General features: G+C 42.1%; 1 protein-coding gene across 10 annotated transcripts; it reads left to right on the forward strand.

Annotated features, from left to right (window-relative positions):
• The first annotated feature begins 59,061 nt into the window (after positions 1-59,061).
• LOC145343840 (serine/threonine-protein kinase BRSK2) lies at positions 59,062-953,410 on the forward strand. Of its 10 annotated transcripts, XM_080190260.1 has the most exons (22): positions 59,242-59,328; positions 247,662-247,834; positions 379,692-379,786; positions 563,456-563,541; positions 620,070-620,210; positions 760,863-760,979; positions 787,811-787,844; positions 797,425-797,493; positions 807,748-807,894; positions 834,255-834,286; positions 836,011-836,175; positions 839,415-839,512; positions 840,334-840,484; positions 841,171-841,236; positions 842,662-842,722; positions 843,148-843,757; positions 852,801-852,849; positions 864,273-864,396; positions 886,892-887,072; positions 892,781-892,870; positions 894,972-895,019; positions 951,585-951,810. In XM_080190260.1, the coding sequence occupies exons 3-22, from the start codon at positions 379,781-379,783 to the stop codon at positions 951,707-951,709; spliced, it is 2,400 nt and encodes a 799-aa protein (XP_080046386.1). In that variant the 5' UTR covers positions 59,242-59,328; positions 247,662-247,834; positions 379,692-379,780; the 3' UTR covers positions 951,710-951,810. The 10 variants fall into 10 exon arrangements, with proteins under 10 accessions (XP_080046380.1, XP_080046388.1, XP_080046383.1 ...); XM_080190254.1 differs by lacking the exon at positions 247,662-247,834 and having other exon boundaries at positions 59,062-59,328; XM_080190262.1 differs by lacking the exon at positions 247,662-247,834 and having other exon boundaries at positions 59,062-59,328; positions 843,550-843,757.
• The last annotated feature ends 21,933 nt before the right edge of the window (positions 953,411-975,343 follow it).

A 975,343-nucleotide genomic window follows, 5' to 3' on the forward strand; every position in this document is an offset into this window, starting at 1 on the left:
GGAATTTCACAGTAACTTCATTGCAGTTTTAATGTAAACCTTGCTTGTGACAAATAGCTGAACTTTACTTAGCTTCTGACACTGCAATATACATTGGCTGGGCTATTGGAAAGCGCCAATACCTCAAAGAATGTAATTTGAAAGTCATCCAGAATCAGGCAAAACCAATACATGATAGATGATTCTCATCATCCACCATGACCCATGACCTGACCATTATATCACAATATCGCTAATGAAGTTAAATGCCACAAATTAAACTGCATGTTGTGAAATTGACTATTTTACACTGGATGTATATATTTAGCAAGAATCAATGACATTAATAATGAAGATTGTATTGTTGCTATCATTGATTCAATTAAATTGAAAGGAAAATTACTTTGTCTTTTACCATTTCAGAGAAGCACACAAATATAATCAGATTAAAATGACGTATTGCTGGTTATTTTTAAATAATATAATGGAATATTTCACTGCGTAATTTATGTGACAATTTCACATAAGATGCCACTTAATGATTATCTGCAGCCTAATGCACGTAATTAGCAATTTATAAAATTATGATCAATTGAAACTGAGTGTTCGCTTAATTAGTCACATCGCATTAATGTCGCTTGTATAAGTTGAACATAACAAAGAAAAGAATATCCTTAGACAGCATAGACAGCCTTTAATTTTGACAGTGAGTCTTCTATCTGATTTACTGTTAAGCATGTTCAGCTGCCCACAGATTCAGTACTAAAAAAGTTAAGGATGTTAAAATAACAGAAAAAGAAGTATTGAGTGGACAGCAACTAACCACATTAGGATGCTGTATACATTAACAAGTCATGTCATTTTGATAAATGGAAGCCCTTTTTGTGCACAAAATAATGCTGTGGCCATTTGGGATACAGGAGGATAATAGTTGAACCACTTTCCTTTCTGAGAAAATGTACAGTCAGCATAATTGATGCAGCCAGCCTTTCTCTGATGCACCATTTAGTATAAGTATGTGTCCATAGAAACTTCTCTTAGCAGCATTACCAAACTAACACAGAAACCTTCATAGGTTTTTTCTATTTTAATGCTTACATTAACCAACTTATTTTAAATGAGATAGAACCTTTGCTGAAATACCAAACAGCAAAGTGCATACCATAAATAATAATTGTTAAAACATTGGGCCAGGTGGGATGCATCCTGGAAATTTTAAGAGAATGAAGTATTCAATAAGCAATGGCTAACAATTTTGAAGACATCTAAGCATAAAAATGACACCTAAACATTGTTGGATAGCGCACTATATTATTATTTAAGTATTCAAAATAGGAATGAAAAGCAAAGTTGAACCAGTTAACTTAATAGCTGTAATGGGGAAATAGGAACATAGGAGCAGGAATAGACTTTTCAACCCTCAAGCCTTCTTTACCATCCAACTAGATTGCCCACCTCCACACCATTTTCCTGGACTACTCCCATATCCCTTGATGTCATTAGTATCCAGAAATCTATCAATTTCTGTCCTGAAATAGTCAATATTGACTTTCCACAGCTCTCTGGGATAGAAAATTCCACAGATTCACTACCCTCTGATTAAAGAAATTCCTCCTCATCTCCGTCCTAAATGGCTTGCCCCTTATTTTGAGAGCATAGTTCCTGGGTCAAGACTCCTCCAGATAGGAGAAACATCCTTTCTGCATGTTTCTTGCCTTGCTCCAGAAGAATTTTATAAGTTTCTATGAGATCATCTCTCATTCTTCTAAACTGTAAATAATACACGTACAATCTCCTCAATCTCTCCTCATAGGACAGCCCTGTCATACCAAGAATTAATCTGGTGAATCTCCACTGCTCCTCGTATATGGCAATATATCTTCCTTAAATATGTGGCATGGTAGTACTGTGCTTAGCATTGCTGCCTCACAGCACCAGGGACTTTGGTTCGATTCCCAGCTTGGGTCATTGTCTATGTGGAGTCTGCATGTTTTCCCCATGTCTCCGTGGGTTTCCTTCAGGTCCTCTGGTTTCCTCCTACAGTCCAAAGGTGCGCAGGTTAAGTGGATTGGCCATGCTAAATTGCCCCTTAGTGTACCCAAACAGGTGCTGGAGTATGGCAACAAGGGGATTTTCACAGTAACTTCATTGCAGTTTTAATGTGAGCCTACTTGTGATAATATATAAACTTTATAAGAGGATTAAAACTGTGCATAATACTCCAGGTGAATTCTAACTAAGGTTCTATACAATTGAAGGAAGACGTCTTTGCTCCTGCACTCAAATCCTTTTGTATTAAATATAAACATACCATTTGCCTTTCTAATTGTTTTCTGCACCTCCATGTTAGCTTTTAGTGATTTATGAACAAAAACACCCAGGCCCGTTTGGATGTCAACACTTTCCAATCTCTCACCATTTAAGAAATACTCTGTATCTCCATTCTTCTCATCAAAGAGGATAACCTCACACTTACCAACATTAGACAGGATTCTCTGACCTTCCCCCCACAGCTGGGATTCTCCAGTCCCACTATAGTGAACAAAGGTTTGGCTGAATGCCAAATATTCTGTTATATTTCATTTGCTATGTTCTTGCTGATGCACTAAGCCATCCAAATCTCTGTGAAGCCTTCTTTGCATCACCCTCACAACACATTCCCACCTATCACTGTGCCATCCACAAACTTGAAAATATTACATTTGGTGTCCACTCCAAATCATTGATATAGATTGTGAACACTTGGGGCCCAAGAACTGATCCTTGCAGGACCCCACTAGTCACAGACCGTCAACCTTAGAATGTCCTATTTATTCCTAATCTCTGGTTGCTGTCCATCAATGAATCCTCAATATATTACCCCCCATCCCATGTATTCTAATTTTGTTTGCTAACCATTTGTCAAAAGTCTTCTAAAATTCCAAATACACCACACTTATTGGTTTCCCCTTATCTATTCTGCTTGTAACATCTTAAAAAAACTTCAAAAGGTTTGTCAAACATGATTTCCCTTTCATAAGAGGAGATGGTGGTATAGCGGTAATGTCACTGGGTGAGCAATCTAGAGATCCAGGGTCTGGAGCACACATGGGTTCAGATACCACCATGGCAGATGGTGGAATTTAAATTCCAGTTAATGAATCTGAAGTTAAAAAGCTAGTCTTAGTAATTGTGACCGTGAAACCATGGTCAACTGTTGTAAAAAAACATCCGGTTCATTAATGTCCTTTAGGGAAGGAAATCTGCTAACCTACATGTGACTCGACATCCCAGGCATTGCCTGTCTACCATCGTACCTTTCAATGTTTATTCCCAATCCATCACAGCCGACCTACCCTTCATATCTTCGTAAGTTCATACCTTTCTTTGTTTAGACTTATGACTCTACTTTCATTTTTTCATGCATTCATGGGTTGCAAGCATCGTTGGCTCAACCAGCATTTATTGCCCATCCCAAGTTATCCTTCAGAAGGTGGTGGTGAGCTGCCTTCTTGAACCACTGCCGTAAATGTGTTGTAGGAGCACCCATAGTACTGTTAGGAAGGGTGTTCCAAGATTTTGACCCAGCAACAGTGAAGGAACAGCGGTATATTCCCAAGTCAGGATTGTATGTGGCTCAGAGGGGAACTTGAAGGTGGTGGTTCTCTTACCCATCTGTTTTCCTTATCCTTCTAGGTGAGACAGGTCACAGGTTTTGAAGTTGCTGTCCAAGGAGCCTTGCTGAGTTGCTGCAATACATCTTGTCGATGGTACACGTTGCTGCCATTCTGTCTTGATGGTGGAGGGACAGAATGTTGAAGATGGCGGATCAAGTAGGCTGCTTTATCTAGGATGATGTTACATAAGAACATAAGAACATAAGAAATAGGAGCAGGAGTAGGCCATCTGGCCCTTCGAGCCTGCCCCGCCATTCAATAAGATCATGGCTGATCTGTCGTGGCTCAGTTCCACTTTCCCGCCCTCTCCCCATAACCCTTAATCCCCTCTCTTATCAAAAACCCATCAACCCGCTTCTTAAAAATATTTAGCGAGGCAGCCTCCACCACTTCAACGGGCAGAGAATTCCAGAGATTCACCACCCTTTGAGTGAAGAAGTTCCTCCTCAACTCCGTTCTGAACCGCCCCCCCTTTATCTTGAGGCTGTGCCCCCTAGTCCTACTGTCTTTTTTGAGCGGGAAGAGTCGCTCCACCTCTATCCTATCCATCCCATTCATCATCTTATACGTCTCAATGAGATCTCCCCTCATTCTTCTAAACTCTAACGAGTACAAGCCTAGTTTATTCAGCCTCTCCTCATAGCTCAACCCCCTCAACTCCGGTATCAGCCTAGTAAACCTCCTCTGCACTCCCTCCAAGGCCAAAATATCCTTGCGCAGGTGCGGCGCCCAAAACTGCACACAGTACTCCAGCTGCGGCCTCACCAATGCCCTATACAGCTGCAGCAAGACCTCCCTACTTTTATATTCAATCCCCCTCGCTATGAAGGCCAGCATCCCATTCGCCTTCCTGACCACCTGCTGCACCTGCAGGCTGGGTTTTTGCGACTCATGCACAAGGACCCCGAGGTCCCTCTGCACCGTCGCCTGCTGCAGTTTTTCGCCCCGTAAGTAATAGTCCTTCCTACCATTCTTCCTACCAAAGTGGACCACCTCACACTTGCCAACATTAAATTCCATTTGCCATTTCCTGGCCCATTCGCCCAGCCTATCTAGATCCTTCTGCAGACTCTCCACACCCTCCGCACAATTTGCCTTTCCCCCAATCTTGGTGTCATCAGCAAATTTCGACACCCTACACTCGGTTCCCTCCTCCAGATCATCTATATAAATGGTAAATAGCTGAGGCCCCAGCACCGACCCCTGGGGCACCCCACTAGTCACCAACCGCCAATCCGAATAGCACCCATTGACCCCCACTCTCTTTCTCCTATTTGACAACCAATCCTCTATCCACGCTAACACCCTACCCCCAACTCCATGTCCTCTGACCTTCTGCAGTAACCTCTTGTGAGGTACCTTATCAAACGCCTTCTGAAAATCCAGAAAGACCACATCCACCGGCTCTCCTCTATCCACCGCCCTAGACACATCCTCATAGAACTCCAGTAAATTTGTCAGACACGACTTCCCTTTAATGAAACCGTGTTGCGTCTGCCCTATCAAGCAATTCCCTTCAAGATGCCTCGCAATTTCCTCTTTAATGACGGATTCTAACATTTTACCTACCACAGACGTTAAACTAACCGGCCTGTAATTCCCCGCCTTTTGCCTGGCACCCTTCTTAAACAACGGCGTAACATTAGCCGTTTTCCAATCCTCCGGCACTTCCCCGGAATCCAGCGACGTCTGGAAAATAACCACCAAGGCATCCACTATCACCTCCGCCATTTCTTTCAGAACCCTCGGATGCATTCCATCCGGTCCTGGGGACTTGTCCACAATCAGCCCCTCCAGTCTGTCACGCACCACCTCTCTAGTAACAGTAATGTCATTAAGACCCTCCAGTCCTACCACCTTTCCATCGCTAACACCCGGCAAATTATTCACGTCCTCCTCCGTGTGCTGCACTCATCCAGGCAAATAAAAAGAACTTAATCACAATCTGGACTTGTATCTTATAGATAGAACATAGAACATTACAACGCAGTACAGGCCCTTCGGCCCTCAATGTTGCGCCGACCAGTGGAACAAATCTAATGACCCTCTAACCTAAACTATTCCAATGTTATCCATATGCCTGTCCACTGACCATTTGAACACCCTTAAAGTTTGCAAGTCCACAACTGCTGCAGGCAGGGCATTCCACACCCTTACTGCCCTCTGAGTAAAGAACCTACCTCTGACATCCGTCCTATAATTACCACCCCTTAATTTAAAGCTATGTCCCCTTGTGTCAGCCATCACCATCCGAGGTAAAAGGCTCTTACTGTCCACCCTATCCAATCCTTTGATCATCTTGTATGCCTCAATCAGGTCACCTCGTAACCTTCTTCTCTCCAATGAAAATAACCTCAAGTCCCTCAGCCTTTCCTCATAAGACCTTCCCACCATACCAGGCAACATCCTGGTAAACCTCCTCTGCACCCTTTCCAATGCCTCCACATCTTTCTTATAATGCGACGACCAGAACCATACGCAATACTCCAAGTGCAGCCGCACCCGAGTTTTGTACAGTTGCAACATGACCTCACAGCTCCGAAATTCTATCCCTCTACCAATAAAAGCTAACACACCGTACGCCTTCTTAACAACCTTATCAACCTGGGTGCCAACTTTCAGGGAGCTATGCACATGTACCCCGAGATCTCTCTGCTTGTCAACACTACTAACAGTCCTTCCATTAGCCCTATATTCTGTACTCCTGTTATTCTTACCAAAGTGAATCACCTCATACTTTTCTGTATTAAACTCCATCTGCCACCTCTCAGCCCAGCTCTGCAGCTTATCTATGTCCCTCTGCAAACTGTAACATTCATCCTCACTGTCTACAACTCCTCCAACTTTGGTGTCGTCAGCAAGTTTACTAATCCATCCTTCTACACCCTCATCTAGGTCATTTATAAAAATGACAAACAGCAGTGGCCCCAGAACAGATCCTTGAGGTACACCACTTGTAACTGAACTCCAGGCTGAATATTTCCCATCAACCACCACCCTCTGTCTTCTATCAGCTAGCCAATTCCTGATCCAAACTGCTAAATCACCCTCAATCCCATGCATCTGCATTTTCTGCAATAGCCTACCATGGGGAACCTTCTCGAACGCTTTGCTAAAATCCATATACACCACGTCAACTGCCTTACCCTTATCCACCTCTTTGGTCACCTTTTCAAAAAACTCGATAAGGTTTGTGAGGCACGACCTACCCTTCACAAAACCGTGTTGACTATCCCTAATCGATTTATTTCCCTCTAGATGATTATAAATCCTATCCCTTATAATTCTTTCCAAAACTTTGCCCACAACAGAAGTAAGGTTCACTGGTCTATAATTCCCAGGATGGTCTCGACTCCCCTTCTTGAACCAGGGGACAACATTTGCTATCCTCCAGTCTTCCGGCACTATACCTGTAGCCAATGGTGACATGAAGCTCAAAGCCGAAGGCTCTGCAATCTCCTTCCTAGCCTCCCAGAGAACCCTAGGGTAAATCCCATCCAGCCCAGGGGACTTGTCTATTTTCACACTCTCAAGAATTGCTAATACCTCCTCCTTATGTACCTCAATCCCGCCTAGTCTACTACCTGGTATCGCAGTATTCTCCTCGACTACACTGACTTTTTCCTGCATGAATACTGACGAAAAATACTCATTCAGTGCCTCTCCTATCTCTTCAGGTTCCACACACAACTTCCCACTGCTGTCTCTGACTGGGCCTAATCTTGCCCGAACCAATCTTTTATTCTTGACATACCTGTTGAAAGCTTTAGGATTTTCCTTGATCCTATCCACCAAAGTCTTCTCATGTCCTCTTCAAGCTCTTCTTAACTCTCTCTTTAGCTCCTTCCTGGCTAATTTATAACTCTCCAGTGCCCTAACTGAGCCTTCACGTCTCATCTTTACATAAGCCTCCTTCTTCCTCTTCACCAGAGATTCAACTTCCTTAGTACACCACGGTTCCCTTGCTCAACCACTTCCTCCCTGCCTGACAGGTACATATTTATCAAGGACTCGCAGTAGCTGCTTCTTGAATAAGCTCCACATTTCAGATCTTCCCAGACCCTGCAATTTCCTACTCCACCTTATGAATCCTAAATCTCGCCTAATAACCTTATAATTACCTTTCCCCCAGCTATAACTTCTGCCCTTCGGTATATGCCTATCCCTTTCCATCACTAAGGTAAACGTAACCGAATTGTGGTCACTATCACCAAAGTGCTCACCTATCTTCAAGTCTAACACCTGGTCTGGTTCATTACCCAGTACCAAATCCAATGTAGCCTCACCTCTTGTTGGCCTATCTACATACTGTGTCATGAAACCTTCCTGCACACATTGGACAAAAACTGACCCCTGTCGGGAGTCAGGAAGTGAGTTATTTACTGTAGAATTCCCAGTCTCTGACCTGCTCTTGTCAGCACAGTTTTTATATGGCTATTCCACTTCAGTTTCTTGTCAATGGTAACCTCCAGGATGTTGATAGTGAGGGATTCAACAATGTTAATGCCATTGAGTATCATGGGGGATGGTTAGATTCTCTTTTGTTGAAGATGATCATTCCTGGCACTCCTATGACATGAAAGCTACTTGCCACTTAGCAGTATAACCCTATATGTTGTCCAGGTCTAGCTGCATATGGTCACAGACTGGTTCAGTATCTGAGAGGTCATGAATGGTGATTGAATACATCGTTTTCAAACTTAACGGAACATTTTATCATTTTATGGTCACTCTTTCCTAAAGGTTATTTTACCTTTATTAAGAGTATTAATTAGTCTCTTCTCATTGCATATTATTAGATTTAGGTAGTTTGTTTCCTAGTTGGGAACATGCTGCTGTTAAAAACCACCTTCTACACATTACAGGACGTCATGCCCCACAGAATTAGTACTTACTAGATTGACTCAGTCTAGATGTAAGTTGAAGTCACCTATAATTACTGTATTACCCTTGTTACGTGCACATTTAATGTCCTGATGCATATCATACCTGTCATCAACACTACTGTTTTGTGGCCCACAAATAATTTCTCCCAATGTTTTGCTGCCCCTTGCTGTTTCTTAGATTGACCCAAAAAGATTCTACATCTTATTCTTCCAACCTAATTCCTCTCTCACTAAAGTACTGATCTCATCCCTTATTATCAGACCTACCCTGACCTCTTTTCCCTTTCATCTGACTTTAAATGTCAAATATCCATGAAAATTCCATTCCCAAATTGGTCACTGTGCAGCCACATCTCCATAAGCAGAAATGATCTAATTACAGTCATGTCCATTTGTTCTAGCAATCCATCTTCTTTTGTTGCAAATGCTATGTACCTGATAGAGTGTCTCAAATTCTGCCTTTTTAAAACTATTTTGATTCCATTTGATGCTGGAATTTGTTTTTGCCACCCATCCACTTTTGTTTATTACATTACTTTTCTACTTCTCATTTCCAACTTTGTTTTTCTACTTCCTGAATTCCCTTTCACCACATTTTGGCAAGCTAGTTTAAACTTACAACAAAACTAGGAAATCACCCACAAGGATAATAGTCTTGGTCCAGTTAAGGCGTAACCAGTCCTTGCTGTACAGGTACCCTTTGCTCCAGAACTGGTCCCAATGCCCCAGAGTTCTAAAGCTCTCCCTTCTCCAGCCATGTGTTCATTTATTCAATCCTCCTATTTCTATCCTCACTAGCATGTGGTACTGGGAATAATCCTGAGATCATTGCCTTAGAGGCCACGCTTTTCAATCTCTTTAAATCTGCTTTCAGATCTCATCCCTGTTTCTCATTGTACACACTCCCCCAAAATGATGTCTGGATCAAAGCAAATTACTGCAGATGCTGGAATCTGAAACCAAAAGAGAAAACACTGGAAAACCTCAAGTGCAGGTTTGACAAAGGGTCACCTGGACTCAAAACGTCAGCTCTTTTCTCTCCTTATAGATGCTGCCAGATCTGCTGAGATTTTCCAGCATTTTCTCTTTTGGTCCCAAAATAATGACCTCAGCCACTCAGTGGCATCCTTGACCCTGGCACTAGTGAGGCAATATACTACTGTGGCTGCAGAAACATCTGTTTGCTTCCCGAACTATTGAAGCTGCTAGCGTTATTGCTCTTGCATTCCTTTTCCTCCCAGCTGTGTAGCTGAGCCACCCATGGTACCATGAACTTGGATCTTGCTGCTCTCCTCTGAGGAACCATGGCCTTCACCAGTATCCAAAGTGGAAAACCGGTTTATGAGAGAGATAGACTCGGGATTCCTGTGCTGCCTTCCTGATACTCTTAGACTATCTGGCAGTCACCCATTCCCTCTCTGCTTACATGCTCCTCACCTGCGGTGTGACCACCTCCTTAAACCTGCAATCCACGTGGTCTCAGCTTCCTGAATGTATTGCAGTGACCTCAACCATCCCTCGAGTTCTGAAACTCAGAGCTCAGATTTCTGCAGCTGGTGACACTTCCTGCACATGTGATCGTCAAAGCCACGTAAAATGCCCACAATTCCCACATGCTACAGGATGCACATTCCATGGAGTCAAGGTGCCTTGCCATACCTTAAGTTTGCTTTTGGGTGACTTACTGTAAATTGGAGATTAAAAAGTAGAATTACTCAGCCTTACCAATCAGCCCCTTCTCCTGTGCTTGTAAGGTAAGTATCTAAGCATTGTGTAAAATCTCTACATTTTTTGATAATCCAGCCATTTATACGCCTTTCCTAAGGTAGTAAATTAATCTAATTATTTGCATACAGACCTTTACAGTGTATACTCACCAACCAATCAATTTATGACTTTGCTGTGATTCAGTGTTTGTTTTTTTTCATTCTTCCTTCATGTTCAGCTTACACTGATCCAAACAGCTGGCTGGTTTGCCTTTCCAACTTCCAGGTAAGTGTAGTCCTCAAGTTTTGGCCCTAATTGGTTCCACACAGGTGTGTCGCCACTCTGACTCTCAGGTAAGCCCACACTTTTGTCTGGTTCTTGCTTCCTGTAAAATCAACTACCTTTTTTTCCCCTGTGTTCCCCACACTAGATTTTTCTCGGAATGGGATTGGTCCATTCTAAAGCCACAGCCTGCCTGTGTCGGGGGTCCTCCTCCCACCACCTTCTCTAGGTGCCATTCACCAAACGCACCGGAGAGCAAGGGGGACAATTTTGACCTGAGGCTCAGAAAGGTAGTGGCAGTGGGGGGATAAAACTGACTGGCTATTTTACATTCTGTGCAATTTTATTTCCTATTTCCTAGTAAGCTGGGTTTAAAATAACTTCCAGGCTTGTCTGAGCAGTAAAGAGGCCATTGGAGGAATGTCAAATTAATCTAAAAACAAAGTTCTAGATTTTTGCCAATTTTTGAGCAGTTGAGTTGGAAAAGCTTGGTTTCAACACCCCACCATAAGAAACTATAGCGCGGAATCTGAAGACTGGGAAAATGTGACCCCAAGCCATTGAAAGAAGTGTTTGCTCAAGAAAAAAGCAGAGAGATTTCCTAATCCACATTCCTACCTAATATTATCAAAGCAGATGACTTGGTTATGCATTCACTTGCTCTCTGTATCTTTCTGCTATACATAAATTGGCCATCATGCCTACATAACAACTGTAACTTGCCATTTCTTGGCTGTAAAATGCTTGGGCATGTCCTGTGGATGTGACACTATCTAGGTACAGGCTTGTCCTTTCTTTCGAGTTTAGAATCCTCTAGATTCTAGAGTCTTGAAGGAGATTTCCAAATTGGAATATCTTCTCAAAACCTCAGTTGAATGGCTGAGTGCATAACATGCCACATGCCACATGATACACAAATCCTCCAAGATCCTGGGTTAGATGCTCAGCATCTGCCACCATAGTTGATTAAGGCAGTAAGGTTTTTAAAGTTTATTTATTAGTGTCACAATCAGCTTAAACTAACACTGCAATGAAGTTACTGTGAATATCCCCTCGTCGCCACACTCCAGCTCCTGTTCGGGTACACTAAGGGAGAATTCAGCATGGCCAGTGCACCTAAGCAGGACGCCTTTTGGACTGTGGGAGGAAACCAGAGGAAACCCACGCAGACACAGGAAGAACATACAGACTCTGCACAGTCACCCAATCTGGGAATCAACCCAAGACCCTGGCACTGTGAGGCAGCAGTGCCAGCCACTGTGCCACTGTAGCGCCCTGTAATAGCAGTACTCAACGACTGTGGAATAGAAAAGAGATGAATTTCCCAATGTTCTTATTCCTGATTACAAGCAAGTGATGTTAATTTAGAAAAAAGAGTGCATAATCACTACAATATTGTAATTCAATAACCTACTTGTCAATTTCACATCAAATTTATAAATTAAAAGCAGCTATGGTCTTTGCATATTCCATTTGACATAAGCTGCGTCACAGCTGTCACTGCATAAATGATTTTAATATAATGTAAATGGCTTTTAGAAAATCAAGGTTTTTGGATGAAGTAACTGCAATAATTCAGAAATGGAATAATAGAATTGTTTTTTTTCTCCTTCTTGTTCTGCTTGTTTTTCAAATAAAGTCATTTAGGGATACATGGAGTGAGTTTTGAATGGTAAAAGGGGAAGTAATTAAATTGGACTTTCAGTGGAAAGACCAATACCAGTTATCTGTTCTTGTGGAGCTGCAATATGCAGATATTATTTATTTACTGGCAGTATAGATTTGACAGCCAAATCTATGATAACTTTGGTTACCATTCACTTTGGCCGCCAGGTGAAATAATTGATCTCTGGTAACAATTGATATTCTATTAATCTTTCAGGCAGGTAAGTATACCTGTCTGCAAAGAAATATTCAGGTACTGGCCTCATAACTCAGAGGAGTAAACTGTTGTCCCAAACAGTGATGCAGCAGGACGTAGGCAAAGAGAAGGGGAAAAGGAACGTCGTAGTGATTGGGGATAGTGGGGTGAAGTGTATTGACACTGTCCTTTGTCACAATGACAAAGTCCACAGAAGGGTGTGTTGTCTGCTTGGTGCTCGGGTACAGGATGTCGCAGCTGGGCTGCAGAGGAATCTGGAGTGGGAGGGTGAGAACCCGGTCGTTGTAGTACATGTGGGTGCCGGCGACATAGGCAAAGTGCGGACTGAGGGTCTGGGGAGGGAGTATGAGAAGCTAGGAATGGAATTAAAAAGTAGAACCGACAAGGTGGTCGTCTCTGGGCTACTGCCTGAACCGAGTGCAGACGGGAGTAGGGTTGACAGGATAAAGGAAGTGAATGGGTGGCTCAGGGATTGGTGTGGGAGGAATGGGTTCGAATTTATGGGGCATTGGCACCAGTATTGGGGTAGGTGGGACTTGTTCGGGCGGGATGGGGTTGGTCTGAACCGTGCTGGGACCAGAGTGCTGGCGAATCGAGTAAAGAGGACTGTAGACAGGGCTTTAAACTAATTAGGGGGGGGGAGGGTGCGAGGGTAGGTGACGTTACGAGGTCTAAAGTTAAGGATAGGGTACAGGTAAGGGAAGAGGCCGAGGATGTCCCAATTGGTGGCGTTACGGCAAATAGGGTCCAGGTGAAGGCTGGGATGAAAGCGCTTTATCTGAATGCGCGAAGCATTCAGAATAAAGTGGATGAGCTGGTGGCGCAGATCGACACAAATGGATACGATCTGGTGGCCATTACAGAGACGTGGCTGCAAGGTGACAGGGACTGGGAGATGAATGTACAGGGCTATCAAGTGTTTAGGAAGGATAGGGAGGAGGAAAGAGGGGGTGGCGTAGCTCTGCTGATTAAGGATAGTATCAAGGTGGTAGCAAGGGATGATATCGGAGCCAAAGAGCAGAAAGTGGAATCGTTGTGGGTGGAGATTAGGAACAGCAAAGGGAGGAAGACACTGGTGGGTGGCGTCTATAGGCCCCCGAATAATGATCTGGAGGTGGGGCGGGCTGTTAACGCGCAAATAAGTGCGGCGTGCAGGAATGGGACGGCAGTAGTTATGGGGGATTTCAATCTGCATATTGATTGGTCGACCCATGTTGGACGAGGTGGGCTCGAGGAGGAGTTCTTGGAATGCTGCCGGGATAATTTCCTCGAACAGTGTGTGTTGGAGCCGACGAGGGAGCAAGCTATCTTGGACCTGGTGCTATGTAATGAGGCGGGTAGAATTAGGGGCCTTGCGGTGAAGGATCCTCTTGGAGAGAGTGATCATTGTATGGTGGAGTTTCTGGTGCAGATGGAGGAGGAGAAAGTGGGTTCCCGGACACGCGTCCTTTGTTTGAATAGAGGGGAGTATGGTAGGATGAGAGAAGAATTGGCGAATGTGGACTGGGGGAGCGTGTTGGAAGGTAGGTCTGCTGAGGAGCAGTGGAGGATCTTTAAGGAGATCTTTCTTGGTGCTCAACAGAAATTTATTCTGATGGTCAAAAAGGACCATAGGAGGAGAGGTAATAAGCCGTGGATAACGAAGGAGGTGAAGGAAAGTGTCAAATTAAAAGTGGAGGAATTTAGAGTAGCTAAGAGCAGTGGGCGAGAAGAGGATTGGGAAAGGTTTAAATGTCAACAAAGATTGACAAAGAAGTTGATAAAGGAGGGTAGGAGAAGCTATGAAGCTGGGCTAGCACTTAATATAAAAAAGGATAGCAAGAGTTTTTATAAATATATAAAAAGGAAGAGGCTGGCTAGGGTGAACGTTGGTCCTTTAGAGGATGAGAAAGGGGACCTAGTGGTAGGGGATGGGGATATGGCTAAGGTCTTGAATAACTTTTTTGTTTCTGTCTTCACGGAGGAGGACGTGAATAATTTGCCGGGTGTTAGCGATGGAAAGGTGGTAGGACTGGAGGGTCTTAATGACATTACTATTACTAGAGAGGTGGTGCTCGACAGACTGGAGGGGCTGATTGTGGACAAGTCCCCAGGACTGGATGGAATGCATCCGAGGGTTCTGAAAGAAATGGCGGAGGTGATAGTGGATGCCTTGGTGGTTATTTTCCAGACGTCGCTGGATTCCGGGGAAGTGCCGGAAGATTGGAAAACGGCTAATGTTACGCCGTTGTTTAAGAAGGGTGCCAGGCAAAAGGCGGGGAATTATAGACCGGTTAGTTTAACGTCTGTGGTAGGTAAAATGTTAGAATCTGTCATTAAGGAGGAAATTGCGAGGCATCTTGAAGGGAATTGCTTGATAGGGCAGACGCAACACGGTTTCATTAAAGGGAAGTCGTGTCTGACAAATTTACTGGAGTTCTATGAGGATGTGTCTAGGGCAGTGGATAGAGGAGAGCCGGTGGATGTGGTCTTTCTGGATTTTCAGAAGGCGTTTGACAAGGTACCTCACAAGAGGTTATTGCAGAAGGTCAGGGGACATGGAGTTGGGGGTAGGGTGTTAGCGTGGATAGAGGATTGGTTGTCAAATAGGAGAAAGAGAGTGGGGGTCAATGGGTGCTATTCGGATTGGCGGTTGGTGACTAGTGGGGTGCCCCAGGGGTCGGTGCTGGGGCCTCAGCTATTTACCATTTATATAGATGATCTGGAGGAGGGAACCGAGTGCAGGGTGTCGAAATTTGCTGATGACACCAAGATTGGGGGAAGGGCAAATTGTGCGGAGGGTGTGGAGAGTCTGCAGAAGGATCTAGATAGGCTGGGCGAATGGGCCAGGAAATGGCAAATGGAATTTAATGTTGGCAAGTGTGAGGTGGTCCACTTTGGTAGGAAGAATGGTAGGAAGGACTATTACTTACGTGGCAAAAAACTGCAGCAGGCGACGGTGCAGAGGGACCTCGGGGTCCTTGTGCATGAGTCGCAAAAACCCAGCTTGCAGGTGCAGCAGGTGGTCAGGAAGGCGAATGGGATGCTGGCCTTCATAGCGAGGGGGATTGAATATAAAAGTAGGGAGGTCTTGCTGCAGCTGTATAGGGCATTGGTGAGGCTGCAGCTGGAGTACTGTGTGCAGTTTTGGGCGCCGCACCTGCACAAGGATATTTTGGCCTTGGAGGGAGTGCAGAGGAGGTTTACTAGACTGATACCGGAGTTGAGGGGGTTGAGCTATGAGGAGAGGCTGAATAAACTAGGCTTGTACTCGTTAGAGTTTAGAAGAATGAAGGGAGATCTCATTGAGACGTATAAGATGATGAATGGGATGGATAGGATAGAGGTGGAGCGACTCTTCCCGCTCAAAAAAGACAGTAGGACTAGGGGGCACAGCCTCAAGATAAAGGGGGGGCGGTTTAGAACGGAGTTGAGGAGGAACTTCTTCACTCAAAGGGTGGTGAATCTCTGGAATTCTCTGCCCGTTGAAGTGGTGGAGGCTGCCTCGCTAAATATTTTTAAGAAGCGGGTTGATGGGTTCTTGATAAGAGAGGGGATTAAGGGTTATGGGGAAAGGGCGGGAAAGTGGAACTGAGCCACGACAGATCAGCCATGAACTTATTGAATGGCGGGGCAGGCTCGAAGGGCTAGATGGCCTACTCCTGCTCCTATTTCTTATGTTCTTACGTGTACCAAGGATTGATTCACCATGTCTGTAGAGAAAAAAGACCAAGTCAACAGCACCTTTAATGAATCAATACTGAAAAAAAGCAACAAAGAAATCACCTGGTTCTTAAAAAATGAATGTGAAGGAAAGTGATGCTGTCCAAGTGTCTCGTTTTCCAGAGTTTAGTTGTGGCTAGAATACGCTAAATGTAGTCCCGTTATTATGATTTTGCATTTACTAGGTATTGGAGTTTCACAGAAAGACGGCGAAACCTACAATATCCCCGGCAGACTTCTCTTGCCAATAGAAATTCACCATGGGAGTTTGGACTCATTGCTCTTTATCTACTTGGTTGTCCTATGTCACATCCTTCCACTTTTAATAAGCAGTGACACACAATGGTACATTGGTCTTGCTAAAGTCTCCCTCAGTGTACCCAAACAGGCACTGGAGTGTGGCGACTGGGGAATTTTCACAATACCTTCATTGCAGTGTTAATGTAAACCTACTTGTGACACTAATAAATAAACTTTAAAACTGTTCCTGTATAGTTCCCAATCATCCATTGCACTGCGATAGTAAATCAGTTAGTACACTTTTATTAAGCTAGATGTATCCCACCACATAATGTGCAAGTTTTATTCTGCAACCGCGATTAAGCTGAATCCCTTTAGGACTGCTATTAAGTAAACAGTGAGTGAGGTCAAGACTTTAATTGTTCTTCAGACTGCAGGCCAGAATCCTGACTTTATTTTTCATCTTTTAATAAGTGCGAATGATAAAATCAGTTAAGATGCTGCAGCTTTTCTGACTCTGGTATTTTCCAATTCTTGAAAGTTTATCTGCACGTTTGCTTTGATGGTCATTGTTTCTTTGAATTTTTTTGTGAAATGTGTCATTTGGAATGTAATGGAGAAGTACAGAAACTGGAGGCGTGATACATTATGTGTCCCATTTTCATTATGTTACCAGATGACCTCCCAAATCATTGTTCATGGTGAGTAGGAGGATATATTGTTTTATAATAACAACACTGGTTGCCATGTAATGCACCATATATTGTTTGTTCCTCTGATTTATGGTGACTGAATAAGTGGAGTTACATTATTAATGCATCTCATTCTGAGATGTTATCAAGTACCTCTGGGATACGATTCCATTATTCTTCATATGTTAGCACAAAAAAAACGAGTAGTCTAAATTATTATTACATGTTTCTCCATTAGACAAGGATGCACAGCAACATACCAGGTTGAAGATAAGTACAGGTATGTAGAAGTATCTGGGAAGTAGGTGGCTTTTGGGCTTAGCAGTTGTGAGCGTTTGTCTTGGGACTTGATAGAAGGATAGTCCTGAGATTTGGTAAAACTAGGTTGGAGTGCTATAGTTTGGCAGCACTCTTGCAAAGGATCCCTGGATTTCTATTTGACAGAGGGTGACCCTGGAAATTGCCAGGTCTGCAGTGAGGCAGTTTTAATATCCTGCTTTTACAGTACTGTGGAAGGGATTAACATGTGGAATTTGAATCTCTAGCAGATTCCTGGGTTGTAGGAACACGGAAAGGAAGGTAGCAAACGTAAAGATAACTCTGTGGTCCCATAACCAATTTTAACCCTGTATACCCTGGTAGGAACAGAATGAGTGAGTGGTTCAATTTGCGGAGAGGTATTTGCTACAGTGCTCCCAAAGCACACCTCACCATCTTAATTGTGCCTGTAATTTGCGTGGAAGAACTGTTGGAGGAATAGGAGGATTAAGCCATAGCAACCAATACAAAGCCACTGGTCTATTAGAAGGCAGCAGGTAAGGCTGCTAGGAGGCCATACTCAGCACACTAGTTATGTAGCAGGTCAAGAGTCATTTTCTTGTATCTATCCTGAGCAATGAATCAGAAGTGTGTGCTTCTTCAGGGTGTAGACATCCACAGCCTCTTACAACAGTCCTGTGACTTTGCCAGTGGTTCACAAACTCACCATAGTCGTTAATATATTTGCCACAGGCTCCTTTCATTATACTACATGGGGCATCTCCTGCACACAACTGCATTAACCAGATCATGATGTTCTCTTTGCCAGGATTAACCAATGCACCATCTTTCACATTGACCTCAATGTGAACATGAGCAAACATGGCAGGGGCGATTCTTCCAAAACAGTTTTAAGTGCTGAAGTGATGGGAAAACTGGTGTAAATCAGGATGGGAGTCCACTCGAGAATTTCTGACATTCTGTGCACTGCAGAGGTCACAACATGAATATCATTAAAAGCTTGGGGTGGGCGGGGCTTATCCACGCTGGAGTCTGACAGTTCCGGAACTCTGCACATGCTCAGTGGCCCCGATCCGTTAGCCTGCAGTTTGCTGGATAGCTCAATTGCTGGCCAGCCCAGGACTCTCGCAGTCCTGCCCCTCTCAACACCCCCATGGCCCAGTCATGGTCCCCATGAGCATTCTCAGGCCAGCCCTGAATCCCTCCCGTCCTGGAGTGCTCTAATCTCCAGCCCCCGACCCCCAGCAGTGACAATCCCCTCCCTCAGCAGATCCCAGCCCACAGAAAGCAGACTGCCAGGCAGACCCCTCCCCTGCCAGACCACCCTCCCAGGAGAGGCAGACCCCTCCAGCAGACCACAACCCTCCACCCCACCGCCCCCAACCCCACCCAGCTGGCCTCAATCGCTGGCCTCCCTCCACCCCCAATCGATCCCAATGCAGAGTGGCAGCAGGACACCCCATTTCCACTGATCACCACCTAGCTCCTGCCCTCATCTGGTCCGCCCCTTAGACCTCACCACCAGTAGACCCTGCCCCCTTGGCACTGCTCATGCCTGGTAGACCGTGCCAAGGTGCCCCCTGGGCATGGGCACTTTGCCCCTTGGTCAGTGCCAGGGACACAGGCTGGCATTGCCATGATGCCCATGCCCAGGGGCACCCCCCCCCCCCCCACCCGACCCCCAGATAGCCCCCCTTTCACTCCTGTGGGGTTGGGCTGCTAGTTCTCCAAAAATGGGGAGCTAGTCTGAACCTGGCCAAAGTGAAGTTGTACTGGCAGGGGGTGGTAGATGTTAACAGGCCCAGAGACTTCAGTACCGGGCCCGATAATCACATTTAAATAAGATTGAAATGATTTGCCTGCTGTTCCCGCCGGTTTCCAGTGTGATCCCAACTGAACCGGATATCCGACACTGTGGTATATGTGTGTGTCAGGAACACATGTGCGAATCCTGCGAATCGGCTGGCATGCGATTCTCCCGGTCCGCTGTGCTAAAAAATTAGCATGGCAGGATGGGAGAATTGCCCCCAGCATTTGCAGCAGTGGCCAGCTTCAGTTGCATTCAGGGCTATATCCACTGAATGCATGTTGCCACCATATCACCAGCCAGCAGCGTTCATGAACAGAAAGAACCACCACTCGACACTTAAACGTCTAACTGATCTCTAATCAAAGAAGTAGGATCATGCAAATTTGTGCATTACACCCAAACTGCTGTTACTGCACATATACAATGTGACAGACAATAACAGCCCGTCAATATTTAACCTTTCCAGCAATGTGACAGGACAGCTGGTGAGGGTTAAGAGGTTTCCCCTACACGTACAGCTCATGGTACCCCTCTGTAACCTCAGCATACCTGAGTAGCACAAGTTTTATCAAAGCCAAGCAAACACAGCATGATTATTGAGCATATTGCAGGTCTGTGAGGATTGCACTTACAGCAGTTTTTATTATCAGTTTCTTAATCAGCTATTTCATTTATCTTGAATTTAACACTTTAATTTGTAAAACTAAAAACTATTTCCTAAAATCCAGGAATTATGGCATCCGTCCACATTGATATTGCTATCATAATGTGATTGACTCTGTAGCCAGGAATCACAATCCACTAAAATGTAAAATAGTACTTCTAGCAGAGTTTTCAGAAAGTTTTCTTCACACAAAAATTTTAATCCAAAGTTCCTTCTCCAAATGGCGTTCCCACATTATAATAAAATTGCAGTTCTCCAATTAACACATTCTGCTATCTTACCCTTATGCCACTATTAGTGCTTCTTTAGTCCTTGATGCCAGCATTTGTCCTTGTCTTGTGTTGTTGACATATTTGTCAGTACCACCTTCGTGCCCCCAATGTGGTCTAGTTTACATCAGAGAGACCAAATGTAGATACAGTCCATTCGCAAGCAAGACCCTGATCTTCCTGTTGCTTGACATTTCAACACGCCACCCTGCTGTCCTATCCACATGTCCATCCTTAACCTGTTGCAATGTTCTCGTGAACCCCAACGCAAACTGGAGGAACAGCATCTCACCTTCCAATTGGGAACTTTACAGCTTCTGGACTAAATATTGAGCTCAACAACTTCAGAGCATGAACTCTCCCCTCTATCTTCACCCCATTACCATTTATTTTGTTGAACCTCATTTGTCCATTTTATCATCCTTCTTTCTCACCTCCATTTTTTCACTTTCCATTCTCACTCTCCATCTTGATCCCTCCACTGCCCTTGCCCACCCCGTACCCCCCCTCTTCAGGGCAACTGCCACATTCCTCATGCCATCCTTTAACAATCTATACTTCTGTTCTTCCACTCACACATTCTGATCACATAATGGACACTTTTTAGCACCTTCTCAGCCTTCTGTGTCTTCATTTGCATTCTGTTTGTCCAATTCCACAAACCCCGCCACCCTCATAGTATAAATCTCTGCTGATTCTCTTTGCTCTCAGCTCTGACAAAGGGTCACCCAGACTTGAAACGTTGGCTGTATTCTCTCTCCACAGATGCTGAGATTTTCCTGCATTTTCTATTTTTGTTTCAAATGCCAACATCTGCAGTACTTTGCTTTTTACCTCCTCAGCTCTGACCTGTTTCTGACCTTCAAATCTGCCCCATCTCCTCCCACCCCTCTCTCCAACTATATAATTCATTACCTACCTATCCCACTTCAGTTCTGCAGAAGAGTCATACTGGACTGAAAACATTAACTCTTTCCCACAGGTATTGCCAGATTTCTTTGGCTGGAATTCTCCGGCCGTTCACGCCCGTGAGTTTCCCCAGTCCCGCCGGCAGCCCAACCCCACCCGTGTGTTTCCCTTGGATGTGAGGTGACGCTAATGGGAATTCCCAACGGCAGCGGTGTTACCAGAGAATCCCACCATTAACAAACAACATGCCATCTCCCGCTGGCAGGAAGCATGCGGCTGGCAGGCCGGAGAACCACACCCATTGAGTTTATCCAGCGTTTTCTGTTTTTATTCAGAGTTTTCTTACTGTCGTTCATATGTGAATTTCCAGGCTTAGTTTTAGAACAGTCTGTTCAGAATTCACCTCCATACTTGTAGTTTCTTTGTTGTTTAAATTTGAAAAGCCTGTACCAGTTAACTGCACTATTACTGTTTTCTTCTTGCTTAACTGAGACAGCAAATTTAAAACAGAGATGAGGAGAAACTATTTCTCCCAAAGGATTGTGAATCTGTGGAATTCGCTACCCCAAAGTGCAGTGGATGCTAGGACAGTGAGTACATTTAAGGAGTTAGACATTTTTACTTGGTAATGGGTTGAAAGGTTATGGGGAGAAGGCAGGAAAATGGGGATTTTTTTTTTATTCATTCATTGGACATGGGCGTTGCTGGCTGGCCAGCATTTATTGCCCATCCCTAGTTGCCCAAAGGCAGTTGAGAGTCAACCACATTACTGTGGTTCTGGAATCACATGTAGGCCAGATCAGGTAAGGATGGCAGATTTCCTTCCCTGAAGGACATTAGTGAGTCAGATGGGCTTTTCCAACAATTGGCAATGGGTTCATGGTCTTTGATAGATTCTCAATTCCAGATATTTTTTATTGAATTCAAATTCTACCACTTGCCGTGGCGGGGTTCGAACCCGGGTTCCCCAGAACATTAGCTGAGGTTCTGAATTAACAGTATAGTGATAATACCACTAGTCCATCGCCTCCCAAAGAGGAGCATATCAGCCATGATCGAATGGCAGAGCAGACCCAATGGGCCAAATGGCCTAATTCTACTCCTATATCTTATGAATTTATGAACTGCAGGTGTACCCTTGATTTTAAGTCCATTGTCCAGATTCAAACTTTTTAGATTCTCTTTTTCAGATAACAAGCACTGCTAGCTGTGCAGATACATGGATTTGGGCCTGTGTCTGTGGGAGTTTGCGCATTCTCCCTGTGGTTGCGTGGGTTTCCTCCGGGTGCTCCGGTTTCCTCCCAAACCCCAAAGATGTGCTCTTAGGCTGATTGGTTTTACCAAATTGACACTATTCTCCCCTGAATCTGGCTAAGTCAGAGGTTCTATTCGTAGACACACAGGGTAGAATAGGTGTAGGGTGATGCGGCGGTGCAGGCTCGTTGGGCCGAAGGGCCTGTTTCCCGTGCTGGGTTGTTCTTTGTTCTTTGTTCTCTTTGTTCTAACAAGTTCTAAATGGCTTAATTTTGTACAAATAATTCATTCCTTCGCTGGCCAAGATATTCCTTGGTCACTTTAAGAATATAATTTAGATGTGGATTATGTTCCTGCAGAAGTGTTTGACATTCCTGCCTTGTCTGATCTTTGAACAGTTTAAGATTCTTCAGTTTTTCTTGATTCTGGACTAAATGGATCTTGTTTAATTATGTTTAAGTGATGCCGATAACTTTTGGTTTTGGACTTTCATTTTACTTTCCAAAGCATCTCCTTCACGTATCTCGCAAATACCATCATTCCACTCAGTTTGAGCTTTCAAACAGTTAAATGTCCAGTCATTTACTTTTCTGCAGCTGTTTCCTTTGTTGCTTAAATTGGTGTTAGGTTCCATTAGCTCTTCAGAGTATTCTGAGTTCTTAGTGCTTTCTGTGGAGAAATTTTAATTTGAAATGCTTCAGGCACATTTGCAGTCTTTGTACTGTCCATTAAGAGGGTGAATACATCAGTATATTTATTTAAATCAGTTCCTTGCTCAACTTGATTACAAATAGTCAAGGAATTTTACTCACAGGAACAACTTTTGAATAGTGACATGCTGTCCCTGGATGTGGGAAAACTGTCTTTGTTGTTTATTCATTTTCCAGTAAAAAATCCATCTGATTAATCGGCAGTTTGGATGCAACACCAACAATAACAGAGCACATTTTATATTGCCAGTACCAAAGTTCCCCTTAATGTCAGGAGGACTAGCTAGGGTAAATGCATGGAGTTATGGGGATAGGGCCTGGGTGGGATTGTGGTTGGTGCAGACTTGATGGGCCGAATGGCCGTCTCCTGTCAGATTCTATGATTCATTCTAAACAATGGGATAGGTACATACTACCCATCAATTCCCAGTTTCATTACATTTTGAGTCAACAAACTCTTTGGAAAAAAATCTGAAGGACAGGATTTTCTGGAAAGTCCCAACCTAAATCTTTTGCCAACAATAAACTCTGAGCTGAACCAGCATCTCCCAGCATTCCAACATTTCTGGCCCTTCCCTCGCACAAAAAGGAGCAACTTCGTCTTCAAATATCAAACTTCCATAATCACTCACCTCCCCATTTCTCTTCTCACATCTCAAGGTGCACGAGGCAGGCAAAGCGCATGTCAGTTTCCATAGCTAACTTCTCCTGCGGCAGATCACTAGCACCATTCCACATCAGGCGCGGCTGACCAAGGAGCGCTCTAACTCTTACCACCTGCCTTATGTATATTGGAAGAGTTTACAGATTGATAATCCAGCTGTTTGGCTATATTATGGATGCGCCAAGTTCTGGAGTGGGACTTGAACTCAGAGCTTCTAGCTCAGAAGCAGGGATTCTACCCACTGCACCACAAGATCACCACATTCCTATTTGCCCCCATGGTGAATATATTGATTTCTCATAAGTTTCCCTCTTTGGTTTAGTATTTTCTGGATAAACAACAGTCATTTTTACCATTGCTACAGTTTTCAACTTAAACCTCCAATAATCTGCCTTTAACTGTCCAAATTTATGACAATGAAAACATGTTAGTCTTTTTTTGACTTAGTCTTATTCACTTTACACTATCTTTTTGACTATCACGAGAAGCATCCACATTTTTATCACTGCAATCTTCTCCACTTTCATTAGAGTCTGGCCGATACCAGTTGCTTTATCCCTCCAGTTTCTGTGTGAATTTGCAAACATTGCTTTGCTGCCACCTAAGTGCCTATGAGTTTAATCATAGCTATCAGCCAAAACAGCAGCTCCCCTTATCTTAGAAACCTTATGATCTTCTAGCTATGTCCTGACCGCAAGTTGGATGCTATTTTTAAATTTCTCCGTGAATAAAATTTCTCTCATTCTCAAATGTCACGCCATCAATTGAAACCATTGGTTAAATAGAAATGTTTCTTCCTGAGCAAATTCTATAAACATTTGATGTTGTTGTTATCTCATAGTCCAACATTTTAATAGATACCAACATTTTAATAGATATACATGGGTGGCACAGTGGTTAACACTGCTGCCTCACAGCTCCAAAGACCTAGGTTCAATTCCCAGCTAGGGTCACTGTCTGTGTGGAGTTTGCGCATTCTCCTCGTGTCTGTGTGGGTTTCCTCCAGGTGTTCCGGTTTCCTCCCACAGTCCAAGGATGTGTGGGTTAGATGCATTGGCCATGCTAAATTGCCCCTCAGTGTCCTGGGATGTGTACGTTAAAGTTTATCAGTCGCAAGTAAGGCTTACGTTCACACTGCAATGACGTTACTATGAAATTCCCCTAGTCGTCACACTCCGGCGTCTATTCGGATCAATGCACCTAACCAGCGCATCTTTCAGACTGTGGGAGGAATCTGGAGCACCCGGAGGAAACACACGCAGACACGGGGAGAACGTGCAAATTTCACACAGGCAGTGACCAAAGCCGGGAATCAAACCCAGGTCCCTGGTGCTGTGAGGCAGCAGTGCTAACCTTTGTGCTGCTTGGTTAGAGGGATTAGCAGGGTAAATTTGTGAGGTTTCAGGGGTAGGACCTAGGTGGGATTGTTGTCAGTACAGACTTGATGGGCAGAATGACCTCTTTTGCACTGTAGAGATTCTATGCTTCTATGATACCCCTCAGGGCCAAGCCCAAATGCCGTTTTAATTATTTTACAATCTGAAAAATTGCTCTTCCAAAATCTTGAATGGACATCTATTTTCCCTTCAAAATACTTTGCAAAATAAGTGCCCTTGTGTGCTTTGGCCATCTTAGGTTTAGAGAAACTTTCTCAAATGAGATCATATCCCTCTTTGTACCCATCGTACCTGTGTAACTATCTATTTTAGATAGTTACATGGGTAAGATGGCTATAGAGGGATATGGGCTAAATGTGGGCAATTGGGATTAGCTTAGTGGTTTAAAAAAAAGACTGGCATGGACAAGTTGGGCCAAAGATCCTGTTTCCATGCTGTAAACCTCTATGACTCTGACTCTAAATATTTCTCAACCCCATTCCTAGTGATTTTCAGCTCTAGGTGAATATTCAGAGCTACATTAGAACTTGAAGTGGAACTCAATTCATCATCTAAACTGTTAGTTCTTCCTTCACCATGTAACCTAAGCTTTCCTTTCTTCAGTTCAATTTTTTCTCTCTTTGAAGCTCCCTTTATGTTTTCTTTATTCGCTTGTCAGCTTCTCTTTCTGGAATTCAATGTCAGGTTGTTGTAAGACTAGTTCGTCCATTGATCAACGTACACATGCAACAGGGGCCCAGTACATTTGGAAAGGGTCTGTATAAAACTGCCATTTCTCTGGATATGTCAAGTACAATTCATCAGAGCAGCTCATAAATAGCTCGTACCCAGGCAGCCCACGCAAGAGCTTCACAGCTGCAAATGAAGACTTTCTTCCAGGATCAAGGTGCCATCTTCAGATGGTAATGGCCTTATACTGAGTTTCAGTTTGAAGCTTAAAGAAGCACTATAACAGGAGGTGGAATGGCCATTGGGCCATTTGTGAGGTCATTCATTCTGGATCAAAACAGGACAGATCTGTGTATTTTGTAAATGGTGAAAAGCTAGGAACAATTGAAGTCCAGAGACACTTATTGGCCCATGTTCACAGATCACTAAAACACAGTGATCAAGTGCAAAATAAACAAAAAATATATAATTTCTACCTAGGGGCTAAAACATAAAGGGGAAGGAGATTTGTTACAGTTACACAAAGCCCTAGTCAGACTACATGTCAAGTCGTGTATGCGGTTCTGGACACCACACTTTAGAATGAGTATATTAACCTTGGAGAGAGATTACTAGGCTTGTATTTCCTGGAATATAGAAGGCAAAAGGATGGGTTGATTGAGATTTTTTCAGGATTTTGAAAAGAAGTTGTAGTTAGATAGAAAGAAACTTTTACTATTCTTAGGGGAATCTAGACCAAGGGGACATAACCTTAAAATCTAAGCCAGCCCATTCAGGAGAGAAGGCAGGAGACATTTCATCAGACAGGGGATGGTAGAAGTGTGGAAAAAGCAGTTGATGTGAGCTCAATAACTGATTTGAAATCCGACATTGGTAGATTTTTGCTAGCAAAGGCAGGTTGATAAAGTCCAAAGACGTGCGGATTAGCTTGATTGGCCCTGTTAAAAATTGATCCTAGTATCAGGGAGATTAGCAGGGTAAATATGTGGAGTTATGGGAATAGGGCCTGGGTGGGATTGTAGTAGGGGCAGACTCGATGGGCTGAATGGCCTCCTTCTGTACAGTAGGGATTCTATGATTCTACTAAGGAAACAGGTCAGCCAGGATCCTATTGAACGGTGGAGCAGGCTCCAGAAGGGACTGAATGATACCCAAGGAAAGCATGGTGTGAGGAATGACTCAAGTGGTCTATGTTTGTTTCTGAGTTGCTTGTAATAAATGAGCAAACACACTTAGTTTGTGCTATGTTATTCATGATTATTATAGCAATAAGTAAAGGGAGCACTTACAATGTGCTTAATTATTCATTTCATATACAGTAAACTTGGATTCTGATGACCAGGATGTTGCCTGCCGACTCTCAGGGCTTTCAGGATCCAATAGAGTAGACAGCTCACTGATTTGAGCAGACATGATTCCCGTACTCAGTGAAATGGTGACATCTTGAGGTGACCTGCTGGTAGCTGCTGTCTCTAAGGCCAGTGGTACATTCTTTGCTCTCAGAGCACTCTGCCAAGGACGTGCAGGAGGTGCACCAGGCTGCAGGTTTTGCCATGGGAAAAGGGCTACCTTAACCTCATGAGCCTTTTATACCAAAGAGGCAGACTACCACATTTCATGATATGGGTTCTCAAGGGCACCTTGGTGAAGTACCAGGATAGGAGAAAGAAAGGTGTGCTCAGACACTCAACACAAGCCTGAGCACAGGAAAGGGGAGCGTGGCTTCTGTTTATTTTGGAATATTTTGCAGTAAAGGGAAATGTTGGCTTTCCTGCTGTGTTAATCATTATGATTATATCTAAGGAAGTATGTGTTGGCCTTGGAGAGGGTCCAGAGGAGGTTCACAAGAATAATCCCGGAAGTGAAAAGCTTAACGTACGAGGAGTGTTGGACAACTCTTGGTCTGCACTTGATGGAGTTTATAAGGATGAGGAGGGATCTCATTGAATCCTACAGAATATTGAAAGGCCTGGATAAAGTGGGCATGGGGAAGATGTTTCCATTAGTAGGAGAGACTAGAGTCTGAGGACTCAGAACTAAAAAGAGGAGAAATTTCTTCAGCCAGGGAGTGGTGAATCTATGGAATTCATTGCCACAGAAGGCTGTGGAGGCCAAGTCATTGAGTGCATTTAAGACAGAGGTAGTTAGGTGCTTGATTGGTAAAGGGATCAAGGGTTACAGGGGAAAAAGTGGGAGAATGGGGTTGAAAAACTTTTCAGCCATGATTGAATGTCAGAGCAGATGCGATGGGCCGAATGGCCTAATTCTGCTCCTATATCTTATGGTCTAATGGTCTTATAGGAAAGTTGCACTTTTTTCACGTTGACTTATTCAGTCAAATAATTTCCATGATATTGTTCTATAAAAGTCTTTATGTGTTATGCATTCTAGGGTGGATACTGAGATGAAGGAATAGTCTTTTATTTAAAGGAATGATGAATGGTGCCCAAGGTACACAGTGTTAATACAAAAGAAAATAGGAAAGTATCTAAGTGTAGTCTTGCAGCAGTCACTGAGGAGTTATCTACATGAGGAGAATCAGATATTCTACATCATGTACCACAAGGCATGTGGGGCCAACTCCCTGAGAATGAGCATGAATCGGCCTTCTTGAATCACAAAGTTGGGCAAAATGCAGATTCAGGTATACAGTTATACAGTTAGAGATGCAAAGTGAAGAATACTCCATAATTGTCAAGAAAAAGGCACTCCATTGAGATCCAGCTGTTCTGTCAATGACTATCCTCACAAAAGGCAAAGTTCTCATTGTATTGCTGTTCTCACTAATCTCAATAGAATCGTAGAATCTCTACAGTGCTGAAAGAGACCATTCGGCCCATCGAGTCTGCACCAACAACAATCCCACCCAGGCCCTATCCCCATCACCCCACATATTTACTTTGCTAATCTCTCTAACCTATGCATTCTGGGACACTAAGGGGCAGTTTAGCATTGCCAATCAAGCTAACCCACATACCTTTGGAATGGGACCATTATTCATTGGCACTCAGAAACCAACTGTTTGCTAATTTTATTACTTGAAATGCTCAAGAAGGGCTGAATTATGATAGATTAATGCATTGTAACTTCTAGAAAATCTTGCATGGAAGTATAGGATCTTCTCTATGCTGCCACACCAAATTGGTGCAACGAAGGGGATTGGCAGTAGGAGCATACAAAACAATAATACCGTTACTTATTGCGAAACCTTAGGAAAATCAGCAACCCTATAAAAGCCCTGTCTCACTGCTACTTTGCTGTATAGTGTTTCAATCACTTGATGAATATATGCCCATCATGCTTTCTGGTTGATATTACAGAGATCTGCCATGGTGCGGCACCCCCACAGTGAATTTGCAACCTCAGATACATTCAGAAATAAGCCCAGGGTTGTAAAGGCTAAATGCAAAAATAATGACAAATATATATATGCAATTCATACTTCTTGCAAATCTATTTATGTGGAACTGAGACACGACAGATCAGCCATGATCTTATTGAATGGCGGGGCAGGCTCGAGGGGCTAGATGGCCTACTCCTGCTCCTATTTCTTATGTTCTTATGTTCTTATATTTTAAGAGAAAGGCAAAGTGATCAAGTCACTCAAAACACTTGAAAAAATTCAGTTCATTATCTTTTTCTTCAGCTGTCAAGCTACTCAACAAATAAACAATATGATGTTCAATTTAAAAATATATAAAAACTCCAGGTTCTACATTCAAGTTATTATCCTCAGTTCGATATTCATCTGGTAAAGGGACGCCTTTGGAATTCTTGAACCTGGAAGAAGGAGATGAAAGCTGCAGGCTTAAAGGACTTTCTGCAGTGCTGGTGACTGACGCTTTCAGAAACCTCTGGCTGTTGTCCAAAAGCAACAGCCAGAAGGTCTCTATTTATTTATTAGTGTGACAAGTAGGCTTACATTTACACTGCAATGAAGTTACTGTGATAGTCCTCTAGTCGTCACACTCCGCCATCTGTTTGGGCACACTAAGGGAGAACAAAGCATGACCAGTCCACCTAACTAGCACATCTTTCAGATGGTGGGTGGAAACCGGAGCACATGGAGGAAACCCACGCAGAGACGGGGAGAATATGCAGACTCTGCACAGACAGTGACCGAAGCCAGGAATTGAACCCAGGTCCCTCGCGCTGTGAGGCAACGGTGCTACCCAGTATGTCACCGGGCCATCTCTAGGTCTCATACCCATGATGTTTCCTGAAGGAAAAACATGGAATTAATTTTTATATCACCAAGACTTGCTTGCCCACTCCTCTCTTATCCTGGATTCCAAGGATGTCAGGACACAGATTCTGAGGGCTAAATTGGACCTTGCTTTGGTGCTTTGCAGCCAAGTAAAACTCCAAAATAGGGTCTGTGAGGCAGATGTGTGAACTTCCAACAGGAAATGTGTAGGACATGTTAGCCACAATATGTTCTGGAGCCTTTAGTGTTTCCCCTTCTCCCACTCTACATCGCAGCTTTGAAAGAATGAGAATGCAAATATGTTTACCTCATTGCACACAAAGAAAAGAAGTCAAGCTGGAATCCATTGTGGCATTGTGGAAAACACTGGAGAGGGCTCAGAGCCAAGGAGCATTCCGAGGAGCAAGAAGAACTAACCTGGAAATGAATGACATAACTGGGGAGTTTAACCATCTCAGAAAGGTATGACAAACATTTGAGATTGAAACAGCACGCTGGAAATCAACTGACAAGAAAATGCCACAGGAGCTAAATGCGAAAATTACAGAAAGTGCGTACATATACAAGACCTTTGTATGTTTTTGTGAAATTACACAGTTTCACTCCATACATACGAGGTCAGATGGTAAGCAACATTGTTAGACTGTGTCCTATTTTACTTGTAGTTTTATTTATGTGTGAAATGACTGAGGATAGTTTTGTGAATTATTCATGTATCAGAACATACGTCTTCACATGCAGTAATGCGTAGATTTTCATTCAAGGACATTCAGTAAGTAAGTGAGGACAATCAGCATGTTGTTTTTGTTTGTTTTTGTTTATAATGCAAGCAAGAAAGATTTTCTTTTCCTGCCAGCACATTGTGAAGCAGCAATGGCAATATGTGGGGAATGAGGGCAACACAGTCTCCTGGTCAGGCAAAGAGGAGAAAAATTAAAGACAAAAGAGAGAGAAAAAAACGCAATTGCAGATTGTGAGTGGCACAGTGGCACAGCGGTTGGCATTGCTGCCTCACAGCGCCAGGGACCCGGGTTCAATTCTGACATTGAGTAATTGTCTGTGTGGAGTTTGCATATTCCCCCCGTGTCTATGTGGGATTTCTCCCGGTGCTCCGCTTTCCTCCCACAGTCCAAAGATGTGTGGGTTAGGTTGATTGGCCATTCTAAATTGACCCTAGTATCGGGCTGGGGGGGGGTGGTGGTTAGCAGGGTAAATATGTGGGGTTACGGGAATAGGGCTTGGGTGGGATTGGGGTTGGTGCAGACTTGTTGGGCCAAATGGCCTCCTTCTGCATTGTTGGGGTTCTATGATTCCATGATAAATAATTTAAAGGGGAGTTTATGAGAAACCCTGACATACTAAACCAACTACTAGAAGACTGGAGGTTCTTGTTTGAAGATCTTGTAGCAATGGAAATGAATCTTTGAAGCAAGGCATTATATTGCATTGAAACTTGAAGATAAAACACAATCAGTTAGGACGTTGGCTGGCTTGGCAGATTTTAGGTATGACGAGCGGTTGGATAAACTCTGACTGGTTTCACTGGAAAGACAGAGGCTGAGGGGCCGACCTGATAGAAGTCTAGAAAATTATGAGAGGTATAGATAGGGTGAGTAGTCAGAGGTATTTTCCCAGGGTGGAAGCATTGACTACAGGTTTAAGGTGAGAGGTGGTAAATTTAGGGGAGACATGTAGGTAAATTTTTTCATATGGAGGGTGGTGGGTGCCTGGAACGCACTGCAAGTGGAGGTGGTTGAAGCAGGGATGTTAGCAATGCCAAAGGTATATCTTGATAGACACATGAGCGGGAGGTGAACAAAGGGATAGAAACTGCATATCATCACAGACTTGGTGGGCCGAAGGGCCTGTTTCTGTGCTGTATTCTTCTTTATTCAGTTATGGAATTTCAATTCCACCATCATTCAGGTGAATCAAACTCAAAAGAAGTGGATTGAAAGATGAAATGTCCTTTCAAGGACCCTATTATATGTGGTTGAATTCTTTTTTCATATTTTAATTTCCTCTTTAGCCCTGCTTTAATGTATAAAGATCTGCTATGCTGTTGTAAGGAGGGAAGATAATCCTGTGAATGTTGTGCTTCTATTTTAGACATGCTGCTCTGTTAGTCTGTCATTTCTGAGTGTCAGTTGTGCAGGAGCTGCTGTCCCTCTTTTGATGGAATGCTTTAGAGAGCTTTTCCTTTTCATGATAATCAGGACCAGCTAACGAAACGAGGGGACGCGCAAAATTAAAATGTTCTGTTTCTGCAAGAAGGGTTTTTGCTACTGGTCATGGACAAATATCAACCAATTATGGTGCACCTGCAATAATGATGCCTTAACACTCCTCAAGCAGCTAATGAGCCACTTTAGCAGCGGAAATCTCCCAGACTTCATTAATCCAGATGTGGAGTGTGCAATTGTGTTAGAGAATGGCTCACGGGCAAGCCACAAAATGATATTTCAGGGACAATACACTGCAAGTCCTCATGAGCAGGGCTACAGATTGATGGTGAGTGAGTATTTTTATCCTCTGAGTTTGTGGATTTCTGCAGGTGCTTTAGAAATCACTTTCACAATTCCATTTATCCACGATTTAGGCTCTTGGTTTCTCACAGCTGAGTAATACAGATTCTGCTTTATGACTTGGTATTCTCTTGATCTTTCTCAGTGCTTTGGAGATTGAATTCCACAATTCTATCATTTTACATGAAACACATTAATCAATGGGTGGCCCTGCTCACAAGTGCTGTAATGGAGTGTAAGTGACCAACAGAAAGCCTTCCCTGAGATCAAGTACCTAGGGAACGGTGATAACAAGCAGCACGGTGGCGCTGTGGTTAGTACTGCTGCCTCACAGCAGCAGGGATTGGGTTCAGTTCCCTCCCTGGGTAACTGTTTGTGTGGAGTTTGCATGTTCTACCCGTGACTGTGTGGATTTCCTCCAGGTGCTCTGATTTCCTCCCACACTCCAAAGATGTGCAGGTTAGGTTAGTTGGCCATGCTAAATTACCCCTTAGTGTCAGAGGGACTAGCTGTGTAAATACATGGCGTTATGGAGTAGTGCTTGGGTGGCATTGTTGTCAGTGCAGGCTTGATGGGTCGAATAGCCTCTTTCTGCACTGTATAGATTCTATGATTCAATGCACCCACGAGAGAACCCAGGCTGGAGGTGGGTGGGAGTAGGATTGGAGTTGCAGGGAGCAGATTGCTGGCTGTGGTGGCAGGGGGCATGGCAGTTTGGCAGGACATCATAAGAAAGGTCAGGGAGGTGACTCTCAGCAGTTCCTTCCTCCCTGATGCCAGCCCCTTAAATCAGGCACTGAATAACTTTAAAAGAGGGATTTTGCTCCACAGCCCACTCACGTCCTGCCCCTGGAACCCAGCAAGAAAACACAACAGGGTCTTTTTTTGTGTTACCTGTGAGACTACTGCTCCGTGTGCCACTTGCTGAATATCAGCAGTGGTGTGGGCAGAGTCTCTCAATTGGCATTGGGGTGGGAAGATTGTCCACCAGTGATTGTCCCTTTAAGGAGCCGTTTGCAGAGTGAATGATTCAAGAAACCAATTGGGGAGTGGGGGGTGCGGGGGTCACACTGGTGAGCTTGTGTTTCTGTTCCAGAACCTCCTCGGAGCTGACTGGCAGTCGTGGGATTGCAAGCCTCTGTATTATATTTATATGTAAATAAATATTGCAGTTGTTTTCACCTAACCAGTGAACAGGAATTATTACATTGGTGATATCAAAAAGCGGTCCCAACATTGTGAATATAAAGTCACACTGAAGTTCAGTTCAAGTTGAGAAACAGAAGATTGTTTGCAGGTATGCATCTATTTGGATGGATATACCATCTTGATGCCTCTGAGGATGATTGGAGACAATGGGTGGGATTTTACAGCCTCACCCATCCCGAAACCGTAAAATCCCACCAAGGTCCATAATGGACTTCCCGTGGCCCACCCCTCGCCTGCTCCAATTCCCGCGGTGGGCAGGGTGGTAAAATTCTGGCCTATACATAGAACATTTGGACTACTATTTCCAGGCCAACAGAATAAAGGAGGAGGAGAAGAGAAAGGCAATCCCTCTGAGTGCACGTGGGATCCAGGCCTACAGTTTAATATGCAGCCTCATTCCCAAGTGTGCCCAGCTCCAAGTCATTCACTCAGCTAGTTAAATTGGTGAAAACACACGACCAACTGAAGCCATCGATAACGTTGCAACGATTTAAATTCAATTCAATCTGGAGAGCTCCTGGGGAAACCATTGCAACTTGTATCACCAAATTAAAACAGATCTCAGAGCACTGCGACTTGGGAGCCACTCTCAACAATATGCTGCATGACCAATTAGTCTGCGGAGTAAATCGTGAGGCTGTAATGACTTCAATCAGGCCATTAACGTTGGTCTATTGGAATATGAGCTCCCTGATTAAGGAGTTAATTGAAGGGCCAATCAGGGAGCCTTTTTCTTATATTTAACCAGGAGTGTCAGTTCCTCTGGCACTCTCGAAGGTAGCCTGCTGACTGATAGCACTCTGTGTACTGCTGCTGGAATTGTAAATAAAGGGATTTTAGTGAGCGGATCCTCTGCCTCCGAGGACTTATTAGAGAGGCCATCCGAAGGAAGCTATAAGCAGAAGCAGATATGAACTTTAAGAAGGTGCTGGAGATGGTGCTGGTGATGCAGTGTGCTGGGAAGACCACACAGAAGCTTCAGAGTATGCAAAATGGGGCAGTTCACCAGTTATTGCAGGAAGCTACAGCCAGCAGGCACACCAATAATGAAATTATAATTTTAAAATGGGAAGCAAATATATCCACAAATAGAGCAAGAAGATTTAAAGGAGTCAGTTGCCTAGGATTGAAGTAGAGTGTTACCAGTGCAGGAGTATAATCACTCTTCTGAAGCCTGCAGGTATAAAGAGGCTGAATTGTTTTTACTGCCACAGGAAAGGTCACTTAAGGCATCAATGTGAAAGTAAGTCAAGTCTACCCAGTAACAAAGTTAATAATCCATCACAAGTGCATAATATGGAACAGTCCAGTACTAAAGATTTAAATGTTCACTCATTGTTCAACAAGAAAGTAGGCAAGGAAGGCCCCTTGACGTTTGGTAAACGGTAGGCTCTTCAAGATGGAAGTTGATACAGGAGCCCCTGCCACAGCGATAGGGGAACACACCTTTTGGTATTTGCAAGAAGGAGTCCAGCCATTGAGTTTAAGAGGTATCACAGCAAAATTAACAACTTATACAGGAGAAACCATCAAGACAAAGGCAGCTCCAAGTAATAATAGTATCAGGCCAAGAGCCAAGTCTTTTGGGTGGTTATTGGCTCAAGATAATGAAATTAAACTGGATGGAGATCTTCCAAGTTGGGGAAGGAGGATTGATTGCCTGCGTTAATGAAGAAGTATGAGGATGTTTTTTGTGATGAGTTCGGTAAAATAAAGGGCCTCCTGGACCCTTTGTCCTCTTGTCTATGCCATCTTTGTCAATTACACCCCCAGCCTCCCTCACCTTTACAGTATACATCTAGTCTTATTTTCTTTCTCTTCAGCTCTGATGAAGGGTCACTCAGACTTAAAACATTGGCTCTATTCTCTTTCTACAGATGCTGTCAGACCTGCTGAGATTTTCCAGCATTTTTCTTTCAGATTCCAGTGTCCGCAGTAATTTGGTAATTTCTATATTTATAATAAGATCATTGAGTTGCTGCTGCAGGAGTTGCGGCAAAGAAGAACTGTCCACCATGGAAGGCTGCAACATGGGGAGCTTTGCCAGAGATGGCTGAAACCATCAGTTGCGGTATTTCATATAAAGCCAAAAGACCTCACCAGGAGTGAGAAACTAAATGTGAATCATTCTGGATCCCTTCACAATAACCAAGGGCTGAATTTAATATCTGCGCTGTGGCGGGCTCGATACTAGGTGGAATTAAATCGGTCGGCAGAGTGCTGTCTGGGGACCCTGCCACCTTCCCAACTCTACTCAACTAACCCAGCAGCAAGTGAGGGGGTTCACCTCTGCAGCCACAAAACATGTGGTGGGTTGAGTGGGAAATCCCGCTCTCAGTGTCTGATCAAAGTGCCCAGCATCAGGAAGGGTGGGCCCTCTGAGAACCATTCCACTACCCTTGCTGCTGACCCCTTCTTCTCTTCTCCCCTACCCCTCCCCCTGTGATTTCCCACCAACCCCTCCCACCATCACTCGCCTGTGGAATCCAGAATATTCGAGGTCAGGTGTGCGTGGCACCAGCACCTCAGTGGGTGAAATTTTCCCCCTGGGGCCCTTGATCCCAGGGAAGGTTCAGCGCTGGCACTTATCTGAGTGGCTCTTCATTTGGTAGCCTTGTTCAAATTAGGTAATGCAGGGCTGTTGCAATCTCTCTAGCCTTCATTTAATACCACCCTGAGTATTCCCTTTCACACAAGGATGTGTGCTTATTAAATTACATAATGTGAGCGGCAGTGTCATGCCCACTTAGGCACATTTCTCTGGTTACAGTTTACAGACATTTCACACAAGAACTTGGAAGGCTCTAATGCACAGAAACAGCAAGAATTGTGACTTCAGTACAACTTCAATTCATGTACAGGGTGATGACTGAGCGACTGTTCTAGGGCATCCTGACACTGAGTTAGAAATGAAAGTCTTCTATACCGTTGCAGGAAGAAGCAACTTTTAACATGAGACAGGCAACGTCTTTCAGAAGAGGCCCTGCAATAATGCAAAAATCATAGAATCACAGAATAGTTACAGCAGAGAAAGAGGCCATTTGGCCCATCATATACATGCTAGCTCCCTGCAAGAGCAAAGCACCTAATGTCACTCTCTTGCCCTTTTCCTACAGTCCTGCAAATTTTTTTCTTAAGGTATTAATTGAATTTCCTTTAGAAGGCCTTGATTGAACCTGCTTACACCATATTCTCAGGCAGTGCCCTTCCAGTACTAATTACGCACTAAGTTTTTATAAAAGCCTAATTTCACTGTTGCTTCTTTTGCCATTCTCCTTAACCCGTCCCCTGGTCTCCAAACTTTCTGCCAGCAGAAACATTTTCTCCTCACCTTCTTGGACCACACTCTTCATGATTTTGAACTCCTGTACCTAATCTTCTTTTCTCCAAGCAGAACAGTGTCAGCCTCTCCAACTAATCTCTGTGAATGAAGTTCCTCATCACTGCACCCATTCTCGCGAATCTTTTCTACAGTCATACTCTGCTCTTGCATCCTCCTGTTGTGACATTGCTTGATGAAAGAACAAAAACATTGCAAGAACGGAACTGGACAGGGATGGCTGGAGTTGTGATAAGTCCATCTGAAGGAAATTCCATTGTTCTTTTACTTTCTCCACCTCCTCATGCGATAATGATGTTGGCAGGAGATTTGGGTTTGATTCTATCTGGAGTTGAGCTTACTGCAATAAATGAATTGGTGCTGAAAGAGGCAGTGGAAGGATTCCATGCTGTTTCTTTCAGGGAAATTTTAACTTTCAGGAAGGTTAAAAGGGATGAAATTTAGATATTAGGGTGGCGTGGTGGCAGAGTGTGGCACAGAGGTTAGCACTGCTGCCTCACAGCACCAGAGACCTGGGTTCGATCCCAGCCTTGGGTTCTGTCAGCCCTGTGTCTGTGTGGTTTCCTCAGGGTGCTCCGGTTTCCTCCCACATTCCAAGGATGTGCAGGTTAGGCAAATTGGCTGTGTGAAATTGCCCCTTAGTGTCCCAAGGTGCCTAGGTAAGGGGGATTAGCAGGGTAAATGCGTGAGGTTATGGGGATAGGGCCTGGGCAGGATGCCCGATGGGAGAGTCGATGCATGCTTGTTGGGCCAAATGGCCTCCTGCACTGTATTTATTGCTGCTTCAGCTGATTGCCCCATCTGCTGTCTCAAGCCTTTACTTCCTCATCTAGAAATTCATCCTGCCCATCTTCTGCCCACTCCACCTCTTACCTTGTTAGGTGAATGGCCCCGTCAGATATAAAATAGGAGAGCATACAGCAGGGAACTGTTATCCTGACTACCATACATGGCAATGGGAACGTTCAAAACATTGGAACCTCTGCTTCGGTGACCTTCTGAAAGCATTAACTTACTTTATCACTGCAGTGCTTTACTAGGTGGAGGGCACAGGAATATTAACAATGGATAGTCAAGTTCCTTCAACAGGCTGTCCTTCAAGATATACCTTTGCTCAAAGATCTCCAAATGGAAGATTATTTAGTAATGAAGGCCTGTGATCTATCGGGGAATGGCATTCTCCAGTATAATTTTGTGCAGGTGCTGATACATTAGTGGATTTTGATGGGCTAATATCTCCTTTGATTCACATCCAGGGCACTCCTCTCTGTAGGAATATGTAAATCAAAATGGTGCTGCCACTCAAACTCTGCACATTAGGCAAACCAGCAAGTCAGCAGAAACCAAAGGCCCCTGCTTTCCATTCCCAAACATCCATAAGGAAGATGATCAATTGATTTGCCCAAGCAAAGTAGACATCTGTTATCTGGTGATGCACTGTCAACTGGCTCATGCCAGCTTTGTTCCTGGATGCTCCTTGGAATCTTATAGTGTAGGAATTGAATAGGTTGGTTAATTTCACCATGATGACAACATGGAAAAGACTCAGGACTAGTGTTCAAAACCTTTCTGAGATGTCCCCAGTGACCTCCCTACTAAACCAGAGCCATCAGAGAGGCATTGTCCTTCACTAAGGTTTAGGAATGCCTGTCAGGTAAGTGAGCTGGAAACTTCTGAATTGGTACAATCCGCCTTTCATGCTCTCTTATCAGTCCAGTGAAGTTTTCTGCTACTCCTCCCCCACTTCCAGGGAGGGATTCCAAACAGCAGCACACAGACGTTACTACAGAGGAAAGTTTCGCGTGACACAATCCCGTTAATAGCTAGAAAAGCTATTTTTTTTTAAAAAATTAGCTTTTAAGCCTGAATTTTAGACTCCCTCCTACTGGGTTTTCAGGCAAGGGGATCATGAAATCGCAAGGATTGGATTCCTTCTGTGATCCACCCATCCTGACCCTGATGTGATTTGACAGCGGGACAAGGAGGGCCTCAAACGGGAAGCCCATCCTTGCCCCTATTAAGGCTATTACTTAATAGCTACAGAAGGGCCTTTTCTTGCCCGGTCTTAATTTTCAGACAGGCATCTCCCAGATAATTGAGGGTGGAAAACATAAGAATTCAACAGCCTCAATCTTGGGCAAGAAGGGTGCAGGGCACCTCTATTGGAAATCCCCTCTTCTGACTGGAGGCTGCCTCCCCTCACAGACTGAGCACCTCCACCTCTGAATCTCCCCTTACCTATCTGCCAATTACCCACTTGTTCACCCCGCGACCCCAGGACATCCTGAACCCTCCCTCTGCAGGACACCTGCCAATTGCCTCACACTCGTCCCAGGCACAGCACTGCAGAGCCTAACTAGCATAACTAGCTCTCCAAGGCAGGACTTCCTTCCAAGTGTGAGCTGAAATCCTGCCTGCTGCCCATCAATGCTAACTTGCGCATGAAATGGAAGCCTCGCAAACCATGGATGCAACAGTAAATTAGAAAATAAGATATTGCTCGTGCTTCTCTTGAGAGTGATATACATGACCACCCAAAACATTGAGCAAAGGGTTAACTGTAATGAAAGAAACTCAGACAGAAGATGAGTGAGAAGCACTTCAGAGGAATTGTAGTTAATTTGCACTACTCTATACTGTACTGTTCTATAACCTTGTAAGTAGTTAGCGATAATAAAGGTATTTTGAATGTGTAATGACTGTAATCAGGCAATTGAGGTGGGCCTGTTAGAACGTGAACTCCCCGGTTAAGGGCCAAATTGCTGGATCAATCAGGGAGCCCCTTGCTTTGTATTTAACCAGGAGTGTCAATTCCTCTGGCACTCTAGTATAAATTGCCAATTGAAAGCACTCTGTATGTTGTTGTCAGACTTATAAATAAAGGGATTTTGGTGAAGGGACATCTGCCTCCGAGGATTTATTACAAAATGAAATACCACTGCCTCCCACGAGATCTCTTCTAGAGTAAGCAGCTAATGAATCCTGATATAAGAAGGAAGATTGGAGGATAGCGAATGTTGTCCCATTGTTTAAGAAGGGGAACAGAGACTTCCCCGGGAATTATAGACCGGTGAGTCTTACTTCTGTTGTGGGCAAGGTTTTAGAAAAAATTATTAGGGATAGGATTTATAGTTATTTGGAGAGTAATGAATTGATTGGGGATAGTCAGCATGGTTTTGTAGCGGGTAGGTCGTGCCTTACTAACCTTATTGAGTTTTTTGAGAAAGTGACCAAAGAGGTGGATGGGGGTAAGGCAGTTGACGTGGTATATATGGATTTTAGTAAGGCGTTTGATAAGGTTCACCATGGTAGGCTTCTGCAGAAAATGCAGATGTATGGGATTGAGGGTAATCTAGGAAATTGGATCAGGAATTGGCTAGCAGATAGGAGACAGAGGGTGGTGGTTGATGGTAAATATTCGTCATGGAGTTCAGTTACGAGTGGTGTGCCTCAGGGATCTGTTTTGGGGCCACTGCTGTTTGTAATTTTTATTAATGATCTGGATGAGGGTATAGTTGGGTGGATTAGTAAATACGGTGTCTTGGCGTTTATTGGTAGGGGGATTGAATTTAGGAGTCGCAGCGTCATGTTGCAACTGTACACAACTCTGGTGCGGCCGCACTTGGAGTACTATGTGCAGTTCTGGTCCCCACATTACAGGAAGGATGTGGAGGCTTTGGAGAGGGTGCAGAGGAGGTTTACCAGGATGTTGCCTGGTATGGAGGGGAGGTCCTATGAGGAGAGACTGAGGGATTTGGGGTTGTTTTCGCTAGAAAGAAGGCAGCTAAGAGGGGATCTTATTGAAACATATAAGATGATTAGAGGTTTAGATAGGGTGGATAGTGATAGCCTTTTTCCTCGGATGGAGAAAGCTAGCACGAGGGGGCATGGCTTTAAATTAAGCGGGGGTAGTTATAGGACGGATGTCAGGGGTAGGTTCTTTACCCAGAGGGTGGTGAGGGATTGGAATGCCCTGCCTGCTGCAGTTGTAAATGCGCCTAGTTTGGGGGCGTTTAAGAGATCCGTGGATAGGTTTATGGATGAAAAGGGATTGGTTTAGGTTAGAGGGTCATTGTTTTTTAACTGGTCGGCGCAACATCGTGGGCCGAAGGGCCTGTTCTGCGCTGTAATGTTCTATGTTCTATGTTCTATAAACCTACAAGAACAGAAAAAGCACCAGAGTGATATCAGCGTAAAGTTGGTCGTTTGGATCTGGCTTCCAGACAAATTCACGCCTTCACAAATATGAAATCTGTTGGATAATAGAGAGAGGGATCGCTCTTCTTAGAACTGACAAGTTTCAGAGATTTATCCCACGAACAGCATTGTTAATGTTCTCTGTTGCAGGGACGTATTATGCAATAGATTGAAAACTGTGTTCCTGGGATGCCTAAAAGTAAAAGGCCTCTGAATTTGGCTTTGGGACTCAATGCTGATTTTGCTAAATTGGTATGCTTTGTATTCCTTTTACACTTGATAAACAAGTGCAATGCATGACAATTGCTAACCCTCAAGTCTTAAAAGAATTTTAGGAGTGATATGTAGGCCATCAGATAACAAAATTATGGAATGAGATCCTCATAATTAACATTCTCAGAAACAACACAAGGGCTCAGTTATGATGTTATATCATAACATCGTGCACCATGCCTGATCTGTGAATTTCACCACTCTGGATGGTTGAAGGTTGGCAAGGTTAAGGCCTCTGGGCTAAGTTCAGCCCATGTACTGGTCTGCCCCTTCTTCAACCTTCTCTATGCAGTCAGCTAGAAGGTCAAGAACAACATGACAGATTCACTGTCTCTGCAAATATGAGCCTATGCTTGCTGGGCATATCTACTGGGAGCTAAATCCCTCTGAACGATGCAGTCTACTGCAACTATTACAACGCATCATTTCTGGTGGCACCACTGACCTTCCCCACGTTAAACGTTTGCATAAAACACCTCTGAGAAATGTCAGTCTGAAGGGGTGATGTATGAATTTGGCTTGAAGCTAAGGAAATACTGAGTTTTTTGGATTCAAATCCTGAAAGTCGCACAAATAAGACACCCTCAACAGAAATCCATGTTATTCTTCAGGAAAGTCAAAATAAAGCCATAAATAAATAACGTGCTAGCTCTCCACATAAGACAAAGCCTGAAACCTGCAGAGTTTGTCACCATATTTGTATGATCCATGATACTTTGCCCCAGCCAAATCTAGGTAGCATTGCCAAATTGACTTTAAATATCCCTGTCATGTTCTGAAAGAACCTCAAGCCATATGCTGCAGTCGACAAGACAAAGAGGTGTTTATCTATCAATGAATCAGGCAATGAAGATATACTTACACAGTCACTGGGGACAATAGTTAATTTGTTACTTTGTTCTAGGCTTCATATGAGCATCCGCACAGATTAATGTTGACCTGTGCAAGGGAAACAGGGCTTAAAAAAAAATAAGTTATCGCAAAGGTGTGGACTAGTGTTGCGGATTTTTATTGCTTTTTCTTACTTGTGAGAATGTTTCATGAAACAAATAAATTCTGATTATAAGTGTCACTCTTTGTATTTGCTTTCTGTTCTCTTGCTAATGTGTGATTAAATATTGTACAAGTACGGGTACAATTATGAATTTTATAAATGGGGACCACTGGCAGGAATGCTCAACATTGCTGAACCTGAAGAAATGTCAAAGTGGATTCAAAATTTCTGATAGCTGCCTTGTTCCCAATTGTGCTGACTGTAGCAATATATTTCTCCGTGGGCAGAATTTTCCGGCCACGCTGATCCCGAAACCGGAGAGTCCCGCCCGAGATCAACAGACATTTGCATAGTCTGGCCCTCGCCTGCTATGATTCCTGTGGCAGGTGGAGTGGGAAAATCCACTCCCATAGGTTTCATGTGACAAGTTGCACGGTGAACTGATCAAATAGGTTTAAAAAAATTCAAGTTTTGTTTACTTATTTCACTTGGATGAGATTTTGTTTCAATTTGTATCATGTAATTATTTTGAAGTTACATTCAGCTTACAAATTGGTTAACTCCCAGAGAAGCTGTCAGATACATGAGAACGCAAGGCATCTAAGGATTGTGTTTTCCCAAATACAAGCTCCATTTATGACAGTAGGGGTGATCTGACATCTCCGATACATATTGGTGCCATTAAAACAAAATCACAGGACACACTCAGCAGGTCAGGCAGCATTTATTGAGGGAACAAAAATCAGTCAAACTTTTGAATCTTAAACCCTTGCTCAGAACTGGCCTGGAGGGATGCAACACTAGCACCTATAATTGTATTCATCGGGCAGCCAGTAGGGGGTCATAACTGAACGGGTAATGTGGTTGTCATCCCACCCCAAACAGTAAGAATTCTTGTGCAATTTGGTCAATTTGATTGGCAGCTCAGTGAACCAAGCCCTTGGGCAGCACGGTAGCACAGTGGGTAGCACTGCTGCCTCACAGCATCAGGAACCCAGGTTCAATAACCAGCTTGGGTCACTCTCCCCATGTCTGCATGGGTTTCCTCTGGGTGCTCCGAATTCCCCCCACAATTCAGAGGTGTGCGGGTTAGGTGGATTGGCTGTGCTAAATTGCTCCTTAGTGTCAGGAGTACTAGGGTCTGGGTAGGATTGTGGTCGGTACAGACTCGATGGGCTAATTGGCTTCCTTCTGCAATGTATGATTCTATGATTTTGGCCGAGGAACTGAGGGAAATTTGGAAGATAACCTATATCTTGCCTTCTATCTCTGGAAGAGGCAGAATTCAGCTGATTTCAGTACAGAACTTCAGAAAAATCTCATTTTTTAAAGTTGTTGCCAGTCAGCTCAGACACTCTTGACTTGTTAGGTCTGTAGCAGAGGACATAAGGAATGACAGCTTGATTCTTGCTGTGAAAACTACACTCTGTTCATTGATATTGGACAAATAAAATAAATCATTTTGTTAGTTTTTAATTGGTCTAGGCCCCATTAATTATACCCATAAATCTGTGCTGACACTCCTATGCATTACAGAATGAGTGCTGCATTGTCAAGCATGCCTTCTTTCAGATGAGATGTTAAATTGAGACCTTGGGCCCTATTTTACAATTTTGGTTCCAAGTGCTGGACAGACTTGAAACTGGGAGTGTTTCAGATCCGACTTTTAGACCTATTCTCAGGTTCCCCCATACATACTCTGCCTGCATAAATATCACAGAATCTGAATCATGCTGCACATGCTTAACCTGCCCGAAAACTTGCATCTCCAATCGGCGCATGCGCAGAAAAAAATGATAGTATTCTGCTCCCCTACCACATCCCGCCTAGCTGGATAATGCCTCCCCCCAAGCCCCCACAAACATTGCCCCAGTCTCACTACATCACAGGCCCCCTTATCTCCCTACCCCCTCCGACACCCCTTCCCCTCCCACTGATCGCAGGCAGAGTGGCAGTGGACCCCCCTTTCCCTTGCTAATCACAAACAGAGTGGCAGCAGACCTTCTTTCAATGCCCCCCTCTCCCTCCCCGATCTGAAGCAGAGAGCCGTCAGACACTTGGTCCTTACCTCCTCACTAACCCTCACTGATGGAGCACCAGAATCGAACTTATATGGAGCATGTCTATTTCACACCGATTCCGGATGGGTGAGTGCGGCAGTAAAGGGGTAAGTCCTGGTAAAGGTGGGTGTGCAGCCAGTTAAGTCAATTTTAATGCATGCAAATTTAGGCCATTTTAGGGCCTTGGTAAAGGGGGAACCGCACAGAGGCGGGGACAGATTGCACCTGACTTTATCAAGTTTTTGCACCAAAAAGCAGGCACAACACAATAGTAAAATCGGGTCCTTTGTCAGCTCCCTCAGGTGGGTGAAAATTATCTTATGATACTATTTCAATGAAGAGGAGGGGAGGTATCAGTGGCACCCTGATCCAATATTTCTCCTTCAATCTACAGCTGAAAAACAGATTTTCTGGTCATTTTCACATTACCCTTTGTGGGAGCTTACTGCGTGCTGTTTGACTGTGAAGTTCTTTGGATTCCCTGAGGTCGTGAAAGGCAGTATATGAATGACAGGCTTCCTTTAAGCTCATTAGAACATTTTACAGTACATACTTCAAAAGATCAGTGAAACATGTGTTGTTTAATATCACAGCAATCAGTCAACCCGAAGGGTCTCAATGTTATGGGTCATGTAGCCAGAGTGGCCAGAGACAAGGGTCAGAACTCTCTGATCTCGTCTGCAACTCAGATTCCCTGGTCCCTCTGCTGTGAACCGAGATTTGGTTGAACGCCAAATTCTCCTTTCTTGTTGGCAGCAATAGCGGGGCATGAAAAACTGGCAAATTTCAGCCAGTTAATCTGAGAAAATATCTAGCACAGCCCCAAAAAATTTACTGAGGCATTTGAGCCACATTCACATTTGCTTTATGAGTTGTGATGACAAGAGTGTCAAATTCTTTGGAATTGAAACAGAACCAGTGGGTTCCATTCATGCAGATATATGGGAACACCACCACCTGCAAGTTCCCCCCCAACCACTCACCATCCTGACTTGGAAATATATCGCCGTTCTTTTGCAGTTACTGGAACTGGATGTCCCTCCCTAACAGCACTGTGGGGCAATCCACAGCAATTGGACCGCAGCGATTCAACAAGGCAGCTCACCACCATCTTCTTAAGGGCAAGTAGGGATGGGGGGCTATAAATGCTGGCCAGCCAGCGATCCCATGTCTCACGAATGAGTAAAAAAAATCTGCAAGGATATACAGTTGTACAGAACTTATCCTAAATTGATTTAATATTGGCTAAAGTCTCTTGTCAATCATAGTCAAAAAGTTCCATTTGACAATTGCTACTGGTACTGGTTCCTTCCAGTGCTCTTAATGACCTGCAGATCAGAAAAGAACACTATATTGATCTGTTATCTGACCAGACAGACCACAGTAATGATCTGTGCACACAAATGTTAGGAAGACCAGTGATGTATGATTCACAGTTCAAAGATCTATATGAATCAATTCACTGGAAGAAACTGGGTTCAACATTGCTGTTGCCTGGCCAATGAATGCACGATGTGGGTATGCCAGTGTTGGACTGGCGTAAACACAGTAAAAAGTCTGACAACACCAGGTTTTAGTCCAACCGATTTATTTGATAGTAAACGCACAAGCTTTTGGGGTTAGTCCCTTCGTCAGGTGAATGCACAACAGGCAAGGATGATATCCATACCAAATTCTTAAAAGTTGCCCCAGAAGAGGGAACGGAAATTACAAGTGACTTTCACATTATTTTCAAGAACAACTGACTTCTCTTGGAGCTGGGGAAATGCAATTCTGTTCGAGGCATGAAGACCCTTGGTTTCTATCCACAAGAAGATATCCCAGTAACTCTAGGAACACTAAGGAATCTCACCGATGTCAGTGGCTTCTAGTACAATGTTCCTTTTTTTAAGACACTAACATGAGACATTTTAAAGCTAGTTTTTGTCTGCTTCCTCACCCATGAAACGCCTTGTGACTTTTTATGACGTTAGATTTACATTTTACTATGGATGCTTTATAAATGTAAGTTAGTGACTGAAAAAAACACATTGGTTTCCGTTTTTACTTTCAGCATCAAAAATGTGGAATATCTGTGGTGAAAGAGGGCTGCGAGTTCAAGTAAATTCAGAGAAAATCAGGTTCTATTTTGAACATCAAGAAAACAAATAAGAGACTAATTCACAATTAGTCACAATTATTTATGGGCAGAATCACTACTTCATGGGCCTCAGTGACAGTTTTGAACATTGTGCTAAGGTTCTTGCTTTTCCTTACAATTTTTGTCATTTCATACAACTCATGATTCGTCAACTTTTTCATGATAACCTCAAGAGCATGCTTTGTTTTCGTTTCAGTCAAACAGTAAGAGAGAACGTTGTTAAAAAAGAACAGTTTGTATTTACATAATGATATTAGTGATCTCAGTGTTCCCCAAAGTATGTAACAGCCAATTCTTGAAATATAATCACAGGGATAAGATCTTGTGGCACAGTATAGTGTTCCAGCCTCTAAATGTGGAGGCTCTAAGTTCAATCTTCTGACTCTACTGTGCCTTTAAGAAATGTATTTTAACCGTGTTTCTTTACAGTTCTTTTAAGAGGACCTGGCCTTTTGTGCTTGTTGCTGTGCTGTCTGTATTGGTATCTTTTATGGTTGCTGTAGTAGGATAATTGCAGCAATGTTTATATTTACTTTGGGCTTAATGCAATGTCCTGGAGTTTATGATCCTTTTGAATTGTCTGGTTTGCAACTGTTGATACTGCTGAAACAGCTTTAAGATTCAGAATACTTTAAGATACTGTTGAAACTGCTTTAAGATTAACTGCTTTAAGATTAATAGCCAGAAATGTTAACAAGCAAAAGTAAAGAAAAGCCTTTGCTTCTAAAACATGACAATACTAGTCTCCAGGAGTGCATACATGATGTCCGTTACTTGCATATGTCATTGTCTCACTCCAGATACTTCAGTGCAAAACTTTGGCTGACACTCCAGTGCAGCCCTGCACTGCCCTTGATGCCATCTCATTCAAACGTGGTATTCTGTCCTCGCAGGTTGATGTGGAAGTCCCCATGATGCTATTCGAAGAAAAGCAAGGATGTTCTCCCGTATGAACTGGCCAGTATTTATCCCTTCACTAACATCATTAAAAAAACTGACCATTATCACATTGTTGTTCGTGGGACATTATGTAAAATTGGCTACAGTGTTTCTTACGTTATAAATGTGACTCCTCCTTGTACCATGTCCTAAGAGAGCATTGGCATTGATGGACTGCTGTTGGATTGGTGCAGAATTATGTTTGGCAAAGTATCGCAGTGGTTTGCTATTGTCTTCTGCAGCCTGGCTGGCCAGGAATCCCTTACTACTTGCCATTAGGCATATTGGAAAGATTTATAGGTTGATAATCAACTTGTTTGACTAGGTTATGAATGCATCTTGCATGACTATCAAGTCCTGAATTGGGCTTGTTGTGATCCAGGTTAGAAACTCTAAGGTGTTTTAGAAAGTCAGCCTAAACCACATTGAATTTGGTATGGGTGAGCACGAGATGTTTCACTCCAGGTATGATTCAAATGATCCACTACGGAGTTTTAATCAAACAAAGTTTATTTAAGAACACAGTTAATATAGAATTAAAAAATTAGCATACCCTTCACCAATTACAAAAAACAACAATGATATTGTAGAAACTTTAACAGTTCAGTACGTGTTCCAACCAAACAAACATTCTTACAAACATACAAACACGTCCTATGTTTAGCAGAAAAATTGAATATGCCCACATGATACTAGATCTTGCAGCTTTCCAACCCCCTCTGTGATTTATTCCTTTGGAATTTGAATTGAAAACACTGTGACCTTCTGACCCTGGAATTTCCAGCACACTTCAAGAGATAGAGGCACTCCTTACCTCTGGTTACTAGCTAGTCAGCCACCAACAGCTAATTCTCTAATACCAAGGAGAGAGACACAAACACTGTTTTCAGTGTGGATTCCAAACAGCTTTGAACTAGCCAAACTGAGAGTAATTCTTATATTTCCCTATGAAGGAACCACTTGACCTCGACCTGTCAATCAGTTGCAAACCAGGCAATACAAAAGATCATAAACTCCAGACTATTACGAGTAAGTGGGGGGGGAAGTATAATTTGGATACTAGAGGAAGGTTTTTCACGCAGAGGGTCGTGGGGGTATGGAACGCGCTACCAAGTAAGGTGGTGGAGGCAGGCACATTGGACTTGTTTAAGGTTTACTTAGATAGACACATGAGTGAAACAGGGATGGAGGGTTATAGAGGACGGTATTAAAAAGTCAGAGTCTTGGGACGACACTGGAAATGTAATGTTACATGTTAATGTTTTGTCTCTTTTAATCCACAGGTGTCGGTCCACCTTGTTGTCAAATGAGGGGCATGCACACGGTGGGTCGTGCGTGGGCTGCTCTTGGAGGTTTCGAGAGTGGTCTAGTACTTCGTGTCGTTGTGTGTACTTAATCCTGGACCAGCAGATGGGCACCGCAACAGCTCAGTGACTATCACTGTTTGCTGTGCAGATACATGGATTTGGGCCTGTGTCTGTGGGAGTTTGTGCATTCTCCCTGTGGTTGCGTGGGTTTCCTCCGGGTGCTCCGGTTTCCTCCCACGCCCCAAAGATGTGCTCTTAGGCTGATTGGTGTACTAAATGGACCCTACACTATTCTCCCCTGGATCTGGCTACATTAGGGGTACCATTCACATACATACGGGGCAGGGTAGGTGTAGGAAAATGCTTTGTTGAAATGGCGGCGTGGACTCGTTGGGCCGAAGGGCCTGTTTCCCGTGCTGGGTTGTTCTTTGTTCTTTGACATTTCACTAGGCCAAATTAAAGGTAAACATTGCTGCATTTATTCTGCTACAGCAACCATAAAAGATATCAATACAGATGGTATGGAACAAGCACAAAATGTCAGGCCCTCTTAAAAGAACTGCAAAGAAGCAATATTAAAATACATTTCTTGAAGACACAGCAACATCACAGGCTTGAACATAGAGCCTCTACATTTCGAGGTAGGAACACTACACTGCACCACAAGACCTCATCCCCATGACTATATTTCAAGAAGTACTGGATTGGCTGTAACATACTTTGGGACATCCTGAGATCACTAATACCACTATATAAATGCAAGTTGTTCTTTTCTTTTAGCTATTTTTAACAAAATAATTACTGATCTGTAAAGTTGAAACTATAGTTCTGTATCAACTACATACAGAAATATAGTTCTGAATATTTCCAGAACTATAGGTTTTAGTTTGAAAAATGTAAGGGAAAGGTTGCAACTATACAATGAAGGCATTAGTGCACTGCAAATCAGACCATGTTGCCCGATCTTTCTTGAAGGGACAGGATGGTTTGTCCACTTGCTTATATGTAATTATGCCATGATCTGACTCCACTATCCCAGATTGAGGATTATTATGTATGCATGGCAAGCCTCTGGCAGCATTCCTGCCAGTAAGTAGAAGGTCACCAATGGTCTTGAGAAAAGCAAGCGGTGAACTGTTGCTGCACGCAAAGAAACACAAAGATTTCAAAGTCCCATGGATAAAAGAGGCATGCAATTTTAAAACTGAAATAAAAGAATATGGCAGAATTGAAGGAATGAATGGCCAGAAGGTGACGATAACTCTCCCAAAAGGGGCATGAGAAAAGCACAGGGATAACTTGCACGGCTTTAGAGGTGGTCCCTAGGAATGGCAGAAAGAATGATGGAAATTGGATAGTTTGCCAGGCCCATCACTGCCTCTGCAATGTCATTATTCGTCCATCGTCATCGATGAGGACCTCGACACCATTAGTCATTTTGAGGCTGGTTGCGGTGACTGATCGTTGAAGTGGTGGAGGCTACCTCACTGAATATATTTAAGTCACGGGTAGATAGGTTTCTGATAGACAAGGGAATTGAGGGTTATGGGGAGAAAGCAGGAAAGTGGAACTGATCCACTTCCGATCAGCCATGATCTTATTGAATGGCGGGGCAGGCTCGAAGGGCTAGATGGCCTACTCCTGTTCCTATTTCTTATGTTCTTATGTTCTTATCAGGCCAATTCGGGCATGGAATGTCCTGGCACATATTGGACAGACTTGTGTCAACACTGTAGTTGTTGTGCCAGTGGCTCTGGACTTGCGCAGCTCATGGTTAAGTAGTACACCTTCAGCAATACACCTTGTTTCGTGAACTTGACAGCCTTTGTGGATGAGGCAGCGCCAGGTAGGGCTGTTTTGTGCCAGCGTTTCCCGGGAGGTCGCATCAATGTCAAGCAACTTCAGGGAGGCCTTGAGTATGTCTTTGAAACCTTTCTTCTGCCCTCTATGCGAGCGTCTTCCAACAGAGTTCCCCAAAAAGGAGCTGCTTAGGTATTCGCTCGTCTGACATACAGATGACATGACCTGCCCACCGGGTCTGCGCTCTCATCAGCAGTGTGTGGACTGATGGTCGACTTGCTCCAGAGAGAACTTCAGTGTCTGGTATTTTGTCTTGCCAATGGATGCGTAATATTCTGCGAAGACAAATCATGTGGAAATGATTGAGCTGTCTTGCATGCCTTCGATACACAGCCCACGTTTCACAGGCATACAGGAGACCCTCTCTTGACTCACATAAGAACATAAGAAATAGGAGCAGGAGTAGGCCATCTAGCCCTTCGAGCCTGCCCCGCCATTCAATAAGATCATGGCTGATCTGTCGTGGCTCAGTTCCACTTTCCCGCCCTTTCCCCATAACCCTTAATCCCCTCGCTTATCAAAAACCCATCAACCCGCATCTTAAAATATTTAGCGAGGCAGCCTCCACCACTTCAACGGGCAGAGAATTCCAGAGATTCACCACCTTTTGAGTGAAGAAGTTCCTCCTCAACTCAGTTCTAAACCAGCCCCCCTTTATCTTGAGGCTGTGCCCTCTAGTCCTACTGTCCTTTCTGAGCGGGAAGAGTCTCTCCACCTCTATCCTATCCATCCCATTCATCATCTTATACGTCTCAATGAGATCTCCCCTCATTCTTCTAAACTCTAACGAGTACAAGCCTAGTTTATTCAGCCTCTCCTCATAGCTCAACCCCCTCAACTCCGGTATCAGCCTAGTAAACCTCCTCTGCACTCCCTCCAAGGCCAAAATATCCTTGCGTAAGTGCGGCGACCAAAACTGCACACAGTACTCCAGCTGTGGCGTCACCAATGCCCTATACAGCCACAGCAAGACCTCCCTACTTTTATATTCAATCCCCCTCGCACTGAAGGTCAGCATCCCATTAACCTTCCTGACCACCTGCTGCACCTGCAAGCTGGGTTTTTGCGATTCATGCACAAGGACCCCGAGGTCCCTCTGCACCGTCGCTTGCTGCAGTTTTTCGCCACATAAGTAATAGTCCTTCCTACCATTATTCCTACCAAAGTGGACCACCTCGTACTTGCCAACATTGAATTCCATTTGCCAGTTCCTGGCCCATTCGCTCAGCCTATCTAGATCCTTCTGCAGACTCTCCACACCCTCCGCGCAATTTGCCGTTCCACCAATCTTGGTGTCATCAGCAAATTTTGACACCATACACTCGGTTCCCTCCTCCAGATCATCTATATAAATGGTAAATAGCTGAGGCCCCAGCACCGACCCCTGGGGCACTCCACTAGTCACCAACCACCAATCCGAATAGCACCCATTAACCCCCACTCTCTGTCTCCTATTTGACAACCAATCCTCTATCCACGCTAACACCCTACCCCCAACTCCATGCCCCCTTACCTTCTGCAATAACCTCTTGTGAGGTACCTTGTCAAACGCCTTCTGAAAATCAAGAAAGAACACATCCACCGGCTCTCCTCTATCCACCGCCCTAGACACATCCACATAGAACTCCAATAAATTTGTCAGACACGACTTCCCCTTAACGAAACCATGCTGCGTCTGCTCTATCAAGCAGTTCCCCTCAAGATGCCTTGCTATTTCCTCCTTGATGACGGATTCTAACATTTTACCTACAACAGACGTTAAACTAACCGGCCTATAATTCCCCGCCTTTTGCCTGCCACCCATCTTAAACAACGGCGTAACATTAGCCGTTTTCCAATCTTCCGGCACTTCCCCGGAATCCAGCGACGTCTGGAAAATAACCACCAAGGCATCCACTATCACCTCCGCCATTTCTTTCAGAACCCTTGGATGCATTCCATCCGGTCCTGGGGACTTGTCCACAATCAGTCCCTCCAGTCTGTCGAGCACCGCCTCTCTAGTAACAATAATGTCATTCACGATGTCTGTATCTTTAAGACTTGATTACCTGTAAAGACTCAAATTCCAACCATTATTTTGCAAATTGAGTTTCTGTCTTAATATATGTCCTGTTTGTGAACAGAACTCCCACTCACCTGAGGAAGGGGCAATGCTCCAAAAGCTAGTGGCTTTTGCTACCAAATAAACCTGTTGGACTTTAACCTGGTGTTGTGAGACTTCTTACTGTGTTTACCATCGCCCAACGCCAGCATCGCCACATCATAAATTGTTTTTCCCTTTGATATTATTCTATCTCAATAACCCCTTGGACAAGGCTCTTAACATATAGATGTAAATTATATTCTTATCTTTCTACTTTGAACTCATCTCTCCTACAGTTCTAACACCTATTTCTATGCATCTATTTCACCCCCAATCACTTTTTTTTCCTGGTGCTAAGTTAATTCTCATATCAAAAACCCCTTCAAACTGATGCACTCATCAATTCTATTCGTCACTTCATTTTATCGAATTCTTATTTTTTAAATCTTTACTTTACTCTTAAAATTTCCTGTTCCATCAAGAGCTTGACAACACAAACAGAATGGTATGCTTGCGTAACCAACTAACCTACAATAACTAAGTTACAACCTTCCTTGATTGCTAATTGTTCCCGACTCTAACTTAGATCACCGTTTTTTATTGGGTCAAAAGCCTGGACCTATCTTCGGAATAGTAAGCTGTCTTTCCCAGTGTGGTGGCACAGTGGTTAGCACTGTTGCCTCATAGCACCAGGGACCCACATTCACTTCCCGGTTTGAGTTGCTGTCTGTTGTGAAGTCTGCACGTTCTCCTCCGGGTACTCCGTTCCCTCCCACAGTCCGAAAGACATGTTGGTTAGGTGCAATGGCCATGCTAAATTCTTCCTCAGTGTATTCAAACAGGCGCTGGAATTTGGTGAGGAGGGGATTTTCATAGTAACGTCACTGCAGTGTTCATGTAAGCCTACTTGTGGCAATAAATAAATAAATAAATCTACTTACATCACTTGTTCTGCAGCAGTCAAGGAAACTGCTCACCACCACCTTCCCAAAGGCAATTAGTGATGGGCAATGGATGCTAGCTTACCAGCGATACTCATACCCCATGAAAGAGCAAAAGAACATGGATTTAGTGAGATACTTGTAAAATTAACCCCAAAAGTAACTTCTGGCACTGTATTATTTAGCAACTGATGATTCTAGGTTATTCAAAGCTGACAGATGAAAATCAGTTACATAAATTTGTTTTTTTTCTTTTTTTTTCCAAATGAATTATATTTCTAAAATGCACCTAGTATTTAGTAAACAAGCAAACAAAACAGTTTATATCAAAAAGGAAATCCAAATGTGAAATTGTCAGCAAACCTGTAATTAAAATGTTTGTGAAGAAGGTTGTTCCCAATTGCATCAACACCTCTTTAAGTAGTGGGCTTGACCACAATTTGTCGTAGAGTATCAATGTTTTATTAACATATATGAAATAACGAGTAAAATCAGAATCATCTTCCACGAACTACAAGTATTTGCTGCTTAGCAAATGTTATTAGTGTTTGGTATTTGACCAGCAGGCATGACACAGTGCACAGTGGATAGCACTTCTGCCTCACAGTGCCAGGGACCCGGGTTCAATTCCAGCCTAGGGCGGCTGTCTGTGTGGAGTTTGCACATTCTCCCCATGTCTGTGTGGGTTTCCTCCAGGTGCTCAGGTTTCATCCCACGGTCTGAAAGACATAGTGGTTAGGTACATTTGCCATGCTAAATTGACCCTTAGTGTCGGGGGATTAACAGAGTAAATACTGGGGTTACATATATAGGGCCTTGGTGGGATTGTTATTGGTGCAGGCTCAAATGGCCAAACATCCTCCTTCTGTACTGTAAGGGATTCTATGATTCTATGATTTGATCAGCAAGTTTTCTAACTGCAAATTCACTGCAGTGTTTTCTGTGTTACAACAAAAAGTACTTGTTGGGTTGTAAAGTGCTTTGAGAAGTCCAGTGGTTGTGAAAAGCTCTATAGAAATGCAGGTCTGCTTATCCACCACTTTGAACATGAGATTGAGCTGCATTGTCGGGGAATAGTGCTTCCAGGCTTGTTTGAGTCTTTGCTATTTTCCTACAACATTTGTGTTTTGGACTATGAGAATTCAGGGTGGGAGTAGAGCACCCTCCAATGTTGAGGTGTCCTTGCTTATGTTTTTGTGTAATATTAAAACCTGTACCGGCTATGCAATGTCCACCAAACAGTTGCTTTAAACAATCACTACTATCACTGGCACAAAATGTCTGACCACCTTACACAGTAGACTTGGCAACATTTTATTATTAAGAGGATCGATGTTTTATATGTCAAATAAAACATAAATTTATAGTAATTTTCCAAGAGTTACAGACAGGGAGAGAGAGAAAATGCAAAGGAACTCCTGAACCAAGTCACGTGACAAATTGCATGACTCAGCCACCACTAGGACAGGGCTGGCTTTTCAGCCTCTATAATGATGAAGCATTAGAGAGTTGTACATCCAAGTTCCAGATATCACTGAGTTGGGAGGTACAGTAAGTTATGTTGTTGAGAGCAGGAAGTTACAAAGGAAATTGCATAAGTGAGTGCGAAAATCAATAGCAGAACGACATCACTTAGGGGAGGTTTGAGGCTTTGGATCCAAGCAGGACAAATCTGAATAGTCTCATTAGTGAGAAATGTTGAACTGTGAAGGAGCAAAGGATTTGGCTGTTCATAGATACAAATCACTAAAAACACAATTGTACAAAAAGGTTAATGGAATCCATAGAATCCCTGCAGCGCAGAAGGAGACCATTCAGCCCATTGAGTCCACACTGACTTTCTGAAAGAGCATGCCATTCATAGAGAAGGAAAGGAAAGAATGCAGAATGTGGTGTTACAGTCATAGCTAGGGTGTAGAGAAAGATCAACTTAATGCGAGGCAGGCCCATTCAAAAATCTGATGGCAGCAGGGAAGAAGCTGTTCTTGAGTCAGTTGGTACTTGACCTCAGACTTTTGTGTCTTCTTCTCAATAGAAGAAGGTGGAACAGAGAATGTGCCGGTTGCGTGGGGTCCTGGATTATGCTGGCAGCTTTTCTGAGGCAGTGGAAATTCTAGACTGAGTCTATGGATAGGAGGTTGGTTTATGTGATGGATTGGGCTACATTCATGACCTTTTGTAGATTCTTTCAGTCTTGGGCAGAGCGGGAATCATGTGATACAACCAGAGAGAATGCTTTCTATGATGCATCTGTAAAAATTGATGAAAGTCATAGCTGACATGCCAAATTTCCTTAGTCTTCTGAGAAAGTGAAAGTGTTGGTATCCTGGAGATTAGATAGGAAAATTTTTGTCTAACTCTTGGTTAAGTACACAACAGATACACCTAACACCCCCGTTTCCACTGCCCGCCCCCCCCCCCCCCCCCCCCCCGCTCAAACCTCTCAACTACGACTATTCTCATGATTCTCCCAACTCCTCTCAACCCAACCCAACAAGCCCCACTGCCGCTCTCCCGTCTAACCTGACCATTCTCACCACATGACCTCACCCTGTCACCCCGACCCTCCTGACTCTCTGACTCCCTATCAACCTGAGCTGACTAGCTCCTACCACTCAAATCCATGACCCCCCCTCCCCCAATCTGACCTGACTAGACCTGACCTGACAACCCTTTTGGGCGTGACTATACTCAACCCACCTACCCACTCAGCTAAATGCCAATATACCTAACTCACACACCTATCACCTTACCATCCTGCCACCTGAGCACCTGACATCTGCCACCCTAACATCTCACACTTGCCACTTTACGCACCGACCACTCTACCTGCCATGCTACCCACTTGCCACCCTATTCATCTGCCACCCTATCCACCTTGTGCCCTGCAACCGTAACTACCTGTCACCCTACACCATGCTATCCTATCCACCTAACATGCTATCTGTCTGCACCCAACCCATCTATCATCTGGGCTGTTTGCCACCCAATCACCTTGCGTCCTGCAATGGTATCCGCATGTCACCCTACCCACCTTTGATTCTACCCAGATGCCACTCTACTGCACTTTCCATCCACCACCCTACCCATCCCACCTGCCAGTCATCTTACCACTGTATCCAGCAGCTCCCCTTCCACCCGACCCAACAGCTACCCCTCCAACTGCCACCCTACCCAGATGCCACCCTACCATCCTTTCCACCTAGCACCCTATCTCCCCACCTGCCAGCACCCTAACCTTCTGCTCCCCTTCCACCCTACCCACCCGCCACACTACCCACTTACCACCCAAACAACTACCACCCTGCCCCTCACCCAGCATATCCCCTCACACACATATCTTTTCTCCATAGCTTTTCAAAGAATCTACTGGATATTGGAATTCTTATGAGAATACAGCAGCCAGTGCTAAAAATGGTGTGGCTTGCTTCTGCACTACCTCCACTGCCCCCACCTGCTCCCCCCCCCCCCCCCCCCCCCCGCCCCCCCCGCAACACCCACCCTTCCCCGCCTGTCCCACAAAGAAGCACTTCCATTTCAGGTATGCTCCATGTTACTGGAAAAGCCAGGATAGGATGCCCCAGTCAGAAATGTGGAGTTCCACTGTTGTGCAGGAAAGTAGGATTGTAATCCGACAGTGATTGCTGCTCCTTGGAAGATTAGCCTCTTTTTTTTCCATGGAGAAGGGATGGTGAAAATCTACAACTAGTTCCTGCAAAAGGATATGGATGTTGAAACCAGTGAATTTTTAAAGATGTAGATCAAATTAAAAAATACATATTATGATTATATTATTTTCAATATATTATAGGCAGCACCTTCCAAACCCACGACCACTACCATGTAGAAGGTCAAGATCTGGAGATGCCTGGAAACCACCACCACCACAAGCTTCCCCTCCTGATCCTGATCGGCCTGATTGGAAATATATCACTGTTCCTTCATTGTTACTGGGTCAAAATCCTGGAATTCCCTTCCTAACAGCACTGTGGGTGCACCTACATCTCAGAGACTGTAGTGGTTCAAGAAAGTAGCTCACCACCACCTTCTGAAGGGCAGTGAGGGATGAAGAATAGATGCTGGCCTAGTAGTGATGCCCGCATCCCGTAAATGACAAAAAAAATTATTATATTAAAGTTTTTTTGTTGGGTGTGGGTCTCAATGGAATAGACACAGGAGGATAAAGTTGAAATACCATTGTCTAATTCAATGTTTCAGTTTATTTATTTGTGTTACAAGTAGGCTTACAGCAATGAAGTTACTGTAAAAGTCCCTAGTCAATGGCAGCTATTCGGGTACACTGAGGGAGAATTCAGCATGGCCAACAAACCTAACCAACACGTCTTTCAGACTGTAGGAGGAAACTGGAACACCCAGAGGAAACCCATGCTGACACAGGGAGAATGTGCCGACTCTGCATGCACAGACAGTGCCCCAAAGTTGGGAATTGAACCCAGGTTCCTGGCACTGTGAGGCAGCAGTGCTAAGCACTGTGGCACTGTGCTATGGTTACAGAAGCTGTGCTGTCAATAGGTTACTCTTGCTCCTGTGAACAACTGACCTTTGCTTCAAGGGACTAACAAAATCACTGTTCTTTTAAGAGAGAGACTGTTATTACTTCTATTCACTGCAAAGGTAAATTACGAATCTTGGAAAGATAAGTAAATGATTTCTATCCATGCATTTTTGTTAAACAGAGAAAGCACCCAAGCCCCAGGCGGGTGCACCTGATACCCTGGTGGAAAAGGGCGCGCCTGCGCGTCCACTACTAGAGGGTGCGGTTCTGTGAGAGCGATCCTGGTCTTCCAGCATCCCCACAGCCCAAGTACTGAACCGCCACAGACAGGCAGCTAAAGCACTGCCACACATACTGAGACTTTTCATTGTGTGTGTGTGCGTGTGTAAAGTGAATGAGCGAGAGCTGAAATTTGAAAATGAAACAGCTGGAGAAATTGCAGCCCTGAAACAGGTGGAAAGCATTGCACGATGGGTTTTGTAGTTTTCTCCCCCCACAGTTGCATTAGGGAAAAAAAATCGCTGCGTATTATATATTTGCAGGGAAGTTGAAGTCTTCAATCTGGGGCATTTCCTTCCTCTTCTCTCTCTCTCTGGGGAACTTTATTTGATCTTACATTGGAAAAAGACAGTAATTCCCCCCTGAAGTTGCTCTTTATATGGTACTGGGGCTTGAGGATTGCTGCGGTGCTGCCGACAGTCTCCCCATAGCAGCGTGTGGGTCGTTGTGGTGTCAATCACCTCGCGTCAAGGCGCTTCCGCTAGCACATTAGGTTGCTTCGGCGTATAACATCGGATCTTACTGTTTCATGGTGAAGAACTGGCGTGCAGCACAATGGTGTATGGATCATAGCCCCTTTGCGTTTTATTTTTTTTCTTTTGCAAGAATTTTTTTCCCCAACCAGCAAATTTAAATAAAAACCTACCAGTTAGCGGATCTGCAAGGGATTTTTTTAATATATAATATTATAACAGAAAAGAAAACACCCGGTCGAAATGTCAACGGGTAAAGAAATCGGGGGAGCGCAACATGCTCAATATGTGGGACCCTATCGACTGGAAAAAACGCTTGGAAAGGGACAGACAGGTTGGCGCAGATTTTAATGACATCTACACTAGTGGATATCAATAGCTGTTTCACTTATTGGTAGCAAGATAATGGAATACCTTGTAATCCATCCTCTGCTGTAATGAAGTCTTGCATAGTTTGAATGTTTCTTTGTAATATGCTAAAGGCATTTAATTTGGGATTTTGCTGCGATTTTTAAATATATGTATGTAATGTAACAGTTTTATCTTCTGCTTAGGAGTGTGGATGAACGTTGTGAGTGGTACCACCAGCCTTGCGTGTAGTTTTGTAAGAACTGGAGTCTGGGGATATCCCTTTCTGTGATTTCTCTTTTGTACAATGTTGATTAAGTGTAATCAGATTGGGGTTTTAAAAATAGAATTGTGATGTAACATGTTATTTCAGCTAAGGTCTTGATTTTTTTGCCACGGGAGCTCAGTGCAATTATTACTGTTATATTTTCTTGGGGGGGGGGGGTGGGGCGGTGCGGTTTCTTTCTTAAAAGGAAGTGGGGAGCATGTTTTAATGTGCTATGTTTGAATGTGTTATTTGCAAGATGTTTTGCTGAAGGAGTTGATGCGTTGTAGCATATGATGCGAGCTCTGAGCTTGCCCATCTGTTGTCTGAGTACAATAGGCATTACCTTACCAGCTGCTGCCCTAGTCATTTGCAGTTTTGGGGCATGTCCGGTGTCTCTTGTATTGTGAATCATACTGTCCAAATGCAGTAAGCCTCATTTCTCTCTCTCTCTTTTGGAAGCCAGTGCATCGCGTTATGTAGTCTGTAAAGCAGAGCATTTAATCTTCTCCAGGCGGTGGTGAACTGATACTTCTGCGGTGTTGTTCACCGATTACCGGCCAGACGCTAATCACAACGTAACCAAAGCAAGCAACATAATGATGCATTCAGAGCTGGCTGATGGCTTTCAGCGAGCTTTGACCACTACTTCAAGGGGGGTGGGGGGAGAACTCCCATTGTATTGATTTTATGCAGATAAGTGCACCCGTTCCCTAGCATTTTTGTTTCAGCAGCCCGCTTTGAAATAAAGTAATCCGGGTGGCTGCACCTATAGAAAGGTGTGTGTGTGTGAGAGAGAGAGGATGGGGACGGGAGGCAGGAGGGAGTGGGGAGTGGGTTACCAAGGACGCTGATTTTTTTTATATAAAGAGGAAAATACGAGGCTCAATAAATATATAGGCGCTTATTTTAACATCTCAACACCGTTTGGACAATAAGGGACAGTGCTTCAATCTGCCTTGTCTGTGCAAAGCGGGATTGAATGAATAATAAAGCTGGGTAATTTTTTTCTTTACCGGAATCAGGTCCCGTTAGCAATAACCAGAAAGAAAGGGGCGGGACTGGGAAGACTTCTGTGTCAATGCCTTCTTATTGACCTGGGATAGAGACAATGAAGCGGCAGTGGTTAGATTTAAACCATCCTTTTTTTTGACCCACGTGTGGGCTGCGGATCTGACTTGTCTTTCCCCACTTCCTAGAGGCACGGCTTTTCATCCTTTCAGGAACTGTCCAGCAGTCTCTGTCATCCTCAAGCCAGGCTGCTGGCTGGCTGGAGGTGTCGCGGGGTCCTGCCGGCTGTGCATTTCCTTCATTCAACAGCCGCCACACGCCTGTACCGCCTCTCATCTCAGTGGGATTTCTAATCGCTATTTATCCGTTTGGGATTTTCGATTCAAAACGAGTGGACAATTTAAATCGTCCTTCTTTGTTTCCCGTCAGACAGGGGGGGGGGGGGGAGAGTAACATTTGCAGAAAAGTCATTTTTTTAAAAAGAATGCCTTACCAGATGGGCGATTTTCATTATCCGTAGGAAGCTGATTATGTTCCCTGTTGCTGTTCTCCAAAAGGAGGTTAGACAGGATGATTTTGTAGTGATTGAAATCAGTGGTGTGCATGGCGTATTCTCTTTCCTACGGGTCGATACTTGCATTATAATTAAAATGCTTCGTGTCCGGTCCCTCTTTGATCGTGACAGATAGACCGAATACCATGCTTATTTATGGAAAAGAAATATATAGAGACGCTTCTAAAGTATTGTCTCCCAGTTCACGTCTCCTATCAGGGCAGCGTTTCATTTTGTATTGGGAAGTGATGAAATGTACAAACTGAAATTTGCCTTGTCAAGGTATTTGATGCACTAATGTCAATTTCTACGGAAAGATAAGTGACCAACAATACTCAGGCAGTTTTATTACTTTTTGGGGCGATACCTTTGCTTAAGATGTGGCCCAGGGTTATATTAACTGGCGGAGGGTGGTTTATAAATGGCTAACTGGTGGTGGAGAGGTTATTTTTTTGCACAGCGGTGATCACGTATGTAACCCCTAGGGCACGCATTTAAGCACTTCTAACCATAAAGTTGCAGTTTGTTTTATTACACCCTTTGGCTACAGTTGCTTATTGGTGATTCGACTCCTTTTGTAGACTGCAACAGAATGCCTGCAACAAAATGAAGTAATACATTGTAATTAAAAATCCTTTACAGCCTATTGTATGACAGGGGATATTTTATGGCGTTTCGCTAACTCCCAGTTGGTACCCACGCCCCGCGATCAAAGCAATTCTTTTGTGGGATGAGATGGGGAGTACAGGGAGATTACAATGGCTGCTACATTATATCTAGGAGGTAAAATAATGGATTGTGGTCACGGAGAGACTCCAAACTAATTTCTGTAGTACTTTTTTTTAAACTGGGCGGCATGGTGGCACAGTGGTTAGCACTGTTGCCTCACATCACCAGAGACCCGCGTTCAATTCCCGACTTGGGTCACTGTCTGTGTGAAGTCTGCACGTTCTCCCCGTGTCTGACTGGGTTTCCTCCAGATGCTTCGGTTTCCTCCCATAGTCCAAAAGACATACTTGCTAGGTGCATTGGCCATGCTAAATTTCTCCCTCGGTGTATCTTAACTGGCGCTGGAGTGTGGTGACTAGGGGATTTCCACAGTAACTTCATTGCAGTGTTAATGTAAGCCTACTTGTGACACTAATAAATGAGCAGTACTTAAGTTACTTCATTTTATGATTGTTAGCGGTTCGTCATTTTATCTCTGCATATTGGCTGTAAATGTAGATTGACCACAAGGGCCTTGAGCTAAATTAATTTTGGTGGTGTTGTGCAGGAAAGGGCATACATGGCACAAAGAAAGTCAAGGTTAAGCATAAAATGGAAATAGGTTGGTCATCTCTAAAGAGGCCGCAAGGTTGACTGGCATGTGAAATGGAAACTGTCACATTAGTACAGTAAGAGACATTGGTTAGCCAGGTGGTAGCTTACCGTACATCTGGCCATGTGACTGGATCTAACATCATTGGCTAGCCAAAAGTTTAATTCTCCAGCACTCACAGCAGCCCAGTTCAACTTTCTTAGTAGCATTTAGTGTCTTCAAAAATGTTTGCATGCGGTATGATATTTTTGAAGTAGCTTTGTTTGGATTCTGCTTTGTGAATCATAAAGCTTGCCAGCAGCTAACTGGAGCATTTTCAATTTGGTAACCCAGTATTTGTGTCAAATTCTTCCAGAGTAGGTATGACAGAGATTACACACTTTTACTCTGTTTAACAATGTGTGATGTGATAATTTCAGAAGATTACTCTCTCCTGTACCAATTTGACACTTGGGATTGAAACTGTCACATTAGGCAGAGATTTGTACTGTGGGCAGCTGAACTTGGTTGAAGCTGTTCAAATCACTTCAAGTCAGACCATTGCAGTTAGAGGAGGAAATTTTAAACCCGTTAGACTGATATGGATTCAAATACTGCTCTCAGAAGTGAAAGGTAAGTGTTCAAGCCCACCAAATCACCCAAATCATTTGGAAATTGGCTGAATGGCAGGAGACAAAGGAATGATAGTGACAGGTAGACTAATTGGCAGGACGTAATTACTGATGTCCTGCTTGGATCTGTGTTGGGGCCTTAACTCTTCACCTGATGAAAGAGCAGCGCTGCAAAAGCTTGTGATTCCAAATAAACCTGTTGGACTTCTTACCATATTTGTTAATGGCAACTCATGGAATATCTAAGTTTGCTCATAGCATCAATTTATGTGACATTGTTCCTTGAAGGGTTGAGTGGTTTACTTCTGTGCCCAGTTCTATGTAAGCAGTACAGATGGGAACATAAAATATATTAAATGAATGGGCAAAACTGGCAAATGAATTTCACTATAGACAAGCATGAGGTTATCTACTTTGGACCTGAAAAGGATAGAACAGAGCACTTTTGAAATGCTGAAAAGCTAGAAACTGTGGAAGTAAGAAAAAAACATGCGGTGTCCAGTCATACAGATTATTAAATTGTCATAAGCAAAATAAAATCAAAATGGCTAACGGAGTACTGGTCTTCATCTATAGACTAGGCTACAAAGAGGCAGAAATTATGCAACAGATACACAAAGCCCCGATTGGACCATATGTGGGTTACTTTGTGCAGTTCTGAGCACCACACCTTGAGAAGAATGCATTGACTTTGGAGCAAGTTCAGCATAGACTTTACCGGAATGGTAACCAGAATGATACCTTAATCCCAAGGGGAGAGGTTGCACAAACTAGCAAGGGTTGGATTGCCCTGAAATTTAGAAGGCTTGCACTGATTTGAACTAAATTTTCATGCTATTAAGGGGAACATATTGGGAGATGGAGAGAAATTATTTCCACTGCTTGGCAGTCTAGGAGCAGGGGGCATAGTCTTAATAATTAGTGGCAAACATCTCATGGGTGAATTTAGGAAACATTTCTGGGGTGGTGGAAGTTTGAAACACTCCTTTGCAAATGCAGTTAATGGTAGGTTTATTGTTAGTTTTAAATATGAGGTTGGTTTTGTTTTGTTATCCAAAGGTGTTAAGGGATATAGTGCAAGTGTGGATATACGATCTTAGGTTGCAGATGAGCCATGATCTTAGAAATGGCAGGACAGATGCTAAGGGCTAAATAATCCATTTCCCTTCCAGTGTTGCTCAATTGAGCCTAAATATTATAAGCAGATTCATCTGTTTATAACCATGTTGAGAGTTGGCTGTAGTGTGGGTTGGGGGGTGCTTGGGACCTTTTCCTGTGCTGCAGGAACTCTGAGGTAAGATATGGAAAGGCACTTGCTCTCCTTGTTTTCTTCCCATTCAGTTGATTCATCTTCAAATGAGTGAGGGCCCTACCCAACCACCCACTGTTGAAAACAGTACACTGCTAGAAAATTTTTGAGGTAACTTGCACAACATCCGCTTGGAATTTCAGATTTCTGACAGGTATAATGTCTGTCTGTTGGAAGGGATATGTAGTGAGGACTGGAATGCATGACTTTGCTGATGGTATGAATTCTGTTGACCTATATATATCCTGCTGAGTTGGAGTTAAATTTGGAGCTTTATTGGGTATGGTATGTTTGTCTTAAATTGGGACCTCCTTGGATCTTAAGTGTTCTCTGATAATGTGATGCAGACAAAGACTCAGTAAGTAATGTCGTGTCTTGGGTGTGAAAGCATGAATGGGATTAGTTTCTTTGAATCTTGAGCACAATTAGCCCCAATTTAGCTGTGTAGGCTGCTGCTGACTTCTCCATTCCACTGTTATATTCAAAATATTGAATCATTCTATCTTGATTAAACTAATCTCACTTCTTGTGCAGTAATGGATTGTTGCTGATTGTCACTTGTAAATTAATGCATACAAAATCACACAACTGTATTAAATTTATATTCTTTTTAAAGGGAATGACTTCAGAATGAGGAGTGGCCACAGGAAGCTTATGTTAAATGTAATATTAAAATCAAGATGTCTTGGAGAAAGTCTGTTTGTGTTTTGGAGGCAATCAAGTATCCACTTATTTCAAAGGATATTAAATCCTTAAGGGATTTCTTTAATTAGATCAAACTAGTGTAAAGAGTTCTTTTTAACAGTTTTCATTGAAACTTACGTATCACAGCATCTGGAAAGGGTTCTTTCAGTTTATTTTACTTTCTTCCTGTACACCAGCTTTATAGTCATGCATGCTTCTTTATATATCTCCCATTTTCCTCCTTTCACTTTATTGGAATTTGGAATGCCAGTGACAAGTTTTTGTCATCATGTGGTTTGGAAGCTTGGAGCACATTCTCCCAAGGTAGTTGAACGGTATCTCAAGGCTGGGGTGGGAGGTGCAGGCAGAAGTGATAGCTATATACAGAATTTGAAGGGAGTTGGCGAGGGGTGGCACCTGGGGTTGGGGGGAGGTAGGGTCAGGCCAAGGTATGGAGGCCACGGCATGGTGTTTGAGATGAGTCATGTAGATATTGTAAAGATTCCTGGAAGGAATAAGGAGAATTGTATGAGGATGAGAAAGAGTAGGGAGGCATGGAGTTTGCTGCCAAATGATAGAACAGGAGGATGTGACATTTGCTGAGTGATAATTTATCAACATTCTGCACTGAGCATTCAGACATGCCGTGAGTAATGGACAGTACCTATTCAGGTAAAAATAGAAATTATCATCAAGTTATAATTTATTAAAACTTAACAAATGTACAATTTTTATTGCCAAATCATTTTTCGTTGCATCAAAATGACCTTGACACTAATGTACTCCTCGACCAGTTTAGAGTATGTTATTTTGGAAACATTAATCATATGATGGATAAGGATGTGACTAATCAAGAAAGTTGTGAATATGTCTGGGCACTAAGAATGTTGTTGCTAATTTATGTTACCAAATGGTGTAAACAGAAATAACAAAGCCTTTTTTAAGCTACAGTCAAACAGCAATTCTAAGTTTTAAATGGAATTATCAATATTAAAGGGGTACTGATCCCTTTTTTTGTACAAACTTATTGAAATTTGCTTGCTGAATTACAGGAAGTAAGTGATGCCAAAACATTGAATGTATTCATGAGGCGGATCGATATTGCACTTGGGGCGAATGGGATCATAGATTATGGAGAGAAAGCAAAATTAGGCTATTGAGTTGGACGATCAGCCATGATCGTGATGAATGGTGGAGCAGGTTTGAAGGGCTGAATGGCCTCCTTCTATCTTCTATGTTTCTATGTGAGTAACTGCTCATTATTTCAATGAACTGGTTACAACAGTTAAATATTGCATTCAAACAGCAAAATATCTTCAATATAGGTCTTTGCATATAAAAATATAGTCATTGCAGAGCAAATTTTCTGAGCAAAACTGTTTTCCCTTCATTTACTGAGCATCAACAGGATTGGACACTACAAAATATGTGTTGTTTTGAAAGTTTGCAGCCGTTGTTTCATTAAGGCCCTTCCCAAATGCCATTGGTAAATTCCTTAGTAAAGAATCACCATCTAATTTATGAAGATATCTTTAAGCACATGACCATGGTCAGTAAGATAATAAAGTTCTAACATTTTGTGTCTTCCACTCATCAATGCTTCTTGCATTGTGACTAAATGGAGGATATCAAAGCTTTATTTCCAAACATTGACTGGAGTGAATAAGTCCTTCTTGTATGAGGTTTTGGCATCAAGAAGCATAGAGGAACCTCAATGAGAAATCCTGTTATGATGCGCTGCATTTTTCTGCCTGCACATCAGAATATATCACAAAAAAATTGAAATTATTTGTCAAATAGCTTTATCAGAAGTGGTTTTGTTTTTTGAGAATCATCTAGGATTTTGATTTAACTGTGCATGTCATTTATTTATTCATGGGATGTTGGAGGGGTGGTCACTGCCAGGGCTAACATTTAGTTTGAATTCTTAAATATCTTCAAGAAGATGCTGGTGAGTTGCTGCCTTGAACAGTTGGAATCCCTGTGGTGAAGGTACTCCCACAATGCAATTAGGTCGGGGATTTCAGGGTTTTAACTTAGTGCTGTTCCTTCATCGTTGCCATTTTCAAATCAGAAGTGTGTATGACTTGGATGGGAAATTGGGAGTGGTGGTTTTCCCATGCTCCTGCTCCCATTTTCTTTCTAAGTGGTAAAGAGTTTGGGAGTTGTCGTCGGAAGGCCCTTGGCGATTTGTTGCAGTGCCTCTTGTGGATGGTATACAGCAGCCAAGGAGTGGTGGTGGTGGAGGGAGTGGACGTTTAAGATGTTGAATGTAGTGTCAGTCAAGTGGACTGGCTTGTCTTGTATAGTATTGAACAACTTGGTTATTGTTTAGAGCCACACTCATCCAAGCAAGTGACGAATGTTCCATCAGTCACTTTGACGGCTTAGATTTTCACATTTGGAAATAGTTGTTTTCTTTAGGCAAGGTTTTACCCTAGTGGTGAAGTGTCTAGTGTGATCACAGAGAGCCCGATACAGTTAACACACTTGAAGATAACTTGAACTTGAGTATTTACTGTGTGCTTTTAAAAGCTGCTCAGCACCATTGCTCATTCCATTCATTATGATAGCTGGAAGTGAGAAAACATAATTGATTTTTTGTAGGATTAAATTGTGCATTAAGATGAGTGAAGTTAAGGAGATCAGTAACCTTTCCATTCCACTTTGCCTAAAGATGTCCTGAGAAAAGAAACAAAAAATGGCTGCATGTGGTTGTTTTAAATTGTTGGAAATAGACAATTTGCTTTGAAGAAACTTAATATAGCATCAACATTTTAGCTGCATGTTCACTCCACCCTCACTGATAGTTCAGTTTTAGTCTACATTCCAGATGTGTGTCCCTTATGTAGTCTTGGTGTAGAATTTCTTGGGGGCGGCGCAGTAGTTAGCACTGCTGCCTCATAGTGCCAGGGATCCACATTCGATTCCCTGCTTGAGCCACTGTCTGTGTGGAGTTTGCACATTTTCCCTGTGTCTGATTGGGTTTCCTCTGTGCTCCAGTTTCTTCCCACAGTCCAAAGATTTGCGAGTTAGGTGGATTGGCTATGCTAAATTGCCCTTTAGTATCAGGGGGACTAGCTAGGGTAAATGTATGGGGTTAGAGGATAGGGCCTAGGTGGGATTGTGGTTGGTGCAGGCTTGAATGGCCTCCTTCTGCAATGTAGGATTCTATGAATTCCAGTTTGACATTGCTCATATTAATATTTATAAAAAATTTTGAACTGTTTGGTGTTGTTCAGAGTCAGGGGTATTAACATGATGTGTTTACATAACATGGTGGGATAATTTAATGTAATTTATGATTCATTTTTACTATACTTACTGTATTGACTTGAACATATTTAGCTCCTGAGCTGTGCATGCACAGTTTACTAATTGATGGACTAGGCAGAGCATTCCCGTATGTAGAGTGTAGATCTTGTCTGTAAGCACATATACACATAAATTGAGAGCACATGCACATGCACCTGCATTTCTTTTTACTGTGGAAAGTATAGCCTAAGGCTTTCATAAAGTTAGAGGCAATTTTCATTGGTACAAGCTTTTACGTTATTGGTGTATTTTAGATAATTGATGTAACATCTCAGTTATCTGTATCATACTAACAGTAAGGAAAATGAAGGATTGTATTTTTATGTATATGTGTATTTGTAACTGAACAAGATACAGGCAACACATTGATATTTTGAATAAAGTACATGACAATACCATTTTTGATATATTGTGGGCTTTTTATCCTGTTTTTATGCTGGTGTTGCATGTTTGTACAGATAAGATAACCCAGAATGATTGACTAATTTAGTCGATTACGGACAAAAATATTCCATTTCAATATCTGAATGTAAATGATGAATTTGAAACATGTTATTTTGTGGTTCAACTCCCTATCAGCCTCTCTGTCTCTCACTGGTATAGCACCTAGTCAAATCTAAAGACTGCCCTTAAGAAGGATGTTCAGGTAGTATTAGCAGACTGGCAGTGACTGTGGAATTTGGTTACTTCAATGCATTTTGACTCCACCATAATAGCAATAAAACATTGAGCATCTCCTCTCCTATGTCTAACTTTGGGGAAACCAAAACAGGAGCATTCTTCACGTGATATGTTTGTTATGGCCAATGGCAGCCCATTCATCATTTTTCTTTAAGATGAAAACAAAATAGTGTGGCTGCTGGAATCTGAAACAAAAGCAGAAAATTCTGGAAAATCTCAACAGCTCTGATACCATCTGTAGAGAGAGAACAGAACCAATGTTTTGAGTCAGGATGACCCTCCTGACTTTACACTCCTGACTTGTGCCTTGTAGACTTTGTAGGCTTTGGGGAACCAGTAGGTGAGTTTCTTGCCTGACCTGTTCTTGCTGCCACAGTATTTATATGACGAGTCCAGTTCAGTTTCTGGTTAGTGGTAACCCCCAGGATGTTGAGAGTAGGGGATTCAGTGGTGATAATGTCATTGCATGTCAAGGGGCGATGGTTAGATTCTTTCTTGTTGCAGATGGTTATTGTCTGGTAATTGTGTGGTACAAATGTTATTTGCCGCTTGTCAGCCCAAACCTGGGTGTTGTCCAGATCTTGCTGTATTTTGACATGAACGGCTTCTGTGCGAATACTGCAATTTTGATGTACGCAAATACAACAGTTTTCAAAGAACAAAGAACAACACAGCATGGGAAACAGGGCCTTTGGCCCAACTATTTTCAATTGCTATTTGTCCATTATTCTAAAATGTCCTCCAAAAAGGACTAATTCTAAATGGAAAATGTATACAAATTTACTGCAAAATACTAAAACTCCTCATGCAGGTACTGTAGTTGGAATTATTGGCATATTTAGACTGATAAGTATTCAATCTCATAGAACAAAAATGGTCAAATTCATTCAGTATGAAGATCATAAATATGCCATTAATAAACGTAAAAATTTACCAGAGTTTATTGACTGTGATGTAGGGTTCAATTGATGTGGTTTATATGTACTGTTGGTTTTATACTTCCTATTAGACTGATGAATGCAGCTCTGGTCACAAGATTGTTAGTTATATTGTTAGTTATATTGTTGCTTTCCATCAACTCGCTTTGGATTTGGTCAACTATTGAATGGAAATTATTATTTTCTTTTGTAGTTTTGTTAATGTGGTCAAACTCTGTTGATTAAAATGTTATGAGTAATAAGGAGGTCAAGTTCACAGTGAATTGTCAACCTTATGTACCGTTATAAATTCGCAAGGGTAAAAATGCACCGAGTCCACACAAATTCTGGTTGATTGGATTACGATCACACCAGACAGACCTTGGTCCATGAGAAAAGACTTCTGTATGCCACATTCCCACCAACCTCCATATTCCTAATGCACACACCAGAGGTTCAAGATAGCTTGTATTAAAATCGTCGCTATATATTGAAAACTTAAGCAAACTTGAGAACGAAACATTTGCCTTCAAGTTGCTAATTCCTTTAACCATTCTTCCGAAAAAGTGACTTGTATCCTTTAAACCAAAAAAAGATTCAATTTACATTTAGTCCCCATAAAGGTAAAGTACAATTTGAATCATTGGGTAGGCTGATTCATGGCACATTATCTTATTTAGTATCAGGGTACAGTTAGCATGAAGTATTATTGTCAGTCTTCATGCTGCAGGCCCGTTTAACAGCTATTTGATATATTTGCTCTTTTCCCCTACAGTAGGTGAGAGCACAATGTGTATTTGCGAGTTGGCAGGTTTGCCAGCGAGTCAAGGCACCACTTTCAAATTCAGAAACTTATTCCTGATTTACATGCAAATGATTTTGTGTTTTTTTTTGATTGCCACAAGATTTCAGTGACAGGTAATGGTGGGCGTCACAAGCACGATTGTGAAAGCTATTCAGAAGTAGGGCCATTTATATTTTGCTTTTTATCTACTCACATGAATATTCAAATTTAAATTTAGCAGTTCTCCTTTTTCAATCTTTCTGACTTTTGTTTTAGAATTATCAGGAACCGTCTTAAAATTAATATGAATCTTCTGGCTTCCAAAAACTAGAATCTTGAATATATTTCTTGCCTTAATTTAACTAATATTTTAATGGAATATTTATTCAGTTTCAGTCTGTGTTCACTGCCATAAAATTGAAATTGTGCATTTTCTTTATGCTAGTTGGATGATTTTAGTCACTATCTACGTTTCCTTCAAAAGTCAAAAACTGCTGTTAATTTTGAAAGCCTTCTTCAAATTCAAATCAACTGAATTGATGTCAGTAACTACATTTGGAAGAGTAAGTTTGAATTGGATCTGGTTTGGCCGGCATACCCTTGCCATCAAATAGCCTATCATTCATAGTGAAGACTGATACATGGATAATAAAGTTTATTTATTAGTCACAAGTAAGGCTTACATTAAAACTGCAATGAAGTTACGGTGAAATTTCTCTTGTCGCCACAGTTCGGTGCCTGTTTGGGTCAGTACACCTAACCAGCATGTTTTTCAGAATGTGAGAGGAAACTGGAGCACCCAAAGGAAACCCACAAAGACACAGAGACAACATGCAAACTCCACAAAGTGACCCAAGCCGGGAATCGAACCTGGATCCCTGGCCCTGTGAAGCAGCAGTGCTGACCACTGTGCTAGCATGCCAACTACAGAATGGCCAGTTGGGTGAGGTACTGGAAGGTGCCAACATAACCAAGTTCCAGCAAGAATCGGGGATGATTGGAGAAGGTGCAAAATTGCACCAGTAAAGCTGTGTCCAGGATAATCACAATCCCAAAACTCAACATGTCCCAACTAAGCAAATATGATCCTGCAAGGGATGAAGGGAAAGGGGGCTCACTGGCAGGAAGACAAAAAAAGGAAACACCACTTTAAACAGTGATTAGAAGGGCAAAGAGTGATACAGAGAAAAGCATATGACTGAACCACTCGAGTGGCAGGACAGTCAGAGAAGAGATGAACACCATACGGGAAGAGATCCAAATCTACTTGAAACTGATGAACGCAAGAAAAATTCTGAATAATGTCTTCCTCCAAATATTGACAAGGAAAACCTGAGCAATGTGCTCACCAGAAACATAGATATTCCAAGTATAATCAACTACTTCAATATTAATGAGATAGAAGTCCTAGAAAGGCGAAATGAGCTTAAGGCAGATATATCTCCACTGATAAGACATTTTTCTCAGATTCCTAAGAGACACTGGTGGAGATTTGTGAGGCACTGACGATCATTATGAGGGAATCAGTACACACCAGGGAGGTACCAATAGATTGGAAACAGGCTGATGTACCCATATTTTAAGAAAAAGTGACAAAGTGGACAGAGGCAACCACAGAGCCATTAGATGCCTTGCCTGCAAAATAATAGAATCGATGAACCTTGATCATCCTACGCATCACTAACCTGGTTAATAGCAGTCAGCATTGATTGAAAGAAGAAAAATGGTTTCTAAGCAAATTTAAATTTTTTGAAGAAGTGCTACTACTTCGACAGAGAAACCTTATGCAATGGTGTACCCCATATCTCTTGGCAGTGGGAGTTCAGGGTCAAGCTTGCTGATGAATAAGCTTGTGGCAGCAGGTGAGGCAATGACCATTTGTTAAAGGAGTGGTGCTGGGAGGAGTGAGTGGATGGGAAGTTTAGGGAAGAATGCCTCAGGTTTAATGCTGAGACCACCTCAGAACTCGATGCAAAGCCATTAAATTTGTAGATGATACCAAAGTACATGAATGGTGGAATTGCAGAATGGATTGCAGAAAATTTGCAATTAGGCAGGACAATGATATTTCTAAATTATGCAGACAAGGCCTGGACTTTGCAATAATGGAGCCTTGGTGTCATTGTGAAAATAGAAGAAGAGACTGAAAATCAAAAGTTCTATTCCCAAACTTTGCACCTTTTGTGATGGGGAAGGGGGAAGATTTGAGCATTTGCAATTCTTTGGAGTCTGTAGGGTGACCCTCACGATTGGTATAAAGAGGCATGAATTTGTGTAAAAATGTGCATAAATTCATGAACTATAAATCTCATTGGAACTCATAAAAGTGCCAAAGGTAATTGTTAAAAGTGCTGGAATTTAAAAATCCTCCCCTTTAAATCTTCGAAGCAGAATATTTGGAGTGTTTTTAAAAATATAATTTTATTGTTATTTAATCTTTTCTATTGACATAACCCTGAGGGCTGCCATTACCTGGTTAGTGTCCATGACTGATTTTACAGCCTTCAATTATCACAGTAGTGTGCTTTCCGATTCACAGTTTGACAGCTCCAAGTGGTTATGTATTCTTTGAAATGGGACTATGAATTCTAATGTTTGTATTTATAAGGGGTGAACACAAAAATAGAAGGAGTGAGCCAGCAGGCCCTTCAAGCCTGCCCCAGTATTCAGTATGATCATGGCTGATTTATGTAGCCTCAACTGCTTTTCTGTAGCATTTCTCTTTAGCCATCTATTCATGATCCATTCAAATATTTGTCTACCTCCACTTTAAATACTTCTAATGATCTAACCTCCACCACCTTTTGGAGCAGAGAACTCCAGAGAGTCACCAGCCTCTTTGAGAAGAAATTCCTATGCACCTTAGTTTTAAATGACTGATTCTTTATCTGATAGCAATGTCCCCTTGTTCAAGACTTTCCCACTAGTGAAAACATATCCCCATCTACCCTGTCAAGCCCCCTTAGGATCTTAGGATTAAGACGTAATTGGAGAATTGTAAATGTAGTGAATGGTTGTTTTTTTTTTAAATAAAGTCTGCAATAGTCACTTAGAACTTTATCTCAGCATGGGTCCTGGAATCTGCCCATGGCAATTTGGCATGGTAGGTGTAAGGGTAAAGGGTGATGGGCTGGAGCTGTCATGGATTGGCACTATGTTGACATAGGGTCTATAAGAGCCATAAGGGTGGGTTAAAGGGGTTTAATAGACGTGGAGGATATGAGGGGCTGAAGGTCATTTGCTGGCAATTAGGGTATGAGGAGCCATGGGAGAGGGTAAATGGTTTGGGCTGGCATAGATTGGTATGGGGAGTGACTGGAGGGTCGTGGGGGGGTTGCGAGGCTTGGAGGGTTTTTTTTTGTTTTATTGCTTTCTAAAAAATTCTTTGACACAGTGCTGGAGCACAGAGGCAGACTTTCCACCCAACCTTCCTCCGGATTCGTTCAGTGGGTCTGACTCCTAGAGAACGCTGCCTGCCTGGAATGAAGACCCCAATTTTAGGGGCACTTTTTCTGGTTGCGTTTGTGAACCCGAGAAATGTCTTGATTCTGCACTTTCGATCTGGGGACCAAAATCCAGGCCAAAATTTCACCTTGCACAGGTAAAAAGAAAAATAGGTGAGTGACATTGAAATGAGCAAGCATAAAGCTCTGAGGCTTGGGCTTAATACATATGTAATGTGGCTTAGTTGCACACTCTCTTGTCTCTGAGTCACCAGGCTGTGGGTTTCAGTCCCACTCCAGGAGGATTCAAGGAGTACACTCGAGTGCTGAGTGGGTGTGCTACATTGTCAAAAATGCTGGATGTGTGCAAGTTTCTGTAAAATTGGATGAAAAAAAGCTTTGGAAGGAGGGTTATGAGTAGAATCCCTGAATTCATGAATTAAGAAGAGTGAATGAACTTACTTGCCTGAAATATATTCCAAAAGCTTTTTGTTTTCAGCTTGCTTGCATGCTTCTGGGATGTTCGAGAAAGAGGAGATTCAGAATAGAAAAACCCAGTTTAACTGCCCTTCATCATGACTGCAAGTATTTTTCTCTACTGAACATCATTAACAGGGGTCCAGAACAGTGCTAAATATATGCAAGCCCTTATTTTGTTAAATGTGTCCAATCAATGCAAATGCAGCAAAAACTACAGTCAATAAAATGTTGAACTGCATATTTATCAAATTTGGCTGATTGGTAGGATTTTCGCTTATGAATTAGAAGTTGAGTTCACTTCCACTTGAGCTCAATCTAGACTGACACCAGTGCAGTGTTGAGGAAGATCAGTGCCATTGAAAATGCTGCTGTTTGCGGGAGATGTTAAATTGAGGACCAGCCCCTCTCAAGTGCATGCAGAAAATTGAAGGCGATTGGGAAAGTTCTCTCAGTGTCCTAGCCAGTATTTATCCCTTAGCTAACACCAGTGAAACAGATTGTCTGGTCATTTATACCATTGCTATTTATGGCACCTTGACGTGTGAAAATTGTCAGTCACGTTTCCAGATATTACAGCAGTGATTACACTTCAGACATACTTAATTGGCTGTGAATTACTTTAGGATGTTCTGAATTGCTGAAAGGTGCCATATAAATGCTAGTTCCTATCGAAAACAGTGGACTATTTCAGGAGATATTGATCAAACCATATAACATTCTAGTCGGACTACACTTTAAATTGTGCCTTCAATTTACGTAGAACTAGAGGGCAGAGGGTTCAGATGAGTAAATGCTGGACTTTAAAACTGATAAGAGTTCCTTCATACACAATTAATCAGTATGTGGCATATGTGTTCAGATTGAGTAATGGAGGTAAAGTCTATGGGATTATTTAAGAAACTATTGAATGCCACAGTGGTAGGAGGAGGGTTATGAGTAGAATAGGATCCCTGGATTTATGAATTAAGAAATGTGAATGAACTTACCTGCCCAAAATATATTCAGAAAGCTTTTTGTTTTCCGCTTGCTTGCGTGCTTTTGGGATGTTCGAGAAGGAGAAGATCCAGAATACAGAAACCTAATCCAACTGCCCTTAATCATGACCACACTTTTTTTTCCCCGACTGAACACCATTAATAGCTTTGTGTGACATTTGAGCTGGTGCATCAAAGGCAGTCTTTTCCCTGCTGTGTAAAGTGTGCAGGCTTTCCTTTGTTAAACATCCATTTTGTGTCTCCAAGTGCAACAGTCAATATTCCTAACAGAGCGCAGAAGTTCCTTAGGCCTCTTGGGCTTCCACTAGTCTGTCTTTGAAGTCAGATCTTAGGAAAAGCAATAACAAGTCTTGAATGACCTTTTTTCCTTCCTGCGTTATGAGGGAATATTTCGGAATTGCTGAGTATTCTCATATTCTGATATTTGGGACTTAGCTGATGAAGAATCATTGACAATGGTCAATGTCAAATTAACTTCGGCACTGCCCCAGGACTCTAAAGTTTTATTTTGTGTAGACATCAGTTTCTTTTTGTCCATTTTGCCACTCTGGTAAGAAATTTCACGAGTCCAGATTGTCACGTTAAAAGATTGCTAGTTTTAGATTTATTGTTCAAAATAACTTAAAATAAATCTTAAGTAATTAATGCCGTCCATTGAACTGATTAACGTTGCAATGTGGCACAAATTTCATCTTCTCACATACTTGTTTTTAAATATTCATGTCGAGCTTCATGACAGATCATTATTTGAGATTTTACTCTCCATTTTGCCAATCCAATAAGCATATGTGTTATTTAAACTCAATTGACAATATCGGCATTAGAATCCATTTAGGTCATTTATGGCCCTACACTCTTAAGCTAGCTACTTCCCACTGGTTCTGTGGCACAGTGGTTAACACTGCTGCCTCACAGCACCAGGGACTGGCCTTGGGTGACTGTCTGTGTGGAGTTTGCATGTTCTCCTTGTGCCTGTGGGAGTTTCCTCTGGTGCTCCAGTTGCCTCCCACAGCCCAAAAATGTGCCGGTTAGACGGAGTGGCCATGCTAAGTTGCCCCTTAGTGTCCCAAGATGTGTAGGTTAGGAGGAGGTAAATATGTTGTGCATGAGTCGCAAAAACCCAGCTTGCAGGTGCAGCAGGTGGTCAGGAAGGCGAATGGGATGCTGGCCTTCATCGCGAAGGGGATTGAATATAAAAGTAGGGAGGTCTTGCTGCAGCTGTATAGGGCATTGGTGAGGCTGCATCTGGAGTACTGTGTGCAGTTTTGGGCGCCGCACCTGCGCAAAGATATTTTGGCCTTGGAGGGAGTGCAGAGGAGGTTTACTAGGCTGATACCGGAGTTGAGGGGGTTGAGCTATGAGGAGAGGCTGAATAAACTGGGCTTGTACTCGTTAGAGTTTAGAAGAATGAGGGGAGATCTCATTGAGACGTATAAGATGATGAATGGGATGGATAGGATAGAGGTGCAGAGGCTCTTCCCGCTCAAAAAAGACAGTAGGACTAGGGGGCACAGCCTCAAGATAAAAGGGGGGGGGGCGGTTTAGAACGGAGTTGAGGAGGAACTTCTTCACTCAAAGGGTGGTGAATCTCTGGAATTCTCTGCCCGTAGAAGTGGTGGAGGCTGCCTCGCTAAATATTTTTAAGACGCGGGTTGATGGGTTTTTGATAAGAGAGGGGATTAAGGGTTATGGGGAGAGGGCGGGAAAGTGGAACTGAGCCACGACAGATCAGCCATGATCTTATTGAATGGCGGGGCAGGCTCGAAGGGCTAGATGGCCTACTCCTGCTCCTATTTCTTATGTTCTTATGTGGGGTTACAGGGATAGGGCAGGAACTGGGCCTGGGTAAGATGTCGGAGAATCGGTGCAGATGCAGTGGGCCGGATGGCCTACTTCTGCACTGGTAAGGATTCTATGGATTCTCTGCATTGCCAGATATCTGGAGTAGCGTTTGAGTAAAATAACTATTACGTATGGGTGGGGGCCTAAAAATTTGAGATTCTAGTCTCATGTAAATGATCTTGCATTCAATAGAGCAAAGCACAGTGTCACTTTTATATATGGTAAGTTGATGAACGAAAGATGGATTCGGTGGCTGTTAAAGTTGATGAGTGTAAGATGGATTTGGTGGCTATTATGTTGAGTAATGAAAGATGGATTCAGTGGCTGGTAAGTTGATGAATGAAAGATAGATTCGGTGGCAGGCAAGTTGGTCAGTGAAAGATGGATTTGGTGACTGAAAAGTATCATGAAATCTGACAACCTGATGCAGATATGTGGCTAGTGATTGGAACACTGGGGGCTAATCTCCCAAAAGTGCTGAATTGGTGAGAAAACTGGTCTAGATCATGACTGGTTTTTCAGTGCAACTTCAGACCTGAATCTCCGCACTCTGTGCAATGCAGAAGTCACAATTGTGAATCTCATTAAAAACCCAGGGGCAGGGCCTACTCGCACTGGAGTCTGACAGCTCCGGAACTCTGCGCATGTGCACTGGTCCTGATCTGTCAGTCTCCCTGTTTGCAGGCCAGCTTGATCGCTGGCCAGCCCGGGACCCCCGCAGTGCTGCCCCTCCAGCATCCCCCCCTCATGGCCCAGTTGCGGCCCCCACAACAATTCCCAGGCCGGCCCCGATCCACACCTGCCCTGGAGTGCCCCAATGTCTCGCTTACTGCGCCCCCCCCCCCCAGCAGTGGCAACCCCCCAGCCCCCTCACCCCAGCAGATGCCTCCCTTCCCCGCACTAACTGTCCCCTGATGATCCCCCTTTTGGGTCAGACCATTCCCTCGCTGCCCGTTCAGGGGGCAGATTCGCTCCCCCCCAGCAGACCACCTCCCCCCCCATACCCTGGCCTCCCTTCAGCCCAGACCAATCCCAATGCAGAGTGGTAACAGGACCCCTGACCCCCACCTATTGCCCCTAGGCCCCATCCACAAAAGGCCCTGCCTACTTGCACTGCCTGATGACCAATGGGCAGTGCCAAGGTGTCCCTTGGGCATGGGCACTTTGTTCCTTGGGTAGTGCCAGGGGGCACGAGCTAGTACTGCCAGGATGCCCATACCCGGGGGCATCACCCCCACCCCCACTGCCCGATCCCCTGGGGGGCCCCGATTGCCCCTTGTTTACTCTGGCGGGATCTCCTGCTTGTTCCCCAAATGTGAGGAGCCGCTCCAAACCCTGCTGGATTGAAGTATTCCTGGTGGGGTGGAAGATGCTATCGGGCCCAGCAAGTTCTGTGCTGGGCCTGATAATCACATTTAAAATATATGTAAAACATATTCAAATGACTTATGTCACTTCCCGCTGGTTTTCTGCGCATTTTCTTCCAGTTGGGAGATGCGTGCGGGTCGGAAACACTCACGGGGAACCTGCAAAATGGCCGACACGCGCATCTCCCGACCTGACAGAAAAGTTGTGGCTCGCAATAGGGGAATTGGGCCCATTATTCTCAGCTGTTTTGGAGACTGAAAGAAGCAACAGAGCAAAGCCTACACCCAATGAGGCAACTTGTAGAGGTGTATGTTTGAAAACCTTTGAGGAGAATTGGTTTTGTAATACAAAACGCCTTGAACAATGGTATTTACTTCGCGACTTGAAAGAAAAAGAACTTTGGAGTAATTATGAAGACAAGTTTCTTTGTTTCCTCTCAGCGGTGGCCAGTCATGTAAATTATGCATATCATGTTGATTACAGTATGTTAGAAACAGCAAGTTTTTGCCCTTTTGGTTTTCTCAGCTTTATTCTGGATTTCTTTCCTGGCTGGTGGTAACTATTGGAGCGTTGCAATGGCACCTTTTTGGTCAAATAAAATCACTTTAAATACCTAAAAATGACATCAAATTCTGTTGTCTAGTTCTGATTTGCTTCTATATTTATCCAGTAATGAGTTACAACAGCTAATTAATGTAAGGTATGAATGGTAGCTGGATTTCTGTAATGAATTAGTGCACTGCTGCGTTGTGATCACGGTGAGCTCTTTCTCTCACCTGTGAGCTTTTGATCTGTGCTAGGAATATAGGTGAGATGCAGGCGGAATTCCCAGTTGTGTATAAGAAGAACAGGGTGGAGGGGGGCTGGAATACCTGGATAGGACCCACTTTCTCACATCGTCCAGGGGCTTTTAAGAGGATGGGGTGGGGAGGGGTGTCAGGAATGGGTTGTATGTCCAACCTGTTGGTTATATTAAATAGAAGGCTACATGAATAAAAAGAGAGGAAGAGTAGGTTTAGGGAAGCTAGAAAATGAGGATGTATGAAATAATTGAAGACTTGGGGGACCACAGTGCTCAATGATCATTTGAAAAACTCAAATCTAACAACATTAAAAAACCAACTGGCTAATTGCCTAAGAAACATTATGGGCGGGATTTTAGGCTTTGGCTTGTCCCCAAAACCATAAAACCCCGCCATAAGTCAATGGACCGTTCCCTGGTCCGCCCTTCACCCGCTCTGATTCCTGTGGGTGGACGGGACGGTAAAATTCCAGCCATTATGGGTGTGATTTTCTGGCCTCTCTCACTCTGAAACCGGAAAATCCTGTTCGAAGTCAACAGATCTTTCCATGGTCCGCCCCTCGCCTGCCTCACTTCCATGGTGGGTGAGATGGTAAAATTCGCCCCTATATGTCTGATAAAAAGCACAATTGTCCACAGTATTGTTTTATTTCCTGTAATTGGAGTGCCAGAAATAATCTTTCTTCCTTGTATATCAAGGTTTCATACCTAGTAGAAATTGTAACTGTCATTGTGAAATGATAATCTATTTAGTAAGCTAAAATTAAGACCTGTTGATCCCATTGTGATAATAAATGTGAAGATTTGAAATGATTGTATTGTATACGGAAGAAAGAACAGTTTAACGCGAGTAAATGGATCAATGCAACTGTTAAACCTGTGGCAGTGTGCTGGCATTGGTACTTTTGAGCCTCTGTAATGTGATCTCAGCTAAAGCTCATGCATTTCACCTGTGCCACTATAATGGTGTTGATGGTTTTCATTACCTAATGTTGTATTACTTGATATAATAACACTTGTAAAATGGTTTGCCACTTTTGTGCAATACTTTGTTATAGACCATAAGACACGAGAGCAGAATTAGGCCATTCGGCCCATTGAGTATCCTCTGCCATTCTATCATGGCTGATATTTTTCTCATCCCCATTCTCCTGCCTTTTCCCCATAACCCCTGACCCCCTTATTAATCAAGAACCTATCTATCTCTGACTTAAAGACACTCAATCTTTGGAGGTGAGCAGCTAATAGCACAATTAAAAGCTAGTATTATTGTAGTTTTAGGGAATTATGGTGGTATGAAAAATAATCAAGGAAATCCAGTAGTTTCTTTTATTAGTATCACAAGTAGGCTTACATTTACATGAAGTTACTGTGAAAGGAATCTAGTTGTCACACTCCAGTACACTGAGGGAGAATTTCGGATGGCCAGTGCATCTAACTAGCATGTGTTTTTGGACTGTAGGAGAAAACTGGAGCACCCGAAGGAAATCCCAAAGGAATTAAGGGTAAAAATAGGGGACCATCATCTTCCAATCCTCAGACAATGACTCAAGCCGGGAATCAAACCCAGGTCCAGGTGCTGTGAGGCAGCAGTACTAACTAGTAATTGGGAATGTTGGAGTGTATATACTTTTTTAAAAACTATTTTAAAATTGAAGCTGTGTATTTTTAGAGACAGTTTGGGTAGATTGATGGGACCAGTGCTTTTGAGATGTTGATAAGCCTCACAACCCTATGAGCAAATGTTTGCCTGAGGATAGTTGGTAACAGCGGAGAACAGAATGTCAAGGGGCTTGAGTAAGATGTTAGTTCAAAGGAGGAGGTGAGGTGTGAATTTTATAATTGCATTATAAAAGGTGGATTCATGAAATGAAGATAATTATGTGGGACTCCTACGGTAGTTAGTTCAGATAAGGGAAGGTCAAAAAGGAGAATAATATATCAGGAGCAGTTTCAACCCATGCAAGTTAGCTGTTTTGCAAACTTTGCCCATCAAAAAAAATATGAAAACTCCCAACTAATTATTCTGCCATATGTCTGAAGCAGCTCTGGGAAATATATAAGTGCCTGGTGTGGTAACCATTACTGGATTTTGCTGATGGTTTTTGCTTAGGGAGGATTAGCTCTGAAGTTGGGGAAATAAAGAAATTTGGAACAGGGTAAGTTTACATAGAACATAGAACATAGAACACTACAGCACAAACAGGCCCTTCGGCCCACAAGTTGCGCCGATCACATCATCACCTACCAACCTACAGACCTATCTATAACCCTCAATCTCATTAAACCCCATATACTCATCCAGGAGTCTTTTAAAAGACCCCAGCGAGTTCGCCTCCACCACCACTGACAGCAGCCGATTCCATTCACTCACCACCCTCTGAGTGAAAATCTTACCCCTAACATCACTTCTGAACCTCCCTCCCCGCACCTTAAATCTGTGTCCTCTCGTAGCGACCATTTCAACCCGGGGAAATAGCCTCTGAGAGTCCACCCTATCTATTCCTCTCAACATTTTGTAAACTTCTATCAGGTCGCCTCTCAACCTTCGTCTCTCCAGGGAAAAGAGTCCCAGCTCCCTCAACCTAACTTCATAAGGCATGGCTCCCAGTCCAGGCAACATCCTTGTAAATCTCCTCTGTACCCTTTCAATAGCTTCTAAATCTTTCCTATAGTGAGGCGACCAGAACTGCACACAATACTCTAAATGAGGCCTGACAAGGGTCTTATAAAGTTCCAGCATTACCTCCCGACTCCTAAACTCAATCCCTCGATTAATGAAGGCCAGTACACCATACGCCTTCTTGACCACCTCCTCCACCTGCGAGGCCGATTTAAGAGTCCTGTGGACCCGGACCCCAAGATCCTTCTGCTCCTCAACACTACTCAGACTTCTGCCCTTGATAGTGTACTCGTTCATCCCGTTGGTTCTGCCAAAATGGACGACTACACATTTATCCGCGTTGAAGTCCATCTGCCACTTCTCCGCCCAGTCCTGCATCCTATCTATGTCCTGCTGCAACTTTTGCCATCCTTCCAGATCATCCACAACGCCACCGACCTTCGTGTCATCAGCCAACTTACTTACCCATCCCTCCACTTCCTCATCCAGGTCATTTATGAAAATGACAAACAACAAGGGTCCCAGAACAGATCCTTGAGGCACTCCGCTGGTGACTGACCTCCATTCAGAAAAAGCCCCATCCACAACCACTCTCTGCCTTCTGCAGGCAAGCCAGTTCTGGATCCACAAGGCCAAAGGCCCTTGGATCCCATGCCCTCTCACCTTCTCAAGAAGTCTTGCATGGGGGACCTTATCAAACGCCTTGCTGAAGTCCATGTACACTACGTCCACGGCACTTCCTTCGTCAATGTGTTCAGTCACATTATCGAAGAACTCAACTAGGCTTGTAAGGCACGACCTGCCCTTGACAAATCCATGCTGACTATTCCTGATCATGTCAAACCTCTCCAAATGTTCGTAAATCTTGTCCCTCAGAAGCCTCTCCATCAGCTTACCAACCACTGAGGTCAGACTCACCGGTCGGTAATTTCCCGGGCTATCTCTGTTCCCTTCCTTGAAAATAGGAACTACATCCGCAATCCAAGGGATACTATATATGGCCATTGAGTTAGTTAAGTGTGTGTCTAATTGACTTTCCTGTGATGTATATTATTTTTTAATAACCACGTATTTTGTTCAAAGTCTTCACAGAGACAGCTGGGACATCGTTCTCTGATTTTCACATCTTTCCTCACTCACATTGTACCGAATGACAAAGTACAGTTGAGAACAGGTATTTCAAGTTTCCCTTCTGGGATTTCGAATGCCCTGGTGTTTAACATCAGCTACGTTTTTAACAGTACCACTGCACTTCAGTACATATTTGGAAAATAAAAGTGGATTGGTGACAATGTTGGCCTAAACGGTACCACATGGACCTAGTCCTGTGATAAATAAAATGGCCACTACCATGCAAAAAATTTAAAGATGCCAAACATTGGGAAATAATGGGCCATGCAGGACAACAAAATTTTAAAGGGAACAGTGATGAATTGGTTACAATTGTAAAGCAGCATGTTTGAGGAAATTTTTAGATTTAATTTGTAATAGACATGTCGTATTGAAATATTTTAACAAATCCACGAACTGTTTTGATACTGTCTATTAAAATATAATACAATATATGTCAATTGTTTATCGTGCAGGCTCAATGGCCTGAATGGTGGACAGGGATTCTATGATTCTTTGACCTCAGACAAAGGGCCGAAGGGCCTGTTCCCATGCTGTAAACCTTTATAACGCTTTCTTGGAACAAATTCTGAAACCTAGCTAAAATGACAGCTTGTTTTTGAAGTTGTATGATTTTTTTCAAGATTGCAGCTTCACCTAGATTTTTTTTTTGAAAAGTTGATCCCTGTATAGTTTGTGAAGAACCTTTTTCCACAAGTGCTTGCCAATTTACTAGACAAGTGGGTTAAAGGGCAACAACCTTCAGCATATGTCCTGACACCAAAACTGTACTTAGTGAAAACTGCCAGAGCACAGTTTCAATGAGGTGGGAAGGATGGCATTTATTTTCTTGTTGAACAATCTTTATAAACCTTGCCATGCATACATAATTGAATGAGATATTGAGCTGGAATGTCAAACTTGCTAAATCAGCTGATGCCAGAGGGAAACTCAGATGAAAATAATGTTTTTGTACTTTGGAAGAATACTGTAACACACTGCTAGTCTGCTTTTCTCAACAGATGAAAACAGTCATTCCCACATAGAGTATTCAGTTATCTTTGATGATCGCTATACACTGATCAATGCAACATGGCAATATTAATACTGTACAATGCATTGTGAAATATTACCGGAGGCAGCTTAATTGAAATTGCAATTCAGTGGTTACATGAAAGGAGTGTCAATGGACTTAAAAGAAAAATGCTCACTGTGCATATTTACAGGAAGATGCATATTTCTGTATTAGTTCCATAACAAATGTAGCAAATGTAACATTTTTTAAAATGTAGTTAATGAATGTGTATTAAAGATGTCATCACGATTTCCCTTCACAATCCAAGATGACCATTTCTTGTGTGCACGGATTAATTTATTGTGCATTTGAATGTAGCTATGGAGCCCGATTTCAGACCTGAGTGGCTTTCCACAGTATGGGCCAGGATGAATTTTCAGATTTTTGTTGGGAGTACCCAGTCTTTCTAGCTTGTCCTGGTTTCCTTTGCTGCCTGCTATTCAAAGGAAACAGTGCCACAATTTGAGATTGCTCCCTGGATAGTTCTTTTTTATGCACTTTTCTCCCAGTGCATCGTGGACATGCCACGTTTCCTGAAGTTTGCCTTCAAGGAATCCTTGAACCTTAATCCCAGCCTACCCCACTGATGGCATTCAAATTTAAGTTGTGAATAAATGATTGCCTTTGAAATGTTATCATCAGTTGTATGTAGTACATGCTCTCTATCTGAGCTGGCCTCTGACAGCTGCATTTCCAGACACTTTTGAAGGCACGTTGTTCTCTTATTTGATGCCCTTGACATTCCGAGTGCATTTCGTGTGAAACCTGTCCAATTGCTTACTCTATGTCTGGACTAGGTAGATCTGTCTCACATGCATTTAGGGGACAGGTATCAGCACAACTTTGAACACAGCAAGTTTTGCTAGTCTCATTTCCTCCACAGTCTCAGACATAAATGGGCAGATGCTGAGCTTGCCTTGGCAATTCTACTTGCCAACTTAATGTCGGTGTTTCTGGAGATTGTGCTTCTGAGATAGGTCAAGTTACCTACACCTTTTAGGGCTGTGTCATTGATAATTATAGAAGGTGGGATATAGTCAGAATTTGGTGACGGTTGATAAAGGATCTCTACCTTCCCTAAGCTAATGGTTAGCTCCGAGTCATCAGCTGCTTTTGAAGAACAGTCCATGATCTTTTGAAGGTCCTGCTCACAGTGTAACACCAGGGCACAGTCATCAGAAAACAGCAATTTCCAGTATCATAATTTCTGGCACCTTAAATGAGGATTTCAGTTGTCTCAGGTTGATGAAGGCCTTTGACACATTAAATATGTGTTGTGATTACAACCTGTTCTGAATTGGACGTGTATTGCATCAACATTTCCATCAAATGCCTCAGACAACATGGCAGCAAAGAAAATACTGAAGAGCACAGGGACCATGTGACACCCCTGTTTCACACCACTTGTTAGAGCAATGGTGTCAGTGACTCTGGCTGTCATTCCGTTGTGAAATGACTGTATCAGATTTAGAATTCTCAGGACATCCAAGTTTGTCTACGACCTTCCACATATTTAATGTCTCAAAGGCCTTTACACATCAATAAAGAAAGTAGAGTGCCATTTGTTGTTTGCAGTATTTCTCTTGTATTTGCAGAAGGGTGAAGATCATGTCACAAATGCCTCTGCCTTTGCTGAACTAACTTTAACTTGCTAGCATTCTGTTATGTGGTTTACCAGTCTGTAGAGCAGAACTTCTACTGGAACCTTACCAGCTATCAGAAGGAGCGTGATTCCTCTGTAGTTGTAACAGCAAACTTTGTCATTTGCCTATAAGTGAAAAATTATGACATCCTTGAACACCTGAGGAGTGACTTATTGATCCCATATTCTAGAATTTAATTATATAAATTTGATGGATAGTTGGGATCCCCAGATGTGTAAATTCCTCTTGGGATCCAGTCCAAACCTGGAGCTTTCCTTGAGGGTTGGGATCTGATGGTTTTGTCAACTCCACACAAGGGGTTTGCGGTCCAGGTTTTTACACTTGAACAAGGCCGGATACTGAGAGTGACCACCGCACAGTTGTTGTGGTCTGTCTTCACATTGAGGATGTCTTCACATTGAGGATATCCTCCATCGTGTTGTGTGGCTCTACCACCATGCTGAATGGAATGGATTTCAAACAGAAAAAGCAACTCAAGACTGAACAACTATGAGGCATTGTGGACCATCAGCAGCATCAGAATTGTATTTGACCATGATCTGTAACCTCATGGCTCGGCATACTCCCCACTCTACCGTTACCACCAAGCCAGGGGATCAATCCTGGTTCAATGCCTTGGGGAAGACTGGAGTTAATGGGGAATAAGGGGAAAACGCTCCACTGGTTGGAGTCATGCCAAGCGCAAAGGAAGATAGTTGTGATTGTTAGAGATCAATCATTTCCGTTCCAGGACATTACTGCAGGAGTTCCTCAGGATAGTATCTGAGGCCCAAACATTTTCAAATCTTTCGTCAATGACATTCCTTCCATCCTCAGGTCAGAAGTGGCGACATTTGCTGATGGTTGCATAATCTTTAGCACCATTTGCAACTCCTCAGAGACTGAAGCAGTCCATGTCCAAATGCAGCAAGAACTGGGCAATATTCAGGCTTGGGCTGAACAGTAGCAAGTAACATCTGCGCCACACAAATGCCAGGCAATGACAGTCTCCAACAGGAGAGAATAAACTATTGCTTCTTGATATTCAGTGGCATTAGCATTATTGAATCCTGCACTATCAACATCTTCAAAGTTAACATTGAAATACTCAGAAACTGAACTGGACTGGCCATATAAATACTGTGGCAACAGGAGCAGGTCAGAGACTTGGAATCTTGTGGTAAATAACTCACTTCTTGACTCCCCAAAGTCTGTACACCCTCCATAAGGCACAAGTCAGGAGTGTAATGCAACACCCTCCACTTTCCAGGATGAGTGCAGTTCCAACAACACTCATGAAGCTTGACACCATCCAGGACAAAGCAGCCCACTTGATTGGCATCCCATCCACAAACATTCACTCCCTCCACACTGATGCACAGTGTCAGCAGTGTGTACCATCTACAAGATCCACAACAGGAACTCACCAAGGCTCCTTAGGCCACACCTTCCAAACCCACGACCAATACCATCTAAGAGAACAAGATCACCACCTGGAGATTCCTTTCTAAGCCATTCACTGTCCAGACTTGAACTATATCACCATTCCTCCACTGTCTGTGGACCAAAATCCTCCAACTCCTGCTCCCCAACATGAATGCAGTGGTCCAAAGAGGCAGCTCACCAGGGTAATTATGGATAGGCAATAAATGCTGACCCAGCCAGAAATGCCCAAGTTCCGTGAATTCATAAAAAATAATCTAAGAAATAAAAAGCTGTTTTCAAATAGCTTAAAATTTTTTATCTTTTTGAATAGCATTGTTGATGCTTTGTTCCTTCCTTTCTGAAGCTTTGAAGTAAATGACTTGATACTTAGATATAAAAATGATAAAAGATTTTAAAAATTTAAAATATTTTAAAGATTATTTTAAAATTTTCTAATAATTATTATTTTAAAAATTATTCTTGTATTTGCATAGACTTAAATGCTAAATTGGATACACAGTGTTTATAAGGCTGGTATGTGATAGATTTCAATTTAAGTGGTTTAAGCAATACAATGCCCAGTGACAGATTACCAGAGTCTTATCATCATCATGACATGCCAGCTATAAAATGGAAGAAATGAAAGAAAATGAAAAGGAACCACAGTTCCTCTTTATTTCATTAAAAAAAACTGTTTTCAAACATTTTCTAACATCCTACAGATGATATTTGTAATAAAATAAATAGGGAAGGGAGTTATTTGGTTGCTAGTGTAGACAACTGTTTTAAGGGTAGATTACTTTAATGTCCAGCAAGAACATTAAAATAAAGCTGAACCTGCACATCTTATGATTTGAAAAATGGACATTTTCCTTCAACCAGGAATGTTGGGTACACTCCTTCTGGCCTCTTCTGCATCTTGGATTTTAATTGCTCTATCATTGGTGGTTGCCTTCAGTTGTCTGGGCACCAAGTTCTGAAATACCCTCCCAATACCTCGCTGCCTCTCAACCTCACTGTCCCGCTTTAAGACACCCCTCAAAACTGAACTCTTTGACCAAGCTTTTGTTTTCGGGCCTAATATTTCCTTTCATGTCATATTTTGTCTTATAATGCTCTTGCGAAGTACTTTGGGATGCTTTATTATGTCAAATAAATATAAATATAAATTATTATTGTACATGATATCAACCTCAGGTGTTTGATCCTTGCACTTTCTTTGTAATGGTGTTGTTTACCTCATCTTAAAAAGGACTGGGTTGTGATGTTACACAGAGAAAAGTGTAGTTTTGGATTCCTTGTCTTTGGATAGGGGAAAAATGGTCTATTTTTCAGTGAACGAGATAAAAACATCACATTGTCAAAATGTAACCACTTTATTGATTTCTTTTGGCAGTCAGGTGAGGTTATAGAATTTGTGCACTTGATGTACAGGTATTTTGAACCATGGTTTTATTCTTTTAAGTGGAAACTTATTGAATGAAGGAAAAAACGCAGTATTGAGCTTTACAGCTGAAATGATGCATTTGGATTGGCAGTTTGAAATGAAAGCCAAGGAATGTCCAATTTATCATCATTTTCATGGCAGACCACATGCTGATCAACACATTATCTGAATGACATTTGATTGCCCAGAACCGTAGGAAAAATGTCGCTTCCAATGAAGGAAGTCATTTGGTTATCAGTTGTGACTAACTGGACACATCATAAACTGAAATGGAACTCTTGTGTATTTATAATGTGATATTATGACATTTATTGTAGTTACATTCAGCAGTGGTGCATGGTTTTCTCATATGTTGGAATCTACTTTTCTGTAACTCCTTTGGTTCTATGGTCCTCTTTATAGCACATCGCTCATATTTTATTGTGATATGTTCATTTTAGGACATTCCGGCATATTATCACATTTTAACATAATACATTTCATTACAATTTTATCATTGCAGGAGTCCAATGTTGTACTTCATTTTCCTTTGCCTATGTTCTAAAGCCAAGTAAAAAGATTGAGATCAGAGTGGAATTGGGCAACATGCAGCAAATGTAATTTAACACTGATAATTCTGTGCTTACACTCAGCATTCTTCAATCTATTGCTTCTTACAATGACTGAAACTAAATTAACACAGGGAAATTTTAAGAAGGGACTTGCTTCCGATGTCTAGACAATGCGACGATGCAATTAAAAATGTGAGCAGAATGTCAAAATGTTTGGCTAGAACATGTGCAAAGATTTACAGCACACTGGCCAAACAGGATTTGAGTCTGTTCAGATTTCATTTTCATAACTCAAAAGATGCTTTCATAAGAGGGGATGCAGGAAAAAAAGCAATAAGACAGATCCCAATAATGAAGAGTGCGGTACAGGGAAATCATAGGAGGGATTGTCGATGCAAGTACTTTTTGTTCACTGTACTGAGGAAATTATTTTGTAGAGAAAATAATAGTTTTCAGGACAGTAGTTTTGTTTTTCAGAAAATATATAATTTTTATACCAGCTTGAAGAACTGCAAATCTGATTGTAAATAAAAAAAGAAAACTTGCTCAAAACATTCAGTAACTCGACCCACCAGTAACCAGTTGGGAATGTTCTGCATGGGTATGGGCAGCACAGTGGCAAAATTGTTAGCACTGCTACCTCGTCAGGAACCCAGGTTCAATTCTGGCCTCGGGTAACTGTCTGTGTGGCATTTGCATGTTCTCCCTGTGTCTGTGTGGGTTTCCTCTGTGTGCTCCGGTTTCCTTCCATAGTCCAAAGATATGTAGCTTAGATGGATTAGCCATGGGAAATGCGTGGGGTTACTGGATAGGAAGGGGGGGAGGGCCTGGGTAAGATACTCTGTCAAAGAGTTGGTGCAGACTGGATGGGTCGAATGGCATCTTCTGCACTGCAGGGAGGATTCTATATGGTGTGGCCAAATAGTCTCCTTTTGTGCTGTAACCATTTTATTATTGTATGGTAAGTCTGCTTTCACTGGTGCAGGTAAATCCCGTTTTTATGAAATGGGTCAGGGCTGAGTTAATTTTGCAAAAAAGGGTTTTCCTTAAAACTGGCATTGTATAGTTCACCCTTAGAATTATAGTAAAATGCACAGAAATTAATAATATTGGAGAATAAAACATATAGACTTGTGTTTTTCCTTCATTACCAAACATGTAACCTACTGTATATGATTGTGTAATCACAGTAATAGATTCATAATAATAAATATGTTGATTATTGAAGAGGAAGGTGTGTGTTCAAGTGATTCCATAGGTTTGAGAGGAGTAGCCAATGCCACAGCATGTATGACCGTCTGTCAGTTTACAACCCAATCACTTTCTTTCCATAAGACTGGCATTTCTGGTAAAATGATTCTGTGTGAAAATGTATACTTTTTTAACTGTGAATTTTCCAGTTTGAGGCAGATCCATGGAATGTGATGGACCACCAAGACCTTTTAAGAATAGCTTCAGCAAAGCCCGAAAGCTATGGGATCCCAGCTTATTGCACTCCCGATTGGGTAATTGTATTGTTAGCAAAATGTCCTGGGAATCCCATAGCTCTCTCTCTCTTTCCTGTAGAGTTGCTGTAGATTGTCTCTACATGTGTTATCAGCTGGTAGGGACTGGACCCTGACCTGAGAGTCTATATTTCTTTGTTGAAGAATGCTACTTCATACCACATGTCTCTCAGACTGTTATGTTCCTTTTTGTGATAGGAAGTAATTTTGAAAAGTACTTCCCACTCAGAAGTTCTTTTGCTGATGGGAGATTCTTTCTCCGATAAACTGTGGTCAGAAATGTTTGTTTTGTCAGAATTCCCACTGAGACTAACCAGAATTACCTTGCGCTAGTCAAAGGGTCAGTGTGTGCCTGCCCTAAACAATGGACCAAGCTGTCAATACACTGATTTGCCAGCATGGAATATGGGTATTTGGCATTTCTTTGGGTGTTTCACACTAATACAGATCATCCAACATTGGATTCATGATGGAAGCTCTAAATTGCATAAAAAAAAGACTTGAACTGGCCCCGGAGAAATGTTTTGGGAAATTTTGGGTGCAGTTTCTAACTTGCAGTTTTATTTGTACTCTGTTATTTCCATGTTTTAAATTATTTGTGGGACATGGGCATCGCTGGCTTGCCAGCATTTATTGCCCATCCCTAGATGCTTGAGGGCAGTTGAGAGTCAACCAAATTGCTGTGGCTCTGGGGTGACATGTAGGCCAGACCAGGTCAGGACAGCAGATTTCCTCCCCTAAAGGACATTAGTGAAGCAGAAGGGTTTTTCTGATGATCAACAATGGTTATATGGTCATCAGTAGATCCTTAATTCCAGATAAGTGTTTTTATTGCATTCAAATTCCATCATCTGCTGTGGCAGGATTCAAACGCAGATCCCAGAACATTAGCTGAGTTTCTGGATTAATAATCTAGCAATAATACCGCCAGGTCATTGCCACAGTCATTTTATTTTAAATGCTTTTAGCCATTTAGATTGTGCTTTCTGGTGTTGAGTTGGTTGATTTTGCGGATGATTGCTGCTTTTATGCAATATTGGAACAGTTTGGCTGACTATATTGTTTTGAAATTTCAATGAATAGGATTGGCTGTAATAAGTCACTGAAGTGTCATGTACAATAATAAAGTCACACTCTGAATAGTGTCTAGTCTCTAGACTTTTAATCATGTAGATAAAGTAAAGTACTAATTACTACTTACAAGTAATTATTTGTGTCAGCTTGGCACAGCAGAAGATTGTGGGTTTAAGCCCCACACCAGGTCTTAAGTATATTAATTAACTCCCTAGAGTATTAATGAAGCTGTCCTTCTCTGGGTAAGTTGTTAAGCCGAGTCCAATTTGTGCTGCTCAGATAGGTTAAGTTCCCATAATAGTACCCAAAGAAATACAGAGTTCTTCTAGTGTTGTAACTAACGATCTTCCTTCAATTAATGACACCAAAGACAAACTAATTGGCCATTTATATTATTGATGCTGTGGAATGATGCTGTGTGCAATTTCTTGCATGTGTCTAAAGTTGTTGTACTTCAAATTAATTGTATCTGAAGTGCATGCTGAAATAAAATGGAAGTAATACATTTGGAGCAGATCTCTAGGGCAAAAGCTCAGGAATAAATGTTTAGAATAATCTACAACCAAGATGGCAGAGCACTGGGTGATTAACAATAATATGTCACAGGAGAGAGAGAGATAGAGAATACACCACGAATGATCTTCACTGGGATGAATGATTTTTGCTCATTCCTGACTTTTGTTAAGTTCACTTATACTGCAATACCAACGCATGGCAACCAATGTTAGATCAATCTTTAGTAAGTTGCTTCTCAGGCAGCAGTGAGCAACTGATGTACATTGTCCTGATATCATCCCATTTGAGTCTCTGAACAATTCTTGGACCTCTTCTCTTATTGCCAACATGCAGTCTAGTCACTTTTTAATGAGCGTACAAAAAGGTTAATTTAATTGGCTTGAAGCTAAATTTATGACAAACTGGTTTTACATTAGGTTACTGCCCATTCATAAAGAAAGGATGTTCTTTGTAGTTCATGTGCAGAACCTTGAGGGAGAAGAGGTCACAGCACGTGAACATTTGAGCTGCCTATGTATTTCAAACTGTTTCTTTTCCTTTTCACTGCTAAGATGTATTGTCAGTATAAGTGAGGTTATTTTAATTGTCCTTGCATCCATTATGTGTCCACATATTAAGCCTGCATCTTGTGTAACTTATTTTGTCAAAACAATGTTTTACATTTGCTGTAGTTAGAATTTTGGAGAAAGTGAGGTAAATCAAAGTGTTAGGGTGAACATATTTTACAATGAAAAGAACTTCAGTAGTTTCTGTACAGAGGGGCTCAGATAAGTGTAACACAAAAATGGCACAGTGGAAGCACAGCACTTGTCAGAATTCAGCTTTTTTGACAGTTAAATATGAGAATAAAAGGAGCAGGAAGATAATGAAAACCAGAGATGAAATTAATGCCTGGCTCCTCAGTGCCAGCAAAAAATGGAATCTTGCAAGAGTCCATGTGATAGTTTATTGGGGCATAGTATATTATGGAATGGTTTAATACACTCGTAAAACTTATATTATGATTGGTTTTATCAGTGCATTGTTAATATTTCTGTAGACCAATATGTCTATCTTCAAGCATGTAACTACACCTTTGGGTTTAGAGGAATCAAAGATGGTGGGATGGCTGTGCGGAGAAACATTTTGTTCTCTCATCTCTGACTTCACTGCCACTTTTATTCTCCCTAAGCTTTTCCTTCCATATAAACTCACCAACACATTTTCATGGCCACTCCCTCGACCTTGTACAGGCCCATTGTATCAGTTATAGGTAAGGCTACCTTATCTTGTATCACTTCCTTAACTTACGTGCCTTTCCGTCCCATCCTCACCCTCTTCAGTATTTGCTCATGAAATAACTATCTCCCAATTCAGTTACAAATGCACTTCCTGAATTCCAACTATCTAACCATTGGTCCTCTGTTCAATGGAACACTTCTGAAGCTATTGATTTGGTCAACCACCTCCTCACCTCCATCTTTCTCATCTCCTCTATTTCCCTTGGTACCCTTATCTTCACTGCCTTAAGTCCAAGGGACGCTGACTTGAAAGGATATGGCAGGCCATTGATTCAAGCTATTTGCTACCAGATCTCGGACCATTTGGAAACACTGTTTGGTCCTGCTCATGTCTATAAGAATTGCTCACTGTTCCAGAATATTCATGGAATGCAAAGATAATACCAAACTTCTTTTCTCAAATCATCTTATTAGCTCTCTCTGTCCACCTCTCTAAAAGTGCAAGGAGCTTATGGTGCTCTTTATCACTGCAATTGAGACCATCTATAACTTCATCCTTGTCTTGGTTCATCTGCTATTGAAACCCTCATCCATGCCTTTGTTATCTCTTGACATGAATATTCAAATTCTCTCCTGGTTGATCTCTCACATTCTACCCCCCATAAACTTGAGGTCACCCAAAGATCTGCTGCCCATGCCACTGCTTGCTTCTGTTCCCCTATCATGCTTGTTCTCATTCGCATACGTTGGCAAAATCTTGATTTTAAAATCTCATTCTTGTTTGCAAACCCCTTCATGGCTTTGCCACTCCTGATCTCTGTATTTCCTCCAAACTCGCATCCTGCAAGATATCTGCAGTCCTCCAAATAATCATGTGCATCCCTGATTTTAATTGCTGCATTGTTGGTGGCTTGGCCCTATTGTCTAGGCTCTAATCCTACCGACACCTCTCCACTTCTCCATCTCGCTTTCCTCCTTTACCACGCTTGCTCAGCTGACTTAATATCTCCTTGTGTGGCTCGGTATCATTCTTTGTTTCACAATGCTTCTGTAAAGCACCTTCAGATGGTTTATGATAAAGACATCATGTATAAATTATTGTTTATGGCACCTCGTCACCTTGAATTCTTAAGGTGACAATGGATGAGAAATTGCTCGGTGGTAATTGACATAAAATGCCATTAATATTTTACTTACACCTGTTTAGTGGGTAAGTATTGCAACTTCGCTCCCTTACGTGGATATGAATGAGTCTGTTGGTGAGTTAGTGTTATAGTGCAGCCTTTGGTGGTCAAATCACAGTTTCTGGATATCAGCACTTAACTGTGCCCATGTGCAGTCTGGAAATTGCTGTTTAATTTATTCAGTTATGACTGTAGCACTGTTAGCCCCACTGTTAATTTCAATACAAAATCCTGGCCACGTTTTTTTTTTAAAAGGATTATGTTTGAATAGAAATTTAGCTTCAGTGTTAATATTTTGTTTGAGGAACTATAAACCTCTCAAAATTGGCTTTCTCTTCCCACAAACTGGTCACTGCTCAGCCCTGTCGAGATTTGTAGTTACATTTGTCAAAGTTAATTTGTTATTATGTATTACATGATCTTGGCAAATTCCACTGTGCAATACCACTGGATGTTTACACAACTAGTTTCATATCATTGAAAATGTCTTTCAGTAGTTGGTTAGCTGCAAGCATACTCAGTTCCTGCTAAAATATCCAGTGATTATTCCCGCACTTGTATTCTTGCACAAGAAATATTGAGCTAGTTGTCTGATTTCAACCAAAAATTTGAACATTAGCAGAATGATTTTATGTCCCCCCTCATTCCATCTATTTTGCTTTTGTATTTACATAAGAACATAATTTACAAAAGCCTTGAGTTCTTTTCTACGGAAGAACCGACTATAGGGTCTCCAAATAACACAAAAATGGAATTGTTCTAAATACTGATAAATCTTACTCCATACATGGGCCTCACTCTGAGCCTTACTCTGAGCCTTTTAGCTCAGAGTTTACAATACAAATATTTGTATATAATGTTTTCAAGATATGTTAGAATTCTATTACCAGAGAGTAGAGGGCATTCCATTAATTGCTTAATAAAAGGAGAGAGTCTGGAAGTGATTTGCTCTCCTTTTTCTCCGCCAGTCGTACAACTTTATTTAGGCCTCAGCTTCTGAGGCCTGAAGATTTTTTTTCTCCTCATCCCTTGTGGAAACTCAGAGTCCTCCTCTGGCTCCCCTCTTACTGGCACTGCTGCATTTCCCTGTCTGTCAGTGTTGGGCTTCTTCTGTGATGGAAAAGCCACATGGAGCATTTTTAATGAGCCCTGGGTACAGGAGAACTGGTGAGAGGTGGGCTGAGATTGTGGCATCAGATGGAGTGCTTTGGCTGTCTATCTTGAACAGAGAGACAGCTCTGGAGGAAAAAGCCAACCACTGGCTTCTCGATTATATTTAGCCTTTTTTTCACAGATGGATCATTGATTATTTTCTTGACCTATCAGGAGTTTTGCATGCTAAGCATACAATACAATTTTCCCATTTGTGATCTACTTGAGTGTGCCATGTATCTGCGAGACATGCCAAGTCTTTAAACACAGACACATGTTTGATTTAGGCTAATCCATGGTTAATCAGTGCTTAGTATCTTCATAACATTTAACTTCCAACTTGTTCTGCCATTTTCATCTATAGCACACAGAACACATGATTATATATGACTCTTCCGGTGTGGCACATTTATCTGCTGAATGTCCATTATAAAGACTTAATTCTTTCTGACATTTTTTTGGAGATAAAAGATCATCTGGATTTCCTCAAGCATTTGTACAATATTTCAGCGGATACATTTTAACTGACGTGCAGCATCTACATTGCCATTGACCCTCATTGTCACAAACTATTTTGGAATGCTTTATCTCCAATTCCAGTTGAGAGTTTGTCTCGTTATTTTCCTCCCCATCTCATGCCTCCAGTGACAGTTCTTTCATGCATCGATGGTTTAGTTAACCAAAATCATATTCCATTATTATTCAGCAGTTTAATGTAGTAATCCATCAGCTCCCAACTCTTTCTGATAGCTTGAATTGAATATACATCATTCATTTATTTTGAGATACATGCCCACCCACCCATTGCTGTATTACATATCAGCATGTTCTGCACATCCTGTTTATCATGTATGATGGGAGAATGAATGCTGTGGCTATTAAGTCTCCTCTTTTACCTGGCACACCTATACTTGGCATGTAAGTCACCCAATTTTGCTGAAAAAATTTAAACTTTGGCTTTGGATTTTAATTTGGGAATCTTAGCCTTCAAGGAGTGCCAATAAAAGGATGAAAAGAATTTTAAGCAAGGCCATTTAGCCCAATGTGTCTGTGCTGTTTCTTTACCAGAGTAGGTAAATCTCTTTGTTCCCCGTAACTACTTCAGATACTCATCCAACTTTTCCTAGAAACTAGATTCACTGCCCTACCACTCCTTGTGGCATAACATTTCTTATCCAACAAACCTCTTTGCATGGATATTTCTCTTAATGCCACCATTAATGATTTTAAATTGATATCCCTAGTCCTGTCACCCCACTCATTTGACCTAACCTTTCTATCAACTAATTTTTCTACCAATCTGCCAAATTTCATCCTTTACCATATTCTTGATTTTTTAAATAACATCTAATGAGGTACCTTGCTGAATACCTTCTGGAAACAGCAACTTGAATTATGTAATGCATTATTAGCTTGGTTAGAAAGGTCATAAAGCACTTTGCAGGGTCTTTATGAAACAAAACATGACGGTGAGCCACATGAGATCTTAGGGCAGTTGGATGTTAAGTATTAAGGAACATCTTGAAGGAGGAAAGAAAGATTTAGGGAGGAGGTTTCAGAGCTTGGAGGGCAAGGCAGTTGAAAGCATGGCCAACAATGTTGATGTGATTTAAAATTGGGATATCTGTACCTTTTGAGGATTGTGAAGCAGAAGAGATTAGAGGTAAGGTGAAAGGCCATAGAGAAATTTGAAAACGAGGATAAAAATTTTTAAATTGAAGCGCGCTATGAAATGCTAACTAATTTTATCTCAAATTATGGATTCTAGAAAGTCCGCTTCATAATTATCCAATTCACCCTGTTTACCATTCTTGAAGAAGGATTGATAATGATCACAAAAACCTTTCTTAATCTCCCTTCCTGTCTGAATATTTTCCAATTGGCTCTGGTGCACGTGCTGGGAGTCATCCTCTTTGAGTTATGCTAATTTCTTCAGAATCAATTATTTTTCTTCAGTTATTTCTGACAATTCTATTATCTTCCTCTAGCAAATCTACATACTCACATTCACCACCAGAAAGCTGATGAAAGATATTTATTTAGAACCACCGCCACATGTCCACATCCCCTTAGTTCTTTCACATTTTATATACTTAGAAAACCCCCTTTTCTAACATAATCTGCTACTTTTTTCATATTCCTTTATAGCCCCTCTAATCTCCTTTTCACCTCCGTACAACACTTCTAACTTTCTCATGTCTGTGCTTATTATTGTTGGTCCTAAGTTTACTGCGAATCTCTTAGGACTCGGTTTAGATTTCATGTACTTTTTATCAACATAAGTTTACAGTCTTTTCACCATATTAAGAATATAATCTTGTACTCTACACATCTCACACTTAATACTACTTGCTACTAATCTGTAGACCTGCTTGTTAGTTTGTGCCATATTGTTTTGTTAGTTCAGTGAAGCTTGCTCTCTGACTCCTCATTGTTGTGCTCTACCCTTAATATTGATCCAAAGTGTTGTTAATATTTTGCATTTGTTCTCCTCCCATAGAATTATTTACCCCATTTCAGTTTCCCCCAACTAAATCTGGCTTTTTGGAATAATTTGCTCCATTTCATTTTCCCCAAAGTAACTCTGACTTTTTAGAATTATTTACCCCATTGTATTTTCCCTGAAGTAACTCTGGCTTTTCTGGAACCATGCCAATTTAGGAAGCAGTGTTGAATATATTTTGGAAAATATTCTTCACTTTCACTACATTATTTTTATGGCCACCTAAAGAAGACTAGTATTAGCAATGTTATTGCCAGCTCTTCATCATTCTGAAATTTCTGCAAGTCTCCACTTCCAGCTTGGTTCTACTGCTTGGGGTATAATGCAGAAGAAGTATTGTACTGTTTCTTCATTCAATCCACAAGAGATCCTGTCTTATGCAACCCTTTGGCCATCCTTGTATTCTAACAATAATAAAACATCCCACTATTCCTGCCACGCCAATCCTTTTTGTTCCTTCTTTAATCTTTCTTGAATCGTATAACCAGAAATATTAAATTTCCAACTTAAGCCATAGTTGGTTTAATAGTTGGTTCACCAAGGTGGTTCACCAGGATGTTGCCTGGTTTCGAGGATGTTGACCATGAGGATGTTGACCATGAGTTGAATAAACTGGGATTGTTTTCACTGGAAAGATGGAGGCTGAGGGGAGACCTGATAGAGGTCTACAAAATTATAGGAGGCATAGACAGGGTGGATAGTCAGAGGCTTTTTCCCAGAGTGGAAGTGTCAATTACAAGGGGGCACAGTTTCAAGGTGAGAGAGGGGAAGTTTAAGGGAGATGTGCAGGGGAAGCTTTTCATGCAGAGAGTGTTGGGTACCTGGAATGCGCTGCCCAAGGAGATGGTGGAAGCTTGCACATTAGCAACATTTGAAAGGCATCTGGGCGGGTACATGAATAGGGAGGGAATAGAAGATATGGAACTTGTAAGGGCAGAAGGTTTTTGTTAGTTTAGCTAGGGCATCATGACAGGCATAGGTTTGGAAGGTTGAAAAGGCTGTTCCAGTGCTATACTTTTCTTTGTTCTTTTTAGCTATTGAAGAACTGTATACTTATTATTGCTTTTAATGGTCCAGTTTTATTTTAAATGTGTTGTATATGCATATATTGTATACACACAATCCAACCCTTTGTTTTTATTTCAGGTTTCCTCATGTAATTTTTCGATATGCTTGTCCTTCTAACAATTTTTAGAAACATCCCTTAATACTTCATTGTCTGTTTTTTCCTTTTTTTTCCTTAGACAATATTCCCTTATTTAAGATAATCAATATGCTTCCATTTGGAAATGTTTATTGCTCTTAGTTCCCTCGCCCATCTCAGAACCATGCTTGTACCATCTCAACAGCCGGAGAAGATGGAGGATTATGTGGAAAAAGGAGGGCAGTTGGATTAGTTGTAGAATTCTATAGCATAGAACTGACAAGTATGATAATACTGTGCCTTTTAAGAAACGTAGTTTTATTATGTTTTTTGTAAGGGGTATGTTTAGAATTCAGTTCTGTTTACATGGTGCCGATTTGTCTGCATCAGGCAGCTCACTGCTGAGAATGCAGGCTAACAATGGATCTTAGCTAATGACGTGTTTGCTTTAATCTAAGTTAATGCATTTTTGTTTATTTTTGGATTTTCCCCTGGGGTTTCAAAGCAGGATTTTGATTAGGTTGATTGACAAGAGACAGAACCATGTGCTAATGGGAGGGGCTACAGAGAAATGCAAGCAGTTTCTGCCAGGTCCTGATTGAAGCAAGAGGTGTCTCTCTCTCAAGTTAAACTAATTAATTTTCTTTGGTTAAACTGTATTGTTAAAGTAACGCTTGTTTTGATAAAAGCTTCCTAGTGTGTCAATAGAATCACACCTGGAGTAAAACACCTTATCCTCACACTACTGACAAAAATAAAAATATAGTTGGGGCATAGTCTAACTTCAAAATATTTCCTGAGGTTTCAGATCTGGTTTCCTAACACAAGGATATAATGGGCCAAATGACCTCCTTCTGTGTAAAGGTTGTACTGTTGGAATTACTGTACAGTCCTTCCAACAAGTTTCTTTAGATTCAGCTTCTGATATTTTAGCACTTGTCAACCAGCTTATCGTGTTGCAATATATTCAACAGCTTTTCTTGCTGCAGTATATTCAGTAGATGCCAGCAATTGGATGGTTTGTTTAATGGAGGTACTGATGGACTGGGAGCTACAACAGTTTAACAAACAAGTATTGGGGGAAGAAACCTTGGCATGAGATAGGATAGAGACACCAGAGATTTAGATGAATTTAAGTTTAAGCTTATGTAGGGAGGAAGACTGGCCAGGAAGTACTGGAATAATCTGGAATTAAAAGAAACATGGATGAGGATTTCAGCCTGGAGCTGGGCTGGAGGTGGAGTAGGTCTTATTTCATAAAGGATCTGGATTTGGAAATTCAGCTCCCAATCATCTATGATATATATTGCGAACCAACTGTTTCAACCTTGGACAGCGACCAAGAGGAAATTCATGAGAACGAACAAAATTTAGTTGAGGATGAAGACAGTGGCTTATTTCTTACTGAGGTTTAGTTCAAGAAAATTTCTGCTTCCCTCCCCCTACGTCACAAAACTGGCTGAAGTTTTATGTGAATGGGAATTACAAATGCTGATTCTAACTCTGTGGACTTGCAGTCAATCACAAAAGTGGATTTCCGTATCATAACGGAAACGGAAACCATAACAGACGTTTGTTACTCTTTCAGCTTCCTCTCAGTGGTAGCATGATTATAGAAAGCCCTACAGTGCAGAAGGAGGCCATTCGGTCCATTGAGTCTTCACCGACAACCACCCGACCCATACCCTATCTGTGTCACCCCACGTATTTACCCTGCTGATCCTGCTAACCTGTGCATCCTGGGACACTACGGGGCAATTTAGCATAGCCCATGCAACTAACCTACACAGCTTTGGAGTGTGGGAGGAAATCAGAGCATCCAGAGGGAACCCACACTGACACGGGGAGCACATGCAAACTCCACACAGTGACCCAAGCCGGGAATCAAACCCAAGTTCCTGTGAGGCAGCAGTGCTAACCATTGTGCCGTCATGCTGCCCCGATGATTGCTGTGTGCCACTAAGTTGCAGGTTCAAATCCTATTCTGGTGCCCCGAGGGAAAATTTATGGGAGGAACAAGTTTCCACTGACAGGACTGTCAGTAATTAGGGAGCTTTAAGTTAAGAGACAAAAAATAAAATGGGGAAATGAGAATTTATTTCACACTGAGTGTGATTGAATAGAAATAATGGTGGAAGCAGATACAGTTGGGAATTTAAAAAGAAAATTGAATAAACACTTGGAAAGGAGAATTTCGTAGGTCAATGAAGAAAGAACGGATGAGTCGGACTAATTAGATAGCTCTTTCAAAGATGTGCCAAATACAAAGTGGACTGAATGGCCACCATTTGTGCTGTATGATTGAAAGCTGCACTCTTCGGACATGTCATATATTAGTTGAGAAATTAAACCGAGATTTTGCCTACTGATCTTTGGGTGAACTATTTCAAAGGCGAGTAATAGAGTTCATTGCAGTGTCTAGGCCAATATTGAACTGTCAGCAAAAATCATGAAACGAGTCTGATCATTGTCACATTGATGTTTATGGGATATTGCTGTTGGCAAATTGGCTGCCATGTTTCTTCATCCCAACAGTGACTGCACATTTCAGAAGTATTTTAATTGCTTGTGAAGCTCTCTGGGATGTCCTGGGCTCCAGGTGGCTGGACAGAGTAGATAGGGAAAAACTGGTTCTCAGTCATGAAAGGCCCTACAAAAGGAAGGCAAGACTTAGTGACTTGCAAAAGAAGCAAATGCGATGTGAGAGAAAAATAAATCTTTTCACACATCAAGTGGTTCAGGTCTGGGATGTGCTGCTTCGAAGTGTGCTGGAGACAGGTTCAATCAAGGCATTCATGTGGGCATTGGATGATTACTTGAATAGAGACTGTGTGCAGGAGTACGGGAGAAAAGGCAGGAGAACAGCTCAAAGTCATGATGCTCGTCTGGAGAGCTGGTGCAGACACGATGGATTGAACGGCTGCCTTTTGCACCATTTACAGTTTTGTGATTCTGTGATGAAAGGCATTATATAAATTTACATCCTAAAAAGTAAAGTTGTAAAGTTTATCTATTAGTCATAAGTAGGCTTACAGTCACACTGCAATGAAGGTACTGTGAAAATCCCCTAGCCACCACATTCCGGTGCCTGTTTGGGTACACTGAGGGAGAATTTAGCATGACCAATGCACCTAACCTGCACATCTTTAGACTGTGGGAGGAAACTGGAACCCCCGGAGGAAACCCATGTAGACATGGGGAGAACATGCAAACTCCATACAGACAGTGACCCAAGCCAAGAATCGAACCCAGGCCCCTGATGCAGTGAGGTAGCAGTGCTAACCACTGTGCCTAGTTTTCACTAATCTTAAAATGCTGAGGCACAATTAACCCAAACCAAACCCGCTAATTTAGTACAGAGGTGAACATAGGCTAAGTGCGATATTGGCCTAAGTGCCTGGAGAAGGTTAAAAGCAGTTATGCAATAAGCATTATCGTGCTCTTACTTTCATTAAGATACCATTTAGCTTTTTCGGTGTCCAAGGATAATAGTGCTTTTATCTTCAGTTATTCATCAAGATGGTGTTAGTTGAGTACATTTCAATTCTGACTGGATGCAATCTTTCTTCAAGAAATTAACAAAAGTAGCAACCAAAACCAGTAGAAAGGCCTTTTTCAATGTATCCATAATGATTGGAACAATTCATTGTTGTCCTAAAATTGGAGAGAGAAAAGCTGTACTTTACAATGATGCTGGGTAACTTCACTCAGTTTTTGACAAGGTTTGGATAAAGTTTGGGCCTTTTCAAACACCATTTCTCTTTGCTGCTGTACTTTCAGTGGCTGTCCAAGCTAGCCATGTCTCTGGGATCTGAGGATGTGGGGTAATTATCAAGTTTGGCCCACAACTGACACTAGGGGCCAGGTTTTGGCTACCATGCTGGGTAGCCAAATTGGGAAATTTCCTGACTCACCTTACCTGACTTGGTTCAAATGTATCCTGAGAAAATGATTCTTGCTCTGGGTGAGGTAGATATGGGATACAACAGACCCACTGAGTCCAGAAACAGAGCATGGGAGACCATGGGCAGAGGCAAGTGCTGAGGCAAACTGGTTAGAATGCCTGTCTCATTTCCCTGGGACCTTTCCCCAGTTGTTTCACGTGTTGTTAGGCTCTTGCCCGTCACCTCTCCTCACCCTCTCCCCATAACCCCTCATAGCCTCCATGCCTATTCGTGCCACCCACCCCCTTGGTCCCCATGTCTGGTTTACCATCTCTGTAGCCACTCAGCAGGTATTCACAATGGGCAGACCTCTGAAGCCATGTCAAGTTGGAAAAAAAATTCTAATAATCTCATGTGGTTCTCACTGCCATGCACCTGATAGTGATACAACTCCTGTTCGTTGAATCTTTTACATGTCCTTCGGTGGTTAATCTCTTAATAGAAAAATAAAAAGGACCAGATTTCCATGGAGATAGACAGAATAAGGGTTCAGGGTATGACCTGACTCAGGAGGGAAACCCAAATTTAGCAGAGCCACTTGAACCAAGTACTGACTCCATTTGGATGTTGGAAGGACCTTTAATCTGCAATGTAGGAGTCATGAGTTGATGGAGTAGACACAATTGATCTTTAAGGGCAGCAGAGGTTTGCATAGCTGTCATGATTTGAAGTTTTTTAATGCCTCACTCTTTATATTTTAAAAGAGCAGCTGGAAACAGTTTCAGCTGTCATTGAGATTTTAATAAAATCTGCTGGACTGCTTTGATTGCCATGTGTAAGTTAGGAAAAAGTAGCATCTGCTCATGCAGTTTCAAGAGTGCTCTTTGTTTGGGGGTTATCATTATGCCATTGAGAATGTTTGGCTGAGATTCAAAAGCTATAGTTATCTCAGAAGGAGTTTCTGACTTCACAGTATTAAAGGATTTGCTTTCCTTGATGTGAGTTCTAAATAGATGTTTGTTTTTATAAATGTTAACAACTTGAATTTAAAAACTCTCAATGGGTTCTTTGGGAGTATCTTTTGTGATCAATTTTTTTGATTTTTAGAAGTTTAGGTTTTCATCTCCACAGGGCTTCTGAGGTCTTCTCATTGTGGATACTGGATAGTTGCCTATGGAGATGGCATGGAGATATGAAGTATCATGGAGGCTGGATGGGGACATGAACGGTCACTGAGTTGGCTTGAAGGATATGAGGGTCAATGAGGAGAGAATATTGGTGTGTGAGGTGTGAGGGCTAGAGGGTCTAACAGCATGCAAACAACTGGGACAAAGTCCCAGCGAACCAAAGGCCTACTATTCAATCTGCTTTGGTACCTGCCAGCCCCATGGCCACCTATACTCTGTTCCTGGGCTTGTTAGGTCTATCTATATCCTACTGCTCTGCTCCCAAACCCCTGGAGCAAAAGCTACATGGTTTTGGATACTTTTTACCAAGGCAGGTCTGGAGAATCGAGAAATTTCCCTTCTCTATCTACCGGCCTCGATAGCCAAAATCCAACCGTAGGTTGCCTGTGCACCAAGGCAGCCAGTCAGAAGTTCTGAACTGTATCTGGGGGTGGGGAGGGGGGTCAAGCCTGATTTGAATGTTAAGAAAGGGTTGTTTGCAGCATATATGGGCTCACCGCAATTCAGTGGTTCGATGGGGTGGAGAGCTGACTGGTTGGTAGGAGGTTGGACTACTGGGTATGGAGGTGAGGGGAATGAATCATGGGGAAGGTGGACAGGTGATTGAGAATGGTATCTTTATGTGGTCAAAAGAGTAGGACTGCACTTGGAGGTTCTATAAAAATGTATCAGTATATAAAATAAATTAACTCACTCTTTTGAAGTCTTCCGTGATCATATCAATATGAATTAAATTATTGGTGCCGAAGTATCTAAGGAAAGAGGTACTGGCATTGGAGGCTGTCCAGAGAAGATTGACTAGGCTGATCCCTGGTATGGAGGACTTTCCTTATAGGAGAGGTTGAGTAGGTTGAGTCTGTACTCATTGGATTTAAAAGAATAAGAGATGACCTTATTGAGATATATAGGATTCTCAGGGAGCTTAACAAGATAAGATGCTGAGAGATTCTCAAGAGGACATAATCATAGCATCAGGGTGGTAGTAAGGGATGATATTGGAGCCAAAGAGCAGAAAGTGGAATCGTTGTGGGTGGAGATTAGGAACAGCAAAGGGAGGAAGACGCTGGTGGGTGTCGTCTATAGGCCCCCGAATAATGATCTGGAGGTGGGGCGGGCTGTTAACGCGCAAATAAATGCGGCGTGCAGGAATGGAACGGCGATAATTATGGGGGATTTCAATCTGCATGTTGATTGGTTGACCCATGTTGGACGCGGTGGGCTTGAGGAGGAGTTCTTGGAATGCTGCTGGGATAGTTTCCTTGAACAGTGTGTGTTGGAGCCGATGAGGGAGCAAGCTATCTTGGATCTGGTGTTATGTAATGAGGTGGGTAGAATTAGGGACCTTGTAGTGAAGGATCCTCTTGGGAAGAGTGATCACTGTATGGTGGAGTTTCTGATGCAGATGGAGGAGGAGAAAGTGGGTTCCCGGACATGTGTCCTTTGTTTGAACAGAGGGGAGTACGAAAGGATGAGAGAGGAATTGGCGAATGTTGATTGGGGGAGCGCGTTGGAAGGTAGGTCTGCTGAGGAACAGTGGAGGATCTTTAAGGAGATCTTTCTTGGTGCTCAGCAGAAATTTATTCCGATGGTTAAAAAGGATCGTAGGAGGAGAGATAATCAGCCGTGGATAACGAAGGAAGTAAAGGAAAGTAGATGCGTTTAGAGTAGCTAAGAGTAGTGGGCGAGAAGAGGATTGGGAGAGGTTTAAATGTCAACAAAGAATGACAAAGAAGTTGATAAAGAAGGGTAGGATAAACTATGAAGCTGGGCTAGCACTTAATATAAAAAAGGATAGCAAGAGTTTTTATAAATATATAAAAAGGAAGAGGCTGGCTAGGGTGAACGTTGGACCCTTAGAGGATGAGAAGGGGGACTTAGTGGTAGGGGATGGGGAAATGGCTGAGGCCTTGAATAACTTTTTTGTTTCGGTCTTCACGGAGGAGGACGTGAATAATTTGCCGGGCGTTAGCGATGGAAAGAAGGTAGGAGTGGAGGGCCTGAATGACATTATTGTTACTAGAGAGGCGGTGCTCGACAGACTGGAGGGACTGATTGTGGACAAGTCCCCAGGACCAGATGGAATGCATCCAAGGGTTCTGAAAGAAATGGCGGAGGTGATAGTGGATGCCTTGGCGATTATTTTCCAAATGTCGCTGGATTCCGGGGAAGTGCCGGAAGATTGGAAAACGGCTAATGTTATGCTGTTGTTTAAGAAGGGTGGCAGGCAAAAGGCAGGAAATTGTAGGCCGGTTAGTTTAACGTCGGTTGTAGGTAAAATGTTAGAATCTGTGATCAAGGAGGAAATAGCGAGGCATCTTGAGGGGAATTGCTTGATAGAGCAGACGCAGCACGGTTTCATTAAGGGGAAGTTGTGTCTGACGAATTTATTGGAGTTCTATGAGGATGTGTCGAGGGCGGTGGATAGAGGAGAGCCGGTGGATGTGGTCTTTCTTGATTTTCAGAAGGCGTTTGACAAGGTGCCTCACAAGAGGTTATTACAGAAGGTCAGGGGGCATGGAGTTGGGGGTAGGGTGTTAGCATGGATAGAGGATTGGCTGTCAAATAGGAGGCAGAGAGTGGGGGTCTATGGGTGCTATTCGGATTGGCGGATGGTGACTAGTGGAGTGCCCCAGGGGTCGGTGCTGGGGCCTCAGCTATTTACCATTTATATAGATGATCTGGAGGAGGGAACTGAGTGTATGGTGTCGAAATTTGCTGATGACACCAAGATTGGTGGAACGGCAAATTGCGCGGAGGGTGTGGAGAGTCTGCAGAAGGATCTAGATAGGCTGGGAAAATGAGCCAGGAACTGGCAAATGGAATTTAATGTTGGCAAATGTGAGGTTGTCCACTTTGGTAGGAATAATGGTAGGAAGGACTATTACTTACATGGCGAAAAACTGCAGCATGCGACGGTGCAGAGGGACCTCGGGGTCCTTGTGCATGAGTCGCAAAAACCCAGCTTGCAGGTGCAGCAGGTGGTCAGGAAGGCTAATGGGATGCTGGCCTTCATAGCGAGGGGGATTGAATATAAAAGTAGGGAGGTCTTGCTGCAGCTGTATAGGGCACTGGTGAGGCCGCAGCTGGAGTACTGTGTGCAGTTTTGGTCGCCGCACTTACGCAAGGATATTTTGGCCTTGGAGGGAGTGCAGAGGAGGTTTTACTAGGCTGATACCGGAGTTGAGGGGGTTGAACTATGAGGAGAGGCTGAATAAACTAGGCTTGTACTCGTTAGAGTTTAGAAGAATGAGGGGAGATCTCATTGAGACATATAAGATGATGAATGGGATGGATAGGATGGAGGTGGAGAGGCTCTTCCCGCTCAGAAAGGACAGTAGGACTAGAGGGCACAGCCTCAAGATAAAGGGGGGGCGGTTTAGAACGGAGTTGAGGAGGAACTTCTTCACTCAAAGGGTGATGAATCTCTGGAATTCTCTGCCCGTTGAAGTAGTGGAGGCTGCCTCGCTAAATATTTTTAAGACGCGGGTTGATAGGTTTTTGATAGGCAAGGGGATTAAGGGTTATGGGGAGAGGGCGGGAATGTGGAACTGAGCCACGACAGATCAACCATAATCTTGTTGAATGGCGGGGTAGGCTCGAGGGGCTAGATGGCCTACTCCTGCTCCTATTTCTTATGTTCTTATGCTCTTATAATCTCAGAGTAAGGAATTGCCCATTTAAGAGATGAGGAGGAATTTCTTCTCTCAGAGAGTAGTGAATCTGTGGAATTCTTTACCACAGAGAGCTGTAAAAATTGGGTTATTAAGCACATTCCAGGCTGAGATAGACAGATTTTTAATCAGTAAGGGAATCAAGGGTAAGGGGATAAATGGAGTTGAGGATTATCATATCAGATCAGTCATGATCTCATTGAATGGCGGAGCAGATGCAATGGGCTGAATGGTCTACTACTTGTCCTAAGTTTTATAACTATCTCAGCATCCAAAGATCTCTAAAGTTTATGTATTAGTCACAAGTAAGGCTTACATTAACACTGTAAGGATGTTACTGTGAAATTCCCCTAGTTGCCACACTCTAGCACCTGTTCGGGTCAATGCACCTAACAGCACATCTTTCAGACTGTGTGAGGAAACCCACACAGACACTGGGAGAATGTGCAAACTCCACATAGACGGTGACCCAAGCCAGGAATTGAATCTGAGTCCCTGGCACTGTGAGGCAGCAGTGCTAACCACTGTGCCACTACATTTGTGTGTTTGGGAAGGAATAAACTTTGGCTTTGTGAGTTGTATTCGGATTTGTTTTGTTGCATTTCAGTAGACCTGGGTTTGATTCATCCTTTGTTTCTGATGTTTCACTTTCTTATAAAACCATTGTATTCCCATAACAATCTTTGGGATTTAGTATTATCATATCAGTGACACGCAAAGCCTGACGGCTTTGACCAAGAACGGCTTGTGGCTGCCAAGTTGGTGTTGGCAGAAAATTTTGTTCTAAAACAATTTTTGTCATTTTCTTGATGTATTGAACATGGAACTTTTATTTTCTGTGCCATAAAACACTGGGTTCCAGAAAACAGAATGGTGTTGCAATAAAATTACAGTTGTGAGTTGTGTCAGTCAATATTTAATTTCCTTGTACAGCAGCCTTGATCAGAGCAGGCAATAAATAGCCATTCAGAAGATGAAAGCATGATTCAATGAGCAGTTTTTATCTTGAAATGGAAATGTACATCTTTGTGGTAAATCAGTGGAATAGATCTCAATCATGAATAATCTGAATGAGCTCTGACCTGCAGCTGTATTAATCTGAGGGCATATGCTGTGTATACACATGCCCCCTTGCAAAAAGAATGGCATGGAACTTCTAGATAATCCTCAATCTGCACATGTTATTGGAATGCATTTCTTCAGTAGAGGATTGACAGTTCCAAAGAAACAGGTTTTGGAGATAGTACTAATTTTTTTTCAAAACACGCAACAAATGTGATTTTCTTATCTTCCCAAAAAGTATTAATGTAGTAAATTTTGTGAATCTTTATGTTTGTATGTCAAATAAAGAATGCAAAAGGATTTAACTAGGTGGAGTTACAAGTGCTGGTTTACCCATATAATTTACATACTCCTGCATGTGCTTCATGCAAACGTAAACACGATCTGGAGCAGACTTGCGTCTTGTACTTCTGTGTTTGGGCTAATTTTTTCTCTATCCACATTCTCTCCCCGCACTCTGCCCTTCTTTCTAATGGTATGCATGCCTGTTCTGGCATGCCGTATGGGTGTCATGATGTAGAGATGCTGGTGTTGGACTGGGGTAAACACAGAGGAGGGAACCGAGTGTAGGGTGTCGAAATTTGCTGATGACACCAAAATTGGTGGAAAGGCAAATTGTGCGGAGGGTGGGGAGAGTCTACAGAAGGATCTAGATAGGCTGGGCGAATGGGCCAGGAAATGGCAAATGGAATTTAATGTTGGCAAGTGCGAGGTGGTCCACTTTGGTAGGAATAATGGTAGGAAGAATTATTACTTACGTGGAGAAAAACTGCAGCAGGCGACGGTGCAGAGGGACCTCGGGGTCCTTGTGCATGAGTCGCAAAAACCCAGCTTGCAGGTGCAGCAGGTGGTCAGGAAGGCGAATGGGATGCTGGCCTTCATCGCGAGGGGGATTGAATATAAAAGTAGGGAGTACTGTGTGCAGTTTTGGGCGCCGTACTTACGCAAGGATATTTTGGCCTTGGAGGGAGTGCGGAGGAGGTTTACTAGGCTGATACCGGAGTTGAGGGGGTTGAGCTATGAGGAGAGGCTGAATAAATTAGGCTTGTACTCATTAGAGTTTAGAAGAATGAGGGGAGATCTCATTGAGACGTATAAGATGATGAATGGGATGGATAGGATAGAGGTGGAGAGACTCTTCCCGCTCAGAAAGGATAGCAGGACTAGGGGGCACAGCCTCAAGATAAAGGGGGGGCAGTTTAGAACGGAGTTGAGGAGGAACTTCTTCACTCAAAGGGTGGTGAATCTCTGGAATTCTCTGCCCGTTGAAGCGGTGGAGGCTACCTCGCTAAATATTTTTAAGACATGGGTTGATGGATTTTTGATAAGAGAGGGGATTAAGGGTTATGGGGAGAGGGCGGGAATGTGGAACTGAGCCACGACAGATCAGTCATGATCTTATTGAATGGCGGGGCAGGCTTGAAGGGCCAGATGGCCTACTCCTGCTCCTATTTCTTATGTTCTTATGTTCTCACAACACCAGGTTAAAGTCCAACCAGTTTATTTTATAATAATCCCACAAGCTTTTGGAAACAAGTTTATTTGATAGTAATCCCACAAGCTTTCGGAAATGCCGTTCCTTCATCTGACGAAGGCACAATGTTTCCGAAAGCTTGTGGGATTACTATCGAATAAACTGGTTGGACTTTAACCTGGTGTTGTGAGACTTCTTACCATGCTGTATAGGCAACAGGATTCCCAAGTGGCTATCCTTCATGTTTTGGCCTGGATAGTGAGTATTAGCTGAACATTTTTGAAGTTGAAACCTAACGTTGTCTTCACTTGATATTCAAGAACAATGTCACTCCGTGGATGTTAGGAGCGTGAACCATTGATTATTTTTGTCTTTCCATTTCCACTCTGGAACCTTGGGGCTAGTTGTTTCATGCTGGTCATGGTTTAGTTCACTGCCAGAATTGAATATAACTTAATTGACAAAAGCACAAGATATCAGCGTAGTTCACCAAATCTTTCAAAGCACAGTGCTAATTTTGTGTATTTGAAATAAGGAGATTAAATTGGTTGAAATTTGGAAGCAAAATTGGCACAAATTCAAAACAAACATGGATAATATGGGTGACTCTTTGATTTTCTTTAAAATCTTACATCCTGAGGTATGTTGTGTTTGGTCACAAAATACTTGTGTGTTCGGATTTAAATCTAAACTGCTTAAAATGTAAAAGTTAAAATTTCTCAGGCGTCACCACGGGATGTGAGCCTGCTCCACCTTGACGTTCATGTTGTTTCCCTAGCTGCCTTCTGTATGAAGGCAGGAAGTTCTGCCAAATGCACAATGGTGAGGGTCATTATTTTAATTATCTCGCTTTACAGCCTGATTTCCATATGTAAATTGTGCTGAGTTGTCTTAATCTTTTATGAAATTGAGTCATTTTTTATTTGTGCCTCAGCACTCTTTAGTTTGTGCCCTGGTTAAGTGTTCACAAAATAGTGACTTAGCTGTGTATTGATCAAAGGGATATGGTTAATTTAGATATGCACCAAAAGGATTAAATTCTGGCCAACAGTGAAATACAATTATTAGATCTGACAGTGAATAGATAGCTTGTGAAAATAATTTGACAATTTTCTAGTGCAAGGTTTCCTGATTCTTGATGGTATCATATTCCATCTCATCGCTTCCTAAACTTCCACCTCAGCAGTTGGAAAGCAAGAAGGTCAAAGAAGAGGCAAGCATTGGAACTTGAGTGGTTTTGATTAGACGCCAGAATTCTCAATGTGTACAGTAAGAGTTAAACAACTTGAGCAAAAATGGCAGCGTTTGATTTACTTATTTACTGGTGTTCAGTTTCAATGCATCATTGAGAGGTTGTACTGGAGACAGCTGGTGTTCAGTCTCAATGCATCATTGAAAGGTTGCACTGGAGGCAGCTTATGTAGGTGCACAACAATGATTAGTGATTATCCCTCCAATTGTAAGATGTACAAAATAGGAAAAGGAGTAGGAAGGCCTAATTACTTGCTGTATCTTTGTGCTAACTTTGAGTCTTGTGCAAGCTTACCCAAATTCCTCAGAATACCAGCACTTCATAGCTTCTCAATTCAAAAAATTCTGCTTATTTATTCTTGTGAGCAAGTTCCCACCCTTGATCACCATACAACCACATCTCAGTAATGTTTCAAGGCAGCTCTGTGGCACAGTGGTTAGCACTGTAGCCTCACACTGCCATGGACCCAGATTTGATTCCCGGCTTGGGTCACTGTCTGTGCAGAGTCTGCATGTTCTCCCCTTGTCTGCATGGGTTTCCTCTGGATGCTCCTGTTTCCTCCCACAGTCTGTAAGAAGTGCTGGTTAGGCGCATTGGCCATGGTAAACTCTCCCTCAGTGTATCCAAACAGGTGCCAAAAAGGGGATTTTCACAGTAATTTTATTACAGTGTTAACATAAGCCTACTTACTAATAAATAAACTTAAAACTCAGTAATAGCAATTAGATTAAACCCACTACTTTTATTTGTCTGTTTTTGTTTAAATCTACTTTGAATTTATTGCTTTTTGTTCTACCTGTTTGCATTCTGGCTAAGCTAAGGTCTCTTTGGGGAACTGTCCTGATTGGCATGTAACTCGCTCAAGTTGACACTAAACCTGCGTAGGATTGATCAAACAGTTTATATTAGTGAATATCAGCTGATTTTATTACTGATGCTATACTTGGGGTCCTTGTGCATGAGTCGCAAAAACCCAGCTTGCAGGTGCAGCAGGTGGTCAGGAAGGCGAATGAGATGCTGGCCTTCATAGCGAGGGGGATTGAATATAAAAGTAGGGAGGTCTTGCTGCGGCTGTATAGGGCATTGGTGAAGCTGCAGCTGGAGTACCGTGTGCAGATTTGGGTGCCGTACTTACACAAGGATATTTTGGCCTTGGAGGGAGTGCAGAGGAGTTTTACTAGGCTGATGCCAGAGTTGAAGGGGTTGAGCTATGAGGAGAGGCTGAATAAACTAGGCTTGTACTCGTTAGAGTTTAGAAGAATGAGGGGAGATCTCATTGAGACATATAAGATGATGAATGGGATGGATAGGATAGAGGTGGAGAGACTCTTCCCGCTCAGAAAGGACAGTAGGACTAGGGGGCACAGCCTCAAGATAAAGGGGGGGTGGTTTAGAACGGAGTTGAGGGGGAACTTCTTCACTCAAAGGGTGGTGAATCTCTGGAATTCTCTGCCCGTTGAAGTGGTGGAGGCTGCCTCGCTAAATATTTTTAAGACGCGGGTTGATGGGTTTTTGATAAGAGAGGGGATTAAGGGTTATGGGGAGAGGGCGGGAATGTGGAACTGAGCCACGACAGATCAGCCATGATCTTATTGAATGGCGGGGTAGGCTCGAGGGGCTAGATGGCCTACTCCTGCTCCTATTTCTTATGTTCTTATGTTTCCACAATGTTAATCAAATTCCATTAATCCTTGTATTGTGTTACTTTATAAATGAGTTGAAGTGGGGTTTGAGGTTGAACCCAAGTGGTTTACAGTGCTGATGAACTCAGTCATTTTGTCGCACCTTATGCCATATTCCAACTTGGTGCTAGCCATTTCTGTACAATTGGCTGTCTGCTTAGGGTGTAAATTCAAAAATATAACCTACTTGCTGAAAGCCTTTGGGGGTAGTGCCATCACGTAACAGGCATGATAATGGGAAAGCCTTGGTAACATAAGATGCTGATGGAATAATGTTATTTGACAGCAAGAGAAGACAAAATGAAGGCAATATTATAGAATCCCTACAGTGCAGAAAGAGGCCATTTGACCCATTGAGTCTGCACCGATCACAATCCCTCCCAAGTCCTATCCCCATAACCCCACTTATTTACCCTGCTAACCCCCTGACATCAAGGGGCAATTTAGCACAGCCAGTCAACCTAACCCTCACATCTTTGGACTGGGGGAGGAAACAGGAGCACCCAGAGGTTGCACTCATGGGGAGAATGTGCAGACGCCGCACGGACAGTGACCCAAACTGGGAATCGAACCCAGGCCTTTGGCACTGTGAACAGAACAGTCTAACCTTCAGGAACTGGTCAGGAGAAGAAACTGCTCTAGCTGTGTCATTGAAAAGATCAAAATTGTGTAACGGTTTCCTTGGGCAACAAGGACAGTGACACAATGGAGGACAAATTGTGTAAGGTCATGGATAAAAATAATCATATGTTGTTGCCACTTGAGTGGGGAAAGAAACAAATGGTTTGTGATGGGGTGGAAAGCATGAGAGATTAAATGACAGAAGGCAGAAAGGTGGCGAAGAGCTGAAGGGTGTGCCAATGGGGCAAGTAAAGAACAAAATCTGTGTACAGAGGAGGTGTGAATGGCAGAACAAGTAACAGTTGCTATTCGAAAACAAAAATGAGACCAAAAGAGTAAAACTGAAACCGGCAAAGAAAAAAAAATCAAAATGGACACAGAGTTTGCTGTCTGAAAGTGTTAAACTCATGAGTCCAGAAGGCTGTAATCAAGTGGTTAGCCTTGTGCTGAATCATCCTGAAGTGCACTGAATTGCATAAGCAATTGTTTATGCATTATTCTTACTTTGGGTTAATGTTTGTGGTTATAAACAGTAATGTTCAGGGTGTGGGGGAGGGTGAAATTGTTTTTAAAATGTTGATGAAGTCTGATGACAGTTTTGATTTTACTGCAGTTTTAGTCCACTTTTCAAAAGTATCCCTCCCCCACCCCAGTCTTCCGCCTGTGACCGTCCACCTCTTACCCAACCCCCCCTCCCTATCACACCTTTTCGCATACTAGGGAAAATATTTTAAGTGCGAAATGAGCAAGAAATCAGGAAAGTTTCAGACCTGTTTTTTTGGGTGAGTTTGAAAATGCAATCCTATGACACTCTGTCTCTTCTTTGGACAGAAATGCAGTTCTCACCAATAGGGGGAGGGCGGAGCTTCAGTTCACTCGTGAATCCGATTGCAGACAGCTCAGGGCATCATTGCGCAGACACGTTGATCTACCGGTGAACTGGGAGACCTCCCCCACCCATTCCCCCTTAGACATCACCAACCCCCATCATCGTTGACAGTGTAACTCCTCCCTATGGCAACACAGGTCGCTAGCGCTGAGACCCTGCCAATAATCCTCCGTCACAACCTCCTACGTGGCCCCCTCTCCCCCTGTGCTAGTCTCCCACCTTCCCTTGCATTACCTCAGCCCTTATCCCCGCAGTCGATCAGTGATGATAACTCTGCATGTGGCGCAAAAACATGTTTTGTTCCACATGTAATCTTAACGGCTCATTCCACAATCGACCGGCTCGGCAAGCTGGTAAGATCATGCCTACATACTCAATAGAAGGCCTGTCGTCTACCTCAAACTTACATTGTTAGGATCTGGGCTTATTTTAGAAGCATCAAGCATGTTTACTTATATCAGGTTGAAAATTCAAAAGCTGGTTACATTCAAGAATTGAAAGTTTATATTTTTCACCATTTCAAATATAATTTTTTTCACATTTCTTGGTGGTTTATTTTGCTTGTTGAAAAACTGATCCTGTGCAAAAATCAATTAAACTTCAGGACGTTGCCAAAAAAAAGTCTTTTTGTCGAAGCTTTTTGCTTTGTACTCATCAGGACAATTTGAAGAACACCAGTGTTGGGGAAACAACAACTTTATACTGTGACAGTTACTAAATAATCCTCAGTTGGCTAAAAGTTACGCTGGCAATCAATTTAAGGTGGTCTGCTGGGCTCGCTTGTGGTGCATTTCCATATACTATAAGCAGTGGAGGATCTTTAAGGAGATCTTTCTTGGTGCTCAGCAGAAATTTATTCCGATGGTTAAAAAGGACAGTAGGAAGAGAGGTAATAAGCCGTGGATAACGAAGGAGGTGAAGGAAAGTGTTAAATTAAAAGCGGAGGAATTTAGAGTAGCTAAGAGTAGTGGGCGAGAAGAGGATTGGGAAAGGTTTAAATGTCAACAAAGATTGACAAAGAAGTTGATAAAGGAGGGTAGGAGAAGCTATGAGGCTGGGCTAGCACTTAATATAAAAAAGGATAGCAAGAGTTTTTATAAATATATAAAAAGGAAGAGGCTGGCTAGGGTGAACGTTGGTCCTTTAGAGGATGAGAAAGGGGAGCTAGTGGTAGGGGATGGGGATATGGCTAAGGTCTTGAATAACTTTTTTGTTTCTGTCTTCACGGAGGAGGACGTGAATAATTTGCCGGGTGTTAGCGATGGAAAGGTGGTAGGAATGGAGGGTCTTAATGACATTACTGTTACTAGAGAGGTGGTGCTCGACAGACTGGAGGGGCTGATTGTGGACAAGTCCCCAGGACCGGATGGAATGCATCCGAGGGTTCTGAAAGAAATGGCGGAGGTGATAGTGGATGCCTTGGTGGTTATTTTCCAGACGTCGCTGGATTCCGGGGAAGTGCCGGAAGATTGGAAAACGGCTAATGTTACGCCGTTGTTTAAGAAGGGTGCCAGGCAAAAGGCGGGGAATTATAGGCCGGTTAGTTTAACGTCTGTGGTAGGTAAAATGTTAGAATCCGTCATTAAGGAGGAAATTGCGAGGCATCTTGAAGGGAATTGCTTGATAGGGCGGACGCAACACGGTTTCATTAAAGGGAAGTCGTGTCTGACAAATTTACTGGAGTTCTATGAGGATGTGTCTAGGGCAGTGGATAGAGGAGAGCCGGTGGATGTGGTCTTTCTGGATTTTCAGAAGGCGTTTGACAAGGTACCTCACAAGAGGTTATTGCAGAAGGTCAGGGGACATGGAGTTGGGGGTAGGGTGTTAGCGTGGATAGAGGATTGGTTGTCAAATAGGAGGCAGAGAGTGGGGGTCAATGGGTGCTATTCGGATTGGCGGTTGGTGACTAGTGGGGTGCCCCAGGGGTCGGTGCTGGGGCCTCAGCTATTTACCATTTATATAGATGATCTGGAGGAGGGAACCGAGTGCAGGGTGTCGAAATTTGCTGATGACACCAAGATTGGGGGAAAGGCAAATTGTGCGGAGGGTGTGGAGAGTCTGCAGAAGGATCTAGATAGGCTGGGCGAATGGGCCAGGAAATGGCAAATGGAATTTAATGTTGGCAAGTGTGAGGTGGTCCACTTTGGTAGGAAGAATGGTAGGAAGGACTATTACTTACGTGGCGAAAAACTGCAGCAGGCGACGGTGCAGAGGGACCTCGGGGTCCTTGTGCATGAGTCGCAAAAACCCAGCTTGCAGGTGCAGCAGGTGGTCAGGAAGGCGAATGGGATGCTGGCCTTCATAGCGAGGGGGATTGAATATAAAAGTAGGGAGGTCTTGCTGCAGCTGTATAGGGCATTGGTGAGGCCGCAGCTGGAGTACTGTGTGCAGTTTTGGGCGCCACACCTGCGCAAGGATATTTTGGCCCTGGAGGGAGTGCAGAGGAGGTTTACTAGGCTGATACCGGAGTTGAGGGGATTGAGCTATGAGGAGAGGCTGAATAAACTAGGCTTGTACTCGTTAGAGTTTAGAAGAATGAGGGGAGATCTCATTGAGACGTATAAGATGATGAATGGGATGGATAGGATAGAGGTGGAGAGACTCTTCCCGCTCAAAAAAGACAGTAGGACTAGGGGGCACAGCCTCAAGATAAAGGGGAGGCGGTTTAGAACGGAGTTGAGGAGGAACTTCTTCACTCAAAGGGTGGTGAATCTCTGGAATTCTCTGCCCGTTGAAGTGGTGGAGGCTGCCTCGCTAAATATTTTTAAGAAGCGGGTTGATGGGTTCTTGATAAGAGAGGGGATTAAGGGTTATGGGGAGAGGGCGGGAAAGTGGAACTGAGCCACAACAGATCAGCCATGATCTTATTGAATGGCGGGGCAGGCTCGAAGGGCTAGATGGCCTACTCCTGCTCCTATTTCTTATGTTCTTATGTTCTTACATATATTAATACATAGGGCCCTGTTCTTTGTGGACAGAAAGCTATTCATTAGTTTATTACTCAGATCAATTCCTCAATGAATCAGAGGCAAGTTACCTAGTTTAAAATTTGAAACAATGCTTGGCATTTATCTGTCAATCACCATAAATGGTGCATTGTCCATGGCACCACCTTAATCAGTCAGCGATCTTCCCACATACTGTAAACTTATTTTCCCTGACATTTGTATTCTTGCAACTGTTCTTACTGAGTGCAACTTGAAAAGCTTTGACAGAAAGCTTTGGGGTGGCACTGTGGCACAGTGGTTAGCACTGTTGGCTCACAGTGCCAAGGACCCAGGTTTGATTCCTGGCCTTGGGTGGCTGTCTGCATGAAGTTTGCACATTTCCCCTCTGTCTGCATGGACTTCCTTCCTTGTGGTCAGTGCAGACTCGATGAGTTGAATGGCCTCCTTCTGCACTGTGAATGTCTTTTTCCTGAAGTATTCAAGTTCTGTACTACCAAATGATCATTTACAAACTTAACAGTATTTATTCTTACTGGAGATTTGGAGAGTCCAAAATTTGAGCCATCCAAAAGCAGATCTAAAATCTGAAAGCTGCATTTGGCAAAGAAAACTAATTCCTTCTCAATTGCTTAAGCAGAAGCATGATTATCCGTCCACAAGATTGCTGGCAACTCTCTGAAGGACACTTGCAGCAAAAATACACATCACCCTAGAAAATGGGGATCTAAAATACTGCCACAAGTTTGCGTACCCTCAAAGGTCCAGGTATAAAATTCTTCAATTTAAAACATACCTGCTACGACATATGGAGAAAATTGCCAGATAAAAGCCAGTTATCCCTGACATATTAAAAGGCCAAATCCGTTTGTTAATCTGTGTTCGTGGTGAATGTGTGTGTTATGTTAACTAGTTATGAAGTATGCTCCAGTTCGTTAGTCACTTGACCGTACGTGGGAACACCCAGTACTTATTTCACTGGAATACATTAATTTCTTACATATTTTTAACAACACATGGGAATTATTTGTTTAACATTTATTACATCTTTTTGATGCTACTTTACATCCTGTAGGGCAGATGATGCCAACAGATTTATATTTGCTTGTCTTACAATAATACAACAATACAATCCTTGATCCCCAAGTTTGCCTTTGCTAAATTTGCGGCATGGTGGCACAATGGTTAGCACTCTAACCTCACAGTGCCAGAGGCCCAGGTTCAATTCCAGCCTTAGGTGACTACGTGGAGTTTGGACGTTCTCCCCCAGTCAGCATGAGTTTTCTCCGGGTGTTCCAGTTTCCTCCCACAGTCCAAAGATGTGCGGGTAAGTTTGATTGGCCCTGCTAAATTGCCCTTTAGTGTCAGGGGGACCAGCAGGGTAAATACGTGGGGTTACGGGGATAGGCCTGGGTAGAATTGTTGTCAGTGCGGGCCGAATGGCCACCTTGTACAGTGTAGAGATTCTATGGTTCTGTGATAAATTAGGTTGGTGATTGTTACAAGTTCCACAAAACAGAGGTATATTCCTGACCTTGTTTGTGAAATAGCTAGTGAAAGCTCCATTGATGTCTTGCTATGCATATACTTATTGTGGCATTGTGCCGTTCAGTGCAGATCTTTGCTTTGATTCATAATCTCTACTGAGTTAGCTCAGCTCAGCTGGCAACAGCTGCAAGGCTACTGAAGTTGAACTCTGCACTCTTGGAATAGACTTTAAAAAAATCATCTCAGGTTGCTATTTGAAGAAACAAGTGCATATCTGGGCAGGATAATCCTTGGCCCCAGCTATCAAATTCCCTGTGGGAAATCACTGTCCAGGGCTAGACCCATGCACGACCAATGCACCTGAAGTTAATGGAAAGCTGCTCACATCTATGGAACTGAGAGTTAACATAAATTAGTAACTTTAAAGAATGAGGAGAGAAACCTAGGAGGGGAAAAATGAAATGCGACCTGTAAACTTCTCAGGACCGTGGTCAAATAAATTGAATTTGTATATTATCATTAAACATCAGAGTGATGTTGGAAGTTATTTCTCCCAGAACTTCCTAGTTTGCTATCTTTCCTCTATGAATTGTAATGTCCTTTTGGTTAGCTGCAGAAGTAATTAAAACACCCAAAGTCTTCAGAGGAATGTACTAGAAGTCACAGCTCTTTTGGACCTTTTGAAATGGTGTATCATCGGGAAGCATATGTGAATGATTAGAAGTCCTCAGTGGAAGATTTGCTTCCCAATTTTTCAGCCTATGACATGTACCCTCGCAGGAAAATATTTTTACGATTTATATGCCTTTGGAAGAGTTTTAGATTCCCTTTTATGTTAACTGTTAGTTTCTTCTCACACACTTCTTTGCTTCTTTTATTTTCTTTTTCCATTTCCTTCTGAACCTTCTATATTCAGCCTCGTTCTTGGTTGTATTATGCATGTGACATCTGTCATAAACACACTTTTTCTGTACCATCTGACTCTTTTGTCATCTTGGGAGCTCTGGCTTTGTTCTGTGTTCCCCCTTCTTGAGAATATACCTTCATTGTACTCAAAATATCTCTCTTTTAAAGATAGCCCATTGTTCAGTTACAGTTTTGAGTGCAAATTTTTGACTCCAATTTATTTGGGCCAGATCAATTCTTAACTATTGAAGTTGACTTTCCACCATTCGTTTGTTCTTATTCAAGATTGTTCCTCGTCCTTTCTGTCTCCAGTCTAAACTTTATGATATAATGATCACTGTTTCTTAAATGCTCTCCTACTGATACTTGATCATCTTGGCCCACCCTGTTCCCAAGAAGCAGATTGAGCAGTGTCTCATTTCTCATTGACTTTGCTGCGGCAAATTCTCCTGAACACTCTCTAAGAACTCCTTCCCCTCTCTGCCCTTTACACTGCTACTATCCCACTCCATATTTGAATAATTAAAGTGCTCTTTTATGACTGCTCCATAATTCTTGCACCTCTCTGATTCCCATGCAAATTTGTTCTACTACACCTTTCCCACTAGTTGGTGGCCCATAGACTACACTGAGCAATGTAATTGCACCTTCTTTGCACCTTAGCTACAGCCAAATAGATTCTGCCCTTGGCTCCCATGGGACGTTGTCTCTGTCCAGTACTGCAGTGCTTTCCTTAACTAAAACTGCCAGCCTCCTTCTCCTTTCAGTTCTTTCCTGAGTGCCTTATATTCAGGAATATTTAATACCCAGTCCTGTCCTTCTTTTAACTCAGTTCCTCTTGGAGCCACAACATATTTCCACATGGCCAACTGCATCTGTAACTCATCAATCTTATTTTCCATACACTTGCATATGTACACTGTAACCCTAATTTGTTATTACTCCCCCTCTTACACTGAACCCACCTATTCCTTACTGTTTCTTACTCTAGTACTCTCTGCCTTTTCTAATATTAGGTGTCTCCGAGTATTCCTTGCACCTCAATATTCCTTGACAATATTATTAAATTTGACACAATAATTTCATTTAGGTAGAGATTACCTGTAACCAGTGTCTCTAGAATTAACCCATGCCTTATGGATTTAACCCATGCCTTATTTCCTATTCCTGAAACGTGTTTCTGTCAAATGGGCTTGGGATGATTTTGATAACTAGATCACTAGTTGGAACGTGAAAACTACAGGACTCATAAGTATCTGTATTAACTGTTTTGATTCATGCTGCAAGCATCCTTAATGTACACATGTGATATATTTTGGAGAACTGACAGAGGCATTCAATACTAAAGTCATAGCACACACAGATTGATCAAGCAGAAGCTAGGGATGAGGAATTTTATTGTTGCAAAAATACTTCAGATATTAGGATAATTCTATTGAAGCAGAGAAGGCAAAACAAATTTCAAAATTGATAGATTGAGTGCAGTTATTTCCTCATCTTACACAGTCAATAACTCAATCAGTTTCAAATGGTGATTGAGACTGAGGAGAGACATTCAGAGATTTTAAGAAGATTGTTGGAGCATGGAATTCTTTGACTCAGCATGGGTAAGGCAGACACCATTGCAGGTTTTAAAAATATTTATCAAATTTTCCCTCAAAGTGAAGGAAAACATGAAAAGCAAAGGAAAAGCAGAGAAACAGGATGAATTTAGGATTGCTCTGGAATAGAGCTTGCACTGAAAAGACTGGACAAATGGCCCCTGCACTCCTTCACTGGAAACTGGAAGGAAGAAGCTGTTCTTGAGGTCATATATCAACCGATTCATGAACAGCTTCTTCCCTGCTGCTGTCACACGTTTGATTGGATCTACCTTGCATTAAGTTGATCTTCCTCTGCAGCCTAGCTATGACAGTAACACTACATTTTGCACTCTTGTTTCCTTCGTATGTACGGTATGCTTTGTCTGTATAGCATGCAAGAAACAGTACTTTTCACTGTATGTTAATACATGTGACAACAATACATCAACTCAAATCAAATCCTTGAAAGGTCTATGAAGACAGGTGGTGAAAATGATATTCAGCAGTAGGACAAAACTGACATGAACAAATCAGTAGCCTGTTTTACATACTACACCAGTTTGAAAGCTGGGGGCGAGTGTGGAATACTTGTGCATCTTCCCTTCTCCAATCCATCAACATTTCCTCCAGCTACAAAAACGAGGTGCATTTGACAACTCAACTGTTAACTAGAATTGAGTTTGTTCAGTAGTTGATTTTTCACCCACTATGTTTGAGCAGATTTAGCAGACAGTTCATCAGTGTATTCCTTTTGGCAGAACCTCTTCTATTTGTTATTTGGGTCAGTGATTAACATTTTGTTGTAGATTTGCCCCCTCTTCTTAATTCCTTGCCAGATGTACATTACATTTATAAGATGCTTCTTGAGCGCTAATGACTGATTTGAGTAATGATTTATTGACTTCTCGGTACTGACCAGAATTAAAGCAGGCAGTGAAGGCTTTTTAATCCCCAGACATTAGCCTGGCCTTCAGTAATCAATCTCAGAAAGACAGCTTTAGGTCTGCAGCAATTAACAAACCTATTTCATGGTGAATGACTGGAAAAGAACACAACTGGAAGGCGGAAGTGATATTTTTTGCCATTGAGCCTTTGCAGGCTAATGCATGCTTCCTTGGTAAAGCACTTTTTCACACTGAACTGATCTCAATAGAGTCACTTGCATCCATAATGATCCTTTGTCCTTCTATTTGTTTCACCCTTTTGTCATTAATATGTAATCTGTCTTTCTATAGCATAAATTTATAAAATTACTTCCATCCTTGATAATACTGAAAATATTGGACTATATTCTCCTTGTCTTGTGTTCAAGAAAATTATTTTACTGAAGTGCTGTATGTGGGGGAAAAAACCATTAGCATTGGGGTACATTTTACATGTCACTGCCAGGTGTGTTTTTGGACTGGGGGTGGGGCCTCTTTAAATAAGCTCATCCCAGACATTGATTTGATTTGAGTTATTATTGTCACATGTATTAACATATAGTGAAAAGTATTGTTTCTTGCACGTTATACTGTTCATAGAGAAGGAAACAAGAGAGTGCAGAATGTAGTGTTACACTCATAGCTAAGGTGTAAAGAAAGATCAACTTAATGCAAGGTAAGTCCATTCAAAAGTCTGACAGCAGCAGGGAAGAAACTGTTCTTGAGTTGGTTGGTATGTGACCTCAAACTTTGGATCTTTTTCCCGATGGAAAAAGGTGAAAGAGAGAATATCCAGGGTGCGTGGGGACCTTGATTATGCTGGCTGCTTTGTTGAGGCAGCAGGAAGTGTAGACAGAGTCAGTGAGTGGAAGGCTGTGTAGACTCTGTCTACACTTCAATTGCGTGATGGATTGGGCTACATTCACAACCTTCTATAGTTCCTTGCGGTCTTGGGCAGAGCAGGAGCCATACCAAGCTGTGATACAACCAGAAAGAATGCTGTTTATAGTGCATTTGTAAAAGTTGGTGAGAGTCGTAGCTGACGTGCCAAATTTCTTTAGTCTTCTGAGAAAGTAGAGGTGTTGGTGGGCGTTCTTAACTATAGTGTCGGCATGGGAGGACCAGGACAAGTTGTTGGTGATCTGGACAGCTTGAAATTTGAAGCTCTTGGCCTTTTCTACTTCGTCCCCCTTGATGTAGACAGAGACATGTTCTCCTTTAAGCTTCCTGGTGTCAATGACAGTCTCCTTCGTTTTGTTGACATTGAGGGAGTTATTATTGTTGTCGTGCCAGTTCATCAAATTCTCCATCTCATTCCTGTACGCTGTCTCGTCATTGTTTGAGATCTGTCCCTCTACAGTGGTGTCATTAGCAAACCTGAAAATTGAATTTGGCCACACAGCCATAGGTGTATAAGACGTATAGTAGGGGGCTGAGAATACAGCTTTGTGGGGCACTGGTGTTGAGGGTGATCTTTCCCACTGAAGTTATAGGGGTTGGGGGGGCGGTGGGGGGTGCTATCATCTTGCCTTTTGTGCCTCAAGAGGCTGCCCCCCTATGATGGCACCCTCCCTTCCTCCTGCAGGTCTGCATTTTAAATTTCATCACGCCCACTCCCTCATACGCCCACCTAAACTGCCCACAATTCCAGACTTAGTTGGTTCCAGAATCCATGGGTCTCTTTCTTGGGCGTTCTTACTGTCCTGGCAGTGCCGACTAATGCACTTGACGCCAATCCAATCGACTGGAGCTCTCAAGAGTGGGACCTCCTCCCCAGTGAGAGATGGAAGTCCTTACAGTGCCTGTATTCTGCCTGCTCGAAGCGCATTATTGGTCTGGAAAGGACTGGGAAGCAGTGCGTCAGCTGACTTTGTTTCTGGTGGGGGAAGTGGGGGGGAGCGTTCCTGCCCCCCATTCCCTCAAATACATGCTGCCCATTGAATATAGAACAAACTGCACATGTTAATTTAGCCATAAGTCGAATCTGACTTTAAGAATAGTTGACTCTTTGCTTCTAAAAGGGAGCTGCTGCATATTTGTGATGAAGCAAAAGTACATTGCATTACACTGAGTTATATTTATTAATCAGAGGAGTTGAATTCCTCAAGTTATTGTCTTACTTTTCAAATTTCTGTCTGGATTCTTTCTGAATACTGACTAGTTTGTATGACAGGAAAACCAAGAACTCAATGTTATCTTTTAAAAAGCATTTAGATAGTTACATGGGTACAACGAGTAGGAGAGGGATATGGGCCAAATGTGGGCAATTGGGATTAAATGAGAGTTTTTTTTAGAAAAGGGCAGCATGGACAAGTTGGGCCAAAGGGCCTGTTTCCATGCTGTAAACCTCTATGACTCCGTTCCTTTACAGTAATACTGCAGTCCACCCCATTCAGGGATAGTTCACACTCCAGTTGTGAAGCTGTTACTTGAATCAGCGTTGTAGATATGTAGAGATTTACAGTACAGAAGGAGGCCACTCAGCCCATTGTGTCTACAGCAGTCAACAAAGACCTGACTACACTAATCCCATTTTCCAGCGCTTGGCCTGTAGCCCTGGAAGTTTGGCCGTGTGAGTGAACAGATACCTCTATGAGAGTTTCTGAATCAAACACCCATTGAAACAATGAGTTCTGGACTCCAACTGTTCTCTGGGTAAAAACAATTCCCCTCAACTCCTTTTTACCTCTTACCTTAAATCTATGGTGGGTGGTGTTTGTGCCTTTATTAATGGAACCTGGTATTGATCCCTTTACTAATTGCAAAAGTGCCTTCCTATCCACAATATCTATGCCCCTCATAATCTTATGTACCTCAATTAATCGCGAAAGTGCCTTCCTATCCACACTATCTATGCCTCTCATATTCTTATATACCACAATCAGGTCCCTTCTGAACCTTTGCTGCTCGAAGGAAAACAGCTCCAGCCTATCCAATCTTTCCACATAGATCAGACACTGCAGCCCATGCAGCATCCTGGTAAATCTACTTTGCACCTTCTCCAATGCAGTCACATCTTTCCTGTAATGTGGTGACCAGAACTGCAGTAGTACTCCAGTTGCGGCCTAATCAGCATTTTATACAGTTCCAACATGACCTCCCTGCTCTTGCATTCTGTGCCTCAGTTAATAAAGGCTAGTATCCCATATGCCTTCTTACCCACCTTATCTACTTGTTTTGCCAACTTCAGGGAGCTATGCACCCCAAGATCCCCCTGATTGTCAATGCTTTCCAGGGTCCTACCATTAAATCTTTTGCCTTGATAGTCTCCCTAAGTGCACCTTGCACTTTTCTTACAGCTAGTCAGGATGAAGCACACCAAGGGGTGGAATTTTGTCTGGGTGCAGAGGCGAACCTCAGTATACGAATGGCCACACTTTGATTTTGTTTGGAGAAAATCCATTTCTTCTCTGCATTCTCGAGCCTACATCATTTGTTTCTGGCCTTTTGGTGGTTCAGGAATGCCAAATGCACACCCACTCCCCACTGAGGTCAGGTTCACATTTGAAAGACTGGACGAAAATCTGATTTCCTCTTGCACCCCACCCCACTCGTGCACGCTTTTGGAAATCCTTTCGAAGCCTGCCAGAATTGACTGTTCTTGAAGAAAATGTAGGAGTCTGCAAAAATCTGAAAGGCAACTGTGAAGTGTTTTGACAACTTCAAATGTCACAATTAGCTACTGTATTGAAATGTAGATGTGTTTTTAATGATTCATCAAAAGGATTGCTCCTGCAAAAGCAAGTTGACCCTTACATTGTGTTGCGATTCTTACTACGTTCATTTTCCAAAGCAGAAAACACCATAGTACATTGAAAGGAATGTAAAAAAGCATGTCTTTTTCTGTCATGTTTTTGTGCTCTGATTTAATTGGGGCTAGCAGATTTGGCTGTTTTAGGAAAAATCCTATTCTTGAAAGTGGAAAAAGGTTCTGCTCCTGCTCCCCTCCATTGATTAACATACTCTGCTTTGAGATTGAAAAGGATATCTGTTCCATCAGTGAAAGTTGGTCTGTTTTGAATGCTTGGCAGGGTTTCAGAAGCTTCAGCTCAGCATTGATCCATGAACTATTGAAACTTTTACCAGCCTACAGCAACAGAATGTATCCTTCGATGTGACTTCTCGTTTACAAACCTAATAGGCACTTAAAGGATCACAATATATTCCCCCTTGTGTTTCTTTCGTTCAGTATCAACAGCAGTGAGTTTTAATTCAGGGTATCCCTAGATTCTTAGAGGTTGAACTGTTTTCCAGTGATTTTAGAATAATTCCCATTGCTGTTGCATGGCGCCTGAGAACTGTACATATTTAAGTGACTATGGAGGATACATGAAAACGTGGAGATGGAATGGGGAACGTGAGGGGCCATGGGGTGGCATGGGATGAGTGTGGTGGTTGGGAGTGTTGCGGGGGTAGGGGGGTGGTGTTGTTGCGATGAAGGATGAGATTTTGAAGGCATTTAAGTAGCATTGAGGACTGGGCTGTTGTGTTGGAGAACCAAGTATTGGCTTCTAGCCATCCTGTCTCCACATCCAAAATTCTTTCAAACCCTCATTGTGGCTCACTGTGAACCCAGCCCCTGTGACGGTCCCTGGTAAAGTTACATATGGATTGGTTGTGTTCCCCACCAAAGGCAAAAATCAAATGTGAAAACAAATGAACTCCAGACCATGGGAATACCATTGCTCTTTGCAAACTTTAAAACTTGCTCATCACTGGTTGTGCAAAATATTTTTTGGCATGAGAATGCTGCAATTTCCACCACCCGCTACACACTCAAAGTAGCTTGGAACACATTTGGAAGTTATACATGGTGTCTTTTAAGCATGTTTTTAAGCTTTTTAAGCATGTTTCATTGTGTGCTCACCCCATTTGAAATAGGAAACAACCGTTCAGTTAAAGATGACAGCTTCAGAAAAAATGTGGCTAATATTTGAAAAGTTTGCTTACTTGTAAATAAATAAAGTGTTGACATGCACGTAATTAGCTTGGGTGCAATAATTTGGGAGCATCGGTGAACAGAGCTAAATTCATTAATGCATTGAATACTAGATTGAAGTTAGGATGCATGGGGTTGTATTCCTCACACACCAGTTAATAGCCAATAATCAATGACTGTGTCAAGTCCACCAGTCTTCAAGATCTCAGCATTAAGCGACAGCTGTTGTAATATGTTTGGCAATTTCTTGAGATTTCTATTCAATTAAAGGTTAAAAGAAGTAATTAATGTCACTGTGAACACGTGTAATTGGATCACAATGAAATGCTGACTGCATTTATTGTAAACTGAAAAGGAACATCAACAGCCAGGAAAATATTTGTCATTGTAGAAAGGTAACCCTCCATAGATTGCGAAAAAGATGCTCTACATTGAGGTAAAATATTAAAATAAAATTCAAGGGAAATGAATTAAACTTAATTCATTTTTTGGCTAGCTGGTTGCTGGTATTCAAAGGTACCTTAATAGCATTTGTATATCATACGGCAAAATGATCCATATGTAGATGTTTTTAAAAAATCAATTTTAACTGTGACTGTATGAGAGACAAAAGAGACCTGTCGATTGTAAGTACTGCAGCATCAATGTTTTTTTTCTAAAAGTGTTATGCACGGTTGACTTGGAAATCTACAATGAATGTCATGGAGGATTTATTCTGAACTGAACCTCAAATTTAGTTACACCTGTACTTATCTAGTCTAGCCTGAAGGCGAAAAGTGATTTTTCTCAAAGACTACAATTTCCTGAAGTGCTCTGAGCCACAGGACATGGTTTATGTCCTGTTGATTTTTTCCAATTTTACAACAGTTTTCAGTGCACCATTAATGGCTCAGACACAGAAAGAAGCTTCAGGTTGTGTTAGGCCACAAGGGTTAGCAAGTCAGAGAGAGTAAAACCCAGGATGGCGGAATACATGTCGTTAGCTTCAAAATAACTTTGAAGATTGCCAGCCATGAATCACTTGAACTTGATCCCATAAGTTGAAAAAAAAGCAGCACAGTTTCAATTGTGTAGAAGTTGTGTTTCTTGGTGTAAATGGCAGACTTGTCATCATTTTTTGATTTAGATTAGAGTTGCCACGTATTTGATATAATTTGAACTGGAAAAATAACCTTTGAATGAGTTGCACCTCCGCTGGACCCATCTTTCCTTTCGACACTTGCCTGATTATCACCGACTTCAGTCTTGCACCATCACTTTGTCGTTCAATCACTGCTGCCCTTTACTCCATCACTGACGCCTCCCTTTTATTCTTTGCCTGCCTACTTTTCTCTGGCTTTGTACTCGCTTGAAAGCTGCTAGTTTCTAAAATCTCACGCTTCCGTTGAAAAATCGTTGACCGGAATGATTAACTCTTTCCCACAGATGCTGCTTGACCTGCTGAGCGTTTCCAGTACTTTCTGATTTTATTTAAATGGGATTCAGATACGTCTTGTTTCCAATCATCGATCGCTCTCCTTGCATTTCTGTGATGCTCCTAATTCTGACACATCGGCGATGAAATCATTTCTTTTTCATCAGCTTGAGCAAAATAAAAACATGCGCTTATGTATTAGCTTTCACATGCCATGGATAGCTCAAAGCACATAATAGCAATTAAGTATTTTGGGACATGTCATTGCAAATTAACTTTAAAAGTTGGTGACCAAGTAATGTCGTATTTTCCAATTTCTACACTGAATTTTTTTTATCTTGGTCAGACCAAAATATTGCACCTGCTCACCATCCCTTGCCTGCCACTTTAAGCAATGGCAATTTCTTTTTAACTCCTCTGCTATACGTTCCCGTTGGTGATTATTTGTCTGATGAAGTTAGCAAATCAATGTGGAGTAGATTCTGCCATTTACAGTATAATTCAGACCTAAATCTGATCCTCCAAGATGCATCACCTCGCATTTGTCTGGATTAAACTCCATCTATCATTTCTATGTCAAGTCTCCACTCTATCTGTATCCTGTTTGTATCTTCTGACAATCCCCAGCACTATCAGCAACTCCACCAATCTTTGTGTCATCTGCAAACTTACTAATCAGACCACTTGTATTTTCTTCCAGATCATTTAAATATATCACAAACAACAGGGGTCTCAGCACTGGTTCCAGTGGAACATCACTAGCTACAGATCTCCATTCTAAAAAACATCCTCCCACCGTTACTCTCTTGTCTTCTATAACCAAGCCAGTTCTGTGTCCATCTAGCCAGCCCACCTCAAAAATGCTTTTTGTACCAGTCTGCCATTGAGACCTTGTCAAATGCCTTACTAAATAAAGTCCATATAAGTTACATCCACAGCCGTTCCCTCATCAATTATCTTAGTCTTTGAACTCTTCAAAAAACTGAATCCAGTTGGTGAGACATGACCTTGTCTGCACAAACCATGATGCTGCCACTAACTAGTCAATTTTCTTCCAAATATGCATATATCCTATCCCTCAGTACTGTCTCCAAAAGCTTCCCTTCCACTGACATCAGGCTCACTGGCCTATAATTTTCTGGATTATCCTTGTTTCCTTTCTTAAACAAGGGAACAAAATTGGCTACTCTCCTGTCCTCTGCAACCTCACCTATGGTCAAAGAGGATGTGGAGATCCAGATCTTCTTATTCCCTGGCCCAGTCCCTGTCTTTTCTTCAAGTCTGTGGGGTGTACATTTGAGAGTACCTAGCCTAAACTGTGCTATTGTCTGATCTGACTTGAACATGTTGAGCACTGCTTACTTTGCTGTTCTCTTCAAGAAGGCCTCCGACTAATAGATCCTCTTGGGGACACTGGGTGAGGGGGAGGTGTCAATGGGAGACAGCCTCCTTTTCTGACCAATGTCCAACCAGTTCCTTAATTCTTTCTTTTCTGATTTTTTCCAAACTCTCTTCAAACACCCAATAGCTCATGTATTTCCTCATCATTAATCTTGCAGCTTGCTTAGCTCGCATGCTCTCTCGGTCTCTCCCTGTCTTGCGTGATGTTGCGTTCTCCAATCTCAGCTTGTTGGTGAGGTCCAATTCCTCCTCCACCTTCCATTCAATTTCCCCATCCTGGATTCTGTCCTAACACTGTCATTCATTGCCCCTTTCAACATAACTTCTTTATCTTAAAAATAAAACACACTCTTGATGCTTATATTTTTAAGAATACAACCCCATCTTCAGCCTCCATTTCCTCTCTCTGGTCATTGAGTCTGTCATTGCCTCCCGCTCCTGTGTTCATCACTCCCGTAACTCCTGGTTTGAATTTCCAGTCCAGCTGTTATGCTTCTTGGAGGACAAAACGCCAAAAATATCATCCTTACCCTCTCTGCAGTAATTCATCACCACTTTTTCCTTACAATGTCATGTTTGTATTGTCCAATTCCATGGTACTGTTCTTCTCTTCAAATGTACCTAGAGGATTAAAGCAATGACATCTTGTCCCATCCCTGTACTATCACCTCTATAGTCATGGACAATCTATTCTTGCAAATATCTATCAAGCTGTACCTCATGATATCATCCACCCGTTCAAGATCAGTTTACACACAATCATTAATGATGCTTCCTAACACTTCTCTCGAATTGACAACATTGTCCAGCCATCGCGTTATTTATTTACCATCCAGTCTTGAATGATTTATCCTTTCCTGCTGCTGGACACCTGGCAAGACTGAAGTTATCACCTTTGGCACCACAACAAGCTCCTCTTGCTGTTGATTCCATCCCCCCTCTGTCTCTGGTTGAACCAAATTGTTTGTAACCTTGGTTTCCTGTTTCACTCTGAGCTGAATTTCAGACTCCTTACCTTCTCCATCTCAAAAGGGCACTTGCAGCCACCAGTGAAACATTATCTGTTTTATTTATATACATCTGTCAGTCGATTCTTGATTACTCCAACACTCTTTGCTGGCCTTCTGTCTGATACTCCTGATGAGCTCTGACTTGTCCAAAGTTCTGTATTCACGAGCTTGAAGCCCTGTTGCTTCATCAGCTTGAGCTGTACTCACTGACTTTCCCATTCAAGTGTCTTCAATGTAAAATCCTTGCCCCCATCCTTGAAGTGCTTTATGGTTCCACCCCGCCTCTCTGTAAATGTGTCCGACCCTATAAGCCTTCTGATTCACTCCCTCTGACTCTGAACTTTGCAGCACTTTCACTGTCTATCTCACCTTTCACTGAGCTCTGACGAAGGGTCATCCAGACTCGAAATGTTGGCTGTATTCTCTCTCCATGGATGCTGTCCGGCCTGCTGAGATTTTCCAGCATTGTCTATTTTTGTTTCAGGTTCCAGCATCCGCAGTATTTTGCTTTTATCACCTTTCAGTGGCCACTTTGTCATCAGCTATCAGCCTATTCTCCACCTCTCTCACTCTGTCTCCCTCTCTTTTTCTCTCAGAAGGAAAAGCTGACCTTGCAGTCCATCTATTTGATTCAAGTCCTGGTTATCTCTTCTATTGTCTTTTTTGCCCGTCTGTTTGAGTCTTGGGACACTTTAGTTCAAGACATTACACAAAAGCAAAGTGTTAAGTACTTTATTTCAGTTGAAACTCTATTTGTCTGTTCAATTGGATGTTAAAGATTCCATGGTACTAGCCAAAGAAAAGTAGGTAGTTCTGCAAGGGGTGGGATGGCATAGTGGCACAGTGGTTAGGGACATATATTTGATTACTGGCTTGGGTCACTGACTGTGCAGAGTCTGCACGTTCTCCCTGTCTCCGTGTGGGTTTCCTCCAGGTGCTCCAGTTTGCTCCCACAGGCCAAAAGGCATGCTGGTTAAGTGTGTTGACATGCAAAATTCTCCCTTAGTGTACCCAAACAGATGCTAGTCTCCAGCGACTTGGGGATTTTCACAGTAACTTCATTGCAATGTTAATGTAAGCCTATTTGTGACACAAATAAACTTAAACTTAAGTGTTCTGACAAACATTGTCCCCTCAGCTAATATCATCAAAAGTAGATTAACCAGTTACACATCTTATTGCTCTCTGATATCTAACAATGATGTGGAGATGCCAGTGTTGGACTGGGGTGGGCACAGTAAGAAATCTCACAACACCAGGTTAAAGGCCAAAAGGTTTATTTGGAATCTCAAGCTTTTGGAGTGCTGCCCCTTCCTCAGTGAGCGGAGAGGTGGGCTTACTATATCCAACAATGTATGAAGGAGATGGTGCTACCAAGGTAAGTGCCACTGGACAGAGGTCTGGGCTAATGCTCCAGCAATATGGGTTCAAATCCCAGCAAATGGTGTTTGTGGAATTTAAATTCAGTTAATAAAATCCAGAACATAGGGCTACTCTCAGCAAGGTGAGCAATGAAACGAGCATTAATTGTTGTTAATTAATTAGTGGTTCTGAATCATCTGGTCCTTTGCTCTTCAGGGAGAAAAATCTCCCTACTCGATCCTACACGTGACTCCAGGTCCACAGACTTTTACCTGCCCAGCAATGGTCATTCGGCTCAAAGATAATTAGAGATGAGCAACAACTACGTGTCTTTGATTTTGGTTTGATTTATTCTTGTCACATGTATTAGTCCGCAGTGAAAAGTATTGTTTCTTGCGTGCTATACAGACAAAGCATACCGTACATAGAGAAGGAAACAAGAGAGTGCAGAATGCAGTTTTACAGTCATAGCCAGGGTATAGAGAAAAATCAACTTAAGATAAGGTAGGTCCATTCAAAAGTCTTGAGTCGGTTGTTAAGTGATCCAAACTTTTATGTATTTTTCCCGACGGAAGAAGGTGGAAGAGAGGATGTGTGGGGTGATTAGGGTGCTTAATTATGCTGGCTGCTTTTCTGAGGCAGCGGGAAGTGTAGATAGAGGCAATGGATGGGAGGCTGGTGATGGACTGGGCTTCGTTCACGATCCTTTGTTGATTCTTGTGGTGCTTTCTATGGTGCATCTGTAAAAGTTGGTGAGAGTTGATGCTGACATGCTGAATTTCCTTAGCTTCCTGAGGAAGTAGAGGTGTTGCTGAGCTTTCTTAACAATAGCGTTGGCGTGGGGGGACCAGGACAGGTTGTTGGTGATCTGGGCACCTGGAAACTTGCCTTGTCAGTGATGCTCACAGCCCATAAAGATGGCTGCAGCATAATGTGAAGTACTTTTGGTATCACTATTTTGATTTTACTGTCATGCATGTTGTTAAACATCACTGATTTCTGGACTCTGCTTAGCCTCATTGAGTTAACCAGCTGCTGTTATAACTCAAATAATAGTAATAATTATTATTACACTACTTCTTATATTCACATCAAGGTTATTTTGGAAAGTTACCTTTCCATGTGATTGCCATTAGCCACATGTCTTTGACATTTAATTTCAATCCATATTCCAAACTTGTCTGGGTTCCTTTGTCAAGTACTTTAGCCTCCTGTTTGAATCTGCAATGAGCATTGTGTCATTGGTGTACAGAGCCTTGCTCATCAGTTTGCTATTGATTTTGAATTCAATGTCCAAGTCTTCCTGACTTTCAAGATGCGTGTTGAAAATGAGCAATTTAACACTCTCAATTGGACCTTTTGTTAACTCATCAACTTCATTTTTGTTCCAGTAAGTATTGCAGAGTCTTGAGATTTTCCGATCAATTCCACCTTTTTGGACATCTGTGGATCTGTTGTGCTTCTCCTTGTTCAATGCATGAGCTATAACAACAATTTGGACAGCACCTTTAATGTACAATGTCCCAAGTGCTTCAAAGCAGAGTTTACAAACAACAAGCCACATGAGATAGTAGAGCAGGTTATTACATTCCAAAAGGTTGGAACTGGACCCTAATTTTTATACACTTGATAAGCTTTCAGTTAGAGAGGGGCATTACAAATATGTGACTCCAAATCCACTGGTGGCTGTGTTCCATCTTGTAAGACAGTGGAATGACTAGCTATGGTCAACTCTGTGTTAATCATCACCTAATGTGACTTAGGAATTCCGTTCTGATATGACAGTCCCTGCAGCATTTGCTGCAGTGGAAGTCACTGAGCTGATAAAGTGCACAATTCACTGGTAGTTTCTGCTCACCCCTTCCAAACAGTCACCCTCCATAGTCAGGACTGTCAATGACCATCTCCCAGTTTTCAGTATCAATCTCTACCATCCATGTATCTCCCTTGCAGCTGAAAGAATGGCATTATAGTTTCAAGTCAGGATGGTTTGCAACTTGGAGAGGAAGAAGCAGAGGTTGTGGTGTTCCCATGCATCTTTTGCCCTTGTCTTTCCAGGTGGTAGAGGTCATGCATCAGTGGCAGAGGGAGTGAGTGTTTAACTGGTGAATGGAATACCAAGCAAGCTGCCTCCCTTGTCCTGGATGGTATTGAGCTTCTGTAGTGTTGTTGGAGCAGCACTCATTGAGTCAACTGGAGAGTAATCTATCGCACTGCTAACTTGAGTCTTGTAGGTGGTGAATAGGCTTTGGGAGTCAGGAGGTGAGATAGTTGCTGCAGGATTCCTATCCTCTGACCTGCTCCTGTATTTGTCTGATCAGTGGTAACCCCATCAGGATGTTGATAATGGGGGATTCAGCAAAGGCTAATACCCATCACCTGAACACAATTATTTAATTAATTATTCAGTTAAACATAGCCAAAAAGAGAAAACAAAGCTGCAGAGGCTGCAAGGTTCAGGGAAGGAATTTCAAAGCTTCAGGTGAGCAGCTGAAGATTTGGCTACCAATACTGCAGCAGTTAGAGTTGGGGATGTCCAAGAATTGGAAGAACACCAAGACCTTGAAGGGTTGCAGGACTGGAGCAGGCTGCAGAGATGGATGTGGATGAGTCCTTGGAAACAAGAGTGTGAACTTTAAATTTGAGGCATTACTTAATCTGCAGTCAATAAAGGTCAGTAAGTGGAGGAGCTTGGCATGGGTTTGGAAGCTCAAGTTTATATAGGGTGGGTGGCCAGTCTGGTGAATATTTGGAGGCATTAGGTCCAAAGGACAATGGCACCTGATAGTACTTTGAGAATCTGACAATGAAAAATTGCATTCCCTTGAATTTAGATTAGCTGAGATGAAGATTGTACATTGGCTCACTTCACTGGCCTCAAACAAGGTTTGTGCTCCTTTTTGGTTTCTAAAACCAAATTTTTAATCCCTCTACTTCCAATTCTTTTCTAATTTCCTTTTGTCTTCTAACAGTATGGCCTAAGCAGCATTTCCACTTCAAGGCTCCTGTTAAAAATGTAAAATAACCAAAAACGCATATGCCCTAAATCCTCCCTCCTCATCCCCAGTCTTGATTGTGCCCATAGCACAGAATGATTGGTTTTCAGGGAGTGCAGTTCCAAAGGCAAACATGGATCTGTGATTCTTTTCCCAATGAAATAGAATCTGTATAGCTGGCTGGATTTCCTCTCAGTAACCCAGGAGAAGAACTAATGCTAGAGGCATCTTTGAGGTGCAGTTTAGTGCTTAGAAACTCAAATGCTTGCCAACCAAGCTAACCATACCAGAACCTAATACAACATGTATGGGGGGAAAAAAACCATGCTCACTCTTTAGGTTTCTCGTTGCATGTATTCATTTTGAAGCAATGCTTGTTCTGTACAATTCCACTGACCGTTTTGGCTTGAAGAAGAAATGGTTTCACTATCAAACTGTGTGTGAAGTGGTCATTAGCAAAGTAAATATAGAAATGATGCAATGCTGTTTAGCACAATAATTTTTCAGGTCATTTGCTAGCACCCAGATTGACCCTTTATTCAACTTTGTCCTTTCAGGTTTATTTTATGCTGCAGATTCAGATTGCTTTAGCAATCAAGTAGGCCTGAGTTCCAATAAGTGGCTGTTTAACTGCCTGTACTTGTTCTGTCGCAGTATACCTTGTGGTCCTTCACAAAGGTGGTAGTAGTGGTGTAGGAGTTAAAGGAAATGTTAATGGAGGTGGTCAAGGAGCTTTTTTACTGCTTTTGAAGCTGAGAGAAAAAGCTCAGTTTGTTTCAGAGGAGATACAAAATGCACTGGTATAATTGATAAAAGTTCTGAGGCTTAACCCAGTCTATAAATCAGTAACTCTAAGCCCTGATTTACTTTCCTCTTTTTAGTTTGGGGTCTGATTTTGTTCTGATTTTTTTACAACATTGTTGATTGACTATTATTTTTTAAAAAATCAATGCCTAGTTTTTCCTGCTTTTTCTTTCAATTTGTCATAATTCAATAGTCTAATTCAGCTTTGAATAAAGTGCCTCACTTTTTTGACCTGCAGTGATTTATTTACATAGTGATTTGTGCCTTTCTATCTGCCATTTTAGTATAGAGCGCACATTTCTTAAATATAACCATTCATTTCTTCAGTTGCTAAATCTCTGTACAGTAGCTTCAAACAGTGCAGGTTACACAGAATCCTCTACAATTATAGATGTTTAATTTGCTAATACCTTTATCAACATCATTTCTAAATATGGTGAAGAGCAGAGTTATCCCTGGGCATTTTGGTCACACCTGTCCAATTAGAACCATGGCCATTGATCACAGCCTCTTTTATTTCCTATTATTTAGCCAATTTATTACTTATTTACAAGTATTAATTTCATCCCATTATTTCAACCATTGTATTTTGTGCTGCACCTTTCAAATGACTGCGCAAATCAAGGTCCATAACATCAGCCACTTCTATTATTTCCTTGAACGTTTCAATGAATTTGTTTGACATGACCTGTGTAATTTTGTAAAGCGCTCAGCCCAATCTTTTAGCCACCCTGCGCCACACTGGGTATTGCCAGTTAATGTGCTCTGTGACACTGGTATAAATTAACTGTTGACACTGTTGGAGTGCCCGATGAGGTTTAAGAATTGACCTGCAGACTCCCTTCACCAACAGCAAAATTGATATATTTTTACTTCAGCAACAAAATAACTTATCGTACTTTCACTATTTTCTCCAATAGAAAGGGGTTGGTTCCCCTGCCAAAATTTATTTCCTCAAAGCTTTCTTTTTCTAAGCTAATGTTGTTTTGCAGAGCCAGTTGTGAAAATGTTTATTCAGTAGTGTCACAAGTAGGCTTACATTAATACTGCAATGAAATGACTGAAAATCCCCTACTCATTACGCTCCTGTATGGGTACACAGAGGGAGAATTTAGCATGGCCAATGCATCTAACCAGCACATCTTTCGGACAACCAGAGGAAGGCCACACAGACACGGGGAGAACTTGCAGACTACGCACAGACAACGACCCAAGCTGGGAATCAAACTTGGATCCCTAGCTGTATGAGGCGGCAGTGCTAACCACTGTGCGACCGGAAATGATTCAAACACTATTCTGGAGCGATTTGATCTCATGTTGATAAGTATTCTGCCTTTATTTGCTGAAGTGGTGTGATCTGCTGAATAGAGTGGTGCTCCAGTTCTTAGTGATTTTGTTATCTATTTTCTTCTTGAACTCCAATTCATTTCCTGCAACTCCAGCATTTGGGAAAAGGCTATAGTCCCGTGGATTATAAGAAATTTGCTATTTGTGGATATATGCTGCAAAGGGGCCGGGGTGGGGGGGGGGGTGATGCAAATCAATCTCTGGTAGGGGGGAGGAGGAGGAGGCCAGATGGATCTCTTGCGTGGGGTGGTGTGGTGGGAGGGTCTGCTGCCATCCTGTGGGCGATTGGTGGAGGGGAAGTGGGGCGGGGGGGGTTATGATTGGTCTGGGGAGTGGGTGGATAATGTGGGCATGGGGCAATATCTGTGAGTGTCATCGTTCCCAGGCCACTTTTTACAGCCTGAGAGCAATGTGACAGGGGAGCGTTTTTTTTTCACTATGTACGCGCAGTTGACGACTCTGATCGGAGCAGCAGTGTTTCGGGCGCGATAAGCCCTGCCCACAGTGCAATTCAGACTCTCAATTTTTTTTTATCAAGCTGACTGCGGTTAGGGGAGTCTGAGAACAGGTTTCCAGTCGGATCTGAATTGTGTCCAGATTCAGCACTTAGAATCAAAATGGTAAAATTGCCCCTGTAATCTCAGTTTCTTTCTTTGTCTGAATTGCTGATTCTGTTAAGAAGGGCTTTTTTTTTGCTGGTTGTGGAGTCTACAATTCAGGGATGTAATCTAAAAATTGGAACCAGAGTTTTCAGGAGTGAAATGTGGAAGCACTGCTGCACACACAAGGGTTTGAACTCGCAAATGGCAATTGATGCTGGAGTAGGTGTTCATTTTAAATCTGAGATTGCCGTGTATGCACTTGTGTAAAAGTCCATCTCGTATGTAAGTCGACTCCATGATTTCACACTGACAATGCCGTTTTTCACTTACTTCTTAAAATCAAAGCCAAAAAATTTCAAAACCCAAGTATAATCTTCTCAATTACATCCAAACTCATTGTTCATTAAAACAGTTACATGTATCATAATTCCTCCAGTTCATACTTGTCAAATAAGGCAGGAAGAATGTCGATTTTATTTTTTTGGAAGACTAATAAACAGCACATGTGGAAACTGGATGCAGGGACCAACTCCCAGAGCAAACTTCGCATAAATAAACCCCAGAGCCATGTGTCCTCAATCATCATCCCTAGGGATGGGAGGCTCAGGCCTTGCTAATCGAGCCATTGTGATTGCTGGCTTCGTATAATCTCCCTGCACCAATTATTAACCAGAGCGCTGGCACCATCAGTGCATCTCCAAAGGCATGGCCGTTTCTTTTCCCTAACCCCTGAGCAACATTGAAACTGCAGGCCCAGCTAATGCTTCCTCTCCCAGGATATGAGCTTAGAGGAGGCTCCTTAATAAAAACCTAGAGAAAGATGCACTCAATAAATTATTGGTATGGATGCTATTTAGTTCGTTACCTTGTGGATTATTTTGTGAGCCTTGTTAGATGTGCTGGGCAGTAGTGGTTTAGTTTAGAGTGTGTGCCTCTTGATGACATTACTTGTGTCAAAATTGACCCTCTACGTTTTGCCCAAAAATAAACTTCAAAAACTTGCCTTTTACAAAAGTATACATGACAGATTAAGCCAAAGTATGAAGGGATATGGGGCAAAGGCAACTATTGAAAACTCTGCAATTCCCAATGGTACAATTTTTATATTTATTTTGTTCCTTTTAGCTCCATTGCTTTGCACTTTTGTCATGTAATCTTTCCTAGTTTTTACTCTATCACCTACTTTTTTTGCTCTTCCTTCACCTCTTTCCCTTCCTCTGTACTTCCCTAAAACTTGCTATATCTCTCACCTTTTCCAGTTCTGACGAAAGGTCATTGACCTGAAATGTTAACTCTGTTTCTCTCTCCACAGATGCTGACTAACTTCAGATATTTCCTACTCTTTGGGAGGGATTTTAAGGCCTCGCTTGTCTCGAACCGTAAAGTCCCACCCAAGGTCAACATGCTGCACCCCTCGCCCGCTCTGATTCCCGCAGCGGGCTGGGATGGTAAAATTTGACCTTTGTTTCTGCCCGATCTGTTCCAATAATTCATAGTTTTATTTGAATCATAGAATCCCTACAGTGCAGAAGGAGGCCATTCAGCCCATCGAGTTTGTACGACCACAATCCCACCCAGGCCCTATTCCCATAACCTGACAGATTTACCCTGCTGATCCCCTGGCACTAAGGATCAATTTAGCATGGCCAATCAATGTAACCCACACATCTTTGGAGGACACCAGAGCACCCTGAGGAAACCGGCGCAGACATGAGGAGAAAGTCCAAACTCTACGCAGAGAGTGACCCAAGGCTGGAATTGAACCCGGGTCTCTGGCACTGTGAGGTAGTAGTGCTAACCACTGTGCCTGTTAACTTCCTTTTATTCGAGCAAAAACAGTATCTCAACTCAGGATCTGGCATTTATTTTGTCAGCGAGATACTTAACAAATATGAGTCCCGATTTCAAGTTGGCAAGCATTTACTTGAGACTTCTGTTTTCCATTTATGTACATGTTCCTTCTCTTCATCTGGGCATCGCCAATTTAACCAGGCTAGCTACATTTATAAAGCTTGAGTGCATTAAGGACTTTGAATTGTGAACTTTTTCTGTTGATGTTCAACCAGCTAAAACCACAAAACTCAGCAGAACTGATCACTAGTCAGCCTTCTGCTGCTCGGGCAGCTAGCATAGCCATAACCATTCAAACTTTAGCATGCTTGATTGTGGAACTAAATGAGATGAGTAAAGTTCTGACCATTCAGATTCCATTAAAACCAACTGCACCTTGGAGTATAGTGAATCTGCTTGGACCAATATTTAATTATCAAGCCTAACATAGCAGATGTATTTAATTCTAATCTCCTATCCTTGGGGAGGAACACGCTTGTCTCGCCCATCTAGTCACGTGACCAAGACATCAAGCAAACTCTCTGCTCCTTTTCAAATAATGCCAAGTGACCTTTTAATTTCTTTTAAAATCGTTCATGGGATGGCATTGCCAGCTAGGCCAGCATTTATTGCCCATTCCCGAAGCAGTTAAGAGTCAACCTCATTGCTGTGGGTCTGCATTCCCATGTCGGCCAGTCCAGGTAAGGTTACATAAGAACATAAGAACATAAGAAATAGGAGCAGGAGTAGGCCATCTAGCCCTTCAAGCCTGCCCCGCCATTCAATAAGATCATGGCTGATCTGTCTTGGCTCAGTTCCACTTTCCCGCCCTCTCCCCATAACCCTTAATCCCCTCTCTTATCAAAAACCCATCAACCTGCTTCTTAAAAATATTTAGCGAGGCAGCCTCCACCACTTCAACGGGCAGAGAATTCCAGAGATTCACCACCCTTTGAGTGAAGAAGTTCCTCCTCAACTCCGTTCTAAACCGCCTCCCCTTTATCTTGAGGCTGTGCCCCCTAGTCCTACTGTCTTTTTTGAGCGGGAAGAGTCTCTCCGCCTCTATCCTATCCATCCCATTCATCATCTTATACGTCTCAATGAGATCTCCCCTCATTCTTCTAAACTCTAACGAGTACAAGCCTAGTTTATTCAGCCTCTCCTCATAGCTCAATCCCCTCAACTCCGGTATCAGCCTAGTAAACCTCCTCTGCACTCCCTCCAGGGCCAAAATATCCTTGCGCAGGTGCGGCGCCCAAAACTGCACACAGTACTCCAGCTGCGGCCTCACCAATGCCCTATACAGCTGCAGCAAGACCTCCCTACTTTTATATTCAATCCCCCTCGCTATGAAGGCCAGCATCCCATTCGCCTTCCTGACCACCTGCTGCACCTGCAAGCTGGGTTTTTGCGACTCTTGCACAAGGACCCCGAGGTCCCTCTGCACCGTCGCCTGCTGCAGTTTTTCGCCATGTAAGTAATAGTCCTTCCTACCATTCTTCCTACCAAAGTGGACCACCTCACACTTGCCAACATTAAATTCCATTTGCCATTTCCTGGCCCATTCGCCCAGCCTATCTAGATCCTTCTGCAGACTCTCCACACCCTCCGCACAATTTGCCTTTCCCCCAATCTTGGTGTCATCAGCAAATTTCGACACCCTGCACTCAGTTCCCTCCTCCAGATCGTTGACAGATTTTCTTCCCTAAAGGACACTAGTGAACCAGGTGGGTTTTTACGACAATCGACAATGGTTTCATGGTCATCATTAGACATTTAATTTTATTGAATGTTTTCTATGCCACGATGGGATTTGGTTCCCAGCGCATTATCCTGGGTCTTTGGATTACTAGTCCAGCAACAATGCCCCTGCCTCCCCTACCTCTGAATAAAGGACAGACTGGGTCTCAGATTAGCGTTCAATCTGGAAGACATATCTTCAACAATGCAGGATTCCCTCAGAGCAGCTTATGAATGTCTGCATAGGTTATGCACTCCTATCCTGCAGTGAGGCTTTGTTAGACCTGGAGGCAAGCGTGTTACTGACTCTAGGTAGCCTGAACATTAGTACCATGCCATACTGTGTCGTTATTTTTGGGTTCCTTTCAAAAGCTCTTGTGACAGAAACATAGCTGATGCTGGAAACTCGAGCATAGCAATATTCCAAGGTGCCTCTTCTGATTTTTTTATGGAAGTAGAATCAAGCATTTAAAAATTGATGGATTTTTAAAATTCGTGCAAAGTCCTGTTTTGTATAGGTTGCTGGAAGCATGCTGATTCTGTAAACTGGAGTCCCAAAAAAAATAAGAGTACAACTTCTGATAATATTCCAGGTCACATTGTACTATGTTGCCATGGCAAACTGACTTAAATACCACGCGTAACACAAAGTGGGAGAGTGCAGTGATGCGATGAAGTCGTTAATTGTATTTGACAGGATAAAAGAGAACTTTTGTACCATTTAATGGGAATTTGATTGGATAAGTTCACTGTGTAGCAGGTATAGCATCTTCTGAAGCACGAGGTTGACAAGGTGTCCAGCCTATCACCTGTCGGCTGTTTTTTTTTGGAGCTGCCTCTACTTGAAGAGTTCCTGTTCAATATCCTCCCTTTAAATTGCCAGCTATGTGCAAGGCTTTGCAGCATTTCAAATGCTCCCAGTTGCAGCAGGACTAATGTGCAAGGGGAGCTGGTGCATTTTCATTACTTGCATAACGTTGCTGAGGTGGCCGACTGTGCCTTTTTTTTGAGCTCAGCACAAAAATGGGCTTGTCACACAAATAGTGCAAAAAAAATAACTCTGGCTTTCCTGAGCGTTAGGGAGCTTTATACGTCCTTTGATGGAAAGGCAGGAGATCGTATCAATTGGCTTCTTCTTTTGTATTAATTCTGAGCCTATCCAACAGTTCATGCGTTGTGAATGCACTGGATTGCAACCTTGTAATAGCATAGATTGAATCTTTCTAGAAATTTCCAGACACTTCAGAATGGGGAGTGCTATTACAGAGCTTTGTCACGTTATGCAGGATTTTTGTAAGGATGGCATGATTTGACAAATTTCTCTCAGATGTGATTTCATTGTAGTGAGATGTGGAATGTTGCCTTTTGTTAATCTGTGGATTCAGGAGAATTCTTTTATGACGGCCTATCCTATTGATTTTCTAAAAGATAAAGATCTAGGTGATGCTATTATTCTTGTCTGAACAGCTTAGAGTTCCCTGACGTTTTTAACTGTGTAGTCACAGTGTTTCTAATGACCGGGCAGCTGTGCCAATTTTAACTCCATCTCCCTGATGGGAAAATGGTGGGTGGGGCTTTTTAAATCCCCCTTTGCGTCCTTGCCTCTTTCTGTTTTAACCAGGGAGATTTATTGATTCAGGGCAGGCACCTGCCAAAGGCTGGTGAAAGCCTCATGAATATATTTAAATTGTGGCCTCTGTGACTTAATGAAGAGACTGACAGGATTCTTAGCTCAAATGCTGCTTGGCGTTTGACCTACTGGAAAAGCCTATTGGGATTGGTCTGTCCAAAGCACTAAGCTGCCACTGGATCCATAACATCACTTGTTGCCCAGTTTGCCAGGGGTATTCCCAGCTTCCAGATGTTTCATATGCCTCATCAGCCCTAGTAAGTTGATCACACTCATAATGGGAGCTGTTCTTGCTAGTTTCATTTGGATGGAGGAATTAGAGGAACAGCCAACAGCAGTTGGGATGAGAGGGGGTACCCAGGTCAGAGGTCACTTTCTTAGCTCTGTTGGGATGGCAGTGTAGGAAGGAGGCTATGCTGCTTCTAATAACTTTTTTTTTCAGATCACTGTGTCCTCCGCATGGTGGTAAGCACTGCTGCCTCACAGTACCAGTGGAGTTTGCACACTCTCCCCGTGTCTGTGTGGGTTTCCTAGAGGTGCTCCTCCCACAGTCCAAAGATGTGCTGGTTAGGAGGATTGGCCATGCTGAATTGTCCCTTACTGTTTGAGGTTAGGGATACATACCTGAGGTGACAGGGATGGGGCCTGGCTAAGATGCCTGGAGAGTCTGTGCAGAATCAATGGGCTGAATATCCTTCTGCACTGTAGGGTTTCTAAGATTTCTCCTCTGACTTGACCTACAGCCTGTTGGACTAGTTGGCCATTTCTTGACAGTGTCTCCCAAAATCACCATCAGTTAACTTCTTGAGTCTGTTAATGGGGTTATCAGTTACATAACACGGTCTGCAATACAGCCAGCAGCAAGCCTGCTTTTGACATCTGTTTTGCCATGCTGGGCAGCTCATCACCTCCTCCATTAACCTCAGCAGTCAATACAAGAAAATGTGGCAATATGCATCATTGGCTGGCTTCCTCCTAAGCCTTAGTTTGGCAAGGGGGGGGAGTGGTGGGCACAAAGGCCCAGGGGTGGAGAGTTCCTGCAGCTACCTGACTTTGGAGGTGGGAAGAGAGCATTCTCAGTTAGAAGGGGGCTTCTGTTGGAGGTGCCCAAGATGATGTGGGCCCATTGTTTTTCTCCCTCTCTCTCTCTCCTTCTCTCCCCCCCCCCCCCCCCCCTGCCCCAAACCAGATATTTCCTGCTGCCAGCCAAAAAATTGAGGATTGATGAGTAACATTAATAGTCCACTTGAGGGCCTCAACTGGGAAAAGGGTAAACTCCCCACCTGAGGTCTTGCCTGCCCCAATGAAAAATTGCTGCTTGGTTGAGACAGGTGGGCACACTTTCACTGCATCATACCAGTTTTCCTCCTGCCTGATTTATATTCAGAGTTAAAATTGGGTTAGTTTTCTTCTTAAATTCTATTAATTTTTTTAACATAAATACAGGGAAGTTCATTTCTAACTGTGTATTTGTATGGTGAGGCTGCCCTGTGTATATTTTTATACCTTCACTCAGGGAATGAAAGTTACAACAGAGTTAGTCAAGATTTTAATGTTAGAGAGACATTGTCTTGTGATAGATGTGCAGAAGTTTTTCTGTATTGAAGATGTGTTTATCTATGGTATGTTCACTGTATTTGCACTGCGGTACACCACACAATGCCAATATCTTTGAAATGAGGTCTGCTTGTATCAGGAGTTTTTCCTCATTTGTTTGTCTCCGTTTTTTTTCCCCCAGTCTTATTGCATTGCCCTTCTATTTGTCTTTGGGCTTGAACACTGTTCCTGTTTCCATTTGGTGTGTCATATTCCTGTGAATTTAAAAGGATAGGACTAATTCATTTTATGAATGAATCATTCTTTAGTTGAATACAACAGGAATGAATCCAGGGGATTTTGTGATGCTGTGCTGTTTCTTGGTGAACTTTTAATGTCTATGGCATCCATGTTAGCACAAATGATTATGTGGTGAATTGGCTGTGGTTCCTGCTCTCCATCTGGCTTGTGCTTTGCTGAAGGTTTGCAGATTATAATGCACTGATGGTTTGGATTTGTGACAATAACTTTCACATTGCTTCCAGCTTGCTCCTTTCCCAGGCAGCTTGAGACAGTAGCTATGGCTGAGCAAAAGGCCATTCTTAAGCTATAAAAGCATGGCTCATGACACCAGTTGGTGACCTCTGACTGATGTTGTGCACTTTTTAGTGCAACATGCACTTTATCGCCCTGTGTTTGTCTTTGGCACGATTTTAGGTCTGACTAGATGCAAAATGCACTTTCACAGACTTTGCTAGTGAACACAATGATATTTTGTATCCCTACATTGCAGAAGGAGACTATTTGTCCCATCCAGCCTGCACTGATGACCACCCCATCCAGGCCTTAACCCATAACCCATGTGTTTACCCTGCAAATCCCCTTGGGGCAATTTAGCATGACCAATCCAATTAACCCGCATCTTTGGATTATAGGAAGAAACCGGAACACCTGGAGAAAACCAATGCAGATATGGGGAGAATATGCAAACTCCACGCAGATAGTCACCTGAGTCCAGAATTGAACCTGGGACCCTGGTGCTGTGAGACAGTAGAGTTAATCATTGTGCCGCCCAAAAATTTATCTATTGATAAGAATTGTATAGCAGCCTCATGACTGTAGCTAGTTCCCAAAATGTCCCTTTGCCCAAGATTTGTCCAACATAAATCAGTAATCACCCTTACTGTGGGATGATTCCACTGATTGACCCTTCTCTGCTTTGCCCTTAAAGGGACAATCACCATATTAGAAAACATATTTCAAGACATTAGTTTTGAAGAAGCATATTCTTGTTGATTTTGGAAAAAGAAATTGCATTTATAGTTGACCCATATGCTTGTTCTTGCTCTCTCAGCACTTGGCTTGGTAAAGTGCATAAGCTGATACACATTGTAACATACTGTGGGTGTACCTGCTCCATTTGTAGTGCAGTGATTGAAAAAGCTGGCTTATCACCACCTTCCCATGGGTAATAAAAGTGCTGGCCTGGCCAGTGATGCCCATGTCATGTTAAAGAGTAAAAAATATGCATATAGATCAAATCAGCCCCCCTCCAATCAGGCAAACAGAAATGTTGCAGCCTGCTCTTTCGTTATGACTAGCTAATGCCTTCTCCTTAAATTTTTATTTATGCTGGTCAACTCAGATCTATATTCAATCATAACTTTGAGAGAAAATCAAATGTATCTTTAAGGCTGTTTGTATGTTGCTAATACTTCAAACCGGAACCACCTAAGAGTGACATGGGCTCAGAATTTATTTAGAAAATTCTTAGGTAAGTACATATTTCTAGACCTAAAAGTTAACAAAAATAACATTATGCAAATTAGCCTCCAGCCATTGACCTGGCTACGATGTCCATGATGCAAAGATTTCACTTTGTTTTTCCCATTCATAGAAGTTGTGGTGCTTGTGCACTTTTGATATATTTTTATGTTTGAGGGTGACTGTGTTTTTCTGCAAGCAGTTGGTTTTTCTGGAGAAAAGGCAGCATTGTGTTGCAATTGGAAGTCCACTAGTGCAAACCAAGAATACAGGAAAGGAAGAAAGTCTGAAGTTAAAATTGGAGATTTTGGAAAGAATTTTGAACATACTATTTCACAACAGAAGGGTGAATTTGACTACTTGACAGAGGAGCTAAGGCCAGTTAAAAGGAAAGGGGACTGAGGTAAAGTGACCCTTCTGGATGGCCAGGAACACACATGTGAAGTTGAGAGTGCAAAGGAACAGGTTCTCTTTGACAGTCTGTAAGCAGCTCAACCTTCTGAAAAAAGATTATTTTAGTTTGATCTTTCAGGACTCTGAAGATCAAATGAACATGTTAGACTCAACAAAGGAAACTTAAAAGCAAACTCACAGTAGTTTGCATTCAATGTAAAGTTTTACCCTCCACATCCTGTCCAGCTCTCTGAACACATCACCAGAATTAATTTACAATCATGACAAAAGAACCAAGCTTGGACTCTAAAAAGGAAGGAGCTAAACAACAGCAGAGTGTTAAACAGAAAGAGAGAACATGATTGCCGATGCTTTATCATGACTATGCCATGTAGCAGGATGGAACGTTCATTGTTGCCAAAGGCTGAATATGTCTTATAGGGTACTAATAGTGTGAAAGCGAGATGTTTTGAAAAATTGTCATCTTTTTAGTTCATTTTCTTAAGGGGGGTGAGGAATGATGTGATGATTCTGTACTATTGAAACATTTTTATGTTTGAGTAAGATTGTTTGTTTGGTGGGAAGGCAGCAGATCCTGAGAAAGCAGGATATTAAAATAAATTTAGCTAGGGTTGTTACTTTGTATAGTTAATGCACTCCTGTTAAGAACCCCTGGGGTGTATGGAGTTGTTATGATGGGAAGCATTGGTATTGATGCGTGCTTTGGGGTGATGACTCTTATTCGAAAACTTGCGTTTTTAGCTGGAAAATTAGATGGAATAATTGTTCAACAAAACCCTATTTACGCTCACCCTTAATCTACATGCCAACTTTCATTTAACTTGCAAAAGCAACAACTTTAATCGTTTAACTCATTCTAAGGTAACTATGTAAACGTATCTTGGAGATAAACACAAAATGCCAACCTTCTTTATGCTTGAGCTGGTGCACTGGTAACATAAGTCAAGTTTCTAGATCTCTCTTCTCATTTTGAGCTTTTTTTGACCTTGTTCCTATTGGAAAGTGCCACATTCGAAGGAAGAACAAATCATGAGAATTATCCTGGACTAATCTTGGCATTTGCTAATGGCTCATGCAGACCGACATTAGTAAAATCATAATCGGAGCAAGTTACCCAACTGAGTCTTTGAAAGGTTGAAATGTAAAAGGAATAATAACCAAAAATATCCTGTCTACAGTCCAACATAGTCTTTGGAGCAAAATGTTTTTATGCTTTTGGGAGTCACATACTTCAATCAGTCCAAAACAGTATCCCTCGGAACATAAAAGATGTAGAACGTTTAAAAATTCACGCTGTGGTCCAATCATTTATTGCAGAATAAAAAAGACAATAAATAGCAAGCTGCAGTTTGCTTGTGGCAATCTTCCATCCATCTGCCAGCCTATTAATTTGTGGGTGAACAGAGTCTGAGAAACATTCTCACTAATTCTAGGAGGTCTTTTGGCACAATGGGTGCCATCCCTGTCTCTACATCAGTAGCTCTGGATTCTTGTCCCTTCCCAGGACTTGATAACCAAGGAAGGCACATTCATACCATGACCAAATAAGTTGATTATCAAATTGCAAATCCTTTCAACACACCCCTGTAAGGGCCTCAACAAGGTCCATGAGGTTGGCCTGTGAAGTATGAGCTCCCTGATTGAAGTAAGGAGTGTCAGGGCTACTGACACTCCGGATTCTGACTTTGTACCTGAAGCACTCTTAGAGGTGGAATTGAATGTGTAAATAAAGGGAACCTGGTGAAGGAACACCGACCTCTGAGGAATTACTTCAACACAAATGATAGGTGGTAAGAGTGGGAGAGATTCCTGATCAGCCATGTGATGGAAGGAAAATTGAACTCTCTACCAACACTATCCAATGCTCCAGACTACAGCATGCTTGTTAAAGTAAATGTTGCCACAGCAACTCGGACTCTGAGTGATCTGTATCATACCACTATTCTTAGTAATTGAGTGAATTACTGTTAGTACCATAGTATGTGAAATGTAAAGGGAATTGCAAGCAGAGATGATTGTCTTCTCTGAGTTCAAAGATGGCTGATTGAGGCCAATTCAGGATCCAGTAAACCATTATTAGGAGCCAAAGTACCAGAAATGGATGATCGATATTATACATGTCTACAATTTGAAATCTTTAATTTTTATAATGTCACATTTATAGATGTTGGTATATGGCAATCTGAAGCTGCATTTCTTGAACAAAACAGACTTTTTCTTACAGCTTTCTTTATTAGTTCTGACCTCTTAGTCACCCTTGGTGAAGCATGTAGCCGTTTATCAGATATCGAGCTCTCTAGATTACTAGAGCTGATTTTTTTTTATTGATTTTGTTTTGGAGCATTGCTTAGTATTTCAGAACAATAAAATATTGCAATAATTAGCTTCCCAGTGGTGTGTAGACTATGTCAGATGTGTGTTGTACGCTAGATGTTTCCTTTTTTGTTGTGTGGGAGGCTAATTAGGATTTTATTCATAAGGAAGCTTAAATTAAAATAATGAAACTGTGTGCTCAAGATCTGAGGACTAATTGTGGATGCAATGGAGTATTGCAGGCAGATCTGGTCATTTAGTTGCAAGATATCTAATTTTAAGATATTATCTTGAGAGATACAGAGGCAAATAATTAACGATTCTGTATCTCAGCAAAGTATAGTGTGAGAAAATATTAATATTATTTGTTTAGCAAGAAAAGTGAGTTTTTTTTTTCAATTGAGATTTTCATAGCTTTGAAAATGGGATATCAAAGTTATCAATATGCCATCAAAACAGATAGAGATCCGTGGCAACCCCCTTACGCTGAGTTTTGTTAGTCCTTCTAATGTTGGCAAGTGTGAGGTGGTCCACTTTGGTAGGAAGAATGGTAGGAAGGACTATTACTTACGTGGCAAAAAACTGCAGCAGGCGACGGTGCAGAGGGACCTCGGGGTCCTTGTGCATGAGTCGCAAAAACCCAGCTTGCAGGTGCAACAGGTGGTCAGGAAGGTGAATGGGATGCTGGCCTTTATAGCGAAGGGGATTGAATATAAAAGTAGGGAGGTCTTGCTGCAGCTGTATAGGGCATTGGTGAGGCCACAACTGGAGTACTGTGTGCATTTTTGGGCGCCGCACCTACGCAAAGATATTTTGGCCTTGGAGGGAGTGCAGAGGAGGTTTACTAGGCTGATACCGGAGTTGAAGGGGTTGAGCTATGAGGAGAGGCTGAATAAACTGGGCTTGTACTCGTTAGAGTTTAGAAGAATGAGAGGAGATCTCATTGAGACGTATAAGATGATGAATGGGATGGATAGGATAGAGGTGGAAAGACTCTTCCCGCTCAAAAAAGACAGTAGGACTAGGGGGCACAGCCTCAAGATAAAGGGGGGGCGGTTTAGAACGGAGTTGAGGAGGAACTTCTTCACTCAAAGGGTGGTGAATCTTTGGAATTCTCTGCCCGTTGAAGTGGTGGAGGCTGCCTCGCTAAATATTTTTAAGACGCGGGTTGATGGGTTTTTGATAGGAGAAGGGATTAAGGGTTATGGGGAGAGGGCGGGAATGTGGAACTGAGCCACGACAGATCAGCCATGATCTTATTGAATGGCGGGGCAGGCTCGAAGGGCTGGATGGCCTACTCCTGCTCCTATTTCTTATGTTCCTGTTAGTTTCTGGTGACCGAGTGTCCTTGTGTTTTGCAGAGTTCAGAACAATGGCAGGTGTGAATTCAAACAGTGGAACTGCTGTACCCTGGTAATCCCCTTTATAAAGGCTTCCGGAAACTTTCGAATTCGAGGGTGATGTGACTGCTGCAGCCATTTTAACATAAAATTCTTTTTACCATATTCTAGGAGTTTCTTTCCTTTTTAAAACCAATTGAGGGCATTACATTGGCCAATGAAAATAACAATCTCCCACATTATCTGACAATTTGAGACAGATTAATCTGGCTGCCAAAATCTCAAAGGAGTTTCAAAATGGATATTGATTCATTTGTTCTGATGAAATATCACAGATGCTATCTGTCCTGCCGAGTATTTCTAGCATTTAAATTTTTTTTATTATGGACTCTGGTGCTACTTAAGTTCAGTATAGTGGTAGATGGAAACGTGTCAAAAATCTGAGTGAGTTTAGATGGGTTGAATGGCATTGCTCACACGAGGGTATGTGTGGTCCAATGATAATGGGTTGAGACGGAGGGAGAATAAAAGGGATGGCTTGTTGGATCATCACTTTTGTAATCTTAAAATAACTTGACTTCAATGACAGCCCAAAATATTGCGTTCTTTGTGGTGCTTGTGCATTCTCGAGAGTGAGATCTACTTCTTAAAATGAAGATCTCTCAATTCAAACAAGATTATGCACACAGCATGACTTGTATAGTCCCTTTTAAAATTCCTGTTTAATAAGCAGCATGATCTGAAAAGCTTGTCAGTGAATGAAAAACAGTAGGATAGGAATACAATCGGCTGTAATGCTGTTTATCAGAGCTATGGTATCACATCTTGAATGTATTGTAGAGAGCAATATTCTCAGATGGCTGTCTGTATTAGTGGGCTATAAATGATTATTACTGGAGGTTAGTCTCACGAAACAGACTTGCAGTTCATTTACCGAGACAAATCTGTTTTACCTTGAAACCCATGGTGTGGGATGTGATTGTATTTGAGGCGTGGGCCTTTTGAAACCTGCTGCGGTGAAAATTGGATCCACATTTTAGCTGATGATACAAGCATCCCAGAAGTTTAAGGAAAACTTCATGTCCTTCAAACTCTTGACAGTTAATGGTTTTTTTTGCATATTAAAACCCAACGTTCAGAATCTTTAATCTACATGTCTAAATATATTGTTCAAATTTCAATCCCATGTCTAAATTGAAGAGATAATTTGAGCTGTACAGCTGAGACTAGTTTTTGACACTCAAACAGCCCAGAAAGCAGGATAACATTGCGAAAAGATTTGACTGTACCTTCAGCAGTTTAAACATTTGAATAGGAACAAAATATGCTGGAAAATCTCAGTTCTGGCAGCATCTGTGGAGAGAGAATTGAGCTAACTGCACAGTGTAGAAGAGGCACTTCAGCCTATCAAATCTGTATTGACATGTGAGAAACACCTGAAACACCCTGTCCGTGCCACTCCAACCTAATCCCATTTACCAGCACTTAGCCCATACCCTTGAATGTTATGATGTGCCAAAAGCACATCCAGGTACTACTTAAAGCATATGAGGCAAGCTTGTCTCTACTGCCAGCGCATTCCAGACTAACACCACCCACTAGGTAGATTTTTTTTCCTCACATTGCCCTTCTAAACCTCCCGCCCGTCACCTTGAACATCTGTCCCCTCATGACGAACCCTGCAACTAAGGGGAACGGCTACTCTCTATCCACCCTGTCCATGCCCCTCATAATCTTGTACACCTCAATCAGGTCGCTTCTCTGCTCCAACAAAAACAACCCAAGCCTATCCAACTTCTCTTGATAACTTAAATGTTCCACCCCTGGCAGCATCCTAGTGAATATCCTCTGCACCCCCTATTTCAAGTCTGGATGACTCTTTATCAGAGCTTTCCCCCTCAACCCTCTTGTCATCGTTCTGTCAGACCTTTTGGATACCTGACTCTGATGCTGCATATTAGTTTGAGTTCGCCCCACAGCACCTTTTTAATATTGCCAGTGCCAAAACCCTCCCCTTTCTGTCCCTCACTGTCTGTATCTGTCCCCACAGTATACCCAGAACTCTAGACCCTCCCCTGTCTTGAATGGCCAGGCACCTGAACCCCATTGCCTGTCCTTCCTTGAATCCATGTAACCTGTGCCTCCATGTATCCAGACCTGGGAATCCTGCTGGCATGAAAGACCAGAAAGTTCCTGCCATCATCTCTTGCATTTCAACCTGCTGGAGGGAAGTTGATGTTCCTGCTCTTGTCTAATTCACTCTGCACACCGTGTTTCCCACTCTCGCAGGCTCCATAAATTCCCCCTCCCCACCGTGCATGAATGGAACTGTGAAATAGAGCATTGGCAGATGGAGTTTGGCTGATTTGGAATTTTTGAATGGCGGAGATTGGAAGGACAGCAAGAGAGCACCCAAAGGCAACAAGTAGGTTTTGCTGCAAACTGGTATAATGGCCATGAATGTCTTAAGTGATCTAGGTGATGGGATGTTTACAGGGGAACGGCAAATTGTGCGGAGGGTGTGGAGAGTCTGCAGAAGGATCTAGATAGGCTGGGCGAATGGGCCAGGAAATGGCAAATGGAATTTAATGTTGGCAAGTGTGAGGTGGTCCACTTTGGTAGGAAGAATGGTAGGAAGGACTATTACTTACGTGGCGAAAAACTGCAGCAGGCGACGGTGCAGAGGGACCTCGGGGTCCTTGTGCATGAATCGCAAAAACCCAGCTTGCAGGTGCAGCAGGTGGTCAGGAAGGCGAATGGGATGCTGGCCTTCATAGCGAGGGGGATTGAATATAAAAGTAGGGAGGTCTTGCTGCAGCTGTATAGGGCATTGGTGAGGCCGCAGCTGGAGTACTGTGTGCAGTTTTGGGCGCCGCACCTGCGCAAGGATATTTTGGCCCTGGAGGGAGTGCAGAGGAGGTTTACTAGGCTGATACCGGAGTTGAGGGGATTGAGCTATGAGGAGAGGCTGAATAAACTAGGCTTGTACTCGTTAGAGTTTAGAAGAATGAGGGGAGATCTCATTGAGACGTATAAGATGATGAATGGGATGGATAGGATAGAGGTGGAGAGACTCTTCCCGCTCAAAAAAGACAGTAGGACTAGGGGGCACAGCCTCAAGATAAAGGGGAGGCGGTTTAGAACGGAGTTGAGGAGGAACTTCTTCACTCAAAGGGTGGTGAATCTCTGGAATTCTCTGCCCGTTGAAGTGGTGGAGGCTGCCTCGCTAAATATTTTTAAGAAGCGGGTTGATGGGTTTTTGATAAGAGAAGGGATTAAGGGTTATGGGGAGAGGGCGGGAAAGTGGAACTGAGCCACGACAGATCAGCCATGATCTTATTGAATGGCGGGGCAGGCTCGAAGGGCTAGATGGCCTACTCCTGCTCCTATTTCTTATGTTCTTATGTACACGGGATTATGCTGATGTTGTTGTATACCATCTGCTTCAATATGCACTTGTAGCAGAATGGTAAGATTCAGCAGTGGTGAGGATACAGTACTTTCAGTAAGGATTGAATAAAATGCCTTCAACCTCTCAATATTCAGTTGGAGGACATTCTAGCTCATTCAGTCTTGATGTCGGGTAATCAGTCATAGAGGTGAGGGAGCTGCTATGGTTTTGTTACCCACATACATACACAGTCCAATCCCAAACTTGTGGATGATGTTGCCGAGAGACACGGGAATTTAACAGCCTCATTTGTGCCAAAACTGTAAAATCCCACCTAAAGTCAATGGACCTTTTCATGGTTCGCCCCGTAGTATTTCGCCAGTAAAATTCCGGTCATGGAGGTAAAGGAAATCATATGGAAGCAGGATGTGAACCCATTGCTAATAGGCCACCTGCAAAAGAGCAGGGAAGTGTGGAATCACAAGGCAATCACATTGACATGGATCACAAAGAAGTGTTGTGGAAGGTTGGAAAAGTTCAATGGAAATGTTAGTGAGTCTTGTAGCACCATTATGTGATCCTGATCAGCATGATCTCTGTGCAGTGACTAGCAATTAGGTGGAAGGGATTAGGACATGATGTTGTGGGACAATTATGTATGCCACAGGGAGAGAATAATTGAGTGTCTTTAGAAAAGGTTTTTCAGTCAGAAATGCACACTGGATAGGACAGAGCTTCAAGGCACACTTTTAAAGATAGGGTTGATGGCAGTGAAGGAAGGGAACAAAATGGTGCCTGTGAGTGATGTTTGTGTGATGTTAGTAATGTTATGAAGTTGAGTTTATAAAGATGTAAAGAATGTAAAATACTAGAGGGGAAACAATAGTGTGTGGTCTCTTTAAAAGCTGGTTTTGTGTCAGTATCTTCAAAAGCTGGTTGTGTTCAATTCTTGAATGTTTAAATATAAGGCACGCAGGGTGCAAAGAATGCAACAGTGTTGTACCAAAAGCCAGATAACAAGTTGCCTTGATAATAGGCCCTGCAGGTTTTTTGCATTCTGACAGCCTATGAGTTTAAATAAAACACTCAGCTAAAGAGAACCTATCAGATTTGAATTTGCTGTTGTTGTCAGTGTCAAACCAATCCTGGTATAGAAAGTGGATAGGTCATCAGGAATTTTAATACAGGAATTCAACTGCTTGTCTTCAGTGAGTGAATTCAGTTGAGTTCAACAGAGAAGGCCATCTCTGGAGTGGTTGTCCACCCTGCAAGCTAAAAGAATTATCTCTGAAAAGTATTCTCTATCTACCTACCTGCCAGATAACAAGTCACAGACAGAGAAATCACCAGAAAAGAACTCCAAATCTTTTCTGAGCCATCAGACCTGGTTGTATATAGTTTTTTGAGAGTGAATAAGATTCTATCATTACTGTTTTGATACTGAATAATCCTTGTTTTTATTTGAACAGCATTTCAGTTGAACCATCCTTTAATAAGACATGTTACTAGTTTAATTAAAGTTTTGGTTGGTTAAATAAAATAGCTTTGCAATTATTCACTTAAGGTGAGTGTCAGGTCTTTATATTATTGAACCACTGAAAACTAACGTAGAACATTAACACCTTCCCAAACACTTTTTTTTAACAGATTACGAAACAAGGTAAAGGGGATTGACCTCTGCATCATAACAGTAACCATCAGAACAATGAAAGGAATGAGTAGTCGGGGAAGGGATTGGGAATGCAACAGGTAGGATTCGTGGAGAAGATGAGCTAAAGGAGAGAAGTGATAATGGGGTTAGTGTGAGAGTGCAGGGTGGGGAAGCTGTCTCGATTTGAGACAAAAATGTCTCCACACACCCTATACTTGATGATATTGGAGATGAGGATGAAGAGGACGGGGAACAATGGGTGTCTTTTGTCTTGGGGTTGACTTTTTGAAGTAGAATCTGGGAACGTCCTGGAGTTCTGGTAGGATTTAGGCAGCGTTTCCCGAGCTGGGTCTGAGATCTGCCAGTCAAAGAGCAAACCAGATCTGCAACTGGCGTGCTGAAGTCTCAGACTTGAGGGCATGAAGTAAGAACTTTATCAGAGGAAGATAATAGCTGTATTAGAAGTGGAACTTGAAGAAGAGGAAACCACGGTAATTCTTGGCAGGGAATCTCAAATTCCCTAATATGTTGTGGTACATTTCCAAATCAGAGGGCACCCCCTTGATGGTTGGCATTGGTGACTTGTTCATTTATGGGTGTAAATCACAGTTGAATCTAGCCCTGTTTTTCTCCCCCATATGCACCTGAATGTTCTAAAATTATCCCACCTTCCAATAGCAGATCTGAATGCTGGAGGGTTGGGCCACAGTCGTGTTTTGAACACACATGTTGGAAAACAGTGGAAATTTCTTTGAAGGAAGAACAAAGCTAATCAAATTGGAAAACTCAGAACCAAAGAGGACTGCAAAAAGTGTGTTAATAGAGGTATTTTAGTGCCTGTTTATTTGCTTCATGTAAATGATATTTGAGGTTAACTAGTATACCTGAAGGATTTGTCAGTTCAGTAAAGCCGTTAAGCTTTATGACTGACTTGACCTATATTTTCTAAATCCAAATATTTGGTTACTGTTCCTGCCTCCTACCTGAGGTGTTGTTGGAATTGCTGCTTTTTCTGCCTATAAAGGGGCCTGATTCATTTCCGATGAAGGGTTTTGTCCCTGAAAGCAGTCATTTCTCTATACAGGTGCTGAAAGGGTCATTGTGTCTCTCCAACATCTTTTGTCCTGCTTTTGAAATGAATCCAGGGTTAAAGCCAAACTTGCATTTTAAAGAAGAGAGAAAATGGCTGGATTGGGTATTAATCAGAACTAACTAGAGTGTAGAATTGCTAGCCTCTGATTTAATAAGTTGCCAAGGGGAGGGCCCCTTGGCTATTTGGACACTTCTGAACCTGCATGCGGTTAATTTTAAGTATGTACACCGTCGCTTGCTTTCTGTAAACATTTACATTTTAATTGCTGGGAATGCAGTGCTAGACATGCGTAGGGCCACACATGTACAGCACTGTTCCCTGGGCAAGAGAATTGGAATTCAACTAGACACTGCTACCTGTTTGGGGAAAAGTAGGGGCTGGGGGCACACACAAGTTGTGAAACTAAAAGAACAAGGAGGGTTTTGAACAAAAGGGATAAACCTAATTTCTGGGAAAATTCCAAATAGCAGGGGTGTCCTCGCTGAAAGATCAGTAAGAAGTCTCACTACAGGTTAAAGTCCAGCAGGTTTATTTGGTATCAGGTGAGGATAAACCTGTTGGACTTTAACTTGGTATTGTGAGACTTCTTACTGTTACCACCCGAGTCCAACACTGGCATCTCCATGTCAGCTCTGAAAAATCAGTGGTGAAGCAGTAAATGCAGACTGTGGGAGTTTGACAAGAGTTACAAGAAAATGCTGTACTTTGTAACTGAATTTTACTGTGTGTGTGTGTGTGTGTGTGTGTGTGTGTGTGTGAGATAAATTTGTGTCAAAATGAAAAATCATCCTTTGAAAGGTGGCTTAATTCAGGTAGCATCTTTTCCATTTCACATGAAAATATTTATTCTCTGTATATGATACTTTTGCATCAGTAAAACACTCATGATTATAAAAATGCTCAAGTTCATTAATGGGAGTCAGCTGCGTTGTAGCATCCAGTGGCAGCTAATTGATTTGCTTTTTCGTATTGTGTATCCCCAACACGCCACCTGTAATAAAGTATGAAAAACGTTTCCTGTTTGATTATTTCAGGTTCAAAATGATGCTAAATATAAAGTCCTCTAATCACTGTCTTTGATCTTAGTAAGCAGAACCTCAATGCCCATTTTAATCCTCAAACTGGAAGGAATGTTTGCCAAATACGCGAAACGGATTCAATCAGTGGGATGTTAAATTGCAGATGAAAGGTCAGATATGAGTAATCAAATTGGTCTGACCTCATTTATCAGTAAAGGGGAGTGATATGACTTTATTAATGGACTCTGCAGATCATGCTACTTCTGCTCCATTTTACACTTAACAGAGTGTATAGTAATTTCTTGAAGAGCTGCATGTGCAGTGTTATAAAATGCAGCATCTATCAAGGATTCTTCATGTAGTGCTCCAGCAGAGATGGCCAGTCAAACATTCGCAGCTGCTTGTTGATCTGTTAAGTTGCTTGTGTGACATATACTGAACTTCACTGGGCTCAGTCTTGATGTAGGAAGAAAATACTGTTATGTTTTACTGCAATTGTATAAGGCATTGATGAGGCCACACCTGGAGTGTGCAGTTTTGCATCCTTATCTGAGGAAGCATGCCCTTGCTATAGAGGGAATATAGCAAAGGTTTACCAGGTGCTTCCCAGGGGTGGCAGTTAAGATAATATTCACTGGAATTTAGAAGAGTGAGAGGGCACCTCGTAGAAATTTATAAAATTCTAACAGGGTGAGTGCAGAACTAGGGGTTATAATTTGAGGATAAGGGATAAACCTTTTAGAACTGGAGTGAGGAGACATTTCTTCACTCAGATGATGGTGACTGTGTAGAATTACTCGCACCGAGCACAGTTGTCTGATTTCAAGAAGGAATTAAATGTTGCTCTTGGGGCTAAAGGGATCAAGGGATATGGGTGGAAGGGGGGGATCAGGATATTGAATTTGATGATCAGCCATGATTAAGACGAGTGGTGAAGCAGGCTTAAAGGGCCGAATGGCCTACTTCTATGTTTGTTATGATGAACAGTGGGAACTTGTATATCCAATAGGCAGGCTCCAGTGGTTTGGATCCTCTGCACTGTAATATTAAAAAATCTGTAAAGGGTACCATGCAAAGGTGAAATTCTCTTGCCCTGTTTGCTGAGATCCTTGTTGAGTTTCAGTTAGTCATCTTGACCACCAGTTTTCGATGCCTCATTATTGACAGCAAGTACCTGCTTCCTCAGCTCTTTTTTTATAGAACATGACTACAGCGATTTACATTTTTAAAAAAAAAGGTTGATTTTTAGAGAAAATGTTGGAATTGGGTCAAATGCTTCTCGCTGAGGTTTCTATTTATGAGAAATAAAAAAAACTATAGCAATGCAAATAAGAGCACATGCCAGAGAGAGGAAAACCATGGGATCACTTTGAATATTAAAGCCATTCATTTCCAGTTCTGACAGAACAATGGGAAGTTTTGGATTTCAATCCCCAACAGGTGTTCCATTTAATAAGAATATACCCCCACTATCCACAGTATGACCACAGACATCGTTCTGAAGGACCGTGGGTGATTCTCCCAAAAAATTCTAAGTGCTGAATTTGAATGAAAACTGGAGTAACTCCCACTTTTTTTTTCAGTGTGATTTTTCAGAATTCACTCTGTGCATCACACAGGATTCACTGAAAACCTGGGGGCGGGACCTACTGGAGGCTGGCAGCATAGCACTGAGGTGGGTCACTGCACATGCGCCAATCTGTCATAACAGAAACTCAACAAGGATCTCAGTAAACAGGACAAGAGGCAAGCTTTCACCTTTTTGTGGGGTACCCTTTTACATTTTTATGGTACAGGGGATCCAAACAACTAGGGCCTGCTTATTGGATATGCAAGCTCCCACTGTTCTTCGCAACATAAAAATAGAAACTGGAACCAGGAGTAGGCCATTCAAAAAAGCCCCGCACTGTTGGCCTCCTGATTTTTTTGATGGCCAGCCCTGCAAGCTCGCATCGCTGACTCTCTCCCTGATCTCTCCTCCAGGCCAGCACCAATGTTTTCAGCCTGCCCCATTTAGCCCCTTCTCTCCCTCTGCCATTGATCCCATGCAGAGTGATAGTGGGGACCCCCCCCCCCCCCCCCCCACCCCAGTGGCACTGCCTGATGCTCAGTCAACAGTGCCCAATGGGCAATGCCAGGGGGAAGGCTAGCGATGCCTGGGGACAAGCCCCATTACCCCTGACCTCCTCAGAGGGTCCTCCGTGGCCTTTCTTCCCTCCAGTGGGTTGGTTAGCCTGTCCCATGTTAGTGGGGACCAGCTGGAGTGAACACCTCCTGGCTGGGGAGGAGGGAGACACTAGCAGGTCCGGAGACTTCAGCCCTGGGCCCACTAATCAAACGTAAGTTGAGATTAAAATCAGCTCTGCACTGATTTTCTTTTTTTTTCCCCGTCCCCTCAACAAAGTGTGATTTTTGCTGCTCGTTCACACCACATTCCCACTGCACTGAAGTCAGAGAGCTAGGTGGCAACCCCCATCTCAGTTCACTGCAGCAGCATGGGAAAATCCCGCTGGCATGAACAGTCCAATTCTGGCTCATACCCCTGACTCACTAATAGAACATAGAACATTACAGCGCAGAACAGGCCCTTCGGCCCACGATGTTGCACCGACCAGTTAAAAAACAATGACCCTCTAACCTAAACCAAACCCTTTCCATCCATAAACCTATCCACGGATCTCTTAAACGCCCCCAAACTAGGCGCATTTACAACTGCAGCAGGCAGGGCATTCCAATCCCTCACCACCCTCTGGGTAAAGAACCTACCCCTGACATCCGTCCTATAACTACCCCCCTTTAATTTAAAGCTATGCCCCCTCGTGCTAGCTTTCTCCATCTGAGGAAAAAGGCTATCACTGTCCACCCTATCTAAACCTCTAATCATCTTATATGTTTCAATAAGGTCCCCTCTTAGCCGCCTTCTTTCTAACGAAAACAACCTCAAATCCCTCAGTCTCTCCTCATAGGACCTCCCCTCTATACCAGGCAACATCCTGGTAAACCTCCTCTGCACCCTCTCCAAAGCCTCCACATCCTTCCTATAATGTGGGAACCAGAACTGCGCACGATACTCCAAGTGCGGCCGCACCAGAGTCTTGTACAGTTGCAACATGACGCTGCAGCTCCTAAATTCAGTCCCTCTACCAATAAACGCCAAGACACCGTATGCCTTCCTAACAACCCTATCTACTTGATTCCCAACTTTCAGGGATCTATGTACACATACACCTAGATCCCTCTGTTCATCCACACTATTCAGAGTCCTACCGTTAGCCCTATACTCCACACATCTGTTATTACTGCCAAAGTGAATTACCTCACACTTTTCCACATTAAACTCCATCCGCCACCTCTCGGCCCAGCTCTGCAACTTGTCCAAGTGCCCCTGTAAACTAAGACACCCTTCCTCACTATCTACCACACCTCCGACTTTGGTGTCATCAGCAAATTTACTAATCCACCCAACTATACCCTCATCCAGATCATTTATAAAAATTACAAACAGCAGTGGCCCCAAAACAGATCCCTGAGGCACACCACTTGTAACTGAACTCCCATGACGAATACTTAGCATCAACCACCACCCTCTGTCTCCTATCTGCTAGCCAATTCCTGATCCAATTACCTAAATCACCCCCAATCCCATACATCTGCATTTTCTGCAGAAGCCTTCCATGGTGGACCTTATCAAACGCCTTACTAAAATCCATATATACCACGTCAACTGCCTTACCCCCATCCACCTCTTTGGTCACTTTCTCAAAAAACTCAATAAGGTTAGTAAGGCACGACCTACCCTCCACAAAACCATGCTGACTATCTCCAATCAATTCATTACTCTCCAAATAACTATAAATCCTATCCCTAATAATTTTTTCTAAAACCTTACCCACAACAGAACTAAGACTCACCGGTCTATAATTCCCGGGGAAGTCTCTGTTCCCCTTCTTAAACAATGGGACAACATTCGCCATCCTCCAATCCTCCGGCACTATACCTGTGACCAACGCCGACGACCTGAAGATCAGAGCCAGAGGCTCTGCAATCGCCTCTCTTGCCTCCCAGAGAATCCTAGGGTAAATCCCGTCCGGCCCAGGGGACTTATCTATTTTCAAACCCTCAAGAATATCTAGCACATCCTCCTTATCAACTGCAATACTGTCCAGTTTACAACCCTGTAACCCAGTGTTCTCCACAGCTACATTTATGTCCCCCTGCGTGAACACCGAAGAGAAATATTGGTTCAATGCCTTTCCAATCTCTTCCGGCTCCACACACAAATTCCCTCTGCTGTCTCTAACTGGCCCCAATCTTGCCCTAACCAACCTTCTGTTCTTAACATATCTATAGAACGCCTTAGGATTCTCCTTAATCCTATCAGCCAAAGTCTTCTCATGTCCTCTTTTAGCCCTTCTTAACTCACTCTTTAATTCCCTCCTAGCCAATCAAAAGCTTTCTAGTGCACTACCTGAGCCCTCAAGTCTCATCCGGACATAAGCCTCCTTCTTCTTTTTAACCAGCGAACCAACTTTCTTAGTGCACCACGGTTCCCTAGCTCGACCAATTCCTCCTTGCCTGACAGGGACAGGGATGTCATAAAAATTCCACTCATATAACCTAACCAAGAATGAGAGGTTCTAGGGAGCAAAGAACAAACTAAACAGAAGTTGCATTTCAGCACATTTATAAAGTCACATGTTTTGTAATATTTTACTGACATTAAAGATGGAAGCTTCACAATTATCTTGTTTTATTGCAGTAATATATGCAAAGTTGATTTTGTTAGTGAGTGGCTTATTGCAGTCATGCTCAGGGTACCTTAAGCCTGCAGGAATTGGTAAACTTGTGTTCCAGCTTCCAGTTGAATGTTGGCAAGACCATGGGAGACCTACTAGTATTTTCAAAATGGAAAATAGGTTGTTATATTTTGCAAACATTATACGAAAATTTATAGCATGGAAACAGGCCCTTCGATCCAACTTGTCCATGCTGCCCCTTTTTTAACCACTAAGCTATTCCCAATTGTCTGCATTTGGGAATATCCCTCTATATATCAGTCTTACCTATGTAACCGTCTAGATACTTTTTAAAAGACAAAATTGTACCTGCCTCTATCATTACCTCCTGGCAGCTTGTTCCAGCCACTCACCACCCTCTATGTGAAAAAATTGGCCCTCTGGAACCTTTTGTATCTCTCTCCTCACCTTAAACCTTTGCCCTCTAGTTTTAGATAGCCCTACCTTTGGGAAAAGATGTTGAGTATCTGACTGATCTGTGCCCCTCTTATTTTATAGATCTCTATAAGATCACCCCTAAGCCTCCTATGCTCCAGGGAAAAGAGTTCCAGTCTATCCGGCCTCTCCTTATAACTTGAACCATCAAGTCCTGGTAGCACCCTAGTAAATTTTTTCTGCATTCTTTCTAGTTTAATAAGATTAAAAATTAAACCATTTTTGTATAAAGGAGCAACAGATTATTTTTCTGCCTGCAGAATTGGCACCATAGCTTTTAGATACATTGCAGAGAAGGCTTACTTAAATCATGTTTGTGAAGCTTAACCAAATGTCTTCCAGCCCCTCGTGGGGGCAGAAAGAATAAATGAGCATTTTTTATGGTAACCATCTAAGGTATTTGACTTTGTAATCCAAAGTGATTTACCGAATAATGTGGCGTTTTGAAGTGATGCAAGGTAACGGGAGGGCTGGATGTGGAGTGCTCAACACTGAGCTGAGTGCTTAACTGGAATCAAATTTTATTACAACAGAACACTGCCCTCCCAGCAGGCCATCCCTTTACACTTTTCATCTCCCAAGGAGCTAGCAGATGCCTTGGTAAGTCTCACAAATAGGATTTGTGTGAGTTGACTCTTGGGTACTGCTTTAACTACTTCTGTCTGAATGACACAACATATCAAAGACAGGAAAGCTACTGATGGTTGGAATCCACAAGCAAACAAATACACATTAATGCATGATTTTTTTTTCAAAAATTAAATTATTTATGTAACATTAAAGTTTAATGATTTTATGTAATATCCGATAGTTTCTGAGGCTGAATCATTGGTTTGCGGTGATTTATGAAACATTACTAGTTATCTGATTGTTTTTATAATCACTCCGAGGTACTCGATTTACTTTGCTTCCTTTTAATCAAATCGGCCCTTTGAAGACAACCGAGAACACAGAATCACAGACTTTGTAACGATAAGGGTTTTAATTTTGCCGTGATAACAGAGATCCTGCAGCCCTCTTCAGGGATTTATTTTAGATAGAAGAACATTTCTTTCATTGAAAACTTTTGGTTGATCTGACACAAGACCAAATATGGCGCAGTGGATATTAGAATTCAAGGGATAATGGGATGATGCAATCCATCCCTGCTTATTAGGCATTCATTCTGTTGTATTTATATACATGATATACGTGACAATGTCATCAACCTGTGCAGAGACCTGCCTATGTAAATTTGTCATGGTGTAATGACATTCTCCTGTAGGCATTTATGCATGAGCAGCTAATTAAAGACTCAACTTGGTTTCTCTCCACCTCCACCTCCACAAAGCAATGCAGTGCCATATCACATGTGCTGCACCTCCTGGTGTATCATGATTGGATTTGGAAATTTAACAGAATGAGGAAGTGAACCTGTGTACAGCCATTCTGTGCTGGGAGTGCAGGTGCTCAATTGCAATACTTGGACGGTGAGTGGAAAATTTCCTGCCTTGGCTGGAAATTTGTTGAGCAAATCTAGCACATACATTTTAATTGGTAGTAGGGTTCGACAACGCACAATTTTATTTGTCATTGTAGGTGAATCTTTGCTGCTTCTTTTGTTTGAGGACATAACATAGCAAAAAGATGCACGCCTTTGCGTACAGCATGTTAAAGACAGTAGTACATGGTTTATGGTAAACCTTGTAGGAGCAAGTTAGATATGACAGAACTATATATTTGAGATAGGGGCTCCATACTTTTTGGAATGCATCCAATTTGGACTGGAGTATACAGGTTAGGAATTCCATTGAGATCAAATATTTTCCTAGGTCTTTAAGTATGCTAGGCCAGTCGGATTGAATTTTGACAGGACCAAACACAGCGTACAGTCTCCTCTGATTACTTTGCACTTGGCACAGCAAAGATATAGTTGGGTTAGTCCTGTGACTTAAGCTTGGTGTAATATGCAGATGGTGTATTATTTTAAGCTGAGTCTCCATCATTCTATTACAGAGTGAGATTCTATTGGCATTTTCCCATATATCACCCTAAGTCACTTCATCAATATTCACTGCAAAGCCTTTTTGCCAAGACTGCAGAGTCTCTTGTATATCCACACAGGATCTAGAATATAGTGTTATAAGACTTGCTGAGTAATTGCTTGGGTTCCCAGGATATCAGGATTCTTTTTCCACTGGGGAACCATTAGCATTTAAATGTAGAGATGTCTTCCTACGGATAAAGCCTGAGTTGTAGATACCTAAAGAAAGGAGCATTTTGGGATATCAAATTGTTGATCGAGAAAGTTAACAGGGAATCACCACTAAACATGCTGCCCATCCTACAAAGACCTCTGTCCCTCCAGATGTCAAATCCATGGTGTATTATGATCTGGTGGGAAATCCGGAGGGAGAATGGAAGTTAAATTAGATCTCCCTTCCAACTCACAAACCATCCTCCGTGCTCTTGAGTGCTAATGATTATAGGATTTTCAATGATTACAGGATTTGTCAAGCACAGTCTTGAAATCCCTGCATAATAACAGGGCCAGTAAGGACAGCTACGCAGACTGGACAGCTTCAATATTGAGCCAAACGGAGGAAGGCTTCCCTCTTACCCATTCTACGTATGAACCTTAGATGAGCGGATAACTAATGCATTTTAATATTCAGTTCCCCTAGCACACACCACCCCTCCCCCATTCCCATTTGAACTTGGGAAGCTGCAGTTTGCCCAATTTTAAGTGATGCTTCCTTTTGTTCCATGCAAAAAGAACTGAATGTCCCAATAGTCTCCTAGGGGACCTGAGCAGAAAGCAAGATTGGCAGTATCTAGAAAGGATATAAAACCCAAGGCAGCACATTCATTTTAGCAGGTGCCACAATATCGATTAAGGACAATGTACGTCCCACTTGATAGATGCAAATGAGGTGGGATGGGAGGAATTTGCCCCAATCAAATGCCTGAAAGACGGGGTAACAAAAAATACCCAAGAAAGTAAATCTTAAGGGGGACCTTAAGAAATCAGCAGGGGTGGGGGGGGGGGGGTGCTTAGACTTCACAAAATTAATTTTCTAGCCCAAGAAAAGGCTAGATGTGCCCACGTCATCAACAATAGTTGGAACAGAAATATCCACCTTAGATATGAATAGCAACACATCATCCAGGCAGAGTGTAATCTTATGTTGCTTTCTTCCACTGAATGGCCCACAACTAAAGGATTATAATTGCCTCCGCTTGGGCCTCTATAGCTGATGCAAACAATAACAGGGAAAAAGGGCAGCCCTACCCAATGTCTCGCTGAAGACTAAAATCATCAGATCTATAACTGTTAGTAAGAACAGTTAGCAAGCCAGTGGGTTTTTATGAAGCACTTGTATCCACTTGAACTCCCCAACTCAAATCTGTATAATGTATAAGTTAATAATTTCATTCCACCCAGTCAAAAGCTTTCTCTGCACCCAAGGAGATCGCTAAACTATCCAGTGTCTGCTTTTGAAAGACCTGAATGATATTTAATAACCTCCTGATGCTGTTACATAAATTCTGTCCCTCTTTGTACTCAGTCTGATTGCCCTGGCTGATTTAGAAGAGGACTGTTTTCTAAGCCAGCATTTTGTACAACAATTTCAAATCTACATTCAAGAGTGAGTTTCTTGTCTGCCTTCAAAATTAAGGAGCTTTTCGCTTCATGAAGCAACTGCAGCAGTAGACCTGCTTCAAAGGAATGGTTACACGCACCAATCATAGAATTTACTAGCAAGCCTTTAAATTCCTTAAAATTCATATCCAAAACCATTGGGCCCCTGAGTCTTCCCAGATTGAAGCTCTGTCAGGGTGAGAGCCACCTTCCCCTTAGAAATGGGGGCATTTATTAGGGGCAGCACGGTGGCACAGTTCCGGCTGCCTAACACAGTGGTCAGCATTGCTGCCTGACAGCACCCGAGACTGGGTTCAATTCCTGCCTTGGGTAACTGTCTAGTGGCATTTGCACATACGTACATTCTCCCTGTGTCTCTATGGGTTTCATCTGGGTGCTCCGATTTCCTTCCACAGTCCAAAAAATGTACAGATTGGGTTTATTGGCCATGCTAGGTTGCCCCTTGATGTCCCAGGATATATGGGTTAGGGAGATAGGATCTGAATGGGGTGCTTTGTGCAGACTCGATGGGTCAAATGGTCTCTTTCTGCACTGTAGGGAATCTTTGACTCTTGGATGAGTATCAAAGGATAACAAGGCTTTGGGGTCAAAACAACATGCCATTAAAGGATATTGAGGGTTTGGGTGGAAAGGGTTTGAATAGACAGCATGTACAACTTATAACAAGTACAAAGCTTATAAAGGCTGTTCTGCTTTGGGAACTATCTCTTTAAGGTAGAATGGAGTAATGAAGGTGGTCATGTGACCTCTGAATTCTGCTGGACAACAAGCTTGAGCGACTTCATTGCTATGGGGACAAGAGGGGTCCAGGTTTGCTATGAATGTGCAAGATGTTTACATCTGTGGGCAAGGCCAAGAGCCTGTATGCTGACTGTGGCTAGACTTTGGGCGGGGTTTTCGTGGCGATCCTGCATCTTATTCAAAATGAAGGTTTCTCACCTCTCTATTTCTGCTGGTAGGGGAAAGGGGTGGGATGTGACTCACACAGTGGGAAAGCTGAACTGTGCACGACCTGTTTCCTGAAGTGTGTACCTTAGTTTTTTAATAGTAGATGTGAATGTTTATAAATGCAGATGAGATCCGTGAAGCTGTCAAGTTATTTAAATATCCTGTGCTTTAAAATCATCTGAAAAAAACAGCCTGCTGTTTTAAACAATTGGTGCTTGCAATTTCAATAGCTGTTAATGTATGCCTGAGGGCTGTCATTACTGCTTATCAACCTAGTGTCACAGTGGGGTGGGGAGCTGTAAGTTCACAGTTTGATTAAAGGCTCTTAACACATTAGCAAGGGTTAACTCTTTGTGGGGCTATAGCTACAAATATTTGTTTTTCTAATGATTATAAAAGAAAAAGGTCAACTACAAGAGTGCACAGGCTCAAGGTGAGAGGGAAAGTTTATTGGAGACGTGCAGTGAGATAGATATTACAGACGGTGGGTGTTTGGAACACATTGCCAGTGAAGGTGATTGAAGCAGGCACCTTAGCAAAATTCAAGACGTATCTTGATAAGACACGTGAATGTGAGGTGAACAGAGAGATAGAAACTGCATATGGGCAATAAGTAGTGAGTCTGAAATAAGGATTAGGAATTGGTACAAATCTGATGGGTCAAAGGGTTTGTTCCTATGGTATATTGTCCTATGTACTAAATAGTGGTTAGTCAGTGTTGCTTTTTGTTAACAGTAAAAGCCCTCAAACTTAAAATCTTGTTGTGATTCTTCTGATCAGTCAAAGTTATTGATCTCTCTGGGAATTGGAACAGGCGTGAGTTACTCTACAAACTTGGAAGGGCAGGAAGTAAAAACAAGATGCTTGAGATATTTGGCAGTCTGGCAGTGTTAATGGAGTTAAAGTTTCAGTTTAGTGATCTTTCAGCAGTGCCACACAGAGAAACACCACCCACCCTCCAGAGCCGCAGCAGTTGTTGAGCCATTACTGGGGAGTAGGGTGAGAACATGGTTGTGGTCCCTCCAGGGTCTTGGGCTAGGCAGCTGTAGGTTTTAAAAATAAATCAACTTAACGTTCCCTTCTCTCTCTCTACGTTTATCTCATTGGCAGTCCCGACCTCTGTCAGTCAGGCTGCTGAGTGCTGGAAGGCCTTCAGATTGTTCACCTCATTGGGTGGTGAGCTGGCTCCCTGTCATTAATTGCCCTGGCCCTTCAAAAATGTTTAGAAGACATTGGATAGAGCTAAGGACTCCGCCATGATCTACTGACTACTTAATCAGTACCATAAACCACAAGGCCATTGTATGTCGTACATTAAGTTGTATCCAAATGGCACTGAACTTTATACAAAGACACTTGACTCTGAAGTTAGTCTAATGATATTTACAAATTATCATCCTGGCCAAGTATTTGTACTTAATATGATTAGAACAAGATAGTATCACCAGTGATGTGCTGTGCACGTTTAGCCAATGCATCAAAGCTACAGAAAAACAGTCCAGCTGTACACCATCAAATTTGCAGCAAACTTAATACGACGTTCAGTCTATCTTTGGCCTCATGTAATATGTTGAAAACAAACTAATTTTGGCTTATTTAAGATCTAACAATTCAATTGGTAGCCAATTAACCCTGAGTCGTAAGTGGCTTTCTAACTTAAATTGTTAATAAAGATTTAGATGTGTTGAACTCATCATTGGATTCTGACTCTTTGAAGTGGTACTTGCTATTAGAATCGTGCCTTGATGTGTGAAGAGAGTTGGAACTTGAGAGATAACTCACAATCTACTGAATTATTGACAACAAAGGATGCCTACTTATTGAATCACAAACATTTTAATTAAAGTTTTTTTTAACTTATGCCATTTGGTGGCTTTTAAAGTTTGTTAGTGGGCTTTTTTTGGGGAGTTAGGATGTAAGATTGAGTTTTGTTAAATCCTGATAGTTGGTTTTCAGGTCTTTCTGACCTGACAACGTTTTCCATGATCGAATGTGAAACTGAGAGATTGTCCACATGACATTCCAATATTGCTTATTATTCTTCACTAATGGTTTGGAAAATCCAAAGTTTGCTGATTTTAAAAAAAAATGGCTGAGTATGTGCAAATGCTGAAGACATTTCTATATGGAAGATCAGAGAATTCAATCTGTGTTCATGCATAACAAGCTCCAACTCTTAGTATGAGTGGGAAGCATTGATGTGCTATTGAAAAGATAAGCAGACTTTTAATGAAGTAACAAATTGAATCTATTTAATAGTTCAATTCTTTAATGTTGAAAATGATTTTGTTGAAACGTTTTTTGAGGTGCAAACCCCATTATAATCTGCATTTGTATTCCTGCGACACGGTTTCTGTTTCACCCCATGTTTAATTACTTCCATTCACAGCAGAACAGTTAGCACTGCTAATTGAGTGGTGAGCACTGATGCCTCACAGTGCCAGGGACCTGGGTTCAATTTCCAGCTTGGGTCACTGTGCATGTGGAGTTTGCATGTTATCCCTGTGTCTGTATGGGTTTCCTCCAAGTCCTCCGGTTAGGTTTATTTTTCTGAACAAGTGGCAGACTGTAGCGACTAGGGAATTTCACAGTAACTTCATTGCAGTGTTAATGTAAGCCTTCCTTCTGATTTATTTAATAAACTTTATATATAAATACAAAAACTCCCTCCCTGGCCCAGCAGGAGGTGGATGTTCTTTGGAGATGCCAACCACAAAAAATGCTGAGCATTCATGTGAGTTATGAATCATAGAATGGAATCCCTACAATGCAGAAGGAGGCCTTTTGGCCCATCGAGTCTGTACCGACCACAATCCCACCCAGGCCCTATTCCTGTCACTCCACATATTTACGCTGCTAACTCCCTTGACACTAGGGTCTATTTATCATGGTCAGTCAACCTAACTGACACATTTTTGAACTGTGGGAGAAAAGCGGAGCACCTGGAGGAAACCCAAGCAGACACAGGGAGAATGTGCAAACTCCACACAGACAGTGACCCAAGGCTGGAATTGAACCCAGGTCCCTGGCACTGTGAGGCACTAGTCCCAATCACTGTGCCACCCCAACTACCTCTTATGGTGGTTGGCATTCCCATTACCTTTTATCTGGCCTGTAAATACATAACTTCAAATCACAAATTTGCAATATTGAGCTCACCATGCAGCAAATGAGCACCAGCCAGCCAGAGGGAGGTGGGATGTGAACATAAGAATTAGGAATTGGAGCAGGCAATTCAGCCCTTTGAGCCCACTCCACCTTCTAACGTGATCATGGCCAGTCTTATCCTGGTTTCAACTCCAGCCGGATTTGAGACCAGGGAGACATCAGCCCTGAACTGATTGAATAGCTGAGCAGGCTCAAAGGACTGAATTGCTTACTTCTGCTCCTAACTCTTAATTTCCTGTCTGTTCTCCATAGCCCCTTCAAACATATGTATTTCTTTCTTGAATCTGTTAATTGATTCTGCCTCCACTGCATACTGGAGCAGTGAGTTCCACAGATCCACAACCCTCTGAGAGAAGTAGTTTTTCCTCATCTCAGTTTTGAACCTATCTCCTCTCGCTCCATAACTATGACCTCTTGCTCTCGACTGCCCACAAGGGGAAACATGACGGCAATTCCAAAAAGCTTCCGGCTGCAGCAGGCCCACTAAGCAGCTGTTGTATCTTTGTCCCCTTGGTCAAAGGATACTGGAGAGTGCAAAGGACATTACTGGTTGACAAAGAAATACATATATGCTTTAAGTCTGCGTGGGTAAGCAAACTATAAATCTTAATGAACTCATATTTGCTGCCTGTGCAGACTGAAACTTGATTCTCTCTGCACTGTATTGAACCATGTAAGCATTGCAGCAATAAATGGGATTGAGTTAAGAACTTGCATAAATTATTGAGCTGCTGTTGCTGATTATTAGTTGAAAGGGCAGGCAGCAGATTGGTTGGTGCTATATGCCTCATACACTCCCCCCTTCCGCTCTTCGACACAAATTATTGAAACTTCGGGATGTGGTGGTTCAATTTTGCAGTGCAACAAAATGTCGATGTCAGTACCGAATTCAGAACAGCAGTCGAAGATTTGGGCTGACTTTCGGCAACACTGCAAGTGAAAAATTTACTTGCAGTTATTATTAATCCTGTAGGATAGAAGTGCAGGATAAAAGTGTAGCAAGGGCAACAAATGGCATGTTGAAGCGTGTTTCAGTTGTGCTCTGTCTGACCAGACAATAATTGTTAACTCGCATCATTTTTCTATGGCAGAAATGACAAAACATTTGTCATTTTGAGATTATGGACAACACTCCCTTTTAATAAGTGAAATTTTGTGTGTTTTTGTTTGAAAATATTATTGATTAGTTAGTATTACAGAGAAGCATCCTCATTTTGTTCCAGCCTTTAACTTGAGGGGAAGTAGAATTCTTGAATAATTGATTATCCAAGAGGTCCAATTGCAACTGCTGGATGTCATTGTCCTTGACCAGTTCAGAACAACCTCCTGTGAGACCTTCTTCTGATGCTACACAAAAGTTCATGTAAGTTTGGGACTAGGCTTTGCTGGAGTATCGAGTACAATTGCTGTTTGGTTTTGTGTGGTGTACCCCCAGAGCAGTTGAAAATAAATTATTGATCCATCTGCTCTGTTAGCCAGCAGCAGCACCACAGAGATACAAAGTACACTTTGGTTGTCCAATGTTTTCTATTCTGAAAACGTTACTGGTTCCTTGATTGTAAACCAACATTTCAGAAATTGAAGCAACTGTACAACTTTTTAGCTAAGATATTATGGTGAATGCAGTTTAAATATGAATGGTTAGATATTTTAGACAGCTGCTGATAGAACGTTTCAACTAATTTGCTGATTTTGAATTATTCGCAAAGTGATGGGTCCAGGTAATGTACTAGTGAAATGGAAAATTACCTCTGGCTGTTAAAGAAATGGAAAGCAGTGGAGGGGGGTGGGGGCAACCTGGAAGACTGTCAAGGCTCAAGAGACACAGGCAGCAGCACGGTGGTTAGCACTGCTGTCTCACAGTGCCAAGGATCTGGGTTCAATTCCAGCCTCAGGTCGGTGCCTGTGTGGAGTTTGCAAATTCTCCCTGTGTCTGCTTGGGTTTCCTCCGAATGCTTTTGGTTTCCTCCCAGAAGTTCAAAAATTGGCCATACTAAATTGATGCTAGTGTCAGAGGATTAGCAGGGTAAATATGTGAGATTACAGGAATAGGGTCTAGGTGGAATTGTGATTGGTGCAGACTCGATAGGCCAAATGGCCTCCTTTTGCACTGTAGGGATTCTGAGGCATCTCCAGCTATCAGCAGACTGGCCAAGGCTCAGAGGGGAGGACTCACAGGAAAGGATAAGTTTGCAGGCAAAAAGGTCAGCCCATCACTTGATTGCTTGTTTGACATGGTTTGCCACAGTATGGCACCATCCCCTTGAGTCATTATTGCAGTTTGCCTGCAAGACTGAAACTGATTGACATTGACTGGCTATTGTCCAACTTTACAGGTGTTTCTGCCAACTTTTAAATCTCTGTGGACAATGTCCCACTATCATTCTCAGGTAGATGTGACAATGATGGCACAAGTGGTTGTTGGTGTTTTGGTGACTGTGTGGTCAATCAAGCTATACTGGCTGTTTGTGCTCCCTGGAAAAACCTCTTTTTCATGTAATACTGACACTCTAGAGATTTATGTTTAGAGGACGTGTCCAGTATTTGCGTAAAACATATAATTCTGTATATTTTATGGGTTCAAACAAACTGTAGCCTTATGTGTTCCACTGCAGTCATGATTTAAAACAAAAGTGCTGTCTCCCATTGTAACCAGCCAAGGTTAGTCAAAGCTCTACAGTAAACAACTCTTACCTGAAGAAAGGTGTTGTCCAAGCTGTATCAACAGAGATTCAATGTTCGGAGTCTGATTTTTAACTTTAGTGTAAGTGAATTGGTTTTGAGTGAATGTGCTGACCTCTTACCATTAACAGCCAATGTTCACTACCCATTCCCCTGACATTAGCATTAAAATAAAGCTGGCAAGGCACATACAAATTATCAATGAAAAAAATAGGATGAGACCAGCTTTGTTACCGGTTTAAAACAAAAGGAAAATCTTGTTTCCAATGTAGACATTAGCAAAGAAAAAGCTGAAGATATTGACAGCCTCCTGCTGTACGTAGGTCATTTATTAGACATCAAATTGTATGCCAATAATGTAACATACGGTGTACGCAATGTAGAATCGATTATAATGGTGTACAAGTCCATCTGACAGTTGTGACATGTAAGAGTGCAGTTAGATATTCCAGCATGTCTAACTCCAGTTCAGTTCTTCTTTCTGGATTTGTACTACAACTTGCGGCTGGAGAGGATCATACTTCTTTGCATTCCAATACATACTGTAGCATAAATAGAGCCTGAAGCTGCACACTGTGGGTCACTGGCATTCAAGCTGAGGAAGCTGCTATTGTATTATTGCTGCAGAAACTAATTTGATTAGATCAAGTAGCGCTGTAGATCTTTAATAATGATACAGACCGGCATCACACATGGAAGGTTCAGAAGCACAAATTTAAAATAAAAATCCAAGCATTGACTTGCTCAGTACTGTAATTGGTCTCTGACTACTTATTAATATCAAGTTGTTTTGTTTCAATCCTCCCGTTACTGCTACAGTGGCAATCAATACTAAATAAAGGTGCTGAGCATTCTGTGCGTGTGGGGGGAAGGGCATATTTCAATACAACAGGATTTTGTGCGTTACTGTTGAATTCTGGTGTATAATTTCAGAGCCCATGTGGATTTGATTGAAGATCCATTCATTGTCTTCACTGGTGCTTAATAGCATGTTCCAGTGCCACAGAGAAGGTCCAGTTCCAGTTCAAACATTAATTCTGCTTTTCTCTCTCCTCAGATGCTGCCAGGCCTGCTGAGTGATCCTGGCACTTTGTTTTAATGCCACTTGTGTTCTTATTACTTGTAAAGCATTTTACATCATTTAGTTACTGAACAATGTTTAAATTTGCATTTCAGTGAAAGATAGCCATCAGCACTGCATTTTCCTTGGGCAGTATGGTGGCACAGTGGTTAGCACTGCTGCCTCTCAGCTCCCATGTCCTGGGTTCAATTCCCGGCTTTGGGTCACTGTCTGTCTGTGTGGAGTGTGCAAGTTCTTCCCATGTCGGCATGGGTTTCCTCCAGGTGCTCTGGTTTCCTCCCACAGTCCAAAGATGTGCAGGTTAGGTTGATTGGCCATGCTAAGTTGCCCCTTAAATTGCCCTGGGATGCATAGGTCAGAGGGATTAGTGGAGTAAATATGTGGGGTTATGGGGATAGGACCTGGGTGGGATTGTTGTCAGTGCAGACTTGATGCGCTGAATGACCTCCTTCTGCACTGCAGGCATTGCATGATCCCTGCAGTGTGAGTTCTCATATTGACTGTCCACCACTTTGTCACATTTAATATAGAACAACAGAAAAAAATCAAATCACTGTGAATCCATTGATAAGAATTTTGACTGGCTTGATGCTTAAGCCAAGATCATTGGGCACACAGAATTGTTCTAGACTTGTGTGTGAAGTTTTACTGTTGTTACGCTCCTCTGCACCCCTGTATAAAGCACATTCAGACATATTTTTCAATTGGTGTTGTAGAAAGTTATTCTCAATTAGTTTTGTGTCTGCTCATTCTTTTATTAGGAGAGTTTGGAGATTGTCTTTCATGCCAGTCGCCTCTTTCTGTTTGTAGCTTTTGCCATTTATTTTTGGGACACAAAATAATCCAAGGACAAGAAAAGATTTTTAGCCTATCCACTAGAAAACTAACCCATCCATCAAGAATGTTGAATTGTGTTTTGTACGTGCCAACATCTTTTACCAGTATTTTCACTTTGAAGAATATGACTGTTGGCACGTTTTTGAGTAAATGTTTGCCTTGTCCTGTTCTGAAGTTTATTTTATGAATTTGCCTTGTGCTCTACTCCCTGACTGTGTTTAGCTAACCTGTCCCATTTTAGTATTTTAAATCCTTTGATCTTCCTCGCATCTGTCACATTGCTAGAATGTTAAATTTAAGCTTCTCTAATCTATTCTCATAGCTCATCGCTTTTTGTACTTGATCGATTATAGTTAGTTTTCGATAGCTTTTCCGGTGCAACCAAACCATTGTGGCACAGCAACCAGAATGAACATATTCCAAATATGATCTAACCTCTGCATTCTGAAGTCTTAGCCTAACTTCTGTTTCACCGTCCAATTTATCTTGGCATTCCTTTTTAATTGCTTCGCCAAATATATTTGAACACTGAATGAGAGGTGAATACCATCACCCCTGACTGCCTTTCAGTGCTAATTGAAATTGATTCATTGTATGCTTCTCTCTCACTTTATCAGTCTGTCTTTTAAAGCTTTTTCAGTGTTAAATTGTATTTGCCATATGTCCCCCCCCCAATTGCATTACTGATTGAAATTTAGCTTTTACTTTTTTTAACCCCTCTTATATTTAATCCGTTGCAAATTTTGACCAGCTGACAATTGGTTGCAGTATTCAGATCAAGAATGTTGGTTAGACTGAACAGAGGTGCAAACATTAATTCCTAAATGTCAACATCTCTCACCCAAATCTGATATTCCTTGTTCGTTACTTTTGTTACCTTTCTCAGTGTCAACCCTGGTTTTATGTGGCTTTTAGTTTCATTAATGTCCTTCATAAAGAGCTTGGTCAAAAAGTTTTATACAGTCTGACTACATTGCAAATGGAAACAGGCAGTGCAGCGAAGGTTTACCAGGCTGATCCTGGGGATGAGGACAGATTGGTTAGGTTAGGATTGTTTTCACTGGAGTTCAGATGAATGAGGGGGAATCTCATAGAGACTTAAAATTCTAACAAGACTACACAGGGTGGATGCAGGGAGGATGTTCCCGATGGTGGGTGTGTCCAGAATCAGGGGTCACAGTCTGAGGACGCAGGATAGACCATTTTGGACAGTGATGAGGAGACATTTCTTCACCCAAAGAGTGGTGTGTGTGTGGAATTCATTACCACAGGAAGTAGTTGATGCCAAAACATTGAATGTATTCAGGAGGTGGCTCGGTATAGCACTTGGGGCCAATGGGATCAAAGGTTATGGGGAAAAAGCAGGATTAGGCTGTTGAGTTGGATGATCAGCCGTAATCATAATGAGTGGCGGAGCAGGCTCGAAGGGCCAAATGGCTTCCCCCTGCTCCTATTCTCTCTGTGTCAGCCCTGTAACCTACAGGGTACCTCTATCTACTTCATGAACAACAACGCCTTCAAAGAAGTGGAAGTGTTTCATCAGGGAAATGATTCCCCTTGCACCAGAATTTTATGTGATTAAACTGAGCGAGTGCCTGACCCGAACTCGCATGAAATTGAGAGATGACATCAGGAGTGCACCCTATTGCTGCTATAATTCTATGGTTGCCGGGCATGCACGGGAGTCAGAAGCACACCCATCGACACTTGAAAGGGTAAAAAGACCATTATTTTACCAATTGAAAACAATTTTGCATTACCTGTGCTGTTTTGTAGCCAGGACATGTGCGGGCAACTAACATGTTTTCCTCAGGTTCTCATCCATGGGTGGGATAAAAGGCCTCCAGAACAAAGGCTCTGTCACTTTAGAGTTTATTGCTGTGAAGTTTATTTGATTTGAGAGATTTCTCTTTTATTTCTTGTGCATTGCATGCCTGGATGGCTTCGTTTCGGATTACATTTTTCTTGCCATCTTGTCTGAACATTTCAGCAGGGTGCATCCTGAGATGCATGAGTCAGTACCTTGTGTGTTTCTGATCATGGGCATTGTATATTCAGCTGCTAAGTCCTCCTCTGAGGAGGGAGAGGAGGCCAGCTGATCCCAAGCAGCATCCCAAGGGGCCAACGATGGGAGGAGAGATGCAGGGCCAGCAGGGAGTGCAAGGCAGTGTCCACAGGATACGTCACTACCCTGCAGCCAGGTGTACAGGCAGCCATCCAGCCTTTTCAACATGTCTGAGGCCCAGTGCCAAGGGAAGCTACGCCTCCTTAGGGACACTGTCATCATGAGATGGCAGATGATTGGGCTGGAGATCACATCCAACGGTGTGGGTGGTCACCAATTGCTGTAAAGGTCACAGTGGCCCTCAATTTCTATGCCACCAGCTCATTCTGGTGGTCAGTGGAGGTTGGGGGTTCAGTGTGGTATGTTGAAACTTGCTGCCCACAGTTGTCAAGCTCGTTAATGATGCTTTCTTCAGACGGGTAATGACATTGATCTATTACCGGATGGGTGAGGTCTGCTAGGCTGAGACAGCCAGAGGCTTTATGGTGATTGACCAAGGGATGCAAATAATTCAGTAAAAATCTTAGTCTTGCATGCTATTCACATTTTCATTATTACATTGTATTTTATTGAATTTTACTATTTGTGGCTAAATAGAAAAACAAGGCAATTTGTAAATCGAGAAGTAGATTTAATTGTTGCATGGGTGTTTGGCTGCTGTACAGGCTGAGGAGGTGGAAGATGCAAAATTGAGGCATTATAGTGTCAACACTAGTAGGAAGAGATAAAGCAAAAAGCCAGCATTTGTGTAGAAGCATATTCCAATGCCAATGAAGTACTTCTGAAGTGTTGCCACTGTTGTAAGGATTATGTCAGCCAACTTGCACACAGCACATCCTCCTAAACGAGGGCTAGATGATCAGTTTTTGCTGGTTGAGGGATAAATGTTTCCAAAGATTCCTGGAGAACTCTGCTTGATGAAATGATGCACGGGATTTTTCTTTTACACTTTTTCTGCTGCTCCCTATCCCACTCCGAACGCACAGATGCACTTGTTTTAACAACATGGCTAAAAGGCATTGTAATTGCAGAATGACAAGTTTGCATGAGCAGGTTCTATTATAAATGTGGACAAAATATGTTAACATGGTCAAAGTTGAAAGAGAGTACACACAGATATAAGACTTGGGTATCAGGATACCCAACTGCATCCCACACCACTGCATTCAGGTGAGGGGAGTGTGGTAGTGTGGGATGCAGTTGGGTACAGTTCTGCGAAAATCCAACTTATGTTTTAAATATAATGTAAATGGATGCTGACCAGTATTGATAGATGGTGCTAATCCAATCTAGAGTGAGCCCAGAAGCCAAATTCTGTCTGCCCAGGGCATTTAGCATTACAGCTATATCCGAGGATAATTTGGTGCAGTCTCAACCTAATTGACAGTAATTGCTCAGACAATGTTAGACGATTGGGCCGGAGATGTATATACCATTTTAGCATAAATGGAAAGGCGTGAGCCCAAATTTGGGAGTCCCTCCCCTGAACCAGACCTCTGCCATTTTTGTAGAGGAAATAGGCATGGGTTCTAAATTGTACATTCATGGTTCATGGAGAGAGCTTCCCATATAAATCAGCAGCTCTCACCACTCTTAATTTTGGTGTTGTAGTGAAGTGTCAGTAGACCTGGTAAGATCAAGTCAGAACCTTGTAGATGTGGGTGGATTTTGGAGAGGAAAGGCACCCTTCTGGTTATCACCCTGGGACACGTTCGGTAGAGATCAGGAACTCTTTTGTGATAGGTCAGGTGGCCTTTAGAATTGTTGAAAGACAATAGATGTAAAAGCGTGTAAGAAGTGCATGAGCTCACCGTCATGCATTCAAAGAACTGTCAAAACTCATTAGAACGGTCAAAGCTGTAAAGGACTTTAATGTAAAAGAAAGGTGGAGTTTAAAAAAAGTCAGTGTTGACCATATTACTGACTGCTGACATAAGCCTGAAGGTTATCATTATAGAATCTGTGCTGCATGACTGTTAAACAACCTATCATTATCTCAGTGGGGTGCCTGTCATGGAAGCAGTTTGACAGTTGAGTGGTTATACAAATATTTGTTTTTAAGAGATTAGTTGAAGGAGGTATTGAATTTTTTTATCAAAATATTTTTTAATAGCTCCTGAGGTTTTCTCATGCTGGATACTAGGTAAGTTGACATGGCAGGAGATGAGTGGAGAAGCCCAGATGGGGTTTCCGGACGAGCACTCAGATCCTGCGCACACCAGCTGGCAGGATATTTGCTGACATCTTTAACCTCTCTTTACACCAATCTGAAGTCCTGATCTGCTTCAAGAAGATGACCGTCATCCTGATACCAAAGAAAAGCTAGGTAGCATGCTTTAATGACTATCATCCGGTGGCTCTGACAGCCATCATTATGTAGTGCTTCGAAAGATTAGTCAATTCCAGCGTCCCAGACTGCCTGGATCCACTACAGTTTGCTTATCGCCACAACAGGTCCACAGTAGATGCCATCTCCCTGGCCCTGCACTCAACCCTGGAACACCCTAGATAACAAAGACACCTATGTCAGACTCCTATCTGTTGACTACAGCTCAGCCTTCAACACTATTATTCCTACAAAACTCATCTCCAAACTCTGTGGCCTAGGGCTCAGCTCCTCCCACTGCAACTGGATCCTGGACTTCCTAACCCACAGACTGTAGTCAGTAAGGATAGACAGCAACACTTCCTCCACAATCATTCTCAAGACCTGTGCCCCGCATGGCTGTGTCTTCAGCCCCTTATGATACTCCCTTATACACCTATCACTGTGTGGCCACATTCCCCTCCAATTCGAATTTCAGGTTTGCTGATGATACCACTGTACGGAGGCGGATCTCAAATAATGATGAGATGGAATACAGGAAAGAGACAGAGAAACTGCTGTGACAACAGTTATCTCTCCCTTTAATGTCAACAAAATGAAGGTGATAGTGATCAACTTCATGATGCATAGTGGAGGATATAGCCCAATCTACATCAATGGGGACAAAGTGAAAACGTTTGAGAGCTTCAAGTTTCTAGGTGTCCAGATCACCAACAACCTGCCCTGGTCCCTCCATACTGATGCTATAATTTAGAAAACCCACCAACGCTTCTACTTTCTCAGGAAGCTACGGGCATTCGACATGTCTGCTACAATTCTCTCCAACTTTTATAGATGCAACATAGAAAGCATTCTTTCTGGTTGTATCACGGCTTGGTATGGCCCCTGCTCTGCCCAAGATCACAAACAAAAAATACAAAGAGTTGTAAACGAAGCCCAGTCCAGCCTCCCATCCATTGAGTCTGTCTACAATTTCTGCTGCCTCGGAAAAGCAGCCAGCATAATTAAGGACCCCATGCATCCTGGACATACTCTCTTCCATCGGGAAAAACATATAAAAGTCTCAGGACACGTACCAACCGACTCGAGAACAGCATCTTCTCTGCTGCCGTCAGACGTTTGAACAGACCTACCTCTTAAGTTGATCTTTCTCTGCACCCTAACTATGACTGCAACACCACGTTGTCGTGTTACAGTCGTAGAGAGAGAACACTCTCTCTCCGTCTCTCTGTACAGCATGCTTTATCTGTGTAGTGCATAAGCAACAATACTTTTCACTGTATTCCAATACATGTGACAATAATAAATCAAATCAAAAGTGGGTGGGGGTTGCCAGAGGAGCGATAAAGGGCCATGGGGATGCGTGGAGATATAGGTTGTCATGAAGGATAAAAGATCCATGGGTTGACCATCGCAAGTACCAGGGTCCATGGGGATAGGTACAGGCATGTGTGTGTTCTAATCCAGCCCACGCCCTCATATGCCAATCCCCATTGCTGGGCCTCATCATCCCAGGTCGGGCCTAAAGTAGGGCTGTGACATCTCCTAAAATGTCTCCTAAAATGTTTCACTCTGAGGGATAAATAATATGGCTGATTGGTATGGCAAATGACTCCAGGTATTGAGCCACCTTCAGTGACATTCAACCCTGTCAATGCTGTTTTATTTTCAGATGCTCTGATTAAATATAGAACACTTGATAGGGAGTGATTTGGATGGGATCATCTTGTAATGGATGGTGTCATATTAACTCAAGCTGCTTTGTATATATTTGTATAATATATGTGTGGGCATTTCTTGATTCACTAAAGACTATGCATGGTAAATCAGAATTCTGCCTTATTTTTGTCTTCAATGCAACTAAGAATAAAGCTGGAACAATTTATGCGTTATCCTCAGTGCACAGAGAAATGTTCATAGATAATGTACAACCGTGTGTGTCAATGCGATTATGGTGTGATCTATTGCTTGCTTAGTTAGTAGGCACATTATAATTCTGGAAATAACTGGGAGCATGAATAGTATCAAACATGTCGCAAGAAAGGAAGCAAAATATTGTGGATGCTGGCAATCTGAAATAAAAACAGAATAGCAGGTCTGGCAGCGTGTGCGGGGAGTAAAACCTTTATGTCGATGACGTTTCTTTGGGGTGAAAAGTTTTTATGCCAGCACAGAGGCAGGGAAAGATGGGGCAGAGAGGAAAGAGAAATAAATAACAAAAGGGAAGAACTGTGATAAGAAATAGGAGCAGGAGTAGGCCATCTAGCCCTTCGAGCTAAGGTGGGAGACAGCATTTGATTTGATTTTTGTTTTGATTTATTATTGTCACATGTATTAACATACAGTGAAAAGTATTGTTTCTTGCACGCTGCACTGACGAAGCATACTGTTCATAGAGAAGGAAACGAGAGAGTGCAGAATGTAGTGTTACAGTCATAGCTAGGGTGTAGAGAAAGATCAACTTAATGCAAGGTAGGTCCAGTCAAAAGTCTGACAGCGGCAAGGAAGAAGCTGTTCTTGAGTCGGTTGGTATGTGACCTCAGACTTTTGTATCTTTTTCCTGACAGAAGAAGGTGGAAGAGAGAATGTGCGGGGGTCCTCAATTACGCTGGCTGCTTTGCTGAGGCAGTGGGAAGTGTAAACCAAATCAGTGGATGGGAGGCTGGTTTGCGTGATGGATTGGGCTACATTCACCACCTTTTGTAGTTCCTTGTGGTCCTGGGCAGAGCAGGAGCCATACCAAGCTGTAATAAAACTAGAAAGAATGCTTTCTATGCTGCATCTGTAAAAGCTGTTGAGAGTCATAGCTGACATGCCAAAGTTCCTTAGCCTTCTGAGAAAGTAGAGGTGTTAGTGGGCTTTTATTGTGATTAGATGACGGAGGGGATTGGGAAAGGTGAGAGGCGCTGGTAATGGGAGAATGAAGAAACAAAAATGGATCTAGAGGGGCTGTAAATAGCAACTGCTGGAACTTTTTTATTTTTTAATTTGTTTTCATCCTTTGACTTGCTGGCAAGCAAACCCTGGGGACCAGAAAAGTAAACCCAAGAGCCGTAAATAGACAATAGTCACTAATCAATTCAATGGGGAATACAGGAAAAAACTATATAGCTGGAGAAGTTGATAGAATATGTAATTTTCTCTGACAAGGACTGGTTAAGGTGACTGGCATAGTTATGTTTAATAGGTAAAAAAAAAGACTTGTCTTTAGAACCTTAGAATCCCCGCAGTGCCGAAGGAGGCCATTCGGCCCATCAAGTCTGCACCGACTTTTTTCATATGCTATAATTTTGTCATTTGCTTGGAACTTTCTATTTCATAAGATGGAATTTTGTCAGTAAAGTCATCTTTAAAGCAAACTATAGGTGAGATTTTTCCAGCAATGTTCGCCCCGAAACTGGAAAATCCCAGCCGAGATTTATGGTCTGCCCTTCGCCTGCTCCGAATCCTGTGGTGGATGAGATGGTAAAATTTGCCTCTTTAACTTAAGATGTGTAGAATTACGACAATTTTTCAGCATTTATTCTCATGAATGACTAAACCAGTAGTTAAGTGAGAGTTATGCCAGCACTTATGTCGGATTCTAGTGGATCAATGCTAATTCCCTGATCTGCTGTCATTACCAAATCTGACTTCTTTAGCTTAGTAACAGAATCACAGCTGCACAAGAAGTTAGGTCTTCAATTCTGCCACTGGTTGAAGAGAGCCAAATGTAACATTATAATGATAGGCAACTAGCTCAGACTCAAGATTTTCAGAAGAAGTGGCTGTGGAATTAATTCAAGGCACCAAGAAATGTGAAGGACCTATACCCAAAAAGATTTTACAGGTGCAAGTTGGTCTGTTAAACCTCCAACATGGTGAATAGGAAGTGTGCGCATTTGGGGATCAGAACTTCCGATCTCTGGATGATTACCCACAAGATGCACTGAGACTCCTCGGAAGTCCTGATGCACTGGCCACATGGGAATTGCCAATGTAAATCTGGACTGCTGATGAGCAATTGCCCTGTGTCCTACATGCTCTTTTTTAACTCCAACAGAATTAGAATACAAGACTTTGGAGAGTTCAGACGTATCTCCCTGGACAGTTACTCAGGAAATGTTGGACAGAGATAAAAGCACAATTCTAACTCCTGGATAACTGTACATGATCATTTTACACTAACCTCCCTGAACTGATTTACCCTCCACAACCTGACCTAATAACTCAGTGTTCCTCCCCCTCAGTGATAGTAATGTCATTGAATGTCAAGAGACGATGGTTAGATTCTGTCTTGCTGGAGAAGGTCTTTTTTGTGCACTTGCAGTGCGAATGTTATTTGTCACTTGTCAGCCCAAGTATGGATGATGTCCAGATCTTGCTGCATTTGGACTGCTTCTGACTGAGGAGTTCTGAATGGTGCTGAACATTGTGCAGTCATCAGAGAATATCCCCACTATGACCTTATGATGGAAGGAAGGTCATTGATGAAGCAGCTGAAGATGGTTGGGCGTAGGACACTAACCTGAGGAACTTCTGCATTGATGTCCTGGAGCTGAGATGATTGACTTTCAGCCACCATAACCAGCATCTTTTGTGCATGACACCAACCAGCAGAAGGTTTCCTCTGACTCCCGTTGACTCCAATTTTGTTTGGGCTCTTTGATGCCATGCCAAATGCTGCCTTGATGTCGAGGGCAGTCTTGCCTCAGCTCTGGAGTTTAGCTCTTTTTGTTCATGTTTGAAGCAAGGTCAAGAGCTGACTGCTGGTGGAACCCAAACTGAGTGTCCATGAGCAGCTTATGTGCTGCTTGATCGCACTGTTGATGACCACTTTCATCACTTTACTGATCAAGAGTTCCTGCTGGGGTGGTAACTGTGTTGGGTTGGATTTGATCTGTTCCTCTGCACAGGACATACCTAGGCAATTTTCCATGTTGCCAGGTAGACACCAGTGTTAAACCTGCACTGAAACAGTTTTGCTAGGGGCCCAGGAGGGTTGGAAAACAAGATTTCAGTATTCTTGCTGAAATATTATCAGGGACCATAGCCTTTTCAGTATTGGGTGCCCTCAGCTGTTTCTTGCTATCAGATGGAGTGGATCGAATTGGCTGAAGACTGATATCAGTGATGCTGGGGACCTCCAGAGGAGACTGAGATGGGGCATCCGCTCGGCATTTCTAATGAAAGTAGTTGTGAATGCGTCAGCCTTATATTATGCTCTGGTGTGCTGGGCTCCTCCATCATTGAGGATGAGGGTATTTGTGGAGCCGCCTCTGTCAGTAAGTTGCCCACCACCATTCAAGACTGGATGTGGCAGAAGCTTAGATCTGATCCTTTGTTGGACAACTAATACATTAGCAAATTCTTGGCAGAAGAACAAGGTATACGTATTTTCACTTGGTTCGTGTCAGCAAGTTCCTATTATTGGAGGTGATTGATTGTGTCACTTGATGTAATGTTTAAATATTAAAATGGTGTTCTCTGAGGAAAGGCCAGGGTTAGGGAAAAATAAATATGCCTCGGCTCAAGAAGTAGCATTTTTGTCTCGAGTTAAAATTGTGGGTTTAATTGATAAATCAGCACTATAAAGATCCTGCGCTTCACTTGAGTGTTGCAGCAAGGTCCACTTGGCATATTGCTGTGGTTGAGGTGGATATTTGAAGATCACATGATAATTTCTTGGCTTGGATTCAACAAACCTTCTCAGAAACACATAGTTGGTCATTCATGCTCTTTCTGTTCTTGGGCTCTTGCTTGTTAGCTGTTAGATTTGAAGAAATGAAGAGAAAGGAATTGCTCCCTAAAATATATGCAGGATTCATTTCTCAAGGAATCTGTTTGAATGCCTGCAATCGAGAGGCACTGATAGATTTAGTTATGACAATATAGGTTGTGCAATGAGTTAAATGTTGGTGAATGCATTTGAGTTAGAGCTTATAATGTGGAGAGATGTGAAGTCTGGGCTGAAAGATAAGAAGTTAGTATGGAAGCAAGGACAACAATTTGGATCAGAGCAGATTTGAGCAAGATGAGTCAGCTAACTGAAGTGAGTACCAGAACAATTGGTACGCAGCACTGTAAATCAGCAATGTCTTTTGAATAAAACACTATAAATAGATAGCACTAGACAAGACTACTTCAAGGTTCAAAATGCCATCAATAAATGGATCAGAAATAATTTAAAATTGGAAGAGGACATATGGGATCTGCGGCTGTGTTAAAAATCGGATCATAATTCAACATTGAAGATTTTATTTATTGTCACATTGCCTGCAGGGGAAATTTTCCCATTATACTTTTTTCCATCTAGTAACTAAATATTTCTGGAAGAGTTTTGTGTATTTTGCACTTTGTTGATCAGATAATTTAAAAATGTGCAGTGGTTGGCTAAGAAATGAATTACTTGGCACTTGGTCTGACAAAATATTTAAAAATGATTTTATTGGTTGAATCTTGCTGGATAGAATGGTGACGCAAGTGAGCATTGCTGCATTATTTGACTAATGTACACTCTGGCAACAAGCACTCTGCATTTGTGCAGTCTTCTGAGCATATTCTTTAGCCTGAGATTATGTTTCATTATTTTATAATATGTATTTAAATATTATCTTTAATGTAACTATGCCCCAAAGCATTGTTCAGATGGAAATAAACAAAGAAATAGGTGCCAAACCATTGTGGGTGGAGAAACTAGAAGGGGCTGAAGCAGGCTTTTGATTGAACAGAGAACAGCTGAGAGGTCATTTCAGTTTAGAGAATAAGTTCCAGAGTAGGAATGTGGTAACTGAAGGTTAAGTGAAGGGAATGATGAAAAAATGTACAATAGGGCAGAACCAAAATCCCAACATGTGTGGGCAGTTGGGTACAGAAGACAGAAGGATGACTTGTGGTTGCCCTCCCCATTTTCTGTACCCTTACATGGAAAGATGTCTCACAACACCAGGTTAGTCCAACAGATTTATTTGGCAGCACTAGCTTTCGGAGTCTCAGGCCCCTTGGACTTTAAACTGGTATTGTGAGACGACTTCTTACTGTGCTTACCCCAGTCCAATGCTGGCATCTCCACATCATCACTTACATGGAGGCAGTACACTGTATCTCTGCTGCCTTTACCTCAACTGTGTTGACGAAAGGATGGAATATCAGGAAAGTTGGCAATAGGAGTGGCAATAGGAGTGACAACAGCATCACTGATGCTTAACTTAGTTTGTTAGGAAATGTGGACCTCTTTCTAAAATGACTGAAAGTAGTTCTGCCATTTGTTTTTTTTTAATGGGTATTGGAATTGGTAATAAAGAGTGTCTTCTTGGCATGGGGTCAGGTGGGAAGGTAATATGTGATTTGTCTTTAGATAGCCTTTTTATGTCAATCTCTAATGCAGGAAATAAATCTGCCTTTTCAAACATTGGAAACCTCTAGCACATGATGTCAATTACAATGTAATACACCAGTGCTTTGCTATTGACGCTGATTGGCCTCTGATCAATGGATGTCCCCCAGTCAAACCAGTGTAATTTAGCATGAGACATTGGAAAGAGGTACTCTTCTTTCTGATCAAGTGAATGCCTCATCAAGTGTTTGTCCAGCTGGAAGATATACCGATAAAAAATTTGATGGGAAAGCATTCTTTTAGAATTCTGATTACATAACTCTCCAGAGGAATAAACTTGCAAAGTGAAAACAGTGTAGATTGTTTCCCATTCTGTGCATATTGGGTATGGTTAATTTTGCTCTCGTGTTGTTGGACTGTATTTTTCTATCGTTCCATTGAGCGTGGAAAGGATAACTGATCTGGCTTTCGTGCATGATCCAGCAGTCTTCACATCCCAGAATGGTACAAATCTGATTGAAGTAGAAAGAATCTACCTTCTGCCATGGTCAATTATAACATTCATATGTTCAATTTGTTAAACTATTTCATTTATCCATTGGGAGGTTATTCTCCAAGAGATGTGTTCGAAGGAGCATTATGATTCCACTTGTAAACTCCATTCTTGGAATAAAGGGCCTCATTGACGATTTATTGCTGGAATTTTACCGCCCCACTCACCACAGGAATCAGAGCGGGCGAGGGGCGGACAGTGGGAAGGTCCATTGACCTCAGGCGGGATTTTACAGTTTTTGGATAAGCGAGGCCATAATCTTTCAGCATCGAGTTAGATTGTTTACTTTTAATAGCCTGCCAACTGTTGACTTATTTTGGAATAAATTCTGATGTTTTCAACCTTAATCTTATTTCATTTCAAAATTCACCCCCAAAAAAACACCTGAACTTGAGCCTCCAAATGAACTGGACAGTTCATTAAATTAGGCCTCAAAGGATGCTGCAGTTACTGAAGGTTTATTGGCATGCACCTTACATTATTGATTTGTGCCTGAGCTGCATGGGATTTTTGTTTCTACATCAGCTTAAGCAAGGTCTCTGCTGTTTCCTGTGGTGTGCATATCAGCCTGACATGTATTCTCTATATCCTATGTAGACAGCCATTAGTAGCTGTTTATTACTGTGTGTGTGCTATGGCTAGCAAGGTAGAGCCCAACCAGTATGCCATTGCAGATAAAAGCTTCATATTTCTACCAGCTGGGGTGAAAAGAAGGACTAGTCGCTTAACTTGTTATATAGGTAGGGACCTGGGAAGTGAAGAAGTGTTGTCAAAATGTGCGAAAATTATCACATTGGTGCAGTTGGGGGTTAGGTGACCTGCATTGGATAAGACTGCAGGAAGACAAGGCTAGGAGGCAGTTTGAAGAGATAGGTGGTAGAGACCGGTCCATGTAGTAAAATAGATCCAGGGAAAGGGAGTGTACCTTAAAACAGAGCAGCAAACAGACTTTGCTAATGTACAGACCATTTAAATATTGTAGTGCAAATTGATAACCTAGAGTTCGGTTTGAATGTAATGGTGTTTTGTATTGAGTAAAAAAGCACTGTTGAAATTTTACAAGATGTTGGCAGGAGCAGTACACTGTATCATATTGAGTACCCCATGAAGGAAGGAATGTAAAAGCAATACCATCTATAATGGGTTAACAGTTACATTGATAAACTCCCCGAAATTAAAACCAAAGCTAAATACTGCAGAAGTTGAAAATCTGAAATATAAGCAGGTATTGTTGGACTGGCATCTGTGGAATGCGAAATGAAGTCAACAGAAAAGTTAACTCTGCCTCTCTTTCCTCGGAGTTTAGACCATATTTTCACTGAAACGTAAGAGGTGACCCGAAACAATAGGTTTAGAAGGTCCAAGATCTTTAAATTTTTCCTTTAAGAGAATCAAGGATTATGGGAAAGTGAAGTTGAGGATTATTGCACAAGATCATCATGATCTCTTTGAATGGCGGAGCAATGCGCTGAATGGTCTCTTTCTGCCACTGTGTCTTGTGGTCCAAGCTGAATTGTGACAGATTGTATCCATGAATTAGTGAGGGCATAAATTATAAATAGTTACGAAAAGAATTAGAGAGGCAGATTATAATTTGATAGAATCATCGAATCCCTACAGTGCAGAAGGAGGCCATTCACCCACTGACAACAATCCCACCCAGGCCACATCCCCCATCACCCCACATAATTGCTAATCTCCCTGACACTGAGGGACCCTTTAGCTTGGCCAATCAACCTAACTTGTAGGTATTTGGACTGTGGGAGGAAACCCATGCAGACACAGGGAGAATGTGCAGTCTTCACACAGTCACTTAAAGTTAGAATTAAACCTGGGTTTCTGGCACTATGAGGCAGCAGTGCTAACCATTGAACCACTGTGCCACCCTTTGTGATACAAATCTAGAATTGTGTATACCAAACCATTGTTGATGCAGAGTGTGTAAATTATTTTGAAAGGCAATTAGATTTTTAAAAAGATCAATATTAGCGTGCAGAAATCTTTGGTTAGTTTGTGGTTTTGAGACGAAAGATAATGGCACAGACAGAATAGTCTCTCTCTCTCTTTCTCTCTCGGCAATTCTTCAGTTGACGCAGATGTTTTGGAGTCCACGTGAACTTAAAGGGTCATATTCCCACGTAGCCTCAGACAGAAAACAATCTCTTCGTTCTAATGTGGATGGTGTGTCAAAGTTAAAGAGCATAACCTGGCACTGTAGCTCACCCACACACAATCCAATGCATGCATCACACATCATAATTGTATAACCCTTAAAATGAACATGTCAATTTAATTTTCTAAATAAAGAAACACTCTATCCTCTGCCTGTTGTAATTCCAAATTCTGGCAATTTCACAAGTGCATTGCCAGCAATGCTCAAAAATGACAGTTAATGCATTCACAGCAGGAGTCAACATTCTTATCTCAAAAAGCAGCTGCAAATAAAAAAACTTCCATGTAATATGGTCTCCTTACGAGAAAAAGGATGGAAAGTCATTTGAGAAAGTGCAAAAAAAAATTTACAAGAATGACACCAGAACTAAGAGATTCTAACAATCAGGAAGGATTGAGCAGGATAGAAAAGTGGAGGCTGAGGGGTAACTTATGGTTATTTGAGAGAAAATTATCTATCCAGAGCAGTTAAAGTTGGACCCAGGGGATTTTTCACAGTAACTTCATTGCAAAGTTAATGTAAGCCTACTTGTGACGAATAAATAAACTTTGATGTCGTTGGGAGGGGGGTGAGGACGGGGAAGAGGTGGGAGGGGTGAAGTTATATCGATGTATTTACATGGAAGCTGGATAAATGAGAGAAGTTGCTGATGGGATTGGTGAAATAGGGTGAGAGGAGGTTCGTGTGGAGTGTAAATGCTGACACAGGCCAGTTAGGCTGAATGGCTGTTTTTGTTATGCATCTATGCAAGGCAATGCCTCAACTTGCTGAAAATGTTATATCTGAGGAAAAAAAGTGTTTTAAGCAAGATGCTAGTGCTGCTGCCTCAGTGTCAGGGACCCGGTTTGATTCCCAGCTTGGGTCACTGTGTGGGATCTGCACGTTCTCACTGTGTCTACATAGATTTTTTCTGGGTGTTCTGGGTTTTCCCCCCCCACAGTCCGAATGATATACTAGTTAGGTGCATAGTCCATACTTAATTACCCCTCAGTGTACCCGAACAGGTGTCGGAGTGTGGCAACTAGGGGATTTTCACAGTAACTTCATTGCAGTGTTAATGTAAGCCTACTTGTGACACAAGTTGGCTTTTTTTTTTGGTTTATTTATTAAACTACATCATGACTTATTTGATGGATGCTTTTATCTTTGGGAACAAACTTGAGTAAATCCAAAAATAACTGACTTGGCAAAACCATCAGCTCTTTGAATAATAATTTCTGCCTTAAATTCGTGTCAAAAACGTTGATTAATCCATTGGGTCTGGAAGACTCCAGTTTCTAATTCATTAACTTTAAAACTTCATTGATGAGGTCCAACCTTTACAGAAGTTGATCTTTCTTATGAAACATTAGCAAATTGACATGGGTTCATCACTGCTAGTCTAATAAAATTGTATGTGACTTTCAAGGTATTAATTACGAACAATAAATAAACCATTTCTCCTCAACATAACCTTGCGTTGTGGTGCAATGGGAAGCCTATTGGAAAGAACTTGATTATCTGAAAGAGAGACTTTTCATTTATAAAGTACCTTTACCTGAAAGCCCAAAACACTTTACAACCAATTCAGTACTTTCTTTACATCGGGATATAGGACCATCGGGCTTAGAAGCAGGAGAAGGCCATTCAGCCCTTTGTGCCAGCTCCACCTTTGGATATGTTTATGGCTCACCTGATTGTGGGTGCAACTCCTCGCTCTACCTGTACCCCCCTATAACCCTTGAGATTCCCTTGTCTATCTGACTGAGCCTTAAATAAATTCAATGATCCATGCAGCCTCCATTGCTTTCTGTGGAAGAGAAATCCACAAAAGAAGGACCTTCTGATTAGGAAAATTCTCCTCATGTCTGTCTTGAAAGTAAGACCTCTTATTCTCTGGTCTCCACCACATCCTTCTGGTGATTGCTCTGTCAAGTCCCCTCAGGATTTTTTTTTATCTTTATTGGTAACTGCATGTAGATGAGACTCAAATCTGAGTCTTCTGGTCTCTAAGGTCCAGGCAGCAAAAATACTTGGAGTGTCTTTTCTGAACTAAAGCAAGTAGGATGCGCCTGGTTGTCATGAAAGAAAAACCCCACATAAGTGCCTCCTTTTTAAAGCTGTAGCACTGATAGAAATCTGAATGGCAAAGACATTATGCTAAACCTTTACAACTCTTTGGTTAGGGCACAGTTAGGTATTGTATCTAGTTCTGGTTGACATACTTTGAAAAGGACGTTAAGGTCCTTGAGAGGGTGCAGAGGAGCTTTACCTGAATCATTTCAGGGAAAAGAGACTTTAACTGCAAGCTTGGGACAGAGATTCTGGTGTTGTTCCCCTTAGGACAAAGGAGGTTTGTGGGGGATTTGACTGATGTTTCAGATTCTGATAGCTCAGGATAAGGCAGGTGAAAAAACATTGTTTCCATTAGCTGACAGCACAAGGATGAGGGGGGGCCAAGATCTAAGATTTTGGGCAAGAGATGCTGGGGGAATGCGAGGGAAGAATTTTCTTTTACTCGGTATCTGATAATGATCTGGAACTTGCTGCCCTCGAAGTGGTGGATGCAGACACTTATCAGTTACCCCAGAAGGAAATTGGATAGACACTGGAAATAATCTTGCAGGGCTATGGGGATGCAGCAGGACCTGATGCTTTGTTCTCCAGAGAGCTGGCATGGTCTAATAGGCTCTAAATTAATAAAAAGAGAAAACGTATCAAATTAAATAACGATATTACTCGTATCTGCTGTACATTCCAGTTGCTGCAGTGCCAAATTCTTGTGGAAGATCACTTGCTTACTGAGGCCTCAACAGCTCTCAAGGTCACCTGTACCTTTTTATATGCCATTAACTGGGTGGGAGGGAGGGACCTTTACAATATTCTATGTACAGACTACTGTAGTTGCTTATTAGAATTAACTTAGTTTAACTAACTTTTTGTTTTGTATTAGCATCAACAGACAGAGCAGTAATAAATACTGACATGGCAAGCTCAAATAGAACAGCTTTACCAAAGCTTTCTTCTGCCATTAGCCCTGAAATGTCTGGGGATTGAGATCTTGCTTTGTTAGCTCCATTAGTTTTCTTGGAGACCTGAGCTGGGCCTGGGGCAGCTCCACATCTGCTGTTACAACAGTACCAACTGATTAAAATAAATGGCATTGATATATCTTCACACTGCAGCGCTACCCAGAGACCGGTGCAGTGCCTTTGATCCACAGTAGCAAAGCCTAGTAGCTGATTGTAAACCACAATTTTCTTTTGTAGCTTAGGCAGAAGATTTGAAGCTGATATGTTGGAACACTGGGGATGATAATAGGGCCTGTATCTCTCTGTCCCAGTAGGACCCATCCCCTAGTCTCGTGTCTTCATGCATCTGTTTCAGTCCCAGATTCCCAAGCTTGTCAAAAATTTATAATTGTCAGAAAGATAGTACAGTAAGTGGGTTAGGAATGTTCCAGAAAGTTTCTCATGTTTGCATAGCTACTTTCTCTCTCTCTGTCTCTGTCTCTCTCTTTCCCTTTTCTGTCTGACTTTCTCCTTTCCTTCCTGTCTTTCTTTCTCTTTCTGACTCCTGTCTTTCTCTCTGACTTTCTTTCTGTCATTTTGTCTGGCTTGTATGCTCTCACTCTCTCTCTCTCTGTCTCAGCAAAATAATACGGAGTTGTGGTGCAGGTGGCCTGCAGAGAGGGGGAGCAAGAAAACTAAACAGGGAGAAACAGATTAGGAGATAGCAGAAAAGGCTTCTCTTACAGGGATTATTGTGCCATGTGCTCTTACAGGCAGGCATGATCTCGCCATGTGCTCATACAGACAGACAAATGCCTCAATTCATTTAGGCTTTTGAGCAGTTAGCATGTTGGGTACAGTTGCAGCTTAAGTTATGATAAGTCCATATGCTGATGGTCATTCATTGTAGCCCTTTGCTTTTACATGTGGAAGTCTGATAACATAAGGGACCGGATATGATTGTTGAGAGAATGCTTGAACACTTGACACACACATTCATATGAATTTCCCCTGGTTTCAATTTTAATGTTGAAGTGTGCAGGAGTGGGGGAAGGGGCACAGTGGTGCGATTGCTGGTAGAGTTATCATTAAAACAATGGACAGAGAGATATCAGTCAAACATGTTGACAATTCACCAGCTGTAGTCTCTGGACTGTGTTGCTCTTTTTAACATTGTGGAAAAAAATGATCTTGTTGAAAATAATCATTACTCACAGCAATCATTTCGAGCTGATTTTGCACACTCAGGTGGACATGAAAGATTACCTCCAGAATGTGCTTTCCAATTTATTATACTTATTAATTATTAATGTCAACTCACCCCTTTTTTTGCTATGGATTTTGTCTAATACAGATGGTGGGTGTTAACAATGGGATTGCCACCACAATGATGTAAACAAACTGAAAACAGCTTTCTGTGATACAGAATCCAACTAGCCATGACAACAACCTATCTACAAAGCAGCCGGCATCTGCATTAGACATTGCAGGGACACTGCAGTGGAGTCCGAAATCTGCAATTCTGCAGAGTCACCAGGAGGCCGGAGTAAAGCAAATTAATGTATTCGTATCGGGAATACCACTTATCTGAAACCTGTGACTTTGATACTTTCAAAATAATGCTTTCATTAAGAGAGTGGTTGGGTATGCCTCCAGAAAGTCACAATGTTTATGAATAAATGCTAAATTAACACACTCTTAACTGAGTTTTGTTTTAAAGCCATCAGTGCATCTTAAAAATGTTTCTGCCTTCGGATCGGTTGAGAGTGGGCAAGGTGCAAATTTGCGACATCTTTTAGCACCCCCCCCGCCCCCCCCCCCAACACCACCACCACCACCAATTTTGAAAAATATAAATGCATTCCAAGCAGTTCAGAGAAGGTTTACTAGATCAATACCAGGAATGAGCTTTTTTTTCCCCTTTTATTCTTTCATGGGATGTAGATATTGCTGACAAGGCTACCATTTATCACCTTGCCCTTCAACTGAATGATGTGCTAGGCCATTTCAGAGGACAGTTACAAGTTAACTGCATTGCTGTTGGTCTGGAGTCACATGTAGGCCATATCAGGTAATGTTGGCAGATTTCCCCTCCCTAAAGAGCATTAGTGAACCAGATGGAATTTTGAGAATCAGCAATGCCTTCAAACTCATCATTGGACGTTTAATTTTAGATTTTTGTTTTATTGAATTTGAATTCCATCATTTGCCGTTATGGGGTTTGAACCCAGCTCCCCGAGCATTACCCTGGGTCTCTGTTTCACTAGTCCAGTGACAATTCCATTATGCCATCACCTCCTCTTAGATTGTCATATATGGAAAGGTTGGAGAGGTTTGGTTTGTATCCGTTAGAATTTCGGCGAGTAAGAGGTGACTTTTAAGTTCCTGAGGGATCTTCACAGGAGTGAAGATGGAAAGGATGCTTCCTCCTGTGGGAGAATCTAGAACTGGGGGTCACTCTTTAAAGAATGAGTTGCTCATTTAAGATGTGGAGAATTTTTTTTTGAGTTTTTAGAACTGCTCAAAAGGCAGTGGCCACAGAGTCTTAGAATATTTTTGAGATAGAGCCAGATAGATTTTTGTGTATTAAGGGGGGAGAGATTATCAGGTGTAGACGGGGGTTGAGATTGCAATTGAATCACGCGTGAGCTACTTGAATGGTGACTGTTTATACCTTGGTTTGGGTGGAGAAGGGCCAGTCATCTAGGAAGATGGCTGAGTGGGAAAGGGTGAATGGATAGTTGCAAATTACACCTTCATCCAATCCATGAGTTTACTTTTGAACTGCAGGTGCAGGGTAACAAACAGATGCCTTCTGCTCCTCCCCATCTCCAGTACAGCGTAGAACAAAAGATCATCACTCTACAGCCTATTTCAAAAAGAATGGATGTGCATTGGAAGATGGCGTTTGGGAATATTGTATTTGCTGATAGTTAGATGGCATTTAAGAAACACAAACCAATTTCTGGATGGCTGTGACTTTTGATTTTGTGCAGGAAATGAACATAAAACGAATTATTTCAGCCCTCTAGAAAACCCTTCCAGTATCAAGCTGAGCATTTTGAAAATTTGTAGCCTCTATTGAACAATAAACCAAAATCTCCATATCTGGTGGAGAGAGCCTTTGTTTTGATCTTTCAGGGAAGGGGTAAAATGCAGATTATAATCCAGTGACTGGGATGAACTCCAGAGGTGTATTTTCAAAATCTAGAGAATGGAGATGATCATTCAGTGGTGCTTTAGTTTGTATTTATTTGGATTAGCGTCATGAACTGCTTTCAACCCTTTCATAGAATCCCCACAGAGCAGGAGAACGCTATTCAACCCACCGAGCCTGCACCAACAATAATCCCATCCAGGCCCTATCCCCACAACCCCACATATTTACCCTGCTAATCCCCCTCACACTCTGGCCATGTTAAATTGACCCCATCAACCTAGCCTGCACATTTTGTGGGAGGAAATTGGACTACTTGGAGGGAACCCACGCAGACACTTGAGAATGTGCAAATTCCACCCAGACAGCCAGAATTGAACCCAGCTCCCTAGCGCTGTCAAGCAGCAGTGCTAGCCACTATGCCACCATGCCTCCTGAATTGTTGCTGTTAAACTTAATATTCAATTTTACATAGTTGTGTGTACCGTGACAAGTAAATGCTTTTGGTTCCTAGTCCTCAAGATGTTTAATATTCTATACTTGGAAATTTTTATCGTTGAGTATCACAGTATTTTACTCCCTCTCCTGACTACAATGAACAATAAATAAATAATTTGGCCGACTCAAGTGTTAGCCACTAAAACTTCAATGATGGTGCAGCAACAGACTTCGAATGTAATCAAACTATCTTTGCCAAGAAATGTGCTTTTTAACAATTATCCTTCAAAGCTAGCTGTGTACTGCGATGACTAGGGGATATTCACAGTAACTTCATTGCAGTGTTAATGTAAGCCACTTGTGAAACTAATAAATAAAGTTTAAACTTTTTTAAAACTTGTAGCAGATTTATGCTGAAAGATCTTATACGCCAGCTATCGTACCAATTTACCTGGGCAGTAAGTTAATGTGTGAATGGACCATTTTGTTGATGGTCACTTCCATGTTCTCTCTCTATCCCTTGTATTTGTATGCACCGCAAAATGCGGTGCAGCACCTGAGTCTGTGATTCAAAATATAAATGCAGCAACATAATGGTTACATTACTGATCTAGTTATTCTAGAAGCCTGGACTGATGTCAAGAGACAAAAGTTCAATTCCTACCAGAGCACTTGGGGAATTTAAATCCAATTAATTGAATAAAAACTGGAATTAAAATGTAAAAGGTGAGTAATCAGGTGGCCATGAAACTATCTCAGGAGCACTGCCCGGTCCTGCCCCTGACCACCCTGGGGGGGCTTCAAGGGCCTCTGGTCCCACCAGAGAGGCCATAATGTCAGGTCCACATTGGTGGGGATCATACGTGATCCTTGCCAGTTAGGAACTTGATCGTCAAGCAGTTAAGGACAAGTGAGCCCAGATGATAACGTCTGGGGTTCGCTAATTATATTTAAGTTACCATCAACGCATGAGGCTGATTTCGCAGCCAGAACGGGGTCGGTAACATCGTGACAAGTGAGAAACTGGACGTGAGCCTGATTTTTTTTTTCCTGATCTGGCCGGCGCAGCATGGTGGCACAGTGGTTAGCACTGCTGCCTCACAGTGCCAGGGACCCGGTTCAATTCCCGGCTTGGGTCACTGTTTTTGTGTGGGGTTTGCACGTTCTCCCCGTGTCTGTGTGAGTTTCCCCTGAGTGCTCTGATTTCCTCCCACCGTCTGAAAGACATGCTGTTTAGATGCATTGGCCTCGCTAAATTCTTCCTTTGGCATACCCAAACAGGCACCAGAATGTGGCAATTAGGGGATTTTCACAGGAGCTTCATTGCAATGTTAATGTAAGCCTACTTGTGACACTAATAAATAAACTTTAAACAAATATGATGAGCCAGTAAGCCCCACCCTCTTCTTCCTCCTACCGCGCCCCCCCCACAAGCCTTTCAGGGAAGGAAATCTGCTGTCGATATCAAGCCTGGCTTACGTGCAATGTCATTGAATCTTGACTCTTGAAAGTCACTCAGCTGTATTCAAGGAGATAGCGCACCATCTACCATTTGGCTTCTATCGGGGGAATAAATTTATTAAAAATTTACAGTTGACCAATGAATGGTCAACATTGTCTCTGTGCAGTGTGAAGTGAATAACCACATATTGATTGGAATGTTTCTTACCCACCAAGGCTCGTAAGATTGTGCCCGTGGCCAACAGGGAGTGCCGTTCTGCGAGCCTTGCCCGCCCCAATTTTGGGATGGGTGTGCCAGTAAAACCAGGGTTTAGTTTCAATTGTCAATAGCAATTGATCATGATTTATGTATCACTTTGCCTTCTACCATATTTTTGGTTATGCATTTCTTGCCTACTCTTTCAATCTAGCCTTTTCTCAGATCTTTTCATACATTTGCATAGTTTTTCCCCCTCTGTCTTGTTTTCAGTGTCTCTTGTTTCCTTTGACAGGCTCGCTGGCTGTTCTTTGTCCTAAAACTCATCTTAATTTCTATTTTCTTTCATTCCTTTCTTCGAAGTGCCCATTCATCTCAACTTACTTTTTTCTGTTCTTGTACAAATGCTTATTCTTACTTTTAAAGCCATCACAACAATGACAATTCCCAAACTATCATCAGTTTGTGAATCAGTCATTAACAATGACCATCAATCTGAAATATGGCAGCTGGGCTCAGGTACTAATTTCACTTCTCCTTAAAAAGTTTTGGATTCAAACTTCACTCCATGAAGTGAAGACTCTAAGCTGACACTTTAATGCAGTACTGATTGAGTAATACAGTGTCAGAGCGCCTACTTTTTATTTTTCGCTGTAATTTTTTAACCAAGGTCCTGTAAAGATGGATTCAAAAGGCCCAAATTTCTACTTGAATAAGAACTAGAAGCTTAATATAAGTTTAGTTATTCGTGTCACCAGACCACAATGAAATTACTGTGAAAATCTCCTTGTCGCCACACTCTGGCACCAGTTCGGGTACACCTGAGGGAGAATTTAGGATGGCCAGCGCACCTAACCAGTACGCCTTCTGGACTGTGGGAGGAAACCAGAGCACCCGAAGGAAATTCATGCAGACGTGGGGAGAGAGTGCAGATTCTGCACAGACAGTAACCCAGTCTGGGAATCGAACCTAGGTCCTGGGCATTGTGAAGCAGCAGTACTAACGACTATGCCACCATGCCACTCCAATGAGAGGAGTGGGGGGGAGGGGTCAGGGGAGGGGGGGGGGGAGCATTATCTGGAAAATTTGCTACAGATTTTGGACACGCCATGTGCAGAGGTGCACACTCTGGTGTGACCACTAATGCGTTGAGTAAGGAGAACCCAGTGAGATGGAGAATGAGGATCTGCAGAAATTGGTCATTTCAAAAGCTACAATGTACGTGCTGCTGATCAGACTAAAGACTGTCAGAAGGGCAGTGTGAGCAGAAAGATGTGAAACATAATATGGTATTTGTAGGGAATTGAATAATTAGAGGGACAAATAGCACCTTTGCCTAGCAGTCCCACATAGTTAGAGTGAGGGACATCTTGATCTGACTTGAAAGGATTTTTGAGGAGAAAGAAGGTCCCTTGATTCATGCAAATCTATGTATTTCACTTAATTTGCCAAATTCCCTAGATGCTGGGAAGGTTCCACTGGATTGGGAAAATAGCAAACATAACTGCTTCAGTGAAAAACAGAGGAAGACAGAAAGCAGGATTCTGCAGGCCAATTAAATTAACATCTGTCATTTGGAATATGTTAGAAGCTATTGTTAAAAATAAATCAAAGCCAAGTCAACATGCGAGTGTCCATGAAAGTTCTGCGCTAAATTTCTGCATTTTTACTTGAGCCGTGTAAAAATTAGTATGGGGATAAGCAGGCAAATTGATTGACCAAGTGTTGCTGGAAAGTTGTTCTGTTTAGCCACCTGAACCAGTTCTGGGGCAGAAAAAATATCTGTACCATTTTGAGGTGTGCTTGATCTGAACCAAGCCTTAAACATAGGCAGAAAGGATAAAATGAACCTCAATCTAGTAATTGGGGATGAGGGTTTGGGTGCAAAAGGGGTAGTATAAATAATAATTTGAAAGGGAAGAGTGTAGTGTGATGGTCAGAGCTGACCTTTAGATGCAGGTAAAAGAAAAAAAGTATAAGATAGGAAGTAATTAAACTAGCAAAGAGAAGTTTGTTAAAAATTGAGAGAAGCAACAAAACAGGCTGGGTGTGTAACCCAAATAACATATATTTATATGAATGCACAGAGTACAAGGAAGCAATTCGATGAGTCACAGACGCAAATTCAACCTGGAGAATATGACAAGGTTGCTATTACTGAGTAAAATAGTCAGGACTGGCAGCAAAGAAGATCTTGGCCTGAGTTCTCCAGCACTCATGGTGGAATTTCCTGGTGCGGCTGCAGTGAACGGAGATTTGTCTGAGCACCGAATTCTCTGTCCTCACTTACAGTGGCGACGAGGCATGAATGGCTGGAAAATTCTATCCCTTGTGAGCAGAGTTGTTGGACATGTAAAATTACAAAGAGATATTGATAGGTTGAGTTAATGGGAAAAACTATGGTAAATGGCTTTCAATGTAGACCAATGTGGAGGCTATATGCTTTGGATCTAAAAAGATAAAACAGGGCACTTTCTACATGGTGCAAAGCTAGAACAAGTCAAGATTCAGACTATAGGGTCTGAATCTTTTAAAATGGCATGAGCAGGTACAGAAAATAATCCAAAAGGCTAATAGAATGTTGGCCTTTAGATCGAGAGGAACAGAATAAAATAAGTCATGTTTCAGCTGTACAAAGCCCTGGTTAGACCACACCCGCAATACTCTGTGCAATTCGAGGCACCACACCTCGGGAGTGAAAAATGTACAACATAGATTTATCAGAATAGTACCTGGGTTAAATTACAAGGAGAAATTAGACACACCAGGATTATATTCCTCAGAATTTAAAAGGCTAAGGAATGATTTGATTGACATTTTTCAAAATATTAACGGCAACAGTGTTTCTCTCCATCACCCTACTCTATTTCCACTGGAGAGGAAATGGACTAAACATTAAAGCCATATCTTCCAGAAGTAAAATTGGGAAACACTTTTACATAAAAAGGGTGGTAGAAATTTGGAAATCTTTCTTCAAATGACAATTGATGCTATATCAATTGTTAATTTAAATCTGAGATGGGCAGATTTTGTTAATGAAAGGTACGAAGAATTTGGGGGTAAGATGGCTAAGTGAAATTGGGTCACGGATTAGCCTTGATTTCATTGGATGACAGCACAGGTTTGAAGGGTTAAATGGTCTGCACCAATTCCAATGTTCCTTCTGCTCTAACTTCTTTCCTTCCTCTCAGAACTATGTTAGGATTTCCCTTGTCTCCCCCTTCCATCCCACCAGCTTTCACATTCTCTGTCATTTCCAGCATTTTGCCCCCACCAAACACACCTTCCGCTCTCATCCCATTCCCTTTTAGAATTCCCTCTGTGAACCCTAACCCACTCTTCCATTATTGCCAATACCCAATCCCCTTTCTGTGGCACTTTCCTTTGTAAGGGCAAGCAATGCAATACTTGCCCTCTTACCTCCTTCTTTCTCAGCATCCAGGGTCCTGGAAACACTCGTTCCAGGTGGAACAATAATTTATTTGTTGTAATTCCAGTTGAATACCCTTTTATATCCTGCTCACGTTGCAATTTCCTTGAACTAGGGAAATCACTTTCTAACACCTCCCCACAAACTTTTGGTTGCTTCAGATTTTAATTCTTCATCCCACCTTTCTGTCCTTGAATCTAATGGGACTTGATGCAAGTTTGAGGAACAGCAGCTCCTCTTTTACTTGGGCATTTTGCAGCCTTCCATGTTCAACATCGACTTCAATAGTTTCAAATCATAACCTCCCTAATTTGGATAGCAAGGCCTGATGATGGCTCTGTACATTCCCACCTCTTCTGAGACCCGTGTTTATTTAATTTGTCTCGTTGCTGCATCCTCTTTATTTGCCTTTTAACATTTTTTTTCATTTAATCCCTTGCCTCCACCTACTGCAGACATCTTTTTGTTATTTCAATTTCCTCTTCTTCCTATCTCTGCTTAAAACCTGTTACATCTCTAACTTTCTGATTAAAAATCAGTGGCTTGAAATGCCAACTGTTTCTCTGTCCAAAGATGCTGCCTGATCTGCTGACATTTTTGTTGTCTTCTGACCTTATAGCTGTTTATCTGTCTCGTTTGTTGGTTGTTGGTTTTTTTTTGCTGTTCAAATGGGCTGTTATATTTCCTTGTATAAGAATGACTATCTGTCTGACTGTGTTTGGAAAGGAATTAATTAGCTGAAAAGAATGCTAAGATTTCCAGAGGGTATGTAAGCAGGGGCGACCTTGCCATTTGGAAAGTTAGATTTCCCAGGTGTCCCAGTGAATGGTTCCATAATGAAGTATTATTGATGCACCCCCTCATTTTCCATTAGAATCTTGCAGCCTTTGGGAGCTAGTCCACCCATGCATGAAAGATGTTATATAAGTGCAACTTTATGGGGGCGATTCTCCCAGCCCACTGCGCTGCTTTTGTAGTGCAGCGTGCGGGGAGACTCAAGTAGATGCCATTTTGCAGGTTTCCCACTAGGCTTCGTGAGTCTCTGGCAGCTGGATTTTAGGGGTTGTCAGCTCTACGCCAGAAATTGGTGCGGAGTTTCATGATTTATTTAAATATTAATTTTAATCTGTTTTAAATATCATTAGTGGGTCCAGGATTGAAGTTTGCAGGGACCCCACCGGAGCAAAAGGGGGACCACCGAGGGACCCCAGAGGGTTGGGCATGGGGGGGTTGCTACCTTGGCAGTGCCAGCCTGGCCCCTGGTGCTGCCCAAGGGGCACATTGGCACTGCCCATCAAGCATTGGGCAACATTTAAAAATAAATTATCTGGTCATTATCACATTGCTATTTTCAGGTGCTACGTTTCAATAGGACACTTCAGAAGTACTTTGGGATTCATTACCTGATTTTAGACATCTTGTATTCAAGAAAGATTCTGTGTAAATGCAAGAATGACCTGTTTTGTTCTTCTAACCGGCTTGGTTCAGTAGCTGAATGGTTTTCATTTTAAGGTGATGATATGGGTGTTATTTTCAGTATTTGCTGTCAGTACTCCACTGAAACTGGCAGCAATTTAACATGTCCACACATGTGAGCAATAACACACAAATCCAGAAAATGCTAACAGTAATTTAGTGCTGCTCCAGAGAGTGCATTGTTGAGAATCCTCCAGAGCACCATTCCCAAGCAATCAATGAGATAAGGAAATTTCTACTTCAGGCTGTTAACCTCACTGTAAATACCCTTGAAATTATACCTTTATTGAATGAGTTGCAACCAGGTTTTTAATGGTGTACTAACTTCATAATTAGTGTTGAACATCCTCATTGTATTCTTGTGTTTGTAGAATGTCAAATTTCTCTAGTGTGCTATTGGCCACAGTTTTGGCTTCCAGCTAAATCCAATCATTATTTTGCTAATTGAGAATCTAAAAAATGCTTTTAACTTCCTGCTTTTCTGTCTGTGGGAATATTTCAAATTGATTGCCTATTTACTCCCAGGCTGATGTTACATGCTGCACACTTGGAGACCTCCTTGACTTTGTGTGGCATTTAAACTACACATTGGGAAAGAGAGAATGCTCACCTCAGATTGCTACGTCTTGGTGAGCAGTAAGGTCAACAGGGAGCACTACTGTTCCGACTTGACTGCAAAGTCCAATCTCTTTATTTTTTGTTAAGTACCTCATTTGCAATTTCATGTCCCTTTACCGCTTCTTAAAGCCAAACCATTCTTCAAATAATTCCCAACAGTTTGCATTTTTTTCTTTCTTGTTATTTTTAGCACTTTGTGTGTCTCCTGAGACTGACAGTTCCTTGCGCTGTACATTATGTGCCCATTGTTTTATTGTCAAATGCTATAAATATACACCTGGTAAGGGCTGGAGAATTCTTGAGCTGTACACCACATCACGATTAAATGATTATACATTGTCCAGACCTTGTCTTTAGTGTCCAGGTTAGTCCTGTAATCCACCTCTTATCGCTTAACACAAGCCCTCGCAGCCCCATCAACCCACAATAATTAGGGTGAACTAAGTACATAAACCTTAGTGCATACATTTGTAAGTACAATGCAATGTAACCTGTAACGTGTGACAGTGCAGGAGAGCATGAAACAAAGTCAAATCCAATAAAACAGGACATTGTGTTCTGTTTAATTTGAAATGAATTCCATGCTTTTTCGAAAAATAAGTGTAAGCATTTCTAGCACCTTTCACAATATGCGAATATCCCAAGAGCTTTTCACAGCCATGGCAGTATTTCAGAAGTATAGTCACTTTTGTAATGTAGGAAATCTGGCAACCAACTCATGCATAGCATTGCACCATTGAAAAAGTGTCTTGATTATCTGTGTTAGGTGTTGGTTAAATATTCACCAGGATACCAGGAGAATTCCTTTGAAGACCCACAGCACAGCACATGGGATGTTCTATCAAACAGTTGTATGCCTCAAGTCTACAGAGTATAGAAACATAGAAATTACAAGCAGGAGTAGGCTGTTCGGAACTGCGAGCCATTGTGATCGTGGATGATAATCAAATTAATATCCTGATCCCCGAGAACCAAATCTAATTTCTTCTTGGACTCCAACAATGCTTTGGCCTCCACTAGTTTCTGTGGTAGTGAATTCCACACATTCACTACTCTCTGGGAGAAGAAATTTCTCCTCTCATCAGTTCTGAAAGGTTTACTCCTTATCCTAAAAGGAGCACCTGTAGTTCTGGAACATAGACAATGCTATGATCAGCAATGTGTTGGGCTAGTTCTACCAATCAGCTGCGTGCATCAAGTTTACAGAGGGTAAAACATAGACAACAGATCAGGAATGTTTTGGAATAGACATGTCTAAGTGTTTCAAAGGCTTGGAATGAGGGTTTCAGCACCAGATGAGTGAAGGCAACAATGGAGTCAGGTGGAGTAATGGAGGTGGAAGTAAATGGTTTTAGTGATGGCACAGATGTGAAGCTTGGAGCTCATTTCAGTTGTATGTTAACTACAGTTGAGAGTTTGAGTCTGGTTCAGTCTTGGATATTTGTGAGGAAGATGGATGGAGTGAGTGGCATCCAAAACCCTCCTATCATTGTCTTAATATGCACCAAGTCCCAGTCACCCAGTCCCCTCTGCTCATTGATAAACGTTGATTCCCAGTTAAGTGGCACGAATTCCGACCAGTCCTGTACTTGCTGCCCTACAACTGGCTCATAAGAACATAAGAAATAGGAGCAGGAGTAGGCCATCTAGCCCCGTCATTCAATAGGATCATGGCTGCTCTGAAGTGGGTCAGTTCCATTTTCCCGCTTTCTCCCCATAACCCTTAACTCCCTTGTCTATCAAAAACCTATCTACCCGTGACTTAAATATATTTAGCGAGGTAGCCTCCACCACTTCAACAGGCAGAGAATTCCAGAGATTCCCTTTGAGTGAAGAAGTTCCTCCTCAACTCTGATCTAAACTGCCCCCCCTTATCTTGAGGCTGTGCCCTCTAGTCCTGCTGTCCTTTCTGAGTGGGAAGAACCTCTCTACCTCAACTCTATCCATCTCCTTCATTATCTTATACATCTCTATAAGATCCCCCCTCATCCTTCTAAACTCCAACGTGTACAGACCCAGTCTATTCAGTCTCTCTTCATAGTCCAACCCCCTCATCTCCGGTATCAGCCTAGTGAACCTCCTCTGCACTCCCTCCTAGGCCAAAATATCCTTATGCAAGTGCGGTGACCAAAACTGCACACAGTACTCCAGCTGCGGCCTCACCAGTGCTCTGTACAGTTGCAGCGAGACTTCCCTACTTTTATGTTCTATCCCCCTCGCTATAAAGGCTAACATTCCATTCACCTTCTTGATCACCTGCTGACTGGGTTTTTGCGACTTGTGCACAAGGACCCCCAGGTCCCTCTGCACCGCAGCATGCTGCAGCTTTTCGCCTTTTAAATAATAATCCCTCCTACTATAATTTCTGCCAAAGTAGATAACCTCACACTTGCTAACATTATACTTCATCTGCCAGGTCCTCGCCCACCCGCTTAGCCGATCCAGATCCCTCTGCAGACTTTCCACACCCTCCATGCAATTTGCTTTTCCACTCATCTTCGTGTCATCAGCAAATTTCGTCACCCTACACTCAGCCCCCTCTTCCAGATCATCTATATAAATGGTAAACAGTTGAGGCCCAGCACCGATCCCTGCGGCACTCCACTAGTCACCAACCGCCAACCAGAATAGCACCCATTGATACCAACTCTCTGCTTCCTATTAGACAGCCAATCCTCTATCCACGCTAACACCTTACCCCCAACTCAGTGCACCATAACCTTCTTTAGCAACCTTTTATGAGGCACCTTATCAATTGCCTTTTGGAAATCTAAAAACACCATATCCACCGGTTCCCCTCTGTCTACCGCACTAGTCACATCCTCATAGAAATCCAATAAATTTGTCAAACACGACTTCCCCTTAATGAATCCGTGCTGCATCTGCTCTATCAAACCATTCTTTTCTAGGTGCCTCACTATTTCTTCTTTTCCTTCTTTGTTTCTTCTTTTTGTTTCTTCTTTTTATTTCTTCTTTGATGACGGCTCCTATTTCAACAATGTCAATTTTTAAAATTTTCATCCTTTTATGGCCTCACCTCTTCCAATCTTTAATTTCTCCAGCCCTGTAGCTATTAGCACTCCTCCAAATCTAACCTCTTGTGTATACATCTCCAATAGCCGTGCCTTCTAATACCACAGCCTGAAAGTCAGAGTTCATTCAAAAATCTCCCTGACTCTCCTTTTTTTAGGATGCTCCTTACAATCCCTCTGACCGAGCGTTTGGTCATCTGCTCTAATATCTCCTCCTGTGGTTTGATGCCGCGTTGTTTGGAAACACTCTGAGAACCACCTTGGGATGTTTTACTTTGTTATAGGTGCTATATAAGTGCAAGTTGGTGTGATTATTTCCCAACCAGGGACACAGAGCAATTTAACATTTTTGCTCCACTTCAAGATTCCTACAGTTTGGAAACACGTTTGACTTTTTTAAAAAATCTGTATATCCTGTCCAAAGGGCTCTTTATGTCACCTGGAATTTCACTGGAAAGCTAAAGAAACATTTATGTAACTTAAAGCCAGTCAAATTTGCTTCTGAAATACTGTGGGCACATTGCTGTTTGATCCTTTTAAGTCACTTCCATCAGTGCGTAGCACATTGGATAATCTTCAAAATGTCTCTCATGGTATAAGAGGGAAGAAAGTAAAATCCTCAAGGCTCTTTGAGAATTTTGAAGTACTTTTTCTGCCCTCATTTTTTTTTTAATGTCGTCTTCAAGTTTTATGAATAGCAACCATGAAATCAGTGCGAGGTTGCCTGATATGCATAATGGTAATTTTAAATGACCTGGTGGCAAAACTTGTGGGTGTACAGGCTGGCCAGTGTGTGCACATCCTCTCCCACACAGTGTCTAAGTGTACAGGAATCGTGACTTGGTAAAGACATTGCAGCTGCATTATCAGAGGGTATGTTATCTTGTCTGACAATGCAGTACCTTCACTCATTTGGGAATAGTACAGCATCCTGCTGGCTTGACTGTAGAATCACAATCCTGTATTGGTTTCACTTCTGTTCATAGCAAGTACATTTCACAGCTTTTGATTATTTTTATACTTTCCTTTTGGGATCTTTGGTTTTTTTTCTCCTTCCCTGTGCCTCTTGCATGTTCCATCTTGCTGTTCAAAATACTAAATACCGCAATGATTATTTGCAAGTTCTTTTACCCATCTATTTGTCTTTATGATGGTTTGTTTAAAACACTTTTTCTGTGGGAGGAAAGAGAGCTGGAAGACCTCACTTACAATGGATACTTGTTCTGGTCGAGACCGATGTGTGTGAGTTGGTTCCCTGAGACCAGCATCACGAGCTGACTCACTAAATTTACATAATTATTAATAATGTGGCTGCCTTATTCCAGCACCATCAGTGAATAGAAAAGGGTTTTCAATGTTGGTCCCAGGAAGAGTCTCAGGCGCACACATCAGTCTTTAAAAAGAGAAATATTTCATGTTGTGATTGAAGTCCAAAGATGAACAGGTTAGGTAGATTGGCCATGCTTAATTGCCCCTTTGTGTCAGGGGGACTAGCTAGGGTAAATGCATGGGGTTATGGGGTTAGGGCCTGGATGGGATTGTGGTCAGTGTAGACTCGATGGGCTGAACGGCCTCCTTCTGGACTGTAGGCTTCTATGATTCTATGAACTTAATTAGAATTTGCCTATTTTAACTTAGGAATTCTGGAATTTATTGCACTTCAGGATTTGAAGCTTTCTGTCCCGACTAAAGAAAACAATGCATGTATTGTATTTGCAATTTCTTTTATCAAATTTCTTCTTATTCATGCAGAGGACATGTTCTACAGGATATGTGCAATGTCATTTATTTTGTCTGGATGAACTTGCTTTGCAAAGAATTGATAGATATTACAAAACAGAAACATACCATTCAATCCAGTCCATTTTGGTCTTTATCTTGTACACAATTAATGAGCAGTAATTCTAATCCCTTGTGCCCATTCTGTCCCTGCACCCCCTTTTCCCTTTTCCTTCACTCAACCATCTAAACTATTCTTAAGAGTTGAGACGTGGTAGGATATTCCAGATGTGCTTATCCCAAAATGGGGAAAATTCTGCCTGAGGTCAATGGAGCTTTGTACGGAAAATTTGTAGCTATGATTCCCGTGGTGGGCGGAATGGGAAAAATTCCCCTATGTTCTCTGCTTCAGTCATTGACTCAGGTTCACAGTCACTGGGTGCGATCGTACCACCCATTCACACCACACTCCTACTGCAGCTAAGATGGAGAATTTGGTGCCGTCAGTTCTCTGTTCGCTGCAGCTGGATGGGAAAATCCCACTGGTGTGAATGGTGGAAAAATTCCGGTCACCATATTTTTTTTTTAAAAAAGTTGTTTTCTATTCATCATCATCATCTTAAAATTCCCCGAGTTGACTTTCAATCTCTCCCTTCACTAATGACTCTTCTACCATTTCTGCTGTGTTGAAGCACACCATAAACCACTCTGTTCTAAACAAAAGAGCCCCGGTTTTTGAACCTGTAGTTTTTTGGTGCTTGGCCACTTCCATGGCTTGGCATTCTTCTTGTATTTTATAGGCCAAATCTGCGTATGCTTTAATCCTTAGTAGAATGCTTAGGGAATTTGGGAGTGGGTGAACCTTTTTATGTCTCATCTCATGGTCTTGTGATATATGTTTGTTCATATTTTGAGATGGGGGAGGAAGAAAGGGGATAGATTTACATCCATCCATGACAATCTTGTCTGGAGGGGATGTGAGGAGGTTGGCGTAAAGCATATCTTCATGCTGCAGAGATGCTGTTTTACATTAGAGTTAACATTTTCTGAGTGGGCCTTGCTTTAGAATTGTTATCTCCAATTACTGGAACACCATTTATCCACTTTGTTAAAATGTTTGAAATTTATTTGAGTGACAAGAGAGTGCAATGATTTGGTTATTTCAGTACTCCAGCTTTTCACATAGTTAAGATCATAATCACTATTTATAGTTTATTATTTTGCAAGGCGCTTTCAGAAGTGTTGCAAAAAGTTTCTTTTTTTTCTCTTCTGCTAATAGTGTTGCTGTTAAAGGTAGTAACATGATGATATTATGCATAATGGCCAGAATTTTACTATCCTGCCTGCCACGGGAATCAGAATGGGAGGCGGAGTGTGGGAAGGCCCGTTGACCATGGATGGGATTTTACAGTTTCTGGATGGGCGAGCCTATCAAATCTCGCCCACCCAATGTGTTTTTCTGCTTTCAAGGATATTGGGTCTAATTATTTGTCCTTTATATCCTTAGGTCAGTTCAAAGTTATAGAACTTTTTTAAATAGAATTCCTACAGTGCAGAAAGAGGTCATTCAGTCCATCAAATCTGCACCGACCACAATCCCATCCCGTCCCCATCCCCACAGCCCCAACTATTCAGCTGCTAGTCCCCCTGACATTAAGTGACAATTTAGCATGGCCAATCAACCTGACCCACCTTTTTTTTTGGAGGAAACCGGAGTACCCAGAAGAAACCCATGCAGTTACGGGAAGAACATGCAAACTCCACACTGTGACCCAGGCCGGGAATTGAACCCAGGTCCCTGGCACTGTGAGGCAGCAGTGCTAACCAGTGTGCCACCATGCCTTCATGTTTCAAAATTGCTTTTGAAGACATAAGCTATGATTTGACTCAGGTAATTTTTGCTGGTGGAGTAATTCATGCGTAGAGGGGAAATGATTGACTTTTCCTCTTCCTGAAACATATTTGAAAGGTATGTGTATACTCATGGGTCAGTGAGCTGGTTACTAGCTGGGCTGTTTGTATGTTGGACCATAGAATCCTTAAAGTGCAGAAGAACGTCATTCAGCCCATCAAATCTGCACCGACTCTCCGAAAGAGCATCTTACCCAAGCCTACCGTATCCCTGTAACCCCACACATTTGCCATGGCTAATAATGTATGTTCAAACTTCAGAAGTATTTAGTGGATCCTTTGCACATGGTGAACAGGTACAGCAGAAGACACCAATAGCATTGCCAATACGCATTGTAGACCATTCATTCTACAATTAAAATTAATTACTTTGGCAGTATGGTGGCACTGCGGTCACCACTAGGGACCCAAGTTCAGTTCCGACCTTGGGTGACTCTGTGGGGAGTTTGCATGTTCTCTCTCTGTCTGTGTGAGTTTCCTCCCACAGTCCAAAGATGTGCGGGTTGGCTATAGTGACCGTGCTAAATTGTCTTTTATGCCCCCAAATGTCTCGGTTCGGGGGATTGGCAGGGTAATAAAGTGGGGCTTTGGGAATAGGGCCTGGATGAGATGTTTTGTCGGAGAGTCAGTGCAGACTCAATAGGCCGAATGGCCTCCTTCTGCACTGTTAGAATTCTATGACCACTTTCACAGAAGCTCAAATCAAATAAATTGCCAAAAACAGACATTATTATAACTAAGGGTGTCAAGTGAGCTGGGAAGAAATTCACAAGTGCTGACAGGCAATTATGAGGTGATCAATGAATACAGGGGAAGCCTTTGACAGAAGTGGAAAAATGCACACTGGAAATCAAAAATGGTGAACACACTACTTGAACAGTGTAGGACTGGCTGCACTGAAGGCTCAAAGAGACTTGCAACTGATGAGCTTAACACTTAACTGTGTCCAGTCATTGCATGGCAGCCGTCAAGAAAATAAACAGAGTGCTGGGCAATTTTATCAGATGGGTGAAGGGGGAGCCTGTCGTGCTGAAGCTTTTCAGTGCTCTATTGAGGCTATACCTTTGATCCTGTGTTCGTTTCTGGTCATTAAAGTACAAAAAACAGATTCTGAGCCATAGTGTGGAGAAGAACTGTAAGCCTGATCCATAGAATCAGAGGACTGAGTCATGAGGAAAGATTAGAAAGACTTGGACTCTTCAGCTTTGAAAGGAAGAAGATTAAGAGGGAATCTTATATAGATATAAAATTGCATTTTGACTGCCTGTGGTGAACTGACAGTGAATCTACTTGCTCGCTCTTGAATTTGCAGAGGTTTTAAGAACTCATTTGCATTGGCTTGATCAAGCCCCTTTTTTATTCTCCTTTTTCTCAGCATGACTATGAAGCCCTGTGACATTCTGACATCTTGACATTATTAGGTGGTTGACTGTAGGAAGAAGTGTTTATTTATTTATTTATTTATTAGTGTTACAAGTGGGCTTACATTAACACTGCAATGAAGTTACTGTGAAAATTCCCTAGTCGCCACACTCCGGCACCTGTTCAGGTATACTGGGGGAGAATTTAGCACGGCCAATGCACCTAACCAGCATGTCTTTTGGACCAGAGCACCCAGAGGAAACCCATGCAGACACGGGCAGAATGTGCAGACTCCAACAGACAGTGACCCAAGCTGGCAATCAAACCCGGGTCCTTGGTGCTGTGAGGCAGAAATGCTAACCATTGTGCCACCCAGCGGTTGGAAACCTCGTCACTGAAGAATGCTTCCACTGTGCAATCAGAGGTTTGCAATTCTGGCAACTTCTGATTCAAAGTATGTCTAGGAAGTATGAATTATCCAGTAGTTTGATTTGAGAATTAGGCTATGTCCAGATTACACATAGATGAAGTACAATATCCTCTTCTCCCTGACTTGTGCCTCGTAGATGGTGGACAGGCTTTGGGGAGTCAGGAGGTGAGTTACTCGCCACAGTGTTCCTAGCCTCTGACCTGCTCTTGTGGCCACTGTTTGTGGCGAGTCCAGTTGAGTTTCTGGTCAGTAGTGACCCCAGTAATGTTGACAACGGGGATTTAGTGATGGTGACACCATTGAATGTTAAGGGGCGGTGGTTAGAGTATCTCTTATTTGTGATGCTACTTGCCACTTGTTAGCCCAAGCCTGGATATTGTCCAGATTTTGTTGCATTTGTACATGAACTGCTCCAGTATTTGAGTTCTAAATAGTGTTGAGCATTGTGCAAACATTGGCAAACATTCCCACTTCTCACCTTATGACGGAGGGAAGGTTATTAATGAAGCAGCTGAAGATGTTTTGGCCAAAGACACTAGTCTGAGGGACTCCTGCAGAGATGTCCTGGAACTGAGATAATTGACTCTCTCCACAAACACAACCATCTTCCTATGTCTTAGGTATGACTCCAACCAGTGGAGAGTTTGACCCTGACACCAATTTGATTCCAATTTTGCTGGGCTTCTTGTTGCTACGCTTGGTTGAATACAGCCTTGATGTCAAAGGCTGTTATTCTTTCACCTCACTTCTGGAATTTAGCTGTTCTCTCTCTGTTTGAACCAAGGCTGTAGTGAGGTCAGGAGCTGAGTGACCCTGACAAAATCCAAACTAGGCTTCACTGAGCGGGTGCTGCTTGGTAGCACTGATAACTCCTCCTTTGTTTTGCATATATCTCAATAAATCATGTTTATTGTCCATTCGGTCACCAGAAAGGTTATCAAACTCCGCAAAATAACCTTTCTTAGTAGAGCCCAGGTCCATTTTTATTTTGTTCATTGATGGACATAAGGGTGTTGTTATCCCACACATACTAGATTGAAACTGATAGGTGTTTACAGCAGTCTGGAAACAGCACACACACACACACACACACACACACACACACACACACACTTCCACTCATAAATATGCAGATCTCAACCACATTTTAATGTTGCCAAATGGCTAACTGGACAGTTGCCTTTCTGTGAATATTAAGGAAATTAAACATTAAGTGCCCAATTCCTGGGAACTTTTACAAACCTATTTTCCACATACGCACATACAGTGCGGTGGTAGTGAAATGATGTACCTCCTGGAGCTGATATCCAGCCAGGTATTTGCATTTCAGTCGTGCTACTTTCCACCCCATGCTGATTATGCTGTGAATCCAAAGTGATTGTGTGGTGATCTATAGAGTTGAATAAGAAATAACTGAAGTGACATTCTGACTTGTCTGTTCTTGAGGCATACCAAAGGCTTTACTGTAGATCAACTATTTTAATAATCCCTGCACCATTTTTGACTGCTGTAAGGTCCCACAAACAGAAACCATAAATAACAAGGTAACTGGTTTTGGCAGCATCGCTTGAGGGACAAATGTTGGTCACGACTTTCGAAGAACTTTGAATCATTCCATGGGATCTTTTTATGTCCGTGTGCTGTGTGAGGCACATGAGTTTTTGTAGCTCATCTAAAAGACAGCATTTCCCACTCCTGCGGTGAAAACTGACCTGTAAAACAGTCTTCACTATTGCACTCCTTTTTATATTTACGTTGCTATGCACTTGTGTGCAGGTTATGCAAGTGTACAGCACACTGCAGTGCTGTACACTTTAACTTTGATGTCTTTGGACCCTAATGCATCAATTATGGTTAATTCCTTAATGGAAATTCTCTTATTTTAAAATCTTCCACAGTGTTTTGAATATTAATGAAATGGATTATTTCTGTTAGCAAAGATGTGGCACTAAATGAAGTGACTTTGTGTGTTGAATACCAGCTGCTCTGCAAGATTTTCATGTAAATCTTACTCGTCACTGACTCCTCGAAAATTGGCAGGACAGTGATGTGTCCCAGGGATAAGTATTATTTAGTGGAGGGGAAACACAACTGAATGGATTATAAATGGCTTTTTTTTTTCTCTCGGATATCAGTCAAGACTTTTCTAAGGTCAATTGTGTCATTTTTTTTCTCTCTCCATGCCTTAACTTTATTGCATTCCCTCACAGTGCATTGCTTCCTTTCGCTGCAGAGCTGGTTGAAGGGAAATGAGCTGAAAGGGTTTGCTGTACTCCGCTGTAAAATCTGGTTATGATGTTCAGTGAAATGAGAGTCTAAGAATAGAATCTGTCTTCCTAGCATCCTCAGACACGCTTTCCTTGGTACCAGGATTAGAAAGGCAGAATAGATCTGTGGTTTGCGTCACCAGCTGTAGTCACGAATTACACTCAGCTCATGCTGCAGATCTCCTGAGGGCATGTGCAGGTAAATGCAGTTAGCTGGATAGCTGCTAAGAATAAACTCCTGGTAAAGTATTTTGAGAGAGACAATTGACAACCTTATATGATTTTAAACTTATTACAAGGACCGCAATGACTTGTTTGGATCTTTATTTGTGATTTTAAATGATTAAAACTTATGGTAAATTTTAATGTTTGTGCAGCATGCATTTTGGCTAAGGCTTAGTGGAAACTATCCTGACCTACAAAACAAATTGGCAGGATGTAGTCTCTCTTTCTCTCTGATTTAAAAACTCTCTGGTTAGACTCTCTTTTTCTCTTGGGGTGGCAGAGTGCTTAGCACTATTGCCTCCCAGCGCCAAGGACCCGGGTTTGATTCCAGCCTCGGGTCACAGTCTGTGTGGGGTTTGCACATTTTCCCCGTGGGTTTTCTCCAAGTGTTCCAGTTTCCTCCCACACTCCAAAGATGCTCGGGTTAGATTGGTTTGACCATGCTAAATTGCCTGCTTTGTTTCAGGGGGACTAGCAGGGTAAACAAGTAGGTTACGGAGATGGGGCCTGGATGGGATTGTTGTGGGTGCAGGCTCGATGGGCCAAATGACCTCCTTCTGCACCGCAGGATTTTATGATTCCAAATGCATAGATATTACACTCTGGTTCAATTGTCAGCGCTATCCTATACTATACCACCCTAGAAGGAAGTACTAACTGATGAAGTGGGTCAGAATTTAGCCTTTTGTTTCTGAGACATAAGTTGGCAATAAGTCCAAACTGATGGAGTGAATGTTTAATTTGTCTTCTGGCTAGAAGGATCCTTTAAAGGATCAGTTTGGACAGGAATAAGCATGGGTTCAAAGCATAAGAACACATAGGTTTCCAACAAATATGCGATCTTACATAGGATGACTGATCTGGAAAATGATGAAAGGACACTGATGCAGTAGGTGATGCTGCTTTGATATTGGGGCAAAGGCATGTTGAGATTGGAAAGAATATCATTAAGCATCTAACCCAGTTTATCTGATCATGTATGAATGCCCAAACTAACACAGAGCACCCAAAATGAAGTCTTCTATTCCCCAGCACTAACGTATTCTTCTTGAAGATCGCACACTTTCTTAAAAACAGATTTCTCTCAAAACCAGCATTGTGCGAGTTCTGATGAAAGATCAAAGACCTTAACTCTGTTTCTCCCTGCATAGATGCTGCCAGACTTGGTTCCAGCACTTTTTGTTTTTATCTCATGTTTAGTGATTAATTTCAATGGAACCATCCCTCAGAGACAGCCTGGTGTCTGCTCCTCAGTCTTCCCCAACAACCATTCCCTTCCCTACTGCACTTTTCCATGCAACACAGGAGATGCACCTGTCATTTTACCTCCACCTTAACCATACAAGGTCCCTAACAGCCTTCTGTTTCATTTAGTATACTGTATTCGCTGTTCACCATGTGGCCCCTCTACACTGGAGTACCAGATACAGACTAGATGACACCTTCATTCAGTTTGCAAGCATAACACCGAGCTCCCAGTGACTGGTCATTTTATTCTTCACTTTCCATCCACTTTAGCCTTTCTGTCTATAGGCTGCTGTGGTGTTTCAGTGGGTCTCAATGCAAGCTCAAAGAACAGCCCCTTTTTTGTTCGACTTGGTGCCCCACAGCCTCTGGACTGAGGTCAACAATTTTTAAGGTCATAACCTCAACCTCCATCTTGTTCCATGTTTTGTTTTTGGCTGCTACAATTTCAACTTGATTCTTTCTTTATCCCTTCATGTTTCATTTAGATGGGTACTGTGTGGCATTGTGGCTTTACTACATCCATTACCACTTTCCTTTTGGCTTTTAAACCATGAAATCTTCTGTTTTTTGATCTCTCTTGCTCTATCATAGACCTTCCCTTTTCTTCTTCCTGTCACTGTCATTTGCATAAATGATAATCAATCTGAAACGTTAATTTCTGTTTCACTTCATAGATACGGTCTCACCTGTTGAGTATTTTTAAAGTTTTATTCCCTGATTTCCTGCTTTAGATTATGCCTCACCTTGCCTCTAGTGCCTCATGCACTTTTCTGGCTAAGAAGGTAGCCAACTAGGTCTCTTGGATAGTGTTGATTCAAGTAAATTTGGATAGATTTATTTGCCTTCTTGAACCGCTGCCATCCATGTGGTGTAGGTACACCACTGTGCTGTTCAGGAGAGATTTCCAGGATTTTGATGCAGCATGTAATGTATTTCCAAGTCAGGATGGTGAGTGATTTTGGAGGGGAACTCCCAGGTGGTGGTGTTTCCCATGTGTCTGAGTAGTTTGGAGATTTAACATATGAGAATAAGTGTGTCATGCCTCGGAAAAACCAGTGATATTAGGCCAATGGTTCCCAAAGCTTAACATCAATATAGATCTCTGTTTTATATCTGGATCTGCTTTAGACTAATTGATTGAGATTGATTAGTCAACAACTCTTGTTACCATTGCATTGTGTGACATATTGCATGGCCTTCATTCATATGTTCCTATATCTCCACTAACAGGAAGAATAAATTTACTGATATCAAGAGGAAGGCGACGATATAAATATGTGACTATTTTACCTTCTCATTACCCTACAGTACATTCAGACTCCCAGAAGAATATTCCACTTCACTACTTTTAACGTGATTTAAACACTGGAAAAAACATTTAGAAAAGTTTCAGCAGGAATAAAAATCCAACAGAATATAACTTTGAAGCTCAAAAATCCAAACCATTTTATTTGCCTTCCAGAGCAGCCCAACTCCCAGGACGCCCATCTACTCCAGGCCAGACTGCAGAGCTCTTTGTGTCTCTTGGCAATGCTGCTCTGTTAATCACTACCAAACGATCTTTCTCCCCTGTTCCATTTCCACTCAACCTAGCAGCCTATGACAAAATTATTAACCTGACAAAATTATTAATCCCAGCAGAGAATTTGAACTATATGTAAATAAACTGTCAGTTAAATGAGGATGCTACTCACGACAAGGATTAGTTCCAGTGGGTCATGAGCTGAAAATGACTAAAGCAAATCTGTGATTTTGCTGTCAGCAATTGTGTTAGCTGAGGAACTCACTTCCGAGATTTTGAGAAGATTAAGAAAATTGTAGAATCCCTACAGTGCTGAAGGAGGCCATTCAGCCATTGAGTTTGCACCAACCATAATCCTACCCAGACTCTATTCCCGTCACCCCATATATTTGCCCTGCTAATACTCTGACACCTGGGTCAATTTAGCATGGCCAATCAACCTAACCTGACCTACAAGGGGAGAAATCAGAGATCAAATACTCCTGGGCAATTCTTTGTCATGATTTTGTTAGTCAATTAGGTAGTATCAGCATGGTTTTATCAAAGAAGTCATGTTCAACAAATCTGTTAGAGATTTTCGTGGATGTAGATGGGGGGAGACCACAGGGAATGTAAAGATTGTTATATAAGATTAAGAGTTTGTGGTGATATGTTATGCATGGAAAGTAGAGTAGGAACTAAAATTCATTTTCAGGATGATAGGATGTAACTGAGGTTGCTGCAAGGATCTGTGCTGGGGCCTCAGATATATCTACATTAATGACGAGCATGAAGGGAATGAGTGTACGGTATACAAATTTGCTGACAATGCAGTAATCTACATGGGGTCTGCAAAGAGGCTGTTGGGGGATATACAAAAGCAACATACTGGGAATCTGAAATAAAAACACAATGCTAGATAAACTCAGCAGGTTTGGCAGCATCTGTGAAGAGAGAAACCAAGGTAACATTTTGAGCCCATAATGACCCTTCACCGGGACTGGTTGTGTGGTTTAGCAAAGAATGTGGCAGATGAAGTGTAATGTGGGGAAGAGTGGAAGGAGCTGGAGGCCATGGCAAGACATGAATCAAAGGAAGATTGCTTCTTAGCTAAGGAATGGAGGTAGCACTGGTGCCTGTGCTAGTATGGTGTTCCTGCAGAGAAGGAAGTCTGTTGTGGCTATCTGGGGAGAACACTCCCTCCAAAACAGATATTCCCAATTGTCCATGTGGAGCCAAGCGTGAATTTTGAATTTCAGGTGATGCCACAGTTCCTTAACCACTCGAAAGTGGAGCGAGTTTGGATTGGGGAACACTCGGTGTTTACATCTGTGAACAAAGCTGTGACCGTGGCAACAAGTACAATGTCGAGTTTCTCTGGAAACAGGATTTCTCTGCAGATCAGCTGTAATTATTCATTGCACAGGAACACAATTACCTCTTACTTAAAGCATTCTTGCCCTTTGCAACACCACAACCTCAGACTGTTACTAGTTATTTGGGAGAGATCTGGTTTCATAGCATCATACAATACAGGAGGATGCCATTCAGCCCATCAAGACTGCACTGATCACAATCCCACCAAGCCCCTATCCCCAAAACCCCATGCATTTATCCTAGCTAGTTCCCCTCACACTAAGGGGCAATTTAGCATGTTCAGTTCATCTACCCTGCACATCCTTGGAGTGTGTGAGGAAACCAGAGCACCTGGAGAAACCCACACAGACATGGGGAGAATCTGCAGACTCCACACAGACAGTGACCCAAGCCTGGAGTTGAACCCGGGTCCCTGGTGCTGTGAGGCAGCAGCGCTAACTACTGTGCTACCGTGCCGCCCTTCCCTTTGTGGGAAGGTTTTAATCACATCACACTTTTGCCCATACACACATTTGATGGTATAGGTTTTTAAGAAGTAATTCCTGCTGTTTGACTTTTAATTATTCAATCTAAGGGGAATGTTATAGTCTAAGATCAATGCAGCTGACATTTCCAGGCAACTTTACGATCTGCTGTAAAAGTTTCTAAGGTTTAATATACTGTACAGATTATTAAATTAGTAAACATTAATGCAAAAAAAATGCGCAAGATCATTTGTGACTTTGGAAGAGAGAGCAGCAGTAATATTGATGTTGAAAGTCAGCCTTGGTCTCATTGAATGGTGAAGCAGGTCCATGCGGCACAATGGCCTATTCCTGTTTTGTTATATAATAGAGCAGCAGTGTTACAGAGGATCATTCATACTCACGGAATTAGTGTGTGTCTGGCAATGAATAGTGTAAGGAAAGGGTTAATAAAATACAGCGGGTGTTCAATATTCCGTGTGCTGATCCTTGCTGCTCCCTACACGGGTAGAATTATGACTGCCAGCATTTTATAAATCAAGGCTGCACTTGTCAAATGCTTTACAGCACACCCAATTCATTTTTTATTGAATCCAATGAAGGGCAATCAGGGTATAGAAGTTTGTATTGATTGGTCACTTTGGGTCTCGCAGTCCCAGGAGGCAAAAGTCCACATTGTTTTCGACACCATAGAGATGCAATAAAGCCTAACCTCTTGAAAGAATAGATCGTGTGGGAAGCTACCAAAAATTAAAAAATAAAACCTTTTGAAGTCTCTTGTGTTCAGAATTCCTGAAATAAAGTTAAAAGTGCTACTGTTTACAACATAATGATTCAGGAAGGTTTTTCACTTACAAATAGTACAAGTCAGGTGTGTTCCTTTGGTCTAGGATTAGAGTACAAATTCAGAAATTATCTCGTCCCTCTATTTGGCCTCCATGGTGTCATTTCTTTAGATGATTTTGCCACAAAACGTGGGATACACTTAATTAAAAACTATAGGTTAATCCACAGATCTTGCACTCCAGTGAAGAGCTGCACTCAAAGTAAGCACAGGTCAGAGAATCATTGCCTCTTGAGTGTTGTAGCTCTAACTCCAATTTACACTCCATTCACTTGTGATTTCCTGCTGAAGCATCAAATTAGTGAACTTTCATGTGTATTGCAGACGGACATGAGAAATAGGAGCAACAATAGGCCATTCAGCCCCTTGTGTCTGCTGTTCCCTTCAATATGGATGGGCTGATTTTGATCTTAAATCTACTTACCTGTCTGAGCTCCCCCCCTGCCCCCAACCTGAAATCGGAAATCTCTGAAACTCGGCCTTGAATACATTCTATGACCCAGCCTCCCCTGCTCTCCACGGGCGACAATTGCAAAGATTTCTGAGAAGAAATCCTTCCTTTTATTTCCTTTTGAAGTGGGAGAAACCTTATTTTAAAATCTTTTCCATTTCTAGTTTACCTTAGGAGAAGTAATACACCCTGGGTGGACTAAATTACTGGGGCTACTACCTCTCGCTGGGGAGGAAGTCCCATCCTCGTGAGCTGCCAGCCAAACCGATTGACCATCCACTCCCAGCAGTGTAAAGATCTCATTAGTGGGCACTGCCAGGACTGCAACCAGTTCCAAAGAACAAGACCCAATGGATCCCAGAGTCGGGTAAGTCCAGGGTATTTAGTAGGGAGGGTTTGGCCAGTTTAGGAAAGGGTGGTAATGGGGTAGGGGTGATGGGTTTTGGAGAACAGGTGGGTAAGAAGAAAAGGGCTGGTACCATCTGAAGGGGAGTGCTCCCCCTCTGATGTGCAGAGCAGTCCCAAGAACACTTTAGCAAAGTGGCCTGCTCCTTCTTTTCTCCCCCCCTCCACTCCCAAACTTGCCACACTAACTGCAATGTGCCTGTGTCAACATAGTTTTGGGGTCAATTGTATCAAACTCAATTAGAATAAAATAGAATCCCTACAGTGCAGAAGGAGGCCCTTCAGCCCATCAAGCCTGCACCGACAACAATTCCTCGTCCTGTAACCCCACATTATTTTGCCCTACTAATTCAGCTGACACTAAGGGACAAACTCACTTAACCTGCACATCTTTGGACTGTTGGAGGAGCCCAGAGCATCTGGAGGAAACCCATGCAGACATAGGGAACAGGTGCAAATACCACAAAGACAGTGATCCAAGGCTGGAATTGAACTTGGGTCCCTGGTGCTGTGAGGCAGCAGCGTTAATTTATTAAGCATGGTGGGTGGTCTGCCAGTTTCGGTGCTTGTCCACATACTGTTATGAGGGGTGATTTGTGGCTTGGTAGGCAGGTGGTGGGGCTGGGCATCTGCCCTTTTTTTAACATGCCATCCCCCCCCCCTTTGCCAACACATGCCTAGCAGGCGCACATAAAATCCAACCCTTTTTCTCAGCAACTACCCTGTCAAGACTCCCTTAGAACTGTATGTTTCAGTAAGATCTCCTCTCATTCCTTTAAATTTCATTGAGGCCCAGTCAGATTGCGGGCATTTCTTTTTTTTTAAAGCTAATACTCTCCCCAAGTTTTGCCCTTTTCCCACCGTCAAAACAAATATATCCATCAAAAATATATTTCTATGGAATAATGTTTACACGGTGGTGATTATGGCCTGGGGAATTTCATTTGAAGGGTTCAGGAAGTAATATATCGGATAATTGGTATTCCTTACATGGATGACATCTCTTGGGCGATTTTTTTTTTCTCTCCTTACTGTGAATTTACCTAAAACATAGTACCATTTACCTAAAACAAGGGTATCATCAACTCAGTCAGCAGTTAGCACTTATGCCTCACAGCGCCATGGACCCTTGTTCAATTCTAGCCTCGGGTCACTGTGTGGAGTTTGCACATTCTCCTCATGTCTGCATGGGTTTCCATTGGGTGCTCCAGTTTCCTCCCACAGTCCAAAGATGAGCAGGTTAAGTTGATTGGCCTTGTTAAATTAACCCTCGCATCAGTAGGATTAGCACAGTAAATATGAGGGATTATGGGAATAGGATCTGGGTGGTATTGAGTTTGGTGCAGACTAGAGGCCTCCTTCTTCACTATAGGGCTTCTACGATATGAGGTGAATGGCCCTATTCATCTAACCTCACACATTTGTTGTGAAAGAGTGAATGATCAGTACACTTGGAAGTTTGAGGATACTGTAATTCAGTTGTGCTTTCCTGCTGATTTAAGCATTCCCATGGCCTTCAACTGCCCGTACCTAATGGCTTCCACGCTGACTTGTTTCATCTCCATCATAATGATTGTGGGATTATTATACAAGTTTATCAAATTCCCATGAACTGCTCATCACAGGAATTAGTGCAATCTTATTAAATGTAATTAAGTTAAGAGGGTCAGTTGATACCATCATGCATATCACCCGGATCCAAGATTCTATTACTGACGTGAGTGGGTTATGTGATCATTTTTAATGCGTGAAAGGATCGTCTTCAGTTTTTAAATTGGTTTTGTGGATAGAAGGAGTTCTTGTTAGATGTGCAGCTTTGCGGTGCCGTTTGAAGATTAAATAGTCCTTCATCTCAAAGGGCAAAGGGTATCACCAACTCAATCATGTTGAATCTGAAGTTGAACAGATCATGTGACAGGAGCTGTAATAATGCTCGGTTATTTTAACAGTAAATCAGGAGAACGATCACAATCTTGTACAACAAAAATCACTACCTTTCTCCAGGCTCCTGAATCATCAGTCATAGTTGCTTTATATTATCCACGTACAACCATGGGAAAAGCAATTTCTCCTGCTTGGCCTTTTCTGACATTCCTGTGTGTATGCGGTTGAGGAAAAGCACTGGAGCCTGCTCAAGGATTTTGGAGAAACAGTGAAGATTGGAAGTACGAGCTAAGTGGAGAACTGCTGAAGTGTGTGGTGAGCAGAGAGATCAAAGGATACAGACATATGAGTGTGTCAATCAAAAAAGCCATGAAGAGAACAACATTAGATTTTGAGGTTAGAGGTTTAGAGTACAGGAGCAAAGTGTGGTGATAGATTTGTGCAAAGCAGTGGATAGGGTTGCGTGCGCAGTTTAACACAGTGAATATTAAAGCCATATTGTGGACTCACCAGAATGATCCCATGGATTGGAAACTATAGTAAGATCTTCTTTCTTCCATCCCTGTTCCGAGGCTTGGTTACATTGCAAACAATTTTTCCCCACTGATTTCTATTCTCTACAGCCCTCGTTGCTTGTTACATAGGGAGGCCGGTTCATGTTGTTATTATCCATCCATTCCATCTAGTGTCTTCCTTATAGACATCTTCCAGATGTTTGGCCTTGCATTACCTCTTTCCAAACATTTCTCTCCTGTTCAAATGTCCAAAGTATGTGAGCTTTCTTGATATCACTGCCTCAAGCAAGTTCTTCTCGACACCAACTTTCTCCAACACCCATTTGTTTGTCTGCTTGCCTGTCCATGGCATACTATTTGTTTGAGTCATTTCTTTTTGAATATTCTTGATCGATTCTTATCACACCTTGATAGTCCAGCTTCCACTGCTGTACTTTGTCACCAGTCACACAAGGTGGCTTTCAGAAGATGAATTCATTATAATCAAGTTGCTGTGGCTACTCCATACTCTTTAAAGGCAGCTTACAAGGCCACACTCCTTGTTAAGTCTAGCCCAAATTTATTTGATTACTCTGCATGTTCTGTGATGACTGATGACTTGACCCAAGATATTGGAACATGTCAATTTGTTCAATCTGAACTCCACATTATTCAGAATTTTACAGGTACTTCCACCCATCTTCATCATCTATGACCTTGTTGACGCTGATCAGGAGGCTGTATTTCCAATTAACATGATTGAGATGATCCACAACTCCTGTAGTTTCTCCACTAAGTTAGCCAGCAGAATAGTATCATCGGCATATCAAAGATTTGAAACTCACTGCCTGCCAGTTGGTATCCTCCCTTTGTGCCCTCCAAATGTTTCCCTCAAAACCATTTCTGTTGGGATGTTGGATAAATATGGTGAAAGAACACACCTCTGTGTTAATGCCCTTTTTGACTTTGAACCATTCTGACCCTCTTAATGTACTGAGACTGTTTCTACTCAGAAGAACAGGTGAAGAGGGCATTAACAAAGCTTTTTTATAAAAAATGAAGGAACTTGGTAAGCTGACTACAAAAAGATTATCTCTTGAGTTGGGTCATCAATTTAAAATTGTCACTCACTGTAGCAAATTAAAAAATATTGTTTTGCACAGATTTGCTGGAGAATGGAATGCTTTTGCCATATGTTTTAAGCAAAGCATATGATAAGAGAGCAGTGATCTGGGATTACTTTTAGATTAGACTGGTAAAGGGTTGATATGGATATGGTGGCCCAAGTGACCTCTTTGTGATTAAGCTGCCTGAGATGAGCTTCTGACCACATATTTGCGGCATCACCAAAACTACTGTTTTCACCTCTGTGGAATTGTCTGACTTTGCCCCTGTCTCAGCTGATCTGTTGCTAAACTCACATTCATGCCTTCATTACCCCTAGACTTGACTATTCCCAACATCTGGCTGGTCTCCCACATTCTCCATAAAGTTGAGGTCATCCAAGACTCCCCTGTCCTTTGACCTAATGCTCACCAAGTCATGTTCAGCTATCACCCTGATGGTTACTAACCTACCATGGCTTCCAGTCAAGCAGGGCCTTGATTTTAAAATTATCATCTTTAGTTTCAGATCCAGCCATAGTCTCATCTCTCCCTATCTCTTTAATCTCATCCAGCACAACAATACTCTGAGATATTAATGCTCATATAAGCCTGGTCTCTTGAGCATCCCTGATTTTAATTGCTCTACCATTGGTTTTAGTGTCTTCTGTTGCCTAGGGCCTAACTTCTGAAATTCCATCTCTAGACCTCTCCACCATTCTAACTCGCATTCCTCTTTTTTCAGATGCTCTCTGAAATCTACCATTTTGACCAAGCTTTTGGTCACCGGATCTAATATCTGTGTGTCTCTCAATGCCATATTTTGTTTTTTTAACACTCCTGTGAATTCCATTGTGGGATTTTTAAATGTTTAAGCTGCTATATAAATGTAAGTTACTGTAAACGTCTAACAGAAAATATTAAATTTTGTCTTAATTAAGGAAGAAGTAGCATGGATAAAGAGGAACCTGTAGATATGATGCAGATGAATTTCCAAAGAGAATTTGACAAGTTGCTACATCAACACAAAAGAGTTCATGGCATAGAGGGTAATATATTATAAGGGAGTAGTAGCTAACAGGCAGCAGAGAGTAGGGATAAATGGATCATTTTTTGGGTTGGAAAGATGTAACCAGTGGGCTACGACAGGGAGCTGTGCGGGGACTCGACTATTTACAATCTATATTAGTGACTTGGATGAAGAAATCTAAGGTATCGTTGCTAAATTTGCTGATGGCACAAAGAAAGGTAGGAAAATGTATTGTGATGCAAATTTATTGTGAACAGACTGCAAAAGGAATATAGACAGTTTAAGTGCGTGGTCAACAATTTGGAAGATGAAACATATTATGGAAAAAATGTGAAATTATCCACTTTGGAAGGACGAGAAGCAGTATGATATAAATGGAGAGGGATTGCAAAATTCTTGAGGTACAGAAGGATCTGGGTGTCCTGGTACATGAATCACAAAACTAGAATGCAAGTACAGTAAGAGATTGGGAGGGTGAATGGAATGTTTGCTATTTATTGTAAGGGGAATGGAATATCAAAGTAGGGATGTTGTTAGGGGTACTGGTGAGACCTGGGCCCAGATTTTCACCAAAATGGAGAACCTCTGCATTAGGCTGTCCAAGTTAAAAATCCAGGAAATGGCTGGATATTCTAAGTACTTCACTCAAACATAGCATGTTCTATTATCAGCTATGGTCAGCTGGCCATTTAAATCACCAGCTGTCTCCAGTGAAGCAGGATTTTGGTAAACCAAACATACGAAACCTAAAGTGTGCCGATTAGACCAGGTAAGAGGATGTCTGAGCTTGACAGTTTCATTTGGATAGACAAGGTACCCAATTAGATTTGGACCCAGGACACCTATGGGGAAGGTAAACATGATTGTGCATAAACTTGCTGGTGCTGTCAAATTGTTAAGGAATTGTTCAGCTGTCAAGGAAGTGTCAAAGGATACTAGTAGATTTGACATGACGTGTGTAAAGGCAAAGGGTGGTAGGTGAATGGTTGTCAGTCAATGGAATTCTCTTGCTGAGCAAGCAGTGGAGGTTGGGTTATTGAATATACTTAAGCTGAGTTAGTTAGATTCTTGATCGACCAAGGGAGTCAAATGATAGCTACAATAATTTGGCATTCCGATCAGCTAAATTTCTGACACCTGTATTACTTACAATTGTCCACTGCTGGAATGAGTACGTGCGGATATTAAGTGAGAGCAGTGTAGGTTCATCTGTGATTTACTCCTATTTTAAATAGCATGTGTGCACGATGGTCAGTTGTTCAGGTATCAGAGCTGTCCGACATCAGTGGAAAGGTATCTCTTCATTCTCAGCAGAAAGTGAGGAGGAAATTGGGAATGTGTGGGATGGGGGATGGGGGGGCAAAACTGTTTGAGTGAAATATCAAGGTAAAATCTTAACTAGATTCATTCGGGGAATGAGCTTGCTGTTTGCAGATCCTACACAATCTCCATTCATCAGATTAAACATACTTGAGATCAGTGCAGAGGTAGATAATGTGCAACGTGTGGAGAACAAGTTACAAACTAGAGAAATTGGAGAGATAAACAGGGAGCCTGAGGTTTAATCATGTAGGAGACTGCAGTTGTTGCTACTCCAAAGTAGCATTAAAAGTTTCTGTCAGTACTATGAGTGTTCTTTGCTGTATGATAGTGGCGATTCAGTCATGAAGATACTCATGCTGACAGGCTCAATAGAAAGTACTGGAAATGAGAAAACTCACAACCCTGCAGTCACAGTTTAAACATGGAAACCAGCCTCTGCAGTTGGTTGGTGAAGTAATGGTGCTGAAAGTTAAGAGCTGGAATATAGTTTGTACCTTTCCTCATGGTAGATGATATTTTCTTCTGGAGTTTTGCACTTCAAAAATTAAAAGCTTGCATTTATGTCGGTCCCCTTGCATGGATAATTAGTCTCGCAACTGAACCTGGGACTTTGAATCTGACTCTGTTGTCTGCCACCTCCAGCCATTACCCACTGACTGATGAAGACTGAGCAATTTCACAGCAGTAGAGAGAAAGGTAGGAAGGGAAGTTGGGTGAGGGCATGTTCAAAGAAAGCCACTCTAATGAAAATTTGTGGCTGGGAGGAAGGTAGCAAGGTCAATGAATCTTGGGAGGAAATTTCAGAGGGTGAGGGCATGGTGGCTGAAGGAATAAACATCCACAGAAAGAGAGCATGGTATTAAAAGTAGACTGATGGTGCATCAGCAGAAAAAGCATTTGGGACATATGGCTTCAGAATATCACAGGGCATAAATTTAGCCAGAGGTTTAAGTAAGTGTAAGGGCACATTATGTAAGAATTGCTTTGAGCAGGTTTGGGTAGCTGTCAGATTGTGATTGACCACAGTGTTGAGGTGCTTGGGAGCACATCTGCCTTTTTTGTTTAGAAGACACTTGTATATATCCTGTGTTGGTGGGATGTTGGCTTAACTTTCACAGGAGGAAGTTGTTTTACCTCAGACAGACTGGGAGGAATGTCTTGAGTGGAGGTGAAGTGATTGATCAACAGGTATGTTATTCTGGTCAGTAAACCTTCAACTTATTGCTGGAATAACATTGAATTACATTACCTACAAGAAGCTTTGGTGAGATATGAATGAGTTGAATTTTGCTTGGAACTATACCATAGTGATGTATAGCATGGAAGGAGGCCATTCACCCCATTGTGTTCACACTGGCCGAGAAGCAGCCATTCCACCTCATCTCACTTTCTAGTTCTTGGTCTGTAGCCTTGTAGGTTATGGCGTTTCAAGTGTATATCCAAGTATTTATTAAAATGTTGAGAGTTTCTCCTCTAGTACCATTTAGGTAGAGAGTCCCAGATGAATGCATTTCCCATGCCCCTCGAATTACATTTAAACCTCTTAGCTCTGCTCCCTGGTTATGAATCCCTGAATCAAGGGGAATAGGGCCTTCCTATCCACTGCTGCTGATCCTCTCATAATTTTATAAACCTCCACTGTTTCAAAGAAAAAAAATCCCATCCTCTCCAGTATTTCCTCATAACAGATATTCTGCAGGCTGGGCAACATCCTTGTAAATCTCCTCTGTAAGCTCTTTAGTGCAGACACGTCTGTCCTCTCATCATGTGACCAAAACACCAGCTGCAATCTAAGTAGTGTTTTATATGGGCTGAGCTCCTGAGTTCTATCCTTCAGCCATTCAAGGCAAGTATCCTGGTTCTTTTCTTGATAACTTTATCCACATCTCCAGCCTTCTTGAGATCTGTGGACGTGCACTGAAGGTCCAGCTGTACCTCTATACTCAGCTTTCTAATGCATATTACACATTTCATTGCCTTTGTAGCCTCATCCAAATGCATTTCCTCACACTTCTCCAGATTGAACCCCATATCCCGCCCACCCGTCAAATCTATGGATATTTTCCTGCAGTCTGCATTCATGTTGATGACCATTTCAAAATATTAAATCTTGTATGAACTGGATAAATTATTTGTGAATTGTGTTTTTAAGGAAATCAAGATTCTCTTTATAGAGTTTACATTTATATTGTATCGCTTACATTTTTCCAAGTCGATGGCCTAGGTTTTGCGTTAGCTAAAACTGAAGCGATCAATGTTCAGCATTTATTATGGTGGGAATCAGATCTTTGGCATCCTCCCCATGCACAGTAAGACATGGAAACCTGGGTTTCCCGATTCTCTCTGGATTTTCTGCCTGTTTCACTACTCTACTCTCTCTCTGGCGAAAACAACCACAAAAAAATACTTTTTGCTTGTGTGAATATGGAAAACTCCTAGTCGTGGGATTGCCCCTTTTTTTGTTCTTCAGTTCAACTCATATGGTCTCATTTTAATGATCTTCTACCACATTATCCCACCTTGTAGCAATAGATGTTCCTTTTTGTCAATACTGTGATCTTTTATATCCCCCACTCTCTCGCCTGAAATCTGTAACAGGATGTTTCAGCTTCCATTCCTGCCTTTCTATCAGCCTTGTCAGAGTATTAACTATAGCATCACACTTGCATGTATAAATTTAAATGTCACTGCTATATCATTTTTCAGGTTTTCAGAAACATCTTGCACAGAAATATACAATGTCGGAATTACAACTTTCTAAACTTAGTGCTAGAAATCACAAAGGATATTTACTTGGCCCTTTTGGCATTTAATTTTTTTAACATATTATAATCACTACAGACCATATCCATTTCATGGGTAAAAGCATTCCTTTTTCAAACATGACATTGTTAAATACTCTATCTCAGCCTATTACCTGCGAGACCACACAAAAGGTGATATTTACTTTGTGTGTTACTGCAACTGATTTTTTTAAAGTTAACATCGGGTTCTCAGAACGTGAACACTGCACTGCATAAAGATATCTGTTGCATGCGTACAAAGAGCATCGTTCAGCTCTGTTTCATTGTACATGTCATGACGGTGCCTTGCAAACAAGGGAATACTTAATTGATTCTCATGGTCTTTATGATGCATGGATCAGGCAGCACACTACTCCTAAAATAATAGTGTAATGCCCTTGGGGTCACGTAACTCAATGGTCGGGCATTTTGAATGTAAGACATGGCCCTTTGAGCAGGCCCCCGAACTGGGCCAAATATCCAATTGCCATTACTAAGGCTTTTCTCAGCGGATTCTCTTTCAGTGCAAATGCTGAAAATTGACTGAGAGAGGTTAAGCAAGTAATGAGAATTTGAGATGTTCCCTGAAGGTTTCGCCCACATCGTTTCTCTTGATTGACTTATTGTAACTAATTGAAGCAAGCTCTTACTGAATATTCAGACTCTTCTGGAAAGTGTTTGAACTTGTTTTTAAACCGATAGATTTTGGCACAAACTCGAATAAACAGATATAGTAAACAAAACATTGGTTACGCTTTTCAAAAAAAATGATCTGGGGGAAAAAAAAATCCTTGTGTGGTATTCCATTCTATTTTCTTTCCATTAATGAAATAGGAAGATTATCAAAGGATATTTGGGTTGTCTCAGCAAAACAATACTCTGCGTTTGACAAGGTACCTCACAAGAGGTTATTGCAGAAGGTAAGGGGGCATGGAGTTGGGGGTAGGGTGTTTGCGTGGATAGAGGATTGGTTGTCAAATAGGAGGCAGAGAGTGGGGGTTAATGGGTGCTATTCGGATTGGCGGTTGGTGACTAGTGGAGTGCCCCAGGGGTCGGTGCTGGGGCCTCAGCTATTTACCATTTATATAGATGATCTGGAGGAGGGAACCGAGTGTATGGTGTCGAAATTTGATGACACCAAGATTGGTGGAACGGCAAATTGCGCGGAGGGTGTGGAGAGTCTGCAGAAGGATCTAGATAGGCTGGGCGAATGGGCCAGGAACTGGCAAATGGAATTTAATGTTGGCAAGTGCGAGGTGGTCCACTTTGGTAGGAAGAATGGTAGGAAGGACTATTACTTACGTGGCGAAAAACTGCAGCAGGCGATGGTGCAGAGGGACCTCAGGGTCCTTGTGCATGAGTCGCAAAAACCCAGCTTGCAGGTGCAGCAGGTGGTCAGGAAGGCTAATGGGATGCTGGCCTTCATAGCGAGGGGGATTGAATATAAAAGTAGAGAGGTCTTGCTGCGGCTGTATAGGGCATTGGTGAGGCCGCAGCTGGAGTACTGTGTGCAGTTTTAGGCGCCGTACTTACGCAAGGATATTTTGGCCTTGGAGGGAGTGCAGAGGAGGTTTACTAGGCTGATACCGGAGTTGAGGGGGTTGAGCTATGAGGAGAGGCTGAATAAACTAGGCCTGTACTCGTTAGAGTTTAGAAGAATGAGGGGAGATCTCATTGAGACGTATAAGATGTTGAATGGGATGGATAGGATAGAGGTGGAGAGACTCTTCTCGCTCAGAAAGGACAGTAGGACTAGGGGGCACAGCCTCAAGATAAAGGGGGGGGCGGTTTAGAACGGAGTTGAGGAGGAACTTCTCCACGCAAAGGGTGGTGAATCTCTGGAATTCTCTGCCCGTTGAAGTGGTGGAGGCTGCCTCGCTAAATATTTTTAAGACGCGGGTTGATGGGTTTTTGATAAGCGAGGGGATTAAGGGTTATGGGGAGAGGGCGGGAATGTGGAACTGAGCCACGACGGATCAGCCATGATCTTATTGAATGGGGGGCAGGCTCAAAGGGCTAGATGGCCTACTCCTGTTCCTATTTCTTATGTTCTTGTGTTCTAAATATGATAATTTGGGAATAGAGAAAAGGTAAAATACTGCAGATGCTGGAAATCTGAAATAAAACCAAAAATGCACTCAGTAAGGCAGTACATGTGGAGAGAGCAAGGTACAGTGAGTGTTTTAGGTTGATGATCTTTTGTAAGGACTTTCTTAACATTGGATGAAACAACAACTTTAGTCAGGAGTCTCTTCTCAACATTGCATTGATTGGAGTATAACTGTAACTCCTGCTAAGCCATTATTAAAAATTTCAAAATGGAAATGTTAAAAAGTCCTGGCACCCATCCCCATCAAACTATAAGCTTCCAATGTTAGAAAACTGGCAGCAGGGACGATGTAAAGTAATAAATAATTCATAGGCTTGTAATCAGAGCTGAGCATACATTTAACTATGTATGCAAAGAACCCTGTCCTACAACCAAAACCTGGTGTTGTGAGACTTCTCACTATAACTAAAGAGCAGTGAGATTGGAGCAATATAACAGTGTAATTCACACTCGCGCCATTCTAAAAGCTGCTGCTGGTACAGACTGCATCGTATATGCCGAGGTAATTAGTCCTGGTCCATGGGGAAACCATAAGCGTGCTGTCAGTTGGAGAGAGAGAAGTTCTTGTATAGCTTGAGGGGCACCACTCCATATCCAGCATGGAGCAAGACAAGAAGGCCGGCTTTCATGAACCCTACCACTGGCATCATTACATCACACTATAGCCAAGCAAGCTAACTGATCCCCACCTTATATACCCAAGAAAAGTAAAAATAGGCTAAATTGGTGCTTTCATGCAGATGGGTTTTCAAAATGATTAATTTATTTAGTACACAAGTTGTTAAGCTACATCAAAAACCAAAGATATTACAGATTTGGTTGTTGTAAATCAAACAATTGTGGAGTGGCTGTTTCTTGGTGACATGCATTGCATAACCATCAGCAGGTAAGGTAGCATAGCAGTTATTTCTCTCAAAACAGTCGAGTAGTCCAGCCACTACAGGGGGAATTGGAATGATTTTAATCGATTTTGGATGTACTTGACTCACTTTATATATTTATTTCTTATATAATTAGAATGCAGATTTTTGATGAATTTTTTTCCTGAACTCCCGATGATAGTGTTATTTAGATCTTTTATTTTAACCCCTAAGTGAGCGCTTTCTTTCTCAAAGCAGGTTTGTCAGAATGGCTTTTTTGGCAAATGCTCAATGCAATGATGTAAATCACATCAAACCCCATCAGTGCATCAATTATGTGTGACATAATTAAGGCAGAAATGATGCACACTCTCCTGACTGTTCCATCTCCCCAGGCAAGGAAAGGTGAAGGTGGCACCTCCTGAGAACTGCACCCAAAGTACAATGGCACATTAATCTGTCCAATTTACCAGCCAAGTGTATGATAAGTGAATATGTCACTCTGGACTTGACTAATAGATGTAACACCTTGATATGCTTTTGTCTTTTGATAATTCTTTATACAGAATGATGACTGGTTGACTGCAACTTACTGCTTTCCTATAATTATTGAAACAGTTAATCAGAAACATTAAGCGATGCTACAATTTTTTGCTTGGAAATGGGCATTTATATTTACTAACAGATCAGCCTATTCAATACAATTGGTATAGGCTGTTTTCAGGTACGTTTTGATCTGTATAAGTGTGGCACATTAAAATTATTTACTCAGTAGAATCTTACAGTGCAGAAGGAGGCCATTCAGTCCATTGACTCAGCACTGACCATGATCCCATCCAAGCCCTATCCCCTCAACGCTATGCATTTACCCTAGCTAGTCCCCTGACACTAAGGGACAGTTTATCATGGCCAATCAACCTAACCTACATATCTTTGGACTGTGGGAGGAAACCAGAGCACCCGGAGAAAATCCACATAGACATGGGGAGAACGTGCAGACTCCAACACAGACTGTGACCCAAGCCAGGAATCGAACCTGGTCACTGGCACTGTGAGGCAGCGTGCTGACCACTGTGTCACTATAGCTTTGTATCAAAACATTTTTCCATATATATTGTAAAGACATTGATGGGCTCCCATGTCAGCAATATATTAGATAAATGTTACCTCTAACAGGAATACCTCACGTTGGTGTAAGTCATTGGAGGTGTCCGTCTTTTCTCTAACTTGCTTGACAGCAACAATCAACTTTCAAACCTTGGGTTAATTGTGACAAACTAAGATGCTTTGTCGTGTCTTAGCAGGATCCCATTATAAATGAGCTTTCGAGGTAGCTAATATCTTCAATAGAAATATCTTTAATAAATGACATTGAAACAGGCCTATTTTGACATTAATGAGGATAGATTATGTAAAAATTAATTAGAAATAGTTTGATGTCTTGAAATTCTATGAACAGATTATAGTGCAGTAAGGCAGGATCATAATTGAGCTCCCGTTTACTTGAAGTTTTAGAAAAGACTGATAAGAGAAAATGAGCATTGTTTTCTTTAGGGATGATTTTAATAATAGCTATTACCATTAACCTAATCAGTGTAGAATAAGACTGATGGCTCTGTAGGAACGTAGGCTGATCATTTGCATAGAGTTTACAATAAGTAATCAAAACAGAATATTGAAAGCATTCCTCCATGTATTTGATCTTTCAGGCTTAAAAAGTTTTATGTTATTAGTGAATATCTTATTAGTGATGGTTTCAAATTGAGTATTAATGAGAACACATGAAGCATTCCTTTGTTTCAAACTCTTTCATTTTGGGTCCCCAATTCCTCCAATGCACATACTACTCTCAACCTCTCTGTAAGATAAACTTCTGTAATTTAGCAAGTTCAACAGTAACTTCAGATAAACTGTACACTGGTCCTCCAGATAATTCTCCTGTATTGAACCATACAAATTAGAAGGCCCCAAGTTTGACCTGCAGTTGGTGATTAATTTAACTGATCTTCATTTGTCAGGTGATGAGAACAGCTTCACTCTCCTGTGGCTTGGCAGGGAAAATTGTCCAGGCGCTCTGATCTTGATTGCTATTCAGTAGCCCCTGCTGCAAGGTGCCCATGTGTGGATATTGGGATTAGGCATTGCTATTAAAGATTTAGATGTGGCTAAATGCCTGCTGTGTTCATCATTCCCATATCACGTGGCCAAACTGTTGGCTAAATTCTCAGACAAAGAATTAGAATCTGGATAAGCTTTGTAGAGTGGCCATGGAAACGACATCTAATAGGAGCCTTCAGGACAAGGGATGGAGGAAAAAAAATCATGCATAAGCAGTTGAACCCTCATTCTTGTTTGTGTACAGATCATCATTAAAATCCAGTAAACAGTTTATGATCAAATAGCGTGTGTATCATGAAATAGTTTGGGGAAGTTAAAGGGTTATTTATTGTACCTTAGATTTTAAAGTTGAGGCACTATTTTGGAGTGCTGAATAAAAGCATGCAGGTTACCTGACGAGTGGTACATATGTGTAATAAGGATATTCATTTTATAAAGAGTATTTTCTTAAGCACCCATTGATTGCTAATCTATTTAAATCTATGCCTTTGAATGTTTTAGTTTTGCCACCTCATAAGTAGAGGATTTAACTTCTAGTAGAAATCTTGATTAATATGCTTCAGATTGTTTAGCGAAAGTGCTTTCGTTTTAGCAGCGGAAAGCAGCAGTTCCATTAACTTTAATAAGAAGGAAAAAGTCTCCGCTGAATGGACCATAATAATAAATGATTAATGTCTGACGCTGATTTGTACAAAAATAAAATCCACCATTCTGAGACTACACCTTCTAACTAAATGACTAAACTGCTTTATTTTAATAATGTATGGAGCAAGGTTCTGCCTGCAGTGATGACAGCAGTGAAACACCAGTAAAAGCAGTGAGGCTCCAATATTGCCCAGCAGAGCCCATCGCAGATGCAACTTTTGACTTGTCATGCATGTTAAAAGGGATATTTAGATTCTTCCTGCAGTGACTTTACATTTTGAGTTAATGAGTTCAAGGAAGCTAATTCCTGCTTTATTCAAGTCTGAAATCCATTTTAAAAGTACGTGGTGGAGCCATTGAGAGCACACATTCTGAAGATGAGTGGACCTTATCAATAATGCAATCAAATATAATGCATTTATTACAGCAAGTTACATGAGCAAATCATAGGTTATCCAAAGTTTCTGGGACACCCGGTCATCTGGATTTTTGGAAGCTATGCAGAAGCTGTTGTGGCTTTCTTGAAAGCTGGATAATTAAGATACAGAACTTTTTGCTGAGAGTAACGTAGAAGTATCTAGAAAATTTGAAATAAGTGGTTGCAATGCACCATTCAGTATTCCCTGGGAAAAGTACCTCCTTGCTCATCATTTTAAAGAACTCAGAAAAAATGCATGGGTGGCACAGTGGTTAGCACTGCAGTCTCACGGTGCCAGGGATCCAAGTTCAGTTCCTGGCTTGGGTCACTGTCTGTGTGGAATCTGCACGTTCTCCCCATGTCTGCGAGGCTTTCCTCTGGGGGCTCCAGTTTCCTCCCATAGCCTGAAAGATGTGCAGCTTAAGTGAATTGGCCATGCTAAATTCTCTGTGTACCCAAACAGGCACCACAGTGTGGTAATTAGGGGACTTTCACAGCAACTACTTTGCAGTATGAATGTAAGCCTCCTTATGACTAATAAATAAACTTTAAATGTATTACCCAGGAGTGACTTGTGTTTAATGTGATCGTGGTGATCAACCAAAGCTCTATGAAAGCCATTTGGCACCTAATTCTCGCAAGTAATATATTTATTCTTTTTCCAGGCCCCAAGTTAATTATTTTATATAGCGTTCTCCATGACTGCCAACAGTCTTGTGTTTGGTTGACAGGAGGTTTGCTTTCACAAGGCCAGACTAATCCTGTCAGTTTCGCCTTCCATCCCCATTGGGACACAGCTCTGTGATCCGACATGATATTTCATACATTGGCCTTGCTGACACTTGGCAAAACTTTCTCAATGACAGCTGGTGAACCTGAATGCTAATGGAGGCTGGAGTGTGAGTTCCTCATCCTCTGGGCTGATAGTTCCACCACAAGAGACGCAGGGCTACCTCTTAATATTTTATGAAATTGCAGCATTTTGATGTTTTGTATTAATGGTACAGGATATCAGTTGGTGCGTTCTGATGTCTGAGGTGGTCACTGCACAAGTGATTTATTTGGTCACTGAGGAGAGGTGTTACAACCCTGTTATTCTGCAATGATTTGAAACTACCATCAGCTACAATAGCTGCAGTTTTGAATGATTATTGGCAGTCAGTTCTTATGGCACCTACAGTCATCATATCTGTCACTTCTTTTTCTGTCAGTAATTGAAGAATTGTGGCCTGCAAGTATTGGTGGATGTTGGTGCTAAACTTTAGATTTAAACTTTTAAAAAAAGGCAGTAAAATGCTCAGTGCATGTACTTACCGTTTTAGTCTACAATCTGTTTAATATCCATCTATGAGGAGATAGGAGACATAATTCAAAATCTTTTCTCAAATTTCACACACGCCTCAATGATGGCAGAGCCGAGTTTGGGTACGAAAGGCAACGCTGACTACACTTGATTTTAGCTATTAGTGTCAGAATTTTAGATTAAGAGTGGACGTTCCACTCATTTCATAGATTTTTCCATTGATTGCAGTCTGGGGGTACATCACATTTGCAGCTATCTTCAGCCTGAAAAAAATCAAGAGGGTGATCCATCATGGCTTCCTCCTGAGGTTCCCCCATCACAGAAGCTGGTTTTGAGCCAAATCCATTCACTTCTGATGATGCCACAGGACTGCTGAGTGTACTGGCTGTAACAAAGTCTGTGGGCCGTGATGTGGCTGCAGTTAGACTGCTTCAGTATAGCTCCAACTCTGGCAACCAATAACATGGACAATTGCCCAGATATGTACTGCCCACACAAAGTGGGATAGATCCAATCCAACCAATAGCCATCCCGTTAGCCTATTTGCAATCATCAGCAAAAGGATGAAATGGGTCATTGGCAATGCTACCAAGCAACAGTTACCCACTAATAACCTGCACACCAACAATCAGCTGATCTTCTGCCAGGAACACTCAACTCCAAATCTCATAACAATCTTTGTCCAAACATGAATGCCAGAAATGTGCAGTAAGAGTGACTACGCATGACATAAAGGCAACATTTGACTGAATGTGGCACAAGGGGCGCAACCTCTGGAGTTTTACTTGGCAAAAAGGAAGATGGTCGTGGTTGTTCAAGGCAAATTATCTCAGCCCCAGGATATTGCTGCGAGGGCAGATCAGGAGCTGAGTATTTTCCAACAAGTGTCTTAGCTCCTGATTTTCCCCAAAGCCTGTCCGCTACCTACAAGGCACAAGTCAGAGATGTGATAGAATACTCTCCACTGTCTGGTTCAGTGCAACTCCAAAACACACGAGCTTAATACCATCCAGGCCAAAATAGCCTACTTGACTGCTACCCTCTCCATCACCTTTAAACATTCACTCCATCCATCACTGAAACACAGTGTCAGAAGTATGTACCATCTTACAAGGTGCAGTGAACAGGTCACCCAGGGTTCTTAGACAGCACCTCCCAAACTAGTGATCTCATTGCATCCATAGGATATGGACATCACTGGTATCATCTGTATTTATTGCCCATCCAAAATTGCCCTTGAATTGAATGGTTTGCTGGGCTATTTAAGAGTGAACCATGTTGCTGTGGATCTGGAGTAATATATAGGCCAGACTGGGTAAGCATCATCAAATCATAGAATCACTACAGTGCAGAAGGAGGCCATTTGGCCCATCTAGTCTGCACTGACAACAGTTGCACCCTGGCCCTATTCCTGTAACCCTGCACATTTATCCTGCTAATCCCCTGACACTTGGGTCAATTTATCATGACTAATCAACCTGACCAGCACATCTTTGGACTGTGGGAGGAAACTGGAGCATACCGAGGAAACCCATGTAGACACAGAGAGAATGTGCAAACTCCATACAGACAGTGACCCGAGGCTGGAATTGAATTTGGGTCCCTGGCTTAAGTATGGCAGATTTCTTTCCCTAAAGGGCATTTGTGAACCAGATGATTTTTAAAAACATTCTGTTGCGGTTTCTTGGTCAACGTTAGATTTTTAATTTCAGATTCACCATCTGCCATGTTGGATTTTGAACCTAGGTCAGCAGAGCAGAGCCCTGGGTCTCGGAATTACTGATCTAGCGACAATACCACAACACCATTGCTTATCTTAGAAGAACAAAAGGAGTAAATACATGGGAGCAAGTTCCCCTGAAAGTCGCACACTATTTGACTTGAAAATAAATTGCCATTCCTTCATGGTTCTGATTCAGAATCCTGATACTCTTTCCCTAACAGCAGGATGGAGGGGGCTAGCTTTATCCCACAACCATAGTGTGATTCAAGAAAGCGGCTCACCACCATCCTCTGAAGGATTGGTATATGTGCTGTCCTTGTTAGCAACACTCTCATCCTGCGAATGAATAAAAATTCTTCATTGGTGTTGTGTACAGTGATATTTCAAATGATATATTATGGAATATATTTTCAAGCATATAGGTTTTGTAGTGAAATGTACAAATCCTGTAGTAGAACACCGATCATTTCTACAGTGACCTGCCCCACTATTATCTGCCTATAGGCATCATGGAAACACTGGACCGAGAGAGGGGATCACTTCATATGGAGGCTTTTTTCTTGACAATTCTTTTGTTCCTATAATGCGATTCCATAGGTGCCTTGGCACATTGCTCAGTCTCTGGTCAAATCTGTCAGCAAACCTCTTCCTGTAGGCAGCACCTGTAAGTCTGACTCTGCCATCACCTGGTGTCTGCATATGCTACCAGGAATGCAAAATGCTGCTTTATTTTCTCTCTTTAATCCTGATTTACGAAACCTAATTATAGCACCCATAATGCTAATCCTGATTAGCTAATTTGACACACATCAAGGATCTGATCTGGTACTTTCTCCTCTGTTTGACTCAACCCACAACATAATTCTGGTAGCTGCTGAGTTTTGTGTGGGGTTCTTCGATTTCAGTGAGCGTTGACAGAAGCTACAAGTAGGAAGTAGAGGATTCTCAATGTTATTAGGATAGATCTCAATGGTTTAGATCTCAGGAACAGCCAGCATCTTGAACAGAGAATAAAATCGACATTTAAATTGTAGAAATGAGTTGATATCTGAAATCAAGAATTACATTTTTATTTTGAGAGGTTTTTTTGTTAGATTAAGGGAGCAGCAAAATAAATACAGATTAGCAAGACAATTTGGCTCAGCTAGCTCATTGGCACCTTCAGTCACTGATATTTAATGTACCTGACTGATTCCAGTATCGTTGATTCCACTGTCTTACTTAGTAGGCCATGTAGGCTTTGTTTAAAGAAGTGTCTCCTGACACTTGTTACGAATTTACCAACTAGTATCTAATCTATGACTTTTCATTCTGAAGTTCTGATTTAAGTTGAAGTTATAAACAAGTTCAGCTTTTGATAGCATCAAAAAGACCTTTTGATGTCAGAGTTTTAAAGTTGATTTGAAGTTTTCGTATGTCGTCAGTGGAGTATTTTAATTTGTTCCAAGCATCTATTGACCTGCTTACGTTACTGAAATGCTTGTGAGTCATACATTGCTTCAATACTCTTGACTTATTGTGTCTTCTAGGCTGCTACCTCTACTGAAAATATTTCTCTTTTGCAACTCCATCCATAGTTATCCTTCACACCAATCCAGCAATCTCCTTTCCTACACATCTAAAGACTGCCCTAAATAGTAGGTATATTTTAATTCAGTCTGCAATTTTATCATAAAGCAACAAAGGAGAACACATTGCTCAGTCCTTTGTACATTGCTCAGACTTTGTATTTTTACCTGGTTGCTGTTTCTACTGGTTGGCATTCTCCTTGCATTGGATTTCTGCCAATAGTGCTCGAGAACACGAGAAACAGGAACAGAAGAAGGCCATTCATCCCATTGGGCCTGTTCTTCCATCCAGTAAGGTTACAACTGAACTGATTGTGGCTTCAACTATTCTTCCCTGCCTGCTCCCCAGTAACCTTTGACTCCCTAGTAAATCAAAAATCTAATTCGGCCTTGAAAGTATTCAATGAATCTGCCTCCACTGCTCTCTGCGTTCAAGAATTTGAAACACAAAAGACAATAGTGAAGAATTCCTCCTTATCGCCATCTTAAGTGGGATACCCCTATTTTGAAAATGTGCTTCCTAGTTCTTGATTCCTCCACAAAGGGTCAAGTCCCGGCTGAAGCTTATATCAATAAGTTCAATTCCCCTCTCATTTCCTAAACTCCAATGAGTATAGATGCAGCCTACTCAACCTGCCCTCAAAAGACAACCACTTCTAGGCTGCTGTGCTCTGCTGGTCTACACTAATATGCCTTGGTTGTGGTCTGCCATTCAAAGCTTTTTCAAGCTGTTCTAATTTAAGAATATCATAGGATCCCTACAGTGCAGAAGAGACCAATCGGCCTATCAAGTCTGGACTGAATCTCTGACCCTGGGTATCTCACCAGGTCCTCTCCCCTGCCCTACGCAGTCATGGGGACAATGTAAACTCCGCACTGTCACCCAAGGTTGGAATCGAACCTGGGTCTCTGGTGCTGTGAGGCAGCCGTGCGAATCACTGTGCCATCCTGATGCTCATCTTCTACATGCAGCTACTAGTCACTGGTTTTCTGGAGTGGACTGAGGTGCACATTGACTTTTCAGATTTAATCTACTGCAATGGATCCTGGCATTAGTTTGTTTACTCCTGGGCCAAGTCCTGTTTGGAGTGGGGGAAAATCACTCCGATTTTCCATTCCTAATGGCTATCTGATGCCTCCATTGGAATTGTGCATGTTGAGTCAGCAGTTGCCTGCCATCATTCGCTGGTTTGACGCATGAAGAGTGGCCAAGAGTGGGGCACCAGAGCACTGCTGACAATTAAAATGGGTCTTAGCATGACATTTTGCTTTTAGAGAGGGAGAGACAGGGAGGGCACTTTAAGTTTAAAAATTAATGTTAGAAAATCCTTTCAATGATTGTCAGAACAGCAGTGGGCCATTCTGCCCCTCAAACCATTTCTGCTCTTCAACTAGATCATGGCTGAACTGTACCACAAGTCTCTCGACCCCTTTTTACCTTTAATTAGGTTGCAAAATGTTAACTTTTTTCAAAATAAAAAGCAGCTCATTTAGCCAGAAGCTGGACTGTCATCTATATTGGTTGAGTTACTAATTGCCTTCTGAGTTTTCATCATAAGCCTAGGTTATTTTCAGTTTGATGGGAGAGAAGGAAAGTCTTTTTCTCCTCCTGTTTTATATCTATCTGAGGGTTCTGCTCTGCTGCACAGTATTGTTACAGCCTAAGCATTGCCGATGTGGAACAGATCTATGCAAAGGCGCTTGGCAGGCAACTTGACATTTCTGAGTCGCTCGCATGATGGATGCACTCAGAACCGCTTCTGTAGGACTCTGTTCAACTCTTCTGCGTGCAATTTCAGAATATGTGCTTTGATCAATTCTAATCATTTACTGGGGTGCTTTTTTTTAACGCATTTGCCTTCATTAACATCAGAGCAATGACAGCTCAAACTGGCGATGCATGCACAATGTAAGAGAAAACACAATTCAGCAATTGTATTTGCTTTAAGATGAACTGAAACAATAAAGCGATCACAAAACCCCAAATAATGCACGTGATAGAAGCAGTATTTGACTATTTATGTATAGAATTATTTGAAGGTAATTTGGACCAAAAACAGCTTTTCTGACAATAATATTTTCCGCTGAGTTTAACCAGTGGAACAGAGAGGTCTGCAGCTTCCGGGCATGTTAAAGAATGCCATCAGTGATGTTTCAAAGGGAGGGACTTGATCAGTTTCTCTTGTAATGTTAGATGGTTGTAAGTTTGTATTTTTCAATGTATTTGGAAACTATTTTAACATATTTACAATTTCTAAAACCAGGAATATAATTTTCACCTTCATCGCTCAGGTGGAGCTTGTTTTGTAACTGGCCCAATATTTTCATTTGGACCAGTGAAGGTGAAAATTGCCCCTGTGTAGTTAAGTGTTGAGTAGGACTTTTGGTCAAGATTTTGTGTCTTGGTTATTCCCTTACATTTTTCAGCGAGGGCCAGTGAGGATGCTGGGAAACAAGGACCCTAAATGACATGAAATCTTAATGTCAACTCGATTTGCCATCATCCACCTGGAAACAAATGCAGTTAATTTTTTTTGTGGTAGATTCTAATGTCAGTCTTCAGAAAAGCTGAAAAGGTGAACAGTAACTTGTAATGAAACAATAGAATATTGATGGTTTTTGTAGTGATTTTGCCCTTAACTTCGAATAATGTTTTCTTCCCTTGCCTCTGTGCCTTTCCTGTACTCTCTGACTCACACAATAGAAGGAGTATCATTAGTCTCTGTCAAGCTATAGAGTAGACCAAGTACCTTGCTAGGTTACACACCACGCTATGGGGCTTTTATTCACTCAGCTATCACAAGTGTTGGTTAACTCAAGAGTTCTTGTGTCATCTCTGGTTTCAATCTTTTTGCTTTGAAATTTTTATTTTTAATGAGAGACTGCTGATTGGATGATGAACTACAACAACAACTTGTACTTAATCATGTCCCAGGACGCTTTACACAAAGCGCAATTTGACAGCAAGCCATATAAGGAGATGTTAGGGTAAATAACAGGGAGCTTGGTCCAAGGGCTATGTTTTAAAAAATATCATAAAGGAGGAAAATAAGGTACAGAGGTGTAAGGGGGGAATTCCGGAGTGTAGGGACTTAGGCAACTGAAGGCGCAGTCACCAGTGGTGGAGCAAAGTTGATTGGGAGTGCACAAAAATCAGAATTAGAGGAGTGCTGATATTCCTGGGGGTAATGGGGTTGGAGGAGATTAGAGATAAGAAGGGGCGAAGCCATGGTGGGACTTGGAAACAAGGATGAGAATTTTAAACATGAGCCTTTGTTGAAAGAAAAGCCAGAGGTAGATGAGTGAACAGCGAGGTGATGAGTGTACAGGACTTGGTGTCAGTTAGACATGAGCAGCAGAGTTTTGGATGACCTCAAATTTATGGATTGTGAAGATGGGAGGCCAGCAATTAATGTATTGGAATTGGCAAGTTACAGAGATGTCACAAAGACTAGAATGAGGGTTGCAGCATCATGTCAGCTGAGGTGGGATGGAGTTGGATGATGTTACAGAGCGTGGTAATAATGTGCATATGCGTTGCAAGTTTGTCTTGGGGTCAAGTTCACCTCGAGATCAAGTATTATAACAAGGTGGTGAACAGCCTGGTTTAGCCGTAGATAGTTGCTGGGGGAAGGATGGAATCAGTAGATCGGGGATGGAGTTTGTGGTGAGGACTGAAGGCAATGGGTTTAGTTGGAGATCAGTATAAGCGGACAAGCAGTCTGCCAATTTAGAGACTGAATCAAAAGAGGCGGTGGCAAGGTAACACTGGTGTCACCAGTGTGAATGTTGCAACTGATACGTTTTTGATAATATCAAGGTCATAACCTCTGGAAAACTCTCCCTACATTGCTACCTGGCTTTCCTCTTTCAAAACACACCTTGAAAACTGCCTCTTTTGACCAAACTTTGGTTATTTACTCAAAAACCTCCTGATGTGACTTGATGTCATGTTACCTGAAATGATGCCTCTTGTGTTTTATTCTGTTGAAGGCACTGCTATATAGAAATACAAGTTGCAATTTTGCTTTCTGATCCTGTGACTGGTTATGTGCTTGACTAAAATCGCTAAATAAAGAAGTACTTGTATCCCAATAAAATGGTTTAAAATACACTTAAGGGACTCTGAAATCTAAGTCTCCAGTGCTTGTTAATTCTGTTCTGCTATAATGTAATTTCCTGTGGTCCTGACTAAGGTTTTTAAAATGTATTTTTATGTTTAACTTTTGCCAATGCTTAGACAGGCTGAAGTCCAACTATTTACTTTTATCTGTGGCACCACACTGTGCTTATTTTTATAGACCTGTAAGAGGATACAGCCTCCATTCCTTGGGTAGACCAAGTTTCTGTCATCCCAATCAGATTGTTTCCACCTTCTGAAGTACCTGAAGTATATATTTATGGCGAGATCCACATTATTAAGATATTGGACTGACATTATATCAGAGATCAATGACCAAATTGCAGCTGTTGGATGTTGACCGTATAACCCAGAATTACTGGGATATAAACCAGATCATAGCCACTCCTACCCATTATAACTAACGTCACTCGTATCCGGTCTGACCATATGTTAAATTGGTTGTGAAAGCAATTACAGCTTTGTGGCCTCGCTGCATTTTATCAAATATTCATAGTTCTGTGACGTTTACCAGCAGAGTTGGACTTCATGTAAAAATAAGAACACATCCAGAAATGGAAATGTCAGGTGCATCAGGCTGTCAATTTTAATTGCGATGATCTCTGTAGAGATCGATATCTTTGACTTCCAATTAATAGCTGAAAGGATGATATGACAGGATTTCACATTTTAAAACATTTGCTGTAACAAAAGACTAAAAGCACAATTGACTCAACACTAACTTTGTATCAGTTTATACTTTAAAGCACAAAACACAACATTCTCCTTTTTCTTTTAGTATAACCAAAACACACACCACCAATATATTTTACACTATCCTTCAAGAAGGTGTTCAATTCTCTCGGAATCAGGCCAAGGTGTTTCTTAGGATCTGCGTTTATTTTTGTACTTTCCCTTTCACAGTTTGGTAATTTTTAATCTCAAAACTGTCTTTCATCATGAGGTTTTTTCCCCCAAATATTTTTCCTCAAACACATGCTAGGTGAATCTTCTAGCCTCATTTTAACTCCATGAATTTGATCTTTTCAATCTGAACATGGAGTCTCACTCACTTCCTGCAGTAAAACACAACATCACCTTGCTGCCTATTTCAATTTTCCCTCTTCTGGAGCCTAGCAGGCTAATCTTGTCTGTGAGTTTTCATCTGTTCCTTAGACCTTCCCTCTCAAAGCCCATCTCCATGGTAATGTGAACCATATGGGCCTTGTATTCAGGTAGAAATGTTGATTAGCTGTTCTTGAAACCCCAGCCCTCTCTTATCTTGGAAGCAAATTGACAGTTAAAAGTACAACTGTTTATAAATCAGCATTCTCAACTCTTTTCTGGGATTTTGGAGATTCACAGTCTATCCACTGTTAGCATACAGTTGCTGCATTGTCTTCAAGTTTAAGCATTTATCAACTTCCTAATAAAGCAGTCTGGGCCCTCTTTAAACTCTACCAATGAAACCACCATGTTTGCTGTCAGGCAGAACAGGTCACATGGCTCTCTTCATTTTACCTTAAATGAAAGACACAACATAACAACCTTATAAACGTCATAATTGTAAAATATTAACACATTGAGATTTGTGCATCAAAAGGATTATTGTGAAGCTAATGAGAAAATATGGATTAGCATATGTTTATGGTCAATTCTCCAAATTACTTTCGCTTGCCCTATGGAACAATTATACTTCCATTTTTCCACAGATCACAGTTTACCTCACAATTCATTGCTGCTTTAGAGAGGGTAAAAGTGGTTTCACTGAGAGTAACTCCTCTTGCTTCCAAGACTTTTCCCTCTTTTGTTATCAGGATGTGTCAAACTAAACTTGATTTGTACTGAAATATTTCTCAACAATTACAACCCCTGTGTCTGAAAATGGCAGCATTGTAACACTTAGTATAAGGCTGGATTTAACTCTGATGCACAATTCCTACGTTGTATTTCGATTGATGTGTTGCAGAATGAAGCTGAAATGATGGAATTGGTATCTTCAAGCAGAAGGGCATTTAGCCACCTGCCATCTTGTAGTTGCATTCACATTACCCTTTCTCTTTCTCTCTGCCCTCTTTCAATATCACCACGTGAAAGGAAAAGATCTGAGGAGCGGCAACACTGAAGAAAGAAGAGGAAAAACTCTATTAGACAACTCCAACCGATGCTTGCAAGCTCAGTTCTGAGGGAGCCATCCTGCCCAAGATTGGACCCCAGAAACTTTATTTAATGTCTGTATGGAGGAAGAGATGGGTGACAGATTCCAACATGTGAGAAGCCTGCCAATTGACTGCTTGTTGTTATATTGTATGCAGCAATTTTCTTCACTTTTCCAGAGCACCTCATTGGGAAGAGTTTGAAACTATTTGTGTAAGACAAATCAAACATGCAAAGTGCTCTATTTCAACTGACTCCTGATGCCTGCTGAGTCATCTGCTGAGCATACTGATCCATCGACCTTTAATCTGCAGCATTTCTGCAGATGAAAGGTGGGCAGAGGGATGGTGGCACAAGCCACTTCCATGGTCTGGACACGCATTTCATTTTGTCCTTTGGACTGACCAGCACTCTTTAAACCATTGGTACTGCAGTGTTGGCACAGATCCATAACAGCTAGCATGGAACACTTTCAATATTGCAGCAGCATTGAAGTGCTTCCTGCCTGCTGATTTCAAGCCATACTCATGGTTTAATTCTGCAAACTGTTTCTTGTGCGGCGGCAGATATTGGAATTGCTTGTTAAAAGCAAAGGGTTAAATTAAAAATCCTCAGCAACCACAAGAGAGAAAAGTGAGCAATGCCACAAACAAAAGTGAACCTGTAGAAATGGAAATGATACTTTCCTCCCATGCGAATGTCCTTTTTTGTTATTAAGTCATGGTCTGGTGAGAGTGTTTATTTTACATTCTCTAAAGTATAGAAGATTATGAGAAGTTAAAGATGTACTTAGTAAAATACATGGAGTAACAAGAGGTACTATTGAACTTCTAAGCTTATATTATTGAACTTCTAGGTTTATATTAACAGACGTTGTGTGTAAATTAGCATTATAGAAAGAAGATTTAAAGTATTTTGTTATCCTGTGGTTTAGCTATAACAAATAACTTAAAAAGGCAATTCTTCTATTTGTTAAACCAATGAGAATTAAATCCGATTTAATTTCAGCTTTTTGACATTGGTATTCTGTTGTGACTGCATTCTGTGATCAAACATCTTACCCCCAGCATTTTCCAGTTTACCAATCCATGTTTTCAGATTGTTTCTGAATCCAGTTTCCTGGAGCTCTCATCGACCGCTTTTATACCTTGGCCCAGGCAGGAGAGACAGTGGGGCCATCCATGTATTGTCATTACATTGACTGCTACATTTCTACCAGGTCTGCCATACCACTCTGACTCGCATCCATACCTGGAATAAACTATCTTGTGTTGTGTCTTCCCAAGCACTAGGAAAACATTAATAAAACAGAAAATGTTGGAATGTTCAACAAATCAGGCAGCACCTATGGGGGGGAAACAGGGGTGATGTTTTTTGAAATTCCATGATGAGGCTGGAAGGCTGTAAAATGCCCAAGTGAGGTCCTGTCCTTGGGTAGAAAGCTCAAGGTAGGAGGCTAAGGACAGAATGGGAGGAGGACAGAGAAGTAAAATGACAGGTAATCAGAAAGCATCTCCACCTCAGTCATGTTTGTTCTGACAATACAATCTTCCGTACGAATGCTTGTTCCATATCTTCCTTTGTGTTCAACTGATGATTTCCCTCAGTTGTGATGGACTGGGACCTCAGGACTGTCAATTCCATTTCTTGTACCTCGACTCCCTACAGTGCAGAAGGAAGCCATTTGGCCCACCAAGTCTGCACTTATTTTCCAAAAGAGCAACGTACCTAGGTCTACCTTCCAGCTCTATTCCCGTAACCCCGTGCATTTATCACAGTCAATCCACTTAACCAACACATCTTGGAACTGTGGGAGGAAACCAGAGCACCCAGAGGAAACCCATGCGAACTCCACACAGACAGTGACCCAAGTCTGGAATCGAACCTGGGCCCTGGGCGCTGCGAGCAGCAGTGCTAATCTCTGCTTTGGCATTTTCTCCTGATTTCCAGAACCATGACAGGGTTCCTCTTGTTCTCATCTTTTGCCCAGCAGCCTCCAAATTCAGCATATCACCATCTGTCATCACTGATGTGATGTCATCATCAAAGACATCTTCCCCTCATCTCACTTTTAGTATTCTAAAGGTATCTCCTTCTGTGACAGCCTGTCCCAATTCTCAATCACCCAACTCACCCTCCCCCTTCCCTCAGCAACTTTCTGTGCGTGCACGGAGGTTGCAACACCTGCCTTTTTACTTCCTCCTTCATTGTTCAGAGCCCCAAATGTTCCTTCCAGGTCAAATAGCGATTTACTCCTTTTCAATACACCTTATTCACTGCTGATAATGTATTCTCCTCTACACTTGGGACACCAAACGAAAGGTTTGGTAATCTTATCACCCCTATTCAGTCCCCAGACACAAGCCTGAGATACTAGTCTTCTTGTTCCATTGTACTTTTGAGTAAGCTGGAGCAACAGCATCTCATTTTTAGATTGGGAACTTGCAGGAATCCAGACTTGACACTGGGTTCTACAATTTTAGACCATCACCTCTGCAACCGTTTTCCTTCAGAGGCAAGTTCTTGGTGATAATTCTGCCACACCTTCTTGAGACCTTTTTTTTAACTTGCCCTATTCCTGTCAAATTTTGTCTTGCATCATTATCCCTTTTGTCATTTAATCTCTTCTATCATCTGTTTTAATAGAAACTTCCCCTTTTAGTTTTCCCCTTGCCCTCTCTTCTCTGCCTCTGTGTTTATTTCAAACCTGCCACATCTCTAACTTTTTCCAGGACTGACTAAAGGTCATTGACCTGAAACATTAGTTCTGTTGCGGCGTCCATAGATAGCGCTTGAGCTGCAGGGTTTTTCCAGCATTTTCAGTTTCTATCTGATTTCCAAGCGTCGGCAATATTTTGTACTGCAGAGCTGCCACTGATAGCGTTATCTCATCAATATTCACAAGATAACAGGTTTCATAGGAAGGGCATCCAGACCAACTCATCCAGCCAAAAATGTACATTGTCACAGCCTCCAGCTGTGTTTTATTTTAATATTCTCCGAGTTTTCCCTCCCATTTAATCTACTTTGTTGATTGCCCTTTGTGTGAAGAACTTCCTGACATCTGTCCCAAATGGATTTTTGCTGATTTCCACCCAGCTTCTGATAATGTAGCAGGGCCAGGAATTCAACAGAAACCCTTGTTGCTGTGAGTGGTTTTCTGGATATGTCGTGGCCTCCTCATCATCTGCACTTGGGCGAAAAGTGGAATAAACACACAATCGGCTTCATAAGCCATGACGCATAAATGAATTTTGTTTGCTTGGGAAGAATGCTCCGTCTATTCAATTGAATACTAAAGCCATTGATTCTGCAGTGATGTCGTCTTTCGAGCTGAATACTAACTATGCAGGAGTAACGAGCATTTAGCTTTGGTGCCAATTTTCTCTCCAACAAGATGTAAACAAGTGCAAGTTCTGATGAAACCTCGTCGACCTGAAATCTTACTTCAGTTTCTCTCATCACAGATGCTGCCTGATCTGCTGAGTATTAACAGGATTCCTCTTGTTGTACAAAGAAATTGAGTCCAAAATATATACTCAATGTAGTTGTTTCTTGCTGCCATTCGATATGATGAGCTGTAAGTGTTCTGACATTTCTGGATCTCTGAACTTCAGCCTTGGTGATTTCATTCATGCAGTATGCATGACATTCATTTTCCTTTTATCAATATTACACTTAATCCGTCACTGATTAGCAATTTGCATGTTTCATCCAATTCATAATGCAAGTCCATGGCTGCCTCCTCCCATTCATAGAATCATAGGATCTCTACAGTACAGAAAGAGACCATTCAGCCCATCGCACCTGCACTGACAACAATCCCATTCAGATCCTTATCCCTGTAATCCCACATATTTACTCTGTTAGTCTCCCTGACGCAAAGGGGCAATTAAGTAGGGCCAGTCAACCTAACCTGCACACCTTCGGACAGTGGGAGGAAACCAGAGCATATGGAAGAAACCCACGCAGACATAGGGAGAATGTGCAAACTCCACACAGACAGTCACCTGAAGCAGGAATTGAACCGGGGTCCCTGGCGCTGTGAGGCAGCAGTGCTAATCACTGTGCCACTGTACATTCAACTGTCTTCTCTATTACCCTCCCTCGATTTAACAAATTTGCATTGAAGATTTAAGTTCAATTTGTGACTGTAAGTTTCTGAACTGTGGTCCCTGATGTACTCCAATAATTAGTTCCCCTTATTGTCTGCAACGCTCTGCCTCCAATTCCAGTGGGGCTGGGTTTTACAGCCTTGCCAGGTGTGTTTTTGGCAGGAGTGGGACACGGAAATGGCTAGTCCACCACCTTGACACTCACCCGTTACCCTGTCCCCATAATGTGATAGGTGGGTAGGCACTGTAATTGGCAGCCTGTTGTCAATTTAAAAGAATTATTGAAAGACAGTTGAGCTCGTTAATAAGCCAATTGACCCGAATATTATGCGGTCCCCACCAAAATGTAGGTGGTGTGAGCAGGTAAGAGTAGGAAGCCCACCTTTTTTACCATCTGAGGTGAAAAAATGGGAAGGAAGGAACCCTCGTAAAGGGATACTGCCTTTGTGCCCCCACCCCCGCCCCCCTCCGGCTCTCCAAACCCAATTCCCTGCACCCCTCCGCCTTCCCTGGAGTGTCTATCCATTATCACTCTAAAGTTTGCACTTAACCCAAGTCATTGCTCTTTTCCCCGGGATCCACGTGCAGTTCCAGAACTGCTCATTAATGTGTTCTGGTGGTGCTAGGAGAGCTAAAGACCAATCAGATTGGTTGGTAGCTCTGGAGGGGTAGCTTCCCTCCGAGAGACAGGAATCTCACTTTCTGCTAGTTAAGGCAGCTGAGAGGATGGATCTTTTTAAGGTGGTTGGTTTGTAATTGACCAGTGTGAAGCTTTGGCCATTCTAAGGTTCAATGTCTGAGTTCACTGAACATTGCAGCATGCTCCTAAATCCTACTGCTGTGCTGCACTGGTGCTCCAAGGGGCTTGGGGAAGGGGAGGGGAGAATCATTTGTTGCAGTCCAGTGAAGTGTGAAAGGTAGCCCAGTGTCCCACTGCCCCCCACTCAGCCCCACTGTCCCACTGCCCCCCACTCAGCCCCACTGTCCCACTGCCCCCCACTCAGCCCCACTGTCCCACTGCCCCCCACTCAGCCCCACTGTCCCACTGCCATCCCACCCAGTGCCACTGTCTCCCTGCCATCCCACCCAGTGCCACTGTCTCCCTGCCATCCCACCCAGTGCCACTGTCTCCCTGCCATCCCACCCAGTGCCACTGTCTCCCTGCCATCCCACCCAGTGCCACTGTCTCCCTGCCATCCCACCCAGTGCCACTGTCTCCCTGCCATCCCACCCAGTGCCACTGTCTCCCTGCCATCCCACCCAGTGCCACTGTCTCCCTGCCATCCCACCCAGTGCCACTGTCTCCCTGCCATCCCACCCAGTGCCACTGTCTCTCTGCCACCCCACCCAGTGTCGCTGTCTCCCTGCCCTCTCACCCAGTGTCGCTGTCCCACTGCCATCCCACCCAGTGTCGCTGTCCCACTGCCATCCCACCCAGTGTCACTGTCCCACTGCCATCCCACCCAGTGTCACTGTCCCACTGCCATCCCACCCAGTGTCACTGTCCCACTGCCATCCCACCCAGTGCCACTGTCTCCCTGCCATCCCACCCAGTGCCACTGTCTCCCTGCCATCCCACCCAGTGCCACTGTCTCTCTGCCACCCCACCCAGTGTCGCTGTCTCCCTGCCCTCTCACCCAGTGTCGCTGTCCCACTGCCATCCCACCCAGTGTCGCTGTCCCACTGCCATCCCACCCAGTGTCGCTGTCCCACTGCCATCCCACCCAGTGTCACTGTCCCACTGCCATCCCACCCAGTGTCACTGTCCCACTGCCATCCCACCCAGTGTCACTGTCCCACTGCCATCCCACCCAGTGTCACTGTCCCACTGCCATCCCACCCAGTGTCACTGTCCCACTGCCATCCCACCCAGTGTCACTGTCCCACTGCCATCCCACCCAGTGTCACTGTCTCCCTACCATCCCACCCAGCCCCACTGTCCCACTGCCACCCCACCCAGTGTCACTGTCCCACTGCCATCCCACCCAGTGTCACTGTCCCACTGCCATCCCACCCAGTGTCACTGTCTCCCTGCCATCTCACCCAGTGTCACTGTCTCCCTGCCATCCCACCCAGCCCCACTGTCCCACTGCCATCCCACCCAGCCCCACTGTCCCACTGCCACCCCACCCAGTGTCACTGTCTCCCTGCCATCCCACCCAGCCCCACTGTCCCACTGCCATCCCACCCAGTGTCACTGTCTCACTGCCATCCCACCCAGTGTCACTGTCTCACTGCCATCCCACCCAGTGTCACTGTCCCACTGCCACCCCACCCAGTGTCACTGTCTCACTGCCATCCCACCCAGTGTCACTGTCTCACTGCCATCCCACCCAGTGTCACTGTCTCACTGCCATCCCACCCAGTGTCACTGTCCCACTGCCATCCCACCCAGTGTCACTGTCTCCCTGCCATCCCACCCAGCCCCACTGTCTCACTGCCACCCCACCCAGTGTCACTGTCTCACTGCCACCCCACCCAGTGTCACTGTCTCACTGCCACCCCACCCAGTGCCACTGTCTCTCTGCCACCCCACCCAGTGTCACTGTCTCACTGCCACCCCAGCCCCACTCTCTCACTGCCACCACACCCAGTGCCACTGTCTTACTGCCCCACCACACCTCCACCCAGTGCCACTGCCTCAATGACCCACCCCCGCCCAGTCTCACTGCCTTACTGACCCCCCACCCAGCACCACTGTCTCACTGCCATCCCACCCTGTTTCACTGCCATCTCACCCAGTCTCACTGACTCTCTGCCATCTCACCCAGTCTCACTGACTCTCTGCCATCTCACCCAGTGCCACTGTCTCACTGCCATCCCACCCAGTGCCAATGTCTCACTGCCACCCCACTCAGCATCACTGTATCACTGCCATCCCATTCAGTCACACTGTCTCTCTGCCACCCCACCCAGCGCCACTGTCTCACTGCCCCCTCATCCTGTCTCACTGTCCCCCCCCCGCTCCCCCCCCCTGTCCAGCACCACTGTCTCACTGCCATCCCACCCAGTGCCACTGTCTCACTTCCCCCCCACCATCCAGTCTCACTGTCTCACTGCCCCCCACCCCCCATCCAGCACCACTGTCTCACTACCATCCCACCCAGCGCAATGTTTCAAATGTTTTTCAATTGGAAAATAAATCTCAATTTCATTTGTAATCTTTTCAATTGCAGGAGCCCCATGCACACAATTTTACCCCGAATAATCAACACAAAATAGTATGTTTCAGATGTACAATCTATAAGCAAACAGAGATGCAGGTCATTTTCCCATGTAGCAACCATTACTTGTTTTGTTGAAAAATGGAGACAATGAGATGTGTATTCCATACAAATGCACATTTCTTGGGGTGGTAATGTGTCCAATTCTCAAATACTGGCTCATCTTCACAAATCCATTCCCCTGTGATTTGTTCTGCAACCCTGGTGGTAACGTAGCAGCTTTATTCACACTGCTGCACAATTTACAGTGCAATTTAGAGAAGATATACTTCGGCAAAGAAAAGACGAGAAGAGAAAGGCAGTGTTCCGGGTTGTTCCTCTGCAGAACAAGCAATGAAAGATCTCCTGATGTTTCACTGCTGTGACACAGATTGGAAATTAGATGAGTTCTATTGAAATAGCAATGTTAAAAACAGAGGGCTTGCCAGTTGTAATAAATGGATCTGTAGAAATGGAAAAATAAAGAAGCAGGACTTGGGTTTATATAATGTCTTTATAATTTCTCTCAGAAATGTCTCAAACACGTTGTGTGCCATGAATTACATTGACCTCTAGTGACTGCCGTGCCAGCAATCAGAATGGAAAGGCAGTTCCTTTACTGCCTACAGCAGCAATTTTGTTAAGTGTCTTAAATGCTAGTTTACATTTTTAAAGCTTTTATATGTAACATATTTTATATATATACTTCTAATATTGATGGTTCCTCCAATTACTTCATGGGCAAGGTGTGATATAAGAGATTGTCACAGAAGATACTAAGCCGTACATAATAATGCCCAAGCTTCCCTCATTTTGTGCTGCATTTTATGGATTTGCTGCATGCGTGCATGTGTATGTGTAAATTGTCTGAGGGCTGGATTGGGTCTAATTGGGATACCACCTACAGTTATGTGCAAGCACTCCACTTCAACCTGTTTTACATGGAGGCAATCTATCTGGGGCAACAGCCTGAAGGGCCATCAAGCACAACTTCACAATTTTCAGGAGAGAATGGGTGGATAAGATGGTAGGAGGGATGGAATAAAATATCATTATATTTCTGTTCAGTCCACAACTAGCTGGAAGAAAAATAACAGACCCTCCATCGCCTCTAGTTTTAGTCTCTTTGGGTTGGAAGTTAGAACTGAAGATTTTGACAGGGCCCTATTGAATTGTTGGGGCATCCAGCATGACCTTTTGTCAGACCAGCTTTTGACAAACCCATTAGCATTAGATGGGGACTGTCAGGCTTTTTGTGTCCTCAAAGAGATTTTGCAGAAGTACTATTACTTTGGTTAGTGGAAATCTAATTCATTGGGGTTTCCAGGCCAGCATCATGACCTGGAGGTCAAAATAGGAACTGCTTTTCTTAAAAAAAAATTAAAAATGACCCTGTTGCAAAGAGGGCTGGTGGAAAATAATGATATTGGCACCAGATTCGTTCAACAGCATCTTCAAAGCCCATGACCACAACCACCTCAAAAGACAAGGGCAGCACATACCTAGGAAAACCACCATCTGTGAGTTCACCTCCAAGCCATACACCATGCTGACATGGAACTATAGAAGTCTTCTTTCTTTGTCACTGGATCAGAATCCTGGAACTCCTCCCCAACAGCATTGTGTTGTACCTACACCATGTAGACTGCGGTTCAGGAAGGCATCTAGCCACCACCAACTTGCGGACAATTAAGAATGGGCAATAGACACTGGCCTAGGCAGCAACATGCACCCAATCTTGTGAACAACTAAAACAAAATTATAACTCTCCTCAAGAATCTTGAGACCTAATTCATAAAATTGGAAATGCTTTTCAAATGCAATAGTTTCTTATTCTTATTTAGCATTTCTGTGAATTCCAAAGAGGTGTGAAGGCCACTTGATTAGTTCTCCCGTGTTCTGTATACGACAGCAGTAAAGGAGCAGCAATCCAAAAGTGAAAGGAGAAGTCCAGCCAATTAAAGTGAGGCCTGGCGGGACTTGAAGCTGAGCTGGCCCCTAACAGCCTGAGCATTTTTCCATCTGGTCCAGTGTTGAATAATTCATGATCTCAAGTAAAGAATTAACTTCAAAATTTTCTGTGCGTGTTAACATAGGATTAAAATCTGCTATTGTACTCTTTATTTTGATAGTATAATCCTTTCTAACCTATTTCAGGTGAAAAAGATTGGTTTTGGTTTCTTGTGTTCAATTCTGTTTAGTAGGCACTCTGGCTAAATTACATTCGATCCACATTTTGGCACAATACACTGTTCTTTCCTCATCTTCCCCTCCCCCAGCTTTTCTAATTTACTGTGGAGCCCTGAGGAAGCAATAGAGGCACTAACACTGTGATTGTTGGTATTTGATTCAGTTTGAACAGCAAGCCTGATATGGTGACTACAATCTATGTGAATGTTCTACACACAATATATTGTGTTATACATGATGGTAAAGGATCTGTGCTAAGCTCTGGACATCATAATTTAACCCTTAATCTCTTTGAGAGTAGCCTCCATATTTCTGTAGCAGTAATTTGAGGCCATATTCCTCCTAATGTGCCCACAAGACTCGAACCCCAACACAGAAGGTAGACTTGCAATTATACAGCATCTTTTATGACGTGTGACTTTAGAAGTATTTTTATTTTAATCCTGTCACTTCCATTATGTTGAGAATTTGAAGTTTATTTTATTAGTGTCACAAGTAGGCTTACATTAACACTGCGCTGAAGTTACTGTGAAAATCCCCTAGTTGTCACACTGTTTGGGTACACTGAGGGAGAATTTTGCATGGCCATTGAACAGAACCAGCACATCCTTTGGACTGTGCGAGGAAATCGCAGCACCCAGAGGAAACCCACTCAGACACGGGGAGAATGTGCAGACTCTACACAGACAGTGACCCAAGCCAGGAATGAACCCGGGTCCCTGGTGCTGTGAGGCAGTTGTGCTAACCACTGTGCCACTGTGCTGCCCCATTATCCCACATGTAGGGTAGCCAACCGTGATTAAACGTATTCCTGGAGGTTTCATCACATGACTAGCCCCCATGCTCCAGTCATTAATCGGCCAACCCCCCCGCCCCATCCTCGTGAAATGCCAGTTGGAAAGCTGCAAGGCACATTACTCAATTGGATAATGCTTGATTGTCAGCGTATTTTTTTAACCCCTGCTTTCAATGTTTGTATAACTGCTAAAGAGAAATGTTCGAAGAAAATTACAAAACAATCTTTCTTTATGTAGCAATGATTTTTTTCCAGAGTGGAAATTGATTTTCAATATTTGGTGACTCCTAGGCCAACCTTGGAGGGTTGGCAATCATTTGCCACCAGAATGAATATTTACCATGCACATTTTACAAGTGAGATAGATTAACTGTTGCTGCATCTTGCTGAAAAGTGCTTACAAAAGATAACAATTATCAAATATAAAGAAAAACAGCAGGGAATTACACGAAAGGTAATGGCGTTGTAGTGACATATAATACTGACAGCATCAATGCAGACTGTAAGCCTTGATTTTTATATAATGGAGAGTCATAGAATAGAACCATAGAATGCCTACAGTGCAGAAGGAGGCCATTTGGCCCATTGAGCCTGCACTGACAGCCCCACATATTTGCCCTGCTAATCCCTCCTGACACTAAGGAGCAATTTGCCATGGCCAATCAACCTATCATACGCATCTTTGTTAATGGAGTGTTAATGGAAGGAACAGAATTGAAGTCATGTGCTGTATACAGCAAGAATGGAATTGCAGAGAATGACCACAAGTAAGTGAGATGCACTAAAAGACAGCTTTGACTATATATCGTAGGTCCACTTAAGAGTTTTCAGTTGATTACTGATCTTAAAACACGCAGGTTTTTGGCACGGGCTTAACCTGCAGGACAGAGGCAGGGCTGAGGTTCCTTTCTGCGTGTGTTGGGTACAGCAAAATACAGTAAAACTGTCTTTGAGGGTGGAGAGACAGACTGGAGTTATTGTGACAATTGTTCAATGAATGGAATCCTGTTTTTCCTTCCCTCCTGCCCCATGCCCCCAGTCAATATTGTACACACTAGTCTTTCAAATGAGGAGAGTGAGTAAGGCAGCGAGCGGATCTGTGATCTTGCATTACGAAACCACTTTATGAGAAGCGAAATCAAAATTTTTGTTTGGGAAAACCTGTGAAGGTGGAGGAGTAGCTGCTGTAAACAAGCCTGTGTGCTGTCACTATTGATTTATGAATGACTAAAAATACAAATTGTTCATTCTGAGGCATGATGTCATCAACGACCTGTCACTTCTTGTGTCCTTTTCCTGATCTCTCTCTCCGCCAGCACTGAGAGTCCGAGCTGTCAGAATGAATGATGCTGGCCTGTCGGTTTTGATGGACAGTTCCAGTTAGCCTCCTTGATGCTGCTGCAGGTGAAATAAGTTATAGGAGTGAGTCAGCTTTTATCAGGCAGGCCCAGGGCTCACTACAGCTGCAAAGCTCTTGTTCACACCTTCTGCTGTGTACAAATACTGTGCCTTTCTCTGCCTTGAGACTTTAGGCGACTTTGAACATTGCATGAAAAAAATGATCTCTGGGGAAGGTCTATGGCTGAATCGTAAATTAGATTGACATGAGGATATTATCATACTGTGTAAATACCGAGAGCGGGGTGAAGGCCTTTTGGACAGTTTAGACACATGTCACCTGCTTATGATGTGTATAATACACTGATAACCTGTAATTAAAATGAAGCTAAACCGCCAAGTGTCAAATAATTCCAGCAACCTGATTTTTGTGGTTTGATATGTAATTTGTCCTTTGGGAATCTATGTATTTTATTGTTTGCTCACAACATTATGACCAAGATTTTGCCATAATAATAATGATGATATGACTTTCAGTTCACTGGATAGCCACAAATGTGCAGCAGGGTCCCACAGGGGTGGCACAGTGGTGCTGGGGTGGCACAGTGGCTACCATTGCTGCCTCACAGCACCAAGGACCAACATTCGATTCCCGGCTTGGGTCTGTGTGGTGTTAGCATGCTCTCTCCATGTCTGCATGTGGTTCCTCCGGGTGCTCCGGTTTCCTCCCATAGTCTGAAAGATTAGGTGCACTGGCCATGCTAAATTCTCCTTCAGTATACCCCAACAGGCGCTGGAGTGTGGTGACTGGGAGATTTTGACAATAACTTAATTGCAGTGTTAATGTAAGCCTACTTGTGACTACTAAATAAACTTTAATCTTTAAAATACAGAGATTGCTGTCAGAGATATGATATCCCACACTTGCAGAAGGTGTGTTGTCCTCATTCATAGGCTTGACACTGAAGTACAGAGTGAACTTGCTGTACTTTTCAAATGTTTATTGCTAAACTAGTGAAATAAATGGGACTGATGTACTCAAGGGTGAGTGAATTGTTAAACAATATTCTCTGTGACAATTCAAACAACCTCTCTGGCCCTGAATAATTAATTTTACCTTCAGAAAAATATTAATGTTTGAAATTGGAAAAAAATAACTATTTCTGTGTCACTTTTACCTCTATCCATTAATAGACCAGCACAGTGGCACAGTGGTCAGTACTGCTGCCACACAGAACCAGGAACTCAGGTTCAATTCCCAGCTTGGGTCACTGCCTGTTTGCAGGTTCTCCCCGTATCCGTGTAGGTTTCCTCCGGGTGCTGCGATTTCCTCCCACAGTCTGAAAGACGTGCTGGTTTGGTGTATTGGCCATGCTAAATTTTCCCTCAGTGTACCCAAAAAGGCTCCAGAGTGTGGTGACAAAGACATTTTCACAGTAACTTCTTTGCAGTGTTAACGTAAGCCTACTTGTGACACTAATAAATACGCTTAAACTTAATGTTATCTGTATTTCCCAATTTTTATTTGAATTTCTTTTCAGCATTTAAATCTCATGCATATTCACTGCTTTGAACTTTCTTGTTTGGCTGTTGTGAAGCTTCTCCAAACTGGTTAATGAAGAGACTCATTTTTTCTTGTCCTTCTCACAGATGCACTGTAGAGGGCACTGCACTTGAAAAGACGCTGGGTTAGTTATAATCTATGCTGGAAAGCTGCAGAAACACTGGGCAGTTGTTAGTACAGTGAACAACCAGTGCCATGTTTTGGCCAGGGGTTTGCTGCCACAGACAATGTAATGCAGGATCGCTTCGTCCACTTTTGCCAAGTTTAAACCAGATAAATATAAGCTGATGTTGGACTGAGGTTACTGGCATGGCTAAGAATTAACGGAGTTCTCTTAACGCTCCAGTGTTCTGGGAATTAATTTTGATGCAGACCCTCTCCTTGCTGGTGATGCTAAACTTGATATTAGCAGCCTGGTGGTTTAACAGCTCTGGGGTGAAGATCAGCTTGCTTCAGTTTTGATACTTCTGTGTTAACGCCACAATAGCAGATTAAAATGCACAGTAGTCTTTTGCTGCCTACTTTATGTTAAAATAAAAAGACAGCCAGATCAAAGAAATGAATTGCCTGAAATAAAACTGGAGAATTGAAATTTTGATTTTAAGACACAATGCCTTGAAGTTCCTTGTATCACGTGATTTTTTATTAATCTTGTTGTTTTTGCAGTTTAGATTGTTATGTTTAATATGTGAGATAATCAGTCATTGATATCATCTTTCAATACTGTAAGTATTCCTTGTTCTCTTATTCTCACAATCCTCAACATTAAGGTTTACTGCTCATCAAAGCTTATTGAACGGAGAGAAAGATAGTCAGGAGTATCCTCTTTATGAATAAGATTAGATGTGCTTTGTATGATTAGTTTTCTACAATGATTGTTTTTCTGATGTTTGATGACTGTTTTGATCAATCAGCAATCAAAGTACTTCAAAAAAGAAGAGTGAGCTTGGTGTGGGGTTCTGATGATATGATGATAACATGTCCTAAAGGTTCCAATAAATTAACATTGTGACTGATATTCAACTTCATTGTCTTCAACGGGTCAGTCTTTCTGGGCTAATGGGATGGATAGGATAGAGGTGGAGAGACTCTTCCCGCTCAAAAAAGACAGTAGGACTAGGGGGCACAGCCTCAAGATAAAGGGGAGGCAGTTTAGAACGGAGTTGAGGAGGAACTTCTTCACTCAAAGGGTGGTGAATCTCTGGAATTCTCTGCCCGTTGAAGTGGTGGAGGCTGCCTCGCTAAATATTTTTAAGACGCGGGTTGATGGGTTTTTGATAAGAGAGGGGATTAAGGGTTATGGGGAGAGGGCGGGAAAGTGGAACTGAGCCACAACAGATCAGCCATGATCTTATTGAATGGCGGGGCAGGCTCGAAGGGATGATGGCCTACTCCTGCTCCTATTTCTTATGTTCTTTCTTATGTTCTAAAATACTTCACAAGCTGAAGTTTCTGTTGCAATGTTGCACCGAGCGGGGTTCCCCAAACAACAATTTGGTAATAGAATCCTACAATGCAGAACGAGGCCATTCAGCCCATCAAGTCTGCGCTGACCACAATCCCACCCAGGCCCTATCCCCATAACCCCATGCATTCACCCTAGCTAGTTCCCCTGACACTAATGGGCAATTTAGCATGGCCAATCCACCTAACCTACACATCTTCGGACTGTGGGAGGAAACTGAAGCACCTGGAGGAAACTCATGTAGGTTTTGGGGTAAACTGTGCAAACTCCACACAGACAGTGACCCAAGCCAGGAAGTCCCTGGCGCTGTGAGGCAGCACTGCTAACCAATGCGCCACCGTGCTGCCCAAACAATGATAATGATCTATTTTAGTGCTAGTTTGGTACTGGCCAAGGTTACAGGGAGAATTGCCCTGCAGTCTCTTTGAAACAGCACTTTGGGATTATCTACATCCACCTAAGAGGGTGAGTGGTGCCTCCGCCTATTGTCTTGTTCAAAAAATGGCATTGCTGAGGTAGAACACTGCTTCAATAGGAGGGTACCTTTCCATCACTGCAATTTTTGGGAGGGGATTTAGATTCATTTCTTTTGACCTGGCTGTCTTTTTATTTTAACATAAAGTAGGCCTTTTTAGAACTGTTCATAGTCTTGCCTTCTGTTTACTCATGCTGAGTTGACATTGACAGTTATGGAGTGTCTGTAGACTGTTGCCTCCTGGCTGGTGGGAAGAATTCATGGCATGGTGGCACAGTGGTTAGCATTGCTGCCTCACAGTTCCAGGGACCTAGGTTTGATTCCCGGCTTGGATCACTGTCTGTGTGGAGTTTGCACATTCTCTCTGTGTCTGCGAGGGTTTTCTCTAGGTGCTCCGGCTTCCTCCCACAGTCCAAAGATGTGCGGGTGAGATGGATTGGCCATGCTAAAGTACCCGTTAATGTCAGGGACGAGCTAGGTAAGTGCATGGGGTTATGGGGAAGGGCCGGGTGGGATTTTGGTTGGTTCAGATTCAATGGGCTGAATGGCCTTCTGTGCTGTAGGATTCTATGATTCTTTGAATATGTGGCACCAAGTATATGAGTATGATGTGCAGGATCAGTGGGAGTGTAGAATTTGCCTTGATTCAAACTGGACTTCATAAATGGTATTGACTTTTTGAATGGCATTCTCAGAGGGCACATCCTCAAAATAAGGGGGGGGGGGGTTGCAGTTTAGAACAGAGTTGAGGAGGAACTTCTTCACTCAAAGTGTGGTGAATCTCTGGAATTCTCTGCCTGTTGAAGTGGTGGAGGCTACCTCGTTGAATATGTCAAAGTCACGGGTAGATAGATTTCTGATAGACAAGGGAATTAAGGGTTATGGGGAGTAGGCAGGAAAGTGGAACTGATCCACTTCAGATCAGCGGGGCAAGCTCGAAGGGCTAGATGGCCTACTCTGCTCCTATTTCTTATGTTCTTATACAAAACCCTTGAAATGGAATCTTATATTTGGATTCCATTTTTGATTTTTGATTGTGTAAAAATGAACAATTTTCAATTGAAGATTATGTTTAACAAATTCAACCTATCTTTGTACTCAGTACACAACTATCTATTGTGCAGATTAAAATAGTTGTATGTATTTTATGAATATTATTGTTACGGACATTGCTGATACAGGTAAACTGCACTGATTCCCTCTTAACCACCTGTAGGTGTTTTGAACTACTTTTTGTAAACAGGCAGTGGCATGTTTTCCCAATCCAGTTTTTGTGATCCTAGTTACTAAAAATCCACTGAAAATTCAAGTTAGGATGAACTCAGAAGGTTAGTTTATTTTCTCCATTTCTAAAACACAGAGAAGGAGGGTACGCAACGTCCCACTCCTAATGTCTACATAAGGACACGTGTGCAGGCACACACATAGAATGGAGAGAAGGAATTTTACAGTAAAAGAACCACTAAAATGAATATTAGTTCACTTGATTTTCAGAGTCCAATGAGGAATTATTTCATATAGATGGTAGAGTTCACCTGGCTGAAGCGCAGAGTTGTAGTATGTGGTTTTTAGTTGACACTGACCACAATTTGAAGTAGGTTTGCAATGACTGAGTTGATGGTACAAAATCTTCCAGCAGAGGCAGGTTTTGAGTCACAAGCTGTTGTTTGCCTGGAAGCACCTTGCTGCTTTGTAGCTCACCAGTTAGGTGTTAAAGCAACATACTGACTCGTTCTCAGCTTTCAACAGCATCTCCGGATTTCAGAAGGGTCACTTGAGTCACGTGGTTTTCCTTCTTCACATTGACTTCATAAGGAATGTTTATCAGCGTCTGGAATTAGCTGTGTGATCAGGACTTATGTTTTCCCAGTTATTAGTGGTTAAAAGAGCTGCCATTTATGTTTAAGGGTCTGGGGTTTGGAAAATTATTGTCTAGACAGACCCGCTGACTCCATTAGCAAGGTGAGATTATCAGATACAAATAGCATCACCCATTTGAAATGGGTCTGGAAAGTCTCAGGTGTGATAGCAGTCTGTTAGCAGCATTCTGGGCAGAGTGAAGTTGGATGCGCAAGCCTCTTTCCCTTTTGTGATTACAAAGGTTTGTACAATGAGGTTTGTGATTCCAGAATTACAGTAATAGGGGACCATGGTAGCTCAGTGGTTAGCACTGCTGCCTCACAGTTGCAGGGATCTGAGTTAATTCCAGCCTTGGGTGACTGTGTGTGGAGTTTGTTTGTTTTCCCCACGTCTGGGTGAGTTTCCTCCCACAGTCTAAACATGTGCAGGTTAGATGGATTGGCCACACTAAATTGCCCTTTAGTGTCCCAAGATACGTAGGCTAGGTGGATTAACTATGGTAAATATGTGGGGCTATGGGATTGGCATAGGGGAATGGGATGCTCTTCTGGAGAGTCAATGTAGACTCGATGGACTGAATGGCCTCCTTTTGCACTGCAGGGATTCTATGGATTCTGTAGAAGCTGAGAAAGTAATTATTTTGTTCTTGGTGGTTCTCAGACGAAGGGCCAACCCGTGATCAGGTGACTAGTAGTAACATCTTTTTTGTTTAGCAAAAGTACCATTTTTAAAAATAGCAATAAGGATAAAGTTTTGAATAAATGGTGTTGGAGTTCTTCTCAAGTTATTGGAGCCCACTACTGCTGTTAAGCTTAAAAATAAAACATAACAGAGAATATTAAGTACATTGTACTTCAAACTGTTGCCTCGAACATTACCATGGCTTTGAGGATAATGCCCTTCAGGACCTTTCAACATTTCCTTTGTGTATACATTTGTTTTAGGTGTAAGTGTAATTGTTTCGTTTTCTGTAATTGGAGATGGTTGAAGGATTAATAGTCTAATCCAACAACATTACTCTTTAATCAAACTGCCCATTCCCAGATCCTGTCACCCAATGTGGTTTAAAATAAAAGATTCAACTGTGAAGACAACTGGAATGAATTGTATTGGTTTGTGCAACTCTTATCAAGCAATTGTCATAAAACTGTGGTTGGCATGGTAGCACAATGGTTAGCATTGTTGCTTCACAGTCTGTGTAATCTGGATTTGATTCCCGACTTGGGTCACTGTCTTTGCACATTCTCTCTGTGTCTGCATGGGTTTCCTCCAGATGCTCTGGTTTCCTCCCACGTTCTGAAAGACGTGCTGGTTAAGTTGACCCGAACAGGTGACAGACTGTGGTGGCTGGGGGAATTTCATAGTAACTTCAATGTTAACGTAAGCCTTACTTGTGACTAATAAATATACTTTACTTTAAAATAAGAAAGTACAGAACATTTTTACTCGCACTGTTATCCAAGAACGAATTCTGCTATTTTGTGTTTCATATGTTTATTTTGGCTATTGTCACCTAAACGCAGGTCATTCTAGGAACATTCCAGCCAGCAATTTTGTTTTGAATTACCAGCCAGTGAGACAATCTATATTAATTAAAAATTGGATGACAGCTTGATGAATATCATGCAGACATACAATCAGGTCAATAATATTTTTGGATTAAGGCTTTGTTGCAACCCAATAAAGTTCTCTCTCTTTTGGCTTATTCCACATTTGATTGTTGTTAACTGAGGCAAGGTTCAGGGGTTATTTTATGTGAGCCAGTGCTTCGGATGGTCTGATGAGTCTAATTTCTGAGTCTGTCGATCGATCCAACATTCATCCCTCAGTTGGGTAAGTGCCACTGATTATGACATGGGTTGCTGTTTGAAACACAATTGAACTGATGGAGAAACACTACATTCATTTCAACTGCATATAAGTAGTGAAATATTTTGTCTCAGACAGTGCATTTCCTCAAGTGAAATTTCTGCATCCTCCCGATATAACATAATTAAAGTTTGCAGTGACTAATTATTGTAGCAGTTTTATTATTTTCTCATGTGCTGTCAAACTTCAAACAAAAAAAAAATTCCATTATGAGAAAGGGTTTTGCATCAAAATTTTTATATAGTTGTCAAGTTCTGGCCTTGCTCCTGGTCTCTCAAGCTGGTTGGAGCTTGGGGAATCTGATTCTTGCCCATCACCTTTGGCACTGGGAAATGCATGAGCAGCTTGTTCTTTGATTACAATGCACTCACCTTCCCAGTGGGAAAATGCTGTGCCTCCGATTAAAAGTTCCCTCACAGCTGAGGATTGGAGACTGGGAGCTAAGTGACCCAGCTGACCATTTCTCCACTCCATCGGGTCAGACATCAATTCTCCACCATGCTACATCATTTTCTGAATGCCTTTCGTTTCTGATTTTTGGAGATTGAAAGGAACTGCAACTCCATTCCTATTTGGCACTCTTCACGGACTGTTATCCTTAGAGGTGAGATACTGAGAGGCTAACACAGGTGTCAGCAGCAATGAGACCTCATGCACATTATTGACAGAAGTTAAAAGTTTATTAATGTCACAAGGAGGCTTACATTAATACTACAATAAAATTGCTGATTTGATTTGAGTTATTATTGCCACATGTATTAGCACACAGTGAAAAGTATTATTTCTTGCACGGTACACAAACAAACCGTTCATAGAGAAGGAAACGAGAGAGTGCAGAATGTAGTGTAAAAGTGTGAAAATCCCCTAGTTACCACACTCTGGCACCTCTCCCAGTACATTGAGGGAGAATTTAGCATGGCCAGTGCACCTAACCAGCATGTCTCTTAGATCGTGGGAGGAAATTGGAGCACCTGGAGGAAACCCATGCAGACACTGGGAGAACGTGCAGACTCCACATAGACAGTGACCCAAGCCAGGAATTGAACCTGGGTCCCTGGTGCTGTGAGGCAGCAGTGCTAACCATTGTGTCACTGTGCTGCCCAGTGAGCCAGAAGATTTAAAAAAATCCATTTTTAATTGATTTCATTGAGGCCAGTATGAAGGGAAACAAGTTCTTCCTCTGTTCAAGGCAATCTCAAAACTTGGTTTTCAACATGTTTGCAGTTTTGTTAATAAGCCCATTTCTGATCCTACATTGGAGAGATAGGCAGGGAAGAAGCTCTGAAACATATTTGAAAGAGAATTGTTCTCTTTATGGATTGTAAGTCATAAATTGCTTCAAGCTTTTCAGTAGTGAGCCAAGCGGCAACTGCTGCTTTTCCTCTACAGTCTTCTACATAATGTTTTTGACATGACTCAGGCAAACAATACTGTTTACATCGTTCAGAATAGGTATTGAAAGATTAGGTACTTTCACAAGCTGGCACCAGTTTAAACAATGTCAAACATGGGATTTTGATGTATAAATATCTATCTTACAAGGCAGAGTCTTGGTTCCGCCAACTATATGTACCTATAAAATGTGACTCACTTTACAAATAACAAAATGAACTGTTGGACATTATTGAGATCAGCTGATTAGCATTTCATTAAATCTGTTTATGTCCCATCAGGTAAAAAACCTCAGATCTCCTTTTAAATGTGTATTACATGATACGCTGTGGAGTGTTCTTTTAAACTCTCAGGATACACCTTTCAATAATGTACCTCTTCTTTATGGAATCAGAACTACGTTCATGTAGGTGGCATCATCATGCATGCTATTCGTGTTCCTCTCGTCCTTGCGGATATCTTGAAGAATTGTAAGCAGAGAGAGATATGTTGAAAAAGGGAACGCTGAGAGCACAGTAGCGTGGTGAAAGATTGAAGGCTGCCTTCCTGGCTTCATCATTCCCATGATTGTCCAACTAATCCATTCTGAAAACAGCTCTGCAAGTTGCAGCGTATACCGCTCCCCACACAAGTTGCATAAAAATCAATGAAGTACAATTTAACGCACCTGGTCAGGGAGCTCCTCCACAGCAGTTCTGAAAACACATCAGTGTGCATCAGTGAATAGGGATGCATGAAATTAAGGTGAAGTGCTTTTCCAAAGTAAGAGGAGGCACAGAGAAGTAATTTCCCAATATATGAGAAATCTTATCTTCACATGTTCTAGTTGAATCCACTAACTGTAACTATGCAGAGGTAAAAAGGGTATCATTGCTTTAAAGATCGATGGATATGTATTGAAGGACTTGTTAAATGCTGGTGCAGCTACACAGAACCAGCCCTTAGGAGTGAAAACACTCGAACAAATATGCAAAAATAGTTTTCTTGACATACCTTGAGCATTTTAAACAAACCTGAATAGGATTGCAGAATATGGTGGCATGGTGGTAATGTCACTGAACTAGTAATCCAGAGGCTCCACACTTTGGGGACAAAGGTTCATATCCCACCATGGCAGCTAATGGAATTCAAGTTCAATTACTGAATCTGGTATATAAATCTAGTCTAAGTAATGGTGACCATGAAACTGTCACCAATTGGCTTAAAAACTCACCTTGTTTCCTGCTGTCCTTTAGGGAAAGAAATCTAACATTCTGGTCTACATGTGACTCTAAATGCACATCATTGTGGTTGACTCTTAACTGCACACTGAAATAGTCTGGCAGGCCACTCAGTTCAAGGACAATTTAAGGATTGACAGCAAAAGAATAAAGAAAAAAATGGCAAAGACAGGAGAAAGAGCTAGCCATCTGAAAATTCAACTTCACCCCTTAAGTGTTCCCCAGTCTTATTTCTCCAGAACTCTGAGTTCTGTGCCTCAGTGTTTTTCTTCCTCCCCTTGTTAAAATCAGAATTGTTTCCAAAATGTTGGAAAGCCTTGCCTCCTGTGACCATTCCTTCCGGCGGCAGGCATTTTCAACCTGTCTTTAGTGCGTTGTTTTCTTGAGTTAGTTTGTGTTCTCTTCGGTGGTATGCTGCATGATGAACCTTGGCCCTACATCGAGATTTCTCAATTTAATAAAATAAATGGAAGGATGAGTCTGGTCAGATTTCAGACATTATGCAACACTGGGCAAAGAAAGAATTCTGCACATATGTTATATGTTGTGCCTGCTATAGGTAATTCCAGCATAACAGTGTGTGAGAAATATGTAGCTATGAAGCAGGATTGCCAAGTTTCCTGCTTTGATTTGATTTATTATTGTCACATATATTAAAGTGAAAAGTATTGTTTCTTGCGCATTATACACACAAAACATATTATTCATAGAGAAGGAAAGGGGAAGGTGCAGAATGTAGTGTTACAATCGCAGCTAGGGTGCAGCGAAAGATCAACTTAATATAAGGTAGGTCCAGAATAGAGTTATAAAAGCATAGAACGAGAATAAAACTTAGAATTAGAGGATACGCTGGGGACAGCTCGCAAAAAGTCACCATGCCTCGGCGCCATCTTGAACCTATTTATGAGGTTGTTTGGGATGTTTGTCTCACGGACTCTCTCTTGTTAACTGTTGGAACTTGATTGCAGAGAGCTGGTTATGAATTCAAAATGGAAAGCCGAAGTGAGTGCAGAGTCCAACAAGTAAAGCCAACTCCAGATGTGCAGGTGGAATTGCTGGATTCCAGCCTAATTCCACAGCAGCAATAATCAGAATGCCGCTCAGATATGACAGACAGAGGGGCAAAAAAAATACGATAGACAGGAAATATAGCTTAGGGATGATTTATTTTTAATTTTGACAAAGGATTGTGTTTTTTTTCCTTTTATTGTACAGGATTTAGAGAAAAGCACTTAGTAGTGATTTTTATTTCTAATGTACATGAAGAGTAAGAGATTACTTTAAAGCTTTATGTATATTTTAATTCCAAAATGAATGATCCATTTTCATAAAATAACCTTAAAAATATTACTTTAAATTTAGTTAAAATAAAATTTGACATGCCTGTTGTTATGTCCATACTAAAGTTAATAACCACGTAGGTGGTTATTAAATAAGAGCTTTTAAATATACAATGATCCTGATAAATTGGATTGAAAAGCTCAATAATGGCGTGTAATATTCCGAACTTCAATCTAATTTTATATTTTAAAACTAGACACATAGGCTAGAAAAGATGGTTGCCCACGGTCTCCTGATTTATTTTTCGATTGGAAGCACTCCTGTTTTATGAAGGAACATTCAAGACTGATATGAATCGATGCCTTTCGCTGAAACCAGTTGAAAAGCCTGATTTGAAAACAAAAGACATAGGCTGAGATTTTTTGTTCCCCCATAGTGGCAGGATTCCCTATGGTGGAGGTAGCTTTTTATTGGCCAATGTGGGATTTTTCCCAGACCCTCCAAAGTCAATGGTCATTTGCATTTCTCACTGCCTGTGCTACTGGGGAATGCAGCACATAATATCCATCAACAAAACTCTGGATGGTGTTAACTACAACGCTCCCCCGATTAATCCAGGCATCAGAAACTCATCTTCGTCTGCTTCATGATGGCCCTGGTGGTGCAGCAGCTGTCTTTACATCTCCTCTGTGAGCCTCTCACTGACATCATAAACCATCTCTTCAAAGTGTAACCCCTGTCACCCAGGAGGCTGCCATCCCATGTTTCAGCTCCATTAAGGGTGTCTTTGATTTGCTTTATTATTGTCACATGTATTGTATACAGTGAAAAGCAATGTTTCTAGCACACCGTACAGAAAAACATACCATTCATAGAGCACCATGCTACCTGAAGCCGATGACTATCTCCTTTGTTTTACTGATGTTGAGGGAGTGGTTATTGTCATTCCACTGTTTCAGCAGATTCTCTATTTCTTTCCTGTACTCCACCTTGTCATTGTTTGAGATCCAGACATGTCTGGTACTAGGAGAGATCTGTAGAATGTAGGAGTTGTGGCTGCTGCCGCATGGTCCTAGCACACACGAACCTGCATAATTATTTTATGGCAGTGATACTGTAACTGGACATTTAAAGTGTGATAGCCCTTTCTATTAATGAATGTACAGGCCTGACATGGTTACCTAAGTGCAGTCTATAACTCCCTCAACCCTGTAGAACCCTGAGATGATTCAAAGCCCCTAGTCTGTTCAACTTGATTGTGGTTGTTCATGGAAAATACAGTGTCCTTCAGAACATTGTATTACTAAAGTCCTTAATGTAGTGGTGTGCAGTAGGCTGCATAATGCTACTTAGGCTACCTGAAAGATGCAGTGACAAATAAATTCAGCCTTACAGTGACCTTGATCGATACTGGCATTGGGTGACTACCCACGCAGTTGGAAACTATTCCCTTGTCAGGATCTCACAGATGGAGGTTACGGTGGCTCTGGAAAGTCTGAGTTCCCTCAGCCAACTGAAGGTAACTCATTCACTGCCCATGCGCTTGATTGGCAGCATCCTGCCTTCATCAGCTACTTGTTTCTGGTGCAGGTCTGCCACCTGTATGGGCCACATCCGCATCCTGCCCTTGGTCAGCTGGCCTTCTCCCCCCTCCCTCTCAATCTCCTGCTGCTCACTGAAGGACATGTCTCCCATGTAGACCAGTTCCCCCATGTTCTTACACTCAAGGAGGTTGAGGTGCAGATGTGGGACTAGCTGCACATTTCTGTAGGCACATTCAAGCCTTTTCAGCAAATGTGTACCATCGAACCGCAGCAGCCACTCACTCGCAGCAGCCTGAACAGCTGAGCTCAAACAAAGGACCCAACTGCTGACTTTAAACCCACCCCTATAATCATTCCGTGCAGAAAACAAGAACCCCGTCTGGCGTGATTCACACTCTCTGAAGGTTTTATTGCTCCCAGCACGTATTATTCCAGTCAATTGCAACTTTAACAAGCTTAACAATTCAATTTCAATATATTTGAATAAGGTGGAGGGCTTTGGATTTCTAAGGCCACCTGCCTAGCATTTTATCGCATTTTGGCGTGACGTTGTCAGGAATACAACCAAACAGCATTGTGCCTAATCACAACTGGTGCAGTACAGGCCTGTTTTCACCACGTATTATTCAGCCCTACATTTAGTTTTAAAAATGTGAAATGTTTTTAAAGGATTACTTGTGGGAAATCTATTGCAGGGACTCCTACAGGGTTGGCAAAAGACAAATTGCCTATTTTTCTTGCATGTTCGAAGATCTCCCTTCTCTCTCCTCAGGATATTGGGATGAGAGAGTTAACTTGTGATCAGCCATCTGTTGGTATTGTTCTGTTAACCACTGGGTAGCATTCACAAGCACCAGACGAAGAGTCAACTTGTTCAACTTGGGTGGTGCCCACCACTAAGTGCACTAGGGGACGGCACAGTGGCACAGTGGTTAACACATCTGCCTCACAGCGCCAGGTTTGATTTGGGTCACTGTCTGTGTGGAGTCTGCACTCTCTCCCCATGTCTGGTGGATTTCCTCCGGGTGCTCTGGTTTCCTCCCAGAGTCCAAAAGACGTGCTGATTAGGTGCATTGGATTTCATAGAATCCTACAGTGCAGAAAGAGGCCATTTGGCCCATCAAGGATGCACTGACTATGATCCTACCCAAGCCCTATCCCCATAGTCTCAAGCGTTTACCCTAGCTCCCCCACCCGCCCCCTCCCAACACGAAGGGGCGATTTAGTATGGCCAATCCACCTAACCCACACATCTTTGACTGTGAGAGATGACCAGAGCACTCGAGGGAAACCCACGCAGACTCGGGGAGATAATGACCCAAGCCGGGAATCAAACCCAAGCCCCTGGCGCTGTGAGGCAACAGTGCTATCTGCTTTGCCAAGCTAAATTCTCCCTCAGTGCACCGGAGTGTGGCGACTTGGGGATTTTCATGGTAACTTCATTGCAGTGTTGATGTAAGCCTACTTGTGACACTAATAAATAAACTTAAACTGAAAAACCCTTCCAAAATCAGGAATTTGCCTTTATGATGCTGGAAGTTTTCACAGGTGTGAATCTGGACCTTACTGTGACCTGTTGTCGAGAAATACATTACAGTGTGCCACTACTTAGGTGGCATCACCTGGCCTTCAGTCTAAGGATCTTGATGTAAAATTTTCAGAATTTTGCTGCCTTTTGTGAGAAAAAGACAAGTTTGCATGTATTACCCATGGAGACCAATTGCCACTTGGTTGGAGCCAAATATAATGAGGCAGTCTTTGTACAGCTCTGTCAGCTGGGGGAATGTAGACATAATGTTTGCAGCTCTAAATGGGGAATGATTAAAGATAAGAAATCGAAAAACACTGAAAAAAAGCATTCCATTCCAAAAACTGGGTGTTTAGAAGCAAGCTGAAATGATGTTTCATTGTGACGCGCACTGTATAATCAATCTCTCTGAAAAATGGGTAATTGTTACAAAAAATGATTGCTTTGACCATTTTGAATCATTTCTGCTCTAGCAGATCTCCATTATTTCTCAAAAGGTAGGCCTTTAACATTTTGGTTTATGGCAAATAGTGTTTGCTGGGCTAAGTAACAGGTTCTGGGGTCAATTACACTACCCCTCTACCTCCCGCCACATCACCCACGCTCCCTCTGTCCCCTTTCCTACCCCTCTCCCCAGTTGTAAGCATTTATTTCCAGCCTGTACTATCTGCAGGATCAGTGATCTGTAAATTGTCTTGCCTGTGCAAAGTGTGTAATGTAGCATAAAATAAGAGAATCGGGGGAGAGTGTGGTTGAAATTTCATAATATTCAGTGTTCAAAAACTATCACAAAAATGGAAGAAGCGTGAAGGTAGATTGCTTTTTTTAAAAAGAAGACTTCTGCTTTGTCAGATGTGTCTATCTCCAAGGCCTATAAACCAAGCTGTATGTGTACCAGCCGCATACTGCAAAGTAATTCAAAACAAATCTATTTTGGAGACTTGCATTCACCACTGATATAATATGCTATTGTGGAGTTTGGAGGGCTCTGTTATCACCTACTTCATCTAACCTGAGGACATAGTAGACTTGAGGCTTCACATGTCCCTGGCCCTGCATTCATGGCTTTAGTGCTGCTCCCTTTTCTTAGTATTTCCTTCCCTTACTATCAGAAGATGCGGCTATTTCAGATATATTTCAGTAGGGCCACTTCTGGGATTGCAGCAGTTCCCAGAGAGGTGCTACAGAGCAGGCTGGACTGACAGCTAAGTCGGGGTGATCTCGCCAGTGTCAGTCCTGCAGACTTCACTCAGTGTGGGGGCTGCAAACAGACCCCTATGAGGCTAGCAGGGTAGCAATGACCCTTGGAGGAGGCCCTCCGCCTGCCCACATCAGAGGGATCTGCTGTAGTGGAGCTGCAGCCAGGCTGCTAGGAGTCATCAGGTGGTGTGGGAAGTCAGTGGCAGTGGTAGGAAGCCCTTAAGGACTATTAATTAGCCACTGAAGTGACTCAGTTGGCACAAAGATAGATTGCTGGGCTGCATGCCTCCTCTGCTGCTGTTGGTAAAATGGGCACAGTGCCCCCTCACCATGCCACCTGAAACATGCTGCTTTTCCATTGTACCATTTAGTATCAGGTCAGCAGCCAGTTGATTGGTTCAAATCCATCACACAAACCAGCCTCCCATCCATTGACTCTGTCTACACTTCCCTCTGCCTCGTCAAAGCAGCCAGCATAACTAAAGAACCCATGCACCCTGGACATTCTCTCTTCCACCTTCTTCCATCAGGAAAAAGATACAGAAGTCTGAGTCACATACCAACCAACTCAAGGACAGCTTCTTCTCTGCTGCTGTCAGATTTTTGAACAGACCAACTTGCATTAAGTTGATCTTTCTCTACACCCTAGCTATGACTGTAACACTACATTCTGCACTCTCTCTTTTCCTTCTCTATGAATGGTATGTTCTGTATAGTGTGCAAGAAACAATACTTTTCACTGTATGTCATTACATGTGACAGTAATAAATCAAATCAAATCAAAGATCACCTCCACTTATAGAATGCTCTTGCTGTGCCAGAAAGCCACCTCCAACAGGGACCAGATCTTGTGATATTTTCCTAACAGAGACAATGGTTTTTGGCTTGGTCTGATTTAAGTATATCAATATTTTCTTCTTTAATTTGGAATAAATGTTTATTTTCTACCTGATTACAATCTTTTAGTTGCTTCTGCAAATAGACTACATTATTTGCTTATTGACCACACAAGCAGTCTTTCCCAACGCATCACATATGGCCATATCAGCGTGCTCCACTTTCCTCCCACAGTCCAAAGATGTGCAGGTTAGGTTGATTGGCCATGAGCTGGGTAAGTTGTGGTGTTATGGGAATGGGGCCTGGGTAGGATTGTGGTCGGTACAGACTTGATGGGCCGAATGGCCTCCTTCTGTAATGTAGTGATTCTTTGACTTTTGCTTTTTATGGCAACTTTTATTCTCATTTCTTTGATTGGCGTAATACCACACTTAATCACTAAATTGTTGAATTTTTTTTATGCATGTTCTTGCTCAGCTTCATTGTGCTGTACTTATACATCTCCCTCTCATTCCTGGATGATAAAGTACAAGTAAAAGTTCACTATCTGATATGATTCTTGGCTCCTCTCACTTCTCTGGCCTCCAATTGTTTAAAACAACAAAACTATGCATTAAATTGTGCCTGTAAAATAATAAAATTTCCTCGGGCAGGTTCTAAATCAAAATTTGACACCGAACAAATAAGGATATATTAGGGTGGTTGGTCAGAGACAGCTTTAGAGGAACATCTTATAGAAAGGCAAGGAGGTTTTAGGAAGGGCGTTCCAGAGCTTTGAGCTGAGCAAACTGATGATATAGCCAGCAATACCTCCTCTATGATCATCCTCATCACTGGCGCCCTGCAAGGCTGTATCCTCAGCCCCCTACTATACTCATACACCTATGACTATGTGGCCAAATTCCTCTCCAACTCGATTTTCAAGATTTCTGATGACATCACCATAGTGGGTCGGGTCTCAAACAATGACAAGACAGAGTACAGGAAAGAGACAGAGAATCTTGTGAATTATTGTGATGCCAATAATCTCTCCCTCGATGTCAACAAAGTGAAGTAAATAGTCATTGACTTCAGGAAGTGTAGTGGAGGACATGCTCCTGTCTATGTGAATGGGGACAAAGTAGAAATGGTCGAGCGCTTCAAGATTTTAGGTGTCCAGATCACCAACGACCTGTCCTGGTCCCTCCATGCTGATGGTATAATTAGAAAAGCCCATCAACACCTCTACTTTCTCAGAAGATTAAGGAAATTTAGCATGTCTGCTACAACTCTCACCAACTTTTACTGCTGCAACATTGAAAGCATTCTCTCTGGTTATATCACACCTCGGTACAGCTGTTGCTTTGTCCAAGACTGCAAGAAACTACTAAGAGTTGTGAACAAAGCCCAATCCATCACGTAAACCAGCCTCCCATCCATTGACTCTGTTTATACTTCCTGCTGCCTCAGAAAAGCAGCCAGCATCATCAAGGACTCGCATACCCCAGACATTCTTGCTTCCACTTCTTCTGTTGGGATAAAGACACAAAAATCAGAAAACACATACCAACCGACTCAAGAACGGCTTCTTCCCTGCTGCCATCAGACTTTTGATTGGACATACCTTGCATTAGTTGATCTTTCGCTACACTGTAACTGTATGACTATACGTATGACTTCTCTATGACTGTAACACTACATTCTGCACTCTCTCCTTTCCTTCTCTATGAACGGTATGCTTTGTATAGTGTGCAAGAAACAATACTTTTCACTGTATACTAATACATGTAATAATAATAAATCAAATCAAATCAATGCTGGAGTGATTAAAATGAAGGGTGTTCAAGGCCAGAGTTTGAAGAGGTTTGTGGGGCTGCAGGAGATTATAGAGGTTAGGAAGGACAAAGCCATAGAGAAACTTGGAAATGAAAATGGGAATTTTAAAATTTTGATATTGTTTAACTCCAAGCCAATGAAGCTCAATGGGCCTAGGAATGATGGGTGATTGGGATTTGGTGAAAGTTCCGAAGTGGGTGGCAAAGTTTTGGATGATTTCTGGCATTGCCTTTCCTTTCAGCCTATCTTATGGCAATACTATTTTGGTCACTGCCCTTTTCTCCTTTCCTGAACTCCAAATCTGCCATCTTTCAATCCTCTTTCCTCTCTGTCAGTGCTAATTATCCTGACAACAAGCTTCGCTCAAAATTCTACTACAAGCTTTCCCAGAACCTCTGAGCCAGTAAACTCCTTTCTGCTTGAGAATCATCTTTTTATCCTAGTTCCAAACCTAGATCCAGAGCTGTGCAAGTACCAGGAGGAGTGTTTAAGGAAGCCCACTAACCTTACTAAGAGTGTGTTTTCAGTGGTTCTCTGAACCATGAAAGCAATGTGAGCATTTAACAGGTGAATGACATTTCTTACTTCTTATCTTCTTATGAGAAGTCTAGCATTTTGTTTTAGCATATTCTAAATTTAGTACAATCGTACCAAAATAATTAATGAAGTCACAATGAGATGTGCAAAAGAGTGAAATTGCTTACACAATAAAAATAGAATTATATACATACAAAATATCAGCCTGAAAAGCGGCACGATGGCACAGTGGTTAGCACTGCTGTCTCACAGTGCCAAGGACCAGGGTTCAATTCCCAGCTTGGGACACTGTTTTGTGGAGTCTGCGTGTTCTCCCGTGTCTGTGTGGGTTCCCTCCTGTAGTCTGAAAGCCGTGCTGGTTAGGTGCATTGGCCATGCTAAATTCTCCCTCACTCTACCTGAACAGGTGAGACTAGGTGATTTTCACTGTAACTTCATTGCAGTGTTAATTTAAGCCTACTTGTAACACTAATAAATTGCCTTAGCTTAAAGTGAGAGGGGCAGAGTATACTAACAAATGAGGCAACAAAATCTGACTGTACTGACTTGGCATTTGAACATATCATTTTGATGGGTTTTTGAGCAGTGTCTTGTATATTGCGAGAGTACTCATAGCAAGAATCTCACTTTCTGAAAATCCTTTATTGAGATATTGTCATGAGACAGATATAGAGTTTAATGTCTGCATGTACCATTGCTCACAAAACGTTCAATGGTTACTGACACAATGATTCTGAAAGTATTTATACTCAGTTGTTTTGTGCTTGAAACATTTGTGCTGGCCTCGGAAAAGCTTGTGTTGCTATAGTGCGGATATACACCGCAGTAAATCACCAGCTGTCGAAACCTGTTTTCCCGGTGAAACTTGTCACCAGAATGATTGAAATTCACCTCGGTCTGTTATACTGTAGCTTTTTCCTGATGAGGAAATAGAAAGCACGCAGAGAAAGTTTGTCTTTGGGGAGATTTGGGATGATCAGTTTTCTTCTTCTTCACTTGCGGTTTGGCTGTCGCACAGCTGGTAAGGTGTAATTTTATGTTCCACCTCATTAAATGCCCAGCCCAAACAGGCGATGCACAACTGAGATACTCAGCATGGAGGCTGGATGGTTGTAGATTAGATTTGTATCATGTGATCAGAAACCATGGACTTGCCCTGGCTGGAGGTGGCTACTAATATAGTGGTCTGCGGATTTCTGAATTAGATAGATTTGACGGCATATTTATTTCACTTGGCAGTTTTTGTGAAGGGGAAGACTTCTATTCTGAAACAACATTGATAGGGAAGCGTTTTTATGGAATAAAGTAAAAATATTGGGACCAATCCAATCTTAAAGGTGATCGTTCTTCTGCAGTTTCTACTTCAATGGGGTTCCACTCAAGCTATTGCATAGAGTAGGAAGGGATTATTGCACCTTATTTGGTCTTGTACCTCTGCACATACTAATCATTTTGGCAAAACAATTAAACTAAATCAAAGAAGATGAGGGACAATGTAAAGGGGGCAGCCCTTAAAGGGGGCAAAGGGTAGTGTGGGGGGAGGGGGGAACCACACAAAACAAAGTGTAAAGGAAGCTTAAAACATCAAGCCAAAACATGATTAAGGGGGTCAATAATACACCCAATCCCTGTGTGGGGCCCAATGTGTGCGGAACACCTCAGTGATGCCCATGGACCCTGTATGTTCCTTCTTCAGGCCATGAGTATAGCCGCAGTAGAGGGGCAGACAGTCAGTTCAGATGACCCCCTCGGTCACCTGCTGCCTGGACCTGTTCATGGCAAGTTTTGCCAGAACCAAGAACAGATGCACGAAGAGGTCCTCTTCCCCCCCCCCCCCCCCCCCCCCCCCCACCTCTGCAGTGGGTGCTGTAAATCAGGAGCGTGGGACTGAATTGCAAACAAAATATTAATAAAATGTTCTACAAATAACGAAAAAGGGAACACAGTCTAAGACCACTAACATCGACATGGTCCACAGACTCAACGTGAACTGGTGCAATTTTCAGTTGTATGGAACTGCCACATGCACCATCCTCCACGCCAGGTCCCCATGCGCATACCTGGCTGAAGAGACCACTGAACATTGATTGAGAATAGTGGCACTGGCTGACTTCCTTTTCTCTGTCACTTGTTCTAGAACGCCAAGACCATTGCTCCCAATTTTCCCAATTCAAATTCAATACATAGCAGGGCTTTCTTTCCAGTTGTGTGTTTGGCCTCACAACACCCGATCCAGTGCATTGACCAAGAGAGCCATTTGAAAATTCTGTTTTCGAGTGTTTTGGAGGAAGGTTTAAATTTGACTGACCCAACACTGCACTGAATAATGCATTTTATTCCACCTGTAATCCTTATACAGAACCTACTTATGCTATATTGTTAAAGGCAATGCTATATAGTCCTATCGAGAGGAGATTAAAAGAGAACAAACATCAGCATTTGAATATCAATTTGTAATTTTTTTTCGTAAAATTCCAATTTTACCCTGCCCTTGTATCTTTTTTTACGCTAGGTCCATGGAATAATTTAAGATTAAAAGAAAATCAAAGACTAAGGTTTTTTTTAAAAGATGTCTTAAGATTCTAGGCATGGGGATTTCATTTCCTGAGCTTGACAATCAACTTGCACATTTTTGCTGCATAAATTAGACAATTTGCCTTGAGAGGTTAAAGTAATTTTGGACCTTGGATATGTACTGTGTGAGCAATTATTCAAACAAAACTTTCAGAAAAAGTAATGTTAAAAATCCAAAAGAAATGTACAAAAATTATCCCCCTCCCACACCCCACCGTTTCCTCAGATTTAACGTCAAACTAAAGGTGGTTATCTCTGGTATAATTGAGGTGCTTCAGGATTTGCTGGGGGGTAGAACGGCAGCAGTTAATCCTGCAAATGTACACAGCACAGAAGCGACAGGCAGATAATAACAGAGAACAGAATGTAAAGCCAAAATGACCACTGCAGGGGGGGGATGTGAGTGGACGCAAAGATGGCAGATGGACACAGCGAAATGATTCTATATTTAGCAGGGTCATTAGAATTCAAGCAGGTAAATGGTGGGCGGTCAGTGCTAAGTCCTTTTGCTGCTCATTTTTTTAAATCTGCATGCTCACATTGTTATGCATTTCTGTATTTACACCTGCTGAGTTCCCAGCCTGATGTAGCCTCTGGCACTGACCACAGCCATATCATGAGAGAGTGCAGAGGAGATTTACCAGTATGGCACCTGGGATGGGGATATTTTAGCTGCCCAGTTAGGTTGCAGAAGCGAGATTTGCTCTCCTTAGAGCTAAGGGAATTGGGTTGAGGTTTGATGGAGCTGTGCAAGATTACATCCACTTTGGATAGGGTAACACAAAGGAAACTTATTCCCATCAGCTGATACTACAAGGTTTGGGAGACACAAGGACAAGGGATGCGATGAGAATGTGAGGAAGAATTTTTTGTAAAGACCTGAAACTTGAGGGTGGTGAAAACAGAAACAAGCAATGGTTTCAAAAGGAAATTGACTAGGCACTTGAAGGGAATTAACTTGCAGAGTCACGGGAATAGAGTGGGGCATGGGACTGACTGGATTGCTCCATGGAGAGCTGGGATAGACTTGATGGGTCAAGTGGCCTCTTCCTGTAACATAAACAGGAAGGCGATGGCCTAGTGGTATTATTGCCAGATTATTAATGCAGCTAATGTTCCAGGGAACCAGGTTTGAATCCTGCCACAGCAGATGGTGGAATTTGAATTCAATAAAAAAAAATCTGGAATTAAGAATCTACTGATGACCATGAAACATTGCTGATTATCGGGAAAACCCATCTGGTCCACAGATGTCCTTTAGGGAAGGATATTTGCCGTCCTTACCTGATCTGGCTTACACGTGACTCCAGAGCCGTAGCAAGATGGTTGACTCTCAGCTGCCTTCTGAAATGGCCTCACAAACCACTCAGTTCAAGGACGATTAGGGATAGATAAGAAATGCTGGCTCAGCCAGTGACGGTCCTGTCCCATGACTGAATAAAAAAAATTATTCTGACCCTATATAGGATGCTATTTTTCTAGTTACACCCACTGCACATAAGATGTAGATTTTTCACACAGTTATTGAAGACTCTGGGCAGATTTTCCAGCTGCGCTTGCCGCAAAGCCAGAAAATCGCACATGAGGTCTAGGGAGCTTTGCATGATCAGTGTCCTGCTCCCTGCGATTTCTGTGGCGGGCAGGTTGGCAAAATTCCAGCCTCTCTGTGTTGGTATAAAGATGCAGTTTGTGTTGTGGGGTGGTGAGATTGTGAATGCTGCTTTCTACGTGAGGTTGTGTTTTAAAATCAGGGGCTTGGGAAAGTCATGAGTCTGTGCCTTGGTGCGTGGCCTGATACATCAATGTGGTAGAGCTATGTGTTGCTAGGTATTTCTGATTTTGGATCAGCAGCAGTAACTTCAGTCGATACTGTACAAGATCTATCTCCTTCTGGCAGTCTCGCTGTCAGGCTCACTTGTCACATGTTGCGAATTGACAGCTTAGCTTGCACTACTAATACCAGTGGACGGTTCTCATGATCATGCAGCCCAGTGCAAAATGCATGATGCTACTGGCGCATTCGAGACTGTATACTTAAAATTATTAACAGAAAGATCATCTTTCTTTTCAGAGATGTATCACTAAGAAGCGCAATAAGGTGTCTTACATTCTCTTTTAATCCTTCAAATTTTAGAAACTGGAATTAGCTTTCTTCTGATCTCTGTATACTCCACTGGAGACGGACTCTGAATCATTTACCCAACCCTACCATCAAACCATCAAGAATGAACTCTGTCTGCGATTTTTGGCTTCAGTATTCTTTTAATTATGAAGTATCCAAAATTGAATACAGCACTCTGACCCTGATAAATGTTTCACACAAAACTGCCATTCCTTCCTGACTCTTCAGCTCTGTGACCCCATTTATTTATTAATTATATATTTATGACCCTATTTATTAATTATATATTTTGATTTCTTTTCTGATTCTTTTCACCCAGGAACTATGTAATGAGCCCTGGGTCCCTCTGATCCATTAACTTTACACTCTCGGTTGGTTTCCACCCACAGTGCATTACCTAAAACTTGCCCACATGAAATAACATCTGCCAACCATCTAATCGTTTTGCCTCATGAGGTTTTTTGTGCTGTCGGCCAATTTTGAGATTCTGCTCCATGTGCCTAACTCCAAGTCATCAATGTATACTGAGAAGAAAAGTGGTTTCAGAACTTGCCTCTGGGCAACACCACTTCAACCCTCCAATCCAAGCAATATATTTACCCTAATTCATTGTTTTGTATCAATGTGGCTGTATTTTCTCTTATACTCTATGCCTAAATGTTTCTCACGAGCCTTATCAAGTGCCTTCTGAAAGCGCACATACGTTATCTATACTGCATTCCCTTCATCTATCCAATAAGTCAATTTAAAAGAAAAAAAAGTTCTACATTTCTCAAGTGACGTGCAACAAATTCATTGACATGCTTCTAAATGCTCACCAATTTTATCTGGAGTTAAGAATTTCAGGAGTTCTCCAGAATTGATTTATCCTTTTAACCTTTGAACAACATAGAACATAGAACAGTACTGCACAGTACAGGCCCTTTGACCCTCAATGTTCTGCTGAGCTATGTCCAAACCGAAGATCAAGCTATCCCACTCCCTATTATTCTGGTGTGTTTCATGTGCCTATCCAATAACTGCTTGAAAGTTCCTAAAGTGTCCGACTCCACTATCATAGCAGGCAGTGCATTCCACACCCCAACCACTCTCTGAGTAAAGAATCTACCTCGGACATCCCTCCTATATCTCCCACCATGAACCTTAAAGTTATGCCCCCTAGTAACAGCTACATCCACCTGAGGAAATAGAGTGGACATGCAGAAACTACCTATCCCCTTCATCATCTCATAAACCTCTATTAAGTCACCTGTCATTCTCCTCTGCTCTAAAGAGAAAAGCCCCAGCTCCCTCAACCTTTCCTCATAAGACCTACCCTCCAAACCAGGCAGCATCTTGGTAAATCTCCTCTGTGCTCTCTCCAATGCTTCCATATCATTCTTATAGTGAGGTGACCAGAACTGCATATAATATTCCAAATGTGGTCTCACCAAGATCCTGTATAGTTGCAGCATAACCCCACGGCTCTTAAACACAAACCCCATTGGTAAATGCTAACACACTATATGAGTGGCAGCCTTCAGAGATGTGTGGATATGAACCCCAAGATCTCTGTTCCTGCACATTCCTCAGAACCCTGATGTTGACCCTGTAATCCGCATTCGAGTTTGTCCTACCAAAATGAATCACCTCACGTTTATCAGGGTTAAACTCCATCTGCCACTTTTCTGCCCAGCTCTACATCCTATCAATGTCTCTTTGAAGCCTACAAGAGCCCTCCACCTCATCCTCTACTCCACCAATTGTGGTGTAATCAGCAAATTTACTAACCCACCCTTCAGTCCCCTCTTCCAAGTCATTGATAAAAATCACAAATAGCAGAAGACCCAGCACTGATCGCTGTGGTACACCACTGGTAACTGGCCTCCAGTCTGAAAATTTTTCTTCCACCACCACACTCTGTCTTCTATGAGACAGCCAGTTACTTATCCAATCGGCCAAATGTCCTTCTATCCCACAACTCCTTACTTTCTTCATGAGCCTACCATGGGGAACTTTATCACATGCCTTATTAGAACCATGTATACGACATCAACTGCTCTACCGTTGCCTACACACTTAGTTACCTCCTGAAAGAATTCAATCAAATTTGTGAGGCAGGACTTACCCTCACAAAACCGTGCTGAGTATCCTGGATTAAGTTGCATCTTTCCAAACAGTCATAAATCCTATCTCTCAGGACCCTTTCCAACGTTGAGTTGTATTTCAAAATGCCTATTTAACAACAGCATACATCTTCGATAAGTCAAAGATCAATGGGAATGGGAATTTTTGGTGACATGAGAAAGAAGGAAAACAAAAGCATATGCTGCGTATGCCAGAATATCCTACAAACTACAGCAAATAGATGGTTCTACTGAGTAGATTTTCACCCAGTAAGTTATCTTGGGATTCAAATCCAGCTGCAGTGATTTTTGAACATAGAACAGTACAGCACAGGAATAGGCCCCTTTGGCCCAAGATGTTGTGCCAAACATGACACCAAATTAAACTACTCCCTTCTGCTTGCTCTTGGTCCATATCCTTCTTACTCTTGCGTATTCATATGCTTATCTAAAAGCTCCTTAAATACCCCTATTGTATCTACCCGCACCACCACCCCTGGCAGCACATTCCAGACACCTATGACACTCTGTGCAAAAAACCTTGCCCCTCATATCACTTTTGAACTTTCCCCCTCTTGCCTTAAGTGCATGCCCTCCCCAGTATTATGCATTTAAATTCTGGGAAAAGGATTCTAACGGTCAACCCTATTCGCACCTCTCATAATTTTACAGACTTTTATCAGGTCTCCCCTCACTCTCTGCCACTCCAGAGAAAGCAATCCTAGTTTGTCCAGTCTCTCCTTATAGCTCATGCCCTCTATTCCTAGTAAACCTCTTCTGTACCCTCTCCGAAGCCTCCACATTCTTATTGTAATGTGGCAACCAGAATTGAATGCAGTACTCTTAAGTGCGGCTTAACCTTATCAAGTAGAGTGGTTCAGCCTTTCACGCAGCCAGCTGTCTGATCTTCCTTACCCCAAATCTAATTTTGTTAACTTTGCAAACAGATTTTTAAAAAGTTATTAATTTGGACCCCTGAACAAAGTCAGGTATCTGCAAGAATATGAATGTTTGACAAGTCACCAGGGCTGGCTGGAATGTATCTGAGGTCACTGAAGGGAGTCAGGGTGGGAATTATGGAGACGTTGGCGATTATCTTTAATCCTGCTTAAGTACAAGTTTGGGACCAAAGGGCTAGAAAATTATAAAGGTTACATATTCAAAACAAAGCATTTCAGGATGAGTCCAGCAACTGCAGGCCAGTCAATTTTACTTAGATTATGGGAAAGCTTTTAGAAACAAGAATTCTGGAGAAAATTAACAGTCACTTGGACAAATGTAGATTAATTGAGGAATTTGCTAAGGGCAAATTGAGTTTAACTAAGTTGCTTCAGTTTGTTGATGAGGTAACAGAGTGGGTTGATGAAGGTAGTGCAGTTGATGTGATGTACATGGATTCCCAAATGGTTTTTGATGAAGCACAAGAGACTTGTCAGCAAAGCTAAAGCCAGTGGGATGAAAAGAACATTTGCAGCATGAATATGAAATTGACTGAGTTACAGGAAACAGGAGTGACTTGGAAGTATTGTGAACTGTGAGAAGGATAGTGATAAACTTCAAAATGACATGGGCAGGATGGTAGAAAGAACAGACAAGGGACAAATGAAATTTAATGCAGAAAAGTGTGATGTGATTCATTTTGAGCAGAAGAAAGAGAAAAAACAATATTGTGATAACCCCCATGATTTGCCTGATGAATCACTGATTGACTTCCCTTAGAACTTGTTGAATATGCACTCCCTGGGGATTAGTAATTAGCTAATCAGGTGGAACACATATGCCAAATCCTATATAAAGTAGGCCTCTGAGTGGGTCCATTATTCCTTTGTTCCGGTTGGGACCTGTTGTGTTCACCACAGGCTTGTGGTTTTAGTTGTATTTTATTCTATTTTGTGCAATAAAAGCACTGTTCCTTTACAGCCAATTCCTGGAGTTATTATAAATATAAATTAGAGTACAATTCTAAAGCGGCTGCAAGGATCAGAGGGACCTGGTCCTGGAGGTATGTGTACAAATCAGTGAGAGTGCCAAGGCAAGTTGGGTAAGTGGCCAATACAGTATGTGGTATCCTGGGCTTTAGAAATAGGGGCAGAATACAAAAGCCTGAGTTCAGCCTCAGCTGGAGTATTGTGTCTAGTTCTGCACGGCCTTTAGAAAGGCATTGGAGAGAGTGTGAAAACATTCATGAGAATGGATCTAGGAATGAGGAACTTCAGTCATGTAGATAGATTGGAGAGTTAGGACTGTTCTGCTTTGCAAAAGAGAAGATTAAGAGGAGATCAGATAAAGATGTTCAAATCCAAAAGGGTCTGGACAGGGCCAATAGAGGGAAACTGTTGCCATTGGGGAGGATCGAGAACCAGAGGCCATCAATATAAAGTAATTGGTAAAAAAAAGCAGTGGTATCATGAGGAACACAACTGGAGGCCTGTGACCAGCAGAGTGTCTCAGGGATTGGTGCTGGGTCACTGTTATTTGTCATTTATATTAATGATTTGGATGAGAATTTAGTAGGCATGGTTAGTAAGTTTTCAGATGATACCAAGATTGGTGGCTTGGTCGATAGTGAAGAAGGTTATCTAGGATTGCAATGGGATCTTGATCAATTGGGCCAGTGGCTGATGAATGGCAGATGGAGTTTAATTTTGATAATTGTGAGGTGATGCATTTTGGTAGATTGAATCAGGGCAGGACTTAATGATAAGGCATTGGGGAGAGTTACAGAACAGAGAGATCTAGGAGCAGAGGTTCATAGCTCCTTGAAGGTGGAGTCACAGGGGGACAGAGTGGTGAAGAAGACATTCAGCATGCTTGGTTTCATTGTGACAACATTGAATACAGGATTTGGGACATCTTGTTTAAGTTGTATAAGACATTGGTAAGGCCACACTTGGAATTCTGTGTACAGTTCTGATCACCCTATTATAGAAAAGATATTATTAAACTAGAGAGGGTGGAGAAAAGATTTACTAGGATGCTACTGGGACTTGATGGTTTGAGGTATAAGGAGAGGCTGGATAGGCTGGGACTTTTTTCCCTGGAGTGCAGGAGACTTAGGGGTGATCTTATCGAGGTCCGTAAGATAATGAAGCACATAGATCAGCTAGGTAGTCAATATCTTTTCCCAAAGGTAGGAGAGTCTAAAACTAGAGGGCATAGGTTTAAGGTGAAAGGAGAAGAGATACAAAAGTATCCAAAGGGGCAATTCTTTTACACAGAGGGTGGTGAGTGTCTGGAACAAGCTGCCAGAGATAGTAGTAGAGGCGGGTGCAATTTTATCTTTTAAAAAGCATTTAGACAGTTACATGCGTAAGATGGGTATAGAGAGATATGGGCAATTGGGACTAGCTTAGTCCCAAATTAAAAAAAAGGGATGGCATGGACAAGCTGGGCTGAAGGGCCTGTTTCCATGCTCTGTGACTCTATCTAGTCATGTTGTGGAATACACTACCTGAGAGTATGATGGAAGCAGATTCAATCATGGCTTTCTCAAGACACTTGGACAATTATCTGAAGATAACAATTCTAGTCCACACAAAGTGACTTTGTTGAATTGCAGTTCTACAACTGGCAGCAGCCTTTTAGTAAATCACCCAGTTGGGTATTATGCATGTGGGAGTATGTGCTTTTGCATTTGGCACCTACAAATTATGTTTATATATATATCTCATTCGACAAACGTACTCGCCCCATTGCTGCCCTGGCTAAAATTGCTTAATTCAGTATAGTCCAGGAATCTACAGTTCATCGCTGCAATGTTTATGGATTGGGGTAATCCCAGGTCACTTGTCAAACTCCTGATTGTTGTGTAGTACTGGATCGAGCATGGGATTTTCCCACAGCATTGACAGTGGAGAATTCAGAGCTGACAAGAGGTAATCCTGGGATCTCCCTATTTGGAAACTTGTATGATATAACATTGCAGTATGTGTTACATTTATCCATTGAACCACCAAGATTGAGGATTGCGTGTGTTTCAGAAGAGGAAAAGAAAGTTAAACAAGAGATCAGTCCTTTTTTAACATACTGACAAGAACAAAGACACCAAGGTCTTTCTCTTTAGTGCATCGCTTATGGAGATTAATACAATGCTGTGACATGCACAACTATGTTTTGTACAAGGTGATAATTAGATGCTCAGAACTGACCCGTATTGCAACCATCGGTTAGAGGTATCTGGGAATTGCGTCAATTTGTGTGTAGAATTAATGTTCTTTTATGAGAGAACAGCAGAAGGGGCAGTCAGCTGCTGCAGGAGTTGGGACATCGGGAGAAGTGGGGGGGGGTTACTGTCGGGGGGACAGGGAATCAATGGGGTAGGTGGGGGCTGAATCTAGTGAACTGGTGTGGCAACAATAATCTGTCCCTCAATGTCAGCAAAGTGAAGGAGATTGTCATCAAATTCAGGAAGGAGAACATGACCCTGTCTACATCAACAGACACAAAGTAGAAAGGGTCGAGAGCTTCAAGTTTTTAGGTGTCTAGATCATCAACAACTTGTCCTGGTCCCACCATGCCAACAATATAGTTAAGAAAGCTCATCAACACCTTTACTTTCTCAGAAGACTAAGGAAATTTGACATGTCAGCTATGACTCTCACCAACTTTTACAGATGCACCATAGAAAGCATTCTTTCTGCTGTATCGCAGCTTGGTATGGCTCCTGTTCTGCCCAAGACCACAAGGAACTACAAAAGGTCGTGAATGTAGCCCAATCCATCACGCAAACCAGCCTCCCATCCACTGAGGCTGTCTATAATTCCTGCTGCCTTGGCAAAGCAACCAGCATAATTAAGGACCCGACACAGCCCGGACATTCTCTCTCCCACTTTCTTCCTTCGGGAAAAAGATACAAAAGTCTGAGGTCACGTACCAACCGACTCAAGAACAGCTTCTTCCCTGTCAGACTTTTGAATGGACTTACCTTGCATTAAGTTGATCTTTCCCTATACCCTAGCTGTGATTATAACATTACATTCTGCACTCTCTCATTTCCTTCTCTGTGAACGGTATGCTTTGTCTATATAGCACACAATAAACAACACTTTTCACTGTATGTTCATACATGTGACAATAATAAATCAAATCAAATCAAAATTAAAAATTGTGGCAGGTTGGAGGGGTTGGTTGGGGCTGGGCTCGGGGATAGTCAGCAGGGCCATGGAAAGGTGGAGAGCTAGCGTTGTGGGGGTTGTGGTTTGTCCAGCGATCAAGCTGGCTAGCAATCGGAAGGCCATCAGTGCGGGACCATTGCACAAGTGTCGATCTTGGCACTGATAGATCTGCGCATGCACAGTAGCCCACTCAGCACACAGATTTCAGTCTCTCCAGCGGGGATAGGCCCCAGCCCCTGACGTATAATGATATTGAACTAGTGCACTCTGCAGTACACAGCGTGTGGGAGATGCTTCTCTGAGCTCTCATTAAAGAAACCAGCACAATTTACTTCAATCTTCATGCAAATTCGACACTTAGAATTTTTGGGAAGAATTTTGGCCTTTGTGTCCATAGTGTTTTATTTACTTTTCCCAAACCAAGGACAGACTGCTGTTTGGCTCCTAAGTCACGAACTAGGATATTCCATTACTGGCCCCTTGGTTCATGGAGTCGCTGGAATTCCCCTTATAAAGAAAGCTCCTCATCTGTGCAGAGCCTCTACACAGTTCTCCTTCAGAGATTGGGAACCTGCTATGAACAAATAGCCAGATCCTACCATTTTGGGAAGTTTCCATTAACGACCTGGATGAATAACAACTTAAATAGCATCATCATTTCTTTAGTAGCTGTGTGTCTTATTTCAGGAAGTATGCCTGGTGCTTGCCCTTTTAGCTAAGATCAAGTATAGTATCAACATGCTTTTTTTTAAAGCGATTTTTAAAAGCGGCATCTCGGCCTTTTGGCTAAGATGCAAATGAGATCAAGCCTTGGAGGAGGAGCTATGCCTACTCCAATCAGCTTGGATCATGTAGATCAAGCCCAAGACAGGAGTTGAGAGCCCTGTCTTGTCAGCTTGGATTGGAAATGGCTCAACTTGTTGAGACTCTGAATTGGACTTGATTTGATTGAATTGGAATAAAAAAGACTTCACAAATCCCCAGGATAGTCTGTTGTTTCCATTGTTGATAGAGCTGGTTACATTTTTGGTTATTTGCAAAAAAAAACAGCTGGAAGTAAAACAGCGTTAGCTGCAAAGGCAACCTGTAACAAGTGCCAATGCTGTACGAAGGAATGGTTTATGTGATTGTAGGGCTTGAAGTGCTCGCAATACAATTACCACCATCACTGTAGCAGTGACCCAAAACAACAAATAGGATTGCAGAACCACCCCTGCCCTGGTAAGCTTCACATTACAAGAAGTCAGCACTGAACTCTGAGAGAAGCAAGCTGCAGCAGGGCCATCCTGGTGTGCACCCTAAATTAGACTTTTTTTCCTACGCTCTTCAGCTGAAGTAGAATTTACTTGCAGTCTGAGCTGCTAACAGCACAGTGAGGGCAGCAGGATATCTTGGAGCTGAGTGGAACCAATGGCCTATCTCCATAACCAATGAGGTATAAGGAGATGGATAGGATGGGGAAGGAGAATGAATTAGAGTAAAATTAAGCACAGGAAGAAGAATAGACAGACAAAGAAAGATTACATTGAGAGAGAAAGAAGGGACAGATTGAGAAGTGTGAAATGGTTAGGAGCAGGAAGGGTTCATTCTGTTTGCTTTATGATGATTAAAAATAGTTAACCTTACAATATCTATGGCATTGTGTGTTAAGATGCAGAAACAAATGGTTAAGTATATTTCTAAAATCAGGTGCTCCAGTATCAAGATTTGTATAATTCCAGGCATCCTACATAAACACCAATCCTGCCTTTTCTCTCATTTTTCCTTGCAGTTATATATCTAGTCAGTGTTGCCACAGTTATGCTATTTGATTGCAGAATCTGCATGTTAATTTACTCGGGCTGGTGTGGGGAGCTGCATTAAAACAGTTGTCGGATCAGCTCGCTCAGTTGCTGGCTGACTAGTGTAAAGTTGTGTGCCAATCTTGACAGGCCCTCTGGCTCAGCTAATCTGTGGAGAAACCAGAAATGTAACTGTGGCGTGAGGGGAAGTTCTTCATTGCATTGGTAATTCAGCTCTGAATGTACTGAGGAATGCTGATGTACAACCATCATTTCCCTCTGTGTCCTACCATGCTGCTCCTGAACTGATAGTCAGAGGGAGATTCTTCTTATTGCACTGTATGACTTACAAAGCAAAATATTACCACTGGTAAAAGGCATCATTAAGGACCCAACAGGGATGAAAATCCTTGCATGATAAGTTTTTTCCTTATGACCTGAAAACTGAAAGCAAATGTATCCATTATACCACCACCACGGTGGTCCTGTTAATGCTTTTAATGCAGGCCCAAGGCCTGTGTAATAAATTACATCCCACTGCTGCTGATTGATGTGAAACTCACATTTTTATGCTGAGAGTAAAGAGCAATTAAATTTTGTTATGACCCTAAAATATATTCCGCATTAGCACCATAGGAACAACACCAATAGAACTGACATTGTCAGATAGCTTTTTACTCTGGACTTCTATCAGCCTTAGCTACCTGAGACTCGCTATCCTACTCCAGATTCCCTGGCATTCCAACAACAAAGCCACACTATAAACTGAGGTTAATTGAGCCATCATAGGAATGATCAATGCCAAATGGCATCATGCAAGCCATTTGTAAGTCTGTTGTAATAATTTGAGGCACAGAGAGAGGCCAGTTATCCCAAGCGCTATGTTGGCATTTATGGTTCAGACAATCTCCTCCCAGTCTATGATCTATTCTTCTATTCCTTTTCTTTAGTGTGTACTTGGTTAGTTTCCCAAACACATCTGTACTCTTCACCTCAACCACATCATGTTGTAGCAAGTTTCACGTTATCACTCTTCTCGCTGATCGCTGAGTAAAAGTTTCTCCCGAATTCCTTATTGAATGTTTTAGTGACCAGCTTATGACCTGTAGTTCAGTCCTACTCATAAATGGAAATAACATCTTCTCATTTACCCCTGCAGAATGTTAATGTCTTCTCTCATGGTACTTTTCAGTCTCTGTTTTTCTAGAAAAAAAAGAGCTCCAGCCTGATCAGCTGTTCCCTTACAGTTCTAGTACTGCCCTTCAGTCATTGTTTGTACCTTTTCCTGTTCTTCTGTATCTTTTGTAACGGTTCGTATAGAACAGATAAAACCAGTCAGATCGTCTTCAGGAAGTTAGCTCCACTGCTGAAAGGGAATTGATGAGGCATAGCATATGCGTGTTATTAGAATTCTTGCTAACACTGTTTGACTAATGTTGAGAGTGTGCCAGGTAATTGGACTGCATGCAAGGGCAGCAAGAGATTGGGAAAGACAAGCTGGATACTCATACTGGAGTATTGGAGGATTCATAAAAGCATGCAGTTCACTGGAAGCATGGAGTTTCTGTTCTATGGAGTGTGCACCACAGCACACTGTTTGCCATCAATACCCAATTACGCTGGTTTAGATGAAACAGTGTTTTAAAACAAGAAGGGACCTTATGTCACCACCAGCATATAGGGCAAAAAATTCACCAATAAATACACTGGGCTCAGTAAATACCGAAAAAGGGATAAAGGTTGTGATTTTTGATTTAAAATTTTCTTCCTTTTGTCATTCACTTTAAATAAGATACCTGGCAAAATCAACTTCTCACGCTGAGACCATTTTGGGTAGCCCGGAGCAAGTGTAATGGTGCAGTTGAGATTTGTATGGCAATGGCATGGTAACACTGTAGGCCTCAGGCTGGGAAGGGATAATGCACTGGGAGTTATGAATGAGATGATTTTCTTTCTTCAGGCTAAAGGCTAGGCTTTTAAGTCAGCAGGATGTAACTTCTTACCAAGCAGCCAATCGCTTTAACTCAAGTTGAGGCAGAGCTGACTATGTCAAACAAATGTGAGCAGTGAGACTGATGATCAGAAACGGTGGGACAGGTTGCAACATCAACCTATTTGGATCTAATATGTATTTATTAGTGTCACAATTAGGCTTACATTAACACTGCAATGAAGTTACTGTGAAAATCCCCTAGTCGTCACACTCCGCTGCCTGTTCTGCTACACTGACAGAGAATTTAGTGTGGCCAATACACCTAATCCACATGTCTTTCAGACTGTGGGAAGAAACCAGAGCACCTGGAGGAAACCCATGCAGATACAGGGAGAATGTGCAGACTCTGCACAGGCAGTGACTCAAGGCAGGAATCGAACCCGGGTCCCTGGCGCTATGAGGCTGGAGTGCTAATTGCTGTGCCACCGTGTTGCCCATTTGTAGGGTTGAGATGCTTCAGAGGTTAGTCTCAGTCTAAGTGAGAGAGGAAGACAAGGTTTGGTGATTCTGCAGGTTGAGCTACACCAATGTTTTATGACAATACTAGGCTTTATGTTGTTGCTGCACTAGATACCACAAGGTTGCCTGCAAGGAGAAAATAAAGGGGGAATTTGGAGTACCAAGATCAGGTTGATTGGGAGAAGATGAGGAGAGATATTTGATTTTTAAAGCAAGGACCCTGCTCTAATATGCCAGGTTTCAAGTTTTACAAAGATATCTTTGGCTACTAGCAAGAAATTTAATTGCTGAAGTCAAAAGCAGAGAGTATTTATTGACACAATGAATGTCCTTAGGAGACATCCATAAGGTAGGTTTAAATAATTTCTAACTTTGCTCCAAAATACATCTGAGCATTGTGTGTTTCAAGAGCTCAGGAGACACGGGTAAATGAGGGCGAGTTTAAGCGGCAGGTCCATGGGTCATTATCCCAACTGAATGGAATCTCATGAATTGCAACTACTGTCTCAATCCCTTCGGGCAAACATTTGGTAGCAAGCGTTTTCATAGATACAGCTTGGAGTGCTGCTTGGGATTGCAGTAGAGTGCTAACGTTGGAGTTTTGGCGACTGAGACTATTTAAAAGTTCGTTTCTAATTTCTAGTCTTTCTTTAATTTAGCAGTTAATGAAAAATTGCTCTATGGGATTGAAGAAGGTGAATTTTAGTCCGGTTTTAAAACAGGGCAAATACGTTTCTGCTTGCAGCTGCAATGAGTTAATTAGATAGCTGGCCTAAACAGGTTTTCAGAGGTTTGATTTTCAGTTGAATATAAAGTAGGCTATTTTAAAGTGCAGCTTTGTCTGCACTGGAGTGCAGCTTGAGACTGCTGTAGGGTGCTAAAGTTGGAGCTTGGTGACTGAGGAAGTTCAGTGAGGAGGGAGTGAGATGATCCTTTTTTACCTTTGTTCTTTGTTCTTTTACCTTTCCTTTCAAATACAGATGACAGCTTTTGTCAGAAGGCCTGATGAGAATTTCTACTGTTCGTAATATACCCTAAATTAAAAGTGAAGGGAGTAATTTAAGAGTAACTCATGGCAGGGCAGCTCAGCCATGTGAAATGCTCCGCCTGTGTAATGTGGGAAATCGGGGAAAGTTAGTGTCCAGGGTGACCATTTGTGCAGGAAGTGGTTCCAGCTGCAGCTGTTTGAAACCTGCATTTCGGAGCTGCAGCTGTGACTGGAATCACTGTGGAGCACTTGCAAGGAATAGATTGTTGTGGATAGCGTGGTCAGTGAGGTAGTCACACTGCAGGTAAAGAATGCACAGGCAGAAAGATAATAGGTGACCCCCAGCCAGAGACAAAGCATGAGGCAAGTAGTGCAGGAGTCCCCTGGATCCATCTCCCTCTCTAACAGGTTTCCATTTTGGATGCTATTGGGCAGGTGGTTTCTCAGCATAATGCAGCAAGAGCCAAGCCCATCGCACCACAAGTGGCTCAACTGCACAAGAGGGAGAAAAAAGAGCAGAAAGACAATATTGATAGGGGATTTTATACTAAGGGGAACAGATAGATGTTTCTGTAGCCACAGATGTGACACCAGGATGAACTGTTGCCTCCATGGTGTCAGGGCCAAGGACATTACGGAGCAGCTGCAGGACAACCTGAAGGGAGAGGGTAAACAGCAAAAGGTTGTGGTCTGCACTGGTACAAATAACATAGGTAAGAAGAGGATTAGGTCCTGAAAGCAGAACATATGGAGCTAGAAAATACATTAAAAAGAAGATTTTACTCCCACTGTCATGTGCTAATGAGAATAGAAGAATAGGCTAGATGAATGCTTGGCTGGAGAGTTGGTGTAGGGAGGAGGGATTTGGATATTTGAGGCATTGGGAGTGATTCTGGGGAAGGTTGGACCTGTACAAAATGGATGGCTTGCACTCCAGTGGGACCAGGACCATTATCCTCATAGGGGTATTTGCTAGTGCAATTTGGAGGATGATAAGTGGCTTGATGGGGAACTTCCAGCTGGTGGTGTTCCCATGTGTCTACTGCTCTTGTCCTTCTAGATGGCAGTGGTCATGGGATTGGAAGGTGCTGTCGAAGAAGTCAGCATAGATTTGTCAAGGGCAGGTCGTGCCTTACAAGCCTAGTTGAGTTCTTCGATAATGTGACTGAACACATTGACGAAGGAAGTGCTGTGGACGTAGTGTACATGGACTTCAGCAAGGCGTTTGATAAGGTCCCCCATGCAAGACTTCTTGAGAAGGTGAGAGGCCATGGGATCCAAGGGCCTTTGGCCTTGTGGATCCAGAACTGGCTTGCCTGCAGAAGGCAGAGAGTGGTTGTGGATGGGGCTTTTTCTGAATGGAGGTCAGTCACCAGCGGAGTGCCTCAAGGATCTGTTCTGGGACCCTTGTTGTTTGTCATTTTCATAAATGACCTGGATGAGGAAGTGGAGGGATGGGTAAGTAAGTTCGCTGATGACACGAAGGTTGGTCGTGTTGTGGATGGTCTGGAAGGATGGCAAAAGTTGCAGCAGGACATAGATAGGATGCAGGACTGGGCGGAGAAGTGGCAGATGGACTTCAACGCAGATAAATGTGTAGTCGTCCATTTTGGCAGAACCAACGGGATGAACGAGTACACTATCAAGGGCAGAAGTCTGAGTAGTGTTGAAGAGCAGAAGGATCTAGGGGTCCGGGTCCACAGGACTCTTAAATCGGCCTCGCAGGTGGAGGAGGTGGTCAAGAAGGCATATGGTGTACTGGCCTTCATTAATCGAGGGATTGAGTTTAGGAGTCGGGAGGTAATGCTGCAACTTTATAAGACCCTTGTCAGGCCTCATTTAGAGTATTGTGCGCAGTTCTGGTCGCCTCACTATAGGAAAGATGTAGAAGCTATTGAGAGGGTACAGAGGAGATTTACAAGGATGTTGCCTGGACTGGGAGGCATGCCTTATGAAGTTAGGTTGAGGGAGCTGGGACTCTTTTCCCTGGAGAGACGAAGGTTGAGAGGCGACCTGATAGAAGTTTACAAAATGTTGAGAGGAATAGATAGGGTGGACTCTCAGAGGCTATTTCCCCAGGTTGAAATGGTTGCTACGAGAGGACACAGATTTAAGGTGCGGGGAGGGAGGTTCAGAAGTGATGTTAGGGGTAAGTTTTTCACTCAGAGGGTGGTGAGTGAATGGAATCGGCTGCCGTCAGTGGTGGTGGAGGCGAACTCGCTGGGGTCTTTTAAAAGACTGCTGGATGAGTATATGGGGTTTAATGAGATTGAGGGTTATAGATAGGTCTGTAGGTTGGTAGGTGTTGATGTGATCGGCACAACTCGTGGGCCGAAGGGCCTGTTTGTGCTGTAGTGTTCTATGTTCTATGTTCTATGTTCTAAGTCTTGGTAAATAATCTTCAGGATGTTGATAGGAGGGGATTTAGTAATGTAATGCTATTGAATGTCAAGGGCAATGGTTAGAATCTCTTTTGTTGGAGAAGATCATTGCCTGCGGATATAAATTGAGTGGTTGTGACAAATGATGTGATGAGGAATGCTTAGCAAGATAGAGTCAAAGAGATGGAAAATCATAGGCTCAGGATGTATTTGAATCTTTAATTGTGCCCACTTTTCCTGTCTTGATTAGGTAACTAAATTGCTTCCTGTGTGTAAGACTTAGGCAGAACACTCCTACCCTCCTCCTCAGCTATTTCCAGCAATACCTTTCTGGTGAGATCCACAGGTTTCTTCCCATTGCTGAAGAAAGTATGTCCTTCCTCCTGACTGAACTCAGCAGTAATTCAAGTGGTGCACCATTGATAAAAACAAAATATTGTAGGTGCTGGAATTTGAAACAAAAACAGAAAACGCTGGAAAACCCCAGCAGGTCTGACAGCATCTGTGGAGCTTGGAGATGCAAAACCCTGAGGTAAAAACTAATTTAAGTTGATCTGAGACCTCATCAACCCCGAGTTGACTTCTGGGTTTCCTCTACACAATCCGATCCGCTTCCCTCTGCTGCACCGTGCACCGCCCCCCCCTCCCTCACCCCCTACCATGTCCCCAAGGTCCAACCCCGGCAAAGAAATTGCCTTCAGATTAATATTTGGGCCAGGGAATCTGTAATAAGCTATGGTTTGACAAGCAGTGATCCACGTTTGAAGAAGGATAAGGATAGCCTATCAATGAATAGAGGCATTTTTCGATAAGGACCACGTAACTCAGCCTATTCCATATTGTTCTATGTCTCAAGTTGAATTGTCAAAATAACAAGTCTGTTCAGAGTTCTGGGAAGGAGGGAGTTCGGGGATTTTCACAGTAACTTCACTACTGTGTTAATGTAAGCCTATGTGTGTTGTTATAAATAACCTTTAAACTTTCCATGGTTTTGTCTTTTTGCCAACCTGCTGTTACTTTTCTGATTTTGATTAACTTTGAGACTTCCTGGTATTTGAGTCAGAAACCAAATGTGAGTAAATCAGATTTTTTTTATATAAAGGATGTAACTTCCATTTTTGTAACAACTTTCATGACTTTGGAACAATCTGAGGGGCTTTCAGCAAATTAATATGCTTGAAGTTTAGTGACTACTGTAATGTAGTAAGCTGGATTTTAAAAAGACTCGGTTTGCAAAAAAAGTGCTTTTTATATTTGTTTAGTTTGTCACATTTGTACATTATTTCGCATAATTGTTTCTGGCTTTTGAATTGTTAGGTGATGCTGAGTGTTCCAACGTTTTCATTAGGGTACTCAGCATTTTGGAAAGGTAGACTGAAAGATAAAGGAGGTGGTGTAGCTTTGTTGGTGAAGAAAGGGATCAGTGCTGTAAAGAGAAATGGTATAAGCATGGGAGACCAAGGTGTGGAATCAGCCTGGGTACAAATAAGAAATTGCAGAGGAAAGAAGTATTTGTTATGAGTAATCTATAGGTCCCTAAGCAGTAGTTCTGCAGTGAGACACAGTATAAACCAGAAAATATTGGGGGCTTGCAAGAAAGGTAATGCAATAATCGTGGGTGATTTTAAGATGCACGTAAATTGGAAGAAACAAATTGGCAGGGGTAGCCTGAAGGCAGAATTCATTGAATGTATCAGGGATTGTTTCTTGGGACAGTCTATTGTGGAACCAACCAGGGAGCAGGCTATTCTGGATTTGGTATTGAAACGAGGAGGGATTAATTGATGACCTCATAGTTAAGAATCCTCTAGGGAGTAGTGACCATAGCATGATAGAATTCAAAATTCAATTTGAGAGTGAGAAAGTGGAGTCCCACAGTAGTGTTCTGGGATTAAACAAAGGAAATTACACAGCATGAGGACAGATTTGACCCGAGTAGAGCAGGCAGGGAGGTTGAAAGATAGGACAGTGGATGAGCAGAGGCAATTGTTTAAGGAGATACTCAAGTCCTCACAGCTAAAATATATCCTGTTGAGGAAGAAAGTTGGTAAGAGGGGTAAAACACATACATGGCTAAACAAGGAGGCCAAGGACAATATAAAGACCAAACCTAATGTCTGCCATATTGCGAAGGCCAGTGGCAAGTTGGAAGATTAGGAAACTTTCAAACATAAAGAAAGGGATACTAAAAAAGTAATAAAAAGAACTAAGGTAAATTACAAAAGAAAACGAGCACAAAATATCAAGAAGGATAGCAAAAGCTTCTATCGGTATATAAAAGGAAAGTGAGTCGCCAGGGTGGGCGTTGGTTCCTTGGAAGATAAAACCGGAGAGTTAATAGTGGGGAGCACTGAAATGGCAGAGATGCTAAATCAATACTTTCCCTCAGTTTTCATGATGGAGGATATTAGTACCATTCCTATAGGAATGGGCAAGTCAGAGGTAATAGAAGGGGTAGAACTTAGAACAATCAACATTGATAAGAAAAAGGTACTCAGCAAATTATTGGGATTGAGGGCAGTTAAGTCCCCTGAGCCTTATGACCAATATCCTAGGGTATTAAAAGAAGTGGCAGCAGAGATAGTGGATCCATTGGTTATAATATTCCAAAATTCCCTGGACACAGGAAAGGTTCCAATGGATTGGGAAAATGCTAATGTAACACCCTTGTTCAAAATGGGAGGGAAGCAAAATGTGGGAAATTACAGACCAATTAATTTAACATCTGTTGTTGGGAAAGTGTTAGAATCAATTATCAAGGAAGCAATATCAGGACATGTGGAAAATCAAAACGCTGTTCATCAGAGTCAACATGGTTTTATGAAAGGCAAATCATGTTTGACTGATTTGCTAGAGTTCTTTGAGGATGTAACAAGCTAGGTAGATAATGGGAATCCTGTAGATATAGTATATCTGGACTTCCATAAGATGTTTGATAAGGTGCCACACAAAAGGTTAGTTCACAAGGTTAGATCACATAGGTATTTTGTTAGCTTGGATAGGTGACTGGCTGATGGAAGGTGGATAAAGACAGAATTGGGATAAATGTTTTTCTTTTCTGAATGGCAGGAAATAACTAGTGGGGTACCACAGGTTTTGGTCCTTGGGCTCCAGCTATTAACAATTATATAAATGACTTGGCTACAGGGATAGAAGGGCCTATGTCAAATTTGTCGATGACAAACAAATTGGCAGCACAGTAAATTGCAATTTGGAAATAAAAACCTTACAAATGAACATAGGTAGGTTAGGAAAGTGGGCCAAAATGTGGCAGATGGAGTTTAACATGGGTGAGTGTAAGGTCATGCATTTTGGTCAGAAAAATGGGAAGACAACTCATTACCTAAATGGCAAGAGACTTTAGGTGCAGAGGGATCAGGGTGTTCTCATTCATAAGTCACAGAAAACCAGCATGCAAGTACAGCAAATAATGAAGAAAGCGAATGGAATGTTGGCATTTATAGCTAAAGGAAAGAAAGTATTGTTGCAACTATACAAGGCATTGTGAGGCTGCACCTGGAGTATTGTGCACAGTTTCGGCCCCCTTATTTGAGGAAAGATGTAGTGGCATTGGAGGCAGTTCAGAAAAGGTTCATTAGATTGATTCCAGAGATGAGGGTTTTGTGATATGAGGAGAGGTTGAACAGGTTACGCCTATGCTATCTGGAATTTAGAAGAATAAGGAGAGATCAAATTGAGGTACACAAGATGATGAAAGCTATGGATAAAGTAGATGTGGTGCGGATGCTTCCACTGGTGGGGCATTCTAGGACAACAGGTCACAGTCTTAGGATAAGGAGGAGCAAATTTAAAATAGAGCTGAGGAGAAACTACTCCTCCCAAAGGGTTGTGAATCTGTGGAATTTGCTATCCCAAAGTGCAGTGGATGCTGGGACAGTGAATAAATTTAGGGAGGAGTTAGACAGATGTTTAATTGGTAATGGGTTGAAGTTATGGGGATAAGGCAGGAAAATGGGAATGTGAAGCATATCAGCCATGATCGAATGGCAGAATGGACTTGATGGGCCGAATGGCTAATTCTGCTCCTACATCTTATGAAGTAACGATTTTTGTAGATACCGTAATCTTTGGGCATCACGGCTCAGTTTTGAAACTTTTCTGATCGTCAAACAATAATGATCAAGCAGATCAGATACTGACAATCGAATGTTGGAAGAAAATTCTTTAGGTCCTATGTTGTAACTAGCACTGAGGGACTTGATCTCACCTTGATGAAAAGAAATGAAGAATTAAAGGTAAGTTACAGCAAACCCTAACTTATGATGGCTGTAAGTTATATTTTAGTGAATCAGTACATTAGTACAAGGAACCAAGAGTCAGTACTGGAACTTTGTTTTTCCTGATTTATATTGATGATATAGGTCTTGGTGTACAGGGGACAACTTCAGAGGTTACAGAAGGTATGAAACTTGAAAGTATTGTAAACTGTGAGGAGGACAGTTTAGAACTTCAAGAGGACATAGTGGAGTAGGCAGATAGATGGCAGATGGAGTTCAATGCAGATAAGTGTGAGGTGATGCATTTTGGTAGGAAGAACAACAAAAAATAAGGGGTACAATTCATAAAGGGGTGCAGGAGCAGAGGGATCCGGGTGTATTTATGTATAGCTCAGTGAAGGTGGCAGGACAGGTGGAGAATGCAGTTAAGCAGTTAGTAAAACATACAGTATGCTAGACTTTATTAACAGAGGGAATGGAATAAAAGAGCATGGAGGCATGCTGAATGCATACAAGGCATTGGTTAGACTTCAGCTGGAATATATGTAAAGTTCTGGGTACTACACCATAGGAAAGATGTGAACACATTGGAAAAGTGCTTAAGAAGTTACAAGAATGGTTCTGGAGAAAAGAAATTTCAGGTTATGAGGGTAGATTAGAGAGTTTGGGAATAATACCCTTTGAGAGAAGAAGGCTCAGAGGAGATTTGATAGAGATGTTCAAAATCATGAGGGGGCTGGATAGTGTAGATACAGAGAAACTATCGCCTAAAGGGGTCAGGATGAGGGGGCACAGTGATTCGCAAAAGAAATGCCATGTGTGAAAACACTTTTTCACACAGTGAGTGGTTCAGGTTTGGAGTGTACTATCTGGAAGTGTGGTGGAGGCGGCTTCAGTTGAGGCATTCAAGAGGACATTAGATGATTGTTTGGATAGAAACAATATGCAGCGGTGCAGGGGAACGACATTAAGTCATGATGCTCGTGTGCAGAGCCAGTGCATACATGATGGGTCAAATGGCCACCTGCTGCACTACAATAATTCTGTGAAATATTATAAAAAACTGGAGAAACTTAAAACAGTGGAGATTCCAAGAACTTTAGTGGCCCATTACACATAATAAAAGTATAGTATTCAGGGACAGAAAAAAAATCAGGAACGTTCATGGAATGTTAACCTTTATAACTAGGAGGTTAGAATGTAAAGGAGGAAAAAGTCCTTGTTGAACCACATCTGTGGCAGTGTACAATTTTGGGTGCATACTGAGAAATGATATATCGTCTTTGGCAGGAGGACAGCACAGATTCGCCAGAATGTTCCCTTTGCAGAGATCTTTCCTCTATAGCCTCCGCACTCAGTCTTGTACTGCCTGCTTCTACTTCCTTCCCCAAATCCACAAACCTGTACACCCACTGTTTAAGCTTGTTCCTGCCCCACTAAATGTAATTCTTCCTATCTGGTCTTTTTTTCTCCCTTTGTCCAATCTCTCCCCACCCCCGTACATGATTCTTCTGACATCTTGCATTATTTTAATGATTTCCAGTTTCCTGGCCCTTACTGTCTCTTTTTCACTCTGAGTATCCAATTCCTTGATGCCTCCAGTCCCCACCAGGATTCTCTGAGGGCTGTCTGCTTTTTCCTTCAGTAGATGTCTGAACAGCCCTCAACTGCCACCACCTTCTTCCACCTAGCTGAACTTGTTTTGTCATTGAGCAGTTTTCTCCTTTAACTTGTCTAACTACCTCCAGTACATTAATGAGTATATTGGAGTTGCTTTGTGCTCTCACCTAGAACTGAAAAAAAATCATCAGTTTTGCTTACGTTTCCAACATGCTGCATCTCTGACACTTCCCTTCGTTGACTTTGCCTCCATTTCTGGGGATAGATTGTCTACCAATATTCATCACAAGCCTACTGACCCCACACAGCTACATCTCCTCACACCTTGATTTCTGTAAGGACTCCATTCCATTCTCCTAATTTCTCCATCTCTGTCACATTTGTCCTGATGATTCTATCTTCCCCAGTGGCACTTGTGACATGTCTTCCTTTTTCCGCAATCAACAATTCCCCCTTCCCCCTTGCACAGTGATTGACGGGGCCCTAACTGTGTCCATTCCCCTACCAGCCCTTCTGCCCTCATCCCTTCCCTCCCTCCAAGAACAATGGTAGCAATTCCCTTGTCCTCACTTTCCGCCTCGCTGGTCTCTGTATCGGTGATCATTCCCTGCTATTACAGCCAACTCCAAGCACATCGTCCTCTTCCTGTCAGCATTCCAAAGCAATTGTTTCCCGTGTGGCACACGGGTTCACTTTTCAATCACCCTCATCATCTCATTGTCCTCCTATGACACCTTCCCATGCAATTGCAGGGAGTATAGTATATGCTCCTCCCTCTTTAATGCCCAAGGCTTCAATGTTTAATGCTTCAAACACTCCTTCCAGGTGAAGTAATGATTTACTCGTACTTCTTACAATTTAATCCACTGTATTTACTGCTCCCATTGCAGTCCGTTCTACATTGAGGAGACCAAAAGCGGACTGGGTGACCGCTTTGCTCAGTCCGTAAGCATGATCCTGACTTTCTGATCACTTGCCATTTGAATTCACCATTGTGCTGTCAGGCTCACATTTCTGTCCTTGGTCTCCGAAAATATTCCAGTGAAGCCCAATACAAGATGGAAAATAACAACTCATCTTCTAATTAAGCACTCTACAGTTGTCTGGCCTCTACAGCAAGTTCAACAATGACCTCTGTCCTCTGTTTTGAATTACCCCCAAGTGTTTCTTGTTCTCATGTTTTTGCTTTCAGACAGCACTGACCTTCATTCTGCAAGTAACACTTACCCTGATCAATGCTTCGTATCTTTTGAGTGTCTTTAAGACAGAGATAGATAGGTTCTTGATTAATAAGGGCATCGGGGTTATGGGGAAAAGGCAGGAGAAAGATATTACCAATGATTGAATGATGGAGCAGACTCGATGGGCCGAATGGCCTAATTTTGCTCCTATGTCTTATGGTCTTATGGCCTTTAATATTATCATTGCCACTCCCTTTATCTTTTATTCCATGTTCACCTTTGTCATTTAATCTTTCCTGCCCTCTAACCTATCCCTGACCTCATATGCTCCAACTGCATAAAACCTGTCACATTCCAACCTCTCTTCAGTTTTGAAGAAGAGTCATATTGGACTCGCAACGTTAACTCTGTTTTTCTCTCGACAGGTGCTGCCAGTCAGGGTTAGATTATCTAGCGATATTACATAAACAATGCTTATATTTCCGGGAATGTAGAAAGTTAATGAGTGAATTGATCAAAGTTTTATACAGGCTTTAGAAAGGGGTTGATTGGATAGCTACAGAAACTGTTTTTTTGCTGTTGAGAGAGTTTCAGATGAGTAGACATTACATTAGAATCTAGGCAATGCGGTATAGAACTTGGAAACATTTCTTCGTTGTGGATGGTGAAAGAAGATTGGAACTCTTCCTCCCACAAAAAAGAAGTGGTAAATACTAGCTCAGTTTTAAAACTGAGATTTAGATTTGAGCTTGGCAAGGGTACAAACATCTGGTGCAAAGGCAGGTGGGTCAAGTTAAGATATAGTCAACCATGATCTTGTTCAGCAGCGGAACAGACTCGAGAAGCTGAATGACCTATGTTTGAGGGAAGTTCTGATAAAAAGCGCTGCAGTTGTTACAAAAGTTGAATAGTAATTATTGCACAGGTTTGGGACGGAGGGTGGGATTTTACAGCCTCCCTAGTCCAGAAACCGTAAAATCTTGTCCAAGGGCTACAGACCTTCCCATACACCACCCCTCGCCTGCTCCGATTTCCTGGTGGGTAGAGTGGTAACATTTCAGCCATAATGGTTAATATTAATGGTGGGAGAGGCAAGAATTAAATTATGATATTTATCTGATACCACGGGGCTTGTGAAAATAAGGTATAGCAAGTTGCAAACCACAGCTAATGGCTTAGAAGAATTAGTTGCTTACTCTTGCTCCAAGTTTAAGGGCCGATCTGCTTGCAAGTCTCCATAATCACTTTCCTCTTGATTATTAAAATCCACCCATGTCATTTTCTAGTGAATGTGAAACATTCCATAAAAATTCAGTAGCTTGAAGAAGGATCCTACATCAAACTTCCCTCCATGATTCAACTTCCTGTTCTCAGCCAAAGTCTCCAACCTATTAACTGCTCTTGAAAAATTTCTCTGCTCCATCAACCTACATTCCTTAAACGAGAGACTGCAACCAAAATAGGATTCCTTTAGTCAGCCATATTACCAATGAATAGCCAGGAAGGTCGAGCATTCTTAAGGATTTCAGTGATATATGAAAGGTGTGCTTTAGATTGGGACATTTAACAAGCAGATGCTGCATGCAAACCTACTGTCAAAGATTCATCTTCCAGTAATTTGTGAAGATTAACACAATCATTAAAGTAACTAGAATTTCATACTTATCGAAAGAAATCTCTTTTTGTGGACAAGTGTTTTGCAGACCATTCTTTGGTTGAGGAGGGAGAAGAGGTCAGTTTTTATGATGACATATGATTTAAGTGGAATGTCCGTGCCTGTCAGCATAATTGACATTTCTGTTCAAGTGCTTGTCAAGAACTGAAAAAAATAGTTTCAAGGCAGAAGTATTTTGAAAAAAAAATGAAATTAACTACATCCAATTTCCGAGCTTTGCTGACCACTGGAGAGGGAAAATCATAATGCTGGCTTGTTAATGTAAGTTGTAATAGAATTTGAGTATTCTGGGGAGAGTAAACTAGAACCAGAATTACCATCAACAATCCTATCAGTTCTCGGTCAGTACTAAGTCAGTGGTGGAAATTGAATTGATTAGTTTGGTACCTCTGCAAAAGTCAGAATGTATTCATATATTCTATGCTTTGTAATTCTATGTGAATATGTAGGTATCTACATTGGGTTCTTAACAAAGGACTTATTCTGACTTCACTTCTGCTGGAGAGATTTTACAAGACCAGGTCAATGAGGATTAAGTAATCCACTGCATTTTCTCTGGTGTGTGAAACAGATCTGATGCATTGAAAACACAGCAGTGTCTACAGTTGCAATTACTGGACCAACCTGACGGCGAGCTTGTATCAACTGACTTCAAGGTGTTCTGAAATGGCCACTTGTAAACAGTCTTGAGTACACAACAAAAGGATGTTGACTGTATGGACAGTCCTTTGAGATTGACCTCCCAGATCCTTGAAGCTGTATTATTGCTAGTGTGCAAATGGGCAAAAGTGAAAATCGGTGCATGTAATTGTTCTTTTGCTGTGCAAAACAATGAAATGATGTGGAGATGCCGCCATTGGACTGGGGTGGGCACAGTAAGAAGTCTCTCAATATCAGCTTAAAGCTCAACAGGTTTATTCGGAATCACGAGCTTTTGGAGCGCTGCTCCTACATTCTACATAACAATGACTTAAGTTTGCACTTAAGTTATGCCATTTTCAGTTGCAGCCAAGATGATTGAACATAAGGATGAATGCTGGCACTGGTGCTTTGCCATGATGAATGTTGTGAGAAATTACACAGTGAATGCTGGCAACCTATTCTGCCAGAGGTAATCATCGAGACCAGAGTTCCAGTTGTTGTAAAATTCTCCCGCCTGTGGCAGCTTCCTCCTTTGGCCGAAGTAACCAACAGTTATCAAGTTTTCTCAGAAAATATACCCTTTATTTTCATACATCCAGACCCAAGGAAAATCTCCCCTCTTGCTTCAGCTGCCCTGTCAAATTCAATTCACTCTGCAAAGATGGGAAGTGACTCAAAAAATGGAACCTCATTAAGGTCTGTAACATGGTAAATAATATAGCTGAAGCAAATCTGGAATACCACTTTAACGTAAGTTGGGGTTTCATCCTTATGTTGAAATAAATAGTAATGATAGGATTTAATGAGAATTAAATCAGAAGAACTATTTGGGGTATTAAATAAAATAGCTAAATAGTAAAATGGGAGATTAGATAATAAAAAAACTGAGCTGTAAAGGACCAGAAGGTGTTCTTTACCCTCGTTTTTCACTTTCATAACAGTCTTAAAAGTTATTTGTCTTCTGTCCGAAAAATGTATTCTATCCTTCAGATGCTAATGATGTATTTTTGTCAAAGCACGATCGGAATGCTCTTTTCAGGTATGATTAACATGCTGGTCATTGAAATGAGATGAAAATAATATACTGGCAATTGTAGTGCTCCAGTGCATAACAATCTCTGTAGGTTGCTCAGTGCTACCGGAGGGAACATTCTGCACTCCAGCCTGTTTACAGTGAGAGAGAAGATGAATTAATTTGCATTGTTATAATTGTTGTGCTGATCCCTTTCGTTTTGAATTTATTGAGCTGCTGCAGGAGGTTTGATGGAATAATCTAGTGTAGCCCTGAGTGCCAAAATGGATATATTTTACATGTCCCCCTGCTGGGTGTGTTTTTGTCAGGCGGGGTATGCAAAATAGAGCCGATACAGACCCTATCACCGTCCTGCCCCGGCCTGAGCTCACTCCCATTACACAGTAGATGGGTAGGTGCTGAAATCAGTAGCCTATCTGTCACAATTTAAGTAAATAACCAAGGGTCAGTTAGACTTGTTAAACAAGCCAATTGACTCCAATCATGGGCGGGATTCTCCAGACGTGCTTGCCTCAAAACCAGGGAAGCCTGCCCGAGGTCAATGGACTTTTGCACGGTCCACCCCCCCCACTTGCTACAATACCTGTGGCGGGCAGGGTGGGAGAATTCCACCATCTTGCTCACACCAATATGGCAAGTCAGGAAATGGGAAGGTTCTTTTTTAAAACAAAGGCAGGAAGGTAAGGCAATACAGTCCTCGGGGTGTCTTGTGGGGGAAGACCCTCTAAGATAGTATTTGGATTGTGGGGGCAGATTCTCTATGATAGTGCCCCTTTTTCCTCCTCCTTGCCTGCTCGCCAAAGCCCACCTCCCCCGCACCCGCTTCCTAAACTGCCTAAACCTTCTCCACCCAGCAGTACAGGTTTATCTGGCTCCAGGATCTATTGTGCCTCTTTCTTTGGCCTTTTCTACAGTCCTGGTAATGCCTTCTTGGCACTACCAGGACTGTTGGAGCTGTTGGCCAATCAGATTGCCTAGCAGCTTCCGAGGATGGGACTTCCTCCCCAGCGAGGGGCAAAAGTCCCCCTGGGAGGCTATTTTGTTTGCCTGAGGAATTTTATGGTTGCAGGTTGGGCTGGCACGGAGCAAAACTCTGCTTTGGGGGGGTGGGGGTGGTGGTAGTGGTCTTTAATCCCCCCCCTCCACCCCATTCACCCCCACTCCCCCACCCTCCTCCCCCACACCCATTATTGTCCATGACATGCAATCCACAGTGTCTCACTGGCAAACTGAACTGGCAGTGTGCTATTATGTTCACTTGGGCTCTGTAATATGTCTCCTTACGCTGCTGTACTGTGTCGATATAAATTACTGAATTTTGGCATATTCAAATCAATACAGTACTGTTACCATTTAAAATAATGGAAACATCAATACTTGTATATTTGAATGTAAATAAAACATAAGGTACTTCATAGGGAAAAACCGTAATAATAATTTGTCACTGCATCAAAGATGTACACAGAAGGGAATAAATAAACACATTTTCCCCCCTTTTCCCCAATTCTGCAGCAGCCAAGCTTTGGTCCTCCCCATTTGTTTTGCCTTCCAGTAATGCTTAAAATGTGTGCCATTGCCTAATTGTAGATGTGGATTGGGGATCTTTGATTGGAGCTGGGAAACCATTTTGTTGCTGACATACATCTTTCAGAAATAAGTTTTGATTTTGCGCTCACATTTCCCTCAGTGTAAATGCCAATGGGTGCCTAAGCTTTGAGTCACAAAGAAAGCTATGGGACGCCGATCAAGCCCCCTCTTTAGATATTCCAGTTTAATGGTTTCTATTATCTGTTATTTAAGAATGGAGCACAGATTGTGCCATACTGTTGAAATGAAGGGGAGGTCTGTTACATAGGGACCGCAATCTGCATACGGTCTCTGTTTCTTGATTTAGTGAGAGGGGAGAAATGTCTTTGGTTTATTGAAACAAAGGTAACATTTTTGTCAATGGATTTATAATTAAACATTTTCATTTGTATCCCTTCAATTTTTCAGCTTACCATATCATATACATGTGATAGTATCCAATGTATAAAAATTGCTAATTGTTCTGTAACTATCATGCAAAAGAGAATGGTAAACAGATTTCAAGAAGCTGATGTGTCCTTAAAAGCAAAACCCTTAAGCATTTTGATTCTTAACACAGCAATCAAATCAGATAAGGTGAAGATGGGGGAAGAAAATCATTTTATAATCCTCTTGCAAAGACCAGTCCCCTCCTGTTAATTGGTGTTTTGAAAGGACTTACAACTCCAATACCCCTCCAATGGTTCATGTCTTTCTGTGCAGGTTTTTAATTGACATGGAGAGCAAGCATACCTCACCTATTTGGATTGTATTTCTAAACCACAAGATGAATCTAAATAGGGTTTGAATTAGAGAATTCCAATTTCAGAGCTAGCTAAAGTAAATAGTATGCATTTTTTTGTTGTATATTAGCACAGTGTCGGAGAATCTGCTGTTATTTATGATATAATTAACTTCATTATCAAGCAGACTTTGTGACCAACCAAGACAAAGGCAGTGTATTTTATTCATTTGCTCATATTTTTCTGAATTAGTAAGTTAATGGTTGAAACACTGCTGGAAGGTACGACTTATTCATTTTCACCCAACAATATAACAGTACAATGCTGTAGGTCTACTCTGAGGTGAATCAATGCTTTGCAGAAGGCTGCCTTATTAATACTCTATTAGAATGCCCCCTCCAAATAGCCCCCTTCATCTTGCAGCGGGGAATCTTCTCTTTTGTATAGACTCAGTTTCAAGACTAGACTTTGTGCTAAAGAGCAGAATTAAATGCTCATGATGAAAATGGCAAGCCTTCAGGAAGGAAACAGCTTCTGAAGAGCTAAAATCAGTAGCTCCATTTGTAATCGCTTCCATTTATACAAAAGAAATGAAAGGACAAGTGAGAGGATGGGGGTAAGAAAGGATAAGGCCATGAAAACATAGCAAAATGATGCATATCTTTGAATACAGTATGTTCAAGGCAACGCCACACAGCTTATGGAAAATCTTGTAGGAGCAAGTCAGATGTTACAGAAGCAATTTGTTCATGCACAGTGGTGTCTGGAATACGCTGCCAGAGGTAGAAGTAGAGGCGGGTACAGTTTTGTCTTTTAAAAAGCATTTAGACAGTTACATGGGTGAGATGGGTATAGAGGGATATGGGCCAAAAGCGACCAATTGGGATTAGTTTAATGGTAAAAACTGGGCGGCACGGCCAAATTGGGCCGAAGGGCCTTTTTCCATGTTGTAAACCTTTCTGACTCTAAATTGTTCTTTCCATTTTTCACATGATAAAGTCAAGAATATATATAAAATCATCATGTTGTTCAAAAAACACTTTGTTAATCCTATTCCACTGATAGCTTACAGATCAATTTTGGTATTAAAATCTAGATTCTAGTTTTCTGTGATCATCCAAAATTGCTTATCCTTTTGTGGAGAACATGGAGGTGTCATTTATGCAGCTGCTTTGATAGCAAATCTGATCAAAATTTGGGCTGTCATATATCCTTGGTTTTAGACACTTGAAACATTAACAAAGGATCAGCCATTTCAGACTGAGATATGAAATTTCTGCACTCAAAGGGTTGTGGATCTTTGGAATTCTAGGTATTCAGTTGTGTATATTTTTTAAATGGAGTTTGATGGATTTTTGAATACACATGGAATCCAGGGTTATGGGATAGGGTGGAGGTATTCTTACTGAATGCTGGAGTAACTTCAAATGAATGAATTTCCTACTTCTGACCCTGTTCCCAACATCATTTGTGTTAAGAATTTTCCAAACGTTTTATAAAGACAAAGGATTGCTATAAATAGATCAGTACTTCTGGTATGTAGATAAACATTTTACTACTCAGAACAAAAGAAAGCTGTAAATTCAACTACTGAGGGATTTACAGTAATCCCTTAAGCAATTTGTGTAGTTTGTTGTCTCGAAGGAGATGAAAAGCTGCATTTGAGAGATTTACTGTTTAATACAAAGCGTTGACATGATGGTCATATCTTTGATCACTACAATAGACCAAGGTCATTTGCAGCTTTAAACTCTCCATTTCTTCCTTACTGCACTGAATCAAGTCTCATTGCACCTACTGCCCCAACATATTCTTATCCAGACCTCAAAGCTGTGGATTTATTCTGTCATTGTTGATGGGTCAAAGCCCTGCAACTCCTTCTTGAACAACATTGTGAAGGCTTCACCACCATAGGGACTGCCGTGAAAACAACACAGTCACTCCTTGGGTTGGATAGTAAATGCTAGCCTTGCCAGTAAACCCACATCTTGGAAATGAATATAACAGAAATATCTTTACTTCGATCGGTCCTCCTTTAAAAATTGCAGGTCGGTATCACATAACTACCAGTTTGTGCCTTATCCCTTCTAAACTACTCTCTCCAATCTTGATATCCTGCATGATGTGCCTTATCACCTGAATTTCTCAATGAAGCAAAATTAATCTGGCTAAAATGTGAACAATTAAGCAGAGTCTTCAGTTTGGGGTTAGGAATCTAATGTCCAGATTGTTTACAGGCCCCAACCCCAGGACATGTCACTGACACACTGATTTTTGAGTTGCAAAGACCCCATTGGACTGGAGGTGAGTTTGGTGCCTAATTATCTCATTCATAGCTACTTAATCCCCTTCACTCAAGTGATGGCAATTCTTTAGGCCGCCGCATGAACACCTCTGTTTGGCTAGCCTTTCTTTTTCAACATTTTAAACCAGCGACAATGATAAATAATGGCTGTCTGCTGTACTGTGTGTGCCAACATGCCAAGGAGTGTTTGTCACTCTTCCTGTTATCTTCTGAAAGTTTCATTTGTCCCTGTGCAGCCCATTGACAAGCCCTGCAATGACAGCAAATTGTTTCCAGCCACCCACTTGCATTTGAAAATTCCTGTGCCTCACTGAGACCTCCGAAGACTGACACACCAATCGAGAGAGCTGTTTTCAAAGGACCCACATCCCCAACCCCACTCCATGCCCAGCTGAAAATCTGGCCCAAAGGATCTTGAGGAAAATGTTTATTGAAACTCCTGTTTCATTGGAAGCAACAAACTGAAGTTTATGATGAATTTCTAGAGACTTTTTAAAAAGAATGGAATCACTTGCTTAAATTTTTACTGTAACAGACCAGCTACAATTCAAGCTTTACCAGGTGAAAGATATTTTCAACAAAGAAACTTCCACATTTTAGTTGGGGTAGCACAGTGGTTAGCACTGCTGCCTCACAGTGCCTGGGACCAGGGTTTGATTCCCAGCTTGGATCATTGTTTGTGTGGAGTTTGCACGTTCTCCCCGTGTCTATGTGGATTTCCTCTGGGCGCTCCGGTTTCCTCTCACAGTCCAAAAGTGTTGGTTAGGTGCATTGGCCGTGCTAAGTTTTCCCTTAGTGTTCCCGAACAGACATTGGAGAGTGGCAACTTGAGGATTTTCACAGTAACTTCATTGCAGTGTTAATGTAAGCCTACTTGTGACTAATAAATAAACGTTAACTTTGTAGCCGATCCAACAAAGATATTCCCCACTTAGTTTCAAGTATTCACATTGCTTCCTGCATATGTGGTGCTTTGTGCGATCTCAGTCTTTCCAACTTAGGCCCCAGTATGTAAGATTTCCTCTTTCCCACTGAATTATTCTGGCCCTTCACCATTCCATATTCCATTCAAAATCCCTAGACCCGATTACCAATGCCAAAGCACACACCTATGACCCCTCTCTCACTCGAGTCACAACAGTCCTAATGACACATAATTCCCCGAAACTCACATTGCCGGTCCCTTTAAATCATCTGGTGGGCGTTGGCAATACTGAATCAGCAGCAATGAGTCCGATCCCTGTTCCCTAGCTCTTCCTGTATTCAGCTACTTGCTCTTCCAAACTGTATAAAATACATAGTAACACACTCTCTGCTCAATACCAGGATTTGTTTGAAGATTGCCAAAAAGAAAAGTGTCCCATTGCTTCTTTCCGTTTTGCACAAATTTTTGGTCTGTTCTGAACTGCCAGACAGGTAACACAGGCTGACCCAATCGCACTTCGTTAGCTTTCTGTTTACCCTTTGCCTCTTACCTGTTTATCCATGTGGAAAACTCAGGTCACTTGGCCACAACTTAGAAACTAATGATGTCACCATCAAAAAACAAATTAGTCCTTTTTTGTTAGAATAATCCCCAACCTATTTTGGTCATAAAAGGACAATATTCAAAAGAAAAAATGCTGGCTTTTCTCAGCAAATGGTTCACTACATTGTAGTCAACGTTTTTCTATATCATTTACTCTAATATAGTACAATGGCACCTATCAGCAGTTTGACAATGGCATTTCAAATATCCATACTCAATTTTAAGCAAATCTTAGCACAAATGCTTCAAATGAAATCTGATGGTTAAGTTTTGGAATTTAATTATAAATGTAAAACCTGCAGGTTATTTTTAGATTGTTGTAGCGCTTCATTATTTAAATGATACAACCACTATGGCACCTTTAACATAATAAAATATCCCAAGGTGCTTCACAGGATTGTTACAAGAATAAGATTTGACATCTAGCCACTTATTAGGCAAGATAACCAAAAGCGTTGTCAAAGCGTATCCTTAATTATTATTCATAGAATCATAGGATACCTACAGCACCAAAGGAGGCTATTTGGCCCATTTAGTCTGTACTGACTGTCCAACAGAATATCTTACCCAGCCATATCCCCATAGCCACGTGTATTTGCTGTGCTAATTCCCCTAATGTACATATCTCTAGACACTAAGGGGCAATTTATCATTGGCAATCTATCTAATCTGCACATCTTTGGACTGTGGGTGGAAACTGGAGCATCCGGAGCAAACCCACACAGACACTGGGAGAAAGTGCAAACTCCAAACTGACAGTCACCCACAGACAGGCGAGAATTGAACCTGAGTCCTTGGCCCTGTGAGGCATCAATGCGAACCACTGTGCCACCGTGCTGCCTCTCTTCTCAAAATGTTTCAGTAAAATGGTGAGCAAGAATTGTAACAGTTCTCCTTCTTTCAATTAAAGATGGATTCAAGTTCAGTGGGGAAAGAAAAATGTACATTTTAGTATATTTTCAAAGAGATGATTGGGCAGACATTTTCAATAACAGATAGAAGTGGCTCTGGTTATCTTTTTTGCTTCGTTAAGCGGTTGTGACACAATTTAATATTTTTATCTTCCCTGCCTCATACTGGGATACAATTCCACAGTGTCTTGATATCTTTGTTAAGTCATTCAAGGAATGTGGGTATCGCTGTCTGGGCCAGCATTTATAGCCTATCTTTAATTGTCTTGAACTGAAAGGTCGTTTCAGAGGGTGTTTAAGAGTCAACCACATTCTTGTGGATCTGGAGTCACATGTAGACCAGACCAGATAAAGATGGCAGATTTCCTTCCCTAAAAGGACATGAGCAAACCAGATGGGTTTTTACAAGATTGACAATGGCATCATTAGACTTTGTAAATCCAGATTTTTATTAAATTTAAATTTCACATCTGCTATGGTGGGATTCAAACCCGTGTTATCTGAGTACTACCCAAAGTCTCTGGATTGCTGCTCAAGTGGTAATACCACTATGCTCGCCCTTCCTAATTCAAATGCGTATGTGCAAGGTTAGGTAGCAAGTGTAGGTGGACTATTCATCAGTGTGGAACCCAACTGTGTGTTCCTTCACATCCATACAGGCAATTTCTAACAGAGGGACTGGATAGTGATCAGTGCACCTAACTGATTTTTCTTTCATCTATGGAGCACGTGAACATAAATAACAATTATAGGGTATTATCAGAGAGACCATTTCACATCAGTATCTTCAGATTTGCTTGTATATTGTACATTGTATACTTTGTTCTAGCTCTCCATTCCAATACAAATCAACTATTTAATGAATCTATAAAAACTTTAAAGACCTGAATTATGTCTTTCTTCAATCAATTGAGACTTTTAGCTTTAAAAATGCTAAATGTGAAGTGAAATTATAGAAGAACATAAAATTATTTAAATAGCATACAAAGGGTAAATTTGGAATGCCACTTCTTGGTAAACCATTACAATAAGCTAAGGAATGATAGTACCTATTGAGTCTACCTGCTGGTGAATAAGAGGAACACACAAGTTAATTCATCAACCGTTGTTGGTTGATTGCATCTTCTTGTCCTCGAACAGCAAAGTGCCTCCTTCCCAGCTCATATGTGCACTGATCCAGTGTGCCAGGAAATTCTCCTGTAAATATATGCAACAAAATTGGAAGTAACTTTACAAGAGCATGCTTAGTTTCATAATCCTTACAGTTCAGAAGGAGGCCATTCAGCCCATCAGTATGCACTGTCAACAATCCCACCCAGGCCCTATCCCTGTTACCCCACATATTTACTCTGCCAATCCCCTGACACGGAGGGGCAATTTACCATGGCCAATTAATCTAACCTGCATATCTTTCTTCTATCTCTAATCAAAAAACAGAGTCTTCAGTGCCCATTCACCTAGATTATCAAAGATATAATACAATGTTAATATTTGTTTAAAATCTATTTGACCTGAAAATGATTAAGTTGTGGTGTCTGTCTAAAAGAACAGGGAACCATTTGGGTTGTAAAGCTGTAATATGTACAATTGACTCTAGTGCTGAGTGGACAGACAAACAAATATTATTTTAATTATTGTTGGTAAAGCCAATCATTTGTCATTCTTTCTAATCGTACAGTGAAATAATTTCATAAGTTGCTGACAATGAGGATCCTCGGTTTGCTTTTGGACTTCAATGCACATAGGAGTGTCCATCTTATTTTGGGTTTTAGCCAATCCATTGGAGTTTTACTAGCACAAGGTGGAAAGATAATCACCTCATACTACTTTGTTGTCTTTTTTCTTCATTTATTCTGTCGTGGGATGTGGATATCACTGGCAAGGCTGGCATTTGCTGCCCATCCGCATCTTCTCCCAAGATGGTGCCGGAGCAATGAGACTTCTTGCAAGCTGTGCCCAGCATTCCTTCTAATTCTATCTTCTGCACTCATTCTGTGCTTCTAAAACTTCATTCCCTCTACACCCTAGCTGTGGCTGTAACACTACATTCTGCAGTCTCTCGTTTCCTTCTTAATGAATGGTATGTTTTGGCTGTATAGTGCATAAGAAACAATACTTTTCACTGTATGTTAATACATGTGACAATAATAAATCAAATCAATCTTAATTTGGCTTGAATTGAGGGGCTTGTCAGGTTATTTCAGCAGACCGTTAAGAGTCAACCATACTGCTGTGTGACTGGAGTCACATGTAGACCAGACCAAATAAGAATGGCAGATTTTCTACCATAAAGGGCATGAATGAACAGATGGGTTTTGCAACAATTGATTGTTTTATGGTCACTATTACTGAGACCAATTTTTAATTCCAGATTTCTTTTTAATTAATTCCATCAGCTGCCACAGTGGGATTTAATCCCATTGTCTGGGTCCCAATCCAGTGACATTACCACTACGCCACCGTCTGTTTCCAGTATTCCTACACAACCGCCCTTTTCCAGGTGCAAGTTTAAAAGTATTAGAGTTTATACTTCTTTTCTAGAGTAGTTCAACACCTCCTCCGGTTCAAGTTCAACTTCTAGATTTTGGATATTCTAATCCTTGAGGTCAGCTACAATTATTGATGTTTCCACAGTTGACACCAATATCCTTATGAGCCTATAGTATAACATTTGAAAGTGCCAACTTTTTAAACTTCTTGTTTGTCTTTTCCTATTGACTTTATGGGCAGGGTTTTCTGGCCATGCTCACCCCAAGACCGGAAGATCCTGCCTGACGTCAACGGACCATTGCATGGTCCATATCCCACCTGCTATGATTCACAGGGCAGGCAGTATGAGAAAATTCTGCCCTAAAAAAGAAAAGTCTGAATTGTCAATACTGGTGACATTGGCTTGAGGAAATAAAAAGCCCAACAATGTGATGTCACATTGATAGCAAAAGGTTTTTAAAGTTAAAGTTTATTTATTAGTCACAAGTAAGGCTTACATTAACGCTGCAATGAAGTTACTGTGAAATTTCCCTAGTTGTCACAGTCTGGCACTTCTTTGGGCCAATGCACCTAACCAGCACGTCTTTGAGAATGTGGGAGGAAACCAGAGGAAGCCCATGCAGATACAGGGAGAACATACAAACTCCACACAGACAGTGACCCAAGCCGGGAATCAAACCCAGGTTCCTGGCGCTGTGAAGTAGCAGTGCTAACCATTGTGCCCAAAGGTCTTTAACTATTTGATTGTAGTAAATGAACTGGTTTTGTTCATTCAGTTCACATGTTGAGTTTAGCTCTGTTTACAATCTTTATTTTTTATGCCATCAGCAATTATTCTATAAATAATACTGCCATGAGTTAAATAATCTAGAAGAATTTGGGGGAAGATGTAATCTCAACCAGAATCGAAAAGAAAAATATGCAGATGCTGCAAATAAAAAGAGAAATTGCTGGAAGTACTTGGCGGTGTTTGTTCCAATGATGCAACCTTCCCCACCAATGGTTTTAAAATACCTTATTTTTCCTTGAACCGTTGATATCCACTCCCACTGTGAGTGATCGGACTCTCTTTCTGCTCTCAACCCTTTCCCTCCCTCCTAGAACTACAGTTGGATTCTCCTTGCTCTTTCCTCTTCATATTCAACAGATCATTTTCCATTGCCTCACTGTGGTGCTAACACCAAATGCATCCTCCTCTCCTTTGCTATTCTGAACAGACCCCCCCCTCTGTGATACCCTGGTCAGCTCCCCAACACCACTTTCCACAGAACTTCAGCCATACACATGCAGGAAGAAAGAACACCTGGTCTTCTGTCTTCTCTCCTTATTACTCAAGGCTTCAAACACTCCTTGTAGGTGAAGCAGTAACTTGCATGCACTTCTTTCAATTTGGTTTGCTGTATTTGCTTCTGACAATCTGGTTTTCTGACATGGGGAGACCAAATGCCAATTAGGTGCTCTCTTTGTAGATTACATCTATTTAGTCTGCAAGCATGACCCTGAGCTTCTATCTCCTGTCATTTTAATTCTCTATTTGCACTCACACTGACCTCTCTGTCCTTGGTTTGTTACACTGTTCAGTGAAGCCCATCATGAGCTTGAGGAACAGCAGCGCATCTTTCGATGAGACACTTCACAAACTTCTGGACCCAACATTGAATTTACCAATTTCAGGCCTAAACCCTATCCCTCCATCTTGTTGCTTTTTTTCTCAAGTTTCGGTTTTTCTTTCATTTCCACATCTTTTGCTTCTTTTCTTGCTCCATATCCTTCCCTTTTCCTCTGTGAGACTAATCCTTCTGTCATTCAATCTTTGTCTTGCTTTCAGCCTGTTGCACACGTTCCTTTTTGTCCTTGCTGCACACATCTCTGCCTGAAAACCTGTAATATCTCTATTTGCAATTCTTATGAAAGGTCATCAACCTGAGGCATTAACTCTTATTTTATTGTCTCCAGACAGTTGCTGTCTGACCTGCTGAGTAATCTCATCCTTAGTTTTACTGTATTTTAAGGCCTGTTGATTTGGGACTGCACTTACAGCAGGAATAACATGCTGGAAGTGGAGAAGAGCTCCATGTGAATTTGTGGACATTCGTATCTGTTCTGCCCTTAATGGAGTTTTGTCTGGATGCACTGGGAAAGAGAGAGATGAACAACCACTTTTTAGCAGCTGATGCAAAATAAAATTAAAAATATCAATTTAAAAATTTTAAAGTTTATTTATTAATGTCACAAGTAGGCTTACATTAAATGAAAGCAAATTACTGCGGATGCTGGAATCTGAAACCAAAAGAGAAAATGCTGGAAAATCTCAGCAGGTCTGGCAGCATCTGTTAAGGATCTCTCCTAACAGATGCTGCCAGACCTGCTGAGATTTTCCCGCGTTTTCTTTTTAGGTTTACATCAGCAGTGCAATGAAGTTACTATGAAAATCCCCTAGTCGCCACACTCTGAGCGCCTGTTCGGAGAATTTAGCATGGCCAGTGTACCTAACCAGTATGTCTTTTGGACTGTGGAAGGAAACCGGAGCACCCGGAGAAAACCCACGCAGACACGGGGAAAATGTGCAGCCTCCGCACAGTCACCCAAGCCGCGAATTGAACCTGGGTCCCTGGCGCTGTGTTCCCACCTCCATGGTTTAGTTTAAAGGAGTAAGTTTTAAATATGAATACTTCAGTGTTTCATTAATTGATTCTATCAGTATGTCTGACATCCTTGAAGTGATATAGTCGTGCTTTACAGTGTTTCATATTAGCTCTGTCTTTTGATGAGATGGTGCTGATGCTCCTTAATTATTCAACATCCTTCCATCTGTCATTTTCTGACCAGATGATTGGCTTTTACATTTATGAGAATGGATTGAAATGTGACGTGTTTTTTTTCATTCTCTACTGCAGAGCTTGATTTTAAGCAGGGCCTAAGAACTAATTACTCTCAGCTCAGAAGTGTTGAGGTATTGCCTCTTAAAACCAGACTTCTGAAAGGCTATATTTTCCTTGCAGTTAAATTGTCCTGCAAATCTCCTTTAAAGCCTCATTCACTTGCTGCAGTAATTTTCAGTGCTGCTTTGTTCACAGTGCAAACTCGGAACCCGTGAGCTGGGGAACTCTGACAAACGACGAATGCAAACATTGTGATTTTTCAAGAAGGTTAAATACACAGATGTGGAGTTAATTTGTCCATTACCCTAATGGTTAAATTGGCAATAGGACAGATACAAAGCGATAAAACCTAATTTAAAATGACTAGAATTTTCACATATATCATATATCAAAACAGGGGAACATTGGATCATACATAATTCTTAGATACAAAATTACCATTGATAATTTATCTAGGAAAAGCTAAAAGCTTTTTTTTGAAATGATGACAGTCTAAAACACTTGCTTATTTGATGTGACGGTGCATTTTGCCTGATTCTTTAATGAATCAGAAGATTGCAAACTACACATTGTCTCTGCATAAGTTAAAAATGTTGAAGAATGGAATGCTTTTATGACGATGGAAAAATGAACTCTCAGGTTTTGCTTATGTTCAGAACCAGCTGTCTGAAGCCATACAGTGAGAATTATCTTTATGACTTTATTCCACTCATGGGTAAGCTGTAAACCTCCATTTTAGTACCTTCTAACAGTGACATGGTTTCAGTCAGAAATGGAATTCCAATCAAATCTGTGACACTATCACTTTGGTGTATGTCTTGTTGCTTCAACATGTTCCTGCAATTACTTTCCATTTTCCCCCATACATTCCTCTCTGTAGACTCCTCAGGATCAATAATTGGTCTCTTCCTATTACTGAAATACACGCTGCCCTTTTGCAACATTACCCAAAACCATGCTAGATTCCACACCTGCACTGATGACACCCAGTTCTATCTCACCACCATCTCAACCCCTTCACTGTGTTATCAGACTGCTTGTCGACCATCTAATCCTTGATGGGTTGTAGCTTTCTCTAGGGACAACCAAAACTACCGTCTTGTGTCGCTGCCAATAAATCTGCACCCTAACCAAGAATTTAACTCCTTGGCTGGCCACTCTGAGGGTGAACCAGAATGTTTGCAACCGTGGCCTGGTTTGCCACTGAGCTGAGTTTCTAACCCCATATCTCCTCCATCAGTGAGACAATCTACTTCCACCTGCACCAAGACATCTGGAAATGTTATTTTGTTGTGTGTGGTCTGTTCATTTAAGTACATGGGCCCTTTAAATGTTTTGCACAGTTGGTAACTTAACTGTTACTGACTTGTGCCTGGTCTGAGCAGGTGCTCGCGGTTCTGTTGATACCTTGATCACCATTTATACCAACTATCTGTCAATAGTTCTATGATCAGTGTTTTGTTCTATGTCAGTGTTTTGTTTATTAATCCCATGGGCTGTTTCTGAAAATTCCTATGTTAGTGCACTGGAACTTCGAAATGGTCTTGTTAAAGGAACATATAGAATAATGCTGCTGTCTTGAGGTACGGGCAAAGTTAATGGACAGATGTACGCATCAGCACTTATCTGAAATGTGGAGCTGCTAGTCCCCTTATTTGATTTGATTTATTATTGTCACATGTATTGGGGAAACAGTAAAAGATATTGTTTCTTGCGCGCTATATAGGCAAAGCATACTGTTCATTGCGTGCATAGGGGAGAAAGAAAAGAAAGGGAGCAAGCGTGTAGCGTGACAGTCATAGCTAGGGTGTTGAGAAGGATCATCTAAACATATGGTAGATCCATTTAAAAATAGGCTTCATTCCACCAAATGCTACTTTGATTTTTGATGCAGAGTTCTTGTGAGCGAAAACATTATGTGGTCTCTCTCTTGGACATAAACATGGATGAACTGCATTGAATATGCGGGGCTTGGCTATAAATATGCTACATTTACCTTCTCCATCTACAACCCACTATATGTCAGCCACAAATCTAATCCTCTCATATTCCTTCTGATCTGTAACTGAATATCTGATTATCTTAACCTGAACTTTTATTTTTAAAAAAGTAATGTTTTCTGATAATTTTAAGTTGCACCTGATGAAGTGTTATCATAGGGGTGCCTGTCAAATATAAAGAAAAGCTGAGATAATACTTTACAATACAAACTACTAAGAATTACTATATCAAAAGTGTTAGTTTAATACAATTCCAAACGCTAACATCGAGTTCTGACTTGCACCCTACTTAAGAAAGGATATGATGGCATTAGAAGCTAACCAGAGAAGGTTCACTCGACTGAATTGTGGGATGAAATGGTTATCTTGTGAAGAAAGCTTGACCAGGTTGGGTATGTACCCATTAAAGTATGGACTAGACAGGGTGGATGCTGAGATGATGGGTGGGATTTTCTCAACACGCTTGCTCCAAGGCTAGAAATTCCCGCCTGAGGTCAACAGACCTTTGCACAATCTGCTAAGTGTTCTGTCCCGCCTGCTACGAATCCCATGGAGGGTTGGATGGCAAAATACCGCCTTATGTTTCCCACGGTGGAGAAATCTAGAATTTGAGGGCAGAATTTAGAAATTAGGGGTCTCCCACTGAAGAATGAGATGAGTAGATTTATTTTCTCTCACAGGCCGTTTTCCCCAGAGAGCAATGAGTCATTGAATAAATTCAAGGCTGATTTGGACAGATTTGTTATTGACAAAGGAATCGAGGATAATGGGGGCCAGACAAGAAACTGGAGTTGTGATCATAATCAGGTCAGTCACAATATTTACCAAATGGCAGAGCAGCACTCAACAGCTAAATAGCCCACTTTGGCTCCTAAGTCTTCTGTCTTGCATTGAAGAAGAGTCAAATTCAACTCAAAAACACAAACTCTATTACTCTCTCTCAGTGCTGCCCAACTGCTGAGCTTTTCTAGCACTTTGGGGCAAATTTTCCTGTTCTGATCACTGTAGCGGGTGAGGGACAGACCACAGAAAGGCCTATTGGCCTTGGGCAGGACTTTTCGGTTATGGGGCAAGTGCAGCTGGAAAATCTGCCCTTTGTTTTTGTTACTAACGTTTAGTTCCTGCTTATTTCCGGGGTACTACTTTAGAGGAGGTACTGACTTCCACTTCACTGGGTTTTTAAATAAATGATGCATGGTTTGAGGAAAACTCTTCAAAGCATTCACCTCATTAATGGGTAAAATTCCAAAATCTAACTTATCTCCAAGTCTGTACTGAGCTAATTAGTTTAAAATTAGAGCAATGCCTTTGAAGCATTCCATGAAATGCATAATTAAAGTTTCCTGTGTTCCGTCATACTATTAAGCAACTAATTGAAAATCATATTGTTCCTGCATAACAAAATTATTTATGTATTTTTGTACCACTGAAAAAAGTCAAGCTTTGTGTTCTGTTTGAGACAAGAAGCCAAGGTAGAGCAAAGGAATTGTAGGTGCCCATGTTACAAATGTAGGAGTTTAAAAAAAATCAGAAGGCTAAAAGAACATTGACCTTTTTCTAATGGGGATTGAAATGGAAATGTCAGCAAGTGATTCTTCAGCTTTGGATAAAACCTTTGTCATATTCCAGTCTTTTCAATTTTTGGTGCTACATCTCAGATATGATTTAGGGAAGAGTGGACTTGGCATCTTCAACTGCTAACTACTACTCCAGAAATTCAAATTCATAGAATAGAATCATAGACCCCCTATAATGCAGAAGGTGGCTATTTGGCCTATCATGCCAGCACCAAAGACAATCCCACCCAGGCCCTAACCCCTTAACCTCACGTATTTACCCTGCTGGTCCTGTTGGCACTAAAGGGCAATTTAGCATGGCCAATCAAACTAATCCACACATCTTTGGACTGTGGGAGGAAACCAGAGCACCTGCAGACACAGGGAGAATGTGCAAACTCCAAACAGACAGTGAACCAAGGCTGGAATTGAACCCGGGTCCATGGCGGTGTGAGGCAGCGCTGCTAACCACTGTGCTGCAGTAATGCCCCTTTCAGACAAAAACCACTGAATGCAGAGGCTGGTTTGATACAGAAGGTGATTGTTGAAGCAGTCTTGGTGGCTGGAAGCAACAGGTTTGCTTCAGATCACACTGTACAGGATCAGCCTAAGTAGAGAATAATACACTGGGAGGCCTGTAAACTGTAACTTGAAAAACTATTTCTAAATACCTCTAACGTTTCATTCCTGAGCCTCTAATGTTGGGGCAATGAGTAACTTAGCTGGACCTCTATTACCATGCCTCCAGTGGTTGTTCTTCCATCTCAAGTCTCTTGACTCCTTCTTGGGAGAGGAATTGAAGGCAAAATATGCACACATCCCGCAGCAAATGCCAGGAGGCCACAAGGCCACTACACAGTTAAAACATCTCCTTGAACAAGGCCAGCAGTAGCTGAGAAAAGCAAAGTTGTCACCGAGAGGGTGAGGAGAAATGTTGTACTTGAATGCGTAGTCATTCCAGTTGGTTGTCTAAAATATTCTCAGTGGTAATTAAAAAAGCTTTTAATCCCCACAGGATGTTCGTAGGTTTATAACACATAACGGGCATACTCGTACAAGGAATGCAGAGCTTTGCAGGTGCAGTGAGTGGTTAGGAAGACGAATGACATGTTGGCCTTTATTGATCTTTAATTTTCTTAAAAGTTAATTCGCAGACTCCTGTGAATTTGTTCACTAACTTTCCTCCACGGAAAAGAAATAGTTAGGATCCTTCAAGCCAGGAATCTGATTTGTCCGGTATTAACATCAGCTGGGACCATAACCCCATACCGAGAGTACTGTCAGCATTTTCCATCTCCATATTTAAAGAAGGAAGCTATGTGGTAAAGGCTCCCTCGACCGGTCCCTTGGACGAGCTGGTTATCCTATATCAAGAGGCTGAGAAAATGGGTATATATTTTAGGAATTCAGAAAAATGAGAGGTGATCTGGCTGGAACATATCAGCGGAGGACGGGCTGAATAAAGACACTGGGCAGGATTTTCAGACCGCGCTCACCCCAAGACTGGAAACTCTCGCCCAATAGACCTTTGCATGGTCCTGTCCCGCATGATACGATTGCCGTGGCGAGCGGGCTGGGAAAAATCCGCAGAGTCAGTCATCCCCTCTCACCTGAGTTGGTAACAATTTCAATAGACATTGATAAAGTATAGAAGATTCCCCGCCACTCACGTAATGTAGAACTTTTCTACACAGTCAATTTAATTTTATCTTGCTGGTCTTTGCCTGTTTTCAGTGCCTTCTCCATTCTCACATTGAACCTAACTATTTGGTCGCAGTTATTTCCCAATTAGTCCTCAATTATTTTGTCCAGTTGTAATTTCCCGGAACCAAATTGGGTCACGCAGCTTTCATTGTTGGATCAGAAACAAACTACACTGTAAAACATTCCCCATGTGGACCAAATGTTATAGCTTGGAGTATCCGCTAGGTTGTGCTGGTAATACAGTTCTGCTGAAATCTATCAATCTGGTGCAACAGATCAGATATTTCAAGAATGAGCTACGTTCAGCTTAAGATGAGTTTCTGTGACCTTTTGAGCCAGCTTGAAAATCATCCAGCTGGAAGCTAGTCACAGACTGAATTAGTTACTGTTTTCAGTGGGCAGGAAAGGGGGTGGAGAATCCAACAAGAGTCCCAAAATGATATTTACAGCAGTAGGATTTCCCTTTGAGATAGCCCCTGCCGCCTGCCAATGAAATTATACGGTTCCTGCCAAGAAAGGGTGGGAAGCCATTACCCCGCTGACACGATGCCATGCCGGCAGCTTTACAACAGGTCTGGACAAATTGGTACCCGGAGAAGAGAACCCATCCTGGACACAAAGAAAAATAAGCACCTGGGCATGAGGATCATGTCTGGTCTGTACTCTGTCAATACCAAGAGGCAGTACTGGGAGGGAAGTGGGGGGCGCCTGTTGGGAAGGTTCAGGGTGCTGGGATTCTGAGGGAAGGAGGGGATTCTTTTTATATTTTTAATTTTTTCAGATCGCCCCGATGTGTAGAGTGCTGAGGTTGCTAGTGGGCAAACTCATTCAGTGTCCCCTCTGCCAGCTTGATGTCATGGGACCCAACTCCAGGAATCTCTCTTGACTTTCCGTCTAAAATCTTCCAGGTGCTTTCGGGAAATTGGTGACAAGTAGTTAGGTTCAGCTGAGTTTGAAGTCAAACAGAATAGTTAAAGCAGCATACATATTGGGCTTTATATATTGTAGGATTTTGGGGCCATGTGTGGCATCACCTGTTTGCAACACCCTGACAGCATGTTCATCTCATGCTTAACATGAGGGTGAGTGAGTGTTCAAGAGGGTCAGGTATGAGAGCCTCACAAGAAATGTAGCTTTACTAGCAGCTAACTGAAATGGAACACTTAGGACATGTCCTATGTGGAGGGAGCATCTCAGTAATGTAACATGGCTGAGTCCAGGGTATGACTGGACATCTCCAGGATTACATTATCTGATACGCCGATACGCTGCAGGAAAGGATATCCCGAGGCATGGTACAATGTACATGGTACATTGGGGAAACCATGCAGACACTATGACAATGGATGAATGGACACTGCTCGACACTAGGCAGAGTGTTCCCTCCCTGTTGGGGAAGACTTCAGCAGTCAAGGGCATTCAGCTGTGATCTTTGGGTAAGCATTCTCCAAGGTGGCCTTCACACCACACAATGCAGAATCCCTGAGCAGAAACTGATAGCCAAGTTCCGCACACATGAGGATGGCCTCAACTGGGATCTTGAGTTCATGTCACACTATCTGTAACCCCCACAACTAGCCTGGGCTTGCAAAATTTCATTAACTATCCTGGCCTGAGACAATTCACACCTCTTTAACCTGTGCTCGGCCCTCTCTCCACTCATATTGTCTGCACCTATAAAGACTTGCTTACCTGTTAAGACTCCCATTCCAACCATTATCTTGCAATTGAGTTAGTGTCTGTATATGCCCTGTTTGTGAAACAAATCTTGCACTCACCTGATGAAGGAACAGTGCTCCGAAAGCTCGTGCTGCCAAATAAACCTGGTAGACTTTAATCTGGTGCTGTTAGACTACTTACTGCGACTGGAATAGTTTGAGTGCACTGTCACATAATATCTTTGTTCTTCCATGACTTCTACAACCTAATTACTTATGTGGCAAAATCACAGGACTCCAGAAGCAATAAGATATTCCTTCATGCTATCATACATTCCAAGGTTTTTTAAATTCGTTTGTGGAACATAGGCATCGCTGATTGGCCAGCATTTATTATCCATCCCTAGTTGCCCAAAGGCAGTTGCTGTGGCTTTGGAGTCACAGTTAGACCAGACCAGGTAGGATCAGCAGATTTCCTTCCCTGAAGTATATTCATGAATCAGATGGGTTTTTCCAACAATCGATACTGGTTTCATGATCATCAGTACATTTTTAATTCCAGACATATTTTATTAAATTCAGACTCCACTATCTGCCTTGGCAGGCTTCGAACCTGGGTCCCTAGAACTTTAACTAGGTTTCTGGATTAATAATCTAGCGATAATGCCACTAGGCTATCACCTCCCCTATGAAGGTATTTAAACAATGTTTAACAATCCCAAACCATACCTTATGATCCTGTTAAACTTTAAGTGTTCTGATGATCTAGTTTGCTAACTGCTGAAGTAAAGACAAGATGAAAATAGTATTATGTTAATCTTATCCTAAAGTTGTAAGTCCTGAAGTGAGGTGGATGTGCAGAAAAGTGACATTTTAAAAGTATCTTAACTCTCTTTTAAATAATAATTTGCTCTGTGGTAGGCTGGGGAAATGTGACTGTTCTGAGAACTGTTCTTTCATCTCTGTAACAAGACTGTGAGCTGTGCAGCAGAGCACTGGGGCTACTTGATGGGCCTTCCATAACCTCATAAGTTTAACAAGGTGTATCTGAAAAGCTTTTGTGGGAGTTATTACCGTCAGTCAGTGTGATTCTTTTAAGTGAGCTCGAGATTAATATTTAGTTTTCAGAGAAAATATGATCGTATTTTAATATCTTGAAACCATTGGGTACAATTGTTTATCTCAACACATTAAGTATATTTCACGATTGGAATAGACAACAATGATTACTGTTATTCTTGCAATAAAATTGACAATGCTTTGAATTTTTAATCAAAGCAATTTGTTCCCGTACAGACATTTCTTGACTAGTCATTTGTAGCCTGCAGCACATGAAGATACAATCCTATCAAACATTTAAATATTAAATAGCGATTGTTTTAAAGTGCAATTTAATGTCTTACACACAATATAAAATAATTGCCTTTAAATAATTAAAATCTCAGAATACCTTATTCAGTAAAAACATTTACTTTGGAATTTCTTATTCAGATTTTGAAACAGTATCCTTTTTTTTCAGCTCTCAAATGTGTTGAAAGGTGCACAATGCACAAAGGGAGGGATTTTCCACAGGAATTGCAGCAGGCGGGGGGAGGGGGAACCATGCAAAGTCTGTTGACCTCAGGAAGGAATTTCCGGATTTGGGGGGAGGGCGGCTGGAAAAATCCCGCCCAAAGTGACATTTCAACCATTTGTTAATCAAAGATGGCATTGTTTCTTGGAGAATTTACTCCTTGGGGATTTTCAGCAGGTTGGTAAAGGAGCAGTAAGTTCAGTGATGTGGCTAGTTGTGTTTAGAAAAATATATTCATTATATCCATTTTCTGGAAAATATATTAATACAAGGAGAGTGAGGTTCGAACTGTAGCAGGTAAGAAGCTTTCTAGTGTGAGAACACACCACCACCGCCCCCCCACCACCCCAAGAAACAGCTCAAGACATTTGATGAGGGAAGGTGTTGAGCTGGCGATATTTTCGCCAGACTATTCAACTACAAACTCAGCTCTGGGGACCCGGATTCGAATCCTGCCATGGCTCGTGATGGAATTTGCATTCAATAAAAAACATCTGGAATTAAGAATCTACTGATGACCATGAAACCATTGTCGATTGTCAGAAAAACACATCTGGTTCACTATTGTCTTTTAGGGAAGGAAATCTGCCCTTCTTACCTGGTCTGACCTACATGTGACTCCAGAGAGACAGCACTATGATTGACTCTCAACTGTCCTCCGGACGAAGTCAACTAGGGATGGACCATAAATGATGAATAGCCAATGTCACCCATGTCCCATGAATGAATAAGAAAAAAATCCCATCATTTGAAAGGTTTATGTTCCAATGCACTATCACAATGGTGAAATCACAAACGGTGAGCATGCTTTACAATGAGAGCCAACTAGATAGGTTCCAGCCATCCTAAATTTTGACATGTGTAAGAGGTCAAAGGCAATATAAGCAAGAGGTGGGATTTTCCACTACACCACAATGTGTATGGCCACCCACTATTGGCTGGCAGCAGGATATTCCAGTACTGCTTCTATCAATGGGATTTCCCATTGTTTGCTGAGGAACCCATGGTGGTTGTTGTCAGTGGGACTGGAAGGTCTGGCCGGCAGGAAGGGCCGGAAAAGCCTGCCGGATGTTTTTATAAAGAAATTTTAGAGAAATTTACTTGAGAGATTATTTACTATAGCAAGAACAGTGTAACGTGTATCACCCCAGGATCGTACTTTGCAAGAGTGTGACTGTAGAGGGCATGGGCGGGTATTTAGTATCAACAAGGAACACCCATGTGCAAAGAACAGCAGAGACACACATTCTACTGCAGCAAGTTCATCATGGGCACTTTGCATTTTTTTTGACTTCGTTCAGACGGTTCTTTTTTCAGCATTTCCTAAAGTTGGCTTCTACTTCCTGGGTGGAATTTTACCGACATGTCTGCCCAAGGTTTGTACAATACTGCCCGAGCCAATGGAGAATGCTGTTCTCCAAGCCTCGCCCGTCCCCGGAATCGGGGCGGGCTTGCCAGTAAAATTCCAGTCTGTGGTGCAGATATGTGAACATTTGTGCTTGCAATGGGCAGTATGATGTACAATGACTTTACTATGGGTAAGCTAAGTTGTGAATGGCGAGATTTTATTGTATAACCACCACCAGAAGTGGTGGTTTAAAGCCAGGACAGGTCATAGAATCATAAAATCCCTCCAGTGCAGAGGCAGGTATTCAGCCCATCGAGTCTGCATCGATAACAATCCCACCCAGGCCCTCCATATTTATCCTGCTAATCCCCTGACACCAGGGTCAATTCAGCATAATCAATCAACCCGCAGCCTAACCTGGTTCAATTCCGGCCTCAGCTGACTATCTGTGCGGAGTCTGCATGTTCTCCCCCTGACTGCGTGGGTTTCTTCCGGATGCTCCGGTTCCCTCCCACAGTCCAAAGATGTACAGGTTAGGTCGATTGGCCATGCTAAATTGTTCCTTAGTGTCAGGGGACTAGCATGGTTAACATGTGGAATTACAGAGATCGTGCCTAGATGGCATTATTGTCGGCACAGGCTTGATGGGCCAAATAGCCTCCTTCTGCACTGTTGGCATTTTAGATTTTAAATCATTTTAAAAATAGACTCTTCCTGTTCACCTCTCCACTCCTCCCTTTCAAGATAAATAAAATATAATTTTGAACTAATTAAACACCACACCTGGATCTGATAAGTTTGTTTTTGGTTCAATCTTGCATGTGTATGTGAATAGTATTGTTACATCTTGTAGTTCCCAGCAGTTTGATCACACTACTTTACACAGGAACTGCCATCAAATATATTTCTGGAATTACAGTGTACACTGCATACTGTTACTTGGTATTTCTGACTGCAGTGCAGTACTGAGCGATGTGGAAATTTGCGTATACATACACATGCACAGATAGTTAATAATATAGCAATACATTAAGATGTAATTCACATTTGTGTGGCAGCTGCACAAATCTTACTTTGCTTCAGAACAGGATGTGCAGGTTAGGTAGATTGTCCATGCTAAATTGCCCCTTAGTGCCCCAAGATGTGTAGGCTAGGGGGAATTAACGGGATAAATACTTGGGGTTACGGCAAACAGGTCTGGGTGAGATTTCCCCTTAGTGTCAGGGGGATTACATGGGGTTACAAAAATAGGGCCTGGGTGGGATTGTTATAAGTGCAAATTCAATGGGCTGAATGGCCTCCTTCTGCGCTGTAGGGATTCTATGACTCTATGATCCTAAGATAAACTTATTTGTGACTGCTCCTTTAAATGGTTATCGGTATGTGATGGCACCTTCATTTTTTTTCTCATTGGTTTATGATAATTGGCACATTAAAATGCAATGAGGCATGGTTAAGGGTGTTTATTATTCACTCTTGCAGCCTAAGAGCACAGCCTTATTTTGTCAAGGTCACGTCAGTGTAGACAGGATCTTTGTAGTTGGGCATAACTGAATGATTCAGTTCTGCTCTGCAAAAACTGTGATTGGTTTGTGACATCAGTGAGCAATATATGGCCAGAAGGTCATTTAGTTACGAAACCGCCAATCTGTCAGTAAAGTATTTGAGGGTGGAGTGCTAGTGGCCACACTACATCACGGTCGTTCAATAATAATGTTTTTCCTCAGAAAATCACTCACCCAATAGATTGCTCATCGGCCTCAATTGAAATGTTGACTTCTGCTCTGGTCCACAATACTAGTGAATAAACTACACTGCTCAGCCCTGTTGTTTCATCGCTACAGAGCCTCCTTATTACAAAAGTGTAATTTTTAAATGACACAGAATTGATGTAAACTTGGCTATCATAAAGTACAGCTTGAACGTCTTTGTGTGGTGTGGTGGATAGTCCGACATAAATGAATGCCCCGACACATGTCTTTATGTGTGAACATTGAGGTTGAATTCAAGATAATTTCAGTAAGTCTGTTATATGTAACGAGCCCTTGTTCCTCATGGAGGTCCTCGCTAGGACTGCATCTGTTGCTGCTGTGTATTTGTTAGATTTATGCTGCTTTTTCCATTTTCCCCCTTTGGAAGATGCTTTAGGCAGGAAAATCAGACAAAACAAATTTAGTTCTCAAAGTGTACAAGTTGCACTTACTCTTAAAAGCTGCAAGAAAGCAATTGGTAAAATTTAGTGGATAGCTGAGTCAGAGAAACCACAAAGGTCCCAGTGTGGACAGAGTCAGCTGATCACATAGTAAAACATAAAACGTATATCACAGAAACAGGACATGCAACCTGACCTATCAGTGCTGACAGTTAGCCTCTAGGTAAGCAGACTGTTCTAATCATGCTCCTGCTAGAAGTCCATACGCATGGATGCCAGGCCATGTGGCTAATGTTCAGCTTGATTGTGTCACCCATAGAGGTTGAAGAGCTCACTGACGCTCACTTGGACAAGATATCAGAAGGGACAGGCTACCCTTGGAACCACACATTTGCAAGGAATATTGACAATAAGAAGACAACTTCTGGTTGCTGCTTGGGAAGGCTCCTCCAATCTTATGAAAATGTCCAGGAATATTCAGATGCATGGATATCAAAGAACTGTACATTTGTAGAGTTTAGACATAGAAAACACAGCCTCAGAATTTGCTGATGGCACAAAAGTGTAAAGTTGCCATAGTCCCAGATGACTATAGGTTGCTCTCCCTTTGGATTTAACTTGAGGATCAACACACCTCAGGCAAGGGGCAAGGTTGAGAAGGCAGGGCCTTCATGAATAACCTCAGCCGGTACGGGAATTGAACCCATACAGTTGGTGTTGCTCTGCATCACAAACCAGCTGTCCAGCCAACCGAGCTAAGGGTAATAGTTTGACAAATAATGACAAGGGCTGTAAAATCAAAAAGAAGTTCAGAATAACATTGACTTGTTTGTAGAATGGAAAGAAAATCTTTAGAGAGGATAAGAATTAATTCATGAATACTTCTTGAGCACAAATTTTCATCCTTCCAGGCCACATTGCTTACGGATACTGCTAACGTAAGGCAAGAATCCCTACAGTGCAGAAGGAGGCCATTTTGCCCAACAAGCCCACACTGACAACAATCCCATTGTGACCCTATCCCCATAACCCTACGTATTTCGCCAGCTAATCCACCTGACACTAAGGTGCAATTTTACCAGGCCAAACAACCTACCTGCCCATCTTTGGAGAAAAATTGGTTGATGTGCAGTAAGAAATACAGGAAAGAAACCTTAGCACACAGCTGTCAGTTGAATTATCTGTCTGTACGCTTCCAGTGACATTAGCGCCCACACTGAGGAAGTGGTGCACTGTCGGAGGTGCCATCTTTCAGATGAGATGTTAAACCAAGGCTCTGGCTGCCTGCTCAGGCCGATGTAAGAAGATGCCTTGGCACTACTTTGAAGAAAAGGAATTGGAGTATTCCCACTATCCTGGCCAATATTGATCCTTCAATCAACATCACACAAACAAACAGATTATCTGGTCATTATCACATTGTTGTTTGTGTAGTTTGCTGAGTGCAAATTAGTTGCCATGTTTCTGACATTACAACAATGGCTATACTTCAAAAAGTACTTAATTGGCTGTAAAGTGCCTTGAGGTGCCTGGCAGTTGTGAAAAATGGTATATAAATGCCAATGTTTTACAGACTGCAGAGAATCATAATTGAGGGATTGAGCAGTTCAGAACTCTGGTCAACATCAGGACTTCATGATAAGAAACTCAGGATACACTGAGTGGCTCTGAGTTTGCTAACAGTCCTTTGCTTGTGCCTACATCTGAACATGTGACTCGAGTAATCTGCGACCCAGTCCCTGCATCCCCACACCCACAAAGCAGTTCTCCAAACAGGACCATTATTTTATTTGTTCATGGATTGGGCATCATAGCATCGACCCAGCCCTAATTGCTCTTGAGTTGATTTGTTTATTTATTTATTAGTTACAGGTGAGGCTTACACTGCAATGAAGTTACTGTGAAATTCCCCTAACCGCCACACCCTGGCGCCTGTTCAGGCAATGTACCAAACCAGCACGTCTTTCAGACTATGAGAGGAAACTGGAGCACCCAGAGGAAACCCATGCAGACATGGGGAGACTGTGCAAACTCCACACAGACAGTGACCCAAGCCGGGAATCAAACCTTGGTCCCTGGCACTGAAAGGCAGCAGTGCTAAACACTGTGCTACCTGTGAGAAGGTGGTGGTGAGCCACCTTATTGAATCACCGCAATCCATGTGGTGTAGGTGCACCCACAGTGCAGTTAGGGTGGAGAACTTGTGGTGCAGTGGTAGCACCCCTACTACTGGACCAGAAGCTCTAGGCTCGAGTCCAACACTGGGACTTGCTGGCCACGGAAAGAGCATTCAACAGACAGAAAATCAGCTTAGAAATCCTTTCAACACTTCCCCTGCCGCTCCCCAAAGGGTAAAAACAGTATGGGTGTGAAGATATACAAAAGCGTGTTGTTAGGGAGGGAATTCAGGATTTTGACCAGTGACGGTAAATCAATAGTGACATAGTTCCAAGTTAGGATGGTGTGTGGCTTGGAAGGGAACTTGGAGGTGGTGGTGTTCCCATGCATCTGCTGCACTTGCCCTTCTAGGTGGTAGAAGTCATGGTTTGGAAGTTGTTAGTGAGGGAGCATTAAGTTGTTACTCAGTGCACCTTCTGAAGGTACACATTGCATCCACTGTGTATCAGTGTGGAGGGAGTGAATGTTGAAGGTGGTGGATGGGGTGCCTATCAGATGCTTTGAACTGGATGGTGTATTGTAGAAGCTGTACTCATCCAGGCAAGTGGAGACTATTCTATTACACTCCCTGACTTGAACCTTGAAAAGGGTAAACAGGCTTTGGGGAGTCAGGAAGTGTGTTATTTGCCACAAAATTCCCAGCCTCTGACCTATTGTATACAGAGTTTTTATATGGCTGATCCAGTTCAGTTTCTGCAAATTGTTACCCTAGGATGTTGGTGATGTGGGATTCAGCATTATGATTCTATTGAATGTCAAGGGAAGATGGTTAGATTCTCTCTTGTTGTCATTGCCTTACATAGAACATAGAACATTACAGCGCGGAACAGGCCCTTCGGCCCACGATGTTGCGCCGACCAGTTAAAAAACAATGACCCTCTAACCTAAACCAACCCCTTTCTATCCATAAACCTATCCACGGATCTCTTAAATGCCCCCAAACTAGGCGCATTTACAACTGCAGCAGGCAGGGCATTCCAATCCCTCACCACCCTCTGGGTAAAGAACCTACCCCTGACATCCGTCCTATAACTACCCCCCTTAATTTAAAGCTATGCCCCCCGTGCTAGCTTTCTCCATCCGAGGAAAAAGGCTATCACTGTCCACCCTATCTAAACCTCTAATCATCTTATATGTTTCAATAAGGTCCCCTCTTAGCCGCCTTCTTTCTAACGAAAACAACCCCAAATCCCTCAGTCTCTCCTCATAGGACCTCCCCTCCATACCAGGCAACATCCTGGTAAACCTCCTCTGCACCCTCTCCAAAGCCTCCACATCCTTCCTATAATGTGGGGACCAGAACTACATACAATACTCCAAGTGCGGCCGCACCAGAGTTGTGTACAGTTGCAACATGACGCTGCGACTCCTAAATTCAATCCCCCTACCAATAAACGCCAAGACACCGTATGCTTTCTTAACAACCTTATCTACTTGATTCCCAACTTTCAGGGATCTATGTACACATACACCTAGATCCCTCTGTTCATCCACACTATTCAGAGTCCTCCCGTTAGCCCTATACTCGACACATCTGTTATTCCTACCAAAGTGAATTACCTCACACTTCTCCGCATTAAACTCCATCCGCCACCTCTCGGCCCAGCTCTGCAACCTGTCTAAGTCACCCTGCAAACTATGACACCCTTCCTCACTATCTACCACACCTCCGACTTTGGTGTCATCAGCAAATTTACTAATCCACCCAACTATACCCTCATCCAGATCATTAATAAAAATTACAAACAGCAGTGGCCCCAAAACAGGTCCCTGAGGCACACCACTCGTAACTGAACTCCATGACGAATACTTACCATCAACCACCACCCTCTGTCTCCTATCTGCTAGCCAATTCCTGATCCAATTACCTAGATTACCCCCAATCCCATACATCTGCATTTTCTGCAGAAGCCTTCCATGGTGAACCTTATCAAACGCCTTACTAAAATCCATATATACCACGTCAACTGCCTTACCCCCATCCACCTCTTTGGTCACTTTCTCAAAAAACTCAATGTTAGTAAGGCACGACCTACCCGCTACAAAACCATGCTGACTATCTCCAATCAATTCATTACTCTCCAAATAACTATAAATCCTATCCCTAATAATTTTTTCTAAAACCTTGCCCACAACAGAAGTAAGACTCACCGGTCTATAATTCCCAGGGAAGTCTCTGTTCCCCTTCTTAAACAATGGGACAACATTCGCTATCCTCCAATCTTCCGGCACTATACCTGAGACCAACGACGACGTGAAGTTCAGAGCCAGAGGCTCTGCAATCGCCTCTCTTGCCTCCCAGAGATTCCTAGGATAAATCCCGTCCGGCCCAGGGGACTTATCTATTTTCAAACCCTCAAGAATATCCAGCACATCCCCCTTATCAACTGCAATACTGTCTAGTTTACACCCCTGTAACCCAGTGTTCTCCTCAGCTACATTTATGTCCCCCTGCGTGAACACCAAAGAGAAATATTGGTTCAATGCCTCTCCAATCTCTTCCGGTTCCACATACAACTTCCCTCTGCTGTCTGTAACTGGCCCCAATCTTGCCCTAACCAACCTTCTGTTCTTAACATATCTATAGAACGCCTTAGGATTCTCCTTAATCCTATCAGCCAAAGTCTTCTCATGTCCTCTTTTAGCCCTTCTTAACTCACTCTTCAACTCCCTCCTAGCCAATCTAAAGCTTTCTAGTGCACTACCTCAGCCCTCAAGTCTCATCCGAACATAAGCCTCCTTTTTCTTTTTAACCAGTGAATCAACTTTTTTAGTGCACCACGGTTCCCTAGCTCGACCAATTCCTCCTTGCCTGACAGGGACATACCTATCAAGGACTCGCAGTAGCTGCTTCTTGAAAAAACTCCACATTTCGGACGTTCCCAGTCCCTGTAGTCTCCTAGTCCAACCTATGCTTCCTAATTCTCTCCTAATAGCCTCATAATTACCCTTCCCCCAGCTAAAACTACTGACCCGAGGTTCATGCCTATCCCTTTCCATCACTAAGGTGAACGTAACCGAATTGTGGTCACTATCACCAAAATGCACACCAACTTCCAAGTCTAGCACCTGGTCTGGCTCATTTCCCAGCACCAAATCCAATATAGCCTCACCTCTAGTTGGCCTATCTACATATTGAGTCAAAAAACCTTCCTGCACACTTTGTACAAAAACTGACCCCTCTAACGAGCTAGAGCTATAGCAATTCCAATCAATATTAGTAAAGTTAAAGTCCCCCATAACAATTACCCTATTACTTTCACTCCTAACCAGGATCGTTTCCGCAATCCTTTCCTCAACCTCTCTAGAACTTTTAGGAGGTCTATAAAAGACTCCCAACAGGGTGACCTCTCCTCTCCTATTTCTAATCTCCGCCCATACTACCTCAACAGACAAGTCCTCATCAAACTTCCTCTCTGACACTGTGATACAATCCTTGACTAATAATGCTACCCCTCCCCCCCCTTCTACCTCCTTCTCTACTCCGACTAAAGCATTTGAACCCCAGAACCTGCAACAACCATTCCTGTCCCTGCTCTATCCATGTCTCTGAAATGGCCACAACATCAAAGTCCCAGGTACTGATCCACGCTGCAAGTTCATCCACTTTATTGCGAATACTCCTCGCATTAAAGTATATGCATTTCAAACCCTGCTCCGCCCCACCCCCACAATGCCGTGCATTGCAGTCCCCATCTATGCCCCCCTCACTTTCACCCCCTCTACTCAGGATCCCATCCCCCCTCCGAATCAGTTTAAACCTCCCTGCATAGCCTTTGCAAATTTACCCCCCAGGATATTGGTTCCCCTCTGATTCAGGTGTAGACCGTCACTCTTATAGAGGTCCCACCTTCCCCAGAATGAGCCCCAATTGCTCAAGTACCTGAACCCCTCCCTCCTGCACCATCCCCTCAGCCACGAGTTCAAACTTTCCCTCTCTCTATTCCGCTCTAAACTATCCCGTGGCACAGGCAAGAGTCCAGAAATAACCACTCTTTCTGACTTGGCCTTTAGTTTCCACCCCAACTCCATAAATTTCTGCTTAATATCCCCTTCCCTTAACTTCCCTATGTCATGCGTTCCCACATGAACTATGACTTGGGGTTGATCTCCCTCTCCCCTAAGAGTCCTGAATACCCTCTCCGATACATCCCGGACCCCAGCCCCTGGGAGGCAACACACCAGCCCTGAGTCCCTACCATTACTTCCGACTCTCCTATCCGTCCCCCTAACTGTGGAGTCCCCAATCACTGGGCCCAATCTTTTACATTCCCTAACCACCTGAGCTTCCACAATAGTCTCATCCCCAGAGACCTGCTCCCTTTGGCTATCTCCAGTTGATTCCTCCTCAACTGTAGCCTCCAGGGCCGAAAACCTATTTTGGAGGGGAACAGCCCTAGGGGATTGTCCCCCCACTTGCTCCTTTCCCCTCTTCCTGGCATTTACCCAAGACTCATTTCTAGGAGTGACTATCTCCTTATAACTCCGATCGATGTCCGCCTCCGCCTCCCGAATTATGCGGAGTTCCTCCAATTCCAACTCCAGCTCCTTAACACGCTCCTCCAGAAGCTGCAATCGAACACACTTCCTACAGGTAAAATCACCAGAAACACTACTGGTGTCCCTCACCACATACATCCCACAGGAGACGCAGCTTACTGCCTGAACTGCCATCCCTGAAACAATTACCAGCAGAGAAAAAAAAAATTTAAAAAAACTTCCCACACACTTATAATTAGGTTAGAGGAGGTGGGAGGGTGGGATTCTCTACCAGTGTAGAGGATCGGGTGTCCTCTCTGCGCTAATTTATAGGGTCAGGGACCCAAGGAAAAAAAAACTACAACTACCGGTAAGCGTCCTAGTGACGACTTCCGGTTTCTAACTAATTTAAAAAAAACCACCGCTACTCGCGACTTTAAACTAGAAATAAAAAGTTAAAAAATATAAACAGAAAATGTACCTTTCTTGTGACCTCCTCACACGCCCAAAAATCGCTGCCTCTCAATGCTGCTCCTCAGGAACAATGAGGCCGATACTCGGAGGCAGGTGCTTATAAAACTAAGAAAAAAAAATGGTATGGATGTTACTTGCCACTCTCCATCCCAAGACTGATATTTTCCAAGTCTCTCTGCATATGGACACAGATTATTTTGGGACCTGAAGAGCCACAAATGGTGCCAAATATTCCCACTTCTGACATTATAACAGAGGGAAGGTCATTAATGGAACAGCTGAAGATTGTTGTGTCTAGAACACTACCCTGAGGAATGCCTGCAGCAATGCCCTGAGACTGAGATGATTGACCTCCAACAACCACTACCATCTTACTTTGTGCCAGGTAAGACTTGAGCGAGGGAAGAGTTTCTCCCTGATTCCCATTGACTTCAGTTTCTCCAGGGCTCTTTGATGCTATATTTGGTGAAATGCTGCCTTGATGTCAAAGACAGTCACCTTCCTGTCACCCTTTGGGTTTAGCTCTTTTTCCCATGGTTTAATCAAGGTTGGAATGAGGTCAGGAACTGGGTGATCTTGGCATATCCCAGACCATGTGTTGGTAAGCAGGTTATTGCTGAGTAAGTGCTACTCGAAAGCATTGTTGGTAACCCCTTCCATTGCTTTACTGTAGACTGATGGGGTGATAATTGGCTGGATTAGATTTGTCTCACTTCTTGTGGACAGGACATAACTGGGCAATTTTCTATTTTGCCAGCTAGATGTCAGTGTTGTAACTGTACTGGAACAGCTTGGCTAGGGGTGCAGATAGTTCTGGTATACAAGTCTTCAGTACTATTGTCAGAATATTGTCAGGGCGCATAGTCTTTGCAGTATCCAGTACCTTCAGCTGTTTCTTGGAGTGGAGTGAACCAAACTGGCTGAACACTGACATCTGTGATGCTTTGAAGCTCAAAAGAGGTCTGAGATGGATCTTCCACTTGGCACTTCTGTCTGAAGATGGTTACAAATGCTTCAGCATTTTTTCTGATATGCTCGACTCTTCTATCATAAAGGATGGAGATCTTGAGAAACCTCCTCCTCCAGGATAGCGGATCTGATCTGTTGATTGTAGGATTGCGTAACTCTGATATATCGTATCCTGTTTGGCATGGAAGTAGTCCTTTTAGCTTCACTCTTGACTCTTTATATTAGGTTTGCCTGATATTGCTCCTGCAGCCTTCACTTAACCAGGGTTGATCCCTTGGCTTGATAGTAATGGTAGAACGGAGATATGCTGAACCATGAGTTTGTGCTTGAGTACGATTCTGCTGCTGTTGATGGCTCAAGTGCCACGTGGATGCCCAGCTTTGAGTTGCTAAATCTGTTTGAAATCTAACACATTTAGATAGTGTGCTAACCACTGATGGAGACTAAGCTCAATATGTAGTCTCCACAAGAACTGTGTGGTGATCACTCCTGCAAATGGATGGATGCATGTGAGTAATGAGGATGAAGTCAAATATGTTTCTCCCTCTTGTTGGTTTCCTTACTACCGGCTGCAGAACCAGACTACCTGATGTATCCTTCTCCATAAATAGGGATATTACTGGGCCATTCTTAGTGGTGGACATCAAAGTGCCTTTGCTATCCTTAGTCCTTCATCAAATTGGTGTTCCATGTAGAGTATCAGCTTAGGCGGGGAGCGGTCCGTGGTAATCAACCCAAGGTTTCCCTGTTTATGCTTACTTGATGCCGTGAGACTTCATGGAGTCCAATACATTGAGGACTCCCAGGGCAATTGCCTCTCATCTGCATACCAGTGTGCCAAATGTCTGTGGGTCTGTCCTGTCGGTGGGATAGACTGTAGGCAGTGATGGTGATGGTGGCGTCTGGGACACCGTAATGTATGATTCAGTGCACATGACTATTATCAGGCTGTTGCTTGACCAGTCTATGGGACAGCTCTCCCAATAATGGCACATGCCTTCAGATGTTAGTCGGGGGGACTTGGCAGTCTCAGCTGGGTTGCTATTATATCATATCTGTTCTGTATATTAAGAGAACAGCTAAATTGCAAGCAGATTTGCAGGAGACGCTCAGGAGGCCTCCTATACCTCTGATTATTTCAGCAATCTATTACATCAAGTAGTGGAGTAGAAACATCATGATGCATTAGTTCATGTTCAACGTAGGTAAATGGCATGACCCATTAAATGCACAGTGATCTGCAGTATTATTTCCATAAAGGTCACAACACCTCACCTTCAACATTATAGTCATGATTTACTTTCAAGATTTATGCTTTCCACATCAACTGTACTGCTGGTTGCTTTATATTTAGGAAAGTCAATGAAATACAAAGGCATGCCTTCAGGATAAATATGTCCTGTTTCCTTGTCATAGTTGCTGTGTCTCTGATAATTGTTCCTCTGCAGTCATGGCTTTGAGTTTGCTCCAGAAAATCACATGCCTTTTCCACTGGCGATGTTTTGCAGTTTGCAGGATCCCTTTAAAAAAAAATTTCAAATATCCTACTTCGGGGCATATTGGAAAAAACTCCACCATGCATTGCGAATGTCAGCTCGCCAAATATTTCTTTGATAAAGTCCTTGCCTCGTGCAGTCAAATGGTTTTTTGGACACAAAGATTTGGCGGTGGTTTTGTACCATTCGGGCAGTCAACAAATTCTACCAGTTTTATTTGAGGTGCATGGTGCTCTGTGGAATAAATGATTGGACGTCCACATGAGTGCAGTTGGTGGTCCTGGGGAATGCTGCATTTTACAGGAAAATTGTCAGACTTTAATGCTGCTGTTTATTTAAATATGTTCACCAGCTTGTAAGAACTGATTGTGTCAGACTTGGGTAATGCTGTAATAGATGCAAACCTTGGTGACCTTTGCAAATTCTCTTCCCATTTCCTGGAACAAGCCTGTGGGAGTACCATTCTCCCCTTTGTTGCTATTGGTAGCTGGTACCAATGAAGCAATTTTCTGACTCTGAGCTAAACCAAACCTCCATTACAAATTTTGGAAGAGCTGTACTTTACTCCAGTCTGTGGCTTGGCAAAGAGCATTGGAATCGACAAATATGATGGTGAGAAAAGCAAGGGCGATAGTTTTAGTAGCAGATGGGCAGAGGCAAGTGGGAATAGAATGTCTTATATGATGGAGAAGTTATGGGATCGACAGGTCAGCTTAGGGCTTACTGCGTTCATAAGGTCATCTATGTGCAGATCCACAAAAGATGGGTGAAATCCTAAATGAATATTTCTCATCAGTGTTTACTGTTGAGCAAAGCATGGATGTTAGGGAACTTAGGAAAATAAATAATGATGTCTTGAGGAGTGTGCATATTACAGAGAAAGAGGTGCTGGAAGTCTTAAAGTGCATCAAGGTAGATAAATCACCGGGACTTGATGAAATGTATCCCAGGAGATTGTGGGAGTCTAGGGAGGAAATTGTGGGTTCCTTAGCAGAGGTATTTGAATCACCGATAGTCACTGATGATGGTGCCTGAAGATTGGAGGGTGGCAAATGTTTTTTTTTAAAAGGAATGCAGGGAAAAGCCCAGGAATTACAGGCCAGTGAGCCTCATATCTGTGGTGGGTACGTTTTAGAAGATATTTTGAGAGACAGGATCTACAGGCATTTAGAGACGCAAGGACTGATTAGGGACAGTCAGCGTGGCTTTATGTGTGGAAACTCACAAATTTAATTGAGTTTTTTGAAGGAGTAACCGAGAAGGTAAATGAGAACAGTGCAGTTGATGTTGTCTACATGGACTTTAGCAAGGTCTTTGACAACGTACCGCATGGTAGGTTGTTGCATAAGATTAAATCTCACGGGATCCAGGGTGAGGTATCTAAATGGATACAAAATTGGTTTGAGGTACAGGTTCATAGCTCCTTGGAAGTGGAGTCATAGGTGGACAGAGTGGTGAAGAAGGCATTCAGCATGTTTGGTTTCATTGGTTAGTACTTTGAATACAGGAGTTGGGATGTCTTGTTGAAGTTGTACACACTTGGAAGGTCACACTTGGAATACTGTGTACAGTTCTGATCACCCTATTATAGAAAGGATATTATTAAACAGGAAAGAGTGCAGAAGAGATTTACTAGGATGCTACTGGGACTTGATGGTTTGAGTTATAAGGAGAGGCTGGATAGACTGGGACCTTTTTCTCTGGAGCATAAGAGGCTTACGGGTGATATTATAGAGGTCTATAAAATATTGAGGGGCACAGATCAGCTATATAGTCAATATCTTTTCCTAAAGGTAGGGGAGTCTAAAACTAGAGGGCATAGGTTTAAGGTGAGAGGGGAGAGATGCAAAAGGGTCCAGAGGGGCAGTTGTTTCACACAGAAGGTGATGGGTGTCTGGAACAAGATGCCAGGAGTAGTAATATAGGCTGGTCCAATTTTGTCTTTTAAAAAGGCATTTAGACAGTTACATGGGTAAGATGGGTATAAAGGAATATGGGCCAATTGCGGGCAATTGGGACTAGCTTAGTGGTTTTAAAAAAAAGATGGCATGGACAGGTTGGGCCAAAGAAGCTGTTTCCGTGCTGTAAACCTCTATGACTCTATTACTTAAGGTTGGGAATAGTAGTTTACATCTTCCTAGTAAGGTGACTAGGAATGGGGGGGTCGAATTGGTGCAAGTCCACAGAACTTGCTTGAGTTCGGGTGTAGCAGAGTCGTTCTACATCAGACACGTAAGTTTACACCTTTGGTTTTGGAAAGAGTGAAAATGATAGAACCTTACACTCGTTTGTCCAAACAGAAGTATATGTTCCACGCAAACCTCCTCTCCATCCTATTTCATCTTGCACTATCCGCAAAATCTTCTAATCTCATATCACACTACCAAAAGAGAAAACACCAGCATTGGAAATGTTGTTTATAGTCACGGAGTTTATCTTTTAATCATCAACTACAAAAGCTGAGCCTCAGAAACTGTTGTGGTGTTGATACCCACTGGATGATAGCAATGGATTTTCACTATCCAAGCTTACAGTAAGATTGACCCCCCCAGCCTAATGCCCAGAGGGCTCTTGATGCCCCATGGAACAGTTAAACCATCAGTATGAACACCTGCAGCACAGTAGCGTGGGGAGTTAAAAGGAACTGGAGCAGTGGTTAAGCTGCAGGTTTGTAGCCATTAGGGACTGGTTAACAATGTTGCTAAATGCTTTCCTTTGCGCAACAAAGCTTGAGAGAGAAAGCTTCACCCTGGCAGTCAGGGCCAGTCCCACTTCTGCTTTTAAACCATGAATATTTTATGGCATGACATGAACACATTGGAAGACATCATAGCACATGGCCATTCCAACCATTTGTGACACCCAGCCCAGTTTAATGCAGAAGATCCCAACATTTGCTATATCTCTTGTGGAAGGGGCACAAATCAGTCACAAACAAAGTAACTTTCCTCAACTATCACTGGAAACAGTCTTTAGATTTTGCTTGGGTTTATCTCTAAAGCATTGAGTAACCTCACTCACTTTGAGAATTGGGGAAAGAACTCTGTCTTATAAGAAGTTTCTTTGGAAACTTCTCAATATTATGTTTATGGTTGTGTGAAAGAGCAGAGGCATTTGCTTCCAATGATGACATTGTCTTTCAGTACTTAACATATTAAATTCTTTTAACTTTCTTCAATCACCTTTAAATTTCACTTATTTCACATTGTAAATATTGTTTTTTACGTTCAAGGGTAGAAACAGAATGATGTCATTGACACCATAATGTCATGAAAAATTCAGGAGTCTTGCATGGAGCCAAACCCAGAAGTAGAGCCCGGCAAAAGTTAGTGGCATGGCCAGAAGAGGGCAGAGTACTTAAATGTAACAATTATCAGGGCTAATGTTGGGCCAGGAGAGGCAGGTCTCTTCATCTTCATTTCCATCCAGCATTGGTATTGTCTGTGTCAAATCCCCCCCCCCCCACCGTCCAGCAATAACTTCTTTTGGATATGCCCATTTACCACTTTGGGGGAGGGAGGTGCCCTTCAGGGTTGTCAGAAGTAGACACAAATATACATGAAAACCCAATGGAACTGTCAATATATCAAGATTTTTGAATTCATGTGCTCTTTAATTAAAAAACTAATTTCCTGTCCCAATTTCTGCTGCCCACCCCTCAGGCCCTGATGCCACATCCTCCTGCCGATTTCAGTTGATAAATGGTGCTCCACTATTTCAATGTAGCTAATGACTTTGCATAAGATGGGGTCTTCATGGAGGTTTCTATCCCATCCTACAAGTGCTCTGAGTTTTTTTTTAAAAAAGCTTAAAAGTGTTTTGTATAAGTTACATTTAGAAAGTGTATAGTTTTCACATCCACTGAGTCAAGCATTTTACCATTGAGTCATTTGGAATTGGGTTTGATTCTATTAGCAAAGGGTATGCATGATTAAGGAGCTCATTTTATAAATGTCTTTTAGAAACACAATGTGCTTTATATTCTCACTTTCGACTTGGGTTTCTTTGTGTTAACTGCACTCTGAAAGATTGAACAACTCATGCTTTGGTTTCTCGTGCTTTGTCTGCTTTGAATTTCTACTGCTGCTAAAATCGCACAGTGGAATACTTTGTTGCCAGCAGCTGCAATGCCATGTATCTTTAGTCATAATTGAGATGTTAGGTCATTTTAAATTGCAGCTGGATAATGCTGAAATTGTGCCATCATAGCCATTCAGAACCCACAAACGTGGTCAGTTGACTGAATTACTTATGAGAGCTTTGCGATTTGCATTTTATACAGTACACAACCGACCAATCAAAGCTTCAAGCCTTGTGTTGCCCACAAATCTTTTTTAAACATGGCACCCTAATAGTTCCAACTGGTACAATGGGTTAGTACACAGTTACTCACTCTGACAGATTCAGATTGTAACCTAGCACAGAATGGTCTCATGGAAGCCCTCATTGGCATGGGAGAGAAAAAATGTTTCAAGCAGTCAACCAGTATATATGTTAGTTGCCATGTTTAAACAGTTGTCATGCGTCACCAACTCCAGTGTTTTACAAGAAAGAGTTGCCATCCATTCCAGTCATGGTAGAGCTGAACTGTCAGAACAAACAAATCAGCCATTTATTTTAAATGGATGAACAAAATAGCAGGTGGGTGGAAGCCATGAGAACATCCATGGCAATTGTTTTCTATTATTGTTTAAGATGTGGAGATGCTGGCGTTGGACCAGGGTAAACACAGTAAGAAGTCTCACAACAACAGGTTAAAGTCCAACAGGTTTATTTGGTCACAAAAGCCATTAGCTTTCAGAACGCTGCCTACCCCTTCATCAGGTGAGTGGGAGTTCTAATCACAAACAGGGCATATAAAGACACAAAGTCAATTGCATCTGCTCCCCCAACCCCACCTTCCCACACATCCCCCCCATTCCCCTACCCCCACCCCCACCAAGATAAAATGGACAGGACCTCTGAAATCCAGACTCCAGTTGTAATTGAGTTTGTGTCTTTATATACCCTTTAGAACTCCCACTCACCTGACGAAGAGGCAGTCAGCGCTCCGAAAGCTAGTGATTTTTGCTATCAAGTAAACATGTTGGATTGGTGTTGTGAGACCCAAATTCTCACCAGGACTGAAGGAGTCTGCGACTTAGCCAAAATGGCATGGGAGCTCGGGTTTTAGAGGTCCTGTCTATTTTATCTTGGTAGGGGTGGGGGCGGTGGGGGTGGGGGTGGGGGAGCAGATGTAAGTGAGTTAGAAGCAATTACTTGTGGGCCGAAGGGCCCGTTTGTGCTGTAGTTTTTCTTTTTTCAACTGGGTTAAATTAAAGAATTTTGCCTTATCTCAGTTTTAAGTGGGCTACCTTGTATTTTTAAAGAATGACCCCTAGTTCTAGATTCTGTCACGAGAGGAGTTAGTTTCTCCACATCCGTCCTGTCATGACCCGTCAGGATCTTATATATTTCAATCAAGCCACCTATTACTCTTCTAAACTCAAAGGGATGCAAGCCTAGGCTGTCCAGGTATTAATCTGGTAAACCTTCTTGTGGCTTTAGACATCTGAGCAAAAGTTCTAAAGCTGCCAGAGTCATCTGGAGAGGTAGGGTATTTCTTTTGGAGAGGTAAGGAATCTCTTTTGGCCCAGTTAGTATTTGGGGGGAGGGAGGTGTCCTTTGGAAGGGGTACAGTGCCCTTCAGTGTTGTTAGATGTATATACAAATGTATGTGAAAAGTGACTAAACAGTGATAGCTGTCAAGCTATCAAGGTTTTTAAACTCCTGTGCCTTTCATTAAAAAACAGCCTGTTGTTACTGCTTGTAATTTCACTATGTCTGTTGACATATGCTCAAGGCCCCTCTTTATACAATTGGTGCTATATGACTGATTCTGCAATGTATCATATCACAGTGGTAGTGAGGGTTGGTGGGAAATGCTGGAACTTCCATTTGATTGACGGCTTCAGGTGATTATAGAGTCTTTGATGTGGGGCTACGAACACAAATGCTTATTTAGATAAGGGATTAAATACTTGAAGTAAATGTTTGTTTTCTTGTGGATTCAGTAGTCAAAGGAATTTAAACGTGTTGAATGGATTTTTATAAATTAGACATCTTTTAAAATACTGAAGTCATCAACACTTTATTTTATCTCACAATGGCTCCTAAGGATTGCCCGTGGTGAATTCAGATGAGTTGGCATTGAGGATATAATGGAAAGTGCTGCTGGATGGGGGCCATGGACTGACATAAGTTGCACTAAGTTGACATAGGGGCTATACACGCCATGGGGTTGAGTGGGGTGTCATAGATTGGCATTGAATTTGCATAAAGACAAGAAGGGGCCATGGGGTTGAGTGGGAAGAATGGGCTGCCATGAGTTGATCCTAAGTTAGCATTAAGATTATAAAGGGCTATAGAGGTGGGGAGTTAGAGGGGAATAACTTGATATGGACAGTATGAGGGGCTGGGAGTGAGGGGGGGCATTGCTTGGCGTTGAGGATATGTGGGGCTTTGGGACATGGGTGGGTGGCATGAGTTGACATGAATGGGATGAGGGTTAGAAGGTGCTTCACTCGTTTTGTAGAAGTGGAACAAAGTCTGCTTGATCAGAATTCAGTTTTGAGGTTTTATATGAATGATATTCAGCCTTGGCTGTTCGTGTTATTAAACATAAAAGTGGCTTGTTTAAACTGTTTAAATGAGAATAGCCCTAATTTGAGCTCCATTGGACTTCCGTGTGGTCTGATGGCTGAGTGTATGGGCAATTGAGATTTAGTCTTGTCAGTATAGCACACAATGCCATTTGCTGTTCATTGTGGTAAATCACCATATTGTATTAATTTGCAAGAATAAAAATCAGTTATGTGGAAATACCTATAAATACTTTAATTTCATATTTGTAATTTTTTTAAAAGCACAGTTACATGCAGCTCAAACACTGGAAAAAGCATCAAATAAATGTCAAAAATTATGATTTTCATGAGTGGGGTCTGTGGGGGAAAATGCCTGGGTTTAACTTCAGGAATCCCTTCAGTGTTGCATTCCTCCTCCAACAATTCTAAATGTAAATGGTGTGCAGATTTAAGATTCTTTTTCTATCAAAAAATGGTGAAAGATTGTAATGAAAACATGAAGCAGTAGTGTAGCTCAATCATTTTCCATGTATCATGACATCTATGTTCACTGCTGTTTCTGAGTTATCAATGGTTTAGAAAATGTGCCAGCTATTGGTCTGCAGCTTCCTAGATTTCTGGGGTGACATTTTGGAACCAATTTCTAGACTGTTTAAGCCCAGAACATAAAACCCTTTCTAATTTAGTAACTGAAATAACTTTATTCACAAATATCTCAAGGATAGGAAGTGTGGGAAAAGATGGGGTCACACAGGTGCAGTACAGGATAAAGGCACATTGTTGGGACTTTATAGAGGGAGCTTTACTGGATGTCTATGTAAATGCAGGCAGTTGGGACTAGTTTAGTGGTAAAAACTGGGCGACATGGACAAGTTGGGCTGAAGGGCCTGTTTCCGTGCTGTAAACCTTATGACTCTATGCCATACTTGACCTTTGCAGCATTTCTTAATAATGCTGGTGATTATATGAGGGAAAAGCTATGTAGGAATAATATTTGTTTTCCTGATGACCTGAAAGAACCATCAAGAATCCTATCCTCTTATCTGACGCATTATACTCAGAGGGCTTACCTGCTTGGGCTTAGAGGAACTGTCAGTAAGCCCATATCTCCTCCTGTCAAAGAGAAGCGAAAATCATTCCTTTAAAACTATTGGTTTCATCTGGTGTGTCACCTTATGGATTTATCAAGCTTCTCATCTCCTTTTGCTGGTCGATGAAATACAGTTGTACGAACAGCGTTCATAGCTCCAAAATGGAAAAGAAGTAAATTTCCAAAGCAATTACTGCTAACTTCTATAATATGCAAAAGCAGGTTCCACTGAACCACATCATGTTATATACTAGCCAGACACACACATCCACATTCACTAACGATAACTACCTGGTCCGTAACTTTTCGGTAGTCAAGAGATATCAGTTACTTCATAAGCAGCTAGATGGAAGATCAACGTCTATCTTGTTAGCCTTCTACCGTCCTGGTCATTGTGTGATACAATGAGAATGTAATTGTTGATTAATTGCAGCAATCAATCTCTATCAATTAGTCTACAACAAAGCTAGCAACATAGGAAAACCCCAGTGTTGCTGGAAAGATTTGAGAATTGTGGCTCAAAATCATCCGTTTCTTCCAACCATATTCCACTTAGCACATGCCATGTCTCAAAGTACTGCATTTGCTAATATTATGGCATATACAACATCAGTAGAGAAAAATATGCCCCTCTCAGTGCGCAAGATAGGCTTTTTAAAATGTGAGCAAACGAAGTGAAACATCAGAAAATAACCAACGGAGATAATTCAAAAAAAAAAGCTGTCCATCAATAATTTCTATAGATTTGCAATTTAAACTTGTTTGGGGGAAAATATGCAAAGATTGATTTTTGTCAGGGCTGATTCATATAGGATGAAGTGATTCCATAGATATCCACTATATTTTATCAATGAAGCCATTTCTAGACAGTTTGATGTGGATGTGTAAATATGAATGGACACCAGCTGTTGAAACAAAAATGGCCTAATTGAAATGTTTCTAACAGCTGTTGTCTCCTGGTAATGGTGTTGAGTGGAACAAGGGATTTACAGTGTTGTCCATCCTTATTAGTATTGATTCCAGACAGATCCGCCATAGGACCTGAAATCAACCTCGTCCTGTTGGCACTCTACAGACTAAGCTGTTTGACATTGGGGATCATGTCATAATTTATAGACCTGTAACTGTTCAACAATAATTGGTTAAATGGATTCTTTGTCCATTAAGTGAAGGACCAAGGATGAAAACCCAGGCACAATGCTGTGATATTGTTTCCAATGAAAAGACGAGGTAGATTCTGGGAGTGATATCCACATTTTAAGTATGATTATGAATAATTCCTTTAATTTTTTATACAACATTTTATTATTTAAATACATCTTCCATTTCATGGCCTTTTTGACATGTTATTATGAATACATTTAAGTACCAAATATTACAGGGTTACAACTAGTTAACAGAAGAAAACCATGGAATTGAAAGAATGGACATTGTGGCAAATGGAAGGTTGTCTGCTTCACTTTGCAAGTAGCAGGTTTGTGACTCAGGAAGATCATTGATATTAAAGATAATAGAAAGTTATTTTAGTGGGAAATGGGTTAAATAGCATTAAAAGGTCAAAGTAATGGCCTTGAGCATTCCTGAATTAGGCTGACGTCTGCTGCATGCAAATATAGTCTTTGTGGGTACTTATTTTCAGATTGTTTTGACAAGTAAGCCTATCTCCCTACCTCACAATAGGTTGCCACTGTAGAGGCTCTATTAAATTTATACTCCTTTAATAAAAATATCTAGTGTTTGTTTAGTATATACTGTATAGCTTGTGAAATAAAATACCTCCCTCATGTCTGAAGCTTTCAAAAATATAAATGTTCCAGTTTAAGTGTATTTTGTTTCTTTAAAGGAATGAGTGAGCTTAACGTAGTTCAGTGTATCTTACTGGCAGACAGGTCACTTTAGCCTGGGAGTTTGAGTCGCCTGTGAATGTGGTGTACTTCAAAGAGTCCAAAGAGTTTTTGAGCAAAATTGGCAGGAAGTAGTCTCTTGCATTTGTGCAAATTGGATGTGCACCAATACTCCCAAGTATTAGCCTCTGTGCAACATCAGCCATTTCAAATGTCAAAACTAATTTACCCCAATCTAGCAGCAGTTTCACTTGGAATAGGCTGCATCAGTTTGGACTGGTAACCCTTTGTAGTGTCCATCAGTGCAGCATTGCCTGGTTGCATCACATTTTGGCAGAACATTACATCTGACTTTTATTGTCACGTTCCTTCAATTGGCAGAGTTTCCAAGAAACACTGGGACTTGGAGTGCAGCTAGATGAGTGCTTGAACCGAGATTTACCATGTGCATCATGTTGTGGAAATAATTTTATTCAGTTAATAATCATAGAATCCCTACAGTGCAAAAGGACACTATTGCGCCCATGGAGCCTGCACTGACAACAATCCCACCCAGACCCCATCCCTGCAACTCCATGCCTTTTCCCTGCTAATCCCCTTGGCACTAGAGGCAATTTATTATGGCCAATCAACCCAACACACACATCTTCAGAGCGTGGGAGGAAACTGGACCACCTGGAGGAAACCCATGCAGACACGGGAAAAATGTGCCAACTCCACATGGACAATTACCCAAGGCTGGAATTGAACCCGGGTCCCTGGCACTGTGAGACAGCAGTACTAACAGCTGTGCCGCCATGTCATCCCACTGCCAGGTGGTGGGGCAGTGAGGCAGTGGGGTGGCATGGTGAGTCCTTTTCTCAAATAATTTTATTTTCAGTGATTGATTTGGAAGTCAGTTGTTATACAAGAGCTCATGATTGGAGAATGAAGGAAAAGTAAACAAACTGATGTTGTGGAAATGTGTCACTGTTCAGGTATGATAAGATTGTATTTTGAAGTTCTCATGATTTTTCAGCAGGGGTGTGAAATTGGTTCAGATCTGTGATTGAATGATGCAGATTTTTGTTGTGGTCCATTAGGCCAATTATTTTATTGTACTGGCTGGGAAATCTGCAGCTTTTACATACTGTTATAGTCTATGGCAGATAACCTGTGTCTGAAGTGAAATGAAGCAGTGATAAAGAAGGGCTGTAGTCATATGCATTTGTCACAAATAACAACTTGTACTTATTTAGCACTCTGATCAAAATGCTTCACAGATACGTTATTCAACAAAATTTGACATTGGGTCACATTAGGAGATATTGGACAGATAATAGAGGTAGCTTTAAAGGATCATCTCAAATCTTTTATGGTCTCACCCCTCTCTGCCTCTGTAATCTCCTCCAAGGTCACAACTCTCTGAGATGTCTGTTCGGTGCCACAGTGGTTAGCGCTGCTGCCTACAGTGCCAGGGACCCGGGTTCGATTCCCGGCTTGGGTAACTGTCTCTGCAGAGTCTGTATGTTCCCTCCGTGTCTGCTGTGGGTTTCCTCTGGGTGCCCTGGTTTTCTCCCACAACATGAAAGATGTGCTGGTTAGGTGCATTAGCTGTGCTGAATTCTTCCTCCAGTGTACCCCAAACGGGGGTGGCGACTGGGGAATTTTCACAGTAACTTCATTGCAGCGTTGATGTAAGCCTGTTCACAGGTGACTATGACTCAAGCTATCTACAATTCCCTTCATTTCCCCAAACCTTTCCACTTCCCTAACTCTCTTCTACCTTTTAAGATGTTCATGGGTTTCTGATGTTTCTTGTTGACCTGTTTTACTCATTCACTGTTGACTGTTCTCATTAGACTTTGGAGGACTAAGGATGCATGCCTGACATTTATTCTGCAGGAAAGCCTCCTGCAGCAATGCTTTAGGCACTAATTATTTTCAACAGCAAATTCTGGGGGGAAGAGGAAATAATTTTAAATTCTAGTCAGCGCTTTTGAACTTTGCATAATCTATATGGTAGCCGCTTCAATAGCAAGAACCTTCCGTTGCAGGTCCCATAACTCTGTCTACTCTATTGCCCCTCAGGCTTTACATTTGCAACCAGATGAAATGTTTTTCATTGAAATGAACTCGAAGAATTTAACAGATATTAGCAAGCTTCCTAATTAAATGAGTTGTGCATTATCACCACAAATGCAAGTCTCACCAAACAAACTAAAATAAATGAAATGCTTATTTAACACTATTGGTGCATCCATTTGTCGAATTGCTCTTTGCTGGAGGCTTTCCTCAGTCAATTCTACTCCAGTTTGCCAGTTTCTGCCAAAGGTTTCCATGTGAGTGAACAAGTCGATTCTCAATCCACAGATCTTTGGACGCGAGGCACACAGGATATCCCATGAGGTAGTGGGATCCGGAGTGCAGGATTTGGTTCCTTTTTTCCTTCCCTGCCAGAACTCTGCCTCATCATTAAGGTGTTAGGACTCTGATGCATCTTGCATCAGATGATGGTTTAGCAAGGATTGTCAGACAGATCAATTTGGGTTTCAAATTCGGTTCTGTACCTCACGGTGCGGGACCTGGGTTCGATTCCTGTCCTGGATCACTGTTTGTATGGAGTTTGCACATTCTCCCTGTGTCTGTGTGGGTTTCCTCTGGGTATTCCAGTTTCCTCCCACACTACAAAGATGTGCGAGTTTGGTGGATTGGTCATGCTAAATTACCCCTTAGTGTCAGGGGGAAGAGCTATGGTAAGTTGAAGGATGGGGCCTGGGTGGTATTGTGGTCTGTGCAGACTTGATGGGCTGAATGGTCTCCTTCTGCATTGTGGGGATTCTATGACTCTATGATCTTTAATCAGCTCAAGCACAGATCTACCCTCTTTCTCACTATATCACTGAAGGTGGGGATAGAAAGCAACTGAAATATAGTCATGCCCACTAACAGACCGCAGTTAAAGTAATCACAGTGTCAAGTTTGCATTTGTAATAACCTCAGGCTTGATCATGTTGGTGAGATTTTATTGGAATGTACTTTCAAGGGTGGTTTTATAGATTCTCCACCGTGGGTTCTAATGCAGCTTAATGAATGCTGTATTATCAGTTCAGATGTTCTGTTGTGATCATGCTCATGCTTTTCATCTCTATCCATGCTGCGATAGCCCCTGTTATCCCAGCGTAGGAGGGACAGAATTCTGTTTGTTGTTTTTTTATTTATGTATTCACTTTCAGCACAGAGCAGATCAACAAGGGGAAAGAAAATCTGTGCAGCATGAATCAACAAGCACCAGATTAAAGGCAGCCCTTCAGGAATAATGAAGATGGAACAGCTACTTAAAAATGCACAGGGCAATGATCAGCAAATAGAAATATACGGAGAAAATAGAAGTAGGAGAGGCCATTCGGCCCTTCAAGCCTGCTCCACCTTCATTTTGATCATGGCTGATCATCAAATTCAATACCCTGATCCCACCTTCTCCCCATGTCCCTTGATCTTTTTAGCCCCAAAAACTATATCCAATTCCTTCCTGAAATTGCACAACATGCCTTAACCACTTTCTATGGTAGTGAATTCCACAGATTCACTATTCTCTATTTCTCCTCATCTCAGTCCTAAAAGGTTTACCCCTTATCCTCAAACTATGACCCCTAGTTTTGGACTTTAGGAACATTCTTTCTGAATCTACCCTTTCTAATTCAATTAGAATTTTCTAAGTATCTAGGTGATCTCACTCCCATCCTTCTGAACTCCAGTGAATATAATCATAACTGACTTAGTCTCTCCTCATATGGCAGATCTGCCATTCAGGAATCACGGTACTCACTCTATAGCAAAAACATCCATCCTCAGATAAGGGCATCAAAATTCACACAATACTCCAGATATTGCTTCACTAATGCCCTATACAGTTGCAGCAAAGCATCCCATCCCTATCCTCAAATCCTCTCGCTATGAAGGCACATACCATTTGCCTTCTTTACTGTTGGCTGTACTTGCATGCTTACTTTCAGCGACTGATGCAAGAGGACACTAAGATCTTGCTGAATATCCACCTCTCTCAATTTACACCCATTCAAATAATAATGTCTTCCTATTACTGCTACCAAAGAGGTAGCTACCACATTATACTGCACCTGAAGAATTTCTGCATCCTTCTCACAGCTCACCCTCTCATCCAACTTTGTATCATCTGCAAATTTGGAGACAATAAATTTAGCTCCCTCATCCAAATCCGAACAGTTAGGGTCCTTGCACAGATTCCTGCAGTCCTCATTAGCCACTGTCTGCCAATCAGAAAATGATGGATTTTTTCCTCCTCTTTTCTTTCTGTCGGCTAACCATTTTTCTACCCATCTCAAGACACTAACCACAATCTCATGCCTTTAACTTTATATAGTAATCTGTCACGTGAAACCTTGTCAAAAGCCTTCTGAAAGTCTAAATAGATAACATCCACTGATTCTCCCTGGTCAACTCTACTAGTTACATCCTCAAAGAATCCCAATAGATTTGTCATGCATGATTTTTCTTTTGTAATTCCATGCTGACTTTGTCGGATTAATTCCATTGCTTTCCAAATGTTATGCTTGAAATCCTTGATAATGGACAACTTCCCTATTACTGACGTTAGACTCACTGGTCTACAGTTCCTTGTTTTCTGTCAACCTCCCTTTTTGAATAGCGGGCTTACATTAACTCCCTTCCAAACTGTAGGAACCACTCCAGAGTTCAAAGAATTTTGGAAAATGACCAGCAAAGGATCTGCTATTTCTGGGGCTACTTCCTTAAGTACTCTGGGAAGAAGATTATCAGGCCCTGGAGATTTATTTGCCATCATGGCAATGCAGGTGGAGAAGGTAGTCAAGAAGGCATATGGCATAGTTGTCTTCATTGGCTGGGGTATTGAGTAAAAAAATTGGCAAGTCATGTTGACGCTTTATAGAATCTTAATGAGGCTACACCTGGAATATTGCGTTCAATTCTGGTCGCCGCACTCGCAGAAGGATGTGGAAGCTTTGGAGAGGGTACAGAAAATATTTACCAGGATGTTGCCTGGTATGGAGGGCATTAGCTATGATGAGAGGTTGGTGAAACTTGGTTTGTTCTCACTGGAACGACAGAGGCTGAGAGGAGACCTGATAGAAATCTATAAGATTATGGGAGGCATGGACAGAGTGGATAGTCAGAAGCTTTTTCCCAGGGTGGAAGAGTCAATTACTAGGGGGCACAAGTTTAAGGTGTGAGGGGCAAGGTTGAAAAGAGATGTACGAGGCAGATTTTTTACACAGAAGGGGGTGGGTGCCTGGAACTCACTGCCAGGGTAGATAGTGGAAGTGGATACGGTAGTGACTTTTAAAGGGCGCCTTGACAAGTACATGAATAGGATGGGAATAGAGGGATATGGTCCCTGGAAGGGTAGGGAGTTTTAATTAAGTCGGGCAGCATGGTCGATGCAGGCTTGGAAGGCCGAAGTGCCTGTTCCTGTGTGGTAATTTTCTTTGTTCTTTGTTCAGTTGCATCAATTTCCCCAGAACCATTTCACTACTAACACTGATTTAGCTCCTTGCTAAAACTTGTGCTTCTCGGAGTTTCCAGAGCATTATGTATTTCTTTCTTTGTGAAGACAAAAGCAAAGAATGAATTTCGTTCCTTGGCCATTTCTTTATTCATGACCAGTACTGTAGTCTACTGATTGCTTTGACTGAGTCTTAAACTTTAATTTTTTAAGGATGTTTCTCATATGTTTATTATTGATTATATTTGAAAAAAATACTTCAACCAAATCATTACCAATTGGTGTATTTAAATAAAATGGTGCTGTAATTGATAGAAGTGTCCTTGGAAATGTTTCTGTAAATCAGCAGGAGAGTGAAAATTGTACAGGTAAAATTACTCCCACAAATGGGATAGAGAAAGCATGGACCTGCTCTACATTAACCAAAGGGAGGTCAGGCCAGCCCTTACTGAATGATCTCAGAGTCTGACACATACTGAACATACTTTTCAGATTTCAAAGTAATTCTGCTGTCCAGGTCAAGTTTATTTGCAATCTGCGTGAAGCTAGAAAGATAAGAACAATGTTGTATGGTGCCTTTCATGACCTGAGGAGATCCCACTGAATGACAACTGTGATGTAATCTCTGTTGTGATATAGGAAACGTGGTGATTGTTTTTGAAGGTTTCTCTTGTGGCTTCCAGGATGTTACATAAATGTGGGTTTGCAGGGAGATGGGGTGGAGCGTTGTTGGTGCTGGTGGGAGCAGGAAGCATCTGCAGCCAGTGCGAGTGTGAGACAAGTTTGATGGATTGCATTCTTTCTGTATCCAGTGATCGTTTTATTTATCCCCGAAATTTAACTCTGATAATTTAAGCAGAAATTTAATCCTCTTTTCCAATGTTTCTGGTAGTTTTTTATTTCCTCTAGTGAGCCCTTTATAGAATCATAGAATAATAGAATCCTACAGTGCCGAAGGAGGCCATTTGGCCCATCGAGTCTGCACTCACAACAATCCCACCCAGGCCCTATCCCCATACATTTACCCAAGCCACCCCCACCCCGACACTACGGTCAATTTGGCATGGCCAATCCTCCTAATTTGCACATATTTGGACTGTGGGAGGAAACTGGACCATTCAGAGGAATGTTTGATGGGACAAGCTGGTTTTCCTGCCCATCATTTGTACGTGCTTGGTTTAAGCTATGGATTATACTGAAATAGTGATGAATGAAATTATGAATTGCACTCTATCATGTAGCAAGACAGTACTTGCTTGGCACAGAGGATTATACGAAGTGTCTAAAGCAATGACACTCCTAAATGTGACTAGAGTATCAAACCAACTGCATAATAAATACAAATGGGCTCCTTGCCAGCAGGAGAACCTGACAGCATCCTTGTCCCTGAGGATGGGAAACCCACCGAGTAGACAAGACATTAACTGTCCATTGTGATTAGGATGTGCAATTGGCATCAATCTGTACAGCATGTTTTGATTTTCAGGAACAGTTTAGCCATTCTTGATCATTAATGTCCAATAGGAAGTCACCTTTCTCAGAAGCTTGCCACTTTAGTGGATAATGTGAACTGGCTAGTAGTTTGCTTTGGATTTGAGAATGAAAAGATGAAGAAAATTCAGTCAAAAGAGGGCCAGAGACGTCGACATTTTCAAACTCGATAACTAAGAGAATCAGACCATAGATCTGCGTGGCTTTCCTCCGAATGGTCCAGTTTCCTCCCACAGTCCAAAGATGTGTGAATTAGGAGGATTGGCCATGCTAAATTGACCCTAGTGTCAGGGGGGCTAGCTTGGGTAAATGTCTGGGGATAGGGCCTGCACAGGATTGCTGTGAGTGCAGACTCGATGGGCCAAATGGCCTCCTGCTGAACTGTAGGATTCTATGATTCTATAAAGGGCTCACTACAGAAAATAAAAAAAACTACCAGAAACATTGAAAAAGATTAAATTTTTGTTAAAATTATCAGTTAAATTTTGGATATAAGTAAAATGATCATTGGATACAGAAATAACGCGATAATGTTACATTTGGATCCAGAAGAAAATGTCCTTTTGCTTTGTAAATAGATCCATTGACTCTGTCTACACCTCGCGCTGCCTCGGCAAAGCAGCCAGCATAGTTAAGGATCCCACACACCCTGGACATTCTCTCTTCCGCCTCCTTCTGTTGGGAAAAAGATACAGAAGTCTGAGGTCACGTGCCAACCAACTCAAGAACAGCTTCTTCCCTGCTGCTATCAGACTTTTGAATGGACCTACCTCGCACTAAGTTGATCTTTCTCTACACCTTAGCTATGACTGTAACACTACATTTTGTACTCCCTTGTTTCCTCCTCTATGAACGGTATGCTTTGTCTATATAGCGTGCAAGAAACAAGGCTTTTCACTGTATGTTAATACATGTGACAATAATCAAATCAAATCAAATCAAATCTTTCATACCACCTAACACTCAGTTTTGAGTCAGAGATGAGTGCAAAAGGTCCCAATGAGGAAGACATTGCAGCTAAACCTGTGTTTTTACCTTCAGTATTGAGGCATCATCTGGCTGAATTGCAGAACTGATGTAGATTTTCTCCCCTTGTTTTTGAGTTAGCTTTTTCTCCCTCTTTTAGGGTTTAATAGACAACAACCCAATCCTTGATCAAGAGGGAGAGAGATGGGTTTCACTTATTGTTAGTGTAGTACTTTTGATCAGGTAACTGGGACCAGACCAAAGCAGGGATCATCTTCTTCTCAATGGCTTGGTAATGCACAATGCGAAACAAAAAGAAAGGTGAGAAAATAATATTGAGCCCGTTCTTATCAGGTTCTGTTGTTAGTTGGTAAAGCCTGCTACAGCACCCTTATTAAATGTTAGTAACATCCTCTCCAGGGAGAAGCAACATAATCCTCTTGGGTTTTTCAGGAGAAATTTGTTCGCCTCTCAATTCAATATTTATCAGAGTACCGCCATTACCAAAATTCATCAACAAACAAGTGTAAATGACCCATTCCCAAATTCCTGAAGGACATTTCACTGGAAAGATGGAGGCTGAAGGGAGACCTGATAGAGGTGTACAAAATTATGAGGCAGGGTGGATAGTCAGAGGCTTTTTTCTAGGGTGGGAATGTCAATTACAAGGGGGCACAAGTTCAAGGTGACAGGGAGAATGTTTAAGGGAGTTGTGTGTGGAATTTTTCCACACAAGCAGTGGTGGGTGCCTGGAACGTGCTGCCAGAGGAGGTAATGGAAGCAGGCACATTATCAACATTTGAGAGACGTCTGGATGGGTATATGAATAGGGAGGGAATGGAGGGATATGGACGAATAAAGGCAGACGTTATTTTAGTTTAGTTAGGGCATCGTGATTGGCAAGGGCTTGGAGGGCTGAAGAGCCTTCACAATGCTGTTCTTTTCTTTGTTCTTTTCTCTTTGTTCTTTGACATACAGGAATACAAGATAGTACATACATCTGGGCTGTTTTATTAATTTTATATTGTACTTTGTCTCTTGCCTTCCTGAAGGAATTTTTAATCCAGTTATAATCCAGATTTTTAATTTATTGCCCCAATTAACAATTTTTGAATGGGATAGAGCTGTTCATTTCAGACATAAAATTCACTGGAAGAATTTTTTTTATATTGGAGTCTGATGTGTGATAATCAAATCCAATGCCAAGTGGCAGCTGTGAAAGCTTGAATACATTTACAGTTGGCACTGATGGGCTGCAGATTTTTGGCAATGTACACTGTTACTATATGATTACAATAATAACACACCAAGGGGTAGTTCAGAGGCTCAGATCCAGTAATCTTCCAGTTCAAACTAGAAACACAGTCTTGCAGCAGGAGTTTTGCATGTACACAGAGCATGAGGTAGCCCCATGTCAAAATAAATAACCAAACAGCCGTAGATTAAACATCCAAGGAAACCATAGAATCCCTACAGTGCAATGGAGGCCATTCAGCCCATCAAATCTGCTCCGACAACAATCCCACCCATGGCCTATACATATAACCCCACATATTTACCCCACTAATCTCCCTAACCTATGCATCCCAGGACACTAAGGGACAATTTAGCATGGCCAATCAACCTAACCTGCACAGCTTTGGACTTTTTTTCCCACAGATTCGTATAGCACCAAGCAAGGCATTTATAACTGGTAGTGATAATTCATATCCAACCTTGGAGACAATTTTAAATAAGATATTCCTGAGTTCCCTCTTGCGATGAATGTAGCATGTGCTTCTTGTTTTAAACTGGTGAGTAAAATCTGTACTTCCACCAGCTTTAATACCAATGCTAATGCATCTGGGTAGAAGAAGCAAAATTGGGTAATCAGGGATTTGCCAACCTGCTCCTGATTAACCTTTTTTAAACACCAGTCAGAATTTTTTTAACGATGTCGGATGCATTGAGTATTCTGCATATTGTTCAAATTTCAGTTCTCTCTTTAGTTTCCTTTGTATCCTATGAATCCTCCTCTTCCAGATCTCAAAACCAGATATTTGGTTTTCTCTACATCCCAGACTAATTTTACATCCCTTGGCTTTTTGCCTTGTATCTGTCATATTCAACAAACTCACTTTTACCCTCTTTAGTGCTTGTGTATTATTTGTAAGCGGTGGACTCCTCACCTTGTTGTGTTCCCTCAGTGATAGGGACTGAGCATCTGACATAATTCATGTTGTTCAGGTTCAGCGTTCTTCCCCTGAACTTAACTGTTTTAGCTGAAGGAGATTCCAAGGAAACATCTGGTTATGAAAGAAAGAGTGAAGTCTGATCCAACTTGCTCTGTGCAGTAATGCCTTCTGGCATACAGTGCAGCAATTTGCTAATGAATAATTGTTCCTTTTTGTGCTGAATACATGCCTCTGTCTAAAACTTTACATTTAAACTAGTTTTACATAGACAAGAAATAGGAATATTGATTCTATTTTCCTTTCAAAACACAACCACAGTTATTAAACTTTTGTAATTAAGTTTTTTTTGAGAAAGCATGGAGATACTTTGGACAACCTTGTGTATTATTTGTAGCTTTATCAAGAATATTTTCCTTTATGTTAACAAAGGGAAAAGAAAAGTACAGTACAGGAACAAGCCCTTAGGCCCTCCAAGCCTGCACCCATCATGATGCCCTATCTAAACTAAAATAAAAACCTTCTGCCCTTACTTGGCCCATATCCCTCTTTTCCCTCCCTATTCATGTACCCATCCAGGTGCCTGTAAAATGTTGCTAATGTGGCTGCTTCCACCCCCTCTGCTGGCAGCGTGTTCCAGACACCCACCACGCTGCATGAAAAACTTCCCTCACACATCTCCCTTCAACTTTCATCCTCTAACCTTGAACTTGTGCTCCCTTGTAATTGGCACTTCCGCCCTGGGAAAAAGCTTCTGACTATCCAGCCTGTCTATATCTCTCATAATTTTGTAGACCTCTAGCAGGTCTCCCCTCAGCCTCCATCTTTCCAGTAAAAACAAGCCTTGTTTATTCAACCTCTCCTCATGGCCAACACCCTTGAGACCACACAGCATCTTGGTGAACCTTCTTTGTACTCTCCTGAAAGCTTCCGTGGCCGTCTAATAGTGTGGTGACCAGAAGTGCAAGAAATACAGCAAATAATATTTTCATATCTAAAATCTGGAAGATTGTCCTGTGTTGATTTTTATTCTGCCTACCATTTGTTGACTTTACCAGTGTCCCTTGCATTGTTGCTATCATTAATTATCTCAAAATAAACATTCACGTTCCTACCTGTTTATGCATTTCTAGTTTGAGATGTGTATATTAACAATTGGATCATAACATTCTGGCTCCCGAGCTTCAGATTTGGGGATCCCAAAGAAGCACTGGGGAATCCATCTTGGAAGTTCCCAGCAAAGGGTTTATGTGACAATTGTCTACAAGTGCTAACTTCCCCTGGACAATCAATGTGCACTTGGAAACATCTGACAAAGCGATCCTGCCAGTTTTACACTCATAGTTACACTGAAAGAGTTAGAAGAAATATGAGCACTTCTAACTTCAGTGTAACTATTTTAAATACCCAGACCGTGACCTGCACTGGGAACCCCACATACTTCTGATACCCCAAAAGAATCTCCACCACCCCTCCCAAAACCTGAGACTTCCCTCACATAATGTCTGACTCTCCGACTTCCCCAGATGGTTTCCAATTCTCTCACCCACCCCAATGTCCACCTTATGCCCCCCCCATCCCTCATTTATGACTATTTCCCCCCCATCCCTGATATCCAACTTCAAATGCCGTCCAATGTCTGACACCCCTCCACCCCAATTTCAGAACCCATCCCGCACAACGTCCATGCCCCCTACATCCCATTCACTTACCTTAAACACACTCCTTCTGCCTGGCCTGTTATTCTCAATGCAACATTTAAACTCACGGCTTAAGAGCTTGTCTTTCTTCATTTCACTGTCTTTACACTTCACCTTTGGAGCTGGGAATGCTGTTTGAAACTCAGGAAGGTTGGGCAAGACAGACACCGAAGAATTGCCTAACTCAGGAAGATTGGGCAAGACGGGCACCGAAGAATTGCCTAACTCAGGAAGATTGGGCAAGACGGGCACCGAAGAATTGCCTAACTCAGGAAGATTGGGCAAGACGGGCACCGAAGAATTGCCTAATTCAGGAGGATTGGGTAAGACAGGCACCGAAGAATTGCCTAACTCAGGAAGATTGGGTAAGATGGATACTGAAGAATTAAAGTATCCAAGGAAGTTATGGCCCAATTTGTTCTGTTTGTGATTTTATTTTATTTGGTAACTGCCAGCAGAGCATAAACTGAGCCATGTAACGTAAGGTGTATTTTAGCATGTGCAATGGGATTGTCAAGGAGAGCAGTGTAGTTGTGATGATGCGCAAGGGACTAATGCCTATTGATTAGAATCCATTTATGTCAAGACTGCGGATTTAAAAAAAAAATCAATTCTTACCACCAAATACCAATTTGCAATTCTAAAGGCAGCATCTCTAAATAACACAAGTAGCACTTTTATAATGTACTTGCTGTTTCCATTGAATCCATGGTGCAATGTACATCAGCTCTGTGCAGCAGGGAATATGTGGGTTTAATGTCTTGCCCCAAGCCTGTGTAGTTTTGTCTCATCCTGTGTATCCTGCAACTTCTCTCATACATCTGATGTCCCACGGGCTTCTCAGCCTGTTCATTCCCTAATGTCAAGTATTGTGTTAGCCAGCATATTTTCTTATCACCATCTTCATAAAGTCTCCTTCTCATCCAGCAGCATCACAATTATTGGAAATAATCCCCGGGTTTAAAACTTAATCCACATTTTCTTTCAAAGTTTTTAATAAAGGCACAGTAAGTAGTCTCACAACACTAGCTTAAAGTCCAACAGGTTTATTTGGTGGCGTGAGCTTCCAGGGCACAGCTCCTTCATCAGGTGAGTACCTGATGAAGGGGCAGCGCTCCAAAAGCTCACATTACTAAATAAACCTGTTGGATTTTAACCTGGCGTTGTGAGACTACTTACTGTGCCTACCCCAGTCTAACACCGGCATCTCCACATCATTTTAATAAAGGGCATTAAAGCAAAATAGGAATGCTGACAGAGGCCATGCATTTTGCTGCTGCAGGTATCTATGCCATAGAACTGCTGCATCTACAGCGCTGCAGATTTAGCATCTGCTGCATTCATTGCTGCAAATAACCCCAAATTGTATTTCACACTTCAGCCTTTCTGACTTCAGATTGCAACTAAATCTAAGGTGCTATTAGCTTGGCTGTTGTTTGTTAATGCAATCCTGAAATTTGACATTTCCAGTTATCGAGCTATCCTGCCTTATATTTCTTTAACTCCTTGCTGACTAAAACATCTATTCCAGCAATGTTCCCATATTGGTGGAAATCAGCTGCCACTATTATGAGAGAAATTAGTTAACTGGAAAGTAAGAGTTAGGTTGATTGGCCATGTTAAATTGCCCCTTGGGGGAAGGGGGATTAGCAGGGTAAATACAGAGGCTTTTGGGAACAGGGCCCGGGTGGAATTGTTCTCAGTGCAGGCTTGATGGGCTGAATGGCCTCCGTCTGCTTTCTAAGGATTCTATGATTCAGTTCTATGATTCTATGAGGAAGATGCAGCAAGATTGGAAACGATAAATACATATCTCCAATTAGGATATCTTTTGCTTCTGTTCATTGGAACTGCTGCTATTTGAAAACATGAAGTACTGAGACCTAGAAACATGGGGGCAACAGAGGGAGTTGGGTGGAGCACCATTTCCAGTATTTGTCTATTTTATTATTTTTTAATAGTGTCACAAATAGGCTTACATTGACACTGCATTGAAGTTACTGTGAAAATCCCCTTGATTACAAAGGATGTAATGTCTTCAAAGGCACCTGCAGCAGTGGAAAACTTTGCATATTTTGCATTAATTCCAGCGATATTTTAACATAGTGACAAAGGGGATATCACATGATACTGCTGATATTACGGAAGTTCAAGAGAATGAGAGAAGACTGCCAATTTACAGCTTATGCTATTTATTTGTAACCTGATACTACAGATATATCCTGAATGAGAATAAAACATGACAGTAGACTTCCAGTTTTCACACATTATCTGTTCAACTGTTATCCAGGAAGAGCATTTTTTTTAACCCAGGGAGGAGGAAACAAAAATATCATGGATTATTAGTTCTGCACCTTTATTGTAGGACTCCCACAGTGGAACTTGACTCCTGACACCGCACCCCCTGCCCACCTCCATTGCAGCGTCAGGTTGGAAGTTTGCAAAAACAGAATGGAATTAGGAGTTTAAAGGATGGTTAATAAACATTTCCTCCTGGATACAACGCCCATGTGGTTCATTTTCCTTTGGAGATGGGATCTGAGATGGGGCGGGGCATAAAAAAAACCACTGTAAGGTTTGGATTATAAGATTACTCAGAATTTTGTAGATAGGGCTATTTGCCAGCATCCAAGGGAATGAAAGGAAACAGATTGAAGCAGCAAGTTTCTTTGGTTCACTGTCCAAATATGTGGATGGGAGCTCATGCTTGGTATGGAAAGATCAAATTTGGGAAGATTTAAAATGAGATTGAAAGATTCACCCAGCTTGCGCAAGAGGAAGAATTTCCAGGAAAGCCCAAACTGTGACAGTTAGTTCTAAGGTTAAAAGTTATCCATCTGGACAACTACCCTGTTACTTTCGTTCCTATCCAGAATCAGCTTTGGAATCCTTTCCTCTACATCGCTGGAACTTTTTGGAGGCCTATAGAAAACTCCCAGCAGGGTGACTTCTCCTTTCCTGTTTCTAACCTCAACCCATACTACCTCAGTGGATGAGTCCTCATCAAACGTCCTTTCTGCCACTGTAACACTGTCGCTGACTAACAATGCCACACCCCTCCCTCTTTTACCACCTTCCCTGATCTTACTGAAATATCTAAACCCCGGGACCTGCAACAACCATTCCTGTCCCTGCTCTATCCATGTATCCAAAGTGACCACAACATCGAAGTCCCAGGTACCAACCCATGCTGCAAGTTCACCCACCTTATTCCGGATGCTCCTGACATTGAAGTAGACACACTTCAAACCACATTCCTGCCTGCTGGTATACTCCTGCGACCTTGATACCTTATTCGTGCCCTCACTACTCTCAACCTTCTGTACATCGGAGTTACAATTCAGGTTCCCGTTTCCCTGCTGAATTAGTTTAAACCTTCCCGAAGAGCACTAGCAAATTACCGCCCCCACCCCTCCCCCCCAAGGATATTGGTACCCCTTTGGTTCAGGTGTAGACCATCCTGTTTGTAGATGTCCCACCTACCCCAGAATGACCCCCAATTATCCAGGTATCTGAATCCCTCCCTCCTGCACCATCCCTGTAGCCACGTGTTCAACTGCTCTCTCTCCCTATTCCTCTCCTTGCTAGCACGTGGCACAGGTAACAAACTAGAGATAACAACTCTGTTTGTTCTGGCTCTAAGCTTCCACCCTAACTCCCTGAATTTCTGCCTTACATCCCCATCCCTTTTCCTACCTATGTCTTTGGTGCCTATGTGGACCACGACTTGGGGGTGGCCCCCTCCCCCTTAAGGATCCCAAAAACACGATCCGAGACATCACGGACCCTGGCATCGGGGAGGCAATACACCAACAACGATTCTCTCTCATTCTCACAGAATCTCCTATCTGTCCCCCTAACTATGGAGTACCCAGTGACTAATGTTCTACTCCTCTCCCCACTTCCCTTCTGAGCAACAGGGGCAGACTCTGTGCCAGAGACCTGTACCCTGTGGCTTACCCCTGGTAAGTTGTCCCTCCCAACAATATCCAAAACAGTTTACTTGTTATACAGTAAGAATCTCTTTGGAGCCATCCAAAGACAATTGAATGTCTGTTTAAGAGACAGTGTAAAATAGAACTGTGGATGAAATTTTTCACTGTGTTAAAAGTAGAAGAGTAAACTTGAACGCTTTAACCGAAAGTTACTTTAAAATATTATGCTTAGTCAGTGGTACTTTTAGTTTGATTGTTGCAGTTAAAGTTTCAAAACTTGAAATTATCTTGTGTGAGCTTCAAGTTGGTCACTGGAAATTTAAATTTTTAAACATTATCGGAATCTATGGCCATGGTAACAGCTGTCAATGGAAAATATCAGTTATGGTAACCTAAGTGAAAATCCAAGCCTTCCCTTTTTGTGTTCATGGAAAATTAATTTTGTAGCAGCTTAAAAATACTTCAATTTTCAAGGAAATATTTTTTTCTCTGGTTGCACATTGATATAATAGAATTGGTGGCAACCTGATCTCAAGATTAAAGCAGAGGAGAGTTCATTCGGTGGCACAGCGGTTAGCACTGTGACCTCACAGTGTCAGGGAATCGGGTTCGATTCCCGGTTTGGGTCACTGCCTGTGTGGAGTTTGCATGTTCTCCCTGTGTCTGCGTGGATTTGCTCCAGTTTCCTCCCACAGTCTGAAAGATGTACTGATTAGGTGCATTGACATTGCTAAATTCTCCCTTGGTGTACCCGAACAGTTTGGAGTTTGGCGACTAGGGGACTTTTGCAATAACTTCATTGCAGTGTTAATGTAAGCCTACTTGTGACTCTAATAAATAAACTTAAAACTTTAAAGATTTCAACCCATTGTGCCTGTGCTGGAGAGATGTAATAGAATAGTTAGCCTCCCGACAATTCAATAAAAGCAGCTGTGCGGTCTAGAAAGACCTTACTTCAGATCCCTGACCTATTCAGTTAACTGATTTCAGCTGCGGCAGCAGTAGTGCCTCTGAAGATGAAACAGGAGCCAGATCTCTCATTCCTCATTACTGTCCAGTAACCCCTGTTGGCCTGAAAGCATGTATGGATTTTGGATGGAGACCAGATCCAGTAAGCGTTGTCATGCCCTCTCTCCTGTTACCCAGAGTGAAGTAGCCTGCCAAACATTCATTACGTATGCTGTCAAGGAAAGGAGTCCAACTTGGCTGAGGGACCAGAAAGCAGCAAGGTCTGCGAACCATGTCCCAGCAAGGAGGAAATTAGAGGTCTGGGATATAAAAGATCCAACACTTTCTATTTTGGTTGCCAGTCCAGTCGGAGGCAGCTGAAGGACAACTCTTCAGATGTTCAGAGAGTGGAGTTGAATTACTGTCACATCAGCCCTGGGGTTCTTGCAACATCAAAGGTTTATATCCCATTCTTTAAAATAAAAACTTTCATTTCACCAGTGGGAAAACATTTGTACAGATTACTGGCGATTGATCAGTAGAAAATGCACTCACTCAGTATTATAGCGTGAAATTAAGTTCCTTCTCCTTTTCCTTCCTTATACCGTGAAAATCAATCTGGAAGCAAATTAATTATACACTTGTATTTGTGTTTGTGGAGGCGGTTATTTTGCTCAGTTTGAAGTCGGGCATTCGTTATTAAAGAGCTTAAGTAACTAAGAGATTGGAGTGCATCTGGTAATCTTAAACAATGGATAATTAAAATAAAATATTGGTTCTGGTCACGATACTGTGGTTAGACTGTCAGTCAAATCGTATGATTAAAAGAGGTATCTGGATGATGAGAGCTTTGCTTTGTGCATCACCAATTAAGTTAATTTCAGATTAATTGCAGATAATGAATGCTGATATTACTCACGTAATTGCAGGCTGATTTTCTTTTCTTGGCTGGCTGCTTATTTCAATGTAGATTTAACAGTTGTTAAAGTTTTTGACGTTGACAGCTTGGTCACTGATTTACAGTAGAAGGTGTTCTCCTGAATACTGAAAGTGTTTGGTGGCAGTGTGAGACCTTAAGCTTGGCCTCACAACTGTACATCAAGCACAAGCAGGTATTCCCTACTGTATATATTGACAAGAGCCTGGTCTCTCTCTCTCTCTCGTGTCCAACAGGAGTTTAGGATTCCTGTAATCAAAGAAGGGTGAGAGTAGAAGAGTAAGTCAGTCTTGCTGCAGTTACAGGGTATGCAATATTACAGTCCCTTTATACAAGGAAGGATATACTTGCTATCGAAGGTTGAGCAGACTGATTCCTGGAGAGGATGGGTGTTGTCCTAGGAGCAGAGTTCTGTACTCAGTAAACAGAGTTTACTCCTCAGAGAATGAGCGGTGATCTTATTGAACCATAACATTTTTATGGGCTTGAGTGGGTAAGTGCTGGGAGGATGTTTCCACCAAGCTGGAGTGTCTAGGACTAGGGGTCAGAGTCTTAGAAAAGGGTGTTGGGCAATTAAGACTGAGATGAGGGGAAACTTATTCAGTCTGACTGCTATGAGTCATTGGGATGTTCTATCCCAGAGAGCCATGAGTGCTTGGTTGTTGAGTATATTCAAGACAATGGTTGATAGATGTTTGAATATGCAGGAAACAAGAGGTATGGGGATAATATGGGAAGGTGGAGTTGAGGTAGGAGATCAGGCACGTTCTTAGGGAAAGGCGGAACAGGCCTTAAGGGCCAAATGACCTGCTGTTTCTCCTAGTTCTCTGTTCCTGTCGTCTTTCAGAAGTGTAGCAACTGGTTTATTGCAGGGCACATTGCCCTCTCTCCTGGAAATGTGGCAGTATTCTAGCCCCTGGCCTGAGTGCTCAGCAGCAGTGAATCTTTCTGGTACTGCCTGCTCAGTGGGATGTTGGTCTTCCTGAGCTATAAGAAGAGTGAAGGCACAATCTTCCTATGCAGCAAATTGGATTGGCTGTACTGTATGCTGGACAGTAGCAGGCCTTGTTCCATGATAATCCAGTGCATGGCACAGTGCTTAGCACTGCTCCCTCACAGTGCCACGGACTCGAGTTCAAGTCAGACCCTGGGTGACTCTGGCCAGGATGTTCAAGCGCAGAGCTGATTACACTGAAAAACCTGGCTCCGGAAGTGCGCGGAGCCTATGCCGCCCAGTGGGAAGCCCGAGAAACTGCCCCGCTGATGTCTCCCAGCCCCCTGTGCTATTCAAGCAGTGAAGTGGGTTGGAAGAATCACCGCCCCCCCCCCCCCCCCCCCCCCCACCCGCCTAACACCATCTGAGTGGAGTTTGCACATTATCCTAGCACCTGCATGGGTTTTCTCCGGATGCTCTGCTTTCCTCCCACGGTATAAAGATGTGCAGGTTAGCTGGATTGCCCAAGCTAAATTGCCCATTAAGTGTCCCAAAGTGTCTAGGTTAAGATGGATTATCCATGGTAAATGCACAGGGTTATGGGGATAGAGTGGGGAAAGGGCCTGGGTTAGAAACTCTGTCAGAAAATTGGTGCAAATGATTCCTGCTTGAGGGGCCAAATGGCCTCCTACTGCACTGTAGGGATTCTTTGGTGACTCATCCTAGTAATTAAGATTGTTTTTTACAATTAATGTATTCTAGAAAAAAAATAGCTTTCTTTCCTAACAATCATTTCTCCTTCATTTTCGCCAGACTTCTCTAACTTTTTATGATGTATTATTCTATGATTGGAACCTATGGGGCGATTTTTCCCAAAAGTGCTGAATTGGTGGGAAAACTGGTCTAAATCACAACTTTTCTCAGTGCAACCTCAGACTCAAATCTCTGCACTCTGCGCACTGCAGAGGTCACAATCGTGAATATCATTAAAAACCCAGTTTGGGGGGCAAACCTATTCACGCAGAGCCTGACAGTTCTGGAACTCTACATATGCACAGTGGTCCCGACTGTCAGTGTCCCCATTTGTTGGCCAGTTCGATCGCTGGCCAGCCCAGGTCCCCTCACTGCTGCCCCTCCAGTTCCTCCCTCCCATGTGGCCTCCATGACAATTCCTGGGCCAGCCCCGATACCCCCGCCCCTGTCCTGGAGTGCCCCGATGCCCAGCCCACCTCCCCCAGCAGTGACGATCCCAGCCCTCCCTACCCCTCCGGAGGCAGTCCCCCCCCCATACATCATCCCCCATCCCCCAGCCCGCTTCCCTCCAACCCAGACCGATCTCCATCTGATCCCCATGCAGAGTGACAACAGGATGCCCCCACCCCCACCAATTGCCCCCTGGGCCCTACACACAATATGCCCCGCCTCCCTGTCTGCCCCCTGCCAGGAGAGCAGTGCCAAGGTGCCCCCTCAGCATGGGCACTTTGCCCCTTGGGCAGTGCCAAGGGGCACAGGCTGGCACTGCCAGGGTGCCCATACTCATGGAGCACCACACCCCTTGCCGCCCGACCCCCTGGGAAAGGCCGTGGTTGCCCACCCCGCCCTTCACTCCAGTGGGGTCTCTCGCTAGTTTCTCAACCATGGGGGGCTACTCAAAACCCCACCGGAGTGAAGTATTCCCGGCGGGGTTGGAGATGCTACCAGGCCCGGCAAATCCCATGCCGATAATGACATTTAAACTAAATTTAAAATATATTTAAAACAGATTAAAATCACTTACCTCTCTTCCCGCTGGTTTCCAGCGTGGTCCCAACTGCACCTGTTCTCTGGCTCTGGGAGACGTGCACGTGTCAAGAACAGATGCAAATCCCGCGAAATGGCCGACACACGATCCTCCCAACCTAACCCGCTAGAAAATCTGCAGGTCGCAATGGGAGAATTGCCCTCCCCACCTCATGCTCCTGCCCCCACCCCCGCCACCCCCCCCCCCCCCCCATCCCCTCCCCAGTTTTTTTTTACTAATTTTAAACTGAAAATGTTTCCAGTTTTCAAAAAGAAACATTCATTTAATGCTGAAAAATAATAATGCTTTTTGATTTGGAAACACCATGAACTCAGGCCGCCCCTTGCCTCCAAGCTGAGGAAACAGGAGACCACATATAATGCTTATACCTTAAACTGGCAACGTCTGGCTTAGCAGCTGTGGCCAAAGCTTCTGAATACAAAACTAGTTTTCTACATTGGCAGTGGACCAGACCAGGCCGGCCAATATCTTGGTAACAAGATGCGAAATCAAAGGCCCAGAATCAAGCTCACATCAAAAAGCAAGCCCCTTCTGTTTAACAAAGCTCCAGGAGGAGGACCGAGTTCCAGATGTTCTAGCAGAATCTGTGTCTGATTCTAAGCTGGACAGCCTGTGTGCCTAGCTGGAAAATCTACTGACAACTCTGTGTCTCAGTAGTGAAGCGTGTTTCTAATACAGAGAAGTTAACTCAGAAATTCCTGCTTAAACATTGCAATTGGTTGTGATGATTTGTGGTCAGTCGTCTCAGTTACAGCATAACACTGCAGGAGTTACTGGAGCAGCATGGTGGCACAGTAATTAGCACTGCTGCCTCACAGTGCTTGTGACCCGGGTTCAATTCCAGCCTCGGGTCACTATCTGTGTGGAGTTTGCACGTTCTCCCCCTGTCTGTGTGGGTTTCCTCCGGGTGCTCCGGTTTCCTCCTACAGTTCAAAGATGTGCAGGTTAAGTGGATTGGCCATGCTAAATTGCCCCTTATTGCCCCAAGATGTATAGATTAGAGGGATTGGTCATGATTAGTGTGTGGAGTTTTGGGGATAAGGCAAAGCAGAGGGCCTGGGTAAGATACTCTGTCAGAGAGCTGGTACAGACTCAATGGGCCAAAGGCCTCCTTCTGCACTTTAGGGATTCTGTGATTCAATTCTATAATTCTATGAGTTCCTCAGGGCAGTGTCCTAGACCTGACCATCTTCAGCTGCTTCATCAATCACCTTCCTTCCATCATTAGGTCCTAAGTGGGGATGTTTGCTGTCAATTGCACAGTTCAACACCATTTATGACTCCTCGATACTGAAGCAATCCAAATGCTGCAAGACATGGGCAATGTCCAAGTTTGGGCTGACAAATGGTAATTAACATTTGTGCCGTCCAAGATTACTGTGCCACACAGTTAACTGTAGTTCTACAAGTATTTTTCAAAAATTTCTGCTTAGTTAAACTCAGAGTTCAACACCCCTTTTAGGCAACAGTACTCATTGAGTTTGACATGATTTTTGCTGTGCGCTAACTTCTGGAGAAGCGTCAGGAGCAGAATTGCAAGTTCTACACAACCTTTGTTGACCTTGCAAAAGCCTTTGACACTGTAAGCCAAGAAGGCCTGTGGAGGATCATGTCAAAGTTCGGCTGCCCTCCCAAATTCATTCAGATGGTATGCCAGTTCCATGATGGCATGATGGCCAGAGTACTGGACGACGGAGAATCCTCTGAGGCATTCCTGGTCACCAGTGGCGTCAAGCAGGGCTGTGAGCTCACACCCACACTGTTCAGCATGATGTTTACTGCCATGCTGAATGATGCCTTCCAGGACAGTGTTGCTGGAATCAGCCTCAAGTCCAGTGTGGATGGAAAGCTCTTCAACGTGCGGAGATTTCAAGCTATTACCAAAGTGAAGGAGACTGTCATGAGAGACTTCCTCTTTGCCGATGACTGCACTCTGTGTGCTGGCTCAGAGACAGAGATGCAAGTCAATATGGACAAATTTTCTACGGCTTGTGACAACTTTGGACTCACCATCAACATTAAAAAGACCGAAGTCATGCACCAGCCTGCTCCTCATGCACCAAACTCAGAATCCATAATCACGATCAAAGGGCAGAAACTACAGGCAGTAGACCAGTTCACTTATCTTGGCAGCACCTTCTTCCAAGCAGTGACTATTGATACAGAAGTTAACTGCAGAATAGCAAAGGCAAGTTCTGCTTTCGGTAGACTGCGCTCCACTGTATGGGAATGTCGAGGAATCAGCCCAGCAACAAAACTGAAAGTGTACAGCGCCGCAGTACTCACTACCCTCCTGTTTGCCTGTGAAACGTGGGCTGTGTATCGAAGGCATGCAAGACAGCTCAATCATTTCCACATGACTTGTCTTCGCAGAATATTACGCATCAGATGGCAAGACAAAGTACCAGACACTGAAGTTCTCTCTAGAGCAAGTCTACCATCAGTCCACACACTGCTGATGAGAGCGCAGACCCAGTGGGCAGGTCATGTTATCCATGTGTCAGACGAGTGCATATCCAAGCAGCTCCTTTTTGGAGAACTCTCTGCTGGAAGACGCTCGCATGGAGGGCATAAGAAACATTTCAAAGACACACCCGAGGCCTCCCTGAAGTCGCTAGACATTGACACAACCACCTGGACATAAACACGACCAGGTAGGTAGGGACAAAACTGCCCTACCGGGCGCTGCCTCATCAACAAAGGCTGTCAAGCTTACAAAGCAAGGTGCATTGCTGAAGCACAACTTAAGCGTGAGCTGCGCAAGTCCACAGCCACCAGCGCAACAACTACAGTGTCTACACAAGTCTGTCCAATATGTGTCAGGATATTCCGTGCCCGAATTGGCCTGATCAGTCATCTTCAGACACACCACAACCAGCCTCAAAATGGCTAATGGTGTCGAGGTCCTCACCGATGATGATGGATGAACAACAACTCATTGAGTTTAATCAATTAAAAAAAATCCAGTAAGATTACCAGAAATATCCACGGTTGCAATGGGGAAATATTATACAGCCTTTTCCCTCTATCATTCAATACTGGTAAACCAAAACTTGTACCAAAGCCCTGCAGAAACAACACATGTCTTCTCTGAGACTGCTTTTTTTACAGGTCTGTTTCAGCACACAGGCTCTTCAGGACTTCAGAACCAAATCTTCCTATACAGCCTTCCATCTCTTTTTAAATAGGTTTCTATCTTTAAATCTCCTGTTTATACATTTCTTTGGAAGTTCCCATTCCCAAAATATACAGATCTTTCATGTTATTTTTTGGTCAAAGTAAACTTAATGTTTGCTTTATTCCTTAACAGTCTTTGCCAATTGTACATTTTTCCTTTTGAAATAAAATAGCTAAGCTTTGAGTCACCTCTCCCCCATCTTCTTAATGCAAATTTCCATTCTTGCTGCTTACTGGTACCCCACCTTAGCACTGCTCATCTCTGCTTCAAAGTACTTGCTTTCACACCTCGACCCCCTTTTGCTGCATTAGCCTTGCAGCCTATCTGTCTTCAGTTTAACTAAATTAGTCACACCCCCACACACGCATGGGCCTTTCATAATATGGCACAATGAAATCGGGAATATGATATTGTGTCTCAGCATGCAGAAGGAATAAAGCTCACTGCCAAGCGAAGTCCTTATTTCGATCCCATACCCACTTCGATCCCATATTCCACTGTAAACTGAGCAGGTTCATTTTCATTTGAAGGACTCAAAAATTTCTGGCCCTTTCTGATGATATTGTTTTTTTAAAAATCATTTATGGGAAATGGATGTCACTGGCAGGCCAGCATTTATTGCCCGTCCCTAGTTGCCGTTGAACTAAGTGGCTTACTACGGACAGCTGAGAATCAACCTCATTGCTGTGGCTCTGGAGTCACATGTAGGCCGGACCGGGTAAGGATGGCAGATTTCCTTCCCTAAAGAACACAAGTGAACCAGATGGGCTTTTCCCACAATCGACAATGGCTTCATGATCATCAGTAGATTCTTAATTCCAGATTTTTTTCATTGAATTCAAATACCACCATCTGTCATTGCGGGATTCGAACCCGTGTCCCCAGAACATTACCTGAGTTTCCGGATTAATAGTCTTGGGATAATATTACTAGGCCATCGTTAATACTTAGGGGCACATGTTGAATGTTGAACAACAGGTGATTCAAACTGCTGGATGAGCCTCTTCAATATATGTTCTGAAAGCATTAAAAAATGTTTTGCATTCTGGCTTGTGAGAAGTGTGAAACATAGTAAATTCTCAGGACTGGATAGAGTTAATGGTTGAAAGTCATTACCCGGCAGTAATCACATGAAAATCTAGTCCAAAGATGTGCGGGTTAGGTGCATTGGCCATGCTAAATTCTCAACTGCCCGCTGAAATGGCCAGTAAGCCACTAAGTTTAACGGCAACTAGGGAGGGGGCAATAAATGCATAGTTTAGAGGGATTAGTGGGGTAAATATGTGGGATTACGGGGATAGGGCGGTTGGGATTGTTGCTGGTGGTGACTCAATGGGCTGAATAGCCTAATTCAGTTCCTATATCTTATGAAAATCTTCCCCAACCAGCTGATTTCTTCACTGTTTTCCATTTCATTATTTTTTTTTGTTCATTTACCCATGCCAAGATGAGGATTATAGTTTTATGTTGAAATTGTGCAAAAAAATTAATTCACCAAATCTTGCTGGTGGAACTTGTATCGAAAAATCCTTCGGAGCTTATTTGCCTCTGCCAGCATGTAAGAACTGGAGAAAAAACAAGCATAAATGCAGTGACACCAATTATTGCTAGCAGGTAGATTTTAAAATGGTATATTTCCCTTAGAAAATAACTAGCTACTGCATTGCTGTTTGTTGGGGATTTTTACAATTAAAATCAGGAAGGTTCAAAACAGTCATCCTGCAAAGAATCACCAAACTTGCAAAATGAGGAAAAAGAAGTTTAAAGTTTATTTATTTAGTGTCAGAAGTCGGCTGACATTAACACTGTAATGAAGTTACTGTGAAAATCCTCTAGTTGCCACACTCTAGTGCCTGTTTGGGTACACTGAGGGAGAATTTAGCAAGGCAGTGCAACTAACCAGCATGTCTTTTGGCCTCTGAGAGGAAACCAGAGCACCCAGAGGAAACCCAGCAAGCACAGAGAGAATGTGCAGACAGTAGCCAAAGCTGGGAATCAAACCTGGGTCACTGGAGCTGTGAGGCAGCAGTGTTAACCATTGTGCCACCGTGCCACCCCAGAAGTACTAATCTCAGTTAAATCTATGTTTAAATTCATTTTAGATCCCTTACATTTTGATTACCAGGCCTTTTGACATCTCACTTCTATGTGCAACTTAAGACCACAGTAAGAAGTCTCACAACACCAGGTTAAAGTCCAACTGGTTTATTTGGTAGTAAATGCCACTAGTTTTCAGAGCGCTGCTCCTTTGTCAGGTGAGTGGGGAGTTCTGGTCACAAACAGGGCATATAAAGGCACACACTGTGTGAGAGACACTGTGGGTTTACCCCAGTCCAACGCCGGCATCTCCACATCACAACTAAAGACCAGTGAGCACCCTTGCTAAAGCCAGTAACTTAGGTTAATTTGCACAACTTTCACCATGATGTCAAACATTCAACACTAGTGAGATAAAGCCATTGTTACCATTAATGAATTATGAATGATTAAGAATGATCTTTGGAGGTTCACATCCTTATCAGATGTAGTTTATTTCTTGAGTAATGTTGTGTTGCTTTGCTTGTGACTTCAATCTGCTAGCCCCTTCTGTCTTGGCACTTCACTCTCACAGCTTCTTATCTCCACTGCTCCTTTTCCTATTCCATTATTACTGAAGATCGCTACACTACCAGAAATACATGGAAGCTTTGGAGAGAGTGCAAAGAAAGTTCACCAGGATGTTGCTTGGTCTTGAGGGTGTTGGCTATGAGGAGAGGTTGAATAAATTAGGATTGTTTTCACTGGAGGGACAGAGCCTGAGGGGAGACCTGATAGAGGTATACAAAATTATGAGGGACATAGACAGGGTGGATAGTTAGAGGCTTTTTCCAAGGGTAGAAGCGTCAATTAAAAGGGGGCACAAGTTCAAGGTTAGAGGGCAAAAGTAAGGGAAATTGCGGGGGAAGGTTTTTAACACAGATAGAGGTGGGTGTTTGGAATGCATTGCCAAAGGAGGTGGTGGAGGCAGGCACATTTGCAATATTTAAGAGGCATCTGGCTGGGTACACAAAAAGGGAGGGAATAAAGAGATACAGTCCGAATAAGTGAAGAAGGTTTTTCTTTGATTAGTTAGAGCAACATGATCGGCACAGGCTTGGAGGGCCAAAGGATCTGTTCCAGTGTTGTGCTTTTCTTTGTTCTTTGTAAGATAAGAGTATACGCAGTGGAAAAGGCCATGTAGTCCTTTTAGATGTCTGTGGAAAGCCTGAAACATGTTGGCTGTGTTGATGCTGACAAAGCCTTGATTATACATAATGCAGGTCTCAGTAGGGGACAATATCTTGTCAGGAAACTTTCTCTCAAACTCCAGAGATCTCAGTTACCTTAATATAAGGCAGCTTCAGGTCTAACTTTGTGCAAATTCAGGTGGGCTGATGTTTTGCATGGTAGCAGAGCTAAATTAGTGGCAAACGAATTAAGAAGAGGTGGTGCACAGTGGTATTGTCACTAGATTAGTAATGCATAGACCCCGAAGAGGATCTGGGGGCCTGGGTTCAAATCCCGTCATAGCAGATAAGTCTAATGACCGTCGTTGTTTGTCATAAAAGCCCATCTGGTTCATTAATGTCCTTTACCTGGTCTGATCTACATGTGACTCTGGATCCACAGCAATAAGTCTCAAATGCCCTCTGAAATTTGGTAGGGATGGGAAATAAATGCTGATCCAACCATTGAAGCCCACATCCCTTAAAGTAATTTCAAGAAACTAATGCATCTTGGACATAGTGTGAATAAGCAAAGAAAAATAGCCATTGCTTCTTAATAAATGGACATTTTGTGTTACAATTTTCTTGCAAGAAAATAGCACAATGCCCGTATAGTTACGCTGAAATGTTGCAAGAAATTGCAGGCTACCATTTCAAAATCTTTGGACTTTGCAGATAATCAGAGCAAAAAGTCCAGAGATGTTGCCACGTTTGAATGCTCAATGTAAGTTTCTCATGTCGTATACAGCTTCTAAAATGTCATGTAGTCACTTAACCCCTTCTAAAGCAAAACCTATTACGCTGACTACCAGGTGTACTGGTGAGTGTTCTGTTCATTCACAATTAACTCCTGAAGGAATGGGAAAAAGCTTTTGGTGAGCTGCCAGTATGTGAATAGCAGTCTTCTAATGCTCCAATGGATATATCTGATCGTTGAATGAGCGGTTAAGAATAAGAATCAGCTCAAAAGGGGAGAACACATTCAAATCAATTTTAGAAGAGGGAGATACTATTGTCTGTTAACTTGTCTGAAGTAATTAAATTCTTTCAAAGGTAAAGTGCTCTAGTTAGAACTCAATAGAATTGCTAAAATGACTGTACATGTATACATTAGTCTGAAAACTCATCTCACTTTGTAGCAGATCTCTGCTCTGAAGTCTGTATACAAGAAAGTCTGCATTTCTTCACTGAGTTAAGCATGCCAACGTTTTAAACTTTGCTAGTGTCCTCCCCAAATATAGCACAAATATGTGGGAGCTCTGGTCCCCTCCCAAGGCAAGTGCAGTACCTCAGAGATGTTTAGGCATTTCAACGCTTTTAAAGGTTTGTTTTAATAAAGTGGTTTGCAATGATCTCATAATTATGAATCTCTATCACTGCTGGACATTGAAAATGCCAATATTGAAACAGTTTTTAATGGTTCTTAATTAGTTCTTTCTCGTATGTTTTTCTTACAATAGGATTGGTGAAGCTTGGAGTCCACTGTGTAACATGTCAAAAGGTCGCAATAAAGATTGTCAACAGGGAGAAGCTCAGTGAGTCGGTGCTAATGAAGGTAATGGCCCAATGGGAAGGTTTCAATAACATTTTCCACTTTAAGGCTACTCCTTAAAAAAAATTAATTTCATTCATTATATTAAACAATTAATGGTCGTAACCCATAATGTATCTGCATATGAATCCATAATTATTGCAGAGATACTATGGAACCAAATACAGTATTAATCTTGTTGCTGGAAAATATACCATTAAATTGTACCTGATGGGTACAATGCAATAAACAGAATTTGATTATGAAGTGTTTTGGAGTTTTGCTGATGCTACAGTTTGTGTTCAGTGCCTCAGGTTTACTACTCACGCATGGCTTTTTACTCCCTGTATACATAGTATATTGGGAAATTTACACAGGGCAAAATATTTGCAGAAGGGAGCCTGGGGAAATTCACATTGTTTAGTCTTCACACCTAGCATGTGTGTGCTGATGGAATTATTGACAGGAGAAAGCATGCAAGAGATTTCTTTTCATGACAAATGGGCTGTCACAAAATTTGTGAAATTAAAACCCAGGTGAAAACGGTTCAGTTTGTGGTGGATAGTTGCGAGGGTGCTCAAAGAAGCTAATTAACCTAAGAGAGTTAACACCATAAACCACAAACAGTTTTGGCTCTCAGCTGAACCCTGGATATTGAAAATCTGCTTTACACCACTTTATACCATGCATAACATGATATTATCAGTGCTTGCTATTGTTCCATTCTAACTGTGCCAATGAACTTTGTATCTGTTGTTCCTTCGTGAGTTTCTCTCTTCATGATCCTCAGCTGGAAGGAAAGGCAAGGAGGCGTACACTTTGGAAGACGTGCCACAGTAACAACTTAGCACTGAAGGGACCACTTAAAGTTCAAATGAACTTTACTCAGACTTTAGCAGAATTGTGGGATAGATTAACGTGGGATGCAGTAACAAGGAAGGTCTAATTGGTTCAGATCAATTTTGATCTGAGTAAGCCTTGTCATGTAGTTGATGTTACAGTATGATCCCCTTCCACTGATTAAGCCAGAGAAACGTACAGTACAGAAGGAGGTCACTCAGTCTGTCACACCTGTGCTGCTGCTAGTTCTTCAGCTGGAGCTATCTACTCTAATCCCATTTTCTGCCTCTTTCCCCAGGGGGCATTTCAAAGCTTTGTGCTCTAATAGCATACATTCTTGGCCCTGTTGTCAGTACAATCACATGTACAAGCATTTTCGGTCAACTAATTGCCAATTCACTACCTATTTTATCCAGTTGACGATCTGTGTCTTTGTGTCAGCCTTAGATAATAAGTTGCTTAATTTTCAGTGACCACATTGAAGTCTGAAATAATTTTTGCAATGAACATTAACAAATATATGGCTAATTATATTCTTAGGTTGTGCAGTTTGGAAGTGCTGTGTAGGATCATGCTGCTTCATATTCTTCTGAGTAAAGACCAACAATTTTCGATGAATGGCATTGAAAGTTATGTTTTCTTCTTGCTGAGCTCAATTTTAATTCACATTCTTCCTAGTCCTAAATATTCATTTAAATAAATTAATTAAATGCTAATTGACAGAAAAGGCCCAGGCACATGAATACAGAATTGATCGTACTCAATAACCAGAAGTGAACTAGGGGGCTAAATTCCAAATCTAATTATCTGCTGTTAGAATATTCTTGGGAGAATTGCCCCCTCCCCCACAAACATCTAACTCATGTGAAAACTGGAGTAAATCGAGCTGTTTCTTTCAGTGAGATTTTAAAAACGAATCTCCCACACTCTGCACAGCTGAGTGCCCCAGCATTAAACCACATCAAAAAATCAGGGGGCAGGCCAATTCCCACTGGAGAAGCCAGCAGCATAGCACTGAATGGGCCATTGCACGTTCACCAAACTGTCATAGCGTATTGGAGCATGCACATAGGTCCCTGTCTGCCGGCCTCCCAGCCCCGTAAGAGGGAAGCAATAGTAACCACCACTGCACTGAACCACTCCAGGCAGTGGGTGGAGGGGATACTGGCGGAGACTTCAGTCCTGGGCATTAAAATGAAGGGCTGCATATATAATGCAGCTCCATTGCCTATTTCTGGTGCAGAGCTGATAGCGCCCAAAATCTGGCGATGGGAGATGCTTAGAGGCCATGGCACCCAATGTGGATTGTGCTAACCCAGCCCCACTTAAATCTTCCAGCCTGCTGCACTAAAAAATCAGTGCAGTGCGATAGGAGAATCACTCTCTTGGTTTGTACCCATTTTTGGGTTCTTATACACATTTATGTTGCAGCCAACATAAAAGGAATTCCCAAAGTCTTGTATGGGCATATAAATAGTAAAAGGATGGTAAATGAGTAGTAGGGCTGATGAGGGACCAAAAATGGAATTTACACATGGAGCATGGTGGAGGTGTTAAATGAATACCTTGTATCTTCACCAAGGAGGAAGATGCTCCCCCGGCCATACTAGTAGAGGGGGAAATTCTGTCTCGAGAAGCATTCAAAATTAATGAGGATCAGGTACTGGATAAACTGTCAGTACTTGAAGTTGAGAAGAAGACACTGGGGCCAGATAAAATACATCCAAGGATATTAAAGAAAGTGAGAGGGGAAATTGCAGGGGCACTGGCCATAATCCTTCAGCCTTCCTTTGAGCCAGGAGAGGTGCCAGAGGACTGGAGGTTTACAAATACTACACCCTTATAAGGATAAGCCCAATATTACAGAGCAGTAAGTTTGGTGATGGGGAAGCTTCTAGAAACAACTGTTCAGGATAGAATTAGTAGTCACATAGAAAAATATAAGTTTATTAGAAAACGGCAATGTAGTTTTGTAAAAGGGAAATCATGTTCAACTAACTTGCTGGAGTTTTCGAAGGTGGTAACAGAAAGGGTCAGTGAGGGCAATGCTGTTGATGTGGTATACATGGACTTCCAAAAAGTATTTGATACAGGGGCACACAACAGATCTATGAGAAAGATTATAGCTCATGGAATAAAAGGACCAGTAGCAATGTGGATACAAATTTACCTGAATGTTGGCCAGTTTACTCTGAGCAAAAGGAAGGTATGTAATGGAATTCCCCAAGGGTCAGTATTGGGACAGTGTGTATTAATGATGTGGATTTGGTGAGCAGAAGACAATTGCAAAGTTTATGAAAGATATGAAACTTGGAAGTTGGTAAACTGTAAGGATAGTACAGAACTTCAAAAGGAATTTCAGCTCTGCCGAAGGGTCATCCGGACTCAAAACGTTGGTGCTATTCTCTCTCCACAGATGCTGTCAGCCCAACTGAGATTTTCCAGCATTTTTGTTTCAAAAGGACATTGGCGAGTGAGTGGAGTGGGCAGATAGCTGGCAGATCAATTTCATAGCTAGTGGATAAGTGTAAGATGATGCATTTTGGTAGGAAGTACATGGAGAGAGAAGATGAGATAAAGGTTAAAATTCTTAAGGGGTGCAGGAGCAGAGGGACCTGGGCGTATATATGCATTGATCATTGAAGGTGGCAGGATAGGTAGAGATAACAGTTAATAAAGCATGTAGTGTTCTCAGCTTTATTAATAGGGACAAGGAAGTTATGCTGAATTTATGCAACAAACTAGTTAGATCTAAGATGGAGTGTTGTGTACAGTTTTGGACACCACACTATAGGAAGGATATGAACGCATTGGAAAAATTGCAGAAGAGGTTTACAAGGATGGTTCTAGGGAAGAAAAACTTTAATTATGAGGATAGATTGAAGAAATTGGCACTGTTCTTCTTGGAGAGAAGAAGGCCAAGAAGAGGAGATCTCAAAATCATGAGTTGTACATATGGATAGGGAACAACTGTTTCCTGCTTGTAGAAGGATTGAGTACAAGAGGGCACAGATTTAAAACAAAAGAAGCAAATGTGATGTGAGAAAAAGCTTTTTCACACAATGAGTGGTTTGGGCCCTCTCCTTCTTGCTTCCTAAACATTTCTTCTTTGTCCATTGGAAAAGAGCTATATGTCTATCTGGGGATTGGTGCAGTCATCTTCTGGATCAGTCTGTTCAAGTTTTAGGCAGGTAGACGTCAGAGAAAATAAATGTGGTGATTATTGCCTGGAATCTGAAATACAGTGTAAATATGGCCCAACAAAAACAACTGATTAGAGTTTCTCCACATTGCAAAGACGAAGAACATGTACTATTCCTGGTTAAAGTGGTATCTTTCTAGCTTAATGATTGTACCTCAACAAGAGTTAATTCCATTTCAGTTAATTTTGAAAAAAAGAAAAAAACTGCCATTCAATAATAGAATAACTGGACCTTATGGTAATAGCCATTTACATATATACACATCCCATAACATTTTACTTCACAGTTGATTCACTTTGGTATTTGATGTATTTGATGTTTGATGGTTAAAGTGCAGCATGCAGCAGATTAAGAAGAACTATACAAAGATGTGTGTGAGTGTGCAGTTGATCCGCGATTACTTATTATTGTAAATTGATGACTGTGAACCAGTGGAGAAGTAATTTAATAATCTCATTTTGATAACTTCCCCTCCCCAGTGCAATGTGCCTCTAATTCTGTGCAAATTCCACTGGTTTAATGCGACAGCCATGTAATTAAATTTTCATGTCACGATTAGTTAAAGTGATTGTGATGTTTCCAGTATGCAGCTGGCTATGACTTGTGAGAAGGGAGTTATCAATTTCATGGCACTGCCCATCAAAATGCTGCCTTCTTACTGAACATTATACGAACAGCCTGCCCTGCATCAGATTATCTTTGCACACACTCCTATTCTGTTGAATTACTAACCAATCAAGATCTGAATGACAATGCCAGGCACTCCAATAACCAGCTGCTTGTTAACCAGTCAATCCCCTTGTTTTGCTCTTGATGGCACAGTGAACACTTTTTCATTTCTTGGTTACGTGTTATCTGTGTAGTGTTTGAGGCAGTGTAGTATCTGTAGGATCCTGCAATATTCTCAGGCAGTGTAGTCCAAAGAGAAATATGTAAATTTTATGCTGAGTACCTACAGTTTTCCAGATTTCTCATACTGCTGTCGTCAGCAGGGAAGTGAAAAGTCAACATTCTATTGCAGGATTTGCACATTTAGAGCCATAACTTTGATTGGACAATTTCTTGTGCTCAGCAAAAAATGTGAAGTTTCCTTGGACTATAATGTCTGACAATATATTAGAATATGCACATTTATCCTTTCCTTTTGAAATTTGGAATCGGTATGAACTTGGTTCGATGTTTACATGTTGCTATAAGCACTTGATCCTGAATGGACAACTGAGAAGGAGTTTTCACAGAAAAATACGAACATAGGAGCTTTGAGCAGGAGTACACAATCGAGCCCTTCGAGCCTGCTCTGCCTTTCAATCAGATCATGGACGATTCTTTCTGGTTTCAAATCCACCTCCTTATCTGTTCCCCATGTCCTTTTAACCCCTTTTTAAAATCATAAATATATCTGGCTCCTTCTCGAAACCATTTCAATAGTAGCTTTCAAAAGGGAAGGGGATAAATTAAAAGAAAGTCAGGGAAGTGAGACCAACTGGATCACTCTTTGAAAGAACTAGCACCTGTCTTAATGGGCCAAATAGCTGCGTTGTGTTGTGCTATTCCATGAAATACTCAAAGGAGTGTTGGAGAGCAAGAATTGACTTCAAAGCAATTCTTATATGTAACCCTGCACGAAGGATGATGTGGAAATAAAACTTACTGATGCCAATCCTGCAGCTGCCAGTTTGAACCGTGGCCCTTGTGCTAAAGAATCTAACAGGGATGTCATAGAATCCTTACAGTGAAGAAGGAGCTCATTCGGCCCATTGAGTGCACCAACCACAATCCCACCCAACCTCCATCCCCATCATCCCATGCATCTACTCTAGCTAGTCCCCCTGACACTAAGAGGCAATTTAACATGGCCAATCCACCTAACCTGCACACCTTTGGATGGTAGGAGGAAAGCAGAGCATCCAGAGGAAACCCATGCAAGCACGGGTAGAATGTGCAAACTCCATACAGACAGTGACCCAACCGGGAATCGAACCTGGGTTCCTGGCGCTATGAGGCAGTAATGCTAATCACTGCGTCACTGTGCCTCCCTCTCACTGCAACATTAGAGGATCTCTGCTGCTGTGCTTAAAGGAGAAGACAAGTCTGGTTTTGGATGATTTTTCAATCTACTTTCTCAATCAGGAAATATCAAGGTCATTGGCATTGCCAGCTTGGGACACAGAAACATAGAAGATAGGAGCAGGAAGGAGGCCATTTGGCCCTTCAAGCCTGCTCTGCCATTCAGCACCATCATGGCTGATCAATATCAACTCAATATCCTAATTCTGCTTTCTCCCCGTAACCTATGATCACATCTGCTCTAAGTGCTATACCTAGCTGCCTCAGGTGATGAGTCGACTATCGCCTTCCATCAGTGATCCTGAGGAGGAGTGGGCAGCAGGATTCAATGATTGGGATTCATGGTCTTGCCACCTTGCTAGCGTGTACGGACAGCAGGCAAGAAAGTGGTCAGCTGCAGCTCTGGGAAAGAAGGAAAGGCAGAATTGTGGGGCAGAGCTAGGAGTAGACCCCATTTTCCAGCCTCTTTAGGAAGTATCCCAGCTGATTTAGGCAGGGAGATAATAGTGGTAAATTAGCCAAACTCTGAGACATTCAAGTAGGCTATGTCTAAACCATTCATCAAGTATGTGTCTTGCCCATTTTCTAAGCAGAATTGTCTAGATTTAACCTGCAACTGTTTTGTTCAGTCCAATCACATATCTTTTGTTCATGTTGATTCTCTTAAGTTTTCTGCAGTTCTAGTTTGAGGACTGCAAAAATGCTGCCCCATTTCTGTTATCACGCACAAATTTATAGGCAAAATCCACCCCAAATCAACTTGTTTTAATTCTTCTTGCAGTTGTTAGAATGTAGCTCTTTTCTAGGTGTCTTGAAAAATGTGATAGTTACTTAATCAATAGAAACTTAACTGGATCAACTCTGTAAATGCTGTGGTAACAGAGGCTTGGAATTCTAAGGAGAGTAACTCACTTCCTTATTCTTCATCCACAAGTTATAGGTCTGGAGGGCGATGGAATGCTCTCCACTTGCCTGGATGACTGCAGCTCCAACGACATTCAAGAAATTCAGCATCATCCAAGGCAAAGCAGCCTGCTTTGGTACCCCATCCCCCAATTTAAGCATTCACTCCCTCTACCACCAGCAGATAGTGGCAAAAATGTGTGCTATACGTAAGATGCAATGCAGCAAATTGTATTCGAAAGCTGAGCTGAATTCTCAATGTACAGTGTAAGCCAATGGCAAAGTTAGATCCTCTTACATTAGAGATTTTCACCAGAGTATCTATTTCTGCAGTTTATATTGTCCCTCAACTTTATGTACATCATGGTTGTCCCTGAGATATACAGCTGTACCCCCCATACACCCCCCCACCCCCATTTTTTCTGCTCCTCCTTGCCTTTCTGAACACCCTGTATTTTAGGACATTAAGTTAATTTCAATAATTTTGTTGCAGCCTGTTTCCTGATCATTCACTTTCGTTCTGATCAGTGCGATACTCTGCCTTAATGATGCAGTGTTTGATTTGTCTGTACCTTGAGGAAATTTTACTTTTTACTCTGCAATTAACTAAACCAGACTGATTTGGTGCTCTAAGCCAGAGTAATGTGTCCTGTCCCACTAGAAAATAGAATGTAGGAGTAATGTGATGAGAAAATAAAGATGTGTATAATTAAAACTTGAAAACTTTCAGTTTTGACCAGTGGCATGTGAAACACATTGTTTTTAGTGTAATAATCGCTTAGGGTGTCTTTCTAAGAATAACACTGTAACCAGATTACCTTGGGTACGTATCCTAGCAAGAGATTGAGTCTAGAAGCTGAATACGTTCTTGTGGTTTTTATTAATTGTAGTGCTGGTTATTAGACAGTCATCTAATTATTGTAGTTTTACCCGAAAACTAATCACACAGCAGTGGTCTTGTGAGATGTTATCAGCTTGATAGCAATATAAACACATCATTTCTCCTTCAGGAATACCAAGCTCCTTTGGAGGCTGGACAGTGGGCTGCTCATAATATTTTAGTCCACAGCATTGTTAGAGATTGAAAAGGTACACAATACAATCATTGCTAATCTTGCAATTATGCAGCTGTGTGTAATTTAAAATGAAAAGCCTCTTTGAGTCCAGCTGGAGGTACATGCACACAGTCGGGAGTAACAACCCACATCCTTCTTTAAGTTAATAACTCAGTATTGCATTAAAGCTGCATCTGTTTTGAAAGGTGGAATTAGGTCTGTCCCAAAGATGGCTGCTGATCCTTTTCTATGTTTAGATTTAAGTTTGAGAAATGCTGAATGTAGCCATTGGGGGTGATTTTGAGCCCACATTCACTGTTTGCGGGAATGACGATGGGGGCTGAAAATCCGGAGAGTGCAACTCGCACCAAGTTCCGATCTTACCAGCCCTTTGCCGGTGGAGTGGTGTGAAACCCGCTGCACACTGCAGAAATCTCCCTTGAATACGTTAGCATGTTATTAGCAAGCACTCTCTCCAGATATTGAGACCACACAGAATTCTCAGCGGGCACCGGTGTGATGTCACGTCAATGCCTTTTACAACAGAAGCATGAACCTGGCATCTTCACCTCTGGGGGGGATTTTGGAGGTGAGCGCTCAGGCAGCCAGCACTGTCTGCGGTGTTCCCTGCTCAGAGGTCATTAGAGAGGAGATAGCTTCACTTCAAGGCCAGGGGGTGGGGCTCCTAGAATCGTCTTTCCGGGGAGAGAGGTTGGGAGGGGCCATTTGCAGGCCTTCCCTGCCCTTCATGTCAAAAGACGTCCCTTGCTTTAAAGAGGTTGTGCAGGCTGGTATGCAGACAACACTTTCTGTGTCCTCCTTCCTGGGTTCCTCTCCAAATCACAGCTGAGGGAGTGCCCCTCCTTATTCGGGGCTGAAAAGAGGGTGGCAGGGACATAGCACCATCATTCTCACACTCCACAGGGCCGAGGAGCTGGTTTCCCCCAGGCTTGGTGGCAGGAACAGACAGGGTGGAGGCGGTGTGGATGGATTGGGCTCAGCAGAGCCCTGGGCTCCTGATCCCTCCTAATAGTGATTTTATTTACATTACTCAACACACTACATCACGTGAGAATATGGTTGTAAATTTTTAAGACACAGTTGTTTTTATGATGTGGCAGTGTTTTAAGAAATGCCCTCCCATTCCTTTCACTCTATGGTTTGGAAGAAATTAGCTGGTGTGCGTGTGTTATTTGTATTAGTTTGCTATTTTCCTGTGCCTCCCATGCATCATTTGCTGCAGTCTGCTAGTCAGAACCCCATTAGTAGAAGCAGCCTGTGTCTTAACAAGCTTCAGCAACCTTTCACTGGTGCTGCGTGTCTCGCTTGTAGTTACCTGTGTCAATATCCACAGGCACGTGCAAAATAACTGATGAAGAGATCGCTAGACACAGCACTTCTGATCATTAGCAGATTATGAATAGCTCGGCATTCAAGCTATGACAGTGTGTCATGTATGATGCCTGACCTGGAGAGTGTAACTGATCGTGCCTATCTATAACCACCAAGAGATGAAGACAAATGATTAACTCTCTGGGTAAGGTCACAAAGCAGTTCAAAGGTTGCTAGTACCATGGACAGATAAAACATGCTGTTGTAGCATTTAAGTACTGTGGCTACAAGAGCAGAGCAGAAGCTGGCAATTCTGAGGCAGGTAACTCACTTTTTGACTCCCCTAAGCCTGTCCAGTATCTGTAAGGCTAAATCTGGAGCATGAAGGAATATTCCACACTTAGGTGAGTGCGGCGTCAACAACACTCAGGAAACTTGGCACCATTCAATAACAAGATTCACATTCCATCCACCAACTTAAACATTCATTCCCTCCACCACTGATGCACAATGGCAGCAGTGCGTATTACATACAAGATGAAATGCAGCAATTAACAAGGCTTCTTCAACAGCACCTTCCAAACCTGCAATCTCTGCCACCAGGGACAAGAGTAGCAGATGCTTGAGAACACTATGCAAGTTCCCCTCCAAGCCACACACCATTCTGTCCTGCAACAATATCATCATTTCTTCATTGCCACTGGATCAAAATCCTGGAATTCGCTCCTGAACAACACTGCGGGTACACCTGCAGCAGATGTTTGGTGACAGTTTAAGAAGGTGCTAAGAGTAAGAATAAGAGTTGGGAGCTGAAGTTGTCATTTGGCCCATTGAATCTGCTCTGCCGTTCGATGAGATCATGACTGATCTGATATGATCTTCAATTTTCATCTTCCTACCTTATCCCCATAACCCTTGGTTCCCTTACTGATTAAAAATCTGTCTATTTCATCCTTGAACATACTTAATGAACTAGACTCTAGCCCCCTTTTTGGCAAAAAGAAGAAATTCCTCCTCATCTCTGTCTTAAATGGCTGACCCCTCACTCTGAGATTATAGTCTGATTCTAGACTCTCTCCCAAGGGGAAACAACCTCTCAGCATCTACCTTGGCCCCTGAGAATCCTGTATGTCTCAATAAAGTCCCTTCTCATTCTTCTAAACTCCAATGAGCCCAGGCCCAAGTTACTCAGTCTCTCCTCATAAGAAGATCCCTCCATACCCAGGGTCAACCGAGTAAACCTTCTCGGGGCTGCCTCCAATGCCAATATACTTTTCCTGAGATAAGGGGAACAAGGGCGGTGCAGTGCTCAGTGATTAACCCTGCTGCCTCATAGCGCCAGGGGCCCAGCTTTGATTCCTGGCTGGAACACTGTCTGTGCAGAGTCTGCACGTTCTCCCCATGTCTGCATGGGTTTCCTCTGGGTGCTTCAGTTTCTTCTGACAGTCCGAAAGACATGCTGGTTAGTACTAAATTCTCCCTCAGTGTAACCAAACAGGCACCGGAGTGCAGCAACCAGGGAATTTTCACAGTAACTTCATTGCAGTGTTATTGTAAGCCGACGTGTGACACTAATAAATAAAAAAAATTCACAGTATTTTAGGTGTGCTTTTACTTGTGCCTTGTTTAGTTTTAGCAAGATATCTCTATTTTAAGTTCCATTCCCTTTGAAATAAAGGCCAACATTCCATTTGCCTTCGGCATTACCTGCTAAATTTGCATGCTAGTGTTTTGTGATTTAGGCACACCACCTTCCCAAGGGCGATTGCAGATGGGCTACAAATGCTGGTCCAGCCAGCGACACCACATGCCATGAAAGGAGCTTTTTTTTAAAAAAGCTGGGCTCCATAACATACGAAGAATAGTTTTGTCTTGATGTAGAGATGTCAATTACTGTCACTTGCAGCTGCGGTCTCTGGACTCATTCTGACAAACACTGAAACCTTCCTTATAATAACCGTGCGTTTCACTTTGGAGAACAAAGAGAAAACAGAAGACCTTGGACCTCTCTTGAGTAAGGCTTTGGATGATGAAAATAGATCAGGCCATAGGCTGCTATTTTTAGCCTTAATCTGTGTCATTTCATACAGAACTCATCAGCCCTGCATTGATCTGGGGCCTTGGAGCTCTGCACACTGTGACTCACCTCGTAAATGAAGTGTACCTGATGTAGGCAAAAAATTAACATCCTCTAAAACAAACTAGCGCAGTCCCAATTAATCATCTTCAACCTGGCAGAAAACTGGGTGCAGTCACGTGAGGAAAGTGTTCCTAATGTTCGTGTTGCACAAAACATTCCAAATAATTGTTTAGTTTTTATTATTTCCTTTTGTTTTTGAAGCTAGATGTATTTAAATTGCCACGCAAAACTGAAAAAAAGGAGATGGCATTGGAAAATCTAAGACGTAGACGCTAGCTATAATTGAAAGGTCTTGCCAGAAACGCTATGAGAATCACGTTTTAAAATCTGCAAATGTTTGCAACCGGCAGCAGCTTTATCGGCTGCGGAGTTTGAAGTGAGAAAAAGTCGGAATCCTCAGGGAACCAGGAATCTTTTAACGAGGAATCGCAGCAAAGGGATCGCAATCTTTAAGTTATTTAAGTGGTGGAAGGAATATTACTTTTTTTCTTTTGTGTGCTTGACAGAATACGTGAAAGCATTGCCATGCTATTTTATAAATTTCTGAACTGGCCCTCAGCCTGCCTGTTTGGATCTTTTGCTCCTGGGTTTTGATCTGAAGGTCTTGCCAATTAGTAATTAATAAGAGTGCATGTTGTTCCAAAGTGATTTATTTTTATTTGTTGACTATGTTAATCAAACATTGTTTATTTCCTTTCCAAATTTTCTCCCACGCGCCCTCCTCCCCCTTTATGAACGTATTAGAGACACACGTACCCGCAACTGTGCCATAGCTTGCTTAAGTTTAGACCAGTGATCCTAAAGATATCTTCACTTGATATCCCATCTACGTGTTCTTTTTATTGGATGCACTGGATGGTAATCAGGAGTGGGTAGCCAGTGCTGACTTTCTATTTAACTCAGTGTCCTCGGGGTAATTTTGTATACCAACTGCAGTCTCTGCTATCAAGAAGGACAAGGGTAGTAGATGCTTGAGAACATTACCAAATGCAAGTTCCCCTCCACGCCATGCATTATTCTGCCCTGCAATAATATCATCATTCCTTCACTGTCACTGGGTCAAAATCCTGGAATTCTCTTCCTAACAGAACTGTGGATGTACTTGCACCAGATGTGTGGTGGCACTTTAAGAAAGTGGCCATAAGATATGGGAGCAGAAGTAGGCCATTTGGCCCATTCAGTCTGTTCTGCCAATCACTGAGATCGTGATTGATCTGATATCATCATCAATTCTATCTTCCCACCTTATTCCCATAACCCTTGATTCCCTTACTGATTAAAAATCTGCCTATCTCAGCCTTGAACATACTTAATGACCCAGTCTCTACAGCCCTCTGTGACAAAGTGAAGAAATTCCTCCTCATCTCTGTTTTAAATTGGGATAGTAGAATGAATATTTCATTGAAATGTTACGTCTGCTAATGAAGAAGATCAGTGCCAGAAACCTCCGACCTCATCCACAGCTGGGATTTTCTCATGCCAACTTCTCCATTCTTGTTGGTAGTATGATGGGTACGGGTGAGATTGGAGAATCCTATTTGATTTTAACTCCAGAAAGGTTTTGGGCCTTTAGGCAGGAATTAGATCTAGACCATTTTAATTCCTGGTCCTCACCATTGAGCTGACTGCCAACTTCCCACCTGCAGTGAGCGGAAAGATGTTGCTGGCTGCCAAGAACCATGCATAGCCGACACTCGGGTAAATCTGAGGAATGGGATTGTAGGAGGGAAGGAGCTGGATCAGGATGAAGTCTGGAGTACAGGAGGTCAAAACATTTATAGGGAAGCAGTGGCGCAGTGATATTGTCACTGGACTAGTAATTCAGAGACCAGACCAAGCACAGTGGAACAGTGCTTAGCATTGCTACCTCACAGCCAAATGGGAAACCTAATCAAAATGTAAATTTATTCTTTGGTTTGTTTTCACTTGTGATGACAGTGTTTCAACATCATTGGGGCAGCACAGAAGCACAGTGGTTAGCACCGCTGCTTCACAGCGCCAGGGACCCAGGTTCGATTCCTGGCTTGGGTCGCAGTCTGTGTGGAGTTTACAAGTTCTCCCTGTGTCTGCGAGGGTTTCCTCCAGGTGCTCTGGTTTCCTCACACTGTCGAAAGGCATGCTGGTTAGGTGCATTGGTCATGTTAAATTCTCCCTCAGTGTACCTGAACAGGCGCCAAAGTGTGGCAACTAGGGGGTTTTCACAGTAACTTCACTGCAGTGTTAATGTAAGCCTACTTGTGACACTAATAAATAAACTTTAAAAAAAATGTCTGGGGCCTGGGGTTCAAATCCCACCACAGTAGATGATTAAAATCTGGAACTAAAAGTCTTCTGATGACCATGAAAGCATTGTTGCAAAAACCCACTTGGTTCATTAATGTCCTTTAGGGAAAGAAATCTGCCGTTCTTACCTTGTCTGGCCTACACATGACCCACAGCAATGTGGTTGACTCTCAAATGCTGTCTGGAATAGAGTGTAGTTAGGGACAGACAATAAATGCTGGATCAGCCAGTGGCGCTCACGTTGTGTAAAAATGAATTTTTAAAAAAATTATTTTATCGCCTGCTTCTCTGAGACCCACAAAGAGAAATTTAAAAAAGAACATAGCTATATGGGCCTTTCCATCTTCCTGACAAGTCCAGGCTCTTTGCTAAAATTGCACTCAAGGCCCCCGGACATCATGTGTTCTACAAAGCAAAAGAGAGATCTATTCTCTCTCCAGGCAATGACTTTGATTTATAAATTCACCTCTGGCAGTGATTAGCAGTAATGATGGGCACATATCAAAGAAAATCACCCGTTGAATAAACCTGTTAAATCTATCCAGTGTTATGGAGATTGCTGCGGTGCTTTGATGTCACCACTAAATGAATTGAGCGTTCCTGCATTGCCAATCTGATACTTCAATCCTGAAAATAGGATTGGTGAAGGAGTGGACGTGTTTCTGCTTACAGTTTGTGACACTTTCCTCTTTAATCCTTCTCTTGCCCATGATAAGAGTTTCTGTCCATGTCTAAGCTACTGTTTCACACTTGGGTGAACAGCAAATATTGGATCCTTGTGCTAAAAGTATCTGTGTTTAGATGTGCCTAAGCAAAATGGGTAGCTATCAGCTGAAGGCATGCGTTAACTTCGAATTGAGTTGCCAATTTATTAAAGTTATGATGCTTTAAAGTCAGTTAAGGGGATTTGATTTCAATAATGAAGTGCTTGGCAAATCCTCATTTGAAAAGGAAGAGGTGTGAGGCACCCCATTTTTGATGCATTGATATCAAATAATGTGAAGCCACCTATTACAGATGCAGTTGACAAAGTTGCATTCACTTGCAGCACCCTCTTAAGCAGTTCACATGCTGACAAATTCAATAGCAGATCAGCTAAAGCTGACATTGCCTTTGGCAAGCTATGAAGTGTCTGGAAGTGAAGAGAAATCCGTCTCGCAATAAAATCATAGGATCTCTATAGTGCAGAAGGAGACCATTTGGCCCATTGAGTCTGCACCATCTCTCCGACAGAGCATCTTACCCATTCCCACCCCCTGCCCTATCCCTCTATTCCTCATTTACCCCACTAATCCTCCTAACCTAAACACCTTCTGACACTAAGGAGCAATTTAGCATAGCCAATGCATCTAACCTGCGCATCTTTGGACTGTGTGACAAAACCAGAGCACCCAGAGGAAACCCACACAGACACTGACAGAACGCACAGACTCCACACAGACAGTGACTGGAAAAGAACCCCGACCTGACGCTGTGAGGCAGAAGTGCTAACAACTGTGCCACCCTAACCACGGTGCCATTGTGAAGGTATAGTCTTTCTCACACTCTCATCTAAGATGTGAGATATGAACAGTTTACTTCAGCAACACAAACAAGCTGCATGACTTTCACATGACAGACTTGCAGACAGTACTCAAGATCAACGGTAAGATATGGTCCCTAATATTGACCGGCAGGAAGGAAGTTTCCCTTGGCTGGAGGTGGGTGGAAGGGTCTAGAACCAGGGGACATTGTCTCAGAATAAGGGATAGACCATTTAGGAATGAGACAAAGGGAAATTTCTTCACTCAAAGGGTGGTGAATCTTCGGAATTCTCTACTCAAGAGAGCTCAGTCACTGACCAGAATTTTCCTGCCATTCTCGCTGGCAGGATCTTCTGGTCCAGCCAATGGCGAACGTTTGCCACAGGTTTAGTGGCTTTGGAGCTGTATAGAATAGGAAACCCTGTTATCAGTGGCGGGATCAGGAGATCTCCATCACGAAAAATGCCACAGGGAGCGTGGAAAATCCCACCCATTGAGTATGTTAAAGCCAGAACTGGATAGATTTCTAAATATTAAAGATATCTAGAGATATGAGCATGCTCCAGATAACTGACATTGAGATAGAAGATCAGTCATGACCTAATAGAATGGCAGAGCAGGCTGAGGGAACCAAATGGCCTACTTCTGCTTCTAATCCCTTTGTTCCTGGCCTCACGAATGCTCTGTATGTCCACTTATCTCCACAAAGGTGAACTGAGTAGATGACTGACTGTATGTGAGCATGTCAGACATATTATGGTGCTGAATAACATGTTGCTTTTACAATGTACTTCATGTTATTTATTAATATCTCTGTCAATGCTGACACTGTCATGCTTGTAGAAGCTTGTCTCTTCTCTGGCTCTCTTCGTGTAGAATAACCTGAACATTTGTATAAACAAAATGCTTTTACAAGGACTAGAGTACAATCCTGGGTCAGAAAGAGCTATTCTGAGAAATTAGTGATGGTATTTCATGGGGAAAATCAAGTAGTTTTTTATTAATTTTATTCTTTCACTGGGTGTGGGCATCAGTGGATTCACCAGCATTTATTGTCCATCCATAACTGTCTGAGGGTAAGTCATGGTGAGGCACCTGAGTGAACCACTGCAGTTCACAGTGCAGTTAGGAAGGGGTTCCAGGATTTTGAACAAGCGACAGTGAAGGAACAGCGATATAGTTCCAAGTTGGGATGGTGTGTGACTTGGAGGGGAACTTGCAGGTGACTGTCTTCCCAAACCATAGAACGATAAAAAAGTTAAGATGAAGAAAGTGGTCATTCAGCCCACTGTGTCTGCGCCAGCCAAAAAAAGAGATAATAGAAACAAACCACTCATTTTAATCCCATGCGCAGCACAGTGGTTAGCACAGCTGACTTACAATGCCAGGGATCCGGGTTCGATTCTTGGCTTAGGTCACTGTGCGGAGTCTGCACGTTCTCCCCATGTCTGCCTGGGTTTCCTCCGGCTGCCCCAGTTTCCTCCCACAGTCCAAAAGACATATTGGTTAGGTGCTTTGGCCGTGCTAAATTCTCCCTCAGTATACCCGAACAAGTGCCGGAGTGTGGCAACTAGGGGATTTTCACAGTAACTTCATTGCAGTGTTAATGTAAGCCTACTTGTGACACTGATAAATAAACCTAAACATTTTCCAGCCCCTGGTCCACAGCCCTGCAGGTTCCAGCATTCCGGATGCAAATCAGATACCTTTTAAGTGATAAGTCGAACTTTTTGGCCTCAAGCACTGACTTAAGTAGTTAATTCCAGCAACGCACCATCCTCTGGGTGAAAAAGCTTTCCTTCATAACCCTTCTAATCCTTCTACCAATCACCTTAAATCTATGTCCCTAGTGATTGACCCCTCACCAAGTGGAAACCTGTTTAGGCTCCTTATAATTTTGTTCTCTTCAGTTAGATCACCCCTTAGCCTCCTCTTTTCTAAGGGAGACACACCTTGCCTATCCAAACATCTGCTGCCCTTGTCCTTCTAGGTGGTCGAGGTTATGGGTTAGGTTTGTCCCAGTGAAGCTAGATTTTTCCCTCCTTTAGCTGCCTACAAAGTAAAGATAGATCAAAAAATATAGAGCTTACCACAATTTCTTTTAAATGTGCGAACATTCCTTGATGATTGATATGAAGTTTGAAAATGTCTCTCTTTGGTAATCTTTTCAGAGTGGTATTACTTTTCAGAGTGTATGTTTATTGTTTCCACGGTGAATTAAACACGGTTATCATACATTGCTGCATGATGAGTAAATACCAATCACAAGAATTAATTTTGGAATAAATAAAGCCGAGTAGCTATGTTCCATATGAAATACCATTGCACAGCGAAGGTGAGATGTTTGGTGATTTGTCAACAGTTTCATGCTAACCTGAACTCTCCTCTTAGTTGCAACAGTGTTTGCTGAGATACAAACTGCATTCTGGTATGTGCACCATGTCCAGCTGCATACCTGACAGCACAGGTGTACTGTCATTGCGCATTACAGATTTATCCACTGGCATCGAGTGGAAGAGTTTTCCTTGAAGCAGTCTGGATTCTAGGTATTGTGGATATCACCAGTCACCCTCTATTACAGTGGAACTCCCATTGTAGTGTCATGTGCTGGTATTACTGGCAACATACACACGTGTAAGTGTGTATTCTAACATTGGAATTCCCATGGTAAATGCTTACATTGCACGGCCCAATGCAGGCTGAGAGTACATAACCTTTGATAGATTCCTGCAGTTGGCCAGAGTCAAGAGCAGTTGTGCATGGGTTGGCAGCTGTAGTGTGAGCCAAGTGTACAAACCGAACAGTTCCTGACACCTTTCCAGTCAGTTGCAGGGATTACAGTATTCATAGAGTCATAGAGTCACTGCAGTGCAGAAGAGGCCATTCAGTCCTTCAAGTCTGCACTGACAATAATCCCACTCAGGCTCTATTCCCATTACCCAGCGTATATACCCTGCGAGTCTCCCTGACACTAAGGGGCAATTTATCATGGCCAATCCACCTAACATCTTTGGACTTCAGGAGGAAACCGGAACACCTGGACGAAACCCCCGCAGACATGAGGAGAATATGACCCAAGGCTGGAATTGAACCCAGGTCCCGGGCGCCGTGAGGCAGCAGTGCTAACCACTGTGCCATTGTGCCACCCCCTGGCATTGGATTTGAATCCAGAGCATCTGGTCCAGAGGTAGAGATGCTGTCATTGTACCACAAGGCCTCTTAGGCTAATTATTGTATGTGTTGAAATGACATATTCTTATATGCTTATGAGAGATAATGTGGAACTGATTGAGAATTTGTTTTTATTTCAAATTGTCCAAATGTCTGATTGTAATATTTCAGTCAAAAGGCATTCATGGTACTTGAGGTCGGTTTCATCAACTGGACATTCTGCCTTGAGTTCTTTTCCGTGTTCCCTCGTGTAGACATTCATTCATGACTCACAAAACTGCATCAGTTTTTTTCATGAGGAATACTTAACTCAAACGCAGCCCACTTAAATTGGTGTGTGTGTAAAACCTGACCTCTACCCATCCTTCATTTTGGGGAGATCTGAATAATTCTCTCTGGAGAGGTAGATCTGTGGTTACAGTATTTCAATGAGGCTCTCTTCCTCTGTCAACCATTCATATAAACTGTCAGGTTTCTCAAAGAGGTCAAGTTTTACCTGTTTCATTTTCCAGCATTTCCTCATTTCATTTCAGATCGCTGGCATCCATGAGTATTTTGTTTTTGACTTTTGTTAATCAGTTTGCCAATGGAAACTTCTTTTGGTCAGTTAAATCATTAAAGCTGTGGCTCAGAGATACATAATTCTAAAATGAGAGAGATCTATCAGCCCATTGCTCAGACCTTGTACAATTTGTTCTGTCAAGGACTCCATTTATAGTGCAGAGGAAAATGAGAGAAAAAGTTTTAAATCTAAATTGAAAATGGAACATGTTGGAAATGTGTAGATTGTTAGTCACAGATGAAGGAGTTAACATTTAGACAGCTATTTCTGAAATGAAGTTTAACTGGAGAGTTTGGTCACTGAAACTGTGAAAATGCCTCGAGCCTTTGGATTATGAGGAATTTGTGTTGTTGTAGATTTTCTCATTTGTTCACAATATACTTTAAGCACTCTGGCCAGTTGATATGCCAGTGAGTTAGTTAGTTATAAGCTGAGTCTGGCTCTTCTGCTGCTTTGCTGAAAATGAAGTATATGACCTCCTAGAACAAAAATGAGCAGTCTTCATTTGTTGGCAGAACAATCCAAGTCAAACAAGCAGCTTTCCTGGCTGACGTCCAAAGACAAAATGGAAGGGGTTAACACTGCTGCCTCACAGCACCAGGGACCCAGGTTCAATTCCAGCCTCGGGTCACTCTCAGTGAGGAGTTAACATGTTCTCCCCATGTAAATATGTGGGATTATGGGGATAGAGCCTGGGGGGGGGGGGGGGGGGGGGGGGTGCAGGTATTGTGGTCTGTGTAGGATCAATGTCCTCCTTCTGCACTGTAGGCATTCTGTGATTCTATGCAATGTCTTAAGTGTACAGCGCAGTTGTTGTCACCACACTCTTGTACTAAGAAAGACCTGGACTGTGTATCAACAACACATGAGAGTACAGGATAATTTACATACGAACAAGGAGTAGGAATAGGCCATTTGGCCCATCGAGCCTGCTCTGCCATTTCATAAGATCTTGCTTGACCTAATATTAACCTCAAATCTGCATCCTATCTACGCTCGATAATCTATCACCTCTCTGCTTACCAATCCACCTCTGCTGAACTTCATCAGCAATGTCTCCGCCGCATCCTTTGAACTAATGCTGGGTCTATATTGAAGCCAGCTCCACAAGCATCCAAGCAGCAAAACCCCAACCAGATTAACTTTGACGGGTTAGATACCGTGTCTGGATGGCTGAAAATCGTCTCTCCCCACCAGGATGAAAGATATTCCACCCAGAACAAGATTTTGCCATCTTGTTTTCACTGATTGTTGGTGAGACCTTCACTTGTGTGCTTGTGTTATTATGTAATTTTCTTTTCACTGTCTGAGAAGCTGCACTTTTATACTTGAGTTTTCAAATCCTTAACAAACTACGACTTAAACACAGGAGAGGAGCAATTTGTTCAATCCTCTTTTGCTTGTTAAATGACTCTTCAGGTCCAAAAACCCCAAATTGCGCAATTCAAAGACATTAAATGAGAAGAATATCAACATAAATACAATTAAACTAGATAGGTTATTTTTAAGAGTCATCTAAACATTGCTATAGCAACTGATGAGAGTTCAGGCAATACATGATGGAAGAGACTGAATCATAACATACAGCTGGAATCTACCATTTTCCAAATTAAGTTCAAGAATTTACAGTTTTTAGAATTTGTTGCAGGCATTTAGTTTCAGAATATTTGCATCAGGTGGTTGGAGTAACTGTAGCACAACGACTAAAAATAACTTAAAGCTGTAATATATTGTGTGCATGAATGATCCTGACAGGGAGCAATGGTGTGCACAAAACAAGCGACTAAGTTCCTGAACTACATAACTGCGAGTGCCACAGGTCCTTGTCATGAGTGCTGTTTTTTTTACGCCACTACTCCCTGGAAATGGTTCCTACGGATTAAGTTTCGCTTCTTCACTCAGTTGTATCATTGCTGTCTTTTTTCATTTCTGTGCTTCCCTCATGAAACATCGGGAAGCCTAAGAGCACGAGGTTGCCAAGCAACCCCTTCTACATATGCCACACTTTAATTGGATGTTGTGGGAACGATATACGTAAACAGTTATGTAACGCCTTGCCACGTCTTTGAACTGTCTCAGAGCATTTAACACAATGGATTACTGGTGTAGTAACAGTTTGCAATCAGAGAAGGCCTCAGGGTGACTTCTTCAATATTTTTGTCCTCCCTCTTTATTGGGAAGTTTCTAGTCTCCGTGTTTGAGAAATTTTTAAACGTAATTATCCCCACTGTAAAAATCCAATTGGAGAAAATGCTTGTTGTGTATCTGGTAATTCTGCAAGTTAGTTCTGGAAGAGCTTATTAAGCTTCATTCCTTTTGTTTTTCCAGTTTATCTGTTTGGCTTTGACCCATTGTGCCTTTTGCGAGTTTGGCAATGGCCAAAACTCTCTGCTGGTGTGGGTGGACGTTATTAATCAGGAGTAGGCTGCTAGTGAATGCTGGTATCTTTCCTGGTTTAGCAAACCAGAAGTGATCTCCATGCAAACTCAGATTTTTTTCTTCCCCTTTGAAACAATTGCAGTGGGATCTACTTAATTGGTGTGGTTGAGAGAGTGAACATTTATTGACAAGCCCTGAGCCTTTCCATGTGCGTGCTTGAAAAATTCCCCTACAAACTTTGCTGCATAGTAGCCATGTATTCTATTTTTCTGCCACCATTCCAGAAGTGAGCATTAGAAGTGCACAAATGATTTCTGTGATTTCTTGAACAGCTAGTGAGTTCCAAACTTTAGCAAATTATGATATATAAAGGCATCCAAAATATATATCCAACTGTTTTTTCCCAGGATGGAAGAGTCAATTACGAGGAGGCACAGGTTTAAGGTGTGGGGGAAAAGTTTAAAGGAGATGTACAAGGCAGATTTTTTACACAGAGGATGGTGAGTGCCTGGAACTCGTTGCCGGGGGAGGTAGTGGAAGCAGATACGATAGTGACATTTAAGGGGTGCTTTGACAAATACATGAATAGAATGGGAATAGAGGGATATGATCCCCGGAAGGGTAGGGGGTTTGAGTTAAGTTGGGTAGCATGAAGGGTGGTGCAGGGCTGAAGGCCCTGTTCCTGTGCTGTAATTTTCTTTGTTCTTTGCTAAGTGTCAACCACTTGAATGTTGCCAATTGACGTCCACTACCTAAAGCATTAATTATTGCTTATTAGTCGGGACTCACTGCTTCACGTTCTGTCAAGGAAACAATTGGGGTAGTTGGTTATATGAGTTAGATTGTATAATGGATGTAGGAATTATTCTATTTTCATGACATTAATTACAACATTATATTTCCTTTCTGATTTCTGCTTATACTATCTCATTTTAATTGTCCACACCACATGCCATCCCAGCCAGTTATTCCATCAATCTCTTATAACATGCTATTCATTGTAAAGGGCCCGACAGCTACTGGAGTAAAGGAGACTTTGGAATGCAACCTAGGATGTTATATTCTCAACCATATTGTGAATGGTATGTTAATATCTTAATTTTAACAGCCCAACTGTGAGAGTTTGTGATGCCTTATTGATCCACAAAACATGACTGTAACCATTTATCCTGCGCGTTTACAGAATTTTAAGTTTTTTACTGCCCTTTGTTCCCTTCATAGTTTCTTATTGAACTCAGTCCACTTGTATTTCACAAGTTCACACACTGATGTGCTTATTCTCAGTAGTATGGGAAATGGTAGACAAGATTGGATGTGCTTGGTAATATTGTTTTATTACAGATGAGTCCTGACTAATGCTGTGCTCAAACCATTGCTGTTACAGTTTCGAAGAATGGCTCCTCCATCCTACTGTCATAACATTCTGAATATGTAGTGGGTCTTAGACAGATGCTGATGTGCTTAGGGATCCCTTCATATCTGTTTCACCTACATCTGGCAGTCATGAATTCCACATCAATCCACATAAATGCCAAACTTAGAGCAGTGCGCCATTGTTGCTGTGCGGTATATTTAATTTGAAAATGTGAGAACAGATGCATGTAATGAAATACAGTGACATGATGGACTGTTTCAACTCTCGACAAATGCACTCCAGACGGTGATCTATTTGTCTTTTGTATTGGTGTAAAATTAAAGAATAAGTTTTTTTTTCCTGAGGAAATGTTGCAAACTAAATAGAAAAGAGAGCTGTGCTGTCAGTGCTCACTTTCCCCAGTTATAAGACTTATCCTTAAAGAGACTAAATATTGTGTTATTGTTCCGCTCCATAAATTTTAATTGAGAGTAGGTTTTTTCTTAAGTAGCATTCAGATCATTACAGGAAACTAGTTAATAGCAGATGGCAGCGGTACATGCTTTCTGTACGTTCACTGTATTTGTCTCAACTTGCATCATACTTTGGACCACTTACAATGCAAATAACTAAGAAGCCCCTTAGTAAAATATGGATAATACTCAAAATAGTTGCAGTGTGTGTGATCCACTCCAGCCCATTGATGTTCACTAACTAATGCATTGATTATTGGCAGGGACTTACTACGTATATGGTCTCTAGAAACAATTGGCTTGGTTGGTTTTTACATTCGTTGGGTTGTATAATGGGTATAGGAAGTCTTCTATTTTCATCATATACTATGTGAGGGGTTGATTAGCCCAGTTGATGAGATAGCTAGTGTGTAGAGCACAATAATGCCAACAGCATGAGACTCGATTCACGTTTGGACTGAGGTAAAAGTGAGGCCCTCTCCTCGGATTTTCACTGTAACTTTCCAAAACCCATTTTCAAGAATTATAATGGATCAGTCAAAGGAGTTAGAGATTGTAATCAGAGTTATGCTCTGGAAACGATAAAAAAAGCCCAATCCAACTCAGTCTATTCTGACCAAAGAGCCTTCACCCAAACATCAGCTAAAGAGTTAGAAGAGTTCTCAGCCCAAAATCATGAATGACCCTCCCTCCATCACTCGGACAGGAATGGACTTCTCACTGACAATTCTACAATGCTCAGCTCCATTCACAACTGCTCTGAGGGTGAAGCAGCTCATGCCGGTGTGCAAGCAGCTCCTAGAGAACATCCCGACCTGGGCAGGTAACACTTGTGCCACATGACCAGTCTGAACAAGGGAAAAATCAGATGCTGCCTTTTGAATTTCAATAGCACCAGCATCACTAGGATCCTCCCAGCATCACCATTCATGAAGGGAGTGGGAGGCTCACCATGTCCAGGAACCTAGCCAGGCAAATTAACACCATGGTTGTGGCAACTTGCCAAGGTTATTCAACAGCACCTCCTTCTTCTGCAATCTCTACCCAACACTATCACCTCCAAAATATAGATTATCCTGACTTGATGTACAGTGTGATGGCACGCTGGTTAACACTGCTGCCTCACAGCGTCAGGACCCAGGTTTGATTCTCAACTTGGATCACTGCCTGTTCATGAGTCTGCAGAATTGAACCTGACGATTTGGGTTTTTTTAATCATTTCTTGAGCATAACCCTGATTACTATCTCTAACTCCTTTGACAGATCTGTTATAATTCTTGCAAATGATTTTGGCCTGAAAGATGGAAGTTGAGTAACTGATGCTATATTTGTTTTTGACCAATGGTTTCTGACCACCCCTCTGCTGAAAACTCTAGCATTTTTCCTGTTCCATCAAGCTTTCAATCAAATAATGAAACACAATTATTAAATGTTACTGACTGAACAGAGGGAACGCTTACAATGCAAGGAAGGATAATAGCTAATGCCAAAGATAGACTTTTAGCAGTTAAGATTTTAATGGAGAATTCCATTTGAATTGTGAGATGGATAAATTGAAAGAACACTTTACAATTACAATACTGTTAATTTTCTTAGTGTCTGTTGAACTGAGCCGGTGATCGAAATAATAGTGCTCATCTGTTTGTCTCTGAATAATGTATTAAATTGCAGCCATTATATCTTTGTTCAATGTCAGCTTTGCAGCTATTTTAAGCACCTTTTGTTTTGTACTTTATTGAACAGATAGCAAGTTCTGCTACAACAACAACATTTTGTGTTTATGTAACACCCACAATTTAGTAAAATCCCTTGCTGGAGCATGACAGCACTAGATTTGACCCTGAGCCACCACTGGGCGGGTGATTAAAAGCTTGATCCAGGATTAAGATTTAAGGAGTATCTTCAAAGGGGGAAGCAAGCTTAAGAAATGGAGCAGTTTATGGCAGGAATTCTAGAGCTTGTGGATTTGGCATGTGAAGGCATGACTACCAATGATAATGCAATTGGAATCAGGGATGTGCAACAGGCCAGCGTTTGAGCTGTGCGTGTAACTAAGGGTGTGTAAAAAAAAATGCTACTAACAACCTGATCAGTCAACTGGCTGATCATCAGGTCCAGAATCCTTCCCCCCACTTCTCCTACTATTCCCCAAAACGGAAAATTGTGTGTGTGAAGATACACTTAAAAAAAACTCTAGCCTCAGCTATGATACAAGGCATTCCTGAACTCTGATCAATGGAGAATCTCAAGATCGGAGCATAAAGCATATTGTTGAATAAAAGCAGGATGTCCTAGCAAGTGATAAGCCATGAAATGACTTCATAGCTTTCAAATGGAAATTTGGGGTGATGACTTTGAATATCTGTCACTTGCGAATGGACAATTCAATAAGCAGTTGACATAAGATCCCCCAGAAATAAGGTAGATAAATGGGTTGTCAAGAGGAAAAGGTCACTTTTTACAGGAAAGAGCTTCTCCAGGTGGATCCATGTTGGCTGCAGTCTAACACCACGGTGAGCTAAAGAAGATCAAGAACAGAAGAGACTGTCATCACCAGCTACAAAGCTCAGCTTCAACTGTCCGTTTGCTTGTGTTGGGACCAATAGACTGTCCAGAACAGACTGTTACCACCAGCCCACGAAGATCAGCAACAACCCCCCACCCACAAATCTGTTCATCCAATTCCCATTCTCAGCTGTTAAGAACTGTTTCTGCCTTAGCTAATGTATTGTATCTAGGCTGTTCTTTCTTATCAACCTGCTTTAAAAGCACTTACAGTTTCAACCATCTTTTTTGGGTAATCTGTGATTCCTGTGGACCAAATCTTACAGGTGTTGGAGCCGGAGGAGTGACACAATAGCACAGTGGTTAGCATTGCTGCCTCACAGCACCAGGAACCTGGGTTCAATTCCAGCCTTGGGTCACTGTCTATGTGGAATTTGCACATGCTCCCTGTGTCTGTGTGGGTGTCCTCTGGTTTCTTCACACAGTCCAGAGATGCACGGGTTAGATTGATTGGCCATGCTAAATTAACCTCTTTAGTCTTATCTGTTACAGTTGTTACAATTATGAGGTTTTATAAGATTCTAAAAAGCAATTAAGGATTCCTAATGAATGCTGGGCTAAGCCATCGACGCCCACGTCCCAGAAATGAACAAACCATTTTGGGATTGTACCTTTTGGTTGAGATGGTTACTATATTTTGAGACTGTAGCTTTAAATGTTGGCTAGAGGAAAGGGGCCATGTGACCAATGCTGGAGTCTGCCTGACGGAGCGGTTGAATTGTTTGAGCTCTGAGGAAGATTCAGATTTCTTTATGATTGGAGACAGTGCCAGTAGATGCTGAGCATGCGATGAGTAAAACCCTGTGACTGGAATCTTCCACTCCAGCTTCAGTGCTGGGAGTGTAAATGAGAGTGATTGCTGTTGCGGGCAGAAGTTGCAGCAATGGCTGACCGCAAGCAGTCTTGAGCTGTTCAGCTCATTAGGTAAGCATCAGTGTGGAGCACAGCAACGCTTGAGGCAGGGATGGGCTGGAAGTCACCAGCCCTGCCTTTAGCTCATGGGGTCGAAGGACCTGGAACCATAGCTGAAGGATACCTGGACAGCCAATCACTCACTGCAGGCCAAGACTTCCATATTCCCCAGACTACAGTCAGTATGTTTCAGAGAAGACAATGTGTGGCCCCCGGGTTTAGTAAACCCCTCTCACCGCTTCTACCCAGGTCATTCAAGAAAGGTAAGTGTTGCTTTTTCCCAAGGATGACAGTAGGAGGTGCTCCTCTCTGAACATGGCAGCCTGGGCAGAGGTGGCAGTGGAAGTTAGTGCCTATGGGCCCAGAGGATAACTGCCTAGCACTGCAAGATCTCCTGCAACCCAGGGTAAAAGTTCTTTTTAAAGTTTATTTATTAGTATCACAAGTAGGCTTACATTAATACTGCAGTGAAGTTACTGTGGAAATCCCTGAGCCGCCACACTCTGGAGCCTGTTTGGGTAGACTGAGGGAGAGTTTAGCATGGCCAGTGCAGCTGACCAGCACGTCTTTCGGTCTGTGTGAGGAAACCAGAGCGCCCGGAGGAAACCCACGCAGACATGGGGAGAACATGCAGACTCCGCACACACAGTGACCCAAGCTGGGCACCGACTCTGGATCCTGGCGTTGTGAGGCAGCAGTGCTAACCACTGTGCCACCGTGCAGCCTATAAGTGTGACTACTCACTTCAACGTGACGCTCATAAGGGCATCAGACTTCTGAGTATGTGAGTGTACAGGGATGTCAAACAGGAATTTGGATTGTCAGACACAGCAGCGACGTTGTGGTGGAAGTCAACCTTGCCAGTTGTATGCCACTTAATATGTAGCTGTAAATGTAAGTGTTCTAATTTCCGACTGACAGGAAACCTAATTTACTGATTTGATTCTGGCAAGCTGGCCTTATAATGAACATGCATGACTTGCTAATACATGCAAAAGGTCTTCCCAAAATTGGTTATCAGAAAGCTTGACTTCCCTTTAAAGTCCCAAGAACATAAATGCAAAAGTTCATCCTGTCCCATCAGGAAACTGATTTTTGGCTTCACTCCAAATTAAGTTCCCTTGACCGCCAGGCAGGCCCAGAGGATTCTGGCCTATGTCTCCCGAAGTTCTAGAAAGGTGTTATTGTAAACAGTGGTGTTGTAAACTATCCTTTTATTTCTAAGTTGAAATTGAATTGGGATCCAAGATAACTGATTAGCATTTCTACTTGGTACAAAGCAAATATGTTTCCCATTGCCATGGGGAAGAGGGTCAGGGAAGCCATTTAGAGATCAGATTGCAGGCTTCCCTATAAATCTATGAATATCAGAGATGGGTGGGGCTGCATTTTGCCTTTGTGGTCTGTAGTCAATTCTAGAGAGCAAAAAGGAGAATCAGACAGAACTTATGTGGAAGCTTGCACTCAGATTGAGGATCAAGTTTGTGAGGAATTAAAGGGAATGGAAGATTCACCTAGCTTGGAGATAGAAGATGGGATTTGCAGCTTAGGTCTCACAGTGAAACACACTTCTGGGATTTTAAGTTAACCAGTTGGAAAAGTTAAAAGCAAGCAACTATTGGATGTTGGGAGAAACTATGGAATGTTTGCTATAAGAACTGTATCTCTGAGGTGACAGATAAGAGACAAATACAGGGATTTCTATAGTTAAAAGCATACATTTCTTGCAAAACAAAGTGATGTTCAGTCAATTGTGTTTTTTAGTAATTTGATACAATAAAACTGTTTTAAAATCTTGACATGAAATCTTGATATATCATTCTTTCAGCTAGTAACTGCAAGTTTAATTTTCTCTTTAAAAGCTGCTGGTCTCTATGGAGATTGGAACAACAGTCATGATATGTGCAAACTCCATTTCTTTTTTGGCTCTCTCCTTTTCATCTGTCTAGTAGGCACCATCCCTTGTTGGGATGTAAAGCCATGGATGCCCACTACTATCTTTGCTATTCCTGGTTTTTCATGCATGAGTTGAGACAATAAATGCCAGTAGGATTTCAGTCATGGGTGGGGGTATCAAAGGCAAGGGGTGGGATTTTTCTCCCCGCCCCACAGTGTGGCTTCCAGCAGCCGAGGTAGCTCACCATTGGTCCACTGCAGGATCTTCCAGTCTCACTGATGTTTATAGCATTTTGTGTGGCTTGCCTGTCCTGTTGCTGGGGAACCTGCCGCATTGGGTGGGTGGGGCACCTTGGACTAGAAGATCTTGCTGGCAAGAAAGGCTGGAAAATTTCACCTAAGACCTATCATTTACTGCCCTGAAGGGCTTATGACAGCAATCAGGCTGGAACTACGGTCCTAGGAACATAGGAAATAGGGGCAGAAATAGGCAAATTCATACCTTCAAGCCTGATATGCCATTCAATCAGATCATGGCTGATCTCTCCCTGGTCTCAAATCCATCTCTCCTCCTATTGCCCATTTCTCCTTAACACTATTTTCAGTTAGAAATATATCTATCTCCTTCTTGAAACTGTTCAATGATTCAAACATCGTCTCTCTTTTTGTTCTTGGGATGCTGAGGCCGATTGATTGCCAGCCTGGATGCGATTGACAATTAGAAAGGACTTGGGTCTTGAATTACCCTCATGTCCATGACTGGGTTAACACGTGGACTGTTCAGGAAGGAGAACAATCTAAATTAAAGTGATCTATATCAAAGTAAATTGATGACCTTGCCATAACCAGAATGATCCAGTCTTCATTACTGTCCCTTTCATTCCATATTGAAACTTGCTACTCCTTTTTATTGTAGCTATTGCAGCTTCTTCAACTTTTATCCGTAAGGCCATGAAAGAAATGACCTTAATAACAAAACTTTTTCACTGGTGTTTTTGTTTGAATTGTTTGTGGAAAATGCACATTACAATAGAAGCACATTATAATAGGGTGGCATGGTGGCATATTGGTTAGCGCTGCTGCCTCTGATGACCTGAGTTCAATTCCCGGCTTGGACCATTGTCTGTGTGGTTACTGCACATTCTCCCTGTTCCTGCATGGGTTTCTTCCGGATGCTCTGGTTACCTCCCACTGTCCAAAAGACTTGCTGGTTAGGTGCATTGGCCATGCTAAATACTCCCTCAGTGTCTCTAAACAGGTTTCGGAGTGTGGCAACTAGGGGATTTTCACAATAACTTCATTGCAGTGTTAATATAAAGCTACTTGTGACACTAATCAACTTCAAATAAACTTTAAATAAATAGAAGTATTGTATATGTGCAAGTTATACATGATATATGTTGATCTATTTTTAAGGAGGGAGCACTATAAAATCTTTCACCTGGCAATTTTGTGTTTCTATTAATTTCAAAGGATTTCTATGGTAGATGAGGAACATGCCAGTTTTAACACTTGACACTAAGTATAATTAATTGTTCATCAGATTTAATGACTTTGGGAATATTCTAAGGTGTTTGTTAACCCCCGGTTCCTTTTACTGTGGAGCTTGAAAATCCAATGAAAGGATTATCACCCAAAATGCATGGATTGTTTTGCACCTTCCAAACTGAATCCGAAAGCAATTGCTAGGTTTTGCTGACTTGTCCAAACTGAGCCTCTCCAGGGTGAGGCTGCAGCTGTCTGTTCTTGTTTCTTTGTTGGATTCCTTTCCCTCCCCGGTGGTCCACACTTCTGTTCCCGGAGAGGCAGCTTGGTGGAACCTCTTTAATCAGCAGCATTTTGAAAGTGCTGCAGTAATTAGGTTTCAGAATGAGACGTTTCTCGGTGAACAAAGGTGCGGCTCGACAAAGAAGCCGGCACAGGGGCAGAATCCTGTGAGGTCTGGGGGTGGATGGAAACCCAGTGAGAAAGAACAAAAAAAGAAATGAGGAGTGTGAAGCAGAACAGACACCACAGCACGGATTCATTTTTTTTAGCCTTTGAGACTGCTCTGCGCTTTCCCTCTACTTTTTAATTTATAATTCTTTTCCTTGCAATTTGTCTTCACCCTCCTGTCCTGTTATCTCCATTTTTCTTGTTTCCCTTTCCTGTTTCTTTCTAGCGTTTTCCGCCGTTGTTTTCATTTAATTCCTTTTTTGCTATTTTTCCACTTGCTTTCCTCACTGCCTTTAATTTGCACGGATTTTGTTACCCAGCAGTTTTGAAGCTTTCCTGTTGTGGACGATGAGGTTGCTGGACACAGCTGCTGAAAATGATAAGTCGTTGTTGTGAGCAACAACAGATGGGGAGATGTTGGTGTCGTAGGAATGTCGCTGGGCTAGTAATCCAGAGACCCAGGCTACTGCTCTGGGGACATGGATTCAAACCCACCACAATAGCTGATGGAATTTGAAATCGGTGAATAGATCTGGAATTGAAAGCTAGTTCCTGTAATGGTGACCATGAAATTATCATCAATTGTCATAAAAACTAATGTCTGCTAATGGCCTTTTGGGAAGGAAATCTGCCATCCTTACATAGCCTGGCCCACCTGTGACTCTAAAGCCTCAACAATGCGGTTGACTCTTAACTGGGGCAATTAGGGATGAGCAACAAATGCTCCTCTTGCCAGCGACACCCACATATCATGAAACAATAAAGAAAAAATATCTTAAATGAGAACTTACAAGTTTGCTTGTGTTTGAAGAATTGTCATGACATTGGGAAATGTTCCTTTTAAAATCGTGTACAAACCAATGTGCTAGTTTCCACTGATCTAGGCTTTCTCTGGCTTCACTTCCCCCACTGCATCCCCTGTCTGTGTGCCTGACAGTCAGTGGACAAGCATCACCTGGTTTTCTCTACAGCCTGCACTTATACCAGTCATCACTAGAATTTTCACGTTTGTTCCACATCAGTAATGTTGTGAATTTGGAAAAAAGGACTTAATTGAGCAGTTGAGTGGGTGAGACCACCTATTATAGATGGTCTAGTACTGTGCAGGAGAACAGTTAGAATTGAGGCAATCAATCATGTCAGAATGACATGACAGAAAAGAAAACTTATTTGTGTCACAATTAGGCTTACGTCCACACTGCAATGAAGTTACTGTGAAAAATCCCCCAGTCGCTACTCTCCGATGTCTGTTCAATTACATTGAAGGAGAACTTAGCACGGCTGATGCACCTAACTAGCAGTCTTTCGGACTGTGAGAGGAAACCAGAGCACCCAGAGGAAACCCAGGCAGGCACGGGGAGAATGTGCAGACTCCACACAGAGAGTGACCCAAGCCAGGAATCGAACCCGGGTCCCTGGCAGTGATAACCATGCAATAAATTCAAATAGTTATAAACTCTTAATGGCAATCTTGCCTGTTCATAAATCTCTAACTCCAGATCAGAACCACCTAACATCATTTATCTTGGAGGCCAATCTCTGAAGATTCAATCAGAGATAAATAACATAGGTAAGTTTAATCAGGACGGAGAAATTATGACAGACATGTATGGCGGAACTGACATGCCAGGTAAACAATGAGTGGGAAGTGTTACTTTACAAGAAGCCAGCGAGTATGGAAGATGCTTAATGGATACATGTCTAATGCTGTCTGTGGTGAATTAGAGGTTGTTGTGCTTGGGTGTGGCTGCATGGTCACGGTAATGGGGAGGGGTAGAGACAGCCTGCAAGAGAATTTGGAGAGAGGTTTACATGCCGTGAAGCAAATGCTTTCAGTTGGTACCTTGATAATAGTGTTTCCTTTCTCATTGCAGATCAATAAGTAAACGTCACAGCTAGATTGCTGAATATGGTGGTGCACCCAGCGGAAAAAAAATAAAACTCAGAGTGACTGGAATGGCTTTTGTGTCCTCCTGCGCTCTGGATAATACAGATTATCCATAGAAAAGTATAGTGACCTTTGTTGTGAAGTATCTCCACAGTGCATCCGCTAAGATTGTGACATGCTGTGAATGGTAGGAATGGAGTTGAGAGCAACATTCTCAATTCCTCATTGAAATGTAGGGCTCAGCATATCAAACATCCCATGGAAGAAATAATGAACGGGATGTTCCGACCTCACTGCTCTGAAACTGGAAAATCCCGCCTGAGGTCAATGGACTTTCCATGGTCCACCCCTCATCCACTCCGATTCCTATGGCAGATGGGACAGTAAAATTCCGGTCAATATGTTTTTGTAATTGATTTGATCTTGATTATAATATGAGCATTTTTTAATGACTTATTTTTCTGACATGTTGAGACTGACGATGAACTCAGCTTTGGCTCCTTTCTATTGGGAGTCGGTGCCAATTGTCACTGTTTGAGTGAGTGATTTTTAAAAAATTGTTGGTTATTTTTACTGTCCAGTGACTGGTTCCTCAGGAATTTTGGTTCTTGACAATTTTTGACTGGAATGGATAAAGCCTACAAACAAATTCTGACATCTTTAGTGAAAGGCCACGTTTATTGTTAATCATATAAACATTCCCTGCACATAAATGTAAATCCTAGGAGCCATCACTGGATAGTTTCAGTTTCTTTGGCAGCAATAGGCATAATGGTCTACATGAACATGGTGGCACAGTGGTTAGCACTGTTGCCTCACACTGCCGAGCTCCCAGCTTTGATTGGCTTGGGTCACTGTCCAAGTGCAATCTGCATGTTCTCTCTGTGTCTGCGTGGGTTTCCTCCGGGTGCTCCAGTTTCCTCCCAAGTCCAAAAGTTATGCTGGTTAGGTGCATTGGCCATACTAAATTCTCCCTCAGTGTACCCATACAGGCGTCAGACTGTGGCAACTAGGGGATTTTTGCAGTAACTTCATTGCAGTGTTAATGTAAGTCTTCTTCTGACACTAATAAATAAACTTTAAAAACTTGAGTCTCGGGCTTCTTACCCACATTGACCTTCGATGGAAGGCAGTTGGAGGCAATATTCCCTCTAGTTGGCAAGTGTCTAGTTGGGCAGCAATCCAGAACACAGGGCAACAAACAGCCATGCGTAACAAAAAAGCATTAGTTTTGGTATTTGAAGATGGAAAATGATGCTGTTTGATCATTTCTTGTAAATTTCAATATTTTATAATTTGTAATTTTACAAAGCTTGTTTGCTATGTTAAGTGCTCAGCTTGGTAGAAAGTCAAAGTTAGTGGTCGAAAGGATTTTCAATATACAGTTTAACTGATCCTTGTGACCTCATTTTTTTACTATCGGCTCTTAAAATTCATTAGTGATTTCCATAGTTAAATGCAAATTTGTGCGTTCCTTACCTATCTATTTTTATGCTGTGAGTCATTGTGGGTGATTGTACATGCAATTTGCAGTGATCTTACAGTTAAATGGTAATTTTTTTAACTTCACCCTGCTGCTGGAGAGCTTCATCCACCCAAAGTGCAAGTGGGAAATTTGGGTGCATTCTGGATGTTTTGTCAGTCGTTTGAATGAAAAGGACAGATCTTGCATTGGTGGACTCTTACAGTCCAGGATGTCATTCGACCATCATGGATTTAGAAAACTCTTTGAAAGAGTTTCTCAATTGATCACAGCTCCCCTAGTCTTCTCCAACGGCCCTATAGTTATTCCCTTTTCAAACATTGATCTAATTTCCTTTGAAGGTTAATACCAAATCTTGCCCTGCCACTCGTTTAGACAGTGCAATCCAAATTATAATAATTTGCTCTGTAAAACTTGCCCTTCCCCCAGTCCCTTTGCCAGTGACCGTAAACATGGTGCTTCTTTACCTCCTTGGTATATTGCAAAGCACATAACAGGCAAAGAGAAACTTCTAAACTGCAGCCACTCTTGTTACTTAGGAAATAGAGTTTATTAATAGTTGGAGGATACTGTTGACTGCTTGTGATCCTGGCAGAATGAGGCTCCCTGTTCGGTCAAAAAAAAACCCAGTTAGTGTTAGCATGGCTTAGTTGATAAAACTCTTCCCACGGAGTCAGGAAAAGCTGGCTTTCAGCTTCATTTGAATGGTTAGCACATAATCTAGGCTGGCACTGCCGTCACTAGGGAAATGTTACATTGCTGAGGATTCCATTTCCCAAATGAGACATTAAACTAAGGCTCCATTTGCCTCTTCCTATATCACAGTTGTATGAAGAGTGAAAGAATGAAGGAAGGAAAACTTGTATTGATCTCATGCTTTTCACAACCACCAGATGTCTCCAAGTGTTTCACATCCAATGAGGAATTCCCTGAAGTGTAGTTATCATTGCAGCGTAGGAAACACAGTGTCTAACTCAGCAAACTTGCGCAAATAGCAATGTGATGATCACCACCAGATAATCCATCTTTAGTCATACTGAAATATGCTATAGGATCCTTCCTGGCCCTACACTCAACTCTGGAACGCCTGGATAACAAAGACACCTATGTCAGACTCCTATTTATTGACTACAGCTCAGCCTTCAAACCATTAATCCTACAAAACTCATCTCCAAACTCCGTGACCTACAGCTTGGCTCCTCCCTCTGTGACTGGATCCTAAACTTCCTAAACAGACTGAAATCAGTAAGGATAGGCAACAACACCTCCTCCATAATCATCCTCAGCACCGGTACCCCACAAGGCTGTATGCTCAGCCCTTTACTATTCTCCTTATACAATGAAGACTTATGGCCATATTCCCCTCCAACTTGATTTTCAAGTTTGCTGATGATACCACTGTAGTGAGTTAGATCTTAAGCAATGATGACACAGAGTACAGGAAAGAAATAGAGAATCTGGTGACAATATCCCCCTCAATGTCAACAAAGTGAAGGAGATTGTCATCAACTCCAGGAAGCGTAGCGGAGGACAAAACCCTATCTACATCAATGGGAATGAATTGAAAATGATCGAGAGCTTTGAGTTTCTAGGTGTCAAGCTCACCAGCAACCTGTTCTGGTCCCTCCATGCTGACACTATAGTTAAGAAAGCCCACCAACGCCTCTTACTTTTTCAAGAGGCTAAAGAAATTTGGCATGTCCGCTATGACTCCCACCAACTTTTACAGATGTAACATAGAAAGCATTCTTTCTGATTGTATTACAGCTTGGTATGGCTCCTGCTTTGTCCAGGATCACAAGAAACTACAAAGTGTCATGAATGAAGCCCAGTCCATCATGCAAACCAGCCTCCCATCCATTGTCTCTGTCAACACTTGCCCTGCCTCAGAAAAAACAGCCAGCAAAATTAAGTATCCATGCACCCCGGATATTCTCTCTTCCACCTTCTTCCATTGGGAAAAAGATACAAAAGTCTGACATTACATACCAACTGACTGAAGAACAGCTTCTTCCCTACTGCTGTCAGACTTTTGAATGGACCTATCTTGTATTAAGTTGATCTTTCTTTACACCCTGACTTTGATTGTAACACTACATTCTGCACCCTGACCTCTCCTTCTCTGTTTGGTATGCTTTGTCTGCATAGCACGCAAGAAATCATACTTTTCAACGTATGCTAATAGATGTGACAATAATAAATCAAATCACATCTGCTCAAACAGGCATATGGGGACTTTGGTTCAACGTCTCATGCAATTCTCCCTCTTTACAGCGGTGGGTTGTCAGCCCTGGAATGGGACTTGAACCCCAAATCTTGGAATTTAGAGGTGTGCACTACCAACTGAACCAGGGCTGACATGGGAAGGAGTTTCTCAGTGTCCTGGCCAACGTTCCTCCATAAACTGCAAATTCCAAATAATAATTTTTCCTTACATTTAATTTGCCTTTTGTGGGACTGAGTTGTGTCCAGATTGGCAAGACTCATTTACCTAAAGAGCAGCAGTGACTCAGTTAAAAAAAGAAAATTGGTTGTGAAGCATTTTGAGAGGTCTTGAGTTCTACGTAATGTGAAGGAATCAGTATTTTTCAATTTAATTAAAGGTTTTTGAGGCAGACACTAACTAAAACAATCACTGAACTGGAAGGGAAACCAGCCTGGTAACCAAAAAGAAATCTGGTCTCCCAGTTTCTAAGGAAATGAAAGCAAACTAGGGTTTGGAAACCTAAATATTTGGGCAAACTTTCTTCGGTTGTAAGATATAAAAGATCAAGCTGAGCTGTAGTGGTTGATGAGCCCACTGATGTAATTCCAACAGGCTGAAGAAGACAGAGTCCAGATCCAGTAGCTGAGAGTAAGTTGCTGCAGCTGTTTCTGTGACGAGAATACAGCATTAGTACGTCTACCCCACCCAGAATGAGTTGAACAAGTTTTACAGATGTTTGCCAATTGTGGTGATGGCCATACCCGTAGTTGGATATGTGGTGCTGTTGGATGGGGATCAGACTAGCTCCTAGAAGGAGAGAAGCTGAAATTCATCTTGTAGAAAACAGAGTGTGAAGGACTTTGGAACAGAGAATGATCACCAAAATCTAAATGGACTGTTAAGCCAATTCAGTAAGATCTGCCTTAGTTGTTTTTGCCATTTAGTGTGCAACTTATAGTTTATAATCAACCACATTTTGCCTGTTCATTAATGTTTAAGTCATGTTGAGGCTGTTATGGTATTGGATTGGTAGAATTGAGTGTTTGCTTTGCTGACTCTTGTATAGTAAAAAAATTCTGCTTTAAACCGTGGGATCTTTTGGCTTTATTCCTTCAGTAAGTAACTGGGAATTTGAATATTGTCTACTTAAAAAAAAGGTTACTTGTCTCAACTGAGATTATAACAGTAAATATAAGTCGATTTTCTTATCTTGTGAAGACACTAGTTTCTTTGCACAGTGTATATGTGCACAGATTCCATCAGGTCTTAGGATGTAGGAGCGGAATTATCGAGTTTCATCTGCCATTTAGTGACATCATGACTGAAGATTCCAGACAATCTTCGGTACTTTCCGAGGTAGTCAACATTAATGAGAGCATTGCAAAATATTGTATTGCTGAGACATCAGAGCCAAGACCAGTTCGATACTCTCTCATCGTTGGCGTTGTCCGCATAATTCCAGCAAGAATCGCCGCAGTCAGGGTACAAAATAACCAGTTTTTGCCTCCTTTAATGCAAGGGTACCAAGGCCAATTTTAGTTCTTTGACCTGTGCCCTGGCTGACATGAGCTACCCCAGCATGGACTGGGAATTACGCATTCTCCATGGTTCACTCACCATTGGTAACCATCACAATATATATTAAAAGTAATGTATCCTGCGCAGTGAAATCTGCTTCCCCGTCCTTCCCATTTTCCCTGCACTCCACGTACAGTTTTTCTGTCTCTGTTTTCAATTCTATTCTATTTCTTAGAGGGCCGAAGGGTCTGTTCCTGTGCTGCATTGTTCTATTGCTGATCACATTTACAGTACGATGCAATTTTAAAATGCATACAGAAATTCACTTGTACAAGTTGGACATTTGTGCCTATTTTTACAACTTAATAGTTGGTGGGCCTGTGGGAATCAAATGCATGGGGAGCAAGATAGTCATTGAAGGAGGAAGGTCTTGTATTGTACTGAATATTCCCTTTCAGCTTTCTTTTACAGCCCCCCAACCCCCGCCATACCAGCTCTTCATTTGTGCCAAGATCATTCCCATATAGTTTCCAATTTCTGTCAAAGTTGTCTGGAGGCATATTTACAAGTGAGGGTCACAACCCAATGGCAGTATTAGTGGTGTGGTAGGGATTCCCTAAGGCTTTTGCACCTGCTGATTTTAAAGCCATTGAGCATATAGCAGCAAACACTGTACTGTGCATACAATATTTATTACCACATTATACAGCATAATGTGGGTCTGGAGCTTGTTATGGAAGGAAATTTGAGTTAGCTTGTTAGTCTGAGCTCAGAGCACTTTGTGCCTTAGATTCCTGTCAATTTTGAGGCCTCAAGCGCAGAAGCAACATAATGAAAGGGTAAGAGAAATGGAATAAAAAGTAATCACTTGGACAGATTCATTGCCCTTGCTGGAGCTGTTACATTGGATTATGAAGATAATTATTACAAAGCATATTCAAATATATTTTTCTTAAAATCAATAAAACGTAAATAATTCTTGTTTGAAAATAAAAAGTGTGCTTGTGCTGCATTAAAACCAAATAGCCATGTCATAGAAACCATACAGTGCAGCGCCAACCACAATCCGACCCAGGCCCTACTCCCGATCCCTACATATTTACCTGTTAATCCCTCTAGCCTATGCATCTCAGGACTCTAAGGGGCAATTTTAGCATGGCCAATCAACCTAAACCACATACCTTTGCACTGTGAGAGGAAACCTGAGCACCCAGAGAAAACCCACTCAGGCATAAGGAGAATGTATAAACTCCACATAGACAGTGACCCAAGCTGGGAATTGAACGCTAGAGCTGTAAAGCAGCAGTGCTAACCACTGTGCTACTGTTCCGCCCATGCCCCCCACCTCTTTGACAGTTCATTCTCTGAGTCCATTGTCATAATGGGTTACTTTTTCTTTTGTCAAAACACTGTGGTATAAGCAATATACTCTGTACAAGATTAAATAGAATGGAACTTCGCAAGGAGCAGGGGACAGCAGTCGAAGAGTTTAATCTCAGAAAGAAAATGGTAACAATATTCATGTGCATCCTTGTTTGAACTCAGCTATGTACAATGCACAATATTGCACAGCATAAATTGGTGTAAAAGATATTCTCAGTTTTCTCCACAAGTCAGTCAGTGTCAAAGTACTTTTGGATAAATCACGTTCTTGAATGTGTAGAAGTTAACCTCATGTAGTGATCTACAAATCAGTTGAAAAATACACACATTTTCAGAGAAAATTAGTTTAAAGATTAAAGGGACAACCTTTCTGACTTCCATGTTTTCGTATGGTTGAAAACTTGTGGAATATGAGTCTCTTTCAGGTGTACTCCCATGAGTCAAAGTTCATCAGCAGAATGTGCAATAGGAAAACTCCCTCCTCTTCAAATATCATCGTCCTTCAACCAAATAATATTCCCTATCTTTTTAAGCTATATTTTATCATTTTCGTCAAAGCACATGATCTTTTTGTGATTCTACCTTGTTTAATATCCTAGGTTTGTAATCCCGCCTTTAGCACTCAAAATAGTCCTAAATAATAATGTGCTAAACCGAAATGTACTAACTGAAAATCACTTTTCCATAAGAAACCATGTAATAAAGGTGTAATAAATTTCTGACGTGTAATTTTTACATTAAAAATGTATTGACTGACTTGAATCAAATTGGCCCTAAAATGCCTTTTAACTTGCTACTCTTTCTAGTTCCCTCTGTTCTCCACCTGTTCACTGCTTTCTTCTCGTTCCCCACTTGCTGTCTCCTCCCGTAGCCACTTTGTTTTCTCCATTCTGCTTGATGCTGCACTTGCCACTCTTGAGGCATTAGTCACACCCTCCCTCTTCCCAGTGCTCTCCCAATACTCTCACTGCTCCCTTCTCAGGTGAGGGGCTAGCAAGAAGGAAGCAGCGAGAAGGGTTGGAAAAGGGGTGTCAGCTGGTAATACTGGGAGCAAGGATGTCAGGAGAGGACGGAGCAAGGAGATGGGGAGGGGTGGTGCATGGAAAGGAACGAAGGAGGTCGTTGGGGGAGGGGGGGGGTGGCAGCAAGCCTGAGGAGCAAGTTTGGGTGGGGGGGAGCCAGGAGGGGCAGCAAATGGGAGAGAGGAGTCAGGAGATGTGGCAAGGAAAGTCGCAGCATGTGAAAAAACAGATTGAGCATGCACAGTTACAACATGGTTCTAGACTCATGCTGAGGAGCTGGGCTGAAATAAAAATGGCAGCCGCACTATTCAGGGAAGTTCTGTTATTTACAAACTGAGCTAAGAGGAAAACACACTGTTAGAATACACTTTTAACCAGGGATGCTTGTGCTTATTGTCCAACACGCAGATGTGATTTCTAAAATTTCTCACCGTACAATAACGACAAATACTTGACAAATTGTATTATTATCACTGGATTTTCAAGATTAAGGTGAACTCAGTTCTTCATCAATTGTCAAAATACCAACATGTGAACATATAAAATTGTTGGAGGAAGGAAGCTCATCCCTCATCACAACTGCCCCTCCCCCAGACACCTGCCACCTCCATGTTTCAACTGTGGAATTTCCTAGAAAAAAACAAAAAAATGTATCCAGTCTCCATCAGGGAAAAGTACTCTCGAAAACATTTCTCTTACACCTCGGGATTGAAACTAATTTGGAACTTGGAAACTAGCCTTGGAACTTGAATGTGATTGCAGTAACAGGGACTTGGTTAAAAGAGGGACAGGACTGGCAATTAAATGTTCTGGGATATAGGTGTTTTAGGTGAGACAGAGAGGAACGCTAAAGAGGTGGGGGAATTGCATATTAGGAAACGTATTACAGCTGTACACAGGGAGGACACCTTGGAAGAATCAGGTAATGAGACACTTTGGCTAGAGCTTTGAAACAGGAAGGCGTAGTCACTATGATGGGGTGTACTACTGGCCTCCCAACATACCATAGGAAGTTAAAGAATGGATATGTAAAAAACAGGTGTAGAAATAATAGAGTTGTTATAAAGGGAGACTTAATTTTCCTCATATTGACAGGAAACCCCTTAGGATTGGGGCCTGGGATGGTGAGGAATTTAAGTGTGTTGAGGAAGGATTTTTTTGGAACTATATTTAGATGGTCTGTCTAGAGAGGAGGCTACACTGGATGTGGTACTCGGGAACGAGCCCGACCAGGCAGTCATTGTTTCAGTGGGGGAGCATGTGGTGAACAGTGACCACAATTCCGTAAGTTTTTGGAAAGCCATGGAAAAGAACACGTGCTGTCCTAGAGTTAAGGTGCTAAATTGGGGGAAGGCTAACTACAATTGGATGAGGCAGGATTTGGAGACTGCTGTTTGGGAGAGACTGTGAATTCACATGTGGCATGTGGGTGTGTTTTAAAGAGCGGTTGATCGGGGTGCAGAACAGGCATGTGCCTGTGAAAAGGAAGGACAGGAAAGGCAGGATTTGGGAACCATGGATGACCAGGGAAATTGTGAGTCTAGTCAAGAAGAAAAAGGATGAATTAATAAGGTCTAAACACAGATGACACACTTGATGGAGACAGTGAAAATAGGGTGTTTTTTTGAATGGAGGTCTGTAACTAGTGGAGTTCCACTGTTGATTGTAATATATATAAACAGCCTGGAAAAAAACATAGCTGGTCTGATTAGCAAGTTTGTGGATGATACTAAGATTGCTGGAGTTGCAGATAGTGATGAAGATTGTCAGTGCATACAGCAGGATATAGATAGGCTGGAAAATTGGGCGGAGAAATGGAATTTAATCTGGACAAATGCGAGGTGATGCATTTTGGGAGATCCAACTCAGGTGGGAACGATAAAATAAATGCAGGACTATCAGGAACATAGACACACAGAGAGATCTGGATAGATCCCACAGATACTTTAAAGTGGCACCACTGATGGAAAAGGTGGTGAAAAAAGCATATGGGATGGGGCATCGAATATGAATGTCAGCAAATTATGCTACAGTTACGTAGAATGTTAGTTGGGTCACACTTGGAATACTGTGTCCAATTCTGGTCACCACACTACCAGAAGGACATGGAGGCTTTGGAGGGAGTACAGAAAAGGTTTATAGGGATGTTGCTTGGTATGGAAAGTATTAGCTGTGAGGAAAGATTGAATAAACTGGGATTGCTGTCCCTGGAAAGACAGAGGCTGAGGAGCAACCGGATAAAAGTTTATAAAATTATGAGGGGCATAGATAAGCTGAACAGTTGGAAGTTTTTCCCCAGGGCAGAAATGACAATTACAAGGGGGAACTAGTTCAAGGTAAGAGAGGAAAAGTTCAGTGGAGATGTGCGGGGGGATTTTTTTTTCACACAGTGTGAAGTGGGGGCCTGGAATGCACTGCCAAGTGAGGTAGTTGAGGCAGTCACATTAGCAACATTTAAGACTTATCTGGATAGACACATGAACAGGTTTTTATTTATTTGTCACAGGTAAGGCTTACATTAACATTGCAATGAAGTTACTGTGAAATTTCCCTAGTCGCTGCAGTTCGATACCTGTTCGGATCAATGCACCTAACCAGCATGTCTTTCAGACTGTGGGAGGAAACCGGAGCACCCGGAGGAAACCCACGCAGACACAGGGAGAACATGAAAACTCCCCACAAATAGTGACTCAGGCTGGGAATTGAACCCAGGTCCTTGACGCTGTGAAGCAGCAGTGCTAACACTGTACCACCATGCCTCCCCAGGTGGAGAATAGAGGGATACAAGTGGTTGGTCTATTTAGGGCAATGTGATAGGCACAGGCTTGGTGGGCCAAAGGACCTGGTCTTGTGCTGTTATGTTCTTTGTTCTAGTCCAGCTCACTTGGACTAAGTGTTATCCATAAAGAAACTTTATAGACCAATATTCCAACCTTGTTTGAGTCATTACGTCAACTATCACTTGGATGGGCTTGTGAGCGGGTTGATAAGAACCAGAACTGAGTTCTCATGCCGTCTGACCACCAGTCTGTATTGTGACAAATGGCACCCTTTGATTTATACTGCATAGTTCCCATTCACACAACCCATTGATCATGAACCTTTAGTGGTCTGTGCACAATAATATCTAAATCAATTTCCCTTTTAACCTCTTTCATGGTCTCCGAAAAAAAGGTTTTGCCGATAAAACAGAGTTTATTGGGAAGGTCACTAAGCTAACAGACGAGAGAAATATCGTCTATTCGACTTTGAGAAAGCCTTTGATTTAGTACCTTGTACTAGGTTGTTTCAAAAGATAAAATGTTGTGAATCAGGAGGAATTTGAAATCTGAATTAAGAATAGGCTCTGAATCTGCAGCTAAAACACTGCAGTTAACAGATGTGGTTCAATATGGAAGCTCATAACTTGTGATGTCCTTCAGCCAGTGACCGGGCTCGCTGCTCTTCACCACCTTTATTGATAACCTGGAGAGTGGTGTTTGCAGATTGTTCAAAAAGCGTTGCAGGTGACACCAAAATTTGTGCGATCAAACGTAAAAATAAATGAGATGTGTTTGAGTGGGCTACGTAATGGAAAATGGCATTTAATTGAGATAAATGTGGTGTCATGCATGTGAACAGGACCAACACAAAACACACACATCATTTATGCAAGAAGTATCACTCAAGGTCAAATAGCACGCCTGGAATTTGAACAGGGCTGCTTCAACCTCAGCCAGTGGCCAGGAAGGGGAATGGAATCAGGGTGCTTGTGGAGGTTGACTCTGCTAGTTTGTGGACTGTTATGAAGCCATCACTGTCAAAAGTCCAAATCAATTAAACTGCCTGTCCACTATATATTTTTCCTCAAGCAAAAGTGGCACCAAATTCTCTTGTGCTTGTACTACCCCAGCCTCCAGAGAAAAGGTTTTGCTTAGTTTCTCCCCTCGAGCCAACTGTGGAATTTCTCTCCATCCTTACATTCTTGGTTTATATATTGTTGACTGGTTGCTTTCCCCAGCCTGATTATTCTGTAGTCTCAAGAGTTTCAGAGCAATTATTCTCTATGAAGAAGATGACTATCTTTAATCTATACTTTATCTTTATGACTTTACAATCCAATTTATTACCAGATATTCATCCAACTCTGCTTTTAATCAGTTGTCGATTGGCACAAGTGTTCAGGGATGTTTTATTCTTTTGTACAAGGCATTATTACAGCATGGTAAAGGTGTACCACGTGCTCAGGGCTGTAATGCCAGGCACTCTCTGTTTAGAGATTAAAACCCTGAAAACTGGGCCAAGTTCATATTCAAAACAAAAGTGTAGAGTTACAGTTCAGATCATTATAGCTTTTGGTTTGGTTCAGGATGTGTCCTTGCATGTTCTTACTTCTCTAGCTACCACAGAGAAAATTCTCCTTGAACCCACGTAGACCAAGAACATGAATTTCTAAGCGTTTTCAAACAAAATGATGGAAAACAAAAATATGCAGCAAGATGTTTGCACTGGGTCTTTACCAACCATTTCAGTTACAGTTGAAAACTGAGGGGTGTTTGACTGTTAATTGAAGTCTGGTTCCTTGGGATATTGGGTTAAATAATCAATGCCTCGTCACTTGCCACACAAAAATAATGCAATTCACACCCTTAGAGAGAAAGCCTTTTCACCTCCATTTTGATTAAGTGTAGACAAGGATATTTATTTCATGGAGCAAGCCAGTTGGGCTCAGCAAGTTGCTTTTCTTCCAGGGCTGTTCACTCTTAAACTGCTGTCAGTGAATTGTTCTCAGTTGTACAATGACGTGGTTTGAGAATAAGTTTGATTCTGCAATGGAGAAATTTGCCGGAGGCGGTGTTTGTGAGGACGAAGTGTAGACGGTGATGACAGAAGCTTCATCAGTGCTGTGTTGGCTTTCGTGCTGAGCACTTCAAATCACATCTCTGTATAAAATTTTCACCTTTAGTGAATGATGCACTCTCAGGTAAGGTGTACAAAGATCCTCATTTATGCCCGGTGGTAAAATCAAATCAGAAATGTTGCACATCAATAGAAAAACTGGGAGCTTTTATTCGATGGTCATTTGGTGAATGCAATGTAGCACTACAGGACAAGCCCTAGGCAAAAAAGACTGTGCAAATTAAACTTTACGCCCTTCTTGTTTCATGAATTTTGTACTGTAAAGAAACCTGCAGCAATTAACAACAAACTTTTGATTAAGACAATTATGTGACCTTCAACATAAAATGTGTGCTGAATTTTCAAGCCACTACGGGCAGTTTTTCCACAAGAACTCTCCACATTCTACATACAAATGCCTTCTTAATATATGTTAGGATTATTTAAAATGCTTCAAATTCCCAAGTTGTGATTTGTAGCCTTGATGTTGAGAATTGGTCCTCACACTAGTCTTCCTGTAATTATTAGCATATCTTCAGTGCTTTTACACTCAGCATAATTAAAACTAATTATTGTAGATGCACTCAACTACAATCCATTATTTAAAAAACACAGATTGTGCACTAAAATAACATATCCTCCATATATCTTTCTGCATTTACACTATCAAGTCTTTAGTTTGAAGTTATTTAATTAGGTTGGAATCCAATTGCAATTGCATGCAAATGTGTTACATCCCCAGATGTACCTGCTAACTTCTTTTCATATGCAAAACTGCAAATATAATGGCTAATGATTTGAATTAACATTTTAGGGAATCTATTTGAAGCCAATTGTAAGTTAAATTTTTAATGCCGCACTAGTAATACAGCACTACTGTTGGAGACAGCTGCATAATGTTAATGTGCTTCTTAGGATAGAGAGTTTCAGTTTGAGGGGTGGGTTTGGCTCTTTGTCACGAGAGGGAAAAGGCTGGCAAGTGCCTCCACCTCTGGTGTTAGACCCACAGAATATTTTTGTTCTCAAGCTGCAAAAAAGCTGGATGTTGAATCCCATTGTGTGATTTTTTTACGTTGCTGGCCTTCATGGACTTTCTTCCACATATTGGAGAAGTTTTGCAAATGGGAAAATGGTCGTAAATGTAACTTGGAGGTGGTAATGTTTGCACAAAGATTTGCCTTGCCTCAGCGATAGCACTCTTGCTTCTGAATCAGAAATCCCATTCAAAGATGTTTTAACCTGACAACTCTTAAAATAATTTTTTACTCCATTCTTAAAGTTACTAAGCCACTGCTCAGAATGGATCAGGCAAACCCAAATCCATTCCTTCCTTGCTGTCAAAACAAATTCAAAATCCAATTGAATCCAATTCATGGTCCCCACAAGAGAGACAAATAAAATCCAAGCTGACTAGGTAAGGCATTGCACATCATCTTGGGCTTGATCTAACAACACTTAATCATAGCCAAAAGGTTGACACTTCATTGCAATACAGAGGAAGTGCTGAACTGTTGGAATGCTGTTTATGAATAGGATGGTAACCAGTAGTTTTAACAATCCCTTTAGGTAGATGTGAAAGATCAATGAAGACTGGGAGTTCTCCCAGTGTCATAGCCAATATTTAACCCTCATTTGATATCATTAATACAAATAATCTGATTATTCATCTCATTGCTGCTTTTAGACCTTGCTGGATGCAAATTGAGGGCCACATCTCCCTCTGTGCACCATGTGACTTCCAGGATAGCCAACAGTGAACAAGGTGGCCAATCTCTCTTTCTTTTTAGCCAAGCAATTCCTATGTCTGGTGTGTATTTGCAGCAGGAAAGTATTTAATTGGCTGTGAAGGATGTATTGGAATGCTATGAGATTGTGAATATATTATAAATGCAAGGTCTTTGGGCAGAGGAGGTAATGGCCAAATGTAGAGTGATCAATTTGGAATATAACCTAAATACAGTTCTTGTTGCTAATCTGATATCATTAAGTGGTTGGTCACCTCATTGCAGCTAACATAAAATATAGAATCCCTACAGTGCAGAAGGAGGCCATTCAGCCCATTATCTGCACCGACCACAATCCTACCAGGCCCTATTCCCGCAATCCCTCATATTTACCCTGCTAATCCCCCTAAAACGAGGGTTAATTTAGCATGGCTAATCAACCTAACCTGAACATCTTTGGACTGTGGGAGAAAACCGGAAGACCCAGAGGAAATCCACGCAGACACAGGGAGAATGTGCAAACTCCACACAGACAGTGACACGAGGCTAGAATTGAACCCGCGTCCCTGGCATTGTGAGGCAGCAGTGCTAACCACAACGCCACCGTGCCATGCTTGTGGGACTTCACTGTGTGAAAAGCTGACCGTGCAGTCAGTCTACGGAATAACTTTAGCCAACTTCAAAAGTAATCCATAAGCTCTTTTATTGCTTAGAGGCATCCTGGGGCTGTGAGAGGTGCTGTGTGAGTGTGACATCTTTTATTTTTAGATGCTACAGAAGTGCTCTGAATTATATACGAGGCTAATTGAATGCAACAAAATAATTAACACATTGCAGAATTGTTAACACCTGCTTAAGATGACAGTTTAGTTATGTATTGTCAATGTAGTTCCCAAAATGGTAAATCCCTGCTTTGAATGAGCCCCTGGGAAGGCACCCCTTTCAAAGAGATAGAAATTTGAAGCCTAACTAAATTCTCAGCAACTAAATTTTTAACCAAAGAATATGCACAACATAGACTGAGTGCTGACAGAGTGAAGGAGTGTATGAATACATATCTTTGACAGGGCAGGACAAGTTGAGAATGCACTTAAAGAAAGTATATGGGATCCAGGGTTGTATTAATAGACTTCTAGGACCAAATTTTTGCCAGTTATCAGATCACTTATTTCAGTGTGTATGTGAATGACCACACTGATTTCTTTTGAAGGGCTGATTTTCCACTGTGTTCCTGGATTCCACCCATTTCCCTCTGGCATTTTTGCAGATTGTGGAAGTTTTATATGCAGAATGCACATTAGCCCTGCTGAATCAGGTTCCCCATTTTAAATGGGAGATGGAAATTGGATTTCCTCCTGCATATCATTTTCATGCAGTGGTGCAGGTTCTAGGAAGCACACAAGGTTTAAGAATTTGTGAAGAAAATGGAAAGTGTTCACATTTTCAAATGTCTCCAAGCTATAGCAATTGTCAATGCTTAACTAAATTACAAATGCTAATTGGTTCAGCATTGTAGGTATTCCATTCCTCTAAGAATGACTGACAGTTTCAAGAAATTGTAATAACAGAATGTGCCTTTGATGTGATTCCTGGTTTGCAAGCTAACAGAGTCACAATTGTTCCAAGAATATCTTTATACATGGCAAATTGCATTTTTTTCTTCTTATCAATTAAATGCAATTTTTATTAGACGGTGAGAGGTTCACTTTTCCCCTAAGGAATGTAAAATACTTTCCCTTGGTATTGCATGGAGTCTGAGGATTGCACTGGGTGGTTGGCTGTGGAGGATCTATGGAAGGCATAGAGGTAGCATAGGTAATTTGAGGGGGCATGGATTATACCTGAGGGCATAGGGATGACATGGGTGATGAGGGACTTCAGTGATGTAGAGAGGCCAGAGAAGATGGGGTTGTTCCCCATAAAGCAGAGAAAAGTAAGAGATTTGATAGAGGTATGCAAAATCATTGATGATTTTGATTGAGTAAATAGATGAATTTCTTTTTTTAAAGTTATTGGTCTCAACTGGTAGGGTTGGAGTGAAATCTTATAATGCAAATTCAAATGTTAAAATTAAGAAGCTGTGGTTCTTTGTTGGAAGGAATTGGATAAAGTTCATGCTGAGAGGCAGGACAAAAACAGAAAGAATGTGAAAGAGTTTGAGAAGTGTTCAAAAAGAATATCAGGGTTTTTTTATCAGAGCATAACACTAACCAAGTTCTTAAAGTGGCTAAAGAGGATTTAAATGTATCCATACTAGTTTGTGGCCTGTCTCAATGTGCTGGCTTAACATTCGTATCCTTTGGTTTATATCTGTCCCAGGGCTGACTTTTGTCGTGTTATCCTGAACTTGAGAGCAACATGCTAAAAATTTTATTTGCCTCCACTGGATTTCTTCTGTATGTCTTGTCCTTTTGTCCCAACATTGACTGCCATGCCTTTAATTGGATAGTTTAAAGTTTTGAAGTTTATTTATTAGTGTCACAAGTAGGCTTACGTTAACAATGCAATGACATTACTGTGAAAATCCTCTAGTCACTATACTCCAGCGCCTGTTCTGATTGAAAATTTAGCATAGTCAATGCACTAATCAACACGTCTTTCAGGCAGTGGGAAGAAACCGGAGTACCTGGAGGAAACCTACACAGACACAGGGAGAACGTGCAGACTCCCCGCAGACAGTGACCCAAGCCAGAAATTTAACTCAGGTCCCCAGCACTTTGAATCAGCAGTGCTAACCACTGTGCCACCCACTGACTCCCATGCTCTGACAATCCTTCTCTATGCCCCTCCGTTCCTTGTCTTATCTCCTTTAAGATATTCCTGAAACTGCCACCACACTTCTTGTATAATCTTTTGGTTTTCTTTGATAGTACTATTTTCTTTGGCACGCCATCCATTTTTCCTCCATTAATACATTTCCTACATAAATACAAGTTGCTGAAGAATGTTTCCAACAAGTTCTGATGTTCTCCAGCAGAAAAGGCCTTGCAGTTGTTACTTTTAGTTGATCCCGATAATTTTTAAAGATCTGCCCCCAACCATACATCTTGTATACTTTACAGAGAAACTGCTTGACCCTAAGATGTCCTTTTTTGTTCATGGTTTAGAAGCTGTTCTTTGATCCAACTGATATAATCTGGTTGCATAGGTTTACTTAAATAATCCATATTATGCTGCATAAATGCAATGCATCCCTCATTTTCCCTTACAATTCAGTCTACCATGAAGCACACAGTACCACGTGTTATAATCAGTCACGTTTAGAAAAATACTGGAGGCAAGTACATTGCTGAAACATTACTTACCTTTCCATTTGTCAGTTAACCCAAGAGGTCAATTCTTTATGAGTGGTACAAATGACAACATTTGTACTTATTATGCTTTGCTATTTTATGCTGCAGGACTGTATAGGTTCCCCATGTTATCCTCAAGGTGACAAGCTGGAGTAAGACTCAGGAGGGGTGAAATGATAAAGAGCAGTTTTTTGTTAAGAAGTCCTGTAGTGTAATTTTCTTTCCGCTAGCAACAACATTAATGTGGCTAAAATATCCTGGTGCAAGTCAACTAATTGGAAACAACGCTTGCCGTTTTCACCCTCTGCTATGTGTACTACTTGGCTTAGTATTTTAAATATGGCACAGTGGTTTGCACTGCAACCTCACAGTGGTTAGCGCCAAGGACCTGGGTTCGATTCCCAGCTTGGGTCACTGTCTGTGTAGAGCCTGTATATTGTCTGTGTGGGTTTTCTCTGGGTGCTCCAATTTTCTCCCATTGTCCAGAGATGCGCGGGTTAGGTGGGTTGCCATGATAAATTGCCCCTTAGTGTCAGGGAGATTACCAGGGTAAATATGTGGGGTTACGGGGATAGAGCCTGGGTGGGATTGTGGTCAGTCAGACTTGAAGGGCCGAACGGCCTCCTTCTGCACTGTAGGGTTTTTATGGTATTTATTTATTGAAGCAGTGCAGAAGAAGCTTTTCACGGCACCTAACCCATGTTATGTTTGATCGGTGAGTGTTCAATACCGGTCGATATGAGAATAAAAGCCCCTCGGAGGTTCCTGTTTTGTGCAGGCTCATCCACTGGTGACACTAATAAATAAACGTTAAAACTTAATTTATCCCAACAATGGTAAAGATGATGGCACAATGAAGCCAGGCAAACTCTCCTGCAGGGAATGAGGGTTCAGCAAGATGGTTCCTTCAGATTATAGAGCATTGCTGATAGACAGCACATTTGCTCTCTGAAATGAGAAGCAGCTATTGGGAAAAGCGGATTAGGCCAAAGCCCCATTAGATTGAGAATTAAAGGTTCAGCACTCATAAGTGCCTTTTCTAGTGCCTCAGCTGTTCCCACAGCATGATGCAAACTCAGAAAGAAGGGCATCCGTAAATAAAAATTGTCATTAATTTTTGGCTCTCCGTTCCATTCTCAGAATCAAATAGAATTTTCAAACTTCAGCATTTACCGGAGGTCTCAGCTGATAAGTACAGTTTGTGACCATTCATTTATTCTAAGTTGCATTTTTTATGCCGTGGGAATTGAGAACTCCTAAATCAAATGCAACATGGGTTTGGTGCAATGTAAAGCTTCTTCTGTGCTCTTCTATAAAAGTACATCACCACAATGTCACTCACATGCAACCCATTGTAGCATTTTCCTCTCCTTGCATCCAGTTAGCAAAGCATTTCTTAGAACCTTATATCGAATCATAGCATCCCTACAGTGCAGAAGGAGGCCATTCCACCCATTGAACCTGCACCAACAACAATCCCAGCCAAGCCCTGTCCCCGTAACCTCACGTATTTACCCTGACACTAAGGGATAATTTATCATGGCCAGTTCACCTAACCTGCACATCCTTGGAGCATGGAAGGAAACTGGAGCACCTGGAGGAAACCCATGCAGACATGGGGAGAATGTGCAAACCGCACACAGAGACTGACCTAAGCCAGGAATTGAACTCAGGTCCCTGGCACAGCGAGGCAGCAGTGCTAACTACTGCTCCATGTAATAGAGAATGGAACCTATCTGAAAAGAGGTCAATTGTACTTTTGCCCTCCTATGGTTGGTTTGTTTGTTGTTGACAGTTTTATTTCTCCTGCTTGTTTGATTTGCTGCAAAATAAAAATAGACTTTTCTTTTAGTAAAAGCAAGTGTTGTGTATGTGTACGAAGCTCATATTCTGTTTGGACATAAACAAACTTCTCTGTTTTGCATCATTTGCTTTCTAGGAACAGAACACATCACTGTAGAGAGGAAAGAAAAACTGAGGATGAGAAGCTGAATGGTCATTTTTTTATCTGTTGTTTATGGAGGTAGCCATTATAATAAAGAGGCAGATGCTTAACCAGAGTCAAATACTGAGCAAATGTTATGCCTTTGGCTTCTCACATTAACTAGGTGGAGTGAGATTTATGACAGTAAATGCAGATGAGGGTCAAGTTGTCGACTTGTGCCTGCTAATAAGTCAAGTTGGGATGGGTTAAGACCATTTCAAAATTAACCTATAAAATGGAGCATTTTGTTGAATAAGCAGTATAAACTCAACTGGTCATTATATATATTGGGGTGGTGTGGTGGTTAGCACAGCGCCTGGGAATCGGGTTCAATTCCAGCCTCAGGTCACTCTCTGTATGGAGTTTGCACGTTCTCCCAGTGTCTGCGTGGGTTTGTTCCAGGTGCTCCGGTTTCCTCACACAGTCCAAAGATGTGCGGGTTAAGTTGACTGGCCATGCTAAATTGAGCCTAATGCCAGGAGATTAGTGGAGTAAATATGTCAGGATGCGGGAATAGGACTTGGATGGGATTGTGCAGACTCAATGGGCCAATTAGCCTCCTTCTGCACTGTAAGGATTCTATGATTTGACATATATATTGCACTCTTAAGGAAATACTGGCCTGAATTTCACATTCCCCAGCTGGTAGGTTAATAGGCCATGGGGAAAGGGTGAAATAGGATGATTGAGCTTCCTGCTGGGTTCTCGTTCAGCTAACCTCTCAGGGAATTTACCCTGGGTGAAGTGAGGCCTTGACAGGCCACCCAACCTTGCTCCAATTGAAGTCACTTACGAGCCGTTTCCCACCCATTCTCAAATTCTATGCTGGTGGATAGATTTCCTGGGTCTGGGGGGAAAGTGCGAAAATGATCATATTTAAACCTTGTTTGGGGAGTCGGGGTAGGCATGAGAGAACCTCCTTCAGAAGCCCCATTCCAACCTTGGGCACCTTCTCCCACCACCCCCAATCCCCTCTTAAATCCAGTGCCCACGGGACCTCCCATCCACTCCCTTGACATCCCAATTGCACAACCCAATCCACCCTACACTGGGCCTTTCCTATCTTTTCTACCATGAGACACTAGAAACTAACCTTTCTGGCCAGTCCCGGGTCATAATCATCTTTGTGAGATCCCCCCTCTCTTCACTGCAGCTTCTGTCATCTTTTAAGGAAGGTGGGCTTCCTCTCAAATAAGGGGTCCCCCTGCAGCCAATTGATGCTCATTGGATCGTGAAACGGCTGCGGAGTGGGTGGAGCTGGCAGGGGTGCTCCCCACCAGTTCTTCAGATGATGGACAAGAAACCGCATCAGCCGAAACACCCTGGTCAATGAAAGTAATGGGTATGATTGTGCACTAAATGCGCAACTTGCAGATTCAAATAAGGATATGTAATCAATTAGCAGAGAGCTGAAATATTTGACATTGTTCAATTGCAGGGCAACAATTATTGTTGCCTAGATACCAAAGAAAACACAGTCTGGTTGGATCCAGTATATCCTTTGTTGCAGTGGAGGACTGATGCAGTTCTGATAATTCTGTTTGCTCAATTGATTGAGTTTTACAAGAAAGAAAATTGGATAGCAAGTGTAATGGATGTTTGGGAGGGAGTATAAGAGTATAACTTAATTGTGGTGCTGATGATAGAGAGATGAAAGTTTGACTCGGTTATGCACAATCACATGACATTGTGATTGAATTGCGGCTGTCAACTCCTCATGTTCCTCTATCCTCAGTTTTTTCAGGATTCGCTAAGCGTCTTTTTTGTTTTGAAACTGAAAGAGAAAATGCTGGAAAATTTCAGCAGGTCTGGCAGTATCTGTAAGGAGAGAAAAGAGTTGACGTTTCGAGTCCAGATCAAAGCTAAAAGGCATAGAAAGTGTGAGTTATATAGGGTAATGGAATGAAAGATGAGTCATACCCACAGAAAAAGGCTGTTAATGGCAGTCTGTAGAGGGGATATAAAGCATGTAAATGGCCAAATGGCAAAGAAGCTGGAATCAGAGGGTAAGCTGTGACAGATGAAGATGTGGGGGAGGGGGACATGAGAAATGGATGGGAAAGAGGTAAAATTTAGAAAAAGGGGGGGAAATGGGAAGCAAAGGGGGAAAAAGGTAAGGAAATGGGGGATAAAGTAGGGGGAAAGAGTCGGGGGAAGAAAAATGAAGAAAGACAATAAAGAAATAAAAGGTAGAGAACAGTAAAAGATTAAATAAATTGAAAACAAATGGGGTGAGGTGGGGTAGAGCTAGTCATTTGAAGTTGTTGAATTTGACGTTAAGAATGGAAGGCTGTAAAGTACCTAACCGGAATATGAGATGCTGTTCCTCCTGTTTGAAGCTTTGAGCTTCAGTGGAACATTGCACTAGATCAAGGACAGACATCTGGGCATGGGAGCAGGATTGTGTGTTAATATGACAAGTAACCGGAAGGTCAGGGTCCTGATTGCACACAGACCGAACGTGCTCTGTAAAGTGATCGCCCAGTCTCTCCGACATAGAGGAGACCACGTTTGAAGCAGCAAATGATATACATCAAATTTGAAAGAGATGCAAGTGAAACAGTGCTTAAACTGGAAGGAATGTTTTGGATTTTGGATGGTAAGCACAGAAGAAGTAAAGGGACAGGTGTTATGCCTTTTGCGATTGCATGGGAAGGTGCCATGAGTGATGGGCAAGGTGTTGGGTATAGTGGAGGAGTGGATGAGGTTATCCTAGAGGGAACGGTCTCTGCGGAATGCTGACAGAGGGAGTGAAGGGAAGATGTGTTCAGTGGTGGCATCACGCTGGAGTTGGTGAAAATGGCAAAGGTTTATGATTAGCATGTGGAGGCTGGTGGGGTGAAATGTGAGAACAAGGGGGACTCTATCCTTGTTCTGGGAGGGAGGGGAAGAGATGAGGGTCTTGGCACGGGAGATAGACAACATGCTGTTGAGGGCCCTGTCGACAACTGTAGATGGGAATCCAAAGTTGAGGAAAAAGGAGCACAAATGAGAAACTCCATTCTGGAAGGTGGCATCATCGGGACGAATGCGCTGGAGGCAAAGGAGCTGAGAGAAAGGGATGGAGTCTTAATAGGATGTAGGTTGCGAAGAGCTGTAGTCCAAATAGCTGTGGGAGTCAGCGGGCTTGCAATGGGTATTGTAGATAGTCTATTACCACAAATGGAGACAGAAAGTTCAAGGAAGGGAAGGGAAGTGTCTGAGATGGACCAGGTGAAGGTAATGGAGGGGTGCAAACTGGAAGCGAAGTTGATGAATTTTTTGAAGTCTGGATGAGAGCATGAAGCGGCATCAAAATAGTCATTGATATACCGGTAAAGGAGTTGTGGGAGGGAACCTGGGTAGGCCTGGAATGTTCCACATACCCCATAAAAAGACAAGCGTAGCTAGGACCCATGCAGATACCCATTGCTACTGCTTTGATTTGGAGAAAGTAGGATGAGTTAAAGGAGAAATTGTTGAGGGATAGAATGCGTTCAGCCAGGCAGAGGAGAGTGGTGGTTTTTATGTTTTTATTTTGTTTGCCCTCCCAAATCCCAGTGTTGTCATCGCCCGATCAGGAGGAAGTCAAGTGACTTGTTTTCAGGTCCTAGGTTCTGTCCTATTAGACAGGTTTATAGGTGTAGGAATCTCGCCAGGGCCACTGCTTTATTTAACATAAAGAAAAGGTCGCACCCATGGCTTACAGCAGCAAAGTTCTGGATCTACAATAACCCGGTGTAGGCTGTGAGTGTGGGTTTCAAATTCCCGCTGCTTGTTTTCCAATGTGCAAGCTGCCACCCGCTTGATAGGGAAGCTCATCCTCCACAAGGCCCATGGGGAGATCTACTGATGATTCCCATTCTTCTTCATGGTCACTACACCAATACATTTTCACAGGTGTACTCCAGAATGTCTTAGTTTCTCACTGGGTGAGATGGAATGCTGAGGAGTATCACGCATCTGCTTGACATTGATACCTTCCACTGTGTTTCCTGATATAAGAATATGAACCAAAGTTCATAAGTCACCATGTTATATTTTCTTGACATTTCACAGAATCATTGAATCTCTATAGTGCAGAAGGAGGCCATTCGGCCCATTAAGTCTGCACCAACCATAATCCCACCCAGGCCCTATCCCTATAACCCCATGCATTTACCCTGCTAATCTGTCTGACACTCAGGGGCAATTTAGCATGGCCAATCCACCTAACTTGCACATCTTTGGACTGTGGGAGGAAACTGGAGCACCCGGAAGGAACCCATGCAGATGCATGGAAAATGTGCAAACTCCATACAGACAGCGACCCAAGGCCGGAATCGAATCCTGGCGCTGAGAGGTAGCAGTGCTAACCATTGTGCCACCCATTTCTGCTCAATTTTGTATGTTTGAATCATCTTGGTCCTCCAGTGGTATGTAAGGAAGGTCTGGTTTGGTCCCACTGCCTTTGCTCCACCATTGTGAAGGTCACACCATTGTATGACATGATGCTGAGACACTCGGACCTGGCAAGCCCTAGGCCGAGCCTTGATCAATTGGAACTTGGTGGAGTTAGGGCAAAGTATTTTGATCACCCATGGTTGGGGGAATGGAAATATTCAGCAAAGGGTTGTGCTGCTGATGACAAGACAAAGATCTAAATATTGAGAGAGAACAGATTCTGATTCAGCTGCAAATGCCCCATTGTTGAATAGTCTTGTTGAAATTCCAGGCCTGGATGCATACAAAAAGGAAGACAAGTGGTCAAAGAGAAGAAGATTGTCTTAGATTCTGATAACAGTTACCAACCATGTGGATTTTAGCTGTGATTTGGGAGGCCCTGTAAAACTCTGGTGTCCTGCTACCTTATAATATGCTTCTGAGTGAAAGCATGAAAGGTTTGTTAAATAAAGCCTTCAAAATGTCTAAAAATGAAATATCACATTTGCTGTGTACAACGATGGTTCGAAAGTCCCCATAGCATATTTTCCTTGTGTGAGGTTAAGTGGCATTTCACCACGTTAAAAATTGCCCAAGCCTCTCTGAACTCAAGTGTGTGCTGTTTTAAAGGTCTTTGGAGATCTGCGGAAACATAAGAGTTATAGAAGCATATCATACTTTGTGGAAAGAGCAAGTGTGCTGGGGGCAAAATAGGTGTACAATAATTGATATGGTGACAGAAGGAATGGTGAATAAATAGGGATATTTCTAGATATGACATTGTACTTATTTGTCTGTAAGAGCAAGCTATTAGAGACAACGTAATTGCATAGTTTAATCTAAAGATGAAGCACATGTTGTGATGTGCAAAGTGTCTTTGTAGTTTATTTATAGTGGGACTAGATAAAACTAGTAAGAACTTTTAAAGTGCTAAATATTTGTAGATTTAAGGAATTGGATTGGGGTAGACCATACAACAACTTGAACCTGTTCCAGTTTTCTGCTTCAGATCTAGCTTCCCATCTTCTCCCCATATCCCTGGATTTTCAGACTGACCAAAGATCTGTTTGTCTCAGTCCTTAAATATATTCAGTGTTGGAACATCCGCAACCCTCAGGGATGGAGAATTCCAAAGACTTGCAGTTCTTTCAGTGAAGAAGTTGCACCTCATCTCCGTCCTAAATGATTGCCTCTTATCCTGAGATTCTGCTCCAGTCTTCCAGCTTGTCCAATCAGTAGAAGCAACTTCTCATTGTCTATCCTGTCAGAATCTTTTTTTTGTTTCATTGAGATCACCCCTCATTCTTCCAAACTCCGGAGAACATAGGCCCAATTTTTACTCTGACTCTTAACACAGAAGTGTTTCATCTCAGGATTGATGGAAGTGAACCTTTGCTGTATAGCCTTCAAGGACCATTCTTCAAAGCCGTGCACAGTATTCCAGGTGTGGTCTCACCAAAGCAAGAGAATTGTAGCAAGACCTCCTTCCTCTTTTGTATCCCTTTGCATTAAAAGCCAATGTAGCATTTGCATCTTTTCAAAATATGGAGGTTATTGTAGCTGTAAGGAAAGACTGCTTACAAGTTTTTACTTCTAATATCCAGTTCCACAAATGTACAGAAATATGGGCTGGAATTGTTGGATGGTTGGGGCTTAACCCCCCCACCATTCTAGGAGTTGGTGAGGAACCCATCCCTGCAATTCCACTAGGCCTGCTGCCATCTTACAATCAACTGAGCAATGATTGGCAGCATTTGGAAGGAAGTCCCGCCTTGGATTGGCCAACAACTTTTGTGCACCTCCAGACATGGTGCTGTGATGGCTGCAAGGAACACTGAAACACCGTGCCTGGGATGAAATGTTGGGAGATGCTGTGAAAGTAACTGACAGGGGTGCTGGATGTTTTATCAGAAGTAACTCTTCAAATGCAGACAATAAAAATAGAAGAAAACTTACTCCAGCTTATAAATCAAAGAAAGGGTTTAATAAAGAAACTTCATTTCTCCAAATTTTAGGCCATGACCTGTGTCACTCTAAGCTCCCCACAATTCCAAACAGGTCCTTATTTATAGTGAATCAGCTGGTCAGCTGAGTATTACATCAGTCTGTAATTGGTTTCATGGTTTACTAGGTCAGCTGACTCTTAGAACTTGTTGCCATTGGTCACATTACATCCAATACAAAGTTGTTACCTGTTGCATTCTAACAGATTCCCTTTATTTTAATCTTTTTTCAAAATAATTTAAGAAAATCACCCTCTGCTACCAATGTTACATCAGAAGTAACTCTTCAAATGCAGACAATAAGAATGGAACAAAACTTACTCCAACTTATCAATCAAAGAAAGGGTTTAATTAAAATAAACACCATTGCTCCAAACTTAGGGCCTCGTCTGGGCCAGTCCAAGCTCCCCACAATTCCAAACAGGTTCTTATTTATAGTTGTCAGCTGACTATTAAATCATACTGTAATCGGCTCCATGGTTTACTGGGTCGGCTGACCTGTACAGCTTGTTACCATTGGTCACATAACATCTATACAAACTTGTCACCGGTTGCATTCTAATATTTAGGAGCTGAGGATTGGGGATGCTGCAGGGAGATGTCATCCAGGACAAAGCAGTCCGCCTGATGGGCACCCCATCTCGCACTTTCAACATTCTCTTCCTCCACCACTGATGCATAGGGCAGCAGCATGTACCATCTACAAAATGGTAGGGCTTCTTTGACAGCATCTTCCAAACCTGTGACCTCCACCATCTAAAAGGGCAAGGGTAGCATGGGAGCATCACCATCCTCAGATTGAGGATGAGCAGACTTGGAATGGCGGGATACAAGAAAATGGTCTAGTTGGACAAATGAGCAGCGCAGGCTTGGAGGGCCGAAGGGCCTGTTTCCTGTGCTGTATTGTTAGAGAACAAAGAACAAAAATCAGCCCGGGAAACAGGCCCTTCGGCCCAACGAGCCCACGCCGCCATCTCAACACCACCAGTCCACCTCTCCACCCACGACCCCTGTCTAATGTTTTATGGCCATCCAGATCGAGGGAAACTGATTTAGGGACAATTTATTCCTGCCAATCAGCCTAACAGCACATCTTTGGGGTGTGGGAGGAAACCGGAGCACCCGGAGAAAACCCACGCAAGCACGGGGAGAATGCGCAAACTCCCACAGACACCGGCCCAAATCCATGTGTCTACACAGCAATCAGTGATAGTCACTGAGCTGTCGTCTTGCCCAGTATCTTGTCCAGTTTAGGCACACACTAACGACATGAAGCACTAGGCCAATCTCGAACAACCAAGAGCAGCCCCAGTACGACCCATCATGTGTATGCCCCTCGTTGGACACGAGGTGGACCAACTTAAAACCTGTGAATGAAAAGAGAAAAAACATTATCATACTATACCCATTTACATTACCAGGGGCGCCCCAATGCTAATGACCCTTATTTAAAAGGATCTCCTATATCCACCCATCTCCAACTCAGTCATGTGCCTGTCTAAGTTACTGTTAAAGGATTCTAGCGTGTTTGCCTCCACCACTTTACTTGGCAGAGCATTCCATACCCCCACTAAAACCTCCCTCTAATATCTGTGTTGTACCTCTCCCCCCTCACCTTAAGTCCACGGCCCCTTGTCCTACGTGTCTCTATTATAGGAAATAGCTTACCTCTGTTTACTCTATCTATACCCTTCATATTCTCATATACCTCTATTAGATCCCCCCTCAGTCGGCATCTTTCAAGGGAAAAGAGCCCCAATTTCTTCAATCTTTCCTCGTACCCCAGTCCTTCCATACCAGGCAACATCCTGGTAAACCTCCTCTGCACTCTCTCCAGAGTCTCCACGTCCTTCCGGTAGTAAGGCAACCAGAACTAGACGCAGTACTCCAAATGCGGCCTAACCAACGTTCTGTACAACTGCAACATTAGACTCCAGCTCTTATATTCTATACCCCTATATTCTATGTTCTTTGTTCTCAAGTTCCCCTCCAAGCCACATGCCATCCTGGCGTGGAGCTATATCGCCTTCCTTCACTATCACAGGATCAAAACCCTGGAATTCCCTTCAGTACTGCAGGTGTATCTACACCACATAGACTGCAACGTTGCAAGAAGGCAGTTCACACTATCTGCTAAAGGGCAATCAGGGATGGACAGTAAATGCTGGCCTAGTCAGTGACATCCACACCTTATGAGTGAACGCATTTTAAAAAGTAGTTAGTATGTGCTACATGTATTTCTTTCCTGAAACTTCAAAATGTCCTTTATTTCATGCACACTATTACATTGTGTTGTGCTCATCCTGTAATTCTTGTTCCAGTTCTAAGTAATATACAATGGGTGGGATTTACCACCATTGTCTGCAGGTAAGATCTTCTGGTGCTGCTGTTGTCAGTGGAATTTCCTGTGAAACCTGCGGCAGAGATGTGCCAGCGGTGGGCTGGAAGATCCTGCCGGCGTAAACAGCCAGAAAGTTCCAATCAGTATGTGTGTGTGACGGGTGAGATTCAAGCAAATTGTATCCAATGACTTATAGGTTAGGTGCGCCTGGTTCTAATCTTGCGCAATGGAATTGGTACAAATGAAAGTGTTTTATCACTCATTCATGTGATAATTAGAACTGGGCTTTTCCACTCCAGTGAACAGGAGGCTTGTATCAATTGCAATGTTTACCATATGCTTTGAGTTACAGCAAGCCAAATCTTTTCTTAAATCATCAGTAGATGTTGTAAAAAGACTATTTGAAATAAATGTGTGTACTTCAATTTCCAATAACAGCTAAACAAAGGTAATATTACAGGTAAGTGCCCAACTAATGAACACAGATGACTGCACTTACATAAGAACATAAGAAATAGGAGCAGGAGTAGGCCATCTGGCCCTTCGAGCCTGCCCCGCCATTCAATAAGATCATGGCTGATCTGTCGTGGCTCAGTTCCACATTCCCGCCCTCTCCCCATAACCCTTAATCCCCTCTCTTATCAAAAACCCATCAACCCGCTTCTTGAAAATATTTAGCGAGGTAGCCTCCACCACTTCAACGGGTAGAGAATTCCAGAGATTCACCACCCTTTGAGTGAAGAAGTTCCTCCTCAACTCCGTTCTAAAACGCCCCCCCTTTATCTTGAGGCTGTGCCCCCTAGTCCTAGTGTCTTTTCTGAGCGGGAAGAGTCTCTCCACCTCTATCCTATCCATCCCATTCATCATCTTATACGTCTCAATGAGATCTCCCCTCATTCTTCTAAACTCCAACGAGTACAAGCCTAGTTTATTCAGCCTCTCCTCATAGCTCAACCCCCTCAACTCCGGTATCAGCCTAGTAAACCTCCTCTGCACTCCCTCCAAGGCCAAAATATCTTTGCGCAGGTGCGGCGCCCAAAACTGCACACAGTACTCCAGCTGCAGCCTCACCAATGCCCTATACGGCTGCAGCAAGACCTCCCTAGTATTCACATTACTTTTAGAATAATTCATAATTGCTGAAAAAAGAGACGTGCTGTCAAAGCTAGGCCAGCATTTACTGTCCATCCCTGATTGCACTCATCAGGACAACCCGCAAGAAATTACCAACAGTAAAGGGAAGAGCAATTTCTACTTCAAGAGCAGCATAGTACTCAAGAGCTATATTACTAAATCATAATTGTTCTGTTCTCAAATACTTGTTCTTGGTTTTGACAAAACATTTGGCATACAAAATTGCACAACCTACCACAGTTTTATCACCTTCCCCTTTTATGGAAGTGAGTAAACAGCCTTGATCTTTTCACTTGTAACTCTCTTTATTGCACCACAGAAAGTTCAGAAAAGAAGTAGGTTTGGAGGGAACGCATATATAAAAATTTTTCCAAAATTATCACCTGAGTTCGAAGCATGCAAATCAAGTAAAATGCTGAGAAAATTACACTGACCTTCACCTTGTTGGCAGCAGGATTTCACTTAGCTCAGTGCTTACATTTTTAAATTCACCTTGCTGCCACTTTTGTACAGCTGAAAAATCGATCATGGCTATGAAGTGAATCTTGGATGATGGAACAGTTGTAAAGATAAATTCAATTTTTGTTCACTTGCTCTTCCTATCCCTTTCTGAAATTTGCTTGCTGTTTATTGTCCACATGCCTCAAGCTGTGTTTAAATTTTTGGTATGTTTCATTCCTGTGTGCGAGTGGTTTGGGAACCTATTTGAATTATTTCAAAAGCTAATGTAATTTACTCTCAATTCCTACCCTGCTCTTTTTGTTATTTGCGTGGTAAGGGCAAGTATTGAGCTTCCATTTAAATTTCATTTTATTGTCACCATTTGTCAGGGGCAAGTATTTGTAACTCCTTGTCAATGGACAGTGCAATCCAGATCTCCATTAGAGGCCTATTCACACTCACTGCAAAATGTGATCAATGTGCTTTACAATGAGCTTATTGCATTATGGTTCATCTTGAATGTTTCTCCAAGGAAAATATAATCAAATTAAGTGAAACCATGTTGTCATCATATTTTAGTTATCATTGCCTTTACAGCTGGGCAACTTAAAAGTGATAATAACAGCAATCTCCTCCATTAATCAGCTACGGTATGGGACAGTACTATGGCTAACCAGAGAGCAATATTTCTTACTTCATTCCATTTTTTTCTTCAGATTTCCTTTCTATATATCTTTCCTGACATTACAATTGTGACCATACTTCAAAAATACTTCATTGACTGTGGAGCACGTTGAGCCCAGGGTCAGGGAAGATTCTAGATACAAATCCACACTAGTTTTCAACAGTTTAATTTCACAGCTTGACATTTATGATTGCACTTTTGAAGGAACGTGGTTATCACTCATGAGATAGACTATGAAGGTACAGACTGGAGACTCTCACATCAGTGGTAGGGAAACTGTTGGAAAAAATTCTGAAGGAGAGAATTAATATCCACTTGCAAAGGCATGAGTTAATTAGGGATAGTCAGCATGGCTTTGTCATAGGGAGGTCATGCCTAACAATTTTTCAAAAATGTGATTGAATGTGTGGACGAGGGAAGTGCAGTTCATGTAGTTTATATGGATTTTAGCAAAGTTTCTGGCAAGGTCCCACAAGGGAGACTGATTGAGAAAATTAAAGCATATGGAATTCAGGGAAAATTGCCCAGTTGCATATGAAACCGGCTTAGTAATAGGATACAAAGGATGGTGGTCGAAAGATGTTTGAGTAGCTTGAGGTTTGGACCCAGTGGCATACCACAAAGATCAGTGCTGGGTCTCTTACTGTTTGTTATATACATGAATGATACAGATGTTAATGTGGGGGAAATGATAAGCAAGTTTACAGATGACACTAATATTAATTGGGTGACGAAGAAGGTCATGGGTTACAGGAAGATATAGATGGGTTGGTCAGATGACAGAGCAGAAGCAGATGGTATTTGACCCTGATAAGTGCAAAGTGATGGAAGAAGTAACAAGACAAGAGAGTACTTCATGAATGACAAGACACTAGGAAGTCAGGGATACAGATAGATCTTGGGGTACTTATTCATAGACCCCTGAAGATGGCAGAACAGGTGAACAAGTTAGTTAAGAAGGCATATGGGACACTTGTTTTTATTAGTTGTGGCACTGAGTATAAAAGCAAGGAGGTAATATTAGAGTTGTACAGAATGTTGGTTAGGCCACAGCTGTGCAGTCCTGGTCACCACACTATAGGAAGGATGTGATTGCAGTAGAGGGGTTACAGAGCAGATTCACCAGGATGTTGGCTGAGATGGAGCATTTGAGCTGTAAGGAGAGCCTCTAAAGCTTGCATTGTTTTCATCAGAGCAGAGAAAGCTGAGGTGGATATGATTGAGGTATATAAGATTATGAGGGGTATGGACAGGGTGAATAGGAAGCAGCTGTTCTGCTTGAGGATTGAGGGGTCAGTCACAAGGGGGCATGGTTTTAGGGTAAGGGGTAAGAGACCTAGAGGGAATTTGAGAAGAAAAATCACTCATAGGGTTGTGGGAATCTGGAATGCACTGCTGGAAACCTTGCAATCTTTAAAAAGTATTTGAATGAACATTTGTAACACTATAACATTCAAGGATATGGGACAAGTGCTGGAAAATGGGATTAGTGTGACTTTAGTGGTAGTTATTGTTGATGCAGATTCAATGGGCTGAAGGGCCTCTTCTGTATTCTATGAACCAGTCTGCAGTGGTTTTGGACCATCGCCATCATCAACATCCCCCTACTTTCAAATGCTTATTTGTACTGGATTGAAGTTAAGACCAGCAGCATACTTTATTTCATACCCATGAATTAAAAGAAACATTACCATCTTAATAGAGAATTTGAGCAGCAAGCTCTCTAGAGACCTGGTTCAGTTGGTCATAAGATAAAATAATGCAAACTTTGGAATATTGGATTGTGTAGGACAGGAGGAGACACAGTGGTTGACAAAACAGACGCAGCCAAAGATGAGTCTCACACCAAATAATACGTAATGTGGAGATGTCAGCGTTGGACTGGGGTGGGCACATCAAGGAAGTCTCACAACACCAGGTTAAAGTCCAACAGGTTTATTTGAAATCACAAGCTTTTGGAGCACTATTCCTTCGTCAGATGAATGGAGAGGTGGGTTCACAAACACAGCAGATATAGGCAGAGACACAACTGTAAGATGAAGGAGCAGTGCTCCGAAATCTCGTGATTCCAAATAAACCTGTTGGACTTTAACGTGGTGTTGTGAGATTTCTTACCAAATAATACATTTATCTATCATGAGTGAACTTGTGGACTTCTGCAGCATTTGGAGTATATCCTGGGAAGGAGAAGAAATTGGTTGAGAGTAGGAAGCAAGCAAAGGTTGCTTACTGATCGATGTTAGGATGTCAGAAGAGCTGACTAGGATGTTCCAGAGATCACTGTTGGGGCTTCTCACTGTTCCTATCTTGAATGGTGACACTAGTTAAACCTGAGGAAGTGGATGACATTTCCATGAATGAAATGCACACACTTGACTGGTGATTATCTGAAGTTGTCAGCTGTACCGCATGTTTTAGTCTTTCTCTAATGAGTTTGAATGTTATTCGGCTGTGTTTAATAGAAATTCAGTTGCTTCTATCCTGTAGGTAGGTTTTGCATCATTCACAAGAATCAAGTCTGGAAGGAAACAATTTCCTAACTGATTAGCTTTTTCCCTGTTTCATGGGCAATGTTAAAGCTTCCATCTGCCTGCATTTCCTAAAGCCCACTCCTGTTCGATTTGTCTTGCTGCAAGCCATGGGCCCTCTGAGTTACCTTATATTGCATCAATCTGCAACCAGCAACCTTTCACTGGATTCTCCTTTGTCCTGGGCCAGTGGTCACTCCAAAAATTGCACCAAGCGGAGCCATAGTTAAGGTGCCATTGGTTGCTCTCGGCACCGCTTCAACAACATTTGTAGGTGGCAATACAACAATTTGATAGGTTGAACCAATGTGGCCAAGGCGGGCCCTGGATCATGTGGTCTCCCAGATTTTGCTGGGACATTCCTCGTGTCCGCTGAGTTCACCACGCAGATCAAAGACACAGTGGGATAGAAGCTGTCTACCAACAGCAGCTGAAAGAGCTAATTAATTAAGGAACCAGCTTGAACAGGTCTTGCTGTACCTGGGCTCAGCTATTGCCTTTGGTCAGAACATATGAATTCAGACGCTCTCAGTGTCAATGTAACGCCCTTATTCAAAAGGTGAGGGAGACAAAAATAGGTAACTATAGGCCAGTTAGCGTAACATCTGTCATTGGGAAAATGTTAGAGTCCACTAAAAAGGATGTAATATCAGAGCATTTAGAAATACAGAATGTAATCAAGCAGAATCAGCATGGCTTCATGAAGGGGAAATCTGCCTGACAAACTTATTAGAATTCTTTGAGATGGTAACGAATATATTAAAGAGGCAGTAGATGCAATGTACTTGGATTTCCAAAAAGCATTCAATAAGATACTGCTCAATAGGCTACCAGATAAGATGGTGCTGGGGGTTGTATATCAGCATGGATAGAGGATTGGCTAACTGGTAGAAAACAGAGTTGGGATAAGAGGGGCATTTTCAGGTTGGCAATCTGTAACTTGTGGAATGCCACGGGGATCAGTGCTGGAACCTCAATTATTGACAATATATATCAATGACTTGGATGAGGGAAGTGAATGCATTATTGCCATGTTTGTGGCTGACACAAAATATATGGACAGGCAAGTGGTGAGGATGACACAAAAGTCTACAGAGGGATATAGATATGTTAGGTGAGTGGGCATAAACTTGGCAGATGGAATGTAGGAAAATATGAAGTTACGCACTTTGCAGGGAAAATGAAGGAGCTGAATATTAATCAAATGCTGAAAGACTGCAGAAAGCTGCAGCATAGAGGAATTTAATGGTCCTCCAGCATAAATCACAAAAGCCAGCATGCAAGTTCAGCAGATAACAGAGAAGGCAACTGGAATGTTGGCCTTTGTTTCAAAGGGAATGAAGTATAAAGATGGGGAAGTCTTGCTAAAGCTATCCAGGGCACGAGTTAGACAACATATGAAAGACTGTGAATAGTTTTGGTCCCCTTATCTAAGGAAAGACATACTGGCATTAGAGGCAGCCTAGAGAAAGTTCACAAGATTGATCCCGGGAAAAGAAGAATTTCCTTATGAGACGAGGTTGAGTAGGGTGGGCCTGTATTCATTGGAGTTTGTAAGAATGAGAGGTGACCTTACTGAGACATATAGGATTTTCAATGGGCTTAACAGGGTAGATTCTGAGAGACCGTTTTCCCTTGTGAAAAGGACTAGGTCCAGAGGGTGTAATGTTGAGTAAGTGGTCATCTATTTAAGGCAAAGATGAGGAGCAATTTCTTGTCTGAACCTTTCTTCAGTGAATCTCTGGAATTCTTGACTGTCGCGGCTGAGTCATTAATTATGTTCAGGGCTGGTATAGACATATTTTTAATCAGTAAGGGAATTAAGGATTACGGGAACAAAGCAGGGCAGTGGAGTTAAGGATCATTATATCAGTCATGGGATGGCGATTTTGAATCCGCACTCTGTCTGTGGGAATGACAACGTGTGCTCAAAATCCGGAGCGTGCGATTTGTGCTGGCAAGTTTCCGAGTTCCAATCTTACCAGCCCCTTACCGGTGAAGTGGCGTGAAAGTGAAACATGCCGCAGGACCCTAGGAAGCTCATTTTAATACATTAGCATGTCATTAGAGCGCACTATTGCTGGGACATTGCCCCTCCCCAGATATTCAGTAGGTTTCATCGTGCCGTCATGTCCATGCCATTTACAACAGATTCACCTGGACATGAATTTGTCTCCTGGGATTATAAAGGTAAGTACAGTCCCCAGGAGAGAGGGACATGATCTGGCATTGGTCTGACGATTACCCTTGGCACTGCCTCTTGGCACAGGTTGGTACCATGCTAACCTGGCAGGGTGTCATAAGATGTGGAAAGATCATCTTAGTTCAGTTAGCCTCCATTTTAAATCGTTTGGTGAAACTGGCCCTGATAACTCTCATTGAAAAAAGACAGAATGTAGGGGAGAGGACGGCATGGTGGCACAGTGGTTAGCACTGCTGTGTCACAGTACCAGGGACCCAGGTTCAATTCCTGGCTTGGATTACTGTCTGTGTGGAGTTCCGGGTGCTCTGGTTTCCTCTCTCAGTCCAAAGATGCGTAGGTTGGGTGGATTGGGCATGCTAAATTGTCCCTTAGTGTCAGGGGCACCAGCTGGGATAAATGCATAGGTTTATGGGGATTGGGCCTGGGTGGGATTGTGGTTGGTGAGGATTCGATGGGCTGAATTGTCTCCTTCTGCACTGTAGATTCTGTGATTCTAAACAAACAAGGTCCCCAGGTTTTAATGCATATCTCTGCTGAGTTTTCTTGCAGAAATCAAAACTCTGTCATTTTTTGGTAAGATTCCGCCCATGAGCAGACTCTATGGGCCTAATGGTCCACTTCTGCTCCAACATCTCATGGTCAAAACCCATTCCAGGCTTTGAGCACAGAAATCATGGCTGATATTCTACTTCAGTTCTGAGGGAGTGCTGCACTGTTGAAGGTGCCATCTTTGAGTTGAAGCATTGTAGTGAGCGTGTGGCTGAGCTCAGGTGGGCATAAAGGATTCTGCAGCAGTAATCTGAAGAAGAGCCAGACAGTTATCCTTGGTGTCCTGGCCATTGTTTGTTCTTCAACAACCAAAAAACCAAATATCTACTTGTTACTACATTGCTGTTTGTGAGACTTTACTGTGTATAAAATGGCTGTGGCGTTTCCTACAAATGAGTACAAAAAATACTTGATTGGCTGTAAAACACATTTGGACGCACTGTGGTTGTGAAAGGCAGTACATAAAATGCAAGGTTCGCTCTCTTTGTTTGGTGTTGCTTTTGAAAGTTGCCTTTCTCTTTCAAAAGCTTGGCAGATTTTTTTGTTTTTCAGTTTTTGCCTCAGATATCCCAAGTTCATTGCTCTTTTTATAACTCAGAGCAGTGTGATGGTATGGCCATTAAGGGGGAATATATGTGATCAAAAAGTAATTTGCATAAAATGTGCATTTTTTTTGTATTTGATTGTGTGAAACCAGCCAAGAAAGCACTTCTATCATTCTGCAGAGGATTTGTGCATGATCGTAACAAGGCTGATACAATGGGCAGACTGTTCCACTGAGATTGGTTGAAATATATCAGAAATGCATTCCTGTAATAAATTGCTTATGGTTCTGGAGAAGTTAATCTATTCTATAACTGTGTAACCTTTGCGTAGCTGAGTGGGATGGTCTCAGTAGAATGGGCTGCTGTGCACAGGATGCTCAGTCTGTTGCGTACTCAGCTGCTATGTGGACCATGTGTGAAAATGATTTCAGTCTTTTGAATGGCACAACTCCTCTGGCATTTCACAGCACTGCACCTTTTTAGTAGTGCACATCATTACCAAGCTGATTTCAGGACAGATCCCTCTGGAATATTGCGAGAATTTGCTGATGGGCCTTGACATCAGAGATTAAAGAGAGGAAGGCAGTTGTGGTGATGCGACAAATCTCCATGGCAGCAGTAGTAATAATTGTAGCCTGAAGCTAAAAACACCGAATGCATACGCTAACCAACCCCCGTCTCCCAAAATGCTACTGCTGTCTCGCTGATTTGTTGGGCATTGCACACACAGCTCTTTTTTTTGTGAGAAGCACCACTATTCGCATATTTATTCACGCAATTGTGAGCCCCAAAAATCATATCCTTAGCTTAGAGGATATAACCTAACCTGTTTAACATTATTTCTATTATAACTCATTGAGCAATATTTTCATCAGCATGTAGCTTTGTGTCTGTCAGTCTGCAAAGCCATGATGTGAGGAAGAAGCATTGAACAGATTGTTGTTTTAATAGTTGTTGTATTTGGGGAGAAATTATGGATGCATTCATGCTACACAAAATGCTTATACTTTTTTATATTTGAGAGTATTTTTACATCTGACTGGATTTGTTGGCTGCCTTTGATTGAAATCCAGCTTATATTTGGGCTGTTTGCTTGTTCAAATTTGTCTTTAGAGTAAACAGCACAGTACAAGCACATGAAGTTGTAACAATGCGGGATCAAATGGAGGACATAAAGAGTCTACTAAGGGATATGAGTAGGTTAAATGAGTGGGCAAAAATCTGGCAGATGGAGTATCATGTGCAATAAAACAGAAGTGCTGGAAAAACTCATCAGGTTTGTGGAGAGAGAAAGAGAGTTAACATTTCAGGTCCAGACTCTTCTAGTTTAGTTTATTTCTTAGTGTCACAAGTAGACTTACATTAACACTGCATTGAAGTTACTGTGAAAGTCCTCTAGTTGCCACTAGTCTGGCACGTGTTTGAGTATACTGAGGGAGAATTTAGCAAAGCCAATGCACCTAACCTGCATGTCTTTCAGACTGTGGGAGGAAACCAGAGCACCTGGAGAAAACACACAGGAAGAACGTGTAAACTTGGCACGGACAGTGGCCCAAACATGACCACTTGCTTTGCCTTTGTTCCATGGCATCTTTGGAATTTAATCTCTCCCTCACCCCACCTCCAACCTCTAGCCTATTCGGTGCTTTTTTTTTCACTTGACACTCCCTTCTTCTTCAATAATGTAAAACCTGTCACATTTCTAAATCTGTTCAGCTCTGGCAGCACAGTGGAACAGTGGTTGCCCACTCTCTTAACTTATCTACACCCTATTGTAGCCCCCATGTTTTCTTTACAACTTTTCTCGCTATCTTTGTGTCATCACCAAATTTATCAACCATTCTTTTGGTCACTTCATCCAAGTCATTTCTATAAGTTGTAAAAAGTTGAGGCCCCAGCATAGATCCATATGGCACACCACTTGTTGCATCTTGCCAACTAGAAAAAGACCCATTTTCCCTCCTCTCTGTTTCATGTTAGCTAGCAATTGTCTATCCATGCCAAAATGTTACCCCCTGCACCATGAGCTTCTATTTTCTGCAATAATCTTTGATGTGGTGCCTTCCATAATACTTTTTAGGTGACACGGTGGCACAGTGGTTAGCACTGCTGCCCCATAGTGCCAGGGACTTGGGTTCGATTCCAGGCTTGGGTCGCTGTCTGCACATTCTCCCCTAATCTGTGTGGGATTCCTCTGGGTGCTCCGGTTTCCTCCCACAGTCCAAAGATGTGCAGGTTAGGTTGATTTGCCATGCTAAATTGACCCGAGTGTCAGGGGGATTAGCGGTGTAAATATGTGTGATTACGGGGATAGGGACTGGATGAGATTGTTGTCAGTGCAGACTCAATGGGCCAAATGCCCTCCTCCTGCACTGTAGGGATTCTATGACCTAAGCACTGTACATCCACAGGTTCGCCTTTATCTACAACATACGTTATTTTGATAAGAACTCATATAAGTTGGATTAAAGATTTCCTTTCCACAAAACGACATTGGCTCTACCTCATTACCTTGAATTCTTTGAAGTGCCCTGCTAAAATATCTTTAAAAATAACTTCTAATATTTTTCCAATGACAGACGTTAAGCTAACTGGCCTGCTTTTTCAGCTTTCTGTTTCTCTCCTTTTTTGAACAAAGGAGTTAGAATCACCATTTTTCAATTTAATGGAACCTTCTTTACCGAAACTTGGGAATTTTGGAAAATTAAAACCAACACGTCAACTGTCTCACTCGCCAATTACTTTGAGACCCTAGGATAGGTTCATATCGGGTTCAGAACGTTAACTCTGTTTCTCTCTGCACAGATGCTGCCAGATCTGCTGAGTTTTTTCAGCATTTTCTGTTTTGATTTCAGTTTGTCAGCATCTGCAGTATTTTGCTATTATTCTGGTGGAAATCATGAAGTTGTCCATATTTGCGGGAAGAATAGAAAAGCAGAATGTTATTTAAATGGAGAAAGACTATAGAACATTGTGTTACAGCAGGATGTCCTAGTAAGTGAAGCACAAAAAGTTAGCAGGCAAGTACAGCAAATAATTAGAAGTGGAATGTTGCCTTTATTGCAAGAGTAGCAATGTCTTGCTAAACAGTGCAGAACATTGGTAGTGTCACATCTGGTGTTTTAAGTGCAGTTTGGTTTTGTTACTGAGGAAAAATATACTTGCATTGGACAAAGTTCAGAGAAGGTTCACTCACTTGACTCCTGCTGTCTGATGAAGAAGGGTTGATTGGGCCCAGAACTCCTTTTAGTTTAGAAGGATGAGAGATGGTCTTATTGAAACATGAAATTCTGAGCGCACTTGACAGGGCAAATGCTGAGAGGGTGTTTCCCCTTGTGGGGGGAACTAGAACTAGGGAACACAGTTTCAGAATAAGGAGTGACCAATTGAAAATGAAGGTGGGAAGGAATTTCTTCTCCAAGAGGATCATGAATTTATGAAATTCTCTACTCCAAAAAACTGTGGAGTCTCAGTCATTGAATACATTCAATCATTTAGGGGAGGCATGGTGGCACAATGGTTAGCACTTTTGTTAGCAACAAACTTAAAAGATAGAAGACCAGGTGGGTTTTCGATCCACCAGGTGAGAAGTGGTTAGCACTTCTGCCTTATAGTGCCAGGGACCTGGGTTCAATTCCTGCCTCAGGTCTCTGTCTGTGTGGAGTTTGCACTTTTTCCCCGTGTCCACATGGGTTTCATCCGGGTGCTCCGGTTTTCTCCCACAGTCCAAAGACGTGTGGGTTAGGTTTACATGCCATGATAAGTTGACGCTTGTGTCAGAGGGTTAACAGGGTCAATATGTGGGGTTATAAGAATAGGGCCTGGGCGGGATTGTAGTTGGTGCAGACTTGATGAGCTGATTGGTCTTTTTCTGCACTGTGGGGTGAACTACAGGAAAGTTGAATATTATGGGGAATAGACAGGGAAGTTGAGTCAGATCAGGCAAGAGGGAATGTGTGGCCTGCTCCTGCTTGAAGTTATGATGTTCTTATGCTTTACTGAGATACCTTGCTTCATGAGTATGACTGCAGCATTCAGAGACTCACACTTTTAATGCTAATTTTCCATTTGATCTTTCCATTCATGTATGTCACCAATAAATCATAGCACATGAAGGATACTTATAAGACTTATAAGTCTTCTTCTTAGGCAGTCCCTGGGGATGGAGAATGACTTGCTTCCATTCTGGATCAGTGAGCTCTTTGATGGCTGATAAGCTCAATCTGGTGCTTACAGGGTGAATGGTGTTTGGGTAGGTGGCTTGTTAGCAGGTTAGTGCGCTCCCTTAGAGGCCAGGACTTCAGCTCTGCACACTCCTGGTGAAACCTCTCAATGTATTCAGTGCCTTCAGGGGTGCTGTGGTTTGGAACTGCCTTCAGGCAGCTCAAGAAGAAGAACAGGTCCATCAGATTGATAGATTTTCACACATTCTATGACTAGTCTGATCTGAGAAGATCTCCTTGTTTTAGGGGCATGTATACTGTATTGCTCTTGTTCATCCAGAGATTTGGGCATTGTGAGCTTCTATTCTTACAACTTGATGACTCACCTTTCCTCCCTGCCCACACTGCAGATTCCTAAAGGTGGTTGGTTTTTTTTCTATTATCCTAAAATTAAATTAAAAGAACCATCAGATCGCAGGCAGCCATAAAAGAGCATGTAACAAGGCTGAATATGCCATGCCATATATTTCCCATATAAAATTACAACTTTGGCATCCACTTTATTTCAATCATTAAAAATAGATTTTAAAAATGCATCATTTCTGATTGGAGCTGCCAATTTTGTAGAGCTTTCAAGATTTGGATTTAGGAATGATAAGATATCAGATCAGCTGCTTGCCTGACGCTGAAGGAACTGAATTGAAGTTTTCACATTTCTGAAGGGAAATGATCAAATCAACTCTGACAGTTGTTCATTACGGCTTCAGATGGTTCAAGTACCAAGAGATGCAAGTTAGAAATGAGAAAATTGGGAATAGTAACTACTTCCAATTCTATAGTGCTCCTCATGAACAGGAAGACATTTCAAAGCACGTCATCTTCACAAGGAAGAATAATAGCTGCCAAACAGGAGGGAGGAAGAGAAATGGTGAAGGATGCAGGGGTTGGGGGAAGGCTGTGAGAGGTCAAAGGCACAGTCGAAAGGAAAGGTTTTTGATGGGATTTCTGAATATAAAGAGGGAAGGTGAAGGCTGGGAGACAAATGACCAAAGGGGAACTAGCAACGTGGGGTTATGGGGATAGAGCTAGGTGGGATTGTTGTTAGTGTTGACTCAATGGGCTGAATGGCCTCCTTCTGCACTGTCGAGACCCTATGATCTTACGATTCAACGCACAGGGTAGGGTTTCAGTGGTGGAGATGTGGGGGGCGGGGGGGGGAAGTGGAGGGAGGCAATGTTGCAGAGGTGGTAGAAAATTTGCCTTCATGTAGTGAAGGGGTTCAGTTTGGGCCCAGTATTTTGCTGAACTTTGGCATATGTTAACATAACCTAAGGTTGTCACTGAGTAGGTTGACGGAGTTGGAGTAAAGGAATATAAATGGAGGGGGAAGCTGGAGATTACAGCATGAATTTGGATTAAAGTTTGGCTCTTCTAATTCTTAAGCAAGAGAGGGATTTGAAAAGTGATGCAAACAATCTTTTGGATCAGTGTTAAGAGCAATCCAGCTGGATGTGGTAACTGACCCTACTACTTCCAGATGATGTTACTGAGGGTTGCATGTGAATGAGGGGAAGTGGGGACCGTGTATGAAGCAACTGGATATTGTGCAGGGAAAGCTGTGAGCTGAGGAGGTTGGCCTATTGGAAATGAAAGGGTGCATTTGACAATCCGGGTTCAAATCTCGTTGAAAATTACACCAGCTTTGGGGAGAGTATTCTCTCCCTCGCATTTCTGCTCAAACTAAGTTGCATATCATCAACTAATAAGAGCAAGAATAATCAAGCAACATTTCAAAACATTATTTATTAAATAAAACATTTGCTTTAAAATTATTCCTGAATATACTTAAACTGTGTCAAGTTGCCACTTTTAATTAATACAGCCAAAAATGAGTTCATCACAAAAACATAGCATTTTTAATCCAAAGTTTACTTATGCATCACAAATAGGCTTTCATTAACGTTGCAATGAAGTTACTGTGAAAATCCCCTAGTGGCCACACTCTGGTGCCTGTTCTGGTACACTGAGGGAGAATTTAGCTCAGCCAATGCACCTAACCAGCACATCTTCCAGAATGTGGGAGGAAACTGGAGCATCCGGAGGAAATCTACGCAGACATAGGGAGAACGTGCAGACTCCACATACTCAGTGACCCAACCAGGAATCAAACGCAGATCCCTGGTGCCGTGTGGTAGCAGAGATAGCCATTGTGCCTCCGTGCAATTCCAGTGTCATTCCCTCATCTTTGAGTAACCTCATTTCAAATGAGCACAGATGGCTCATAAGTACAGAATGATTTGCCAGCTGTATTGGGGTTAGTGGTAGTTTCTTTGTAAAATTAAAGAAGTGATATTCGCAGCTTTCAAAATATACCTATTCATAGTCTACTGCTCAAAAGATCCAGCTTAATTTTCAGAGCTTCCTCATTGGCTCGCAGACATGCATCGCGGATGCTGTCAGGTGTGTGTTATTCATCCTGTTGGCGAGACCAGGATCCAATGCACAGTTTGCTTTGTACCAGAGCAAGATGGGAAGTAACTTGATTGACACTATCTCTTCACATTTAACATTCTGCAATCATTGACATGGGTAATTCCAATTTCAGGCAAATTGAAAAGTGTAACAAACAATTCTTTGGAACATTGGAATAGGTATGCAATAGAGCTAGGTGTAATCAAGATAACATGCATGCCTAAATGCAAATGAGAGGAAATCTGCCCCAATGTCTTTGTTGTGACGGATAAGAACAAAGCCTGGAGAAAGCCGTACAACAGAAGTGGATTGTAGAGGAGAGCAGTTGGAGGAAGATGCGGTGATTTGTGGTACTATAGATATTAGGAAGAGTAAGGAGAATGAGGGAAGTTTCTGATCTGTATGGAGTGAAAACCAGGCAAACATTTTTAATACAAGATGAATTAAAAGAATGGTACATGAGTATGCTGTGCCATTTCAGGTTTTAGAGGCAATTAGATGTGACTCTGGGAAGAGAATGAATTAAGAGATAGAACAAGAAAGTGTATAGGTGGGCTGGTCTTTCAAACAATGGTCATTTTGAGCCCAATGACCTTCTTCTGTATATTTCCTTTTCACTGTTTCGGGATCATTTGAGCAACAAGACAATCTCCTATTTAGAATTTTGATTATTTTCATGTCTTGTAGATGATGCCTTTCTTTGAACCTTTGAGTATCTGAGATCAAAGGCAAACTTCTCTGACCTCCCCTTGGCGTTTCTTTTCAATGGTAGGAGGCGACGTTGGGTTCACTGGCCACGGGATCACCTGGTCCCGCCCCTGTCAATGGGAATTTCCATTGAAGCCACCCCATGCCACTGAGAAACCCATGGCAGGGCTGCATTACTGGCAGTGGGAACAGAGAATCGCACAAGCTGGAGAATGCCAGTCCAAGTCTGTTACTTCACCCTTCATCTGCCAGTTAACCTAACGTTTGTCATGGGGAAATTACTAGAATCCACGATTAAAGGGAGCTTTGGCAGGATACTTGGAAAATCGTATTGTGATCAAGCATAGCCAGTTTTAGTTTTTGAAAGGGAGATCATGTTTAGCTAATTTATTAAAGTCTTTTGAAGTAGTGTCAAGCAGAGAAAGAACCTGTACTTGGATTTCCAATAGGCGTTTGATAAGGTGCCACAACAAATGTTACTGCACACGATAAGAGCACAGGTGTAGAGAATAACATATCAGCACGGATAAGGGATTGGTTAAGTAACAGGAAGCAGAGAGTTAGGATAAATGGGTCTTTTTCAGGTTTGACAGATGGTAATTAGTGGGGTGCTGAGGGATCAGTGCCTCAGTTATTTACAGTCCGTATTGATGACGTGGATGATGGGACACCAAGCTGGGTAGGAAAATTAATTGTCAAGAGGATGCACAGCCTCTGCAAGGTGATACAGACAGGTAAAGTGAGTGGGCAAAAATTGGCAGATGGGATACAATGTGGGAAAATGTGAACTTGTCAATTTTGGCAGGTAGAAAAGCAGTATATTGAGAGAGCTTGCAGTACTTGGTGGCACAGAGGGATCTGGGGGTCCAGGTACATGAATCACAAAAGGTTTATAAGCAAGTGATTAGGAAGGCAGATGGAAAATTAGTGTTTATTGAGAAAGGGGAATGGAATATAAAAGTAGGGAGGTTCTGTTGCAGTTGCATTGGACCTTGGTATGACCAAATCTGGACTACTGTGGACTCGTTGTTTGAAAAAAAACGATAAAATTGCAGTTTAAGGAAGTTCACTGAGAGTTCACTTGATTTATTCCTGGGACCAAGGGCTCAGCTTCTGAAGAAAGGTTGAGTAGGTTGATCTTACACCCATTGGAGTTTAGAAAAATGAGCTGTGATGTTATTGTAACATATAAGAACCTGATGGGATTTGATAGGATGGATACCAGGAGAATGTGAAGAACCTCTTGTGAAGGAGACTGGAACTAGTGGACATAGTTTAAGAACAAGGGGTCACCCTTTGAAGATAGAGATGAGGAGAATATTTTCATAGAATCCCTATAGTGCAGAAGGAGGCCATAGGGCCCATTGAGCCTGCGCTGACAACCATCGCACCCAGGCCGTGTACCCCCAATCCCATATATTTACCCTTATAATTCTCCTGACAGTGAGAGGCAATTTAGCATGGCCAATCCACCTAACCCGCACATCTTTGGACCGTGGGAGGAAACCAGAGCACCTGGAGGAAACCGACCGGAGAATGTGCAAACTCCACACAGTGACCCAAGGCTGGAATTGAACCCAGGTTCCTGGAGCTGTGAGGCAGCAGTGCTAACCACTGTGCCATCGTGCTGCCCCATTCTCTTTCCTTTGAGGGTCACATGTCTGTGAAAATCTCTTCCCCAGAAAGCAGCAGAGGTCGATGATTGAAAGATTGATTTTTGAAAGACACTGGGGTCAAGGGATATGGGGAGACAGACAGGTAAATGGAATTGAGATCACAACCAGGTCAGCCATGATCTAATTGGGTCAGAGCAGGTTTGAAGGGCTGAATGTCCTACTTCTGCTCCCAAATCCTACAGCCCTAAGTTTGCCTACATGGCAGAAGCAGAGATTATCATAGTGCAAGATGCATATCAGGCAATTCAGAAAATGCTACCTCAATTATTTTTTACAAAATATTCAGTGGGCAGGATTTTCCAGCCACTCTCGCCCCAAGGCTGGAAAATTGCGCCTCAGATCAACGGACCTTAGCATGGTCAGTCAAATTTTCTGTCCCATCCGCTGCGATTCTCGTGGAGGGTGGAGTGGGAAAATTAGGCCCGGCAAGTATATTGTACCCATGTCAAACATAAAAGTGGTAATTGGCTTATTTTTAGAAAAGCATGTTTTCGCAAAAGAAAAATTCACAGTGTTGTTATCTCTTCATGCTTTCAATATCTGCACCAATCTAATATGAGAACGGGTGAAATAAGAAATAACTGAAAATTGCAAATGATTGTAATCTTGCCTGCAGTATGACCAGTGTGTTTTAATGATTAAATTGAGCAGGATTGGAGCTCTGGCCTGTTAGCTGCTGGCTATAATTAGAGTTTTGCATAGGCTATTTCCATTCTATCATTTGATGGCACAAGAGCTGTAGCTTTAAATTCTTGGGGTATGTTTGCACTGCTCTGCATAGCAAAGACCTTTCTGTTCAATTGAATACTTCAATCTTCTGGGACGGCGAGAAAACTATTCACTTGTCACTGAATGTGAACTCAATCAAATTGTGTAATGATTTCAGATGCATGTTTACTTGTGTGATCTGTGAACAACTGAGTGATATTAAAGGCAGAGAAAATCCAAACATCTCTCTCGAGTTGAGTTTATTTCCCTGAAGTAAATTACATCTAATATACCAGTACTTTGTACAATATGTAGCTAGTTTGTGATTGGGCAGATGTTAATATAATCTAACAGCTCTTCTGAATCAAGTATATTCAAGGCCTCATTGGGGCAGGCCTCCCCTTCTTATGAAGCAAAATGTCACTTTTTTTTGCCCTGTTTTTTCCTGTAAATACTTCACATGTAAAGAACATGAATTGGTGTCCAATTGATATAATTCCCTGCTGCACACCACAGTTCCTGAACTGGTTCCATTTTTTTACATTTAATTTGACTTCATGGTTGTGGGGGGACCTTTTAAAATGGTATACACTGTTTACCCCAGTTCAGAATTGATTTTTCTCCCAGTGTGCCTTTGACTGAAAGGTGAGTTACTTGTCTCCACCTTTATTAGCCTCTCTGCATTTGTCTCCCAAATTACATCCCTTTATCTACTGCTTTGAGCCCCTCAAATTCATGAGGGCAGCTGCTTGTAGGAGAGGCCTCAGTGAATACTGACAGGGATGTTTCTAGGACCAATGAGTCATTACAAGCAGAAGTAACAAAGCTCAATTTATTTTCTGTGCAGGGACGCAATTCGGGTCTTTCAAATGCTGACAGCCATTGATTGTACAGACAATGCAGGCTTTTAGAATGAATGATAGCATGAACATGCTTCAAGTAATCCTGAAGATAAAAGATGCATCCCCCGAGAAAGAGTTAGCAGATGTGTGGAGCAAACTACTGCAAAAACAGTTAAACCGTCCAGAAAAACAAAACTATTTTATAAAATAATTAGGAACGGGATTGCATAGTTGACAAATATTCCATTCAACATGATGGTCCCTGCATAGCTATTTCCAAGGGAATATTTATCTTTAGCGAGTAACCAGCATTGGCAATGTTAGCAGAGGACTGCAAATTTGTAGATATTTTGCAATTTCACACTGGGTTCAAAGAAGAATAGTGGGTGAGATTCTCCAGCCTCCAGCCACGTGGTTCCCACTGGCAGGATATGGCACATTGTCTGCTGGCGGTGGGATTCTCTGGTCCCACCTCTTTCAATGGGAATTCCCATTAATGTCACTCCACGCTGGCGGGAAACCCGAGGCCTGGCGGAACTGAAGAATCCCACTGGTGTGAACAGTCAGAGAACTCTCCAGAATGTCAATTTTATCTTGGCAAATTGATATGATAGACTATATATGAGAGGATCATCTGATGTTCTGAATAATCTTTTATTGTCCATGTTTAGTTTACTTCTGCTCTTAAGTTAAGATAGGAATATTCACTAGTTCAACTTTTAAATCTGAAAGGATGGATGAGGTAACATTGCCTTGGCCTTGGGTCTCTTCTTCTTGCATGTTACTCCAAAATAACATGGTCTCTGTTTATGAATTAGTCCACTGCCTGCATTGCAATGATCACATACTTGCATATGTCTCCCATGCGTAACACAAGTAGTATAAACCATATATCTTTACAACATTCCTTATGTTGCATTTCTTTGAATAATTTCCCCTGTAATCTTGTTGGGGCTCTGCTTTGTAATGGCTTTTATCATACAGAGCCATTACCTGTCACTTGCTGCTGTTGTTTGTCTTCGAAATGAGATTTTGCTCACCACTAGATAATGTGTAGTTTTTCAGTTGTCAAGGTGCTCCTGTTTTTACTGATGCTGTACATTTCTGACTACTCTGCACAAGAGAAGTCTGTAACTTTAAGCACCTCAAGAGCATGAGGGGATGTATTTGCAGAAAAATTACCTATCCAATATGTCACATCTAGTATGTAAAGACTCTTGAAATTATCCTCAATGGAGGTAATTGTAGACTTGTTTCAGTACATTTGAAATGCTCATTGATGTATAGCTAAGCTGGTAATTTTGGTAGAAATTTGAATATGTAGACAGTTGAGAAACATTGGCTGAAATTCTCCAGCTGTTCATGTCCCGACACTGCTGTCAGCGAGGGCAGAGAATTTGACACAGCTAAATCTCCATTCACTGCAGCAGGACCAGAGAATCCAACTGGCATAAATGGCTGGAGAATCTCACCCATAGTTTCAACTTTCATTTGACAAGAACAGGTCTCATCACTTAGATTTGTTAAGTTGCTGCAGTGCAGAGTTCAGATTTACTTGGCCATGAGCAAGTGAGGGAAGCAGGAGCTGGGAAGGATGAAGGACATACTTTTACAATTAGCGAAGTTTATGTTCTGTTTTTGAGGTAGAGGGAGACGCAAAAGCAGTTCAAAGCCTTGAAGAGAGAGGAAAAATTAATCATGCGCAAATAGGAAATGGTGGAACATATGCCCCTTAACCCACCCTTCTGAACATGGTTGTGCCAATGGAGCATTGTTGATGGAGATTGACGACACGGTGGCACAGTGGTTAGCACCGCTGCCTCATAGCGCCAGGAACCCGGGTTCAATTCCCGGCTTGGGTCACTATCTGTGTGGAGTCTGCACATTCTCCCCTTTCTGCATGGGTTTCCTCCGGTGCTCGTGGTTTCTTCCCACAATTCAAAGGACGTGCTGGTTCGGTACATTGGCCATGCTAAATTTTCCCTCAGTGTATCCAAAAAGGTGCTGGAGTGTGGCAACTGGGGGATTTTCACAGTAATTTCATTGCAGTGTTAATGTAAGCTTACTTGTAACAAATAAATAAATATAAATACATTTAGGGAAATAAACAGAGAACTCAAAAGCACTTAACTTTCCACTGTTGGAGGGAGAGGAAAAATACAACTTATACAATGAAGATGCTTTTAAAACTCCAGCAATTGTAACACTATATTGGTAATGTTACACAAGTAGGGCCTACATTGAAGACATTGAATAAAAATGCAAGGCAGTCAGGCATGGATTTATGAATTTGGAATCACCAAGTCATTGGCCACAAGGTCCAGATAACTCAATAAAATAAACATAAGTTAGAAATGGTTGGATATGTGACTGCAAACTTTGTTTCACATCTTTTCCACACACTGCTTAGGCCATGCTTGGGTATTAGACTGAGTTTTCCCAACAAATGGCAAAGTGTCAGATTCAGACTGAAAAGCAGCATGTTTCTGTCAGAGAGATAGGCAGGTTTTCTGTCCCGATCCTCCCACACTTTGCCATTTTAAAGCAGTGCTTTGCACTGTCATTCTGAGGGGCAGGGCTTAAAGGCATGGGGAAAGCTGGCACCACAGAAATTGGCACTCCAATCTCAAACCATGTTAAACGTCCCCTTCCCATTCCTGCCATCATCGCTAAAATAGTGTCCTTGCCGCGTTGATGCTCCCCCCATTCCCCCTGCACCAATTGCTCCCCTCACGTCAAGCAAACCGCTGCTTTGTGGTCACCTACAGGCCCTGCCCCTTGTAGGCCCTGCCCCATAGCAGTGCCAACCTGGCAGTGCCAACCCATCAAGAGGCAGTGCCAGGGAACTCCTGCCATATCCCTGACCACCCAGGTGCTATATTAGCTTCCAAGTCCCCGGTGTGGACATCATATCCGTCTAGTGGTTCCTGCCAGTGCATGTGACGTTCCTGGAAGATACAGTGTTAAGCCACTTTTGAATATTTAAATATATTTAAATGAATAGTAATCAGATTCATGCCCTCACTTAGCATAAGCTGGATGATGTCGCTGGTGGGTGCTGAGGAAGATCGCAGTCTGAGATCTCCCCAGTGCAAATCCTGTTATGGCCCTTTTGCGAAATTTCCAGCCTTAACGCGAGTATGATGGCACAGTTGTGCCTCACAGTGCCAGGGACCCAGCGTCAATTCCGGCCTCCGACCCCTGACTGTATGGAGTTTTCACGTTCTCCCCGTGTCTGCGTGGATTGCCTCCGTGTGCTCCGGTTTCCTCCCACAGTCCAAAGATGTGCAAGTTAGGTTGATTGGCCATAATAAATTGATGCTAGTGTCAGGGTAAATGTGTGGGGTTAGGAATACAGGGTCTGGATGGGATGTGGTTGGTACAGACTCAATGGGCTGAATGGCCTACTTCTGCATTGTAGGGATTCTATGATTTGCGCCTGTGTCGATCAAACATGGAAAATTGTCCTATTGTGTTTTGTCTATTTCACTGCTACTAAGACCTATCCTTAGGTTAGGTAAGAGCAATATTACTAAACCTACTTGAAAAGGGATGATTCACAAAGAAAAATGCGAGTGGATTAAAATCTTGATAACCTTTGTGAAGGGAAACCTCCTTGAAATATATATTAGTTGTGATGGATAAGTTAAACCTGGATTGTTACTTCAAAATTGGTGCAGCAAATAAACCAATTTTTTAAATGAATAATATTAAAAATTATTCAATATGTAACCAATTTGCATTGATTGGAGAGTTAATGAGCTGGATTTCCACTTACAAGGAACCAGATTTTCACAGGAGGGTAGCTTGAGACAGGAAATTTCCTGCTTGCCTGTCAGACCGAGTTATCATAGAAATCATAGAATCCCTACAGTGCTGAAGGAAGCCATTCAGCCCATAGTGTCTGCACTGACAACAATCCCACCTAGGCCCTATCCCCATAACCCCATGTATTTACCCTACTAACCCCTCTACGCATCCCGGGACACTAAGGGGCAATGTAGAATAGTCAATCCACCTAATCCACACACCTTTGGACTGTGGAAGGAAATCGGAGCACCTGGAGGAAACCCACACGGACACGGGGAGAATGTGCAAACTTCGCAAGACAGTCTTCCAAGTTGGGAATCGATCCCAGGACGCTGGAGCTGTGAGGCAGCAATGCTTGCCATTGTGCCACTGTGTCGTCTGAGGGAAGGGAGTGTGAGATGACACAAAGATAAGTGGAACGGCAAATTGTGTGGAGGGTGTGGAAAGTCTGCAGAGGGATCTAGATAGGCTGAGCGAGTGGGCGAGGACCTGGCAGATAGAATACAATGTTGGAAAGTGTGAGGTTATCCACTTTGGTAGGAATAATGGTAGGAAGGACTGCTACTTACAGGGCGAAAAGCTGCAGCATGCGACGTTGCAGAGGGACCTGGGGGTCCTTGTGCATGAGTCGCAAAAACCCAACCTACAGGTGCAGCAGGTGGTCAGGAAGGCGAATGGGATGCTGGCCTTCATAGCGAGGGGGATTGAATATAAAAGTAGGGAGGTCTTGCTGCAACTGTACAGAGCGCTGGTGAGGCCGCAGCTGGAGTACTGTGTGCAGTTTTGGTCGCCGCACCTGCGCAGGGATATTTTGGCCTTGGAGGGAGTGCAGAGGAGGTTCACTAGGCTGGTACCAGAGTTGAGGGGGTTGAGCTATGAGGAGAGGCTGAATAGACTGGGCTTGTACTTGTTAGAATTTAGAAGGATGAGGGGAGATCTCATTGAGACGTGTAAGATGATGAAAGGGATAGATAGGGTAGAGGTGGAGAGGTTCTTCCCGCTCAGAAAGGACAGCAAGACTAGAGGGCACAGCCTCAAGATAAAGGGGGGGCGGTTTAGAACGGAGTTGAGGAGGAACTTCTTCACTCAAAGGGTGGTGAATCTCTGGAATTCTCTGCCCGTTGAAGTGGTTGAGGCTGCCTCGCTAAATATATTTGAGACGCGGGTAGATAGGTTTTTGGTAGGCAAGGGGATTAAGGGTTATGGGGAGAAAGCGGGAAAGTGGAACTGAGCCACTTCAGATCAGCCATGATCTTATTGAATGGCGGGGCAGGCTCGAGGGGCTAGATGGCCCACTCCTGCTCCTATTTCTTATGTTCTTATGAGATGTGATTAGGCCCACTGCTGCCAGACACAGGTCGGAAGTGGCCTCAGGAGTGCTGAGTCCCAGTTCGCAACACGTTTGCTTGTTCTATGTCTCGCCACGTTATATGTCTTTCAATAAATGTACACAGAACGTTTTAGATGATGCAGGATCTGGAAAAGGTTGAAGATATGACAAAATTGGGGTTTTGTCCTGTACTAGATCGAAAATTTCTGCTCCTGCTTTTCATTTGAATTAGAATGAGGCCACAGCATGAAGATTTTTAAAATGGAAGTCCTGGAGAATCCTTTATCAAGTTTGTTTTTCATTTTCTGGGGATAAGAGGCCATAGGTAGAGCAAATACAAAGCTCTGATCAAATGTATTGGATGCCAACAGGAAACAGCACTCGTTCCAGTTTGTTGCTTTCTGAATGAGATTTCCGAATCCTTTGTCTGGGTTGAAGCAAAAAAGGACTGACTGAAGTTAGGCGATGGCCATTTCTGATTGTATTAATTACTTGCTGAGTGGCTGCTGTCAGGACAAATTTGGGTCAATTAATTTGTCAAAATATGTAGTTTGCCGCCATGACAAATAGACAGAGCTGTTATCTGTAATGGGTGCCGTTTTGAGGGTATCTGTGAAGAAAACAATTGTCTCACTGTTAGTACCTGTGACATGTGGGATGAAAGGCTTCTTTTGGCAGAAGGCCATGAACTTGCTGCTTGTCATTTAGTTCAGGTCAACTGCACCTTCAGATCATCACGATGAGACTGAATCCAATGAAGGCCAAGTTTGGTTGTATGTATAGGAAAATGATTAAACGATTCCAATTCAATAACTTGTAGGTAGGAAACAATGGTGGCAGGTTATTTCGGTTTCAGAAAATGGCCAATGTATCCTAGAGAGTTAGATATTTCTATCGTTAGCTGCCAACCTAGCTGGTTACTGTGTTTGTTGTTGCAATAATTGAGTTCAACCTGAATCATCGGATCCCTATTGCAGAAGGAAGCCATTTGGCCTATCGAGAATGCACCAATAACAATCCCACCTAGGCCCTATCCCCACAACCTCATGTATTTACCCTTCTAATCCCCCAACACTAAAGGGCAATTTAGCATGGCCGAACATCTAACCCGCACATCTTCAGACTGTGGAAGAAAACTGGAGCACCCAGAAGAAACCCTCACAGACATGGGGAGAACGTGCAAACTCCACACAGAAAGTGACCCAAGCCGGGAATCAAACCCAGGTCTCTGGCACTGTGAGGCAGCAGTGCTAACCATTGTGCCACCATGCTGCTCATACATCGTTTTTTTCTATTAATAAGTAAGATCAAGAATATTTCAATAGCCTGTATTATTTCCAGTGGAGTCCAGTGTGAAAAGGGTAGCTGGTTCACTGGAGGCACATCTCGTCCAATTCACTATGCATAGACAGTTAGGGGTTGTCTTTTACTTTGTTTATTCAGAAATGACTAGAATTGTAATAAACACCTCCCTAATTTGCAACATACTGTGGATGCTGGGATCTGAAACAAACAAAATGCTGGATAAACTCAGCAGGTCTGGCAGCCTCTGATGGGAGAGAAAATAGAGCTGATATTTTGTTTGGCCCTTCTTCAGAACTCAGAGAGGGGGGAAATCTGTTAGATTTCTGTTAGATAAAGATTGCAACAAAAGTGTAGCAAACTTAATAAGATAGAAGACCAGGTGGGCAGCACGGTGACTAGCACTGCTGCCTCACAGCGCCAGGCTCCTGGGTTCAATGCTGGCCTTGGGTCACTGTGTGTGTGGAGTTTGCACATTCTCCCTGTGTCTGTATGTGTTTCTTCTGGGTGCTCTCCTTTCCTCCTACGCTCCAAAGATGTGCGAGTTAGGCTGATTGGCCGTGCTAAATTCCCCCTTAGTGTCGGAAAACTGGTAGAATAAATGTGTGGAGTTACGGGAATAGGGTCTGGCTGGAATTGTTGGTTGGTGCAGGTTTGCTGGGCCGAATGGCCTCCTTCTGCACTGTAAGATTCTATGATTCTGAGGGGCCGGAGGGAAGAAGAGGGAGAAGGAGCGTTTTTGCATTGAGGCAAAAATGTACGGGATACAAAATAAGGGGTTCAAAGTGGAGAAGAAAGATCACAGCCTAAAATTGCTGGATTCAATGTTGAGTCCTGAGGGCTATAAAATGCCTCATCGGAAGATGAGGTGCTGCTCCTCCAACTTGCACTGGACTTCAGTGGAGCTTTGTAGCAGACCAAGGATTAGCTTGAGGCTAACTCTTAGGGCTGGTTTAACACAGTTGCTTTTAATTAGGGTTTGGAGCTAACATGATCAGCCCATCTGAAACTTGAAAGCATGCTGTTCTGTTCAGCAAGATTAAAAAATTCCTGTATTTGAGATGTGTGTCATCACAAAAACATACCTTGTCTATCTTCCCTGAATTATTCCTTGTGCTTCTTCACTGAAAAACTTGTTTACAATTTAACCACAGTTAATTAGTCAGGAGTCTAAACACTTTGGGAAGTACAAAACAGATTAGAATTTAAAGTTTATTTACTAGTGTCACAAGTAGGCTTACTTCAACATGGCAATGAAGTTACTGTGAAAACCTCCTAGTCGTCAAGACTCTGATGCATGTTCGGGTATACCGAGAGAGAATTTAGCATGGCCAATGCACCTAACCAGTTTATGTCTTTCAGATGATTATTATACATAAACTGTTATGCATTATTATTATGCATAAACTGGGTCGGCATGGTGGAACAATGGTTAGCACTGCTGTTCACAGTACAAAGATGTGCAGGTTAGGTTGATTTGCCATGCTAAATTGTCCGCTAGTGTCACGGGATTAGAGGGTAAATATGTGGGGTAATGGGAATAGGTCCAGGGTGGGATTGTGGTCGGTGCATCCTTCTGCACTGTAGAGATTCTAAGAAACTAAATAGATTATGCATGAACTGTTAATTTTCCACAGTTGTGCACCTTTTGTTTTCAGTGTAAAAGCTATATACCTGTATCAAAATGCGATGTATTGTTGTCAAGGCAGAGACATTTATCATCTCTCTGGTGACTTTATTTAATAGTGATTTTGACATTGCAACATCAAAGCAAACATTCAGGTCCAGGTCCATTAAAAACTATTTTCAAAGCACATTATCAGCAAGTTATATTTGACAGTTTCATTTATGGCTTTGAACATTTGCAATTGTGAAAGATAAAGTAGTATACCTTTAGCTTTATAAATGTGGGCCAACAATTGTAGTTAATGAGAAATGTATTTGGAGGCATTGTAGAGTAAGCAACGTGCAAAAAATAAATGAGTATTTTATAAACTGAGGATATGTTCATTGGATACTAACTGAATGATGAATGAGATGCTGTGGCTTCATTTGAGTTTCTTATTAAACACAGGACCCCATATTGTTATTTCATTATTTGCTTTTCCAATATTAAAAAACCTGTTCATGCTAGTGGTTGTCCTCCCAGTTGGAGACACCATTTATGAAGTCTAGGAAGGCTGGTATCACTGAGGCGTAACATCACAACACCCGGTCTAGTATTCCAAACACCTCACCACTGCTCACTATATTCCATGGAATATTTTTCAGTCTCTGACAGCTCCCTATAGCTGTTTACAGAACCAGCAAGTGCTGCAGTTGTAGGGATTCTATTTACAATTAGATACTTTTGAAAAAGGCACCCTCTACATTCAGGGGGTTGAAAATTGCTTAAATGTGTAGGAAGAATAGGTATGAGTTTAATATAAACAAACCTCCAGCGGTACAAAGGGAAGAAAAAATAGACTCGTCGCAAAAAGAGAGGGGATAGTGTTTTAAATGCACAGTCTGGGTTGAATGGTGATGCAGGGTTGGAGAAATCTTTTGGAGATTTGTTCAGTTTCCTACAGGGATCGGAGGTATTTGTGTTTTGCTTTTCATCAGAAGGTTAAGCAGTTGAAGCAACACCAAATTGTATTCATCAGGAACCTCCCTTTGGAGAGATTTTTAATCTGCTCCTGCTACAAACACTACCAATAATTCTCCAGTTTCTCCTCATTGTAGACTGGGAGAGCTCAGGATTCAACACTGAGGTATCCCAATATTCAGATTGATAATGAAAGCCCCCTTAAAGTATGAAACCTTTTGTTTAATAGCAGACAATCAGTAAAGGTGTTGGGTTAGCAGCTATTACTATCTGTTGCTCTCAAGTGAGAGAAACCTGGAGGCAAAACACAGCTTCATGGTACAACACTAACATAATTCTGAGGGGGATTTACTGGGAAGGGATCAGGCATCCTTTTCTGGGAAGTGTTGTTCCATCTTGTGTTTCAAATATTTGCAGAGGCATTCAAAGAAACTGAACTAATTGGTCTGTCTGCTGTTTCCTTTAATGAACTAGTTGAAAGCTGTTCTGGTATTTGCCATCACGCAAACCAGCCTTCCATCCACTGACTCTGTCTACACTTCCCACTGTCTCAGCAAAGCAGCCAGCATAATTAAGGACCCCACGCACCCTAGACATTCTCTCTTCCACCTTCTTCCGTCATGAAAAATTACAAAAGTCTGAGGTCACGTATCAACCAATTCAAGAATAGCTTCTTCCCTGCTGCCATCAGGCATTTGAATGGACTTGTATTACGTTGATCTTTTTCTACATCCTAGCTATGACTGTAACATTACATTCTGCACTCTCTCGTTGCCTTCTCTATGAACTGTATGCTTTGTCTGTATAGTACAAAAGAAACAATACTTTTCATTGTAATACATGTGACAATCATAAATCAACTGGATTGCAAGTATTCACTGTTAATGTTTATTCTTGTGTGTGGCTATCTATGAACAAACCTGTTTGGTGGTTTTGTTTATAAGGGATAAGTAATAATCTGCATTGGTCAAAACTCACCATATATTTCAGATCGGGAATGTTCATCTAGAACTTGCAGTTGACTTTATACGAAAGGCCATGCTTAAGTTGACTGGAAATAGCTAGCTGTTGTGTTGCATGTGAAGTGGAAGTATCTGGTGAATTCGGAATGACATCACTTTGTTTTTGGCACACATATATGCTGCATTCAAATCTCACCTACCGAATGTAGCTGGTTCTGGTTACTGTTGTTGGAAAGTAGTGTTGTATATGGCCTGTGGGAGAAGAAGTGCTTGTGAAACAAATGCCTTCCTCTTGTTCCATGTGTTATAAATGTGATTAATTACATGTTAATTATGATTTATTAATTTATTATGAATTATAATTTCCATCCAGCCAAAATCAGAGAAGCATGAGAATGGATGAAAGATGTTTCAAGTTTGAAATCTTTGATAACATTTCATATTAATTATTAAATGCTTACTTTGTAGACCTGAAAAAGAACATGAAGTGAAACTGGTATATTAGAAGTTGTTACCATCGTGTCTTTTTTTTAACATAGATCATGTAACAAGTTTAATTGTAGTCAGGTATCTGCCTGAGAGAAGGCTGCCTCAGATATCAGATAAGTAGGAAGTGTTCAGAACTTTTTCTATTAAAAATACATATTGAACAGTTCTATAACAAAACAATAAGATTGTACATGGGGTTATATGGGGAAATTTCATGTATAAAGCTGAATTCTGTATTTATTTCACCAAAGTTGCTTGATTGTAATGTTGCTCATAAGTAGCGATTCTTAACTCTCTCTGTCCAGTAGGGATAAGGTGTAAGTATGGAGTTAAAATGTTGACCAACTACAACCTACAGCAATCCCAGCACGTTTGTGGCATCCACCATTTTAACTGCAGGGTTTTTGAGAGCAACAAGGACGCTTGCGGTAAGCTGATGAGGGCTTCATTCATATTGAAATGTCTGACAAAATCTTGCTACAGCCAAGTTATATTAACTCCAGCTTATAGCTGATGTGTTTAGTCCCACCCAGGAAAGTTGGCAGAAGACAGGATTCAGGGGCAGAAGCTTTTTAAAAAGTTCCTTCTCTGGGATTCTTCAGTTTGTTGCCACCCCATGTATCCAATGACTTACCTTGCCAGGGACAGTTTCTATGGCTTATGAACAGTTGTCTGCATCTCTGTAATTTACCGTTCTTTCTCACTGACCAGTATGTCAATTCAGCCAAGTTTGGCTGGGATTCCAATTCCTAGTATTTAGAACCATAGAATCCCTACAGTGCAGATAGATGCCATTCGGCCCATCATGTCTGCGTCAACACTCAGAGCACCTTACCCAGGCCCACCCTCTCGCCCACATGCCTTATCCCTGTAACCCTGTGCATTTACCATGGCTAATCCACCTACGCATCTTTGGGTACTAAGGGGAAATTTATTGTTGTCAGTTCACCTAACATGTACAGCTTTGGTCTGTGGGAGTAAACGAGAGCACATGGACGAAACCCACACAGACATGGGGAGTGCTTGCAAACTCCACACAGACAGTCACCCAAGGCCGGAATCGAACCACTATACCACTGCCACCCATACCATTGTGCCATTATGCTGCCCATTAGGCCTAGAAGTTAAAATGTCCCAGGTCTTTCACAACTTTAGACACTTACTTCCTACCTCAGACTCTGCATGTTACCCTTCCTTTCCAGGTTAAAATCAGTAGTTAAATTCCCATTCTGAACACAAATGAAAGCTTTTTGACAAAAACAGCCATATGAGTATAGGGTTTCTTAGTAATCATGTTTTGTAACCTTGCATTTATGCTATAAAGATGGAGCAGTGCACATTAATATTTCCCATTTCCATCTTATTTCGAACCACTAATAAGTCATCCAAACATTTAACCTCCCTCTTGTCCATTTAAAATCCTTTTATATCTGTTTCCATTTAGATTATCATGTTTATCATCAATTGAAAAATCTAGTTGGCGAATTAATTGATACATAGAAAAGTGAGCTCCGCAGTTTTGAGAACCAGTGTGAGAAGTGTTGTGTACTTCTATCTCACTGGCTCTGATTCAGCAGTGGAGTTGTAATTCTGTAGATATTCAAAGCAGCCATTCGATGGAAAACTTCAGATGTTTCAACCAGAGCTTTTACCTATTATGTTTATTGATTTATTTTTGTTCAAAGCACAGTTGGGATCCCAAAATGCAGACAGCATCCACCTGCCTTATTCATTGATTCTGCTAGGGTCAATGTTGGCATCCATCATTCCTATCTCATAGACACAATAATAATATCCCTTTCTTACTCTCATACTTTCCCTCACACTTTTCACCCTTTCTGCTTGGGAGGAATGTTCCCAAAAAATGGCACTTTTGGTTCTGGCACAAAAATGCTGTGATTTGTGCCGACGGCACCAGCACGTTATTGGGCCAAATTTTACGGCTCAGTAATTTCTGTCCTCACAAGTTTCACGCTGCACCAATGGCATGTTCCCTCCGACCCGCCGGCTATATAATGACTTAATTGCTGCAGGCACTGCTGGGACTGCGTATAAACAGCTCCCCAGCACTCACTGCACAACGACTGTAGGGGATGGTAGCCAAGAAGCCAGCACTATGCTTCACAGAGGGGACCTTCACCAGACTGCGCGACAGAGTGGTGCAGGAAACCCTATACCCACGCTCCACGAGACAGCTGGCCAGCAGGGTGACCATCCCTGCCTGGGATGCAGTGGCAACCCTGGGCAGTGCCAGTGCACTGCAGAAGAGGATGGGTCAATGCCAGTGCATTGCAGAAGAGGACGGGGCAGCAGTGTCAAAAGAAGATGAATTATCTTGTTCGCTCAGCCAGGATAAGTGAACAACCCCCCTGTCTCCCACTGGACCTCCTTGCACCTCCAACCCCTTCTCTCACTCAGCCACCTTGGCCTGTGCCAGTACCAGGCCTCCTCTTCCTCTCACAATCACCATCCTCTTCCAGTAGTTGCTCTGCCCCCTATACTCCAGTTTGCATCCAAGCTAAAGACATTTATCTCCATCTCAAATGGCCACCTATGCTACCCCTATCCATGTCATTGGAGGGCAAACTGGAGCACAACAGACAGCAGTGGGCGCAGCCAGCTGGAGTCATGCCCAAGTTGAGAACCCTCACACCCTTCAGGAAGCGAGCCCTTGACCTGGCCGGGGAGGGGGAAGTGTGGTGAAGTGGGGGCAGCAGAGAAATGTGAGATTCCTCAACACAAATGCTGTCATTCTTCAATGTTCCCTCTGTGTTGCTGTAATGCACTGATGCCATGTGTCTTCTCTTGTAGGCCGATCAGTGGGGCAGGCCAGATCATCCCTGCACCCCCTGGAATCATTGGACTCCAGCAGTGCAAAGGGGGGCTTCTCTGATCCCACTGTAGAAGATATGTCACAGCTGTCACCCACACCTGGCATCAGTGCAGATACTCACACTTCAGTGAGTTCACTAAGCTGGCAAGCTTCTGGGTCACTCACTGGTGAGCACCTCACAGCTGAAGATCCACGGCAGGCGGAGGCAAGAATGTCCCTGAAAATTGGCACTCGGAGGGATGCTGGAGCTCAGGACTCTGCTGAGCCTCTTGCTGATGATCAGCCCCTGGGCCTGGTTGTCCCATAATTGCTGGAAAGTCAAAGGCAGAGTCACAATACTCAGGAAGGGATGACAATGGCCCTCCTCAAAGCGCAAGGCCGATTGAAGGAGTCCCATCGCTTTCTATCTGAGGAGAGTGCTGTCAGTGCAGTGCACTGTGGCCAACACTGTGAGAGTGATGTCCGCAGTAGAAATCTTAGTGCAGGATGTGCACTCCATGGCAGGAGATGTCCGCACCATGGTTCAGCGTATGAGCTCCATGGTGCAAGGCTTTGGTAGCGTGATGGGAATGCACTAGTGTTAATGCCGGAAGACACTAGGGCTTCTGGATCTCACTGTAGCTGCCCCTGCATCCCATGGAGGAGCACATGGTCCACCAGAAACCCGGAGGGAAATGAATTGGCAAGGTACAGCCCGGGGCCCTCCAGCCAGTGGACCCTGGGCATCTCCAGCCCATCCGGTATTCTCCTCTCTGTGGGTGATGCACCTCCAGCCCCTGACACTAAGATGGGCAGTAGTCCAATATCCGCGCTGCCGAAAAGCAGGCCTGGACCCTCAAGGTTGGGGAATGGTGGTCAGTATCAAATTGTGAGGCTTTCTTCTACATATCAGCTTTGACCTTACGCAAATAAAAACCTTTAATACACCAGTGTAACACTTTTTCCCTCAGTCCCTTCTCAAGCCGTATTTGTTTCTATGCCTCAGTGTTACTTCAGTAGAGTTTGATGCTAAGATCCCACGGTGACATGCAGTTCACATTGGGCACACCAGCCTGCAGACACACAAACTGTGGTCTCTGAACTGAAAGGCTAATTTAATTCACTGCATTACTCAGTTGACAGAATTTAAGATTTTTAATACCTGGTATCTCATTGGGCAAACAGATGGGATATTAAAAATGCCTCTCAGTACCTCCCTCAGTACTAACAAATTAAAATTCCATCAAAACAAAGTGCTGACTTTTCCTTCTGTGGTCTCTGTTCTTTTCTCTCTTTCATTCCTGGCCTGCCATTTAGTTTCCACTGGTACGTGGTAGATTTTTTATTTAGATAGCAATTTGATAACAGAGTTCATATGAGCAAAAGTAATGAACTTCCAACAAAAAGCAAGCGATGAACAATTTTATGGATGCTATGCAGCCTTACGTCACTCTCTTTCCGTGAGCTTTCTGACACACCGCTACGCCCCCTGTCATGTCGTCCTTTATGTAAATATTAAAATAGATTGTCAGTGAAGCAAGCCAGACATTTTCTGAATTAGAAGACTTTGTTTTGTCACCTTTGAATCAATAGCGATTTTCCCAAGCTGTTGAGCGCTCTGATTACATGTTTCGACCGCAGCTGAAAATAAGTACAAGGGGAGATTTATTTCCAACACTCAGTGACTCAAGAAACACTGAAAGGATCCACAAATGGAACATGAAGCAATTTTGGAATAAATCTGAATGTGACTTGCTTAAAAAAAACTGGATAGTTTTAATGAAATGCCAAAGTCTTTATTATCAGCCCCACTGGTGAAAATTATTTTCTACTTGATTGCAGTTGGCAATCAGCCCATGTCATTGATAAGGTCGTGTTTGCTTAAGTTTATTAGAAAATTATGTGGAACTATAAATAGCACGCCAAAGGGATGTGAAGTGAACTGACATTTTAGTTTGGATTTACAGCATTGCTGGAGATGTCGTTGGGATCTTACCTTGTACACCAAGCTTCCCATGTCCTGGGAAGCATTGTCACTTGCAGCAGCTTGGGCTCTAAGCGTTGGAAGTTGAGCAGCACATGCATTCCTGTGGTGTATTCATGAGGGTGAAAGTTACGTAGATAGCACGCTTATAGATGTGGCCACCCCACAGCATAAGAGTATGCAGGGATAGAGGGAAGAGATGACCATCAGGCAGTCAACAGGGATCAGGCAGATAGTGTAGATGTCACTTGTGTTCATCCTACTTGGCAATCAGTTTTCAGTTTTGAATACTGGTGAGAATAATGGTTGATCTGGGGAGTGCAGCCACAGCCAAGTCCGTGGGTAGCTTTGCTGTACAGGGGAATACAAAGAAGACTGGAAGAGCAATAGTGATAGGTGATTCATTTGTTAGGGGGATAAGTAGGTATTTCTGTGGCCACAGACATGATTCCAGGGTCTTGAGTTGCCTCCCTGATGCTAGGGTCAAGGATGTCACTGAGCTGAGCTGATCTGCACAGCACCCTGGGGGGGTGGGGGGGAAAGGGAGGGAGGGTGAATAGCCAGCAGATGTGTTCCACATCAGTGCCAATGACATAGGTAGAAAATTTGCAAGCAGAATCTTAAAAGTAGTAATCTGTAGGTTACTCACATGTGACACTGGGAGCACCGAAATAGGAACATAAGACAGCTGAATGCATGACTGGAAAGATGGTGCAGGAGGGAGGTTATAGATTCTTGGGGAAATTGGGACTGGATGTTGGGGAGATGGGACCTGTTCAGACTGGGCAGGTTTCACTGAATGGAGTCAGGACAATGTTTTGTTAATGCTATTGGGGAGGGTTTAACTTAACTCAGAAGGGATGGTGGGAATCTGGAGATAGTAAAGTTTGAAAGCTTATTTATTGGTGTCACAAGTAGGCTTACATTCATACTTCAATGAAGTTATTGTGAAAATCCCACAGTTGCCACACTGCAGCGCCTGTTTGAGTACACAGAAAGAATTTAGCATGACCAATGCACCCAACCAGCATGTCGTCCAGACTGAGGGAGGAAACCGGAGCACCTGGAGGAAATCCACGTAGACACGGGGAGAATGTTCAGACTCTGCACAGACAATGACCCAAGCTAGGAATTGAACCCAGGACTCTGGGGCTGTGAGACAACAGAGAGGAACATCAAGAAGCTCAGAATGCTTGGGGATATGGCTAACACTAGCTAAAACAGTAAACAGAGTAACATTTAATGGATGTTTGTTGTGCAGGAGGTAAGTTTATTGTGGAGTTTCTCAGTGGTCAGTACTGGGACCTTGCTTTTCCTGATGTAAGTTAATGACCTAGACCTTGGTGTACAGGGAACAATTTCAAAGTTTGTGATGATTAAAAAAAACCTGAATGAATTGTGAACTGTGAGGAGGATAGTGTAGAACTTCAAAGGGACAAAGACAAGTTGATGGAGTGGATGAAGAGGTGCCAGATGAAGTTTAATACAGAGAAGCATGAGGTCATTCATTTGGTAGGAAGATGATGGAGAGACAATATAAAATAGATGGCACAAGTCTAAAGGGGGGTGGAACAGCAAAGAGATTTGGGTGTATGTGTGCATAAGTCATTGAAGGTGGCAGTAGGCGATGGCCTATTGGTATTATCGCTAGACTATTCATCCAGAAACTCAACTAATGCTCTGGGGATCCAGGTTCAAATCCCACAATGACAGATGGTGGAATTTGAATTCAATAAAAAATATTTGGAATTAAGAATCTACTGATGATCATGAAACCATTGTCAATTGTCCAAAAAACCCATCTGGTTCACTAATACCCTTTAGGGAAGGAAATCTGCCATCCTTACCTGGCCTGGCCTGGCCTACATGTGACTTCAGAGCCACAGCAATGTGGTTAACTCTCAACTGCCCTCTGTTCAAGGGCACCTAGAGATGGGCAATAAATGCTGGCTAGCCAGCGACGCCCATGTCGCACGAATGAATAAAAAAAGAGAGGTGGAGAGAGCAGTTAATAAAGCATGCAGCATCCTGGGCTTTATTAATAGGGGTTTAGAGCACAAGAGCAAAGAAGTTATATTGAATTTGTATTATAAGTGATTAGTTTGGCCCCACATGGAGCATTGCATCCAATTCTGGGCACCACAGTTTTAGAAAGGATGTGAAGGCAAGAGAAGTTGTAGAAAAGGTTCATGAGAATGGTTCCTGGGATGAGGAACTTCAGTTCTGAAAATAGATTGGAGAAATTAGGACTGTTTTCCTTGGAGAAAAGAAGCTTGAAAGGAGTTTTGATAGAGGTATTCAAAACCGTAAGGGCTCTGGGCAGAATGGATAGGGAGGAACTGTTTCCACTCAAGAAGGAGAGCATACAGGCTTAAAATAATGAGCAAAAGAAGCAAAAATGAACTTTTTTATACAACAAGTGGCTAGGTTTTGGAACGCACTGCCTGAGGGTGTGGTGGAGGCAGGATAAAGTGAGGCATTCAAAAAGGAATTAAATGGTTATCTGAAAAGGAGGAATGTGCAGGATTACTGGGAGAAGGCAGGGCAATGGCACTAGATCAGTTGCTCATTCAGAGAGCCAGTGCAGACATGATGGGCCAAATGGCGACCTTCTGTGATGTACCAATTCTATGATTCTTATTTTGTTTACCTGTAACCACAAATGTAAGCAGATACCTGAGCGAAGCTGCTGAATATTTTATGCTAAATATTTCTCCAGTTTTAAAATTTCAATCTGATAATCACAGCATGTTATTGCAGCTATTGGAATTAATAGCTTGATTTCGGCGTTCATTTTCGAATAATTAATACTACATGTCGTGCAAGAAAAATGAGTCGGTTCCTGATGGAAAATAATGCTGCCATTAATGATCTACATCATTATTAATGCACAAAACAGACAGCAAGTTCAAGGGAGTAAGAGACACACCATGAGTTGCAAATCTCTGGAGCTTGCTGGTTGATTTAAGCCACTCTGCTTGTTTGTTTCACTCAATTGGTAGCTCACCCTCAATTTTCCTGTGATTTTTCAAAACTTGCTAGATTTGCACATTAATTGCCTATTAAACTTACCACAATCTAGTAATTAAAACCATAAATTCTTTTTAATAGCATATACTTTTAAATTCAAAGACATATAAACACTGCTGACCAACAATTGAACAATTTGAACTTAAAAATCTCATTGTTTGAGTGCTTTTTAAAAATATAATTTGCAAACAAAAGAGTCTTACTTTTCCCTTTTCTCTTTCTCCCTGTCTCTTAATGCAATCTTTCTTCCCCAGCCCTTGTTTCAACACCCAATTTGTTTCTAACTCCTTCTCCATGAATTGTTCTTTGCTTTCTCCAGAGTTGGATAAAATGCTTGAAAGACTTACAGCACATTCAGGAAAAAGTTGGGGGGAGGACTAACTGGATGGTTCACACAAAGAGCCAGTACAAACACAATGGATGAATAGATGACTCCTGAGCTGTATGGTTATGCTTGTAGAATTTTGTGGTCAGGTTGAGGTTGCCCATAAAATTCCACATGTGTCTTTCCTGCATCCTATCCATCTGTCCCCACAAGTTACAATTTAATGGGTGTGAGGACAAGTCCTTGTTGCAGCTCATCCACCCCAGCACCAGTTGAGACCATTAGTTGGCCAGTTAACAACCACCTTATGGCCATAATGTTTTTGGCTGTTAGAAGGAGGTTGGTGATTGGTGGACTAAATCTGCTTGGGCTTCAAGTGGGGGCGGGAGCAGGGGGGTTACCTCCTTCATAACCAATCTTCTGACTGGAGGATTTCCTAAGCTCTTCCCAGGTACCCACCTCCCTTCCCCGGCCTCAGGCAAATTCATGCCCTTACCTGTGAAATTCTGCCCCACGATTCACATGCTTGACAGGTGAGGTGCCATAATTAGTGTTGCTTCTGATTTAGACATTTCAAGTCATTGTTTTCCTTCAGCTAACTTCAGTGTTTATCCTGTCCCTCAGTATTTTACACCAGCATTTGGTTTTGGGGGAGTCTTGTCTGTAGTTGTTACAAGCCTCATGATTCCCACAATCTCTCACCCATCTTCTGAGGCTGCCTCAGAGTGCTCTGTAATTCTCGTGTGTGTGTGTGTGCATGTACTGGAGTGCATCTGTATTGGTCACTGATCTTGCACCTAGGGAGGCAGGTAAGAAAATCAATGTTCCTGCTGCGCAACATACCATGTGCTATGGATCTATCAGCGTTAGTTAAATAAAAATAGGTTTTCTTGATCAGTGGTAGCATTGCAGTATGCAGTGGAGCTAGATGGATTGTGCTTGAACTGTGTTTGCAGGGTATCCTGATAACCAAGTGTGTAGTAGATGATTCAAAGCGTATTTTAGTGTTGCAAGGGAAACGTTGAATTTAATAGCTCTCTGTTTTAATTTACCATGATAATCTGACATGTTCCTCCAATTTTATTTTGTAAGGCTTGTGGACTTAATATCAATGTAGACTATTAATGTCACTTCAAGAGAGCTGAAGATATTTTCACATAAACTAGTCTCAAATGAGGATCTGGAGGAGCAAGATTGAATGTAGGAGCTTTATTGGCGAGGGCAGGGGAAGGTTCTTCATGTAGAGGGCAAAGCTGTGGAATTTACTTCCACGATTGACAGTCAGGGCAGAAACTATGTTGATACTCAAGATAAGACTGGAAATATGAATGAAAGAAAAAGTGTTGAAGGAATATTAGAAGGAAATGGGTAAATGTGATTTGAACGATTTGATTTGATTTATTATTATCACATCTATTAACATACAGTGAAAAGTATTGTTTCTTGTGCGCCATATAGACAAAACATATCGTTCATAGAGAAGGAAACAAGAGAGTGCAGAATGTAGCGTTACAGTCAAAGCTAGGGTGTAGAGTCATAGCTAAGTGTAGTGAGTCAGATCGGTTGCGTCAAATGGTTCATTTTCATGCTGTAATTTTGATGTGTTTCTATGTAAAGGGATCCAATGGAAAGTGTCATCATAAACAATCTGAACTAGTTTAGGGGAAAACATAAATCGCAACAAAATGATTGCTTTGCATCCTTCTAGTTTCATATGTGCTAGCTTTCAGCACTAATCAAAATCAATCTACATTTCAGTATTTGTTGACAAAACTCAGCACTTCCTCCACAGTCTGGCTCCTCCTCTGAGGTTGCCTGAAGATGTCACGCTCATTGCTTCAGGTCTGGTCTGTATTTGTGCTCATATGACTTCCACGACTGTGGTGAAATAGCACCCAAGGGCTATAACTAGTTTAGATTTTGTATTGCTTAGACCTGCTGTGCAAATTGTATTGAAGAAAATAAGTTATGTAAATCATATCAAAGGATGATATGCAATAGAAGTACTGCAGAGGGTGATACAAAATGTACAATCCAGGAGATAGAATATATGTGCCAACTATCAGCAGATGACTATTTTAGGCATGGGGAGAATTGTAACAATCTTAGTGCATACCTTCTGTAGCAGGTAAATAAGATTATGTTTAAGACACATATCTTTGGTATTCTGAGAGCACTTGTGAGTTCTATGGGGAATCCGAGTGAGTTCAACAACTATAGAGGGATCTTGTTGGTTTCAATGTCTCTTAATCTAAGTCGTTCAGTTATCGTGACTTACATATTGGCTGCTTTGGAGATATGGAGAGGAATCAAATATGAACAAGCTGCATTTTAATCTCCAAAGGCATGTTCAGGGCAGATTGTGGCTTCAGTAACTAATTGTAGGGAATTATATGATTAGTGCATACCTAATTACATGGATTTCATTTGGGCATTTGCTTGGAAAGGAAAAATGGAGCATTCCTTTGTAGAACTGATATAGTGATGCTACTAGACCCACCTGGAGATGTACACAAAAACAGAAAATGCTGGAAAATCTCAGCAGGTTTGACAGTGCCCCTGAAGAGAGAGTAGAGCCAACATTTTGAACCTGGGATGACCCTTCAAAATGTTGCCTCTATTCTCTCTCCACAGATGCTGTCAGACCTGCTGAGTTTCTCCAGCATTTTCTGTTTTGTTTCAGATTCCAGCATCTGCAGTATTTTGCCTTCATCTGGAGATGCACTGCGTTCCACTCAAGTTTCAAGATCCCTTAAAGGATCCTTAAGGGAGATTGCGTGTGTAAGTTGAGATAATAAGTTGAGATGAATTTATCTCAACTTTCAACATATATCATAGGGAAACAGAATGGTAGAGTTTGTTCTGGGCTTCAGCTATTGAAAAATTATATGGATAAAGTGGCAAGTAAGTTTGGTATTGGCAATTAACAACTATGTTTTAAATAGCCAAACAGTAAAACAGCTGAAACATACCTTGTACAATATCTCAAATAGACATGTATGCATGCAGGCCTGTTCTAATATTTACAGCCTCTTCTTTGTGCCAGTAATGCAAAGTGGTTATATTCCACACAATCTGATGTGCTGCTGTTGTATTTTCATTTTGGAATCTCAGAACTCAGACATTGTTTTAGATCAAGCAGCTCTTAATTCTGTTGATAGATAGTGCTCTTTGGGAAAGGTTCTTCCTCTGAAATTTATTGTTGTAGGGCTATGAGGGAGGCAGAATAAGCAATCTTGGGTTATAGCTCGAAATAAACCCAAAACCCGCAGGTTGCTTTGACAGTTTGTCATTTGTGTACTCAATCAGCCCACTGTAATACTAATTTTCAATGGATTAAGATAAAACATAGAAGTATAATCCACACTGATTGCTGTGTACATCATGCTTTGAGTCATGACTTTCACTGGGATAAGTCCTTTACATAAGCATCGGGTGCAGAAGCACTATTAAAATTCTGAATCTAGTGACAGCTTGAGGGTAAAAAAAACATTTTTATTTGTTCCAGTAGCTAGGTTGCTCATCCATGACTTAACACAGAAAAACTGGTGGTAACTGACCCACAGCCCCTAAGAAGACAGTCATTCAAAAATAGTCCTGAGTCTAAGCATACACAATGTTAAAGGCAGAAAGTTAGATTCAAAGTAGGGCAGCATGGTGGCACAGTGGTCAGCATTGATGACTCAGCATAAGGAACCCGGGTTCAGTTCCAGCCTGGGTCACTGTCTGTGTGGAGTTTGCACGTTCTCCCCATGTCTGTGTGGATTTTCTCCAGGTGCTTCAGTTTCCTCCTGCCGTTCAAAGATGTGTGGGTTAGGTTGATTGGCCATGCTAAATTGCCCCTTAGTATCAGGGGACTAGCAGAGTAAATACGTGGGGTCACAGGGCTGTAGTCTATGTGGGATTGTTATCAGTGCAGGCTTGATGGGCCGAATTATCTCATTCCGCACTGTAGGCATTCTATGAAACGTCTATACTATGAACATTCAAAGAGATGTGGGCACGCATAACCTAAGCTGCAGATATCCTTACTCTGTATTCGTATTTTAATAAGTTCAGAAAGACCTGAAGTACACAAGAAAGCAGTTTACAACAAGGTGATAAGAGTACTGGAAAAATAAGCATTGATTCCAGGGTTGTATGCAAGAATGCATCCTACTAGAAATTAGAAATATGCTTTGATTATTAAACAAGCTTTAATTCTAAGAGGTAAAATAATAGGTTAATGCTTCAAGTTTCATAAGACCATAAGACGTAGGAGCAGAATTAGGCCACTTGGCCCATTGAGTCTGCTCCGCCATTCAATCATGGCTAATATTTTTCTCATTCCTATTCTCCTGCCTTTTCCCCATAATACCTGATCGTCTGATTGAGCAAGAACCTAGTTTCATGTATTTAGAAAGTATTATTTCTTTAGAAACAAGTCAGTGGAATAATTATTGAATAATGCTAATTAATATAACGTTATAAGAATAATAAATGCTTGCCTTAAAAGGGGCTTTAGTCAGATGCAAAGATGGGTGTGGGAGGAGGGACAACTACAAGCTTAAAACAAAACAGAAATGCTTCGAAGCTGTTAGGATTTGAAGCTCATCTTCTTTAAGTAAGATCTTGCTGCAAAGGTTCATCAATGTGTGCAAGTATAGAAGTTTCTTATAATGAACAACCCTATGGATCAATAGTTTGATTTAACATAAGAACAATTACACTGAATGGACATTATGCACAATCTGTTAACAGCGCCAGTGAGACACTTTAGACATAAATAACAATGGAATAGGTACAATTAATGGAACTTCAGCTTTAAAGTCCAGAGGTGGGACATTTATTTGGAGAATGAAACTGATTAGGGGAAATAACATGGGATGAGTTAAGGAAAAGATGATTTACAGCTTGATTGATCAATGAGGCAGTTACGTGTGAAGCTGTAATAACACTAAAGGTGGGTGTTTACCCCATGGTTTAGACAAAGAAAACAATATTTAATTTATTACTTTGTTAAAAAACACAAACTGCTATATGACAAAAAGGTCTCATCAAAATCCATCCAGGCTCGTTCCTGAAAAGCGTATGAAGTAAAAGAAAGAAAAACAGAAAATTACGGAAATACTCAGCAGGTCAGGGAGCATCTGTGGAGAGAGAAGTAGAGCTAATGGTTCAGGTCAATGACACTTCATCAGAATTAGGAAGAGTTAGAGATGTAATAGGTTTTCGACAATGGTCGATGAGATAAAGACTAAAGGAGGGTCGGTGATAGAGTGGAAGGGAGGAGCATTTGAATGACAGATTTAGTCTTACATAGCCAAAGGTAATATAGATGGGGCAGTATCTGCAATATTTAATTTGAGGGAAGAGACTAGGGGGCCTCTGTGCAGTAGGCAGTGCAGCGAAACCTCTGAGGGCAGTTTCATACTAACTCTTAGGAAGTTGGAAAATCATGAAGATGTGAGCTACCAAGAAGATAAAAGTGGAAGGAGCTGTTCACGGAGGCCAGCTGTCCTGCCTGACCTGAACTGGTACTCATTAATGTTCATGGTTTTACCTTTTTGTAGTATTACTCATGTGTTAAATTCCGTCTTGAACTCTGATTAAACTCAAATAACTACCATATTGTTGCAATTGATCCTGATTGATTAGATAATTGGTAACAAATTGTGCTTTAACTGAAATATCAACCAAGTGGAATTATTTCCAGAATTTTATTCAGTGCATCTTTGGTGCCTTTTTCAGCCAAGGGTAATCTGTTATCAAAGGTTTCCAGATATACATAGAAGTACAACAGGGAAATAGATCACTTACCTTTCACACGAACAACCTGAATTGCATTTACCCACCCTGTCCCAATATTATCTCATGTACCTAACCTGTTTAATCATGAATGTTGAGATTGGGTCAGAATTGGTTGAAAACATAATGACACGTGAGCAATGCATGCCATTATTAATATGCAATTCGATCAGCAATTTATGGTAAGGAGGAGAGACCCTGTGAACTGCAGATTGCACAAGTGTTTGGATAATTATTCTGTTAAGCTGACATCTTGTCCTTAACCACCTTGTGATGTTCAAGAAGCTGTCACATTTGCACATCAGTTGAGCAGTAAACTTGTCACAAAATTAAATAATTAACAATATCAATATCCTTTATACATCATGAAAATTGTTGATACCAGCCAGCCAACCAACCAATACCAGCCCAGAGAGTGAACAATTTAAACATGAAGTCTCATCTCTACAAATGCAAATTGATCTTGGAGTTTTAAAAAAATTATTCATCATGTTAATAATTTGATTTTTTTTACCCTTTCTATCTCTTTTCTTTCCCACTTCATCCAATCTTTCTTTTCCTCCATAGATGTTTCTCTTTCTATAATTGATTTGATATTGCATTGACACACTGAAGTTCACTTTTCTGGAATAGAATCATAGAATCCCTATAGTGCAGAAGGAAGCCATTCAGCCCATCAAGCCTGCACTGGCTAATTTACCCTGACCTTCTCCCCCATAATCCCACACATTTACCATGGCTAATCCATCTAACCGGCATATCTTGCGACACTATAGGGCACCTACACATCTTTGGATTGTGGGAGGAAACCCATGCAGACACGGGGAGAATTCCACATAGACTGTCACTCAAGGCCAGAATTGAACCCGGGTCCCTGGCACTGTGAGGTGGCAGTGCTAATCACTCTGTCACCCATCTACTCTGCCCTTCCTCTCTTATTACTCAAGCCTTGCTCCTCAGCAGTTAAGGACATAAGCTGTTGATGTCATCATTCATCTAGATGCTCTGTTTCCCTCATGCACCATTATCACCTCACACTTCCAGGGATTTACAGCGAAAAAAATTTTTGAATGGGAAGGTGCACACTGCAAGGTGGGCACACTGCAAGATGCCCTATTTCAGCAAAGTCTGGCACAACATTTCCACTTCAAACATTCAAGAATTTAACAGCTTCTCCACTCTCTGATCTTCTCCTTTTCTAAAACTTCATTGTTAATTCCTCAATAACTGAAATTAGTCTACTTTGCTTACCCTATCTTTTCAGTCTCATAATGCCATGATAATTGTTAATAACAACCAAACAACATCTCTGGTCCAGAGAGTGAAATTGAACTGTTTAAATTGGTGGTGAGCTGCCTTCTTGAACCGCTGCAGTCCACGTGGTATAGGTACACCCACAGTTCTATCAGGGAGGGAGTTTGAGGGTTTTGGTGCTGTAACAGTGACGGGAAGGTGATATTGTTCCAAGTCAAGATAATATCTGGTATGGAGGTGCACTTGTAGCTTGTGGTGTTCCAAATTGTCTGCTGTCCTGTCCTTCTAGATGGTAGAGGTCACAAGTTTGGAAGATGCTGCGATCAGCAATAATCCTAACTGGCAGCACATCCTACACAGACGAGATAAAACTGACGTCCTATCCCATCTGTCCTGTGGCACTCTGCAGCAGACAGGGGATTACCTGGATTAACGGAAAGCTGATTTAAATATTTTAAATAAACAATCTTTATTTGCAAGTAGCTTCAGAAGGATAAGGCTGAGTCAATATCATCAAAACAAAACTGTCGATCTGAATTCTGATGAAATGTCACACCTAGTATTAACCCATCCTTTTCCCTTTCACAGGCTGACAAAAGCTGCCTTGCCTTTCAAGTATTGACCTATAAGAACTGAAATCATATTGACAATGGAAAAATGCGTGATGGCTAAATGATTAGAGGAGGGAGGAATATCAGATATTAGGGGTAGAGTTTTTGCTTTTTCACACACTTGATATATAAAACATTGGTTAGGCTGCATTTGGAGTACTGCTGGCAGTTCTGGTCACCACACTACCAGAAGGACATGGAAGCTTTGGAGAGAATGCTAATAAGTACACCAAGATGTTGCCTGCTCTTGAAGGCATTGGCTCTGAGGAGAGGTTGAATAAACTGGGATTGTTTTCACTGTGAAGATGGAGGCTGAGGGGAGACCTGACAGAGGTCTACAAAATTATGAGAGGCACAGACAGGGTGGATAGTCAGAGACTTTTTCCCAGGATGGAAACATCAAATACAAGGGGGCACAGTTTCAAGGTGAGAGGGTGAAAGTTTAAGGGAGATGCGGTGGGTTCCTGGAATGCCTTGCCAGAGGAGGTCATAGAATCCCTCCAGTGCAGGAAGAGGTCATTTGGTCCATTGCGTCTGCATACCACAATCCCACCCAGTCCCTATCCCCATAGCCCCATGTATTTAACCTGCTGGTTCCCCTGATACTAAGTAGCAATTTAGCATGGCCAGTCAAGCTGGGAGTTTTCCCTAATCCCCCTACTTGCCTTGAGGATGAAACTCCAGACTGATGTTTCAATGCATGATTTAATGATAACCTTAGAAATTTCATATTACTAACATTGAAGATTGAGAGGGTCTGATTTGATAGAAAGTCTGAAAATCACTAGGTGTCTGGACAGAATAAATGGGGAAAGGTTGTTTCCACATGCGGTAGGATAGAGATTTGAGGTAATTGGCAAAAGAGCAATGGTAACATGAGGAACTATTATTTCACATAGCCAGTGGTTAGGCTCTGGAATGGACTGCCTGAATTTGTGATGTGAGCAGGTTTAATCGAGACATTCAAGAAGAATTCAGGTTATTTTCTAAAAAGGAAACATGTACAAGAATACATGGAGAACGGCACACGGCAAATTGTCCCTAAGGAGAGCTGACACAGACGTGGTGGGCCAAATGGCCTCCTTGTGGACTGTAACAATCCTGTGATTCTATTGCTTGTTTTAATTGGTTTCCTCATGTGCAGTCAGCTCTTTCTGATGTCACATTGGTCATATTTGCAAGGGAAAGGTAACTCATGTAATAGATATTTTTAATTTCGATCATGTTGAGCTACACTTGATTTGTACTTCTTGTACCCCTGGCATTGTTATTTATACTGAGCTCAGACTAATTCAGAACCACAGCATACATCTGTATTTCACCCAAGCCAACCATTATTTGACAAGTTACTTTGACAAGCTTTTAATGAACACATGGCATACAAGGAATACATTAACATTCATTCTGCTGTTCTCTGGATTCATATCATTCCACAATTAGAACCCTGACCTTGGAGGCAATACTCAAATTGATGAATTTGTGAATGACCATTGCAGAATGAAATATGCTATATGATCAATATTTGACTCTTTTGAATGCCATTCAATTTCTAGCTATGGAACAAAAGGTCATGCACGATTTGAGACAAATGCGTCAACTTGTTTTACTTCTGACAGTTTCTTCCGCTGTAGGGAAATACTGACGCTAACTTTAAATGTTGAACATTTGGTCTAATTAAGGATTCAATAGTGTGTGACAGTTCATCTCATCTGTCACCTTCGCAACAGCATAACTGTGCTGTTTCATTGTGAGGAATTGATTCAGCCTGTGTTAATGTTTAATTGTGCGATGGCTTCTGCCATTTCGGTTTTGTCATGAGCTCTGTGACTGAAATTACTTGTTCGGGTTTCACATTATAATATTGCCTCTAGTTTCGGCAAATAGCAGTGTACTCCTGTGTCGTGCTGAAAGTTGAATCATTCTCCTGATGTCTGTGGAATCCTGTGCTGTGAATCTTATACGCTGGTCGCATCTGTGTGAAAAATCACACCTCTAAACCTTGGAGCTTATCCCAGGTTATCAAATAGGTCAAAAATACAAGAAGATGTGACTTGCACATTGAATATTAACAATTCTGGTGGGGCTATAGAACACTCTTAAAATGGTTCTTTCACCTCCAACCTCATTTTAACACTGGGACCAGAGTTGTCTTTGTTCATTTGTTATTGTAACCAGTGTAAATATTGGATCTGCAAATTCTTCAGCAACCCGCACTTGTGCAACTATTGGACCACATGTCATTTTTGAGGAATCTAGTAATTGCACCGTATTTAGGTACAAAATGCTAATTAAGTTGCAGCCAGAGTATCATTTACTCTTTTGACCATCAGATTATAGGATAATTATCATTGCTGCGGAGTGTGTTCAGGGGAGAGGTACAGAGATACTGTCAGGGCTGGAAAATTTTAGCTATGATGAAAGATTGCATAGGCTGCAGTTGTTATCTGTAAGAGTAGGCTCTTATTTTGGCTGGCACAGACGTGGTGGGCCAAATGGCCTTTCTATGGAATCTAATTGTTTTTGTTGCTACTTGAACAACATAGATAGCTGGCTGTTAAGGTTTATACTGTTCTTGTAATTGGTAAACGTTATGCTAAATCCTTTGTTATAGACTGTTCTTAAATAAACTTTGTTAAAAGCTTCCTAGTGGGTCACTTGGATCATACCTGGAGTGAAACACCTTGTGGTCATCAATGCCAAAATCAAATGTAAAACTTAGGGTCTAGACTGACTTCGTAAAACACTTCGGAGTTTCTGGCCTAGATCTTAACAAACCTCAGAGAATCCTGCCAGCATCAGTGGCCAGAAAATTCTGACTTGTATCTTCTGAAACCAAGTTTAAAAAAAGAGCAGGGGGACATGTTTTGTGCTGTCATTCTTGAAGGGCAGGGCCTAAAGACACCAGCAGGTCTCGCTCCACAGAGCCGGGGTACTGTTTCTGAAGGGTGTCCCCAATTTCAGCATTAAGAGATGGGACTCTCTTCGCTGTAACTAACAATTTCCCCCCTCATCCTTTCATTGCTGTCGGCTAACTATCCCCCCACCCCCTCATCACCCCTCCCCCTGGCTGCCACTGCCAAGGTGCTGGGGCAGTGCCAGGACACCTGCCATGTTGCTGACTAGCCCGGGGGTCACATTGGCCTCTGCACCTCATCTTGCAGAGGGTGCAAAGCAGTAGTGATTCCCAATGCTGTGACATCATGTTAGCAGGGATCACCTGAACATCTGACATCGCCAGAAAGAAAGAACGCTGTTATTCACACCTGCACACACCCCCATGCCCGCTCACACCTGCAACCCCCTCATGTACATTCACACTTGCAGAACCCCCATATGACCATTCACACCCTCACATCACATGTCCATCCACCAACCACCCCCCCACCACCCACATTCCACAATGGCCCTCCCCTCCCTCCCACTCCATACCACCTTACTCACACCATGATCCCTTTAGCATTTCTCTGTTTTACCTGCCCTTCCTCCCTCTTAGCATACATCTCCACCCAACCTCTTCATTCCTACAGCCTAAAGATCCACCTCCTGGAAGAACTTTTTTCATTCATTCATGGGACCGGGACATTTCCAGCTAGATCAGCATTCATTTCCTATATAATTGCCCTTGAGAAGGTGGTGGGGAGTTGCCTTCTTGAACTGTTGCATTCCATGTGGTGTAGTTTCACACACTGCTATTTGGGAAGGAGTTCCGAGATTTTGACCCAGCGACAGTGAAGGACTGGAGATATATTTCCAAGTCAGGCTGGTGAGTGGTTTGGAGGGGAATTTCCAGGTGGTAACATTCTGAAGTGTCTGCTGGCCCTTTCTAGATGGTTGCGATCAAGGGTTTGAACTATGCTGCCTCAGGATGCTTGGTGAGTTCCTGCAGTGCATTGTGTAAATGTACACACTGCTGTTAATGTGTGTCGGTGGTGGAGTGAGTGAATGTTTGTGAAAGGGGTTCAATCAACTGAGCTGCTTTGTCCTGGATGCTGTTGAGATTCTTGAGTGTCTTTGGATCTGCATTCATCCAGGCAAATGGAGAGTATTCTATCACACTCCTGACTTTGCCTTGTAGATGGTGGGCAGGCTTTGAAGAGTCAGGAGGTGAGTTATTCTCTACAGGGTTTCCAGCCTCTGGTGTGCTCTTGTAGCCATGGTATTTATAAAGCTTGTCCAGTTAAGTTTCTGATCATTGGTTAACCCCTAGAATGTTGATAATTAGAATTCAGTTATGGTAATGCCATTGAATGCCAAGAGGCAATGGCTCGATTCTCTCTCTTGGAGATGATTGTTGCCTGGCACTTGTGTGGCATGAATGTTACTTGCCACTTGTCAGCCCAAGCCTGGATATTGTCTAAGTCTTGTTGCATTTGGACATGGCCAGCTTCAGTATCTGAGGAGTTGCATTCGATACTGTATATTGTCCAATCATCAGCGAACATTCTCACTTCTGACCTTATGATGGAAAGAAAGTCAATGATGAAGCAGCTGAAGATGGTTGGGCCTAGGACACTACCCTGGGGGACTCCTACAATGATATCCTGAAGCTGAGGTAATTGACTTCAAACAACCACAACCATCTTCCTTTGTGCTCAGTATGACTCTAACCAGCAGTGAGTTTTTCCTCCTTGTTCACATTGACTCCAGTTTTGCTAGGGACCCTTGATGCCACATTCCATCAGATACTGCCTTGATGTCAAGGGCAGTCACTTTCACCTCAGCTCTGGAGTGCAGCTATTTTGTCCATGTTTGAACCGAGGCTGAGTATCTGTGTGCATTGTTTGCAAGAACCCATTTTACAAAAAAGCTTCAGTATACTTACTGTCATTTCCCAATATGTAGGCAGCACCACCACAAGGTTAAGAAACAATTTATATATATCTTGAAGTGCATCCCTACTTGTGGAGGCTCTTGTCTGACATTTATATTGATAAAACTCCTCATTTTGTTTCTGAGTGTTTTCTGGATAATCCTTGCTTTACAGAGGGAAACGGCAAAAGTGCTTTTGTCCGTTCCACAAACAGGAGATTAAATTTCAGCATTACACAATTTCAATTTTAAGATTGAGATTTCAGTAGATTGAGGATTAACAGGAACGTTTGGGAAATGTCATTTTCGACGTATCTCAGCTTTTTCACTTCTAAATGTTCAAAATCAACTGTGCGGTTTCCTTATAGGAATTGCAGAGTGCAACGACAACAGTAGAAGCTGGTAGAGTGGGGAGGAATAAGATTGTAGAAGCACTGTAATTGTAGTTTGTATTCGGGGGTAGATACAGCTGAAATATACACCAGGGAAGTAGATGCAAAACATTACAGAGGATGGTTCAATGGGAAGAACTGGCCCTTTTCCCATTTCTGAGCTGTACTTCTGCAGTCTGTTCCATTCTGCGTGCCAGAATGTTTGAACCCATTCCGTGACTTGGCCTCTAAGGCCAGGTTTGGTGTAGTTCAACAACGTGAAAACTTCCATGAGAGTTCTCCCTGGTTTGCTAATTTTCTTCCTTAGATGTCCACTTCAGAGGGAGCAAAGAAAGCTATGTGGCTGAACATTTCAACATTGCAATCTTTATAATATTTCTAGTGAAATATTTTAATGGATCTGGCCACTGCCAGACCCCTCACTCTGCGGTTGTGAAATTATGTTTATTTTTGAAGGAGAAGAACTGGACACTTTAATTAATCCTGAAAGTAAGCTTGTTTTTGAAGTGTCTGAAATTCAGCATTTTATGTTTGAGCAATGTAAAATGAAAGAAAGAATGACCAGCTGGTGAGTACGCATCAGACCGTGCAGACCTTGGCACACCCGACTGCCAAAGACCCTGGACAACTGCTTCAGCTTGCTCTGTGGGGAACCAGTTGCAGAGCCTTGCCATCTGCAGCAAAGATACCTGAAGCCAATTTGAAACATAAATTGCATTGCCAGTGGTTGGCAAGGCTATCTCTGCCCTCATCTCTTATCCCTTTGGTCCAATGTCGCCTAATGAGCTGTGGAACATGTATCAGATAGACAGCAGTGGTCAGCATGGTCATATCCTTGTAGACTGACACAGCTGTTTAACCAAGTCACACTGGTATTGTTTCCAGAGTGTAATGGGTTACAATGGCTAACAGACCTGCCAACCTCAAACCCATTTTGGCTTTCAGGAAGTTTTTTGAGTTCTCGTGTCCCATTTGTTTGATGTATGAAATCCTTGGAAGATAGGAATCTTCTCCCACATCTGTTCCCAGGTCTTGCCAGCACTCTATATAATTTTAAACATCTCCTGCGAACCCTGGTGCCTACTGGGCAGATGTGATGGGCCAAATGGCCTCTTTCTGCGCTGTAACAATTCTGTGAATTAGTTCCATTTAGTTGCAGCCCCTCACCCAGCTTCTGCAGGAGCACATACACTTTACAGCCTAGCAAACTGGGTCTGATGCATTTTTTAGGCACACTTGTTTTCTGCCTCTCAGAAGTGAAGTAATTGTTATGTTTCTAAAGAAGAATACTGCTTACAGTGACTCTTTTAAGAACATGACTTTGTCTTCATGGCTTGGATTTGGAGGGAGGTTCTGTTACAGTGCATTGCTTTCCAAGGCTTTAATGGTCTCTGAGGAAAGGTCAAAGGACCGTATGGGATGTGCATCAATGAACTGATTGAAAATCTGTTGCATTGGTGAGATTCATTTTGCATGCATTACATAAAATGGAATTCTACATGTGCCCATTTATCTCTCAGTTGCAAGGAATTATAAAGAAATTCATGCTTGATAAGTATATTATCCACCTCAGTGTTTGCAAAGTTTCTAAATGGCATGGAAATCAATTTGTTAGCATTCTCAAAAGAATTTCAGTTTGCATTATAGGAAATAATAATGGTGGTGATCTAGTCCTATCTTATTAAATTCTTGGAAACTATAGTCCCCAGCAGAATACATTTTTGATGTGTTGACAAAAGGGAATATAAACAAAAATCTTTTAGAATTGTTGACTGGGAAATGTTGATAACTCCCAGTAGGTCAGGCAACAGCTGTGGAGAGAGAAACACAGAATGAATGGCCTGAATCTTCCTTTTATGGGAAGCAGCGAATGACGCAGTGTAAGCTGCCGTTGCACCTTAGGGTCACTGAGGAAGTCTGGACACACGCACGCGTGTCGTACTTTGGCAATTGCCATTTTCACGCTGTCTGCACTTCGGCATGATTCTCCATAGCAATGGGATCAGCACAGACTTGGGCTGTTTTATACAGGGATTTACTTCAAGCTTGGCTGAGCAGATGTAAGGCCAGATCAGCAGCACAGCTCTAAGTGAATCTGCTGAAGTATCAAAGCACGCCAGCACCATAGCACCCTGAATCATCATTTTTGTAAGCTTTTGTGTTGTGTTATGGAGAGGTAACTGTTTATTAATAACACAAAACTACTTACATAAAGTATACAGTTCTGACTTAGTGCTATTTTCATGCCAAGCTCCACCAGACTTACTACCCTACTATTCCCATGTGACTCTCTCTATCATAATGTGGGCCAAAGTTTTCCCCCAGCCCCACAGCAACCCTTACAGTTCCAAACACCCGAATAACATACATCTCAGAAAACCTCTCAATACCAACTCCCAGCTACAATTTTCACTCCTCCTCCCCACCTGCTCTCTTAGCTGACCTTTTGGAAATTCCTGGTCCCTTTCCAGCATAGTGGGAAGAGTCAGCATTGTCGGAGGTGTGGAGAATGTAAAGACCATCCCCAAGTGAGGATCCCCACAGCTGCTAATCTGGATGAGGCCTCTCAATTTGTCACCATCCACCAGACACCCCCAAGACTGTTACAATCCCAGGTGAGGAGGAATGAATGGGCTCCCTGTCTTTATTCAGACCCCTGTGCCGGTAGCAGCAAAATTGAATCCAACAAGATTTCCTTTCCCATGGGAACCTTTTCCCAGATCCAACAGCTATCCTTTAAAAGGAGCCCATTTAATCTGGCTTTCTTGAGTTAAGACAAAATTACTTTATTAATTGCTAAAAAGACAAGGAAAAAATAGCAAAATGCATGCATCTACATTCATACAGGTTAGAAATGAGGGTTGAGCTGAAAGTAAGTAAATGTAAAGAGAAAAGGTACATGGGAAAGTCCTTGACATGCAAGGTGTATTTGATGAACTGTGCAGCCATTACAATTCGAGATTGCAGTAGAGTTGACTTTGGTGGGTGGATAGTCAGTTTTAAAGTCTTAGTAGAGTTGACTTCTGCATGTGAATAGTTCAATTTCAGTGTTCTGTGGTTTGGCAGAGAAATTCCCCAGTTCTTTCTTTCAGCTGTGACTCCTTAGTAGCTGGGGCTGACTTCCACAATCAGAGAGAGAGAGATTTGAGATATACCTGCAAAAATGATTATTTTGCAGGGCCACTACTGGTGTCTACTGTTAGAGTCACATACGTTCAATGTGAAAAGAATTCCAGCAGCTTAATCTCACAAAGCACACTTAGATGGACAGATACTGAAGCAGCTTTGTTTGCTGGCTTTAAGGCCATTTTTTCTATATTCCAAGTGGGTGGTGAATCCACAACTCCATCTAGGCATTACTCACAGGATCTCTTGAGATGTGATGGTCATTATGTCTTCACTGAAGATGTTAATCAGTCCCTGGATGCTTTTAGAAGTACATTGTATGGAAATAGGAAGGTGTTCTATTGTTCCTTGGAGAATCGCTCTGCCTTCAGGGTTGCATCAGTTTTTAAAAACAAAACTCAGGTCTTTGTTAAAGTCCAATATTTTGGGCATAATTCCGTACTTTTTTTCCATCATCATGACAAGAAAGAGGGGAATCAGCAGCGCCAGGGTGGGGAGGGGTGAGGGGGGGGTGGTGGTGGTTACAGGCTGTGCAGTTCTAGTGGGGGTGGTTACAGAGAAATGGAAAAACCCTGCAAGTTAATAAACTACAGACCTTAAGGTATGTGTCTTCAGTTCGTGATGAAAATAGCTCTGTTGCAGTTGCATTTCTCCACTAGCCATTCCCACTCTGCTCACTGATGGATTCAAGGTAGAACCAGGACTGGAAAGTGTAAAAGGTACTTTTAGTGTTAAGGTAAGTGTTCTGTTTGAATGGAAGCCCATGGTGAGCGCCCCAGCTTGGCTGCAGTTCGGAAGGTCCAGACCAATGTTTCTGACTAATGAACTTTCATTGGAATTGGAAGATACTGATGATATAGTACTTTGAATCGTAGAATCCCTACAGTGCAGAAAGAGGCCATTCGGCCTGTTGAGTTTGCACCAACCATAATCCCACCCAGGCCCTATTCCTGTAACCACATATATTTACCCTGCTAACCCCCTGACACTACGTGGCAATTTAGCATGGCCAATCCACCTAACCAGCACATCTTTGGACTGTGGGAGGAAACCAGAGCACCCGAAGAAAATCCACGCAGGCAAGAGGAGAATGTGCAAATCCACACAGACAGTCACCCAAGCCGGGAATCGAACCTGGGTCCCTGGCGCTGTGAGGCAGCAGTGCTAACCACTGTGTCACCGTGCCATAACTTGCTGTGTTCAGAGAAAGATTCGCAATTGTGAGATCACTTTTAAAGTTCAGCTGATGAAAAGGAATCGGGATCAATTCTACCATTCTGCTTATGGTTTCTGTTTTTTTTCAATCATCTTATTTAAACAATGTGTGCTGAAACTGCCAGAGAATGGCTTGGAGGGGTTTTCTGAATGCCAAGGTTAAGGAGAATTTTCAGTGATTTGTAACATTATAAACATCACAAGGCAATTTTGTGTGATCGCTGGTCCGAGAGAGATTTGAAGCCTTTCACTTTGAAGGTTTTTATGCCAACAAAGAGAAAATCTTCCCCCTCTGTTTACAATCTTGCTAACCTGGAGAAGGAGCGATAATCTTCCCTCAGTTTTTGGAACTGGAATCAACCTGCAGACAGCTGGCACGTTCTGGGTTAGTAACGGTGTTGATGTGGGAGGCTCCATAATTTTGTTGTAGTGAGAACATTTTCCAAGCATTATTTCCAGTGATGTTGTTTCCACGAGGTTAGAATTGGGAATGAGGTGAACATGGGACAGGATGAGTGTGGCACAGTGGTTGGCACTGCTGCCTCACAGCACCATAGACCCGAGTTTCAATCCAGCCTTGGGTCACTGTGTAGAATCTGGACGTTTTCCTCGTGTCTGTATGGGTTTCCTCTGAGTACTTTGGTTTTCTCCCACAGTCCAAAGCTATGCAGGTTAGGTTGATTGGCCATGCTAAATTACCCCTTAGTGTCAGGGGATTAGCAGGATAAATACGTAGAGTTACAGAGAAAAGGCCTGGGTGGGATTATTGTTAGTGCAGACTCGATGGGCTGAATGGTCTCTTTCTGACTGTTGGGATTCTATGATATGATTCTCCAACCTTGCTGTGTCATGTTTTATGCTGGTGGAGGTGGCTTGCTGTTGGCTGATGGTGGAAACTTCCAATCCCACTGATGTCTATGGCTCACCCATCCTGCTACTTGGGAGCCTGTCATGAGTGGGGGCTGGTGAGGGGTCACCTTTAGCAGTTCTGGACAATCTCCTGATAGGAAGGGCCAGAAAATCCCACCCATAAGGTGGAATTTTCCCATCCCCCCTGCCATGGGAACCATAGCAGGCGGGGGCATGCAAATGTCGGTTGATATCGGGTGGGATTTTCCGGTCTCAGGGTGAGCGTGACTGGAAAAGCCTGCCCATAGTCTTTCCTGCCCCAACTAAACTTTCGTAATCGATTACATCCCTTGTGCCCAACTCCAAATCAGTGATGATACCTTTGGTACGCCTTACAAAATTCAGCCTTACAAAAATGTTCCAAAGAAAAATATATTTTCAGACTATTTTTATTTGTTTGCCATTATGTGACTTTTTAAAAAGAGGACTCTGACCAGAACCAGGGTTGCAAAACACCTCTGATACCCCAGGACAATCCTTCCAAAACCCTTCTGTATTTGTAACAGCATCTGTCCTATTTAAGATTTGTATTCCCATTTTAATTATCTGTGGCCGCACACTTGTTCTAACAAGTGGAATGAATATATAAAATGTCACTGAGACGCCAATTCTTTTGCTACTGAGTTTTGAAAAGGGGAAATCATAGTCCCCTGTAAAGTTGCCGCAGAAAGTAAGAATTGCAATCTGATTTACTTTTGCATGAATGATGTTTTTGGTTAAGGGGTGTATGTTGTACATCAAATGAGATTTGCATTAAACTTCAATTTATACAACAGAAGAGTTCATCATTTAAATTTATTACAGAGATTATTTTTCATCAGTGTTACCAGAAAATATTAGTGTTATTATGATTGACTATATGTCTCTCAAATGACCAACTATGCCATCTGCTGCTGTACTGAAGACAGAAAAGAAATGAAACTTAAGTATTCCTCAGTGCAGTTTAAATATTCATAAGTTTCCAAAGTTTTTCTTCCACAACTGCTTCCTTGAGTGAATCATTGAAAAATAGATTATTCGTGAGATTTTAGTAGTCTGTATTGCTATTTGGAAACAGGTAAAGATGCTATTCCTTCTAATTCATGTTTGGAATATTAATAAAACATATTGTCCTGAATTTTTTAGTGTTTCAGAGATTTCAAGAATTGTTTTTATGGCAGCCATCTCATCTTAGAAAGAGCAAAGCGTATATTAAGAAAACCAGGTTGCTTTGTGGCTAACGCAAATCACACAGCAGTTAAGAACTAATATCTTTACCAAAAAATTGCAATGATTGTTTACTTAACTCTCCTCAATGAAGAACTACAAATAATCAAAAACACTTATTAGGATATGGACACCAATGGCAAGGCTAGCCTTTCATTGTCCATCCCTAATGTCCTTTGCAAAGGTGGTGATGGGCTCTTTTCAACCACTGTAGCCCATGTGGTGTGGGTATTCCTACAATACTATTAGACAGAGAGTTTCAGAACATTGACTTAATGATCTTGACCAATGGTGATATATGCTAAGTTAACAAGCTAGGAGACCTAGAGGGGAGTGTTGAAGTGATGCTGGTTCAATGCACTGGATGGCCTTGTCCTTCCCAGTGGTGCTGCCAAAGAAGTTGTAGCAATTTGCTGCAGGGCATCCTACAGTTGCTCAATGCTGCAGCCAGGATGTACTGTGCTGGATTGTGTGAATGGGTGGTGAGTGGCTGGCTGTTAATCTAGCAGGTTACTTTGTCCTGGATGGTATCAAGCTTCTTGAGTGTTGTTGCAGCTCCTCCAGTCCAAAAATGAAGAGCATTTCATCATGCTTCAGGCTTCTGCCTTGTAGGTGGTAAAGAAACTTTGTTCTGTTAAGGCATGATCTCCCAGGGTGCTGATGGTGGGATTTTGGTAAATGTAATGCCAGTGCTTGTCATTGGGAGATGCTTAGGCTTTTGCATGTTAGTGCGATTTCCCATCACAAAATTATTACGGAAATGCAAGAAAGATATGCATAACCTTTGGGAACTAACGTAGAACAGTACAGCACAGTACAGGCCCTTCGGTCCTCAACGTTGTGCCGAGCTATGTCCAAGCCCAAGATTATGCTATCCCACTCCCTATCATTCTGGTGTGTTCCACGTGCCTATCCAATAACCGCTTGAAAGTTCCTAAAGTGTCTGACTCCACTATCACAGCAGACAGTGCATTCCAGACCCCAACCACTCTCTGAGTAAAGAATCTACCTCAGACATTCCTCCTATATCTCCCACCATGAACCTTATAGTTATGCCCCCTAGTAACAGCTACATCTGCCGGAGGAAATAGTCTCTGAACGTCCACTCTATCTATCCCCCTCATCATCTTATAAACTTCTATTAAGTCACCTTTCATCCTCCTCTGTTCTAAAGAGAAAAGGTCCAGCTCCCTCAACCTTTCCTCATGAGACCTACCCTCCAAACCTGGCAGCATCCTGGTAAAACATGCTCTGGAAGTCTTGCTTTAAAGCTTATTTATCTTTTATCGGAGCAGTATTTCTGCTTTTAACTTTCATGTTGTCTCATGATGTGAATTCTCTTGCAGTTATTAAAAAGCTTGGCTTGGCTTTGTCTGAAATCTCTGTCCAGGATAACTAGAAATTGGTTTTCATGGCATTTTGGATTTAATTTTTGTTTTCAAGTGGTTTACATTTTTTTATATGGTGTTATTAGATCACAAAACTAAGACCGTTAAGGGCTGCCATTGGTTCATGTAGCTTGTTTTTAGGCATCTACAATTTTGCCATTCCAGTGCTTCGAAGACACCAGGGTTTTTGCCTCCAAGTTTGTTAGGAAGTAGTACAAAAATATGGACAGAAAAATGATAGAGCTTTGCAATGTTGCTGTTGCAGCTTAGAGCCTAGATCTTGTTACTTCCATCGCTCAACTTATTTGCTTCTCACCTTATTAATGACTGGCTGGGGAAAGAAATATAGTTTTAATGATTTGGACTGGTGAAACATTCCCTCGTATACTGTTGTCGCTTGATGTTCTTTATCCATTGTCAATTTTCTCTGAGTTTAACACTTCAATTTATTATATTCTGCCCTCTTCTTCTTGCCTTCCTCCTTTAGATTTCTTCAAGGCACACAGTGTTCTGTATTCAGAAGGTCATATTGACAACCTGTCTGTCAATAGCATCAGCAATGTCTTCCATATAATGCTGAGAAATAGCCTTCATTTCTGTCACAACATAATTGGAGCTTAGTGTGCAGTCAGAGCCTAAGCAAGCTGCATGCTAGACAGAAAGCTTCTTCTATTTATGGCACTATATTTACATCCTGTAAAATATTGTTGATTTATAATTCTGTGCAACAGATTCCAGAGACTTTCCTTTATGTAATACATAAATGATACATACGTATGCAACTATACATATATGTTCTGTTCAGAGTCTTACTGTTCAGTGAAGATACATTTCCATATGTTTCATGCAACGAAGGAAAATCAATTTTTAGCTCACTGCCCACAAGTGTAATAGTGGACCAAGGTACAATTATTACAGTAACTGCCCATTATAAAGCTAGCTGAAGTTTGGCAGTGTTGCTTGTTAATCATTCTGTCTACAATAAGCAACACAACCTTGGGGGAGTAATAAAGCAAAGAGTTTTACAACTAACAGTCCTTTAAATGGCCTATAAAGATTTTAACCAGTGTAGTAAAGAGATATTTCCGGAACGTTGACATGAAATATTAAAAGCCAAGAAGATTTTGATTAACAACAATTGTGTTTTAAAGCATTGCCACTGGCAAATTCAGCAGAAATGCTATTAGACGATTCGGTATCCTTGTTATTAACCAAACTGAATACCCTGCCAACTTATTCATTGCCCTTGCCATCATTACCGTTGGTGCCAATTGATTTGTTGTACATTGCTAACCAAGTATAATTGTCACTAAATTGCTCTGTGCTATGGCTTTTGGCCAATTTAGCACTCTTGCTCCTAAAACCATAAGCATAATTTGAACCAATATCATTCTCATCAACAGCATGGAGTCAATTAATTCCAAATAATACCTTGACCATCCCATTCCTGATAAAATAGGCTTTGGGTGGCACAATGGCACTGCTGTCTCACACTGCCAGGGACATGGGCTTGGGTCACTGTCTGTGCAGAGTCTGCACATTCTCCTGTGTCTGTGTGGATTTCCTCCAATGCTTTGGTTTCCTCCCACATTCGGAAAGACATACTGGTTAGTTGCAGCGGCCATACTAAATTGTCCCATGGTGTACCCCAAAAGATGCCGGAGTGTAGCGAGTAGGGATTTTCATAGTAACTTGCAATGTTAATGTAAGCCACTTGTGACAATAATAAACAAATTTTAAATTAGCTAGCTGTATCTTTGTTATTAAAAACTATGATCATTGATCAGTCCACTGTCATTACTATTAACTTTGTAGACATCAGCTGATGCAGCATCATTTCAATTAATCGTGTAGGAACCGGCTGATTCCTAGTCATTGTAATTATTAGTATTGTTATGGGCAGGGATGAGAGAGAACTGAAATCCCAGTTACTTACCGTTTACTGTTCTTTTTAAAAGAGGAAGATGTGCGTATTTTTCAGTCCTTGAGTGTGATGTCAATTGAAAGAATCAGCAGCAAGTTTCTGTGGATTTACATGAAGAGAATTACTTATTCATGCATTCACCCCAAAAGTCTAACATTACATCAATTGCCTACGCACTCAAGATAAAATGCAGTTACAGAGGATAGTGCACTTCTATCAATTAGAAACAAAGAAACAGTTGGAAGTTCATGTGCTTGATTTTTTTTTAGGAAAGTGAGCTTTTCCTGGAGGGAATGAATGAACTGAATCTTCTGAGACCGTATAGAACTTCAACAAGAACAGCTTTATTCAGTATGCATGAGGGAGAGCAGAACTCAGAGCTGTAACTCTAGCTTGCTTCTGAGCTATTCTGCTAATTATCGGTTCTTAGACTTTCCTATACTTTTTTTTACCATTACATAGCATTACATTTACGTTGGGTCATCATTTTGTAACTTTGAAATGGTTGCAGTTCTGTTTTGATCACATTATGTAGATCCACTGTCTTGTGTACTTTAACTTTAATCATTTTGCGGACATGTCCTGTCTACCTGTTTACAACATCAGTTTGTCAAACTGATTTTGATTGTGTGTTAATTGTCCCCATCTCCCTGATACTTGATTAGTTTTCCAGAGGCACAATGGCTCCTCTAGACATTATGGAACCTTGATGAGAGAAATTGATTCTCATATTGTTGTCACAATCTTGGAAAGATCTCATCTGGGTGTGACTGTTTTGTGCCTTCTAAGATGTAGTTAGTTGTACTTTGTCATGTCTCTCCCTGCAGTGAGTGTGGATAGTATAGTCAGGCTGTCTATTTCCTTTCATTCCTCTTCTGATGCAGCCTACATTCCCTGGGTTTGTCCTACTATACATTGAAGGCCTGGTGAAGAAGGTGCTTCATTCCTGAAGGGTAGGCCAGGTAGATTCACTAGCTGGAGTCATGTATCAGCATTATTGAAGGATTCTCTCAAAAGATAGGTTGTTTAACAGGTTACAAAGTTAGTTACATATAGACGTATAGAATACTTACCTTGCCACCTCTCTGGATCTCCTGTTCACCCCCCACCCCCCCCCCCCATCCCCACAATCAGCTCCACATCACAGGCTCAACTCCACTCAGGCCCCAGCCCCTTGGCACTGGCATTGTCCTTGGCACTGCCAGTGTGCTCAGTGGACACTGCCAGGCTGGCACTGCCACATGGGCACTGCCTGGCCCTGGCCCTGACCACCTGACGGTCTTCATTGCCCTCTGATTCGCCCAGCGCGGCCATCACATCTGGTCTTTGCTGGTAGAGAACAGCTGTGATTCTTGCCGGGGAGAACCTCGACTGGCAAGATGGTTAAGGTAAGTGAGCCCAGACGATAATGTCCAGGACTCGTTATGTAAATCAGCTCCACACTTTTGGGTGCAAAGCTGATTTCGCTGGCAAAATAGGGCTAGTACAATTAGGGGAGGCGATAAACCTGGCATGTTTCTCGTTTCTCGCCTCCCGCCCGATTTTACCACCTCGCCCCACAAAGTCAGGCGGGACGAGGTCATCAGATTGCACCCATTAGCTTTATTCTCTCTCCATAGATGCTGTCAGACTTGCTGAGATTTTTCAGTGTGTTCCATTCCTGTTTCAGATTCCAGCATCAGTAATAATTTGATTTTATGGCCACGGAATCATACATTATAGATCATTGCTGCACAGAGAGAAGCTGTTTGGTCTGTCTAATCCACACTGGCTCTCTGAAATTCAGCTGATCCCACTCCCCCAGCTTTTCTCTCACATTGTGCAACAGTTTTAATCTTCATATGCTTATCTAGTCCCTAAAACTACAATTGAATCTGCTTCCAGCACTTACAGCAGTACATTCTGGATCCTAACCTCACGCTGTGCCAGAAGTCCAGGATCAACGGAAGACCTGGCCACAGATGATTGAGGCTGCGATGGGGTTGTTGGCTAGCGATGCCAGAGGGAGGATTACTAGGGGATCAGAAGAAAAGGCAGTTGGTTGGCCATCAGCAATGCAAATTTCCTGGTGCAAGTTCCCTTGATTAAGCACTGAGTGCCTTTGAACAAGGGATGATGCACATATCAACAGAGAGATGCATCATGAGTAGCATGAGTAATGTATAAAAATTAAAATATATGTATGTGCCTATATTTATTTATATATGATATATATGGTTCATTTTTGTACAACATATAGGGCAGGATTTTCCAGCCACACTCGCCCCAAAACCGGAAAATCTTGCCCAAGGTCAAGGGACCTTTGCATGGTCTGCCCCCCCACTACGATTCTCGTGGCGGGTGGAACAGGAAAATTCTCCCCATAAAATCAAAATTAGAAAAATACATTGAGTGAATTTCAATATGTGTCTCCAGTTTGTATAGTCGTAAAATAGAAAGACTACATTATGATGATGCTGAGGGATTAAATTCACTTCTGCGCGTGTCTTCTGCGCACGACAGGGAGCCCGATAATGAACATTTTCCCTGTTGGGAGCCCCAGTGCACAGTGATGTGAGTGTTTGTGAGTGTGCTTCAGTTTCTCCTCAAATTCAACCAGTGCCTTCATTAATCACTGTACCACGCATTGCTCCTCCCTGGAAAGGCCATGATATTGGTGTGACTTGCTGTTTTGCAACTCCTTTTTCATCGTTGCAAATGAGAATGAACAGATCTATTAATGCCCAATAGATAGCAAATCCCAGCAGACATTCCTGTCATTAGTAACATCCCAGGAATTCTGCTCAGAACAAACATCCATAAATTCCTGTATTGAACTGTTATGCCTTCAGTAAGGTTCAAATGTGCTGGAAAAAATTCCCTAATCAAAAATTGCAGAAATATTGTTTCACTTTAAACTGTGAACGTGATGCAATTCCATTGCACTGGCATAAATATATAATTACGTTGGGATTCTGGTGCTATCACACTGAATTTCTGTTTGGAAAGCCAATTCTAATCTTCTGCAAAGTCAGTAAAATCTTGACTTGTGTGATTTTTATTCATTCGTGGGACAAAAGCGTCACTGGCTGGCCAGCATTTATTGCCCATCCCTAGTTGCCCAAGAGTAGTTGCGAGTTAACTATACTGTGGTTAACTGTGGTTGTGGAATCACATGTAAACCAGACTAGGCAAGGACACAGATTTCCTTCCCTAAAGGACATGAATGAACCAGATAGATGGGTTTTTCTGACAACAATGGCTTCACGGTCATCTTTAGATTCTTAATTCCAGATATTTTTTAATTGAATTCAAATTCCACCATCTGCCGAGGTGGGATTCGAACCCAGGTTCCCAGAACATTAGTTGAGTTTCTGGATTAATAGTCTAGCAATGATACCACGAGGCCATTGCCTCCCATCATAAACTGGTGATTCCATGAACAAGATGTTAAGTTATGGAAAGAAATAGATAACAGTTTGAACCAAAATTAATGGTTCACTGCAAATTAATAACACTTCAATCCAACCTCATACCGACTAGAACTGGAATCAGTGAGAAAAGCATAACGAGTGGGGAAGAGAATCATTCTTATTTTAATCTTTATTTCTTCTGGCATTCTTACAACAATATAACCTCAATGTCAGAAAAATTATTGCTACTTTGAAATATTTTACTTTTAATCCATTGAATCAAAGTTTGGTTCTGAAAATCAAAAATACTGTAGATGCTGGAGATCTAAAGCAAGACAGAAAATGATGGAAAGCTCATCAGATCTATCAGCATTGGATGGAGTGAGATCCAGAATTAGTGCTTCAGGTGCAAGACCTCTCATCAGAACTGTCCCTTTGTGTTGCTGAATGTAGTTCTGACTAAAGATCATTAACTTGAAACTTTGTTTGCCTCTTCACACATGTTGCCTGAAGCTGCCTTGTTGAGCTGGTATGGTGAAACATCTGGTTCCCGACAGTGATTTCTTCATTTGTTTGTAGTGCATCAGATGCTTTCGATGTGTGCAATTCTAATGTCCTATCCACAGTGTATTTTGTCACTGAGTGCATTTTCAATGCTCTAATGTATTATGGGTTGGAGATACCAGCATTGGACTGGAATAGACACAGTAAGAAGTCTCACAACACCAGGTTAAAGTCCAACAGGTTTATTTGGTATCACAGGCTTTTGGAGCACTGCTCCTTCATCTGGTGAGTGGAGAGTTGGGTTCGCAAACTGGGCATATGTAGACATAGACTGAATTGCAAGATAATGGTTGGAATGCAAATCTTTACAAGTAATTGTGCATGAGTCGCAAAAACCCAGCTTGCAGGTGCAACAGGTGGTCAGGAAGGCGAATGGGATGCTGGCCTTCATAGCGAGGGGGATTGAATATAAAAGTAGGGAGGTCTTGCTGCGGCTATATAGGGCATTGGTGAGGCCGCAGCTGGAGTACTGTGTGCAGTTTTGGGCGCCGTACTTACGCAAGGATATTTTGGCCTTGGAGGGAGTGCAGAGGAGGTTTACTAGGCTGATGCCGGAGTTGAGGGGGTTGACCTATGAGGAGAGGCTGAATAAACTAGGCTTGTACTCGTTAGAGTTTAGAAGAATGAGGGGAGATCTCATTGAGACATATAAGATGATGAATGGGATGGATAGGATAGAGGTGGAGAGACTCTTCCCGCTCAGAAAGGATAATAGGACTAGGGGGCACAGCCTCAAGATAAAGGGGGCGCGGTTTAGAACGGAGTTGAGGAAGAACTTCTTCACTCAAGGGGTGGTGAATCTCTGGAATTCTCTGCCCGTTGAAGTGGTGGAGGCTGCCTCGCTAAATATTTTTAAGACGCGGGTTGATGGGTTTTTGATAAGAGAGGGGATTAAGGGTTATGGGGAGAGGGCGGGAATGTGGAACTGAGCCATGACAGATCAGCTATGATCTTATTGAATGGCGGGGCAGGCTCGAAGGGCTAGATGGCCTACTCCTGCTCCTATTTCTTATGTTCTTATTATGTTCTTATGTCAGGCCCATGTCCCAGTGTGAGCCCTGCAGCAGCCAGATATTAGCCTTAGTTCCCCAACTCATATGATTGCAGATCAGATACAAACCACCTGCTGCAGCCAGAACTGCCTCTGATCCTTTGAGAGGCCCTTAGGGGAAGACTTCTGAAAGTTTCCTTTCTGCTGTGTTGCTTTGGAATTCTTTAGGTGTACATTCAGATGGTGCTTACTATGCCTGATGTGGTTGTAATGAGCACAGGAGAAGACAGTGGACAGTGATCAGGGAGGAATATTAGCCAACCTTTTTATGTGTTTTCTTCTGGCAGAATTATTTTCATTCAGCACAAAGTTTTTCAGAACATGGGGTGTGCTACATGAGGGCTATCTGGAATGGAAACACTGACTTTTCTTAGCTGCTTGCAGGAATTCATTTAATAGTTTTAAATGTGATGATATCTAAAGGTGCAGCTTGCCCCTAGTACTGAATTCCATCATTCAGTCTGAAGAGTTACTGATGGACTGTCCTTGAAATGACACAAACAGTGTCAGGACATGTGTGGTGTTCTTTTCAAACCTTGACTAATGAGCGGAATCTTCAGTGGCTATGTGGGTAATATGTTCTTGTGCCCTGTACATCATAAGGAAAGGTTGACTACGTTGTAAGTTATTTGCTATTTGAGGAGGAGTCCTTCAGGTAAATTTCTACATGTTCGACCTTCGCTTAGGACCTGAAGAGGAAAAGCAGTATTCAGGGCACTGTTCATCACTACTACTCGCATCAGTATATGAGAACTTAACTTGGCCTTGTCCTAGTTCTATTCTTGAGGTTACTGTGCTCCTGGCAAATAATTCCTCTGACAGGCACTGTGAGCTTTTGTGCATAGTTTGCTTCTGGACCTTATGAAACTGCCATTAGTAAATGTCATAGCCATAGAAACATAGAAGATAGAAGTAGGAGGAGGCCATTTGGCCCTTTGAGCCTGCTCTGCCATCCATTAAGATCATGGCTGATCATCCAACTCAATAGCCTAATCCTGCTTTTTCCCCATAACCTTTCATCCCATTTGCCCCAAGTGCTACATCCAGCTGCCTCTTGAATGCATTCAATGTTTTGGCATCAACAAGTTCCAGTGGTAATGAATTCCACAGGCTCACCACTTTTTTGGTGAAGAAGTGACTCCTTACTTCTGTCCTAAATGGTCAACCCTGAATCCTCAGACTGTGACCCCTGGACTCCCCCACCATCGGGAACATCCTCCCTACATCTATCCTGTCTAGATCTGTTAGAATTTCATAAGCCTCTGTGAGGTCCTCTCCCATTCATCTGAACTCCAGTGAAAACAATCCTAACCCAGTCAATCTCTCCTCGTACATCAGCCCTGCCATCCCCAGAATCGGCCTAGTAAACCTTTGCTGCATTCCCTTGAGAGCAAGAACATCTTTCCTCAGAAAAGGAGATCAAAACTGCACACAATACTCTAGGTGTGGCCTCACCAAGGCCCTGTATAGTTGTAACAGCACATCCCTGCTCCTGTACTCAAAACCTCTCGCAGTGAAGGCCAACATGCCACTTGCCTTCTTTACAACCTGCTGCACCTTTATACTTACCTTCAGGGACTGGTGCACAAGGACACTCACTGCACATTCCCCTTTCCCAATTTGCAGCCATTCAGGTAGTAATCTGCCTTTTTGTTCTTGCTTCCAAAGTGAATAACCTCACACTTATCCAAATGTCTCCTGTATCCCACCTGGTTCACTAATGCTCTTGAGGGAAGGAAATCTGTCAGCCCTAACCTGGTCTGGCCTGCATGTGACTACAGAAACACATCAATGTGGTTGACTTGTAACTGCCTTCCAAAATGGTCTAGTAAGCTACTCAGTTTAAGGGATGGGTGACAAATGTGGGCCTTTCCAGTGACACCCACGCCCCACAAAATTGGGTCAATTGAATGTATAAAGGTTAAACTGATTTATTGCAATATAATCATATTTATTGCACACTTAAACACAGACACCCTCCAAAAATAATCTTTTAAGTTGATGTGTAAACTTCCTGTGTAAATAGTTTCTTTTTGATAGTTCCTGTGTGGAAATTGTTACTCCCTGTTAGATTGAGATGTGAGATTTGCTACGCTGTAAGCCCTACCTAATTTAACAGCTCATTCTGTGCATTGACCCTGCAGAGAATGACTAGTTCTTCAGTGGGAAGGTTAGTCTGGCCCTTATAGAAGTGTGCATTCAAGTTGCCCTCATTCCAGTACAAATAAATAAGAGTTGCACAGAGCAAAGGGAAGCGTGGAAGTACTTGAACTTGTGCTGTTCATGGCTATTCAGTGGCCTTATGTCATTGAAAGTTAATGAAAGCACAGTAGACTGCTCCCACATTCTGACAGTACCAGCTAACAAAATGCTTCAATGTAGCCTCATGTCTTCCAAAGCCAAATTAAAGCTTAAAAGTGTGTTTATTTTCCTGCTGCCTATTCCCCACACCACACACTGGTTGAAAAGATATGCAAATGGTATAATTCCATTTACCACTGATACTCATAGACAGGACTGGAATGAAATTGTCCCAGGTGGCTCATTTGACAACTTTCTATCACTTCTTTCTATGTGGGCAGTTATGCCTCTTCCTATTTAATACTGGGTAACTGCACATGGGAATCTATAGTCACCGCTTTATCAGAGCAACATTCTGTGCCAGCATAATCTTGGGGCCTGCATGGCAAAAAAAAATCTGTTATCTATTACAAATGTGAAAGTACATGGGAGTAAAAGTGTCCACTATTTTCATCCACCAGATATGGGTGGTGCTGGAAAAGCCAACATTTATTGCCCCTCTTTAATTTCCCTGGACAAGATGATGGTGAGCTGACTTCTTAAATCAATCACTGCAAGATAAGTATCCAGTACTAGATAATTAGTTGACCTTGTTAGTGTGAAAGTGACTCTCTGGCTGCTCTTCTGGGCGTTGATGGCAGTCATGATGTGGAGATGCCAGCGTTGGATTGGGGTAAACACCAGGTTAAAGTCCAACAGGTTTATTTGGTAGCAAAAGCCACTAGCTTTTGGGGCTCTGCCCCTTTGTCAGGTGAGTGGGGAGTTCTGATCACAAACAGGGCGTATAAACGCACACACAGTTTACAGAATACTGATTAGAATGCGAGTCTTTACAGCTAATCAAGTCTTAAAGGTGCAGACAATGTGAGTGGAGATAGCATTAAGCATAGTATGAAGAGATGTGTATTGTCTCCACACAGGACAGTAAGTGAGATTTTATAAGCCCAGGCAAGTCGGGGGGGGGTACAAGTAGTGTGACATGAACCCAAGATCCCAGTTGAGGCCATCCTCATGTGTGTGGAACTTAGCAATCAGTTTCTGCTCAGTGCCTCTGCGCTGTTGTGTGTTGTGAAGCCACCTTGGAGGACGCTTACCCTAAGATCAGAGGCCGAATGCCTGTGACCGCTGAAGTGTTCGCCAACAGGAAGAGAACAGTCTTGCCTGGTGATTGTTGATCAGTGTTCATTCATCCGTTGTCATAGTGTCTTTGTGGTCTCCCCAATGTACCATGCCTCGAGACATCCTTTCCTGCAGCATATCAGGTAGACAATGTTGGCCGAGTTGCAAGAGTATGTGCTGTGTACCTGGTGGGTGGTGTTCTCACGTGAGATGATGGCATTTGTGTCAATGATCCAGCATGTCTTGCAGAGGTTGCTGTGTCAGAATGGTCTGCTTGAGGTTGTGTGGTTGTTTGAAGGCAAGAAGTGGGGGTGTGGGGATGGCCTTGGTGAGATACTCCCCCACTTCTTGCTTTCAAACAATCGCACAACCTCAAACAGACCATTGTCCGCAACAAACTACCCAGCCTTCAGGAGAACATTGACCACTACACCACACAACACTGCCACAACAACCTCTGCAAGACATGCCGGATCATCGACATGGATGCCATTATCTCATGTGAGAACACCATCCACCAGGTATATGGTACATACTCTTGCAACTCAGCCAATGTTGTCTACCTGATACCCTGTAGGAAAGCATGTCCTGAGGCATAGTACATTGGGGAGGCTATGCAGACGCTATGACAACGGATGAGTGAACATCGCTCGACAATCACCAGGCAAGACTGTTCTGTTCCTGTTGGTGAACACTTCAGCGGTCACGGGCATTCGGCCTCTGATCTTCAGGTAAGCATTCTCCAAGGTGGCCTTCATGACACACGACAGCGCAGAGCTGCTAAGCAGAGACTGATAGCCAAGTTCCGCACACATGAGGATGGCCTCAAGTGGGATCTTGGGTTCATGTCACACTATTTGTAACCCCCATGACCAATGACATGTTGAAGACTCCGGAGAAGATGTTGTAGCTTCTCCGCTGCAGGGAACTACTGGTCGACAAAGGGTACTCTGTCCACTGTGTCCTGTGTTTGTCTTCTGAGGAAGTCGGTGCGGTTTTTCACTGTGGCGCATTGGAACTGTCGGTTGATGAGTCAAGCGCCATACCCTGCTCTTATGAGGGCATCTTTCAGCGTCTGGAGGTGTCTGTTGCGATCCTCTCATCTGAGTAGATCCTGTGTATACGGAGGGCTTGTCCGTAGGGGATGGCTTCTTTATGTGTTTAGAGTGGAAGTTGGAGAAGTGGAGCATCGTGAGGTTATCCGTGGGCTTGCGGTACAGTGAGGTGCTGAGGTGACCGTCCTTAATGGAGATGCATGTGTCCAAGAATGCAACCCATTCCGGAGAGTAGTCCATGGTGAGTTTGATGGTGGAATCTTGCTGTCGGCCAATGGCAGTCGCCTCCGCTGTTGCAAGACATGCAGGGGCAGATTGTGTGGAAAATCCCACAATCCCACCCAGTGGGTGGAATTTTATGGCTTTGTTTGTCCCGAAACCATAAAATCCCACGCAATGTCAATGGACCTTTCCATGTCCCGCCCTCCACCTGCTCCAATTCCCATGGCAGGTGGGGCAGTAAATTTCGGCCATTGTTTCCAGTCTGTGACCTTTTCTTCAAAATTTGCAGACTCGAGTTCTGTTCAGTGCTGCATCAAGTCGGAATGACAGATAACAGAACAAACTATTGACAGCATTTGGTTTTAGAAGGTCATGATGCTGTTTACCATATTTGAAACAAGTGAATTCTGTGATGCGTATTAGAGCTGCGTTTTGTTCACCATGTCAATCAGTATATGGAAGATTCCTCACTGAGCAATTTCCCAGGGATTTTCTGTGATATACTTCAAACATAATGGGCAGCATCTTTTACTAAGAAAGAACTTCCAGTTATCTAGCACCTTTGATGATTTAGAATATCCCAAAGCGCTTTGTGTCTGAATCATTAATATATTGTTGGAATTGTCACTAGATGGAGACAGCAGATGATGTGCTGTTGTCTTGTTCATTCTGATACAAGAAGTGGACTTATTTTTCTCTAATCTGTTCAGAGCTATTGGATGGAGGTTTCTATCTTGGCACAATATTCGTTCTAAAATGGTTGCAAAGATAAGTGAATTTCACAATGGTGAATAGGAACAAAACTACAACAATTTGATTAATATTACCTCTGAATTCTGAATTAGTACCAGAGCATTTAAAATGGCAACCCGTTTAGCATGGCATTGTGTGCTTTAACATCCGAAGTTAACACGTTACCAGTTTTCAAGAGCCCGAGGGAAGGATTGTTAATATGTAAGTTTTTGTATATTCTGAGTGGTAAATATCTCACAACAGCAGCTAATTGAAGAAATAGTCGATAGCTCCATGATTGGGCAAGTGAGACTGTTGGTGGCAATGTTACAGCCATGGATGGACTATGAACAGGCAAGGTTTGTGTAAGAAGATCTGGACAGGTATCAGCAGGGAGGGAGACAGTTTAGAAATACTTGGTGCAGGACATTCCTCATCATGATCTCAATGCAGATCAAGTGCCAAGACAAACCGAGACAAAATTATTTTGTCACTTCACTATTGTCCTGAGGCTTGGAAATGATTAAAATTTAAAAGTTTGATTTGACTTGATTTATTGTCACATGTATTGGTATACAGTGAAGAATCCTGGGGGTTACACGAGCAGCGGAATGGGCTGGGAGACATCATTGTAGCAGGACACTGATCGCAAACCACCCAGGTCCTTTCTTTCGACGTAATCAGCCTCACACCGGAAATCAGTGCGAGACTGATTGCCATATTGAAATCTGGAGTCTGGGATGTTATCCTCCAGGCTCGCTAATGTCCCCCCCCTCCCCTCCACCCCCCAACCCCCCCACTGGGAGGGGTCGTCACCAGTGGCGATTAAAGCTGGGTCCTATCAAGGAGGAGTGTGGGTGGGGGGGGGAGTGTAGGCCGGTGATTGCGGGGGTGGGGTAACAGCCTGGGAAGCCATTGGGAGGCCGGCGAAGGAGAGGGCCAGTGCACATGCATCAATCTCCTCACTGACGGATCGGGGCACGCGAATTGACTATGCTACCAGCCTCTCCAGCGGGATGAGGCCCTGCCCCCCACTTACTGGCCTGAACCCCCTGCGGCACTCTGGAGCAAAAAGCAGGTGGCAAAATCTCCCATTTTTGCACCCGTTGGGCACTTCATTTTTTGGGAGAATCTCCCCCATTGTGCCTTGCACACCATAAAGATAAATCATAACATTCATAGAGTACATAGGGGAGAAGGGGAGAAGGAAAGAAGAGGGGTCAATGTAGTGTTACAGTCATAGCTAGGGTGTAGAGAAAGATCAACTTACAATCAGGTAGCTCCATTCAAAGGTGTGATGGCAGCAGGGAAGACACTGTTCTTAAGTCAGTTGGTGAGTGTACTTAGATTTTTGTATCTTTTTCCCAATGGCAGAAGATGGAAGAGAGTATATCAGGGGTGTATGGGGTTCTTGATTATGCTGGCTGCTTTTCTGAGGCAGTAGGAAGTGTAGATGGAATCATTGGATGGGAGGCTGGTTTGTGTAATGGACTGGGCTACATTCACGACCCTTTGCAGTTCCTTGCGGTCTTGGGCAGAGCAGGAGCCATGCCAAGCTGTGATACAACCAGAAAGAATGCTTTCTATTGTGCGTCTGTAAAAGTTGGTGAGAGTCATAACAGGCGTGCTGATTTTTTTTTTCTTAGCCTCCTGGGAAAGTAGAGGCATTGGTTGGCTTCCTTAACTATAGCATTGGCATGGAGTTACCAGGACAGGTTGTTGTTGATCTGGACACCTAGAAACTTGAAACTCTTGACCATTTTCTTTTTATCCCCATTGACGTAGAGAGGGGCATGTCCTCCATTACACTTCCTTCATTTTACTGACATTGAGGGAGAGATTATTGTCGCATAATGTATGATGTAACATAAAATATGCTAAATGCCATTTGGAGTATCATTTTAAAGAGAACTATATTGCTTCGTGATGCACACTTAGAACCAAGAAAGTGATATCTATTTTAAGTTGAGAAATCTGTGCAATACTGTGTTAAAATTTCTGCGGTAGTATATTGAGTTACTGGAGGGATTTCAGTGAAGAATATGCACTTGCAGCCGGATTAGTCCAAATAACCAAATGTAATGACATAACAGTCATAAATGATTGACGGCTAATGTAAGAATGCTCAGTGCGTGTGGCCAATTTCCCATCTTGCAGATTCCTATATTTCTTTAAAAGTGGATGATTTGAAGATTTTTTTTGAACGATTTATGTCAGTATGAGTATGTTCCAGATCATAAACTGTCTGCTCTGCACCTTCTAACACAGCAGTGAATGAGTTTGCTTGCCAGTGTTGCTCTTTTTGAAAGGATTTTTTCCAGGCAGATTTTGGTGGATCCTCATGGTTGGGAATGGTTTTGACTCTGCATGGCATTTTGCTATGGCAATATTTAACCTCAAAATGGTGTGGAGCTCCTGCAGCTCGATTAGTATCTCTTCTCGCCTCTCCTTTGGGGATATTAGAGTTGCAGTTGTCCTCTGATACCAGCTCAAATTGGCATTATCTCCACATGAACCTCAGCATGGACCATCAGCAGATAATTTGACTTGTGGAGAAATGGTAGACATGCCCCTTCCTGGCTTCACTTCCATCCAGACAGGTGTGTTTTCAGTATTGGTGACTGGAAAGCTATCTGGAGATGGAAAAGCAGGCTGATTATTTCTTCCCTATCCTAAAGACAGTGAAGCTAATTGCAGCACCCCTGGCACTGTCTTGGCTGAGATAAATTAACTTGTTAAGCCTGGGATCTTCTTTGGGAATATTACTCAGCTTGTTCATTAATTGATCCAGTGTGAGATTCTTACCAGCCTCAAAGTTGAAATTGTTATTTTAAATATGAACTGGATATCCTGCAATATTTGGGAAAAAATCTCTTGTTTATTCAGTACTTTATACGTGGTGCAAGGAATTCAAACTTGTCAATCTTATTACAAATGTTTTAATCCCTTAGGTGCAAAATGGAAATTGTGACTATTTTTGTTTTACCTGTATTTTTATTGCAGAAAGCACCTATTTTAAAAAAATAGTAATTGTCGTCTTTTGCTGTTCCTTATCCTTCCACGAGCCATTTTCATGCCAAGTTACATCTCTGGGGTTGGAAATCCACAGGGAATAATTCCAGCAGTTCCATTGGAATTGGAAGTGATTCTGCTTGGAATTTGCAGGCACAGGGTTAAGCGGGAGGACTTGCATGGGATAGTAATCTCCTGCACCACTACTGGAAGTCCTGCCATCCACAGCTAATCTAGCAAGGGGAATGCCCCTGTTGGCCCATCCCCAGTTCACAAAAAACCCTATCCTGTGCTTCCATGTTTCCCTCAGCAAGATAACTAATGTTCATTACATTCCTCATCTGGTCTGGACTCTCCCCTTTCATTGGAACCTGCTTGTACCCTCTCGGAGACCAAAACTTCACACCTTTTGATTTGATTTTTGATTTATTATTGTCACATGTATTGGGATACAGTGAAAAATATTGTTTCTTGCACACTTTGCAGACAAAACATACTATACATACATTGGAAAGAAGGAAAGGTGAGGGTGCAGAATGTAATGTTACAATCATAACTAGGGTGTAGAGAAAGATCTACTTAATATATGGTAAGTCCATTGAAAAACCTGATGGCAGCAGGGAAGAAGCTGTTCTTGAGTTGGTTGGTACGTGACCTCAGACTTTTGTATCTTTTTCCTGACGGAAGAAGGTGGAAGAGAGAATGTCTGGGGTGTGTGGGATCCTTGATTATGCTGGCTGCTTTTCTGATGCACTGGAAGATAATGTACAGGCAACATCTAAGACAATGTACAGTTTCATACTAAATTCCTTATAAACTGGGAAGTGGGGACTCCTGAATTCTCTTTATCCAGGCTAACCGTGCTGTCAATGGCTGGTGCTGTAAGGCACAAGCCAAGCATTCCTTTTTACGAGATTGCATGCAGTTTTCCAAAAGTGGTCAGGTCTCAGGAATTACATGGGGGTCTAGATAAATTAACCAAAGAAATTCAATCCCCAAAATTGAATGACAAACAGATACTTCATTAAAATTTAATATATATTCTACCTCATTCTGATTTCCTGACAAAAAGGTCATTAATGTGAAATGTTATGTTTCCCTCTCTGTAGATGGTACCAGCCCTGCTGATTACTTCCATCATTTCCTGTTTTTATTGTATGTATTCAGCAAAATTCAGTCATTCAGACTGTGAATGTGATTAAAAAATCCACTATCAGACCCCGGGTACAGTACTGTCACATCAGAGACTGGTTGTTAGGGTCTTGTTTCCAATTTCTGTACATAAGCTGACATGAAGCATTTACTTTGGTAAAGGAATTGTCATAATACAAAATCATGGTGGCCACCATGCTTGTGTGAGCTTGTATGAGTGCCAGTAAACCACAAAATCAAAGTGGAATTGCATCCACATCCAAACTGATTTCCAGCAAATGACAGCACATGTCGCAGGAGGCCCCTGCTGTGCAACCAGGAGCAGGAATCCCGATGGGCTTTCGCTTTCCCGAATTCTGGGACATTGAGTCTCGTTGCAATGCCTGTCTCAATGCGCTGGTTGAAATGAGTTAAGTCGATGCACAACAGGCATCCAGACAGGTGCTTTGATGCTCTGCACAGCTGCAGCTCAAACTTGCCTAAGTCATTGGAAGAGCCATCAATTTAAATTAGGTCATTTACATCAGTGGGAAAAAGAGACAGCAAGTGAATGTCATTATGACCAACTCATTCAAGTCTAATGATCACCATTGTAATGAATTTAATTATCGTAGAATTATAGTGTGGAAGAGGCCATTTGGCCCATTGCGTCTGCACCGACATGCGAGACACGCCTGAACTCCCACCTAATCCCTTGGCCCATAACCCTGAACGTTACGGTGTGCCAAGTGCGCATCCAGACACTTTTTAAAGGATGTGAGGCAACCCGCCACCACCAGGCAGCACATTCCAAACCGTCACCACCCTCTGGGCAATAACGTTTTTCCTTACATTCCCCCCTAAACTTCTTGCCCCTCACCTTGAACCTTTGTCCCCTCGTGACTGACCCTTCAAAAAAGGAGAACAGCTGCTCCCTATCCGACCTGTCCTTGTCCTTCATCATCTTGAACATCTCAATCAGGTTGCCTCTGTCTTCTCTGCTTCAACAAAAACAATCCAAACCTACCCAACCTCTCTTCATAACTTAAGTGTTCCATCCCAGGCAGCATCCCGGTAAATCTCTGTATCGTCCCAAATGCAATCGCATCCTTCCGACAATGTGACAATCAGAACTGCACACCCTAGGTGTGGCCTCAAAGTTTGAAACAACTTCATCATGACCCTTCTGCCTTCGTAATCTATGCCTCGATCGATAAAGGCAAGTGTCCCATACGCCTTTTTCAACATCCTACTAACATGTCCTTTCGCCTTCCTAGATCTATAGACAAACATGCCAAAGTCCTTTGTTCCTCAGAACTCCCTAGTGTTGTGTCATTCATTGAACACTTCTTTGTCAAATTACTCCTTACAAAGAGTATCACCTTACCTTTCAGAGCAAATTCCATTTGCCACTTATCTGCCCATTTGACCATTTCAACTATGACTTCCTATAGATCAAGACACTCAGCCTCTCTGTCAACCACCCAGTCAATGTTGTGTCATCTGCAAACTTATGAATTCTACCACCCACATAATCATCAATGCCATTTATATAAATGATGAATAGTAGGGGACCAGCACAGATCCCTGTGGTACGTCACGGGATACTGGCTTCCAGTCACTAAAGCAGATTTCTATCATCACCCTCTGTCTCCTACAACTGAGCCAATTTTGAATCCACTTTATCAAATTACCCTGTATTCCATGTGCATTTACCTTCTTTGTAAGTCTCCCATGTGGGACCTTGTCAAAGGATTTGCTGAAATCCAGATAAACTACATCAGTTGCACCAATCTATATAAACTACATCAATTAGTCTAACTGAGTCAAAAGTACTCAGTGAAAGGGACTAACGGAAGAAAGCAGGAAGAGGATGAAGAAAGACAAATAGCAGAGAAGCTGAACGTTTTGAAAAGGTGATGAAAAATCACAAGTAGAAAGCCAGGAAGCAATGAAAAGTTGCACATGGTGGTAGATTGAAAATTTATAAAGGATGCAGTGGAGATTTAAACCCCTAGAGGGACATGCTTTCAGCACTGGAGCAGCCAAGACAATCAGCCTGTGTGCTTTGAGGAAATATAATGAAACACTGGCCATGATTTTCCAGCCATGTTGTGCCCAACACAGATTGCATCAGGGCTAAACCTGTTGAACCCCTCATCCACAATTCTCCAACTTGGAGAATTGTGGATGAGGGGGTCCAACAGGTTTAGCTTTGCCGTGAACCCCCGTTGGGTTTTTCACAGCCACCGTGTGCAGACATAGTCCGGTTCCTGCCCAGTGAGGCACTGGCAGGTGGACACTGTCGGGATGCAAGTTGGCACTGCCAGGGTAGCAGGGCATTGCCAAGGGGTGGGGTCTGAAGGGGTCATAAGGGGGTTGAATATGAAGGGAGTCATGAAGGGCAGGGCATGAGGGGCATGGAGCATTAAGGGGGGATATGAATGGGGTGGATTATGAAGGTGGCTACTGTGAATTGGAGTCACGTGTAGGCCAGACCAAATAAAGACAGCAGAGTTACTTCTCAAAATGACGTCAGTGAACCAGATGGGTTTTTATGACAATCGATGACAATGGTTTTATGACAATGGTTTCATTCTCATCACCATCTGCTATGGCGGGGTTTGAACCTGGGTCCCCAGATCCCGCTTTGGGTCTCTGTATCACTAGTCCAGTGACAATACCACTGCCTCCCCCTCTTGGGGTCTAAACAGGGTTTTGGATATTATCTATTCTCCCAAAATACACTGCTCTAGTCTGTCATTGCTTAAAACTACTCCTCTTTATTTAAAGCCAGAATTCAAATGTTTGAACATCTCCACAAGTTTAGAGCTCGGACGATGGCCCACTGTTTAAAAATAAGGGTTCTCCCATTTAAGATGGAGATGAAAAGAATTATTTTTCCCTCAGAAGGTCATGAATTTTTTGAACTACCCCCCCTCAGAGTTGGGTGAGGCAGGGTCCATTTTAAGGCAGAGGTAGATAGATTCTTGACTAGTAAGGGACTCAATGCTTATTGCCACTTAGCAGAATGTGGAGTTGAGATCAGATCAGCCAGGATCTTATTGAACGGTGGAGCAGGTTGGAGGAGCTGAATGGCCTACTCCTGTTCCTAATTCATATGTTCGTATGAGCGTCTCTTTCTTACAGATCTCGCTTACCCCTCCGGCCATGTGATCTGGCATCACATACATGCTTCTGGTAATCCATCACAGTTCACCTCAACAAGTGTGACTCACCCACATATTTTGGTTGGGATGGGAGCCATTTGGCTCAAGGTGGAAATAGAGAATGCTAACCATGTTGGTGCCAAGTCTTGTAGACCCACCCCAGCGTAGTAGCCCATTGACTGACAACGAAAGAGAACAGCATTAATCAGAAATTAGCACTTCTGTCAACACAAGAACTAGGCAAACTGCAGAAACCAAAAGCAAGTTGCCTGAACCTCTTCACCTGCATCACTTCTCCCAAAGGTACAGTGATATCAGGGAACCAGGATCAATCAATAAACTCCTTCCACATACAGCATGCAATCAAAATCTTTTAGTGCACTTATAAAATATAAATGTGAATCTACACCTTTAAGAATTCAATTAAAATATTTCTGTGAGAAGAAATGAAATATTGACCCATTTTCATTATTCTATATTTAATGTATTAACACACTTTGTTTACACGTGGAAATATACAGAACATATGTAAGGATATTTTTAAAGATATGGTAATTTATAGAGCACTAAGTTTAAAATTGTAGGCAGAAACTTCCAAATAAATAATTCCAAAATGTAAGCCAAAACTGTGTGGGTTAGGTTGATCAGACATGCTAAATTGATCCTTAGTGTAAGGGGGATTAGCAGAGTAAATATGTGCAGTCACATGGGTTTAGGGCCTTGATGGGATAGTTGTTGGTGCAGGCTCAGTGGGCTGAATCACCACCTTCTGCTCTGTAGAGATTCTATGCTTCTAAGTTCTATCTACATCAACAGGGATGAAGTGAAAATGGTCAGAGCTTCAAGTTTTTGGGTGTCCAGATCACCAACAACCTGTCCTGTTCCGTCCATGCTGATGCTATAGAAAAGAAAGCCCAACAACACCTCTACTTTCTCAGGAGGCTAAGGAAATTCAGTATGTCCACTATGATTGTCACCAACTACCACCAATGCACCATAGAAAGTATCCTTTCTGGATGTGTCACAACTTGGTATGGCTCCTGCTCTGATGAAGACCGCAAGAGACTGCAAAGAATGAAGCCCAGTCAATCATGCAAAGACGTGTCCCATCCATTGACTCTGTCCATACTTCCCGCTGCCTCAGCAAAGCAGCCAGCATAACGAAGGACTCCACGCACCCTGGACATTCTGTCTTCCACCTTTCTCCATCAGGAAAAAGATTAAAAAAGTCTGAGGCCACGTACCAACTGACTCAAGATCAGCTTCTTCCCTGCTGTTGTCAGACGTTTGAATGGACTTACCTTATAGAAAGTTGATCTTTCTCTACACCCTACCTATGACTGTACCATTACATTCTGCACCCTCTCCTTTCCTTCTCAACAAATGGTACGCTTTGTCTGTAAAACACACAAGAAACAATACTTTTCACTCTATAGTAATATATGTGACAATATTAAATCAAATCTAATCCATCCCTGCTTTTCTAGCTTGAAATTACAATAATAAATAATGTGTTGATCCTAATCAAACCAAAATTCAGTTTTTATATTTATACTTTAAATATTGTTCTTAAACAGACCTATGTTTAGTAGTTGTAGCTTATGTAAGCATCCCCATTGCTGTTTAGAGTAATCCACAGACAGGTATTTGTTGAAAAATTCACTATGCTCTAGCCTGTTTGTGTACAGGCTTTAGCCTGCCTGTATGTATGCATTATAAAGAGTTATCCAACTGCCTCCCTTCCAATCCATGCCTATCGGATAACAGTGATTCTAGTCCTACTGCTGGTTTTTAATTGGAGGTACTGAAGTAGACTGCCCTTTTCCAACCCTCACCAATCTGAATCACATAATGATTAGCGAAGCAATTATTATTTCTCTCGCTTCGCCTTCCGAAGGTAATTCTTCAAAGTTTGAAGAGGCAGCAAGAAAAGTTTGGCATTGCACATGTTCAAGAAATAGGTACATGAGTGAAGGCATTCAATTGAAACTTCAAAGTAATTTACTCATGCTAAAACTGAAAGCATAAATCACTTCTCTGACATTCTGAGCATCTGAAATAAAACAACTTTTGGTACTCATTGATCAAGCCCTAATTTCACCTGCTTCCAAACTTTAATGGTTTTTCTTGCATTGCTTTCTTCTTTCCTCATTGTGGGTTTCCGTTAGAAACCAGCAAGGAATTCTCCCACTTGGATGAGTCCATTTGTTTCAGTTGCTTCCCCTGTCAGTCAGATGATGCTGCATTATATTTTAGCAAGGAAATAAAAGTTTTTCATGCAACAATAAGTGGTGCAAATAAAGCTTTGCATAATCACACATTTGCACTCCACATCAGTTTTTATGTTCTATCATTGTTGAAATGGTCAGCAATCCGCTTTTGTGTAAATAGTCAACTTTTCCACTCATACTCTTTAAGCAATGGGATGTGATTGGAGACTGCAAGTTTGCTATTCTCCAGTCTGCACATAAACTGCACTGGTATGTTGCTCAGTCATCGAACCAAATGGAGTTCTGCTTGGCTCTCCTTTAACATTGTGTGGAATTGCTTTGATTCCAATCACTGAATCCCACATTGATATCAGGTGAATGTAACTAAACTGCTGCTAGCTCTCCATCAAACGCACACCCAAATGCCAAAGTCACCTTAGCATTCTTCTCTAATGGTGACATCCAGTTAATAGTTTTTAGTTTTTTCCAGAACTTTCCTGAATTATTTTTTATTCATTTGTGGGATATGTGCACCGCTGGCTGGCCAGCATTTATTACCCATCCCTAGTTGACCTTGAGAAGATGGTGGTGAGCTGCTTCTTGAATCGCTGCAGTCCATGTGCTGTGGATTGACCCACAAAGCTGTTAGGGAGGGAATTCCAAGATTTAGATACAGCAACTGTGAGGGAATGGCGATATATTTCCAATGTACTATTTCCAATGTTTCCAATGTTACTGGTTCTTCTGTTCCTGAAACTTGCCTTCAGTTGCTTGACATCTCCATTGGCCAGTGCCTTTGCAGTGATCGAACATAACTGTCAATTGTCTGCTTATGGAGGCACCATCTTATGATACGTGGTCTGTCTCTTGTGCCCCATTGTAAGAAACTGACCTAGTGACCCATCCATGCACTTGGCTCACGACTCTGAAACTTTGAGTTCGAGGGTTCCAGCCATTACATACAGATGCAGCTTGTGACTTTCCTTCCCTCTCCAGTCTTCAGAGTTGTCTTCTGCAAGTATGTCTTTCTTCTTTGCAGCATCCATTCAAATTTCTATCCTGTTGCATCATTCGCCTGAATGTTTTCCCTTCATTTCTGATGTAAAGTTGTTCCTTCCAGGTGCTAACTTCAGGGCAGTTAAGCCGCAATCAGATGCTGGGCCAGGCTGAGTCACTGAGCAGATATGGGACTGTGCCGATCCCAGAGGCTGCTGAAGGTAGCAAGAATGATTGACAAAATGTTGCATCTTTTTTATCCAGAAGCATTTAAAATAAAGAAAGTATGTTATATAAACTACGAGCAACAGCAAGACTGAAGCACTCAGTTTATGGGTAAATTACATAGATGTAAACAGCCTTGTCAAGATGATGATCAGCAAAGTTTACTGGTCAGTGCACAAACTCAGGCTGTAATATACGCCATTTAAATGCATTAGATCAACATTCAGTAACACTTCAGCCCATTTCAAGACGTCATCAGAAATACATTCATGTCAAGGCCCTTTTATTCTGTCTTCAGGAGATTTCAAACACATCATAGCAAATTAAGTTCCATGCAGGAATTGTGAACACAATCCCGAAATATTATTTGAAAGGGAACAACAACCAAACTAATTACAAATTTATTTGGTTGCGATGAAGCAAGGGCTCAGATGGAAGGACCTTTATTCAGATGTGTTTTTCAGTTGTCAGGTTCTTTTGGGGGATGTGTGATGTTTTCTGGTTGATTTTTTCCGATTTTCTGAAGCTGTTTGTAGTTTTTTTCAAATTCTGTACGTTGAACACTTTGTTAACAGTTACTTTTGGAGTCAAATCTGTAATTATGGCAAACAGACTGTGCATAGTGAAGCTGTTACTTCTGGACTAGATACTTTGCACACTCTTGTGTTTACATTAAGTTTTTAACATATGGAGACAAAAGAACTTAGAAAACAAGTCACTGCATTACACTTTAAGTAATTCACTATTACTTTAGAATCAAGACTTGCACTTTGGCTACAGTTGAAAGGAAAATGTTTTATTGGGGAATAAAAATATTCTGCACAGAATAACTAAACTGTAATAGGTTTCCTACTGATTATTCATGTTATTTGTCATTGTAAAGAATGAGAATGGTTTATAATTAATGGCTATATATGCATTTCATCATGGCGTTTTGATGTTATAAAGCATTTGTTTAATAGGTTACTGTGTTAAGCTTGATTTTAACTTGCCAAGGTAATTATGGCGGATTTGTAAGGCTCAGTAAATAGATTCTAAAGCTAAACGGGCTTGAAAGTCTTGTTATTATCGCTGCATGTGTGTGATATAAGTAGTATCCTGCTTTGGACCTTCAAAAGCTTTTGGATTGTCTCAAGCCCCCTATTTTTCTGCCTAATATAAAATGTGTCATTAAATAAAAATGTTGACTTATGAATATTGAAGTAACCACACTTGCAGCGAGCCCCACACTTCCCTCACCAACCCTCCCATGCCTGGACCCGTCTGACTCACCCTGGCTAGTCCTCAGTGAAGCAGCTTTATTATAACCAAAAGCTGTTCCACTATTCTCAGTCTTTCATTTATTTATCTGAGACAAGGATAGATGAGACTTATTATTGGGGATAAGATATAGCCGACGTGAAAAGTGCCTTCATGATTGGTGGCATCTTTAGCATTGGAGGAGCATCAGCAACTTGGAAGTCAGTTCACTCCAGTTGAGAAAGGGGCCTGCTTTCCTGGTAGCCTCCAGGTCTAGTCATTACAGTCATGACTCTGGCTGATACTGCTGAGTTGCTAGCCTCCAATTGGCCTATAGCTAATGGAGGGAGTGCACCATTCCTTGAAAGGGAAAGAAGCATCAACAGCAACTAATTGGTTACCAATCATCCAAAAAAAAATAGCTAGATGGGTTTGCTCATGGCTTTGATCCTGTTGTCAGCCCAGCAAAATTCTCGCCACAAACTTTGAGAACAAAAGGAAGTTACAAGAGGACATTAATGAGCTGGAGTAATAGGGAAACAGTAGTAGATGGAATTCAACATCAGTCAGTCAGAGGTGCTACATGTTGATTTAAAAATGAGTAAAGATAACATTACAGTGAATGGGAAATGTAGGATGATGTGGAGGAGCAAGTGGATTTGGAGGTCCATATTCACAAACCATTCAGAAGCAGCATTTCAAGGGCAGTGATCCCTCTTGAGTGTATGTATGCACAGCTACACAGTAAGGCACAATGAACTCCACAGAGAGCAAATTGACTGTCAGCAACCAAAGCTCATTTTAAGATGTGCACATGTGTAACACTGCAGTGTTAAAGGAGCCACACAGTTCAAAACGCCAGCACATAAATCAAAGAAAAATTAAAGGAATGTTGCTCAAGAGATAAGGTCATAAAAAGGACTAATTGAATATGGGTTTATGGCAATTGGGATAGGATATAAATGTCAAGATGTATTAGTGAATCCATGTAAAACCTTATTAAAGTGACAATTGGCATATTCATTGTAGTGTTAATGTAAGCCTACTTGTGACACTAATAAATAAACTTAAAACTTAAATTCAGGCTCTCCAATGTAGGAAAGTTGTCAAGACAATAAAGAGAGGATGTAATATGATGTCTAATATGAGAAAATATGAAGAAAGGCTTGGAAAAATCAGGATTATTTTAATTAGAACAGATGAGATTCTGAGTTGTGTTTCGAGAGGCTTTAAAAGAGAAGGGAAACAGTTGATAGAGGGATTTGAAATAAAATTTGAAACTTAGAAGATTCATTATCGGTGATTTAGGACAAACAGCAAGGGAAACATCTTTTCATTAAGGGCTGTGAGGCTGTGAAATGCAGCACCAAAATAAGATGGACTGTTGTCAGAATGGAGAAATAAAGGGTTTTAGGGACTGGGTGGACATCTGAGATGAGGAAAAATGGTCTCTCGGAAACTGAAAACCATGGCAGACTGACTGCCTTGAATAGCTCATTTCCATGTTGTAATTTCTAAGCAGCTGTATATTACATGACATGGGCACAGATAACCATACAGTTTAATAAGAATGTCTCAAGTTTAACAGAGTTAAAGATGAAAGAAGATATGATAAAGCTTACTACGTTAATAAGAAAGGAAGGGAAGCAAGTTGCTATTGCGGACTGATGAAAGAAGTTGTGCAGTATTTTTAAGAGAGCATCAAAGAAATGAAGGGCTGCTTGCAATCAATGTGTCTTGTTGAACACTAGACTTGTGGTTATGAAAGCCGATGCTCAGCCTATCCAAACCACTGAGATTTGTATTGAAACTTTTCAGCTCTGTGTCGAAGTTTGCCCCTCCAGACAAATGGCTGAACTGAACTTGCCTCACTGATGCATTGCTCATAAAGCAAGCCAGCAAAACGAGGTATGCTCCAGAGTGATGTGCACAAGAGAAGTAAAGACTTTGGAGAGTTGAATTAAGATGTTCATAGTTAAATTTAGATGAATTGTGCAGTGCATTGCCTGTGGCAACAGCAATTTGCATAGTGTGAAGTTCATCATCTTTAATTTACTTGAATTACTTTGGCTGGAATTTTCCACTCATTCATCATCGGCACGAAACAATAATAGCCAGACTGTTACCTTTCCTATCCATCTCCCAAACATCTTTTTAACATGCCCTCATGTGCAATTTTCATTTTGTCCATAAAAGATCATTGCATAACGTAAGGTAATGTGAGCTCACCTTTCTCTATCTGCAAGGTCTGTTTCTTGGCATGTGTTTTGAGGTTTTTGGTGGAGTGGTGAAGGTTGTTCTGCTTGTAAATGTTAATTGGAAAGCAAATGTCAGTGGCACCTTGGGAGCATGCCGTCTTTTAAAATGTTAGTTGCCAGTAGCCTTACTTCATGTTCAATCTGTGTAGATAATGATACTCTTTTCATTGTCTTTGATCAGGAGACGTACTGCTGTGTTACACCATACATTTGATGGTGTAGTTCACTCCTGCACATCTGTGAAGGGGCAGAGCTATTGAATGACTTACTTTGGTACAAAGGCACTGTTGAATGAATACCCTGATGCAATGGTCATCAGCTGCCACCTGGTAATGCGGGTTGTTGCAGAAACCCTGCTGGGGCTCCAGCACAGAGTGTGAACTGTGTAGGCTGTCTCCTGTGAATTGCATTACAGCTAAAAAGAAAATGAACAAAAAGCAGCGAAGGGGAAAGACATAAACTGCTCTCATTTCTTCCAGTCGATGATGAATTTGTGCCCAGCAGGGTTGGAGGTTTTATGTGTAGCTCCAGAATAGCTGGGCATATAAGGCAATTTAAATATAGAAAGCCGCACTGTTACCATACACTTTGTGTCTCTGTGCATTTGAATTAGAATGTGCATTTTAAGGAGCTGGTAATGAGGATCAATTTTATACATTACTGTGAATTGGACACATGTTTGTATGAAGAAGAGAGAATACTGGCAGTGATGGGAGACACAGGTTCTGTGGTGTCTTGACTGAATATAATCTCACAGGCTACCAGCAATTGAGATCCTCTACACAAATACAATAAAAGATTCAGCTTTTCAACATTTTGACTGTACTCTTTCAAATTAACAATTGAGACTGGGCTTTCATGTTACAATGAATGGTGTCTTTGAATAATCCCAGACTGATTTACCCATCTAGGTACTTGAGTAATTTAATCCAGAAAATGGTTTATAATGGACACTGCAGGAGGATGGTGCTTCAGATTGGTACCAACAATAATTACGGTTTGCTCAGATGACCTCCCTTGAGTGTCAGTGATTACATCCTGCTCACAATGGTTCCTTTAGTGACAGGTGTTCTGTCACCTTCTCTTTAGGTCAGTGAATGAAACCGTGCACAAATTCAGCGGGAGAGGTTCATGTCTGAAGCAGGTTTGTAGATCCTATTAGCTGGGGATCCTGCTGGCCACTAAGGAGGCAGCAACACTCCAAACCATGGAGAAACGGCAGGTTGAAACAGTGGTTAGCACTGCCTCACAGCCCTAGGAAGCTGGGTTCAATTTCGGACTCAGGTAACTGTATGTTGAGTTTGCATAGTCTCCCCATGTCTGCGTGAGTTTCCTTTGGGTGCTCCGGTTTCCTCCCACAGTCCAAAGATGTGCAGGTTAGGTTGATTGGCCTTTCCTTCTCTGCTTTGTTTGTATAGTGCATAAGAAACAATACTTTTCATTGTATATTAATACATGTGACAATAATAAATCAAATCAGAGATTGTTTTTCCTTCCACGTTTGCAAAGAATATTTGGAAAGAATATTTTTAGAAAGAATATTGTACTTGTAAATGTTGTGTATTGGGAGATACTTATGCAAGGATATTTTGGCCTTGGAGGGAGCGCAGAGGAGGTTTACTAAGCTGATACCGGAGTTGAGGGGGTTGAGCTATGAGGAGAGACTGAATAAACTAGGCTTGTACTCGTTAGAGTTTAGAAGAATGAGGGGAGATCTCATTGAGACGTATAAGATGATGAATGGGATGGGTAGGATAGAGGTGGAGAGACTCTTCCCGCTCAGAAAGGACAATAGGACTAGGGGGCACAGCCTCAAGATAAAGGGGGGGGCGGTTTAGAACGGAGTTGAGGAGGAACTTCTTCACTCAAAGGGTGGTGAATCTCTGGAATTCTCTGCCCGTTGAGGTGGTGGAGGCTGCCTCGCTAAATATTTTTAAGACGCGGGTTGATGGGTTTTTGATAAGCGAGGGGATTAAGGGTTATGGGGAGAGGGCGGGAATGTGGAACTGAGCCACGACAGATCAGCCATGATCTTATTGAATGGCGGGGCAGGCTCAAAGGGCTAGCTGGCCTACTCCTGCTCCTATTTCTTATGTTCTTATGCTCTTATGAGATTGATATCCGTAACTTTGTTAAATATTACAGTACAGAAAGTTAAGCTACCACTTATAATGATACTACAGTGAATTTTCTGAAGTGTCAGCTTGCACAAATGGAATGTGTGCTTTACATTATTTCAGTCTCCAGCCCTAACCTCAGAGTTTGCTTTGAAGCCTTGCTGTATTCTCTGAGACGCTTCAGCAAAGAGCTACTTCTCATCTCCTGATCAAGCGAAGAAGCATACATCATTCCACAGAACCCTCACAGCAGGTCTGTTGTCCGCCTGAGCAGCTCACACCGTTCGATTGCCACAGACAAGAAGTACCCTGATCCCCATTCACCCGGGGAGCTTACTTCAGAAGTTGATGCATCTGTTCGAGACCACAGACACCATGACCTTGATTTAATGCCAAATATTTATGTCGCAGTAGGATTGCAGCAGATTTTCTCATTATTTTTAGTCAGGGGAGCTGCCAATCTCCAAGAATGGAAGTCTATTAAGTGGTACTTTATACTGGGCTAGTCTCTCTCTGAATTCCCTCAATTCCTGCCACCACCCCGCCCCTCCACACACACAAACATAAATGGTGAGATGTCAAAAATAACTGATAATATCAATTATTTATTGGAAAAAATCAGTTTATTGGGAAAATAATTTGTAGCAAAATTATGGAATTTTACAATTATTGATTTTAAGTTTACTTTTGTTAAAAATAATGATGTTAAGCACATCAAGCTTCATTGTTGTGCAAGATATACTGCATAAATACCAAGCTAAAAATGTTGGGGCAAGGATAGTGCATAGGAGCACTGAATGTTTCAGCATGGTGGATAGGGAATTGAAGATCGGCGGGGGGGTTAATCTTCAACACTGCTGGGTTGTCAATCTCGGCAGGAGGCCTCTGAGAAAGTACTAAGTGGATGGCAACAGAAGGGACAAAGAAAATCAAAGGTAACCCAGGCCATGGTCAGATGTTTCCCAGCAGAGTGGAATTAGCAGGGGCTTGGGCTCAGGTCCTTATAGCCCTTGCTGACGTGCACGACTGGAACTCTTGCATTCTAATCAAGAAAAATAGTTATGTTTCACGGAATTGTTAGAACAAGCATAAATCTTGGAAACACATGAAGAAATAATTGACACAGCTACAAATGGATTCTTTTCAGTGTTAAATACAACATGCTATAAAATGATAATGAATGAAGGAAGATCAAAAGAGGGCAAATTGTGCAGGATGGCGCCTGATCTAATGACATAATAAGTTTTTAACGATCAAGAGATCAACGGTGCTTAATATCATGAGCTGGCTGTTAGAGAATGGGATGAGAAATGAAAGGGACGTTCAAGCATTAATCCAGTGCCTGGGATATTTATTTACTAACCACGTGAGTAGTCAGGATGATCTGTGGTTGCATTCCTGCGTTAGTACAGGTCACGTGATCCTTAGTAGTTAAGGAACAGCGGTGTTCTCCTATATGGTTCATTAATTCTTCCTTTCTTCCATTAATCTCGTGCCAGATTTTATAGAGTTCATCTAGTGATGAGTGTGCAAATATTTCTGCAAGTCCTCCTGCTGTGTCCTCCAGTCTTTGGCGCAGGGGTCGCTGGGAGACAAGAAACTGACTTTTCCCATTAAAGCAAACACATGCTGCCTTCCCTGTTTCCCTCCTCTCCCACTTTTCTCTCCCTTTCTTCTGTTCATAAATGTGCGATCCAAGCGGCAATACAATTTCATTGGAAACATAGAGGACATATGGCACAGGAAGAGGCCATTTGGCCCATCATGTCTGTTGCTGCTGCAAAAGAGAGATATCAAGCATAATCCTACTTTCCAGTCTCTGGCCTAGCCCTGTTGATTACATATCTATCCACTGATCAGGGTTATTACAGTTAGTAAAGAACTACCTCAGGCATTGGATTAATGTTTCAAATGTAATGGTGTCTTTCCATTATTTACCCAATAGGTCATTCCTCACAACAACTGTTTGCACTTGTATAGCAGCGTAAATACAGTGAAATGTCCCAAAGAATTTGAAAAGGAACATTACCAAGCTAAATTTGACACTTAGCCACATGAACGGATATTAGGTAAGATGACCAAAACCTTGGCCGAAGAGGTAGCTTCTAAGGAGCATCTTAAAGGAGGAGAGAGATTTAGGGAGGGAATCCCAGAGTTTAGGATTCAGGCACTGGACCTGTAAATCTAACCTGCAGTTGTCAGTTAAGATATCATTCAATTGTGGAGCGTATCACAGTTAAGCATTATCTCATATCCACATCATCGACTTGCCCACAGGATCGCTGGATATCCATAAAGAGCAGGAGCCCGTGAATTCCAACTCTTCAGCCCAGGGACATTGAGATCAATCTTCATCTCTTTGATCAGTTGAAGTGCTGTTTTAACCATATGAATTATTTTATGTCAGCAACTGCAATGACATTCATGTATATGGCTCATGGCAGAGAGAAAAATTTGAATGACATTTGCAACATGTGGAATAGAAAAGGGAAAATACTGGGAGTGCAACATGTTTAGTGGCAAGACAAAGGCATCATGCAAGAGAATGGGGAGGCTTTGTAGGCAAGGACATTCAAGTGACTAAACTAAGGAAAATCTAGGTGGTAGTGACATAGCAGACAGAACAGAGAAAAAGGATTAACCTTGTATTAGAAGACCAAGAGTGGATGCAGGGGATATATAATTAAAGGAGACTATAATGCCGAGATGATGCAAGGTCATGGAGGGATTTAATAGCAAAACAGAGGATTTTCAATCATTGTACTGTGTCTTGAGGAACCAGTGGAGTTTGGAGAAGGTGGGGATGAGGGGAATGTACGCAAGTCACAACTGAGAGTGTTTCATTATTAGAAAGAGGAAATGAGGCAGCAGGCTGAGAGAATGTTAGAAAAGTCTTCTATTGAGGTGATGAAGGAGGAGTGCTTTAAAACCAATTGGGGAATAAATGGGGATGAAAGGTGAAAGTAAAGAATAAGATACCCTGTGAAAACTCAGTTTGGGATTAGGCAGTACATTAAAATTATTTGCTGAACTGTAGTTCACTCAGGTACTCCATTGGAAAATGACTTGGGATCACTGATGTAACAGAGAAGTGGAGCTAAGTATTATTAGCAAACGTGGATGCTCACCAATGCTTCTAAGGATGTTCTTGAGACAATGTAAATGGTGAAAGGGAGGGTACCATTCTTTTTGGCAAACTATATAAACTAACTCAAATTAACAAAGGGATAAATTAAAAGGGGCGGCTCCCAAAAAGCAGGGGAACCATCCGAGACAAAAGACAAAGTGGAAAGGAAACTTAAAACATCAAATCAAAATGTGATTAAAGGGGTCAATAATGCACCCCAGTCCCTGCAGTGCCCAGCAGGCATGGAAGGCATTAACAGTACCCTTGGACTCCGCATACTCCCTCTCCAGGAACACTCGGCCGCAAATATAGCTGCGGTAGAGGGTCACACAGTTGGGTTGGTGAAAGGGAGGGTACTTAAAATAGAATATTGGTTGAATATTGTATATTAATTGTATTTAATTATATGCAGGTGGAGGGTATTAATTGGGATTTCATTTGACCACACACTAAACGGCATTTGGCATTTGTGGGGATCATTTGAGCCTAGGCATCCCTGGAGGGGGATTATGCACTGTTCGCCAGTACACGTGAGGCCTTCCATAACCAATAGGTGCTATGGGAGCTGGAGTCCATCAGCACCAGGAAAATTATTTTAATTTAATTTGATAAGATTCATTTAAAGTTTTGTCTTTTTGTGCACTTTAATTTGTTAATTAGTTTATTTTTATTGGTTCTCAAAAGGGTTTAAATTGACACATACTGAAACTATTAGTTGAGTTAGGTGGAACGTGCGTGTAATGATTCACTTTATAATTAAATAGAAGATTGAGCAAACTATGGCTCTAATAACATCCTTATCAATTGCCTTTCAAGAATAACACTCCTGGTGTCTATTAAAGGCACGGTGTGAACACTGAAGAAGAAGCTATTGGAGGTGATGTCATTTAGTGAAAGAAACAGAGGGCTTCTCCCATGAAAGTTAGAAGGCAGAGATGAGGCACGCAAAGAGAATGGAAAGGTCATCAGTATCAAAGGCAGCAGACAAATAAAAGAGAATGAGAAGAGACAACAAGCCGTGTTTTATGACTAATGCAGTCCGGTTGTAGACAGGGCAGAAACCAGAGTGCAGTGTTTCAAATAGAGAGCGATGGTAAAAGCATCTGAGAACCATTTAAAGTAACAGAAGGATCAGTCTTGGGTTAATGATAGAAAATGTACTGAATCACAATTTAGAGATACCCATGTCAAAAGTGGCAAAGTAGTCCAGCATGTTGGTGCATTAACCTGTGGTAGGGCGTGGCTAGTGCCTGCAGTTTCCCCACACGAATCCCAGTGTAGTTTCACCTTTGTGCTGAAAAAACCCCACACATTTATAACTTCTGAAAATGTTGCTGGTGAAAGTTGCAAAGCTTTGGATTCCAATGTGACCTTTGGATCCAAAAGCGTCTTAGTCGGGTCCAAATTAAAACATGTGTTCCTTTAACATATTTTATCCTAAGTGATTTCCGAGCAATAGTTTTAATTTCACAAATATTTTAAACAGCAGTAAATGTAACCTTGTGTTTGCCTGCTGAAACATGACTCTGAGGCAGCTGCCAGATGTTTTCTAGTATATTGTTATTCAGATAGATGAGTTAGTGCTGTAGTTAAGATTTATGATATAAAAATGTGGCAGTAGTGTAGAGTTATACATAGAGAACTATAAATATGCATCTTGCTTTAACATATGTGTTACTCACTTTTGCTATCATTACATGATGGACACATACTACACCCAGTGTCTTTTAGTTTTGTTCTTCATTTTGTAAATAAATGTCTCTCTTCCTGCCTTACATTGGTTAACAGCCTCTATGAGAGGGCAAGACAACTCAATTTTGAATTCTTGGTCCTTTTAATGCCCTCTCAGACTGTGCAGCTAAGGCTATGATGTCTTAGGGAAAATGATTGTAGGACAGAGTCCAATTGTTCTCAGGGTTACAGCACTTTTCAATGCCCACACTGAGGAGTGTGCTACTGATTGTCAAATTAATCATGGTTATTCTTCAGGCTCTTTAGTGTAACTGTAACTTTTGGTCCTGTCAAAACTTATGTTGTTCAGTGAAAGTTGTTGACCAGCCACCAGTGAGGCTATGGCAATATTGTTTAACCATGGGCACTAACTTTCGTAGAAAATACCTTCCATTCGGTCATACAATGTAGAGAAATATACTGCATGTGTATATTTAATAATAAACATCTAACCCCATTCAGCAACAAAAACAATCAAAAAATTGGTTTCACATTATACATTCCATCTCACTATTTTACCAGCAAACCCACAAAAGCTTAAAATCCACATGTAATACTCCATGTGGACATGAAGACACACCATGTGTTCAGTGATTGTATTTATTATTCACTCATTTACTAATTAAAATTGAAATGAGCTGGATTTTCAATTAGCCTCATGTAGATAATGGTTAACTGTTGGACACAACTGATCTACGGTACTGTTGTGGAGGGTCTGATGGGTAATCCGTATCATTTTATATGCGTACTATGATCTTAGGAAATTGGAGTTATATTTGACTTCAAAGGCTGCAATTTGAGTCTGCATTTACCTGAATAATTTTCATTTTTAATTGTCACATTTGCCAACCTAGAAAATTGATGAAAGCTGACCAACAGCATTTAAAAGTCTGACAATCCATGTACTGCCCTGAGGTGTGCAAAGAAGAATTTGTTTTGACTTTGCAACTTAAGCAGTTCCTTTACTTGTCTGGGAGCATAAAAAATAAAATGCATGAAAGTGAAATTGATGTATCCCCTTTCCTTTCAGTGCCCCATTCTTCCCTCTGCTTTCCTCCACCATACATTTGTCTGTCAAAGAACAAAAACAAAAATAGAACAATGAAATGTACAGCACAGGAACAGGCCCTTCGGCCCTCCAAGCCCATGCCAATCATGATGCCCTAACTAAAGGACAAAAAAAAATTCTGCCTTTGCTTGGTCTGTGTCCCTCAGTTCCCTGCCTGTTCATGTATCCAGCCAGATGCCTCTTAAATGTTGCTAAAGTGCCTGCTTCCACTGCCTCCCCGGCAGTGCATTCTAGACAGCCACCCCTTTCTGCGTGAAAAACCTCCCCTGCACACCTCCCTTAAACTTTCCCCCCTCACATTGAACCTGTGCCCCCTTGTAATTAACATTTCCACCTGGGAAAAAGCCTCTGACTATCCACCCTGTCTATGCTTCTCATAATTTTGTAGACCTCTGTCAGGTCTCCCCTCAGCCTCTGTCTTTCCAGTGAAAACAATCCTAGTTTATTCAACCTTTGCTCATAGCCAACACCATCGAAACTGGACTAGTCTCGAGGGTGTTGGCTATGAGGAGAGGTTGAAGTTAGGTACTTTGTTTCTTTACACTCTTTTCAAAGCTTCCACGTCCTTCTGGTAGTACAGTGACCAGAACTACATGCAGTACTCCAAGTGCGGCTTAACCAAGATTTTATAAAGCTGCAACCTGAGCACGAAACATTGAATGTGAAAGAAATACATGTGGATTTTGTATAGCACCAATACAGTCTTGCATGTGAATTTTGAAGATTACACTTGTAGGACCACAATTAATGAAGCCCACTTGAGATGAATCATGATGACATTCCATCATGTTAATGTAAAGAACCATTATCACTTGCTGCAGTATTTAAAAAAAACTCTAAATTTATCTGATCAGATCTGAATTAATTCCAAGCTAATCATTCATTCCAATGGAATATGCTACGGTCCTTCCAATTTCAGAAATGTCCATTTCATGGAGACGTGAATTATTTTGTGCATGTCATGTAAAAATGACTCTTTTTGTGAGACGGAAAATATTGACCATGTTATACGCTTATCCTTCCCTTTCCTTTACTTTTGAAGTCTGACCTTCATGATAATGAGATACAGAGTGACCCTCTGTTTTTTGGCTAAGGACTCAGATCATTTTTGCCAAACAACAGAAGGTTTTCATTTTATTCTCATCCAGAAAACAAAAAGAAATTATTGCATCAATTACTGCCAAAATGCTAATAAATTGGCACCTTCAGGCTTATTATGCAGATAGGAACCTTAGAACACTGTCAGTTCTACTTGACGAGACCTAGTTTCCTTTTCAGCCATCAAAACCTTCCTTCTCATTTACCCTACTACCACCTCACGCCTTCAAATGAACCTTTCAGATGTTAATTAAGCAAGGCTGAAAAGATAAGAGAAGTTTATTATTAGATAGACTGCCTCAATGATCCAGTTAATGACCAGAGCAATCTGTGATAATACTGTTTGCAACCCACCTCCTGCCAGAACTGAAGTTCCCATGGGATCGAAGATGCATAGGTCCATTGCTTGAACCAATCTCATCAATACTGTAAACTAATTATATTCTGATGTGGGTATCTGTGCTCTAGCCATTGCAGCGTTGCTGTGCAGCCCGTTCTCTGCTTCCTGCTTTGCTCTTGATCCTAGTTCTAAAGCATTTTCTTTGAAAAATATAATATTAATCTATCAGTATGAAGATGTATTGCCTTGTCCTGGATACTTTTGTAAACTTCACATAATAGTTGAGACTGGACTTTTAATTGAAGGAAATAGAACAGATTTAGTCACTGCTGATCCAAGAAGATGCAAAAGATCTCATGGAAAAGAAGAATTATTTTGGTGATTTGGCCGACAACTCTCCCTCAGCTAGTATCAGTACAAATGAATCAAATGATGCATTTCCTGTTGCGGACATCTTGTATACAAAATTGGTCGTCACAATTGTCTACATTGCAACTGTAGTTGTGTCTTTTGATATAATGCATGTGGGATTTTCCAAACCATTATATAACTGAAAGTGTGTCCTTTTCTTCTTTCCTTTTATTGTTCTATCCTTTCATTTCCTTCTTTCTTTTCCTTCTTTCACCATTGTCTCCTGGTTGAATTGTGAGCTTGTAAAATAACTGGCGTCTGGTGCATGTCACGTTTGCTGCTTGTATGTAGATGACATCTTCAGTGGTTCCCCTTTTATAATCATAAACCAATTACCCTAGCAAGGTGGAAAGGCCATTGAGTGCTTTTGCTAGCTGACATGTAATACTTACACTGCTGATGACACTTCCTGAAGTAATAAAAATGACCGCTGGATTCCTGGGGCATTGGTCCTTGTTTGAATGTTGCTCCCTTGAGACCTCTTTATATAATGTACAGCGTACCATAAAATGTCCTCTGCTGTAGTACAATGTGTATTTTCTCCTTGAATATTGACCTTTAAGAGTCACTGAGTCTAAGTTTTGAGCATGTGATACCCATTTCATTTACTTATATACAGCACATTAATTCTGTTTAATTATGTTTTATGTGCATCACTTCAGTATTCAAAGACTTAAAATTACTCATGTGGCAAATGCAGATCTATTGCTGCTGTCAAGGAAATCCCCGCATTTCCGCAATCTCAGCAGCTGTGTCAGTAATTCCTGCTATTATGCAGGGCTTGCCTTTGTATTTTGATGATAATCCTGAAAATCTTAGCTATAACTGCTCGTTGCAAATATTTTGCACAGAATGCTGCTTCCCTTTGTGGTCTGAACTTTCCTGGAGGAAGCAATGTCCAAACTATCCGCTCAAATGATCATAAACTCTCCCATGTCACTATCTCAGAAAAGAGCATCATGGTCTGGTTCCATACTGTCCCTTGACTGACATCACTTAAAATAGATTATCTGCTCATTATCACATTGCTGTTTTGGGGATTCTGTGTACAAATTGGCTACTTTGTTTCCTTAGTTACAACAATGACTAACTTCAAAAGCATTTCACTGCCTATGAAGTACTTTTAAATGTCCTGAGATTCTGAAAGGTGGCATATCAATGTGTCTTTCTTTCTTCTGATTGCATTACCACATTAGGTCTACCAGGCAGAAATTGTGTATCAGATTATGAAGCCAACATGTCTCAAACAGCTACCTAGGGATCTTTGCAGGACAGAAAAAGGATTGTGTGCAGCACATTGAGTTCAAAAGTACCTAACTGAAAACTAGTTAATTCCATTTAACCGTAGACAGATGATCATAAGAGAATACTATTACAGTTCACCATCCTTAATGAAAATGTTACACGAAAGTTGGAAATGGATGCTTGTACATATTGCTTGTTTTTATCTATGTACGATCCACTTAATCACTGGCTTTCAGTTCCTAAGAATATACCTTCTTACTTGATCCAAACTTCCAGGACTTGGAGAAGGATCTAGACCCATATGAGTCAGAGGAACGGTTTCCTCCCAACAAAAACTGATTTTGACTTTGAATTGACTTTTCCATTTCATCAGGCATGCCAGCCTGTCTCTGCCTCTGATCAGAGCTGTTTTAAGACACATCTTGTGTTGCAGTTGCTGTAAGTACTCATGTCCGAACTATCTGATTCACCAGGCTCACTGGGCAGGATTTTTGGCCACGCTTGCCCCCAGACCAGAAAAATGACAGACCTTTGCATCACCAACACCAACACATCCCCCCCCCCCCCGCCCCCCACCATGGCTTTGATTGTCATGGAGGGTGGGATGGGAAAATTCCACCCATTAGATTTCTTTCCACTTCTTTCCTTCTTTTCCTGAACCCCTGAAGGCAAAGCAAGATTTATATGGACAAACCTAACGTTTCCATTATCAGTCATCTTGACCAACCATGTACAAGGACCACATTTTTGTGATACTTCCTGGTAACTACTTTGCCACTTAGGATAATGCCCTTCCATCTTAACCTTCTGGTTCAACTGCAGATTTCTTTCTCTCACTCTGCTACTGTCACAGCTCTCTTTCTGCCTTTTTCTTCTATTGTGTGTGGCTTCAATTAAAGCCTCATCCTAGGCTGTTTTCTAAGAAAACAATTCAGCTCAATCCGGCATGATAGTGTGAGATATATTAAAGTCACCAGTTTGTGATTTAAAAACAGCTGACATTTCTTTCAATTTGCATATAGCATTTGTTTAGGAAGAGCACGATTAACAGTTTGTATTGTGCGTTCTGCTGATCCATTTGAAGCAGAATGACATGGTGAAACTCCAATGTGGTCTACTTCGTTCACTCTACTGAAATCTAAAGTCTCTTCTGAACAAAACTGAAGTCCATTGTTGTATCCAGTTTCCCCAAGGAACCTACAATCAGCAAATAAATGATGCAAGATATCTAGAGTTTTGCTAGTTGCTGTTTGATTCATCGGAAACTCTTCAACCCTCTTCAAATGGCTGTCTATCACAGTCAATAGGTGTTGTCCTCCAAATGCTGCAGAATCTATTAAAGCCTCTACTAGTTGAGTATTTCTATAGTTGCAAAGGTACTGGTAGTGGAAGTTTTTGTGTGTGTGTGTGGTATGTGTGTGTATGTGTGTGTGTGTTCTGCATGTTCCCTCTGTGTCTACATGGATTTCCTCCCACAGTCCAAAGAGTGCAGGAGAGGTGGATTGGCCATGGTAAATGTGTGGGGTTACAGGGATGGGGAGGGCAGGGGCGGGGGATGGAGCCTGAGTAAGATGCTCTATCCGAGCATCTGCTTCACATTAGAGATGGCTTAATTTCTAAATTCAGTATTTTTGTCGGCCATCCATTAGCTATATAATCCCTTGCCAATACAGTATCCCTGGCAATTTTTCCTACCAATGCTATTGCAGTGTCTGGCAACATACTTTATTCAGCCTGTCATCATGTGTCTGCCCGCCTGGAACTGAAATAAGGATATCATCCAAGTAGCAAACCACTCCCTGAGTTCCCTGCAAAATTTGATTCATCAGCCCTTGGAAAATTCCAGGGCCCAAGAAACACCAGATGATGCCCTATGAAATTGAAACAGACCTTTTGTGAGAATCAGTAGTCAAATATGACTTGGACTCATCTTCTAATTCAAGTTACAGATGGGCATTTGTCAGATCTAGTATTGAAAAATCTGGTCTCCTGCTAAGACTTTAAACGAGTCCTCCATGTTTGGCAAACTGTCGGGTAGACAACATTCCTGTTTCTGATTTATAGTTGCCTTCGAATCACCACATGTTCTTACACTACCATCAAACTGTGGCACTATCACCATGGGATTAGTCCAATTACTCTGTTCTACATTAGAGATAATGGGCGGAATTTTATGAGATTGATTCTAAGCATCTGGCTAGCGTGAAAATAGGAGAATTCCTGATCTATTTTTTGGGCAATGTTTCATGCCCAATCTTATGCACTTAGTCATTGAAAAAATGGTCTAGACTGTTTCTAGCTGCTGCAGGTGGTGGGCTGGGCTTATTTTATCAACCAGCCTATAGACGGTGCTACTGGGCATGTGCAGACCTCTGGTTCTGCACATGCTCAATAGCAACTACAGAGGTCTGTCAGACAGAGAGCTGTCAGGCCCCTGCTACTGCAGGCTGCCTCAACCAGCTCCTTCCCCGACCCCGCAATTGTGGAGCCCCGTGGCCGTTTGCAATCTCCATAACGCATGGGCATCTAGCTCCTGCCACCGCCCAGACCGATTAGCTTCCCCTCCCTGATCCAATTGCAACTGATCCTGATTTCCCAGTTCTCCCGTGATTTTACCGGCTCGCTTCACCCAACGATGGGTGGGGCAAACCGCTAAAGTTCTGCCCGATATTTTCAATCTCAAATCTTTTTGGTTTTTGCTCTACTTTTTCTTTTGGAACACAGGGTACAGGATGACACCTGCAATAAACTGGTCTTGTGTTCCTTTGAACCTGTACTTTGGCCTTATATTCTTGAACCAGTTTGCTAGTTAAACAGCTGATGGTATTGGTGGTCACTTCATTTTGCATTGTAAATTTTGCTTCTGCACAATTAAAAACTCAACCCAGTTGAACTGAAATGCTTTTAACCAGTTTCTTCCCAACAAGACTTTTTTTGCCCTTCACCACAGTAGTGCACAAGTTTGCGCATTGTTCCTTGAATGTGACTGGAACCAACACATGTCCATTATGGGGATCTTTTCTCCTCCCGTAACTTTGTAATTATCTATCTGTGATTTCTCCAGCTGATGATTTCGCAGAGTCTTTAAAATGCAGAAGGAGGCCATTCCAGCCCATTGAGTCTACATTGGCTCTCTAAAGAGCATTTCACCTAGCACCTTTTCCCTGCCTTATCCCCACAACCTTGCATACTCTTTCTCTATAGATCGCATCTAATTCCTTTTTAGATACCTTGATTGAACCTCTCAGGAAGTTCATTTCAGACTCCAACCACCCTTTGGGTGAGAATATTTTTCTCACATCATTTCTACCCCTTTTGCCCATTAGTTTGAATGTATGTGGCTAGTTCTTGATGTACTCTTGAGTGGGAACATTTTTTCACTATTTACCCTATCCATGTCCCTCAGGAATTTGAATATCTCTTTCAAGTCTTCTCTTAGATTCTTTTCTCCAAGGAAAACAGATCCAATCTGTCCACTCCATCCTCATGACTACATTTCTTTGTCCCTGAATCATTCTTACAAATTTCCTCTGTACTCTCTCCAATGCCTTCACATTCTCCCTCAAGCATGACACCTAGAACTGGATGCTGTGCCCCAGATGAGCCCTAACTAGTGTCTTATACAAGTTCAATATGACCTTCTTACTCTTGTAATCATGCCCCCTTAATAAAACTAGAAAACTAGAATGTTTTATTAACTGCTTTCTCAACATACCCTGCCACTATCAATGACTTAGTACACCTACAACGAGGTCCCTTTGTTCCTACACCTTCTTTAGAGTTTCTTCCTTTATGTTATAATATTCCTCCTGTCAAAGTCAATCACCTCCCACTTCCCTGCATTGAACTTCATCTGTCATTTGCCTGCCCAAACATCCTTTTGAAGTTCAAGACTCTCCTCATCGTGGTTGACAATACTTCCAATCTTCTTATCATCCACAAATCTTGAAATCATGCCCTGCAACTCAATCTAGGTCATTAACACATATATCAGGAAAAGGAAAGGTCCCAACACTGCCCTTGGGGAACTTAACTACAAATCTTCCTCCGATCTGAAAAATAACTGTTTATCTTGCTGTCTCTCTCTCTCTCCTGTCACTTAGCCAATTTCTTATCCCAATGCTACTTTCTTTTCCATCCTGGAATTTTTCTCACAGGTTTGATTGTACGTACACACACAAATGGCCGTAAGAGGGTATTGTTACAAGGGATAGATCTTTCCCCGATGTTTTATTTGTTGATTCAATGTACTGACGAGGATCTGTATCTGGTCCAGAAGAGGGCATTGGTGTGCACATAAATTGACATGAATCAACACAACGTAAAGAGCAATAAACTGGGGTGAATCACTCATCATTCAACACAACTTAGCATTTACCGTAGTAAAAAGTTCCAAGACATTTTGTTGGTGCTGTGCTGTTATTCATTCAATGGCCGATATTTTACGACCTTGTTTGGCCGAGGCTCTAAAATCCTGCCTGAGTCCAACAGAGAATTCTGTTCTGTAAGCCGAGCCAGCTCCGATTCCAGGACAAGCAGGCTGAAAAAATTCCAGCCAATGAGTGTGAGTTGCTGTGGCATCATGCACTGTTACCTCCATGTTGGTCTGGAGCTATGGATAGTAATAGTTAAAGTTCCAACTTTCTTTCCATCACAGGAATCTATCCCGCCCTTACCGCTGGCCACTGGCTTACGATGAAAGGATTTGCTGGTTGATACTCAACGTGTACCCACACTTTCCTTGTCCTTCAAGTCCTGGGCTGAAGCTTGAACCCAGAGCTTCTGGCTCAGAGGCAGGCATACCACAAGACCTTTTCCAAGGTACTTTACAGTGGTTTAGTCACAAATAAATGGCACTTAACCAAAAAAGAAATGGCTAAATGATTGGTCAAAAGATGTGGGTTTGAGCAAAAATATTAAAGGAGGTGAGGAGGCCAAAGTCAGAATAGCTTGGTCCAGTAATTCTGAAACTTTGGATCTACGTGACTTGAGGCATGGCAATCGATGGTAGGACAAAAAGAGTGGGGGCTGCACATAGGGACAGGGGGCTTGGTACAAGATAGTAGAACCCAGCCGGAGTGGTTACAGAGAGAAAGAAAGGCAGATCTGGTCCCGGGATGATTACAGCAAGAGGCAGACCTTATGGAGTTGCAGCATGTGAGTTGGCCCTTTCAGGTCTGGAGAATAAAAAAAAAGTGAAGAAATGTAAGGAGGATAATTTTCGGGGTTCAAGCAATGAGGGCAAAGCTTGTACACTTTGCAAGTACCTGAATTCACTGCTGTCTTGAAACTCATTCCTGGGAATTGTTTTTTTCAACATAAAAGATACTAAATTTATTTGAATTAGGTCACAATGGTGGATGGCGTCGTGCAGAATCAGATTGGTGATCTAGATCAAGAGAGCAAGAGACAGTAATACCTTAAACAGGTTGTTGTGCTTCTTGGATATCTTTATTGGAATGATCTGTTGCATTAATTCTCCAAAGGTCTGTATAATTTTTTTTATTTTGCCCTTCAATGCTGGACAGTTGAGCATCTCATAGTTTTTAACTCGTACTTTCCATTTCTGCTGACTGTGGTTGCTTTTCACTGTGGCTCCATGCATGTGACAGGAAAATAAAGCGTTCTACAATATTTTGATGGACGATTAAAGCTCTAATAGCAATCAGCAAACATGGTAAGGGTTTTTACTGAGAACTGATATACCCTGTTTTCGAGGTTAACAACTGTGTAGATGCTATTACAAGATAATAAGGATATAGCAGTGAGTTACAGAGCTGTAATTCAATTAGATATGATGGTATCACAAACTGTGAGCAATCTATTGTGTAATGTATGGCTGACTTTGTTTCAGACAGGACAGGCAAGCAATGAATGATGCTTGAGGCTGATCAGGAGAAACCCTCCTATATATCAGGGGTTCTCACCTAGGGTTCTGCGGAAAGGTTTCAAGGACCGCCATAAATAATCTTCAGGATACAAAAAATAAATCAGATTAAAAGAAAAACAGAATAATGCAGCATGGGATGAAGGTGAGACTGAACTGAATAGCTGTTGGTCACTATGTTGTATCCAGCCCTGCAGGATTGGTCCAGGTCTCCAGGATCAAGTGCCGGTCACTGCTCTGGGCAATCCTGGAGAACAGTAATAGGGACATTCAAAAAGACTTGAGTTTTTGTTTGCAATTTTCTTTGAACATTTCTCTTCCCCAGATGTAAAAATGTTGAAGATGGGAAAAGAGGCTGCTGGGCTGCCAGTCGAGCACCATCTAATTGGGTAATGAATCCTTTTGTTTTCCACTTGGCATAAGAAGGTGGTATGTCACAAGGATGGAGGTGTTGCCTGACAAATGGCAGGGGCATGGGGGCAAGTCCTGTTGTCAAACCTGCAGCAATGTGTTTAATCATTAATAATTTAAGTTGAATGCACCAGCTCGCTGTCTCGGTCTTCCACTCTCCTCTCACCAATGTATCTCAGTTTAAGTTTATTTATTAGTGTCACAAGTAGGCTGACATTAACTCTGGCAATGAAGATACTGTGAGAACACCCTCGTCGCCACATTCTGGCACCTGTTCAGGTTACACTGAAGGAGAATTTAGCATGGCCAAAGCATCTAACCAGCGCGTCTTTTGGACTGTGGGAGGAAACTGGAGCACCCAAAGGAAACACAGACACGGGGAGAACATATACAGAGATTCACCCAAGCCGGGTCTCTGGCCCTGTGAGGCAGCGGTGCTAACCGTGCCTACCCAATGTATAGTTTGCCCTAACACCCTCCTGTGTGGGTTGTTGTTTACTCCTCCCCTGGCTAATTGAGGCATATGTTTTTCTACTTTCACCTCTCACTCCCTGAATCTTGTTGCTGCTATACATCACCAGGAGCAAGACTAACCCATTCAGTTCAAGAAACCCACAACTACTGAAGTCAGCCACTGGCAAGTCTTTGTAGAGCATACATATGTTAGTTCCAATTCAAATTTTTTTTTTGCCCTGTTTTGTTGTTTGCACAATTGTGATGGTTAATCAAATCGAACTGAGGACAAAGAAGCTGGAAAGCAGAAAGAAGCCACTGGACAAGTCATTGTCTCAGAGGAGAGAGAAGAGCAGAATCCATCAACATGAGAATTCGGGTTGGTGCTACCAAAAAGACCGAAATAGTTTGCAAACCCATTTAAATATTCTGTACTGCGTTGCAACTGGTCCCCAAGTGAAGTTCCCCAAATTTGTTACCCCAAGCAAGATCCCTCAATTTGTTACCCTTGGCTGGGATATCCCCACATTATTATCCCCAGGGTGAGAAGGGAGGAACTGGCTCCCTTACTTTACTTAACCATCCTCTGCTGGTGGCGATAAGATTAACCTAAAAAGCACCTGTCCCTTTGTGGACCCCCTTTTCCCAGTCTCAATATTTATGTCGTCAATTCAAACAGGCTTTCTTGAGTTAAAGGTAGAGTGAGTTTATAAACTACGGAAGGCAAGAAAATGGTAAAACAGCTGCTTATGCATTCACACAGATTAGAAGTGAGAATTGAGTCAAAAGTTTTATAAAAAAGCGCCACAAAGCAGTCCTTATGAGGAGTAGATGATTGAGTGTTGCGGCTGGTATGATTTGAGATTCGAGTAGCGCTGATTTCAGCAGGTGAATAATCAATTTTGGGATTCCAATGTTCTACAGTTCAACTGAGAAACTTCCCTGTTTCCCTTTGGAGCTTCGTAGATCTTTGCTGACTCAGCTTATGTCAGCAATCAGAGATGGATGTTGCTGCAACTGGCTGCTTCTTTAGCGCCACATATATTTTTGCATGCAAGCACACACACACACAGACACACACACACACGGATGCATGTGCACACGCATTGCTCACCAGTTGGCATTCATTCTAGTTGCTGGAAGGTGGAATCCATATATCCGTCCAGAAAGTATGCAAAGAATATCTATTGATGAGATGATACAAATCTCCTGTGATCTCCCAATGTCTCCACAGGAGATGACAATTAGTTTCTGCATACTTTAGAAGTATCTGTGTCTGTAAGCAGGGTGGTTTTACTTGTCAGAGTATCACCCACCAACAATTCAGCCAGTGATTGACTTTACATCCACAGCCATCTTTGGCGTGTATGGCCATTTTTAAAAACTCACAGGTCTCATTCCAAGTTCAATATTTCCAAATGTGATTTGGTGTTTTTCCCTGATTATTAAGACAACTGGCAAATCAGTCTCTACACCCTCCACCCACCCCACCATTCACTTCTGCTGTCTTTGAAGTGCTGAGTGAGGCGCTAGTTGCCTTTTGGTGTCTAATCTCGTTCCTTCTTCATCTGACCTGCAACACCTTGACGGTTAGCAGTTTAGTTCTACCAAGGAGGGGACCATCTGCACAATTAGTTGTTCATAAATAACGTTGGCCTCCAACTGGCTTTGCACTTTCCAGGATTAGCCTGTAGTCTTCACGAATAATCTGGGCTCTGCTGTGAGCTATCTGGGGAGGGGGAATCAAATCGAATGGGTCTTTAAAAATGTCTTCCTAATATTTATTGTTCACTTTTGTTAATTGATCAGAAAATTATTATAGATTGACCTCTTTTAAGGTCAAACCAAACAAACAAACTCAAGTTAAATCAGGACTAAGGAAAAGGAGCAGCTCCCCAAAAGGAAGGGGAACAGCCCAAACAAAATCAAAGTACAAAGGAAACTTGAAAACACCAACTTATAATGTGATTATTAGGGTCAATAATGCACCCCAACCGCTGCGGTTCCCAACAGGCACGGAAGGTGTCAACTGCACCTGTGGACACCGCATGCTCCCTCTCCAGGGACACCCGGCTGTGAACGTAGTTGCAGTAGAGTGGCAGACAGTCAGGATGGACAGCCTCCTCAATCGCCCGCTGCCTGGACCTGTAAATGGCGCGTTTCGCCACGCCCTGGAGCAGGTTCACGAGGAGGTCGCCATCCCGACCCACACCTCTCCGCACCAGGTGTCCATAGATCAGGAGCATGGGACTGAAGTGCAAACAAAACATTAATAGAAGGTTCTTCAGAAAAACAAAAAGGGAGTGTAACCTAAGACACAAAACAAAGATTGGAAAAATGGCTATTCTGAGAACCAGGATTAACTGATGGTCTGTGAACTTTTCATGAGAGAATTGGCGATTCAAAGGGAAAGAGGGAGATTGGATGTCAGGTAATTGAGGCTCATTTGGAGTAAAGGAGGGAGTGGGATAGGCCTGGGATCTATTCTTTGCAGTGCTGTGATAAGAACAGTGACTTGCGAGTGAGAATGGTGTTGAGAGAAATTGTGGGAATTCCATGGGAGAATTTTTATTTGTGTTGCAGGGAGTCCATGGAATTTCTATCACTTGGAAAGGGGGCTCAGAACTAAAAAGGTTGAGAAATCCCTGCTATAGATTATAGCAACCAGGGACCTGAAAGGATAAATTTTATTGTGAATCGACACTCCAACAAATGCAATGAGTGCAGCTTAGAACTGCATGACTTGGCTCTTCCTCTCCTTCTTCCCTTCCTGCTCAAAGTGCTTGCTTTCTCTCTGACCGATAGTTGGGCTCCACACACCCCGGTCTCAGCACAATCTTCTTTGTGGTCTTAGCCTTCTTCTGAAATATAGGCTTTGTCTGTCCACCATAACCACTCTGATTTCTGTAGCAGAATGTGACTCACGCTGCACTGTTGTGTGTCTTCTGAGTAATTAGCTGCAATATATACATGGTAAAAAACCTAAACTGTCCATCAACTGCAAGAAGGTAGATCTGAATTTGAGTTTTTTTCAGCTAAAGTGATGATGTACAATATTTCCAGAGCAACATCTGTACTCAGCTGATGGGTTTGGAATTCACAGAATTGAATAAAATTTCATGCATTAATTCAATAAATTTTGCATTAGATTACCCATGGGTCTCCAGTCCCTCAGAGTGTTCATGAAAGTTAACGGACTAGCCGAGCTCATCGTGTAGGCTTGCTGGGAGTAGATCTGTCATTCGAACAGCGTTTCTTCTTCCCAATTGGCTCTGCTAACCCTGGAAGCCAGTGCCCAAATTAATCTCATCTAAGCCTCAGTCATATGCCTGTGTCACCTTTGACAGTCAGTAAGTTTTGGTTGGTGCAAATGTACATATAAACATTGTGGATTTGGTGTAACCCTACAGAATGTGAGTTTCATGCTGGAAGATCTGAATTTTCCAGCCAAACATGCCTCAAAAACCAGAAAATCCTGCCCAAGATTGATGAACCATTGCATGGTCCACCTTCTGCTCACTATGATTCCTGTGGCAGGCAGGACGAGAAAATTGCCAAGACTCTATCTATGTGGATTTCTTAGCAGCTTGCTTTGAAGTGTAGAATTTTACCAGACGCTGAATTAAAGCAAAAAAAAAACACTCTGACAATATGACACAAAGGGTGAAATCTTCCAGTCCCGCCCGCCACGGGAATGGTAGTAGGCAAGAATGGACCATACTAAGGTCTGTTGACCTCGGGGGCGAATTTCCGGCCTTGGGTGAGCGCAGTCAGAAAATCTCACCTGCCATATGGAGTCGGACACTTTAGAAACTTTCAGGCGGTTATTGGATAGGCACATGGAGCACACCAGAATGATAGGGAGTGGGATAGCTTGATCTTGGTTTCGGACAAAGCTCGGCATAACATCGAGGGCTGAAGGGCCTGTGCTGTGCTGTACTGTTCTATGTTCTACGTTTATTGCTTTGGTAGAAAATGCAAGTTATTTTGTATTTGCTAAGCTAAATGCCATTCTGTCTCTTAGCATCATTGTTCGACTGACCATGTTTCAATTAGATTCAGCATCCCAACAGGGTTCCCAATGCCAATCTGCTTCCAGTGCCTTGCTGCACGCACATCCCAGAAGCCCTCTACACAAATCCACCAGAAGAAAAATGAAGTTAATTTAACATTCTTATTTAGCTTCCAATTAATTTGACTATTCTATGTTTACTTATCTGAAATGTGCATTTATTATACTTGACATTATGTGTTTAAAGGAGTTTCACCATAAAAGAGCCTGAAATGAGTTGAAAATATATTTCTGCTGTCTGAACGCTGGTCAGATTCAGCGGTAACTTTCAAAAGGGAATTGTGCAATACTTGAAAGGCAGAGTGGTAGGGAAAGAAGTGGCTTGTGATTGCCCTGACAGACTATTCAGGAAGAGTCAGACATTACCAATTCTGAATCGGCACCACTATTCATCATCTGTAACTAAAGCCTTCGTTTGAAAAGCGCTTCCTTGCACTTGCCTAGATATTTATTTATTTTTCCATTGAGTAAGCTACCTTCCTTTTTATCTGACCTGGTGGTCAGTAATATAACCCGAAGGTGGGATTTTCTGGCCCTTCTCACTGGCAGGACATACCGGTCCTGCGAAAGGCAGCTCCCATAGCAAGTTCCCTGGTGGTGTTGTGGGTAGTTCTTTCCCTATCGCTCTGCAACACTCTGCCTTTCAAGTATTGCACAATTCCCTATTGAAAGTTACAGCTGAATCTGACCAGCGTTCAGACAGCAGGAATATATTTTCACCTCATTTCAGGCTCTTTTATGGTGAAACTCCTTTAAACACATACCGTCAAGTATAATAAATGCACATTTCAGATAAGTAAACACAGAATAGTCAAATTAATTGGAAGTTAAATAAGAATGTTAAATTAACTTCATTTTTCTTCTGGTGGATTTGTGTAGAGGGCTTCTGGGATGTGCGTGCAGCAAGGCACTGGAAGCAGATTGGCATTGGGAACCCTGTTGGGATGCTGAATCTAATTGAAAATTGGTCAAATGCCATAGACCTCGATGGGACTGGAAGATCCTGCTGGCGGCCAGTGGTGAGCTACCCCACAGTGGAAACACAGTGAGGAGGGTAAAGGGGTTTGGAATGTTGGCACTAATATGTGCTTTGTCATTTTCATTCTAAAAGATACCTAAACAGAGAAAACCATTGTGTAACTTTCCACATTCACTTCTTTCACTGCCAGGTGTCCTTAAGAAATGGGTTCTTAACGGTTCCTATGTGATGTCTTCAGTACCATTCTTTGGTTCTGGTCTTGCTGCTTTACTGTTTTTTTTCTATTGTCACAACAACTTATTATTTATGTTCCTAGAATCCATATACAGATGTCTTTTTGTGGAACACCTCCTTTTCAGGCCCCAGTATTTGTTTATCTACTTCCTCTCATTGATTTCTGTTCCTTGCGTTTGGTCTCTCCCTTGTGTTAAAGTGCTCATGCCTGCTGCTGATTTGACTTTCTAATGCACCATATCTGATATCCATTTTCCTGCCTGCAATCACCCCAGTGCCCCACTTAAGTGATTCTCAATAACATCTCAACATTCTTCGAAGGCCTCATTGTTCCAACTTTTAAGTGACGGCCTTCATTTGGTATCTGCCCATCTTTTTCGAAAAATGTTCCCCATTACTTATGAAAATAGCTGCATTATTTTCACACTAGAGTTTAGCAACCACATCATCAGTTTCCTTTGATGAGCTCCTCTTCACCAAACATCAGCAGTATACGGGAAAGGTTTGCACTGGTGTGCTCTAGTTTTTGAGATATTTGAATTGATTTATTATTGTCACATGTATTGGGATATAAAGAAAAATATTGTTTCTTGTGAGCTATTACAGACAAAACATACCATTCATAAGAGTACAAAGGGGAGAAGGAAAGAATAAGGTGCAGAATGTAGTGTTGTAGTCATAGTTAGAGTGTAGAGAAAGATGAGCTTAATGTTTGATAAGACCATTCAAAAGTCTGTTGGCAGCAGGGAAGAAGCTGTTCTTGAGTCAGTTGGTGCTTGATCTCAGGCCTCTTTATCTTTTTTCTGATGGAAGAAAGTGAAAGAGAGCAGCTGGAATTTACCACCCCGCCCATCACGGGACTTGTAGTGGGTGAGGGCGGACAATGGCAAGGTCCATTGACCGCGGGCAGGATTTTACTGTTTTGGGATGAGCGAGGATGTAAACTCCTGCCCAGTATGTCTGGGGTGCATGGGTACTTGATTATGATGGCTGCTTTCCTGAGGCAGCAGGAAGTGTAGACAGAGCCAAAGATTGGGAGGCTGGTTTGTGTAATGAGTAGTTTATTGTGGTCTTTGTCAGAGCAGGAGCCATACCAAGCTTTGATACAACCAGAAAGAATGTTTTCTATGGTGCATCAGTAGAAATTAGTCAGGTTCATAGTGGACAAGCTGAATTTCCTTCACCTTCTGAGACAGTAGGGGTGTTGGTGAGCTTTCTTAACTATAGCATCAACATGGGGGGACCACGACAGGTAGTTGGTGATCTGAAACTTGAAACTGTCGGCCAACTCCACGTCATCACCTTTGATGTAAACATGGGCATATTCTCCACTACGCTTCCTGAAGTTGATGACTATCTCCGAAGAATAATCCTCTCATATGCAATAATGAGCAGAGAGTTCATTTGCTATGTTGGTTGAGAGGCAAATAGTGGAAGTACCCTCCTGCTTCTTTTCAGGTAAAATCTTTTATGTGAACCTGAGAGGGCAAATTGTACCATCTAACAGATGGCACCTCCCCGTGTCTGCGTGGGTTTCCTCTGGATGCTCTGGTTTCCTCCTACAGTCCGAAAGACTTGCTGGTTAGGTGCATTCTATCGGCTATGCTAAACTGTCCCTCAGTGTACCTAACAGGCACCGGAGTAGGCAACCAGAGGGTTTTCACAATAACTTCATTGCAGTTTTAATGTAAGCCTCCTCGTGTGACTTTTAAATGAACTTAAACTTAACAATGCAGTTGTCTCTTAGTACTGGATCATAGACCGAAATTCTAGAATGGGGCTAGAATGAACCTGCAACCTTCTGACTCAGAAGCAAGTTCCATCGTTGAGTTGAAAGTTGAGCGAGGCTCTTCCAGAATGAAGTGCTGCACCACATTTTAATTATATATTTATTTCCTTCAAGCTAAATGGAGTGTACTGTCTCTTTTCAGTTTGTTACTGGTTTCTTGTCCATTGGACTCTGCACCTTAGTGCTGTTGGATTAGCATTCAGCGTTTCGAGAAGTGGCAGTGACAGTTTATTAGAAAATCCATGGTTTCAGAATGAGCGTGATACCACTGCTTTGGGAAACCATCTGTTAATTCCCCTGGCATTGCTTTACAACTTTACAAGGGCTGGGCTGGGATGAGTGCAGGATCACAAAAGCCCTTCAAGAGTTTTGTCTCCTTGTAACTGTTCCACAGAAAACAAGGAATAACCACAGACCATGTTCAGCCACACTTCCAGAACAGTGCGTGATGAGGATAAGAGGCCCAGCAACCGCTATTATCCTTCTTGTCCTCCCCCCAACCCCACTTCTCCCCCTCCCACTCTTCAATGCAACAGCCATGTTTCTAAGGAAGACCTTTAACAATCTGCACATCTGTTCTGCCATTCACACATTCTGATTACTTAATGGACATTTTTAGCACCTTCTCAGCCTTCTGTAACCTCATTTACATTCCCTTTGTCCCATTCTAACCCTCCCCCAACCCTCATAGAATAAATCTCTGCTGATTCTGTTTGCTCTCAGCTCTGATGAAGGGTCATCTAGACTCAAAACATTGGCTCTATTCCCTCCACATACATGCTGACAGATCTGCTGAGATTTTCCAGCATGTTTTGTGTTTGTTCCAGCAGGCGCTAATCTTGCTCAGAAGATTGAATCGGAAATTGACTTACACCTGAGCATGTTTAAAGTGATCTACAATTAACTGCTGCGGCTTTCTTCTCCCCACTGAACTTCTCACTCTCTTCTGTTTTCATTTATAGCTCTGTATTCTATGAGCAGAGAGAAAAAAAACAAACTTTATTTACCCAAGGTAACTGCACATCTGTTAACTCACTGATGAAGCAAACTTTATTTCAACAAGACAATTGCACATCTGTTACCATGAAGATTACTATTTCACTTCCATCCGTTTACTTGAGGAATAGATCTATTTGCATTATAAATAGAGCTAATATTTTTCCTTAGCATCTTGCAGGATCTCCCAAAGCACTTTGCAATGAGTGGGTTACTGCTGTAGTGAAAGTAAGCACAGGAACCGCTTTGTCCACAATGATGTCCCACGAACGATAATGAAGAGATAAATACCCGTTTAATCTTCTTGTGATGGTGTTGGTTGAGGAAGGAATTGCTATGCGAGAAAACTCTTTGTCCTTTTCTGATGGTGCCGAGCAGGCAGGTGGGTCTTTCTGTAACTCATCTGCACGATAGCACTGCCGGCAATGCAGCATTCTTTCTGTGCTACAATGAAGCGCGAGCCCCTATTATGTGCTCATGTTATGGAATGGATCTTCAACCGTTCTTGTGACTCAGGCGAACTCTATCAGCTGCTGCTGTCAGTGGTGAATAATGTGCTCCTAACTAAACTGCTTCCAGTTATTGGGAACTCATTGTATACGATGAATTATTCATTATTATCCTCCATATGCTTCAGAATATCTGCCGAGCCGCTACAGGAGTGGCAAATAAATGATTGTGCCCAAGATATTTCCTATTGTTTCTTCCTTGTCTATAAGCAATGACAGATTATAGCTAACATTAAAGCTGGAAAACAAAATTTAGGATTACTGAACAGAAACAAATGCTGCAATTGGGGTGACATGGTGCAAAGTGCTTAGCATTGCTGTCTCACAGCTGCCAGGGACCTGGGTTCAATTCCAGCCTCTGTCACTGTCTGTGTGGAGTTTGCACATTCTCCCCATGTCTGCGTGCGTTTCCTCCATCTTCTCCAGTTTCCTCCCTCAGTCCAAAGGGGGTTAGATTGAATGGCTATGCTAAAATGACCCTTGTGGTAGGTGATTAGCGGAGTAAATATATGGGTTTACAGGGATAGGGCCTGAGTGGGATTGTGATTGATGCAGGGCCGATAGGCCAAATGCTCCCCTTCTGCACTGTAGGGATTCTATGAATTATATCACTTTGTTAGTTACGGAAAAGGATGAGTACAAATCAAAAATCACAATATTCAACTTCTGAAGGCTAATTTCAGTGAGTTGAAAAGACATCTGACTTGGATGGATTGGAATCAAAGATTGGCAGGTAAAATAACTAATCGGAGGCTTTCCAAGAGGAAATATCTGGGTACAGGCGCGATACATTCCCTCATGGCGGGGAAGGAAGTGCATCTATAACTAGAGTTTCTTGGCCGACTAGGGGTATTGATATTAAAGTGACATAGGGACAGAAAGCTTCTGATAGATGCTTGCCGACAATGATGTTCACAATTCCAGTAATAAATACAGTGGCAAATGTAACTAAAGGATAAAGACTGTGAGTGCACAAAGTAGTGGGGAACATAAAATAGAACGCAACACTACTGACAAATATAAATAATAAAACGATAGTCAAGAGAAAGATGGGGCTGATTAGGGAGCAAAAAAAAGATCTATGGGGGCAACGGACATGACTGAGTTATGAAATGGCTACTTTGTACCTCTCCTTGGGAAGAAAGGTGGGAAATTACATAGGCTGTGGTCACAATCTTCGAATACTCCTTAGATATGGGAGTGGTGTCAGAAGACCAAAAAATTGTAAATGTTCAAAAATGGGAGAGAGATCTACTTAGCAACTGCAGGCTAATCAGTTCAACGCCGGTGGTGAGACATTAATCCAGGACAAAATGTTATTGATGCTTAATGAAATCCATTTAATGAAAGCAAACCAGGTTTGACTAACTTGATTGAGTTAGCTTGATGAAGTAACAAGTGTGGATGAGGATAGTACGGTTGACATTGGATATAAAGATTTTTGAAAGACATTTGTTAAGGTACCATGTTATAGGCTTGCCAGTGATAGGTGATAGTATCTCAAACATTTGAACAACAGGTTAAACAAGCCATTTCACGCTGCTGCTATGCAGTGGTATTTTTCACTGACAGGAAGTTGCAGTCAGTTCCACAAGATGTTCTGCTTAGCTCTCACAATTAAGAAACTTTATATATGAATCTCAATGCCCACATTCTCACTGCTCCATTGAGCTTATGGACAAGGTGATAGTATGCAGGTTGACCTGAGTTTCTGGCAATCACTGACTGAATCACCAGGATCTCCATGGAGATGGTCACACGTGCAGACAAGAGGGAAGTGCAGCACTCATGGCCTGGAGAAGAAGACACAGTGGCACAGTGGGGGTTAGCATTGCTGCCCCAGAGCGCCAGGAACCTGGGTTGAGTCACTGTCTGTGCGGAGTCTGCACATTCTCCCTGTGTCAGTGTGGGTTTCCTCCTGGTTCTCCAGTTTCCTCCCACAATCTGAAAGATGTGCTGGTTAGATGTATTGGCCTTGCTAAATTCTCCCTCAGTGTATCCAAAATGTACCCAAAGGTGCCAGAATGTGGCGATTTTCACCGTCTCTTCATTGCAATGTTAGTGTAAGCTTGCTTGTGACACTAATAAATAAACTTGAAACTCAATTGACTAAGCCGGGGTGTGTTTACCCTCTGCAATCTCCATCAGATTTTCACATACCTCAGTCTAGACTTGCAGCATCTGCCATCTTACAGATGAATCCAGCGATATGTCTTCAGCCCAGCATTCAGCATGGACCTCGCCTCTCATAATCCTCTGAGTGTCAGCGGCCTTGGCAATCACACCCTCTAAAAGCTGGTCAGGTGACAGTGTGGTGCTCTCACCAGGTTGTGACTGAGGGTGTGAGTGAATGATGTAGTTCTGCACCATCCAAGGTCTTCTCCCCCTCTTCAGAGGTGAATAACTAGAGACTGCATTTTCCAATTCTTGTGGTTGACTTGCGGGAGAGGAAAAGATCAAAAGGGTTTTGTCTTTCTGAGCGCAAGTCTTCAGAATCAGCTAGTGTTTGGGTCAATGTGTATACAGTGCAAGACATAGCAACACATCCCTTGTACTCGCCTAAAACTCCCTTCTACTTGCTCGTTAACCCATTCACCCTGCACATAACTGTAGATATGCCACACTGACCATGATTTTCTGGAATTAAGAATCTAATGATGACCGTGAAACCATCGTCGATTGTCAGAAAACCCCGTCTGGTTCACTAATATCCTTTAGTGAAGGAAATCTCCTGTCCTTACCTGGTCTGGCCTACATGTGTTTCCTGAGCCACAGCAATGTGGTTGACACTCAGCTGCCCTCGGGCAACTAAGAATGGGCAATAAATGCTGGCTAGCCAGCGATGCCCGTGCCCCATGAATGAATAAAATCGTAATAAAAATAAATTGTGTCGACTGTTATCCGTGATACGGTGATGGTGAAGAGGAAGAAGGAAGGAAGAATCCTGCATATTGATCACCTTTTATGGTAATCAGTTTGTAGAGAAATCCTGCTCCACTCCTGCAGCAATCATAGAAGGATTTGCAGCTTTACTCACGTCATTAGAAATACAGGTTTTGTTTGCATGTTACACAAGCTGCAAAGGTGGAAAATGACAGAAAGCAGACATCCCAGGCCATTCTTCCAATGAATAACACATTACCAGTGTGAAATATTTATGTCAGATTGTTATATAAGCACACAAATTGTTAATATTCCAAATCAAATACACCAATCATTATAATAATTTTGAATATTTGTGTTTACAGAATATAAATTACCATAGGAACTAGACCAAAATGCTTTAAAATATTTTAACATTTAATGGGGCAATAATTCATGAATAAGTGCCAGTGTAATAAAGAGAACTATTTAAAAAATAAATAATTTAACAATAATATAACATTGTATACTAATGTGACCCATAACTCAAAAGCTATACAGATATTTGGTGTAACACGTAATGAGGACTGTTATAATAGCATTATTAAACATGTTGCAATTTTAAAGACAGAGATATTAACTCTTCAGAAATATAATGTCCTTAGGTTTGTTACTGAAGATACCTTGGGCTGTTCAGGTCAGAGGTAGGGCTGTTATATTTGAAGCTGGGTCCTTTCCTACTTCCTTCCCCCTCTCTCTATTCTCCCCGTCATCCCAGACAAAACACTGAAAAGCAAAAATATCGTTTGGAAAGAATGGTAATCGTAAGAGAGCCAGTTTTATATGTGACACGACCTTGTAGATGAAGCCTTCAGTCATGACATCTTGCCATGACAGGAAGCTCTTGATTACGCCTGTACAGTGGAAGAGAAACATCGGTGAAATGATGTGTACTTAATAATGGTTGTCTGCTCCTACCTTACTGGAGAACTGAAAACTGACAACTTGATGGAAGATCTTGAAGAATGAGCCTGTCATTTGAATTCTACACTGAGCCTACAATTGTTAGCTTCTTGGTGGAGCATTACTTGTTTTCACTTGCTATTCAGAGTTTGAACTCGAGGTTTGCCTTTCTGGACGTTTTACAGTTTTCAAAGCTGCCTCCCAGCTCGGGTCATCATGGTGGACTTCTGATTACCACCAGAATGTTGAATGGAATACAGTCATAGGTATTGGCATCCTTCCTGTGGCTGACGAGATAATTTCCTGACAGTTCAGTCAGGAAGTTGTTTTTCAACACTACTCATACACAGTATACTCACCTCAGTATTGAATCATAGAAATCCTGCAGAGCAGAAGGAGGCCAGACAGCTTATCGACTCTACCTTCAACAATCTCACCCAGGCCCTATCTCTGTCACTACTAGCCCCTCTAACCTCCATATCCTGGGACACTAAACGGCAATTTAGCGTGGCCAGTCAACCTAACCTGCAAATCTTTGGACTGTGGAGGGAAACAGGAGCACCCGGAGGAAACCCATGCAGGCACAGGGAGAATGTGCAAACTGACAGTGACCCAAGCTAGGAATCAAACTCAGGTCCCTGGAAACGTGAGTCAGCAGTGCTAACCACTGTGCCACCATGCTGTGCTTGCTTACTGTCTTTTGTTCTTGGTTAACTGGGCAGAACTTGATTTTCAGTTTTGTCGTTTTGTTAAGCTATCTAAAACTCTTTCAGTTCACACAATTATGCTTTCTGAAGTTAACGATTATTTGAATAACATAGTCACTATTTTAAATTGCTCTTCCTTTTTAAACAATTGGAGTAAGATTCAATTGCACTATTTAGTGTTTTTCTAGAATGTACAGAAATCAACCCATCCCTATATCGAATCTTCTCCAACTCCATGACCCTTCACAACCCTGTGTTCATTGATCTCTGGCCACTTGTTCATCCCCCTGTCTCCTGGAACAAGATTTTAGCCACCCGGGCTCAATTTTTATCCACTAACCACTGCTGTGAAGTGCTCTGGAACAGTCTTCATTGAAGTCACTACAGAAATGCAAGTTGATTTTACTTGGGCTCTTACAGCCCTCTATGCTCTCATATATTCAAACATCCTCTATCCTCATGCATCCAAACAGATGTTAATATGGTCATTAAAATCAGGATCAGGCTACAATTATTGACTTTGAGCTATGAGGGCAGCATCACTCTTTGTGGTTTATAGTTTTCACCAATGCTGCAACTTGCATTTGATGAGTATAGTACCAAAGCTGTTTGATTCCAATAAATCGTCTTCATTTAATGACAGTAGGTGTTGTAATTTCTTAATGTACTGCCACTGGATAATGTTAGGAACACTTTATGAGGCTCTAGTGTGCCACTTTAATTAGTGGCCTGACAAGACAGAAGTTCCAGATGGCCATTGTAAGTTTCCAGTGCAATGTGCTAACATTGACAGTATTCACCAAATGTGTATAAATAAGATCTCACCCTATACTGTACTCAAGAGGTAGGAGCAGGTTTGCAAGGGCCATTATGGGCCAATTTTTGCTGGAAAAATGACTGTGTTTTAACAACATATTCTGTGATCAACATACAAATTAGCCAGCAGGTTCAAGAGATTAAGAGCTATACCATGAGTTTCCCAATCCCTGGAACCTGTTCATCAATTTATACCACTTCGCCTTTTGCTTTGCACAAATGGCATCTCAGCTTTAGCCTTCCTGATTTTAACATTTTGCTGGATTTGCACATTAATTGGCCATTAAAATCAACACAGGATGCTAGAGCAAGTAATTGAAAGTAACATTTTAATGGTGCAATAATTAACTATTTTAACGATATGGTATGATAACTGTTTAAACACCTGGCCGAGATAGGGAACCATTTAAATTGTTTCGTGTCATTCCCACAAGTAGCGGATTTTTCTGAGACTTGTTAAATTGGAAATTTGAAATGCTGTAAACCCTCTTGTTTCCTTTTTTCTGTTTATTTTGTCTCTTCTTCAATCCAATCTTTACTTTTATTTCAATACCTCCTTTCAGCTTTGATTCAGTCTCCCTCCGATTCGCTCTGGATATGATTTCCAGCTGCGCTTGCACCTCCCCCCCCCCCCCCACAAAATTGGAAAATCAATGGACCTGTGCATCGTCGTCATTCCCCCCAGCCACTGCGATTCATGTGTCGGGCGGGACAGGAAAATTCCCCTCCTCGCAATCTTTTTCAATCCTTAAATCTCATTGGTTAAGCAGGTACACCATTCACTAAGTTGCAGATGCCTTTTTCCTTCACTGTTCAGATCTCAGCAAGTTACGCCGCAAATGAATTTTGTGCTGAACAATGCAGGATAACGTTGTATTAATGGCATTGCACTGTGAGACATTCTATTACAGCAAGATAGGGCCCATTATCTTGATTTCTTGTACACGTGTACTTCTAATGTCAATTGTGCACTTGGGAAATGACGCTACAGCAGCTTACATACAAGGAACAGTTGTGATCTGCACTGTAAGTGTGAAGCTCCTTTGTTCTATAGCCAAATGGGAAGAAATGTTAAAGAAACCTAATCAAAATATAAAATTATTCTTTGGTCTGTTCTCCCTTGTGATGCCTCAGTATCATAGGGCAGCACAGAAACACAGTGGTTCGCTCTGCTGCCTCACAACGGCAGGGACCCAGGCTCGATTCCTGTCTTGGGTCACTGTCTATGTGGAGTTCTCCCTGCGTCTGTGTGAGTTTCCTCCGGGTGCGCCGGTTTCCTCCCACACTCTGAAGGAAGCGCTGGTTAGGTGCTTTGGCCGTGCTAAATTCTCCCTTAGTGTAACAAAACAGGCATCGGAGTGTGGCGACTCGGGGATTTTCACAGTAACTTCATTGCAGTGTTAATGTAAGTCTATTTGTGCCAATAATAAATAAACTTAAATATTATCTAAGTAAATGGGAAAAAATGTCATTCATTCCACTGCTTTCTGGTCAGTTGAAATGAAGCTATTACACAAGGTGTCAGGAGTGAAGGTCTGATCTTTCCAGGACTGGATTGCTTTTCAGAGAAAAGCTGCTTGTATGGAGATCCTTGCCAATAAAGTAGCTTCTTTTTGGAACTCTACGTGCTCAGAGGGAATTTAATTGTTTCCAAGGTGGTGTATGAATTGTAAGGTTTCAAGATGGCCTGTGACTTTCCTGAGCTAATGCATCTGATGGTTGACAGGGACATGTGCATTAAAGACTCAGTCACTTGTTCGATTTCAGCAATGATTCACTCTCATACTCGGAATCATCTTTAATGCATTAGTGAGGCTTAACATTGACACCAAACTTGTACCTACTGCCTAGACCCTCCATCTTGACATCTGACATCTTCCAGTGTAAAATAAACAGGAGAATCATTAACTGTACAGGGTGCAAAGTTATTACCCATCCACTTTCATAATTTACAGCTTCAGATGTCATGTTTATTGTTGTAAAATGTCACGTTTTCTTGTCCTTAATTTGTGAAATCAAGTCATTTGTAGCCAATCCCTCAGTCCTTACCGGATCACTGCCATAATTATGAAAAATGTACGCATGTTGCGAACCAGTCACTTAGAATCATACAGTGCTGAAGGAGGCCATTCGGTTCACTATGTCTGTACCAATCACAATCCCACCGAGGCTCTATCCTATACTTTCCCTAGCTCGTCCTCGTGACACTAAGGGGCAATTTAGCATGGCCAATCAACCTAACCTGCAAATCTTTGGACTGTGGGAGGAAACTGGAGTATCTGGAGGAAATCCATGCAGACATGGGGAGGATGTGCAAACTCCACACAGTCTCCTGAGTTTAGAATTGAACTCGGGTCCCTGACGCTGAGGCAGCAGTGCTAACCACGTGCCACTGTGCCACCATTGTACAAACCACTGCAAAAACTAATAATAAAATTATATGCGCCATGCAACAAGACACTTGATTCGGAAGCGAGAAAGGCACATTTGGCTTAGTCAACTCTGCAAAGTCCTTCTTGCTAACATCTGGGGATCTGTCCCAGAATTAGGATTGCAGTCCAACAGATAACAGGCTGACAGCCAAGTTGACGAACCCCAACATTCAGCCAATGTTTCAGACTCCTTCATCACCATTCCTTGGTATGGCCTGTCCCACCAGCAAGACAGAAGTAGTGAGTGACTCTGTGGTATACAGTCAGGAGGAAATGACTATGGGATTGCTCAGCATTGCCTCTGGATCCCATGAAGTCCCATGGCATGGTGTCAAATCTTCTGTTGATTACACCTACAGCCCTCATTCAGTGGATGAATTAAGGCTGCTCCATGTTGACAACTTGGAAGAAGCACTGAGAATAGCAGGGGCACAGAACGCATTCTGAATGGGGGACATCAATGTCCTTCACTATGTCTGGCACCAATACTGACTGAGCTGGCTCAGTCTTGAAGAACATAGCTACCAGACTGGGCCAATGGCAGGTGGTGGAAGAACAAACAGGGGGGAAAAACCTACTTGTCCTCTCCTCACCAATCTCCTAGCAACAGCAGTAATGACTACTACACAAGCCTTGAGATGACACAGCATTTTCACACTGAGGGAACTCATTGTGTTGTGTGACAGCACTGCCATGCCACATAGGTTAGATTAATTTCAAAGTGCACCACAGAAGTTCCAGGTAATGACCATCTCCAACAAGAGACAGTATGCGCATTTAAAACAGATGTGGAGAACTTTTTTCTCTGCGGGTTGAGTGTCCCTGGAACTCTCTTCCTCAAAAGGCAGTGGAAGCAGAGTCTTTGAATATTTTAAGGCAAGAATGTGAGATTGAAGTTACAGTCAGATCAACCATGATCTTATTTAATAGCAGAGCAAGCTCAAGGAACTGAGTGGCGTAATCTTGCTCCTAATTCACCTTGACATTAAATGGTTTTACCATCATCAACTTCCACCCACGTCAAGATCATGGGGAGTCACCATTGACCAGAAACCTAATGATAAATACTGAGTCTGTAACATCAGATCAGAATCTGACTGCTCCCTGACAAGTAACTCATTTTCTGGCACCTCCAAACTTGTCAGCCATCAACAAGTCAAGAGTGTGATAGAATACTCTGCATCTGCCCGGGTGAGTGCAGATCCAACAATACTTGAGACCCGACACTGCCAGGGACAAAATCCACTTGATTGTCACCTCACCCATCGCCTTAAACGTTCAGTCCCTCCATCACTGACACATCATGTGCCCGATCTACGAAGTGCACTGCAACAATTAGCCAAGGCTTCTTTCACAGTCATAATCTCTACCGCTAAGAAGTACAAAGACAGCAGATGCACTGGAAAGCCACCACCTCCATGTTTTCCTCTAAGTTGTACTCCACCCTGACTCCTGATTTTTCTTCACTGTCAATGAGTTAATCTCCTGGAATTCACTGCCTTACAGACTGGTAGATGAATTTTCATCACAACAGTTCAAGCATGACCCACCAGTACATTCTCAAGGGCAATTACGGATGGACAATAAATGCTGACTTTGCCCATGGCATTTTTGTGATTGAATTTTTAAACATTCGGTGCAGAGCAGGATGAGTTTTAGTTTGTCCAGTGGTTTGAGGCAGTTGTAAAATTATTCCACACGAGAGATGCAAATGTTTCCTTTTCACAATTTTACATCTAACTGCAAATTTTAAGAGGTGCTTTTTATTTAAAGCTAATGAGGACTATTATATACATGAAGGTACCTTAATATTCCTCAGAGACACGTTCTGCTAAATTGAAAGTCTCCAAAGCAGGAATTTCCATAAAACATGTCTGGATTATTAATTGACTTAACAATAATTCTCTAGAGAAAGCCACGCTACACAGGTACTGGAAGGTGGTTGGAAATGGTCAATAAAAATCAGCTGCATAATTTTTCTTAGCAAATAATTGGTATGATAAATACAAGGACTGCAAGATTCAACACTGCAGTGCCCACAGATTTGGTGCCACAGGTGCCATTTTAGTCCTAAAATGTCTCATCTGTGCCCATTTCTAGCTTGATGTAATCTGACCACCAAATTGGATGTTGGAGCATGCACTAGAGGTACGCCAAGCAGACAGATCATGATGTTAGTCAAAGAGGCTACCATTTTTGACCTCGCCAATCCTGTTAATACCCTGTGTTAAACATGCACCTCTAAACATCCATCCAGCAGCAGGAAGAACATGCCCCCTAAACAGTGCTATTTAAACAGCTCATCAACGACATGGAGATACTCATTACTACAGGATCTGAATCAATTTGTGGTGGCACTTGGCAGTTGCGGAATTAGTTAATGTTGGTGAAGTTAGTGTGGAGACTTCAGCAGTCAAGTCAGACCGCACAATGGTGGTGTTGTTGGGCTGGATTTTCTGTGCCCCCCCACCCATGCTATGTTTTGGGGCAGCGGAGGCTACTGGTCATTGGTAGGAACTTCTGGTCCCGTCACTGTCATTGGGATTTCCCGTTGTTTGGAGCCCTTGAGGCTGGGGAACACGCAGTGGAGGTTTGCCATTGGCGGGACCAAAATATCCTGCCTGCAAAAACGGCCATAAAATTCTGTCCATATTTATTGTTTCCCCTTGGCCTGAAGATTTGGAGAGAAATGGAATTAGGCAGTGTAGAAGAGGACAATCTGCTTGCAGAGGGAGGAGGAGGGGGGAGAAAGGGAGGTGGGGGAGAGGGCAAGAGGCCTTACTCACTATAAGTACATGGAAACATTTTTTCCCTCAGCTAATACCAGGAACAGTGTGTGTATCGATTGAATTTTACTGTGGTAAATGTGTGAGGTTGAGGTGAGGCATTAATGTGAAGTATGAGTCGTACTTGTTGCAGATTGTCTTAAGTAAGTGAAGAGGGTTTGGTGAATGGAGCTAATGATTCATTTATAAGGCTACAGCATTTGACAATGCACTCATTAAGCTTAACCAATTGTGTGAGATCATTAAACTTCTTCCTTGACAGCATCAAGGCTCTTGGGCCTAGAAGCTTGCATTAACAGCAATAGCTATCTGTGCTTCCTCTGTCTGGACAGCCTCAACCCCATTATGAGAGCAGTGTCTGTCTCCTCCTGTCCATCTCCTGCACCAAGGCCTTTGCTGCATTGGGGAATCTTAGACAATGATTTCTGTCCTGTTGTGCCATTATTGATCTGCCTGCTGAGAGACCCATTCACAAACAGTTCCAGCACTTGCTACAGTTAGAATTCACTTTCCTTTTAGGAGGTGCAAGTTGGTTTTAGGGAGTGCAGACTAACTTAAGGTGCTGCCAGCCTTGCATGAATTGCCCTCTGTTGAGCCATGTGGTCACTGAGCAGTGCACTTAGCACTGGGCTGCATGCTGACATTATTCACATGAGCAGGTAGCGTGAAATTTGTGCCTGCATCACAACAAACAGACATGGATTAGTCAACATTGAGATGCCTGCGTCTGTTATCAGGCCTTTTCCAAATTTTCCTTTCAGCATTGTAGTAATGACATTTAGTTTGACTTTCAACAGCCAACTGGGCTATTGAGAAATTATGGGGAGATGAATACAACATCTGGTTGTAATTTTAATTTTTGCTGAATATTAAATAAACATAATGTATGTTTAAACTACCTGACAGCACTGAAGATGCCATACACTATGATCTGTGTGCTGGAATAAATTGGAACTGAAAATGCTCAAATAACAACTCTATATCATATATCTATACATAACTTTCTTGGTTGGATAATCTATTTTAAGATCTCAATAAAGTTTACATGTTAACCAGTTGTCTATTTGGTTTTGTTGCAACTCACTGGATCATAATGTTAGTAGTTCTTTTAATTAACTCAATATTTCCAATAATGACAATGTAAGTTACAATTGGTTTCTGTGTATGCACTGATTTAATTACTTTTGATACGGGTTCTGTCACATTTCTGAGGTATAGTCAATGAAATGGAGTAGTTATACTTGTTTTTCTTCTAATAAATACAGAAATGGATGCTGTATAATCATAGTTTAGCACTAACTTACATCACTAAACTTCACTGTAATATTAGTGTAACATTTCTCTCTTCTTGTTTTTTAGGTAGAACGGGAGATAGCTATCCTGAAGTTAATAGAACATCCACATGTTTTAAAGCTACACGACGTCTATGAAAATAAAAAATATTTGTAGGTATATGTTTGGTATTTAAATGCAAGTATGTTTACTGGTTCTTTTCCATTGATTTATAATGAATTGTGTCTCAATGCACAAGCTTATGTTCCACTTATCCATACTTTTCTATTTTTTTGGCTGTATATTAAGTACATTTTTATCATAGTGGACAGTGCGAGAGGAGAACCCCAAGTGAGCCAGTCAACAGCATCTAGAGGAGAGTGCAAGTGGAGGACCCTGGGACAGGCAGTCAGCAGCACCTAGAGGAGAATGTGAGAGAAGGACCCTGGGGCAGGCAGTCAGCAGCACCTGGCATCTAACATCACAGAAGAAATATAAGTTTAATTGGTGGTGAAAAACTGCTGTTAGGGACAATTATTAAGAGGCTGAGAATTAGAAAATACATTCTTTTTAAAAGAAGGAAATTTGTCTCGATGCCTCAGGATCTGATGCCCTCCACCCGACACCAGTTTTCCAGCCACATATTTAATCGTTCAATTCTCCTAGTTTTATATTTGCTTGCATGTGGCGCTGGGAGTAAAATCCTGAGATTATAGATCCTGTTTTTCAATCTTTTTAAAGTCTGCTTTCAAGACTTCATCCCTTTCTTTCCCAAGTCATTGATACCAATGTGGACTCTGACCTCTGGCTGTTGACCCTCCTCCCAAAAAAAGTGCCCTGCGGCCGTTGCATGGCATCCTTAACCCTGGCACTAGGGAGGGGCAACATGCCTGGAGTCACACCTACGACCTCAGAAACGCCTATCTGTTCCCCTAACTAAAGCATCCCCGATTACTACTGCTCTCTTCCCCTCTTCTATCTCCCCTGCTGTTAAGCAGACCTGTACTTGTCTCTGACTGCACCCCTCTGAGGAACCAACTGATATCCTGAGAATTAGAAAAACACATTACTTTTAAAAGAAGGGGCTATTTACATTTAAGTACAAAACACAAGCATGAGGGAAACAATGTTAAGTCAAGGCCAGGTAAAATAAATTTGCACCAGTTAACCCAAGTAAAATAAAGTGAACATAAGGGGAGTAAATTGAAGCCATGGCAGCTTGGTCATGTGGAATGCGTGTCTTGTAATATGTGGGAAGTTGTGGATGTCACAGATGTTCGACTTGTGCAGGAAGTATCACCAGCTGCCGAACCTTGAGCTCTGGGTTTTGGAGCTTGAGCGGCGGTTGAGGTCACTATGGTGCATCCACGAGGCTGAAAGTTACGCAGAAAGCACATTCAGAGAGATGGTCAGACTGCAGCTTCAGAGCCTAAAGGCAGAAAGTGAATGGGTGAGGACCAGGCACTCCAACATAACTGGGCTGGTAGTGCAGGAACTCTCTGCATCATGCTCACCAATCAGTTTTCCATTTTGAATACCAGTTGGTTCCTCAGAGGGGTGCAGTCAGAGCCAAGTACGGGTCTGTTGTACAGCAGGGGAGAAAAAAGAGGCAAGGAGAGCAATAATAATAGGGGATTCGTTCGGGGAACAGATAGATGTTCTGTGGTCATAGATGTGACCCCAGGAAGGTATGTTGTCCCCATAGTGGTAGGATCAAGGATGCCACGGATGGATTGCAGGGCATTCTTTTGGGAGAGAGGGGTAACAGCCAGAGGTCAGGTTCACATTGGTACAAACATCCCGGGTAAGAAAAAGACGAGGTGCTGAAAGCAGACTTTAGGGAGCTAAGAAGGAGACTGAGAAACAGGATCTATAAACAGTAATCTCAGGATTACTGCCAGTGCTACATGCAAGCAAGTATAAAACTAAGAGAACTGAGCGATTAAACATGTGGATGGAAAACTATGTAGGAGGGAGGGCATCAGATCTTGAGGCATTGGGACTGATTCAGGGTAAAGTGGGACCTATACAAGCTGGGCAATCTGTACCTGAACAGGACTGAGCCAAATATCTTTGCAGGGAGATTTGCCAATGTTGTTGGAAGGTGTTTAAACTAGATCGGCAAGGGAATGGGAACCTGAGGGCAGACTCAGAGCAGGGAACAAGAGATGGAGAATCAGCAATTAGAAGGAAAAACTGTCAAATCAATGGGAGGCATTCAAAGGTGCGAGTCTGTAGACACAGTGCAAAATGTCCCCACACAGAAAAAGGGTGGTACTGCTAAATCTAGGATCTCCAGGTTGTTCAACAGCATACTGGCCAAGCTAAAACAGCAAAAAAAAGTCTTATGACAGTCACAAAATACTTAATAATGTAGAAAGATTACAGCAATGTAGAAAGTACAAGGGTGAAGTTAAAAAGCAAATTAGGAAAGCAACAAAAGAGTATGAAAAAAAAATTGTCAGAAAATCCTAAGATGTTTTACATTAAGGGCAAGAGAATAACTAAGGAAAAAGTAGGGCCTATTAGAAATGTACATTGAAACTTGTGGGTTGATGCAGAAGATAGAGTGTGAAATATTAAATACAACAGACATGATGACATGTATCCCAGGCTGCTGAAGGAAGACAGGAAGGAAATAACAGATATTCTGAGGATCATTTTCTAATTCTCACTGGATGCGGGTGAGGTTCCAGAGGATTGTGGCTCTGTGAACGTTGTATCATTATTTAAAAAGGGTGCGAGGGATAGAACAGAAAACATTAGGCCAGTCAGTCTGATTTGGGCAGTGAACAACTTATTGGAAATAATTTAGAGACACAGAACAAACTATCACTTAATAAGGCATGCATTAATCGGGTATAGTCAGCATTGTTTTGTTTGGGGAAGATTGTATCTTACTAACTTATTTGAATTTTGAAGGAAACAACAAAGAGGATTGATGAAGGGAGTGCAGTGGATGTTACCTTCATGGACTTCAATTAGGCACTTAAAAGGTCTCACATGGCAGACTGGTCAGAAAAATGAAATCTCAAAGGATACAGGGGAAGGTGGTAGTTTGGATAGAAAATTGGTTCAGTGATGGGAAACTAAGGGTAATTGTTGATGTATGTTTTTGTGAATGGAAAACAGTTCCCAATGTGTTCCACAGGGCTTGGTGTTGGGACACTTGCTATTTGTTGTGTATGTTAATGATTTAAGTATGCGAGGCATGACTGGGAAATTTGCAGTTGCTTCAAAAATTGGTCATGTGATGGATAGGTAAGAAGATAGCTGCCAACTCCAGAATGGTATCAATGGTTTGGTTGAGTGGGTGGAGAAGTGGCAAATGAAGTTCAATCTGGATAAGTGTGAAGTAATGCATTTGGAGAGGGCAAACAAAGCAAGGGAATATGCAATAAAAGAAAGGGGTTGAGGAAGTGAGTGGCTTCAGAGTGTATGTCCACAAGTCTTTGACTGTGGCAGGTGGACAAGGTGGTCAAGAAAGATTTCCTTTATTGGGCAAGTTGTTCTATTCATATAGTTGATGATATATGTTTTCAAATTTATTGTGAAAGTTGACATTTTATTAACAGAATACTTCCAAGCCTGTGTAAAGGTACCATATGTGCATGTATCTTCTTAATAAATTTTTAGACGTTACCTAACTTAGGAAATGAACTCATTTTTCACCTGCATTGATCCTAAGCCTTCCAATATCAAACTTTTTCTAGACAATAAAAGTTGTTTTGAATGTTCTTTTTTTATTCATCTACATTTATTCCTGTTCACTAATTATGTGAGCCAAACATTAATGAGAATTTAAATGTTATTGAGAGGTGAGAACTAGATGGCACAATCAGTTATCTTACTATCCTCTCACACACATGACCTGTCTCAGAATGTGTCCCAGAAGGCCAAGTTTAAAGGGAATCAGTTTAAGGAGCTCCCATTCATTTTCTGGGATAGACCTACACAAAACAAAATGTAAAATGTTCACAATTAAGCACAAAACTAGCTGCTTCACTTGGACCGATTGTAAGGATATCGAGGTTAGGAAATGGGAAGTGACATTATTCTGAATTTCAGTTGAAGCACACTGGTAGGCCAGTGAAAGCTTTAAAGTAAGTTTAATCCGCAATATGCTGAACTGACACCAAGGATAAAGATTGTGGGGGCGGTTCTCCCAAAAACATTCCAAGTGCTGAATTTGTGTAAAAACTGGACGAATCACATTTTTTTTTTCAGTGAGAGTTTCAGAATAAATCTCCCAATAAATAAATTTAACATGGCCAATCTACCTAACCCGTACACCTCTGGATGTCGGGGGAGCCAGAGCACCTGGAGGAAACCCACACAAACATAAAGAGGATGTGCAGGCTCCACACAGAGAGTGACCCAAAGACGGGAATTGAACCTGGGTCCCTGGCACTGTGAAGCAGCATGCCATTTTGAGACATTGATCTCAACCATGCTACCATGGGGAGATGCCAATGAAACAAGAGTCACTCTGGCCTGCCTCTGTATTCCCCCATCTGGCTGGACTCCAAGCAGTTTTGCACTAGTGTAAATCACTAAAAATCAGTGGGTAGGGCCAATTCCTGGAGAGGCTGGCAGCATTGTGCTGATTTGTCAGTGCCAAGATCGGCACATGCTCAGTGACTCCTGTCTGCCGGCCTCATGATTGCTGGCTAGCTCAATTGCTGGTCAGTCTCGCAATCCCCACATCGCAAACCAACCCCTCCCCTCCTGCAATGACCTGATCACTGGCTCCTCGAACGTGCCTGGGGCCAGCTTTGGCATTTCCACCCCCTCCTCGCAGCCCTGATTATTGGCCTCCCTCCCTCTGTCACTCAGCCCAAAGTGCAGAGTGGTTGCGGAACTCCCAAACCACAGACCGCCCCCACATGAGGCTCCACCCCCATTAGGCCCCATGCCTTGACGCTGCCTAATGCCTGATGGGCAGTGTCAAGATGCCTGCTGGACATTTTCATTTTGCCTGTTGGGCAGTGCCAGGGGGCCTAGGCTGGCGCTGCCAAGGTGCCGATGCTCAGGGGAACCCCCTTGGGGGGCTTCAATTGTCCTCCCCTCACTCCAGAAGGGTCAAAAGCAAAAGCAGAACAACAGGCTTGGCAAATCACCCCTTATAAAGGGATCCCTGACTTTACAGAATCAAAATTCAGAAAGTTTTTTTATATCTAAATAAATAAATGCATGTCCTTACTGGTAAATATCATATTGTTTCAGTTTAAATACAAATATAAAGAAGAGCTGTAGGCAACTATCTGTTATTTTGTGAAATATTCCCATGCTGATGTCAAAACTGATAAATTCTTCCTCAGAGGACTGTCTCCATGGTGCTGAATTCATTCATGATAATACCTCTGGAAGATTTCGGCAGATTCAGTTTATTATTGCAATGTTCCCCAGCTGCAGTTTTGACCTACACTTAGAAATATGAACTTTCAACATTTAAAATATGAGGAGTTTTAAAGATGGCATGGGTCATTGGTGTTTGGGTCTCTATTGGAATGCTACACTTTTCTTGGCCTGGTGGTTTATTGCAGCCCGTTCTTTTATTAGTGTAGCCTTTGGTTATACCATCAGAGAAAAAAACAGCTTTTGCTTTTCCCATTAAGGATGAGTTTAAAATGTGTAGTCAGGCCATTCTTTTAAAAGATGTAATTCTGACATGTTCATAGAATCATAGAATCCCTACAATATAGAAGTAGGCCATTTGGCCCATCAAATCTGTACTGACATTAAATCCCACCCAGGCCCTATTCCCCTAACTCCACACATTTACCCTGCTAATCCCCCGACACTAAGGGCAATTTAACATGGCCAATCCGCCTAACCCGTACACATTTGGATGTGGGGGGAACGAGAGCACCCAGAGGAAACCCGCACAGACATAAGGAGGATGTGCAGACTCCACACAGACTCCAAAGCCGGGAATTGAACCTGGTCCCTGGCATTGTGAAGCAACATGCCATTTTGAGACATTGATCTCAACCATGCTACTATGGGGAGATGCCAGTGAAACAAGAGTCACTCTGGCCTGCCTCTGTATTCCCCCCATCTGGCTGGACTCCAAGCAGTTTTGACAAAGGTCTGTAGATCATAGCTCACCCGCCAGGCTTTGGGTTTGAGAGGGTAATTAGTCAATCAATTGTGTTGTCCAATTCTAATCTCCTCATAACATTTAAACATTCTGATGATCCTGATCGTGCTTCATCTCACATAATTACCTACGAAAAATTAGAGTAGATGAGAAAAGATGATAAATTCAAGCCAACTAATGTTATCTGTTTGGATATTGGAACACAGCAGGTAAATGCAGTTGGAGAATAATTATGCTATCTAAGTATCAGTTAAACAGTATCATTCTATTATTGAACAAAGAACAGTACAGCACAGGAACAGGCCCTTTGGCCCACCAAGCCTGCACTGATCACATTGTTCAATCAAGACCAACTACCTGCATCCCTCTATTCCCTGCCTGTTCATGAGTCTATCCAAATAAGTCTTAAATGTTGCTAATGTGTCTGTCCCAACCACCTCATTTGGCAGTGTGTTCCAGGCTACCACCCCACAGTGTGTAAAAAAGAACTTTTCCCTGCACATCTCTACTGAACATTACCCCCCGCCCCCCTCCCCACCCAGTCACCTTGAATTTGTGCCCCCTTGTAATTGTCATTTCTGCCCTGGGAAAAAAATTCCAACTGTTCACCTTATCCATGTCTCTCAGGGTGGCATGGTGGTACAGTGGTTAGCACTGCTGCCTCAAAACACCAGGGACCAGGGTTCGATTCCTGCTTGGGTCCCTGACTGAGTGGAGTCTGCATGTTCTCCCCGTGCCTGCATGGGTTTCATCAGGGTGCTCCGGTTTCCTCCCACAATCTGAAAGACATGCTGGTTAGGTGCATTGGCCATGCTGAATTCTCCCTCAGTGGACCTGAACAGGTACCGGAGTGTGGCGACTAGGGAATTTTCACAGTAACTTAATTGCAATGTTAATGTAAGCCTACCTGTGACAATAATAAATAAGTATGCCATAATTTGATAAACTTCTATCAGGTTACTTCTCAGCCTCCGTCTTTCCTGGGAGAACAATCCCAGTTTATTCAATCCCCCTCATAGCTAATACCCTCCATACCAGGCAGCATCCTGCAAGGATATGTATCTTGTTACACATGGTAGCTTAACACAGGCTTGGAAATACCCTGTTTCTAAAAAGTAAGCTATGATATGTTGCTGGCACATGAAGAATCTGGCAAAAGGAATGATGCCCTGTCTCCCTTAAAACATAAATGCATCTAGTGCTGCATATTGGATAACATAATGGATTTGTGGTGCTTACTGTTCAAACCCAACAACAATTGATGGAAAAGTTGATTTCAGTTGATTCAAAGGACAGTATTTCAAGAATGGCTGGACATTTTGACTCTTGTTTCTGATGCATATGTGGCCCCAGAACAGTACTGTACCCAGTTTGCCATTACAATGGAACTCTCACTTGGAAAGGCCACAGGGATACTGATGTGAGAAATAGAACTTTCACTTCGCAGCATTGAGATTAGTTTGCTGAAATTGAATTTATGATATTTTGGGGTGCTTGACTCCAAATCTGTTTCTTCTTCTCTATCTCGTCTTTATTCAGTTTGGTATTCTCCCTTTAATTGCATATCTCATGTTTTTTTTATTCTCTCAATTGTGGAACTTTGTTAACAGTTTGAAGAAGTCCATGTGCACTGCATACACTGCATTTCACCATGTATGTTGCTTCTCGAAGATTTTTCCAAGGCTTCTTGAGCATGAAAAATCTGTGCAGGTCACTTTGAGCTATTTATACTTCATTTAGGTATTGGTAATTTCATCCTTGATTGGAGACTGTAAGTTTTTCCCCAGTCGATATATTGAGCTAGCTTACCTGTAATTAGCTGGAAATGGTGAAACATTGATCACTTTCCAATTTTCCGACACACTTCTACACTGAACAGAGCCCTGAACTACAAGCTTGGGATCAGCAATTTTCTTCTCTAAATCCTGAAGGAATTGGAGATGCTCCCTGCTAATAGTTACTGACACTGGGTGATGGAACTTCAAAGTCTTTCGCACCGCATCATGGACACCTCTAGCCTTGAAGAACGTAAAATTAATGAATAAAAACAGAGGAAAAAGTGATACTGGGCATTGACATTCATCTATTCTTTATCTCATAATGGACTTTAATGTTAAAATAGAAGCAATCACATTAATTTTTAAAAACATTTAGGATTACAGTATTTAACAAATCTAAGTATATTGGTTTAGTTTCAGCAAATCTTTTGCATCACAAATGATACATAGCTTGACATTGATGACAGTGCAATTTCTTACTTGACAAATCTTTGCAGGAGAATTTGGAAATACAGATTTTTTTTCCTTGTTTCCACGATGTAGTTTTTAGTTCTTTGCACTTATGTTGATAATTGCATGGAAATTACAATACTGGCCTCTTATTAAATTCAGTTGCTGAAGTCCAGGAATGTCCAGCATTCAAAATCTGCACATTATTTTAGGAATGGATTACATTCTTTTTCAAAAGACCTGATAGTTTACCTGCTCTGCCATACCTAGGGAACAAGGAATTGTGATGACTTGCCATGTCTATCCAACACTTAATAGGATGACATTGGACCATCGATGTAATTTGTATTACAGCTAATCTGCAGCCTTAATACCTGGGTGAAAACGTTGCCAGTACATTGACACTGACTGATTGCTGTTCACCAAGATACAAGAAGCTGATATTGAGCATCATGATATACTGACACATAGAGATTTTGCTAAGTGACTGTGAAAGGCAATGGGAAATGGTATCTTGGGTCCTGTGGGAAAGTTGTGATGCATAGATACGTGTACCTTTAGCATCTGAAAATAAGAGTCATTGGAATTTGAGTCTTTATGAAATCTGAATTTTTAGGAATTGGCTACCAGGTCAAGTTGAGTGAACAAAATTTATGAAAATTTTGAAATAGTAAATTGAGCAATGAAATAATTCCATTGAAAAATAGATGAATACATTCATTGAAGACAACTAGTTAGATATTACTGATCCATTTATATACATAGTGTCGTTACTGTGATTCATAATTCCACTCATGATGCTGAAGCAGATGTGTTGGGGAAGTGAGGGGCCTTACAGCAGGAATAGGTAAAGATACAGTGTAAAATGTTGTGATTTCAGGTCTTGCCTTTTAACTTTAAAGTTTAAGTTTATTTATTAGTGTCACAGGGAGGCTTACATTAACACTGCAATGAAATTTCTGTGAAAATCCCCTAGTTGCCACATTCTGGCACCTGTTCAGGTACACTGAGGGAACATTTAGCATGGTCAGTGCACCAAATCAGCATGTCTTTCAGACTGTGGAAGGAGAAAGGAGGAGAAAACCCATGCAGAGACGGGGAGAATGTGCAGACTCTGCACAGAAAGTGACCCAAGCCGGGTATTGAACCTGGGTCCCCGGCGCAGTGAGGCAGCAGTGCTAACCATTGTGACATCATGCCGCTCTATTGTGCAACCATGTCAGCCGATAGTTCACGGCTGGATATATGGAAATAATTTCATAGTACGTTTTGCTTCAAGGAATAGCTCCAACATAGTTGTAATTGTGGCAGATATGAAAAATCATTTCTGATGTTGGTATCTGACTAGCCAAAACAGTCTATTTGGCACATAATGGGCAGGATTATCCAGCCACTCACACCAGTGGGAATCTTCTGTTGCATCTTCAGTTCAAATGAAACAGGCCACGTTGTGTCACTTTGTCAAATTCCTCCATGCATTCTCAGAAATGCTAATCAGAAATAAGTGTAACATGTTTCCTTAAAAACAGTAGACATAAAAAAAAGAGTTTTGTTATCAAAAAAATCCCAAAGATATGCAACTCTCTCTAGGCAATGATTAGTCGAAAAAGATTCAGAAAAAGGCTTTCCTCTGTCTTCAAATTTTCATTCAACCCTGTGCAATTTCTGATGCAAGCAATTCTATATTGTTTGAAAGAGAAAATCAATAGCACAGAAAATGCATCAAGTTTATGATTTTCAATGTATTTTGTATTTGTTGCAGTTTTCACTTCTTTGTTCACCACTAAATTAATTTACGTTTTACAGAGGAATAATTTCATAGGGCATGAATTTTTTCAAATCCATGGTAACATCTCTGCTAAAACCTGAACAGAATGAGCTTATGCTGCAATAAATACACTAAACAGCAGCGACTGTTCATTCTCTCAAGAATTAATAGCTGAGAGATATTCTTTAAAAAAGAAGACAAATAATTCTGAGAACTACTCAGTCTTTTGTGTGACCTGTAAATGATTAGGTAATATCCACACACATGAATGGACTTGCTTGATATGTTACCTTCTTTAAATGAAAATCCAATTTTGAGAGTGCAATAAATTGGATTCCTGGCGCATGCACACACACTTCAGAGTCATTTATTTTATATTTAAAACCACTCTGACTGCTAATGTAATTTGCTTTGTTGGGGAAAAAAAATCTCATGTTCCATAGAATTGCTGACATATGGATCCATCATATCGGTTTAGTTTTTACAATTGTTGATTGTGTGATATGAAAGCTTGGGTCCTTAAATCATAGTTTTCATTAACCAAAGCCTACAGTTTTTCTCATTGCATTCTTCTGAAATAACTGTTCTTGGTCAGTTGCTACGTTCATTTAATTTTTGTTTAATTTTCAAAGATTTTGCAGTAACCTTCAGATAGCCTATATGCATCAAACAGATTTATTTTGCCGTATGAACATCGGATTCCAATGTAGCTGATCTAGCTGTGGTCACATTTTGAGTTACAGTCATATAGTGCAGAAAAGACCTTTCAGCCCATTGAGTCTGCACCAACCATATCTATCACTAAAGGGGCACTAATCCCATTTTCCTGCACTTGTCCCATATCCTTAGATATTATGATATTTCAAGTGCTCATCCAAATTTTTTAAAAAAATTATAAGGTTTCCGTCCGTGACTACCTTCCCAGGCAGTGCATTTCAGATTCTCACAATCTTCTGAGTGAAAAGATTTATTCTCAAATCCCCTCTGAATCTCCTGTCCCTTACCTTAAAACTATGCCCCCTTGTGATTGATCCCACAACCAAGGGGAACAGCTGCTACCTACTCACCCTATCCATACCCCTCATAATCTTATAAAGTTCAATCATGTCTCCTCTTAGACTTTTTTGCTCGAAAGAAAACAATCCAAGCCTATCCAGTGCTTCTAGCTCAAATGCTGCATCTAGGCAATATCCTGGTGAACCTCCTATATATCCTGTCTGGTGCTGTATGTTGGCGCGGTTGTATTGTAGAGTCTTTCATGCCAGAAACTCCATGTAATTTCTGCTAGTGGTTGTGAGCTAAAGGTTTGTGTCATCACAGGATAAGCATGTACTGTCAGCAAGGCCCAGAAGAGGGGTGGGTGCTGCAGCAAAACAAGGCCTGGGGCAGGTGGAGTGCTGGACAGCGTGGAGAGGAAGAACATCTTGCCACCTTTACAGTCATACTGAACTCTTCCTCAGTAAAGATAATCTCCAAACTTCCTTGGGGGAATGAGTGACAGTGAACGCTGAGACTGGTATCAAGGGAGTCACACAGATGCAGACAGAGGCTGTTTATGATGCAGGGACATACACACAGCCACCTCATCTTGTTGCCTCCTCCCTCCCCAGAAATGTATCTAGACGTCAGCCCAGAGAGGAGGAAAATCCAGGCTGAAAGGCAAAATCTGGCACTGTCTGGGTGCGACCGTGGCAAAGCCTGGGTAGTGCCAGGAGTGGAGGTGCAGGCAAATCAGAGGCCGCCTTCCAGTAATACATCATGGGACATAGAAACATAGAAGCTAGAAGCAGGAGGAGGCCATTTGGCCCTTCAAGCCTGCTCCACCATTCATTATCATCATGGCTGATCATCAAATTCAATATCTTGATACCCTCCTCCCCACATATACTTTGATCTCTTTAGCTCCAAGGGCTGTATCTCATTTCTTGTTGAAATTTTGGACCCATCCTCTAAGTCCTGGACCATATGGCAGAGAAAAGCACCATTGCCATTGGCGGTTTCAATGCTGCGATTCCCTCCCGACATCAGCCTGCGCTGGCCTCTTGAGTTCATAGTTTAAACAGTTTATAAACACCAAAATCTTGTCGAGGGAAGTCGATTGAAATTTCCTCAGGATGCAGTTTGTGATTCTGGAAGCTGTCGTTCAGCTTCAGGCCTCGATTTACTAAAATCTGCTTAAGGTGGGCATACTCAATGTTATTTAATAATGAAAGACTAATGATGAAGACGTATTTATCCAGTGACAATCAGCCATTAACTATTACAGAGAGATTGCAGCAAGAAGTGGTAACTAGTCACTTTGTGCTAGTAAAAATCATACTAGGTAACAAAAGTGGATTTTATCAATTATCTTTGAATTCATTCCACATTTTGAATGATTAATTTAGTCTTTTTTATACAAATTGCAAAACAGAATTGAAATCCTCAATTTAAGCTGAAATACAGGAGGAGCTATCTATACACTCCCAGGCTTTGATATTCAATGCACCTACTTAGCATTGGAGTCAAAGGGTATAGCTATCTTTGATCTTACACAGCAGTTTACTATTAGTGGTCACTTAAGTTAATTCAGTGTTAGCGTGAATCATTTTTGGCTGTTTGCCACTTTGATTGGCCCCAACTGAGCACCAGGCTTTGAGAACAAGTAATACAGAGATAAACAATGCAGAAAATTCTGCAAATCAGGCACCATCACTGGAGAAGGCAAAGGTTGATAAAGGTTGAAATTTCCTCTGGTGCTCTGGTTTCCTCCCACGGTCCAAAGAAGTGCGAGTTAGATTGGTTGGCCATGGTAAAATTGATCATTAGTATCAGGTGGATTAGTGGGGTAAATTGGTGGGGTTAAGAGGATAGGGCCTGGGTTGGATTGTTGTCAGTGTAGGCTCTGTTCATCCAGAAGGAACTCTTTCAATGTAGACAATAAGAATATAGTAAAACTTACTCCAACTTATAAATCAAATAAAAGGTTTAATAAAGAAATTTCATTGCTCCAAACTTGAGGCCTCATTTAAACCTTGGGCCATTCCAAGTAATTTAACAATTCCCAACAGCTTCTTTATTATACTGAGTCAGCTGGTCAGCTGATCATCACATCATTCTGTCATTGGTCATATGGTTTACTGGGTCAGCTGATCCTCACAGCGTGTTATCATTGCTCACATGACAACAGTTCCAATGTTATCACCAGTTACATTTGAACAGGCTTGATGGGCCGAATGATCTTCTGTAGAGATTCTATGATATTCTATGGAGAATCTGTATGTAAAAGGTTGACAGATTTCTGTACAAATCCTGTCTGGCTTGTTGAGAGTTGATTTGTTGATTTAACAGTTTTCAGCATTGAGAATGAATCAGAAGTAAATATAAAATTTTGAAGTTATTGATTTGTTTTCCACCATGAAAGCTAGACGAGGCATTTTCCTTTAGATACACTTGACTCACTTCTATTTGAATGCTTATTTTTTTATCCTGCCATCACTCCTTTATCCTCAAACATTGAAAGCTAAGCTTGTTTCAGATAAATTTCTCTTTCAGTTCCGTGAATTTGCAGTCCAAATAGTTTGTTAAATACACTTGTTTAAAAAAAAACTCTTAAACCGCATTCACTTCTTGCCATCAAAACTGAGCCACACTAGTGTAATGTCAGTAATGGAGGAAGGAAAGTTACAGACATTTGAAATACTTGGAGACTATGATGGAGTGTAAAGACCTTAAGTTAAAATTGATTGGCAAATCATGAAACGGTTTGGGGGGGGGGGGGGGGGGGGGTGGGGTGGGGTGGAGTTAATAGAGTGTCGGGGGGGAGGGGGAGCGGGCATGTTGGGGAAACAGATGAAGTATCAGGACCGATGGATTTCTACCCCAGGTCCTGACTGCCAGAATAATATGCAGATTGCCCTAATAGACATCGACACCTTAGCTGGCTAGAAAAACTCCCCTTCAAATTATCTCATCGGATGACAGAATTTCCTTGCTCAAGGGATTGCTAATAGATACATAAATAATTTGCTACAGTCCTTGGAATCATATTAATTAGTTAAATAGTACAGATTTAGAATGTGATTAATGTCAAGTATTACACAGAACCAACAAAATAACGCCAATTTCCCTAAATCTGAGCAATTTGTAGAAAGTGTTTGCCTTGCCAAGTACATGCTACACCCACATTTGTTTTCAAGTTGGATTACTGTTTTGCTCCTCTGAGTTTATTATTAACAAAAATAAATACAGGCAGATGAACGTTTTAAAAAGGATTTGCATTACCTCAACATAGAGCTGTACACAGTGGGTTGATTCCAGCAATTTTGCCCTAGGCTTTCCAGCTTCAGCTCTGAGTAAGAACAGACCCAAACCACTTCCATCCCTTCTCTAATCCAATACCCATTTGCTCCATCCCTGTCCATCAGCAAATATTCCATCCATGTTGCCAAACACCTTTTACCATCTGCTGAAATTTTTTTGTAACCCATGACACACTTTATTGATATATTGCTGAAAGTCCAAGTGTCGTACATTTGCATTTGTCAGCAGAAAGTCACTTTCTCGAAAAAGATCATTAAATTTGGCAAATGTTGCTAGGGATGAAACCTGTCCTTGATTATCCTTCCAAACACTCAACAGTTTAATCCTGGGATTCTAAGCATTTGCCCACATTTAACATGCAACTCATTGCTCTGGATTTCCCTGGTATACCCATCTCTCTTGAACAAAACTGCTAAATTGGCAATCCTTAAAGTAAAGTTTATTTATTAGTGTCACAAGTAGGCTTACGTTAAAAGTGCAAAGAAGTTACTGTGAAAATCCCCTAGTCGCCCATCACCGGCATGTGTTTGGGTACACTGAGGAAGAATTCAGCATGGCCAATGGACCTAACCAGCATGTCTTTCGGACTGTGGGAGGAAACCAGAGCACCTGGAGGAAACCCATGCAGCCATGGGGAGAACATGCAGACTCTGCATGTACAGGGACCCAAGCCAGGAATTGAACCCAGGTCCCTGGAACTGTGAGGCAGCAGTGCTAACCGCTGTGCCACCGTGCCATTCCAATCTTTCAGTTTCTTGCGCATGTTATATATTTAAGTAACATTGAAAAATTAGATCCAAAGCTATGATGCACCCTCTCTAACTTTTTCAATCAGTGTGAAGTGCTCCAGTCACTTCTCCATCTTGAGTACTGTCAATTTTTATAAAACAATCCCTTTTCTATAATTATTTCCAATAATTGTTCCATATCCTCCATTAGTTTACCACCGCTAAACCCTGATGCAAATATTAATTAGTTGCTTTCTCCTAAGAATAATCCTCCATCACTTGGTTTGACTCCCTTCTTTCCTGAATAGCTCTTCAATTTCTTCAGATATTCTTTTACTTTTAATGTGCTTGTACTTTAGAAGCTTGTACTATTTTATTCTACATCGTCTACTAGCCTTTCTGATGTTACCCATTAACACCAACTAATCTTTTTTATCAAGCAACTGTCTATCGAGGAGCACAACATAATTGTTAAAATAATCTTCTCCAGTCAGGAGACCTGTTCCATTCTTGAATGGAATAGGGTTCAATGGAAAGTTCACAGTTACTGATGCACAAGAGAAACCTAAAATGCAGTGTTGTCTTTGAAATAGTCAGGCTGAAATTAGGGTAAATGATGTCACATTCTGCTTTAAAATATTTATTTTAAAGAGGGAATGAGTTTATATTTTCGACATTTTTGCCTCATTTTACCTTACCGCAGTGGGCAAAGGTATTGAGGCAGATTGGAGAAATGTTTCCATGCCCCTGCCACAATTTCTTATATTCATTCATGGGATATGGGCATCACCAGAAAGACCAGCATTTATCACCTGTCCCTAACTGCCCTTGAGGATGTTTTGTGGTGAATCACCTTCTTGATCCCTTGTAGTCACTATGGTGTCGCAATGATGAGGAGCCAACACTATATTTCCAGGTCAGAATGGTGTATGAGCTAATGGGGAACTTGGAGGTGGTGCTGTTCCCAAGGGCTAGCTGCCCTTGTCCTTCTTGAGGCAGAGGTCATGGATTTGGAATGTGCCATCAAAGGAGCTTTGGCAAAGTGCTGCAGCGCATCTTCTGCTGAGACATGCTGCTGACATTTTGCGTCAGTGGTAGGGAGAGTTTTATTTTTAATTTATCCTTTGGTAGGAGGTGAATATTATGACAAAGCTAACATTTGTTGTGCATCACTAATTGCCCGAGAACCGATTGGTTTGGTATGACATTTCAGAGGGCGGTTAAGAATCAACTACATATCGGTCACCAGAATTCTACCACCTAGCCCGTCACAGGAATTGGAGCAGCCAGGGGCAGACAATGGGAAAATCTGTTGAGATCATGTGGGATTTTCTGGTCTCAGATCGAGCGAGGCTGTAAAATCCTGCCCAGTAGATCTAGAGCCACCTATAGGCCAAACTAGGTAAGGATGGCAGATTTTCTTCCCTAAACGGCATTAGTGAATCAAATGGGTTTATCAGATGATTGACCTCCAGCATTCATAACCATCCTTCTTTGTGGTAGGGAACAGTCTAACCAATGAGAGGTTTGCCCTGAATCCAATTTTCATTTCAATTTTGCTAGGGCTCCTTGATGTTATGTTCTGTCAAATGCTGCCTTCTTGTCAAGGGCAGTGACTCTCATCTCACATTGGAATTCAGCACTTTTGTCCATGATTGGACCAAAGCTGTTTTGACATCTGGAGCTAAGAATTCTTGGCGGAACCTTAACTGGGCATCAATAGATCTATTAGTAAACATTGCTATTGACAATACCTTCAATCACCTTGTTAGTGATTCAGAGCAAACAGAGTGGATTTCTTCTACTTTTCATGAACAGGATATAATGCAGCAATTTTCCACTATATTGATTAGTTCAGAAGGACAAGTCTTTAGTATTATAGCTGTCCAGCCATTTCTTGACATCACGTGGTGTAAACTGGCTTCAAAAGGAGGCAGAAATACGCCAACCCTGCACTTCTGGCTGAAGATGACTTGGCTTTTACACTAACATATTAGTCTCTGCTATTATTTGCACTATTTTGCAAGTAGATGCATGAAGATGACTTGACTTCAGAACACCTTCCTGTCAGCACTATTCAAATTAGGAACCCTATCTAATATAAATTTCAATCCTTTTATAGTCAATGGCTTATCTTGCTGGAGTCCTTATGATATACCAGAGATCTTTTGGAGTTGAAGGACTCATCATGGTAAATAATAATAGCTATCAATAAATACTCTCTTTAAACTCTCTTCAAAAAATACATAAAAGCATGAAAGTGTTACATTAAATACATTGAAGTGTGACTGTAAAACTAAATTCACAGTTCCATTTTTGTCAACTTATATGGGAGTCTAAATTTTGTAACAGTTATAATTTTTATTTTTCAGGGTACTGAGGTACATATACACCATTCTTGCACTGACCATTACACATTATATCTTGCTGTCAGTGGAGTGGTTGCCCAAGCAGTTACCCGTGTTGAGTAGTACTAAGTTGACTGAGCGCTAACGTGTGCCTGGACAGACTGACCTTTCTGTTTTCATTTTGGATGTGGCTATTTATTTAAATGGACCAATTAAGCAGAATTTAAAAGTGAATATAATGAGTTGAATTTGCAGTCTATTGAACATCAAGAAGTACTAACAATTGAGAGGGTAACTGATAACAAATTAATGCTTTTGGTGTTGTGGTGGAATCAGCTGTGGGGCATTGTCAAGTCAGTCAACGTGTGAACATGCATGAAGGGGATGGAGGATGAGCTGAGGGGACATAGAATTCAAAAATGGCTAGATTTTCTGCAACCTGCCTAAAAAATAACTACAAGAGATTGCTAGATGGCAGTGATAATATTCACATCAGATGAATGATCAGTTCACAATCATTAGGTTTTGTTTTAAGCAAGTTACAAATCAGACCTACAACATATTGACTGGAATCTTAGCACCATTCATGCCAGCAGGATTTTCCCATCCGCTTCAGTGAACGGAGATTTGGCTGCTCGCTAAATTCCCCGACCTCGCTGCAGCGGGAGCGTGGTGTGAGTGGCCAGTAAGGTTGCATCCATTGCCTCTCCGTGCGTTTTCCCTCCCTCCTCCCCTTCTGTCCTGATTTTATGAAAAAGCTGCTTCATCTTTTGTTAGTCAGTTCTGAAGAAGGGCTGAGACCATTACAACTGCTCAACCTGCTGCGTGCTTCCAGCATTTTCCATTTCTCGTTAAGATTTCCAGCATTCTGTTGTTTGCAGAATCCTATTAATCAGGTTAAATATGTTTGCATGTTTTCATTAGTAATACTGTAATGGCTGTCGACCAATCACGGAAAATTGTCAATCAGCTCCTAACCATCAAATCACCATCTTGTGCGACTTCACGTTTGAACTTTGAATCAAAATTACTCTTGGGCAAGAAAACAATAAAACAGAATTCATTAAAAATCTGAGCTTTCTTTAAAATGAAAATTGCTTTGTTAGGTCTTTGGAAATATTTGTTAAAACCGGAGCCTGTATTTTTTTAAGGCAGTGATTATTTTGGCTCCTTGCCCAATCAGGGTTTAAAAAATTCATGCATAACATCAGACTGAATATGACTCTTGCATAATTTATAAATTGCACCAAATTCAGCATTTTAATATCTTTTATAGATTGTTTAATCAATACAAAAGTATCCAACAAAACGCCCTTATGAGAATTTCAATTTTTGCCTGGTAATGTACCTTAATTAACCTTTCAGCAGATGTATGCCATTTACCGTGTGAAGCTGAGTTTAGTGTTAAGTTAGCATACAATGATGGAAATGATACTCAACAATACACTCCAGACATTCTCACTGATCCCAGAAGTGAATAACATAGTTTTCTATTTAAACTCGCGACATACAAAATCCAGGAATAAGACTGTCAAGGCTATTGGTTCCTATTGTGATGTCATCAAGAAATCAGACCTCGGTGACCTCCTAATTTATTTACATAATTGCTAACTGCATGAGCTGCTTAAATAATCTGACTTACATGAGAGTCGGTGGGTCAGAGCAAGGTTAGGCTTTCACAGTGTTAGAAAACTATCCACATCTATTCTCATTATTTTCCATAGAACTGCTGTGTTTTGTGCAATTTAGAGGCAACCTACTTGACTTTCTGCCTTTTATACATGCACTGCATCCTTCTAATTCACTCGGAAGGTTTGAGAACAAGTGTCTAAGTGGCAAACTAATTGGCAAGCACACTTACTTGAAGGAATATCCGGAACAAGGCCCGATCTTTCCCTTCTCGTTTGCTCGACCATAAAATACAGAGCTACTTTTTGTTTTAAAGAACATCAATTTTGAGCTTAATTTTTGTTTTGTCTTGAAAATATAACTGGATTCTGAAACAGTTTCTAAGGTTTATGAATGAAAGGATAATGTTTCATCACTGTGGACCGAGTTTTAAGTTTCCAACAGTGCATTTGTCATTCTTTATTTAACTCAGCCTCTGCATTTGTGCCTGGCTTCTGAATTTTCCAGTTGGTCAGAGTGAGTAGGCATGTTGCCAAAATGTATCAGTCTCTTGAAGTATCACTAATGAAAGGGACCCTGTGAGACTGAGGGCAGATTTTTACTGGCACGTCCCCTCAAGCTTTGTACGATCCCGTCCAGGGCCAATGGAGAATGCCGTTCTCTGAGCCTTGCCCTCCCCTGGACCCAGGACGGGCATGCCAGTAAAATTCCGGCCTGAGACTTGAAAAGTGGGTGCGTGCACACACTGACCCAAAAACCAGCAGAAAGGGCAGTGCCACACGGCAAGGCGGCACCCACACCTCAGTAGCATGTTTCTGAAGATGATACTGCGGGCTGAAGGGCCTGCAGAGAGATACTATTCCTTGAAAGAGAAGAGACAGGAATGCTGCCATCGAGAAAAAGCAGGTATGGCTGCAAGCGGCAGAGGAAAGCCAGCAGTAGGAATGTGGTTTGAGAACAGAAAAGGTTGAAAAAACTCAGCAGGTTTTTCTGTGCATCTGTGGGAGAGGGAGAGAAGTAGTTATGCTTAGGACTGTTCTCCAGAGCTAAAGAGAGGGAGAAATATGATGGATTTTACACTGCTTAAGAGTAGGTGGAGCAGATGGAGCAAAATAGAAGGTCAGATGGGAGCAGAAAAAATATTTGACAAAAATGTCATGGACACAAGACAAGGAGAGTGTTAACGATAGTGTTAAAGACTAAAGAAGGTGCTGGGAGTGGCATACAGGCAAGAGAGAAGAACATGTTAATAGCAGGACAAGGTTGGCACTCTGCGAAAACAAAACTTAAAACTAAGTGACAGATGGCCCTGAGAGATTAGATGGGACGAGGCAAAAAAAATGGATTAAGGGGTCCAACATTGAGGAGAGAGCTCATGACCTGAAATTTATTGTCACAAGTAGGCACTGAAATGAAGTTACTGTGAAAATCCCCTAGTCGCCGCACTCCTGTGTCTGTTCAGGTACACTGAGGGAGGATTTAGCATGGCCAGTGCATCTAACCAGCACATCTTTCAGACTGTGGAGGAAACAGGAACACCCGGAGGAAACCCAAGCAGACATGGGGAGAACGTACAGACTCCACACAGACAGTGACCCAAGCAGGGAATTGAGCCCAGGTCTCTGGCCCTGTGAGGCAGCAGTGCTAACCACTGTGCCACAGTGCTGCTTGTATTGTTGAATGTGGTGCCTTGCTCATGAATAGAATGCCAAGAGAAGTCCAATGGCCCAATCAGGGCAAGAAATATGCATAACATGAAACATGCAAATATAATGCTTTCCTAAACTTTCTCCTGCACATCCCTCATTCGAACACACCTTTGCAGGCACACCCAGAATTCTGTCAAGATAATTCCTCTGATCAGCTGCCAATAATACTCACCCTCACAAAGTCACGCCCATCTCTTACAAAAATCTTGTCCTTCCTTCCTCTCAAAATATCCCACTTATCATACTTGTAGGTGTCTTCGTTCTCTCCTTGCAGCACACCACCAGGGAGAGAAGCAAAGGTAGCCCTCTGTCATTTCCACCTTGACAACTGCAGTGTGTTGGGGATAAGCTGAATCTTGGCATGGCGGGCCACTGGAGATAATGTTAAGGGGTGTCTGAGCTGCATCATGACACAATTAAATCTCGCATGGCTCAGCAGGAGGCGAAAGAAGATGATGTGCACAATGACGTCTTACAGCCCTTTCACCTTGCCCGTTGGAATTCATTGGCGGAATCATAGAATCTCTACAGAAGGAGGCTGTTTGGCCCATCAAATCTGCAGTGACCATGATCCCACCCAGGTCCTATCCCCATAAAACCCGTATATTTATCGTGCTAATCCCTCTAACCTATGCATCCCAGCTCACCATGGCACAATTCACTATAGCCAATCAACCCATCCCACACATCTTTGGACTGTGGGAGGAAATCCAAGGAAACCCACACAGACACAGCGGGAACATGTAGACTGCACACAGACAGCGACCCAAGCCAGAATTGAACCCAGGTGTCTGGAGCTGTGAGGCAGCAGCGCTAACCACTGTGCCACCATGCCATCCAATATTTACCCAATTTTCTCCTTTGAAGATGCCACAGTATTTGCCTCAACCACTGTGGCAAACTGTTCCATTCCCCAGTGACCATCAACATAAATCTTGCAGCCATTTATCACTGCAAGTGAGGATGAAGAACGTGGCACTCAGCCAAATCTCCATTCGCTGCAGCTGGACCAGAGGATCCTGCTGGCATGAATGGCCAGGCAATTCCAGCCCATAGCTTTTAATCTCTCCCAAATCCTTCAAGCATTCATCAGAAGGTGGTACAGGAGGAAGACAAACCCCCACCACCACTACTTAGAGGAGGTCATACAAACTGAGGATTCACCAACACACAGAACTCAAGCACACCCTCGCTAGCTCAGATACAACCATCAAGCTGGGTAGTAGGGTTCACACATGGTGAATCGTCCATCACATGAATAAGAACACATGCTGGAGAAAGATTCAGCAGTGGCGAGTCTCTGCTGGAGGGCACAGGGCCGTCCAAGCTCTGTTCAGCTAGATGCTGATTCTGAACCTTGGGGACTGTTGATGAAGATGATGACTATTCTGGCAAGCAGCAATAAATATCTGAGGTTGTTTGCCTTACCAGAGGCACTGTGCAGAATTAGGGAGAGATTGGAGGAATTGTCTCGAGAATTGATGCCGTTATGGCGCAGGCATTGGTGCTGATGTCTACATCCGTGTAAAAAGAACAGCCACCTGCATGGAGTGTCACTCGAGTGCAAGCACTTCATCAACTGGCTTGCATACTCCGAATTTCACTTGAAGTAGAATGCAGTGACCACCCTGGAGGGAAATTCTGAGCTTTCTGAGACATTGGTGCTTAGTCATATCCAATAGCTTGTCTTGTGTCGTATCCCCTGTGTTGGGAATATTACTTTCTGTGAGCTGGAGCTCTGTGCCCATCCAGTCTCACCTGTCGAGTGGCACATGGTTGAGGAGAAGGTGACTGCCCCTGTTACTGTTGATGTTACTCTTCATGCTCCTTTTGTTCCTCTTGAGGGCCAATGTAAAACTACAAATGCTGCATCCACGATGATCTGAAGGTTGACAACTGAAAAGTGGAGATCAAAGGTAAAAAAATCCGGAGCAATAGAAATAATCTCCAAATGATAGAAAACGATCTTCAAAACAGTGAAAGTACACTTTCTGAACAAAAGCTCTTTCACTCAGGCAAGGAGGCATGTGTCCAATCTCAGTGTTCAGAGCATGTTTTGCCTGTCACTAGCTCAACCCAGTCAATTCATCTTATTTTCCCAGCTAAGTTCCGGGAAGCCTTGGAAACCAATGCGTACAGCTACATTAAAAATTAAAGCAACAGCGAATGAGTAGTTTGCATAGTTAAATAGCAAACCTGCCAGTCCCCATGGGGGTTTCCCCATACTCAGATCACACTCAGTTTAAAGGTGGATGTTGGCAAACTCTGCTAGCTTCCCAACACACCTTTAGTTTCAGGTGTTTTAACTTGTTGCCTGGTCTGAAACTCATCCATCATCTCCAGTTACGGTTCTTCTTTGTGACCCTGCTGGGAGCACCATTTACTTTTAGTGAGCAGTAGGATTGGAGTGTGCCACTGATTTGATTTGATTTATCATTGTCACCTGTATTAGTGTACAGTGAAAAGTATTATTTCTTGCATGCTGTATTCACAAAGCATACAGTTCATAGAGGAAGGAATGAGAGAGTGCAGAATGTAGTGTTACAGTCATAGCTAGGGTGCAGAGAAAAATCAACTTAAAGCGAACTAGGTCCATTCAAAAGCCTGATGGCGGCAAGTAAGAAGCTGTTCTTGAGTCAGTTAGTACCTGACCTCAGACTTTTGTATCTTTTTCCTGATGGAAGAAGGTGGAAGAGACAATGTCCAGGGTGTGTGAGGTCCTTAATTATTCTGGCTACTTTTGCATGGTAGTTGGAAGTGTAGACAGAGTCAATGGATGGGAGGCTGGTTTGCATGATGGATTAGGCTATATTCGCAAACCTTTTGTAGTTTCTTATGGTCATAAGCAAAGTAGGAGCCATACCAAGCTGTGATAAAACCAGAGGGAATGCTTTCTATGGTGCACCTGTAAAAGTTGGTGAGAGTCGTAGCTGATATGCCAAATCTCCTTAGTCTTCTGAAAAAGTAGAGGCATTGGTGGGCTTTCTTAACTATAGTGTCGGCATAGGGTGAATCAGGACAGGTTGTTGGTGATCTGGGCACCTAAAAACTTGAAGCTTTTGATCATTTCTACTTCAGTCCCGTTGATGTAGACGGGGTCATGTTCTCCACTACGCTTCCTGAAGTCGATGACAATCTTCCTTGTTTGGTTGACATTGAGAGTATAATTGACATAATCCCTATTACCGTCACACCAGTTCACCAGATTCTCCATCTCATTCCTGTACTCTGTCTTGTCGTTGTTTGAAATCTCACCCACTACAGTGGTGTTGTCATCAAACTTGAAAATCAAGCTGGAGGGGAATTTGGCCACACACTCATATATGTATAAAGAGTGTAGTGGGGGGCTGAGAACACAGTCTTGTGCTGCATCGGTGTTGAGAATGATCATGGGGAAGATGTTGTTACCTATCATTACTGATTGTGGTCTGTGGATTAGGAAATTCAGGATCCAGTAGCAGAGCGCTGAATGTGGGTGGTAGAATGCATCTTAGTGCTCTAGCCCGAGGAACATGGTGAAAAGGATTGACTCCTGCCTCCTTTTCATAATCTGGTAAAATGTATATATGTGATGTATTCATAGGGTGTAGACATTGCTGGCAAGAGCAGCAATTATTGCCCATCGCTAATTGTCCCTTAGAAGTAGTAACATATCTTAAATCTGATATCTTAAGGTTAAATTTCATGGGATCCAGGGTGAGGTATCTAAATGGATACAAAATCAGCTTCTTGACAGAAGCCAGAAGGTGGTTGTAGAAGTTGTTTTTCAAACTGGTGGCCTGTGACCAGCGGTGTGCCTCTGGGATCAGTGCTGGTTCCACTGTTATTTGTCATTTATTTTAATGATTTGGATGAGAACATAGGTGGTATGGTTAGTAAGTTTGCAGATGACACCAAGATTGGTGGCATGGTGGGCAGTGAAGAAAGATATCTCTGATTGTAATGGGATCTTGATCAATTGGGCCAGTGGGCTGACAAATGGCAGATGGAGTTTAATTTAGATAAATGTGAAGTGATGCATTTTGTTAGATTGAACCAGGGCAGTACTTACTCAGTTAATAGTAGAGCACTGGGAGAGTTACAGAACAAAGAGATCTAGGGGTATGTGTTCATAGCTCCGTGAAAGTGAAGTCACAGGTGGACAGAATGGTGAAGAAGGCATTCGGCATGCTTGGTTTCATCGGTCAGAACATTGAGTACAGGAGTTGTACAAGATGTTAGTAAGGTCACACTTGGAATACTGTGTACAGTTCTGGTCACCCTATTATAGAAAGGATATTATTAAACTAGAAAGATTGCAGAAGAGATTTTCTAGGATTCTACCAGGAATTGATGGTTTGAGTTATAAGGAGAGGCTGGATAGACTAGGACCTTTTTCTTTGGAGCATAGGAGGGTCAGGGGTGATCTTATAAAGGTCTATAAAATAATGAGGGGCACAGGTTAGCTAGATCGTCAACATCTTTTCCCAAAGGTAGGGGAGTCTAAAACTAGAGGGCATAGGTTTAAGGTGAGAGGGGAGAGATACAAAAGTGTTGGAGAGGCAATTTTTTCACACAAAGGGCGGTGAGTGTCTGAAACAAGCTGCCAAAGAACTCAAACCATCAAGTCCCAGTAGCATCCTCGTAAATGTCTTCTGCACTCTTTCTAGTTTAATAATATCCTTTCTATAATAGGTTGATCAGAACTGAACACAGTATTCCAAGTGTGGCCTTACCAATGTCTTGTACAACTTCAACAAGATGTCCAAATCCTGTAGTAGAGGCAGGTACAATTTTGTCTTTTAAAAAGCAGTGAGATAGTTACATGGGTACGATGGGTATAGAGGGATATGGGCCAAATGTGGGCAATTGGGATTAGCTTAGGAGTTTAACAAAAAGGCGACATGGACAATTTGGGCTGAAGGGCCTGTTTCCATGTTGTAAATTTCTATGACTCTATATCTATATTGAGGCAAATTTTAAATACTTGAGGCTACTTTTATTGGAGGATCACATTTTAGATCACAAATCACAATATCTGTGGCAACATTTATTGGTGGATTTTCCAATTTATTACTCGTATTGATGATTTTTTCTGATAAATATTACTGATAGTAACTTGCAATCATTTACATTTGAAAATAATTACGGCCAAATATCTGTAAATTATATTTTAAGGGAACAGAATTTCAAATGTTTTCATATAACAGTGGACATTGAAATTACTGGGTAACAGCCAAGACTTGATGACAATAATAGTGGGTCAATTAAACAGCCAGTGCCTGCATATTGTGTACCAGTTATTTATTTAATTGAGTGCTTTCACCACATAGGGTGAGATGGTAGACATCAGACCACATTCACATTAACATTTTTCAATCTGCTTTGACCATTTTCATTTATATAAGCGAATGTTAATTTTGGTGAATCTCTCTGAGATGATTTCACTGGGATCTTTGCTGAATAACTCCAGCTGCCTCTGGTCATAATTGCAGCCATTCTGTGGTGTTTCTCATTGGGCCTCTTTATGCAATGTTCTCATGAATGCTGGAGGTTCCCTGTTTCAGTCACATTCATTTGTAATGCTGCAAGCAAAAATGTAAGTTGGGTTAATACTTGGTGATTGCCCAAGTTTCAATGAAAGTATTCACATTATACTAATTGTCCATTCATTGTAATGCCTCAAGCTTCAGCATACACTGCAACCATTACCATTGTGTGTGCGTGTGCAACTAAATAAGGCAGCATGGATTTCACTCTAAAATAGCACACTCTCCTATAGGTGATTAGCAATCAGAACTGAAGAAACTAATGTGATTTTGTGTCTTGCTGATTCAAATCCCAATAGTGAACTCACTACTGTAAAGACAATTTCCACTATTACAGATGATTTGCATATTATTTGAGATAGAAAGAAATTGTTTCGGGAGGAGAGAGACTTCATAATATTTCTGATGGGAGAGCATGTTGATATCAAGTACTTGGGTTGCCAAATTATAATGGTATTACATTTTAGCTTGTGCTCCCACTGTTATAAAGTTTATCATTTAGAGAATGTGCAGTCCAATTAAGTAAATGATTTATTAAAGCCAACATAATCCTTCCTGAGAGAACAAGGCAAACTTACCAAGTAAAATTTCATTCAAATGAAAGAAAATTCTCAATTCCCACAAGGGTTAAATGCATTTAATCTAACAAAGGATCATCTATGTTCACCAAACTGATCACCCATTTTCTCTTCCTCTATGTTCCAGTATATGTATGCATATGTCCTTTCATTATGTCTTTGACTTTGTCCCTTTCTCTCTTTCTCTCATCACTCACACTCACAACTTTTCCAGGCATTGTCTCTATTTTTATTTGTGTCTCTTATGCCTTTTCTCAGGATCTGTGTCTTCCCTATCTCAAGCTCTGCCTCTGTCTCTCTCTGCCTCACATTTTGCCTGCAAGGCACAAGTAACAAGTGTGATGAAATGCTCTCCACCTGGCTGGATGAGTGCAGCTGCAACAACACTCAAGCAGCCCGACACCATCCAGGACAAAGCAGCGCACTTGATTGGCACCCTGTACACCACCTTAAACATGTACACCTTCCAGCACCATTGAACGGTGCCTGCAATGTTGATCATTGTCAAGCTGCATTGTGGGAACTTGCAAATGCTCCTTCAACAGCATCTTCCCAGCCCATGACCTCTATCACTGAGAATAGAGATGGGGAGACTTTTTGGGTGGAGGTCACATGTGGAAATGAAAATTCCATGTGGGGAAGCAGCCATAAATGCTCAATTAATTAACGATAATCATAAAGATACATTTTTGTGCAAATAAAAATAAAACTATTTTTATTATAATATACCATCATAATAATGCATTCCATACAACAATGAAACCAAACATACCATTTTCCCCGTGCCCTCTCAGCTTAAGTTTCCTCTCTTCACAATGCTATCAATATTACTTTTTCCCTTACTCCATAGATGCTGACCTGTTGAGTGTTTCCAGCATTTACCATTTTTACTTCAGATTTCCAGTGTCTGCAGTATTTGGCTAACATTAATGCTGCTTTACTGTAATTTACAATTTGATGTTGCAAGAACCACTGAGGGAAAAAAACTGAAGGAAAAAGAATGAAAATGTGGCGACAGCAAAGGACGATTCAGAACCAGTTGCCATGTCTTCTGGGGAGCACAGTAATCTGTAGCCTATCACAGCCTGGGATTTGAGAACCTCATGGCACATTTTAAAAGAAGGGGCTACCATGTGCATTCGAACGCAGACTGGTCCAGCTGTATGGTAAACTCTTGGTTCTTCCAGCACACCTCAGCTGTAAATCACTGTTCCACACCAGTGATGGGACATGTTTGTAATTTTCAATTTTCTCAAAACCCAAGTAATAATCTAAACCCACATGATCTTCACTTTCTATCATATTCATCACCCTTCTTCCAAAAATCGAAAGCTTGACTGTCCCTGTGACTGTCCCTTTTTCCATTAAATTAAAAACAAAATACTGTGGATGCTGGAAATCTGAAATGAAATCAGAGAATGCTGGATAAGCTCGGGAGGTCTGGCAGCATCTGTGGGGAAAGAAACAGAATTAACATTTCAGGTCCATATCACTTCTTTGGAACTAACTTTCTGATTCTTAATTTTAGAAGTACGTAAACAGTTAATTGTTGAGATACGTTTTTGATGCTAATACAGGATGTGGGGAAATTGCTGGCTAAACCAGCATTTATTGTCCATCTCTAATTGGCTTTGAGTAAATTGTTGTGAGATGCCATCTTGAACTGTTGCAGTTTATCTGATACAGGTAAACCAACAGTGCTGTTAATAAAGGAGTTCCAGGATTTTCACCCAGCAACAGTGAAGGAGCAGCAATAGAGTTCCAAGTCAGGATGGTGTGTGACATGGAGGGGAAATGAATATATGTGGTGGTGTTCCCATGTATTTGCCACCCTTGTCTTCCTAGATGGTCAAGGCTTAGGATTTGGAAGGTGCTGTCTAAGAAGGCTTGGTGAGTTGTTGCAGTGCACCTTGTAAGTGATGCGTTCTGCTGCCAGTGTGCTTTGGTGTGGAGGGAGTGAATGTTTGAGGTGGCAGATGGGGCACGTATCAAGAAGGCTGCTTTGGCCTGAATGGCGGTGCCTCAGGTTCTTGAGTGTTATCACAGCTGCACTCATCCAGGCATGTGGAGAAATTCCATTGCACTCCTGATTTAGGAACATAGTGCTTAGGAGCAGCAGTAGGCCACTCAGCTCCTTGAGCCTACTCTGCCATTCAATAAGCTCATGGCTGATCTGGTTTGTGGTCTCAAGCCTACTTTGCCACATGTCATGGCCTTAACCCTTGACTTCTTTGTCTATCAAAAATCTGTCTAATCCTGGTTTAAATAAATTCAATGACCCAGCCTCCACTGCTTTCTGGGGAAGAGAATTCCACACTCTTAACAATCCTTTGAGGAAAAAAAATTGTCCTCATATCATGCCTAACAAATTTGATTGAATTTTTTGAGGAGGTGACCAGGTATGTAGATGAGGGTAGTACAGTTGATGTAGTTTATATGGATTTCAGCAAAGCCTTTGAAAAGGCCCACATGGAAGACTTAAAAAGAAGGTAAATGCACATGGAATACAGGGTAATTTGGTAAGGTGGATTCAAAATTGGCTCAGTCGTAGAAGACAGAGGGTGATGACAGACAGCTGCTTTAGTGACTGGAAGCCAATATCCAGTGGCCTACCACGGGGATCTATGTTAGGCCCCCTATTATTCGTCATTTATATAAATGACATTTGATGAAGATGTGGGGGTAGGATTAGTAAGTTCGCGGATGATGCAAGATTGGCCGGGTGGCTAACAGTGAGGCTAAGTGTCTTGGGTGACAAGAAGATATAGATGGAATGATCAAATGGACAGATAAGTGGCAAATGGAATTTACCCTGAAAAGTGAGGTGATACTCTTTGGAAGGAGTACTTTGACAAGGAAGTATTCAATGAACGGTATGATACTCGGAAGTTCTTTGGAACAAAGGGACCTTAGCGTGTTTGTCCATAGATCTCTGAAAATGAAAGGGCATGTTTGTACGATAGTGAAAAAGGCAAATGGAACACTTGATTTTCTCAATCGGGTTATAGATTACAAAAGCAGGGAAGTTATGTTGGAGTTGTATAAAACTTTGGTGAGGCCACAGATAGAGTACGGTGTGCAGCTCCGGTTGCCACATTATAGGAAGGATGTGATTGCATTAGAGAGGATGCAGAGGAGATTCACCAGGATGCTGCCTGGGGTGGAACACTTAAGTTTATGAAGACAGGTTTGATAGGGTTGGGTTATTTTTGTTGGAGCAGAGAAGACTGAGAGGTGACCTGATTGCAATGTACAAGATTATGAGGGGCATGGACAGAGTGAATTCCCCTTAGTTAAAGGGTCAGTCACGAAGGGACATAGGTTCAAGGTGAGGGACAGAAGGTTAAGGGGGGATGAGAGGAAAAACTTTTCAATCCAGAGGGTGGTGTTGGTTTGGAATGCACTGCCTGGGAGGGTAGTAAAGGTGGGTTCCTCATATCCTTTAAAAGGTACTTGGATGAGCACTTGGCACATCATTACACTCAAGGCTGTGGGCCAAATGCTGGTAAATGGAATTAGTTGGGGAGGTCAGCTTTTCCTGCTGCAGCCAAGGGCCAGATCCTGCTGGTTGGGTATGCCCTTGGGCTCTTGCCTGCTCAGTTCTGACTGAGAAGACAAGGGCAGCAGAAGCAAGGGGATTTTGCCATTTGTAAGTCCCCCTCCACATCACGCACCATTCTGACTTGGAACTATATCACTTTTCCTTCACTGTCGCTCAGTCAAAATCCCAGAACTTCCTCCTGAGTGAATGCACCTGCACCATATAGACCATAGTGGTTCAAGAAAGTTCCTCACTACCACCTTAATAAGATCAACTAGGGGTGGTTAATAAATACTGGCCTTGCCAGTGACGCTAATATCCAAGTATGAATAAATAAAAATGCCATCCTCTAAATTTCCTTCAGTGTCCACATATCTTGCTCCCTCTATTTCCTGATGATAGTGAGTTTTAAGGGGTGTCTTGACAAATATATGAATAGGAGGGGAATAGAGGGACGTGATCCCTGGAAGAGTAGGGGGTTTTAATTCAGTCAGGCGCAAACTTGGAGGTACAAAGGGCCTGTTCCTATGCTGTAATTTTCTTTGTTCTGTGCTATCCTAAAGCCTATTGTTAACAGTTGGGTTTCAGTGAGCTAGAAGGTTATCATAGAATCCCTACAATGCAGAAGCAGGCCATTCAGTCCATCAAGTCTGTACCGACAACAATCCCACCAAGGTCCTATCCCTGTGACCCCACATATTTAACCCATTAATCCCTCTAAACTACGCATCCTGAGACACTAAGGGGCAATTTAGCATGGCTAATCCACCTAACCCACATATGTTTGGACTGTGGGAGGAAACAGACGCAGACACGGGGAGCACGTGCAAACTCCATGTGGACAGTGTCCCAAACCGGGATTTAAATCCAAGTCCCTTAAGCTGTGAGGCAGCAGTGCTAACCACTGTGCCACCATGCCATGATGGATGTTTTCTTCAGTATTCTATCCATAGCAGAGAGAATGTACCTAGCCTCTGCCATATAGTTCCCTAGAATAAGGCACCTTTTGGTGCAGTGGTTAGCACTGCTGCCTCACAGTGCTAGGTATCCGAGTTCTATTCTAGCCTTGGGTGACCGTCTGTGTGGAGTTTGCACATTTTCCCCGTGCCTGCATGGGTTTCCTTCAGGTGCTCTGGTTTCCTTCCACAATCCAATGATGTGCAGGTTTGGTGCATTGGTTCTGCTAAATTGTTCCTTAGTGTTCAGAGATATGTAGGTTAGGTGGGATAGCCATGATAAATGCGTGGGGTTAGGGGGATAGGGCAGAGGGAAGGGCCTGAGTGGGATTTTTTTTCAGTACAGACTTTATGGGCTGAATGGCCTATTTTCATGTTGTAGAAGTTCTGTGAGTCTGCATGATAATGATACGACTCTGTGACACATTGATGTGATATGTTGTCCTACTCAACAGAAAACATAAGTGCTTGAGATTATCTCAAAGTTCACCTTAATTCCATTAAAGCTGTCTGCACATCATTTATGTTTTACTTTATCTACTTCATGCAATACTTAATAGACTAAGATCTAAATCTAGCATTCATCCTCTAGAAGCTCATAGCATCAGATATTCATTGTAAACTCAAGTATTATGTTTGCTAATATCAGAAGCTCAAAGTAGAGCTCTACTCTTGATTCTGTGAAATCACTGCAAACCTAGAGGAGGAGGTATCGTACTGAAGGTGGCAAGAAATCACATTACAATTGGAAGTAGTGCCATTGTACAAAACTGAGGAATTATTGTAAAATTGCTTTGCTTGGGAGCCATTTGATTAACACGGGACGGAACTAGTGCTGCCTATGACCTGATTTAATTTCCAGTTTCCTAGCAATATTCTTATTGGAGCTTATGGAAGCTGCTGTTATCCCCAGCATAGCAGGTGATTGTTCTCTTATCACCTGAAGTCATGATTGTGTGCTAATTCCTTGTATTTGCTGCATCAAGACTTCAGTCGTACAATTTTGATGAGGGGTAATTTATGGACAGCACTTGTCTGCTCGTTCTGTGATGAGCTTTAACCTGGAAGCAGTAAAGTAAGAAAAAATTTTAATTTCTTTAAAATGTCTGTGGGATCTGTAATTATCTTCTAAGAATGTGTGAAAGGGTTTTTTTTTAGAATTTGCACCAATTGTAAAGGGATCATTTGTAATTTTCTTTGATAACAAATGCTGGTCTATGTGACCTAACAACCCTTGACCTGGAAGCAATGCCAAAAGGAAGGGAATTAAGATACAGAAGCTATCTCAAGGGAGAGTTGCAAGACAAAGGAGAGCTGGAGGCAGAAAGTGATCAGCACGCAGATGCATACACAAAAAAGAAAGTGGGTAGAGACAGAAAGAGGAGTGTGAAAAGAAGTCGGCAAAGCTTATGACAAGATGACTTTTCTCTTTGGCAATAAGAAGAAAAATAGAATTATATCTTGGGGAAATGATATACAGCAAGCTAAAAGCAACTGAATCATAAATGCAGTATGAAAAGCTCAGGCGTATATAAGCTGAAAGTTTGTAACAATGGACTGCATGGTATTGTTGGTTGATTCGTTGAATAGGAATTATGGAAAGCTGCAGCATCAAAACTGCTGTGACCTGAAGAGGAGAGGGTCCATAGAAGTATATCTTACTGACGATAATCAGACCCTTTGAAACTTGGAGATTAAAGCTACCATTGAATGGGATTTCTGACCTACCTGCATGAATAAACAATATTATATAGTGGGACAGTGCATCTACATAGTGCTGCACATCTGTAGGGAATGACATCAGTGTACGTCATTGTGAAAGAGACATCTTTGTTGAATCAACGTGGATATTACCTTTTTTATTTGAAATACCATTTTCCTGTTAATTCATGTTGATGTAAAAGTTACAAAAAGTGAAATCTTGGTGATTTGAGGGGGACATTCAGTGAATTTGGTTATTTTGGTTTACAATTTCCTGATGGAAATTGTAACGTTTCCATAAATGCTGATTGACTTGCTCTCTGTTTTAGTTCCAGCTATACAGTGTCTTCTTATGAAAATAATATCACTGGTGAAAGAACAGTCATAAATATTTTATTTTATAATGGTTCCATATAAAATGATCCCTTTAAATATTTGAAAATTCAAATTGTCCATTGGACCATGGAAGTTCTGCTGAGGAACGGATTTTCTGAGAACTCCATTAGTCTCACGCGAGATGCTGCTACTAGATAGAGGGCAGAATCTTCTGTTCTTGCTAATGATGTGATTGAAGGCAGGAAGTGCTTGTAATTAGTCAAGATGGTGATGTACCACCTTCCCACCTCTGCTAGAATTAAGTTCTGGATGGGAAGGCCCTCAAGTTGATCTTCCTGCTGTGCCACCTCTTGAGGCCCTTAAGTGATCACTTTTAGGCCTCATCCCACTGCTACTGGTATTAATCCAGCTGCAGGTGGTCTTTTGTCATGTGATGTGCGCGGCAGTTAAAATGGTGGTGGGGGGGGGGTGTCCCGTGATCAAAGGCACTTCATGCCTGATAGACGGTCTTGACATTGGGATGGGTCCAGGCCTCAGTAAGAGACACCCCTCTGCCCTTGCTGTTGACCCCCCTTCCCCCCATCCCACATGCTTTTCCTCTTTAACGTCCCCAACCTCTCTGTGCCCTAAGTCTCTCTGCGATCCTGGGACTCTGATGCCTGTTCTCCCAGCTGTAGCCACAGCCTCTCCAGTGGTGCTGCTGAGCACAACAGCTGCCAGCCAGTCAGAGGCCAGCAGCTCTCAATAGGCGAGACTTCCAGCCAGAGTCTTGATTCTAGAGGAAAGTTGGTGTCATTGCTGGCTGATTGGCTTGTGGTGTGGCAGATACTCTTGAATAGAGGCAGCGTGGGTCTCTCACTGGTTCTCTAGCCAACAGGCAAGACCCTTACGGCTCAGCAAGATTCTGCCCATAGTTTTGGCTCTACACTGCACATTTATCTTTTCAGACAAGGGCAGCTGAGTGTCAGACCTGCACGTAACAAGGATATTTTCAGTTAGCATTTGCTTCAGTGTGGAAGCATGGATTTATTAATTAGGTTCCTTCCTGATGATCAGAGCCCATACTGAATTAAAATGATTGCTGCTTGGGATTTTTATGAGCTGCGGAGAAGAAACATTATGGACTGATAATGGTGAAGGCAATAGTACACCTTTTGGCTAAGATGAAGCCCAAGATGAGGTGCAATGCTTTACCTTGTCAGCTTGGATCTTGTGTGTCTCTCTTGTGGGGACCTTGAATTGGATTCAGTTGGAATTTGAATTTAGTTTTGGAGCAAGCAAGGAATAGATTTGGGTCTGCCTGGTCCATTCTGAGCATTGGCTTAGTAACCTTAAAAATGATGCCACTAATACACTGTGCTTTGTTCCTGTGGAACAAAGGGTGGATGAGAGAGAAGAAGAGGGTTAATATGCTAATATCCATTGAAGATACTGACCAGAAAAATCCCTGGTAGCGTTCTGATATGTTAATTTTCAGCTGACCCATTTTATTAAAATGGGTGGAATTATTTGATAATGGTTCCCAAGAAAGCAGTAAATCCATTAATTGTTAATATCGTGTGCACAGTTGAATTGAATGCAGTATCTCAGGTGAATACTTAGGGCAGAGATTGGATATCGTTGGAACTTCTTTTTTGCATGGAAAATTAAGGTTACGGGGACAAAATTTGGATTTTAATCTCCCTTGCTTAGTCTCCTTTAGACATTTGTCAACTGCAAATAGCAAGCCAGTGAATTCTGAGTGCAGAGGGTGTCCCCTTAATCAGAAATTTGGTACCTAATACTAAAGGGGTCATCATTTGGGAGGAGACTGTTTTTTAGATTTTCAACTGCTACTGGATGGCCACAAAAAGATGAGGAAATCCCCTTATCAAATGTTTGTAAAGCCAGGAGGAATAGGAGTGTTTCTGTGGCTCCATGAAAGTACTACAGACCACGCTGACCTTGGTTTGTACCCTTCCATTTTGCTTCTCCATCCTGTCCAGGACTGTTCGTCTATGGGCTGACTGAGTGTGGAATCAGCTCCCAATTCCTAAAACTTTTACATGTACAAACCATAACGGGATGTCAAGTTTTCATCCTCATCTGGTTGGTCTCCTGTAGAGGCCCGAGGGTGAGTTTTGATCGAGCTATTGGTCAGTGTCTTTGGTGGATGCATGATTGAATGACTTATTTTCTCCTTAAACAGCTTGGGTTATATTTGTTAGATGGGCATGGATTCTCTGCTTCTCCTTTGAGTCAGAGGACAACACAATAATGAATAACTGCATTAAAAAAAACTTAATGCATTCAAAGTTAGGCCTTGCAAAGTGTCTCTGGTTTTTAGCAATTCAAAATGATTAATGTTGATTTATAGCTGCTATAAATGCCATATTTGTGCTGTTGTATTACCAAATTTGGCTTTATCATTTTGTGAGTGTATCATTCGACAAGTTTCACTTTCTGTTATTGTAATTTCTTGTCATATTTTTACATTCATACTTAACATTGAAATTCCTCGTGTAAATTTTTGTACTTCAATTTCCTTGCATAAGTATGTCTGTCATTTTGTGTGATAAACGAATCAAAGAACTAAAAATGTTTTTTTTTAACCGCTGTTCTAGTCAGTACGTTGAACCAATGGAGGCAGATTCGGGTGGCCAGTGAACAGACTGGGTGAGAGGCCCAGTCCACTGAGGGCTGAGCCTCTTTGAGTTGCCACTGGCGAACAGCATGCTGTAAACAGAGTCTCCTGTTGGAGCTCAGTGGCTTTGGCCGTTGCATTATCAGGAAGTCAGAGGGCCAACATAGGCAGTAGCTTGCTCCATAAAAACTCTTTTAGCTCATACATCCTTACACCTTTTCTATAGAATTAACTGGGAGGGTTATCCATGGTGAAAGTAAGCCAGTAAAAGAGCATCAGGTTCCTAGGCACATTGTAAGATTTTAGTTTTTGTAGCTTTATGCGGCTTTTATTTGATTCAGAAAGGTGTCTTAGCAACCTCGCGGATATTGTCACCACTTCCCAAAAATTGATCCTGGAAGTGTACCAAACTGGCAAGTCCACTGCCAGTCCAGTGCTTCCATTTTGTCTCCACCACTGCCTCCAGAAATTCCTCCTCTATTGTACTGTGACTAATTTGATTCTCCCAATCCAGTATGCAGATTAAAGTCACCCATAATCACAAATGTTCCTTTAACACATCTGTCCCTGATTTCCTGCCTTATGCTATATCCAACATTACCACTACAATTTGATGGTCTACATATCACCCCTACAAATGCTTTTTGCCCCTTGGTGTTTCTTAAATCGACCCATACGGATTCCACATCATCTGTGCTAATATCTTTCCTCAATATCATATCAAAATCTTCTTTAACCAACAATATAATTCCGCCACCTTTTCCTTTCTGTCTGTCCAACCTAAACACTGAATAACCCTCAATATTTATTTCCCACTCTTAGTCACCTTTGAGCCATGTCTCTGTAATGCCAATTATACCTTATCCTTTTTACATCTATCTGTGCAACTAATTCATCCATTTTGTTTTGAATACACTGAGTGGTCAGATACAAAACTTTAAGGTGAGCCCTTGTAACATTTCTTGTCCCATTCCTACTATTTTTTACTCTGCCCTTAATTGATTCTGGCCCTTAATTTCTCTATCACTTTTCTGATTCTCCTTGCTGTCTTTTCCTCTTGTTCTTGATTCCCCTGTTCTGAATCCTTATATAGGGCCCCATCCCCCTGCCATATTAGTTTAAACACTCTCTGATTTCTACCCTGAAGCCAACCGGCAATCCATTCAGTCACTTGTGGCCTGACTCCTCATTCTCAGACCTTATTCACTTGTCTATTATGGGGCATCGTATCAAAGGCTTTTGTAGATCCCGATAAAGCACTACTGCATGACTATTATCTACACATTCTGTTACCACCTCAAAAAAATCAGTAAGCTTGGTCAAGCAAGGTTGCCCCTTTTGAAATCCAAGCTGACTACTCAATATAATATTTTTCATTTCTAGGTGTTCTTCCATTCTCTACTTTCATAGAGATTTCATTATTTGTCCCACCATTGATGTTAAACTGACTGCTTTATAATTTGTTGGCCATGTTCTGTCCCCATTCTTAAATATAGGAATTACACTAGTATCTGACAGCTCTGGCACTGTACCTTGTTCTAACAAATTATTAAATATGGGTAGTAATGACTGCCGTTCTTCCCTAGATTCTTTTAGAATATGTGGCTTTGAATTTGTGTAGTCATTGCATGCACTTGTTTATTCCATGTTAAATGCTCATTACTCATCTCATGGTTCAATATCATGACTACCTGATCTCTCTCCCTGATAAATACCCAAGTGAAATAATTATTTAATATTTATGCCGTCTCTTTATTGTTACCTGTGGAATTATCCTGTCCATCCATTAATGGTCCTATTCTCATCACAGCCTTTCTTTGTTATTGATGCATCTGTGAAATATTTTACATTTTTGATTGACAATGATAGCTATATAACTATAAATTCATTTTTGATACTATTAACTGTCATGTCCAAGCTCTTATGATATTGTCTATGATGTTGACCTTGGTCATCTTTTAAACCTTTAAGCAGCAATATTTACCTTAAGGATGACTTTGACAAAGCTCATACATCACGCTGGTACAGTGGTTAGCACTGCTGCCTCAAAGTGCCAGGGATCCAGGTTTGATTCCCAGCTTGGACCACTGTCTGTGCGGAGTGTGCACTTCCTGTCCATGTCAGCATAGATTTCCTCCAGGTGCTCCGGTTTCCTCCACAGTCTGAAAGATGTGCTGGTTAGGTGCATTGGCCCTGCTAAATTCTCCCTTCAGTGTACCCAAACAGGTGCCAGAGTGTGGTTTTTATAGTAACTGCATTGCAGTGTGAATGTAAACCTACTTGTGACACTAATAAATAAACTTCAAAATCACTTCATCATGTACTATCTTTAAGTCTAAGTTTATTCATTAGTGTCACAAGTAGGGTAACATTAACACTGCTATCAAGTTACTGTGAAAATCCCCTAGCTGAAAGAGTAAGCTAGCTCCAGCCATCTGCAATATAAACAGAAAATACAGGATATATTGAGCAGGTTTGACAGCTTCTGAGGAAAGAGAAAGAGTTAATATCTCAGATTGGTGACTGTTTATCAGAACTAGAAAAAGTTAGGGCTGTAAAAGGTTTTAAGCAAATACAGAGACTGGAGAAGATCAAAGGGGAAGGTTTGTGTGAGGGTGAAAGGCTGGAATGATATTAAATGATAGTGCAAGGCGAAAAGATAGCATTTGGAACAAGCAATGAAACAAAAGGTGGATCTTGAGGAGATGTAAATGAGAATAGCAAAACCTTCTGTAATCCCAAATAAATTTCTCTTGCACCATTGGACACAAAGCATTGAAGTATTAAAATGTCATGCAACTCTGCTGCTTCAACACAGGAGTACAATAAAGCCTAGTCATTATGAGAATGCAGTGAATGAAGAAGATTAAAATTGATTTGGAAATACTCTTCCATAATGAGATTGTGTGGTGGCTAAAGCATTTGAGTGCTTGTGTCCTGACCAGGCAGTTAAACTTCATAATGCAAGAGTTTCTATTGATCAGATTTACTTGGTATGAATATGTAATTTTTACAGATTTTCAGTTGGATTGCTGGAAAAGGCATGAAGTGGAAATAAGACTTTCCTGCAATGAAAAATAAATGAATGTTGTCCACCTTGTTCCACTTATAGTTTAATTCATGGACTGTGGAGTATCATTAGTAGTCACGTTTATGAAGAAGTCTGAGGTCCAGGCTATCCAATTAGTTGGAGTGTCTTATTTGAGAGAAAAGGCAAGAATAATAATCAAACCCATTAACACTGAAGATGTGGGTCTATATATAATAGTGGACAGAAGCCATACTGACATTCTGTAAAGAGTTTGCAATAAATGCATTCCAAATGGATTTATAATTCAGCAGTGTGATATAGAAACTCCCTTAGTCCTTTATTTCACATGATGTTGTAACATTAATAATGGATGACTTCAAGAATTTTTTTTCCAGCTCCGTATGTTCGGCAGTGAAGCTACATAATTTAACATATGTAGGACACTGGAGGTATAAATACTTCATATTGGATGGAAATAATAATGATATAAAATTATTGCGTTGCATTATTTCTGAGGTTCATTTTTCCATTAAAAATGGAAAAATGATGTTGGCATTATTATAGAACTTAAATATATGCTTCCAAATCTCAAAGCACTTCCTAAATGTAGGAGTAAATATATAACACTGTCAGTTGCAATCCATCTTAAGACATACAGTTGGTTCAGTATTAAAAGAATAATTAATGACATGAATTTTCTGTTGAAAGTAAACATTGATTTCTTCAGTACTTTAAAATTTTAATGTAGGCAGAATGTGTTAATTTGTCTTGTCATTTCTGAAACTGAAATCTTGGTCTTAATTTGCCTAAATCTAACTAGGATGAAGGAGGAATGCAACACTGTATATACATGTACAGGTCACCTCTCATCCTTCGTCTCTCTAAGGAGAAAAGACCGAGCTCCCTCAACCTATCCTCATAAGGCATGCCACCTAATCCAGGCAACATCCTTGTAAATCTCCTCTGCACCCTTTCAATAGCTTCCACATCCTTCCTGTAATGAGGTGACCAGAACTGAACACAGCATTCCAAGGATGAGAGGTGACCTGATAGAAGTGTATCAGATGTTGAGAGGTATAGATTGGGTGGATTCTCAGAGGCTTTTTCCAGGGGCTGGAATGGTTGCTACGAGAGGACACAGGCTTAAGGTGCTGGGGAGTAGGTACAGAGGAGATATCAGGAGTAAGTTTTTCATTCAGAGGGGTTTGGGTGAGTGGAATCGGCTGCCGTCAATGGTGGTGGAGGCAAATTCGATAGGGTCTTTCAAGAGACTTCTGGATGAGTACATGCGACTTAATAGAATCGAGGGTTATAGGTAAGCCTAGTAGGTATGGATATCATCGGCGCAACTTGTGGGCCAAATGGCCTGTTTGTGCTGTAGTTTTTCTATGTTCTTTGTACAGATTCAAAGCACTCAGTTGTGATTTTTTTTTGGTGAAAATGTGTGTTTCATTTCATATATGCATGGTTTTTTTGTACACTAGCATAATGTGTATGGAAATAAAGCCCAATAAAGAAAAAAATTAGACCTTAGAGTATTCAGATCAACAGGTTGAGCCTGTGGCATAATGGTTAGCACTGCTGCCTCACAATGCCAGGGACTTGCGTTTGATTCCCGGTTTGAGTCACTGTCTTTGCAGATCCTGCACATTCTCCCTGGGTCTGCATGGATTTCCTCCCACAATCCGAAGGACATGCTGAGTAGGTGCACTGGCCATGCTAAATTCTCCCTCAACGTACTCGAACAGGCATTGTCAGAGTGTGGCAATTAGGGGATTTTCACAGTAATTCCATTGCAAGCCTACTTGTGACACTAATAAATAAACTTTAAATATTTTATTAATTGCAGATTTTGATTCATTAACTTTCACTTGTGTGCCTGTTCTTCCATTCACAATGCTAAAAGTGGTCTGCAACTTGGAGAAGGTGTATAGATGTGTAGAGAGTTTAAGCTTAATGCCCAAGCATTTTTACTCACAGATCACTTACACAATCAGTAAATAGAAATCCGCGTGTATTTGAAAGCTGTGAGTATCACAGAGGCACAAAACACTCAAGGCCTTTTGCTTGATTCCTTTGAGTCATCAGATCGAATTCCAGTTTGGTTTAAAATTCATTTGAGTTTTGGAATTCCACATTTTCTTTGGAACAATATTGCAAAGTTTTCAAGCACTCTCAAGCAATTTACTTCGACAGGTGCACCCAGCCATCCCAGAACTGAGAACTTTGACTTAACCACAGAAGTCAAATTCTTAAAAGTTTGAACATGCAGCAAATTGCGGGTTGCATTTTGTCGATACCTATTTAATCTTGTATTTTTCACTCTTTCAATAATGATGTTAAATGCCCATTTGTATAAAATTTAATCAATATAGTGGCAAAACACAATTTTGAGAAACAAATTCGGGCGGCTGACAAAGTGATTAGTACGGCTGCCTCACAGTGCTAGGGACCCAGGTTTAATTCCAGCCTTGGGTGACTGTGGAGTCTGCACGTTCTCCTGGTGACTGCATGGTTTCTTCCAGGGCACTCCTTCCACAGTCTGAAGATGTGCAGGTTAGATTGATTGGCCATGCTGAGTTGCCCCTTACTGTCAGGGGGACTAGCAGGGTAAATATATGGGGTTACATGGATAGGACTTGCATGGGATAGTTGTCAATGCAGGCTTGTTGGCCTTCTTCTTCACTTTAGGGATTCTATTCTATGATTCTGTTCTGTTTCATTCAAAGTTTTTTTTAAACAAAAGTACCCAATCTCAAATTTGATGTGCTGAAGTTCTGAAACTTCCGAGGAGCGGCAATCACCGTCAGATTGCCACTCCACTCCTTGTTTTAGTAAACGTAGCTCTGTACCTCCACATTTATGGCCCAGACCTGTGAACTTCTGTACTAGGTGTTCTTCTTCATAGGGCAGGATCATCAGGAGAAACCAAGCCGTGCCCTTTATATGGCACTAGCTGCCGTAATTCATCAATCATTAATACAACAAAAAATGTTTTCACTGTGTTAGTGAATGAGTGTGAGGAAGCAAAGATGGCAGAGTGGCAGTTGGCAAGGATGGAGGCCAGAGGGTTGTGGGAATCAGAGAGTCAAGGGGTTGTGCAAGGGTCAGGTGGGATTGTAGGTTCTGGGACAGTCATAGGATTTTAGGGAGCACTTGGATCTTTCTGTCTACTTCCTGAGTAACTATTTTGTTTATTGATGTCACAAGTAGGCTTACATTAATACTGCAATGAAATCACTGTGAAAATCCCCAAGTCACCACACTCTGGTGCCTGTTTTGTACACTGAGGAAAAATTTCGCATGACCAATGTACCTAGCCAGACGGTGGGAAGAAACCAGAGCACCCAGAGGGAACATAGTCAGGCACAGGCAGTGACCCAAGTCGGGAATCGAATTTGGGCTCCTGGTGCTGAGAGGTAGCAATGCTAACCACTGTGCCACCATGTCATGTTGGAACTCACCAAATTCTCTGACTGTAACTCAGAGGCGGAGACTTTTTTGGGCAGTCCCGGGGAGCTATGTCATGAGAATCGCTCATTGGAATTTTAAACTTCCCAGGCAATTCCCATGGAGTCCATGCATTAGAACTTCTGAGAGGTGCGGTAGTGCATCTTCCAGTGTACATCAGGTCTCTGACTATTGGAAACTGGGGGATTTGGGACAATACTTCTTACTTTTTCTGAAATAGCTAAATAACCATGCAATAGGTAAAACTGACGAAACATTGTTCTACAGCAGTGATGGCTCACAACATAATAGAGAAAATGTCAATTTATCTACAAGGCATAATCTTCACAGAAAACAATTTGGATCTAAAAGGGTTTAATATTTCTCAAGAGATTTATCTTGTGCTTTTCATGACCACCTGATGTTCCAAAGTTCTTTACATCTAATTAAGTGCTTTGCGAAAAGTAGTCATTGTTTTAATGCAGGAAATGTAACAGGCTGTTTGCACACAGCAAGCTCCCATCAATTTCAATGTGATAGTCTTTTAACTGTTAATTGAGGGGTAAATATTTGTCAGGCACTGGGGATAACTCCGCTGCTGACCATCAAAATAACAATACCATGGGATCTTTTGCATCTACTTGAATAGACAGAAGGGTCCTTGGCCTTGCATCTCATTTGAAAAATGAGATATCCACATATCACTTCTAGCTATTAACCATAAACTACCAATTCAATGCAGAAAGAAGCCATTTGGTCGATTGAGCCTGCACTGACAACAATCCCACCTAGGCTCTATCCCGTAACTCCGCGTATTTACCATGCTAACCCCTGTGATACTAAGGGGCAATTTATCATGGTCAATCAACCTAACCTGTGTATCTTTAGCCCAAGAAACCAGAGCATCCAGAGGAAACCCAAGTAGAGAACAAGCAAACTCTACAAACCCAAGTAGAGAACAAGCAAACTCTACATGGTTACCCAAGGTTGGGATTGAACCCAGGTCCCTGGTGCTGTGAGGCAGCAGTGTTAACCACTCTGCCACCGTGCCAGCCCAAATGTTTCTGAAAAACCCTTGGCTTTTTTTTGCAGTTGAATGCAAGATTCAATAATCTGAAATTGGATGAGGATATTTGAAAGTAACATATGTGGGTGTCAACCTATAGTAAGTCTTTGTGGGATGACACATCCCTCTTTGTACAACATGATCTCCATTTCTAATCATGGGCTTTTAGCGGACATTTGATATCCTGCTGTAAACAGGTCTCATTTTAACAGGCTGCACACTGAGAGAATTGCAATCTCTTTACCGAGGAACATTCATGTTTGGAAATGCACAATCTTGATCATTCATCTGTAAACCAAATTTACAATTCAGGCCCAATTCACTTTGAATTCAGCTTTCAAAAATATAGTAGAACTCAGACTGGCAGAGTCCAAGTGCTTGTGATGATTGGCGCATGGCAATGGAGATAGGTCGCGTTTATCTTACTCTCTGAGAAACAGCATACTTTTAAACATGAAGAATATGTTTGCTGAATCCATTGTTGGTTAAAGTGGTTTGCTGTTTATTTTCCCTCCTCTGACCCTGAGCTTATAGCTGCTAGTTCTAGAATTTTTGGACCGAGTGGAATATGTTTTGAGGGCTATATGTCTTTATTCCATGAGGAGTTTTACATAGTGAAGTATCTCCCCTCAACTGTTCTATCGAGCAAATATTCTGAGTGTTGTCCATGTCACCATCACAACCCAGATATCTTAGGTGGCATGGTGGTTAGCACTGCTGCCTCACAGCGCCAAAGACCCAGGTTCAGTTCCTGGCTTGGATCACTGACTGCATGGAGTTTGCACATTCTCGCCATGTTTGTATGGGTTTTCTCTGGGTGCTCCGGTTTCCTCCCACAGTGCAAAGATGTCTGAGTTAGGTGGATTGGCAATGCCAATTTGCCTCTTGGTGTCATTGGGGCTAGCTAGGGTATATGCATGGGGTTATGGGGATAGGGCCTGGGTGGAATTGTAGTCACTGCAGACTTGATGGGCCAAATGGACTCCTTCTGCAATGTAGGATTTTATCTTAGCTACAGGTGTTAGTTCAATGTTTTACACGTGAGATACTCTTGTAATAGAACAGCTGCTAAAAGTAATTATTTTGCTCATCTATGTTTAAGTTGGGATGCAGCTTATCAATCTAGATGCTGCTGAGAATTCAGGTCCCCAATTTGGGTTCATGATTTCTCTTTGGACCTTCCCGTAAAGAATCGTTCTAAGATATGGGCATCACTAGCAAGGTCAGCATTTAATACTTATTCCTAGTTGCCCTTGATATGGGGACACATTTGGGAGGTGACTACACATTCAAGAAGAATGGCCAATAGTTTACAAGGGTGGGGGTGGAATTATGCATTTTTTTGAAGAGCTGGGTGATGACAGTAGATCTAAAGAAAAGGGAGACAATCATTTATTATTGACTTGGGTGAAGGAATGCAGAGTTAAAAACTACACTAATTAGGAAGGGCAGTTTAAGTAGTGCAGGACAGGCTGCAAAGAGGTAAAGAACAATGAACTGAATGATTAAAAGCTAAAGCAGATGGAGTTTGTTTTAGACCCAAAAAAGTTTTCTAAATGGTGACAAAACTTGGAACTATAAAAAGTGGAAGTACATTGTTTAACTCCAGAAAACAAATTCAAAACGATAATTGGTGTTGGTCTTAATTGCAAAGGAGTTGGAATACAGAGGCGAGGAGATTATGCTTCGGTTTGTACACAGCCTTGGTCAGACCTTTTCAGAACATTACATTCAGTTTTGAACTCAGGTTAGGATATATTGGCTTTGGAAGGTCTGCACACTAAAATATGCAGAGGAGGTGTAAAGGGGAGGTGATGGTCCAGTAATATTATAGCTTGACTATTAATCCAGAAACTCAACTAATATTCTGGTGACCTGGGTTCAAATCCTGCCATGGCTGATGATGGAATTTGAATTCAATAAAAATACCTGGAATTAAGAAACTACTGATGACCATGAAACTATTGTCAGAAAACCCATCTTGTTCACTAATGTTCTTTAGGGAAGGAAATCCTTACCTGGTTTGGCCTACATGTGACCCCAGAGCCACAGCAATGTGGTGGACTCTCAACTGCCCTATGAGAAAGTGACAACTAGGAATGGACAATAAATGCTGGTTAGCCAGCGTCACCCATGTCCCACAAATAAATAAAAAAGATGCTGGAGCTTAGAGGATTACATTCTAATGCCAGGCTCCGTAAACCTGGCTTTTAATTCTTTGAGTATAGAAGATTGCGGAGTAAGTGGCATGTTTAAAAGTTTGAAAGGATTCAGCAGCATTTACCCAGAGCAATTACTTTGCCCAGTAGGGGAAATAAGAACAATTGCACATAATGTTCAATTTTGAGTCAGGCTATGAAGGCGAGAACTCGGGAAGCATAAACTCACACACACTGTAGTGGAAATCTCAAATTTTCTGCACCCAAAAGGCAGTGGACTCCGGTCGCTTGGAGCTTTCAAGTCTGAAAGAGATGGATTTTTGTTAGCTAATGGGATATTGAACTAAGCTGGCTGAAGAGAGATGGTAATATTAAAGAATTCCTATTTTTTCACTAAATTAAAATCTGAGATGTTTAGATAAGAATCAAGTAAAAACATTAAAAAACCACTTACACAATAAAGCAACATCATCACGAGAAAGGAGCTGATTGCTGAGTATTTACTTAAGCTTATTTTTCTTAATTTAGTCATTATCCTAATAAATAGAAACATGACAGGTCACCTCAGCCCTGTGGAATGTGTATCTTGCGCAGTGTTGGAACTCCCAAAATGCTTTCATGCTCTGGGCAGCCACTGGAGTCACTGTGGTGCATCTATGAGGCTGGGAGCAACATGCATAGAATGTTTCTGGAGGTGGTCACCCCCCCCCCAGCTGAATGGTGTGCAAGCAAAGAGGAAACTGGTAACTGCTGGGACGGTTGAAGAGGCCCAGGCAGGTAGTACAGAAGTCGTACCAACCCATCTTGCTCTCTCAACAGCATTCAATTCTCAATACTATTAAGGATGGTGGTTCTTCTGAGGATTGCAGCCAAAGCCAGGACTACAGCATCAGGGATGGCTGCACTGTGCAGGGAGGAGCAGTGGTCAGAGGGGAATTCTATAGTTCGAAGAACCTTTCCACAACCAAAACAAGATTCAGGATGGTATGTTACATTCCTGTTGCCAGTGCCCAGGATGTCACTGAGCGGCTTCATAATACTCTGAGGGGATTGGCGGGCAATGGGTAAACAACCAGAGGTGATGGTCCACAGGTCAAATGTGGAGTGAGGTCCTCCGGGTAGATGTTAACGATCTAGGAAAGAGACTAAGAGGTAGGGCTTTAAACATAATAGTCTTCAGATTATCATTGGTGCCACATGCTACTGGGTATAGCAATAGGACAACAGTGCAGATGGATGTGTGACTGGAGAGATGGTGCAGAAACTAGTGGGCGGCACGGTAGCACAGTGGTTAGCACTGCTGCTTCACAGCTCCAGGGTCCTGGGTTCAATTCCCGGCTCGGGTCACTGTCTGTGTGGAGTTTTGCACATTCTCCTCGTGTCTGTGTGGGTTTCCTCCTACAGTCCAAAGATGTGTGGGTTAAGTTGATTGGCCATGCTAAGAAATTGCCCCTTAGTGTCCAGGGATGTGTAGATTAGAGGGATTAGTGGGTATAATATGTGGGGGTAGGGCCTGGGTGGGATTGTGTTTGGTGCAGACTCGATGGGCCAAAGGGCCTCTTTCTGCACTGTAGGGTTCTATGAAACTAGGACTTTAGGTTCCTGGAACATTAGGACTAGTATTGGAGGACATGGGATGTGCACAAATTGGACAATTTTCTGGAATTAATGACCTGATGGGATGCTAGAGTGTGCAGGAGAGGGATAATACAACTAGGTGCAGAAATGAAAACCAAGGTTCAGCAATGGAAAGGAGAAACAAGAAGTGTGAGGGACTGGGAGAGACAGATAGTACTTGAATAAGAAACAGCAAGGCATTACATGGCATCATACTGAAGGAATACAGTGAGATTGAATTCACGTTTACAGTGCATGTATGTAAACATACAAAATACGGTTCATGACCTTCAAGCAGAAATGGGCACGTGTGAATAGAACATCATGACAATAATGGAGACTTGTTTCCAGAAAGGCTGGGGTTGGATAATAAATATTCTTGTGTGCAAGGGTCAGGTGGGATTGTAGGTTCCAGGACAGTCATAGGGTCGGGGAGCATTTGGACCTTTCTGTCTAACTCCAGGGTAAACTTTTTTAAAAAGTTTATTTTATTATGTTACAAGTAGGCTTACAATGACATTATAATGAAGTTCCTGTGAAAATCTCCAAGTTGTCACACTCTGGTGCCTAATCGGGTACACTGAGGGAGAATTTAACATGGTCAATACACCTAACCAGCTCATCTTTCAGACTGTGGGAGGATATCAGAGTACCCCGAGCAAACCCACCCAGACTCAGGAAAAATTGCAGACTCCACACAGTGATCCAAGCCAGGAACTGAACCCAGTTCTCTGATGCTCTGAGGCAGCAGTGCTAACCACTGTACTATCACAGGCTTTATTGCCAAGCAAGTCTCACTTCTCAGTACATTAGTTTCAAAATTCTAACAATTCAAAACTGTTGCTTTGTACTATTGCGTGTGTTTCTTGCGCCCTCAGTGGCATTGACCTGTACTCCTAATCTCTTCATTCGACCTGATGTCTTTTGCTGTCAGAAAGCTAGGAAGTGGATTTCTGAGGTTTTCAAAGTCCTTATGTCAGTTAAGCTGTTGCCCCCTGAGGGATGTATTTTGGTATCCTTGATTTTCTGTGACAAGGTGTACTTATCCCAAGTTTAAAGCCCTCTCATGATGATATTGGAGGAAGCCTTTGGTGTTAGGCTCCCTGTCGCTGTATAAGAAAGAATGGCTGCTATTACCATTCTTAGCAAGCTAATTAGCTCAGTTGAATAGATGATTATGCCAACAGCAGAAATTTGATTCCCATTCTGGCTGAGGTAGACTTGGGTCCTGCCTCCTCACTTTGCCCCTGAGTGGAAGGCAATGGCAAACAACCACTGACAAAATCTACCAAGAAATCAGCTCAGGATGAAACATCAACTGATAATGAGCCTAGAAGCTGCCTTCAGGCAGAGCATGTGTGCTGGTACTAATGATGATGATTATCCTTCTTCTGGCCTCTCTGTGCAGAGGTAATATTCATCAGTATGAGAGCAGACCTGCTAGTTTCAATTGAGTCTTAGAAGATCTGTGAAAATGTTGTGCTAAGGCTGACCCACAAAGTATTTATTGAAGCGCGGGTAGCTGCCATTCAAGCCACTTGTTTGCATCATGAACTGAATAACATTCAGACTTGGGCTGAAAAGTGGTAAGTAATATTCATGTGATTATACACTCGCCACTTGCCTGGATGATTGTGGCTCCAACAGCACTCAAGAAACTGGACACCATCCAGGATAAAGCAGCTCACTTGATCAACATCCCATCCACAAGTTAAACGTTTGCTCCTTTCACCACCGGCACACAGTGACAGCAACACGCACCAAATACAAAATGTACTGCAGCAACTCAACAAGGCTGCTTTTGACAGCACCTTCCAAACCTGCAACCTCAACCACCTGGGAGCAGTAAACTCGTGGGAACATCTCCATGGGAACCTACAAGTTCTCTTCAAGCCACACACCATTGTGACTTGTCAATATATTGCTGTACCTTCACTGACACGAGGTCGAAATTCAGGCACTACCTTCCTAACAGCACTGGGCGCTTACAACACACGGACTGTAGCATTTCAAGAGAGTACTCACCATCTCATGGCAATGAGGGGCGTACAATAAATGCTGGCTTTGCCAGGGATGTTCACATTCCAAGAATAAATAAAATGCAACAAAAAGTCCCTAAAGATTAGCTCTGCTTCGTACAGTTGGGTCCAAAAATGACTTAGTGACTTTCTTCAGAAATTTGTCCAGACAGAAATGATTCATCCATCCTTTAATATCAGCACACAATACATATAAAATGTTTTCAGCTAAGCAGAGATTGTCTATTTCCAGCAAGTGATAAACATGTGAAAATAGCCACCAGCTGGTCAGCTGCTAACATTTGATAAAGAAATATAAAAGGTATTGAATTTTCCATGATAAAGACAGATCACACAGAAGCCATTCATATATTTGTTTTCACTGCATTGTGGAGTCATTGCTGCTTCTACTTTCTCTGAATTATTTTGTTAGGTTTATCTAAGAATTTTCCACCTTATCTTCTGTGGGTGGACACACATAAAGGTCCATGCTTACTATGAATAAAACATCATAATAATTAACAATAGAGCCAGCAGATTTCTGCAAATGTCCTGTTTCTGAGAACAGCTGCTTTGAATGTTGTTGCCACTCACTTTCTGCTGCTCCAACATCATTGCACTTCTGCTTTTTAATTCCTATCTTACTCATCAAAACTGCTCATCAGGCAACTGACTGGGTTATGCAGATAAGTGGGATGTCTAAGTCCAGGTTTCACCTCTGTGACCAGGATTTAGAATCCAAAGCAACAAAGTCATTTTGTCCTTTCTATTGTGGTTATAATGAAGGAGCTTGAAGAGTCTTAACTTAGTTCCTATCCAGAGAACAAAACTGCTTATTAATCAGCAATAATTGGATTTATAATAGGTAATCAGAGGTCCCACACATATAGGAAAATGCTATCCGCAGGTACAGGCGGAGATGAAGTATACTCTTCATTTAGCCTGTACTGTAGCTGAACTGGGAGTGCTCATTGTTGGCTGTGATTGAAAGGAGAAGTGTTGCAGTGAATGGCACTTTTATTGTTAGATAAGTGTTCTGGTCCCAGCTGATGTTACTACTGGACAGTCAGCTGCTCACTGAAGCTGAGGGAGTGGGATAAACCAGCAGAAAGAGAGAGGAGAGTGAGTTAAATGGGCTGGAAGGCGATGAAGGGAATACAAAAAAGAACAGATCAAGAGGGAGCGAAAGTAAGAAAGAGGGGGAGTGAGGGGAAAGGTAAAGGAATAGGCTACAAGAGGCAGAGGAACAGAAAGTAGGAATGAATTTTACACAACAATTGAGAATTTTCTTTAATTGTTGAGTGAATTTTGGCAGCATTTACATTTGTTGGCATTGAGTAAAACATGGACTGCGGCTTTACTCTCTCTGTCCCTGGTGTGAACTCATCAGTTGCCTGAGACAAAGTGAGAGCCCAACAGCTGTCAGTGCTGGCACACAGCCGCTGCAAAACAATGTTGGCAGAACGAAAAAGCATCACGTACAAACCTTCGAAATAATCTCAACACATGTGGTAGAAATAATTGTACAAGAACCCCTTTGCAATCTGTTATTGTAAAAGGCAGGTTATTAAAGGACAAATGAAATTTTCCTGTTGAGTTAACAATTATAAAACCAGCAAGCTATTCATGCCATGACTGGCATTGTGTGCCTATAATCTTCACATAAATTCTTCCTTTCCCTTGGTTTCCAAATTATGCCCCATATAGGCTGCATGAACCATAAAATATTACAATTTGTGTCAAAACAGAGCACCATCTCCGAAGATGCTGTTACCTTACTTGCTCGTCTAAAGTTTAAAAAGAAAGTAAGGTTAATTTATTAGTCACAAGTAAGGCTTACGTTAACGGTGCAAATGAAGTTACTGTGAAATTCTCCTAGTCGCCACACTCCAGCACCTGTTCAGGTCAGTGCACCTAACCACCACGTCTTTCAGACTATGGGAGGAAACCGGAGCACCCAGCGGAAATCCACACAGACATTGGGAAAATGTACAAACTCCACATAGCCAGTAACCCAAGCCCAGAATCGAACGTGGCACACTAGAGATGTGATGCAGCAGTGCTAACCACTGTGCCACCGTGCAGCTTGTTTTGTGTTGCAGTTGAAGTTATGTTAACAATTCCCACTCTGCAAAGACTGCTAACAGTTTGCCCAGTGTTTGTAACTGTTGATTTATTTTTCTGATAAGCAGGATTAAGTGGATTAAGGAGTAACTGAACAATTGAAGAGGACTAAGTAGGGTAGTCCTCTTCAATCTCTTCCAAGTAGTCTGGATGTTAAAAAACATGTTGGAAATGTCATAATTTGATCTGCTAAACATAATAGGATTGAACTGAATAACAGATTTGAATTATTCTTGCAGAGAAGCCATGCACCACACATTTTTATAGCCAGAAACACTTTAGCACACAATGCAAAATGATTGCTCATTGGTTGTAATTAGGTTTTCTGGCTTTCTTGTAAGATGATTACATTGACTTCTGAAAATATGTAATCAAGGAAAAGTTCAGGGAAAACAATGTGAAAGCCATTATTTTAAATACATCAAGAACTTACAAAATTGGACTGAGTCTGGACAAAGAAGTTTTTGCTGTGTAACTTGTAAATTATTTTCATTAGCTGCCTTTCTTGCCTTATTTTGCAAGTTAGTTCCTCTCTTTAGATGTCTCCTACTGCCTTGGAGACCTACACCAGATTACCAACCTATACCCTGAGTTATTCGTACTATTCTGCTGTTCACTGAGTGCTAGGAGGTTTGAAGGAAGTTGAATGTTGGAAAAGTGTCACGGAAACAAGGCAAACAATTTTTTCATCAGAAATGGCACTCTCCAACTTAAAAGGAGTGAATGCCAGGAATCCAAGGATTTGATTTGACTTGATTTATTATTGTCACACCTGTTGGGTAAAGTGAAAAGTATTGTTTCTTGCGCTCTATACAGAAAAAAACATGCCATTCATAGAATACATAGGAGGGAAGGAAAGGAGCGGATGCAGAATATAGTGTTCCATTCAACATAGGATGTAGAGAATGATCAGCTTAATATAAGGTAGCTCCATTCAAAAGTCTGATGACAACAGGGAAGAAACTGTTCTTGAATCGGTTGGTACCGACTTTTGTCCTCAGACTTTTGTATTTTTTTCCTGATGGAAGAAGATGGAGGAGAGTATGTCCTCATGAGGTCCTCAATTATGCTGGCTGTTTTTCTGCGGCAACGGGAAATGTAGACAGGCAAGTTTGCTCTTTAGCCATGGAAATTGTGACTTTCTATTTCTGTTGACTTTGATTGGCAGCAGTGGCTGCGTTGGTGCACATGGCTTGCAAATGTGCATTTTAGTGTCAATCCCATGGATCTTTATTATGAAAATACAAAAGTACCACTGAATGTACAGTTACCTGTTACCTCAGCATGACAGCCAAGCCAAAGTCACCATGCGGATACACAAGTGTGAACCAGCTTTCTATCCCTGTGCGACTTTACACCTCTTTACCAATTCAGAAAGAAAAATGATGACGAACAATATAACTTTTTGAAATGTATTTATAATCGCCATGCTGACAGTGCCATTATTATACATCCATAATTAATTATTGATGCACTTTATTGTTACTATGGTAACTTCAGCACTACATAAATAGCATGATGCTAAAACCATCCCCAGCGATTCTCACCTGTTTGTAGAAAGCTCTGTTGAATTTTAAATTTGTTTTATTTGAATTTGTTTAAGCCATCTAATACCTTGAAGAAAATGAATTAGTTTGAAAACTTTATTTATAGATCTGTTTCTTTTTAGAACCTACATTGTCCCAATTCAATACTAAAGTTGACAAATATTTGTTGGCAGTATTAGTGAGTAAATACGAACACATTTGTTCAACATTCTTCTGCCTACTCTGACCTGAAATAGGTTAAAATAGAGAGCAGAATTATGCTATACAAAAATATTCCCAACAGTATTAAAGATGTGCTGGTTACATTGATTGGCTATGATAAATTGACTCTTAGTGTCAGAGGGATTAGCAGGCTAAAAACGTGGGGTTATAGGGATAGGACCTGGATGGGATTGCTGCCGGTGCAGGCTTGATGGGCTGAATGACCTCCTTCTGCACTGTAGGGATTCTGTGAACAGTAGCTTCTATCTGTAGTTTATTATACCTCATAAATTGCCACCCCCTATCAAAAAACCTACAACAACAGTTTGTGTTTATACAGTGCCTCTAATGTGATAACCACCTCAAGGCACTTCACAAGAACACTGTAAAACAAAATTTGACACTGAACCTCAAAAGGAAATACTAGGGCAGATGACCATTTAAGAGATGGAAAGGTTTATGAAAGGAATTCCCGAGAACAGGCCCTCAGCAACGGCAAGTATGGCCACCAGTGGTGAAGCAATCAAAATCAGGGTACTTAAGAGGTTAGAATTATGGGAGAATAACAGAGATAGGAAGGGATGAGACCACGGAGGAACTTGGAAGAAACTGTGAATTTAAAAATGGAGGCCTTGCTTTATCATGAGCCAATCGAGGTTAAAAGCAAAATACTGTGGGAGATAATAACAGAAAATGTTGGGAAAAACTCAGCAGGTCTGGCAGTATCTGTGGCAAGTGAAACAGAGTTAACCAAAAATTTACTACCCTGCCTGCAATGGAGTCAGAGTGGGAGCAGGGCGGACAATGGAAATGTCTGTTGACCTCAGGTGAGATCTTCTGGACTTGTTCGAGTGAGGCCGCGTAATTTCGCCCAGTGTTTCAAGTTCGTGTAACTCATCTTCAGAGATAAGGAGGGAAAAATGTGATGGATTTTGTACTGTTTGAGAGAGGCGGAGGAAAGTACGTCAGGGATAGGTGGGAGCTTTGAGAGATTAGACAAATATGCCAAGGACACAAAACAAATGGATGTTAGAAATAGTGTTATAGAGTAAAACGAAGGTGCTGCAAGTGGCATAAAAGTAAGGCAGCAGAATGTGTCAATAACAGAACTCACACCTAACCCTGAGATATTTTGCTCCACCTACTCCACCCCTCTCTTAATACTATCCATCATGTTCCTCCCTGGCTTCAGCTGTCTAAGACAGACTGAAACATCAGCCGGGATTTTATGGCTGGCCCCGCTATCGATGGGCTGAGCGTGCCCAAGGATCATGCCTGATTTCTTGGCTCCTGCGATCTTATGATGGCCAGATTTCTGGCGCTGTCTGCTTCACACCAGAAATGGGCAAGAGGCTGAATAAATTATTGAAATTTATTGAAATCTTTATTTCCATGTGTTTAGCTACCCCGGCGTTGAATTGTCCAGACTCACTTGGCTTTATGGCCTCGCTGAGAAAGGTTGTCTCTGGCAAGGAAAGCACTGCTCCCCATGAATGGGGGTCAGTTGTGTTGGCCTCGCTGGTGGAACCAGAGGCAATTGAAGCCTCCCAGGGAGGCTAAAGGATGGGGGGTGCCTGGGGCAGTGCCAGCTCGATCTTGCCACCATAGCAATGCCCACTGCTCACCAGGCAGGAGGTGGGGCCAATGGAGCAGTGCCAGAGTGGGGCCACTGGGGGGTGTGGGAATGAGGGCAGGGCTAGGGGTGGGGCCTGTGGGAGATCAGGCTTATAGGGGGCAAGGCCTAAACTGGGCAGAGCCTGAAGGGGTGGACCAATCGCTGAGGGAGGGGGAGGCCACTGCAAATTCTGCCTGTGATCAGACCAGGGTGAGAGGAGCCGCTATGCACTCTGCCTGTGATTGGAGGGAGGGGCACAATGGGTCTGGGTGGCGGTGTTGGGATCGTGATTGGCTGAGGGCCCCTTTGACTGTGGGAGGGAGTTGGCACAGTGGGGAGGGTGGGGGGAGGGTTGGTTAGTTCTGGCTGCCTGCAACAGCAGGGGCCTGACAGCTCTCTCTCTCTGTCTATCAGATCCCTGCTGTTGCAGTTGCACCTGTGCAGAATCAGAGGTCTGCACATGCACAATGACTCTCTCTATAGACTGGCTGCTGAATTAAGCCCAGTCCACTGCTTGCCGCAGTTGGAAACAGCCTAGATTATTTTTTCAATGTCTTAAGTCCATAAGATTGGGTGTGAAAACCCACCCAAAAAACCAATTGGGAACTCTCCCATTTTCATGCCAGCTGGACACTTAGAATCATTCTTGTAAAATTCTGCACCATTAACTCTGTTTCTCTCTCCATCCAGTGTAGGTTAATCTTCATAGAGGTCATGGGTGAACAGGATTTGGTAGGAGGTAGGACATGGGCAGCAGAGTTTTGGATGGCCTCAGATTTATTCGGGGTAGAACATGGGAGGTTAGCCAGCAGTGCTTTGGAATAGGCAAGTATAGAGATGACCTCCAACTTTATCATTGTCTTTCTGCCCCACAACTGGCCCACATCTGACTCCGGAGCCACAGCAAAGTGGTTGATTCTCGATTGTCCTCAGGCAACTAGGGATGGGCAATAAATGCTTGCCAGCCAGCAATGCCCCTGTCCCATGAATGAGTAAAAAAAAAACTGATCCAAATGAACCTTTGAAACTCTGGTGGGGAAGAAAAATATTTTCTTTAAATAACTAGATATTGTTCTAACTTTAAAGAGACAAACCTCGGGACACAAGGGAGTAGATAGTCAGATGCTCATTCTTAAGGTAGAAAAGCCAAGTACTAGGGGACATAAGTTTAAGTTCCATGGAGAAAAGTTCAGAGAAGATGTGCGAGGTATGTTTTTTACACAGAGGATGGTGAATGTCTGGAACACATTGCCTGGGGAGATGGTAGGAGCAGGTACAATAGCAGCATTTAAGGGGCATCTAGAAGAATAGGATCGGAATGGAAGGATACAGACTCCATAAGTGCATTTGGTTTTAGTTTAGGTAGGCATCGTGATCAGCACAGGCTTAGAGGGCCGAAGGGCCTGTTCCTGTGTTGTACTGTTCTTTGTACCTGTGAACTAGTTAAAGACTTGATCTTAACTGAATTAGTGGTGTATCATATTTACCAAAATTGAGTGTGTGTTTGTGATAAGCAAATATGTCATAAAGAATCATTATCTTAGACACGGTGGTGGGGAGGATAACTACATGATGCTTCTGCATCGGGTGCACTATTTACAGAGCATTGTGTTTGTGTTTTGCCACGATGACATGTTGATTGGCAAACCAGGTAAAGAATTTGTCAAAACATTTCAAGAAAGGTACAAACCCCTTGAATGGAATGTTCCTCCAATTTAAGATGTTACAGTTATATAACTCATCAGATCTTTTATCATCACTTTTTGATTTGTTTTGTGTTATTTGGTTTTTGCAGGTACTTGGTGCTAGAACATGTTTCTGGGGGAGAGCTCTTTGATTATCTTGTGAAAAAAGGACGACTGACACCAAAGGAGGCCAGAAAGTTCTTCCGACAAATAATATCTGCACTAGATTTCTGCCATAGTCATTCAATATGGTAAGCCTAAAGCATTGGTACCACAGTTAATCTGAAAAGCATTAAAGTTGCTTGTATAAAAATACATTGTATGGAACATTTGTTGCCAGAGAACTGTTCAACAGTTGTTGAGAATGATCACATCAATGAGGACAAGGTTCTGTGTACATGTCGACTCTTTACTATTGGGATGCTATTAAAATTTGATGCAAGTAATAAATTGAGAGAAATCGTTTGATATCATATGACTTTCATCTGAGCACATTCGTTAACAACAGGAAGGGGATTTGTCTTGAGACTTGCATCAAAAATATGATAATTAGTTAAATTTCCTCTGAGATGCTGAATTCAACTTTGGAAAGTTTCCTTATGGAGTTTATTGCAGCATCCAAAACCAACGTCATTTCTACATGATAGGCAGCTGTAAATTAGCATTTTTTTTCTGGAAGTTGCAGCAAATATTTAGTAACACTGACCATGTGGAAAGTATTGAATTATTTCCAAAGTTCTGATTTTAAAACTCTGAACTATTGAGGATTTCTTCACATGTCTGTAAAGCTCAACCATTCAAACCAAACTTATCCAGCTCAATCTCAGTCACTTTCTGTCCCAACATTAAGTGAGGCACAATTTGTTCTTTTATGGGTAAATGGATGGTTAGTGCGCACTAGCGTCAACATTAGACACTAAACGCAGATCAATTCAGAACTGCCTAATCACACTTGGCATGTGATTGCCTTCTGGAAGGTGGAATTGGTCCTTGGATGCGAGATTTTTAGCATTCATTTGCAGGATGGCACAATGGCACAGTGGTTAGCTCTGCTGCCTCACAGCGCCAGGGGTCTGTGTTCAATTTTGTCTTTGAGTCACTATCTATGTGGAATTTGCACGTTCTTGTTGTGTCTGTGTGGGTTTCCTCTGAGTGCTCCCGATTTCCTCCCACAGTCCAAAGATGTGTGGGTTAGGTTGATTGGCCATGCTAAATTAACCCAGGGTGAATATGTGTGGTTACGGGAGTAGGACCTGGATGGTATTGTGGTCAGTGTAGATTTGATGGGCCAAGTGGCCTTCTTCTGCACTATAGGGATACTATGATTTTACTATTTTTCAGGCTCCTTTTCTGCACCTTCTCTTGCTGTCAAGTGTTCTTGAAGAATTGAGTCCCTTCAAACAGCTTTTGTTTCTGTTTTTGTTGGAGGTTCCTCCAAGTAGGTCTCCTCTGAGCAAGGGTCTCCCAGATGTTGACATCTGTGTTGCATTTCTTGAGGTAAGCCTTCAGAGTGTCTATGAAGTGCTTCCTTTATTCTCCTCTTGTTTGGTGTCCTCCTTGAGCTGGGAGAAGAAGATTTGCTTTAGCAGTTGGGACTCTGACATCTGATGCACATGGAGTTGGTTTTGGATGATCATGGCCTTGATGCTGGTGCTCTTGTCTCTTTCAAGGACACTGATGTTAGTACGCCTGTCTTCCAAGCTGATGCAGAGAATCTATCTCAGACAGAGTTGATGGCACCTCTCCAGGACCTTGAGGTGGCGTCTGTAATAGTCTTAAGTTTCTGAGTAGCATAGAAGAATTGGGAGGATGACTGCCTTACAGTTTAGAAATTTGGAGAACAATGATTACCTCACAGCAATTTTAGGTTGGCATTGTCAATCAATTAATTTATCTGAAGTCTAAAATAAGATTATAGCTCCAGGCCATCCCTGTATGACGTATTTACGATGTACTGGAGTTTGTTTCATCATTATGTCATAGCTGGCTGCCCATTGTGACTGATGTGGAATTAATATCTTTCAGGTCTAACAAGTGATAGCCAATTACCAAGAGAATCAATGTATATTAAGGCTGGTACAAAATGACTGATTATTGAAGCCAACACGAACAGCGAGGAAAAGACAAATGTCACTATGAGAATGAAAGGGGCTTATTATTGATAGAATAGTGGAAACCCCAAACTCATTTCCCATTGAATTGAACCTTCATGTCAGAGAATGCATAGCTTGGTTTAAATCGTGATATGAAAGTTCTCGGGAGCTGTATTGTTGGAACACTCTGTTACAAGGGAGGAAAGGACAATGATTAAAAAAAAGAGCAAACATCAGAAGCCAGTTCATACCATTACCAGAAGGTGAGTGAAGAATGTTCACTGCTCCAAGAAAGTCATTGTCACCTTAATGCACATCAAAGGAGCCTGGAAAGAGCTGGATGCCTACATGTTATTGGATGATGATCCATCAAGTAAATATCCTACTTTTTTTTCATCTTTATATCAAGTTGTTTGGAAAAGGCTGCACAATGTAGTGGACATAAGTTTACTTGTACACCACTGGAAGAAATTAATTTAGAATAACAATGAGCTGTAAGAGTGAAATCTTGAGTGGTAAGTCACAAGAGCAAACTGCAACCCTTTGCAAACATCTGAGCCCTGTAAACTCATCATTTTATTTGTTATTCTGTATCCTGCGAGCTTCTTATTTTGGTGATGATTTTATTACTGTAATCTGTTTCTGCATGTTGCTTATCTTGATGAAAGAGAACAGTAATACATTATGTCCCTGATGCACAATGCCACATTAGCCTATCTATATTCTAGCCCTATTATTTGCATTTTGTAAAATGCGTCTCAGTCAAAATAGAAATATTGGTTAAAAAAGATGATTTTAAAATGCATTCACCATTTCATAGCAAATTCTAAAAGAAAAGCCAGTCGAATTTGTAATTTAATTTATGCATCAACGTTAATGTGAAACTGATTATGATGCAAATATATTTAAATATAGGCATAATAACTTGAGGTTAATTAGGCAACAGGTTAAACAAGAGAGTCTATCAACCATTAAGACAATGTCACTTTGGTATTTTTAACTAAATGAGTAGCTGGAACGATATTAATGTTCTATTAATGTATTCTGTGGAAGAATTCTTTGAAGTTTATGTGATGTGTAGAAGTGATCAATGAGACTTCAACCTTGTTACAACACTATAAAGAAATGCGCCAAATAAAGCAATCCTGCACAGTAGATTAATGGTGTTGTACAATATTATTATCCCTTCAGTATAGTTCACTGTTGACACTGGCAATTTTTGTTCTGTGGAACATTAGGCCACAACCTGATGTGTTAAAATTGGAACAGAGCTTTCTAAAGTTAGAATCTGTTGGTTATTTTATGCAATTCTTCAGCTCAAAGCAAAATTTCCATTAAAGAAACAGAAATAAAAGCGAGTCCAATGGTGCTGCACAGTGTGTTTGTAGTCAGGAGTGAATACTGAGTTTCTAATTTCAACCAATTGCTTTAGCAAAGGCATCCAACAAGTGAAACACAATGTACAGCAACCCATCCCTTCATATATCTCTGTTTTGCCTATGTGATTTATTGCGCATTTTGATTACAGCTCCAAATTAGTTTACCTACAGTTTTCCACCTCAAGCCTTTTACTTGTCTGTCTTTTCCTTCCTCTCACCAAGCTACGCCTCCGATTGTTTCTCAGCTTTAATGAGCTTTCTCCCACTAATGCTACCCTAACCCATAACTACTCTTCAGTCTTCTTTCTCAACTACTGTCATCTCAATCGAGGCCACCATTGCAAAAACAGAAAATACTGGAAAGTCTCAGCAGGTCTGACAGCAGATGTGGAAAAAGAAATATAGAAACAGAGAAACTACAAGGAGGAATAGGCTATTCGGCCCTTCAAGACTGCTCTGCCATTCATTATTCATCAAATTCAATATTCTGATACCTCCATATCCCTTGATCCATTTAGCCCCAAGAGCTATATCTAATTTCTTCTTGAAATAAGAGTAGAGCTAATGTTTCAAATCTGGATGACCCTTCGTCATTCACAGCCTTGTCCATTGGGTCAATGTGACCCTGCTTGTTGCCTTTTTAAGAGGATCAACTCCAATGGCGTTGTCTTTCTCTTTTACTGCTTCCTTCCTGGCATTCCCAGTGGGGACTAACCTCACATCCTGCCCTGGTGTCCGCTCCTACAACCACCCTTTGAATTCTGCTGCTGGACATATAATCACCAGCACCCTTTGCATTTCCATGCTAAATTGTGAAAAAGTGGCTTATAATTCAGGATCGAACTTTGGTGATCGTTGCTAAGAGAGAGGTTATATGACGGCTATTGTGGGAGGATTTTGCACTCCTGTTTTTGGGGGGCAAGCTGAGTGACGGGGGGTAGAGAGTCCTGCAGGAAGCCTGAATTGTGTTTAATGCCAGCAGGATTTCCTGCTATGATTGTCCCTGCCTCCTGCCAATGATGTAATGGGTATCTCAACGTTGAACACTGGCATCCCCATTTGTATATATTTAAATATTGTGAGCCTTCAGGCCTGACAGAGCCTCTCCCCATTAAATTGTGCATTCGCATCTGCATGAGGGCATGTCGACGAGAATCGTGATAGATCTACTTGACATGAACCTGGCAAGCAGAACTTTCAAGAGGCATGCTGGTGAGTAGGCGGAGAGGGTCATGCCCAGACAGTGCCAGGGACAGTGCTGGGAGAGTGTTGTATGTGGGACGGATGGGTATTCCACAGCAGGGTGGGTCGTTCTGTGTCCATGGGGTGGGTTATTCTGTGTCCGTGGGTTGGGGACTCTATGGTAATGGCGGAGGAAACTGTCAGTGGGGCCTGTAGCTTCCACCTCATTTTTCCCACTGGTTGCACCAGTCCGCAATGGAAAATCAGTCTGAGTTCAAAGAAATACAGAGGCAAGTGAAAAAGGAAATGAAAGACAAAGAGAGTCTGAGAATCAATTGATGGGAAATTTTAAAAGGGAATTCAGATGCCCTTTCTGTAATGTGAAGCTTTTCAAGACATCACTATTCCCTGTGTTCCCTCACTTCATGTCTTTCTCCATGTTAACTACTGATGAGAAATATTCATTTAAGATCTCACCTATCTCCTGTGGCACCACACATGGAATACCTTGTTGACCTTTATGGAACCCTATTCTCTCCCTAGTTATTCTTTTGCCCTTAATGTACTTTTAAAATCTCTTTGGATTCTCCTTTGCCTTATCTACCAAAGCTATCTCAATTTCCTGTTTTTCCCTCTTAATTTCCTTTTAAGTATATACCTACACCCCCTAAACTCCTCAAGGGAATCGCTTGACCCCAGCTGCCTATACCTGATATATGCTCACTTTTTATTGACCAGAGTCTCAATATCTCTTGTCATCCAGTATTCCCTATTCTTGCCAACCTTGCCCTTCATACTAACAGGAATATGTTGGCCTTGAACCCTCATTATCTTGCTTTTGAAAGCATCCCACTTGCCAGATGTTCCTTTACCTTCGAACAGCTTCCCCCAATCACCTTTTGAAAGTTCTTCTCTAATACCATCATAATTGGCCTTGCTGCAATTTAGAACTTTAATTTGTGGACGTATCCTTTTCCATAACAATTTTCAAACTAATCGAATTATGGTCACTGATCCCAAGTGTTCCCTCACTAATCAGTCAGTTGCCTTATTTCCCAAGAGAAGGTTCAGTTTTGCCCCTTCTCTAGTAAAGCCATCTACACATTGATTGAGAAATTTTTCCTGAACACACTGAAATACCTCCCCATCCAAGCCCTTAACACTATGGCAGTCTGAGTCTATGGTTTGAAACTTAAAACCCCCACGATTACTACCCTATTATTCTTGCAGCTATCTGCAATCTGTCTACATATTTGCTCTTCAATTTCCCGTTGGGGGGTCCTATAATGCAGTCCCATCAAAGTGATCACCCTCTTCTTATTTCTCACTTCTACCTATGTAGCCTCACTGGACTATCCCTCAGGAATATCCTCTCTAAGTACTGCCGTAATGTTTTCAAAAATATATATATTCAAAAATGCATCTCCCCCTCCTCTCTTGCCTCCCTTTCTATTTTTCTGTACCCTAGAACATTGAGTTGCCAATCCTGTCCCTCCCTAAGCCATAAGCTATATATCCCAGTCCCTTGTACCCGCCCATGCCCAGAATTTATTTGCCTAAACCGTCAGGCCTCTTGCATTGAAATAAGTGGAGTTTAATTGATCCGTCTCCCCTTGATCCCTGCAGTGCTGATGTCTGCTTGTCTATTTAATTTGCTCTCTTTAAGTTCTGTATTAGCTGCAATGTCCCCTTTGTCTCACTACTCTTAAGGGTCCTATCCCCTTGCCAGACTAGTTTAAATGCTTCTGAGTAGCTTTAGTACATCTCCCTGCCAGTATATTCATCCCCCTTTAATTCAAGTGCAACCCGTCCCGGAGTTCCCAATGCTCCTAAAATCTAAATCCCTGCATTTTGCATCAGCTCCTCAGCCATGCGTTCATCTGCCCTATCCTCTCGTTCCTACTCTCACTTGCATGTGGCACTGGGAGTAATCCAGAGATTACTACCCTTCACTCCTGGTTTTCAACTTTCTGCCTAATGGGTAGCACAGTGGCATGGTGGTTGGAACTGCTGCCTCACAGCGTCAGGGACCAGGTTCAGTTCCTGAACTGGGTCACAGTCTGGGTGGAGTTTGCACACTCTCCCTGTGTTTGTGTGGGTTTCCTCCAGGTGCTCCAGTTTCCTCCTATGCTCCAAAGGTGTGCAGGTTGGGTGGATCAGCCATGCTAAATTACCCCTTAGTGCCAAGGGACTAACTAGGGTAAATGCATAGGGTTATGGGGATAGGACCTGGTTGGCAATGCGGTCGGTGCAGACTCGTTGGGCCAATTGGCCTCTGTGGAACTCTTTGCCGCAGAAGGCTGTGGAGGCCAGGTCATTGAGTGTCTTTAAGACAGAGATAGACAAGTTCTTGATTAATAAGGGGATCAGGGGTTATGGGGAAAAGGCAGGAGAATGGGGATGAGAAAAATATCAGCCATGATTGAATGGCAGAGCTGACTCAATGGGCCAAATGGCCTAATTTCCCTCCTTTGTCTTATTGTCTTTCAAGATCCTTTTGAAGTTCCTACAGTCAATCGTCTGCGAATCATCAAACTGATTTCCAGAAGCAAGGCATCCTCTGGGGGTTCCTTAGTTTTTAAATCTCTGAATGTCTCATCTCTTCAAACAGGGAATCTCTTCTCACCAGCATTCTGCTTGGCGGTGAACAGAAAAGCAGTCTGTTCCTCTTGTTGGCAAAGCAGCAGCTATTTTCAGTCTTCCCCTCCAGATCCGCGTTGAAATCTAAAATTGTACTTGGCTGATATCAGATTATGATACTGAGGCCGATTGTAACAGTTAAAATGGTCATAGCAATTTGGCCACACCAATCACACTGTATTTTCACAGGTTGCATTTGAAGCTGTTATTTTGACAGTTGAGAAGACAAGAGCAGAAGGTTCTCTTTAAATATGGAGCTAGGGCTCTGATGATGTCAACAGGGTCTGACTTTTGATCCAAGCCAGCCTGGCAATAAGAAGAATCAGGATCCTAAGAGACTGAGAAAGTCAGTGACATTTTTTATTTGTTTGGTTGTAGACCAGAAGAAGTAAGAGTGCCCCACAGATACACCTTGGTATGTCCCATAGCCTTAAAACCAATCAATTCTATTCCACATCAACCCTGGAGTCACAGCATAAATGCAACTTGAATCTAGAGTCAGGATCCCGCGCAGCATTGGAATGAAGCACAAAGAAGGTTGAAGTATTAAAAGCTTATTTATTAGTCACAAGTAGGCTTACATTAACACTGCAATGAAGTTATTGTGAAAATCCCTTAGTCGCCACAGTCCGGCACCTGTTCGGGTACACTGAGGGAGAATTTAACATGGCCAGTGCGCCTAACCAGCACGTCTTTGGGCTGAGGGAGGAAACTGGAGCACCTGGAGGAAACCCACACAGACTCGGGGAGAACGTGCGGACTCCACACAGACTCCAGGGACCCAAGTCATGTATTGAATCGGGTCCCCTGACGCTGTGAGGCAGCAGTGCTAACCACTATGCCACCAAAGGAGGAGGTCTTACTCCATTTCAGGCTAAGTTCAGGCCTCAGGAATGATAGAGGGCACAATTGTTTTCTGTTTCAGGGATGGGCAAAGCTTTTAGGCACCCCTCTAACTCAGGCTGCATCATCCCAAAATCACCTTGCTGTCATGACTCAATGTTTAAGGTCCCTGGGCAGCCACTGCAGAGTTTTATTACCAGTCCCCCTCCCCAACCCACACTGGGTACCATTTTGCTTTCTCTTTCAGGGTCTCATCCACTCAGTCCATTTGGCCTGCCTCTCATCACATCCCACTCCACCTCCCTACCCCAGCCACCCCGTCACAGTCACTAGACTGACACAGCCCTGTAAGAACTTTAAAACAGCGCAGGCAGCAGACCTCAAGGCCACCCACATTAGCTGTGACCCACATCCCATGTACACTTGACACAACAAACTACGACAATTTTGAACACCTTGTGTGGACATGTACTGTAGTACTCATTTCTACCCACCCCTGTTTTCCAAGAGTTAGAATTATGTTCCAATCACATCCTGGAGGGATTTGGGTTGCATTGTACCTTAATTACCCCAGGTCTCATGCTTGGGTAGCGCAACATTGTCACAAGTTATGTATGCAGTACAAATGCATGATGTCTTCAACAGCCATTTTACTGACATCTTGGTCTTCACATAGCATTGTCACATTGACATGGTGGCACAGTGGCTAGCACTGCTGCCTCACAGCTCCAGGGACTTGGGTTCAATTCTGGCCTTGGGTCACTGTCTGTGTGGAGTTTACAAATTCTACCTGTGTCTGCATGGGTTTCCTCCGGGTGCTCTGGTTTCCTCCCACAGTCCAAAGATGTGCAGGGTGGGTGCATTGACCGTGCTAAATTGCCCCAAGGTTTGTAAATTAGATGGATTGGATTAGCCATGGTAAATGTGAGGGGTTTCAGGGGTGGTACAGGGAGAGAGGGCCTGGGTAAGATACTGTGTTAGAGAGTTGGTGTAGACTTAATGGGCCAAATAGCCTCTTCTGCACTGCAGGGATTCTATGATTGCTGCAGAATGTAGGAATCATTGCATCTACCAGCAGAGTGGGCATTGACTTGCATATTTCTATGTCAATGGTCACAGACCTGCTGTAATTTCATGGACTGGTAGCCTTTTCTTGATTTAAATGATGTCGGGTAGGTGATAGGGGAAAGCAAGAACATATTAATGCAGTCAATTTTGCACTGCACTTATGGGAATCCTACCACACATACAAGTGGAAGGTTCACTCTTGTTACTAGGTCCTTTCAAAACAAAAATTGATGAAATCAATGGCCCTGGCAAAGAAAAGGTAATTTCTAATTTCACGCTTCTGGTAGGGAGCCCCATCTATCAAGAGTAAATATTGGAAATGCTGTTTGGTGCTGAACACGATTTTCCCAAACATTACTTTAAATGGTCAGGAAATTGTCCGCTGTAATTCCTATTATTACACCACAGTAGGGAAGGCTCCCTACCAAGAACAAAATGAAGCTTTACTCCATAATGTGTTAGTGATGTGAAGTGCCATCAAAGATTGGAAGATGTAGCTAGAACTTCTTAGAATGAGCCTGTCAAGTAAAATTCAGTGGAACCTTAACCTTTAGAGTCACAGCAGCCACTCCTGACTTGGAACTGGCTGGCTAATCTTCTTGCAACTGTGTGCATAGTTCTGCTAAGAAATGTGGGTCAGGACAGGTAAATGCCTTTGGAAAGTGTTATGATCCCTGTAAAGGCTACTAACTGCAGGGTGGAATGGGGCACAATGGTTAGCACGACTGTCTCACAGCATTAGGGATCTGGGTTCGATTCCCACTGGGGCCTGCCGAGAGGCGGATTGTGGGGGCATTCTGCAGTTGCGATTGGTATGGGGTGGGAGGGGGGACTTGCTGCTGCTCTGCATTGTGGAGTAGGGAGGGGGACGATTGGGGCTAGCCGTGTGCGGAAGCCGATCATGGGGGGTGGCGGGGTGGGGGGGCTTGGGCTGGCCATTGCCCAGTGTCACTTTCAGCCAGCATTCAGGTGACTTAAGCCCTACCTGTTCCTCTATAGGCGAGGAACCGTTTTTGCTGATTTTTCATGCATTGAGTGTGTGGGATAGCAGCTTTGACCTCATCCAAAAAGTAGATCTGAAACTTTTCTGTTTTCCTGCCCATCCTGAATTTAGAATTTTTTGGTAAGGTTGACCCCCTCCCATCTATTTGTCCTTTATTTCTTTTTGTGTGTGTGTGCTAAAGCACCTTTTAAAAAGAAGAGATAGTTATACTTGCAGAGTACAATTCTGAGTGTACCAGTTCTTGGAACTTGTTTTAAGAAAGTATTGTTTTATAATAATTAAATTTAATTTTAAACTTTTAAACAAATGGTAGGATCTGTGGAGTAATGGATCTAAATCATTTGCATGCTCCTCCCATCTTGCTCATAACAAAGCTAGCAATTAATGAATTCAGTAGGGATAGAAGCGCCCGTTAGGTTGATTGGCCATGCTATATTGCTTCTTTGTGTCAAGGGAATTTGGGATAAATGCATGAGGTTACTGCCATAGGGCTGGGTGGGATTATTGTCAGTGCAGGCTTGATGGGATGAATGGCCTTCTTCACTATGGAGATTCCAGGTTCTAACAAGAATTTCTTTCCTTGAAGAGTAGTTACAATGTGGAATTGTTAGCACAGGAATTGGTTGAAGCAAATGGCTGAGGTGCTTTCAAAAGGAAACCATACATGAGTGACAAAGAGATAGAAAGATACTTGGAAAGCTTAAAATGAGGGAGATGGAATAGGGTGAAACTCATGTTGATTATAAAACCTGGCCTAGGACCGAATGGACATTTTCTGTGTTGTAAATGTAAAAACAGGTGGCCCGAATTGATACTACCATTTTGCACAACTGCCCAAGTCACATTTTGACCATGTGTCCTTAATTAGCCTGATCCACACAATACAAGCAGAGGAACCAATTGCACAGGGACGCATTTATGTTCTCATTTGCTTCAGTCATACTCTTCATCCAAAATTGCAGGGTTTTGCTCTTCAAAAGGCAGTAATACTGCCGGTGACTCATCACAATATCAGCCCTGTCATGTCTATAAAATCCCAAAATAAAGATCCTCTGCCTGCAGAACCTAAAAGTAGCATCAAAAAACAGGCTCACTCAAAACATTTGTGTACACAAAAGAATTAATTCAGAAATGTTCTCTAAGATTTGTCTTGTAATTTGGTAGCTATGTGTCGTTTGGTGCGGAATAGGAGAACTTCTGCCTTGCAGAAGGATCTGACACATTATTATAGTGCTGTGAAAATGTCATTTGGCTGGATACTTGCAGTAACTACCTTTAGCCTTTTATTCAGGGATCAGACAATTGTAGCACGTCTTGCGAGGAGAAATCCCAAGCTGGTCCAAAACCTGGAAGTGAGAATTGTACACGTGATGGGTTTATAATAAACTGAATAGGAGCTGACATGGATTTAAGGGGCAGAACTGTCATGTTCTTCTGGAACTACTTGTCAATATCTCTGTGATTTTTTTTCCCCTGGCCGAGGAAGGTGATGTACATTATCCACTTTGATCATATATCCGATGTAGCACTGACACACAATGCAAATAGGTATGAAAATGAGGGAAGAAATGAAAGTTGGGAGTTCAGTCTGGTTAGTTCTTATGAGTACAAAATATTCTCTTGTAATGCTGGCTGACAGGAGTGACTTACAAAGGTCTTTCCCAGAAAGCAATGAATGGCCATAATTGCATGTCACTCAACACCTACAACTACCCAAGCAGTGTCCATTGTTCATGTCAGATTTAAAATTCCATTGGGGCACTTTGTCGAGCACAGGCTATTAAATCATAATTCGCTCAAGCTATTGTTTCTTTTATTCTAACTAGCATGAATTATTGCCACCTGACACAATGTACTTATTAGCCTCCACAGAATATTACTTCACATTCTGTTGGGATTCTTATTTTCAAGGTGTTGGAGTTTCCTAATCAGGTGAAACCATTGTCCACATCAAATCCCCACTCTCGGCTACAGTTAAGTAAAATTATTGTGCAAATACAAAGTGGGATTCCTTGTTTGCATTCACAACAATTTTCTTTTAGCCAAATTTATCAACAGTAGGAATTTCATCCCCTGTAAATTTAGAATATATTTGAATATGATTATCTACTAAAGAAGATTGTATTTTTTTGCTTAAAAAAAATCTTTCTTTACCATGTTACAGCACGCCCACATGCTTTTTTTGAATTCTGACCTGGTATCTTGTGTTTCAGTGTTTTTGGTTTTATAGTAATTATTTTGTATTTCTCTTCCTATAAATAAAAGGGTCTTGTGTAATTCCACACAGAATTTGAGGTTGACAGTACTTGCCACAGCAGCATTAATATGGAGAATGTGCTTCATAGCCAAGTGTAAGGAGAAATTTAAAGAAAAACACTGAAATATCTCACGTTTAGATTTGGTTTGTAGCATTTTCCTTTTAGATATGACCTCTGTTTAACAAGTTGCGGTTTTCAGAACTCTCCAGATCAGGTGTACGATGACACAGTGGACCTGGGTTCAGTTTCCAGGTTGAGTCACTGTCTTCGTGGAGTCTACACATTCTCCCTGTGTCTGTGTGGGTTTCCTCCAGGTGCTCCAGTTCCTCCCACAAGAATGAAAGACATGCTTGTCAGGTGCGTTGGCCATGCTAAATTCTCCCTCAGTGTACACGAACAGGCGCCGCAGTGTGGCGGCTAGGAGATTTTCACAGTAAATTCAATGCAGTGTTAATGTAACGCTAATAAATATTCGCTAAATATTTTTAAGACGCGGGTTGATGGGTTTTTGATAGGAGAGGGGATTAAGGGTTATGGGGAGAGGGCGGGAAAGTGGAACTGAGCAGCGACAGATCAGCCATGATCTTATTGAATGGCGGGGCAGGCTCGAAGGGCTGGATGGCCTACTCCTGCTCCTATTTCTTATGTTCTTATGTTCTTAAATAAACTTTAAGTAGAAAGATTCTGTTATTGTGAAGGTTCCAAATAGTACATGCTTTTAGGATTGCGCCAGACTTGGTCTGCTATTGTCATGTTGTGTATTGTCAAATTGGAGGCAAAACCCAATGGTCATAGAGTCCAGTTTGCCTGTTTATCACTTCCACTTTATGAGGTTCATGCTTTGTACTTCAGTGCACTGAATGTTGACATTTTCTTCATTGATATGAGTTGAGTTTGATACATTTCAGGAAAAAATGTTTTGGATAACGCAAAACTGATGGATCCGAAAAGTGGCAAGTCTCTGCCTGCACTATTGTCTCTGTCATTGCTGCTGGGGATATGCTGGGAAGTAAAAATGAAAAACAATTCTATTAAAAAGCTCACATGTTCAAACCTAAACCACAGATGAGAGAAGAGAGATTTCAAGCTGAAGTCTAAAGGTCATTGTGTCTGTGGTTTCTGAAGGGGATATAATTAATTTTGAAACGCTGAAGCGAACTCATTCATTATAATCTTCTGATCTCAAGGTAACTAACTATGTGCAAAATGCCTTGTGTATGATTGCATGTTGACGGGCATGCTTTGATTTTGCAGCATGTATCTGTTGACCTTTTTAATGAAGGCTGATGTGTATCAGGCTACATAACCACTCGTGTGAATATTAATTAAAGTTACCATTGATGTCTTTATAGGTGGAAAGGCATTGGTTGTGGACGGTCATAATTAGTCTTCAGTTTTGTTGATTTTGCCAGGTGTAAAGGAGTTCTCACCAATTAATGTCTGTGTTTTTCACAACAAGTTAATCATGACTGATGGAACTGAAATTAATCTTCAGCATTTTATTTATCATGAAAGTTATTACTCTGCCCTGATCTTAAGATTTTGTGGAAATTGTTGAGATGCATACAAAGCAATTTTGTTCCCCACACAATGCAATGTCCTTTTTTTAACCCCCTGATACTTAGAATCCATAGAATCCCTACAGGTCAGGAAGAGGCCATTCAGCCCATCGAGTCTACACTGACAACAATCTTACCCAGGGCCTATCCCCACGTATTTACTCTGCTAATCTCTCTAACCTACGAATCCCGGGACACTAATGGACAATTTAGCATGGCCAGTGCAGCTAGCCTGCATATCTTTGAACTGTGGGAGGAAACTGGAGCACCCAGGGGAAACCCAAGCAGACATGGGGAGAATGTGCAGACTCTACACAGACAGTGATCCAAGCCAGGACTCAAACACAGATACCTGGAGCTGTAATGCAACAGTGCTAACCACTGTGCCACCGTGCAAAAAAGAATAGCTGCCTGGTGTGTTGTAGCTGCTCTTAAGCTCTGGATCTGTGGTTTTTCAGGTTTGGAGTATTGTCAGGTTTCATACATTTAAAAGAGATTACGTATCCTTATTTCTGGTGTGCCAGCCCCAGAAAATATTACAATATGAAAATAAAACTTGGACCATTCAACCTCTGGTTGTTAAAATAATTTCATGCTGGTTAATGTTTTCAGTGACTTCCGGCAGGATTTTTTCCAGATGGCAGGATTTCATTACCTGCCCTGGAAATGTCAACGAAGACATACCCCCTGCAAATGTGGACAATCCCGCAGCTGTTTAACACTCCCTGGAGCATTAATTAACCAAAGACAGACTTCTGCCCCTCACTCGGGGAATGTCTCGACTCAGAAAGCTGCCAGGTGATCTGAATAGCCCGCAGCTCAGGAGCCTCAGCAATACCACCAGCAATGGTGCCCACAACTGATGAAGGCTCCCTACAGCCTACAAAAGGTAGGCCAAAGAGAATTTTAAATAAAGACTTTGGACGGGAGCATAGTGGTATTGTCACTGGACAAGTACTCCGGAAACCCAGGGTAATGCTCTTGGCACCGGGATTTAAATCTCAATAAAAATCTGGAATTAAAATTCTAATGATGACCATGAAAACTTTGTCAATTGTGGTAAAAACTTATCTGGTTCACTAATGTCCTTTAGGGAAGGAAATCTGCCATTCTTACCTGGTCTGGTCCACGTACGACTCCAGATGGAAGGGAAGCCCCTCTGAGCTAATTGCTGGGATTGCAGAGTGCCTGCAGCCCTGTCTTCAAATAGAAATAATACTTCTATTCTTCCCTGGGTTGCTGACATTCAGCTGGCAGCCTCCTAACACTCATTGGCAAAATGCCAAAGCCTGGTACAATGGTACTTCATAGGTCAATAGAATACTTAAATTTGCTTCCCATTTCCTTGTAGCAGGAACACTGTGCAAAACCAGCCCTGCCATTAGTAACATTTCTTTAGGTATGTTTCCTGATGGCAAGAGTTACTTACCTGCCCTGACATGGTCAGGCTGTCAATCAGGCATGTCTTCCCCACCTCCACTCTTGATTTGACCATTCCCATGCCATGATCCTGCCTCCCGCCGGCTGGCAAAATTCTCACTGTTCGTATTTTGACCTTATTATTTAGAGCAACTTGTTTGCACAGCTCCTGAATGAAAATTTTCATAATAGAGGTTCCACCAGCAGAATTTTCTGTTCGATCCAACTGAACAGCGTAGCAATTCAGGTTACTCCCAACCCTGCTGTTGAAAGTTTCAATTTTAATCCTGTTCTATATTTCATTTCTCAGAGCTGGGAGAAAGCAAAAGAAAGGCCAAATATATCTGTGCTGAACATCACTGCAAGGGACAAGTGGATGCCATTGACATCCAGATTGCATTCTGCATTGGGCAGTTCAGCTAGTCTCTGGTGCTTGATTCATTTTAGTAGTGCAGTTTGTAGTTTGTCTATTTAGACACACACTGGTGCGACTCTGCAGTGGTTTCATGTCAATATTGGTAGATGAAGTTTTATCACCCACAGGAGGCAATGCTCATTGTAATCGAGAATTGGTTAAGGATCACCTCTGTGATGCAGAATGATAATGTTTAACATTGAACATTCCAGTGGTTGGTGAATGGCTTGCTCCCCTCTCAAAGCAAAGTTGGTGTGGAGTCGACCCACTCCACACCAGTGTGCCACTGTGCCAGGGACCTGGGTTCAATTCTGGCCGCAGGTCACTGTCCGTGTGGAGTTTGCACATTCTCCCCATGTCTGCATGGGTTTCTTCTGGGTGCTCCAGTTTCCTCCCACAGTCCAAAGATGCGCAGGTTAGGTGGATTGGCCATGCTAAATTGCTCCTTAGTGTCCCAAGACATGTAGGTTAGGGGCATTAGCAGGTTAAATATGTGGGGTTATGGGGATAGGGCATGGGTAAAATGCTCTCTCAGAAAATCAGAAACAACCTGATGTGCCAAATGACTTACTTCTTCACTGTGGGGATGCTAAAAAAAAAGAAATTATTTTAAAAAATATCAAACTGCCTAGTCCTGTTCAACTACCCACACCTATGTGTTGCCCATGTTCTATAGTGCGGGCAATGTATTAACAGGATTAATTGGTTTGGAAACAACCCTAATTGAATCTTGATTATTAATTTCAATATGGCAGGTGAGTTCTGACACAAACCCACCACCTGTAATATGGGGGTGAGCTCATGAGCGGGTGGGAACGTGTTGGGGGAAGCACCCGCCCTATTTTAACAAGCTCCCCCTTCACTGAAAATGCACCTGATCAAGACCTGTAAAATTCAACCCATATTCTGGGAGTCAGAGATTCCTAAGCCAGTTATTTACTGTCAGAGCGAAATGTTCCCAGTCCCATGGCGATGGACTTCAGGGCAGGTCTTGGAGGAATCTTTGGGAAAGACCCAGTGCATTGCATTCCTGTCCTGGAGATGAGTCACAACACCTGCAGAGTCTACCCCCTCAGCAGCAGTATTTAGCCAATCTATGCATTTTTGGGTTGATTTGGGCCACTGCTGGATCTTCCTGACTGTGGACAGGCCGAACACTGGGGGCCAAGCTTGCCGGTCACCTGAAAGCAGCTTACTGACAATTGGTCTGGGGAGCGGCGGGTCACCCAGAACATAAGAAATAGGAGCAGGAGTAGGCCATCTAGCCCTTCGAGCCTGCCCCGCCATTCAGTAAGATCATGGCTGATCTGAAGTGGATCAGTTCCACTTTCCCGCTTTCTCCCCATAACCCTTAATTCCCCTGTCTGTCAGAAACCTATCTACCCGTGACTTAAATATATTCAATGAGGTAGCCTCCACCATTTCAATGGGCAGAGAATCCCAGAGATTCACCACCCTTTGAGTGAAGAAGTTCCTCCTCAACTCCGTTCTAAACTGCCCCCCCCCCTCTTATTTTGAGGAAGGCCTCCAAAACCAAGCCCACCCCACTGGAGTTACAGACATCAGTGGGCCACAGCTGCTGTTGGTGGCCAAGCACAGGATGTATAGCTACGGCCAATGCTTTTTTTTATATAATATTTAACCTGTTCAGAAAGTGCTTCAAGATGGGGGTGCCCATGGAGGGGTCTCCCATCCAACAGTGGCAGCACTCACTCCTGCTGTTGTCCTTCCATTCAGAGGCCCTGAAGCCTCAGGGATCCACCGGGACAGTGACCCTGGAGGTGACCTCTTTATTGGCCACCTCTGGGAAGATCTAGCAGGTGGGAACTGTCAGAGCAGGGTAGGGATCCAAACATTGTTCTGACTGGGCGCTCATAACTTCAGGACAGATGATTCTAAATTAGGAGAGCTACATTTGGCAAAATGGGGGACATTTAAAGTGAAAAAAAGGAAGAACGATCACAGCTTTATAAGATTAACACCAAGGCGGTATTCCAATAAAGTGGTTCACCTGCCGATTGTAGAACCCTCCTCACTTTTATCCCATTAAAACCTGGGCATATCAGATTACTGCCCAGGTGGTGAAGGTGAATTTTCCACCCACACTGCTGAGCATTTGGATAAATACATTCCTAAAAGAGCATGCCCAGGCTTGACAGGCTATCCACAATTAATGAATGAACAAATTAAAAGGCAAAAAAGAGTGGCTTCTGCATCATCTGAGAAAGGAAAGCCTCACTGAGAATGATAATAAAATGAAGCAACATGTTAATAGGGTGATTAGTGTGCCAAAGAGAGACCTAAAAAGAGAAGTAGCAGCTGAAGCTACATTTAACAGGAAAACATTCTTTCAGTACTGCAGTAACAAGAGAGCAATAATAAAGAAACTGAAAAACGTAAAAGACATAAAGGAACCTGCAGCTCAGGATGAGCATAAAATAGTACATTTTCCAAATGGCTTTTTTCTTCAAGTATTGAAGACATGAGCAACATGCCCTTTCCAGATTGTGATATCTCAAGCATAATCTATGACTTCCTTATGAATGAGATGAAATCTCATTCCCGGAAGGGTAGGGGGTTTTAGTTCTGTCGGGCAGCATGGTTGGTGCAGGCTTGGAGGGCGGAAGGGCCTGTTCCTGTGCTGTAACTTTCTTTGTTCTTTGCTCTTAGACATCTGTTTGGGGTGAAAAGAAATGCATTCCCGGGGAGATAGCATTCAGCCATTGGCTCTTCATGCCTGCTCAGATGTTCAGTATGGTCAGGACTGATCTTGTACCTCAGCTCTATCCTCCTGCCAGATCCTCATAAGCATTCATTCGGAGTGTCCACAAATGTACCAACCTCTGTAATAAATATACCCAGTGATTCAACAACCACCGCACCCCCAAGTAATGAAGGTGAATTTTTGGGGTCGAGAATTCTGCAGAATCACAGAGGGGAAATTTCTCTTAATTTCAGTTCTAAAGTGCCAACTCCTTATCCTGAGACTGTGTTCCCTAGTGCTAGCCTAACCAGCTCAGAGAAACATCTTGCCTGTCAAATCCCTTAAGAGCTTTAAACAAATCAGTGAGATTACCTCATTATTATAAACTCAAGAGAATAAAAGCCTGGTTTACTCAATTTCTCTTTGAGAACAATCCTCTCATTCAAGGAATCAGCCTCATAAATTTTTGTTACCCTACGTTTAAGGTTGGATTTCATAGAATCCCTACATTGCAGAAGGAGGCCATTCAGCCCATCAAGGCTGCACTGAAAAACAATCCCACCCAGGCCCTATCCCCATAACCCCATGCATTTACCCTAGCTGGTCCCCCGATATTAAGGGGCAATTTAGCATGGCCAATCCACCTAACCCACATATCTTCAGACTGTGGGAGGAAACAGGAGCACCCGGAGGAAACCCACTCAGACACAGGGGGAATGTACAAACTCTGCACAAACAGAAACCCAAGCTAGGAATTGAACCCGGGTCCTTGGTGCTGTGAGGCAGCAGTGCTAAAACTGTGCCACCATGCCACCATTTTTGGACCTTTTCTTCATGGACTATTTAGATGGGGCAAAAGATCTTGTGGCCCACCAATTGACCCTACTCCATCCACTTTTACAAAGAGAATTAATCAGAACTGACAGGAACTTATGAAAGCTATAAACATTAATTGCATTTTTGTTATTAAATATAAGTTTATTTGAATAATTTTCTTGATAACTACGCAGGTAAATTATTAAATCATGTCAGAAACAAAAGATTTTGCATTTTCATATTGTAAACAGTGGTATAAGAGAACTTATTTATTTGAAATATTCTAAGATATGTTGTAAAATCATGACAGTAATCTTTTGCAAAATGACTATATACCTTACAGGTAGATTAATCAATCAAAATCAACAGTAACAAGAATCTTGCTTATAAGACTGTGGATGGAATTTTCTTAAACTGCAGTGTTGGAGCAGGTGATAAAAACTGTGTGAAACTCATTGGTTTCACAACTGCCTTTTCTTGCCTGATTGAACAACATTCTGCACAATTTCAATGTCCTGGTGAGGATTACATAGCCAGCTGGGGGTGCGGGGCCTAAAATGACCAGAAGACCTGGGATTCAGAGAATGGGGTGCCCTTTTTAAAAGGTTCCTCAATATCAAAGTAAAGTTCACACCTATCTTCCCCCCCACCACATGAACATTGGCATTCCCCCACAAACATCAGGACTGCCAGCAGACATGGGAAACAACCCCAACACTCGGACGCAGAGGTGCAACTCCTCCGCACCACCACCAGTGAAACATCGATTGCAACACCCCCCCCTCCCCACGCATCAGGGTGATCCGACGCTCCTCCCGCACAACTGCTAGCATTAAGGCATTCCCCCTGATAGTCTCCCAGCACAAACTGCCCCCCCACCCTCATCTATTGCCCCTCCGCTCCCACATAAGGGAACTTTCCCAGTGGGGCTACACAGTGCCCACCCCAGGCAGTGCCAGGGCACTGCGCTGCAATGTATCTCACCATCCAGGACCTATTCTCAACTCAGTGCCCAAAATGTGGCCATTACGACTGATTTTTTGTTTTGAAAATCACGAATAGTTCCTGACTAACAATCCTGGAAGCAACGGTGTTAAGCCCTATAATAAAATTTAAATCTATTTAAGTTCATGGCATTCGGGTTCACGACCTGGGCATGAACCTGTTGACATTGCCAGCAGGGGACGGGGAAGATCTCAAATTGAGTTCTCGCCACTGCAAATCCTGTCATGGCCCTTTCACAAGCATTGGCAGCCAGAACAGGATTTGTGTCCATGGCAAACAGGCACGATATTTATGATCTTCATGTTTATGTGAGTCAATCATCATGGACTTTTGAGAAACATTTGTCTAAGATGAGTATACCCTCCTTTCCTTTTCCTTTATTCACTTTGCAGAATGTGGGCATTGCTGACTGAGTCAGCATTTATTACCCACCCCTAATGCCCTTGAGAAGCTGGCATTGAGCTGCCTTCTGAAACAGCTGCAGCATACCCTACAACATATCTAAGCGGTGTAGGTATACCCACAGTCTTGTTAGGGAGGGAGGTCTAGGATTACAGTGAAGGAATGGTGGTATACTTCCAAGTCAGGACGCTGAGTGCCTTAGAGGGAAACTTGCAGGTGTGATGTTCCCAGATATCTGCTGCTGTTGTTTGTCGAGATGCTAGTGGTTCTGGGTTTGGTAGCCTGAGGTATCTTGGTGAGTTCCTGCAGTGATGGTACTGCATCACTGCAGGAACTCACCTGCAGGAACCTGCGATGGTACCTGCGACTGCTACTGTTCATCGGTGGTGGAGGGATTGAATGTTTGTGGAATGGATAGCAATTGAGCAGCTGCTTTGTCCTGGATGGTATCAAGCTTCTTGAGTGCTGTTGGAGTCCAGGCAAGTGGAAAATATTCCAATATATTTCCGACTTGTGGACAGGGAGGGAGGAAGTGAGTTACGAACTGCAGGATTCCTAGTCTTTGACCTGTTCTGGAGCCATAGTATTTATATGGCTAGTTCAGTTTCTGGTCATTGGTAACCCCCGGGATGTGGGAGATTCAGTGATGGTAATGCCGTTGAATATTAAGGTATGATGGTTAGATTCTTTCTTGTTGGAGATGGCCGTTGCATGGCACTTGTGTGGCACGTATGTTACTTAGCACTTGCTGGCTCCCAAGAGACCAAAAGTTGCTGTTGGCAGGCATGCATCGTAATCCTGCAATGTTTGCCTTGAGAAAGCTAGTTACTTGCCACTTGTCAACATTTGTCAAAAATAACAAAGATCTTGAGTGGGATTGCCTCTGGCGTGCAGTATGGTGATTTGGTGCTATCTGAAACCTTTTATTAAAATCAAGTATGAATAGATGTCTTATTGTTTTATACTTTGATATGTTGAGCAGACTTCTCGTATTTTCCATTTTGTTTACTTTGTGAACATCCTATTCCAGAGAATGACTATGCACTTGAATAGATATATGAGCCACTGAGAGCTTTGCATCGCATAGTGATTGAATTATTGTAGCAAGAACTGGAAAGCTTCCTGTTCTGTGTGCTGGGTGCACTCATATTCTGTGTCCTTTCCTGGCTCTGTATTATTTTGCTCCAATTTCTATGGTTTGATTAAAACTTCCTGCTACAAGAAACATTTCTGTAATTTTCCAAAGAGAGTGAAGAAGATAAATGTTTTGTAACGTGCGGAGAAAATCCCTTGTGATAGGCATCCAATGACATTGAGAGGCACATATTAAATCAGTGCTTCTAATTCAGTTCTGGGAGATAGCAAGCTCTTGGGCATAAAAATATTTAGATACTTTTAGTATAATCCTCTAAAATAATCATTCCCCCTTTTTCGCCCGGTCACATCACTGTGCAATCAAGTAAGATAATCCTTTTCCATTCTGCTATCTGCTGATACAGATGAGGAGGCTATAATGTAGTCTTCTTTTATGAAGCGGTGAATAATAAATGGATTTGTAGAAAAATCAAATATTGCAGATCTCAACTCACAAAAATTGCTTCTCTGCCTTTCTCTCGTCATTGGGAAAGACACGAGCTCTCCTTTCCATATCTTCATCTGAGATGATTGCCTCCTCAAAATTATTAGTTTTTTTTGAGAGCTCTTAGGATGAAGATCATATGGTTGAGGAGCTGAGAAAATGAGTTTGCTGTTCTGTGTAGGAGAGTCAAGCTTTTCTGCTCGCGTGCGAGCAGGTTTGACGGGAGATCTTACAGCTGCGTGATACATTGGTTATCAACCATCCGCAAGTTGTATTATAATTCACGTGCAGATTATAAAGAAATCTGAAAGTGTTTCCTATTTGTATCTGTATAAAAGGGACTATCTGTTCAGCACATTTTTTTTTAAGAAGAGCTATGGTGGAGTCTAGCGAGTTGATCAAGACAGGGAAATCTCCAGATTTGTGCCTGCTTGGATATCGTTCCATTTTCAAGACAATTAACATGAAGGTGAACACCAATGGAATTTCTGCAGCGGCCCCATAACATATTATGAGTAGCTTTTAGAAAGCAACACCCTTTTATTGTACAGTTTGAGTTATCAATAGAATAAGTGTTGCACAGCATTTCCAGTGGGGTCGCTTTAACACAGCTCTTCTCTAACAGAGACAAGGTGTAAACAGTGTACTATCGTCTCCTATCAATGTACTCTTCATAGAAACATAGGGACAAAGAAACATAGAAAACAGGAGCAGGAGAAGGCTTTTCGGGCCTTCCAGCCAGCTCCGCCATTCATTCTGATCATGACTGATCGTCCACCTCAATAACCTGATCTCACCTTCCCCTCTTAAGTGTTATATCTAACTGCTTCTTGAAAACATTCAATGTTTTGGCCTCAACTATTTTCTGTGGTAGCAAATTCCATAGGCTGATGACCCTCTAGATGAAGAGCTTCCTCCTCATATCTGCCCTAAACAGTCCTTAGACCGTGACCCCTGGCTCTAGACACCCCCCACTCTCGGGAATAATCTCTTTGCACCTACCCTGTCTAGTCCTGTTAGAATTTTATGTGTTTCTATGAGATCCCCCTTATTTTTCTGAACTTTACTGAATACAAGCCTGGCCAACTCAATCTCTCCTCATACGTCAGTCCCACTATCCCAGGAATCAGTCTGGTGAACCTTCTCTGCAGTCCCCCGAGAGTGAGAACATCCTTCCTCAGATAAGGAGAACAAAACTGCACACAATATTCTAGGTGTGGTCTCATCAAGGCCCGATATAATTGCATTAAGGCATCCCTGCTCCTGTTCTCGAATCCTTTCGCTATGAAGGCCAACATACCATTTTCCTTTTTTACTGCCTGCTGCGTCCGCATGCTTACCTTCAGTGACTGGTGTATGAGGACATCCAGGTCCTCTCTCCTAATTTATGACCATTTTGAAAATGATCTGCCTTCCTGCTTTTGAAACCAAAGTGGATAACCTTACATTTATCCAAATTATACTGCACCTGCCACTCATTTGCCCACTCATTCAACTTGTCCAAATCACAGAGAAGGATCTCTGCATCCTCCTCACAGCTCACCCTCCCATTCAGTCTTTCATTATCTGTGAATATGAAGAATTCCAAAACCATTTAATTCCAAAAACAGGGTCGACTGAAACGCCCGATATGAAAGCGAAACACTGGTGTGGGCATGGCTGGTTGCCATTTTGAAATGTCATCTGCTTCCAATACAAAGAGTGAGCATTTCTTAACTTCCCATTGTCCTTTGCAACACACCCTGTATCACCTGCTTAATCCTTTATATGGTCAGTTATATGCCCTCTGACCCGCTCTTGTAATCACAGTATTTATATGGCTGGTCAATTTGAATTTCTGGTCAATGGTAAGTGAAACATGCATTTGTGGGATGGAAAATTGAGAGTGATCACTAATGCAAATATACCATTTATGGTTGGAAAGGGACTGGAGGCCGACTTGCATGCTGAGTATATGTAAAGCTGTGATTTGAGAGACTGGAAAAAATGGGATCATCTTATGCACTAAGTCAATATATGTGGCATGATTTAGGGTACTTAATTCATAAAATTTGTGAAAGTACATTACAAAGCAGTCTAAGTTCAACATTACGTAAAGCGCAACATGGATCAGATGCTTTCAATACAGTACATGAGATGCCTCACTCACTACAGGAGAGGTGATGGCCTCGTGGTATTATCGCTAGACTATTAATCTAGAAACTCAGCAAATGTTCTGGGGCCCGGATTCGAATCTGACAGATGGTGAGATTTGAATTCAATAAAAAAAATGTCTGGAACTAAAAGTCTACTAATGACCATGATATCATTGTTGATTGTAAAATCAGATGTAAAAACCCATCTGATTTATTACCATCCTTTAGGGCAATTTAGCATGGCCAATTAACCTAACCTACACATTTTTGGATTGTTGGAGGAAACCGGAGCACCCAGAATAAACCCATGCAGACACGGGGAGAATATGCAAACTGCACACAGACAGTGACCTGAGGCTGGAATTGAACCCAGGTTCCTGACACTGTGAGACAGGGAAGGAAATCTGTCGTCCTTACCTGGTCAGGCCTATATGTGACTCCAGATCCACAGCAATGTGGTTGACTCTCAACCACCTTCTGAATAAGGGCAACCAAGGATGGGCAATATGTGCTGGCCAGCCAGCAATGCGCATGTCCCATGAATGAATACAGCTACAGGTTATATTTATATGGTATATTTACATTACATGTCAAACATTCTATGGCAAATGTGGCCCAAGAGTGTTTACAAAGTTTCCAGCTCCTTAGTATTTTATGACTGATGGGAATTCTCCATTGGAGCTTTGCAGCGGATGCCCCAAGCTTTGGCGCATCACTTAACATGTCGTCCTGGACTTGAATGTACCTATCCGCAACATTTGGTTGTCGACAGCTCTTTACACTGGAAGCCCAACAATATGCAGACAGGCCAAATGGTGCATTTCATTGAATTGATGGTTCTCCAGCAGCAGTTGATGTTTATTCTGGTGTGTGTGCCTGGGAATATTCATAGAACACACAGTCCTAGCAGACGTACTGCCTGTTTGGAGCATTGATTGGGAAGGAAATCTCACTAAATGCCACCTTAGTAGCCCCTTCACCTCTTAGTTGTGGGTTCAGGTTCCAGTACCAGCTTTAACACTTAATGTAGGCTAATACTTCAGTGCATTTCTGAGAATTAACATAAATGATATGCGAATCATAGAATACTACAGTGCAGAAGGAGGCCATTTGGTCCATCGAGTCTGCACTGATCACAATCTCACCCAAGCCCTATCCCCATTATCCCACATATTTACCCTTTTAATCCCCTGACACTCGGGGGCAATTTAGCATGGCCAATCAACCTAATCCACGCATCTTTGGAATGTGGGAGGAAACCGGAACACTTGGAGGAAACCCATGCAGACACAAGAAGAATGTGACAACTCTACACAGACTGTGATCCAAGCCAGGAAGTGAACCAGATCCCTGGCTCAATGAGGCAGCAGTGCTAACTGTGCCACCGTGCCACCACCTATTAACAAAGGTGCCGTTTCTAGATGAGATGCTAAAACAAGGTTGATATCCTGCTCCATGGATATAAAAAATCCAGGTTCTTTTTAATACTTAACCCTCTGGCTGAAATTATCTGAAAGATGTGCTGGTTATGTGCATTGGCCATGCTAAATTCTCCCTCAGTGTATCCAAACAGGCACCAGGGTGTGGCGACTAGTGGATTTTCACAGTAACTGCATTGCAATGTTAATATAAGCCTATTTGTGATGCTAATAAATAAACTTAATTGAGTGGCACAGTAGCACAGTGGTTAGCATTGCTGCCTCACAATCCTAAGGAGCTGGGTTGAATTCCAGCCTCAGGCTTCCGTCTGTGTGGAGTTTGCACATTCTCCCCGTGTCAGCGTGGGTTTATTCTGGGTGCTCTGGTTTCCTCCAACAATCCAAAGATGTGTAGGTTAGGTTGATTGGCCGTGATAAATTGACCCTAGTGTCAGGAGGATTAGCAGGATAAATATGTGGGGTTACAGGAATAAGGCCTGGTTGGGATTGTGATCAGTGCAAACTCAATGGACCAAATGGCTTTCTTTTAAACTGTAGGTATTGTATGAGGATTCTATAAAATTAAGCACTTGTTAAAATTGCCTTGGTTAGTTACCCCCCCTTGGAGACACCAGTAGCTGACTGGTTACCTTTTTAACTTGTCCAAAGCTAATGTGGTCCTTTTTCACCACTGTACCTTTTGCCCTCATAATCAGAAGTTGGCTGTTGGTGCAGCTGGCAAACAACGCGAAAGGCGGTAAACACTGGCGGGACAGGAAGGTCCCATCACTGGTGGGCTGCCTCCATCACCAGAAAACACGCTGCATGGGGAAAGGGGAGGGGTGTGGAAAATTCTTTCTTAAGGCTGGGAAATCGAGCCCTAAATTTCTGTTGCTTCTGGCAAATGTGTATGTGAGAAAAGGACTAGTGGGCTTTATGTGAGATCTGGAAATAAAAATATCCCATACCCCTCTTGTTGCTGCAGTGGGTGAGCTTTGAATTAACACCAAAACTCACCTGCTGAAAACTGCTCTCCAGGTTAAAATTGGGACCACATGACTTTGATGAAGGGCAGAGAGTTTACCCAGAGTCCCATCAAATATTCCTCTCTCAAACAACATCATTCAGAAGACATGAGCTGCATGTTCATCTTATATGTGAGGGTATGCAGATTGCCTGCTACATTTGAAAACAAGAGTGACTGCATTTCAAAAATAATCCAATTTTTGCAAAGAGATTTGAACATCCTGAGGATGTCATTAAGTGGGATTTTGGAATTTATAAATTGAAGCTTTTTTTTAAAGAAGCAAGTTTTGATGTCAGGCCTGCCCCGTTTTGAATCTTGGGAATCACCCTTGTTGACCTAATTACAGGTAGGCCAGACATTACGAATCTCACTGTAGTTATGGCAAGAGAACCATTTTTAATTAAAATTAAACCTCACACCTGATCTCACAATAAAGCTCTGAAATCTCAGAATTTTCCATGGACATTTAAAATGACCAGTGTCACTCGTTTATGAGATGTTGGGGCGGCACTTAGTGAGGCTTATTGGGTTATGAGCAGTAACAACACACGTAATGTATTAACAATATACCTGCTGCCTCAGAGCGCTAGGGACCTGGGTCTGATTCCGATTCCTGGCTTGGGTCACTGTCTGTCTGCACATTCTCCCCATGTCTGTGTGGGTTTCTTCTGGGTGCTCCAGTTTCTTCCCATAGTCTGAAAGACGTGGTCAGGTGCATTGGCCATGCTAAACTCTCCCTCAGTGTACCCGAACAGACGTCGGAGTGTGGCGACTAGGGGATTTTCATTGTAACTTCATTGCAATGTTAATGTAAGTCGACTTGTAAAAAAAAACTTTAAAAAACTAAGCAAACTCAAGGCCTCTCTGAATCAGCTGAAGGAATGCATCTTTTTCCTTTTGTTTCGGTTCTTTTTTTCTTTTGAGTTAAGGCCCAATGATCAATTATCTGTAGCAGGTTAATCCATTATTCAGGTAAAGCAGGCCACAAATTAATCAGTGCAATGTGCACTGTGACCCAGATTTATGCTGCATTCTGCCGATTTGTACAGATTGCCTGTTTGAATAGTTGTTTGAAGCAGGGCAAGTCATTTTTTTTGGTCCAAAATGTGATAGAAGACATTGTTCCAAAATATAAATCGTTCAAACTGTGAGGAAAGGTCAGGTCCCCTTTATGTTATTGTCAAGTCTTTTATTCATAACTAAAAAACTGTCTTCCTGTTTTGGCAGAAGTGCAGGGGAACAATATTAGAAATCATAATGGACCTGAAGTTCTTGTCACGGAAATTTGTTACCTAACTGAGTTGTTTTGTGGAGGCTTTGGAGAGAATACGGAAAAGGTTTATCAGGATGTTGCCTGGTATGGAGGGTGTTAGCTGTGAGGAGAAATTGAATAAACTGGGATTGTTCTCCCTGGAAAGATGGAGGCTGAGGGGCGACCTGATAGAAGCTTATAAAATTATGAGGGGCATAGATAGGGTGAACTGTTGGAAGTTTTTTCCCTAGGGCTGAAATGACAATTGCAAGGGGGCACAAGTTCAAGATAAGGGAGGAAAGGTTCAGTGGAGATGTGCGGGGGGAATTTTTTTACACAGAGGGTGGTGGTGGCCTGGAATGCACTGCCATGTGAGGTGGTTGAGGCAGATATGTTAGCAACAATTAAGATTTATCTAGATAAATGCATGAAAATACAGGAAATAGAGGGATACAGGCAGTTGGTCCAGATAGGACGCTGTGATTGGTGCAGGCTTGGAGGGCTGAAGGGCCTATTCCTGTGCTGTACTGCTTTTTTGTTCTTTGTTCTAAAGCAGTGAAAACTTTTAAAGCTGCCCTAAGTGGTTGAGAACATGGTTATGTGGGTTCATTTGTAGTGTGATAACAGAGTCCACCCATCTCTGCAAAGGCCTAACTGAAGAATTTTAATTTGTTCCATGTAGGTATCTCTTCTATTCCCAATGTGTGAAAAGTTACATTGCTAGAATCAATAAACGTGTATCAGCCATACCATTGGTTTTGCCACTGGGGTAAAACCCTATTTTGTGTAAAATCTTTGTCAAAGAGAAATGACATGCTGTCTCACTCCTGGTGTTTGGCTCAGATTAATTTCCGCAGACGTTCAGAGCAGGCCCCTTGTCCTCTGTGTACGAAGCTACCATAATGAGGAGATATTGCAAACTTCCTCTTGTGTAATAAAATGTATGTAGTAAATGATTCTAAGGTGTCGGATTCTCCAGAGAGCATCAAACTGATTTTTTTTTGCCCTGTAGGTATTATATAATCTACTGCCATAGAGGCACCCGCTTCACCAACCATCTAGTGGCTGTCTTTATGGAAATATCGGCACAGGATATGTCTAAATTAGAAAAATACGATTACCTGAGAAACCAGAGCAAGCATGCCATTTATTGGCATCCATTAATTCTGGGGCAGCCACAGTATAGTTTTGTCAGTTACTCTTTCTAGTTGTGGTGAATCCTCAGGCTGGATTTTATATTCCCCTACCAGCGGGCTTGCAGGCCATGGGGGTGAGGTGTAAAATCCCCTAGGTAACTGCCCCACACATCCTTTGCCCCAATTGAGGCCCTTAACTGGCCAAGTAATGATCACTTAAGGGTTGTTTCCCACCCGGCCTGAATTTTCAGGCTGGCGGGAGGAGCTCGGTGGGGGGGGCAGAGAGAGGGGAGGGGCTGGAGAGCCATCCTGCTCAGGCCACAGGTTGGAAAAGGCGGTTGAACCTCCTTCAACGGCCTTCTTTACACATCAGGCAACCCCCTCCTCTCCCATCCCATTCTCACCACCACCTTCAGGCCGCACCACCCCTTCCCGCCATGAGACCAACCACACTTACCCTGTCCTGGACTCCGGGTCTTTGAGTCTGAGCATTGCTTGTTTTCCCAGGGCTGGCCGTTGGTCCTACTGGACATGACGTGGAGATGCTGGCGTTGGACTGGGGTAAACACAGTAAGAAGTCTCACAGCAACAGGTTGAAGTCCAACCAATTTATTTGATAGTAAACTCACAAGCTTTCAGGGTTTGCCCCTTTGTCAGGTGAATGGTCCTACTGGGACCATAGAGCTGTCGGCCAGTCAGAGTTGCTACAGCTGTCTGAGGCGGAGCCTCCTCGTGGATGAAGGGCAGTAATCCCATCACCAGCCTATTAATGCTCCTTGGAGTGTTAATTGGTTGCAGGGTAGTCAGTATTGGCAGGCTTTGTTCCCCACTGGCTGCTTGCACATTGTGGGTAGGAAATCCTGCTGCATCTAAAATATCCAGGACCTAACTTGAGAGTTGAAACATGACTGTAGCGGTGTCATGATGGCAGTGGTTAGCACTGCTGTCTCACAGCACCAAGGACCTGGGTTCAATTCCAGCCATGGGTCTTTGTCTGTGAGGAGTTTGCATGTTCTCCCTGTGTCTGCATGGGTTTTATCTGAGTGCTCCGGTTTCCTCCCACACTCCCAAGATGTGCGGGTTAAGTTGATTAGCCAGGCTAAATTGCCCCTTAGTGTCAGGTGGATTAGCAGGGTAAATACTTGGGGTTATGGTGATTGAGCCTGGGTAGAATTGTTGTCAGTGCAGGCTTGATGGGACAAATGGCCTCCTTCTACATTGTAAGAAGCCTATAATTAAATAGTAAAAAGGCAAATTAAAAGATAGACAGTTGGCTCCAGCTCTCCAGAGTTAACAGGACATCTCCAATTACACTTCCTAATTATGCTATTAGTTACTGTGTCAATCAAAATAAGAATAGCTTCTTGTGAATTCAATTCCCAAACATTTCTTTGTGTTGTAGACACCTATCTGATGGTTATATTGGATGAGATCTCTATACCCCATAATAGAACAATTTACAATTAGCTACCAAAGGTATGAGAAAATCAATTGTGTAATTCAAAATTGATTTAATAAAAATCTCATCAGGGATCATCTTAAGTCATTTTACATAAATAAAATACAATCTTTTTCAATTTTTTGCTTGATTATTATAAAAGCGCAACAGTTAGAATCAAAATTGAGATTACAAATATATGAAAAAATCCCCTATTGGCTAGATTAAACTTTTCTAGTGAGCTAAGGAGTTGCAAAGACCAGGAAACCTTTTTGCCTGTGCAGAGTTGGCTGATTTCAGCCGCTATTGCAACTGAATGAGCTCTTGATTCCCTTGGGTTAGGAACGAGGAAGATCACCCACGGTTCTCAGTCCTAGTGTGCGTGTGTGTGTGTGTGTGCATGCGCGCGCATGTGTGGGTGAGTGTGTTGCACTTGCGGACATGTACATTGGGTTGTTCATGAAGGCCACCTTCTGAAACTTGCCCCTCGCCTGAGGAGTGATGATTCTCAGGTTAAATCACCACCAACCATCTCTCCCCCTCAAAGTGAAAAGCAGCCTTTGGTCAACTGGCAACAGTGGCGATTTTACCTTTACATCAGCAGATGTTCCACAGAAGTAATGGCTGCTGTCAAGCAGTGCCCCAGCAAAGAATTGGCATCTTTTTGGGTGAAGGAAAAAGTGGATAAAGTTGTCTGGGAGAAAATAAGCGGCATGGTGGCACAGTGTTTAGCACTGCTGCCTCTCAGCGCCAGGGACCAGGGTTCGATTCCCGGCTTGGGTCACTGTCTGTGCGGAGTCTGCACGTTTTCCCCGTGTCTGCGTGGGTTTCTTCTGGGTGCTCCAGTTTCCTCCCACAGTTCAAAAGACGCATTGGCCATGCTAAGTTCTCCCTCTGTGTACCCGAATAGGCACCGGAGTGTGGCGACTAGGGGATTTTCACAAAATCTTCATTGCAATGTGAATTTAAGCCTACTTGTGACACTAGTAACTTGCAGTTATTAAACTTAAAAATTTGTAAGCATGGTGTACTATTCACAAGTGTGAGTGTATGTGCTTGCATGTGCGTGCTATCAGATGGAAGAACGTTAACAAGGTTAAATAGTAGATCTCTGGGCAGCTAAGTTGTGTCCACCATATATAGATTAAGCAATATTTGATCAGCATTCCAAAAGCATATATGTGCATATGTATTATGTATATGTATATAATTAGATAATTAACTCTGATTGCAGCATATAGCAAAGCATGAGAAAGCATTCACAGCTACATCTAGATTCCTTGGGACAAATTGTCATTTTGCATTCGCCTTTTGCACACTAATGCTGGAATTTTCCTGACAGCCTGCTATTACCTGTGTGCAAAATTAAAGGTGAGATGACACTGGGAATCAGTAACGTGCAGCAACCAATTTTAGCTTTCTCTTCGTGAACTTTTTCTATATCAGTGGTATTTTGGAGAAAGCACAAAAAAAATCCCTGGAAAGGAAAGATAACATTACCTTTTATCCTATTTGATGGGCAATCAACACCCACCCACAGTTAATGCGGAACACGTGTACATGCGAGATTTCTCTGTATATCACGATGACTATTGTTTACTTCACTTACTGTCAAGCCTGTGGTGCGGGTCAGATGTGCAGATAAACCACTTATACAACGGCCCCAAAAAAGGGCATTAACTCCACCACAATGGGTCACCCCTGACTGCACTTGAGATTTACATTCCGTACGCACATTCCAACACGGGTAGAGTTAATAACATTTCTGAACCGGCAGAACAATCATTTTGAAATTAAAGCAGGTAACCATTGTGGCCAATTTCAGCATCTCCTGCCGTGCTAAATTTGGATTTCCAAAAGCATTCACGACATGATATACTAAATAAACTGATTTTAATATTCCATTCATTTACCTAATCCATTGCCCATGCTGGGTGCCTGCAGTCGCCCACTCAAATTCTGTTCTCAAAATGCTTTGTTAGAACCTTCTTGAAGTTGCTAGGCAGCAAAGTAGCAATTGACAGCAATTTCAGGGCGGTGTTTTTTTTAAATTTCTATATTCATGCTGTAAATGTGTTCGTGGTGAGTACATTAAAAATGTGTGATTATATGAAGTATTGAATTCCTGCAAGCTGGTGACGATGCAGTCTCTCAAATAACAAGTAAAAGAACATTAAAACACCTAACCAAAGGGAAAGCAAAAATTGTATTTTGAGAATTTAGATCTTTGACATGTTTAACAGGAGTTATTGTCGGTAGGCTAACCATAGCTTTTTGCAGATTTGGTCTGAACATGCAAAACTTGGCATAATACAGCCTCTGATGACTGTGTGATATGAAACACCCAGATGCTGATGTAGAAACACAGTGCTTTCAAAGAAGCTGAATAGGGGCTGGGCACACAAGAAAATCTATGTAAGGGAAGGTGCTTTCCATGTTAGGTGAAATGAATTATTTCTTTTAAAAAGCTGTTAATCCTAAAATTCATCTGTTGCAATGTTTTGTGGTGGTATGTTTTTTATAAATGTATACTATATGAAGGGGAGACAGTGGTGTAGTGGCATTGTCACATTACCCAGGGACCCAGGGTAACGCTCTGGGGACCCAGATTCAAATCTCAGATGGTGAAATTTGAATTTAATAAAAATCTGGAATTAAAAGTCTGATGATGGCCATGAAACTATTGTTAATTGTTGTAAAAACCCATCTGGTTCACTAATGTCCTTTCGGGAAGAAATCAGTCACCCTTACCCGGTTTGGCCTACATGTGACTCCAGATCCACAGCAATGTGTTTGACTCTTAAATGTCCTGGGGGATGGACAATGAATGCTGGCCCAGCCAACAAAGCCCACATCCCCATGAACAAATAATATATATGTGTGTGTATTTAATTGTCATTCCATCTTGTTCATCTATTTAGGTTCCTTCAAAGGCCACACATGATCGTGTGTTTCAGAGGACATGCAGTTGTTGAGAACTATGAAATGTGAATAGTTCTCCTTTGATTCCAGGAAATGCTTGGCCATACCTTACTGATCCCTCCATATATCATAGAATCATAGAATCCCTCTAGTGCAGAAGGAAGCCATTCGGTCCATCAGGCCTGCAACAACAATGACCCCACTTAGGACCTATCCTCGTAACCCCATGTATTTATCCTGCTAATCCCCTGACACTAAGGAGCAATTTAGCATGGCCAGTCAACCTAACCCACACATCGTTGGGCTGTGGATGGAAACCTGACCATCCAGAGGAAACCCACACAGACATGGGGAGAACATGCAAACTCCACATAGATTCTCATCCAAGACCTGAATGGAATCTGGGTCACTGGTGCTGTGAGGCAGCAGTGGTGATCACTGTGCCACTATGCCACCTGTAGTTTGATGTATTCAAGTCTTACAATACTTTCAACAATCTTTCAATAATCTTCAGGCTCCAGGTTTCACTATTCCAGTATTGCTGTTGTTGTGCACCAGAAGAAAAAGGCAGTAAAAACTGGAAAATTAGAATACTGCTCCAAAATAACTTTATATACCTTAAAGTGGAACACCAGTTAAAAACTGGGAAGTAAGAACACTGGTCTGAAATGACTTTGTATACCTTAAAATAGAACACCAGTTAAAAACTGATAAATAAGAATTGTTTTATCTATTGGGACAAGCTGAAAGCTCAGGAAACATTCACAACATGTAAACTAAAAAAAGGAACTTCAAATGGTAGAAATTTGGTATCAAACAGCAATGCTGGAAATACGCAGTTGGCCTATATCTGTGAAGAGAAGAAAACAGTTTAATATTTTGGGTGCAGGATCTTCATCAAACTGTCTGAATTAGTCAGATTCCTGATAAAGGATCTGAAACATTAAGCCATCTTATTTCTTTAAAATGCTGGCTTGAATCTTATATTGTGTCAATATGACAACCATATCTATCTGTAAGTGCAGGCTGCACATTTTTCCATGGGCTGTACTGTTGTGCAGAACCTATTAAGTCAATGTCCACAGCCTAACTTTACACTGATTTTAGACAATATTGATTCACATTATTTTTGCCTATAAAATAGTCACTGAATTTCAAAAGTAATTTATTGAGCCCACAGCAACTGTAGTCCAGCTTTATAAAGAGAGAGGAAATCACACCAACAATAGGGGAAACTACATAACATAGTCCAGTTTTAAATAGAGAGAAAACCACAGCACCTGTGGTCTAGTTTAACGGAGATGAAGAGTGAGGGTGAACACAGCAGCGAGAGTCCAGCTTTACAGAAAGAGGAAGTATCAGTAACTACAGTTGACCTTTGTAGAGAGAGGAAACTGGAGCAACTATAACCCAGATATTGCGAGATATATGTTACTATTTTTGAGAGAGAATTCGCAAACTATAGTATCCAATTTCAAACTTCCTCACAAAATATTTCTTTCTGAATGACTGACAGTTTCATAAATCATTACCATAGAATCCTCACAGCACAGAAGGAGGCCATTCGGCTTATCAGGTCAGCGCCGACCACAATCCCACCCAGGTCCCACTCCTGCAACCCCACACATTTACCCTGCTAATCCCCCTGACACTAAGGGGCAATTTAGTCTGAACAATCAACTTAACCCGCATATCTTTGGAGTGTGGGAGGAAATCAGAGCACCCAGAGAAAACCCACGCAGACATGGGGAGAAAGTGCAAATTCCACACAGATAGTGACTCAAGGCCGGAATTGAACCTGGTCCCTGGTGCTGTGAGGCAGCAGTGCTAACCACTGTCCAACCGTGCCGTCCATGGGTGGCACAGTGGTTCATGGATGATTCCCAAGCTTTAGAACTACCGTTTATTCAATACACTTGTCTCAGGGAGGGAGCAAATTTCACTAATTATAATCCTGCTTGTGGGAGAGAACTGCAGTGATTATTGTCCAAGCTTAGGATGAGAGAACCACATTGACATCATTGATTGCATTGAGACAAACAACTGAGATACCATACTTCAATACTAAAGAGAATGAGAACGACTTCACTAACCTGAGCTGTCAACATTGGACAAATCCTAGCTGTGAAACTTTCAGTCACAAGCTGCACATCTGAGGTATAACCTTTCAACTAAAATATAAAGTTGTGGCTAAGAGCAATAAATTTGGCGCATGAGGTGCAAAGGCTGTCAAGTGATTTAATTTATTTTATCTTACTCCTCTTATTCTTTTTCTCTGTCCTTCTGTTTTTTTTTGTTGACCCCATCCCTCTTCACATCCAGTCTGTCTGTTAAGTGTGGAATTTTTTTCCCCTGTTTTCACTCAGTAAATTGAGAGAGGAGAAAGGTGTAGGCATGAAGGGATGCATGTTCCAAAATTCATATCAGTTTTGCAAGTCCTCTATTCAAACTAAATGGTCTTTTTTTGTATTAAGACTGCTACCACCACTATTAATGCCACAGGATCTTCAAGGACGGGACGGTGCACAGTGGTTAGCACTGCTGCTTCACAGCGCCAAGGACCTGGGTTCAATCCCAGCCTCTGGGTTACTGTCTGTGTGGAGTTTGCACATTCTTCTTGTGTCTGTGTGGATTTTGTCCGGGTGCTCCGGTTTCCTCCCACACTCCGAAGCTGTTTGAGTTAGGTTGATATGCCATACTACATTGCCTCTTAGTAGCAAGGGGATTAACAGGGTAAATACGTGGGCTTACAGAGATGGGGCATGGGTGGATTCTTGTTGTTGCAGACCCAATGGGCCGAATGGTGTCCTTCTGTACTGTAGGGATTCTATGATCTTCAGGTACTTGACTTCATCTCACTTCATCTTCTGTACGATTCCCTTATCTGCATGCAGTTGATGTACAGCCTTCAGAAGGAAGTTGATTCACGCTCAGTTGATTGACTTGTTCATTTCCTCACTTCGGCACAATGTACGAGGGTTACACACCTGTGTTCAAGAGGAAAGTAACAGTCAGAGGAATGTTTTAATAGGAGACAATTTGGCTAAAATAAACAAGGAAAAGTTTTTGTTTAAAAATCTCAATTTGCTAAGAAGCGTTCAGAATTTAATTTCTGGTATCTGAACTCGGCATAGAGCTGACATCAGCTATAATATCCATCAGCAAGTTTCTGTGTTGTCAATGTGTGATGCTGACTGACATCAGTTCCAATTTTGGACACAAACTGGGAGGTAGTTGACCTGATGTCCGTCAAATTAAAATTCCTTGACTTCAAGCTGCTGAAATTCCTTCAATCATGTGTACAAATGGACAGCAAAATCAGACTGATGCTTTTATGGAGAAACTAGATAAGTATGTGACAGCCAATATAGAAGGCCATGCCAGCAGGATTCGATGAAATAGGGTGGGAGGAGACTGGTATGGGACGCAAACACCAGCAAAGATTAATGGTTCTGAAAGGTTGGTTTCTGTACTGTTAATTCTATGTAAGTCTACATCCACAGCTGAGTTTTTAAAAATAATATGTACAACATTTTCTTGACCTTTACCAAATGTTGACATTAGCAGTTGACTCAATGGAACAAATTGATTTTTGAGATGCTTTTATTCTATTATTATTATATTATATTATTGACGTAATATTTTAGGGAATGCCATTAAGCTTTGATGATTTGCCAGGAATCTGTTATTGCTGAATGAGTCAGTTTCATTCTTCTCTCTTGTTGCTTTTGGTAGTTGTGCATTGTCTGGAGTTCAGTGAAATATTGTATTCATAAAAAAACTTTTCTGTCCAGTCCCAATGCTGCTGCTTTCATCTGGCTCCAAGTCAATGAGCTTTTTCCAATTTCTTCTATCATTTACATTTGTTAGTCTTATATCTTAATGTAATGGGAGGGAGGATGGGCAGAATTGCAGCTCACTCTGTACAGGAATCAGTATTCTGGCTACATAATCAGGGTTGCTATTCTGTGAGATTAAGATTTTCTATCATACCCAGGGACAGATTTAAGAACAACAATAAAACAAAATAGCCTACCACCTGATCACACTTAAGGTTCTCTCCAAGGATACTATTTCTGTGTTCTGTGTACACAGAGTAATTTCTTTCACATGTCTTTATTGCTGCCTTGATACAACTAGTAAGTAAACTGTCTGCATCCCTCACAATGATAACGCTGTTAAGATGTTGAACATCTCAATGAATACTTCCACTTGGATATTAGATCAGTACCTGCTGTTTTTCCTGCCTCGTTATGTAAGCCAGCATTTCATTATTCCTTCTCTGTGCTTGACACAATTGAGGGTTTTCAAAACTCATATCAATAGTTTCCAGTGCATGTGGGCCCTTTTGTGAGCTGACAGTTAATGCAATCTAGTTGCATGAGTTCTGCCTTAATTAACTTTGTTTGAAAATCTGCTTGTCCCATAGCTCACCAAAAGGCAAAAAGAGCCTGAGAGCCGCCATTTTATAAAACAGACTTCACGAGGACTTATTTTAACATTTCTGAACACTTGAGTTATTTCTACTGAAACGCACCATGTGATCCGATGGTTATGCTACTGATTTGATTTGATCTGTTATTGTCACATTGTAATAACTTCAGTCAAACCATTGAGATTGGCCTGTTGGAATATGAACTCCCTGATTAAGGAGTCTATTGATGGTCAATCAGTGAGTCTTTTCCTTGTATTTAACGGGGAGTGTCAGTCCCTCTGGCACTCCTGAAGGTAGCCTGCTGACTGATAGCACTCTGGGTAATATGCTGGAATTGTAAATGAAAGTGTTTTGATGAAGGGAGTTCTGCCTCCAAAGACTTATTACGTACATGTATTGGGACACAGTGAAAAATATTCTTTCTTGTATGCTATACAAACAAAGCATACCATTCATAGAGTACATAGGGGAGAACGAAAGGATGCAGAATATCATGTGAATCATAGCTGGAGTGTAGGAACAGATCATAAGAACATAAGAACATAAGAAATAGGAGCAGGAGTAGGCCATCTAGTCCTTCGTGCCTGCCCCGTCATTCAATAAGATCATGGCTGATCTGAAGTGGATCAGTTCCACTTTCCCGCTTTCTCCCCATAACCCTTAATTCCCCTGTCTGTCAGAAACCTATCTACCCGTGACTTAAATGTATTCAACAAGGTAGCCTCCACCACTTCAATGGGCAGAGAATTCCAGAGATTCACCACCCTTTGAGTGAAGAAGTTCCTCCTCAACTCCGATCTAAACTGCCTCCCCCTTATCTTGAGGCTGTGCCCTCTAGTCCTGCTATCCTTTCTAAGCAGGAAGAATCTCTCTACCTCTACCCTATCTATCCCCTTCATTATCTTATACATCTCTATAAGATCCCCCCTCAGCCTTCTAAACTCCAGCAGGTACAGACCCAGTCTATTTAGATCAACATAATATTCAAAAGTGTGAAGGCAGCAGGAAAGAAGCTGTTCTTGAATCAGTTGGCATGTGATCTCAGACCTTTGTTTCTTTTTCCCGACAGATTGGTGAACTCATGTTTTGATTTTTAAAATCAGTGCGCTACAAAATGTTGTATTTCTCGAACAGACAGTTGTTCACCAAATAAATACGATGGTCTTTTTAGATTTGTGATATCTGCAGCTAGGATTTATCAGGTTCAGCCATTGTAAATATGCTGAGCTTAAGATGTAAAATCAAAACGAAGTGATGCAGTATTTGAACACTGTGAATATAACAGTCCTGCAATCTTTTTCTAATTATTCATAAATATCTATATTTTTCTCTCATTTGCATTTTATTTCACAACTACCACAATTGACTCTCCTTCTAAAATTCATCTATTATTCTGCTGTCAACATTGCTGAGGCTATATCATTAATCACTCTTTACTGCTGTAGCTAATGGAAACATAGCTAAGCTGTAAGCATTCCGAGAGTGTTCCATTGTTTAAAAGAAATATTTTTTCAAATAAATTAAACTCTGAGAAAAATGAAGCCTTTTTGACTGCAATGGATTGTTAACAGATTCATTCTGGCTGACTGTAGCAAACATAGGGTTAAAACATATTGATAGTATGCATGTCTGCATTGCAATCTGGTACACCAAAGGCATTGATATGCATGATTGTCTGCTTGCCATTTTCCTTAGGTGATAGCTCATCTCAGATTGTTCAATGTGTTTGGGATCATTTAATGGAGTTTTTAAGGAAGAAGGCATGCCATTCCCTTCAGTTATAAACTCCTGCATGAGATGGCGACCATAAGGTAGATTCTGAAGTGTAGATATTTGTGTAATTTGAGGCAATCGATTTGAATGCAGCAAAATCCCACAAACACCAATCAAGTAAATTAGTACATAGTTTTGTTTTGGTAGTGTTGATTGTATGTTCCATCAGCTACTTCCCTCCCTTCCCCTAGCCCATCATTCCAAACTTTCCATCCTGCCTATCACTGAACTTACATCTTTCTCTCCTATCTCTCTTTGCGACCTCACTAAGTTCATCATGTCGATGAGATCCATATCCTGCTTCCTAGATTCTATTCCCACTAACCTGCTCACTGCTTAACTTCTCTTCCTGATTCCCATGTTCACTGATGTTGTGAACAAGTCCTTTCTCTTCAGGTACTGGCTTTTTCACCTTTCAATTTGCAGTCATCACCACACTCCGGGGGGGAAAAGACAACTTTTATTCCTATCATCCTTGCAGATGACACCATCTCGAACTTACCTTCCTTTTTCAAAAACCTTGACTGCATTGTCATTTCCCAAACCTGCGCCCATCGCTCCTGGAGTCCCATGTTTAAATCCCTCCAATCAGATTTCTGCCTCTGCCACAATGTCAAGATAGTTCTTATCAAAATCTCAAATGAAATTATGATAAAGGTAAACACTTTCTTCTATCCTTTTCAACTTGTCTGCAGTTTTTGAGTTAGTTGACATACCATCCTCCTCCCATGCCTCTTCCAGCTGGTTGACAGTACATTCTTCTGGTTCCATTCTTACCTATCTAACCATAGCCAGAGAATCACTTGCAAAAGCTTCTCTCTCTGTCCCTGTGGTGTTACATCTGGCATTTTTCAAGGATCTGTCTTTAGTCCACCTCCTATTTCACATCTAAGTACTGCCCACGTCAACATTATCCAGAAATATAGGATTAATTTTCATAACTGTGCTGATGACACCCAACCTTACCTCACAATTATAATAAAGTCAAAATACTGTGGATGCTGGAATCTGAAACAGAAAACAGGAAATGCTGGAGAAACTCAGCAGGTCTGAAAGCATCTGTGGAGAGAGAAGAGAGCCAATGTTTCGAGTCTGGATGACCCTTCATCAGCCCTGTGTAACAGAAGTAACTGGTTTTCCTATCACTATTTTCAATAGTCTTCTCTAGCTTTCAGTTACAGCCTTGTCATGATGGCCATAGCAGAAAAAAACTATCTCTTCAGAAAATAAACTATCTGCGTGAGTGATGAACTAAAATCCATAGTCTCCAGTTAACTGAGTAGAAGTGTCTAATATGAAGGCTGAATCAATATATAGCTTGCCAGTAAAAACTGCAGCCATGCATTGATAAATTAGTGGCTTGTCAATTCTGAAAGGTTAAATTTTATTACGAGCCATTGTTTAGTTCTCCTTCACTTGTTCTGTTTTATTAAAATCTACACTCTACTGCCTGCAGGAAGCATGTCAGAATTGGCCTTATTAGGCCTGTTTGACCGCTTCAGCCTATGTTGCATCAAATTCCATGCAGCAACAAAGTTCCTTTAATTGGTCAATAAAATAACTGAAAACATTCTTGTCACTCTTGAAGGATCTCAGTTTACAAGTAGAAGATAAATGATGAGGATCCATGGATTCAATTTATATTCCAAGAATGGCCGGACCTGATAACTCCTGAATGCCAGCTAAAGCGTGAGCTATAGTCAACACAACATTAGGGCACAACATAGTTCAGGCCATGGGGGTGCAAAGATTGCGGCTGAGTCCCATTGGTGATAGCCTTATAAATTTTGACTTGTCTTATATAGCCACAGAATTTGTTGCAAAATCAATGTATTTTTAAATCAACTGTTGCCTTGAAATGTGGATCCTTTGAATATTAGCTTATGAATGCTTGGTACAAATGATAACATTTCTCCAATATTTAAATGGAGGCATTAACCCATTTATTTTCAATGAATTAGCATTGCTGTTAAGATAGCTGATGCAGGAATTTCATACAACTATAGTAAGTATTTGCCAATATTTTAAAAGCGTACTTTCCAGCTACAAGGATGGGATTGTAATTTTGTAAATATTTTTATTAACCTGGAATTTATGGTATTGCATCAAAAAAGGTTTACTTTCAAACACTAATTGTGTTAGGTGATAAATGATAGCATAAATCCCTACTGCAGGGTGTTTAAATTAATCTTAAATCTAACTTGATGTGTTATTTTAAGATTTGCTCTATGCCTGGAATAGAGTTTTGAAAACATGTAGGAGGAAGTGGGGACAAAAGGTGCCATATGCTATTTGAGCAAAACTTGAAGAATTTGCATGTGTCATCTGATTTTTGATGCCTTCGTACTGATATAGAATTGCACAGCGCAGAAGGAGGCTGTTCAGTCCATCAAGTCTGAACCGAATGCAATCCCACCCACGCCCTATACCCATAACATCTTGCATTTGTCCTAGCTAGTACCCCGCATACTAAGGAGCAATTTAGCATGGCCAATCTGTACATCTTTGGACTGCGGGAGGAAACCGGAGCACCCAGAGGAAAGTTATGCAGGTATGAGAAGAATGTGCAAGCTCCACACACACAGACCGTGATCCAAGCCAGGAATTGAACCCGGGTCCCTGGTGCTGTGAGGCAGTAATGCTAACTACTGTGCTGCCATTATGATGGTCTGGTCAGTGACACAGTGGTTAGCAGAAGGTCACCACCCTCTGTAAACTAGAAAGAGTGCAGAAAAGATTTACTAGGCTGCTACCAGGACATGATGGATTGAGTTATAAGGAGAGGCTGGATAGACTGGGACTTTTTCCTCTGGAGCGTAGGAGGCTGAGTGGTGATCTTATAGAGATCTATAAAATAATGAGGGGCACAGATCAGCTAGATAATCTATATCTTTTCTCCAAGGTAGGGGAGTCTAAAACTAGAGGGCAAAAGTTTAAGGTGAGAAGGGAGAGATACAAAAGAGAGGCAATTTTTTCGCACAGAGGGTGGTGAGTGTCTGGAACAAGCTGCCAGAGGTAGTAGTAGAGTTGGGTAGAATTTTGTCTTTTAAAAAACATTTAGATAGTTACATGGGTACGATGGGTATAGAGGGATATGAGCCAAATGCGGGTAATTGGCATGAGCTTAGGGGTTTTAAAAAAAAGGGTGGCATGGACAAGTTGGGCTGAAGGGACTGTTTCCATGCTATAAACCTCTATGACTCTATGAAATGAAGCAGCACATTAGCAAAAATAAATGCGTCGAAATCCTGCAGCAATATTTAACACCCGGTCTTTCAAAAGTCCCAGTCTGCAAACAGAGCAGCTTCCCGTTCAACGACCCCATTAAACCCATTTCAATGCAACCAGAGGATGTAGTCCAGGCCTCAAAGTCACAAAGTGACTGCCACTTTCTAGTACTATCAGTTTTGAATCTAAGTGGCATTGGCATAGAAACTGGTGGAAAATTGGAATCGCTATTGGTTGTAGTGGATGAGGCAGGCCCAAAATAATTACCTTCTAAATGTTGTCTGTGAGTGCACTGGCAGAACAGTGTAAAAGTCATGGTAAAGTATAGCTGAATTGGTATAAAGAATGAAGTGAGTCACCAATTACTCCATCATTTCGCCCGTGCCTCAAAATAAAAAAGAAATGTTCTGCATGTCACTGTAAGCCAGACTGAAATGTTTTGGTTATTCAATACATTTGATATAATTCTCGCCAAAGAGGTTATTTCCATCTATGACCTTGATTTGAATTGTGTGATATACTGCATTTTGTTATTTTTAAATTGTCATCTTTTATCCTTCCAAATTGCTTCTACCTTTAGATATTGTTACGTTAATATGAAGAACAAAGAAAATTGCAGCACAGAAGCAGGCCTTTGGCTGTCCAAGCCTGCACCAACTACGCTGCCCAACAGAACTAAATCCCTTTACCCTTCTGAGGGCCATAACCCTCTACCCCCATCGTATTCATGTATTTGTCAAGACACCCCTTAAAAATCACTTTTTATTTTGCTACCACTAACTCCCCCAGCAGCAAGTTTCAGAAATCATCACCTTCTATAAAAAACTTGCCTCGTACATCTCCTTTAAAAATTGCCCCTTTCTCCTTAAACCTGTGCCCCCTAGTAATTGACTCTTCCACCCTGGGAAAAAGCTTCTGACTATCCACTCTGTCCATGTCTCTCATAATCTTGTAGACTTCAATCAGGTCGCCCCTCAACTTCCATCGCTCCAATGAGAACAAACTAAGTTTCTCCAACCTCTCCTCATAGCTAATGCCCTCCATACCAGGCAACATCCTGGTAAATCTTTTCTGTACTCTCTCCAAAGCCTCCACATCCTTCTCGTAGTGTGGCGACCAGAATTGAACACCATATCCCAAGTGTGGCCTCACACAGCCATTTATTTTTAATGTTTTCAAGCTGTCTCACATCAAGGATGTATCAGATGTTGCTGATAACTATTTAAGTTTCTTGACATTATGTGAACGCTTTGATATCTTATCACCTGCATAAACTGAGTGATAGAATCCTGTAAAGTGTTCTGAAATAAAATTGGGATCAGTGCAGTCTGGATCCCTAGTATAAGTTTATGTTAATTTGAGTTTTATAATTAAATCACGGGATTCTGCCATCAATTCAATATCAAACTCTTGAGTTCTATTTTAAATGATAAGCTAATTTCTCAGTGTGTATTGTAAAGAATAACATAGGCATTAGACTTTGCTTCAAGTCAGCAATATATCAAGGAAGGCAGAAGACCTTATTAAAATGCTCCAGCTTCATTTTGGGATTTATCAAGTTATTTGTGTTTTAAGTATCTGGATTTTGTAATGCAGTTCAGCCACTAAGCTATCCTGCTGTCAATCTGTATGGATGTCAAAATCAAGTGAGGTCGTGCCATTAGGAGCTAGATCACTGATTTGATCTAATGGAAACGCAGGAAAGCAGCTCAGATAAATTGGTTAGGCTGATCATCTCGCTAAAGAGGTGACCTGGCACACCCAATAGGGAGTAAAGGCTCGTGTGAAACAAATTGAAGTAGACAAAGAGTTACAGAGAGTAGGGCAGTTTAACATTATTCCAGCAAAGAGTTATCCCTGTAATTGGTGAATTCTATAATGTGTCAGGAATATATCCTTTGTGCTATATCTAGTGAAATTAAAAATGTGTTCTTTTATAACAGCATTTGCAATGTTGTTACACATGACACAGAGTGAAAATCTGGAAGAGTCCCTTTCTTTCTTTTGATATGTACCAAATTCAACGCAAGGACAGTTTTATCCCTGCAGCCATCAGACTTTTGAATGGACCTACCTTGCATGAAATTGATCTTTCTCTACACCATAGCTATGACTGTAACACTACATTCTGCACTTTCTCATTTCCTTCTCTATGAATGGTATGCTTTGTCTGCATAGCACGCAAGGAACAATACAATACACTGTAGACTAATACATGTTACAATAACATATCAAATCAAAACAAATTGATCACTTAATTGTCAGTGGATGTCCCATCCTCTGTTAAAGTGGCACAGTGGTTATCACTGTTGCCTCACAGCGCCAGGGGCACAGATTCAATTCCGGCCTTTGGTGACTGTCTGTGTGGAGTTCGCACATTCTCCTTGTGTCTGCGTAGGTTTCCTCCAAGTGCACTGGTTTTCTCCCACAGTCTAAAGATGTGCAGGATAGATTGGCCATGATAAATTGCCCCTTAGTTTCCCAAATGTGTAGATTAGGGAGATGGGGCAAGGGGTGGGCCTGGTTAAGATGTTAAGATCAGAGAGTTGGTGCAGGTTCATGGGCTGAATGGCCTTCTTCTGACATTAGTGAACGAGGTGGGTTTATCACAATGATTGATAGCTTGAGGCTAGTTTTCAATCCCTGATTTTATTAATTAAATTTAAATTCCATCAGCTGCCATGGTGGGATTTGAACCTGTGTCCTCAGAGCATTAGCTTGGGCTGCTGGATTACTCAACCAGTGACATTACTACTACACCATTGCCTCACCCCAAATTGCTCTGACACTTAAAGCAATTGAGTAGTGCAGTGGATTAGACATGAGCTTTACCTCCTTCCCTGAGTTCAAATTCACCCTAAATTGATGGAATGCCCCCCTCCCCCCATTGCTTGTAACAAACCTATTGTCTCAAATCACTTCTTAATGGATATTAAGACTAGGATATGACTGGTGTGATAAGTGGAAATAATACGTTAGTGTTGCTCATCTGATGAGGAGAATGGGATACTTTGGAGGAAAGAGTTGGGGCTTTATACTCTATCCGTTTATGTGATACCTGAGCTGCCAGAATGTTATGTTCATACAGGGCTCCTGAAAATCTGTCACCGTGATGTTCTAAATATTTTGGGAAATAATATAGGTGGAATTCTTCGATCACATTTGCCCTGCCACCGCTGCCAGTGAGAAAGCAGAATTTGAAACTCAGCCAAAACTCTGTTTACTGCAACGGGACTGGAGAAACCCAGCCACATGCATGGTTGGAGAATTTTGGCCAATATTTTTCTGCCACTATTTCAACTTTAAGCCATAATGAATTCCTCAATTACAAATAAGGCAAATTTACTGTCTAATATCACTCTTAATAAATGCTCCTTGTGATAATCTTTTTTGTTAATTTGACAAGCAAATGTGACCCTAAAGGGTGTCTCTGTTTTGCACTCCGCTTTTCAATCTTGCCAATCCATTACCCCCCGGGCTACCAGTTCTTTGGTAATTTACTGTTTAGTTTGATGCATAAATGTGCAGCAATTTTGGCTAAAAATTAAATTGTGTGACTGTAAAAATCCTGATGGATTTTGTGCCAGTCATTCTTTGTAACTTCTTCCCAGCTGAAACTCCCCTGTGTTCTAAAGTTTCTCCATTCTATTCTAATTACAGATCTCCAATCACTCATCATGTCACAATAATTGCAGCAGAATGCTGGTGTCCATTTAGGCTGCTGTTATCTCTAATTGCTAAACACGTTTAGATTACCAGAGCCCCAGCACTTGTGAATTTGGACTGCCAACTAGGTGGTGGCGGGGGCAAGGGATGTTCTCATTTTTTTCTTGTTCATTTGTGGGACATGGGCATCGCTGGCTGGCCAGTATTTATTGTCCAAACCTAGTTGCCCTTGAGAAGGTGGTGGTGAGCTGCCTTCTTGAATAGTTACACTCCATGTGCTGTGGGTTGACCCACAATGCTGTTAGGGAGGGAGTAACAGACTGCAAAGGAATGGCAATCAATCTCTAGGTCAGAATGATGAATGGTAATGTTTTTTTCCATTGTATCTGCTGGCCTTGTCCTTCTAGATGGAAGTGGTCATGGGATTGGAGTTCCACTTAGACATCTTGCGGTGGCTGAGTTTTGCTATGTAGCTCGGGTCGCCTGAAGGGTGCAGTGATGCAATGTTCCTTTCCTGCACCACTCAATATGCATTCTGTTGGATTTCTTGAAAGTAAAGCTCTGTTCTTCATTTCCTTTGTATTTAGGATAATTTAGGATGACAAACTTCAACCTAGTCGTCTCCGGAGTTAGCAGGCCATTGTGTGATGTGGCCCAAAATACCATGGAGTATGATAGATTCTGCTTTATTTACCATAAGTCATTCAAAGATATGGGCGCTCATAGATGGAGCATAATCTCCGCTTTCTCAAAGGAAGATGCTATCGGCAGCAGAGAAGATTACGAAGAAAGGAAAATTAGCATTGCCAAAAGGGATGACTTGTAGGATAAAAAGGGTACTTTTCCAAAAGGCTCATTTAAATCCTCAAAACTCTTTGTGAATCTGGACAATATATGTAGGCCATGGGGAAGTAAAAACAGTGTAGAACATGAAATGCAATTGTGATTCTGAGTTTATAATCTGTTATGTGTGCTGTGATATTTACTTCACTTGTTCACGGAAGAAAAGAACCTTCAGTGTATCCCACTCCCACCACAGTGTAAATGTTGTTTTGTCCCTCGAAAGCAATCACGGCGCTCAGACTTGTAGACTTGATTGATGCCCCTTTGAGTATCATCTATTGGAAGGCAGTGGCTATGGTAGAAGTGGAGGAAGGGTTCGTTAGAAAACTGCTGGGGGCTACGAGCGCTGATAATTTTGAAACTGTCTTTTCTGGCGAAGCTTTATTAGGCATATTACTGTCATTAAGCTGTCACATTCTTTTGCCCAAGTTACCTGTCCTCCAAAATAATGAAACCTCTGTACCACAGCATTTGTTGTTGCATCAGTCACTTAAACCTTGTGCGGCCTGGTGCACAAAGTAAAGAATATTACATTTTAATCGAGGTGCAAGCAAACGCTGTTTTATCTTTTCAGGATGGAAAGAATTGTTGCTAATTCAAATGTGGTGGTTAACCTTTTTTGAAACTCGTTCTTGGGGTCTGAGCCTTGCTGGCAAGGTCACCATTTATTGCTCCTCTCTAATTACCCTGGTGATGATGAGCTGTCTTCGTGAACCACTGCAGAAAGAGATTTTGAGAGAAAATATAAAATAAGCAACTTACTATATTTTGGATTCTACTTATTTTCAATATCATTGGGACAAGTGGTAAAATTACTTTGAATGAAATTAGCTTGAAACAAAGATGTGAGTACAGATTATGTGATTGCGGGTGCTCTGTACGGGAAGAATTGCTCTTGAGGCATTGCTCTACTTGCACCCAAACAAGCTGAAATTGCGCTATAATGCAAGGTCAACTTGAAGGCCTAGTGTAGTCTGTGTTTCTGCTGCATGGACCAAGCCATAAGTGGGAGCACTCATCAACCAGGCTGAAACATCGGGTGTAATGTGCCACCATTTTATTCCTTGCGTATCATGGACAACAAAGTCCTTGTTGAAAAAATTAAGCACTGTGGGCAAAGTTGCAGGATGCATTGATGTGAAAACTAACCCTCTAACAAAAAGAGAACCACTTGGGAATAAAGCTTCAGTACTTATAGAACAGGCCTCTCTCCATTCCAAATACCCATTCATTGACTAGAGACACTCAGTCAACTTTCAGAGCGCCTCTCAAACTCAAATAACTTCTCGTCCTTAATGAATCTTCTACATCTTTTATGCAGAGGCTTCTATGACACCAACTGCATTGAGGTGGGTGAGTCAGGAAAGGAATGTGCCTCAGGCATCCATGCCCAGTAATGCAAGGTGCTATCATTCACATTTATGTTTGACTAAGAAACAAAATTGGACTTTGGAACTAATTGCTTCCACTGGGAGTTTTCATAGAATTTATTTCCATTAATAACTGGAAGTCAACTTGAATCTGTATTACATGATATGAAATCCTCAGATTGCAATCAGCCATTTTTTCTTTCCAAAAGCCTGGAATACTAATGCCAATTATTGCATTTCTACCTTGCTGGGTATAACTAACCTGGCTGAACTCACTGCCTTACACCATTTGCAACTCCTCATATACTGAAGATGACCGTGTCCAAGTGCAGTAAAACCTTGGTAACATTTAGGTTTTAGCTGATAAATGGCAAGTAGTACTTGGCCACACAGGTACCAGGCAAAGGCCATCTCTAACAAAAGGAACCAAACCATCTCCGTGACATTCTACAGCATTACCATCACTGAATTCGCCCACTCTCAATATCCGTAGGGTTACCATCGACTGGAAGCTGAAATGGACTTGCTATATACATTCAGTGGCTACAACAACAAGTTAGAGTTGGGGATTCTATAGCGAGTAACTCACTCCCTGACTCCCCAAAGTCTGTCCACCATTTATAAGGCACAAAACAGAAGTATAATGGAGTACCCTCCACTTTCCTGGTTGAGTGTATTGCAAGCAATGCTAAAGAAGATTGATACCATCCATTGTAAAGCTGCCTGCTTGATTGGCACCCTTTCCAATACTTTAATCATTCACTGCCTCCACCACCAGTGCACCATCAAAAGATGCACTGCAGCAACTTGCCAAGACATCTTCAAAATCACCTTTCAAACCCACAATCTCTACCATCCTAGAAAGACAACGGTAATGGCATAGAGGTATTGTCACTGGGCTAGTAGCCCAGAGACCCAGGGTAATCCTCTGGGGACCTGGGTTTGAATCCCATCACAGCAGATGATGAAATTTGAATTCAATAAAAATTCTGGAATTAAAAATCCATCAATGACTATGAAACCATTGTTGATTGTCATAAAAACCCATCGGGTTCATTAATGTCCTTTAGGGAAGGTTATTTGCCATCCTCACCCAGTCTGGCCTACATGTGAATCCAGACTCACAATAATGTAATTGACTCTTAACTGTCTTCTGAAATGGCCTAGCAAGCGATAAGGTAAAGGGCAATTAGGAATGGACAACAAATGCTGGCCCAGCCAGCAATGAGCACATCCCGTAAAAGAATAAAAAGACCGTCATCTGCAAGATCCTCTTCAAGATAGACACTATCCTGATTTGGAATTATATCGTTGTTCCTGCACTGTCACTGGTTCAATGTCCTGGAACACCCTCCCCAACAGCACTGTGGATGTACCTCTACCACATGGACTGCAGCAGTTCAGGAAGGCAACTCAGCACCATTTTCTTAAGGGTAATTAAAGATGGACATTGACAGCAATGTTCATGCACCGGCAAAGGAAAAAGAAACTGGCGATTGAAGATTTAACTATGTCTGTATTTAGCTGAATACTACACTGGGCAGTTAATTTACCAAATAGCAAACACAGGGCTGTTTTTCAACAAATGACTAGTTTGATATCGATGGTAATCATTTAACAGCAACAACATTGATAGTGCAGGATACAGACTAAATATGAAAATGAAGCAACAAGCAAAGTGTATCTCAGAACATGCCTGACCTGGTTTCTGAACACATCAGTGGTACCAATTCTATTCATAGTGAACATTCATAACCTTTACTTTATTGCAGAAATAACCAGAAGAAAATGTACAAATGGATTACACAATAGGAAACAGTGATTTGAAAATTAACCTACTTGTGTGAAACAATTAAATTTACAATACAAACAGTCTTCATCATTCGGTGGTTTCAGGACATGCCTCTTCTACCAAATTTATTAAGAAATACTAATTAAAAGAACTTGCTTTAATTTTTTTTTCTATGATAGATGACATAAGGTGCTGACATGGAGCCAAGTCAAGAAAATCATGGAGCAAATAAATAGTGAATTTACAGAGTTTGTCACAGATAAGTGAATATGCAAAACCACACTGTTTATCATGTTTTACTTCTATAAAAGATTTTAACACAAGTGATTAACGTGCGTTGCAGTGAATTCAGTTCTTTATTGTTTCGAGACTTGGCGCTTTTAAAGTTACAGCTAAATAGAACTAACCATTTGTTCTCCTCTACTGACTCATTTGGTGTAACTGCTATCTGGTGAGGTATTGAGCTTTGCAAGCCAGGAAGGTCCCGTGTTTGATTTCTGGTTGGATTTAACGTAATTTGTTGCAGTGTGAAACATGGCTACCAGGCCCATTTAACCTTGGGAGTTTGTACCTCGATGTCTCAGTGGTGGGAAAACCTTGCATGGTTAATTTGGAAGTTGGAACAGCCTCATGAGAGAAACAAGCCTGCTTGTGGTGGGTTATCAGTTAGGCTCATTGAGCCACTTAGCCCACCAGAATTTATCGATGGCTCAGGGGGTTACATGTAAATGCTCTGCCATGCCTTCAGAAGGCCACCGGGCAAACCTTACAAAGATTGCGGCCCTCTGGAATGGAGGTATTTAGGGAGTTAGCATCGCAGTGGGTGACGGCTACTGAATACCAGTCCTGGGTCCATCAGCAATCCTCGGCCTCTCCCTGAGTGCATTACCACTAGCAGCCACAGCTTCTGGTAGCACAGCCTGTAAAGGAGAGCAATTGGTTTCTGATTGGCTGGCAACTCTGGGGTGGAGTAGCTTTCATCTCCAGGATCCAGAATCCCTAGGAAGGCCTGATGCTTGCTCACCAATCAAGTACTCGGGGCCCTTCATTCTTTTGGGCTTCACCCTCAGAAACAACAAGGGTTTCCCATGAGTTTTCCAACCAGTGGGCAGATTTGGACTTAGTTACATAAAATTCCGCTTTTCCTGTCTACTATGAGTTAGTTTATTTAAGCTTGGGCAACAACATTACTGACTTAAACCCTGTGAGAGAAGGAGGGAAACAGGATTCTCTCACCTATCACTCTCCTGAATTTATATGAACATTGGACAAGATCTGACTCTGATGTGATGTACCTTGTGTCTGAAAGACTCAACCTTGGAAAGTGGCCTTTTGGATCAGATATGGGAGGCTGCATGTACCTAGGAAACATTTTGTTAACAGGAAGTAACATATGAAGGACAGGTTGCAATTTGAAAGAGGGAATACTTTGGGTACAAAGTAATTGCATTACATCAGAGCAGGATGTGTTCCAATTTGTGACTTTTATTTCAATATACATCGCATATCTAATTATGGGGTGGGGGAGGGGGCGATGCTCACAGTAGATGAACTGTGTACCCTATCCACTGAATCAAATGTGGATTCAGCAAGGCCTGTCTGTAAAAGAGAAAAAAAAAACAGATCCATTTCTGGTAATAATTGTGGTGTTGTGGCTGCGATCATCAGGCAGAAAACTTAGCAATGAGGTGAGACAGTTAGAGAAAGTGTCATCCTACAAGATGCCTGCCCACCTCTTCGCATGTAAGCAGCTAACTCCGGTGCTTAGAGGCTGAAGAAATGGGCTAAGGAATACCATTGTTCCTTTCCACTGGGGACCACGAATGGAAACTTTGCAGTGGGGCAGAAATGGTGTTTTAACTTTGTCGAAAGAAGAACTTAGCAACTGATAATCTGCTAAAAGACTGTAGGCTCCATGCGTGACTGAAGGTTGCAGGTGTGACTGAAGACTCCGGGTATGAATGAAAGCTCCAGCTGTGATTGAAGACTGCAGGTGTGACTGAAGGCTCCAGGTGTGACTGAAAGTTCCAGGTGTGATTGAAGACAGCAGGTGTGACTGAAGACTCCAGGTGTGACTGAAAGTTCCAGGTGTGATTGAAGACAGCAGGTGTGACTGAAGGCTCCAGGTGTGATTGAAAGTTCCAGGTGTGATTGAAGACAGCAGGTGTGACTGAAGGCTCCAGGTGTGACTGAAAGTTCCAGGTGTGATTGAAGACAGCAGGTGTGACTGAAGACTCCGGGTATGAATGAAAGCTCCAGCTGTGATTGAAGACTGCAGGTGTGACTGAAGGCTCCAGGTGTGACTGAAAGTTCCAGGTGTGATTGAAGACAGCAGGTGTGACTGAAGACTCCAGGTGTGACTGAAAGTTCCAGGTGTGATTGAAGACAGCAGGTGTGACTGAAGGCTCCAGGTGTGACTGAAAGTTCCAGCTGTGATTGAAGACTCCAGGTGTGACTGAAAGTTCCAGCTGTGATTGAAGACTGCAGGTGTGACTGAAGGCTCCAGGTGTGACTGAAAGTTCCAGGTGTGATTGAAGACAGCAGGTGTGACTGAAGGCTCCAGGTGTGACTGAAAGTTCCAGGTGTGATTGAAGACAGCAGGTGTGACTGAAGGCTCCAGGTGTGACTGAAAGTTCCAGGTGTGATTGAAGACAGCAGGTGTGACTGAAGGCTCCAGGTGTGATTGAAGGCTGCAGATGTTACTGAAAGTTCCAGGTGTGACTGAAGGCTCCAGGTGTGACTGAAGGCTGCAGATGTTACTGAAAGTTCCAGGTGTGACTGAAGGCTCCAGATGTGACTGAAGGCTGCAGATGTTACTGAAAGTTCCAGGTGTGACTGAAGGCTGCAGATGTTACTGAAAGTTCCAGGTGTGATTGAAGGCTCCAGGTGTGATTGAAGGCTGCAGATGTTACTGAAAGTTCCAGGTGTGATTGAAGACAGCAGGTGTGACTGAAGGCTGCAGATGTTACTGAAAGTTCCAGGTGTGATTGCAGGCTCCAGGTGTGACTGAAGGCTGCAGATGATACTGAAAGTTCCAGGTGTGACTGAAGGCTGCAGATGTTACTGAAAGTTCCAGGTGTGATTGAAGGCTGCAGATGTTACTGAAAGTTCCAGGTGTGACTGAAAGCTGCAGATGTTACTGAAAGTTCCAGGTGTGATTGCAGGCTCCAGGTGTGACTGAAGGCTGCAGATGTTACTGAAAGTTCCAGGTGTGATTGCAGGCTCCAGGTGTGACTGAAGGCTGCAGATGTTACTGAAAGTTCCAGGTGTGATTGAAGGCTGCAGATGTTACTGAAAGTTCCAGGTGTGACTGAAGGCTGCAGATGTTACTGAAAGTTCCAGGTGTGATTGAAGGCTCCAGGTGTGACTGAAAGTGCCAGGTGTGATTGAAGACAGCAGGTGTGACTGACGCTCCAGGTGTGCTTGAAGCGCTATGAGGTTTGTTGATTGTCAGCTGGATCGCCTGTGGAAAGTGTGATCAGGGCAGAGATCACCTGGATCCATTCTGACTGGAATGTTCTGCACTCATTGGAAGAGGAGGAGGCCATTCAACCCTGTGAGGTTTGTTCCGTCATTCACTAAGATCATGTCTGATCTTTACTCAACTCCATTTACCTGTGTTAATTCCCTATTGCTTAATGCCGTTAACACATTCTGTCAGTCCCAGTGTTGAATTGTTCAAATGATCTGACCTCAACAGCTTTTTGAGGGAGAGAATTTCAGATTGCTGCTATCTTTTGTGAGAAGAATTGTTCCTTGACCTTGGCATTGGGTAACCGAGCTCTGGTTTTAGGATTATGCTCCCTGGTTCTGGATCCTCGCCCCCAGCTGAAAAAATAGTTTTGTTTTATCTACCCATGCATAAGTGCGTTTCACAGGGAGTCTGAAGTTTCAACCTCTCACTTGGAAATGAAGAGTGACAGGAGTCTGGCAAAGTGGACAGGGCTGAAAGATGGGAAGTAGGCTAAATAGAAGGTGAGCATCATTGCCACTAATTTCATTTATACTATCACTGGGACAAATGACCAGATTTGTCATGTGACTCGAAAACCTCTATTAGCATTTTATACCAATTTATATCTGTACACTTGGTTGACAGAGAATACCATCTTGTAATGCAAGGGAATGGAGAGGCTTTGAAAGGATTTTTTTAAAGTTTCAATCGCGAATTCTAAGACAGCGTGTGTTCTACACTCTGCCGACATCTGTAAGTAAGCTATGCTTAAAATGAAACACACATTTGTGGAGACAGCTCTGAAAACACATCCACAGTAAATTTAATGCAGTGAATTCTTTGTCTCTCCAATTGGTTTTACATCAAGGTTCTATTGGTTGTTATTGATGCAACACAGCCAGAACCACAGATAATGAAAATGTAGCAATGCATTAAACATATTGTACTGCCAAAAGCAGGCTCAATAATTCATGTCATAGGATGTATATTTTGACATGGTTTTTGACATCCAAGTTACGGCTATTTTCATGCACAATGGCAGAACGTGTTCTCAGGGATGCATCAGAAACCCCTTTTGCGATCACGTCTGCAATAAGCAAAACTTTCTCTTTATATCATCGCTCCTGCCAATTCTACTGGGAATTAGATGCCCACATGCTTGACAGTTCTTTACTTGTCTAACAACTCTGATCTTTAACCTGCCTATAACTGGAGATTTACATTCTGTGAAGGGGATTGTAAACTAACTGGCATCCAAAGGTGGGAATGGATTTAAATAATATACAGTACATCACACTCCCTGAACGTACAAGAAGCCAAAGGGTGAATCAGGAGGCCAAGACACTTATGCAGCTTGTATGAGATATTTTGTACTTAGAAAGTGTTTGCAAAACATTTGTTTTAATATTTTAGTGTCCATTTTTAATTGCAACAAATTATTTGAAGCGTTTTATTTTCCAATAACCACACACGCCAATCTAAAAATCTAATGAAATTTAATCAACAGTTTCAAAAAAACAGCCCCAAAAATGCTGACAACTCAAGAATGGCTGAGTACAAAGCTCTGACATGTGAAAGTTTTAATTTATTTATTAGCGTCGCAAGCAGCCTTACATTAACACTGCATTGAAGTTACAGTGAAATTCCCCTAGTTGCCACACTCTAACCCCTGTTCAGGTACACTGAGGGGGAATTTAGCATGACCTAGCCAGCATGTCTTTCGGACTGTGGAAGGAAATCAGAGCACCTGGAGGAACACAGAGAGACTGTATAGACTCTGCACAGACAGTGACCTAATCCGGAAATCTAACGCAGGTTGCTGGAGCTGTGAGGCAATAGTGCCACCGTGCTGACCAACTGAACACATGGATGTAATTGAGTGTGGTAGGTGCACTTAACATTCCTTCACAGACAAAGAACAAAGAAAATTGCAGCAGAGGGACAGACCCTTCAGCCCTCCAAGCCTGCACTGACCATGCTGCCCGTCTGAACTAAAATCCCCTACCGTTATGGAGACCATATCCCTCTATTACCATCCTATTCATATATTTGTCCTGACACCCCTTAAAAGTCACTATCATATCTGCTTTCACTATCTCCTCCAGCAGCAAGTTCCAGGCATCCACACTCTCTGTGTAAAAAACTTGCTTTGTACGTCTCCTTTAAACCATGCCCCTCACACTTTAAACCATGTATTTGAGGAAAGAGACATGAATAAATTTAATCCAGGAGAGGAAATCCTGGAGACAGAAAATTAGTGATGCTTTTAGGGATGATTCTGGGAACTTGTTTCCTGGAAAGTTCTGCATTTTCATTAAAATGATACACCTTGTTAATTTTAATCATTTTAGTATTTCAGAATTGATTTCAGTTTTTACCCAAGTAAGGTCTAGATTTCCTATACAGGCCATTGTTCCAAATCAAAGCCATCCTCTTCCGTCTTGTAGAGACATTTTATCTCTTCTTGAGTCACTTCAAAGAAACACTGTATTCCTTCCAACTCATCACCCTCATTCAGAGGTCCTTTCTCTTCACCATCGACACTCTGTTCAACCTTGCACTTGTTCTCCAGCCCCATGTGAGGGGCATTCTTTTCACACACCCTCACCCCATCCCTACTGTCCCATGTGAGATTGCACACTTCAGTTCAAATTCTATAGTTGCCCTCCAACCCACTCAGTTCAAGTTGCTGTGGCTCCAACCTTTATGCTGAACCATCCAGCTGAAGGCTATGTTATTTCCCCCTAAATCCCTATTCATACTTTCTCTCTTTGCCCCAAAGCCTCTCAACTCCTCTGTTTTTCTCCCTCAGTGACTTTCCCTGTTCCTGTCCCAGTCCTTTTCTCTTTTCCTTCATTTCCACTTTCTCTCCATCTTTCATCTTGCTTGCCCTCATCAATTCAGTTCTCCATCACTTCACCACCACCATAATCTTACTCCCATTAATTAATGTGGTTTTAATCAGCAAAGATGTTCCTGAGAATTCCCACCTCAAAATGTAAGGTCGGAACCCCTTCCATTGAAAGTGAAGACAATGCTGAGGCAAGAGTGGTATGTGCCTACTGGGGCTCTGATTAAGATTAAGTTGGGGTCCTTACATTTCAGTAGCTATGATCAGGATTTCCCTCCCGCCCTCCCCTCCCCCATTTTTTGGCGATGTTGGCAGCTTGTCATTGGCTACTGGCGGGATCTTCCAGCACCACCAAAATCAATGGCCATTTGTGTTGCTCACCAGCTGCACAACCAGGGAATCTACCATGGGGGCCACCTGCAGGGAGACCGGAAGATCCCATCAGTGGGAAGGGCTGGAAAATCCCAGCCAACGATTCTAAATATTGTCCACTTCATTTGATGTTCAAATTGCACAAGTATGATTGTGAAAAAGCATGCTTCTAATAGCCAATAAAGAAATACAAAATGATAAGTGAAAGATAATGCAAGAGCAAATGATATTGTATGATTAGAGCATTCTTGAGACACTGGGCAGAATTTGCGCCTCACTGGACTGGAAAATCCCGCCCGAGGTCAATGGACAGTTCCATTTTCCGCCCCTCGCCCACTCCGGTTCTATGGTGGGCAAGGCAATAGAATTCTGGTGTATGTGGGTGGCTCTGGTGACATTGTTCCCACTGGCCAGAATGGCAGGATCCTATGCCACCTTCTTTGCTGGAAACCTCATTGATTATGCACAGACACATTCCCCTGTGAACCTCCTAGCAGGAGCAGCTGATTCGTCGGCCTGCCCTCAGCTGATGGGTTTGAAGGTCCTGGCACCATATTTAAACACCAGTCCAGCACACTTGTGTTACTATCTCCAGCCCACTTGGTTCACCAGATAATGCAGGATGTCGGCATGGGTTTTGTTACACTTGCCCCGAAGTCTCTTGCGAATGAAGGACAACCTTGTATACGCCACTCTTTAACAATCAGGCTTTAGATCAATGTAATTACACACTGGCATGATGCAAGATTGGAGGACCTGATGGGACAACAGCAGGCAGTTGTTTTAATGAGCTTCCCACCAACCAGTCGGAAGGCCAATCCACCACTGGGAGAATTGCAATTTGATTTTATGGCAGGCGGTTTCCGGCTTTTTAGCTCCTGCTAGATTTTCTGCTCCCACCCCCTACCAAACCTCTCACAAGATATGAGGTATGAGTTATATGATAACTTCAAAATAGATATTTTTCTGCTGTGGCTTCAGTGAAGTCCTGGATACTATCAAAATAGTTTTATGTACAGCACAGAAACAGGCCAGTTGGCCATCCATGCTGTGCCTCGAACTGGGCACAACACTCTAACTGCGCTCTCACCACGGTTTTATTAAGGTTCAGCATTACTTTCTTTTATTTGTACTCAATACCTCTAATTATGAAGCCCAAGATCCCATAAGTTTTGTTAACTGCTGTTATAGGTTACAGTTGCTTGGAAAGATCTGAGCATACGAGTTTCCATGTCCCTCTGTCCCTGTACACTCTTCAGAACAGTACCATTAAATATACATTGCCTATCCTTTTCCTTTCTGCCAAATTGTATCACCTGACTCTTCTCTGTATTAAACCTTCCATCTGCCACTTGTCTGCCCACTCTGCTTGCCTGTCTATGTCCTGTTGGAATTGATTTGTATCATCCTCACTGCATGCCACACTTCCATATATATATATATCTGTGTATGTGTATTTGTAATGTGTTTGTGAGTGTGTTCAGTCTGTACCAGAGGGAAAGAAGCTTTTGCAGTTGCTGGTGTAAGTCTGCTAAAGTCAAAGGCACGAACAGATTGTCCCTGAGAACTCTCTCTCTCTCCACAAAATCTCTCAGAGCTTCAATACTGTTGACACAATTTATAGCAAATATGCCTAGATTTGCTATTTATTTTAAAGCACCTTTTTTATTATATATGAGTGGGGCTTATTTGGAACTGGAGTAGTCATAAGATAGCAACGAAAGTTACTTCTTTTCATTTTTAAATATTGTTCAACTGTTAATGGTTAAGTTGCTTCATTCGTTAGAGTTACATTTAAACTCTGTTATTAATTTGGGACTATACGGTGGCAGAATGGTACAGCTGCCTCAGACCGTCAAGGACCCAGTTCAATTCCAGCCTAGTATGTCTCTGTGAAGTTTGCACCTTCTTCCTGTGTCTGTGTGTTGTGGTTTCCTCCTGTCGCCCAAAGATGTGCAGGTTACGTGGATTAGCCATGCTAACTTGCTCCTTACAGTCCCAAAATGTGTAAGTTAGTTGGATTAGTCATGGAAAATGTGTGGGGTTACGGGGGTGGATGGGGAGAGGGCCTGGGTAAAATACTCCGTCACAGAGTCAGTGCTGAGTCAATGGGCTGAATGGCCTGCTTCTGCACTGTAGGGATTGTATGATTCTATGAAATAAAGTTTGTTTTGCTATAAAGGATCCAAGTTTTGTCAGTGAAATCACTCTTGGAGAGAAATATCTTATCCTCACATTTATGCTAAAAAGAAAAATTGTTGGGGCCTAGTCTGGCTTCCCAATCTAAGCTGGGGTTCTGATCCAGTTCCATAACAATACCAACTGCCAACATTCCTTGGAAAGGTGTTACTTCAAACTGAATCCACACTCTGGTATATCTTGTGCTGTCTGCTCCTAGTGCACCTTTAATCCGATTTTCTTGTGAATGTGATAGACATTTCAAGAGAGATTTGATGAATAGTTTGAGTGAGAAGGGGAAGAGAGGGATATCAGGCCAGGTAGGCAAAGGGAATCTGTGTGGGAGGAAGTGCATGTGAAATATAATCAGCAGATTGTTTGGGCTGAATGACCTGATTAAATACTGTGGATAAAATGTATGTAATTCTGTAATTGTATATTCTGGCCACTGGGTGGCTTTGTGAACCTATTGCACCATAGATGATTTTCTGCCTTTTGTGCGCAAAAGTTTTTAAACTCTGTTTTTATTCAATGCATATTTGGATTTAATTTTTGTTTCAATTTTATTTTGGGTCATTTAAAGATATGTTAAATTACTTTTTACCCTATCTAGACCTCCCACTGCTTTGTGCAAGATGGAAGAGCCCTGACATTTGTGAATCGTAAGGGGCTTCCTGACAATCTGGTAGTTTTGTCATTATAATTACTGAGGCTAACTTTTTGTTCCAGACTTTGATTAAATAACTGAACTTAAGTTCCTCTAGCTTTATCCGCAGAAAGGATTTGAAAAGGAGGTTATTTTTAATACTTAAAAAAACTATGTGTTCATGCAAGATTTTAAAAAGACACGTCAATGAAAAGAGGTTAAGTGTAAGTTGTTTGATCCAGTACTAAATAATAAATTATAAGCAAAGTGATTCACCAGGACTATATTAGAACTGAGCATTTACGGCAATCAGGGAAGAATGAACAGACTGAAGTTATTTTTCTCTCAAAATGATAAAACCCGCTAGATGATTCAAACATACTAAAATAGTGGAAGGGTATTTCATTTCTCTGACCAGCCCAAGCCTGAAAGTTCTGCAGGTCTTGCTGGATGTGTCTTTCTCAAGGTCGATCAGAGATAGACAAAGTGTGCTGGCTTTGCCAGTGACCCTCATCCCATGAATGAAATACCCTTCCATTATTTTAGTATGTTAGAGTGATCTATCATTTTCTGAATAGCAGTGAATGGATCTGAACACTGTGCAATCATCAGTGAACATCCGCACTTCACTTTGATTTGGAGAGAAAGTAATTGAGCAAATGCCACTTGGTAACTTTGTCAACAGTACCTGCCATCAATTTGTTGATTGAGAGCAGACTGGTGGGGCATTAATTGGTGAGAATGGATGCTTTTATATGCACTGAACATACCTAGATAAAGTTCATGTTATCAGGTTGCTGCCAATGTTATAGGAATAACTCAGCTAGGAGCAAGGATAGTTCTGGAGCAGAAATCTTCAGCATTAGAATCTGGATGTTGTCAGAGTCTTTAGCTTTTGCTGTATCCAGTACATTCAGCCATTTATTGATATGAAGTGACGTGTATTAAATTGGCTAAAGACTGCTATCTGAAATGGTGGGGACCTCATTGAAGAGGCCAAACTAGGTCATTGACTTGGTATTTTCAGCTGCAAGTTGTTGCAAATGTTTCAACCTTGTCTTTTCACTCACTTGCTGGGCTGAGACGTCATTGAGGATGGAGATATTTGTGGAGTCTCCTGCTGTTATTAGTTGGTTAACTATCCACCAATCAGGACTGGATATAGCAGGATTACATTAGATCTGATCTGTTGGTTGTAGAATCACTTAACTCTGTCTATTGCACGTTGCATCTTGTATATAGCTTGCATATAGTCCTGTGTTGTAGCTCACCAGGTTGATGCCTCATTTTAAGATACGTCTTGTGCTGATCCTGACATTCTTCATTATACCAGTGTTGATGGAAATAGTAAAGTGAGGAATACTTCAGACCATGAAGTTTCAGATTGTGGTAGAATCCAATACTGCTTCTGCTGATAACCCATAATAGGTGACAGATGCCGAATTTTATTCTGTTTTAGTCCATTTGAATTTATCCACTTAGCACATTGGTAGTGTTGTGTATCACTATGGAGGGTTTCCGCAGTGTGAAGACTCCACAGGACTTGCAGTCACTCCTTCCAACACTGTCATGGACAGATGCGTCAGCAATAGGCAGATTAGAGGGGTCAAGTAGGTTTTTCCCTCAACTGAATCATTATCTGCCACAGGCCCAGATTGGTAGCCATGTCATTTGAGGATTTGGACAAATCTGTTGGTGATGGTGCTTCTGAAGCACTCACAGTGATGAACATTCAAATCCTCCTCTCAGAATAAATTCTGTGCCCTTGCAGTAGTACTTCTTCCAAATGGCGTTTAGCACTGGGGCTGAGAACGATAGCTGGTAATGAGCAGGAGATTTCATTGCCCACCCGCTAATGTCATATGAGAGTACAACACATGCCATTTGGAGCTTACAGAGAACATGTGTGACTAGAGGGTATGGATGGAATGGTGCTGGCTTTCATGATGGCAGGTCAAGGAGTCAGAAGCACATCCTGAAAATCAACCCAATGAGGATCTACTGGCTGCCAAAGTCACAGCATTAGCCACAGGCTATCCTGTGGATATATTCCCTCCCTCAACTCTTAATGATGGCTGGACATCTGTAACCACCATGTATTTTCTATCATTTACATTATTCACCTGGGATTCAGCTCAGCATTAGGATCAGGACCCTAGAAAGACGCATAACAATATGGAACTTAATAATGCAAGTAGCAGTTGAGACTGTTGCCTCGATGCAATTGACAATCATATGAAGGAAAAAGGAATAGAAAGACAGATGCTGGTATGGTTAGATGAGGAAGAATGGGAGGAGGCTTGTGCAGAGCTAGTCAGGCATGGATCAGTTAGGCTGAGTGTTTACACGCTGTGGACTCAATGTCAATTCTTTTGAGTCTTGTGAGCCTTTGAAACAGTGGATATCATAAGGACCGAAGGTAGAATGTTTTTAAACAAGGCTGCAAATGCTAAAGGAAAAAGGTAAGGGTCTCTGCTCAGGTGACGAGTCGGAATACTGGAGGACAAGTACAAAACCTTTTGTTGGGTTCAGCTAAAGTAATGCATAGAGGAAGTGTGGCATGTCCTTTATTTTGTATCATTATGTGAAAATCAGTGCGCTAGTTGAACTAATTGTGTCTGATCAGAACTATTGCTCTGTGTCTTGCTAGGGGATTTTCACAGTAACTTCATTGCAGTAATAGACTTGAACTGTATTTCTCCATCATGTACAAGTTAATGTACAAGATTCAGTCTGAGCCTTGCCTGTGCTACCTTCAAAACGGTCTTCCTTTGGAAAATTGATGGAAAATTGAGCATAGAGAAAGCATGTACATCCAGCCCCCTCACAAAGGATTACTGTTGTTTGCAATTTGTGTATTGTTGGAGTAGATGCAGGGCAGTGTAAGTCAATTCACTTAAAAGTAAGATGCTCAGACTACTTAAGGGAAAGACTGACAGCACTAGATCGGAGAAAACATCTACAGCAGACCCAAATTTGTTACAAGCTGTTTAGTAATTGTTTAATCTTCCTGGCAATCCTATCTCTTTATAATTATTGACTATGCCTTGGAAGATCCAGCCTATAGGAAGTTGCAATCAAAGAAGCTAATCTACAATAGGAACTCTATTATCTCCTATAATTGAAAGGGCCTGCCAATAGGTAACAGGAATTGACAGATAATCAAGAACCTTGGCAGAAGAAACTGATTGTATAGAGCTTGTTTTCCTTAGAAAAAGGAAGATCAGGAAAAGCCATGATCCACATGCTTAAAATGAGGAGTGGCATGATGTAAACACGTTATTTGACTGTCCAAAGACTTGTAGGACAAATGCAAAACAAACAAATGGAATTGCAGAGCAGAAATAAAGCTTTTTCTTCACAGGCTAATGGATGTTTGGAACTGATTCCAAGCAAATACAATTCTGTGAAAACCTTCTGCCTCATAAATCAATTGCTTTTGGCCGTGATGGCCAATTCCCTGTTAAGCATTGCCTGGTGTGGCACAGATGCCCCACTCCCCACACGACAGTCTCTGTCACATTCACTGCTGAGGAAGACAGTGGGCTGAGAAGATGCATGCTTTGCTGGCCTCTGATTTCTCTGGCCGTCTGCATGGGCAGTTGAGCTCTTTGTTTCTGTTCACCTCTTCCAACAACCTTGCAAACAGTCAGCCTCTTAAGGTCATAGCTGTCAGCTACTCACTCCCAGTTGTCAGTGTCAGTATCGTCCATCTTCAAATCTCACTTTCAGGTGTCTTTGTAGCGGAGGTATGGATACCTAAGAGGTCATGAACCAGTAGCCAATTGACCAAATAGAAGACCTTTAGGTATGTAGGCGCCATTCATCCGATGGTTGTGGTCAAGTCACAGCAGACACAGTTGGCTTAGCAATGAGTATATACTGGCTGAAATAGCACACTCCAGGACCTCTGTGTTGGTGACCTTGTTCTGCTAAGAGATGCCAAAAATATGTCTTTAAACAATGAAAGGACATGTCAAGGTAGTATTCCACCCATCTTGTCAGTAATCTGTGATGATTACACGCCCCTGACATTCCCTGTATTCAATGACATCAGGATATTCTGGCAAAAACACAACCAGTCATTGTCACACTGCAGAACAGTCTGGGCCGTTCTTACTGCATTCAGAGATATCTTGCTCAGATCTCATAATTAATGAGAGCGGGTTGCTTTGCTTCAATGGTGGATTCCATCACAGTCATCATTCTTCCACTCTTGCTTGCTGTATGTTGAGAGAATATGGTATTATAGATGGTGTGTCCATGTATGTAACATTTCACTTCTCCACTCTGGGAATGCCAGAGAGCGCCTGTGCAATCAAATCGCAGAACTGTTAGTTTTTATCTGCGTGGCTAATGCTGATACAAAAACCAACATTTCTGTTTAGAATGAAAAATCTTCAAGGCTTGTGTTGTAAAGCTTGGCACACACTAGGGAGTGAACTGGATCACACTCAGAGCGGTAGTAACTATGTGTGTTGACAGTGCTGTTCAGAGAGCGGCATCTGGTGATGATCAGATCCATCTGGTGCCAAAGCCATGATCTTGGGTATCTCTAGGGCACATTGAGGTCTATTTGCCCTGAAAGAAGGTATTTGTTACGCACAATCTGTGGTAGCAGCAAAGCTCAAGTAGTCTCTGGCCATTTGCCACTACCTCTCCTGGGCTATGGTGTCTGAGGTAGGAGGACCATGCCTTCTGGTCTGCTTCACTCTTGCGTTGAAATCCCCATGTAGCTAAAGATATTCTGACTTGGGGATTCTGCTGATAGAAGGATCTAGTTCCTCAGAGAACTTGTCTTTCTCCTCTGTAGTGCAGCACAGTGTTGGAGTATAGATCCTCATGAGGTTCACTGACACTGTATGAGTTGAGAGGCAGATGGAGAAAGCACACCCTGAACCGCTGATGGGGGTGGTGTTCTATCATTGACAGTAGTGTGTTCTTTATAGTGAAGCCTACACTTTGCTTACAGGTTTCCTGTAACCTCTTCCCCTGCCAAATGAATGCGAAGTGTTTATCTTTTCAGTGACTTGCTCCCAGCCAGCCTGGTCTCTTGTAGGAATGCTATGTCAGTCACTAGCCTATCAAGTTCCATGTTGATCACAGCTGTTTTGCTGCCATTCCCAACCAGCTGCAAGTCATCTGTCAATCCCATGCATCTGGTTCTGACATTCCAGCTTTCCAGTCAGGGAGTTGGCATCTTCTTTCCTTTGTCTGTTTTGTTTGTTTGTGCACGGTTAACGTATGATGATAATGGTTAATATGGTCAATGTGTAATGGTTAAGTCCTTCAAAATTAACTGAATGTAATGTAATACTACAAAATAAAGAAAATATAAGAAGTGGGACTAAAAGGTATAATGATTTGATTGGACAAAGATGATTAAATATCCAGAGGGATACAACATTTCCTACAATTTGATCTGTACCAGTGATGTGGAGTTTTTCTCTGGGAGAAAAGAAAAGCAGCTTTTCCTTGAGATTGAATGGGTCAGGTAGATCGTGATAGGATTTTTCTAGGTCTGCGATTTCATTATTTGTGTCAATTACCCAGGTGACCTGTTAGGGTGAATATATCTGACTAATTCATTGATTTAGTCAGGAGGAAGTATTCATCTGACATCCAATAGTTGATTGGCAATAGTTGTGTGTGTGCCTTTATCTCCTCTCTACTTAAGATTGCACTGCCCATTGCCGTCATAGCCATTCTTCTTTGAATTTTAATTCAGGCTTTCCTCTCACAAACCCCACTTCAATTGGAATACTAATCCTGTGGCAGTGCATGCTGGTAGGTGCGCTGTTGACGCCTTGCCTGCGCTGCACATCGGACAAATAATCAAGCATTTCTCCAGATACATTAACCTTTTACAAATAAGTTCACTGCCGCTCCAACAACATGCAGGAGTCACCAGTCTGGCCAGTAATCAGAGATATCTAGTGATAACAACATGTGACATTATATGGTGAAATTTAATTTGATGCTCCCTATCAGTTTTAACAGCCTTTTTGGGCTCAGAAGAGATGTTAGGATTTATAAAAATGTGATTTCATTTTGCCATGCTTTTTTTTAAGCCATCAAAAATTGTTCCAGTGTGATCTCCTCTCCAAGTCATTGCTTTGTGCTGCCAAGTTTCTAACTTACCTTGAAAGACAGGCAATGTGGCATTTGAAGTTTAGGCTGTTTTTTGCAATCATTAATCTGATTCCTGACTGCTCAGATTGGTTGCTCAATTTCCTTTGGAGAGTGCAACATTTATGAATTCAGATTTAAGTATTACTTCTCATTATTTTTACATTCCATTCAAATGTAGCTGAATTTCTGCTGATGTATCTATTGCGTTTGTGTTTTGGTGGTTTTACATCGATAATGTCGGTTCAGTTCAATGGCTTGGATTTTGCAGTTAGCAGTGAAGGTGCTCACTCTGACTGATGTTCATAAAATTTTCACTGACAGTTAAATGGTGATTTATGATTACTAGAGATCCTTTCAGTGAGGTGCATTCTACAGGGATTATGATCCCAGCTGATGTTACCAGTGGACAAGTGCAATCCCAGGGTAGAACCTCGCATGATAGATTCTAACTTTTACTTTTTGTTTAGGAATGTGGAGAGCAGCTATTGAATAGAATCACAGGAGTCTGCTAATGAATTTTTAAGAAAGGAATGGACATTTATTAAACAAGAAAATGTGAAATATATTACACTACTTCACCCCAACTATATCTTTACAGACACAAGTTACAAAGCCTATCTTCTACTCAAATGTTCACAGTAGGTGCAGTCTATGTAAACCAATCAGCAACCTGTAACTGGACACATCACACTCTGAAACCAAGTCATGGATATCACCCAAAACAACTTCCAACGGATTTCTCATCAACTCCCCCAGATGCTTGTCACACTTTGAGTCAATTAGTCTCACAGGAACTCTGTCTTTTGACTTGGAGTTCCAATATCCACTCTGCAAGAAACTATCTTAGAATTTCCTCCCAAACTCTTCTTTCACTTAGACATTTTCAACAAGGATCCACTTTCAGGTTTCAACCTCTCCTTCAGATGTTCTTCTCCCTCGATCGCCATGTGTATTCAAGCTTAGCCTTCCACACTCAGATACTCAACTGTATCAAAGAATACTTGTACTTTACATGCCCATAGTAAGGAGTCACCAACCTTTGGCTGTCTCTTTGAATCTTTGGCTTATCGCAAGCCCATTTTGTCTTTATTTTGTTTCCTGCAGCTTTGAGAACCTTTTCCTCTGGTCCTTACTTTAACATCACTGAACAGGATCTTGGTCAAGTTCCTGTTCTTGTTCCTTGACTGAGGTGTCTTTCTGGGATTTATTTTTGACCCACTCCTGTCCCTTTGAGAAATCTTCGACCTGCAGTTCCCTCTCCTGTGCCCAGATCCTCCTGGGACCTGATTCCAACTGAACTAAAACTGCTTTCTGGTTCCATTTATCTCTTTGCATCCCCAGTTACTAGGCAGCAGCCCAGTTTTCTAATTTTGTTTTGACTTTCCAAAACCACTACCCCTCTTGATAACGCAGCTTTCCACTTCAAGGATCATTAGATCTCATTAAAATGCAGGTGCACAAATAAACCCTCTAGACTTGCAGAAAGCTTTATCAAATGAAACCAAAACTCAGGTTCCCACACACAAGCATAGAAGTATAAATTAAAATTAAACTTAAACTTAAAGCTACAACTTATTTCTGACACCCACAACACATATAACTTACTTTAAACCATCTCTACTTCCTAATATGCATGAGCAAGGTAAGGAGTAATGTAGTTATTCACCCAATTAGATTAAAGAATCCACACAGAACTATATAGAATCTAAATCAAGAAGTACAAATTACAACTTTGAATTCATTCTAAAATCATGTATTAAGAGCAAAATGGAGGAGCAGAAAAAGGTGGGATTGAGAGAGGAAGAAGAACAAGTTAAAAAATAATTTGTTTTAATTTCCCACAATAATTTACTTTAAAAGGGATGAGGCCTCACAATTGAAAAGCAAGATTTAAAGAACCAGTTTGGTGATAATGGAGACTTATTGTAAAGCTCATAATTTACTTGTACTTAAAAGCACAGACCTAACTGCTTCTGCCTTGTTTATATGTGTAAGTGATGGGCAAGCACTGCCTTTGCATGGATTCCAATGCTGACTCTATGAATGTACTACTTCTATAGTGGAACGTGGGAGGAGGAGATGGCAAATCAGAAAGCTACTGTTTTCTGTGTTTTGAATGTTGTTGTCTGATTTACTTTACAATAATGGTGAGCACTGATAGCCTCAATGTTATTCTGACCATAAAATCCACAATAATAGTACAACATTTTTTCATGAATTCACAGCCTGTTTTTAAGCCGAGCTTCCATTAGGTACAACCAGTCCATAGTCATGTTCCACTCAAGCATCCTCCCATTCTTCTTCACCTTACTCTAGTGTAACCCTCAATTCCCTTCTCCATTATATGATTATCAAATGTCCTCTCAAATGCATCTATTAGCCTCAACTACTCCAAGTGGAAGTAATCTCTGAGTTAACTATTCATTTTGTGATGACTATCTTATATCTAGAATACAAGAGCAGGGATGTACTTCTGACATTGTATAAGGCTCTGGTCAGAACCCATTTAGAGTATTGTGAGCAGTTTTGGATCCTGTATCCAAGGAAGAATATGCTGGCCTTGGAAAGGGTCCAGAAGACGTTCACAAGGATGATCCCTGGAATGAAGAGCTTGTCATATAAGGAATGGTTGAGGACTCATTGGAGTTTACAAGGGTGGTGGGGGATCTTATTGAAACTTACAGGATACAGCGAGGCTTGGATAGAATGGACGTGGAGAGGATGTTTCCACCAGTAGGAAAAACTAGAGCGAAGGAGCACAGCCTCAGGCTAAAGGGATGATCCTTTAAAACAGAGATGAGGAGGAATTTCTTCAGCCAGAGAGTGGTGAATTTGTGGAACTCTTTGTCACAGAAGGCAAAGAGGTCTGTCATTGAGTGTCTTTGAGACAGAGATAGATAGGTTCTTGATTGATAAAGGGATCAGGGATTATGGGGAAAAGACAGGAGAATGGGGATGAGAAAAGTATCAGCCATGATTAAATGGCGGGGTGGACTCGATGGGCCGAGTGGCCTAATTATGCACCTATGTCTTATGATCTTATATTGCTCATTCCCGTAAGTAGAAGCACTCCCTCTGTTGACTCCACTGAAATTTCCCATAATTTGACACACCTCTGTCATAGATTGCGGGCATATTGATGTGGCCCGAATTAACAGAGAATTTATTGCCAACATTAAATAATTTTATATATATATGTATATATATATTACATATATACAAGCGATCAGACTGAATTAGCTACCTGACTGAACAACTCTTCTCCCAGGCTCCAACTGCAGGACCTCCTTGATCTGGTGTATACTCCTGATTGGTTCAACTTCCCATCTTGACAATCCATAGGGTCTGACCTGATCACATGGCCTTAAGAGCCATGCTACCACAATCTCCACTGAGTTACTCATTTGCCTTCTCTTTTCAAGAGGAAAAAAAAGATCCAGCCTGTGCATCCTTTCTGATGGGTGTAACATCACAGTTCTGGTATCACCATCAAGAAAACAATTTCTATGCGCTTAATCTTTCTTCTGCACAAGGTGGGAATTAATTTTTTTTAAAAAGATGTAAATTAGGTTCCACTTAACTGATCGCAATGCATTCCCATCTGTTGTTTTTGTTTTCATGATTTTATGAACTATTTCTATTTTTCCCTGTCTTTTTTTTCTTTAATTCTTTGTTACTGTGTGGAAATGATGTGCTTCTCGCTGTAAATAAAAGGGTGACTTCCTATTCCAGAGGAAGGGATGAATAATATGAGCATTTCCAGAGGGACTGTATTAACAGAATGCTGTTTTGGATTGTTGGATTGCTGTTTTAATGTGAAATGACTGCTCGGATCTAATATGTTTATGTGATTCTTCTGCAATTGATGGCATTGCAGCTGTTGGAAGTTGATCTGAAATACAAATTTTATGTGGCAATCTTAGCCATTAAATTGATGGATTTACTGTGTGTGTGTGCATGTGTACGTGTGTGTGTACACGTGTGTGTGTACGTGTGCGTGTGTGTAAGAGTGCGCAAGAAGCGGGTGTGAGTTATAATCAAGGAATGACAACTAATTGTATGAACTGCACAGATCACATTTATGAATAATATATTACAAAGAGGCCTGAAACCAGACAACAGTGATTCATTGGGAAAAAAGTTTGGTCAAAGATGAACAAGTCTTTGAGGTGCCTAAAAATAAAATGGATGCTGTTTGATTTGTGATTGTTGAATGCACAGTCTTTTAAAAAAAACACAATTAAAATTGCACTGCCTTAAGATAAGTCATTGTCTTTGAAAAGCCAACTGAGAACTGAATGAAAAGTGTTTTCAAACATAGTGGAAAATTCCCTCCGTATCCAATGAGATATGTTTGTTAAAGAACCTGGAAAATTTTTATGTTGGATCCTGCATATAGAAGAGGGCTTTGAATTCCTATATGCTAGTTATAGAATAATGTATGAATGTCTTTTTGCTGCTTCAGCTAAAGGAAGATAATTCTGCAGTCCATAACAAGACTTTTTGATTAGAAGTAGAAAGCAAAAATATCATTTGCATTTTTTTGTGAAGAACTCTGAAGTTTATTGATCTATCTGAAGCGTTCACTGGTGGTTCTCCCACATAGCAGCATGGGGTCTACACACGGCAGAATTCACAATAGCATTGGATTCCCTTTAGATGTGTCATTATGAATGACAAATGTAAATCATTCTTCTACTTAGAAGCATAGTCCATTTATAAATATCTTCTAGAGACATATAAATAATAAAAAGGAAGCAAAAGCTGGGATGCGATCAGAAACAAATAGGGGCTTTACAAATGAGGCAAAAGGCTTGGTGTGAAATGAGTACTTTTTATTTGTCTTTATCAAGGAAGAAGATTCTGCCAAAGTCAAAGTGAAAGAGAAGATAGTTGATACACTGGATAGACTAAAAATTAATAAAGAGGTGGTATCAGAAAAAGCTGCCTGTACCAGGACAGGGCAGATGCATCTAAGGATACTGAGAGAACCAGGACAGGGCAGATACCACCAGGACAGGGCAGATGCATCTAAGGATACTGAGAGAACCAGGACAGGGCAGATACCACCAGGACATGGCAGATGCACCTAAGGATACTGAGGGAAGTGGGGGTGGAAATTACAGAGAGATTGGCCACAATCATCCAGTCCTCCTGAGATAAATGGATGGTGCTAGAGGACTGAAGCTTTGCAAAATGTCACATCCTTGTTCCAAAAAAGGATTGTAAAGATAACCCCAGCAACTGTAGGTGGATCAGTTTAACCTTGATGGTGTGAAAGCTTTTAGAAGTTATAATCGAAGACAAAGACAAGCTGTTATTTAGACAAGTATGGATCAATTTAGAAAAACCAGTATGTACTTGTTGAAGGTAAATTGGGTTTCACTAACTCGATTGAATATTTTGATGATGTAACAGAGAGGATTGGTGAGGGCACTGCAGTTGGTGGTATGGACCTCCAAAAGATATATTTGATAAAGTGCCACATAACAAGCTTGTCAGCAAAATTAAAACCCCATGGAGTAAAAGGAACAGGGGCATCAAGGGTACAAAGTTGTTTGAGTGACAGGAAATAGAGAATAAAGGTAAATAGTCAATTTTTGAACTGGAGGAAGTTATTCAGTGAAGTTCCCCAGGAATCTGTTATAGGATCCCTACATTTCTTGATCTATATTAATGATCCAGGCTTGCATGTGCCACACATAATTTCAAAGATGACAGAAAATCCACGTGTCTGCGTGGGTTTCCTCCGGGTGCTCTGGTTTCCTCCCACAGTCCAAAGATGTGTGGGTTAGATTGATAGGCCATGCTAAAAAAAAATTGCCCCTTAGTGTCGTGGGATGTGTAGGTTAGAGGGATTAGTGGGTAAATGTGTGGGGCTAGGGCCTGGATGGGATTGTGGTCGGTGCAGACTCGATGGGCCTGTTTCTGCACTGTAGAGTTCTATGATTCTAAAAGTGTCCTTAAAGTATTGTGAACTACAAGGCAGATGGTGATAGATTTTAAGAGAGCATAGACAGGCTGGTGAAATAGATGGACACATGGCTTTAACATAGAGAAAGGTGAAGTACTACATTTTGGTTTGAAGCATGAGGTGAGGCAGGCTAAAATAAAGGATACAATGCTAAAGGGATACAGGAGGAAAGGTCTTGGGTAGATGTGCACAAATTGTTGAAGATGGAAGGGTGGATTGAGAAAGTGGTAATAAGGCATATTTAATCAGTGGGCCCCCCTCCCATTCCATCTGCCCCCACCGCCCCCCCCCCCCCCCCGACATCCTCTTCCACCATCCCTTACACACACACACACACGCTGGCCTGGAATGGGGTGAGGATGAGGGGGGTGGGATATGAGACAGAGTGGGAAAGGAGAGAGAGAGAGACAGGCAGACAGACAGAATGCGAAAAGAAAACAAACAAAAAGTTGAGTTTCACAAGGGCTGTAGATGAATGTGCCCAGTAACAAGCGATACCAGGAATGTAACAAAAGTGACTGGTAGAAGCCACCAGCATTGCAAAAGACATTTCACAGGATGTGAGTCTCCCAGTAACGAGGTTTGCAGGTTATAGACTTACCAGGAGAATGCATCGTCCTGCTAAAAGGAAACACCTTAGTTAGACAATTGAACCATCAAGGGGAGGCATACATACATTAATGTTTTAGAGCCACGGAAGCTAATAGGCAGCAAATACATAGAGAGAACAATCAAAGGGGAAAATAGCGTAACATCTATTTTGTATAATAGTACATAAGCCAACACTCGGGGAAGCAGGGAGACAGATTTCACCTAATAACCTGGAAGCCAGTTCTAGCTAGCAGACAAGAAGTAAGAGTGCAGAAACCTTTGTAGAGCCAGTTAAAACCATATCTTCGCTTAAACATGAAAATACCTTTGCCAGAATAACCCTTTCAATTTGGTAAGATGGTAACTATAAGCTGATGTTCATTTATAGATCTATTGAAGTGGATGTTGTTTGGGAAGAGGGAAGTCCGAACAAGAGTTTGGATCTCTTAAATATACTTTGGATTAAAAATAGCAACTTCTACATAAATTGAGTATTTTTACAAGTTCCTGTATGCAACAGTATATATGTCTGTTCTTTATTGTAACAAATAGCCTTTAATAAGTGTTATACTACATCTGGGCTAGTTACTGTTCACACTGTGTCTTCCATGTGACTCCTCATACCATTTCTGTAAGCAAAATTATACACCAACATGCACCAGTGTTTCAGGTTGGACACCCTCACAGACAATATCAGCCAGGTTCCTGACATGAGGTACAGAAGCTGTGCAACCCAGGTTTCGTTTGGGTGATTTAGTGTTATCTAATTTGAATTTATACAGTATTTTTGTTACATTTAGTGAGTTACTTTATGATTACAATATTTCAATTTGTGCATTGTTTCTTCTGGGCAAGAAATGTCTGAAAGTACCTAACTCCAGCTGTAACATCGATTCCTATGGGGACACATGATACGCTTAAAGTATTTCACTTAAAGTAGCAGTTTTCAGCAACCACAACTTTGAGTGAACACTTGCTGTAATGATATTACAGGAAAGTTTTGCCAGAATTTTCTGACCTCACACATGGCTGGAATTATCCGGTCCTGCTGTTGTGAATGGAGACTTGGCTGAGTGCCAAATTCTCTGTTCTCACTGGTCGCGGTAGTGGGGCACATGACACTGGAGAATTCCAGCCTTTATTTCATAGCTAAGATTCTGTGATCAATTGACTTTAGGAAACACTTGGTTCAGAATTCTTCATAATTAGAAACTAGGATCTTTCTCTCAGTTTTATTCCCTGTTTTGCTTTCAGCATAAAAGCTGCATAATTCATAATGTGTCTCATGCAATTTGTGCTATGCTCAGTTAATGAAGATGAAAAAGGGAGTCACTATTTCCATTAACACAGAGAGACAAGATTTTGGGAAGTACATCAAGATTGAGTTGTACAGATTTTGCTTAAAATAATTGTGTAGTATAGCCATGAATTTAGAAGTATGGGAAATCTCAGTATCTCGTAATGACTGTGTGTGCATCTGTTCAACAGTGATGCGTGACCAAACCAATCAGGAAGGCATCACGTTCTATTCCTGATCCCTGCTGAGTTAAGTGGTTGTAAGTATGAAAGCAAGAAAGCCGCAGCAGTTTGGTGAAAAATAGTTATCGTCTCCGCAGCTTATTTTAGTTTTAAAAATTAGTTCAAGTTGTGGGCAGGAGTGGTAAGACAACATTTGTTCTCCATTTTTGAGAACGTGGTGGTGAATCTTATTTTACCACTGCTGTCTTTGTGCTTTACGAGGACATTAGATAGTGATCCTGAATGAGGACAAGATTTAATTCAATTGTGAACCCCCATCCCACAGGGATGAATATCTTCTTCATGTTCGCCGTCCAGTCAAAGGGAAGCTACTGGTGTCCATAGGCCCATTCCGTGCATGTGCCTTCAGAAGAGGGGAACATTTTAAGGGAAAGTAGAACATCCAGGTGAATTATTTTTACATTGGTCTCCTACTCAAGTTATTCATACCTTGACTAGCTCAGAACTAATGAGCCAGCACAGTCTGTTTTGGCAGGAGACATAACTGAGCACTGGTGGTGATGAACACTTACAAATATGGGAGATGATTGCCTGACAGCACTTTGACTGGAGAACGGTTTGTGGCACAAAGGAAAATAATGAGCAGAGAAGGATAAAGGGATTGTGAATCAGGGCTCAAGTATCAACAAATGGAAATTTGCATCTGAAACTTGGAGCTTTAGGAATTGAAACACTGTGACTAATTGGGCTTGGGTTAAAGCCACATGTTTTGGTACAGATTATGATTGTGGAAAACATCTTGACCATGTTATCCTAATTCTGATTCTTAATGTTTTAAAGTGTATTTATTAGTGTCATAAGTAGGCTTACGTTAACGTTGCAATGAAGTTACTGTGAAAAACCCCTAGTCGCCACACTCCGGCACCTGTTTGGGTACACCGAGGGAGGATTTAGCATAGCTAATGCACCTAGCCAGCATGGGGTGGAGTCTGGAGCACTCGGAGGAAATCCACGCAGACATAGGGAGAATGTGCCCACTGTGCCACCATGCTGTTCCTTAAAAACCATTCTATACCAGAGCTTCCCATAAGGGTCAAGAACTTCTTTCAATGTGTTAACCAGTGATCCCTGATTATATTATTGTTATGCCTGAATCATATTTAGAAATGCATCAAATAGAAACTATGGAAATTATGCAGAGTAAGGATTCTCAATCAGTTGAGAGCAAAAACTGCAGTTTATATATCACACTAAAAGTGTATTAACCTAAGAAAGATTGATTTTGCATTTACATAGACTTATTACATCTCTCTGAATGTTCCATATACTATGAGAAGTGTAGTCATTGTTATTTTGGTGAACAGACACTATTTTGCTCACAACAAGTTTCCACAATCAGCAATGAGACGAATGATCAATTAATCTGACTGTGGCAGCATAGGTCTAGAACATAGATCTGGACATTAAGAGAATTTTCTGCTCCTATTTAAAAAGTTCCACTTGGGTCTTTAATGCTTTCCTGAACAGGCAGATGCAACAATGGCTCTTACAATGCAGCACTCCCTCAGTACTGCACTGCTTTAGTAATGTCTTGGTCAGGCTCAAACTCTGTAAGAGCTGCACAGCATTCTTCCCTGAGAACTCTAAAATACTACGGTGCTGGGTTGTTAAAAACATTTCACCCTACCACATTTGGGGGGACTGAAGGTCAACTTAGGTTAACGAGAGCTGGGGTGATAGGTGAGAGTGGCTTGAATTGCAGGTTTGGATGTGGACAGCAGAATGTCAGCTGAAATTTATAAAGGGAAGAGGATGGGAGGTTGATTAGCACAGCAATGGAATAGTTGCATCTGGATGTAACACATGCATAGGTCAGGCTTTCAGCAGCATACAGGTGGATGATGTTACAAAGCTGGAAACAGACAGCTGTTGTGACAAGAGGCATATTTAGTCTAGTGATGCCTCTGATCATGGTGAGTTGTGCGCAGAATTACAATGCAAGTTGTACATGGCAATCAGTTGTTCTTTTCCAGAAAAGACTTTGCGTATACGTCTCTCCCATCACAAAAGTGCACCTGTCGTTGAAGCTGGTATATACAGATGTGTGATTCCATTTCAGTTGTTCTGCTACAAAAGAATGGAATATAACATTCCATAATATTTATTAACATTAAAGGCATTATCACCAGTTTCTGGTTCAACACATCTGTTTAATAATTGTGTGCAAAATAGCTGCCCTTCAGTTAATTACATCACTAAAGAGCTCCTTCCAGAATCTCAGGGTAGTTTTCACCCATCAAACGGAACCATAGACAGATTTTCAATGGACAGGTTGGCAGTGCCAGGTTGGCTGTGCTGGGGTCAGTGCCTAGCCGTGTCCATCACCACCTTGAGGCTCTGATGACCGCTGAGCCCCTTGATGTGACCACCATATCCGATCTCCGTTTCTGGTGAACCAGTAATGACTCTTACCGGCATCACATTGCGCCTGTGGGTGGGTGAATTCCAGGAGCTGGGTAAATCTGGCTTAATACAGATCTAACATATTTAAACAAAGATTTAAATATGCTAATCAGACTCACACCCTCGCTGAGCTGGCCTGTCAGGACAATCTCAAAACAAGCTCTCCCTGATGAAAATCACGTTATGGCCCCTCTCACAAGAATCTCCAGCCATAACATGATTTGTGTCTGTGCAAATGAGGCTGGAGGTTGACCTCCAAGTACAGAACTAATCACTGCACATGGTCTTTTCGACTTGATTTGGTCAACCCTGAAGGCTTCTGGAGTTCTCTCCTCAAATTTTGCTGCCCTTGTAAATTTGTCACCATTTTCCCCTACTACACGATGTCACGCAAGCCATGATCCTCTGCAACGGAATGCTGCAGAACCTATCTTAGTGAAGACTGGGACCAAACAAAGCTGCCTTTTTGCACCAGCCCTCTTCTGCATTTTCCTCATTGCAATGCTGCACCTCACCTCCAGTAAAATACCCACAGCAATGTAGATGATTTACAAAATAGACAGGAAACTATTCAAACTGCTCCATCTTCAACCCAAAACCAAAGTCACTCCAACTTCAGCCATTGAGCTCCTTTATGCAGATAATGCAGAAACTGTACTCCAGGTCACTGTCGATTCCTTCTCTGAAGCATATGAGAAAACAAACCTTTCATTAAACATCAAGAAAATAAAGATCCTCCTTCAGTCAGTTCCCTCAGCAAAATACCTTCATCTGTCAAATAAGAACAGTGGCTAGATCCTGGAACATGTAGACTATTTTCAATATCTTGGAATCCTCCTCTCAAAGGAATGAGAGTAGGTATCAAAGTTCATTACTGAGTGCCTCCAATTTCCCATCTCAACCATTGGCTGACTGGCAAAAAGAGTAACTGATGCTCTGAGACAAGGGTCATGGTTTACTGAAGAGCAGTGATCCCCAAATCCTTCATGCTTCAGAGACAAGGACAACCGATAGCAAGCACCTGAAGGTATCAGAGCTGCCTTCACAAGATCCTGAAAATCTGATGGCAAGAGTGGCCAATAGCAATATCCTCTCCCAAGCTAAATGTCCAACATCAAGATACTAATCACTCAAAACCAACTTCACTGAGTAACACTGTATCATTTGTATGCTTGATGCCAGACTCTCAAAGAAATTGCCCTGCTTGCGATCAGCCATAGCAGGACATTTCCAGGAGGTCAGAAAATACACTTCTGGGATGTACTTAAAACATTCCTGAAGAGGTCAAACATCCCTGCCGATTTACAAGTGTCCCTGGCTTGTAACTGACCAAGATGGAGAAGGTTCATTTGGGAATACACTGAACACATCTACCAACATGCAGAGGCAAAGTTGAGGCATTGAAAAGAGTGCACAGACCTCCAGACAACTCATCAACCTGACCTTTCAAGCACCACCTGTGCCACATGTAGTAGAATCTGCAGATCACACATTGCCACCTCGTAACCCATCAAACTGGAGAGTGAGCAAGTCCCCTTTGATGCTGAAGGATTACCCTAAGAATTAGAAGTCTCCACTTACAATATATAAGTCAGAGGCTGGAATTCTCCTGTCCCACCCACCATGGGAATTATAGTGGGTGGGGGCAGGGACCATGCAAAAGTCCATTGAACTCAGGTGGGATTCTCCGGTTTTGAGGCAAGCACAGCCTGAGAATCCTGCCCAGGGTTGATGTTTTGTTGCCTATTGTTATTGCTGGTTCCTACATATCCATCTTGCAATGTAGGCAGGCTAATGTGTGCAGCTGGGCACTGAGCTTGACTGACACGAATCTGAGCTAGCTTGCTCCATGAACTGATTCACATTGTATTTGCTGATGTAAACAAGAGGTCTAACAATAGAACTGTTATCATGATTCCCAGCCAGGAATTACAGCCCTACAGTTCATGCCACAAATGTGATTACTATGCTGGTTTGATGCCAAAGTATTTATCCTAAAGTTCATGTGTCTTGGGCATATTATCCTTGAGAGAGCCGCTAAAAACAGACTGAATGCCAAACAGTTTTAGGCATGTTCCTGTTCTAGTTTATTTATTCCCTAATCCTTGTCTCCTGTGTGTTATTAAGCACAGATTCTTGTGCGAGGGTTTGAGTGTGGTTTTGAGCGTATGTCCTTGCTTAGCTACTGAATCTATGATGAAGTGAGCTAGGCAGATCTCAGTCTCTGGAGTATTATTCTTAATGTGATCTGTGTTCAGGGCAAAAGCATAAAAACATGGAGAACAGAAGAGATTACCACTGACTCGTAAACCTGTATTCATGCGTTGTCTGATGTTCTCTGAAATGGAGCTAGAAATACTGAGTTTGTCTTATTCAACTATTGCTTGGAGGTGAAATTGAGCAAAAATAAAACAGGCAAATAGTGCAGCTCAAGCCAGGACCATGAAATCTTTCAGTCTGGATTCACACTGAGGTGTTTCACAGCTCCTGATGGGAACGTCATGACACATCTCTGCATAACCATGTGAAATGTTGGAACACAACTTGACATAGCTCTACATATCATTTAAAGATGGAGGTTATTATTGTAGCTGAGCTTACAGTGGCATTGCTGTTCTGGTTCCGTCTACCTCTCCATTATCGTTGCTTGGCAAAAGAGTTCTAAAAAATCAAAAAAGTCTGTCTGACTGAAAAGCTTGAGTTCCTAAAAAAAAGGTATCAATGTAAAATATTAATCAAAAACAGCAGTGATGCAATGAGACCCTCGGGCATTAGTTGTCCTCAAATACAGAAGAAGCACCAGTGCTACCCTTTCACAGGATAAAACCTGCAGAAAAAGCCTAAGGCTACTCATTAGGAAAGGCTGCTTGAACAATTGGAGAAATGAGGCAGACTGTGGATTAGCATGTGACACTAGTATATTATTAGCTCATTTTTATTGTCAATGCAGTCTTCGCAGTTGGACGATACGCACAGCAGCAGAACTGACAGGGAGCGTATGATTACCAAAACAACACTGCCTGTTAAAACTTTATTTAAAAAAAACATTAATAATGGGTAATGACAGTTAATTCACCGGACAATAGGAGCATTTAATGTTGTTGCTTTTTGATAATTGTATTTTGAGAAACTGTTCCATTTGAAATTAATTGGAGAGCATCTGAGCAGTGTCTTCTGAGTAATACATTGGGCATTGTATGCAGAGCAATTTCTCCCAAGATCTGCATGACAGATGGGACTGGAAATCTTATACAGTAATGATTAAATGGCAGGATATTCCTGATTCATAAAATATGAATATACTTTAGACAGGAACTATGTATTGTGATATTGAAAGTTAAGTGAGCTTTACTATGGTCTCGTTATTGCCATCAATCACTTTGAGAAAAGGTACCTGTTATAAATATCTGTCCGGGGAGATCACAGGGAAATATGTGTCTGCAAAGTTCTGCACATTAATAAAGCAGGGAGCATCCCTTTCTGCATATCTCTCATATATTTTAATACCATCAGAGTGTGTTACAACATCACGCTTGTGCTATTCTATGGGGATTATTGCTGGGTTAATGCTTGAGTGCTTCTTGCCACAGAATAGCTGGTGTGAAAATCTCTGAAAGTAAATGTTACAGAGAAGAGCTTGGGGGTGGGGTGGAGGGGGGTGGGGGATGGTTATGGTGGTGTGAGGGGAGGTTGGGGGTGGTGGGTGGTGGGTGAAGGAAGCGGGAGAGAAAGACAATTACTGAAAAGTTTTCTTGTGAAGTCAGTAAGCCTAAGACTGAAAAGCCCTAGGCCAATGGCACATTAGTTGCACAAAATTAGCCTTCCATTGCTCACGTATTGTTGATTAACGTTTTAAGAAAACACATGTGGACCCATTACCATGCGTAATGCAGCATGAAAATCTGATTTGTGCTTGGATGAGATCATATGGATTCTTTCCACCAGGTCACCAAAGTGCTGTGCCATGGGCAAAAAAAAAGTTTTTGAAAACATGTCTGTTGGCAACTCAAAAGAGAAAGGCAAGTTGTTCAGGTAGAAGCCATTTGTGAAACTTAAGTTGACGGTGCTATAGCTAAATGATTAATCCATCTATTCTGTTTTCAGATGCTGACCAATTTGCCTTGTACATAATTTAAATTTCATAGCTACAAAATTATAGTTTTATTATTTATGTCTGTGCTGCAGAAACTGCATCCAATATCCATTTATCCTTAAAAAGACAAATAATCACCTTACTCCGCATTTTAAGTTTAAGTTTATTCATTAGTGTCACAAGTAGGCTTACATTAACACTACAATGAAGCTACTGTGAAAATTCCCAAGTAGCCACACTCCGGCGCCTGTTTGGTTACACTGAGGGAGAATTTAGCGTGGTCAGTGCATCTAACCAGCATGTCTTTTGGCATGGAAACCAGAACATTTGGAGGAAACCTACACAGATATGGGAAGAACATGAGGACTCCTCACAGACCGTGGCCTATGCTAAGAATCGAACCTGGGTCGCTGGTGCTGTGAGGCAGCAGTACTCACCATTGTGCCACCGATCAGCAGTTGCTCATCCTCACTGATGGAAGGGGAAGGCAGTGTGAGCTATGGGTTTTCCCTGCAACTAGCATCAATTCAAACACTGAAAGAAACATCAAGAATTAGCAGCCCTGCTGTATTCCAGGTACCATTGGTTACAATGGCCAAAATCTTTCATCCTCGTTCATGGCTGGGATTTTCTGGTGCCGGTAAGAGTAAATGGAGCTTTGGCTGGAATGCCAAATTTTCCTTTCTTGCTCACAACGGGTCCCACTACTGATGAGGCCAGAGAATCTGCCCAGTGTTATTGTCAATAAAAGGACAGCATAATTTAGGACAGAGATGAGGAGAAATTTCCTCACCCAGAGAATAAACAGCCTGTGGAATTTGCTACAACAGAAAGTAGTTTAGGTCAAAACATTGCATGTCTATAAGAAGCAGTTAGATATAGCACTTGAGGCAAAGGTTAATCAAAAGATATGAGGGGAAGGCAAGATTAGGCTATTGAATTGGATGATCAGCGAACAGGCTCAAAGGGCTGAATAGCCTCCTCCTGCTCCTATTTTCTATGCTCCTGTACAATAGAGCAGTTTGTTGGGCACCTAGAAACTGCTGTACAAAATGGCCGAATGACAACTTGCATCTGCACATTTCCTGTCTGATCAGTATCTATGTTGAGTGACTTGCTGAAGAATGGTGTGAATGCATTTTCCACTCCTGCAGAATGAATAGCAGATCTGGTTTTCAAAACCCATTCAACTCAGATTAGCTGTGTACACATTTCCTGTTGTGAGTTTATCCTGTGTAAGTTTACTCAACCTAAAAATTTGGAAAAATTTTCTTTAACAGTGTGCGTGGGTGAAATTAGTCTTTGCTGAACATACAAAGCAGATAATGAATTGGGTGTCTTGGAAGGGGACTGCCAATTCCCTATGGCTCATTTTATAATTTCTTGGAAGATCATTTAGCCTTTAGCATTGTTGCCTTAACGGCACATATTAAAACAGTACATCAAAATATTTTAAACAACAATTTAAATGTATGCAACCACTTGAATATTGAAAAATGCCCCATGACATTCACAAATGCAGGGTCAGAAGAAAGTGGATGTTAAGTGAGCAAAGAAAATGTTCAGAGGGGTGGCTTCACGTTTGGTCAAAGCAGTAGATTTTAAGGAGCTTCTTAAAACTAGGGAATTAACTGGACTAGTTGGGAAGGCATTTGCAGCAATTGGAGCCTAGGCCACTGAAGACAATGGTTCCAATTATTGGGACAATAGAATGAAGGGGTGCACAAGGGGTTACTGTTTTTTTAAATGTTTTTTCCAAGGCCGCTGACAAGGCCAGCTTTTGTTGCTCATCCTTACTTATCCACGAGAAGGTAGTGATGAGTCACTTTCTTGAACTTCTGCAGTCCCTCTGTGCAGGAATACCCACAGTCCTGTTAGGGTAGGAGCCCCAAGATTTTGATCCAGTAACAGTGAGGGAACAGCAGTGTAGTTCCAAGTCAGGATGGTGTGTGGCTTGGAGGGGAGATTGCAGATGGTGGTATTCCCAAATTTCTGCTGTCATTGTCCTTTTAAATGGTAAAGATCATGGGTCTGGAAGGTGTCAAAGGTGCCTTGGTGAGTTGCTCCAGTGCATCTTATGCAAAGCATGCACTGCTATTACTATGCATCAGTGGTGAATGGGGTGCCAATCAAATGGTCTGCTTTGACCTTAGTGGTGTTAAGCTTGAGTGTTATTGAAGCTGTACCCATCCAGCCAACTGGAGAATATTTCATTACACTCCCAATTTATGTCTCGTAGGTGATGCACAGGCTTTGGAGAGCCAGGTGGTGAGCTATAGCCCTCAGAATTCCCAGCCTCAGAGCTGGTCTTGTTGCCACTGTATTTATACAACTAAGGTCCACCTTCTCAATCTTGTCCCTTGCCTGAGGTGTGGTGATCCTCAGGACAAATCACCACCAGTCAGCTCTCTCCTTCAAAGGATAAAGCAGCCTATGGTTGTCTGGAACTATAGCAATTTTATTTTTACAATAAATTTATACAACTGGTTCAGTTTCTGGTCAGTGAACCCCCCAGAATGTTGACAGCTGGGCATTGAATGATGATAACATGTCAAGGGGAGTTTAGGGGAGTTGGAGGAGTGGAGAGTTAGGTGGAGGATGGCAAGGCTTGCATATACCTTGTGGTGAACTCTTCTGATTGGCCTCTTGTGCACTTGTCCTCCTTTCACCTTTGGCAGGTGATGCCTTTGGGCACCTAGGTCCTGTTCACTGGGATTTTCCCTCCAAACTTACTTGTCTCCTCTTATCCCGCTCCATCTGAGATCCTCTTTAAATGCACCTCTTTCACCAATGACTTCACCCTTCCTCATCTTTTCCTCCTTTCATTCAACATCTGTTTCTCCACAAATTTTTGTGAGGTGCCTGAGGTTGTTTTCCTAACTTAATGATGCTTACTAATGCAAGTTGTTGTCTACAGCCAGCTTCAGCCTCCCATCCACTGACTCTGTCTACACTTCCTGCTGTCTTAGGAAAGCAGCCAGCATAATTAAGGACTCCACGCACCCAGACATTCTCTCTTCCACCTTCTTCCATTGGGAGAAAGATACAAAAATCTGAGGTCACATACCAACCAACTGAAGAACAGCTTCTTCCCTGCTGCCATCAAACTTTTGAATGGACCTATCTTGCGTTAAGTTGATCTTGCCCTTACCTTAGCTATGACTATAACATTACATTCTATACTTTCTCCTTTCTTTCTTTATGAGTGGTATGCTTTGTCTGTAGAAAGAAACAATACTTCGCAATGTATACTAATAATAAATCAAATCAAATCAAAATGGCATCAACCAGACATTCTACAGCTGCAGCACCTGTACTGACTTCACTTTAACTGACACATCAGACCTGGTGAGGCTGGCTCAGTTGAACTTTTTGTCTAAAGATGTTTGGTATCAATGATCCGATAGCAGTGACAGCATACTTTATGACTTTATTTCATAAACACCACCTCTACAATTGGTCATACAGGCAGCAATTTTGCAGTCAGGAGAAGGATCGGCCTCCTTCTTTCGGCACATTTAGAGCTGTTCCCAGACTTTTCCTGGTCTTTTGTTGGGCAACTCAATGTGATTGGAAGTTGCAAACTGGGCAGCCCCCTCAGAGAAGATGTGGGTTTTGAACACAGCAAGAGCACTTTGCCTGTTCAATCAATCAGATTGACCTGACGTGTTTCAGTAACTATTCTTCAATGTAATCTCATGCACAGAAAGCAAATGGGCATAAGAAAAGAAAGACAGGATTAAAGGTGAAAGATAAAAGAGGAAAAAAAGTAAAGCAACATTTTAAATTTTAATTTTATTAATAATTTAAATATTCAACAATAATTAAAATCTAAAGAAATGAAATTCTAGTGTTCATCACTCAGGAGGTTGTTTGTCAGCAATTAAAAGTTGCGTCATTAAAAATTTACTGGAATTAGACTGGAATGAATAAGTCTAGATTTATTTCTGGGGATTTTTAATAGGTGTCTTGTGAGTAAGCGCCCTGGCTTCACAGCCTTCTTGTGCTTCAATAGCCAAATCTCTGCCAAATACTTTTATGCAATTCAGGGATGTGAATGTCACCGAAGGGTCAATATTCATTACTGATCCTTATTTGTCCGTATGAAAGACGTGGTGTACTTTCTTAAACAGCTGCAGTCCGTGTGATGTAGGTAATCCCACAGTATTGATTGCTAGGGAGGGCTTTGATCCCATGAGGGGAACATTCCAAGATGTGACTTGGAGGGGAACATGCAAATATCGGTGTTCCCAGTCATATGCTGGTCTCGTATAGATTATCTTTTGCAGCAACAAGGCAAGTTGGACATCAATTTACAGATTTCTGTCCTTCACAGTGCATTTGCATTCCTGGATATTGTTGTCTAATTAATTTCTTAATAACACGAGTGCTGGATAATTTCACAATTTTTCCTGTTGTAAAATCCAGGTTTATGTATGAATGATTTCTGTTACAACTAATATACAGATAATTTTAAATGCTGGTTGCTAAATTAATAGTTTCATCTCTCTCATATTTTTGTATAAAGGGAGTATATGATAAGTACTACTACTCCAGAGAGGAGCTTGGTGTAATGAGACACCTCAAGTGTGAGTTCTTGGCATACATGATGAGTGAGCAAGGTCAATTGGATGGGGAGCAAATTAAGTTAATTTACATTGTGATATTCCATTAAATGTAAAGTAATTATCACAGTTTTAATTTTGGCGCTGTGCATTTTCAGAATATTAATGTGATATATCATCAGTTGCTTTCCTCAATAAAACCATCTGCCCCAAGGAATGAGTGGGAATAGTGGGTCAGCACAGTGCAGTTAAATGTAGTACACTTCCATTCTGTGGAGCCATATGAAATCCACCAATTTAGATGTATATTGTTTCACTTGACATGGCTTAAAGTATTAAAGACAATCAGATCAAGATGGAAGCAGTAATTAGCATGAATAATTTGAAGTCTCCTTTACAGGATCTCCTCCTAAGGCTGACAGGGTCTTTGTTTAAATCCCATTTATTTAAATCACCCCCATCCCCACTTTCTTCCTTATTACTCTTTCCATGCCACAGCTTACTTCAGTTAATCTGCTACTAGATCCACACCACCACTGCTCTGTACAAGTTAATCATTACAAAAGTTAGTGGTGATGGCTAAACCTTGCAATTTCTCTCTTTCCTGTTCCCTAGGAATAGTGAAAGGGGTGAGAGCTAGGGAGAAGCCAAGGTCGGGAACTGGTAGTGGTAAACAAACATAGGTTCAACATACAATTTGGAATAGGCCATATGGCCCCTCAAATCTGCTCCGCCATTCAATAAGATCATGGCTGAGATCCCTTCTTACCTTCTATACACTTAGATTCTTGATTAACAAGGAAGTCAATCTAATTCAGCCTTCAAAATACTCAGTAACCCAGCCTCCAGCACCCTCAGGGAAAGGGAGTTCCACAGACGCATGACTCTCTGAGAAAAAAGAAATAATCCTCATCTCCATCTTAAATGGGAGATCTCTTATTTCTAAGCAGCGTTCTTTGGTTCTCCCCTCTTCCACAAGGTGAAACATCCTTTCAGCATCCATTCCGTTGAAGCCCCTCAGGATCTTGAATGTTTCAATAAGATTGCATTTCATTCTTCTAAATTCCAATGGGATGCAGGCCTAACCTGTGCAATCTTTCCTCATAGGATGAACCCATCTTTCCTGGAATCAGTCAAATGAACCTTCTCTGAACTGCTTCTTGTGAAATTAATTTCTTTCATAAATAAGGAGACCAAGACTTTCCACAGTATTTTAGAGATGATCTCACCCAATACCCTATACAACTGTAGTAAAACATTCTGACTTTTATTTCCCTTGCAATAAATGCCAGTGTTCCACTTGCCTTCCTACTCATCACAACATACTTGTCTACATATCTTTGTGTCACCTGCAAATTTAGCAACCATAATTTTGGTCCCTTCATCCAAGTCATTAATATAGATTATAAATCGTTGAGATTCCTGTACTGTGGAACTCTACTCGTTGTATTTTACCAACCCAAAACCCATTTATCCCTACTCTCTGCTTGATGTTAAGTATCCAATCCTCTATCCATGTTAGTAAGTTACCCTCCACACCAGGAGCTCTTATTTTGTGCAGTGATAGTATTGGAATGTTTATATATTTCCCATCTCTTTACACATCTGAGTAACTTAAGTTTGGAATTCAGCATGTAAGGAATGCTGTGGATGTTTGATGGATTGATGTAGAGATAGCTAAGGTGAACCTATGGTCTGTTAGTCGATGGTGCTTTGATGATTGTGCAACTGTGTCACTGATACATGGGATCCAATTGAGCATAAGGTATGCTGATACATAAACTGTATACAGCTCTAAAAGATGCTATAAGGGCATTTTCCTGACTATATTTAAACTTGCATGCATTCCAGTTATGAGTGTGAATGAATGGAACTGAAATCTAACTCTTCCTGCACTTCCGAATTCCAACCGGATTGAACCTAGCATGGAGCAAAACTGGTTTAAGAATTTTTCCATTACATTTCCTTCTGTGAATAATGGCATAATAAATTTGAAGACATCCAACTGCAATCTCACAATCCTGAAAAATTTCTACATATTCAAAACGTGCAAATAAACAACAAAGCACAAATCACAATTGTAAAAAAAAGCCCTGTGGCAAGTCTTTCCACCTCCCTGCAGAATGCTTTACAGTGGCAGAGGCAACCTACCTTGACCATTGATGGGATCTTCCTGTCTCACCACTGCCAATGGGCTTTCCCATTGTTCACACTGTCTGCCACTGGAGAACCTGCAGGGGAAGGAGGCTGCCATTGGCAGGGACCAGAAGATCCCACTGGCGAGAACAGCTGGAATATTTCAGCCCTGGTGTCCATAAAATTCCCATTCTTGCAGAATGACAGTTCTTTGGGAATTCAGCTACTGATATATATTGGGAACTGGTGGCAATGTTTTCATTTAGGAAGTTGGGGGAAGGGCTGATCTTCATGGAACTCAAATTCAGCACATGAGCGCACTGAGATATCCCTATTGCAATGCATTTGAATGAATATAAAATAATAGGGCAGTTCAGTGCTTCAAGTGCATTTACACTAATTACATTTCATTAAGTAGATGAATAATTAATAGATCCACATTTACAATGATTAGAATAAGGGGAATGGATTGAAAATCTGGACCCTTAACAAAAAATGAACCACCTGAGGGAATACTTAACAGAAGCCTAGACATAGGCAAAGTTCTAAACTTCAGTGCACTTGTGCAATTCCAGGTTGAAGCTAGGAACTAACTTATTGTCCTTAACTTCTGCTGTGGTGAGATGTGATGATTTTGGTGGATCTCTGTCTGCGGTCTGACCATCCTCATTTCAACTGTGCTATTGATCCAGCTGACCTTGGGTGTGACTTGGGTTGGGCTTTCAAATGAGATAAAATATCCAAACCTCATGCTCCAAGAGGAAGAATAGTTTGCATCCTCCTTAATGTCCACATTCCTGATTTCTGTCCCGAGAAAACATTGCTTCCTTTGTTGTTTCATTTTTAAAGATACCAAAGTTTCTTCTGTCAAGAACAGATGTTAAAATCACTAAACTGTAACCATCTGGGAAACTCTGCAGTTCTTTCATACATCAACCTTCAATGGAACCCTGAAATGTTGACCTGAATTTAATTATTGTGGCAGTGGGTGGTGGGAGTCTGGTAATTTTCTGGGTTGGCTCTCAGACTTTGGGAGAATGTTCTTGCAAAAGGGGGATCTTCATTGCTGGGGTGCAGGTATGGGCAGAGCCATGCCAGCCAACAGGGAAAGAGGTTCAGAGGCAGCCACAGTTGCGGTTTGGAGTCAAGGTGGACCGTTTGAAAGCCTTGCCTCAGCGCTGTAGGATCTAGCCCCATTTAAAATAAAAATACAGAGGCATTCCAGCCTTCACCCCTCACACCCCACACACTCCTTTTCCCTCATGCCCCCATTCCCGTGTATGCCCCCACCCCATGTCCTTTCATGTCCTCTGTGTCAAGGTATGGCATTCCATCCACCACCAGCACCGCCCGCCCCCCCCCCCCCCCCCCCAAATAGGGATTTTCATACTCCCAATGCCAAGCTATGTTCCTCCACCCACCTCCAATCCCCCTCATGTCCCCAGTGCCAAGTTATACTCCTCCACCCATCTCCCGCATGGCTCATCATACCCCTTTTGCCAAAATATTGGTACTTCCATGTCCATTGACCCACTCACAATACATTGTATAGAAGAACCCAAAATGACACTACTATAGGTAAGAGAAAAAAGATTGAAATAAGTCATCCATTCATTACTTACCATTTATATTGAAAAATTAGTAATTCCCATTACAAGGCAACACAGTGTCAATTATCCAGACCTTCTAAAGAGAAAACACAACCATTGAGACCACTTGTATAAATAAACATTGTAAAATTTACAGCAGAGATCAGAGTCAGGGCTGTCAATCAATCAATGTTTTCCCTAGGTGCGACTGTTGCAACAAGAGTAATGGATGTCAGTCATTTCAGCCAAGCCTCATTATTTTAAAGGGTCTGATGATTGACAATTTTATTGTCTTGTCATGAAACTACTTACTTTAACATCATGGAAAGTCATGAATGAATCAATTTTGAAAACTTTCTTTCATGCATCATATTATCGTTATGGGTTTCATTGCTCTATACAGCGTATAGTGGGTTAATGACCATGGATGTGTCATAGCTTGGCATGGGGCATGAGGGGTCAAACGGGTGAGTGGGAAGTTTTATCTCAGTGTAGGGACATGAAGTGGACTTTCTGATCTCGTCCCCTCATGTGGATTAGGATTCTTGACTCATTTGAGGCTCTGTGAACCATGGCGCTTTCAAAACCTGGCCCAACTCCATGAACATTAGGAAGAAGCGGGACATGCCTGTTTCTGCAATGGAGCCGGCCAAGTCTGCAGTGCTGGAATGTGGAACTCCGACAGGAACCTGTCTGCACCCTTTAAAAGCACTCCTAAAGATCAGAGAGCCTGGCAGTTGGGTTGGGAATACCGGAATTGGGACACACCCCCCATTTTTAAAGGGCTCTGGTTTCATCGTGACAGTGAAAATTCAGCCCATAACATCAGGTTTCCACTTTTTCCCCATTTTCATTAGCATCCTTGGAGGAAGTTCGTGATGATCCAATGTTTTATCCTCCTTCGGCTTAACTTGCCAAATACTTCCATGTTATTTGAAATTAAAGCAGTCATTTTTAACCAATCAAAATATATCTATCTACTGCCCAGTATCTTTTCTCTTGAATACACCAAAACTAAGCATTTGTTAAGTCTCTCCATAAATTTCTTCTTACCCTGCACAAATTTACGATCCCTTCCTTGTCATACATTTAACAATTCTGTTCTTACTGATATTGTTTTTGTACACCTTCCTCTTCTCTTTGGTGTTTTGCCTTATACCCCTTCCTTGTTTTCCTAATTCCTTTCTTTATTTTCTTGAATTGTCTCTTATTTGTATCATACAGGCGGCACATAAGAACTTAAGAAATAGGAGCAGGAGTAGGCCATCTAGCCCCTCAAGCCTGCCCTGCCATTCAATAAGATCATGGCTGATCTGAAGTGGATAAGTTCCACTTTCCCGCTTTCTGTCCAAAACCCTTAATTCTATCAGAAACCTATCTACCCGTGACTTAAATATATTCAGCGAGGCAGCCTCCACCACTTCAATGGGCAGAGAATTCCAGAGATTCACCACCCTTTGAGTGAATAAGTTCCTCCTCAACTCTGATCTAAACTGCCCCCCCCCCCTTATCTTGAGGCTGTGCCCTCTAGTCCTGCTATCCTTTCTAAGCAGGAAGAATCTCTCTACCTCTACCCTATCTATCCCCTTCATTATTATATATGTCTCTATAAGATCCCCCCTCAGCCTTCTAAACTCCAACGAGTACAGACCCAGTCTATTCAGTCTCTCTTCATAGTCCAACCCCCTCATCTCCGGTGGCACAGTGATTAGCACTGCTGCCTTACAGTGCCAGGGACCCAGGTTTGATTCTGATCTCAGGTGACTGTCTATGTGGAGTTTGCATATTCTCCCCATGTCTGTGTGGGTTTCCTCCCACACTCCAAAGATGTGCAGGTTAGGTTGATTGGCCATGCTAAATTGTCCCTTAGTGTCATGGGGACTACCAGGGTAAATGCATTGGGTTGCAGGGTTAGGGCTTGGGTCGGGTTGTGAATATTGTAGACTCGATGGGCTGAATGACCTCCTCCTGCACTGTAAGGATTCATACCTACAGGCCCCATACGCCTGCTTCTTTAATGTTACCTTGTTTCTAAATGCTTCATTTGGAAGAGGTGACTAACATGGTAAACAGGAGTATATCTGTGGATTGTGTTTATATAGACTTCTACAAGACACTTGATAACCTCTTTCAGAAGAGTTAGCTAAAATTGAACTCAAGGAATTGAAAGCAAATGATTAGCCTAAACCGGAAGTTGGTAAAGCAGCAGGAAGCAGAGTGCTGGATTAAACTGGCCCAATGGGGGTCTCACCCACCAGTCAGCGAACTGTTGGGGAATCCCTATCAGTTCCATGTGAAAGGCCTGATGGTATTAAATGCCCGTCAGGTATTTAGGGGCCACTGTCGGGTCTTCCCCAGGATTCAGAACCCTGGTGGCAGAAGTCCTTCCCTGGAGTGCAGCTCTCCATGTCTCCTCAGCAGCTGCAATGCCCAGGATCACTAGGGCATCCCAAGACAAAGCTGGGTAATCTTGGGAGGGGACAGGGAGATTGAAGGTATGAAGAGGGATTGAAAGCAAAGGCAGTGAAGTGGCTTCAAGCACCCTCTAACCCACCCATCCCCCTCCAACGCCCCTGCACACACACTTCCCCTTCAATATTGAGTCTTTCAACTGTAGAACTGAGTGTCTGATAATGGGGGCCCCCCAAACCCCAGTGTCGTCCAGTGTTGAAAGTCAGCCCTCTCAGCAGTCAAATTAGGAAACTTTTTCACATAAACATTGTTAATGTTTAGAACTCTCTTCTGCAAGTGGATGCAAGTGATGCTGGATCAGTTGTTAATTTTAAAACTAAAAATGATAGAATGTTGAAGGGGCAAAGGCAAGTATATGGAATTAGGTCATAGATCAGGTACTATCTTATTGAATGATGGCACATGCTCAAGGGGCTAAATGGCCTATTCCATTCCTGTGTTCCTAAAGTTTTAATGGAAAACTATGATGGTAGCCGAGTTAGAAGTGGAAGAAAACAGCAAAATACTGCAGATGCTGGCATTTAAACAAAAACAGAAAATGCTGGAAATTCTCAGCAGTTCTGACTTCTTCTGTGGACAGGGAATAGAGCCAACATTTTGATTCTAGAGGACCTTTCATCAGAACCGGGAGCCCTGACGAAGGGTCGTCTAGACTTGAAACATTGGTCCTATTCTCTTTCCACAGATACTGCCAGATCTGCTGAGATTTTCCAGCATTGTCTGTTTTGTTATAGAAATGGAAAATACTAGAAAGCACAAAAGATGGAAATGACAAATGAATCATAAAAAGGAATTCAGAGCAGAGTTCCAGAGACACACAAAACAGACTGCATCACCAAGAAAGTCAAGCTAAAAAACAATCACAGTTAAAGCCAGTCATAGAATTCCTACAATGCAGAAGGAAGCCATTTGGCCCATCAAGCCTGCATCAGCAACAGTCCCACCCAGGTCCTATCAATGAAACCCCCCCATATTTACCCTGCAAATCCCCCGACACTAAGAATAAATTTAGCATGGCCAGTCCACTTAACCTGCACATCTTTGGACTGTGGGAGGAAACCGGAGTACACTGAGGAAACCCACGCAGACACAGAGAAAACATGCAAACTCCACACAGTCACCTGAGGCTGTGAACCTGGGCCCCTGGTACTGGAGGCAGCAGTGCTAACCACTGTGCCACTGTGCTGCACCCAGTCCTAGAGGGCTGTGAAAAATCTGGAAGTTTACAGCAGCTTTCAAGATTTCAGTCAGTGTAGCCTTGATTTCCCATTCATATTGTTCCTGGGGGCTGGTGTAACTCTTGTGGAATGTGGGGCAAACTTGCCTTGAGCTTTCCAATAGCTTTCTATGCAACACCGCAGTTTTGGGGATTTCCTACTGGAAGTGACAAGGATGTAGAACACATTCCCCAAATATGAGCATCAGTCACATTGAAACATTATGTCATCAACGATATCCAAAAGAGGCTGGAAAGCCCATGTGTACTTTGATCCAACTGTTCCTCCCATGAGTCCCTGAACCCCAATGCACAAATGGATTATAATCTTTATGTCAGAACTAATGACATTTTTAATGAAAGAATATGAGATGAGCTGTTCAGAAAGTATAGATTGTGGAAACTATAAGTACAGAGAAAAAAATCTCTTATCATCACAGTAAACTTCCCTAGGGCGATTCTCTGAAAAAAATATCTAATTGTCGAATTTTGTACAGATAGGGGCAAATCATGCTGGTTTTTACAATGGGGGTTTCAAAATGAATCTCCCACACTCTGTGCACTGCAGAGTGCACGAGTGTGAATCCTGTTGAAAAACTCGGGGTGGGGCCTATTCCCACTGGGGAGAGACTGGTAGCATAGCGCTGAGCAGATTGCTGCATGCACCTGTCTATCAGAGCAGAGATCAGCACATGCGCAGTAGCTTGCACTACTGGCCTCCTGATCTCTGGTCAGCCCCACAACCCTTGCATCGCCGGTCATGCGACCTTCCCCATGGCCCGATTGCTAACCCCCTCCCCAAATGTGTCCGGATCAGCCTCACCCCCTCCACTCCCCCACCCCCAGCCTGCCTCAATCCCCCCGCTCCCAAGCAGCCCCTGATCTTCCAAACCTGCTCCCTACCAGCAGCCCTGACCCTCCCCAATGTACGCTGACCCCAACCCCACCCTGATGCCCAGCTCCGATTGCTGGCTTCCCTCTCTGTCATGCAGCCTAAATATAGAGTGGCAGTGGATCCCCCCCACATCCACTGATGGCCTCCCACCCCACCAGAGACCCCTCCCCCACCCCAGCATTTGACCTCTGGTAGGTGGAAGCCTCAATTGTTCTCCCCCCGCTTCAATCCAGTGGGTTTCGGCCACCAGCTTCCTGCAATTGGGAGCTACAGTAAGTGCCGCTGGAGTGAACCACTCCTGGCGGGGAGGAGGGGGTGATGCCAGCAGGCCTGGAGATTTCAGCCTGGGATCCACTAATCCTATGTAAAGTAGATGTAAATTGGTATTGGCATAAATTACGCAGCTCTGCGCCAATTTCCAGTGCGGAGCTCCGGAAATCTGGTTGACGGAGACTCGTGGAGGCTGTGGCGCCCAGCAGGGAGTCTGCAAAATGGCCTCCGCTCGAATATCACAGCCCGCTGTTCTCCAAAAGCAGGGCAGCAGGCGGGAGCATCCCCCTCCCCATCTTTTTAGCTAGAGCTTTAGCAATAAATAGTCTTTCAAAATGGCACAAGTTCGAAACATAAAAAAATTTTTGTTAAGAGTGGGGGGGTCGCCTCATTTGGTTTTAGGGTTTTGCGTATTTTTAGAGCTCAGTCATTTATATATAGGCCGACCTAATTCAAAATTATACGGCCCTTCCTAATGTCCTCTAACCTATTTGGTTTACACATAATCTTTGGTTAGGAAGAATGAAGAATAATGCTGTATCTCAAGGATTATAAAATGGTTCAGTTTTAAATTAAATGATCGAATTTGCATTTTTATACCTCCTTGTTAGGTAGTTAAATTCAGTCGTCCTAAGTTTGGCTTTATGGCCCATTCAGTAAAAGTGGGCTTGGTATATATTCCATTTAACCCTCTAATAATCCAAATCCTATTTAAAAACTTGCAGTAGCATTTCTGTCGACAAGTATTTTACCAACAAGAGTGTCACATTTTCTCAGAGCCTTCCAGGTTTTTGGTATTGAACAGCTTCCAAAGTGATGGACACTATGGTTAACAATAAATGTAAGTATATATACTAACTGTAAATATACATACTTTATCAGCAACAAACTGGGGGAAGCTTTAACCACAATTGACGTAATACCTCTTCTTCATCTTCCCTTGGCTGGTCAGTAAGATTGCTTTGCTTACAAGCTAATTTAGGTTCCACAATTTACCTTTATTGTTTTAAAAATTATCGTTAGCATACAACTGTCTTGGGAGACAGCTACCAGGGTTTAAAATTTAAAGTTTATTTTATTAATGTCACAAATAGGCTTACATTCACACTGCAATAAAGTTACTGTGAAAATTCCCTATTTGCCCCTCTCCAGCGTCTGTTCGGGTACACGGAGGGAGAATTTAGCTTGACCAATGTGCCTAACTAGCACATCTTTTGGACTATGGGCAGAAACTGGAGCACCCAGAGGAAACCCATGCAGACATGGGGAGAACATGCAGACTCCACACAGACAATAACCCAAGCCAGGAATCCAGTCCAGGTCCCTGTTGCTGTGAGACAGCAGTGCTAACCACTATGCCATCCCATGTTTCACTTCTGCATAAAACATTGTCTATTTAAATGGTTAATTATTGAGAAATTTCGGGAAGGAATTAATGCCCATAATGCAGGATTGTGCTTTAAGAGAGTTGGAGAGATAATGAGATGAATCAGACTATATTAGATAACACCAAGCTTAGGGTTTAAAAGCCTAAAGATCTTGAAAGAGCGAAAGCAAAGATTGTGAAAGCCTCTTTACGTCAGGGTTCTTACAAAAATAACGACACTGCAGAATTCATACTGTGAAAAGCCCAGGATCATTAAAATACTATTATCAATGAAATGGTGCAATAAACAGCTTATTCAACTCATGAAGCTCAACAAACTGCCAAGTCACATGTGAATTATGAAGGATTAGCTTGCATATAAAATAGAAACTATTAATCCAAAAGTTCCTTCTTGTGCATTTTGAATTTTCTACATCGCAGAAACTAGATTCCAAATTAAAAATCTTAAGTCTCTTTTTGTCAATCCCTTTCCATTAAGAATTCCTATGTCCATATGGCTTGCTTTGCTCCACCATTGAAATAATACTCCATGCTCCAATAGGAGTACATAAGAACATAAGAACATAAGAAATAGGAGCAGGAGTAGGCCATCTAGCCCTTCGAGCCTGCCCCGCCATTCAATAAGATCATGGCTGATCTGTTGTGGCTCAGTTCCACTTTCCCGCCCTCTCCCCATAACCCTTAATCCCCTCTCTTATCAAGAACCCATCAACCCGCTTCTTAAAAATATTTAGCGAGGCAGCCTCCACCACTTCAACGGGCAGAGAATTCCAGAGATTCACCACCCTTTGAGTGAAGAAGTTCCTCCTCAACTCCGTTCTAAACCGCCTCCCCTTTATCTTGAGGCTGTGCCCCCTAGTCCTACTGTCTTTTTTGAGCGGGAAGAGTCTCTCCACCTCTATCCTATCCATCCCATTCATCATCTTATACGTCTCAATGAGATCTCCCCTCATTCTTCTAAACTCTAACGAGTACAAGCCTAGTTTATTCAGCCTCTCCTCATAGCTCAATCCCCTCAACTCCGGTATCAGCCTAGTAAACCTCCTCTGCACTCCCTCCAGGGCCAAAATATCCTTGCGCAGGTGCGGCGCCCAAAACTGCACACAGTACTCCAGCTGCGGCCTCACCAATGCCCTATACAGCTGCAGCAAGACCTCCCTACTTTTATATTCAATCCCCCTCGCTATGAAGGCCAGCATCCCATTCGCCTTCCTGACCACCTGCTGCACCTGCAAGCTGGGTTTTTGCGACTCATGCACAAGGACCCCGAGGTCCCTCTGCACCGTCGCCTGCTGCAGTTTTTCGCCACGTAAGTAATAGTCCTTCCTACCATTCTTCCTACCAAAGTGGACCACCTCACACTTGCCAACATTAAATTCCATTTGCCATTTCCTGGCCCATTCGCCCAGCCTATCTAGATCCTTCTGCAGACTCTCCACACCCTCCGCACAATTTGCCTTTCCCCCAATCTTGGTGTCATCAGCAAATTTCGACACCCTGCACTCGGTTCCCTCCTCCAGATCATCTATATAAATGGTAAATAGCTGAGGCCCCAGCACCGACCCCTGGGGCACTCCACTAGTCACCAACCGCCAATCCGAATAGCACCCATTGACCCCCAAATAGCCACCAACATGCAATGGTCTCATCCATGTGAACAGGCTTTATGCCCTACCTTATCTCTAACAGGTAGGACATTTGGCCTAAGCAGGGCATGCCAAGGATAATCTGAAGAGACAAAACAGATAATGGACTGAAAGTGTGCAAACTGCAATCTGGCATTCTCTGTGAAACACGTCAATAAAATTCCATATCTTGGACAGACAAAGTATTGTAAAATCCACCATACTCCATATCAGCTGAGATTGCAACTTCCTTTACTCCATTAAGCACAATCCCTCCTGCCCATTCATTACAATCTGATGGCACATTCCCTTCCATTGATCCGAAATCAGGAACAACTTGTCTCTCATTTAATCCCTCACCCAGAGGCAACTCAGGCAACTCCCTGAGTTGAAAACTTATCGTCATTAATTTTCATGTTTGAGGAACAAAATAGTATCCTCGTCCATGACCACCATGGAAACGGAGTCAGGCCATTGTCCAGTGTCTCTTCTCCCTACCACTGAACAAAAGATTGGCCTTGACCCTGGCCCATTTCATCTACTTCCTCAGAATGGAAAACTCCCTGACCCAGTGCAGCTTTTCCCTCTGACTAAATGGTAACCTGGCCCAATGTCACACCAACTTTCTCCAACATTATAGGTCATTTTTCTTATCCTATCATTCCTCAACCCTTCTATTACCATAGAATCATAAGCGGCTACAGTGCAGAAGGAGGCCATTCGGCCCATTGACCCTGCACCGGCAACAATCCACATCAGGTCCCATATCCGTAACCCCACATATTTACCCTCCCAGTTCCCCTGATATTAAGGAGCAATTTTTTTATGGCCAATAACCTACATATCTTTGGAGTGTCAGCGGAAACCAGGGCACCTGGAGGAAACCCACATAGACACAGGGAGAACATGCAAACTCCACACAGGCAGTGACTCGATGAGCGCTGTGAGGCAGCAGTGCTAATTACTGCTCATTCACCCAGTACAGTACTAATGAACAATCATTTGCTCATTCACCCAGTATTGAGAAGCTTCAGAACCTTTCAGCACTGGGCAGAATATAGAATCCCATAGAATCATAGAATCCCTACAGTGCAGAAGGAGACCATTCAGCCCATGGAGACTGCATTGACAACAAACCTACCCAAGCCCTATCGCCATAACCCCATGTGTATACCTTGCTTGCCCCTCTCACACTAAGGAGCAAGTTGGCATGCCCAATCTAACCTGCACATCTTTCAGACTGTGGGAGAAAACCGGATGAAACCCATGCAGACATGGGGATAATGTACAGACTCCCACACAGACAATGACACAAGGCCAGAATTGAACCTGAGTCTTAATGCTGTGAGGCAGCAGTGCTAACCACTGTGCCATCCCTCAGTCCCTATGGACCCTTTTCCACTTCTTCAACATCAATTCCTGTGAAGAACTGGGCCCAGTTTTAGTGGAAACGATTCTGTAGTTGCCTTTCCCTCGCGTCGTCTCCATTCCACTCTCCTATCTCTTCTTCATCTCTTACTTGAGTCTACTAATATGTGGCCTTCTAGCCTGATTGATCCAAATATGTAACTGAGGGGCAATTTTAACATTAAACTCCTGAGTGGAAAACTAATGAGATAAACCAAAATACTTCAGATGTAGGAAACACAGCTGTCAATTTTACACATAGCAAATGCGCATGATGAACAGCAATGTGATGAAGAGCAAATAATCTGTTTTTATGATAAAAGAAAAGTTTATTTATTAGTCGTAATAAGGGTTACATGAGCACTGCAATGAAGTTACTGTGAAAATCCCCTAGTCGCCAAACTCCGGTGCCTGTTCAGGTCAGTGCACCTAACCGTGTCTTTCAGGTTGTAGACGGAAACTCACATAGACATGGGCAAGTCTTCTGGATCCAACTCAGCGTAGACAGTATTAGGGGTTTGATAGGCTAAATTCTTACTGAGTGATATGCATGGAAAGGCTCCATGTGAGGAGGACAGGGGGGTTTGAGAGTGGTTGAGGAGTGGATCAGATTGTTGCAGAGGGAACAGTACCTTTGGAATGCGGAAAGAAATTGTAAGGGGAAGACGTTTGGTGATGATCTTACAATGGAGGTGGCACTAGTAATAGAGGGTGGTCCATTAGATATTGAGGGTGATGTAAGGTGAAGACGAGGGGAAACCTATCATTTCTTTCAAGGAGTGAAAATGGAATGGAAACATTTGAAGATCCCGTCAACCATGGTGCAGGGGTATCCTCAGTTGAATCAAGAGGAAGATACCTCAGAAGCCCTGTTATGGAAGGTCAGTTGCAACAAAGATGGAGAAGCTGGGAGAATGGGATAGAGTGCTTACAGGAAGCAGAGTGCAAAGATATTTGGTCAAGATAGTTGTGCATGAGGGTGGGCTTATAGTCCATATTGGTTGACAGCCTTTCCCCAGAAATGGAGACAGAGAAGTTGGAAAGGGAAGAGTTAGAGGTGGGCCATATGAAGACAAGGCAAAGCTAGTAATTTGAATTCAAATTGATCAAATTTTCCAGTTCGGAGTAAGAGCAGGAAACAGCTGTAATATACTGAAACAGAGGTGAGGAAGGAGTTCTGAGGAAGACTGGAAGAACGTTCTGCATACTCCACAAAAAGGCAGGCATAGCTTGGACCCATGCGAGTCCTGATAGGAGATGTTAACTCATCTATAATTTCCTTGTTTCTACTTTTGACTTTTTTGAAATCGCAGTACGATGTGCAGTTTTCCTGTTTAAAAGGACAGTTCCAGGATCTAGTGAATTTCGGGAGATTATAGAATCATAGAATCCTACAGTGCAGAAGGAGGCCACTTAGCCTATTGTGTCTGCACCAACCACAATCCCACTTGGACTCTATCCCCATAGCCCCATGCATTTACCCTAGCTAGTCCCCCTGACACTAAGGGGCAATTTAGCATGGTTTATCCACCTAACCTGCATACCTTTGGACTGTGGCATGAAACCGGAGGAAACCTGCACAGACACGGGGTCAATGTGCAAACTCCACACAGACAGTGACTCAAGCCAGGAATCAAATCCAGGTCTTTGGCACTGTGAGGCAGCAGTGCTAACCACTGTGCCACTGTGCTGCTTGTTCAAGCATTTAACAGGTCATCCTACTTCCTTTTATAACTCTGGATGGAAACCATCTGGTTTGGGGATTTGTCACTCTTTAATGCTAAGTACTCATACAAAATAATTATTCAGCATGTACAACATTTCCTTATTTTCATTGATAATGTCATTATCAACATTTTTCAAAGGCCCACGTTGCTTCTGACTGACCTTCTTTTCCTAATATAGGTTATTTGTGCAGATTTTGATATCCGTCAAAGCACACCCTCTATTTGTAGCTCCCACTGTCTGCTTTATCATCTTTTGCTCCTCTCCGTATCTTCCCCATTAGTTACGATCTGTGCTCATTTTTGCATTCTGTCTACCTTTTCTTTTAAGGCTGTCTGTTACCTCTTCAGTTGTCCTTGTGGGCAAATGGATCGAATTGTCCTTCAGGACTATAAACTGGTTCTGTGTCACATTAAATTATTTTTTGAACGCCTCCACTGTCACTTTACCCATTAATAGATTTTCCCATATTTTGTTCACGCATCCTTTGACTCTTCTTTCCATTAATTCAAGGATTCCCCAGGGCTTTCTCCTCTCTCCTACTTTATTCTTGCAGTCACCTCATCATTCAACTGAATCCACTCTTCTGCTAATGATGCCACCCTACATTCATCAACTCACCTCAACTTATACCTCGGCAGTTCACAGAATCTTCATTTTTCTCACTGGACTACATCACTATACAGTATTTGGATCTCCTCTATGATTATGTGTGCATCTATAGTCTCTCTCTCTCCCTTTTGATTGATTGAATCCAGCCATCTGCCTCTTGCTTTTGATGGCTCCATCTGTAGTTCATCATTTATTGAAATTCTTGGAACTCTCACTTCCTTGTTGCTGCCTCCAGGAAAGTTGTTTGACTGCTTTGTGCCAAAACCTATTTATCCCCTCTGCAGCTCTTTGCTCTTCACAAAGTCCTGGTCTATCCAAGAGATTAGTACTATTTCCAGAACTCTTTTGCATTCCGTACTAAGAAAAATGCTGTTTGATATCTGATGAGCAATTATCACAATCGTATCACTGAACTGCAGACTCCCGCTCTTCATCACAATGCAACGGTAATTGGACCTCTGAAGTTAACTGCTGCTGTATTTCATCCAAAAAAATTGTCCTTCTTGCTGCTTCTGCAATACATTGAAATCAAGTCTGATCAACTCTACATGTTGTGGAGGTGCCAGCGTTGGACTGGGGTAAACATGGGAAGAAGACTCACAACACCAGGTTTAAGTCCAACAGACTCACCTGATGAAGAGGCAGCGCTCCGAAAGCTAGTGGCTTTTGCTACCAAATAAACCTGTTGGACTTTAACCTGGTGTTGTGAGACTTCTTACTGAATCTACATGTTGCCAGGCCTCTTTATGAAACTCCTCACCTCCTTCCCTTCCATCTACAATCTTCAGCTTTGAATAACTAAACTTGGCTGCAGCTATTTATGACTTTTGACTCCCCTCGCCTCTTCCACACCTTGGTGGTGTCTCCTGAACTGCGGATAGGCTTTGACCCTGTGGCAAGGTTCCCAATTATTCTCAAAAAGCTGCATGCTTGGAGTGCCACCTTGTGGCAGACTTCAGTAGCAGTTTCCTGGAGCTGTCATGTTGAGACTGGGAGAAGTCTCACAACACCAGGTTAAAGTCCAACAGGTTTATTTGATAGTAAATGCCACAAGCTTTCGGAACGCTGTTCCTTCGTCAGCTGAGTGGAGAGTGGTGAGTCGAGACTGAGAGAACCAGGGGAATGATAAATATCATCATTTTTTTTCAACATTTTAAAATATAAATTCATGAGAGCTTTTGAACTTCTGTGTCACTTTCTATATTCTGCCCTCCATAAACCTGAGGGACAAACAAAGCCAAACTGCCTATGCCTTGAATTGGAGCAAGTTCCATTTTCCTATCCTCCCTGTGTTCACTGATTTACATCGGCTACTGATCAAGCAGTATCTTGACTTTTAATTTCTCATCCTTGTTTCCAAATCCCTGCATGTCCTTGGCCCTCCCTATGTCTGTAATTTCCTCCAGCTCCATAACCCTCTGAGGTCTCTAATTCTGACCTCTGGTGCATCCCCAATTTTAGTCACACCATTGATGGCCATGTCTCACTTACCTAGTTTCTAAGCTCTGGAATATCATCCCTAAACCTCTCTGCCACTCTCCCTCACTTTCCTCCTTTGTGATGCTCTGTAAAGCCTACCTCTCTGCCCAAGCTTTTGGTCATCTGATCTCATATCACCTTAAGTGGCTCAGATACTTAGTTTTATACTCTCCTGTGAAAACCTTTGGATATTTCATTATGTTCAAGATATCTCTAGGATCATAGAATCCCGACAGTGCAGAAGGAGGCCATTTGGTTCATTGAGCCTGCACCGACAACAATCCCACCCAGGTCCTATCCTTGTAACCCCATATATTTATCCTGATAATCCCCCAAAAAACGAATGGACAATTTATCATGGCCGATCCATTTAACATGCATATCTGTGGGAGGAAACTGAAGCAGCTGGAGGAAATGCAGGCAGAGACGGGGAGAACGTGCAAATTCCACACAGACAGTGACCCAAGCCGGGAATTGAACCTGAGTCCCTGGCAGTGAGACAGTAGTGCTAACCATATCATGATAAATGTATGTTGTTGTTGGAATGATATGGAGTTTCTTTAAATGAAAAATCAGATCTGCATTGTTTTTCCTAATAACTTCTCTCCTGTTTTCCTCTTATTTTGGAAATGTACTTACTGTGTTTTGGTTGCATGGGTAGCCCGATGGTACCTTACAGAAATACCCACTCTCTGTGCATGAGCTTAGAGACAGCGGAGTAAATTTTCCGATCCCACCTATTATGGGAATCTTGTAAGTGGGCTGGACAATTTGATGGACCATTGAAAGGGCCGCTGACCTCAGGCGGGAATTTCTGTTCTCCGAGTAGGCAAAATTGGAAAACCCCACCCAAAAGGTATCAGTACACCTGGTGGACACCCAGGAAAAACCAGTGAAATTTGGACATGACTGATATTGGTCTAAACTGGAGCTTCACTTCAAGGTGTGCAAGGCCAGTTCAGACCAGTAAAAGCCAAGCCTGGTTCTGATCAAACCTCCTGTCCACACTGGACAAATCACAATAGAATCCATTGGATCTCTCACCATTGAAATTAATAAATCTGGAATTTAAGGCCGGTATCAGTATTAGTGCACATGAAACCATAACTGATTGTCACAAAGACCCATCGAGCTCACTAATATCCTTCAGGGTAAGAAGTCTGCCATCCGTTACCTACTGTGGCTTACATATTAGTCGATCCACAATAACGTGGTTGACCCTTAATTGCCCTCTGATTAGGCCATTCATTTCAAGGGTAATTAGGAATGGACAGCAAAGGCAGGCTTTTCCAGCAGCACTCTCATTCCATGAAAGAATAAAGAAAAAAATAATGAACAGGAGTGGGAATCCAATCTGGTTTTTACTTCCCTAACTCAGCTGTTGCAGTCAATTGTACCACCTCTTGATGGCTGAAATCAATTACTGTGTAGAGGCTAGGGAGTTAATGTCAGGCCTTGTGGACTTTAAGCCCAACTGCTGCACTGAAAGCCAGTAGCATGTTCTATCTCAGATTTGAGTCATTGGATGGATGAAACAAGATCTTTGTGTATTGGAATGGTGATTTTTAAAATAGAAAGAGCAATTTAGCCTCATAGTCTAGCTATGAAATGAAAGTGATGAAGGCAAGCAACTCTTCACTGTATGGGAAACTCAGGCTAGATAGAAATTTTGATTTCAGACTGCTGTTGAAATGGCACCAGCCAAAATGAATAGAGTATGCTTTCACAAGCAAGGACATGCTTGGGCTTAACTGTGGGTCACTCTAGGGTCCAGTACTCTGCTAACACCCACCGCCAAAGCTTGTCCATGGAAGACTGTAGAAGCCAGGTCATTGAGTGTCTTTAAGACAGAGATAAATAGGATCTTGATTAATAAGAGGATCAGGTGTTATGGGGAAAAGGCAAGAGAATGTGGATGAGAAAAATATCAGCCATGATTGAATAGTGGAACAGACTTAATGGGCCGAGTGGCCTAATTCTGCTCCTATGTCTTGTGACCTTATGGTCTATGAATAGTAGTTAATTGAGTGGGGCAATGAAGGTCAACAGTGTCCATGAAGCAATGCGCTGGGCTAAAACTCAACACCTTGAGTTTTGAGAAAGAAAAACAATTTTAAGACATCAAGTCCTGATGACAAAGAAGTGATTGCGATGTGATGTAAAGAAACAGCATTCTATATACTGTGATTCATTCCTCTGTAGAAAAGATGATTTTTAATGGGTCCACAGGATAATCTCGAGTTATACATCAGAACGTAAGAAATAGAAATTGGAGTAGTCCATGTGGCCCTTTGGGCCTCCTCCAGTATTTAACAATATCGAAGATCTTCTACCTTAACTCCATCCTTTTGCACTATCCAATATATAGCAATTATTTAACATTGCCAGGGGAGCGTGCATAAATCAGTTTAAGGAGGTTGTCAGCAACTGGCAAATCAAACATTTATCTAGTTGGCTGAATGGGTGCAACATTTGGCAAACAGATAGTTTGTTCGTGTCTGGCATCAAGATTTGAAACTTAGTTGTGAAGGGATGGGATGAAAGAGTCCCATTGTGAAAACATTTGGCTTGTCTCAACCCCCAATTCATGTCCCCACATCAGTAACACTGCCCACAGTGCAGTACACTCTGGCATAGAAGTGCCGTTCTTGCAGGATGCCTGTGAAGTTAAATTCTCACGGAGGTGACCTTCCAAGACTTGGAGGTAAGGGATGCTGTTGAGACAGGATAACAGGAACTATATTTTAATCTGTCAGGTCACTGCTGTATTCAGTGCTTGACGCTGGTACTGAAAACCTCACCTTGTTAGTGCCCTTACCTGTGATTGGGCAAACTGTTGTGCTTTTTATTATGTGAAAAATTATTTTAATGGAAATCTCCATTTAATAATTCCCCCGCCCTCCTTCCTTCCCATCCCCCAGCAAAGAAACAGCCAAGCTCATTTCAGACTGATTATTATCAGAGACGTTTAATTTACTCCAAAGTTTCAACTACAACATTTGACCTACAGGGATGAAGCATTTGCAGCTTATACTCACCTGTACATAAAAGTCTATATTTTTAATGAATATTAGCTCCAGACATTGGCAAACTTGGGTCACTGTCTGTGAAGAGTCTGCACGATTTCCCCTGTCTGCATAGGTTTCCCCCAAGTGCTCTGGTTTCCTTCCACAGTCTGAAAGCTGCGCTGGTTAGGTGTATAGGCCATGCTAAATTCTCCCTCAGTGTACCCGAACAAGCGCCAGAGTGTGGTAACTAGGGAAATTTTCAAAATAACTTCATTGCAGTGTTGATGTGAGCCTTACTTGTGACAAATAAGAAAACTTTAACTTTTGATTGATCAGAATGTGGATAGCACTGATTTTAAAAAGTAATTAAGCATATGTTTGATTCAGTAAGCTCTCTGTATATCTTAACAACAAATTAATCTAAATTCTGATTTTTGAAGCAGTTTTGATTGTGACAGAACAAATTGTGGAATCATTCATCTTTTGTGCATCATTATTTTAATGACACATTTAACTCCTGCTTCTAAATTGCTGTTTTTGGTGTATACGACCAGGCATTAGACTACAGTTTGCATCCACATCCAGCCCAAAGTGTTTAGCTAATTTCTATAAAACCTATTAACCATCAGTAATGAAACAATTTGTTGGAATCGCCAGTCTTTGTCTTCCTGTTTCCATTTCTCATGTGTTCTTTGGCTGCGCAGGTGGACAGATGATATGATTACAAACCCAAGGGACATTGGTACAGCAGATTTCCTTGAAATAGGATTCTTAATTCATCTATTTTCTGTTGTTCGTGTCAGGTCCCTAGATAGCAGCCTGCACACTCTTTAAATCAATGCAAGTCCTACCATTATTGGTAGGGCAAATGCCCTTGTTTCTCTATTACTGTTGTTGAACTGTCAGCGAGGGTAACTTGAAGGAGGGGGAAGAGTGCTAGCTTGCCCTAGCCTGTGTCATAGCATCTAATCATCCCAGTAGCATGAGTAAAAGCAACTAAACACTTGACAGTTCAGAAGTAAAATGAGAAGCATTGAAATTGCTGAAATAAAATGGTGGCATGACTGGTAGTACATGATGTAGAGATGTCGGCGTTGGACTGCGGTAAACACAGTAAGAAGTCTCACAACACTGGTGGTAAACAGGGTTTTTGGCCTTCTTTCTAAAAGATTTTCAAGTTTATTTATTAGTGTCACAAGGAGGCTGACATTAACACTGCAATGAAATAACTGTGAAAATCACCTAGTCGCCATACTTTGGCGCCTGTTCGGGTATACCGAGGGAGAATTTAGCATGGCCAATGTACCTGACCAGCACATCTTTCGGACTGTGGGAGGAAACTGGAGCACCAGGAGGGAGCCCACGCAGACAGGGGGAGTATTTGCAGATTCCACACAGGCAGTGACCCAAACCAGGAATCGAACCCAAGTCCCTGACGCTGAGTGTTAGCAGTGCCATCCATTGCGCTACCATGCCACCCCATCTAGTGCTGTCCAGTGATAGCAAACAGAAAAGTTACTCTATTGTTTTTGTAGCCTATTTGTGTTACACGTTCATTATCACCGTGTGATTTATTAAAGATTGAACAGCAGGGCATTTTATTTTTGTGTAATATTAGCGTTCAGAAGGTAACTATGCAGCATTGAATTTTTGCCTTACTAGGGATCAAATATAAATGGTGTAAAATAATATTCTATTTTCGATGTATTCGAATTACTGACCTGAAGAAACGTTTATGGTTCATGATATTTGATTTAATACAGGAGAATATATCAATCAACCTTCTAGACTTTTCTATCATTAGATTGAAAAGTGTAGGATCTTACAAGAAACTCTGGTACACTCGGTGAATGGAAGGATCCTTGCGTTAGATTCAGGAGCGAAATGAGGCATAGCAGGTACATTGATATTTAAAAGAGAAAGGCAGGCTTTGGATTATCACCCTTCTTAAAAGTTCAAATCTCATGATGGGTCTCGATCTGAACTGTTGGGCTATATTTTCTTTTTGTTGTATATGTTGACCAGTTGTGCGCTTCTAGCATTGCTGTTTCTGTTTTACCACCCCTACCATTTGAAAAAGCCTTTTCTTTTAAACATCACAAATAAAAATTAACACGGAGAAGGTGTGCAGTGGGACTCAGCATATAGCTGATTAAAGCAGCTCCGACATTTAATCATTGATGTACACTGAGACAGCTGACTCCAGCCGGGGTGCTAGGATGGGTCTGTGATCGGGTTAGCAAGGGAAAGACCAGCCCCTGCCTTCAAACTGTTGATTGCTATCAGGTAATCCCAGTTAGAGATTGTTGTTGGATGAGTTCAAGATCAGGCTTGCTCGCAAAGTGCACCTTCTCGTTGCAGTCGGATGGTCTGCAAGCATTGAAGTATGCCCATACATGAAGGACGATCAAAGAACAAAATGCAAAGAAAATTACAGCACAGGAACAGGCCCTTTGGCCCTCCAAGTCTGTACCAACCATGCTGCCCGACTGAACTAAAACCCCCTACCCTTCTGGGGACCACATCCCTCTATTCCCATCTTATTCATATATTTGTCAAGACACCCCTTAAAAGATCATTTAGGCAAAATGCCAAAGGGCAAAGAATAACTGGGAAAGCAACTCCAACAGGAGCTAACATCTTCCAGATAGGAGGGGAAGGGGAACAAGAAGTTAAAAACTGTTGAGATGTAAGCTCACAATGGATATAGAAACTAGAAGCGAGAATAGGCCATTCAAGCCTGCTCCATCATTCATTTTGATCATGGCTGATCATCAAATTCAATATCCTAATACCCCCTTCCCCCCCATATCCTTTCATCCTTTTAACCTCAAGACCTATATCCAATTTCTTCTTGAAATCAGACATTTTGGCCTCAACTACATCCTGTTGTAGTCAATTCCATACATGCAACACCCTCTGGGTGAAGAAATTTCTCCTCACCTCGATTCTAAAAGGTTTACCCTTTATCCTCAAACTATGACCCCTAGTTCTGGACTCCCCCCCCACCATTGGGAGCGTTCTTTCTGAATCTACTCTGACTAACCCTGTTAGAATTTTATAAGTTTCTATGAAATCTCCTCTCACTCTTCTAAACTCCAGTGAATATAATCCTAACCAATTTAGTCTCTCCTGATATATGATAGACCTGCCATCCCAGGAATCAGCCCGGTAAACCTTCACTGTACTCCCTCTATAGTAAGGACATCCTTCCTTGGATAAGGATGCCAAAACTACACACAATACTACAGGTGTGGCCTCAGCAATGCCCTATACACTTGCAACAAAACATCTCTATCCCTACATTCAAATCCTCTTGCTATGAAGGCGAACATACCATTCGCTTTCTTGACTGCCTTCTGTACCTGCATGCTTCCTTTCAGTGGCTGATGCACGAGGACTCCAAGGTCTTGTTGAATATCCACCTCTCTCAATTTATATCCATTCAAGTAACAATCTGTCTTTCTATTATTGCTACCAAAGTGGATAACCTCACATTTACCCACATTATACTGCATCTGCCATGCTCAATCTCACACACTTAGCCTGTCCAAATCATGCTGAAGCTTCTCTGCATCCTCCTAACACCTCACCCTCCCACCCAACTTAGTATTATCTGCAAATTTGGAGACAGTACATTCAGTTCCCTCTTCCAAATCATTTTGATATATAATGTGAACCGTTGGGATCCTAGCAGAAGTCCCTGTGGAAACCCACTAGTCACTGATTGCCAATCTGAAAAAGACCCATTTGTGCCAACTCTTTGCTTCATAAGAACATAAGAACATAAGAAATAGGAGCAGGAGTAGGCCATCTAGCCCTTTGAGCCTGCCCCGCCATTCAATAAGATCATGGCTGATCTGTCGTGGCTCAGTTCCACATTCCCGCCCTCTCCCCATAACCCTTAATCCACTCTCTTATCAAAAACCCATCAACCCGCATCTTAAAAATATTTAGCGAGGTAGCCTCCACCACTTCAACGGGCAGAGAATTCCAGAGACTCACCACCCTTTGAGTGAAGAAGTTCCTCCCCAACTCCGTTCTAAACCGTACCCCCTTTATCTTGAGGCTGTGCCCCCTAGTCCTACTGTCCTTTCTGAGTGGGAAGAGTCTCTCCACCTCTATTCTATCCATCCCATTCATCATCTTATACGTCTCAATGAGATCTCCCCTCATTCTTCTAAACTCTAACGAGTACAAGCCTAGTTTATTCAGCCTCTCCTCATAGCTCAACCCCCTCAACTCCGGTATCAGCCTAGTAAACCTCCTCTGCACTCCCTCCAAGGCCAAAATATCCTTGCGTAAGTGCGGCGCCCAAAACTGCACACAGTACTCCAGCTGCGGCCTCACCAATGCCCTACACAGCCGCAGCAAGACCTCCCTACTTTTATATTCAATCCCCCTCGCTATGAAGGCCAGCATCCCATTCGCCTTCCTGACCACCTGCTGCACCTGCAAGCTGGGTTTTTGCGACTCGTGCACAAGGACCCCGAGGTCCCTCTGCACCGTCGCCTGCTGCAGTTTTTTGCCACGTAAGTAATAATCCTTCCTACCATTATTCCTACCAAAGTGGACCACCTCGCACTTGCCAACATTAAATTCCATTTGCCATTTCCGGGCCCATTCGCCCAGCCTGTCTAGATCCTTCTGTAGACTCTCCACACCTTCCTATCTGCGAACTAGTTTTCTTTCCATCTCAAGACATTACCTGAAATCCCATGTGTTTTAACTTTACATAGTAGTCTGTTATGTGAGACCTTGTCGAAAACCTTCTGAAAATCTAAATAAAGCACATTCACTGATTCTCCTCCGCCAACTCTACTGCACCTCAAAAAATTCCAATAGATTTGTCAGGCATGATTTCCCTTTTGTAAATCCATGCTGACTTTGTCTGATTATACCACTGCTTTCCAGATGCTGAATTATGAAACCCTTGAAAATAGACTCCAGCAACTTCCCCAGTACCACTGTTAGACTCACTGGTCTATAGTTCCCTGTTTTCTCTCTACCTTCTATTTTGAATAGCGGGCTTACATTAACTACCCTTCAATCTGTAGGGACTATTCCAAAGCCCAAAGAATTTTGGAAGATAGCCACCAATGGATCTACTACTTCCAGGGCCACTTCCTTAAGTACTCTGAGTTGAAGATTATTAGGATCTGGTGATTTATCCATCTTCAATCCAATCAGTTTCACAAAAAACATTTATCTAAGGCTGATTTCCTTCAGCTCCTCATTAAAACATGTTTCTCTCAGCACTTCTGATACATTATTCATGTCTTCCTTTGTGAAGACTGAAGCAATGTACAAATTTAATTCCTCAGCCATTTCTTTATTCCCCATTATGAATTCTCCTGTTTCTAACTGTAAGAGCTTATGTTCGTTTTTGCCTCTTTACATATCTATAGAAACATTTACAGTCAGTTGTTACATTTCCCATTAGCTTACTTTTATGCTCTATTTTTAGGGCATTGGTGAGGCCGCAGCTGGAGTACTGTGTGCAGTTTTGGGCGCCGTACTTACGCAAGGATATTTTGGCCTTGGAGGGAGTGCAGAGGAGGTTTACTAGACTGATACCGGAGTTGAGGGGGTTGAGCTATGAGGAGAGGCTGAATAAACTAGGCTTGTACTCGTTAGAGTTTAGAAGAATGAGGGGAGATCTCATTGAGACGTATAAGATGATGAATGGGATGGATAGGATAGAGGTGGAAAGACTCTTCCCGCTCAGAAAGGACAGTAGGACTAGGGGGCACAGCCTCAAGATAAAGGGTGGGTGGTTTAGAACGGAGTTGAGGAGGAACTTCTTCACTCAAAAGGTGGTGAATCTCCGGAATTCTCTGCCCATTGAAGTGGTGGAGGCTATCTCGCTAAATATATTTAAGACACAGGTAGATAGGTTTTTGGTAGGCAAGGGAATTAAGGGTTATGGGGAGAAAGCGGGAAAGTGGAACTGAGCCACTTCAGATCAGCCATGATCTTGTTGAATGGCGGGGCAGGCTCAAAGGGCTAGATGGTCTACTCCTGCTCCTATTTCTTATGTTCTTATGTTATGTTCCTTTACACATCTCTGACTCCTGTCTAATGCTTTTCCTACCACAGTTTGGTGCTCTGTGTATCACCCTTACCAATGTTTTTTGCCCTTTGTTGTTTCTTAAATCAACCCATACAGATTCCACATTGTCTATGCTAATGTCTTTCTTCAATGTCATATCAATATCACCTTTAATCAGCAATGCAACTCCACCACCTTTTACTTTTTGTCTGTCCTTCCTAAGCACGGAATAGCCCTCAATGTTTCCATCCTTGCTCACCTTAGAGCCACATCTCTGTAATGCCAACTGTATCATATCCCTTTACATCTATCTGTGCAGCCAATTCATCCGTTTTATTTTGAATGCTCTGAACATTCAGGTACAAAATCTTGAGGTGGCATTTATAACATTTCATCTCCCTTTCCTACTATTTTTTACTCTGTTCTTATCTGACTCTAGCCCTTGATTTCTCCACCCATCACTTCTTTATTCTCCTTACTGTCTTTTCCTTTTGTTCTTAAACCCCATCACCCCGCCCCCCGGCTTTGAATCCTTACAAAGGTTCACATACACCTGCCATATTGGTTTAAATCCTCTCCAACACTCTAGCAAGTACCTCCAGGACGTAAGTCCCAATTCTGCACAGTGTAACCCATCCAGTTTGTATAGGTCCCACCTCCCCCAGAATTGGTCCCAATACCCTAGGAATCTGAAACTCTCTCCCTCACACCATCTTTTCAGGCACGTATTTATCCTGCTGTGCTGTTTCTTCTCTGACTAGCACGTGGCACAGTTAGTAACCCTAAGACCTTTGAAGTCCTACTTTTCAGCTTACTTCCCAACTACTTATATTCTGCTTTTAGGACCTCGTCCCCTTTTTTACCTATGTTGTTTGTACCAATGTGTACTACCTCTAGCCCTCCCCCTTCAGAATGTCCTACAGCCACTCTGAGACATCCTTGACCCTAGCATCAAAAAGAATACCATCCTGGAGTCTTGTTTGTGGCCACAGAAATGCCTATCTATTCCCCTCACAGTTGAATCCCCTATAACAATTGCATTCCCACACTTTTTACTCCTCCCCTCTGCAGCAGAACCAACCATGGTGCAATGGACTTGGCTGTTGCTGGTTTCCCCTGAAAGGCCATTCCACTCAACAGTATCCAAAACGGTATATCTGTTTTGCAGGGGAATAGCCAGAGGAGATTCCTGCACTGCCTGCCTTGCTCTCTTGCTGTGCCTCTGAATGCCACAGTAAATGCTTTGCCACAAATGCAGTGGACCCAATGAAGTAATTCATCAGAAATACAGCTTCACAGGGAGTCAGCATCAATGATGAAAAGCATCATTGTAAAATCAAGGATGGTTGATAACATGATTTATCGCAATTCAAAATATAGGTTATTGTGAATGAAATTAGACGTGAAAAGTGATTGAAGAGCTAAAAAGAAAATTCTTCAGCGAAGTTGGGTATTACATGGATTGTCCTGAGGAATTCAAGTGAAAATTGCTAAAGGTGATTTCCAAATGGGATGTTGGTTTAGTCACGCTCGCTGTTTGAAAAAACATATTTTCAAAGCTCCTGCGGTTAGAAAAACGGAGAAAAATAAAGGTGTTGGCTTACAAAGATGGATAGCTGAACTCAAAACTTTATGAAGCAAATCAGACATGAAGTTGATGTCAGTGTGAAAGATGAGATACAGAACAACGAGATGTACAAATATCACAGCTTGTTGCAAAGATCTGACCTGTATTAATGGCCAGCCTTTGGATCGTGTGGAATTTCCCTTGTGACTGCCATATTAAACATGATTTGGCTACTTTTGTTTTCTGCTGTCTTTGAGGTTTATGAATGCTTTAGAAATATACTGACGGTGCTGTATCTGAAAAGTGCTGAACTTCTGTGGCTTTAAGGGTATCAGTTTGTGAAAGGCAAGCTTCCATTAGGCAAAAGTGAATCTTGCTGACAGCCATCTGCAGTTCTCGGAGGAGAAATCACTGTATCAGCATTACAGCAACTGTACACTTACAAACATGCATGAGAGTGATTTAAATCAGCACATTTTGAGATTGGGAATACCAAACTATAGTTGTAATGTATTAGGCTACATGTAAGATATTACTACTTCTACTTTCAGAAACATGTTTTTGTTTCAAAACACAAATACTTTTTTTGAATTTGAACCAGCAGCTGCAGGTCGAGAACCATGGCTCCTGGTGGGTCTCAGGACTTGTGCGCATGCAGCATCCTGGCAATGGTTGCAGATGAGCAGTTGGTATTCTTCAATTTTTCAGGGCAGGAACATGCCCTGCACACCTGTGCATAAGAGAGGAAGTCACAGTGGTTAGCACTGATGCCTCACAGCACTAGGGACCCTGCTTCGATTCCCAGCTTGAGTCACTGTCTGTGCAGAGTCTGTACATTCTCCCATGTCTGCGTAGGTTTCCTTAAGCACTCCAGTTTCCTCCCTCAGTCTGAAAGACATGCTGGCTAGGTGCATGCTAAATTCTCCCTCAGTGTACCCAAGCAGATGCTGGAATGTGGTGACTAGGGAATTTTTACAGTAACTTCAATGCAGTGTAAGCCTACTTGTGACAATAATAAATAAACTTTAAACTTCAAGTTAAGCAGCGCATAAATGCAGGTCTGATGACCTAGAAAATTCTGGACAAGGCGTCCTAAGGAGAGGACATGGGAATGGGAATTGGGAGAGGTTGCAGAAGAAAATCCCAGGTAGGGACTAAGACCTAGATCAGAGTTAGATCTCATTGAGTCAAGGTAAACAAAAGGAGCAGGGAAAAAGGCTCCAAGTTAAAAAAAGAACTGCAGGAAGCAGTCTCACTGAATGTTAGAGTATAGAGAATATCAGAGTATTAGAGAATATTTAGAAGAATGAGGGGGATCTTATAGAAACATATAAAATTATGAAGGGAATAAAGAAGATTGAAGCAGGGAGGTTTTTTCCCTTGGTGGGGAAACAAGGCATTTTGAGGCATAGTCTCAAAATAAGGGGGAGCAAATTTAGGACTGAGTTGAGGATGGACTTCTTCACCCAAAGGGTTTTGAATCTGTGGAATTCCCTGCCCAGTGAAACAGTTGAGGCTACCTCGTTAAATGTTTTTAAGGCAACGATAAATAGATTTTTGAACAATAAAGGAATTGAAGGTTATGGTGAGTGGGTGGGTAAGTGGAGCCGAGTCCACAAAAAAGATCAGCCATGATCTTGTTGAGTGGTGGAACAGGCTCGAGGGGCCAGATGGCCTACTCCTGCTCCTAGTCCTTATTTTATGTCCTTATGTAGAGTGTTAGAAGCTGTCCAAGCGGGAAGAACATTTGGAGAAAATTACAAGATAAGTTCTTGGAAATCTTTGTGAGCAAGTGTTTCAGTGAGACTAATTGGCTCACAGTTTGATAAGTGCCTTGGTGAATATGTGAGAAATCCATGGAATCTGCTTTGGCCACATTTGTCACTTGCTTTGGAGTATGGTGTGTCATCTGTTGTTTCATATTTACTGTATACTTACCCTGAATATTAGAGCATTAGATGGAATATGGCAAGTTTTTTATCTTTCTGAATTTGGATGTGCCTGTAAACCTTTAGCTGGGATAAAGGAATGGTGACTGTCTGAATCATTTATTGTGTTTGTATTGAGATCCTTCCAACCTTTTTGTCTGGTCTAATATCGTTCATTTTTCTCGTTTCATAAATGTTTCATGCTTCATATTAAAAATTCATCAACAGACTTCTGTGAATTTGTTCAGTAACTTTTCTCCACAGTTCCTTCTAAAAAAAAAACGAAGTTAGGATCTATCAAGCCAGGTTTCACTCTGGGATCCTACTTGTCCAGTATTAACACCAGCTGGGTTTGTAACATTTTGCATTTGCTTTAAGATTTTAATATCCTTTCTTAAGGTGTTACAGACAGGATTTGTGTGGTCCCTTCCAATCTGTAATCAGGATGATTGTGTGTATTTTCTTATTCTGATAATGAATTTTCCTACTCTAAACTAAATTCCAGCAGCAGGTTATTTAATAACACACACTTGCCCCAGATTTTTGAAAACAACGGGCAAAATTTTACCAGCACATCCGTCTGAGGTTGATCTCACCCGAGGCCAATGGAGCATGCCATTCTTCAAGCCTCGTCCATCCCCGGAATCAGGGCAGGCGTATGGTAAAATTCCAGCCAACATCCCAGTTACTCGTCTCACTCACTGTCACACATACAAAGATTAGATACAGATGAGGTTAAAGTCATAATTACAGAAATGGGACTTATAACTCAATCTTTAAATCAATACAGGCCTGTTGCCTTCTTGGTTGAGTTGATACTCTAGTTGGAGTGAAGGTCTTTTAGAAAGGAAGCATTCACATGAAGCTGTGAAGCCTTTCGTAGATCAATAGCCAGGATGTTGGTTCTCGGATGGACCTGGAAGCTGGAACAAGTTTTGGCTGCATTGGAAGACCTTCAGCTATGATAGTTTTGCTGTTTCAGATGTTTCCTGGTGCTTCAGACGTTATACACGCACACGCATGCATACTCTCGCTAGATTCTCCACTCCTACCTGCCATAGGTGGGATGGGAGAATTCTGCCCAAGGAACGCTGCACAGTCAGGTATGCTATAATTTGGATGAAATGTTAAACTGAGTGCTCTAATTTCCTTCAGATGGGTATAACACACTCTACAGCTAGGCCTAGTCAATATTTATCCCACAACACCCTCTCTTAAAACGAAGAATGTTTTTTAAAGTATCTCATGAATGCTTCTGAGACTTTATTGTGCACAATTTGTCTCCCTGATTCCTTATATTACAAAGGTGGTTACATTTCAAAACTAGCTCACTGGTTGAGAAGCATTTTAGAACAGCTTGAATTGCGAAAGTTGCTTTACAAAAGTAGGTTCTTTTCTTACACAAGTTACGTTTCAGATCTCTTACATGAAGAATGACAGCTAGGGGAGAGTTTGAAACATGCATAGAAATATTAAGTAAGATGACATACACATTCACATGAACCCAGAGGAGGCCAAGTATCTGCATATTCTCATCTCCATTTTCATATCAAAGATGGAAACTCATGTGATGGTAAATATTGAATGCCCGAGTATGTGTGATGGAATATTTTTCACTTGACTGGATGAGTGCAACTCCAACAGCACTCAAAAGATTTGACATGATCCAGCACAATGCAACCCACTTGATCAGCACCCCACCCACTAACCACCTTTAACATTCGCTCTCTCCAAGATAGCTACACAGTGGCAGCACTGTGCACCACTTACAAGGTGCACTGGAGCAATTTGTGTGATCTCTTTCTCACTTCGACAGCACCCTCCAAACCTGCAACCTCTACCACCTAGAAGGATGAGGGATGTGTGGGAACACCACAGCCTGCAAGTTTCCCTTCAAGTTCATTGTCACTGGGTTAAAAATCTGGAGCTTCCTTCCCAATACTCCTGTGAATGTATCTACACCAGATAGATTGCGGTGGTTCAAGAAGGCAGCTCAGCATCACCTTAAGGGCAATGAGAGGAGGGAAACAAATCATGGCCTTGCCAATGACACTTACATCCAAAAACTATAAGCTGTCTTCTTCTACAGCAACATTGAGTGGTCGCTGTGCATGTTAGATTCCACGAACACAGTGGGCGGGATTTTGCAGCCACGCTTGTCCCGAAACCAGAAAATCCCACCCGAAGTCAACATTGTCTGCCCCTCACCCGCTACATTTCCCATGGTGGGCAGGATGGGAAAATTCGTTCCAACTGCTCGGAAATCATGGAAAAGTTGTTAGTATTTGTAGATCGATGAAATCAAATGCTTCGCGCGCAAGTACAGTTTACAGGATGCAACAGACCGAAAACCCTCTCATTGTCTTAGAAGGAAAGAGCCTGTGTCACAGCTGGATTCAGTCGTTAGCAAACATTCAGTTGCATGTTGTTACACTCCAGCTTGAGGAGGCAACGGGAAGTTTATCTCTGGGTGGTGTGCCCCTTGAAATTAAAATGAAGCTTTTTCGGCAACATCAGCACTTGTATGACAGCAGGGCTCCTGTTTACTGACAATATAGAGAGTGATTCGAGAATCTAGCAGAGCCAAAATTTCTCAAAGGGCACATTTGAAGAAAATGCAGGCAATGATCTCCCATCTGCAACACAAGCGAGATGTCAGGGAGCAGAGACACCAGTTTGAAGGTATAGAAATGGATCCCTTCCCAGTAAAACATCTGGATTTTATTGTCATTGTTATTGCATTGTTGATTACCCTCATCCTATGACATTAGAATGGGGTGGTGAAGGGAAGAATTGGAACATCAACTGAAGCTTAGAAAGACTACAGATTAAAAACAGCATAGAAGAATGAAGGGTGACATAAGAGAGTGAAAATTGATGATAAGGCATGGTATCAAAGTGGTTAGCATTGCTGCCTCACACCACCAGGGATCCGGGTTCGATTCCTGGCTTGGGTCACTGCCTGTGTGGAGTTTGCACATTCTCCCCATGTCTGTGTGAGTTTCCTCCAGCTGCTCCGGTTTCTTCCCAACTCCGAAAGATGTGCTGGGGAGGTGCATTGGCCTTGCTATTTTGCCTCTTAGTGTCAGAAGGAATAGCTAGGGTAAATGCATGGGGTTGTTGGAATAGGGGCTGGATGGGATTGTAGTTGGTGTGGACTCGAAGGGTTGAATGGCCTCCTCCTGCACTGTCAGATTCTATGATTCTATGATGGCTGAGTGTGAAATCCATATGAAGGAAAATGTGAAAAAAAGATGGAAGAATTCATGGAAAGCATTCTTCTAAAGTGATGGAAACCACACTAGAACAGGAGAGACGTATGACGGCATGTGGAAAGGAGTGTACTGAGTGCCAAATTCACTCTCCTTTGTGGGAACAAGAGCTGTCTCTGGTCAAAGGCACAGGAGCAGAGTCCTTTGAAACATTGTAGGTATCAGCTGGAAGGACAGTGAAGGTAATTTGCAGATGTGACCTGCATACAGTAAGAATGTACTGTAGAAAGATGTTTGCAATGGGAAGGCCATGTGAGGAGGTGAAAAGCCAGATTAAAAACCTCAACCAATGTTGTGGGAAAAATAATCAAAACATGATTATCAGAGATCACTCTGGCACTGAATTCCTTTTTGTTAGAGATGATCTCTACTCAGCGTAGAAGGTCAAACTTGACATGTGTTCTAGAAAATATGAATGGTGGAATAGTGATGGGCAGTCTGCTGTAGGGGTTTATAGAAGGTATAGTTCCATGGTAAGGTTATGTGCTGTCAGTGGGAAGCCCAGTTATATTGTATGACAGGTTTACTCGACTATACCTGCAGCATCTCTCCCATCCTTAACTTTACATTAATGCTGATTTATAACCAAATTCACTCATGTATCCTGATCCCTGATTACTCAGTTCCAGTGTCTATCAGATGCAATTTCTAACACCCATCATTTAAAATGTAAAAGTAAGTATAGAGTCAATGTTCACAATTCTCACTTAAGTGCACATTTGTGTATCTCTCATGTTTATGCAAGTTCGTACTTCACACATATTCATATGTGCATGACAGCGATAATGACACTTCAGAAGCACTTCATTGGCTGTGATGTGTTTTGAGAGGTCATAGAATCCTACAATGCAGAAGAAGGCCATTCAGCCCATCAAGTCTGCACTAACCACAATCCCACTCAGGTCCTATCCCCATAACCCCATACATTCACCCTAGCTAGTCCCCCTGACACTAAAGGGTAATTTAGCACGACCAATCCACCTAACCTACACATCTTTGGACTGTGGGAGAAAACCCAAGCAGACACAGGGAGGACATGCAAACTCCACACAGACAGTGGCCCAAGATGGGAATTGAACCCAGGTCCCTGGTGCTGTGAGGCAGCCATGCTAATCGCTGTGCCACCGTGCCATCCATCTGGTGGTTGTGAAAAGCTCTATATGAAGGCAAGTTTTGTATGATTTGAAAGTTTTCTTGTCTTTTGTCTTATCTCAGAATAGCATCTCGGACACTTGTGAATTGTGCCAAAATTCAAAGTGTGCCAATCTAAGGAAGAATCTTTGTGTGGGATTGCGGCACAATTCCTGAAAACTGTGAAATGTTCCTTTGATTGATAGCTGGAGACACAGTTCTGTCTATAATGGTTAATTTTGCAGTTATATGTTTGTTATAGATTTGACTCTGGCACAGCTTGTGCTGTACAGGAAGTGAGTTCAATTGTTTCAAAGCCACTTTCAGCAATATTTTCCCTTTGTAGATTGTCCTTTATGTGTCACCTTACGTCACTTGGCAGTGTTTTTGCCCCTGGGCCAACATTTCACTTTCCATATCTGCTTGATCAGCAAAGTATGAATGATAGTTCCAAAGCATTTGCTCAAATTTAACATTCACAAAACTTCAAAAAGTCACAACTGAACAGACTGGAATAAAACCAAATAAAATGGATAGATAAGCCACCATTGAAAAATTATGAAACACCTAAGGAGGAGAAACCTTCAATGAGTAGGCCTGACTTCAAAAAGATGAAAAAATATCGGTGAATTTAATGCAATACAAACACTGTCCTCACTCAGCAAAGAGTTTGGATAAACTAGCACATGGAGAAAGATAGTCAGTTAGACTATTCCCATCTCAAAAGTGAATTTGAGCATGGGATGGAGTGCATTAAGGTGTTTAAGGAAATCCTTACACGTGGCTGCACTCTTCTCCTGCAGTATAATTTGTTGTGATAATTTGAAATCCAGCCTTCTTGCATTTGTTCTGATGAATGCAAGATGAAAACTTTCAACAAAATGTCTCTCTTTTCAACAATATTCAAGTTCTGTACTACCAAGTGATCCTCTTAATTGTGCTTTTGGCAACTTAGGTTGCAGCATTTGACAAACCAAAGATGTAAAGTAGGGTGGAAAATAAAGATGATAAACAATCCAAAGTAAAGACAAATCATGTTACAAAAATCTAATGAATATCTGAAAGATTATAGATTCATAGAATCCCAACAGTGCAGAAAGCGGCCATTCGGCCCATCAAATCTGCACTGATAACAATCCTACCCAGGCCTTATCCCTGTAACCTCTTACATTTATCCTGCTAATCCCCTTGACACTAAGGGGTAATTTAGCATTGCCAATCCACCTAACCAGCACATCTTTGGAATGTGGGAGCAAACTGGAGCACCCAGAGGAAACCCACACAGACACGGGGAGAATGTACTAACTCCACACTGACAGTATTGACAGACAGTATCACAGACAGAGCCAGAAGTATTGAAGCAATCCAAATTCAGCAACTAAGAATAGTGCAGTGGGCGCTGGTCAAGAAACCAATGCCCCAATCATTTCTGAGTCCCAACCCTAACCTGCGCCTTAAATATTAACATGGTGATGTCTTTAAATCAATAGCCACTAATTGGGCCAGAGACAAACTCAATGCGCAATGGGTGTTTCATGGTGGAGTGAGAGCCAGCCCTAGCTTGCAGTGCTTAAAGGCACATGGCATCCATGACAGGTCTTGCCATTGCCTTGTGGAATAGAGCAGGTAGGAGATCAGAGAGCCAGTGGATCACAGTCACCAAGTAGCTACTCAGGAAGTATTTCCCTTGCTCTGAATCATCCTATTTTCCCTTACTCTTATTTATCAGCCACATCACATAATGATTCCTGCATTGCTCCTGACAACTGAGTACCAGGCCATTTATTTATCCAGGTCTCCATTTCAAAAATCTCTTTCTGGCCCTCCCCACCCATTAACAAGACTTTCCAGGAGTTTAGCAGCCAGTGCCTGCCTTCCCAACTGTAAAAAGCCAACTGAGAGTAGTATTTTCAAATCCTGCCCATACCTGACCTCACTCCCATGGACTTTTCATCAACATTCCAACAGTGGGGTATCAGTAGAATCTGAAGAACTTTTTAGCTCCTTTGTATCCAATTTCTTTTACTTTTTGCTAAATGTTATCCTCATTTTACCCTGAACAATGGGTGGAACCAATACACCATTGGTCCAATTGTATAGTTAGCTCTTAATAACAACTGCTTTCCTTTACAATCAGAAACTCTATAAATACATTTAAAGTTTATTTATTAGTATCACAAAAAGCCTTACATTAATACTGCAATAAATCCATTTCTTTGATTGGTGAGGGGAGGATTAGTCTGTTCTGTTTGTTGCTAATTCTGGTAGATTTACATATCTCTTACATTTTTTGTGCTTATTTAACAGGAGGAGAAGGTTCGGACTTTTATTAATGCTTTCTCCTCCTTGGAAGTTTCTGACTCTGGCTTTTGTGTAGTCTACAATAATTTCTCAGTTTCCTCTCCTTTCTGTTTTTCACGCCGCTTATTTCACCTTCTCTGTGACCTAGGCAGGTTGTTTTTTTGTATAGTGCAGATGTATAATCAGTAGGTTGTGATAAAACGCTGACTCTGAGGACATCTGGTCACATTTTTATGGTACAAAACCATCCTTCAACAATGTCTTCAGGCTTTTATTTCTGTTGTGATAACTGGAGCTTACTAATTCTGTGGCGATTATAACCAGGAGTGGAGAACACACTGCAGCAAGCAGCAGTAAGTGATATCATTACATCTTTTGTCACTAGCAGAAATTGTCACAGCAAGTACAATATATACAATGTTTGATATAAGAAAATTATTTTATTTGACATTTTGGTAGACGTGAAGAAAAGTCCAGCTGCCATTTCTGTGACAGACAGGAATGGCTGTGGCTATATCCCACTTTGTACTGCCGCTCTGCTTGAAAGCACCTTATCAGTTTCACAACATATTAAAGCTGCGTGACCTTGCATGACTCCATTTTTTTAATCAATACTATGCACTATAATATGTAGCTCCAACCTAATGCACAGAAATCCATTTTGTTTTAAAGTTAATAAGATGCAAATTTTGCTGAACTGAATTGGATGTGATTGTTTTCCGTGACCTTTTCTTTGGATTACACATCGGCGTAGATTGGGGGGGGTGATGGGGGCTCAGAACTCATGGCAAGATTTGATGTTTGCTGTGGCCAAACCAGGAAATTGTGTGTTTAATCCTGTGTATGGTTGAGTTACTGATCTCAGTGTGAGCATTACGATTACAGCCTTAACATCCTTAGGACAATTTCCCTACTCTTAATCACTACCCAGAGATCCACATGAGAAAATGTCAGGTCAGGTTTAGATAACATTGATTGTGATGCCCACAGTCAACAAGCCTGCCATCATTCACTGTCTAATAGGGGTCAAAACCATTTTTCTATTTTGAGGGTTAAGAGTTACTTGTTGACGTTCAGAAGCTCTTTTCTCATTCTCTCTGTGTCCTCTGTTAGGTGATGTCTTCACGCAGTAACTTTACCTTCTGTATTTGTGTTGAACTTTTTTTTCAGGGTTTCCTTCTTTTGGATAGACAAGATGACACAAATACAAAACCGAGATGTAGCAGCTCACCCAGTCTAAAGACAAGAATTAATCAGATCAAAATAGCATGTTAAGCATGTATCAATGCTGGATTAAAAACATAATTTGCAAAAGAATGCCTTTAGTTGGCAACACATTGCTTGTGAAGTAGTCATTCAAATAAGCAGAACTGAGAAAACATATGAAAATTGGGTAAGAACAATTTTGATTGAAATGGAAATTTCCATTATAACCAAAAGTGCCCATGATGTGGAGATGCCGGTGTTGAATTGGAGTGGGCAAGATGAGAAGTCACATGACACCAGGTTATAGTCCAACAAGTTAATTTGAAATCACAAGTTTTTGGAGCAGACTATACCCTGGTGTCATGTAATTTTTCATCTTAACCAAAAGTAACAAATACTTAAAGTTAACATTAGTTTTCCTTTGTTCACCTCTGCAACCATCAAGACTGTGAACTGATGCATTTGTATAAAATCACCAAATAGTACCTCAGCATTGCAACATTTCAGCTCTTAGTACATGTAATTGGAGGGGGGAAGGTGATACAGTGGAGACCTGATATGTTGAATACCATTTTCTTGTAAGAAATTTTCACCTTCTTATGAGACACATTGAGGCTTATTGTTGCTTACCAGCTGTTCAGGGAATCTAAAGTGACTAAATATGTCTCGTAGCTTTTCAAGAACCTTCTCAAATGAAGTAGAGTTCAGCACAGTGACCTCTGGCTAGTTAATATGAGCACTGACTAATTTAAAAACATATACCCTTCAAAAGTCATGAAAAATCTACATGCACTCACTGCTAAGCCTGTTCAGGCCATTCCCATGGATGCAGTTATGCTGAGGGTAAAAGGTTTCTTACGTTTGCATTGAAGAACATGTTCTAACTTTCTCTTCAATTTTTGCATCCAATCCAGGCCACCAGAAATAACTCTTCGCTATTTCCTTCGTGTACATGATTCCACAATGACCTTCATGTAGCTTCTCTAACATGCTTTCTCAATGATGGCAGAATGATCACTCTGAACCCTTGGATGACATCCTGATTGTACTGACAGCTCCAATCTCCTGGAATAGTATGGTATCAGGTTAGGTGCTAGTTCCAAGTCTTTTCTTGTGAAACCAGATCTATCACTTCTGAGAGTATCAGATCACTCCATATATGCTTCCTCATTTTTCTAGAAATGACTGGTGTGTTGTCTGCTTGTTCAAAGTAGAAGATATAGTTTGAGTAGTCTGACAAACTATCTGGCTATGGTAATCTTGAAAGTCCACCCACATTGCCATGTAGACTCGATTGTCGAAACTTAATGGTACAAGTATGTGCAGACAAAAGCAATGCCCAACTTTGCATTCGACTTTCTGCAAGTGATGGAATTCCCTTGTGTGGTCCAAAAATGATGGTTACTGGGTGGTTGTCTGCCAACAATGTAAGTTCTTTCCTGTACAGGAACTGATGAATTTCTTTACTCCAAAGATGATTCCAAGTGTTCCCTTTTCAATCTGTACATAGTTACTTTCAGCCTTGCTCAAAGAGACACAAAAGCAATGGGTCTTTTTTCACCCAATGGCATGATGTAGCTCCTATACCATAAGGGGATGCATCACAAGCAAACTGCATGGGTAGAGTAGGATCAAAATGCATGGAAGTGTTATTGCATTGATCATAGTTCTTTTTGTTTTGGCACAAGAGGTTATGTAATGGGTTCAGAATGGTTGCCAAGTTTGGAACAAACCTTCCAATTCTAGGAAGGAACACAATTATGCAGTGCAGGTGCCTTAATATTTGAAAGAGATTTATGATGGCCAGTGGTGTCAATCACGTTCCAAATCCTCAACAGAGGATTGGATGAACTCGCACTTGTCCTTGCGGACTCTCAGACCATAGCCTTCTAATCTCTGGATTAATGACATCCAGGTTCCAAAGATATTCCTCATTGTTTCTTCCAGTGACTAGAATACAATCCAGATAACAGCAGACTCCACTCAGGATCTGATCCATTGCTCTTTGAAACATTGCAGAAACTGAGGTGATACCAAATTTCAATTTTCAGGACAGGAACAAGCTTTTATGTGTCATGATTGTCAGAAGTTCCTGTGACATCTTGTCCATATTCATCTGTAAGTAAGCCTGGCTCAGGTCAATTTGCTGAAGTGTTGACCTCTTGCCAATCCTGGAAACAAGTCTTCAATGTGGAGTAATAGGTACTGTTCTGCACATAATACTGGATTAATGGTAACCTTGAAGTCTCCACAAATCCTTATGGATCCATCCTTTTTGATGTCTGGAACTGTTGGTGTGGCCCATTCACTGATGCCGGCAGGTTTCAGAATACCTATCTTCACAAGTCATCCCAAGTCAGCTTTCCACCGTCAGCCTAATAGTATATCTTACAAACCTCAAGTTCAACAATTTTGCTTTTACTTGGTTTCCCTCTTTTGTTTTTAGTTCAACTATAATATTTCCTAATTCTCCATTAAAAACAACTATGTGCTTCTTTAAACATTTTTGTGAGGCCTGATTTTCTATTGGTCATCATGTTGACTTCAGCCCAGTTCAGTCAAACCTTCTCCAGTCATGTTCAACCCACCAGCATTGGATAGTTGCCTTTTACTACATTTAGAGACAAATCTGCTGTTGGCCCATTAAGTGTTAGAGTTAGTTTGATGAAGCCCTTCAGTGGAATCACTTCTCTTGTGTACATCTTCAGTATTATTCTTCATGGCTTCAAGGGAATATTTTTTAAGTTTCTTCTTGTAAACAGTCTCAGGCACCAGAGAGACTGCTGCCCCAGTGTTAACTTCCATCCTTACAGGCTGTCCGTCCAGCAGTTAGGTGACCCAGTATTGATGTGCAGCAATGGATAGCACGTTCCGTGATAATTCTTCCTCAGGCTGAGTTGCTATATTTTTCTCAAGCCTATTTTACAGCATGAACATTTCTCCTATTGTTCTGTTTAAATGCTGTCCTGGTTTGCCCATGTTTCTTAATTTTACTTGGAGCTTGCTTTTCCTTCCAGTAGGCACACTTTACATTCCTTTTTCTTCAAACCTTCAACACACTGAGAGAGCGACTCTCCCAGCCTGTTGAGCTGATTTTGTCCTGCAGCGGGCTGGGAGACTCGAGCACAGGCTATTTCATGGGGTCCTGCGAGGTGGCACAGTCTCCGCAAGTCTCTGGCACCAGAAATCGACACAGAGCTGCATCAATTATGTAAATGATAATTTGCATGTATTTTAAACCCCATCAGCGGCTCTGGGACTGAAATCTCCAGGCCTGCAAGCACACCACCCCCATCCCTCCCATCAGAGTGCTTCACTCCAGCTGGAGTGAAGAGGAAGAGTCGAAGGCCCCCCCAGAGGGTCGGTGGTAAGGGTTGTTCCCGCCGGACATTGCCACCTTGCCAATGCCAACCTGGGCACTAGCACTGCCCAAGGGGCAAAGTGGCAATGTCCAGGGGGCATCTTTGCACTGTCCACTGGGTGTTGTCAGACAGTGCAAAGGGGATGGGGCCCAAAGAGGGTGGGGCTCAAAAGGGTGGGACTAAAGGGGGTGAAGACTCTGAGGGGCAATTAATGGGGGTGGGAGGTCCTGCTGCCACTCCGTAGAGTCACCGTGAGCAGAGGGAGGAAGGCCAGTGATTGGGGCTGGGCATAGGGGTGTGCGTGTCGGGGGGTCAGGACAATCATTGGGGGGAGAACAGGGCTGCCGGGGAGGGGGGCAATGGTGGAGAAGATCAAGGCGGGCCAGGTGGTGAGCGGGGAGGAATATCCTTGGAACCTGGATTGCTGAATCACCCGTTATCAACATCCTGGGGGTTACCATTGATCAAAAACTGAGTTGGACCAGCCATATAAAGATTGTGATTACAAGTGCAGGTCAGAAGCTTGCATACAGTAACTCATGACTCCCCAGAACTTGTCCACTATCTATAAAGCACAAGTCAGGAACATGATGGAATGTTCATCATTTGCCTGAATGAATGCAGCTCCAACAACACTCAAGAAGCTCAATACTATTCAAAGTAGCTTGCTTGATTGATATTCTATTCACAAACATTCAGTTCCTCCACTCACAAAAGCTGGTAGCAGCACTGTGTATCAGCTACAAGATGCACTACAAGAACTAATCAATGCTTCTTCCAGACCCATGATCTCTACCATCTAGAAGGCCAAGGACAGCAGATACATGAGAGCAGCAGCACCTGCAAGCTCCCCTCAAAGTCACACACAATCCTAACTTAGAACAATGTCGCCATTCCTTCACTGTCACTGGGTCAAAATCCTGAAATTCCCCACCTAACAGCACTATAAATCTACTTACATCACATGGACTGCCGTGGTTCAAAAAGGCGGCTCATTGCCATCTTCTCAAGTGCGATTAGGGATAGTCGATAAATGCTGGCCTGGCCAGCGATGCCCCATCACATAAGTGGAGAAACCATGATGTGCAAAAGTAAGGTGACCTTGCTTGAATTTGTTAACCCCCTCCCACCCCCATCTTTACTTTTTCCATAGGCTATTGATGGCATTTTGGGAGTAAATCTGCCCACCACTCCTGTTTATCTTGAACCTTGCTGTCTACACAACGTTCCGGTGACGAATGGTGCCTTAACTGAATGACAGTGGATGATGCTAGTGGTACCTAGAAGGGAAAACGTCACAAAGCAACCAACTAAGGGGTAGGCAGGGTGATATTTTGAACACACTCTGGCTGGAATTTTACTATCCCTCCTGCCACGGGAATTGGAGCAGGCAAGGGGTGGACCATGGAAAGATCTCTTGACCTTAGGCGGGATTTTCTGGTTTCGGAGCAAGCGAGGCTGGAAAATCCCAATATGTCAGATAACGTGCTGCTGAGAAAAATCACCTAAAAGCAACTTGAGATCATTTTCCTTCTGCACTTGAATGACAGTTTCAGCTAACAGCATCACTTTCTCAATACTTCAGATTTCAACAGACTGAATTGTGAGATGAATCATTAAATGTTCTGAACTACCCATTCAATCACGCACCAAGTACAAAATGATGGATTTATTTTCAGTTTGTGTTCTGAAGATGCAAATCCATTTGCACACACTCCTATCAATATTGTGGTCGGGTTTGAGTATTTCTGATATACCAGCAGATCTCCTATGGCATTCTTCAGGATAGCTCCAGGTTCCAGAGTCATGGGGCTGGATTTTACGGTTTGCTGCTGATATATTCCATGGCATGGGAGGTTGGAAAATAAAGTGAATGGTCTACCCAACTACTCCTAACTTCCCTCCTGCATTAAGATTGGTGAGGAAGGCATCAGGCAACCGTTGGACCTATTGATTCCAATTAAGGACCTCATTCTACCTCTGCCTCTAACTCATGGGCAGAAGTGGGAAGCAGCAGCTCAACGGCAAGCCCAGTAGTTCTCACTGCTTGAGCTGCTGTCATTCAGGGATTGTCCCATGTGCCCTTCCCAAGATTATGACTCCCCCTTTAACCTTCCCCTGCTGGCATCTTAAAGCCTGAGATATTGAGCTGAAGGAAATTTGTAGATAGAGCAGATGAGTGAAAATGAGATCAAGGATTTTAGATTAGAGGAGGTAGTTTTGGGTTAGCAGTCGAGCTTATGTACAAAATACAACACGTGCACCCCAGTTATGCAAACAAATGTTGCTAGGAAACCTCAGCAGGTTGGGCAACATTTATGGAGGGAAACAGAGTTACTATTTCAGGTCAGTGATCTTTCATCAGGTCATTGACCTGAAACAATGGGTAGGGTTTTACGGTTTTGCTCGGGCAAGACCAGAAATTTCTACCCGAGGTCAACAAAGATTTCTGTTGTCGGACCCTCTTCTGCATCAATTCCATGGCGGGCGAAGTGGTAGAATCCCAGCTATTAACTCTGTTTTACTGCACAGATTCTGTCTGACCTGCTGAGTTGGTCAGCATTTCCTGTTCTTATTTCAGATTTTGAACATCCACGAGGTATTTTGCTTTTGTATTACTGTGCATCATGGATTTGGGCCAGTTGAGTTTATGGAGGGTAATGGATGGGAAGTAAAAATGCAAGGAAAGCATTTGAATAGTCAAGTGCGGAGTATGAATTTCAAATGAGCTAAGGTAGGGGTGGAGGTGGGTGATAGTGAAGAAGTGGATTAGATGTTGGATATAATTTAGTATGAGGTGATACATTTTGAGTAGGCAGGTATGTCTATTTGGTTTATTTTAACTGCCTGCCTGGTTTCCCTTGCCGACAGGGTTAAATTCACCTCTTACATCTCTGTAACATTTAAAGAACCCAGAAGCTACAAGCTAATGTAAAGGTAATGCTGGGATTAGACCAGGCAAGAAAATAATAATTGCAATGGAAAAGGTAGGAGTCCTGCAACAGCAATGAATCGCATGTAACATTTCCTGAAGGGACTGTGAAATGACCATATTAACCTCTACTACAGCAGCCTAATCTATTCCAGAATGAATACTTCTGCAGATTCAGGTTGCACTTTTTAATTCATTTTTAAAAATTTATCAGTGTCCTGGTTTCTGCTAAAGGTCATGATCATGCATCTTAATATTTGATTTCTGGTGAGTTTAATTTATTTTTGGAAACTGTTTGAATTAAAAACATATATAGTGCTTGCCTTATTGCAAAGTGATCATGCTACTGTAATCTGGAGGGAGTGACAAGTGAGGAGGGGGAAGGGCTGAACATGCATATGATGATATGAAAAGTATTTAAGCCATCTGTATATTAAATCTTTCCCAGGTTTTCAACAATACGTAAAATAACATTAAATTTTTAGAAATGGTTAAATAACTAACTATATATCACAAAAGATCTTAGGACATCACAAAGTGTTTCTAGTCAATTAAGTACTTTTAATTGTAGTCACAGTTGTAACCATAAGGAAATGTAATAAGCAATTTGCACACAGCAAGACCCCACAAAACAGCCTGAGTATTAATTTACAAGATAATCTGTGTTAGTGGTACAGCTTCAGAGATAAATGTTGCTGTTCTTTGAATAGCGGCACGGAAAGATTTATGTCTACCTAAGTAGGGAGGCAAACCATTGCTTTAACATCTCTTCCAAAAGCCAGCATCTCTGACAATGTACTTAAGTACAGCGGTGAAATGTTAGCCAAGCTTGTGGGCAATTCTCCAGAGTAGGGCTTGCCCCCACACCTGAGTGACATCTCCATATTTAAATGGTGTGGAGGTTGCCTATTGTGAATAATGGAACATTGCTCATGTTCTGATACTTCAGTATTCCACGACACCATGCAATAGCCTGTTCTCCTCGTGTCTGCGTGGGTTTCCTCCAGGTGCTCCAGTTTCCTTCCACAGTGTAAAGATGTGCGGATTAGGTTGATTGGCCATGCTAAAATTGCCCCTTAGTGTCCTGGGATGCTTAGAGGGATGAGCGGGATATGGGGGTATGCCTCTTTCTGCACTGTAGGGTTCTATGATTCTATGAACACTGGATATTATGTTTCATAAACAATTGTAAACAGACAGTGTATATCCCACTCATCCTTTAACTTCAGACTTCTGGATTCTACTCACTGGGATTGCTTCTGTAAACCTCTCCATCTATCCTGTAAGATTCTTCTTAAAAGTAACCATTCTAACCAAGCTTTTTGTCACACTTGTAAATATTTTCTTTGGCTTGGTTATCTTTTTTTTATCTAAGTACGGTTCTGCAATACACTTGGGTACATATTATTGAAGATACTATATAAATGCAAGTTATTATTATTTTCATTTGATTCCAGAGAACAACATCCATTAGCTGCCAACATTTAAACTACCAAACCACTGCCATGATAGAGCATTTTTTTTAACAGAATAAATAGAGGTTCAGTAAGTAATGGAATGTCCACTTTTATTGGAAGGAGCATGGTGTATAAAGGGAAGGAAGCCTTGCTGCAGCCATTGAAGGTATTGGTGCGACTACACTGAAGTACTGCATATAATTTTGGGCTTTTTTTAAGCTTATTTTTATTAAGACACTTTTTCCTTCGGGGGATGGTGAAAAGATTCCCAAGCTGATTATCAGCCCATTAAACCATGTTATAAACACTCCATTCATGGCCAACAGTCCTGGTGTTGGACTTGAACTCTAAGCTTCCAGTTCAGAAGTAGGACACTACCCTCTGGTGCCATAAGACCTCACTGATCCCCTTATTTAAGAAGGAATGTGCTTGCATTGGAGGCAGTTCAAAGAAAGTTCATTAGGTTGATTCTTGGCTGGAAGGTGGCTTTTATGACGGTTGGTTAAATATATTAGGGTGGCATATGGGACTCATTGAAGTTTAGAAGAATGTGAAGTGGTCTTATTGAAACTTACAAGATTTTGAGGGGGCTTGACAGAGGGTAGATGCTGAGAAGATGTTTCCCCTTATGTGGGAATCGAGAATTTGGTTGGGGGGGGGCATTGGGCTTGCTATCAGAATGGTCACCATTCCAAACTGAGTTGAGGAGGAATTTCTTTTGTCAAAGCGTGTGAATGTTCAGAACTCTCTACCCCAGAGAGCTGTAGAGATTGGATCAATTAATATATTCAAAGCTTAGATGGACAGATTTTTGAATGACTGGCAAATCAAGGAATTTATGGAACAGGCAATAAAGTGGAATTGAGCCAAGTACAGCTCAACCATGATCTTATTGGACAATGGAGCAGGTTCAAGGGCCACTATGGCCTCCCTGCTGCTATTTCTTATGTTTTCGTTCATATTATCATTTGCACTGGGTGATAATCTGGTAGAGTAGATCATTCACCTGTTCTGGTACCTGTCTAATTTTCAATTCCATTCGTCTCAATCAGACAACGACCACAACTGGTGGATACTCTGTCGCACCAGATTACCAACCAGGCAGTGAAAGTAAAAATCTAGCGTACACGGTATACAATCCAAGTGGATCAACAGAAGTGCAGGTGGTCTTAGACTATTAATATCAGATTCAACCTTAAAAACAGTGCCAGTGTAAAAGGAGTAAATGCTTCATTTTTTTACTGACATCATGCAGCTCATTTCTGAAGGGCCAATGGTACTAAGATTCAAAACAACAAACAAGGCTATGGTTATAGTGACGGAAAGCAAAAGCTCAGCTCCTAGCCCTTTCTTAATTAACCCATGACAAACGACTGATATTGAGCTTTTCTTATATAAAAATTGAAACATCACAAGCCCATAATATGTGACACACTATTTCCTTTGAAGAATTCAGCCTGATTAAGTTTTCATTTCCATTTAAATAGCAACTTCCACTCAAAGCAAATTGAGTTTAAATGAATGATGACTGGTGGATTAACAATTGCTATATATACATAACATTTATTTTAAACAGTTACCTAATAGTTAACTTGGAGGTGTTTGTTGCAAGATTTTGATCCACTCTAATGGTTCAGATGGTTTTGTAACCCAAGAAATCAAAGCCCAACATTAGGCTATGGTTTGAAACATCATGATGATTTTTAAATATATACTATATAAAGTGTTTAGCTCCTGTGTCATTGCTTACAGAAAATAAATTATGCCACTTTTTCCCTAACTGTCACATTCCCTGCCACTATCTTGTTAATTCTTCCCAATTTCCAGATTATCTGGTCATTTAACATGTTTATGGCACCTGGTTGTGTATAATTTGTTTGTCATGTTTCCTATGTTACTAAAGCGACTACACTTCAAAAGAACTTCATGACTTCCAATGCAGTTTGTGGTGTCCAAGATAATGGAAGACACATTAATGTCTTCCTTCCTTCTTTCCTCTTTCAATTACGATCTCTTAATTGTTCTCTCTCTATAACTTTCCTTGTCCTTACTCTCAGGATTCTTCAGCGTTTTCCATTTTTTTCTTCTGTTGGCTCTTCAGATTCCTTTGCTTTTCTTCTATATCGCTCTTTTCGTACTGTTACTATCCCTGTTGAGACCAGTCACTCATAAAAATAAATTTGAACTTCCAGTGAATAGCTGAAAGGAAGACATGACAGCTTTTCATGGCTTTTACTGTAACAAACAAATTGAAATAATTTTTTTTTGTCAGCAATTTGTGTTTTTAATTACAGAACCAAACTTTCTCCTTAAACAGATAACACAACCGAAAATCTCACTTTCCAGTTTTACTATTACACTGTCCCTTCAGTCAACATTCTTGTTCACCCAGAACCAGTCCCGAGTGATTCTTTCCTCTTGAAAGTTTACTTCTTTTCTCTTGAAAGTTTACTTATTTTCTCTTCCTTTTTCAGCCTGGTAACTTCTAACCCCAAAATTGATTTTTCCAGTGAAAGTTTGCTGAGAGAAGCACATTCTCTAGTTCTAGCTAGGTGAATCTTCCAGCTTGTTTTAATTCCTTAGAGGTTTAGTCTTCATAGTCCGAGTGTACATTCTCATCCGTATTCCTGCACCATGAATATTCCATATTCCCACAGACTGCCTGTGTTTATATTTTCAGGGATATCTTTGAAACACTTACCTTTTCGAAGTCCATCTCCGTTGCAATGTGAGTCACGTGGGCCTGGTATCCAGATAGAAATTTTGATGAGCTAATCTTTAGATTCCACTCTATCATGGAATCAAGTGACCAATTTGAAGTATAATTGCTTAAAGCCTGACATTCTCAACACCTCCCTAGTTCAGAGAGGCTTTCAATCGTGGCAAAAATCTCTGAACATTCTAAGTCTCACCCCTGATCCCAACAAATACAACTTCATGGGGGCAGGACTAGAGTTGAGGCAGAGTTCACACATGTGATTTGTGGAGATTGTTGACCATTTAAACCACCAGCTGACCCCACTTAAATAGGAGTGTGAAATCCAGAGTGTGTGGAAAAGAACAGAAGGTTCAAACTTGGTGGATTGTTTGGGTAGCTAGAGAGGCAAGGTGGGGGGCTTTGGATACCTTTGGGAGAGGTAAGACACCCTTTGGAATTGTTAAAAGTGAAGGTGATTAGATATATTTTACTTCCCTTTAAGATGTTTCGCACTGTCCTTTCCCTTCCGCTTCAAAAGGGAACTGCTCCGGAATCCAAGGCGCTTAACAATGGGATGTGGCTGCGATGAGCAAGGAACAAACAGCCTGGGACCACCATGGGATTGGGATGAAGTTGGGGTCAATTTTGAAAAAAATAATATTAGGCAATAATTTTTTTAATTATTATTTTCATGTTTTAAGTGGAGGCATGGCACTCCTCAGCAAGGTTGGGGATCTGAGACACAGTTGTAGGAATTGGGTCAAAACATAAAAGACTTAGTACTGGGGATGTGGCTTGATATCAGCCAAGTACCAGGCCTGAAGAGAGCAGGTTGGGCAGTCAGCTGTGGGAATATTGAGGTTGCAGACAGGTCCAGAGAAGACAGGTCCAGGTTGGGAGGGGGGGGAGTTGGAATAGTTGTCAAGACTGAAGTGAAGGAACAGAATAATATGTTGAAGAAAAGCAACATTCAAAGATAAAGATAAAGAGCTATGCCAATCAAGAGTTGGCAAGAGATCAAAGCAGTTTGATGAGAGAAGTCAGCAAACTGAGGCCCTGGGAGAGACTAGAGCAGAGCTGGCTCTAGGTCCACAAATGAGCGTGAAAATTTTATGAGTATGTAAGATATATTTATCTGTTTTACTCCTGGGGTATTCTATTTTTTGCTGCTGCTACTAGCTGCCAATGCAATCCTTATCCTTGATGTATTAATACCTTCTGATCTCAACATCAATGAGTTTGATTGCGCACTAGATGATGGGTTTTTTTATAGTCAGTTCATCTTACAAGATTTAATCAGTTATACCACTGTCTAAATACTCTGCATGTCAGAGCCAAGAAACTGTTTGATATCAATCACTGAAATAAAGCGATTTTCGGTTTCAAGTGCAGCAACGCTGAATACTAATAAATTATATGCACAAACTGAATGTCAGAAGATTCAAATCACCTAAGCATACATGGTATTAACTGGGATGAAATATATCATTTTGTTTAATCATTCTGACTGTGATTACAATTACCAGATCATCCTGAAAATGATCAATTTCAAAGGAAAAAAGCTGAGTTTGAATATTGAACATTAAAAATAGGAGCAGGATAGACCAATAGGCCCCTCAAACCGGTTCTGCCATTCAATGAGGTTATTGTTTCTCTAAAAGTGGCCTTAATTCCACTTTCTTGTTCACCCCCTGTTGTATATTGCACTGAAAAAAATTCAACAGGTCACATTTTCTGGCCATGCTTGCCCCAAAACCGGAAAATGCCGCCCGAGGTCAATGGACTTTGCATGGTCTGAGCACTCCTCCTCCTCCACCGCACCCCCACCCCATCCACACCCCACCTGCTATGATTCCCATGCAGGAGGGTTGGGAACCCCCTCCTCCCTCCCCTCCACCATGTTTGTTCACTGTGAGCAGCCATTATTGAACGAGCTTTATTTACATCTGCCAAAAGAGAGGGCAACATATCAAAATGCTCAGATCTCGCAATGTACTCCAGTTCCTCCCCAATTAAAAAACAACTTATACATTAAAATGTGAAATGGTACATAGACATTATTTCAATCACAGCCAAAACATATATCACCAAAACTTCCCATGTAATTTACATACAAAAACACGTTTTTCCTTAGCACCAGTGTATCTTTAAAATATCATCATTTGACAAGTAATGAAAATAACAAATCATTTCTTCTTTCTTCCTACGTACTTTCAATTGACGTATCTGACTTCTTTCTCTTTCTAGCAGGGCATTTCCTATCATTTCCATCAGCTTGAGTCTGTTGTCTCAATATCTCTGATTGTGTCAAACCTGAACTTTGACTTTGACAACTGACTTCATTTAATGGTTGGAACTGTGACATTGCTTGATTTGTCTTGATTAAAATTCCTGACTCATTTTGCACAACTGGTGGATTCTCTGATACCATCAAACTTGCACTTTAGTTTTGACTTTTGCTTTCTTTCTGACATTCACTTTGCACTGTAGGAGGAATTTGGACAATAAGAGTGTTCATTATGTTCTTCCTTTCTCAGAGTTCCCCTTTCAAGCAAATAATCTACATGACACTCCACTGATGGAGTCTCTATCCAATTTTCACCACATATATGAATGCACCGCATCTCTATACAACAACTCCAATCATATACCTCTCCTTATCACCTATAATTTTTTTCACAAGCACCTTTTGAACAGCATTGAACTCGCTAAGTTCAATGCTTTGCTCGTCATCCTCACTTTGCCTTGCCTTTCTCTTATTTCACTATTGATGTCAAGTTGAAGCAAACTAAAGCTTGTTCTAGAATTGTGTTCAAATACTAACTCATAAAGTGAGTGGCCTGTTGTTAATGGTGGAATTATTTTGTAAGACAACAGAAAATTGTCAAGCCTGTGTTGAAGAGAAACATGAAAATAACTGCCTGGCTTGTCACTGAGCAAATACCTCTGCAAAGGCTTCTTCACAATTTGTAAACTTCTTTCTGTAGTATTGTTCAATGCTGGGTGATATTGTGAAATTAGAATGTGTTTGACTCCATTCTTGCTCAAAAATATTTCAAACTCTTCTGATGTAAATTGTGACCATTATCTGACACCAATGCCTTTGGCAACCCATAAATTGCTGACCAACTTCTCAAAATCTCAGTAGTTTTCTGGTATTGGTCATAGACACAATATTTATCCACTGCCTGTAGCTATTGACCAAAAAACAAGATACTATTTCCCTTCCACGTCAAAGAAATCAGCATGTATTCATTTTGGGCAGTTTTTTTGTGTTTGACTATGGCCTTTCTAACATAGCCAGCTGTTCAATTACTGCTTCTAACAGTGCATAATGAACTGACCTAGCCTTGCAAAATGTTGACTGTACGTTATCCTTAACTCACTTCAGCCTTGTGGTGTCTAATGTTGTCATTTGGTCCTCTTTGCTCAATTACCACTTAATGCTCTCTTAGCACTTTTTCAGTGTCAAATATTCTCTTACTGATCCCTACGGTAAATAATTCAGTATCTTCTTCAGTCAATATCTTTCCATCAGAGTCTTTTTCCCTCCTACTATCAATGCAAGTAATAGAATGTGCCAACATATTCCACCCTGACTAATTTCACCTAACAGTGGAATACAGTTATTGAAAGAAAGTCAGTTTCGCACCAGTTCTGTGAACGAAAATATGGCTTAGGGACTTATATTCTCCTTCCAAGGTAACAGACATGGCTGCAGCTACATCAATGATGAAAGTCAGTTGTGAATCTCGAACTTTTATTTCTACCGTGGCCATTGGAATGTCTTCAGCCCTTTTACTCTCATTTTCCACGTGTTGTTTGTTTTGTTCTGACTGTGTACAATTCTTGGCCTTCCTGGTTGATAACATCAATTTCTGTTTCCATATCTATCATTTACACATTTAAGAGTCTCCCAATTAAGATGGATGTAAGCAATTTCTTCTAGCTCTCAGAGGATCATTGTTTGGAGTTCTCCTTCACAGAGGGTAGTGGAGACTGGGCCTTTGAATATATCTGAGGCTATATTTAGCAGATTCTTGATTGACAAGAGAGTCAAGGGTTATTGGGGCAGGCTGGAAAGTGACACAATCAAATCAGCCATGATGTTACTAAATGGTGGAAGAAGCTCATTGAACTGAATGGTCCTATTTATTATGATCTCTAACGTGTCTTCAATTTTTTTTTCAATTACATACCACATTGACTCATTGGCCGGAATTATACTGGCCCGTCCACCAAGGGAATCGGAGCAGGCAATGGGCGAAGCATGGGAGTAGAGAATTCCAATGATTCACAACTTTAAGTGAAAAAAATGACATCACATCCCAGTACTAATTAACCGATCCCTTATCATGAGACTATGAGCCCTTTTGTACATTTGTAGAAGTAGAATTATTGGTGTACTGAACAATGTGATTCTGCAATTTATAATTGGGCAGTGGTGGCTGGATCGTTTGTGCAAATTATACAAGATTATGCAGATACAAGAAATATCTTTACGTACACATTATTGTGTCAAAATGGATAAATATTTGGGATGGGATTTTCTGGCTGCACTTGCCCCAAGATCGTAGAATCCCACCGGAGGTAAGTGGATCTTCCCATGGTTAGGGTCCCACCCGCTATGATTGCTGTGGTAGGCGGGATAGAAAAATTCCGTCCTTGGTATTTAAATGTGCAGTTTTTCTGGGAGCGCTAAAGTTTTGGTGTCATTAATTTCAATGGTTTGTTTGTTTGAATATGCATAAACAAAGTAAATACATTATTAACTAGAGAATTAAACTAAATTATTTTTTAAAATTTGGCAGATTCATGGGTGCCTGTGTCTCTATTTGTTTAAATATCCACCTATACATTATCGCCTGGATCTTATTTGTGTCTGCCTGTATGTAAAACTGTCCACCAGCCTTTCTATCTGTTTGCTTTTGAATTATTAAGTCTTCCAGCCTCTTTTGCTAAATATTTTAATTCTCCGTTTCTCACTCGTTAACCACCTTTTCTATTTCAAAATATTACGAATGGTGCTTTAGTAATTTTAGGAAAATCTGGAAGTACTCATTTCTATTTCCAGTGATCCGTCCCTTATCAAAAGCAGTTTTTCTGAACTTCAGCCCATATGATAGACTATAATTTCAAGTGTTTATGGTGACCATTGCACTTTGGGCATAGTGACCCCACTTCTGATTTACACAGTTGCACATGTTGATAACATGCTAGAATTGGTGTGCAAATGACCTTAACAAAGCTTCATAAAGCACGAACAAAGAAATGCTGGAAAATTGCAACACGTCTGTCAGCATCTGCAGAGAGAACAGGCAGGTTAATATTTTGGGTGCAAATCCTCAGTCATACTTCTGGCATTTGCAGCTTTTCCTTTCATCATGCCATGACTTTTTAAAATTCATTTGTGCGATGTAGGCATTGTTGGTTAGACCAGCTTTTATTTCCCTAATTTAGCTTGAGAAGGTAGTGGCGAGACGCTTTCTTAAACTGAAGGGTCCATCTGTGTAGGTTAGTGAGGGAGTTCCAAGATTTTCACCCATAAGCTGAGGGATCAGCAATGTTGTTCCATGTCAGGATGATGTGTGACTTGGTGGGGAACTTGCAGGTGATGATGTCCCTGCGCATTTGCTGCCCTTGTTCTTCTAGATAGTAGAGGTTGTGAGTTTGGAAGGTGCTGTTGAAGAAACCTTGGTGAGTTGCTGCAGTGCATCATGTAAATGGTACACAGTGTTCCACTGTGCCTTGAGTGGAGGGAGCATTGAAGGTGGTGGATGGGGTCCCTGATCAAGCGGGCTGCTTCGTCCTGGTTGGTGTCTTTTAGGAGCTGCACATATTCAGGCAACTGGAGAGCATTCCATCATATTTGTGGATAAAGGGCAGGATTTGGGAAGTCAGGAAGTGAGTTACTCACCACAGAACTCGTAGCTTCTGGACCACACTATTTATTCGGTTGGTCCAGTTTTTTTCTGCCCTATTAGACTGTGAATGAATGGCTGATGAGTTGTGAGAGTGATTTTGTGACTGCGCTGCATACCATTGCTGCTTAGCACTTGCTAATATGTAAATTGTTGAACAAAAAGCAGCTGATTATTCAACCTCTCAACCTGGTTTTCCAACACAGTAATCAGATGTATTTTCCAAGCTAGGGATTGAGTGCACTTCCCAGTGTGAACAACTTCCCACAACCTTCATCCATTAGGAATTTCACGGCTTTTAATATGTGATTTTTGTTTTCATTTTGCGTATATTATGCAGCAAGATCAGGTCCGGGCTTGTTTCCTATCCCATTCCTAATTTGCCTGAAGAGTTCAACGTACAAGGTGAAGAAATCAAACTGAATATGACAATGGTGACATTTATATAAACAAATGCATTAAACATTGTGGATCAGAATACAAGATTAAGATGATTAAGATGATGGGCTCAAAAACCACTGTCAGTACAACAGCCTATAACAGTGTACTGACAAACGATGATATTCATCTTCGAATAAGGGAGAAGGCAGAGGTCAAGAATGCGAAGAACAACAATTGAATCGGGATTGCAGGGCATAGTAGAATGTTCAGATTTCTACGTTGCAGAGAATGGCAAAATCTCCATTCGGAAAACTGTTATTGATCTGAAATGCCACTAAAAATGTTTCTCCCTGTTCAAAACATTAATTAGATTGAAGGAATAATGGTGGTACTTCACTCAATCACTTTGACTTTGGAGACTTTATGCCACCAAAATACTAATCTCATAACTGATGCTGACCAAAAAAGTTTAACTGACCCAATTTGGATGGTCTTCAGATGACTACTTCAGTCATGAGAACTTGGAAAAAGAAGCAAGTGTCCAATAACTTAAATGCTCTGTTTCAGAAGCTACACAGTCTAGATGTTGCTTCCTCAAAGACTAAGACCAATGATATTGTGTTACTTGGTGCAACTGTTGTAAGGGAAAGAAAATTGCTGATTGTCAGAACACTTGGCGGAAGAGGCTCCCTTGTGTGACTGTATCTCTGAGATAATACCAGTGAATACTGCAGCTGCAGCAGTGCCAACATCAACCAGTCCATGAGACATCAACTTCACTTATTTCTGTTTGGTCACCTTAAATAAAAAGGTCCCTGTGAATTCAGTGGTAGTTCAAATGCACATGCAAACTGGGCTCTGACCATTTGCTATATTTGTCACTGCGGCATCTACCTTACAGCCATAGAATGGGTGCAACTATACTGAGCTTTTAGAAGTTTACTTATTAGTGTCACAAATAGGCTTACATTAACACTGCAATAAAGTTACTGTGAAAATCCCCTAATTGCCACACTGTGACGCCTGTTTGGGTACACTGAGGGAGAATTTAATACAGCCAGTGCGCCTAACCAGCATGTCTTTTGGATTGTGGGAGGAAGCCGGAGCACCTGGAGGAAATCCAGAATTTATGTCTGAGCAACAGGTTGGTCAGACAAAGATATCTTAATATTTTGAATGGACTGGAAGGCAAATCAAGTTTATCTTGGTCCTTTCCACTTAAATAGAGGTTGTGAAGGCAACCCTTAGTAATTCTCACTCTGTGTTTTTCCTACAGCCACAGGGACTTGAAACCAGAAAATTTATTGCTGGATGAAAAGAATAACATCAGAATAGCAGACTTTGGGATGGCTTCACTGCAGGTCGGCGACAGCTTGTTAGAAACCAGCTGCGGGTAAATCCTCATTTTGCTCGTATAATAAAAGAAACAAAATATGTTTTAATAATTGACTGCTTCAGACATTTAATTTGTTCATATTGGATGCATTATTCATTTTTATACAAACAGCAATGTGAAAACGCAATCTTTGAAAACTAATCTATTTATTTGGTGTGTATTATAATTCAGAGCAGAATGTTATTATGATTTACTGAGATATAGAGTCAAATCTCAAATGGTTTGTTTCCATGAATTCCCATTTATCTTGATTTAAATTTTGGAAATGCTCATTTTTTTTGGCAGCATTTAACTATTACAAACAGCATTCACCCGCTGCCTTTAATTCAAACAACGGGTGATGGTAATAATTCACAAACACTGTGTCGGACAAATAACTCTTTATTGCACTGACAACAACAAATGGCAACTTGGCAAAATATATGAGGCTATTATCATCCAATGACAAAATTGTGTGAAATAATTTTTCACTGTGGGGTGTTTCTTAATCCATCTCAATGAATAACCAGAGAGACTGTTGTACCCTTCCAATTTCAAAGTTACAGGAAACCGTGGAGTCATCAAAGAAGAGATGTAAGAACATTTTTTTTAAGATCACCATCAATATTAGTCTCCTTGGAAGTTACAGTACGTATTAAAAAAAAGGTGGCAATGAAACTGCTGTTTGATTATCATCTCGCTTGCGTTTACCTGCCGCACACTAGTCGGGTGTGACAACACATGGAGGATGCTCTTTAAAAATCAGTGCTTCCCAGACAAAAAAAGTCATTCCGGAATGCCATCAGATGACCAGCAGGTATCACTGGAATTTTAGACTTGTTGTCACAAATGGGAATTTCTGCTGCCAGTATCTTGAATTTGCACAGTGCTAGTGTCAAAATTCTGGTGAGGAAATAACAGATTTTTTATTATTATTAATTATGAAACTTGAAATGTCTTTTATACTATGTGCTTGCTGTTTCTTTTCCTGTGCAATTTTCTTCCCATAGTTGCTAACTCTTACTTGGGGTATAGTTATACTGGCAGCTCTCTGGCACCTCATGCTGGTGAGGAGTTAATACTACAGGCACATAGTGTCAGAAACTAAATTCCTAGGCCTGGTGAAACATTGGTTAGTTGCATTGGTAAATCTCCTGGTACCTTTTTCAAGTGACAAAACTTCATGCGTGTGCCTAGACTGCAAGTTAATGCAGGCCATTTAGTCATGGGAGGCATCACAGCAAAATGCAGTTCATCCAATGCCCACATGTGCACTTTCCAGCATTGCAAACTAAAGGGCAAACAAGAGCAGGAACTACACCTGATATTTCCCATCCTAATTCAAGGATCCTGGTACACACTGTCATTGCTGTCCAAATGGAGACCAGCTCACTCAGCATGGCTTTTTGCTCTGTATGGCTTGTAGCCTATACAAGGTAGTGTCTTTGGCCACAATGCCATTGTTGAACCGTTTGTAAGTATGGCCTTTTCGTAAAATTATTTTTAGCCTTGAGTGTGGATAAGCTATATAATGACAACATGTTTTCCCTCAAATTAAAACTAAACAAAGTAATTTTCACAGCTCAGCAACAGGCTATTCAGTGTAACCACATAAGCTGAAAATTAGACAAAGACTGAATTGAAGAGAGGTTAATGAACAAGAGGACTTTGTTAATACACTGTCAACATCTGAATGAGTGGAGCAGTTCCTCAGGATTACCCTAATATTGTTTAGCTCCTCACTCAGAAGTCTTTAGTTGAAATCCGTGAATCTGCATACCCATTTCAGATAATTGTATAGGACCTTTTCAAGAAAAGCAATGAAATCAATAGCAAACCTACTGAAAGGAGAAGAGCTGAGCTATTAGTTAACGTCCAATGTCACTGAAAAACATGAATGACCATAAAATGCCAGTCACTTGAACTCAGACTCATTCACTTTGAGGAATTAGTAACTCGAAGGAAGATTACATTTGAAACCAAAGGTAACAGCATGTTTCAATGAATGTGAAATCTGTCAGTGTTTGACCACATATCCCACTTCTAACAGTTCCTTGATGTAGGTGTGCACGTGTGACTTGATGAATCTGTATGTTTTAATTTTATCTTTTTGAAACACCCACGTGACTCTCTACTTACATTTTATTTTTGTTGCATTTTGAGTTCATAGTGAGGGTTATTACTTTAATTTGATTTATTATTGTTACATGTATTAGTGTATAGTGAAAAATATTGTTTCTTGCGTGCTACACAGGCGAAGCATACTGTTCATAGAGAAGGAAATGAGCAGAATGTAGTGTTACAATCATAGCTAGGGTGTAGAGAAAGAGTGTAGGGTGTGAGGAATTAACACTATGTCAAAATCTGACACTACTGGATCTGGTAAAATTTTGGTTACTTGCATAGTAAGCCTCCTAATGTTGTGCCTTGACTGCTTATCTTCATTGTTGACATTTTCACAATGAACCATCCTGTGTGTCTTATCAGTGAAAATTAGTATCAAAATGTGCACAACTTTGTGTTGTGCATTTACTTATGAGGTGTTGATTTAATGTACAGATTAAAGGGCCTCTGTGATCACATGATCCTGTACTACCTCAGCTGGTAAAGATGAAAAGCATTAAGCTGCAATATTACTATAATGATTAAATTATTCACAAAGGAGGGATTCTTGCAACTCAGGTTTCTTCCAGCTTGTTACATCAATAAAATTAGCACTATTGCCAAAAAGCGGGGTGTACAGTATTTAGGTTTCTCTCTTGTATCGTAAAGCTATTTTAGCAACCATGCTGTAATGATTTTAATAAAGTTCTCAAAGAACAAAGAACAAAAAAAATTACAGCACAGGAACAGGCCCTTCGGCCCTCCAAGCTTGCACTGACCATGCTACTCTGGTGAAATAAAACTCCCTACCTTCCCTCTCCTTTGACTCACCCCACAAAACCCTGTTGTTTGAGTGGTCTGGGTCAATCGAGAGACTGTCCCTTCAGTGCTTTAAAAATAGTTTAAAAGTGAGCTGCGAGCAAACTCTAAGGATATAGCCATCAAGATTGCATGCCGTGCACAAAACTACAGGGCAGAACTTTACAAGATTGATTGCAAGTGCCCAACTAGCATGAAAATGGGAGAGTTCCTGATCCCTTTTTTGGATGAGTTTTTACGCCAAATTCTATGTACTTAGTCATTGAAAATATGGTCTAAACTGTTTCTCGTTGCTGCAGGCAGTGGGTTGGGCTTAATTCACCAGCCAGCCTGCAGAGGGAGCTATTGCACATGCGCAGATTTCTGATATTGCACATGCACAATTTCAGAAGCAGGGGTCTGAATGACAGAGAGAGAGCTATCACACTCCTGCTGCTGCAGGCAGCCTCAACACAGCCACCGCCCCCTAATCGTGGAGGCCCGCAGCCAATCATGAGCCCAACACTGCCAGAGATGCAGGCCCTGCCACCCCAACCACCACCTAGACCAATCGTGCCACCCTCTCCCCCACCCGGATCCGATCACATTGCAAAGTGGCGGCAGACCTGCCTCCCCGATTGTGTTGCAAAGTGGCAGTAGCCCATCTCCCCCTTTCAGGCCCTACTCCCTGGCCTGGCAGGCACTGCCAAGTGGCTCAGTGGGCATTGCCAAGTGCCAGGCTGGCAGTGCCAAGGTGCCAGGGTGGCATTGCCAGGCTGGCATTGCCCAAGGGGCAACCCCTTTCCCTTGGCCTTCATGGGAGACCTCAGTGGACTTTGCTTTCCATCAGCGAGGCCAAAACGACTGTTTCCTGTTCATGGGGAGCAGGTATTTTCCTTGCCGCAGAGAATCTCTTCAGGTGAGGCCATAAAGGCAAGGGAGCCCAGACACAAGTGTCAGGAGCTGGGCTTTCAAGGTATATCATGCCAAATGTAAAATGGAGGCAGCTAGCCAGGTTAATCCCCAGAGCAAGGGAGTGCCAGGCTCACTAATCCTCATTACAATATACTTAAATAAATTGTTCAGCATCTTGCCCGTTTCTGCTGAGAGGCTGACTGCGCCAGAAATTCAGCTCTTGTAAAATCGCGATAGCCGAGAAATCGGGCGTGATTCTGATTTCTTGTCCCTCATGCGATTTTACCGACTAGGGTGGAGCGGGCCGGTAAAATTCCGCCCAAAGGGTGCACGAGAACTCATCAAGAAATGATCAGTTGGAGGATGATTCAGCAGTGCTCTGATCTCACTGATAGCTGAAACTTTTCACTTTCCATTAACTTGAACACAAGGTCATTAATGACAAACTGTGTGTGCACCGCTTTCTGTTAACTTTTTATTTCCAAAAAGAAAAGAGGCGTTAATTCTGCCATGACAGCCAGTTCTTCCAGTCTGTGGAAAATGTCATAAGTGCCCAGTGAAATAGGCGTGATCAAATAGGTGGTAGATCAAAAGCTGCTGAACGGTTACAAACCTTTCATTAATTCTCTTTGATGCAGCCTGTAAACAGGAACCATAGTCATCTGTGCAGAAATTACTGAGGAATGAGTTGGAAGGTCTATGACAGTGCTGGATGCGAGTTAATTATCACAGCTCAGATTCTCTGATAGTATGTATATGGTGTGACATTATTAACTTGGCTAGCTGCCTCCATTTTACATTTGGCATGATATACCTTGAAAGCCCAGCTCCTGACACTTGTATATTCTGCTGCTTTCAGAGACAGGCAAGGGCTGCCCTCACCTCCTTTGCGCCATGAAAGTTGCTTCTCTGGACTATAGTTTAGGACTGGGGACAATTGCTGCTTTCCATCTGATCCATTGTGGCCTTTGAAAGCTTGGGCACCACATGTCAAATTCTGTCATGTGCAATAACAGTGTGCAACTAAATCCCTGATTGCCCAGCAAGGGTATTCTTGTTCAAGGATTTTCCAAGTTTGCAGCACACAGCTCAAGAGAATTAACTTCTAGAAAACAAAATCATCAAAAATGGAGTGTGTTCTGGTGTGAGGTATCATGACGAGGAAGCCTTAAATCACAACAGTGATTTATTGAAGATAAAACTGAACACAACAGCTCAACGCAGGTACAGGTCTGGTTCTGCCAACTCCCGGTTTCAAACTGAAGGATCCCACTTAACCATGCCCTGACACCCACTGACGGTTCACTTGCTTCTTCCTAATAGGCCCCAGGAGGGTCCCGTGACCCACAAACACCTATCCCTTAAAGGGGGTCACACTACCACATTCCTCACTCCTTAAGTTCTTTTACTAAAATACAAACAAAAAATTTATGTACAGATTTTTAGATATAGATAAAGCCAAAATAAAATTTGCAAGAGGGCACAGTTCACAAAGTCTGATGTCTTATGGACTCTTGTAGAATGGCACAACTCCACACCCGTGTCATCTGAGCCAAGAGTAACTTCCATTATGGCAGGTGGGTCAGGAGATTCCAATGTCAAACTAGAGCCAGTGCTTTCTTCTTCTCTTCCTCTGCTTCAGCTGACAGTCAAGATTCTTCCTGGAGAACGCTCGGTCCAGCTAGTGCCAACACACTGGACTCTATTCCGGTGTTCTGATGACTGGCAGTGAGGGCTATAGCTTTCCATCTTGTGATGTGATCAATGTGCTTCTGCACCTCGTGGTCCTGCAGGTCAATAGAATACGACACTGGATCAGTCTTTCGAATTATCTTCCTGGGTACGCAAACTAGCTACCTCATCTACACCCCTCCCCTCGCAAGGCTCTGGGCAACAAACCAAATCATTAAATGACCTGTCTGCCTTAAAGGACATCACAATGGTCCTTCAGTGAAGTTTGCTGAACCTTCACCCTTCCCTTTAATTTGGGAAACAAGTCCAGAGAGTTCTCAGATACCGACCCGTTTTGTTTAATTTTATTGAACTACACTGTGTCAACCTCATAAACTTTGGACTTCTCTTCTGAATCTTCCTTAATCTTGTTCATTGCAGTCCTCACTTTTTCCTTTGGGAACTAGTCGACGATGATCTGACTCTGCACCCTACATCGGAAACAAATAAACTCTTTACGTTTGCATCTGTCTTGGGGATGGTCTCCCCCACAACAGTAACACTTGTCAAACCCTTGTGGCTGATGAATTCTATTCCTTCTCTCAGGCTCTGCTGGACCCTCACTATTGGTATTCTGAACAGTCACTGATTCCTGCTAAATTTGTTCACCCCACTCTGCACACCCTGCAATTCAAAAGCGCTCTGTTCAACACTCTCAGTCGATGGGGACATTTCCACGCATTTATCCAAGGAAATTTTAGTATTGGCTAGCAGCATCTTTTGAATGTTGAAATTGTTAATACCACCCGCAAGACAATCACATAACATATCGCTTAAGAATGGAACAAACTATCAATGCTTGGCCAACTGCCGAAGTCCAACAACAAAAGTAGAAATTGGCTCCTTTGGGTCCCTAATAGCTGGCTGGAATTTATATCTCTGCATAGCAATGGGGATAAGTGGTCCATTATTAAAGGAACTAGCTCATCAAAGATACCTCGAGAGATGTAAGGCTTCTCACAAGATTATAAGTTTGAGGCCTGCAAACCAGGAGTAAAATAGCTTCCTATTTTTCTTCACACATTATTTCATTGGCTGAGGAAAAGTATTAAAATTACTTTCACCAAATGGATCGATTTTCACAAACAGTGGTGTGGCTACTCGACTAAGATTGGCACAATGCCTTTTTTACCTCCCTTGCAGATTTTTCTTTCAGTGACTCACCCTCCACCCTCCAGATGCTGGTATGTTAGCAACTCTAGGCCAATTTATTCTTGTCGCCAGTGTAATAGCACACGGTATCACGCTGAGGAATCCTTGAATCACTACAGTGGTTTATTGGAGAAAAGATAGAACTGTATACAAACAAACTCAATGCAGTTACCGGTTCAGTTCCACTCACACTGAAGATTCCCTTCTGCCAGAACCCGTGCCCTAACACTCAATCGGTGATGTTTAATACACTTACTCCCTTATAGGGGCCATGCTGCCACAGAGTGAAAAATGCAAATATTGAAATATGCAGGAAGTATGCAGGAAAATGAAACTTTATATGGGGGCGGGTGGTGGGTGGGGGGGTGCGGATTCTCCCCGAAAAATTCTAAGTGTTGAACTCATGAGAAAACTGGACTAATTCACACTACCTTTTTTCAGTGGGAGTTCAGACTAGAACTGCAGAGACCACCAGCGTGAATTTCAGGGGGTGGGGCTGAGGCTGAAAGTAGCGGGCCTGTGTGCATGTATAGTGGCCCCACACTGTGAGTCTCTCATTTGCTGGTCAGTTTGACCGCTGTCCAGCCTGGGGCCCCTACAGTGCTGTCCCCCCACCCCCGTCCCCTCCCTTCACTCCAGCGGGGTCATCCCGCTAGTTCCCCGAAAGTGGGGAGCTACTGTAATGCCCACTGCAGTGAAACATTCTAGCAGGGAGGGAGATATTAGCAGACGCAGAGAATTCAGCCCCGGGCCCGCTAACAGCATTTAAATAGTACGTAAAATACTGTTTAAATGCCAAGCCCGCCTCCCATTTGATTTCCAGCACCATGCAGATGCCGTCGGAAATCCAGGCCTGGGAGACACATGCACAGCATGAATGCACGCAGGGATCCTGCGAATCAGCTGACGCACAATTCTCCCGCTGGGAGAGTCACCCAGATGATGTCTGTCAGCATCCGAAAAGAGAAAGACAGGCCTTTAAGCAAAATTTTTGCTTTGAAAAGCCCCTCTAAGGAATATATCCCTGAACTTACATCAATGCTGTAGAAGCACCTCTACTTTGTGATACCCAAAAAGCAGAACAAATCCTGCTTAAACCAGATTTGCACCTTATAACATTTGATTGACTCCAAGGACACTTTCATCCACATGACAGCATTGTCTGGAGTTTGTTTTAATAGATACAAATGAGGAAAAATATCATGATTTGCATTTCCACTGCACCAATGGTAAGTTAGAACAAAGCAAAGAGGGGTTGCCAAGAGCAGAATCAGCTGATCCCGACAGAAGTGTAGCCTGGAGAAGTTTTAACACTGATTGCATGTCTTTGAAGAGATGTTTGGGAGCAGCTTTATTTTTTGCCAGGCACCTGTACAGAACTGGCCATGTTTCTTAGAGCTTGAGGGTTGGAAGAGCACTTGAATATTTTTGCTTCTAATTAAACTATGATGTTCTGTGTCAGTTCAAGGACGTGCCTTGCCTTCCATAGGCAGAGGCACTGCACAGAATGGAGAAAAAGAGAGGTAGAATTTCAGGAAGTTGCTCCCCACAGCCTGAACAGATCTTCTGAAGATGGAGCAGCTCTGAGTGAGAAGAGTGTGTTTTCATGTAAGAGATTCAAGATGAGGTGATAACTTCATCCATGAAGAACCGGAGCCTAGATCATCTGTCCAAACAGTCTTTGGTTGCCTCCAGACGTCAATGCCATCAGCAACTTACCAGCAGCTACGAGGAGCCTGTGTCATGCCATTCGAGATGCCACCTGGCCATGCACTTGTCAGGTCACTGACAGCATTCTGAGGACGTGAATGGCAGAGGGATCATTCAATTTGGCAGGACAACAATCTGATCGAGTCACTCAATTTGATCTTGTAGCAGATTTTCCAAATAATAGATGACAGGCACAGAGCATCGCATGGTTCTCCTGTGTATAAACTCCCCAAGAGATGATGTGCCATGCACAGAGCACGGTGAAGTCCTCCTACATATAAACTCCCTGAGGGATGATGCGCTTTAAAGTTCCAACAGAACTTTCTAAATTTGCAGAACGTTCAACTCGCTGCAATGAATTCTCCTTGTACATGATAAGTTCACTGGAAACTGTCTCCTGCTTTGTCCTCAGGATCTCTATCCACACTGTCAATGAAGTAAAGCAAGTTAACAAATGGATTTTGTGTGATTAGTCATACTATTGATAGCTTTGGATTATGAATATGTTGCAATAAGAGAACTTTATACTTAGTTAAAGGCAAAATACTACAGGATGCTGGAATCTGAAACAGAAGCAGGAAATGCTGGATAACTCAGCAGGTCTGACAACATCTGTGGAGAGAGAATAGAGACAATGGCTGCGATCCTCCCATCCCGACCTGCAACTTTTCTGTCAGGTCATGATGGAAGACGCACGTTGCCGGTCTTGTTCCGGGATTTGCGCGTGCGCTGGGAATGCATGCACATCTCCCAGAGCCGGCAAACAGTTGTTGGCCAGACCACACTGGAAACTGACGGGAAGACAAGTAAGTCATTTAAATCTTTTTTTAATGTTTTAATTTCAGGTCCCAATTGAATCTCCCACCCCGCCAGGAGTACTTCATTCCAGCGGGGTTCAGACTAGCTCCCCATGTTTGGGGAACTAGCGGGAGACCCTGCCTGAATGAAGGGGGGGGGCAATTAGGGCCCGCAGGGTCAGGCAGTGGGGGTAATGCCCTCATGGTACCTGTGCCCCTGGCACTGCCCAAGGGGCATAGTGCCCATGCTTAGCGGGCATCTTGGCACTGCTCATTGGGCATCGTACGGTGCCAAAGGGGTGGGGTCTATGGGCAATTGGTGGGGGTGACAGTCCCGCTGTCATCCTGCAGACAGGATTGGTCTGGGATGGATGGAGAGCAGTGATTAGGGCAGGCTGGTGTGACGGGGGCGGGTGGTTGTGGTGAGGGTTGTGGGATGGCTGCCTCCAGGGGGATCTGGCCTGGGGGAGGGGAGAGGTCAGGTCAGCAAATGGGGGTCTGTTGGTTTTGGGGGGGGGGGGATCACCACTACTGAGGGGGTGGGAGGTGGGCTGTGCATCAGGGTGCTCTGGGACAGAGGGGGTCAGAGCTGGCCTGGGAATTGCTGTGGGAGCTGTGATCATAGAGTCATGGAGGTTTACAGCATGGAAACAGGCTCTTCGGCCCAACTTGTCCATGCTGCCCTTTGTTAAACCTCTAAGCTAATCCCAGCTGCCCATGTTTGGCCCATATCCCTCTATACCCATCGTACCCATGTAACTATCAAAATGCTTTTTAAAATACAAAATTGTACCCGCCTGTACTACTATCTCTGGCAGCTTGTTCCAGACACTCATTACCCTCTGTGTAAAAAAATTGCCCCTCTGGATACTTTTGTTACTCTCCCCTCTCACCTTAAACCTATGCCCTCTAGTTTTAGACTCCCTTACCTTGGGAAAAGATATTGATTTTCTAACTAATCTATGCCCCTCATTGTTTTATAGACCTCTATAAGATCACCCCTTAGCCTCCTACACTCCAGGGAAGAAAGTCCCAGTCTATCCAGCGACTCCTTATAATCCATAACTTATAACTTGTTGCATTCACCTCTATTGAGCAACAAGATCAAGAAAATACATCTACCATAGGAAGGCCAATTATTTCCAATTTTCTTACAGCGGCACAGTGGTTAGCACTGTTGCCTCACAGTGCCAGGAATCTGGGTTCAATTCCCCCGCATGTCTAACCTGCCTTTCCTGGCTCAGGTGCTGTGTCCATTCATAGCAGCATAATTGTACTTCACCACAATCTGTAACTTAATGGGCTGGCATATTCTTCACTCTAATATTACCATCAAGCCAGGAGTCCTACTGGCAAAAGCAGCATTTAATATCCATCCCCAATTACCCTTGAGAAGGTGGTGGTGAGCTGTTGCCTTGAACCACTTTATTCGCCATGGTGTACACCCAGAGCCCCAGAGCGATGAAAGGAGCAGAACCAGGAATTCCTTATGGACAGAGTTAAATGATCCCATAACCATCAGATCAGATCAAAGCTCTGCAGTCTTGCTGCTTCCAGCTGTGAATGATGACGAATGATTTAAAAAGAAAACCGTAGGAGGTTCTCAACAAATATCCCCGAAAGGCTGAAATATTGGCAACAATCTTCAGCCAGAAGTGTTGAGTGGATTATCCATGTCTGCCTGCTGCTGAGCTCCTCACCATTGAAGAAGCCAGCTTTCAGCCAATTTAATTAATCCCAAGAAATGGCTAGGAATGATGAACCTGACAACATTCCAGCTGTAGCCCTGAGGATTTGTGCTTCACAACTAGCTGCACCTCTATCACCTGTTCAAGTACAGCTGCAAGACTGGCACCTACCAGACAAAGTGGAAAATTACCCAGGCATGCCCTGTATTGGTAAACGAAATCCAGTCTGGCCAGTTACTGCCCCATTAGTCTACACTCAATCATCAGCAAATTAATAGAAGGACTCATCGACAGTGCTGTCAAGCAATAATTGCTCACCAATAACATGTTCACCAAGTTCGGATTCTGCTAGGACAATTCAGCTTCAGACCTGATTACAGCCTTGGTCAAAACATGGATGAAAGAATTGAATTCAGAGATGTGGGGGGCATTGATTGATCTTGACTTCAATGCTGCATTTCATTCATTGTGGCATCAATGGGAATTGGGGAAATTCCCCACTTGTTGGAATCATGCCAGTGCATGGGAAGATCGTTGTAGTAGTCTATGGCCAATCATCCTGACTCCTGGACATTGCTAGAGGTGTTCCTCGGGAGTAGTGTTCTAGTTCCAACCATCTTTAGCTGCTTCATCAATGATCTTGTCTCCATCATGAGATCAGATGTAGGGATGTTTGTGATGACTACACAGTGTTCAGTTCCATTCATTACTCCTCAGATACTGAAGCTGTACGTGTCCACATTCAGCAAAACCTGGACAATAGTCTTGCTGAATGTGGCCTGGGCTGATAGGTGGCAGGTAGCAATCACAGTATACGCCAGACAATGGCCATCTCCAACAGAAGAGAATTTAAATATCTTCCTTTGACATTCAATGGCATTGGTATTGCTGAATTGCCCACTATCAATATACTGGACAGCACCATTGACCAAAAATTAAACTGGATCAGCCATATTAATATTGTGGCTACAAGAGCAGATCAGAGGCTAGGGATTCTGCAGTGAGTAACTTACCTCCTGACTTCTCAAAACCTGCCTACCATCTTGTATATACAAGCCAGTAATATGATGAAATACATCCTTGCCTGAATGAGTGCAGCTTTAATAGTACAAGGACAAAGGAAAAAGCAGCCCACAGGATTGGTACCCCCATCACCACTGGAACGCCATGACAGCAAGGTACATCATAAACAAGATGCACTGCAGCAACTTTCCAAGGTTTCTTCAATTGTAGCTGGGTTCAATTCCCGGCTTGGGTCACTGTCTGTGTGGAGTTTGCACATTCTCCTCGTGTCTGCGTGTCTTTCCTCTGGGTCTTCTGGTTTCCTCCCACAGTCCAAAGATGTGCGGGTTAGGTTGATTGGCCATGCTAAAATTGCCTCTTAGTGTTCTGAGATGCGTAGGTTAGAGGGATTAGCAAGTAAATATGTAGGGATCTGGGGGTAGGGCCTGGATGGGATTGTGGTCGATGCAGACTCAATGGGCCAAATGGCCTCTTTCTGCACCGTAGGGTTTCTATGTAGCTCCAAAAACAGCCCAGAACAGTGTTTTTTTTTACCACAGTTCCCCAGAACCCAAGGATTCTCTAAAGCATCCCTAAAGAGTTCTGTACAATTTTCAGATCATTTAAAAATTGTACCAAATCTTTGAGGATATACTGTTCTACATTTAAAGGAAAGTAATCATTCATTCTTTCAACAAAGGTTTTGCTTTATTTTCATTTGGTTTTGCATGAAGAAGGGAGAGAAGTTTAGGTTTCCACAGAATTTTACAATATGTTGTATATTATTCGTTAGCAGAAAAAAAAGTTGAAAACCACTGGCCAAAAGGTCAGATGTGTAGGAACACCACCACATGCAAGTTCCTCTTCAAGTCACACACATTGCTGACTAGGCAGTATATCACCATTCCTTTAATGTCACTAGATCAAAATAATGGAGCTCCATACCTAACAACACTGTTCAAGAAAGAGCTCATCACCCTTACCTCTAGGGCAATCTGGATGGGTAATAAATTCTGTCCTTGCATCAAATAAATGAACGAATGCAAAGCATGATGCAACCCAGGAGTCAGTACTGTGAAAAAGATTTGGCTGTTCCTGTGCTGTAAAGGAGTCATGTGGTCTCCCCATACATGGCACGTTGGGCCTTAGGAAAACTTGCTGTGGATTGCATTTCTACAGTTTTCTTTTGTGGTTGCCTGCTGTGTGCCACTGGGGTGGATCCCTGATGGGATGTACCCAATGCTTGATATGTGCTGCTGTCTGAGAAGTTGTAGCATCAAACAGGATTACTCCCATCTGCAGCCATTATACGGAGCCCAAGACTTGTGCATCAACTGTTTAACAGCATGGCAGGCCTAATGATAGCCATTGGGCTGTAAAAGCCGTGAAAGGCCTGTGACAGTGTCCGCAAGCCAGTTGCAGACCTCTATTCTACTGTTCCGTAGCTGCAGTCTCTGATACCCTGGAGGAGCTGGATCCAACCATTTCTGAAGTAGGAACTGTAACAGGTATCAGTAAAGATGCCATGCATTTCACTGACACCTGCAACACGATAAATGCTTCCATGATGTTAACCACAATTAACAACCAAACAGTCATGTGTCACTTATGTCAATTGCCACAGATCCTGAGGGACTCCTGAGGGACTGTCCTTAGTATCTACCCGTAGGTGTGATGCTGCTCAATTATCCTTTCATTTATTTTTAAAAATTCATTCATAGTTATCATATCTCTTTCCCTCCATCCAAAATTGTACCTTGTATGTCTCCATAATTTTTGTACTTGATATCAGCCCCAATCTATGATCTTCTGAAATGATACAATCTCTTTTACTTTAAGAGGCACTCCATATTTCTCTCAATTTTGAAATTATGGCCCTACTATAATTGATCTAAGCACAGATAATTTATTCTGTTATTTTCTATTTGTATGTATGTTAGTCCGAACAAAAAGAACATTATTTATATCCCACTATTGCAAAAAAAAGGAAATAATTACTTTCCATTCTCTGATCAACAGCCAGCTTCTTTTCTGTGTTGGCGCATTTCCTTTAATGCTGTCTGCTTAACTTGATTCTAAAGTCTCCCATGAACAAATTGTTTTGATGATCCATACATGCAACATCCCCACTACATTTTGTTGTCAGTATGCTCCATTATTTATTCAAAGGACCCTGGTAAGGTTGCTCTGACCTGACTTGTCTTTTTTTATATAAACGCATGCTGGCTGTCCTTACTAAATCCATGTTTCTCTAAGAAAGCATTGATTGCATTCTGTACTTTGACATCTATAACTTCACCAATATACTGATGTTAGATTGAATATCGATACCCAGTTTACTCCTTATTTTCTCCTTAAATGAGAATGTTACATCCAAGGATGTTTGGAAGAATTTGATCAGAGCTTTTGTTATTTCCGCCGTGACTTCACTCTGCATTTTAAAGCCCACCCCATTATTTTGAGTTACAGCAATATTTTCAGTGCTATTTTCCCATCAGGCATTAGCATAACTAATTCCCGATCCTCCTCTTGTACTTCTTTATCATTCCAGTAAAAATGCAAGACAAAATGACCACTTGTTATTTCCACAAACCTTTCATCTGCCGTGAGATCTCCTTCCCCATTTCATTATTAAATAGGTGTACTTAAGATGTGCAGCAAAGGAATAACCCATTCAGTCTAACCAGCCTGTGTTGACATTGATGCTCATATATAAGATCTCAGCTTGAACCTCCTCCCATCTTTTCTCATCTAAATGTGCAAATCTAACCATCTATTTCCTTCTCCCTTATATGCTTGTGCATTTTTCCCCTAAATGCGCCAATACTATTCACTTCAACCATTCCCTGTGGTAATGAATTCCACATTCTTGCCACTCTTTAGATGAACAGATTTCTTCCCAGTTCCCTGCTGAATTCCTTGGTGACTATCTTATATTGATTTCCACTAGTTATGCTCTTTCCCACAAGTGGAAACATTCTCCCTGTATTCGTTTCAGCAAAACTTTTCATTATTTTAAATGCATCCATTAAATCGCCCCCTGAGCCTTCATTGTTCAAGAGAGAAAAGACCCAGCCTATCACTCCTTTCCTGATACTTATACGCAGACATCCCTAGTATTATTCTTGTAAATCTCCTCTACACCCTCCCCAGTGTCTCAGTATCCTTTTTATTATATGGTGACTGGAATTGTAGGTTGTATTCTTAAGTGTGGTTTCACACAAGTTTGGCATAACTTTCCATGCTTTTCAATTCTATCCCTCTAGAAATAAACCTTGTGCTTGTTTCCGCACCCCCCCCTTCCAAGTTTTTCTAACCTGTGGTACTATTTGTAGTGATTTGTGTTCTCAGATCATTTTATTCCTCCAGCTCATGTAGAGTTTCACTCCAAGTAATGTCATCCTATCAAAATGTACTGCCTCACCTTTTTCTGTCTTGAATTTCATTTGTCAAGTTTTTGCCTAATTTGCAAGTTTATTAATGTCCTCCTATAATTTGTTCCAGTCTTCTTCCACTTTGAATACCACCTGGTTGAAAGAGGGGCAAACCTAAGCACTTCGGCAAGCCCAGCTTCACAGAGGTCAGATCTCAAAGTGAAATTGTAGTCACTGCACCCCCACCCCCCCACCACACCACCACCACCCTCATGCATGGACTTTGGGATCCTACCTCATTGACATGTTTGCCCTGCCGTCCTGAACATAGGTTGCCATCCGCTCTCTCCCATCTCCTGAAGATCATAGATTGCCGGCATTGGGGTTTCGGGACCCTGCCAGTGGGGCCCCCTCCATGCACTAACCCTTCATGGCCTGCCCCCCCCCCATACTCCTCCCTATTCATATTCTACCCCTTCAGGTCCCACCCCTGGGCACTGGCCTGTATATTGGTGGTGCCAACCTGTCAAGTTGGCACTGCCAGGGTGTCAGGGGCATTGCCAGGACACTGCCCTGACATGTCCCTGACCACCGGGGGGCTTCAATTGTTGTTCGGGGGGGGAGACCCAGATTACATCCAGGAAGGGGACTGGGAAGAATCCGAAATGGGGTTCGAACCAGTGCTAAATGTACTAGACCCCTCTATGGTGATTTTCTGGCCACACGCAGCCCCAGTACAATCAGAGTCAGAGCATACAGAGCCAGAGAATCACCCCATGATTTTTAGTCCCTCTACTTATAGAGTACTCAAGCAAATACTCAGTTAATGCCCATTGCCTGCATGCAATTAAACACAGTAATATAAATTCAGAAAATATCTTCACATACTATGTGCCGGATACTTGTTCATCAATTCAGCACTCTCAGCGCCTCCTGGTCTCAATCTTTTCTTTAATTTCCGAGAAGATCGAAAGGAAGGAAGGAAGAAGGAATTGTTTGTAGTCCCAATCAGTTAATGCTGTGCATTGTTCAGATTCATGTGGGCTACTGTCATATTCCTCCTGCCCTCATGCTAAGCTCTTTATACCCCAATAAATTAAGAATATGCCCATTGCTTTCTTGCACACTGTGACTGATTTCTTATTCTCTGCACAAGGTTGTATGATTCCACAAGTTAATAACCAAATTGTGAAGAAATTATTCTTTAGAATCCACTGACACTTTAGGTTCCATCGCTGCATAATCATTATCCTGAGCTTGCAGGCTTCCACATAAAATGGGTCTCCACATCTAAACCAATTATCCTCTTAACAATGATTTTTAAAAGCTAGGGACATTTCTCCCTCCCCCAACAATTATATTTTTTCAGAGAACAGATGGAGCTGCCTTATCCTCTTTTCACTGCTTGATGATCTAAGACCTTGAGTCAACTTGATTCCTTTTTTAAAATTGTTAGAATGCCTCAGCCTTTGCACAGTACAGCAATTAAACTGCAAGGCTTAGAAATTTGGTCATGCCTATTTTTGAGCTAAGCCAGTTCTAGACCCAACTGTTTTTTTTATTAATTCGTGGCACATGGGCTTTGCTGGCTGGCCAGCATTTATTTCCCTTCCCTAGTTGCCCTTAAGAAGGCAGTGGTGAGCTGCCTTCTTGAATCGCTGCAGGCCGTGTGCTATGGGTTGACCTACAATGCGTTAGGGAGGGAATTCTAGGATTTTGAGCCAGTGGTTGCGAAAAAAACAGCGATATATTCCCAAGTTAGGATGGTGAGTGACTTGGAGGGGAACTTGCTGATGGTGGTGTTCCCATGTGTCTTTAGTACGCATTCCTTCCCACGGGGTTCACTTAATTTTGAATCCTAGTATGATCTTCCTTTTCTCCCACCGAGCTCTCCTCACCTCGTCACTAAGGCCTATTGTCCTGCCATACCAACCGAAGAGCACCACCACAAACATGAAACAGATAATGAGCCCTATTTTGATTTGGAGTGTTGGGCAGATTTGAAATTGGGAGTGTTTCAGATCCAACTTTTAGACCCGTTCTCAGACACCCCCATACGCACTCTGCCTGAAAAAAAATCAGCGATTCCGAATCGCACTGCAGAGTCCTCTGGGTGGGGCTTAACATGTCCGAAACCCTGCAGCTCTGATCGGCACCTCCAACTGCACATGTGCAGAAAAAAAATGATAGAATGCAGCTCCCCTGCTACATCGCTCCCGGGCCAGATAATGCCTTCCCTTGGCCCGCACAGACAATTGCCCCACCCCCACAACATTACTGACCCCCTTATGCCCCCCCATCCACCCACGCCACCCAGACTGATGACAGCCCCCTCTCTCCCTTACCCCCCACTGATCACAGACAGAGTGGCAGCAGACCCACTCCCCACTGCCATCCCCACTGATCTCGAGCAGAGGGCTTTCAGACGCTTAACACTGGATGGGTGAATGCAGTAGTAAAGGGGGAAGTGCTGGTAAGGTTGGGCGTGGTCCCAAGTGCAGCCATTTTTGGGTCTTGGTAAAGGGGGAACCAGCGCCGAGGCGGGCACGGATTGCACTACTCACCTCATGCCCGACTTTACCAAGTTTTTGTGCACTAAAACGGACACAATGCGATGGTAAAATTGGGCCCAATGAATCAAATTTGACCCCTTATTGCCCATGATTTAATGCTATTCAGGGACATTACCCACCAGGCAATTCATCCCAGCTATTTAAAGGCAAAATACTGAGGACACTGGAATCTGAAACAAAAACAGGCAATGCTGGAAAATCTCAAGTGTGGCAGCGTCTGTGGAGAGAGAATAGATCCAGTGTCTCTAGCCTGGATGACTCTTCGCCTGCTCTGATGAAGGGTCATCCAGACTTGGATCATTGGCAATAAATTCGATCTGTTGTATAGCTTCCTTCTTCTGCACATCTCATCATGGTTTTACTTCTTCCAGTCTACAAGCTTCTTCATCCAGCTTTCACTCTGTCCTCTTTTGACCCTGATCAGCTTCCTCTGATCTGCCTTCAGAACCTTTAGCTCTCTTCTAGCCCGCAGGTCTCCCTCAATTTCCCTTTACTTCCTATATCTCTTGCCTCTGTAAGAGCCTCCACTTAAAGCCTCCAGTTAAAAGATGCCTATTTTACATGTCCTTAACCATCTACTCTAGCCTCTACAGCCTTCTGCGGCAGTGTTCCACAGATTCACCACTTCCTGGCTGAAGAAATTCTTCCTCATTTCTGTTTTAATGGATCGTCCCTTTAGCCTGAGGTTGTGCTCTCAGTTCTAGTTTTTCCTAAACATGCTCTCCATATCCATTCTATCCAGGCCTCGCAGTATCCTATAAGTTTCAATAAGATCCCCCCTCATTCTTCTAAACTCCAATAGGTACAGACCCAGAGTCTTCAACCGTTTCTCATACGACAAGCTCTTCATTCCAGGGATTATTCTTGAGAACCTCCTCTGGACCCTTTCCAAGGCCAGCACATCCTCCCTTACAGATGGGGCCCAAAACTGCTCACAATACTCCAAATGGAGTCTGATCAGAGCCTTACACAACCTCAGAAGTACATCCCTGCTTTTGTATTCCAGCCCTCCCAATATGAATGCTAACATTGCATTTGCCTTCCTAACTGCTGACTGAATCTGCACATTATCTTTAAGAGAATCGTAAACAATGACTCCCAAATTTGTGTTTCTGATTTCCTAAGCATTTTCCCATTTAGAAAATAGTCTATGCCTCCATTCCTCCTTCCAAAGTACACAACCTCACACTTTTCCACATTGTATTCCATCTGCACTTTTTTGCCTACTCTCCTAACCTGTCCAAGTCCTTCTGCAGCTACCTGCTTCCTCAGTACTACTTGTTCCTCTACATATCTTTGCATCATTTATAAAATTAGCAACAGTGCCTTCAGTTCACTTTTTCCAAATCATTTATCTATATTGTGAAAGGTTGTGGTCCCAGTACTGACCCCTGAAGCACACCGCTAGTCACTGGCTTCCATTCTGAAAAAGACCCTTTTATTCCCATTCTCTGTCTTCTGCCAGTCAACCAATCCTCTATCCATGCCAGGATCTTATTTATTTAACAGTCTCCTATGTGGCACCTTGTCAAAAGCCTTTTGGAAATCTAAATAAATCGTATCCACTGGTTCTCCTTTACCTAACTCCCTTGTTAACTCTTGTTAGATTCTTCGAGGAGGTATCAGACATGACTTCCCCTTGATGAAGTGTGCTGACTCAGTTCTATTTTATCATGTACATCCAACTACTCCATGATTTAATCTTTAATAATGAACTCTAAAATCTTGCCAATGACCGAAGTCAGGCTAACCTGCCTATAATTTCCTGGCTGCTGCTTCCCTCCCTTCATAAACAGCAGTGTTACATTAGCTACTTTCCAGTTCTCTGGGACCCTCCCTGCCTCCAGTGATTCCTGAAAGATCACCACCAATGCCTCCACAATTTCCTCAGCTATCTCTTTTCGAACTCTGGGGTGTAGTTCATCCAGGTGATTTATCCACCTTCAGACTCTCAGTTTCTCCAGAACCTTCTCCTTAGTGATGTCCGCTACACTCACCTGTGCCCCCTGATTCTTCTGGAGTTCTGGCATCCCACTGGTGTCCTCCACCTTGAAGACTGATGCAAAATAACTATTCAGTTCCTCTGCCATTTCTTTATTTCCTGTTATTACTTCTCCAACCTCATTTTCCAGTGGTCCAATATCTATTTTTGCCTCTCTGTTACCTTTTATATATTGAAAAAAAGCTCTTCCTATCTTCTTTTATGTTACTAGCCAGCTTACACTCATATTTCAACTTCTCTCCCCTCCCCTTATTGCTTATTTAGTTGTCGTCTGCTTGCTTTTAAAGCTTCCCCATCCTCTAGCTTCCCACTAATCCTTGCCACTTTGTATGCTTTTTCTTTTGCTTTTATGCAATGGATGCCTCATAGAATCACAAAATAAATAATAGAACCCCTGCAGTGCAGAAGGAGGCCATTAGGCCCATCAAGTCTGCACCAATCACATTCCCACCCCAGGCCCTATCCCCATAACCCCACACATTTACCGTACTAATCCCCGACACTAGGGTCAATTTAGCATGGCCAATCCACCTAACCTGCACATCATGCCTTCTCCTCCCCTTAGCATGTTTCCTCCTCCTTGGAATGAATTTCAGTTATGTCTCCCGAATGACCCCCAAAAACTCCTGCCATTGCTGCTCCACTGCCTTCCCTGCTAAGCTCCTTTTCCAATCAACTCTGGCCAGCTCCTCCCTCATGTCTTTGTAGTTACCTTATTTAATTGTAATACCATTACATTTGATTCCAGCTTCTCCTTCTCAAACTGTAGAATAAATTCTATCATATTGTGGTCACTGCTCTCTAAGGGTTCCTTCACCTTAAGTTCCCAAATCAAGTCTGCCTCATTACACATCGCCAAATCCAGAATTGCCTGTTCCCTAATAAGCTCTGTCTCAAGCTGCTCCAAAAAAAATCTTAGACATTCCACAAATTCCTTTTCTTTGGATCCATTACCTACCTGATTTTTCTATTCCACCTGCATATTGAAGAACTCCATGACTATTTAATATTGCCTTTTTATATACCTTTTCTATCTCCTGATTTATTTTCTGCCCCACATCCTGACTACTGCTAGGGGGCCTGTACATAACTCTCATTAGGGTCTTTTTATCTTTGCAATTCCTCAACTCTACCCACATAGATTCTATGCCCTCTGATCCTGTATTGCTTCCTGCTATCGATTTAACCTTATTCCATACTAACAATGCAACCTGCCGCCTTTGCCCATCTACCTGTCCTTTTGATAGGACACATATCCTTCGATATTTAGATCCCAGCCTTGATGCCCTTGTAGCCACGTCTCTGTGATGTCGACAACACATACCAGCCAATGTCAATGTGCGCAACAAGCTCATTTATTTTGTTCCATACACTGCACACATTTAGGTACAACACCCTCAGTCCTGCATTGACCACCCCGTTTCTCATACTTATCACCCTTTTTGCTCTGCCCGAGGTTAGATCCCTGTCACCTTCTATACTCTATGTTCTATTACATGGTCTTGAAACTTTACTAACCTGTCCTGAGCTCTTGGGTCCTTTAACTAGTTGAAAGTCCTCATCATTAACCTACACTTCTACTATCTCCTTTAACTTTGATTTTCTAATTCTCCATACAATTGAACCCTCCCTCCACCCTCCCCTTCCTCCCACTATTTAGTTTAAAGCCCTATCTACAGCCATAGTTATACAATTTGCCAGGACTCTGGTCTCAGCATGATTCAGATGAAGACCATCCTATCAGAACAGGTCCCCTCTTCCCCAATACTGATGCCAATATCCCATGAATTCAAACCTATTCCTCCCACACCAATTTTTGAACCACACATTTACCTACTTAATCTTATTGACCCTGTGCCAATTAGCTTGTGGCTCAGGTAGTAATCCAGAGATTATTACATTTTTGGTTCTGCTTTTTAACTTAGATGCTAGCTTTTCAAACTCCCTTAGCAGAACCTTTGTTCCTGTTCTACCTATGTCGTTGGTATCTAGGTGGACCACGAAACTGGATCTTTATCCTCCCACTCCAAGTTCCTCTGCAGCCCAGATAAGATATCCTGAACCTTTGCAATGTTTTATTATTATATAAGTGCTGCATAAATGTAAGTTGTTACTGTGATGCACACATCCCAGAAGTCAACTCAACAGAGATAAGTTGTGAGGTTTAGTTTTAAGGAATGTGATAATCATAATCTGAACTTCACAGTTTTCCACAGATGTGAATTTAAACTGTGGAAAGCTAAACTAACCCAGTGATAAAGCTCCAAATTTCAACTTTGGAGCAGCCAAGCTTCACTCCAGGTCAAAGGCCTATGAGGACCCTTGAATCAAATTGAAATGTTTGTTCTAATGTGCAGACGTGAAATGTTGTTTGCAGCATAAAGTGCAGATTGCAATGGAAATTGAAGCAACCCCTTGCCTAAGGTTGTAAATAATGAGATTAAAAACAAATAGTTACTTTTGTGGTGAAATTCCTGAGATGAATTTGTAGACTGATGGGATCTAGGAACAGTTAGCCGAAGTATAAATACGTGATGATTTGTCCGAGTGAATGCATGAAAAATTGAATTCTCCTGATACAGTAATTTTGAGATAATACAATAGTCAATCACAGTTCTTTATAAGGTTAATAATTAAATGAACAATTAAAAGTATGATGAATGTCTGCATGTTTTGATATTTTTGAATGTCCTTTTGCTGCTAGCTAAATTTCTGGGTACAGCAAGCTGCAATAATTTCTCTGCGAATGGAGCTATTAATCTCAGTAAGTGATTATTGAATGTAAAAATGAACATTCCCATTATTCATTGATAATGAACTTTCAAGTAATCAATTTTTGTGTGCTAGGGAAATTGAAAAGTCGTGCAGCTGAAGTGTTCGCTGCAGGGTGGCACGGTGGCATGATGGTTAGCACCTCTGCCTCGCAGCGCCAGGGACATGGGTTCATTTCCGGCCTTGGGTGACTGTGTGTAGTTTGCACATTATCCGTATCTCTGTGTGGGTTTCTTCCAGTTGGTCAGGTTTCCTCCCACATTCCAAAGATGCACAAGTTGGGTGGATTGGCCATGCTAAACTGCCCCTTGGTGTCCAAAGATGTGTAGGTTGGTTGGTGGTTTAACCATGGTAAATGTGTGGGGTTACAAGGCTAAGGTGTACTTATTGTAATTTTGTTGGTTACAAGAGGGGACAATCTTTTATTTGTTTATATAGGCATGTTTGTGCACATGAATATTTGGACCCATCAAGTAAGGGTTTATGATGGACAATGGAATATTTCAAATCCTGATGCCTGGTATCTCCATTTTGCAGTCCCTGATCAGACAAAGCACTGTTTATATTCAGCTTAAGGTCACACTAATCTGTTCCAAGAATATTCCTTGGTTTCAACCACCAAACCCTGTCCCTCTTTTTCCAGTGTAATGTTTTCCTATTTTTCATGGCATGTTGTATGGCCTATTGACCAGGAGGAATTGGATTGCAACTATCCAAATGTTTGTTACATGGGACCCTTGGTTGACAGAAGAGGCTGTGCTACCATGGAAAACTGAAAAACTGGTCAGCCCATTCTACTCTTTCTCGGTTACATTAAAAAGGACAGATGTGTCATCATCAAATGGCTTCCAACATTGAGTTATTCGTCCCACTGTGTGATTACTCACTGGTCACATGACATTGTTGGCAACAAATTTTGGAAGATTTATTCATGTTGCTCAAGAGAGAAACACTCCAATTGTTGGGCAGAGACTGATGAAGAACTGAAATAATGGTAAATTGCCTGAGGCCAGGAGTGCCTTCAAAGGAATAACAAGTCAAAGATTGCAGCTAAACCATTTTATCCTTGACTCTTCAGCCCATGGACCTTCAAGCATGACTTTTTTCTGAGCATGAGATCAAGGAATTTATTTGATAGTTTGCGCAGCCTGTATTAAGCAGACTTTTGCTGCTATCACAGCCTTGGCGGTTCTGCAGCCAGAATGCCTGATACTCAGAAAGGCTTGCTAACTTGAGTTGTATATTCTGTTCTGATCCTTGTAGAGACGGGCAGCTTTTTAAAAGAAATGATTATCCCATTGATCGGGAAGAACAGGATGACAAGATTTCATGTTTTAAGACTTCAGTGATGAAAGTGTATAAAAGGCAAACTTCACAGCACAACGACTGTTTCAATAGTGCATTCTCTTCTAAAAGTCAATATGATGACATCAACTTAAAAAAAACACTAATTTGGTAGCAGTTAATATCTGTGCATCCAGTTTAATGGATAGTTAACTTACTAATTTTAAAGTAATGATGTACAGTAAAGTGCACTTTCAAATATTGGAGTCATAATGATTTTCTATAGCAATTATATGCTGTTAAATGTACACTGGGAAGGTGATTTGCAATTAGGAGTTAACTGACCATCTGCCTGGACGCCAATTAACTCCAAGCCTCTGTACTGAAAAATGCATTAGTTATTTCTTTTGTACTGGGGGAACACTTTACATCCATCACCACGATTGCAAAAGAAGGCAGGCAAGCCATTTCATTAGTGAGCAATTTGAGTGCCATTCCTTCTGGACAATTCTTTCAGTAAATGTACTGATACTGGGGATTCTTACTGCCTCCTACTAATAACTTTCCTTTTCAATATTTTCAACTCCATTGCACTCGCAAGATGACTTCTTGTGGTTGGAAGAAAAATACTGCGATTCGATCAGCCCCTTTTTCTTTTTGAGAAATAATAGCAAAGTGCTTGCAAAATTGGAGTGTGATTTAAAATACAGTGTAATGCAAATCCATCACATGTTATTCCATAGCAAATGCATCTCTGTATATAACATGGGGCAACTGGGCAGAGTTTGACAGGCGCAACCAGCTACTTGTCAAGACAAAACCCCCAGAGGCTGTGAGGGACTTCAAGACAGAAAGTCACATTGGCCAGATCGCCTTCCAGCTGGTCACAGTTTGCTGCTACTAATGTACCCTTTTGCTAAATAAATCAAAGTTGACAGGGCTGGGGAAAGAACCTGAATGGCAATCGTCTCACAGCCAACACAAAACACCACTGCAAGTTTGGAAGAGTGCGTGTGCCTATTCTATGCATGGTCTGCATCAGGATATGGAGATGCCGCATTGGACTGGGGTAAATACAGGAAGAAGCCTCACAATACCAGGTTAAAGTCCAAAATGTTTATTTGGTAGCAAAACCCACTAGCTTTCGGAGCGCTGCCCCTTCATCAGGTGAGTGGGAGTTCTATTCACAAACAGGGCATATAAAAACACAAACTCAATTTACAGAATAATGGTTGGAATGCGAGTCTTTACAGGTAATCAAGTCTTAAAGGCACAGACAACGTGAGTGGAGGGAGCATTAAGCACAGGTTAAAGGGATGTGTATTGTCTCCAGGCAGGACAGTTAGTGAGATTTTGCAAGCCCAGGCAAGTCATGGGGATTACAGATAGTGTGACATGAACCCAAGATGTTCTCATGTGTGCGGAACTTGGCTATCCATCTCTGCTTAGTGACTCTGAAGGCCACCTTGGAGAATGCTTACGAATGCCCATGACCGCTGAAGTGTTCCCCAAAGGAAGAGAACAGTCTTGCCTGGTGATTGTCGAGCGGTGTTCACTCATCCGTTGTCGTAGCATCTGCATGGTCTCCCCAATGTACCATGCCTCGGGACATCCTTTCCTGCAGCGTATCTGGTAGACAACATTGGCTGAGTTGCAAGAGTATGTGCTGTGTACCTGGTGGATGGTGTTCTCACGTGAGATGATGGCATCTGTGTCGATGATCCGATGCGTCTTGCAGAGGTTGCTGTGGCAGGGTTGTGTGGTGTCGTGGTCACTGTTCACCTGAAGGCTGGGTAGTTTGCTGCAGACAATGGTCTGTTTGAAGTTGTGCGGTTGTTTGAAGGCAAGAAGTGTGATTGTGGGGATGGCCTTGGCGAGATGTTTGTCTTCATCAATGACATGTTGAAGGATCCAGAGAAGATGTTGTAGCTTCTCCGCTCCAGGGAAGTACTGAATGTCGAAGGGTACTCTGTCCACCATGTCTGGTGTTTGTCTTCTGAGGAGGTTGGTGCGGTTTTTCATTGTGGCACGTCGGAACTGTTGATCGATGAGTCGAGCGCCATATCCTGTTTTATGAGGGCATCTTTCAGCATCTGGAGGTGTCTGTTGCGATCCTCCTCATCTGAGCAGATCCTGTGTATACGGAGGGCTTATCCATAGATGCTACAACAATGGATGAATGAACACCACTCGACAGTCACCAGGCAACAGTGTTCTCTTCTTGTTGGGAAACACTTCAGTGGTCGTGGGCATTCGGCCTCTGATCTTCGGGTGAGCATTCTCCTAGGTGGCCTTCACGACACATGACAACGCAGAGTTGCTGAGCAGAGGCTGATAGCCAAGTTCCGCACACATGAGGACGGCCTCAACCGGGATCTTGGGTTCATGTCACACTATCTGTAATCCCCACGCCTTGCCTGGGCTTGCAAAATCTCACTAACTGTCCTGTCTGGAGACAGTATACATCTCTTTTACCTGTGCTTAATGCTCTCTCCACTCACATTGTCTATACCTTCAAGACTTGATTATCTGTAAAGACTCACATTCCAACCATTATTCTGTAAATTGAGTTTGTGTCTTTATATGCCCTGTCTGTAAATAGAACTCCCACTGACCTGATGAAGGGGCAGCGCTCCAAAAGCTAGTGGGTTTTGCTACCAAATAAACGTGTTGGACTTTAATCTGGTGTTGTGAGACTTCTTACTGGTCTACATCAGTACAGCACTAAACTCTGCCTCATGCTTGGTATGCAAATTCAGTATTAATGCTCCTGGGATCTGCTGAACAACATTTTTTCCCCCTGTTCTCTCATCCAATTCCAAGAGCATTAATCTTCAGACTATCTTTGAATACATGTTTGCAGTACAGTGTATATCACTTGCCCGTGACAATGTAAAACAGTCTGTAGTTCTGCGGTGTGATGAACTAACTGTTTTCTTCTTTTTCAGCTCACCTCATTACGCCTGTCCTGAAGTCATCAGGGTAAGTATAAACCAAGCAAGGACTTAATAGCTGTTCCTTAATTTGAATGTAAACCATAACGCGGATAGCAATAGCTTGTTCAACCAAAAACTGCAAAAAACAGTATGTTACCATATCTTGTGTAATGAAGCATAAAAATACTTTTTTTTAAGATTCAAAATAGAGATAACAAACAAGGTTTCTTTCAGGTGTTGCACACAATTCATTTTGTGAGACTTCTTACTGGTTTACATCAGTACAGCACTAAATTCTGCCTCATGTGTTTGTTTTGGTGCTGGAAATATTTTTGGCCAATAGTAAGACTCAGTTTATTTGTTCCTGTTTCATCATTCATGTTTCTCACTATTCCTCCCAAGACTGCTACTGTTGCTTTTTCACAACCTTCTACTGCTGGTCCTGTAGCTTTTCCTCCTGCCTTCTCTGACTCACATGAAAGTCATCCATGGTCTTTTCACTAGAAAGTGCACTTATTTCTCTTGTGGTACTGCAGCGATGACCTCCCCCATTGTTGTCCTGGTCCTTCAGCAAAGAAATGAATAATATATCATTCCTGTTACTGGGTAAGGATGGAGATGCACACTTATTGAGAACTCTTTGTTTGATGGAACTTCAAAGAAAGCCTTTGAAATGGAATCTGTTCAATACTGTCAGGTGAGGCAAAGGAACACAAACTAACTGGAAAAAAACCATGTCAGTTATTGCCATTGGAGGCAGCTGCAATTCCAGTGATGACAGTAATGAGATGGAGCTAGTGTTTTCTAGAATGGAGTACCCTCTAAAGAGGTAGTTTTTGATGCCATAACACTACTCACTGGAGCAAGCAGCCCTACTTGTGATGCATTGGCCAGAATTTTACGACTTTTCAACTCCCCACCACCCACCTCCCCCAACCACCACCACAAGCAAGAATAGAGAATTTGGTGCTTAGCCAAATTTCTATTCACTGCAGCGGGACTGGAAAATCCCATCAGCATGAATGGCCGGAAAATTCCATCCATTTTCTTTTATTCTCACTGAGCTGGATTTCCCTGCTCACAGTCCGATTTCTGTAGCTGAGCAGGTCCAAAGCCAGAAAACTAACATTTTTTCCAGAAATATGTACTTGCACTGGTTTTATTGTGGCTACCACTGCTCTGAAATCCATGCTGCAAGACAACCAGATCGTAGAGCAGTGCAAGTCATAATGCATCATAAGTAGTCTCACAACACCGGGCTAAAGTCCAACAGGGTTATTTGGTAACACAGACTTTCGGAGCGCTGCTCCTTCATAGGTGAGTGCAGGATTTGTTTCACAGGGCATATATAGACACAAACTCAATTACAAGTTTGTGTCCATATATGCCCTGTTTGTGTTGTGAGACTATGTACTGTGTCTGCCCAGTCCAATGCTGGCAACTCCACATGATAATGCATCATGAGAAGCACATAAAGAAAAGTGCTTCAGAAAGGCAATTTTTTTAATCCATTGATATGTTGTGGGTGTCGCTAGCTGGGCCAACATTTATTGCCCATCCCTAATTACTCTTGAACTGAATGGGTTATTCCAGATGGAGGTTAAGGGTCAACAACATTGCAATGGATGTGGAGGCAGATGAGGGCGGAGGAGTTCTTTTCCTAAAGGATATTAATGAATCAGATGAGTTTTTACAACAATCAACAATGGGTTCATGGTCATCATTCATCTTTTGAATTCCAGATTTTATTTGATTCAACTTCACCATTTGCCGTGGTGGGATTCAAACTCAGGGCCCCAGTGCATTGCTGCTGGTCTCTGGATTACTCGTCCAGTGACAATACCACGATGCCACCATGATGATGGTGATGGTGAGGCAATGACAATGATGCAGAATGGTAGCCAAACACTATTATACTGTTACGGTATAAAGCAAAATATTGCATACATCAGTGATTTTAATGGCTGGAAACACTTAGCTGTTAAGCTCCCCAAAAAGTTGGACATTATTTTTGCATTCAATGCACTTGAAAACTATCAACGATCATTCAAAATCAAATATTCTCATTTGGAGTGAGTTTGATTTTAGAGCAGCTTGTTTTGCCAACTTTGACATCAAAAGCAATCAACTGGCAAAAGATGTTCAAAGGCATCAAGCATACTCAAAGCTACCCAGTGCACTCAGCGACCTGCATTGAAGTATACAAGAAAATTATTTAAATAATATCTGAATTTATTCATTTTTTTTCTTTTTGCCCAAAAAACTTTTTTTACTGTACAGTATATGCTTGAGAGCAGCCACCAGATCCACATCAGTTCTAATTTTAGTCTCCGGGACTATACTTTGCACCCAAGTCCTAGGAGCTAAACTCTATCCCAAAGATTCCATAGATTAGATTCCTTACAGTACAGAAAGAGACCACTCAGCCTATTGAGTCTGTACCGACCAGAATCCCACCCAGGCCCTATTCCTGTAACCCTACACATTTACCCTGCTAATCCCCCTGACAGTAGGGTCAATTTAGCATGGCCAATCAATCTGACCCTCCCATCCCCCAGTCACATGATCTAAAGTCTCCCCCCTCAGTGTCACCCCCCCCCCCCTCAAACTCACCCCCACCAAACTCACCCCCACTCACTCCATTCTTTGAACATTTCCAAGCTCTTCGGTTGGTTAAAGCCCTTAAATGTCCAATTTATGCCCATCTAAGGTGCACAACCTTTCAACCACTACCATAACATAGTGGGCAATGGAAGGTAGGCGAGAAAGCAAATACATCTCTCCTGCAAAATCCAGTCCCTGATCGTTGTTGTTTATGGCTGCCATAGTTCATTGTATGCAACAGTAGCATGTGGACAGTATACCTTGTACATACGTAATGCTTTAAGCAACGGAAAATTCAGTTACTCCTGCCAAATTTTATTAAATATTGGCTCCTCACCATCATCCTAATTACTACATTGTTTTTTTTGGCTAGTTTTAGGATAAAGTTCATGGCCTGGAGTTCCCTCTGTATTTCTGGCTAGATATGCCCATTATCTGTGGCATAAACAAATTCTATGGATGTATTGAGGGCAATATTTTCAGCATTTAAGTCCACAATATGCCCGAGTCTCTTCAATTTTTCATGTCTGTCCATCAAACCCTCTGTTCAAAGTAATTTTCATCCACAAAACCAGCCATGCCCTCAGTTCTTAAATATGAATATCCTCTAATTGTATTTGTTCAGGGAATCGGGGTAGCGAGCGAGCTCTGAACACTGAGAGCAGATTTTCAGATGCAGTTGAAAACAGACATTTTTTTCAATTACAGCCTTTCAGGTTTTTGTTTTAATTATCATCACGAAACCTGCTCTGTATTCTCCATTTCTCTTAATGAGTTTGAAGACATTGGTCTAATGCACATTAAAAATTGAAAAGCAGGCTCTTAAACATACTGTGCCTGATGTGCATGAATGATTGATTGTTAAATGACTTGAAACTTAAATTTTAAGGCTCAGTGAAGTAATATACTGGTGTGAGTTTGGCGTTCCCTAGGGCCCAGATTATTTATGCTGACATATACCTATTTTAAATTCAGACATGCAGATGCAGAGGATATTTGAGTGTAACTTAGCAGGGATAAAATAGATGTAGCATTAGGATCATCTTTAGATTGAACTTCCAGGTTGTGCCCAAGGAGGAATTTCCAAGTCTAGATACTGGGCGGATTTTACATGCCTTATTGTAAATTCTATTTCCAATCTGGCTGTTGCTCATACTTGATTAAGAGAAACATTACAGAGCTAGCAAGAGAGAATGCCTCCAGGGTCAAAGACAGAGTCTATTTGGTTGTAGTTAAGTAATGTTAAAAGATCTGTTATGCAAATCGCTGTATTTTGTAGGCCACCAGATAATGAGGAGGAGATAGAGCAACAGATTTTCAAGGATGTTACTGAGGCATGGGAATGATTAAATAGTGATAATGGGAGACTTCTAATTACCCACATTGAATGTGACAGAGATGGTGATAAGGGCAGAGAAGGGGTGGATTTTCTGAGGTGCACTCAGGAAATTCTCATGATGAGTATGGTTCGTTCCAAACAAGAAAGGGGCCGTGCAAAAACAATGTAGTGCACATTCTGGAAATCTGAAATTGAAAACAAAGATGCAGCATGCTTGGCAGCAACTGTGGGGAGAGAAACAGATTCGACTTTTCAAACCTCTGATCTTCCATCAGAAGAAAGGAGGCTTTACTGGATCTGGTCCTGGGGAGTGAAGTGATCAAGTGAAGTGAATCATATTAGGGGAACATCTAGGAAGTATTGATGATAAGATGACAAAGTTTAAATCAGTTCTGGATAAGGAGCAATCTCGAATAAAAATACTTAACTCCAGGAAGGCCAATTTCAACAAATTAAAAAGAGACTTGGACAAGGTAAATAGAATCAACAACTCTCAGGCAGAAATAATGGAGCAATGGGTGATCTTTAAAGAGGAGATTGTTTAGGTACTATCTAGGACTGACATAAAAATGTGAAGAGAAGTAAAAAGAGAACAAGAGGGGCAAAGTGACGGCACTCTAGGTCATGTGGACTCGAAACATTAACTCTCTTTCTCTCCCTAGAGCTTCTAGGATTTTCCAGCATCTTCTGTTTTTATTTCAGATTGTTAGCATCTGCAGTATTTCATAGAAACCATAGAAACCCTACAGTGCAGAAAGAGGCCATTTGGCTCATTGAGCCTGCACTGACCACAATTCCACCCATTCCCTAGCCCCGTATCCCTACATATTTACCCGCTAATCTCTCTAACCTACACATCTCAGAACACTAAGGGGCAATTTTAACATGGCCAATCAACCTAACCCGCACATCTTTGGACTGTGGGAGGAAACTGGAGCACCCAGAGGAAACTCACACAGACACGAGGAGAATGTGCAAACTCTACACAGACAGTGACCCAAGCCAGGAATCAAACCCAGGTCGCTGGAGTTGTGAAGCAGCAGTGCTAACCATTGTGCTACTGTACTGCTTTTATTACATTATTGTAGCTATTTGCCATTCTCCAGCCCTCAGGTCTACTGGCACCACCCAAATATCTAAGGAGGTTTGGAAGATTACTTACACAATTTCTATCTTAAGGCTCCCAGCAACTTATGATACCTTTCTCTTTAGAGAGAGAAAGAGAGTTAACGTTTTGAGTCCATATGACTTAGAGTGCCAGGGCTGTGCTGGGGAGAAAGGGGCTTCAATTAGGGAAGTCCACACGGGGGAGAATGGTTCCCCTTGTGGGCACAGGTGTGTCACCGAATGGGGCAGCTCCCGTGTGCAGATGGATTCCCTGAGAGGTGGGATCCCTGGTGGTTTTTTTTAAGGAGAGGGCACCCTATCCCAGTCTCTGGAGTGCAGAAATTGCTGGCTCTATTAGACTCCGCCTTACAGGCATAATAGCTTGAGACACACCTCCAATGCTTCTTTTTCCTAAGTGCTGGAAAACATGGAGAAAAAACCTAACTGGTGCAGCTGGTGAGTTGCACACTGGTTTTCTCACCTGGTCCAGCACTTCGAAAATAAGATGGGACGTTTCACCCATTATAACTGTTCCTTTTTCCACAGATGCTGCCTAACCTGCTAAGTACTTCCAGAATTCTCTGTTTTTATTTCCAGTGCAATGGAAAATGATGAGCTATATATTCTAATTAATGTTTATATGTAATTCTTTATTTTCTTCTCTTGCTTTTTCTGACTCAGTGCACAAGTCTCAACTTTAGCTTGACACTTAGCAGAAGTTCCAGATAGATTTATTTTGGAAACTATTGGTCACATCTTGCCTTACTGAAAGCCCCAAAAAGGATGATAAATCCTTTCAGTAACTGAAACTAAGCAGAACTCAAACAGATAGTTGTCATTTTTTTAAAAATAAATCCGATATATGGATGACTATATTGCATAGCTTGTTCGTATTTCAATTAAATGGGTTGGCTTCTTGCTCAAAATACCGTTAAGCATCAATTGATTAATTATTGCAATAAAGTATTGGCCTAAGCTGGAAAATGATTTGTGTGTGAGTCAGTTTGTAACCTGTTACTTACTGTGACAGCTTTAAAGAAATCAATGCCAGCTTAAATCTTAGATGAGAAAACTTCCATTTTTCACAATATAAATGCACAATAATGCTTTTACATAACAGGCAGTGATCTTTATTCTCTGGAAAGTTAAAACTACAGATCTGCAGAAAAGTTAGTTTGCAGACAGAGGCGCCCTGAACTCCACATTGATAGAAAGGGCCCCCTCCTCACCACAACGGAAATGATGACTTCCCCTCCTCCCCCATCCACCGCTGACCAGGGGAGCACCACCGACCCCTCAGTAAAGAGGGGCATCCTCCTCCCACCACCATTAAAAAAAAGGTCACACCCCTCCCCTCCCCACATATGCAGGCATGAGGGTGACCTGACTCCTCCCTCACCCAAGCACCACCCCCCCCACCCCCCCACCCTTCCCAACCCTCAAGATTCTTGATTATTTGTCCAACAAAATAAGCACAACACTACTCAATCTACCATTCAGTAAATGCCCCATTTACAATTCTACTGTTCAGTACAGTTCATCATCCCACTATGTTGCTGACGATTAAACTGCGAACTTATATTAGAGATTGAATTTAGAATTAACTAGGGGAAAAGTTGTTTGTAATGAGGATTGTATTAACTTGAAAATTTTACAATGAGCCTTAACGCACATCGCAAGCACTAAGCAACAATCATTTAAGGGAAGATAGAAATGAACAAATCTTGCACTAATTAATCATTATACAAAACCACAGACAGTAATTTAGCACTAATAATGAATAACGCTGATCAGCTATAAAATTTTAATGGAGTACGTAAACTAAAGAAGTATTTGGTATCAAAGGAACATATCTTTACGAGTTGTGCAAAAACCTTGCGGACCATAGCTTCTCAAAGAACTACTTCATGAATGCATTGCTAGGATACTTTAATTCATTAGATAGTAGGTTCAATAGTAAATCATTGATAATCAGCATCTTACACACAACTAGTGATCGTACTCAGTGGAGATTTGTGTTGTGTGAAATCCCTGAATATAAAGAGCTGAATGTATCAGTATGCTGAGGATTCTAAATTATCAGGATGTATTTTTTCCCCGTCTTTGAATTTAATGAAAAACAAAGAGTATAACAATTAAGTCTAAATAATTCACACCACATCGGCGATGGGGTTTGATTCAAAGCAATGATTGAAGCTTCCAGTCAGAAACTATTAGCTTGAGAAACCCAAGTGAAATGAAAAGAATAGTTAAGAGAATAATGTAAGTCACAAAACAGTGAAGAGGTGATGGCTAGCTCAGGTTTCAGAAGCATGTACATCTTTGAAGGAGTGGAAAGCTGAGGGTGGTAAGGTGTTCCCTAGTTATGAACTTCGCAGAGATTTTATTTTACTTAGCTTTGCCTGGGATAAACTAAGGATGGAGGGCACCCTTCCCTGAATGGCATCAGTGAATTAGTTTGGTCTTTAATGACAATTCAATAGCTGGGACCGGCCAATAGATTATCAAATTTACTGAATTCACTTCCGTACTTACCATTCTGGGACTGTGAACTGACAGTCACTGAGTTGCTGGAACATTACCACAATCACTAGACCCCACCAAATCCATTTTAGGTTCAATTGAAGTGAGATATATAATTTTCTATGTAATTTAAATTTTTCACTATTTGAGTCATATAGTGAATAATTGGCATCACTATCCATGTGAATATTCCTGTTTAATATATCAGCATGGCTGTGGAGGGTACATAGGAATCAGCTGCTGCCAACAGGTGTAACACAAAAGCAGGTTTAGATCATGCAACCGCACCACCATTTTATTAGATCATGCTTGATCTGTGCCTGAGCTCTATTTTTCTCCATAATCCCTTAATATCTTTAGAACGTCCCCATAATCTTCTGGGGGGAAAGTGCTAGATTTCTGGTACGCTTTATATGGAAAAAGTACTTCCTGATTTTGAGTTTGCACATTCTGAATAGGTTTCCTCTGGGTGTCCCAGTTTCCTCCCATAGTCTAAAGATGTGTGGGTTAGGCGGATTGGCCATGCTAAATTGCCCCTTAGTATCAGGGGGACTAGCTAGGGTAAATAAAGGGGGTTATGAGGATAGGGCCTGGGTGGGATCATGGTCAGTGCAGACTTGATGGGCCGAATGGCCTTTTCTGCACTATAGGATTCTATGATTCTATTCTATAATTTTACTCCATAGACGTCCAGCTCCAATTTGAAGATGACGCCTTTTTCTGGATACATCCCCCCCATTACCCGCAGCCACTCACATCAGAGAAAATAGTGTCCCTTTGCACTCAATTGAATTTCTATCACTTTAAACACTTCAATTAAATCATCACACAACCCTCTAAACTCAAGGGAATACAAAGGAAATTAGTTTAACTTTTCATCATAATACAATCCTTTAAACTTTAGTATCATGCTGGTGAATCTGCATTGTACACCTTCAGTATATTTTTCCTGAAGTTCGGTGCTCAACATTGAACCTGGTACTCCACTGGATCTTAGTGATTTGTATTCATGACGCTCATAACTCCCCCACAGTTTCTAATCTAGTTGAGGATGTTATTCATTGTCAACCCCAGATGGTAAAGATGAAAAATAACTGCACAGGACCCTTCTGACATCCTGTTTTTGTTAATGCATAATCTGAGTCTATTCACAAAGTTTTCTAATTGCCTTTCTCAGATCTAAAGTAGATGATGGCACACTTCTCCACGTTGAACCCTGATCGACAGAGCTTTGCTTAGTTCTTTAGACTGCTTGTGCCTTTTTAAAGTTTTCAGCTCCCATCTACACAATTTGCAATCACTACAAATGCATTATCATCTGAACATCTGGCTACTCAACTCTTTATTCTTTCATCCATTGATCTATATGGCAAAAAAATTGAAGACCAAGCCCAGATCTGGGGACACCATTGTCAAATCCTATCTACTGGCAGTGGTTGAAATAAATACAACTGTTTACCTCACAGTAATTTTCTACATACCGTTCTGAAGTTTTCCTGTGTCTGGGCATGGGGCAGATTATTTTGTTGCTGACTATTCATAGGTAAATGAATAAATATAAAATGTATTTGTTGCTGAGCGACTGGGTCGCTAGGCATCTCCATCATGGCCTAAATGCTTTAACTTAATACGTAGCAAATCATAAATTTAAGCTGGTTTCTATTGCCTGAAGCCAATGGCTGGCTCAAATTGAGCAGGTGTTGTCAGAATGCCACAAGCTAAATTAAAGTATTTGGGATTCACAGAGATTTCCTGCCAGGAAAACTCATCTTACCAGCTGCACTTGTATGAGTCTTGCATAAAGTGCCTAAATAGGTTTCCAGGTGCAGTAATTTACTCCACCAAAGGGCAACTACCAATCTTTCTTTGGGTGACTTCGCCACAGAAGGTAGGATGTTCAGTATTTCCCAGAGTGAGACAGATCAATGTGCATAAGGGATGATAGTGCAGAAAATAAAAAGATTCAAAAATGGTGCTGCTGTGGTGCTTTATGGTAATCAAAAATCATAGTTCTGAACAGAAGTTTTCTAATTGAAAAATGTTTTCATTTTAGGGAGAAAAGTATGATGGGCGGAAAGCAGATGTTTGGAGCTGTGGTGTCATCCTTTTTGCACTGTTGGTGGTAAGTCATTTGAGTATTTTCCTTCAGTCTTGTAAATATTGAATGAGCTTTTGATGTACAGAGACCTATTATAAGAGGATTAGTATTTTGCACTTTTCACTTAATGTAATTTTGATCTATTTGCTTCCACTTCTTTTAAAATTAATGATAATTTTATGCAATACATTTGTTAAAGTGATTCTGTTGTGAAGATGTGCTGCTGTGCTGCTGTGCTGCAGTGAGTTCAGTACCCAGGAGGTTTCATTTTGACAGCATTATCACTTGTCTCCAAAAAAAAATCACTTGTCTCCATATCAAACAATCTGCATGTCTACTCATGTTGATGGATCTATTTGGCTTCCAGTAATCTTCAGCAATATGTTAAGCATTTCAGGTGGATTACCTAAATGGTAAATTGCAAAAGGTGTTGTGCTTAATGGTGTTAGTTTATTTGTACCCATGATTGTTGTAGGGTGTTAATTACAGTTCGGTAAATCTGAAGAAGTCTTCATAATCATACACAGATTAACTGCAATTCTTTATTGATACCTAGAAGCATTTATGAATATACAGCCCAGGGTGCCGATTCAGAGCTGTCACCGCGCTTGCTAACACTGAACTGACTCCTGGGTCTAGATCATGTGCTCAGCGTGTGGGTGGTACTCAGCTCCATATTAACCTTATATATGTGCCAGAGCCTTATACTACACCTCCCTCAGGTCTTTATCCAATATATTTTAAGTGATTAAAGTTTACCTTCTGTCTTGTATTGTCATTACTATCATACATTTACATTGTCAATCCTACATTATGTCTCCCCTATCTTCCCTCTTCAAGTCCTTGAATGGCGGGGTTCCTTATATCTCATTCTCGCTACAGTCAGAAGAGTGGCAGGTCTTGTCACTGCTGGCTCACTCTGCAGTTTGGAGGTTGTTCTGGCATCTGGGTATGTTTTCATCCTTTGTGTTGAACTGCACTAGGTTGGTTCTGCTGTTGCGCTGGTTGGTGGTTGCGAGACTAACATTTTTCTTGCGAGGTGCGTAAAGATTTTATTTATCATCTTGCCATTTCTTTTGCATCTTCCATCATCATGCGCATTGTGACAATGTGCTCTGTGATGGAGGATGAGCGTTCCTGTGATTAGAATGAAGTTTAGTGGTACACACGCCTCTGCAATGGATGGCAGCTACCAGGTTCCAACATCTTTTGTGGCTTTGGCACAGGGAAGATGCAGGTATGCTCAGTGGTTGCAGTGTTGAATTGTCATTGGAGCTGGAGTTTGAGGCTCATCGGACTGCTGGTTACTTTCTTTTCTCCCACTGGAGGTGTTGTGGTTACCTCTGGGCCCAGAAATTGGTATGTCTGTTGCTTGAAGTCAAAGTTTTTAAAACCATGGTTCTTTGTCCAACACCACTGTAATGCTGATTCCTGTGTTTAATTTAAAATTTGTAAATGGCCATTGACTCAAATGCCTGCATTTCCAAATGAAGAACCAAGAACTTTGACCTCACTCAAGAAGCATGTCTCTTCCAGGGTTGCAGTCTCATCCTTATGGATAATCAATCCAATAATCATACCCAATCAATTTAGGCTGATTGATTGGGTAACAAATTGTCCCTATATTGGACCTCCCTGATCCTCGCACATTAGGCGTAGACTAAAATCATGAATAGGTCACTGAGACAATGGGACGGCGGCGCGGGCTCGTTGGGCCGAAGGGCCTGTTTCCCGTGCTGTGTTGTTCTTTGTTCTTTGTTTATAATCTCTGGACCTTCTGTGCCTTTCAGAGTTTTGTCTTGTTTGCTGTAATGTCCAATCCTGTTGCACTGAAAGCGTTGGGCTGACATTGCAGGACATTGATTAAGCCTGTGGGGGCGCTCTGTTCCACAACATTGGCATGGTCACTCTGCTGGCTAGTTTGGATAGTTTTCCTCAGCCTGGTAAGTCCCTGTGCCTTTGTTGCTTAACTAGCTGGCCTGTGGGTTGGCCTCTGCATCACGGTTTATCTTCTCCAGTTAAAGTTTCATTATGTGAAGCCCCTTATAGTTAATTTTCCAGCAGTTCCAAGACTGCTGTGCTTCTTGATTCAAGATCTAGTCTTCCTAAACTAAAGCACCTGTGTATCTCACTTGCAATTACTATGCTACCTCTGTTTCCCTTAATATTATTTGTTTTAGTCTGTCACCTGGGTAAGTTCAGCAGGTTTAATTTCACCTCCATCAGTGTGGTAAATGTGCAGAGTTAAGGGGATAGGGCAGGTGGGCCTGGTTAAGATGCTCTTTCAGCGATTTGGTGCAGGCTCCATGGGTCGAATGGCCTCATTCTGCACTGTAGCAATTCTATGGATCAGTACTTTCCTAGTTTCTCAAAGCATGCTGGATTGAATGCTGTGCTTAAAATTATGTCAAAAGGCTCTTTTTCCCTTGTACATGCACCCAAGTTGTTTTAATGTTGCACTTGTAAGTTATCATATGAAAATATGGAAGAAGCAAGTTTAAAATAATCTGGGGAAAATTCCTTGAGCGTTTGTAGCATTCACAGTCCATAAGTGCAACAAAAACAATATTTGTATAGAATCTTTAGTGAAAAAAAAACCCAAGGTGCTTCACAGGAGCAAACTAAAACACACAATAATACCAAGCTGCACAGGGAGACACTGGATCAAATGACTAAACATTTGGTCAGAGAGGTGGATTTTAAGGAACATCTTCAAGGACAGTTTCAAGGTAGAGAGACAGTGAGGCATAGGAAGAGAATTCCAGAGCTTTGGTTCTAGCTGACTAGTGACAGTCACCAATGATAGACTGATTAAATCCAGGGATGCTTAAGAAGCCGGAATGAGGTGAGCGCAGAGCTCTCGGACTGTTATGAAACTGAAGGAGATTGTAGAGCTAGGGAAGCCTGAGGCTTTGGAGAAATTTGAAAATAAATGAAAATTTTAAAATCAAGATGTTTCCTGATTGATCTACATTCGCTCCCAATGAGCACAAGGGGGAGAGGTGAACGAAACTTAGAATCATAGAATCCCTACAGTACAGAAGGAGGCCATTCAACCCATTGAGCTTGTACCGACCATAATCCCACCCAAGCCATGTTTGATTTGACGTTGGTTAAGTCATGAGCAGCAGTGTTTTGGATGACCTCAAGTTATGGAGAGTAGAATGTGGGAGATCAGCAAGGAGCCCATTTAAATAGTCAAGTCTACAAGTAACAATAGAATGAGGGTTTTGGCTTCAGATGAGCTGAGGTTACAGTCTAGTTCAGTCTCAAACAGCTTCCAGAGAGAAAAATGAACATAGAACCATAGAATCCCTACAATGCAGAAGGAGGCCATTCGGCCCATTGAGTCTGCACTCCGCCCGTGCACTGTAACCCCACATATTTACCCTACTACTTTCCCTGATACTCGGGTTAATTTAATGTGGCCAATCAATCTAACCTGCATGTCTTTTGGACTGTGGGAGGAAATCGGAGAACACCCATGCAGACACAGGGAGAATGTGCAGACTCCACACAGATAGTGACCCAAGGAGGAATTGAACCCAGGCCCCTGGAGTTGTGAGGCAACAGTGCTAACCACTGTGCCATTGTGCTGCCCACCCTGATATCCTGGCAAGCACAGATATCAGAATAGAATTTTCTCAACAGCAGTCAAAAACAATGGCTTCTGGCTTCTCAATATTCAATTGCAAGAAATGTCTGATAATTTAGTAACAATAGAGAGGTTGAAAGAAGTGCTGATGAGGTAGAGCTGCATGTCATAAGCCTACATGTGAAGACTAACGCTGTGTTTTCAGGTGATGTCACCAAGGAATAGCACAGAGATAAGCAGTAAAATCTCTTTAAAAGTTCCTAACATTTCACATACTTGTTTTGTCTTTTGAATTTTCTGTAATGTATTTGTTAGAATAATCTGCTCTGCGACATTATGTGATATTCTCCAGTCATGGTACCACTTATACATTTGTCATAAATCATTTCCCATTAATCATGGTTAAATATCAAATACCTCAAGGTCATTATGAAATTTAGATTTCTTTGGAGTAATCGCAGTCCTGAGAACTTACTAAGAATTTTGAAATCTCTTTCGTTCTTGCTACATTTAAAAGAAAATTACTGTCTAATGTAGCCTATTAAAAAGCCACAAAAACACCATACTCTAATATCACAAAGGCTCCGCCATCCCTTCTCTCATCCAGTTAGCTGTCCAGCTCCCTTTGGATATTCTCAACACGAGCAGACCTGGTTCTAATATTCTCCACCCTTTGTAAAATGCTGTTATATCTCAGCTTCATGTCCAGCTTCCACCTTCTTTCCTTGTATCTCCTTTCAGACTCGATAATTATGTCAAATAAGACATTGGGATTCAAGCTTACCCATGATCCTGAAAATTTTCAATATCAGCTGCAGGCATGTTTTTAGATATTTTAAACAGAAAACTCATTTTATGAACTTGGAAGACCTGAATAACCTGGAAAAAGATATGAAAGATTTGTTTTGAGTCTGGCTATGTAACCTTGCGAAGAAAGCAAAATATGTGACAATCATTTTATTTTCCTATAATTGCCATTGCTAAGATTGAGCTATAGAAAAATTGTGTTGATGCCTCCATTCTCATTTGGAACCACGATGAATCTAATTATATTAAACTTATTATACACAAGAACATATGATTTGACATTTTAAAACAGCCATTTTTCTTTCATTATTATTTAATGCGGGTCCTGATCTCTGCTTCTGTGCTTTTGACATTAATTACACAGGCTTGTCCTTTGATCAGAAAGCTTTTATTTAGAGCCAACATTAATCATGGCCTGGGGATCAATTCTGTTGCATGCTGAAACATATATTTGATGCTTAGGCTTAAACACTGAAGTGTTACTTTAAAATGAAGGGAGCTTTGTTATTATTTCTTAATGTACAAAATAATCCTATGGAGTTGCATTTATTTTGAGAAATTTTGAGTTAAATCGCTGTTCAAAACATACAAGAATCAATTAATTTCATTCTTAAGTTTTTTTTAAATTGCAGTACATTAGCCGTGTCTTTCCGGCAATATTGCAGTGGATTTTCCCGCAGTGATCTACTTAAATCCCCATTGATTTCAGCAAAACTGAAAATCCCACTAACAGGAGGGCCCAGCAAATCCAGCCATTAAATTGGGTGACAGTAGGTAATATACAGTTTTTTTTAGTCTAAAAAAAGCTTCCTGTATTTTGCTGCATTTACCTTTACAAAACCTACTTTGACTTATTATGTTCAGCTCTAGTTAGTGTGTGTATAGTGCAAGCTAGGGAGGTGGGAGGGTGGGTTTGGGAGGCTAGGTGAGGTGGCAAAAGGGGAGAGAGTATCATCTTTGGAGAGGAAGCTATTCCTGATGCACACAGGGCACGGCCTAAAAGGCAACCTTCTGCCTGCCCATCTATTAAGCGGTTTGCTGAAAAGAACAGTCTCTCCACCGCGATTTTATGCTCAATTGAGCATTAGTTGGCAACAGGCAGGACTCCTGTTTACACTTGGATGCAAGTCCCATCTTGGAGAGCTATTGGTCTACCAGATTGTCCAACAGTTCTCTGCCCTCCTCCCCACCAGGTACAGCACTGCAGTGGTCAGAAAAGGTATTGCAACACCGTGCCTAAACCGAAGTCCAGGTCTGCAGTTCAGGTAAGTACCAGAAGTCCTGGGGCAGGAGGACAGGAGATGCCCTTGGGGCAAGGGGGGGGAGGTCAGGAGGGGGATGATCAAAATGTTGGGGGTTAGTTAGGGAGGTGGAGAGGAAGGGGCTGGTGGAGGGGTAAGATGGGCTGGAGATCCTAGGTCCATAAGGGGAAGGTGCTTCAAATCTACGGGGCCCGAAACCTTGCTGCCCAAGGTGAAAGGTGAAGACACTCTTTGGCACCCTGACCCAACCAGCGCCTGCTAGCCTGGGCATTATTATTTTTAATATGACACCAACTACCCGAAAGGCCAAGGATACCGCCAGACTTGGGCAGATTGTTAGAAAAGATTAACTCAATTAGGAACTGTTAGTGTTGCCAAGCTCAAGCTGTATTGGCGTGGGAAATTCACCACTTCAGAGTCAGACTTGGAGGTTCAACAAACTGTTTTATTTGGACAAAGCTTTGGGAGAAGCGCTGGCACTCCACAGAAAAGGCAGCCACCTTCTCAACTATACAATGGTAGTTGAACATCTTTTATACTTTTTAGATAATAGTACGGACATTAGCTGTTAGCACATCATTACAAGTTGAGTAGACTTTGATGTTAAGATTCCTGGACTCGGAAATCAATTATGTCAAAGTATTTTTGGAAGCTGAACAATCCTCCTTTCAGACACTGATATTTGAGAGTTCGGGAACTAGGAAGAGACCAAAATTTATGTTTTCAAATCTCTGAACCATCAAGGGAGTCTTGTTCAAGAGGAGTAAAGTGTTGAAAACAAATGAATCATCAGGTGCCCAGGAAACTACTGTCATGCTGATTAAATGTTAGTATTGTTATTATTATCAGTTGCCTGACCCTTGAGAATAATCTGATCTTGCCTTCAAAAGAGCTTGCCTTAATATCAGAATAAAGACATACATATAGCAGAAGAACAGCCTTCTGTTTCACACTTCCTCAGTAACAGTAGATGCAAAAAGAAATTCTCTACAATATCAATCTGACTTATAATATCCTTCACAGAGTCTGCCAGAGTCTGAAGAGAACTAGAAGTCTTTTGGAGATATTTTCTTGTATCGAAACAGTTTATTTATTGCATTAGTTAATATTAATAGTTAGTATCAGTAGTTTCATGCAGTGTCTTACTTTTAAATAAATTTGAGTTTATTTATTAGTTTTAGGTTGAATGTAATGTTCTATCAGTACTTCTTACCTTTTGGAGCATATGGGAGAATATGGTAGGCATCATGTGTAGTTGTCAACCCATTTTATCTAATTGGTAGGCCCATGGTATGAATGGCTCCTATAAAGGATTTGGTTCATATTTGAATGGCCTTTTTGCTGTACACAATGGGCAAATGTGTCAAGAGAAGCCCAAATCCTATCAATCTACATTAACTGTAGAACCATTAGTACCATGGGACTAGCAATTGAATAACATACATTGAGAGCTACACATGATGCCCACCATATTCTCCAAGTGTTTCATACTGACAGATCATTACTTTCAACTTAAAACTAATAAATAAATTCAAATTTATTTAAAAGCAAGACACTGCATGAAACTAGTAATACGCAATAAATAAACTGTTTCAATACAAGAAAATATATCCGAAAACCTTTTTAGTTATCCTGTTAAGTACATTAACCTGTACTATTTCATTAGTGAGACATAGGCCAGAGTTTTCCACTCCTCTTCAAGTCAGGTGAGTTTGATGATGGACGTTTGGTGTATGTGCTCGGCTGAGGAGCCAAGCTACCATCCTTGGGATTATGACTGAAGGCCTCTAAGTTGGAATCCGGCCTAAATGCGAGAGAAGACCAAAGTCATAGTTCATGTTGTCATAAAAGCAGGAAGAGAGCATCCCCCCCCTACCCCGCCCCCCCCACCGTCATTGGTAGGCTGCACTTCCCATCATCCAATGTCGGGAACATCATTGTAATAAATTAGCATCTCATTGTTGGGCCTATACGCTGGATCTTATCCTTCGTGAAACCATGGTGGTGTGATGTCAGAAAGCCGTGAAGCACGACTAGTCTCGGAAGGTATGCACCTGGCGAGTAGTACTCCCCGGGGAGTTTGGATATAAGTGCACACTCCAAGGGAAAAAGGTCTTGACAGGGTAATACCAGGGGTGCACTTGAGTGAAGACTGTTTGCTGGTATGCTTGTTGTTTGTTGGGATGGCCTTTAAAAATGAGCACTGGGTTATCGATTCGGTGAGTAGATGGCGGAGTGGACGGATCAGAGGCTGCCCATCAGGATATGACTTGGAGCCCCTACTTGCCGTTTTCCTCAAAGTCCTGCCAATTGCTTCAACATGGCTTTTCTTGTCTGACATTGGCCTTTGCTGATATTGGAGAATATCTCACCCATTATTTCTTTTCATGGATAGAATATTTTTACTTTAACACCCCATTTACAGCAGGCGAATTAGAGAGATTATATTGCATTGTGTTGATGTTCAGATAAGTAAGGGATTAATGTTAGCACATCAGTTGTTAACTGGCAACCAAGTTCAATTATGAAGAAGGCTGTAAAGCTCATCTGGGGACACGAGGACCAATTTCAATACCTGGAGCAGTTGTGCATTTCAGAACCAAGGCAGACAGCAGCACAAAATCTTGACCTTAAAGCATGAGATCAGGAAACTTTTAGCTCCAAGGATTATCTCCCCCTCAGTCCAGTGGGAGGTGTGCAGTTGGGCATGTGGATTCATGCTATAGGATGCTGGCAATGGTGTCCGAATGGATCCATCTCTACCCTTCAGGTAAATTATTGGGATTGAGGTCAGAAGGGCATCACGGCCAGTAAGGTAGGAGGGATGCACAAGGCAGTGGAGGCCTGGATGTGCCTTGTGGGACATAGAGGAGACACCTGCCTTTGCACAAGTAAATTAAAAATGGGATTAAATTACCTTTCAAAGCCTCTTCTACTTGTGCTCCACCAAATTAGCCTGGTGGTTAAGCCACAACGAGTTCCTGCACAGGCCTGGGATTAAAAATAGAGTCAGGCCCAATACAATCTCATACTTAACGAAAGCCCCACCACTTCCTGCAGGATGTCACCCTCACCTATTTAAAATATCACCCCACTGAAATATAACAGATCAGAGTAAGCAGCAGAGGCTATTCTCACTCTCCATCTGCCCACTTTCCGCACAGCAGGTAGGGTTAAAATGGGCCCCAAGGTATTTTTTTTCACTTACTGGATTTAGTATTCTTGCATCAGTCTCATTATCAACCCTAAACAATGGAAATGATCACTTGCATTCAAACATTCAGTCCCAGAAGATTAAACAGACCAGAGTTCATTGCATAGCCAATGTGGTATTTTATTTTCCTCACTTTTCTGATTATCTGACCTGCTTACAGCAAGAGACCATTACACTCATGAAAGCAGCACAGCAAGAATAATTACTACTTGAACTGCAGTTTTTCACGGATGTTCTTTCCAAAGCTCCAGAAAAATCAATTTTAATTGACAGAAATATTTTCAGAATACCAATTCAGGACCAATTCAAGGCTATTTGTATCTTCATAGAGAACATTCAATTTAAGACTTTAAATAATGTGCTTGTCTTGCATTGCATTACCTGTTATTTCCCTTCATATATTAACTTTTGATTGTATTATGCTACGGGAAAGATGCATTTGTGTCGGTATCATTGTTTTTGTCCCTCTACCACTGCCATCTGGAGGAAGAAGGAGAGGGATTAAATTGGAGCAGTTGGTCATTTTACATACCCTATTGTTATATTTTCTCATTCCTAGTGGATGCAAGTAGGGAATGGTTTGTACCATGGACAAAGACTCACTTAAGAAAGTTCTTCTGGCAGTGTCAAATAAGATTACAGTGAATATAGAAAACTTTTGCTTATTTAAGTGAAAACATTGTTGACCATCCAAACCCTCAAAGATGCATCCAAATCTATATAAATCCATAACGGCTACTATTACTAAGACTTCCTGTCCCATGTGCTCCAAAAACTTGAATGCATGATCTAGGCTGGCACTTCAGTACAGTACTTAGGGATTGCTACATGGTCAGAGATGTTGGTCTTTCACATGAATTGTTAAACGATGGCCATATCTGCCCTCTCATCAGAGAAGAGAAGGCATGTTCTGCCCCGTGTCCTATTTATCCCTTTTCCTACATCATTAAAAGCAAATTCTCTAGTCTTTATCTCATTGATCTGTTGTGCACAAATTGCTTCCTTTGTTTTCTACATTACAACAGTAACTATGCTTCATGATTATTATTTGGTTGTATTGCACTTTGGGCCATCTGGAGCTCACAAGAGGAGCTTTACAACAACTACCACAGAGCATAAAAGCATTATATAAATGGGTGATATTTGAGGAAATCGGAATTGTTGGTGCCTCTGTGAAATTTCACCTCAATTATTATTATTCTGCATTTCAGCATTCAAGAAAAAGGACAAAGTAGTTTACAAATCTTTGCAGTTAGCTCAGCTAATGACTGTTTGCCCTAAAACAAATCCAGAAAAGTTCGAAGAAAAGAAAGTTGCGATCAGTGTACTTCTAACGTGAGACTTTTTATCCATTGACTTATAAACAAGAATGTTAACACTGAGCTTTCCTGCTTCTGTAGGGAGCATTGCCATTTGATGATGATAATCTGAGACAGTTATTGGAAAAGGTAAAACGTGGAGTGTTTCATATGCCACACTTTATACCACCGGACTGTCAAAATCTCTTAAAGGGAATGATTGAGGTGGATGCTTCAAAACGCTTAACAGTAAGTATTGGCTTTCTGTTTCTCCACTGCTCTCTGGATGTACATTAATCTCCTGTTTGACCATGCAAATCATACATGGTCGTTTCTTTTGAGGATATCAATAAAAAAAATACTGTGCACTCAAAGGTACAGTGCAGTGATTCCAATAGTTTCAAAATTCAATAAAAATTCATGATGCTGTAAGTGTCAGTGATGCACTTTCCCACTTTGTTGCATACTTTTCCACTACAATTTTTAACACAAACATTGCCTAACTAAAACTTTCATTTAAAACAAGCTGAACATGCCAATTCGGTTGTCCTAATCAATAGATATTGCACTGAAGCGTTAAGAAGAATCTCTAACTAACACAATAAGGTGAAGTGTGATCAATCATGTGGCAAAAGTGTCTATTCTTAGTTAGAAGACATGAGCTGTGGTGGATTGGAGAAGATGATTGCTTTTCAGCCGAGTTGCTTCCCTGGTGGCTTTGTGGGCAGTTTAATTGCCCAGAAAGAAGCTAAGTCAGATAGACCTACAAGGTTCCAGGCTCTGCAATGTGCTGCCTTAGCTGATCTGAAGCAGATGGTGAAAAGCCTGCGCAATAATTTTAACAGCCCGACTCCCCTGCACTTTCAACATGTTTAAAGATAGGAGAAGGGAAGAGTAATTAGCCAGAGTTCCTACTCCTCATCTCTTCAGAAAATGCTACTATGCAAATGTCAATTGCAAACAGTATTAAGTTCAATTCCTGTGCCCTCCAAAGCAACTAGCCTGTCAATTTTCAATGTCTAGCTGCATGAGAAGACTATCACTTGAGTGAGCTAATACAGGATGTTGGCATCCATGTTGCCACTCAGCAGCATGAGTCACTACCTCCAGTACAAAAAGGACAGATCTCTAAGGAAAAGGTTATGTATTTTTAAAATATATCCTGTCTGGAGTACCATGAGAACTATATCAAGCATGAAAATAAAGCGGGGAGACCTAGTATTTGCTCACTGAAACTGTTTTTTTTTTAAGAAGTGTCTATCTTACCATTAATTTCATGTGAATGTTTACAGAGAACAACAGGGTCATGAGTGACTTAATCACAACTCAGTTAGCAGAACAGATACCTTGGCGTGATTAACAGCTGATTTTCTGAAGCCGTTTTTATATCTGGTTTAGTGGCAGTTTCTAGCTCCTGCAGTGCCGGTCTCATGCAACTACTAGTGACACAGAATATGAGCTGAAATCATTCAGACTTGCTGTACAGAAAGTTGATTGTTTTTCCACCAGCTTTTCCCAGTGGTTATTTTTGTGAATCTGGCAATGGTCAATTCACCAAAGAATCCAGACAGTGGGCAAAGCAATTTTTTACAAAAGGCTTCCTTTTTCCACATTCCTTTATCCCTCCTTTCACATCCCTTTATCACTCTTTCTGCATCCCTTTAACCCTTTTTTCCTTCAACTATTTATCAACCTTTTCTTTGAATGTTGACATGTTCTCTGCATCAATCAGTAACTCAGTTGTGACTTCATTACCTCAGAATCCACTGTGTAAAAGAAAATCCTTCTGTCATAAGAACATAAGAACATAAGAAATAGGAGCAGGAGTAGGCCATCCAGCCCTTCGAGCCTGCCCCGCCATTCAATAAGATCATGGCTGATCTGTCATGGCTCAGTTCCACATTCCCGCCCTCTCCCCATAACCCTTAATCCTCTCGCTTATCAAAAACCCATCAACCCGCGTCTTAAAAATATTTAGCGAGGCAGCCTCCACCACCTCAACGGGCAGAGAATTCCAGAGATTCACCACCCTTTGAGTGAAGAAGTTCCTCCTCAACTCCGTTCTAAACCGCCCCCCCTTTATCTTGAGGCTGTGCCCCCTAGTCCTACTGTCTTTTTTGAGCGGGAAGAGTCTCTCCACCTCTATCCTATCCATCCCATTCATCATCTTATACATCTCAATGAGATCTCCCCTCATTCTTCTAAACTCTAACGAGTACAAGCCTAGTTTATTCAGCCTCTCCTCATAGCTCAACTCCCTCAACTCCGGCATCAGCCTAATAAACCTCCTCCGCACTCCCTCCAAGGCCAAAATATCCTTGCGTAAGTGCGGCGACCAAAACTGCACACAGTACTCCAGCTGCGGCCTCACCAGTGCCCTGTACAGCTGCAGCAAGACCTCCCTACTTTTATATTCAATCCCCCTCGCTATGAAGGCCAGCATCCCATTAGCCTTCCTGACCACCTGCTGCACCTGCAGGCTGGGTTTTTGCGACTCATGCACAAGGACCCCGAGGTCCCTCTGCACCGTCGCCTGCTGCAGTTTTTCGCCACGTAAGTAATAGTCCTTCCTACCATTATTCCTACCAAAGTGGACCACCTCGCACTTGCCAACATTAAATTCCATTTGCCAGTTCCTGGCCCATTCGCCCAGCCTATCTAGATCCTTCTGCAGACTCTCCACACCCTCCGCACAATTTGCCGTTCCACCAATCTTGGTGTCATCAGCAAATTTCGACACCATACACTCGGTTCCCTCCTCCAGATCATCTATATAAATGGTAAATAGCTGAGGCCCCAGCACCGACCCCTGGGGCACTCCACTAGTCACCAACCGCCAATCCGAATAGCACCCATTAACCCCCACTCTCTGCCTCCCATTTGACAACCAATCCTCTATCCACGCTAACACCCTACCCCCAACTCCATGCCCCCTTACCTTCTGCAATAACCTCTTGTGAGGTACCTTGTCAAACGCCTTCTGGAAATCAAGAAAGACCACATCCACCGGCTCTCCTCTATCCACCGCCCTAGACACATCCTCATAGAACTCCAATAAATTTGTCAGACACAACTTCCCCTTAACGAAACCGTGCTGCGTCTGCTCTATCAAGCAATTCCCCTCAAGATGCCTCGCTATTTCCTCCTTGATGACGGATTCTAACATTTTACCTACAACAGACGTTAAACTAACCAGCCTATAATTCCCTGCCTTTTGCCTGGCACCCTTCTTAAACAATGGCGTAACATTAGCCGCTTTCCAATCTTCCGGCACTTCCCCGGAATCCAGCGACATCTGAAAATTAAATCTTTTAGAAGTAATTTGCTCAAAGAACTCTCTCCAATTTATCAAACACGAGCTTCCTGTCTGAAATCCATGTTGACAACCACTAGTTATTTTCCCTTCATCAAGATATTTAATAATACTGACTTAGTTAAAGACTGTAAAATTTTTCTTGCCTCAGACATTAAACTAATTGCCCAGTCCTTGGACTTACAACACTATTGAACCATGAAAACCATGTCTTAAGTCAGAACATCATAAATCAGAACCAATTTCCCAGAAGAAATGTGTTATAAATGGGGGATTGTTTCCTGAACCAAGGCCCAATGCCCTATTTTCACCAAGGTAGCCCAAAATTGTGTACTCAATCAGTTACGATAAAGCAATATCGCAATAAATTAATATTATAAAATATAAATTTTAAGAAAAAGTTTGAAACACGAAGATTCACCACGTGATATTGCTTTGGAAGAGCAACTGAGTGTCTTGAGTCAGGGAGATGGGTGGTACAGGACATTGATGCTCACGCATGAGTGTTTAAATTTGTTCACTGGCGTGGCGTCGTAAAGACGAAACAGAGCATCAATTTGTAAATGTTGTAAGTGTTCTTCGTTGTAATTCGAATGTCAGAAAGTCAGGGGCTGCCTGGATCCAAGTTAGCTCCATCTCCATTTTTGAAAATGCTGCTTTCTAGTTCTCTGACATGCATCCACCCTCAACAAAACCTGAAAATATAGAGCCAGAATTTTCTGGAGTCTTCCCTGGTAATAAACTTGGCGTAGAGCCCAGTTTATGCTGCAGAAATCTCAGAGAATTGTACAGTGTGACACTTATTATGGCCATGCCATAATTCACTGGGATATTTGTACCATTCCACTATTACGCTGTTTTGTGCCAATAAAATGATAAATTAATTACCTAAGCTCAACCCTGTCTAAAATCAACTACAAGCATTGGTGTCTTGAATTAAAGCCTCTTTAATCACTACCACAAATCAGTAATGTCACTGTTGGGCCCTTAGTGACTTAGTAGCGAAGTGATTTATTGCTGTAAGATCAGACTTTTTTTACACGTATGAGAGTTGCCATGAACTTATGTAGCTTCTGTGGAGTTTGATCCCTAGATGAGTTTTGTCTTTTTGCAGGTGTTAAATCACACTGTGACTTAACACCTGCAGTTTATTACAAAATTGAATTCCCCTAAAAAAAAAATTAAACATCCATGTCTGATCAAGTCATATAAACATATTGGACATACAAAACAACATGCAATGTTTAACATAGGACTGTGGGATGATTGGATCACAAATAAATACCATCAGACTTCAAGTTAAAGCTACCTGCAAATATGGAACGTATTTTCCATGCAATTGATAAATAAATCCTCATTTGGCAGCTGAACTTTGCTAATAGGAAGTCTCAAGTTCACTTTAAAATAAAGATTTTGCCAAGAAATGGCTGCCCGCTTTACCTTCTTGTTTATTAATGTGATGCCCATCTCCTTTTCCAAGATATGGAACTGGATGCTGGAGGGCAGCTACATGTAACCAAAGATGACCAACTCCCTCCTGGAAAACCCGCTTTCTGGGAGCAATGCCAAGATGCTTCCCAAGATCAACAAGGCCCTTTATACACAAGGAAAGATTCTGCTTTCATTTTTTTTTATGAGAATATGTTTTGTCCCGTTATCCTTTTTAACTCTGAACATTGAACTGCCTTGGTCAAGAATTGGATTAAATGAAAGGGTATGTTCAATGAATATAAACACAACTCTGATTTAGGGCACAATTCTCCCATGTACCTCTCTGCTACTTCTATGTTGCAGATGGCGTGTTCGCCAAGGGACCTGGGGTCTGGGAGGTTCAGGCTGAGGGGGAAGTACTTGAGCTTGGGACCTCTCACCTGGGATGGGTGCACTTGTCCATGATGCCCTGCGAAATGTCTTGTTCCTTTTCAGGGCAGTGAATTCAGATGCCATTCTTGGGTAAGACATTTATTATTGCCTCTGTCCTCACCACCAGGCTTGGAGCTGGAAGGGGGAGGTTTCATGTTAAACCCAGCAGGCTGCCTGTCTGCTGCCTCTGCACATGGCTCTATTGCAATTTAATCAGTGATAGAAGTGATGTTGGATAGCCCACCTGCCTGTGGGCCATTTGAGGCCTTTCAATTAACACCCACTTAAGAGCTATTTGGGATTCAAGCAGTTTTGGGAGAGCTCCACACAAAATGCAGGTTTTCCTGCATAGATTGGTGGCGGAGGAGGGGGGACAATCACATAGCAAGTCCCAACCTAGCACTGAACGCCTCCAGAAGCCCCAAGTGCACTAGCAGCAATTGGCTGCTGGTACTGGAGCATTGCAGACCTCTGATTGTCTGGCAGTTCACTAAGGTAGATATCATGTCCTTGAGGCAGAAATTCTGCCTCCTGTCTATTAACGATCAGTCAACCGTTAAATGTCTGCAGAGAAGCCATTCTTCTGCTGAACAAGGACCCCAAAGGCTTTTTAATAGTTGGGAGGGTGGGGGGGACATGAGGACCAAGGCACTCATAGAATTAGTGAGAATCAGATTTTGATTAAAGTTATGCATCTACTTTCATTTGCCTGTGTATGGTTTAAAATAATAACATTCTTCGAATCAATTGCTTTGACGAAGCTTTGAATCAGTTCTCATAATTCCCTTCTTTGGCTTGGGTCCACTTTTTATTGACTCCAATTCAACACTTTGGAATATTTTCCAATGTTAAAGCTGCTACAAAATGGAAGTGTTACTGAAAGAGGAATGATTTGATAAAATTCAAAATGCACTAAAACATGTGTGACCTGATCAAAATAATCCGTTTACTCAATAAGGTAAAATAAAAACAGAAAATTCTGGAAATGCACAGCAGGCCAAGCAGCAGCTTTGAAGAGAGAAATTGAGTTCACAGGGGAACATTATGGAGGTGTTGAGGCTTTTGCTGCAGACTGGAGGGCCCACCGTGTTGCCTCTTCTCAGGGCTGTAAGTGAGCTATCACAGTATCCTGGACCTGGGGTTGGATATCCTGCCCTCAAGGGCCAACAGTACTTCTGCTCATAATCTCAGCTAGGGAGGCGGTGGCCGCAGTGGGAAAGACAGCCACTGGGGGTCCAGGACCGAGAAGCAACACCTGTCAGAAGTCAAGGTGAATGGAGGGGTCACAGTGGTGGAGGTGGGGATTTCGGCAGGGATGTGGCCTCAGCTATCCTTCTCTCCCCATTGCTTGGTCCTACCCTCCCTCCCCACCAATGTGCCTCACCACTGGAAAGCACAAGCAACCCATCCTCACAGTGAAATTTGCCATGCGTGCTGCATGGCAACAGACGTTCCCACAGCTAGATTAACACCAACAGTAATGGTATTAGACACATAGGTAGTATTTTACTTGCCTTTAAGGATCTCAATTGGCAGTGGGTGTGAAGTCCCACCGTGGGCTTTCTTGCCCAGGCGGAGGTGAAAGGCAGCGGGGTGCTTGCATGCCCATGTCCAGCTTGCTTAACTGCCTTCCCTGTCAGCAAACTCACCAGACGAGAGGTGATAAAATAGCCTTCGGTAATTTTTCATCAGAACCAGAAGATGTTGGAGATTAAGCACTTTTAATCAAGTAGAGAACCTGGGGCAAGAGAAAGGCAGGAAAGAGCAAAGGACTGGAATAAGTTGGAGGGCCTGAGTGACAAAATGGATAATAGTGCACGCCAAAAGAGACAAGAAACAAAAGGATGGTTCAAAGAGGTGCAATGGTTACAACAAAGGCAAAATTGAACCTAGAGTGAAGAAGAGTGGGCTACACCTTGGCTGGGAGCCTCGTGGATGGGAAAAAGCTGATTGGACACTCAGGAGGGCAGGCCATCACACCAGCAGTGGGCTGATACACTCCATTTTCGGAAATACTGCACATGACCCTTTCACTAATATCCTCAGTGTGAGCACAGTGGCCAGTACTGGGCTGCACATCATTGGAAGTATTTTGAAACTTGATAGGGAGGGTACAAGCAGATTCACTGCAATGCTACCTGGTGTGAGGAAATACAAATTCCAAAGCAGAGCTCAAAAAATTGAGCTCTTGTTCATTGGAACAATACACCTCGTAAACAATGTGATAAAAATTATGAATGGGTGGCTCAGAGCAGATAGACTCAGACTATTTGCAGAAATTACAGGGTCAATGACAAAACTATGAGAATAAGATTAAGTTATGGAAAGGAGAACAAGAGAAACTGCTTTATACACAATCAGTCATTTTGACCAATCCTGTCTGACAGGCAACTGACCATTGAGGGGAAGTGAAATCAGGAGGTGGGTAACTGAATCCCATTCATTTCTGCCTGGGCAGATTCAATTGGGCCTTGGTAGGTGTCAACCTCTTCAATTCACTTCCAAGGTCAGATTGGGTAGGTAGATGAAGAGACATGGAATAAAGGGACACAGCAACAGAGTAGGTAAATATACTGTGAACTGTTTCCATGTTGGATATAGTTTGTAAAAGGATTACAGCAAGTCCAGGACTTTGGTTAAGTTCAGGAATAATCAGTTTTTAAATTTATTTCCAATCTATTATTTCAGACAGTTTTTAAAATGCAATATCTGTTTATTTAGGGAAATAATAGGTGGTGACAGTGTGAGAAATAAGAGTGGAGAGCTTAGGTGAAAAGTTACAGGGAGACATGCTGCATGTCAGGCACTTTTGAGATGGAGTTTGAAAGGAACTTTTCTGTTACGTGACTCGATGCTATTATTTATCAGAATTTCCCAGCGCTTTCTTGTAACAGGAAGTACAGACACAACGTGAAATATTCTCAAAACTGTTGATTGCTTTTGAAAGTTTGGGAATATACACACATAACTGCCTAATTATATACCTGGATTCAACAACAGAGATACAAAATATTCAGCCCAACTGGTTCCTGCCATTGTCAATAATCTACACAACCCTCTTCCCACTCATAATGATCTCTTCCGGCCCTGTCCTTTAATCACTCCATTCTCTTTTCCCTCATGTATCCATCAAACTTTCTCCAGTCATGCTTCATGTGACTGTGTGTTCAACATTCTTGACACTCTGTATAAAAAAATTCCTTCTAAATTCTTTATTTAATTGGTTTCTGGCCATCTTGTGGCCAAATTTCCCTCCAACTTGATTTTCAAGTTTGCTGATAACACCACCGTAGTGGGTCAGATTTTGAACAATGATGTGACGGAGTACAAAAAAGAGATAATCTGGTGAACTGATGCGAATCGTCCCTCAATGTCAACAAAACAGATAGTCATCAACTTCAGGAAGTGTAGTTGAGGACTTTCCCCTGTTTACATCAACAGGGGTGAGGAAATGGTCAATAGCTTCAAATTTCTGGGTGTTCAGATCACCAACAACTTGTCCTGGTCCCTCCACATTGACACTATAGTTAAGAAATCCCACCAACGCATCTACTTTCTCAGTACTCTAAGGAAATTTTGCATGTCTGCTACGACTCTTTTGCAGATGCACCACAGAAAGCATTATTTCTAATTGTATCACAGCTTGGTACAGCTCCTGCTGTCTCCAAGACCGCAAGCAACTACAGAGTCATGAACAAAGCCCACTCCATATGCAAACCAGCCTCTTACCAAACGACTACCTACACTTACCCTGCCTTAAGCAGCCAGCATAATCAAGTATACTGGACATATACTCTTCCACCTTCTTCCATTGGGAAAAAGATACAAAAGTTCGAGGTCATATACTAACTGAATCAAAAACAGCTTCTTCTCAGCTGCTATCTCACTTATGAATGGCCCTGCCTCATATTAAGTTGATCTTTCTCTCCACCCCAGCTATGACTATAACACTACATTCTTCATTCTTTCCTTTTCTTCTCTATAAACAGTATATTTTGTCCATATAGTGCGCAAGAAACAATACTTTTCACTGTATACTAATATATGTGGCAATAATAAATCAAATCAAATCCTTATTTATGCAGTGCATTCCTTCCCACATTCCATCAGTCCCAGCAGCTTCCCTTAAAATGTTGTTTCTTGTTTCTTAGCCATCCTTAAATCCATTCTGTTTCCTAGCCCCTGACTGCCCATGCCCCAAGCTTAATCGTGAGTCTTATTGTGTTGCATCTTCTGAAACTTCATGTGCATTGTGCTACAGCCACTCCCCTGCCCTCGTCTATTATTTGTTACTTCATTCAGAGAACTGAATAAGCTTGGCTGTCTTGAAATTTGCAGCTCTGAGAAAATCCACTTTTAACTTCTGCGTAACATGATTGGCAATCATCCAGCATCCATTAATGTGAAAGGAATATCATTCTGCAACCTTTTCTTATCCACTAACTGATAGGATGATTGTTATTTCAGGATCAGTTCACACTCAATTCATTTATTTTGTTTTCAAAAATGCCCTTCCATTTGTTAGATGCTCATATAAATACCTCAATTACACAGGCACGGCTATCACTGCTGACTAGACTTGCCTGTATTTGCATAGCCTGCTTCCTGCCCTTTAGTTGATGCTGCAGTTGAAGGCTGTTTGTATTGTAATACATCACCCTGTCATGCCTCAGCAAGAACATTGCATTAGTTTAACTAAGCTCATTATTGAATTTGCTCTGAATGTTGAGCTTTGTGGGCCCGTGCACAACAAAAAATAAATTGGTTTTGTTTTTTTTATGGAGTTTTGAAATGTACACATTCCATTGGAGGGAACTGTTAGCAATAAGAAATGGTTAATTAAGCAATAGGGAGTAGTTGCATTTAAAACTATTCCCTTTTAAATTCAGCTCTGGTGAAATCTCGTTTAACTGGAGAAGTTCTATCACTAGAGAATGGAAAGATATGGCAGAGCCCGGGATTTCCCCTGATATCAGCAAAGGCTGATGTCAGGCAGAAAAAGTGATGTTGAAGCCGCCGATACAAATGGCAGCTTTCTCCGCCATATAGGCGAAACTTTAAAAAAAAATTAATTCGCGGGTCCCATGGCATGTTGCTGACAGGGCGCCTCTGATTTGCCCATCAGACACTCGATCCAGAGCGCCATTTCTAAAGATCACTCCAGTGAACAGTAAGCAAACCAATTCACCCTTGTGCCCCCTGGTACTACCCTGGCACTAACTGGCCACTACCCAGGCATCAAGTGGGCACTACCTGGGTAGTGCTGGGGGTAAACACAGTAAGAAGTCTCACAACACCAGGTTAGAGTCCAACCAGTTTATTTGATAGTAATCCCACAAGCTTTCGGAAACGGTATCCCTTCGTCAGGTGTGTGGAAGGTTCTGATCAAAGAAGGGCACATAAAGTCACACGCAGTTTACAGAATACTGATTAGAATGTGAGTATTTACAGCTAACCTGCTATTCAAGTCTTAGAGATGCAGACAATGTGAGTGGAGATAGCATTAAGCATAGGTTAAAGAGATGTATTTTGTCTCCAGACAGGACAGTAAGTGAGATTTTACAAGCCCAGGCAAGTCATGAGGGTTACAGATAGTGCGACATGAACCAAGATCCCGGTTAAGGCCATGCTCACGTGTGCCAGCTGCACACCCGAGACCAATCGTGCTTCACGCTATCCTGTCATCACACCGTCGTGGATGGAATTTTTTGATTGGGGATGATCCTGGCAAATGGGCCTGAAATTGATACAGTGCTAGCCACTGTGTTGCCCATACGTTATGGGCCGCATGGTGGCACAGTGGTTAGCGCTGCTGCCTCACAACATTAGGGACCTGGGTTCAGTCCTGGCCTTGGGTGACTGGGTGGAGTTGGCACGTTCTCCCCTTGCCTGCGAGGGTTTTTTCCAGGTGCTCCAGTTTCCTCCCACAATCCAAAGATGTGCATGTTAGGTGCATTGGCCAAGCTAACACATAGTTAATACAGTTTTCTGTACTAACGTCTTCTGATCTTCTGACTATAGGAAGCTCTAGGCTCTGATGACATAGTAACTATGTTGTATGCTCATGTCCAAAACAGTGCTGCTACCTCTGGCCAGGATTTTCTGATCCCGTTTGTGTCGGGCAGGTTCAGCGATAGGAGCAGAAAATGTCAAAGTTACATTTTATGTTGGTGTGAAAGCATGACATAACTGTCCCCTCCCCCTGTCAATGAGATGCCATGCTTCATCATAATAAATTTCATCATAGTATCCTAAAGTACAGAAGGAGACCATTCAGCCCATTGAGTCTGCACCGACAATAATCCTACCCTCTTAGTGTCCCAAGATGTGTAGGTTAGGGGGATTAGCAGGGTAAATATGTCAGGCTACAGGGATAAGGGCTGGGTAGGATTATTGTCGGTGCAGACTTAATGGGCTAAATGGTCTCCTTCTGTCCTTCAGGATTCTATGATTCTATTATGAAATTTATTATGATGAAGCATGGCCTCTCACTGACAGGGGGAGGGGACAGTTGTGTCATGCTTTCACACCAACATAAAATGTAACTTTGCACTTCTCGTGACATTTTCTGCTCCTATCGCTGAACCTGCCCGACACAAACAGGATCAGAAAATTCTGGCCCGAGGTAGCAGCACTGCTTTGGACGTGAGCATACAACATAGTTACTATGTTATCAGAGCCTAGAGCTTCCTATAGTCAGAAGATCAGAAGATGTTAGTACAGAAAACTGTATTAACTATGCGTTATTCAGCACCCTACCATTCAGAATTGTCTACTAACTGGAATTCCTGATGTTTTTCCCAAAACAAAATGCCACTATACCAACTGGAAGCAATTATGAAGTCATCCAGAAGTAGTACCTTAGTACTATATTGATACATACTTCCTTATGTTTCAATGTATTGTTGATAAGAAGTAAAAGGAATACTGTCCTTTACTTCCTGAGTACTTGCACATTCGTTTATAGTACAAGTTATTGTGCTGTATTCTATGGGTGGAACTTTACCAGGGCAGGGCTGTTAATTGCATTGCCGTTCAAATCTCCACTGACTTTGGTGGGATCGGAAGATTCCACTGATTGGAGGGTCCACAAAATTCTCCCCCATTGGTAAATGGAACTAACCGGTCTTATAATTAAAATCAAATCACTGTGGATGCTAGAATTGAGACAAAACAGCATCTATTGCCACAATGCATTCCTTCATCTGCCACATAGTAAAGATTTTACTGGGTAATCTCCAATTATTAATAAATTATTTCAATGTTTCTGCCAAATGTTTAGTAAATCTCTGCCCCATGTGGGGCTTGGAGTGGGTCATGAATTCTGTATATAAAAAGTGAGGTTCCGAAAGCCCTTTGAGACAAACTAGCTTCTAAGACAGGCCACCTTTATGAGGGGATTTTCAGATTGTTTGAAAAACTGAGATCATTTAGATGGCAAGATCATTGAAAAATTTTTATGAGTCAGTGGAAGTCTTACGTTGTTGGTAAAATAGATACGCTGGGTTACTTTAAAATCAAATGATGGATCTATAAAAATTTCTTAATGGCATTAAGTGATTTTGTCGCGTTGTTGTGCCTAATAGCTACGGCGTGTCTCACTGTTCAGATATACAACTGATTGAGCGGAATGGCTCCCACTTTTATGTATCCTCTATCAGTTTAAGTAAATGGTAAATATTTTAATAGGTTAGGCCATTTGGCATCAATAATAACATGAAATATAATATCTCCTTTGCCTCAAAAGACAGAGGGTGCTGTCCTATTATCTTTTCTAAGTGGTGTAAATCATGACGCACACTAATAATAGCACACTTGTGATTAATGCAACTTACAGTTCCTAACGAGGATGCAAATTACTTCAACACTTCCTGCCACAAAGGCATGCCCACCTTACACTTATATTAATATCACTTACTTATGGACTGGAGGTGTTAAATTTGATTTAGCTGTTATCCTCAAAACATCAACTCTAATTTTTTTAAGACCCTTCCTTCTGACAAAATGATGAATCATTCATGGTGTCTCTTCTGCAACTCCGTCTCTTGAGCTGACAATACCGATCTACTGGTCTGCTAGCATGAAGATTTTTGTGAAAAAAATAGATCACACGTGAGGTCAAAAAAGGCCATGTGGGTTCTGCAATTGTTCAAAGAGCTGATGCTCCAATATATCCACAGAGAAAGGGGAAAATCAGAGGTCAAGCCAATCTCAATAGTATTGAAAAGAAAGAAAAGCTTGTATTTATATTGTGCCCTTCAAGGCTACTTCGCATTTCAAAGCATTTCACAGCCAATGAATTACTTTTAAGCATAGCCGCTATTCTAATGTAGGAAATGGAATGGTGAATTTGTGTATGGCAAGCTCCTACAAATAGCTATGTGATTATGGTAGATCACTTATTTTTGTGATGTTGACTGAGGGATACACATTGGCCAGGACATGAGGCATATCTCCCCAGCTCTTCTTTTTGGAATATTACAAAGGTATGTTTTTGTGGAAGGATATTTTAGGTCAGCTAGTTAGATCCAGACAGATCTTTCGTCTATAGTGACAGAGTAGTGAGAGGGCTTAAGTGATTCCACCTACCAGATAATGTTAACAATTTTTTCATATTTGAATGCAATTACAGTGTTAAATTGAATGAAATATGATTATAATCCCAGGAAGTTGGCTTAGCCAGGGGTAAGACTCCAATGAGGATTTCTTTACAATGGTGGCTAAACATCTTAAAACTTAAATTTATTTGAAAAACTCACAAAGGCAAAGTCTGTTCAAAAAGACATAACAAAGATTTATTTAAAACACAAAAATCATACAACACAAACAAACCTTTAACCTGTCGCTGTGGGAGGCCTTTAGATGGTCCGATAGCTCTGATTCAACGCTACAAGACTCCTCCAAAGATCTGAGACTCTCAGCCAAAAAACAGAACAATCATACTTTTTGTTTTCTAAGATACATCTTCTAATTAGCTGACATTCAATTTCTTTCAGTGTTAACATGTCAGTCCAGTACAAAACAAATTATCTCAGCCAATTGCAATATGCTACTTGATATAATGATATTCCATTTCTCCATTTAATACCGGACATCTTCCTCCTGGCTAAACTCACTTCCTGATTGCTATGTTGTCAGGGACGCTTCTATTGCTATACCTTTCCCACTGGCACATTGTTAAGACAGCGAGACAAGTGTCTCTCTGGGCCTGTTAGAAAGATACTTTCTTATGTCTGGACAATGGGTGCCTCTATAATATTTTACATTATGTTTTAATAACTGTCCCAGGACTTGAAACTACTGATGCTTATTATGCTGACAAATGGATTTCTAACACCTGAACTTCTGACCTTATCATTATATTTCTACAGTATTTACATTTTTTGACTGAGACGAACAATATATTTATATATTAAAATACTTTTAAAAGATACACTTAATATTCCTGTTTATACTTTAAAATCATATTTTATTCATTTTAATATTGTTATTGCATTCACATATGAACAAACTATTAACGTTATCTCATTAGGTAGAATCATTTAACCCCTTCTCACTACTCTGTCACTATAGATTAAAGATCTGTCAGTGGATCTAACTAGTTGACCTAAAATCCCCTCCTACAGTTTCACATCCAACTGAGGGGGCAGACGAGGCCTTGCTTTAACATTTATCTGAAAGAGGGCACCTTCAACAGAGGAGCACTTCCCTGCTACTGCACTGGTATGCCTGCCTCAACTTTGTACCCAAAGTCTGGAACAAGACTTGAACCCATAACCTTCTGACTCAGGAGAAAGGAAATGACCATTTGACTTATGGCTGGCACATAGCTGTATCTCCATGGGGTCCACATCATGAATTGTTCACTGAGGTTGGGAAGCAAGTTGGATGCCTATTAATCATGAAATATTAGGTAGAACAAAAAGGGCAAAGGAATGTTTGCAAAAAGTATTAGACCACCATATTTTTGAACATGATAGATTGCTTACCAGTCATTAATCAACAATGTTAATTTTCTGCATAAATATATAACGCAGTTCTCTAAGCAAAGTGTATATTAATTCAGTTAATGTGCTTTGTCATTGGGCACTGATGCACTGCATTCACATTCTGCATGGGCATGCTTTAATGATCAGTTGAACACTTCTTTGTTTATTAATAATAACCTAATGGTTCCCACATTTGTTTGAAAGTCTTAGCACCTAGACCGTTGTTAAAATCATCGTAAAAGTAATGTTACCTTCTATTCTATTTTCATATATTATTGTCATTAGTCTGGAAATGAACTGGAAAACAAATAGTACATGGTGCTGACAACTGTGAACAGGCTTATCACTCTGCATCACCTTATAATTGTGCTCTAATGAATTTAAATTTATTTTTAATGCACAATATGTACCTGCAGTCTCCCTTGTGTTTACAAAAGCTCAAAAATGCAAAATTGAAGTAATTTTCTCAGATGGTTCTGCTCTTGTGATTTTGACTGATTGTTCCATGTTAATTTTATTATGTCTAGTATTTCAAATGTCCTGCAATTTTGTACATGAATCCTATCAATAAAGCTTTAGCATAAATTCCTTCACAGATTCCTTCATTAGATAATATTTAAAAAACTCCTGATTCTCAATACTAGTTAAATTCAGTAATGTAGTTACTATTGTAATTGAATCACTACAGGCAGCTTTGAACCTTTCTTTTATTTAGATTAAAAAATAGATTATAAAGGATCTGTGGCATTATCTGCAAAACATTTGAGGGTTAGATTTTTTGACCCAGTTAATTTAAATTTTCTTGATGGTTCCCATTGGTACTACTGATGCCAAAGGTTATTTTCCCTAGGTCAGTGGGCTGCTAGGATGTGGGGCTGGAGGGGATTGTCAATTTGCATATATATTATATGTGTATAAATACATATATATTGCACCCGCCAGCACTGCATTAAATAGGACAGTGCATTTATACAGTCCATTCGCATGCCAGATTCCACTCACGGATTTTGCAAAATAGGATGCAAGAAGTACAATAGCAATCCTTGTAACATCAAGTTGCTAAAGGGTTGATTGTGGGAAATTCATCACATCACATGTCCCCATATTTGAATAAATCCACTCAAAAATGAGCAGTTGTATTCAAATTAAAATGTTTCAATACTGGCCTACCTTTGTGCCAAGTACAAAGTACACCTTGAAGGGCCATCAAACAGGTGAAAATGTTGGAAGCTCCCTGCGCTAATGAAATCAACTGGGGGCAAGTTCATGTTGGTCAGTAGGCTGGCATAAGGGCACAATATTTTTCAAACACATGAAAAATATCTTGCAAACTCTATTTGCATTGTATGTAGCAATATGGGCTGATAAGAAAGTGTCAACTTTTAATTTTTAACTATGGAAAACATGAGTTGGTTGGTTGTTAGAACTTGCTTTCCTTTTTAAGCCATAGTTAATTTGAGTGGCATCCTATCAATGTATTTATGATTATTTAATTGTTTACATTATGTGGCCATCGGTGTACATATGTACATGTAATAAAACTAGATTACATTAGTTGGATACTTTTGAACTCATGTTCTGTACACAGTCTCAATTCTGTCCTGCAAAGATACCATAGTCTATAGATGAGGATGGGATTTTGGATTCTCTGGCCAAACAAATTTGATTGAAGGGGCTTCTAGAAAACCATTGAGTTGTGAGGCTTATTTTGCTGAGAAATAATACTTAAAAATCTAGTCTTCAGTAAAGGCTGTTTGAACATGTGGGCGAATTAACCTTCAGAGGTATGACTGAGAAACTAGGAGAGTGTAGTTATGACCAAGAGTCTGTTGGTGCGTATGGAACAACTAGAAGCCAATTTCACTGTTAATAATATCCATGATGTTCCTGATAATCCGGCTAATAATTAGGCATTGGGAGAAAGCAAAAAGGCAATATTTTTGACTGAAGCAGTCTCAGATGTTTATGAAATGCTCAAGAATATTTTCACCCCACTCAAGCTTAAAGACACACTGCTATCAGACATTTTATGTAAGCTGACTAGCACGACAGCCCTAATCTATCAATCAGTTTGGAACAAAGAATCGATTGCCTAGTGAGCACATTGGAAGCTTTGAAAAAGCTGTCCATCCACAATAATTTTGGAAAATTTCAAGCGAGAACATTATGGGCCAGATTTGTGTGCAGTTTAAAAAGCAAATGCATTCGCAGTAAGTTGCTGTCATTGCATAAGTTAATTTTCAACATAGGTATGGACATGACAGAATGTGACTTGAGACAGGTCAAAGTTAACAACTGCCAGTCGTCTGCTGAAGTGAAAAGGGAGCAAGGCAGAAAGTACGAAACTACAGACAAGTTGGTTTAATCTGTCATTGGGAGATTGTTGGAATCTGTTATTAAGGAGGTACTAACAGGACATTTGGAAGGTCAAAACACAATCCATCAGAGTCAGTAAAGTTTTATGAAGGGTAAATCATGTTTGCTGCTTATATCTTTGAAGAACTCGAGTAAATTAGTCAAAGTGGATAATGGGGACTTTGTAGTATATCTGGACTTCCAAAAGGCATTTGGTAAGGTGCTGCACAAAGTAAATAGGTTTATACACAAGGTTAATACACAAGGTAAGATTCCATGGGTACTGGAGGTAATATATTAGCTTGGATTGAGGATTGGCCAACTAACAGAAAGTGCAGAGTGAGGATTAATGGAACTTTTTCTGGTTGGCAAGACGTAACTAGTGGTATGCCACAGGGCTCAATCCACAGACCCCAACTATGTGGAATCTATATGAATGACTTGGAAGCAGGGATGGAATGTACTTTGGTCAAATATGTAAATTACACTAAAATAGGTGGGAAAGCAAGTGGCAATGAGGAAATAAGAAATTTACAATTGGATATGAATAGGTTGGGCAAGTGGGCCAAAATTTGGAAGATGGAATTTAACGTGAATAAGTGTGAGGTTATCCATTTTGGTTGAAAGATTAAAAAGGCTACTTTTATTGGAGAGAAACTTTATAAAACTTCAGTGCAGAGGGATCTGAGTCTCCTCATGTATGAATTGCAGAAAGCTCGTATGCAGGTATAGCAGATAATAAGGAAGGCAAATTTAATTTTGGTGTTCATTGCATTAGGAATAGAGTATTAAAGTAGGAAGGTACTGTTGCAACTGTATAGGGCATAGGTGAGACAGAAACACAGAAACTAGAAGCAGGAATAGGCTAATCGACTCTTCAAGCCTGCCCTGCCATTCATTTTGATCATGGCTGATCATCGAATTCAACTGGAATACAGCACACAATTTTGGTCCCCTTACTTGAGGAAGGATATAAATGCATTAGAGGCAGTTCAGAGAAGGTTTACTAGATTGATTCCAGGGATGAAGGACTTGGCTTATGAAGAGAGATTGAACAATTTGACCCTATACTCACTGGGGTTTAGAAGAATGAGGAGAGATCTAATTGTGATATGTAAGATGCTGAAGGCAATTGACAGGATGGACATCAAGTAGATATTTCCCCTTTTTGGACATTCTATAATGAGAGGTCATAGTTTCAGTCTCAAGGTTGAGAGATTTAAAAAGAAATGAGGAGGAATTACTTCACTTAAAGGGTTATGAATTTGTAGAATTCTCTACCCCCGAGTGCAGTGGATGATAAACAATAAACAAATTGAAGGAGGAAATAGATAGGTTTGTAATTAGTAGCAGGGTGAGGGGTTATGGAGAATGGACAGGAAGGTGGAGACTGAGATGAGATCGGCCATGGCCGTATTGAAAGGTGGAACAGGCTCAAGGGACTGATTTATCTACTCCTGCTCTTAGGTTCTTATGTTCTTACAAGTTGCAACTGAGTAAGCGGAAGGCTCTAATGACAGCAATTAGTAATATCAAAAGTATTAATAAGTCCTTGCAATTGTCTATTGCAAGAAGAGTTATCATGATGAAAGAATGTAAATGGAGAACACCCTGGCTGGAGGAAACCACAACACTGCATTTGGTTGTCAAACAACACCAGGTCGATGTGGGATTGGCTGAGACCCATATGACCTGAAGCACAAGGATGTTCAGTGGAAATTCACAGAGCGTCATTGTCCAAGTAGCATTGAACAGTACTCCAGTAAACACCAGAGGCAGGGGCAACAGTCAGCGTGAATCCTGAATCACTGCACCATCAAACATTGAGTCAACATCAGCTGGAGAAATCTCACATAGAATTCTGAAGTTATGGAGGAGAGAAAATTCCCATCATGGGAAATGTGTCCATATTAGTCACATACAAAGAGCAATGGGCAAATTTGCCTGTCATTGTGAAGGGTGAAAACCCAGTCTACTTAGGAAGAAACTGGTTAACAGCATTTAGGTGGGGAGATGGCACAATAGTAATGTTATTGGATTTGTGCTCCATAGGCCCAGATTAATGCCCGGGGGACATGGGTTAAAATCCCACCACAGCAGCTGATGGAATTTAAAAATTCAAATAATAAAATCTGGAATTGAAAGCTAACATTAGTAATGGTGACTGTGGAACCATCATTCATTGTTATAAAAACAATATGATTCACTAATATCTTTTAGGGAAGAAAGTTTGCCATTATTACCAGGACTGGGCTAATCCATAGTTGTGCAGTTGGACCTTAATTGCCTAGCAAACCATTCAGTCCAGGGGTAGTTTAGGATTGGGCAATAGATACTGGCCTTGCCAGCAATGCAAGGGCGGCATGATGGCTAACCACTGCAGCCTCACAACTCCTGGGACCTGGGTTCAATTCCTGGTTTGGGTCACTGTCTGTGCGGAAAATGCATGTTCTCCTTGTATCTGCGCGAGTTTGCTCCAGGTGCTCCAGTTTCCTCCCACATAGATTGGCCATGCTAAGTTGCCCCTTAGAGTCAGGAGGACTGGTTAGGGTGAATTCGGTTATGGGGATAGGGCCTGGGTGGGATTGTGGTCAGTGTAGACTCGATGGGTCAAGTGACCTCCTTCTGCACTGCAGGATTCTATTCTATTCTAAGATCAATTTTTCACTTTTTCTTGTAAAGCAAAACTCACAGCGAAAGACCATGTGATTGTCAAGTACCCTCAGGTGGCCAACTAGAGTGTGGCAGAAGCTGCACGTAAATTTTTGCAGAATTTGAAAGTCGGCAGTTACTCAGTGTGATGGATCACTTTTCAAAGTGGGCTGAGGTGTTCCTGATGAATCAGACAACAGTGAGCAATACTCTAGATATTTTGCCTGGTTTGCCTGCTGCTTATGGGTTCCCAGAGGAAGTTGTGTCCCACAACAGACCTCAGTTTTGTTCAGAAGAGTTTGCAAAATTCATGAGAATGAACAGACTAAAATTCCACTGTATCATCCTGTTTCAAATGGAGCAGCAGAGCACACAACACAAATGATTAAGCATGTTCCTGTTAAACAAATGCTCGCCACAAGTTGGAAGAAATGTCAGTTGTCATTGAATTGTTGTTTTATTTATTGTAACACCTCATATTACCACTGGCAGAATGCCAGCTGAATTGTTTCTCAGAACACAGCCTGGTAGAAGGTTTGCACTGCTGAAACCACAATCAGTAGAAGATAAACCATCCAGACAGAAAGATAGCTATGATAAGCGTAGAGTGAGAGAAAGAAGTCTGAATTAAGGTGAACGATCATCTAAGTGGGGCATCAAGGATAAAAGTTGGCAAATTATGTTATAGTCATTTAGAATGTTGGTGAGACCACATTTGGAATATTGTGTCCAATTCTGGTTGCCACACTACCAGAAGGATGTGGTGGCTTTGGAGGGAGTACAGTAAAGGTTTTTCAGGATGTTGCCTAGTATGGAGGGTATTATCTATGAGGAGAGATTGAATAAACTGGAATTGTTCTGCCTGGAAACACAAAGGCTGTAGGGCGACCTGATAGAAGTTTATTAAATTATGAGGGGCGTAGATAAGGTGAACATTTGGAAGTTTATTCCCAGAGCAGAAATGGCAATCACAAGGGGGCACAAGTTCAAGATAAGGGGGGAAAGGTTCAGTAGAGATGTGTGGGAGAAGTTTTGTACACAGAGGGTGATGGAGGCCTGGAATGAACTGCCAAGTGAGGTGGTTGAGGCAGATACATTAGCAACATGTAAGACTTATCAGGATAGACTCATGAACAGGCGGGGTATAGAGGGATACAGGCCGTTGGTCTAGGTAGGACACTGTGATCAACACAGGCTTGATGGAACAAAGGGCCTGTTCCTATGGTGTCTTTTTCTTTGGTTAAAGCCAGGAAGTGTTGTGAACATTTGTGGTCCTCGCACACATTAGGTCAAGAGGACTGATAGTGGAAACATTAGGTTTGTCCATATTGAACATACTTTACCTTCAGAGGTTCAGGAAGAAGAAGGAGTTGGGAAGAATCAAATGAGTCTGAGGAATTGGATAGTCAGGATGTGAGGAATACCAGTAGTTAAATGATGTGCCTGAAACAAGTTCAGATCGGAATCAGAGTCTGACAAGATTACCCGATGAAATGGAAAATTCAACTGAAGGTTAAGGTCAAAATCACTGTTTGTTGGAGAAACCTTCTCTTCAGACTCAGACCCAGATGGCTCCAGGTCTCACCCACAGTTTTGGAGGCTTGGCTCAAGAAATGAAGTATCCTCTTAGGAATAGGAAATTGGAAACTGATGATTAAGCTGGATTTGTAAGTAGATGAAAAATGAGAAAGGTATATAAGTTGCATGGAATTTGAACTTCTGTGTGACTTTTTCATGAATGAGGGAGTAGAGTAAAAGAATCTTCTGTTGCTATTTGTGTGTGTATGTATGAATATAAAACCATGCAGTGTAGGAACAGAAAGAAGCCATTTGGCCCATTGTGTCTGCTCCACCATTCAAGGAGATCACAACCAATCTGATGGGATAGTCCTTCACTCCACTTTCTTGCTTTATCCCCATAGTATCTGATTCCCCGACTGATTAATAATCTGTCTAACTCGGTCTTGAACATACTCAATGGCTCAGCCTGTATAGCCCTCTAGAACATAGAACATAAAACAGTACAGCAAAGTACAGGCCCTTTGGCCCTTGATGTTGTCGAAGGCGCTACATCCGAACCCAAGATCAAGCTATCCCACTCCCTATCATTTCTGGAGTGTCCATGTGCCTATCCAATAACCGCTTGAAAGTTCCTAAAATGTCCGACTCCACTATCACAACTGACAGTGCATTCCACACCCCAACCACTCTCTCTCAGTGAAGAATCTACCTCGGACATCCCTCCTACATCTCCCACCGTGAACCTTATAGTTATGCCTCCTAGTAACAGTTACATCCACCCAAGGAAATAAAGTGATAAAGAAATCCACAGTTTCACTATGCACTGAGAGAAGAAATTTCTCCTCATCTCTGTCTTAAATAGGTGAGCTCTTACTCTGAGATTACCTTGATCCTAGACTGTCCCACAAGCCAAAACGATCTCTCAGTATCTACTGTATCAAGCCCTCTGAAAATCCCATATATCTCAATAAGGTCACCTCTCATTCTTCTAAACTTCAATGAGTACTGATCCAACCTACACAACCTCTTCTCATAATGAAATCCCTCCAAGCTCAACTCAACTTACTGCCAGTATATCTTTAGATAAGGGGACAAACAAAAACCGTTCTCAGTATTCCAGATGTGGTCTAACTTGTGCCTTATATAGTTTGAGCAAGATTTCCATATTTTTATAGTCTGTTACCTTTAAAATAAAGGCCAACATTATAGATCCGATTTGACCATTTTGATTCTAAGTGCTGAATCTGGGCTCAGTTTTGATTCAGATCCGGCTTGGAAACCTGCTCCCAGGCACCCCCCATACGCACTTAGCCTGAAAAGAAATTGCGAGTCTGAATTGTGCTGTGGGCAGGGCTTATCACGCCGGAAGTGCTGCAGCTCCAATTGGGGCTTTGAACTGCACATGCACAGTGAGAAAAAAAATTAGTAAAAAAAGCCCCTTGTCACATCGCTGCTGGGCCACAAAAAGCAGATAAAGTGGCTCAGGAGCAAAAAGCGGGAACAATGGCCCCCACAGACATTGCCCCATGACCACAACATAACCACCTACCCTCCCCCCCCCCACTGCCCAGACTGATCGCACCCCCTGTCCCCTTTGCCCCCACCAATCGCCCACAGAGTGGCAGTGGTCCCCCCTGCCCCTGCCTCACCACCAGAGATCCATTTGCCCTCCCTCCCTCCCACTAGAGAATGATCAGGGCCCCCCCCCGGCCCCCCACGTCTATCAGAGAATGATCTGGCGTCCTTCCTCTCTGCTCCCCCCGCCCTTTCCCTTCCGCAGCACCACCAGAGAGCTATCTGGCCCTCCTCCTCCCCCTGCCCACCCCCTCCTCCCTCCACCAGAGAACCATCTGGCCTCCCCCTGCCCGCTCCCTCCCACCCCACCCCCCCCGCCCCCCCGCCCAGAGAATGATCTGATCCGCCTTCCTCCTCCCCTCCCCCCAACCAGCGAATGATCTGATTTCCCCCCCCCACACACACAACTGACCTGAGTCAGAGAGCCGTTGGAAGCCCTGAACTTACCTCTTCAGCAGCTGGAGCGGCCGAAACAGACCATTGCCAAGCATGTCTGTTTCGTGCTGAACCCGGGTGGACGAACCCAGTGTTAAAGGGGGAAATGCAGGCAAAGTTGGGCAGGCAGCCCATTAATTCAATTTAAATGCATGCAAATGCGTTTAAATCGCCGTTGCACCGTTTAGGGCACAGTTCTGATTATGGCCACTTTCGGGCCTTGGTAAAGTGGGCATCTGTGCGGACGCAGGTTCAGATCATGCTAAATGCAACACAATGGTAAAATCAGGCCCTATATTTGCTTTCCCTATTACCTGCTGAACCTGCCTACTAGGTTTTGTGACTTGTGCACAAGGACCCCCAAGTCCCTTTGTGTTGCAGCTTTCTGTAGTCTTTCTCCATTTAAATAATATTCAGTTCTTTTATTCCTCCTATCAAAGTGCATAAGTTCACGCTTTCCGACATTATATTCCATCTGCCAAGACTTTGTCCATTCACTTAACCTGCCTATATCCCTCTGTGGCCTTTTTGGGCGGAATTTTACAACAATGGTTTTAAGGGCGGAATTTTATCGGTATATCCACCAGGAGTTTATATGATCCCACCTGAGGGCAATGGAGTATGCCGTTCTCCAAATCTTGCCCAACCCCAGAATCACGGTAGGCATGCCGGTAAAATTCCACCCTAAATGTCCAGCCAGCATGAAAATGGGAGAGTTGCAGATCTGTTTTTTGGGCGAGTTCTCACACCCAATCATGTGCATGGAATATGCATGGAAAAATGGGCCAGACCATTTCTAGTTGTTGTAGGCTGTGGGCTGGGCCTAATTTGCCAGCCAACCTGCAGTGGGAGCTACTGTATGTGCAAACCTCTGATTCTGCACATGCACAATAGCACCAGCAGAGGTCTGACAGACAGAGAGAGAGAGCTGTCAGGCCTCTGCTGCTGCATCAATGGGTAAGTGAACCACTGAAATTCTGAGCATTATGTCATCCTCACCACTTGTCTCCTATTTTGTGTCATTCACAAATTTGGCAATAGTACATTCACTTCCCTCATCCAAGTCATTAATGTATATTGTAGATGATTATGGCCCCCACACTGATCCTTGTGGCATTCCACTAGTTACAGGTTGCCATCATGAAAATCTTATCCCTAATTCTTTCTTCTATTTGTTAGCCAATCCTCTATCAATGCTAATATTCCATCAGCAACACCATGGGCCCTTGTTAAGTAACGTTTTGTATGGTATCTTATCAAATGTTTTTTGGAAATCCAAATATGTTACATCTACTGGTTCCCCTTTATCTATCCTGTTCATCACCACCTCAAAAAATTCTAATAAATTTGTCAGGCATGATGTCCTCTTCATGAAGCCATTCTGACTCTGATTATATTATGTATTTCTAGGTAGTCTTCTATAACACCCTTTATAATGGACTGTAACATTTCCTTAATGGTAGACATTAAGCTAAGTGGTCCCTCCCTTTTTCAATAAAGGTGTTACATTGGCAGTTTTCCTCTAGCACTTTTCCAAAATTTAATGATTCCTGAAAGAATACTACCAGTGCATCAACTAGCTTGTAGATACAATCCATTAGGCCCAGAGGACATATTGACCTTTAGCCCCATTGATTTCCCAGTCCCTTTTCTCCAGTGATAGTGATTGTATTTACTTCCTTCTTCCATGGATTAATTGGTACTTACGTAATGTTATTCTGTCTTCTTCTATGAAGACTAACACAAGGTATTTATTTAACTTGCCTACCATTTCCTGGTTCCCCATTATTATTTACACGGTTGCATTCTCTAAGTGGCCTATGTTCACTTTGGCCTCTCTCTCTTCCTTTTTGTATAATTAGAGAAGATCTTTCTGTCTGTTTCATTTTACTTGCTAGTTTACCCTCATAATTTATCTCCTGCCTCTTTATTAGATTTTTGGTTACCTTTTGTTGGTTTCAAAACTTTCCCAATCCTCTAGTTTACCATCAACTTTTGCTTTATTGTATGTTTATTCTTTTAGTGTAATACAATCCTTAACTTCCTTGGTTGATCAACACCTTCCCAAAATCCTTCTTCCTCACTGGGATATATCTGTGTTTGAGTTATGAACTATTTTCGTAAAATGTCTGCCATTGCTGATCAATTGTGTACATATAGTCAAATTGGAATAAACTAGTTTGAAATTGGGTATTTTTGAACTCCATGTGCTATGCATTGTCTCTCGTCTGTCGTGCAAAGATATCACACACCAGTCACACCTTCATATTGTGTGACGGATTAGCTGACAATGTAATATTGTTAAAACTTGAAGAAAATGTACACTTACCTTTATATTCAGGCATTAAGACCTTTGCTGTTACCAGTTAGTTTAAACAGCTTATTCTAGTCATGTCCAAAGAAAAACTGCAATGCACATTTAAATAAATGATACATTTTTATCTGTTCATTTTAAGTTTTGTTGACATGGAGGTTTTTTGCTTATTTTAAATTTGTGTAAGAGCTTTTATATCTAAAACACTCCAGTATAAATACACAAATACAACCACTGTGTTATTGAAAAGGTTGAGTGTCTTATTTGCAGCGAAGGAAGAACATTTGTGTTGCCGCTAGCCATGGAACAAGACTATGAGCTGCACTAAACATAGAAAAAAAAAGAACAAGTCCAAAAACAGAGAATGCTGTCTGTTAAATGAATTTATAATAAGTATCCTGTCATGCCTTTCATGTCTGCCAAAACCTAATGAAACTATAGAGGTCAGATTCGTTGTTATTGAAGAATATTTGATGTATAAAAATACAATAGCGTTGAAGTATAATTTTCTATTAAAATATTTATACATAATATGATTCTTCATATTGCTTGTCATTAAGTAATATATTACTCAATTTATTTCCCTTAACAGCTAGACCAGATCCAAAAACATTCTTGGTATATGTAAGTACAACTATTAGTTTGGATATATTTATTAGCATTTTATTTGCTTCTATCTCTGTTTTCCCCTTCTGGCAAATTCAACCTGCCTGTCTTTTGCAATCTCTCACAATTCATGTGTGACATTGCTGGCATATGGAAGTCGAATGGAATAAAATAGCTTGGCAGACTTTGAACTTAAAACACGGGTTTCCATTCTTTGTGGTTTTAATTTATTTGTGAATATTTTTCATACATAACAATTTTATCTAAAAATAATTAAACTAATAAAACACAGCTTTCCTTGTGGTTTAATAAATTAAAATCAAAGGCCAATGTAGAACTGAGACATGATAGACTAGCAGTACATATATTGGCCAATCTCTATCGGGATAGCATTCTAAGTACTCTATCTGATCTGAGCCCAGAGGAAAGCTCTGTTAGATCTTTTGCCTTTAATAATTCCTGTTGGGTAAGTGAGGACTGGACTGGGCTTGAATGTGATGCCTGTTACAGTTTAATGGTTTGCTGACATTTATTACCTAAGCTCATGCAGAATGGCACCTGGACCCAAGCTCAAGTTAGATTCCTTCAGGAGGAGAGGAAACAAAGCAAACAAAATATTGTTATCAAAATGCATGATATTGTTGTGGCATTCTTCCCAGAGTCCCAAGACATTATTTCACTCATCTTTAGTTTCCTCTTCCCATGTAATAGGCTTCTCAGTGGTTGAGACGGATTCCAAGCAGCCTACCTGCTTGTTCCAATACCAATACCTGTGCCTTTGTAACTACTGTTGAGGCATTTCCAAAAGTGGTCTAAGACAATTTGAGCCAATTCCTCTGTCTTTACCTCCTCCACATTACTCCAAGACACAGCTAGAATTTCAGCATCTGGACATTCATTGCTGGGAATGGAATATTCAATTTGGGACAGCACACATCACATTTCAGCAATTCTAAATCATGACTATGAATGAACCAGATTGTGAATTACCCTAGCACCATTCTATGTAATAGACAATAAGAGATTTGTATCTACTTTTGGATAACCATTTGTTGCCATTTCTTACCCCAGTAGAAACATCATCTAGCATTACCCTGTATAACAATAAGGACTAATTATTTACTGTCACCATTCCCTTACTCCTGAATATCTGATGAATGGCTCATGCATTTGGTTTGTTTCTTTACTGCAACATTTCAAGTTAAATATCAACCTGGATCACTCATTTTTAACCGTGACGAACATTTTTTTCAAATCAAACAAAAATACCAATTTATATAAATTAAAGTCTCTCGGCCACTTTCAGTCAGGAAAGGTAATGTTATTAAGAATCAGCCTGGTGCCCCCATAAGTCAGAACATTTTATCCACCTCTGTATTTAATTTTACTGCGGACAAGAAGATTGCCTTCTCTCTTGTCGGCTGGTGGCCTAATTGAAACTGGTTTCCTAATTTCTAGTGTGCAGTCCAGAACACTATCAATTGGTAATGATTGTTCCTCTCATTCTGAGGTCACACTGGTGTTGCTTTGCTGGAATGAGCATCGGTTGGTAGATGGAAGCAAAAGGGTTTTACCTGGCAAGTAAGAATTTAATTCTCAGGAGGAACTTTCACCATCCCAGTCAGCACATTGTTTTGCTTTGAAGAAATCAATGATGAAAAAAGCAACTAAGTGAAGAAAATGATTCTCCTCATGCAGTTTATTTGATGGAGCTGGAATTTTGGGATTTTATGTTCTTACAGCGGGGGTAAGAATGAACCCGAACCAGAGCAGCCTGTCCCAAGAAAGGTGCAGATCCGTTCACTTCCATCACTGGAGGACATCGACCCAGACGTCCTGGACAGCATGCATTCATTAGGTTGTTTTAGAGATAAGAACAAACTCATGCAAGATTTGGTATCAGAAGAGTAAGTTTTATTCCCCTTTTGTACATGATATTCGCATATTGTGCTTTTATTCCATTTGTCGCATTTATACTCATTGTCGATCATTAATTGTGTGATTCTTCCAAATGTTTGTTTATTTAGTCCACCAGAACTGTATCAGTTAGAGACTTGTACTGGCAGCTTTAGAATGGGAGGAAAAGATCTAAATGTGTAACTTGTCTGGTGTTATATACTAAAGGGAATCAATGTGAAATAAAACCAAATCCACTGCAAGCTGCTTCTTGGGAATGTGTTGGAGAGCTCCTAATTTCATTACCTGAACCAAAAGTGCTAAATTAAGGGAATATTAATTTGCTTTGACTTATTATTGTCACATGTATTAGTATGAAGTGAAAAGCATTGTTTCTTGCGCGCAGTACAAAGCATACCATACATAGAGAAGAAAAGAAGAGAGTGCAGAATGTAGTGTTACAGTTATAGCAATGGTATAGAGAAAGGTCAGCTTAATGCAAGATAGGTCCATTCAGAAGTTTGATGGCAGGGAAGAAGTCGTTCTTGAGTTGGTTGGTACATGTCCTCAGGCTTTTGTATCTTTTTCCCGATGGAAGAAGGTGAGAGTATGTCCAGGGTATGTGGGGTCCTTGATTATCCTGACTGCTTTTCCAAGGCAGTGGGAAGCATAGGCAACGTCAGTGGGTGGGAGGCTTGTTTGAGTGATGGACTGGGCTTCATTCATGACCCTTTGTAGTTTCTTGCAGTTTTGGACAGAGCAGGGGCCATACCAAGCTGTGATATCACCAGAAAGAATGCTTTCTTTGGTGCATCTGTAAAAGTTGGTGAGAGTTGTAGTGGACATGCCAAATTTTCTTAGTCGTTTGAGAAAGTAGATTCGTTGGTGGGCTTTCTTAAATATAGCATTGGCATTGAGGGACTAGGATAGGTGGTGCTGTCTTGGCCACCTATTGGTGAATTGACACAAGAACACTTAGATGAAAATTTCTAGAATGATCTCAGTCTAATAAATGAACAACTGAGTATTTTTGTTGCAATGTACTGGTGGCAGAGATTACGATAGGTGAATTTCTAGCCTGAGGTTTCAATTGTTGTATTAGGCTTCCTGCCTCCCACCACCCCATCCATTTCCACTTATGTGTACCTCCATAAAGCAACTTTTATTCCTTCAGATCAGGAGGGATTTGGAGTGTAGAGTCTGCAGTTCGCAGAATGAAGAGGAACTAGACTTGTACAAGCACCAGTTTTACTCATGTATCAGATTTTAGGAAAGAAGAAGGTGTTTGATTTCAGCCGTGTCTTTATGTTGAGCAGTCAGTAATGAAATGACTTCCCAGAGTGAACATTCAGCCTCCAATAAACGCAAAACCACTCACGGATCTGTTTCTAAATCCCAGATCTGTGTAACCTGGGGGAAGCTTAATAGAAGGATGATTTCACCTGATGCAGCAAAGAAATCCAAATATAAGGTTAAAATTAAAAATCAATGACCTGTGTTGTTAGTGCTATTTAATATACCTATAAATTTCTCAGGCTTGAAATATTCAATTTTCCAACTCTTTCAGCACCGTGTCCCATTCCTTTTGAACAGAGAAGTGCATCTTTATAAAGTGAAAGCATTCTGCTGTTTTGGGGAAACAGGCTGCCCAAGTATAAAAATATGCTTCTAATTTTAAAACCTCTGCATATTTAATGTAGACTGTTATTCCAAATTAATTCCATATAATCTCGGCCCATTGTGGAGACTGAAGAACCCAACAAGCGCTGCTCAAAGCATCCCACATTTATCACCTCAAGCATGGAACAAATAGCAACCAGAATAGTGACCTGCAGTGTTCTCTGTTGTACCTGTTTAATGGCATATTATTTCGCTGTTTAAAATTCCACTGTGTGTGTGACTGCATTTTAAATCATTTCTATTTGAAATCATTTCCATGACTCAACATGAAAATGTTACCTCAATGCTAAATATGGCAATTGGGGAAAGAATAATAAATTGATTTTAGCAGGAGGTGCACAGATCACCAAGTGCGTTCATCTGCTCTCATCTTGGCCATTCGTGAAGTGTTTGTGTGTGTGTGTGGGGACTGCCAGACAGCTCTGTCAGAGCGTAATTAAATTGCTACAGTTCAATTGAATGAAGAGAATTGGAGAAAATCAGGATAACGTTCCACACATAGTAGCAGAAAATACGCAACAGGCCAGCCAGCACACATGGAGAGAGAAACAAGAGCTAATGTTCCAGGCTGATAATCTTTCACCAGGATGGAAAGAATTTGAAGATCTATAAGCAAATACGGAGCCAGAGGAAAGTAGGAGATGGGCAGGGGAGGGGAGGGATGGAGGAAAGAACAAAAGATGGGAGCTCTGTGTTGAGGTGGAGGGTAGGAGCAATTAAACAACAAAAGAGATAATATTACAAGCAAAGGGTTAAAAAACGTAAAGGTAAAGGAAGAGTGGAACAAAGATCATTTAGAAACAAAAGGTTGATGCAGAGTAGCTGTAAACAGCAGAGACATTACTAGCGGGTGGTCTTTGAAAAAGGAGCACGTTGGGTTATGATCTGAAATTGTTGAAGTCAGTGTTGAAACTGGAAGGCTTTAAAGTATCTTATAAAAGATGAGGTGCTATTCTCCAAGCTTGGATTGAACTTCTTTGGAAATGTGTCACCAAAAAATCTCCACCCTTGTTCCTTGCTGGGATTCTCCAGTGCTACTGAATGTGAATAGTTTTGGCAGGAACACAGATTCTCCGTTTGACTTGCAGTGGGGTGAGCATAGGTGAGATCAGAGAATCCCACCCGGGCAAGTGGTCCTGCTGCAATAGGCTGTGTACAGCCTATCGGGTGAATCTTAACCTTCTCATGCACTGGTTTGCTGAAGCCTTCTACAAGCAGCTCTGCAGTTAAAATGCAGGTTAGGAGGCTTTTGATGGGAATTGGACAATTTGTTGATTTTCATAATTTTAACTGAACAGCTATTCCTTTCCCATGGGCAGGTTGCGTTAAAATTGGAACTTACGCTCAGTGGATGTAATTTAGCATCTGTAGCAATTTATAATGTCTTAAAGCAGCATCATTATTAATACAGATATGTTAGGAATACACAACCTAGAGCTGCATGCTGAAATATTGTATTATAATATTGATAGAATTGCATGCAGATGGTAATCAGGTTAAACATGTGTGCAGAAATGCTATGATATCAAATGACTGACATCTATTGATTTGAATTTTTCTTGATCTGCAGAGAAAATCAAGAAAAAATGATCTATTTTCTTCTTCTTGATCGGAAAGAGCGGTATCCAAGCCATGAAGATGAAGACTTGCCCCCTCAAAGTGATATAGGTGAGCACAAAGGATATTCTGTGAGTTTTACAAATATAACCAGAAGAAGAGCTGTATTCAAACCATTGATATTTCCCCTTTCTACAAGACCATGCAGTGATCCTAGCCTTTGAGTGTCAAAGTATCCAAACAATTCACTGCCAAAGTATAGCGCTTGACATGCTCCTACATCATTGGCTGAATGAAGAGTTGTGTGTAAATCCATACAGATCATTGAAGCTCCCAGGTTCAATCTTGTGTGTGTGTGTGTGTGCACGTGTGATTGGCTTTAGGGTGTGATGCCCTTCCAGTCAAATAGCTTGCCACCACTCACTGCATAGGTTCATGTGTGAAGTGTTCCTTTCTTCAACAGGCTCAAAGGGCTTCTCATGCCCAGAGTCGGTGCTTTCCAAAAAAAGGGGTGGGGATATTAAAAATATATCCCAAACCAGCTTATTTCTAAATTCTCCACACAGAAACTATAATCAGTCCATTGGTGTATTCCTCCTGGAAACATCAACATTTTCCAGAAATCAGATTGGTTCTATGTTAAATGTCTTTCTGTTGAAGCTTCGTTGGGTTTTTGTTATAAACGCACATGTACAAACTTGTTGTCACATGTAAGCTGCATTAATAGAGAGCGCTCATCATCTTCATAGTTACGGCAACATCTGGACTAATGATGGAAAAAAAACACATCAGTGCTAATTGCTGCTCAAAATACTGGTCACTTTGAACAACTTTGATGTTTTGAATGTTTTAGGAAGGAAGTCTAACATGCATAGAATCATTCTAACTACAAATTTTAATATGCAATTTTTAATTGATTTGGATCTTGAAAGATCCACCTAGAAAAAGAGTAGACTCACCAATGTTAAACCGACATGGCAAACGGCGACCCGAAAGGAAATCGATGGAGGTACTGAGTGTTACTGATGGCGGCTCCCCAGTTCCAGCTCGACGGGCAATTGAAATGGCACAGCACGGCCAGAGGTACAGCGTTGCATTGTGGTGTCACACCATGAAATGCTTTTTCACAAACTAATAGAGGGAATGAATTTAGGCTTTCTTTTTGTTTCCATCATTGATGACGTGGTGATTATTTCTGTTGACTCCACCAAGAATGAAGAGCTTCTGTGATGAATTACAGAGTGCTGCCCTTGCATCTACGGTCTTGTACATCGAGACACTGTATGTGAGCGGGTAACAAACCCAAACGCTGATTTTTGCAGCGCAGGGAGTTCTGGGCTTCAGCATGCCTGAGTATGAGCATTACATGGCAAAGAATCAGGGGTGTTAAGGGAGAAAGTACAATTTTGAATCATAGTAGAGTTGGATGTTCACACTGTACTTTCAAATCCTCATCTTTTTATTTGCCAAATATACATACTTTAATTTGCCTGCAATCTTAAATCTTAACTGAGTATTAACCTTATTTTAGAAATAGAGAAATAGTGGGGCGCAGCTGCCAACAATGGAAACATGTCTCATTAATCTGAATGGATTGAGGACGTTTACTGATATGCTCAAAATATTTGTTTCTGTAGCTCTCAGATTTTTTAAAAAAGCTTTCTTTTTTGAACTATATATATTTATCAAGTTTTAAAATAGCCCCTGTTTAAATTCTTTACCAATGTAATTATGTTTTTTTTTGTTTTGTTTTACTGTCCCTACTGTAGTAAAAGTATGTTCAGTAAAAGCTTGGATATCACAGATGCCAATCCCAGAATCAACAAAGAAGAAAGGTAGTAAAAGTGTTTCACATGATTTCTCCCTCACTGTGGGTAGCTGAATTAGATGCCCTTAAGTGCACATGGTTGTTGGAATAGCTAAGATATCTTCTCTTCTTCCCCTCCCCCCACTCCTTAGAGGTTTCCGTCCCATATCTGAATGGCAAAGAGTTTCTTCTGTTGCACACCATGTCCACAGTCTTGATTAAACTCTGGCTTGGGTAGCTTTCACCTTCCCCACCTTTTCTCTTCCCCAACTCAGTTTATTTTTATTTGTTGAAAGCCTGAATATTTCTAGTGCACCTAGTTGGAAAGTAATTGCCAATTGTTTTAATGCTCTGATCTATGCTGTTTTCCTCCCCTAAAGCCTATGCATGGCATTCTGGTGATTTATTTAAAGGTGTTCCCTTGGATAACATGACAGGCGTTAAAAGCTTGGTATATCTGCATGTAAAAGTTTCCTAATGTTCTTTCTTCCATCTCATGGGATGGTGCTTGTTCTAATTAATCTTCATTTTACACTGATTAAATTATTCAGAAACAACATTGAGCAAATCTGTCTGTTAATTTTACAATAGAGTGGAGCTTTTACGCAATGGTTGTCTATACTAAGAGGTGCTGTTTTGCAGTGTACTGAAATAGAATTGGTGCCTGACAGCTTTAGTATGTACAATTGAGAAGTAAGACTTGATATATTTTAATCTTTTTTGCTAAGTGTGCTCGAACTTTATAGTTCTCTTACATTTTGCAATGTGTCACATCTTAAATATTTGTAGCGTGTGGAACACATGATGGTACAAGAATAATGTGTAGCGAAAGTAATTTGAGCTAATGTGACAAGCTCTCCAGATGGTTCAGTTGGTAAGTGCATTGCTTGGTAAGCATCAGCAATACGGAACACAAAGGTCCAATATTTGATTCCCAATCTGTGTGCTCAGTTAGGTGGCCTGAGCTGTGGCATTGGTACAGGTTCTATAAATAGGCTTAATACCATTGACTAGGGAGGGGGAAGATCAGCTGGGGACTTCTCCTGATTATTGTCCAGTGAATCTGCTGGAAAGATCTCTATCTATGGACATCAAGGAAAGACCCGATGAGATTGAGTGTTGAGACACCCATCACCCTTTCCCTTGCATACCTACACACAAAACATTGGTTGCCTAGTGCAATTAGGCTAGGCCCTGGAGGGCCTAGGGACCTGTATCCCTATAATAAACAGCTGCTTCAGACACAAGGGGAGCATGTTGGAGGGAAGTCTAATTTTTAAATGCCTTGTTCTATCTCTCAAAAGCTGTACAATATTGTGATGAATGGGAGCCTAAAGGTGACATAGGATCAAGTGCATCTTATGTGAGAGGGTAATAAATTCTGAACATTGCCTCTTTATAAAGTAAACCTTTAAAATACTGAGTTGATCCTGGCGTACTTTCTTCTGTGCAGATCCAGGTCAATAAGTGGAGCATCTTCTGGCCTCTCCACTAGTCCTCTAAGCAGTCCAAGGGTAAGTAACACTGACCAAACCACCCCTCATTATACTTCCAGTTGCATTTCATTAAGTAATGCTTTTTGCGTCTTGACTTTTGCCTCTACAAATAACAACTGCAAGGATCGGTTGAACCCCTTAACTATGAGTTACAATTGTTGCCACTTTGGCTATGTGTTTACCTTTTAGCTCATCAAACACATTAATTACAATGTGCTGCTTCTCTTCCTATTAATTTGCTGGCATAAATCTTATGATTTTTTGAATGCCTATGTATTTGATAGTATTTTATGCTCACTTTTTTTTGATATGTTGCTTACCGCCTAACAGCACATATTTTTGTTTTCTGCACTCCCATCTTCCTGATTTGTGTCTGCCTTCCATGCTTTCTTGTCTGTTTATTCTCCTTTGACTCTCCTTGCATGACGTTGTCTGTCGCGTAGCCTATCAGAAAGTTTTTTGTTCCTCCCCAGAGCTCTGAGCTTACCCTCTTTCCCAAAACACATGCTTCCATAGTTTCTCATTGTAATAGAAATGCAACAAAGCCTGGTGTTGTGCTTCAACCAAAGATAGCGTTTCAATCCAATCCAAAGACACAGACTCTTCCTGCTAAAAGTAAGCTCGCAGATAAACCTTTGCAGAGCGCTAAATCTAACCCTCTGCCTGTTGTAACATCAGAAGCGCCCTCCCCACAGAAAACGACTGTTCAAAATGTTCAGAGTCAGCAACTTGCAGTTACCTCACCAACCCAATTGCTTGTTCCGTCGGTCCAGATTTCCCCTCTTTCGCTTGTTAGATTGATCCCTGGTACTGATCCGAGCACCAAATCTATCCCCATAATACAGGTGACCCCTCACCCTTCCCCACGTGGAAGTCCCCTCCCCACCCCAAAGGGTACACCAGTCCACACTCCCAAGGAAAGTCCGGCGAGTACTCCGACTCCAACACCGCCATCCAGCCCCAGCATTGGAGGGATGCCTTGGAGGACGCGGCTGAATTCGATCAAAAACAGTTTCCTTGGATCACCTCGGTTTCATCGCAGGAAATTACAGGGTAAGCTCTTTTATATTAGTTTAATGACATGTTCTCATAATATTCTCTAGCGTGACAGAAATAACTGGGATTGCTTTGAGGTGGCCTGCTGTGAGAAAGCTTGGGTTTTGAATCAGTGTTGGGGATGAGTATTCGGTTCCTATCAAGTTTCAGTACTTTCAAGATTTATGGATGCTGTAAAGTTAAAGCTCGTTATTGAACGAAGTATGTTCAATTGTTAGCCCCCATGCTAGTTTTCTAAATCATCAAGGTGACAAACTTAAATTTCATCATTCGATTGTCAGGATTCAAATTTATATGTCACTCTCACACTCACTGCGGGTAACCACTGCATAGGGTTCTTAATTTTAAAAATGCATGTGGGCAAACCTTTGGTGTCATAGCTCAAATGGAGTTTTGCAGCCATGGTGGCACATTGTACTGGCAGAATAGACCCATGTAAAAAAAAAACATGTTTGCCTCTCACCATGTGCAGTTTGAAATGTCATCAGCCTGAAATCAGTGGTGAATATTGATTAAATAATCAGCTGTGGATAGTTTCATGTCACAGTCAACTCAGTTTAACACTTGGCTTTTGCAATGCAGCTTTAAATGTAACTTAAATCAAAAGGCTTTAAATAATGCTTGATACCAGAGAATCATAGAATCCCTACAGTACAGAAGAAGGCCATTCAGCCCATCGAGTCTGCACTGACCACAATGCCACCCAGGCCCTATTCCCATAACCCCACATACTTCCTTTGTTAATCCCCTGACACTAGGGTCAATTTATCATTGGCCAATCAACCTAACCCACCCATCTTTAGACTGTGGGAGGAAACTGGAGCACCCAGAGGAAACTCATGGGCCCAGATTTTTTTATGGGCCTGGGAAAACCTGATCTGCACACTTTCATACTTTTGAAAACGTACATCTAACCATTCGTGTGTGGCTTTGCCTGGGATTTTTCTCTTTTCACACAAGGAATCACAAAATATTTTGTAAGTCACAATGAATTGCATCAAGGGTGTATGCAGTTCCTCTAGTACAGCAATAGTTCCCCACATTACTGAAAGGGCTGTTAAACCTCATTCCCCTCAACCTTTCACCCACCTTCCCATGCTACTCTAGGCCACTGTCATACTCCCCATGCATCTTGTATAGTTATTTACATATGCACTACGCATTGTCCTCAGGACAATGCAACAGTAATGGGAATTATTTTAAAATCATTGGAAAAATATTAAACATCGAACAATCTGAAAAAATGCTGAATTAAAACACATTATCATTGTACTGTAAAGGAAATAAACAACACCAGTGCAAAAAAAAATTATAATCCTTTAAGGGCTATTAGGTTTTTAAGTAAAAAGAGATCACAGCAAAGGCATATTATATTATGGCTTCTTAAAATATTTAATAATTCTTGGAACAATAAACCTTCTGCTGAGCTGAAGCCAATAAGAACTTTTGAAACTCAGCCAAACATTCATAATGGCTATAGCTTTCATAACAAACGCTTTCAGCTACATTGCCTAAAAATGACAGAACAGTATGGTGTCCCATTTCCATTTCAAAGCAGACTGCTTGTCAATCAATGGAGGGGAGAAGGTGCAGAGATTTGCTTCTACTTTAACAAGATTTTGTTTTAAACAGCCAGAACTGTCAGTTAATTTAAATCATAGCACAAAGCATAATAGTAGAACATGACAGGATATATATATTTATTTTCATTATTTGACAAACGGAAAAGTACTGTAATGCGTAACAACAATTACACGATGCTGGTCAATGTAAGTGTCAGTTTACCTTTGCAGGAGAAAGATGAATCACTGCGTTAAAAAACATATCTACTTTCCAATACAGTATCTAAATCATTTTAATCTATCAAAACATCTTACACATTCCCTTCTGAATGTTCCCAAGTCCTCAGCAAGCTTGTGCCAGTGGTCATTATCACTCCAAGGAGATGCATTTTTTGGGGGGGGGGTTTTACAAAACTCAGACAGTACATGAAAATAGTGTGTAGGAGGAAATACAATTTTTAGATGGTCCTCACAATGGGGATCCTGACCTTGGAAGAGATGTGTCTGTGTTTTGTACTCAACAGCTTTCTGACCCACCGAAAGGCCAATGAACAATGGTATGGTACGGTCAACAATCTAAGTCCGGCATTCCACAACCTGATGCTCACCTTCACTGGGAGAAGAAAATCCACTCCTAAGTTCACAATTTTAACCCTACCCACCTAAACAAAATCATTACATCTTTCCCACCATGCTCAAAGGTTGGGATTTGTCATAAAGTTGCAGAGGCCTAAAGAGGTTTTCTTTGGGCCAGAAGGAGAATGAATGCTCATCTTAACCCCACCTTTGGAGAAAAGGTTAGTTCTCCAAAGGCTGGTATTCTTCCCATCAACTTGCTGCCCATTCCATTCCCAGTGTGAAGTGGGCTTACTGCAAGCTTGGGCATTAACATAGCCTCCGCCTGATTGTTGAAGCAGCAGATGAATGTTCTCACTTCTCCATCCGCCTATTTCCAGCACCCCTTCACCAAAAGTCAGAGTTCAAATCAGACTCCAGGTCAATGAAAAGAGAGTCATTTTATTTAAGACATTTAAACTCATTGCACTTTGTTCCAAACTATTGAGATAAATATTAACATGAGAGAATTTTTAAAAATACAACATTGGGGAAACATATTTTCCAACAATTTAATTTAAGTGATGTTGCAACAATCTGTTTTAGTTTCTCAAGGGGTGGAAACCTTGAGCTGGATTGAATGGGCAGTTCTCTTGCCTGTCAGCTGGAGAGCCAGCAGGAACCTCATGTGGCCTCTTTTAGGGACAAAAACTAAGTTCAGTGTTCCGCAAGCTGATGCTCACCCCCATAAGTAGATAAAAATTCACTAATTCAAAGACTACTGAGTCATTTAACGCAACAGTGGTGGGTCTTCCCCAGGATCAGGGAACCCAGGGGGAGGGGAAATCCCACCCACCGTGAGCTAAGACCAAAGAGAGGCGGGCAGCTCACAGTTTATGATTGTCCATTGATTCCACACCACAGATGAATGACAATGGGGGAGGATGGAAGGGGGGTCTGCAGCAAGAGTGGAAGGGATGATTCTCAGTGGGCCCCTACTTCCTGATGCCTAGTCCTTCGACCAGACACTGAGGGCCTTTAAAGGAACCTCTCCTGGGAACCTACATAGGTTTGCTTGTGGTGCTCCTCACATGGAGAGCCTACCCTTGGTTAGTAACAGTGGCAGAAGGATGAGATTCATAAGCAGCTGTCAATTGACCACTTAAGGGTCTCAATTGGTGGCAAGGTTGGAAGGCTTCCAGCTTGGATGTCCTTGCCATGGACTTAATCATGAAGGAGGTGGGAAGATGGTGGGCTCCCCAGCCATCACCCTCCTGCCTGATTAAATGGCCCTTTGCCCACACCAGATTCACCACATGGAGGGCCATAAATTCTGATCCCTGGTTTTGTTTCAGTCTCTGTGTGTGGTATTTGACCGTGTTCCAACTTACACTTGTAGAAGTTTGATTTATTGTTTTTCATTAATTTTATCAATGTATAATGGCCTTTCCTCAGGGGCCCTATTACAAAATTAGTGTTTTACTAAGTTTGCTTTTCTTCTTTGAGACCCACCAGAGAAAACTTTCCATTGTGATCCTTTAATGGCTGTTGCTGTGTAAATGCAACCACAAGTTCAATCTACATCAGATGCTTTCATGCCTACATAAGAACATAGCTACACTCACACTCCCTTGACTCCCGCAATGCAGTATTTTTGTATTGCTCAGATGAATTGCAAATGGGATGACTCATTTTTACGTATAACCTCTAATTGTGATACAACTATGATTTTACTCTAATTGCTTCTCAAGTAACATATATTGGTATCAGCAATGGTTGCAGGAAAAACTGTTTTATTATTGTGGTGCAGAAATGTCACAATATTCTCAAAAGCTAAAAAGTCCATCACTTACAGTAGAACGTTACAGAAATATAAACTCAACTGTTAAAACTCTGCAGGTGACGCTTCCAGGAAAAAGATCTCTATTGTAAACATACCGTAACATGCTTTCATTGACTAGCAATGGGGCTGCAAAAGGGCACTGATTGAAATATTTTGGCCATGATTACTTACTTGTGTTCATGCTTACACTCATAGTGTCACCATGGGAGAATTAAATGACCGAACCTTTTTCATTCCCACAATTTAATTGCTTAGTTTGCTGCCAAAATGAAATCTCAAAAAGTTTAATTTGCTTATTAATAAAAGTCTCTTGAATGTGCATGCAGGAACCTTTGGGCCGAATAGCCTATTTCTCTTCTGTACATTCTACGTAGTAGCTTTTAAAGTGTCTAATGGGCTGGCCCAATGTTATAGTACTTTACATTCCATAGGTGGAAAAGAAGAAGAATGCATGAAACCTTTTCTGCCATTGCATTATTTCCCAGCTTCCAGCGGTAGATACATTTTTTGATCAGCATAGATCCAAAGAGTGTTAGGAGAAGTAACTAAATTGTTTCCTTCTAAACATACAAGGGTCCATTTTCTTGAATTATCTCATAGAGTCATAGAAGTTTACAGCATGGAAACAGGCCCTTCAGCCCAACTTGTCCATGCGGCCCTTTTTTTAAAACAATGTTTGGCCCATATGCCTCGATAGCCATCTTTCGGGTCCCTTGGATAACTCCAATGGGCAAAGGTGAAAAAATCTATGCCATTTCTGCCCAAAGTGATGCCAGGAGTCCAATATGGAATTATATGCAAATGACAGGAATCTGCCAGCCTATACCTTAGACGCCATTGCGACACTGCATGTGAGAAATGCAATTGGACACATCATTCAATGTTGCTACAGTATAGCTGAAAGAAAACTTCTTTGGTGAGGGTATGCATATTCAGCCTCCTCAGTTCCGTGGCAATGAGTGCCCTGACAAAAATCCAGACAGGAATATTGAAATGACCCTGACATTAATAAATCAGTCAGAATTAACTGTGCAGTGATGGGCCAAGCAAAGTCTTACGCTGTCGTAAGGTTGCGCCAGTGCAAGATCTGGTAGGAAAATCAGCATTTTAAGGTTCATTTATTTCAGTTTATTAGAGAATCTCAAAAGTACAGAAAGAGACCACTGAGGCCACACCAACTGTCTAAAAGAGCATCTTATCCAGGCCCACCTCCTGCCCTATCTCCACAACCCCGCACATTTACGATGGCCAATCCACCTAACCTGCACATTTTTGGACTGAGGGAAGAAACCGGAGCACCCGGAGGAAACCCAAGTAGACACAGGCAGAAGTGCAAACTCCATACAGACAATTACCCAAGGTCAGATTCGAACCCGTGGGCTGTGAGGCAGCAATGCTAACCACTGTGCCATCGTGTTGCCCTATTATTAACGTAAAAAGACCACATGCAGTAACCTTCAGATTAACTTTTGATAAATATATATCTATAAATTGAGAACTAAAGAGATCAGCTCTGAGATTTTGTAGGAATGAGTTAATTGAGCATCACTTTGTACAAGAAAAATAGACTCTCAGATGGGCCAAATGACTTTAACTAGAGCTTAACTTTACACTGCCACTTGGAATTCCCCTAGATATTGAGGTTCTCCAATTTCTTTTTGAGAAGCGATGAAAAACTGATTCCGGGAGGAGGTGGGAGTCTCACTAAACTGACATTTGAAGATTCCTGAATAAAGTAAGACTTACATTAACACTGCAATGAAGTTATTGTGAAATTCCCTCAGTTGCCACAGTCCGGCACCTGTTTGGGCAATGCACCTAACAGCATATCTTTCAAAATGTGGGAGGAAACCGGAATACCTGGAGGAAACCCACGTAGACATGGGGAGAACATGCAAATTCCACACAGACAGTGACCCAAGCTGGATTCAAACTCAGGTCCCTGGCACTGTGAAGCTGCAGTGCTAACCACTGTGCCACCATGCTGCCAAACAATAACAATAAGCCAAACAATGGACATAACAGGTGCGAAAACACGCTAAAGTCGGGTGTGAGACTATTAGTGCAATTTGCACCTGCGTCCGGCAGACGGCCACTTTACCAAAACCTGGGAATCGCTGCCCAAAACAGCATAACAGAAATTTAAATGTATTTTCATGTATTTCAATTGAATTAATGAATTGTCTGCCCAACTTTATCAGCAATCCCCCCTTTACCGGCGCGTTCACCAATCCGGAATCGCCCTGAAATGAACCTGCTGAATAATATTCTGAGTCGGATGCTCCGGCGGCTGAAGAGCGAGTTCAGTGCTTCCAGTGGCTCTCTGACTCAGATCAGTGGTGGGGGGGAGGAGGGAGGCAGGTCAGATCATTCTGTGGTTGAGGGGAGAGGAGGGGAGTGAGGCCAGAGTCTGGGTGGGGAGGGGTAGGAGGGGTTGGGGGGAGGCCTGATCATTGTCTGGTGGTGAGGGGGTGGGCAGGGCCGATCGTTGTCTGGTGGGGGAGGGGGTGTTCGTTGTTTGGTGTTGGGGGTAGGGCTGATCATTGTCTGGTGGGGGGCCGATTGTTGTTTGGTGATGGGGGGAGGGTCGATCGTTGCCTGGTGGGGAGGAGGCAAGTTAGATGTTCCTGTGGCGGGGGATGGGAGGGGAGTGAGGCCAGACCGCTCTCTAGGGTGTGCAGGAGGAGTTGGGGGAGTGTGGCCAGACCATTCTCGGGGGAGTGGGGGGTGTGTGACGCCAGACCATTCTCTGGGGGGAGGGGAGGGAGATGGGGAGGGGGAGTGAGGCCAGATTGTTCTCTGGGGGGAGGGGAGGGGGAGTGAGGCCAGATTGTTCTCTGTAGGGGGAGGGAGTGAGGCCATACTGCCCTGCTTGGGGGGGAGGAGGAAGTTGAGTAAGATGTATCTCTGGTGGGGTGGGGGGGGTCCCGATCGCTCACTGGTGCGGGGGTGGGGGGCAGATAGATCTCTGGTGGGGGAGGAGGGGAGGGCAGGGGGTTCTGCAGCCATTCTGCGGGCAGTCGGTGGGGGGAAGGAAGAGGGGATTGCAATCGATCTGGGTAGTAGGGGGGATGGATAAGGGGGACAGTGATGTCTGAGGGGAGGCAATCGCTCCTGCGTTTCGCTCCTGGGCTGCTTTCTCCGCTTTCTGTGGCCCGGGAGCAATCTGACATGGGTGCGCGTTCTTAAATTTTTTCCTAACTGCGCATGTGCAGTTCAGAGCTCCGATCATTTTGGGCGCGCTAAGCCCCGCCCACAGCACAAATGGGGCCTGTGTTTTTTTTTTCAGGCTAGGTGCATATGGAGGCACCTGAAGAAGATTCCTAAATTGGATCTGAATTACGCCCAGACTCAGCACTTAGAATGAAAATGGTAGAATCAGGCCCAATGTCTCATTTTGTGACAATGGAATGCCCATTTTTAAAGAGGGTTTGGAAAATTTATTAGACTTGTACCCCACTCCCTCACCTTCCACCTTTGGTAGAAATGCCCTTTCTTGGTTGATCATAATGGCATTCTGGATTGCTGCTGCTCACATCCCATTTCATGCCAAACGCTGACACTCCGAATCAGAGTCAGCATTTGCTTGGTTTTGTTGGATGAACATTTTCAGATATTGAGCGGGATTCTCCCAAGCCCCCACTGGCAGGTTCGATGGCTGGTGGCCCAAGAATTGGTTTTACGCAGGCATGAATTTACAGCGAGATCTTCCGCTGGTGCCTGCCGTGGTAGAAGATGAAACAGCTGGAGGCTGGGTGAAAATTATTTGCATCCCGCTGATGGGATACAGATGAAAGTCCAGCCAGCCACGCTTGATTGTTCACAGTGCCAGTGGAAAAACACGCTGGTGTGAGACACATTTGGAATAAAATGGCATGCAGATATCCAGATTCACATGAACAATGCTTGGAGTCGCCTCCAGGGTTCAGGATGGAGGCTGACTGCAACCTTGGGTGCTGCAACACCACAGCAATGAGTGGCAGGAGCTTCTGCAGGTGGACCTTCCAGATTCAACGTCCTGGAGGGGATTCACTTTCCAGCTTCAGAAATCAGAATGTTCCTGGAAGATCCACCTTTCAGTCTCAGAGTGCTCACAGAGATCCATCTGCATTTGCAGAAGGCCTACCTTCTTGTTTCAATAGCGGGTCAGTGATTTTGAATGCCCTTTTCAATATGGCACCCAGATAGGATGGCAGACTACACACCATCAGGCCTGAACCACCATGGAATAGACGCAAAACCCCCGGTTGCATAATTAATTAGGTTGGCACAGAAAATATGGTGTGTTTGACTTCCAGGCACTGCAGTGGGAAATACTCCACATTCCTGCCCCCACTACTCCACTTCATCCTCAGATGGGAGAATTTCATCAATTAACTTCCACTGCATCAAACAGTGGGGTCCATTGCCTAATATCCACATGGATCCAAAATGAAAAAAAAATTACCCAAATCTATTTTGTTTCGATTGATAAGACTTGATCATAGAATCAATCGTAGAATCCTATAGTGCAGAAGGAAGCCATTTGGCCTATCATGTCTGCACCAACCACAATCCCACCCGGGGCCACCCCCACTACTCCATGCATTTACCCTAGCTGGTCCCCCTGATACTAAGGGTCAATTTAGCATGGCCAGTCCACCTAACCAGCACATCTTTGGACTGTGGGAGGAAACCAGAGTACCTGGAGGAAACCCATGCAGACACTGGGAGAAGGCGCAAACTCCACACAGACAATGACACAAGCCAGGAATTGAACACGAGTCGCTGGTGCTGTGAGGCAGCAGTGCTAACCAGTGTGCCATTGTGCCGCACAAAATCCTATCCTTTCCTAGGCCGTCACAAAAATCAAGAAGAATACATATATTTTGAAAAGTCTATGGTCATTCTCTTTGCATTGCTATCTGATTTTTGATATATCAAGAATAAAACACATTGCTTGCAAGCATCAAATCTTTTAAATGATTAAATTGTTTGCCAGATTTAATAATTTGCTTAAAGCTTTCATGTAAAGATATAAAAAGTTTCCAAAATGTCATGTTTAATTTAAATAACTTGTTTTATTGTTCTCTCCATGCAGTTCCTACGCCAGAGGAGATGTCGAGCCTAACTCCAGAGTCTTCCCCAGAGTAAGTAACTGCCTGTTGCTCACTGGTGCAGATATATTGCCAGGGTAGTTCAGTGCTTGTACATCCCAACTACTTCCAACCCATTTGTCCACTTTTAAGTGAGATAAAATCCATTATTGAATAGACTGCTCATCAATGTGACTTCAAGATCCAGGACCCATTTGCAGCCTCCCTTCTCCCCATTAGCATTTTTTTTGTATTTTAAATGCCTGTAAAATCTTGTCTGTCAGTGACTTTTGTGAGAAAGCTGAGCTTTGAATTCTTGCAGGCTCCCAGAGCAATCACAGTTAGCTGAAGATATTCCAACCAGCTGACTTCATCTCCCAGCATTTACTAATGCATGCGATGTCTAATGATTGACACACAGCTGGCTATTCACAGACAATGCTTTGATTTTTTGATTGTAAAATATTCTTTAAAAGTCGACAGGCTCCTGAAGTTTGACTGTTTTTCCAGAATAAGTTGACAAGTCCATTGTCATTGTACCATATGTCAGCTGTGGCTCAGTGGGTAGTGCTCTCAACTCAGAGTCAGAAGGTTATGGATTCAAGTCCCACTTAGATCATAGAATCCCAACAGTGCCAAAGGAAGCCATTTGTCCCATCAAGCCTACACCAACAACAATGCCACCCAGGCGCTATCCCCATAACCCCACGTATTTACCCTACTAGTCTCCCTGACACTAAGGGCAATTTAGCGTGGCCGTTCAACCTAACCCCCACATCTTGAACTTTGTGGGAGGAAACTGGGGAACCTGGAGGAATCTCACGCACTCAGAGGGAGAACATGCAAACTCTGCACAGACAGTCACCCGAGGCCGGAATTGAATCCGGATCCCTGGCGCTGTGAGGCAGCAGAGACTTGAGCACCAAAACCTCGTTTGACACCCCAGTAAAATACTGAGAGGAATGCTGCACTCTCAGGTGTACTATGTTTCGGAAGAAATGTTCAACCTAAATTGAACCAGGTGAAGGTAAATGATCCCCGGCACTATTTTGAGGAAGGAGAAGTTATCCTCAATGTTTTAGCCATATTTGACTCTTAGCCAACATCGGAAACACAGAGTATCTGGTGATTGTACATTGTGTTTGTGGAAACTTGCAAATTACTGTGTGTTTCCTACTTTGGAGCAGTGATAACAGGGCAGAGAATCAAAGGATAGATCCAAAACAGCTTTAACACTAGTGGAATATTGACGGCGTCTGTTGGGGAAGAGAACTTTCTGGGATGGTGGTTTCTGTGTTATGGGGGCGAGCTTTTGTGTTCATAGGGGTTGGGGGGTGGGGGTGGGGAGGGTGTTGTCCCATGTTCATTGGGAGTTCCTTTTCTTTATTTTAAATGTTGTTACACCCTCCAGAAATGGCAGCCTGATCTGTTAGGATGGGCTCTGAATGAGCCAGCCTCACCAGTATGATGTCAAGGGACCCACCCCCTCACTTTTTATTTTCAAAGTGTCTAAAAACATGGCAGGAAAATCTGGCAAGGCAACAGGTGGACTGCTTTTCCTGCCAGACAGTATACTTTGAAAAAAATTGGAAAATTCCATCCTACACTTTGAAAGTATTTCACAGACTGTAAACACATTTGCAAATCTTTCCTTTTTTCCATGTGACTTCCAGGATGATTGCTGGACCTAGGTCTTTTTTCCAGCAATTCCTGGGTTTCTACAGAATCTGTCCTGCAGCTGATGTTACTGCTTCAATGCCAAAGAGCCACAGTTGTTAGGCGAGTAGTTTTCAGGGGAAAAAAGAGTTTGGAATTTGCCAGCTGAAAAAATAAGTCATGTTACAAAGTATGAGGTTAGATTATTATTTCTACTGATGTGCCCTGCCTTAGACCATTTCAGTCTGTTTCATTAGCCAAGCAAATACTGCATTAAATACTGCATTATTGGAAGGCAGTCTGGCTTGCAGATATTAGGCTGAAGTCTGCATAATACTTATGTTTGGTCTTCTGGCTCTTCATGCCTGCTGTGTGTTACCCAGTGGCATGGGGTGGAATCAATGGGATATCCCAGGTTATACCATCTCCTGTCACTGAGAGAAATGCCACAAGGAGGCCAGCGTATCCCAGTGACTATTTATAATTAAATATGCTTTGACAAGGAAATGCAAATTTCTCCCCTTTTACCACTACCCAGCCCAGCGCACTCCATCCCACCCTGACCCCAACCCACTTTCCCTTTAATCTCTCCAGAGGCTGCAGAGAAAAGACTTCCTCTCTCAGCCATTCATCGTACAGGTATCTATCTAGACAATGAGTTTTGTCAGGTTATTCAATATTGAAACTAAAGAAATGGAATATTTTACTGGATTACTTCTATAAACATATCCCACCTCACCCAAATCTTGATCCCGCGTCTAAAATAAATGCTAATTTTGCAAAGCACTATTAAGAAAGCAACATTTCCAAATAAAACAAATATTTATTTTCTTTCATTTTTGTGTAAAGCTGTTGCTGCATAACTCATTAATGCATATTTCAAAGGTGTTTGCAAAAAGTGTCATTTCCTGCAAACCTTCCACCAGCTCGAAGCTGCTGACAGCAGCATGTATTGAGATCGTTTGGACAGAATCATTGCACCCTGTTTAGTTCAGAAATCCATATTTCATGTGCTTCACAAGTAATCTCTAATTGCCGTGCCTAATGGTGCTTTCGTCTGTGCTAAATATTTATCAGTTTGCAATCAAAATAGTGCTTCTGTGATGATCTGCGCTGTGTTGCAGTTTTAAATCTGCCAGATTGACTAAAAGCAGAGCCTGTAAGGCCACCTTTTACACCTGGATCATCATTGAACCATGTGCCTGATAAAGCACAGGAAGAGGTACTCTGTCCATTATGCCTTTGCTAACTCTTTGAAGGAACTGCCCAATTAGTCTCACTCCCCTGCTCTGTCCACATAGCCCTACAAATCCTTTTACATCAAATACATTCCAATTCCCCTTTGAAAGTTATTACTTAACCTGCTTTCCCCAGTCCTTCAGGCAGTGCGTCAGAATTCATTGCATTTTCTTTCCCTCATGTTGCCCCTGGATCTTTTACTAATTACCTTAAATCTATGCCTCTGGTTAGTGAGCTATCAGCTACTGGAAAAAATTCTGCCTTTTTTTGCTGCACCAAAACTCTTTAAGTTTTTGAACACCCCTATCAAATCTTCTTTAGCCTTCCCTGTTTTACAGAGAACCCCAGTTTTCTCTAGTTTCTCCACATAACTGAAATCTTTCAGCCCAGGTGCCTGATAAGCCTCCTCTTCATGCTCTGTAAGCCATTGACATGTTTCCTAAATTGCAATGCCCAAAACTGAGCATAATACTCCAGCCTAGGCCTAATGCCGGTTTCATTAAAGTTTTGTGTAACCGCTTTCCATTTGTGCTCTATGCCAGTATTTATATAGCCAAGGATTCTGAATGCCCTTTAACAGCTTTCTCAACTTGTCTTGCCACCTTCTTCTGTAGCTATATCCTTAGGACTCTGTTACTGCAGATTCCACCTGTCTTTTCTCATTCTTCCTACCAAAGTGAATCACTGATCACATCTCTCGATTAAATTTTAAAACAGCTTTATGTCTTCCCATTTCACCAAATACAACAACTTGCATTTACATAGAGCCTGTATTGTAATATTGTGAACATCCCAGGGTGCTTCTCAGGAGCATTATCCAACAACATTTTCCAATCCATTTATTTTCCCATGAAACCTATTGCTATCTTGTTCATAATGATCTTCATTTCCAAGCTTAGTGTCATCCACAAACTTTGAAAATGTACCCTGTGGATCCAAGTCTTAATAATATCATAAAGACAAGCAGCCCTAACAGTGACCCAGGGTGTTACCTTTAAAAACAAAAAAATGAATTACAAAGCAAAATAATGTGGATTCTGAAAACCTGTAACACTCAGTAGGTCAAGTAGCTTCTGTAGAGAGAAGTTAATGTTTCTAGAACTGTACTGATGAAAGGTCCTTTCTGAAATGTTAAAATGCCTTTTCTCTGGGCAGATGCTGCATGGTCCCATGAACAGTTGTTGCATTTCCTATCTTTTGTTCAAGTAATCCAGCCTATTAAAGTTTCACCTGGCACCAGCTGTATGGGACCATGCATCAGAAGCAGGTGGTGTAAGTTGAGCATAAAAGCAGGAAAAGAAGTACGGGCTCAAATTCTTCAGCAACCCAATAAATGCCGAGGAAAGATCATGCTATATGAACTAGTGTTTTACAAAGGTTCATCATTTTTTGCTTTCGTAATCTTTACAGGCCCCATCTGAGGTCAACAGACCCTTAAGTAGTCCACAAAATTGTCCGTCCTGCCCATTGACAATTCCAGTGGCTGGCAGGACTGGAAAGTTTACCTTTTTGCTTCTATTTCTAAAGCCCAGACTGTCATATGCTTTTCTGTTTTGTTAATTTGTCTTATCAACTTCAACCATTTATGCACCTCTGTGCCTTCTTTGAAATAATTCTATTTAGCTTCATTGCCTCTCATCCTTCCTGCCAAATCATATCACCTCACTTTTCTGTGTTCCATTTCATCTGTCATGCGTTCACATATTCCATTAGCCTGCCTACATCCTTTTGAAGTCTATTACTTTTTCCTTTCTGTTTAATCCTTCTCCCAAGTTTTGGGTATGTATAAATGTCAAAATCGTGCTCCATGCTCCCTAGACCAAGTCATCTATATCAAAAGCAGTAATGGCCAAAGTGCTCTTTTGTGACCCAGTAATTGCAGAGGAAAAATCATGCTTTATGAACTAGCGTTTTACAAAGGTTCATCATCATTTCTTTGCTTTTGTAATCTATGGATGGGATTTTCCGATTTCTGAGAAATACCATTTTATACCATTGCCCAGTCCAAAAAGCAGCCATTCACCACAACTTTCTGTTTCCTATTCCTCAAACAATTTAGCTGCTACTTCTCTGAGGCTTCAATTTGACCAACAATCCTATTATGTGGTACTTTCTCAAATGTTTTATTAAAGCCCATAAACACAACGTCAACTGTTCTGCTTCCATACAACTTAGCTGATCAAAAATAGTCAATACAATTAATCAGCATGATTTAATAAAAGTTTTTAATAACATCCATTTTATTAAATAATTAAATTAATTTGATAATAAACGGGGGGCCCAGGCAGGCTCTGCCAAGGTGCCAATACCTAGGGGGCACCCACCCCTGCTGCCTCACCCTCTAGAGGGTCTGGATTGCCCCCCCTTCACTTCAGTTTCCGCAAAGCTGGAAGCCTCCTTTTAACCTTTTACATTTTTGTGTTACTTTTATGTGTTGATATTATAAAAATGTGAAATCCAAACCTTCCTTTCAAGCCATGTTTGCTAACAGTTTTCCTTCACAGCTCAGTAATTGTACAGAAGCTGAGTTTGTTTGCAGTACAGGATGAAATGGAAATGGGAGCTTATTGAGTCATTCAAATAATTCAAATGTTAACATTGCAGTGGAGCAAGCAATAAACAAGAAATAACTGATGGATGTAAAAATGGTACGGCAATTATCATGGAAGATTTAAATCTACATGTCGATTGGTCAAACCAGGTCGGTCGAGGCAACCTTGAGGAGGAGTTCATAGAATGTATCCACAATAGTTTCCTTGAACAATATGTAATGACACCGACAAGGGAGCAAGCTATCCTAGATCTGGTCCTGTGTAATGAGACAGGAATAATTAATGATCTCACGTAAGTGATCCTCTTGGAAGAAGCGATCACAGTATGGTTGAATTTAAAATGCAGATGGAGCATGTGAAGGTAAAATCTAATACCATTACCTTGTGTTTAAAGAAAAGAGACTACGTGGGATGAGAGAGGAGTTGGTAAGGTAGACTGGGAGCAAAAGCTTTATAGTGGGACAATTGAGGAACAGTGGTGGAATTTCAAAGTGACTTTTCACAATGCTTAGCAATAGTATATCAGTGATAAGGAAGGACTGTAGAAAAAGAGACAATCAGCCATGGATATCTAAGGAAATAAAGGAGAGTATCAAATTGAAAGAAAATGCATATAAAGTTGCAAGTCGGAAACGAGAGGATTAAGAAATCTTTAAAGGTCAAGAGAAAGCTACGAAAAGTGCTGTAAAGAAAAGTAACCTAGCTTATGAGAGTAAACGAGCTCAAAATGTAAAAACAGACAGCAAAAGTTTCTGCAAATATATAAAACGTAAAAGAGTGGCTAAGGTAAATATTGGTTCTTTAGAGGATGAGAAGGGAGATGTTATAACTGGAAATGAGAAAATAGCTGAGGCATTGAACAGGTATTTTGTGTTGGTCTTCACACAAATAACATGCCAAAAATTGATGACAGGAAGACTGTGGAGGTGAGGACCTCTAGAAACGATCATTCTCACTAAAGAAGTAGTGTTGGGTAAGCTAATGGGGCTAAAGGTAGACAAGTCTCCTGGCTCTGATTGGAATGCATCCCAGGGTACTAAAAGAGATGGTGGGGCAAATAGCAAACCTACTAGTTGTAATTTATCAAAATTCACTGAACTCTAGGATGGTTCCAGCAGATTGGAAAACAGCAAATGTGACGCCACTGTTTACAAAGCAGGTAGACAAAAGGTGGTTAACAACAGGCTGGTTAGCTTAACTTCTGTAGTGGGGAAAATGTTTGAATCTATCATCAAGAAAGAAATAGCGAAACACCTTGATAGTAATTATCCCATTGGGAAGATGCAGCATGGGTTCATGAAAGGCAGTCAAGTTTAACTAATTTACTGGAACTGTTTGAGGATGCTATGAGCGCGGTGAACAATGGGGAACCGGTAGATGTGGTGTATCTGGATTTCCAGAAGGTAGTCGACAAGTTACTACATCAAAGACTGCTACATAAGATAAAGATGCGTGGTGTTACGGGTAATGTATTAGCATAAATAGAGGATTGGTTAACTAACAGAAAACAAAGAGTGGGGGTAAATGGGTGTTTTTCTGGTTGGCAGTCAGTGATTAGTAGAGTGCGTCAGGATCACAATTGTTTACAATTTATATAGATGATTTGGAGTTCGGGACCAACTGTAATATGTCCTAGTTTGCAGGAGACACTAAGATGAGTGGTAAAGCAAAATGTATAGAGGACATTGAAAGTCTGCAAAGGGATATGATAGTTTAAATGAGTGGGCAAGGGTCAATGTTGGTAAATGTGAAGTCATCTGTTTTGGTCGGAATAACAGCAAAATGGACTATTATTTAAATGGTCAAAGATTGCAGCATGCTGCTGTGCAGAGGGACCTGGGTGCCCTTGTGCATGAATCACAAAAAGTTGGTATACAGATTTACAGAATTTTGTACTTCACTGCTAGAGGGGTTTAAAAACAGGGAGGTTATGTTGTAGCTGTATATGGTGCTGATGAGGTCACACTTGGAGTATTGTGTACAGTTTTGGTCTCCTTACTTGAGAAAGGATACACTGGCACTGGAGGGGGTGCAGAGGAGATTCACTCGGTTGATTCCGGAGTTGAGAGGGTAGGTTAATGAGGAGAGACTGAGTAGACTGGAACCAAACTCATTGGAATTTAGAAGAATGAGAAACTTATAAGTTAAGAAGGGAATAGATAAGATAGAAGCAGGGAGGTTGTTTCCGTTGGTAGGTGAAACTAGAACTAGGGGTATAATCTCAAAATAAGGGGAGCAGATTTAGGACTGAGTTGAGGAAAAACTTCTTCAGCCAATGCGTTATGAATCTATGGAATTCCCTGCCCAGTGAAACAGTTGAAGCCACCTCATTGAATGCTCTTAAGGCAAAGATAGATAATTTTTTTAATAGTCAAGGAGTTAAGGGTTAGTGAGCAAGCAGGTAAGTAGAGCTGAGTCCACGAAAAGATCAACCATGCTTGTGGGGCCAGATGACCTACTCCTGTTCCTAGTTCTTATGTTATTATGTTCAAGATTCTTAACGCTACTGAACAAGTCGAAAACAGATCGTTCCAGAAACACAAGAAAGAGAGAGGGAGAGAACATGGGATAAAGCTCAGAAGAAGAAAGATAGATTGACACATCGAACAAACTTGAATCACACAGTGAATGGTGTAAGCTGAAAGAGAGCTGGCTGAGACTGGGCATCTTCGTAACATTAAGAGTGAATTGGGCAGATGTTTGGCAAGAAAAACAATGGGATGTACATAGTGAACTGTCTGTATTTGGTTTTTGAATACTGGGCTGAAATATTCATTGTAACATTCTTACATTCCCATATTCCAGTAATTTATTACACACTGGGCTGAATTTAATCAACGCAATGGGGATTTTGCATATCTGTCTGAGAACTGACAAGAAATGTCCGGTAGTTCCATGAGGGAGGCCAGATTGTATAAAGTGCTTTTTCAGAAATTTAGTTGGCCACCATCAGCTCTTCCCTAGGATACAGGACCCTGACAGCGCAAGTCCCGCCAGCCAATCTGTAACCATCAAATCCTTATTGCCATCAGCATCATCAGGAATGGTGGCAGCTGCTGGAAATGCACCCACCAAAGGCCCAGGACAAAGGTGAGTAAGGGCAGGAAGGGGATCTCAGTGTTGGGGCTCACAGGAGGACAGTGCAGGGGAATCGGACACATGGGCAGGTAGGTAGCTTGCAGCAGTTTGCTGGGTGGTTTTCAGGAGATAATGAAAAGCCATACAGATGCCATTTCCCTGAATGACCACTAAATTGCAGTGGTCTAAATAATAATGAGTGTCAATTGGCTCACTAACGACTTTAAATGGCATGCTGCCACCTGTTATGGTTCAGGTCAGAAACTCGAAAGTGTTTAATGGTACCTGGATTTTAAGTTTTGCGTCTTGAATTTGGCTACGATAAGCATGATATATTTCACTTCAGGTGTAATTCAATTAAGGAACCTTTATCAAACAAATTTTAATTAAGAATATGGTTAACATGTATGGAAAGAAAATTACCAATAACGTTTATCAATTACAAACAAAAACAAACCACAATAATGTATAACCCTTAACAAAATATATCTAAGATGTTCCAATCAAATCAAAACCTTCCATAGACAAAACCCTTTAAACAAGTTCAACACAGCAAAGTCTAATGCTCACATGATACTGGAATTGCGTCCTTTGTTGGAGAATTGAACACTCTCAGTCTTGTAAATTCTAGTAGTCCTCTTGACACACCCAGAACAGTTTGAAGTCAGAACAGCTTCCCAGAAGCCTAAGTAGACTCTGGCCAAGCCACCAACACAGTAAAAAGTCTGACAACACCAGGTTTTAGTCCAACCTATTTATTTGATAATATACTCACAAGCTTTCGGGGTTAGCCCCTTCGTCAGGTGAATGGAGAGTTCTGGCCTCAGACAGAGCATATAAAGCACAGACAGTTTAGAGATTACAGGTGTAAGGATTCGCATTCTAATCAGTAATCTCTAAACTGCCTGTGCTTTATATGCTCTGTCTGAGGCCAGAACTCTCCATTCACCTGACGAAGGGACTAACCCCGAAAGCTTGTGAGTCTATTATCAAATAAATAGGTTGGACTAAAACCTGGTGTTGTCAGACTTTTTACTGTGTTTACGCCAGTCCAACTCCGGCATACCCACATCAAGCCACCAACAGCAGATTTTCTACTCCAGGAAGGCAAGAGCTTGTTTTCAGATAACCAGCGGAATTTCCAAATAAAACAGGGAGAGAGAAACACTTCTTTTCAGCTTGCTGTTTCTTCTGAAACTCAAACCTGCAGCTCCAAACCGAAAATGAAAATGTCACCTGACCTGCCAGTCAGTTTTCTTTCTAACAATGCAAGGTCATAAAACTAATCTCAGGAAGTACCTGAACCCCCCATTTATGCCACTAAAGGAGCAGAGAAAGGAGACCTGGTAGACAATTTGGCAGCAATGAAGAGCACTGGAAGCTGTGAGAGCTCCAGAGATCATGATTTAAACTAAAAACCTTTCTCAAAGATACACTAATGTCATGTACATCTGGATTGAAATCAGCCTCTTATACTTCCAACTTAATCAGGGAAGGTTTTCCTGCCATTGGGAGAGTGAAGTGGAGTCTCCCTGAATTGAGACAAGCCACCATTGTTCTCAGCACGATGGGCTTGATTAAATTTCACTCGCCATTTAGCTTGTTGTACTATCCAAAGGAACTAGTCTGAATTGAGACTTACATTTCGAGTTGTCAACCTTGGTTAATTCCCTGAATGTTAGATTCTCAGTTGAGCCTTTTGCCTCAATCAAAAATTATAAATGTGTTTAGAAGTGACAAGTTATATGTATCATAGCGATTGCTGGAGTTTGCCTAGGGTGATTAATAAATTCTCCTTCCCTTTCATCCTCTTTTCCTCATTTATTTTCTGTTTCTTTTTCTGGACTTCTGTCTACACCACTCACTGAAGCTTCACTCTCCATGAAGACTATCCCAACAACCTAACCAGTAGTGAATGTGTTCCAGTAAAACTAGAAGCCATGCAGTTTTACAAAAGAGAATTTGTTATTACTTTGCATGCTTCAATAGCCCTTCCTCCCAAAGCAGGACTATTGCCAGGATTTATTGGCATGGTGGATACGCACTGGAGATTGTGATCTTTGAGCAATTAGGTGGGAAGTCACAAACCTCTTAATTTTCTGTAATTTCAATATCTCTGTTAAGTTTCTCAATGACTATTTAATGTCATTTCATTTTTGTATGACATAATTATAATAAACTACTTCAAAATTGTAAGTTTTCAAATATGGATTGCCCTTACTGCTAACATGCTGAATCCAGATTTATAAACCTGCATTCCAGCTTGTTTATCTGCTTAATGAAGCTTTAAATTGGCTTATTAAGAAACCAATCTTGATTTTTTTTAATAAACAACATTTTTAAAAATGTTCCCATTATCACTAACATGTGGTGAATGCTTCAGCTTCAGGTTGGTAACTGAAAAGGCAGAAGAATGGGGATAAGAAAAATATCAGCCATGATTTAATGGTGGAGGAGACTCGGTGGGCCGACTAGCCTAATTCTGTTCCTATGTCTTATGGTTTTATGAAACAAGGAAGGACCATAGGCATAAGCAAGCTTTGGCTGACAGAGTGCCTCTTTTACAATCGCGTGGTCTTCCACAAGAGAGCAGGCAATTAAATCTTGCTGCAACACAATACGATATTTATGTACAGTCCTAATGAGTCAATGGTCTAGAAATATAATAGAATTGTTCATAAAGGATCTAGAGTTTCCAGATATAAATTAATTTATATGTTCGATCTTCAGTTGAAGTATAAAGGGAAAAACTGCCAGCTCTGCCTTTCTGGTCCAATGACCTACAACTCCAGTCAGTTGGTCACTGGAGATACATTTGTATGTCTTGTTAACACTTCAGAAAGCTAGGTACCATGGAAAGGTTAGGTGACCATGGTAAGTGAAAATGAGACGGGGAAGAGAATGAAATCCTTCAGGCATATGTAGTCAAAATTCTCCTTTTATTTTCTTTAGACTTGCCAAAAAGTCATGGTTTGGTAACTTCATCAACTTGGACAAAGAGGAGCAGATATTTGTGGTCATCAAGGACAAGCCATTGAGTTCCATTAAAGCAGACATTGTCCATGCCTTCCTTTCAGTAAGTATGAATTTGTGCTGAAGATACAGCTGCATTTCTAGAAGATTCCCATCTTTTTGTTGCCTGTAATTAAAATGATATATTGCCTTAGTGAAGTTATCACCTTTCTATATTTAATAATCATAGAATATTTAATTTTCTAAAGACATAGGCATTGGCTCATTTCATACCCACAATGATACATCAATCAAATAATGGGTCAAGCAGTAAATCATTTCTCAATAAAGAAAGAAATATGATATGGTTGAAATTTGGGAAAAGGTACCAATGCAAAAAATTGCTACTGAAACTGGAAGATGTAGAAAATCAATTTCTGATCTTTCCATCATGAAGTTTATATTCATTCTAATTGTATGAAAAATATAAATCTTAAAACTGCTCTCTTACCTAAAGAGGGTATTTATTGAGAAATGATTTACTGCTTGACCCATTATTTTATTGATGTATTATTGTGAGTATGAAGTGAGCCCATGCCTTTGTGGTTCCCCCATGGTATGTGGGTTTGTGATCTTATTTGTCTAATTAAGAAGAATCAAAGAGCAGAGGTATTTCCCCACAGAGAAGGAAAACTCAATGGAAATCACGAGAGAGATGGGCTCTTGAAATCACATTGCAGAAACTCAGTCGAGCAAGCTGGGAAGACCTAACAAGTAGTGGCAGAATATAACTTTATGTAAAAACAGCACAGAACAGAATCTTTTTATTTGCTTGTTGTAGTGAAGCTTATTACTTTGGCTACTGTTAAGAATAAATGACAAATATTCTTTGAAATTTGTATCTATGCTTTAAGTAATCATATCATAGAATCATAGAATCCTTACCAAGCGGAAGGAGGCCTTTTGGCTCATCAATACTGCACTGACCGTAGTCCCACCCAGGCTCTATTCCTGAACCCCCCATATTTACCCTGCTAATCCCCTGACATTAGGGTCAATTTGGCATGGCCAATCAAAATAATCTGCACATTTTTGTGGTTTTGATAAATCAATTCTTAGTTTTAAATTTTTTTGCAAACTATCCACAACAACGATGTCTTAAGATTTTAACCCTCCTCACCCCTTATGAACAGTCAGACAGTTGAGCAGTTAAAAGCAGGGAAATCCACTTTCACCGCCCGTTCTCTGACTCATCCCAATTTTCACGAAGCAACTGATATAGAGATGAATCTTCTAGTTTCTAGTAGTTAGCAAACAAATATGTTTAAATCCAGGTTTGAATATGTAGTTTAGGCCTTACAGCAATTTAAGTCAGTGAGATAGAAATCCACTCATTGGTCAACAACTTAGTAATGTTTCAGATTGACATAACTTGCAGGAAAATTTAAATGGGCATACATTTCCAGTAAGATAGATTACTAGAATCTGTACTTTTCATTCATGCATTGTCAAGGCATTTATGTACAGAGATTGCTTTCTTTTTATTTGTCTGTCTCGCTCATCCTTGAGTAGGCAATTTAAGTTTCTCTTGGGTGCCATTTTTGCTACTCAAAGCAACGGAGAGACAATATTGTATCTGACTTTCCAGGGAAATTAATAATGAATCAAGGACTGGAACTCATTAAAGCTAATGTAAACAAGAAAACAGGTATTTAAAGAAAAATAGCACTAAAGACTGACAAATTGTAGGAATGTAGGAACAGAAATGGGCCATCTTGTCCCTTGAGCCTGTTCTGCAATTTAGTGAGATTGTGTCTGATCTGCAACCTACAGTACCTACCTTTGCCACAGGAACTGTTGGTTTCAATCTCAGGCTTTTAAAGGTTGTAAGTGATAACATTTGAAATGCGCTCATCATAATCTTGCATGATGCTCTCGATTCAGGGATTGTCCTTTTAGATCAGAAAACTACAAGTGTAACTCTGTTATTTAAGAACTATGAGAGAACCTGTGTGGGCAAGTTATTGAAATTTATAATTATGAACAGAGTGACTTAGAGAACTTTAAGTTGACAAGAGAGAGCCAACATGGATTTATAAAGGCTAAATCATGTGGAATGAACTTAATTGAATTTTTTGAGTCAATGATTAAAGTAGTAGACTGGGGAATGTCTATGGATGTAGTTTAAATGCATTTCCAGAAGATATCCAATGAAGTTCCACATGAGAGACTATTAGGTAAAATTAAAACTCATGGAATTGAAGGCAAATTGTTGACCTTATTAAGAGATTGGTTGGACACTGAATGACAAGGGACTAGGAATAATAGATATGCAACTGAATTGTAAGAGAGCAACTGACAGCAGCCCACAAGAATCTGTGCTGGGGCCTCTACTATTCAGTATGTATATACTACATAAGTATTACAATAGAGGATCATGTATCCAAATTTATTTATATCACAAATATTAATGATATAGTAAGTAGTGTAAATGGGACCACTAAAATGTTGTAATCAGTTGGAAACAAAAACAAAAGATTAATGGATAAATAAATTAATAAAACTAAAGTGCTAAAATGTAAAAGGAAGCACATTTTTGTACGATTATCAAAAGCCCTGAACTGCAGCACACTGTGCAGTTTAGGTCATCACACCGTAGGGTCTTTGAACTAGCGCAGCTCAGATTAACCAGAATTTTACCAGGTTCTGAGTTTTAGATTATAGGAAGAAATTGCATAAACCATGCTTTTATTCCCCGAAATATGGAAGGTTAAAGGGTGATTTGATTGACTTTTTTTAGAATTATGAGAAGATTATGATAGGAACATTTGCTGTTTTTTGGGGAAGTCTAAAATGACCTTGAAACCAGAGCTAAGCTGTTCAAGAGAGAAATGAGTGTGAAATACTCAGCAGGTCTGGCTGTATCTGTTGAGACTGAAACAGAGTTACATTACAGGTCTGTGACCTTTCATCAGAATTGAGGTAGGCTAGAAACATAATAGGTTCTGAGCAAGGGAAAGAGTGAGAATGGGTAGATCTGTGGTAGGTGAAGGTATGAGAGGTTCAATGACAAAAGGTTTCATGGTGCAACAAAGTGGAGGACCAATAGGAAGCGTTAGTATGGAAGGCTGCATTGGGAAAACAGATGTGACAAAGACAGAACAACTGGGAGAATGGAATACAGCCCTTAGAGTAAGCAGAGTATGAGGGAGCAGTGGGTTTAGTAAGGTCGTATTGATTATTGATTGAAAGTCTGTCACCAGAAATGGGGAGAGGGAAGTCAGGAAGGGAAGGGAAGAGTTGGAGATGTACCATATGAAAGTAAAAGAAGGGTGGAAATTGGAGTAAAGTCACTGAAATTTTTCAGTTCAGATTTGGAGCATCAAAGAGCACTGATATAGTCATTAATGTTTCGAAAATGAGGTAAGGGAGGCAGGACTGGAAAATGAAAATGCTGGTGTTACTTAGTAGGTCTGTGAAGAGAAACAGAGTTAACAATTCAGGTAGATGGTGTTTCATCAGAACCTAGGTAGAATTTGTGATGATGAGCTCCCACGGGTTTATTCCTGTTCTTTGCCTCTTTTGGCCTGGTAACTTGCAATTTTTTTTAATATTCTGTTCATGGGTGCCAATGTCCCTCGCTAAACCAGTATTTATTGCCTATCCCTTCTTTCCCTCAGGAAGGTAGCAGTGAACAGCCTTCCATAATCTCTGCAGTCCATGTGTTGTCCTGTCTCTCATATTGAAGTTTTCTTTTCCCAGAGATTCTCCCTCTAGCCCAAACTAGGCAATTCTTCCAGGCTCATATCAACTTCCCACAAATTTGGCCCTTTCGGTTAAAGACCAACTGCTACTTGGCAAAACTTCTTTGTTAGTCAGTTCTTATTTTCTGACTGCCTTCTCTCCTTGAATCTCTCTAATGCTGTTCCTTTTCGCTCAGTAAGTAGTCTCACAACACCAGGTTGAAGTCCAACAGGTTTATTTGGTAGCATGAGCTTTTGGAGCTTTGCCCCTTCATCAGGTGACCACTTGCTTTCTTGCCAGTTTTTTTCCATTTCTCCTTTTCTTCAATTTCTAGTTTGAGCTTTTTGATTTATCTTCCTTCCTGTCTTTCAAGTTGCTTCATCAACAACTCTCTTGCCAATTCTATTAGCCCATCCTGAGTTAATTGTTGCAAATCACGCCAGGATAAATCTTTCCTCTCCAGGAAAGCTTTGCAACTGACACAGCCATTCTGCTTTCACTTTGTGAGGTAAAATTGTCATGTTTACAAGGTAAATTTCTGAATACACATTGTTAGTTGGGAACCCCCATCAACTGCAAGAACACATTCAAAAACCGTGAGCTAACTTTGCATGGGATTTTACATTAAGTCAATGAATGCAAAATCATAGATGGTTTGACTGTGTCTCAAACTAAACTAGTGGTTGACAACAATCAAGATATACCCATCCGATAGGAAAAAGCAATCAGACCAGTATTCTTATTCCCTGGTTTAACTGTTTTTGCCTTCTGGGCAAAGCTGACTCTTCCCTCCCAAGTGCCCAACTAAAACATCTCAGATAAAGCCATGTGCTGAAGGCAGTGACCAACTTAGAGCCAAATATGAGGGAGTGGATAGAGAATGAGCAGGTTCATTATGGAAGATTCTTGTAACCTGCAAACTTTTATCCCATCAGTCCAAACTAAATTTGAATCCAGGTTTGAGAGGTACCAAAACAAGCAGGGTATCCCAACTGGACAGGATTTTCTGGCCACGCTCGCCCCAAAACCAGAAAATCCCGCCCGAGGTCAATGGATGTTTGCATAGTCCACCCCACCCTTCTCCCACTGCGATTCCCATGGTGGGCAGGATGAAAAAACTTCCCCCATTGTTTGTCCCTTTCACTGCCAGAAACAAAACCAGGGATGAGATCACCATGTGATAAGGTGTTACGTCGAAGTGCGATAGCTTATTCCACCAAATTGAAGTTATTGAAGGAGCTGCAACTGCAACTCCATGCAGTCTGTTATTAAAACTACACTGTAATTTAGTTTTAAATAAATCTGTTTTTCTTCTTTTTTCAAAAAATGCACAGTAGCCCAAATTTCTGAAATGCAAACAAAAATGCTGAAAAATCATTGAATTCCTACAGTGTGGAGCAGGCCATTCGGCCTGTTGAGTCTACGTCAACAGCAATTCCAACCAAGCTTTATCCCCGTAACCCTATGTATTTACCCTGCGAGCTCCCCTGATACTATGAGGCAATTTAGCATGGCCAATCACCCTAACTCGTGTGTCTTTGGATTGGAGCACCCATAGGAAACCCACACAGACATGGGGAGAAGGTGTAAAGTCCATACATACAGTTACCCAAGACCAGATTTGAATCCGGGTCCCTGGTGCTGTGAGACAGCAATGCTAACCACTGTGCTGCTGTATTTTAAAAGAAAATGGTCTGTTAATATACTGACTGCCCCAGCTGTCAGCTCAGTTCTCCTGTCAAGGGTGTTAGCCTGCATTTCTTTTGTTTAGCAGTTGGCCAAGTTGCAATGTGTTTCCAACATTTTCTCTTTCTTTTGACACCTGAAAGTAGCTGCACTGGGAAAGTTCAGTGATCATTTCAGATGATGCTCCTTCATATGGGCAGCAATGTCATCATAACTTCAGATTGAACTGGGAGTTCGGAATATTAACCATTCAGAATTACTTCTTAAAAGCAGCAGACAGGGGAGACTGATGTAAGTTCACATGACAGCTGGTTGAAGTTTATCATTTGGCTTCTGTTAATATTTCACCTCAGGGTATTTCCTCTTCTACAAGTTTGATCAGAACAGACATGCAAATAAATGAGCTGCATAATTCAACTGAAGACTCTCATATCATCTGCAATATTTAATGTCTCAATATGAAATAAACTTGTTTCCAATGATTATATATCCATCAGGCAAATTATAAATTAGTTGCATGGATTGTTTGTGACCTCAAGGTGTTGGGATGCCAGGAGTGGGATCACTGTTAGAGGAGGCTGCAGTTGCTGTCAAATCCATCACTTCGGCCATGTTACTTTTTGCCATCCTGAAGGGGTACTGAGATGTCTGACTGTCTTCTTCGAGAAGATGCGTTTTCCAGAACTAATCTACATCCTCAAAACTCTGTCCAGAACAGTTTTCCCAGATGTTCAGGAGAAGATTATCTAAACATTTGAGAGGATGAAAATGAAGCAGAGGTAGTTAAAATTGAGAAGGAGAGAAAACGGCAGAAGAAGTTGTTTCACTATAAACACACTGTAAGAAGTCTCACAACACCAGGTTAAATCCAACAGGTCTATTTGGAATCACGAGCTTCCAGAGCACTGCTCCTTCATCACCTTACCTGATGAATGCTTGGAATGCTGCCGGGATAGTTTCCTTGAACAGCGTGTGTTGGAGCCGACGAGGGAGCGAGCTATCTTGGATCTGGTGTTATGTAATGAGGCAGGTAGAATTAGGGACCTTGCAGTGAAGGATCCTCTTGGGGAGAGTGATCATTGTATGGTGGAGTTTCTGGTGCAGATGGAGGAGGAGAAAGTGGGTTCCCGGACACGCGTCCTTTGTTTGAACAGAGGGGAGTACGGTAGGATGAGAGAAGAATTGGCGAATGTTGACTGGGGGAGCACGTTGGAAGGTAGGTCTGCTGAGGAGCAGTGGAGGATCTTTAAGGAGATCTTTCTTGGTGCTCAGCAGAAATTTATTCCGATGGTTAAAAAGGACCGTAGGAGGAGAGGTAATAAGCCGTGGATAACGAAGGAGGTGAAGGAAAGTGTTAAATTAAAAGCGGAGGCGTTTAGAGTAGCTAAGAGTAGTGGGCGAGAAGAGGATTGGGAGAGGTTTAAATGTCAACAAAGATTGACAAAGAAGTTGATAAAGAAGGGTAGGAGAAACTATGAAGCTGGGCTAGCGCTTAATATAAGAAAGGATAACAAGAGTTTTTATAAATATATAAAAAGGAAGAGGCTGGCTAGGGTGAACGTTGGACCCTTAGAGGATGAGAGGGGGGAATTAGTGGTAGGGGATGGGGAAATGGCTGAGGTCTTGAATAACTTTTTTGTTTTGGTCTTCACGGAGGAGGACGTGAATAATTTGCCAGGTGTTAGCGATGGAAAGGTGGTAGGACTGGAGGGTCTCAATGACATTATTGTTACTAGAGAGGCGGTGCTCGACAGACTGGAGGGACTGATTGTGGACAAGTCCCCAGGACCGGATGGAATGCATCCAAGGGTTCTGAAAGAAATGGCGGAGGTGATAGTGGATGCCTTGATGGTTATTTTCCAAACGTTGCTGGATTCCGGGGAAGTGCCGGAAGATTGGAAAACGGCTAATGTTACGCCATTGTTTAAGAAGGGTGGCAGGCAAAAGGCAGGGAATTATAGGCCAGTTAGTTTAACGTCTTTTGTAGGTAAAATGTTAGAATCCGTCATCAAGGAGGAAATAGCGAGGCATCTTGAGGGGAATTGCTTGATGGAGCAGACGCAGCACGGTTTTGTTAAGGGGAAGTCGTGTCTGACAAATTTATTGGAGTTCTATGAGGATGTGTCTAGGGCAGTGGATAGAGGAGAGCCGGTGGATGTGGTCTTTCTTGATTTTCAGAAGGCGTTTGACAAGGTACCTCACAAGAGGCTATTGCAGAAGGTAAGGGGGCATGGAGTTGGGGGTAGGGTGTTAGCGTGGATAGAGGATTGGCTGTCAAATAGGAGGCAGAGAGTGGTGGTCAATGGGTGCTATTCGGATTGGCGGTTGGTGACTAGTGGAGTGCCCCAGGGGTCGGTGCTGGGGCCTCAGCTATTTACCATTTATATAGATGATCTGGAGGACGGAACCGAGTGTATGGTGTCGAAATTTGCTGATGACACCAAGATTGGTGGAACAGCAAATTGCGCGGAGGGTGTGGAGAGTCTGCAGAAGGATCTAGATAGGCTGGGCGAATGGGCCAGGAACTGGCAAATGGAATTTAATGTTGGCAAGTGCGAGGTGGTACACTTTGATAGGAATAATGGTAGGAAGGACTATTACTTACGTGGTGAAAAACTGCAGCAGGTGACGGTGCAGAGGGACCTCGGGGTCCTTGTGCATGAGTCGCAAAAACCCAGCCTGCAGGTGCAGCAGGTGGTCAGGAAGGCTAATGGGATGCTGGCCTTCATAGCGAGGGGGATTGAATATAAAAGTAGGGAGGTCTTGCTGCGGCTGTATAGGGCATTGGTGAGGCCGCAGCTGGAGTACTGTGTGCAGTTTTGGTCGCTGCACTTACGCAAGGATATTTTGGCCTTGGAGGGAGTGCAGAGGAGGTTTACTAGGCTGATACCGGAGCTGAGGGGGTTGAGCTATGAGGAGAGGTTGAATAAACTAGGCTTGTACTCGTTAGAGTTTAGAAGAATGAGGGGAGATCTCATTGAGACGTATAAGATGATGAATGGCATGGATAGGATAGAGGTGAAGAGACTCTTCCCGCTCAGGAAGGATAGTAGGACTAGGGGGCACAGCCTCAAGATAAAGGAGGGGCGGTTTAGAACGGAGTTGAGGGGGAACTTCTTCACTCAAAGGGTGTTGAATCTCTGGAATTCTCTGCCCGTTGAAGTGGTGGAGGCTGCCTCCCTAAATATATTTCAGACGCGGGTTGATGGGTTTTTGATAAGCGAGGGGATTAAGGGTTATGGGGAGAGGGTGGGAATGTGGAACTGAGCCACGACAGATCAGCCATGATCTTATTGAATGGCGGGGCAGGCTCGAAGGGCTGGATGGCCTACCCCTGCTCCTATTTCTTATGTTCTTATGTTCTTATTATGAAGGAGCAGCAGTCCGAAAGCTTGTGATACCAAATACACAAAGAGCAAAGAAAATTACAGCGCAGGAACAGAGCCTTCGGCCCTCCAAGCCTACACCGACTATACTACCCAACTTAACTAAAACCCCCTACCACTCTGGGGACCATATCCCTCTATTCTCATCCTATTCATATATTTGTCAATAAGCCCCTTAAAAGTCACTATCATAACTGCTACCACTACCTCCCTCAGCAACGAGTTACAGGCACCCACTATCCTCTGTGCAAAAAATCTGCCTTATATATCTCCTTTAAACCTTGCTCCTCGCACCTTAAACCTCTGCCCCCTAGTAATTGACTCTTCCATCCTGAGAAAAAACTTCTGATTATCTACTCTGTCCACGCCTCTCATAATCTTGTAGACTTCATCAGGTCACCCCTCAACCTCCGTCATTCCAGTGAGAACAAACCATGTTTCTCCAACCTCTCCTAATAGCTAATGCCTTCCATACCAGGCAACATTTTGCTAAATTTTTTCTGTACCTTCTCCAAAGCCTCCACATCCTTCTGGTAGTGTGGGGACCAGAATTGAACACTAACTAAGGTTCTATAAAGCTGCAACATGACTTGCCAATTTTTAAACTCAATACCCCGGCCAGTGAAGAAAAGCATACTGTATGCCTTCTTGACAACTTTCTCCACCAGCATTGCCACTTTCAGTGAAGTGTGTACATGTACACCAGGTCCCTTTGCCTATCAATACTCTTAAGGATTCTGCCATTTACTGTATATTTCCTATTTGTATTAGACCTTCCAAAATGCATTACTTCACATTTGTCTGGGTTAAACTCTATCTGCCACCTCTCCGCCTAAGTCTCCAACTGATCTATATCCTGCTATATCCTCTGATGGTCCCCAATGCTATCTGCAAATCCACCAACCTTTCTGTCGTCCACAAACTTACTAATCAATCCAATTACATTTTCCTCCAAGTCATTTATATATATTACAAACAGCAAAGGTCCCAGCAGTGATCCCTGAGAAACACCACTTGTCACAGATCGCCAGTCAGAAAAGACATTGCTACCCTCTGTCTTCTTTGACTGAGCCAGTCTTGTATCCCACCTTGTCAGCTCACCTCTGATCCCATGTGACTTCACCTTCTGCACCAATCTGCCATGAGCGACCTTGTCAAAGCCCTTGCTGAAATCCATATAGACAACGTCCACTGCCCTACCCTCATCAATCATCTTCATCACTTCCTCGAAACGTTCGATCAAGTTAATGAAACATGATTTCTCCTTCACAAAACCATGTTGCATCTCACTAATAAGTCCACTTATTTCCAAGTGGGAATAAATCCTGTCTCAAAGATCCTCTCCAATAATTTCTCTACCACTGACGTAAGGCTCTCCGGCCTGTAATTACCTAGATGATTCTTGCTATCCTTCTTAAACAAAGGAACAACATTGACTATTCTCCAATCTTCTGGAACCTCCCCTGTAGCCAGTGAAGATACAAAGATTTCTCTCAAGACCCCAGCAATTTCCTCCCTTGCCTCTCTCTGGAGTTTATCTCATCAGGCCCTGGGGACATGTTTACCTTAATGTTTCTCAAGAACCCCAAAACCTTTTTGATCTCAACATGACTCAAACTATCTACACACCCTTTCCCAGACTCATCATCCACCAAATCCTTCTCTTTGGTGAATAGTGAAGCCAAGTACTCATTTAATATCTCGCCCATTTCCTCTGACTCTATGCACAGATTCCCTCCCATGTCTTTGAGTGGGCCAACCCTCTCCCTGGTTACCCTCTTGCTGTTTACATATGTAAAAAAAAGCCGTGGGATTTTCCTTAATACTGCTGGCCAAGGCTTTTTCATGACCCCTTTTAGCCCTCCTTACTCTTTGTTAATCTTCTTACCTTGTATTCCACACTTGCTTCATGTGTTCCCATCTTCCTAGCTTTGACAAAGGCTTCCTTTTTCTCTTTGACTAGGCTCACAATATCTCTCGTCATCCAAGGTTCCCAAAACTTGCCATACTTATCCTTCATCCTTACAGGAATGTGCCGGTCCTGAATACCTGTCAGCTTACAGTTGAAAGCCCCCCCACATGCCAGATGTTGATTTTCCCTCAAACATCTGCCCCCAGTCTGCACTCCTCCGTTCCTGCCTAATATTGTTGTAATTAGCCCTCCCCCAAACTTTCCTCCAAATAAACCTGTTGGACTTTGGCCTGGTGTTGTAAAATTTTTTACTGTGCCCACCCTAGTCCAACGCCAGCATCTTCACATCATGGCTATTGTAAACACATGCAAACAAAAAGGCTTTGTGGTACCTAACAGTAATGGGCAGAAATAATTTGCACTGTTACTGGAGTCTTCCATTCTGGAGTCAAAGTTTGGTGATGGATGGGATGGCTGACCACACACTTACTACACATGGATCATACACTGACCGTGCACTATTCTGCTCATTAAAAATGCATCCATGAGGATATCGCCGATTCTCGGGATGGGGACAGGCAGGAAGTCACCACCTCCGCTGTTACCACAGGGGGCCGAAGGTCCGGGCATCATTTTTAGCCTGCACTATCCCTCCCACCTTTGCCTGGCCACTGCTCCACCCATCCTCACTAATCCTTCCCTTGTCATCCTCCACACAACCTACAACACTGCCACCACCCAGAGCAGCATTGACTGGCATTTACAGACACTCCCCAAAGAGGACAATGTAATGGCAACTCGCCCGTTAATCAAAGAACAGGAATAAAGAAAATTACAGAACAGGAACAGGCCCTTCAGCCCTCCAAGCTGGCACCGACCATGCTGCCCGACTTAACTAAAACCTTCTGGGGACCATATCCCTCTATTCCCATCCTATTCATGCACTTGTCAAGACACTCCTTAAAAGTCACTACCGTATCTGCTTCCACTATTTCCCCCGGCAATGAGTTCCAAAACAAAAACCCCAGGCACCCACTACACTCTGTGTAAAAAATCTGTCACGTACATCTCCTTTAAACCTTGCTCCTCACACCTTAAACCTGTGCCCCCTGGTAATTGACTCTTCCACCCCGGGAAAATCCTTCTGACTATCCATTCTGTCCATGCCTCTCATAATCTTGTAGACTTCTATCAGGTATCCCCTCAACCTCTGTCGTTCCAGTGAGAATAAACCAAGTTTCTCCAACCTCTCGTCATAGCTAATGCCCTCCATACCAGGCAACATCCTGGTATATCTTTTCTGTACCCTCTCCAAAGCCTCCACATCCTTCTGGTAGTGTGGTGACCAGAATTGAACACTATATTCCAAGTGTGGACTAACTAAGGCTCTATAAGGCTGCAATATGACTTGCCAATTTTTAAACTCAATACCCTGGCCGATGAAGGCAAGCATGCTGTATGCCTTCTCGACAACCTTCTCCACCAGCATTGCCACTTTCAGTGACCTATGTACCTGTACACCCAGATCCCTTTGCCTATTAATACTCCTAAGGGTTCTGCCATTTATTGTACATTTCCTATTTGTATTAGACCTTCCAAAATGCATTACCTCACTTTTATTCGGATTAAACTCCATTTGCCATCTCTCCACCCAAGTCTCCAACTGAAGTATATCCTGCTGTATCCTTTGATGGTCTTCATCGATATCCACAAATCCATCAATCTTTGTGACGTCCGCAAACTTACTAATCAATCCAGTTATATTTTCCTCCAAATCATTTATATATATTACAAACAGCAAAGTCCCAGCACTGATCCCTGAGTGCCACTTGTCACAGCCCGCCATTCAGATACACATCCTTCCACTGCTACCTTCTGTCTTCTTTGAGCCAGTTTTGTATCCACCTTGCCAGCTCACCTCTGATCCCATGCAACTTCACCTTCTGCACCAGTTTGCCATGAGGGACCTTGTCAAAGGCCTTACTAAAGTCCATGTAGACAACATTCACTGCCCTAGCCTCATCAATCATCTTCATCACTTCCTCAAAAAACTCGATCAAGTCCATGAGACACGACCTCCCCTTCACAAAACCACGTTGCCTCTCACTCATACATCCACTTATTTCCAAGAATTTATTTCCACTTAATTCGAAGAATTCTTCCATGACGTATCATAGGTGGATAACTTAATTTGGTGAGGTTTTAATGAGTATCCCTGAGATGCAAAAAGGCACCATGATATTGTTAATCAGGAAGCTCAACCACCTTTGAAGTCACAGAACTTACTTGCTAAAGCTTGACCTGACAGAAGGAAACTGATAGTTGGCCTTCCATCAAGAGAGGCGATGGCCTAATGGTTTTATCGCTAGACTATTAATCCAGAAACTGGATGTTCTGGAGATGCGGGTTCGAATCCTGCCACGGCAGATGGCAAAATTTGAATTCCGAAAAAAAATCTGGAATTAAGAATCTACTGCTGACCATGAAACCATTGCCGGTTGTCAGAAAAAAACCCTTCTGGTTCCCTAATGTCCTTTAGGGAAGGATGTGTTTCTGAATGGCGGGTCTGGCCCACAGCAGAGCCACAGCAATATGGTTGACTCTCAACTGCTCTTCAGGGGAAACTAGGGATGGGCAATTAATGTTGGCCGGCCAGCGATGCCCATGTCCCATGAATGAATTTAAAAAAATTAAGTTCCTCCTCCCACCAAGCTTCCAGTTGCTGATTCTGCCCAGAAACTTAAGTTACTTATTCCAAATTAGGAAGTGCAGTGCAATGCCGAACAAAGTGATAAAGTTCTGACATGATAAGTGGTTTGTTGAGTGTCTCTCCATCCTCGTTATTTGCTTTGTAACAGCAGTTATGTCTTTGGAAGAAGGCAGGGAATAGATTTTGAAGTCACCCGCCCACTCGAAGGTGTCCCAGAAATATTTGAGAATGACTTCCTGCCTGGTCCCTGTAGTTCTCATAGTCACAGCAACCCTTTTGCATCCTCCACTGTCTTTATTTTCACAATTATGTGAAAAATTGGAGTGTGTTTCAAGTACATCTCAGGTTACCATAAAAAACTATCACTGATCAAATTATGACCTTACAACGGAATTCTCCCTTTATGAGAGTAAGTGCAGTAGTGGGCACTATATTGTGAAGGCAAACTGTGATCATGTAGTGTATTGCTAAGAGCCACCTGAACAATCCAGACATCTTCAGCAATCCTATGGTCTTCTCTATGAGGGAACCTACAGTGGTGTGTGCAGCCTTGTACCTTTCCTCAGCTGGAGTCAGAAGGCAAAGCACCACAGCCATTAGCCGGTGTTTAATTGGGTATCCCTCATCACCCAGCAACCAAATTTTCTGGCCCCTCGAAGATCTCCAGCACCTGGGAGTGACTGAGGATGTAGGAGTCATGACAACTCCTAGGAAACCATGCACAAACATATTGCATCTGCTTTCGATGGTCGCACACCAACTGCACATTGATGGAATGGAAGCCCTTGTGGTGGATGAACTGCAAAGACCTGCTACCAGGAAGCCCTTATAGTCACACAGGTGCAGGCTGTTTCATCCTGCAGCCTTGGGATCCCAGAGATACCTGCAAAGCCATTGAGTCTCTGAGCCTGGCTGTCCATATCCAAAGTACAGCTTACACAATGATGGTCCTTCCTGTAATGGGTATTGGTTGCCCCCTGAATGCACTGATGTGTTGCTGACAGTAAATGCTAACAGGTGCCCGGTTGCTCCGTGGAAAATCCAGAGGCAAAGAAATTGAGTGCTGCCTTCTGGGGCACTAGCATGAGGAAGTGACCACATCCATCCATTGGGTCTTCTCAAAGCATGTGGCATTTATGGTGGACCAGATCTCTGGATAATCACAGCCTTACTCTGCACTCCCTCTCATTTGTAGGAAGGCCACTCAAGGGTGACAGATCTTTGGTGTTGCCAGTCATCTCCACTCTCTGAGTCTCTGCTCCTCAGTCTCCTGTTGATACTCATGTTCCATCTGGCTTTGTCCCCCATGCAGAGCTCCTTGCTGGAGCTATGTGCTTTGCCTGCCTTCGCTTCTTGTCTTGAATGTAAAAGTTACCTGGACCACTGGATCTATTCTCACTTTTGCCTCCTGACTTAAAAGACCAGAATGGTTGAAGGGTGCAGAGTACAAAGGTGTGAACAAGACACCTAGACGAGAAGTTGGGCAGTTAAGCTTTGGCAGCTTAGATTGCATTGTTCTTCATGTAACCTTATGCTTAACATAGATGTGAACAGCATTCCATTCCACAGGTGTTAGATCTGGAGTCCTGTGGAGGGTGGGAACTTGTGAATTGAACCAATGTAGTTCTGAACTTCACTCATTGACTTGGCATCACTAAAGCATTCATTTGCTGATGGTAAATGAATGGAATCCATTTGGTCATGATGAATGGCATTAATTGTTAACCCGTAACTCCCCTTCACTGAAAGGATGACAGAGTTGATGCAGTTGTGTCCCATTCGCTGTAACTTCCACTCTTCAAGGCTGCAATCTACTATGTAGCTTTTCCAGATTTAACATGAGTTTATTGAGTTGTGCCTCTCCCTTTCAAAATGCAACATTAAAAATATGGCTTACTGTTGCTTCCTGGGAAACAGGGCCTGTGACCTCTGTGATTGACCTGGATCCTGCACACTGTAATGGCACAAACAGGTGAGTATGCATTCCAAAAAGGAGCCCCAGAGGCCTCCCAAACTTCATCATACTCGCCTGAACAGAACTGACCTTGCTTTCAATATCAGAAGATATGATTTTATCTGACTGTTTAGAAGATGGAGTTACTCCCTCACTGTCAGCATGTCTCTAATTTACCTGATGCTTCATGATGCTTAGTTATATAGTTCTCCAGCCTCCCCTTTATACTAGATCCTGTCATTGTGTGATAATGGATAGTGACACATTCCTTCCCTGAGCCCATCACCTGTGGGTTGCCCATGCCTCGTGTGGACTTGCACCCAGCTCATCTGGAGGCTGTATGCTTCATCACGTACAGGGGTCCTGCAACCCCCATTAGAGCTTTACATACTCCTTGCCTCTGTATTATGTGTTTACTGTTTACACGCTGTAAGTGCCCCCTGTGACCTTCACCATACCCTCAGCAACCCAGTTACAGAGCATACGAAGCCCAGGGACATTGACTGTAGGACAGTCCTGCAAACCAGGCTGTCCATTTTTCTTTTGAACGATACAGGCCTTGACCCTCCCTGCAGCTGGGGTACACCGTGCTTCCAGTGATTGCTCCTGCTGCATAGCCTGCTGCTGTCCTGCACTGTCTCCACCCTCTGGCTTCAGACTGAGAGGCTCACGTAGCCCATGTACTGCTAGATATCTGTGGCGCATTTCCATTTCATAGCAAGAATGTCTGCACACTCTGACTCTTGTCTCCCAGCCCCTGAGTTTAGAAGAGAGCCTTGACATAATTCTCATTTCCAAAGCAGACTGTGGACAGCACAAAGCACTGCACAGCCATCCTTCCTTTGTCCTTCTTCTGCCCCACCCACAGCCCTCCTTCCACCCACACCCCCCCCGCCCCTGGTTGAATTTCACACCATTGTTGTGGTGGCTGCATGGGTCCAGCAGCACAGTGCTGTCCAGATTAGATAAAGGCAAAATACTATGAGACTGGAATCTGAAACAAAAACAGAAAACGCTGAAGAAATGCAGCAGGTCTGACAGTGTCTGTCGACAGAGAATAGAGCCAACATTTCTTGTCTGGATGACCCTTCATCAGAGCACTGTGTGTGGCACCAGGGGGAAGGAGATCCCTGTACTCCCTAACCCTCGGCACAGTACTGAACTGAGACGGTGTCGCAGGAGGATCCATGAGTCCATCAGCATGGTGCTGTCCCTGAAGGTCTGCTCAGCCTGAAGGTGGGGGCAGGAACTGGTCTGCCCTGGCAGAGTGACATATAGTGCACCAAGGGTAGCGCAGCACTATGGCAGATAGGCTCCGTTGCACTTACCTCAAAATCTTTTGTGAGCTGAGGCTCATCTTGTCCACCTCACTCTACGTCAATTAGGGTTCAGACCAGTGGAATTTCATGTTGGCGTGACGCCAGCATTGGATGCCAACATCACACAGCACAGTATCCACCTGATCAGATATTGGTGGGCAGCTTTTTTAATGAGCATTCATGAGATGTAAATAGTGTTCACGCCACCAGCCAGTGGGAGTACGGCCTACCATTAATCCACCACTGGGAGAATTACAATGTGATTTTTTGTCAGCAGGTTTACGGCTTATTGGCTCCTGTTAGATTCTTCACTGCTGTCTGCCACCAAACCTGCTGCAGGGCAGGATGGGAGAATTCTATCCTTAATCTGGAGTATTTATCCTCTGTCTGAAAGCTCACAATTTGAGCACTTTTCAGATACATAAGATTGTTCATGACCTGTCATTTTGCAGGTTAAGTCCTGTGATCTTTCTTTCTCTCAGGATTGAAACAGCGAGCATACATCAATATCTGACACAGCCCATTTTACTTTCAGTCCACTGCAGCCAACAATATATATATAAAATGCTCCAGCTAGCTCCCATCGCTGGGCTTGACAAAGCAGAAGCAATGAAGGAGGGTGAACTGAAAGCCAGTCTGATGGAAAGGAGTGTTGAAATGAATGATGAGAGCTTTGTGGCTCTGGAGGTCACGTTATTTCCAGAATGTTAAAGCTGATTGTGTATTGTGCAGTTGACCTCATTTAAATGAATAATCTGAACAGAAACTTAAAATCCCGGTCATTCAGCAGTCTTCTGTTAACCATCTATTAATTGGTTGGTGTCGTTTATGTAGATGGGTTCTGGGTGAAAAGTATGTATTCGGTTGTATTATTTGAGCGCTGTTTTAATTTTCCTGTGCAAGCGAAAAGCAACTTGCAATATGCTAACCTGTTTCTAGGCAGGAGTATTTTCAATCATTTGCACCGGCTTTGCTATGGTGACAGGGGAGGACTATTTAATATTTGAAAGCCCCAGAAGGTCAGGACAAATGATTGCTCTGGTTTTGATGTGATTTCAAAAATGGAAATTTTTATCTCGAACCCTCGTGCTGTCGTACAGAGGCTGCCAGCTGTGTTACATTGCAGCAAACATTGGAGAGACACCAGACTCCATGTGCACTCTAGGCAGACTGCCAGTGTGGATCTTCCGGCCATGACACCTCCAGGCATCGTTTCGGGATGGGAGAATTTGCAAAGACGTTTTCCCATCTGGGCCCACGACGATACTCACCGGTGGCAGGACCAGAAAAATCCCGGCCCGTGACACAGGAACAGGAAAGCCTATCCCCAAGACGATGTAAACAACCCCTGAGCCAGTTTCAAAGGTTATCTTTTATGAGGCAGAGGAGCTGCCACTCTGAAAATGAACCCCAATTCTCCAGGTGGAAAATCCCACCCACAGGAGATGAAGTTAGCCTTTGGTTGTCCTGCGAAATAGGCAGAAGCAAGTTGGCAGCCCCTGCACCTCCTTTTCCATTTGAGTTCGATGGAAAAATAAGTCGGGCATGGGTAACTTACAGAATACTGAGAGGCCTGGATAGAGTGGACGTGGAGAGAATGTTTCCACTAGTGGGAGAGACCAGAACTTGAGGGCACGATCTCAGAGTCAAGGAACGCTCCTTTAAAACTGAGATGAGGAGGAATTTCTTCAGTCCAGACAGTGGTGAATCTATGAAATTCATTGCCATAGAAACTCATTGCCACAGAAACATAGAAAATAGGAGCAGGAGGAGGCTATTTGGCCCTTCGAGCCTGCTCCGCCATTTACAACGATCATGGCTGATCATCCAACTCAACAGCTTCATCCTATTTTCTCCCCATAACCTTTGATTCCATTTGCTCCAAGCCATCTCTTGAATACATTCAGTGTTTTGGCATCAATTACTTCCTGTGGAATTGAATTCCACACATCTCACCACTCTTTGGGTGAAGAAATGTCTCCTCACCTCCATCCTAAATAAATCGTCAGATTGTGACCCCTGGTTCTGGACTCCCCCACCATTGGGATTATCCTCCCTGCATATACCCTGTCTAGTCCTGTTAGAATTTTATGTCTCTGAGATCCCCCTCATTCATCTGAACTCCAGCAAAAACAATCCTAACCTACTCAATCTCTCCTCATACATCAGTCCCATCTTCCCCGGAATCGGCCTGGTAAACCTTTGCTGCACTCCCTCAAGAACAAGAACATCCTTCCTCAGAAAAGGAAACCAAAACTGCGCACAATACCTGAGGTGTGGTCACCAAGGCCCTGTATCATTGCAACAACACATCCCTACTCCTGTACTCAAAACCTCTCACAATGAAGGCCAACGTGCCATTTGCCCTCTTTACCACCTGCTGCACCTGCATGCTTACCTTCAGTGATTGGTGCACAAGGATACCCAGATCCCACTGCACACTCCCCTCTCCCAATTTACAGCCATTCAAATAGTAATCTGCCTTCTTGTTTTTGCTTCCAAAATGAATAACCTCATATTTATCCAAATTATACTACATATTCCGATGATTTGCCCACTCACCCAACCTGTCCAAATCATCCTGAAGGATCTCTGCATCCTCATCATAGTTCACCCTCCCACGCAACTTGGTATCATCTGCAAACTTTGAGTTGTTATATTTTGTTCCTCATCCAAATCATTAATATATATATTGTGAATAGCTGGGGTCCTAGCACCGATCTCTGTGGCACCTCAGAAGTCACTGCCTGTCAATTTGAAAAGCACCCATTAATTCCTACTCTTTGTTTCCTCTCTGACAACCAGTTTTCTATTCATCTCAATACACTTCCCCCAATCCCATGCGCTTTAATCTTGCATGATAATCTCTTGCATGAGAAGCATGTTAGTGAAGTATGTATTCTGCTTATGATTTCACACAGGGTAAAAACTTGAAGCTTCCCACTATGTTTATTGATCATGAGGCATGTTACACCTGTCATTACATCAGAGCTTAGTAAGAATTAGCATACTGACCAAAGATTACGCTCCCTCCAAATAAAAGGTGTTGCTAAGGGTATTGGCATGGATCCGAGCAATGCCCAGTTTTTTGTGAAATTATATGGACCATTTTTTGTCCTGGTCGTACTCGGGCTCTGCCTTCATCCCTTTTCCTGGTACACTAATGACTGTACTAGTGCTATTTCCTGCTTTTGCTCTGATCTGAGAAAATTCATCAAGTTTGCCTCCATTTTCCTTCTTTCCTTCACCTTCACAGAGTCAATCTTTGACTCTTCCCTTTCCTTGACTTCTCTGTTCCTATTTCTGGGGATAGGTAATCAAGTAAAATTCACTTTAAAAATGCAAAATGCTGAGGATCCTGGAAGTCTATAAGCCCACTGATTTCCACAACCACCCTGAGTATACTTCCTCACTAACACGCTGCTTCCTGCAAAATTTTTCCATTCTCCCAGTCTCTCCATCCCTGCTGCATCTTTTCTGATGACACAACCTTCCATATTAGTACTCCTAATATGTCCTCCTTTTTCTTCACCCACCCACCTCTCACCCCGCCATAGCCTTCCTTCCCCCATCTCCTTCTGCCCCATGGTTGACAGGACTCTTGATAGTGTCTGTCTCTTTTCCTGCACTTCTGCTGTCTCCCCTTTCCTTCACTGAAGCAAGATATGTTATCCCTTGTCCTCACATTCCACCATCCCCGCCTCCCAGCCTCTGTATTCAATGGGTCATTCTCCTTTTTCTGCCACTTCCACCAGACACATCTACCTCTGCCCTCCCATTTCAGCAACATGTAATATTGTTTCCTCGGCAATACTCTGGTCCTCACCTCAGACACCCCTTTCACTTCTTCCCTTTCCCTTGGCTCCTTTCGGCGCAAGTGCAGGAGATATAACACCTGCAATTTTGTCTCCTTCCTTCTAACCATCCAAAACCCCACACTCCTTCCAAGTGAAGCGGCAAATTACTTGCACTCTCTGTTTGGTGTGCTGTATTCGCTGTTCATAATGTGCTCTGCTCTACACTGGGAAGACCAAATGCAGACTGCATGACCACATCATGGAACATCTCCATTTATTGTGCAAGCATGACCCTTAGCTTCTAGTCTCCTGTTATTTTAATTCCCTCCCTGCGCCTTCTCTGATCTTTCTATCCTTGGCCTACATGTTGCCATGTCCCAGTGAAGCTCAATGCAAATCCAAAGATTATTACCTCATGTTTCGACTTAACATTTAACAACCTTCTGGACTCAATACTGAGTTCAATAATTTTGGATCATAGCCTCTGCTCCCATTTGTTTTATTCTCCTTCACTAGTTTTAGTTTTTCTCTTATTTCTCTTTTATTTCACCTCCTCGAAATCCATCTTTTGTTTCTTGTCCCTTTACCACTCCCTTTGGCTTTGAACCATGATAACTTCTGTCATCTAATCTTTCAGAAGCAAAAGATAGGTTTGGATGAAATGATATTGATCTGAAATATTGGCCAGAACTCTACCACCTCGCCCACCATGGAATCGGAGTGGGTGAGGGTCCGAAAATTGAAATCTCCTTTGACCTCAGGCAGGAATTTCTGGTCTCACCTGAGTGAGGCCATAAAATCCTGCCCTTTGACTCTGTTTCCCTCTCCACAAAATCTGCCAGAACAGTACTTGCAGCATTTTCTACATTTTATTTCAGATTGCCAGCATCCACAGTATTTTGCTTTTGTTTAAATGGCAAATTGTATCTGACAAATGTACAGAGTTTTTTGAAAGAACAACAAACTGGATTCTTAAGTATAGAGTAGAATCATAGAATCCCTACAGTGCAAAAGAGGGCCATTTGGCCCATCGAGTCTGCACCAATCACAATCCCAATCAGGCCCTACTCCCATAACCCCATGTATTTACCCTTCTAATCCCTGACACTAGGGTCAATTTAGCATGGACAATCAACCTAACTCGCACATCTTTGGACTGTGGGAGGAAACTGGAGCACGCAGAGGAAACCCACGTAGACATGAGGAGAATGTGCAAACTCCACACAGACAGTGAGCCAAGGCCAGAATTGAGCTTGAATTCCTGGCACTGTGAGGCAGCAGTGCTAACTACTGTGCCACCGTGCTGCATATACTGCATGGTGTGATGTATATAATCTTTCAGGTGGTTTGTTTTGGGAACTGGAACAGCACAGAAAACAAGTTGGTTAGCAGACAAGCAAACAGATAGTAGAATTATGATGAGTAGACCACAGTTTTAGATTTTGCTTATAGACAAGATATTTAAGTAATAGAAAGCGTATAGTGTAGATTCACTTGGAGGATGCCTGGGGTGGAAAAGCATAGTTTTGAGGAAAGCATTGAGCGACTTCCACAGGAGCATAGAAAACCAGCAGGAAACGTAATAGCATGTTTTAGAGTTCTGAAGAGGTTTGACAGAATGATCATGATTTGGGGAATTAGTGACCAGGGGGTCAGCATTTTGAAATGATTAAAGAGAACAAGGAGAGCGGCCATGAGAATTTACTTCGCACAGAGGTTGTTAAAGAATGGAATGCCTTTCCACAGGAAGTGTTTGAGGTATAAACCATTGCATCTTTTAAGGGAGGATTGGGAGCATTGGGAAATACAGGTAATAGAAAAAGAGCAAGGCAGTAGAGTTAGTTTTGCTTAGCTATAGCAAAGAACTATCATAAATATGAAGGCCAGAAAAGTCTCCTTTTTCTGTAAACTTCAATGGTTCTATGAAAATAGTGGAAGAGCTAGTGTATTTACCATACCGTAGCATTGGAAAGCGATTAATTTATTTAAAAGATTTTGACTGTGTTGTCTGAAGTGTCTGGTTCTTCATTATACGCATGTATGTTATTTACAGAAATTAAACCCCAACTCACTATCATTAATGGATGGTATATTCTTTTCCTGAATTTCAGATTCCCAGCCTAAGTCACAGTGTCATGTCTCAGACAAGTTTCCGAGCAGAGTACAAGTCCACTGGGGGCCCAGCTGTGTTTCAGAAGCCAGTTAAATTCCAGGTGGACATCACTTACACAGAAGGCAATGAGGCACGGAAGGAGAATGGAATTTATTCAGTCACCTTCACACTGCTGTCAGGTAACAGCAGTGACAAAGGCAATGGGGGCAGGAGTAGCCTTATTAATAGCAGGAAGGGAAATGGGAAGGACCTCTTGCACATACACTGATTATCACCGCAACCTATGCATAATGTTTCATTCCTGTGTAATATTGTATTCTGTGTCTCTTTAGGTCATCAGTGATTTATTATGTTATTGCAGTCACAGAAGCAGATGGGGGATATGCATATTAAATTCAAGCGAACTCAGAAAGAACGCTTGGGTAGCAAGCAACAGCATCAAAAGAATCCCGCTCTTTAAGCATTGGAGCTGAATTCTGTTGCATGCTAAAAATTCAGTTTCATTTTTCACTTGAAGCAGAATTTTCTAATCATTTTGCGTCACAAATTTAATTATAAACAAGATGAATAGTGGAGGAATATTGGCCTTAAGTGTACTCTCGCAAAATCACAAACAAGTCTTTTGCCATTTTTATGAGTGCTTGAGGAGTGCATTCTGTCATATCTCTTAAATTGCTCACATCCAAGATAATCTAAATCAAGTTGGGCTTGATTTGAAACAAATATTCAGTTCAAATTGTTTAACATTTTAGCTAAAAATAAATTAGTCATGTGTGGCCAAATTTGGAGAGTGCTTCTTTTCAGTTGATTACAATAAAAGAAAATCATTTGATCATCGACCAGGGGTTACTGACATTTAGAAACAGTTTGGATCAGTGATTGGTACATAATTGTCACAGACAAGTCAATTGTTAACCTTCTTCCACCATGAAAATTATTTTTAATGTTCTTATTCCATCACGTTTACATTTCAGAAAATGTATAAAATGCTATTCAGAGAAGTTTTTGTTGAGAATTTTCTGTGAGTTTATTATAGTGTAGAAACATTAATGTTGTAAATATAAGTACTTTGATTTTGATGTTAGTGTATCCAGTGGAGCTGGAATTGAGAGTATGAGGGTGTACAGTTCTATAATGAGGTTCCACTTGCCCTTGTTTTCAATGTTGTTAGACACCACAATGAATAATTCGGATGAATTTTACTTCTGGTGAGAGTAAGAAAGCATCACCGGCCAAAATTTCTAATGTTTACAAGTGATGAGTGAGCAAAAGAAAATTAATTGGATCAGCCCGCAAATTAATCTCAAAGTCACCAAAGATCATGTAAAAATGCAGAGAGGCAGGAGACATGAACCTGTTGAAAGCAAAAGACAATCGATCAAAAAACTGACACATAACCTTGGCAGATAAAGACAGAGGCATGTAGCTTTGATGAAGTTAAGATGAGTTTCAATTAGAAAGGCATGTCATTCTTCCAGTGAGAAAAACACGGTGACTTTCTCCACTAGTAGGAAGTGAAGAAAACTATAAACCATGTTGTGGTATTTATATAACTTATGAGTAATGAATGACAATTAAATTTCCACCAACTTTGATTTTCACGTCTGTAAAGTTTACTGTGTTGCAAATATATACAGAAATGTACAAAGGTTTCTCCCAGTGTTCCCTCCCCACATGAGTGTTGACAGCAGAACCTTGCAAAACTTCAGAAACTGGGAAATGCTTCCTCAAAACCAAAGCTGGTGTGTGGGAGGCATCCACATGAAATCTTTTAAGTATGCTACTTGTGGAAAAAGTTACAGAAAAATGTAAAACTTAATGGAAAGGAATTAATGAACAGGGACATAGGACAGGAAAAGTAGGTCAGAGTCAAAGCAATTGCAAATCAACAGCTTTCTTTGGGCTATGGTATCAAACTGAATGATTTTGATGGCAGAAAAAATGATTTTGGTGCTAGAAAGGATGATCTTGGTAGCAGACTGGATATTTTTTGTATCACTAAAGCTTCAGTCTATTACAAACTTCTTGTGAACTCTGTACCTGGGTTCCTGATTGGATTTATTTTAAATATCCATTGCGATTTCTTTCGCAAGACATAAATTTCATAAATCGGGGAACCAATTCCAATGCATGTTAAATAGCAGTGATGTAGGTACTCAGTTGATTTTTGATTGAGGTTGTGTTGCATATTATCTCATGGTGGCACAGTGGTTAGCCCTGCTGCCTCACAGCACCATGGACTTGGGTTCGACTCCCAGCTTGGATCACTGTCTGTGTGGAGTTTGCATGTTCTCCCTTTGTCTGCGTGGGTTTCCTCCAGGTGCTCTGGTTTCCTCCCACAGTCCAAAGATGTGCAGGTTAGGTAAATTGGTCCTGCAAATTCTCCCTCAATGTACGAGAGTGTGGTGATTTCGGGATTTTCACAGTAACCTTATTGCAGTGTGAATGTAAGCTCACTTGTAACTAATAGATAAACTTGACTTTACTTTTATCTAAAACCATTCAAAATCAACCATTTGGTGAAAATTATGTAGCATATTTGATACCTCTGTGTGGGTCTCACTTTAGATGAAGCTATACCTCTACCCTTCAGTGCCTCTGGACTTGAAGTTAAGAGTTCCTATCCAAAATGCTTCAAAGAAATGTTGCATTTTAAGGACTATTTCCAAAAGAAAACTTAGTTGACTGCATTCAATGTGACAGTTGTTTCAGCTATACCTGAACAATAACGACTTGATTGGTGAAGATAGGGAATTGTGAAATCACATGTTCTGCACAATGGAAGAGCCCAGAGATGATAACTGCAAGTACCTGACAGCCTTTCGTTAAGCAAGTGCCAACTTCTCTCCTGGGAGGGAGGAAACAATTTCCTAGCAGCACCAACACATTTTCATGCTAAATGACTCATCATGCAATTTGTGTCATTCATCTTAGTTTTAGACTAATGCAGAGAAGTAATATACCAAATACTTTGTAGTTATTTCATTGTCAGTATTCTGGAGTGTAGTGTCTCCGTGTGCTTATCAATTGTGCTAGTAAGATGATGAGGCACTTGCTGAGGTTTCATCCATCCCAACACACTGTTTCAAAATTTGCAGCAAGAAAAGACGATTTTAACACCAAGGTTTCATTTACAAAGAACAAGAACAAAGAAAATTACAGCAGAGGAACAGGTCCTTTGGCCCTCCAAGCCTGCACCAACCATGCTGCCTGAGTGAACTAAAATCTCCAAACCTTCCAGGGACCATATCCCTCTACTGGTTGAGTTAACACCATGATAGCACAGTGGTGAGCACTGCTACTTCACAATGCCAGGGATCTGAGTTCGATTCCCAGCTTGGGTCGCTGTCTGTGTGGAGTTTGCATGCTCTCCCCATGTCTGCATGGGATTCCTCCCACATTCTGAAAGACGTGCTGGTTAGGTGCATTGACCTCAACAGACGCCAGACTGTGGTGACTAGGGGAATTTCACAGTAACTTCATTGCAGTATTAATGTAAGCCTTACTTGTGACTAATAAATAAACTTTACCAGTTCTGAATGTGAAGTGGTGCGAATTCATGTAGCCCAGTATTGCCCACTGAGAGCAGGTTAATCTACAGAATTGACTGCTATACTGTCCCAGAAGTGTTCCTGTGATTGGTTATAAATGTTTACAGGATTCTTGTGGATCCCCTGTCCACTTCCTCACTTGGGTGGCTGAGCAGGAAATGCATTGCCATTTTCCACAAAGGCCAGCTCCACAGTGGCATAGGTTAAAGAGCAGCATGTCAACTCCCCAGCAGCTGCAGAGTGGGTAAGAGACCAGGGTGATTTTATCTGTCCATTGGTCTGGCTTCCATTGGGCACAAAGGATTCAAATCACACCCAAAAAGCCTTGATCACACTGGTCAAGACACCATAGACAGAGCTAACAGCTGGAAGCAAGATGCTTTCCCTGAAGAACAAGTGAGGGATTTTTTTTAAATGTTTCTGTAACCACCTACTAACAGATTCAGCAGAGGGCAAGAATCGTGTCTTTTTCCTGCCACCCCTCTATCACAGACAGTTAAAAATCAATGGGCAAGGTCTTGTGTTAACTCCATAAAATAAGGATACAAACTTGCTTCACTAAAAAGCACTTATGTCATAGACTAGACTCTCCACAGTGCAGAAGGTAGCCATTTGACCCATTGAACCTACACAGACAGCAATCCCAACCAGGTCCCATAACCCCATCTATTTACCCTGATAATCCCGCTGACACTAAGTTGCAATTTAACATGGCTAATCCACCTAACCCATATATCTTTGGAATGTGGGAGGAAACCGGAGCACCCGGAGGAAACCCATGCAGACATGGGGAGAATGTGCAAACTCCACACAGATAGTGACCCAAGCCGGGAGTCGAACCTGGGTCCCTGGCGCTGTGAGGCAGCAGTGCTAACCACTGTGCCACCAGGTGTTAAATCAATCAATAGAGGGATTTAGTCCCCAGAAGGTCAGGGGTTTTAGTTCAGTCAGGCAGTTCTCTCCAGTTTGGAGGGTGGGACAGTGTGTACACTGACCTCTCCATAGCTCTATCTCTATTACACTAGCATTGGCCAAAAAAGATATGCTGAACTAGTTCCAATATTCTCATTTTCTGTGCCCAGACACAATGATCAGTTACTGTGAAGTTTGTGAACTGTAGCGTCTGCGAGAGGACTGCAAAGGCATACCCATTGAGTGAATTTGGATTTAAAGTGATAGTCAAGATGAAGCTCAGGTTATTCAGCTGCTAAGATCTTGTTTTGTGTTATGTCGTGTTATCTCTAAAGATCAATCTTATCAATTGGTAATTGTCTTCAAGCCACTCTTGAAGTTCTTTTTTTTAGAAAAAATATATTCATCGTATTTGTTAAAGTCTCTGAACTGTGAAATATATAAGCCAGAAGACCCTAGGTTTGACTCTCATTATACTGAGTTAATTGATTTCCACTGGACAACATTAGTAAAGTTTGTTTATTTATTTATCATTCACAAGTAGGCTTACATTAACACTGCAATGATGTTTGTGTCTCCTAGACACCACACTCCAATGCCTGGTACACTAAGGGAGAACTTAGCATGGTCAATGCACCTAACCAGCATGTCATTCAGATTGTGGGAGGAAACCGGAACACCCAGAGGAAACCTGCATAGACACAGGGAGAATGTCTGTGTGGAGTCTGCACAGTGATCAAGCTGGGAATCCAACCCAGGTCCCTGACACTGTTGAGGTAGCAGTGCTAACCACTGTGCCGCCACTACAAGCAATCGCCATATCTCTGATATAGGAAGACTGAAACCTATGGTGACCAAAGTCACTGTTGCTCCTCTGGGCCCATGTGGAATGTTCGTGTTTGTATGTGTGTTGGATGAGAACAGGAACGGGTTTGACTATAATGTCCCCCATAGCCAAATATTCAGTCGACTCACAGCTGCAGGATGGACACTAGGGCAGACTGCTGCAGGTGAACCAGACTCTGGAGGGGGAAAAAATCTCCACAGTATTTAATGTCTTTAGGAGTGGGGGAGTGTAGATATTAATCCAAATAAACAAGATGGTATTTGCTACATTATTTATTTTATTAGAAGAGTAAACAGTCTTCTCTGGAGAGATTGAAAAATCGTACCAATGATTATATCTAATCAGAAACTAATTTTCATCACTGAATCATTGAAGCCTTAGTGAAATATAGATGAAATTAATGCAGATAATAATTATGTTAAGTATGTGAGATTCAGAAAGTGGTCAGGCTTAAAAAAATCAGAAATGATGTCCTGTGTAAATGATGCTCTGTGTTTATGTGGATGAACATGCTGTGCTTGTAATGGGAATACAGAGTTCATTCCTTTTACCTTTAATTCTCTGCTCCAAATAATAGGTCCAAGTCGTCGGTTCAAAAGAGTCGTGGAAACAATTCAGGTCCAGTTGTTAAGCACACATGACCAGCCTTCCGTGCAACAGTTGTCTGGTAAATATTACGCTTTTTTCTCAAAATGAATAATGTGCTAAATAGATGCCATCTGTATGCTTACAATATTTGCCTAAGAGCATGCAACATGTCAAGCCATTCCATGTATCCTAGACATCTCCCACTTTTAATGTTGCTTCCCAACCTGTTAAAACTGTTTTAAATCTCCCTGCAGTAGTGATGAAATGAAAAGTTTGGTTTTCATTTTTTTTTAAATTGGTTGATTTTTCAGAAATTCTTTGTGATTAGAATATTTTATATTGTATGGGTTAATTCCCTTTAACTGAATTTGATTGCATCGCTGCCACTCATCAGCCAGTTCACTCATAACCCCAGTTAGAAACTGTAAATTGCAGAGTTGCAACCTAGTAAGAGGAAAATGTTGAAATTGGGTCCCAAAGTTTGAGACACAAAGGTTTTGTAAACTTCAAATAAATGAAAAGCAATAAAAATTGGATCTGCTCCTGGTTTTTCATCTCATACCTAATGTACTAAAACATTGCAAATTATTCTAAGGTTTGACAGATTGAATACTGGATTGAATTTTCCTGGCTGGATTTGTGAAAGTTCTGTGAGAAAAGTAAAACAAAAGCTGAAAGTAGATACAATCCACAGATTGGGAGAATGAGGAGGAATTTCAGGAATTGACCACCTGCTCTGTTTAAATTATATACAACAATTCTTTAATTATGTAGCCATCTCCAACATCGAACCAAGTAGGTTAACAGAAATAGATGGTTGTTGCGATGACATTCTGACATAATGGGTAGCATTTTACAGCCTCGCTTGTCCCGAAACCAGAAAATCTCGCTTGAGACCTTAATGGACCTTTCCATGTTCCGCCCCTGGCCCGCTCTGCTTCCCATGGTGGGTGGAGCAGTAAAATTCCGGCCAACGTATATCCAAAAGTACTTATGTTTTTAAATCCTTATGGTGGGGATTATCAAGTGGTCCCTTTAAAGGACAATTTTCCATGTCAGGCAACCAGGACCTTTTGTAAATGCAGTATACGCAATTATATCATTTTGAACACTGTCCTTATTTTTGGAGAATAAATTTCAAACAAGTTCTGCAAATGAAACAAGGTGTGCGTTTATTTCTAAAACAGCAATCATCCTGTCTCCATCATTGCTATTGGTTCTGGTCACTCCGCCAGGCTAACATTGTGTAGGCAGCTCTCTGAATAGCAAAGCTGAAAGTCCCCATTAATCCCGGAGCAAATCATATTCCCCTCTGCCAGAAACTTGGTCAGCCAAGGTCACATTTTGTATTTTCTTAACCCTTGATGGTTCAAAGCAATTATTCAGGTGCCGAGGGGGGAAAAAAACTCTGACTGTTTTTTGTCCTCATTCATGTTTCTGTTCTGTGGAAATCTGTAAAGATTTATTTCCTAATTGTAAATTTGGGTTTGAAAATAAAAAATAAATAAATACTAAAAAAGGTTGAAGTACTGACAAAGTAACTTGCTTTTTACCATCTACATTTGTAAACTGTATTTGAGGTTCACAAAATCTTTGTAACTAATTCTATTTGGGTGATCTGAGGAAGTTGTTACAGATAGTGTTGGACACTGCTTCTAAATTGGAACTAGAGTCAAACCATAGCTCATTTGAACGTACCTGCCTCATCTATATAAGCACAATTTCCTTCTGAAATCCTGGGTAACATTAACAGTGTTTAGTTAGAATATTCTGACACCTCCACTGCTGTTGTTTTTCCATCCTTGTTTAATGGCGACCGTATCGTGTCATGTTATCTGTGTGCGCGATCTATCTATTCCACATCTCTCAGCTTCTCTCATGACCCATGTTCACTTCTCCTTATTCTCTCCATTTTGGTATTTACTGAGATTTTGTAATCACATCATCCTTCCAACGACCATCCTTGGGAAGAGTGAATTATTTAAATCTAAGAAGATCTGCCATTCAACAGATACAGTTCAAATGAGGTCATGTCCACAAATAAGCATCTTGGGGTTTTTTTGTAAAAAGGATAACATTTTATTCGTGACCTAGTGTGACTTATTTGTCTACATCTTCATGTCTTAGATTATTGGTTTATGCAGTAAAGAAACATGTACCTTTCTCCTCCTGTAATCCAGCAACTTCTCACTGTATGCAGCTGCTGACTGGCAGACTTTCAAAATGTGGTAAGAATTCCCCCCCCCCCACCCCCCCACCACCTCCCAACGCCGCCCCCAGCCACCCTGCCAATCACTCTTACCCGATGGAGAGCACCTGTGTGATGACGTTTTCGGATTGCTTTTTGGTTCACTTTGAATCCACGCTTCTGACCACCACATTTTAGTTCCTTCTGTTGCTGATGCTGCATGTTGCACTTTGTCATAATTAGCCCGACCTTATGCAGCAGTCGCTGGGTGACTTTGCCTGCTAGATAGGCTTGCGGTGCGTTAAGATGCCTTACTGCTTTTTCTTTTGGCAGTGAATGGCAAGTCCTCAGCTTTAATAGTATTTTGAAGATGAGCCTCAGTTACTTGATTATTATCGCCTTTCTTGTCAACCAGCTGCTCATTGATCTAGTAGTCAGCAATTGCCGTTGCTTTGCTTATATTCCAATGCTAAATGGACAGGAAAACACATCTAACATCCCCCCACTGAATTGTGCATGATGACACAAAGATTAAAATGCATTTTATTTGTACACTTTCTGCTAAAGTTTATCCCACCAAATCCTCCCTCTTTATATACTATATCTTTTTAAATCATTGTTTTTATGTGACTTGTCGAAAATTTTGCTGTTTTATATTGTATTCATAAATATGGTTTCCTTGTGAAAATGCCTTTGAAAATATCAACATTTTTGTGAGAAGGGGGATATGTTGCCAAAGTTTTTCATCTTCCACTCATCAGGACAAACACAAGACTGTCACTTTTCAAACTATCACAACAATTTAGTGGACTCCAGTTTCCTGTTGCTTTCTCCATTGTACCTCCTTAGCCAATTAGAGTCAATTTCTCCATGGCAACTCCTTGGCCAGTCAGAGTAGACATTCAACCAATCAACACTTTCATCTCCTGTAGTATTGTTGTGATTGTTTGAAATTTGGCATTCTTGCATTTGCCCTGCCTGTGCAAGTAGAAAAGTTTCCGCATCATGTCTTTTTTTTTCCAAGTTCTGCCCTACCAAGTGGCCATTAGTATTGTAACTGTTTAACTTCTTGAGGACTGGGAATAGTGTTGATATTGAATGCAGTGAACCACTAGAGTTGTCCCCTGTCTTGTGCATGCATTATATTCATTTTTTAGTGTTGTCTGTACTTGATCTCCCTTAATGGCGCCAATCTGAACTGCGCTGATCAGTCAGACACTCAGCTACACAAATCAGGAGGAGCTGGACTCAATTGCCAAAGCTGAAATAGCTGTTCTCGGCTGGGATGGAAATGTAATCCTAAAATTTCCCTCAATATAACCAAATTAAGGAAAAATCAATAATAGTAGCTATCTCTAATTTATGTTTATGATGCCATTTAGATATTGTTTGAACATAGTTGATAATTGAAGACAGGAGCAGACCCTGCTCCGACATTCTCCACTGTTGAATTGTCCACCAATATTCAAACTTTAGTACAATTGATGGAAGATTGAGAAAGATGCCAGAGGACAGCATTGGTGGCACAGCTGCCTCTCAGCTCAAGGACCCGGATTCAATTCTGGCTTTGGGTGACTGTTTGTGTGGAGTTTGCACATTCTCCCCATGTATGCATAAGTGTTTTCTCCGGGTGCTCCAGTTAGGTGGATTGGCCATGCTAATTGCCCCTTAATGTCCTAAGATGTGTAGGTTAGATGCCACGGTAAATGTGTGGGGTTACAGGGATAGGGCAAGAGAGAGGGCCTGTGTAAGATACTGTGTTAGAGAGTTGGTGCAGACTCGATCAGCGAAATGACCTCATCTACACTGTAGGGATTCTATGACTACCAGTGGAACCATCTTTCAGTAGGAATTCTGTGTATTTAGGAAAGACAGAAAAAACAGTGGAGGTAGGGTGCTCTGCATTGTAAATATATTTTACTTCGTATTTAAAGTGCAAATACAGTTTCAATTCTCACAAGCTTTTTTGGCAGCCTCAGCAATCATTAGAAACTTACGCCTGGAATTTCTCATAGAAATACATAAAATCCTGATGGGACTGGACAGGCAAGATTTGGGGATAATGTTCCTGATGTTGGGGAAGTCCAAAACTAGGGCTCACAGTCTAAGAATAAGGGGTAAGCCATTCATGACTGAGATGATGATGAACTTCTTCACTTAGAGATTTGTAAGTCTATGGAATTCTCAACCACAGAAAGCTGTTGGAGCCAGTTCATTAGATATGTTCAAAAGGGAGCTGGGCGTGGCCTTTGCGGCTGAAGGGATCAAGGGGTATGAAGAGAAAAGGGGAGTGGGATACTAGAAGTGCATGATCAGCCATGATCATATTGAATGGTGGTGCGCCTATTTTCTTTGTTTCTTGATAGCTCAGTTCAGTTTAAAAGTCTTCTTTTCGAATTAGCTTCCTGCCCAGGAATGGTCAACAAACACAGTAAAGCGGGAGAGATAGCTTAAAGATGTATCTACCCAGTGTTGAGGCATGATAAGCATCTCACAGAGCTGAGAGAACCAGATATTTCAAATGACATGTTATGTTCAAATTCTACAGTGACCCTCAAGTGTGGATTTGTATGGTCTCACTGCCATTCACGATCTTGCAATACCAAAACGTGCCATTTGGCGCAACTGTGTGTTTTATGCTCCACCTTAGCCTCCTCCCATCTCACCCATGTAAAGTGATTGATTATATTTGCATCACCTGTTTGCAATGACATTCTAAAATTTATATTTTTACCACAAGTTACAATGTAGCTCCCAGTAAACACACCTGATTCTAAAACATCAGTGTGGGGACAACCTTTAGTTACAGATATATTGGAGGATCCGTATTACATTTGTTAATTGATTTATACGGTGACATTGCAAAGTCTCGCTGTTCTCAGAAGATTTTTAACGATTTGCCAGAAAGACTTTACGTCAAAATAAATGTTGCAACGTTTCACAATATTATTATGAGATTAAACACTGATGCAGTTCAGAACAGACTAGCAACAGTTCGATAATGGCTTTAAAGAAAGACTTCTGACCCTTTCAACAGCAGAATCCTACATTTAGATTTCAAGTCACGTGTTTTTTAAATGGCACAAACTTCCTCTGTTACTGCCCTGTGCAAATGGAATTGCATAGAGGTGATAACTATGTCAAAATCTCCTTTAAATTCCCCATAATTGTGAAGAAAAAATGTGATGAATTTTAACAGAAGTCTGCTGGTAACAAGCAAAAGAGAAATGTACCTTCATGCCTCACAGCAATCTCAACTTGGTGTTGCAATTAGAGATTTAGCTTTGAAACCTGCATTGTACTCAACAAGACGTTTTAATCCACTTTCACAACTTCATCAACAGTGACTTTATTCACCATCTTACCCCCTTTGGTGCACCTATTTTTCTGACATCTGATTCTGTCCAAATTTCCTACTAATGTCATTGGTATGAACCTAAACATGAAAAGAAATAAATCAGTCGGGGCCTGAGGAAAGTGTCAAATTCGCATAAAAACTGGAGTAAATCCCGCTGTTTTTTTCAGCCGGATTTTCAAAATGAATCTCCCACACCCAGCACTAGCGTGAATCTTATTAAAAATCAGTGGGCTTGGCCTATTCCTGCTGAAGAGGCCGGCAGCATAGGGCTGAGCGGGCCACTGTGCATGCACCAATGTGTCAGAGCAGAGATCGGCACATGCGCAGTAGCCCCGCGCTGCCAGTCTCCCGATTGCCAACCAGTCCTCCACCCCCCACCACCATGTTTCCGGGCCAGCCGCAATCCCCACCCCCCATTCAGTTCGCCTCAATCTCCTCCCCCCACCTCCACCAGCAGTCCCAATTTCCACCCGCCCGCCCCACCGGCAGCTACTGAAGCAGCACAGCGGGCTGGGAGAATCGCCCCCTATACATTACTTAAGCGTGAAAATTAAAGTTTCAAGCCATTCAAATATCATTCATGCACAGAAAGCAATTCATGATTTAAAAATCTGCAGTCCGGGAAACCTTTCAATTTTTAATGTGTCTTACACTGATGCCGTTAAAATACATTAACTGAAAGTGCAGAACCCTTGTGAGGGTATTAAATCAAAGTTGTTCAACATTTACAGTGAAACAGCAGCATTATATTGTTTCACACTGCACTTAAAATTCTGGGCAAGACCCTGCACCCGTTATGATCCAGCATCACTGCAGGAAATTCATGTGTACAGGTATTTTAACTGAAGACATTGCAATGGGCTGAGATCTGTTCAAGGGGCAAAAGAGGAAGGAAATTAGATTTTGACCCTTGCACCTGAATTTTACAAAAGTATTTCCTTTACAGCCAAAATACATGATGGGTTCTACTAGATGTGTTTATAATGCCTGAGACAGAATGCTGTTGTTTGAGTCTGAAGTCCTTCTCTTCTTAGGCAGTCCCTTGGGATCAAGGAACCAAATCCCTTGCTTCCACTCTGGTTTGATGGGTTTTGCGAAGGCTGATCAGTCCAACCAATGATCTGCAAACTCTGCCATCAGCTGAGTAGGCGGTGCTTGAAGGATTGGTAGGTGGATTGATTGTAAATTGTACACCCCCTCTGCACACCCGTGACAAAGTATCTTGAAGTGTTTGGTGACTTCGTATATGAGCCTTCTCCATTTTGGTCAGTCACAAAGCAAGGATTTCCATGAGTTGGCAGTGATGTTTGACCTCTTCAGGGATGCACTGAGGACATCATTAAAGCATTTTTTAAAAAATTCACGGAGTGTGGGTGCCACTGGCTAGGCCAGCATTTACAGCCATTCCTAGTTGTCATTGATCTTGAGCTGCTGCAGACCATGTACACCTACAGTGCTGTTAGGAAAGGAGCAGCAGGATTGTAATCCAGCAACAGTGAAGGAATGATAATATGTTTCCAAATCGGTATGAGATGGAGGGGAATTTAATTATGGTAATGCCATTGAATGGCAAGGGAAAATGGTTGGATTCTGTCTTGTCAGAGATGGTTATTGCCTGGCACTTGTGTGACACAATGGTTACTTGCCACTTATCAGCCTGAATGTTGCCAAGTGTTGCCGCACATGGACGCAGTGTGTTTCGGTAACTAAGAAATTATGAATGGTGCTGAACATTGTGCAATCATCAGTAAATCGCTGCAGTGATGTTCTGGGACTGAAATGATCAATCTCTATAACCACAGCCGTCTTCCTTTGGGCTAGATATGGTTCCACCCAATGGAGAGTTTTCACCGTGATTCCTATTGACTTTAGTTTTGCTGGGGTTTTTTGGTGCATTTAATCAAATGCTGCCTTGCTGTTAATGGCAGTTACTGTCACCTTATCTCTTGAATTCTGCTCTTTTGTCCATGTTTGGACCGAGGTTGTAATGAAGTCAGGAGCTAAATGAACCTGGCAGAACCCGAATCAAACGTCAATGAGCAGGTTATTGCTAAGTAAGTGCTGCATGATGGCAGTGTCAGTGGTCCCTTCCATCACTTTGCTGATGGTCATCAATTAGCTGGGTTGGATTTGTCCTGCTTTTGGTCTCCGCTGACCTCCTGGGAATCTTCTTCCATGATCAAGTATCAAATAGCCAATTGCTTCAGGCATCTAGTGTCAAGCATACGAATGACATGACGATTCCACTTGATGGAACTGGGTTGATGTGACCTTTGGCTTGGGAGAAGTTGCTGCTGTTGGACTGTCTTCGGAGGATCATCACTGATGGCACTTCCCCAGTACTTTTGAGATGCCTGCTGTAGGTTGTTCAAATCTCTGAACCATATAGGAGTGTGTGGGTTAGCTCACTTATCAACTTGGTAAACCATAACCTTAGTCTAGAGCTTGAGATCCTTGTCCTCAAATATTCCTTTCCTAAGTTGTTCAGAGGTTGAGCTGGCACACGGAGGCGATAATGAATTTCATTGTCAATGCCTGCCTTCAATGACAGGAGGCTCCCAAAATGTGGAAATGGTCTACATTTTTCAGGATCTTGCCATTGATCTTAATTGGCTTAGATTGAATAGTTTCCCACCTGTCTTGTAGACTGTCTCCTTGCCTGTGGGTAATTTGTTGACGGTGAAATGCAATATTGCAATGAGGAAAAAGGAGAAGAGGATTGATGCAAATACACACGTTTGACCCCAGTTTTCAGATATAGGGGCTGCAATCCTCCCATCCCGCTGTGCTAATTTTCTAGTGCAGCAAGCCGGGGAAATCCTACGGCAGCCAATCCGTGGGGTTTGCATGAGCATTCGCTTCCCACTTGTATCTCCAGGCACTGGATTTCCGATGGCATCGGCTCCACGCAAATTGGCAGGGAGGCGCACTAGCATCTCCCACCCTGTCAGAGTATTTCACTCCAATGGGGATTACACTACTTCCCATTAACAGGGAACTAGCGGCCCAACTCAGCTGGATTGAAGGGAGAGTAATTAGGGCCCCCCAGATGATCGGGTGGGGGGAATGTGTCCCTGAGCATTGGCACCCTGACAGTGCCAGCCTCTGCTTCCTGGCATTGCCCAAGGGGCAAAGTGACAATGCTCAGAGGACATCTTTTGCCACAATTTGGCACACGGTGAAGACCATGGGGAGAATCCTCCAGCTGTTCACACCGGCGGGATGCTCTGCTTCCGGTGGTAGCACACCCCCTCCGGTGGGTTTCACAGAGGCGTGCGATGACATCAGTGGGAAATCCCATTGACAGCAGTGGAACCTGTCAGTGCCAGTGAACAACACTGCCATCTTTAAGAAACATGCGGCTGGGGAGGTAGGAGGTGGGGAGAGTGGGTGGGGGTTGGGGGGCAGAGGAATTCCCCCCGTGTCTGTGGTTTCTCCTGATGGGCGAAAATCACACTGTTACTCCAGAAGGAGTTCCTTGACTACCACTTATGGCATAGATGCAGAACCACGTCAGTTTACTGAGTAGCTGATTAAATAATGGTTTGCCAATATACAGTGTAGAAGAGTCTCGGGCCGACAATTTAAGTATTCATTCACTGTTTAATATAAAAATGGGCAAGATAGCCCGTTTTACTCTAATGCTCCAGGTAAATGGATGGATAATGATACAGGGGCATCAGTTACTGTGATAGGTGAGCTCACATTATCAGTACTTGAGAGAATTAGTTCAACCATTGAATTTGAAGAGTACTGCAGCTAAGTTAACAACTTGTACTGGAGGGGCAGTAAAAATAGTGGACACAGTAATGGTTGTGTAAAATCTGTCTGGATATGAGTTATGCTTATCAGCAACTCGAACTAGTCCATGCTTCCTGAGGCTGTGTCACAATAAACATACACAAAGGGTTGTTCCCACACACATGCCTGCTACCTTTTGCTGTGCCTTCAGCATGTGCAATTTTTCACAGGGCAGTGGAAAGTCTGCTGCAGGGGCTGCCACACATTCCCATAACTGGATCAACAGAAGCCGAGCTTCGAGCAAACTTAGAGAAGGCTGAAGAGATTTCAAGAGGCTAGAGTTCGCCTCAGGAAGGAGGCTCTGAGGTAACTTACTTGGTGCACCATATAGATGCATCTTGAACCTGTAACAAGTTGTGTTTTCCCTGAACTGGTGAATGAGCACCTTTACAAAACTAAAGTCAAGCATTAAATCCTGATTGAAAGGATTCCTATTGACATAGTGGTAAGTGTTTGTATGATGCAGTGCTGAGTAATTCAGACCAGAAAAAGTCCACATTTTAATCCCTGCTGTGTGTGCTGAGCTGGTTGATCTGAGTCTGTACTCCTAAACTGGAGCGAGTAAAGTAATCAGGGCTTATTTTCCTGAGCTCTTTTGGGAAATGTGTGAGTGTAGATGTCATGTGAGTGCAAGATTGGGTCGGCTATAAGGCTTCCAGTGATCGAATAACCTGTCAACATTCATTGTCTAGACTCACACATGGGATGACAGTGGGTAACTGGCAGCAATTGAACTTCAGGAGAGGAGATGTAAGAGGAGAAAGCTGGGGGCAAATTAAAAAGAAAGTTAAAGTATTTTGGGCTACACAAAAACTATAGTATCCTCTGCAATATTACTACTGCAGCAGAGAATCTACCCTTCATCAACTGCATTCAACAAGACTTCAACCAGTACTGAATCCCCATAACAGCAACAACACCTTGTTAACTTGAGGAAACAGGCATTGCAAATAAAGCTGCAAATGGATCAGTCGTGTGAAGAAAAAGATATTAAAATTTTGGGCACCAATCTTACATCAGAATGCTTTCTTTCCCACTGTTCATGACTTGCTGTGTATTTTTAAGATTTTCTCATTTTTATTTAATTTTGAGTGTTTGCTGTTATTTTTATACCCACTATGAAAGCGAATGAGTTTGCACATTTTCCTTTCATAATGTGCAAAAGGTGTCACAACATTTGATCAAATTATCACCTAGTTGTGAAAATGCATTGAAAAATATAAGTACATTGGGCTTCTCGAAACTGTAAATTCCCGCCTGAGGTCGATGGACCTAATCATTGCTCACCCCTTGCCCCCTCCGAGTCCCATGGTAGTTGGAATGTAAAATTCCAGCCTTTTTATATATTTCATTTTGTATGCATATCGTAAATGAAAATGTTTGTTTGAAAATGGATTAATTTAATACGTAAGAGGTGTGGTCTTTGAGTGCAAATCCAGCCAATATTTCTGGAATGAAAATCCCCTCTGACTAATGTGTAATGGGTTTGAATCCTTCCAACTCAATTCTTATAAGATTCCATGGCACAAAACTGTCCCTAGTAAATTTGGACCATGACAGGATGGCCAGAAAAGGAAATAATCAAAAGTAAGCATACTGAGTTGAGGCTAAGATTAGGCATAATGCAATGCCAGAGTAGAATGGATTTTAAAGTTTTTTTATGAGTGTCACAAGTAGGCTTAGGTTAACACTGCAAAGAAGTTACTATGAAAATCCCCTAGTCGCCACACTCTGGCTCCTGTTCGGGTACACTGATGGAGATTTTAGCATGGCCATCACACCTAACCAGATGTCTTTCGGATTGTGGGAGGAAACCCATGCACATATGGGGAGAACGTGCAGATTCCACACAGACAGTGACTCAAGCCGGGAATCGAACCCAGGTCCCTGACACTGTGAGACAGCAGTACTGACCATTGCATCATGCCATCCCATGTCTGCTTATGCTGCATTACATTTGCTCACGATGGGTGCCCAAATGGAAAGATCTTTCATTCCCCAGCACCAAGATCAGCAGAAAACTTTAAAAATGAGGTGAAAATTTTAAAATATGATTGGCAAATAGTTTACAATCCCTGACAATCTTTTAATCTAACCTTTTAATTAACAAATCAATTATGGTAGACTGCCATAAATCTGGTTCCACTCCCCTGGCTAAAATCTGAGTAACCTGAGCCATGGTCTTAACATGTTATGCATATGTAAAACCATGGGTCTCACAACAGAGCCCAGCTGCCTGGCACATGATGGGAGATATAAAGATGGAAGAAGAGAACACTGAGATTGCTCTCGAGAATGAAACTAAAAGTAGAGCAAAAGTGTTTATCTTTGGGATAAGCCATTAAAGCTCTCGATTCTAGAAGCATAGCATACCAACCTGTTGCTGCATAGACTTGCACTTGCGTCAGCATCCTTATCTGGTTAGTAGAATGTCTTGTAAATTATTTATGCTCAGGATTAAAGTCTTCTATAAATAGAACCTGCTACATTTATAAAATTCAAAGACAATTTGAATCACAGCGTAAAAGAAATGTTTTGTTCTTAAGTATTTCATTGTATTACAATGTTTAAATTTCCCACACCTTAGTGTTAAATGCTCATGAAGACGCAAATGAACGTTGTATCTGCCGCTGACAGAGGTTATAATAAATTGGAGGATTTTTAAAATTTGGTTCATTCTCCATAATTTATATGTTTGGACATAGCTCCACATTTTATCTCCTCTGTGCAGCAGTTAGTGTTACCTATTTGCTTAAGGTTTACATGGCACATAGCATTCAAGCAGATTTCGCGTAATTGGGAAAGTTCCATGAAATTATCTCAGAAAATCACTGTAAAATTGAAGGAAATGTGCGAATAAAATGACTGACTTTATCACTGGGACTTCATTTAACGCACATTTATGGCAACATACCTACTCAAGTCCGTCACAAATGCAAATCTGTACATGTGCCCATGATTCGGAATTGTCACTGGACTTTCTCTTTCGAATCTAAGCAGTAATATTTCCATAAAAGCCAAAAACAAAGTACAAGGAGACGGTCCTTCCCTTCCAGATGCTTTTGCACATAAATATGAACTTGCTTCAAAATCCTGACCTCTGCAGACAGTCTCTGTTAAACTATGCACCAATAAACATATAAACAATTAGTCATTTGGTATTATAGAACTTGAGGATTGCTGAAAAAAGCAAGATGCTGTTGAAGCTTTCTTACCTACCAGTCATCAGGACAGAATTGCCAAGAATGCCAATTGTAAATGGTACAACAATTTATACTGCATGAGAAGAAAGTGCTGATTTGTTGGCAAGTAGACTCCTCCCTGCCCCCCACCATCCCCCTGGCAGCTTCTGAGACCCAGGAGTGGGAGACATGTAAAACAGCCTGGATGAGATTTCCTTGAAGAATCCCAAGTGCAATTTTATGGTGGGATGGACAAAACTTCAGTGATGGACAGAATTTCGATTGGGAAGCCCACTCATGTCCCATGAAGTGGCCACTTTATGACACTTTTCCAGCCCATCACCAACTTTTAGGCTGGTGCATCCCCAATCGCTAAAGATAGGAAGCTGGAAAAATTCTCACCTTTTATCTGAGGCAGAGACGCCCCTTCACCTCAGGGACCAGGGATCTCTGATCTTCCCCCAACTGGTATACCCCTGGAGACAGATCTCTAACCTTCCTTTCCCCAGAGTTCCTGGTATTTATCTGAAGTGCAGTTCCAGGACTTAGTCTGTCGCAGGGTGCTACGGGGATCATGTCTACCGTATCTGGCTACTGCAACACTGTGTCTGGAGGCACTGGCGAATTGCCAGTCAGTTAGATTGGTCAACAGCTCCAAGGTGAGACTTTCATCCAATTGCAGTAGAAAGTCTCGTCTGCTGCCAATCAATCTCAATTGAGTGTGAAACGGCAGCAGGCCTGACGAGGTTGGTAGGGATTCATATCAGGATGACAGGATCAGAGCACTTGCCAGCCTGACATTTCAGGCCTATGTTTTGAATTTTGCAAGTGCAAGTTGGTTTTGTATGGTCAGTACTTTGCCTGTTGTAAATCTCTGAAGGGGTGCTGTTTGATATGATCTGCCAGTCGTTAAAAAGTACAGCTCACTTAACTGGCATCACACTGGCACTGAAGTTCATATCCACATTACTCAATTTGTGATCACTGAATCATAGAATCCCTGCATTGCAGAAGGAAGCCATTCAGACCATTGAGTCTGTACCGACACTCCGAAAAAGCAACTTACCCAGGCCCTCTTCCCTGCCCTACCCCGTAACCCTGCACATTTATCATGACTAATCCACTTAACCTACACATCTTGGGACACAATGGAGCAATTTAGCATGACCAATCCACCTAACTTGCACATCTTGAGGTTGTGAGACGAAGCCAGAGCACCCGGTGGAAACCCACACAGACACAGGGAGAATGTGCAAACTCCACACAAAATGGAACCAGGATCCCTGGTGCTGTGAGGCAGCATTGCTAACCACTGTGCCACCATGATGCACAGAATGTCTTTTTTGCTTGACAGTAGCATCCTATTGGTGGTGAATGCTACACCTGTTACTCGATTTTTGAGACACCTTACCCTTCCTTTATTCACCAATATACACAATTTGTGCAAATTATTCAGGAAAAGCCAGTTTGCACAAAACCCTTTTTTTTTTGCACACTACAAGGACCATGAAATCTGAGCAAAAAATCCTGGGTAAGACACACTGCTTTAAACATTCCCACAGACCTGCTGAAATGTTCCAGCATTTCCTGTGTTTGTGGTTATTATAGTCCTCGGCCTGGTGTGTCTTTTTAAAATGAAAGTGATCATCATTTAGCAGCCTGTCACTCTGAACAGCTCCGTGGAACTGAAATAAGTAATATATTTATATTAATATATAAGTAATACATATTGCACCTGCCTTCCTGCATTTTGCATCCACTTATACCTAGTCATTGAAGGCTAGGTATCATAAATGTATCGCAAAAATAGTCATCTAGTTAGTAACTGGACCAGAATGTGTTATGCATTGTATTTCTCCCCAACCTTAGCTAGAAATTGTATTGTTAGATCGTTGAATCAAAGAAACCCTACCATGCAAAGGAGGCTATTTGGACCATCGAGTCTGCACCGACAACAATCCCACCTAGGCTTGTAACCGCACATATTTACCCACTAATCCTCTAATCTATGAATCCCAGGACATCTAACTATTGTTAGATGGTGAAGGGTTTTTCATGTGTTGGCAATCTAACACACTTCTTTTCAGGTAAGATCAGTACCTAGGCATGATACAGAGAAAGCCCAGCAGCAGTATTAATGTTAGTTCTTAAATGGAAATTAGTATAGTGTTTTATGAGTGATGAGATTTCTATATTTTATCTCTAGAGTAGTGGAATGTTTAGTGAATCTACTTAGGTGCTTATACTGCAATTGTGACAGTTTTCTGTACAAAGATGCTGCCTTTCGATTAGAAAATGCTTCAGGTAAGTGGGACAGGGTGTGTGGGTTTGATGATAAGCGAAGCCAGTGGAGGCTTATTTTGCTCTCAACTTTTGACAAGCTGCTCGCTCTCACCTTCATTATTAATGTAATTTTCCAAGGCAGTAACTGGAAATTGTAATTCTCGGTAAGTTTAGAGCAGCCAAACAGATTTATAGGCTTGTATGGCTTTTCTACGGAGTGCAAAGAGACAGTACTTCAGCTAAAGAAACAATGATTGAATGACTGGAAAATCCAGCAATGACTGCAGTTTAAAATCCTTCCTCTTCCAGCCGATGCTGATTTATAATAAGGTCACTGAGGGAGTGTATTATGGCCAATGATGGCTATAATGTAGAAAATTCATCTTCTGCTCTATGTAAGCTGCGATGTGAACCAAGTCCATCTGGGAGAATGTCACGGGTTGACTTTTGCTGATTTTATATTAGTTTCTGCCCATGTAATCTGAAGATCCTCCCAGTACCTGTCTGGCTATATTCTCAGCTTCCAATGCTTGTCAGTAGCAGAGAGTTGGTAATAGGATATGGTAATTCCCAATTCTAGCCTCTTGCACCATTAGTTTACCTTTGGCAGCCTTGCCTTTAGCTGACTTGTCTCTGAGCCCTGAATTCCCTCCTTGCATTTTATGCCTCTCTACCTGCCTCTCTTCCCCCTTTAAATCCTATATCTTTGGACAAGTATTTGGTCATCTGTCCCAATAATATTTATCTGTGAGGCTTTGTGTCAGACTGTTTAATAAAGCATCATGTGACATTTTACAATGTTCCAGGTGTGTTAAAGATGCAAGTTGTTTATATTTCATTGTTCTGAATTAATATCTGTCTTACTAAAAGCACTAATTATTTTCTGGATGTCAACCACCCTCGGGTAATGATTATTCTTTATGAGCGTGCTTAGTTGTTGAAGTGCACATTTTATACATCATCTCTGAACAGATGTTTGGGCAATGAAGCTCCACATTAGATTTGTGCCCATTTTTATGCCTGCCCATAATGCAGTTCTTTTTCTATAATGTCCATCTCATCTCTTCTGATTTATGTTCTCATCTGGCGGCATGGTGGCACAGTGGTTAATACTGCTGCCTCACAGCGCCAGCGACCCAGGCCTCGGATCACTGTCTGTGCAGAGTCTGCATGTTCTCCCTGTGTCTGCACAGGTTTCCTCTGGGTGCTCTGGTTTCCTCCCACAGTCCAAAGATGTGGAGGTTAAATTGATGCTTAGTATCAGGGTGACTGGCAGGATAAATACATGGGGTTATGGGGATAGGGCTGGGATTGTTGTCGCTGCAGGCTCAATGGGCCAAATGGCCTTTTTCTGCACGAAGGATTCTATGTCTAATATGAGCATCCAGGGTTGGTAACAAGCTGGGCAAGTCAAAACAGGACTTACTAAGCACAGCATCAATTTGAAAGTCATCAGTTTAAAGTTTATTTTGAAGAAGACTTTTGGGTTTTTTTTTGCTTTCGCTACCTACTTTGATAGCTTCTTACTATTAGCTAAGGGACTACACGTTTTTCTCCATATTGCAAGCTGGATTTTACACTTCCTCCAATCGGCAGGTTGCTGCCTACCAGTCTGCCCCAAAACTTGGTGCCACGCCCGAGCGCTCTTTTAAATGTTAGACATGCAGGGTTCAGAGCACCAGGTTTTTCAACCAGAAGTCTACAAAACCCATCACTCTAGTCAGCAACATCTTCCTCCTCATGCGTTCTTTCTCATGTGTCCATTATTTCATCCATACACTCCTTCGTGGCACACTTGCTAGCTCCCAGGGGCTGAATATCTCTGAGCCTTTGATTGGGAGGAACAGACTAAATGATGGGACTAGGTTCTGTTTGTTCTTTCTCAGTCATTTTGAGAGGATGGAAACAGAGAAGAAAAATTACAGTGGTGCACACAATTTACATTTTTATTCCAGTAGGAATAATGTGAGGGTGTTATGATGTGGTTCGTTGATATAATCTGGGGGTTTCTTCTTTCACTTCACTACTTGTTAACTCAATATTGCTCCCTTTCCACCATTTGAAGTGTTTCTTCCTCACCAAGGGTGAAAGGTTAGAGGTTTGGTGAAATACCACTTGTCACCTCACTCTCTCTCAAATGTTACGGATTGGTTTGTCCTTGAAGAAGAATACAAAAAGTGAGAAGTGCTTTTTGCAGCCATGACATAAAGCAAAACCCTGATGTCAGCATACAATTATTAATGGGCACTATGACAGATGTCCTCACTAAGCAATTACATTCCATGCAAGTTGAATACATGAAAGGATGATAAAATTAAGGGTAAAAATACTAGCGAAACAAACGAACAATATAGAAAGTAGAGTTGGAAGATGAAAAAACTAGAAGGGCTGTAAAGAAAAAAAGGTTTAAAAATATAGCAGATAATTTTAAAAGTAATAATAATGCCTGTTCTAAGCAGCCAAAGAGAAGAATAGTTGACAAAAGAATAGAACCACTCAGATATGAAGGGGGAATTTTAGTGGTGAGGAATGAAAGGTATGGTGGAGGGATGAATGAAATACTCTGTTTTTACAAACAATGGTGAATACGAAAGTAACGATGTGCCGGAGAAGGTTCTGGAACAGTTGTTAGAAATAACTGGATAAAGAATGAGTTCTGAAAAGAAATTAGCAGCGTTCAAGGTTTCTAAGTCACTGGTCCTTGATGTTATGTATATTAAGAGGTACGTAAATTGTGTTTGGTTTTTCCTGATCTAAGTGGAAGGAAATAGCGAGGCATCTTGAGGGGAATTGCTTGATAGAGCAGATGCAGCACAGTTTCGTTAAGGGGAAGTCGTGTCTGACAAATTTATTGGAGTTCTATGAGGATGTGTCTAGGGCGGTGGATAGAGGAGAACCGGTGGATGTGGTCTTTCTTGATTTTCAGAAGGCGTTTGACAAGGTACCTCACAAGAGGTTATGCAGAAGGTAAGGGGGCATGGAGTTGGGGGTAGGGTGTTAGCATGAATAGAGGATTGGCTGTCAGATAAGAGGCAGAGAGTGGGGGTCAATGGGTGCTATTCGGATTGGCGGTTGGTGACTAGTGGAGTGCCCCAGGGGTCGGTGCTGGGGCCTCAGCTATTTACCATTTATATAGATGATCTGGAGGAGGGAACCGAGTGTATGATGTCGAAATTTGCTGATGACACCAAGATTGGTGGAACGGCAAATTGTGCGGAGGGAGTGGAGAGTCAGCAGAAGGATCTAGATAGGCTGGGCGAATGGGCCAGGAACTGGCAAATGGAATTTAATGTTGGCAAGTGCGAGGTGGTCCACTTTGGTAGGAATAATGGTAGGAAGGACTATTACTTACGTGGCGAAAAACTGCAGCAGGCGACGGTGCAGAGGGACCTCGGGGTCCTTGTGCATGAGTCGCAAAAACCTAGCCTGCAGGTGCAGCAGGTGGTCAGGAAGGCTAATGGGATGCTGGCCTTCATAGCGAGGGGGATTGAATATAAAAGTAGGGAGGTTTTGCAGCTGTATAGGGCACTGGTGAGGCCGCAGCTGGAGTACTGTGTGCAGTTTTGGTCGCCGCACTTATGCAAGGATATTTTGGCCTTGGAGGGAGTGCAGAGGAGGTTTACTAGGCTGATGCCGGAGTTGAGGGGGTTGAGCTATGAGGAGAGGCTGAATAAACTAGGCTTGTACTCGTTAGAGTTTAGAAGAATGAGGGGAGATCTCATTGAGACATATAAGATGATGAATGGGATGGATAGGATAGTGGTGGAGAGACTCTTCCCGCTCAGAAAGGACAGTGGGACTAGAGGGCACAGCCTCAAGATAAAGGAGGGGCGGTTTAGAACGGAGTTGAGGAGGAACTTCTTCACTCAAAGGGTGGTGAATCTCTGGAATTCTCTGCCCGTTGAAGTGGTGGAGGCTGCCTCGCTAAATATTTTTAAGACGCAGGTTGATGGGTTTTTGATAAGCGAGGGGATTAAGGGTTATGGGGAGAGGGCGGGAAAGTGGAACTGAGCCACGACAGATCAGCCATGATCTTATTGAATGGCGGGGCAGGCTCGAAGGGCTAGATGGCCTACTCCTGCTCCTATTTCTATGTTCTTATGTTCTTATGGCTGTATGTATCATGTATGGATTTTAAGTTCAGTAAGATCTCTCACAGGAGCCTTGTTACAAATACTCAAATATATGATAGAAAATGAACTATTGAAGCATGTGTTGAAATTATTTTACAGATAGGAAACAAAACGTTAAAGTTATTTTTATGTTACATTGATCTTTAGACAGACTGCTTGATCTGACATCTGATTATGATTGATAGGCATTTCTGTGGCCACAAATGAGACTCCAGGACGGTATGTTGTCTCCCTGGTGCTAGAGCCAAGGATGTCTCAGAGCAGCTGCAGATCATTCTGAAGTGGGACCGTGAACAGCCAGTGGTCATAATACACGTTGGTACAAACAACATAAGCTAAAAAAAGGATGCGGTCCTAAAAGCAGAATATAGGGAGCTCAGAAGAAAGCTGAAAAGTAGGTCCTCAAAAGTAGTGATCTTAATGTTACTATCTGTGTCACGTGCTAGTCAGAGTAGAGAAACAACAGGATACATAGGATGAATATGTGGCTGAAAAGATGATGTGAGGGGATGGATTTCAGGTCCCTAGGGCATAAGGATCAGTTTTGGGGGAGGTGGGACCAGTACAAACTGGACGGATTACACTTGAGCAGGATTGAGACTGAAGTCCTTGGTGGGGTACTTGCTAGAGTCCTTGGCGAGAGCTTAAACCAATATAGCAGGGGAATGGGGACCTTTGCAAAGATTTGGAGCAGGGGAATTAAGAACAAGAGGAAAAGACAGTAAGGAGAATATGGGAAATGATAGGTAGAGAAATCAAGGATCAGAATCAGATGAAGACCGAGTATGAAAAGGAAATGTTAAAATTGCCCACCTTAAGTTTTGTATCTGAATTCTCAGAGCATTCAAAACAAAATGGATGAATTGATTGCACAGATAGATGTAAAGGGGTATGATATAGTTGACATTACAGATATGTGGCTCCTAGGTGAGCAAGGATGGAAATGAAACATTGAGGGCTATTCAGTGTTTAGGAAGTTCAGATGGAAAGGAAAAGGTGGTGGAGTTGCATTGTTGATTAAAGGTGATGTTGATACCACATTGAAGAAAGACATTAGCATAGACGATGTGAAATCTGTATGGGTCGAGATAAGAAACATCAAGGGGCAAAAAAAATTGGTGGGTTGGTCTACAGACCATGTAGTGGTAATGTTGGTTATAACATTAGGCAGGAAATCAGAGATGCATGTGTTAAAGGAACATCTGTGATTATGGGTGACTTTAATCTGCATATAGATTGGGAAATTCAAATTAGTCATAGTACAATAGAGGACGAATTTCTGGAGTGCATACAGGATGGTTTTCTGGAGCAATACTTTGAGGAACCAACAAGCGAGCAGACCATGTTGGATTGGGTGTTGTGCAACGAGAAAGAATTATTTGGTAATCTAGTTGTGAGAGAATCCTTGGGAACGAGTGACCATAACCTGGTAGAATTCTTTGTCAAGGTGGATAGTGATGTAGTTGATTCTGAGATCAGGGTCCTGAATCTCAATAAAGGTGACTCTGGTGGTATAAGGCATGAATTGGCCACGATGGACTGGGAAACATCACTGAAAGACAGCAAACGGGCAGTGGCATTTAAAGAACAAATTGGTGATCTCCAGAAGTTGATTGATGTTTCATCTTTTCATGCTACTCAGACATAGATACAAAGCAAGGATTGTACTAGAATACAAAAAGAACTGATCATTCACAAGACTAATGCTGTTTGTCAGTTTCTGGGCTGGGTTTCTATGTGTTTCTTTTTATGTCTACCAAGCAGTTATTTACATGCTTCCCCTTTGTTAAGTACTGATCCAACTTCTCTGCAGCTTTTGACATGGGTCTACTAAACCCTCCTCCCAGAAATTTCTCACCTCCATTGCCTAGCTCAGTAGAGTGACCATTATATGCCTTAACTTTTACCAATTGTAGCCACTACCCCAAGAAATAATTTCTCCTCGCCGCATCATTGTTCCCACCAGTGTTCCCAAGTGACTTATTCTTGGCATTTTCTCCATCACCAACATGTGGCACCTTGGTAACATAATCTACAAAACTTGCTGACAGCAGCTTTCGACTTGCCCGCCAGCTAGCTTGCTTCTCTGATCCCAGAGCATTTGTCTGACCTACTGCAGTTTTCTGCATCTACATGCAGCTGAAACTGAGCCATCATCCTCATGACCCCTGTCACAAACTCAAAAGCCATGCTCCTGATTCCATTCACTGCTGAGGCCCCTATCTCAAGATTGTGAAAGGATCTATTAGGCTCAGAGCTGAGTGGGAGTGAATGAATGATCTCATTGCCGCCTACACAGCAAGGTTAACAATTTTCAACTGCAGTACATCACCCACCTCAACCCATCTCCAGCTTTTGTTACCACCAGTCAAGACTCTCCTGATCACCCTTGCACCTTCTATTCATAAATTTCTGATATCCAAAGTTCTGCTGCCCACATTCTATTCATCCACAAGTCTACATTAGCTTCACTTTTTAAATTCTCACTCATGTAAATCACAACACTGTGGCTTTGCCCCTCCATCACCTCCTCTGTCCTCCCTCTAAATCCTCCACCCTCTATATCCCCCTTCCTCCAATGCCCTTTTCCCTCCAAACCCTTCCTTTCTTCTCTCTGTCCTCCACACCCTCTTCCTTGCCCTCCAACTGCCCCCTCCATACTTTCCCACCCTCCAGCCCTCTCCCCAATCCTCAACACTCTCAACTCCCCTCCAACTCTGCTGTTAGATCCTTCAACCTCTACTCCCTCCACTACTCTCATCACCCTCAAATCTCCCCTTATTCATTGCCCTCCAATCTACCCTCCCTCTCTCACTCTCATCATCCTGCAATCTTGGGTCCATCTCTCACTCATCGCCTTCCAACCTCCCTTCCTTCCCCCACTCTCATCACACTACAAATTCCCCTCCTTTGCCCATTCCTTCCCCTCCAACCTCCCCTCCACCCTCATTGCCAACAAACCTCCCTCCAACTTCCCTTCCCTCCCTTCATGACAAATCAAACACTCCTCACTCCCTTTCATCACCCTCCATTCCACAACGTTCCTCCAAAATCTCGCCAAAATACCCCCACAACTTCCTGCCCCCAATATCACCTGCTCCAATATTGCCCACACAATATCCCCCATCCCAACATGCTCCCCAAAACATCAGCAACCCTGAACCAACAGCCACCCAAAAGCATCGCTCCAAAGGCACCTATAATGATGAGGGTGGAGAAAGGAAGTTGGAGGGTGAGAGGGTGATGAGTGAGAGAGGGACCAGAGGTTACAGGGTGATGAGGGTGAGGAAGGGAGGGGAGGTTGGAGGGCAATGAGCGAGGGGAGGTTGGAGGGTGATGAGGGTAATGGAGGGAGTGGAGGTTGGATTTTCTCTCATAAATTAAAGTTTCTATGTCAATGTAATTATTGTTTGGCTTGTCTATTGTTCATTCAAGCCAATGAACCGTTCATCCTTTTGTCCACCTTAGCTGCAGTGCTAAGCTTTATCTTGTTTCAGCATAACCATATTCAGCAAGTGATCCTGAGATCTTATTCCTAATATTGCTCAGAGACAACAGTTGTGCAAAGAATCAGGCAAGATCATCTATCATTAGTTGCTAATGTCATAGTTCATACCATTGAGATTGACTATATTGACTAATCAGCCTAAACGTATTGCTCTTATCATCTGTCTGTCCATTTCCCTTCCTATGCCATCTTTCCGGTTCAGCTAGCTAACAAAAGAAATACAATTTGGTATTGATTCCAATACACATTCCTGTCCAGCCGTAATTCTAGGTTAACCAATAACCCAACCGCATCCTCCCTTCCAACATTCAATTACTGATGTTTAAACTAATATGGTAATATCACACATCTTCACTTTCTGAATCACGCCTTGTGTGAGTTGCTAGCCAGTTTGAGTTGCATTAGCTACAAAAGGCAACAAATCCAGTACAGTCTGAAAACTGTTAAAAGATTAAATGAAATTAATTTGGTAGTTTTAACCCAGACCTCTGGCTGCCAGCAAGCAGTTTAAAACGGTACTAATTTAGCAGTAATTAACAGGCTTCCAGTGCTTTCTTTCAGAGTCCTCTGATGGATGATGTGCGAATGGAAGATTCATGCTGATATGCTTGTTGAAGCAGTTTAGGATTTCACTAATACCAAATAACTTTCTTCTTTCACCTTTATTGCTATTGGTTTCTGTACACTATCGAGAATTTAGAAAGCATGTCGAAGAAAATTGGTGATAATCTCTGCAAAGTAAAGTTGTAAATTTCTCTGCTTATCCCTATCTAGGAATTACTGAATGCTGTTATTGCATAACATAAGCCCACGACAACAATCCAACTGATAGTTAAGCCACTGCTGCAGTATTCTAAGAGATATGCACCATGCTTTGAAGGGTTAAGTGTATTTTCATAACATAATCACTTAAAAGCCAGTTACTGGCATTAATTGTGTATATGACAACTTTTTTCACTTTAAGCAACCTCCATGCCTTTCAGTTATAATTGTGATTAGTTTTAACAGGTGCTGCTTGAATTTTCTTTCTGTTCATCATTTTTTAAAACATCACCAATTTTCCTCCCCTCCTGAGGGCATTCATTCCTTGTTGTAATACTGGTTGACTGCCATTACCTTGTGGCCATTATTGATGTATAATTATTAACAACAGGTTATTTGCCCAAGAAGGGATCAGGCTCATCCTGTTCATGTTATTACCAAATGCACAATTCTAGCAGCTATCACTTAACTCAGGAATATGAATCCTGGCCGACTTCCACTCCTTTCTCACCCTCCTTCAGTTATCTGCCCGAGGGCATGTCTGACCCAGAGCACTGCGATTTCCACCGCAGGTAGGGCAAGAAGGCATGTCCTGAATCCACACCAACCAGAAGAGGAATCAAACCCTGATCCATGCCAGCAATCCAGCCAAATGCCTCTGGCTCAAAGGCAGAGACATTACCCACTGCATCATAAGGTCTTCCATTCCTTTCACCATAGCTTCCAAAATGCCCGAACTCGCCAAGGAAAAGGAACTGAAGCTAGATCCAACAAAATGGCAGGGTGACACAGTGGTTAGCACTGCTGCCTCACAGCACCAAAGACCTAGGTTTGATTCCTGACTTGGGTCACTATACAGAGTCTGCACATTCTCCTTGTGTCTGTGTGGGTTTCCTCTGGGTGTTTTGTTCTCCTCCCACAATCCAAAAGATGTGCTGGTTGGGTGCACTGGCCATGCTAAATTCTCCCTCAGTGTACCCAAACAGGTGCCAAATGTGGCAACGAGGTGATTTTCACAGTAACTTCATTGCAGTGTTAATGTAAGCCTACTTGTGACACTAATAAACAATCTTTAATCAATCTTCATTTAACCATAGTCATTGTGTGTTTCTGGAAGGATATAACAGCAATGGAAAATATATAGCAACACAGATTCACCAGCCTGTTATCAAGGATGAGTGGTTACAGCTATGAAGAAAGATTTAAGAAATTAGGTTTTGTTTTAATTAGTGTCAACTGTCACAAACCACTCTAATGTTTTCTACAAGGGTGTCCCAACTTGATTTTGTATGATTTTGTCTTTGGAATGGTGTAACAAGGCATGTGAAACCCCCAGTGAGAATAACCAATCCAGTTCATCGTATAACAATTATTAAAAACTATTTTAAATTGAAAAGACAAATACAAACAGGACTACAGACAATTAAGTACATGAATCACTAAGCACACACAGTTTAGGTAGAAGTTGCCCTTGTTCCAAAATATATGATCCTACAACTCCTCATGACTGTCCCCTTCCCAAACAACATCCATATTAACTAAGTACATCAGTCAAATCCAGCATCTAATTAGCATGCACCACAGGATCAAGTCTGAGAAACGTCTTTCCCTGACCCAGCGAAGATGTTTAAACTGCTTTTATGAAGGTTTCTGCACTTCTAAGACATAGATGTGGGCCTAGCCACCTGGCTGTGAGTTTGGACTGGCCTATCTGCTGCTAGGTAGAAACTGGCCTCTCGGCTGCTAGATGTAAACAGGCTTGCCTGCTTCTGATAGTGCTGGAAGTTATACAATTATTTTCTTTGATTCTTCATTCTGTGTATTTGGCTGTCTGCATCTCTCAACTTATGGGTCTCTACAAATCACTAATTTCTTGGACACCTAGGTGAGCTGTTTCCTACTCATAGGGCAGTTTATACGTGATTCTGTCTAGATACCAGCCAATCTTGTTGGGGAAGTCACATCTTTTGAATGCTGGCTGCTGCTATCACTAGGTGGATAGTTCTACCTGGTGCTGGGCCGATCTGATTCTATCAGGCCTTGTTACATTGTTGTTACTCCTAATACTAGGCAAATCCATGACACATAGTGTTAGAGGTGTTCAAATATTTTGCTGAGATAAATACTGTTGGTTATTTTCATTGGTCAGTAAAATGAAATAGGCATTCAAAATAATCAGAATGGGAATTTATGAGCAGAAATAAATTTGTTTATGGAAAGGATGGTTAGAATTCCCTGTCACAAATCATTGCTGAATTAGATTCTATAAATTCTATTAAATGGAAATTCAGCAACTACTTGTAAAACATGTACAATAAAGATGGGGTGGGGGGGGTCAAGTTTGAGACTAACAGGATTCATGGACATAAATGCAAAATAATTGGCTTTGTTGATCCATCTTTCATGTAAGAAAGCTTCTCAAGCCACTAAGCAAACGATCAACAATTTAGAGAGGACATTAAGAAGGGTGAAAGGTTGGTTGAAGAAGGAGGGAGAGACAAAGCGGTTTAGGGAGGGAATGTCAGAACTAGGGGTCTGAGCTCTAAGTTCCAATGGTAATGTAGGGACAATCAAACAGAGGGCAGGTAGTTAACCAGAAGCATGAAGACTGAGTGACAACAGGATCAGGGTGACCTGGCCAGCAGCCCGAGTGACACGTGGGAGTCAATAAAACAGAAAATTGTCACCCAGCAACAGAAAAGTATAGGGATGAAATACATCTTGGGAGGTCGAGCAAAATAGAAGTAGCAAATTGGCAATCTGTTTTACACTCGACCCAATTTTCTGCTTCATTGACTATAACAGTGTGGAGTGTGTAAAGCGGGTTATCTATTTTTTACCGCCTGTTTTGAGTTACCACTCAAGACAGATTTGACTTTTGTGATTTTCTATGAACTGGATTATTATATTCACTATATATGTGTATAGATGAAACATTTTTATTTGTAAGTAACTTTAAAGATTGTATTATGTTATATTCACATAACTCAGTAATCAAAGTAGAAAATCAGGTTGGAGCTCCCATAACAAGTATTTTTAAATTCAAAATAGGCATTTTCGACTGGTTGTGTAATTTTTCAATTAGTTAACAGTAAGCTTCTTGTATCAGAGCCATTCCTTTTGAGGTAAATATCAAGGACATAGCAGAAGGGAGAAAGATCAAAGTTAAACGTAAAGATTTTATTCTAGATTGTCACAACCTTTTTAGTCAAACTGAGTGATATGCAAGCCAATTTTGCATAATTCCTTCCTAGCACAATGAGGACATTGAAAGATCGGCGAATTTGGCCAAAGGTCAGCTCACCTGAGCACAGCACCTCCAATTTTCTGCTGATTAATCTTATTGAATTATATCAAGTAATTAGTCAGTAAAGGTTGCCACAATAAGGCACTATTCTTTCTCTCTCCATGAGATGTGATGCTCCATCTGGCAGTCTGCTTAATAACTGACACAACTCCACAAATGGAAGACAGTGAGAGTAGCAGCTTTCTGGCTGTATTCCTGAAACTATGGAGCTTGGTCAAGCTGTTCCCTCTGTTCATAGGTTACATATAGTGAGACCATTTTAAAGTAGAGATAGCTTCATCCCCTAATCAATCATGGTTGGAAACCAGACTTCTGCAGGTAACTGGGATTGATTTTGTACACATAATTTGTAACTATCTATCCATTTATTCACTACAATATGGCAGGTAATCACTGTTTCATCAGGAGAAGTTGCTATGGTTTTGATCATGAGATTTGTTCACTGTATCTTGTAGTAACTTTCTAAATAGACTCTGTAGACTGTGTTGCTGTAGCTCACTGTTTAGATAGACTCTGCTGAGTAAATGAACTTTGCTTGAGGTCTACTGTAAGTCCCCGTCTGCATGCAACTCATTGGCTGGTGGTAATTCAATAGATACATTTCAGTTTTAACTTGTGACAACAATTATTGTGGAGATATACTGACAGGACCTAAACAACTTATGTCAGACTTGAGAGAATGCATCTGTAATCACAAGTGTTCTGCTTAACATAACTTCCAACATATGCCAAATGTTGTCATTAATTTATTTTACCCCCATAATCAACTCCAACTCTCCCAACAGTTCAACCTTGTGCATACAGCAGTTTTACATTCCAGGTATGGCTTGATATTTAGATTATGTTCACTGCAGGTAAATTTTACAAATAAGCAAAACTTTTAGTCAAACAAGCCCAGCCAACATTAATGTCTTGGAATCATCAAGGTAGCTGAAAGAACAAAAGTCAAATTTGTTATTCAGCAATATCTCTAGTTTTAAATTTAAAGACAATGGTTTAGGTAATAAATCCAGAAACTAGCGGCACTGCTCTGGGGACCCAGGTTCAAAGCCTACCACAGCAGATGGTGACATTTGAATCCAATAAAAATCTGGAATTTAAAGTCCAACGATGACCATGAAACCATTGTTGAATGTCATAAAAACCCATCTGGTTCACTAAGTTTCTTTAGGGAAGGAAATCTGCCATCCTTACCTGGTCTGGCCTATAAGTACAGCATGGCGGCATAGTAGCTAATGCTGCTGCCTCCCAGTGCCAAGGACCCAGGTTCAGTTCTGAGCTCAAATCACGGTCTGTGTGGAGTTTTCACATTCTCTCATGTCTGCATGGGTTTCACTCCAGGTGTTCCAGTTTCCTCCCACACTCCAAAGATATGTTGGTTACATTAATTGGCTTTGCTGAATTGTCCTTTAAGGTCAGGGGACCAGCAGGGTAAATATGTGGGGATAAAGCCTGGACGGGATTGGTACTGGTGCATGCTCGATGGGCTGAATGGCCTCTTTCTGCACGGTAGGGATTCTATAATTTTATGATGTGACTCTAGACCCACAGCAATGTAGTTGACCCCTGAAATGGATTAGCAAGCCACTCAATTGAAGGACAATTAGGGATGACCAATAAATGCTGGGCCAGTCAATGGCACTCATGAATGCATAAAAATGAATAGAATTGTGTATTGACAGAGCATTCGGGTTCTAAAGCATATTACATAGAACTTACGGCACGATAACAGGTCATTTAGCCCTACAAGGGGTCTATGTCATGTTTTCCTTCATACCTATGTTCTTTATATCTTTGTCCTGGATGGTGACATTTGTTAATGCTCACCATGGAGTGCTTACACAACAGATGATTCATCATCCAATCTAGCCCAGCTGAAGTCAACAGAACAAAGTATAAGGAAATTAAAGTAGAAAATGCTGGAAATCATAGATTTAGCAGCAGCTATAAAGAGGGAAACAGAGTTAATGTTTCAGGTCAACCATTTTTCATCAGAACAACACAGCTACATCAATTGATTCCCCTTGTATGTAGATTGTGTACAGTGACACCACTATCCTCTGCTGGAATGGAGATGATTCCCCCCATCAACCATATCTCGGGGCCACTGTTAGAAATGACTAGGACTGTTGTTATGCATACATTTTATATCTTTGCATTCTTTTTCACGGAGATTTGATGGGAAAATTACTCACTCAAGCGGCAGATCATCAACCTGAAACATGAGGTCTGTTTTTCTCCCCATGGATGCTGCCTGACCTCTGCGTTTTCCCAGCATTTTCTGTTTATAGTTCTAATTGCCAGCATCTGCAATAGTTTTGCTTTTGAGTTAGGGTGCAAATAAATACATGCAAGCATGTAATGCTTATCAGTAGAATATATGAATAAATCATCATTTCCTGTGTGTAAGTATATGTGAGAAGGTCAAAGTAGTTACAGTGAATAAGATATAATTCTCTGAGATGTTAAGCAGGAATTGGCATTACATTCAGTGCTCCATCATTAGATTTCATGCAAATAATTTTTATAATTTAAAAATGGCTGGCTAAGATGGATGTATTGATTTGTATTATCATATTGAACAGCTATAACAGTAATGTTAATTTCCTCCATGCAATGTGTGCAGTAGGACAAGACAGAAACATTATCATCCTCAAAACAGTCAAACTTGTCTGTTTGAATTTGTGTTGTCTTTGCAAGTATTTGAACAAATGTCATCTCATATTAATATGGATTGGACTATGTTTCATGAATCAAGCTGGCAGCAAAATGTAATGGATTAAATTAGCATTGCATCTGAAAATGAGAGTTGAAAGCATCTGAAGTTGCTTCACACTTAATCTTGCCTAAATAACAGGGCTGCCTCCACAGCCACTCTGTCTGAGGATGCAAGGGCCCACCCTTCCAAACTAAAGAAACCACTCTCTGTGTACCTTATCTGCTAAAAGTTTGAGCCTTTTTCTGGTCCCTTAGCTGAACTCACACCAGGAACAGGATTTTTAGCCTCCGATAGGAACAAGCAATGGGTAGTTAGTTACAGTCAACTGAAGACCTATTGTTAGAGGACCAACTAGGCTTTAGTAGTTGGTCTCCTGGACTTAGAGGCATTGGGAACAGATTTATCGCCTGAAGCTGACCTCCTGGTGAAAAGACAAAGGGTGGCTAGCATTCCAGGCAGGCTTGGGGGCCCTCTCCACTTGTCTAATTTCAACTTTTTTTATATTCATTAGTGGGACATGGGCATCGCTGGCTGGCCAGCATTTATTGCGCATCCCGAGTTGCACTGGAGGGCAGTTGAGAGTCAACCACATTGCTGTGATTCTGAAATGTGGCAGATTTCCCTCCCTAAAAGACATTAGTGAACCAGATGGGTTTTTCTAACAATCAACAATGGTTTCCTGATCATCAGTAGATTTGCTGGTCACCATTTCAAAACCTATTCCTGATTTTGAAGATTCCCTCTTAACTTTCACACTTTCAGTGAAAGAACCCCTTTGAGTGGAATACAATGATCACAGTGGAGTTCTTGTCCAAAGGCTGCAAAGCCAATGGGAACTCCACATCAACCATTTTTTGGGAAATGTACGAAAGGTTTTAATAATCAAGTACTTACCTGGACAGCATTGGGTCTCACATTGAATTGAACCCAACGCAAGGTGGAAATCTCACCTCAAAGAACTTCTGGCTAATCAGAGGCCAGAGTTCACCAGTACCTGCACTGCCACCACTCCAGGGGACACTGCTGGAACTACACACACCACAAGCCTTGGACTATGGGACCCTGGAAAGAGGGAAGTGTGGATGAGATGGAAGTAACTGGCAAGGTGGGAGGGAGGAGGTGCGGGTGAATGGAAGAGGCAATGGCTTGGCATAACTAAGGGATTCCCTGAGCCATGCTTCATGACGTTGGGGTGGTGGTCAGAAGGTGATGAGCAATAAGCAATGAGGTTGATCCCTCCAATGCATGAGTTCAAGGGTGGGCTGGTCACACACCCGCACCCTACACTAACCCCCATCCTGCACCAACCCTCATCCTGCATCAACCTCTCTTCCCCACAAACCCCCAATAGGCTGCAGGCAAATTCGACAAGGTTTCCTGCATGGTGATGGCAGTTCTCTGCTTGTCGCTGTCGCTGGTTGAATCCCAGCGATGGTGAGATCAGGCTCTTGACCTTTAAGTGACTACTTAAACCGGGCAACAGGAAAGACTATCTCTGCCCTTCTTGTTAATGGGGAAGGGGACATTGGGAAGGTGGCAAAGGCTGTACCCTCCATTTTTGCCCAATCAAAAGGACCCCATCGCTTTCACCAAACGCACCTCAGAAACTGGGGCATTAAATTGCACCACCAGTCTCTGTGGGATTCTTGATTTTGTGTGTTTAATATTTGAATTTAAGGATAAAAGTATATCTGAGCAGGAAAACAATGTAAAGCATTTAATTGAATGGCCCAAATGCATCTCCAGCCATTTAGAAATAGCCTCTGGAACAGGAAAAACATCAACATGAAGTTACAAAACAAAAGCATAAATTGCTGGAACTATTAGTATTTCTGGAATATTGTTTTTCTTTCAAATATCCAGCAGTTACAGCACTTTGCTTTTGTGACAGGAAATTACATGTCATTAGGTTCTGGCAGTAAATTTGTTTTTAGCAAATGGTAATGCAGTATTTTTATATGTTTTCTGTTTGATTGCTCCCTTCTCTCAATGGGGTGCTGCAATATGATTTTAACTTTGTCCTGGCTTTAAGATGGTGAAGTAATTTCAAATCAGTGTTTCCCTCTTTGTTTCACCCCCAACTCTGAGCAGAGGAGACAATTGGCAAAACATAAGGGCAACACGGTGGCACAGTGGTTAGCACTGCTGACTCACACTGCCAGGGACCTGGGTTCAATTCCGGCCTCGGGTGATCATCTTTGTGGAGTTTGCATGTTCTCCCCGTGTCTGCATGGGTTTCCTCCCACAGTCCAAAGATGTGCGAGTTAGATGGATTGTCCATGCTAAATTGTCCCTTAGTGTCAAGCATATTAGTAGGGTAAATACATGGGGTTACTGGGGCAGTAAGGCTTGGGAGGGATTGTTGTTTGTTGTCAGTGTGGGCTCAAGTGGCCTCCTTCTGCACCGTAAAAGGAGCAAAAAAATCAGCAAGATAATCATATCACTTGGCTCTCATTTAATTTGCATAACATTTAACATCTCTATATTGATGGGGAGTAGATTCTGTGTATCTATGTGTTTGTGTGATGATGATGCAGATAGAATCTGTTTGTTTCACGACAGATCAAGAGCTTCATGATGCCAAGGAAATGCTACAGATTGCTTTCTTTATATTTATGAGTGTGGGACAGCCACCCATCTGCTGTTGGTGGCACACTCAGTGCACAAATCTTTTTCCCAACATCACCCGACCGAACATCTCCCCTCATCCCCCACCTTCCATGTGATCCAAAATTAAAATTAATTGAGTCATTCATTGAGAGGGAGAAGGCATTAGCAGTGGTTGTTTTCCAGGGAGCCTGCTCTGCTGTTTCAGTCACCCATTTACCAACAAGAGGTAAAGTTGGAGCATGATATTAATTATGGTCCAGCCATCCTTAAAGGTCCTGGAATTAATTCCAGGTATCAGGCGTGGGCCTGGTTTATGGCTCGTACCCTCTTCTCTGAGCCAGAAGGCTGTGGGTTCAAGTTTCTCCTCAGAGACCTGAGTGCATAATGCAAGCTGGCAATTCAGTGCTGTATGGGGAATGTTGTTACAGTCAGCAGTGTTGTCTATCGGATGAGACATTAAACTGAAGCCCCTTCTGTCCTCTCAAGTGGATATAGAAGATCCTATAGCACTATTTTGAAAAGGAAGAATGGAGTGTCCACTGGTGACCTGGACAATATTTATCTGTTGACCAACACAACTAAAAGCAGATTAACTGCTGATTATCACATTGCTGTTTGGCTGTGTGTAAATTGATTGTCATATTTCCAACATTACAGCAGTGCCCATGCTTCCAATTTACTTCATTCACAGTGAAGCGTTGTAGGACTGAATCAGGTTTGTGAAAGGCACTCCACAAATTCAAATCTTCCTTTTATTTAAATCTCTGCTTTTCATGTGAGTTTACATTTGAGCCATTCCACAAGAGCAAATATTACTACACAATTCAATATTGATTTGAGAGCACTGATGCCAATTGTTCTGAGCCCCACTTATTCCTATTTAAATCTCAAGTCTCAACTGCTGCAGCATAGATTTGAGAACAGAACATTGCAGTCAGGAAGCAATAGAAGCATTTCACAGTGAGCAAAAATATTGCAGGGGAGGAACTGCGTAAGTGGTCGTGATCAGCAGAAAAAAAAGAATGTCAGGATCCCTGGCACTCTGATTCTGAGAGTAAATGTCAAAGGAAATAAAAAATAATTGCAGAAAATTGTCACAGATGTCTGTTACTACGCGCACCAGCTGAACTATGGTTAGCAACAAACGGACCTGCTGTGGCATCATCGGCTTAGGGGCTGAACAGGCCTTGCTCACAAACTCACTCACCCCTTTACCCAGTTTCTTCCCGTAACGGGATGTTTCAAACATTGACTGGTGAAGTGCAGCGCTTTTCAGAGTGGGCTCCCCATTGCAAATTTCCAACTCCCAGTTGATCTGAAGGCGAGCCATTCCAGGAATCTGTGTTCTCGTACAACTTTTACACAGCTGACTTGTAGGTATGTAGGGATGTCTGCTACCGGCACAGGAGGCCAGCGGTGTAACTTTCTGCACCACTGACTGCAAGGCGGCATGCTGAGGGGATTAGAGGATGCTCATTAACACCAGCAGCCGAGGAACTTTTATGTGCACGTTCATCTCATTTGTAACTCTGCACCGCGTGGATTCATCGGAGTTGACACTAAGAGGAATTTGGATTTGCTGAAGGAATGTTAATGCCCTGTAATGAACAGCACAGTTATTTGATAGAAATGTCTACGTTTCGTAAAGCTGCAGCTTCTCCTCAACTCACACAAGTCTTTTGTTTCTGCATTTGACGTAAGAAGTGTGTTTTGTAGTCTCTGCTTGGACTCCGGCGAGGGATCGAGGGATATGTAGCAAAGGCAGGAAAATCGAGTTCAGAGGCTGATCAGCCATGATCAAACTGAATGGTAGAGCAGCCCAAGGGGCTGAATGACCTACTTCCATTCCTTATATTCTTATGATATTCATCCTAATGTCCTAAGATGTTCTGACTGCTCGAAGGAGAAGTGCTTGTTAATACTGTGGGTGTACTCATACCACCACTTCGGCGTCACTGTGAAGCAGCAAGTTCTCGTTTACGTTTATAATCAGCTTCTGAACTCATTCTGGCACCCGAGAGGTTCTGTGGACCTGGCAGTCGAATATTCCCCACAGTGGATGCCATACGGGGGTGTAACATCCATGCAGGATCAAACTGAGCTTAAGAAGTGCTAGCTAAGGAGGGCTGGCGGCCCTCTTCAAGACTTAAAGCTGACAGACAATGTAATGTTTCTGCCTTGACTTTAAAAATGGTAGCATTTAATAGGCAGAACACGAAAGCTGCATCTGCCTGTTTAAAGCGGAAAGAAAGAGTTACATTTGTAGAACACATTTCATGACCACCACATATCCCAAAGCACTTAACAGCCAGTGAAGTACTTTTGATGCGTAGCCACTGTTGGAGTGTGACACGAAGCAGCCGAATAGCTCCCTGCAGCAAGCTCCCAGAAACAGGATGTGGAGATGCCGGTGTTGAACTAGGGTGGGCGCAGTAAGAAATCTCACAACACCAGATTAAAGTCCAAATCACAGTCAGGTGAGTGTACGTGAAGGAACACCGCTCCAAAAGTTTGTGATTCCAAATAAACCTGTTGGACTTTAACCTGGTGCTGTGAGATTTCCCATGAAGAACAGTGCAATAATGACTAGATAATCTGTTTTGGAGGGATAAATGTTGGCAGGAACTAGGGAAACTCCCCGGCTTCTCCCCAGAGTTGTGCCACATAAGGACTGGAATTTTTTGACCATTTACACCAGTGGGTTTTCCCATTCCATTGCAGTGAACAGAGATCTGGCTTGCCGCCTTATTCTCTGACGCTGCAGCAGTGAGCATGGTGTCAATGGATGGTAAAGTCACGCCCATCATCTTTTAGGTCTGCCTGAAAGGGCCTGAGTTTAACATCTTATCTGAAAGACAGCACCTCTAGCAGAACTAAGGGAGGTAGTGGCATAGTGGTATTGTCACTAGACTAGTAATCCAGCGATTCTCTGGGCACTTGGATTTGCATCCCACCATGGCAGATGGTGAAATTTGGTTAATCAAATGTTTAATGATGACAATGAAATCATTGTCAATTGTCATTAAAAACCCATCTGGTTCACTAATGTCCTTTAGGGAAGGAAATCTATCATCCTTTCCTGGTCTGGCCCACATGTGACTCCAAATCCACAGCAATGTGGTTGACTCAATTGCCCTCGAGGATGAACAATAAATACCGGCTCATCTTTGCAATGCCCATATCCCATGAACATCATTTTAAAATGATTATTATTCTCTCAATACTGCACAGCAGGGCGTCAGCCTTGACTTGTATATTCAAGTTCTGGAGAGGGGCATGAACCCACAGCCTTCTGATCAGAGGTGAAAGTGTTCCAAGGCTGGTGACAAATTGGCTGGAAGCAGTAGTGTAACATACAGTAAACATGCATCTTATTGCTAAACCTGGCAGTGTCTGATGAGCTTCCTTCATGACAGTGACTTAAAGGCGGCAATATGGAAACACTAACTGGATGAATTAGGAATAAAGCACAAAAATAGCAGCATTGCACATTTCGGTGTCACTAATTACTTGACTGAGGTAATGCACTTAATTGATTGTGGAACTATAGAGAGGATTTTTGTAATTTAAAAAAAATGTTTCCCATATGACCCTTTTTAAGGAAAATGATTCCCCTCAGAACCTTGTTTAGAGAGGATCATTAGAAACAAAGTAAGTGTGTTCATATTCACTTAGTCAGAGATGCAGACTGGCTGCCAATGCGCGAGGGAATCTAGAGGTGGTCATGCTACCAGGGATATCCTGCAATCATTTGCCTTGTGTTTTGTGCTTGATGAGAACTACAGAGCTATTTTTGATCCTGGAACTTTATTGGATGTCTCAATGCACATACCTCTTTCCTGCGCGCTTGCAAAGAGCATTAATTGATATTTAGGAAAATGTTTCTAATGAGCTGAGTACCCCCTCTATTCCCTTCATGTGCTGGAGGCTGCAGTCCCACAGAGATAAGTGGCTTCATTGCAGGCTGGAAAATATTTGTTAAGAACATCATTAATATAGTCAGAGATAAACTGTGCTGCAGATAATCAACTGTGAATGTTGTAGAACAAAAGTGCAAGGCTTTACAGTAGTAAAATGCTGGCTTTTAGTTTCCAGAGTATTTTATTTGTTTGGTTCAATATTATGTTTTTTCAATCATTTCAAGAAAATAAATCACTTACTATCTTATCTTCAAATGTTTGGAATTATGATTATCTAATATTTAATACATTCCTCAAAATTATTTTGATATTAATCTATTTAAAATAAATAGCAATCATCATCCAGTGTGAGTCCCATAGAACCATAAAAACCCAACAGTGCAGAAAGACGCCATTTGGCCTTTGAATCTGCACCAACTGTCTGAAAGACCAACCCACCCAGTCCCACTGCCCTCCCCCACCCCAGTCCTGTCCCCATAATCCCACACATATACCATGGTTAATCTCCCTAACCTACACATCTTGGGACACGAAGAGATAAGATAGCATGGCCAATCCATCTAACTTGCACATTTTTGGACTGTGGGAAGAGATTGGAGCACCCAGAGGAAATCCATGCAGACACGGTCAGAATGTGCAAACCACATAGACAGTGACTCAAGGCCGGAATCGGACTCAGGTCCTTGCTGCCGTGAGGGAGCAGTGCTATAGTTACAGGGCCTATAATTTCCGCAGCCTTGCACTATCCTCAGTGGCATTGTGGCAGTGTCACTGGATTAGTAATCCCAAGGCCTAGGCTAGTACTCTGAAGAGCTTGGTGCAGACTTGATGAATGACCCCTTTCTGCACTGTACGGATTCTATGATTCTGTTACATGGGTTCAAATCCCACCTTGGTGGAATCCTGATTCTATTAAAGAATCTGAAATTGAAAGCTGGTCTTAATAATTGTGACCATTAAATTATCATTTATTGTTATTCACTAATTTCCTTTAAGGAAGGAAATCCGACATCTGGCCTACGTGTGACTTGAGATTCACAGCAATATCTTAATTACGCTCTGAAATAGCCCAGTCAGACACTTTGTTCAGGGGCAATTATGGATGGGCCACAAATTGCTGTCAATAATCTCCACATCCCATGAGTGGATAAATTGGAAAAGGCTCGCAATTCAGTCTAGGTGTCACGATGTTGGCATCAAGAATGCCCACAAGGTTGATTGTGTTGTGGGACTCACCTGCAGTTCTCACACTCGCAAGGCATACTGCAGCATGTCCAAAACTGGACCTCCATTCTGGGGAGTCATGGGCATAAATCTGATTGTTTGAAATAAACTCTCATTCCCCTTTTGTTCATTTGTTCTTCCACTTTATAATCTCCTTCAGTGGGATTACACAGGTGCCTCACTCATAAGTAAACTTTTCTACTTTAAAGGAATCATATAAAGTGATTATCCATAATTAGATTAAATAGCTGCACAATGTTGATTTAAAGTTTTGACCCTGACTCTAATGAGTTAGTAGGCATTGTCCCACCTGTATAGTCTTTCTCCTGAGCAAAGGAATACCTGGAATTGATTTCTTGGAGTTATTGATTCTGTGCACTTTGTAGTTCCTGGTATTTCAAAGAATATGTCATGTTTCAAAGAAAATCCCAGGTGTCAGCTCACATCAACACAAAATGATGTGTAAATAGAATATGTGGGAGGAACAACTTTAACATTTGACATGTAATACTTCATTAGAGCTGGATAATTTTGCAAATAAGCAGTTTATAAAGAAACAGAGAGAGGAAAAACCATGGAGGGGCAGCCCACATACACAATTTGTTTTAAAAAAGGAAAGCAATTAAACTTTGAGCAGAAGAAAAGCAAATTACTGCAGATGCTGGAATCTGAAACCAAAAGAGAAAATGCTGGAAAATCTCAGCAGGTCTGGCAGCTTCTATAAGGAGAGAAAAGAGCTGACGCTTTGAGTCTAGATGATCTTTTGACAAAGAGACATCTGGACTCGAAACGTCAGCTCTTTTCTCTCCTTATGGATGCTGCTAGACCTGCTGAGATTTTCCAGCATTTTTTGTTTAGGCTTTGAGCAAAAGGTGGTTTAGTTAATAGAAATATTTTTTAAAAATGTGATATAGAAGTACAGAAGCTTTAATCAAAGGGAGACATAATGGGAAAAACTAGAGAAACAAAAAACTTCCTCAGACCTTGCGATGTGTTTCGCAGTGGCAAAGGCAGTCTGCTATTGGCAGATCCTGCTGCTTTCAATGGGGTTTTCCACTCTATGCAGTCCCTGTCACCAGGAAACTCAAGGTGGGGGTTCACTGGTGATGATACTCACCATTGCTAGTACAGGAAATTCCTATCCATAACAATAACCTGAATTTCTAAAGCATTTTTAACTGAGTAACATTATTAGACAACTGGGCGAATCTTCCAGTCCTGCCCGCCACGGGTGCGGGGGCGGACCATGCAAAGGTTCGTTGACCTCAAAGGTTTCTAGTTTTGAGGCCAGAAAATCCCTCCCAATGTACTCAAAAATAAATCAAAACAGGCAAAAACAGAAGCAGCAATAAAAATAGTTGTTGAATTTGTTCAGATTATTCATTGAGGTGATTAAGATTAGATTACTTAACTGCTGGCCCCTGAAATGATGTGTACAACTGCAGGGGTATGTACCTGGATTTCTACTCATGCACATGTGAAATACAAAACAGTTGAAGATCCAATCTCTTTGAATTAAAATTGTAAAGTTAACTAACACCCATGTTAGTTACCTGCAGTACATTTCTCCATCTTAGCAAGTTTGTTGTTTAGATGATTGACTAAATTTAAGAGCTATTAACATTAGCTTTCAAGTCATTTCCACAAAGGTAAAGCTTTAAGGTTCTGATATCCTGCCACTTTCCCATTAGGTTTCTAATTTACAGCAATGCAAAAGTGACAGGATATTTCTGGGTCAGTTCCCAACTCGATTCAGGAGATGAATGGTGAGAGAACAGCTGCAAGTTCAATACCAAACCAGATTTCCAGAACATGCAGGGCAATTTGTGCATTTAACCTATTTTGAGGAAAACTCCTGAGACATTTCAAGCTTAACAGTCAAGTGGGAACACGCCTGTGAACATATTTGTGAAAAGCTTCCTCCTGAACTCGAAAATCCAGATCTGGCCACATCACATAAACACAATGTCATTGCACTGTTAAAAATATTGTGATGCTTGATTGTGTTGACACAAATTTTTATTGGGGGAGGGGCAAATAATTGGACTTTAACATTTGAAAATAATATAGAAAGAGCCGTAGTTTGTTTGTAAAACTGATGCTATCTCATTGTGTCGTAGAATTACACAATTTTACAGCGCCATTTTTCTTGTGCCAAAGAACTATGCAATTAATCCCACTTTCCTGTTCTTCCCCCATCGCCCTGCAGTTCTCTTCCTTTCAAACATTTGTTCAAATCCCTTTTGAAAGTAAATTTTGAACCTTGCAGCATCCCTTCAGCCAATGAATCAAAGAATCTCTACAGTGCTGAGGGAGGCATTTCAGCCCATCTCTGCACTGACACTCTGAGTGCATCCCACCCTATTTCCACAACCTCACGTATTTATCCCACAAATCCCCCTAACCTACACGTCTTGGGACACTAAAAGGCAATTAAGTCGTGACCAATCAATCTAACCTGCCCATCTTTGGACTGTGAGAGAAACTGGAGCACTTATAGGAAACCCATGCAGACACTGGTTAGAATGTACAAACTCCACATGGACAATCGCTCAAGGCTGGAATCGAACCTGAGTTCCTCGTGCTATGAGTGTTAACCACTGTGGCATCATGCCACCCACTTTGTGGAATGCATTCAACAAATCATTGTGTTTGAAAACAAAATTGCCTCTGCTCTATATTAACAGTATTTTGGCATCAAGAATGAAAAGCAATCAGCACTGGGTAGAGAAGATAATGGTCATCAGTCCTTACAGGAATCAACGTTACTTTACCAAATCAGCACAGCGTTGTCGGAGACAATCTGATTAGAGAGGAAAATGGGACACTAGAGCTCAAAGCAAAACCCTGAATATGGATCCATAATCAGTTTTCCCTAATACTCCGGTGATCTCAGCTGTCCAACAGTTTCCTGCAGATTTGTTCGGATTATAAATATTGCACTTAACCACAAAGTCAATGTTGATTTGATAGCACTGACGCCTGATTGCGGTTGTTTTAAGCTCCACTCATTGCAATTTAACTCTAGAGTCACCGCTGTAGCAACAGATATGCTAACAGAACAATTAACTCAGAAGGGATGGAAGCAATAAAGGTTACACTCGAATATCTTCAATACTGAGCCTAAGGAGGCAAAGAAGCAGTGCTTGAAAATGGTAGCTCGCACAATGAAGATTGATATTGCCTCTAATACCTAGAGAAGGCATCAGTCAGTGTACTGCTGAGACATGGGATTTCCATGGCAACCTCTCAGCCTTCCACTCCATCAGTAAATGCTGGGATTTTGCAATCCAAAGACGGCATTTAAAAAAGTCTGCCCTGTAGTTATTGCTTTCCCATATTCAAATAGACATTTTTCATGGATTTCATTCCATTAATAAACCAAAGCATTTAATAGCTTGTTTGTCTGCGTGATGTGTAAGGCCCCTTGTAACAAGCCAGAGGAATGCTGGCTTTTCAACATTCAAACTCTGAAACCTTTCCACATCGTTATCTTCTGTACACAGTCCTGAGCAAATTGCCTTCTGAACAAAACTCCAACATTTTGATTTAACTTGTAAGTAATTAATGTTTATCCTAGTATCTCCAACTCAGAATATTTCTTGAATCACTCACAGTTGACAATCCATTGTATCCTCGGTTGTTTTTCAAAATTATTATTTATGACAGGCATCATTTTGCACTTCTTGTTGAAAGTTTAATTGAAATTCCACCAAATCCATCTTCAGCTGAAAACCCTAAGGGTGAAACACTAGGCAGGGTCTCAGTGTCTGGTATCTAATTAAATGTCACATATTGTGTTTAAAAATAATCCGCCCGACCTTAGACCTGTTTTATTTTTTGCTATATAGCTTTTATGACATCACTGGTATCATTCTTAACATTTAATTTCCATAATAATTTTTCACATTTATGTTGCTGGTTTCTGATTGCAGCAGCATGGTGTCAGGCTTGGATTGGTGATAGCACTTTCACCTCCACGTCAGGGTCTTCAGCACATAATCACTTCAGTGCAGTAGTGTTGGCAGTGCGGTCTTTTAGGTGAGACATTTAATCGTCCTTCCCTCTGCCACATCAAGTGGACATAAAAGATCCCCCAACATTATTGAAAGATGACTTGCAAAATGCTCGTAGAATCTTTTATGGTAAATTTACCTCTGAGTGAAAAAAAAACAAAAACTCTGTTATGAACTCAGCTTTTGCTACAGATGCTGGTTACATTGTTCACTCCTTATTTTTGACATATGTGGATCTGTTTTATTATGCATGAGAAACGTCAATCTCAAATGTTCAGTATATTTTTGCCTTCCAGCAGAGATGTTTGTTTCTACACAGCTTCCCTCCTGTACATGGATGTTTAGTTGAGTCAGGCAGCATGGTCAGTGCAGGCTTAGAGGGCCAAAGAGCCTGTTCCTGTGCTGTAATTTTCTTTGTTCTTTGATAGTCTCAGATGGAGATGTTTTTAGTACTGGTCAGAGGAAATCAAGTTGAAGTGTCCTTACCAATATTTATCCTTCTAACAACATCACTAAAACAGATTATCTGGTCATGTGTCTCCAAGCTGTATATGAGACATTACAGTGTGCAACTTAGCTGCCAATTTTCCTTACTTTCACACCGCGACCATGCTTTAAGAGTACCACATGGACTGCAATGTCTTTAGGTAGCAAAAGACATGTTCCAAATGTAAATCCTTTCTTCTTTATTAAACATCTGTTGGAACTTACAGCACTATATTTTGACTTCATCGAGAGTACTTTACATCCTTGCCTTACACTGTGAAACCATTCCACTTGGAGGAAGGAAGGAGCAAGTATTCCTACTTTAAGAGGTTCCCCTGACCAGCATTGAATATTTCAACCTAACACTCTCATCCATGTAATAGGGGGAGGCTGTATAGAAGCAAAAATCTCTGTTGGAAGGCAAAAAAATACTGAATATGTGAGATTGACATTTCTCATTAATAATAAAATAGGTTTCCACAGATCCATATATGTCAAAAATAAGGAGTTAAAAATGTAACCAACATCTATTGCGAAAGTTGAGTTCATAGGAGGATTTTTCTTTCTTTCCACTCAGGTAAATTTACCACTAAAGATTCTAAAAGAATGTCTTTATATCAGTTTCCCACTACCATTTCCTCCTCTCTCTCTAACTTCTGCAAAGACTTTATGCTGACACTTACACAATTAAAACAGTTCTCTCTTTATGATTCTGAGACTTCCTTTGCCTATTTCATAGAATCCCTACAATGCACAAGGAGGCCATTTGGCCCATCAAGTCTGCATCAACCACAATCCCACCCAGGCCCTATTCCCATAACCCTGCTAATCTGCCTCGACACTAGGGTGAATTTATCATGGCCAATCCACCTAACCCCCACATCATTGGATTGTAGGAGGAAACCAGAGCATCTGGAGGAAACTCACGCAGACATGGGAAGAATATGCAAATTCAACATAGACAGTGACCCGAGGCCAGTGTTGAACCCAGGTCCCTGGCTGTGTGAGATATCAGTGCTAACCACTGTGCTGTTGTCTCAGTTCTTAATGGAGGCATAGTTATCCACCGAATAATTAGAGTGTTGAAAGCCATATCAACTTAATCACTTTTTGGGATGTCCTGAGGTGTTTTGGTTCAGTTAATGTGTCCAGTGATTAGTAATAGGAGTTTTCTTTGAATATGAATGTGATGTCTCCAGGAAATGCAAGGATTAAATGAAAAGTTCTTCTTTCCCTCCCTACGTGGTTGTAACTTAAATTTATAAATACATCTTGCAAGGTTGTAAATATAAAGTTACAAAAACAAATTCCTTTCTTGTGTTTGTTTTCTAATCAATCAACTTGTTGGTAATGATTTTAATGAGCAAACTATTCAGAGCACAGTGCATTCCTCTGGCAGATAGCTGAGGACAGATGCTGGGCTTCTTTGATGTTTTCTGTCAGTGTTAGAGGAGAGGATCAGGTCCTATGGGTTTTGCTGAAGTACAAGCTTTCTGTCAGACCACATCTGTTTCATGGCTTCAAGTACAGGTGTAAATGTATCTCTGCATTAAACACTTCCCAACGATAAGGACTGATCACTGTAATCCCTTCAGAAAGGCCAATAATGATAACCATACAGTACAATTGTATCTACTTGATGGAACGGTTAACAGACATTTATCGTTAAGTAATTTGGGTTGTCACTACTCATCTGAAAAATAATGGCAATTAGCTCACTAGCAACTGAAACCGAAGACAAATGCGAGGGCTTTTAGCTGAAAGTTGGTAACTGTTGAGATATACCTATATACTTCTCCCAAGATATACCTCTCCCAAGATATACTTCTCCCAAGACATACCTATATACCTCTTGCAATGTGTTTTGAAGCTATAGATTGAAACTTAGCTACAGTGTAGTTCTTCTTAGAACCAATATGTTGGCTTTTCTGTTGCTGTATGTTGAAGCATCCCAAATGCAACAACAAGGATTGAGAGGCATGTTACACTGATATTTATTCAGGATATTGAAGGAGTAGCACACTGTTTTCTTGCACAAACCTTTGACCTTTGCATTGATCTCTGCAAGTAAAGTGCTTTATATTGATGAGCTCCAGTGTTGGTTTAGAGGAGAGTTACTGAGCCCCAGTGATGAAGTTCCCACAGTGAATGTCAGTGTTATTAAGTGCACTCGGCTCTTGACAGGATCAAATTGATGTAGCAGTGGGCACATTTCAACACAAAACAAATGGATGCACAGGCTTCTAGCTGTTTTTAATGAAGCTTATGCTAATAGTGAGTAGCTTCTTCTCTAAGTTATTGAAATTATTTGAGACAGAACAGCCCACGTTAGGTTGCTACTGATGACAGTTCCCCACACCAGCCCATGGAAGAATTAATAAAATGTATGGGACAGGCTGGAATGACAGGCTCATCATTTCACACTAATGAACGCAGCCCTGAACCAGTACCCGAGCAAAGTTCAATACAAAGAAGGCCATCTCATCTGTGACCTATAAATATGTTTCTTTGTGAGTTCTTGGAGAGCTACACAAAGAGGAGCAGCATTTCGTTCCTAGATTAGTTGTTTTTATACTGTGTTAAAGCGCACACTAGTGGCGGCAGCTCTTGACAGAGACATCTCACAGCTGTAACCAGCAGGCAAATATGGCAGAATTAGTCAACAGTAGTTTTTAATATAAAGAATGAAATGACGGTATAAGAAACTGTTTTTGTGTACTGCTGCACTAAATTTTTTGCAAAATACTATATTATCAATTGAACTTTAGAGATTACATTGTACTAATAATTACTTTTATTGAGAAATATGACACTGTTTGGTGAAAATAATTCATATATTTAGTCTGCATCATGATTTTCTTTAATGGTATGATAGGGTGGAGTTAGTTCACCGTTAATCGGGCAATTATGTGAAATAGGTGCGAACATTGCTTTAGTGGTAAGTAGTGCACAATGTTGTTATTGATGGTCTCATCTGTCCCTGAGTTAATGACCTCTATGTCCACTTTCTTTGCTTGGTTCATTTGTATCATTAGCTAGCGTCTAATTCTCATCCCTGGTGTATTAATGGAAGCTGATCCACACCAATTGGCTCTGCTCCCAGCTGCTGTCACTGTGCTTGCAATATAAATGTGAGAATGTGCACGGGAAGGATATCTGAATGGGAAGGTAGTCAAACTCTGTTGGGAGAGTGGGATCTCACTGGAAGTCTGCTGCATGTCACAGTCTCGTTACAGGTGTAATCAGATTGTCAACAGAGCTAATTAATAACTGGAGCTTGGCAACAGAAGGACAGAGTCGACATGTCCATCATCTGTTTCAATATTTCAAATCCTGTAGGTTTTGTTAGCCATCCAGAGGGTGGAACAAGTGATCAGCAAAACAGGATTGCTGTTCAAAAAGCGTTCTTAATTATTCACAATGGAATGGTGACAGGTCTTACCTGTGATTAGCTACCATCAAAACAACATTATGTTTGTTGTACAAGAACAATTGAGAACCATTGGTCTGGACAGTCACCCTGCTGTCCCGGCAAAACCAGGTACTCCATTATTGATGGGAGAGCTTAGCAGACGAGTTGGCACATGTTTTGAAGAAAACAATGGCATAATATGGAAACCACATTTAAGGTAGAAACAGAGTGCAGAGTGCAAGCAGACTGAGCTGACATTTGTTTGATGAGCAGGGAGTTTTAAGCATCAATATCTTTCTAAGAATATGGGGTGGGATTCTCCCAAAAATTTTCTACGTATTGAATTCACATGAAAACTGGGGTAAATCCCGCTGGATTTTTCAACAGGAGTTTCAAAATGAATCTCCCACACTCTGTGCATTGCACAGTGCACCAGTGAAACCAGCGGGCAGGGCCTATTCCCCCTGGAAAGGCTGACAGCATAGCACTGTGCGGGTCACAGCGCATGTGCCTATCTGTCAGAGTGGAGATCAGTGCACACATAGTGTGCATCTTGGCTGCTGACCTCCTGATTTCTGGCCAGCTCAATTGCTGGCCAGCCCTGCGATCCCACATTGTTGCCCTACTGACACCCCCATGGCCTGAGCATTTTCCCCCCCGAACATGTCTGGGCCTAGCCCCAACCACTTCTCTCCTAGCCTATCTCAATCTTCTCCCCACCGTCCCCCACCACTGGCAGTTCTAAACCCCTCCCCAGCAGGCTGCCCCTCTCAACACCAACCTGATGGTCAGCACCAATCGCTGGCCTCATTCCCTGCCCCGCTGATCCCGACTGCAGAACACAGCACAACCACATACAGACAATCGCCCCCCCAGAGACCCCACCTCCCATTACACCCTGACCCCTTGGCACTGTTCCAAGGCATTGGCACTTTGCCCCATGGGCAGTGCAAGGGGCCAAGGCTGGCACTACCAAGGTGACAATGTCTAGGGGCAACCCCCAGACCCTCTGGGATGCCTCAATTGCCTCCCTTCAATCCAGTGGGGTCGGACCACCAGCTCCCAGCAAGTTGGAAGCTGTAGTAAACTCCACTGGAATGAACCATTCCTGGTAGGGATGGTGGTGGGGGGGCTTGGCTAACAGGGCCGGAGACTTGAGTCCTGGTCCCACTAATAGGATTTAAATTATATTAAAATTACTTGCTGCATATATTAGGAAGCTCCACAGCAATTTCTGGTGCAGAACTGATGGTGCCAGAAATCTGGTGCTGAGAGACGCACAGAGGCCCGGACAGCTAGCATGAACCACGCAAATCAGCCCCCACTCCAGCCTCCCGGCCTGCTGCGCTCCAGCCTCCTGGCCTCCTACACTCCAGCCTCCCGGCCTCCTACACTCCAGCCTCCTACACTCCAGCCTCCCGGCATCCTACACTCCAGCCTACTACACTCCAGCCTCCCGGCCTCCTACACTCCAGCCTCCTACACTCCAGCCTCCCGGCATCCTACACTCCAGCCTACTACACTCCAGCCTCCCGGCCTGCTGCGCTCCAGCCTCCTGGCCTCCTACACTCCAGCCTCCTGGCGTGCTGCGCTCCAGCCTCCTGGCCTCCTACACTCCAGCCTCCTGACGTGCTGCGCTCCAGCCTCCTGGCCTCCTACACTCCAGCCTCCCAGCATCCTACACTCCAGCCTCCTACACTCCAGCCTCCCGGCATCCTACACTCCAGCCTCCTACACTCCAGCCTCCCGGCATCCTACACTCCAGCCTCCTACACTCCAGCCTCCCGACCTGCTGCACTCCAGCCTCCCGGCCTCCTACACTCCAGCCTCCCGGCCTACTACACTCCAGCCTCCCGGCATCCTACACTCCAGCCTCCCGACCTGCTGCACTCCAGCTTCCCGGCCTACTACACTCCAGCCTCCCGGCATCCTACACTCCAGCCTCCCGACCTGCTGCACTCCAGCTTCCCGGCCTACTACACTCCAGCCTCCCGGCATCCTACACTCCAGCCTCCTACACTCCAGCCTCCCGACCTGCTGCACTCCAGCTTCCCGGCCTACTACACTCCAGCCTCCCGGCATCCTACACTCCAGCCTCCTACACTCCAGCCTCCCGGCCTCCTACACTCCAGCCTCCCGGCATCCTACACTCCAGCCTCCCGACCTGCTGCACTCCAGCTTCCCGGCCTACTACACTCCAGCCTCCCGGCATCCTACACTCCAGCCTCCTACATTCCAGCCTCCTGGCCTCCTACACTCCAGCCTCCCGGCCTCCTACACTCCAGCCTCCTGGCGTGCTGCGCTCCAGCCTCCCGGCCTCCTACACTCCAGCCTCCTACGCTGCAGCCTCCTGATCTGCTGCGCTCCAGCCTCCCAGCCTGCTGCGCTCCAGCCTCCTGGCCTCCTACACTCCAGCCTCCCGGCATCCTACGCTCCAGCCTCCCGGCATCCTACGCTCCAGCCTCCCGGCCTGCTGCGCTCCAGCTTCCTGGCCTCCTACACTCCAGCCACCCAGCCTCCTACACTCCAGCCTCCCAGCCTGCTGCGCTCCAGCCTCCCGGCCTCCTACACTCCAGCCACCCAGCCTCCTACACTCCAGCCTCCCAGCCTGCTGCGCTCCAGCTTCCTGGCCTCCTACACTCCAGCCACCCAGCCTCCTACACTCCAGCCTCCCAGCCTGCTGCGCTCCAGCCTCCCGGCCTTCTACACTCCAGCCACCCGGCATCCTACACTCCAGCCTCCCAGCCTGCTGCACTCCAGCCTCCCGGCCTCCTACACTCCAGCCACCCAGCCTCCTACACTCCAGCCTCCCAGCCTGCTGCACTCCAGCCTCCCGGCCTCCTACACTCCAGCCTCCCGGCCTGCAGCACTCCAGCCTCCCGGCCTGCTGTGCTCCTGCCTCCCAGCCTCCTGAACTCCAGCCTCCCAGCCTTCTGCACTCCAAGCTCCTGGTCTGCTGCGCTTAAAAAGAGCAGCAGGATGGGAGAGTCGCCCCTATGGTCTGCAGTTTTTCCTCCATCCTTATGCAGGGATAAACAAGCTGTATTGGAGATCAAATGGTTAGTTAATTAGTTAACTAGTTATAGGGCCCTATTTTACCATTTTGATTCTAAGCGCTGGATGCACTTGAAACTGGGAGTGTTTCAGATCCAACTTTTAGACCCATTCTCGGGTGCCCCCATACACATTCAGCTTGCAAAAATATCAGCAATTCCAAATCTTGTGCACGACTGTGGATGAGGCTTAATGTGCCCAAAATCCTGCAGCGCAATCGGTGCCTCCAACTGCGCATGCGCAGGAAAAATACGATAGACTGCAGCTCCCCTACCACATCCATCCCGGGATGGATAATGCCTCCCCTCGGCCCCCACAAACATTACCCCATCCTCACAACATTACTGACCCCCTTATTACCCCCCCCATCCCCTCTGCCACTCAAATCGATCATGACCCCTTCCCCCTCACTGATCACAGGCAGAGAGGTAATGGACTCTCCCTACCTCCTCACTGATCACAGGCAGAGTGGCGGCGGACCCCCCTTCCTCCCCCCCACTGATCTCAAGCAGAGATCCTTCAGACCTAACCCCGCAGAGCATTCTGGATAGGCGAACGTGGTGGTAAAGGGTGAAGTGTCAGTAAGTTTGGTTGTGCAGCCCATTAAGTCAATTTAAATGCCTGCGGAGGCAGACGTGGATACTCATCTAACACCTGACTTTAACTAAGCTTTTACGCCCAAAGAGGGTCGCAACTTGATGGTAAAATCGGGCCCATAGTGTTAGCTCCAAAGACTATAGACCGAAGCTGGCTGTATCGTTCAGCAGTTGGCTCCATAGCTTAGTGATTAGAGAGAGAACTGGCTTTGTAAATCAGAGTTGTTAGTTCAATTCCTGCTAGAGTTGCTGACTAAAATTTGTGGAGTAGGGCTGAATGGCCTTCTCCTGTTCCTTTTGTGTGCAGATTTGCAAGTAAAGGGAGCTGATGTGTGAGTGGGGAGGAGTCGCTCTTTTTTTACACTTCGGTGTGGTGGAAGGTTGTAGTTGGTGAGCAACTGGTAAACCAATTAGGAATTATGAAATGTGTAACTGTTAGCTGAAGGTGGTAGTAGCATTGATTAAGCACAGTAAACTGTACTTTACATAATTCTGAAGTTAATTAAGAAAAAAATTAAATTAACTAACATAAATAACAATGGCTGGATAGATGCTGTGTTTCATCTGTCGAATGTGGGGACTCCTGGTGTCAAGGCAGTCTGTTTAGCTCAGTTGGCTGGACAGCTGGCTTGTGATGTAGTTATGACAACAGCAGGGGTTCAATTCCTGAACTCACTGAGGTTATTGATGAAGGCCTCACCTTCTCAGCCTAGCTCCTTGCCTAAGGTGGGGTGATCCTCAGGTTTATATCACCATCAGTTGGCTCTTCCCTCAAAGGAGGGACTCTATTATCATTTGGGATTATAGTGACTTTACTTTTTTTTTGTCTGCAGTGAGGGACAGCACAATGAGACCATGAGTGAGGCAGGTAAAACAGACAATAGGAGGAGCTTTAGACTGCTTAATTGTCAGACAGTGGTCTTTCTACATTTATGTACCTTATGCTAATTTTGCATGTTTAAGATGCTTGCAACCTGTGTGAATAAAAGCGAAGTTTGCGAGGTGGATGAGCAGTCTGGTCGTAGCACCATGGTGCAAGAAGCCATTCAAATCGGAGGAACAAACAGGAATATAGTAGTAGTGGGGGACAGTATAGTCGAGGGAGGTTAGACATTGTTCTCTGCAACCAGCAACGAGAGTTCAGAAGATGGTATTGTTTGCCCAGGTTCAGAATATCTATTCGGGACTGGGAAGAAACTTGCAGTCGGAGGGTAAGGATCTAGTTTTCATGGCCCACATGATTACCAATGACATAAGTAGAACTAAGAAAGATGTTCTGCATAGAGAGTATAAGGAGCTCGGCACTGAATTAAAAAGCAGAGCTCAAAGGTAATCATCTCTGAATTATTACCTGAGCCGTATGCAAATTGGCATTCAGTTAGAAAGCTGGCTGCATAGCTCAAAGACTGGTGTGCGAAAAGTGGTTTCTGGTTTGTGGGACATCAGCACATGTACTGGGGAAAGTGGTGAATGGAATGGGTCCATGCTGGAACCAGCATTCCAGTGAGCTGTGTAACAAGTGGAGAGGGTTTTAACTTTATGGGGGGGTGGTGGTGGGGGGACAAGGGAAGATGTGGTAAATCAGAGAGTAGAAACAAGGCTGGAGAGAAATTTAAATACTAATATGGGACGTGATGAACATGACAGGAAGAGGTAGAGAGTACAAATCTAAGAGTAAGTCAGAAGAAGCATCTAGAGATTACAAAAATAATGAAGTGACAAAATTAAAGCCTCTGCATCTGCACTTGGCATTTGAAACAATAGGTCAAATAGAAATAAATAAGTATGATCTGATAGCCATTACAGAGACTTAGCTATCGGATGACATAGGTTGGAACCTGCATATTGAAGCGTACATGACACTTAGGAAAGGCAGGAATCTAGAAACAGGTAAAGGGTCGATTTCATAAATTGATGATCATATTAATGCAATAGAGAGGGATGAGCTAAATTCAGGAAACCAAGATGTAGAAGCAGCTTGGGTAGAGATGACAAATGATAAAGGCAAGAAGTCGCTTCTGGGAGTGGTGTTCAGGCTCCTGACCAGTAGGATGCAGTATAAAGGAAGAAATAACAGGAATTTGTCAAAATGTATAGTGATCATCATTGAGAATTTTAACATACATACAGACTGCAAAAACAGATGGGCAAAGGACAAGTAGATGAGAAATTCATAGAATGTTTTTGAGAGAGTTTTTGAGAACAGCACAGTCTGACATCAACCAGAGAGCAAGCTAAAATAGAGCTGGTTTTGTGCAACAAGATAGGATTAATTAATGACCTCACAATGAAGGCATCCTGAGTTTCAAGCAATCACAATATGATTGAATTTTACATTCAGTTTGAGGGAGAGAAGAGTGGGTCTATTTTAAACTTAAATTAGGACATGAAAGCAGAGCTAGCTAAAGTGAATAGCAAATTAGCTTAAGGAATAGACATACATAAGGAGTATTCATGTAAGGGGATTTTTCAGAATACAGAGAAAAGAAACACTCCACCAGAATGAAAGATTTCAAGGAGAGGATCCACTATCTGTGATTAGCTAAAAAAGTTAAAGGTAGTATCAAAACAAACATAGGATTGTGCAAAGATGGATAACAGGCCAAAAGATTGGACAGAAAACAGCAAAGAATTTTTCAAAGATTAGTAAGGAGCAAAAAAATTAGCATATGAGAGAAAGCTAATTAGAAATGTAAAGACAGATAAAAAGAGTTTCTGTAGCTACGTAAAAAATAAAACAACTAAGGTGAGCATTGGTACTATAGAAAGCAAGTCTGGGGAATTAATCGTGGAAAACAAGAAGTTGGCAGATGTATTGAAAAGGTATTTTGCATTGGTTTTCACTACAGAGGATACAAGCAACATTCCAGAAATAGCTGTAAATCAGGAAATGGAAGGGAGCCGAGGTACTCAGGAAAATTAGAGTCACCAGGGATGTGGTGCTGAATTGTTGGAGCTGTGGGCTGACAAATCCTTGGGTTCTTTAGCACTTCATCCTCGAGTCTTAAAGTAAATGGCTAGTTGGATAATTAGAAGCAAATTACTACAGATGCTGGAATCTGAAACCAAAAGAGAAAATGCGGGAAAATCTCAGCAGGTCTGGCAGCATCTGTAAGGAGAGAAAAGAGCTGATGTTTTGAGTCCAGGTGACCCTTTGTCAAAGCTACAGAAGCTACAAAACTTCTGTACTCAAAACATCAGCTCTTTTCTCTCCTTACAGATGCTGCCAGACCTGCTGAGATTTTCCAGCATCTTTTTTTTAGTTAGGTAGTTGATGCATTGGTTTGAATTTTTGCTAGATTTGGGGAAAGTTCCACTAAATTGGAAAATAGTGAATGTAACTCCTTTATTCAAAAAGGGAGGGTGACAGAAAGCAGGAAGCTATAGACCAGTTAGCTTACATTAGTCACAGGGAAACTGTTAGAAGCTAATACTAAAGATGTAATTGCAAGGGACTTGGATCAATTCAAGATAATCAGACAGAGTCAACATAGTTTTGTCAAACGGAAATCGTGTTTTACCAATTCACTTTGAAGAAGTAATATGTGCTATAGACAAAGGAGAACTGCCGGATGTACTGTACTTACATTTCCAGGAAGCATTTGATAACATGCCACATCAAAGGTCATTGCGGACATTAAAAGCTCATGTTATAGAGGGAGTAACATACTTCAGATAGCTTTCCTTCGTTCATAGCCATCTGCTCACTGCACATTTCTGTCTGCCTTTGCAGTTTAGGTATTGTGTCAGCATTTTCAGGATGTGCTATATTTGAGTCTTTTGGCTGCATTTCAGCCATTTCTTTCTTCTAAAAAATGTGGTTCATGCATTTTATTACACTGGCAACCATCTCTTTGTTGACTTGAATATTGTCTCCCTTGCTTTGGGGTCTTCAGTGCTCCTTGCTGTGGGGTCTTTGATGCCCCCCTCTGGGTCTCTTGTTGCCTACTGTCTGGGGTCATTTGGTGCCTTCCTACTGGCATCTCTTGTCACCCCCTCTCTGGGGTTTCTTGTTGCCCATGGCAGTTTATTGAGAATTGCCCTTTCTCTTGGATCTCCTCTTGCCTTGTTTACAAGGTTGTTTTTAGTTACCTTCCATGCTTTACTGGGGGTGTGCTAGACCACACCTGCGTCTGATACAGCCATTTCCTTATCCAGAATGGATCTGACCCTTCTAATTTTCTGTTCAAGGTCATTTCTGTATTCTTCTCATTACTGCTTTAAATATCATTGCCTCAATGAGACTGTCAGTGCAGTAACCATTTTCCTTCACTTCAGGCTGAATCTGGAGCTGTCGGTTTCTTTGCTGAGTTTACCACATTTTTTGGGGGGGTTTGGCAAGCCTCACGTCAATCTTGGGCCTCTTTTTAAAACTCTTTAAAAGTGCAGTATTTCTCCTCTGGGCGATTCTTTTGTTTGTCTTTTGAATCTGCAGGAACCTGCTTTTTTCCCGTGAATGCCCCGTACTCTGGGGGACTTGATCAGCCTTTTTTAAAACTTAAAGTTTAACTTGCTTCTTAAACTCTGTGGTTTCTTTTTTAACTCTGCACAGTCTTCTTAAAATTTGACTCAGCCTGCCGATTTCTGCTTAACTTTTTTTTTTGCTGCAGTGCAGCATAGCAACTGCTGCCCCAGTCTCTGAGCCCTGGGACTGCCACCTATTCCATAATGTAAGTGCACCTTTTTTAATATCATTTTGTTGACCGTGTTGTAAACTGTCCAAGTTCTTGGACTCTGCATTACTCAGGGTTTTACAATTTTTGTAGTATGGCTCACCCATCCTTATGATCTGACCAGTGCATCACCTGGGACTTACAATGAACTTCCACTCACTAACTTTTCCTCAACTTTTCACTCTATAGCAAAGCTTCTCCAACTTCCAGCTTAGTCTTTACTTTCTCTTCATAGGTGCACATCTTTCTAATCCAGCTTTAGCTGCTTTTAGTTGGACTATTGTTTTGGGTTCATCATTTAAGATGCCATGTTTCATATCACTGCTCATGTGAAAACGTTTAGAAGTGACCATCGCTGCCAACATGATGTAATATTGTGCCATTGCTGTAGTATCACAGTGAGGAGTGTAAAGAGGAAATTTTATTATTAGCCTTCAACTATTTACAGATCCCATATATTGTTATATCTGGTGCTTTTTCTCCTATGCAGGGGAAGCGATAGCCTAGTGGTATTGTCGTTAGACTATTAATCCAAGAACTTAACAATGTTCTGGGAATCTGGCTTCGAATCTTGCCATGGCAGATGGTGGAATTTGAATTCAATAAAATATATCTGGAATTAAGAATCTACTGATGACCGCTAAACCATTGTCAATTGTCAGAAAAACCCATCTGGTTCATTAATGTTCTTTAAGGAAGGAAATCTGCTGTCTTTACCCAGTCAGATCACTCACCTGATGAAGGAGCAGCGCTCTGAAAGCTATGGCTTGTGCTACCAAATAAACCTGTTGAACTTTAACCTAGTGTTGTGAGACATCTTACGTGTTTACCCCAGTCCAACGCCGGCATCTCCACATAATTATCACTGGCCAGCCAGTGATGCCCATGTCCCATGAATGAAAAAAGAAGGCTGGTTCCAGAGTGTTATCTCTGAGTCTATTACCGTTTGACTCTATACATCATACTGTGGGCTATGCTATTTTTCAGTCCCACATTACCCTTTGCTCTGCCAAGAGCCTTTACATTACAAAGGCATGCAAACATGTAATACAACATTATCTAAGTGGTGAGAGATTGCACAGTTCTGAGATGCAAAGGGATCTGGGTGTTCGAAAGCATTAATTGCAAAATGCCAGTACACAAATCTGGCTAGAAATTAAGAAAGCTAGTACAATGTTTATAAAGTTGATTACTAAAGGAGGGAGGTTATGATCGCTGAGGAGACCACATCTGGAGTACAGTGTGCAGTACTGATTTCCCCATCCCTAATTGCCCTTGAACCAAGTGGCTTGCTGAGCCATTCTGAGGGCATTTAAGAATCAATCACATTGCTGTAGATCTGGAGTCACATGTAGGCCAAACCAGGTAATGATGGCAGATTTCTTTCCCTAAAGAACATTAGTTGAACCAGATTTTTCTGACAATTGACAATGGTTTCATGGGCATTGTTAGACTTTTAATTCCAGATTTTTATTGTATTCAAATTTCACTATCTGCCATGGTGGGATTCGAACCTGGGTCCCCGGAGTATTACCCTGGGCTTCCGTGTTACCTGGTTCAGGAAGATGAGATGGTCAAGGTTTTTGACTCCTGCATGTGTTTTGTATCAGGCCACATGAACTGAAATATGTTTACAATAGTATTTACCTAATAGTTGTTGTAATATCTTGTGTTCCTCACTTTACCGCACTAGCAGACTGACTAAACACTGATAGAACTTACTGAGTCAGGGAAGTTTCCTTCCATGATGTTAGCAGTCTGAGTCTTGAAATGTCCAGCTTTAGGCTAGGAGATGAATTATAGAACAGAATCATAAAATCCCTATAGTGCAGAAGGAGGCCATTTGGCCCATTAAGTCTGCACCAACTTCTACCCAGGCCCTATCCCCATAACCACACATATTTTACCCCGCTAATCTCCCCAACCCATATAAATCATGGGACACTAAGGGGCAATTTAGTATGGCCAATCCATCATGCATAACTTCACACTGTGGGGGGAAGCCGGAGCACTCAGAGGAAATGCACGCAGATATCCAAGGCCAGAAATGAACCTGGGTCCCTGGCACTGTGAGGCAGCAGCGAATGAAGGTGTACTGTTTAATTACTTGGCAGCATCTTAGGGAGCATGATCTCAACCAGGTGTTGCTTAGTTTGAATAAGAGCCTTTTGAACTAAAACATGACACAAGTTATACTATTTGAAATCATCAATTTCTGAAATAACCACATACATTTGTATTTCACCATTTAGAAAGTGCAGTTTTCATTAAGGTTAGCTTTCTGCCAGTTATTTTTTCCTCACCCTCCTCTCCTGAACAAATAGGTTTAGTGTTACAGGCAATAGCACACCATTGCTGTTTTACCCAACTGATCAGGCTTGATGTGTGTGTGGCCTGTGTGTGTTTGCTGGATGTTTGATCGGGGTTGAGGATGAGAAGGTGGTTATCACAATCTAATTCACTCCTATTGCACTAGAAAGCTTTAGATTGCACTAGAAAGCTTTAGATTTGCACTAGAAAGCTTTAGATTGGCTAGGAGGGAGTTGAAGAGTGAGTTAAGAAGGGCTAAAAGAGGACATGAGAAGACTTTGGCTGATAGGATTAAGGAGAATCCTAAGGCGTTCTATAGGTATGTTAAGAACAGAAGGTTGGTTAGGGCAAGATTAGGGCCAGTTACTGACAGCAGAGGGAAGTTGTGTGTGGAACCGGAAGAGATTGGAGAGGCATTGAACCAATATTTCTCTTCGGTGTTCACGCAGGGGGACATGAATGTAGCTGAGGAGAACACTGGGTTACAGGGGTGTAAACGAGACAGTATTGCAGTTGATAAGGGGGATGTGCTGGATATTCTTGAGGGTTTGAAAATAGATAAGTCCCCTGGTCCGGACGGGATTTACCCTAGGATTCTCTGGGAGGCAAGAGAGGTGATTGCAGAGCCTCTGGCTCTGATCTTCAGGTCATTGTTGGTCTCAGGTATAGTACTGGAAGATTGGAGGATAGCGAATGTTGTCCCATTGTTTAAGAAGGGGAACAGAGACTTCCCTAGGAATTATAGACCGGTAAGTCTTACTTCTATTGTGGGCAAGGTTTTAGAAAAAATTATTAGGGATAGGATTTATAGTTATTTGGAGAGTAATGAATTGATTGGAGATAGTCAGCATGGTTTTGTAGCGGGTAGGTCGTGCCTTACTAACCTTATTGAGTTTTTTGAGAAAGTGACTAAAGAGGTGGATGGGGGTAAGGCAGTTGACGTGGTATATATGGATTTTAGTAAGGCGTTTGATAAGGTTCACCATGGAAGGCTTCTGCAGAAAATGCAGATGTATGGGATTGAGGGTAGTCTAGGTAATTGGATCAGGAATTGGCTAGCAGATAGGAGACAGAGGGTGGTGGTTGATGGTAAATATTCGTCATGGAGTTCAGTTACGAGTGGTGTGCCTCAGGGATCTGTTTTGGGGCCACTGCTGTTTGTAATTTTTATTAATGATCTGGATGAGGGTATAGTTGGGTGGATTAGTAAATTTGCTGATGACACCAAAGTCGGAGGTGTGGTAGATTGTGAGGAAGGGTGTCATAGTTTGCAGGGAGACTTAGACAGGTTGCAGAGCTGGGCCGAGAGGTGGCGGATGGAGTTTAATGCGGAGAAGTGTGAGGTAATTCACTTTGGTAGGAATAACAGATGTGTCGAGTATAGGGCTAACGGGAGGACTCTGAATAGTGTGGATGAACAGAGGGATCTAGGTGTATGTGTACATAGATCCCTGAAAGTTGGGAATCAAGTAGATAAGGTTGTTAAGAAGGCATATGGTGTCTTGGCGTTTATTGGTAGGGGGATTGAATTTAGGAGTCACAGCGTCATGTTGCAACTGTACACAACTCTGGTGCGGCCGCACTTGGAGTATTGTGTGCAGTTCTGGTCCCCACATTATAAGAAGGATGTGGAGGCTTTGGAGAGGGTGCAGAGGAGGTTTACCAGGATGTTGCCTGGTATGGAGGGGAGGTCCTATGAGGAGAGACTGAGGGATTTGGGGTTGTTTTCGCTAGAAAGAAGGCGGCTAAGAGGGGGTCTTATTGAAACATATAAGATGATTAGAGGTTTAGATAGGGTGGATAGTGATAGCCTTTTTCCTCGGATGGAGAAAGCTAGCACGAGGGGGCATGGCTTTAAATTAAGGGGAGGTAGTTATAGGACGGATGTCAGGGGTAGGTTCTTTACCCAGAGGGTGGTGAGGGATTGGAATGCCCTGCCTGCTGCAGTTGTAAATGCGCCTAGTTTGGGGGCGTTTAAGAGATCCGTGGATAGGTTTATGGATGAAAAGGGATTGGTTTAGGTTAGAGGGTCATTGTTTTTTAACTGGCCGGCGCAACATCGTGGGCCGAAGGGCCTGTTCTGCGCTGTAATGTTCTATGTTCTATGTTCTATCCTCACTCAGGATCAACATGCACACATTCCTGCAGTAAATAAGGAAGAGGGCCCTGAGTTTAGCCAAATACACCACTGGCCCAGCAGCTTTCAGCCAACTTATTACAGAGTAGGGATCAAAGCTGGGACTTATGATTTGTTGCCGCGGTGGTCCTTAGCAGCTGAGCCATCAAGGAACGGAATTAAATTAGACTGAAGATGATGACAGTTTTTAAAAATACTGTGGATGTGCAGATTAAATTTATAAAATAATTTGTCAGTTTTATTAAGCCTTCGTACTGCTTGCAAGGTGCCCTGCCTTAAAAGCTATTACAAAGGTTTAAATGCAGTTTAACCTTGGTTATGCAGATTATAATTTAGAATGGTTTCCTCTTTTAAGTAATGGGGAGGTATTATAAGCGAATAATTAGTTTATGACCCTGTTTTCAGCCAGCAAACCTCAAAAGTATTTCTGTCATCAAAGTGCAGGGTTGAGATAGTAAGCACGAAATGACTCTGATTCCTTTGTGATGAATGGTACCAGTCAGAGCTGCATGGAATCCAGCCACGTTCACTTTTATCTCCAGATACTGTAAATTGCTGCAGCTCCAATCTGATGGTCTCCAGTTGGGAAAGTCTCTGGTCTGAGGAGGGTTAGATTTCCTATTTCCCACCGCCCCACCCCCACTTTCTCTCTCTTTCTGTCTCCAAGACAGGTCAGAAAATCACGTAAGTGGGTAAGAGTTTCTGTGTTGAAATGTATGTTCTATTAGTAATAGTGATCGTGTCCGCAGAAGGAACTAAAATGTTTCTCAGCAAACATCCCTCTATTCAATGAGACACAGTCTCTCTTCCCCCTTTCAGCATCTTCAATGCTCTCTTCCATTCTTTCTGTCAACTAATTCCATTCAAGTAGAAAAACTGAGACTCCAAAGCCACTTTTAAAAACAAAAATGTCACAAGAAGTATTTGACTTCATCATTTCCAAATAAACCAGCCAGCCAAACTTTAACCAAAAAAAAGGTTGTGATTTCAAAGGCTCAGTGGTGACGTGCTTCCTCTTTCAGGCGCTTGTGGCTATGGATCTCACTTCACTTCTTTCGTGACCCATTGTTCATCTGTTTGTTTGTTCTTTCTTTCTTTCTGTTTGTGTACCCAGGCAGCCCATTGAGTAACTTCTTTGACGTAATTAAACAACTTTTTTCAGACGAGAAGAACAATGGGCAAGTAGCTCATCCACCAGCTACGCCAACCAAACATGGCACAAAACAGCAAGCAGAATGATTCTGATGCTATTGACTATGGTTCTAGCGGAGTCTCTAAATTTCCAGCTGGGAGAGAGAAGGCAAAGATGGTGCCAAGTATTGGGACACAGGACCAACCTTAAAACCATTTAGAGATAGTCCCATGTTCTGAAAGGATGTAAAAAGCAGACTGCTTCGGTACAATGTCCATAGACAGAATTTTGTATGGCGGAATGATTGTATATAACTGAGGATTAGCACGTGCAACCCCCCTCTACAACATTTGTTTCCCTGTTTTTTGCTGCTCTCCTTTTATGATGACCTGATTTATTTCCACTCTACTGCCAGGAATTGTCCAGAAAACTTGTTAAATCCCACCTGGTGAACCCTATGGCTGCGGACATTTATCGAAGGAAAGGCAGCTGATATCTTGGTGCATGTGGGAACCTGGCGCCCTTTTGACGCTTAACACTTGACCAATCTGGAGCTGCTGCATCCCAGGAAAAGGAACGGAAATCCTGGGAGAGACTGACACCCTTCAGCAGCAGGTTGTCCACCAGAGAGAGGAGGTGGGGTTGAATTGAACAGCACGGCACAGCAACATGGGCTTCGGCAGCTACAGTGGACTCTTTCTTTGTTGAAGCAGGACTTTGGTGAGACTGCTGCTGAGGGGTAAGATATCAGGGGGTCAGACAACACTGCAGCAAGGAACTAAAGCACGTACATGTGTAACAAACACTTGTACATCCCCTACTTTCTGTATAGATTCTGTTTGTCTAGTTGTGACACCTTGTTTAGCTGTAGAACAAAACAGATTCAAACACTGTGTTGCCGGTTATAAGTTTGTCAGTATTATTTATTTTCAGGGTAATATATATGTGTATATAGATATATTTTATTCATTTCACAGGAGCACCATGTTCAATTGAACCATGTTGCTGGTTTACTATCATGGGGTGGGGGGCACAGTTAAACCACCCACTGCTGTAAAAGGCTACATTTATTGTGGACATTTTATATATATTTTTCCCCCTTTCTGTTCTTATTTATTGAACCCCAGTAATTTATCAGCAGAACGTCTAGGTGTATGAATGTTGTCTTTCATTGTGAATGACTTATAGAGGCAACACTTACTGTATTAAAGGAAAAAAAAATATTTTGTCCAATTTATCAGAGCTCTGTGAACAATATTAACTTATTCTGTCCCGATTCAAGGAACTTGTAGTATATGTTTAAAGAACAAACAGTACTTTAAGAATGTAGGATAGCGGTAGTGTCTGAAATGATTACCTTATATTGCTATTTGTTAGTTTCATATCAGTGTGCGTGTTCCACAGGTAAAATTATTGGACCAGTTCTTGTACATAAGTAAATCAGCAATGGACTTTGAACCACTGGAGGTTACTGTTATTGAATTTATCTTGTATAACTGTGTGCATGTCAGACATGGTTTTTTCTTTGCATGATGTTGCTGTAATTGTTCTCAAAATGCTCTGTCCTCTTTCTTGCTCTCCTATGTGCACAAACTAATGCTTCCTTACACCGTACCTCTGCAAAATGGCTGGACTACAACATGGATGGTACAAGCAGGAAGGGGAAGAAATAAAGCAATACTTATATTGATATCCTTCCTATTTTGTACTTTGGAGAAAAAAAAATTACTTATTTAACAGACCAACTATCAAATGTACACACCCACCCAGCCCCCTCCCCCTTGTAATATAACTGTGAGCAACTTCACTGCAAGATCAATAAATTCATTCAATTCCAATCATTTGTGTGCTGATATTTTGCTGGCGACCATTAGTTGGCAGAGTTACTCCGACGCACATTGCACTTGTCCAGGTAAAATGTCACGTATGTGCAACAAAGTCTCAACACATCAAAACAGAAGAATATTTACGGTGTCTACACTTATGGCCGTATAGCACAAACAGAAAAATTTGGATCATTTGTAATTTAACAGGAGGTAAAATTGCCACTGGAGCTGAACGTGGACTGAAGGTGAAGTTTTTAATTTTTTTAAGGATGAAAGATTAAAATTTCAAACCATTATCGTCATATCTATGTCCAAGGTTGCCCCGGTAGAGATCTGGGACCGGGTGCATATTATAAATAACTATTTGATGCCGACTTCCAACTATTCCTGGCGATAATTTTACACACACAATGGTAGTGGAAAAGGAAGATAGCTTTGACAAAGGGTCAGCTGGACTCGAAACATCAGCTCTTTTCTCTCCTTGCAGAGGCTGCCAAACCTGCTGAGATTTTCCAGTATTTTCTCTTTTGGTTCCTGATTCCAGCATCCGCAGTAATTTGCTTTTATACAAATAGCATTAATGGGTCTTACTGATTTCTGGTTTGTCCAACAATTTAGTTCTATCTCCAGGTTCCAAAGATTCAAAATTTTTTTCCCCCTCCCATTCAGACATTTGTACCACAGAAAGAAAACAGCTTTAGCTTCACATCCAAATAATTTGTGTAACACCAGGGTGAAATTGGCTGAATTAAATGTGGGCATATACAAAGAGCAAAGAAAATTACAGCACAGGAACAGGCCCTGCTGCCCTCCAAGCCTGCACCAACCATGCTGCCTTTCTGAACTAAAACTCCCTACCCTTCTGGGGACCATATCCCTCTATTCCCATCCTATTCATGTATTTGTCTAGACTCCCCTTAAAAGTCACTATCGTATCTGCTTCCACTATCTCCCCTGGCAGCGAGTTCCAGGCACCCATCACCCTCTGTGTAAAAAAAACTTGCCTCATACATCTCCTTTAAACCTTGCCCCTTGCACCTTAAACCTATGCCCCCTAGTAATTGACTCTTACACCCTGGCGAAAACCTTCTGACTATCCACTCTGTCCATGCCCCTCATAATCTTGTAGACTTCTATCTGGTCACCCCTCAACCTCCATCGTTCCAGTGAGAACAAACCAAGTTTCTCCAACCTCTCCTCATAGCTGATGCCCTCCACACCATATGGCGTGAGATCAGCTCTAGGAGATATTGCTTCTGCCTTATGACCCTTTACCAATATAACTAGTGTGAAACAACAGGAAAGAGGTTTGCTGGCAGGTCCATATTCATTACCTTTTACAGATTCTCCATGTCTTTTTGAAGGGAGGACATGGGATGTGATGACAAGATGCACGCATTTATCAGGCTGGTGGTTGTATTGTTTTCATATGTATCAATATGCATTTGTTCACAATCACAAAATACTCACGTATTATGGTACACACCTTGAAGTTCACCCATCATAATAAAGCAACTACCATTTCCTGGTATACTATAAATATTTTCCTGATCTCTGATCATTGTATGGTGGAGTTTCTGATGCAGATGGAGGAGGAGAAAGTGGGCTCCCGGACGTGTGCCCTTTGTTTGAACAGAGGGGAGTACGGTAGGATGAGAGGAATTGGCGAATGTTGATTGGGGGAGTGTGTTGGAAGGTAGGTCTGCTGAGGAACAGTGGAGGATCTTTAAGGAGATCTTTCTTGGTGCTCAGCAGAAATTTATTCCGATGGTTAAAAAGGATCGGAGGAGGAGAGGTAATCGGCTGTGGATAACGAAGGAGGTGAAGGAAAGTGTTAAATTAAAAGCGGATGCGTTTAGAGTAGCCAAGAGTAGTGGGCGAGAAGAGGATTGGGAGAGGTTTAAATGTCAACAAAGATTGACAAAGAAATTGATAAAGAAGGGTAGGATAAACTATGAAGCTGGGCTAGCGCTTAATATAAAAAAGGATAACAAGAGTTTTTGTAAATACATAAAAAGGAAGAGGCTGGCTAGGGTGAACGTTGCACCCTTAGAGGATGAGAGGGGGGACTTAGTGGTAGGGGATGGGGAAATGGCTGAGGCCCTGAATAACTTTTTTGTTTCGGTCTTCACGGAGGAGGACGTGAGTAATTTGCCGGGTGTTAGCGATGGAAAGTTGGGAGGAGTGGGGGGCCTGAATGACATTATTGTTACTAGGGAGGCGGTGCTCAACAGACTGGAGGGGGCTGATTGTGGATAAGTCCCCAGGACCGGATGGAATGCATGCAAGGGTTCTGAAGGAAATGGCGGAGGTGATAGTGGATGCCTTGGTAGTTACTTTCCAAACGTCGCTGGATTCCGGGGAAGTGCCGGAAGATTGGAAAACGGCTAATGTTACGCCGTTGTTTAAGAAGGGTGGCAGGCAAAAGGCAGGGAATTATAGGCCGGTTAGTTTAACGTCTATTGTAGGTAAAATGTTAGAATCCGTGATCAAGGAGAAAATAGCGAGGCATCTTGAGGAGAATTGTTTGGTAGAGCAGATGCAGCACGGTTTCGTTAAGGGGAAGTCGTGTCTGACAAATTTATTGGAGTTCTATGAGGATGTGTCTAGGGCGGTGGATAGAGGAGAGCCGGTGGATGCGGTCTTTCTTGATTTTCAGAAGGCATTTGACAAGGTGCCTCACAAGAGGTTATTGCAGAAGGTCAGGGGCATGGAGTTGGGGGTAGGGTGTTAGCGTGGATAGAGGATTGGCTTTCAAATAGGAGGCAGAGAGTGGGGGTCAATGGGTGCTATTCAGATTGGCGGTTGGTGACTAGTGGAGTGCCCCAGGGGTCGGTGCTGGGGCCTCAGCTATTCACCATTTATATAGATGATCTGGAGAAGGGAACCGTGTGTATGGTGTCGAAATTTGCTGATGACACCAAGATTGGTGGAACAGCAAATTGTGCGGAGGGTGTAGAGAGTCTGCAGAAGGATCTAGATAGGCTGGGCGAATCGGCCAGGAACTGGCAAATGGAATTTAATATTGGCAAATGTGAGGTTGTCCACTTTGGTAGGAATAATGATAGGAAGGACTATTACTTGCATGGCGAAAAACTGCAGCATGCGACGGTGCAGAGGGACCTCGGGGTCCTTGTGCATGAGTCGCAAAAACCCAGCCTGCAGGTGCAGCAGGTGGTCAGGAAGGCAAATGGGATGCTGGCCTTCATAGCGAGAGGGATTGAATATAAAAGTAGGGAGGTCTTGCTGCAGCTGTATAGGGCACTGGTGAGGCCGCAGCTGGAGTACTGTGTGCAGTTTTGGTCGCCGCACTTACGCAAGGATATTTTGGCCTTGGAGGGAGTGCAGAGGAGGTTTACTAGGCTGATTCTGGAGTTGAGGGGGTTGAACTATGAGGAGAGGCTGAATAAACTAGGCTTGTACTCATTAGAGTTTAGAAGAATGAGGGGAAATCTCATTGAGACGTATAAGATGTTGAATGGGATGGATAGGATAGAGGTGGAGAGGCTCTTCCCGCTCAGAAAGGACAGTAGGACTAGAGGGCACAGCCTCAGGATAAAGGGGGGGCGGTTTAGAACGGAGTTGAGGAGGAACTTCTTCACTCAAAGGGTGGTGAATCTCTGGAATTCTCTGCCCGTTTAAGTGGTGGAGGCTGCCTCGCTCAATATTTTTAAGATGCGGGTTGATAGGTTTTTGATAGGCAAGGGGATTAAGGGTTATGGGGAGAGGGCGGGAATGTGGAACTGAGTCACGACAGATCAGCCATAATCTTGTTGAATGGTGGGGCAGGCTCGAAGGGCTAGATGGCCTACTCCTGCTCCTATTCCTTATGTTCTTATGTTCTCTGATCCATATTGTAGTATAGTCCAAATTTTGCCTTTAAACAAGAAGAGTGGTGATGACACAGGGTGATGTGGCTTGGGATAATTTGTTCCTGCAGTACAGGTTTCTTGTCATATTAGCATGTACACTTTAATTTCACCACTCTTCCATTTTTCATACTTCTTACTAATTTGCTCACTACTTGCTAATATTTCTCTGTCAATTGTCTCAACTTTCTATGCAGCAATTTCCATGTCATCCTCTGGTCTTCTTCAGACAACCTTCCATCAAATCCTCAAGATCAGGGGCATGACATTGACTCTTTCTGTGATAAAGTGTCCCACTGGTTGCTTTCTTTGCATACTTGGGAGTTAATTTTTCCTATTACAGAGATCTGCTCGTGTTTCTCCAACATGGTGATGCCCCCATAAGAATGCTTGAAAACTGAACATTCTGACATTTCTTTCTGTCATTCTCAATACACTTTATACTACACAGTGAATAAAGTTTCAATTGTTAGATGGTTAAGAAATGTTGAAGGAACACTAATATGACCATGTGGTGATGGGTTACTCAATTTTCTTTCGTGTGATGATAAAATCCCATTTTCAGAAATTGCAGAGTGGAAAGGCTATCAGTGGGGAAGAGAAAAAATTCCAGAGAAGACCATGGTTTGTGTGTCAGGTCCTGCCTGCAGCTGAAGGGAGAAGTGGGTGGGGAGAGGACTTGTGTTGCCTTGAATGGTGCTTCAGAAGGTGGGGGAGGGGAATTGTCTGGCCTATAAAATGGGCAATGGATTGGTGAGTGAAGTCTTTCAGTCCACAGGCTGGATCCATCAGGTTCGAAATCATCACCAGTCTATTGGAACAACACAGAACAGGGAAACTTGAAGCAAAGCAATAAAGCTGTTAAATGCTGTCTGTGGAAAAACTATTCCCACAGATCAGTAAACCTGTAATGCAAAATGGGCATGATAATTGGCAAATGAAATTCAATATAGGTAAATGATAATGGGAATATGGAGGCTGGGCTTTACGAGGTGCCATATTCTCCATCCACCACTCGCCCCAGCTAGTTGCTCTGTATCCATTTTATGCTGGAACAGTATTACTTGTCTTGGGGTATGGAATCTCCTTCCAGGTGGGGAGGGCGTCCTGCCTTCAGAGCTGCCGGCCATTCAGTTCCTATAGCACCAAGTGTGAATGGTGGCCACTACTGCAACTACAGGCAGTCCCCGAGCAAGGGGAGCTTGTGGATGAGAGCAGTTGAAAATGCATGGGCTGGTAGACCCCATCAAGAGGGTGGAGGAGGACAGGGGCCTGGGTTTGAGAGGCTGCGGTAGTGGGTGGGTTAAAGTGAGTTAATGACCTTTGGTATTTGCCTTCAATGAGTCCAGCGGACCACCCAAAGGTGGATGCCCCCGTTCCCTAACACCAGCTCACACAGTAAAATCTTCTGGATCTACCCATCTGGCATTGCTGGCCACTGACATGAATAAAACAGCAGTTGGGGATGAAATAAGACATTTAAGTGACCATTATTTGGCAGTAGCAATCCTGAGACTTGGGCTCATGATCTGGAGATGAGTTCAAGTCCCGCTACGCCAACTGAGAAATTTAAATTCAATTAAATAAATCTGGAATTGAAAAGCTAGTATCAGTACCTGTGGTTATAATCTCATCTGTGGATGCCCTATGGTTGCATGTATTTAATGCTGAGGTAAACAGATCTTTGGTTTCTCAGGGAATCGAGGGATATGGGAAGCTGGTGGGAAAGTAGAGTTGAAGTCCAAAATCAGCCATGACCATATTGATTGGCAGAGCAGGCTCGATGGGCCTTCCCCTGTTTCTTGCTTTCTCGTGATACGAGAATTGTTCCTATCCAAGGGTGTGTTAGATAGAAGCAGAATCTATAACAGCTTTACAAAAATAGTATCTGAAAAAGAAAAAATGTAAAAGGATGCGAGGAAAGCTGAGGGGACTAAGGGACTAAGTGGATAGCGCTTCATGTGTTAGCACAGTGGGCTGAATAGCTTTCTGCCCTGTAAACTTAAATAATTTTAAAAATTTAAAGCATTTGGTCCCAAAATCCATCAAAGATTTGTCTCAGATCAACGAGAGTGAAATAATTACTGTTTGTTATTTGGGCAACATTAAATGACAAAGTCAATGTCTTTGGTAAAGTGGAGAATCCTTGCACTGATTGTTACAATGTGCAAGCCACCTGGCCTATGTACCCACTAGTGTATTTCCTGTGACATTACTCTCTATTAGTTATGGGAAATGATATGCCTCTCAGCTATATTTGCCGTGGTTATGTTGTTTTAATCTCTCTATCTTTCTTGTAGACCCCCTGCCCTCCCCCCGCCCCCACCCCATGACAGCATTGGTACATTGCCATTTTAATTCTCCTTTTTGTGAATTCTCTGCTGCTGTGAAGTGATGTCACTTGGTTTGTGGTGCTGGTATTAGGCTATCACACGTAGCATCTGTAAGTTCTCAAGGAGTTTTATAATTGAGCTTCTGTCAGTCTGGAGCCTGGTGAACTGGTAACCAGTCCTGAAATATAATTACTGTTGTGTAATCTGATGACTCTGGAGGCCGATTCACCGATAGAATTTTTAAAATGTTGTCTGATAGAACCTGATGCAGGGATTCTGAACTGATGATAATTTCACAAAATCCTGAATTTGGTTTGAGTTTTTATTTTGGAATAAGAAAAGTTATTGATAATATTTGTGTTCATGTCATTTTTGAGTTAAAAGTAACTGCCCAGTTTGACACTATAACTTTAGTAGTCTGATGCAAATTTCCCGGTGATTCATTAGATTCCCCTCAGCAATCATGCTTTCTTTTATTTATTGGTGGAACGTGAGCATCATTGGCAAAGCCATCCTAAATGTTCCTTGGGAATGACCCTAAGCTACAGCAGTGTCTGCATTGACACTGGGTATGTTTCCAGTGTAATGAAAAATATCAGAGTTAGTGATTTTTAAAAAATTCATTCCTAGGACATGGACATAGCTGGCTGGGCCAGCATTTGTTGCCCATTCCTAGTCACCCAAGGTCAGTTGATTGTCAACCACATTGCTGTGACTCTGAAGTCACATGTAGGCCAAAGCAGGTAAGGACGGTAGATTTCCTTCCCTAAAGACATTCATGAACCAGATGGGTTTTTCTGATAATCAACAATGGTTTCAGGATCATCAATAGATTCTTAATTCCAGATATTTTTTACTGAGTTCAAATTCTACCATCTGCCATAGTGGGATTCGAACCCAGCTCCCCAGAACATTAGCTGAGTTTCTGGATTAATAGTCTAATGATAATACCACTAGGCCATTAATTTGAAGAAGTTGATACAGTCTCAAAGGTTCCCAAAGGTATAAAATTCCTGTTGCGTGAAGGATGGATATGGAAAAGGAACTGCTGAGATAAATTTTGTGAGTGTATTTAACTGGTTAGTTACTTGGAACTCCAAATGTTATTTTAATTTCCCTTTTTATAGATTAAATATTTGTTATCTGTAAAAGGAAAAACAAATTTATAGTTAACTGGAATGTGTAGTTTTTACATATCACTTCAACAGATGCTGGGGAACCTAGCCTCTGGATTTTCTGTTCTATTTTTCTTTGCTCCAATACAAGTGACGGAGGGTTGGGCAGTCCTACACCTTAAGTTACAAAAGAATTTTGCACGTCAAAGACTTATACTCAGCTTTTGGAACCACACCAACTGTTGGTCTGCATTTTTAGGTTTTCTAGTTTGGCATAAATGAACAGGAGACTTGGATTTATAACCTAAACACCTTGGTCTTTATCCTGTTAACAACTTCCATTTTACTTATACAAGGAAAGTGTAATTTTAATGAAATAAAAAATTTGCAATACTGACAGATTTTTGTCCTGTTCTACTGATTTGAAATGTGGAAAAATGTTGTCCAAGGGTAGAGGGGGCTGCATGATGAAATTGGGATTGTGCAAATATGATAGATTTGTATAATCATCCAACTTTGTGGGAGGTGATGGGAGTAAATGGCCCAGTGGTACTATCACTAGACCATTAATCTAAAATCTCAGCTAACCCTGGGTTTGAATCCCGCTACGGTAGATGATGGAATTTGAATTAAATTAAAAATATCTGGAATTAAGAATCTACTGATGACCATAAAACCATTGTCGGAAAAACCCATCTGGTTCACTGATGTCCTTTAGGGAAGGAAATCTGCCGGCCTTACCCAGTTTGGCCTACATGTGGCTCCAGAACCACAGCAATGTGGTTGACTCTCAACTACCCTCCAATGGCAACTAGAGATGGGCAATAAATGCTGGCCAGCCAATGATGCCCGTGTCCCAGAAATAAATAAAAAGTAAATAAACATATCCAGTTGAAGTCTACACCCCACATCCTGCAGCCCAATATTTATGATATGATTAGAACTGGTAAGCTTATCAGTGCAGCAAAAGATTTAACCATATGATGAGCAACTACCTTGCACCTTTTATCTTAATTTAGTTTTGGAAATATTCATTATTTTCTATTTATCCCTGTGTTTGTTCCATAGCTTTCACACATTTTAACTCATTTAGTTATAAGAACATAAGAAATAGGAGCAGGAGTAGGCCATCTAGCCCTTCGAGCCTGCCCGGCCATTCAATAAGATCATGGCTGATCTGTCGTGGCTCAGTTCCACATTCCCGCCCTCTCCCCATAACCCTTAATCCCCTCTCTTATCAAAAACCCATCAACCCGCGTCTTAAAAATATTTAGCGAGGCAGCCTCCACCACCTCAACGGGCAGAGAATTCCAGAGATTCACCACCCTTTGAGTGAAGAAGTTCCTCCTCAACTCCATTCTAAACCACCCCCCCCTTTATCTTGAGGCTGTGCCCCCTAGTCCTACTGTCCTTTCTGAGCGGGAAGAATCTCTCCACCTCTATCCTATCCATCCCATTCATCATCTTATACGTCTCAATGAGATCTCCCCTCATTCTTCTAAACTCTAACGAGTACAAGCCTAGTTTATTCAGCCTCTCCTCATAGCTCAATTCCCTCAACTCTGGAATCAGCCTAGTAAGCCTCCTCTGCACTCCCTCCAAGGCCAAAATATCCTTGCGTAAGTACAGCGACCAAAACTGCACACAGTACTCCAGCTGCGGCCTCACCAATGCCCTATACAGCCGCAGCAAGACCTCCCTACTTTTATATTCAATCCCCCTCGCCATGAAGGCCAGCATCCCATTCGCCTTCCTGACCACCTGCTGCACCTGCAAGCTGGGTTTTTGCGACTCATGCACAAGGACCCCGAGGTCCCTCTGCACCGTCGCCTGCTGCAGTTTTTCGCCACGTAAGAAATAGTCCTGAGTGTACAGGAAGGTACGTGATGCGGCTCCTGATTATCTCCTCACTCCGAATGAAGTTGTTAAGCCTGCAGAATTGGATTGGGAAATATAATAGCGGGAATAGCTGCTGGTAAAATAGAAGAGGAAATTAATTTTTGTATTGCTGACCTCCACCCATTCTCGTTACGGATTTTTAATTTCCCTTGTTGAATATTTTTCTCAAGTTTAGCTACAGCGGAAAGTGAAGGAATCTCGAATCTCTTCATTAAAGTGGCTGTTACACTGGATAGGAATTCATTATAGCTCTTTACATCTGAACTTACAAATTTCTGAATGAAATTAACATCTTCAGTTATGGATAGTAAGTTGCTAGTTAGTGAGGATTTGTGGACTATTTGCTGGCACATTGATTAATTTAGGAGCTAAAGAGGCATTTCCCTCTGTGCTAAATTTGAAAGCTGCAGTTTCTAGCTGGTGCCGTTTGTAAGCATGTTCAGCCCAAACCACTGATTGGATTATCTCAGTTATCCTCCTCTTGAGCTCCCCACCTTTGTAAATACAGGTCACAGGATTACCACAATTTGATTTGATTTATTATTGTCACATCCAAAGAATCCATAGAATTCCTACAGTGCAGAAGGAGGCCATTCAGCCCATCAAGTCTGCACCGACCACAATCCCACCCAGGCCCGATCCCCACAATCCCATGTATTTATCCTAGCTAGTCCCCCTGACACTAAGGGGCAATTTATCATGGCCAATCCACCTAACCTTTGGAGTGTGGGAGGAAACCGGAACACATGGAGGAAACCCACGCAGACACAGCGAGAATGTGCAAACGCACACAAACAGTGACCCAAACCGAGAATCAAATTCAGATCCCTGGCGCTGTGAGGCAACAATGCTAACCACTCTGCCACTGTGCCCCCTTACATGTAAGAACATAAGAAATAGGAGCAGGAGTAGGCCATCTAGCCCTTTGAGCCTGCCCCGCCATTCAATAAGATCATGGCTGATCTGTCGTGGCTCAGTTCCACTTTCCGGCCCTCTCCCCATAACCCTTAATTCCCTTGTCTGTCAGAAACCTATCTACCCGTGATTTAAATATATTTAGCGAGGTAGCCTCCACCACTTCAATGGACAGTTGTTAGTATATAGTGAAAAATATTGTTTCTTGGGTGCTATACAGACAAAGCATACCATACATAGAGAAGGAGAGAGAATGTAGTATTACAGTCATAACTGGGGTGTAGAGAAAGATCAACTTAATGCAAGGTAGGTCCGTTCAAAACTCTGACAGCAGCAGGGAAGAAGCTGTTCCTGAGTTGGTTGGTACGTGACCTCAGACATTTTCTCCCGATGAGAGAAGGTGAACATGAGTATGTTCAGGGTGCATGGAGTCCTTGATTAATGACAGTCAGGCTGTAGCAATTTTGTTAAAGTGGGTCAGGGGGACAGAGGGGAGGCACTCTTGCCCAGGAAGGTTGAAGTCCGCCATATGTTTATCTCCCGAGTCTGCTGCTCTGAGATGAAGCTATGGCAATCTCCATCAGGATATGTAATCATCTATACTCACTGTATCCATGAATGGTAGAACAGGCTGGAAGGGCTGAATGGCTATTGCTATTTTCTAAGTTTCTATGTTTCTATTTCCTTCTAGTACGTGTGAAATATTCTACTCACTTGTCATTTTCTTATCACCTCTCATGATATTAATCTCTTTTGCCATGCCACTAAACAGAATATCTCATCATGATTGCCTCACATTCTTCGAATGTTTTCTCCACCAATCCATGTTCCCCTTCACTAATTCCATTCCTGATCTCATTGCTCACTTCTCATGATGTGTCCTGTTCTCTGTCCCCATTGAGTGACCTGATCATGTTTCTGACTCCCTCACTAACATTTATCGTTTACCCTCAGCTTTATTCAATTCCCTCCTCAGTGACTATTCTTTCTTCTACTTGTTGCTGGGATGTGTGTGTCACTGGCAAAGCCATCCTGAATCTTCCCTGAGAATGAAGGTGTGGTGGTCATCACACAATTTCTAAGGCCACATTCCCAGAAGCTATTGACTGTATGGGATGGGAAGCAGGATTATTGTTGGCAGTGGGATTTAACAGCCATGAGGAATTGGGACAGGCGGCTGGGATAGACTGGAAACAGTTACAGTTCTGAGCCAACACGGAGAGAGTGCGGGTTGAAAGAAAGTCTAAAGTCAGGCAGTGCTGGATAGGTGTACTGACTGGAAATGTATTTTTGTAAAGGCCTCAAGAGAAGGGGATAGTTTATTGCAGGCAGGACAAGGAGCTAATCTTGCTGCCATTGCAATTCATTCAGGTCAGAAGCTGCCAGGGCAGATGGGGCAAAATGGGCAGCAGATGAGGCAGAGGAGGGGAGGGGATTTGGGGCAGAGGAGGGGAGGGGAAGGGAGGGGAAGGAATTTGGGGCAGGGGAGGGGAGGGAATTTGGGGCAGAGGAGGGGAGGGTAGCAGTGGGGATTTGGGGCAGAGGAGGGGAGGGTAGCAGTGGGGGTTTGGGGCAGAGGAGGGGAGGGTAGCAGTGGGGGTTTGGGGCAGAGGAGGGGAGGGTAGCAGTGGGGATTTGGGGCAGAGGAGGGGAGGGGAGCGATGGGGATTCGGGGTAGGGAGGGGAACAGTGAGTATTTGGAGGGAAGGGGCAGGGAGGGAAGTTGTGTGGGAATAGGTCCAATGCTGAAATAGTCAAAGGAAAGTCCGAACAAGACAGGGACTGGACTGGAAACATGGAGAATTTGAATAACGTAATCTCCAACTATATTTCAAATACCAACAAAAAATACACAGTAGAGACATTTTTCCACTTTATTCTATTTGAACAGAGAGGCTGAATCATTTTCTAAATTGTGTGCTGGGCAATATGAAGATGAATTTGTGATGCTAAAAGCTCTTTACCACCATCTGGTGGTGGCTTGGAACTGCTACGTGACAGAACCCTCAATGCCCATTTTATAATGTGATAATTGATCAAAGTGTCATTGACAGGCTTGAGAGGGAAGAATGACAGCTAACTGCTGGCATTCCAGCATCGAAAAATCTCTTAACATATTTATCTATCTCCTAAAATGCTGCAGGCAACACATGTACTGTCTTTAATTCCTAGATTATTTTATTTATGCTTTCTCCATCCACTGAAATGTCAAATGGTCATTTCTAGAAATAATCCTGTTTTTTCCCACTCCTTCTTTGTTGTTCCTGTTAAGGTGCTAACAATAGTAATGCCAGGGCATGATAATGACCCTGAGGATGTTGTGGTTAATTTGTAAAAAGAGGTGATCTGCTCTATATTCAATTCTACACCATGGATATTCTAATGTCTTTTTGAATTAAATTGAAATGAGTAGGTTATTCACAAGGCGCGTAAAACAAAAGGTTCTAGCAAGGCTTGGACAGGAGTGTTATTTAAACAAATTGGGTGTAACGTTTTATGTTAGAGAAACAGCTGATGTGGGGAGTATAACTAATAGATACATTTCAGAGGCAACATGTGGAATAGGTTGATAAACAGTTAGTAAATGCTGGAAATGATTGCAGTAGTTTGAGGAGAAGTTAAAATGTAAATAGTTAAACATTGGTTTGAGAATCAGATTTGTGTATTGTTGTTGTCCAATAGTGGACTTTACCTTGTTAATAATCCTCCTGATACTCGGGTTAATTTATCATGGCCAATCAAACTAACCCGCGCATCTTTGGACAGTTCAAAGATGTGCAGGTTAGGTTGATTGGCCATGATAAATTAACCCTAGTGTCATGAGGATTATTAGCAGGGTAAATATGTGGGGTTATGGGAATAGGGCCTGGGTGGGATAGTGGTCGATGTAGACTCAATGGGCCAAATGGCCTGCTTCTACACTTGTAGGGATTCTATGATTCTATGGAATAAATCATTCCCGTGGTATTTTTTCATTCCTAAATACAACTTATTATGAAGGTTCACATAATAGCCTGTATTTCCATATCTAACTCTTCTTTGAATTGACAAATATATTGCCCTGCCTTTATTTTCATGTTTTCTACCTGACCCTACCTATGTTTCAACAGAAACCATGGATGCTTTTACTTGACATAACCCACTTGCAAATATGCAGACAATCTAAGCAGAGATGGTGAACTTTGCTCCTGAGCACTGGGAGGGAGCACGGGGGGGGGGCGATTCTCCCATCTGGCTACGCTGATTTTTTAGTGCAGCAGGCCAGGGGACCCACGCAAGTCAGGCTGGGCATCCAGGTCTCCGCGTGTCTCCCAGCCTATGTTTTTGGCATTGACAGATCTATGCTGAAAGTCAGCGTAAAGATATTAGCATGCATTTACATAACTAACCAACTCGTTAGCGGATGCATGACTAGAATCTCTGCCCCCATTAGCGTCTCTGGTGTGACATCATGCTGGTGGGGATTACAGTTGCTGTATAAAAGTCAGGAACAAAAAGAGAAAATGCTGGAAAATCTCAGCAGGAGAGAAAAAAAGCTGACATTTCGAATTCAGATGACCCTTTGTCAAAGCATTGGTTTCAGATTCCAACATCCACAGTAATTTGCCTTTAATCCAGTATGAAAGTCGGGACCTGGAGTGGCAGCGAAGAACAGGAGTAAGGAGGTGAGTGTTATGGAGCTGCAGCCCTTGGAGTGCAGGGGAAGATGGAGGCAGGGCCTGGAAATTTTCTGCTTGCTGTGGGGAGGTCCCTGGAGAGCTGGAAGTGCTGTCCGCAGGCTCAGGGATGTTTCACGTAGTCACTGTGGGGTGGGATGGATTGCTTCACTGGGTGCTGGTCAGACTGTTGTCTGCAGCTACTGGGCTGTTCCATTTTTCTGGCCCCGTGCTGTGGTGAGGGACTGCACTGAGTACTGGGGTTTTAGGGAGAGCAGGGAAAGTGCGCCACGTGCTGCTTGGGGGCTCATCAGCTCAGGCAGCTGGTGCTCCACATTGGGGTGCTCAGGTTGACATTGAAACTCATACTGCGTATACTCCGCAGTGAATGGGAACTCATGGCAATGGCTCAAGGGAGCACCATGGTCACACCCACACACCAACCTGCAAACTCTCCCTGCCAGCCGTGTTCATAATACCAATGGCAGGCAACCTAATCAGATGACGAATGGCACCACAGATTGTGTTGTGTTGTCAAGGGGTACAGGTCCCAGCGAGGGATTGGGGGTTTGCAAGCATTGGCATATATCTACCTCTCTCTCTCTAACCCCCACCGTGTAGAATAGATCTTGGGCTATTGATTTAGAGCTGGCCATCATGGTGGCAGCTGAGGAGGAGGTGGCAACTCAGGAGGTGGAGGGTGTAGGGAGGCCACTCCAGGAGCAGCCTGTGGCAGGCCCTCAGGAAGGAGGGCAGGGGGCTGCCGCTGTTGGCCATGAGGTGGGAAAGCAGTCTCCTGAAAAGGTGGCTAGGAGAAGGAGGATGCGGAGGCCTATGTGGCACTGGATAAGGACATCATCTGGGGGGCTATCAGAGATTATGTGCCGTCACTGGCTCTGCCTATCCAAGGACATGGTCCAGCACCTGTGTGAGATATTCGTACACCTGGCACCAGAAGGCAGGGGTGGCCACCTGCTGCCAGCAGAAGTTAAGGTGATGGTGACACTGAATTTCGATGCACCAGTGGTGACCTTTATGAAATCTCTCAGACTTCAATCCACAGATGCATTTGCCAGGTGTTTGCCCATCCAGTGGGGATGGGAAGGCCAACGATGTCCATCTGGGTCAGTGGGGGATTACAGAGACATAGCTGCAGGGTGACCAGGGGTGGGAATTCAACATCCAGGTTTATTCAGTATTTAGGAAGGACAGACAGAAAGGAAAAGGTGGTGGAGTTACATTGCTGGTTAAAAAGGAAATTAATGTAATAGTGAGGAAGGATATTAGTTTAGACAATGTGGAATCTGTATGGGTATAGCTGAGAAACACTAAGGGGCAAAAAACATTAGTGGGAATGATGTATAGTCCCCCAAACTGCAGTGGTGATGTTGGAAATGATATTAAACAGGAAATTATAGACACATACAAAATTGAAATATCTGTAATTATTGGTAATTTTAATCTGCATAAAGATTGGGAAAATTAGTAACAATACCACAGAGGAAGAATTCCTGGATTGTGTACAGCATTGTTTTCTGGACCAATACATTGAGGAACCAATTTAGACAACTGGCCATCCTAGATTGTGTAATGAGAAAGGACTAATTGGCAGTCTAGTTGTGCGAGGCTCCTTGGAGTCCATAATATGATAGAATTCTTCATCTAAATAGAGATTGAAGTAGTTGATTCTGAGATTATAGTCCTGAGTCTTTATAAAGAAACCACAATGATATGAGGCACTTGTTAGCTATGATAGATTGGGAAATGTTACTTAAAGGGATGACAATGGATAGGCAATGGCAAATGTTCAAAAAGTTCATGGATGAACTGTAACAATTGTTCATTCCTGTCTCGCACAAAAGTAAAGCGAAAACAAAAGCGAAACCGTGGTTTACAAGGGAAATTGGAGACTGTATTAAATCAAAGGAAGAGGCATTCAAATTGGCCAGAAAAAAACAGCAGACCTAAGGATTGAGAGCAGTTTAGAATTCAGCAAAGGAGAACGAAGGGATTAATTAAGAAGATAAAAACAGAATACTAGAATAAGTTTGCGGGGAACATAAAAACTGACTGTAAATGTTCCAATAGGTATATAAAGAGAAAAAGACTCTGAAAAAGTCAGAAGCAGGTGAATTTATAATGGGAAACAAAGAAACAGCTAACCAACTAAATACATATTTTGGTTCTGAGTTCTCAAAGGAGGACACAAATAACGTACTAGAAATATTGGGGAATACAGGGTTTAGTGAGAGGAAGGATCTGAAGGAAATCAAAATTAGTACGGAAATGGTATTGGAGAAATTGTTCGGACTGAAGGCCAATAATTCCCAGAGCCTGATAATCTACATCCCAGAGTACTTAAGGAAATGGCCCTAGAAATATTGGATGCACTGGTGGTCATCTTCCAAGATTCTATTGATTCTGGAACAGCTCTTACAGATTGGAGGGTAGGTAATGTAACCCCACTATTTAAAAAGAAAGAGAGAGAAAAAAATAGGGAATCATAGGCCAGACAGCCTGACATCGGTAGTGTAATTGTTGAACCAATATCAAAGATTTTATACAAAGCATTTAGAAAACAGATTTGACAAATTTACAAATCTACTGGAATTCTTTGAGGATGTAACTAGTAGAGTTGATGAGGGGAGCAAGTGGATGTGGTTTGCTTGGACTTTCAGAAGGCTTTTGGCAAAGTCCCAAATAAAATGAGCGCGTCAGATTAAAGTGCATGGGATTGGGGGGAGTGCATTGAGATGGATAGAAAACTGGTTGGCAGACAGGAAACAAAGAGTAGGAATAAATGGGTCTTTTTCCAAATGACAGGCAATGATTAGTGGGATGCCACAGGGATTGGTGCTAGGACTCTAGTTGTTCACAATATATAATAATGATTTAGATGAAGGAACCAAATGTAATATTTCCAAATATACAGATGACACAAAACTAGATGGGAGGGTGAGCTGTGAGGCTGATGCAAAGATTATTCAGTGTAATTTGAACAAGTTGAGTCAAATGCATGGCAGATGCAGTATAATGTGAGGTTATCCACTTTGGTAGCAAAGACAGGAAGGCAGATTATTATCTGGCTATAAATTAGGAGACGGGAATGTGCAATGAGCCCCGGGTGTCTTTGTAAACCTGTCACTGAAGGTAAGCATGCAGGTGATAAAGAAGAAAATGGTATGTTGGCCTTCATTGTGAGAGGATTCAAGTACAGGAGCAGGGATGTCTTGTTGTAATTATACAGGGTCTTGATAAGACCAGACATCTGGAATATTGTGTGCAATTTTGGGCTCCTTATCTGAGGAAGGATGTTCTTGCTATAAAGGGAGTGCAGTGAAAGTTTACCAGACTGATTCCTGGGATAGCAGGATTGACGTACGAGGAGAGATTGAATCAGTTAGAATTATACTCACTGGAATTCAGAAGAATGAGGGGAGATCTCATAGAAACCTATAAAATTCTAACAGGACTAAACAGGGTTGATGCAAAGAGGTTGTTCCCAATGGTGGGGGAGTCCAGAACCAGGGATCATAGTCTAAGGATATGAGGTAAATATTTTATGACTGAGATGAAGAGAAATTTCTTCACCCAGAGAATGAGGAACCTGTAGAAGTCGTTACCACAGAAAGCAGTTGATGCCAAAACGTATGTTTTCAAGAAGAAGTTAGATATAGCTCTTGTGGCAAAGGGATCAAAGGAAATGAGGGGAAGGCAGGATCAGGCTATTGAGTTTGATGATGAGGCTCAACAGGCTGAACAGTCTACTCCTACTCCTATCTTCTATGTTTCAATGGGACGAGGGGGCAGATTTCCAGCCTCTATCGGGGCCAGGTTCAAAAAGGGATGAGCTGAAGGTTGCCTCACCAGCTGGTGTGCCTGTTTTCTGGCTCAATGCCACCTCTGGGGCATTTTTCTAGTGGTGAAATGGGGGTGGCTGGGTGATAGGCTAAATGGTGGACATGGTTCATTAAGAAACCAATTAAAGTTCTGCCATGCGGCAGGGACCAGGTTAGATTCCTTAGCCCACTCTCCTGACCATGTTGCAGCAACAGATTGAAGCCACTCACTAGAGGGCCTTCCTCCTGCCCTCCCCAGCCCCATCCACTGCGGAGGCCTGGTGAGAGAAATGATTCCTCCAACATGGCGGTCAGCATTGGTGCTGTGTGTACTACCACCGTCCGTGTGTGTTTCTGCTTCCTGACCATATCGCATATTAGTCGTCTATCCTGGCCCACGTAGTGATGATTCAGTGCAGCTTTTAAGGGCAAGACTGCCAAGTGCGGGAGAAGATGGGCAAAGAGACACATTACCATCCCACCCCATCACTTCTACAAGATTAGCTGCTATACTCAAGTATGTTTTTAAAGCTTTTAAGTCTTTTTGTGAGTAGGTGGATTGATGAATGGAACTGGGTGGGTGGGTAGGTGGGTGCTAGAATCATTTAAGAAACAAATTTAATCCTGCAATGGGAAAGGAGGGAAATGTTAGAGACTTTCTGGATAGAAGAACTAAGATGGGACAAATGGACATCCTAAATTAGAATTATCTGATTTGATTTGATTTATTGTTGTCACATGTATTAACATACAGTGAAAAGTATTCTTTCTTATGCACAACAGACAAAGCATACTGTTCATTGAGAAGGAAATGAGAGAGTGCAGAATGTAGTGTTACAGTTATGGCTAGGATATAGAGAAAGATCAACTTAATGAACGGTAGGTCCATTCAAACGTCTGATAGCAGCAGGGATAAAACCGTCCTTGAGTCTTGGTTCTTCAGTCTTGACCTCAGACATTTGTATCTTTTTCCGCTGGAAGAAAGTGGAAAAGAGAATGTCCAGGTTACATGAGATCCTTAATTATGCTGGATGCGTTGCCAAGGAAACGGAAGTATGGACAGAGTCAATGGATGGGAGGCTGATTTGCTTAATGGATTGGGCTACATTCACGATCTTTTGTAGTTCCTGTGGTTTTGGGTAGAACAGAAGCCACACCAAACTGCGATACAACCAGAAAGAATGCTTTCTATGATGCATCTGGAAATGTTGGTGAGAGTCATAAGTGACATGCCAAATTTCCTTAGTCTTCTAAGTAGAGGCATTCGTGGACTTTCTTAACTATAGTGTCAGCATGGGGGGACCAGGACAGGTTGTTGATGATCTGGACACCTAAAAACGTGAAGCTCTCGAACCTTTCTACTTTGTCCTTTTGATGTAAACAGGGGCATGTTCTCCTCTACATTTCTTGAAGTCAATGACAATCTCCTTCATTTTGTTGACATTGAGGGAGAGATTTTGTTGCTGCTCCAGTTCACCAGATTCTCTATCTCATTCTTGTATTTTGTCTTGTCATTGTTTGAGATCCAACCCACTACAGTGCTGTCATCAGTAAACTTGAAAATCGAGTTGGAAGGAAATTTGGCCACACAGTCATAGGTGTATAAGGAGTATAGTGGGGGCTGAGAACACAGCCTTGTTGGGTACTGGTGTTGAGGATGATCACGGAAGAGGTGTTACTTATCCTTACTGATAGGTGAGTAGCTGAGTGAGTATTCAAATGGATATGTGAATGAGTGGGTGAGTAGGTGAAGAAATAGGTGAGTAAGTGAGTGGGTGAATGGATAATTGAATGAGTGAGTAGGGGTGGAAAGGTGAGTGTGTAAGTAGGTGAGGAGATAAGTGAGTGGGTGAGTAGGTGAGTGAATAGGTAAGTGAGTCAGTGAATGGGTGCGGTGGGGGGGGGAGCGGCTGAGTGCAGGAGTGGGTATATGGTTGAGGAGATCTGTGGGTGCATGATCGGCTGCGTGCGGGGGTGGGTATATGGTTGAGGAGATCTGCTATCTTGAGAGACTACCCCTGGGGTAGCCTTTGGAACATTACTCCTCTTTTTCCTTTTCCCTAACTGTAACCCACCCATCCCCCCTCCTCGACTCTGAGATCCCCTCTTGAATCTGGTTCCTATTCATTAATGCCTCTTTCTCCCTCACTAAAAATAAACCCTCCAGCCTCAACTCCAGTTGTCTAACCCGGGCCCTCAAACGTTGCAACTCCAGACATTTGGTGCAGATGTGGACTCGCCGGAGATGCTGTGTCTCCAAGAACTCCCACATATTGCATCTTACACAGCTGACATGTCTCCCCATGGTCCCTGCCATTTATTTGACTACCCTCAGACCTATGGACACACTTTGAAAAACTTGACCAGTAACTCACCTTGCCTAACCCTGCCTCGCCTAAGCCCTGTGAGCCAAAGCCCTTGCAGTACTCACTCAGCACCTGCCTCACTCCAATGCCCACTCCTGACACTGCCCGCTATCTACTGTGGCCTTGTTTTTTTTTTCCCCAGGTGAGCACTTGTTTTTATACTCCCTCACCCCCTTCCCAACAGCCCTTGCACTTAGGACCCTCTATGGAAAGCACAAAGGGAAAAAACCCACAACCCAGCAATGTAATTTAAAAAAATACACAGAACACTCGCAGTTTACACTCCCCAGCCACCAGTACACTGCTCCAGAGAACAATGAGACAATAACAATAACAATAACAAGGTGTCAGCTCCTCTGAATACCAGAAAGTTCCTTTTGTCTGAGTTATAGCCTGCCATGGCTTCAGTCATTATAAAAGTCTTGTCTATTTTTAAAAGTTTTATTAATCAGCTATGATAATATGTACATGTTTTATAAAATATGGAATGAGGTCTTAGCCCCCGATACCAGAGTTTGCTGCTTCGGGTTTCAGAAGATTCAGAGCAATGAATGACTGCTTCCACCCATCAGCACCTGGAAACAATGCCAGGTTATGTTTTCCAAAGCCCATGCGTTAGTCAATACTAGAAATCAAATTCTCATTTCCTGGTAAAGAATCCAAATGTTCTAGTGTTTGGCTACCTGATCTCTTTGCTTATTTCCCAGTTTTTAAAAATTTCAACCCATTTTCTTTGGTTCCTTTACTTGCTCACTATCCCTGGACCAGGTGCTAGGTAAATGATGAATTTACTGATATCTTCTCATGGAACTTCATTAGCACCCATTACAGAATGTGCAGTAGTTATCTTTCTCTCAATCCAGTGACCCTCTAATAGGAAGTTTTCATGTATGTGTAGCTGCAATTCCTATCTTAATTCTACTGTTGTAGTGTGGTCCCCTTCACATGCCACATGACCTGGCTGAAACTAATGGATGTGGGTGTGCAAGCCAGGGCCAATTGGGAGTGAGGGTGCATACATCCAGGGCTGGAAGACCTCAGCTGGAGTCAAAGTGTTGTCAGGGTTAGACCTGTGTTGAGGTACTATTAAACCCTTAGTTGCACATAATTCTTCTCAGCCAATAACTCTTTTAGTTTGTTACTTGCCATATCGAGTCACCTTGAGTTACTACATCTACTCAAATAGTTAACCAGCCTCTTACTATTTAAGACCCAATTTGTAACACCATAACAACACACATTTAATGTGGGAAAATGCCCCACATTACTTCACATGTGTAACCAGACAAAGACTGACATTTAGTCTAAGAAGGAGTTATCAAGGTGGGTTCCTCAACACTCTGCCAGCATTATATATGAAATATAGTTGCTGATGTGTCAGAGGCTGGCCTCACCTAATTTTACTGAGGCTATCTGTCCTCCTCATTTCAATTCACAATCTATATATGAATTATGGATGTGGTGTATCTGACCAGCAAACTAATTAGTTGCGAACAGGAAAATAAGGCTCCAGTTCAACGTTAAAGGAGGGCTAGTTTTTGTTACGATGAAAACATATTGTTCACTGAAGAACTGTGGTGACAGAGTGGCCAGAGGTACAAGTATCCAACAGTATCTGCATGGAGGAAACATGGGGAAAACAAAAGTATAAGTTCACTGTGATGATACCAGGGATAGAAAAGTGTAATTCTGTTGAGAGACTTCAGGTATTAGGGCTATCCCACAGCAGAAGGTGAATAGAACTGCTAAATTCTGAAGAATTTGATAGATTGACCAGGGAAAGATATTACTGGACTGGGGAATCGGGAACAATGGAGGTAAAACAAATTAAAATAATAAAAGAATGGTGTAAGGAGAAGTTGCTTTGCATGAGTGTTTGTTGGTGCTCAGAATGCATTTCTGCTTGGAGTAACTGAGGCAAAG

This window comes from Carcharhinus amblyrhynchos, chromosome 6, assembly GCF_965287045.1.
Source record: "Carcharhinus amblyrhynchos chromosome 6, sCarAmb.v2.hapA, whole genome shotgun sequence".
In the NCBI taxonomy this organism is placed as follows: domain Eukaryota; kingdom Metazoa; phylum Chordata; class Chondrichthyes; order Carcharhiniformes; family Carcharhinidae; genus Carcharhinus; species Carcharhinus amblyrhynchos.

Coding starts and splice junctions, on each gene's coding strand:
- LOC145343840 (XM_080190254.1), top strand. CDS start 59,238: ATGTCAACGGGTAAAGAAATCGGGGGAGCGCAACATGCTCAATATGTG. Junction 797,494..807,747: donor TCCTTTTTGCACTGTTGGTG/GTAAGTCATTTG, acceptor CTGCTTCTGTAG/GGAGCATTGCCATTTGATGA. Junction 807,895..834,254: donor ATGCTTCAAAACGCTTAACA/GTAAGTATTGGC, acceptor TTCCCTTAACAG/CTAGACCAGATCCAAAAACA.